At 36.3% G+C, this 1,153,433-nt stretch overlaps 6 protein-coding genes and 1 non-coding gene across 8 annotated transcripts; 5 read left to right on the forward strand and 2 right to left on the reverse strand.

The window, feature by feature from the left end:
• Positions 1 to 103,313: 103,313 nt before the first annotated feature.
• LOC150096195 (methylmalonic aciduria type A homolog, mitochondrial-like) lies at positions 103,314 to 104,869 on the reverse strand. The gene has a single exon (XM_090409262.1). It carries the CDS (start codon positions 104,862 to 104,864, stop codon positions 103,641 to 103,643), a length of 1,224 nt encoding a protein of 407 aa, XP_090265388.1. The 5' UTR covers positions 104,865 to 104,869; the 3' UTR covers positions 103,314 to 103,640.
• A 17,979-nt stretch (positions 104,870 to 122,848) lies between these two features.
• On the forward strand, positions 122,849 to 143,552 carry LOC150096196 (uncharacterized). The gene is made up of 6 exons (XM_090409504.1): positions 122,849 to 122,979; positions 129,075 to 129,180; positions 130,390 to 130,646; positions 136,480 to 136,571; positions 136,922 to 137,077; positions 143,247 to 143,552. Exons 1-6 carry the CDS (start codon positions 122,898 to 122,900, stop codon positions 143,415 to 143,417), a joined length of 864 nt encoding a protein of 287 aa, XP_090265630.1. The 5' UTR covers positions 122,849 to 122,897; the 3' UTR covers positions 143,418 to 143,552.
• A 28,350-nt stretch (positions 143,553 to 171,902) lies between these two features.
• Positions 171,903 to 287,604, forward strand: LOC150096197 (proto-oncogene tyrosine-protein kinase ROS-like). The gene is made up of 6 exons (XM_090409002.1): positions 171,903 to 172,016; positions 207,649 to 207,705; positions 244,549 to 244,608; positions 268,436 to 268,465; positions 281,902 to 281,962; positions 287,336 to 287,604. The coding sequence occupies exons 1-6, from the start codon at positions 171,903 to 171,905 to the stop codon at positions 287,602 to 287,604; spliced, it is 591 nt and encodes a 196-aa protein (XP_090265128.1).
• Positions 287,605 to 291,701: 4,097 nt separating this feature from the next.
• Positions 291,702 to 772,954, forward strand: LOC150096198 (proto-oncogene tyrosine-protein kinase ROS-like). Its single transcript, XM_090409003.1, has 40 exons — positions 291,702 to 291,854; positions 292,815 to 292,899; positions 304,084 to 304,235; positions 325,921 to 326,074; positions 334,417 to 334,542; positions 364,341 to 364,522; positions 374,904 to 374,998; positions 385,013 to 385,443; positions 410,562 to 410,654; positions 430,161 to 430,370; positions 445,559 to 445,684; positions 462,235 to 462,410; positions 468,310 to 468,499; positions 491,079 to 491,232; positions 498,476 to 498,642; positions 519,776 to 519,948; positions 520,064 to 520,202; positions 539,891 to 540,147; positions 543,349 to 543,612; positions 546,619 to 546,812; positions 554,944 to 555,248; positions 569,435 to 569,677; positions 574,758 to 574,972; positions 587,369 to 587,507; positions 594,949 to 595,175; positions 605,626 to 605,802; positions 618,371 to 618,678; positions 622,118 to 622,293; positions 633,617 to 633,718; positions 651,379 to 651,523; positions 659,389 to 659,551; positions 659,633 to 659,697; positions 663,793 to 663,922; positions 681,818 to 681,915; positions 687,886 to 688,083; positions 696,354 to 696,488; positions 718,404 to 718,564; positions 726,415 to 726,537; positions 759,265 to 759,380; positions 770,904 to 772,954. The coding sequence occupies exons 1-40, from the start codon at positions 291,702 to 291,704 to the stop codon at positions 771,738 to 771,740; spliced, it is 7,584 nt and encodes a 2,527-aa protein (XP_090265129.1). The 3' UTR covers positions 771,741 to 772,954.
• LOC150096199 (U6atac minor spliceosomal RNA) lies at positions 624,049 to 624,167 on the forward strand. Its single transcript, XR_016550001.1, has one exon. It is a non-coding gene; the product is annotated as a U6atac minor spliceosomal RNA (small nuclear RNA).
• A 1,665-nt stretch (positions 772,955 to 774,619) lies between the features above and the next one.
• LOC150096200 (WD repeat-containing protein 3-like) lies at positions 774,620 to 1,076,503 on the reverse strand. 2 transcript variants are annotated; one of them, XM_090408833.1, is made up of 26 exons: positions 1,076,479 to 1,076,503; positions 1,070,601 to 1,070,785; positions 1,049,029 to 1,049,238; positions 1,043,869 to 1,043,987; positions 1,026,217 to 1,026,295; positions 1,014,082 to 1,014,177; positions 999,996 to 1,000,076; positions 983,829 to 983,933; positions 975,263 to 975,360; positions 958,251 to 958,383; positions 939,606 to 939,796; positions 929,281 to 929,374; positions 925,513 to 925,614; positions 921,761 to 921,840; positions 921,001 to 921,069; positions 906,953 to 907,025; positions 886,135 to 886,292; positions 878,285 to 878,396; positions 853,533 to 853,667; positions 837,912 to 837,959; positions 827,309 to 827,374; positions 807,003 to 807,092; positions 805,169 to 805,263; positions 801,404 to 801,532; positions 792,941 to 793,034; positions 774,620 to 774,802 (listed from the first exon to the last, which is right to left on the reverse strand). In XM_090408833.1, exons 2-26 carry the CDS (start codon positions 1,070,769 to 1,070,771, stop codon positions 774,635 to 774,637), a joined length of 2,796 nt encoding a protein of 931 aa, XP_090264959.1. In that variant the 5' UTR covers positions 1,070,772 to 1,070,785; positions 1,076,479 to 1,076,503; the 3' UTR covers positions 774,620 to 774,634. The 2 variants fall into 2 exon arrangements, with proteins under 2 accessions (XP_090264959.1, XP_090264960.1); XM_090408834.1 differs by having other exon boundaries at positions 774,652 to 774,802; positions 792,937 to 793,034.
• Positions 1,076,504 to 1,125,127: 48,624 nt separating this feature from the next.
• On the forward strand, positions 1,125,128 to 1,128,849 carry KrT95D (phosphofurin acidic cluster sorting protein KrT95D). The gene has a single exon (XM_090408930.1). The coding sequence runs from the start codon at positions 1,125,758 to 1,125,760 to the stop codon at positions 1,128,362 to 1,128,364; it is 2,607 nt and encodes an 868-aa protein (XP_090265056.1). The 5' UTR covers positions 1,125,128 to 1,125,757; the 3' UTR covers positions 1,128,365 to 1,128,849.
• The last annotated feature ends 24,584 nt before the right edge of the window (positions 1,128,850 to 1,153,433 follow it).

A 1,153,433-nucleotide genomic window follows, 5' to 3' on the forward strand; every position in this document is an offset into this window, starting at 1 on the left:
AACAACAGAAGGTAAAACTTCCTGAAGTATACGCCTTCTAAAATTTCCATTAGCATTATTATAAAATGCGAGATGGGTAACATTTGAAAATACTTTAAAAACATAATCTGCAAGCCATACATCATCTAAATGCCAGCAAAATTTCTTCCATTTCAACTTTTTCTCTCTCGTTTCTAGTATAACATTCACAGTTTTCCGCAACCATGTACTGTATACGTCGTGGGTGAAGCGATTGACAGCAGGAACAAATTCTGTTGTCATTACTAGATTGTCTATTTGTGACAAACTGTACGATAATGATAAGGGATAATCATCAAATATATAACCTAAAGACAAAGGTTTTAATAAATGCACGTGTAGACTCTGTAACTCACTGCACTTGGAAAGAAACAAATGAAGGGCAATAAAATTATACACTTCACAACCTACTTCCAAATACAATCGACGAATCTTTTTAAATGCAATTGCTGGTAGTGCTTCAAAACCTTTTAGCGCATTTATAACATCAACCTTGTTATTCCAAACGTAACGTCCATTATTACACTTAATAGTCCACGAAATACTAGTGAGGAATGATAAACGAACTATAATATCTGCAAGCATACTTAAAGAAATACCAATGTTTATAATATTCAAGGTTTTGAGATTTTTGCACATCATTATACATTTCTTCACGGGTATACAGCATAAGCGGAAAGAGTTGTTCATATTTAGTATCGTTATATCGGAAAATCGATTTCGATCTTTGAAATAAAACTTAAATTCTGTAGGATCTATCTTGTCCCTGCTGGAATACCATGTTGTTCTAGAGAGTTGCCTATTACAAGCCAAGTGACGAAATTTCATGTTTACTTCCCTCAGGATTATTTGATCCTGCACTGGTAAATAGGAGAAAATTTTAGAAAGCAATTCGTTCGGAATATCTGTCATCGTAAGACTCTGGTTATGGTTGCTTGCCATTCAGTTTGTTTGGAATATTCTGCTTTCTGAAATACAAACTTGACACTTCGTTTGATTGAGTATAACTAATAATTATGAATATTCAGACAAGGTATGAATATATAATAACAGATAAGTTGACGGGATCACTTCTTGTACTTAAATGCTTGCATACGATAACAATCAAAAATGCCTTACCAAACGACATCTAAAAACACATAATGATAAACTGCGCCCTCTGGATATTTACGATGGCACTCATAATATAGATACTCGATCTTAAACATATATGCACAAGTATAGTTTTAATGATAATAATTATTTCCGACGTATCAGAAATTTTGGGCGGATGACTGTTCTTTAAAAATACAGAAAAGAACTTTCAATAAAAATAATGAAAAAATAGAATAGTACAACATAATTCATAAAACTCAAATTAACTACTATATCACATCCCTAATAGAAACACAGTATAAAGCTATTAAAATAAATCGAAATATCCGTTAATAACAATAAACTACTGCGTCAAAAAGTAATAGCACATAATACCTGAAATTGATTCTCTTAATAACAAAAACACTTATATGGACTTTTTTTAATTGCACTTAAGTCAGCTAATGTAGCAGAATTTTGTTCCCTTGTAAACTCGAGTTATGAAGAAATATCCCTAATTTGATCAAAAGAAGACCTTAACACAAAAACAAAAAATGAATGTGAACCATCCGCATACGTAATAATACCAGAACACACCAGCAATTGTACTTTTGACTCGCTCAGTGCTTGGAGTAATACACACATCAAAACAGAAGGCTCTCCATCCTCCATATTAATCTCATTAGCATTCGAAAATATTGGTTAAGGTTACAGGCTTATCTGAAGAATTACACCGTGTTATTGATCGAATATATTATTATTCCGTGACACTTCCAGGGAGTCCAGACTCATCGAGGGAGGGCATCTACACTGCAACACTCTGTCTGCACCACTGACTCAGTCCACGAACTACAACGAACTACACCAGCGCCATCTACCGCCACCATTTTCACAGAAAATCACAAACATCCATGCCCACGGCAGGATTCGAACCCGCAGCCTTTTGGCTGGAGAGCGGATATGCGAACCACTCGGCCAACAAAAATTAAATATTGTCGACATCCTTGTAAAAAATACAGACTGGAATTGCCTACTTAAAATAAATTATCCTATAACTTTATATGAGAACTTCCAACTAATGTTCACAAAAACATACAAAAAAAAGCAACAAAGCCTACCCAAAGAGGTGACAAACCGACAATAATCCATAGATAAATGGCGAAAATCTAAATATTATTACTGTAAAGGAAAATCTGTGGGGAAGACTAAAAAACAAAGTCACCCTGTAACGCTCATCTACAAAGATTATATAAAAATACAAGAAATCAGCTAACAACAAAATTCGTAGGGCAAAAAGACACTACTACCGCTATCAAAAATAAAGGAAGAAATATAATGAAAACTTGGGCTACAATTAACGAATTACTAACCTACAAAAAATAAAACTTCACCACAAGGTTTTATCGCAAAAAGCTTTGGTCAGGATATGAACCAAAAGGAACTAGCTGAACTATTCAACTACTCCTTCACAAACAATATCACAAAACTCATAAAAGATAATCTACCAACGATCAACAAAAAATTACCAGCACAAAGTCAACAGCAAACCATGTTTTTCCACCCATAACAAAACAGGAACTGAAGGAAGCGCTCTTATAATTAAAAACAAAAACTACTCCAGGAATAGACAAAATAAGACTCGCAGACCTTTTAACACACTTTCATGAAATAAATCCAATACTTCTGAGACTCGTGAACAGAATATTCGACACTGGAATTATTCCACGACAACTAAAAATTACGATAACCGCGCCAATTTACAAACATGGCAAAAGAAACGATACACAGAACTACAGACCAAAGCGAACCTACTAGTCATCTCCAAATTTCTGTAAGAAATAACACACACCAGACTACAGAATTATTTACAGAAGTACAACATTATCTCACAAAACCAATACGGCTTTCATAAAACAAAAAGCACCATCACTTTATTAGAAGATATTGCCGACGTCATCAACATAGCTTCCGATAAAAACAAGTTTGCTGTTCTTATCCTAATGACTTAACTAAAGCTTTTGATACACTTGAGCATAACATACTACTGACCAAACTACGCTCAATCGGAATAAGAGGAACACTGCATACCTGGTTCAGGAACTATCTCTCAAACACAACACAAATGACAAAAATAGGCACACATTACAGCCGGGCTATACAGATAAAACACAGAGTTCTACAAGGCGCTATATTATCACCTACCCTGTTCAACATGTTCATTAACGACGTTCACGCCTTGACCACACGAAGTAAAATATATCAATACGGAGACACCGCGCTACTAGCAGTCCACAAAGACATCGACACAGCTTTTTCCAAAGTGCAACAAGACTTAAACGAAATCACAACTTGCTTCTACGAAAACTCAATTCTAATGAATAGCACCAAAACGCAGATATTAATTATACATAATCCGAGAATCATGCGCCCGCGCTATCGCTACATTGTCACACATACCCCTCAATTAACAACAAAAATAGCTGCCAATGTTCGGAAATCACACAAGTAACACATGCAAAATATCTTTGCCTTTACATAAATTGCCACCTTAAATGGACAAAACATATAGAATACCTACATACTAAACTCCGCATCATTGCAGCAAAATATTTCCAAGTAAAAAACAAGATTCCATATAACATAAGAAAATTCCTATATCACGTTATTTGCGAATCGCTATTCAGATGGCTGTTTGATGTGTTAGCATAACAATCTACGCTAACACATCAAACAGCCATCTAGCGAAAATTATTTCAACTGTGATTTTGGAGGCCTCACATACAACAGCCAATAACCGAACCCTATATGTCGATGCACAAAATCCTGAGCATAAAAAAATCTGAAACACTACTGAATGTTACTAAGGAATTGTTTCAACAACACCTATCGTAACAACAGAGACGAGTACTGCATAACACGACACACCGCAACTATTTACATCCGTAAATCCTTAAACTCATACGCATGGCCATTCCATGGGTTTACGCCGCATGAGTGCAAAATTTTTGTGTCTCCCATCCATTAAAAATTAGGCCGGGTTCACTGCACCCTTTGCCCCCCCGGTACGAAATGTGTATACGGTTCTACAGTGAGATCACATATCATACCTACACTTACAACAAAATTTAAAACACAGACAATTACAGAACATTAAAACACGAACTGTGGAAGCTGTACCAGTGCAATTAATATAGCCCTCACACCTATTTCGCTTCAAAAACCACCAGCCTCCAAAGCAACGCTTGCTTTTCAACTCTAAAAATACCAAACATAAATAGTGGATGCCAATTCCACTCTCTTCATAAAAGCTAACCCTAGCTTCGAAGCAGATAGGGTTAGCACGGATTAATCAAATAATCCTTATTAGCCAATCACTACAATTAACTTCCGATAATAATCTCATCTTCCTTTTACCTATTGGTGTCGAGGGTTTATTAATCATTGGACCTCGAACCGTTCACAGGATAAGCCATACGCCCCCCGTATATCCTATGATCTGTAGTGGTGAATTCTCAAGGCCGGTTTGCTTGCTTTCTGGGATGAAAAACCCCACTGTCCACGCCTAAGACCGGCTAACTTGGCTATGGCTGAGGAAGATCCATCAGCTCCTCATGTCACTGACGGGAATCGAACCTAGGACACTAGGTTCGATTCCCATATTATATATATATATATAATATTTTAATTCAAATAAAATAATGTATTCTATATATTATATATTGTAATAAATATAATAACAATGAAATATAATTTATTATAATATTTTAATTGTAAAAGTAAATATTATGTATATGTAATTTCTTTGAAGGCGAATAAAAAAATAAAAACAATTATTATTAAGTATCGAGGATGCAAGCTGACACATTACACCTCAACCGAGATGAACGCAAAGAGAAAAAAATTCCATTTATTATAACAAATACAGTATTTAAATACATTAAAGCAAAAATTGTAAATATATATAATTTATTGTTATTATATATTACTGTAAAAATGTAATCTTATTCAACTGCAACTCTAAATTCCCAATAACAGTTAATATTATTGATTCACTATACAATAAAATAAAATAAAATCTGTATGAACTTGATTGTTAAAAACCAGAACAATACGTGTTGTAAAAGCATAATATATAATCATAAAAAATTATAATTAAAAATTTTTATTGATAGAATTACAGAAGTATTTCTCTACTAAGTTTTCCTGGTAAGATTTATGCAAGTATAGTTGAGAAACGGTTGAGAAGGATTATGGGAGGGAAGCTTGAAGAACAAGCTGGATTCAGGCCAAATAGAGGCTGCCATGATCAGATTTTCACTTTACGACAAACAGTTTAGAAATCATGGGAATATATATCAAAGATCTGCATTTAAGTTTTGTAGATCTGGAAAATGCATATGACAAAGTACGAAGGGAAAAGCTATTCAGAACGCACAGTTGTGTGGTGTCAATGGAGCATTATATCAAGCAATACTTAGTCTTCATTGGAGTTGTAAGTGAGCAGTTAGAATTAAAGGAAGTACAGGAAGATGATTTTAAGTTAACTCTGGTGTCAGACAAAGATGTACATTATCCCCTCTGTTATTCATTATCTATATGGATCACATTATGAAGGAAAGTGGTATTAAACCTGATATCAAAATTGGATATGTTAATGTCAGCTCTTTGCTTTATGGGATGATGTTATACTTCTAAATAAATCCGGTACAAGTCTGCAAGATTCCTTGACTAAATTGAATAACTGTTGTAATAGATATGGTATGAATGTCAGCAATAATATTGTGAATAGAGAACTTATAAAACAAGTAAAACATTTCTGCTACTTAAGCACGATTTTTAGTGAAGGCGGTAAATTAAATATGGAAATAGACAACAGAATCAACAAATCTGGTTGATTTGGTTGATTTTAATTAGTCAAAACACTAAATTACCATAAGGCACTTTGTTTCTCAAAAACTGCAAATATCTCAACCCCTGTCTCTCCTGTAGGAGTTTTTTCTCCTTCCATTCTTCAATTTTTGAATCAATTATATACTTCTTTAAACAAGAAACCTCAACAAACAGGTGATTTTCATATATTCCATGATTTGTTACAAAATTAGAAACTATATACTCCAACGATGCCTCACAATTATGCCATGATATCCTACTTTTAAGGTTCACCCATTTAAATGTCTTAATTTCCAGGAACTCAGATGATCACATGTCCAAATATTCCAAACAGTTACTGTAAAAATTTTAACATGAGAAATAAACAATTTTTTATGCTTCCCTCATTTTCTGAAATTCCTAAATCTCTTCTTATGCCAATAGGAACGCAGTTTGATTTGAGACATTCTCTGTACTTTGCTTTTAGCATATCAAGTTCCTCTGAGACTTCCGTTATTGTACAATCATTTCCTTCAATGTTTCTGAATACTGCCTCAAATACTGATGCCTGACTATGAAGAAATGCTACCCACAACTGAGAGGTAATATCATTGAAAAAGAGTTCAATTATTCTTGGACACTCATCGAGGGATAGGAAATATGACTTCAATGGACGATATAATTTCAGAATCCTCTCGATCACAGGCATTAAAGCTAGCCATCTAGTTTTACTGTAGCCTAGTATTTTGTGATATTCAACTTCTGCTTCTTTACAGAGTTCTTTCAAATATTCTACTCTGACAGTGTAAATGTAAAAAGGGCAATAAATGTTTGTTACAATAGACTATGTCTAGTGGTAAAAGATCAGCAGCAGTTTGAATGGCAGTGTGAACTATATGAGTTGCACAACCTACTCCAATAATATTTTGCTCTCAACTTCTGCTCAGTATAGCGAAGACATTGTTAATATCCTTTCTAACTACACCACCAAAATTGGTATTTGCATTATCAGCACAATATGCAACAACCTTCTTCGATAAATTGTTTTTTTTCAAGAACAGTTAAGATAGAATTGCTGATAAGTTCTGCATTTCCCCAGGTAGGGACATAAAATCAATAATCTTATTCTTTACACCTCTTTTTGAATGATAGTAGGAAAAATGATAGTAAGAAAAAGCTTTACATCTTTATGGTTTGATGCATCAGAAAACATATATATAAAGTTTATATTTTGTAATTCCTTACCAAGCTCTTTCAATGCATGTGGTGCTAATACATTCTTGATGATAGCTTCTGCTTTTGTCCTTGCACATGTGAATTTGCTGTCGAATATTTTGTGGATCAGTTTGGATGTACAGTCCATGGATCTAAAAACTTGATTGTGATATATGGCATGGAAAGAAAACAAAGCCTCTGCAATCGCAAATTCTCTTTCTTTCACCACATTCAGTTTGACGGTGAAAATTGGTCATCTTCACAGTTAAATGAGCTGCTGTAGAGCTTTCTTATGTTTAGCTGAAGCTAAATGCCTTGTGATATCGCGCTTTCCTCCAGAGGACACAGATAATTTTCGCAAACAGATTGTACATGAAACATATCCCTCCTGTTCATACTCCTTAATAAATGGATACTCTTTTTTCAAATTATCTGTCAATTTGCAATCGCTTTGTTTTCTTTTTACTGACATGGTTTAAATCTGATTATTAAAATATAATTAAATATTTTAAAATAATTATAAACTTTCCAAATTTTAAACATATAAAAAAGATATAGCAAAGTATCACTTCTTTAAATTACCATTACTATAACCATGATCAATATATCGTTTCGTGGTTTTCTTTGCTCCACAATTGATTTTGTATCGATATCAGTGAAGTACTGAAAGACCTCAAACTAAAAATAACTTAAATTATATTTATTATTAAAAAAAAGGGAAGATACAGCTTTTACTGTCAAGCGTAATTGTTTATTTTATGAATGAAATTTAAAAGCAGCAGATATCATATCTAAACTTTGTTTTATGATAATAATAATAACGTTTATTACGGGCATTATCCCAGTTACAATTTGTTACAGATGGCTGTGAATTGCACAGTAAAAATAGGTAATAGTTTTACAAAACAGAATACAAATTTCATGCATTAAACATATACTATATAAATTATAGTAGTACAAACAAAACATAAAACGTTGGTATTACATAAATTTAGATTACATTGATTGACGATGATAATTTTGTCGAACTTTAAAAGTTTGGCATATAATCAAAAAATAATTTACATAAAAGAGTTCCTCAGAATAAACAACTAATGTATGTTCGTAGTTTACTGTTTTGTTAAGGTGAATAAAATATTTCAACTGCTGTACACATAATAATGCTGAATAGGAGCGGTAAATGCTGTACAATACAGCATAATGCTGTACATCTGGTCACATAACCTTAGTAGCTTAGATCTCGGTTACAAATAACCCTATCTGTATGAGTTTCTTCTACTTGAATGTTGGTAAATATTCAAAAAGCTACTGTTGTTCATCGCAACAGTGAACAGCTATACTCACGTGACAGTCGTTTCTCCAGGAAGGACAATTGAATATTTGCCATCTAAACAGAATTGTTGACTCTCGAAAAATAAGAAGAGGCCGCGATGATCATAATACAGGAAATATTGAGTGGTATGATATATTCCAAAAGATGATACACAGCAATGAGATAAAATAAGAGGTGAGTGGAGAGAAAGTGGATTTTTCCACTTTGGGCAGATCTCATTTGCGAATAGTTTAATTCATTTACGAGTACATCGACGAAAAAGAACCTGGGGCCAGTGAAAAAGAGCAAAAATACTTCTCGTAATAAAAAAATACCGTTTTTACTTAGTTATAGCACTAATAAGCAAAGTAAAACTTCATTATCTGGATTTAATGTCTTCTGCTTTGGGACCCAGAGGCGTCTTCGTTCTATGCTTCGGCTCAGCCACAGATGTTTACACGAAGACTAGAAAGGATGAATAAGCAAATACTTGCGTTGTTAATTCAATTGCTTTTTTTTTCCTTTCCTCTTTCAGCCGATATGAAAAGTCTCTTATGACGGTAGGATCTTAAAGTCATGCAGCTAAGCCGTTTGTTATTTCAATTTCATCATAAAAAAGACTAAACCTTCATCGACATTTGACTAGGAATAGAGAACCGCTTGAAAAAAGGATAAATATAACTTACTGACAGGGAAATGGTCCGGTCTCTTAAGGGAATGGGAAAATAATCAATCGGTCTAATTCAAAATAGTCCATCTAAACATAAGAATTAATAAGTTCGAGACTAAGAGTTATTTTTCTTACCAAATGTTTACTAACAAGTGAAATCTGATAAGGAGTGATAGAGCGGCGTAGCATAAATTTTCGCAATTTATTCTACACTTCCTTTTGTACCAACACGAAAAGGATTAAGTAGTGCATGGCGAAATGCCAAAAAATGAAATTATTCAATAAAGATCTAAATTCCCATGAAAATATTTTCACTTGCAAAAATCACATACTGATCTCATTTTAAATGCAAGTATAAATGGGATGCGTTCACAATTGTGTCTGAGTAATGTAGTGGTAACATCCAAGAGTAGTCGGCAGAAGAAAGGTCATAGTTTCGATTCAATTTACCGTGAAGTAGATTTCTTTCATTTACTTGATGAATATTTACAATTTTATACACACACACACGTTCTCCGATTATATAATCTTTAGTTCTTGAACTACATAAAGAGTCTACAGAATTCCATCTTCCCTTGTATGCTATGAGACTGCTATAAGCAGTCTCGGTGGATAATAATAATCTGTTGATTATAACTTTGTTGGGAAGAGTATGTATTTAATAGATCTTCGTCACCCCCCCCCCCCCACTACGAGCTACTTCCATCTTCAAACCCATCAGCAGGCAAGTGTGCAAAATCGCACAGAAAAATCCCACATACGACAGAAGCTACATAAAGTGCGTTTCGGACACTGCCAGTCTATGCTACTAAGTTATTTCGCACAGAACATTGTTCGTGCATGTCTGGCATACGGATGTTTTTTTTAATCATATCCAAGTTTGCACGTACCACACTGCATGTGGATATTTACTGGCTACGGAGTGTTCAAAGAAATATCACTCATAGAAAACCTGGGTAATTGTTATCCCCCACCCATCCTTCCCAGAACAATATTTGCTCTCATGTAAATGTGTAAGTAATTTTCTGTTAACCAAAAATCGTTTAAAAACTGCAGATCAAAGCATTCCAATCGCAATACGATGTATCAGGAAAAATTCCTTGCGTATTTGCGATTTGGCGAAATCGTTAACATCATTTAGTATGCCAGTTGCGTTCAAACATCGGTCAAGTTTTCGACTGTTAAAAATACACTGAAGTAATATATGAAATTAAAATTCTTTGAATTGGCTATAAACCTCACTTTCGGTCATTGATAAATCAAAGCAATAAAAAAAGAAATGAATACATATAGATTAAAAAAAAAAAGATTCTTTATTCTAGGTTGATCATCAATACACATGAATTAAATAATTTATCAGCATAAGCCAAAGCATAATAAAAGAAATGAGTAATTAAAATATAGTCATTGTCACTGGTTCCTACAAAACGCGCCGTATGAATTTACAAAATGATGATGATGAAAAACTTTGGTGAAACTAAAGTCCGTTACAACTGGCGATGGAACAGGTCATCAAGCATAGTTCACTCATGTGCTGTTTACTAATATTATGATACACGTTGAAGGGTAGCTCATAAGTATGCTGTGTATTCGTGTAATCGGCAATAACTATAGAGCCATCACTAAACTGAAAAGTTCCATAATCCGGGTCTGGTAAACTGTGATACCAGGGATAATCGGTAAAAAGAAACATTTGTAATTTTTGACAAGTGTTCGACTCATTTAATTGTTTTCCAGGGAAAACACTGTGCATATGAAAAATGTGTAACTTTACTATCTCTTCGACTACAGAAACAACGTACGTTTCGCAAACGAGTCTATTCTCTAAATTCATCCCGTACTTGGTGGCTAAACAAAGTCGTTGTAGGCTGCTCGCAGTAGAAAGAGCCTGCCACAACTGCTGGAAAAGCGATTCCAAACTATCGTGTTGTAGTACAAAATCTGATAAATATTTAAAACGAGTCAATGCTTCAGTCAGATGTTCCATGTAAGTAAATTCTGTGATTGTACCAACTGCCCTCAGTCGTAGAATTTTTACTGCCTCGCACCGGATAGACAGATGGACTAAAAACGAGCCATCTTGAACATGTGGAAGATCTACTAGAGTTAACGATGTCAAGTATTTTAAATTTGAAAGATGCGTCAAATCTTCATCCGTACACGTCGCTGTTGCTAAACAGCCCTCCCTCTGACAACCTCTAATATCTCATTCTTCGATACATGAAGAACTGTTTGTAAACAGAAATAAAGACGAAGTATCCTGTAATGAGCTGATATTTTCACTTCCTTTTTGGACACCAGCAGGCGTTTCGTCACTGGATTTTACTACCTTGTCTCCCTGATTTTTGTTTAGTGCACATGACGAAATCGCCAGTTGTCTCAGTAGCCGTAAATAACTAATTTCTACATAAACATTACTTCCGGAAATAAAATGAGATTCAAGCAAATTCAATTCTGTGATATTAGAACAAGTCTGAAATAAAACTAATATACTAGAACTCAAATGGGATTCCCAAACGCAGTCGCACATACGAAGTCTAAATAGTCGCTTCCCTCCCACTCGCGAGATATCCCGTAAGTCATCGTTAGTAATTTCGAATCCAACAACCTCTGTATATTCAATAACAGAAGGTAAAACTTCGTGAAGTATACGCCTTCTAAAATTTCCATTAGCATTATTATAAAATGCGAGATGGGTAACATTTGAAAATACTTTAAAAACATAATCTGCAAGCCATACATCATCTAAATGCCAGCAAAATTTCTTCCATTTCAACTTTTTCTCTCTCGTTTCTAGTATAACATTCACAGTTTTCCGCAACCATGTACTGTATACGTCGTGTGTGAAGCGATTGACAGCAGGAACAAATTCTGTTGTCATTACTAGATTGTCTATTTGTGACAAACTGTACGATAATGATAAGGGATAATCATCAAATATATAACCTAAAGACAAAGGTTTTAATAAATGCACGTGTAGACTCTGTAACTCACTGCACTTGGAAAGAAACAAATGAAGGGCAATAAAATTATACACTTCACAACCTACTTCCAAATACAATCGACGTATCTTTTTAAATGCAGTTGCTGGTAGTGCTTCAAAACCTTTTAGCGCATTTATAACATGAACGTTGTTATTCCAAACGTAACGTCCATTATTACACTTAATAGTCCACGAAATACTAGTGAGGAATGATAAACGAACTATAATATCTGCAAGCGTACTTAAAGAAATGCCAACGTTTATAATATTCAAGGTTTTGAGTTTTTTGCACATCATTATACATTTCTTCACGTGTGTACAGTATAAGCGGAAACAGTTGTTCATATTTAGTATCGTTATATCGGAAAATCGATTTCGATCTTTTAAATAAGACTTTAATTCTTTAGGATCTATCTTGTATCTGCTGGAAAACCACGTTATTCGAAAAAATTGCCTATTACAAGCCAAGTGACGAAATTTCATGTTTACTTCCCTCAAGTTTATTTGATCCTACACTGGTAAATAAGAAAAAATTTTAGAAAGCAACTCGTTCGGAATATCTGTTATCGTAAGACTTTGGTTATGGTTGCTTGCCATTCAGTTTGTTTAGAATATTCTGCTTTCTGAAATACAAACCTGACACTTCGTTTGATTGAGTATAACCAATAATTATGAATATTCACTGTTTATGAAGAACGTACCTTAATACGTATAAAGAAATAATAATAACAGATGAGTTGACAGAATCACTTCTTATACTTAAATACGATAATAGTAAAAAAATACCTTACCAAACTAGTCTTACATCTAAAATGCACATAATGATAAACTGCGCCCTCTGGATATTCACGATGACACTCGTAATCTAGATAATTGATTTTAAATGTGTATTTTAAATGTGCACAAGAATTGTTTTAATGATTATTTCAAAATACTTTTGAAATAATTATTACAAAAGTATCAGAACTTTCGGGCGGTTGTCTGTTGTTTGAAAATAACAGAAAAGAACTTTAAATAAAAAACTAATGAAAGGCAAAATTGTATATCACAATAATTCAAAAACTTAAATTAACTGCTGTAAAATCAGTATAGAACTATTAAAATAACTTAAAATATCCGTTAATAACAATAAATTAGTCCGTTACATAGTAATAGCACATAATACCTGAAATTGATTCTCTTCATTACAAGAGAAATATTTATATGGACTTTTTTTTAATTGCACATAAGTCAGCTGATGTAGCAGAATTTTGTTCCCTTGGAAACTCAAGTTGTGAAAAAAGATCCATAATTAGATTAAAAGCAAGAACTCAATACAACAAAAAATTAATGCGAACCATCAGACATACGTAATAATACCAGAATACACCAGCAACTGTACTTTCGACTCGCTTGATGCTTAGAAACAACACAAAGATCAAACGAGAGGCTCTCCATCCTCCATATTAATATTAGAAGCATTCGAAAATATTGGTTAATGTTAGGGGATTATCTGAAGTTCACCTTTGTTTTAGCTCTTCGGTAACTTCAGCAATTGTTTCGTTGGCCAAATTATGTGTTAATCGGTTTGTTTTTGATGTTATAATTTTTCAGCCGTGCTTCTTTAAAACTCTTTAAGTTGCTCAGATCAGCTCGAAGTTTGTTGACTTTTCGTTCCACCTGGATTTTCCATGGTGCAGATTGTTTCATCCTCGGCTTTTGCTCTTGCTGTTTGCAAGCAAGCTTCACTGTAATGATATAACCTGTGCTGTATAGGAGCTGATTCGTTTCCTTTATACTGTTGGTTGTGATGATTTTAATCACAGCATTTGCATCTAAGAGGAGCTGTTTTAGCTAAGATTTATGTAAAGTTTTTAATGGTGGTAGTCTTATACGGTCATTTATGGAGTTCATATATTTCGGTATCCCTGACTTCATTTTACACTGCACTTCTGTCAAAACATTCTGAGGTATGTCACCAGCTTGATGCTTACTGAGTTGAATTCCAAAGTTCGATATAGCTACTTCCTGATGATTTGCTGTTACTGGAGTTGTTGGTTTATTACGTAACTCTTGCAGCTCAAGTTCTGTAAATATTTTGTTATGGAAAATGAAATTAATTCTTTTGGTCCATAAGTCTTTGTTCTGTTATTGCAGATTTATGATTCTAAGAAATTTAATGCATACGCTTTCTAAAACCCCGTTTTTCTGGTTTGGATTTGTAAAAACATTTCATAACTCGTTTTCTTTTACAGTTCATTTTGTACGTTTGGTTTCTTCTAGTCGCTTTTCAGCTTTCTGCCCTGATTGCCCAGCAAGGAGAGAGGTCCCGTAGCCCACTTGCTGCCTGATGCTCAGGATCCCCAACAATCCTTGATGCAGTCATTGATGACCCGGACGTCAACGAATCCGGTATGGATCTCTTCTTACTGTTCACCATTAAGATGGGGGATGGAACACTGTTAGTCTGGCTCCTCAGTTGAGACCTGTCTGACAAGGCTTCGAGGATGCAAGCTGACACATTACACCTCAACCGCACCAACACAAAGAGAAAAAAAATCCATTTATTACAACAATCACAGCACTTATATACATTAAAGTAAAAATTGTAAATATATTTAATTTATTGTTATTTTATATTACTGTAAAATTGTAACTACAACTAAAATTTACCAACAGGAGTTACTATTATTAATTCACTATACAATAAAATAAAATAAAATCTGTATGAACTTGATTGTTAAAAACCAGAACAATACGTGTTGTAAACGCATAATATACATGTATAACCATAAAAAATTATAATTAAAATTTTTTATTGAAATCTAAAGTAGAAAATGAACCATAATCTGCAGCACTTAGTTGCTGCACTTGAAATTCACATGTTGAATGACATGTTGAAATGTCATTCAAAATGATTATTGTATATATGTAAATATTTGAGAAATCAATTAAAAATTTATCATTATTATCATTGTATAGATTTCTATCTCCCTTTAGTGAAATGTGGAAAGGCAGCTGGAGTAGATGATATTCGACCAGAAATGCTCAAGTATGGGGGTATAAAGTCTTACAGTGCATAGTTCAGAAGGCCAGAACAGAGGAACGAATTCTAAATGATTGGAGTAGATCTCTCATAGTACCCATATATAAAAGGGGAAATAAAACTGAATGTGAGAATTACAGAGGTATTTCTCTACTGAGTGTTCCTATTAAGATTTATGCAAGTGTACTTGAAAAACGGGTGACAAAGTTTGTTGGAGAGAAGCTTGGTGAAGAACAAGTTGGATTCAGGAAAATAGAGGTTGTCAGGATCAGATTTTTATTTTATAACAAATGTATAATTTCCCACTGACACCATACAACACTACAGTTGTATGCTGTCAGTGGGACATTATATGAGCAATACCTAGTCTTTATTTGAGTTGTAAGTGAGCAGTTAGAATTGAAGGAGGTACAGGAAGATGGTTTGATGTTAAATCTGGTGTCAGACAAGGATGTACATTATCCCCTCCGTTATTCATTATCTATATGGATCACATTATGAAGGAAAGTGGTATCAAACCTGATATCAAAATTGTAGATGTTAATCTCAGCGCTTTGTTTTTATGCGGATGATACCATACTTCTAAATAAATCCGCTACAAGTCTGCAAGATTCCGACAGTGTTCAAACCAATTTTAACTTATGGATCTGAGAGCTGAGTTAGAAATAAAACATAAAACAGTTATAAAACAGTTAACCAAACACTAGAGACCGCAGATATCAGAGCCCTGAGAAAGATTAAGGGCGTGAACAGATGGCATCAATTGCAATATCATATTAAAAACGAGGATATTAGGAAAGAACTTGACATTGTCGGCATCCGGAAATGCATCAGCAAAGCTAATCTAAGGTAGTATGGTCACTTAAACAGAATGGGAGAGGAAAGATTAGCAAAACAAGTGTTCTCTGTCAGGTTGGCAGGAAAAAGACCCAGAGGAAGACCAAGATATAGGTGGATTGATACAGTAAAAAGTGCCTAAGAAGACAGAAATATAAGGCCTAATAATATTGGGGTCTTTACAGGTAACAGACTGATTTGGAGGAAAATTGTAGATAGGAAGTTAATAATGATGTAAATTTTTCATGTAGTACTATTATATCCTGTACACTCCTTGAGGGTATATCAGGAATATGATGATGATGATGATAATGATCATAATAATTTTTTTACAATGGCAAGGTTTATTATCACACAGAGTTTACACACATACACGCACGCGCACACACACACACACACACACACACACACACACACACACACACACACACACACACACACACACACATATATATATATATATATATACAGAGTGGCAATAAATTAACTTTCCCTCTTTGGAGGCATCTGTAGCTAAAACCAATAAACGGAATGAGACCAAATTTTATATTGAGACTTTTGAAAGCATGGGGACATGATTTCCGCGAAAAATATATTTAGTACCAAAAGTCTCCGATAGGGGGAAATTTTGGCTCTGGCGGATTCGAAAACAAGCGGATTATTACATTAAAGGCAGATAAAATGGAATAATAACATTTCGACGGTGTAAGCGACAGACGCGTCACTCATTCCAGCTGGATATGTGGCTGGTTATAATGATAATAAAACAATAATTAAACTAAAACAACAACTTGCGAGAGACACAGAAATTAATGTAATGATTGAACTCACAGGAAATAATGTTTTATTCATCAGAATCAGGGATCCCTGGACTACATAGACGATTTTCAATGTGCTAATCTTTCTTGTGTACAACAAATTGCATCCGGTGTGCGACATGCTCTACAGCTGAGCGTAAAGAGTCGGATTGGATGTTCATAACAGCCCGTTTTATGTTCTCTTTCAAGACATGCAAGTTGGGAACGCCACCATCATACACAACGGATTTCAAATACCCCCACAGCCAAAAGTCACATGGAGTGATGTCGGGGATCGAGGCGGCCATGCCGTCGGAAAGAATTGACTGATAACCCTCTCATCACTGAAATGCTGGCGTAAAAGGCGCTATACTGAACGTTCAATGGGCCGTGCTCCATCCTGCATAAATATTATTGAGTCTAAACATTGTCTTTGCTGCAATGCAAGAATGACAAAATTTTCCAGCATTCGGAGGCATAGGACGCATGTCGAGCACAATTCGTCACTCATTCGAATAACTGCCTGAACGTTCCCAATCCCGTTTTAAGTGGAATTGGTGGCGCTCACGTACGCACAGTAAAATTTGCATATACTATTACTATGGCAAGTCGGGACTAGCAGACCACGCTTTGGAAACTCCTTCACACAGGATTAGATGGAGGAAAACGAATGTGCTCTTTAGAAATCGTTATAGAGCTGAAAGATTGCTTTCTGAGTCAGCAATGGCTTTGAAGAATTCTCCCAACCTTAACAAATACGGTTGCATTAATTTGCCAAAAATTTGGGAGACTGTTATCCTAAGAGAAACTCCTGCATAGCTTTTTTTTTTCGTTAGAGGGCACCAAAATAGCACTTTAGACCTTTTGTTCTTTGCAATTATATTGTTTCACTCACTCACTGTCGGGTGCACAAGTGTGTTGTGCTCTGATGATGCTGAGTTGAAAACCAGCAAAATATAAGTTAATAAAACATCTCTTTGATAAAATTGCGTGGTGTTTTTAATACCGTGACAAATAAGTCATGAATAAATTTCATATGGTTTATTTATGGTATATTATATGTGGTACATTACATTATATATGGTATAAGTGGTAAATATATTTCATCTATGTCCGGTGTTTTTTCCCAAATTAAAAGAATTACCTAACGCTTCTACCTCTTCTAAATAGGGAATTGTTCAATATCACTTCGATTATATCTTCAAGTGTTTGATTATTATTATTAAGGATGCTATCTTTAGAAAAAATTAGCTGTAGAATCATGCCAATGCTGCAAGATTTTTATTCTTTCTAGTCATACATGTGCCATCTTTATTTTCAACTGACCAATTAATGTTGATTAAGGGCTTGGTAAGCAGCTTATTATTTAGAAAGGACTTCCGAAGTGGTTTCATTAGTTCCTCTTCAGTTTGTTCACAATCCCTCATAATCTAGTTGGTTGTCAGCGCTTTAATTTTATTTCTTATTATTTTGTTTAGATCTTTAGAGTTTTGTTGCTATCGTTATATTGTTTTCACTGGATTTTAAGGTACGCCTTGAAGTTTCCCTGCGAGATTTCCCTTTACGGGGTCAGCTGCTTCTAAAATTGCCTTGAAAAGGATTTTTCTTTGGCATCTTATCCTATCCTTCTCGTCCGTCCTAGGACGGGTTGAGCCCCCTCCTAATAAGGGTTATGGCGTATTAATGCAGCCGGTTCACCACTCCTCTGCTGCATCCACTAAGGGAGATATTCATGACTGTAATCCGTGTCAGTTCACGGGGCCCGTTTGCCTGCTTACGAGAGGAAAAACCCCAGATAAACTTGGGGAAAAAAACCCTGCTGTCCACTCCCAAGACCGGCTAACTTGGCTATGGCTGAGGAAGATCCTTTAACTCTTCACGTCGTCGACGGGAATCGAACCCAGGACACTCCTTCCCCAGGTATATGGTTGCGAAGCACATAGCCACTAGGCTAACAGGCGGACTTCTTTAGTATATTTCTTTCTTTTTAGTATGCAATGCAAATAGGTAATATGCATACCAACATTTACGTGGCTTTCAATCCTGTTTACTAATACCTTCTTCTTTACTAGTGTAACCAGAACTCGAAGATACGTGAAAATAATTTTACTTTCGTCTAGGACGTGTTCCTGACTGAAGCATACATTATTTTTTTTTAATAATAAATTACAAAGAACTAATATACACCATCTTATACTTACGAAGCAAAATATGTAGTACCACATATCAAGGTTCATGCAAAATATGATAAAACCAACAAATCGTGTAAAAGAATCTCAGAGGGGCGGAGGAAGGGGATTGGTAGCAAGAATAAATTGCAGGCAAGCAATGAATTCAACAAAAATTGAAATGAGATTTAAAAAAAAAATGTTACGTTATTATCATAATTAAGCATCTCCCAAGTGTTAAAATGCCATTTTGTTCTGTATTTTTTAAAAAAGAAATGTAGCAAATGATTCTATTATTTTGGTTGGATTCATATTCTGAAGGAAAAGATACGTGTGGTGTTTTAACCTGAAAACTAAATATCTTTTCGTTATATTTGTATTTTTTGTCCTTTATTTAAAGGACAAAAAATACAAAAAAAATACAACAAAGTTTCTATTGTACAATATGTATGTTTTAGCAAACAAAGAAGTAAAATTGATTTGGTAAAAAGATTTTTGAATTCCTTTAATTTTTTTCTAGATAAATAAACATCTTCATTATGGTTTAAATGACTTCATTTTACAATGCCGTCAACCAGATTCGATGGCGAATTAGTTGACACATGTGAGAAGTCTGCTAAATACAGTCAGTTCTATTTTATTGCAGGCATAAATATTATTAATTTGCAATTGTCCAAAATGAATCTTGATATTTAGAAAGTCTAATTTATATTACAGAAAACGTGAAAGAAGAAAATTTGCCGTTCCTTTATAGGCTTGTCTACAGTTTCGATATTTGTAGTATTTAGAAAAGTTCCGGCTTAAATCCTTCTTAATCTCTTCTTCTTACGCTATACTGAATTTACAGTGTACAGCGTAAGAATCGGTTGTTGAGAAATATGTAAACATCTTTGTGATGCACGTGTGCACTGGATCTTACGTGCATTTAGATTGATAATGAAGACTGGTTTGGGAACCAAGCTCAACCTTGGTTCCCAAACCAGTGAATATAAGATGCAAATATAAGATGTCACAAATATAGCAATGTCGAAAGTAATATTGAATCCAATCAGGAAAATCCAATATCATTTTTTGCCGACACTGCAAGTCTCACTATAAAACGATTTCATTTATAAAACGAAACTCCTTATACAATCCGGTATATAGATTATTTTTACTGAGAAATTCTTTATTTTACTAATTTTAGGAATTTTTGTTATTTTCTAAGGTCTTTGTAGACCTTAGAAAATAACTCTTAAGCGCTAAGCGCTATGCAAGTTACGAGGCCAACTCATAACTTGCATAGCGCTAGGTATGCATAATCAAGAACAGTTGCAGATTCCATTCTAGCCTTCTTTTTTTTTTTTTTTTTTTGACAGCCAATTTAGGAGTTAGTCAGTGTTGGCGAAAACGAGTTGGGTGTTTCCAATCGAGAAAGAAACTGAAGTTTTTGAATGATTCCACAACTAACTAAATCGATCAGAGAACGAGTATATAATATACAATAGGTAGGGTTCGCAACATCGTCTGTTTCCTGGTACATCGGAAAAATAATCTAAACCTCGGCATCAGTGAGAGGTGGAACCAGATCCTAATGATTTCCAAGATGGGAAAAGTAAGCAGTTGAGACAAGGACGCTTAGTAAATTAAATAAAGTAAATACCCTTATCACCCCCAAACAGAGTAGACGAATCTTTTAGTGTTGGTTTAAAAAATCCAGGAGGGGCGGAGAGTTCCACCATTAGATGTTACCGATGATGGTAGAAGTATCAGAAGAAAGTAAGTATAAGAAAAAACTTCCACCATATTGTGATTCTAAACACCAACACACGCCAGCCTGCGTGTTTAACGGATAAAAATCCAGAGAATCCCAAAATAAAAACCCTGCATCCAATGAATAAGACCAAATGATTCGCCTTTAACTGAAAAACCTTTATAGTTTATACCTGGAACCATAATCAATAAACTTGATTTATAAAATAGAATCATAATCAAATAATAGCATAAAAGTGATTTTATTACTGATACAACAGATACTTCCAATATATTTGAAGTCATGTACGAAAGTGAATACCAGACAGAACAATATTCCTGCTGTTTTGTCAATAAATTCCTCCTCATCACACTAAGAATTGTGATAGCAAACGTAGTCAATAAGTAAAACACTAAACCTATTATTGTTGGAGGATGACACCGTAGAACTCACACATAAATCCCACATTGCAGAAGCGTAGTGTATCGTCAATTTGAGCCAAAACAATGAAGACACATGACTATATCCCTTGCAAGTAGACAAGACCCTCACTTCATTAAATACCAAGTATAGTAAAGGTTACGGTCACACACAAAAAATGAAATTCACGATAGACAAACTAGATTTTAAAATTTCTTCCCTATTCATAAAAATGTCTTGCTTCTTTATATATGTGAGTTTCGAAGTGAAGACAACATGAATTTATTAAAAATTCCCTTAAGAGTTAAGAAGAGAGAAGTAGTATTTAAAAAAAAAAATGCAAAGTTTACTAATTATATGAAGAGCCAAAGGCTTCAATTCGGCGACATGAACTTATTTAAGTTAAGGGATATTACATCCCATATTGTTTCTTAGCCGAATAAGAAACTCAAAGAGTTTCATGACGAATATAAACACTATATAAAGTTCGGCGATTCCAAGCGTAAGCAAATACCTGGATAGTGCAATACCTGACCCATTTAGTAGTGCAAACTGAGGCAACTCATAGTAAGGGTGGAGCAAGCTCCGATCACTATTCTTGGTATTTACCCATAATATATGCAAAGTTTGTTTAAGAAGGCTGAGAAAACTATGGATGTGGTATGCTTATACCAGAATGAAATGTGAAACCAGATCATGGAAAGAAGGCGAATCTTGATTGGAAATCTGAACATGACCAAAAAGAAGCAAGAGAGGATGAAGTAGGATCTTTCTTTCGGGTAATAAGACAGGAGTGTGTTTCAATAGCATTCAAGTTCGATTATATTCACCCTACTTGAGAATGGTAAGTAGATCAGTATTTAAGACATTCCCTATGGAAGTTCTCGAATCATTTGAATACCGCAGAATTTCATAATGGAGAATAGGTTAGTGGAGAGTGAATATATGCAAGTTGGGTATGCATACCTCTCTAACAGCCTTTTACACTACGATTATTTCATACTGCCTCAAAATTATTGCCACTATATCCAGCAAGCATGGTGGACATAACTCCTTTCTATTATCAACAGCATTCTACCTCCATTTTTGCATTTTCTGTCTTCATCGAAAAATATCATACTTTTCAATTTCTATCCTTGTTGAGATGTTCAATGTTGAAAAGCCTCATTCAACCACGTCTCATTTACCATAATTTTGGGGTACACAAAGTCAATCAACACAACGATCAGGCTTTACATATCAAGGTTATTAGGGCTGATTCGAAATTTGCTGTATGTAGTGCCGTAACGAGAGCGTGGCGAATGAGGCTCCCGCCACGGGCGCAAACTAGGTTTGGGGCGCAAAACGTGAAAAATAAAAATAAATAAATAAATATAAAAGTCCGCTATTTTATATTGTATTTTTAAATTTTGGTAATACGCTGCTTTTAGATACACAAATTCTGCAACATACAGCAACCCATTTTGATGGGGTTAATAGTAAGTATTTAACATATTGCATTTAGCTTTGCATTTAAATTAAAATTTAACTTGTTATATTTAAGTTTTTCAAACTTTTTGTCATTTTTGGGTTGGGGACGCAAGTTAGATACTTGCCACAGACGCTTCATACCCTCGTTACTATACTGGCTGTGTGATAGATCTCAAATGACTGTATTAGGTAAAGGGGAAGAAGTCAAGGAGATCTGTCCATGCAAGCTGATAATAGTGGCAATACATATCTTCCATTAAAATATCATTGACATAGAGGTTGCACAGTAAAGCTTCCACTTCATTCACTATGGTTTAGAAGTCAGTGTTACTTATGGTTCGACAGTGCATGAATTGGAAGCTTTACTATCCAACTTCTATGTCAACGATATTTTCATGGGAGATATATAGTATATTCTGCTATTTACAGGTGATGAAACGCTAGTATGAGGGGGTATTATATATGGGATGATGTAGTGAATCTTCAGAAAGATCTATAAAAAAAGATCGAAACTTGAGTATCCATCTTTTTTTTTATTATACAGTACTCTATACGTGAATTATACAGTACTCTGAGATTCACAGGTTTAAGCAGCCTTCTCTGTTTTTCTAACAAAAGTGGAATAAAGGAGGATGGACGAGATCTTTGTCTGATGGGAGATAAAAATAAAATTCTGTGACCATTGAAAAAATAATAACGACGAGACACAAGCTGCTGTTGCAATAACAAGAAAAATATTAATCAGCAGAGGTTAGGAATGATTCCATTGTATATAGGCCAGATTGGACAACATCTGAACTGGGGTCTTTCTCAGACCTGATCACCAGAAGTTGAAACGGATAGAGAAACATTCGAGACCAATACAGAGTGGGGTAACAAAAATGCACGTGCTCATTTAAGAATGACATGTAGCGACAGCACACATACGTTATATATAAAGTCAAAACATAAAATTAAAAAAAAAAAAGAATAGGCGAGAATTTTTAACCGTTTATAGCTTTTGGAGACTGAGTGGGTATTTCAACCTCCACCGGTAGTCAATCAGTGATAGCATGCCCATTACTATTACTAATTATAAGCGACAACCGATGAAGAGACGAGCTAACAAGTGCTGCCATTTCTTGGTACCTAACTCTAACAAGATATGTTACTGTCTAAAATAATACGGTTTCTGCTGTTGATTTTCTTGAGTTTGATGGACGAAAAACCCGAGTTCCGGGGTAAAACATCCTCTTGCCCGTGCCTGAAATCGACTAACTCGGGAACATGCGTGAGTATGCATTTGTGAACGCTTCCATAGCTCAGTCGGTATAGACAAAGCTGTATGGTCGGAAATATCTGGGTTCGATTCCCATCCATGACGTAAGTAACCTTTATCTGCTCTCTTTCGATTGAAGGTGAATTATAGTCTCCCCATAGTTGAGAGAATTGTAGCTGGCAGAGTGCCAATAAGAATCCTTTCATCTTAAAGATGAGAAAGGAATACGGCAATGACGAATTCGTCACCAACACGCGAAATCACGTGGTTTATATGTAAGATTTTTTACTGTTATACAAGCAAAATAGCTACCACTTAAAAATCTAGAATGTGCATAAGAAAAAAAGCTAATAATAAACATTGATCTCAAGAAACGCATTATAAACATTCATCCCATGAATATCAATAAAATAAATAAAACTTATAATTCAATGACAGGCTTACCAATATTCAATTCTACATAGAGAACATTCTTTAAATCCTCAAGAAATCAATTATAATCTGAAATAACTACCGCATCTTCTGCAAGACATGCAAAATCCAAGAACGATATTTGTTTATCCGAAACATAACGAAATCTAACTGAACTTTAAAATAAGTAAACGCAATGCATGTGAGAACGAAATTACCTACCCCTTCCACTCCGAAACACATGAAACACGAGAACAACACACTCGTTCAGAATCCAAACCACAACATAAAAAAGCAAACCTTGAAAACTGAAAACCCAAATATTCTCCCCAACACACAGAAATATTCTACGTATAGAAATCTACACCACCATTCCACAAACATAGGTGCACCTGCCAGTAACACAGGGAACCCACGAGGCTAAGGGTTACAAAAAAATATCCCTGCATACCCACACACGATAGCGGAGGGTAATACGGAGAATCATAGTAAGAAGGAACTAGAGAAATTTTCGAGTAATCTGAAAAAATTACTTTAACAGAAAAGGAAATGGCATTCATTTCCTTCTCTTCTAAACGGAGTAAACATTACTGTAAAAGTAATTAGAGATCTTAATGCCGATACATAAAAACTAAAGATAAAGTAAAGTTACATTACATGTCTAGATTCATTGATTTGGAAAACTGCGATTTAAGAAGTAATAGAGCCTTGGTTGAAATCATTCAAGAGGAATGTAATCAGAAGAACATATCGATAGCCTCAGCTATGAAAACTTAACTGGAGTAGATGCCGTTGTACTCGAAATGCTCAAATATGGAAAGGTGAGAATTTTGCAGCGACTGCACTGTATAATTCAAATGTCATAGTCAAAAGGTCGAATTTCGAATGATCTGAGTCGAGTCCTAACACTACTACTACTACTCATCTTTAAAAAAAGAAATAAAAGTGAAAGTCGGATTCACAGCGCGATTTCCTTACTGAGAGGTTCCGGTAAAATTTACTCATGTTTATTTGAAAAGAGGGCGAAAAATGCTAACGAAGAAAACTCTGGGAAGAACTGGGTTCAGGTTAGATGAAGGTTAACAAATATTCACTTTTAGATAAATACGTAAGAAATAGCAGGAATATACCAACGTTCTCTACTTGAGTTTGAACGGATTTGTGTGAAAATCAGAAATAAAAAGACAAAGACTATAAAAATAAGCACCAACATTGAAAACATCGATGCCGAATGGGGAAGTATAGATAAAGAAGAAATATTTAATAAAAATCATTCTTAAAAAATTTCATAAGAACCTCACAAAAAGTCATTCCTGGTTAGAAATGATATTTAGTGAAGTTGGCATATTAAACGTAGAAATGAAAAACAGAATTGGCAAAGCTGTATATAATAGATGAACGAAATAAATGCATATGAATAAGAGATAAATTAGTGTAATAACTAAACCAGCATTATTCATGCAAATTCACTCATGAACTACCTAAAAAAATGGGGAGAATGTCAGGTATTTGATTATGATGGTGATGATAATAAAATAACATTTTCATTATATGTTAAGCAAATGTCCAAGCTATTCAAATAGCGAACTGATGATGTTTTTAAAACGATTAAATCTGATTAGGATTTTTGCAAAAGTTTGGATATTTGTCTATGACTTATGAAACACGCAATTCTCTGGCATGAGCATCCTTTGTATTGAATGGGAGTTCCTGCTAGTCTCGGAAGAGCATCCAACAGTGCGAAACAGCTGTCAGGCCAATGAAACTTTTATGACATGCACTAATAAAAAGCGAATATATGAACGCCTGGGAAGCTCTGGTGTGTTTTAATATTACACCCGCGAAACAATCTGCCATTTAATAAATTTATAAGCTTTCACATGGACTGCATCTCTGTTGCCCACAAAGGATGACTTTGTTTCAGACATTATTAGAAAAACCATTTGAAATCTGGAAATCGGTGCTTTCATCATGTCCAAGACATTTGATGGAATTTGAAATAAACGATTCTCAGTGGACAATTTTATAATAGTACATTTTATGCATTTTGTAACTGTTAGCTGCTGGTTCTTGGACTTAAACTTGTCTTCCCTTCCGTCTCTACATCAAAGACATATCTTCTGTTGATAGCAGATAACTTTAATTAATTTTCGTTATTTATACTATATTGATGTACATAACCTTTAATGAAAATGTACATAATGGTCCCGTATATCATCATTAGCATTAGAAACAAACTTTTCATTTGACAAAGCTTACACTCACTGATGCTATATATCAGAACTCATTTCTCGAAAGTCAGCTAAATAAGGTAGCACAATCTCTGCAAAAAATGGTTATTTTCACGACTGTCGTGATAGGAATTCATGAGAAATAAATATCTATAGAATAAAAGAAAGCAAAGGCTATTCTTTTCCACATCTGTGGCATTACGTTTATCTTATACGCTGCTTTTTTTTTTATATTGGGCAAATATACGAGAGGTTGGCTGTCAATCTATAGTACGTTATAACCGTATATGAGTAGTGGGTTGGCAAAAGAGAAACTTGTTCACGTTTGATTTAAAAGCCAGTATATTGTATTCCTTGGGAAATACATCGGGGGAAGACTGTTCCACAGTACAGCAGAAGCAGGGATAAAGGAGGAGGAGGAGGAAAAGAAACTTGTTCTGTGGGTTTCAAGGTGTACTGTGAAAGAATGTTGGGCGGAAGCTGTACGTGTTCCAATGGGCTCAGTACAGAGTGGGAGAATTATTAATGCTGTTTCAGATGAACATTTCCCAAGGAAATATTTATAGAATATACAAATTGCAGAGACCAAATGCCTATGTGAAAGTGAAGGGAGTGAGTTGGTGAGAAATGTGTCATTTCTTAATCTAATTGCTCTCCTCTGTATTGAGTCAAGCATTTTGAGCGAGCTTTTAGGAGCTCCACTCCAATTGTGAGAGCAATATTCGATAGCTGGGCGGATTTGTGATTTGTATAAAGTTAACAGCTGTTTAGAGATGAAGCAGAGTCTTGAGCGAAAGAGAAACCCAAATTTTTTGGAAGCTGAGGATGAAATGGTTGTATGGATGTTGTGCTCGCTAAGAAGTCAGCAGACACCATAGTGTGAGGAACAAATTGCCATAGTGCCCACCTTTAAAAGATGTAAGACATCCTGTGATGAGTGCAGGAATTCTACGCAGCATTCTTTCTACATGAGTACGCTAGCAATCAATGGGTATTTTGGTACCATTCCATTCTGTCTGTAGACATGTAATGACATTCTGGACTATTCTGGGGCGGACGCACTTTGAACTCATCTAATGCTGTAGTCATCCCGCAGATATTCATTTGGATTGATATCAGGATTCTGTCGAGGCCAGACAAGTGTGGTGACGTTCATTTACACAAACGAATTAGTTACAGCAGCATCCTATTGACACGGTGCACTGAGCTGCTGAAAGAGACAATGGTCAGTTCCGTAGAAAGCCACAAAATAGTCAACGGTTAGAGACGTTTACTGGGCGGAAGCCCAGTAAACGTCTATAACCATCTAACAATCCATCCGTCTGCTCGGTAGACTGTATATATACGTGATTAGATGCTCAACAACACAATTTTCAAATCTTCCACTTCCCACTATACGCGTTCTTTGCAGAAATGAAGACAACAGTGCATGTTGTTTCGGGTAATGTGGGCTTGTATGTTGCGATCTCTCATGGAAATCAATATCCTGAGTATCGGTTGTGAATGTTTTGTGCAGATTCGTAATACAGCTGATGCCCGAACCCAGCATTCAACGTTTTGGAAGAATAATCTTAGTTTTTACTTATCATCCTTTGTAGTAATATACGCTCGCGTTTGGTGAGTGAGGTAAGTAGTCCATTGGGATCGTAGCACTTGCAGTTGAATCAATGCGCTTTCATCTCAATATGCTATCATTGATTGTTGATCTGGGTCTACCGAATTCGTCAACAATTTGCCGAAGATATAGGCCTGCCACATGGTATCACAACGTAGCAGATTTTTCATAAATTGTATATTTGATTATATATGAAACAAACCTTTTATAGGCTTTCCGTATATTCACTTTAAAGTAGTCCCATCAATGAAATGCTCATTAGTATTCAATTGCAATATTAGAAGTGAGCAAGTTGTTCTTATTTTCATTTTATTCTTTAAAGCGAAAAATGTAATGTATTTTTAATTATTTTATAGGTATTATATTAATAATTATTAATAGATTATAATAAATTAAACATATAACAGATTACAATCTGCTTTTGTGAATTACCAGAGGGCGCAGATTATATGTAGTAACGAATAATGTTCTAATTCGAAGCGGTTGTTAAGTGTATGTTGTTGTTTTTCATGACGTGAGTCTTGTTAATTATTTATGTTATTCAAATTATGTTCTTAAAAATTTACGTTTATTAAATGTTTTAATAATTGGGTTCATTTAAACATCCACTAATATACTATGTTTATGGTACAAAAATATGTTAGTGATCTTTAGAAATTCGGTCTACATGAAAATGAACGATACTTAAAAGATCATCTCAATGGATGACATTCCCAATGAACTATTTAATGCCGTGTTAGGATTTCTGCCCGTGCAGTCTGAGATAAATTTAAGGAAAGTTTGTAAAAAATTTTATTTCATAATATTAAACAAGGTGTCATGTCAGATGACGTGGTTTGACTTTAGGCAAAGGTTTACAGATAAGCAATTTAAATATATGGTAAAGATTAGAGATCCTGTTAATATTCGTCAACTGTTATTAAATGACTGTTTTTGAATAGGGGACAGCACTCTAAAAGAAACTATAATTATGTGTAATTATCTTAGAGTTCTCAACGTTGAAAATTGTGACATTCCGCTAATGAGTATAGGCGATATGATTCTTCACTTTTTGTCTTCTAATGTTTTCAGATGAGCTATCAAAAAGTGATATATGGCTGACTGTGACAAATTTTCTCAAATTAGCAGAACACATAAAAGAAAATTCCTCCATGTACCAACCAAATTTTTTAAAATTTATAGTAGAATTTTTGCACGTCAATATAATGTGCACTATCTCCTGTAAGAACTTGGTACATGCACACTCTCTGAGAAAGCTCATTGTAGGGATTGCTTCTAATGATATTACAAGATTATCTATTTTTTGGTAAGTTATAATGCAAAAGATTATACCGAAATTTTAATGCTAAATTAGGGTGACAAGGTTTCTTCAAATGCAAATGGAGGGTTTTCAGTTGAGTGCACTTTGAAAGGAAAACATGCATAATAGTGAAATTGTATTCATCTGTAGTCATGGAAAAATAATAATTTTGAGAGCTCCTGAAATACTTCTTTGGGCAATGCATTAAATTTGTTTACTATAATCATGAAATCGTTAAAATTTATATTTGCATATTTAGAGGAATATTGAACTGTTCATGAAATACTACAAAGGAAAGTTCAATATTCCTCTAAATATGCAAATATAAATTTTAACGATTTCATGATTATAGTAAACAAATTTAATGCATTGCCCATCAGAAGCTCTCAAAATTATTTTTTTCTATGACTACAGATGAATACAATTTGACTATTATGCATGTTTTCCTTTCAAAGTGCACTCAACTGAAAACCCTCCATTTGCATTTGAAGAAACCTTGTCACCCTAATTTAGCATTAAAATTCCGGTATAATATTTTGCATTATAACCTACCAAAAAATAGATAATCTTGTAATATCATTAGAAGCAATCCCTACAATGAGCTTTCTCAGAGAGTGTGCATGTACCAAGTTCTTACAGGAGATAGTGCACATTATATTGACGTGCAAAAATTCTACTATAAATTTTAAAAAATTTGGTTGGTACATGGAGGAATTTCCTTTTATGTGTTCTGCTAATTTGAGAAAATTTGTCACAGTCAGCCATATATCATTTTTGATAGCTCATCTGAAAACATTAGAAGACAAATTTTGAGTAACATTTTACCATCAGTTGTTGAATATGCAAAGTTTGTGAGCATCCAAATAACTGATAATGACTTACATCATCTAACTAGAGTGGCAGGAGATAAATTGTTGAAACTGCGTATCTGTGACTGCATTTGGGAATCCCATCTCTCTTGAAACACCTTAGACTTCTTCCACACTTGCACCAATGTAAGAGGAATTAATTTATTAAAGTCTCATTTCTTTTCTTCATATGATTTCTGTTATGCAATTTCACATACAAAATTATTGAAAAGACTTGGTATTCCTTCTTGTGCGCTTCAACCACTGCAAAATATTAAAATGGCTATCACCAGTAAAAATCGGCGAGAAAACGTCAGCATCTTCCCAATTTTCAAAATTGGGTAAACGTGTTACATTTTAGAAGACATTGATATTAGAGGATGCCAAATTGAAATCTGTATGGATTCTGAAACATGCACCGACAAGAATTTACAAAATCTCAAGGAATATAAATTCTTAAAAATGTTAACATTGGCTGAACTTCCTTATATTAAGGATGGTTCCTTCTTAATTCAAGTATCCAAGCAGTGTAAGCAACTAATTAGTCTTCGTTTAAGAGGAATTGGATCAAATAATGATCAGAATTTCATGAGAAATCTTTTAGAGTCATTAGTGAATTTTGAGTCTCGTTCGCATTTTGTCTCGCATTGTGACCCAAGGTACACTCTTTCGAGCCAGCTCTTGACACATTTATCACAGATTAAAACGTTACCCAGAATATGTGTTACCGGGAAATATAATAACTCTCCCTGTAAATGCTTCTATGGGATTAGGAACCATAATAACATAAACAGCTCAAAGTTTAAAATGGCTGGAGATAATTCACTTTCATGGCATTGACCAAAAAAATAAATCTAGAATGAAACGTTTACTGCCCAGCCACCTTTTTATGCGAAGTTATTTGTGGAACTATACCAATACATGCACAGTTTTAACAGAAGGTCCAATCCCAGTTAATAATTGTAAAGAACTAGAAGATATTAATCATTTCCGAGGTTTAAGAGATATCTGCCAAACAGACATTAGAGAACTTTGCATGCTTACGTGTCAATTTCCATAATGGATCAGATTATTATTGATTTTGCTTCCTATCAGTCAAGTGCTAGTAATTGCACATATACTCACAACAGAAGAAGAAAAACAAATGCACATCAAGTAGGAGCCCAAGTCTTCTTTTGTTGACACTAAAGATTAGAATATTAATATTTTGTCTGAAACATTTCCATTAATCTAGTATCATGTTTCACCAAGAAGCTGCAGAGAACGATGCACAAAATTAGTGAAAGCTAAAAACTTATATTATGCATGGATATTGTTTATAGTGAAATAAAAAATGTTTTTTTTTTTTGAAGTCTGATCTCTGTCATTTTCAGAAAACGTACAGAATTCCTTAATTAATTAAATTAATTAATTTAATTTCATTAATTTATGAAAATAATTATTGAAAGTTGGACTAATCTTAATGATATGTTGCTATCTTGAACAGATTTTGTCCACACACACACACACACACACGCACGCATGCGCACGCACACACACACACACACACACACACACACACACACACACACACACACACACACACACACACACACACACACACACACACACACACACACACACAAATACGGATGTGTAATTTTACTTAAACTATAATTTTATGAATTTTTACGCACACTAATGCACTTGCTTATTTGGTGTGCGTACGAGTGTGTATATACACACGCAATTGTAAGCAAGGGTGTTTTACGGTCATAATTACATGATCACAGAACGTGGATGAAAAAATGCCTAGAAAATGTAACTCTTGTTCAGGAGAGATCCTATTTTTAGAAAAAGAAAAGTATATTCACTCCCTATTGTTTGTGCTATTAGAATGTTTTCGTAGGAACTTGAATAAATGACTCAGGAATTATTAAAGTCTATGACATTAGAATAGAAAATTTACAGTCAATTCTGGAAGTCGTACTCCGCTGTACTGCGACTTTCTTCGCCAAAACTCTCGAGTTAAACCGTTTGATATAAAATCTTGTGAATAGCTCTAAATACATACCAGTTTTTAGAATTAATTAGATCGGATTGCTTTCTCTTAGAATCGTATTCCTGTAAGTTATTTTTAAATTCCTCTCGTCACAAGGTAATTTCCAAGGTATTTGAGAACAACGGAAAAATAAAAAGAATGTACAGAGAAAGAATTTGCTTATTTAGACGTTGCCATGTAATTTCTAGTTTTTATATTTAAACATATGTTAGTTGAGAATAGATATTCTAGAAAAACAGAAGGGTAAAGACGTAAAGTGAAAGAAGTTGTCTTTGGTCACATAGCAAAAATAGTAAATCTAAATTATAAAAACGAAGTAAAGAATGTTTTATGGGGGGGGGGAGTAGGTTTTGATTCTTTCGCAGACACCAAGGGTTCTGTACGTCGTTCTCTCATCAATTTCATAGAAATTCATTTTCCATTTCATCATCTCTGAATCTGCAATTATTCCTTGATGTTGTGTATCTCATCACCTTTGAAAATATTTTGTCTTGACATCGGCATCGCACAGTTTGTCTTATTGCAATCATTGTTTAAAATATATTCTTATGCTATTACATAATAAGATATAGGAATATCCTACATCTTATGTGTTTTCAGGCCTGGTTGAGCCAGTGTTCCATGTATCCGCTCGTCAGCTAACAGGTTGTCAGTCGGAATCCTGCTACGAGCAAGAACAAATATCCATGCTCGTAGCAAGATTTAGGTTGGAGATGGATTTCATTGCCCAGCGTGCAACCACTTCCCATCTTATTGGAAGCCTGACGTTGCTTGAAATCGCTCTATGTTTGGACTCTAGACAGCATATCGTACAAAAATAAATAAATAAATAAATAAATAAATAATAAAAATACGAAACGCATATTAAAAATTAATTTAAAAATATATAAATTCTTCTTAGCCCTCCCACAGTGCGAGCGTACTGTCTGCATTTCGATTTAGATAGTTCACGTTCAACTATTATGTACAAAACCAATTTTCTAATTAAATAATAGTTTATTCTACGCATCTCGGTTAACAGATGCACAATATAGATCTTTGTTTGGAATTTACAGCCGAAGTAAATGAGTTTACATCGCTAATATATTGTATCTGCTGATGACTGTTTCGTGCTGTTAATCATCTTTCAGGGAGGAAGAGTACTGTCACTGTATTATTATTATTATTATTATTATTATTATTATTATTATTACAATAAGAGGAATTTATTAAATTTAATAACAGCTCTGTACAAGATGTATTGCAGACCATTAGAGAAAATAAACACAGCGTTAAAGTGTTAACGGGGAGACAGTATAACTTAGTTATACTGTATTGCTACGGCAGAACTAAATTTTTTAAAACAACATTACTACCTCCTAAACCAACAACAGTATATAAATAATCTCCTCATAGATGGTCTCCGAGAAATTCCACTGAACAATTTAAAGCCACTATGATTCAACTAAGCCACAAAATTGGTGCCCCAATAGAATCAAAAGATATCCAGCGGGTTCATCGATTACTTAAAAAACCTAAAAGAGAAGGTTATCCCAGACTTGTCCCTCCCCCCCCCCCGTCGTGGTGCGACTCACAAACACCCTGACAAAAGTTAACCTCATAAAAGCTAGCAAAATTAAAAAACCAGTAGCTAAGGATCTGAATGGAACTTTTTATCAGAAACTATTCTACAATACACGGAAAATAAAACAGAAAAAAACTCCCAGTTTATATGGATAAGAGATAGAAAATATTCCTTAAAAAGACTCAAGATGCAAAGCCAATCGAAATAAAATCCGTGGATGATCTCAACAGGCGGCCACATTCAAACGAACACTAATGAATGTTAACGAAGGGCACATACCAACCTATATGAACAAATACACACCACCCAGCAGATCTCATCACCCCAGAACATGACAGTGTCCACATTGTAAGCTCGATTACAGGATGGAAACAAGTGACTACCCCCACACCCAAAAAAAGGACTATCTATTCTCCACATCAACATCAGAAGCATTTAAAAATACTCGCTCGCCCTAGAAACTTATCTAAAGAAAGATATAGACAACATAGATATTTTAATACTAACAGAAGTATCCACAATAAACGAAGACGCAACCATCTACCAAATGCCAAACTTGCAACAACACAAACACTGCAGACAAACTAAATGAGGTGGTGGTATAATAATATTTAGCAAATATAAATTAAAAGTAATAGAAATAAACTATAAATTAGAATTTTCAGAAAATATATGCATCGAAGTTAAAAATAAGAAACAAGAGAACCCCTTGATATTAAACGCAATATACAGACCACCCAATTGAAGCACCAAAGAGTTTTTAGATGAATTAAACAGATGGCTTTCTACTATGGAACAGGAAGAAGGCACCTAATAATTTCTAATAATAATAGGTGACATAAATATAACATAGGTGACATTATGAGCATAAATAACAATACAGCACAACACTTAGGCCTCTTATCAACATATAATATAACCCCATCCATACAGTCGTATACACGAAAGAGATAGACAGATATACAGTACAACTACCCCCAACCTGTATTGACCATATAAATATACGGGCCCTTATAAATACAGCAGCAGACATAACATGTAAACTGCAGACCATTATGTCACTGCACTACAATTGCATACTGAACCATAAGCCTTAAAACTGACTGAGACTACAAAACAGTATAATCGCATCATAAACGAAACTATAGTAAATGACGAAATCAGAAAAATAGAATGGATGCATATAGCATCTTCAGACTCTGTTGATGCTATATATACTAAACTTACATTTAATAAAATATATAATAAAGCATTAACAGTTGTAAAAAAATATGCACTCAAACCACACCTAATCCATGATAACAGACAACATATTAATAGATATTAAAAAAAGAAAAGATGTCCTATGAAAAACAACTTAAAAGCTGGCCTAACAATACAGTTCTACAAGCTGAATACAGAAAAAAAAGGAATTTCTTAACAAATATTTGAAATGCAAAAGGAAACTACTATAGAAACAAATTAACAACAGCTCAGAACGACAACAAGCAAACCTGGCACCTGATCAATAAAATGCTGGACAATACACAGAAACCCAATCGCTCAGAAACAATAAAACACAGCTTTTCTTGCGAGCCCAAATCCCTGAAACAGTTGGCAAACATCTTTAATCAGCACTTCGCGAATTCTGTCCAAAAACTGCAGGAAACATTCTCTCATCCCACAAACAAATATTTTCCATTAGCACCACTAGCAACCCAGTCAATGTGATTCCCCACATTTACAAAAGAAGAACTGTCACTGGCAATTCATTAAATTAACCCTAAAAATGACCACAATGGACGGAATCAGATCAAACGACATAAAAAAACATTCAACCAACCTACTAAATGTCCACTTCTACTAAAACTGTTAAATAAAATATTTAATAAGTTACCCCTTTTCCGCCTATCAACCAATTTCTGCAACCCACAAATCTTCAACCTGTTCTGATAAGGTTCATTCCACAGACCTGCTATCATCTTGGTCACTCGTCTCTGGATCCTCTCCACCTCCTTCCAATCCAGAAGAAACCCTGACGTCCATATCTGGGCACAGTAGTCTATATGGGGACTTATCAAGGCTCGATACAGAGGAACAATAATCTGTTTGTTTCTGCTTGTTAAAGTATTTTTCAGCAAACAAGTGATTTGATGAGCTGATTTAGCCACTTTTCTGATGTGTCCCCTAAACTTCAACTCCCAAATCTCTGGTCTCGTCAATCTCTTGGAGTACAGTTCCACCAATGTAATATACTGCTGCTAATCTTTCCACCCTAAAATGCATAACCTTAAACTTTGCCGCATTAAATTGACTTTCATTCTCCTTAGCCCAGTCCTCCAAACTATCCAAATCATCCTGCAAACTTTTGACATCCTGTGCACTCACTATTCCTCTACCCAACTTTGCATCATCAGCAAACAAATGAACACTTCCTCTCAGATCCTTTCCTATATCGTTAATGAACAAATTGAGCAGTAGTGGTCCAAGAACAGACCCCTGCGGCACACCACTAGTCACAGGCCATCTTTTGGTCTCTACTCCTGAATAAACCGCTCTCTGATATCTCTTCATCAACCACCCTCCTAACCATCTCACCAACCCTATATCCATCCCCATATATTGCAGTTTACGGATTAGAATTCCATGTGGTATCCAGTCAAAGGCCTTAGCGAAGGTCCAGTATAATCACTGTAAACCCATTATCCCTTATCCAGTTCAGCCGTGACTGTGTTACAAAACGTGAGCAAGTTACTGAGGCATGATGTACCCTTTACAAAACCATGTCCCCCATACAGTATCCCATTTTCATCTATCCAACCCTGTATTCCTCTCTTGACTAATTTCTCCAAGACCTTGACAACGATTCCTGATATGCTGATCGGTTGGTAATTTACAACAGCAGTCTTGGAGCCTCCTTTATGCAGTGGAACTATTTTCCCCTCTTTCCACCCCCTTGGGAACTAACCCAGACGCGAGACACAAATTAAACAAAATGATCAAAGGCACTGACAATTCCTTAGCCGCTTCACGTACGACACGAGCTGGTATACCATCCAATCCCACAGATGTATTGACGTTGAGGTTTTGTAATAGACCACTCACCTCCACTTCATTCACCACAATTCCCGTATAAGCTATTGGTTCATTCATTCCCTGCAATGTCACCACCTGGATGATATACTCTTGCAAAGTGCTCGCTCAGTAATTCCACTATATCAACTGATTCGGTTACCTCCCTGCCATCGGCATTCTTTAAAACCATTCTGCCATATACATTTATTCTTTTACTTGTAACATATCGAAAAAACTGTTTGGGATTCTCTTTAGCCTGCATAGCTAAAGCTGATTTTGTTCTTTCATAATCAGCTTTCGCTTTTCTTAGCATACATGTTACCCTTCTGGCCTGCGCTTTATACCGTTCATGTGCCTTCCGGTCACCTTTCTCCTTAATACTTGATTTATTATTCGGACTCTAGGTATACAGTCAGCCATTGCCTCCTGCAAACACTTCTTAACCGCCTTCCATGCACTATCAACATCCAGCCCTTGCAGTTTTACATGAAATGGCACTGGACCAATCAAACTCCTAAGCTTGTCATACTTACCAGTCCGATAATTCCACATGTACCCTGTCTTAATTGTAAATTCCACACCTTTAGCCACCTCCCAAGTGAAGACCCTATGATCACTCTCACCAATTGTTGGCAACGTGGTCATATTCGTTAGAGCCAAATTCTCAGATGCAATTACTAGGTCAAGGACTCTCTGACCCCTAGTATTTTTCATTACATGCTGTCGCAGATAGTTATCCCTTAATAACCGCATAAAATCCAATTCCTTCCTCCCATGTGTCCTCTCCTCCTTCCAATCAATGTTACCATAGTTGAGATCTCCCATAATATTTACCCTCCTTCCACTCATTTCTTCTATTTGCTTATGCATACTATCCCCACCATCTATTCCATCACCTGGTATATAGCGCACCCAATTGTATATTTTGTATTGCTAGCCTCAATCTCACACCAAATAGCCTCAAATGTGTTCTTTTCTCTATCCTGCAGTTCAACTTCTATTCTCCTTTGCTGCAGGTCATCAGCTATCATCAATAACACTCCTCCCCCCATTTTATTCTCCCTGTCACTCCTGAACACACTATACTCCTCACATTATCTCACTAGGTATATCATCTTCTGTCAGCCATGTTTCACTAATGCCAATAACCTGTGGCCTGGAAGTGCCAACCAAGGTCTAAAATTCTCCCTTCTTGTTCCTAATACTTCTGGTATTAGTATACATGAATTGCAGAAGACCATTTGTCCCATCCCTATTTTGATGCCTTATACTAACTATCCCATTCTGATTTGTTGTCCTTCGTACTCGCTCGGGCATATTACACAAATTATATCAATTGTGGAATCAAAAATAGATTTATCATAACCGATTTATGGAATCAAAACAAGATTATCCTAACCTCCCTTCCAAACATGGAAGTAATTTCTGAAAGAATGCAGGTTTAATACATGCACCCATCTAACTTGCTATTATGACGAAGTAATACACTTTTTTCTAAATGCTAAGACAGAGTATTCATTGTTATTATTTTTTTTTTATCAGAAGAAATACTGTCTTTGTTACGTTTGGCTAATATTTTCAGTTGAGGTGGGAATCTCAAGAATAATGAAAATAGGAAGCAGTCCGTGCTCAGCATATGCACGTAAATACAAAATAATCGTTTGACCCCTTTTTTCATTCTCTAACGCAGCGTTTCCCAATTTTTTCCTACGACGGAACACTTCACAAATCCTGAAACATTAACGGATCGCCTTGGCTAGAGAGTCGAGTATCATCGGTCTCGTATTCAATGTAGATGATCCTAAAGCTAAGCGCATACTATCGCCGAAGCAGGCTGTATCGCATCGTTAAAATGTGACAGCGTACACTACAGGCATGCAGGGTCGCATCGCATCGCATTGACCCTGCTTGTGACCGCACGTTTCCTAGAATAGATACCTCCGTACTTCACTTGCTCTGGGAGATGTCGACAACCGCATGCGGCTGAGTCAAGGTCAGCTCACGCTGGGCTTAATAGCACAATCCACACGCAAAAGGAGGAGCACCTGATTTTCAAACATGTTCGAACTTGTCGTAGCATTTAAAACCATTCTAGGCTCATATTAATTTTGATAATTTTTCACGGACCATTTATTCACTTTCCGCGGAACACAGTTTGGGAAACTCTGATCTAAAGCTTCTAATTTTAGTCCAAGTTTCGGAAATATGTGAGCAACCCATTTAATAATTAATAGTTATGTCGTGGGCACGGTTATGTGGTTGTGTGCAGGAGAGGAGAATATATACACGTCGGAAAATTAATAAAAAGCACTCATCCCACAAACCGCATTGATTACGCTATTATTATAATTTTTCTTTATCAAGAAAAATGTATTTTATTTATATACATTCAGTATTTATATACATTTTCTTGATAAAGATCTACATTCTCAAGAAAATAATCGAAATGTTGGGAGTGTAAGGAATGAAAATTGAGGTCTAGTATCACCACCAACGAATCTTAGTGTTATTAATTTCTTGAATATGTTTTCAACTATGCATTCGAAATCAACATATGTTCTAGTATAGATCTTCAAAGCAAATTCATGATAACCTTTACTTCTTTCGTTGTTTCCTCATACTGCTGATGAGTCCTGAAAAATATTGTCTCTAGGATTGCTTCTTTTAACCCTAATTTTGTATGAACAAGAAAGGAATCTTTATTAATCCAGTAAACGTTGAAAACTAAAAGGAAAGTCACTTAGCTACTCTTTTCGTTTTGTTTGATGTCGATTACGAATTTTATTCTCTTATCCACAAAGAAAACAGGGTTTTTTTTTTTATCTAACCGAATTGCTTTCCTAGAAGAATTGCGAACTTTCAGATTCTTCACAAATCAAGACGAGGCGTTCAAAAAAATTCGTCTTTAAGTGAACATAAGTGGCACGCTGTAACCGAGAAAAATATTGACTTTTTTTGTAGAATATCTTTCAAGCTTCTTTTAGATGAGTCGGCGAAAATATCCACTGGCTTGGGTTATGTGCTTTCCACCTGAACTAATTACAAATCCAGATCTTACTATATAGGCTGTGGATTCTCCTGAAGAGTGTTAAGTATTATTTTTCTCGACTCCTATATACCAAAGAAAAAGAAAATGTGATATTCTTCGAACGAGCAGTTTCTTAGCTTTAAATCTGAAGCTTATAATTTTTTTTAATTACCGAACAACACACAAGAGATCACAAAAGCTGTACGCGACAATATCATGTGTGTGTGTGAGAGAGAGAGAGAGAGAGAGAGGGAGGGGGGGGGGGTAGTACTTGTTACGCAGTAGGGTTCGTTTTTATACAATGAAGAATTCTCATCAAAACATGACCAATAAGAAGTAGGAGAGATTGAGTAATAAGAGAGAAATGTGTTTTAATAGCTTTGAAGTTCACTCGATTATATTCACCCTACTTGCGAATGGTAAGTAGATCAGCATTTAATACAATCGTTATGGAAGTTCTTGAATCAAAAGTTCCTCTCTCGTAGCCCTTCACATTACCATTATTTCATACTGCCTCAAAACCATTGCGACTATTTCCAGCTTGCATAGAACACAACTCCTTTTCTATTATCAACAGCACTCCACCTCCCTTTTTGCATTTTCTGTCTTCATGAAAAATATCATACTTTTCAATTTCTATTCTTGCTGAGATGTCGTCCTCATCCAACCACATCTCGCTTATTACAACAATTTTTGGGTACACGAACTCTATCAACGCAAGAAGAAAGGCTTTATATATATCAAGGTTAATAGAGCGGATTCGAAATCTGCTGTATGATAGATCTCAAATAGTTGTATTGGGGGGGGGGAGGGGGAAAAGTCAGGGAGATAGATCAGAAACCAATGTTACAGTCTGGTTCCACAGTGCATGAAGTGGAAGCTTTACCGTCCAACCTCTCTATGTCAATGATGTTTTCACAGGTGATGTAACCCTAGTGGGTGGGTGGGTGGGGGGGTTGTGTGGGCTGATGTACTGGCTCTTCAGAAAGATGTGTGAAAAAAATGGAAACTTGATAAGTGAATACAGATACGGTACTCTGAGATCCGCTGGTTGAAGCAGCCTTCTCTGTTTTTGTAACAAAACTGGAATAAGAGGAAGGACGAGACCTTTGTATGATGGTGATGAAAATTTAAAATTCTGTGGCCATTGGAAATATAGTAACGACAAATCTCAGACTGTTGCAATAAGAAGAAAAATATTAATCAGAAGAGGTAAGGAATGATTCCGTTGTATATAGGCCAGATTGGACAACATCTGAACTGGGGTCTTTCTCAGACCTGATCACTAGAAGTTGAAAGGAAGAGAGAGAGAGAAACATTCGATCAATACAGAGTCGGGTAACAAAAATGTATTCAATACTGCGGAATGTTAGTCATATGGATAAATTGAAGGCACGAAATTCGCAGTGTTTGTTGGGTAGATAATGAAAGCAAGTGCTGTTTAAGTGTTTGAAGAGTAATTACAAAACAGATGTGGAGAAATTTTTTTTTTCATAGGGTAGAGCAAAAGAAAAAAGCACTAAAAGTTTGGAATGCATATGAGCAAATGTATCTATAATTAATGTAAATTCATTGTGATATTTGGATGTTTTATATTTTCGCATTCATTGAGAGAAAACAAACTTACTATACTAATAAAAGAATGACATGAAGGAAGCTTGGTTCGGATTACTGTTTGAATTTTCTTCCCCACCCCTAAAAAAAAAACACGCTATCACGCCATTACAAGCCTTTAATGTTAATACATGTATTAGAACTGTTTTTTTTTTCATTTAATGCAGCACTTAGATATTGGAGTTATAACGAGAAGGAGGGTAGGGAGGAGCATTTTATAAGAAATATATTTATAACAAACATATTTTTCAAAAATCAAGTGTTCATTTAAGAGTGGCATGCAGCAAATGCACACATACATCTCATTTAGTTTGTTTAGAGAAGAAATACTGTATCTTGAAGGTGAGTTAGCCGATCTCATACGGAGGTAGCAGAGTTTTTTCTCCCGGAAACTCGGGTTTTTCATCCCGCATACAGACAAATCGGCCCTTCAGAACACACGCAATTTACAGACAAAAAATACTAGCTATGGTGGTGGTTGTTGTGGGCAGTAGATGGCGTTGATGTAGGTGATTGATAGTAGAGATTCGTTGTAGTGTTGGAGACGGAGAGTTGTACAGTGGGTGTCCTCCCGTGATGACTCTTCGGACTCCTTGGAGGTGTCAGGAATAATAATAATCTTTCCCTACCAGAAAGAAACTGAAATCACGCATCAGCGAAGTGATGTTCTCGAGAGATCGACACGCCACCACGCGGAAGAATAGCAGTGTTATGCGGATTTTTTTTAACTGTTATTTCTGGTTATTTTTATATGCGTTTTTTTTAGGAAAGTTTCTTGAAGTGAGTTTGTTGTAATGTTATATTTATTGTTCTCTGGTTTGTTGTTGTAGTATATTTATTTTCGTGGACTATTCTTTTTTTTTCTACAGTTTATATGTGTGCATGTTGTATTAGTAAATGGAATTTGTTTTTATCATGAATGTCGTATCGTATATTGGTATGTATTTTGAGCGCGAGGAAGGTGTGCGTGCGTAATTGGTGGTGGGAGAAAACTGTTGTTTGAGGGGAGGCACGTATGTGTGTGTGTGTGTGTGTGTGTGAGATGATTATGATAAATTCTTTTCTATGGATAATTGTTTTCATTATTTAATTAATAAATTATAATTTATATTATTTATTATAATTTATTTAATTTTTTTTTCTAATAAATCTCCTCATTCCTAGTTAGTTATTCCTCAAACTTTCTTTAAATTTTTAAGTAATTATTTAGTTAACACTAGTTGGCGCTTATATCTATGACTTAATATTTACTTAATATTAACTGTTTACCAGATACGTATTATTTCATAATTTTTAATATTTCATTTCCCAGTTTTAATTCCTCTTTTAAGATGAAATGATCGTTATCACAGAGGGGAGGTTCCAGGTAATATGGTCCATCATTAATGCCTGAGATATTATGAATTCTAAAATCCTACGATAAGCCTCTTTATTTATTTTTATTTATCCTTTTTTCTCATACGCTTCCTAAAACAAGGAAACATGCAAAACAGAAAGAGCAGTCAGAGAGCACCCACCTACATTCTTCTCATAACCTTTATTATTTTGACATATTTCTTAACAACCAACCGATCAATCCATGAGACAGAAGCAGTTATCCTGACGACTGTCAGGACATTCAATTTTTTTCAACACTGATTGAAGTGACCTCATTTACATCTGTGGGAGTTTTCATTGCCTTTTGTTTCAGTAATCATCAAACAGTTGAGTGTCGAGTCATTTTCTTATGAAGCAAGTCAAAAAACTTAATCTTAAGAAAGCCGTGTGTGAAATACGGAATTAGATACCTTCAAAGTAGTGGCCGAAATTTCCTTTCCACGAAACAGAAGTCCGAGAACTTAGCAAATCCAATCAAACACTGAAGGAGAGTACAAAGCTCTGCAAAAACTTCAAAAAGAACTTATCAAATGATATTAAGGAGACCTAATGTAAGTTTGTTGCGGAAAGCCCCCCCAAAAAATCTCAGTTAAACCAATGCCCTCACGTAGTATGAGAAAGTTAGCCGAAACTGAATTTCTTTTTCCTCCCTAGATGTAAATCATTTGGCTGACTTTGTGTAATATATAAAAACGTTTCATAAAGTTACTTCGAAAACCAATTATAATCGAAATATAGTTAATACACACCCACAGTTTGTAGGTCTCTCCTTGGCGTCTTGCCAAGAATAGTCGATTCATGCTGAAGGGGAGAAAGAAATGAAGGACGTACGAATTAGTCGCCAACACGCGAAATCACGTGCTTTATAGGTAAAATTTTCCAACTGTTATACAAGCAACATAGTTAACTACAATGATGATAAAAGAGAAGTTAATTTTCGGACGTGTAATAATAAACAACTCATCCCACAATACGGACTGATTACCCTATTATCGGAATGGATTCTCCTCCTGTTGACATGCGCAGAAGTGTCGAAGGGTCTCGAATCTGTGGGCGAACTATATCTACGTAACATGCGAACCCTGCAATGGAAGCGAGAAAAAAACGCGCAGAGGAAGACTCATATAGATGCACTACGCACCTGTTACAAATATATCTAGGGCACAAATTTGTAACGGATGTGACGTAATGTTTTCATAATAACACTCAGTTCTTGCTTTCGTAGCTTATAGTAAGATGAACTCTTGTATTTCCAAACATGATCAAGTCCAACTTAGATCATAAATATTCTTTTAAATTGGGAAGATGACGAGAAGCGATTATATCAGCGCATGCAAAAGGACTTATTAATAAACTAATTACGCAACAGACGTGGTTACATCCTTTGAAAGTGCTACTTTTCTAAGATAAATGTTCGATGAGTCTCTGATCATAGATAATTTGAGTATAACTCCAGAAACAACGCTTCTGAAGTTATACTCAAACACAACTGTGTAATATATATAAACATATCCATCTTCAGCACAAAAAAACAATAACGTTTCTTGTCTGTCTTGATATTATTACTCTTAAGCAACGGACAAACCAAATACTACACTTCCAACCACGTAAACAACCGTTTGTCTTTGAAAAGTTCAATCCATCATATAGTCAGACATGGTGACGTGCAATCTTGCAATAAACAAACTGCGAAACTTGAGCATTCCCCGTTATTAATTACCCTAATACGATTAGCTGTCACACGGGGTTTCACGTGATCTGTTATCAGAGCACTCCCTGCCGACGTACTCACTCAATTACAGGACTTAGAGGATGACTTATATCGACTACGAAATGAGTGAATCCACAATGCCTTTGCCGTCCATTATTAAAATACTTCATTTATTAGAAAGCTGGAAACATCCCATAGAATGCATTACACTATCTTGCTGATTGATAATATTTCCATGTTCAGGCGTAGTTTTGGCCTACCACGTGTGTTGGTTGGTTGATAGTATCTAGAAACTAACCCTAAGTCACGCGATGTTCTGCTATTGTCAATAATGTAACGCTAATCAGTATAGATCGCTTTGTTTCCTGTAATAACTTACAGACATACAAAAAATAATTGTGTCAAAAAATACTATTATATTTTTTTTTTATTTATTCAAGCACAAATGTGTTTATCGAATTAAACTTGACATCAACTTGTAATAAAGTCACTTCACAGTAAATAATCCTTTACTTAATAACTTTATCGTCTGGTAAGTATGGGTAAATGTTATTATTAAGTCAAGTTCTTTTTTCCTAGAATTATTGATTGCTACTACCATAATATTTTCCTCGCTAATGAAACTTTTTACCACTCTCGTCAAGACATTGGCACGCAGAATCACTGTGATGTATGACTGCCACTCTCCACGATGGCTGAAATATTGTTCCCATGACGCTTAAAATGGTTCTCATAATAAGTGAAACTTCGTCATAAATCACAGAAGTAACTTCGCGGAAAGTACGTACTCTCGTTGCCAAAGTGGTTTTGTTACTGCTTGGGGAAATTATTACCGACGTTTGGAACTCTTAACTTTGAAATATTTTTTTTTAAGGAAGTAACTTCAAATCGGTAAGACTGTCTGGTAGTATTAAAGAACTATACATAACCAAGTCATATAGGTGACATTTGTGAAAGTTATGCTGGGGACAGCGAAGAAAGATAGACAATTGTATTAGTGAAAGAAATGGCGATGCTGACAGCCGAAGCAAATAAAATGCAGTTAGACAGCCGAGTCGGCAGACCATAATATCAATTACAGATTTTTTATTTTTTATTTTTTTTTATTTTGTGATATACGACGATGCTTCTATAAAAATGGAACATTTTCTCTTTCTCTAAGCACAGAAATAAATAAGTAGAAAAATAGAGTAAAATAAATAAAAGGCAGGCAGACGATAAAAAAATGCTGAAAACTTGAAAAGCACGGTCAGAATGATAAATATTTGAAATGAATTTTAGTTGCAGATTTGGGCGCTGCGATACATGGATGGAAAAAAAAAAAAAAAGTTTAAAAGACCTGAAGTAAACAAGAAGGCAAATATAACTGCACTGGCATGCAGAAATGTTTATGCGATTTTCGTTTTCTTTAACTTTGGAATTTTCATTAACGTGCAAGCGCGTTGCATTCATTTCTCAGTTAATTATGTAAACAAATACACAGTTAAAAAATTCAGTTAACAAATTCGTTGTAAACTAATCAACCATTCACTGTGAGAATCGGCGAATGGCTGAAACACAGTGCCAAAAAAAAAAAAAAAGTAAATAAAATAAATGATGAATAAATAAAAATTGCACATTAGTTACAGTGATATTCAGACAATTCTATCTTGCCTCTGTGGAGGTTCCAGTTCAGTAAGAAACGTAACAATGTGTATTGTTATACTGCAAGAACTATAGTAACATACTGTACTATGCACGTCTTAAGAGATTCGAGAATAGTTGCTAGTAAAAATAATAATAAATAAAATAAAAACATGTCTAATGCCTTTTATTTCCCAAAGCAGGTGGAACCCCTTTATCCCCAACTAACTTTCTGAAGACAGATGGGAGAGCCAGTCCTTCCAGTAGTCACTGATAGTTAGCACAAGCTACCAATGAATTTGGGGCTCTTCGAGAGAGAGAGAGTATATTCAAAGGATATTATCCTCTTTCTATATCAATACACAGGTTAAAATTTGCTGTGCTTTTGAAAACCTAATACAAAGCTCAAAAATGAATTTTGTAGTATCATAAATTTCAGCTAGTGTTGAAGAGAAGCTTATTAAGAACGCTATGGACCCCTCCCCCGCCACCGACGCGAAAATTAATGACTTAATTTTCGCATCACCTTCAAAGTCAGATGAAGGCTACTCTTTCTAATCGGCATTCAAATGGTTTGACATGACGCGCTGAAGGTGACTGCTTGCCACCTGGTTCAAGGTAACTCAAGGACGACGTCGCCTGGATGCAAAATAATTTTACGGCCTTCACACATGTCACTTAACATTAAAGCTTGGATCCATCTGAATAATTTCTTATTCAAAAAAAGTGTTGCAAGAATTAATATTTTTTTAAAGAACTTCGCTAACCATTACATTTGGAAGTATGGCTATTCAGCGCAGTGGAAATATTTGCATTTCACAATCCTTTAAAGTAAAAAAAAATGCAGGCAAGTGTAAATATAGAGGTCGCTTGCCACTCCTGAAACGATGCTTCTCAAGTTTGAGCTCTTGATTTTTTTCGACTTTATAGCGAACGGTAATATTTAATTATATACATATAAAGCAGTACAACCAATAATAAAGGTCATGGGAAGTCTTTCCTTTACGAATTCCACGAAAAATGAATGCTTATGAACGTTATACAGCCTTCTTTTTACGGATAAATGATACGAGCTCTAACAGCCAAGATGGCGCCTGTAAGCGTACCTTTTATTTAGAGCCTTAGCTCTAAATAACAAATAATAGCATGACTATTGACATGTTACATCCACTAAACGTTTTCAAATAGTTTCGACAGCTAAACAAACACTATTTTTTTTTTTATTACTGTGAGTGTAAACGCCTTTTATATGTTGAACTTTGAGGAAGAGGTGTGTGTGCATGAACAGGATAGCATGACGTGAATATAACGTTCCCAGTTCGATTTGAACCAGTTCAAATCGAACTGGGAACGTTACCTTCACAGAATTGTTGGCAAAGGCTCATCCTTTGATTTGGTTCATCTCACAAAGTCGATCTTTAAATAGGAGAATGGGAGAATTTTTATCACAATATTAACTTGTGATGCCATCTACTGAGAAACATGAACATTGTAAAAGGTATTTAGAAAGTTGTGATTATTATAACTTCATTATTTCTCGACAACACAAAATGTTCATATCATTTAATATATATATATAAATATATATATATATTAAAAAATAAAAAAAAACCTTGTCCTACTTATCGTATGCATTGAACTAAGAATTTTTTTTTCTTTTTCAGGAATAATAAATCCCCCTTAATATCTGTGTTGAATTTAATGATTTTATACGTCTGATAATATAAATATTAAATACATAAAAAAAGTATAAAAATAAAATAAAAGCGAAAAATAATTCCACAGACACCACAAACATCCCGCCGTGGGCATGGATGTTTGTGTTGTCTGTGGAAATACTGGTGGCGGTGGTTGGCGGTAGATGGAGTTGGTGTAGTTGCGGTCAGTTGGTGGATTGAGTGGTTGAGACAGAGCTGTAGAGCAGGTGCCCTCCCTCGATGAGTCTCTGGACTCCCTGGAGGTGTTAAATAATAATAATAAGAAGAAGAAGAAGAAGAAGAACAGAAAAAGAAAAAATAATAATGAATAAAATATAGTTTAAGACAATCCATTCACTATTTACTTATATAACTAATATAGCTATAACCATTTTTCGCACTACACATAAACATATCAAAAATAAAATATAACAGTTAGTAGAAACTTTCATACATTTATAGTAAGATCAACATAATAATGCTACCTTAGATGGGTTTAAAGTTTCTCAATTTCTTAATACATAATCCGAAATTATAAACATTATTTCATTAGGCTGTTTATTATAGTACTCGGGCTAAATATTCAAATTGTGAAATATTTGTTTAGTTGCTTTGGTAGTTCCTAAAGAAAATGAAGGATATTTCAACAAATCATTTGAACATTTTATTCGTCTGATAATGTAAATATTAAATACACAAATAAAAAAGTATAAAAATAAAATAATTATTTTATTTATTTATGCAGACGATATATCAAGAATGATAATAGTTCACACCAGGTGAATATGATAAGACAAATTATGATGGTAAACTTCACCCAAAACAAAATTATATTCTACTAGGGGGCTACTCCCCCCCCCCCCGTGTTCCGGACTGGTAGGCCAGTTCTCCTTGAATTCTGATGACTCGAATTTTGAAGATTCGACATTCAGGGTAGCCCCTGAGTCATCTACTGCGCCCAATCCCCCGAGTTCCTGACTTGTAGGCCTGTTCTCCTTGAATTCGGATGACTCGAATTTTGAAGACTCGACACTCAGGGTAGCCCCTGAGTTTCAAAACATTTCAAATAACTTGACAAAAAACCTGACACAAAAACGTTACAAAAAAAGGCTTATCATTTTATATTATAGAGTAGATTTTAGAGGAAACTGGAAATGCTATACTAACAATACTTTTTGATCGCATCTTCTCTTCTCTTTTGATCACCGTATTTTGTACCCAACCCCAGCCATCATCTACTATAGTTTTAATGCATCAGGGCTAATCGCATTTTTAAATAAGTCAGCATCTTAAAGCAAATAAAGCAATTTAGGGGGGCGGGGTTAATATGGGAACTTCACAGAGTGCTTAATGGTTTCAGTAATCATATTTCTACGTTACCATGACATTTATCCTTCGCATTTAAAATTGCTGAAACTGAGTAATTCTAAGAAAATAAAATCCTGAGCTCGTGTTCTTCATCAATACTTTTTTAGATGAGAGGAATCTTTATTCTAAAGGCTTTTCAGTTGAAAATGAGTTAGCGTACTTCATACCGTATTGGTCGGTTTTTCTTCAAACTGGCCAGCGAAAAGGCTGAATTAACGAATATAATGTACTGGCCTCATAACCATGCTTCGATCGTAATTCCAACGGGAAAATACAATAAAATAGTTATCAGAAAAATTAGCCAACGCCTTTTATTCCCTTATATGGAATAGGCGAGGCCGTTTTAGCCCTATACTAGCCCTAGTATAGGGCCTATAGCCCTAGACTGAGTGCGCAGTTTAATCAGCACGCAGTGAAGAGATGGCTCAACAAGTGCAGCCATGTGGTCCCTATCACAATATTTTTAATGTCTGAAATAGTGTAGGTTCTACGGTCGATTTTCTTGAGTTTAGAGGACGAAAAACTAGAGTTTCCGAGAAAAAAAAAAACCGCTTACTCGTGTCACAGATCGACTAATTCGGGAACTGGCTGAAAAAGGTTTTAGAAAATATTCTTCTAGATTTGAAACCGAGTTTTCTTCGTGCAGTCTAGCGCCACATCCACTGAGCTACACAGGTTATAATATAAACATTTAAAAATGAATACGTGCTCAAATATGGATGGGGTTTCCATCTGTCGAATATGGACACCATAAATATAAATATACAGCCCATCATGTGCCATTGCAGGTCAATGGTGACCCTACTAGATGATAAATTAAATTGACAATTGACATTTATGACTTAAAGGGTGAAGCGAAAAGCTTTTCATATACCCCGTTGTCTGTTACGGTCACAGTGAAGAAAATATGAGCAGTTTGCTCGCCCTGAATGGGCATGGAGATTATACATCACTGAAGGAAGTTAAAATGGCTTTTGGACTTTTGTGTTTGAATGTATCCGTAGGCTCATAGGCTACAGCTTGCTGAACTAGATCATTGAGATGAGTGGATGTCTTTAGGAAGAACTCTGCAGCTAAAGTTTGTAGGAAGGAGAAGATATAAGGAATATTTGTATCTCGGTGAAGCTGATGATTTCTGACGAACCATGGGACGTTTGGGATCATTCTCAAGCATTTGTTCTGAACACGTTGCAATTTGATAATATTTGTAGTGGAGGTATGGCTCAAGGCTGGAGAAGCATAAGTAACTATAGGACGAATCGTCAGCTGGTATAAAAGCAGTTTGATTCTGATGTTTAACTTGCTGCGTCTATTTATTAGGGGGAAGATCTGAGCGATGGCTTTAGATACCTTTGTACATGTAGCCTTGATTGGCTAGAAGTTAATTTTTTGTCGAGGACGACACCTAAGTATTTTGTTTTCGTCTGCCAGGGAATTTTGGTGTTGAATAATAAGATGTCTCCTACATGAGATATCGACCTTTTTGTGAAGAGAATAGCTGAACTTTTTAGGGGATTTACTTGCAGTCTCCATTTGGAGAACCATCTTTCAAATAAATTTTAGAAGGTTTCCTTGAAATTTTCTAGTAACGAAATGTGATCGGAGAGATCTGACTAATAATGCTGTGTCATCTGCATACAGGGCCATGATGGATGACATTGGGTTGTGCGGGATATCAGACATGTATACAGAGAACAGCAATAGAGCCAGTAGTGATACCTGTGGCGCACCGGCCAAGATGGGTAGCTGAGATGAGGTAGTGCCGTTAATCTTGACTTGCATGGTCCTGTTTTGCAGATATGAACTAACTAAATGTGTCAATTTCATTGAGATACCAGCTGAGATAAATTTATGTAACAATCCAAAATGCCATATTTAGTCAAATGCTTTGGATAGGTCAAGGAAAACAGCTCCCGTGTATTGACGCCAGTTGTAGCTGGTAGTAATGTATTCCACTATTCTGTGGATTTGGTGAGTAGTACTGTGGTATTGCCGAAAACCGAACCGCTCTTTAGGAAGGATGTCTAGTTCATTTATTGAGACTTGAAGACGTGCGAGGATGACTTTCTCCTCAATCTTGCCTAGGTTGGAGATGAGACTGATTGGACGATAATTTTGAGGCAGGTGAGGATCTTTGCTCTGCTTATAGGAATTACAACGGCCAGTTTCCAGGTGGAAGGAAATTAGTGAAGACTTAGGATTACGTTTATAATTATGGTCAGATGCACTACTGCTTTTCGGGGCAGAGGTTTAATCACCCGATTAGCAATGCTGTCTGGCCCAGGAGCATTTTTTGTTCTTTTATTTTTTTAATAATGTCATATATCTCAGCAGGTGATGTTCGTGCAATATGGTCCATGCTGGTGCCAGGAAGTTTGAGTGAGTGTCTGACCTTGCTGTGAATCTTATATATGTGATCAAAGTCAAGGTTTTCATACGAAGGCTTGCATTGCTTCTCCAAATTGTTTGCTATAACTTCTGCTTTGTCTACATCTGTGTGAGCAAGGCCCTGGTCAGAGAATATTGGGGGAAGGGATCTGTCTTTATTTCTGATATTTTTCAGTAGTCCCCAGATGGAGTTATCAGTAGATGAAATAGAGGCTAACTTTTCTTTCCATACTTGGTCTCTATGAGCTTTGAGTGCATCTCTTATTGCCCCATTTAGCCTGTTTAGAGCTGTTTTATCTTGCGGTGCACACGTGTTACGAAATCTTTTCCTAGCTCTGTTTTTGTCTGTGATCAAGTTCATGATGTCTTCAGGCAAACGATCTGGTTTGCGGGCAGATTTGTAGGAGGTAGTTACCGTTATAGCACAATTAATTTGTTGTGTGAGATTTGTACCCGCAGTTTCCACTTCTTCTTTTGTGCATATGTGAGGAACATGTCCAATATAAACCTTGAGTGCTGTTGACAGTCTTTCCCATGCTATGTAGGAATGAGAAGGAGGAGACAGGTATTCTTGTTTTCCCAGCTGTAGTAGAATTCGGTTGTGATCAGATGATAGTTCATCCATAGATATGATGCTGTATTGAAGTTTGATATCCTGCAGGATAGCTATATCCAGGATGTCAGCAGTGCCAAACGTACTGACATGAGTTGGTTCGGTGAGGTCTGCCACAACAGCGTTGCTTGATCCTAAGTAATTGGAAAGGATGCAACCATTCTTGTTGGTGGTTGTGCAATTCCACGCAGGGTGCTTGGAGTTTGGATCCCCGGCTATAATGGTGGGCTCTCTGACGCATAAGATGACATTTAGGTTAGATTGTAGTAGAGATTTTTGGGGAGGGTTGTAAGCTGAGTAGATTTTCAGTTTGCCAGCGGAACTGGTGACTACTTCCACGCCTGTGATCTCAAGGTTAGTGGTTGCAGGGTTGCTCACAGAGCGGTACTTAATGTAATTTTTAATGAAGATGGCAGTGCCGCCGCCTCTGTAGAGTAATCTATCGTGTTTGTATAGGCGATAACCACTTATTTTAGGACTGTCTAAGGGCCTTAAATGAGTTTCACTGATTAATATATCATCTGGTTGATACATATATGTAAAATCTCGGAGTTTCAGAATTTTGTTTTTGAGGCCATTTGCATTCCAAGTAACGATCTGAAGAGATTCTGGAACGAGTTTGTTACTATTCATTTATGAGAGCTGTGAGGATGACCTGTGTTTCACGAAGAAGAAATCTTTTAGTGGAGGTTGGAGTAGGGTTTGACAGGCTGAAATCTTGTAGCATGTTTGCTAGTGAGGCCGTAATAATAGCGGTTAGATTTTTAGGTGCTGTTGGTTGATTTTGTTCTGGTATTGGTCTATTTGTACGGGTCACATCGGCATAACTTCTTGTTTGCTTTTGGGGTCTCTATTTTTGGAGGTCTCCGACTGTGGCCGCTGAGTCTCCGGTTTTGATGTCTGGGCCTCTCGTGTTCTTATACTGTAGGAGGAGGGCTGATTGATTGCCTCCATCTGTCTGTTCTTTGGGTGCTGAGTACATCCTTTATACCTCGCAGGATGAGGGCCACCACAGTTGGCACATTTGACCGAGGTGGTCCTCAGCTTTGTGCAGGTATTGGTTGGGTGGCTGTCCCCACATTTCAAACATCTATATTCCGCTCTACATAGATTCATTTATATTCCGCTCTTCATCGTCACACCGAAGCGGTTCCGATGTGACGATGAGACCACAGACTGTTTTTAAGTTGTAGATATTTTTGTAAATTTTATGAATCTCTGCTAGGACTAATGGCATGGGAGTCTTGTCTGCTTTGTACATTCTGCTGACCTTGACTGGAGGCAGATCCTGAGAATTAAGGTCAGCAGCTATTTCTGCTGTGTCAATGTCTTCACAGACACCAGGAAGGACCTTTTAAATTTTTTTCCGAGCTGAGCGCAAAGGTATGATACTGGATGCCTCTATCGTCCTTTGGTCAATCTTCTATAGTCTGTCACTGTTGCTGGCTGTATCTTTATGCCTTCATCCATGTTTTTTGGCCTTAATGAAGCCAATGTGCGGATTGGACATTGTGGATCTTAAAGCATCCCATCTCTGCTTTTCTCTAAGGATGATCGGAGGCACCTTTTCTTTATGAGGAATAGTGGCGTCCGAACCCTGAGCATCCTGTTCCATTTCGTTGTCTTTGTGCGGTTCTTCTGTTGTTCTTCGCTTTTTTCGTGCGCGCACTTCTACAAAAGTCTGAAAGAGTAGAAGGAACCGAATCTAACTGATCTTCTGCTACAACGTCTGTGACACTTTCCGGGGGAAACGTGTCTTTTCCCGGCCAATTGTTGTTAAGTATTTCACCTAGTCATAAATTCTGTATATACCTCTTCGAACATTGTCTCATTTTGCTGTTTTTCCATGACTATCAATGTGAAGTATCTAAAGTCGAAAAGAAAGAAATTAAAAAAAAACGCTTACCGTGCAGTTGAAACCTTACGGCACTTATGCTGGACTCTGATTTTTTTGGGTAAGAGCACTGATATAATGGCGTGGTATTCAGGACACATTTACAACAAATATCACTTGCCGGTCACCTGGTTCGTCTCTTCACAATTTCTCCAAGCAGTCAATTCATCCAATTCAAATTTTAGTTACATCTCTATATCGCTACTTGTTCTTCCTTTCCTTCCAGACAAATTAAAATTGACAATTGACATTTATGTCTTTAGGGGTGAAGCAAGATGCTTTTCATATTCCCCGCTCTCTGTTGTGGTTATAGTGAAGGTAAAATTTATGAGCAGATTGCTCGCCCTGAATGGGCATGGAGATTATGCATCACTAAAGGAGGCTAATATAGCTTTTGGTCTTCTATATTTGAATATGTCCGTTGGATCGTCTGCTGCAGCTTGCTGAACCAAATCGTTGGGATGTGTGGACGTCTTTAGGAAAAACTTGGTTGCTAAGGATTGTAGAAAAGAGAAAATATAGGGAATATTTATGTCTCTATGGAGTTGATTGTTTCTAACATACCACGGGGCGTTCAGAATCATTCTCAAGCACTTATTCTGCACTCGCTGTATTTTGATAATGTTAGCATTAGAGGTGTGGCTCCAGGCCGGAGAGGCATAGGTGATTATAGGACGAATCATCATCTGGTATAGTTGCAATTTGATTCTGCTGCTGAGCTTGCTATTTCTATTAATTAGTGGATAGATCTGAGCTATGGCTTTAGATGCCTTTGTGCACGCAGATTTGATGTGTTGGTTGAAAGATAGCTTTTTGTAGAGAATTACACCCAGGTAATTTATTTCTGTCTGCCAGGGAATTTTAGTATTGAATAGTAACACATCTCCTGCAGGAAACATTGGGCTTTTTGAGAAAAGAACGGCTGAGCTTTTCTGGGGGTTGACTTCCAATCTCCACTTGGAGAACCAACCCTCCAGCTTTAGAGGGTTTTCGTGAAGCTTTCTGGTAATGAAATGGGGTCTGAGAGATCTGGTTAGTATTGCCGTATCGTCCGCATACAGGGCCAAAATGGAAGTCATTGGATTGTGCGGGATGTCTGACATGTATATAGAGAACAGCAATGGAGCCAATAGAGATCCCTGCGGCACTCCAGCAAAGATGTGGCGCTGGGAGGATGTAGAACCGTTGATTTTTACTTGCATTGATCTATTCTGAAGATATGAATGGACAAATTAAAAATCGCAACTAAACGTTTATGGAATAAACATATATAAAGAACCGAATGGTGTAAGAAATAGTTTGCAATTTTTATTTTAAATTTTAAAAAAATTTAAGAAATTATTTTACTATATATTTTAGTATATAATTTAACAAAATATATCTTAGAAAAATTCAATTTTCTTCTTCATATTAGACAAATAAAGCGAACTGATTAGAGATTTATAAATTTATGATATAGCATAATAAACTACCGATAAATCAGTTATTGGCTATAGAACATTAAATTCTAGAGGAGACTTCAGTGCAGAAATAAACAGAACTACAGACTGAGATGTCAATTAAGATAGCTTTAGTAATTTCTAAACAATTTCAGTACATTAAAGTAAAAATAATTCAACCGTTTTGAATTACTCGATGCAGTCATTTTGTTTGACTTTTAAAATGCCTATTTTATTGTTATTGTGAGCATAACATTCGCGAAAATCTGAACTCATATGCAGTTATCCAACTTTTCCGAATTTTTTAGAATTTATAGGCGATACAAAAAATACCAGAACACTACTTCGTGCCGAATTCTTCCACATTAGAAAGGGGGGAAAATTGTATTTTTGGTAAAGCTTAGGTAAAAACATTTGGATGATAAAGATATGTAAATGAACCCTTCATAGGCGCTTTGGTTTCGACAACGCCCTTTGTTTGGAAAAATATAGGTTCGCATCGATGCAAGAATCTTTATTAGTACTTTTCAACTGAAACAGAGTTAGACGTTCTCATACAAGGCGGCAAAATTTTCCCTCCTAAAACTCCGGTTTTTCTTCCGACAAAATAGAAAAACTGGCCAAAAGTTCTGTCCAGTTTGCTTAGGATGTGTTTGATAAAATATTCCAGTAATTATAAAAATAATCTAAGTGGGAAAACATTTGTCGTCATTCTAAAGTTTAATTATTATATTCCCAGATAATTTCTGAACTGTTTATTGTTTCGGTTTTGCATGGTTTCTTCGATAACTTCAAAAGGAAGGAATTGCAATCATACAAGTGTCTTTACATCATCGCTTTATGCACTAAATACCTACGTTTCATCTTCTTAATAGTTTCGGGAATTATTATAGAAAGAATTTAATGAATAATTCACAATTATCTGTTTGATTTAACTCCGACGTAGTTAACGATATCTCATTAGTAGGACATTTTAATCTCGTCTAAGAATTTTGAGGAGATTCCACTTCACGATCTTTTTTTTTTTTTTTCATGAAAGATGAAATAATCTATCATGTGGAAAACGTAAGGCAATTTGCTTAATTAACTCAGAATACATGACATGCGAACGTCCTTGACTTCAGTAATAAAATTCTTCACAAAAGTACAGACGTCTATTTTTATCGCAAAAAATGTCTAAATGCAGTTACATTATATATCCCTGTTCAGTAGGATATAAGTATTTTCTTTATAAGTTACTGTGGAAAATAATAAATATAGAAGAATTCCATGCCACATATTGAAAGAAATTAATTTTTTTAATTAATTCATGTTAGGCAATTATTTTATATTTATAAACATGAGACGTTTAGATATATCGTGGACAATTATTTACTTCATGTTCGTTTATCAAACTGAAATGTTTACTATATGTATTGTTTATATAAAGCGCCTCCGTAGGGCAACTGGAAGAACGACGGTACATTGCGCCCTTCGATTGGAACAAGCCTAAGTTCGATTCTCGTCGCGACGGGAGGAATCTTTATCTCGACGATTTCAATCGAAGGTGAGTTAGCCGATCTCATACGGAGGTAGCAGGGTTTTTTCTCCCGGAAACTCGGGTTTTTCATCCATGATACAGACAAATCGGCCCTTCAGAACACACGCAATTTACAGACAAAAAATACTAGTTGTGGAGGTGGGCGGTAGATGGCGTTGATGGATATGATTCGTACTAGAGGTTCGGTGTAGTGGTTGAAACAGTTGTAGGTGTCCTCCCGCGATGAGTCTTCGGACTCCTTGGAGGTGTCAGGAATAATAATAATAATATTTTTTTGTTTATATTTGATTTATATTAATGTTTATACATGTATATTATAGACTTCATTGGATGCATAACCTGAAAAGAGAAATACAAAAAAATACATTACAACGGAACAATGCACGAAAATTAACTTTTAATTTATATAGAATTGTGGAATCAATAGAAATTGTCCTCAATCTGGTCCATTTTAATACTAACCTTAGTTATAATCTATCTGATTGTCACTCTTCAGATATCCACCTTTGGCATACACAAGTAGGTGAGGATGTTTTAGTCCAATCTACCTTTTGGAGATTGAGTAGCTAGTTCAATCTCCACTAGTAGCCAATCAGAGAAAGCTGACAGAAAACTATCCTGATTTTAAGTGGCACCCAGTGAAAAGATTGGCAAACAAGTTGCTGCCAATAACACGATATGTTATTGTCTGAAATACTGTGGATATTTCAGATACGGTCGATTTTCCTCAGTTTATGGGACAACAAATCCAGCTTTCCCGTGCCAGAGGTCGACTAACTCGAGATTCGATTGAAGAAAAGCTTAGAAAAGTTCCTCCAGTCGGCGACTAGAAATGGAACTTAAGTCTTTGGGCGGTCTATAACTGGGGAAGCAAACGCCACTTCCACTGAGCCTACACAGGCTTTGGAGAGATAAATAACATGAAATTTGTAAAACACAGACAATCAAAATAAGTGAACTTCTGTAGGTTTCAATATGTATTCCAAGTGTTCTTTAGTGATGAAATGTTACAGATTGTTGACAAAATTATGATTTATGTGAGGGGATATTAATCCAATTCTGGGATGCTGATGGTGTGTGTTCTTCAGTTTTACGATAACGCAGCTGAAGACCATGTCTCATATCTATTATCTATGAAGGCGTTTGCCAGTCAGAAAACAAATCTTTCATCTTGGTAAGTCACGTTTGGTTGAAAACTACTTATTAATATTACTATTATCCTAGATGGGATTAACTTAGGGTCTTTCCATCCAATCAAATGGCAAGTCGGTTCACCTAGGTGTGGATACTCTCTCCAAATGAAAACTTACCACTGCTACATACTGGACATATGATTCTCTCGACAATACCTTTATTTTCCCTTCTCTTACGTATATTAGGCCTAGTGGCCTGTTACGATTCTAAACCGCGACTGCCTCGTGGAAAAGGTGGTTAGCACTACGCCTCCCGGTCCGTGGATTCATCTATACCGACTGAGCTACGGAGGCTCATACCTTTCTTCTACTCAACAAAAATAATAAATAATCAAAATACAGATATCACTTTATTACAATGCTGACTATGTATTATTTTTAATAACATTAACTAGTTACATGAAGATTTGTTTCTTTCCTGTTGGATATTACAGTCGTGAGGACGGCTGGACATTTCCCCTTCAGTTGAAAAGATTATTTGGGTTCGAATCCCATATAGGAAACGAGGATTCTTTAGAAGGCCGTTTCAGTTAAAATAAGTAAACTGATGTTATTCAAATAAACATTTCTGTTTTTTCACCTGAAAAAGGTCACAAAGTTACAAATTGATTGTTGCATAGGTCAGAACTTGACAAATGCAACCTGATAGATTTTTCCCGCTGTAGAGACTTGAGAAAAGAGAATTTTTTGTTTAATAACCTTCTACACAATCTTTTTAAGGGAAAAAAAATGCTAAATGACTAACATTTCATGGAACTATTTTTGACTTGTTCGGATATTAAGAATGAGAAGCGGATATTCGGAGACTTCAGGTTTTTTTTTTCTTTTTTTTTTTCCCGAGTAGGATTTTGTTTTCGTCCAACCCTGTAAACGAACAATTGAAACTCAGATACTGTGATTTGTATTGAAAATTCACTTGGAATTAGGACTGATTCGAATTACAGAAGAGAAGTGCGCGTTTATTTATTTATGTTGTCGATTCCACCCATTAAAGACAGAACCTAAAACCCTATTAAAACCAGGAATTCGATAGGATCAATAGAGATGCGGATTTCCTTGTAATCCAAGACTCTAGAAACTAAATGGAATTTTTATAGCCACTTTAGGTTTCCAATAAGTGCAGTGGTGGTTTCACATCGGTAGATGAAGATCATCTCTCACGTAACCAAGCCAGTGAAGCCACAGTCTTAGACACAAAACGTTTGTTAATTGCAAGGTTTATAATTATTATTATTATTTTAAAATACCTCCATGGAGTCAAAGACTCATCATGGGAGGTCCACTGTTATACATATAGTTTATCATACTCGCTTTAAATATGTTCAGTCTCAGCGCTCACCACACTCTCGGGCAATGCATTCCAGTCGCTCATCACTCTCCGTGCAAGAAACCTGCTCTTCACCCCCTTGCTCACACTCTTTATACAGCTTCCAGGGATGATCTTTTGTTCTCTCTCCCTATCCTCACTCATTCTTTGCAAAATCTTTCAAATCTCCCCTACATTAATCTGGTAATAACCGCTTAACATCTTATATGTCTCAATCATATCTCTTCTCCTCTTAATAGGCACTAATTTCAGCAAATTCCATTTTCTTAATGTCTTCATAATCAACATTCCAGAGACCAGAAACCACCTTAATCAATCGTCTCTGGACACAATACATCTTCATCTTTTTGAATATCAGGTGAAATCTGTGCACAGTAATCGATATGCGACCTGATCAAAGCTTTATTCAAGGGAACTATAACATCCTTACTTCTACAAGTCGGTGCCCTCCACACTATTCCCATTATCTGCTGTTAAATTTTACGGCCTTTTCCACAATCACACTCATATCGCTCATCTCCTTTACATCTAAGATATTTACACCAGTTATGTATTCTACATCCCATCTCTGTTTCCCAAATTTCAAAACCTTACACTATACAAAATTGAATTGATAACCCTAATCATTTCCTATTCAGGCAGCGTATTCAAGTCCTCTTGCAAAGCCACAGCATCCGCTCCACACCTGATAGCTCTCCTCAACTTTGAATTATCTGCAAACAACTGCATATCGCCATTCAGACCTCTCCCAATATCATTTACATATAAATTAAACAGAAATGGACCCAAGACATACCCTTGGGGTCCATCACTAGTAACTTTCCTCTTCTAGGATATCACTCCTCCATAGACATCTTGCTGATACCTATCAGACAGCCAATCTCGAATTCAGTGATTGATAGAACTAATCTACTGTTCAGCCCCATCTGTTCCAATTTTATTACCAGCTCGTCATGTGGCAATTTATCAAACGCCTTTGCAAAATCTAAATATACCACTGTGTATGCAACACCCTTATCCACTGCATTTACCATTTTATTATAAAAGGTAACTAGATTGCTAAAACACAATCATCCGGTAATAAATCCATGGTGGCCGCCAAAGAATATTTTTGTGTGGTCAACCGAATTCTGAATCTTGGTCCTAACTAACTTCTCTAACACCTTAACCACAACTCCAGACACAGAGACTGGTCTATAATTCCAAGCTCTAGTCTCATCACCTCCCTTACTGGATCGGGACAAGTTTATCCTCTTTCCACTCCCTAGGAACTTGCCCCAGTGCAAAACTCATGTTAAAAAGATATGTAAAAGCTGTTGTTAACTTTCCGGAACATTCCCTCAAAACGCGTCGTGAAGTAGCATCAAGTCCTACAGCCTTATTTGCATCAAGTCTATTCAGTTCCTTATATACCTCCTGCTCACTTACTAACAGTTTTTCCTCCTCCTGCTCTTTTCCCACTGCATTCAAGTTCTGCATGATGTCACATTCACGAGAATGAAATACCTTTATAAATTGCTCATTAAGCATCTCAACTATATTCTCTGCAGCGGTTATTATTCCTCCATCTTCGCCAGTCAAATGCCATCCTTACATAATCATTCTTTCTTCTACTGGCCACATATCGCAAAAATTCTTAGGATTGATTTTAGCCGCATTAGCTAACTGCTGCTCATGCTGCACTTTTGCTAACCCTATCAAACGAGTCACCTTCGTCGCCTGCTCTTTTTCCTTCTCATGAAACTGGTTGTTATAACTACTCATATTGTGCTTCTTCAATAATACTTTCTTCCTCCAGATTACATACCTTACCTCCTGAGTTTGGAATGGATTCTGATATTGCCTTCACCAAATGGTTTCTTGAGTAAGACCCAAGCAGCATTGATATCCTTTCCATCCAGTTCCTCTTTCCAAGTTATTGCTGCAAGCTGTTTCCTGAGCTTTTTGTAATTACCAGCCTTATAATTCCACATACAGAGGCGTAGCTAGGGAGGGGCGGAGGGGGATGTTCACCCCGGGCGGCACTTTGAACCTTTTTGAACTTTTGCAGTTAATTCTAAAATACAGTGTCGAGAACTCAGTTCCAAATATTGTAATACTACTGCGAATTTTCCTCACAATTGCTGTAAGTGTTGCTAGTTGTGAGAGGTTTTCTAAATAAAATTGATTAAGAATTACCTACATTACTATGAAATAGACTTCACTAATGTCATCGACGATTTTGCAGAAAAGTAAGAAAAATAACATTTTAGAATGTTGAAATGATAGTTTTACTTCAAAAATAAATATAGTTTTTTAATTTATTTCCGTATACGTCATTTTGACTTTTTGTAGTATTTTTGGTGTTTATTGACAGGGGCGGCAAACTTAGGGACCGCTCCGAGCGGCAAAAGCTCTAGCTACACCACTGTTCTGACGGATGACCTCAAACGACAGGTCACCCAGCAAGAAATCACCTCATGGTCACTCTCACCTAGTGGAAGATTTGACCCTATTTATAATAACATCATCTGAAGAGATGATCAAATCCAATACCTTTGATCCTCGTGTACCCTCTATTACATACTGCCGAAGGTAAGTATCTTTCATAAACTCCAGAAGTTCATTTTCTTTGTCCCCAGATACAGTCTACATTGCCATAATTAAAGTCACCCATAATGATCATTTATTTCTTGCTAGCAGTAATTTGCTCTTATATTTTCTTCTCATTTCCTTCTCTATAGCAACACCCAACTAAATATTTCATCCTGTTCACCTCCATCTCCCTTCAATTTATTATATATATATAGCAGGTTAGCCTCTTTTAGCGGAGGAAAAGCCCTGTGAGGCCGGCTAACTCTTTCAGTGGAAAGCTTCTTGTGAAAAACACTCTTGAATACAAAAGAGGATTTCAACTCGTGTAGTTCCAACCGAAGGGAGCACATCGCGTTTTCTCTTGGAAACACAGAATTTTCCTGCAACAGACACGTTTGAATATTCTCTCTCTCTAAGCCAGGGAAGTTCCTAGCTCAGAGAGAACATTCATCCTGAGACTTTGTGGATGTCCCATCTAATAATAATTTCGCACTGAAATATTGTCGAGGTTTATAACAAGAATGACGATGCATCGAATATCTTAAAATTCCGATGGGTTCTTATAAGCAAATCTGCATTATCTTACAAGTAAACATTGCATCATTTTTCAAATTGGAAACTAATTGAATATTTTATAATAATGGTTTTATTTGCATTCTATTTGCTGTAGCAAATGTATATAGAAAACTATGCCCGATCAAACGTTAAGAAAAAATGGCGAATTAAGCTGGTATAGTATACTTCTCTAGACGCTCACGTGTGTAATCCATGTGTTCACTGGAAGTGAACACGCATGGATTACAGTCATGAATACGTCCCAGCCATATGCCGGTCCCGAGCCCGGATGAAATGGGGGGGGGGGGGGAGCAATGGTGAACTACCCTTTAAAAAATCTCACCAAGGAATACTTTGTGGGCAATGCCGACAAAGTCACCTACGGTCGGATATGACTGAAAATAAAAACCAAGAAGAAGACCCAACGCTCAACTGAGTTACAAAAATCATATAAAAAAATTAATATATAGATTTACTGTTAATTTATCGTCGCTTCTCTCATAATTTCTTATAATTAAGTTTAAAATTATCTGAAGAGGATAGCAGTTATTATGAATAACATAAAAAATAACATTGGAAATCACCATCTGAAATATGGGGAAACCAGATAAGGATGAAATATTGGAAATTGCATCGAGAGAGCTAGCGATAGTTATTGACAGCCAGAGAACAATGAAGCGGAGGGAGAGAGAGAGAGAGAGAGAGAGAGAGAGAGAGAGAGAGAGAGAGGATGGTCTTAAAATCTGATCAAAATGAACAAGGGAATGGTTCATCTACTTCTTAGGACAGCATAATATATTTCATTCAACAAGCAATATTGCATTTATAATAAGAATGAGTATTTCTTGCATTCTACTTTTTATTAAGAAAAAAATAGTGCAATAAATGCAATTTTTCCTTATTTAACTTATTTAAGTATATGACAACGGTCTTAATAAAACCATTTTTTTAAACTAATTTTGGAATCTAATTATCGTATATACCGGCGTACATGATGAGTGATCCCCTAAAATCTCTTTTTCAACGTCTTTTGTGCTCTACTCGCATATAAGACGACCATATTCCCTCGATGAGTCTTTGAACTCCATGGAGGTGTCAGGTAATGATAATAATCTATTTTACACTTATTGTTGAGCTTCTTACAAATTAATATAATGCAATCATAGCAATTATCGCAAGTATGTTGTTTAATGTAATTATGAACGATGTCTTCTCGTACGAGACGATTGGTAAAATTGTCTGTTAGGAGTTTATTATTATTATCACAATTGGATCTCTATGGAATCAAAAGAAGCATTGGGGGATGTCCCACTCTTACACCCATACACGCATAGTTCATCAGACCATGATTTAAATACATTCAGTCTCTGCACTCTACTCCTCGTCCCATTACTCACATTCATCCTCATACAGTTTCCAAGAATGGCCTCTTGTTTTCTGCGTCTCCATATCCATTCTATAAAAAATCTCATACTCATTAAAACTACCTTTTGCAAAATCATTTGCTGGACTGATAACTATTTTCGTACCTTTAAACTCAGTGATGACGTTTTCATGAAATAACGAACATCTTATTGGTTTGCATAAATAAATACTTTGTAATCGCTTGGTATAAAAGATTCCGAATACAGACGCTGTCTCTGACAGTACCGTCGCAAAATCCGACATTGAAATAATAATAATATAAATATTTAAATATATATAAAACCTACTAGTTTTTATCGACTCTTTGGAATCGTTTAACTTCCGTATTTTAAATATTAATGAGTATAATACGAAACTTCTGTTATATGTATTATAACATTAAGTTTGGGTTGCGGTGTAAAATGTATTTACTGTGATAGCTGGTGATCAGAAAACTGAAAAACGCTGCTCTAAATAATATACTACGTCAACCGCCGCTGTATACAAGCAGCCTATCTTGAAGATTTTTTTCCGGCTTGCAAACATTTTTATACTTTGCTTAGAAAAGAAAGGGGGGGGAATGAAAATACAATTTTTTGTCAAGTATAATTTACTTCCCCCCCCACCCCGGCCATAAAACATGCCACTACTGTTTGAAATGATTGATACAGTGGCGCCATCTTTTGGATTTGAAACCAACTATTTTCCTATCATAATGTTAATTTTTATTGGAAACATGTATTTCATCGTGTACCAATCTAACTCGCTAACCTATTATCCAGTTTAAATAACTTGTCAAAGGCTACTTATTTATAGAACCTATTGTTCTGTAAAACAATAGGTGCCGATACGCTTTCACAAAAATCTTATTAAAGAAGCATGCTAATACTGCTGGACTGGTTGTCCGAGTGGGAGTGGTTAACGTATACGCTCTCCAGCTAAAAGGCTGATGTTTCGAATCCCCCGGGGGGCTTGGATGTCTGTGAAAATACTAGTGGTGGTGGTGGGATATGATATTCATGAGTTAGGCAGAAGGGCCTTTTGCGTGTGTGTAATAAAAATAAATAAATACATAAAAAAATCCTTCCTCCTTATTTCTGATACTCTTTAATAGATGGAGGCTCTGTTTAAATAGGAGCAAAACAGTATCATCTTCTTTTCATCTAAATAATAACTTGGCAAATGTGGAACTAAAAATTGAATTGAACAATACTACACTTCCATATAATAAATTCCCTAAGTACTTGGGAGTCACACTTGACCATTCTCTCACTTTCAGACAACATCTTTCAAACTTTGCATACAAACTAAGGAATGTAATAATATTCTACAGAGATCCTGTGGCACTACTTGGTGTTCTAGAACCTCTACCCTTCGGACAACAGCCCTTGCTTTGGTATTCTCAAGTATTCCGAATATTGTGTTCCTGTGTAGCTAAATAGCCCTCACACAAGGATCATCGATTCTCAACTGAATAATACCTTAAGATTAATTACAGGCTCTATTAGATCGACTCCAACTTATTGGGTACCTCTTTCAGCAGGCATTATTCCTACTGAACTACGTAGATTGAATTCTTTAGTATGTGAATTTCAAAAAATTGCTGGTAATCCAAACCTACCTATTCATCAGGACCTCCCAACTCTTAACATCAATAGATTGAAATCTCGCTGTCCGGCACTACGAGCAGCAAAAGAACTAGTTCTAAATAATTTTAATCCTTTATCAAAGTGGGAGGAAATATGGAAGGAAAATACAAAAGAATATTTGCATAACATCTTTAAAGGTGATCAAATCATTACAGGATCGGATCTACCTCGCAAAACCTGGACAATACTAAATAGGATTTGGACAACCCATGGCCTATGTGGAGATACTCTATAAATGGAACAGACAATCATCTCTAATATGTGACTGTGGTGCTCCACGATAGACTATGCAACACATTGTAAAATAATGCATTTTTCGTGCTTATCAGAATGACTAGAATGACTTTTTACAAGCGGCTCCTAAAGCTGTTACCTGGATTACAAATTTAGATCTGAATTTATAAGGTTATATATGGGTTTTTTTTTCTTATTATAACATATTAAGACTTTTCTTTTAACTTTTCTTTTTCTTTTAATTTTTCAATTCCTTGGATTAGATCTATGTTTTCCTTCAAAGTTTTTAACTTAAAATATTTAAAATTCTTAAATCCTTCAATCAGTGGTTACAGACCTTTTTAGGTCTGTAACCACTGATTCCTCTACACCAGAACTTGACCTCTGCCATTCCCTTGTCACAACCTACCAGGCCCAACTGATCCTCATGCATTCCAGCCATCTGTTTATATTTGATCAGCCTCACAAGTATTTCACCACTGTTCTGTCCATGCTTCCTATACAATATCTCTTGTCCAACACCTACTGTAATACTATGATACTATTATTACAATGCTCAATCCATGTGAGGAGCTTATGACCTTTATCATTTCTTCTTCCCGTAGAGTATATTTAAGTGGGATGTTGCTAGAGCATTTTAGGCTGGCAAAACTGTGAATGTTTCATGCAAATATAATTCTTTATTCTATTAGTCATGCACAATAAATGTATTATGTTCAGGCTACATTTAATTATACTATAATTATAACCATCAGGTTGCCATGGATCCCTCCCCTCCCCACAAGAAAATCCATAATTCATGAGGGAAGATGCCAGTCAACTAAAAATATAGCTATCATGCTATAATTTAAATTAATTCCTAGTGTTTGCACATACTCTATGGTAGTATCTGTCACTCTTCTACTCTAAAAGTGGTAGGGGGATCTATTACCCACTTCACTGCTCATCACACCCTTATACAACTTCCAGAGATGGCTTTGCATTCTACCCTCCACCACCCCTCTATACTGCTGGCCTGGTTGGCCGAGTGGTTAGAGTATCCTCTCTCCAGCCAAAAGGCTGCAGATTCAAATCCTGCCATGGGTATGGGTGTTTGTGACTGTTCTGTGGAAATACTAGTGGTGGTGGTGGTGGGCAGTAGATGGCATTAGTGTAGATGATGGTAGTTGTGGTTCATTGTAGTTGGTGGAGACACAGAGTTATGGAGCAGATACCCTCCCTCGATGAGTCTTTAGACTCCCTGGAGGTGTCACGTAATAATAATAATAATAATTTTGCCTGTATTAATCTAGTGACATTCCATCACTAACTTACACACATCAATCGTACCACATCTTTATCTGCATATATTCTGCAGATTACATTCTTCCTATCACTTCAAGTAACCATATTTGTGAATAACATTCAAAGTGGACTGACCTATGTGTTGTTGCAGTTCTGAGGACACTACCAAAACAAAAGCAAACAAACAATAAAATCCCTTATTTCTACTTGTAGCATCCTCAGGACTGTAACAATACATAGGCATGGTCTTGATGAGTCAAGAAATTAACCTCTGAACTTCATTTTGTTGAACATTCTATAGACTCTCTAGATTCATTATTTCTGCCACTTCTTCCTAGAGCACAGCTGCCAATACAGTACACAGCATCCCACTTTCTCTCTCCACTTCAAAGTGAAAAAATCTTTGCACTCAATGCACTGCAGCATGCTACCAGCCTATTGGCATTATCCTGAATAGACATAACAATTATATAACAATTGCCGGCCTGGTTGCCCGAGTGATCAACGTATCTGCTCTCCAGCCAAAAGGCTGTGGATTCGAATCCCGCTGTGGGCACGGATGTTAGTGATTATCTGAAAAATACTAGTGGCGATGATGGATGGTAGATGATGATGGTAGTTGCGGTTTATTGTATTTGGTGGATTGAGTGGTGGAGACAGAGAGTTGTAGAGTAGGTGCCCTCCCTTGATGAGTCTTTGGGCTCCCTGAAGATGTTTTTTATTATTATTATTATTATTATTATTTTGGGCGACTCCAGGAGTCCTTAGACTCATCGAGGGAGGCCCTAAACATCATGTCCACACAACTATGCAATTACATTCTCACAGTATCTATCATACCTTGCCTTGAACTCGTTCACCATCATAGCACCTACAACAGACTCTGGCAGCTTATTCCACTCATTTACCACTCTAAAAGTAAAGAACCCAGCTCTAACATCCCTGCTAACCACACTCTTGCCCAGCTTCCGTAGGTGTCCCCTAGTTCTCCCACCACCAGTCCTGATCTCAAAAATATCCTCTGAATTAATCCTATAGAATCCCTTTAGCAATTTGAATGTCTCAATCATATCTCCCCTTTTCTGCCTATCAACTAGTTTCTGCAACCCACAAATCTTCAACCTGTTCTCATGTGGTTCATTCCATAGACCTGTTATCATCTTAGTCACTCGCCTCTGGATCCTCGCCACGTTACATGTTACATAATAATAATATCATTCCCTATATAGCTCTCAACTGTGATTCAAGTATACAGGGGAATACCCTCTTCAAACACATGTGATATCAGTAGCTCAAGAATCTAACGATATTGCACTTTCTTTCTGCAGGACACTGGTTCACCTACTTACTATGCAACAATCTGCCTAATGGCATTACAAAATCCAAAAATGTCACTAAACAAAAAAAAAGGTAGACTTATATATTTAAAATGGTTTTTCTTAAATAATTTTTTTTGAAAAAAAAATCACATTTCCACATGCTTTGTCCAAATGATGTGGTAGTTTGCTTCTGTATTCTTCTGAAACCCTCCTCATTTTTTTTCCCCTGCCAGGAGCTAATTTATTTCATATGTGCTCCATATGAAATAAATTGTTATGTTACAATGATTAGACATTGATTCTATGGGCAAAACTACACAATTTTGAGTAATGCTTTTTTTTTATTTAATAAGTCTCTGCTTGGACACTGGTCACTTCTGTCCTGAAGTGAATTAGAGACATCTAGATGGAGTCTAGTAATGCAGTCAAAGAGCAGGAGATCAACAGTCTCTTTAACATATGGACAAATGCAGAATGGTGACTCCAGAATGTGGAATCTATGTAAGTAGTGCTTTACTTTTTCCATATCCCATTAATAGCATGTTGCCCTGGGTTTAATAAATTAAACCCAGGGCAATGTTGTTTTAAACTGGAGTCTCCTTTTGACAGTAGATATGAATTCTTTTGTGGTCCTGTTTTTTAGATATTTTCCATTCTTCTTCTTCTTCCTACAAATTTAGGCTTATTTCTTCTGCAAGTTTTTTATAAATGATTTTAAAGACTTTTTCATAGTTTATTTCTAGGCGCTTCCTTAGCCAACTGATCTGCTCTCTCTTTCCTACTACTTCTGTACATGCCTTCAGCCTAGTAGAACTTAATCTCATTTCTAGAAAGAAATTCCTTATCAGAGTTCTTGTTTCTTCTATTAACACCAGGTAGGTTTGGTATTTAATACTTTCAATAGTAATTCTGTCAAAAATTCCTGGAGTTGAATAATGAAACTATGAAAGAGCAAATGACTTTTTTTTTTTATGTGGCTCCCACCCATGAAATGTTTTTATAAACCCATTGTACATTTATACCATGGGTGGGCTAAAGATTTTTTTAATCTATTTTTCATTGGTTTTATAATTTTTTTTGGTATTTTTTCTTTCTTTCTTAATCCTTCCCTCTTCTACCTATTATGGTGTTGAGGTATATATACTTGTAACCTCAACTGTACTCGAGGATAAGGTGGTTAGCCCTATGCCTCCTGGTGTGACCTATGTCTGTAGATGTATGTGTTCAAGAGGCCAGTTTGCCTGTTTTGAGAGATGAAAAACTTGAGTTTCTGGGAGAAAAAAAACTCCCTACCTTCGTATGAAACCGGCTAACTCATCTTTAGTTGAAAGAGACCAGATAATGTTTGTGATTGTCTTGAAAATATTAGTGGTGGCAATAGATTGCATTGGTGTAGATGATGATTGTAGTTGCAGTCTGTTGCAGTTGGTGAATTGAGGGGTGGAGACAGAGTTGTAGAGTAGGTGCCCTCCCTCAATGAGTGTTTGGACTCCTTGGAGGTATTATGTAATAATAATAATAATAATGGTTCCTCACGTCACTGATGGGAACTGAACCCAGGTCTTTCTGACCAAAGGGCTTCGTCTATACAGATTGAGGCTCTTTGGTATTTTTAATTTATGCTTATATACTTATGGAAACCCTGCTCTAGAGACCAAACATGGAACTTTTTCAAGTAGGTTCACACTTCCAATAAGCAAGAAGGTGGCCTCACAAGTTCATCTTCCACCTAAAGACAATCACAAACATCCATGCCCATGGTGGATTTGAACCCACAGCCTGTTCGTTTGAAAGTGGATACACTAACCATTCAGTTAACCAGGCCAGCTGTACTATTCTTTGCTGCTTTCAAAGCTTAATGTTTTCTTAGCTGGGTGAGTCTAGTTACTGTGGTAAAGCATAAAGGTATGGATTGATATTGGCACTTTCACTGTATCTCCCAGAAGTAACTTCACATATGAGGCAGATCCTTACATTTGCCAGTATATCAGTGTTAGAATGGCAATAAAGCAAGCTGCCTCAAAAGATAATTTCCCTGTATCTTCTAATTTTGTGTATGGCTATGGCACTGAACTCTGTTAAATTTTTAATTTTTCTTAGGTTTTAGTGCATCTTTTCAATTGGGTGTACCATATGTCATAAACAACAGAATGGCTCCTATATAGTATTATTATTACGTGACACCTCCAAAGAGTTCAAAGACTCATTATTGAGGGCACCTACTCTTCAACTCTCCGTCTCACTACGTAATTCACCAATTCCAGCAAACAGTAAGTACCATCATTATCATCTACATCAATGCCATCTACTGCCCACCACCACTAGTATTTTTGTCTGTAAATTGCATGTGTTCTCAAGATCGATTTGTATGTGGGATGAAAAACCCAAGTTTCCCGGAGAAAAACCCTGCTACCTCCGTATGAGATCAGCTAACTCATCTTTAATTGAAAACACTCATATAAAGATTCCTCTCATCATGGTGAGATTCGAACTTAGGCCTTTTCCAATCAAAGGGCGCAATGTACCATCATTCTTCCAATTGCACTACAGAGATGCCAAATAAAATAGTCTTCAGCACTCATTGGCCTAATCACAGTATATCTTCACCAACTTCACTAGTAGGTTTACTACTTGTAAGCTTTTGTTGGAGACATATGAGATGTGCTACTAAAGTTGAATTTTTTGTCAATTATGATTCCTAGAATTTTATGTCACTGACTACTTATAGAATTTCTTTGTTTGGAAAAACTGTTATCAGCTGTTTTGCTCACTTTAATGAAATATGAAACCTTTTTCATTTGAGCTATCAAATGTAACTCTTCTGTCACATGCCCATTCTGCAATTTTAAAGAGTTCTTCATTGGCTGTTACTTCTATTCGTAGGCCATCATATCTTCAAATCGCAATCATTACATCATCTGCAAAAGCTATAACTTTTGTTTCAGTATTGTAAGAAAATTATGAGTTGTACTGGATATTTCAGAAGCATGGTCTGCAGAAATGACCTTGCAGAGAGCCTTATTTGACTTCTTTCATTACAATTGTGGTTTTCGGTGTCATGGCTGCTCTTCTATCTCTCAAATAATTTCTTATAAGGTTGAATAAATCTTTTTTGGACATTTTAACTGGGTAATTATGGCCAGCCACCATGCAGCATCAAAGAGCCATTGAATCCAAAAAAGACTTATTCAACCTTTAATTAAAAACACTTTAATGAAATATGAAACCTTTTTAAGGAGTTGATGGAGTGTTCTAATTTGGGAGCTGGTGGAATCATATTCTATAGGGAGGTAGGTAGACCGATCTAAAAGTAAAGAGGCAAGCTTACCTGTGTAATCTGTTTGGCTTAGAACCACAGTGGCATTTCCCTTATTTGCTTTAGTAATTATTATTTTACTGTTGTTTTTCATTTCTTGCAGAGCTTTGAATTCTTCTTTTGATAGGTTGCTTTTTGGTGGTTTGGCTTGGGTAAGAACATTGGCTACATCCATTCTGACATTGGTAACATTGTTGGGAAGGTTGTGGATACCTTGTTCTATCTGTATCATTATTTCTTCAGCAGGGATCTTTTTCGATGCTACAGCGAAGTTGCCACATGCGAGTGTGCTGATTGCTTCAGGCTTCTAGGTAAGGGATGACAGGTTAATTACTGTGTTGAAAGGTAGTTGAGGTTTGGAAATAGTCAAATGGTGAGCAGTCTTTGCTTGGTGCCACATGCTTAGTCATTTTTGGTATGGGCATGTCTTTTATGATTGTGGCAGTTTACATAGTTTATCTCACTCATTCTGTGGACAATTGTTGAAGTTTTGTTCCTTAGAGCAGCATGAACAACTGGTTTTTGCCCTACAGGCTCATGCATGATGGTGGAATTCACTGTAGTTAAAAGTATACCTCAAAATACTTAGGTTGTCTACACAATAGCAAATTCTCTACAGAATTTTATTATCAAAGTTGGATCAACTTTGAGAAATAATTAAGTTCCTTCTATTCATTTTTTATTTGTCATAATAAATATCTGGGTGACTTAAATCCCAAGCAAAGAGCTGTTCTGTAAAATATTGAATCTATTGCATTGTTCACATTGATTTCACTGGGACTACAGCAGAGTAGTAGGATGATCTAAATTAGCCTGTACCTGCATAGTTGTAGTGAACTGTAATTCCTTAAAGACTTTTGTTTAATTTTTAATTCTGTTAAATACTTTCATTATGTTCACTCACTGCTATTAGTAAACTATATCTAAAAATTAATAAACTTCTTCTAAAAGGACATCCTTTTAGAAGTAGTTTCTTAGATGACCACTTTAGCAACACTACACAGCAAATCGAGAGGTTTTTCAAACTCCATTTTGTTGTATACACCATTCTGGTGTTTCTTTCTAATTTAGAAGTGGAAATAACCAATTTCATGAGGTCTACAAAGACCAGGCAAGGAGGGTGACTTGGTTGGTGAGAGTAGCTAAAGAGAGGTATGAACAGCAGTTAGCTAATGAAGCCAAAAAGAATCCTAGGGAGTTCTTTCGATATGTGGCCAGCAAAAGAAAGAATGATTATGGAAGGATGACATTGATTGGAGAAAATGGTATAAAGACAGCTATTGCAGAATGTGTGGTGGAGATACTTAATGAGCAGTTCATAAAGATCTTTCAATCCTGTGAATGTGACTTCATGGAGAGATTGAGAGCAGCTGATGATGGGGAGGAGAGACTGCTGTAAGTGAGCAAGAGGTGTTTGGGGAGTTGAGTAAACTAGATGTAAATAAGGCTGTGGGACATAATAATATATCACCGCGTATTCTGAAGGAATGTGCCAGAGAGTTGACACCTGCCTTAACATATTTTTTTAATACGAGTCTTGCACTTGGTCAAGTTCTTAGAGAGTGGAAGGAGGGCAAGATTGTGCCACTTCATAAAGGAGGTGATCGAACTCAAGTCAAACTATAGGCCTATCTCTGTGTCAGGTGTTGTGGTTAACTTGTTGGAGAAGCTTGTGAGAACTAGGATCCAGAATTGGGTTCACAACAATGGTATAATCTTTGATGGACAGCATGGATTTGCTAAAGGGAGGTCATGTTTTAGTAATCTACTTACTTATTACAATAAAGCGACTGCTTCCTTGGACAGAGGAGAAGGATACACAGTAATATACTTGGATTTCGCAAAAGCTTTTGATAGAGTACCTCATGATAAGTTGAGAGTCAAACTAGAGCAGATGGGGTTGGATATTAGATTAGTGCATTGGATTGGAGACTGGCTATCCGATAGGTATCAACAAGTTGTGTATGGGGGTGCGATATCCAGGAAAAGGAAGGTTACTAGTGGTGTGCCTCAGGGGTCTGTTTTAGGTCCATTATTGTTTATCTTGTATATTAATGATATTGGTGAAAATTTGGATGGAGATATTCAGTTGTTTGCAGATGATGCAAAGTTGGGACGAACCATAAAGAGTAGTGAGAATGTTGTGGCCTTGCAAGAAGACTTGAATAAATTGAGTGATTGGGCACAGAAATGGGGATGTGAGTTCAATGTTGCAAAATGTAAGGTTTTAAAATTTGGAAAACAAAGATGGGATGCAGAATTTATGCTTGGTGAGAATATATTGTTGGAGGTAGAGGAAATAAGAGATCTGGGGGTGATAGTGGATAAGGATCTAAAATTCAGGGGACACATCGCCAAAATTGTGAAGACAACACAAAGGCTTCTGGGAATGATGAGGAGGACACTGACGTGTAGAAGTAGGGAGATTCTTGTTCCGTTGTATAAGGCTTTGATAAGGCCACACATGGACTATTGTGCATAGATTTGGTCACCGGGTTTTCAGAAGGATGAAGAGATGTTGGAAAGGGTCCAAAGGCGACTGACTAAGGTAGTTTCTGACCTCTGGAATGTTGAGTATGAGGAAAGATTGAGAAGATGTAATTTGCAGAGTCTGGTGGAGAGGAGGAAGAGGGGAGATATGATAGAGACCTACAAGTTGGTAAGGGGTTGTTATAAGATCAATGGTGGAGATGTTCTACAGAGAATAGTGGGAGATCAGGGGAAAACCAGAGGTCATCCCTGGAAACTGTATAAAGAGGGTGTGAGTAGGGGAGTGAGAGGCAGGTTTTTTTCGTGCAGAGTTGTGAATGATTGGAATATCTTGCCTGAGAGTGTGGTGTCTGCAAGGAGTTTGAGTGTGTTTAAGACACGGTATGATGAGATGTATGTGTGATAAAAGGACCTCCCAGATGAGTCTTCGACTCCATGAGGTCTTGGGATAATAATAATAATAATAATTAAAATTCTTTAAAGAACAAAGTTTAAGACAAAAGCACTTGCAGATTTACTGCTTGTTCTGAGAAGTGACACTTCAATTGCCCTTGACCTTTGTATGTGTGTTTGTGTGTGTTACTACAAAGCAATATTTGCTTTAATATAATTGAATTCAACAGATAGAAGTTCTTACAGTTAAATTTTTAAATAAATAGTTTTAATGGAACATGTGCACTAGACAGTTAAACAACTTACACATGTAGCAAAAAATATATTTATTTTTATTCAAAAGCTCGAATATATTTCATCAAACATTATGTAGACATAATCAAGGAAGACACACTGTTAGCCACATTCAAAAATAAATCACAATAATGAGTCATAAATCATATACATATATTAGCTCGTGTCTAGGTCAGAGCTGAAGTATATTACACTATTAGAGTTCAAAGGAACAATTTTAAAAAGTTGCATAGATGAACAATTCAAAATAATTCATAATAATTAAAAAATTACAAACAATTAATAATGATCACTTCTCAAAACTTGGAGATTTGCATGCACTCTAACTGACTGAAGTTGGGATGATTTCATAGTTTACACGTCTCAAGGAAAAGATGATCAAATTTGAATTTTCTGAATATTCTTACAGTTAGCTGCTGGTCTATTATTCCTTTTAACAGTGATAGTGTGCTGCTATACTTTACAAATACTGTACTGTATTTACAAATATTGTAAATAAATCAACACTGTCTAAAGCTAAATAAAGTATATCATAAGCAATGCTTTGGCCATATTAAGTATTTCAAGAGACACCTAATTATTATCTTTAAGATAATCAGTAAAGAGCTAATATACTATAATCTTTGTTCATTTTAAGACAAGTCTTATAAACTCAAGGAGCTATACAAGCTGGTCTAGAGCAAGCTTTTACAAACATCCATGCCTGTGGTGGGACTCAAATCCACGACCAGAAGATTGGAAAGCAGGTATGCTATCCACTTGGCCAACCAGAGCTGCAAATTATTAAATATTAGCAAATGTTTTTTTTTTTAAATGATAATCCCACCTATAAAAGGTTAGCAGATTAGTAATGTAGACTTGATAGGCAATAAAATGAACAACGGATTTGATAAGCCATAAAATCAGTATGTGTATATGAACTGCATGGAATGTTACAACAAATCAACCTACCATATGTGAATTGGTACATCATAAATACAAATAGCTGGTTAGATTTCAGAACTTATTCAGTATCATAAGTTATTTATAACTACCAATACAATAACAATTGTTCAAAGACTGTTTATTAAATAAGAGTATGTATGTGACTTTACTTTTTAATTGACTTATCACCCAATCCTTGCTCTTCTAGGTTTAGAACTCTTTCTGGTCAACATATCTTGCTCTTATCAAGCATTACCTAGAAGATAGAATAAAAATATTCTGTTGAAATACCTAATCTCCCATCACTGCCCCCCCCCCAAACACTTTTGTACTGAACTTCCTCTGAACTCTTGGGAGTCTCATTCCCTCTGAATTTGGATATTATGGTGTAGATGTTACGTGACACATCTGAGAAGTTCAAGGAATCATCATGGGAGGGCACAGCAAGCTCACCCACCATCTATGCTGTTTAATCCCACATCCACGATATGCCATTCACTACCCACACAGGTCTACCATCAATCAATATTATTTGTCATTTAATTACACAGATTCTCTCACCAATTTGCTTGTATGTGGAATGAAAAATCTGAGTTTTTGGAGGGAAGGAGTGGAGGGAAGAAACTGCTACTTCTGTATGAGATTAACTAATTCACCTACAATTGAATAAGGACTTATACAAAGATTCTTCTCATCACAAGAAAATCAAGTGAGTCTTTTCCAATTGAATTGTGCATTGTCCCATCATTCTTCCAACTGTGCTACAAACTATGAAAGCACTTATAATCAACAAAAACAAAATTTGTTTCACATGAGCAGAGAGTAATTCTTAGAGATAAACTTATACGTTGGTTATACATGGCTTTACATTTTTCAGGAAATGACAACATATACTAAAATATTAATTAAAAAGCCACTAAAAAACACACGTACTAACCACAGTGATAAATTTTGATAAGTAAATATTTCATCCCCAAGTATCTTGGGATATCCTCAGTACAGTAATATTTACATATTAAAACTTATCACTGTGGTTAGTACGTGTGTTTTTTAGTGATGAATTCACCACAGGTTTCATTGTATAAAAAAAAAATAATTAAAAAAACTAATCAGGTCATCTTTTTCGGCAATGCAACACTGCCGAAAAAGATGACCTGACTACCTGTTACAAACTATATAAGAAACTGGTATCTCTTATCTGCTCCACCAAAGATCTGCCACTTTCCCTAGACCTACCTGGAATATACCCAGGTCCCTTGCAGTTGTAAACTATTCTACTATGGTCAAACAGGCAGGACAGCTAATATCAGGATATCCGAACACAAAGACTACATCGAGTTTCACCAATACAACCACTCAGGACTTGCTGACCATGCACTAGATACCCACCACAGAATATGCTGAAGAAAACCACTTTATTACACTGCAGCAAATATAAGTATGAAAGATTATTCCTGGAATCAGCCTCAGCCCTTAAAAACTTCCCAAACCTCAACAAATTTGGGTGCACGAGACTTCCCCAAATTTGGGAAGCTTGTATCCTAAGACCATCAGTCCAACAGCCAAGACAACCCAATTTAGCCTGCTTTGGGGGAACCTTTAGGACCAATTTCAGTTGCCTTCTTCAGCCTCATTTGCTTGTTGTTAGCACCTGCATGCGCATATCATAGTTTTGTAATCCCAGAAGATGGCAATGTAACATTGCCGAAATATAGGAAGTATTGATTAATGTTTTTTTAATTAATGTTTTAGTATATGTTGTCATTTCCTGAAAAATTTAAAGCCATGAGCAGAGAGGGGTAAATTGTACTTATGTTAATGAAGCAATATAATCTGTTTCTAATAAAACTAGCCAGTGAAGCGAGAGGTGATTAGAATCTCACATTTAGCAGATCAATTATGAAGAGTGGAGGGGAGGGGTCAAAAACAAAATAAACTAAAAAAAAAGTTCTTTTCACTTTTAATTCTGAAATGGTTTACATTTCAGCCTTCAACAGTCACATGCTAAATATGTCCAAACTCCAAATATTAGGATTCTATGATCTGTCAGTAAAAGTAGCAACAATAAATTTAAACATTTACTTCTTATTTTTTGCTTGCTTATAACATAATTACTCACATTTAAGAAATAGCTTCTTGTTCTCTCCACTAACATAGGTAGAGTCCTACAAAAAATCCCTTCTCAATATCCCTACTCAATAAGATTCTCGCTATTCCTCATTTTTTTCCCATCTACCAAGTTTTGTAACAAATGCTGATTCAACATGCCTGCAATATCATCTTCTTCTTCTTTGAGTGCCATCTCCTATTGGAGGTCGGCGACCACCTTGGCAAATTTTGAGCAATCCTTAGCCACTCTAAACAGTCCCTCAGAGCTCATGCCAGTCCACTGTCTGGTGTCTGCCAGCCAAGATTTTCTTCGTCTTCCTTGTCCTCTTCTTCCATTTATCTTCCCCTTTATAAGCAATTGAAGTATTTTATATTTTTCTTTACAAAGTAGGTGACCAAGATATGCAGTTTTCCTTCTTTTTATGGTATCTAAAAGTTTATGTGATTTCCCCATTTGTTCCAGTTATACTTCCTGATTGGACGTTTTTGCTGTCCATGGGATTTTTAGCATTCGTCTGTATAAACACATCTCAAAGGCTTAAAGTTCTTTTATTGATGTTGTCTTCAAGGTCCAAGTTTCTGCACTGTACAGCAGTATAGACCATACATAGCATTTAACCATGCATACTCTAAGCTCTAAGTTTAAGTTGCGGTTACACAGTGTTGATTTCATCAGGAGAAAATTTTTTCTTGCCATTTCAATTCTAACTTTTATTTCCATTTCTGGATTGCATTCTTCATTTAACCAGCATCCGAGATATTTAAACTTTGTCACTCTTTCTATTCATTTCCCATTTAAAGAAAGTGATGAATTAAGAATTGGTTTCTTGCTTATGACCATGAATTTAGTTTTCATGATATTTATTTTAATCCCATTTTTTCACTCTCTTCATTCACTAGTTCCAGAAGATTTTGAAGATCCTGAATATTGTCAGCCAGGAGAGCTGTGTTATCAACATATCGGATATTACTGATGATTTCACCATTTACATTAATCTCTTCCTCTCTTCCTTTTAAGATTTTTTGAAATATGGCATCTAAGTGTATGTTAAAAAGAAGAGGTAACAGCACACATCCTTGCCTCACTCCTCATTTGATGTTAATGGGGTCTGTAATAATGTCATCAACTTGAACAGATGCCTTTTAGTTCCAATATAAGTTTTGAAGGATCCTGATGTCTTTACCATCTAATCCAATTCTCTTTAATAGTGCAATCATTTTAGTATGTTGGACTTTATCAAATGCTTTCTCAAAGTCAATGACATAAATGAATACTTCCTTGTTTTGATCAATACATTTTTGGAATAAGATTTGAGAGCAGAAAAGAGCCTCTCTTGTTCCCAAACCGTTTCTAAAGCTGAACTGGGTATCACTGATGGTATCTTCACATTTTCTGTATATTCTTTTTTGAATTATTTTCAGGAACATTTTGAGAACATGACTCATTAGGCTGATCATTCTATAGTCATTACAAGTTTTCGCATTTGCTTTTTTAGGTAGCATGATGAAGGTCGACTGCAACCAGTCTTGTGGGAATATGCCTGTATCGTAAACCTTATTAAATAGCTTTACTAATATAGAAATGTTGTCACCTTCTAATAACTTCACGATTTCTGCTGGTATTCTATCAGGGCCTAAGGCTTTACCATTTTCAGCCGAGTTCAGCGCACATTCTACCTCTGATCTTAGAATACATGGACCGTCCATCTGTTCATAAGTATTTTCTGGGTTCTGTCTGTTATCAGAAAAGGATTCTTCTACATATTTCACCCATTCTGGTATTTTGTCATCTTTTTTACATCTTAATATCATCTTAATTATCTATTTTCTTATCCATCTCCACAATCAAGCTGTCAAAGCTGCCAAATGTTACTTAAATGCTATACATAATGGAAGCACTACAACTTTGTTCCTACTTGTCAGTGTTCTTAATGGCATTACAGCCATCCTCTGCACTGTATGTACTACTTTTGAAAGATGTTTTCCCAAACCTAAAATCTGTATCTACCATCATCTTCCCACGTACGGATTCCTAACCTCTTCCTGCAACATAGCTGCTTAATATAGTATATGATATACCATTAATCAGCAATTCAAAGTGTAAAACATTACATCTAGTGATAAGTTGCAGTTCAATTTCATTTGCCTACTCTAGCAACCTACTGAAATCTTGCTTATAGGTTAATGTGAAAAGTATTATGAAATTCCCCTCAGTTTTGCATTATCAACAAAGATTAGATATCACTCGCAAACTGTTAACCAACTCCCCATTATGCTTCTTTTCCTTCATATGACTTTAACATCATACACACAATCTTTTGATAACTCTCCACCCACATCAATCTTAATCCATACATTAACTTATCTATGTATTTTATCAACTACTTTAGTGATATTTAAAATTAATCTAGTATATTGTGTATGTGAATGTAGAAAGTATATGTGAATGTAGAAAGTGTGAATGATAGTATTAATGGTTTCTCAGAGAATAAAAACGATGAGATAGATGCATTGAATGAGATTGCATTGTTGAATGGTGCGATAGAAAGGGCAAAACAGCAGCTAGAGTGCATGAACAAAAGTCGACTGAATGAACCAACCAATAATAAAAGGTATGACAGGAAAAATAGGCGTATGAATGTGAACATGAACAAAATGAAGGATAGAGTGCTGTATGGAGACTCGTTAGTACGAGGTGTGTTAGTACAGGATTTGACAAAATCGTACCAACCTGGTGCGACCATAAAGGATGTAACTGAGTCTATTAGAGAGCAAAAGGAAAGGGTGAAAGAAATGATTGTTGTGGCAGGTACGAATGATTTGAAAGGAGATAAAATGGAAATGATAGAAGACCTGAATGAATTGTTTGAGGTAGCAAAAGAAAAGAGTGAGAGAGTTAGAATGATTAGTCTTTTGCCACGGTATGACAATGAAATGTTTAAAAGGAGGGCCATAATTGCGAATGACTATGCGTGGGTTATGTATGACGAGTGGTGTGGAATTTGTGGATGTGTGGAGTGAGTTTGATGGGCGAAAGGATCTATATAAGATGGATGGCTTGCATTTGAATGGTTATGGTGTAAGAAGACTTGAGAAAGTGTTGCTGAATGTAGTGGATGTGCAAATTCAGGGAAACTAGATTCGTTAAGGGGGGGGGGGAGTAGATATACAGTCCTTAGGGAGGCAGTTGAATGTAAGAATGAATATAATATGCTAGAGCAAATAAGGACAACAAACCAGAGTGGGATAGTTAATATAAGGCATCAAGGTAGGGTTGAGGCTAATAGGGGTCTTAAATTCATGTACACTAATACTAGGAGTATTAGGAACAAGAAGGAAGAGTTTTGGCCATGGTTGGCACTTCCAGACCACAGGTTATTGGTATTAGTGAAACATGGCTGACTGTAGATGATATAGCTAGTGGGATTGAATGTGATGGGTATAGTGTGTTCAGGAATGACAGAGAGAATAAAATGGGGGGAGGAGTATTGTTGATGATAGCTGATGAGCTACAGCCAAGGAGAATAGAAGTTGAATTGCAGGATAGAGAAAAGAGCACATTTGAGGCCATTTGGTGTGAGATTGTGGCTAGCAGAACTAAATATACAATTGGGTGCTGCTATAGACCAGGTGATGGAAAAGATGGTGGTGACAGTATGCACAAGCAAATAGAAGAAATGAGTGGAAGGAGGGTGATTATTATGGGAGATTTCAACTATGGTCGCATTGATTGGAGTGAGGAGAGGACACACGGGAGGAAGGAATTGGATTTTATGCGGTTATTAAGGGATAACTATCTGCAACAGCATGTAATGGAAAATACTAGGGGTCAGAGAGTGCTTGACCTAGTAATTACATCTGAGGATTTGGCTGTAACAAATATGACCACATTGCCACCAATCGGTGAGAGTGATCATAGGGTCTTGACTCGGGAGGTGGCTAAAGGTTTAGAATTTTCAATTAAGACAGGGTACATTTGGAATTATCGGGCTGGAAAGTATGACAAGCTTAGGAGTTTGATTGGCTCAGTGCCATGGCATGTACAACTGCAAGGACTAGAAGTTGATAGTGCATGGGAGGTGGTTAAGAAGTGCTTGCATGAAGCAATGGCTGACTGTATACCTAGAGTCCGAATAATAAATCAAGTAGGGGTTAAATGGATGAATAACACCATTAAGCTGGAGCTGCAAAAAAAGAAACAACTATGGAGGGAATTTAAGGAGAAAGGTGACCGGCAGGCACATGAACGGTATAAAGCGCAGGCCAGAAGCGTGACGAGTATGGTAAGAAAAGCAAAAAAGGATTACAAAAGAACATTGGCAATGCGGGCTAAAGAGAATCCTAAACAGTTTTTTAGATATGTAGCAAGTAAAAGGAAAAATGTACATGGCAGAATGATTTTAAAGAATGCCGATGGTAGGGAGGTAACTGAATCAGTTGAGATAGCTGAGTTACTGAGTGAGCACTTTGCAAGAATATATCATCCAGGTGGTGACATTGCAGAAACGAATAAACCAGTAGATTATACGGGAATTGTGGTGAATGAAGTGGAGGTGAGTAGTCTATTGCATAACCTCAATGTCAATACATCTGTGGGGTTGGATGGTATACCAGCTCGTGTAGTACGAGAAGCAGCTAATGAATTGTCAGTACCCTTGACCATTTTGTTTAATTTGAGTCTCGGGTCTGGGTTAGTCCCGAGCGGGTGGAAGGAGGGGAAAATAGTTCCACTGCATAAAGGTGGTTCCAAGACCGCTGTTGTAAATTACTGACCGATTAGCATATCAGGAATCATTGTCAAGGTCTTAGAGAAATTAGTCAAGAAAAGAATACAGGATTGGATAGATGAAAATGGGATATTGTATGGGGGACAACATGGTTTTGTGAAGGGTAGATCATGCCTCAGTAACTTGCTCACGTTTTGTAACACAGTGACAGCTGAACTGGATAGGAGTAATGGGTTTACAGTGATACTACTGGACCTTGCCAAGGCCTTTGATAGGATACCACATGAAACCCTAATCAGTAAACTGGAGCAGATGGGGATAGATATAGGGTTGGTAAGATGGATAGGAGGGTGGTTGAAGAAGAGATACCAGAGAGTGGTTTATTCAGGAGTGGAGTCAAAAAGACGTCTTGTGACTAGTGGAGTGCGCAGGGCTCTGTTCTTGGACCACTGCTTTTCAATTTGTTCATCAATGATATTGGAAAGGATTTGAGAGGAAGTGTTCACTTGTTTGCTGATGATGCAAAGTTGGGTAGAGCAATTGTGAGTGCACAGGATGTCAAAATTTTACAGGATGATTTGGATAGTTTGGAGGACTGGGCTAGGAAAAATGGATGTCAGTTTAATGTGGCAAAGTGTAAGGTTATGCACTTTGGGGTGAAAAGAATAGCAGCAGTATATCGCATAGGTGGATCCGTGCTCCAGGAGATTGATGAGGCCAGGGATTTGGGAGTGCTGGTGGATAGGGAGTTGAAGTTTAGGGGGCACATTGCAGAAGTAACTAAAACAGCTCACCAAATCACTTGGCTTATGAAAAATACTTTAACATGCAGAGAGAAGCAAGTTGTTGTTCCTCTGTATCAAGCCTTGATAAGACCCCATCTGGACTTCTGTGCCCAGTTATGGGCACCAGGGTTTCTTCGTGATGGGGAGGAAGTGGAGAGGGTCCAGAGACGAGTGACCAAGATGATAGCAGGTCTGTGGAATGAACCTTATGAGAATAGGTTGAGGATTTGTGGGTTGCAGAAATTGGACGATAGGCGAAGGAGGGGTGATATGATTGAGACATTCAAATTACTGAAGGGTTTTTATAAGATTGATCCAGAAGATATTTTTGAAAATATGACTGGTGGTGGGAGGACTAGGCGCCATGCATGGAAGCTGGGCAAGAGCGTGGTTGACAAGGGTGTTAGAGCTAGGTTTTTTACTTGGAGAGTAGTGAATGAGTGGAATAAGCTTCCAGAGTCTGTTGTGGGTGCTACGACCGTGAATGAGTTCAAGGCAAGATATGATAGATACTGTGTGAATGTTGAATAGTTGTTCCAGACATGATGTTAGGGCCTCCCTCGATGAGTCTGTCGACTCCTTGGAGTTTCCCGGAACAATAATAATAATAATAATAATAATAAATAATAATAATAATATGCATCTCCCTTAATCAATATTAAACTCATCACCATATTAAGGAAATCCATCTTTTCCTATAGAGATTCATTCTTATTTACAAAATCTTTAACAACAGTACTGAGTTTTCCAAAACTTTAAACATAACTCCAGTGTTTAAACTGTAACTTCTGTTTTGATAATAGATATTGAAAACAAAGAAAAATAGTACTATCTTATAAACTTCTCATGACTCATTGTGCAGTCCAATCAGAGCTACTGGAAGGGGACTCAGAACAATCATTCTGTACATGTATACTTTCAAAACTAACCATATGCCACTACAAAGGATTTCAATTTGTTTTTTAGTATAACGTTTTTTAATAATAAAATATAATGACTTCAAATGAAATCAAACATAAATAGTTTAACACTATAGTCTCATTTCTAAAAACGTTTGGCAAAATATCTACTATGTAAAACACGTTTTTTTTTCAAAATCTCAAAAATATAAAGATATTAAGAACTTTGCCTACTACTAAAAAAAAACAAAAAACATTCACTTTCTGTTAACACTAGCTTGATGATGAGCAGGAGATTGTTTCGATTAAACATATTTGGTCGTTTGATAATTAAACATACAAACTATTGTTTTAACACTGACCATTTACTAACATCTTACATTATAGCCTGCCAGTTTCGCTAGCAAACTGTCTAGCATTTTCAAGGTGTTCACGGAAAAACATAAAAACTAGTTAATGCAAATTGAAAGGAACATAAAAACGCTGTAAACAAACTAGTAGCTAAGGTTACATGTTCGCATGACAGAGACTGAAAGGACTTACTGTTCTTATTCATTATCACGCATGAGTGTTTGTTGTAAACGTGCAATGTGATTACTGGCTAGCTGTAGTTCAGATGGATTTAGAGAGAGGATCAGGTTTTTCCACTAACTGTTTAGAATGGTACCCTGATTCCTGATTTCTATAGTGTTAATAACCAGGTTTCCGCTGGTTATTAACAATATTGTGGCTTCCTTGAATAAACAATGTCTGTAGTCATCATCCAGATATGGCATGGAGCTGTTTTGCCACTCTATCGTGTGGTTAGATGTACAGAAATGATGTGCTAAGCCGTAAGAGATACTTCTGTTGTGGTTTTCATCATCAACATGTTCTTTTTGTCTGATTTCTAAACTCCGTGAAGTTTGTCCGATGTAGGCAAGACCACAGGAGCAAGGAATGTAATATACTCCTGGATATTTGTAGAATGGCACCTTATCTTTTGGGGATCCTAAAACCTGTCTGATGCCGGTGGTTGGTTTGAAGACCATTCTGATGTTGTAGTCTGTTAGTATTCTGACTATTTTATAAGAAATTGACCTGATGAAAGGGATCACTACAATAGAAATGTGCTGGAAGCTTGATTCTTCTTGTCTGGGGTAGTCACCGTATAGATATTTTTTGATGTATATAAACTTTCTGGCCCTATTTATATCAGAAGAGGAGGATACACAGACTGAACTCTCACTAATAGCCAACACATTATCACAAAATGGATATCCTCCAAACATCATCAAAAAATATTTATACGGTGACAACCCCAGACAAGAAGAATCAAACTCCCATCACATTTCTACTGTATTGATCCCTTTCATCAGGTCAATTTCTTATCAAATAGCCAGAATACTAAGAGCCTACAACATCAGAATGGTCTTCAATCCAACCACCAGCATCAGACAGGTTTTAGGATCCCCAAAAGATAAGGTGCCATTCTACAAATATCCAGGAGTATATTATATTCCTTGCTCTTGTAGTCTTGCCTACATCGGACAAACTTCACGGAGTTTAGAAATCAGACAAAAAGAACATGTTGGTGATGTAAACCACAACAGAAGTATCTCTTCCGGCTTAGCACATCATTTCTGTACATCTAACCACACAATAGAGTGGTAAAACAGCTCCATGCCATATCTGGATGACTACAGACATTGTTTATTCAAGGAAGCCACAATAGTGTTAATAATGGGCAGAAACCTCAACAGAAATCAGGGTACCATTCTAAACAGTTCATGGAAAAACCTGATCCTCTCTCTAAATCCATCTGAACTACAGCTAGCCAGTAATCACATTACACGTTTACAACAAACATGCATGCGTTATAATGAATAAGAACAATAAGTCCTTTCAGTCGCTGTCACGTGAATGTGTAACCTTAGCTACTAGTTTGTTTACAACGTTTTTATGTTCCTTTCAATTTGCATTTGCTAGTTTTTATGTTTTTCCGTGAATGCCTTGAAAAGGCTAGACAGTTTATAGCGAGACTGGTAGGCTATAATGTAAGATGTTTGTAAATGGTCAGTATTAAAACAATACTTTATATGTTCAAGAGATTGTTTAGTAAATTTAGAATTTGATATTTGTAAACAGCTAGTTCTTTCCAGGGGAAGGAGGGGGATTGCTTCTATACAGTTCTGTAATCATTCTCTAAGAATGTCATTTTAAGCACTGCTGTTGCAGTGCTTAATATAATATGGAAGATTCATTCAACTGATGACATGTATCATATTGAATCTTAAAATCCTTAACATTCCCTGCATTAACAACATATTCAGATAATGTTTTTACATGGAAAATTGTGAGTGAACTGCATTCACTCACAATTTTCCATGTAAAAAATACTACTACTCACACCCCCTCTTCAATACACTCTTACATAACTTCCAAGGATGGCCTCTGGTTCTTCCCCTCTTGCCTTCTACTCTTTTTACAATCCCCTCTGGATTAATTTGATAAAATCCCCTCACTAACTTATCATGTCACCTCTTCTCCTCCTATCTACCAAACTCTGCAACCCACATTCCTTCAACCTCTCTCTACACAGCCAACATTTCAGAGCTCTGATATTGTCTTAGTCACTCGTCTCTAGATCTCTCCAATGTTTCCATATCACTATGAAAAGAAGGTGACCAAACAAAAGCATGATAACCCAAGTGTTTTCTGATTAATACTTCATGCATTGGCACAACCACCTCCTTATCCCTACATGTTAGTGTACTTCTTATTATTTATTATTATTGTTGTTGTTCCGGGAAACTCCAAGGAGTCGACAGACTCATCGAGGGAGGCCCTAACATCATGTCTGGAACAACTATTCAACATTCACACAGTATCTATCATATCTTGCCTTGAACTCATTCACGGTCGTAGCACCCACAACAGACTCTGGAAGCTTATTCCACTCATTCACCACTCTCCAAGTAAAAAACCTAGCTCTAACACCCTTGTCAACCACGCTCTTGCCCAGCTTCCATGCATGGCCCCTAGTCCTCCCACCACCAGTCATATTTTCAAAAATATCTTCTGGATCAATCTTATAAAAACCCTTCAGTAATTTGAATGTCTCAATCATATCACCCCTCCTTCACCTATCGTCCAATTTCTGCAACCCACAAATCCTCAACCTATTCTCATAAGGTTCATTCCACAGACCTGCTACCATCTTGGTCACTCGTCTCTGGACCCTCTCCACTTCATCCCCATCACGAAGAAACCCTGGTGCCCATAACTGGGCACAGAAGTCCAAATGGGGTCTTATCAAGGCTCGATACAGAGGAACAACAACTTGCTTCTCTCTGCATGTTAAAGTATTTTTCATAAGCCAAGTGATTTGGTGAGCTGTTTTAGTTACTTTTGCAATGTGCCCCCTAAACTTCAACTCCCTATCCACCAGCACTCCCAAATCCCTGGCCTCATCAATCTCCTGGAGTACGGTTTCTTATCATAGTGGAATGGGATCGGTCTGGATGGAAATAATATCGACAGTGCATGGGAAGCATTTAAACAATACTTAAATGAAGCGATGTCAGAATTTGTCCCGAGAGTGTGAAGAATAAATAGAGTAGGAGTCAAATGGATGTGTAATCTTATTAAGTAAGAGATGCTTAAGAAAAGGATGATGTGGAAGGAATACTGTTTGCATAAGGATGATGTCTGTTATGAACGTTATAAGCAGCAGGCTAGAATAGTCACAACTGTTGTACAGAAAGCAAAGTCTGAGTATGAAAAGAAACTGGCTCTGCGTGCTAAAGACAACCAACAAGAATTCTATCGATATGCTGCAAGTAAAAGAAAGAATGAATATGAAAGAATAACTCTTCTAAATCCAGATGGCGTGAGGGTTACAGATGCAGAAGAGGTTGTTCAGTTAATGAGAGCCCATTTTGTTAAAAGCTATCTATCAACCTGGTGAATGCAACATTAAGCTCACTGTTACCTCTTCACTAGATGAAAAAATGCAGGTGTGTGAGGCCGAGGTATTAGAGCTGTTGCACAAATTAAATAAGAATTCAGCAATAGGGACTGATGGAATATCAGCATGTGTAGTAAAAGAGTATTCAGCTGAACTGGCCATTCCTTTGACAAGGCTGTTTAATATGAGTCCCAGAACAGGGAAAATTCCACAGAAATGGAAGGAATGTATGGTAATTCCATTACACAAGGGTGATGCAAAGACCAATGTATCCAACTATTGACCAATTAGTATCTGAGGAGTGGTGGTGAAAATTTTGTAAAATTGGTTAGGGTCCTGCATTCAGAAATGGCTTGACAGTGAATCTCCAATTTGCAATGAACAACATGGGTTTACTAAGGGAAGGTCATGTTTTAGCAACTTGCTCACATTCTATAACAATGTTACCATTGAACCAGACAAGGGAATGGGTACACCATGATACTTTTGGATTTTGCTAAGGCTGTTAACAGAATACAGCATGGTAGACTGTTGCAAAAATTGGAGAAAAGGAGTTTGGGTTATAGAATATTAGCATGGCTAAGAGGATGGTTAACTGACAGATATCAAAATGTGGTATATGGGGGATCTGAGTCTGCAAGGTTTAAGATAACAAGTGGTGTACTATCACAAGAATCAGTGCTTGGTCACTGTTATTCAATCTGTACATTAATGATATTAGGAAGGATTTGACAAGCGACATACAGCTATTTGCTGATGATGCAAAGATAGGTAGGGTAATCAGGAATGCTGCTAATATACAGTACTTTGCAGAATGATTTGAATAGGCTGGAATTGTGGGCATGGGAAAATGGGTGTCAGTTCAATGTGAGTAAATGTAAAGTCATTCACTTCGGCATGATTAGATATCCAATGTAGTATTACATTGGTGGGATTAGGCTAGAAGAAACTGATGAGGCTAGGGATCTTGGAGTGTTAATAGATAGGAAGTTGAAGTTCAGGGGCCATGTGGCAAAGATTGCAAATACAACTCAAAAGATAATTGCAATGCTGAAATAAACTTCACATGTAAAATAAGGATGTTATTTTGCCTCTTTAGAAGGCCTTGATAAGATCTCACTTAGACTATTGTGCACAGGTCTACTAGTTTCCATTGTGATTTTGATATATTGGAGAGAGCATAAAGGAGAGTGTTAAAAAATGATATCAGGATTGTGGAATACTGATTATGAAGACAGATTGAGAATTTGTAGAATGCAGACACTAGCAAACAGGAGTGATATGATTGAGACTTACAAACTTCTGAAAGGGTCATATAGGATTTCAACTGATGGAATTTTTCAATTTATGGAGGGTGGGGAAAGGTCGAGAGAGCATTTTTGGAAGCTGAGAATGAAGGCTGCCAAGAAGGATGCGAGGGCTAGATTTTTCTCTCAGAGGGCAGTGCGTAATTGGGGTGAATTGCCTTTGGATGTTGTGAGAGCAGGCAGTGTGAATGAATTCAAGAATAAGTATGACAGCTGGTGTGTGTGTGTGTGTAGTATGTGGCCTCCCTCAACGAGTCTCTGACTCCCTGCAGGTCTCTCTTAATAATAATAATACAATGCACAGTCTTTGCAATACTTGTAATATGCCCTTTAAACTTAAGTTTAAACCATCACTCCCAAATCTCAAATACCATCCACTTCTTGCAGCACAGTGCCATCAATATACTACACAGCTTTATATTTCTGTACTTCAAAATGCAACACCTTGCTCTTATTAAGATTAAAACTACAGCCTCTCTCCTTTGTCCAAGTCAAAAGCTATTCACATCTTCCTGAAGGGAATTAACATCAGCAGTACTACTTATAATTCTCCCCAACTTTGCATCATCAGTAAACAACTGAAGATACACAGTCAGTCCACATGATATATCATTCCAAACAGGTAAAACAGCAAGGGCCCAAAAGCAATCCAATCACCAATTCATCTAATTAATATACTATCTATTGCCATTCTCTGCAGCTTGTACACCAACTTATCATGCAGTAATCTATCCAACACTTTTATAAAGTAGAAGGATATCACTGTGTATGAGTCTCGCTTATCTAACACACACTCATTACCTTATCATGAAATGCAAGTAGCTTGTAAAACAAGATCTTCCCTTTACAAATACATGTTAACCCACCATAAAGCCTATGTCCATCAACCCAATCTTTTATCTATTCCTAACCAATCTCTCCAATATGTTAATTACAACTGCAGACAGATATACTGACTAGTCTATAATTGGAAACTACTGTCCTATAACCATGCTTGTGGAGTAGTAGTACTATTTTGCCTTCTTTCCCCTCCATTGCAAGACTTTCATTAACCACCTTACCGGCCATTATGGATCAAATGCGGATACTCATACGCTTCGTATCCATCACATATTTCAATGTAATATCAATGGTATTAAAATTTTAATATGCACTTCGCATCCATGATAACCTTGACGTCTATAGACGTCTTGGCTGGTAGCGTGGTTAAATAGCCAGATCTAGGATATATAGCTAACTGCTGTGCACATTCCTTAAAAATATGTGGTGATATGTCATCCATTCCCACAGCCTTATTAACATCTACCCAATTAGCACCTGCTACACCTCTGATTCACATCCAATTCTCCTATTATTCACCTCCCTTCTATATGCTGTATAGGGATTTGATGATAAGAGATATACTTAATGAGAAAGTGAGGAAAGCATGTTTTAAATGCAAAGATAAAGGCTGTTATATAAGCTATAAGTTTGCAAAAATGAGAAGTTAACAAGTGAATTGTTTTTGGCACGCATAAATGATTTGAAAGGCGAGAAATATGCAATGAGGGAAGATATGAAAGAGTTGTTAGAAGAAGCAAAAATGAAGAGTAAGAAAGTAAAGATTATGAGTCTACTGCATCGGTATGATAGGAGAGAATTGAGAAGGGCTATGATTGCCAAGGAGAAGATTGTGCAAGAGGAATGTTGTGCACAGTTTACAGATGTATGGAGTGAATTTGATGGATGTAAGGACCTGTATATGCCTGATGGAAATCACTTAAATGGTTTTGGAGTTAGGTGCTTGGGTGCAAAGACATCAAATGTCATACTACACCAGGACACAGGTTACAGCAGTACATATGGTAAATGGTTAGGAGAACAATCACAAATGTCCATGCCCCCTGGCAGGACTTGAACCCACAGCCAATTGGCTAGATACGCTAACCACTTAACCAACAAGGCCAGCAGAGAAAGTGTTGTTCAGTGAGAGTTTCAAAGTGCAAAACCAGGAAAACTAGAGATATGGGGGGTGGGAAATCAAGCACATGTCCAGCCACCCCTGGGAAAATGAGTATAAATAAGTACATATTTTGGGCCCAAGGATATGCTGAAATGCACATAAACAAATGCCCAAATTATCAGAAATAAAGGAGAAGAGTCTTTGGCATTGGTCAGCTCAACTTGGCCAAAAATCACTGGCATCATTCTATCCCTGTAACTACATCAGAGAATGATGTAGTTACAGCGATAGAATGTAATCATCATCATGTGTATCAAGGATTTAGGCCTAGCATGGCTTGTTCCAGCCTTAGAAGCCATCGTTGAATCGTTTAAGAGGATGTCCTGGTTTTCTTTTTCCTAATGGCTTGTACTTTAAGGCTTGTTTTGGTAATCTTTCTGTTTTCATTCTTTGAACGTATTCCATCCATTTATGTTTATATTTTTTAATTTTTTCTATTACTGGTTCTTTCATAATTTCTTCATTTGTTTTGTGATCAAATAGGGTATACTTTTCAGTTATTCTCATAAACTTCATTTCTGCTGTTGTTAATCTTTGTTTGTCTTTTTGTTTTATTGTCCAGATTTCGCTTCCATACATTAAGACTGGTAGGGCTAATGTATTGTGTACTTTTAGTCTGGTTTGTTTTTGAACTAAGTTTGGTTTAAATATAGAGTTAATTACACCTGTTATTTTTAAATATTTTGCAATTTTTATGTTTATATCTTTTTTCATTTTCATATGTGATCATACATCCTAGGTAGTTAAATGAATTCACCTAAGATCTTGTCCTTTAAAGGCCACAGTTTTTGATTTTTCTGTTAATATTATCATACCATAATCTTTGGATATCTCATTTAGATCTAAAATAGCTTTCTGTAAGTTAGCTTCAGAATTTGTAATTATTTGGTCGTCGGCAAAGAGGAGAGTGTTTAAGTTTACCGTAGGAAAAAGTTTAATTCCTTGATGTAAATTTTTATTCCATTTTATTATTTCATTTAAGTAGATATTAAAAAGAGTTGCTGAGAGGGGACATCCCTGTCGGACCCCTTGGTTTATCTCTCTTGTATATGATAGCGCGTGATTTAATCTTATTTGTATTTGATTATTTTCATATATACTTGTGATAGCTTTTATGATATTATTTGGTATTGGTCTTTTTTTAATATGTTAAATAATATGTTTCTTTTAATTTTCTCAAATGCTTTCTCAAAGTCAATAAATGCAATATGTGTTTCTAAAATGTATTCTCTTCTTTTCTCTATTATTAATTTTAGGCAAAAGGCCGGGTCTATACATGATCATCCTTTTCTAAATCCATTCTGTACTTCTAAAATAAAGTTTACAGAATATTTCATTAGTTTGCTATTTAAGATTGTTATATATTTTGTAACAGGAATTTAGTATACTGATACCTCTATAGTTTTTAGGGTCATCTCTATTACCTTTCTTAAAGATAGGAATCACAATTGTTTTTTTCCATTCTATTGGGGGGATACCAGTTGAATAAATTTTATTTAAAAATAATAAGAGTCTTTCTTTGAATCTTGTTCCTGCATATTTATATGGTTCTGAACCTAGCTTATCTTCTCCAGGTGATTTTCTGTTTCTTGTTTCATTCAGACTGATTTGTAATTCTTCTTTAGTTATTTCCTTTTCATTTTCGTTAATTGTTTGCCAGTTGTCTTTTTTAAAATATTTGTCTGTCCACAATTCTGTGTAGTAATTTAGAAATTCTTCTAATTTCAATTCAGTGTTTAATTTTAAGTTTTCTTTGGTATCTGCATTTAAGTGTTTCAAAATCTTATATACATTGGGTCTTATTTTATATAAATCATGTTCTAAATTAGAAACAAATTTGTTCCATGATTCTCTATGTCTTTTTCTGACTTCTCTTTTCCAATGAGAAGATTGTGCAAGAGGAATGTTATGCACAGTTTACAGATGTGTGAAGTGAATTTGATGGATGTAAGGACCTATATATGCCTGTATAAAAACTGTAGAAATGTGGACCTGTATAAAAAATATACACTCTCGGGGGACCCTGTAACTCCTAGAGAGCGCATCCCCTAGGTGGCGGATAGGGGGAGCCCACCATGTGTGTGTGTACATGGTGAGGTGGTCCGAATATACTGAATAAGGACTCGTGGACCAACAGGGCCATAAGGGGCAATCATCTTGATTGTAAGGGAAGCGGCACTCCCATGGACCCCCCCCCCCCAGTTGGATCTATCCTCTCCTTCTACTTGGAGGAAGATCCACTTACTTTAATCTTTCCTATAAGGCCTTATCAGCCAACTCTTCTTATTTTATGACCCTTATGCTATTAGAGTACTCGAGGGCCATAGGGTCCTTTTCATTTATGGATTTACAACTATGCCCTCTCTATAAAGCTTACTATAATTCTTCTATAATCTACTCTTTCCCTCTTCAATATACCCTATTCCTCCTATGGATAGAATAATGGATATTGTATTTTCAGAGAAGATAGAGGAAATAGGGTAGGAAAAGGAATTTATTATTAATGATAGCTGAAAAACTTCACCTAACAAAAATAGAAGTTAAGGAAGATTGTAGATCTGATGGAAATAGTTTCAAATGAACCATCTTGTGTTAATTAAGCCAATAGGACAAAATTTATTGTTGGCTGCTATAGACTGGGGTTCCAGAAGATGCAGACAACATGCATCAGCAGATCAGCACAATGAGCACAGGCCGAGCAATTATCATGGGAGACTTCAACTATGGCGTTATAGATTGGAAGGAGAAAAGGGCACATGGCAAAATGGTAATGGACTTTATGCAGCTACTAAGGGATAATTACCTGAAACAGCATGTGATGGAAAAGATCAGGGGTTTGAGAGTGTTGGATCTGGCAATAGCATCAGAAGATCTATATATAACTACAGTAGCAACTCTACCACTGATCAGGGAAAGTGATCATGGAGTCTTGTCCTGGGAAGTTACTCAACATGTAGAAATTTCGGTAAAGAAAGGGTTTGTGCAGAACTACAAATCTGGTAATTATGATAAACTTAGGAGGCAATTTGGAACAATGCAATGGAATAAGAAACTACATGGAATGAATGTCGTTAATGCATAAGAAACAGTCAAGGATTGTTTGAGCGAGGCAGTGTCAGAGTGTATACCCAGGGTCAGGAGGATAACCTGAGTAGGGATTAAGTGGATGACTAGCTAGCAATATAAAACATGAGCTGTAAAAACAAGAGAGCATTGTGGAGGAAATATAAACAAGGTAGCCCATGAGCAATATAAAGCGCAAGCAAGAAGGGTAACTAGTATGGCGGTGGTGGTTTTCTCTTCCAGTCATTTCCAACCCTGGGTGACTTTGTACGCATTGCCCACAGAGTTCCTGGTGAGATTTTTACATCATTGCTTCCCCACCCCAATTTTATCCGGGCTCAGGACCAGCATATGGTTGAGATGTATTCATGAATGTAATCCCTCTGTGATCACGGGGCCGGTTTGCCTGTTCTGGGCTATAAAAAAACCAGAGTTTCCGGGTGAAAAAAAAAACCCTATATCTGTATGAGATTGGCTAACTCACCTTTTGTCAAAAAAGACCAGATAAAGGTTCCTCACGTCACTGACGGGAACTGAACCCAGGTCTTTCTGACCAAAGGGCTTCATCTATACTGACTGAGCCAAGGAAGCTCTAACTAGTATGGTAAGGAAGTCTAAATCAGATTTTGAGAGAAAATTAGCTAAGCAGGCCAAAGTAAATCCAAAAGAGTTTTTTCACTACATAGTAAATAAGAGAAAGAATGATTATGGAAAGATAACTTTACTCAGTGCTGATGGCAGGAAAGTGGTTCAGTTACTAAGTGATCACTTCGGAAGGGCATATCATCCAGGTGGTGACTTTGCAGTTACTAAGGTGACAGAAATTAATGCGAGAATTGAGGTATATGAACTGGAGATACTCAGTATATTGAAGAATATCAATGTGAATACAGCAGTGGGCTTGGATGGTATGTCTGCTTGTGTGCTACAATAATATACAAGTGAACTGGCAATGCCTCTCATGAAGTTGTTTCATCTAAGTCTCAGATTTGGCAAGGTTCCAAGGAAGTGGAAAGAGAGTGAGATAGTTCCATTATCAATTTGTGGCTCAAAGACATAAGTAGCTAACTGTAGATCAATTAGTATTTCTGGAATGGTGGTTAAAAGTAAAATTCAGAAAAGGGTGGGTAAGAATATGATACTCTATAGGGGCAGCATGGCATTGTAAAAGGTAGATCCTCCCTCAGTAATTATTCACATTTTATAATAAGGTGACAGGTATTGGATAAAGGAAATGGCTACATCATGATACTAATGGACTTTGCAAAGATATTTCACAGAAGACTACACAGAAAACTATCACAGGTTGGAGCAAATGGATATGAGGCTGGTGGCATGGATATGGGTGGTGTATGGTGGAGTGTCCCAGGGCTTTCCACAACTCTTTAATGTACAAATTAATGATATAGTGGAAGAATTGAAGGGGATATTCAGTTGTCTGCAATTGATACAAAACTAGGGAAGGCGATATGGAGGAGGGGTATCTGATATAACTAGGGATCTGATATAACCACAAGAAAGAACATACTAGTAGCAGTTATGAAGGCAACTTATATTCTTTCTTGTGGTTATATCAGTTGTTTTAATATCATTTTTTTTTTTCTAGGTGTTTATCTGAACTTTCCAACCCCTTCCCTCCTTGTACTTGATAAAGGTGATGTAGATATCTTACAGGATGATTTAAATAAACTGGCAGTGTGGGCAAAGGACAACAGTCATCAATTCAGTGTTGTAAAATGTAAGGTTTGGGATGAAACCATGGGATGAAAAGGTTACATATTTCGTATCATATTGATGGCACTAGTTTACAGGAAATTGATAAGGCTAGGGATCTGGGGATGATGGTGAATAGAGATTGGAAATTCGGATTTGCAAGTGTTGGCAAAATAATTCAGAGGATTACTTGGATGCTGAAGAACACATTCAGAAGATAGGGAAGTTATTATTCATCTTTATAAGGCTATGATTCGGCCACATGTTGACTACTGTGCACAGAATTGGTCACCAGGGATAGCTTCTCATTCTAAACATATATATATATATATATATATGAGGGAGTGCTGAAACATTCTGATAAATACCTAGAACAAAAATGATATTAAAGCAAGTAACATAACCACAAGAAAGAGCATATCTTAAAACTCTTTAACCCCCATGGTTCATCAAATTGTAATAATTTGTTCTTTTTCTTTTAGGATATAAAAGACGTCAGTGGTTTTGAAGAAATTCGAAGACTCATAAAGTTTTGCATGCTGCAAGAAAAGTCCACAACTGAAATTCACCAAACTTTGTGTGAGGCTTTAGGGGACTGTGCCCCAGCATATCCATCAGTTGCCAGATGGGTAGCCAAGTTTAAAACTGGACATCCTGAAACAACAGATGCCCCAAGTCAGGTTGACCTTCCATAGTAATCACACTTGAAAACATCAATGCAGTACATGCCATGATACTTGATTTTAGATGAATATTAGCCAAAAACATTGCAAAGACTCCAGAGTTACCCAGGGAATGAGTTGGGAGTTACTATCCACCAACCTGGGACATGCAGAAATTCTCAGCAAAGTGGGTCACCAAATGTTGGAATGCCAACCAAAAGAGAAAATGTGTGCTGTCATCTTAAGGGATTTGGGTTCATTCTGAGAAATCAAGTGCAAATTTTTTGCCTCGTATTGTGGCTGTTGATAACACATTGCTTAATCAGTATGACCCAGTGATCAAACAACAGAGATACAAAGGTTCTCCATGGCCAAAGAAGTTCCAAACTCAAAAGCAGCAGGGAAGGTTCTTGCCATTGTCTTTTGGGGATATGGATGGTGTGATCCTTATCAAGTAACTCAAAAAAGGTGAAACTGTTACAGAAGCAGTTTATTCCACAGCTTTGAATGAACTGAAGGAAAAATGCTGTGAGGAAACAGAGCAGTGGTGTGTTGTCTTTGCAAGACAATGTACCTGCTCACACTGCTCATGAAACCCAACAGACATTTCACAACTTAGGCTTTCAATGTCCGCCTCAACTACCCTATTTACCAGACCTGTGCTCCATCTGACTATTTCCTATTCCCAAATTTACAGAAACACTTGAAAGGAACAAAATTTACCACAGATGAAGTCATATCTGCAGCTGAGGACTGGTTTGTGCAACAAGGGAAAGACTTTTTTTCTCATTTTCTCAGAGGATTCCAATGATGCAGCAGCATTATAACAAGTGTATAACACTTTGAGGGGAATATGTAAAATAAATGTGTAAGTTACATGGTTCTACCTCAATTCCTTCATGGTGATTGTCAGAATTTTTCAACACACCCATTCATCAAACAGTTTGCCAATGAGAGATGATAATTAGGATAAAGGCTCTGTCCACTGCTGGATGAAAGCCTCCCCCCAAAGTCCTCCATCAGTCTTGAGCCTTTCTGTATGACTGAGTTCCAACCATCATCAATGAGAACTCAGTTCCAACCATCATCATCAACTGTGGGATATCATTCTGATATCAACTTGGTCCATTTTAAAATGTTACTTTTTGTAATGTAACCTGCCCATTGTCATTTGGATCTTTTAATGGCTATTATAATGTCTCTCGCACATCTGAGCTCTGACCTGAGTACTGCACTTTCTATCTAGAATGGTAATACCAAGTAATGATCTTTCCATTTTCCTCTGGTTAATCCTCAACTGCTTGCTCATTTTTTCAATCAAAGTCAATGTTTCACTTCCGTATATCATGACCAGAAGTATAACTGTCAAATATTTTTTTCTTTTAAGGCAGATGGGGATGTTTCCTTTTGCTTTGTAGTGGTTTTCCAAGGCTATCGAACCAAGTTGAATTCTACTTATAATTTCTTCACAGTCTGTCTCTACTGTGATCTTTTGTCATAAGTAAACATAAGAGATTACTATATAAGTTTCCGTATCATCAGTAGTTGTTAAGATCTTCGATAAATTAGTGCAGGACTGTATACAGCAGGGGTTGCCAAACTTCTTTGACCGTCGACCCCTTCAAGAGTTTCTTCACTTTTTATTGACCCCTCTCTATTTTACTATTACATAATTATAATAGAACAAGCAAAAAAGATGCTTATGTGAGGTTTTAGATTGTTTATTTTATTGTTACAGTGTTTCTTGTATGTATAATATAGTATATATTATTATATTGGCTTAACATCAAAGGGATACGTTTTTGACGTCCTTCTTAACATTACATATTTGATAGGAGGGATAAATAATATATAAAATATAAAATTTAATTTAGATAAAAAAATAACAATAATACAATCTTCCTTACATATATGAAAATAACACTTTTATTAGCTTAGTATGCAATTTACTAACGTTGTCAATGTGAAGGGTGTGCTTCGTTGCCGGGTGGGAACCACCGACATCCGTTTATTGGTAAATACGTCATTTCGGCCTACTTGATTGGCTTCCGTAACTATTTTCATGACCTTGCTCCAACTTACAGATCCTATTCATGTCACTGTTCCAACGATTCACTCTTAATTGTGTTGTCATTCAGGATGGAGGTAATCCAAGTTAACCAAATTAAATATTACCTGTAGATTAATGTCTTATATTTTTCTATCAACTGCTGAGCCCGAATCGACCCCTAACAATGTTATATCGACTCCTGGGGGTCGATATCGACCACTTTGGCAACCACTAGTATACAGCATTAAGTAGATGAGGGTAATGTTATCTGTGAGAGTCAACATGAATTTGTGAAGGGGCGCTCCTGTTTTAGTAATATGGTAGCCTTCTATAATAAAGTTACAAGAGCAGTAGATGAGGGAAAGGCATATACTGCCATTTTCTTGGATTTAGCGAAGGCATTTGACAGGGTGCCACATGACAAGCTGATATTTAAGTTGCAGCACATCAGTCTGGATGTCAGGTTGGTTAACTGGATCCAGGATTGGCTGTCCAACAGAATATCAGAGTTGTGTATGGTGGGGCAGTTTCAAGGAGGCAGAGGGTTACAAGTGGGGTCCCACAGGGCTCAGTACTAGGACCTATACTGTTTAACCTTTATATCAGTTACATTGTCAGTGGATTGCAAGGGGATAGTCAGTTTTTTGCAGATGATGTGAAGCTGGGAAGGGTTATCAGTAATAGTGTAGATGTGGTAGCCTTGCAAGAGGATTTGAATAAGCTAGACAGATTTGCAAATGAATGGTAGTGTCAGTTTGATGCAGCAAAATGTAAGGTCTTGAGGTTCAGGGCACATCGATGGGACGCTGCATACTCTATTCGAGGGACTATACTGGAGGAAGTAGGGGAGACAAGAGATCTGGGGTTGATGATTGATAGAAACCTAAAATTTAGGGGACATATTGCAAAGGTGGTGAAGGTAACACAGAGGATTGCTGCAATTATGAGAAGGACACTGACCAGCAGAGATAAAAGAGTTATCTTTCCGTTGTATAAGACTCTGATCAGACCACACTTAGACTATTGTTCACAGATTTGGTCCCTAGGATTTGAAGAGGATAAATTAACTCTGGAAAGGATACAAAGGCAGAAAACAAAGATGGTTTCAGTACTGTACAATGTTAGTTATGAGAATCAGCTGAGGGAATGTGGACTGCAGAGTTTGGTGGATAGAAGGAGAGGAGGTGATATGATTGAGACTTTTAAGCTGTTGAGAGGTGGTTACACGGTTGACACTGCGGAGTTCTTTCGTTTGGTTGAACAGCATGAAGGAATGATGACAAGGGGCCATTGCTGGAAGTTACAAAAGGAAACTGTGAGTAAAAGGATGAGGAGTGGTTTCTTTGCATGGAGGGTGGTTGAACCATGGAATGCATTGCCTGACACAGTGGTGAGAGCAAGAACGGTCAATGCATTTAAGAAGTTGTATGATAGACTTTGTGTTTCCTAAGAGGGACCTCCCACGATGAGTCTTGATAGACTTTGTGTTTCCTAGGAAGGACCTCCCGCGACGAGTCCTTTGACTCCATGGAGGCCTGAATAATAATAATAATAAATTTCCTAGTGTTCCATTTGTGCTGGCTTTTCGGTGATGTATTTATTATACATTATTTTTGTTTTGTCTTTGATGGAAAGCTGAAATGTTCAACTCTTCAGAACAAAGAAGTGTGATGGAGGGTGAAAAACAATGATTATAGTAATTTGAGGTGGGAGAAATTGGATGTCACAGAATATGACTTATAAGCTACAATATATTCCTTTGCTAAAAAAAAGGAATGATCAATATTTTTTAGTGTTTTGGTGATTCTATATATGTGATAATTTTCAGATCATCAGTTACCATACTGATGATTTGAAATTTATCATATGCTGAAACATAAAAATCACAGGATACCAATGAAGTTAACTGTGATGTTGGCTCTGTGTTATGATTCTTTTTACTACATTCCATTATTTGAAATTTAATCTATTATCTTAACATCTGAGTAGTCCATAATCAGTTCACCTCCCTGCAAACAGGGACAATGCAATTTATATTCCAATGAAATTCAATCTAAGAGAGCAAGGTGGCAGGGGAGCACAAAATGATTAAATTTCCTTTTCTGTCGTATAACTAGTATCTGGGGGATCTCTTAAGCATATTTAAAAATCTTCAAATGTACTTAATTGATTTCTTTTAGCAAATAGCATAAACAAACAAATGTAGACTGAAATTCCTTTGTTATAATTCATATGTTTACTTTTTATTGTCTAAGCAAAATGATCTGACCAACTGCCACAGAAATGATCAGATGGCATGTTAAGTACTATGTTCTTTTAAAAAAAATAAAATGCATACCGCTATTGTTTTTTTATAAGTTCACTTATTGTGTTTGCAAATGGAAATTCATAATAAACTATATAATTAACATGACATTTGATCTCATCAGTTTGTGGAGTATAACTGTTATGAAATTTGATATTAGAATAGGGATTCAAGGTTCAGATAATAAGATAACATTCCAAATAATCAATATTGCAATTACCAAGTTTTAAATGTTAGGTTGAAGTTTGGAAAGATTGATATTAGTGTACTACCCCTGCAAAGAGCTAAAAGAGAATAGTTTGTTGAAAATAGGGGAAAAGGAATTGTTTGCTGTCCAATAATGCTATCCGTTGTAACATGATAGACAGCACCTACTGTTTATATCATTGACATCACACAAAACTATCACTAAATATTTTCTTTAATATTTAGTGATAAATATTAAATTTTTTCTAAATAAATTTAGGGATAATAAAAAATTATTCCTAAATTTTTTTTCATTTTCACACTTTATGTGACTATCTAAATGAAGTTAAGATTCTTGCTTCTTTTTTACAGTGCCTTCATACCCACTAGGTCAGCAGTTTTCTGGGCACAATTATCATCATACGATACCTTCGTACATACTCATGTACGAAGGTATCATATGGGAAGCGAGCACTTTTCAGACTTTTTTGGTTTTTCTGGTTATATGAATACATAATATGATTATAAAGCTATATTAAATCATGAGTCAATGCCTATGTTCAGGTACGAAGGTATCATATGGGAAGCGAGCACTTTTCAGACTTTTTTGGTTTTTCTGGTTATATGAATACATAATGTGATTATAAAGCTATATTAAATCATGAATCAATGCCTATGTTCAGGACAGAAAAAATAAACATAATTCACGCATCAATTGAAATGAGAGCATCTAAGAATAAGACCTTAATGAAATGGAACAATTTTATAAATGAAAATTTGTCACTTTAGGCAAATTTAATTTTTTTTTATTATTATATTAATAATAATTTTTGGTTGAGCGGATATTATTATTTCCAGTCTTTAACTAACTGGCTCTGGGATCAAATTCAAACTGTAGCATGAATTTTTGTGCAAGGTTTTTATTTATTTTTTTTTTGTTAATGTGAATCCCATCCATGAATGGTTGTAAAGCTATCATACATTTATACAGTGTGGGATCACCAACTCAAGAATGGTTCTATAATTATTTAACCTAAAGTACTATAAATGTACGATAGCTTTACTACCATTCATGGATGGTGGTAATTTTTGAAATGGTTTTCTTTGTTACAGTTCAGTAACAACCTGCTTAGAGTATGTCTATTTACTTTGAAATAACCATCTCAAGCATGGCCAAAAATACAGCACTACCTACTACTGGTAAAGCAAGTATTTGTAACTTTGTAGACGTAAATTAAGTCTACAAAGAGAAATAATGCTGTTACACTGTTAAATACTTTGTGAAATAGCAGGCAGGTTAATAATATAGTATTTATTTTATTGCTTCCCACTAAACATATAGGAATGATTATTATTTATAATTATTAAGATTAGATAACAATCCCAGAAGCTAGGAAATGCAAAATTTCCTGACTTAAGCACCTCGATAATTAGGAAAATTTCCTGAGATTTAGCAAAACAATTCTTTGAAAAATGGTAATATAATCAACATTTTCCCCAAATTTATAAAAATGTATTTAAAACATTTTGTACAAAATTTAAATATTAATAATAGTCCTTTATGTCACCATACAACAAGGAACTTTTTTTGGTATTCAAACAAAATTATACCATTTTATCAAGTGACTGCAAGAGGTATTGATGAAATTTCAAAATGAAATAGATGACAATCTATTTCAAGGACAAGTTTACCTCATCTGCTCACACATGCAGCATAGCAGATTTATTCTAGAAATTTTTTTATTAATAAGTCTGCTGCTTGACCAGGAGATACAAGACCTTCATTTAATTTTTTCTCAATACCTGGAATTATTTTCAGCACCTCAGGATGGGATTGAAATTCAGACATTAAATGGTGTTCTATATGGTTCCACATCCACATTTTATACTGATTTTTTCTCTTAGCTTCTAGTTCTCCTGCATCTAAAGTTTTGTTCCAGAATTCTGTCATTTTGGTCCAGAGTTCTGGAATGCCATCTTTTGTTAGGGATGATACTCTAACTACTATTGGTCTCCAAACTGCAGAATGCTTTGCAATGAACTTTAAAGCACTTGTATATTCATACTGCACAATACGAGCTGCAGGTAGAAGGTCCCCATCGCCTTTATTTACAATAACTAGGTCAACTAATTCTATTATTCCTCGTTTTAGTGCTTGCAATTCATCACCTCCAGCTGGTGGTATAAGAAGTATAAACATATCAACCATGTATGCAACATTATATTCTGATTGCCCAACCCCAACAGTTTCTACTATGATTATATCATAGCCTGCACATTCACAGAGAGCAATAGATTCATTGGTACTTCGTGTTACACCACCTAGATAGCCGGAATTGGGTGATGAGCGGATATAAGCCTGCTTATCTCTCGACAATTCTGCCATTCTTGTTTTATCTCCTAGAATTGACCCACCCCTCACTGATGATGAGGGATCAACCGTAAGCACTGCAACTTTATGTCCACTACTTGTTAAATACTTACCAAACGCTTCAATAAAAGTTGATTTACCGGCTCCTGGAGGCCCACTTAAACCAATTCTAAAGCTTAATGATTTCTTCCCTTCAGCTAGATACTTTCTCCTAGCTTCGTTTAATACTAATTTTAGCAATTGTTGCGCCTGATGTTTTTTAAAAGGATGTTGTGATTCAACGAGAGTAATTCCTGTTGCAAGATACTCCCGCTGACTATTGCAAATCCCACGAAACATTCTGTTAACTATTTTATCATCCACATCACTTACTTCGGCAGTATCACTGGTGTACAATCTAGAGCTATTACAAACAGCAAAATATGCATTATTTATAGGAGACCATAACTGTCTTTTTTTAAAGCTACCCGATAATCTATCACTAAATGTAATAAGGAATGAATGATTCTGAGAATAGTTTACAGCTGTTAATGAATTTATAAAACATTGAAATCGTAAACTGCACCTTGAACACATTGTTAACACCATGGCCGCAGCCATATTTAAAAGGTAGGCAACTTTCAAAACGTGAACTAACGAAAGTTAAATAATGCAATTACCGAATTCAAAAGCAGTATACAATATGTGTGTATGTAGACTGGCCTATAACTCATGAAGGGGTTTAAAGATTTAATCATTTTTATTTATTAATTATTTTTACATTTTTGTTATAATAAAATACAGAACTTGGGGATTTTTTTATTAATTATGAAAAATAATAAAATAAATAAAATAAAATATACATATATAGTCTTGTGCCATATAAAGATGACTATACACACACACACACATACATACATACATACATATATATATATATATATTATTATTATTATTATTATTATTACGGGCAACTCCAGGGAGTCATTAGACTCATCGAGGGAGGCCCCAAATCATTTTCATCACAACTATTCGACATTCATACAGTATCTATCATACCTCGCCTTAAACTCATTCACTGTCACAGCATCCACCACAGACTCAGGGAGCGCATTCCACTCATTCACTACTCTAAAAGTAAAGAACCCAGCTCTAACACCTTTACTAACCACACTTTTGCCCAGTTTCCATGGATGTCCCCTAGTCCTCCCACAACCAGCCCTGTTCTCAAAAATATCTTCTGAATTAATTTTATAGAAACCCTTCAGTAATTTGAATGTCTCAATCATATCTCCCCTCCTCCGCCTATCAACCAATTTTTGCAACCCACAAATCCTCAACCTGTTCTCATACGGTTCATTCCACAGACCTGCTATCATCTTGGTCACTCGCCTCTGGATCCTCTCCACCTCCTCCCCATCAAGAAGAAACCTAGGTGACCAAATCTGAGCACAGTAGTCGAGATGAGGTCTTATCAAGGCTCGATACAGAGGAACAATAACCTGCTTGTCTCTGCTTGTCAACGTATTCTTCAGCAACCAAGTGATTTGATGAGCTGATTTGGCCACTTTTGCAATGTGTCCCCTAAATTTCAATTCCTTATCCACCAACACTCCTAAATCTCGTGCCTCATCAATTTCCTGGAGCACGGTTCCACCAATGCATTAAACTGCCTCCCATCTTTTCACCCCAAAATGCATAACCTTACATTTTGCCACATTAAATTGACATCCATTCTCCCTAGCCCAGACCTCCAATCTATCCAAATCATCCTGCAAAATTTTGACGTCATCTGCATTCACTATTGCCCTACCCAACTTCGCATCATCCGCAAACAAATGAACTGTTCCTCTCAGATCCTTTCCTATATCATTTATGAACAAATTAAACAGCAGTGGTCCAAGAACAGATCCTTGTGGTACACCACTAGTCACAGGCCGTCTAGTGGACTCTACTCCTGAGTAAACCACTCTCTGATATCTCTCCGTCAACCACCCTCCTATCCATCTCACCAACCCTATGTCCATTCCCATATGCTGCAATTTACTGATTAGAATTCCATGTGGTATCCTGTCAAAGGCCTTAGCAAGGTCCAGCAGAATCACTGTAAACCCATTACCCTTATCCAGTTCAGCCGTCACTGTGTTATAATACGTGAGCAAGTTACTGAGGCATGACCTACCCTTCACAAAACCATGCTGTCCCCGATACAGTATCCCATTTTCTTCTATCCAATCTTGTATTTTCCTCTTGACTATTTTCTCTAAGACCTTGATAATGATTCCTGTTATGCTGATTGGCCGGTAATTTTCAACAGCAGCCTTGGAACCACCTTTGTGCAGTGGAACTATTTTCCCCTCTTTCCACCCCCTTGGGACTGACCCAGTCCTGAGGCTCAAATTAAACATAATGGTCAAGGGCACTGACAATTCTTTGGCCGCTTCACGTACGACACGAGCTGGTATACCATCCAATCCCACAGATGTATTGACATTGAGGTTCTGTAATAGACTAGTTACCTCTACCTCATTCATCACAATTCCAGTATAAGCTGTTGGTTCCTCCATTTCCGCAAAGCCACCACCTGGATGATATACTCTTGCAAAGTGCTCGCTCAGTAATTCCACAACATCGACTGATTCAGTTACCTCCCTACCCTCAGCATTTTTTAAGATCATTCTACCATGAGCATTTTTTCTTTTACTTGCAACATATTGAAAAAACTGTTTGGGATTCTCTTTAGCCTGCATGACCAATTTCCTTTCGTAATCTGCTTTTGCTTTTCTTACCACCCTTGTTACCATCCTGGCCTGAGCTTTATACTGTTCATGCACCTGATGGTCACCCTTCTCCTTAAATTCCCTCCACAATTGTTTCTTTTTTTGCAGCTCAAGCTTAATAGTGTTATTCATCCATTTAACCCCTACCTGATTTATTATTCGGACTCTTGGTATACAGTCAACCATTGCCTCCTGCAAACAGTTCTTAACCACCTCCCATGCACCATCAACATCCAGCCCTTGCAGTTTTACATGCCATGGCATTGAGCCAAGCACACACCTAAGCTTGTCATACTTACCAGCCCGGTAATTCCACATATACCCTGTCTTAATTGTAAATTCGACTCCTTTAGCCACCTCCCAAGTCATGACCTTATGGTCACTCTCACCAATTGGTGGCAACATGGTCATGTTCGTTACAGCTACATTCTCAGTTGCAATTACTAGGTCCAGCACTCTCTGCCCCCTGGTATTTTCCAATACATGTTGCCGTAGATAGTTGTCCCTTAATAACTGCATAAAATCCAATTCCTTCCTCCCATGTGCCCTCTCCTCTTTCCAGTCAATGTTACCATAATTGAAATCACCCATAATAATTACCCTCCTTCCATTCATTTCTTCTATTTGCTTATGCATACTATTCCCACCATCCACTCCATCACCCGGTCTATAGCAGCACCCAATTGTATATTTTGTTCTGCTAGATTGTATCTCACACCAAACAGCCTCAAATGTGCTTTTTTCCCCATCCTGCAGTTCAACTTCTATACTCCTTGGCTGAAGCTCATCAGCTATCATCAATAACACTCCTCCCCCCTTTTTATTCACCCTGTCACTCCTGAACACGCTATACCCATCGCATTCAATCCCACTAGCTTTATCATCTTCTGTCAGCCATGTTTCACTAATACCGACAACCTGTGGCCTGGAAGTGCCAACCATGGCCAAAAACTCTTCCTTCTTGTTCCTAATACTCCTGGCATTAGTGTACATGAATCGCAGAAGCCCATTTGTCCCATCCCTACTTTGATTCCTTATACTAATTATCCCATTCTGATTTGTTGTCCGTCGTACTCGCCCGGGCGTAATATACTCATTCATACACTTAACTGCCCCCCCTAAAGTCTGCATATCTACTCCCCCCCCTCTTAATAAATCTAGTTTCCCTGAGTCTGTACATCCACTTCCACATCATTCATCAACACTCTTTCAAGTCTCCGTACACCAACTCCATTCAAATGTAACCCATCCATCTTATATAAGTCCTTTCGCCCATCGAACTCATTCCACACGTCCACAAATTCCACACCACTCTCCATGCATAACCCACGCATAAAGTCATTGGCAATTATGGCCCTCCTTCTAAACACTTCGCTGTCATACCGCGGTAAGATACTCACCATCCTAACTCTCTCACTCTTCTCTTTTGCTACCTCAAACAACTCCCTCACATCCTCTATCATTTCCATTTTGTCCTCTTTCAAAGCATTCGTTCCTGCCACTATTATCATCTCTTTCACCCTCTGTTTTTGCAGTCGAATAGATTCGCTGACGTCCTTTATTTTCGCACCCGGCTGGTACGACTTCGTTAAACTCTCAATTATTACGCCTCTTAATAGCGAATCCCCATACAGCACTCGCTCCTTCATTTTATTGACGTTTACGTACATTCTATTTTTTGCCGTCACAGACTTCCGCCGGTTATTTGTCGGTACGTTCAACACACATTTTTGCATACGCTCCAGTTGTCGTTTGGCTCTGTGTATCGCGCCATGTAAACGGGCAATTTCGCTACTCGCATTTATCTCACCATTTTCATTATCGATCAAATCATCCATTCCTTCGGTGTTTCTACCTTCATTTACACTTTCAGCGACGCTCTCACACATATCTGGCACTACCACGCAATTCTCTAGTACACCGCCATTTTCTACATTCTGACTACCGTTAACGATATCAGTCTCGATACACGAAACACGCTTGAAGTCCTCATTCTCTTTACACTTTCTACACATATTAACTCCACTATCACTTTCTAACCAGACTCCTACCGCTCTTCGCAAGGCATACATTAGCCGGCGAAGGTTGGTCGATTGGTAGAGCCTCTGCTACTAATGGCTCAGTTAAGTATGTTTGAGCGCGGTTAGTAGTTGGAAGGGGGTCAATCGTTCGATGCTGTCGGCACACTCTCCCTCGATGAGTCTTTGGACTCCCTGGAGGTGTCAAAATAATAATAATAATAATAAAAAAAAAATAATCTCACAGACAGCACATTGCATAAATTCTTTTACATCAAAACTCTTAAGCAAGCATGGCGACCTGGCCGCCATTTTTTTCTTTACCGGTGCCATGTGTACGCTATCTTTTCTTAAAAATAATAATTAAAATAACAGAAAACACGCAAAAATTGCACAGACACACCAAGAATCAAAAAGCAAACAATACTACTTAAAATTCTGGTAAAATATCTAATGTTAACACAAAATAATACTGATCTTTCCAGGAGCTCTCGACAAGCCGACGATCTAATCCGTGCGACACCAAGCGACCTAATATATATATATATATATATATATATATGCAGAAAGCACTTCCACCTTGGGCATAAATATGTCAAAGACACCAAGCAATTCCAAACCTGGTTTTACTCCATTTCCCAAGTAACAAACAGACTAAAAGTCAAGTTTGCGCCTGCAATTGATGCAAGTCTAACTGATCCCACAGGTAGTGCAGGACCAGGGCAACTCGTGGCAAAGGTGGAACAAGCTCCGATCACCAATCCCAATATTTACCCCCAATGCCAAAACACATCTCCAAGAAGGGGATGCATGATGTCCTGCACCAAAGGCAAGGGGCCACCACCCAGACCGGCCTCGACCCCCATTGAGGTCTCACAACTAGCAACACTTACAGCAATTTGAGGAAAATTCGCAGAAAATTCGTGGCGGACCGCTCACTCCCCTAGCTACGCCCTGTTTATATATATATATATATATATAAACAGGGCGTAGCTAGGGGAGTGAGCAAACAGGGCGTAGCTAGGGGAGTGAGCGGTCCGCCACGGGCGGCATTTTGAATCTTTTTGAACTTTTGCAGTTAATTCTAAAATACAGTCTCGAGAACTCAGTTCCAAATATTGTAATACAACTGCGAATTTTCCTCAAATTGCTGTAAGTGTTGCTAGTTGTGAGAGGAGTTTTGCTAAATAAAATTTGATTAAGAATTACCTACATTTCTATGAAATAGACTTCGCCAATTCATCGACGATTTTGCTAACAGAAAAGCAAGAAAAATAACATTTTAGAATGTTCAATTTAAAGTTTTACTTTAAAAATACATAGTGTTTTAATTTATTTCCCTATACGTCCTTTTGACTTTTTGTAGTAATTTTGGTGTGTATTGAGAGGGAGCAAACTCAGGGATCGCTTCGGGCGACAACAGCTCTAGCTACGCCACTGTATATAAACAAAAATTATATTGAAACAACTGATATAACCACAAGAAAGAGCGTTTGAGGATATAAAAATGCCGTGTGTGCCGTCAAAGAACTGCTAATAGCATGCTTTCTTGTGGTTTAGTTGCTTTTTATTATTACTATTATTATTATTATACAACAAAGCATTAACAAAAATAAAAATACGCCCCAAAACGAAACGAAATCCATGGATAACAGACAACATACTAACTGGAATACAAAGAAAAGATGCCCTATGGAAACAACTTAAGACGTCGCCGAACAATATCGCTTTAAAAGCTGAATACAAAAGAAAACGGAATCTCCTAACAACACAGGTTAGAACGGCAAAAAGAAACAATTACAGCAACAAATTAACAACAGCTCAGAATGGCATAAAGGAAACCTGGCACCTGCTTAATGAAATGCTGGACAATATACACAGAACCACTGCCTCAGAAACAAAAAACACAGCTTTGCCTGCGACCCCAAATCCCTCAAACAGTTGGCAAACAACTTTAATCAGCACTTCGTGAACTCTGTCCAAAAGCTACAAGAAACAACCCTTCCTCACACAAACGAACATTCTCCACTAGGTCCACGAGCAACCCAGTCGATGTGGTTCCCCACAGTAACAAAAGAAGAACTATCACTAGTAATTCAACAAACTAACCCTAACAAAGGACCGGGGATAGATGCAATCAGACCAAATGACATCAAGAAACACTCAACCAACCTACTTCCAGTTATACAAAAACTGCTAAATAAAATCTTCGAAACGGGACACATACCTGAAACACTGAAGACTGCATTAATCACACCAATACACACAAACAGGGAAAAAGAAACATTATAAGTAATTACAGACCCATCGCCACGCTGTCTGTAATCAACCAAATCATGGAGCGCATTGTGCATCAGAAACTCTCCACATACGTTGAAAAATTTCAAATCATACCCAAAACACAATATGGCTTTCAAAAAAAATAAAGGAACAGCAACACTCCTGGAAGATTTCACAGATCTAATAAACGCTGCATTGGATAAAAACAAAATAACATTAGTGGTATTCATTGACCTAACAAAAGCATTTGACACACTAACACACAAAACCTTGTTAACGAAACTAATCCATATCGGAATTGGAGGTCGTCTACTCCAGTGGTTTAAAGCATACACGAAAAACAGAAAGCACACCACACGTATAGGATCAGCATACAGCAAAGAGGTACATGTAACCTGTGGAGTACCGCAAGGAGCTGTCCTATCTTCCATTCTATTTAACATATACACACACGACATAAGCCAACTCCCCCTAAAAAGTAAAATCTTCCAGTACGCAGATGACATAGCCATAGTATCCATTCACAACAATGCAAATATCGCTTACACAAATATGCAACTCGGCATCGACCAAATCACTAACTGGTTAACCGAAAACGGCATGCATATATATATATATATATATATATATATAAACCCAGGAAAAACAATCCTAATGGTATTCAAAAACCCTCAAACCCTGCCCATAGAAACTAAATATCTCACTATCCAACATTCATCCTCCTATACACAAAGCGCAGAACCTAAAATCACAACCATCACTCAGGTGAAAACAACACGCTATCTCAGACTTCACTTCGATGCTGATCAAAGTTGGAATAGCCATACAAACTACCTACATACCAAGCTTAGGATAATAGCAAGCAAACTGTACAGATTAAAAGACATTGCCCCAACCCACATAAAAATACTAATGTATAAAACATTATGTGAAAACATTTTAAGATATGCAATCACATCATACGCTACATTGGTTGCAAGATAAAATGGTAAAACTGATATTCTGGGAACAACCCACTCTTATGCAGGAAGCACAGACAAAACACAAAATATTTAAGGTGAAACACTTATACCACTACAGTCATGTTAAAACATTACTACAGCCCAACATATAGAGTAACCAGAACAACATATCAAATAACAAGACCACAGTCAACAAACTACATAACATATAAGTACAACAATCAACACGGCAAAGCCACCCAAAACTTCTATGTACCTGACATGATAAACAAACTGCCGTTCGACAACAGAAACCTAGGAACATACAGCGAGCTGAAACAGGCGCTGTATAAATATTATAGCGAGAATGAAAATTAGAACAAGTCCTGTTTCTCCCCCCCAGACACACACACTTATGACAAATACCCTCTCAAAAAACATCACTACAAGAACACAAAGAAACAAACACACCATGTCTATGTCCAACCCTATTTGCAAAAAAAAAAAAAAAAAGTTAAATTGTAATAGCAGTCGAAGTCTTCCAAGCACGTACCAACAAACAGTAAAATCAACACCTGGCTTGTGACCAGTATAGGAACATAACCACGAAACCACCACCCTCTGTCATCTATTATCTTCCTCAGATAAGCTCAGCTCTGCTAAGCTTCGAGGAAGAAAATTATCAACTTGAAAGTATCTGTTATTCACAATTGTAATGTGTTATAAATATTATATATATATAATTATTACAGCATCTATGTATGCAATTTATCTGAGACATAAAAAATAAATAAATAAATTATTATTATTATTATTATTATTCAGTGGATGTGGCGTTTGCCAACCACGGCGCTTGGCCGCACGAAGGAAGACTTGGTTTCGAGTCTAGTAGGCGACTAGAGGAAATTTTTCTAAGCCTTTTTTCGACCGGTTCCCGAGTTAGTCGATCTCTGGCACGGGCAAGCAGGTTTTTCCTCCCGGAAAACTCGGGTTTTTCGTCCTGTAAACTCAAGAAAATCGACCGTAGAACCCACATTATTTCAGACATTAAATAGATTGTGTTAGGGTTAGGGACCACGAAATGGCGGCACATTTGAGCCGTCTCTCTTCACTGAGTACCGCTTAATTAGTGATAGCCTTGGGCAATCTATCTCTGATTGGTACCAGTGGAGATTGAACTGCCCACTCAGTCTCCAAAAGTTAGATAGGGCTAAATGGCCTCGCCTACTCCCCGTATACGGGAATAAAAAGGCGTTAGCTGATTTTTATTATTATTATTATTATTATTATTATTATTATTATTATTATTATTATTATTATTATTATTATTATTATGTATATTCTATATTCAAAAATTCTGTATAATCTTTATTGTAAATATTAGAAGAACATGTGTTGTAAATACATAATATAGAGGCAAAAAAGTTTTTTTAAAAATGTTAATTGAAATTCAATGTAGAAAATGTAGCACTTTGTGCTGAATTCTGTAAAATTATAAGTTGCAATGTCACTTAAGATGTTTATAGTATGTGTAACTATTTTAGCAGATCAATAAAAATATTATCATATAAAAAAAAATTATTATTATTATTATTATAGAAACACCTGCTGGAGTCAAGACTCATCAATGATGGCAATAGTTTCTATCATTTCTATCATTAATATCAAGTTTCTATCCCCCATCGTATTATATATATACATTTTTTTAATTTTTTCTTTCTTTACAAGACGAAAAACCCAAGTTTCCTGGAGTAAAAACCAGCTGGCCCGTCGTCCGTAGTACCCACATTATTTTTCAGACAGTAACATATCCAGTTAGAGTTAAGAACCAAGAGATGGCAGCACTTTCTTGCTGGGCTCTTCATTAGTGGTCTCTTCATCAGTAGCCTCCTGTAATTAGTGATAGACATAGGCCAGCTATTTCTGATTGGCTATCGGTGGAGATTGAGCTTCCCACTCGGTTTCCAAAAGCTAGATAGGGTATAAAGGCCTCACCTACTCCCTATAAGGGAATGAAAGGTGTTAGCTGATTTATTTTATTTTTATTTTTATATTTTTTTCCCGGGTGTGTTAAGTGTGCGGTGCACACCCACAGAACACCAATAACAACGATATTATATTTTTACATTGATTCATATTAAAGACTCTTCTAATTGTTTCCTGGCTTCGTGTGATTCCTGAAATTAAACACAATTTAGTTCCTCCATAGCACAATTGAAGAAATGTGTATTCTTGTAGAAGAAATCTAGTATTGTCTCAGCAAAGGGTGTGCGCTGAGACAGTCGCACACAGAGGTCGTTAGTGGCGGTGATTGGCTATTGTGTGAAGCAATTCAATTGAACGTTGTCATTTGTCATGAGTTTCTGTTTTTGTTTTCTGAGTTTCATGTTTTACGTGCATGAAGTGGGAACTGATATTTATGACACTGATAGTGACAAGGTTTTAATATATACATTTATTATTTCTATAAATAATTTATAATTTTTGTCCATATTTACAATTGGAAACAGTGTTGACAGTATACTGAATGTCCCGTTATCTGCCAGAGCCTTTGCGGATTCTATGATTATAATCGAATGACTTGTGTGTAATAAGTACGTTTTGTACTTATACACAAGTATAATAATGTTGGAAGTTCATTTTACACTTGGTTAGACTATAATAAATTTGGTTTAATCCTTTATCCAAGTGTAAGCAAACAAAGTTTGCACCTGAAAATATCTTCAGGACTAAGGTAAAGTGATGCATCCCTAGGCAACTCGCAGCAAAGGTGGGATGCAATTGCTTGTATCCGTTTTACTTCAGAATAGGTAGGGTCTGTTACCTCAGTATATTCTCTATTTCCTTGATGAGATCAGTTTTGTAAATAAATTTAATATATTAATGCCATTTATGGCCAGAAGAGAGTAGGCGAGGTGATTTAGCCTCAACTTTTTCGAAACTGGACACCAGCTAATCCCTAACCTTAGCCAAATTATGATAGTTGTCCTAAGACTACCAATGATTTTTAAACAGAATCCGGGCAGAAAGCATGGCAGACAATTGTTGCCATCCCATAGTCCTTAACCCTAACATTATATATTACTGTCTAAAAGAGGGTTCTTTCAGACAGCAAAATATATTGAGCTAAGGACAGCGACTGCGAGATGGTGGTAGTTGTCTACCCCACTTTCTTTATTGGATGCCGTTTAAAATTCATTTATATTTTGCGCGAGCTACAGGGCCATCGCTAAATTAGATCGTGCCCTGAGGCAAACAATTTAATATCTCCCCTGATGGATTATAAGACAAAAATATAAGAAAATCTCCAATTGCTATTTTAATGCAAAACGTTTACATAATGATATTAATTAAATGTTTGCTCTAGGGATATCGCGCAATAAAACTGTTTATAAGCTCTTCTAAATTTAAATTATAAGCTACTTCCGCCGCTATCGATATAGTTGCTAGATCAATCAATCTTTCTTGGGTCATTGCTGTTCTCAAATAATTTTTAATTAGTTTAAGTTGGAAAAACGTCTTTCCGCAACTGCGCCTACCTCAGTATGGCTGAATGAGGGCCCTTATTAAGCCGCGCCGTGAGGCAGGCTGCCTCTATGCTACACCTTGTCGACGGTACTGGTGAGCTACCAGTGACTGGCTAAAGGAGTTTGACTGCTAGTCAGTCTCCAACAGTTGAATAGGGCTGAAAGGGCCGCGCCTACTTCCTTCGGAGAATATAAAGCATTAGAGAATTTAATTTGCCTGTTCTAATGTACTGTCAAAAGTTCTTCTTGTGTTGCATATAAAGCACTGAAAATCTCTGGAAAGTCATCTTGAATGATAAAATACGTGCTTCCTATTAAGTTGACGTGTTTGGACATACCAGATGAATGAATGTCGTTTAATAGGTTAAGCGTCGTCCCAGTGATGTTACTCAGTGAGATTTTTGTGATTTAGATGGAAAATTCTTTTTTTCGATGCAAAAAGGAATAGTAAGCATTTCTATTTAATTCTGTTGCCAGCTGTGTTAGTTCGAAGGAAATTGTAAACTTCAACAGGGTATAGTACTATATGATACTACAAAGACTGTGCATGTATCAGAAAAATTAGAGTGCAAAAATTAATCTGGTCAGTGACTCAGTGCCTTCATAAGACTATGCTTCACTAATAATATCAATTCAGAAGGAATTTAAAGATATCCAAACGGTTTTGTCCATTGTCAAGATTCCATCTTTCAAATTGTCCTTGCTATGTTTCGGTGTTCTGATGGTCCTTCGTCATGAGATATTTGTTCAGCCACGTCTTGAACAAAGTCACTCGTATCTGCCTAACTGCAGCAAAACTTTTCGTAATGCTCTGTTGTGAGTCTTCAGTGACTTTTTTTCCCTATTTACACCTTCAATCCGTAAAAAATAATCGCCTATGTAGGCGAGTGTAGAGACGGAGTTACCCTGTTCGCAGGGGTATCTGCAAGTTAACGGATTAATCAAGATCAAACATCTTAGATAAATAACAATGAGGTTTTATGTTTACAACAACACACCACATTCCAGATACTTTTCGGTTCTCATGTTTTGTGCTGAACTATCTTCCAAGTTATTCGAGAAATTGGTAAAAGAGAACTCGGGACTGCGTGGAGAGGAAGGGGCAACGTGGTTTTGTGAAGAGTAGGTCTTGATTTAATAATTTCATTACTTTTTTTTATGATAAATGACAATGGAGTTGTATAAGGGAAATAGCCACTCAGTAATAATGCTAGACTTTGTGCAAAGGAATTTTATAATATTTCGTATAGAACTCTGTGCATAAATTAGAGCAAATGAGGATGGATATGAATTTGGTGATATGAACTGAAGTCGAGGAATAGTTGGTGAAGGAGCTGATGATGCTAATCTGGGAAAAGAAGTGGCAATTGAATGTTTTGATACAGAGATCCTGCAGAAAACTTAAAAGACTAGCAGTATGGGCAAAGATAAATGGCTGCCAGTTTAAAGTGATCAAGTGTGAGTTGCACTTTGGAGAGAAGAGATCACAAGCCGATCACAAGAGATTACATACTATACTATACTGATGGATATGAGCCAGTGGCGAATGCTGGTGTTGAAATTCACTCTTGCTCTTGATATCATTCAGGTAGTGAGAGGTGTGATTGAAGTCTGATTAGCGGAATAATGAATTACTGACCATTTAAAACTATATTTTTAGAAATTTATGTACATTTAATCATACAAATACAACATTTATTTTACAAATGATATTTTATCTTTTTCAATTTAGTTACTTGAATACAAATTCTACCCTATGGTTCTTCTTTATCAACTGGTCAATAACAACGTCACAAAAAGTTGGTTGTAACTTAATTTTCCCAAGCAACACGCACACTTATAAAAGCTGGCTGAAGCTCACTGGCCAAAGCTGCTTTGACTGCGTATGGCCTGTGTTTAATACGACGTGAAGGGAGCGGAAATGGCTATGCGCGCGCATGAAATCACAGTGCTACAGCGAGGACCTGGAAGCTCCGACACCCGAACAAGCCAAGGTAGCTTTGACTGGAAGAGCAAGCATCGGCCTTCGATACACAACGCAAAGCTCAATTATTGCCGCGCATACTTAAGACGTCTTCTGTCTACAGAAATAAAAGCCTAAATGGAATGCTTATAAATGCATGCATTTATTAACAAATAAATATTACTTCTCTCTCAATTTCGTAACGGGAGGAATCTTTATACGGACTTTTTCAATTGAAGGTGAGTTAGCCGATCTCATACGGAGGTAGCAGGGTTTTTCATCCCGCATACAGACAAATCGGCCCTTCAGACAATTTACATACAAAAAAATACTAGCTGTGAGAGTGGTTTTGGGCGATAGATGGCGTTGGTGTAGATGCTTGGTAGTAGAAGTTCGGTATAGTAGTGGAGAGGTGGAGTTGTACATCCTCCCACGATGAGTCTTCGAACTCCCTGGAGGTGTCACGAATAATAATAATAATTAATGGAGAATGTGCCCCTGATCTATAGGAAAGTGACGGGGCTAGTGACTTGGTGGTGATTGTGGACATATTATTAAGATAGCCAAAATAGCACATATACTGTAGTTGAAGAACACACTTGAAATGCTCCTATGTCTGTGATTGGAAAACTAGCTAATAGGAGAAAGAAGACGAGTCATGATAGAACCATATAAGTTATTAAAGGGTTTTATGGGACTCACACTGAAGACTTTTTTTGGTGCATGGCAGGAAGGGAGAAAACTAGGAGTTATTCACCGAAAACTGTGTAAGAGAGAGAGAGAGAGAGTGTGTGTGTGTGTGTGTGTGTGTGTGTGTGTGGGTAGGAAGGCTCTCAGGACGAGATTTTTGGTTGTAAGGTAATGAATGAGTGGAACCGATTGCCAAAGGTGGTTGTGAGTTGTTCATCAGTGAATGGGTTTAGGGAGAGATATACGTAATATCTGAATAATAGATCGCCCGCGATGAGAATTTTGACACCATGAAGATACGAGAGTGGCCTGAAAAGTTCTCACTCTAACAATGAAAAAACGAATTTATAATTTCAAAATTATTTTTGTTTTTCAACATAATCTCCACTGAGACTAATACATTTATTCCAACGATGCTGAAGCATCATTATCCCGTCCCTGTAGTGGTTCCCAGTAAGATCTGAGTAAGAAAAACGCTGACCAGGGAGGAAGAATTTTAGTTTTGGGAAGAGATAGAAGTCCGAGGGAGCCAAATCTGGGGAACAGGGTGGATGTTCCAACAATTCAAAGTGCAGATCCCTTAATTTTCCCATTGCCAAAACACCTTTGTGGTAAGGTGCATTGTCCTGATGAAAGATGAATTTTTTTCTTCTGCAAACCGGATATTTTCTCTCGAATTTTTTCATCTAGTCGGGTTAAAAGATCGGAATAATATTCCCCGCTTATTGTTTTACCCTTTTCAAGATAATTAATAAACATCCCAAACCACCGATGCCATGACCTTTCCTGCTGATGGAACCGACTTTGTCTTCTTTGGCGCTGAACAACCAGCTTCTGTCCACTGTTTTGACTACTGTTTGGATTCTGGTGTGTAATGGTGAATCCATGTTCATCCATAGTAATAAATCGATGCACAAAATCAGTTTTATTCTTGTTAAAACGCTCCAAGCACTGTTCAGAGATTTTCATGCGAGTACGTTTTTGATCTGCTGTGAGCAAGCGCGGCACCCATCTTGTACAAAGCTTTTTCATTTGCAATTCTTCATGCAAAATATATCCTACACTTTCTTTTGAAATTCCTATAGACTCAGCAATTTCATGCACTTTGATTCGTCAATCATCCAATACCATATTGTGCACTCGATCAATGATTTGGTGTTGTTATACTTTTTGGACGTCCTTCACGTGGATTCATCTTCAAGACTGGTACGGCCACGTTTAAACTCGGCAGTCTATTTATTAATTGTTGAAAACAAAGGAGAAGAGTGCCCATAAACTTTTATGAACTTCGAATGAATTTCTTTTGGCGTTAAATCTTTTAAAAAAGAATCGAATAACTGTACTATACTCATTTTTATCCATTTCATGGGATTACAGACAACACTTTTGCTTCAGCTATAGAAAACAAACTACTTGATAGAATGACTTGCAATTTCACGTGGATGCTTATGACAGATGTATCAACTTAGAAAAAAAAATGTCTTGCCGATAGTGTTGCCATCCATGGTCGAGGCCAAGAACTTTTCAGACCACCCATACTTTGAAAATAATAATAATAATAATAATAAACTCTCTGGTGCACGTACTGTAACATTCTGAGGCCGGAAAACTATTATTATAACATCAATGTTACATAGATCTTGAGTGAAGAAAACATTCCGAAAGGAAATCGATATGAAGTGAATGCTGAAAAATATCATGTTAAGAAACCGATTGTATCTTATCAAGAAGGGGAAAAGTTAAGCGAATAATCGTGTTTTAACCTGTGCTCAGACTATTATCGCCATTCTGCTCATAAAGAGATGTAAGAAACATCAGCAACACTGTTGTTTTACAAGAAATTATTTTTATTGAAAAACATCGATAAATTTCTGTGAGGAAATCTCACTGTGAAGTCCCCAATGGTGCTTGCTTCCCTTGCGACGAATGCCGAAAATTAGTAATAAGGAGCTACAATATAATAATAATAATAATTGACTCAACATCGTTTGCATAAGTATAAGGTGAGATCTTCCATTTGTTCATTTATTTACAGTAAACCACAACAGTTATCTTGCATATACCTTTGGCGAAGTTGTGCGTACATTACCCTTCATTCACCTCTTTATGAGAAAAATCTATTTCTGTTTTTCTAGCTGATCAGCTTAGTTTCTGGGAACAGCTTTTGTAGACAACATCCTCATAGTTTTCTTACTATGAGAATCATCATTTTCACTTCATATGATCGATCCTCTTGCCAACTTACGTTTCTGTTTTAGCATCACTTTTTTTTTTTTTTTTTTTTTTTTCACCTCGCAATCTGCCATTAATCCATTGAATTACCCTGGTTACCTGTGAAGCATAATTTCATTTTTATTTCTTATAAGAGACCGAAAAATAGGAATGATGCAGTTCTTTTTCCGTATTTTTACATAAATAACATTAGTTTAATAAACAGAATAAGATTACTTGTGAAATTTTGCTAATCCTCCTGTCAAAACTGCATCTTGGGAACTGGGAATGGTCACTGATATTTTAAGATAAAGTTTAAGACATATTTACGGCGTAAATCTTTCATTTTTTTTTGGGGGGGGGGGGAATAATTTTAAGATAGAAATAGAAAAAACCACATGCACAGAGAGATATTAATCACTCCTTATAATGTGTTAGATATGTATTTCCCGGAAGAAGGATTGTGTGTGTTGGGGGGGGGGGGCATTTATAACGGCTTTTTCATCTAACGGTGAATTAGCCAGTGGAAGAAGCTGGGTTTTTTCCTGTTTGAAACTTAAGTTTTTACCTCTTTCTTGCAAAACTAACAGTGGTTGGGGAATATATACAAGATTATAAAGATGGGATTAACAGACCTGCAGATCAAGGGTACTGATATCCCCTTGAGATATGATGTGCACATAAAATAATAGAGTTGATCTAATATGTCTATATGCAGTCCATCATTATTACAGAGTATCATTGCAAATTTCCTGAGTGATGTTCGCCTAAACATGGCAGCTGGAATTAATGCAATTCCGTGTAAAAACAAACGTCCTTCTATGATTCTCTGTTATCAAAGGCGTTCGCTTTCAAATCATATGCACTTTGATATACTCCTACAAACATATTAAGGACGTCACTCGCTGATATCATAATTTCTTGGTGGATATTGCAATATTGAAGTTGGTGAGAATACTTGAACAACCAGAAAGGCAATACATGAAATTTACAGACATAAATTCTTTTGGAGATACCCGTTAACAACAACAATAAGTAGCAGAGTTGTGTGCCTTTCCATGATGAGACTTTGAACTCCATGAAGGTATCATACAATAATAGTAATAAGTAACATTTCTTGAATAACACAATACCTTATTCTTCTTTCTCAGAACCATTATTCGAATGATTTTAATTAGTAACAGGACGTTCGTGAAGCCGTGCACTTGTCACGAACGTATCACGAATACTGCTCTGTTAAACTACTTCCTCTTCTATCTCAGAATTGCTGCTTCAATTAGCGTATCTATTGTGAAAGAGCCGTCTCAATTTATTCTATATAGTTCAAATAGTTTTATTAAGAACAGAACGTTGATAGAGCCATGCACTTGTTACTTGCACTTCGCTCCATGAATTCACTTGTATGAAGTAACTTACCTCAACTTCAAAAATAAAATGAAAGCACTCAACTGATTTCGCACTCATCTATGAGGATTATGTGTCTTCTGGGACGTCCAGCGATAGTCCCTTGGATCTAAAAGGTTAACAGAAAGTGAGATGAAGACGAAATATATACCTTGAATGTGAGATAATCAAAAAACCATGCAAAGATCAAACATTGAACTTCTTCAAGCTATTTCGGACTCTCCAACCTTCATAGTTCGGTAAAGCATCATTCCATATTATACATTTCAATCTTTCAAATGTTATCTGATCTTAGAGTGCACATATTGGTTAGGTAAAAGTATTTACAAAATTTTTGCGGAAAACAACTCCAATGGCCAGATATAATAATTTAGTGTTTTTTAACCATTTAAAATTTTAGTACCTTAAAGGGTGGAGAGTGGATCCATTTCTTTCCTTAAACTTTACTTTGAAATTCATGGAAAGTAACAAAAAGGTAAAAAAAATATTTCTTCATACGTGACTTTAAAAGATCACAACAGACTTTATCTTCTGAAACTTTCTATCGTTAACATCTGTGGTTAAAAAATAAAACAAAAAATTAAAACGATAACGCAGAGATAGAAAATTTATATGCTGGTTATTATAACTGTAGTCCTAAAACGAGTCTAATAATCTTTACTAATATCTCAAGGTCGGTTTTATCTATTCTAAGTATTTCAAAACTAGCAATAAGTATACAGCGCCTCCTACATCATTTATTCCTGCCTGTTAGAAAATAAGGAAAAGGGCATTGATTATTTCTTTCATGTTTTCTTTTCCAGCAACTGTATTTCAATGATTCGTTTAACGTGTATAATTTCTGTGATAACTGCGACCATCCTGGTAGCGGAGACTACTGCTGAAGAAAAAATTACAGGTGAGAATTTTTTAAATGGAGCAATGTAATATTAAAATCTAAAGTTTATCTGATCATACAAATAATTAATTAGCTTAATATTTAAATAGAATTATCTTCTTTCAACAATAACAATGCATCTTTAGTTACCAAGCGATTCCTTCATTTACATTTTGAATTCATTTAGATTTGTGCAAATTTAAGTTCCTGAAAGATGTTTCATGCAGTGATCTTTTTGTATGCAAAAAGTGAAATATTTGAGTTGTTTATTTTTATTATTTTGCATCTCCTACAGACGAAAGTCTCATCGAGAGAGGTCATTGAAACATGATTATTAAAATGAACTTCTGTGATGTCCACAGACTCATAAAAAAAGACTTATCATAGAAAATTTACTAAGCTAGCAACATATCATACTAAAAAAATTCTCTTATTCACTATCCTAATATGCAAATTCCAGAGATGGCTCTTTTGCATTCTCCTTGTTTCACCATTTGAAAACAGGCAAAAAAGAAAATGATCTTTACTATATCCATCTGGTAAACACCTCTAAGCAAATTAAAACTCTCACTGATGTCATTCTCTAGGCTTTTATCTACCAAATTCTACAGACTATATGCTATGCCTTCAATATAGTCTTTCCCTAAGTTAATATTCCATAGTCCTGAAATCCCCTCAGTTACATGTTTCTGCACCCTCTCATCTTTTTCTTCCTCTTCAAATCCTGGTGCTAAGATCTAAGCAAAATACCCTGCTTGGAAATAAGTCAACGGACATCCCCATCGTGACGAGTCATGTGTTTGGATCTGGTATAAATTGAGGAAAATGGTGCTTCCAAGTTAACGCAACGATGTCTGGGTGAAATGGTCGCGAGAAGGAAACTGACAGATTTGAAAGGGCCATTTTGATAGGATGCTGCAGGTCTATCTGTTCGATAAATTGACAAATTGGGCCATTCCAGATCAACAATCAGTGATACCATACTGAGATGGAAGTGCAGGGGGAACAACTACAATTGATACCCGTAGTGGACGACTCACCACACTCACCGAACATGACCAGAGGGTGCTACGAAGGATAAAATGTAAAAACCGCCATTCTTTTCACTTTGGAGTGCGCTTTGAATAGGAGTTCCGGACATCGAAAAACATTCTTCACCGATGCATAGAACATATTCAGTGGGACGTGAAAGCTTAGAAAGCTGTTATCGAGCGACGAATGATGCTACTGCTACCGAGCATATGGAGATGTGCGTGTGCGGTGGATGCCTGCTGAACGTCTCTTACTACAGGGCATAACAGCAACTATGAAATTCGGAGGTGGCGGAGTGATGGTATGATCCTGTTTGGTCTCTGACCAAACCAGGTCCGAAGCTAAACCAGGAAAAACAGAATCATGTGGCTCCACGAATGTTGAACTCCGAGAGGTGTCTGAACATTCTGGATCCAATGCTTCCTACTTGATGGTGTTTTTACGAACTGACCATTGTGTTTTTCAACAAAACAATGCACCGTGTCGTAAGGCTGCTGCTGCAACTGCGTGGTTTGTGGGCATGAACATCACCACACTTGACTAGCCTCACAGAGCCCCGATCTCAACCCTATTGAACATCTGTGGGATGAACTGGAGCGTCGGGTGAGGTCAAGGCATTCCGCCCCTCAACAGTCCAGGACCTCATTATATGCCTACAGGAAGAATGGTCCAAAATTCCCATTGATTGCTATCGTACACTTGTGGAAAGTATGCGCGTATGATTGCTGCAGTCATCGTAGGGAAAGGAGGTCCTACGTCTTATTAAGGTAGGCGCCATGGCTATTTATTCCTTTCACTATGGTGATGAACAAACAGCCATGGCCTTATATAATGGAACTATCACTACTACCCTGTCTCTGCTGATCAATGCTTTTTCTTCGTATTGCATCTCAGTGGTCTTCCCCACCTTTGCAATGCCGTTGAAGTTTAAATATCTATCCGTCCATTACTCCAAGAACTCGTGCTTTCTGCACTTCTTCCAGCAGATTTCCACAAATACAGTATGCAGTCTCCCATCTCCCATGGATTCCGAAGTTCAAATACCTTACACTTAACTACGTTCAACTGTGTTCCAATTTATCTGCATGCTTTTTCAGCTTCTTCAGATTCCGAAAAGCCGCTACATCCGATTTCTATCTGACAATTCTCTCTAGCTTCACACATCCCCAAATAACTGAATTTCCCTGATGATCAGTGAAAATGGTGATAACATAAAGATTTGAACAATAATGTTCGTAATAATGATCTCGGTGTAACCCACTTTTTAACTTTTCTTAATCCTGATGATGAACTCCCATACACAACTTTTTGATATCTCTCAGATAGACAATTGCCAATCCACTTCGCTGACTTCATATTTAAATCACATGTTTCAACTTATATATTAAACTCGTCATGTGACACTCTTAAAAAGTTATTCAAAAAATCTAGAAACTTTCGGTTTATGCATTTCATTCATCAAGCATTCTCCTTACTATATTCTGAAACAACCAGATACTGAAACACAGTACCCCTCTGCCAAATTCGTGCACTCATCTACCCTCTATAAACGAACTCTTACTCATTTCTCCAAAACCGTCAGTTTGATATTCCTTTCTAAGACCACCCTTACGCAGTACCTTCCTTGCACTCTTCATTAAACATTCAGGTCAATGACATTGTTAGTTCCTTAGTACACTCCTTTTAAACAGAAACAGTAAAGAAATCTTAGTCAGTCCTGCAGCCTCGATGACATCTAAAATACCTGGTGCTATAAATTCGTCCAGTTTACTCTGGTTTCTTTGCAAATAACGCCTGCTCCACTTAATACAGTATTCATTGAAGCTCATGCAATATCATCCGCATTACTTGCGCGACCACTTATATCTAGCATGCTCCACAATCAGTCATCCCTTGCTGCATAACGAAAGAATTCCTTACGATTTGCCTTGGACTGTTTTAACACTCGCCACCCATATTCTAAGTATTCCTTCTGTACTATAATTACTCATCCTTCTCTCTTAACTTTGCATTCCTCATACAACTATTTTTGGTCTCTCACTTTATACTTTTTCCATAACAGCTTTCCATCGGCAATTCCTGTTGCGCCTTCCTCACTCTTCCATATTATTCCGAATTCCTCTCTCTCTCTCATGCTTTGTAATTTGTCGTCCTTGTTAACAAATACTCCTGCCTTGTGATAAAGTCCCTTTCTCTTTAAGGATTTCGCATGACTATGCAATTGCAATGCCTAAATCAAGACTTCATGAACTCTCTTACGAACTGGGGAAATAATGACATCTCAGTCATTCTTTTTATATTTATCGTATAGGGATCCCTCCTTTCCTTCCCCGTCCCTTAGAACGGGTGGAGCCTTCCTAATGAGAGATTAAATATGTATTTTATGACTGTAGATCAGCGTGTGTTCAGGGGGGTCAGTTTGCCTGTTCTGAGGGAGGGAAAAACCCGAGTTTCAGGATGAAAAAACCCTCTATCTCCGTATGAGACCAGCTAACTCGCCTTTAGTTGAAAGAGACCAGATAAAGGTTCGTCACGCGTAATGGACGGGAATCGAACCCTGGTCTTTCCGTCCAAAGGGCTTCGTCTATACCGACTAAGCTACGGAGGCTCATCTCAGTCATAATCAAATCCGATGGTGCTATGATCAAATGTTTCCTTAATGCTGCCTAAAACATTTACTTTTCAATCAAGAATTCCAGAAATTGAGGTTCATTCTTATCATATGCTTCTTCCTCTATCAAATTCATATTACCATAGTTGAAATCTCCCATAATGAGCCCCTGAGAATCTTTGCAAAACCAAACTACCTAAACACTACCTGCTCAATCTCTATATTACCTGACTTATATCTACATCCCACTAAACATCTAACCTTGTTCCCTCCATTTCAATGATATGCAGTCTGTATGCTGTAAAACATTTTGCTACTATTGTTAGGGTATCCATGAATGGAACTTTCATCAACAATATAAGTTCCCGAAAAAAGAAGCCATTCCAGATCAGCTTCTTCCCCTCCCCACACCACTGATTCCCTATGCAGTGTCTATCCTACATCTATTTGACAAGTTTCTGTAAACATTTTCAAATTATCAGTCATACCACCTACCATATAACCACCTCTCCGCATTTCCTCAATCTATCTTCATAACTAGAATTTTGTCTCTGAATGCTGCAGTATTTCGTTATCATTACGTTATTCACACAATGAGAACTGCACATTGATCCAGGTGTATCCTGATCAGCGCCATACGCTGACATTATCACTTTCTTATCTCAGCTTATCAGTGTGCAATGTGCTTATCAGTATCATAATTCTTGTAATATCATTCCAAAACCATTACTCCTTCATCTCAAAAATCTCTTTAGTCGCTGACTACCTTTTCCATGACAGGTTTCTGAGTCGGTCTTTATCTCTGGAAAGGGTGTCAATTTCTAACCTCACAAATCAAGAAAATCAACCATAGAATTACAGACAATAACACGTTTTAGCGTTTAGAGACACTAGATGACCAGTGCTTTTTTTTTTTTTTTTTTTGCTGTACTCTCCTCCCCCCCTGAAAAGCTTTGATCCCTTGAGAATGTTGGGCTCTATGGGAAGAATTAAATGAAGGAGACTGGCGGTCCATATCTTCAAAAAGTTAGTTACGGCTGAAACAATTCTGCCAATTCCCTTGGGAAAAAAGGCGATGATAGAGGTAAAAATAAATAAAGAAATGATGCATAATGGTCGATATAACATTGTTAGGGTCGATATAAAAATATAAGACATCATTGTGCGGGTAATATTTAATTCAGTTAACTTGGATTACCTCCATCCTGAATGACAACGACGCAATTAGGAGTGAATCGTGAGAACAGTGACATGAATAGGACCTGTAAGATGGAGCAAGGTCACGAAAATAGTTACGGAGGCCAATCAAGTAGGCCAAAACGACGTATTTACCAATAAACGGATGTCAGTGGTTCCCGCCCGACCAGCACGGCGGGAGCGAGATTGCAACACGTGAGTGGTTGCTTATTTACTTATACTTACACGTATTCGATCCCAGTCTCATTTTTGCGCATCGACATACAAGCGAGCGTTAATGTTCTAAAATTCATCAACATACATATTACGTAATATTAAAATAGAGGGGGTCGATAAAAAGTCAAGAAACTCTTGGAGGGGTCGACGGTCAAAGAAGTTTGGCGATCCCTGGCCTAGAATGTCATTATAGGCGTAGCGTCACGATTCTCCATCACTGGAACTGGGAGTATTCAGCCCAAACCATGAAAAAGTACTCTAGACCATGATACCTTCTCCACAAAATTTCAGTGGAAAAACGGATTGGGACAAGGAACTTTTTCCTGGTATCCGCCAAACCCAGACTCGTCCGTCAGACTTCTAGATAGTGAAGCATGATTCAACACTCCAGAGAACGCGTTTTCACTGCTACAAATTTCAATTACGAGCTTTACAATACTCCACCCAACGCTGCTTGACGTTGCCCTTGCTGATGTCACGTTTATGTTCAGCTGCACAGCCATGGAAAGCCATGTTCTTCATCTTCTGACCAACGAATAGTTGTGATGATGGGGCTGCTTGCAGAGGCATTTCGAAACTTGGTAGCGAGTGTTTCAAATGAGTACAGGTGATTTTTTCGCACCACACACTTCAGCATTCGGCGATCCTGTTCTGTGACTTTATGTGATCTACCAGTTCGCTATTGTGCTGTTGTTGCTCCAAGACTTTTCTGCTCCACCATGAGCAATCCATCACTTACAATTGATTGAGACAGCTGCAATAAGGCAAAAATTTCGCGAACTGAGTTGTTGCAAAGGTGGCATCACTACATCGAAAGTCACCGAGTTCTTCAGCATGGCAAGTTTACTGTTAATGTTTATCTGTGAAGATTGTAAGAAATCCGGTGCATCTCCTTTATTTTTGATATCAGATAGTGTGTTTAATTAGTGCGTAAACACGAATCACTTCGGAAGGACTAAACATTCATTATTTATGTGACAATTAAGCCTGATATTTGGAATGTTATAACTGCTATGTTTTGTTCACTTCACTTTGCTTAGCTGCACCTTTTTTTTTCTAGGTGCCAATCTCCATTTAAAAGAATTAGAAGAATCAACGAAACAGGCATGGAATGAAATACTGCATATCAGTGATGTGCTTCGTGAAGATAGAAAGGCTTGTACTGAGTAAGTATCTATCTAATATAATGGTGAAATCTTCTTTTGATAACACCATAGTTTTACTTAAAATTTAAAAAAAAAAACTATTAAAAGTCTCAAACTATTAAGCTTTATAAGACTTTGAGATTAATTGATATGAGAAATTCATGACTATTTATTTACAGCATTAAGCTCGTTATTTACAACACGTAGTGATTCAAACTCAATTATTTGCACCGAAACAATAAATTAATCATAAATATAACTGTACTGTTTGTTGCAAACGAGAAAAATGAACGCTAACAATCACTACAACTGTGAATATCTTAAATTACTGGCTGAGATAATCTGTTGATGAATGATGGGAGGTGACTCTTTTCGCATCAGCAATGTGGTTGTTTTTCCTTTTTCTAAAATTTCAGTGCCAACTTAAGTTAGGACAAAAGAGAAAGTGGCTAGGTGTTAGATCTGGGAAGCAAGCGAGAGGAAGGTGTTTAACCACGGATGTGTCAGCTTCAGCCAGAGAAATGTATACACAAAGTAGAGACATTAATAAAAAAAAAATGAAGTTTATTTCGAAATTTGTTTTTAATTCCTATCATTGCCGAAAATCAAACTTCACACATATGTATATATACTCTTAAAGCAGTGATAGAAAGAGTTGGATACGTGTTATGAAGTCACATCCAAAATTGTATCAATTTTTTTACGATCAAAATTCATTTTCAACGAAGTGTCTTCGGACAAATCAATTAGTTGTTCGTCTGCCTTCGTAGATATACCAGTAGCCGTATCATCACTCCAAAATGGATTCGCAATCCAGGTGTTTTGCTCACAATTTTTTATTTCCTCACTAAAATAATAATCAAAACTTTCTTTCGACGAGTCTAGACGTGCAACTATTACAGAGATTAAGTATTACACAGATGAAGTGACATCTGTCACTTCATTTTCAATGATAAAAGTTTCGAATGTCTCGAAACCTGTGACAGCGTGCAGCTATACTAAGTACATCGTGACATGTTGTTACAAGTTCGTTCGATCGAGCATGTCTTTACCTGTTTGTTTACTCGCTTACATTTTTGAGCGATGCGCAATAACGAAGTGTAATTGTTGTCATGGAGAGCTCGAAAAATGTCAAATTTCATTAATATATCTTAAATACATATCTGAAAATTTAATTTATTGATGCTCTTTTTTGTACTTAGAACTTAATCGTCTTCTCTTTCCACATAGTTCAAAGGAAAAAAACTGTAAAATTATAAATTACCTTCTGGATTTGCTAGTAGAAATCTTGGCCGAAATCAATACTCGTACACAGAAAGGATTAATAGTATTGAGAGAGTTGGTGAAAAGAGCTCAAGATCTTTATAATTTAATTGTCGAATTAGGAGGAGGTGAGGCAGTGGAAGATGAGTCGTTCCAAGAAAGAGTTAAAAATAGGGTGAAAGAACTCTTGGAAATGTTATATAAATCGTTTTGCAAACAGAAAGGTAAGTAATCATTCCTTTGGTTTATTTGTTTTTCATTTTCGTTACTCATTTTTATTATTATTATTATTATTATTATTATTATTATTATTATTATTATTATTATTATTATTATTATTATTATTTTAACAAATATTTTAAAATATTTTTACAAAGTTGTAAAATATTTTAAGCATCTTTGCCTTATAATATCATTAATATAATATCTTTAATAATATAATTTTTAATAAGCTGCAGTAGATGAATAATGTGGCTATAGAAGGCGTAATTTAGAAAAGACATCAATATTTTGCATTTATTTTTTATATTGCTTTCAAACTTGAAAACCATATAGCATATTTGTACACTGAGTGGGTGTTGTAAGGGTAAGAAAATCCGGGAACTCTGCTCTAAAGGTCAAACATGGTGCCCATTCGCGATTTTTCGTTAGAAAAAGAAACAGACGTCTATGGATAATAATTAAATAATATTTTATTAAATTATGAACCGATATTTCAGCACTTCCGTAACCGACATGCGCTTTTCGAGTGGAAAAGACCAGATTTCGATTTTCATCTTGCACATGTACAGAGGAATCTTTATACGTATTTCTTTATTTGAAAAGAAAACTTAACCGATTTTTTTTTTTTTTATTATTTTTTTTTCTTTTGAAGAGAACGTTTCTTCACTCAAAAAAAAAAAAAAAATCAGCTAACGCCTTTTTATTCCCGTATACGGGAGTAGGCGAGGCCATTTAGCCCTATCTAACTTTTGGAGACTGAGTGGGCAGTTCAATCTCCACTGGTACCAATCAGAGATAGATGGCCCAAGGCTTTCACTAATCAAGCAGTACTCAGTGAAGAGAGACGGCTCAAATGTGCCGCCATCTCGTGGTCCCTAACCCTAACACAATATATTTTTAATGTCTGAAATAATGTGGGTTCTACGGTCGATTTTCTTGAGTTTACAGGACGAAAAACCTGCTTGCCCGTGCCAGAGATCGGCTAACTCTGGAACCGGTCGAAAAAAGGCTTAGAAAAATTTCCTCTAGTCGCCTACTAGACTCGAAACCAAGTCTTCCTTCGTGCGGCCAAGCGCCGTGGTTGGCAAACGCCACATCCACTGAGCTACACAGGCTCTTTCTTCAATTCTTCACTCAATTACACGTAAAAAAAAAAAAATTAATGACTTCAATATAGGTCCAACTAGCCTGGATAGTGATTCTTCTCTTCTCTTCCCATAATTCAAAGCGATATACGCATCCAAAAGAAAGTGCTATGCATTATGGATGACTAGGATAAGGTAATCTAATGTGAGGTCACCTGCCTCCATATACAAATAGCATCTTAATGAAGTATCTTTCCTAGTCGGGAAGATACTTAATTCTCAAACTTTTGTTTGCTCGTGCTTGGGTAAAGGATTAAAACAAGAATATAATTTCTTGTCTAGTATAATTGGCTGTAGATAGAGTAGCGAAGACGTGGATAGTGGTACAGAATGGTCTCCTGAGATAAGTCCTTGGACTCTATGGAGTCTCATGTAATAACAACAATAATTTCTCCCTTGTCGCCAAAGCATTTTCATAGGCGCAATGATGTGATACGCACGCATATACAAGTATAACCACAAACTAGATTCAAAGTGACGCATTCCTTCCGTTTGAACAGGAGATTCCTATGTGTGCAGTGAGGAGTTAGCTGGTCTTATATAAAGGTGGAAGGAGGTTTACGGAAACTCAGATTTTTTCGTTACTCCAAAAAAAAAAAAAAAAAGAATTCAAGTAATTTACATACGAAATTACATTATTATAATAAGCAATATATCAATTTAATAAGATGGTGCTACTTGCCTGTATGGGCCTCACGGCTTTTGTCTCATCATACACACAAAATAAATATTAGAGTGAGGATCTCGATCGTCCATCTGATGGTCTCATGACAGTCTCCTAGACTTTTAGTAGAGTGAGAAGGTGAAATGATGCATTTAGATTAGGTGTCACTGTAGAGCTGAGGAAGATTCCACAAAGAGTCTCTGAGTTGAATTTACATATACAAAGATGGAAATCAAATCTGAGAAACTGTTTAGGCCAATGACATCTATAGTCGGCCCTAGTAGGGAAAAAAAACAAAAAAAACTTATCGAAACAACAAAAAATACGCCCAAAAATAAAGAAAAGTTATAATCTGCTGTGCAAAGTGGCTCCATCTATTGATGAAGTCACTATTTACCGCATTAAATGTTATTTTATATGTAGCTTAGAATACCAATAGATTTTCATTTATTAGAATATAACTTACATGCCATTTTGTACTGATTTTTTTTTTTTTTACTTAGGCCGACTACAGATGTCATTGCCTGAACAGTCTCTCAGATTTTATTTCTATCGCTGTATATGTAAATCCAACTGAGAGACTCCTTCTGGAATAATCAAGAATACACTTTATGAAATAACAATATTATTAATACACCTTACAAAACTATTTTTAGCAAAAATTTCCCGCAAGATACGGTAGATGGCCATCATCTATGCCAGTAGTTTTCAAATTTTCAATACCTGTCTATCCCATAAAATTTTAGCAACTTCAACGTATTCCCTCTGAACAAAAGTAATTTAGGGAGACCTTGTAATAATATTTCATCCAAACACGAATAATCGAGGTTTTTTTTTTTTTTTTTTTAACAATTGCGTTATAATAAATTACAAACACGTGAAATAGTTTTGTAAAATTAAAATTTTCAATCCTCCGTAGCGTAATTGGAAGAACGACGGTACATCACGCCCTTCGATTGGAAAAGGCCTAAGTTCGATTCTCGTTATTGGGGGGGGGGGGGAATCTTTATGTGGACTTTTTCAATTGAAGGTGAGTTAGCCGATCTCATACGGAGGTAGCAGGTTTTTTCTCTCGAAACTCGGGTTTTTCATTCCGCATACAGACAAATCGGCCCTTAGAACACACGCAATTTACAGACAAAAAATACTAGTTGTTGTGGTGGTGGGTGGTGGATGGTGTTGATGGAGATGATTGGTAGTAGAGGTTCGGTGTAGTGGTGGAGATGATTGTATAGTAGGTGTCCTCCCGCGATGAGTCTTCGGACGGACTCCTTGCAGGTGTCACAAATAATAATAATAATAATAATAATAATAATAATGAAAAAAGTTTAATGAGACGAGTAAATTTAACTAAGAGTTTCGATCGTGTGGCTTGAACCACTCGGCTGGAAAGCGATCGTGACGTTATCCAGATCGCCCTACAGAGGTCAGTCGATACGTGCCGAGAGATATGTTCTGTTTAAAATTCCCCTTAGATTTCTCAGTTATTGAAAAATTAAATAAAGAGTAGACCTACACTTATTTGCGAAAAAAATATAAAGTAAAAAAATAATAAAAATCTTTAAAAAGCACCACGTACTCCTTAAGAGCCTTTAGCATCTCTACCTGAGATCCATAATGTGCAGTAGAAAGATAAAGATGATGAAGCTCCAACCTCTGTCGTCTCGCAGGTAGTATCCAATGTTTGTAGTTGTTTTTTCACAGGTTTTAGGGATGAAAAACCCGAGTTTTCGGGGGGAAAAAACTTCCACCATCGTATGATGAGATCAGCTAACTCACCGTTGGCTGAAAGCCCTAATTATTGAATTTGAAAAAAAAAAAAAAAAAAGGGCGCGAGGAACTTTTATCAGTTCCTCGCGTCATAAACGAGATTCGAATTGAGGTCTTTCCAACCAAAAAGAGCTCGGTCAAGGCTCCCACCAACACTAACTTATCATGTACTAAACCACTTTCCCAGCTTTGGAAAAACTTTTACGAAGTTATTTCTGTTAAAGATCCGTTTAGGCGAACAGATTAATACCTCACCATGCAGGCTTTCTAATAAATAAATGAGGAAATGTTTGTGATTGGATGAAATTACCTGGCGAATAATTCTGATCTTCTAGGAGGGCCATTCTCCAATCAGAGTTTGGCAAACTACAGAAAGTCACATGAACACGCCATCATGAGACGACAGTGGATTAAGCTTGTTCTTAGGCGAGCATAATAGGACTTAAACGAAACGCAAATTAAATTTCAAATATAAATTTCAAATATATATATATATATAATAACTGCAAAAATTTTAGTTTTGATACATACATATTTATCTTAGCGTACCACTAGTCATGCGTGACAAGTTGAAAATTTCTTGTCAACAACTTCTTTGAACTATATGAACTCTTTGCGGTTTTCATATTGAAAAGGACTTAATTAAGCGAACTTAACCATCGCAACTACAGAACCATAGTGTCTCTGGTTAGTGTTGTGTTCCATTTAATACTTGTTAAACAAAGAAATTATTATTATTATTATTATTATTATTATTACATCACACCTCCAGGGAGTCCAAAGACTCATCGAGGGAGGACATCTAACACCAACGCCATCTACCGCCGACTCCCACCACTAGTACTTTCACTAGTTTATTATTGCACTTTTTTATGCTGTTCTCTTTCCTATATGCTAGCCTCCATAGCACAGGCTGTCGATGATGCCCTTCGGTTAGAAAGACTTGGGATCGAATCCTGCCTAGGACGCAAGAACCTTAATAACGAGCATTTTCAATTGATTATCCGTTTTCAAAGGAAGCCCCTCCCCCCCGAAATCGGCCAGAGAAACACACGCACTTTAAAGACTATTGAAATGCACGTTTCATTATAACGAAAATTCATATAGGAAGTTAGTGCGTAGAGAAATTGGTGTCATGGACTATAATCAATTACTGTATTAATTAACTGCTACAGTCAAAATATATGAATATATTATAGATATATTATGATAGAGAGCCTGTGTAGCTCAGTGGATGTGGCGTTTGCAAACCACGGCGCTTGGCCGCACGAAGGAACACTTTCGAGTCTAGTCGGCGACTAGAGGAAATTTTTCTAAGCCTTTTTTCGACCGGTTCCCGAGTTAGTCGATCTCTGGCATGGGCAAGCGGGTTTTTCGTCCTGTAAACTCAAGAAAATCGACCGTAGAACCCACATTATTTCAGCCATTAAATATATTGTGTTAGGGTTAGGGACCACGAGATGGCGGCACTTGTCGAGCTGTCTCTCTTCACTGCGTACCGCTTAATTAGTGATAGCCTTGGGCCATCTATCTCTGATTGGGTACCAGTGGAGATTGAACTGCCCACTCAGTCTCCAAAAGTTAGATAGGGCTAAATGGCCTCGCCTACTCCCGTATACGGGAATAAAAAGGCGTTAGCTGATTTATTTTTATTTATTTTTTATTTTTATTTTTTTTATTAATGAGTTGCTAAGGCTTATTTCAGAAGCAACGAGTCCTGACCGGAAGTGACTCATTCGGTAAACGGTGTACCTAATGAATGAAAACGATGTTGCGCAGAAGCAGTAATACTCGTGTCAATGGTTTGTACTGTAGAGAATTAGATGCTTCGTGATGATCTGATGGGGTTCTGCTTTTGATTCGAGTAACGCTGTTTTGGGGAAAGTAACAGAAAGTAAGATTTTCATCCTACGGGCTGATACCACCACATTTGTTGGAAGTCTGAAGCAGAAAAGACCACGGAAACTATTCGCCTTAGTCTATTTACCTCCCTAATGTGCCACGGACGTTTGGCGAGTGAGATCGATATTAAAATAAAATTAATAAATGAAAAAATAAACTTCTGCACGAAAATCTATTTAATAGCGCAGAATATTAAATTTTAATAAAATAGTAATCAAAATTTTAATAAAAAAACAATAACACTTTTTGATTGTTTTCTGATTAAAACTCTTACTGGTTTCTTATAATGCAATTTATATTATTATTAATAGATTATTCTGTATAGGTTATAAATAATATTAATTATCGTTACAGCATCATTTGGGACCATCCTGTTAAAGAATTCGCAGTTCCAGAATGAATCGTACAGTCTACTTGACGCAGCAGCCACGCACTTCCGCTCCAAGGTAAAATAAACAAATAAATAAAATAAATAAATAAATAAATGAAAGAAATTTCATCTTAAGAAATAACAACCATCAGAATTATTGTAATACTAACTGGTTTGTTCAGTAGTCATAAAATACAATTAAAATAGAGTAATTCTATATTTCGTTAACTGCGATTTTTTTTTTTTTTTTTTTTTTATTAAAAGAATCTACAGACAACCTGAATGGTTATCTGAAGATTTTTTTTAATAATACAGTTTTTAATAATACACCAACTGAAGTTGGAAGAATATTAATATGTTTATTTGTCATTTATTTTCTGTTAACTCTGCTGTTGTTGTAATGTCTTCATATTCGTTGCTTTTCAGGTGAAAGAATTCATATCTTCCGAAGTGAATAGCATTTCGACGAATTCTCTTGACGAGAGGAGAGATCAAATCACAAGATCGCTTCACTTTATGCAAGAATACTTCATACGGGGAATTAAAGAATCGCTTTCAGACTTTATCTCCGAACTGAAAGGGGTAATTTGTTTTAAAAATATTTAAAAAGGAAAAAAAAATGTTTTGTAAATATTACAGTGGAAATATTGCACTAAACAAACACGATACTTTTTTTTTTTTTAGGAAGAAAACATTCCCTTACGGATTTGCATTTAAATATTTTTGCTATAAATTGCTGTTGAGATCGGTTTTATATGCGTATAGATAAAATTCGATTTCTTGACAAAGTATGATTATGACAAGTTCTAAAGAATTATAATTCAGAATTAATTTTCAAAGCATAGCATAAAGTAATATTCTTCTATCAAAATTTCATTCTTAACGTTGACCCTGTAGTGAGCCTCTGTTGCTCAGTACGTATAAACGAAACCCTTTGGTCTTGGAAAGACCTGGGTTCGATTCCCGTTAGCGATGTGAGGAACCTTTATCTGGTCTCTTTCGACTAAAGGTGAGTTAGCCGGTCTAATACGGAGGTAATGATTATTTTCACCGGAAACTCGGGTTTTTCGTTCCTCGGAACAGGCCCCGTGAACACACATGCATTACATTCATGAATACGTCCCAGCCATATGCCGGTCCAGAGCTCGGATAAAATTAGGGTGTTGGGGAAAGCAAGTGAACTACCTTGTACAAATCTCACCAGGAATACTTTGTGGGCAAAGCCTACAAAGTCACCTACGGTCGCAAACGACTGAAAGGGAAAACCAGGGTCCCTGTATTGCATGCGTGTTTCTCTATTTTTAACACCCGTATTCTCTAATTTCTATGCATTATTAAATTATAAGATATTAAAGTATATAATACATTCTGATATACGAGGGACATATCAAAATATCCGGGACAGACTTTTTGGCAAACGACTAATAGTATCGAAGTGAGAACCGTGCAGAATAACTGAGAAAGGTGACAGCTTGACTCCACTCAGTCGTGAGTGAAGGTAAAAGCAGAATGAGAGGTCCGGTTAAATGTTAACAATACTAATCACTTTCTTTGATAGGAGGATCAAAGAAATCACTCAAGGCATCACAAATCAGACTATCTACAGAAACAGTCTCCAACATCTTAAAGATGTAGTTCGTTTGCATCTGCCTCACAAATATCTACTCAGAACCTAGTTTCTGAATGATTAATGATTCTCGCATTCTGCACACCACGACAATGCACCATACCACTGGGTTCTGTCGCAGCTAAGCCCAGCATCCCCTTGTTTCTTCACTCATCTTACTTACCAGATATGATCTCCAATTATTCTTTCATTTCCCTCAAATTGGAAAACATCCCAGATGTGAAACGATTTTAAGAAGCTGCGAATATACAACTGAATACATGTTATCTAGAAGGCATACTCAGAGATGTTTACTAAACGATGGACAAATGGTTGCAACTAGTGTGATCGTACTTGGAAAACGATAACATCACATTAACTTTATGTGCTTTTATCCCCCCCCCCCAATTTTTTTTTTCTATTTCATATAAGAATTATATTTAAAATGCACATATTAATCATGGGTATAGATCATTGACATCATCAAATTCCTGATATGCACCCTTTCAGTGATGAGTTGTAATGTGACTTGCATCAACAACAAAAGAACTGGCCAGTAAGGTGATTATTTGGTGCAGAAAGCAAATTGCAATGTGAGAAGAAATTCATCAAGGCATTTCATCATGCAGAGCTCGTAAGTGATCAGGAAGTGTATAAGGAATTAAGTCAACTTGGTGTTAATAAGGCAACTGGATATCATCATCATCATAATAATAATTAAATTAAGATTTGTAATTTCAAGGGGGGTGGAGTACAGAATACACTGATAGTACTATATGAAAAGTTTACTTTATTACTCATTTCCTATTCCGTAGTTTTTGTTTTTTTTCGAATTAGTCTGTTATCTGTCAAAACACATAATCTCAGATCTTATATTTCAGTTCTTCTTCTTCTTCTTCTTTTAAGGCATTTCTAGATGCATCCATCTGCTTATATCTCGGTCTTTCCCCAGGTCTTTTCCTTCCTGTGCTGCCATCAAACAGGCTTTGCTCGCTTTTCTTTTCTCGCTGTATAAGTGACCATATCACCTGAGAATAGCTCTGTTTACACATTCTTAAATTCTAAGAATCTCAAATTCCTTCCTAATAACTTCGTTTTTAATATGATTCTACCACTGATATCCTCTGTTCACACCCCTAATCTTTCTGAGTACTCTCATATGTTTCTAGTCTTTAATCAACCATTTTATTTCTAACCCAGCTCTCAGATCTATCAGTCAAAATCGATTCGAACACTGTCTTATATGCAGGCTAATTTTATTTTGACTAATTCCTTAGTCCATATAAATTTCTTCAGTTGACTCCTCACCATACCAGTTTTACTTATTCTGTTATCTACTTCCATAATTTAATTTGTCATCTTCACTAAAACGGTGCATACCAGGTGAAATATTTAACTTGTTCTATAGGTTCATAGGTTCTCCATTCTGGAGTGGATGTTTTCTCTGTTCCTGCCTATTTTCATAGTTTTCTTTTCTTTCTGATTTTCATGCCAAATTTGTTATAGCAGTTATTTAATTTAGTTAAAGAGCCTTGAAGACTCATTATCATCATCACCATCATCAGTTTGGGTTTCCAAATTGCCAAGATTGGGTTTCCAAACCATAAGACAGTTAGTCTTATGCCTAAATGTATGCTTTTGTATGGGCTGCATGTGTTCTCCTGGCCGGTTTGACTATTTTGCAAATATAAAACCCAAGTTTCCCCGAGGAAAACCTTTACCACTTCCACTTGGGACCAAATGACTCACCTTCAACTGAAAAGCTCCGATGAAAGTTCTTTGCAGATTCAAACTCCAGTTTGAATTCACCCATAGAGCTTCGTCCAAATAGACTCAGTTATGGAGGCTCCCTTCTGAACACCTGTGCTGTATTTATTTAAGAATATGACATCATATACATAAAGAACCGAGATTAACATTTCCAATTTTTATTCCAGGTTTAATGCAACTTTCCTTCATAATGTGATACTTATAGATAATGAATAATTGTGGAGATAGTGTGCGCCCTTGTATTACACTAATTTTACACGAAACGATATTCCTGTGCTTTCTTCAATTTTAAATGCTCTTACAACTTACACAGTCTTGCCATAAATACTGTTACAACTTCAGAACATCCCCACGCTGCCCAGAATTATGCGAGCCCGGTTCAACTAGTGGCGCAATGAGCAGCCAACATTCGCGTGTTTATGAATAGAGAGAGAGAGAGAGATAGTTATCTAGGAGAATGGCCCTGAGAATGACTAACATGCAGTGGGGAGATTATAAGAACCGTGTAGCTGTGATAGCGCTTCACAAGGTTGGAATGCAGACACCTGTTATTTTCAACACGGCAAAATGCTCGGGATCAGCAGGATGTTTATGTATCAGACTATTAACCATTATAACAATACAGAAGATCTCTGACTGCCAAAGAACAAGCCAACCATGCTGCATTAGGATACAACAGCTTGTGAGGACTGCGAAGACATGCTTCTGCTGTAATTCTGTAAGAACGTAGAAGGTGATCTCGCGAGAGATGAACGTTTCGCACAAAATGATGTTACGTGCACTAACTGATGACCTGGGGTGGAGCCTAGAGTTGTTCAACTGGACACTTCCTAGCACCCCAACTAATGCAGCAGGGGACGATAAAAATCAAAGGCACTTCTCCGGCGCTATGCGAACAACAGACACAGAGATATACTCTTCACAGATGAGAAGATTTTCACCATTGAATAATCCTTTAACCGCCAAAACGATCGTGCATAAGCCCCGGATGGTTGCACAGTATACGTGCCATAGCACCCAGGATTAAGAGAGGTCATCACCCCCGCGTCAGTGATATTTTGGTGTGGGAGGGTGACGTATCAGGGGATATCCAAGTTGCATTTCTGTAAGAAAGAGGTCAAAACTTTAAAAGAAAGAGGCCAAAGTGTATCAAGACACCGTGCTGGAATCTGCGCTGCGGTCCCTGAACAACATCTTGTTTCACTGTAGGCAGTGGACCTTCCAACAGGACTCAGTCCCTGCACACAACAGTGGTTGTGTGCAGGCGAGGACCACACAACAGTGGTTGGAAGCGAATATACCAGATCACATATCACACTCTGACTGGCCGTCTCGAAGTCCAGATCTGAATCCGTTGGACTTCAAATTGTGGTCGGAGCTTGAGAGAGAGTAACCTGCAAGAAACGACACCCTAGCATCGCCAGCCTGAAGGTGGATTTGGAGCGAGCAGTGGCAGCGTTTTCGTTGAATGTTGTGCGTGCTGCCATCGATATGTGGCCTCACAGACTTCAGGCACGTCTGAAGTCTGTGATGGCAAAAGGAGGACATTTCAAACATTCAGTGCTGCTATATGTACGTTATAGATGTGGTTTGTATCTGCTGAAAGCTGTAAACGATTTACTGATAGATTAAAGGTTTGTGCACTGTTCAAGTTGTAACACTATTTATGGCTAGACTAAGTACATAGGACTATTTATTGCTATGCATAATGTCTCATTTGCATCACATAACTTCACAATTTGAACACTTTTTTTTTCTTTTCACCTTTCGCACCTGATATCAGTCCTCTTGAATATTTTCTGAATGACTAATTGTCTATACAATTAGTCATTCACAGTAATTTGCCAGTCTAGTTGGCCGAGTGTTAGTGTATCCACTCTCCAATTAACAGGTTGCGAATGCAAATCCGGCCATGGGAAAGGTTATGAACCTATAGCACATTCGTACTGTGAGTGGAATAAGGATATATATATATATGTAAAAAATAATAAAAATTATTATCCCATTCATAGAATGAATGTACTATAGGTTTACGACCTATCGTGGGTAAGGGGCACATCCAGAGTACTTTTTTTTCTATTTTTATGTCACCATTTTCATCTCTGATTCCTTTATAGTTATTCTTTTCTCTATTTCTAAGCTTTTTTTCAACGTCTCCAAGAACATTCTGCCAACTTGAGGATATTTGCTTCCTATTGAATTTTGCCTAGCTATTTTTATATATAACTTAATAACTTAGGTTTTTTTACATATTTCTGTTCTTTCAGGCTGACTTACCTATTAGGAACTTGAGATACGTCCATATAGATATATTATTATATGTATAATAGATTATAAAGTTAATTACTGACTATTATTTGTTAGTCCTAATAAATAGTAAACAACGATCACTGATAAATCAGTTTCTCTTGCTTAAAACGAATCCATATTTTCCTTTTTTTTTTCTCCCATCAATCGGAGTTTACTAAAGCTTCGCCCCCCTCCCCCCCACACCCACATGGAAAAAAATCAATTTCCTCAAAACATCTCTGACCTTCCAATTGTTGATATATTTTAAGGTTAAATTTTAAGATGCTTTTTGAAAATTTTGTTGTATCCCTATTAATAAGTGCATAAATGCCTTCACAGCGCAACTCGGAGAAGGAAAGGATGTTGCGCCCATCAAATAGAAAGAAAAGATTTGAGTTTTTAAGTAATTCATTTCAAATTCATCATATAAGTTTACATAAACCTTTCGTGAGTGGAAGCCACATAAAAATAATAAATAAATAAAGGTCAACGAAATAATAGTTTATGCTTAAACAAAGATTTATTTATCGAAAGAAATGAAACCTTAATTTTTTTTTTTTTTCAGAAAAGTTGAAAGTATGAAAGCATATCCTTTAAAATCAAGAAAATTATAAAAAGCATTCGTTTTAGCTTTTTCGGTTACTTTTTTTTTATTTATTGAAATATAACTTTCTAAACAAAAATCTGTTTAAGAAAACATAGAAGTAGCACCACTAATTAATTTTCAGAACTCCTACTGACTTTGCTTGGACAAATCATTACAAAAAAAAAAAAAAAAGGATTTGGGGCGAGTAGGGATTTGTATAGTCGAGTCCTGATTATAAGTGTGTTGCTGGTGAATCACCTGGCTCTCAATAAAGTACAGTATTATGCACACAGAATAATATTCTAAAATACAGCAAAATAGTTCTTAAAATCTTCAATGACTACCTGATTATATTCAATTCCAGTTTCAGGATGATTTAAATACATAAATACAGTAATAGCAAATTAATTTCCTAAATAAATAGAGATAAACGTCATAAATTAAACGTCTACTGGTTGCAGCCTTTTGAATGATGATATTTATTTGTTTGTTTCTTACAGTACGTTTTAAAAGTTGCCGAAGAAATGAAAGACTTAATAAGAAAAACTTTTGGAGACCTTCTTGAAGCTATAGTCTTCCTTTCTCAGCGCAAAGTAGAAATCATTAAACGTCTACTAAAACCTATTCTGGAAAGCCCCGAACAATTCTGTAAAACATACTTACCAAGCTAATCGCTTCTTCGCGTCGAACTCACGTTCTTGCTGATGACTTAATCTACCGAAATGTTTACCAAAACCTGAGATCTTTAATAAAAGCTCTACTTTACACTTTGAAATCAAAGCAGATCCAACAGGAAAATCACTCAATTATTTTTGTCCTTATTCATAAAATATTTCGGTACCTTGTGAATAATAAAGTCAAGAATGGTAGATTTATTCTAAAAAAAAAATGAATACATTTATAGAGAATCTGTGTCATGTAAGCAAATATATATATATATTCATATATCACTTCTTGCTCTAGACATCACCATAATATCCACCGATAGTGAGATAGCATAGAAACTGATAATTTCGAACTTTTCACTGAGAACTCATATACACATACAACATCGGAAGCTACAAGACAGAAATTAAAACTAGCAGTGCATATATAGGATCAAACTAAATGAATGTATACTACTCAAAACAGTTAGAGGTATTTTGGTTTGTTTGTAAATTATAAAGTTATAATAAAAATAATTTATAAATGTAACACGTTTATTTTAAAATATTCTTAATGTACAACAGTGTAGAACACGCAACTGCGTACAAAATCATGTTAAGACTTGTCGAAACGTGTCTTAGCCGTATTAGTATGTAGAGGATATAAAAGAGGCTTGTTGCGCTCACGCAGATCATAATTATCACTTCCATGCAATCAAGATGTACCGCTGTTTTAGCTGTTAATGGGGACCATACGCCCTATTAAAAATTAACAAAAGCGTTTTTGGCTATTCTTGTTAAAATTATTTCAAGCTAAAATGTATGATTTGTTCAATTTGTAATAAATATCGATTATTTAAACAATATTTCATCAATTACACTTTATCCATAAATAAGAAATATTTATTCATGTATAAAGTACCCGATAGTTATAATTATTTGCAGAAATTTATAATTATCCGACAGAAACTAAAATATCCGCTAATTGTTTTGAACAGTGTATATATTTTCCCTTAACAACAGCAAAATGGTTATGACTGAAAAATCTATTGATTTTAATGATATAATTAAGTACCTTTTCACACTATCGCTTGTTGGATTGCATACAAACAGATAATTATTTTAAAAAAATAATAAAATAAGCTAACATCAACAACAATATAACTTTTATCTGCTAATCGGGCTCTCCTTAACGTAGCGTCCGAGGTCAAGTACCTCATCTGAATTCTCCTTTCGTTCGCAACTATTTTAATTAAAGCTATTTAATTAAAATAACTTAATTTATATTAAGTCTTTATTCACAAATAATTTCTATATAATTTTCGCTCGAACAAGCAATGCAAAGAAAACTTAATTTACGCGAAAACTAATTTATCGTTAAACATCCATCAGTTTGTAACTCACAATAAGAAAATATATTAACTATGAAATGTAACTGAAAAAGGTCTGAAATTCACTCATTTAGAATGGAAAGAACATAAAATAGAGCATACTGTGATGACTCACTCTTGCTATTCGATAATTACTGAGATAGCTAAAAAGCCAAAAGAACGACAGCGTGGGTTACAGGTCCGAACGTGTCTTACAAGTTATTCTCTGCTCAGTTATGAAGGTCGCTTGTCATCGCATCAGTTGCATCTGGATTAGAGAACCAAAGAGACGGTAATGGGTAAGTACTTTTTTTTTTTAATATAATCCTAACAAAGAAAACTGTGGTTGACGCTGCAAGAAAGTAAATGATGATAATAATAATAATAATAATAATGTGGGAAATAATTAATCATCTTTAGGATATGGGATAAAAGTTCCCACGCTAGCTTGGAAAATTTCTAATATACTATAAAACAGAAAACAGTCATACAGTAAATTAGTTCAACTATATATGCTGCTTGAAATAGGAAACTTTAAAAGACTGGAACTTCATGCTAGCCGAGTTCAGTGATCGAGTGCCACGATCGTCACAAGTTTTTGTGAACCGCTTCGACTAGTTATTTTTGATTTTGTGTGGCATTTAATATGCAATTTTTTGGTGATGATGTTGGGTAGAAATTATCCCTTTTCATTTTAGATCGATAAGTAACTGAAAGCTGTCAGCATAAAAGTAATCGATTTAAAAACAAAGCAAATAGCGAAATGGTATCATTTGATTTTTTTTAAAGAGAGAGAGAGAAAATAATAAGGTCTGAACGGAAGCTGCAGTCCATGAATAAGTGGAAATGTATTTTCCATAGGACAGAAATTGCCAGAACGGTAAGAAGGTGCTTTCGTATATTCATGCGAATAAAACGGTACATCAAAAATGAAAAAAAAAATTATTTGATTAATTTGTATAGTGGCCGCTCAGTAGCGCACTAGGGATTTAATCTTGGGGTGAGACGAGCTGAGTAGACGATTCGAGAATACACACTACGCATCGCATGCGACCTATGACTGAGCATCTGCAATGATGGCTAATTCACAAGTAGTGTAGAAATAGAAGACACGACACAACATAAATAAAAAAATGAATTTTAATTAGGAAAAGATTTTCAAAAAATTTTCTAGTGTTTTTTTTCTTTTTCTTTGGGGGGCAGGGCCCCTTCTTCCCCCTCTGAGTGCGCCACTGTAGCCGCTAATATATATTAGCGGCTACAGTGGCGCACTCAGAGGGGGCCACTGTGGCCTCTAATATATATATTTCAAAGATGCCAGTTGCTGGCTATAGCAAATTTAATATTGCAGTCTTTTTTTTTTCTTCTAGGATAATTGTAAAAACAACAATCTCTCTCTCTCTCTCTCTCTACTTGAGGACTTTATACAGTACGAGATAATTTCAGTGATTGCTACTGTTTTGCCTAAGAAAGCCTAGAAATGTTTCATTATAGCACAAGATGGCGCTGCAGTACTCTTTTACTTTTCGAAATTTGCACTATTTCAGTAGCAGTGCAAATGTCAAAATTTCATCCTGTTACATATTGTAAATTTGTAAGGGGGATGATGATCAGCCTGTTTTCACCCACTATAGGGTGAAGGCCTCTCCCATTGCGGGTAGGTTGGGTCTACTACTCCCATGGTGACCCAGTCCCTCTTGGGAGAGTGTTTATTCACTTGCATGCTTGAATGTATGAAGGTGGAAGACTCACAAACATCCATGCCCTTGGCGGTATTCGAACCCGCAGACTCGGCTGGAGAGGGGATACGCTAAACTAGGCCGGCTGTAACGGGGATACCGAAAGAAATTGCAAAAGATGATTTTAGAAATATTTCCAGATATAATAACCAAAACTTCTGAATACGAGTATAGTTTGTAGTCATCTTTATTATTATTATTATTATTATTATCCAACAACTAGCAAATAACTTTAACTAATACTTTGCAGACTCCATCCAAGAACTGCATAGAAATATTCCCCCAATCACAAAACGAGACCCTCCACTTGGGCCACAATCAAAACAGACATTATGGTTCCCAACCATAAAAGAAGCAGAACTTCTCTCAGCAATACATCAAACCAAACAAAGGCCCAGGAATAGATGGTATCAACCTTAAAGATATAAAGCAACATGCAACTAGTTTAAGTTCTATCCTACTAAAACTAATAAATAAAATATTCAAAACAGGACAGATACCAAGTATGCTAAAGACCGCCATAATCACGCCCATATACAAACAAGGAAAAAGAAATTTAATCAGCAATTACAGACCCATAGCAACATTACCAATTATCAATCAAATTATGGAGCGGATCATACTGAAGACACTCACAGCATACACTGAGATCGTTCATATTATCCCCAAAACACAATATGGTTTTCAGAAAAATAAGGGAACAACATCTCTCTCTTGGAAGACTTTACAGACGTAATTAATACCGCCTTAGACAAAAACAAAATTGCCATGTAGTCTTTATAGATCTAACTAAAGCATTCGATACACTTACACATCAAACCTTGTTAGAAAAGCTGAGGCATGTTGGAATAGACGGGCCTCTTCAGAGGTGGTTTACAAACTACCTCCAAAATAGAAAGCATATCACACGTATCTGGTCAAACCGAAGCAGAGAGCTACCAGTAACCTGCGGAGTGTCACAGGGAGCTGTACTCTCCCCAAATCTATTCAACATTTACACGCACGATATTAATCAGTTACCACTCAAAGGTAAGATATTCCAATACCAGACGATACAGCAATAATATCCACCCATAATAACGCAAGCATAGCCCAAACAAATATGCAACATGATATAAATCTGATCATAGACTGGCTCACAAAAAACTCCATACACCTAAACTCAGAAAAGACAAAATTAATGATATTCAGAAATCCACTGACTTGACCAGTTGATAACAAATATATAACCATCCAACATCCACTTTCCAACATAAAAAACACACAGAACAGCAAAACCACTACAATCACTCAGGTTGAAACAATACGATACCTTGGAATTTACCTCGATGCAGATATGAACTGGAATAGCCATATAAACCATCTACACAACAAACTCCAAACAATAATCGGCAAACTCTACAGGTTAAAAGACATAGTTCGCATACGACTAAAAACACTAATATACAAAGCACTATGCCAAAATATACTAAGATACGCTATAACAACGTATGCTTTCTGTGCACCCTACAAATTAAATAGATTAATGTCGCTACAGTACAAAATGACAAAACTTATCTTTTGAGAACAAAGAGAAAATCACGACCTTATAAATATTGCAGTGTCAGAACACAAAATACTGACAGCAAAACATTTATGTCACTATGCAGCCTTGCTAAAACATTATTTCGATGCCAACTACAGGACAGTCAGAACTACTAATTATATCCCATATAAATACAGTAATCACTACGGAAAGGCCACATGAAACTTCTACATCCCAGACATGATCAACAAATTACCTTTTGAATACAGAAACCTCAAACTACAATAGCCTGAAAAGAGCTCTAAGGACATACTATGAACAAGAAACACGCACCCAAAATACCATACAAACTTAATGAAACAAAATATTCGCTCAGGCTTCCAGTTCGGCGACGGATCAATACATTCCAAGTTATTGTGTGTGTGTGTGTGTGTGTGTGTGTGTGTGTGTGTGTGTGTGTGTGTGTGTGTGTGTTTAAAAATTTTTACATTTAAAAATTCTTTTAAATGTAAAAAAAAAAATTATTATTATTATTATTATTATTATTATTATTATTATTATTATTAAAGAAAAAAATAATTTAAAGAAAAAAATCCATTTATTACATTAAAGTGCTTAAATACATTAAAAGCAAAAATTCTAAATTATACGTAACTTATTGTTATACTATAAATATTGTTAAAAATGTAATCTTATTCAACTGCAACTATAAATTACCATCTACAGTAACTATTATTAATATATTATACAAAAAAAGAAGGAAAATTTGTATGAAATTTATTGTTAAAAAAAAGAAAAGAAACAGAACAGTAAGTTGTGTAAACGCATAATATGTAATCATAATTTTAATAATAAAAATTACTGAATTTTAAAAAAATACTATTATTATTATGTATGTAATTTACCTAAGACATAATAAAGTGTTAAAAAAATTATTATTATTATTATTATAAGACCTGCTATTATTATTATTATTATTATTATTATTATTATTATTATATCTGTTTTAGGTGAATAAGTCTTTCCATCATCGTCTGAGATAACAAACTCAGACCCGATTGAAAGAGAGCCTTTCAATCGTCCATAATGGGATTCGGACTGAAGTTTTTCTAATGTTCGATTACGCCTTTCCTGAATGCTCCTATTAAGTGACACACACACACACACACACACACACACACACACACACACACACACACACACACACACACACACACACACACACACACACACACACACACACACACACACACACACACACACACACACACACACATTGAGTTAAATTTGACAGCCACATTTATTATGGCTTATTATGAGTAGTTTGGCTGCTTCAAATGCCAAACGTGCAACAAAACTGCTTGCTGAAAAGAAATTCAGACAAAAAAAGATTGTGATGTAATACATGGGAGCGGAAGGGAAATTCATTCAGAACGAATACAATTTAATGCACGTCATATAAATACTGTTACGAAGATGTCCAAGTTAAATGTTTTGGAAGTTTTCCAAGTTGACTAGCATAATAATACTCATCAGCATTTAAAAACGCGTGGTTTTCTTCGTCCATCCATGGTCGCATGAATTTATGTTTGGTTGGATGGCTCATGTGACTGACAGATAGTATATTGTCAACTATGCACAATAAAGGCACGTGAGTATGAGATATACCATACAGAGGATGTTGCTTTAGAGTTTCATGTCGAATGAAAGCTGTTGTTTAGCTGAAATTTATATTGCAACCTTCAAAGTAATAATTTTTGACATTTAAAATTGTCCAACTGTGTGTGTGTGTGTGTGTGTGTGTGTGTGTGTGTGTGTGTGTGTGTGTGTGTGTGTGTGTGTGTGTGTGTGTGTGTGTGTGTGTGTGTGTGTGAAGAGCATTTGAATCGTCCATAATGGGGTTCGAACTCAAGTTTTTCTAATGTTGGATTTCCTGAAATATATGCATATTGATAGGAGGAGGAGGAGGAGTAAATGAGCTATCTTGGTCTTAGATTCATGCCTCTTTCCACTGAAAGCTTGGAAAATTTGAGTCCGAATCCCACTAATGACGATATCGAGAGAGTATATGTCAATCGAGAGTTTCAATCGATAAATTGAGAGTTTGTAGCTTACAAAATGTTGATTGATTGGAGAAAAAGCGAGATATGAGAGAAACATTTAAGTTACTTACTTGAAGAATTTTAGAGCATTAATACAAAGAAAATATTTCAGCATTTAGGTAGATGAGGCAGAATAAGATGTCATCCCTGCTAGTGTTGGGTGAGAGTGTGGTTAGCAAAGGCCTGTGAAGTAGATGTTTCTCTTGGAGAGTGGCGAATGAATGAATGGAATGGGTTGCCTGAGTCAGTTGTAAGGGTTTTGTCTGTTAATGGTTTCAAAGAGAGGTAAGATGGATATTGTGCTGATAGTTAGAGTTTCCCACGTTGAGTCTTAGAAATGTATGGAGATGTCCGTGCAGTAACAACAACAACAACAATATTTCTTTTCCAAAACGCAAAGATTTTCATTCAACAAAAAAAAATGCAAATCAACCAGACAACACACGAAATTTACAAATGAGACAGTAACGGGGATTATGGTGGACTGCCACCATGCAGAACTAATCCCTGGATTGACGATAAGCGCAAGTACCCATCACAAGGATGCTAATCGATGTAGCCATTATTCAAGTAAATCAAAGGAGATTATGAAAGAAATTTGATATTTTCATCTCACAATGAAATTTCCGACCTTGAGATACAGCTACGCTAACATGATTGTACTTTCTGGACTTCTTTTTTTTGCCTTCTCTCTTCTGAATCAGAGTTCACCATGTCAGTGTATTCTCGGGAAGGAGAGAGAGATGTGAGAGTATGACAAAAACCCGAATTCCCCCAAACGGGAGCTTTGAGTCCGTGCTTTGCACTGTAAAACAGCCTTTTACAGTGCGTAAGTAGTAATCGTCAGTATGATTCTTTGGTTCGCATTAAGCTATAAGAATAATGGCAAAAAAAGCACTGCTTTCCTCTTGATTCTGCAATCTTAATACTGTAGCCAAATCCGACAAACTTGGTGAGATACCAGGCTGCCTTTGCCATCGAGTTAGACTTTAAAAAACAGCATGAATAGTTCGTTCGTATGCACAAAATAGGTGTCCCATTTATACCAAAATGACTTTGGTTTATTTAGAAATATGCACCAGGTGATTCAGCTATAATAAACAAAACTATAAACATAACAAAACTGCCGGCCTGGCTGGCGAGTGGTTAGCAAATCCGCTCTCCAGCCAAAAGGTTGCTGGTTCGAATCCCGCCGCGAGCATGGATGTTGTGATTGTCTCTAGAAAAACTGGTGGTGGTAGTCGGCGGTAGATGGCGTTCGTGTAGTTGAGGTCAGTTGGTGGATTGAGTGATGTAGACAGAGTTGTAGAGCAGGCGCCCTCTCTCGAGGAGTCTTTGGATTCCCTGGAGGTGTAAAATAATAATAATAATAATAATTATAAAATCCTCACGATATTACCATTAAATCGAAACAAAACCAACCTTGAACAAACTGCATCTTATTTATATTTGGATGCAGTTTGAAAAGTGGCAGTGATTGGTCGAGGATGCTGGTTCCCAACAGCAGCCTACAAAGAATGAAATACAGGAAAAACTCGCTTAACGCAATTAATTAATCCATCAGTTAATGCGCGCTAAGCAAAATAGCGTTAAACGAATACAGTAAACATTAGGAATAATTATAATTCATCCATCAGTTAGCGTAAATTTGGGGAAAAAATTACTATATTAGAGAATAAAAATCAATTGCTTAAATTTTTTATTTGATGTCTGAACATTTGATTGAGCTACTGTTTTACAAAAAATTAAGTAAAGATGTTTGAATCGTGCTCAACTTTCTCATCTTGTCATGTAATTTGCAATAGCTGGCGATCGCTTTATCAAGATTTCGGCGGACTTCGAAGCTTCGTTCCATATCAGGATAGCATCAAACAAAATTTCCTTAGCATGCTCAATGTGATTGAAAACTAACTCAAGTTCTTTCGCAGTTAGATTCTTAGTCGTAACATTCTCTTCTTGTTCGCACTCCTTATCTTCTTCTTCATATGCACGCTGTTCTTCTATTTGAATGAGATCACGCTCGCTTAACTGTCTGAATGGGAATCGAGAAAGTTTCTCACATCTTTATTATCCAGTTCATTAAATCCAAGTTCTTTTCCAATTGTGCTGATTTCTTCAATAATGTTAGATCTTGGATTTTGTGCATGATAAACTAACATAGGCTTGAGTTTAAAGTCACCTTCTGCATTGCCTCCTAATAAAAGCATAAGGCGATCTACATACTTTATATCCTGGTTGAGATGCTTCAGTTCCAGTTAGGAAAGTTTTTGTTGGCATACGCTTCCAAAAGAGACCAGTTTCATCGACGTTGAATATTTGTCGATCGTCAGTAATCAACCTTCAGAATTATTCTTTGCAGTTCTTCAGGAAACTTGGCAGCAGACTCTTTATCAGCACTAACAGATTCCCCAGTTATTCTTACGTTTTGTAGTCCAGTTCAATTTTTAAAATGGTCAAACCATCCTAAACTCGCAGTAAAGCTTTCGCATTCCTCTTGAAATTTGGTCTCTTTCAATGAGGTAAAAATATTGAGAGCTTTTGACTGAATATACACTGTAATAAGAAATATTCTTTTTTGATTATAATCCTCAATCCAGAGTGATAGAAAACGCTCCATCTCGATCATTAAATGGCTTTAATTTTGTGTCATATGCATGCTTAAAGAAGCAGTAGCAACTTTTCCTTGTTCTTTGTATTCTTTGCTCTTATTTAATATTTAATATAGTCTAAACTGTAGTCTCGCTATATCCTAGGTCTTGCACAATTACGGTATCATTAACGCGACTTTCATGTCTCTTAATGACCTCCAGCTTTCCGCTCACTGCAGATTGGTGACAAAAAATTTCGTGTAACGTAAAATTTCGCAAAACGTAAAAAATCGCGTTAACTGATTAATCATTTGGTTAAAACAGGAAATAGTATCATTTCACTCGATCGCGCTAACTGAATATCGCGCAAATCGAATTCGCGTTAAGCGAGGTTTTCCTGTAATGGGAATCGGTCTAACGACTTTGGAATTAATTATGGTTCTTTACTTTAGCAGAAAATCAACAGGGAGTAAATATTAGTGAAAATTTACTAGCGGTGACTGACCAATTTTCCATTCATAATTTGGCTGCCATATTACAGCAGTTTTCCCATCAAAGAAAACCATATCACGCAGTTTGAGAAGGGGAGGGGGGACTGTACGCAATGGCTGGGGAAAAAAAGAAAAAAAAGATGTCGTTTAACTTTAGAGTGTCAAAATAAATTAGAAACAGTTTGTAAATAAATATTTATTTACAAAAATCACGCCCTTTATTACACCGGAAACAAAGCATCCTCAGTCACAACAGATATGCACTATTTTTCAACTTCATTAGTTGAAAAGTAGTGCATATCTTTTATAACCGTTTTTTAATATGTATGCTTTTTTTTATTTTAATTTCTTATAACTATGCTAAATTAAAAATAAAGTTTTGTTAGGAAATCTTAATTGGTTAGCCGTAATATATATACGTAATCAAATCTCAAGGGTGATCATCTCTTATAGCAAGTGTGGTTAGTTCCAAAATGATTTTAAAAAGATGTGAATTATTCAATTATTCTTCAGTTTTTTCTTCTTTCCCCCCCCCCTCTCTCCTGACTTTTAAGCTTAGCGTCGCTCCTCAGTAACGACAAAAGTTTGCATGTTTTATAAGTTCAGGCACCTTTTTATTTTCGTCACCAATGAAGCGGTATATTCAAACTTGGATTGGTTATAAATAGAGTTCGTTCAACATCTACGGCTTCCTAATTCTACGCTGTCCTCCATCGCGCTGCGAATTCTTACGAAAATCCGCTAGTTTGCGGACACGCGTTCGGAAGTTATGCGGTTGAGTGGCTTCCAAGGTCAAACTAATATCAACATCTGTGACCACTAGAGGCAGACAAAATAATGTTGTGGTCGTGTGCGCTCACAAAAAGAAGGAAATGGAACGAAGCTGGGCACCCAGCTTTAGAGTAGGGGGGGGAGGAGGATTTTTGAAACAGAAGGCAAAGCAAAGAATAAAATCGAAACATGCTGTATGTATGTATAATCAGCGAGTTTACATAATGGCACAGACTGTGGTAGTATATATACGTAGTAATACGCATTAGTCAAGGATATTTCTCAAATGACGTAAACAAATAAATAAAAATAAAGAGTAATGTCAAAGAAAGGGTAATTAGCTACGTTGTAACTTCTTCCAAGGAATTCATATAAGTGTACAGCAATCCCTCGATTAATGCGCCTAATGCGTTCTTTAAAACAGGCGCATTAATCGAAAACGCACTAATCGAATACAATAACCTATGGGGAAATGTATACCTCGTTTCTCAGATTTCTTTTTTGACCCTTAATTTTTTTTTATAAAAGAATTAGGGTATGTTTCAGGGCCTAGTTAAAGGAAACCATGAAGCTGAAAGACAACAAAATAACAAAAGAATAATTATAAATTTATTATTCTGCTTCTTAACAAAGAATTCAGCTAACGTAGTTTGGCGGGCATTTTTTTTTTTTTTTTTTTCATACAACTGTCGATATCAGCTAACGCCTTTTTATTCCCGTATATACGGGAATAGGCGAGGCCATTTAGCCCTATCTAACTTTTGGAGATTGAGTGGGCAGTTCAATCTCCACTGGTACCCAATCAGAGACAGATGGCCCAAGGCTATCACTAATTAAGCGGTACGCAGTGAAGAGAGACGGCTCAAATGTGCCGCCATCTCGTGGTCTCTAACCCTAACACAATATATTTAATGTCTGAAATAATGTGGGTTCTACGGTCGATTTTCTTCGATATGGCTCTATTGCCTCTTCTGCAAATTTTACTGGTCCTCTCTTCACCAGGGTCAGTCTCTAAGCATTGCTGCTTAAAAACTTCGATTGTAAGAAAACTATTTTCAAATTGTTTCTGTGAAGCCTCTTTGGGCTTGTCAGTGATTAACTTAGATTCATTTGAAAAGCCTCTAAAATCATTTGCACAATGTGGAAGAATGTGCTTCCAAACGGCTCGCATATTGTTTGCAGTAATTTCATTCGACTTTGCGACTTTATAACCAAGCTGAGATTTCTCTGATTTGGCTAGAAAATTTTTGGAAGGCATTCGCTAAGACTAAATATTTATATTTGTTATCTTTATTAAGATATTAATTATAAATATAATTAGTGTTTTACATTTAGTAAATTAGAAATATCTTTCTTTGAACACTGATATCTGGGTTCAAAACCGAGGCATGTTCTGTATATTTTTCTTGTTAGTCCTCGTCTCAGTATATATATTTATATAAAAGTTGTCACCTTTGATTTCAGCAGTCAATCTTCTGCCAATGTTTCTTCTGTAATTTACAAGCAAAACAGAAGGTTTCGCTGTAGTTCACTAATGAAATCCATGTCGATAAAATTGGGTCAAGAACAAATCTTGGTCTTAAAACATTGTCCATGACCCAGAGGCTCGTCGTCCGATATCTGCGCATTGTAACCACTTATTCTGACGACTCCTTGACTCTGACTACAGATATTAAAGTTAAATATTACTTCCTAAAACTTCCGTTTCCTATTATACTGACTACAAAGTCCTTGATGAACGAAAGATGGTGCTGTCTTGAGATAAAATAATAAACATTCGTCACACATGAGTAAACTCGTTACTTTTAAATACAAAGCAAGCATCGTATCCTTGAAGACTAGTGTAAATATCAAATGGTTTCAGTGATAGCCTACTTTTGTTCTACTGGAATATGTTCAAAGGAATATAAAATTGTATGGAACATAATGTAATAATTTTTGACTTTCAGATATTTTTATTTATTTATTTTTTATTTGAATTTCATAATCAAATTTTAGCCTATAATACATTTGTATTAGTACCGTGAATGAGATAAAGGTTAGATACTCCAGAAATCTTGCTGTACAGACCAAACATGGAAGTTCTGCAAGCTATCATTAAGCCTCTAATAACAGCAAGTTGTTTTTTCAATAGAAGCCTTCTCAGACGATGGCGATCTCGTTCCTGATAGACCGTTTTAGGATCACAATTACGCCTCTTAGACAAGCAATGAGGATTATTTTTCCACTGATTAAACACGTGGAATATCTCACCTTTTGAGAAATCAGTCAGCTCTGCTGTTTTCAAAATCGAGGCTCTAGCCAGATAGGCTCCCACAACAATAACCCTTTATCGAACTTCGAAAGATCTTTTGTTTTATCCATTTGAATCACATTCGACGATTACTGATCAGCAACCTTTTTGAATAGTTGCCTAGAACACATGGTGACGCACGCGACCAAGTATTTTGCATATACGCTGTGCAAGTAACGTTTACGTATATCTGCATAAAGGTTTTTAATTCAGCGGTTGGTATGTGTATTACCTAAAGACATTCATAAAAAACATCCATTTATTTATTTATAATATATGAATATAAAAATCATATTGTGAAAAACATTCAGATATTTTTTCAGATTTATTTTCTTTAATCAAATTCACGAAATCTTTCCACTGGTTTATTTGGTTTTCCTTATACACCTTTTTAAGGTGCGTTTATCGTAAATGTAAAAGCTCTGGTAAAAGTCGTTTTGTTTGTTCGTATGTAAATTCTTCCATTACAGCAGCTAGACGGTTTTACTCAAACTTAGTATTTGAAATCTTAACAATAATTTCCAGAGCCAATACAATCCAGTTTTATTTTCTTACTGTATTTATTTATCTATTATTATTTATTATCGTTATTGTTATTGATAATATGTCGTAGTAACTCTACTCTGGCTGGATTAAATTAAATAAAAATATTGGAAGGATAGAAGATACGTACCAGAAGATGTCCATGCAATTCAAGTCTGATTTTAATAGACGCATTTACTGATAAAGCGATTCGAACTGATATCAAGAATTCTGTACATTTTTATAACATCCAATATGTGCCAATTCCTATGAATAATATAATTCTGCAACATGTGATACCATGATACCGTAGTTCTACCAAAAACCAATGGAAATACCATAATCAGAAATTCTAACGTTCTGAGTAAATTCTAATTATTGTATTGGACAATTATTCTATGTAAACAATTATAAGATCAAGCTATCTCTTAGTGCTCATTTGGTGTAATGGAGTAAACTACCGTAAAATAAAAGAAAATGCATCTAATTTTCCTCAACCTGTTTAGGCACGTGGCATGTGACGTGCCAAGACGTCACAATTTTTTCAATTATATGATAGAGAGGAACTTTTACGTTACTTAAAGTAGATGCGTTAATTACGAGTAGGTAAAATCGCTGTATGAAAAACTTATTCCTTTTAATGGGGTTCTGTATTGTGTAATAATAATAATAATAATAAATTTTATTTTATGTTGCGTTTTTTTTTTCCTTTGAAAGTATTACGTTTCGTCATTCCCTTTGGAATTATAGGTAAAATTCAATTCGTTTAATTATTGCTATTATTACGTGCACTTCCAAAGAGTCCAAGGACTCATCGCGGGAGGGTACTCCACTACACACATCTTACCGTCTCCCAATTAACCCGCAAAGCTTCCAACAGTTCTTTCAAAACTAACGTATTTAACAGGTGATTAATTGATTTAAATGGTGATTAATTATGAGATAAAGCTGTTGCAAATGCACTTAAGGAATGTCATCAGTGAGTCATTTTAAAAAAGTTCCGAATTTACTAATCCCTAATAATTATTCGGAGTAAATTCTAAGGCAATTTAAATAAGTTAAGTAAGCAATTTTACAAAAACATTCTTTCTTCCTAACCCGTGTACTACTATATTCTATGTTCCTCGGGAGGGGAACTGATATTAAAAATATATCAACAATCTTTCTAACTTTTTTTTTAATTTGCATTAAGTCTTCCTTTCGATAATTCTATTTTATGATTATTTTGTGTAATGAGGGCCTCACAAAAATAAATAAATGAAATAAAAAAGAAAAACTGAAACGTGTGGATTTTACAAAACTATCCTGTATTTAGGTTATTTGAGTGTTTATTTTTATTTTTATTTTTATTTTTAATCTCCCCAACTTCTGTCATAAAGCGGCAAATATGATGCGATGGACTTTGGGTCTACTGCCATAAAATCATTTCCTCTTCAACACGTTTATGTAATTTATTGACGAATGCTAGTGAGAGCGAGCCAGAACTTATTTTACACAAACGATGTTCTTGAATTACACCGATAGAATTTATTTTTTTAGGAATAACTAACTATTCTTTTAAATTTCGAATTAGACAATTTGATAAAGCTTAATTTTTGGAATTTCTACAATGACTTTTTAATATGTACATGATGCATGCTTCGGCAACTCGTGTATTCACATTAACTCAAGACAGGTGTTTCAAAGTGTACTACTCTACAGATGTTTCGCTGGTTGATAAAACTGAAAGTATAGCAGCTTAGCCTCTAGAATTACTTGTCTTCGTAAAAGACTTCATTCTCTCATCAAAAGAGGAGTTAACATCTATTCTAGATTTCTTTTGGGTATGTTAATCATAATGCGAAATATGCTAACTAAATCTTTAGGATTTTTTAAAAGAAATATGAGATTAAACGCCTTTTATATATTTCTTGAAACTCATATTCGAATTTAATACAATAACGGCTAATTGATTCCAATCGAAAGAAGATTTTACCAATAATTGTATTCTCTTCAAACAATGGTCAATTTGCTTTATTTGCAGACTTATCTTTTATGGACATCGGTTTAGTCGCAATACATTAATTAACCCTATTCGTAGTGGTCATAAAATATCTGTAAACCAAAGTTCAGTTCTTGGGGGAGGTAAATAAATCCTTTATGGTTTATTTTTACCCGGGCTATATTGACAACACACACGATGCTCAGTTACTTAATCTGTGATTTACAAGACCACAGAAATCAATACAAACGTCACACAATCGGATACATTGTAGTATTTGTTTATAATAGTTCACATCGAAGGGTGGGGAAAATACAGCAGGAAATAAAATATGAATTATTGTATGCATCGCTATGCACTACCAGTGCCGCGCCGTGGGTAGGAGGCGCCCTTGTGCAAAACGTTTTTCAGCGCCCCTATAAAATAAGTTTCCATGAAAAATTTTTGCGAAAAATTTTACTTTGTTAAAAGTACAAAACAGTTTATACGCATACATAAAAATAAATTTTATTTAACAGTAGTAGAACATTGTAATCATTGTACATATATATATATATATATATATATACATATATATATATATATATATATATATATATATATATAAACAAAAATTACTTTTATTTTAATATAAAAAGAAATATCACATAACAAAGATAATTTGGAGATATGCTTTTATCTATATAACAATTAGGATAAATGTAGATTTATTTTACATATTTATCCGTCTTGCTTTAGCCGCCACAAAATTTTTAATAATATCTTTAATGTCTAATAAATCCATAATATTATTTTCAATTGATATAATTGATAAATAGAGGCTCTCCAGACATTGTTGACCGCAAATAATTTTTTATTAATTTCAGTTTTGAAAAACTTCTTTCCCCTGATGCTACGGATATTGGTAATGTTCAATAAATACGCATCACAATCGCAGTATTCGGAAACGTGTCGGTTTATTTATTTTCGTATATATAATTTAAAACATCCTGAGGAGCCGACTCTTTTTTTTAAATAAAACATTGCAAAGTTTTTAATTCCTCAAATAAAGTCATACCATCAATATCGCGACTGTCGGAATTTTGATTGTCGCTCAGTTTTAAGTGCAAATCTTTACAATGTTTCATTAAATCTTCATCGCTCCAATCTTTTAATTTACTAATGTCTCTTATAACTTTAAAGTCCTCGCTATGTTGTTTTAAGAGTATGAATCGTTCCGTGACTGAAGTTATTGTCGTGTCTAAAATCGCGAAGAAATAATTTATTTTAAAATTTTGTTTAGGATCATGCGTTGTCTCATCTGATGCTTCGTAACCAAACATTTTTGTTTTTGTTCTTTTGCGACTGTCTGAAAAAATAGGATCAATATTAAGATCGTTTGCTACTTCTTTTGCAGTTCTAATAATATTTTCAAAATATTGGTCTGTTCGGCGAGTATTTAATTCTTGTATAACATAATCAAGATTTTCTGTAATTTTTCCTATATCAAATGTCGGATTCTGCATTATTTTGCTTTACATTTACGAGACTTAAGATATCGTACCAAACATGAACAGAGCGAATAAATTTAAACGAATAAATCTTTGAAATTAAGTTGTCTGCCTAAACTCTAGAATCGATATGTTTAGTTTCATCTTCCGTAATATCAAAAAGAGCCTCGTAAATTTCCTTGATATTATTTTTAAGTGGCTTTATTGCTTCTACTCTACTTTCCCACCTAGTAGCAGAAAGTGGCTTAAAATTTAAAGCACGAATATGTTTTTTTAATATAGCCCAACGCTTCACAGATGTTAAAAAATAATTATATAATTCCTGTATTAGCCCAAAAAAATTTACAGTTTCACAGGATATCTTAGCTGCATCATTAACTACCAAATTTAATGAATGAGCAGCACACGGAATAAAAAAAGCCCTTGAATTTATTTCAAGGATTTTTTTCTGCAGTGCATTATGTTTACCTCGCATATTTGAACAGTTAACATAAGCTTGGCCGCTTAAATCCGAAATGTTAATATTCAATAATTTTAAATAATTTTTTTATAAATTGAAATAGTCCTTGCCCAGTGGTATCTTCTACAGATTGAAAATCCAAAAAAGTTCATGAATTTCTGCTATATTTGTATCTTTATTTTGATCAACAAATCTAATAATAATAGATAATTGTCCTGTGTGGCTTATATCCGGAGTAGTGTCAAGAATTAATGAATAATATTTCGCCTCTTTAACCATTTCTAAACTTTTTTGTTTTATAGCTTCAGATATTATACGGATGATTTCATGTATTTTATTACCTAAATAATGAGCAATGTTCCTTTTTTGTGATGTTTGGATGCGATGCTTAAATCCGAAATGTTAATATTCAATAATTTTAAATAATTTTTTTATAAATTGAAATAGTCTTTGCCCAGTGGTATCTTCTACAGATTGAAAATCCAAAAAAGTTCATGAATTTCTGCTATATTTGTATCTTTATTTTGATCAACAAATCTAATAATAATAGATAATTGTCCTGTGTGGCTTATATCCGGAGTAGTGTCAAGAATTAATGAATAATATTTCGCCTCTTTAACCATTTCTAAACTTTTTTGTTTTATAGCTTCAGATATTATACGGATGATTTCATGTATTTTATTACCTAAATAATGAGCAATGTTCCTTTTTTGTGATGTTTGGATGCGATGCAAGTGTTCTGCCATTATCCAATCAAATTTAGCGACAGTTTCTACTAACTTTAAAAAAATTGCCGTTATCATTTTCAAAAAGTTTTTGTTACGAACCTCTAAAAGCTATACACTGTCTCGATAAATATTGTATTATGTAGATTAACCGTTCTATAACAGATTCCCAATATTTTTTCTCGGTTTCGTATAATCTTTGTTGTGTGCAATCAATAATGCTTCTTAATCAACGACATTTTAAGTTCGCTGTATTTTGAACAGTTTTTAACGTGCGCAGAACTTGTCTCGTGTATTTTTAGTATATGACCAAATATTTTGCAATAATAACAGAAAACCGAATTTCGCGATTCTGAATAAACTAAATAACTTCGTAAAAGTTTTTCTCCATTTGCTAAAGTTCGATAATAGTATGAATCGGAAAACTTGCGGCCAGATTCATCTTTGGGAAATTCTTTATTAACTACTTGACGCGGGCAATGCTCAACTAAACAATCTCTTAACTTTGGTAGTTATATGATTCTGTCAAGTACCTGGTCATTAACATTAAAATTTAAAGTAAAATTTGAAGTTTCGTGATTCGTTGAATCGGAATCCAATATTTCTTCTGCTGCAACTTCTGTAGACAGTCCTGTCAGGCCAGTTTCATTTTCGCATATAACATTTGCTTCTTCATAGTTATCTTGTGTCCTCTCTTTTTCTGTAGTAGAGCTACACGGAGTACTTGCTTCGTCAGAACATTCTGTTCTTCGTTTTTTATGTGGTCCTGAAGTTAAAAATTTATTCAGCGATCCAGCCAATTTATGTTCCAGTTGTACTCATTGCAATTGTCTTTTCCTGTTTTGTGCACCAGATATAGTCTTTGGCTTTTTTCCCGACATCTGGGGGTTAACATACTTGGTTAGACTTTAAAATAAGAAGAGCGTTAAAAGTTGTCCACCAAAATAAATAATAATTCCTGAAATTTTCCCTTAAACTTATTTCTTAACCCATATTATATTTAAGGTGAATGGCCCAAAACTGACTATTTTTTTTTACTACAGAATTTGATTTTTCAGATGTTTTGGATAATAAATATGCTTACATTTTAGGTAGTTTTTTGAAAATTAGCAAGTAGAAATATTAGGCACTGATTGATTTCTCAGTGATATTTATTTAATATTTTTTATATTCTGGTAATTGTTTAATAATTAAGAAATTTCTAGAATATTAAAATTATTTATTAAAGAAATTAGTTAAAGGACCCCAACCCCAATGTCTTCCAACCAGAACAAGAACAAATATATAAATAAATCTCTTATTGAAAATTATTTATTTTCTAGACGTCTACCCAACATAAGATAAAAATCTTTTGTTTTCAAAATAAGATAATTAACTAGAATGAAACAATGAAACTGATTTTCAAACTTAGCAAAAATATAATAGACGTACTTACTTTACGTGAATAATAATCTAAATTCACAAAAACAAGTCAAAAATTGTCCAAAGTCACTTAAACACAGAATACACAATACACTCAATATGTTTCACATTCAAAATTGAAATGACGCTGAAAAAAATGTGAGAAGTACATATTTGGATATTCGCTATTTCGTCTATCCAAATTCGAAGCTAAATTTAAGAAAACGAACATCGTACTATACACCTATGTTTCAGACTAAATATTTGGATAGATCAGTGTTTCTGAAACTTCAGATATCTGTGTACTCCTTTACTTTTCATTATTACCAAGTACCTTTTCAAAATACCCTTATCAAAATAATAATAATAATAAATAAAAATATATTTCATTTTAAATGTCTGTTTTATTTGAATTTAGATATACATTTCAACAACAACAAAAAAAAGATTTATTTTTAATAGAACAAAATTTATAAAGATACTATACATTTTTGCTTAATATAAATAATTTATCATCAGTGAGACAAGTGAAATTGCCTATTTCTATATTGCTGTCTTTTGTGCGTTTTATAAAGCCAGTCTTTAACCAATGATCCATACTTAAGAATTTGAAAGCTAAAAAAAATTATCGTATTTACTCGACTATAACTCGTACTTTTTTCCCAAAATTAAAGCTAAAAAATCGTGGTCCGAGACAGTGGCATAGCTGGAGCTATTGCCGCCAGGGGCGGTGTCTGAGTTTGCCGCCCCTCTCAATATACACCAAAAATACTACAAAAAGTCAAAACGACGTATAGGGAAATAAATGAAAACACTATGTTTATTTTTGAAGTAAAACTTTAATTTCAACATTCTAAAATGTTATTTTTCTTGCTTTTCTGTTAGCAAAATCGTCGATCACATTGGCTAAATCTATTTCATAGTAATGTAGGTAATTCTGAATCAAATTTTATTTAGAAAAACTCCTCTCAACTAGCGACATTTACAGTAATTTGAGGAAAATTCGCAGTAGTATTACAATATTTGGAACTGAGTTCTCGAGACTGTATTTTAGAATTAACTGCAAAAGTTCAAAAAGGTTCAAAGTGCCGCCCGGGGTGGACCGCCCCCTCCTAGCCACGCCACTGGATATGCAGGGATTTTTGGAAACTAAAGTTTTCATGGGAAAAAAAAAACTGAAAATGGGTATGACTTACCAAGAAGCTTCTATTCTCCATCACTTCTTCTGTCCTCGAGAGCAGTTTCCTTGCGTGTAATCAAAGTTATCTATCCAAATAGAGGCATCTTATTTCCCATGATATCAAGCAAAATTACCAGTAATTTAAAAGTTGAGCTACGTAATGAACAATCCTTGACAAATTACTAATGAGAAGTGAAAGATGTGCGCGATTGTAGGCCAGTATAATAGAGAAAAAGCCACTATTAAGAAGTGCATATGATTGGTGCGGAATTAACAAAAGATCGTGCGACCCAAACAAAACAAGCTGACAATTGAATTGAAATGCTAATTCTCTTAAAACGATTTCCATAATATCCGAAATGTATTCACTATATATTTCTTAGTTTTAACACGTTCATGACGGGGTAGTGTCAAGCAAAACCAACATGTGGTTTGCTCCAGTCTATACAGCAGAGGAGATGTGATTATTAGTTAGCGTTTATATATTCCCAGTTGTCTCTATGTCTGTGCACCTTATTCAGTGACATGATAAAACGAATTCTTTTGCGTGTTTCTGCAGTATAGTTGCTGTTGTAGAGGGCGTATTGTTTACTGCAGGGAGTAAAATGTGAAAGTCGGGGCGATAGTGATTCGCAATTTGAATAAGAGAATTCATGCATAATATATATATATATATATATATATATATATATATATATATATATATAGACTATAAAAGTTTATGAAATTCACATCGTATGATAATTTATGGGTTGTTTCCTTAAGTATCTAATAAGTGGGTTCTAAAATGTTTACTTTTAGTATGTATGACTGTAATTTTTTTATTAATAAAATATAATAAGCACATATTTAACTGTCAATGGGAAATGGCACCTTTTTTATTTGCTAAACTAAACGCTGTATTTTTGTAAAATATCTTGTTGCCGTAATATGGCTGAACGAGCGCCTTTATTAAGCAGTGCCGTTGGGCAGGCTGCCTCTATGCTACACCCTGTCGACGGTATGAATTCACTGTCTGTCTTAAACTAACAATTTCCACTAAAAATATAATAAACAATCGAGAATATTTATACAATTTTCGCTGAGTCCATGCTTACTCTGTGAAATAAAATCTGTGGTAATATTGATAACGTTTCACTTCAAACAAATTATAAAAAACTGATAATGTACGATTAAGTTAAAAATGTTGTTTGATTATTTAGAATTCATAATAATTTGACTGATTTAAAATTTCATTTTTATTGCATTAACTATAATTTGTAATTGTGATTTATTTATTTAGTGTATGGCTCACACATGAAAAGCTACATTATTAATCCTTAATATATATGGACATAATAATAGACATGTACAATAATAAGACATAATACAGTCAAAAAAAGAGACACTCAAGAATCAAGAATAGGCTACAACTGAATGTCTAGGTTGATTATCCAGTCGACTGCACTTGGTGTAGCATGGATGAAGTCTGACAGGTTTCCACTGTATGCACGTTGGACACATTCTGCTGTAATATGATTAATTGTCTGGTGGGGTGATCCACAATCGCACCTGGGTGAGGCAATCATGCCCCATTTGTAAAGGTGGTCTGCACATCTACCATGGTTGGTGCGGATTCGGTTAAGGGCAGACCAAGTTTTCCGAGGTAGGGCAAAACACGAAGGTATCTGTGTTGGGTCCACTAATTCATGGAAGATCCCTGTTGAAGTGTTACACCAGGACTCTTTCCACTTCTCCTTCATGTTGAAACTTGTCTCTGCAAGATTTTTTGCTGTTAAGATTGGAGGGTGCCTTGACTTTAGCCTGTTTATTTCTAGGGCTGGGATGTTTTCATGGATTGGAAGATTTTGCTGTATTCATGTAGAAGAAAGTTGGATCTGCGGATATGTGGAGGCGAGACGTTGCTTAGCACTGGGAGCCAATAGGTTGGAGTTGATTTTACAGTTCCAGAAATGAGGCGCATAGTGGTGTTAAGCTGGGCATCAACTAAATACACATGGGCGCTGTTCAGCCATACGGGTGAGCAGTATTCAGTTGTAGAGTAAACGAGGCCAAGAGCAGTGCAGCGAAGCGTTGTTGATGAGGCACCCCAAGTTGTTCCACATAGCTAGTGCAGTATATTGTTTCTTGTTTTTAGCTTGGCTGCTGTGTTAATGAGATGTGGTTTAAAAGATAGTGTTCTATCTAAAGTGACGCCCAGATATTTCGGGAATCTGTTGTAGTGTAGCAGTTTGTGGTTGAAGCAGACCATGAGTTCTTTGTTAGCCTGGTTATTGTTCAGGTGGAAGCATGAAACTTGTGTTTTGCTAGGATTTGGGCATAATCTCAATTTTCTGAAGTATTCGTCTAGGAATGCAAGGTCGTTTGTTAGTGTATCTTCCATTGTAGTAAAATTGGCGTGTCTGGTGGCTAGAGCAATGCCATCAGCATAGCAAAATTTCTTGGAGGCTGTATTAGGCAAATCTGCAATGTATGAGTTAAAGGGGAAGGGAGCCAGAACTGACCCTTGTGGTAGTCCATTATGCAATTGTGATATTTATATAGTACGATGTAATTCAAGAATAAGAAAAAAAAAAGAAAAAAAAATATATATATATTATTATTATTATTATTATTATTTCCTGTCGTGAAATGGCGCCCCTATCTTCAAGCGCCCTTGTGCGGCGCACAACCGCACGGCTCGGCCCTGTGCACTACTATATATATTCTCATGGGAACCAGAATAATATTCAATGCACAATTGGTCTGTTTTGTGAGGAAATCCGAAGTTTAAGAGGAAATCGCCTCTTTACCGAATACGGGAAATCATACATCGTGACTGCGTTATCTGAAATAGCGGAAACGAAACCAGTGATGGGAACAATAAAAATTATTCGTAAAATGTACCATTCTGTTCATTTAAAAAAAAAAAAAAAAAAATTTTTTTTTTCAGAGACTCTTACACACTTAACATGTTAACTGATATACGTAATAAATAAATATGTTTAAATACGAACATGTTGAAAAACTTGAAATTAATGCAACAGACAGACAGTGGAGAGGCAATTCAGACATTGGTATAAAGGTGAACTAAACCTTTGATCGGACAGTAACTGAGCGAATCAACAAGCAAGAGACATAACAAGAGAATGTTTTGATGGTTGGATCTATAAGTGGAAAATAAATAAGCCACAACATAACGCAAAAGAAAGAAGCGATGTGCATTTAGCTTGACACATTAAATAACAAGGTAACCCAGGGAGAATAACTGGCAATTTTAGGTACTATATCGGGTGATGAAGGCTTATTTTTCTTTCTAAAATACATCGATAAAATTTGGCAGTGTTCCAACATATCTTTTATCGAAAGCGCAGGAGTGGGACAAATAAGAAATTTAAAAAAAAATCCTAACAAATACTTGGAAATTGGTTCAGGCGACCTTGTAATGTTAAAATGATTAGAAGATGACAAGGATAACTCTTATGGCTGGTCTAATACAGCCTGTGAAAGATTATCAGATAGTTGGCAAAGAAGGAAAGAGTCAATAGATCATGATTAATTCTGGTGATCGCTGCCAAACGCACGCATGATGTCTGAAAAGTCCAAAATTCCACGTGCCGATTTCAAATGTATGGTGAATGATTTATCGTGTGACAACAGAGTAGATATATTTCAAGAATTATAGGGACACTAAAGACCGATACATATTTAATAAACAAGAAGAAAGAATTTAAATATATGTAAGGAATTCCGATTATTTATTTATTTATTTTGTTGTTGTTTTTGCTTGTTCCCAATGCTTTACTAAGTTCAGTTTTGCACTAAAGCTTTTAATGCACGCAAAATTGTTTTTAAAGTCGTTTTACAACATTTATCTAAAAAGGAATTTTATATACAATTAAGGTTAATGAATTACCGAAGACAGCCGGAGTTCCCAAATTCTCTTTTCCGTCCAAATACAGACGCATCTAATCTGTTTCTCCTTTTCCTCTTTTATCGCATCTACCTCTGTTTTCTGCAGCAATCAAATCATATGGGAACAAACTTGTGCTGACGCTAAAGCAAGGAAAATTAAAATTTAACGTATTTTAATCATTTTAAATTTTATGTTCATGTACAGTACAACTTTATGTAGTTATTTATATGAATCCGTGATTTTATGTATTAACATGGTTCCCGTAATAGTCTTTCTTTTTGTTATTAAATAAATAAGACAATCGTTATATACATTACAACGATCATCTGTGTTTCATTTTAATAAAACGATGATCAAAATCTTAATTATTATTGGTTTACTAATTGTCAGAACTGTCACTAAAAAAAGGTCCGTAGCTACGAATTTGACAAGGATATTAAAAAATCTAGCTACGCCACCGTATATACTAAGTCATTTTATGTGCCTGCATATCTATGTAGAAATGACATTTACTTCCATTGTACTGCCACCCGCAGAAAGATATAGGTGAGATTTAGCCCACTAAAGGAACTTTTTTCTTCATCTTTCTTCGGCCAGTTCTGGAGTTGTTATTCTTCAAACACAAGCAGATAGGTTTTGCTCTTCCAATAACTTTGGTTTCGATCCTGCATCTCAAGAAAATCAACTAGAACTCCTACTATTACAGACAATAATACGAGTTTGGTTTTAGGGCACGAGATGTCAATAGTTCTTAGTTTGAGCTCGCTATCAGTGATGGCTGAAGGACAGAGATTGGTTGACGGCATGGCTTCGGAAGAAAAAAAAGTTAGGGCTAGAGAAACTCCTCCTAATCCCTTTGGGAAATAAACGGAATTAGAGGATTTTATATATATATATATTTCATATGTTATATATGTATTTATAGAGCCTCCATGGCTCGGTCAGTTTCGATGATATTCTTTGGTTAGAAAGACCTGGATTTGAACTCTTTCAGAACACAAAGAATCTTTATCGGCGTTTCTTAATTGAAGGTGAGTTACCCGATCTCATACAGGAGGAGAAGAATTTTCCTAAAAACTTGGATTTTTTTCATTCCGCAAATCAGACAAATCCACAAGAAAAACACCTATAAAAGATTAACTATAAAGCATATTGCAGTTACGATTAACTGCCCTAATCAGGGTATTAATTAGGTATCAAAGAAGCCATGTCGTTCACAATTTTCGAACAATATTTATTGTTCGAAAATTAGGAATTTTTTTTATTACTTAATGTCAAAGTTAAAAAGGCCTTTACAGTTTTAGCAATCTAGTTTTCAGAAGGATTCTCTTCAATAAAATCTTCCAGCATATAGTCCCCTTACATATATAGTAAGTATGTCTTGTTCTTGGTGTCTGGAGAGTTTGAGTGAAAAGCATAAAGTAGCAATGTCCTCTCTTTCTCTGAAAGATCCGAGTCCAATGACTTTTTTACAGCTCTATTAACATTGACAACCAACATTACATTTTCTTTAGATAACAAGAGTAAAAATTTACATTCGTGTTTTATAACCGATCATAGAAAACAAGGAACAATCTATGAGGTTGGAAACTGTTATAACAACTAATACATCTTCTATTGGTATCGACAATGACTATAACTACTGGACTTTTTTTTTTTCAACGCCTGTAAAATATTATTTATATACGTGTATATAACATTATCACATATCACATTCTAGTGGAATGAGCAATATCTACCATCAGCCCCAAACTCCATAATGAAAACAGATGGGATGCTTTCTGTATTAAATATAGACAGATCCCTTCTATCCATTGATGATGAGGATAAAAAGCACAGAACAAATGGCCCGTCTCACTGGCCTATTAGTGAAAGAGAGTCTTCACACTCTAAGCAGTAGGGCGTGGGTCCAACTATAGCATGGATTTTGTGAATATTTTAGATGGTAGATGAACCAGTCGAAGAAGGAACAGCGCAAGCATTATAACGATTAATAGAAATCTGTATTCAAGTAGAAGGTAGATAGTTTGAGAAACCATTATAAGAGTTTTAATCTTAAAATAATCGATTTTCCAACTCCAGAGCAAGTGGCCGCGATAACTATTAAGCCTAATACATTAAGGGAAATATGAAGATGATAATGGCAATGACAACAAAATTTAAAGAATTAAAGAAAAAAAAAAAGAATACTAGAGTGAAAGGTAATCTTATAGGTTTACGATCTTCCATAGGTCATATAAAAATAAAATAAAATAAATAAACGACACGAGCAATGCGTAACCATTGTAGTTATTAATAAAGATTCTTCTTATTCTTTGCCATAGTTCATATACTATTTCGTTATCCTACGCATGATACCTGGATGCATTTTTTACTCTTTCCCCCTATAGGAAAGAGTAAACAACTTATTGTTTGTTTTCGTTTATAAATGACGACCTTTTGTTTACCTTCGGTCGTCTGGCTTCTGATGAGTTTCTTTTTTTGGGTGATTCGCCATCTGCTAGTACATAACTTCTGTACGGCTTCTGTTCATGCAGTTAAGTGTGATGATGCTGAGAACTTGAACGACTCTCGGCGCCATTCCAACGGTAATTGAATTTTGCATATTCCAGAACAGGTGTATATCTTTTTGGCAATTGTTCTAAATTTCTCATATACTAATCGTTGGAATTAGAATTTTAAAAACGTTTAAACTACTGGAATTAAAGCTTTTCATATTACAGCACAATGCATTTCCTGTCATGTGTAACGTCTACCTCAGCATAATATGGGTATTGTATTGTATTCGTTCTGAAATTGGTTGAAGGCCGGCTGACTTCCACCTGGATATAGCTGTTCATATGAACACATTGAAATCCGGTACATAAAATTAGAGAGTTAATTTTTCTTGAAAGTACGAATAGAATGACTAACCATTTTTTAGGTCAACCATCAAGGGAATTAATTCGGTAACAGAGTCCTAGGTTCGAATTCCGTCTACAGCGCGAGAAACCCAATAATAGTCTGAGCGAAACGACTTTAAATTTAAACCCTACCATAGGGTTTCTGTCCGCAAGTGCATATTATTATTATTATGATTATTATTATTATTATTATTAATTGGCAATAAATATGACCCGGTCAGTAATGACGATTCTTTTTGGCTGGGAAAGATATGGGTTCGAATCTGTCTAGAATGCGATGAATCTTTATAAGGACTTGCCAGCTGATGTAAGTTACTTGGTCTAATACTCGACGACATTGTTTTTCATTCCACAAAATCGGCAGATGGACATAAGATAATGCATAAATATATTATTCTGACCTCGTATCCTTTGCTTAGACCTTCTGCTTCCGACCTCGTATAAATGCAGATGATCTTTACGAAGTCAAAATTGAACCACGTAAACATATTCTTGTGGGCATCCCACATATCAAAATTTATTAAATTTTGTTCAGCTAAAGAGTAGTGATTGAAATATGAATTTAGATATGATTACAGTTTTGTGCCACTGCAAATGATCTGACTGAAACAGCAACTAAAATACACGAGAACTTTTTGTAAGGATTTTAGATACTGAATTTCAAATATGACCCGAATTAATATTTTGTTAATGTACTTGACGCATTTTTCGATTTGGAAATATAATTTGTGGAACTTTCTTTGAACATAAACAGCTTCTTACAAAACCACTTAACTAGCATTTCCTTCCTAAAAGCGTGTTTTAGAGCGATTAAAATAACGGGAATAAAATACATTAATAAAACACGAGTTAGTGCATGAAGGTCGTCTTAAGCAAAATTTTCACTTAACAAAGAAAAAAAAAAGAATTTCAGTAGAAAAGAAAAAAAAACATAAAAAATAAAGTGCTGACACCCTTGTTAGCACATCCATTCTTTTGTAAATGAGTCAGCCAATCGCAGAAGTTTCTCTGTGACGTCATAATTCCGTCGGCTCAGCTGCGGATAGTCACAACATGGCGCGAGAGGGAAGTACACGATGACAGGGATTCTCGAATTCTTTGCTGTTTTCTTCGTTTTCTTAAATTTGTTTCGGTGCGTGTCCACTTTGGATGTGCTGGAAATATGTTACGATGGATGTGCTTCAAGAGTGGTAAGTTTGCTTACTTTCGTTTCTTGTGTTTTAATTTAATTCCTTTGCTGGGACAACGTGGTTCGGGTGCGCGAAAAAACAGGACAGCTGCGAGCCGCAAGCGCCCAAAATGTAGCATCTCTGCAATACATTCCCTCCCTGGAGAATAGATTACTCAAAAGGATGAATAAGAACACGTAGCCGATGACAACATAACTATTTTACCACTAATAATACAAGTTGGTTAATTTATTCCTGTTATCGTCACACTTCCATGAACGTATAAAACAGAAAAATGAAAGAACAATACGTGGAATTTTAAGTTAAATATTTAATTATTAAACAAGAGAAAAGGTTTTGTTCGGTATTAAAACTGACTTGAAGAAGGATAAATTTTCCCATCTCAAATAGACAGATTAATGTTTGCACTAATGAACTTCAAAAGAAGTTTAGAAAAGTAATAGATAGTGTACCAAACTTACGTAACCTCTAGCATAGCATGCCTTGATATGTATTTAAAAAAGTGCTATCATCAAACGGACGTATTGTTGTCACCTTTAGTGTTTTGATTAAGAGTTACTCTGAACTGTTGGTTCCTTTGGTATTCGAAACTTCTTTTTAAGCTGGGTGCCACTAAAATTACTTCGCCTATTTGAATATAATGTAGAAATGACTTTATCCTTCAGAAATAAAAATAACTACAGAGAGGTTAAAAATGTCCCCAATACGCATACAGATGAGAAGAGAAAAAAAAAAAAAATTAGGACAGTTGGTACAATTCAAAAATTGTACACAACAATATTGAAAGTAATGGTCCTGTATTGCTGATCTATGTGAACTAATTCAAAAGAAAGTCCAGGTAAAATTACAATGTATTTTCGTCGGTAGAAACACATTAAATCGTAAAAACAATTATCCAATTATGTTTTTTTTTATCAAAACGCTAACTTCTATATTCACTCTATTAGATATGATAATTACGGAATAAAATGTATTCGCTATCGCCATGGTTAGTCTGTATAAAGTAATACCACAGAGGTGGTGGTGGTGGGGGGGGGAACAGGGAAGAAATATAATTGCCACTCTTCCTAATTATGACACTTAGAACTAATGATAGGCCACAATCCGCTTCCTAACGACATATAGGTCACTTTGCAAAGGCAGCTATTGGAAATCTTTCCGATGAATTTATTTTTTTTATTTTGATTACTTTTGTGAGATTTATGAATCAAATCTCACAAAAACATGTAAAGTGTTAGTTCTTGTTGTAACATGTAACTGCAGGCATATTATTATCACCGAAAAACAAACAAACAAAACAATGAATTAACTCACTTGTTTTTTACAAGAGGATCTTGTTGATATAAACGTCATTTTTTATAGAACTTATCCACTTATTCAATGATCATATATATAGAGAGAGAATCATCGTAAGTACTTGATCTCGATTTGCATTTGACAAATTTCATGTGTTATATTAATATAATATTTTATTGTTGTTAGAATTCGCGGTAAGTATCTGTAAAAAAAAATCTTCAGGTTTCTATATTCCGCAGGCATCATTATCTCATTTGCTAGGTACATATTTAGATCGTAGTTTTTTAATAAAAATAACGAAACCCTTCCCCCCCCCCAGCTCTAGATGTAGAGCTCAACACCATAATTATTTTAAAGCATTCAAGACATGGATATATCAGTTTTGATTAAAATTTGTTCGGGATGTCTTATAGGAGGAGAAAAAAAAAACTGTTTATATTAAAACGACTGTGCCCTAATCGTGGGAGATGTCAAATCAGTATGGTCACAAAAAGGAAGTGTAACATTTATTAATTTATTCTTTAGCTTTTTTCCTTTCTGAAATAAACTGTGAAAGACAAGTAGTGTTTCGAAGGAAATAAAAACTAAACAACGTAGGAGAGAGACGTATAATACAGGATGTATCTACGATAGCTGAAGTATTTTTTTTTTTTTTGAAGCATTTCCTTTATAATGGCATTAAAATTATAATTTAATTTCCTAATAAATATACTTTTTAAAAGCACTATTCGTCATTCATTGTTTGGTTAAATGACAATACCCATGTATATATAATGGGAAAAAAATCGTGAAAAAGATGGGCCGAAGACATCTACAAGACAAGAAATGGGCCCGCAACTGATCTGATTTGGAGAGTTAGAGTCACCAACCATTTTTTTTTCTTTACAAAATGCTGTTTAAAATAGCTGATCAAACCAGGATAAAGCTCTATGCAGTTAGCAGAGTTGTAAATTATATATGAACTATTAACTTTATTGCACCTCCATCTTACTTCAAGAAAATAACACTGAAAAAAAACTTTTCAATTTTTTTTTCAGTGTTAATGGAAAAATCAGTGCAAAAGGAAAAATCAAACGCTTGTTTCACAATACTTCCTAATAGAAATAAAACATCAAGAGAGAGATTCTTAATTCGATTCAACTATTGATTTTGATGCTTCTGCCAAATTCGTCAACTCTCTCACTTTCTAGATATCAAAGTCACGCGATTTGTGTTTTTCGTTTAATTATTCCAGTGAAACCAAGTGGCCTTTGTTTTATCACCCAGGCTGCAGCTTTGAATTTTAGTGACATTCTCTCTCTCTCTCTCTCTCTCTCCATATATATATATATATATATATATATATATCATCTTTAAATTGCATTCATTTTCAACAAAACAGCTCTATTGAATACTCCAGCAGATAGTGCGACAATCTTCCCAAAATCTCTCTCTCTCTCTCGTCCATCCAAGCATGGATTAAGTTCCCCTGGTTGTTAGAATTTTACAGACATGTAGCAAGTTGTCATTACTTTGATGTATCCCTGAAGGACAGGCTTATTATGTTTGGAGATGTGTTAATGGCGATATTCCTGCTTGCAGAATGAAAAAACCTTCCCGCTTCTATATGAGACCGACTAACTCACCTCAAGGTTCCTTACCAGAAATTAAATATTTAAAATTATTTATTTCAGTTAATTAGTCGACTTCGAGCAGTGACATAAATCTTTTCATTTCTTTTTTTCATAAGCAAAAGATGGCAATATTTTATATCCAAAACGCTTAATTCATTCATTTATTCACTTATTATTATTATTATTACATGACACTTCCAAGGACTCATTGCGGATAGCACCATTTTATACAGCTCACCTTCTACGCTACTCAATCATCCATCTACACACTAGGCCGATATATATCATCCACCGCTCATGAATTGCATTCTGTGTCTGAAAATTGCATACCTTGGCCGATTTGCCTATGAATGACACCAACCAAAGCTCACTTTTCTTGGTTACCTAAACCAACATATGGTATTTCATTGTGTGTGGGGGGGGGGGATAATTATTCTCTGTATAATTTTAGATTTCCAGAGAAAGTGAAAATTTAGTATATATAAGCTGTCATTTTTTTTTCTAATAAATATTTAAAATTAATGCTACATCGATCAGTTAATACCAAATTATCATCATTTACTTAATAAAATAAAACAATATCAGCAGTAGAATGAAAATCGTTCATATATTTGGATTTTGGATATAAGGCGAGTCCGTTTAAAGAGTTTTAATAATTCTTAATATAATCCTTTACTGCTGCATTGAAAATGCTTGGGTCTTCGTAGCCCAATCGATAATGAAGATGCCTCTTTGAATGGTAAAAAAAAAAAAAAAATGTATTTGAATTCCGCGCAGGATAGAACCTTCATATAGGCTTTTCAACTGAATATGTGTTAGTCGCTCTCGTAGGAGGTGGAAGGGTTTTTGCTTCCGAAAGTCGGAGTTTTTCATCTCACACAAAAAACAGCAAATCGGCCAAAGAGAAGAACACACGCAATTAATAGATATAATACACTGGCTTCGTAGCCTTAGCTGCTTCGGTTATAATTCAAAACAATGCAAGCACTGAAAACGCCACTTTACTTGCACTCTGCGATCAGTGTTCGTGCAAAACACTGTGGAAGGAATATTAAGATGGTGAACAAGTACAAGTTTCGAAAATCTAGATCAAACTATTGAGTTTTGCAGAGGAGACTAATCTACGTCTGCGTATACGTTTGCTCACAGCAAACATTCCTTTACAGCTTTAAAAATAATGAACTTCCTGGCGATCGTCATGTCTCACCGCTTCACTGTCAACCCACAGGTAGTGCAGGGAGGTGCAGATGAGAGTTCAGCCTGAGTGGAAGCCACGGTTGGGTGGATGAGAACCACACAGACGGTTAAGCTTCTGACCCGCTTTAGCCAGGAAATTAACCAAAAACTCGATTTCCGTTGCGCATGTAAATGTGCGTAGGATACCGGCAGCATTTAACTGAAATATGAAAGGAATAGTAAACCATAATTGCATTTCATATTATAATACTGGTTCTTGACAGGACACACTCTCGAATACGAATTCGGCATCAGTTTCTCATAGCTAAAACAGTTTCGATTTATACTTAACAACGTAATCTCCTTTGAAACTTTATTTAATGTCATTTGGTGTTTCCATTAATTTATATGTTTTCGGAATCCAACAATTTCTCAAATTGATAATTTAAAAAAAATAAAGCAATATTAAAACAAAGGATAATATTTTAATATTAACAGAAGGTTTGATTTATGTGAAATTTCGAATGAAAGAGTATTTCGTGAAAAATAAAATGCTTCACCAAAGATTTTGCTGTATTTTATTTACATTTTAAATATTCAAAATACATGAAAAGGTTTTTAATACAGTAAACATTTACATTTTGGAAGAAATTAATTTCTTGTTCTAAATACAATTTAACAGCAGTTTCAGCGCTCACGTGGTGAAGTCGCTCAAGACAATGTATAGAAGCAGAGAGAGAGAGAGAGAGAGAGAGATGGTGCAAGAAGTTACAACCAATACTTGCGATCCTTGTTTTCATGAAAGTTTATATATAGACCATATGAAAATACTGTCATGAAAGTACAGATTTTTGTATGATACCATTTCACCTAATTGAGGCCATGCTCCACCCTATGACCTCTTCCGAGGCTTAGCGTAAATTGTTTGTCTTGCAAGAATCGTTTTAGTCAGCAGCTATACATGCGTCACCGGATTATATGAAATGATCAACTGGTTATTTAGCAGGGCTTGTTATCGTTCTTCCCAAGATACTCGGCGAGCATTGGGTTAGATGCAACCACTAAGCTTTCATTAAAGGCGTACTTTCTTAGAATTTGCTGCCACCGTTAAATAAAAATAACGGTTGCTATCCATTGGGAAACACGCAAGTACTCTTGAACCAATTACATACTTATAAAACTCAGGTTGTTGCCCTTTATCATGATAATGTGGATGAATACACACACACACACACACCGTATTAATAGAGGCTACGTGAATATCCGAACTCGTGAAAGAAACGTCATTATGTATTAAAGAATACACAGTGTAAAAGAAGCAAGAATGATTTTAGAGTACAGTATTTCTGATAGCAAAATAATTAAGATTATACTCAATAACTAATAAAACATTCTTTAACTATTATTAATGTTGTTGACACTGGAATGTGTCAAATTTTGTTATTTTTTTTATCTATCAGTGAGAAGAATAAAACTCTTCCATAGTTTATTCAATATGTTCGATATGAGCATTACGCGAACATTACTTCTCCATAGCCAAATCATATGAACATTACTGTAACTTGCTCCTTTTTTTTACGACCGACTTTGTACTTTCATCCCCTAATAATCTGGAAGCAGATTATTAGGGGATGAAAGTGCAATGCTGAGTTGACGTCGCGAAGTTCATCTTGACTACATAAAAACAGGCCAACCTATCGATTCACAGGAATTGCTTAAGTTGTATTTTTATGTCAAATTAGATCCTCTTAAAAAAGTATTCGAGATATTCGCAAAAATGTTTCATTTTAATTTTTAAATTTAATCAATTCATTTAACTAATTCACATCTAAATCGTGAGTTTAAGCATACAAAATAAATCTCCTTTACTCCCTCTCCTTGCACCTACTTGTAAATTCACACCTTCATATGAAACACTTCAAAAATCTCAAGCTTACGTGTAAAAATGGCGGAGTGTTCTTAAAACCCGTCTTATGAAACAAGTGCGTCCTTAATGGAACTTACCTTTTTAGTCAAAGTAAGGTGAGAAGTGAAAAACCAGGAAAGTGTGGGTAGTTTCTTCTTCTTAAAAAGAAGAAAAAAAAAAAAAACACTTTCCTTTTCACTGAACGACCTTGAATGACCATACCGTAGTACTAAACCAGGTGTGATTCACACATACTACTAAGAAAGCCGACACCTTACTTCCTCTAGCCTTTTTAAGACTGGTTTTAGTGAGTGAACGAACATTCCTGGCATTTCCTTTACAATAGGTACCGAAAGAGCAACCATAGTGAAACAAGTGGAACTCTATTCACAACATCCTGCAATGCAGCGTAAACCGTCTTTAATGGAGCTTACCTTTTTTTTAGTTACTAATGCCACCGCAAAATTCTGTCTCTGAATAATTTTCTTTAAGATACAATTTTCCCATCAGCACGCATTTTCGTTGCGAAAGCAAAGAACCCAAATTCTGGAACACACACACACACACGAAAAAACCTCCTCATATTTTTTATATCCCTTGAATACAAACGTGAAGTGTTGGTATTTTTATGACTAACTCTTGGGTTAGTCCACCATTGACCGGTCTTAACGGAAATAATTAGCGGGGAAAATCCGTTTGTTATGAAATCAAAAATTCCAATTGTGCACTTTTCAACAGTAACGAATTTCGTGTTCTGAAAAATAACCACTTAAAGATCGAATTACTAATACTGAAAATTGTATATATTGAGAGTTTTAATATTGCTTCATTCTTGTAGCTGCAGATGTAACCTTACTCTCTCCCTGTCAGAATTATAGTGAACTTGCAGCGATTTTCATAACCTGCTTCCGCTTGTCTTATTTGTCTTTGAGAATTGTATGCGTTTTTCTCATTTTGTAAGAACAAAAAAGATGGCAATTCCGAAAACTATCGCGAACCCAATAACTAACCCAAGAATGAATCCATTTTAAAATATAGGCATTCAGAGTGTGTACATACACACACACACACACAAAACGAAGACAAACGTGCAGTGTTGGTATTTAAATACCAACACTGCACGTCTGTCTTCAAGGAATATATAAATATTAAATCTGTGCAGTATTTTAAATACCACACAGATTTAATTAAAGATAACAGTATTTTATTATCTTCTGGGATTTATTCAGGTATTTTCTTTCGCTATTATTATTATAACAGAGTCTCCATGGAGTCAGAAGACTCATCGCGGGAGACCCGACATCGACACACTAACCATTATTCACACAATACTTATCATACTTCTCCTTAAATTCGTTAACAGACGAAACATTCACAACCACCTCTGGTAACGCATTCCACACATTCACCACTCTCCTCCATAAACTATTTAATATTTGTCCATCAGCCACCCTCTAATTGGAATGGGATACATTCCCATTTGCTCCAATTTATGTAACATTAAGGTTCTGTAATATAATAAGCACCTCTATTTCTTCTATTTCAAGACTCTATTTCCCTACCATCAACACTTTTTTAAAGTGTTGATAATAGGGAAAGAACTCATTAGAATTTCTTTTGGACTCATCAGCTAGCTTCCTCTCATAATTAGCTTTGGCCTTCCTTATCACACAGGTCACCCTCCTTGCCTATACCTTATACTACTCATGGGTATGCTCATCACCTTTTTTTATACTTCACCCACAACCGTTTCTTTATCTGCAACTCCTGCTTAATAATACTGCTTTCTTTAAATACTCTTTGACAATCTCCCACGCACTATTAACATCTCTCCCCTTCAAATTCTCATGCCATAGAACTGATGAAAGCTAACTTCTCAGCTTTTCATAATCACCAGCCTTGTAATTCCATATATACCCCCTTCTTAACAGTATATTCAGCACATCTTACAATCTCCCAGGTCCAGACCACATGATAGCTTTCCCCAAGTCGAGACAGTGTAACTAAATTGGTTACTGATATGTTTTGCGGTACTATGACCAGATCTAAGACTCTGGAACCTCTTGTTCCCTCCCATTTCGTGCTGTCTCAGGTAGTTATCTCTTAACAACTATATAAACTCAGTTTCCTTTCTTTCTTTTGACCATTCCTTCTCCCGATCGTCTCCATAGTTAAAATTCCCCATAATAGTCATTCGACCTTCACTCATCATGCTAATTTGCCAATGCATACCATCTACATTCTCCCTTATACCTCCTGGATTATAGCGGCAACCGATTGCATATTTCATCCTGTTGATCTCTATCTCACACCAAATAGCCTGAAATGAACTGCCCTCTGCATACCTGTCATATTGAGACATTTCTACCCGTTTTGACTTCAACGCTTCGTCTATCATTACAAAAATCCCACCAGCATTCTGTCCTGCCTGAAAATACTGTATCCCTTACATTCTATCCATATAACTATATCATTCTTAGTTAACCAAATCTCACTAATGTCTATATATTTTGGCCAAATTGTACTAACTAATGCCCAAAATTCTTCACACTTATTCCAAATACTTCTGCCATTAGTATATATAAACTGCAATACTCCCTTCCTCCCATAATCTCCCTGCCTGTGAATGAGCCCACTCTGTAAACAGTTTATTTTAAACGAATAGCAATTCCGTATTCCATGTCAAGAATTAAACCTTTCAGGGCCCTTCCTCGATGAGTTTCTGACGCCTTGAATTTCCTATATAGTAGTAGTAGTAGTACCTACTACTAATAAATAAATAAATAAATAAATAACCATTGAAATTACATTTAGACTGTGAAACTTTATTTAGTCAGTTTCGTTTCCGTGGTTTCTTTATACTACTACCTATAATAAAAAACCGTAGCTAATTATCACAATTGGGTACTTACAAATTAAATAATAATAAAATGTGATGCTTTATATGGAAACTCGCTAAAGGAAGTGAGATGGCTGCCTATTACTGATAGTATCTGCGGTTGAATAATATAATCAGTAAATTTAAATTACTGCTCACTTTTATGTTGTATTAATTTCTGATATTTATGTTGATGCTACATATGCACTTCTTTGTAAACTGAAGAAAAATATAGATATATACCTTTGCAAATAATGCAAGTAAGATTATCTACCAGTACGTATAAATATTTTAATAAGTTTTAATTAGATATAAACAAAATATATCAAACGAAATTCAACATTTAATATAAATATGAATAGTTTATAGCAGTGCCACTAGGGGATAAAATCGATTATAGCAAAGAAATAAACAAATATTGTTAGAGTATATTGAGCCCAAAATGCGCAACGCTCAATTAGTTATAATGCACAGCATATTGTGTTTCTTTCTTTTCGAATGAAATCCTCAAATAGTATTATTATTTCTTTATGTTTTTTTTAAGAGCGTTGATTTTGATGTTGTTATTCAGGAAACAACAGTTATAAGAATATTTTCCATCATTTTCTTATTTCATTGTATCACTATGTTACATAAGACATTTTGGTAGCTCTGAAATTTCTCTGTATTGTAAGATAAACAAACTAGATTTTTCATGTTGAAGAGGACGAGTAGTCTACCATAGTCAGGATGCTGGACTTATTACTCTGCCCTTGGATAAGAGGATGCTGCTGTCAGAGCGTGACCGGACGGATCAACGGATCATGCTCCTGTATTCTCATTCGCGAATCTGAGTCCTACTATCTCAGTCCATAGAAACGACAACCACATCACTTCCCGCTAGCGAAAAGCCACAGCACGGTAGAACAGGATGCCGTTATTGTCGTCAGCTTCCCGTGCATGTCGTTGCAGATGGTACATCCTTATTACAGAGACCGTCTATCAGACCTTTGTATTGCAACAGGGAGGAGCTGGGGGTAGGAGAAGGGAGGTGCAGATAACTGGGGGTGGTTGTTTGATGAGCGTCAAGCATGAACAGTTTGGCTATCGGACGGTTCATACAACATGAAAAAAAGGCGTAAAAGGTCATGCCCTTCCTCAGTTTAGTGTAAAAAACCATTGCATAGAGGAGGTCTGAAAACAAGAAGTTGTAGGGCATCCTGCTTGTCTGTCGGCGGTATATAATCTATAGAATTAGTGACCCCAGATAGAAATGATGCAACTTCCCGGATCAAATTTTTTAAATATTTTTTTATCTACCTATCTACCTTTGATCAACTTCATGACGTTACTTCCTTGTGTTTATGTTGGAAACGAATCGGATATCCGATGAGTTTTTCAAAAGTCGTTATTACAAGTGTTAATAAATGTAATACCATGCTCGAATTATCGGAAACGTTAGTCCCTTTATAACGATCCCTTATCTACAGAATAATAATTTAGTTATCCCAAATACTTGCAATAAAGCAAAATCGTTGTCTTAAAAGAAGACCAAAGAGAAGATATGAAAATTTTCTTTACCTTAATAATAACTAATAGATTCTGAACTCAAAAATGCAGCAAATTCTAAATGCATGACACTACTGTTTACCATTAATAAAGGGAGTTGAATAAATGTATACAGAGAAAATCCTATATTTTAGCATATATTGAAGACTTTAAGATATTCAGCAATGTCTTGGGGAAATATCTTCTCTAAGTTTATTGTTGTTAAAGCTTGCTTTTCTTTGCTACTTCCTAAGGTTTTTGTTATGCATATTTTAATATATATATATAGGTAGATAGATAGATTTCATCTACTGATTACACTAACTTATAATGTCCTAATTCTTATTATACCTAGTTTCATTTAATTTTAAAAGTAGCAGAAAAATATGCATTTTTTTTTTAATGGTGGTAAATAAAAGACAGCTGATTCAGAAATACAAATTATGATGAAATAATATTTACTGATTTCGAAAATCAAAGAAAATCATGTAATTTTAATTAAAACTAGAAAGATGAAAATTACAAATTTAATGTCATTCAACGTAGTCTCCGCTTGCTCTTCCGAACTTGTTAAAAAAAAAAAAAAACCTGATCATTCATCCGAGTTCATCCATGTAGTACTTCATCCATCCGAGAGAACAATTTCAATTTGTTCCTGCAGCCAAGCACACATCACTTCTTCTTTTTACTTCGAACAATCCTCCCCACCCCACCCCCTCTGGACAGGTGATAATCACTTGTGGAAAGGTCTAGGTTGTAGGTTAAATAAAAAAAATTTAGTTCCCAATTTAAATTTTCAAGGGTTTCAATAGCTACGTTAGCTGAATGAGGTCCAACATTGCCATGATTATTCAAAAGAGCATCTTTTGATAAGAATTCTCTGCGTTCCACTTATGAACAGTTCTGCTCATTCAAACACTTTCATTTCGTTGGGAAAATATTTTATAAATATCATGGGTTTCTAAACACTCACAAAAAAAAATCTGACGACAACAGGTTCTCTTAAATAGAAAGTGTTGCTAATGTTTACTCCTTCACGGTACTAAACAATGAGTACCGCCAAGTGGGTAGACACGTTTCGACTTGTTTAAGTTACGTAGTAAGCATGATGCCATTTAAGTTTCCCTTGTAATTAATTTTCTTCTTCATATTCTCTTGAAATGTTTGCAGTTTTCGTTCTGAATCTAGTGACCATAACTGTATGATTGTGATTGGAGTTCCTTTCGTTGTCAGGATGTGTTTCATATCTTCAAGTCGTTCTTGTCAGGAGTTGAAATAATATACTCGTAGTTATTCCTTTTTCAACTGCCAAATGATAACATAAAATTTCTTATATAGATAAGTGTTGTTAACACGACTGCGAGACATTGGCCGTAGAAAAGAATGTCAATGGAGACATCAGGCAAAACACTTGCGCTAGCAGAAAGCGGTTAACAGCATTAAATCAGACTGTGGCGTCTCTTAATTCACTCTCTCACTCTATTCAGGATCGATTACGTTCTCTTTGTTCTGTGATGCCTCAGTGAGTTAGATGAAGACATTTACTCGGGTCATATTTGCTGGCAGTTTGAGTGTACGTTCTTGTAACTTTCGTTCTTGATAAATGATATTTCGCTATATATAAAGATCCCTAGAAGAAACCGCTTATTTTAATCTTGGCAGATGGCACTTTATTTGATTTAAAATGTTTGTTACCCAAACAGCAGCAAATCATTAACAAATCTGACTAAAAAACAAAAGTATAATTGAGTTGCCGCTATTGTGTATTATCAACCATTGAGTTAGTCAACTCGATGGTCGTCTAGGATACCAAAACTGGCGATGAAATATGAACTAGAATCTTCTAATTAAGAATGCAATTTTAACAGCTTTAATAATAACAGTATTTTTACTGTAGGGGAGAGCAGTGAAAAATAAAATATTCGCGTCTTAGTGGCTGGCAGAGCTCTAGTCTATTTAATATTCGCGGAAAGTGTTATATTTTTCTATTTTGCGAAATCAGTTCAGTTTTCTAGGAAACTTCACTTGTTAATCAAGCATTTTGAAATATATGTCATTATCTTGGACGTTGTAATAAAGACGAATTAATGGATAATTAACTATTTTGATTGGTGATATTTGGTCCTTTTTTATTCTAAATATGAGAATTTTCTTTGGATTTATACGATTATATATATATATTTGTAAAGAATCATGTCCAATAAAATTCAAAGAAAATGTCTCACATTTAGGATAATTAACTAATTATGTACGAAGCAGTTCTTTAGGAAAAATTAATTAATCAACGAAATATAAGGTTTTGACAAGTTACTTAGCTCATTGAAAAAAAGATGCACCACTGGAGCGGATTCACTCAGATACGTGACATTTCCTTTTGGTCGGAAAGAACTGGATTTAAATTTCATCTAGGACACAGAACTTCAGTTGAACGGAAGGTAAGTTATCCGATTCATACCGGGCCGCAGGTTTTATTTTTATTATTATTATTATTATATGCTGGGTTTGACGAGAGTAAAACGAAGGGTTTTTGGCTCATTTTAACCAAACTCCTCATCGAAAATAAAATAAAATAAAATAAAATAAAATTGCGAATAATAGTTTCAGAAATCGAAGATAGAACACACACGCGATAAATAAATACTGGTAAGGATTTAAGAACATTCCCAGCAGTGGGAATGCATTCATCTTGGCAAGGGGATGAGGGTAAAGACTAGCTGCCTACTAATATCTAGAAAGTTAGGATTTGAAAAAGTGTCGTGTACATCTTTTGAGGAATCAAAAAAGACATTAGAAGGAAATATTGATCATTTTAAGTGACTTCCTATGCCATTCAGTAGCGATGTGGAAAGAAGTGGGATTTAACTCCGTCTAAGATGTGAAGAACATAACAAAGTGTTTTCCAACTGAAGATGAGCCAGTCTCACGCAGACATGGAAGGATCCCCACTCTCCTGTGAAAATACACAGAGCTACCAGAGAGTACATACCTCAACAGATATAGCAGAGTATTAAGATAGAACTAACTCACCGTATACCAATACTAAAACTTAGGTTGTTTATAAAAAGCCAAAGTTCCATGGTTTTAAGAGGACATTCTACATTGACTATTTGATTGCAAATAACCGGGTATTACAGTATGCATTTCATGTTCTGTGTAAGAATAGCCATATTATTTACATGGCATGAGAATTGCATGCATTTCTAACTTAATTATATTAATAAATGATGGTAAACCAATGATATTACAACCGAAATAGACCGTTGTTCTATGTTAAATAAAAGTGGTTCATATTACCAAAGAATACTAATGGGAAAGCAACTACTCATCCCTCACTAATATCATGTATGTTCCCTCTCTCTCTCTCTCTCTCTCTCTCTCTCTGGTATCTGCAAGGCAGCGTGTAACGGGCAATTAGTTGTATGATTAGCAGTGCCCTTGTGCACAATGAGACAGACTGTAACTACCGCCCACACAACTAGAGGGACATTGTGAAATTAGAGAAACAACAGTTATAAATTACGGTAAGTAGCCCACTGCATTACTGAACGCATCCCCTATTGCCGACGCCCTCTTCCGAGTTATTCTTTCGATACACTATATTTGTAGAAGACAATGTTGACTTTGTAGCAAGAAATAATAATTTACTCTCTGATTGGCTGACACCTCGTTTACTTCGGTTAAAAGCACAAGAAATTAAGACCCCCTCGGTAATGTCCCATGTCGGTGACACAAACAAGGAAGGGGACATAAGGGAGCGCTTAATAAAGACCTCTAGGGGCCTCGTTAGGAACTGTTTCATTGCTGTCATTCAAATTGCATTAAGGACACTTTCACACAGAAACACATCATGCTGTTTGAGAATTTGTCTCGTATGAAACGTAATAAAATTATCCTGTCAACTAATCACGGCATATAATTAAAAGTTTGGCATGTATTCTAAATGAGAAATGCAATTATTGAACTAAAACTAACATTGGATTCCCTGGGTTTCCACATAAAACGACACAAAATAAGCTTTTTTACTCTAAAATGAATAATCCATTTATTTATTTTATATTTGTATTTTATTTGCTTATGTTTGAAATCACAAAGCTGTAGTTTGTAACTTGTGTATATGTTACCGCTAAAGTGCAGAAATCAGTTATTCTGCAGATTATCTAGGTATTGTGCAGATTAACTAGGGTGATCCGTTAAAGTGCCGAAAATTGTAATGTGCAAATTACCTAGATAATCTGCACATTACCTACTAGGCACTCGTTAAAGTGAAAATAAGATCTTTGCTGGAACAACAGCAACGTTTCTGTACGCTTAAATTAACATAATGTTATTTATTTATTTTTCGATATCTAAAGAATCAAGTTAATACAATCAAACAATCAATAAATTAGTTGATAGAATCAATCATCAATCAATAAAAAAAACTATAATACAAAGAATCAAACGGTTTAAAATATTATTACAATTAAGGAAATGAATTTGAAAAACATATGACACTGGCGAAACCAAAGTAAAAGTGGAGGGAGAGGGGGGGAGGAGTAGGGAAAGGAAATGAGAGAAACAAACTTTTGAACTTTAACGATACGGAAGCCGTTAATGTGCACATTACCTAGGTAAAATTTGGAAAACTCTTGATTCCGCACATTAACGGAGCAAATCAGTTAATCTGCAGATTAGTTAGGTAATGTGCACATTAACGGCTTTCGAGCATTAGCGGTAACATATATGTAACACACAACATTTATATGAATACTTAAAACGACTTTTCCTGAAACGTTTGCAAGACATTTAAGACGGTCACCAAATTCAAAACATCTTGGAATCATTATGGACTTTGAAATTTACATCATATCTGATTTAGCTATCCCTTAATTGATGTTTGAATCAATTCTCTTGGAATGAATTATTAGTATTATTTAATCCTTAGTGTTAATCACTACTGATATCGACATAAGTAATAGTAGTGACTTCCAGTCCTTCATTGAAAACACCGGGATTTGATTCGGTCTAGGGTGTGAAAATAGCATTTTGTCTAGCCTCTTCAGCATTTAGGGAGTTCAAGTTGGATTAACTAGCCTCTACAGGGATCACATCGTTTTTCTTTGAAAAAAAATCACTTCTTTCCATAAAACAGACACGATAGATGGATGTACACAAGCACTTGACTACACTATATATACTTGCTTCGAAACTTTACAGATGAGCCATTCCATATTCATCCGTCAAGGCTCACACATTGGTACAATGCTCCAAGGGTTCCCTAAAAAAACTTTGCAGTACTTACAGTTCAAGTCTAGTTGCCGACTGGAGGAACTTAACTTTTTCTAAGCCTCTCTTTGACCGGTTCCCGAGTTAGTCGATCTCTGGCATGGGTAAGCAGATTTTTTCTCCCCTAAACTCAAGAAAATCGATTCAGATAATAACACATCATGTTAGTGTAATGTACCAAGAGATGGCAGCACTTGTTTGCAGTGTCTTCATCGGTTGCCGCCTATAATTAGTGATAGTCGTGGGACAGCTATCTCTGATTGGCTACCGGTGGAGATTGAACTGCCTACTCATTCTCCAAAAGCTAGGCAGGCTTAAACCGCCTCTCCAATTCCCTATAAGGGAATAAAAGGTGTTAATTTATTATTATTATTATTATTTATTATTTATCTCCGAGTAAACTTTAGAGATGAACAGTAAGAAACTATAATAATTTTAAATAACGTATTAGTTTTGTAACTCATAGAAACAAGAAGGAATCTAGATGAACACACGTAAAGCAAAATTCCTTATCGTGCATCTCATTATTAGCGACAGTACGGAAGAAGAAATGTCACATCCGGGGCGAAGTTTATGTTCTATGTAATGAACGATTGACAATTTTAATCTGACCCAAGTACCGTGAGAATCATAGGTCTAAGTACTCAACTAGTTGGTATAACATTATATCTTTAATGTTCGCTATCAAGAAGTCCGTGAATAGCATCATCTTTTCCTTTTCCTATTCATAATTAGCATTTCGGCCTCTTCATTGATAACGTTCATCTAACAATTATGGTCGATTAACTGCAATTAGTGGTAAAGTTCTGCTTTGAGAGCAAACTCCTGTTCTAATCTATGGAATCCAGGGAAATTCGTATGCTTGTGGACATCTGTAATCATATTAGTAATATTCAAATAATAATAATAATAATAAACTTCTACAGTGAAGAAGGCGTCATTACGGTAGAATGAGTCACAAGGACTATTCAATTAACTTAGATAATTATATACATAATTAATTAGAAAAATAGATCATTACCGTCTTTTCTTGCATTTATAATCTCATGAATTAATGAAGAGTCTTAAATAGTTCTTAATTCGTCTTGTTGTTGTTTCTCCATTCTGTGAGAAGTCGAAGGAGCTTTATTTGAGTTTCAAAATGAACAATGTTAACTAGCTGATATTAATTAAGTTAGAAACCCCTACGATAAACAGATGAAGTAAGGACTGTCTGAGATATAACTAAATAGTTCGTTATTTAAAAAAAGTAAATAACAGTAAGGAAAGAAATGAATTAGGAATTTTTGAAAGCCAGTGTTTAGATATAGTAAACAAAATAAGCTTCCATCCAGACAAGTGCTAAAAATCATTAATAATAATAATAATAATTTTTATATTTTTTAACATTTTATTATGTCTCAGAAAAATTATATACATACATAAATAATGATGATGGTGATGATAATATATATATATATATATATATATATATATATATATATATATATATATATATATATATATATATATATATATATAATACATTACATGAACACAATTGTACATAATACTTGCACGTACATTTTTTTTAACATTTGTAAGAACATTTTATTTTTTATCATCTTACAGAGTATTTACATATATTTACATATTACATATATATTTTTTATGAATTTCATACAAATTTTTCCGTTTTTTGTATTCTAATAATAATAATTTTTTTTTTATTGCTAAAATATTTATACATACAATGAACATCTTGTGTGACATTGCACCTTATAATTTTACAGAGTTCAGCACTAAGTGCTGCAATTCCTACATTGGATTTCAATTAAAAATTTTAATAATACTTTTTTGCCTTTATATTACGTATTTACAACACATGTTCTTCTAATATTGACAATGAAGATTAAACAGAATTTTTTGTATCATTTTTTTATTTATTTATTTTATTTTTTTTAAGTTTGAGAAAGAGTGATTATACATACAAATTTCTGCATTTGCTTGTAAGGATTACTTGTAGATGAGTGAGGCAAGTTAATCCACCTTCTTCGAAGCTTGGGTTTGCTTTTATGAAGAGAGTGGGATTTAGCTACTTGCTACTGTTTATGTATGGGATGTAGGCATTGGATGCTAGTGATTTGTGATGTGTATATTAGTGTTAATGGTTTCTTAACTTTGTTGGTATATTTTCCAGAGTTCGTTTTTTAATGTTCTGTAGTTATCTACGTGTTTTAACTTTCTTGGTAGGTTGTTGAGTTGCGTTGGTATCTGATGTGATCTCACAAAAGAACCGTATGAGTTGTTGAAGGGTGTGGGGATGTAGAGAGTTGTTGTAGGTCGTGTTATACGATATGTGTGTCTGTTGTTTCGATAGGTGATGTTGAAGTAATTCCTTGTTAATGTCATGTAGTGTTTCAGGTTTTTAATGTTCGTGCACATAATATTTTAAATAATAATAATAATAATTGTTTATAGCATATATTATTATAACATTAACAATGATGATTATTAAAGATTTTTTTGCATTTTTACACTTTATTTATAAAATAACAATAGATATAATTTCTCTATGTAATAATTTTTTAATAATAATTTTTTTTCTATTATCGTCATACAGAGTATTTACATATTGTACAATTAAGACATAATACATTTTCTGCTCTGTACAAAATTCTGTATGCAGTTTTTTTATATATTTTTCTCTGAATATACATACACATTTTTTTTCCATATTAGTATCAGCATTTATTATTATACATGGTATTGACGTACAAATTACAATAATTTGCAGTCTATGATTATGAGGATTAGTTGAACGAGGAGGGCTAATCCCACCTACTTCGAAGCTAGGATTAGCTTTTATGAAGAGAGTGGGATTAGCCTTCACTATTTATGATGTTTGGTACTGTTTATATGAATTGCAATTCTCAGTCATGAGAGTTTGGTTACCTGAAGATTCCTTCTCCATTTTACCTCTGAAATAATAGTATCCAATGCAGAAGTATCACCAAGTGGGCAGATGATATTCTAATTGATCCCATCAGTACTTCCTAGACAGGAAATCGATTGTTTATTTAAAATTCGTACTACGGTGTCACGTCATGCACAGCAACGACCACTCGAGAACTATTTTAAGTATGTGTTATTAAACAAGAGGTAAACGATCACAAGTTACTTTTCGTCTTTAGATCCAAGTTTTAGGCATTGCTGGAATATTAATTAAAGCAGACTCTGTTACAGAACTAGTGAAGCATGAATATATTGAAATATCAAATAGAAAAGAACGTGTTTTTTGTTTCTATATAGAATATCCTATATTGTTTTCTATAGAACGGTAAGATTAGAGATGCTTAACTACGGAATTTTGTAGTATTTATATTCAAATATATATCTATTGCTTTTCATTTAACAATTAACCGAGAGTCATTTATTTTATTTTTTTTATGCAGATCCGATCCACGAAAGGCTGCAAACCTGCAGTCGGTGAGCTAACGGTTAAATAACCCGGTGGCTCTAATCTAGAAACCAAACACGGATTTTTTCAAGACACTTCAGATCTCCAGTAAGCAGAGTAATGAGTTTCATACCCACCGGGCAGTGAAATTTATCTCTTGTCTAAAGGCAATCACAAACATCTTTGACACGTCGGGATTAGAGCCTACAGCCTACTGGTTAGAGATCGGACGAGCTGTCTTTGACTAGATGTTTGGTCTCCTACTACTGTTCCAAATCAGTTTTTGCGAAAGTAAAACTGAATCATAGTAGAAAGAGCCTTCACTGTCCGGGATACTGATTCGCTGTTTAACGAAGAATAGAAAAATATTAATCTGGCCAGTGGCATGAAAATCATATCTGTATCATAAATTGCTACTTGAAGTTATTATGATATTAAACATCCTTTATTTGGTGTCAATTTGTCCGTGATTTTAAAATTAAATCCATTAATATTTACAAAATCTTGAGGAGTTTGATGAGTTATTTATTTTTCTTAGTTGCTATCAGGAAACCAGTTTTCCTAAACGATAAACAGCTTATTAAGTCATTATCAGTGTATATATAGGAATCTTATTGCAGTTATCCTTTTTGTATCTCGTCATCCGAGAGCAAGCAAACAAACAACATTATTGAGCAGCCTCCAAGTCGATGTTTATGGCATACATCAGTCAATATCTGTACTTGAGAACTCTGTCATCGAATCAGGTTCGCCACAAAAGTATCAGAAATTGATATCGTGCAGTGGCCTCTCATAGTTTGAATAGGAGCTTGACGTTTTATGACCCTGAAATGATCCACAGGCTATTCTTCTTTGGCCAATATTACTACTGTATAGTACTTCTTTGCTAATTTGATACAGCAAGTAAGAAAGCAAGAAAATTAAGTTACATTAATAATGGTAGATGAATTAAAACCCTACAGACACTTAATTTTCTTCTTCTTCTTCATTACTTCTATATGATGGAAGACATGATTTTGTAATAATATGTGAAATGTAATCAACCTTATTCAATGATAACGCAATAATGTGCATAACACTCCTTGCCTATGAAGCATTCATCGTTATTATTCAAGTTTTCCGGCCGGGTTCTATAGTTAATGTACCCAATCTCCAACTAACAGACTGCGGGTTCAAAAATCTCCGTGTTCACGGATGTATTCGTGAGTTCATCTTTAAAAAGATGAATCCATGCATCAACAGGCATTTACCATGGTTGATGAGGGTGAATGTCTAGGGCTGGTGTCCCGGCTACATCAACTAATTCTTCTGAATCGTTTTTATTAGAGATTATTGCTGGTTTTCTTCGAGAATTACAGCATTGGTGATATTATTATTACGTAACACCTCTAGGGAGTCCAAAGACTCATCGAGGGAGGGCACCCACTCTACAACTTTCAACCAACCGCAACTACACCAAGGCCATCTACCGCCCACTTACCACCACTAGTATTTCCACAGACAATCACAAACATCTATGCCCATGGCGGGATTCGAACCCGTAGGTTTTGGCTGGAGAGCGGATACCCTAACCACTTGACCAACCAGGCCGGGATATGGTCTTGATATGTATATTCTAATATTGATTGAAGACATCGTCTCACAAAGTTATTGATGATTAATTGCGCTTTGAGTAGTGATATTCTATGTCTGTAAACCATATGGAGGCATGAATTGACTGGTAGTTTTGTAAAGACTGGTGTAAAACCTAGACAGGTTTTGGTGTTTGTGCAAATAGGTTTGAATTTCCAGATGTTAGTTAGGTTTTTATGGAATTGAAGAGATTCGTCCTGTTTATCACTACGTCAGTTTAAATATTCATATAGGAACTAACAGTGGCGCACTCAGGATTTAATCTTGGTGGGTGCGAGCACTAAAGTTTAATCTTGGGGGTGGGGAGAGTTGAGTAGAAGATTTGAGAATACACACTACACCCGACCTATGACTGAGCATCTTCAATGCTCGCCAATACATAATACCCATCTCCGTGATCTCCTCTGACCCGGCTCAGGCAAACGAAGTTGCGCTCGGTCGCCCGAGCACTACTTCGTTCGCCTTGCATTCACAGCGGCCGTGATTCCCGAGAGCTATAGGGTATTCCCACCTTATGTGACCGCTAATTCATAAGTAGTATAGAAATAGAAGACACAACACAACATAAATAAAAAAATGAATTTTAATTAGGAAAAGATTTTTGGAAATTTTTCTAGTGTTTCTTTTTCTTTTTCTTTTTCTTTTGCGGGACGCCCCCCCCGCCCCCCCCCCCCCCCCCCCCCCCCCCATGGTGCGCCACTGGGAACCAAAGTACTGAAGATATGTCTCACACTGTTCATAGAACTGAAATTAGACATTTTCATTAATATTAATTAAAAAAAAAAACATTACTGCTTTTCAGTATTCATCACTGCGGATGTTACGTAAATTATCGTCGATAATTGGATTCATATTTCTAAGTGTTTGGTCCTTGACAGAGAGAACATTTACACAACCGAGGATGTTACATAACAATTGAAGTAAGGTAGCTTATCGTTCTACTTAGTGTGTGTTTATAAGTGACTGTATTTTTATCACCATTCGAGCTAACTCTGGCTGAAGCATTACAACTTGTTTAACTAAAATAGTGCAAAATCTATAAATGATTCTAGGACATATTATATTATATACCATCTTAGAAAAGTCTGGGAAGAGAATGTAAATTTATAGATTTAGAATTTGTTGTTGGGATTACACCCCTCATGCTAGCCAGCGAAAAATATAATGAAAACAATAATCATAGCAAAAGTATGAAGCTTGATTCTTCCGGTAGAGTTGAGAGAAACAACCCAAAGAGTTGTTTTTGATGTGATTTGATTCCATACTACTGACAAATTAGCAATAAGCACATCTTACCGTACTCTCATCAGCAGATGCCGCCGTTTAATATCATTGATAGTTTGGATTAGTGATCTGTGATTGGCTGCGGGTGGAGAAATAATGCCCCCCCCCCTCAGTTTCCAAAAGTTACATATGGTTAAAACAGCCTCGCTTAATCCCTTTGGAGAATAAAAGGCGTTAACGGCTTTAATTATTATTATTCATATTCATATTTATCCTTAGAAAGCTTATTGTTGTTGTTGTGTTCATTCATATTCTGTTGTCGTTATTTAAAATATTTTAACAGATTTGGAATGTGATTTATTTTGCATTAATTATCGTTACGTGTGGTTGGTAATAGTAACGTAGTCGTTAGCATGACTACCGCATTACTCCTGTTTTCAAATTCCGTTACTGACGAAAGGAATTCGTGCTCTTCGTCGACCTCCGAAATAGCAACGACTTTCTTTCTAAAATATGCGTTCGATCTAGTGGCAGCGGGGGTATTGCATATTCAAAAAAAAAAAAAAAAAAAAATTCCTAATCAGTAACGAATTTATTAATAAATTTACATATTAAAAATTCCTTAATTAAAAATATTTCATCCTCGCCACGAATAAAAACCAATAATAAATGTTTCGTATCAATAGCAATGACAAGTGCAAACGAATATCGGCGTCAGATCGCAGTGCATTTGTTTCCTGTAACGATAATTGAAAAAATATAATTCTTTTCATATTTTAAACAGTGACACTCGTCATAATTCCGCCTTGTATCTATAATAAATAAATAATTATATGTTATTTTAACAAAATAAAGTATATTGACAAAAAATAGTTCACCACGAACACGCACCAATAATAAACGTTTCATATCTCACAGAATAACGCGCGCAAGCATACGATACACTGCCCAAACGGCAGTGTTGGAATCACTTGTAACGTGCAATGACAAGCGCAAACGAATGTAATCTAAAGCGTTAATCGAACAATTCCAATTATTAACTATTCAATCAATGCCAAAACATAAGCTTAACATGTCAAAGGCTGTAACCTTTAACGTGTTTTATTGCATTTATATAATGTTGTAAGCATTGTTATTATTTATAAACACAGACAAAATTTAATTTTTTCATTTTTTCCTTGGGGGGGGGTGCTGCAGTGTCGCAGTGCTTATGTACGAGCCGCTACTGGTTCAATCGAAGTTATCACAGATTCGCATTCTACACTTATTAGATTCTTTTACTTGGAATTATCTTAACAGCTTAAGGCTATAGGGTGTTAGTGTATAATGGCTAATAACTGCGTTGTTTCCCAATCAGTTTGAATATTTTGCTGGGGTAAATCCAAGATTCCCAATGGACAATCTTCATATACAAGTCTTTATAAAGAATCTTCTCGTACTAGGTGAGATTCTGACTCAGGTCTTTCCATCCAAAGTGCATCTCATCACTACCGGCTGTGCTTCCACACTGCGTGATAAGGGGTTTGTTAGTCCCAAAATACAGTGGGGATGTATAAAAGTGATGGAAATCTGAATTTGATGAAAAGTCTTTTTCTTAGGGAAATACCTTCAAGTAGCCTGATTTCCAAATCGAGTACTAGTACTACCAAATAACCCTAATAGCTATTGGGTGATTTGCTTCATGCTCAAATTTAAACAAAAGCAGATGGTGTTAACTTAAGAAATGATTCAAATGTAGAATGATTTTATAAAAAATTTTTTGTATTGGAAAAATTGAATGTCTAATTTACTGTAATCTAATTGGGTGGCAGTGAAACTTGACGAAGAATTTCAAGTGTAATATAACAAATTCTAAAATTAAAAAAAAAAAGCAGCATATTGGTACTATCTATCTTCTGCTCGTTAGCACTTTACAATAAACAAAAACAAAACAACAACAATAAAAAAAAAACTTGCACCCTCCATCATCTTCATTAATTGGCAAGGGGAGTTGTCAAAAAAAAAAAAAAAAAACGATTATCGACGCTATGACGAGAACTTTTCAACACGCCGTGCAAGTTGGGAATTTCTCGAGAAAAAGAAACGAGCCTTGTTTTTATCTGCTTACGAAGTCTGCTCGTTAACACGACCTAGCTCTCGAAGAATGTGACACTCCGTGCCCTTTGGGCTTTGCTGGCCTTTGACTCTCCGACCTTGTCCAGGGTAGAGCACACAGGAGAAAGAGCTCGTGATCTAAAACGCACAAGACCTACAAAAGCGATCTTGCTTGTTTCCTCATCAAGTGTTCCACCTCCTATCTTTGTTATTATCGTAGCAAATCCTTTTTCCATTGCTACCAAGGGGGTAGAAGATAACGCACTATATTAGGAAGCAAGTAACTATATTTGAAGTGCATCCTAAATAACCTTTTTCTATAGGGAGTAAAGCTCAACTTTGGCCTTGTAAAATGCCTATTTTTTTTTATCACTTAAATTTTATAGAATTACAGGTTTTCTTCAAATGCCACTAAACCCATAAGTCCTTCCTAAGTTAACCAGAAAATTTCCCAACAGATTCAAGAAGCACTCTATAGGCTCGGATGGTTTAGCGACGAAATGCGCTTAACAACAAGCAATTACAAGGAAAAATAAATAGCACTTACGACCGTTTGTTTCTCTCTTTGCCGCTAGGGCAAAGAGAAAATAACATTACATAATAAATTTTACAACATAATATTATGGGTTTTAAAAGGTACGGCAAAGCCTCCAGTATACTCGCATGTAAATAATATAGCAAAAGAATTTTTACGATAAAAATATCATTAAAAAGCCATAAAATCTTTTAATAGATACGTAGAAATCGGGATATTAAAAATGACATTAAAGTCTCAAGTATCATAAACCCTCGTCATCCGTTAAATCTGCTAATTATTTTTTAAAGAAACATACATATATTTCCTAAATCAACTATCATGAAATTACAGTTCTGAAATTAAAGGAGTTCACTTTCCTTGTTTTTTGCCTATATTTATTTATAAATACAATAATTAAAATGCCATGTTACAGCCAGTGGCGTAAATAGCATGCAGTGAATGCCGCAATGCGGTAGGTCCTTGAATGTAGTTCAGAAGCAACATTTAATTATCAAAGTATCGAATACTCAAAACCCACACTTACGCCACTGTTACGATGCATATATTAACAAAATAAATAATTAAAAAAAAAATGCTAAATCAAAGCAAAGTTCAAATGTAATATTCTACTAAATAAAAATATAATTATAAACTTTTAACATATTTTTATTTGATGGCTAACTTTAATTTCTTTTATAGTCAAAGAACCGGTATGTGCGTGCGGATGGTTCAACCCCCCCACCCCATCTTTTTCTCACTGTCTTGTTTATCTAATCTTGCTATCTACCTAACACTATAATATTTGTCTTGTCCATCATCGAAACTTCAGGACTGACCTAGCACTTTCTCCCAAATAGCACGTGCTAGTACGGAGAATTAGTACAAGTTTGCTGATCATTGACACAAACATATAACGTCATTGGTTTTATATCCTTCAGACTAAACATAAAGATGGGAGATCTAGAAGGAGGAGTTGTATATCGGAGTTGTATACTGCCGAGCCTGTTTTATATCATCCCCTGCTTCAACCTGGTACTGATGTATGAGAAGTTTAAGTGGGGTCACCGTGCAAGGGTTGGACTTGTTTGTCGCTATGGCATGTGCTTTGTGGAGGTAGGGTGGTAGGGCAAGGAGCTGTGTATATATTACGCTGAAGTTCACGGAGCAAGCAGATGGCCGATGTTACCAGTCAAATCTAACAGATCCTATCGCGTTTGTCAGATATAGTGGTAATTGGGACACTCAAAAATTTGTCAGTGTAAAACTGATATCTGTACGTTTTTTTTTTTTGTTTTTTTTTTGCTTTTTTGAAAGCACGGTCTTATCTTTTTTCTCGTTTTTTTATTATTAATATTAAAAGAAATCAATGTAAAGTTGCACATTGCGTGAGTGGACACTGACTAGATTGTCTTACCTTCTGGTTCTCCGATCTTTTTCCATACCCATTTCCACACACACACACACACACACACACACACACACACACACACACACACACACACACACACACACACACACACACACACACACACACACACACACACACACACACACACACACAGTCTTCTTTAAGAGATCTTCCATTGGTGTTTTCGCACTTTAGAAAAAAAAAAAGAAAAATATTAAGTGATATTGTGTGATGGAGGTAATGTAGAATGCCACAAATAAAAATTCGATTTAGTAACAAAGATTTTAATACGAAAATCTCTAAAAAATCGAACAATTCTAAATACAAACAAGTCCGATATTAATTTATCTTATGATTTGAAGATACGGCAGTATGCATGCTATTAACTTTATTAAATTTAAAAAAGTAGAAATCAAATTTATTTAAAACTTTTAAAGGCAATAAAAAAAACCTGATTATTTTACATTATTTATTACAAATCTGTGACACTTGCCATGAAAGATGGAAAGCTGAAGTCCAGGGATACTTTGTAAATAAAAAAAAGGGGGGGCTAATAAAAGCTAAATTGTGTGCAAATCATTTAAATGAATGGGGGGATTCAGACTTTAGTTTTGGAAAGGGAAGGAAAGACTGCAAAATGTTTATTATTATTATTATTATTATTATTATTATTATTATTATTATTATTATTATTATTATTATTATTATTACTGTTATTATTTTGGAGGTCGTTGTTTTATTCATATAATTTTCTACAGTTTTAAAAATAATATTTATTTCAAATTCTTACTTTGCATTAAAACTCAAAGAAATATCTAAATCAATGGTTCCTAATATATATTAAAATAATTATGAAAATACTGAAAAAATTTGGAATTTTTTTTTTTTTTTTTTGTTTTCATTTCTTAGGGAAGAGAGGGAATGATAGTGGCAGTACTTCCGCCTCCGATCTATAAGGAAGCGATAGGGTTTTTCTCCCTCAAAACAAAACAAACTCAGTTTACATACAACTACAATAACAATTTGTGTAAACAAAAAAAAAAAAAAGTTTTTGGACCAATCAGGAAGTTAACACGTTGTGTGTGAACTATAAAACAATTAGGGCACCTATAAAAATATAAATAAATCCTCTATCGCCATTTATTCTCAAATGCCGTACTCTTTAAGCCATAAAAGTAAGTAGGTAGAGTTCCTTAAATTTGAACTAAAGTAAGAAGGCAGACTTTCTTAATCCATAGCTGCTTTTAGTCCTAACGAAGATTTGAATAAGAGCCCCGCTCCACCTTACGCCATCGCTAAACAGTGAGTCGGATCTTTTAGTGAATCAAGGATTTTAGGAGCGAAATGACGACAAAAAGCTGTCATCTCGTAATAGTCGTCCTAAACCATAAAAGGTATACTATATGTTATGTCTGAAATAAAGTGAGTTCCGTCAATTTTTAGCTAAAGGGTTAAATAACCTGTGTTTTCAGGGGGAGGGGAAACTCCTTACTCGTGCCTAATATCGACTAACTTGAAACTCCTAGAAAAAGTAATTATAATCGGTTAATGGAATCGAATCGGTAACAGAACGTCATTTCCGCAGTGCTAAACAAGCACCAAAATTAGAGCACCTTAATAATAAATTAAGTTTCTCAAAATTGTTTCATAATAAAATCATAATAAAAATAAAATATGCATTTAATCCTTTTTTGTTATTATTATTGTTCATTGGATACAAACTGATTTTCTTTAATCTCTTCTTATCTTTAACACTGATGATAATGTTGTGCATAGTGATTCAAAACTTGTCCAATATGTGAGGCACATTTTTACTAAATTCAGAAAGGATGTTTGTCAAATTTCTCTGTCAGTAAAATAAAATAAATAATCAGCTAACTCCTTTTATTCTCCTATAGGGAATAAAAGTGTTTTAACTGTTTTAAGCCTCATCTAACTTTTGGAGACTGAGTGGACAGTTCCGTCTCCACCAGTAGCCAATCAGAGATAGCAGACCAAAAATCATCGCTAATTTTAAGCGGCATCCAGTGAAGAGACTGGCAAACAAGTGCTACCATCTCGTTGTCCCTAACTCTAACACGATATGTTATTACCTGAAATAGTGTGGGTTCTGCGATTGTTTTTTTTTTTTTTTTTTTTACGTTTACGGAAAGAAAAATTCGATTTGTGGGGGAAAAAAAACTCGCTTGACCATGTTAGAGATATTTAAATTAATTTTTTCCACCGCTGTTTATATGATCAGCCATTAAGGATTATTACAACAAATATTTAAAAAAAAAAAAGCTTCCCTATAGGGAGTTTCAAATTGAAACTCTATAGGGAATAAATAGCGTTAGAGGATTTCAAAATTAATCGCATTGTTGACCATAATAATTTTAAAATAGCGTGCATCGTCTGTTTCTTCATACGACCACAAGATGGCCACCGTACTGCTACACTATCAGTTGCAAGATGATAGGGCGACTGACAAATGTTTTTATGGAGAAGCATCATCATCCATTTTTTGCCTATGAATGGTACCACACCAGCAGGAAGTCTGTAAATTACGGAAACAGGGATTGGATATCTCTCTTGCCGTTATCGACTTAAGTATCAGCAAGAGAGATATCTAAGATAAGCCTTCCCAGGATCTAAAAGACCGACCAATTCATACAATATTTGTTGTGCAGATATCTTAATTAGAGAACACCGAAAAGTGCGATAATTTTCTGGAACAAGTTCTTTTGTTGAGACTTTTCTTCAGTTTCTCAGAGAAGTATGATTCTTTTATATTTCTTTCCTTCAACTTTCTTCATGTTATCTTAATTTTTTTTATGGCTTAATTTATTCATCTTCCATTGTGACCTTTTCATTACCAATTTCTTTATTTCGATTTTTATTTTTATTCTCTTGCTCTCACTAGCGTATGATTATTATCATAGTTAAACTGGGTTGACAACAGAAGCATCTAATATTTCCATGCTATTCACCATAATATAATCGAATGATTGAGTTCATTAAAAACTTCTCTCTTAGGTGATCTTCAGGTCCACGTAGGTTTGTTTTGTTTCTTTTAAAAGAAACTATTACCAATATACAATCCTTAGTGCTCTTCAAATTCAATCAATCTTTGTCTTCTCTCATTTCTTTGATCCATGCTCTTCCACCTTTACACTGTTGTTTCTTGATTGTCTTACAATAAGTCTCCCATTATAAATTTCGAAAGTCATGTATTATCTCTGAGAGTGTTTGAGAGAGAGAGAGAGAGAGAGAGAGAGAGAGAGAGAGAGAGAGAGAGAGAGAGAGAGAGAGAGAGAGAGAGAGAGAGAGAGAGACTGAAGTCGGTAATGAAGACTATATTGGTACTGAAATTGGCAATTAAGACTACAGAAATTCTCTGTAGTCTTAATTGCAGTCAGTTCCGGCCGTTGTAAATGCGGAGCCCTAATTTCAGATAATTAGCTATCGGGTATATATACTATTAAACAATATTAAAAATAAATAAATAATATCTTTATTCGTTATATTTTTTTACGTTATACATTAAAATCTTAATTTTAAATTTCATTCTTCACTGCCCGAATGGGTAAAGCTTGTCCAAACGGCTTTTGGCCAGCGCTGGTTGTAGTGCGTCAAAACGTTAATTTAAATTTAAATATTCAAACTTAGTTTAAATATGAAAACTGTAGAATTCAATGGGATTGAACTTGAAATATTTTTAAAGTATGCGTATTGTTCATTAGTATTAATGTTGCATTAGAGAATAGATAATTAGAATATTAATAAATTCCAATCATATTATTGTTATTATTAAAAACATTATTGAGACCTCCAGGAGTTGTAAGTCTTATCCTGTCATGCGCAGTACTTTCTGTGAAGCTTACTGGACGCGAAAAGACAGAAGTCTCTTCGGACGCGAAAAGACAGAAGTCTCTTCGCGTCATTCTTGCGTGTTATTGTTTCTTGCGTGACTTTTATCAGGAAGTAATTCTATGCCAAACAAAGACAATATGCAGCACACAGCTTAAGATGACACTTGTATTGAATCAACAGATTACCCTTTAGTTATTACTGACATTATCTACTGAATATCTACCGACAAATTTAGATTGCATACTGATTACGTAACATTTCTTAAATAAACTCTTAAAAATAAGCTTCCGATGTTGTGAAGTCACTGGTTTGCTTGCGTGATGAGTTGTTCAAAGGAATGCATTCATGTTACGTAACACCATGATATGCTTTTTTGAGACTGTAGAAATTCCCTAAGGAATTTAAATAATAATAAATAAAAAAAAAACCATCCGTGTTTATCGAAATTTGGATGTTTGCTTTAGTACAACATTGCTGTGCTATTAATAGCTTTTGTCTGAAATTACGATAATCAACCATGATAACATCATTGGTACGAGAAAATTATTGTCGACCTTAAAGCATAACCAGGATATGGAAATACAAATCAATTTGAAATGGTGAGATTACACCGGAGTACTTGTTTGATGATTCATTGCCAACTGTTGGATGCAGGAGAGAAATGTCATTCACGCTAATTCACAACAATAAAATAAATTAATAAACACAACAGGGAGATTTTTTTTGTAATTAAAATTAAAAATAAGTGCCTTACCCACAAAGACCTTTCGCCTACCATGCTCTTGATCAATTTCGTACCTTACTTGCTCTCATTATAAATGATTTACATACATTTACATAAAATTTATGTAATAATTTTATAATAACTGCTGATAAATACCTAGTTTTATCAGCAGTTATTCTCTATAGCAACTGTCTTAAACGCTGATCTTCTCAATAATCTTCAGAGTTGGGGATAAGCTAGCGAATTTTAATAGTACCAAAGCATAATCCAATCTTATCTCTTGAGAGAAAGCTCTTACGTCACTCCCCGTTTTACGGAATTAAAGGGGGGGGGGTAAAAAAACTGTAAAACTGACACCATTTCAAAGAGTAATATAGCAATTAAGATTTAAGAATATGGCGCCAATTTTCTTTCGTACGACTGTTCCCGAAGCTTTGAAACCGAACTACGATCCATTCTTCACGTCCTATTTTGTAATTCACTAACGTTTTTCTGATGATAACCTGTAATTTTCAGGAATAAATATTATTTACTTATTTCCTTATGTTTATGTATAAAGCAATATTTTTCTTTCATCTTATAAAGCGGCTCTGGAGCTAAAGAGAAAATCGTCCTTCCTTGTAATATAACGAACATTGCGAAGTCGCGGTATCTAAGTGGATGCTGATAGTTTTGCTAAGATTGAAATATGGTTCTGTTCTATTCTCACAAACGAAACATTAATTTTACACTGGCCAACAGGGGAGGCTCGTGCATAGGCACTACGGAACTGCAGCACCCCCAATTTTTCTCGATATATAAATATATTTATTTATATTTGCTTGTAATATTTAATTTTATCATCAACAATCCTACACAATTCTCTTATTTTGTATAAAAAATAATAAAAATCCATCTTGTAGCACTTAGGAGGGCGAAGGACGCTAGCAGCACTGTGTTTACCACAGTGTCATATTGCTACTCGCACAAGCATATGCACGTCATAGTGAGATGCGGGCTATTAGCATAATGAGGCACTGTCCGTCGCGCAGTTCCACTGTTGTTTATATGCAGTTTGTGGCAGTAGTAGAGTGTTCGTAGTGCTTATCGTGTTTACTCCGTCTCTTTAAATATTTGGACATTACAATTAAATAGTTTTTATTTTAGAACATCATTGGGGTTATGATAATGGATTTCATTTTTAAGTAATTTTGAATTATACTAAACTGTATAATTTTATCGATAATAAACAATATTTTTTCATGAAACAAAACAAGAAGAATACATTTTATTTTTAAGTAATTTTGAATTATACTAAACTGTATAATTTTATCGATAATAAACAATATTTTTTCATGAAACAAAACAAGAAGAATACATTTTATTTTTAAGTAATTTTGAATTATACCAAACTGTATAATTTTATCGATAATAAACAATATTTTTTCATGTTTATTTTTTTTTTTTAATTTTTACCATAATTTTGATATTTTATTCAAACACGTATACACTGTACTTATAGTGTGTATGTATATTTCGAAAGTTGCAGTACCCCCCACGATTTCAAGCTACGAGCCGCCACTGGTGGCCAAGAATGAATTATAGTCTGTTCTATTAAGTGAAATTACTCACAGTACAATTACTCCTTTTCGGTCAAGCTATTAAGCAGGTTAGCTTGCGGCATGAAATACTGGAGGATGAGAGAAGCAAGTAGAGAGAAGATCCCCTTGCTAATGTATATTACGGGACATTAACCTACTTTCGGATATATCGGCAGAAAATATGAACTGGCTGGAAACAAGTATTTTGAATTCCAAAATTGTTTATTTGTTTCATAGGCAGTGGTGTAACTAGAGCTTTTGCCGCCCGGGGCAGTCCCTGAGTTTGTCGCCCCTCTCATTACACACCAAAAATACTACAAAAAGTCAAAACGACGTATAGGGAAATAAATTAAAACTATGTGTATTTTTGAAGTAAAGCTTTAATTCCAACATTCTAAAATGTTATTTTTCTTTCTTTTCTGTTAGCAAAATCGTCAATGACATTGTCGAAGTCTGTTTCATAGTAACGTAGGTAATTATTAATCAATTTTATTTAAAAAAAAATACTCCTCTCACAACTAGCAACACTTACAGCAATTATGAGGAAAATTCGCAGTAGTATTACAATACAGTATTTGAAACTGAGTTCTCGAGACTGTATTTTAGAATTAACTGCAAAAGTTCAAAAATGTTCAAAATGCCGCCCGGGGCAGCTCTCCCCCCCCCCCCTCTAGCTACGCCTCTGTTCATAGGCAGCAGTGTCTCAGTGTTCTCGCACTTTCTGTTAAAAATAAAAAAATAAAAACCATCACATGTAACAAATAATATAATTAACAAAAGCTAACTTTACATAATGATGTTGAATTAAAGCAAAGTGAAAAGGACACGTGCGTTTGTTCCCGCCATAAATGTTGGCATTCTGTTGTCAAGCCCTGTGTAGCAGTAGTAGTAATAGGTCACGCTATCCTAGTTACACGGGAAACACGTGCCTGTCATTAGGGCTTAATCACGTTAATCACATGCTAGTTAAGTAACTAAAGTTTACATTTTTATAGTAGCGGAATGGATATTAAATATGCATCCATTATAGAATTTATGAAATATACTTTGAAAAAATAATCATTAGCACATATATTGTTATAATAAAAAAATATTGTTATATAACTACTAACACTAAACGCGCCGAAACAAGCTTGCGTTTAGTCACGTGACAATCTGGCACATCAGCCCATATACGCCATCTATCAACCTCTTTTGTTAATACAGGCAGCAACATTTCTTTATTCCACAGAAATTAATATTGTGATGAGTGGTTTCGCGACAGCAAAATTAGTCATTACTTATTGAACAGCCCTCGTAATTATCCAAGACTAGATCTTTTGCCGCCCGGGGCGATCCCTGAGTTTGCCGCCCCTCTCAATACACACCAAAAATACTATAAAATATCAAAACGACGTATAAGGAAATATGTTTATTTTTGAAGTAAAACTTTAATTTCAACATTCTAAAATGTTATTTTCCTTGCATTTCTGTTAACAAAATGGTCGATAACATTGGCAAAGTCTATTTCATAATAATGTAGGTAATTCTTAATCGATTTTATTTAGAAAAACTCTTCTCACAACTAGCAACACTTAAAGCAATTGTGAGGAAAATTCGCAGTAGTATTGCAATATTTGGAACTGAGTTCTCGAGACTGTATTTTAGAATTAACTGCAAAAGTTCAAAAAGGTTCAAAGTGCCGCCCGGGGAGGACCGCTTCCCCCTCCGCTTCTCCCTAGCTACGCCTATTCCAAGAACAGATTATTAATGACAGACTGTGACGTCCTAGAAAAATTATACCTACCCCACTCACTTAATAGCGATCTCTTAGGTGTGTTATAAATTAACAAGACTCTCCAGTTTTAAGTTATTTTTTAGCTTGAACTTAAAAGACAAAAACTATGTTTAGAGTAATACAGTTAGTCTCCTGAATGGCGTCGTCCAAAAATAATGTGAGAACTGTTTGCTTGATTTTAAGATTTTTCCCTTGCAAATTGTCACAAATTATAAAATTCCCCCTCAAATTCCCTTCGCTCAACTATAAGGTCTATCTAGCCAGTTTGCATTTTGCAGGATGAAAATCCTGCAAAACAGGCAAACCGGCTAGAGAGACCTACTCGATTAATGCTTAATTCAAAACATGACCCCATCTATGGATTTCAAAGTTCAAAAACTTTACATTTAGCGAGTTTAAATCGTTATTTATCCCATCGGTTTCTTTGTTCACCTTTTAGCTTATTCAGATCTCCGTTACGTAAACCTAATCTTCCCCAGCCTAACATCACCAACAAACAACTGAAAACCTGTGCAGCCCAGTGACAATATCGTTCGCATGAAGGGTTCACAGTAATGGTATCAGTACCTAGCTCTGTGGAATCCCACTTGTAATTTTTCTCCTCCTTGACATTACTCAACCATGCACAATTCTTTGATCTCTGCCAGACAGTTAATTGCCAATCTATTCTGCTACCTTCATATCTAAATCCATATGATACTACTTAAATATCAACTTGTCACGTGACAATCCATCAATGCTCATTACTCTTTGATTTAATACTTTTGCTGCATTATGTGTTATGAATTCTCTTCGCAGAAGTTTAATTTTCATGCAATGAATATAACTTACTAAAAGATAAGTTAAATTTATCTCACAGTTATCACAATACCTTTGGTTGAACTTTGAATCCTCTGGGACGCGAAAAACTTTATAAAAGCTTTTCAACGTAAAGGGAGTTAGCCGATCTTACGTAGATGGAAAGATTCTCTTCTCGGAAACGAAGATTTTTCCTGCATTACAGGCAACCGAGCAACACAAATACTCGCAACTAATGCATTTACTTCATAGTCTTAGTTCCTTGGACCACAATTCAAAATACCTCAACCCAACTCATGTTATAGTTCATCCAGGCGTCAATTCATCTTGGTGATGCTACTCTTTATTTTCATTCTGCATCACCTTTTCCTATTGATAATAGTTTCAATTAAGTATTTTCCCCTCCTCATTTACGAAATTTCATCTTTCAGCAGTGATTAATGGCCTGTCACCGCTAAATATATTATTTTCATGAGACGTCATTAATACTACGATAGGGGCGATGTCTGTGAATTGCATATATTCTCTAGTAGGTTTGCCTGTCTTTCGAAATGATAAATTCGAGTATCTAGAAAAAGAAGAAGAAAATAAATAAAAGATGCCACTACTGTATGAGACTGCTCACTCGCTCACTCAATAAATAAAAGATGCTACTACTGTATGAGACTGCTCACTCGCTCACTCACTTACAGTGGAAAAGCTTTATAGATTCTTCAAACCTTAGACGGAATTCGAACTCAGATCATTCCGATTCAGGACATTAGAGTTGTTATTAACAGTGAAAGTATAAATTATACTTGTCAAGCATTTATATTTTTGTTTTAATCCTTTACTCATGCGTCAGCAAACAAAAGTTTTTGCTTTCAACTATTAAAAGTATTTCTATTTTGTTTCTTTGTTTACTCACCCTATGTCTGAATTTTCAGGGATTGGATGAAGATGATTTTGATGTGGCCTGTAACGACTCCTGTAAGGTGCAAACAGTAAGTTGTTTTTTTTTGTGTGTGATAAAGTTGTTTTGGTAAAAATAAAAATTAAACGCTAGTGCAAAAATATCCTACAATTACAAAGTAACAAATTCTTGAGTACATCTATGGAGTCAAATATACTGGATTTGGCTTAACCCAAATTTTATAATTAAAAATTCTTTCTGGTCGATTTAAAAAATTTTCCAAGAAATGTAGATAACCGCGATTTTTAACTCATAAATTTCATTGATTCATAAACATTTCAGTAAAAGAACAACGTTAAGAAAACTAGAGCTTATCCGTGGAAATTGAGTAAGAGGGTGGTTACCAAGGGAGTGAAGAGCAGATTTTTGCTTGTGCACCGAGCAAGCACAATTTGTTCTCTGAGTGTCTTCTATTAGAAGAATTATATAAAATAAAACTTATTGTATTGCTTAATGGATACAGCGAGACCTTGATACAGAACCTTAAAGAAACATCTCAATAAATAGCAAGGTCTCTTCGCTTATATAATTGGTATTCACCTTCAAACCAGCCTGGAAATTGTTATCTTTCTTACCGCCTATCAAAGATATTTTCATCTCTATCTTTCCCTGGTGTTTATCAAATTATCAAATACTCTGTTCTTGTCATCTTTGCTACATTAGAACAGACTGGCTGTTCTGTTACTATTAAAATCCAAGAACATCAAGATATCTAATAATATTTCATCTAATAGTGTTTCCTTAAGCCAATCGGACCGGTTAAACCCAATCAGGCATCGAAGCAAGAATTTTAAATACGATAAAATTTTAGAAAACTACTCAACAAAATGCAAGAAATTGTCCAAACTGGGCGATTCATCATACTGTCTGTAAAACATTACAGATAGTTATGATGCAAACAACTTACTCTCCCCACAGATCCATGTTATGATATTATGTAAGTATTCTGGGTCATCACAGAACTAGAACACGTAGTTTGAACAACTTTACCGCTGATTTACAGCTAAGCACGTTCTGAACATCGGTTATAGAGTTCTCCATGCTGGACCCATGTTCTAAGTCTTGGTGGTAGTGTTATTACTGTTCATTGATTTGGTACGCGATTAGTCTCACGCCCCTAGTATTTGAGATATTCGAGGTGCGATAGATCATCACTGATTGTGTTTGCCCTCTGGCGAAGGAAATAACGGAAGTAACCGGTCTCGCGTCACGTACGGAACATAATATAGCAGGAAGAATCTGTTATTGTTCGGCATTGTCTACGTTTCTCTATGAATGAGGTTAAAGAGCGTGCAAGGGAAGCCCTCTAAACCGCCTGCATATATTGAAGAGCAACGGTAAGTGCCCGGATATCCGGAAAAAAATTTTCGAACTACAACGAAGTGGGACCAAAGCGGGTTCAACTTAAATGAATATGCCATGGCGAGACGGTAAAATCACCGGATATCCGAAAGCGTTAGCCCGCATGTGCTTTCTGATATCTGGAAGAGAGTATACTGATATATAGATATTTTGCTTTGTTATAATGTAAAATCGGTGAAAGACACCCTACTCTCCCAACAGATCTACGTAGTGATAATAGCTATCAACAGCAAAAATGAACTTGAATTCTCTGAAGATGACATTTACTTTATTAAAGTACAAATAAATAAATATATAATTAAAAGAAACACACCTATTAACCACAGTAAAAATTATTTAATCGTAAATATTTCATCCTAAGTATCTTAGGACATCATCAGTACAGTAGTTTTAAACAATAATAGGAATAACATACAGTTAGGGCGCATGATTACAATAGAATCTCATTAAACGTGCATAACGTGCTACAGTAGTAAAAAAAAAAAAAAAATTATTTAACACAATTTTGTATGACAATTTCCCATACTTTAGGAATAGTAAGAACGTCGTTGTGGTTTAAGTTTGGTCTGTGTAGTAGGGCTTCAAAACTTTCTTTATATAAACGTTCATGTTTATATAAAGATCTATGTAAAAGTTTAGACTTTTCCCAATGGATCCTATGGCTTGAATTTTCAATTCCGTATTGAGAGAGGCCAGATTTCTGCGGTTTAAAAAGACGAATGTGGTCTTGATGTTCCGAGATGCGTTTCTGAACAGACTTACCTGTCTGTCCAAAGTAAGATAATTTGCATGAGCGTGGAATCTCATAAACGCTAGGCAACATCAAAGGTGAGAGTTTGTCCTTAGGAGAAGGTAACAAGTTGTAAATTTGGTTGATAGGTTTGTAAGTAGTGGCAAAATTGTATTTCTTCATAATTTTAGAAAGACGTTCTGAGATGCCTTTAACGTAAGGTATGGGAATCCTATGGATTTCTTCCTGTCTGGTTTGATGTGTGGAGAAGTGACTACTGATGATTTTTTGAGTTATTTTAGGATTATATCCATTTAGGATGGCTGTATTTTCGATTACTTCTGATTCCTGGTTTAAATATTCTTCAGAGATTTTTACATAATAATTTTCACTGTAGTTAATATGTGTGTTTCTTTTAATTATGATCGCACCACATGTTTCGTTATTTAAAATAAATAAATAAATAAATGTATAAAATGAATAAGGATAAATAAATAGATTAAAATTATGTATACTTTAAATCTTTGTAATTATATTAATAATACTGCCCTTTCATTCAACTGATTTCTAAGTAATACGGATTCTGTAATAATGAGACCTTTTACATTTCTTGAAACATCATATTAATTTTAGTTCATCCATCGTTGTGCAAATAGCACAACGATGGATGAGCTAATGAGAAGAAACTTTTTAAAGGCTTCTGATCAAGTATTGTAAAAAATAATAATAAAAATAAATAAAAAAGGTGTCATGAGTTCCTCATTGTTTGTTTCATCTTTCTGAACTCGAATTTGCACCCTTGATAGTATACTGTCTATGTCAACTTTTCAAATAACGGCGAATCTCCGTATCTTAGGTGTTATAGACTCTAGGAAAGAACTAGGTTCGAATCCTGTTTAAGATGTTCTTCACGTCCTAGACAGGATTCTTGTTTAGGACGTTAAAGATTTTTTTTTCAGCTTAAGCTGTGTTAAACGGTCTAATGGAGGCGACATGTTCCTCCTCCTCTCGGAAGCCGAATTTTTCATTCCACAAAACAAGAAAACTACAAACAATTAAATGGCATAATAGACGAGGCTTATAGCTTTAGTATATTACATCTGCACAGATTTCGTCTTCATCAAAGCGGCTCAAATACAGATAGATAAGTACTGATATAAATAAAAAAATAAATAAAATAAATCAACTAACGCCTTTTATTCCCTAATAGGGAGTAGGCGAGGCCTTTATACCCTATCTAGCTTTTGGAGACTGAGTGGGCAGTTCAATCTCCACCGGTAGCCAATCAGAGATAGCTGGCCCAGTCTATCACTAATTATAGCAGCCGCCGATGAAGAGGCTGGAAAACAGGTGCTGCCATCTCTTGGTACCTAACCCTAACAAGATATGTCACTGTCTGAAAATAATGTGGGTACTACGGTCGATTTTCTTGAGTTTACGGGACGAAAAACCCGAGTTTCCGGGAGGAAAAACCCGCTTGCCTGTGCCAGAGATCGACTAACTCGGGAACCGGTCGAAGATAGGCTTAGAAAAAGTTCCTCCAGTCAGCGACTAGACTAGAACCTAGGTCTAACTTCAAGCGGCCAAGTGCAGAGGACGCAAGCGCCACTTCCACTGAGATAAGTACTGATATATTATTTAATTATTTGGACTACAAGCTGCTCTTATTATATACAGGTAGTGAGTAACAGCACTATCCACTGCCTTATCACTAGATGTGATATTCTCTTCTAGCTTCCTGTTATGCACGTTCTGGTTGAAAATAAATTCTCTACCACACCATAAAGTCGAACACACTTGAAGGGTCGATCGACATTTTACTCAGACTCATGAGCCGCATACTTATGACTAATTATTCTCTCTTTTAAGTGGTCCTATCTATCTGCTTTTGCTATTTCATATTCCTTTATAAATGCAAGTTTCAGTAATGAAGTACAATGCACATTGATCCATGAATGCAACTTAAGGAAGGATGAAGTTGATTATGTGTTTTATTCTAGTTTTCGAGTAATTGAGTCTTTTCAACCATGATGAAATTAATTAAAATGATAAATGATTATCTCACTATCATCCATCAAGTCCTGAGGTCTTTTCTGCAAAGTGCATATAAAATTTAGCTAAAGGACAAAGAAATAATATCGCGAAGCCGTTATGTATTGGAGGTATTTATATTTGTCACTTTAGTGGAAAACATTTATTAAATATGTTGAAGGTTTTTGAAATTTTGCAATATCATGGTACCATGATTAGTATATTATTCTTATACTGTCTTCTTATAATAATTCTTTCTTACATTTATTTCCCAACATTTACAATCGCCATATTGAAATAAATCTTAAAAGCATATCCTTCTTTATTAGTAGCTATCACCATTTGGAAAAAATGGTTCTTTAAAGAACAATTAAAAGAAACTTCATCCAGAGGGATATATTATTATTATTATTATTATTATTATTATTATTATTATAACGATGTCTCCATGGAGTCAAAGACTCATCGCGGGAGAGCCTACATTGACATATTAACCATTATTCACACAATACCCGTTATACTTCTCCTTAAATTCTTTCACAGACTCACTTTGCATTATGGGATACAAAAGCAAGTGATGTGAAGTTAGCCTCTATCTATGTACAAGTTGCTCCAGTCCTGAAAATACTTAAGGCACAGACTTTGTTAGATTCACAACCACCTCTGGCAACGCATTCCACCCATTCACAACCCTCCAAGTAAAAAATCTAGCCCTAACACCCTTCTTAATCACACTCTTACACAATCTCCAGGGATGGCCCCTCGTTCTCTTCCTTCATGCACTGGTCTTAAAAAAGTCATCAGTATCAATTGTATAAAACCCCATTAATAATTTATATGCCTCTATCACATTTCCTCTCCTATCAGCTAGTTTTTGGAGCCTATAAACTTTCAATCTACTCTCGTAGGAAACATCCCCAAGACCTGCAACAATCTTTGTAACTCGCCTCTCCACCATTTCTTCATCACCAAGAAATACGGGTGACCAGATTTGTGCGCAATAGCCCAAATGTGATCTTATTAATGCCTTATAAAGTGGGACAATCGCTTCCTTATCCCTGCTTGTCAGTGTTTTCTTCAACAACCATGTAATTTGATGTGATGTTTTGGCAAGCTTTGCAATATGCCCTCTAAACTTGAGTTCTCTGTCCACAATAACTCCCAAGTCCCTTGCCTCGTCAACTTCTTACAGTTCCCTTAATATAGTAAACAGCACGTGATCTCATCCTCCCGAGCGCATCACCTTACACTTAGACACGTTAAACTGACAGCCATTTACTTTCGCCCATATAGCAAGCCTATTTAAGTCATCCAGCAGGATATCTACATCATTCGAATTGGCTATCGCTCTTCCCAATTTTGCATCATCAGCAAACAAGTGGATATTTCTTTTCAAATTATTTCCAATGTCATCAATGTACAAATTAAACAACAGAGGACCAGGTACCGAGCCCTGAGGTACACCACTTGTCACCTGCCTTCTATTGGATTCAGCTCCTCCATAAAGCACTCTCTGATGTCTGTTCATCAGCCATCTTCTAATCCAAATCGCCAGGTTTGGATTCATACCCATTTGCTCCAATTTATGCAAGAGAGTTTCATGTGGGATCCTGTCAAACGCCTCTGCAAAGTCCAGCAGTATCACCAAGTAAGGATTTCCTTTATCCAACTCTACTGTTACTTTATTATAGAAAGTAAGCAAGTTACTAAGGCAAGACCTACCCTTCACAAAACCATGTTGCCCCTTTTAAAGAATCATATTGCTGCCCACCAAGTCCTCTAACAGTCTGGTTAGAGGAGGTGCTAATTCTCTTGAACATTCTTGCAAAACATGCGCCGATATGCCATCTAACCCAATAGCAGTGTTAGCATTAAGGTTCTGTAATACTAAGCAATTCTATTTCGTCTATCTCTAGACTCTCATCAGTCAGTGACACATTCGGCACTGCAAAGATGGTAACCTGTATGGTAAGGAAGGCCAAAGTTAATTATGTGAGGAAGCTAGCTGAGGAGTCCAAAAGAAATCCTAAGGAGTTCTTTCGCTATGTGGCAAGTAAAAGGGGTGCCATCTTGGTACACTTTTGCAAAATGATTGCTAAGTAACTCAATTATTTCATTAGTATCTGTGACTTCCCTACCATCAACACCTTTTTAAAGTCATCCTGCCATAGCTATTCTCATTTTTCTTGCCACATAGCGAAAGAACACCTTAGGATTTCTTTTGGACTCCTCACATAATTAGCTTTGGCCTTCCTTACCATACAGGTTACCCTCTTTGGCTGTGCCTTGTACTGCTCATAGGAATGCTCATCACCCTTTTCTTCATACTTCCATCACAACTTTTTCTTTATCTGCAACTGCTGCTTAAAAATACTATCCATCCATCTTACTCCTACTTGATTTCTCCTCCTACTCTGGGAATACAGTCTGATACAGTTTTCCTTAAATACTCCTTGACAATCTCCCATGCACCATCAACATCTCTTCCCTTCAAATTCTCGTGCCATAGCACTGCTGAAAACTGACTTCTCAGCTGGTCATAATCACCAGCCTTGTAATTCCACATATATTCCCTTCTTAACAGAATATTCAGCACATCTTACAACTCCCAGGTCAAGACCACATGATCGCTCTCCCCAAGTGAAGACAGTGTAACTAAATTACATGTTGATATGTTCTGCGATGTTATGACCAGATCTAACACGCTCTCGAATCTCTTGTCCCTTCCACTACATGCTGCCTCAGGTAGTTCTCTCTTAACAGCTGTATAAATTCCATTTCCTTTGAAAAATCATTGATTAAATTAAAAATGAAAAATCATGAAAATTTCTTTTAAATCCGATCCATTAGAAAGTTAAGAAAGTTATATAAGTTGCAATTTGAATGATTTTGGACAAGACAATGATGTTGGCTGCTGATGTTAATGACAAATTCACTAGACCGAAAACAGGATTACCGCATAGCGAACCAATACGTAAAGCGTTGTCGTTTACGTTTCGCCAAGTTTAAATGCACACCCTCTGTTAAAATGAAGTTGGTTTCCAGCGCGACCACTACGCACAGGGGAGATATGCTCAGAGATAGTCAACGTTTGGCCGCTTTTCTTTTCTTTTCTTTTTCTTTTTTTTTTTTTTTTTTTTTTTTTTTTTTGATACAGAACTACAGAACTTGATACAATGTAGAAAATACAAAATAGAAAAGACACACTGCATTACGACATGGGTTTCCCAATCCACTTAAAATAGTCTCTGTAAGAATATAAACATCATGGAATGCATAATTTACAACTTGACATTTGTCGTGTTTTTTACTGATTATGTCGAGTTTGAACAAATTTCTTGTATACCATATGTAAAATTCAAAAGGAAGTGGGGTTGAAAGGTGAGTTTTATGCTAGGTTACAGACAATTTTATGTACTTTATACAATGACTTAATTAACTAATGAAACCCCACACTACGAGAGATGCGTAGAAGCTCTCAAAGTAGTGAAAAGCTCTATGAAAATTCCGAAACTTAAATTTAGGATAAATGTTCGCATTTTATATCATTGATGTTAATAAAAAAATAAATAAATAAAATGTTTACATCTGACACACACACACACACACATACACACACACACACGGCTCATGACTGATACATTATTTATTCTCCTCACTACAGTCGAACAATTTATCTCTATCTGGCAATGTTGTCTTCAACGGCTTTCTGTAATTGCAGGTCAAACAACGAGTATAATACTAACCTCCCTACGATAATCAGCAACTTCCTTATTAACTGACTCCGGCGTACTGACCTCTCGCTACATCAAAATAACCCGCATTTTCCACGATGACAAATTTCACGAAAAACAATAATGCATGCATACGTATCTGTGAGGTTTAAAGGTTAGTTTTATCGTGTTTTATTTAACGCTTTGTCTTTCAAAAGCCTCCTTATTCCCCCCCCCCCCACTTCTTTTCTGGGGATAAAATGTGTTTAATTCAAAACTGGAACTACCAGGAGAACCTATTAATGTTTTCATTTTTGGAGAAGAGAGAAGAGAAGAGATTATTGCTATTTTTATTTTTATTTATTTATTTATTTATTTTTTTAATGCTGAAAGTAAGAGGCAAACAAAGACGAAAAATGTCAGTTCCGGTAGTTATTATTATTATTATTATTAAGGGAATCCAAAGACTCATCGTGGGAGGACAATAAACATCGTTCACAATAAACATGTCATACCTCCCCAAATGCAACCAAACTTTCATCATGGGACTAAGACTCTAACCCTTGTAAACATAGTACCTATCACGCCTCTCCTTAAATTGATTCAGTGACGAAGAACCGACAACCACTTCAGGCAATTCATTCCACTCATTTATCACCCTTGTAGAAAACATTTAACTAAACTTCCGATGGCGACCTCTTGTTCTGTCACCACCTGCCATATACTGAAAAAGTTCCCCAACATCCAGCCTATAAAACCCTTTTATTGTATTCCATACAAGGATTCGATCTGTCCTTGTATGGAATATTCCACAGGCCTGACCCCATCATGAATACCCGCCACTGAACTTTCTCAACAACTTCTAGATCTCCAAGAAACCCAGGCGACCAAATCTGAGCACGGCAGTCCAGATGTGAACGTGTCAGAGTATTATGAAAAGAAATAATGACTTTTCTGTCCCTACTTAAGTCAGCTTATTTTTGAGCATTCAATTGTTCTTTTGAACTGTTGTGAAAATTTTTGCAATATGACCTCTGAAGTTCGATTCGCTATCAACCATAACTCCAAGAACCTTGGCCTCATCAATTTACAGCAGTGAAACCCCATCAACAGAATAAACAGACTGAAAACTTTTGGCACATTAAAAGAAAAACCATTATCCTTTGACCACGATGAGAGCCTATTCAAATCATCCTGCAGGATCTCTATGTTATCTTTATTTACAATAGCGCTTTCCATTTTAGTATTCTTAGCGAAGTAATATCAAATATATCAGAGAGAATATCAAATCAAGAAGTTTTAAGAAGAGTTGGGATGGAAAGAACACTGCTCAAGAATATTATGCAAAGAAAGACCAGATTTGCAGGATATCGTCTGAGAGGTTCTTCGGGACACCTGACAAGAACTATATTACAAGGGCAAGTTGAGGGGAAGAGAAGACGTGGAAGACCAACTAGAGAGTGGTTCAGTGACATCGTGGAATGGACTGGTTTAAGAATGGCGGAGGTGACAGACAGAAAGAAATGGAGAAGAGCTACTCATCTGCTGCAACCCTCTTGCTAAAGGATGCTACCGGACGACGAGCGAAGTTAGCATCCTCATTATTATGCTACCTAGTAGAAATTAATGCTATTTCTACTGTTACTGAATATGTGCACACTTCAAATTAAGAAATCACCAATCAAAACCAATGAGACCTTTTATTATTATTATTATTATTATTATTATTATTATTATTATTATTATTATTATTATTTTATTCACGTAATTGATACACAGTCAAAACAAGATATCATGTAAATAAAAATTTGACTGGTGATTCAGAACAATTCAGATTCTACCCAAGAATCTAAGAATAGTCCGTCAGGTAGCGTCGTAAAATATGTACTGTTCCAAGTAATGCTGTTTTTTGTAGGTCATATGGGGTCACTTCATTGATTTTTAATTGCTGTAAATAGTTGGACAGCTTCTTTGAAGTTGCACCAAGTGCACCGATAACTATTGGAATGACGTTGGTGTGTTTAAGCCACAGTCGGCCAACTTCGATTGCCAGATCTCGATATTTAGTAATTTTTTCTAGTTCTTTGTTGTTGATGTTGTTATCACTGGGTGCTGCAATATCGATAATCCAAACCTGTCGGTGTTCGATAATTGTGATGTCAGGTATGTTGTGTTCCAAATGCCGATCAGTTTGTATTCTAAAGTCCTAGAGAATTTTTGCTGTTTCGTTTTCCAATACAGTCTCTATTTTATGCTGCCACCAGTTATCAGAAGTAGGAAAGCCATATTTTTTGCATGCATGCTAATGAACTATTTTGGCCACTTGATCATGGCGGTATTCATACTCAGTTTGAGCTATTTTGCTGCAGGCACTGATTAGATGTTCTACAGTCACATCTTTCTGATCGCATAATCTGCATTTGCTGTTATTATTGATGTTGAAAATTTTTGCTTTGATTGCATTAGTTTGTAATGCCTGTTCTTGAGCTGCTAGAATAAATCCTTCTGTTTCTTTTTTAATGTATCCGTGTTGAAGCCATTGCCATGTCTTGTTCACGTCAATTTTGTCCTCAATATCTCGAAGAAATTGACCATGCAAGGGTTTATTTTTCCAGCGCACATATCGGATATTTTGTTGTTCCTTTTTGTAATCGGATTTGTTTCCTGTTATTTTTAGAAGGCCCTCTTGTGTAATTGCTTGAAGTATTGGCTCAGAGCTATTGTCGATATAATTTCTTAAACCAATTTTTTCTTCTTCCACAGTCTGTCTCACTTGCAGCAGACCCCGTCCACCTATTCTCCTAGGTAGGTACAACGGGTCAACATCACTTCGTGGATGTAATGAATGATGCATAGTCATTAGTTTTCTAGTTTTGCGGTCTAGTTTGTCCAGGTCTTCTTTTGTCCAATTTATTATGCCAGTTGTGTATCGGACACTGGTATAGCCCAAGAATTCGTTGCTCTAATTGTGTTTAATCCATTTAGTTTTGTTTTCAGAATATTTCTGACTCTTTTAATGTATTCTGATGATGCCTTTTGTTTAACTTTCGAGTGTAGAATATCATTGGCTTCTAATATTCCTAGTTATTTATAGTGTTCGTCAGCTGAAATTGTTTTTAAATATTTCTCTTGTTCAAAATTAAAATTGCTATTGTCATTAAATTTTCCTCGTTTAATAGATAAAATTCTGCATTTATCTAAACCAAATTCCATTTTGATGTCCTGACTGAAAATACGAACTGTGTTCAATAAAGAATCTATTTGCTGGGCCGATTTTCCATATAGCTTCAAGTCATCCATATACAACAGATGGAAAATTTTAATATTACATTTAGGAATTTCATATCCAAGTTTTGTTTACTTCAGAATCATAGACAAAGGTATCAAAGAAATGTTGAAGAGCAAAGGTGACAAGGAATCACCTTGGAAAATTCCGCGTTTAATGCTGATATCCCCTTATCGTTCATTATTCACTGTTAATGTTGTTTTCCATGATTTCATAGCAGTAGCCAGAAACGAACATGTTTTTGCTCATTCTAAATATTTTTAGTGATTTTAGGATCCAGGAGTGTGGGAGGGAATCGGCAATAGTAAGATACATTCTGGAAGGAACTATGTGCACACTACAAATTAAATAGATTACTGCATTTTGTACTGTAATATAATACTGCAAAGCGCCTCCGTAGCGCAATTGGAACTTAGGCCTTTTCTTCGATTAGAAAAGGCCTAAGTTCGATTCCCGTCATGACGGGAGGAATCTTTATATGGACTTTTTCAATCGAAGGTGAGTTAGCCGATCTCATACGAAGGTAGCAGGGTTTTTTCTCCTGGAAACTCGGGTTTTTCATCCAGTATACAGACAAATCGGCCCTTTAGAACACACGCAATTTACAGACAAAAATACTAGCTGTGGTGGTGGTGGTGGTGGTTGTGGACAGTAGTAGAGGTTCGGTGTAGTAGTGGAGACGTAGTTGTATAGTAGGTGTCCTCCCACGAAGAGTCTTCGAACTCCTTGTAGGCGTCACGAATAATAATAATATCATTACCTGTGACGCACTCAGGATTTAATCTTGGCGGGGGGGGGGGGGAGTTGAGTAGATGATTTGAGAATACACACTACGCATTGCATACGAGCTATGAGTGAGCAGTGATCGCCAATACATGATACCCGTGATTTCCTCTGGCCCGGCTCGGACAAACGAAGTAGCACCCGAGCACTACTTCATTCGCTTTGCGTTCACAGCGGCCAGGATTTCCGAGTGCTATAGGGCAGTGCTTCCCAAACTTATGGATGCCAAGGCCCCCTTTGGAAAAATTAAAATATTTGACGGCCCCATTGTAAAAAAAAAAAAAAAAAATCGTAACATAGACATATATTATTATAATATTTATTGTATTTATATTCAATACAATTGATATTCAAGATTTTGCCTTTTGTAATCTTTTTTGTGTTTCTTATCAATACCTTTGAAATGAAACTTATATGAATAAGCATATATTTACTAATATTCATTAAGCGCCGAAATACGCAAGAAACAAAATTTGTGAACCAACCCCAATGTGTTATTTTTTCCATTAAAATATAAAAAAGAACAAAAAAAGAAATAATAAAAATTAAATACGATTCTTTTAAGATTAAAAAAAAAAACCTACTTAGTCTTTAAACATTTTACATTTGTTTTCATTATTTCACGGCCCCCCCCCCCCTCAACAAAATGTACGGCCCCCAAGGGGTCACGGACCACAGTTTGGGAAGCGCTGCTATAGGGTATTCCCACCTTATGTGATTGCTAATTCATAAGTAGCATAGAAATAGAAGACACAACATAAATTTTAAAAATAATAATAATTTTAATTAGGAAAATATTTTTGGAAATTTTTCTAGTATTTTTACTTTTTCTTTTTTTTGGGGGGGGAGGGTACCCTTGCCCCCCCCCACTGAGTGCGCCAATGATCATTACAGTACAAAATGATAAAGCTGATCTTTTGGGAATAAAGAGACGATATTGGCTTAATACACACTGCAATGTCAGAACACAAAATACTAACAGCAAAAAACTTATGTCACTAGGCAAACTATGCTAAAATATTATTTTGATGCCAACTACAGGACAGCCAGGAATACATACCGAATAACAAGACCTCAGACAACTAATTATATCACATATAAATATAACAATCATTATGGAAAGACCACATGAAGCTTCTACCCCCTCCCCCAGATATGCTAATAAACTACCTTTTGAATACAGGAACCTTACAAACTAGAACAGGCTGAAAAGGGCCCTAAGAACACACACTGTGAACGAGAAATACGTACCCTACACACCTTACAAACTTAAAATATGAGTATATAACACAATACTATCAGTTTCAGGCTGTTGTAGTTTGTTATCGCGTGAGTGTGCGTGCGTGTTTGCGTTTTTCTCCCAATAGTAACCCTACCAGGAGGTAATTTATTTCCTTCATGCTCCATTGCATACATTGCATATATTACATGTAGCTTCCAAGTACTGATTAACATTTTTATTTATATTTTTGTATCAATATTCATATTTACATATATATTTTTTACATTTATATGTATTTATTCCGATCTTCACATCCATTTTTATATTTATATTTTTTATATACATATATTTACAGTATATAATTCGCACAATATCTGTAATTTATATTACATTAAAACAACTGAAAGTTGATCTTATGAGCAAAATTAATTAATTCTGAGTAATACTTTTGCAAAAGTCTTTGTTTTGACACTGTCAGCAGTAATGGCGTGTGTTATCAGGGGCATCCAGATGGAGTCCAATAGCTGACAGTCGTAAAGTATGATATCAACAGTCTGTTAAAGGTACTGGCAAGAAATGCATGATGGAGATTCCAGGATATGGAATCTTAGAGGATATGGACATGGAAAATTCCAGGACATGAAATTTTCCATGTCCCCTTAGTAGCGTTGTTAAACCTGGAGAGATGGCGTGTTATTTCAGCCGAAGTCTGCTTGTGATACTTGGCAAGAATTATTTTGTTGCTGATCTGTTTTTTGATATTTTCCATTCTTCTTCCCACAAGTTTAGGCTTATTTCTTCTGCAAGTGTTTTTATAGCAGATTTCGACTACTTTGGATAACTTGTTTCTAGCCGTACGTTTAAAGCCTCTTCTTTAGCCAGCTGATCCGCTCTCTCTCGTTTCCTGCTTCCCCAGTATGTACCCGCACTCAGCAGAACTTGACATCCCATTTCTCTAAAAACCCTTCCAGATTTTTACCTCTGTTGTTCGTGCTCCCGTTAACCATAAAATCGAATGGCCGTTACTATCCATTCCATTAATTAGACGATGATTAATGGTAAAATCCTGGATGTTGCCCATTTTTTCTAAGTTGTATTTTATGTCGATATGATAGTCTAGATACATACTCGCAGAAAAAGTTTTAACTCCGTTGTACGTAATTTCTATAAGTACCGAGTCCTCGTTGCTGTACTGAGAAATTAATATTGTCTCGATTCAGGGTTGACCATGATCACTGCGGCTCTTCTTCCTGATCCTAATCTTACAGCTGTTGTGAATATTAGACCTATCAAACATCAGCGTACTTCCAACACAGCGATCAAACCAATAAACAATATCTATATCTCAGAGAAGCTTAATAAAAAGCTTCGAGGATACAAGCTAACATATTACTATATATAAGTTATTGTTATTGTGTATTACTGTGAAAATGTAATCTTGTTCAACTGCAACTATAAAATATCAACTACAGTTTACTATTATTAATTCATCATCATCAAAAAAAAATCCATGTGAAATTGCAAGTTATTCTATCAAGTACCGTAGTTTGTTTTATTCAGCTGTCTGAAGCAAAATATTTGGCTGTATCCCTTGATATGGATAAAATTGAGTATCGTGCGGTTATAAAATTCTTTGTAAAAGAATGTTTAACACCAAAACAAATTCATTCGAAGTTCATAAAAGTTTATGGCCAGGTTTAAACGTGGCCGTACCAGCCTTGAAGATGATCCACTTGAAGGACGTCCAAAAAGTATAATTACAACACTAGGAATCATTAATCAAGTGCACGATATGATATTGGATGACCGGCGAGTCAAAGTGCGTGAAATTGCTGAGACTATGCAGGCATTTCAAAAGTACGTGTAGGATATATTTTGCATGAAGAATTGCAAATGAATAAAGTTTGCGCAAGATGGGTGCCACGCTTGCTCACAGCAGATCAAACACGCACTCGCATGAAAATCTCTGACCAGTGCTTGGAACGTTTTGACAAGAATAAAACCGATTTATTACCATGGATGAAACTTGGATTCACCATTACACACCAGAATCCAAACAGCAGTCAAAACAGTGGACAGAAGCTGGTTGTTCAGCGCCAAAGAAGACAAAGTCGGTTCCATCAGCAGGAAAAGTCATGGCATTGGTGGTTTGGGATGCTAAAGGCTTTTTGTTTATTAATTATCTTGAAAAGGGTAATAACGTTGGAGTATTGTTCTGATCTTTTAACCAGACAAGATGAAAAAATTCTTGAGAAAAGTCCCGGTTTGCAGAAAAAAAAACATCTTTCATCAGGTCAATGCACCTGCCCACAAAGGTGTTTTGGCAATGCGAAAATTAAGGGGTCTGTACTACGAATTGTTGGAAACATCCACCCTATTTCCCAGATTTGTCTCCCTCTGATTTCTATCTCTTCCCAAAACTAAAACTCTTCCTCGCTGGTCAGCGTTTTTCTCCAAATCAACAGATAATTGCAGCTGTAGAGGTGTATTCTGCAGATCTTACTGAGAACTAGTACAGGGACGGGATAATGGCGCTAGAGCATCGCTGGAATAAATGTATCAGATTTAAGGGAGATTATGTTGAAAAAACAAAAATAATTTTGAAATTATAAATTCGTTTTTTCATTGTTAGGCCGAGAACTTTTCAAACCACCCTCGTTGTTGCTAGACCAGCCAATCTTTCTTGGGTCATTGTTGTTCACAAATAATTTTTAATCAGTTAAACTTGGAAAAAATTCTTTCTGCACTTGCAATGGCGCCTATCGCAATATTGCTGAACAAGCGCACTTATTAAGCCTCTCCATGAGGCAGGCTGCCTCTATGCTACACTCTATCGACGGTACTGACGGTATGTTGGGCGAAATAAGAGAAATAATATTTAATTTTGTGTGTAAATACTGTGTATAATCAAACTTTCTCATACCTTGACAAAAACAGGGAACTGTAACATGTAATATTATGTAACTTGCGTAACTGTAAACTATAAATCACAGTAATAATGGTAAATTATTACTGTGATTATTATTTAAAAAAATAGCAAAAAAAGTTAGTGCGCAAATATATATATTATAAATATTATGGATAATAAAGTTTCGTTGATTGAAAAAAAATATACTAAAAATCTTCTTCTTCTTCTTCTTCTTACTATTATTATACAGTCACTTCCTGGAGTTAAGACTCATTGAGGGAGGCAATAGTAAGATGCAGTCTAACAGAGATAATGTCTATCATACCTTATCTTAAATGTTTAGAGAAAGATGTTGGAAGTTTTTTCACTTGGTTAGACTATAAATTATATATTTAGTTTAATTCTTTATCCAAGTGTAATTTGCACCTGAAGTATCTTCAGGACTGGGGCAACTCGTGGTAAATGTGGTATAAGTTCTCATCACTTGCCGTGGTGTCTCCCATAATGCAAAGCACATCTCCTTGTGGACATGTATAATGCTATGCATTAAGGGAAGAACCACTACCCAGACTGGTTTCGTCCTTTATTCAGGTCTCATCAGTGGGAGCCGGACTTCTCCATTACTTCCACCTTGGTATCACCACCACCACTGGATCTGGTTCCCACTGATGAGACCTCAATAAAGGTCGAAACCACTCTGGGTAGTGGCCCTTCCCCTTAATTCATAGCATTATATATGTCTGCAAAGAGATGTGCTTTGCATTATGGGAGATACTAAGACAAGTGATGAGAATTTATACCATCTTTACCACGAGTTGTCCCAGTCCTGAAGATACTTCAGGTGCAAACTTTGTTTGCTTACACTTGGATAGAGGATTAAACTAAATATATAATTTATAGTCTAATCAAGTGAAAAAACTTCCAACATCTTTCTCTAATCCAGAGTAATTTAATAATAAGGTGTGACACCTTTTGGCAACTCGTATGGGTAAATATGACTTCTCCATTACTTCCACCTTGGTATCACCACCTCTGGGTCTGGCTCCCAGATATACTTTTGCACAGAAATGTTCCCTTTCCTTGAGGTATGAGAGGCACTGCTTGGGATACGTTTTTGCCTATCTCTGAGTGGGGGTCACTGCGGAGATTATGGCTCTGTCTGGTGGTGGGCGGTGAGCCTGCCACTGATGGAGCCAATGCTGAGAAGTTCTCAGTGATGGAGTGAGCCTGTCACTAAGTGAAACAACATTCATTTGGATGGTAACTCATAGGGAGTGGTCTGGGGGAGGGACCGCCTACTTTTTAGAGAGGTCTGTATTTAAACAGTCCCTCATTAAAGGTCGAAACCAGTCTGGATAGTGTTCCTTCCCCTGATGCATAGCATTATACATGTCCGCAAAGAGATGTGTTTTGCATTATGGAAGATACTAAGGCAAGTGATGAGAACTTATACCACCTTTACCACGAGTTGCTTCAGTCCTGAAGATACTTCAGATGCAGACTTTGTTTGCTTACACTTGGATAAAGGATCAAACTAAATATATAACTTAAATGTCTGTGCACTTTTTTAACATGGCCATTTTTATGACCACATTTGGCATTCAGCTCACCAGCTGCTCTCCATGCAAAAGTGTCATGCCTCACTCTCTTATACATTATACAATTTCCATGAATGACCTCTTGTCCATATTGTATTCCCAACCCTTTGAAAAATATCCTAGGTAACGTCTACCTGGTAAGCTCCTAACAATTTATGTCTCAATCATATCACCCCCTCTGCCTATGTACCAGACTCTATTACATTCACTCAGCCTGTCAGCATAGTAAGTATTCTTTAAACCTGGTGCTGCTTTTATCTGCATATGAATTTTTTTTGAGAGCTAGCTTCTCACCCATAAATGCAAGTGACCAAGTCTGTGTGCAATGGTCAAGATGTGGTCTGATGAAAGCCTTATACAGTGGAATAACCACATCCATATCTCTACTTGTCAATGTTTTTCTTCTTAATATACTAGCATTTCTTTGTGTTGAGAAGTATCACTATGTATGAATCATCACCCCTATTCAGAACTGTAGTCACCTTATTATAAAATGTAAGTGAATTAGGAAGCAAGACCTCCCTTTAGCAAATCCATATTGACCTCTGTACAGAATCTTTTCCTTCTCTACTCAATCCTGTATCTTATTACTGACCAGTCTGTCCACAACCTTAACAGCCACTTCAGAAATGCAAACAGGTCTGTAATTCAAAACATTTGTTTTGCTTTCACCTTTATGCAGTAGAATACTTGCCCTCTTTCTGTTCATTAGGGAGTGTTCCATACTTAAGATTTCATGAACAATCAAGCTAATGAAATGCTAATTCCTTAACATATTTTTTTGCAACTCATGGTGAAATCTCATCCATTCCAACAGCCCTATTCACATTAAGATGACATAAACAATAAAAGACTTTCACATTTATCTTCGAGAAACCGAGTTGAGGTACCGATTCCTCAACTTCCCTTCCCTTCTTCCTGGAACAATATCATTACCATCAGTATGAGAATCCTTAAGAGAATGAATTGAATAGTTCCACTATATCAACAGAGCTAAAAAAATCGGTTAACGCCATTATTCCCATATAGGGAGTAGGCAAGACCATTATAGCTCTATCTAACTTTTTGGAGACTGAGTGGGAAGTTCGATCTCTACATGTAGTCAATCAGAGATAGCTGGCTGAAGGTTATCACTAATTACGCTACACGCAGTAAAGAGATGGCTGACAAGTGCTCACATCTCATGGTACCTAATCCTAACTCAATATTTTTTAATGTCTGAAAATAGTGTGGGTTCCACGGTCGATTTTCTTGAGTTTATGGGACGAAAAACCTGAAGTTCTGGGAGAAAAAAGCCTGCTTGCCTGTGCCAGAGATCGACTAACTCAGGAACTGGTCAAAAAAAGGCTTAGAAAAGTTCCTATAGTCGGCGACTAAAATCGAACTCGGGACATTCTTTCTTTGGGGGAGTTTAGTGCTGAGGATTGTAAACACCACTTCCACTGACCTACACGAGTTCTTTCAGCAGAATTATCCTCCCATAATCATTTGCTCTCTCTCTCTCTCTCTCTCTCTCTCTCTCTCTCTCTCTCTCTCTCTCTCTCTCTATCTATCTATCTATCTATTTGAATAACGGCTTCACACATGTAACAGAAAATTACATATAATTTATTACTCCTGTATATTTCGCTCAATATGTCATGGGCTACTTTCAGGGAGAAGACAGAAGAACTGGTGACAACATTTAAATTCTGAATACAGAACGAATCATACAGCATGTATATAATATTACGTGTATCAGTCACAGCTTTCCACTAGGAGGAAACACTATTAAAGTACAGAGAAGTGGGAGTAGATGTATACTTAATTCATTAATTTAAAATATTATATAAATAAAATATAAAAAATTATAAACAATTAACAGTAGTCACTTCTCAAAACTTAGAAATTGGCATACAGTCTGTCCGATTAAGATTAGGACAGTGAAGCATTTCACTTCACAGTGGAGCTTCATACCATTAAAAAAATAGATAATCAATTTTGAACCTACTCTAGTATAGCATCTTGGTACACTTCCAGTGAACTCCGTGTCTACAGTTGATGGCATGAAAGCAATGTCTGAACCATCAGATATTACTTTCAAAAATCTTATATAACTTGATGTTCTTCTATTCTAATAGTAGCAGAACGTCTATTCTGTCCAAAGTAGCAAAGATGATGAGAGCAGGTATTTGATAAACACTAGGCAAGGATAAAGTTGATAATGTATCTTTTATTGGTAATAAAAAAATGATGACCTCCGAGTTGGTTTGAAGGTGGTGTACAAATTATATCTCGGATACCCCTTTAAGGTAGGGTATGCTGATCCTTTTAACATCAGATTGTAGTCTGGAAGGGGAGATGATACTTGTTAAATATTTTCTGTATCAAGGTCTTGCTGTATCCATTAAGTAATAGAGTAAGTTTTAGGTGTAGGTTTCTGTGGTTTAGTAGTTCACAAGAAAGATTCCGGTAATTGGACCACATGTTTATTAAGATAAATAATAATAAAAAAAACAAACCTGACAAGTTTCCCAAGTCGTTTGACTTACATCTTCAGCGGTCAAAGGTAAAGAAAAGTTTAAAACACAAGAAATGAGAAATTACTCAAAATAGTCCGTTCTATGATCTTATGGCCGTATAACTGTTCATTAAATTAAAATAACCGAATGTAGATTCAGTGCAATGCTAAGTTTGAACAATACTGGGTGTTGTCACGTTCTGTTATTCACGTTCACATTGTCCGAGGTCTGACTTGGGTATATTTTTTATCAATGATGACCAAACTTGGTGTAGAATTAGGCCCTGGTTTTTGTTGCATTGCGTTGGAATTCTAAGCTTGTTTGCAGCTTCTTTAAATTTCCTTATGTAACAATTTTTTTCAATGTAAGACATGTTCGTTTTTTGCTAGAGTACATTGTGGCTGGTGGAAGTTGCATGGTATGCTAGGCCTGATATGTGTTCTCTTCTTTTTTGCACATCTTTTTGGTGTTCGTTCATCCGGATTTCTCCTTATCTTCCCGTCTGGCCTATGTAGCAGATGTCACAGGAACAATGAATTTTATAAACCTGTTTTTTTTTTAAGGATCACGTGGAGGTTCTGGGGGATGTAGAAATCTTGAAATTTTTTCCAGAGATAGAAAAGCAACATTGATGTTATGTTTGTTTGGTAATTTGGCGATTTTGTCTGTACATTCTTGATGTATGGAAGCATGATTGCGTTCTTAAAATCTTGCTTTTGTGAGATGCTTGTAGGAGGTGTGTTGAGGATTTTTTTTTTGATAGTCTTAGGTTCATAACCATTTTTTTTTTTTTTAGGATCTGTTAAACATGTGGTCCAATTATCGGAATCTTTCTTATAGCGTAAGTTTTATTTTATCTAAATCTTCTAACAGAAGAGACTCAGAAGAAGAAATTGCTTGTGTACAAGGCATTTGATAATACTATTTTTTTGTGAAGGGTGATGATGTGAAGATCAGGGGCATGTCAAGGGTATTTGATGCCTGGGTACAAACTTTTATCGGCTGCCACTAATACTGCATTGTATAATCCAAATTAGATATTAGCTACAAACAATGCCGCCCTATCAATGTTGCCGCGGCCCTGGCGAAGATGCTTGGATATATCTGCCTGTAAAGGATGGCTTCCAGTAGTGGCGGCCTGTACATAAGCACTGCGATACTGCAGCACCCCCAAGGAAAAAATGAAAAATTTAAATTTTGTTTGTGTTTATAAATAATAACAATGCTTACAACATTATATAAATGCAATACAACATGTTAAAGGTTACAGCTTATGTTTTGACATTGATTGAATAGTTAATAATTGGAATTGTTCGGTTAACGCTTTAGATTACGAAACAAATTACGATATGCTAACCACTCGGCCAGCCTAGCTGGCCGAGTGGTTAGCTTATCCTCTCTCTCCAGCCAAAAGGCTGCGGGTCGAATCCCGCCGTGGGCATGGATGTTTGTGATTGTCCTTGGAAATACTAGTGGTGGTGGGCTGCGGTAGATGGCGTTGGTGTTTGCAATCAGTTGGTGGATTGAGTGGCGGAGACAGAGTTGTAGAACAGTTGTCCTCTCTCAATGAGTCTTTGGACTCCCTGGAGGTGTCTAATAATAATAATAAAACAAATGCACTGCGATCTAACGCCGATATTCGTTTGCGCTTGTCATTGCACATTACATCAATCCCACACTGCTCAAACGGAGTGTATCTTTAGAATGCTTACGCGCCTTATTTCTGTGAGATACGAAATGTTTATTATTGGTGCGTGTTCGTGGTGAGGTTAACTATTTTTTGCAAATCTTATTTTATTTGGTTAAAATAACATATATTTATTTATTTATTATAGATACAAGCTGAATTATGAGGAGTGTCACTGTTGAAAATATGAAAAGTATTATATTTTTTCATTTGTTTCATGTAACGATAATTGCGATCTAACGCCGATATTTTGCGCTTGTACTTTATGCTTCCACGCATTATTTCTGTGAGATATGAAACGTTTATTATTTGTTTGTTCAGTGGTGAGGATGAAATATTTTTAATAAAGAAATTTTTAATATGTAAATTTATTTATTAATAAATTCTTTACTGCTTAGGGTAAAAAAAAGTTTTTTTTTTTTTTTTTTTTTTTTTTTTTTTTTTTTTTTTTTTGTATATACAGCACCCCCACTTAAAATAAAATTTTCACCGGCCGCCACTAGCTTCCAGTAAACAGAACATTCAGTATTACCAGCAGAGTTACAATGTCTTCAACTATCCAAAAAGGGAAGATTGTTGTTGGATTCACATTCAATAGCGAACTTGATGCAAGTATATAAGGAGTTAATTTTATCCAGAAACTGAAGTAGTTCTGTTTCAGAGTGAGATCAGATTGCAAAGATGTCATCCACAAACTGTTGGCTATGTTTTGTGGATGAATTTGGAATCGTGTTGCCCTATCTCACTGTCCTAATCTTAATCGGACAGACTGTATGCCTATTTCTAAGTTTTAGGAAGTGATTGCTGTTAATTCTTTATAATTTTTTATATTTTTATTTTTGAATTATTTTAAATAAATTAATTATACATCTATTCTCACTTCTTTGAACTCTAATAGTGTTTCCTCCTACTGGACAGCTTCGACTAAGACATGTGATAGCATATGTTTGCTATATAACTCTTCTTGTATTCAGAATTTAATTTAAATGTTAGTTTTTCTGTTTTCTCCCTGAAAGAAGCTTGTGACATAGCGAGCGAAGTATATAGGAGTAATAAATTATATTTAGAGTTAGTTTTCTCTTGCACGTGTGAAACTGTTATTCAAAAAAAAAAAAAAGTATATATATATATATATATATATATATATATATATACACACACATGCATGGAGGTTCATTTACTCGGTTGTTAAACATATTTTTTAAAAGAATTGAATGACATAAACCGAGAGAAAAGGAAAAAGGTTTCATAGTATCACGACTAGTTTCAGCTTTTTACAGCCTTCAGTTGTTTTTATATAAAAGAAAAGAATAAACATTGAAGATAAAAACTGTAAACAGCACAGGAAAGTCACTATACATATTTAACGTGAAAACATTGTAGTTAATGTATTCAAAGCTGTTCCTTCGTTGGTCACATTGTTGGGTGAGTGCGTGCGTATAGCATCTTGTGAGCGCCAGTATTTGATCACAGCAGAATGACAGTCTGAGAGGTTGTAGCTTAAATTATTATTTAAATGTACAGGGTTGAGAATGATTTCTCTAGATTCTACAATTTTTCTCTCCAATTTGTCATGGCAATGGGTAATCCTTTATCTCCTGTACTCGCCAACATTTATCTTGAAGATTTTGAAGTTAAAGCTATCTCTTCCTATTCCTTAGCACCTATAATTTGGAAATTATATGTGGACGACATTTTCCTCATTTGGAGCCATGGATGTGATTCTCTCCTGGATTTCCTTGAACATCTCAATAGTCAACACCCGAATATCCAATTTAAGGCTGAGTTTGAAATTAATGGTTCCCTGCCTTTCCTGGACGTGAAACTGACCCGTTCTTTTGAAAAACTTAAAATGTCAATGTAGAAAACCTATACACACCAATAGATATCTCCATAGTCAGTCCCATCATTTCCCTCCTCAGAAACTTGGAATTATTTCTACTTTGGGACATAGAGCTCACTCTCTTCTTCATGACCCAGATGAACTTCGTAAATAAATCAATTTTCTTAGATCTACTTTCGGACTGAATGGTTATTCTCAAAAAATTACTAAAAAATTCCATTTTAATCCTCTTAGTCACCATACTGAAGAAATGAATAATGTTAAAGGCAATATATCTATACCATACATAAGCTCAGTTTCCCAAAAATTAGCCAAGGTTCTCAAAAAATATAACATTAGAACTTTATTTACTCCGCTTCCTAAGACCCTCTCTCTCTAGTGAGCCATCCAAAGCCTAGCCATCACAATCTAAAATATCCCAGTGTGTGTGTGTGTGTAAGATATGGTGTGACTGTGACATTCCTTACTTTGGCCAGACAGATAAGCCTATTGAATTGCATATGGAAGATCACAGGAGGGACATCACTTACAAGAGAACATGTGCCAGTGCTTTATCCAGCCATATCCTTTTTTCGGCCGATTCCGATGATGAAAACCATAGTCATACAATCCTTTGGGATAAATCTAACAACATTTTCCGTTGCCATGACGAATTGGAGAGAAAAATTGTAGAATCTAGATAAATCATCCTCAACCCTATACATTTAAATAATAATTTAAGCTACAACCTCCTAGACTATCATTCTGCTGTGATCAAATACTGGCGCTCACAAGATGCTATACGCACACACTCATCCAACAATGTGACCAACGAAGGAACAGCTTTGAATACGTTAACTACAACATTTTCACGTTAAATATGTATAGTGACTTTCCTGTGCAGTTTACAGTTTTTATCTTCAATGTTTAATGTTTTTTCTTTTCTTTTATATAAAAACACCTGAAGAAGGCTGTGAAAAGCTGAAACTAGTCGTGTGATACTATTAAACCTTTTTCCTTTTTTCTTGGTTTATGTCATTCAATTCTTTAAAAAAAAAAATATATATATATATATATAAACCTGATTTTTTACTCCATTTCCCAAGTAAGTAAACAGACAAGTCAGTCAAGTTTGCACCTGCAAGTGTTGCAAGTCTAGCTGACCCTGCACGAAGTGCAAGTCCAATGAACTCGTGGTAAAGGTAATAAGCTCTGATCACTATTCTTAATATTTACCCTTAATGCAAAGCACATCTCCTGGAGGAGATGTATGATGCTATGTATTAAAGGCAAGGGACCACTACCCAGACCAGGCGCAAACTGGACTGACTTGTCTGTTTGCTTACTTGGGAAATGGAGTAAAAAACTAGGTTTATATTTAAAATAACTTGGTATCTTTAACATATATTATACCCAAGGTAAAAAAATTTCTATATATATATATATATATATATATATATATGTAGAAAGTATTTTACCTTGGGTATAATAAATGATAAAGATACCAGGCTATTTTAAACCTGGTTTTACTCCATTTCCCAAGTAAGCAAACAGACAAACAAGTCAAGTTTGCACCTGCAAGTGTTGCAAGTCTAGTTGATTCTGCACATAGTGCAAGACCAAGGCAACTCATGGTAAAAATAGAATATGCTCTGATCACTAATCTTAATATTTACCCTTAATGCAAAGCACATCTCCTGGAGGAGATGTATGATGCTTTGTATTAAAAGCAAGGGACCACTACCCAGACCAGTTTCAACCTTTATTGAGGTCTCATCAGTGGGAGCCAGTCTAGAAATACCAGGCCTTGAATACAAAGCATCATACATCTCCTCCAGGAGATGTGCTTTGCATTAAGAGTAAATATTAAGATAGTGATCAGAGCATATTCTATTTTTACCATGAGTTGCTTTGGTCTTGCACTACGTGCAGGATCAGCTAGACTTGCAACACTTGCAGGTGCAAACTTGACTTGTTTGTCTGTTTGCTTACTTGAGATATGGAGTAAAACCAGGTTTAAAATAGCTTGGTATCTTTATCATTTATTATACCCAAGGTAAAATACTTTCTACATTTATATCTCCTCCTGAGATTTTTATTTAATAGGGTTAAAACACCTTATGGTAACTTTTTCTGGTAAAATACTTATAAGCTCTGTATTACTAAAATCTTGCTGATCTTCACACCAGGAAGACGTGTTTTGTCACGTTCTCATTAAGTGCATCTCTTATCATAGAATCTTTATACAATATCCTCTCTTCACCTATGTGTTGTAGAATACATTGATTGGTAGAGATATTGAAATTATTACTCTTTATTAATCTTTGATATATATCAGTACATCTGGACTACAATGCACAGTTCTGGTTCTTTGGGTTGCTTTAAGATGAGGAAGTGGTGGAAGGTTTGTAGTTTACAAAATTTGAATGATATGTACAAAAGAAGGGATGTGATAGAAACATATGTTATTAAAAGGATTTTACAAGTGAGACGAAGAAAATTTTTCAGTTATGTGGTAGAAGGAAGGAGAGGGCAAAAGTTATTCCTATAAATTGATTAAGAATATGGCTAATAGGGATGTGAGTTCTAAATTTTTTCATGGAGAGTAGCTAATGAGTGAGTGAGTCAGTGGTATGGATTGTCTTAGGAGACTTGTGAATTGTATTGTCAGTGAATTGGTTTAAAAAGAGGTATGATAGGCATTGTGATTAGTATAGACATTCTGTGATGTATCCTAGGATTTCATAAAGTTCCCCTGATGATAATAGTAATGTGTTATATCTTGATATGATTTGATTGGGTCTTAAACTTTGCAATTCAGAGATAGTTAATAAAGATATACTGCACTGAGGAAAAAATGAGTTTATTATTATCATCACAGGACTTCTATAGATTTGTCAGACTCATTATGGTGGGGGAGACTAGACTCTACAAAATCTGTTGTACCACTCCTTAAAATCGCAGTTTGTGCTGTTATGACTTTCTTTGGCAATGCATTTCATACAGTTACTGCTCTCTATGAAAGGGAAAAAAAAATCCCAAATACCCCCTACTTCTTTCTCTCTCTCTTGCCTATCTACATTTCCTTTCATACAATATTCAGGGATGGTCTTGTTTTACTGTTTGAAAAATCTTCCCAGAGTTATACATCTATTAAACATATCTTAACTGTTCAGTTATATCACCCCTCTTCTTTGTATCTGCTATATAATAAATTTAGTTTAATCCTTTATCTAAATGTAAGCAAACAAAGTTTGCACCTGAAGTATCTTCAGGACTGAGGCAACTCATGGTAAAGGTGGACCAAGCTCTCATCACTACTTGTCTTAGTATCTCCCATAATGCAAAGAGGAAAAAAAATTCCAACATCTTTCTCTAAATCCAGAGTAATTTAATAATAAGGTGAGACACCTTTGGGCAACTCGTATAGGTAAATATGACTTCTCCATTGCTTCCACCTTAGTATCACCACCTCTGGGTCTGGCTCCCACTGATGAGACCTCAATAAAGGTCAAAACCAGTTGGAAGTTTGGGTGATGAATGGCAATGCTGTAGCCCATGAAGTTTTAACTAACTTGAACATTCAATAAAGGTTGAAACCAGTCTGGGTAGTGGCCCTTCCCTTAATGCATAGCATTATACATGTCTGCAAGGAGATGCGTTTTGTATTATGGGAGATACTAAGACAAGGAGTGATGAGAGTTTAGTCCACCTTTACCACGAGTTGCCTCAGTCTTGAAGATACTTCAGGTGCAAACTTTGTTTGCTTACACTTGGATAAAGGTTTAAACTAAATTTATTATAGTCTAACGAAGTGGAAAAAAAACTTCCAACATGTATAGTTTGCCCACCGTTTGTAGATCTCTCCTTGGCATTTTGTCAAGAATAGTGGATTCATGTTGAAGGGGAGAAAGAAATGAAGGATGTATGAATTGGTCGCCAACATGCGAAATCACGTGCTTTCTTGTCTGTTGCTGTACTAGTAATAGCTTGATTTTTATTGTCGCTTTTTTGCATTATTTTTTTATTATTAATTTGTATGATGGATCCAGTACAGTCAACAAGTTTTGTTTTTAAACGTTTCAGTAGCTCTTGCAAAAGAATATTGAATAATGTGCTGACATTCTGTGAAAAAGAATCGTCTCCTTGTTCCCCTTTCTCAAGTCATAAAACGTGCAAGTGCAATTGCAGGCGTATCAGGGTCGACTGTTAAAAGAATTCGTAGGGAATCAAAAGGTGAAGTAAGCCAAAATTTAAATCTCCTAAAAAAACCCCCAGAGTAAAGAAAACTATCGAAACTGTAGTTTTGAATGATTTTGATGTAGATTATAAGAAGAACTATTCACGAATTTTACGGGCTCAAGAAAAGAGTGCCAACTGTTCCGAAATTGATTCCTGTGCTTAAAGAAAAAATTAATTTTCCTTTGAAAAGAGAAACTTTAAGGAAAATACTTCATGAAATCAGATTTTCTTTTAAAAAGTCCCAGAATAAAAGGAAACTTATCATGGAGTGAAGTGACATTGCTTTATCTAGAACGCAATATTTGAGAGCAGTAAGACGTTTCAGGGAGGAGGAAAGACCAATCGTGGATTGATAGTAATTTAACTTATGGAAAATGTTGGCAGTCTAAAGAAGAATGTGGAGTGCTACAAACCAGAAATGCCTCGCGGCGCATAATAATTTTGTGTGCGGGTGGAGAAATGGCTTTTTTACCAAATTCAAACTTACTATACGAAGCCAATTACCATAGGCAAATGAATTCTACGATCTTCGAAAAGTGGGCAGAAGAAAACTGATTCCAAACCTTCCTAAAAATGCTATTGTTATAATTGATAATGCTTCATATCACTCTATTCGATTAAACAAAGTTTTAAATTGGTCTAATAAGAAGCAAGTTCTTATGGATTGGCTCTCTGCAAATAACATTTCTCATTCCCCAGATATGCGAAAAATTGAATTGCTTAATTTGGTCAAAAGAAACTTGCCCACAACTAAACTATTTAAATTCGACACGATGCTCAAAGAGCATGGATTTCTAGCTTTGAGGCTACCACCATATCATTGCAATATTAATGCTATTGAGTATGTTTGGGCAGAAGTGAAAAGTTTCATTTGCCATCGCAACGTAACTGGAGATATTGACATGTCGAAACTTTTTAAGCTTTCAGAACAGGCGATTGAAAGTATTACAGTTCAAAACTGGGGAAAATATTGCTTTCATATCACCTCATTGGAAAATACGTATTGGGACAGAGACGGAATTATCGAAGAATTATGCGAACCTTTGGTGATCAGTTTAAGTGAAAGTGATGGTGATTCGGACACCGATTCAGGTGACTATGAAGATTAAAAGGATTTGATAATGGTATTTTTTTCCAACCTTTTTTTTGCATGGGTTTGTTAAAAGAGTCACAACAAGTCATAAATAATTAATCGGTTTAGGACATTAAAGTGTCTCAGTTCTCTCAACTGTAAGTTTAGAATATCTAAGTTCATTTGAAAAAATTTCTGTTTTTCTGTATCATTATTTTTATTTTATAGAAAACTTTCTTAAAAATAAACTTAGTTAAATTTTTGTTTTATGCTATACCATTTTTAATTTTGTTAATACTCTACGTATATTTTTCCAACTGTTATACAAGCAAAATAGTTACACTTTAAAAACTACAATGTTCGTAAAAGAAAAGCTAAATTTTCCAACCTATAATAATAAACAAACACATCCCAGAAGACAGATTGATTACCCTATTATCGGAATGGATTCTCCTTTTTCTGACATTCGCAGAAGTGTCGAGGGACCTCCAATCGGTGGGCGAACTATATCTGCTATACTTTACAGATTACATGTTATCTGCCCTTATAGCCATTTCTGCAGGTCAGTTAACTACTTTATTAACTGCATTAATCACCTCTAAAGTTGCTTCTTCATTCCTGTCAAACTCCAGTAACTATATTTGACTATGTGTAGTTTAAACTGATAAAGACCTTATCAATTTAACTGCCATCCCATATTTCTGCTTCTCAGCCTATGTGTTGGCTTTACTACCTTGCAATGTGTTCCTTGAATTTCAAATATAGTGCAACCTTTCATGTGTGGATCCTCAAGTTCAAACCTTACTCTTAGCTATGTTAAAATGCTATTCCTACTTGTTTCATTTTGGTCACAACTCTCTCTTGCCTCACGTTTTCTCCAAATAATTAAATATTTCCTGCCAGTCCAGTAACCATATTGTTAACATAAAGGTTAAATAGCAATGGACTCAGTATTGAGTCTTGTAGAACCTCATAGGTATCTTCTCTTCTTCTTCTTGATAGCTCTCCTCCTTAGATAGTTCTTTGATATCTTTCAGACAGCCACTTGCCAATCCAGTATCCACTGGCCTGTTTATCACAACTTAAACACTGGCTTGTCACTGTTAAAGTGCTTTTTCAAAATCCAGAAAAATGATATGCATTATCTATTCTTGTTACTTTATTATAAAAGGTGACCAAATTACTGTAACAAGAGCATCCCTTAGCATATCCATGCTCATCTCCATAAATAATATTATTTTCATCTGCCCATTTTGCAGGCTTGGCCAAGTGAATGGCACACCTGCTCTCCAATCTCCTGATTGTGGATTTGAATGTCACCTTGGGTATGGATGTTTGTAAAACCCTGTTTTGGATGAGATTCTATAGCTCCTTGAGTAATAAGGCTTGTCTTTTTTTTTTTTTTTTTTTTTTTTTTTTTTATTCTGGAAATGCAGTGATACTATCTTGTCCTCCTCTCACTCTTTAAGGGGTCTCAGTTTCATTAAACAGCCATGTAATTGATAATAACTGTCATTTTCTTATCAGAGTCCCTTAAATCACATGTTGAAATATCATCCAGGATGTTTTAATCAATTAATTACATATTATAATTAAATGACAGCTTGGTAGTTATTTGAAGAGGGATTCTACAGTAATGAAATTTGGGAACATGCACACAAACAGAGGTACACCATGATTTTTTGGTAACAGATGGTTCTGCACTTCCTTTAGTCTGGCCAAAAATGAAAAATAGTACACATGAAATTCCTGAAACAAGAGCACAGTATCCAAGTAGATACCCAACAGGGGGTGCTTAAGGGTCAAAGCTGTATAACTGAGAGGAGACCTCCACATAGCCTTTAAAGGAATGCGGAGAACCGACCAGGGCTTCTGACCTAATGTCCAATCCTCACCTTCTCGTGGTGCACCCTGTGGGGTATCTACTTGGATACTGAACGGACGAGGATGGGCTGGCAATTTGGGATTTAGCCGACCAAATTGTATTCTTATTGGTTAAACCAAAATATAGAATGATGGTACAACATGACAAAATTTCATGCCGGCTGGGGCGTTGCCCGGTTAAACAAGGTCCCCATTATTTTCGCCAGGGAACCAGGGCGAACAGCAAAAAGTCAGCTACTGGAACAAATCTGAAAATAAACCCCAACTCAACATCACCAGAGTTAAAGATCGGTACAATCAACGTAAGAAGCCTGAATGGCAAAGAAATGGAGCTAGCTGAGGAATTAGATAAGTACCAGATCGATATAATAGGGGTGACTGAAACAAAAAATACCAAAACTGGTGAGATCTTTCTGAGCAATAAATTCAAAATGTTATATTCAGGCAATGACAATCAAGGAAAAGAAGGAGTAGCCAAAGTATTCAACACAAAATACGAGGCTAATCTTCTTGAATGGCAGTCAGTCTCAAGTAGAGTAATGTGGGCAAATATGAGAATGGGGAACTGGACAATGAGACTTATTTGTGCCTATGATCCCACAGAAGGTTCTACTAAGGTAGAAGTGGAGGAATTTTTTGAGGCTTTAGAAAAAGCAGCTGACACAATGAAAAATGAAAAGTTGGTCCTTGTTGGGGATCTAAATAGCAGAGTAGGAAATGATTGTGAGACATACAAAAATATTTTGGGAAAATTTGGAGAAAAGAGCAAAGCTAATAATAATGGCAAATATCTGTTGGATTTCTGCTCAGGACATGGACTGGTTATTACTAACACCATGTTCCAACATAAAAATGTGCACAAATTCACATGGAGAGAAGAGGCTAGGAATAAGAAAAGTCTCATTGACTATGTTATTGTTGATAGTGATGTTTTCTCCCTGGTGCAGGACACCAGAGTGTACAGAGGATTTGAAATTGGAAGTGATCACTATTTAGTCTTGAGCAGGATAAAATTGAATTTCATATTGAAAAGAATGACATGTAAGAAAGTTTTAAAGCGAATAAAAGTTGAGCAGCTCTCAGATGTGAGCTGTAGACTAAAATACACAAAGATTATTGAAGGAAAAATGAAAGAGTTTGAGAACAGGAATCAAACCTTGGAGATTCAGTGGCAAACTCTGAAGAAAACATTGATTGATTCTGCCAGAGAGGCATGTGGTGAGGTTGTTTGTAAGGATAAAAAAATCAGAACTCCTTGGTGGACACAGGAGGTTAAAGAGGCAGTGAAGGAAAAGAAGAAAGCATACCAAAAGTTCCTGTCAAATAAGTCAGCTTGTGCTCTTAGAGAATATAGAGACAAATGCAAGAATGCTAAACACACTGTAAAACTAGCTAAACAAAAGTCATGGGAGGACTTTGGCAAGAATATAGAAAATAAATATCAAGAAGGTGGCAAAATATTCTGGAGGTTGTTGAAGAAGCTTAAGAATGGAGGAAAGAGTGCTATAAAAGGAATTAGAGATGATAAAGGTGACATGAAAACGGGAGAAAAAGATATCCTTGAAGTATGGAGTAATTACTTTGAAAAACTGCTAAATGAAACAAGCAGTGATAACAGCACAGTGGTAAAAAACACTGACCAGGCATGCAGTCAGGAATACATATCCATACTTGAAGTAAAAAAAGCTATCAAAGGCTTGAAATGTGTAAAGGCAGCAGGAGTAGATGTTATTCGACCAGAAATGCTGAAGTATGGTGGTATAAGAGTCTTACAGTGGCTGCACTGTATAGTTCAGAAAGCCTGGACAGAGGAACGAATTCCCGATGATTGGAGTAGAGCTCTCATAGTACCCATATATAAAAAGGGAAATAAAACTGCATGTGAGAATTACAGAGGTATTTCCCTACTTAGTGTTCCTGGCAAGATCTATGCAAGTATACTTGAGAAACGGTTTAGAAGAATTGTGGAAGAAAAGCTTGGTGAAGAACAAGCTGGATTCAGGCCAAATAGAGGCTGTCAGGATCAGATCTTCACTTTACGACAAATAGTCGAGAAAGCATGGGAATATAACAAAGATCTGTATTTAAGTTTTGTCGATCTGGAAAAGGCATATGACAAGGTGCCAAGAGAGAAGCTATTCAATATGCTGCAGTTATATGGTGTCAATGGGACATTATATCAAGCAATACTTAGTCTTTATTTGAGTTGTAAGTCAGCAGTTCGAATTGAAGGAAGTACAGGAAGATGGTTTAATGTTAAATCTGGTGTGAGACAAGGATGTACATATCCCCTCTGTTATTCATTATCTATATGGATCACATTATGAAGGAAAGTGGTATTAAACATGATATCAAAATTGGAGATGTTAATGTCAGCTCTTTGCTTTATGCGGATGATGTTATACTTCTAAATAAATCCGCTACAAGTCTGCAAGATTCTCTGACTAAATTGAATAAATGTTGTAATAGATATGGTATGAAGGTCAGCAATAAAAAGACAAAGACAATGAAAATAGGCAGAATCATTGAAAATGTCAACTGTGTTGTGAATGGAGAACCTGTGGAACAAGTAAAACATTTCAGCTATTTAGGCACGATTTTTACTGAAGATGGTAAATTAAATATAGAAATAGACAACAGAATCAGCAAAGCTGGTATGGTGGGAAGTCAATTGAATAAATTCATATGGAATAAGAGAGAAATTAGTCGGAACACTAAATTAGCTGTATACAAGACAGTGTTCAAACCAGTTTTAACTTATGGATCTGGGAGCTGGGTCAGAAGTAAAACACTTGACCAAAGACTAGAGACTGCAGATATGAGAGTCCTGAGAAAGATTATAGGCGTGAACAGATGGCATCAATGGCAGTATCATATTAAAAACGAGGATATTAGGAAAGAACTTGACATTGTCAGCATCCAGGAATGCGTTAGCAGAGCTAATCTCAGGTGGTATGGTCACTTAAACAGAATGGGCGAGGAAAGATTAGGAAAACGACCGAGAGGAAGACCAAGATATAGGTGGATTGATACGGTACAAAGTGCTTTAGACGATAGAAATATAAGATCTGATAATATTGGAGTGTTGACAAGTAACAGACTGATTTGGAGGAAAATTGTAGATAGGAAATTAATAATGATGTAATTTTTCTCATGTAGTACTATCATATCCTGTACACCCCTTGAGGGTACATGGCAGGAATTTGATGATGATGATGATGAAATTCCTGCAACTATCCTGGGCCTCCACAGATGATATTTGTTTGTTTGTGTGTGTGTGTGTGTGTGCTCACTCGCTTAATTGTTTGAATGATTCTAAATTTATTTTTGCTTACATTTAATCCTTTTAAGCAATTTAACTCAACTTAGAGTTTTTAAACAAGGGTCAGTTCATAGTGATGGCAGTGTCATTTGTATTCACAAGTCCATATCCATTGTGAACATTGTATCCTTTATGCTAATACAATTTATTTAATCACTTAATTCACATTTAATTTGCATCGAATATCAGTCCATGGTGTTTTAGACACATTGGAGAGTTGTAATTAGTGGGTCAAAGGTGTGCTGATCAATTATTATTACATGATCTTTGTTGATCCAGTGGATAAACTTACAAACCTAATCTTACAAAACTCTGAAACCAAGAGCGTCAGAAAATTGGTGGTATACTTGTGTGTGTGTGTGCACGCGCGCATGTGCACACACACACACACACACATATTACTCATATGTAGGGACAGTAAAGAAATGTCTCTTTCCACACACAGGTCATTAAAAATATTGTGACCTTTTTATTTCACAACTGGCCAGTACACCCCCAAAAATCTTGTGTTAAGTGAAAGCCAGTATATGTGATACTGAAGATGTGTGGTATAATGTTCATTCGAAGTTACTGATCAAAGTTAAAAAAACAGGCATGATTGTAGGGTATCAGCTGAATGGTGGCAGTATCCAGAAATACTGTAGATTGTGGAAGGATATAGAGTAGAATACCAGTTGTTGCCAATATGGGGTGCCCACATCTTGTTCATGCTCATGGTTAACACAAGTTGTCCATTCTTGTGCAATCCCATAAATGAAAAACTGGAACAGCTAATCATGGAATTTTAGCATGAGACAAATAGTGCATTTTCAGATCATCCCAATCCAACATATTCTCCTTTATTGGGCCTCCAAATTAGGTGCCTAGTTAAGGCACCTATGCTTATGCCTAATCGACAATTACATCTATAGTTTACATCTGAGAAACATTATTGCAGTATGTCATGTGGATGATAGAGGGTTATAAAAAACATGGAAGAGGAATCACCATGATGTCATGGTCCAGTGAAAATAGTACAGAAAGCAGCAGCAGCATGATGATATAGAATGCTTTTCTTTGGAATCTCTTGAAATCCCAATGCTCATAGACTGTATACTATGAATTATTATTATTATTGTCTCGGGCAACTCCAAGGAGTCGACAGACTCATCGAGGGAGGCCCTAACATCATGTCAAGAGCAACTATTCGACATTCACACAGTTTCTATCATACCTCGCCTTGAACTCATTCACAGTCATAGCACCCACAACAGACTCTGGCAGCTTATTCCACTCATTCATCACTCTCCAAGTAAAAAACCTAGTTCTAACACCTCTGCTAACTGCACTCTTGCCCAGCTTCCATGTATGGCCCCTGGCCCCTAGTCCTTCCACCACCAATCCTATTCTGAAAAATATCTTCTGGATTAATCCTATAAAAACCCTTCAGTAATTTGAATGTCTCAATCATATCACCCCTTTTCCGCCTATCAACCAATTTTGCAACCCACAAATCTTCAACCTGTTCTCATAAGGTTCATTCCACAGACATGCTATCATCTTGGTCACTCGTCTCTGGATCCTCTCCACCTCCTCCTCCCCATCAAGAAGAAACCCTGGCACCCATATCGGGGCACAGTAGTCTAGATGGGGTCTTATCAAGGCTCAATATAGAGGAACAATAACTTGTTTGTCTCTGCATGTTAAAGTATTTTTCAGCAACCAAGTGATTTGATGAGCTGTTTTGGCCACTTTTGCAATGTGCCCCCTAAACTTCAACTCCCTATTCACCAACACTCTCAAATCCCTGGCCTCATCAATCTCCTGGAGTACGGTTCCACCAATGTGATATACTGCTGCTAATCTTTTCACTCTAAAATGCATAACCTTACACTTTGCCATATTAAATTGACATCCATTTTCCCTAGCCCAGTCCTCCAAGCTATCCAAATCATCCTGCAAAATTTTGACATCCTGTGCACTCACAATTGCTCTACTCAACTTTGCATCATCAGCAAACAAGTGAACACACTCCTCTCAGATCCTTTCCTATATCGTTAATGAAAAAATTGAAAAGTAGTGGTTCAAGAACAGAACCCTGCGGCACACCACTAGTCACAAGCCATCTTTTGGACTCTACTCCTGAATAAACCACTCTCTGATATCTCTCCATCAACCACCCTCCTATCCATCTCACCAATCCTATATCCATCCCCATCTGCTTCAGTAATCATTATACAAAGCACCTGGCCATTGTGTTTGATCAGGGACATGGTGGCTATCTTCCCAGATAGTAGATATGTTCCAGCGGGATAATGCAGCTGTGCCACATTGCCAGTATCTTTTGAGTGTGCTTTGCCCATGGTAACACCTCTGTCTTTGACATTGACTTCCTGTTATTACCATGGCTGCTGAATTTGACAGATTTGAATCCCATAGAACATCTATGGGAATATATGGAGAAATGAGATTGATTTCCTTATCAAGCACTCTCTGAACTATAGGAAACAATCCTAATGGTGAGGTACCACCTGCAATGTTCCAAGGTCTCAACAGATTTCATGCTATACTATGTAGTGGGCAGTTCCAACAGCAAGATGTCTGTGAACTATTAGGATGGCAGTTGTAAAAATTTGATTAGGCTGTGTGTATATATACTGTATAAATATGTGTACTGCATGTTGATGTTTTATTTCTAAGAAAATAAGATAAACAAACCCTTCTATTTTCAGTGTCAAAGAGGTTGTGATCTTTGGTTGCTTGCTGTAAATACTTCATGTCATGATGTTTGTGTAAGTATTTAATTAATTTTAAATATTAAAATATGAAATTTCTGTCATTAGGTAAATAACTATGTTGAAATAAATATCAAAACAATAATCATTTTCAGAATAACCTGAATTGTACATATTTCAATAACATGCAGACCTTTCTTTGGTGCTGATCAAGCATGCCATCTTCCTAAGTATGCTTTCTACCAGTTAGTGATAACTCTAGCTCAGTATTGCTATTGGGCATGCTAGTCTAGCCTATGTTCAACATTCAGCCTCAGTGTATGTCAATCAAGTTTTTCAACATCATTTTCCTTAAACTACATTTCCCTAACGTTTACAGTATGCACTGTCACTATATATAAAACATTGCATCATCCAAATGTGCTGTATATCCATTGGCACTCATCTTTTCAGGTATAACAACCAAAGGACTGAGTCCATACCAGGAGAAAAAGTTGCATACACTTACACCTCTGCCACAAAATTTGATAGTTGTAATAATGGCACTCTGGCACATACTATGTCACCCCAAACACCTGCCAACATCTCTACCTGATATGAGAGGAGTATAGCATGATTTGTTGCATTGTATTATGGTTTTTCAGTTCTTCTTGAACTAGTTATGATTGTTTTTACATCAGTATAATGTGTTCCATGATTGTGTTTTGGCTTATGTATAGTTATTTGACACCTGTAAACCACAGTAAATAACCTTATTAATCAAAATGTTACAGTTATGTCATTTTAAATCTTAGAGGGTGGGGACCAGGAGATGTTGAGACAGTTGAGCGTGGCAAGTGCAAGAAGAATGATTGTTATGGGAGATTTCAACTACAGCAGTATAAATTGGGGAGAGGAAGATGCATGTAGCAATAAGGGAATGGAATTTCTAGAATTCTAGAAAAATTTGGCCCTTAGATCGAAAAAAATCCTACGGAATTTTTTAGCTATGGGGCCAGTAGGAGGAGAAATGACTACGGAATAATGACATTGTGGGATAAAAATGGGAATAGAGTGACTGATGCAGAGGACATAGTGGAATTTTTCAATGATTTATAAGAGTATTTCATCCTGGAGGAGTCAATTTGAATACTAGAGGGATAGGGCAGGTTCGAGGTTTAGAGGTGCAGGAGGAGAGTGTGTTCCAAATACTGAGTACTCTGGATGTCAGTAAAGCTGTGGTACTGGATGGTATTTCACCACAAGTTTTGAGAGAATGTGCTAGGGAACTGACAGTGCCTTTGACCTGGCTTTTCAGTGAAAGTCTGCTGTGGGAAAGGTGCCCATGGAATGGAAGGAAGGTAAGATGTGCCATTGCATAAGGGCGGTAGCAGACTGAAAGTGTCTAATTATAGGCCAGTTTGTGTCATCAGTAGTTTAGTAAGATCTTGGAGAAAGTAGTGAGGGACCGTATACAGCATTCGGCAGATGAGGGTAATGTTCTCAGTGAGAGTCAACATGGATTTGTGAAGGGGCACTCTTGTTTTAGCAATATGCTAGCCTTTTATAATAAAGTTACAAGAGCATTAGATGAGGGAAAGACATATACTGCCATTTTCCTAGACTTAGCAAAGGCATTTGACAGGGTGCCACATGATAAGCTGATATTCAAGTTGCAGCACATGAGTCTGGATGTCAGATTGGTCAACTGGATTCAGGATGCTGTCCGATAGGTATCAGAGAGTTGTGTATGGTGGAGCAATATCAAAGAGGCAGAAGGTTACAAGTGGGGTTCCACAGGGCTCAGTACTGGGACCTATATTGTTTAACCTTTATATCGATGACATTGTCCATGGATTGCAAGGGGATATTCAGTTATTTGCGGATGATGCGAAGCTGGGAAGGGTTATTAATAATAGTGCAGATGTGGTAGCCCTGCAAGAGGATTTGAATAAGCTAGATAGATGGGCAAATGAATGGGGGTATCAGTAATGCAGCAAAATGTAAGGTCTTGAGGTTTGGGAAACATCGATGGGATGCTGCATACTCTATGGGAGGAGTTAAACTGGAGGAAGTAGGGGAGATGAGAGATCTGGGGTTGATGATTGATAGAAACCTGAAATTTAGGGGACATATTGCAAAGGTAGTGAAGGTGACACAGAAGATTGCTGCAATAATGAGAAGGACACTGACCTGCAGAGATAAAAGGGTTATCATTCTGTTGTATAAGACTCTGATCAGAACACACTTAGACTATTGTTCTCAGATCTGGTCCCCACGATTAGAAGGGGATAAATTAACTGTGGAAAGGGTACAGAGGCAGATAACAAAGATGGTTTTATGACTGTACAATGTTAGTTATAAGGATCGGCTGAGGGAGTGTGGACTGCAGAGTTTGGTTGATAGAAGAAGGAGAGGTGATATGATTGAGACTTTTAAACTGTTGAGAGGTGGTTACAGGGTTAACACTTGGGAGTTCTTGTGCTTGGTTAAACAGCATGAAGGAGTGATGACAAGGGGCCATCCCTGGAAGTAATGAAAGGAAACTGTGAGTAAGAGGGTGAGGAGTGGTTTCTTTGCATGGAGGGTGGTTGAACCATGGAATGCATTGCCTGATGGAGTGGTGGGAGCGAGAACGGTCAATGTGTTTAAGAAGTTGTATGATAGACTTTGTGTTTCCTAGGAAGGACCTCCCTCGATGAGTATAGACTTGTGTTTCTTAGAAAGGACCTCCCATGATGAGTCTTTTGACTCCATGGAGGCCTGAATAATAATAATAAAACATCTTGTTGTGGGTTGAAGAACAGTACCAGAAATTTGAATACAACTGAACAGTGGAATGCATACATTACAGTGGAATCTTTTGGACATATGCAGTAATGAATTGCCAATATAAACCCTGTAGGGAATCATTATTTTATTTAATTAATAAATTTATTTATTATTTCTGTACAGCTGAGGATAGCAATTTCCCAAACTTTTGGAATAGAAAGGCAGTCATTATGATTCAGACAGCATGACTTGCAAAAATTTTAGGTATTTGTCCAGCCTTATCTATCTGTTAATCAGACACTCTGGTTCCACCATAAAATATTCCACAATTTTATGTAAGAAATAAAATATATAACAAAACTTGAATCTTCAGAGGTAATGGTAAATTTTGACATCGAGTTTTCTTTTAAAACACCAATGATCCTCTTTCTGGGACATTAGAATTTTTATCCCAGAATTTCCAGCAGATATTATAGATTAACTCAAGTTTACTGAGTTAATCTATAATATCTGGTTACTTTACATGGAAAGATAAACTTCAGGAACAAGTTGAAGCAGCTGCTGTGGGCTTACCACTATCCCAAAATCTGGCACTTTTAGAGGAATTAAGTCTTAAATTTTGATCTCAAACTATCTATTTGCTGTGCTTTTGGAAACACATAGAGTAAGAGTTATGATTCTTTCTACATAATACACACCCTTGGATAAATTATAATTTGGAAAAGGAATTGTCAGGAATAATATAATTTCTGGATATTTTCATTCATCATGAAACTAATGGCTCATTGTCAACTTTTGTATACTGTAAACCAACATTACATACTGCTTCATGCTATTTTTCAGCACACCACCCTTCTCAAAAATATGTAATTATTAAATTTTTTTTTTTGTATTTAGAGTCCATAAGATAAGTTCCTCTATAGAATTTCTTATTTAAGAAATGGAAACGTCCGCGCGGTTAGCCTAGTGGTTATGCACTTCGCAACCATATGCCTGGGGAAGGAGTGTCCTAGGTTCAATTCCCGTCGGTGACGTGAGGAGCTGAAGGATCTTCCTCAGCCATAGCCAAGTTAGCCAGTCTTGGGCATGGTCAGCAGGGTTTTTCCCCCCAGTTTATTCTGGGGTTTTTCATCCTTCAAAGCAGACAAACTGGCCTTGAGAACTTAACACTATAGGCCATAGGATATACTGGGGATAGGGCTGACCACCTTATCCTGTAAACGGATTAAGGTCCGATGATCAATGGACCCTTGACACCTCAAGGTAAAAGAGGGTATAAAGAAGATGAGATAATGAGAAATGGAAACTATCAAGCAAGCTGCTCTTTTAAACAGTTACAGTGCAAGAACTATTGCTGTGAGCTACCAAAACATCATTGAGAGTTTTGCTCTCTATATATTATTTAAGTGAAGAAGATATCTACATAATTTTCATTATCATCCTGTCTTGTAGTAGGCCTCGTGGCCCGTTATAGTCTCGAGTCATTTCATGGATTGTCTACCTTGCAGTCTTTATCCTCTGGGCCTTACTAATATCTTGTATACTTAAATGTATCTGTACTTTTGTTGAATTAAAAACTCAGTTAATTACTCTAAGGTGCTCTGCTTTACTTTTGAGTAAAGCAGAGCACCTTAGAGTAATTTTGTAATTTTCTTCTAAATCAGACTATAACCAAGATAGTTAAAGCAGTTTGTTTACTCAAAAATTGTGTTTTCAATACATATTTTATTTCAAATTATTATTAGTATGATTATTATTATGGGGTGCTTAAGGGTCAAAGTTGTATAACTGAGAGAAGACCTCCACATATCCTTTAAAGGAATGCAGAGAACTGACCAGGGCTTCTGACCTAATGTCCAGTCCTCACCTTCTCGTGGTGCACCCTGTTGGGTATCTACTTGGATACTGAACGAACAAGGATGTGCTGGCAATTTGGGATTTAGCCAACCAAATTGTATTCTTACTGGTTAAAACCAAAATAAAAAATGATGGTATGAAATTTTGTCATGTTGTCATGCCGGCTGGGGCGTCGCCCGGTTAAACAAGGCCCCCGTTGTTTTCGCCAGGGAACCAGGGCGCACAGCGAAAAGTCAGCTACTGGAACAAATCTGAAAACACACCCCAACTCAACATCACCAGAGTTAAAGATCGGTACTATCAACATAAGAAGCATGAATGGCAAAGAAATGGAGCTAGGGGTGACTGAAACAAAAAAGACAAAAACTGGTGAGATCTTTTTGAGCAATAAATACAAAATGTTATATTCAGGCAATGACAATCAAGGAAAAGAAGGAGTAGCCATAGTATTCAACACAAAATATGAAGCTAATCTTCTTGAATGGCAGTCAGTCTCAGGTAGAGTAATATGGGCAAATATGAGAATGGGGAACTGGACAATGAGACTTATTTGTGCCTATGGTCCCACAGAAGGTTCTACTAAGGTAGAAGTGGAGAAATTTTTTGAGGATTTAGAAAAAGCAACTGACACAATGAAAAAGGAAAAGTTGGTCCTTGTTGGGAAATCTAAATAATAGAGTAGTAAATGATTGTGAGACATACAAAAATATTTTGGGAAAATTTGGAGAAAAGAGCAAAGCTAATAATAATGGCAAATATCTGATGGATTTCTGCTCAGGACATGGACTGGTTATTATTAACACCATGTTCCAACATAAAAATGTGCACAAATTCACATGGAGAGAAGAGGCAAGGAATAAGAAAAGTCTCATTTACTATGTTATTGTTGATAGCGATGTTTTCCCCTTGGTGCAGGACCCCAGAGTCTACAGAGGATTTGAAATTGGAAGTGATCACTATTTAGTCTTGATCAGGATAAATTTGAATTTCATATTGAAAAGAATAACATGTAAGAAAGTTTTAAAGCAAATAAAAGTTGAGCAGCTCTCAGATGTGAAGTGTAGATAAAATACACAAAGATTATTTAAGAAAAAATGAAATAGTTTGAGAACAGGAATCAAACCTTGGAGATTCAGTGGCAAGCCTTGAAGAAAACCCTGATTGATTCAGATAGAGAGGCATGTGGTGAAGTTGTCTGCAAAGATAGAAAAATTAGAACTACATGATGGACACAGGAAGTTAAAGAGGCAGTGAAGAAAAAGAAGAAAGCATATCAAAAGTTCCTGGAAAATAAGTCAGCTTGTGCTCTTAAAGAATACAGAGACGAATGCAAGAATGCTAAATAGTGTGTAAAACTAGCTAAACAAAAGTCATGAGAGGACTTTGGCAAGAATATAGAAAATAAACATCAAGAAGGTGGCAAAATATTCTGGAGGTGTTGAAGAAGTTTAGGAATGGAGGAAAGAGTGCTATAAAATGAGTTAGAGATGATAAAGGTGACATGAAAATGGGAGAAAAAGATATCCTTGAAGTATGGAGTAATTACTTTGAAAAACTGCTAAATGAAACAAGCAGTGCTGACAGCACAGTGGTAAAAAAAACACTGAGCATTCAGGCATTCAATCAGGAATACATATCCATACTTGAAGTAGAAAAAGCTATCAAAGGCTTGAAATGTGTAAAGGCAGCAGGGGTAGATGATATTCTACCAGAAATGCTGAAGTATGGTGGTGTAAAAGTCTTACAGTGACTGCACTGCATAGTTCAGAAAGCCTGGCAGAAGGACAAATTCCCGATGATTGGAGTAGAGCTCTCATAGTGCCCATATATAAAAAGGGAAATAAAACTGAATGTGAGAATTACAGAGGTATTTCACTACTGAGTGTTCCTGGCAAGATCTATGCAAGTATACTTGAGAAACAGTTGAGAAGAATTGTGGAAGAAAAGCTGGGTGAAGAACATGCTGGATTCAGGGCAAATAGACGCTCAGGATCAGATCTTCACTTTACGACAAATAGTCGAGAAAGCATGGTAATATAACAAAGATCTGTATTTAAGTTTTGTCGATCTGGAAAAGGCATATGAGGTGCCAAGAGAGAAGCTATTCAATATGCTACAGTTATATGGTGTCAATGGGGCATTATATCAAGCAATACTTAGTTTTTATTTGAGTTGTAAATCAGCAGTTAGAATTGAAGGAAGTACAGGAAGATGGTTTAATGTTAAATCTGGTGTGAGACAAGGATGTATATTATCCCCTCTGTTATTCATTATCTATATGGATCACATTATGAAGGAAAGTGGTATTAAACCTGATATCAAAATTGGAGATGTTAATGTCAGCTCTTTGCTTTATGCGGATGATGTTATACTTCTAAATAAATCCGCTACAAGTCTGCAAGATTCTCTGACTAAATTGAATAAATGTTGTAATAGATATGGTATGAAGGTCAGCAATAAAAAGACAAAGACAATGAAAATAGGCAGAATCATTGAATATGTCAACTGTGTTGTGAATGGAGAACCTGTGGAACAAGTAAAACATTTCAGCTACTTAGCCACGATTTTTAGTGAAGATAGTAAATTGAATATGGAAATAGACAACAGAATCAACATGGCTGGTTTGGTGGGAAGTCAGTTGAATAAATTCATATGGAATAAGAGAGAAATTGGTCAGAACACTAAATTAGCTGTATACAGGACAGTGTTCAAACCAGTTTTAACTTATAGATCTGAGAACTGGATCAGAAGTAAAACACTTGACCAAAGACTAGAGACTGCAGATATGGGAGTCCTGAGAAAAATTAGAGGCATGACCAGATGACATCAGTGGCAATATCATATTTAAAACGAGGATATTAGGAAAGAACTTGACGTTGTCGGCATCCGGGAATGCATTAGCAGAGCTAATCTCAGGTGGTATGATCACTTAAACAGAATGGACTAAGAACGATTAGCAAAACAGGTGTTCTCCTCCAGGTTGGCAGCAAAACGACCCACAGGAAGACCAAGATATAGGTGGATTGATGCGGTACAAAGTGCCTTAGACGATAGAAATATAAGATCTGATAATGTTGGAGTCTTGACAAGTAACAGACTGATTTGGAGGAAAATTGTAGATAGGAAGTTACTAATGATGTAATTTTTTTCATGTAGTACTATCATATCCTGTACACCCCTTGAGGGTACATGGCAGGAATTTCATGATTATCATTATTATTATTATACAGATATAATACTACCTGTATAATAATACAATCAACCAAATCTGCAGCTTGAGTGATTTTGCACATCACTCAATTAATGTCAAGCTGTATCACTCAATCTATAATTCAAGTTTAAGATCACTCAGTAGATCACTCTTGACAAGAATCAGCAAACTGAAACTCAGCAGTGGTGCTGCTAAGTGACATACAAAAACCTACCACTGAGCAGAACTACTTTACTCCCCAGGAAGGAAGCTGGACATCAGTGGAAGCCAGACCAAGAAGAGATACCAATGTTAACTGATAACTGTTCTGGCATGGTGGATTGATTGGATCTATGGTTCCTTATTTCCTTATCCCTTTATAGGATGTGCAAAGAAATTGTTGGATTAAGGACGATTACTGAGCACTTAGCTCACCCATTGTGGGTTAAGGGCAGTAAGTTTTTTTTTTTTTTAAATTGCCATGAGATATCAGCGGCCAGATCGGTTTGAAAGCACCAGTTCTCATCTGATCACTGAAGTTAAGCAAACCTGAGCCCAGTTAGTACTTGGGAGGGTTCCACCTGGGTGCTGATGGCATAAATTATTTGGAGGTGAGAGAATGTGTAGACAGGAAAGGAATGGGATGACCTGGGATCGAGAGGAAACAGTTTGTAATTGGGGAGGGTTCTAGAAGGAATGGGCAGAAAGGGAAATGGTCCCGGTTAACCATGGAGAGATCACATCGAGTGAGTGGAACTAGCTGTAGATCCAGAAATGAGCTGTTGTGTTTGTATTCAAATGCCAGAAGTATAAGAAACAAGGCAGGCGAAATGGTTGCACTAATTGCATCTGTTCACCCAAAGATTGTCGGAATAAGTGAGACATGGTTGGAAGAGGACGACATCCTAACAGGAATAGAGATGGAAAGGTATGATGTCTTTCGTGAGGATAGAAGGGGTAAAAAGGGAGGCGGAGTGCTATTGATGATAGAGAAAGAGTTATGTCCATACAAAGTAGAGATGCAAGAGGGAAATAGTGCCAGTGGTTTTGAGGCAGTATGGTGTGAGATAGAGGTTAATGGAATCAAATACTTGGTCAGATGTTGTTATAGACCAGGTAATGTGGATGGTGGTGATAATGAAATGTATAGTCAAATTAGACAAGCAAATAAGAAAAGAGTGATCATAATGGATGATTTTAATTATGACAATATAGACTGGAATAATGAGATAGCAACTGGAAGTAAAGAAAATGAGTTTCTTGAGTTTTTGAGGGATAACTACCCCAGACAGTATGTAACAGAGAGCTCACGAGGATTGAGGGTCTTGGATTTTATCATCTCATCAGAGGATGTAATTATAAATGAGGTGTCAAATCATCCACCAATTGATGAGAGCGACCATGAGGTGATTACCTGGGTGGTTGCCAGCAGTGTTAAGACCTATGTGAGAAAAGGGTATATGTGGAAAACTACAAGGGGGGGGAGATTATGAAGAGCTCAGGAGACAGCTTGCGGGCGTAGCATGGAATGAGGAGTTAGCTGGAAAAGAAATCGATGCAGCTTGGGGGAAATTCAAAAACTATCTAGTAGATGCGATGTCTAAATGTATTCCAAGGGTGAGAAGGTTAAATAAGGTAGGTGTGAGATGGATGAATAAAGAGATTAAGCATGCGATACAGAGAAAAAGGGCATTGTGGAGGCAGCATAAGAGAAGTGGAAATAACCAATTCCACGAGGTCTACAAAGACCAGGCATGGAGGGTGACCTGCTTGGTGAGGGTAGCTAAAGAGAGGTAGGAATAGCAGTTAGTAAATGATGCAAGACATGTATCATTTACGTGTAAATGATAATTATTATTATTATTATTATTCCTGATACCTCCAAGGAGTCGGAAGACTCATCGCGGGAGGACATCTTCAACTGTCTCTACACCTTACCTCTACTACGAATCAATGCCATCTACCGCCCACCTCCTACACCACCACAACTAGTAATTTTTGTTTGTAAATTGCGTGTGTTCTGAAGGGCCGATTTGTATGTATGCGGGATGAAAAACCCGAGTTTCCGGGAGAAAAAACCCTGCTACCTCCGTATGAGATCAGCTAACTCACCATCGATTGAAATCGACCAGATAAAGATTCCTCCCATCGCGACGAGAATCGAACTTAGGCATATTCCAATCGAAGGGCGCAATGTACTGTCGTTCTTCCAATTGTGCTACAGAGGCACTTAATAAACGTGTTATTATCAGCTTGGGGAGTTGGGTGAACTAGATGTTATTAAGGGTGTGGGATTTGATAATATATTATCACATATTCTGAACGAATGTGCCAGGGAGATGACACATGCCTTGACATATTTTTTTAATATGAGTCTTGCACTCGGTCAAGTTCCAAAGGAGTGGAAGGAGGGCAAGATTGTGCCACTTCATAAAGGAGGTGATCGAACTCAAACATCAAACTATTGGCCTATCTGTGTGTCAGGTGTTGTGGAAAAGCTTGTGAGAACTAGTATCCAGAGTTCGGTTGACAACAATGGTATTATCTTTGATGGACAACATGGATTTGCTAAAGGGAGGTCATGTTTCGGTAATCTACTTACTTATTACAATAAAGTGACTGCTTTCTTGGACAGAGGAGAAGGATACACAGTAATATACTTGGATTTCGCAAAGGCTTTTGTTAGCGTACCTCATGATAAGTTGACATTCAAACTAGAGCAGATGGGGTTGGATGTTAGACTAGTCTAACCTAGTTAGACTAGGTTAGGCTAGTCTAACATAAAATTAGATAACCAGTCTCCAATCCATTGGATTGGAGACTGGTTATCTGATAGGTATCAACAAGTTGTGTATTGGGGAGCGATATCCAAGAAAAGGAAGGTTACTAGTGGTGTGCCTCATGGGTCTATTTTAGGTCCATTATTGTTTATCTTGTATATTAATGATATTGGTGAAGATTTGGATGGAGATATTCAGTTGTTTGCAGATGATGCAAAGTTGGGACGAACCATAAAGAGTAGTGAAGACTTGAATAAATTGAGTGATTGGGCATGGAAATGGGGATGCAAGTTTAATGTTCCAAAATGTAAGGATTTAAAATTTGGAAAACAAAGATGGGATGTAGAATTTATGCTTGGTGAGGATATATTGTTGGAGGTGGAGGAAATAAGAGATCTGTGGGTGATAGTGGATAAGGATCTGAAATTGAGAGGGACACATAGCCAAAATTGTGAAGACAACACAAAGGCTTCTGGGAATGATGCGGAGGATACTGACGTGTAGAAGTAGGGAGATTCTTGTTCCGTTGTATAAGGCTTTGATTAGGCCACACATGGACTATTGTGCTCAGATTTGGTCACTGGGTTTTCAGAAGGACGAAGAGATGTTGGAAAGGGTCCAAAAGCGACTGGTTAAGGTAGTTTCTGAATGTCGAGTATGAGGAAAGATTGAGAAGATGTAATTTGTAGAGTCTGGTGGACAGGAGAAGAGGGGAGATATGATAGAAACCTAAAAGTTGGTAAGGGGTTGTTATAGGATCAACTGGAGAAGTTCTACATAAAATAGTGGGAGAACCAGAGGTCATCCCTGGAAACTGTATAAAGAGGGTGTGAGTAGAGGAGTGAGAGGCAGGTTTTTTTTCGTGCAGAGTTGTGAATGATTGGAATGCCTTGCCTGAAAGTGTGGTGTCTGCAAGGAGTTTGAGTGTGTTTAAGACACAGTATGATGAGATGTGTGTGTGTGATAAAAGGACCTCCTAGATGAGTCTTTGACTCCATGAGGTCTTGGGGTAATAATAGTTGTTTAATTTGTGGACATGTATAATGCTATGCATTATGGGAAGGGTCACTACCCAGACCAGTTTCAACCTTTATTGAGGTCTCATCAGTGGGAACCAGACCCTGGGTCTGGCTCCCACAGGGTTAATCCTTAACCTACACTATTAAATATCTTTGCAGACATTATACATAACTGCAAGGATATGTGCTTCACATTATGGGATACTAAGCAAGTGATGTGAAGTCATTAGCTTCTATATACAAGTTGCCCAGTCCTGAAAATACTTCAGGCACAAACCTGGAAAAGGATTAAACCAAGTATATAATTTCTTGGTATCTTTAATCTGATATGAGCCACAAGATAATAATCTAAGATTTGGAAGGCAGTGTAATGCTGGCATGTTCCACCTTTGCTGCGAGTTGGCTGGTATTGTCCTCAGTTAGTCCTTTGGGGTCTCATTTTGGGGCCTTATTATGTGTATATATATATATAGTGTGTGTGTGTGTGTGTGTGGAGATGTAAAATATATTTTTTTATTGTGAGTCATGATCAAAAAAGATTGAAAAAAAAACTGGTCTAGATAGTACAAAGCACTTCAGCTTGTGAAAATGGTGATAGATTTTTGTAGCTAAGTGGATTCATGCAATGAATTTAGTTTTCATAATTTTATAGATTATAGGCAGACTAAAACAAAAAGGGGGCAACAATTAATATGAGAAATATTACATTATTATTATTATAATTTTCCTTTGAGCAGAACTGCTTTACTATCTATCTCTGCATGCAAAGAACCTGCTTCTCGCTCCTCTGCTCATACCCTCCTTATACAGCTTCCAGGGATGACCTCTGGTTCTCCCATGATCTCCCACTGTTTTCTGTAGAATCTCTCCAGCATTGATCCTATAACAACCCCTTGATAACTTGTAGGTACCTATCATATCTCCCCTCTTCCTTCTATCCACTAGACTCTGCAAATTGCATCTTCTCAACATTTGATCATATTTGACATTCCAGAGGTCAGAAACTACCTTAGTCAGTCACCTCTGGACCCTTTCCAACATCTCTTCATCCTTTTGCAAACCAGGTGGCCAAATCTGTGCACAGTAGTCCATATGTGACCTAATCAAAGCCTTATACAATGCAACAAGAATCTCCCTACTTCTACAAGTAAGTGTCCTCTACATCATTCCCAGAAGTCTTTGTGATGTCCTAATAAATTTGGCATATCCTCTAAATTTCAGATCCTTATCCACTATCACCCCAAGAGATTTATTATTTCCTCCACCTCTGACAATATAACCCACCAAGCATAAACTCTACATCCCATCTTTCTTTCCCAAATTTTAAAACCTTAGATTTTGCAACATTGAACTCGCATCCCTATTCCCATTGAACAGCAATGGCCCTAAAACAGACCCCATGAGGCACACCACTGGTGACTTTCCTCTTCCAGGATATTGCTCCCCCATTCACAACTTGCTGATACATATCAGATAGCTAGTCTCTGATCCAATGCACCAATTTAATATCCAACTCCATCCACTCTAGTTTGATTATCAACTTATCATGTGGTAATCTAATCAAAACTTTTGCAATGTTTACGTATACTACTGTGTATTCATCTCCCACATCCACTGCTGCTGTCACCTTATTGTAATAAGTAACTAGATTACTAATTTAGCTAATCCTTCCTTTAGCTAATCTATGCTGCTCATCAAAGATAATACCTTTGTTGTCAACCCAATTCTTGATCCTAGTTCTCAGCAAGATACAGCTTCTCCAACTTAACCACATGCCTGACACACAGATAGACCTATCATTTGATGTTTGTGTTCTATCACCTCTATTAAGCAGCACAAACTTGCCCTCCTTCCACTCCTTTGGTACTCAACCCTGTGCAAGACTCATATTAAAAAAAGATGTCAAGGCAGATGCCAACTCCCTGGCACATTCCTTCAAAATATGTGGTGATTCAATTCCCCCTATACCTTTGGCTCACTTACAATCAGTTTCTCCTTCCCATCATCAGCTGCTCTCAAACTCTCCATGATGTCACATTCGCTTTAGTATATCTTCTCCAATCAGTTTCATCCTTCCATAATCATTCTGGAAGGATGAAACTTATATATCGAAAGAACTCCCTAGAATTTTTTTCAGCTTCATTAGCTAACTGCTGCTCATACTTCACTTTTGCTACCTTTACCAACCAAGTCACCCTCCTTTCCTGGTTTTTGTAATCCTCATGGAATTGGTTATTACTACTTCTATTGTGCTGCTTCCATAATGCCTTTTTCATAATCACTGGTTCTGTAGTTCCACATATACCCTTTTCATACAGAGGTTTTCACACTGCACATTAGTACACCCATTGAGTTTGATCCTGGAAACTTGTACCCAAAATGCTTTTTGTGTGCACACGGGCTGGCAAAAATTAGAGGGAACATTGTTAGGGAGTATCCACCCTTCAACTCCTCTTGTCTAACTCAACAGTAACATTATTATTAAATGTGAGCAAGTTGCTCATACATGACTATCCCTTTGTATACCCCTGCTGTTCATTGTAGAGTAGAAATTCTGACAACTCATTTCTGTATAGGCACTCTCTTACCAACTTTTTCAGGATATTTACCAACACTCCAGAACTACTCATATGTCGATAGATGCATCAGTCTTTGCACCATACTTGTACAATCAGATTATCATACATTTTTACCCCTTGTGTGGAGCCTTCCCTGTTCTGAGACCCAAATTATGTAGTGTATTCAATAAAACAAGCAGTTCAGCTGAGCACTCTTTTAGCATCTGTAGTCAGGTGTGTCCTAACACACACCAACAACAATGCCTAGGAGTGGAAAGTTTGGAGGCCACAAAACACTGGCAAAATTGTATCTGTCGTAAAAATACCATTTAAAATTTACATATTTTCTTGCATTGAGGGGTGGCAAAATAGCACTTGCTTATGGGCAGCATATGCTTTAACAGTGGTCCTGTCTGTATTGATATCCCCTCAGCCCCTGTTGCTTCAGTTTGTGCAACAGCTCAAGTGCCTCCTCCCTCATACAACTGAGTTTCTTCCTCCATTGAAGAGGTAGCATTAAGTCAAGGTTGCATACAATATTTTTTATGCTCAAGGTTTTGGTCCATATATTATGAGCATGTGTAAGATAATTGCAGTGTCTCTGACTGGGCTGTTTAATTTGTGTCAGCTCTAACCAAGTTTCAAGAGAGTGGGAAAAAGTGACAAATAGCTCCATTGCATAAGGAATGTCCTAAGAGAGGTTGCAAATTATATACTGATTAGCATCTCTGAAACAGTGATTACGATACTGGAAAACTCTGTAAGATAGGATTCAGGAATTGGCAAATAGGAATATACCTTATGTGCAGGGCTTGACAAATTACAAAACCCCCTACTTGCCCGAGATCTCCCTCCCCCATTTTTATTAATGATATGTTTCAGTAAGTCAATAGGAGTTCTGCAGAATGTTTAATCATGCTCTGCCATGGTTGGAAAAGTTATTGTTATTATTTTTTTTTATTAAATAAAAAATATTTCATTTTGTCTGATCTGTTCAGCTACTCACTAGCTAGCAGCATGAAGAACATTATGCCTTAATAATGAAAGTTAAATTGGATACAAGAAATGGTTACACCATGATACTGCTAGCCTTTGCAAAGGCATTTGACAGGAGACCACATGGAATGTTATGACAAATTGGATGTAATTAGAAAAGATATGAAACCAGTGACAATAGAGGTTTGATGCACTAACATCAAAGAAAAGTGCATGACAGAATACAATATAGGAGAATGCAGGCAATTGAATAAATTGTCAGAATAAATTTTTTATTCTGATAACAATTTGCTACAGAGCTTTATACATGGGCCAGTGCTATTTTAGAAGTGGAGTAATATTTATTATCTTAATTTTGAGTTGAGTGCACTTATAGCATGTGTAAAGAATAATGGTAGCCAATTCTTTTTGCAAAGTGTCAAGTTGTGGCACTTTCGGATGAAAACAAATTTATAAGTTTTTTATTACATTAACAGCAATTGCACAATGCGCTAACAGGTAGAAAAAGGTAGGTTATTATATCTCTTTATGTGACTTTAACCACGCTACCGGTCAAGATGTCTATAGATGTCAAGGTTATCATGGATGCGAAGTGCATATTAAAATTGTAATACCATTGATATATATGATGGATATGAAGCGTATGAGGATGCGTATTTGATCCATAATGGCAGTAAGGTGGTTAATACAACTTATCTGGACTGCTGTGCACTGATTTGTTTCTTGAGTTTTTTGGGAATGAGGAATTGATGAAGAAATTCCACACATGCAAGTGATAAAGATGGTGATATGTCTTATTTTTATATTTATTCTTATTTTATATATATTCAGTATACATTTTATATGTGAGCAGTATAATATCCACATGCATTGTTCTCAATACTCTTTGAATTCTGACTATAAGCGTTAACTGGCAGAATAGTGAAAGTATACACTAGCTAATCAGGATTCTCCTGAAGCGTTATTGTTAAGTATAGTCCGGTTTAAGATTTTTTTTTATCTAGGAAATGGGCTGCAGATCTATTTGAAGCTGAATTTTTTTGAGTGGAACAGATATTAACATTTGGCTTTACCATGATACCTATTAGATGGTTACTCATAAACAATAACTTCACATTGTGTGAATGTTTTTTTTCTTTACTGGTCATCCCTGTGATATATTTTGTGATTATTCAACTATTTTCTGGGTATTACATAATCATGTAGCCAAACAGAGTGTCTAATCTTGCTTTTATTAAATTCTCATACTGTAAGAATACGAGGATGGAACTTTGCTTCTTCTTCTTCTGCAGCTTCTCCCACTTAAGTGGGGGGTCTCTGTTGATGATGAGTCTCCACCACATCCTCCTGTCTTGGGCTGTCACCACATCCAAGTTCTTCATCCTCAAGTCCTCTTCTACCAGCTCCCTCCATCTCTTCTTTGGCTGCCCACGCTTCCGTCTTCCTTGCACATCCATCTGCATGACCCTTCTTCCCACATATTCGTCCTCCCTCCTCATCACATGACCAAACCATCTCAACCTTGACTCCTGTATCTTCGCTCCTAAGTTCGTAACTTTCACTGTTCCCCTCACATAGCCATTTCTCAGATGATCCTTTCTGGTCACACTGCACATGCATTCTCATCTCTGCTACTTCCATCCTGCTGATGTTATTTTTCCTCAGGGCCACAGTTTCTATAGCATACGTCATAGCTGGCCTCACTACTGTCCTATAGATTTTGCTTTTCAGATTGATCGGCACCCTCTTATCGCATAACACTCCAGCCATCTCCCTCCAGTTCCTCCAACTCGCTTGTATCCTGCATCCCACTTCCTTCTCAGCTCCTCCATCTTCTTCCACTGTTGAACCTAAGTATCTAAAGTCCCTCACCTTCCTGATGACATTTCCTTCCAGCTCCAGATCTGTCTCCTGGCCGCCGCCCACTGCACAACACATATACTCTGTCTTACTTCTGCTCAGTCTCATACCTCTCTCTTCCAGTACTTTTCTTCATCTTTCCAGTTTAGTTCCCGCTTCTTCTCTTGAATCTGCAGACAGCAAGATGTCATCTGCATACAACATTGTCCAAGGTGCATCTTCTCTTACCTCCTCCGTCACCACCTCCATCACAATGTTAAACAGAAACGGACTTAATGCTGACCCTTGATGCAAGCCAACTGTTACTTGAAAACTTTCTGTCTGTCCCAGACAGGTCCGAACAATTGTCTTCACATTTCTGTACATCTCCCGCATCAACCTGACATATTTCTCCAGAACCTTCTTCTCCCTCAGCCACCTCCAGACTTCTTGCCTTGGCACTCTATCGTATGCTTTATCTAGATCAATAAATGCCACATGTAGCTCCCATTGTTTCTCTCGATACTTTTCCATCATCTGCCATAACCCAAAGATAGCATCTGTTGTTGATCTACCAGGCATGAAGCCAAAGTGTACCTTTGCAATCTCCACCTCCTTCCTCAATCTTCCATCAACAACATTTTCCTTTACCCTTGTAGATGGGGACAAGAGTACTCTCCCTCCATTCCTTGGGTATATTTTCCTGTTGGCAAACTTTCATGAACAGGTCCCACAGCAGGTCAATTCCCTCTTCTCCCAGTGCCTTCCATGCCTCCACTGGAATCCTGTCGGGGCCCACCGATTTTCCATTCCTCATCCTCTTCATAGCCTCAGTCACTTCCACTCTACTGATGTTCTGCATCATCCCCTCAGAAGGCTGCCCATCTTCTCTGTGAGTCCTTGCGTTTTCCTCATTCAGAAGTCCCTCAAAGTATATTCTCCATCTGTTTCTTATGTCCACATCTCTCCATAATACTCTTCCTTCAGCGTCTTTGATCTGCCTCACATGTAAGATGTCCTTTGCTGCTTTATTTCTACATTTCGCTAGTTGGTAAATTTTTCTCTCTCCTTCCTTTGTTTCTAATTGATCATACAGATCTTGATATGCCATGGCCTTCGCCTGTGCCACAACTCTCTTGGCTTCTTGCTTTCTATCTCTGTACACCTCTCTGTCCTCTTCCACTCTTGACTCATCCCATTTCTACTTTGCCTTCCTCTTAGCTGTCACTGCCACTTTCCAGATGTCTCACCAAGAACCTCAATTGCACAGCTCAGGATTACTTTTGAATTATGTTTCCACCAATCTTGTACACTTTCCAGTCCATACGAAATCCTCTCTAACACCCTCTCCCTAAAACAATTCCTCACACTCTCTTCTTTTAAGCGAAACCACTTAATTGTCTTCATCCCATGGCTTCCATAGGTTCTTATCTTTGATCTTATTTTAAAGACTGCGCACAGCAGTCGGTGTTGCTGTGCCACTTGATTTGTTGGAATTACTTTACAATTTGTCACAACCTTAAGTTGTTTTCTTCTAGTCAAAATGTAGTCAATTTGTGAACTGTTGTTACCACTCCTAAATGTTATCAAATGTTCTTCCCTCTTGCAGAAAAACGAGTTCACAATTGCCAGATCAAACGCTACTGCAAAGTCCACAACCCTCTCTCCTTCCTGGTTCATCATTCCCACTCCGTGGCCACCATGCACCCTTTCACAGTCTCTATTCTGTCTTCCTATGTGTCTGTTCAAGTCTCCTCCAACAATCACCATCTCGTTTTCTTCCAGTTCCCTCATTTCTTCATCTAACATGTTCCAGAACTCATCTTTCTCCTCTGCTGTACAGCCAACTTGCAGGGCATTTACACATAATACGACCACCCGCATTTCTCCAAGACCCAATTTCATTCACATGATCCTGTTGTTCCTTCTACCCACTTCCAGTACTTTGCCCTTCATTCTGCCACACACCACAATTCCTACACCATTTCTTCCCTTGTTATTCGCTCCAGAGTAGAACAATTTATATCCATCTCCCAGTTCCTTTGCCTTTCTCCCCTTCTACCTTGTCTCTTGCACACATAAAATGTCCACCTTCCACTTCCTCATCATGTCTGCCATCTCTCTTCCTCTTCCAGTCATGCTTCCAACATTCAGTGTTCCCACTCACAACATCCTCTCCACCTGCTGGGCTCGCTTCTTTAACTGCACCTGCCCTTGATGCGGTAGCCCTCGTCCACTTCTCGCAACTGTAGGGCGATGTGGCTGCGTGTCGCTTAAGGGGTACGCCCTAGCCCTTATATCATTTTCTCTTTGACTCATATCTCATATCATAGTTAGAGCTGGCAGTGAAGTTTTACGACTGGATGCCCTTCCTGACATCAACCCTCGCCATTTATCTGGGCTTGGGACCGGCACCTATTGAGGCTAGCTTGCCTCCTTCGGTGGCTGCATAAGACAAAATGACTTAGCAAGATAGGAAAGATTCACCCCTAGCCCTCGAATACTCTAATAGCATCAGGGGGAAGGAGCAAGGAGAGGAGAAAGAAGCAAAGAAAGAATGGGAGGGACCAGTCTACAGAATAATATAACAGATGTATATTACATGAAGTAAGGCATGGTCCAGCATCTGGTACCTTGGTTTTGCCATGCCCGTACTTACTAAAGTGAGCCCTTGAGGTGAGGATGAAACTTTGCTCTAGATGTGAAAATGATTTAAATTACCCAGGCTTCTACTAAGCAACATATATTCTATTAAGCAATACAAAATTAATAACGGAAAAAACTCGCGTACAAAGATTATTTAATAGTACAATTTTCGCCTGTGTGTCACAGGCATCTTCAGTACATATTAAGCTCAAATCAAACAATAACTGACAATTCCAAAAAGCGCCACCCAAGTTGCTGGTGTAAGATAACTAAAAAGGTCAATAAATTTCCTAAAAAAAAAAAAAAATAAAAAATAAATTAAAAAAGAAAGATTAGCTGATTTATAAAGTACCTATCTCCCACTTTATGGGAGATAGTACTTTACAAATCAGCTAATCTTTCTCCTAACTTTTTATTGTATTGATTTTTTTTTTTTTTAGGAAATTTATTGACCTTTTTAGTTATCTTACACCAGCAACTTAGGTGGTGCTTTTTGGAATTGTCAGTTATTGTTTAATTTGAGCTTAATATGTACTGAAGATGCCTGTGACACACAGGCGAAAATTATACTATTAAATAATCTTTGTACGTGAGTTTTTTCCGTTATTAATTTTGTATCGATATGTCTACTCATGGTATACCTCTTTTAAAACTTATTCTATTAAGCAGATAAACTACTAAACAACTGTCCATATATTTTTCCTTTCCCACAATACATTCTCCTCCATTGGGCGAGCATTATACCTCAGAGAATCAGATTATATATACTGTATATATATGTGTGGGTCTACTTCTAGTATTCAAGAAATTGGATTTGTTCATGGTTATTAGCCTCTTCTCCCACCATGGTGTGAGTGGATGATTTGGTAATGCTGACTATTTGAGCTTGGTTTGAATTTTAGATTTTTTTTTTTTTTAAATTGAAGCAGAATTGGCACTGTTAATACTCTGTTCTCTTTTCCTGGTCATCCATGGAATGATGTTTTCTTTTATTTTTTTTAAAAACTAAGGTGTCCATTCTTTTAGGTGTTTCTGTTTTAAAGCTGGCATAGTAGCTATTCATTTTTTTGAGGAGAAAGGGGATTATATATATATATATATATATATATACACACAGAATAAAGAGCCAAGAGGCTAATTTTTTCCGATGACATAAATTAACTAAATTATTATAAATATAGAAATTTATCCAGCTTTAAAATAATGAGGGATTTATTATCCCCTTAACTTAATATATATATATATATATATATATATGTGGCGATTAGTTTTTACTCGGTTGTTATACATTTCAAAAAATAGATTTAATGACTCCAAGACCGAGATAACATATAAAGATTTTAATGATAAATACTACTAGTTTCGGCATATAGCAGCCTTCTTCAGGTATTTATAAAGGAAAGGAATACTAATAAACATTGAATTATTTAAATAAACAAACTGGAAATTACAGGTACAAATTGCCTCACATAATCGATACATAAAAACGTTGTATTTTTCAAGTTGTTCCAACTGGCGTGCCATTGTTTGTTGCAATTGTGCGTGCAAGTTCACGTGAACGCCAATATTGAATAACTGCAGCATGGCTATCTGGGATGTTATAACTTAAATTATTATTTAAGTGGACCGGGTTCAGTAGGATTTCCCGTGATTCTACGATTTTTCTTTCAAACTCATCTTCACAGCGAAAAATATTTTCTGATCTATTCCAGCATACAGAGTGGCTTTGTTGGTCATCATTAGGATTATTTGAAAAAAGAACATGACTGGATAAAGCAGTTGCATGAGATCTTTTGTATGAGATGTCTCTCTTATGCTCTTCTATGCGTTGTTCAATAGATTTGTTAGTTTGACCAAAGTATGGGATATTGCAATCACACCACAATTTATATACTCCAGGGTACTTAAGGTTGTGATGAGTAGGTTTTGGATGGCTGATTAGAGAGCGGATTTTTGGAAGTGTGGTGAAGAAGGTCCTGATATTATATTTTTTAAGGACTTTAGCTATTTTCTTAGAGACTGTGCTAATGTATGGAATGGAGATGCTACCTTTAAAATTAATAGTCTCTGTTGTGCACTGCTTAGGAGGGTTCAGAAGAAGTTTCTTAATTGTTTTTTCAGAGTATCCATTTTGTTTAAAAATAAGAGTGAGGTGATTCATTTCTTTTTGTAGTTCATCTTGTTCATTTAAGAGAGAACGTGCTCTGTGTCCTAAGGTAGATATAATTCCAAGTTTTTGTGGTGGAAAATGATGAGAAAGATTATGCAGATATCTATTGGTATGCGTAGGTTTTCTGTACATAGAGATTTTTAATCTTTCAGAGTATCGTGTAAGCATAACATCCAAAAAAGGTAAAGAGTTATTATTTTCTATATCAGCAGTAAATTTTATATTAGGATGTTGGATGTTTAGATGACGAAGAAAATCTGTGAGAGCTGTGTGCCCGTGATTCTGGTTACTTCAGATATAAGGACTCCATTTACCAACAAAAACAAGGCCTGGCAATGGGCAACCCTTTGTCCCCTGTGCTAGCTAACATCTTCCTTGAAGACTTTGAAAAGAAAGCCATATCTTTCTTCTCATTTAAACCAAAAGTTTGGAAAAGATATGTTGATGATATATTCATTATTTGGAATCACGGGCACACAGCTCTCACAGATTTTCTTCGTCATCTAAACATCCAACATCCTAATATAAAATTTACTGCTGATATAGAAAATAATAACTCTTTACCTTTTTTGGATGTTATGCTTACACGATACTCTGAAAGATTAAAAATCTCTATGTACAGAAAACCTACGCATACCAATAGATATCTGCATAATCTTTCTCATCATTTTCCACCACAAAAACTTGGAATTATATCTACCTTAGGACACAGAGCACGTTCTCTCTTAAATGAACAAGATGAACTACAAAAAGAAATGAATCACCTCACTCTTATTTTTAAACAAAATGGATACTCTGAAAAAACAATTAAGAAACTTCTTCTGAACCCTCCTAAGCAGTGCACAACAGAGACTATTAATTTTAAAGGTAGCATCTCTATTCCATACATTAGCACAGTCTCTAAGAAAATAGCTAAAGTCCTTAAAAAATATAATATCAGGACCTTCTTCACCACACTTCCAAAAATCCGCTCTCTAATCAGCCATCCAAAACCTACTCATCACAACCTTAAGTACCCTGGAGTATATAAATTGTGGTGTGATTGCAATATCCCATACTTTGGTCAAACTAACAAATCTATTGAACAACGCATAGAAGAGCATAAGAGAGACATCTCATACAAAAGATCTCATGCAACTGCTTTATCCAGTCATGTTCTTTTTTCAAATAATCCTAATGATGACCAACAAAGCCACTCTGTATGCTGGAATAGATCAGAAAATATTTTTCGCTGTGAAGATGAGTTTGAAAGAAAAATCGTAGAATCACGGGAAATCCTACTGAACCCGGTCCACTTAAATAATAATTTAAGTTATAACATCCCAGATAGCCATGCTGCAGTTATTCAATATTGGCGTTCACGTGAACTTGCACGCACAATTGCAACAAACAATGGCACGCCAGTTGGAACAACTTGAAAAATACAACGTTTTTATGTATCGATTATGTGAGGCAATTTGTACCTGTAATTTCCAGTTTGTTTATTTAAATAATTCAATGTTTATTAGTATTCCTTTCCTTTATAAATACCTGAAGAAGGCTGCTATATGCCGAAACTAGTAGTATTTATCATTAAAATCTTTATATGTTATCTCGGTCTTGGAGTCATTAAATCTATTTTTTGAAATATATATATATATATATATATATATATGTGTGTTAAAGATACCAAGCAATAAATGAGTTTTTCTAAGTTATTTGCACACACACACACACACACACACACACACACACACACATATATATATATATATATATATACACACAAATAACTTAGAAAAACTCATTTTTCTGTTTACTTAAAAGAGAGATGACTACATTTTCTGTGTTAAGTTTTCTGTCCTTGTGATGTTTTTATAATGCTATTAATTGATTAATTAAAATTCTCCAATATTAACTATGTGATTATTATGGTTATTCTCAACATTAAGATTTTATATTTTTATGTATTTTTATATTTATGTATAAAATAAAATAAAAAATCTTAAAATGGCTATTTGGAGTTCAGTTTATTTCTTATTTTTGATATTGAAATTTAGAAGTGAATTAAATATTTCATATCATTTTATTTTCTTTAGCAATATGAAACCAAAGTGTCAAGCAGATTGGTAAGAGTAATTAAAATATTTTCACCTCTTAAAAATAAACATTGCTTGGGATATTCAATTATATTCTTTTCTATCTTTACCTGAAGTCATTTTAAACAAAAGTTTAATAAGGTATATTAGAAGTAATTATTTGGATTGATGGAGATGGCTGTTAGTGCTTTTCAGTGAATTTCTTTAGGTAGCGATATGATAGATATTTTGTTAATGATGGTTAGTGTAAGCCTCTGCAGGTCATATCAGACTCTATGGAGATATTTGTATAATAATAATCTTATAACTAAAAATAGACTGTTGACATTGGTAAGGTGGGTGTTGACAACCCATCTATTTAGTCAGACAATGTCTTGACCAGGCTGTTGAAAAGGAAGGAAAAAGGGTGCAGGAAATTTCTGAAATTATGCTCCATTTTTAATTGTATACGATTTATTTAAAATATGTGACTATCTTTGTTATGTATGGTGTATATTACTCACTAATCTTCTTGGGAAAACTTGCTGCCCTTACTGTTAACTTCATTTCTGAGCAATTTTGTTGACTTTGATATATGCAACGAACCAGTATGTGCAGGTAGCAGAACATTGTCTAAACTATCCATGCTATGAATAAGTGATAATTTGAGTGTAGGAAAGCTCTTAGAAGTTTAATAGTTATATTAATCATGTTTGGTAGACTGATATAAAGTCTGAAAATTGCTGAGTTTTTTTTTTTTTTTTAAATAGTAAACCAGAGAGAAAAGTAACAAGTGCAGTATAGAAAAGACAATTAAGCCGAGCAATATCTCAACAGTTTGTGAGGATGATATAGAGAATGGAACTAATGTGAACTCATCTGCATTAGCTCAGATGAGTTCACATCCTGCCTTGTTCCCAGATATGGTCACTTTGATTCTCTGGAGACAGAAAGATTTGAAAAGAACCTGCAGCAGTTGACCAAGATGATATATTCTTGGATGCACAATATGGATGATATATTCTTGGATGCATAGTTTGCATTATCTGCAAACAGCTGCATATCATCAGTTAAACCCATGCCATTCCACTAACAATTTCACTATGGAATTGTGCATACCAGGGACAGGTTGAGGAAATGTGGTCTTCTGAATTTCAGAGGAAAAGAGAGACAAAGAAACACGAATTGGTAAGGAGGTGTCACATTATTTGTATAATGTATACAAATAATCTGACACCTCCTCCTTTTGCTGTTAATGGAAAAATTAATGGTAGAGAGAGAGAGCTCATTAATTTTGAGACTATAGTTGAAGTATAGAACAGTTAAAGAGAAAATAAAAAAAGAATAATATAAAATTGTATCTATGTTACAATATATTATGTTAAAATGAAGAAGAGAACTCATTCTGTGACCATTAGAATTCAAAGAAATGACAGAGATCACTATTGAAAAAAAAAAAAAAAATAAATAAAATGAATATTTAATAGTCGTGAACAATTTAAGTAGGATAAACTTTCCAAAACTGCAAAAGTTTTAAGCCATCATTTCTGTTTAGCTTCGGTTGTTGAATATGAGACTTTATAGCTTTCTTTATGCAATCTTTCTAACAAAAAAAAAACAACAAGAAATGGCTTGACTGGCAATACTCGATTGATCATAATTGTGAAATTTTATGGATTTTTAATATTCTTTGAAATCAACAGACCCAGCTATGTGCCCATAATACAAGAGAATACTTACATGAGCAAGGAATTCTTTAAACACTAGAGAAAGAGGAGGAAATTTATCTTTTGGAGAGTGCAAGAATGAGTTTAATTTATGAACTGGATAGATACTACATTAGTATCTACCCACTAGTGGTGGTATCGATCACCACCACTGGTGGAACTACTAGTGGTGGTGATCAGCGGTAGATGGCGTTGGTGTAGTTGCAGTCAGTTGGTGGATTGTGAGTAGTGGAAACAGAGTTGTAGAGTGGATACCCTCCCTCGTTGAATCTTTGGACTCCCTGGAGGTGACAAATAATAACTTTATTACAGGTGGAGGAAGTAAGAAATCTCTTGGGGTGATATTGGATAAGGATCTGAAATTTAGAGGACATGCCAAAATTATTAGGACAACACAAAGACTTCTGGGAATGATGTAGAGGACACTTACTTGTAGAAGTAGGGAGATTCTTGTTACATTGTATAAGGCTTTGATTAGGCCACACATTGACTACTGTGTGCACAGATTTGGTCACCTGGTTTGCAAAAGGATGCAGAGATGTTGGAAAGGGTTCAGAGGTGACTGACTAAGGTAGTTTCTGACCTCTGGAATGTCAAATATGATCATATGTTGAGAAGATGCAATTTACGGAGTCTAGTGGAAAGGAGGAAGAGGGGGAGATATGATAGATACCTACAAGTTATTAAGAGATTGTTATAGGATCAATGCTGGAGAGGTTCTACAGAAAACAGTGGGAGATCAGGGGAGCACCAGAGGTCATCTCTGGAAGCTTTATAAGGAGGGTGTGAGCAGGGGAGTGAGAAGCAGGTTTTTTGCATGCAGAGTGTGAATGATTTTAATGCCTTTCCTGAGAGTGTGGTGTCTGTAGAGAATTTGAGTGTGTTTAAGGTGCAGTATGATGAGCTGTGTGTATGATAAGAGGACTTCCTAGATGAGTCTTTGACTCCATGGGGTCTTGGGGTAATAATAATAACAATGATCATACTACTACTACTAATAATAATAATGTATTTTATACAAATGTTTTGATTCACTCAGTTATTCTGACAGCATCTAACAATGATTCAGTGACATCAAAAGCTAATACAGATTATAATAATAAAGGCTACTGGCCTTTATTATTATAAGGCTACTGGCCTTTATTATTATAAGGCTACTGGCCTTTATTATTATAAGGCTACTGGCCTTATAATAATATAAGGCCTATAAAGGCTACTGGCCTTTATTATTATAAGGGGAATTAAACAAACCATCCTTATTTGATTTAGTCTCAAATTCCAGTTACTCTGTGCATGAAATTATTAATATTAAGAGAGACCTCCAGGGAGTCAGGAACTCATTGCGGGAGGCCACATACTACACTCACCAGCTATCATACTTATTCTTGAATTCATTCACACTGCTTGCGCACACAACATTCAATGGCAATCCATTCCAATCACATGCCATCCTATGAGAGAAAAATCCCCTCAATCCCCTTCTTAGTGATATTCATTCTCAGCTTCTAAGGATGTTCTAAGGATGAAACCTTGTTTCCTTTCCCCACCTTCCATAAAATGAAAAATTCCATCAACTGATATCTTATATGACCCTTTCAGAAGTTTGTAAGTCTCGATCATATCACCCCTCTTTCTCCTGTTTGCTAGTGTCTGCAGTCTACAAATTCTCAATCTGCCTTCATAATCAGTATTCCACAATCCTGATATCATTTTTAACATACTCCTTTGCACACTCTCTTCACTGTATCAGAATCACAACAGAAACCAGTAAACCAGACTTGTGCACAGTAGTCCAAGTGAGGTCTTATCAAGGCCTTGTAAAGAGGCAAAATGACATCCTTATCTTTACATGTGAATGTTTGTTTCAGCATTGCAATTATCTTTTGAGTTGTATTTGCAATCTTTGCTACTTGGCCCCTGAACTTCAACTTGCTATCTACTAAGACCCCAAGATCATGTTGGTATATAATACAACAAATATACGACATTGGATATCTAATCATGCCAAAGTGCATGATTTTGCATTTACTAACATTAAACTGATATCCACTTTCCCATGCCTACAGTTCCAGTCTATTGAAATCATTCTGCAAGAACTACATATTAGCATCATTCTTGATTACCCTACTTATCTTTGCATCATCAGCAAATAGCTGTTATGTTGCCTGTCAGATCTTTTCCAATATTATTAATGTGCAAAGATAGTGTATGTACAGTAATATACTCTGTCTCTAGGAGCAGAGGAGTGTGGATCCAGTTCTTTGATTAGAGAATACTTTGTGAGTGGAATGCTTTGTTTTAGAGTGTGGTGAATGAGTTTAAGGTGCAGTTTGATGAGTGATATGTGTGACAATGGAAACTGATGTAACAAGTCTTTTGATGGAATGGAAGTTTATTGATAATAATAATAATATGTATAACATGTAATATAGATCTGCTATAACAATATAATTATAAAATCAACATAATGAAATAATATCATAAAATCAAGTAAAAAATAAATAATAAACTACTAAATAATTTTTAATTTTATAATTATATTGTAGTTATATACTAGATCTGTTTCAAATGGGTAACAAATACCACATAAGCTTGATTTCTTTAATATATATTGTATATTTTATGCTCTTCTAATTATTATTAAAACCTGACCTTCGTGGATTCAAAAGACTCGTGCATGAGGTACACTTTAACACATAAAGTCCATCAAATTCATTCAATGTCCACATTCGCCACACTGTCAAGCAATGCATTCCACTGAGAAATCACTCTCCCCATGCAAAAAAAAACCCTGCTAATTATGTCTCTGCTCACACTCTCCATATGAAGCATCCAAGGATGTTCCCTTATTGTATTCCCTTCTTCCAATATATGAAATATTTCTTCCATATTAATTCAGTAACAATCCTTTACCAACTTAAATGTCTCAGTCGTATACCTCTCTTCCTCATATTCTCAAGGATTTGCAAACTGTATTCCCCCAATCTGTCTTCATGTCACATCCCAAAGACCAGTTACCACCTTATCAGTCTTCTCTGGATCCTTTCCAATATATCTTCATCACCATGAAAACCATGGGATCAAATCTATGCATAATAATCTATACGTTATTAGGCCTTGATCATGGCCTGATCGAGGCCAAATTTCCCCACCAAACATATACTTTTAATCCCATTGTTGCTTACCATATTTCAGAACCTTACACTTTACAACATCGAACTCACATTTCCATACATGAAATGGAGGTTAATAGTATATTACAAAACCTTAATATGAATACATCTGTGGGATTCGATGGTATACCAGGCTCAGGTCTTAAATGAAGTGGCTAAAGAATTGTCAGTGCCCTTGACCATTTTGTTTAATTTGAGTCTCGGGTCTGGGTTAGTCCGGAGGGGGTGGAAAGAGGGGAAAATAGTTCCACTACATAAAGGAGGTTCCAAGACTGCTGTTGCAAATTACCGACCGATCAGCATATCAGGAGTCATTGTCAAGGTTTTGGAGAAAGTAGTCAAGAGAAAAATATACGAATGCATAGATGAAAATGGGATACTGTATGGGGGGACAGCATGGTTTTGTGAAGAGTAGATCATGCCTCAGTAACTTGCTCACGTTTTATAACACGGTGACAGCTGAACTGGATAAGGATAATGGGTAATGGGTTTACAGCGATTCTACTGGACCTTGTCAAGGCCTTTGACAGGATACCACATGGAACTCTAATCAGTAAACTGGAGCAGATGGGGATAGATATAGGGTTGGTGAGATGGATTGGAGGGTGGTTGATGGAGAGATACCAGAGAGTGGTTTATTCAGGAGTTGAGTCCAAAGATGGCTTGTGACTAGTGGTGTGCCGCAGGGCTCTGTTCGTGGATCACTAGTTTTCAATTTGTTCATCAATGATATAGGAAAGGATCTGAGAGGAACTGTTCATTTGTTTGCTGATGATGCAAAGTTGGGTAGAGCAATAGTGAATGCACATGATGTCAAAATTTTGCAGGATGATTTGGATAGATTGGAGGACTGGGCTAAGGAGAATGGATGTCAATTTAATGTGGCAAAGTGTAAGGTTATGCATTTTGGGGTGAAAAGATTAGCAGCAGTATACCACATTGGTGGAACTGTACTCTAGAAGATTGACTAAGTCAGGGATTTGGGAGTGTTGGTGGATAGGGAGTTGAAGTTTAGGGGGCACATTGCAAAAGTGGCTAAATCAGCTCATGAAATCACTTAATTACTGAAGAATACTTCTTTGATGAGCAGAGACAAGAAAGTTATTGTTCCTCTGTATCAAGCCTTGATAAGACCCCAGCTTGACTACTGTGCCCAGATCTGGGTGCCAGGGCTTCTTCTTGATGGGGAGGAGGACATTTTTCAGAACAGGACTGGTGGTGGGAGGACTAGGGGCCATCTATGGAAACTGGGCAAGAGTGTGGTTAGCAAAGGTGTTAAAACTAGGTTTTTTTACTTAGAGAATGGTGAATGAGTGGAATAAGCCACCAGAGTCTGTTGTGGATGCCATATGACTGTGAATGAGTTCAAGGCAAAGTATGATTGATACTGTCTGGATGTTGAATAGTTGTGCTTGACAACTATTCAACATCCCCTAATCATGATGTTTATGGCCCCCTCGATGAGTCTAAGGATACCTTGGAGTTGCCCGTAATAATAATTCAACCAATCTATCCCAGTCCTTCTATAAGGCTATAACATTTGTTTGATTCCTCATCATTCTCTCCAGTTTTGCAAATTGGTCTACCTGGAGATATACAACAACAGCTGTATATCTCCAGTTTAAATGTATTCCAATATAATTAATATGCAGTGATGTCCAAACCTAAGGACGAACACTATTTCTGAATATTGCAACTGCAAATTCAGATGAATCAGCTTGTGGCAATTTGCATGACTGGCAATTTTGAGTAGAAAGCAGGTACACATTCAAATTTTCAAATTGCTTGCAAAGGGGACACATGATAGTACTTAACAGGATAAAAGACAAAAGTCTGCACTAAGCAAATTTTGTTTGAAGGAAGCTCTTTTCATGAAGGAACAAAGTTGCGAACCCAGATGTCTTGTAACGTCTCAAAGACATCATCTAGATGATTTCACGTGAGGAACAATTATTGGAAAGCTTGAAGAAAGTTGCAGAATTACTTGTATTGCCAGAAGGTTTGAAATCTCACATTGGGTTGTTTCCAGGTTCTGATCAGTGTTTCAAACCAATGGAATGTGTTCCAGGTGTTTCTAAAAGGCCACCCTCGCTCTACCATGGAGCACAAAGACAAATTTTTGGTTATAACAGCAAAACATAATTAATGCACCATGGCAGCTTAGCTTACAGGTTGGCTCTGTTCAAGCAAAAGTACACAGATATCTCGACAGACTGTGGCAACATGTCTGTGACAAGTTGGTCTATACACCCAAAGGCTCATAGTCTGTGTCCCTTTATCCACAGCTCATCATAGAGCACATTTTCATTGGTGTTCTATCCATAAAATTGGACAAGATATCAATCAGCTAATGTACTCTTTACAGATGTCATTTTAGTCTTTTCTCCAATTCTAGATGACACTTGAACTGGTGTGAAAGTTGTATTGCTTACCATCAAGAGAATATTAATGGATGTACCAAACTACAAGTGCTGGAAAAAGGGACTATGACCTGCGAACAATATTGCAACAAAGTTCTTCAATGTCATATTTAATTGTTCCGTGGTGTAGAATTTATTTTTATGGATGACAGTGCCGCACCATATCATTCATGAGCTGTGCAGATACTTCTGGAGACCAGGGATATTAATCAAATTGAGTGGCCAGCATGCCCCCCCTCCCAGATCTGAACCCCATAGAACATGTTTAGAATGCAATGGGAAGATGCATTGCTGCTCAAAATTTCTCTCCAGAAAACAAACAAACAAACAAGGCCTTATCCTTGCTCTGAAGGAGGAATTGGCCAGTTTGCCTCAAGAACTCCTGAATCACTTGGTGCTAAACATGGTACTATACTACATTGTGAGAGCTAAAATCGATGTTGCGATATTGAAATTTTTAATTTGTACAAAATTTATAACACATTTTTTGTGTAATATAATTTATTAGTATGCTGGTATCAGTAAATTTGTCTACATTTGACTATAGTCATGAAGATCTTTTCATATACAGGTAAAAATGTAGTTTGTCCTAAACATTTGGACACCAGTGTATAAGTTAAAGAACAATGGTCCCAAAATAAACTTCTTCAGCACACCACTAGTGACGTTCCTCTTTTAGGATACCGCATCCCTCCCACGACTTGCTGTCTGTGGACTTAAAATATCAACGGAACCACTCAGGAAAAGGGCATCAGCAGGGCAATGCCACCGTTGCCAAAAGTTTGGCCATGCCCAAAAGCTGTGCAAAACTGAATTCAAATGTCTGAAATGTAGAGAGATATATCAAGCATTACATGACAATTTCAGAATATGTCATATTCTGAAATTGTCATGTAATGCTACTTAAAGTGGTTAATTCCCTTAAATTAGATTAAACACTTTAAGTAGCATTACATGACAATTTCAGAATATGACATATCTATTATCTTCTAAGAGAGGGCATGCACATAGGTATATACTAAGAATTGTCTAGACATGTATCTTTAGGGAGACAGCTAAGGTAACATACACATACAAATTTTTTCTGCAAGGATCACGCAACATATCTCTTCAGACTACCAGTCCAATGTCCCTAAAAGTTCCACTAACTAACAAAATAGTCTTAGTCTTCCCTTCTGCAAAATGTGCTTAAACCAAATTTTTCATTCAACGCTCCCTCTTGAATTTTAGGTCAAAATTACCTTACCATTTCTTGCAGCATACAGTCTCACTCAATCACCACGTGCGAGTCACGTGCATATCCTGGTTGGACCTTTGTTCACTCTGCAGATTGCTTTCCCATCTCATGGATTGACGTGCACTGGATTTTTGCCGTCGTTGGGAAACATCTGAGGTGCTTGTCTGGAATTTCTGTACCCTACAGGAGGGACATCACAGTTCGTGTCTCATTTTGGATCCGAGCCTTTTTTTTCGTCGGTCTGCACTTGGAGGTTTTTTTTTGTTTGACCTCCTTCTCACGTCATACCTCTTTCACCTTCTTCCCCCACTCTCTCGATTTTCCAACAACAACAACAATGTTACTGGTTTGTTGGGTGAAGCATAAAATGCTTTTTGTTTTCCCCTTTGTCTGTGTCGAGAAGCTTGATGGGGGGGGTGAGCCTTATGCTCGCACTTTATGAACTATGGGGTTAGCTCTGTTCTGCTGAGAGCAGGATTACCTTGGGTCTTTTATGTTTGTGTTAGTTCACTGTAACTGGAAGCTTGTCCGACTAGTGGGTTAGGATGAGAGTGTGCTTTGCTGAAGAACTTTTTGGCTTGGTCCTGAAGGAGGGAGTGGATGTCTGGGGTTCTGGTTTCTCTATGGATCTGCGTGTTTCTGATGAACCATGGGGGCATTCAGGATCATCCGCAGGCACTTGTTTTGTATCCTCTATAGTTTCAGGATGTTGGATTTGGATGTGCGACTTCATGTAGGGGATGCATATGTGATAACTGGTCGTATTACCATCTGGTATAGTAGCAGCTTGTTGCATGTATTCAGTTTGCTGTTGCAATTGATCATGGGGTAGAGCTGGGCTATGGCTCTGGATGTCTTTGTGCCTATGAGCTTGATGTGGCTGTTGAAATTTAGTTTTTGGTCCAGCTGTACTCCAAGGTGTCTGACTTCTGTCTGCCAAGGTATCTTTTTTCTGAGGAGTTGAATGTCGTCTTGGATGAAGGCTTTGCGTCTGGTGAATAGTATAGCTGTGCTTTTGTGGGGGTTTACTTGTATCCTACAGTCCGAGAACCATTTCTCTAGTGTTGTGATAGTTTCCTGTAGACGACTGATTGCTAGGTGTGGGCGGAGAGCTCTTGTCATTATGGCTGTGTCTTCCGCATATAGGGCTGTGATGGTGGTCCTTGGGCTCTGTGGGATGTCGGTCACATAGATTGTGAAAAGTAGGGGAGCCAGCAGGGAACCCTGTGGCACACCTGTCAGGATTTTGCGCCTAGTTGAGATGGTGCCATTTATTTTTACCTGCCTGGATCTGTCAGTGAGGTATGATTTTATTAGTTTGATAAGGTATGTTGGCCTGTATGAGTTTGTAGAGTAATCCTTGATGCCATACCCTGTCAAAGGCCTTTGCAACATCCAGAAACACTGCAGCTGTGTGCAGGTTCCAGTTGTAACCTTGTGTGATGTGCTCCACCAGTCAATGTATTTGTTGCACTGTGCTGTGTACACGGCGGAAGCCAAATTGCTCGTTTGGTATTATTCCTAATTTGTCTGATTCTTCTTGTAGTCTTGAGAGGATGATTTTTTCAGCAATCTTTCCTAAGTTGGATAGAAGGCTGATGGGAGTTGTGGATTGTTTCCTGGCTTTTTTATTGGTATGATGTCGGCAGTTTTCCATGCAATGGGGAAGTATTGTATCCTCAGTATTGCCTTGGTTATGTTAACCAGGGGCACAATAGCCTTTCGAGGAAGCAGTTTGATGATTCTGTTTGGGGGGGGATAATGGGTTGCATTTGGTGTGCAGGGTCTTCAGAAATTTCCATATTGTGTGATCTTCTGGGTTGAGTGATGAGAGTTTATTTTCCCAATCCTGATTCCTGTTGTTTTGAAGTGATATTCTGACTTGGTTGGTCAAGTTGTTCAGTATTTTCTTGTCCTGCGGGGCTCTTGTGTGTTGTGGTATCTTTTCCTGGCTTTGTTTTTTGTTCTGATTAGATCCATGATGTTTTCTGGGCGCCATCTGGTTGGGTGGTTGGATGTGGTTTTGGTGACTGCTTCTAATGCTTTTTTGATTTGGTTTGTTTACTGCTTCATCTATTTCTTCTTTTTTGCAGATGGTGGGTGCAGGGCCGATGTATTCTGGTAGGATTTTTGCTAGCTTGTCCCATGATATGAAGGTGTGCTGGGGGGGGGGGGGGGCATTTGGTCTTGCATGCCAAGTTTGATCAGGACTGGGTTGTGGTCAGATGATAATTCATTGATTGTCTCTAGTTGGTACTGGTAACTGATGTTTTTAAGGATAGCTATGTCGAGTACATCTGATCTTCCATGAGGGCTGTAATGAGTGTGCTCAGTGGGTCTTGCTACCACAGCTGAGTTAAGTGTTGAGTAGTTGTGTAGGATGCGTCCACTTCTGTTATTTGTGGTGCTGAACCATGCTGTGTGTTTGGTGTTCAAGTCTCCTGCTATGATTGTGGGGTCTGTGGCCAAGGATGGCATCCTGGTCTGCTGTCAGTAGAGGGTTGCTTGGTGAGTTGTAGACAGCATCTATCTTGATGCTTCCAGCGTTGTTTGTGTGGACTTGTATTCCTGTAGTCTCTAGGTGGGTAGTCTGTGGGTTGAATATGGCATTGTGGTGGAGGTGCGGTTTGATGTAGATGGCAGTGCCTCCCTCTGGTGCTGAGTCTATCCGTTCAGGACGTTGTGTATCCTCTCACTTTTGGGTTGTTGGCAAGTCTTAGGTGGGTCTCGTTGATCAGCATTATATCCGGGTTGTGTCTTGGTGTGAATTCCTGTAGTTCTAGTGTCTTGTTGGTGAGGCCGTTGGCATTCCAGGTGGCAATCAAGAGCAAGTTGGGTTTTACTTTTTATTCATTGTTGAGTGCTGTCAGTATGGAGTGGGTTCCTTGCAGGAATCTCTTTGTGGAGGATGTCGTTGGGTTTGTTCTGCTGAATTCTTGCAGCATAGTTGCTAGCAAGGCAGTCAGTATTGCTGTGATGTTGGAGCTTGTTAGGTTGCCCTGTATTGTATCCTTTGGGCAGGCTGCTTCTGCATATGTCTTGGGTGGGGGTTTGAGCACTTTCCTGTCTTTTTTGGTTAGGGTTTGGTTGGTTTGATGGCTGGTCAGCCAGGATACTTTGAGTGGTCTTCAGTGGGGGAGATTGGGTGGGTCTTGCAGTCCCTCGATTTCTGGGGTGGTGGTTGCATCCTTTGTGGTTGGCTGGATGGGGTCCTCCACAGTTGGCACATTTGGCTGGTGTGGTTCTTGGTTTTGTGCATGTAATGGTTTGATGTTTCTCTCTACATTTCAGACATTTGAATTCAGCTTTGCACAGCTTTTGGGCATGGCCAAACTTTTGGCAACGGTGGCATTGCCCTGCTGATGCCCTTTTCCTGAGTGGTTCCGTTGATATTTTAAGTCCACAGACCGCGGTTATGTCATAAATTTGTTTTTGAGTATTGTGGACCTCAACTAACAAGAGTGGCATTGGTCGTTTGTCGGATCTGAGCATCCGGCTAACTTTGATTTGGGTTAGTTGTTGTGTGAGGTCTGTTGTGATCTCCTCGGTGGTTATGCCTTCAGCTACCCCTCGTAGTACCACCTTGAGGTTTCTTTCGCTGCTTAGAGCGAAGGTGTGGTACTGAATGTTGGTGTTGTCCATTATTTTGGTTATTTGTCTGTAATCTGTGACCGTTTGTGGTTGAATCTTAACCCCTTCGTCCATGTTTTTGGCCCAGAAGTAATCTATTTTGTGTTGTCTGAGGTTATGTGCTACCGTGATCCATTTATCTTTATCGCGAAGGATTACTCGGGGGGACCTTTTCCCTTTTGTCTTGGACTTCTTGTGCAGGTGTGTCGTCTTCCATTTGAGTGTCAGCGGTTCTACGCCTTTTACTGGTGTGTTCTTCCTGGGGGTTTGCCTGAATGGGAACTTCAGGTGGGGGGGGGGCAGGATGTTTCCCTCGGTTATATCTTCCTCACTTTCGTCGTCAGTGTTATCTGGTTCTTCTATTTTAGAGTCATTGTTAAACGGTGTAGGGGGAATGATTCGTATAGTTTGTCCTTCCCTGGCCAGTTGTCATTAAGGAGTTTTCCTAGCCTTAGGAATTCCCTATATACGTCATCGAAGTTAAGGGGTTTGTCCATTGTCGTGGATCTAGATTAAACTAATACGAAATTGGTTGGAACTTACCTTCCACTTTCATCTCGAACCCATGAGAGAGCTCCTCCCAGATAATTTGCGAAATCTTGATTGTAAGGTTCAACAATGGGTTTATCAAGGTGATGACTAAGAGCCATAAGGTGACCTTATGGCTCTTAGTCATCACTGTGGCATGCACAGTTTCATAGAATCTGTCCTTGGGTTGATTGTCAACATTTCCCTTTTTTTTTTTTGTTTGTTGAATAAACATATTATTCTTCTGTTTCTGTTTACACATTTTATTTTCCACTTCCAATTTACACACATATTTTACAGTGTTTCCTCTCCATTGGGTGAACAGATATACACTTAATAGACAATTATATGATACACTTCACCCCCTTTTCTTATTTCTTTCTAGTACAATTTTCACCAGCAGTACAGGTATTTTCTTTATTTAGGTTCCGTTCTTGTTAGATCCTGAACGAGGGCCTGTCTAGCAGAGGCAGGCCTCATTCACAATCTAACACAATATAGTTACCAACTTGTTGTGTGGCAGTCTATGAAAGACCTTTGCAAAATCTAAGTATACCACTGTATATGCTTATCGCTTGTCGAATACATTCATCACTTTGTTATAGTATACATAGCTAAGTTGGTAAAACATGACTATTATGTACAAAAAATTTGAAATATTATTCTGTATTCAAATTTGAAATATTTTCCAGTTTCTGCAGAAGCTTATCCTACAGTTGAAAATATCAAGTCATGATTAATAAAAGTAATCTACATTTCTTTTTGTTTTTAGGTATTGTATTGTAGTGTCGGCTGCAATTATGGAATAAGAAACTATATACAAAATCTCCAAGGTATGAAATTTGTTTTTCCTAGCATTTATATTTAAGTTGATTATTAAAGTGATTCTGTATGGAAATCATAATTATATTGAAAAAGCAAAAGTGTATTCATGTAATTTTTCTTGTATTATAATAATTTTATATTTCATTTGCATATGATAAATTGTAAAATTAAACAAGGGAGCTCATTCTTGCTGATATTTTATATGAGGATGATGTTGTTTCCATCATGGAAATATAGTGTCTCTAAAGTATCTGCTCACTATTTTCAAATATTTGGCATAATGTAATGAATCTTCTAAATCTTTGAAAGCCCAGAATTAATACTATTATTCAGAAAGTTGTTTCAACTGTCTTTCTAAATTCATTTGTCTTATATAAGTATTATCTTTCAGTAAGTGCACCAATTAAAATTACTTAATTATGTACATTGGTTACTGAGAGACAAAAATAAAATGAAGAAAACTATGAGATATATGTATTTTTAATAAAATTAGAATTATTATTATTCTGGCCCTCCATGGAGTCATAAGATGAATTGTGTGTGTGGGGGGGGGGAGTCATATTTGTTTAATATGAGTCTTACATTGGGTCAAGTTCCAAAGGAGTGGAAGGAAGGCAAGATTGTATCACTTCATATGGGAGTGACAGAACTCAAGCATCAAATTATAGGCTAATCTGCGTGTCAGGTGTTGTGGATAAAGTGTTGGAGAAGGTAGCGGGAGCCAGTATCCAAAACTGGGTTGACAACAGTGGTATTGTCTTTGAGGGATAGTACAGATTTGCTAAAGGGATGTCATGTTTTAGTAATCTTCTTACTTATTACAATAATGTGACAGCTACATTGTATGAGGGAGATGGATTATACAGTGGTATACTTTGATTTTGTAAAGGCTTTTGATAGATTACCACATGAGAATTTCATAGTCAAACTAGAGTGGGATGATGGGGTTGGACAGGAGATTTGCTGTCTGATGGGTATCAGCAAGTTGTGCATAGGGAAATATTCTAGAAGAAGAAAGTCACTGTTGGTATGCTTTGGGAGTATGTTTTATGGCCATTGCTGATTAACCTGTATGATAATGATATTGGAGAAGATTTGAATGGAGATATACAGTTTGCAGATGATGCAAAGTTGGGACGAACTATGAGGAGTAGAGCAGATGTAATCTGGCTAGTAATCTTGAAATGACTGAGTGAATGGACACAAGAGTGGAGATGACAGTTCATTGTTGTGAAATGTAAAGTTTTAAAATTTGGAAAATAAAGATGGGATGTAGAATTTACTCTTGGCTGAGATATATTGTTGGAGTCGGACAAAATTAGAGATCTTGGGGTGATGGTCGATAAGGATCTAAAATTGAGAGAACAAAATTGTGAGGACAATGAATTCTGGCAATGATGTGGAGGAATCTGACTTGTAGAAGTAAGGAGATTCTGGTTCCATTGTATAAGGCTCTGATTTGGCTGCATATGGACTACTGTGCACAGATTTGGTCACCTGGTTTTTAAAAGGATGAAGAAATGTTGGAGAGGGTCCAGAGGTAATTGACCAAAATTGTTTTGAACCTCTGGAATGTTGAATATGAAGAAAGGTTGAGATGATGCAATTTTCAGAGTCTAGTGGAGGAAAAGGGGTGATATGATAGATGTACAAGTTGAAAATGGGTTGTTACAGGATTAACATTGATCAGTTTTTTATAAAATGGTGAGAGTTGGGTGAAAATAAGAGGTCCTACCTGGAAGCTGTATAAGGAGGGGATAGGCAAGAGAGTAAGATACTGATTTTTTGCATGGAGAGTTGTGAATAATTGGAATGCATTGCCTGAGAGTGTGGGGTCTGCAGAAAATTTGAATATGTTTAAGGCATGGTATGATGGTGTATATGTTTAAGGCATGGTGTATATGATAAAGAGGCCTTCTGCAATGAGTCTTTGACTCCATGGGGATCTTGGGATAATAATAAAAATAATATTCCTTATATATAGCTTGCATGTGGATCACCTTTTCTTTACCAATATACTTGATCTATCATCTCCAGAAAATACTTGCCTTCACTATTTTCATTGAACCCATCCCTGAAGGTTCATCCCTCATACCACCATCATTTATCTCAGTAGCCCATTGTCTAATTATCATTTCCTTGCCTGAAGACACTTTTATTCAACAGCAACCCAGCTTTGTCCTGCCACTCTAATTCCAATGCAGGCTACCTTCAGCAGATATCTGTCTCCTACCTTCAGATTTTTCCATATATCCACATATTCAAGACCTCTCTTCTACACATTCTATCATACTATTCATTAATCATTACTCTTCTCCTTTCGCTCTCTACCATCATTATCATTAATACACTAACATCACTCTTCTACACTCTTCAGCCTACACTCTTCTACTCAACTGTCTCTAACAATGCTTGAATCCCACTTCCTCACAAATCATTTGGTTCCAACCAACAAAGTTTCTGCATTTTCTATTCTATACATCATCCTCTCTTCATATTGTTTCTCCCCTTACACAGATCCTTTATACATACATACCTTCATAGATACAAAACCTGCTACGTCTTAACATCCTTCACCAGAGGTTTCCCCCTAACAATATACTATTTGCTGACCTCCTGCTACTACAATTCATCAAGTCTTTTTTCACCAGTGCATTCCTTCTTACATTTTCAGCAGTTCATCTCTTCACATTCTCTCTCTCCCCCTCTGCACATATCTGCTTTCTTTTCTCATCCTCACTAATTCACTTCTAATGTCCTTATTCATTTTCATATCAACTTTATTGCTGTGGCTTTCATTTCTATCATTTCGCTTACTTCACCTTCCTCTTTCTTACCCAAATCTGCTATATCATTTACTCTCCTATCATTTTACATTATTTTCCCTTGTTTTGCTTTTATGTCCTACGTTATAAAAATAACAGGAGTATAGGTTGATTTTTATTTTATCAGAATGCAGTTAAGTTTATTAGTCTAAATTATATTATTATTACCGCAAGACCTCATGGAGTCAAAGACTCATCTGGGAGGTCCTTTTATCACACACACATCTCATCATACTCTGTCTTAAACACACTCAAACTCCTTGCAGACACCACACCTTCAGGCAATGCATTCCAATCATTCACAACTCTGCACGAAAAAAAACCTGCCTCTCGCTCCCCTACTCACACCCTCTTTATACAGTTTCCAGGGATGACCTCTGGTTCTCCCCCTATCTCCCACTATTTTATGTAGAACTTCTCCAGTTGATCCTATAACAACCCCTTACCAACTTTTAGGTCTCTGTCATATCTCCCCTCTTCTCCTGTCCACCAGACTCTGCAAATTACATCTTCTCAATCTTTCCTCATACTCGACATTCCAGAGGTCAGAAACTACCTTAGCCAGTTGCTTTTAGACCCTTTCCAACATCTCTTCATCCTTCTGAAAACCCAGTAACCAAATCTGAGCACAATAGTCCATGTGTGGCCTAATCAAAGCCTTATACAACGGAACAAGAATCTCCCTACTTCTACACGTCAGTGTCCTCTGCATCATTATCAGAAGCCTTTGTGTTGTCTTCACAGTTTTGGCTATGTGTCCCTCTCAATTTCAGATCCTTATCCACTATCACCCACAGATCTCTTATTTCCTCCACCTCCAACAACATATCCTCACCAAGCATAAATTCTGCATCCCATCTTTGTTTTCCAAATTTTAAAACCTTACATTTTGCAACATTGAACTCGCATCTCCATTTCCATACCCAATCACTCAGTTTATTCAAGTCTTCACTACTCTTCATGGTTTGTCCCAACTGTACATCATCTGCAAACAACTGAATATCTCCATCCAAATCTTCACCAATATCATTAATATACAAGTTAAACAGTAATGGCCCTAAAACAGACCCTTGAGGCACACCACTAGCAACCTTCCTTTTCCTGGATATCGCTCCCCAATACACAACTTGTTGATACCTATCAGATAACCAGTCTCCAATCCAAAGCACTAGTCTAACATCCAACCCCATCTGCTCTATTTTGACTGTCAACTTATCATGAGGTACTCTACCAAAAGCCTTTGCTAAATCCAAGTATACAAGGAAGCAGTCACTTTATTGTAATAAGTAAGTAGCTTATCGAAACATGACCCCCCCCCTTTAGCAAATCCATGCTGTCCATCAAAGATTATACCATTGTTGTCAACCCAATTCTGGATACTAGTTCTCACAAGCTTTTCCAACAACTTAACCACAACACCTGACACACAGATAGGCCTATAGTTTGATGTTTCAGTTTGATCACCTCCTTTATGAAGTGGCACGATCTTGCCTTTCTTCCACTCCTTTGGAACTTGACCGAGTGCAAGACTCGTATTAAAAAAATATGTCAAGGCAGGTGTCAACTCCCTGGCACATTCCTTCAGAATATGTGATGATATATTATCAAATCCCACAGCCTTATTAACATCTAGTTTACTCAACTCCCCATACACGTCTTGCTCATTTACAGTCAGTCTCACATCCCCATCGTCAACTGCTCTCAATCTCTCCATGAAGTCACATTCATAAGATTGAAAGACCTTTATGAACTGCTCATTAAGTATCTCCATCACACATTCCACTACAGCTGTCTTTATACCTTTTTCTCCAATCATTTATACCTTTTTCTCCTTCCATAATCATTCTTTCTTTTGCTGGCTACATATCGAAAGAACTCCCTAGGATTCTTTTTGGCTTCATTAGCTAACTGCTGTTCATACCTCTCTTTAGCTACCCTCACCAACCAAGTCACCCTCCTTGCCTGGTCTTTGTAGACCTCATGAAATTGGTTATTTCCACTTCTCTTATGCTGCCTCCACAATGCCCTTTGTCTCTGTATTATTATTATTGCATGCTTAATCTCTTTATTCATCCATCTCACACCTACCTTATTTAACCTTCTCACCCTTGGAATACATTTAGACATTGCATCTACTAGACAATTTTTGAAAATTCCCCAAACTACATTGATCTATTTTCCAGCTAACTCCTCATTCCACACTACACCTGCAGGCTGTCTCCTGAGCTCTTCATAATCACCCCCCCCTTGTAGTTCCACATATGCCCTTTTCTCACAGGGGGGGGTCCTCGCACTGCTGGCAACCATCCAGCTAATCATCTCATGGTCACTCTCACCAATTGGTTGATGATTTGACACCTCATTTATAATTACATCCTCTGATGAGTTGACCAAATCCAAGACCAATATGCCTCTCATATATGGCCAGTTATGTATTTATAATTATAGAAAAAAAAAATTGGAAATTGACAAAGCACTTGAAGCATAAACATACCTTTCAGTAAAACAAAACAAAAAAAATTCCATTTTCACAAGTAAATTTTATTTTAATTACAGATGAGATTGGTATTCCTTCAGCACCTTATCTTATGGCAGATTCCAGAACTAGTCATTCTTTGACCATCCAGTGGGCTCCAGCTTCATATAGTAACATTTCATTTTTAATACAGTGGCGGTATGAATCTCATCCAAATGACTGGGAATATTACAGATCTGAAAATCCAGTAAAGTCTAATCAACTTCATTTAACAGGACTTCATCCATACACCAAATACAGGGTAATATTTTATTTGCATCTTGTTTTAAGGCACATAATATTTATGTAGAATTTGAAGAATGTAAATGGGATAATTATTTGATATTTAAATAAAGTAATTTGGACTTGAATATAAAATTCTAGTTCATCAAAATAAATAATGACTATTACATTATTAATACTTATTCCTAATAACTTCACAACAGGACTGTTGTGGAGCAGACATCCCTTGTCCTCACCCAATGCTCAAGATCAATGCTGGTTAGCCAGGTGATTAGCGTATCTGCTCTCCAGCCAAAAGGGTATGGGTGCGAATCCTGCCGCGGGCATGGATGTTTGTGATTGTCTGTGAAAGTAATGGTGGTGGGCGGTAGATGGCATTGTAGTTGGTGAATTGAGTGAGTAGTGGAAACAGAGAGTTGTAGATCAGATGTCCTCCCTTCCCGGAGGTGTCACATAATTAAAAAAAAAATATTCAGTAGTGTTGAGATCAGGACTCTGTGGAGGCCAGTCAAGTGTGGTAATGCTCATGTCCACAAACCATGCAGTTACAGCAGCAGCCTTATGACACAATGCATCATCTTGCAGAAAGAGATAATGGTCAGTTCTGTAGAACTGACCATTAACTCTGTCGCGACAAAGTAGGAAGCATTGCATTATCCAGAATGTTCAGATACCTCTTGGAGTTCAGTGTTCTTGGCACCATAAACGGAGGTCTGAGATCAGACCAGAAAAAAAACAGGACATCACACCTACACACCTACATCTCTTCCATGTTAGTTATGAGGATAGACTGAGGACATTCAAACCACATAATTTGGTGGAAAGAAGATAATGGAATGATATGACTGAGATATTTATGCTGTTGAAAGGTATTTACAAGATTGACATTGAGGAAATTTTTTATATTGTAAAACAAAGGGAAAGAACAAAAACAAGATGCCATCCCTGGAAATTGTGAAAGGAAGTAGTCAGTAAGATGGTGAGTGCATGAAGTGATAGGAGAATGAAATGCATTGCCTGAGAGAGTGGTAAGAGAACATACAATGAATGGATATAATAGGTAGCATGATAAACTGTGTATCATCTTAGGCAGAGTTCCACGATGAGTCTTAGTACTCCATGGATGTCTAAATAATAATAATAAGTAAATCAGATTAATAACCCTAAGAATGCTTATTACCTTAAAAAGATGTACCTTATTTACCACATTGCCATCAATATGGATAAAATATATATCTTTCCCTAATTTCTTTGCATCCATGATAACTTTCACGTGTATACATATCATGGCCGGTTAGGTGATTAATCCACATTAACTTCCACAGTACTTTGTATTTGAAACACATTCTCCTCCTCCTCCTGCACTTATAAGCCTTCAATCCTTCCCATCCTTCCAGGAATGAAACCTGCTTTTCCAGAATGAAATGTCCTGATAAACTGATAATTAAACAGTTCCACTTTATCATCTGCACTGGTTACCTTGCCTCCTTTTCCACCTCATTTGTTCAGTCATTTCTCCTCCTACTGGCTACATAATAAAAGAATTCCTTAGGATTTTCTTTGGATATTCCATATTTCATTTTTGTCTTCCTTACCATACTAGTCACTTTCCTGGCCTGAGTCTTATATTCATCATGCAGTTGCTCTCCACCTCTCTCTCTCTCTCTCTCTCTATATATATATATATATATATATACTCTTTTTCATTTGCAGTTCCTGTTTGATTTCATCAGTCATCCACTTATAACCAAATCTTTTTTTTTTTATATCTTTCACTTGAGGAATGCTATTTGCCATTGCTTTTGATAAATATTTTTTCACTAGTTCCCCACACACTGCTGATATATCTCCCTTGCAGTAATTCTATCCACGGAACTACCGCAAGCTGGTTTCTTAGATTATTATAGTCACCTGCCTTATAATTTCACATAAATTCCTTTTGTTTGCTATTTTGTATGTTGTTTCTTCTTCCCAGTATATACTGCTGTAGTTAAAATCTTCCATAGCACTTGCTAAACTGTCTAAACATCTCCTGCTCTTCACCCCCATGTTCCCTGCTAAATATCCTGTCTTCCCCACCTTCTACTTACCCCATATGCGTTCAGAATCTTAGTACTATTTCCCTCCAAATTCTCCATCCTGAGAGGTCAAAACTCATCATTCATCATAATTAACATTCCACCAGCTTCTTTACCTTCCTATTCTGCCAAATATAATCTATATACTTCTATTCCTTCCTGGACATCCTTTTCTGTCAACCTCAAGAATGTCTACACCCTTCTATGTTCAAATGCAGTCCAGAAATGGACTGCATTTGGACATGGAGATACAGTGTCTTCTGTCATCGGATACACTTGAAGCATCACCATATTCCAAATTCTCTACTTCTTTCCCTAATTTCATTAATCTTTATGTAGAGTGAGGCTATTGCAGCTTCCAGTTCATTTCCTTTATTCCTGATATGTTTCTTTATACAAAGAAACATCAGTGCACTATCATTATTCTTCTTCTTATTATTATTATTATTCCTCCCAGACTCCACTTGATTCTGCAATATTCCATACATCTTCTCATCTTTCAAATAACTATCCCAGAAAAGGCCACCCCTGCTACCATCTTCGCTGGCGACTCCAGTTGCCAAACCCTAACTCTCATTTTCCTAGAGAACAAAATCTCTTCAAATACCTGCATCCTTCTATGTTCAAATGAGTCCATTTCTGGCATACGGCTTCTTCTATCATCAGATACACTTGAAGCATTCCCATATTCCAAACTATATACCTTTTTGCTATCATGACATTCATTATTGTTGCTCTTCTCCTCATCTCTGTGTTATCATATCTTGAAGTATGCGCTCACTCTTCCCTCTGACATTCTTTTACTGCTACACTATTAATAACGTTGACCTCAAGTCTCTTGCCACCCAATTCATGCTAACTCTCAGATCACGTACTAATCATCGCTCTCCTATCCTGTCATCTTTCCACATTCTAACCTTGTTTCATTTGCCATAGTCTTACTCTCTGTTGTTATATGCAGCAGCTGTCTAATATTCTCTTCTTTTCAATATGAATCATGGAATCTCTATGCATCACTCCTCACAGCTCTATCTCTTGCTTGCACCCCTCTCTGTCTCTCCTCCAATACTCTCCTTTTTACCTCATCAGCCTTTCCCTCATCTTTTTCCTTGCTTCTGTACTCTTTCAACTTCCTCTCATTTCCTGGTTTTCTCATTCTCTTTCTCTCTCTCTCTTATTCCCATAACTTTCTCTCACAGCTACTCTTATTTGCCTCATATCAGTTAGTGCCCTTCAAGTCTCCTGATGTCTTCCTTCTTGCTTCTCAGCTGTACACTTTTATACAATTTTTCATACCTTTCACTTCTCTCAGTGCATCTCTCCCTCTCTCTTCTGATATTCACCAATGCAGTCAATACCATTAATGCAATCCATCAGAATTGCTACATTTCTGGTCACAGTCTAACATTAAATTCATTGCCTCCTCCTCGTGTTTGCCTTCCTCCCGTTTGATCGCACTGCTCTTATCTCATTCCTGGCACTTACTCATTTCACACATCTACTGCTGCTACAAAAGCCATCGAAAATAATATCAAAATCTCCCACCTGGTGTCATTATCTATTTATACAATCATGGGCTCTCCTGTCTCTTACATGCCACAGTTTCAATTGATGTGAAGCATACATATCACATGATCTGTGCAAAATGTAATATTTTAAATGTAATCATTAAAAGTGTACATGCCACAAGATGCTGTGCAAAACATAATCTTTAAATGGTCGCCAGTTGGACAATACTATGTTGGTGAATGGAGGTAGGAAAGCTGCTGTGATTGAAAGAAAGAAAGAAATAATACAACATTTTTTTATTGAATTCATGAGTATCTTGTCTGTTCTCTCTTTTGCTCCTATCCATAATTGATCTAGCTCCAATTTAAAGGTTAGTCTAACTTTCCCTCCAGTTTTGTTTACCATACCAGAGAGAGGAAATGGTGGTAAACCATCCTCAACATTTTTTATTCCAGGCATTGCATCTTCTGGTACACTCTTGTCTATTATTCTCTTATGCATCATTATGTGATACTCCTTTAAATTGGAGCCAGATCAGTTATGGATAGGAACAAAAGAGAGAACAGATAAAATACCCATGAATTCAATAAAAAATGTAGTAAGTGGACCTATTGAGGAGTATCACATAATGATGCATAAGAGAATAATAGACAAGAGTGTACCAGAAGATGCAATGCCTGGAATAAAAAATGTTAAGGATGGTTTACCACCATTTCCTCTCTCTGGAATGGTAAACAAAACTGGAGAAAAAGTTAGACTAACCTTTAAATTGGAGCTAGATCAATTATGGATAGGAACAAAAGAGAGAACAGACATGATACCCATGAATTCAATAAAAAAATGTAGTAAGTGAACCTATTGAGAAAATAGTACAACAGTATGTATCATAAAAAAAGCTGCAAACTCTCCACGCTGTCATAACTAACCTGTGTAGTGTACTATAAATTTAGAACAAACTCCCTAATCATTAATATCAAAAATTATCTTTTTTAATTTCACCTCACTGTAAATAATATCTCTATCTTCACTCTCTAGTGAAATTCGAAGTCCTATTTCGTGGACCTATACTATCAGAAACAGAAAACAAGCACACAAAAACGCAAAAATTTTACCCAATGTCTATATATGAAGGTCAAAACCATAGCAATCATATCACTGGTCATGCATGTTTAGTGTCCAGATTTTTGAAGTGACATTTTGCAATTATAAATGTGATGCTTTATCTCATTAGATATTTTTCTAAGTACAATATTATTTCACCTTAATTAAACGAACATTGTTTATACATCATAAAACCCATTAGATATGTAAGTTATATATATGATTTCCATCTCTTTAACATACTCTTTTACAGATATTTTTAGTGTTCCTTCTTAAAAATTGTAGAAAGTTAGAAATGTAGGCTTTTCATAGCATTACATTTTCTCGAAAATGTTTTTAGTATGTAGTAAAATTTATATTTAAGCTGGATTGTTGTTTGTTTCAAATTAGGAAACAAACTATAATAACCTAGTTTAAGAAACATATGCTAAGACTAAATAAATTTTAAGTAAATTAAGACAGAGTAGAGTAAGTAAAGAAGATAAGGAAGGGAGAGAGAAATAACTGTATATCTGTTTTTTTTTAATTTTTTTTCTGTGTGTGTGTGTGTTTATATATCTATATTACATATATTTCTTTTTGCTTCCAGTTCAGAGTGGCTTGGATACTACTTCCAAACTATAATCCATTAATCTCAGATGAAAGTGTTGTGATCTCAACTCTGCCTGATGGAGGTAGGCATACTGATGTTTAAGTTATGTTTTGTGTTCTGAAATGTGGAACCAGTATTTGGATGAAATGAAACTACAAATATATGAAATATTTTAGAATTAGATTTTTTTTGTGAATAGTTAATATCATTTAAAAACAGTTTTGAATAGAGTAAATGACATGTTTATATTATAATTTTTAATTCAATAGCAACTTGTGATCCATCTGTGGAGATATTGTGAGGAAAAAATGAAGTATATTTAATAAAAGGTGAACACTGTAATATCATTAGGTTTCCAACTGACTTTTTCAGGACATTGAGCCAGAAAATAGTTGCAACAATCCAGTATTATTTGTGAAAATGTTTCTAATAGAAATAATGTTTCTATTATTTTCTTCTTCTTCTTTGTCTTCACTGTTATCCCATTTCACTTGGGGTTGGCTCCCTAGTCCATAATTGCCAGGATATTCTATCTTGTGTTGTCAGTATCTCCAGCTGTGCAGTTTGGAATTTTTTATTTTTATTTTTTTATTTTTTATAAGGGACATCCATGTTAAACTTGGTCTGTCATGTCCCTTCAGGTCTATACACTTCCATTACTTTCTGTGTCATGTGATCTACAGGACATCTTATGACGTGTTCATTCCATCTAAGCTGGAACTTAGTTATTTTATCAGCAATAGATCTAACTCTTGAAGCTCCCATGGATATGATTGTTATACATGCATTATCCAGAAACTCCTCTGGCCCACCTCAGTATCTTCATCTCAGCTTCCGTTCTTGTTCCCCCCTTAAGAAACAACAAGAACATAAGGTACTGTTTGCTCACACTGGCATCTTTCTGGCACATAATACTCCAGACTGTCCTCTCCATTTCATTAGCTGGATTTTGTGCTGTATTCCATTTCTACATCATTGTTATCCTCCTTTGTAAGGATTGAGCCTAGATACTTAAGACGTTTAGGTCAGGGCAATAGTAGCTCACTTGCCATGAACCTGTCTGATGAAGTGAGTGAAATCACCAGAAATTTCATTTCTGTGTGTTTTCGAATGTGCCACTTTTGGTAATGGCTTTTTTTATTGTAACCAATCTCACATTGAGGAGAGGGATAGGTAAAAAAGAATGTTCTTTTCAGCAGTGCCATAACAAGGACATGGCGAAAGAGGCGCCAGCCAGCGCAACTAGGTTTGGGGCGCAAAATGTAAAAAATAAATAAAAATAAATAAATAGATATAAAAGTCTGCTATTTTATATTGTATTTTTAAATTTCAGCAATACACTGCTTTAGACATACAAATTCTGCAACACACTCAACTCATTTTGATGGGGTTAATAGTAAGTATTTAACATATTTTAACAGTATTTAACATATCAGTTATCATTCCGTTATATAAGACCCTGATCAACATTTGGACTATTGTTCTCAGATTTGGTCCCCAGGATTTGAAGGGGATAAATTAACTGTGGAAAGGGTACAAAGGTGGATAACAAATGTGGTTTCAGGACTGTACAATGATAGTTATGAGGATCAGCTGAGGGAATGTGGACTGCAGAGTTTGGTGGATAGAAGAAGGAGAGGTGATATGATTGTGACTTTTAAACTGTTGAGAGGTGGTTACAGGGTTGACACTGGGGAGTTCTTTCGCTTGGTTGAACAGCGGGAAGGAGTTATGACAAGAGGCCATCCCTGGAAGTTACAAAAGGAAACTGTGAGCAAGAGGGGTGAGGAGTGGTTTCTTTGTATGGAGGATGGTTGAACCATGGAATGCATTACCTGATACAGTGGTGAGAGCGAGAACAGTCAATGAGTTTAAGGAGTGGTATGATAGACTTTGTGTTTCTTGGGGGTGGGGAACCTCCCCTCGATGAGTCTTGATAGACTTTGTGTTTCTTAGGAAGGACCTCCCACGATGAGTCTTTTGACTCCATGGAGGCTTAAATAATAATAATAATAATAATATTGCATTTAGTAAAATTTAACTTGTTACATTTAAATTTTTCAAAATTTTTGTCATTTTTGGGTTGGGGGGTGCAAGTTAGAAACTTGCCACAGGCATTTCATACCCTCATTACTGTACTGCTTTTCAGAATATATTAAAAAACAATAATTAAAGACAATGATATATTTGATTATTAATTACTATACTTGATTTACTAAAAGGTGTACAGAATAGCAGTTATAAGGAAGAGAAAGAATAGGTATGAATAAAAATACTTTCTGTATTTTTATTCTGTATATTTAAAAATCATCTGCACTAAAATGGGTTATGAATAATTTACATCTGTGATATCATATGTACACTTGTGTTATTAATATCTGGGGGGTGGAGTGAAGAATACTTGATCCTATAAACTCTAGACTTTCATATTTGCATTTATGATGGAAAGGGATTTGTTTGGAATACATAAATCACTAACAGCCACTGTACTGCAGACACAAGAAAAACAAGTAGTTTTATTGCATCACTAAATAAGGTACAGAGATATTTACAGTCTGTGTAATGTATTTGTCAAGAAATAGTACAATTAGAGACTAGGATAAAACTGGCACCTAATGAAATACATTTCCTCTCACAGAAACTATGCTGCATAGACTCAAGCAAACACAGCATCTCACTAAAAACAATTGTCCTAACATATGTTCACATTTTCAATTACATGAAATAAGTGTTTGTTGAACTGCATTCGAAATTTTCAATGTCATTAAGACAGTTTGCAAATGCTAACTTCAAATAAAATTCTACTGAAAGAGTTGAAACTAACATGCCGCATAAACTTTATGTCAGTGAGGCTACCTGCCAGCCTGACATGGATTGCCACTTGTTACATGAACAAGTGGCAGTCTGCTTGTTCGTGTGCCCACCCACACGATGTGGAAGCGGTAGACAAATGGTAATGAGAAGTCCCATCAGTATGCTAAACATGCAAAACGCTTCCCAGTGTGAATGCATTAAAGCTGTCAGCCTTCTTGAGTAGGGTATCTTGAAGGTATATGATGTTACTTTTAGGGCCATTTGAAAAATTACAGCACACATGTACTCAGTCTTCTGTTTGCTAATTCACAGCTGTCCTCCACTTATCTAGCATCAACTGTCTTCTGGGTCATCGCTCATCAGGACAATGTCATAAGCATATAAAATATTCCATGGGACAGGTCATTGAATGTATACTGTTAGATAGTCTGTGACCAAGTTAAACAGAAGTAGGCTTAGTGCCAATCCTTGATGCACTCCCATCTTGATTTCTGATTCTTTGCTGGTTCCTGCTGGGCCTCTCACTTTGGTTGTGAAATTCTGTGAAATAAAACCTGGCAAAGTCCCCACAATCGTTTCCGAATACCAACCTATCACCTTGCTAAGCATCTGTCTGAAACTTCTGGAAAGAATGATATACAACAGAATTTCTCCAAGTATACATAATAGAACTTTGAAGCCAGGAACAGGCTGGCTTCAAACGTGATAGAAGCTGTTTTGATCAAGTACTGGCCTTGACAACCTTAATAGGGAATGACTTTGCAAAACAATTGAAAACAATAGCAGTATTCGTGGACCTCTCTGCTGCCTGTGACACAGTGTGGAGAGAAGGTCTCATTTTAAAATTCTTAGAAACTATCCCATCATCAAAACTAACTAACCTACTTAATCAAATACTAACAGACAGATGGATTCAAGTATTTCTCAATGAATCCAAAAGTAAATTCTTTAAGATTAAAAATGGCCTGCCCCAGGGGTTAGTTCTTGCCCCATTGCTTTTTAATGTATATATTAGTAATATCCCAGTGACAACATCAAGGAAATTCATGTATGCTGATTTTATTGCTATTGCAACTCAACATTCTACATTTCAAAAAGCTGAGAACATCTTAACTGAAGATCTATCTGTACTTGATAAATATTTTAGATGATAGCAATTACAACCCAACTGAATGAAACTTCTGCATCCTTTCATTTAAGTAATATCCAGGCTAACTATATCCCAAAAGTTTACTTCAGAAATAATCTGGTGAAATTTAACAATCATCCAGTTACCCTAGACAGAAGTTTGACATTTAAATATCATCTGGAAAACATCACTGAAAAATTAAGAACTCGTAATAATATAATGCATAAACTTGCTGGTACTTCTTGGGGTTCTGTTACCAACACACTGGCACTACCGCACTGTCTGTGGTTTATTCTACAGCAGAGTATTGTACTCCCGTGCAGTTGAACAGTGCACATGTTTCTTTAGTTGATGTCCAGCTGAATCAAACTATGAGGATAATCTCTGTGCTCTTACTCCTGGCTATTGGTTCCCAACTCTCAGCAGTATAGCCCCTCTCTCGCTTCACAGGACCCAAGCCTTAAGCAAATGTATGAATGTTTTTATATTATGCTTACTAAATATGGTTAGTAAGCATAATATAGAAATTTTTTGTTTGTGGTCTCCTGACCACAAAAAAAACTTTAAAAATGACTGATAGAGGAAATATGGCACTGTGATCAGGAGAAAATTGCATTAATGTGAACTGGATGGTATGTGATTGTGAAATGATTCAGAGTCGTGATGAACGAAGTTATTCAATGATGTTTATTTCACTCATTTCATAAAATAATGTGATACAAAAAACATATCACTTACAGCTGGCATTCTGCAAGAAGCTATCAAAGATATGATCATTGAAGGCGATGTTCAATAAGGTGATGTTGGGCTTTGGGCAGGACCAATAGTTGATACCACAATACTGCATTGTTTCCAGCAGAACTCAATTGATATGTCAAAAGGTTTCACACATTTTGGGAAGAAAAATGGCCTGATAATGCACATGGTTGTAAATCCTATCCATGCTTTGACCTTTGCTGATGAACGTAAGGGAAGTTGTTGAAATGCATGAGATTCTCTGTATCCCATATGTGTCAGTTTTGAGTGTTTACTGTTCCGCAAACATGAAAATGCACTTCATCCCTCAATAGTATGTTCCGAGGCCAATCCTCACCTACCTCCATTTGTGCCACAAATGTCAGTGCAAACATTTCTTGGATGCTGGCATCTCCTGTTTGCAATCCTTGGCTGTGGCTGCCTGTCTTTTCAAATTGACAGACCATGCATCTCATTGCATTGAGTACCATTGGGCCTATCTATAAAGTCTTTAGGTGTCTGTACATGCAAAGTGCTGAATGCAGCATTTTTCCCATTCTCGTAAAAACACTTTACAAGCAAGGCATCAGGTTGTGAGACCTTATGCAAGTCGAATGACTGTAGAGTCAGCCTCTACAGTCAGTCAGAATGGAATATGGTAAAAACAAAGTAATTAACAATACTTTACAATAGTAATATTGGCAATAATAATATTGTCGGCCTGGTTGGCTGAGTAGTTATCATATCTGCTCTCCAACTAAAAGGCTGTGGGTTCGAATCCCGCCATGGGCATGGATGTTTGTGATTGTCTGTGAAAATACTAGTGGTGGTCGGCAGTAGATAGCGTTGGTGTAGATGATGAAGCTAGTTGTGGTTGGTGGAGTGGTAGAGACGGAAATTTATAGAGTAGATGCCCTCCCTCGATGAGTCTTTGGTCTCCCTGGAGGTGTTATGTAATAATAATATAACATACTGTATTTTACTATATATATCTAAGCTCTATACAAATTATCCAGTATGTTGTATCTGAGTTAGATACAATATACTGTATAATTTGCAGCTGCAAATTTGTACTTAAGATAATATTTCAGTATAGTTAGTAGCATTCTTTGTGTAGTATTTAAATAATGGTGGCAGCTGCAGCTCAGTTTGCCAATGACTTATCACCAAGTCCCCTCTCCCATTTAAGAACTACATTTTACACAGCAAAGAATTAAACCAAGAACCAGTAATAGAAAAAATTAAAAAATATAAGCATAAATGGATGGAACCCTTTCAAAGAATGCAAACAGAAAGATTACCAAAACCAGCCGTAAAAGTACAAGCCATTAGGAAAAAGAAAACCAGGACGTTCTCTTAAACGATGACTTCTAAGGCCGGAACAGGCCATGCTAGGCCTAAATCCTTGATACGCATGATGATGATGATTTTACATAGCATACTATGGGATTTTGTGGTATGCAGTGCTTGCAGCAGGTATGTATTCCAGCAGTTAGATATGTGGCAGGTGAGAGATTGGAGAGTGTGTAGGTCTGCTGAAAATTTAGATGGGAAGAACTTTGTGATTTAGAAATTAGCATAATGGACCTCGGCAGTGATGTCAGAAACAGGTGAATACTGACCGAGAGAGAGAGAGATGAGTAGTATAATTGAGGACAAGGATAACAAGCAGAATGTGAATGAAAGAACAAAAAGTAGGGAGTGTAGTAGATTCGAAATATAGTGAAGTTTTCGAAGATGATATTAATTGGGAGGATGAATGTCGATCAAAAGTAGGTAGCTTACAGAGAGAGAAAGAGATGCACTGAAAGAAGTAGAATATACTGGGAACAAGCTGAGAAGCATGAAGGACAGGATTAGGAGTCTAGACTGAAAACAACAAATGCAAAGTGAATCAGAGTAGGTGTGTGAGAGAGAGTTATGGGAATGATGGAAGGGGAGAGAGAATAGGAGAACCAGTAAAATAGAGGGAATGAGAGAAATGCAGGACAGTGCTGGAACCAGGGATGGGGAATACAACAGGTAAGTGGGGAAACAAAGAAAGAAAGTGTTAAGAGGAGAGCGAGTGAGGGTTGTAGGTGAGCAAGGAAGAAACAGTAAGAGGTGTGATGTATGGAGACTTGATGATTCGTGGTGTACAAGATAGAATGCCAGAGGAGTATGTGTCTGAAAGAACAATAGATAGTGTGACTGTGGCAATTAAGCAAGGTTATGAGATCTTTGTGAAGGTGGGCATGAATGACTTTAGAGGTAGTGCAGATAGGATTGCCAGAGATCTGAGATTCATGCTTGAGGTTGTGCGGAAGAAGACTGAGAGAGGGAAGATAGTAAGTGTGTTACCTAGATCTGATAATGAACAGCTGTGAAGAAGAAGAGCATCAATAATAAATAGTATAATAGCCAGAATGTGTCAAAAGAGAGGCTTAGAATACATGGATGAGAACAGAAAGGAACTGTATGTGAGAGACGGTTGCATTCGAATGAGGAAATACATAGATATCTGGAGAGAATGCTGTTCTCTGAACAAGTCAGTGTATCAATGCAGGGAAACTAGAATTTTTCAGGGTGGATGGTAGCAGGGATGGCCTCGTGGGAATAGGTGCTTGGGAGAAGTGGGAATACATAGAGAAATGCTGAATCCAGTGGAGTCTATAAGGGATGATGATAGGTATAGAAACAGTGACAATGCCTTGATTCTTTATAATCAGCCTGTCCAAAGATTTTGGGATATCTGAGATGTGGTTGACAGAAGATGATATACTGACAGGAATAGATGTAGCAGGATATAGCATTTTTAAACAGGATAGGAAGGGAAGACGAGGTGGTGGAGTACTTCTTATGATAACTGATGACTTGTGTCCTCTCAGAGTGGAGAATTTGTTGGGCAGTGGAACAAAGTTTTGAAAAGCATATGGTGTGAAGTAAAGAGGGAAGGACAGGATATTTAGTGGGATGTTGCTACAAGCCAGGGAGCATAGAGGATGAAGAGCAGGAGAGTTTAGGCAGTTGAGCTTGGCAAGCACAAAAAGAATGATTGTTATATTAGATTTTAAATATAGCAGTATAAATTGGGAAGAGAAAACTTCATGTAGTAGTAAGGGAATGGAATTTCTGAAATTCTTGTGAAACAAATGTCTTAGGCAACATGTAGTAGAAATAACATGAGGTTCAAGAGACTTAGATTTGATCATAGCATCAGATCTAATTATAACTGAGATGGCATCTCTTCCCCCAGTTGGAGTGAGTAACCATGTAGTTTTGACTTGGAAGATGAATAGACATGTAGGAGTATCAAAGAGAAAGGAGTGTATGTGGAATTATAAGGTAGGTGATTATAATAATCTTAGATATCAACTTGGGGGCAGTTCCATGGAGGGAGGAACTTGAAGGGTGAGATATCATCAGTGCTTGAGAATTTGTGAACGAAAGTGACTAGTATGGTAAGAAAGATAAAAATGGAATGTGATAAGAGATTGGCTGAGATTCAAAGAAAATCCAAAGGAATTTTTTCACTATGTGACCAATAGGAGGAGAAATGATTGTTGATGAATGACATTGTTGGAGAAAAATGGGAATAGAGTGACTGATGCAAAGGACATAGAGGAATTATACAATGAACACTTTATTGGAGTATTTAATTCTGGAGAAGTAGGTTTGAATACTATAGGGATAGGACAGGTTAAAGGTTTAGAAATGAAAGAAGAGAGTTTTTTTTTTTTTTTTTTTTTTTTTTTCTTCAAATATTGAGTACTGTGGATGTCAATAAAACAATGGGACTAGATGAGATTTCTCCACAAGTTTTGAGAGAATGTGCTGAAGAACTGAGCTAATAGCCTGGCTTTTCGGTGAAAGTTTGGCCATGAGAGTCCAAGGAGTGGAAGGAGGGTAAGAGAGTGCCATTGCATAAGGGTTGTAGCAGACTGGAAGTGTCAAATTATAGACCAGTTTGTATTTCATCAGTAGTTGTTAAGATTTTGGAGAAATGAGTGAGGGATCATTTACAGCATTGGACAAATGAGGGTAATGTTATCTATGAGGGTCAGCATGGATTTGTTAAGGGGAACTCTTGTTTTTGTAATATGATTACCTTTCATAATAATGTGACAAGAGCAGTTGATAAGAGAAAGGCATATTTTGCCATTTTGTTGGATTTTACAAAGGCATTTGACAGGGTACCACATGATAAACTGATATTTAAGTTGCAGCACATGGGTTTAGATGACAGATTAGTGAACTGGATTCAGGATAGGCTATCTAATAAGATTCAGAGAGAGTTGTGTATTGGGGAGCAGTATCCAGGAGGCAGAAGATTACAAGTGGGGTACGACAGGGCTCAGTACTAGAACCTTTATATCAATGACATTGTCAATGGATTGCCAGAGAGATATTCAGTTTTTTTGCACATGATGTGAAGCTGGGGAAGATTATTAGTAATAATACAGATGTAATCCTGCAAGGGGATTTGAATAAACTGGAAAGATTGACAAATGAATGGGGATATCAGTTAATTCAGCTAAATGTCAAGTCGTGAAGTTTTGGATACATCGATTGGAGGCTGCATACTCTGTTGGAAGAATTGTACTGTAGGAAGTGGGAGAGGCAAGGGATCTGGGGATGATGATAGAAACTTGAAATTCAGGGAACATATTTCAAAGGTGGTGAAATTAATGCAGAGAATTGCTGCAATACTGAGATGGACACTAACCTGCAGAGATAAAAGAGTTGTAATTTCATTGTATGAAGTCCTGATCAGACCACACCTGGACTATTGTGCTGAAATTAGTCCACAGAATTTGAAGGGGATAAATTAACTGTGAAAAGAGTACAGAGGTGGATAACAAAGATGATATCAGAACTGTTAAATGTGAGTTATGAGGATAAGCTGAGGGAATGCAGACTGCAGAGTTTGATAGATTGATATTATATGATAGAGAGAGAGGTGATATGATAGGGACTTTTTAACTGTTGAGAGGTAGTTACAGGGATGACACTGGGGAATTCTTTCATTTGGGAAGAAGCCAAGGCAATAGACCCTCCCTGGAAGTTACGAAAGGAAGTTGTGAGCAAAAGGGTGAGGAATGGTTTCTTTGTGTGGAGGATGGTTGAACTGTGGAATGCATTGCCTGATGGAGTCGTGAAATCATAGATGGTCAATGGGTTCCAGAGTGGTATGATAAACCTTGTGTGTTCTACGTGGGCCTCCTGCAATGAGTCTTGTGACTCTGTGGAGGCCTGAAACATAAAAAAAAAAAAATTAATAAGGATTCTACATCAGAATTCACAATGTCTCTATAGCATAGTAATGATAACATAACTCAGAATAGTCCAATGAAGGGCAATGCATCTTCTTCATTTGGAATGACCTGAGTTCAAATACCATCTAGGATGTGTGGAACTTTTACAAGGTTTTTTTCAAGTGAAGGCAAGTTAGCTAGCCTTTTAGACAGCAAAATTTTCCTCCCTAGAAACTTGGTTTTTTCATCCTAAACTGGACAACTGATGACAACATGCAAGCAAAAAGCCTATAACCTTAGTTACTTTCAGCCATGCCAGCCAGCTGACTCATGAGAAGTATAATGAAATCTATATACAAGATTGCATGCATCGTTTCTTTAGTTTAGAAAACTGTTATTGTAATCTGTATGTTGATATACTAGTTGTATAGATAAGAGGATGAATATTTACTTTACCTTAACCATTTTTTCCCAGTATCCTTTTCAACGATTCCCAAATTTCCAGACAGTTTGAGATCTCTCTTCTTGGAATTACCCTTGCATCAAACCTCTCCTGGCATAAAACATCACAACCATTGCATCCTCAGCTTCAAAAAAACTAGGATTTCTCTTTCGCTCAAACTGTTACTTCACCCCTCAACAGCTGCTAACATTATACAAATCACAAATCTACTCAGCTGTTGAATACTGCTCCCACATATGGGGTGGGACCCCTAAAAGTTCTCTGAAATGCTTGAATCCATACAGAGGAGAGCAATTAGACTTATTAATGACCCATCTCTTACCAACTCTCTCCCCACTTTCGCATAGACGTTTGGTTTCTGCAGTATGTACATTCTACAAATATTTCCATGTGAAATGCTCATCTGAAATAACATCAATAATTCCTCCACTCTACTAAGCTCATTAGAACACGTGCAGCTGCTGCTCAACATCCCTTCACAGTACACCTAAAAACAAGCAGAACAAGTTCCTTTTCCTCCTCTTTCATCCCTGCAACTGCTGCACTGTGGAGCAGTCTCCCACCTGCTGTGTTTTCCCAAGGAATACAATTTACAATCATTTACATCAAATATAAACAAGTTCCTCCTTTCCCAACCCACTATCCATATACAGTACTAATGTATTATAGGTTGATCAACCAACCTCTTGTGTATGGGCATAACATAAAAAAAGAAAAGAAAAAAAAACCACTTCCAAGGCTTGCATGTTTCTTCTTAAGATATCTGGTTTACTTTTGAATCTTTCTGACTTGCTAAATATCCTCATTATGCAAGTCAACATTATTTTATTTTGCTTATTCATCAATGTTTTGTATGATTAATAAATAATCAGTTTTGAATTTTCTCTTTAGTACCATCTACTGCACCAACCATTACCATCCTTACTGCTGTTGGACCAACACGGATTTCTGTAAGTTGGGATCCTCCACTCTTTCCTAATGGGCCCATCTTGTCATATGTTTTAAATATATCTGAATATCCAAGTAGTGTCCCCAGTATCGAAGTAAGTTTCTTATTAATAGAAATTGTTACATTTTTCCTCCTTTTTGTAGTTATGATGAAATTCATTGAAATTATACATTGAACATATTTAAACAATACTTGACCAGGGGTTGAAATGGTTTTGACATTTGACAAATTTCATTTGACAAAATGAAATGTTGCTGTTGGAACAATTCAAAAGGAATTTCTTTTTCTAATCACACAAATTAATAATCTCTGATAGAATTTTATATATATTATATATAATTCTGAACAATTTATTTGTTTCTCTGAAATTTCACTTTCAGAAAATAATGCTGTGTGTGTGTGTGTACATATTATATATATATATATATATATATATATATATATATATATATATATATATATATATATAATTCTTTCTCTTACCTGGAAATATATCTTCAGAACTGGATGCATGGGCACGCACTCACGAGTGTTTTTCAAAGGGAGCATTATTTTCTGAGAGTGAAATTTTTTTCTTTCGAACTGGAACGATTTATCTCAAAAAAAATTTTGCTCATCTGGATTAAATCCGTAAAGATAGATGCCTAGAAACCTAAACATCAATTGTTTCAGTAGAACAGAAATATATTTACAACAACAACAACAACAACAAAAAAAGTAATATATATATATATTGTTCCACTCTGGAATAATTATCTGAGGATCAAAAAGGAATCATTTTTGGATATTTATTTCAAATCCTGGACTTGACCATTCCTATTTAAAATTAAATTTATACATGATTTTTTACTTGAGGTTTCCTTATCTCATTCAGTTATCTTCATCTTTATGTTTCCTGTTTCTGAATATCCCTCTGACTTCTTACATCCGATGCTTGATTATCTACAGTCCAACTATCCAAACAGTGAAGTCATCTGCTTAAGTAAACATTCACAGCTCTAGTTGACTTCTCTTTTCCAGCTCCACCAAACCAATCTGGTATAGATGAACAATTTTGCTGTAAGCAATAATTTAATGCAAATCATCCTTCTACCAACCGGATTTAAAGCCCAACACAATAAAAAAAAAAAAAAACCCTCAAAGAATGCAGATGTGAGAAGACATAACTGGGTAATAAACAGTGGAAGACTTGCATCACATCTGCATGGTTGGCCGAGTGGCTATGCATTTCACAACCATATGCCTGGGAAAGGAGTGTCTTTGGTTCAATTTCCATCACTGACATGAGGAGCTTAGGATCTTTCTCAGACATAGCCAAGTGAGATGGTAGGCATGGACTTGGGGATTTTTCATCCTGCAAGCAGGCAAACCGGCATTGAGAACTCGACACCTCTACAGATACACCCGGAGGCCTAAGGCTAACAACTTATCCTTGTGCGTGGTTGCAGTTAAATGAATAGAAAAAATCCCCGACACTGCAAGGTAAAAGAGGGAGAAAGGAAGTAGACTTAAATGAGAGATTTTTTAATTCATAAAATTTTTGCCTCAGTATCAAGGGCATCCTCAGTATAAAATTCAAATTAAACATATAGCACAAGTTAAATGTAATCTACACATAAATGACATATATTTATTTCTTGTATCAGCAGTGCTTCAGTGGAGCATAAGACTCTCATCCATTTTGCTCACTCTTTATGCTCTACTGAAGTACAGGGTGGCCATAAAATAACTTTCCCTCTTTGGAGGCATCTGTAGCTGAAACCAATAAACGGAATGAGACCAAATTTTATATTGAGACTTTTGAAGGCATGGGGAGATGATTTCTGTGAAAAAAAGATTTAGTACCAAAAGTCGCCGATAGGGAAATTTTGGTGCTGGTGGAGCCAAAAACAAGCAGATAATTACATTAAAGGCAGATAAAATGGAATAATAAAATTTCGACGGTGTAAGCGACAGCTGCGTCACTCATTCCAGCTGGATATATGGCACGTTACAATGATGATAATAATAATAATAATAATAATTAAACTAAAACAACAACTTGTGAGAGAGACAGAAATTAATGTAGTGATTGAACTCATAGGAAATAATGTTTTATTCATCAGAATCAGAGTCCCCTGGACCTCATTTTTTCAATGTGCTGACCTTTCTTGTGTACAACAAATTGCATCCGGTGTGTGACATGCTCTACAGCTGAGCATAAGGAGTCGGTTGGATGTTCATAATAGCCTGTTTTATGTTCTCTTTCAAGACATGCAAGCTGGGAATGCCACCAGCTTACACAACGGATTTCAAATAACCCCCACAGCCAAAAGTCACATGGAGTGTCCGGGGATCAAGGCTGCCATGCCATCGGAAAGAAGACTGATAACCCTCTCATTACTGAAATGTTGGCGTAAAAGGTGTTATACTGAAAGTTCAATGTGCGGTCGTGCTCCATCCTGCATAAAAATTATGGGGGTCCAAACATTGTCTTTGCTGCAATGCAGGATTGACAAAATTTTCCAGCATTCGTCGATAAATCTCTCCAGTAATGGAGCAGGTTACAGGACCTGTAGGGATAATACGCTCAAAAGAGTATGGTCCTATTATGAAATCGGCTGTGAAGCCACACCACACGGTTACTTTTGGAGAATGCAGTGGTACTTGCTGGATCGCTTGGGGATGTTCAGATGCCTAAATTCTGCAGTTATGAGTGTTGACTGACCCATTCAGTTAAAAATGAGCCTCATCACCCCACAATATTCTCCATGGCCAGTCATTGTCGACCTTGTTATGTCTTGTTTTTTTTTATTTCTCATTTGTATTTGTATAATGCTATTTGATTTAGTGATCACCACTCTACCTTATTATATACGTTGGCCTCTGTTTCTATCTTTAACCCTTATACATCCCTAAATCGTCTGCCTAACACTGAGTATATGATCTTACTGCTTATCTGACAATTTCTAAATTTTGGGCCCCCAGAAAATATCTATTCCCTGATCTCTACAAGTCATCCACATTCGCTCAGACAAATTTATTTCCTGCACCAGCCTGGGCTTTAAGGACAAAGTCAAACTCAGCCTAAGGATGGTTATAGAGTATCAGATGCTACTAATATAATTCGCTTGAAATCAGAAGCCGTAAGTTTTCCCTTTTGTCTGTTTCCAGTCATGCCCCCGTGCACATATATGATCACCAGGTTCGTATTTTTTATGAAGGGTCTAGGTCAGTCAACATGGTCAGAAAAGCAAGCAAGGAAGGTAACAAACAAATTTAATGAATTCATAATTAATTACAATACAAAGACAAAATTGATATTTATGCTAGATTAAAACTCTTACGTTTCTCTCACTTTCTCATTCTTAGATAACCATGGATTTCTTAATCTCTACAATACTATTCCTTTAACTTATCAAATATTTAGTTTACAACTTAATAGGAACCAGCTAAGTATTTGGCACATTATTAATCTCACTCAAGTAGGTCATGACAGAATCTTGAGTAAATTAATAGTTCTCAGAATTCAGTCTAATGGTATAGAGTCATTCACACATATAATAATTCTTCATACTTATCCTTGTCATAAATTCGAGTTACATTTTCATCCGTTTCTGTTAGTCAAGTTCTGTAAAGGGCTGGAATATGTAAAAGTACTTATCTACACTAGTTCTTTCGGGATTTTCCCCTCCTTCCTTCTTATGAAGTTCTGACTGCCTTGGTTCTGTTGCCACGTGGGAATCACATGCTCTCCCTGGATCGGGTGCTCGGTTTCTTTACTAAGGATTTACGTCAATGCTATTCCTTTCCGACAGCCTGCGTTCAAGATGTTCTGTGGCGGTGCCATACTGGGATTTCTCGGAGATCAGCTCTTAAGGACAAGAACTTTTGTTTCTTGTCCTTAAGAAATTCTGTGTTGCAGGTTTTATACACTCCCCAAAAGTGCCACCTTTCTGAGTTTGATCTCTCCTTTCGCCCTTCCGATTCGTCCCCAACTGGGTGACTTCATCGTTCTTCATACGGGGCTTTCCAATTCCGGGAATGCATGCGTCTTGATGTTTCCTTGGAGGTAGCACCCATGGACAATTGCGCTGCTATTGTAGTATTGGGCAACCTTTGCCCCTTCTTACCGAATTATTGGCATTCTTTCACGTGTAGAAATTCACTGACAATTACTCTTGTGAGCCCTTTTTGTTAACTTACAATTACATTAAAGTATAAACGCACTAACTACAATACAAACAATTCTTATTCTAATTTGCCATTTGTTATTTCTTTTAAGACATAGTTAAATTGTGCCAAATGATAAGTATGCTCATTTAATGGATATCTTCTGTTAGACTCTGGAAAGGTGATCTCATTTAGAGTGAGGTCGCCTGTTTCAGATCTAACAACTTTCAATTGGGCAAGAAACATTAGCGCAAAGGTCATGCGCTTATCATAATTTACGGTAGTTAGTGCTTGCACACGACTGAACTTATACGGATAGAAGTGAAGCATTTTCCATAAGATTTTCCAGACTGTACCATAAGCCATATCAAGTTTGCGAGCTATGGCACAAGCGCTTGGACCAGTACTGGTCCCTGTGTCATCGAACACCACAGTAGTAACGTCTGTTACTGTCTCTTCTTGCACTGCTTTCCATCCTCTGCCAGGTCTAACTCCTAGTGATCCAGTTTCTTCAAACTTCTTAATCATACCTCTCAGTGCTACAGCTGACATAGGACCTGTATGCAGGTTATGAAGCCTTCTAAATTCCCGAAGGGCCGCTACGGCATTGCACTGTTTAAGGTAAAACAACTTAACAAGTAACGCACGCCGAGACAAGGTAGGATGCATACTGAGCACAATTTGTCAGTCATTCAAATAACTGCCTGAACGTTCCCAATCCCTTTTTAAGTGGAATTGGTGGTGCTGCTGTCACATATGCACAGTAAAATTTGCATAATCCTTTTTACCTGCGTTTACTGCAAATATTTGACTGTTTTTGGCTCTGCCAGCACCAAAATTTCCCCCATCGGTGACTTTTGGTACTAAATCTTTTTTTTGTGGAATTCATCTCCCTATGCCTTCGAAATTCTCAATATAAAATGTGGTCTCATTCTGTGTATTAGTTTTAGCTACAGATACCTCCAAGAGGGAAAGTTAATTTATGGCCATCCTGTATTATTACATTATTATTATTATTCAGGCCTCCATGGAGTCAAGAGACTCATTGCTGGAGGTCCTTCCTGGGAAGCACAAAATCTGTCATACCACCCCTTGAACTCATTGACTGTTCTTGCTCTCACCACTCTATCAGGCAATGCATTCCATGTTCCACCACGCTCCATGCAAAGAAACCACTTCTCACCCTCTTGCTCACAACTTCCTTTTGTAACTTCCATTGATAGCCCCCTGTCATAGAAATACATTTTATTAGGACCACCTTTATGTCTAGTGGCATTCACCAAGTATTTTCTTAATGAAAAAGTGTCTATTCTTAATGAAGATTCAATAATGAGAACATGTGAGCTAGTCATAAATGACATAGATTTTCGTCAATTATGGGTAGCAATGTATTTCTTGAACTAGTTATGAATCTAGTGGCTTCAGCAAGTCCACCAAAAATAAAAGTCAACCATATTATTATTATTATTATTATTGGTGCTATTAACATCTGATATCAATGGAGTCAGAGATTCATTGTGGAAGGTACACATTATCACACACACAAAGCTCATCTGACTGTACCTTAAACTGATTCAATGTATCCACATTCACAGCACACTCAGCCAATTCCACTCACTAACCACTCTCCATGCAAAGAACCTGTTCTCACTCTTCTGTGCATATTGTTCTTATAGGGTGTTCAGGGATGGCCTTTTGTTCTAACCCGTTTCTTCTAGTCTGTGAAAAATTTTTTTCATGTCAGTCTGATAACAAATCCTGATTAACTTATATGTCTTGATCATATCAATCCCTCCTCCTCCTATTCACAAGGCTTTGCAATTCTTTCAGTCTGTCTCTTTACTCCATATTCCAAAGACCACCTTTGGGAATCTTCTCTGGACCCTTTCTAACATATTCTCCTCACTATGAAAACTTGGTGAGTAAATATGTGCACAATAATCTATATGAGGCTTGATCAAGGCCTTATATAGTGGAATCATAACCTCTTTATTTCTGCAGATGAGGATCCTCTGCATCATTGACATTATCTGATGTGATAACTTCACAACCTTGTGCAATATGGCATCTGAATTTCAGGTCATTGTCCACCACCACCACCACTCCCAGATCTCTCATCTCCTTTAAAGTTTCTCCACCAAGTGTATACTTTGCATACCATCATTGCTTACAAATTTTCAAAACCTTACACTTAACAACGTTGAACTGATAGTTCCACTTATCTGTCCATTCCTTCAAGCAATTCAGGTCCTCTGTAATGCCATAACATCTGCTTAACTCTGCATTGCTTTACCCAATTTAACATAATCTGCAAATACTTGCATATCACTACTTAAACCCATCCCAATATCATTAACATGAATACTGAACAACAGTGGTCCCAATACAGATCCCAGCAACATACCACTAGTGACTTTCTTTTTTTAGGCTACAACACCCCATATACAATTTTCTGATACCTATCTGAGAGATAGTCCCTCAACCAACTCAGAAGTCTATTATCCAATCCCATGTGTTTCAATTTATTTAACAGCTAGTTATGTAACTGTCTATCAAAAGCTTTTACAAAATCTAAGTATAGCACTATATTCATCTCCCTTGTCCAAGACATTTCTCACTTTGTTATAATACATAAGTGAGTTAGTAAAACATGCTCTTCCATTAATAAACCCATGCTGACAACTACAGAGAATAATGCTGTTATCAACTCATTTTGGTATCCTAGTTCTCACCCATCTCTCCAGTATCTTAACCACAACTCCAGATATACAGATTGGTCAATAATTTGTCACCAAAGCCTTATAATTGCCTTAATGCAATGGAGCAATTTTATCTTCTTTCCATTCCCGTGGAACCTGTGCTGTTGTAAGACTCTTATTAAATAGGCATGCCAATGCTACTACCAATTTCCTGGAACATTCCATTAAGACATATGGTGATATATCGTCAAATCTTATTGTGTTACTGACATCAAGCTTATTTATTTTTACATATATCTCCTGCTTACTCATAATTAACTGATCCCCCTTCTATGTCCTAACGGCCACGGCATGTGTAGTGTTAGAAAAGATAAGTGCTATTTTGCATAATAATTGACAATAATGCTTAAATTTTAGTGTAGTATTGTTTATTTTTGATAGCTTAGTGTGTCTGTGTGATTTTTGGCCTTGAGAAATTGTTACAGACTTTATTAATTGAAATTTTGATTCTTGCCTTCTTTGAACAGAAGACATGATACTTGCAAGGTCAACCACACAGTCATTGACTGGTGCAACTAGGCGAGTGCTGCAAAATTCAAGTGCCATTAATGATGTAGACTTGTCAAAAATAGTTCAATGTCATGATTGTAGTATGTTTGCATGGTGAAATGTGAGAGATGTGTTTGTGGAGAGACTGAAAAAGAGACAAGGGAAAGAATGGATTTATAGGAAGTGTGATATTTTATTAAACTATGAGTTTATGAATCTGAAACAGACTGCTGCACAGATGAAAGATAGCGTAAATAAAAGAAATGGAGTGAAAACTTGTGAGACCTAGAGAGTAAAAGATCGCAAGAATGTAGAAATGAAAATAAGTGATAAGGGAGTTGTTGTGTCGGAAAAAGTGCCAACTCACTTTTAATGAGTTATCCCATTTCCGACCCAACATAAGGTAACGTTAAAAGCCATGGATATGGACATGCTTATGCCTACCAGAAGAAAATGTGCATCTTGGTAACTCAGAACTGTGTCTAAACATTTTTTGTAGATATTAAGTGAATTTTGACTAACCCATAATTTAAATAGATAATGTTTGTGGATTAATTAAAAGAGGAAAATTATGTATAATTACTGAAAGATGTATATAAGATAATAAGTGTATTGAGCCATGTCAAAAACAGTTCGGAGCTGTGGTAACTAATCGGCCGCTGCTATGTGTGCGACGTAACCACCAAGAGAGGTCGCTCACATGAGGTATATAGGTTTCGGCACTGAATTCAATGGTTCTCTTTTTTTCTGTTCCTGGTTCCTGATTCCAAGTGCTGGATAGCTATGAAGCTTGCCGCCGTGCCCAGCAACATTTTCCGTTGCTATACGTGCTGCGTCGACCATAGTCACAACTGAGGAATGCAGCCAGAGTTCCAGAAAAGGGCCGTTGGTTAGCCGTGCCGACGTATAAAACAGCGAAGAGGTGAATCTCTTTCGAATAGAATAGAAGTATGTCGTGGATGCCATAAGAAATATACAGTGAGGAAACCCAGAAATTTAGTTAAGGAAGTCCCAATAATTACCAGAAAAGCAAGAACGGTAAGATGCAAGTTTTCATATTAAATCGAATAATAACCAAAGAAGGTATAAGAAACAGAATGTTAAGGAGCTCCATATAGTCAACTTCTACTTTATATCTAAAGAACTGTAATCTTTTGGACATTCTGTCTATGTCTAAAGAGCAAGTAACACCCTAAGCTTAAGCTGAGCTGGGAACCAAGGCTTCGGACTGTTTATGTTAGAAGAAACTTTGTTATTATTGTATTGAATATGAACTTAAATATTAACTGAATTTTGGGGGAGGATAAAGCCAGAATATAAGAGAAAATATTGTCTCATGTGAATTTAGAAAGATGGAGTATGTCTAATATGCTTCACACTAGGATTGTAGAATGTATCTATGTATATATGTGTTATTCCAATATATGGGAACTGAGTACTCTGTAAGAATTAACTGAGCCTGAACGTAGTTATGCAAATAAGAGTGTGAGATTGATACTATAAGATTTAGAGTAAATTTTTTTGGATACGTAAATTTAAGAGGGGGGGGGAATTCAGGCTCCTTAGAATTGAAATTTTGACTAAAGTGTATATATGTGTTTTGTCTAAATAAATGTATTTCTTTAATTCAAACCACATGAGTCTGTCATTGTTCTGAGAATTGAGTTACCACTTGTTAAAATTCGGACCGTGCATAAGTAATTGGGGAATCCATTAGTAACTAAGAAAGGGGGACCACGACTGCAAACCTCTTGATCCCTATGTTGTTTTCAGTAGCTTGAAATTGTGTCTCAAACTTCAGTTGCCAGCTGGCGCAGTCGACTTAAAGAATATAAATTTGTTGGCAACGGAAGAGCTGAACATAGATAAGATAAGTGAATAGTCTAATATAAAATAAATAAAGGGGAAGTACAAGACATGACAGAGTGAAAGTAAGTTTAAATGAGGAAACAGAGGTAAGGTGCAGTGGAACGAGAGGTAATGAAGACTATGATAGTGAGAGAGAGTGTGAAATTGTGGGAATGCAAGATCTGATGAAACAGCTATTCAAAGGATAAAAGAGATGACGAGTGATTCGAGCATAGCAATGTATGGCGATTCCATTTTAGAGAATTAGTTAATGAGAGTTCATATGGTCTGCTATTCAGGAGGGAGAATGAGCAAGATAATTCATGCTTTGGAAATGAGGAGGAAATGAACAAGAGAATTAGTAGTGGTTGTAGAGACAAATGATTTAAGTGGACATAAGGAAATATAAGGGCGAATATCAGGAGGTTATTGAGAAGAGTGAAAGATAACAGTATAGTGGGAAAGGTTGTCAGTGTGTTGTCAAATTATGACAGTGATGAGTTGAGATGGAGAGCCAGAATCATGAATGGTTTGCTAGCAGAATAGTGTGAGGAGAGGGGCATACAGTTTGTGGATATATGGCACATATTTGAGGAAAGAATGGAATTATACAGACACGATGAATTAAATTTGAATGGCTTCTGGAGTGCACTGAAGAAATGGTTGCTAGTTGGAAGTGCAGTGCATGATGCAAGCAAGAGATCAGAAGTAAGAGATAAAATGAAAGATCAGGAGAGCAGTATTGAAGAGATAAAAGTGCTTGGCAGTGGAAACAGTAGCAGTTTGAAAGATGAAGAGAGAACAGGAATTATTATTATTACACTCTCCATGGAGTCGACAGATTCATTCTGGGAGGTTCATTCAATTGACAACATATTTATCATATAGAATCTTAAAGTCCTTAACACTCCTTGCATTAACAACACATTCTGGTAATGCATTCCATTCACTGACAATTCTCCATGTAAAAAATCTACTCCTCACACCCTTCTTTACCACACTTTTATATAACTTCCAGGAATGACCTCTGGTTCTTCCCCTCTCACCTTCTACTCTTTTTATAATCTCCTCTGGATTAATCTGATACAATCATCTCACTAATTTAAACATCTGTATCATATTACCTCCCTTCCTCCTATCCACTAAGCTTTGCAATCCACATCTCTTCGACCTCTCTCCATAGCCAGCATTCCAAACTCCTGATATTGTCTTAGTCACTTGTCTCTGGACCCTCTCCAGTGTCATTGAAAACGGTGACCAGATCTGAGCACAATAGTCCAAGTATGGCCTTGTATAGTGGCACAACCACATCCTTATCTTCACATGTTACAGTACTTCTTATCATAGCAGCACTATGATGTGCAACCTTTGCAACCCTAGCAATATGCCCTCTAAACTTCAGTCTACTGTTAGCCATCACTCCCAAATCTCTAATCTCATCCACTTCCTGCAGCACCGCACCATCAATATAGTACACAGCCTTATATTTCTGCACTCCAAAATGCAACACCTTTCACTTATTGATATTAAAACTACAACCCCACTCTTTTGTCCAAGTAAAAAGTCTATTTAAATCTTCCTGAAGGGATTCAGCATCAGCTACTTGTAATTCTTCCTAACTTTGCATCATCAGCAAATAACTGAAGATCCCCAGTCAGTGTCCACATGATATATCGTTTACAAACAAGCGAAACAGTAGGGGTCGGAGAACAGAACCCTGGGGCACACCACTGGTTAACCTTATTTTTTGAGACACTACTTCATCATACACAACCTGCTTGTATTCAGAGAGCCAATCTCTGATCCATCTAACCAATATACTGTCTATTCCCATCCTCTGCTTGTACACCAACTTATCATGTGGTAATCTATCAAATGCTTTTGAAAAGTCTAAGAATATCACTGTATATGATTCTCCCTTATCTAACACACTTGTCACCTCATCATAAAATGCAAGTAAAAATTACTTGCAAAAAAATTATATATCCTTCCAATTCTATTCCTGACATCACATCTTCCTCAGACAACCAAGTTTCACTTATTCCAATTCTTTTGGGCATACCGTCTCAACTGATGCCACAAACTCATCTCTCTTGTTTCGAATACTCCTTACATTTGTGTATAAATATAACAATCGCTGTGTGTTTGAGGCCATCCAGCACCAACATTCTCTATTCTAGCTGCTATACTATACATCTCTCTCTCTCTTTGGTTTGACCACTCCCATTTCAAACAATCACTCATATTGTATATGAGTGATTGTTTGAGTAAGAGCTGCTATAAAGTTGTATGCTACTAGTATTATTAGTGTGTGGGATATTTTGCCTAAACTTAATTACAAATTCGTTGTTATTAGATCTTAGAGTAGTAACTGGCAGAGGAAAGGTGGCAGTGGCTTTGTTAAAGTCATTACATGACTTTAACTTTGTCTAAGTTAAAGTCATTGCATGACTTTAACTTAGACTTCAGTCATTTCATGAAGTGCGAGGTGTGCTACATGTATTCTTTTGATTGGATAGATGATTTGTGGACATTTAGGACAGATGGAAGGAGGGTGTATGTGCGAAGTGTGAGCTAAACGAGGATTTGATGAGTGCTAATATGAATTTGACGACAGAAAGTGTTAGTAGTGAGAATGTCGTGAGAAGAATGAGTGCTTCTTTGAAAGAGCAGAACGGTGTGAAAGAAAGGTGGAAAATTGCTGAAAGTCATTGAAAAAGAAAATGAGTGATTTGGAAGCCATAATGGATGGTAAAAAGGACTAAAGCGGGGCGAATGTGGTGGAAGGCAACGAAATTGAGAGAATGAAAGAAACTGGAAATAGCATGACGAAAGGTACAAAAGTTGGAAAAATCGAAAGAATGAATGATAGCAAAAGTTGGACTCATGGACCGAAAGAACGGAAACTCAAAAGGATGAATGAGAGTGAAAGTGTGAAGCGGGGGGGGGGGTCGAGAGTTCGAAAATTAGAAAGGTAGAATGATAGAGAGAATGTGACGCGAGATTTGAAAGTTGAATTGGGTTGGATGAGGCAAGAGATGAAATAATGGATGCTGAGTGAAATTAAGAAAATTCGGGTGAAAACGATTAAAACAAATCAAGTTGACACGAAGGAGTTAATGAAAGATGAGCAAGAGGCGTTATATGGCGACTCCATTATTAAAGGTGTGCTGGATGAGAGGATGCACAAAGTATGTTTCCAGGCAGTAAAATGAGTAGAGTGATTGAGGCATTGGATATAAGGAGGGAGCGAGCAAATAAGTTGATGGTTTTAATAGGTATGAATGACTTGGCAGAGGACAAAGAGCACGTCAGAATGGATATCAGGAGGCTACTTAGACAGATAAAACAGAATAGTGTGACAGGAAGGTAGTAAGTGCATTGCCTAGGTATGACTGTGGTGAGATGAGGTGGAGAGCAAGGATTATGAATGATATGTTGGCTGAAATGTGTGAGGAGAGGGGAGTGCAGTTTGTTAATGTGTGGAATGAGTTTGAAGGATGAAGTGAACTATATAAGAGAGAGAGATGGACTGCATTTGAGTGGTTAGAGGAACAGGGAAATGGGGAGGTTCGGGGTGGACAGGGGTACATAGCGTGAGAAAGGTGGATGCTCCAAGAGGATGTGAGAGCATGTGAAGACAGGAAAGGAATGGGATGATCTGGGATCAAGAGGGAACAGCTGGAATTGAAGAGGGCTCTAAAATGAATAAGCAGAAAGGGAAATGGCCCCAGTTTAGCATGGAGAGATCACATCAAATGAGTGGTAGCAGTGTAACTAGCTGTAGATCCAGGAATGAGTATTGTGTTTGTATACAAATGCTAGAAGTGTAAGAAACAAGGCAGATGAAATGGTTGCACTAATTGAGTCTGTTCACCCAAAAATTGTTGGAATAAGTGAGACGTGGTTAGATGAGGATGACATCCTGACAGGAATAGAGATGGAAGGTTATGATGTGTTTTGTGAGGATAGAAGGGGTAAAAAGAGAGGGGGAGTGCTATTGGTGATAGAGGGAAATAGTGCAAGTGGTTTTGAGGCATTATGCTGTGACATAGACGTGAATGGAATGAAATACTTGGTTGGATGTTGTTATAGACCAGGTAATGTGGATGGTAGTGACTGTGAAATGTATAATCAAATTAGCCAAGTAAAAAAGAAAAGAGTGATCATTATGGGTGATTTTAATTATGGCAATCTAGAGACTGGAATGGTGAAATAGCAACTGGAGTAAAGAAAATGAGTTTCTTGAGTTCTTGAGGAATAAGTACTTCAGACAGTATGTAACAATGAGGATTGAGGGTCTTGGATTTGGTCATTTCATCAGAGGATGTAATTATGAATGAGTTGTCAAATCACCCAATAATTGGTGAGAGTTACCATGAAGTGATTAACTGGGTGGTTGCCAGCAGTGTAAGGACCTCTGTAAGAATAGGGTATATGTGGAACTACAAGGGGGGGGGGATTAAGAAGAGCTCAGGACACAGTTTGCAGGTGTAGCATGGAATGAGTAGTTAGCTGGAAAAGAGATCAATGCAGCTTGGGGGATTTTCAAAAACTATCTAATAGATGCAATGTCTAAATTTATTCCAAGGGTGAGAAGGTGAAATAAGGTATGTGAGATGGATGAATAAAGAGATTAATCATGTGATACAGGGAAAAAGGGCATTATGGAGGCAGCATAAGAGAAGTGGAAATAACCAATTTCATGAGGACTACAAAGACCAGGCAAGGCGATTGGTTGAGGATAGCTAAAGTGAGGTATAAACAGCAGTTAGCTAATGAAGCCAAAAAGAATCCTAAGGAGTTCTTTTGGTATGTAGCCAGCAAAAGAAAGAATGATTATGGAAGGATGACATTGATTGGAGAAAATGGTATAAAGACAGCTGTAGTGGAATGTGTGGTGGAGATACTTAATGAGCAGTTCATAAAGGTCTTTCAGTCTTGTGAATGTCACTTCATGGAGAGATTGAGAGTGAAGAGACTGGCTGTAAGTGAGCAAGAGATGTATGGGGAGTTGAACAAACTAGATGCAAATAAGGCTGTAGGACTTGATAATATATCACCACGTATTCTGAAGGAATGTTCCATGGAGTTGACGCTAGCCTTGACATATTTTTTTAATACGAGTCTTACACTCGGTCAAGTTCCTAAGGAGAGCAAGATTGTGCCACTTCATAAAGGAGGTGATAAAACTCGAGCATCAGACTATAGGCCTATCTCTGCGACAGGTGTTGTAGTTAAGTTGTTGGAGAATATTGTGAGAACTAGCATCCAGAATTGGATTGACAACATTGGTATTATCATTGATGGATAGCATGGATTTGCTGAAGGGAGGTCATGCTTTAGTAATCTACTTACTTACTTATTACAATAAGGTGACTGCTTACTTGGACAGAGAAGAAGGATACACAGTAATATACTTAGATTTTGCAAAGGTTTTTGATAGATTACTGCATGATAATTTGATAGTCAAACTAGAGTGGATGGGGTTGGATATTAGGTTGGTGCATTGGATCAGAGAATGGCTGTCAAATAGGTATCAATAAGTTGTGTATGGGGGGGAGCAATATCCATGAAAATGAAAGTCACTAGTGGTGTGACTCAGGGGTCTGTTTTAGGGCCATTACTGTTTATCATGCATATTAATGATATTGGTGATAATTTGGATGGAGATATTCAGTTGTTTGCAGTTGATACAAAGTTGGGACAAACCATGAAGAGTAGTGAAGATGTTGTGGCCTTACAAGAAGACTTGAATAAATTGAGTGATTGGGCATGGGAATCTGGATGTGAGTTCAATGTTCCAAAATGTAAGGTTTTAAAATTAGGAAAACAAAGATGGGATGAAGAATTTATTCTTGGGGAGGATATATTGTTGGAGGTGGAGGAAATAAGAGATCTGAGGGTGATAGTGGATAAGGATCTGAAATTTAGGGGGATACATAGCCAAAACTGTGAAGACAACACGAAGGCTTCTGGGAATGATGTAGAGGACACTGACTTGTAGAAGTAGGGTGATTCTTGTTTTATTGTATAAGGCGTTGATTAGGCCACACATGGACTATTCTGTGCAGATTTGGTCACCTGGTTTTCAGAAGGAAGAAGAGATGTTGGAAAGGGTCCAGAGGTGACTGACTAATGTAGTTTCTAACCTCTGTAAGAGGTTAGAAACTACATTAGTCTTCCACCTGTCCATCATCTTCCTCCTGTCCACCAGACTCTGCAACTTGCAAAGTGGTGGACAGGAGGAAGAGAGGAGATATGATAGAGATCTACAAGTTAGTAAGGGGTGGTTGTAGGATCGATGCTGGAGTGGTTCTACAGAAAATAGTGGGAGATCAGGGGAAAACCAGAGGTCATCCCTGGAAACTGTATAAAGAGGGTGTGAGTAGGGGAGTGAGAAGCAGGTTTTTTTCATGCTGAGTTGAGAATGATTGGAATGCCTTGCCTGAGAATGTGGTTTTGCAGAGAATTTGAGTGTGCTTATAGCACGGTGTGACGAGATGTGTGTATGATAAAAGGACCTCCCAGATGAGTCTTTGACTCCACGGGGTCTTGGGTAATAATAATAATAATAATTTGAACTTCCCTTCAGATTCACTCCATAGATTTACAAATTGAACCCCTATTGCCTCACACAACTCGGCCATCTTGCTATTCATCATCTCAGCTCTTCTCAATTCATTGTTATCATATCTGGGCAACACATCTAAGACCTTCTCAACAATACCATTCTTAAGTACATAGATAATAAGCCAAAAGGCTATTTTACTGGCGAATTTGTTAATTAAGAGGGAGATGTTAAATATCGTTTTATTTTATAGCTGGATACGAAACTCGTGTTGAAAACTATCGGCATCCATAGAGTTTCAATTCCGAAAAAACTATCGGCGGAAAACCAAGTGTAAATGATCACTTGGATACTACAACACCAGGGCAACTCCATGCAAAGGTGGAGCAAGCTCCCTCACTAACTTTAATATTCTCTCATAATGTAAAACCCAGCTCCTAAGAGATGTATAAATATTGTTTTACATTATGAGAAGAGGTCACTACCCATACTGGTTTCAACCTTTTTTGAGATCTCATCAGTGAGTAGATAGACCTGGAATATCAAGGTTTTAAGTGAACAGAAACTTACATACCTCTACTATCGAATTGCTGAAGTGGTGTACTATATTTTGTTAAATATTGTTAACGACATAGATAATAAGCCAAAAGGCTATTTTACCGGCGAATTTGTTAATTAAGAGGGAGATGTTAAATCCCGTTTTATTTTATCCAAGTGATCATTTACACTTGGTTCCGCCGATAGTTTTTTCGGCATTGAAACTCTATGGATGTCGATGGATTTCGACCCAAGTTTCATACCTGGCTATAAAATAAAATAAAATAAAACGGGATTCAACATCTCTCTCTTAATTAACACCATTCTTCTTTACATGCTGCAACAACTTCCTCAAGTTCCTATCAACATTCTTCTTCTACCCAACTAAGTCATTTGTGGCCATGACTACCACTAATTCTGACTCTTGGTATTTCCTTTTCTGCAACGCATCAGTTATTTGCTTTATTGTTTCACCAGGAAAGCATGTTTTGTGCACTTTATTACTAATCACACCTCTAATGATCAAGTCCCCATACACTGATATATGACTATCCTTTGATTCTTTCATTATAACATTAACTTCCTCCTTCTCCTTATCATCAGCCAATTTCTCCTTTAGCTGTTTAATATCCTCTTCTAGATGTTTCATTTTGCTTTTCATCTTCATTAACTTCTGCCGAAGCTCCTCTACTACATCCCGACGTTTGCTCCCATTTCTAATCATTCTAATCTATCCAGACACTTTTGACATATGTTAACGCTTTCCTTCATCTCATTTATTCAAACAGTCCACAGATCTTTTACATTTTTTTGCGCAGCAGTTTTCATATCACATCCACCGCAAAAAATCCAAGATAAAGCCAGACTTTTGTACAGAAGCCTTCCATGCCGCTGATGTACGTTTCTTTTTGGTCGCCATCTTTAGAAGCTGATGTAGTGGAACAAACAAGTAGCAAAACACAATATAAACAATAAAAAAATTTGAACAAACTGAACCGAATCCAAGCTGAAACTATCCAAACTGAAAAGAATGCGGCACAATTAGCTATGAAAAGCCATACTATACACTAATTAAAAACACATTTTTTTATCATAGCTCAAAATTACCGCTATGCTCACTAGCGCCACCTAGCACAAATGCAAAAAGAAAAAAGAGCCATGTGGACAGGAAGATGTGAAAGAGGGACATTTCAAGGTAGACATGAAAGATGGAAATAGTAGCAATGGTTATTACACAGTGTAGTGTGAGTTGGAGGTTGACATATTTTGTAGTGTGAGGGAGACATATTTTGTGCACTGGAGTAAGAGTTGCTAGATGGAAGGGAAGTGTGTGATGCAGGCAAGAGATCAGAAGTAAGAGATAAAGTGAAAGATCAAGAGATTAGTATTGAAGAGACTGAAGTGCTTGGCAATGGAAACAGTAGTAGTGTGAGAGACAAAGAGAGAGAGAGAACGGTAATGCAAGAGGAATATGGAAATGGGGGGGGGGCTGTGTGCACAAGGGAGACATGGCATAGGAAGAGCAGATGAAAGTAGTAGTATATATGAGGGTAATCAGCATAGATATGGAATGGATTGGGACGTAGTTAGATAAGTTGAGACTGAGTGAGCTATGTAGTAAGCAGTGATAAACATGTTTGCAAGTGCAGGTGTGATGGCAAAATCACAACCAACAGATGTCTTTGGTAGGGCTGGTTATAGACTTAAAATTACATGCTGTATTTATTTACAAATGCCAGAAGTATCTGAAATAAGGGAGATGAAATAGTTTCACTGATTGAGAGTATTCTCCCCAAAAATCATTCGAATAAGAGAAACATGGTTCATTGAAGATGATATCGTGACAGGAAGGAAATTATGTCCACATAAGGTTAACATGAAAAAGGGAAATAGTGGCAATGGTTATTAGGCAATGAGGTGGAGTTGATAGGAAGATATATTCAGTTGGATGTTGCTATAGACCAGGGGTGGCTAAGACTTCGACCAGTCGACCACAAGGCACCTGAATGTAGCAAATTATTCGTTTCTTAACGAATGTAGCAAATTAAACGAATAAATAGATTGAAAATGAATAGATAAATGATAATCAAAATTATTAATTGATAAAAAATTTGACAAACATGTCAAACTAATTTATTTCTAATCTGATGTAAAGTTTATAATTTAGCGGTTAACAACGAAGCCATTGCTTTACAGCCATCACGTGATTCTCTTCGTCCAGAAACGTTCGCTTGACGGTTCTGAATGCACCCCAATGGTAACTTGTTTGATGATGTGTACACTGGCAGTTGACAGTCCATCTGTATATTGTTCTTGATCAAGACTCTTGCAGCCAAAGGGTCCTGATTATCCAATATTTTAGTGCTGAGTAATCCCATGAAATCGTTTTCCGTTTATCGATCTTTAGTGTGTATTATTTTAAATTAAGCAAGTGAATGCAATTAGTACTGCTAAAAAAAATTAAGGATAACAATGAGTGAGCCAAGAACAAGTGTGAAAAAAATAAAAACTTATCACTATCATAAAGAATGGGAAGAAGATTTTTTTTCTTTATTATGATGAAAGACAAATGCGTATGTATAATTTGCAATGCGAATGTGGCTGTACCGAAATGTTTAGAGACACTATCAAACTGTTCATAAAAACTACGAAGAAGATTATCCACAGGGCACACTGCCTTAAGAAAAGCAAAGGCACATCAAATGAAGACACTACTGACAATACAACAAAATATTTTTGTCAAGTACAATACAGGTGCAAAGGCTGCTACAATTGCGTCATTCAAAGTTGCTGAAACTTTAATTAAACGTAACAAGTCGTTTCAAGACGGAAAATTATGGAAGGAAGTCTTCATCAAAGATGGTGAAATATTATTTAAAAATTTTAAGAATAAATCAGAAATAATAACTGCTGTTAACAATATGTCATTATCACGAAACACAATCATGCGTAGAGCAGAAGAAACCAGCTGGAACATTGAAGAGATTCTGCATGAAAACATGCAAGTGCAATTTTTTGTCACTACAGTTTGACGAATCTACTGATTACACTGGTCCTGCACAATTATGTATTTTTATTTGAATGGTTTTTGAGGATATGTTGGCCACAGAAGAATTATTAACCATTATTCCAATTCAAGGACGAACAAGAGGTCAAGATATCTATGATTTATTTAAGAATTACATTGTACGTACAAGTTTTCCAATTCATAAGTTAGTGTCAATAACTACGGACACAGCACCTGCAATGGTAGGTAATAAAATCGGTTTTGTCACTCTCTGTAAAAACGATGAAGATATACCAAGTTTTGTGGACTATCATTGCTTCATCCATCAGCAGGCCTTTTGTTCAAAAGTACTGAAATTCAATCATGTTATGAATGTTGCTTTCAAAATTGTTAATTCAATAAGATCAAATAACTCGCTACGTCAATTTGGGCTTTGCTAAAAGAATGCAAGAGTGAGCATAGTGAATTATTGTTACATACTGACGTAAGATAGTTAAGCCGCGACACCACATTTTTAGCAAGATTCAGAGAACTTCCAGAAATAAATTCGTTTTTGAAAAGCAGAGATGATTCACATCCCGAATTAAATGATAAAGAATGGCTACTTGACCTCGCCTTTTTCTGTGACGTTACAGAAAAACTAAATAATCTAAACTTAGAATTACAAGGAAAAAATAAAACAATCATTGATATGATAAGCTCCTTAAAATTATTCAAGGAAAAATTAAACATGCTTGAAATACAATTAAAGCAGTGCGAATTGAAACATTTAAAAAATTTGGCTGACCAGTCAAGGGATATACAAAATGTCACCTTTAATAAACATGCAAAGCATAAGACTTTTAATGAACGAATTTGAGGTAAGATTTGTAGTAATCAGTAAGCTTGATGATATCACTACTTTTTTTTTATCATATCCCTTCAATGAAAATATTAATGTTGAGAATACAGCTTCAAAATTGAATGAATTTCTTGACACAAATAGAGTAGATTTGGAAGAAGAAATTATAAAAATGAAATGCGATATCCACTTCAAATCAATTGCTTCAAATAATAGTTTTTGGAAGTTGATCCACAAAAGTAAATATCCAAATATTTGGAGAATCGCCACTTATTTTAACACATTTTTTGGATCAACTTATTTGTGCGAATCAGCATTCTCATGTATGAATGCTATTAAGACAAAGCATAGATCGCAGCTAAGTGATCAACATCTGGAATCGTGTTTACGAATTTCTTTAAGTTCATACAATCCAGATTATGATTGCTTAGCTGCATCTATGCAATGTCAGGTATCGTCCAGTTAAATTAAAATATTCAATTTTGTTTGTATAATTTTATTTAGTTTTTTGTATTTTTTATCGTTATTATTTTTTTAATAAAGTTATGAACAATAAATTTTCTTTTTTTTTTGTTATATTTATTGCCTTATAAACTTTTAAAAATCTCGAAAATATTCCACAATTTTAAATCGCATCTATAGTTGCCTGCAGAAATATTTTCACTAGGTAAGTAGTTCCGACGTCTAAAAGTTTGGCCACTCATGCTATAGACCATGGAATGTGGAGAGTGGTGATGAAGAAATGTATAAAAACTTGGGTTAGTGAACAAAGGAAGAGTAATTATTATGGGTAATTTCCATTATGGTGGTATAGATTGGAATAAATTGATAGCATTTAGGAATAAGGAAAATTGAGTTCTTGAGAGACAGTTATCTCAGGCAGCTTGTGAAGGAGGGCATTCAAGGGTCAAGAGTTTTAGATCTGATCATTTCATTAGAGGATGCAATTGTGAGTGGGGTTTTGCACTTTCCTCCAGTTGGTGAGAGTGATTGCCTTGGTTTTGGTTAGCCATAGGCAGACTTTATATGTGGAAGTACAAGACTGATGATTATGACTAACTTAGAAGACAGCTTAGATCTATAGCATGGAATGAGGAGTTGTGTGGTAAGGAAATAAATGATGCTTACAAAGAAATACATAACAGCATATTCCGACAGTCAAAAGGCTGAATAAAGTAGGTATAAAATGGATGAAATGAGGGGGTATAAGCATGAAATCTTGAAGGAGAATGCACTTTGGAGGCACTACAAGATAAATAATTTATAATAAACAGTTACATGAAGAGTATAAAGAACATGCCAGGAGAGTGACTCATAGAGCTGGAGTGTATGGAGTTTTCTGTGAGAAATAGGAAGGGTAAAAATATTTTTTTTGTGCTGTAACATGTATTAGAATTTATTTTTGAAATATATGAATTCAATAAGCAAACGTTTTCTATAAGAATATCTTAATTTTTAGAATGCTTCTAATATTATTTTTGGAAAATCTTAATGTTGCAAAATGATCTTTCATAACTTTAATATAATGAAAATCTTAATAAACATCCTAATACCACATAATTTTACTATTTTTAGGATGTATCAGCCACTTCTAACGACTTGCACTATTTGTTCAAAAATCTGCGACCAGAAACAACATATATTGTATCAGTGGCAACAAGAAATAACTTGGGAGAAGGTCCAGCTGATAAAAGAAATATAACTACTCCACCTAGAGAGGAAACTTCAAGTAAGTTAAAAAAAAATTTAATTGCATATTGATCATGTATTTATTAGTTAAAAACAAATTAAACTTGCCAAGAAATTATATTTTTATTTATTCTTTTATCCAAGTGTGTGTGTGTGCTAATAAAGTTTGTGCCTGAAGTATCTTCACAAATAGACTACTTCTATATAGAGGCTAATGACTTCATATTAATTTTCCTAGTATCTCATAATGCAAGCCTTTGTAGCTCAGTCAGTATAGACGAAGCCCTTTGGTCGGAAAGACCTGGGTTCAATTCCCTTCAGTGATGTGAAGAACCTTTATTTGGTCTCTTTTGGTGAAAGGTGAGTTAGTCGGCCATATGGAGGTAGGGATTTTTTTTTTCACCCAGAAACTCTGGTTTTTTCACCCCCCAGAACAGGCAAACTGGCCTCTTGAACACACGCATCTACAGATATAGGATAGGATACGCATGGAGGCATAGGACTAACCACCTTATCCTCGGGCTACGGTTGCAAGAATACTTACATCAACACCGTAAAGGTAGAAGAGGAGGATTAAGTAAAGTAAGTATCTCATAATGCAAACACACATCCTTACAGACATGTGTAATGCTATGTATTATAGGTAGGGCCACTACCCAAACTGGCTTTGACTCTTGGAGTGAAAAGTTATGAGAGAGAGATTATCACAAGTGTGTCTGTTTAGTTTTTAACACATTTCTTACTGCACAACAGATGGTGTAATATGGATAGAAGCTGAATATGAATGTTACAGAGCTAAAAATCTTTTGAGTTTTTGATATTTTAACTTCTAAAAATTTCCTAAAGATTAATAAGTGCTTTCATGTTTAAATAAATCTTCATGTTGCTCATTTTAATGTAATCATTTAATGAGCATTTTGTTTGTGTGTATTATACTGGTGGGATTGATGCTGTGCAATGCTTGGAAAGGAGGCAAAAGCTATAGAGATTAGAAGCAAAACAACTGGAGGTGTATAAAGAGTTATTTAAGCTAAATGTTAATATGCTCACTGGAATTATTATTATTTCCTGGGCATTTCCATTTTGTCCAAAGATTCACTGTAAGAGGCTCATGCTAACTCTATTTACATAGTGCTTATTGTAACTATCCTTGAATATATTCATAAACAAAGCATCAAACAGACTCTGACAACCTATTCTATTCATTTTCACTCTTCAAGTAAAGGTCTTGTCCCAATATCCCTTACTGTATGCCCTTACTCAATTTCCAAGGATGACCTCTTGTTCCATCATTCTAGTCAAGTATTGAAAAATTTCCTGTGCATCAATCCTATAAAATATATAGGGATGGAAAATAGATTGGTCAGCTAGATAGGAGATTCGCTATCTAAATATGTCATCTAGCAAGTATGCTGGATAACATATCACTATGTAATTTCATAGATTGTGGAAATTAGTTGACTGCACTTGACCTGGTTATTAAATAAGACTCTTGCAAAAGGGAGAATCCTTGGGGAATAGAAAGAAAGCAAAATTGGTGCTAAGAAATCTGTTACAGATTAGTCTGTATAATGTGCAGTTGTAGTTAAGGTACTGGGGGAATGAATTAGGTTAGGAATAGAATTATCAGAAATAAGGGAGATGAAATGTTTTCTTTGATTGAGTTTATTTGATCCAAAATCATTGGAATAAGTGAAACATGGTTGAATTAAGATATTCTAATTTATCTGGTTGACATGGAAGGGATTTTTCATAGAATGGGAGAGATAGTTAGAACAAGAGGTCTTTGCTAGAAACTGTATAAGAAGGTTGTGAGCAGAGGAGTGAGGAATAGGTTCTTTGCATGGAGAGTGGTTGGTGAGTGGAATGCATTGCTTGAGTGTATTGTGAATGTAGACACACTGAATCAGGTTAAGGCACAGTTGGATGAGCATTGTATGCAATAGTGTGTACCTCCCATGAGTGACTCCATGGAAGTCAGATGATAATAATAATGATTAAAGTGCCTCCATAGTGCAATTGGAAGAATGATGGCATTGTGCCCTTCAGTTGGAAAAAGGCTTAAGTTCAATTCTTGTCGTGACAGGATGAATCTTTTTTCTCCCAGAAACTTGAATTTTTCATCCTGCATACAGACAAATCAGCCTTGAGAATACATGCAATTTACAGACAAAAAATACTAGTCGTGGTGGTGGTGGTGGGAAGTAGATGGTGTAGGCGTAGGTGATGATGGTAGTAGCTATTTGCTGTATTTGATGGATGGATGGAGTAGTGGTGGAGACAGAGAGTTGTAGAGTAGGTACCCTCCCTCGATGAGTCTTTGGACTCCTTGGAGGTGTCATATAATAATAATAATAATAATAATGATTGCTAGCTACAGAGAATGTCTATGAATAGTATATTGGTAAGATGGATAGGAGATTGGCTCTCTGAATGAAACCAGAAAGTTATGTATGATCGAGCAGTGTCCCACTAAAGGGAGGGTAATCGGTATGTAGTGTGCCCCAAGGTCTTGAGTCCTCTGCCTTTTTAACTTGTTTGCAAATGATACATCATGTGGACTGACTGTGGAGCTTTAGATATTTGCTGAAGATGCAAAGTTGGGGAGAATTATAAGTAGCACTGCTTAATTCCCTTTAGGAACCATTGAATTGACTTTTGACTTAGACAGTGGAGTGGGCTTGTACTTTTAATATTAACAAGTGCAAGATGTTACATTTTGGAGTGCAGAAATATAAGGCTGTATACTATATTGATGAACTATGCTGCACGAAGTGGATAAGATTCGAGATTTGGGAGTGATGATTGACAGTAAATTGAAGTTTAGAGGGCATATTGCATGTGTTACAAAGACTGCACATTGTATTGCCACTATGATAAGAAGCATACTGACAAATGGTGGTAAGGAGGTGATTGTGCCACGGGATAAAGCACTGGTCAGACTACACTTAGATTATTGTGCTCAGATTTGGTCACCTGATTTTCATTGTAATGTGGAAACATTGGAGTAAGTCCAGAAATGAGTGACTAAGAGAATATCAGGGCTCTGGAATGCTGACTATGAAGAGAGGTTGAAGGAACATGGATTGCAGGATTTGATAGATAGGAGGAAAAGAGGTAATATGATAGAGATGTTTAAGTTAGTAAGGGGATTTTATCTGATTAATCCAGAGGGGATTATGAAAAGAGCAGAAAGCAAAATGGGAAGAACCAGAGGAAGGTATGAAAGAGTGTTGTGAAGAGAGGTGTGAGGAGTAGATTTTCTACATGGAGAATTTTGGTCAATTGAATGCATCACCAGAATATGTTGTTAATGTAGGGAGTATTAAGGATTTTAAGTTTCATTATGATAAATATGTTGTCAGTTGAATGAGTGTTCCATGGTGAGTCTGCTGACTCACCATGGAACATGGTGAGTCAGCAGTTATTATAATTTTTATAATTAACCTGTATAGTATAATTTTTAATATTATAATTATTGTTAATAATATTCATTTTAGAGAGTTGCTGTATAAGCACCCTATAATTCTAATATGAAAAAAAAAAAACTATCGTGTATATGAATTGGTTCGGCAAGTGCAAAATAAGTGGTAATTCTGTGTGGGATAACTTTAAATATTGCAAAATAAATTGGGCAGAGGAAACAACTTGCAGTAATAAGAGAACTGCAATTCTGGAAGGAGGTGGGGGAGAGAGAGAAAGAGAGAGAGTGATTAGAGACATTAAGTTAGTGAGAGGATTATTTTAACAAATAATATCGAATGTATCCCTGAGATGGTGTATAAAAGTGTGACAAGCACAGGGATTAACTAAGAATACATTTCATATCTATAGAATGGCAAATGAAGTGCTTTGCTGGGGAATATTGTGAGTGTGATCATTATGTGAGGTAAAATACAATATGATTACTAATTGATTTCCAACTTCCTTCCCCCCCACTAATTGTAAAGAGTTATTTAACTTAGTGTGCTATGCTGGAACCATAATTTTAGTTTTAAGATAATATTAATTAAACTGGATAATTTGATTTACTTGTTTGAATTTATAGTATCATTTAAAAATTAAATAGAACTGAACAGACTTGATTCAGTTTGGAAGCAGAAATTGTCTTTGTGGGTGCATTTGCCATAATTTGATATATAAAAAAGTTAGATTTGGGAACCATTTTAAAAAGAGTCTTATTGAGTTATGAATCTAACCCATGACAAATAATTGTGTGAGTATATATGTGTGTGTGTGTGTGGGTGTGTGTGTGGGTGTGTGTGTGGGTGTGTATCTCAATGCAAACACATTAACTTCGCAGATGCACCGACAAATTATTTCTTCTCACTGGAAAAATACCAACAAGAGTGCACCGCTATGTCTGCTATAACAACAGATAGTGGAAACATCATAGAAAATAATAATGAAATCCTCTTACATACCTTGCAGTACTACAAAAATTTATACCAAGCAAACTCAACATCTATGGATGCCATGAATATAATTCTCTCCGATGTGAAAAGACTCACCAGCAACTAGGCATAACACAGAACTCCCCATCACGATACACGATTTGACAACTGCATGCACCTCCTTACCTAAAGATAAATTTCCTGGAAAAGGTGGGCTCACCACTGAATATTACCAGTCCTTCTGGGAACAACTTGGACATATCCTCTACAGAGTATATGTCGATGCCAATACCGATGGCTTCCCACTCAACATGACAACATCTGTTATTAAACTTATTCCAAAGGAAGGAGACGCGATGATATTAGGAAACTGGAGACCCCATCTCCATCATGAACACCGACTGTAAAATAATATCAAAAGCCATTGCAACAAATTTAAACCACTCTGAATGAAATAATAAATAGGCATCAGAGCTATTCCATCCCTGGATGATCTATCCACGAAAACTTATACCTCATAAGCGATCTCATAAGCATAGCCAACAACAACAGTGAAACAATGGGTCTCTAACACTAGACCAAGAAAAAGCTTTCGACTGCATTGAACACCTATACCTATTCAGCTGCTTGAAAGCTGAATAGGTATAGGTGTTCAATGCAGTCGAAATAGGTATTTGGCTTTGGCTCAGGCATCATTTATTCTATTAAGATGTATGCCAAAGCACACTTTTGCATGAAAATAAACAACAGACTTACCATAACTGTACCATACAGCAGAGGTATTAAACAAGGCTGTCTATTTTCCAGTCCTCTTTACACAATTACCATTGAGCCCTTTTTGTGTAGCTTAAGCAGACTGCTTATGGCATCCCGTCCTAAGCTTTCCGACCAAACCGTAACTCTGACAGCATATGCTGATGATGTTATAATTATAACCCACAGAGAAGAGGATTTCCATAACATACAAGCAGCATACCAACAATACCAAGCAGCCTCAGCAGCCAAACTAAATGCACATAAAACCATAGGACTGTGGTGTGGCAAATGGACAAACCGAACCGATTCCTCAATGTCTGGTAACTGGTCTGCAGAGGGGGGGAAACAAATACCTGGGGATTTACCTAGGAAACATGCCTCTCGTGGATAAAACTGGGAAACACTAAACAAACATTTCAAGCAAGTACTAGGAAAGTGGGCAGCAATACGAGCCTCTGTCTCCATAAGAGGGAGAACAATAATTGTTAGCCAAATATCCAGCAGTGTCCTTTGGAATACAGTAAAGATTCTCATGCCACTAGTGCAATTCATCAAAGAAATAAAGCCAACCATCTATCGATTCATATGGAACAAAACGAACTGGCTTTCCTACTCCAAACTATGTACTTCTTTCAAAGATGGAGGACAAAACTTGACCTTCATTGACAACAGGATAACAACCTTCTGCACTCAATTTCTCCTTAATACCCTACAACAGGAAATGGGACACAAATGCACCACCGAATATATTTTCACTTCTGCCACTAGAGGTCTCTCTCTTTCTCCACAACCTTCAGAATGACAGCACCCGTGCTAGTGAATCTCATAAACTTCTACAAAGATGACCTTCGAAGATGGAAGAAGCTAAGCCTCCAACACACACACAATGAAGACAGCATCCCTGCCTGAAATTCTCATGGAACCCATCTTCCACAACGCTATGGTAAGAAACCCAATCACTCAGAAAGAGATTTTCTTTGCTCCATGTAGCTGGCGAAGTGTGAGGATCTTGGGTGACATTCTTTCTTCGAGCCTCACCTGGCGCTTTCGAAAATTGCTCGAAAACCTGGAATACTGGAATCAGGCTGAGCAGATACACACCATAAAGGCTGCTTTTCAAGCCTCTATATCAGCATAAAGGAAGGGGGGGGAGGGCTTAGCCCTCCTAACTCGGAAGATCTGGTGCTTATCTTTCTGATAAAAACTAATAATTCATGGGAGAAACTTATGCCCAGCAACACCAACAAAATCTACAGCACTATAACACAACAGCCGAACCAAAGCACTTTATTAAAAAATCCTGCATCATCTCATCAAACACTATTTCAATGGGACCTACCATATCTCACAAGAGCCATCAAACCTGACTCAGATATTCATTGGAGAATGTGGCGCAATGTATTACCCACTCCAACTATATTACCAAAATTTAACTCAGATGTCTCAGATAACTGCCTGTTCTGCTACCAATCAGGAACAGGCCAGCATATCTACTTAAAATGCCCAGTCAACAGCCAATTTATCAGTTTGTCTCGGGAAATGGCAGCTCTCACCTGTGGTAGTTTTCATACAGAAGAGAAGTATTTCAGTCTCGTCCATGCAGAGTCAAATAATCATTCATTCTGCAATTACCTTCATCACTGTAAAAGCGGTAATATACAGCTTCTACCTCAGACATACAAGACTAGACAGCACAGCAACTTCACAGAGAGAGGCAGCTGACCAACTCCTTGCAACTTTCAAACAAAAGGTGAGAAGTCAGATCCTATACGAGCATCATCACCACAGGCAAAACAACACCTTAGATCTTTTCCACCAAGACTGGAATCCACGGAATTGACTTCTCGCTGAGCAGGGAGACCGCATCATAGTTCACTTTCCAGCATAGAAGTAACATCATTCCCCTCTTTCCCTCCCACCCCCAAAAAGAAATGGAGAAGAAAGATTTTTTGTGTTTAACAGTGTGAATATTAATCTACGATCAGTGTTCATTCAAAAAATCCAGGTATACTAAAAGAAGAAATAGTAAATGCAATAAAAGAACTACCTAATGGCAAAATGACTGGATGTGATAGAATATCAGCCGAGTTAATAAAAAAGATAGGGTTAAAAGGAACAGATTTTTAATAGAAATAATACAGAATATATATGATACAGGCATACTACCAGAACACTTCATAAAATCTACATGCATTTTTCGATATCAAAAAAGAATAATGCAGCAGAATAAAGATTTTAGAACAATTAGTATCATATCCCATTCTTCAAAAATATACTATTGAAAATAATAAAATACAGAATGTTTTCTAATAAATGTCATATAAGCGAACAACAAAAAAGATTCATGCCAGGAAAAGTACAATTAATGCCATTTATGAATTAAAAACTATTATTTAAAGATCAATAGAAATAAATAATGACATATATTTCTGCTTTAGAGACTTTCAAAAAGCATTTGATGCAGTTAGCCATGACAAGACACAAATTATAAATGACATTAATAATGAAACAATAGATATCAAAAGAGGAGTGAGACAAGGGTGTATGATATAACAAGCATTTGTGGCACAATCGGCTAGTGCATTTGGCTGTTTACTAAAAGGTTGGTGGTTCGAGCCCACCCAGGGGTGTAAAATGTATTTTCTTTAAAAAATGTATTCAATAGTTTTAGCCAGCCTGGTTGGTCGAGTAGTTAGTGTATCCACTCTCCAGCCAAAAGACTGCTGGTTTGAATCCCGCTGTGGGCATGGATGCTTGTGATTGTCTGTGAAAATATGTAGATGATGGGTAGATGATGCAGTTCGCTGTAGTTGGTGGATTGAGGTGGAAACAGAGTTGTAGAGTAGATGCCCTCTCTTGATGAGTCTCTGGATGCCTTGCAGGTATCATGTAATAATAATAATAATAATGATATCACTTTTCAATGTATACAATGAAATGATAATGAAAGAATATGAAGAAATTGAAATGGGAATAAAAATAATTGGTTGAAATACTAATCAAAAAGAATCAGAATTATGGCTTAGTATTAAATACAGTTAAAACCAAAACACAAATTTAAGACTTTCAACAGGATTCGTTCAAAAGACTATACCACAAACACACAAGTGTGTGTGTATGTGTGTGTGTGTGTGTGTGTGTGTGTTATAGTCTTCTGAATTCTGTCATTAGCTTTAAAATGTGCATTTTAATTATCACAAAGTATTAATAGAGAACTTTTTAATATTAACAGTTAGAAATCATGATCAGCCTAGCTTATTGTTTGGAGCCAGACAGACAGTCGTGAAACAAGGACTTAGAATTGATGATGACACAATATATTTTTATGAACTTTGGAATAATACAGTTACTGTTACAGGTAAGGAAATATATTAGTATAATGGTTTATTCTTTAGAATTCATATATTTCATTGAAATTTTTAATATTTTGACTATATATTTAAATATTTAAGCTCATTTTTATTATTTTTAAATTGAACTAATGAATAACATGGTTTACAAGTAGATTTAAGTTCCATTTCCAGCTGCAGATACAAATCTCACCATGATATTGGTTTTGTAATAGTTTTTAGGTGCTAAATGATTTTCATTACCTGCTGTGAGACACCAGTTTGTTTATTGGAAACATGAGGTGACTTGAAAAATATATATATATAATATAGTATGTTAACAGGATAGGAGAAAGGGTTTTGCTAATAATAGCAGAAGAACTGAAACCAAAAAAAAAAAAAAAAACGGGAAGAACTTTGGTAAGTGGACAGATAGCAATGCAGAAGGCATTGCATTTAAGGTAATTCATCCTTTTAGTTTCTATAGGCCAGTGAGTACAAGAGAGAATGTGGCTGGCATGCATTGGGAAATGAGCACAATATAATAATTGCAGTGCAGTAATTATTATGGTGAAGCTCAACTATGATGACATAGATTGGAAGGAGAAGAAATGAAAGAAAATGATGGAAGGAAAGAAATGGAATTTATACATCTCCTGAGGGATAATTTCCTGATGCAGCAAGTGATGGAGGGGATGCAGGATATGAAAGTACTTGATCTGGTGAAGCATTAGAGAACTTTGCAGTAACCAAGGATGCTGCATTATGTATAATTTTGAGTTAGAAGGGGTATATCTGAAATTACACAGCATATATTATGACAAACAGAGGAGCCACCCGAAGCAGTTCCATGGCATAAGAATCTGGATAAGAAATACAGTAGCAATCCATGGTAGATAGTCAAATTTTTTTTTTAAAAAAAGCAGTATCAGACCTAGAGTCAGAAAGTAAAAGCAGATTATGAGAGAAAACTAGTTGAGCAGGTAGAAAATCTAAAAGAGATCTTTTGCTAAATGGTAAGTAAAAAGGAAGAATGACATGACTATGGAAAGCCTTTAATGAGTGCTGATGGTAGGCAGGTAATGGATGCATTTAAATTGTTGAGCTACTTTTTGATCACTTTGCAAGTGTGCACCATCCAGGTGGAGATATTGCTGTGCCAGATTTGGCATTGACTGATAGAGAATATCGCTAAATGGATTGGAGATACTTAGAATGCTGCAGAGCCTTAATGTGAATACCATGGAATTAGAGGAGATATGAGGCCATGCCTTATGGATAAATACATCTCCGATAAGGTGCTATGGAAGTTGAAAGAATGTAAAGTAGTGTTGTGGAATAAAGAAGGCTCCAAGACAGTGATTGCACATTGCAAACAGTCAGTATCTCAATAGTGGTTGTAAAGGTATTGGTGAAATTCAGAAAGAGGTTAACAGCAATATGATAGAAGGGTAATCTGATTTTGTGAGCTGTCTGGTAGATCTTGCATTAGTAATCAATCACTTTTTTTTATAATAAAGTGACAATTGAGTTGGATTAAGGAAATGGCTACAAAATGATACTGCTGGACTTGGCAATGGCATTCAACAGGATGCCATGTGGAACTCTGTTACAAAAATTTCAATGGAGATTTTTAAAATTTTTTTTATTGTAAACATAACAATCTTATGTACAGGATTAACCGGTTTTTGGTTCTCTGCAGTTAGGCAGAGAGGTTACATGCTCATACTCTTGTTGAGGTATGTTACATAGGGATATCAGTTATAAGGTGAATTACATTTTTTTTAAAAACAAAACAAAACATAAACAGTTATTTTGACATGATACTGCATAAGAACATAAAATCTGACATATATTTGGAAGAACATAACAGTTGCTATAGGACAGTATTATTTATTTACATGAGAGTGACAGCTGATTACTATTTGCACTGTTAAGCACAAAAAATCTTTCTTCTCCCTTTCTTTGGGGAGGGGGGATGATGTCACTTCTATGCTGAAAGTGGTGGACTATGATGCAGTCTCCCCTGCTCAGCCAGTTGATTCAATCAGGCATAGCAGTCTTGGTGGAAAAGATCTAAGGTGTTGTTTTGCCTTTGGTGATGATGCTTGTGTAGGATCCGATTTTTCACCTTTTGTTTGAAAGCTGCAAGGAGTTGGTCAGCTGCCTCTCTCTGTGAAGTTGCTGTGCTGTCTAAGCTGTATATTACCGCTTTTGCAGTGATGAAGAGGGTAATTGCAGAATGAATGATTATTTGACTCTGCATGGACGAGACTGAAATACTTATCTTCTGTATGAAGACTACCACAGGTGAGAGCTGCCGTTTCCCAAGACAAACGGATTAATTGGGTGTTGACTGGGCATTCCAAGTAGATATGCCAGACTGTTTCTGATTGGAAGCAGAACAGGCAGTTATCTGAGACATCTGAGTTAAATTTTGGTAATATAGTTGGAGTGGGTAATACATTGTGAAACATTCTCCACTGAATATCTGCATCGGTTTTGGTGGCTCTTGTGCGGTATGGTAGGTAACACTCTAATAGTGTTTGGTGGGATGATGCAGGATTTTCCACTAAAGCACTTTGGTTCGACTGTTGTGTTAGAGTTCTATAGATTTTGTTGACGTTGCTGGGTGTAAGTTTCTCCCATGAATTATTACTTTTTATCAGAAATATAGGCACCGAATCGTCTGAGTCAGGAGGGCTGAGCCCCTCTTCCATTATGCAATCTGGCATAGCAGCTTGTAAAGCGGATTTTATGGTGTGTATCTGCTCAGCCTGATTCCCATATTCCAGGTTTTCGAGCGATGTTGGAAAGCAGCAGGTGAGGCTCGGAGAAAGAATATCATCCAAGATCCTCACTCCTCGCTAGCTCCATAGAGGAATGAAAATCTCTTTCTGAGTGATCATGCTGTGGAAGATGGGTTCCATGAGAATTTCAGGCAGGGATGCTGTCTTCACTGTGTGTGTGTGTGTGTTGGAGTCTTAGCTTCTTCCATCTTTGAAGGTCGTCTTTGTAGTAGAAGTTTGTGAGATTCAGTAGCACGTGTGCTGTCATTCTGAAGGTTGTGGAGAAAAAGAGACCTCTAGTGACAGAAGTGAAAATATATTCGGTGGTGCATTTGTGTGCCATTTCCTGTTGTAGGGTATTAAGGAGAAATTGAGTGTGGAACGTTGTTATCCTGTTGTCAATGGAGGTTAAGTTTTGTCCTCCATCCTTGAGAGAAGTACATAGCTTGGAGTAGGAAAGCCAATTTGTTTTGTTCCATATGAATCGATAGATGGTTGACTGTTTTTGTTTGATAAATTGCACTAGTGACGTGAGAATTTTTAGTGTATGCCAAAGGACACTGATGGCTATTTGGTTAACAATTATTGTTCTCCCTGTTGTGGACACAGAGGCTCGTATTGCTGCCCACTTTCCTAGTACTTGTCTGAAAGGTTTAATTAGTGTTTACCAGTTCTTACCCACATAAGAGGGCTTGTTTCCTAGGTAAATTCCCAGGTACTTGTTTCCCTCTGCTGATCAGTGACAAGACATTGGAGAATTGGTTCAGTTTGTTCATTTGCCACACCGCAGTTCTGTGGTTTTATGTGCATTTAGTTTGGCTCCTGAGGCTACTTGGTATTGTTAGTATTCTGTTTGTATGTTATGGAAATCCTCCTCTTTGCAGGCTATAATTGTAACATCGTCAGCATATGCTGTTGGGGTTTCGTACGAAAGTTTAGGATGGGATGCCATAAGCAGCATGCTTAATCTACACAAAAAGGGCTCAATGGCAATTGTGTAAAGAGGACCGGAAAGTGGACAGCCTTGTTTAATACCTCTTCTGTATGGTACAGATATGGTAAGTCTGTTGTTTATTTTCATGCAAAAGTATGCTTTGGCATACAACATCTTAATAGAATGAATGATGCCAAAACTTAAGGCTTTCAAGCAGCTGAATAGGTAGGGGTGTTTAATGTGGTTGACAGCTTTTTCTTGGTCTAGTGTTACAAGGCCCATTGTTTCACTATTGCTGTTGACTATGCTTATGAGATCACTTATGAGGTGTAAGTTTTCGTGGATAGATCGTCCAGGGATGGAATAGCTCTGATGCCTATCTATTATTTCGTTCAAAGCAGGTTTAAGTTTGTTGGCAATGGCTTTTGATATCATTTTACAGTCGGTGTTTATGATGGAGATGAGTTGCCCATTTTCTAATTTCATCGTGTCTCCTTTCTTTGGAATAAGTTTAATAACAGATGTTGTCATATGGAGTGGGAAGCTATTGGTATTGGCATCGACATATACTCTGTAGAGGATAGGTCCAAGCTGTTCCCAGACTGGTAATATTCAATGGTGAGCCCGTCTATGCCAGGATCTCTAGGTAAGGAGGTGTAGGCAGTTGTCAAATCATGTAGCGTGATGGGGAGTTCTGTGTTATGCCATGTTGCTGGTGAGTCTTTTCACATCAGAGAAAATTATATCCGTGTCATCCATAATACCAATTTAGCTTGGTATAAATTTTTGTAGTACTGCAAGGTATATAAAAGGATTTTGTCATGATTTTCTACGATGTTTCCACTATCTGTTGTTATGGCAGATATAGTGGTGCACTCTTCTTGGCATTTTTCTAGTGAGAAGAAATACTTTTGTGGGTGCATCTGCAAAGTTAATGTGTTTGCTAGAGCACTCTGCAAGCTCTTCTTGCAGAGTGTCCTAGGTGTGAGCATATGGTGACTTCTAGGGACTGGTATTCCTCAGATTCCAGATGATCTAATTACTGTTGTTGTTGCAGATTTTTAAGGACTGAATGCTTGTTCAAATTCTTCTAGTGACTTTGAGTAAATACCCTGACTTTGGATTGACCACCACTCAGAGTGGTGGTAGTCAATAAAGAGTGATCACCACTCAGAAATTGATTTGGAAATAGGCATATCTCTGATGAGAGTTTCGATATAGTTTTTGTGGGTTCTGAGGTATTCTGTTTCCTGTAGCAGGTTGTTATTAAATATCCAGTATGCTCCTCCTCCTTTGTGTACAGTGTGTCCAGGAATGCAAATGCTCAGAAGGATGGAATTATGGTCTGATGCATGAGATGGATGGTTCTTTCTTACGTATGGTATTGTGTGCATAGATGTGTAGTATCTATCGAGCTGTGCCTAGTATAGGACACTGGTAGGACCACCTTTGGCTCTCCAGGAGAACACTTTCTCAAGTGGGTGCAGGTATCTGAAGGTATCAGTCAGCTCATATTCATTTATTACATCCCAGGGAAGTTGAGCAAGTGAGTGTCGATGTTCTTGGCATTGTTGTCTGTCCATTGCAGGATCCAGAGTGCAGTTGAAATCCCCTGCCAGTATGAGGTGGTCATTGACTTTGCTGAGGTGGTTTTAGATGAATTCTAGTACCTGCACTGCAAGCTGTTCACTTTGTCGCATGTATATATTAATAATATGTATTTTCTTTCCTGTCTGAGTTGTAATGAGTGCATATATTGCACACCTAGGAAAGGTATCGATTATTCCTAATTTTAGGGCGCTGTTTTTGTGGATTCCAATGCTGACTCCTGATCCATGAAGTTGTATAGCAGGACAGTAGTGCATGGTATATAGCCAGTTCTTCCAGTGTTGATCTGAAGCTTTGCTGTTGCAATGGAGGTTAGTTTCCTACAGCATTACTATTTCTGGCTTTCACCACTGCGAAACAGGCTAGTTCTGTTTTACAGTGGTGTGGCACATCGTCTAGCATTTAGTGAGAGGTTTACTGAGGTGCTCATTATTTTATGGTTTAGTTTCTTTGGCAGAGTAATCCTCACTTCTTTTATGGATAGTTGCAATGTCACTGGAATTCAAGCCCGTTGATCAGGTAGTATATTCTTTTTCTGAGATTGATAGTTTTTCTTCCTCCTTTTCATGCCAGAATGGTTCTTAATTCTTCCAGCTGGGTGATAAGGCCAATTATGCCAGTGGTGTAGTCATATGCTATCAGCAGTTTTTGTGAAGAGCCTCGAACTTGTTTAAGAATGCTCTGAAGCTGCTCATTTGTTAGTGAGCCTTCGGTGTGAGGAAGACCTGCATTTCCAGTTTCCTCTTCATCGTCTGAGGACTCAAGAAGCTCGATCTCTTCATCCCCCCCCCCCCCTCTACAGGGAGTGTTCCAGAATGTTTGGAGGCAAAGATTCTCTGTTGCAGCTGCGCTGGTTTGTCATTGGCTGTTTTCAAACTTTTGTTTCTTGCTCCTCTTCATCATTATTTTTATCTTTATCAGAGTTGATTAGTTGTCTGTTTTCTGTTTCCTTTTTTCTAGGATTGCTTTTAAACCATGTTGGTAGAAATTCTTCTGAAAGTTGGGTTTCATTAATGCCACCACTTGATTTTGTCTACTTGGTATTTGACTGAGAATTGTTTCCATCAGACTTTTGTTGTTTGTTAGGAATGCTCTGTTTTTTGGGGTTGGCTATTTGCTGCTTCTGGTTTTCTAATCCGCTAGGGTTAGTAGTATTGCTAACCGGTCTCTCATTTTGGGTATGTATGGGCATAACTTCCTTACATGACCTTCTACGTGGCAGTAAAAGCACTGAGCAGCGACAGTAATATAAAAGGTGTAGGGTACTCCATCTATTTCCGTGTTGATTATTTTGGGTATCAAGCTAATTGTGTTGTTGTTGCCAAAGTACATTAGAGCCTGTCTTCTAAAGCTCTTTATGTGAGCGAATTCAGGCCTAGTTGTAGAAGCTCGTAGCATTCGGATTTTACCTGTCCCAGTGCTGGCGGAAGCGGGCATGCAGTGCATGTGGGCATCACTATGAAGGGGGCGCTGCCAACGGGCATGGTTCGTAAGTTCATTTTTAAGAAACAAAATTTTTATCATAAAAAAAATTATTAGAACGATCTTTATTAAAATAAATAAAGATACACCGAATAAAAACTTAAAAAAAATTGTATATTGCCGCCTCTTTGATCAGCCGGCTGTTTACAATTTTGCAGCTAGAGCAGGCTAAATGCTTGCCTGCAGAATGTTGTGTCTACTGCAGTCTATCTAAAGTGATATGGTGAATGGTTTTATGCGCAGAAAAGAATTTTCGTACAAAACATTTGTTGCTAGTTAACCAGTCATATGGTATGCATCTCAGTAGGCTACTGATAGTAGTGCAGTGTGGACTATTATTTCGTCTCTGTGTCGTGTTGTGTAATAATTTCTTGTAGGCATAAAATAGAAATGGAATCAAAAATTAAAAAAAAAAGTTATCCGGTGCACAAAATCGTAAGCGTAATGCTGCGATAGAAGCAGTTATTAAGAAACAAACTGGGGCACTTAATAAATTTGTTAAAATATTAAAATATTCTAAAATAAAAAACAGTTAGGAGAAGATTTAGTTGTAGTTGACCACGAAACTAACACATTGTTAGTCTCTAAATTTAGAAGATCCAGGTGAATTGGGAAATATTGATGAAAAATTACGAGTTTTAATTGAAATGGGGCCTGTTCAAAAGAAAAATATAATATGTTCCAGAGATACATATGGTCATAAATTTGCCGACACGTATTATAATAGAAAAATGGAAAACGGGGAGCTCGTGCCATGAACTTGGCTCATTTATTCCGAAACTTTAAATTCTTTTTTTTGCTTTTGTTGCAAAGTTTTCTCACCTGCTGAATCGAGTAGTCTTGTAGAAGCTTATAACAATTGGAGAAATGTAAGTACAACCTTGCATAGACATGAGACTAGTTTAACTCACATGAAAAATTTCTTAAAATGGAAGGAACTTGATAAAAATCTAAAAAACAAAACTACTATTGATTGCCAGACTCAAAGCATGTATGAAATGAAAAGAAACATTGGACAAATGTTTTAGAACCCTTCATTGAAATTATAAAATTCCTTGGTAGCCAAAATTTAGCTTTTCACGGATCATCTGATAAATTATATGAAAGGAATAACGGCAATTTTTTAGAATTTGTCGAACTGTTTACAAAGATTGATCCTGTTATGGAAAATCATGTTGAAAAGGCCCTACAACGAAACAATAGAGTACACTATTTGAGTAAAGACAGTCCAAATGAAATATTGGAAACTTGACGTAACGCAATCAGGGATACAATTTTATTATCAATTTGAAAATCTAAATATTATTCCATAATTTTAGACTGCACACCTGATGCAAGTAAAACAGAACAAATGACCATTATTATTCGCTTTGTTTCCTGTGACAATGGAATTGTCAAGATCAGGGAAAACTTTTTAGATTTTGCAGGTATATCAGATTCCACAGGACATGGTTTATGTGCAACAATAATGGAACAACTGGAAAAATGGAACATTCCCATTGAAGTCATGCGAGGTCAAGGGTATGACAATGAGGCAAATATGAAAGAAGAAAAAATATGGGCTCCAAAATTTGCTTTTGAACAAAAATCCTCGAGCTTTTTACGTGCCATGTGCTGCTCATACTCTAAATTTAATGATTAACGATGAAGCCAAAGTGAATGCAGATACAATTAGTTTCTCTGCAATTATTCAAGAAATATACAATTTCTTTTCATTCGCTTACAAATATTGGGCAATCCTTTTAAAGTTCATAAAAAAAATAATATTGAAACAGCCATCAGAAACGCGATGGGAAAGTAAAATTAATGCAAATCCACCCTCTACGATATCAGTTAGGAGAAATTTATGATGCACTTTTTTAAATTTTAAATAATTAAAATTTTAATAAAGAAACTCAGCATGAAGCACAAACATTGTGTGCTAAAATAAAGGACTACAAATTTATTTGCTCTCTTATAACTTGGCATGATTTACTTAACAGAATAAACCCTGTGAGTAAAATGCTTCAAGACAAAAATATGAACATTACACTTGCTTTAGAATCTATCGAAAACTTAAAAATATACTTACAAGAGTATCGATCAGATGCAATTTTTAAAGAAATTCTAAAAATGGCAAAAGAACTGAGTGAAGAGATTGATTGAGAACAAGAATTTAAAACTGGTATGGTACAGAAGTTCGACGATGAAAGAAGACACGACAATTTGACTACGAGCATCATGATGAAACGCCACAATCGCCAGAAGATAAATTTAGAGTGAATGTGTTTTATACACTTCTAGATGTTGCAATGTGTTTGTTAATAGAACGTTTTGAGCAACTGAAAACATAATATGATAATTTCAGTTTCTTGTATAGATTACTACAAATTAATAACGGAGATTTACAATAAATTGTGACGATTTAGAGATTCTCTTGAAGGACGGTGACAATAAAGTTGCCGTCCTTCAAAAGAATGACGTAAATGCAATAGAACTATATGATGAGTTATGTGCTTTCCGGTATATTTTTCGGAAGGATAATTTAAATATTCAAAAGCCCTTTCGATATTCTTAATTTTATTGTGTCCAATAATTTATCTTTCCCTAACTTTTCAATCGCTTTAAGAATACTATTAACCTTACTTTTTAGTGTAGCAAGCTTCACTAAAATATTCACAAAAGTTCTAATTTTAGTGAATATTTTAGTGAAGAAAAAAAAAAATTTCAAGTATATTTATGTAATTTAATTTATTTTCTGTTATTGTTATTCTGTAAAGATGTTATTTTTTGAATACTTATATTAAATGTTCTAATTATTTCTGAATTCTTTTCTTATTTTCTCATCTATCAGTTTCTTTTATTTTCCTAAAAGACAGTTCCACTTATAAAAATTATTAAAAAATTTTTACAAGTTACTAAGAATTTAGTAACTTGTAAAATGCAAGAATTTTTAAACTTTAGTTCCAATAAATTTTAACTTTAATTAAAATTCATTTCAATTTTGTTAGCAATTCGGGTCAGTGAGAAGGCTATAATCCCTGTATCATTATATTCAATGATTAAAGTGAAGTGGCTTTATCAAAATTTGCTTTAACTTTTGAGCATTTTTTGAATATTCAGATTTTTAACAATTATCCTGCCTAGTCAACACCCCCTGTTCGTTACATTTAGCGAACCAACGTGTGGCTGTTCTGTCAAAATTTATGAAATTTCAAATAATTTAAATTTTTATTATCGTAAAAGAACCACACACGCCTGGATCATTACAGGGGCGCTTAGATCGAAATTGCATGCCGGTGGCAAAGACCCTAGCGCCGGTTCTGACTGCACCATTTTTTGACAGTAATCCATGAAGCCTTTGATGGCTTATTTCCGGTGGGACATTTGACACTGTTACTTTCATGGGAGCTAGCGCGATTGGAGAGACATTCATATGGCATGCTCCGATGTTTATTCCCTTTTCAATTAATGTCTCAGACCAAGATCCATTGTTAAAGTAAATTTGTATGGTTCTGACTAACTCTTGAAATGTGAGTTATATTTTTTGGTGGAACATGCTGCGCTACTGCATCTATGTACTTTTCTTGTGGAGTATTTTCGATTGTGAAAATACTATTCCGTTGTCTAGGGAAACGCGGTTGGTTATCTGTATGTTTGTACACAGTTGTTGTCATTCCAGTAGGAGTAATTCACGTGGAGGTATTAGCTACAATGTTGGTATGAGAGAGAGAGCACTGACTTTTGTCCATTGTTGTCAGAGGGGGATGCGACTGTCTTTTCTTTCTCTGGAGCTGTGGCTGGCATCTTTTCCTTGATTATGGGAATCCTGTGACTGACCTTGGACTGATTCCTGCTGAGCTCAGGCGTGGAATGGCTGGTGGTGGTGATATACTGGGGTTACTTGAGCTTTTACTGGCCATTTCTTTGGGCGAATCTGAGAAAACGTAAGCTATCACAATTTCCTGGCGCTCAAGGGGCATGCTGTTGTAGCAATAACCAAAGGAACAATGAAAATTTTAAAAATTAAAATAACTTTGCCTAGCTTCGCAAATTTAAAAAACTAATTTTATAACGCATATAGATCAGGTGCTTACGATTATGCAAGTATAACTGGTAATTAATTTACGGAATTAACAACGCATATAAAGTAAATTAATTAAAGATAACTTTAATGAATCACTTCTATATTTCGACAATGTCACATTGTCATCTTCAGGAACATAAAGATATGGTATGTGCACTAAAGGAACTAACAAAGCAAATGAGGAAGAAATTAAGACACTAATTTTGTTCCTAAAGTCCTAATGGTGCCCTCTTGCGGGCTAATTTGGTAGTCTTGGCCGTTGGGCTGAAGTTCTCATAATGAAAGTCTCCCAAATTTGGGGCAGTTTCATGCACCCAAATTTGTTGAGGTTAGGAACGTTTTTTAGAGCTGCTGAAGATTCTTTGAATAATCTTTCGTATTTAAACTTGCTGCGATGGATTATTTTTGTCTTCTTCCAACGAATTTTATGGTGGGTATCTAAGGCATGGTCTGCCAGCCCAGAGCGGCTGTACTGGTGAAACCGGATGTAGTCTTGGTGTTCTGAAATCCTGATATTTGTTGTTCTGCCTGTTTGGCCAAAGTAGGACAATTTGCAGCTGCAAGGGACCTGGTATACACCAGGTAGGTCTAGGGGAAGTGGTTGGTCTTTGGTAGAGCGGATAAGGGATGCCAACTTTTTATATGGTCTGTAACAGGAAGTAAGGTCATATTTCTTGAGGATATTAGTAATTTTTTCAGAGGTGCCCTGGATGTAGGGGATAGTGATAGACTTGGTGTAGTCTTTATTGTTGAGGGGGGGAGGGGGGTTGTGGTTTTCAGGTTTTAGTATTTTTTGGATTTTTTTGGGGTTATAGCCATTGGCTAAGAAAGTGTTGAGGATGTGGTTTAGTTCCATAGTCAGGGTCTTGTCATCTGAGCAGATTAATTTTGCCCTGTTATATAGTGTTTTTATCACCCCATATTGTTGTGAGGGGGGGTGGTGAGATTGCTGGTGAATGTATCCGCCAGTGTGGGTGGGTTTTCTGTAAACAGAGAAAACCAAAGATCCATCAAGCTGGCGGGTGATTAAAGTGTCTAGGAAGGGGAGGGTGTTGTTTTCCTCTTTTTCTGAGGTGAACTGGACTCTGGGATGTTGGTTGTTTAAGTGTGTTAGGAAGGAGTGGAGTGAGTCTGAGCCATGTGGCCAAATAGCAAACACATCATCCACATAACGAAGCCAAATAGTGGGTTTTTGTGGGGCGGAGTTTAAGGCTTTTTCTTCAAATGTCTCCATAAAGAAATTGGCCAAGGGTGGGGAAAGTGGTGAACCCATGGCTGTCCCCTCTATCTGTTTGTAGAACTTTCCTTGCCAAACGAAATAGCCTGAGTTCATTGTGAACTGAAATAGAGCTGAGATATCGGGAGGAAACTTGGCTTGGATGAGCTCAAGGGTTTCTTTGAGTGGGACATTAGTGAATAGGGAGGAGACGTCAAAACTGACCATTATGTCAGTGTGTTGGAGTGTGAGGTTTTCTATACTGGCTTTAAAGTGGGCCGAGTTTTTTATGTGTGATGGTGTGTTGCCAGTGTAGTGTGTGAGCGTTTTGGCTAAATGTTTGGCTAATTTATATGTGGGGGAATCAATGCCATCCACTATGGGACGTAATGGCACATTTTGTTTATGTATTTTTGGGAGTCCGTATAATCAGGGGGGTCTAGAGTTATAAGGTTTAAGCTTGTTGGTGACTTCTACAGGCCAAGAAGTGACTTTCTTAAGGAGTCTGTGGATAGTTCTAATCTGAGAGCTGGTCGGATTATATTCGATGGGGAGGTAAGTAGTACGGTCTCGTATTAAAGAATTTAGCTTACCTTTGTAGTCTTTTTGATTGAGTACCACAGTGGCGCTTCCCTTATCAGCTTTGGTGATTACTATTTTTTTGTTGTTTTTTAATTCTTGTAGGGCTGTATATTCGTTTTTGGATAAGTTGAATTTTGGAGGTTTGGCTTTAGTGAGAACACCGACTACATCCAGTCTCATGTTGTTGGCGATATGGATAGGCAGGTTGCGAATTCCACGCTCTATTTGGATCATGATTTCTTCAGCAGGAATCCTTTTTGGAGCTAGGGCGAAATTGTGACCACGTGAAAGTGCGGTGAGTGCTTCAGGCTTTAAAACTGCCGACGAGAGGTTGACTACTGTGTTAAGTGGTGGCTGGGGTACAGAGATAGAAGTCTTGGTCAGGTTTTCGTATTTTTTTACCTGCCGACTACGTATTTTTTCGAATTCCTTTCTTGCCGATGTGCATGATATGTCATGAAGTATCGACCATAGATCAAGGCCGAGTGTGTTAGAAAGCTCTTCCTCTAGCGCCCGTACGTTTTTGTTTTCGTCGGCAAGGAGAACGCGCGTCGCGGTAATTTGTTCTCTTAACAGGGCGAAGCTAGTGCGGTTATAAATGCGTAGAGCTTTCTCGGAAGTGAAACGGTGCTTCAATTTGACACAGTTGGGGATCACTTTGTTATCCCGGCAGCGTTTTAGGAACGTCAGGCGATTTATTTGCCTCGATATCTTTAACCTCAATTTGCCGTATTGACGGGCCTTTCGTGCGATTGCATCTCCGTGGATGATCATGATTCTAGTGGTAAGACTTATACGTTGGTTAGACATAACTGGTAATTAATTTACGGAATTAACAACGCATATAAAGTAAATTAATTAAAGATAACTTTAATGAATCACTTCTATATTTCGACAATGTCACATTGTCATCTTCAGGAACATAAAGATATGGTATGTGCACTAAAGGAACTAACAAAGCAAATGAGGAAGAAATTAAGACACTAATTTTGTTCCTAAAGTCCTAATGGTGCCCTCTTGCGGGCTAATTTGGTAGTCTTGGCCGTTGGGCTGAAGTTCTCATAATGAAAGTCTCCCAAATTTGGGGCAGTTTCATGCACCCAAATTTGTTGAGGTTAGGAACGTTTTTTAGAGCTGCTGAAGATTCTTTGAATAATCTTTCGTATTTAAACTTGCTGCGATGGATTATTTTTGTCTTCTTCCAACGAATTTTATGGTGGGTATCTAAGGCATGGTCTGCCAGCCCAGAGCGGCTGTACTGGTGAAACCGGATGTAGTCTTGGTGTTCTGAAATCCTGATATTTGTTGTTCTGCCTGTTTGGCCAAAGTAGGACAATTTGCAGCTGCAAGGGACCTGGTATACACCAGGTAGGTCTAGGGGAAGTGGTTGGTCTTTGGTAGAGCGGATAAGGGATGCCAACTTTTTATATGGTCTGTAACAGGAAGTAAGGTCATATTTCTTGAGGATATTAGTAATTTTTTCAGAGGTGCCCTGGATGTAGGGGATAGTGATAGACTTGGTGTAGTCTTTATTGTTGAGGGGGGGAGGGGGGTTGTGGTTTTCAGGTTTTAGTATTTTTTGGATTTTTTTGGGGTTATAGCCATTGGCTAAGAAAGTGTTGAGGATGTGGTTTAGTTCCATAGTCAGGGTCTTGTCATCTGAGCAGATTAATTTTGCCCTGTTATATAGTGTTTTTATCACCCCATATTGTTGTGTACCAACGTATAAGTCTTACCACTAGAATCATGATCATCCACGGAGATGCAATCGCACGAAAGGCCCGTCAATACGGCAAATTGAGGTTAAAGATATCGAGGCAAATAAATCGCCTGACGTTCCTAAAACGCTGCCGGGATAACAAAGTGATCCCCAACTGTGTCAAATTGAAGCACCGTTTCACTTCCGAGAAAGCTCTACGCATTTATAACCGCACTAGCTTCGCCCTGTTAAGAGAACAAATTACCGCGACGCGCGTTCTCCTTGCCGACGAAAACAAAAACGTACGGGCGCTAGAGGAAGAGCTTTCTAACACACTCGGCCTTGATCTATGGTCGATACTTCATGACATATCATGCACATCGGCAAGAAAGGAATTCGAAAAAATACGTAGTCGGCAGGTAAAAAAATACGAAAACCTGACCAAGACTTCTACCTCTGTACCCCAGCCACCACTTAACACAGTAGTCAACCTCTCGTCGGCAGTTTTAAAGCCTGAAGCACTCACCGCACTTTCACGTGGTCACAATTTCGCCCTAGCTCCAAAAAGGATTCCTGCTGAAGAAATCATGATCCAAATAGAGCGTGGAATTCGCAACCTGCCTATCCATATCGCCAACAACGTGAGACTGGATGTAGTCGGTGTTCTCACTAAAGCCAAACCTCCAAAATCCAACTTATCCAAAAACGAATATACAGCCCTACAAGAATTAAAAAACAACAAAAAAATAGTAATCACCAAAGCTGATAAGGGAAGCGCCACTGTGGTACTCAATCAAAAAGACTACAAAGGTAAGCTAAATTCTTTAATACGAGACCGTACTACTTACCTCCCCATCGAATATAATCCGACCAGCTCTCAGATTAGAACTATCCACAGACTCCTTAAGAAAGTCACTTCTTGGCCTGTAGAAGTCACCAACAAGCTTAAACCTTATAACTCTAGACCCCCCTGATTATATGGACTCCCAAAAATACATAAACAAAATGTGCCATTACGTCCCATAGTGGATGGCATTGATTCCCCCACATATAAATTAGCCAAACATTTAGCCAAAACGCTCACACACTACACTGGCAACACACCATCACACATAAAAAACTCGGCCCACTTTAAAGCCAGTATAGAAAACCTCACACTCCAACACACTGACATAATGGTCAGTTTTGACGTCTCCTCCCTATTCACTAATGTCCCACTCAAAGAAACCCTTGAGCTCATCCAAGCCAAGTTTCCTCCCGATATCTCAGCTCTATTTCAGTTCACAATGAACTCAGGCTATTTCGTTTGGCAAGGAAAGTTCTACAAACAGATAGAGGGGACAGCCATGGGTTCACCACTTTCCCCACCCTTGGCCAATTTCTTTATGGAGACATTTGAAGAAAAAGCCTTAAACTCCGCCCCACAAAAACCCACTATTTGGCTTCGTTATGTGGATGATGTGTTTGCTATTTGGCCACATGGCTCAGACTCACTCCACTCCTTCCTAACACACTTAAACAACCAACATCCCAGAGTCCAGTTCACCTTAGAAAAAGAGGAAAACAACACCCTCCCCTTCCTAGACACTTTAATCACCCGCCAGCTTGATGGATCTTTGGTTTTCTCTGTTTACAGAAAACCCACCCACACTGGCAGATACATTCACCAGCAATCTCACCACCCCCCCTCACAACAATATGGGGTGATAAAAACACTATATAACAGGGCAAAATTAATCTGCTCAGATGACAAGACCCTGACTATGGAACTAAACCACATCCTCAACACTTTCTTAGCCAATGGCTATAACCCCAAAAAAATCCAAAAAATACTAAAACCTGAAAACCACAACCCCCCTCCCCCCCTCAACAATAAAGACTACACCAAGTCTATCACTATCCCCTACATCCAGGGCACCTCTGAAAAAATTACTAATATCCTCAAGAAATATGACCTTACTTCCTGTTACAGACCATATAAAAAGTTGGCATCCCTTATCCGCTCTACCAAAGACCAACCACTTCCCCTAGACCTACCTGGTGTATACCAGGTCCCTTGCAGCTGCAAATTGTCCTACTTTGGCCAAACAGGCAGAACAACAAATATCAGGATTTCAGAACACCAAGACTACATCCGGTTTCACCAGTACAGCCGCTCTGGGCTGGCAGACCATGCCTTAGATACCCACCATAAAATTCGTTGGAAGAAGACAAAAATAATCCATCGCAGCAAGTTTAAATACGAAAGATTATTCAAAGAATCTTCAGCAGCTCTAAAAAACGTTCCTAACCTCAACAAATTTGGGTGCATGAAACTGCCCCAAATTTGGGAGACTTTCATTATGAGAACTTCAGCCCAACGGCCAAGACTACCAAATTAGCCCGCAAGAGGGCACCATTAGGACTTTAGGAACAAAATTAGTGTCTTAATTTCTTCCTCATTTGCTTTGTTAGTTCCTTTAGTGCACATACCATATCTTTATGTTCCTGAAGATGACAATGTGACATTGTCGAAATATAGAAGTGATTCATTAAAGTTATCTTTAATTAATTTACTTTATATGCGTTGTTAATTCCGTAAATTAATTACCAGTTATGTCTAACCAACGTATAAGTCTTACCACCAGTATGCAAGTATAAAACTTGAAGTTGATTGAAGTATTAGACTCACAATATCCGACTTTAGGCAGGAGTGACCTTGGACACGTCCGCTCCCTTCTGCATCGCGAGAGAGACAGATATAAGTCTGATGGATAAAAGGGTGACTGATGGGCAGACATCATCAAAGATAGTGTTTTAGTGGTATTTTGGGAAATTGAATTCAGGAGAAGGCAGGTGGTTAGAGGTGTATCAGATCCAGACTTGGCCTGCTGCTATTTAATTTATAAATCAGTGAGATAGGACGTGATTTAAAGAGAAATAACTAGTTATTTGCTGATGACACAAAACTAGAAAATGCAATAATAAATGAAGATGTTATTATGGAGATCCTGCAGATGATTTGATAATGTTAGAACAGACAGTGGATAACAGATGCCAGTTTAATGTAGGAAAAGTGTAAGGAATGAAAAGATAAATGCCATGTATTCTGCCAATGAAACTTGGCTACAGGCAGTTGATGAGGCTAGGTATTTTGGGATGAGTGTGGACATGGAGCTGAGGTTTAGTGGGAACCTTGCAAAGATGGGTAAAATATTGTCAAGGAATATACTGACAGACAGCGACAGGATGGTTATTATTTCTTTAATAATCAGCTATTTAAACTTAATAAGGTAACCTCTGAATGACTGCAAACAGATCTTGGTTCTCTTGGATTCCTTAGGACTGAGGAAGAGGTAGAGTGGATCCAGAGGCGAGGGATCATGATTTTGACAGGTCTTTGTTTTGGAATACTCCTTGGAGGATAGATTGAATGAGTTAATTGTTATTTGTTAATTGTTTATAAGTTACAAGGTAAGTTGACAGACAGAAAAGACAGGATATGATAAAAACATATCAGTTATTAAAATGGTTTAATAGGATTGACAAAGAGTTTTTCATTACATGGCCAGAAGGCAGAGAGCAAAGGGTTATTTCTGGAAATGTTGTAGGAGTGGTTAGCGAGGGTGCGAGGGCTAGATGCTTTGTTTAGAATGTGGTGAATTAATGGATGGAGTAGGTTGCCAGAGGCATTTGAATGATTTATTGAGTAAATGAGTTCATGGATAAGAATGATAGGCATTATATTAATAATGGTCAGTATGGGCTTAGCATGATGTGTCCTTTACTCCATGCAGATTCCAATAAAGTAATAATTATAATAATTAGTACCTTAGTACTGATGTACTATATATTTGTGGATGGCATTTAAATTAAACAAAAATGACACATAGAGTTTGCTCAGTGGTGTGGATGCTAGCAAGTAGAGAAAAGAAGTGGTAGTCCTATTGTATAAGGCTTTGGTAAGACAACAAATGAACTAGTATATACATATATATTTGGATACCTAGATTTGACTGGAGAAGGGAACAGATGAGGAAACACTGAAAGTGGTTCATAAATGATTCTATTCTATTTCCTTCTGCCATACAGCTGGTGGAGGTAGCTATATGCTACCATACTAGGGAGATGATTATGAGCAAGGTGGTTTCCTGTTGCCTTCCTTGCTATACTGTATCCTGTGTGTTCATGGGGGCTGGTTTGCCTTCTTGCGGGATGAAAAACTCCAGAAAAACTGGCAGGCCAAGACTGGCCAACTTGGCTATGGCTGAGGATTTTCCTTAAGCTCCTTACGTCGTCAACGGATCAAACCTAGGACACTCCTACCTTAGGCAATGGTTGCGAAGTGCATAGCCACTAGGCTAACCGCACAGACCATAAATGATTACAAAGGTAATATCAAGGCTGTGTAATGTGAAATACATGGATAAGCTCTGAAAATGTGGTCTTCTTAGCTTGGTGAAAGAAAGGAATGAGAGTATGGTTGAGATATAAATTACTAGTGAAACTTATTTAGATAACACTTCTGGAATCTTCCAACAAAGGAAGGAGCTGTTATGTGAAAAAAAGAGACCATCCCTTGGAAGTATAATGATAGAGTGAAAATGGCGTGAGGAATAGTTTTTTTGTACAGAGGATGATAATGATATTAATAATCATATGATGATACATGGCTGTGAGTCCCCTTTACAGGGAGGTATGGCACCATCTCAGTCCCCCAAATTTTATCTGGGCTCTGGAACTGGCATAGCTGATGAATCAGACCTATGGCTGGGTCAGTATTCCTGACAGTAATCCGTGTGTGTTCACTGGACAGGTTTGCCTGCTTGCGGGATGAAAACCTCCAGATAAACTGGTGGAAAAACCCTGCTGTCCACGCCCAGGACCGGCTAACTTGGTTATGGCTGCGGAAGATCCTTAAACTCTTCGCATCATCGACGGGAATCAAACCTAGGACACTCCTTCCCCAGGCATATGGTTGCGAAGCGCATAGCCACTAGGCTAACTGCGAGGACACAGAGGATAATAACTGAATGGAATGCATTGTCAAAGAATATTGTGAAAGAATGAATTTAAAGTGTTTAAATGAACAGTCACCTGTAGTGTCTTTTTGGAGTCCATTTCTGCTAATACTAATAAACATATTTATTTTTGTATATTTTTACACAATTACATAGTGTTATGCATAATACTGAGTATATTACATGAAGGTGTTCAAATCAGTAGATAGAATTCAGCTGAATAAATGCTTAGGGTATGGTAGGGTCATTTTAAGAGTTACTGAGAGATGATCTCATGTGGTGGAGGGACTTCAGATTTAAAAGCATTGAATCTGGTAGCAGCATCATGGGATGTACTTATAAACACAAAAATATGTCTACTCTGCCACTTGCCATTAGAATAATGAACATGCAGTCCTGATGACCAGGAGATATCAGATGGGGCAGACTAATAACAAATATATGTAAGTTATTTAAATTAAGGGGATATTAAATCCCACATTGTTTCAAAACCGAATAAGAAACTCAAAGATCGGAATCAAAGAGTGTCATGCTGAATATAGTAAACTATAAAAGTATCTGCGACTAATAGCGTAAGCTAAAGCACATAGTCCAAAGTACGTAGTACAAACTAGGGCAACTCGTAGCAAAAGTGGGGAAGTTCTGATCGCTACTCTTACTATTTCCCATAATGTAAAACCCATCTCCTAGGAGATGTACAATGTTATACATTATGGTGGGAGGTCACTACCCAGACCGATTTCGATCTTTGTATAAGTGAAATGGGCTCTAAAAATAAGACGATTCTGAAAGATCACCAAACTCCGCGTTGTTCCACTCAATGACAGGCTCACCCCGCCACCGAGAAGAACTACTCAGCATTGGCTTTACCCAGTGGCAGGCTCACCTCACCACCAAGCAGAGCCATTATCTCAGTGGTGGCCTCACTCAGAGACAGGCAAAAACCTATCTCCAAGCAAAGCCTCTCAGAGCCAGTCCCCAATCAGTTTCAACCCTTTTGTATAGGTGAAGCGGGCTCTAAAATTAAGACGATACCAAAAGATTGCTCAACTCAGCGTTGTTCCACTCAATGACAGGCTCACCCCGCACCGAGAAGAACTCAGCATTGGCTCTACCCAGTGGCAGGCTCACCCCACCACCAAGCAGAGCCATAATCTGAGCAGTGGCTCCACTCAGGGACAGGCAAAAACCTATCTCCACAAGCAGAGCTTCTCGGAGCCAGCCCCCCACTGGTTTTGATCTTTGTATAAGTGAAACAGTCTTTAAAAATAAGACAATCCCTAAAGATCATCCAACTCCACGTTGTTCCACTCAATGACAGGCTCAACCCTGTCACCGAGAAGAACTCAGCATTCACTCTACCCAGCGGCACGTTCACCTCACCACCAAGCAGAGTCATAATCTCAGTGGTGCCTCACTCAGAGACAAGGAAAAGCCTATCCCCAAGCAGAGCCTCTCAGAACCCAAGCCTAACCCACACCGGTTTCAACCCTTTTGTATAGGTGAAGCGGGCTGTAAAAATGAGACGATCCCAAAACATCACCTAAGTCAGCATTGTTTCACACAGTGACAGGCTCACCCTATCACTAAGAATTACTTCTCAGCATTAGCTCTACCCAGTGGAAAGCGCACCCCACCAAGCAAAGCCGTAATCTCAGCAGTGGCTCCACCCAGAGACAGGCAAAAACCTATCCCCAAGCAGAGCCTCTCGGAGCCAGCCCCCCCCCCCCCACCGGTTTCAACCCTTTGGTATAGATGAAGCGGGCTCTAAAAATAAGATGATCCCAAAAGATCGCCCAACTCAGCGTTGTTCCACTCAATGACAGATTCACCCTGCCACCGAGAAGAACTTCTCAGCATTGGCTCTGCCCAGTGGCAGGCTCACCCCACCACCAAGCAGAGTCATAATCTCAGCGGTGGCACCACTCAGAGACGAGCAAAAACCTATCCCCAAACAGATCCTCTCAGAACCCAAGTCTAACCCACACCGATTTCAACCCTTTTGTATAGGTGAAGCGGGCTCTAAAAATAAGACAATCCCAAAAGAATGCCCAACTCAGCATTGTTCTACTCAGTGACAGGCTCACACTATCACCGAGAAGAACTTCTCAGCATTGGCTATCCAGTGGCAGGCTCACCCCACCACCAAGCAGTGCCATAATCTCAGTGGTGGGGTGATCGTCCTTTTGGACGATCCCTAAAGATCGTCCAAATCCACGTTGTTTTACTCAATGACAGGCTCACCCTGTCACTGAGAATTACTTCTCAGCATTGGCTCTACCCAGTGGCAGGCTCACCCCACCACCAAGCAGTGCCATAATTTCAGCAGTGGCCCCACTCAGAGACAGGCAAAATCCTATCTCCAAGCAGAGCCTCTCAGAGTCAGTCCCCCATCAGTTTCAACCCTTTTGTATAGGGGAAGTGGGCTCTAAAATTAAGACGATACCAAAAGATCGCTCAACTCAGCGTTGTTCCACTCAATGACAGGCTCACCCCATCACCGAGAAGAACTTCTCAGCATTCGCTCTACTCAGTGGCAGTCTCACCTCACTACCAAGCAGAGTCATAATCTCAGTGGTGCCCCACTCAGAGACAAGCATAGACATATCCCCAGGCAGAGCCTCTCAGAACCCAAGCCTAACCCACATCAGTTTCAACACTTTTGTATAGGTGAAGCGGGCTCTAAAAATGAGACGATCCCAAAAGATCGCCCAACTCAGCGTTGTTCTACTCAGTGACAGGCTTGCCCTATCATCGAGAATTACTTCTCTGATTTGGCTCTACTCAGTGACAGGCTCACCCTATCACCGATAACTTCTCAGCATTGGCTCTACCCAGTGGCAGGCTCACCCCACCACCAAGCAGAGCCTTAATTTCAGTGGTGGCCCCACTCATAGACAGGCAAAAGCCTATCTCCAAGCGGAGCCTCTCAAAGCCAGATCTGCCCTGCACCGGTTTCTACCCTCATTGGGGTCTCATCAGTGAGTACGTAGAGCTGGATAATACTAAGGGTATAGCAAAAAGAACTGATATATTTTGCTATACGAGTTGTCAAAAAGGTGCATCGATTAAATTACATAAATAAAGAGCCAATAGTCTTCATTTCGGCGATGTAAACATTATTTAAATTAATGGGATATTAAATCCTACATTGTTTCAAAACGGAATAAGAAACTCAAAGATTGGAATCAAATAGTTTCATGCCGAATATAGTAAACTATAAAAGTATCGGTGACTACTAGCATAAGCTAAAGCACTTAGTACAAACTAGGGCAACTCGTAGCAAAGGTGGAGAAATGTCTGATCGCTATTCTTGGTATTTCCCATAATGTAAAACTCATCTGCTAGGTGATGTACGATGTTATACATTATGGTGGAAAGTCACTACCCAAACCGGTTTCGATCTTTATTGAGATCTCATCAGTGAGTAGCTAGAACAAATTAATAATATGGGTATAGCGAATATATATAAGTTCTTTTCGCTGTACCCTTAATATTAATTTGGTCTAGATACTCACTGATGAGATCTCAAATAAAGATCGAAACCGGTCTGGGTAGTAGTGAACTCTGCAGTTGACATTCCCTCAGCCTGTCTTCATAACCGACATTGTATATTCCTGATATCATCTTTGTTAGCCACAAGCTAATTTATCCCCTTCAAATTCTTAGGACCAAATTTGAGAACAGTAGTCCAAGTGTGGTCTGATCAGGCTTTTATACAATGGAATGAAAACTCTTATCTCTGCAAGTCAGCATCCTTCTCAGTATTGCAGTAAATCCTCTGGGTTACCTTCACCACTTTTGCAATATCTTCCCTGAATTTCAGGTTTCTATAAATCATCATCCCCAGATCCCTTGCCTTCTGTACTTCCTCCAGAATAGTTCCTCCAACAGAGTATGCAGCCTCCCATCAATGTATCCTAAACTTCAAGACTTTACATTTTGCTGCATTAAACTGACATCCTCATTCATTAGCCAATATGTCCAGTTTATTGAAATCCTCTTGATGTGAAGCTGGGAGGGGTTATTAGTAATAACCCTTCCAGCTTCACATCATCTGCAAATAACTAAATATCCCCCTGCAATCCATTGACATTGTCATTGATGTAGAGGTTAAATAATAAAGTTATTAGTACTGAGTCCTGTGGGACCTCACTTGCAACTTTCCGCCTCCTGGATACTGCTCCGCCATACACAACACTCTCTCTCTCTCTCTCTCTCTCCCTCCCTCCCTCCCCCTCTACCCATCAGATAGCCTATCCTGAATCCATTTCACTAACCTGACATCTAAACCCATGTGCTGCAAATTAAATATCAGCCTGTCGTGTTACCCTGTAAAATAACTTTGTAAAATCCAAAAAAATGGCAGAATATGCCTTTCCCTCAGCTTTTGCTACTTGATTATAAAGGCAATCATATTACTAAAGCAAGAGTGCCCCTTAACAAATCCATATTGATTCTCGCATATAACATTACCCTCATCTTCCCAACACTGTATATGTTATTAATATTATTATTATTATTATGGGTGACTCCCGGGAGTCCTTAGACTCATTGAGGGAGGCCCTAAACATCATGTCCACACAACTATATGACATTCTCACAGTATCTATCATACCTTGCCTTGAACTCACTCACTCACCGTCATAGCACCCACAACAGACTTTGGCAGCTTATTCCACTCATTTACCACTCTAAAAGTAAAGAACCCAGCTCTAACACCCCTGCTAACCACACTCTTGCCCAGCTTCCATAGGTGTCCCCTAGTTCACCCACCACCAGTCTTGATCTCAAAAATATCCACTGAATTAATCCTGTAGAAACCCTTTAGCAATTTGAATGTCTCAATCATATCTCCCCTTTTCCACCTATCAACTAATTTCTGCAACCCACAAATCTTCAACCTGTTCTCATATGGTTCATTCCATAGATACGCTATCATCTTAGTCACTCGCCTCTGGATCCTCTCTACCTCCTCCTCCCCATCAAGAAGGAACCTAGGCGAACAAATCTGGGCAACAGTACTCAAGAAGAGGTCTTATCAAGGCTCAGTACAGAGGTAGAATAACTTGCTTGTCTCTGCTCGTCAAGGTATTTTTCAACAACCAAGTGAGTTGATGAGCTGATTTAGCTACTTTTGCAGTGTGCCCCCTAAACTTCATCTCTCTGTCCATCAACACTCCCAAGTCTCTGGCCTCATCAATCTCCTGGAGTACAGTTCCACCAACGTGTTATACTGCTGCTAATCTTTTCACCCCAAAATACATAACCTTACATTTTACTACATTAAATTGACATCCATTCTCCTTAGCTCAGAACTCCAATCTATCCAAATCATCCTGCAAAATTTTGACATCTTCTGCATTCACTATTTCCCTACCCAACTTAACATCATCAGCGAACAAATGAACCATTACTCTCAGATCCTTCCCTATATCGTTAATGAACAAATTAAACAGCAGTGGTCCAAGAACAGAACCCTGCGGCACACCACTAGTCACAGGCCGTCTTTTGGACTCTACTCCTGAATAAACTACTCTTTGATATCTCTCCATCAACCACCCACCTATCCATCTCACCAACCCTATATCCATTCCCATATGTTGTAGTTTACGGATTAGAATTCCATGTGGTATCCTGTCAAATGCCTTTTCCAGGTCCAGCTGTATCACTGTAAACCCATTACCCTTATCCAGTTCAGCCGTCACCTTGTTATAAAACTTGAGCAAGTTACTGAGGCATGATCTACCCTTCACAAAGCCATGCTGTCCCCCATACAGTATCTCATCTTCATCAATCCATTCCTGTATTTTTCCTTTGACTACTTTCTCCAAGACCTTGACAACGACTCCTGATATGCTGATTGGTCAGTAATTTGTAACCGTAGTCTTGGATCCTCCTTTATGCAGTGAAACTATTTTCCCCTCTTTCCACACCTTTGGGACTAAACCAGACCCGAAACTCAGATTAAACAACATGGTCAAGGGCACTGATAATTCCTTAGCTGCTTCACACAAGACCCGTGCCGGTATACCATCCAATCCCACAGATGTATTCACATTAATGTTCTGTAATAGACTATTCACCTCCACTTCGTTCATCACAATTCCCATATAAACTAATGGTTCCTTCATTATTTCAATGTCACCACCTGGATGATATACTCTTGCAAAGTGCTCGCTCAGTAACTCCACCATATCGACTGATTCAGTCACCTCCTTACCATCGTCATTCCTTAAAATCATTTTGCCGTGTACAGTTTTTTTTTGCTTGCAGTATATTGAAAGAGCTGTTTGGGATTCTCTTTAGCTTGCATAGCTAGTTTCCTTTCATAATCCGCTTTTGCTTTTTTTTTACCACACTTGTTACCCTTCTGGCCTGCACTTTATACCATTCGTGTGCCTTCAGGTCACCCCTTTCTTTAAATTCCCTCCACAGTTGTTTCTTTTTTTCAGCTTAAGCTTAATGGTGTTATTCATCCATTTAACCCCTACTTGTTTTACTATTTGGACCCTAAGTATACAATCAGCCATAACCTCCTGTAGATGCTCCTTTACAACTGCAAGGGCTGGATGTCGATAGAGCATGGGAAGTGATCCAAGCAATCTCCTAAGCTTGTCATACTTGCCAGCACAGTAATTCCACATATACCCTGTCTTAATCGAAAATTCCACACCTTTAGCCACCTCCCAGGTCAAGACCTTATGATCACTCTCACCAATAGGTGGCAACATGGTCATATTCATTACAATCATATTCTGAGATGCTGTTACCAGGTCAAGCAGTCTCACACCCGTTGTATTTTCAATTAAATGCTGTCTCAGATAGTTATCCCTTAATAATTGAATAAAATCCATTTCCTTCCTCACATGTATCCTCTCCTCCTTCCAATCAATGTTACCATAGTTGAATTCCCCCATAATAATTACACTCCTTCCACTCATTTCATTAATTTGTTTATGCATACTATCTCCACCATCTATTCCATCATCTGGTCTATAGCAGCACCCAACTGTATATTTTATTCTGCCAGTCTCAATCTCACACCAAGTAGCCTCAAATGAGCTCTTTTAACTATCCTGCATATAACTTCAATTCTCCTTGGCTGCAGTTCATCAGCTATCATCAATAACACCCTCCCCCCATTTTATTCTCTCTGTCCCTCCTAAACACACTATAACCTACACATTCTATCCCGCTAACTATATCATCTTCCATCAGCCATGTTTCACTAATGCCAATAAGAAGGGCCAACCAAGGCCAAAAATTCTTCCTTCTTGTTCCTAATACTCTTGGCATTAGTATACATGAAATGCAGTGATCCATTTGTCCCACCCCTATTTTGATATGCGTTATTCTAAATATCCCATTCCCATTTTTTGTCCTTAGTACTGGCTCGAGTACATTATATACATTCTTACACTCAACTGTCTCACTGATGTCTGCATATCCACTCCCCCCCCCCTTCCTTAGTAGGTCTAGTTTCCCTGGTTCTGCACATCCATTTTCACTTCATTCAGCAACACTTTTTCCAGTCTCTGCACACCAAATCCATTCAAATGCAGGCGCCATCCATCTTGTATAAATCCTTTCACCCATCAAACTCATTCCACACGTCCACGAATTCCACACCACACCATCTGCATAACCTGCACATAATGTCATTTGCGATTATGGCCCTTCTTCTAAACTCCTCTCTGTCATACCATGGCAACAGACTCACCATTCTAACTCTGTCATTCTTTTCTTTCGCTACCTTTAACAATAATTTCAAGTCCTCTCTCATAAAAGATTTATCTCCTTTCAATTCATTCATACCTGCCACAACTCTCAATTCTTTCACCTTCTGTTTTTGTGCTCTAATACTCTCACTTACATCCTTAAATTTCGCACCCAGTAAGTATGATTTAGTTAAACTTCCATCTATCACTCCTCTTAATAACTAGTCACCACACAACACTCTTTCCTTCATTTCAGAAACTCTCCCACTCTTACGCTTATTTTTCTTTCAAACATTTGTTTATTTTTAGCCGAATCACTCTGGAAAGAGTTTCAGGTGCTCTAATTGCTGCTGTGCATTTTGTATCACTGCATGCAACCTAGTGATCTCACTTCCTACAAATAATTCCTCATTTTTTTTATCATTTAAACCATTTTCTCTCTCTCTGTATAGTTGCTTTCATTCTTTCTTTGATCACCGCTCTCATTGCCATCTTGCACATCGCAATTCCCTATCAAGCCACTATTTTCACTCACATTCTGGCTTTCTTCCACTATAACTGTCTCACAACCTGACACATACTTCAACTCCTCACTTTGCTTACATTTTCTGCACATTCTCCCACCACTATCACTTTCAATCCAAACTCCAGCCTCATTCGGGAATGCATACATCCCACACACACACATCGCGTTGGACAAACTCTCTCACATTACAGTTTTTGAACAATGCCGTTGTATTTTTGGACGGCATTATCTTACGTCGCATTGGTGCCATATGCAAATCTATGAAACGTATCGTTAAATACTAAATTAAGTAACGGAATTCACACCAACATCACACAGAGACACAACAAGCTACCAAAATTAGATAATGTTACATTATGATTTAAACCTATATTCTAATTTTCACTCAAATTGTTCCCTCACTAATTTCTCCACTATCTTAACAACACTGATGGAACGGAACACAAACTTGTCTATAATTTGACACTTCCAGTCTACTACCAACCTTATGTAATGGCACTATTTAACCCCCCCTTCCACTCCTTTGGAACCTTTCCCTTGGCAAAATTTTCATTGAAATGCCAGGTCAACGGAGCTGTCAGTCCTTTAGCACATTCTCTCAAAATCCTTCGTTAAATTCCATCCAGTTCCGTTGCTTTACTGACATCCAGAGTACTCAGTATTTGAAACCCGCTCTTCTCTTGGGAAGCTCAACTTTCTCAAAAGCTCAACTTGGGGCTTCCTAAGTTAAGGTTTTTGGCATTTAGATTTTCTAAAAAGGATCTTTGTATCTGACATTCTTTGACTTAGTTGTTTAAGTAATTCTGTGTTTATAAGTATATCTGTGTTATCTGGGTGATATGCATCGACTATTATAATAATGTATTTTGGTAGACATATCCTAACTGCTTGAGCCTCTGTGTTGATGCTGTATGTAGTTGATATGATTTCTTTGTATTTAATGTGCTGGGTCCTTAAGAGTAGCTAGACTTCTGCAAGAATGATCCAGTCTGTCTTCCCTTAGTGTTGAATAGCCTTTGATTTGAAGCTTCAGATTTTGATTTAGTTTTGTTTCTTGTAGACATGCTATGTGGATGTTATTTTTTAATGCTGGCCTGGTTGGCTGTGTGGTCAGCATATCCACTCTCCAGCCTTTTGGCTGGAGAGAGCGGATATACTGACCACTCAGCCAACTAGGTAAAGGTTCAAATCCCACCATAGGCATGGATGTTTGTGATTGTCTGTGAAAATACTAGTGGTGATGATATGAAACTAGATGGCGTTGGTGTAGATGATGGTAGTTGTGGTTCATTATAGTTGGTGGATTGAGTGGTGGAGACAGAGAGTTGTAGAATAGGTGCCCTCCCTCGATGAGTCTTTGGACTGACTCCCTGGAGGTGTTATGTAATAATAGTAATATAAAATGTTCTTAAGCTCTTCCTTTTTTTTTTTTTTTTTTTTTTGAGTACCATTAATGTCTGAAGTATGTTGAGAGTCGTCATAGCATATTTCTCATTGAGATCCTGGACTGCAGCTCTCAACACATTGGCTACTCCAGGTGCAGTAGAATATGTCCTATGTGTCCTTGTAACATATTTCTCATCGAGATCCCAGACTGCAGTTCTTGATGTGTCAGCTTTCCTGGATGCAGTAGTATGTTTCTAATCAAAACAGATGCTCTTCATGGAATTGGGTGTGCCAGAGCCCTGTTAGTCAGCAATTTTCAGGGTTCTCTGTAGGCCTCTGTATTGGCTTGTGGCCCTCAAAGTTCCCACTGTGTTTCACCCTGCATAGCAGTCCCCTACTTCTTGCTACTTCCACCTTGCATGTGGGATAATGCATTGGACGTGGGGTTGGACTTCTGCAAGGCAGGTATGGATTGAGTGCCTAGCAGCAAAGAAGCAATATATGAAATACCCCAAAATATATGAAATACCCAAATTTCTGAGTTAATAGAAGTGCACTGCTGAGTATTATGGCCTTTAATTTGGTTTGAGGTTCTAATTTTTCCTTTTTTTTTTTTTTATTTTCTTCCTTGTTATGTTATTCAAACTCTTCATTTATATTTACAGTTTTTGTTTATTTACATTTATAGTTTCTGTTTATTTATATTTACAGTTTTTGTTTATTTACATTTATAGTTTTTGTTTATTTACATTTATAGTTTTTGTTTATTTACATTTACAGTTTCTGTTTATTTATATTTACATTTTAACATTCCCTAGGTGTTGCACTACATATTAAACGAGATGTGCTTGTTTTGTCTGATTCTCTGGGACATGTACGCCAAATCCCACTTACAGGGAACATTAGAAATGATACTATCATTGCAGAAAGTTTACACCATCCTAATCTTTTGTCAGTAGATTGGCTCAATGATAAGCTTTATATAGTAGATGGAAACCAGGTAAAGAATTTATGGATCATATAATGTTATAGTACTTCTTTTATTATTGTATGATTTTCATAGACTGCAATCATCATAGAAGATTCTTACTCTCTTCAGGATCTTAGCATCAAACAATTCAAATAATTAATTCTTCAAGGAAATGATTTCCAACATCCTTTTTGTTAGTAACTTACTTTTTTGAATCATCCATAATATCACAGAAACCATTCCTATTTCAAAGCAGCAACTCTTTTTATATGAAGGAGATGCTGGAATGGGCAAAAACGAATAATGAAAAAGTAAAAATAGAGTCTGTTGCCAGTATATTAGTGGCTAGTTGAGAAGAAGTACCATGATTGTAAATGAGTCAACTTTTTTTTTATATTGATCCCATGCACCAGAGGTTGAAGAACATAATAAGAGGATCAGTGCTGTGTGTGGGATGCAGGTAAGGATTGAGAAGAAGTTTAATGACTTTTTTATTGAAGAGTTGCAGGTTGTAGTTTGGGAATACTTCATGAGGAAGGCAGCTCCAGAGAACAGAGGTAAATGGAATAGACGAGGAGAAACAGGTTTGGTGTGTGTTTGGTTGCACTGAAAAGGGACATAGGGAAGCAGCCTGTTAAAACAAGAAGCTCTTCTTTTAACAGGCATAACAGAAAGTGGAGGAATGATGGTTGATAGTTCAACAAAGCAATAACCATGGAAATATCTTGTGTATGGTGGAGCAATATCAAAGAGGCAGAAGGTTACAAGGGGTTCCACAGGGCTCAGTTCTGAGACCTATATTGTTTAACCTTTATATCAATGACATTGTCTGTGGATTTCAAGGGAATATTCAGTTGTTTGCGGATGATGCGAAGCTGAGAAGGGTTATTAATAATAGTGCAGATGTGGTAGCCCTGCAAGAGGATTTGAATAAGCTAGATAGATGGGCAAATGAATGGGGGTTTCAGTTTAATGCAGCAAAATGTAAGGTCTTGAGGTTTGGGAACATCGATGGGATGCTGCATAATCTATGGGAGGAGTTATACTGGAGGAAGTAGGGGAGACGAGAGATTTGGGGTTGATGATTGATAGAAACCTGAAATTTAGGGGACATATTGCAAAGGTGGTGAAGGTAACACAGAGGATTGCTGCAATTATGAGAAGGACACTGACCTGCAGAGATAAAAGGGTTATCATTCCGTTGTATAAGTCTCTGATCAGACCACGCCTAGACTATTGTTCTCAGATCTGGTCCCCAGGATATGAAGGGGATAAGAGTTTGGTGGATAAAAGGAGGAGAGGTGATATGATTGAGACTTTTATTCTGTTGGGAGGTGGTTACAGGGTGTTGACACTGGGGAGTTCTTTCGCTTGGTTGAACAGCGGGAAGGAGTCGTGACAAGGGGCCATCCCTGGAAGTTACGAAAGGAAACTGTGAGAAAGAGGGTGAGGAGTGGTTTCTTTGCATGGAGGGTGATTGAAACATGATGAAGTGGTGAGAGCAAGAATGGTCAATGCGTTTAAGGAGCGGTGTGATAAACTTTGTGTTTTCTAGGAGGGACCTCCCTCGATGAGGCTTGATAGACTTGTGTTTCTTAGAAAGGACCTCCCACAATGAGTCTTTTGACTCCATGGAGGCCTGAAGAATAATAATAATAAATAATAATCTGTAGAATTGACACAGCACTGAAACATTGCATCTGTGAGACGGAAGTTGAAGTGAGTCTGTAAGGGAGGGATGATTCATAAGACAAATTTCTTTCTGGACATTAATAATTTTTTTCAGGTTTACAGAAACCAAAAACCTGTAGGTTTGTCTGTTTACATGACTGCTTAGTTGAGAACCAGACATTATGGTGGAAGTATAGATCTTCATAGATATTGGCCAGCACGCGTGCACAGTATTCCCACCATGCATCATAATCCATTGCCATTAAAATACTGATCCAGCTGAATGACAGGATGGAGAGGCATCCTGCTCCTTAAGGATTCTCTGTAGTGATTGCCTTGGTATTCCAAGTTTTATCACTGTTCCACGTTGACTGCGTTTTGGAGACTGTAACACTTGCTCCAGCATGCCTGTGATTCTCATTTGTGTTAACAATTTGTGGCTCCCTGAATACCTTTTTCATTGCAGCAGAACACTCCCAATGTGTCAGAAACTCTCTATTAAGGCATTGATGACACTATTGCTTGGAGAATGCTTATGGAAATGACCAACAAACTGCTAACCAACATGTCATAGGCTTGGACCATTTACTCTACCAGTTCCATCTGAAAAGAATAATGCTCAACAATAAATGTCTTTTCTTCTGCCGTCAATGCCATTGCTACATCATGGTGATGTAAATGTAATTGTATAGACCCTACACATGCTCTTCTATTAATGTGCTTGCAGTCAAATGGCATGTCTCATAGTGTGTGTACTAAAGGGGGGGGGGTCAAAGTTCAGTCTGTTTTTTTTTTTGTGCCATACCTTAGTTAAAAAGAAATCGAGAATATTGGAACAGTGAAGAGGGTTATCAGAAATTTGCATAGGTAAATGTATGATTAGGTAAATGATTTGTGTCAAGTCAATGCTTAATGCAAAGTCTTCTGCATCTTGTCCAGCTTGGTCAGTGGTGTTAGAAAAGAGGAGCTAGTCGGAGTTGTGGATGTTAAGGTCACAATGTTAAGATGACCTTGCTATATGGATTGCTCATGCTCAGTTATCTGCATTGCAGATAACTGAGCTTCATAGAGAAGAAGCTGATGAGATCAGAGTAGTTTTCAGAGTTTGGAGACTGGTAAATGCAGCAGGTAACTGCTACTAAATAGAGCAAGGAAACCTTGAGCCAGTGAAAGTCAAATACAAGGCATTCTAAATTAACCATTGTCTGATAAGCAGTGTTCAATCTCACAAAGGTACAGGTATCACTCTTGTGAAAAGACTTGTCAAGTGTGTAATTTATACATTGAAGATGGAGTAGTGGATGTAGCAATAATTTGTGTTTCTGTCAAGAGTAAGAGGTCTGTTTTGGATGGTTGTAAGTAATGTTGGTGGTTGGTTTGTTTATGTCACAGATGTTAGTAAATTGGATGTGAAAGTGAGTTTTTTTTTGTGTGTGTGTGTGGAAATGTTGGCATGATTTGTATGTTGTGCATTGTTTGGATTGGTTTTGGAGGGAGATTTGATTTAGCAGCAGTGTCACTATTATTGTGTGTATGCATCATTATCATTATACATTCATTTATGGTTAGCTGAGAGGATAAAGCAGCAGGGACATGGAGAGGCAATAGCTTCTTGGACACGATGTCCAAGAATCTATCTCCTCTCCATGTATAACGTGGCCTCACTGTATGACGTGGCCTCGACACTGCCTCCCACTCACCATTTCTTGGACTTCCTCTCTAGGCATTACCTGGAAGAGTATTTGGCAGTGTGATTATGTGCCAGCTGACTGGGAAGGCTTCTAACTTGTTATGGACAGATTTAGGCACATGTGCTATCTGGCAGCCATTGGCACCACCATGTGTACCTTTGAAATGCAGGAGGTTTTGTGTGTCTTTGAGTACATTTGTCATGCCTTTGGAGGGTACCACTCAAAGTGCATGGAGGAGAGAGGTGGAAAACTGCAATCAAACGTAGCATTCAACACATCAGGTGATGAATGTCATCTACAACCTAGTGAGTTCAGTTGGCCCCATGTTGGGCGAATGGAATTTAAGAAGAAGGAGAGGTGATATGATTGAGACTTTTAAACTTTTGAGAAGTGGTTACAGGGTTGGCACTGGGGGAGTTCTTTCGCTTGGTTGAACAGCTGGAAGGAGTCATGACAAGGGGCCATCCCCGGAAGTTACGAAAGGAAACACTGAGAAAGAGGGCGAGGAGTGGTTTCTTAGCATGGAGGGTGGTTGAACCATGAATAGATTGAGCCTGATAGAATGGTGAGAGCAAGAATGGTCAGTGTGTTTAAGGAGTGGTATGATAGACTTTGTATTTCCTAGGATGGACCACCCTCGATGAGTCTCGATAGACTTGTGTTTCATAGAAAGGACCTCCCACGATGAGTCTTTTGACTCCATAGAAGCCTGAATAATAATAATAATAATAATAATAATTTCCTCTAACTAGGAAGATATCCATAAGAAGGTGAAATTGCCTTCAGGAGGGGCTGTATATTACATATCACAGTATACAGCATCCTGGAATAATGTGCAGTTTTGTGGATGTGTGGAATGAATTGATGCAAGGTGTATATGTGAGTGACAGATTTCCCCTAAATGGATTTGGTCTATGGTTTCTTGTTCACTGAGAGTTTGGCAGTGTAAGTAAGCAAAATTGGAGTTTTTTTTTTTTTTTTTTTTTGAGTGTATTATTTTTATTATTACAGGCAACTACAAGGAGTCCTTAGACTCATCGAGGGAGGCCCTAACATCAAGTCAAGAACAACTATTCGACATTCACACAGTATCTATTGTACCTTGTCTTGAACTCATTTACAGTCATGGCACCTACAACAGACTCTGGCAGCTTATTCCACTCATTCACCACTCTTCAAGTAAAAAACCTAGCTCTAACACCCTTGCTAACCACACTCTTGCCCAGCTTCCATGTATGGCCCCCTAGTCCTCCCACCACCAGTCCTATTCTCAAAAATATCTTCTGAATTAATCTTATAGAAACCCTTCAGTAATTTGAATGTCTCAATCATATCACCTCTTTTCTGCCTATCAACCAATTTCTGCAACCCACAAATCTTCAACCTGTTCTCATAAGGTTCATTCTATAGACCTGCTATCATCTTGATCACTCGTCTCTAGATCCTCTCCACCTCCTCCCCATCAAGAAGAAACCCTGGCGCCCAAATCTGGGCACGGTAGTCTAGATGGGGTCTTGTCAAGGCTCGGTACAGAGGAACAATAAATTGTTTGTCTCTGCTTGCTAAAGTATTTTTCAGCAACCAAGTGATTTGATGAGCTGATTTAGCCACTTTTGCAATGTGCCCCCTAAACTTCAAATCCCTATCCACCAACACTCCAAAATCCCTGGCCTCATCAATCTCCTGGAGTACAGTTCCACCAATGTGATATATTGCTGCTAATCTTTTCACCCCAAAATGCATAACCTTACACTTTGCGACATTAAATTGACATCCATTCTCTTTAGCGCAGCCCTCCAAACTATCCAAATCATCTTGCAAAATTTTGACATCCTGTGCACTCACTATTACTCTACCCAACTTTGCATCATCGGCAAACAAATGAACACTTCCTCTCAGATCCTTTCCTATATCATTAATGAACAAATTAAACAGCAGTGGTCCAAGAACAGATCCTTGTGGCACACCACTAGTCACAGGCTGTCTTGTGGACTCCTGAATAAACCACTCTCTGATATCTCTCCGTCAACCACCCTCCTATCCATCTCACCAACCCTATATCCATCCCCATATGCTGTAATGTACTGATTAGAATTCCATGTGGTGTCCTGTCAAAGGCATTAGCAAGGTCCAGTAGAATTACTGTAAACCCATTACCCTTATCCAGTTCAGACGTCACTGTGTTATAAAACGTGAGAAGTTACTGAGGCATGATCTACCTTTCACAAAACCATGCTGACCCCCATACAGTATCCCATTTTCATCTATCCAATCCTGTATTTTTCTCTTGACTATTTTCTCTAAGACCTTGACAATGATTTGTGATAAATTACCGACCGATTGCTGATCGGTCGGTAATTTACAACAGCAGTCTTGGAACCTCCTTTATGCAGTGGAACTATTTTCCTTTTTTCCACCCCCCCCTCGGGTTACCCAGACCCGAGACTAAATTTAAACAAAATGGTCAAGGGCACTGGCAATTCTTTAGCCGCTTCACGTACGACACGAGCTGGTATACCATCCAATCCCACAGATGTATTGATGTTGAGGTTTTGTATGTGCATGGATTAGTGACGCTGAGCAGAAAAATTATTAGAAGATCCTGAAATCTGGTTCCCATTGTTTTTGAAATAGAGTGAGATAGTCAGCACAAGATGTAAGGCAGGTTGTAAGCTCAAGAGAATTCTGAAGTTTATGTATACTAATGCTAGAAGCATTGTGAAAAAGGGGGAGGGAAGGGGAAATTACTTTTTGGCATTAACTCAACTTGGTCAAAAAGTTATAGGCATTACTGAAACTTGTTTGATGGATTATGAAATAGGGATATCATCATTTAAGAGGTATAAATTGTTTTAACAGAAATGTGCACTTAACATATATAAATAACTTTCATGACTTACACATGTAACAAGAAATATAGAATTTTATTCAAAATCTTTAATATATTTCATGAAATTTACATGTTCAAGGAGACAAACTGCTAACTACATTCAGTACAACCAAATCTGTGTGCAATAGAGAATTTAAGTTGCAAAGCCTTGTGAATAGGAGGAAGTGGAAGGGATATGATTGAGACATATAAGCTAGTCAACGGTTGTTATCAGGTTGACATGGAAGAGAATTTTCATAGAATGGCATGGGGGGGGGAGGTTGAACAAGAGGCCTTCGCTCTGGAAACTGTATAAGGAGGGTGTGAGCAGAGGAGTGAGGAGTAGAATCTTTGCATGGAGAGTGGTTGGTGAGTGGAATGCATTGCCTGAGTGTGTTGCAGGTGTAGACACATTGAATCAGTTTAAAGCACGGTTGGTTGAGCATTGTGTGCAATAGTGTGTACCTTCCACGATGAGTCTCTGACTCCATGGAGGTCAGATGTTAATAATAATAATAATAATTAATTATCAATTGAAAATCTACAAATATGTTTTCCCCTATTTTTACTTCACAAAAAAATGTCTCAGAATTTAGAATAGTTTTGTTGATTTTGCAGCAGGTGAAAACAGAATTTTTTCTATCACTACAAGTCCTCACACGAACATTCAGCAGAACCATTCATCATGTCATCAGGAATTAGTGGTGGTTGTGGGAACAAATAATTTAAGTGAACATAAGGAGAATGTGTGAGTAGTGTTACGTCGGGTCACTTTTCCTCATTTCTGTTATGTATCATCCTATACGTGCCTACTATGATCTAGTCCTGGCTTTAGTTATGGGAAGGCACTTTCCTTTTGATTTCTGACAAAATTTAGATTTTTACTGCGCCAGTCAGAAACTAGGGATGGAGACCATGTAATTTGCAGTCGTGGCTCACTTTCCCTTAAATGTATGGTATCCCCTCTATGCTTAGGTCCGTAATTTTTGTAAGTGGTAATTCAGTCTCGCATTTAGACAACTCTCAGATTTAAGTTAACAAAATACATTTATTAGGGCAAAAGGAAAGTTACACTTTAAATTACACATTCTAAAAACACATGAATCAATAATCTCATTACTAAGTTATCTGTTATTCAAATTGAGGTACTTAAATTCCCCCCTTAAATTCAAGTCATAAAAAAAATCATCTAAGTTTAAGTATTTTAACTAGTCACCTTTGCATCACAATTAAACTCAAAATCAAACAATATTCACTAAAATTATGCAATATTCAATCTTTACGTATGAGCAAGGTTCAGACATGGCATAATTAATTCATACATTTTCATAACGGAAATGAGAGGACAAAGTTCAATCCTGCAATTATTGTGTCCACACTCTAAGTGTAAGTCAGGATCACATATAGCACCACAATTATTATTTTCACTCAACAAACTGTTCAATAGTCATGTTCCCTTTCTGTGCAAATTAAGAATAGCACAAAGCTTCTATCTCAGACAATCAGTCTGAAACGGTCACTAGAACACTGAGAGCAAACTTGTGCTTAGAATTCTTCCTTTCTTTGTCCCCTTTCTTTTTTTCTCTACGATTTACTACTATATAAGAAAATTAAAGTGCTGTACTTTACCATCTTGTCTTTACAAAGGAGGGTTCGGTTTCCACCACGTGCTCACTTCGGATATGGCAAGACTACCTTATCAATCAGCAGCTCACTTCCTTGGCTGTTGCGATTCACTTAATTCTTCCTCTAAGGATGTCCTTTGCTGCCTTCACATTGGTACTAGGCTTACCAGTGGCTCTATCAGAGAATCTGCCTTCATTCCACAGGTTGCCTTGTTCATCTCGGATCCAACAGCAACGGAAAGTAGTTGCTGGTCACCGGCGCCAAGCTTCCTCAGCCCTGCAGGCTCGAACGGTAACACAGGAACAGAAAATCAAGCAAGTTTCAAATTGCATGCGATTCCTTTTATTCTGCTTTCAAGCACCCTCTTTCAGCACTTTACTCATTCTCATGTCTCCTTCCCATTCGTTGTTATGGATGATGTCACATCTCCTCCCTTCCTTGAGTAATGCTTTCATGGAAGGCCGTCATGCTCGTTTTCCTTGAGTGCTTATTCACCTTGCGTTACGTCATCATGTCGTCGTTAGGTAGTGATCTTTTGGACTCTCGGCTGGTAGATGTGGAGTTTTTATCTTGCACAGAGCATAATTTACATCTATGTTTTCAACATTATGTTTCTGTGCTAAGCATGCAATTGAACACATATTAGAATTTGACTATAATACTTTCACAATTCATTTTAATCTACACGTTCTATGTTTTTTTTTTTCTTATTTAATCATACATCATAACTTTAACTTTAATACCTTTTCTAACCAGACTGTGACATGCTTTTTCCTACAGAATATTGTTTATCATCTCCTTTTCTTGAAAGTACAGGTATATCTTTGCGTAATTTTGTCTTTTCTTTGTTAGATTATAGAAGAATGGCTCAAAATTTGATAGGGCCCTTATTCTAGATCTAACAGTAGATATCAGGAGGTTATTGAGGAGAGTGAAAGATAACAGTGATATTTATATATCACTGTTATATGATGTTATACATTATGATGAGATATATGATGTTATACGTTATGGTGGAAGGTCACTACCCAGACTGGTTTCGACCTTTATTGAGGTCTCATCAGTGAGTACGTAGACCAAATTAATACTGAGGGTATAACGAAAAAAACTTATATACTCTGCTATACGAGTTGTCAAACAGGTGCACCCATTAAATTACTTAAATAAAGAGCCAATGGACTTCATTTCAGCAATGAAGTCAATGACTTCATTGCTGAAATGTAACAATTAAACAATGTAACATTATCTAAATTAAGGGGATATTAAATCCCACATTGTTTCAAAACCGAATAAGAAACTCAAAGATCGGAATCAAAGAGTTTCATGCCGAATATAGTATAATAAACTATAATTTGGTCTACCTACTCACTAATGAGACCTCAATAAAGGTCGAAACCGGTCTGGGTCGAAACCTTCTGCCATAATGTATTTATGGCGGAAGGTTTATATAACATCATACATCTCCTAGGAGATGTGTTGTACATTATGGGAAATACATAAGAATAGTGATCAGAACTTTATCCACCTTTGCTACGAGTTCCCCTAGTTTGTACTACGTACTCCGTGCTTTAGCTTACGCTAGTATCCGCCGATACTTTTATAGTTTACTATACTATATTCGGCATGAAACTCTTTGATTCCAATCTTTGAGTTTCTTATTCAGTTTTGAAACAATGTGGGATTTAATATCCCCTTAATTTAAATAATGATGAATTGAATTTGGATCGCTTTGGAATGAGTGAGCTGTTGCTAAATGTGTGTGTGATGCAAGCAAGAGATCGAGTACGAGGTAAAGCAAGATGCAAGAAGTGGTGCAAGTATGAGGTGAAGCAAAAGATCAGGAGAATGGTATGGAAGAGACTGAAGTGCTTGGCAATGGAAATAGTAGTAGAGTGTGAGATGAAAAGAGAACAGGAATGCAAAAGGAATTTAATTGGATATTGCTATAGGCTGGGGAATATGAATGGTGGTGATGAAGAAATCTATAAGCAGTTTACATTAGTGAACAAGAGAAGGGTGATTATTGTGGGTGATTTTAATTATGGCGGTATAGATTGGAATGAAGAGATAACGATATGGTTACTCTCCCCCAATCGGAGACAATGTGGTCAGCTTGAGTTATGGATAGCTCTTCTGATCCTATGACCAGGACCAATACTCTCACACCCTAAGTCCCCCTCATCACATGTGGCCTCAAGTAATTATCTCTCATTTGGTGCATAAATTCCATTTCCTTCCTGCCATGTGATCTTCCTGATCCCTGGAAGACATGCATTAGCTATAGCTCAGGGGATTCCATCTCTGGAACCTCCCTAGCCTATAGCAGCAACCAGCCATATATTTTGTCTTATTGAAGAAAAATCCTAGTAAAATCCCTGATAGCATGTAACTTGGCACAGAATATGAGACTGATGTTTTACAGCAATATAATTGTTGATATTTTATTTTTATTTGATATATTTGATTGTCAAATTAGTTTGTGAAAATTCTGTTATATTTCAGTTACACAGAATTATTATTTATTTATATATTTATTTACTTTTCTTAAAAACAGATAAGAAGATGTGATATGAATGGAAAAAATCATGAAATAGTTGTCACTGACTTTTCTGAAAAACCAACAGATATTCAAGTTGACCCTTACAATGGGTTAGTTTATTTTTTATATTTATATATACATTAAATAAATCATGCTAATAAATATATTATTTCACTTGACAAAAGTCACTGGCCTGGTTGGCCAAGTGATGAAGATGGTAGTTGCAGTTTGCTGTAGTTGGTGAATTGAGTGGTGGAGACAGAGAGTTGTAGAGTAGGTGCTCTCCCTTGATGAATCTTTGGACTACTTGGAGATGTCACATAATAATAATAATAAAACGTTTCTTGTTATTTCATATTTGTACCTTTCTGTGTACAATATGGATGAATGCAGAAATGTTTCTACAGGAACATTTCTGCATTCATCACAGTGCCTTCTTTTTTTAATTTTAATACTTATCCACTTCACTACATTATATTATGTTATGTTGTAATCCTTGTTAGTGACAGATTAACTAAAAAAAATGTGCAAAAGCAGCTAAAAAATCAACATAAATGTTTAATAATCCTGTTTTTGTGATGCAGTTTCAGTGCCCCTGAAATGATTCTGGGTCACCACAATTGCAGCTTCGATTGTTAGTATATATATATATATATATATATATATATATATATATATATATATATATAAAAAACTACATATGAACTGTAAACAGGTCTTTATATTAGTGTTATGTTCTGGCATTATTTCAACTTCAGATGTGTGTAAATTTTGGGATCAAATATCTGTTAATTGTTTTATTCCTATTATTGAGGTTATTTTATTAAAGGGACATTCTCAAATTAATCCCTGCAGTTTGATAGCTCCCTCAGTGAAATAAAAAACAAATGATAGCTTGAAGTCTTGATTTATTTTCATACTCTTTTCTCAACATGATCTCCTTCATTTTCAGTATATTTTCTCCATCATGTGACAATTTTTTCAAACCCATTGTAATAAATCTCTTTAGATTGTTTTCATAACCATTTCATCCTTCTTCTTTTACCTGTTTGTCATTTCTAAAAAGAATAATCTCCAGATTGTGTCTTCAATTTAGGAAGTAACTAGAAGTCTGATGAAGCTATAGAAGCTATAGGAATTATGTTCCACAACTTTATTCACTTAAACAGGTGTTGAAGAGATCAAATTTAAAGATACAGAACATCATCTTGACATCTGGGATTTAGTTTCATCAGATTTCAGGTTATTTTGTAAATTGAAGATATATCTCAATAATATGCATTTGGTAAATAGTAAATAGAAAATGGTAAATAGATGAAAGCAGCTCTGAAAACAACCTGAAGAATTTTACCATGACAGTTTTTAAAAATTTATATTTGGTGGAAAAAACACATTGAAAGGGCAGGAGATTTTATTGAAAAACAGTGTACGAAAATTTAAATCGGAGATTTTTAACTAAATTTTGACATACATTGTCTCTTAGGGTTGGGAGCAGTCACAATGAAGGCATTACTTTTGGAATGCCTACTGTATTTCTTAAACCATATTCCATACAGCAGGTGAGAAAAAGAGCAAGAAGTGAATGTTTAATGTAGAGAGGTGATGTCGTTCATTGATTAAGGAAGTTAGTGAGTCTGTTAGGATACGGAGAAAGAAAAAGTGAAAGAGATAATTATTTTTCAGGGTACAAATGATCTGGCAAATTTCAAACATGGTATTTGAGAAAATATGGAGTTGTTAGTTATTATTATTATTATGGGTATCTCCATAGTCAGTAGACTCATTGCGGGAGACCCAAACTATCAAAACAATATCTATCATATCTGTTATTGAATTCATTTACACATGAAGAACTCACAACTGAGTCAGGCAATGCATTCCACTCATTCACCACCCTTGTTAACCACACTTTTCCTTAATTTCTAGGGATGACCTCTTGTTCTTCCATTACTATCACACAGCTGAAACATTTCCCCTGCATCAATCTTATAAAAACCTTTTAGTAATTTAAATGTTTCTATCACATCCCCTCTTCTCTGCCTATCAACCAACCTCTGCAATCCACAAGCTCTTAATCTATCAATGTAGAGAGCATTTTTTACATCACTCACCAACTTAGTCACTCACCTCTGGACCCTTTCCACAACCTCCTCTTCTCCAAGGAATCCAGGTGACCAGACCTGAGCACAGTAATCCAAATGTGGAAGTATCAATGCTTTATAAAGGGGAATAATAACCTCTTTATCTTTGGATGTTAGTGTGTTCCTCAATAACCAAGTAATCCTATGTGCAATCTTGGACACCTTAGAAATGCTTCCCCCGAACTTCATCACCCTATCTACCAACACCCCTAAGTCCCTAGCCTCATCAATCTCTTGGAGCACCATTCCATCAATGTAGTACACAGCTGGTAATCTTTTAATTCCAAAATGCATAACTTTACACTTTTCCACATTGAACTGACATCCTTTTCCTTTGCCCATTTTACCAGCTTATTTAAATCATCCTGCAAACTCTCAACATCAGCTTGATTTTCTTTTGCGCTACCCAACTTGGCATCATCAGCAAACAACTGAATATATCCCTTTAAGCCCTTTCCTATGTCATTTATGTACAAATTAAACAACAACTTCTCATAATCTGATTTAGCTTTTCTTACTATGCTGGTAACCTTCCTAGCTTGAGCCTTGTACTGCTCATGGGTGTACTGATCGCCTTTCTCCTTGTAAATTCTCCATAACAGTTTCTTTATTTGCAGATCAAGCTTGATACTACTACTCATCCATCTAACGCCTACCTTGTTTGTCTTCCTGACCATGGAAACACAATCTGATATTGCCTTCCTCAGATACCTGCTGATTTTATCCCATGTACTGCTAACATCTTTCCCCTGCAATATGTTCAGCCATGAGACTGCTGCAAGCTTGTTATAATTGCCTAACCTGTAGTTCCGTATATACTCCCCTTCTTAAGAGAGAAATCCACAAATTTTGCAACCTCCCAAGTCAATACCACATTATCGCTCTCACCAATTGGAGGTAACGAGGACACCTTATTTATGAATTCTGAACCAATGACCAGATAGTACAACAATCTCACACCAGTGTCCCTTCAGTTATGTGCTGTTTCAAGTAATTATCTCGTAGAAAATATATGAATTTCATTTCCTTTTTGCCACGTGATATTTCCTCCTTCCAATTTATATCACCATAATTAAAATCCCCTTTAATAATCACTAACCCTGCACTCATTGCACTAATTTGCTGATGCATGAATTCATATCACCCCCTATCCCCTCTGGCCTATAGCAGCAACCAACTGTATATTTGGTTGTGTTGGTCACTATTTCACACCAGACTGCCTCATATGTACTATCATTCACATTTCTATCATCTTGATATACTACTTACTTTGGCTGAAACTCATCAACTATCATCAACAGTACTCTTATAAATAAGCAGATAAGACCAGTGAGAGAGTAAAGATTGTATCTACAGCCATGGCATAATGGAGGTTAGTTCAGAAGTGCTATGATTGCAAATTACTCAATACACAGATCAGTATATAGGAGGATCATCAAGATAATGGATGTATGGAAAGTTTTTTAGATCAAGAGGACTTTCTATAAGGCTGAAGGTTTGCCTTTGAATGGATATGGTATAGTTAGGAGTTGGGATCAAACCTATGGTATAGTTAGGAGTTGGGAGAAAAATGTTATTCAGTGAACGTTTTGACATGCAGAGTCATGGGAAACTAGAGTTTTTAGTGGGATACAGGCAAATGTGTGTGTGTGTGTGTGTGTGTGTGTGTGTGTGTGTGTGTGTGTGTGTGTGTGTGTGTGTGTGTGTGTGTAGTTCTGAATAAACCCTTTCTTGACTGAAATTTCTACATGTTGAGCAACCTCCCAGGACAAGACTGCATAGTCACTTTCCCCTGATTGTAGGTGGCATTAGTACTGCAGTTATAGATCGATCTTTTGATGCTCTCAAACCTATGGTCTCTTTCATCACATGCTGTTTCAGGTAATTATTTTTTTAGTATAATAAATTTAGTTTAATCCTTTATCCAAGTGTGAGCAAACAAAGTTTGCCCCTGAAAGTATCTTCAGGACTGGGTTAAGGTGGTACACACCAGGGCAACTCGTTGCAAAGGTGGAGCAAGCTACCAACACTCCTATCCTAGTATCTCCTATAATGCTATGTTGGTAGCTTGCTCCACCTTTGCAACGAGTTGCCCTGGTGTGTACCACCTTAACCCAGTCCTGAAGATACTTTCAGGCGCAAACTTTGTTTGCTCACACTTGGATAAAGGATTAAACTAAATTTATTATACTCTAACCAAGTGGAAAATAAACTTTCAACATCTTTCTCTAAATCCAGAGTAATTTATTAAAAAAGGGTGGCACACCAATTGGCAATTCCTATAGGTGGAGATGACCTGCAAATGCTTCTGCCTGATATCTCGACTTGGGCCTGGCTCCCACTGAAGAGACCTCAATAAAGGTCGAAACCGGTCTGGGTAGTGGTCCTTCCCTTAATGCATAACAATAACAATAGACATATCCGCAAGGAGATGTGTTTTGCATTATAGGAGATACTAGGATAGGAGTGTTGGTAGCTTGCTCCACCTTTGCAACGAGTTGCCCTGGTGTGCACCACCTTAACCCAGTCCTGAAGATACTTTCAGGTGCAAACTTTGTTTGCTCACACTTGGATAAAGGATTAAACTAAATTTATTATACTCTAACCAAGTGGAAAATAAACTTTCAATATTTTTTTAGTAACTATATAAATTCCATTTTCATGCTATGTGCCCTTTGTGCTAATCTGCTGATGTATGTCATCCACATTTTGTTCTTGACCCACAGATCTATAGATGAAATAAGTCCAACCAACAATATATTTTGTCCTGTTGACCCTTTCTTGACTGAAATTTCTACATGTTGAGCAACCTCCCAGGACAAGAACTGCATAGTCACTTTCCCCCGATTAGCATTAGTACCGCAGTTATAGATAGATCTTCTGATGCTCTCAAACCTATGGTTTCTTTCATCATATGCTGTTTCAGGTAATTAATTTTTAGTAACTACATAAATTCCATTTTCATGCCATGTGCCCTTTGTGCTAATCTGCAGATGCATGTCATCCACATTTTGTTCTTGACCCACAGATCTATAGCAGCAACCAACAATATATTTTGTCCTATTGGCCTCTATCTCTCATCAGCAGCCTCAAGTGAACCATTTCCATCAGATCTACATTTGTCCTTATCTTCTGGTTTTGCTGGTTGAAGTTCTTCAGCTATCATTAATAATACCCCTCTCCTTCTCCTGTCCTATTTCTTTCATCTTCTCTGAAAATACTATATCTATTATATTCTATCACCGTAACATCATCATTTATTCATACAGGTCTTGCTGATGCCAATAATTTTGGCCAAATTGAGCTGACCAATGTTAAAAACTCCTCTCCTTTATTTTTGATACTTCAATTATTTGTGTACGTGCATTTTGACGTCCACTTGGGGCCACACTTACTCTTATTATATAATGTCATTACCTGCCCATTCAGATTCAAAACCTGGGAAACTGTATCCAGCTCTTGATAATCATTCCTGCAGTCATACTTATCTATCTCAAGGGTGACTAAGACACATGCTGGATTGCTTTTCCCCTAATATCTCTGGTTTCCTTGGTTTTGCACTTCCAAACTCTCACTGAACAACTCTCCAATCACCTATTTCTAAAATTAATTTAAGTGCAGTCCATCAGGCATATACAGGTCCTTACGTCGATGAAATTCACCCCATACATCTATAAACTGCACACCAACCTCCTGGAGAATCTTCTCATCGAAGTCTTGGCAATCTTGGCCCTTCTTGTCAATTCTATCCTATCATACCAAGGCAGCAGGTTTGCATTCTTTACTTTCTTACTCGAGCCTCTGTAGCTCAGTGGATGTGGTGTTTGCACACCACAGTGCTTGACCGCACGAAGGAAGTCTTGGTTTCGAGTCTAGTCGGCGACTAGAGGAAATTTTTCTAAGCCTTTTTTCGACCGGTTCCTGAGTTAGTCGATCTTTGGCACGGGCAAGCAGGTTTTTCCTCCCGGAAACACGGGTTTTTCATCCTGTAAACTCAAGAAAATCGACCGTAGAACCCACATTATTTCAGACATTAAATATATTGTGTTAGGGACCACGAGATGGCGGCACATTTGAGCCGTCTCTCTTCACTGTGTACCGCTTAATTAGTGATAGCCTTGGGCCATCTATCTCTGATTGGTACCAGTGGAGATTGAACCGCCCACTCAGTCTCCAAAAGTTAGATAGGGCTAAATGGCCTTGCCTACTCCCCGTATACGGGAATAAAAAGGCTTTAGCTGATTTTTTTTTTTTTTTTACTCTTCATTTTTGCTTTTTCTAACAACTCTTTCATATCTTCTCTCATTGCATGTTTCTTGTCTGTCAAATCATTTCTGCCTGCCAAAACAATTAATTGATTCGCTTCTTTCTTCTGCAAACTTAAAATTTTACTTACTCTATCTTTGCACTTGGAAAACATGCTTTCATTACTTTCTCATTAAGTATATCTCTTATCATCAAATCTCCATATAATACTATTTCTTTTTTTTCTGGGACAAATCATAAAAATTAAAGATCAACAAATAGAAGAAATAAAAAGAAGGATACATCTAGACTGGATGGTTTTTGAGAGGATGAATGCTATCTTCAAATGTGATATTCCCCATTAGTTTGAATGGGAAAACTTTCAATCAGTGCATCTTACCTGCTATTACATATGACAATGAAATCTGGAACTTAACTCAAAATATGATTCACAAATTGAAAGTTATCCAGAGAAGAATTAATGAATATGCTAAGTGTGATACTTAAAGACAGAATAGTCTTCCAAATGATAAGATCAAGAACAGATGTACCGGACATCATCAATTACGTGATGCATTCAAAATGAAGATAGGCCAGACACATTGCAAGATAACCTAAATTATCAATAGAATGGAGAGTGGAATGCAGTAACTCATTCAAAGGGAGACTTGTTCAAAGACTCCCCTTACTCACTATTGTTCACAACTGTTACTTAGATCTCATGAAGAATGAGGTTTGTTTATATAGAGATGAAGATGTATTATGAAGAATTTCAAAGATGATTGAGAATAGGAGGAGGAGAACAGATAAAAGGGTTTAATTGAAATATATAAGTTGGTGTAGGTTGTTAATACAGAATATATTAATATACCTAGATTAATGTACCTGTGTAAATTTTTCATAGAATGGATGGCGAGAGGGAGTAGAACAAAAAAGCTATCTTGGAATCTATATAAGAAGGTGAGGAACAGGTTTTTTGCATAGAGTGGTTAGTGAGTGGAATGCATTGCCTGAAAATGTAACTGTCAAAAACTAAATGAGTTTAAGGTATGTATGGTTCAATGATCTTTTTTCTGTTATATTGAGAACTGCTTGTGATGAGTCTTTTGAATCCATAGAGATGTAATGTTACCAATATTATTATTAATAATATATGAAATATAGTAATATATAATATAAGTATAAGTGAAAAGATAAGTATTATTTTGAGAATAAATTGGCAATATTGATTTAATCTTGACGTGGTATTGTTTGTTTTTGGTAGCTTGGTGTGTCTGTGTGATTTTTGGTGTGATTTCTGCTTTAATTAAACTAGTAGTTTAAAGGTACGATTGATAATACATGGCGCCAATGCAATGAAAAATAATGGCGACCAAGATTTTGCTGTCTTTGTTCAAAAACTTTAATGTAAGGGAATTCGTCCAGTGTGACGTGTGGTATCTATGCATTCCTGAAAGAGGCAGGAGTTTGGATAGATAATGATAGTGATGGGAGACTGTGCCGAAAGTGTAAGGAAAGTGAGGAATTGAAGTGTGGGTCAGATCATGAGATCGTTGTTGTAGAAGAATGCCAGAATGAGAGAGAAAATAGTGGTTTGACAGTAAATTGTGATATTGTACAAGATAGCAATGAGAGCGGTGATGAAAGAGAGAGTGGAAGTAATTATACAGAGAGAGAAAATGGTTTGAATGATGAAAAAAATGAGAAATTAACTGTAATGAGTGAGGTCGCACGGTTACGCGGATTAATACATAGGGCGAAGCAGCAGTTGAAGAGACTGCAAACCTCTTTCCCGACTGCCTCAGCAAACGGAAATAAGCAAGTGTATGAAAGGAATGATAAGTGTATGATTATCAAAAGAAAAACTGTACAAGGCAGAATGATTTTAAGGATCGTCGATGGTAGGGAGGTCACTGAATCAGTCGATATAGTTGAATTACTGAGTGAACACTTTGCAAGAGTATATCATCCAGGTGGTGACATTGAAGGAATGAAGGAACCATTAGTTTATATGGGAATTGTGGTGAATGAAGTGGAGGTAAATAGTCTATTACAGAACCTTAATGAAAATACATCTGTGGGATTGGGTGGTATATCAGCATGGGTCTTACGTGAAGCAGCTAAAGAATTGTCAGTGCCCTTGACATGATTGTTTAATCTGAGTCTTGGGTCTGGTTTAGTCCCGAAGAGGCAGAAAGAGGTGAAAATAGTTCCACTGCATAAAGGAGGATCCAAGACTACTGTTGCAAATTACCGACAGATCAGCATATCAGGAGTAGTCATTATGAAGGTCTTGGAGAAAGTACTCAAGGAAAAAAATACAGGAATGGATTGATGAAAATGGGATACTGTATGGGGGACAGCATGGCTTTGTGAAGAGTAGATCATGCCTCAGTAAATTGCTCACATTCTGTAACACAGTGATGGCTGAACTGGATAAGGGTAATGGATTACAGTGATACTGCTGGACTTGGCTAAGGCCTTTGACAGGATACCACATGGAAGTCTAATCTGTAAACTGCAACATATGGGAATGGATATAGGGTTGGTGAGATGGATAGGAGGGTGGTTGATGGAGAGATACCAGAGAGTAGTTTACTCAGGAGTAGAGTCCAAAAGACGGCCTGTGACTAGTGGTGTGCCGCAGGGTTCTGTTCTTGGACCACTGCTGTTTAATTTGTTCATTAACTATATAGGGAAGGATCTGAGAGGAATGGTTCATTTGTTCGCTGATGATGTTAAGTTGGGTAGGGAAATAGTGAATGCAGAAGATGTCAAAATTTTGCAGGATGATTTGGATAGATTGGAGTTATGGGCTAAGGAGAATGGATGTCAATTTAATGTAGCAAAATGTAAGGTTATGCATTTTGGGGTGAAAAGATTAGCAGCAGTATAACACATTGGTGGAACCGTACTCCAGGAGATTGATGAGGCCAGGGACTTGGGAGTGTTGGTGGATCGGGAGTTGAAGTTTAGGGGGCACATCGCAAAAGTGACTAATTCAGCTCATCAAATCACTTGGATGCCAAAGAATACTTTGACGAGCAGAGATAAGCAAATTATTGTTCCTGTGTATCAAGCCTTGATAAGACCTCATCTCGACTACTGTGCCCAGATCTGGTTACTTAGGTTTCTTCTTAATGGGGAGGAGGTTGAGTGGATCCAAAGGTGAGTGACCAAGATGATAGCAGGTCTATGGAATGAACCTTATGAAAACATGTTGAAGAATTGTGGTTTGCAGAAATTGTTGATAGGTGGGAAAGAGGAGACATTCAAATTGTTGAAGGGTTTCTATAGGATTAATTCAGAGGATATTTTTGAGAACAGGACTGGGGAGGACTAGGGGACATCCATGGAAGCTGGGCAAGAGCGTGGTTAGTAAGGGTGTTACAGCTGGTTTTTTTACTTTTAGAGTGGTGAATGAGTGGAATAAGTTGCCAGAGTCCGTTGTGGGTGCTATGACAGTGAATGAGTTCAAGGCAAAGTATGATAGATACTGTGGGAATGTCGAATAGTAGTGATGGACATGATGTTTAGGGGCTTCCCTCGATCAGTCTAAGGACTCCTTGGAGTCGCCCATAATAATAATAATAATATATATATCATATATATAATTATTTAGTATATGTAATATATTAATAATATTATTACAACTATGTTTTTACATCATAGAAAAACATTTTTGTGTATGTACCTTTCTCATTAATAATGAATACTTACTAAATCTTTCTGATTTAGGTATTTGTTTTGGATTTTACATGGAGGATCTTTAGGAGGATTATACAGAGTGGATCTGGAAAAAGTGGATTATGGTATTGTAGCACTTAATGCCCAACATATTAGAAAAGATCCTTGGCTATTATCTTTTGCAGTTGATTATAAAAACTTCAGATTGTTAATTCCTGATGTACAACAAAATACCATATTCTCTGTTGCTTTAGATGGTACTGACGAAATTGACATACGTCACAATTCTCAAAAGCCAGAGTTTTTTCAGGTAAAAAGTTTAGCTGTTCATAATGGTTTGTTCTATTGGACCAATGGTTCTGAGGTTTTTGGAGAAGAGTATCATTATAAAGAGGACAAATATTATCATAATGCATATCCAGTAGGAGGTGGTCCATTTTCAAGTTTAACAATTCTTCATACTGATTCTCAACCATATCCGGGTAAGTATTTGTGATATTGAATTAATCTGTTAAATGTCACTACATATATTACTTTAAAAAAGTTATAATTTTTCAATATTTATTTATTTATCTAATTATGATTACATCAGAAACATATGTAAACATATTTTATTTCAAAGTAGACATAAGGCTTACATGTTTGTGAGACATGATCAATATTAAATTAACAAATTTATCTGAAAGTTACTCTCTTTTTTTGTAAAGGCATTCAAACATCTCTGTTCCTCATATTTCTCCTTACCTTTCCTTTCCTTCATCTGCAAAGAACCACATATCTTCTTTTAAAAGCTCCCAATATTAGTAATATTCTGATATTATCAAGTTAATCAGCAGTGGCTGCAAAATAGTCCCTTGAAGCATACTACCAGTCACTTTACTCTACTGTGATAAGATTATCACATGCACATTCGTGTGTAGAGGCTTAAGTGCTGTGAGGACATCATGTTGGAGGCTTAATGGATTTGTTACGACACTCAAAAAGAATTAAAATAGAATTTAATACTTCCTATATTTCGTCCTAGTCACTAGGACATCTACGGGGATTACAAAAACAATTAATGTAACATGCACACACAAATCTTACAATACTAAGCCCAACCACATGGGTGACACTAAAGTCCTATCTAGGTGGAGCACCCTCTAAGGCCTGTAGTAGGTGGCCTGGAATGTAAGGTGGGACCTCTGGTGATGAGTGTTTCCCAAACCTTCGGAAGCTTAATGCAACCGTATTTATTAAGATTTGGTTGGTTTCTGAAAGCTGCTGCTGCTTCTAAGAAAAGTCTCTCTTTCTTGAATTTGCTGTGGTGGAGCATGGTGGTTTTCTTCCATGATACTCTGTGGGTAGTGTCCAAAACATGGTCAGCCAAGCCTGAATGGCCATAAGTTATGTTTACATATGTAAGACTTGTGTTCCTCCAGGCAGATGGATGCTGATCTGCCTGTCTGTCCAAAGTACGCCAGCTTACAGGAACAGGGTACTTTGTAAATTCCAGGCAGCGAGAGAGGAGGGAGGGAGTTGATCTTTCGTAGAATGGATAAGGGTAGCAAGTTTGCGGTAGGGCTTATATGCTGTGTGTAGGTTGTACTTTTTTAGTATCTTGGCTATTTTATCAGATGTGCCACGGATGTAGGGTATGGTGATGGCATTTTTAAAATCTTGTTGAAGAGAAGGGCAGGGAATGGGGGAGGAACTGATTATTTTCTTGATACTGTGTTCGTTGTAGCCATTGGAGAGGAAAGTGTTGTGTATGTGGTTAAGCTCAGTAGTAAGGGCAGTTCCACTGGAACAAAGATTGTGGGCTCTCTTAGTAAGAGTTTTGATGATGCCATACTGTTGTGAGGGTTGGTGGTGGTGGGAGAGTTTGTGAATGTATCTGCCTGTGTGTGTGGGTTTTCTGTATACTGTGAAGGCAAGTGTATCATTAGGCAGGCATGTGACTAAGGTGTCTAGGAAGGGTAAACAGTTGTTCTTTTCCTTTTCCACAGTAAACTGGATTCTTGGATGTAGGCTATTAAGATGACTGAAGAAGGAGTCTAACATGTCTGGGCCATGAGGCCAAATAGAGAACACATCATCTACATATCTTAGCTAGATAGAAGGTTTGAGTGGGGCTGAGTCTATGGCTCGTTTTTCGAAATCTTCCATGTAGAAATTGGCAGGGTGGATGAAAGTGGGGAATCCATGCCGGTTCCCTCTATCTGCTTGTAGATTTTTTTCTTCCAAGAGAAATACTCAGAGTTAATGGCAAAGGAAAAGAGATCTAAGATGGCAGAGGGAAAAACGTTTTCTAAGAGAGATAAGGTGTCAGTTAAGGGAATATTGGTAAACAAAGAGGTCCACTTCCTATATAAAAAACTCGATCCACTTTAAAACCCTCACAGAAAATTTAACCTTGAATAATGCAGACATATTGGTAAGCTTTGATATCTCCTCTTTGTTTACCAATATTCCCAATAGCTATTGGTAATATTTACCAATATTACCAATAGCTATTAATGGGAATTTTGGACCATTCTTTCTGTAGGCCTGTAATGTTGTAGAGTGGACATCCCTTGGCCTCACTCGATGCTCAAGATCATGCCACATATTTAATAGGGGTTGAAATTGGTGCTTTGTGGAGGCCACTCGAGTACAGTGATGTTCATGTTCACAAACCACACAGTTACAGTAGCAGCCTTATGACATGGTGCATCATCTTGCAGAAAGAGACAATGGTCAGTTCCATAGAAATGCGATAGAGTAGGAAGCATTGCATTGTCCAGAATGTTCACATACGTCTCAGGGTTCACTGTTCGTGGTACCACAAACAGAGGCCCAAGGCCATACCAGGAAAAACAGGACCATACCATCACACCACCATCATCTCTGAATTTCATAGTTGAGGTTATGCACTATGTTAAAAGGCAATCACCAGTCATCCACCACACCCATCTATCTGTTTGGTAGAAGGTGTAGCATTATTCATCCCTCCACAACACAACTTTCCAGGCTTCAATATCCCACTGTACACTGTCTTTGCACCACTGAAGGTGATGCTGCATGTTACTTCAGGTAATGTGGGACTTGCATATTGCAGTCCTACCATGGAAAATCATGTTGTAAGCCTTGGTTCTGAATGTTTTTGTGCAGATTCATGTTTCATTTGATGCCTAGAACTTCGCATTCAACCTGTCGGCTGACAAATTGTGATTTTTACATATTAGCCTTTGTAGCATCCTATGGTCATGTTCATTGAGCCATTCCATCTCACTATAGTATCACTGGTTGTTGACCTGGGAAGGCCCAATTTGTTAACAATTTGCCAAACAGGCTTGCAACATGGATGGTAGTGACTATAAAATGTAATATCAAATTAGCCAAGCAAATAAGAAAAGAGTGATCATTATGGGCGATTTTAATTATGGCAATATAGACTGGAATGATGAGATAGCAACTGGAAGTAAAGAAAATGAGTTTCTTGAGTTTTTGAGGGATAACTACCTCAGATATTATGCAACTGAGGGCACATGAGGATTGAGGGTCTTGGATTTGGTCATCTCATCAAAGGATGTAATTATAAATGAAGTGTCAAATCACCCACCAATTGGTGAGGGTGACCATGATGTGATTATCTGGGTGGTTGCCAGGTTACCTGAGTGTGAGGACCTCTGTAAGAAAAGGGTATATGTGGAACTACAAGGGGGGGGGGGGGGAGGATTATGAAGAGCTCAGGACACAGCTTGCGGGCATAGCATGGAATGAGGACTTAGCTGGAAAAGAGATCAATGAAGTTTGGGGGATTTTCAAAAACTATTTAGTAGATGCAATGTCTAAATGTATTCCAAGGGTGAGAAGGTTAAATAAGGTAGTGTGAAATGGATGAATAAAGAGATTAAGCATGCAATACAGAGAAAAGGGACATTATGGAGGCAGCATAACAGAAGTGGAAATAACCAATTCCATGAGGACTACAAAGACCAGGCAAGGTGGGTGACTTGGTTGGTGAGGGTAGCTAAAGAGAGGTATGAGCAGCAGTTAGCTGGTGAAGCCAAAAAGAATCCTAAGGAGTCCTTTCGATATGTAGCCAGCAAAAGAAAGAATGATTTTGGAAGGATGACATTGATTTGAGAAAAGGTATAAAGACAGCTTTTGCAGAAGGTGTGGTGGAGATACTTAATGAGCATTTCATAAAGGTCTTTCAATCTTATGAATGTGACTTCATGTAGAGATTGAAAGCAGTTGATGATGGGAAAGAGAGACTGACTGTAAGTGAGCAAGAGCTGTATGGGGAAGTCAAACAAACTAGATGTAATTCTCATGGAAAGGCTTAGACGTTGGTTATGCATTTTTTACTAAGTAATTTAAGGAAATTACAACGTCACTAGGATATACATTAAAATAAATTTTAATATACTTCAATATTTCGGCGTCATGTTGCCATTTTCAAGAAACTTAAGAACAAGACATGTGCATGCAGGCACAACAAACAGTAAATGAGGAAGAAGCAGGAAGCTATTATTTCTCCTAAAGCCTGATGGTGCCACCTAGTGGGCAATGTTGGTATTCTTGGGCGATTGGGCTGAAGGTCTTTGAGACTGCCTCAAATTTGGGAAACCTACATCAGAAGACCTTCAGCCCAACTGCCACCACCCAAGAATACCAACATTGCCCGCTAGGGGGCACCATCAGGACTTTAGGAGAAATAATAGCTTCCTGCTTCTTCCTCATTTACTGTTTGTTGTGCCTGCGTGCACGTGTCTTGTTCTTAAGTTTCTTGAAAATGGCAACGTGACGTTGCCAAAATATTGAAGTATATTAAAATTTATTTTAATGTATATCCTAGTGACGTAATTTCCTTAAATTACTTAGTAAAAAAAACTAGATGTAAATAAGGCTGTAGGACTTCATAATATATCACCATGTATTCTGAAGTAATGTCCAGAGAGTTGACGCCTGCCTTGACATATTTTTTTAATATGAGTCTTACACTTGGTCAAGTTCCTAATGAGAGCAAGATTGTGCCACTTCATAAAGGAGGTGATAGAACTCAAGCATCAAACTATAGGCTTATCTGTATGTCAGGTGTTGTAGTTAAGTTGTTCGAGAAGCTTGTGAGAACTAGGATCCAGAATTGGGTTGACAACAGTGGTATTATCTTTGATGGACAGCATGGATTTGCTAAAGGGAAGTCATGTTTTAATCTACATACTTATTACAATAAGGTGACTGCTTCCATGGACAGAGGAGAAGGATACAGAGTAATATACTTAGATTTTGCAAAAGCTTTTGATAGATTACCACATAATAAGTTGATGGTCAAACTGGAGTGGATGGGGTTAGATATTCAATTGGTGCATTGGATTGGAGACTGGCTATCTGATAGGTATCAACAAGTTGTGTATGGGGGAGCGATATCCAGGAAAAGGATGGTTACTAGTGGTGTGCCTCAGGGGTCTGTTTTAGGGCCATTGCTGTTTAACTTGTATATTAATGACATTGGTGAAGTTTTGGATGGAGATATTCAGCTGTTTGCAGATGATGCAAAGTTGGGATGAACCATGAAGAGTAGAAAAGATGTTGTGGTCTTACAAGAAGACTTGAATAAATTGAGTGATTGGGAACGGGAATGGGGATGTGAGTTCAGTGTTGCAAAATGTAAGGTTTTAAAATTTGGAAAACAAAAATGGGATGCAGAATTTATTCTTGGTGAGGATATATTATCAGAGGTGGAGGAAAAAGAGATCTGGGGGTGATAGTGGATAAGTATCTGAAGTTTTGGATACTGACTTGTAGAAGTAGGGAGATTCTTGTTCCATTGTATAAGGCTTTGATTAGGCCATACATGGATTATTGTGCCCAGATTTGGTCACCTGGTTTTCAGAAGGATGAAGAGATGTTGGAGAGGGGTCCAGAGGCAACTGACTAAGTTAGTTTCTAACCTCTGGAATGTCGAGTGTGAGGAAAGATTGAGAAGATGCAACTTGTAGAGTCTAGTGGACAGGAGGTTGAGGATGGGAGATATGATAGAGAGCAACTTATTAAGGGGTTGTTATAGGACCAATGCTGGAGAGGATCTACAGAAGATAGTGGGAGATTAGGGGAGAAACAGTGGTCATCCCTGGAAGCTTTATAAAGAGGGGGTGTGAGTAAGGGAGTGAGAAGCAGGTTTTTTCATGCAGAGTCGTGAATGATTGGAATGCCTTGCCTGAGAGTGTGGTGTCTGCAGAGAATTTGAGTGTCTTTAAAACACGGTATGATGAGCTGTGTGTGTTTGATAAAAAGGACCTCCTAGATGAGTCTTTGACTCCATGGGTAATATTTGACTTTTGACTTTGACTCTTAGCTAATAATAATAATAATATTCCTCCAATTTATACTGACTACAAACACGTGATTTATTACATGGCATTATGCACCTTGCGCATGAAGATGTCTGTTGACTTCTTTCAGAGTATAGACCCATTTTTATTTCTTCTGCGGATGCTCAGAATTTGGACAAATTAGTAGAGATTGTTAGAAGTTTTTTTCCCTTGGTTAGACTATAATAAATTTAGTTTAATTCTTTATCGAAGTGTAAGCAAACAAAGTTTGCGCCTGAAATATCTTCAGGACTGAGGCAACTCTTGGTAAAGGTGGACCAAACTCTCATCACTCCTTGTCTCAGTATCTCGCATAATGCAAAGCACATCTCCTTGCGGACATGTATAATGCTATGCATTATACTAACGAGACCTCAATAAAGGTCGAAACTTGCCTGGGTAGTGGCCTTCCCTTAATGCATAGCATTATACATGTCTGCAAGGAGATGTGCTTTGCATTATGGGAGATACTGAGACAAGGAGTGATGAGAGCCTGGTCCACCTTTACCACGAGTTGCCTCAGTCCTGAAGATGCTTCAGGCTCAAACTTTGTTTGCTTACACTTGGATAAAGAATTAAACTAAATTTATTATAATCTAAGCAAGTGAAAAAAACTTAACATCTTTCTCTAAATCCAGAATAATTTAATAATTATGTGGTACACCTTTTGGCAACTCGTATAGGTAAATGTGACTTCTCCATTGCTTCTGCCTTAGTATCACCACTTCTGGGTCTGGCTCTCACTGACGAGACCTCAGTAAAGGTCGACACTGGTCTGGGTAGTGGCCCTTCCCTTAATGCATAGCATTATACATGCCCTCAAGGAGATGTCCTTTGCATTATGGGAGATACTGAGACAAGAAGTGATGAGAGCTTGGTCCACCTTTACCATGAATTGCCTCAATCCTGAAGCTACTTCAGGGTCAAACTTTGTTTGCTTACACTTGGATAAAGGATTAAACTAAATTTATTATAGTCTAACCAAGTGAAAAAACTTCTAACATCTTTCTCTAAATCCAGAGTAATTTAATAAAAAGGTGGTACATCTTTTGGCAACTCGTATAGGTAAATATGACTTCTCCATTGCTTCTGCCTTAGTATCACCAGTTCTGGATTCTGGCTCCCACTGACGAGACCTCAATAAAGGTCGAAGCCGGTTTGGGTAGCGGCCCTTTCCTTAACCCTCCAACCGGCCAGGACGTATATATACCTTCAGCTAAATCTGGATATGATTCTGTACACGTGTTGAACGAACATGGATAAGAAGTGCAATTTGACTGTTCTGTCCATTAGAAGGTGCGAAAATCCTTCATGCTGTAGATAACACTTAAACAGATTATGTCCCAAAAATGAGTCTCAGTTCTCTATAACAAGGACTTCCTTGTTTTATGCTGGGCAACTGGACTCTTAGTTATATTAGAAAGACTAAAAATATTGAAATTATTTTTATTATTTATTTTTATTGTACAGTTTTAAATTCCAGGACAAAATATAAATCCTTGCATACTTTCTTCACTTAAATATTGTATTGCCTTGGAGAACCAATGGTTAATGTTTTTGTGCTAATTTTGTTTAATCACTTACTCAAAAGAACATTTTCTTTGTTTTCAAAGAAATAAATTCACGTTTTATTTGAAATATTATTTAAAACAAAAACAGCTGCCGACGTTCTAGATTATGTTATCTTTGTTCAAAATCGTATTTTGAAGAATAATTCGCATTTTTCCTGAAGGAAATCTGTGAATTATTCTTTGACGACTAGATATATAGAGAATAATATGCAATTCTTTAATCATATCACTTAGTTATTTTTTCAAAATATCGTAATCTACTGTTTTTTGCACTTTCACTTTGTTGGTTTCCCTGTATAATTGGTCTTTACAAAATTAAATAAATGGTTATTATTTAAATTGATATGTATATATTTTCTGTTAGTTTATATATTTTGCTCCAGTTTTAAAGTAAGCTTTTGTGTATATTCTTTGATACAAAATATGTATATGTGCATGCATCAACTGTGAAATTTCATATTTTCACAATAGAATTGAACTTTATTTCAACTTTGATAGTTTTACACACACGCCCACTGCAACACTACCACACAACTGAAAACTGTAATTGTAGTAATCCATAGTAATTGTTCCACATAACGTTTAATTTTTCAACACAGAAACTAGGTTTTGATTATTATAGATTAGCAAATGAGAAATAAGAAAATATACATATTTCCTCATTATAATAATGAGGAAATATGTTTAATTATGTAAAAAATAATATTCCTCATTATAATTAAATCAGGAAGTTAGGTAATATTGAGTAATAGGGGAAATTAATATTTAAAAACACTGTCATCCTACAAATGCAATATCAGAATAATATGTTTCGAATGTCTGTTAATCAATCAGAAAGATGGAAAACAAAACAAGGATTTTCTGCCTGTAATTGCACAAGGCACTTTAGTGTGCTGCTGGGCTATGTCCTTTTGATCTGGTTCCAGTGGGGGGGGGGTGTTAGTAATCTCCATTAGGTTACAGCTTATTGCTGGGCAGAAAGGAATTAGGGTAAATCATTTTCTGAGATGTTTTATTTCTTAATTTTTGAAACATTCTGTGTACCACAATCTCGCCTAATGCAACTGTTTTTCAAATATGCCTATTATAATTTTTTTTTTTTTTTTTTTAAATAAGAATACAGTTTGCCGAAACTTTGTCTATTAAATTTTCATAGCAGTGTGTGCCACAGATTAGAAATTTTCCAAGCAGTATGAATAATATTTTTTTTTATTACAAAACAGCAAAGTTTGATAATAAAAATTTCCGCTACAATAAAGTTCCTATATACAAAATTATTATTATTAAGTGACACCTCCAGGGAATCCAAAGACTCACTGAGGGAGGGCATATACTCTACAACTCTGTTTCCACTACTCAAATGACCAACTTCAACTAATGCAATTACACCACCACTAGTATTTCCACAGACAATCACAAACATCCATGCCCAGAGCGGGGTTTTCACCTGTAGCCATTTGGCTGGAAAGCAGCTACACCGACAACTCGGCAGGCAGAGGAGGATAATATTATTTTAAAAATCAGCAGGAATTTGTTAAAGGACACTCTTGTTTCAGTAATTTGCTTGTTTTTTATGAAAAATCAACTAGAGCAGTTGACAAGGAAAAGGAATATAAGGCAATTTTTAAAAATATTTTTATTTGAAATATTTGATAATTAAATTTCTGTGACACATGTGATTAGATATCAGATTAGTGAATTGGTTTGAACAGATAAGCCTACAACATGACATCCTATCGCACCACCTTTTTCAAACTCCATCAGTTCCCGTTTAACAGCCATTTCACCCAGACACAATTGCTCTGACTTGGGAGCATCATATTCCTCCAGTTTATACTGGCTATAAGTATGTGATTTGTTACATGGCACAATGCATGTTGCCTATGAGGGTGTCCATTGACTTCTTGTCAAGCACTGTGTACAGGTTAGCATGTAATTTGAAACCTCAGTGAAGTAGAACAATTTTGTTTTCTTTCCACTCTTTTGGGAATTGTTCCATTGTAAAACTTAAACTCATGATTTTAGATTAACATCATTGAATTTTTTGTCTTTGCACTTATTATTTATTATTTCATGATGCCTCCAAGGAGTCCTAAGATTCATCGAGGGAGGGCACCTACTCTACAAATCTTTGTCTCCACTATTAATTCACCAATCTCTACTGCCATCATCATCTACTGCTCACCACACCAGTTATATTCCAATTATGTACATACTGAAAAATGACCTTGATATATAGGTAGAATTTTTATAATAAATATATGTTTTTTCAGATTTCATCTATTTTTAAGAAAAATTGATTCTTTTGGACATCCAGGCACCAGATTAGAAATGAATCACAGATCTACAGAAATGTTCTTGGAAAATTTGCTGTTCATCTGAACAGAAATTTCCCTTTTCCCTATTTCCATTTGTAACTTTAACTTTCAGTCTGGCCTTCTAGAGCATATTTTGCAGACTTATTACAATTTTGTTACCTCAGACTTGGAGCCTCCTTTATGCCAAAGAAAAATTCTGTCCTCTCTAGACCTCATCAATGCCCAATTAGTTCCACTGTTGCCCTTTCTCTTGTGCTCGTTTATAACACATCTGAACAGAAATTTCCCTTTTCCCTATTTCCATTTGTAACTTTAACTTTCAGTCTGCCCTTCTAGAGCATATTTTGCAGACATTTTACCTCCAAGTCTCAGGTAACAATTTTGTTACCTCAGACTTGGAGTCACCTTTATGCCAAAGAAAAATTCTGCCCTCTCAAGACCTCATCAATGCTCAGTTAGTTTCACTGTTGCCCTTTCTCTTGTGCTCGATTATAAAACATGGGCCAGTATCACATCCACTCCCTTGACTGTATTGATGTGTATTCATATTGAGCTTTGTTAATTCCTAAACACCTCCAGTTTATTTACTTCCGTTCTCATATTGATCCCTATAATATGTTCCTCATTCAATATTCATTGATTATTGATTTTTTTTTACATCGCTATCATTTGTATATATCGTTCTATATTCATTCTTCGTTTATTTGCAACATAAGAAATTTGCAACAAAAAATATTGATCCTACTTATTAATTTTCTGTCATAATATTATTTTGCTTTCTTCACCATTCTTGGCATCAAAAACCTGTTTTGCAAACGTTCCCTCTCTCATTCTGTTTAAGTCACCAAACCATCTTAGATCAGCCCTACTCATGCATTCTTATATGCGAACCATGTCTTGTTCATTCCTAATGTTTTCATTTTTAATACGATTCTGTCATTGATATCACTGTTCACTTCTCTAATCTTTCTCAGAACTCTCATATCTGTGGTCTCTAGTCTTTGGTCAAGTGCTTTATTTCTAACCAAACTTTCAGATCCATAACTTAAAATTGTTTTGAAAACTGTCTTGTATAATGCCAGTTTTGTGTTTTCGTTAATTTCTCTCTTACTTCATATAAATATATTCAACTGGCTCCCCACCATATCAGCTTTGCCTATTCTGTTGTCTATTTCAAAATTTAACTTCCATCTTGACTAAAAACTGTGCCTAAATAGCTGAAATATTTTACTTTTTCTATAGGTTTTCCATTCAGAATGCAATTAATGTGTTCAGTTATTTCTGTCTATTTTCATATTTTTGGCCTTTTCACTGCTGATTTTTGTACCAAATTTATTACGTCTGTTATGCAGTTTAGTTATAGAACTCTGGAAATTTTACTAGATGTGTTTCAGAGTACAACATCGTTCGTATAAAGCAAATAGCTAAGTTTAATATCTCCATTCTAATATCAGATTTAATGCCTTTTTTTTTCATATTATTATTGTTGTTGTTGTTGTTATTATTATGGGAGGTGCTTAAGGGCCAAAGCTGTATAACTCAGAGAAGACCTCCACATAGCCTTTAAAGGAATGCAGAGAACCGACCAGGGCTTCTGACCTAATGTCCATTCCTCACATTCTTGTGGTGCACCCTGTTGGGTATCTAAACTGAATACTGAACGAACGAGGATGGGCTGGCAATTTGGGATTTAGCTGACCAAATTGTAATTCTTATTGGCTTAAACCAAATTACAAAATAATGTTACAACATGACAAAATTTCATGCCGGCTGGGGCATCGCCTGGTTAAACAAGGCCCCCGTTGTTTTCACCAGGGAACCAGGGTTAACAGCGAAAAGTCAGCTACTGGAACAAATCTGAAAAAACTCCAAAACTCAACATCACTGGAGTTAAAGATCAGTACTATCAACATAAGAAGCCTGAATGGCAAAGAAATGCAGCTAGCTGAGGAATTAGATAAGTACCAGATCGACATAATAGGGGTGGCTGAAACAAAAAAGACAAAAACTGGTGAGATCTTTCTGAGAAATAAATACAAAATGTTATATTCAGGCAATGACAATCAAGGAAAAGAAGGAGTAGCCATTGTATTCAACACTAAATACGAGGCTAATCTTCTTGAATGGCAGGCAGTCTCAAGTAGAGTGATGTGGGCAAATATCAGAATGGAGAACTGGACAATGAGACTTATTTATGCCTATGGTCCCACAGAAAATTCTACTAAGGTAGAGGTGGAGGAATTTTTTGAGGATTTAGAGAAAGCATCTGACACAATGAAAAAGGAAAAGTTGGTCCTTGGTGGAGATCTAAATAGCAAAGTAGGAAATGATTGTTAGACATACACAAATATTTTGGGAAAATTTGGAGAAAAGAGCACAGCTAATAATAATGGCAAATACCTGTTAGATTTCTGCTCAGGACATGGACTGGTTATTACTAACACCATGTTCCAACATAAAAATGTGCACAAATTCACACGGAGAGAAGAGGCAAGAAATAAGAAAAGTCTCATTGACTATGTTATTGTTGATAGTGATATTTTCTCCCTTGTGCAGGACACCAGAGTGTACAGAGGATTTGAAATTGGAAGTGATCACATTAGTCCTAAGCAGATAAAGTTGAATTTCATATTGAAAAGAATAACATGTAAGAAAGTTTTAAAGTGAATTAAAGTTGAGGAGCTCTCAGATGTGAACTGTAGACTAAAATACACAAATATTATTGAAGAAAAAATGAAAGAGTTTGAGAACAGGAACCAAACTTTAGAGATTCAGTGGCAAGCCTTGAAGAAAACCTTGATCGATTCAGACAGAGAGGCATGTGGTGAGGTTGTCTGCAAGAATAGAAAAATCAGAACTCCATGGTGGACACAGGAAGTAAAAGAGGCAGTGAAGAAAAATAAGAAAACATATCAAAAGTTCCTCGCAAATAAGTCAGCTTGTGCTCTTAGAGAATACAGAGACAAATGTAAGAAAGCTAAACACTGTGTAAAACTAGCTAAGCAAAAGTCATGGGAGGACTTTGGCAAAAACATAGAAAATAAATATCAAGAAGGTGGCAAAATATTTTGGATGTTGTTGAAGAAGCTTAGAAATGGAGGAAACTACTGTAAAAGGAGTTAGAGATGATAAAGGTGACATGAAAACAGGAGAAAAAGATATCCTTGGAGTTTGGAGTAATTACTTTGAGAAATGCTAAATAAAACAAGCAGTGATAACACAGTGGTAAAAAAACACTCAACAGGCATACAGTCAGGAATACATATCCATACTTGAAGTAGAAAAAGCCATCAAAGGCTTAAAATGTGGAAAGGCAGCAGGAGTAGATGATATTCGACCAGAAATGCTGAAATATGGAGGTATAAAAGTTGTACAGTGGCTGCACTGCATAGTTCAGAAGGTCTCGACAGAGGGGCGAATTCCCGATGATTAGAGTAGAGCTCTCATAGTACCCATATATAAAAATGGAAATAAAACTGATCAGAATTACAGAGACATTTCCCTACTGAGTGTTCCTGGTGAGATATATGCAAGTATACTTAAGAAATGGTTGAGAAGAATTGTACAAGAAAAGCTTGGTGAAGAACAAGCTGGATTCTGGCCAAATAGAGGCTGTCAGGATCAGATCTTCACTTTACGACAGATAGTGGAGAAATCATGGGAATATAAGAAAGATCTCTATTTGAGTTTTGTAGATCTGGAAAAGGCATATGATAAAGTGCCAAGAGAGAGAGAAGCTATTCAATACGCTACAATTATATGGTGTCAATGGGGCATTATATTAAGCAATACTTAGTTTTTATTTGAGTTGTAAATCAGCAGTTAGAATTGAAGGAAGTACAGGAAGATGGTTTAATGTTAAATCTGGTGTGAGACAAGGATGTACATTATCCCCTCTGTTATTCATTATATATATGGATCACATTATGAAGGAAAGTGGTATTAAACATGATGTAAAAATTGGAGATGTTAATGTCAACTCTTTGTTTTATGCAGATGATGTTATACTTATCAATAAATCTGCTACAAGTCTGCAAGATTCTCTGACTAAATTGAATAACTGCTGTAATAGATATGGTATGAAGGTCAGCAATAAAAAGTCAAAGATAACGAAAATAGGCAGAATCGTTGAAAATGTCAACTGCATTGTGAACGGAGAACCTGTGAAACAAATAAAACATTTCGCCGCCTTAGGCATGATTTTTAGTGAATATGGTCAATTAAATATGGAAATAGACAACAGAATCAATAAAGCTGGTATAGTAGGAAGTCAATTGAATAAATTCATATGGAATAAGAGAGAAATTAGTCAGAACACTAAATTAGCTTTATACAAGACAGTGTTCGAACCAATTTTAACTTATGGATCTGAGATCTGGGTCAGAAGTAAAACACTTGACCAAAGACTAGAGACCACAGGTATGTGAATCCTGAGAAAGAGTTGAGGCATGAACAGATGGCATTAATGGCAATATCACATTAAAAACGAGAATATTAGGAAAGAACTTGGCATTGTCAGCATCCAGGAATGTGTTAGCAGAGCTAATCTCAGGTAGTATGGTCATTTAAACAGAATGGGCGAGGAAAGATTGGCAAAACAAGTGTTCTCTGCCAGGTTGGCAGGAAAACGACCCAGAGGAAGACCAAAATATAGATGGATTGATATGGTATAAAGTGCCTTAGATGACAGAAATATAAGATCTGATAATATTGGAGTCTTGCAAAGTAACATACTGATCTGGAGGAAAATTGTAGATAGGAAGTTAGTAATGATGTAAATTTTTCATGTAGTACTATCATATCCTGTACATCCCTTGAGGGTACATGGCAGGAATTTATGATGATGATTATGGACTACTGCATGGAGTCCTTAGACTCCATGTGGGAGGCCCTAAACATTATTCCAAGCACTATCCAACATTGGCATAGTAACTGACATTTCTGTCTATTTTCTATCTATTTTCACAGTTATTTCTGACTATTTTCATATTTTTGGCCTTTTTATTGCTGATTTTTGTGTCAAATTTATTACATCTGTTATGCAGTTTATTTACAGAACTCTGGAAATTGTACTAGATGTGTTTCAGAGTATAACATCATTTGTATAAAGCAAAGAGCTAAGTTTAATATCTCCATTCTCATATCAGATTTAATGCCATTTTTTCCCCATATTATTGTTGTTATTATTATTATGGGCTACTGCATGGAGTCCTTAGACTCCATGTGGAGGCCCTAAGCATTATGCCTAGCACTATCCAACATTGGCATAGTAACTGTCATACTTTGCTTTTAACTCATTCACAGTCATGGCACCCACAACAGACTCTGGCAACCTATTCCACTCTTTCACCAATCTCTAAGCAAAAAATCTAGTCCCTACACCCCCCTGCTAACTACACTTTTGCTTAGTTTCCAAAGGTGGCCTGTAGTTCTCTCACCACCAGACATGTTCTGAAAACTTTCCTCTGTATTAATCTTGTAAAAACCCTACAGTAATTTGTATATCTCAGTCATATCACCCCCTTTTCCACCTGCCAACCAATTTCTGTAACCCACAAATCTTCAATCTATCATCATCATAAGGTTCATTCCATAGACCAGCTACCATCTTCATGACTTGCCTCTGGATCCTCTTCACCTCCTCCTTATCTCCAAGAGAACCAGGTGACCTGATCTGTATGCAGATCTGGTTACCTGGGCTTCATTCATATTAACTAGCTCTACTCAGTTTTGCATCATCAGCAAACAACTGAATAATTGTTTGCCAATTGTATTATTACTAAATAATATGATCCATTTAGGTGATGAATATGAGTGGAGATAATGTACATCCTTGTCTTACACCTGGTCTTACATCAGACCATCTTTCTATTTTTCCTTCATTTTGAACTGCTGATTTACTCTGTGTAATGTTTAATTTACCCCGTATAATTGTAGTGATTTGAAAAGCTTTTTCTGGCACCTTGTCATATGCCTTTTCCAGATCTACAATACAGACAGTACAGATCCTTTTCATATTCCCATGATTTCTCGACTATTTGTTGTAAAGTGAAAATATCTTGACAACTTCTATTTGTTCTGAGCCTAGCTTGTTCTTCTTCAAGCTTCTCCTGCACAATTTTTATCAACCTCTTTTGGACTGATTCTTTAATCTCTTGTGTTCACCATGGTGTTCTTATTTTTCTATGTAACCTGTGCTATTGTAAGACTCTTATTAAACAGGCATTCCAGTGCTACTGCCATTTCCCTGGTAACATTCCCATTTCCCTTAAGATGCATGGTGATATGTCATCAGATTCTATTGCCTTATTGACATCAAGGTTATTTATTTCCTCAAATACCTCCTGCTCACTAACAATCAAGTCCTCTACATTTATATTCCTCATGATTCCACCCTGATCAGGATGAAACACCCTTATAAATTGATCAGTGAATATCTCAACAATGTCTTCTGCAGTAGTTACCATTCTACCATTTTCATCCATTAACATCATCTTACCACGATCATTCTTCCTTCTATTTGTCACATATCTAAAAATATCTCTAGGGTTTTTGTTTGCCTGATTTGCCAATTTATGCTCATCTTCTACTGCTTCCAAAGTACCAGATTTCATGCTTAAGCCCCTCTTTCATCCATTTTACACCTACCTTATTCAGCCTTTTGGCCTTCGAAATACATTCTCACATTAATGCTGTTATGTATTTCTTTGTCGTTTCCCAAGCAGCATTTATTTCCTTGCTGCTCAACTCCTCATTCCATGCTATAGCTCCAAGCTGTCTCCTACCTATGCTTGTCATAATCACCGCCCTTATAATTCCATATATATATCCTTTCCTCAGAGAAGTCTGCATATGGTTAGCCACAACCCAGGTGATCACTTCATGGTCACTCTCACCAACTGGAGGAAAGTGTGAAACCTAAACCCCGCTCACAGTTACATTCTCTGATGATATGATCAGGTCTGAAACTCTCGATCCTTGCATGCCCTCATTTACATGCTTCCTAAAATACTATATTTACTTGAATATAACTCACCCTCGCGTATATCTCATCCTCCTCATCATCAAATACCTGATATACCTTCAAGGGGTATACAGGATATGATAGTATACTAAATGAAAAATTTACATCATTACTAACTTACTGTCTACAATTTTCCTCCAAATCAGTCTGTTACTTGTTAAGACTCCAATATTATCAGGTCTTCTATTTCTGTCTGATATCAAAATTGGAGATGTTAATGTCAGCTCTTTGCTTTATGCGGATGATGTTATACTTCTAAATAAATCTGCTACAAGTCTGCAAGATTCTCTGACTAAATTGAATAGCTGTTGTAATAGACATGGTATGAAGGTCAGCAATAAAAAGACAAAGACAATGAAAATAGGCAGAATCATTGAAAATGTCAACTGTGTTGTGAATGGAGAACCTGTGGAACAAGTAAAACATTTCAGCTACTTAGGCACAATTTTTACTGAAGATGGTAAACTAAATATAGAAATAGACAACAGAATCAGCAAAGCTGGTATCGTGGGAAGTCAATTGAATAAATTCATATGGAATAAGAAAGAAATTAGTCGGAACACTAAATTAGCTGTATACAAGACTGTGTTCAAACCAATTTTAACTTATGGATCTGAGAGCTGGGTCAGAAGTAAAACACTTGACCAAAGACTAGAGACCATGGATATGAGAGTCCTGAGAAAGATTAGAGGCGTGAACAGATGGCATCAATGGCAATATCATATTAAAAATGAGGATATTAGGAAAGAACTTGACATTGTCAGCATCCAGGAATGCGTTAGCAGAGCTAATCTCAGATGGTATGGTCACTTAAATAGAATGGGAGAGGAAAGATTAGCAAAACAAGTGTTCTCTGCCAGGTTGGCAGGAAAACGACCCAGAGGAAGACCAAGATATAGGTGGATTGATATGGTACAAAGTGCCTTAGACGATAGAAATATAAGATCTGATAATGTTGGAGTCTTGACAAGTAACAGACTGATTTGGAGGAAAATTGTAGATAGGAAGTTAGTAATGATGTAATTTTTTCATGTAGTACTGTCATATCCTGGTACACCCCTTGAGGGTACATGTCAGGAATTTGATGATGATGATGATGATATATTTCTGTCATCTAAGGCACTTTGTACCGTATCAATCCATCTATATTTTGGTCTTCCTCTGGGTCGTTTTCCTGCCAACCTGGCAGAGAACACTTGTTTTGCCAATCTTTCCTCGCCCATTCTGTTTAAATGACCATACCACCTGAGATTAGCTCTGCTAATGCATTCCTGGATGCTGACAATATCAAGTTCTTTGGAATTTAGAAGTATAACATTATCTGCATAAAGCAAAGAGCTGAGATTAACATTTCCAATTTTGATATCAGGTTTAATACCACTTTTCTTCATAATGTGATCCATATAGATAATGAATAACAGAGGGTTAATAGTGTACATCCTTGTCTGACACCAGATTTAACATTTAACCATCTTCCTATACTTCCTTCAATTCTAACTGCTGACTTACAACTCAAACACTAAGTATTGCTTGATATATGCCCCACTGACACCATATAACTTGTAGCATTTTGAATAGCTTCTCTCTTGGAACCTTGCCATATGGCTTTTCCAGATCTACAAAACTTAAATACACATTTTTGTTATATTCCCATGATTTCTCAACTATTTGGCATAAAGTGAAAATCTGATCCTGACAGCCTCTATTTGTCCTGAATCCAGCTTGTTCTTCACCAAGCTTCTCTTCCACAATCCTTCTCAACAGTTTCTCGAGTATACTTGCATATAACTTACCAGGAACACTCAGTAATGAAACGTATCTGTAATTCTCATATTCAGTTTTATTTCCCTTTTTACATATGGGTATTAAGAGAGCTCTACTCCAATCAGCTGGAATTCATCCCTCCGTCCAGGCCTTCTGAACTGTGCAGTGCAGCCACTGTACAACTTTTATACCTCCATACTTGAGCATTTCTCATCGAATATCATCTATTCCTGCTGCCTTTCCACATTTCAGGCTTTTGATGGCTTTTTATACTTGAAGTATGGATATGTATTCCTGGCTGTATGCCTGCTGAATATTTTTTACCACTGTGGTATCACTGCTTGTTTCATTTAGCAATTTTTCAAAGTAATTACTCCATACTTCAAGGATATCTTTTTCTCCTGTTTTCATTTCACTTTTATCATCTCTAATTCCTTTTACAGCATTTGTTCCTCCATTTCTGAGCTTCTTCAACAACCTCCAGAATATCTTGCCACCTTCTTGATATTTATTTTCTATGTTTTTGCCAAAGTCCTCCCATGACTTTTGCTTAGCTAGTTTTACACAGTGTTTAGCTTTCTTACATTTGTCTCTGTATTCTCTAAGAGCGCAATCTGACTTATTTGCAAGGAACTTTTGATATGCTTTCTTATTTTTCTTCACTGCCTCTTTTACTTCCTGTGTCCACCATGGAGTTCTGATTTTTCTATTCTTGCAGACAACCTCACCACATGCCTCTCTGGCTGAATCAGTCAGAGTTTTCTTCAGGCTTGCCACTTAATCTCCATGTCCTGTTCTCAGCCTCTTTCATTTTTTCTTCAATAATCTTTGTGTATTTTAGTCTGTAGTTCACATCTGAGAGCTGCTCAACTTTTATTTGCTTTAAAACTTTCTTACATGTTATTCTTTTCAAAATGAAATTCAATTTTATCCTGCTCAAGACTAAATAGTGATCACTGTCAATTTCAAATCCTCTGTACACTCTGGTGTTCTGCACCAGTGGGAAAACATCACTATCAACAATAACATAGTCAATGAGACTTTTCTTATTCCTTGCCTCTTCTCTCCATGTGAATTTGTGCACATTTTTATGTTGGAACATGGTGTTAGTAATAACCAGTCCATGTCCTGAGCAGAAATCTAACAGGTATTTGCCATTATTATTAGCTTTGCTCTTTTCTCCAAATTTTCCCAATATATTTTGGTATGGCTGACAATCATTTCCTACTCTGCTATTTAGATTCCCAACAAGGACCAACTTTTCATTTTTCATTGCCTACATCACTCTACTTGAAATTGCTTGCCATTCAAGAAAATTAAAAATTACTCTCATATTTAGTTTGAATACTATGGCTACTCCTTCTTTTCCTTGATTGTCATTGCCTGAATATAACATTTTGTATTTATTGGTTAGAAAGATCTTACCAGTTTTTATCTGATGTGAAAGTTTTTGTTTCAGTAACCCCTATTATGTCAATCTGGTACTTATCCAATTCCTCAGCTAGCTCCATTTCTTTGCCATTCAGGCTTTGTATGTTGATAGTACCGATCTTGATCTCTGGTGATGTTGAGTTGGGGTAATTTTAAAAGAAATTAAAAAGTTTCACATATTCCTCGAACATGAAAACAGTTTAAAACTTTAAGAAATAGATGAATGTTATTATGGAAATTTCAGATATTTTAGAATTCACTTGAAGAGAATCAACTGAACAATCATCAGCTTGCCTTTGTTGTTGAGTCACGCAATCTTTTGTTAATACTGCTGCAATCATATGCAAGACCGGTAGTAGTGATAGTGAATAGTAGATTCTTGGCGAGTCATATCCATTTTCAGTTTTTTTAAATCATGGTGATATTATGATTCTTAAATGATAAACGGACAAACAATAATGAAACTCTTTGTTTTAATTTAATTACAGAAGCATTGTCTCTAAAGATTGAAATATGTCATATGATGAAAGTGAGCGGCCAATTGTGTAAATAACAATAATTATTATTATTATTATTCAGGCCTCCATGGAGTCAAAAGACTCATCGTGGGAGGTCCCTCCTAGGAAACACAAAGTCTATCATACCACTCCTTAAATGCATACTCTATCAGGCAATGCATTCCATGGTTCAACCACCCTCCATGCAAAGAAACCACTCCTCACCCTCTTTCTCACAGTTTCCTTTTGTAACTTCCAGGGATGGCCCCTTGTCATGACTGTTGATAATTAAAATTTAAATGCATTCCTTTTATAAATAATGTAAGCAATTATAAATTATAATGAATACTGAGAATTTTCCTTATTCCCAAATGCTATTTCTTCATTCCAAGCTATACCGCCATAATTAAAATTGTCCATAATAATTACCCTTCTTTTGTTCACTAATATAAGCTGTTTATGCATTTTTTTATAACCACCCATATGTCTTCCTGTCAACGTCCATGTTACACCACACTGCCTCATAACCTGTGCCACTATTTCCCTCTTTCATGTCTACCTTATGTGGACTTAATTCCCCTGCTATCGTCAGAAGCACTTCCCCTCCCTTCTATCCTCTCAAAAAACATTTTCATTCAACTATGTTTCACTTAGTCCAATGATTTTGAGGTGAATAAACTCAGTCACTGAAACTCTTTCATCTGCCTTATTTCTGATTCTTCTGGCATTTGTAAACAAACACAGCAATTTAAGTCTATAACCAGTCCTATCCAAGCCACTGATTGCAATGAAAAGAACCAACACTTCTAGTTATATTTCCTATAGTTTAGTTTATTATGATGATTAATCCAGTTATTTTCCAAACAGGTTTATTCCTGCTGTAAAGAATTTGCAAATAAGCAACTATAATACTAAATACAAAACACATACTTGATGTCACACATATATATTCAATTGAGATTAAGATCTTAAGTTTCAAGTGATTAGCCATTATTGTAAGTATTGGTGCCTGTTCCATGTTGTGGTGTTGGTATTGACACATTGTATTCTAGTTATGTATTGGTTTGGTGAAATCTTATTCTTCATTCTACAGGCTCTAAATTGATGATCAGATTAAGTTTAAGCCATCATTAGGTTAATCACTGATTAGTCTCTTTTCATAAGAATTGCTTGAAGGAACAGACATTCGAATTTTCATTCATTGCTTTAAGAAATGCCTCTGTCTCAGCTGACTTGAAAATGATGGGCTGAGAGACCTAATTTTTCCATTCAGTAAAATGGTAAGTGATATTGCCATGCTCTTTATATATATATATATATATATATATATATTCATATTTATATATACTGACTATAACCGAGACTAGAATAACAATTAAATTTATTCAAAACGCAGCATGTTTCATCGGATTTCCGACTTCTTCAGGCATGGGAACATAGAAAGCAAATAAACACTATAAGAAACATCGTATCACTATACAAACGACTATTATAAAATTCAATTAGTTTTGAACTGTAGCTACAGTCCGTGTTGAAGTTCTATTGTTAAGCAACTGCATGCGTCTGATTTCACGAGTGTGTTAAAGAACAAGATTTCAAAAAAGTTGTTTTCCATGCTATGACATTGCATTCACTCAGGCTACTTTCAATATGAGAAGAAAATCTACAAACAAAATAAGGGATTGGCAACGGGAAGCCCCCTGTCTCCTATATTAGCTAACATCTTTTTTGAAGATTTTGAACAAAAGGCAATCTCCTCAGCTACTCTTAAACCAAAAATTTGGCTGAGATTTGTAGATGACATATTTCTTATCTGTGAACATGGCACCGATAACCTTCAGTCTTTTTTAAATCATTTAAACAACTTCCACCAAGATATCAAATTAATAATGGAGGTTGAAGAAAATGGATCTCTTCCCTTCCTGTACTTAAGACTTACTAAGACATCTGATTCTATTAAAATCTCAATCTTTAGAAAATCTATACACACACAGATAGATACCTGCATGCGTCCTCACATCACTATCCTGCACAGAAAGTGGGTATCATCTCAACCCTAGCACATCATGCCAGATCTGTACTGTCAGATGATGAAGAGCTAAAAAATGAACTACAACATCTACAAAGAACCTTCACAAGTAATGACTACTCATCAAAAACTGTTAATAAGCATCTATACCACCGCCATCAAAACAACTCAGAAACACAAGACAATCCCAAAGGTTATATCTCCTTACCATATATCAGCTCGCTCTCCACAAAACTAAGAAGAATTTTACGAAAGTTCAACATAAAAACCTGTTTCTCTACTCTTCCTAAACTAAGATCGATTTTAAGCAAATACAAACAAGCTCATAACCATCTACAATTCCTAGGAGTGTACAAAATCACATGTGACTGCAGGAAGCAGTACTATGGCCAGACTGAAAAATCCATCCTCCTATGTCTGGAAGAACACCAGAGAGACATTGCCTACAAAAGAACTAGAGCAAGTGCCCTGTCAAGCCATGTACTGTTTTCAGTAAACACAAATGATGAAGGCTATCAACATGAGATAAACTGGACAACAACCTCAAACCTTCATATATGCTGTGACGAGGTGGAGCGCCGCATAGTCAAGTCTAAAGAAATTAATATGGATCCTCATCACATAAATAATAACCTTAGCTATAATCTACCAGACTCTTTCAGCTCTGCTATCCAATATTGGGCACACACTTGTGAAATCAGATGCATGCAGCTGCTTAACAATAGAACTTCAACACAGACTGTAGCTACAGTTCAAAACTAATTGAATTTTATATCGTGTTTGTATAGTGATACGATGTTTCTTATAGTGTTTATTTGCTTTCTATGTTCCCATGCCTGAAGAAGTCGGACAATCTGATGAAACATGTTGCGTTTTGAATAAATTTAATTGTTATTCTAGTCTCGGTTGTAGTCAGTATATATAAATATGAACATATTCCAATACTGAGTTAATACTACAAATTGCTATATATATATATATATATATATATATATATATATATATATATATCAGTGGTGTCATGTGCCCATTTCGGCTGGGTGTGCTGTCGTGGTTTATGCAACCTACACTACAAAATTCACATGTTTGACAGTATGATTGCATTTTTATCTATGTATGAAAGTGTTAAAAGTTAAAAGTGTATAGTACATCAGTACTTATCTTAATTGGTCTAATGCAATTAATTGTATTATTCAATTAGTTCAAAACTAATTGAATTTTATATCGTGTTTGTATAGTGATACGATGTTTCTTATAGTGTTTATTTGCTTTCTATGTTCCCATGCCTGAAGAAGTCGGACAATCTGATGAAACATGTTGCGTTTTGAATAAATTTAATTGTTATTCTAGTCTCGGTTATAGTCAGTATATATAAATATGAACATATTCCAATACTGAGTTAATACTACAAATTGCTATATATATATATATATATATATATCAGTGGTGTCATGTGCCCATTTCGGCTGGGTGTGCTGTCGTGGTTTATGCAACCTACACTACAAAATTCACGTTTGACAGTATGATTGCATTTTTATCTATGTATGAAAGTGTTAAAAGTTAAAAGTGTATAGCACATCAGTACTTATCTTAATTGGTCTAATGCAATTAATTGTAGGATAACTTTAAATACTTTAATTTATCAATTAATTATGACCAAATTTGCATAAAATGGGGGCAATGTGTTTGTTTTAAAATATTATATATTAGAAAACAATAATGAAGGAGAATGCTATATTTGGTTGGTATATTTGAATTATGCAAAGGTGTAAAATTTGGAAGAGAAGAATGAGGCTTACCTCCTTCAACTACAATACTGTTTCCCATTGTAAATATGGGCAAAAAAGTTATAAATTTATCTAAAATTATATATTAAAAACTTGTCTGTATCATATATAAAAACTTACCTATTACATCAGTTCACACTGCCTGCACACAAAACAGATGAAACCCAGAAAACAAAAAGAGCAACTCATGACAAATGATAATGTTCAATTGGATTGGTTGACACAATAACCAATCGCAGCCTTTAGGTGTTATTGTCTCAGAGCTCGCCTTCTGAGCAGTTTAAAGCTACTAGAACACTAAGAATTTGACCCACTGCGCCATCTGTATGTGCTTTCAAAGGGCTCAAAGGGTGTATATTTTGAATGCGCACACACACCCGGGCTATTAACACAAATTGTGATGCAGTTTATGCATTGAAAAGCGGCCTCTTCATGAAGCATTAAGTGGAGCAGTGGTCTCACACTAGGCAATGAAATTTATCTAATACCTAAAGACAATCACAATACATACATACTCATTACTGAATTTAAACATGCAATGTATTGGTCTGTTGGTTAGCAGACTGTTATAGCAAAATGATTTTAACTATTTTCTTATTTTATCCTATAAAATTTTGCTTTTTATGCTGGTAAATGAAAAATTCATTATTGGAAGAATTTGATATTTTCCAGCATAAAAGGCAAATTTACAGCCATGAAATTAATTATTTGGAGAATTTTATCTAATCAAATTTGTTTATTCTTAATCATTGTAGAAAAAAAATTCATATAAAACAACAGTACTTAAACTATGTTCAGTTACTACTGTTTTATATTGATTACATTTTAATTATTTTAGTTCCCCTAAATCCTGTTGTAGGAGTACAAACAGTCTTTAACGATGATATGGCAAAAATTGCATGGTCAAGACCAAGACTTCTTGGAGGAACAGGTAGTGTTGACAGCATGTTTTTATATATATATATATATATATATATCTCATATTTACATTAGTTTATTTAGAAATCTTGATACCATATATACTTAAAAGTGACATCTGAAGTTTCATATAAGTAAAGGAAAAAAAAAATTGATGGAATTTTATGACTGTTCAATAATAGGACTGGATTTATTAGTTCTTGAAGTTATAATAAAAATATAAAATGCACAAACTAGTTTTGCCACAGTCGATGAGTGGCTTCTTCAGGATGGTAGTTAAATAAGGATGACAGTTAATTATTATTACTATTATTATTACGTAACACCTCCAGGGAGTGCAAAGACTCATTGAGGGAAGGCACCTACTCTACAACTCTCCGTCTCCACCAGCCGCAACTTCCTTCATCTACACCAACGCCATCTACCGCCGACCACCACCACTAGTATTTTCACAGACAATCACACACGCATCCATGCCCATGGTGGGATTCGAACCCCCAACCTTTTGGCTGGAGAGCGGATGCACTAACTACTCGGCCAATCAGGCTGGCGTAATTTTCTGTAATCTGTAATTTTACAGATTTTAAAATAAAAATTAAAAAAATAAAATAAAAACTCACACCTGATGCAATGGCCATTCAGAGGATTTAAATAAGCGCTGAACAGATGGTCATATGATTGCAGATATCAGTTTAAATGAACTAAACATAAGGTCTTGAAATTTATCCACTGATGAGAGGCTGCATACTTTGTGGGCGGAAATATACTAGAGGAAATGGAGGAGACAAGGGATCTTGGGGTGATGATGATGGATAGAAATTTGAATTTTAGAGGGCATTTTGCAAAGTCAGTGAAAGTAACAGAAAATTTCTGCAATGCTGATCAGACCTGATCATCTGGATTATGCTCATATCGGATCACTAGGATTTGAAGGGAATAAATTTCAATGGGTTTGGTGTTGGGCATTTAGAAAGGCTATTGTTTTCTGAGAAAGCACAGAGTCAAGAAGTTAATGTGGCAAATGATCAGAACGAACAAACAGGATAGCACAAATCAACAGATCGTACGGCAGAAGGAAGATAGATATGAGGATGAAGATGTGGTTGCAGCAGCACAAGGTAATGGTGAGAATGAGACAGGTAGGAATGGAAATCACAGTCAGGATCAGGGAATTGGGAGTGGTCAAACTGAAGAGAGTGTAGTATAGCAGCTAGAATAGATAATGTTGGTGCTGGTAGAATGGCCTCAAACACACAGTGATTGTTATGTTTATATACAATTGATTGACGGTATGCCAAAAGTAATTGGAATAAGCAAAACTTGGCTGGCTGAGGAGAATGTTATGTCGGGAATAGAATTAGAAGAATATAAAATTTTCCAGAAGGATAGAGATGTGAAAAGAGGAGTGCTGCATCTGCAAAGTGTGGAAGTTGATAGTACATGCACAGATTTTGAATCTGTGGCATGCGAAATGGAAATAAACAGGTTAGTATATCTGATAGGATGCTGTTGTAGGACAGGGAATGCAGAAAATACTGATTGTGAAATGTTTAGCCAAAGTTGGGAACAAAGAGAGCGAGTTTGTGGATTTTCTTTGAGATAAGTATCTTAAGCAGCATGTGATTGAAGCAACTAGAGGCTTTAAAGTTTTGGATTTGTGATAACTTCATAAGATGTAGTAGTTAATGAGGTGTTGACACTGCCGCCAGTTGGTGAGAGTGATCATGAGGTACTTGATTGGAAAGTCATGAAACAAGAAAAGGTCACACTGCCACAAATGGAAACGTGGAAATATAAAGCAGGTGATCATAGGAAGCTCTGTAGTCAGTTAACATCAGTACGTTAGGTAGATGAACTGAACAGAAAAGATGCTGACAATGCATGGAAACTCACAAAGCAGTATCTGACAAAAGCAATGTATGACTGCATACTAAGGGTTAAACGAGTAAATAGAGTAGGAGTGAAATGGATGAACATTAAAATCAAGCAAGTTGTGCTGGAAAAGAAAATGTTATGGAGGAGGTTCAAGACAGTTGGTGGTGATCAGATCTATGAATAGTATAAAGTGCAGGCTGGAAAGGTGACAAGCATTATCACCTTTATACTGCACCTTTTCTTTCTTAAGAAAGAAAAGGTGCAGTATGAGAGAAGATTGGCTGGTCAGGCCAAGGTTAACTCAAAGGAATTTTTCTGCTAAATGGCAAGCAAGAGAAAGAATAATTATGGCAGATTAACATTGGTGGATAGTCATGACAGCAGACTAACAGCTGCAATGGATACAGTGCAATTATTGAACGAACATTTTTAACAGTGTATATCATACTAGTATAAATGAACCAGTGCAATATTAGAAGACAGGTGAGTATTAGGAGAACTGGAAGTGAAAGAAACAGAGGTGTATCAGATGTTGGTTGCATTAGATGTGAATAAGGCTGTGAAAATGAATGACATATCTCCACATATTCTTAAGGAATGTGCACTATAGTTGGCTATGCCCTTGATTTGGTTATTTAATGAAAGTCTTGCAGTGAGTAGAGTTCCTAAGGAGTGGAAAGAAGGCAAAATATTACCAATTCACAAGCATGGTTCTAAGACGGAAGTCTCCAAAGGACAGTCAGTATAACTGTGGTTGTGATCAAGTTGTTTGAGAGATTGGTAAGGAATATAATACAGAATTGGGTTGATGGACATAGCATTCTTTATGATGGTCAGCATGGATTTGTAAAGGGTAAGTCCTGTTTTGGTAATTTACTTGCATTTTATGATAAGGTGATAAGTGTGTTAGATAAAGGAGAATCATATACAGTGATATTCGTAGGCTTCGCAAAAGTGTTTGATAGATTACCACATGATAAGTTGGTGTACAAGCTGCAGAGGTTGGAATAGACAGTATATTGGTTAGATGGATCAGAGATTGACTCTCTGAATGATACCAGCAGGTTGTGTATGATGGAGCCGTGTCTCAAAAAATAAGGGTAACCAGTTGGGTGCCCCTGGGGTTCTGTTCTTCGTCCCCTGCTGTTTCACTTGCTTGTAAACAACATATCATGTGGACTAACTGGGGATCTTCAGTTAATTGCTGATGATGCAAAGTTGGGAAGAATTATAAGTAGCACTGCTGATGCTGAATCCCTTCAGGAAGATTTGAATAGACTTTTTACTTGGACACAAGAGTGGGAGTTGTAGTTTTAATATCAATAAGTGCAAGGTGTTGCATTTTGGGGTGCAGAAATATAAGGCTGTGTACTATATCAATGGTGCCATACTGCAGGAAGTGGATGAGATTAGAGATTTGGGAGTGATGGTTGACAGTAGACTGAAGTTTAGAGGGCATATTGCTAATGTTGCAAAGGTTGCAAATCATAGTGCTGTTATGATAAGAAGTACACTAACATGCAAGGATAAGGAAGTGGTTGTGCCACTGTATAAAGCACTAGTCAGACCACACTTGGACTATTGTGCTCAGATTTGGTCACCTATTTTTCAATGGGATGTGGAGACATTAGAGAGGGTCCAGAGATTAGTGACTAATACAATATCAGGAGTTTGAAATGCTGTGCTGGCTATGGAGAGAGGTTGAAGAGATGTGGATTGCAAAGTTTGGTGGATAGGAGGAAGAGAGGTGATATGATAGAGATGTTTAAGTTAGTGAGAAGATTGTATCAGATTAATCCAGAGGGGAGTATAAAAAGAGTAGAAAGTGAGAGGGAAAGAATCAGAGGTCATTCCTTGAAGTTATGTGAAAGTGTGGTGAAGGAAGGTGTGAGGAGTAGATTTTTTACATGGAGAATTGTCAATGAGTTTAATGCATTACCGGAATGTGTTGTAAATGCAAAGATTTTAAGATTCTATATTATAAATATGTTGTCAGTTGAATGAACCTTTCACGATGAGTCTTTCAACTCCGTAGAGGGTGTAATAATAATAATAATAAATTAACCTTGGAGAGGGTGCAGAGGCAGATAACACAAATGATATCTGCACTGTGCAATGTTAGTTTGAGGATAAACTGAGAAGTACACTAACTTGCATGCTAGTGTACTTCTTATCATAACAGGCTGTCTCTTAACTCTCACAGATCTCTTTTTCACTTACTTGCTCACATCATTTATTCAAATAATCCTGAAAAGCAACAACATTTGCTCTACCCTTCTTTCATTACCTGCAATCAGCTACATATTCCCACTTAAACATACGCCAATATAATTAACATATGAGTGTCAGACACATTAACAGTTCTAAACATCCCTGAGATGCAACACTAATAACCTTTTTCATCTGAAAATCGAGACATAAGTGGAAGAATTCACCATAAAATATTAATACCAGAATCACATTTAATATTTTTATTTGTAAAAGTTGCAGCTAAGTTTCATAACCATTGTCAATGCAATTATAGCAAAACTGAAAAGAATAACAGCTTAATTGAAAGCATGTGATATTATGTGCACTATAGGCTGCAGGAGAATAGCTTCATCTGCATTAACAGATACTCAAAATAAATTACAATAAATTAATTTAGTTAATTATTTTTAAATATAAGTAAAAATTAATTAAATAAGGGACACATGAATGGTGAGTATTAGTTAATATAACTTCCCAAAATTGAGAAAGTTTTAGGCAATCACTTTTGTTCAGGTTGAGGTTGTGAATGTGTGCTTCACAGCTTTCTTTGTAGAGTCTTTCCAGAAGAAAGTAAGTTTAGTGTAATATTTTGGTTTTGTTCCACCGAATCCTGTGTTTTTGTGGATAAAGTGTGGTTTGCTAAACTGAATCTGTTGGGTCTTTAAGAGAAATGTATTCTTGATGTTCTTCAAGACGAATTTGTGCAGATCGACCAGTTTGTCCATAATAACATAAGCCACAAGAGCAGGAGATTCTGTAAACTCCAGGATAAGATAGAGGAGGGATAGTCACCTAATTCCAACCAAGAACATCATTCTTACTTTTGATACACCTAAACCTCCAACATCTGTAAAAGCAGGATATCTCAGCTGTCCTGTTAGAATGTACATCCCTAACCCACTGAGATGCTTTAAATGTCAGAGATATGGACATGCCCAAACTGCCTGTCATAGTTCTACTACCTGTGCTCGATGTGGTAGCAAAGAGCATGATAACAAATCTTGCTGTGCAAAAAAAGCTAAATGTGTCAACTGTCAGGGAGATCATCCAGCTTATTCTTGTGCATGTCAGAAATGGAAAGATGAAAAAGAAATACAAAGAATGACAACAGAGCAAAGTATAACAAAGCAGGATGCAAAAAAGAAAGCTGGCCACTATCGCACCTGCTCTGAGATCCTCTTATGCTGAGAAGGTAACAATTAAGAAAGTGACAGTAGCAACTCAAACTTGTATGTCTGTTCCACCATCTGATAATTTCACCATACCTGCACTTTACGATCACAAGTATTTCTCTGTTGAGCACTTCAATCACATGCATGACCTATGGCCTTACTCCAAAGACAACTCCAAAAATGATCCCACTCGATGAAAACCCACTTGTCAAAAAAATCATGGCAAAAATATCACTTAAAGATAAACCACCAGATACTCCCACAGAAAAAATGGATACTTCAGTACCCAGCAGAAGTAAACTAAACTTACCTACTGACCTTAACACATCAGATATATTGAATACTCTACCGGAGGAAGAGATGGCTGCTGGCCGCCCATACTTCCCCAAAACAAGTGATAAATATAAATATGACAAAGGTAAGCCTCCTGAAAACCAGACAAGTCTATAAAACCAAAACAATAGGAAAATTTGTACAGTGGAACTGTTGTGGAGATCACCAGTATATCAATGATATCTAGATTTTGTTGCAGAAATGCAAACTTTTCTGTTTTTCTGTCTATAGTAAACGCACTTAAGACCCAATGAAGACCTTACTTTTAGAAATCTCACTGTTGTACGCAAGGATAGAACTGGAGGTGGTCCTGCTCATGGAGGAGTAGCTATAATAGTGGGCAGTCATATTCCTTTCCATCAGGTCCAACTTAATACTTCTCTGGAAACAGTAGTGATTCGCTTCTCTGTGGGATTTCTTATTACAGTATCTTTGATTTATTTACTACCAAGTGCTGAGTTAAATGAAATTGATCCTGATACCTTATCTCTCAACTGCCTGAACCCATACTTTCAATGGATGACTTTAATGGTCACAATACTCTATGGGGTAGTGGCAACACTAATAGACGAGGTCGAATCGTTGAAAGAATCCTTGATAATAATAACCTCTCCCTTTAAAATAATAAACTCAGTACTTTCTTCCATATGCCTACCCGTTCATATTCTGCAGTTGATCTTACAATCTGCTCCCCTTCCATTCTTCCAATGCTCACGTGGGACGTTGAAGAGAACATATATGGAAGTGATCACTTTCCTGTTCTCTGCACAATGTCTTCACAGGAACCATGTTCACCCACACAGATACCTATATGGAAAATGGACCAGGCTGACTGGAACACTTTCTCTCATCTTGCAAAATTTAATGCTGATTGCGTCAGTCGAATACCTATTAATGAAGTGGTAAAATATATAACAGAGTGCATTGTCCAGGCAGCAACAGCCTCCATTCCAAAAACATCATCTCGGTTTCCACTCTATCCAAAACCTTGGTGGAACCCAGAATGTCAGACAGCCAAAAAAGATCAACGCATGGGATATATTTCATAGATATCCCACCACATCAAACCTTATAACTTTCAAGTGTGCTCAAGCCAAAGCATGCTATGTGAGGCATCAGAGTCAAAAACAATCAAGGATCCAATTTACTACATCAATTAATCAAATGACCAGTCCAAAAATTGTATGGGATAAAATCGGGAAAATGAAAGGCAGATACAGAACACATTGTTTGTCTACCTTAGACCATAATGGAAATGTTATTGCTGATCCCAAAGCCATTGCAGACACTCTGGGAGAAATTTTACCAGAATCTCAGCAACAGCTTCATATCCTCCTGAATTTTTAATTCTGAAAGAACACAAGAGAAACAAAGGCTAAATTTTTCTACCAATATTCCTGAGCCATACAATCAGCCATTTGTTAAGGAGGAACTAAAAAGAGCTCTCCTACTATCTCACCCTAGTGCAGTAGGGCCTGATGACATCTACTATGAAATGATAAAACATCTACCATCATCTTCTATGGATCTCCTTCTCTTACTATACAATAGAATACTTGAAGAGGAAGAGTTTCCAAATTCTTGGCATAAGTCAATTGTCATTGCTATCCTAAAACCAGGAAAAGATCCAACACAAGTAAATAATTATCAAACCATTGCTCTGACCAGCTGTCTTTGTAAGATACTAGAGAAAATGGTTAATGCCAGACTTCTCTGGCGTTTAGAAAGCAACAATCTTCTCTCCAATACACAATGTGGGTTCTGTAGGTAACCCTCAACTTTAAACCATTTGGTTTGTTTAGAAACTTGTATAAAAGATGCATTTCTGAAGCAAGAACATCTTGTTTCTGTTTCTGTTTTGACATGGAAAAAGCTTATGACACAGCCTGGAGATATGGCATATCAAAAGACCTCTATAACCTGGGTCTTAAAGGACACCTTGTATTTATTAAAAACTTTCTTTCCAGGCAAATTTTCCAAGTCAGAGTGGGAAATATGCTATCTCGATCATATCATCAAGAACAGGGACTTCCCCAAGGCTGTTAAAATTAACTCAATTACTGAACAGCTTCCTCCCACTGTAGACAGTGCTCTATATATTGATGACTTCACAATTTACTGCCACTCCTGTAACATGAGGGTAATTGAAAGACAACTTTAGCAAGCAATTGATCATGTTTCTCTGTGGGCTCTTAGTAATGGGTTTAGGTTTTCAACAGAAAAAAGTGTCTGTGTACACTTCTGTTGAAAATGCACTCTTCACCCAGATCCTGAATTAAGAATGGGACACACTATTATTCCAGTAGCTACAGAAGCCAAGTTCTTGGGACTGATCTTTGACAGTAAACTTACATGTCTAGCACACATTTGTCAACTAAGAGAAAAGTGCAAGAGAGCATTGAACCTTCTTCACACTATCCTCTACTGAGTGGGGTGCAGATCGAGCTTCATTGCTCCATCTTTATTGTGCACTTATACGATCAAAGCTGGATTATGGATCTCAAGTCTATGGTTCTGCAACACAGAGTCACCCACTCAGAGTCTTTTATGTTGAAACAAATGAACCCGCTCTATCACTTCTACAGAAACAGTTGTCTCTTAATTATGCCCTAAAGATAAAGTTTCTCCCAGATCATCCTACATGGACTAGTCTCTTTTCTCTGCACTGGGAAGCTCAATACCACACACTTGAAACTGCCATACATTCTTTTGGTATGCATGTTAAAGAGACTATGCAAGCACTTGGTATAAACGTTGACAACGTTGCCTATACTAAACATAACAGCATCCCTCCATGGCAGGTTTGTACACCATCCTGCAACCTCTCACTTTGTCAGATACAGAAATCTCATACTCCATCATCTGTCTACCTCCAATTGTTTAATGCACACATAGTAGCATACTCTGATTTCTTGCTTATCTATACTGATGGTTCAAGAACTAATACCTCTGTTGGCTGTGCTGCTGTGTTTCCTGACATTATTATCTCTAACTAGATCCCACCTGATTGCAGTAATTATACAGCAGAGTTACATGCCATTTAGCTTTCACTTGTTTATATAAAAGAAAACTGCTACCAAAAGCATATAATTTATACAGCCTCATAGAGCTCTTTACAGGCTATCTCCTCTCCTATGTATAATCCACATCCAGTACTTTATGAGGTGTTACACCTGTTTCACGAACTAAAATCCTTAATTTTAATGTTCAGTTGTGCTGGATTCCCAGCCACATTGGAATTAAGGGAAATGAGGCTGCAGATGCAGTTGCTAAATCAACTTAAACTTTCTCCACGTACTGTTTGACAGTACCATATACAGACTACGTCCGCGCGGTTAGCCTAGTGGCTTTGTGCTTCGCAACCATATGCCTGGGGAAGGAGTGTCCTAGGTTCGATTCCCGTCGGTGACGTGAGGAGCTGAAGGATCTTCCTCAGCCATCGCCAAGTTAGCCAGTCTTGAGCGTGGACAGCAGGGTTTTTTCCCCAGTTTATTCTGGGGTTTTTCATCCCGCAAAGCAGGCAAACTGGCCTTGAGAACTCAACACTACAGGCCATAGGATACACCGGGGCATAAGGCTGACCATCTTATCCTGTAAACAGAGTGAGGTCCGATGATCAATGGACCCTTGACACCGCAAGGTAAAAGAGGGTATAAGGAAGATGAGATGAGATATACAGACTACAGTCAGTTTATACGATCAAAGCTAATTGCTCAATGGCAGTCATCATGGCAGGAAGCATTAACAAACAAATTATATGACATTATATCTGAAATTAAGTATTGGCATTCTAGTCAATGAATAAAGAGAAGAGTGAAAGTTGTTCTCACTAGGCTCCACATAGGTCACAGTCATCTTACACATTATTATTTACTGAGAGCTAATGACCCTCCCATGTGCAAAAAATGCAATACACATCTCACTATTTATCATATACTGGTAGAGTGCCAGCACTTTGCATGAGAGAGGAATGAAATTTTTGCTTACCTGGCCAGACCATATACACTCAGGCAGATACTGACAAATGCAGGCAGATTGCATGATGTTTTTAATTTTTTTACAAAGAATTAATTTATACAAACACATTTGACTGTAATTTTGTTTATATGTAAATATGTATTGCTGCACTTAACTTTTGTATGTATATATTACAAAATATGTAATGTTTTGTGATGTATATATGCAGGAGTTGAGTACTAATGTATATATTATTCATTAATTTAATTTCTGACCAATCATGTATTTCTGTAGCCTTGTGTTACCTTGTTGTAATTTTGTTGATATGTAAATACCATACTGTTAACCTTAATTTTTTTGCATACATATTGTATAATAATTCCTCTTTAACTCTATTTATTACTGTAATAACATTTGTTGTAATATTATTGTAGTAATCTTGTATGTAGATACTGCATTCCTTGGCTTGGTGTTTTACATGCATTTTGTTTATTAACTTGTATTGTCTAATTATGTACTGCTTTAAATGCTGCAGTAATTTTGTTTATATGTAGATACTGCATTGCCCAGCTTAACTTTTGTGCATACATATTATTATTATTATCTAGACCTCCATGGAGTCAAAAGACTTATCGTGGGAGGTCGTTTTAGGAATACAAAGTTTATCATACCACTCCTTCAACCCATTGACCATTCCTGCTCTAACCACTCTCTGAGGCGATGCATTTCACAGTTCAACTTTCTTTGCATGGAGGGAGGGTGCTCCATGCAAAGAACCCACTCCTCACCCTCTTGCTCACAGCCTCCTTTCGTAACTTCCAGGGATGCCCCCCCCCTTGTCATCACTCCTTCCCACTGTTCGACCAAGTGGAAGAACTCCCCAATGTCTACCCTGTAACTGTCTCTCAACAGTTTAAAAGTCTCAATCATATCACCTCTTCTTCTTCTATCCACCAAACTCTGCAGTCCACATTCCTTCAGTCTATCCTCATAACTGAAATTGTACAGTCCTGAAACCATCTTTGTTATCTGCCTCTGTACCCTTTCCACAGTTAATTTATCCCCTTCAAATCCTGGGGACCAAACATGAGAACAATAGTCTAAGTATGGTCTGATCAGGGTCTTATACAACGGAATGATAACTCTTTTATCTCTGCAGGTCAGTGTCCTCAGTTTTGCAGCAAACCTTTGCAATGTGCTCCTTGAATTTCAGCTTTCTATTAATCACCACCCCCAGATCTCTTGTCTCCCCTACTTCCTAGATATAGCTCCTCCAATCGCGTATCCTCCCATCGATGGTTCCCAACCTTCAAGACTACATTTTGCTGCATTAAACTGAAATCCCCATTCATTTACCCATCTGTCTAGTTTATTCAAATCCTCTTGCAGGGCTGTCACATCTGCACTGTTACTGATAACCCTTCCCAGCTTCACATCATCTGCAAACAACTGAATATCCCCTTGCAATCCATTCACAATGTCATTGATATAGAGGTTGAACAATACAGGTCTCAGTACTGAGCCCTGTGGAACACCACTTGTAACCTTCTGCCTCCTTGAATTGCCCCACCATACGCAACTCTGTGATACCTATCAGACAGCCAATAGTGAATCCACTTGACTAACCCGACATCTAAACCCATGTGCTGCAACTTAAATATCAACTTATCATGTGGCACCCTGTCAAATGCCTTTGCAAAATCCAAAAAAATGGCAGTATATGCCTTTCCCCTCATCTAATGCTCTTGTCACTTTATTATAAAAGGCAATCATATTAATAAAGCAAGAGTGCCCCTTAACAAATCCATGTTGATTCTCACAAATAACATTACCATAAAGAACTTTTATTGTTAAAAGACCAGAAGATAAATGATAAAATATTCAAAAAGCCAACAAGTTTCACTAGCCACTGTCTAGCATTTTCAAGGCTGAATTGGTGTAAAAACAAATGCATTAAGTTACATGTAAAACATACACTTTAGTAACTGTTAGGCCTTTACATTTGATCATTCAAATGTAACGGCCAGAAATCAGAAATCCTAAAAAAGGGTTTCAATTTTGCCATCTCTCCTAATTTTATTCCTAAAATGGATTTCATATGTGGGATAGAAAAAAGTCTTTTTCCTCTTCCAGAGGCTACAGCAAATGCTATCAGGTTCAATAGTATGATTATTCTTGCTTCAGCAAAACCACCAATACCTAATATTACTCCTTATGATAAGAAAGCTATCTGCAATTTACGTAACAACAAAGACATTATAATAACAAAAGCCGATAAAGGAAATTCAACGGTCATTCTTAACTCGAAAGATTACTTTGATAAGATTAACTTGTTACTAGCAGACAGTTCCACTTACGAAGTCTTAGATAAAAATCCCATCATGAGTAATCATCTGGAGACTAACACTCTTATCCGCAATATGACTGGTTGGTAGGATGAACTTAAAAAGCAACTTAAATCCTTACATCCTATTACTCCACACCTTTATGGGGCTCCCAAGATTCACAAAGAAAATCTACCTCTTCGTCCAGTAGTTGATGGAAGATCCTCACCTACGTACTTACTAGCAAAGCATCTGGCAAAATTAATGAAAGGAACAATTAGACACACAGAGACCTACATTAAAAACTCAACAATTTGTAGAAAAAATCAAGAGTATTAAGATATCAGAAACGGACATTATGGCTAGTCTTGATGTAGTGTCCTTATTCATGGTATTTCAGAATGTTGACTACCGATCGTAGCGGTAGTCAACATTCTGAAAGATCTTTTCCCTCAAGACATCACACATTTGTTTCATCATTGCCTGAAATCAAATTTCTTCAAATTTAACAGCACTGTATACAAACTATCGGAAGGTCTAGCCATGGGTAGCCCCCTGTCACCACCATGTGTAGACCTTTTTATGGAAAAACTTGAAAAGGATATTCTTTCCACCATTTTACCAAAACTGTCAATTTGGTGGAGATATGTCGATGACATGTTCATCTTCTGGAAGGATACCATTAAAAACCTTCTCGTGTTTCTGAACAAAATCAACTCCCTACACAATAAGATCAAATTCACTATAGAACTAGAGAAGAACAAAGAACTTCCTTTTCTTGATATCCTCATGAAGAAAGAAGATAACAATTTCCAACTCTCCATTTACAAGAAACCCACAGATACAGGTAGATATCTACATTATTCGTCCAACCATCATAGATCACAAAAACACAGCATCATTCACATGCTCCATAATAGAGCCTTAAGGTCTATTTCAAAAGAAGCAGATGTACAGAGAGAACTGTCACTAATAGCTAACACTCTATTGAAATACTCCAATAAAGTGCTCATTGAACAACTCCACTATGTCCTCTGCATCAATCACTCTATTCCCATTTTTATCCTGCAATGTCATTCGTCCTCAATCATTTCTCCTCCTACTGGAGGAGAAATGATTGAGGACGAATTGGCATTGGAATTAGTGACAAAAAATTGGCACTAAGATCCAAAGAAAATAGGATTTTCTTTGGATCTTAGTGCCAATCTCTTCTCATATTCCAGTTTTGCCTTCCTCACCATACTGGTCACTCTCCTTGCCTGCATCTTATATTGCTCATGCATCTGCTCTCCACCCCCCCTCCCCCTCCTTATATATCTTCCATAATCTGTTTTTCACCTACAGTTCCTGTTTGATATTGTTTGTCATCCACTTTACACCAAATTGTGTAATCTTCTTCACTCGTGGAATATACAGCTTACTATTGTTGCTAACAAATATCCTTTCACAATTTCCCAAGCACTAATGATATCCTGGCCTTCAAATTCTGCCCTCCATGGAACTGCCCTTAGTTGATACCTAAGACTATTATAATCACCTGCCTTATTATTATTATTATTATTATTATTATTATTCAGGCCTCCAAGGAGTCAAAAGACTCATCGAGGGAGGTCCTTCCTAAGACATAAAGTCTGTCAAGACTCATCGAGGGGAGGTCCCCCCCTGAGAAACACAAAGTTTATCATACCACTCTTTAAAGTCACTGACCGTTCTCGCTCCCACCACTCCATCAGGCAATGCATTCCACGGCTCAACCACCCTCCACACAAAGAAACCACTCCTTACCCTCTTGCTCACAGTTTCCTTTCGTAACTTCCAGGGATGGCCTCTTGTCATCACTCCTTCCCGCTGATCAACCAAGCGAAAGAACTCCCCAGCGTCAACCCTGTAACCACCTCTCAACAGTTTAAAAGTCTCAATCATATCACCTCTCCTTCTTCTATCCGCCAAACTCTGCAGTCCACATTCTCTCAGCCGATCCTCATAGCTATCATTGTACAGTCCTGAAACCATCTTTGTCATCCGTCTTTGTATCCTTTCCACAGTTAATTTATCCCCTTCAAATCCTGGGGACCAAATTTGAGAACAATAGTCCAAGTGTGGTCTGATCAGAGATTTATACAACGGAATGATAACCCTCTTATCTCTGCAGGTCAGTGTCCTTCTCATAATAGCAGCAATCCTCTGTGTTACCTTCACCACCTTTGCAATATGTCCCCTAAACTTCAGGTTTCTATCAATCATCAACCCCAGATCTCTTGTCTCCCCTACTTCCACCAGTATAACTCCTCCCATAAGAGTATGCAGCATCCCATCGATGTTTCCCAAACCTCAAGACCTTACATTTTGCTGCATTAAACTGACACCCCCATTCATTTGCCCATCTATCTAGCTTATTTAAATCCTCTTGCAGGGCTACCACATCTGCGCTATTACTAATAATCCTTCCCAGCTTCGCATCATCCGCAAACAACTGAATATCCCCCTGCAATCCACTGGCTATGTCATTGATATAAAGGTTAAACAATATAGGTCCTAGTACTGAGCCCTGTGGGACCCCACTTGTAACCCTCTGCCTCCTGGAAACTGCTCCACCATACACAACTCTCTGATACCTATCAGACAGCCAATCCTGAATCCAGTTGACCAATCTGACATCCAGACCCATGTGCTGCAACTTAAATATCAGCTTATCATGTGGCACCCTGTCAAATGCCTTCGCCAAGTCTAAGAAAATTGCAGTATATGCCTTTCCCTCATCTAATGCTCTTGTAACTTTATTATAAAAGGCTAGCATATTGCTAAAACAAGAGCGTCCTTTCACAAATCCATGTTGATTCTCACAGATAACATTACCCTCATCTGCCCAATGCTGTACACGGTCCCTCACTACTTTCTCCAAGATCTTAACAACTACTGATGACACACAGACTGGCCTATAATTAGACACTTCCAGTCTGTTACCACCCTTATGCAATGGCACTATCTTACCTTCCTTCCATTCCCTGGGCACCTTTGCCAAAACCAGACTTTCATTGTAAAGCCACGTTAAAGGTATTGTCAATTCGCTAGCACATTCTCTCAAAACTCGTGGCGAAATACCATCCAGTCCCACAGCTTTACTGACATCCAGAGTACTCAGTATCTGAAACACACTCTCCTCCTGTACCTCCAGACCTCGTACCAGTCCTATCCCTCTAGCATTAAAACTGACTCCTCTAGGATGAAATACTCCAATAAAGTGTTCATTGAACAATTCCACTATGTCCTCTGCATCAGTCACTCTATTCCCATTTTTATCCCACAATATCATTCTTCCACAGTCATTTCTCCTCCTACTGGCCACATAGCTAAAAAATTCCCTAGGATTTTCTTTGGATCTTAGGGCCAATCTCCTCTCATATTCCAGTTTCGCTTTCCTTACCACACGAGTCACTCTTCTGGCCTGTGTCTTATATTCTTCACCCATCCTCTCTTCACCTGTCTCCTTATATCTCTTCCATAGCCTCTTTTTCGCATGCAGTTCCTGTTTAATGTTGTTTGTCATCCACTTTACTCCAAATTGCGCCCTCTTCTTCACTCGTGGTATACAACTTACCATTGCTGATAACAAATATTCTTTCACAATTTCCCACGCACTGGTGATATCCCGGCCGTCCAATTCCTCCCTCCATGAAACTTCCCGAAGTTGACGTCTAAGACTATTATAATCACCTGCCTTATAATTCCACATAAGTTCCCGTCTCTTTGATACTCCTGCATGTCTATTCATTTTCCATGTCAACACCATATGGTCACTCTCTCCAACTGGTGGGAGAGACGTCAACTCAGTTATTATCAACTCTTCTGATGCTATAACCAAATCCAAAATTTTTGAACCTCTTGTTCCCTCTGTTACATGTTGCCTAAGACATTTGTCCCTCAAGAATTCTAGAAATTCCATTCCCCTATTGTTACATGCATGTTCCTCTCTCCAATTTATACTACTGAAGTTAAAATCTCCCATAACAATCATTCTTCTTGCACTTGCCAAACTTAGCTGTCTAAACATCTCCTGGTCCCCATCCTCTGTGCTCCTGGGTCTGTAGCAACACCCCACTAAATATCCTGTCTTGCCTACCTCTAGCTCACACCATACGCTCTCAAAATCATTTGTCTCACTTCCTTCCAAATTCTCCACTCTTAGAGGACATAGGTCATCACTTATCATAAGCAGCACCCCACCACCACGCTTTCCCCTCCTATCCTGACGAAAAATGCTATACCCAGCGACTTCTATTCCTGTTTTTATATCCTCTTCTGTCAACCACGTCTCAGTGATCGCAATAATTTTTGGCCAGGCTGATGCTATCTGCGCCACCAATTCCTCTCCCTTATTCCGGATACTCCTGGCATTAGTATACAGCATATAAATGCCATTGTTTCTATACCCAGCCTTATCCCTTCTAGACTCCACTGGGCTCAGTGTTACCTGACATTGTCTCCCTTCTCCCAAGTATCCATTCCCACAAGAGGCCACCCCTGCTATCATCCTCCCTGGGACACACTGACTCGTTCAGAACAGCAATCTCTCCAGATGCCTACGCCCTTCCTCATTCAAATGTAAACGGTCTCTCGCATACAACTCCTCTCTTTCCTCAAACGCACTCCAAGCATCCACATATACCAGTCCTCTCTTGTCACACATTCTCGCTATTATGCCATTCAATATCACCGCTCTTCTGCTCAGCTCATCATTATCATACCTAGGCAACACACACACTATTTTTCCTCTCTCTGTCTTCTTCCGTACAGTCTCAAGCAAAAATCTCATATCTCTCGCTGCCCGACTTACATTACCACTCAAGTCATTCGTTCCTACCATCACAATCATCTCATCCACCCTTTCACCTCTCTTAATTGCCATAGCCACCCTTTCTATTGTTCCTCCTGGCAAACACTCCTCACGCATCCTATCTTGAACACCACGGATCATTGAGTCGCCATACATTATACCTCTTACCATTCCCTCGCTCCTATTGTTTCCATTCTCTCCTGTTCTTTCATTCCCATACCTCTCTCTTCTACTGTTTCCATTCTCTCCTCTTCTAGCACTCCCATACATCTCTCTCATTCCCTCTCTCCTACTGTTTCCATTTTCTCCACTTCTAACACTTCCATATCCCTCTCTCATTCTGTCTCTCCTACTACTGTTTCCATCCGCTTGTCTTCTAGCATTCCCATACCTCTCTCTCATTCCATCTCTCCTACCGTTTCCATTCTCTCCTCTTCTAGCACTTCCATATCTCTCTCTCATTCCGTCTCTCCTACTGTTTCCATCCTCTCGTCTGCTAGCATTCCCATACCTCTCTCTCATTCCCTCTCTTCTACTGTTTCCATTCTCTCCTCTTCTAGCACCCCCATACCTCTCACTCATACTCCTTAAATTATAATTCTTAAATTAAATTATAATTCCACATACATTCCCTTTTCTTTGATACACCTGCATGTCTATTCATCTTCCAAGTCAAAACCACATGGTCACTCTCTCCAACCAGTTGGAGAGATGTCATCTCACTTATTATCAGCTCTTCTGATGTTTTGACCAAATCGAAAACTCTTTACTATTTTTTTTTTTTTGACTAATTATGTATTGCTGTAGGACACCTTGTATATTTGTGTAACATTCTTGTAATTTTGTTTATATGTAAATACCACATTGCCAAATTTTATTTTTTTGCATGCATGTTGTATAATAATTCCTTTTTGCCTATTTATGTATGGCTATAAAAACATCTGTTATAATTTTAACTATATGTAGATACTGCATTCCTTGGCTCGGTGTCTTGTACACACATTTTGCTTATTTAACTTGTATTGTTGGCAATTTTTATACCACTGTAATCTTTAACCTTGTGTGTGCTGTACCCTCTGCAGCAATTCCGTTTCTATGTAGATGCTGCTTTGTGGAACCTAATTTTTGTACAGGCATATTGTTAACACTTTTCTTTAACTGCTTATGTATAGTTGTAACCTTAGTATGGCAATGGCACAGTATGACCTTTGTAGTTTTTGTGCCAAATAAACTATAAACCAAACCAAACCTTTCTTGCCTGTTCCTTATACTGTTCATGAGTTAGCTGTCACCTTTCTCCTAATATATCCTCCACAACATTTTTTTATTTTGCAGCTCTTGCATAACGATATTCCATCCAACTCGCTCCTACTTGATTGACCCTCCTGCCCTTGGATTCACAGTGTGATATTGCTTCCTATCAGATATCCCTTGACTATCTCCCATGCACTGTGAACATTCTTCTCTTGCAGATCTTTATACCACCACGGTACTGTTTCTGGTTGCTTCCAAGTGTCTCATAATCACATGCCTTGCAGTTCCATATATACCCCCTTCTTAAATGAAATTTCCACTTGTTTTGCTATCTCCCAAGTTAAGATATCATTATCACTTTCCTCAATTGTAACCACCTTAGTTATGGACAGGTCTTCTGATTCTAGATCTTTCCATAACCTGTCCATGTGACTGAGATATTGTCAGGTTGCTCAGGGGTTGTTACCAGGTTAATGTGGAAGCAAATTTTTTATAGAGTGTGAGATGGGTGTAGAACAAGAGGCTATTCCTGAAAACTGTATAAGAAAAGTGTGAGCAAAAGAATGAGATAAATGTTCTTTGCATGGAGAGTGGTTAGTGAGTGGAATGCATTGCCTGAGCATGTTGTGAATGCAGACACATTGAATTAGTTTAAATGAGGAATGGTTTTTGGTCAGCTTTGCATATTGATAGTGTGTGCTTCCCCTGATGAGCCTCTGACTATTTATGGAGGTATGATGTTAATAATAATAATAATTATTATTATTATTAGTCCGTGCAGTTAGCCGAGTGGCTATGCTCTTCGCAACCATATACCTGGGAGAGGAGTGTCCTGGGTTCAATTCCCATTGCTGACGTGAGGAGTTTAAGGATCTTTCTGAGACATTGCCAAGTTAGCCGGGCGTGTGCTGTAGGGTTTTCTCCCCAGTTTATCTGGGGTTTTTCCTCCCGCAAGCAGGCAAACCGGCCCCATGAACACATGCATCTACAGACATAGGACACACACTGAGAGGCATAGGGCTAGCCACCTTATCCTCAGGACGGGTATGGCTTAGAAGGGCTAAGGATAGCCCTGTAACAGGCCACTAGGCCTAATACGTGAAGGGAAGAAGAAGAAGATAATAATTATTATTATTGTTATTACCTAAAATGGGAGGAGAAATACTTCCCATCATTGTTTTGACTTGTTTATAGTTTATTTTGACACCTGAAATAAACAGATCAGAGTGTCTTATATTTACGTCGTTAATCAGTCTTATGTAAACATTTGTGCTGTTGTTCTGGTGCTTAAGCTGAAAATGTCTGTGTGTGACATTTTCAGCTTAAGGACAGCAACAGTATTAACTTCACAAATTACCAAATTCCCACCTTCTGCTTTGCTATTACCAAAACATATTCTAGGTTTGTTTGACTTTACTCAGAAGTATTACATTTTTAAAAATTAAAATGCTGTTTGTTTTTTGTTTTTTTATGGAACTGTATTTAATTATATATATATATAATATGTATGTCCTTTGTAGGAAAAGGTGCCTGGCAAAAGTGGTTGTACCAAATTAACATTACTGATCATGCTAGTAGTTTCAATATTAATGAGGGAAACATTAGTGATACTGCTTTTACTGTGCATAATCTACGACCCAATGTTTTGTATTTCATAAAAGTTAGAGCTTATAGTCAAGATGGCAAAGGACCATGGTCTTCTGAATTTAGTGGAAGGACATTAGAACAAGGTAATTGAATAATGAAACATTTCTTCATATTTCTTTAATTTTATACTAGAGCTACTTTAATTATACTAAAGTGACAAAATAATATTTATTGAACACCAATATAAATCAAACACTTTGGTTGTAATTAGAGCTTATCATGAATAATAACTATATTGTTAATAAAGTCTACTACGAATATTATACCTCTGTAGCTCAGTTGATATTGATAATGTCCTTTTGGTTAGAGAGTCTTATGTTCAGATCCCATCTAAGATGGAAAGATTTTTAGTGTTAGTATTATTTGGTATTATTTATCAGGACCTTCATGGAATCTCATGACTCTCTATGGGAGGCCCATCTTAGATAACACAAAGTCTATCATACCACTCCTTAACTTGTTTAAACTTGTTCATTGTTTTTACTCTTACCATCCTATCAGCAAATCTTTACAGCTGCCTGTGCCCTGAATCCCCAGTTTAAAAAAAAAAAAAAAAAAAATTACTGATGTATATGATTTATTTTCAACGTTTTCTTGTAACTTTTCATCAGTTCATGTGGTGTACCTAAAGAACCTCCGTAGTGCAATTGGAAGAATGACGGTACATTGCGCCTTCAATTGGAAAAGGCCTGAGTTTGATTCTCGTTATGACATAGCCGATCTCATACAGAGGTAGCAGGGTTTTTCTCCCCGAAACTCGGGTTTTTCATCCCTCGTGCAAACAAATTGGCCCTTCAGAACACACGCAATTTACAGACAAAAAATACTTGTGGTGGTGGGTGGTAGATGGCACTGATGTAGTTGATTGATAGTAAAGATTCGGTTGTGGTGGAGATGGAGAGTTGTACAGTAGGTGTTGTCCTCCCGCGATGAGTCTTCGGACTCCTTGGAATTGTCATGAATAATAATAATAATAACTTTTCTCAGGTTTCATTACTATCTTTCCAGCTTTAAATTTGGCACTAGTATCATTCCTTCTGTCAGGCCTGGTTCACTATATTTATTACATTACATATATGTAATCTAAAATTCTGCTTAAATACAAGTTTCAAAGTAAGTTACTTTGAATTTTATTGCTAAATTAGATTATTTAATAGGCCAAACTTCAACATTACTGGGAATATTTTGTCATATTACTGTAGGATTAATAGTTAATCTTCAGTGCTGTAATTGTATTACTGCAATTGCAGGTACTGATTAATGACTATTATGGTAGCCTAGGATAAATTTGCTAAAAGTTGATTAATTCTTAATCCTATTTTCAGCATTATATATATTTAGTTTGCATTCCTTGCCTATGCCTATCTGTGCTGTGTGTTATTATTATTATTATGTGACACCTCCAAGGAGTCCAAAGACTCATCAAAAGAGGGTACCCGCTCTCCAACTCTCCATCTCCACCACTCAATCCAATGACTACAACAAACTGCAACTACCATCATCATCATCTACACCAATGCCATCTACTACCAACCACTACCACTAGTATTTTCACAGACAATCACAAACATCCATGTCCACAGCAGGATTCGAGCATGCAACCTTTTGACCAGAGAGCAGTTACCCTAACCACTCTGCCAACAAGGCTGGCTTTATCATTGGTATTTAGTATTCATTCCAATTCCAAAAAATTAAAATCACAGAGATTGCGAGAATTACAGAACTATCACTTTAATTTCACATGCAAGTAATGGTTATCATCAGTTTTAACCAACAAAGGCTGGAGTCATATATGTATAGAGAAATGCCAGGAGAACAGGCAGGCTTTAGGAGAGATGGATGAACTACAGACTAGATAGCAAACATGAAATGGATTCTGGAAAGAATAAGTGAATTTGAGAAGGAAGTATTCGTCTACTTTATTGATTATAAGAAAGTTTTTGATTGTGTAAATTAGGGGTTCTCACCTGTGGTATGCCTTGGGGGTACATGGCAAAATTTTGGAAGTACGCCATGAGAGCTCAAAAGTCGCTAGATCTAGTAACAAAGTTGCTAAGTTGGCAACACTGATATTGCGCAACCATCTCACTGATTACCCAGTAAAATGTTTATGACACTCTTCGTGTTTATCGATATATGTAATTTATGAATACAAAATTTAATATGTATATATTAAATAAATTAAAATAAGGCATATATATACAGGGTGGTTCAAAATTCCACGTACAAACCTTGAGGGAAGGTAGAGAACATCAAAATCAACCACATTCACATAGGAAAGCATGATCAGAAATGCCACCAGAAGGTATTAACAGGGACACAAAGATACAGAAATAACACAAGGCAGTAAATAGTGTAAAAAACTTTATTAGGCATAACTGAACAGTTCAATAGTAGTTGGATACATAATATGGTTTCACATCAGGTGCCTCAAAGTTATGACCATTAGTAGTGATGCATGCCTGACACTGACAACGCATTGATTGCTATACATTTTCAAAAATACCTGGAGTTTCCCAGATATTAGCAGCGGCGATGCTGATTCTTGTCACGAGGTCCATGTCAGAGGCAACAGGCATTTTGTACACCATAGCTTTATGGGTCCCCCACAGAAAGAAATCAATGCTCAATAAATCAGGTGGGGGGGGGGGGCGTGTGACGGGTCCACCACGCCCAATCCATTGAGCCCAAAAAGGACCTGTCCAAATACTGATGCACAGAAATGCCAAAATGGGCTGGAGCCCCGTCATGATGGAACCACATCTGCTGATGCACAGTCATTGGAACATTGTTCAGTAAATCCAGCAGAACTTCTTCCAGAAAGGTCCGATACTTTTGGAAGTCCAGTTGGGGTGGTAACAGGTATGGGCCGACTAAACAGTTAGCGACGATACCTGCCCATAAATTAATGGTGAAGCATTGTTGTTGTTGTTGTGCAGCATGTGATTGCACAGTGTGTGCGTTCTCATGGGTCCACACATGAGCATTGTGGTGATTGAAGACCCCTTTGCAGGTAAATGAAGCTTCATCCATGAACAAAACACAAGTTGAAAAATCCGGGTCTACTGCACTTTTCTGCAGAAACCACTGTGCGAATTCCACACATCTAAGATAATCTTCGGCCATCAGTAACTGGATCTGTTGCAGATAAAATAGATGTAAGGACAGAGTGCAAAACGTGCAGTACACTGGATTGAGATACTCCTATAGCAGAGGCAGTGCCACGTGTGCTTGTCTCTGGATTATTGTCCATCGCATGCAACACTCATGGCAGGATTTTGCGTCGATTGGTCACCCACTATCATGCTTGTGATGCCTGAATGATCCGTAGTCACACAAAATCTGATGCAAATGTGCAAACATTTGGTGATGCGTACACATATATTCATACAGTGGCTCATCCATTACTGTCAGCTAACCCGTAAATGACATGCATGTCTGCCATCTCAGCATTCGTAAAACAACGCATGATACGACGTCAAAAGCTTGAATGAGGAAGCCCCAATTGCTCACCTGGAGCACTGCCGAACACTGCCACCTATCACTTTCAGGTGGCGTTTCCAGTCATGCTTTCCTATGTGAATATGGTTGATTTTGATATTCTCTACCTCCCATCAAAGTTTGTACGTGGAATTTTGAACCACCCTGTGTGTCTATATATATATATATATATATATATATATATATATATATATATATATATATATATATATATATGCTTTATTTTATTCCCATTGTTCCACTATAAATGTAGTTTTATCTATCTATACAAGGAGTTGCCAGTATTACATACACATTTCAGGGGTTACGTGAAGCATAAAAGGTTGAGAACTACTGAACCACTGGTGTAGATTGCAACAGACTGTGGAATATAATGAGATCAATGGGAATACCTGAGCATCTAATTCTCTTGATAAGAGAGCTATATCACAAAAAAGAAGCTTCAGTAAAAACAGTCTTTGGAGAAAGAGACAATGTTTGAGTGGAAAAGAGGGTGTGGCAGGATTGTATACTGCCACTTTATCTTTTTAATATTTATAATGAATATATTATGAGAATGGCTAACTTAGACAAAGATCCAGCTAGAATTAAGATTGGTGGCAGAAAAATAATTTAAGATGTGCAGATGATACAACCCCCATAGTAGAAACTAAGGAAGATTGGAGCAGTTGAGTCTAATGATTAAGAGGAAAAGCAACAAATCCAGGCTTAATTTAAACATCAGCAAAAATTTATGATTGAAGGATAAAATAGAGGTCAGTGAAAGTTATGATTTACTGGAGTCCAGAATAAAAAAAAATTATGGTAAACTGTGAAAATGAAATTAAAAGAAGAATATCCATGGAAAAATTAAACCTGGCAAAAATTATGAGAGATACAGGTGTTAGTATGGCCACAAAAGTCAGAATTGTCAAAGTAATGGCATTTCCAGTAGTGATGTATGGATGTAAAAGCTGGATCACTAAGAAGAAAGACAGAAAGCAAATTTATTCATTTGAAGCATAGGCATGGATGAGACTATCAATAATCTCGTGGCCTGCAAGAATGACTAATGAGAAGATTTTAGAGAATACTCTTTGGAGGAATGATTGCTAACAGATGTTAATACTTTGGGTATATTATTGAGGCAGATGAATCATTTGTAAAGGTAGTTATCTGAGGGAAGAATGAGGGCATGAGAAGTAGAGGTAGAAAACAAAAGAGTTGAGTGGACAACATAAAGGAGAAAGATAACTCCATAATAACTTACCAACTTGAACTTTGAACTGCTGAAAGGAAAGACAAAGAAAAGCGAAATGGAGGGCCTTTTGTTCATAAGATCACCAAGAGTCAAAAATGACAGGATGGCATATAACAACAATAATGCAATATTCAAGAAAAATGTGGTTGTCCATGTAATTTTTGCAACATAGCATATATTTTAGTTATTTTTTTAATGCCTTTTCTGTGTAATATGTGTTCGAATACCTGTTCTCTCATTCTATTTAAGTAATCATATCACCTCAGATTAGTGGTCTTACAAGATGCAGTTAGATAATAATGCATTTTTGGATATTAGTAATGCTGCATTCCATTAGATTTAGGTATTGGGAAAGTTGGTTAATGGCAGAATTCAGGAATAGGTGCACAGAAATGTGATGTGCTGTGCGGAATAGCATAGTGTTGTGAAGGCATGATCTTATGTAATTTACTAATTTTTTACAGTAGAGTCACAGTTGAGTCGAATAAGGGAATAGCAATACCATGCTATTGCTAGATTTTTGCAGAGGCATTTGACAGGATATTCCATGGACTCTTATTATTATGACTACATCAAATTGGGATGGACATGAAGCTGGTGACATTAAGGTGGCTGATTGACACACATCAGCAAATAGTATTTAGTGGAGTCAAACATCGAGAAAGCAGGTGATTGGTGGAGCATTGTTTTATTTAATTTGTGCATTATTGAGATAGGAATGATTTAAGGTGAAATATCCAGTTGTTTACCGATGATACATAACTGAGCAGGGAAATAGTTAATACAGATGATGTAAAAATCTTATAGGATGACTTTAAGTAGATTGACAGTAAGGGATAGCAAACGATAACAGTTATGATTGCAAGAATGTGCAAAAAAAGAGGTCTGGAATTTGTTGATGTCTGGAGTGTGTTTGAAGGAAAAAGACAGCTGTATGCAAAGATGGGTTGCATCTGAACATGGAAGGTCATAAGCGATTGAAGAAGTTACTGTTTTCTGAACAAGTTGAAGTAATTGGGCAGGGAAAAACTAATATTGAAAAGGTTGAGTGTAAGAGAGAGAAACTTTAGCAGTAATTGTATATTTATTGATCCTTATTCGCAGAATAAATTGCAGAAGAGAGGGGGATCAAAATCGACATGGGACTACTGAAATTAGTGACTTGTATATCAGTTCTAAATCAAGAAGCATTCGAAATAAGAGAGAAGAATTTTTGACATTAGTCAGTGCAGTTTCACTAAAAGTAGTAGGCATTAGTGAAACTTGGCTATCAGCAGAAGATGTGGTCACTGGAATTGAATGTGATGGGTACAATATTTTCAGGGAGGATAGAAAAGATAGAATGGGGGAGGGGTACTGTTGATGATTGCTGATGAGATGCAGCCAAAGAAAGTAGTATATCAAGATGATAGACATGTGAATGATAGTACATTTGAGGCGGTCTGGTGTGAAATAGTGACCAACACAACCAAATATACAGTTGGTTGCTGCTATAGGCCAGGGGGGTATAGGGGGGTGATATTGAATTCATGCATCAGCAAATGAGTGCAGGATTAGTGATTATTATGAGGGATTTTAATTATGGTGATATAAATTGGAAGGAGGGAATATCACTTGGCAAAAAGAAAATGGAATTCATACATCTTCTAAGAGATAATTACTTGAAACAGCACATACCTGTAGGGACTCGTGGTGTGAGAGTGTTGGATCTGGTCATTGATTCAGAGGATATATGCATAAATGTGTCCTTGTTACTTCCAATTGGTGGGAGCGATCATGTGGTATTGACTTGGGAGGGTGCAAAATTTGTGGATTTCTCTCTTAAGAGGGATATATACGGAACTACAGGTTAGACAATTATAACAAGCTTCGGAGTGAGCTTGCAGCAGTCCCATGGCAGAACATATTGCAGGGGAAAGATGTTAGCAGTGCATGGGATAAAGTCAGCCGGTATCTGAGCAAGACAATATCAGATTGTGTCCCCATGGTCAGGAAGACAAACAAGGTAGGCGTTAGATGGATGAGTAGTGGTATCAAGCTTGATCTGCAAATAAAGAAAATGTTATGGAGAATTTACAAGGAGAAAGGCAATCAGTACACCCACGAGCAGTACAAGACTCAAGCTAGGAAGGTTACCAGCATAGTAAGAAAAGCTAAATCAGATTATGAGAAGACCTTAGGAGATCAAGGGTAATCCCAAAGAGTTCTTCCGCTATGTGGCAAGTAAAAAGGAAAAATGACTTCGTAAGGATAACCTTAGTGGGTGCTGATGGTATCGAGGTGACCAATTCAGATGTAATAGTAGAGTTACTGAGTGATCACTTTCAAAAGTCTATCACCCAAGTGAGAATATCTCTGTACTAGCAATAACTAATATGAGAATTGAAGTTAAGAAATCAGAGGTACTTAGTATATTGCAAAATTTAAATGCGAACACTGTTGTAGGTTTAGATGGAATATCAGCTCAGGTGTTGCGTGAATGTGCAAAGGAATTGTAAATGCCTCTTACTTGGGTGTTTAACTTAAGTTTGAACTGTGGTATGGTTCCTAGGGAGTGGAAGAAAGGCAAAGTAGTTCCTTTGTATAAAGGTGGTCTAAAACTGCAGTAGTTAATTACAATCACCATCTTGGGAGTGGTGGTAAAAGTATTGGAAAAGTTGGTTAAAGACAAAATTCAAGAATGGGTGGATTAGGATATGATACTCTATAGAGGCCAACATGGTTTTGTTAAAGGTAGATCCTGCCTTAGCAATCTATTAGCTTTTTATAATAGAATGACATCTGAGTTGGACAAAGGAAATGGCTACAGAGTGGTACGTCTGGATTTTGCTAAGGCTTTTGACAGGATACCCCATGGAATACTGTTGTGCAAATTGGAGCAGGTGGGGGATCGATACTAAACTGGTGATATGGATAGGAGAATGGCTCAGGGAGAGATACCAGAAGATTGTGTACAGAGGAGCAGAATCCAGGATGAGGCAGGTGACCAGTGGTGTGCCTCAGGGCTCTGTGCTTGGGCCATTGTTGTTTAATTTGTATATAAATGATATAGGAAAGGGCTTAAAGGGAGATATTCAGTTGTCAAAGTTGGGTATCGCAATAAAAAATCAAGCTGATGTTGAGAATTTGCAGGATGATTTATATAAAATGGTGAAATGGGCAAAAGGTTATGGATGTCAGTTCAATGTGGAAAAGTGTAAAGTTATGTGTTTTGGGATTAAAAGATTACCAACTGTGTACTACATTGATGGAACAGTACTCCAAGAGATTGATGAGGCTAGGGACTTAGTGGTGTTGGTGGATAGGGAGATGAAGTCAGGGGACATTGCTAAGGTGTCCAAGATTGCACATAGGATTACTTGGTTATTGAGGAACACACTAACATCCAGAGATAAAGAGGTTATTATTCCCCTTTATAAAGTGTTGATACTTCCACATTTGGATTACTGTGCTCAGGTCTGGTCACCTGGATTCCTTGAAGATGAGAAGGTTGTGGAAAGGGTTCAGAGGAGAGTGACTAAGTTGGTGAGTGATGTAAAAATTGCTCCCTACATTGATAGATTGAGAGCTTGTGAATTGCAGAGGTTGGTTGATAGGCTGAGAAGAGAAGATATGATAGAACATTTAAATTACTAAAAGGTTTTTATAAGCTTGATGCAGGGGAAATGTTTCAGCTGTGTGATAGTGATGAAGGAACAAGTGTGGTTAGCAATGGTGTGAGAACGAGGTTTTTCACCTGGAGGATGGTGAATGAGTGGAATGCATTGCCTGACTCAGTTGTGAGTTCTTTGTCCATAAATGAATTCAAGAACAGATATGATAGATATTGTTTTGATAGTTTGGGTCTCCTGTGATGAGTCTATTTACTCCATGGAGATACCCATAATAATAATAATGTGAGAAACTGTAAGTACTTTAGGCCAAAGAGATTGCACTGGAGGAAAATTGCTGAGGTTAGAGATTTGGAAGTGATAGTGTACATGGAGGGTAATATGTTGAAACAGCATATTACAAAAGGGAGAAAAATAGCGCAAGCATCACATGGATGTTTAGAAATACACTGGCAAACAGGAAAGGGGACATTATTCTCTCTCTCTCTCTCTCTTTATAAGCATTGATATGACTCTGAACATCTGTGCACAGATTTCGTTGCCTGTATTTCTTGAGAGTGTGTAAGTGGTGGAGAGAATTCAAAGGTGAGCAAGCCAGCAATATGCTGATTGGTCTGTGGAGTGCTTTTATATGAGAATATACTGAGTGTTTGTAGTGCAGAGAGTGGAGGATGTGATAGAAACATATTGATTACTAAAAGAGTTTCATTAACTAAATGCTAAAGAAATTTTCATACATGACTGAACATCACTGACATTGTATAAGAGTGTGGTTGGCAGGAGCTGACTATTAGAACTTTTGCTTGACAGGTGAGTGGAATGGGTTGCCAGAAGTGGACATGAGTGCTCTGTCCATGAATAAGTTTAAGGAAAGGTATGGCCATCCCATGATGAGTTTTTGGGGATGCCCATCTGTAGTTACATAAAAAAAACTACAGAAAATATAATTTTCTGTGTTTTTTATGTCACCTTTATTTCTTATTTCTTTGACAGTACTCTTTCCATTGCTAAGCTGTTTTTTAAATAGCCTCCAAAACACTTGAATATCCTCATTATTTATCATCTACAGTATGGTGAAAAAAAAAACAATACTGAACTCTGACACTGGTTTATTTCATAACATATACTGTTGAGTTTTTCAGTACTGTTTTTTTTTTTTTTGTGCCATACTCCATATTCTTTCCCAAATCATTCCATTAAGAATGATTTATTTCCTAAAATATAAGAAAACTGTTGAAAGTTTATTTTTCACTTGGTTAGACTATAATAAATTTAGTTTAATCCTTTATCCAAGTGTGAGCAAACAAAATTTGTGCCTGAAAGTATCTTCAGGACTGGGGTAAGGTGGTACAACACCGGGCAACTCGTTGCAAAGGTGGAGCAAGATAACATCACTCCTATCTCAGTATCTCCCAATGCAAAACACATCTCCTTGCGGATACGTATAATGTTATGCATTAAGGAAGGGCCACTACCCAGACTAGTTTCGACCTTTATTGAGGTCTCTTATAGGAGTGATGTTAGCTTGCTCCACCTTTGCAACGAGTAGCCCAGCATTGTACCACCTTACCCCAGTCCTGAAGATACTTTCAGGTGCAAACTTTGTTTGCTCACACTTGGATAAAGGATTAAACTAAATTTATTATATAAGAAAACTCTTCACCTTATGAAAACCAGGCAACCAAATCTGTGCATGCACTATAATCCATATCTGGTCTGATCAAAGCTGAATCATAACATCCTTACTTCTATATGTCAGTGTTCTCTGCATCATTCCCCTAATTCACTGTGTTGTCCTCACAATTTTAGCAAAATGTCCATGAAATTTCAAGTCCCTATCCACCATCATCCTCTTCTCTTCCATCTCCTCCACCTCTGCTAAAATATCCTCACCAATCCTACATTCTGCATCCCATCTTGGTTTCCCAAATTTTAAAACCTTACACTTTGCAACATTAAACTGATATCCTCACACACATTTGCCTATTCAGATAGTCTATTCTAGTCCTCTTGCAAGGCTATAACATCTGCTCTACTTATAATTCATCCCAACTTTGCATCATCTGCAAACAACTGTATATCACCATTTAAGCTCCTTCCGATGTTATTTAATACAAATTAAACAATAATGGCCCCCAAACAGACTCCTGGAGCACACCACTAGTGACTTTCCTATTCTGGGATATCACTTCCCTGTACACAACCTACTGATACCTATCAGACATCCCATCTCCAGTCTAATGCAATAATGCACTATCCAATCCCATCCTCACTTCCAGTTTAATTACTAGCTTGTCATGTGGCAATTTATAGATGCAGAATCTAAATCTACTACTATATATGCATCCCCCCCCTTTTCCAGCCTATTCGTCACCTTGTTATAATAAGTAAACATATTGCTAAAACATGATCTTCCTTTAGTAAATCCATGCTGTCAATTAAAGAGAATTCTACTGCTGTCAACCAAGATCAAGTGTTCTCCAACACTTGATCGCAATTACAGACAAGCAGATTGATCTATAATTTAAATCCTTAGTCTTCCTGTTAACAAGGTAAGTTTAACCTGTTGTTAACTCTCTGAAACATTCCCTCAAGACATGATATACCATCAAGCCTCAATGACATCAGATTTACTCAATTTCTTCTATCTCCTGCAAACTCAAAATCAGTGGTTCTTTCCTCTTCCCAATGTTCTCTCAAGTTCTGCATTATGTTACATTCACAAGGATGGAATACTTTATGAATGAGCAATTCATAAATTAATGATCTGCTCATTTAACTATGTTTCTCTGTGGTTATCATTCTACCATTATTGCTGACCAACATCATCCTCCCATAATCATTTTTCCTTCTACCAACCACATATAAAAAAATAAACTCCCTGGGATTTTTATTTTAGCTTCATTTGCTAACTGCTGCTTATACTGTCCTTTTGCTACCCTTACCAAGTGAGTCACCTTCCTTGCTTGTTCTTTGTACTCCTCATGTAACTAATTATTGCAACTCATCTTGTATTGCTTCCACAATGCTTTTTTCTTTAAGACTGCATGCTTCATTTCTTCAGTCATCCATATTATGCCTACCTTATTTAATTTACTGACCTTTGGAATACATTCAGTAATTGCCTCTGCCAGATAGTTCCTGAGTAGAAACCAAACAGCATTGATTTCCTTCCCTGTTAGCACTGTATGTGAAGAATTTAAAAAAATACTTAAATTGCGCAATATCAGAATGTGTCCCTAGAGTTTAAAGAATAAATATTATTAAACAAGAGATTCTTAATAAAAGAATTACGTGGAAAGAATACAGTGTGCATAAGGATATGTGACATTGGAAGATTGAAGGTGAGTAATGGTGTACTACAGGGATCAGTCCTTGGTCAGTTATTCAAACTTTACATTAATTTATTTATTCATGTGGGGTTCCCCCCCCCCCTTCCTCCACCATCCCTTAGGACTGGTTGAGCCCTCCTAATGAGGGATAAAGTATGTATTTTATGACAGTAGATCCGTGTGTTCACAGACCAGTTTGTCTGTTCCGAGGGATGAAAAATCCAAGTTTCCCGGTGAAAACACCCTCTATCTCCATGTGAGACCAGCTAACTCACCTTTACTTGAAAGAGATCAGATAAAGGTTCGTCACTTCATGGACGGAAATTGAACTCGGGTCTTTTCGAACAAAGGGCTTCAACTATACCGACTGAGCTACGGAGGCTCTTTACATTAATAACATTACATCTCTTTACATCACCTGTCAAATGTTATTTACATTAATAACATTTGACAGGTGACATACAGCTGTTTGCAAATGATACAAAGATAAACAGAGTAATCATGAATGTGGATTATATGCATGATTTGCAAATGGATTTGAATAGACTAGAACTGTAATCATGTGAAAATGGCTATCAGTTAAATGTTACTAAAAGTTTGCACTTTTTTGTGTATTGAGATATCTAATATATTATATTGGTGTGATTAAGCTAGAAATATCAGGCTGGGGATCTTGGAGTTTAATTGATCGGAAATTGAATTTTAAGGGCCATATAGCAAAGATTGCGAATACATCTTAGAGGATAATTGCAATGCTGAAACAAACCTTGACATGTAAGGAAGCTATATGTGACAAGGAGTACTGATTAACAAATGGGAACAACTGTGGAGAAATCAGAAATTAGGGGCTACATAGATAGGACTGGTTGTAAACCAAGAAATGAACTATTATGTTTAATTTATGAATGGGAGGAGTATCAAAAATAAGGGAAATGAAATTGTTGCATTTGAGTTCTTCTGGTGAAAGTGGGGAATTATGTCCACACAAGGTTGAAATATAAAGGGAAAAAGTGGCAGTGGTTTTGAAGCAGAGGTTGATAGAATGAGATATTTGGTTTAGTGTTGCTACAAACTAGAGAATGTGGAGGGTTGAGACAAAGAAATATATAAGTAACATGGCTTAGTGAGCAAGTGAATGGTGATTATTCATACCAATCAGTATTGATTGGAATGAAGAGATATTATTGTCAAGAAACAAGGTAAATGAATTTCTTCAGTTCTTAAGGAAAAACAGTCTTAGACAATATGTAAGGGAGGGTACACAAGGATCAAAAGTCTTAGATCAGTTATATCATCAGAGGATGCGATTATGAATAGAGTGTCTAATCTTTCACTGGTTGGAAAACAAGATAATGAAGCAATCACAACTTATGTGAAGAAGGGTTATGCATTGAAAGTTTTTTCACTTGGTTATATTATAAATTAAAGATGCCAAGAAATTATATTCTTGGTTTCATCCTTTATCCAAGTACAAGCAAACAAAGTTTGTGCGTGAAGTAACTTCACAGCTGGACTACTTGTATATAGAAGCTAATGACTTCACATCATTTGCCTTAGTATGCCATAATGCAATACACATATCCTTATGGACATGTATAATACTATGCATTATGGGAAAGGCCACTATCCTTCCAATTATAATAATAATAATTTCCCATAATAATAGTATAACCAAGTGAAAAAACTTTCAACATCTATCTTTAATCTAGAGTATTTTAGTAATCAGGAGTGACACCTTTTGGCTTCTTGTATATGGAAATATGACCTGCATTACTTCAACCTTGGTATCACTTCTGGGTCTGGCTCCTGCTGATGAGACCTCAATAAAGGTTTGAAACCAGTCTGAATAGTGACTCTTCCCATAATGCATAGCATTATACATGTCTGTAAGGATATATACATTACATTGTGATACTAAGGAAATTGATGTGAAGTCATCAGCCTTTATATACAAGTTGTCCAGTTGTGAAGTTACTTCATATCCAAACTTTGTTCGCATACATTTGTATAAAGGATGAAACAAGAATATCTTTAATTAGTATAACCAAGTGAAATAACTTGGTTATTTCACTTGGTTATATTATAAATTAAAGATGCCAAGAAATTATATTCTTGGTTTCATCCTTTATCCAAGTACAAGCAAACAAAGTTTGTGCATGAAGTAACTTCACAGCTGGACTACTTGTATATAGAAGCTAATGACTTCACATCATTTGGCTTCTATCAACTTCTACCAAGTGAAAAAACTTTCAACATCTATCTATAATCCAGAGCATTTTAGTAATAAGGTATGATACCTTTTGACTACTTGTATATGGAAATATGATTTCTGCATTACTTCAACCTTGGTATCATCTCTGGGTCTGACTTCCACTGTTCAGACTTCAATAAAGATCGAAGTGTTGGTCCCCTCCCTCGATGAGTCTTTCATGTAATAATAATAAATGAGGAGAGATTGAGGGAATGCAATCTGCAAAAATTTGTGAATAGAAGAAGAAGAAGAGGAGATATGATTGGACTTTGATGGGGGATGCTAATATATTGGAGAGGATCCAGAAAAGGTGTATTAAATCAGTGTCTGGTCTATGGAATATCAGATGTGAGGAGAGATTGAGGGAATGCAGGTTGCAGGGCCTTGTGAATAGAAGAAGAGGAGGAGATATGATTGAGACATTAGTCGATAAGAGATTATTACTTATTAATGTGGAGGAGAATTTTCATACAGTAGAGGGAGATAAGGGTAGAACAAAGGCCATCCCTGGAAGCTGTATGAAGAGGATGTGATCAAAAGAGGGAGGAGAAGGTTCTTTACATGGTGTGTGGAATGCATTGTGTGGTGAGTGGAGAATCACTGAATGGATTTAAGGCACGTGGTTTGATCATCGTTTTGTATGCGAGTGTGGACCTCCCACATTGACTCAATTGACTGCATGGAAGTATAATGTTAATAATAATAAGGAAGTCCTTGATACCACCTGACTTGTACTGTTGTGCACGAATCTGGTTTCTGCAGTGATGTGATACAGTGGAGAGAGAGAGTGAAACAGAGTGTTAAAGATTGTGGGATTGTGGAAGGCAGATTATTAAGATAGATTGAGAATTTGGGGAATGCAGACACTATCAAAGAGAGGAAAGAGGTGTGATATGATTGAGACTTACAAACTTCTAATAAGGATCATACAGGATGCTAGTTGATGGAATTTTTCACTTTATGGTGAATGTGATTATGGCAAGAGGATATCCTGGAAGTTGAGAATGAATGCAGTCAAGAAGGGGATGGTTTTTCTATTATAGAGTGATGTATGATCAGAAAGGAATATTTTGGAGGTAGTGAGTAAGGTAGTAATGTGAATGAATTCAAGAAAAGGTACGATAGCTAGTGCAGGTAATATGGGTCTCCTTCAATAAGTTCTAACTTCCTCAAGATCTCTCTTAATAATAATAATAAATGTTATGATATGATATGATTGTTTTTCCATAGTTTTTTTAATTTAAATATAAGTTTTAGTTTGATTTATTGTATTTTAATGATGGATGCTGTTTTACCAGCACACCTTTAAGATACTTTTCTTTTTGTTTAATTTCAGGTCAGATAGCTGGTTATCCCTTTGTTTTATGCAGCGCAAGAGAGGGCCTGCTTAAATCAAATATGGTTGGAGACAATGTAGAGCCATTAATTCACAAAATTAACTTGCAAAACTCTCACATCACAGGTTAGAAACAGGGTATATATGTTGTTTTGAATTGTCTTTTATCAAAGATTTTTTAAAAACATATTTTTTATACAATATTAAAATGTTTTATGCAAACTGTGTGTATATAAATTATTTTTGTTGTCGTAAAATATTAATGTGTTCATCTATTGTTATCTTGGCCTCCAAGGAATACCCAGATATTATCATCATCATCATCACTGGGAATGTAGCTCAGTGGTAGAGCATTCTTCCTCAGATTGATGTTCTTAGTTCAATCCCGAGCATCCCCCTGATGATTTATTTAAAATAAAGAGCCAATAGGCTTCATTTCGGCGATGTAAACATTATTTAAATCGAGAGGATATTAAATCCCACATTGTTTTAAAACTAAATAAGAAACTCAAAAATCGGAATCAAAGAGTTTCATGCCGAATATAGTAACTATAAAAGTATCGGCGACTACTAGAGTAAGCTAAAGCACGTAGTTCAAGTACGTAGTACAAACTAGGGCAACTCGTAGCAAAGGTGGGTAAAGCTCTGATCGGTATTCTTAGTATTTCCCATAATGTAAAACACATCTCCTAGGAGATATATGATGTTATACATTATGGTGGGAGGTCACTACCCAGACTGGTTTCGATCTTTATTGAGATCTCATCAGTGAGTAGCTATACCAAGTATAATACTAAGGGTATATCGAAAAGAACTTATATACTCTGCTATACGAGTTGTCAAAAAGGTGCACCCATAAATTATTTAAAATCAAGAGCCAATAGGCTTCATTTCGGCGATGTAAACATTATTTAAATTAAGGGGATATTAAATCCCACATTGTTTTAAAACCAAATGAGAAACTCAAAGATCGGAATCAAAGAGTTTCATGCCAAATATAGTAACTATAAAAGTATTGGCGACTACTAGCATAAGCTAAAGCACGTAGTTCAAGTACGTCATACAATAGCGATCAAAGCTTTACCCACCTTTGCTATGAGTTGCCCTAGTTTGTACTACGTACTTGAACTACGTGCTTTAGCTTACACTATAGTCACCGATACTTTTATAATTACTATATTCGGCATAAAACTCTTTGATTCCGATCTTTGAGTTTCTTATTCGGTTTTAAAACAATGTGGGATTTAATATCCCTTTAATTTAAATAATCCCCTGATATTTCTTTTTTTTTTCCAGGAATGACCTGGAAGGCATGTATCAGCAAATGCCGTAGTTGAAGTCTCCCATAATAATAACTCGACCTGCACTCATTGTTATGGGGGGGGACTTCAACTATGGAGATATAGATTGGAAGGAAGAAAGATAACATGGAAGGAAGGAAATGGAATATACACCGACTGAGAGATAATTACTTGATACTGCAGGTAATGAAGGAGACATAGGATGCGAGAGTTTTGAACCTGGTCATAGGATCAGAAGAGCTGTCAATAACCTAGGTGGCCACATTGTCTCTGATTGGGAAAGTGACCATGAGGTTTTAATTTGGGAGATTGTAAATCATGAGGAATGTTCTGTCAAAAAGGGCTATGTGTAAAACTACAAGGCATGTGATTATGACAAGCTTAGGAGGTAGTTTGAAGCTGTACCATGACATAAAACTCCAAGGGTAGGATGTTAGTAGTGCATGCAATGGTGTAGTTAGAGCTTTTGCTGCCCGGGGCAGTCCCTGAGTTTGCCGCCCCTCTCAATACACACCAAAAATACTGCAAAAAGTCAAACCATGTATAGGGAAATAAATTAAAACACTATGTTTATTTTTGAAGTAAAACCTTAATTTCAACAATCAAAGATGTTATTTTTCTTGCTTTTCTGTTAGCAAAATCATCGATGACATTTTTGAAGTCCAATTCATAGTAATGTAGGTAATTCATAATCAAATTTAATTTAGAAAAACTCCTCTCACAACTAGCAACACTTACAGCAATTGTGAGGAAAATTCGCAGTAGTATTACAATATTTGGAAATGATTTCTGGAGACTGTATTTTAGAATTAACTGCAAAAGTTCAAAAAAGGTTCAAAGTGCTGCCCAGGGCAGACTGCCCCTCCCTAGCTACACCTCTGAGTGCATGGGAGATAGTTAAGGGTCATCTAGAGCAAGCAATATTAAATTATGTACCTAAGATAAGGAGGGTTAATCAGGTAAGAGCTAGATGGATAGGTAATATTGTTAAGCATGAACTCCAGAAGAAGAAAATGCTGTGGAGAGTATATAAGGAAAAAAAAAGTGACCAGCAGACTCAGTAACAGTACAAGGATCAGGCAAGAGAGGTGACCATCATGGTAAGGAAGGCAAAATCAGATTACGAGAATAAACAAGCTAAGCAGACCAAAGAAAATCCTAATGAATTCCTTAATTATGTGGCAAATAAGAGAAAGAATGACTATGAAAGAATAACTTAATGAGTGCTGTTGGTGATAGGATGACAGAAGCAATAAAAATATTTGAGTTAATTTGTGACCACTTTGCAATACTGTGACGTATGTGGCAGAAATTTATGTGAGAACAGAGGTGAATGAATTGGAGGTTCTTAGGATATTGCAGAATCTTAGTGTAAATACAGCTGTGAGATTAGATGGAATATCAGTTCACATTTTGTTAGAATGTGCATGGGAACTGGCAATGTCTGTGATAGTCTCTTTCATTTAATTAGTCTCAGCTGTTGTAGAGTTACAAGGGAGTGAAAAGAGGGCAAAATAATTCCCTTGCATAAGGGGGGTTCTAAGACTGCAGTAGCAAACTGGTAATAAAATTATTGGATAAATTGGTGAAAAGGAGAATATAAGAATGGATGAATTAGAATATGATACTCTATTATGGACAACTTGGCTTTGTGAAGGGTTATTCATGCCTTAGTAATTTACTAACCTCTTATAATGGAATGAACACCTGAGTTTAATAAAGGAAATGGCTGGATTCTGCTGGATTTTGCAAAGGCATTTGACAGAATATCACATGGAACTATGTTATGCAAATTAGAACAAATGGGGATGGATATGAAACTGGTAATATGGATGAAATGGTGGCTGATGAACAGCTACTAAAAAGTAGTACATGGAGGAGCAGAATCCAGGAGAAGGTAGGTGATGAGTGGTGTGCAACAAGGTTCAGTCCTGGGACCATTTGTACATGAATGATAAAGGAAATCTAAAAGGAAATATTCATTTTTTGCTGATGATGCAAAATTAAGTAGAGCAATAGTTAATCAAAGAGAGATGTGGAGAACTTGCAAGATGATTTAAATAGGCTGTTGGTATGAGCAAAAGATAATGGGTATCTGTTTAATGTGGAAAAATATAAAGTTATGCATTACGGGACAAATTGATTACAATCTGTGTACCACATCGATGGAACTTATCTTTCTTCCTTCCAGTCAACAGATGGAGCTAGGGATTTAGGGATGGTGGTAGACAGAGAGTTGAAGTTTAGAGGACATAATGCTAAGGTTGCTCATAAGGTTACTTCAGTATTGAAAACACACTAACAAGTAGAGATATGGATTCTGTTATTCCTCTTTATAAAAACTTTCTTTATCTGTATTTGTTAGTGTGTTCTTCAATAACAAGTAGAGATTAAAAAAAAAAAAAATCAGCTAATGCCTTTTTATTCCCATATATATAGGGAGTAGGCGAGGCCTTTTTTAGCCCTATCTAACTTTTGGAGACTGAGTGGGCAGTTCAATCTCCACTGGTACCCAATCAGAGATAGCTGGCCCAAGGCTATCACTAATTAAGTGGCATGCAGTGAAGAGTGATGGCTCAACAAGTGCCGCCATCTCGTGGTCCCTAACCTTAACACTCGTATTTAATATCTGAAATAATGTGGGTTCTACGGTCGATTTTCTTGAGTTTACGGGACGAAAAACCCGAGTTTCCGGGAGAAAAAACCCACTTGCCCGTGCCAGAGATCGACTAACTCGGGAACCGGTCGAAAAAAGGCTTAGAAAAATTTCCTCTAGTTGCCGACTAGACTCGAAATCAAGTCTTGCTTCGTGTGGCCAAACGCTGTGGTATGGAAGTTGTTATTCCCCTTTATAAGGCCTTGATACATCCATATATGGATTACTGTGCTCAGGTCTGGTCTCTTCATTTGTTTGAGATAAGGAAGTGGTGAAAAGGATTTAGAGATGAGTGACCAAGATTTTGAGTGCTTTGTGGAATGCTCCCTATAAGAAGAGATTGAGGGTGTGTAGATTGCAGAAGTTGGTTGATAGATGAAACTCTGATAGAAAAGGGTTATGATAGAAACATTTAATTTAGTTAAAGGGTTTTATAGGATTGATGCAGAGAAATGTTTCAGCACTTGGTTAAAGGAGGCAGAACAAGAAGTCATCCCTGGAAGTTGAGTGCAGTTGTGATTAGTATAGGTTTGAGTACTAGATTTTTCACTTAGAGCAGTGTTTCTCAATGTGGGTCAATTTGAATATTTTGGGGAGCAATTAGAAAATGTACATATTTATACATATTTATATTATACTTTTTCAGAACTTGGCTGACTATTATGCTAGGGGGGGGGCATCAAAATCTTTGAGACATTGAGGTGAGGCATGATCCAAAAAACGTTGAGAAACACTGACTTAGAGAGTTGTGAATGAATGGAGTGAGTTGTCAGAGTCAGGTGTGAGGGCTTTGTCAGTTAATGGATTCAAGGAGAGGTTAGATAGATAGTGTGGATAGTTTGAGTCTCCCACAATGAATCTTTGGATTCATTGTGGGAGACGCTTGTTATTATAATAATAATAATTATTATTATTATTATTATCTGGGTATCTCCTTGGAATCCAGTGGCTCATCATGGGAGGCTCATGCTGACAATTATATGTACAGTGGTTGTCATGCCTCTATTTAAACTCCTTCATTTATAAAGCATATGCAGCTGTGTCTGTCAGTGCATTCCACTCATTCATCTCTCTGCAGGCAAAAATTCTCAACTTTATATTCTAACTAATCGCATTTATTCAATTTCCAAAAATGGTCTTCTCTGTTTTCCTTTCTCTTTGCCATGTATCGAAACATATCTGCTGCATTTATCCTATACATCTCCTATAATAACATATATATTGCTACTGTATCACTTTTATTTCTATCATCCAAATTTTGACCTATAAACATGAAATATATCCTTATAGATGGCAATTTACAGATGCATCACCATCTTGTTTATATGCCTCAAGATCCCCTCCATCACTTCTCATCCTCAAGAAAACTAACTAAATTTGTAGAGTAATCCAGATGTGATTGCAGAGAGAGAGAGAGAGAGAGAGAGAGAATGACTTCCACATGGCAATGCTTCTTAACATCCAAGTTCCTTTGAGCTATTTTATCCATTTTATTATGTCTTCTGAACTCCCTGTTTACATTACCCCCAAAAATCCTTAGCCTCATCAGTTATTTGCAGTACAACTAAACCTTCTCTCTCTCTAACATTCTCCAAGCAAAACATTTAGTCTGCACACCCTTACTAACAACAGTCTTACATGAATTCCAGGGGTGACTCCTAATTCTCTCTGTGTTTGTGATGTATCGAAAAATTTCTTTTATGTTGATCTCATAGAACCCTTTTAATATCGTTTAAATTTCTACCATGTCCCCTCTTTCCTGCCTATCAACTGAACTTTGCAATCCACTCACCTTTAGACTATCCTCATAGAGAGCATTCTACATACCTGTCAACAACTTGTTAACTCATCTTTGAATTCTACCACAACTCCCTGATCCTCCAAGAAACCCATGTGACCAAATCTGTGCTCAGTTTACAAGATGCTTGTATCTTGTAAAGAGGGATAATAACAATTTGCCTGCATATTATAAAGAGAGATAATAACCTCTCTATTTTACTGTTTTGTTTTTCAACATCCAAGTAATCCTTGGTGATGTTTTGCCAACTTTTTGCATGCCCTCTGAACTTCATCTCTCTCTCTCTCTCTCTCTCTCTCTCTCTCTCTCTCTCTCCCTCCCCCTCCCTCTCCCCCCACACACCATTACATCCAAGTTCCTAGCCTCATCAATTTCCTGCAATTCAGTAACATCAACGTGATACATAATATGTAATCTTTTCTACCCAAAGTACATAATTTTACATTATCAACATTAAATTGGCAATCATTATTTTTTTACCCACAATACCAAATTATTTAAATTATCCTGTAGGATATCAACATTGCCTTTATCAACAATTGTCCTCTCCAATTTTACATCATCAGCAAACAACTGAGTATCCTCTTCCTTAAATTATTACATATATCATTACTATGCAAATTAAAGAGTTAGTAGCTCTGAGGCACTCCACTAATCATCCTCATTCTCCTATTAGATTTCACTCCACTATTTTTTTTTGGGGGGGGGGTGCCAACGATGCTTCCTACCACAAGGACCACAAAAAAAAAGTGTCTGTTTTCCAAGGGTGATTGAATCAGGAGGGGTGATTGAATAGTTTTTGAAACTCCCCCAAGCTGCATTGATCTCTTTTCTCTTTTCCAGCTAACTCCTCATTCCATGCTACACCTGCAAGCTGTCTCTTGAGTTCTTCATAATCACCCCCCCCCCCTTGTAGTTCCACATATACCATTTTTTCACAGAGGTCCTCACACTTTGGCAACCACCCAGGTAATCACCTCATGGTCACTCTCACCAATTGGTTGGTGATTTGACACTTCATTTATAATTTCATCCTCTGATGAGATGACCAAATCCAAGACCCTCAATCCTCTCCAAACAAAACCTAATAACCAAGCTGATATGTAAAGGGGGTGTGAGCTGTTTTGACAGTGCGTCGTCTTTGGAGCTCATGGGGGGGGGGAGTGGAGGCTGTTTCATGTCGGCTTGGTGTTTCTGTCTCTAGAAACAGACAGAAACACCAGAAACTCATGAAAGAAACACCAACCAACATCACATAGCCTCCACCTCCCCCATGATCTCCGAAGCCAATGCACTGTCGAAACAGCTCGCACTCCATTACTCCCACCCCTGAACCTATCCCATCATATCCTTCCCCTTTTCCGAAAAATTATTTCTAATTTCACCCCCCCCCCCGCAAAGTATTCTCTGCCCACCCTTTATAATAGTGTATATAAAAAAAACCCTATAATAAAAGTTTTTAAAAAAGATTTGCCTCACCAATAATTCTTCCACATTGCTCTACCTCCACCTTTTCCAAAAAAACCCCTTCCTTTCAATCATACTCCCATCAGTCAAACAGCAGATGAATGTATATCTCCACACACGAGGATATCACTGAATATAAAGATAGCCAGCAACATCCTACAAAGATATGTCTGAATTTTCCCTCTTATATTCTTTGTGTATTTACCTATGTAAAACTTCAGTAATGCTCTAGAACTGAGTAAAAAGCCAATGACATTATAAAAAGGGGCAGTCCTAAACAAAAATAGGCTAAATAGCCATAAAATTAATATCTTATTTCTTTTCTCCTTGTTATGTTGCCAGATGTCAGAAAAATACCAAATTTTTCTTCTTGCACTGACATTTACTTCTAGTTTTTCATGGCACAAACACATCAAATCCATTGCCCCCCCCCCCTTTGATGTCCTTTTTTGCTCACGCATTGTTACTCCTTCCTTATCTACCTTTTCTCTACAAATTCCAAATTCATCCTTAGAATACTGTCCATTTTGGAGAAGTCCTAATCACCAAAAGCTAATAACCCTTGATAATATCAAGAGCAAAATTCAGCAATCTAGAGTAAACCCCCCCCCCTCTCTCTCTCTCTCTCTCTCTCTTGTTCTCTCATAAACAAAGACTTATTCCAACTTCTTGCTTCTTCTTTATATATTTTATAGTTTCCTCCATTGAATGCTGTTCCACTCAACTAATGTTCACCATTCTTTAACTTCCATTCTTTCACTATATAGCCTATAATAGTGGGAACACTCAACTCAATGTCTTTTTATTCTTTATCTGAAAATTCTCCAAACCAGCTTCTGTTGCTTTCTGTTACTCTTTCATTCCATGTATTTCTATTTTTCTTTGTGATGGCTTCCTTGCCAGTTTTTTTCCCCCAAAGGACTACAACCTTGAGCTATTACATATTTGAAAAAAATAAATAAATAAAATAAAAATTCCATCAATATTATTATTATTATTATCCCGGGCAACTCCAAGGAGTCGACAGACTCATCGAGGGAGGCCCTAACATCATGTCAAGAACAACTATTCGACATTCACACAGTATCTATCATACCTTGCCTTGAACTCATTCATGATCGTAACACCCACCACAGACTCTGGAAGCTTATTCCACTCATTCACCACTCTCCAAGTAAAAAACCTAGCTCTAACACCCTTGTTAACCACATTCTTGCCCAGCTTCCATGCATGGCCCCTAGTCCTCCCACTACCAATCCTATTTTAAAAAATATCTTCTGGATTAATCTTATAATAACCCTTCAGTAATTTGAATGTCTCAAATATATCACCCCTCCTTCGCCTATCGACCAATTTTTGCAACCCATAAATCTTCAACCTATTCTCATAAGGTTCATTCCACAGACCTGCTATCATCTTGGTCACTCGTCTCTGGATCCTCTCCACTTTCTCCCCATCACAAAGAAACCCTGGCACCCATAACTGGGCACAGTAGTCCAGATGGGGTCTTATCAAGGCTCGATACAGAGGAACAATAACTTGTTTGTCTCTGCATGTTAAAGCAGTTTTCAAAAATACTTTAACATTCAGATTTGATGAGCTGATTTAGCTACTTTTGCAATGTGCCCCCTAAACTTCAATTTCCTATCCACCAACACTCCCAAATCCCTGGCCTCATCAATCTCCTGGAGTACAGTTCCACCAATGTGATATACTACTGCTATTCTTTTCACCCCAAAATGCATAACCTTACACTTTGCCACATTAAATTGACATCCATTTTTCCTAGTCCAGTCCTCCAAACTATCCAAATCATCCTGTAAAATTTTGACATCCTGTGCACTTGCAATTGCTCTACCCAACTTTGCATCATCAGCAAACAAGTGAACACTTCCTCACAGATCCTTTCCTATATCATCGATGAACAAATTGAAAAGTAGTGGTCCAAGAACAGAGCCCTGCGGCACACCACTATTCACAAGCCGTCTTTTAGCCTCAACTCCTGAATAAACCACTCTCTGGTATCTCTCCATCAACCACCCTCCTATCCATCTCACCAACCCTATATCCATCCCCATCTGCTCCAGTTTACTAATTAGGGTTCCATGTGGTATCCTGTCAAAGGCCTTGGCAAGGTCCAGTAGAATCACTGTAAACCCATTACCCTTATCCAGTTCGCTGTCACTGTGTTATAAAACGTGAGCAAGTTACTGAGGCATGATCTACCCTTCACAAAACCATGTTGTCTGCCATACAATATCCCATTTTCATCTATCCAATCCTGTATTCTTTTCTTGACTAATTTCTCTAAGACCTTGACAATGATTCCTGATATGCTAATCGGTCGGTAATTTACAACAGCAGTCTTGGAACCACCTTTATGCAGTGGAACTATTTTCCCCTCTTTCCACCCGCTTGGGATTAACCCAGACCCGAGACTCAAATTAAACAAAATGGTCAATGGTACTGACAATTCTTTAGCCGCTTCCCGTACGACAGGAGCTGGTATGCCATCCAATCCCACAGATGTATTGACATTGAGGTTATGCAATAGACTACCCACCTCCACTTCATTCACCACAATTCCTGTATAATCTACTGGTTCATTCATTTCTGCAATGTCACCACCTGGATGATATATTCTTGCAAAGTGCTCACTCAGTAACTCAACTATATCAACTGATTGAGTTACCTCCCTACCATCGGCATTCTTTAAAATCATTCTGCGATATATGTTTTTCCTTTTACTTGCAACAAAAACTGTTTAGGATTATCTTTAGCCTGCATGGCCAATGTTCTTTTGTAATCCTTTTTTGCTTTTCTTATCACACTCGTTATCCTTCTGGCCTGCGCTTTATACCATTCATGTGCCTGCAGGTCACCTTTCTCCTTAAATTCCCATCATAGTTGTTTCTTTTTTTGCAGCTCAAGCTTAATGGTGTTATTCATCCATTTAACCCCTACTTGATTTATTATTTGGACTCTAGGTATACAGTCAGCCATTGCTTCATGCAAACACTTCTTAACTGCCTCCCATGCACTATCAACTTCTAGTCCTTGCAGTTGTACATGCCATGGCACTGAACCAATCAAACTCCTAAGCTTGTCATACTTTCCAGCCCAATAATTCCACATGTACCCTGTCTTAGTTGTAAATTCCACACCTTTAGCCACATCCCAAGTCAAGACCCTATGATCACTCTCACCAATTGGTGGCAATGTGGTCATATTTGTTACAGCCAAATCCTCAGATGTAATTACTAGGTCAAGCACTCTCTGACCCCTAGTATTTTCCATTACATGCTGTTGCAGATAGTTATCCCTTAATAACCACATAAAATCCAATTCCTTCCTCCCATGTGTCCTCTCCTCACTCCAATCAAGACAACCATAGTTGAAATCTCCCATAATAATTACCCTCCTTCCACTCATTTCTTCTATTTGCTTGTGCATACTGTCTCCACCATCTTTTCCATCACTTGGTCTATAGCAGCACCCAATTGTATATTTTGTTCTGCTAGCCACAATCTCACATCAAATGTGCTCTTTTCTCTATCCTGTAATTCAACTTCTATTCTCCTTGGCTGCAGCTCATCAGCTATCATCAACAATACTCCCCCCCCCATTTTATTCTCCCTGTCATTCCTAAACACACTATACCCATCACATTCAATCCCACTAGCTGTATCATCTACAGTTAGCCATGATTCACTAATGCCAATAACCTGTGGTCTGGAAGTGCCAACCATGGCCAAAAACTCTTCCTTCTTGTTCCTAATACTCCTAACATTAGTGTACATGAATTTAAGACCCCAATTAGCCCCATCCCTATCTTGATGCCTTATATTAACTATCCCATTCTGATTTGTTGTCCTTATTCGCTTGGGCATATTATACTCATTCATACATTCAACTGCCTCCCTAAGGTCTGTATATCTATCCCCCCCCCCTTAATAAATCTAGTTTCCCTGATTTTGCACATCCACTACATTCAGCAACACTTTTTCAAGTCTCCTTACACTGTATCCATTCAAATGCAAGCCATCCATCTTATATAGATCCTTTCGCCCATCGAACTCACTCCACACAACTCCACAAATTCCACACCACTCGTCATTCATAATCCATGCATAAAGTCATTTGCAATTATGGTCCTTCTTTTAAACATTTCACTGTCATACTACGGCAAAAGACTAATCATCCTAACTCTCTCACTCTTTTCTTTTGCTACTTCAAACAATTCACTCAGGTCCTCTATCATTTCCATTTTATCTCCTTTCAAATCATTCGTACCTGCCACAACAGTCATTTCTTTCACCCTTTCCTTTTGCTCTCTAATAGACTCAGTTACATCCTTTATGGTCGCACCAGGTTGGTACGATTTTGTCAAATCCTTTACTAACACACCTCGTACTAATGAGTCTCCATACAGCACTCTCTCCTTCATTTTGTTTATGTTCACACTCATACGCTTATTTTTCCTATCATACTTTTTATTATTGGCTGGTACACTCAGTCGACCTTTGTTCAGATGCTCTAGCTGCCGCTTTGCCCTTTGTATCACTCCGCTCAATAACGCGATCTCACTCATTGCATCTATCTAATCTTTTTTATTCTCTCTAAAACCATTAATTTGCCCTGAATTATTACCATCATTCACACTTTCTACATTCATGCCCTCAACCTGGTACAACCTCACCATTTCTTGTCATATCACTATTTTCTTCATTCTGAAGTTTGACAAAAATATGACACTCACTACCTGAAATACACTTTAATTGCTCATTCTCCTTACATTTTCTACACACATTCACTCCTTTATTATCATCTAACCATACTCCGACCGCACTGCACAAAGCATACATTTCGCAGATAGTAAACTGAATCATCTCCTTTATACTACCGTTATTATCATTATTGAATAAAGATAGCAAACCATCATTACTGGCTGCCATTTTCCTTCGTACGGGAGCCATATTCATCAGTAGGTTTGTTCTGTTTTAACTGTTGGCAATTACCAGCATAAATGTGCTATAGAGGTTATGCAAATTCGTGTGTGTGTGTGTGTGTGTGATGTTTTATTTTATTTTTGGTGCCATGGTCTGCATACACTCCAAGAGTTCTTCAACCACACTGACAACCTAAACCCCAGAATAAAATATATTGCAAAACTAGAAGTCAATTGTTCGCTTCGTTTTCTTGATGCCAAACTTTTCATTCATCAGAAAAATTTAAGGCCTCCATTTATAGAAAACCCACACATACTAAAATATATCTTCATGCCCAGTCTCATGATTATTCACCACTAAAGTTTAGTATTCATTTCTTCATTAACAATCTTTGTACACATCGTCATTAGTGATAAAGAAGACATCACTAAAGAATTAGAGTTACTTTTATTTTTGAGAAGAATGGCTATCATAAACACTGTTTTGAAATTCTTGTTTAATTCACCTGCACACAATTTTGAAGATAATAGTGATGTGAAAGATTATATTTCTCTCCCATTTATCAGTTCCAATTCAATCAAGATGGCAAAAATTCTCAAGAAGTATAAGATCCGAGCTCATTTACTCCTCTAACCAAGCTTTAATCTTTGCTTTGCCTGGCAGAATCAAAACACAACATTTTAAAATATTCAGGTGTGTACCGTTTTTAGCATAACTGCAATATCCTGTATTATAGGCAAACAGAGAAATCATGAGCGTCATATTTGAAGAAGATGTTAGAGTTATTACCTAAGCTAGACTAGAGCCTCAGTTCTGTCTAATTATTATTATTATGGGCAACTCCAAGAAGTCCTTAGATTCATCAAGGGAGGCATTAAACATCATGTCAAGCACTATTCAACATTTGCTCAGTATCTATCATACTTTGCTTTGAACTCATTTACAGTCATGGCACCCACAATAGACTCTGCCAACCTATTCCACTCATTCACTACTCTCCAAACAAAAAACCTATTTCTAACACCCTTGCTAACTACACTCTTGCTCAGTTTCCATGGATGGCCCCTAGATCTCCCACCAACACATCTGTTCTGAAAAAATTTCCTCTGAATTAATCTTGTAAAAACCCCTCAGTAATTTGTATGTCTCCATCATATCATTCCATTTCTGCCTATCAAACAGTTTCTGTAATCCACAAATATTTAATCTGTTCTCATAAGGTTCATTCCATAGACCAGCTATCATCTTGGTCACTTGCCTCTGGATCCTCTTCACCTCCTCCTTATCACCGAGAAACCCTGGCACCCAGATCTGTGCACAGGATTCAAGGTGGGGTTTTATCAAGGCTCGATAAAGAGGAACGATAACCTGCTTGTCTCTGTTTTTTAAAGTATTCTTCATTTAATTAAGGGGAACTCTTAGATCTCGAAGATCGAAATCTAAGAGTTTCATACTGAAGAACGTTCGGCAAGTCCAAGTGTAAGTTAACGCCTGGTGGTACAACACTAGGGGAACTCAGAGCAAAGGTGGAGCAAGCTTTGATCACTGTCCTTAATATTTTCTCATAAAGTAAAATGCAGCTCGTAGGAGATACATTACTGTTTTACATTATGAGGGAAGATCACTACCCAGACCAGTTTCGACTTTATTGAGGTCTCATCAGTGAGTAGGTAGACCTGGATAATACCAAGGTTTTAGTGAACAGAGCTTACATACTTTACTATACGAATTGCCAGAAAGGTAATTCGTATAATTAAGGGAATAATAAATCCCTCATTATTTTAAAGCTGAATAAGAAACTTGGAGGCATGAAACTCTTAGATTTCGATCTTCGTGTTTCTTATTCGGCTTTGAAATAATGAGGGATTTATTATCCCCTTAATTAAATAATTTACATCGCCGAAAAAAAGCTTTTCGGCTCTTTATTGTAGTAATAATATAGGGGTACACTTTTCTGGCAATTCGTATAGTAAAGTATGCAAGCTCTGTTCACTAAATCCTTGGTATTATCCAGGTCTAGCTACTCACTGATGAGACCTAAATAAAGGTCAGAACCAGTCTGGATTTATTATCCCCTTAATTGAATAATTTACGTTGCCGAAAAAAAAGCCTTTTGGCTCTTTAAAGTATTCTTCATTAACCAAGTGATCTGATGCTTTAGCCACTTTTGCTATGTGTTCCCTAAACTTTAACTCCCTATTCACTAGCACTCCCAAGTCTCTGGCTTCATCAATTTCCTGGAGTACAGTTCCACCAGTGTGGAATACAGCTAGTAATCTTTTCACTCCAAAATGCATAACCTTACACTTTGCCACATTAAACTGACATTTATTCTCCTTTACCCAGTTTGCCAATCTATCCAAATCATCCTGCAAAATTTTGACATCTGTATTAACTATTGTTCTACCCAACTTTGCATCATTTGCAAATAACTGAACAGTTCCTCTCTCAGATACTTTCCTATATTGTTAATGAACAAATTAAACAGTAGCAGTCCAAGAACTGTGCCCTATGGCATGCCCTTATTCAGAAGCCTTCTTTTGAATTCTACTCCTGAATAAACTATTCTCTACCCATGTGAGAAGTGAAAGAAAATAAACAGAAGAAACATACTACTAGAAATGATGAACCATTAAAATGAAATGAAAATCCATGAAATCCACTGATGACAAAGAAAATTCTTCCATATGCTGAATCAGCAATTGTAAATGGGGCTTGGGAATATTCTCAAGCCTTTTCATCAACCACCCTCCTATCTATCTCACCAACCCTATATGTGCTCCATGTGCTGCAGAATTCTGGGTGATATCTTGTCAAAGGCCTTTGCAAAGTCCAGCAGTATCACTGTAAACCCATTGCCTTTATCAGCTGTCACTGTATTATAAAATGTAAGCAGTTTACTGAGGCATGACCTACCCTTCACAAAACCATGCTGCGCCCCATACAGTATCCATTTCCATCTATCATTTTGCTCTTGACCAACTTCTTTAATACTTTGACAGTGACTCCTGATATGCTGATCAGTCGGTAATTTGCAACAGCAGTCTTGGAGTCTCCTTTATGCAATGGAACAATTCTCCCCTCTTTCCATCCCTTCGGGACTAACCCAGAGCTGAGACTTGGATTCCTTTGCTGCTTCACATAAGACTTGAGCTGGTATACCATCCAATCCCGATCCCACAGTTATATTCACATTAAGGTTTTATAATATGCTATGCACCTCCATTTCGTTTACCTCAGTTCCCGTATATGCCTTTGGCTCTCTCTCATTCCTGCAATATCACTACCTGGATGTTATACTCTTATATTCTTAATTCTGCTGATCCCAGCAATGATCAGTTCACCACACATCCAGTGAACTAGGATTAGAACCTTTCTACTTATTACTCCTTTGCTATTCAGTTATGGTATACGTGAGATGATCACTTGCTCACCAATGCAGTTAGATCCAGAATTTCTTCAAATGACAGCAATCCATTTTTAATTTTAAATAATGGCAGTTGTGTTCAGTTAATATTGTAGCATCTCTTATTTTTTCCTTCTATTCTGTTTTTTGTTCCCCCTCAGCTTTACAGTCATACAAGTTTTTTTTTTTTCAAATGTCAAATAGTTTATATATATATATAAAATGCTTTTATGGATATATATCAAGTTTTATGGGAAAAATCAGAACTGTTACACCACTGCTGTGATAAAACAGAAAGGAAAATATGGTAATCTTTGGAAATAACATTATATCATAAACATTTAAATATTAACCAAAGTATTAACTTGTTTGAATACATCCTAGCCTTCATTAATCAAGAACAGTCACACAAATGGCATAAACACTCAGAACATTTGGAACAATTAGAAATAATTTTAAAAAAAAACATCAGCCTCTTTTGTATAACTGCATAACAGTTGTCATCTTTGTTAGTCCTTACTGTTTTGTCTACTAGTTTGTGTATTTACACCTGAAGAAATCCTGTTCGATTGAGATGAAATGTGTTAATAAGTAAATAAATGTTATCAACTTATTCTTCTGGTGTTCTGCCTTATAAACTTTATTCAAATATTCATAAATCGGCAAAGTTTACATACTTCTATGTGTGTATATATATATATATATATATATAAGTATGTAAACTTTGCCAGTGTGTGTATATATACACACACACACACACACACACACACACACACACACACATATACATACCAGTGGCAGCCAGTGAAATTTTAAGTTGGGGTGCTGCCTATACAAAATAAAAAAAAAATATTTTTTTCCTAATTAGTAACCAATTTATTAATAAATAAATGTGTAGATTTATTTATTAATAAATTGGTTACTAATTAGGAAAAAAAAAATAATTTTTTTTATTTTGTATAGGCAGCACCCCCACTTAAAATTTCACCGGCCGCCACTGATACACACACTGTTCTAAAAATTCTTAACTATATACTTTGCATGTGTGTCCAGAAAATATTAGCTTTTATAGGTGACCAATACTTTTTTTTCTTCTTAGGGATCAGCTGGTATGAAAGCATTCTCTTTCTGATTACTAATTCTAGTTGGGTATACACCTTTAATATGTCAACCCACCACTCCCTAAGTCGATTAAATAACATTACTAATGCAGCAAGTATTGCCATTGATTGGCTTGCTCCTAAATTGTATTGGTCCAGTCCTGCCCAACAAATGGTATGAATATTTTTCTAAATGCTTTTACTACTTTATAAATTAAAGATAAAATTGAGCCTTAACAAGTATTTGAAATTCCACATATTAGAAATATATAAAGTCCAATATAATTAATTTTGATAAGTGTAAATTTCAGTATAATTGAAACACAATCAAAAATATGATATCCATTTTTGACAAATTATTGATAAATAAAATAATTATTTCCTTGTTAGAAATAATTATTTTATTTTATTTTATTTATTTATTTTTGATAAAATAAAATAAAATAATTATTTATAACACTGTTGTAAAGTTAATAATTTGTCTAAAATGAATGATGATCATCATATAGCACTAAAGGAAAGGAAAAGTATGATATGTAATTTTAATTTACTTCACTTAGGTAATAATTGCATACCAGATTTTTTTTTATCTTGTGCCCACCCATGAAAGTTTATATGCAAACCTATAGTACGTTTTTTTTTGTGCCATGGGTGGGCCAAGGATTTTTTTCCCTTTTTTTTTTTTTAAATCAGTTTTATATATTTTTATGGGATTTTTTATTTTTTTACATAGTCCAGAAATCTTGCTCTAGAGACGTGGAACTTTTTCATGCCACTTCAGGCCTCCAATAAGTGAGGCAGCAGACTCACACTGGACAATGAAATTCATTCCTAAAGACAATCACAAACATCCATGCCCATGGCAGGATTCAAACCAGTAGCCTGTTGGTTGGAGAGCAAGTACACTAACCACTCGGTCAACCAGGCTAGCATTGTTCACAGAATGGGTATTTATCAGGAAATTAATCTCATTTGTCACCAGTTTATGATAGTAGATAGGTTTAATTCATTTTGCTCCTGTTGCAACATCATTATTATTATTATTACTTGACACCTCCAGGGAGTCCAAAGATTCATTGATGGAGGGCACCTACTCTACAACTCTCTGTCTCCACCACTCAATGCACCAACTACAACTAACCGCAATTAAACTAGCACCATCTACCGCTCGTCACCACCACTAATATTTCCACAGACAATCACAAACATCCATGCCCATGGCAGGATTCAAACTCGCATCCTTTTGGCTGGAGAGTGGATACGCTAACCGTTCGGCCAACCAGGCCAGCTTATTATCCTCACATGAATTGTTTATGAGCCTTGTTTTGCAGGATGAAATCTTACTCTGCTGGTACATGCAAGGTGCATCTATATAGAATGGTCTCAGTGGTGAATGGCAGAGGGTTGCCCAGAATATCAGTGTAACTAGAATATCAGAGGTCCACATATTATAGCAATATTCCAGTTCGAACCATATGAAACAGTCAACAACCAACTTCTCATTTTGTTGTTAGAATACTGATACATGCAGATACCATTCAATGGTTTTTCTTAAAATGCAAATACAACTTTGTACCTGGAGTGTTTATGCTGTGGGACTCTTTATCCAATAGGATCTCTTATCATTTTTGTGTTCTCTAGAATAATACATTTATCTACACTTGCTGTTTTTCATTGGTTGAGGATTTATAGTCTACAATTGTATTATAGAACCCCATGCTCTCTTATCAGATTGTGATGTGCATCTGTGCCTAAAGTTTGGATGCTACTTGAGGAAGAATAACTTTTGTGAATGTAGATGGTACCCATGTGTCAGAAGCAGATGAGGTTGTTCAGATAATGTGAATGCTTACTTTGCTTAGATCTGTCAACCAGGTGAATGTGACATGGATCATAATGCTACCACTAAAATGAATAAAGAGATAGACGTACATAAGAATGAGATTCAAGAGCTGTTGCGTAACCTGGATATCAATTCAGCAATGGTGACAGATGGGATATCAGCACATTTGCTAAAGGAATTTTCAAATAAAATGGCTTGGCTCTGTTTGTATACCTTGAGTCTCAGCTCAGAAAAATTCTACAAGAATGTATGATAGTTCTGTTGCAGGTTGTTGTGCAAAAACCAATGTGTCTAACTACTGACCTATCAGTATATCTGGAATGGTGGTGGAGCTGAAAATTATCGAGAAGTAGTAAGACCTCGCATACAGAAATAAATTGAAAGATAAGATATACTTTGCAAATAAAGCATGCTTTTAGTAAAGGGAGGTCACGTTTTAGCAATTTGCTCATATTTTATATCATTGCTATGGCTTAGTTGGATAATAGTAATGGATATGCTATGATGCTGTTAGACTTTGCTAAATCATTTCATAGGATATCACATGAAAAGCAGGTTGCATAAACTGGAGAAAATGGGTTTGGAATATAAACTATTGATTGGGGTGAATGCACCACTGATGGACAGGTAGCAGAAAGTGGTATATGATGGGTATGAGTCTTTTAGATTTAATGTTGTCAGTGGCATATACCAGGGATCAGTCCTGGATTATTGTTGTTCAATCTATACATTAATGATATTGGGAAGACCTGACAGAAGGTGTTCAATCATTTGTGATGATGCAAAGATGGGTAGGGCAATCGTATGCTACTGACATACAACACTTAAAGAATTATTTCAGTAAACTAGAATAGTGGGCAAATGATAAAGGCTATCAATTCAGTATAAAGTTATGCTTTTGTGTGATGAGATTTCCAGTGGCATATTATATTGGCAGGGTTATGCTACAAAAAACTGATAAGGCTAGAGATCTTGGAGTTATGGTAGATATGATACTGAGGTTCAAAGATTAATTGCATGGAGAGTGGTGGGTGATTAGAATGCATTACCTGAGAGTGTGGTGAGTTCAGGGAGTGAATACATGAAGAGCTGTGCATGTGAGAGTGGGACATCCTATGATGAATCTCGTGACTCCATTGAAGTCTATTGATAATAACAATAATTGCAAATACAACTCAGAGGATGCTTACAATATTGAAATGAAAATTGACATGTAAGGATAAGGAAGTCATTTTGCCTCTTTACAAAGCTTTGATATGACAGAACTGGACTACTGTTCAGATTTGGCCTGCTAAGTTTGGAGTGGTGCTTAAGGGTCAAAGCTGTATAACTGAGAGGAGATCTCCACATAGCCTTTAAAGGAATGCGGACTACTGACTAGGGCTTCTGACCTAATGTCCAATCCTCACCTTCTCGTGGTGCACTCTATTAGGTATTCTACCTTGATACTGAATGAACAAGGATGGGCTGGTAATTTGGAATTTAGCTGACCAACTTGTCTTCTTATTGGCTTAAACCACAATGTAAAATGATGGTACAACATAACAAAATTTCATACCAGCAGGGGCTTTGCCAGGTTAAACAAGGTCTTGGTTGTTTTTGCCAGGAAACAAGGGCAAACAGCGAAAAGTCATCTACTGGAACAAATCCTGAAACACATCCCAACTCAACATCACCAGAGTTCAAGGTCAGTACTATCAACATAAGAAGCCTGAATGGCAAAGAAATGGAACTAATAGAAGAATTGGATAAGTATCAGATTGACATAATAGGGGACTGAAACAAAAAAGACAAAAACTGGTGAAATCTTTCTAAACAATAAATACAAAATGCTATATTGAGGTAATAGCAATCAGGGAAAAGGAGGAGTAGCAATAGTATTCAGCACTAAATAATCTTCTTGAATGGTAGGCAATATCAAGTAGAGTGAAGTGGGCAAACATCAAAATGGGGAACTGGACAATGAGACTTATTTGTGCCTATGGTCCCACGGAAGATTCTACTAAGTGGAGGAATTTTTTGAGGCTTTAGAGAAAGCAACTGACATAATGAAAAAAGGAAAAGTTGGTTCTTATTGGAGATCTGAATAGCAGAGTAGGAAATGATTGTCAGACATACAGAAATATTTTGAGAAAATTTGGATAAAAGAGCAAAGCTAATAATAATGATGAACATCTGTTGGATTTCTGCTCAGGACATGGACTGGTTATTACTAACACCATGTTCCAACATAAAAATGTGCACAAATTCACTTGGGGGAGAAGATGCAAGGAATAAGAAAATGTCTTTGACTATGTTATTGTTGATGGTGATGTTTTCTCCCTGGTGCGGAACACCAGAGTGTACAGAGGATTTGAAATTGACAGTGATCACTATTTAGTCTTGAGCAGGATAAAATTGAATTTCATTTTGAAAAGAAAAACATGTAAGAAAGTTTTAAAGCTTAGTCTACAGATGTGAACTGTAGACTAAAATACACAAACATTATTCACGAAAAAATGAAAGTTTGAGAACAGGAGCCAAACTTTGGAAATTCAATGGCAAGCCCTGAAGAAAACATTGATTGATTGATTCAGCTAGAGAGATATGTGGTGAGGTTGTCTGCAAGGATAAAAAAATCAGAACTTCATGGTGGACACAGGAGGTGAAGGAAAAGAAGAAATCATATCAAAAGTTCCTGGCAAATAAGTCATAGAGACTAAGTCATAGCTCTTAGAGAATATATAGACAAATGTAAGAAAGCTAAACATTTTGTAAAACTAGCTAAACAAAATTCATGGAAAGATTATGGTAAGAACATAGAAAATAAATATCAAGAAGGTGACAAAATATTCTGGAGGCTGTTGAAAAAGCTCAGAAATGGAGGAAAGTGTGCTGTAAAAGGAATTAGAAATAAAGGTGACACAAAAACATTCTACTTCCATATTTGAAGTAGAAAAAGGCATCAAAGCCTGAAATGTGGAAAGGCCGTGGGAGTAGATGATATTTGACCTGAGATACTCAAGTATGGAGGTATGAAGTCTTGCAGTGACTGCACTGCATAGTTTAGAAGGCTTGGACAGAGGGACAAATTCCAGATGGAGTAGAGCTCTCATTGTACCACATATAAAAAGGAAAATAAAACTGAATGTGAGAATTACAGAGGTATTTCCCTACTGAGTGTTCCTGGTAAGATTTATGCAAGCATACTTGAGAAGGATTGTGGAAGAGAAGCTTGTTGAAGAACAAGCTGGATTCAGGCCAAATAGAGGCTGTCAGGATCAGATCTTCACTTTATGACAAATAGTTGAGAAATCTAGGGAATATAACAAAGATGATGATGATGAAGTTTGGAGGAGATACAGAAGCTATGGAAAGGGTACAAAGAAGAGAAATGCAGATGATATCAGGATTATGAAATGTAGATTACAAAGATAGATTGAGAGTATGTGGGCTGTAGAAAAAAGAGGGTGGTATAATAGAGGTCTGTAAACTTCTGAAAGGGTGTTGTAGGCTATCAGGTGATTCATTTTCATTATATGGGATTTGGAGAGGACAAAGAGCATCCATGAAACTTAAGTTTGTGTACTGTTAAGAAAGAGATGAGAGCTAGGTTTTTTCTCTCACAGAGCAGTGAGTGAGTGGATTAGTTTGCTGTTGAAGTAGTGAGTGTATCCAGTGTAAATCAGTTTAAGAGAAGGTATGACTGTTGGTGGTGAATGATCTGCAGCTTCCCTTGACCACCTGGAGGTCTAGGATAATAATAATAATAATTCTTTCAAGCTTTACATAATCTGCAAATAGCTGAATATCTGTCTGCGGCCCAGTGACAATGTCATTGTAAAACTTAAAAAAGGGCAAGGGATCTTAGTTACACTCATCTTAGTTACTTCAGAGTGTAACTAAGTTTTATTCACCAATTGTGACACTTCGTAGGTTTAGCCTATATACTGCTAGGATGTAATAATTCTTGTCATCTAAGAAGAAGAATGTTTTCAGCTTCCTTCTAGTCTTGAGGGTTGTGTTTTTTCTTTCTAAATTTAACTTTTTTTTTAGCTAGATAAATAGTAAACATTTACCACAAAACATCCTGAATTTTATACAATTCACATGTCTTGAATATTCTTGAGACTTAACTTTCTTATTAACTCTTCATATTATAAATTATAAAGAGCATTTTGATTTTATGATTCTCTGAAATAATATGAAATTGTGTTTCTGTGAAGTGATATTATTATTTCACTTATTATAGATATCACGAGCCAACCTAGATAGCACACAACCTGAACCTTTGCCTATTCTTGCTCTTGCGCAAGTATTAGCAGTTGATTCATTAGCAGCTTATTTGTACTGGGCCACATCTCACAGTGTTGAATATTCACGTCTGAATGGTGCTGAACCAGGCGTTTATTTTCAAGCTGGTTTGTTTTCAGGAAAGCGTGGTAAGTTTAGTCATTTCTTAAGAATTGACATTATGCATTTTTGTAATCTTCAATTTAAAGTGTATGTTAATTTAACAGATAGACTAAAAAAACGAAAGGATTGTTTTACAAGGGAATAGATTTCTAAGTTTGCGATTTCTTTCCTCAGTGGCATTAGATTCACTGCAAAAGATTCTGCCCTGGGCAGCACTTAATGTTCATTCAGCTTCAGTTTGTAGGTTAAAAGTAATATAGACTAATGCTTTATCCTATATTACTTTGTCTTGAAATCATTTTATATGGGTAGAAGGAGGAGTTTTTTTTAATTTTCTGTTTCTTTCTTTTTTACACATGTAATCCCATGAAGTTGCACATTTAGTAAATTATAAATTAAAGATGCCAAAAATTATATTCCTGGTTTAATCCTTTATCCAAGTATAAACAACCAAAGTTTGTGCCTGAAGTATTTTCAGGACTGGGCAACTCGTATATAGAAGCTAATGACTTCATATCACTTGCCTTAGTATCCCATAATGCAAAGCACATATCCTTAAGGGACATGTATAATCCTTAAATAAAAATAACTTAATGCTTAATCCTTACAGACATGTATAATACATAAAGGAAAAATAACTGTAAAAAACAGTTATTTTCCTTTATGTATTTAACTGAATTTTAGGCTCTTGTCTTCTACAGAACTTTCATTTTCTTGAATTCACACAGAGTTAATACAAAAACTATCTGTAAAAGAAAATCACCTGAACTAAACTACATATTAACCTTGCACACAGATTCATATTCCCGGATATCACATAAACATCTTATCTTCTCAATTAATCCATTAACTCATTAAATCCATTAAAAGATTGAATCATCACACACATCTTTATAACCAGAAGAAAAATCTAATGTACAATACGTGTGTGTGTGTGTGTGTACACACACACACACTGCATAAAATCAATATGACTTAACTATGCAAGCAACAATATAGTGATCACAACTTCTTTAGATCACATGAAAAACATGAAAAATATTCTCAGCTTCCTTTTAATGTTATATGCCAACAGTCATTTTCCTTTCTGTATTTAATTGAATTTTAAGCTCTTGTCTTCTACAGAACTTTCATTTTCTTGAATTCACACAGAGCTAACACAAAAACTATCTGTATATATCCACTAATCTCTATGTGATTGCCCAACTTATCTTCAGATAAAAGTCTATGTAAATGCAGAAATTTCGTGTAACTTATCTTCATGTTGCTCCAGAATAAAAATAATAATGGAAATAGCAAATCTTATTGAAAGATGGAGTTACTTTACCCTCCACCCAAATGCAAAATACATCTAATACAAATTTTTAATTATATACAAGGGTAGTTAAAAAGACATACATGGTTGTGTGATTTTGGAGCCATAATTGATAAGCCAAAATTTAAAATAAAAGAAAGTGTTGAGAATGATGCCGAAGTATGTGAAAACTTAAGCATGTATATTTGATAGCTAAAAATTATTATTATTATTATTTGACCCACATGGAGTCAGAGACTCATTGCACACAATATTCATCAAACTGCGCTTTAAAGTTATTCAATGTGTCCACATTCACAACACACACACACACACACTCAGACAGTGCATTTCACTCATCAGCCACTCTCAATGCAAAGAAACCTACTCCTCTGCTCATACTTTCATTACACAGTTTCCAATGATGGCCTCTTGTTCACCCCTCCCTCCCATTCTATGAAAAATCTCTTCCATGTCAACCTGATAACAACCCCTGACTAGACCTTATATGTCTTGATCATATCCCCCCCCCCCTCTTCCTCCTATTCACAAGGTTTTGCAACTTACATTCTCTACATCTGTCCATGTACTCCACATTCCAAAGACCACTGACCACCTTTGTGAATCTTTTCTTGACCCTTTCCAACATATCCTCATCACCATGAAAACCTGGAGACCAAATCTGTGCGCAATAATCCATATGAGACCTGATCAATGCCTTATATAATGGCATCATAACTGGTGTATTTCTGCATGTCAGGGTCCTTGCAAATCTTGCAGGGACCCTGATATGCAGAAATAGACAGATTATGATGTAGAAATAGACCCTGACATCCTTGCAGTTATCCGATGTGACTTCTTCACAACTTGTTCAATATGGGCCCTGACTTTCAGGTCCATGTCCACTATCACTTCTAGATCTCTCATCTCCTTTACTCCCTTTAAAGTTTCCTCACGAAGTGTATACTTCACATACCATCGTTGCTTACCAAATCTCAAAACCTTACACTTTGCAACATTGAACTGATTGTTCTGCTTACTTGCCCAATCATGCAATCTATTCAAGTTCTCTTGTAAGGCCATAACATCCACTTGACGCTGTCCAGTTTTGCATCATCTGCAAACAGCTGCATATCAGTAGTTAAACCTATCCCAAATATCATTAACATACAAATTGAACAACAACGATCCGATCCAAAAACTGACCCCTGTGGTACACCACTAGTGACCAAATGAAGCATGAATGTAATTGGTGATAATGATTAAGATGATGAATGGAATGAACTAGAGATTTTTTAGTTAAAATCAGGTTTAAATTTAAAAAAACTTAAAACTACAGTATACACATGACCAACAACATAATAATGTGCTGCCCATTTCTTGGAGAAAATGTTGTCAGATGGTGAACAGTGCAAAACTGTGAACTTGCAATGTGGTTTAAAATTATGGATTAAGAGGAGTTTGGCTTTGACATCAATGGAGAGTTTTAGTTGTTCAGGAATAATAGGAACTAATTTGTTTTATTTAATTTCCTAGCGAGCAAGATGAGCTACAGTCTTTTGTATTTATTGCATCCTGATTAGTTGTTATTGCTGGAGATTTTGAGCAAAGTAATTTGTTTTCATTTTCTTGGAAATAAATCAGTAATGGTAACTTCATCAGTTTCAGAGGTGTGTTTATATTGTATAGCATGCAGTGATATTTCATTAGTGGGATTTTTATTGATATTACATGGTGTGTTTTTGTTTGAATTTCTTTTTAGTGCTTGGTTGGCCGAGAGGTTAGCGTATCTGCTCTCCAGCCAGAAGGCTGCAGGTTCGAATCCTGCCATGGGCATGGATGTTTGTGATTTGTGAAAATAGTGGTGGTGGTCAGTGGTAGATGGCGCTGGTGTAGATGAAGGTAGTTGCGGTTAGTGGAGTGGTGGAGACAGAGTTGTAGAGCAGGTGCCCTCCCCCTCGATGAGTCTTGGGACTCCCTGGAAGTGTTATGTAACTGAGCAGGTGTTCAATGAGTCTTGGGATTCCCTGGAGGTGTTATGTAATAATAATAATAATAAAATATTGTGGTTTTGTGTTTTAGTTAATTCTGTAGCTTGTTGCATGTGGTAAAGACAATTTTGTAATTAGAATGTTTGAAGATGCGTTTGATGGTTTTGTAGATATTGTGAACATATTTGAATTTTAAAATAGTGTAGGATTTAGGTAAGTTGCTTTGGGAAATAGATAAATGATTTTGGACTGTATGAATGGCATAATGCAAGAGTAGAAGATGTCTTTTAAAAAGGTATATGATTTCTAGGCTTATAGCACAATGATAGAGAAAATCTATTCCCTGTGTTAAAAATAACTGATCTTTTGATAAATAAGGTTGATAGGAGGGAGAAATGCAAATAATTGTGGGTTGGTTTATGGTATACTTTGGTACTAATATAATGGTCATATCTGCTGAGTGTCAGATTTAAGAAGTTTCTGAGCATATCTTCCTTGTATTCAATGGAGAATTTTAGTCTGTGGCTAAAGGTGTTTAAGGAAACAATTAGTTTTTGTATAGTATTCTTGTTACTGATGCATCATCAATGTAGCTAATGTACAATAAATGATGTAATGTTAGTAAGAAATACCAAGGGAGAAAAGGGTGATAAGAATTATGTTTTTATTTGAGAAAGGAAGAGCTCAGCATGTTGACCACTAATGTTTTGGTTCATGGGAAAACCGAAAATCTGTTTTTGTAGATTATATTTAAAGAAATTTGCTGAGATTATAATCTTAATCAGAGAAAGGATATCAGAAGGGGATAAATTTGGTATTCTGATAAGCAATGGTTGTGGGCAGTGTTTAAGTTTTTAGGTATGTCAACATTTATATATAAGGAAGATTAATCAAAAGAAGACAGAGTATTGTCAGGAGATATAAGAGTTTGTTTTATATAGGTATTATTTCTAGGAAAATTCCCATGTTACTCCTCTAAGTAACTATTATTTTTATGGCTACATAGCCTACTTTCGTTTAGGAGTGCCCTTTTTCACAGTGCCACTGGCTTTTTACTCAAATCTTAGGGCATTACTAATGTGTTATAAAAACTGATATATGAAGAATAATATAAGAGGAAAATTCAGACATACCGTTTTGGATGTTGTTGGCTGTCTCCTTATCCCAGCAGATATGTATTCATCTGCTGTTAAACTGTTAAAGGAAGGGGGTTGGGGAAAAGTGGGGGTAAAGCAATCTGGGATAATTTACATATATTACATATATATTTACATCTATATATTTATATATATAAAAACCTGGGTTTTTTTATATGTAAAATATTATTATTATTAATGGTGGGCAGAGAGTGCTTTGGGGGGGGGGATCTGAAATAGAAACTATTTTTTGGGGAAGAGGAAGGATTGATGGGAAAAGGTCAGGGGTGGGAGTAATGGGGGTGTGAGCCGTTTCGACAGTGTGTCATCTTCAGAACTCGTGGGGGAAATGGAGACTATGTCATGTTGGCTTGGTGTTTCTGTCTTTGGTGTGCTTGTGTTATTGCCTCTTTTATTTTTATTTTATTTTAGTTTGTTTTATATATTTGGAGAGTTTGTCAGTATTTTTAATCATAAATTTTGATTTTTTTTTTTTTTTTAGTAGCAGTTTGATTAGTGTGAAAATAAATTTTGACAAGGGGACTGTTGTGGGTTTCTATGAAATTATGGGGCATATAGAATAGCCTGATTTATGTATTATAACTTGTCCAAAAAATGGTAGGATGATGGCTTGCATGGGGAGAGATTTTTTTTTTAACAAGATGTTAATGTAACTTTAACTATAGTGAATAAACTAGACGTGCTTAACATATTAAGTAAGATATAAGTCAACTAAATTTGAATGAGTTTGGATGATGTATCTCTGTATATTTTAGGTAAATATACTAACAAATGTACTAACCACGGAGTAGTTTCCAGTCAGTGGACAGAATTAGTAGACAAAACAGTAAGCATGCAAAACAGGGCATTTCTTCACTAGTTAGTAAGGGTTGGAATACATGATTGAATTAATAGCTAAAGGAATCTCAATGCATCCCAGCATGGTTTTATTAAAGGAGAAGATTTTATTTAGCACATTATTTAAACTTCATATATACAGTGATGTTTTGCAAATGTTTAATGTACTACAACATCATAACAGATTAGGAGAATAGTTGTCTGACGAACATCAGCACATGTGAGAGTAGTGTTCTAGAAAAGGAAGGTAAGAAGCAAATGCCATAGGATTCTTTTTTTTATGGATGCTACTGTTCAAATTATTATTCATGGTATTGAAATTTTTGATGGGGAATATTTATTTTATTTTTATTTATTTATTTTTTATTTTTTTCTGATGGGGTCATCAGCAAAAGTTATGCCCCATCAGCTGTTGAATGAGCTGTTCCATGCAAAAATGAGTTGTGCCAGTTTAAATGTACAGCTTGTACTTTGGAATGCAGTAGGGAAATTTTGTGCACTGTATTGAGATCGGTGCCCCAGTTGGTGAAAGAAGAATATGGAATCCAGGGAATGGTAGTTTTCGAGAACTTTAAAGACTTCACTCTAGATTTCTATAGTGAGAAGAATGGTGACAAGTGGAGAAACAGAAACACCTTCTTTATCTGCACTTGTCAGCATCCTCTTCAAACTGCTCCTAGACTGATGTGCAGAGATTGTCACATATACATGAACCATTCCTTGCTTATTACTTCCTTGCTTTAGCAATTTATTTGAATTTTATGACAGGGTGACAAGTGTGTTAGTTAAGGAGAATCATATACAGTGATATTCTTGGACTTTGCAAAAGCATTTGATAGATTACCATATGATAAGTCAACGTACAAGCTGCAGAGGATGGGAATAAATAAATTTAGAGATAAATAAATTTAGCTCTCTAAATGATACTAGCAAACTGTGTATAATGGAGCAGTGTCTCAAAAAAAAAAGAGGGTAACCAATGGCATGCACCAGGGTTCTGTTCTTAGGCCTCTGCTGTTTAACTTGTTCATAAATGATATATCATGTGAGCGGACTTGGGATCTTCAGTTGTTTGCTGATGATGCAAAGTTGGAGAGATTTATAAGTAGTACTGCAGATACTAATTCTCTTCGGGAAAATTTTAATAGACTTTCAACTTAGACAAAGGAGTGCTGTTGTGGTTTTAACATAAATAAGTGCAGGTGTTGCCTTTTGGGAATGTAGAAATATAAGTCTGTGTACTATGTTGATGGTGCTATACTACAGGAAGTGGATGAGATTCAAGATTTGGGGGTAATGGTTGACAGTAGATGTAAGTTTAGAGGGCATAATGCATATGTTGCAAAGCCTGCACATTGTAATGCTGCTATGATAAGAAGTGCTCTAACATATAGGGATAAGTAGGTGGTTGTGCCACTGTATAAAGCACTGGTCAGACCACACTTGGACTATTATATTATGTTCAGATTTGGTCACCTAGTTTTCAATATAATGTGGAAATATTGAAGAGGGTCCAGAGAAGAGTGATTAGGACAATATCAGGGTCCTGGAATGCTGGAGGGAGGTTGAAGAAATGTGAATTGCAGAGTTTGGTGGATAGGAGAAAAAGAGGTAATATGAAATAAATTATTGGTTTGATCCTTTATCCAAGTAAGCAAACAAAGTTTGTGCGTGAAGTAATGTCACAACTGGGCCATTTGTATATAGAGGCTAATGACCTCAGATCACTTGCCTTAGTATCCCATAATGTGAAGCACATATCCTTTCAGACATGTATAATGCTATGCATTATGGGACGGGCCACTACCCAGACCGGTTTTGACCTTTATTGAGGTCTCGTCAGTGAGAGTCAGACCCAGAAGTAATACCAAGGTTGAAGTAATGCTGGAAGTTTTTTCACTTGGTTAGACTATAATAAATTTAGTTTAATCCTTTATCCAAGTGTAAGCAAATAAAGTTTGCACCTGAAGTATCTTCAGGACTGAGGCAACTCGTGGTAAAGGTGGACCAAGCTCTCATCACTCCTTGTCTTAATGCATGGCATTATACATGTCCTCAAGGACATGTACTTCGTATTATGGGAGATACTAAGACAAGGAGTGATGAGATCTTGATCCACCTTTACCACAAGTTGCCTCAGTCCTGAATATACTTCAGGTGAAAACTTTGTTTGCTTACACTTGGATAAAGGATTAAACTAAATTTATTGTAGAAGTAATGCAGAAGTCATATTTTCATATACAAGTAGCCAAGTAAGGTGTGACACCCTTTGGCTACTTGTATATGGAAATATGACCTGCATTACTTCAACCTTGGTATCACTTTGGAATCTGGCTTCCACTGATGAGACCTCAATAAAGGTCGAAACCAGTCTGAATAGTAACCCTTCCCATAATGCATAGCATTATACATGTCCGTAAGGATATGTGCTTTGCATTATGGGATACTAAGGCAAGCGATGTGAAGTCATTAGCCTCTATATACGAGTTGCCCAGTCATGAATTACTTCACATGCAATGAACTTTTGATAGGAAATAAAACACAGGCCAATTATAATTATTCAAATCATTTATTTCAATCAATTTACTCTCTCTCAGCTTCGATACAGCATTTGGCACGGTCAATTAATTTGTTAAATGAGTTTTTATATCGGTTTTTGGGATACTGTTGAGGGTCGTGGTTGCTGCCGCTTGAACATTTTCAATGGTGCCATATCACTTTCCTTTCATCGGTGTACACTTGGATAAAGGATTAAACCAAGAATATAATTTCTTGGCACCTTTAATTTATAGTATAACCAAGTGGAAAAAACCTTCAACAAGAGTTGATATGGTAGAAATGTTTCAGTTAGTAAAGGGATTTTGTCAGATTAATTTAGAGGGGATTATAAAAAGATTAGAAGGCAAGAGGAGAAGAACCAGAGGCCATTCCCTGAAAGTTGCATAAGAGTGTGGTGAAGAGGGATGTGAGAAGTTATTTTTTACATTAATTGTCAGTGAATGGAGTTCATTACCAGAATATGTTGTTAATGCAGAGAATGTTAAAGATTTTAAGATGCAGTGTAATAGATATGCTGTCAGTTGAATGAACCTCCCATGATGAGTCTGCCAACTCCAGTGAGGGTGTAAAAATAATTTAAATTTCTTTTTTTTCAAGTATCAACAAAATCAAAAAGAGGAATATTAATTGCATCGAATAACTACTAAACATTCATTAATATGCAATATGCATAGCTATACAGTATGGTACTGCTGTGCATGAATTTGTTTGTTTAGCAGAAAACAGTGTCACATAACATAAAAGAGTTGCCATGCAGATGTTACAAAGTATGGTTGTGTTGCTCTTCACTTTTGCTGTCTTGTCTAATTTCAAATTTGATTTTTTTTATTTCAAATGAGTGGGTCAAGCGCTACGAACATGTTTTGAAGAGCTCCTGATTCAGATAAGTTTTACTAGGAATAATTAAGTATATATGCGTAATTGTTTAAGTAAGAGCGGCTGTAAACGTTGTACGCTACCGATATTATTAGTGTGGGGTTTTTTTTCTTGCTTAAACTAAATAGGAAAACGTTAATATTAGACCTAGTAACCTGCAGAGAAAAAAAAAAAAAAAAATGGCGGTGGCATTGTCATTCCATGATTTTAATTTGGATTTCAGTCGGTTCGTTAAGTGTGAGGTCTGTTATATGTATTCCTTCGATTACATAAATGATTTGTGGATGTTTAGTGCGGATGGAAGAAGGGTGTGTGCGAAATGTGACCTGAACGAGGAATTGATGAATGCGAATATGAAGTTGATGACAGAAAGTGCTAGTACCGATTGTGTCGCGAGTGCACGTTTGAAAGAGGATGGCGAGAAAGACAGGCGAAAAAATGTTAAAAAATCAGGAAAAAAGAAAAAGAGCGATTTGACAACCGTAACGGATGTTAAAAGGGATGAAAGTGAGGCAGAAAGAAACGAAATCGAGAGAACGAATGAAAGTAGAAATGGCATGATGCAGAAATCGCAAGTAAAAAAAATCGAAAGAATGAATGATAGCGAAAAAAGAATGACTGATGGCGAATGTTGGACGCATGTTGGAACGAAAGTACTGAACCAAATAAAAATGAATGACAGTAAAAGTGAGAAGAATGATAGCGAAAGTTGGACGCATGTTAGTCCGAAAGTACGGAAACAAAGAAAGATATGCGAGAGTGAAAGTGAGAAGAATGATAGTGAAAGTTGGACGTATGTTGGACCGAAAGTACGGAAACAAAGAAGGATGAATGAGAGGGAAAGTGAGAAGAGGGGGTCGAGAGTTAGAAAGTTAGAAAGATTTAATGATAGAGAGAATGTGTCGCGAGGTTCGGAAGGTGAATTGGATTGGATGAAGCAAGAAATGAAATGGATGCGGAATGAAATTAAGAGAATTCAGGTCAAAACTATTAAAATAAATCATGATGGCATGAAAGAGTTAACAAAAGATGAGCGAGTGGCGTTGTATGGCAACTCCATTATTAAAGGTGTGCTAGAGGATAAAATGCACAAGGTATGTTTTCCAGGTGGTAAAATGAGTAGAGTGATTGAGGCATTGAATATGAGGCGGGAACGAGCAAAAGAGTTAATTGTATTAATTGGTACAAATGATTTGAGAGAGAACAAAGAGCATGTCAAAATGAATGTCAGGAGACTGCTTGGAAAGATAAAGCAGAATAGTGTGACAGGAAGGGTAGTCAGTGTGTTGCCTAGGTATGATTGTGGTGAAATGAGGCGGAGAGCAAGGATTATGAATGATATTCTGGCTGAAATGTGTGAGGAGATGGGAGTACAGTTTGTTAATGTGTGGAATGAGTTTGAGGGACGAAGTGAGCTGTATGGGAGCGATGGACTGCATCTGAGTGGTTATGGTGTGAGTTGCTTGGAGAGACTGCTGCTGGAAGGTAGAGAAGTGAATAGAGAGAATGAATCAGATCGAGAGGGGAGTGATGTGGAAGAGCAGGAGAGATTGAAGGAGTGGAAATGAATGTGGAAGTGAGTGGTATGAGTATAGAAAATGAGAGAATGGGTGTGCAAGAGGAGCAGGGAAACGGCGAGGCTCAGGGTGGACAGGGATACACAGCGTGAGAAAGGTGGATGCTCCAAGAGGAGGTGAGAGAATGTGTAGGCAGGAAAGTAATGGGATGATCAGGAATCAAAAGGAAACAGATGGAATTGCAAAGGGTTCTAAAATGAAGAAGCAGAAAGGGAAATGGCCCCAGTCCAGCATGGAGAGATCACATCGAGTGAGTGGTATCAGTGGAACTAGCTGTAGATCCAGAAATGAGTTGTTGTGTTTGTATACCAATGCTAGAAGTATAAGAAACAAGGCAGATGAAATGGTTGCACTAATTGCGTCTGTGCACCCAGAGATTGTCGGAATAAGTGAGACATGGTTAGATGAGGATGACATCCTGACAGGAATAGAGATGGAAAGGTATGATGTGTTTCGTGAGGATAGAAGGGGTAAAAAGGGAGGGGGAGTGCTATTGATGATAGAGAAAGAGTTATGTCCATACAAGATAGAGATGCAAGAGGGAAATGGGGCCAGTGGTTTTGAGGCAGTATGGTGTGAGATAGAGGTGAATAGAATCAAATACTTGGTGGGATGTTGTTATAGACCTGGTAATGTGGATGGTGGTGATAGTGAAATGTATAGTGAAATAAGCCAAGCAAATAAGAAAAGGGTGATCATTATGGGTGATTTTAATTATGGCAATATAGACTGGAATGAAGAGATAGCAACTGGAAGTAAAGAAAATGAGTTTCTTGAGTTTTTGAGGGATAATTACCTCAGACAGTATGTAACAGAGGGCACAAGAGGATTAAGGGTCTTGGATTTGGTCATCTCATCGGAGGATGTAATTATCAATGAGGTATCAAATCATCCACCAATTGGTGAAAGTGACCATGAGGTGATTACTTGGGTGGTTGCCAGCAGTGCAAGGACCCCTGTGAAAAAAGGGTATATGTGGAACTACAAGGGGGGTGATTATGAAGAGCTCAGGAGACAGCTTGCAGGTGTAGCATGGAATGAGGAGTTAGCTGGAAAAGAGATCAATGCAGCTGGGGGATTTTCAAAAAATATTTAGTGGATGCAATGTCTAAATGTATACCATGGGTGAGAAGGTTAAATAAGTTAGGTGTGAGATGGATGAATAAAGAGATTAAGCATGCAATACAGAGAAAAAGGGCATTGTGGAGGCAGCATAAGAGAAGTGGAAGTAACCAATTTCATGAGTTCTACAAAGACCAGGCAATGAGAGTGACTTGGTTGGTGAGAGTAGCTAAAGAGAGGTATGAACAGCAGTTAGCTAATGAAGCTAAAAAGAATCCTAGGGAGTTCTTTCGATATGTAGCCAGCAAAAGAAAGAATGATTATGGAAGGATGACATTGATTGGAGGAAATGGTATAAAGACAGCTGTTGCAGAATGTGTGGTGGAGATACTTAATGAGCAGTTCATAAAGATCTTTCAATCTTGTGAATGTGACTTCATGGAGAGATTAAGAGCAGTTGATGATGGGGAGGAGAGACTGACTGTAAGTGAGCAAGAGGTGTTTGGGGAATTGAGTAAACTAGATGTAAATAAGGCTGTGGGACTTGATAATATATCACCGCGTATTCTGAAGGAATGTGCCAGAGTGTTGACACCTGCCTTGACATATTTTTTTAATACGAGTCTTGCACTTGGTCAAGTCCCTAAAGAGTGGAAGGAGGGCAAGATTGTGCCACTTCATAAAGGAGGTGATCGTACTCAAGCATTAAACTATAGGCCTATCTGTGTGTCAGGTGTTGTGGTTAAGTTGTTGGAGAAGCTTGTGAGAACTAGGATCCAGAGTTGGGTTGACAACAATGGTATAATCTTTGATGGACAGCATGGATTTGCTAAAGGGAGGTCGTGTTTTAGTAATCTACTTACTTATTACAATAAAGTGACTGCTTCCTTGGACAGAGGAGAAGGATACACAGTAATATACTTGGATTTTGCAAAAGCTTTTGATAGAGTACCTCATGATAAGTTGACAGTCAAACTAGAGCAGATGGGGTTGGATATTAGATTAGTGCATTGGATTGGAGACTGGCTATCTGATAGGTATCAACAAGTTGTGTATGGGGGTGCAATATCCAGGAAAAGGAAAGTCACTAGTGGAGTGCCTCAGGGATCTGTTTTAGGGCCATTATCTATTTAACTTGTATATTAATGATATTGGCGAAGATTTGGATGGAGATATTCAGTTGTTTGCAGATGATGCAAAGTTGGGATGAACCATAAAGAGTAGTGAAGATGTTGTGGCCTTGCAAGAAGACTTGAATAAATTGAGTGATTGGGCAAGCAAATGGGGATGCGAGTTCAATGTTGCAAAATGTAAGGTTTTACAATTTGGAAAACAAAGATGGGATGCAGAATTTATGCTTGGTGAGAATATATTCTTGGAAGTAGAGGAAATAAGAGATCTGGGAGTGATAGTGGATAAGGATCTAAAATTTAGGGGACACCGCCAAAATTGTGAAGACAACACAAAGACTTCTGGGAGTGATGAGGAAGACACTGACGTGTAGAAGTAGGGAGATTCTTGTTCCATTGTATAAGGCTTTGATTAGGCCACACATGGACTATTGTGCCCAGATTTGGTCACCTGGTTTTCAGAAGGATGAAGAGATGTTGGAAAGGGTGCAAAGGCGACTGACTAAGGTAGTTTCTGACCTCTGGAATGTCGAGTATGAGGAAAGATTGAAAAGATGTAATTTGCAGAGTCTAGTGGAGAGAAGGAAGAGGGGAGATATGATAGAGACCTACAAGTTGGTAAGGGGTTGTTATAGGATCAATGGTGGAGAAGTTCTACAGAGAATAGTGGGAGATCAGGGGAGAACCAGAGGTCATCCCTGGAAACTGTATAAAGAGGGTGTGAGTAGGGGAGTGAGAGGCAGGTTTTTTTCGTGCAGAGTTGTGAATGATTGGAATGCCTTGCCTGAGAGTGTGGTGTCTGCAAGGAGTTTGAATGTGTTTAAGACCCCGGTATGATGAGATGTGTGTGAGATAAAAGGACCTCCTAGATGAGTCTTTGACTCCATGAGGTCTTGTTTTAATAATAATAATAATAAAAATTTAACTCGCTGCACTGCAAATATGCTAAAGCAAAGTAATACTACAAAGAGTGATTATTCTTGTTGAGAGGCTTATACGCTGGTTAAACATGATAACTAATATTTAAGGAATTGACAGCGTATACTAGAAATATAAATTAAATAAACTTTAATGTATACTTTCCGATATTTCGGCAAACGTCACGTTGCCATCTTCTTGGGAACTTACTACAAAGACACATACACACAAGTACTAATAACAGCAAATGAGACTGAAGCTAGGAAGCTAACGTTTTCCTAAAGTCCTGATGGTGCCCCCTGGCGGGCTATATTGGTAGTTCTTGGCCTTTGGGCTGAAGTTCTTCTGATAAAAGTTTCCCAAATTTGGGGCAGTCTCATGCATCCAAATTTGTTGAGGTTTGGCATGTTCCTAAGGGCCGAGGCTGATTCCATGAATAGTCTTTCATACTTGAACTTGCTGCGGTGTATTACTGTGGCTTTCTTCCATCTTATTCTGTGGTGAGTATCCAAGCGTGGTCTGCTAGCCCAGAGTGGCTGTACTGGTGAAATCGGATGTAATCCTTGTGTTCTGAGATTCTGATATTTGCTGTCCTGCCTGTTTGGCCAAAGTAGGACAATTTACAGCTGCAAGGGACCTGGTATACACCAGGTAGGTCTAGGGGAAGTGGTTGGTCTTTAGTGGAGTGGATAAGGGATGCCAGTTTTCTATGTGGTCTGTAACAAGTGGTCAAGTCATGTTTTTTTAAGATTTTATTGATTTTTTCCAAGGTGCCTCAGATGTAGGGAATGGTGATGGGTTTAGAGTAATCTTTTTTGTGAAGGGGAGGGGGTGGTGGGCTGTGGATAACTGGGTTAAGTATTTTTTGGAGGGGGTAGCCATTGGCTGAGAAAGTGTCATGGATGTGATTTAGTTCAGTGGTTAGGGCTTGATCATTAGAACAGATTATTTTTGCCCTGTTGAATAATGTCTTAATAACTCCATATTGTTGTGAGAGGGGGTGATGAGATTGTTGGTGAATGTATCTGCCTGTATGGGTGGGTTTTCTATAAACTGAGAATACCAAGGTTCCATCAGGTTGGCGGGTGACTAGTGTGTCTAGGAAGGGGAGGTTATTGTTTTCCTCTTTTTCCAGGGTGAACTTGATTCTAGGGTGTTGGTTGTTTAAGTGTGTTAGGAAGGAGAGGAGTGAATCCGGGCCATGTGGCCAAATAGCGAAAACATCATCAACGTAGCGAAGCCATATGGTAGGTTTTTGTGGGGCTGAGTTTAAGGCTTTCTCTTCAAACGTCTCCATGAAAAAGTTGGCCAAGGGTGGAGAAAGTGGTGAACTCATGGCTGTCCCCTCTATCTGTTTGTAGAATTTTTCCTGCCAAACGAAATAGCCTGAGTTCATTGTAAACTGAAATAGGGCTGAGATATCGGGAGGAAATTTAGCTTGGATTAGCTCTAAGGTTTCTTTGAGGGGGACATTCGTGAATAGGGAGGAGACATCAAAACTGACCATTATGTCATTATATTGGAGTGTAAGGTTTTCTATACTGGCTTTGAAGTGGGCTGAGTTTTTTATGTGTGATGGAGTATTGCCATATAGTGTGAGAGCGCTTTGGCTAAATGCTTGGCTAGTTTGTAAGTGGGGGAATCAATGCCATCCACTATGGGACGTAATGGCACATTTTCTTTGTGTATTTTTGGGAGCCCATATATGCGGGGTGGTCTAAAATTATAGGGTTTTAGTCTGTTGGTAATCTCCACAGGCCAAGAAGTGACCTTCGTAAGGAGCCTATGGAGTTTTCTAATTTGTGAGTTGGTGGGATTGTAATCAATGGGGAGGTAAGTGGAACGATCTAATAATAAAGCCTTGAGCTTACCTGTGTAGTCTTTAAGATTGAGTACCACAGTGGCGTTCCCCTTATCCGCTTTGGTGATCACTATTTCTTTGTTTCTCTTCAATTCTTGTAGTGACTTGTATTCACTAATGGATATGCTGGATTTTGGAGGTTTTGCTTTATTGAGAACACAGGCTACATCCAATCTAATATCGTTGGCGTTGTGGTTTGGAAGTTGGCGAATCCCGCGTTCAATTTGGATCATTAATTCCTCAGCCGGTAATTTCTTAGGAGCAATGGCGAAGTTGTGACCACGTGACAGAGCATTGGGTGCTTCAGGCTTCAAGGAATCTGAAGAAAGGTTAACTACAGTGTTGGTTTGTAGTTTAGGTTTGGACGCTGAGTTCTTTATTAATTTATCAAACTTGTTGATATGTCGGCTCCATATTCGTTCAAATTCTTTTTTAGCTGCTGTACACGAGACGTCATGTAGGACTGACCAAAGCTCATGATTAAGTGTAAGTGAAAGCTCATTTTCTAGCGTTAAAATAGCTCTGTTTATGTCAGCTAGGGAACCGCGTGTAGCGGTAATTTGCTCCTGAAGTAATGCCTGGCTAGCCCGGTTGTAAATACGGAGAGCTTTCTGTCAGACGGTTAAGCTGTCTTGGATAACTTCAGCTTCAGTTTGCCGTAATGGCGGGCCTTGCGTGCGAAGAGATCTCCGTGGATGATCATTATTCTTGTTGAGAGGCTTATACGCTGGTTAAACATGATAACTAATATTTAAGGAATTGACAGCATATAATAGAAATATAAATTAAGTAAACTTTAATATATACTTTCCGATATTTCGGCAAACGTCACGTTACCATCTTCTTGGGAACTTACTACAAAGACACATGCACACAAGTACTAATAACAGCAAATGAGACTGAAGCTAACATTTTCCTAAAGTCCTGATGGTGCCCCCTGGTGGGCTATATTGGTAGTTCTTGGCCTTTGGGCTGAAGTTCTATCGGAAAGTATACATTAAAGTTTATTTAATTTATATTTCTAGTATACGCACTGATTTTTGCTACATCCTGCAATGGGGCAACAACAACCTAGTCATCTTCATTGATTCCAAAACACTGTTTTCTCAGATCTCTCTCTCTCTTCTTGGAATGGCTCTTACTCCTAGTCCTTCCTGGCATAATCACATCACTTTATCATCCTTACCTTCCAGAAAACTTGGCATACTTTTCTGCTCAAGATGTTACTTCTCTCCTGCTCGGGTGCTTACTGTGTACAAATCTCAAGTCCACTCATCCTTGGAATATTGCTCTCATATTTGGGAATGGTGTATCTAAGATCTCTCTTGAAATTCATGATGCAGTCCAGAAGAGAGTGGTTTGGTTTGTTAATAGTCCATCTCTCACAGGCTGTCTTCAGCTGCTGTCTCATGGACAATCAGTTTTTGCATTGTGCCTCTTTTACAGATATTTCCATAGTCACTGATAAACAATTAGTATTCATTATGTCCCCATTTCTGCTAAACCTACAGGATCATGAGCAACAGCTGCCCAACATCTTTTTACAGTTGAACTGCAGACTTACTAAACCTGTTACTCCCAGTCATCTATTATTCTATTCACCCCAGTTCTGTGGAATATCCTCAATGAAGTTTGCCAAGGATTACAACCTCCAACTCTTTAAGAAGAATATCAGCAGATCACTTTGCTCTTGACCCAGCCCACACAGGGTATTTATTTGCTATAGGACTTGTGGCCTCTTACGTATGTGTTGGATAAAAACTTAACCTAACCATGCATTCTATATGTTATGTACTAAAGAAATTGACAGCATTATTCCTCAAATGGAGAAATTTAACTATACAGATAAGTGGTCAAACACAATTATTGAGTATACCTGTTATTACCTAAGCTACTATTCCTGCAAAAGCTTTATTTGTTTTTGAGATGTCAAATTTCATTGTCAAGAATGCAGTCCCCCTGTTTTTAACATTATATCTATGAGCAATAACTTTCTGATTTACAATTGCATGCTGGTGACAAATTAACTTGTAAAGTCGCAAACTTCATATAAATACATTTAACTTGGCTAGATGTTTCACCAAAGTAATACAAACGAGATTATTCGTTCCATGAAGGAATGGAGCAGAATGAGAGGAAGTTGTGCAGTAAAGAAAGAATTTTGTATAAGATTGTTTACTTGAGGGGTGCTTAAGGGTCAAAGCTGTATAACTGAGAGGAGACCTCCACATAGCCTTTAAAGGAATGCGGAGAACCGACCATTGCTTCTGACTTAATGTCCAATCCTCACCTTCTCGTGGTGCACCCTGTTGGGTATCTACTTTGATACTGAACGAATGAGGATGGGCTGGCAATTTGGGATTTAGCCGACCAAATTGTATTCTTATTGGTTAAACCAAAATAAAAAATTATTGTACAACATGACAAAATTTCATGCCGGCTGGGGCGTCGCCCGGTTAAACAAGGCCCCCATTGTTTTCGCCAGGTAATCAGGTCAAACAGCGAAAAGTCAGCTACTGGAACAAATCTGAAAACAAACCCAAACTCAACATCACCAGAGTTAAAGATTGGTACTATCAACGTAAGAAGCCTGAATGGCAAAGAAATGGAGCTAGCTGAGGAATTAGATAAGTATCAGATCGACATAATAGGGGTGACTGAAACAAAAAAGACCAAAACTGGTGAGATCTTTCTGAGCAATAATTACAAAATGTTATATTCAGGCAATGACAATCAAGGAAAAGAAGGAGTAGCCATAGTATTCAACACAAAATACGAGGCTAATCTTCTTCAATGGCAGTCAGTCTCAAGTAGAGTAATGTGGGCAAATATGAGAATGGGGAACAGGACAATGAGACTTATTTGTGCCTATGGTCCCACAGAAGGTTCTACTAAGGTAGAAGTGGAGGAATTTTTTGAGGCTTTAGAAAAAGCAACTGACACAATGAAAAAGGAAAAGTTGGTCCTTGTTGAGGATCTAAATAGCAGAGTAGGAAATGATTGTGAGACATAAAAATATTTTGGGAAAAGTTGGAGAAAAGAGCAAAGCTAATAATAATGGCAAATATCTGTTGGATTTCTGCTCAGGACATGGACTGGTTATTACTAACACCATGTTCCAACATAAAAATGTGCACAAATTCACATGGAGAGAAGAGGCTAGAAATAAGAAAAGTCTCGTTGACTATGTTATTGTTGATAGTGATGTTTTCTCCCTGGTGCAGGACACCAGAGTGTACAGAGGATTTGAAATTGGAAGTGATCACTATTTAGTCTTGAGCAGAATAAAATTGAATTTCATATTGAAAAGAATAACATGTAAGAAAGTTTTAAAGCGAATAAAAGTTGAGCAGCTCTCAGATGTGAACTGTAGACTAAAATACAGAAAGATTATTGAAAAGAAAATGAAAGAGTTTGAGAACAGGAATCAAACCTTGGAGATTCAGTGGCAAACTCTGAAGAAAACATTGATTGATTCTGCCAGAGAGGCATGTGGTGAGGTTGTGTGCAAGGATAAAAAAATCAGAACTCCCTGGTGGACACAGGAAGCTAAAGAAGCAGTGAAGGAAAACAAGAAAGCATATCAAAAGTTCCTGGCAAATAAGTCAGCTTTTACTCTTACAGCATACAGAGACAAATGTAAGAAAGCTAAACAGTGTGTAAAACTAGCTAAACAAAAGTCATGGGAGGACTTTGGCAAGAATATAGAAAATAAATATCAAGAAGGTGGCAAAATATTCTGGAGGTTGTTGAAGAAGCTTAGGAATGGAGGAAAGAGTGCTGTAAAAGGAGTTAGAGATGATAAAAGTGACATGAAAACAGGAGAAAAAGATATCCTTGAAGTATGGAGTAATTACTTTGAAAAACTGCTAAATGAAACAAGCAGTGATGACAGCACAGTGATAAAAAACACTGACCAGGCATGCAGTCAGGAATACATATCCATACTTGAAGTAGAAAAAGCCATCAAAGGCTTGAAATGTGGAAAGGCAGCAGGAGTAGATGATATTCGACCAGAAATGCTGAAGTATGGTGGTATAAGAATCTTACAGTGGCTTCACTGCATAGTTCAGAAAGCCTGGACTGAGGGACGAATTCCCGATGATTGGAGTAGAGCTCTAATAGTACCCATATATAAAAAAAGGAAATAAAACTGAATGTGAGAATTACAGAGGTATTTCCCTACTGAGTGTTCCTGGCAAGATCTATACAAGTATACTTGAGAAACGGTTGAGAAGAATTGTGGAAGAAAAGCTTGGTGAAGAACAAGCTGGATTCAAGCCAAATAGAGGCTGTCAGGTTCAGATCTTCACTTTACGACAAATAGTCGAGAAAGCATGGGAATATAACAAAGATCTGTATTTAAGTTTTGTCGATCTGGAAAAGGCATATGACATGGTGCCAAGAGAGAAGCTATTCAATACGCTGCAGTTATATGGTGGCAATGGGGCATTATATCAAGCAATACTTAGTCTTTATTTGAGTTGTAAGTCAGCAGTTAGAATTGAAGGAAGTACAGGAAGATGGTTTAATGTTAAATCTGGTGTGAGACAAGGATGTACATTATCCCCTCTGTTATTCATTATCTATATGGATCACATTATGAAGGAAAGTGGTATGAAACCTGATATCAAAATTGGAGATGTTAATGTCAGCTCTTTGCTTTATGCGGATGATGTTATACTTCTAAATAAATCCGCTACAAGTCTGCAAGATTCTCTGACTAAATTGAATAGCTGTTGTAATAGATATGGTATGAAGGTCAGCAATAAAAAGACAAAGACAATGAAAATAGGCAGAATCATTGAAAATGTCAACTGTGTTGTGAATGGAGAACCTGTGGAACAAGTAAAACATTTCAGTTACTTAGGCACGATTTTTACTGAAGATGGTAAATTAAATATAGAAATAGACAACAGAATCAGCAAAGCTGGTATGGTGGGAAGTCAATTGAATAAATTCATATGGAATAAGAGAGAAATTAGTCAGAACACTAAATTAGCTGTATACAAGACAGTGTTCAAACCAATTTTAACTTATGGATCTGAGAACTGGGTCAGAAGTAAAACACTTTACCAAAGACTAGAGACCGCAGATATGAGAGTCCTGAGAAAGATTAGAGGCATGAACAGATGGCATCAATGGCAATATCATATTAAAAATGAGGATATTAGGAAAGAACTTGACATTGTCAGCATCCAGGAATGTGTTAGCAGAGCTAATCTCAGGTGGTATGGTCACTTAAATAGAATGGGAGAGGAAAGGTTAGCAAAACAAGTTTTCTCTGCCAGGTTTTCAGGAAAACGACCCAGAGGAAGACCAAGATATAGGTGGATTGATATGGTACAAAGTGCCTTAGACCAGCGCTTCCCAAACTGCGGGCCGTGGCCCCCTTGGGGGCCATAGGTTTTGTTGAGGGGGGGCCATGAAATAATGAAAACAAATTTAAAATGTTTTAAGACTAAGTAGATAATTTTATTTTAAAAGAAACGTATTTAACTTTTATTATTTCTTTTTTGTAATTTTTTATTTTAATGGAAAAATTCACACATTGGTGTTGGTTCACAAACTTTGCTTCCTGCGTATTTCGGCACTTAATGAATATTAGTAATTATTGCTTTTAGTAAGTATTGCTTATTCATACATTTCATTTCAAAGCAGTGGTTAATTGTATTTACTTCGAATGATCTCCAGGGAAGCTCCAAATCTTCCTGTCCCTTTCATCATTCGTAATCAGGGACTGTTGATATTGACTTTATATAATCAAAACTCGTTTTATATTATCTGTCATCCGAGCTAGTTTTCTGTTACCAATAAAAGTTTCGCATATACTTCACACATGAAAAAAAGCTTAAACAAGTTCATGTTGGAGATAGTAACTCTCTTGAAGTGGTAAACAACACGCCATCCCTAACAGCCACTATACTGAAGAGGCAATAAAAACAAGTATTTTTATTATGCCAGTGAATAAGGTATAAGGAGTCTGTGTAATATACTTCTCAACAAATAGTGCAATTAGAGACAACTGGGATAAAAACACGCTAATTAATGAATCACATGTCCCCTCATACAGAAACTATGCTGTATAGACTGAAACAAAACCATATGTTGCACCGGCAAACACAGTATCTAACTAAAAACTATTGTTATTAATTAGATGTGTGCGAGTTCGATTTCCCAAGGCAGCAATAAAATTCAACCGAACGTGTTAAAACTAAGTAATATATATATATGTATATATATATAACAAATGTTATGGCAGTTTGACATATCGAATTCGGTTGAAGAGAGTTAGCATTTCAACTTAATTGTCAGCTATGCTTTTATCTTTCGGTTGCACGATCTTTTGTTAATACCGCACCAATCATATGCACGTTTTAATAACCTGCCTTTGCTGTTTGTTTCGCGTTAGGCTTAATTACCGTAAAGGGAGAAAAGTCACAAAAGAGAAAATTGTTCCTGGTCTGGGGATTCCCTTATTCAGGTAATATTCACTAATTTCATGTTATCAGTCTGTGGTGTGCCAGTATGTGATGATATTATTTGATCTATTCTACGTTAAAAATTTAACCCTGAGATGGATAAGTGGCTGATAAAAAAATATTAAAAAAATTCCCACAAACAATCAGAAGAAGCAGAAACAGACTTAAAAAAAAAAAAAAAAGGACAGTATTTTATATTTTACCAGAACAGCCCGCATCGTCTTCAGACCAAACGGTAAGAGGCAAAAAATGCAATATATGCATTTGATTTTTGCAATATTCACTGTGTGTGTTTTGTATTGAATATAAATACAATAAATATTATAATAATATATCTCTCTATTACGATTTTTTTCGAGGGGGGGGGCGTGAGATATTAATTTTTGCAAAGGGGGCCCTGACATCCAGAAGTTTGGGAAGCACTGCCTTAGACGATAGAAATATAAGATCTGATAATGTTGGAGTCTTGACAAGTAACAGACTGATTTGGAGGAAAATTGTAGATAGGAAGTTAGTAATGATGTAAATTTTTCATGTAGTACTGTCATATCCTGTACACCCCTTGAGGGTACATGGCAGGAATTTGATGATGATGATGATTGTTTACTTGAAATATATTAATGAAAGGAAAGCATTGCCAGAGATTGTTTTCAGTGAGGATAGTCAATTATATAAAGAGCAATATGACAGATATGTTGAGTTGGACTTCCTACAATACATCTTTTAACTATATAGAGCAGTTCTTTATTGATGACATACATCTTTCTTGGTAGAGAAATATCTTGATATCTAGATTTATAATCAGTAATTTGTCCATGAATTCTCTGTTAAAGATTTATTTATTTATTTATTTATTTTTAGTAATGGGTTTGGCACTTGATTTCAAAAGACAGCAAGTTTATTGGATGGTAAGAAGACATGAAGGATCATCGTTATACAGAGCTCCTTTAGCTAATAATGCAGATACACATGGAAGTGACTATGAAGTTGTAGGACCACTACCTGAAGAAGATGTGTATGTATATATCTATTTTCAGTATTACATAATTAATATAGAATTATTAGGAATAGTAAATTAAGTTGATCATTAGTATTTTATTGCTAGAAATAATAATTAAGACACTTATGTTTCTGACTTGCGCATTTTTCTGCAAGGTAATAACAAAGACCCAAAAAATTATGGAAGCATGAGCATTCTGAATTTCTGTTACAAAATATATAACAAAATATTAAATAAAAAGCTTACAAAATATTTGGAAAGCATATACATATAAGGATTTTCTGAAACAAGGTGTTTGATATCATGTTGCTCTTGATATCAAATGATAACAAAAAATATCAAAGCTTATTAAGTAGTAGAGCCACCCCATATCTCCAGTATATTTCAATAAATTTCAGTATCAATTAAACATTTTATATTATTCATTTAACTTAGTCTCTGGTTGGAGATATGGGATAGATCTATTACCAAAAAAAAATTGGTTGTTTTTTGTTATTATTAAACATTATTTAATAATATGAAAACTTTCTTTTGAAGGCACAGAATGGTTTTAAAAAAGGATGTTCTTGTATAAATCTACCTTTTTTTTTTGTCTAAAACTAATAATAGATATTGATTTTGGAAAAAGCATTTGATAAAAAGAAACATTTATTTAACATATTATGAAAAAGGCAAATACAAGACGACTAGCATTCTAAGAGCTATTATATATAAACACACATACAGCGTGTGAAGATAATGAAATACAGATATAGTTGAACTCTGAAGAGAAATAAATAAACCAAGGAGTTAGACAAGGATGTCCCCCTATCTGCAACTCTGTTTAATGTTCACTTAAATGAAATAATAATAAATTGGAATAGATAAAAATATTTGAAGGCAGATGGTCCAAGATTTTTTTGTCCTTTTATAAGTTTGTCCAATGGAACACTCATCCGGTCGGAGATTTCGTCCAATCTCAACTTGTCCCATCGATGTCAACTGACTAACCAATGTGTCAACTAATTAACCTAACCTAACACGTGAGGGTGGGCCATGCATGTTGTCTTGCACCCTTCTCTTTTATGTCAGCTGATTATTATTAATGATCACAAGTTACTTATAACTCCTTGGACTAATATGAAGAATTGGACAAATAAGATTGGATGAAATGTTCAATCAAATAAGGGCATTTCGTCCAATGCAAATCTCGTCCAATCCTTACATTTCATCTATTACTTTTCTCGTCCAGTAGAACATTTCATCCAATCTTATTCATCCAATCCTATTTGTCCAAATCTTCATATTAGTCCAAGGAGTTATAAGTAACTTGTGATCATTAATAATAGTCAGTTGACACAAAAGAGAAGGGTGCAAGACAATATGCATGATCCACCCTGACATGTTAGGTTAGGTTAGTTCAGGGGTCGGCAACCTGTGGCTCCGGAGCCGCATGCGACTCTTGGCTGAACAAAGTGCGGCTCTTTTATATTGAATTAAAAGATGCGTAATTAATACAAACAACTAAATATTGTTTTTTGATACGGCCTGTTCGTGGCGCTAGATACTATGCATGTGACATGTGTTACGCATGAAATTTTATGACACGAACAACTGACAACTATGTTACATTTCAATTGCAGAACTGTTTCTGGAAATTCAGAATGAAAGCATCCGAGTACAAAAACTTCAGTAAATGGTGGCACAAATTGAAGAAAATGAGGAAACTATGGAAGAAACACAACAGGAAATTATATTTAAATATTGGAATTCTTTCCCAACTAATTATTCAAATGCCAGGCGAGTTGCTTTTGAGGTTTCGACTCTTTTCGGTTCAATGTACAATTGTGAACAATTTTTCTCTTCAATGAATTACATTAAAAATAAGTATATGAACAAATTGACTGATGAAAGTTTGAAAGCCGAATTACTATTAAAGTGCACTACATACAATCCAGATTTAAGTAAATTGGCTGAGAAGATGCAAAATCAAAAGTCTCATTAGTGAATTTTAAATTAAAACAATCAAATATCTATTAAAATAATATTGTATTATTTTTGTTCGGACTAATTCTTTTTGCAATACAAATTCTGACTTTTTTGCAATATTATACTTACTTAAACATGTTTTGTGATTAAAAACTTAATCAAACTTAATGTTGTTTTATTTATTGAACATATGAAAAATTTATATGCAAGCATAAAAGTAGTATTTTATATCTGGAAGTACTGAATTAAAAACAAATTTACCTAAGTTTGAACTAACTGTAATTTTAGTCACCAGGAAAAATTGAATTAAAGTTGCGGCTCCCAAAATTTTGTTTTGATTAATTTTTTTGGTGGAATGGCTCTTTAGTTCAAAAAGGTTCCTGACCCCTGGGTTAGTTAGTTGACACATTGGTTAGTCAGTTAGCACAGTAGTAGGTTAGTCAGTTGACATCGATGGGACATATTGAGATCGGATGAAATGACCGACTGGACGAGTTGAGATTGGACGAACTGTCTGAACCGGACGAGTATTCCATTGGACAAACTTATAAAAGGACAAAAAATCTTAGACCATCTGCCTTCAAATCCATGGTTCAACCATCCTCCATGCAAGAGTTCAAGAGTGCATCCTCCATCCACTCCTCATGCTCTTCTTCACAGCTTCCTTTTGTAACTTCGAGGGATGGCCATTGTCATTGCTCCTTCCCACTGTTCCACCAAGCGAAAGAATTCTGCAGTGTCAACCCTGTAACTACCTCTTAGCAGTTTAAAAGTCTTAATCATATCGTCCTTCCTTCCTTCCTTTTATCTACCAAACTCTGCAGTCCACATTCCCTCAGCCAATCGTATGATAATTGCATTAGCTGTCACACATGAATGAATTCATTCACAGTATTTGCATATCCATTCCAATCATGCCACACTATGAGAGAAAAATCTAGTTACCCCTTTCTCGATACATTCATTCTCAACTTCCAAGGATGCCCTCATGTCGTTTCCCCACCCTCGATAAAATGAAAAATTCCATTTGCTGATATCTTTGTAAGACCCTTGTGAACTTGTAAGTCTCAATCACATCACTCCCTCTTTCTCTTGTTTCTATGTCTGCAGTCCATAAATTCTCAATTTGTGTTCATAATCAGTATTCCATAATTCTGATATAATTTTTAACACTTTCTTTGGCACTCCACTGTATTAGAATCACCATACATCTCAACTTCCTATCTACTAAAACTCCAAGCCTGAATGATGTTGAAAAGACTTGAGTTATAATTCTTTCTATGAAGTATAAGGAATATTTATAAAATTTTTAAAGTGAAGGGTAGTTATACAGTCTCAAATGAAGGTAAAGTTTTTTTTTGTTTCTTTGTTTTGTTTTGTTTTTCTCCTGGAAATTTGGGTATTTTTTCTTTCTCAGAATAAGCAAACCTGCACCAGAAAACACACATAGTAATAGACAAAATGCAGTTGCAACATAAACTAATATGGAGTAGTCATCCATAATAAATTAGTGTGGGGGATGGACTCCCATGATGAGTCTTGGAACTACATGTTTATATGATGTAATAAATAATAATAATTGCCGGCCTGGTTGGCCAAGTGGTTAATGTATCTGCTCTCCAGCGAAAGGCTGCAGGTTCGAATGGCTGCGGGTTCGAATCTTGTCATTGGCATGGATGTTTGTGCTTGTCTGTGAAAATACTAGTGGTGGTGTGTGGTAGATGGGGTTGGTGTAGATGATGATGGTGGTTGTTGCGGTTCATTGTAGTTGGTGGATTTGAGTGGTGGAGATAGAGCTGTAGAGTAGATGCCATCCCTTGATGAGTCTTTGGACTCCCTGGAGGTGTCGTGTAGTAATAATAATGATAAAGACTTTGCAATATATTTATTTAATTTCAGTTCATCAAGTCTGTCGGCTTATTTTTTTATATCAGTCCAACACATGAGTGGTTACAAAATCTATAGCACATTGCTATTTCTGGGCAGAATTTATTCCATTGCCAAAATCAGATGTCATATTTATACCCATATTTTTTATATATGGTATCTTATATATTTTATTCACACAGATGATATAGTCATACAAAATGAACATTCAATAATTTATGTCTGGTTTTCTTTGTGTCTGGTTGATTGAGTAGTTTAGCAATATCTGTTCTCCAACTTACATGCTGCTGGTTGGAATCCCCACAGACATATATGTTTGGGATTATCCTTAGGTAGGAGATAAGTTTCATTGCCTATCTAAGCCTACTGTCCTTATGGAAGAGTAGAAGCGGTTTGAAGCAGTTCCATATTTGGTCTCTAGAGCATGGGTTCCAGATTATGTAAAAGATAAACAAAAAATAAATTATATATAAAAAATATAAAATTAATAAAAATAGAAAAATTGTTAACCTTCTGATATTACTATGTACCATAGGTTTACAACATTTCATGGTGGAAATCAAATTAAATAAAAAAAAAAAAAAAAAAAAGTTAAACTTTTTCGATAAATTATCTTCACAACATTTTGTCCTTAAAACATTTTTATTTGTTTAAAATGGCAACGTAAAAAAATGCATGTTATTTACTGCTTCCAATCAATGTTTCCATAGATCACCCTTATTATTGCATTCTTTTATTTAGCACTCTTATCTGCCAAAACATTTCGGAATAATTTCCTTCTACATTTACTGGCACGTATCTGGTTGGCCGAGTGGTTAGTGTATCTGCTCTCCAGCCAAAAGGCTGCTGGTTCAAATCCCGCCATGAGCATGGATGTTTGTGATTGTCTGTGAAAGCACTAGTGGTGGTGGTCGGCAGTAGCTGGTTTTGGTGTTAGATGATGAAGGTTGGTGGAGTAGAGTGAGATGAAGAGTTGTAGAGTTGATGCCCTCCCTTGATGAGTCTTTGGACTCCCTGGAGATGTGATATAATAATAATAATAATAATAATAATAATAATAATAATAGTATCCTCAATCTACTAAATGTCTAAAATTGATAGATAAATACAGTTTACTACAATAACATTTACCACTATATATTGAAGCCCTTTCACATTGGCCAAATCTGAATCAGATTGATTGTCTCTCTCTCTCTCCTAAAAATTTGGAAGATTCTTATGTAACCATCAAAAATAGTTTTAATAATATTTTTAAGAATATTTATTAATATTAATTTCTAGCATGCAGCAACGGTTTTTAATTGGTAAACCACCAACTGCTGTTATGTATCTTGTATTCTTGTTCCTTTGATTTGCTTGTTTCTACCCACTGATGATGCACTGTTATTTTCAGTGCAAAATTTCTGTACTGTTCATTAAAGTTAATTTCTGTGTAATTTATTGTTTACTAGCATTAGTATGCCTGTTTAATAAGAGTTTTGCAACAGCACAGGTTCTAAGAGAGTGTAAAGAAGGTAAAATTGTTTCACTGCATAAAGATGATGATAAGGATGCGGCTTATAGGCCAATCTGATTTGGAGTTGTGGTGAAGGTACTAGAGAGATTGTGAGAAGTAGGATATAGAAATGGGTTGATAAAAGGGAGTCATGCTTTACCAACTTACTTATTTACTATAACAAGGTGATAAATACCGTAGACAGGGGAGATGCATTTACAGTGTTGTACTTGGATTTTGCAAAAGCTTTTGATAGACTGCCACATGACCAGCTGTTAAATAAATTGAAACAGATGGGATAAATGACAGACTTCTGAGTTGGCCGGTGACTGGTCAGATAGATATCAGAAAGTTGTATATTGGAGGGGGGAGGGATGAAGTATCTCAAAAGAAGGTCACCAGTGGCGTACCGCAGGGGTCAGTTTTGGATCCATTCTTGTTCTTTTGGTATGCTAATGATATTGGGATTGGTTTAATTAGTGATATGCAGTTGTTTGTAGATGATGCAAAATTGAGGAGAGCAATGCAGAGTCAAGCAGATGTTTTATCCTTACTGGAGGACTTGAATAGATTGCTTGAATGGGCAGGTAAGTGGAACTATCATTTCAATGTTGAAAAGTGTAAGGTTTAGAGATTTGGTAAGCAACCATGTGATGCAAAGCATACACTTGGTGGGGAAATTTTATAGGAGGTAGAGGAGATGAGAGATCTCAGTGTGGTGGTGGACAAGGACCTGAAATTCAGGGACTACATTTCACAAGTTGTGAAGACATCACATTGAATAATGACAATGATGTGGAGGACCCTGACATGCTGAAATAAAGAGGTTACGATGCCATTATATAAGGTCTTGATCAGGCCATATATGGATTATTGTGGGCAGATTTGTTCGCTGGGTTTTCATTAGATGAGGATATGTTAGAAAGAGTCGAGAAAAGATTCCCAAAGGTGATTTGTGGTCTCTGGAATGTGGACTATGAGGACAGATTGAGAGAATGTAAATTGCAAAGCCTCGTGAATAGGAGGAAGAATGGGGAAAAGATTGAGACATATTAAGCTAGTCAGGGGTTGTTATCAGGTTGACATGGAAGAGATTTTTCATAAAATGGGAGGAGTAGAACAAGAGGCCATTGCTGGAAACTGTATAAGAAGGATGTGAGCAGAGGAGTGAGGAAAACATTATTTGCATCTGTATAATGAGTAGAATGCATTGCCCGAGTGTATTGCGAATGTAGACAAATCGAATCAGTTTAAGACATGGCTGGATGAGCACTGTGTGCAATAGTGTATACCTCCCACGATGAATCTCTGACTCCATGGAGTTCAGATATTAATAATAATAACAATAATTTACCTCACACCAGTTGTGGTTACTTAGATTCATAATCTCACTGTCCAGTTGTCATTTTCTTACTGGCTGCACTCTCCTCTTATCATCGGCAATCTACCCTGTTTCATACTACTGCCCCTATTGCCCTCATTCAAAAGCAGCTTTATTTCATACATCCACATACTAAAGTCCTTTCTTCTTTTACTAATTATATTAAATTATAATGGTTAATTAATGATATTTATAATGGTTAATTAATGATATTTATTTATTCTTATTTGTTGATTGAGTTGTTAGCTTATATCTATTCTCCAACTTACATGTTACTGGTTGTTTTTGTTTATTAGCTAATCATATGCCATAAGGTAATTTAAAAAATTTGATGTCAATTTTTCCTTTCTAAGACTCCTTGAGGTCTTAACCCTCAAGGCTATAACTTGCACCTTTATGCTTCTCTCAGGTGTCATAATTGATAGAGAAAGGGAGAGGTATTGGTATTCACTGAAAATTGTTTCAATTATTGTATAACTTAATGTTGGAATTCTATTTTTTTTTTTTTTTTTTTTTTTTTTCAATAGCAGAGGACCCTTATGGTACTATAGCGACCGACTGTTCTGGTTGCATGAACACAAAGGAATACTTATTAGTGATTTAGAAGGACAAAATGTAGCTTATATGAGAGGTTTAGGTTTGACTGGCTTGAAGACAATGACAATAGTAGATCCTGCTCTCCATCAGTATCCAGGTATGTAAACATATTTATACATTATTTTGAAAAAAATAATTTCTCTCTGCACAGAAAAGAATATACCATATATCACCATATAAAGCTGAGAAAATTTTATTCCTAAAATTAGTGCATAGAAATTTATTTGGTTTATATGCACAGGAGGTTAAAATTTAGGAGTGTAGTGCTTTGATTGTGGTTACTCAGCTACATTTATATCATATAACAATGTTTTCATTCAGTATTCATTGATATCTACATTTAGCTTTTTATGTCATGATTAAATGCATATTATTGTCAATGAAGATGATGAATGATATATTAGGTTACTTTTTCAAGAACTGATACAGAAAGATGGCTGAATGGGTACATTGATTGCCAATGAATTCCACCATAAAAATTTTGGGAATAAAAATTATTGACTCCACTTATATACATTTATGAATATTTAGTTTAACTCATATAGATATTATTGTCATCTTCTTCCTTTCACAAATCTCAGCTTGGTATTTCACTAGTCTGTGTCTGTTTCTTTGACCTTTTGGTTTGTAGTTGTAGTTTATCATCTTCCTGGCTATTTGGTCATATGTAATTTGTTCTACATGCTTTTCCATTTGGTTATACATGTTTTTAGTGTTTCCATTTTGGTTTTAAGTTTAATTCTTTCAGTATGTCTTCCTTTCTCTTTTTATTTAGTCTTGTATACCCTACTGCTCTTCTCATATGTTTTATTTCTACTGTAGTGATTATTTTTGATTCTTTTCTCATCTTTTTCTCTTTATTTCCAGTTATACCATATAATGATCTTAGTTTCAGTAAAATATTACACATTCTTAGTTAGCTTTTTTTATGACTGTTGCTGACAGTTTAATATATATATATATAGTAAACAATGTTTTTTAAAAACAATGTTTACTATAATTAAAAAAACAAAAACTTTTAAGTCTGCTAGTTAACATTACAAGTTGGCTATCTGAAACTGTGTCCAAACTAAAAATCTTTTATTTGCATACACCAAGACTATGTGGGCTACCTAAGGTCCATAAACCTGGAGTCCCATTGCTCCCCATTGTGGATGTCATAAATTGTCTCACCCATAAAATGGCTAAACACTTGGTATCCAAACTCAACAAACACATTAGCAAGACATTGTCTTACATTACAAAAAAAAAAAAAAAAAAAACTCTACACACTTTAAACCCACTATACAAATTCTCCAATTAGAGAAGAATGATTGCTTCATGAACTTCAATGTGTTGTCCCTTTTTACAGATGTTCCAGTAGATTATGCACTAATTATTCTGTCAAGAATTTATCTTCCTGACATTTGCAAATTCTTTATGCACTGTCTTAAATCAGGGTATTTTAGCTGAAACAACCAGCTCATAAAACAAATTGAAGGTGTAACAATGGACTCCCCCACTGGGGAAAATGGGGAGCCGTTGTGTGTAGAGGGATGAACCCATTACTAAGGCATACATGGAATTGTTTGATGTGCTTAATTCAGTCCCCAAGTCCAAAGTTTGGTTGAGGTATATAGATATCTATGCCACATGGCCCACACTCTCTATAAAAGTTTTTCCACTTCCTCAATAATATTCATCTTCAAATTAGTTTCGCTGTGGAAGAAGAAAAAGAAGGGCTCTTGCCTTCTTGGATGCTTTAATTACAAAGGCATGCAGTTGGGTCTCTTATGTGCTCAGTTTACTATAAGCCCCCTGTCACACACACACACACACACACACACACACACACACACACACACACACACACACACACACACACACACACACACACACACACACACACAGATACCTATATTCTACTTCACATCAATGTCCTGCTCAGAAACTTAGAATTTTCAAAACTTTAGCCTCCAGGACAGAGCGAGTTTCATCCTCAGGACCACCACTGTATCTGTAAAACAGGCTCTATTCACATCATTCTAATAAAATGGATACAGCAACAAAAGCCATTCCAAACTCCTTAAAAATAACACCCCCCCTCCCTCCAAACCATACACTATATCTATACTACACTATATCTTTACCCTACATCAAAGACACAACAGATAAACTGAGCACCTTCTTTAAATGACACAGAATGAGAACACCACTAAACAAAATATCTGCCTTCCTAAGACAAATCAAGGATTGCTGGACCCTCTCTCTCTCCTACCCAGGTGTTGTCTATGGTATTACTTTGCCAGTGTGGAACACACTTTATTCTAACAAAATAGATATAGCAAAAAAAAAAAAACTCTCCAAACTCTTTAAAAAGAACAACAAACCCAAATCCTACACCCACCCTCCAAATATTTCAGAAAAAAGAATGTAAAAAATACATCTGGAATTTACAACCAAAAAATGGTCTATCTCAGCATGCCTTAGAGAAAGACCACTTCATAAGATGGAAGAAAGACAAGCTACTTCACAAATCCCAGTTTAAATTGAAGAGACTGTTCCTTGAAGTGGCACAAATTCTACAGAATCCAGCTGTCTATAACAGAACTGATGGTATGATTTTACATAAAATTTTGGTGCACTGTCCTGTCTACCTATCAGCATAAACAATAGGAATCACCATGAAGAGCATCACTGTTGCCTTTCATGCACATGACTGTCTTGTTATCTAGATCATTTTGGTTTTTGTCTTCACTGAGTGTGTAGTATTAATGCTAGCTTGAGCTAACAAAATGTCGTCTTGGAAGAAATTAATTTCAACTAGTCAGTTATTTATGCATTCCAGTGTCTGTGTAGTTTTCAGTTCCAGAAAATGTGAATGAATCATAGCCAAGAAAGTAGGAAAAGGATTACATTGTGGGAAAATTTAATTATGTAATATGGATTGGGATGAAGAGATAGAATCCAGAAGTAAAGAAAATTAATTTCTTAACTTTTTTTAGACAACTTAGCAGTAACAGAGGGCACGTGAAAATTGAGAGTCTTGGATTTGATCATCTCATCAGATATCATTATAGATAAGGTGCCAAATTTCCTTCTGTTTTGTGCAAATGATCATGAAGTAGATTACTTGGGTGATTGTTAGCTATATGAGGACTTCTGTAAGGAAAAGATATACATGGAACTACAGGGCTGGTGATTATGAAAATTTCAGTGGACAGCTTGCAGCTGTAGCATAGAATAAGGGAGAACATTGCTACTGGGGTGCTGTTCAAGAACTTTCTAGCAGAAGGAATGCTTAAATATATTCCAAGGGTCAGAAGGTTAAATAAGTTAGTTGTGTAATGGGTGAATGAAGAGATTAAGCATGCAATACATAAAAAGAAGGCATCATGGAAGCAGCATAAGATAAGTAGTAATAATCGCTTCCATGAGGAGTACAAAGAACAGTCAGGAAGGTGATTGGAAATGGTAGCAAAAGTGCAGTATGGGCAGTTAGCTTTTGATACCCAAAGGAAAAAAGAAATCCTTTGGAGATCTTTTGATATATATATACAGCAGAAGAAAAAATTATTATGGAAGAATGATATTGGTTGATGAAAATGTTAAATGGATAACCACTGCAGAGGATATAGTTGAGTTATTAAATAGCAGTTCATAAAGGTACTTCATCCTTCATCCAAAGGTACGGGTACGAATGAATTGAAAGGTGATAAATTTTTTATGAGAGAGGACTTGAAAGTATTGTTAAAGGTAGCGAAAGAAAAGAGTGACAGAGTTAGAATGGTTAGTCTGTTGCCACGGTATGACAGAGAGGAGTTTAGAAGGAGGGCCATAATCGCAAATGACATTATGCGTAGGTTATGCAGACGGTGTGGTGTGGAATTCGTGGACGTGTGGAATGAGTTTGAAGGGCAAAAGGACTTATACAAGATGGATGGCCTGCATTTGAATGGACTTGGTGTGCAGAGACTGGAAAGAGTGTTGCTGAATGAAGTGAAAATGGATGTGCAAAACCAGGGAAACTAGAACTACCAAGAAGGGAGGGGGGGAATGGATATGCAGACATCAGTGAGACAGATGAGTGTAAGAATGTATATAATGTACCCGAGCCAGCATTAAGGACAAAAAATGGGAATGGGTCATTTAGAATAACGCATCAATATAGGGGTGGGACTAAGAGATCTCATGTATACTAATGCCAGGAGTATTAGGAACAAGAAGGAAGAATTTTTGGCCTTGATTGGCTCTTCCTTGCCACAGGTTATTGGCATTAGTGAAACATGGCTGACGGAAGATAATATAGTTGGTGGGATAGAATGTGTAGGTTATAGTGTGTTTAGGAGGGACAGAGAGAATAAAATGGGGGGGGAGGGGTATTATTGATGATAGCTGATGAACTGCAGCCAAGGAGAATTGAAGTTGTATCGCAGGATAGTGAAAGGAGCTCATTTGAGGCTATTTGGTGTGAGATTGAGACTGACAGAATAAAATATACAGTTGGGTGCTGCTATAGACCAGGTGATGGAATAGATGGTGGAGATAGTATGCATAGGGAAATTGATGAAATGAGTGGAAGGAGGGTAATTATTATGGGGGATTTCAACTATGGTAACATTGATTGGAAGGAGGAGAGGACACATGTGAGGAAGGAAAAGGATTTTATTCAATTATTAAGGGATAGCTATCTGAGACAGCATGTAATTGAAAATACTAGGGGTGTGAGAGTGCTTGACCTGGTAATAGCATCTGAGAATTTGACTGTAATGAATATGACCATGTTACCACCTATTCTTGAGAGTGATCATAAGGTCTTGACCTGGGAGGTGGCTAAAGGTGTGGAATTTTCGATTAAGACAGAGTATATGTGGAATTACCATGCTGGCAAGTATGACAAGCTTAGGAGATTGCTTGGATCAGTGCCATGGCATGTACAACTGCAAGGGCTGGACGTCGATAGAGCATGGGAAGTGGTCAAGGAGCATTTACAGGAGGTTATGGCTGATTGTATATCTAGGGTCCGAATAGTAAAACAAGTAGGGGTTAAATGGATGAATAACACCATTAAGCTTGAGCTGCAAAAAAAGAAACAACTGTGGAGGGAATTTAAAGAAAGGGGGTGACCTGCAGGCACACGAACGGTACAAAGTGCAGGCCAGAAAAGTAACGAGTGTGGTAAAAAAAGCAAAAGCGGATTATGAAAGGAAACTAGTTTTGCAAGCAAAAGAGAATCCCAAACAGTTCTTTCAATATGCTGAAAGCAAGAAAAAAACTGTACACAGCAAAATGATTTTTAAGGAATGACAATGGTAAGGAGGTCACTGAATCAGTCGATATAGTGGAGTTACTGAGCCCGCACTTTGCAAAAGCATATCATCCAGGTGGTGACATTGAAAAAATGAAGGAACCATTAGTTTATACGGGAATAGTGATGAATGAAGTGGAGGTGACTAGTCTATTACAGAACCTTAATGTGAATACATCTGTGGGATTGGATGGTATACTGGCACGGGTCTTTCGTGAAGCGGCTAAAGAATTATCAGTGCCCTTGACCATGTTGTTTAATCTGAGTCTCAGGTCTGGTTTAGTCCCGAAGGTGTGGAAAGAGGGGAAAATAGTTTGACTGCATAAAGGAGGATCCAAGACTACGGTTGCAAATTACCGACCGATCAGCATATCAGGAGTCGTTGTCAAGGTCTTGGAGAAAGTAGTCAAGGGAAAAATACAGGAATGGATTGATGAAAACGAGATACTGTACAGGGGACAGCATGGCTTTGTGATGGGTAGATCATGCTTCAGTAACTTGCTCAAGTTTTATAACAAGGTGACGACGGCTGAACTTGATAAGGGAAATGGGTTTACAGTGATACTGCTGGACCTGGCAAAGGCGTTTGACAGGATACCACATGGAATACTAATCCGTAAACTACAACATATGGGAATGGATATAGGGTTGGTGAGATGGATAGGTGGTTGGTTGATGGAGAGATATCAAAGAGTAGTTTATTCAGGAGTAGAGTCCAAAAGACGGCCTGTGACTAGTGGTGTGCCGCAGGGTTCTGTTCTTGGACCACTGCTGTTTAATCTGTTCATTAACGATATAGGGAAGGATCTAAGTGGAACAATTCATTTGTTCGCTGATGATGCAAAGTTGGGTAGGGCAATAGTGAATGCAGAAGATGTCAAAGTCTTGCAGGATGACTTAGATAGATTGGAGTTCTGGGCTAAGGAGAATGGATGTCAATTTAATGTGACAAAATGTAAGGTTATGCATTTTGGGGTGAAAAGATTAGCAGCAGTATACCACATTGGTGGAACTGTACTCCAAGAGATTGATGAGGCCAGGGACTTGGGAGTGTTGGTGGATAGGGAGATGAAGTTTAGGGGGCTCATTGCAAAAGTAGCTAAATCAGCTCATCAACTCACTTGGTTGTTGAAAAATACCTTGACGAGCAGAGACAAGCAAGTTATTGTACCTCTGTACCGAGCCTTAATAAGACCTCATCTCGACTACTGTGCCCAGATTTGGTCACCTCGGTTCCTTCTTGATGGGGAGGAGGTGGAGAGGATCCAGAGGCGAGTGACTAAGATGATAACAGGTCTATGGAATGAACCATATGAGAACAGGTTGAAGATTTGTGGGTTGCAGAAACTAGTTGATAGGCGGAGGAGGGGAGATATGATTGAGACATTCAAATTGCTAAAGGGATTCTATAGGATTAATTCAGAGGATATTTTTGAGATCAGGACTGGTGGTGGGAGAACTAGGGGACACCTATGGAAGCTGGGCAAGAGTGTGGTTAGCAGGGGTGTTAGAGCTGGGTTCTTTACTTTTAGAGTGGTAAATGAGTGGAATAAGCTGCCAGAGTCTGTTGTGGGTGCTATGACAGTGAACGAGTTCAAGGCAAGGTTTGATAGATACTGTGAGAATGTAATCACATAGTTGTGTGGACATGATGTTTAGGGCCTCCCTCGATGAGTCTAAGGACTCCTGGAGTTGCCCGAAATAATAATAATAATAATAATAATAATCCTTGTGAATTCAATATCATGTATATTTTGAGTGCAGTGGAAAGTGAGAAAGAGGAGAAACTGACTCAATTCACTATATACAGAAGGTATATAGTGAATTGAGTAAGCTTGATGTTAATAAGGCTGCAGGACTTGATGTATTATAATGTGTTTTGAGAGAATGTGTCAGGGAGTTGATGTCTGCTGCAACATACTTTTTTAATTTGATTCTTACTTTGGGACAAGAATGGAAAGAAGATTGTACCACTTCCTAAGGAAGGAGACAGAGCCAAGCTTCAAATTATAGGCCAATCAGTATGTTCAGTATTGGTTAAAGTGTTATAGAGATTAGCAAGAACCAAGAACAAAATTGGATTGACAACAGTCACATTCTCTTTGATGGACAGTGTGCATTTGTTAAAGAAAGATCATGTTTTGGTAATCTGCTTTCATGTTACATTAAGATGACAGGTACGTTGAACAAGGGAGATGTATCAGAGTTGGTATACTTAGATTTTCAAAAGCTTTTGATAAATTGCCACATGATATGTTAATAAGTAAATTGGAATGGATGGGGTTGGATGATAGATTAGTGCATTGGATTGCAAATTGGCTATCCAATAGGTATCAGCAAGTTGTGCACTCAAGTTTCTGTTTTAGGGCCATTGCTGTTTAAATTGTATCTTAATGATATTGGGGATATTGTCATTATTATTATTTACTGGTATCTCCAGAGCCAGAAGACACATTGCTACTTATCATACTTTCCTATTCTACCTCTCCTTAAACACCTTTGCTATTGAAGCACTCACAATAGATTACCAGAGGACAACCTCCTTTGGTGACCTGTTCCATCCATTTGTCATCTATCCAGCAAAAAATCTAGTCCTAACACCTATACTAACCACACTCTTATACAATTTCCAGGTTTGGACTCTTGTCCTCTTCCTTCCTGTACTGAAAGAAATCTTTATTGTCAATCCTATACAACTCCTTTCTCATAGTAAGCATTCCATAGACGTGCCACAATCTTTGTCACTTTCTTCTGCACCTTCTCTTCCAGCTCATCTCTACAGAATCCAGGTGACCAGATCTGTGCACAGTGGTCCAGATATAGTCATATTTAAAACTTATGAAGAGTGATATTTTGATTATTATTATTATTATAAGTGCACAAAGCATGCTTTCCTGGTGGAACAATAAAGCAAATAACTGATGCGTTGCAGAAAAGGAAATACCAGACATCGTCAGAATTAGTGGTAGTCATGGGCACAAATGACTTAGTTGGGGAGAAGAAGAATGTTGATAGGAACTTGAGGAAGTTGTTGCAGCAGGTAAAGAAGAATGGTGTTGTTGGGAAAGTTGTAGATGTGTTGCCCTGATATGATGATAATGAATTGAGAAGGAGAGCAGAGATAATGAATAGTAAGACGGTTGAGTTGTGTGAGACAATAGGGGTTCAGTTTGTAAATCTGTGGAGTGAATTTGAAGGGAAGTTCAAATTATTATTATTATTATTTATTATTATTATCCAAGACCTCATGGAGTCAAAGACTCATCTGGGAGGTCCTTTTATCATACACACACAGTTCACCATACCATGCTTTAAGCACACTCAAATTCTCTGCAGACACAACACTCTCAGGCAAGGCATTCCAATCATTCACAACACTTCATGAAACAAACCTGCTTCTCTATTCCCCTACTCACACCCTCTTTATACAGTTTCCAGGGATGACCTCTGGTTCTCCCCTGATCTCCCACTATTTTCTGTAGAACCTCTCCACCTTTGATGCTATAACAACCCCTTACTAATTTGTAGGTCTCTATCATATCTCCCTTCTGTCCACCAGACTGCAGGTTGCATCTTTTCAATCTTTCCTCATACTCGGTATTACAGAGGTTAGAAACTACCTTAGTCAGTCACCTCTGGACTTCTCCAACATCTCTTTGTCCTTCTGTAAAAAACAGGTAACCAAATCTGGGCACAATAGTCCATGTGTGGTCTAATCAAATCCTTATACAATGCAACAAAAATCTCCCTACTTCTACAAGTCAATGTCCTCTGCATCTTTCCCAGAAGCCTTTGCTTCACAGTTTTTGGTTATGTGTCTCCTAAATTTCAGATTCTTTTCCATCTATCACCCCCAGATCTCTTATTTCCTATACCTCCAACAATATATCCTCACCAAGCATAAATTCTGCATCCCATCTTTGTTTTCCAAATTTTAAAACCTTATCAATATTGCAACATTGAATTCACATACCCATTCCCGTACCCAATCACTCAATTTATTCAAGTCTTCTTGTAAGGCCATAACATCTTCTCGACTCTTCATGGTTTGTCCCAACTTTGCATCATCTGCAAGCAACTGAATATCTCCATCCAAATCTTCACCAATATCATTAATATTCAAGTTAAACAGTAATGGCCCTAAAACAGACTGATGAGGCACACCGCTATTGACTTTCCTTTTCCTGGATATCGCTCCTCCATACATAACTTGTTGATACCTGTCAGATAGCCAGTCTCCATTCCAATGCACCAATCTAATATCCATCCCCATCCATTCCAGTTTGACTATCAACTTATCATGCAGTAATCTATCAAAAGTCTATGCAAAATCTAAGTATATTACTGTGTATCCTTCTCCTCTGTCCAAGGAAACTGTCACCTTATTGTAATAAGTAAGTAGATTACTAAAACATGACATCCCTTTAGGAAATCCATGCTGTCCATCAAAGATAATACCATTGTTATCAACCCAATTCTGGATCCTAGTTCTCACAAGCTTCTCCAACAACTTAACTAGAACACCTGACACACAGATAGGCCTATAGTTTGATGCTTGAGTTCTACCACCTCCTTTATGAAGTGGCACAATCTTGCCCTCCTTCCACTCCTTAGGAACTTGACCGAGTGCAAGACTCTTATTAAAAAAATATGTCAAGACTGGCGTCAACTCACTGGAACATTCCTTCAGAATACGTGGTGATATATTATCAAGTCCTACAGCCTTATTTACATCTAGTTTGATCAACTCCCAATACATCTCATGCTTACTTGCAGTCAGTCTCTTCATTCTCAATCTCTCAATGAAGTGACATTCACAAGATTGAAAGACCTTTATGAACTGCTCATTAAGTATCTCCACCACACCTTCTGCAAAAGCTGTCTTTATACCATTTTCTCCAATCAATGTCATCCTTCTATAATCATTCTTTCTTATGCTGGCTACATATCGAAAGAACTCCTTAGGATTCTTTTTGGCTTCACCAGCTAACTGCTGTTCATACCTCTCTTTAGCTATCCTCACCAACCAAGTCACTAACCGCCTTGCCTGGTCTTTGTAGTCCTCATGGAATTGGTTATTTCCAATTCTGTTATGCTGCCTCCATAATGCACTTTTTCTCTGTATCACATGCTTAATCTCTTTATTCATCTATTTCACACCTACCTGATTTAACCTTTTCACCCTTGGAATACATTTAGACATTGCATCTAGTAGATAGTTTTTGAAAATACCCCAAGCTGCATTGATCTCTTTTCCAGCTAACTCCCCATTCCACGCTACACCCGCAAGCTGTCTCTTGAGCTCTTTATAATCCCCCCCCCCCACCTTGTAGTTTCACATATATCCTTTACTTACAGAGGTCCTCACACTGCTGGCAACCACCCATGATGATGATAACCTCTTCATCCTTGCTTGTCAGTGTTTTCTTCAACAACAATGTAATCTGCCACAGCAGATTATCAATGGAAACATCTCTACTGTGGAAATACAGAGAGGTATAAGCCAGGGTGACACAATATCTCCAAAATTATTCACAGTGTGCCTAGAAGAAATATTCAAACTGCTTGATTGGGAAGGGAAATGTCTGAAGATAAATGGAACATATTTAAGCCATTTACGCTTTGCAGATGACGGTTATCTTTACTTCAACTATGCATGAATTACAGATTAGTATCCATGAACTCCAAATTGCTAGCAAAACAGCTAACTTGAAGATAAATCTAAAGAAGACCCAAGTTATGTTCTATAGCTATGTCCAACCAGAAATAATAAAAATCAATAATGAGGAAATTAAACAATAGATCATTACATATACTTACGACAACAGATATCAGTGAAAAAAATATCATGAACGAAATTAAAACATGCACGATGCTTTGGTGGAAAGCATTCAGAAAATTACATTTAATATTCAAAAGCTAAGTGCCATTATGCCTGAAGAGAAAAGTTTTAAAACAATGTATTCTTCCTATATTGACATATGGCTGTGAAACATGGACACTAAATGCAAAGGAAATTCAGAAATTAAGAACAACACAATTTAGTATGGAAAGAAGTATGTCTGGTATCATAAGACTGGAGCACTAAAGGAATACATGGATAAGAAATCAAACCAAAGTCTCTGACATCATAAGAGGAGTGAAACATCTAAAGTGGCAATGAGCTTGGCATATTGCTCAAAGACAACATCAACAATGTACAAAAGAAGTACTGGATTGTATTCCACGAGAGGAAAAACGACCACGACACTGACCTAAATCAAGGTGGATTGATAATATCATCAGATTTGCAGGACTGTCATGGGAAAGAAGAGCCATGGATAGACAGCTTTGGAGTAATCTTGGAAGGGCCTTCATCCAGCAGTGGATCGACAATGGCTGATAATAATAATAATTATTATTATTCAGGCCTCCATGGATTCAAAAGACTCATGGGAAGTCCTTCATAGAAAACACAAAGCCTATCATACCAATCTTTGAACTCATTGACCGTTCATGCTCTCACCACTCTATCAGGCAATGCATTCCACTTTTCAACCACCTCCTTGCAAAGAAACCACTCCTCACTGTCTTGCTCACAGCTTCCTTTTGCAACTTCCAGGGGCAGCCCCTTGTCATCACTCCTTCCTGCTGTTCCATCAAGCAAAAGAATTCCCCAATGTCAACCCCGTAACTACCTCTCAACAGTTTAAAAATCTCGGTCATATCACCTCTCCTTCTTCTATCTACCAAACTCTGTAGTTCACATTCCCTCAGCTGATCCTCATAACTAACATCGTACAGTCATGAAACCATCTTTGTTATCCACCTCTGTACCCTTTCCACAGTTAATTTATCCCCTTCAAATCTCCTGGGGACCAAATTTCAGAACAATGATATAAGTGTGGTCTGATCAGTCTTATACAGTGGAATGATAATTCTTTTATTTCTGCAGGTCCAGCATCCTTCTCAGTATTGCAGCAATCCTCTGTGTTATCTTCACCACCTTTGCAATATTTCCCCTGAAATTCAGGTTTCTATCAATCGTCAACCCCAGATCTCTTGTCTCCCCTACTTCCTCCAGTATAACTCCTCCAATAGAGTATGAAGCGTACCATCAATGTGTCCCAAACCTCAAGACCTTGTATTTTGCTGCATTAAGCCGAAACCCCCATTCATTTGCCCATCTGGCTAGTTTATTCAAATCCTCTTGCAGGGCTGCCGCATCTGCACTATCACTAATAACCCTTCCCAGCTTCACATCATCTGCAAACAACTGAATATAACCCAAGAATCCATTGACAATGATATAAAGGTTAAACAATACAGGTCCCAGTACTGAGCCCTGCAGGATCCCACTTGTAACCTTCCGATTTCATGATACTGCCCCACCATATAAAACTCTCTGATACCTATCAGAGAGTTGTATATGGTGAGATCTTTGAGTCAACTGGATTCAACGAATCCTGAATCCAGTTGACTAATCCAACATCTAAACCCATATGCTGAAACTTTAATATCAGCTTATCATGTGGCACCCTGTCAAATGCCTTTGCAAAATCCAAAAAAATGTCAGCATATTCCTTTCCCTCATCAACTGCTCTTTTCACTTTATTATAAAAGGCAACCATATTACTTAAGCTAGAGTGTCCCTTAATATGGTCCCTCGCTAATTTCTCCAAGATCTTAACAACTACTGATGAAACACAAACTGGCCTATAGTTAGACACATCCAGTCTGCTACTGCCCTTATGTAATGGTACTATCTTACCTTCCTTCCATTCCTTGGGTATCTTTCCTGTAGCCAAACTTTCATTGAAAAACCAGGTCAATGGAGCTGTCAGTTCTTTAGCACATTCGCTCAAACCCATGGTGAAATATCATCCAGTCCCACAGCTTTACAGATATCTGAGGTACTCAGTATTTGGAACACACTCTATTCTTGCACCTCTAAAACTCGAACCTATCCTATCCCTCTAGTATTAAAACTTACTTCTGCAGAATGAAATACTCCATTAAAGTGTTCATTGAACAACTCCACTATGTCCTCTGCATCAGTCACTCTATTCCCATTTTTATCCTACAATATCATTTTTCCACAATCATTTCTCCTCCTACTGGCCACATAGCTAAAAAATTCCCTAGGATTATCTTTAGATCATAGTGCCAGTCTCTTCTCATATTCCAATTTCACCTTCCTTACCATATTAGGCACTCTCCTGGCCTGAGTCTAATATTCTTCATGCATCCACTCTTCACCCCTCTCCTTATATCTCTTCCATAATTTCTTTTTCACCTGCAGTTCCTGTTTGATATTGTTTGTCATCCACTTTATTCCAAATTGTGTCATCTTCACTCAAGGAATACAGCTTACTATTGCTGCCAACAAATATTCCTTTACAATTTCTCATGCACTAATGATATCCCGGCCTTCCAATTCTGCCCTCCATGGAACTGCCCCAAGTTGATATCTAAGACTATTATAATCACCTGCCTTATAATTGTACATAGCGTGTTATTTTTTTTGAGACTAATGCATGTCTATTCATCTTCCAAGTCAAAACTACATGGTCATTCTCTCCAACAGGGGTGAGAGATATCATCTGAGCTATAATCAGCTCTTCTGATGCTATGACCAAATCCAAAACTCTTGAACCTCTTGTTCCTTCTATTACATGTTGCCAAAGATATCTGTCCCTCAAGAATTCCATACCCTTATTACTACATGCATTTCCCTCTTCCCAACTTATACTGCTGTAGTTAAAATCTCCCATAACAATCTTTCTTCTTGCACTTGCCAAGCTCAACTGCCTAAACATTTCCTGTTTCCCACCCTCTGTGCTCCTTGGCTTGTAGCAACATCCCAGTAAATATCCTGTCTTGCCCACCTCTACCTCACCATATGCTTTTCATAAGCAGTACTCCACCACAGAGTTTTTCCCTTCCTATCCTGCCGAAAAATGCTGTACCCTGCTACTTCTATTCCTGTTATTATATCCTCTTCTGTCAACCACATCTCAAAGATCTCAATAATCTTTGGCCAGGCTGATGCTATCATCACACCAATTCATCTCCCTTATTCCAGATACCCCTGGAATTAGTATAAAGCATAAAAATGTCACTGCTTCTATACTTATCATTATCCCCTCCAGACCCCACTGGACTCATTGTTATATGATGTCATCTCCCTTCCCCCAAGCACCCATTCCCACAAGAGGAATGGGTGCTTGGGGGGGGAGGGAGTCCCTAGGATGGATGCCTGTTGCCATCCATCCTGGGAACTGTAGTTTCCCTGCATTGACACACTGACTCATTCAGAAAACAGCAATCTCTCCAGATTGCTATGTCCCTCCCTCATTCAGATGCAAGCAGTCTCTTGCACACAGCTCCTTTCTTTCCTCAAATGCCCTGCAAGCATCCACAAATTCCAATCCTCTCTTCTTACACATTCTGGCTATTATGCTACTCATTATTACTGCTCTTCTGCTCAGCTCGTCATTATCATACCTGGGTAACACACACACACACACACACACACACACACACACACACACACACACACACACACACACCATCTCTGCTCTCTGCATTTTCTTTTGTACAAACTCGAGCATGAATCTCAGATTTCTCGCCTCCTGATTTTCACTGCCTCTCAAGTCATTCATGCCCACCATCACAATCATCTCATCCATGCTTTCACCCCACTTAATTGCCATAGCCACACTTTCTGTTGTTCCTCAAGGTAAACACTCCTCTGCCATCCTATCTTGCACAACATGGATCATCGAGAGTCTATACATCATACCTCTTATGACTCTGTTCCTTGATTGCTCACCTGCATCCCTCACTCTCTCTCTCCTCTAACCCTTTCTGTCTGTTCCCCTACGTACCTGCTGTTCTGGCATCACTCTATCCCTGGTTCCAGTACTCCCTCACATACTTTCCATTCTCTCTTCTATCATTCCCTGTCTTCTACTGTTTCTATTCTCTCCTCTTCTATCATTCCCATCTCTCTCTCACTCCTACTCTGATTTGTCTTATCTCATCTTTCATATTTCTCATCTCATTCCTGACACATTCCACCTCCTCTTTCAGCTCATCTGTCTCTCTTTCTCTCTCTCTGCAAGTTAGTCACTCTTGGCCATAATGATGATAATATGTAGGTAACCCTTGTATAATGCGGTACTTATACATTGCGGTTTCAATATAACGCAGTCTACAAATTATAGTAACCCTTGTTGAATGCAGTACTTATACAACGCAGTTTCGATATAAGATGCTCTACAAACTGTAGTAACCCTTTATCTTTTCATATATTTTTCAAAGCCAGACTTAAAAATCAAATTTTATCTTCTTTAAATTTGTGTCTGCCCGTATTGTGCATGTAGTTATAAGTAGCGAATTGATATTAGGGGAAATACCCTTTAGCACAATGTACGTCAATTGTGTACCGTATAAAATATTTATTTTGAAAATTGTCTTCATTTTCTGCCAGGAAAGCGCATTAAAAATCATAAGTATGTGTTAATCTCAAGCTGAGCACATTTTTTGGTGAATTACATACAATATTTAATGCTTTTTTTATGTAAAAAAAAATATTTTTATAGTAATGGCCACTTAGAGAACTTTTGTGATATACGCATTTGTTAATAGGGATAAACCCACCCACTGTAAACTGCCAAGGTAACAATTGAACAAGACTGAAGATATGTTCGGTTTCGATCAGCACATGAGACTCAACCTTTGCGAACTTCATAAGTGCTCCAATCTCTTCAATAGTGAATTAATTGATAGGGAAATAGATTTAAATGAGAATTAACTGGTATAATTAATAGATGACATCGAACCAAATGGTGGGGAAAGTTCTGCCGAAGATTCTGATTGTGATTAATCCATTAAAGAATTCAGTTAAAAGAAATTAGCAGAAGGATTAGACTTGGCAAGAAAGTTAGGAAGTTATTTTACGGATAATGATCCCTCAATGGAGCGCTCCAGAAAATTCACAAGACAATTGGATTTTTGTTTAGATCCGTATTATGAACTTATAAAAAATTGCAGCATAGTGGTAAGCAAGGTCTTAAAAAGTGTGGTCAGCTCTAATAAAAAATCTACCTCAATCTGAGCTCACACTGTATGAACAAGAACTAGAACATGTGACATCGTTTAGTATTGTTCAACGTCAATAACATTTTATATCTGCATTCTGTTATTTGAGTTTATGAATAGCCAGATGGTTATGATGTGTATTTATTAATTTCTCTTGTTTAATCTTTAAGTTATACTATTTACCCCTGAAGATGTAAATCCTATTATTTACGAAACTTGTCGGGAACTATTATTTCACTATATTGTATAACTGAATAATAAAAAATGTGGTGTAATCACCAAAATATGTCTTTTGAACCAATTAGCCACAGAAGTCTATGCCTGCAAGCAAGGTCTTATTACTGACTTCTTGATAACTAAACCAGCCGAAGTATGCAATGAGAATTATACTAATGATGTCCAAGAGATTTCAAGTGATGATGATATCCAGTCTCTTGTAAATAAAGAACTGACTTCTTTATATTGTTTAAAAATTCAGTTATTGTATAACTGAATAATAAAAAATGTGGTGTAATCACCAAAATATGTCTTTTGAACCAATTAGCCACAGAAGTCTATGCCTGCAAGCAAGGTCTTATTACTGACTTCTTGATAACTAAACCAGCCGAAGTATGCAATGAGAATTATACTAATGATGTCCAAGAGATTTCAAGTGATGATGATATCCAGTCTCTTGTAAATAAAGAACATCTACGAAATGTTAATTTTGAAGAGAGTGATGGTGATTAAAAACTTTATTTTATTTTGCCTATAACATTTATGCATTATGTGCAATGAAGTTTACGTACAATTTATAATTTTTTATAATTTTATACTATGTATTTGTTTCATAGTTTATGTTTTCTTAACTTACATGAATTACCTGAATTAAATAAAAATGTATTTTTGTTGGATATGTCATATATAATCTTAAAAAATAATCTTAAAAAAAAAAAAACACTATTTCGGAACCTAACCCTACTTTTTCTATGTGATCTGAGTCTCTCATAATGCGATTTATATAATGCGGCATTTTTGTGGAACCTAAAAATCTGATGAGTCTCTTAAATATGAGTTTATATGAGTACAGAACATGGTGTAGTAACTGATATAGCACTTGAAGATTGTGCGAATGTTCAGAGAATGTGTGGAAATGACAGTCAGGAAAACAGCGGAAGATAAGAATGATGAGATAGCACTTATCACAAGACAAAACATTATTATTATTATACCCCTGTGAAAAAAGGGTATATGTGGAACTACAAGGGGGGTGATTATGAAGAGCTCAGGAGACAGCTTGCAGGTGTAGCATGGAATGAGGAGTTAGCTGGAAAAGAGATCAATGCAGCTTGGGGGATTTTCAAAAAATATTTAGTGGATGCAATGTCTAAATGTATACCACGGGTGAGAAGGTTAAATAAGTTAGGTGTGAGATGGATGAATAAAGAGATTAAGCATGCAATACAGAGAAAAAGGGCATTGTGGAGGCAGCATAAGAGAAGTGGAAGTAACCAATTTCATGAGTTCTACAAAGACCAGGCAAGGAGGGTGACTTGGTTGGTGAGAGTAGCTAAAGAGAGGTATGAACAGCAGTTAGCTAATGAAGCCAAAAAGAATCCTAGGGAGTTCTTTCGATATGTAGCCAGCAAAAGAAAGAATGATTATGGAAGGATGACATTGATTGGAGGAAATGGTATAAAGACAGCTGTTGCAGAATGTGTTGTGGAGATACTTAATGAGCAATTCATAAAGATCTTTCAATCTTGTGAATGTGACTTCATGGAGAGATTAAGAGCAGTTGATGATGGGGAGGAGAGACTGACTGTAAGTGAGCAAGAGGTGTTTGGGGAGTTGAGTAAACTAGATGTAAATAAGGCTGTGGGACTTGATAATATATCACCACGTATTCTGAAGGAGTGTGCCAGAGAGTTGACACCTGCCTTGACATATTTTTTTAATACGAGTCTTGCACTTGGTCAAGTTCCTAAAGAGTGGAAGGAGGGCAAGATTGTGCCACTTCATAAAGGAGGTGATCGAACTCAAGCATCAAACTATAGGCCTATCTGTGTGTCAGGTGTTGTGGTTAAGTTGTTGGAGAAGCTTGTGAGAACTAGGATCCAGAGTTGGGTTGACAACAATGGTATAATCTTTGATGGACAGCATGGATTTGCTAAAGGGAGGTCATGTTTTAGTAATCTACTTACTTATTACAATAAAGTGACTGCTTCCTTGGACAGAGGAGAAGGATACACAGTAATATACTTGGATTTCGCAAAGGCTTTTGATAGAGTACCTCATGATAAGTTGACAGTCAAACTAGAGCAGATGGGGTTGGATATTAGATTAGTGCATTGGATTGGAGACTGGCTGTCTGATAGGTATCAACAAGTTGTGTATGGGGGTGCAATATCCAGGAAAAGGAAAGTCACTAGTGGAGTGCCTCAGGGGTCTGTTTTAGGGCCATTACTATTTAACTTATATATTAATGATATTGGTGAAGATTTGGATGGAGATATTCAGTTGTTTGCAGATGATGCAAAGTTGGGACGAACCATAAAGAGTAGTGAAGATGTTGTGGCCTTGCAAGAAGACTTGAATAAATTGAGTGATTGGGCAAGCAAATGGGGATGTGAGTTCAATGTTGCAAAATGTAAAGTTTTAAAATTTGGAAAACAAAGATGGGATGCAGAATTTATGCTTGGTGAGAATATATTGTTGGAAGTAGAGGAAATAAGAGATCTGGGGGTGATAGTGGATAAGGATCTAAAATTTAGGGGACACATCGCCAAAATTGTGAAGACAACACAAAGACTTCTGGGAATGATGTGGAGGACACTGACATGTAGAAGTAGGGAGATACTTGTTCCAATGTATAAGGCTTTGATTAGGCCACACTTGGACTATTGTGCCCAAATTTGGTCACCGGGTTTTCAGAAGGATGAAGAGATGTTGGAAAGGGTCCAAAGGCGACTGACTAAGGTAGTTTCTGACCTCTGGAATGTTGAGTATGAGGAAAGATTGAAAAGATGTAATTTGCAGAGTCTCGTGGAGAGAAGGAAGACGGGAGATATGATAGAGACCTACAAGTTGGTAAGGGGTTGTTATAGGATCAATGGTGGAGAAGTTCTACAGAGAATAGTGGGAGATCAGGGGAGAACCAGAGGTCATCCCTGGAAACTGTATAAGGAGGGTGTGAGTAAGGGAGTGAGAGGCAGGTTTTTTTCGTGCAGAGTTGTGAGTGATTGGAATGCCTTGCCTGAGAGCGTGGTGTCTGCAAGTAGTTTGAATGTGTTTAAGACACGGTATGATGAGATGTGTGTGTAAGATAAAGGGACCTCCTAGATGAGTCTTTGACTCCATGAGGTCTTGTTTAATAATAATAATAATAATAATAATAATAATAATAACATTCGTGTTATACGAGGGTTACCTGTGTGTATATATATATATATATATATATAGCCTTAACTGTTTTTCAACCGTTACCATTCCTGAAGGAATTGTTTTATATTAATTGAAGTTTATGTTATGTTTTGAGACTGCATCTGAAGAGTAGGTCACCCTTGATCTGCTTATTAAGGTTCTGATGACCTCTTAGTGCTTGGAAGATGCAATGAGAATTCACATATAAATAACTCTATGTGTGAGTAAGTTTTTTTTTGCAATAAGATGGCCAAATTGGCTGATGGTAAATAGGTAATGAGGGTTTTCAGCAATGGTAAGCATTGTTCTTTTCTGCTTCCAAATTGAATTGGATGTGGTTATGCTAACTGTTGAGGTGGTTCTGGAATGTGATAAGAGTATCAGGTTATATGACTAAATTGCATATGTACAATCAGTGTACATGAGCCAGATTTTGGGTTTAAGAGGAGAGAGGTGTTAATTGTTTGGGATTCAAACCTCTCCATAAAGAAATTTGCTAAATGAGGGTAGGGGAAGCCCATACACATTGAACTATTACTGTTTATTTTATAAACTGAGTATTTTTGGGAGGTTCTGAGGTATATCTAGTAGTTTCTTAATTATACTAGAAACTAGAGAAAGAAAGAATAAATGAAACTTAAGGTAGGATTTGAATAGACTGATCTTATAGACAATGGGTAATTGTTGTCAGTTCATTGTGGCAAAATATAGGGTGATGCATTCTGTATTGAGGAGATAATTACATTGTGTTATTAGTTAGACTGCACTGCAAGAAATTGATGAGGCTGAGAATCTGGAAGTGACTGGGCTGTAGATAAATACACTGACAAGTAGGACAGGATATTAAAAAAAAATTATTATCATCTTTATAAGATACATTGACATCTGAGTGTTCAGATTTAGTTATCTGGGTTTATGATAGATGAAGTGGTAGATAGGATTCAGTGCTGTGTCACTAAGATTCATGTTTATGGAATGTTCACTATGAGGATTGATCAAAACTTTGTGTTTTGCAAACCTTTTAGATCAGTGGAAAAGAGGGGATGTAATATAAACATAAGTTAATAAAGGGATTTTATAGCATAGATGAAAAACTCTTTTCATTAAACAAGGGAGCATTTTTGGAAGTAGTTGAGTTGGGGTGTGGTTAGCAGGATGTATGAACTAGATTATTTGGATTGACATCAGTGGTTACAAGTGCTTTATCAGTAAATGAGTTTAAGGAGAGGCATGTAAGCATTGCGTGAATGTGGTGCATATCAAACATTACCTGTAGACATCCTTTGATGTCTTCAGACCCCATGAAAATATCCAAATAATAATAATAATAATAATGAGATTAAAAGGGCTTATGACTGTACAGTAAGTACCACAGTTGTTAACATGAGCCCTTATTTTAGTTAAATCTATGAACTATTTAGTTGTGAATTGGAACTAACTACACTTTTGTTATTAGATGATGAAAAACAATTTATTAATGTGGTTCCTGATGCTATACAAGAAAAAGATATTGCTGTTGAGGGAACTTGGGATGATTTTAACATTACTTGGCTACCCACACACAGAGTAACATATGGAACTGTTTTTTATGAAATGAAAGTTGATGATGGCCAGGAAGTATATACTGTAGTAAGTATATAAATAAAAATTTCTTAATTTCCTTTTGAAATTTAAAATTTCGTAATTGTTTTATTTCACATTCATAGTTTTGTTTTGTTCAAGTAATGTGGATTTGCTTTTGCAGGTTACAGAAGAGTCTCATTTTGTTTATCCAACTCTACGGCTCCTTCCACCTTATACACCTCTTACATTGGCAATAAGAGCATATACCTTTTGGGCATCTTCAAGGCAAACACTTGTTACAATTCATTCCCCCATGTCCAGTAAGTGAATGTTCTTTGTTATCAGTATAATTTAATTATAATTATGTATGTTTACTTTTGGATCTTCTATATATATATATATATATATATATATATGATCCAAATTAGTTGAAAATGAGCAAATGCTGGCAAAGAGATAACAGTACCATGATCAGAGATGAGTTTAACTTTAGATAATGTGACTAAAGATGTAGTAGTTCTGACAGGTAGTGATAACTGTGTTGGTAGTTGTCAAGTGAAGGCAAGCGAGATACTGAGAAAAGAGGCAGAAGGAATGGAGACTGAGTTGGGGCAGATGAAAGGAGAGATTATGAGACTTGAGAAGTTAATTAATATGGGAATATGGTGAGCAAAAGTTATGGGAATGAAAGAAGACAAGAGAATGGGAGAACCAGGGAAAGAGGAAATAAGAAACAGTTGAGAAAATAAGAGCAAGGGTTACAGAGGAAGAAAGGAATGGAGATGAGAGGAGTGTGATATATGGAGATTTAATGATCTACAATGCACAGAGTAGAATGTTACAGGAATTCTTTCTCTCTCCTAATATTCAACAACAGAGATTGTTCTGCAACTCCAAGGATTCCTTAGACTCATCGAGGGAGGCCCTAACATCGCATCATGAACTGTTCAACATTCGCACAGTATCTATCATACTTTGCTTTGAACTCATTTATAGTCATGCTACCCACAACAGACTCTGACAACCTATTCCACTCATTCACTACTCTCCAAACAAAAAACTAGTTCTAACACCCTTGCCAACTACACTCTTGCTCAATTTCCATGGATGGCTCCTAGATCTCCCACCAATACACCTGTTCTGAAACATTTCCTCTGAATTAATCTTGTAAAAACCCCTCAGTAATTTGAATGTCTCAATCATATCACCTCTTTTCTGCTTATCAACAAATTTCTGTAAACCACAGATCTTCAACCTCTTCTCATAAGGTTCATTCCATAGACCAGTTATCATCTTGGTCACTCACCTCTGGATCCTCTCTACCTCCTTTCCATCAGGAAGAAACCCTGGCACCCATATCTGGGCACAATAGTCAAGATAGGGGTCTTATCAACGTTCGATAAAGAGGAACAATAACTTGCTTGTTTCTGCTTGTCAAAGTATTCTTCAGTAACCAAGTGATCTGATGAGCTGATTTAGCCACTTTTGCTATGTGCCTCCCTAAACTTCAACTCCCTATCCACCAACAAATCTCTGGCTTTGTCTTCCTAGAATACAATTCTACCAATGTGGTATACTGCTGCTAATCTTTTCACCCCAAAATGCATAGCCTTACACTTTGTCACATTAAACTAACATCCATTCTCCTTAGCCCAGTCTACCAATCTATTCAAATCATCCTGCAAAATTATGACATCATGTGTATTCTCTATTGCTCTACCAAACTTTGCATCATCGGCAAATAAATGAACAGTTCCTCTCAGATCCTTCCCTATATCATTAATGAATAAATTAAATAGCAGTGGTCCAAGAACAGAACCTTGCAAATGTGGATGAAATGATACAAATGACCTGAGAGACGGAGTGAATCACGTGGTGAGAGATTTGAAAATATTAGAAATTGTGTAGCAGAAATGTGTAAGAGGAAGACAGTGAGTGCATTGTTCTGATATGATAATGCAGAGTTGAGGAGAAGAACAACACTAATGAATGATCTAATAGTGAGAATGAGTTAAAAGAAAAGTCTGGAATATGGATATGCCTGAAGTGCATTTAGGTTATAGAAGAGAGCTATATACAAGAGATGAGCTACATTTGAAATGAAAAGATACATGCATTTGGAAAAAGGTATTGTTCTTGAAGCAGGTGAAAACATTGAAACAGGAAACAGAGTTGCTAGAGTGGAGAAGAGAGCAGAAATGGCTTTGTGTGATATTGTGGCTTAATGGGAAGATATATACTATATTATAGAGTCTGAGGAGGGAATATTATTATTATTGTACAGATATCTCTGTGGAATCAGTAGACTCATCACGGGAGATCCATTATTCATATAATAGCCCTTGTTGGAAGTTTATTTTGCACTTGGTTAGACTGTAATAAATTTAGTTTAATCCTTTATCCAAGTGTAAGCAAACAAAGTTTGCACCTGAAAATATCTTCAGGACTGAGGTACGGTGGTACATCCCCTGGCAACTTGGAGCAAAGGTGGACCAAGCTCTCGTCACTCCTTGTCTCAGTATATCCCATAATGCAAAGCACATCTCCTTGCGGACATGTATACTGCTATGCATACATGTCCACAAGGAGATGTGCTTTGCATTATAGAAGATACTGAGACAAGGAGTGATGGTCCACCTTTGCTCTGAGTTGCCAGGGGATGTACCACTGTACCTCAGTCCTGAAGATATTTTCAGGTGCAAACTTTGCTTACACTTGGATAAAGGATTAAACTAAATTTATTATAGTCTAACCAAGTGCAAAATAAACTTCCAACACCTTCTCTAAATCAAGAGTAATTTAATAATAAGGTGGTACACCGGTTGGCAACTCATATAGGTAAATATGACCTCTCCATTGCTTCTGCCTTAGTATCACCACTCTGGGTCTGCTTCCCACTGAGGAGACCTCAATGAAGGTCGAAACTGGTCTGGGTAGTGGCCCTTCCCTTAATGCATAGCAGTATACATGTCTGCAAGGAGATGTGCTTTGCATTATGGGAGATACTGAGACAAGGAGTGATTGAGAGCTTGGTCCACCTTTGCTCTGAGTTGCCAGGGTATGTACCACCGTACCTCAGGTGCAAACTTTGTTTGCTTACACTTGGATAAAGGATTAAACTAAATTTATTACAATAGCCCTTATTCACACAATACCTATCATACCTGTCCTTGAACTCATTCGCTGATGAAGCAATTACAACTACCTCTAGCAGCCCATTTTGCCCATTCACCACCCTCCAAGCAAAAAATCTATTCTGATATCATTGTTGACCATACTTTTACACAATTTTCATGGGTGACCCCTCATTTTCTCCCTTAATGAAAAAATATGCTTCTATCATGACTCCTCTCTTACACCTATCAGCTAATTATTAAAACCCACAGACTGTTATAATAAATTAAATAACCACAGACTGTCAATCTATTCTCATTGGCATTCCATGGATCTCCCACAGTCTTCATCACTTGGCTCAGGAGATTCAATATAAATTGGATACAGGAAACAGCATATAGTAATAAAGGAACATACTTTCTGGAATTCCTGAAGGACAAATGTCTCAGACAATATCTAACAAGATACAACCTTGAGCTACTGAGTGACCACTCTACATGACATATTCTTGCAGAGTGACCACTCTGCAAGAATATATCATCCAACTGAGGATATTGCTTTGGCAGAGGTGACAGGGATTGATGTTAGTACAGAGGTTGATGAATTGGTGGTACTTAGGATATTGCAGAATCTCAATGCAAATACAGCTGTGGAAATAACTATAGAATAACATGTATGCCACAGTAAATAACTCTTTTATTGTGTAAATATTTCATCTTATGTGTCATAAGACATCATCAGTACAATTTTTGAAGAACAATAGGAATTGAATTCAAAAAATAGTAATGTGCATGCTTAAATTGGAATTCCTTTACATATACAGTCACGTGTTAATGGATTAAACTACTGGGCTGAAATTAAAATTAATTAAATTAAAATATAATGGATAAATTATTTAATACAATTGAGGATTTAATTACGGTTTAGTTTATTGAATACATGCTACAAAATATATATAGTAAAATACTTAATGAAAAATTGAAAATATCCAGTGAAACAATATTATTAGAATGTCAAAATTAATTTAGAAAAGGACACTCTACAATGGATGCAGCTTTTTGTTTAAAACTACTTATAGAAAAAATAAGAGAATTTAATTTGGAAACTCATTTTTTTGTTTATAGATTATGAAAAAGCATTTCACAAAGTAAAAAGATATAAACTGTTTGTTATATTACAAAGAATAAATATACCTAATATTTTGCTATATGCAATATTGAATATATACAATGATAACGAAATAAAAATAAATGAAAAAAATTCTGAAAAACAATCTATAAACCAAGGAGTAAGATGGATGTCTTCTGTCTCCAATATCTTTCAATATTTATATTAAAGAAATATTAATACACTGCAACACCTTAAACAATCCAGGTATTGAAATTTCATGGAATAATAAATAGCCTATTATTTGCAGATGATCAGTAATAATATCAGATAAGGAAGACAATTTACAAAGAGCCATATGTCATTTAAACATTATAATAGAACAGTTTGGAATGAAAATATCCATAGATAAAACTAAAACAGTGGCATCTTGTGGACAAACTCCAGTTAGAAGAAGTAAATAGTTATTAATAATAAAATAATAGAACAGCTAAACACTTTCAATTATCTTGGATGTGAAATATTATATGAAGGAGAAAACGACATAAAATTAAAATCTTCAACATTTTTACAGATTATAGGCCTGATAAATAGAACACTCAATCCAAATATTGTACAAAAAGAAACATGCTTAAAAATATACAATACTTTAGCAGTGCCCTCATTATTATATGGCAGAAAAATTTGGGCAATAAACAAACAAGATAAACAAAGAATAAAAACAAGTGAAATGAGATTCACGAGAAGAACTGCAAAATATACATTATTAGACCAAAAAAGGATGCTGAAAGTTTATTTCACTTGGTTATACTATAAATTAAAGATGCCAAGAAATTATATTCCTGGTTTCATCTTTTATCCAAGTGTAAGGAAACAAAATTTGTGCATGAAGTAATTAGCCTCTATATACAAGCATCTAATCATGAAGTGACTTCATATGCAAACTTTGTTTGCTTACATTTGGATAAAAGATGAAACCAAGAATATAATTTCTTAGCATCTTTAATTTATACCAAAAAAGAACAAATATATTTAAAAAGAACTAAAAATAAAATCAATAGCAAAAAAAAACTAAAAAAATTACAAACAAAATTGGATAGAACGTGTAAACTGAATGGCCAACACCCAATATCCTAAACAAATAATAAAATATAAACCAAATTGGAAAGGTAGACTTCAAAAGCTGGGTAGACTTCAAAAGAGGATATTAGATGGATAATGAGACCAATATGATCTATATCCGTAATTAGTATTATGATAACAATCGAAGATAACAATTTCCCAAGCTTTTGGAATAGTGAGACAGTCATTCCGATTAAGATTAGGTCTATGAAGTAAGGCTTCAGCACTTTCTTTATATAAACGTTCTTGTTTATATGCAGATCTTTGTAGTAGCTTAGCATTTTGCCATTGGATCTTGTGGTTAGCATTTTCGATTCCATGTTGTCCAAGGCCAGATTTGTGAGGTTTGATAAGACGAATGTGGTCTTGATGTTCAGAGATGCGTTTATTTATAGATCTTCCTGTTTGTCCATAGTAAGACAAGTTACACAAACGTGGTACTTACAAGATGCAATGTTTCCTTATTTTATAAATGTATTACATCACACTTTTCCTCATAAAAAAAAACTTCTTAAAAAGTGTCTATATAATCTTAAATATATAGCCACTGTGCCATCTTTTAGAATGGCACTGTTTCTGTATATACAAAAGTGCGCTGAGGAATCCAGGTAGTTCTTGAATTCTATAGTACACTTTTATAACAACAGATTTCACTCATTTATCATTCTTAACCCAAAAATCTAGTCTTTATCTAGTTCTTTGTGAATATATGAAAAAGTTATATGAACAATATGAATTCAGCCATTCTCACTCTTCATCTGACCTCCTAGGCTTTCCAGTATCTGGAGAGTTCATCGAAAATGCAATTCATCGAAAGACAATTCATTGAAAAGGCAATTCATCGAATGAACAATTCATCGAACGATAATTCGTCGAAAATGCAGTTCATCGAAAAAACAGTTCACCGAAAATTTAAAATTTTCCAAAATGTTATGAGAAAATTGATCCATTTAATACAAAACCTGAACCGTGAATAAGGAGATTTCAATTCCACTTTCATAGGGAAAAATTATAGAACAATATGGTTTCTTATAGTCTTTCTTTTGTCCGATAACTGTTTCATGTCTGTTCATGGGACTGATTTGCCTGTTTCCGGAAGAAAAGCCCAGCCGTATCTATATTATGCCTACTAACTTACCTTTACCAGAACAGGACTGATAAAAATTAAGCGTAAATGGGATCCAACCAATATCAGGTCTTTCTAACTAAACGGCTTCGTTTTTACCGACTGAACTATGCGGGCTCCATTTAACATGAAGTCGCATGTTACTACTAGCAACATGCGACTTCAATTCAGCAATTATTATGGGATGAATTTTACTCAGATTCGCTATTTGAAACTTTTACAAGAAAATGCCGAACCGTTCCAGTTTTCAGTTCAGCTATATTCATGGCGACAAAGAAATAATGTGTCCAAATTATGTAGTGTATTACAAAAACTCTCTGACTTAAATGACTTAGTAGAAGTTGTTGGTACAAGAAGCTGTCTGCATGGTTCAGTTTTTGTTCTAAATGGATTACTTTTACCATAACATTATCAAAAATTTAAAATTTTTGGTGAATCGTTTTTCGATGAAATGCATTTCCGACGAATTGTCTTTCGATGAATTGTTCATTCGATGAATTGCCTTTTCGATGAATTTGCTTTTCGATGAATTTTATTGTAACCAGGCTTTCCATGGCCTAACTTTGGATTCAGGCCATGGAAGATTATTTGGAGAAACTCATGTTTTTGCTTTCGATATTTCTGAGGCATTTGATTGTGTCTGGCACTGAGGCTTCTTGAACAAACTACCATCTTATGACCTCACTGTCTACACTCTGTGATTGGATTGCTAGCTTCCTCAATGGTCGTTCATTGTATGTCATGGTGGATGGCTTCCATCTCATCATTTCCCCTTCATTGCCGGAGTGCCTCAGAGTTCTATGCACTCACTCACTCTTCCTCCTTTACATCACTGTCCTCCTTTCTCTGACTTCGGATTCCATTCACAGCTTTGCTGATGACAGTGCTCTTCACTCCTCTTCTTTATTTGATAAACCCTGCAGTACCCTAATGTTAGATGCCTTAAGATCTTTCATAACCAGTGACCTGAACACAGATTCCTCAACATCCTAAAATGGGGTGAAGACAACTAAGTAAATTTCAATGCCAAAAAACTCAAGCTAGGGTGCTTAAGGGTCAAAGCTATATAACTGAGAGGTGACCTCCACATAGCCTTTAAAGGAATGCGGAAAACCGACCAGGGTTTCTGACCTAATGTCCAATCCTCACCTTCTCGTGATGCACCCTGTTGGTATCTACATGAATACTGAACGAATGAAGATGGGCTGCCAATTTGGGATTTAGCCAACCAAATTGTATTCTTATTGGCTTAAACCAAAATACAAAATGATGGTACAACATGACAAAATTTCATGCTGGCGGGGTGTTGCCTGGTTAAACAAGGCCCCCGTTGTTTTCGCCAGGGAACCAGGGCGATCAGCGAAAAGTCAGCTACTGGAACATATCTAAAAACACACCCCAAATCAACATCACCAGAGTTAAAGATCGGTACTATCAACATAAGAAGCCTGAATGGCAAAGAAATGGAGCTAGCTGAGGAAGTAGATAAGTACCAGATCGACATAACTGGGATTACTGAAACAAAAAAGACAAAAACTGGTGAGATCTTTCTCAGCAATAAATACAAAATGTTATATTCAGGAAATGACAATCAAGGAAAAGAAGGAGTAGCCATAGTATTCAACACTAAATATGAGGCTAATCTTCTTGAATGGCAGGCAGTCTCAAGTAGAGTGATGTGGGCAAATATCAGAATGGGGAACTGGACAATGAGACTTAAACCATCTTCCTGTACTTCCTTCGATTCTAACTGCTGACTTACAACTCAAATAAAGACTAAGTATTGCTTGATATAATAATCCCATTAACTGTAGCATATTGAATAGCTTCTCTTTTGGCACCTTGTCATATGCCTTTTCCAGTTCGACAAAACTTAAGTATAGATCTTTGTTATATTCCTATGCTTTCTCAACTATTTGTCGTAAAGTGAAGATCTGATCCTGACAGCCTCTGTTTGGCCTTAATCGAGCTTGTTCTTCACCAAGCTTTTCTTCCACAATTCTTCTCAACCGTTTCTCAAGTATACTTGCATATATCTTACCAGGAACACTCAGTAATGAAATGCCTCTGTAATTCTCACATTGTTTTATTTCCCTTTTTATATATAGGTACTATGAGCTCTACTCCAATCATCGGGAATTCATCCCTCCCTCTGTCCAGGCTTTCTGAATGATGCAGTGCAACCACTGTAAGACTTTTATACCACCATACTTCAGCATTTCTAGCCGAATATCATATACTCCTGCTGCCTTTCCACATTTCAGGCCTTTGATGGCTTTTTCTACTTAAAGTATCGGTATGTATTCCTGACTGTAATCCTGTTGAGTGTTTGTGCCTATGGTCCCACAGAAGGTTCTACTAAGGTAGAAGTGGAGGAATTTTTTAATGTTTTAGAGAAAGCAACTGACACAATGAAAAAGGAAAAGTTGGTCCTTGTTGGAGTATCTAAATAGCAAAGTAGGAAATGATTGTCAGACATACAAAAATATTTTGGGAAAATTTGGAGAAAAGAGCAAAGCTAATAATAATGGCAAATATCTGTTGGATTTCTGCTCAGGACATGGACTGGTTATTACTAACACCATGTTCCAACATAAAAATGTGCACAAATTCACATGAAGAGAAGATGCAAGGAATAAGAAAGTCTCATTGACTATGTTATTGTTGATAGTGATGTTTTCTTCCTGGTGCAGGACAGCAGAGTGTACAGAGGATTTGAAATTGGAAGTGATCACTATTTAGTCATGAGCAGGATAAAATTGAATTTCCTATTGAAAAGAATAACATGTAAGAAAGTTTTAAAGCGAATAAAAGTAGAGCATCTCTTAAATGTATAGTGTAGACTAAAATACACAATGCATATTGAAGAAAAAATGAAAGAGTTTGAGAACAGGAACCAAACCTTGGAGATTCAGTGGCAAGCCTTGAAGAAAACCCTGATTGATTCAGCCAGAGAGGCATGTGGTGAGGTTGTCTGCAAGGATAGAAAAATCAGAACTCCATAGTGGACACAGGAAGTTAAAGATGCGGTGAAGGAAAAGAAGAAAGCATATCAAAAGTTCCTGGCAAATAAGTCAGCTTGCGGTCTTAGAGAATACAGAGACAAATGTAAGAAAGCTAAACACTGTGTAAAACTAACTAAACAAAATTCTAGGAGGACTTTGGCAAGAACATCCAAGAATTTGACAAGAAGGTGATAAGATATTCTGGAAGTTGTTGAAGAAGTGGAGGAAAGAGAGTTAGAAATGGAGGAAAGAGTGTTGTAAAATTAGTTAGAGATGATAAAGGTGACATGAAAACGGGAGAAAATGATATCCTTGAAGTATGGAGTAATTACTTCAAAAAATTGCTAAATGAAACAAGCAGTGTTAGCACAGTGGTAAAAAACACTCAACAGGCATACAGTCAGGAATACATATCAATACTTTAAGTAGAAAAAGCCATCAAACGCCTGAAATGTGGAAAGGCAGCAGGAGTAGATGATATTCAGCTAGAAATGCTGAAGTATGGCGGTATAAAAGTCTTACAGTGGCTGCACTGCATAGTTCAGAAAGCCTGGACAGAGGGAGGGATGAATTCCCAATGATTGGAGTAGAGCTTTCATAGTGCCTATATATAAAATGGGAAATAAAACTGAATGTGAGAATTACAGAGGCATTTCATTACTGTGTGTTCCTGGTAAGATATATATGCAAGTATACTTGAGAAACGGTTGAGAAGGATTGTGTAAGAAAAGCTTGGCGAAGAACAAGCTGGATTCAAGCCAAATAGAGGCTATCAGGATCAAATCTTCACTTTACGACAAATAGTTGAGAAAGCATGGGAATATAACAAAGATCTATACTTAAGTTTTGTCGATCTGGAAAAGACATATGACAAAGTGCCAAAAGAGAAGCTGTTCAATACGCTACAGTTATATTGTCAATGGGATTGTTATATCGAGCAATACTTAGTCTTTATTTGAGTTGTAATTCAGCAGTCAGAATTGAAGGAAGTACAGGAAGATGGTTTAATGTTAAATCTGAGACAAGGATGATACGTTATTCCCTCTGTTATTCATTATCTAAATGCATCACATTATGAAGGAAAGTGATATCAAATATGATATCAAAATTGGAGTTGTTAATGTCAGCTCTTTGCTTTATGCGGATGATGTTATACTTCTAAATAAATCTGCTACAAGTCTGCAAGATTCCTTGATTAAATTGAATAACTGTTGTAATAGATATGGTATGAAGGTCAGCAATAAAAAGACAAAAACAATGAAAATAGGCAGAATCGTCGAGAATGTCAACTGCGTTTTGAGAACCTGTGGAACAAGTAAAACATTTCAGCTACTTAGGCACAATTTTTAGTGAAGATGATGGTAAATTAAATATGGAAATCGACAACAGAATCAAGAAAGGTGGTATGGTAGGAAGTCAATTGAATAAATTCATATGGAATAAGAGAGAAATTAGTCAGAACACTAAATTAGCTGTATGCAAGACAGTGTTCAAACCGATTTTAACTTATGGATCTGAGAGCTGGGTCAGAAGTAAAACACTTGAGCAAAGACTAGAGACCGCAGATATGAGAGTCCTGAGAAAGATTAGAGGCATGAACAGATGGCATCAGTGCAATATCATATTTAAAATGAGGATATTAGGAAAGAACTTGACCAAGATCAGAATTTAAAAGTGCAAACCTTTATGCAATCTGTGAACTAACCTTCGAACTAAGATTATGAATAAAAAAGAAAACTTAATTTGGCTCAGAGGAAGGCTGTATTCATTTTTTGATTCAGATTTTCATGAATTTATAAAATGATGGTTTGACAAAAATAATTATCTTCAATCAAGTTCTGGGAGAATTTTAAAATATAGTGGCAATTAAAATAATTAGCAAAAAAATTGATAGTAACATTGATCTTCTAAAGTGATATAATAATGATGGTACAACATGACAGAATTTCATGCTGGCTGGGGCGTCGCCCGGTTAAACAAGGCCCCCGTTGTTTTCGCCAGGGAACCAGGATGAACAGCGAAAAGTCAGCTACTGGGACAAATCTGAAAACATACCCCAACTCAACATCACCAGAGTTAAAGATCGGTACTATCAACATAAGAAGCCTGAATGGCAAAGAAATGGAGCTAGTTGAGGAATTAGATAAGTACCAGATCGACATAATAGGGGTGACTGTAACAAAAAAGACCAAAACTGGTGAGATCTTTCTGAGCAATAATTAAAAAATGTTATATTCAGGCAATGACAATTAAGGAAAAGAAGGAGTAGCCTTTGTATTCAACACAAAATACGAGGCTAATCTTCTTGAATGGCAAGCAGTCTCAAGTAGAGTAATGTGGACAAATATGAGAATGGGGAACTGGACAATGAGACTTATTTGTGCCTATGGTCCCACAGAAGGTTCTACTAAGGTAGAAATGGAGGAATTTTTTGACTCTTTAGAAAAAGCAACTGACACAATGAAAAAGGAAAAGTTGGTCCTTGTTGGGGATCTAAATAGAGTAGGAAATGATTGTGAGACATACAAAAATATTTTGGGAAAATTTGGAGAAAAGAGCAAAGCTAATAATAATGACAAATATCTGTTGGATTTCTGCTCAGGACATGGACTGGTTATTACTAACACCATGTTCCAACATAAAAATGTGCACAAATTCACATGGAGAGAAGAGGCAAGGAATAAGAAAAGTCTCATTGACTATGTTATTGTTGATAGTGATGTTTTCTCCCTGGTGCAGGACACCAGAGTGTACAGAGGATTTGAAATTGGAAGTGATGACTATTTAGTCTTGAGCAGGATAAAATTGAATTTAATATTGAAAAGAATAACATGTGAGAAAGTTTTAAAGCGAATAAAAGTTGAGTAGCTCTCAGATGTGAATTGTAGACTAAAATACAGAAATATTATTGAAAAGAAAATGAAAGAGTTTGAGAACAGGAATCAAACCTTGGAGATTCAGTGGCAAACTCTGAAGAAAACATTGATTGATTCTCCCAGAGAGGCATGTGGTGAGGTTGTCTGTAAGAATAAAAAAATCAGAACTCCCTGGTGGACACAGGAAGTTAAAGAGGCAGTGAAGGAAAAGAAGAAAGCATATCAAAAATTCCTGTCAAATAAGTCAGCTTGTGCTCTTAGAGAATATAGAGACAAATGCAAGAATGCTAAACACTGTGTAAAACTAGCTAAACAAAAGTCATGGGAGGACTTTGGCAAGAATATAGAAAATAAATATCAAGAAGGTGGCAAAATATTCTGGAGGTTGTAGAAGAAGCTTAAGAATGGAGGAAAGAGTGCTGTAAAAGGAATTAGAGATGATAAAGGTGACATGAAAACGGGAGAAAAAGATATCCTTGAAGTATGGAGTAATTACTTTGAAAAACTGCTAAATGAAACAAGCAGTGAGGACAGCACAGTGGTAAAAAACACTGACCAGGCATGCAGTCAGGAATGCATATCCATACTTAAAGTAGAAAAAGCCATCAAAGGCTTGAAATGTGGAAAGGCAGCAGGAGTAGATGATATTCGACCAGAAATGCTGAAGTATGGTGGTATAAGAATCTTACAGTGGCTGCACTGCATAGTTCAGAAAGCCTGAACAGAGGGACGAATTCCCGATGATTGGAGCAGAGCTCTCATAGTACCCATATATAAAAAGGGAAATAAAACTGCATGTGAGAATTACAGAGGTATTTCCCTACTGAGTGTTCCTGGCAAGATCTATGCAAGTATACTTGAGAAACGGTTGAGAAGAATTGTGGAAGAAAAGCTTGGTGAAGAACAAGCTGGATTCAGGCCAAATAGAGGCTGTCAGGACCAGATCTTCACTTTACGACAAATAGTCGAGAATGCATGGGAATATAACAAAGATCTGTATTTAAGTTTTGTCGATTTGGAAAAGGCATATGACAAGGTGCCAAGAGAGAAGCTATTCAATACGCTGCAGTTATATGGTGTCAATGGGGCATTATATCAAGCAATACTTAGTCTTTATTTGAGTTATAAGTCAGCAGTTAGAATTGAAGGGAGTACAGGAAGATGTTTTAATGTTAAATCTGGTGTGAGACATGGATGTACATTATCCCCTCTGTTATTCATTATCTATATGGATCCCATTATGAAGGAAAGTGATATTAAACATGATATCAAAATTGGAGATGTTAATGTCAGCTCTTTGCTTTATGCAGACGATGTTATACTTCTAAATAAATCTACTGCAAGTCTGCAAGATTCTCTGACTAAATTGAATAGCTGTTGTAATAGATATGGTATGAAGGTCGCAATAAAAAGACAAAGACAATGAAAATAGGCAGAATCATTGAAAATGTCAACTGTGTTGTGAATGGAGAACCTGTGGAACAAGTAAAACATTTTAGCTATTTAGGCACGATTTTTACTGAAGATGCTAAATTAAATATAGAAATAGACAACAGAATCAGCAAAGCTGGTATGGTGGGAAGTGAATTGAATAAATTCATATGGAATAAGAGAGAAATTAGTCAGAACACTAAATTAGCTGTATACAAGACAGTGTTCAAACCAGTTTTAACTTATGGATCTGAGAGCTGATTAAGAAGTAAAACACTTGACCAAAGACTAGAGACCACAGATATGAGAGTCCTGAGAAAGATTATAGGCGTGAACAGATGGCATCAATGGCAATATCATATTAAAAACGAGGATATTAGGAAAGAACTTGACATTGTCAGCATCCAGGAATGTGTTAGCAGAGCTAATCTCAGGTGGTATGGTCACTTAAACAGAATGGGCGAGGAAAGATTAGCAAAACAAGTGTTCACTGCCAGGTTGGCAGCAGCAAAATGACCCATAGGAAGACCAAGATATAGGTGGATTGATACGGTACAAAGTGCTTTAGACGATAGAAATATAAAATCTGATAATGTTGGAGTCTTGACAAGTAACAGACTGATTTGGAGGAAAATTGTAGATAGGAAATTAATAATGATGTAATTTTTTTTCATGTAGTACTATCATATCCTGTACACCCCTTGAGGGTACATGGCAGGAATTTGATGATGATGATGAAGTGATACAATATGACGTGAAGAAAGTATGAAAGGATTTCTTATTTTGCGTTGGCATTAAAAACTATAATTATACAATAAAAACAAGGAGCAAAAAATTAATATAACTTATAAGTATTTAGTCTGATATAACTTAGATTCCGGTTTCTGAGCAAATGGCAAGCAACTGCGTTTCTTGCTGTAGGCAACTATACGTAGCTACTACATACGCCAGGTAATCTAGTTAAGTATTATTTTTAGTGTGAAGGATTATTGCCCATTCTAATGGACATGACATTCAAATTGTACTTCTTATTCATGTTCTTTCAACAGGTAGACAGAATATTATCTAGGTTTGCTGGACGTGTATATACGTCCAGCAAAGAAATGGTATGCTTACATACATGAATTTTATGGAATACAGAAGTTCCTGTTAGTTTTATATTCTAAGGAAAGAACAATGTATTTCAAATGGAAGCAGAAGGCCTCACAAATTTTTCAGCGGCCTCTAGTTTTTGTATTATGAATTTAATATTTAAAAATAAGTATTTTATTTTGCAACTATAACTACACTGTTTTTTTTATTGTTCTTTGTTGAGGAGTAAGGTTTTAAAATCTGGCCCCCATAGAGAGAGAGAGAGAGAGGCCTCCAGCTTGCGCTTCATGTGCCTAATGGTAAATGCAGCCCTAATTTTTACAGCTGCTAAGTGAGAATTATCTTTTATAGCATGCAACAAAGAGAATGTGAGTTTTGAGAGTGCTGGATCTGATCATAGCATCAGAGAACTATATAGCATATACTCAGGAGATTTCCAGACATGCAAAATTTCATGCAGAAGAGGTATATGTATATGATGAGGAATCAGCTTGCAGCAGTGTCATGGCATAAGAATTTGAAGAAAGGCAGATATGTTGGCAGTGATTGGAAATGGTCCAGGATTTGTGAAGAAAGCATTAGACTGTTCTTTACCCAGATTCAGGTGGATAAATCGTGTAGGAGTTAGATGAATGAATAGCATCAATGAGCTGTACAAGTCACAAACAAGAAGGGAGACCATCATGATAAGGAATACCAAAGTAATTATGGAAGGAAGTTAGCTGATGAGGCAAGAAATCCCAGAGAGTTCTTTTGCTATGTGCCAAGTAAAAAGAAGAATGACTTTATTTAGCATTGGTGGTAGTAAGATGACAGAAGCATGTGAAATAGTTGAGTTGAGATTTTAAAAGTTTTGTGCTATCTAGGTGAAGATATTCTAGTACTAGATGTAACATTGATTGATAGAAAAATAGAGGTAGATGAATTTCAGGTGCTTCCAATATTGCAGAACTTAATGCCAACATAGCCATGGAATTAGATGGCATATAAGCCCATATGTTATGAGAATGTACAAGGGAATTGCATCTCCTCTGATCAGGTTGTTTAATTTGAGCCTCAGTTCTGAGGATGTGCCAAGGGAGCAGAAAGAAAGCAAAATTCTTCCACTGGATGAAAAAAGGTTCCAAGACAGAAGTTGCAAATTATAGGACAGGCATTATCTCAGGAGGCATTATCATCATGGTGGTGGTGGTTAAGGTATTAGAGAAGTTAGTAAAAGGCAAAATTCAGAACTGAGTGAACAAGATTACGGTAATTTTTAGGGAGCAACATGGTTTTATGCACTTCAGGTATGTTGTACCTTAGTAATTTGCTTACTTTTTGTAATAAAGTGACTGACAATTGAATTGGATTAAGGAAATGGATACTCAGTGATACTGTTGGACTTTGGGAAAGCATTTGACATGATTCCACATGGAATACTTTTGCATAAATTAAAGCAAATGGGGAATGGAAATGAAGCTGGTGATTTGGATAAGAAGATTATTGATGGACAGAGATGACTAGCTGTGTAATGCAGAGCTCAGGATTTGGTCCTCCGCTGTTTAAATTGTACATCAGTAATATAGAAAATTATTTAAGGGGAAATATTCAATTGTTTGCTGTCCTTACTCATCTTCCAAGAATGATTTCTCCCAGCTGCCATGAATTGAAATATCTGCCCTAAGTTTATACTATACTATACGGTTACCATATGTCAGATATTCGTCTCCCACGAATCCTTCCTCTCTAAGAACAACTATAAACAGGACTGTATAAAATCTAGGATCCTAAATCAAAAATAACAATTGTAATACTAAAAAATAGGACATCACTGTTAAGGAAAAAATCTGTAAGAAAGAATGTTTATTCTTGTTGTAATTTATAAATAATATATATATTTTTAAAATCAAAAATAACAATTGTAATAATTAAAAAAAATAGGACATCACTGTCACTGAAAGGAAAACTATCTGTAAGAAAGAATGTTTATTCATGTAATCATAAATTAAATCTACTTGATGTATGTTTTTTTTTTTCTCACTAGAAGTCATGCCAGTAGAATAACAAGTGATCAATTCATTGTTTCTGTAGCTTACGGTTTGTAATGTAACACAGCTTGTCTTGTATATTTGTGTATACTCCACATGATGATCTTGATATGAAGATCGAAACGTTGGGATAATAAAAAAAGTTATTTTAACACGGTTGTAGAATCCATAATTTCAAAAATGAATGCTGATCACCATGGATCACTAAAAGAAAGGACTACTAGTATGTTCTTTCTTGTTGTTATATCTTCTTCTTCTTCTGCAGCTTCTCCCACCTAAGTGGGATCACTGTTGATAATGAGTCTCCTCCATACCTTCCTGTCTTGGGCTGTCACCACATCCAAGTTCTTCATCCTCAAGTCCTCTTCTACCGGCTCCCTCCGTCTCTTCTTTGGCCACCCACGCTTCCGCCTTCCTTGCACATCCATCTGCATGACCCTTCTTCCCACATATTCGTCCTCCCTCCTCATCACTTGACCAAACCATCTCAACCTTGCCTCCTGTATTTTCGCTCCTAAGTTCGTAACTTTCACTGTTCCCCTGACATAGTAATTTCTCAGACGATCCTTTCTGGTCATACCGCACATCCACCTAAGCATTCTCATCTCTGCTACTTCCATCCTGCTGATTTTTCCTCAGGGCCACAGTTTCTATAGCATATGTCATAGCTGGCCTCACTACTGTCCTATAGATTTTGCCTTTCAGATTGATCGGCACCCTCTTATCGCATAACACTCCAGTTCCTCCAACCTGCTTGTGTCCTGCATCCCACTTCCTTCTCAGCTCCTCCATCTTCTTCCAGTGTTAAACCTAAGTATCGAAAGTCTCTCACCTTCCTGATGACATTTCCTTCCAGCTCCAGATCTGTCTCCTGTCCGCTGCCCGCTGTGCAACACACATATACTCTGTCTTACTTCTGCTCAGTCTCATACCTCTCTCTTCTAGTACTTTTCTCCATCTTTCCAGTTTAGTTCCTGCTTCTTCTCTTGAATCTGCAGACAGCAAGATGTCATCTGCATACAGCATTGTCCAAGGCGCATCTTCTCTTTTTTACCACCTCCATCACAATATTAAACAGAAACGGACTTAATGCTGACCCTTGATGCAAGCCAACTGTTACTTGAAAACTTTCTGTCTGTCCCAAACAGGTCCGAACACTTGTCTTCACATTTCTGTACATTTCCCGCAACAACCTGACATATTTCTTCGGCACCTTCTTCTCCCTCAGACACCTCCAGACTTCTTGCCTTGGCACTCTATCATATGCTTTCTCCAGATCAATAAATGCCAGATGTAGCTCCCTTGGGTTCTCTCGATACTTTTCCATCATCTGCAATAACCCAAAGATAGCATCTGTTGTTGATCTACCAGGCATGAAGCCAAATTGTTCCTTTGCAATCTGCACCTCCTTCCTCAATCTACCATCAAGAACCCTTTCTAGGATCTTCATTGTGTGGGATATCAACTTTATTCCTCTGTAATTTTTAGTCTTGTGCATCCCCTTTACCCTTGTAGATGGGGACAAGAGTACTCTCCCTCCATTCCTTGGGTATATTTTCCTGTTGGCAAACTTTCATGAACAGGTCACACAGCAGGTCAATTCCCTCTTTCCCCAGTGCCTTCCATGCCTCCACTGGAATTCTGTTGGGGCCCACTGATTTTCCATTCCTCATCCTCTTCATGGCCTCCGTCACTTCCACTCTACTGATGTTCTGCACCATCCCCTCAGAAGGCTGCCCATCTCCTCTGTAAGTCCTTGCATTTTCCTCATTCAAAAGTCCCTCAAAGTATATTTTCCATCTGTTTCTTATGTCCACATCCCTCCATAATACTCTTCCTTCAGCGTCTTTGATCTGCCTCACATTAAGATATCCTTTGCTGCTTTATTTCTACATTTCGCTAGTTGGTAAATTTTTCTCTGTCCTTCCTTTGTTTCTAATTGATCATACAGATCTTGATATGCCATGGCCTTCGCCTGTGCCACAACTCTCTTGGCTTCTTGCTTTCTCTCTCTCTGTACACCTCTCTGTCCTCTTCCACTCTTGACTCATCCCACTTCTGCTTTGCCTTCCTCTTAGCTGTCACTGCCACTTGTACATTATTATTCCACCACCAACCCTCCTTCTGCTCTCTAATCTTTCCAGATGTCTCACCAAGTACCTCGATTGTACAGCTCAGGATTATTTTTGAATTATATTTCCACCAATCTTGTACACTTTCCAGTCCATCCGAAATCCTCTCTAACACCCTCTCCCTAAAACGATTATCTCACGCTCTCCTCTTTTAAGCGAAACCACTTAATTGTCTTCATCCCATGGCATCCAGAGATTCTTATCTTCGATCTTATTTTAAAGTCTGCGCACAGCAGTCGGTGTTGCTGTGCTACTTGATCTGTTGGAATTACTTTACAATTTGTCACAACCTTAAGATGTTTTCTTCTAGTCAAAATGTAGTCAATTTGTGAACTGTTGTTACCACTCCTAAATGTTATCAAATGTTCTTCCCTCTTGTAGAAAAACGAGTTCACAATTGCCAGATCAAACGCTACTGCAAAGTCCACAACCCTCTCTCCTTCCTGGTTCATCATTCCCACTCCATGTCCACCATGTACCCTTTCACAGTCTCTATTCTGTCTTCCTATGTGTCCGTTCAAGTCTCCTCCAACAATCACCATCTCATTTTCTTCCAATTCCCTCATTTCTTCATCTAACACGTTCCAGAACTCATCTTTCTCCTCTGCTGTACAACCAACTTGCGGGGCATATACACATAATACGACCACCCATTCTTCTCCAAGACCCAATTTCATTCGCGTGATCCTGTTGTTCCTTCTACCCACTTCCAGTACTTCACCCTTCATTCTGCCACACACCACAATTCCCACACCATTTCTTCCCTCATTATTCTTGTAGTTATATCAGTTGCTTTAATATAATTTTTGTTCTAGGTGTTTATCAGAACTTTCCAGACCACCTTCGTATATTGTATATAATTAATCACATTCTTTCATTTATAGTGAAATCTTGCCATTCATTTTTATAATGTATAACAATATGCATTCCAATATGCAGACTAATTTCTTAATTACTCACATGTCATTTTCAGCTCCAACTAAACCGATGCATCCACGAGTGTTCATTACTTATAAATTATCCACTATTTATGATCCTCACAGCATAGAAGCTGAGTTCCGATGGTCACCACCTGAGCATCCTAATGGTATAATTACACAATATCAGATTAGCTGCTGGTTTGTTCAAGATGATCAGGGAGTGGCTATATGCAGTGATACACCTGTTGATGGAAGAAAACAGAAGTTTGTACAAAATGGCCTTCTTCCAAATACAACATATTATTTCAGAGTAAGTATGCAGTTGTGTAAAATAGCTATGAATAATATATCTGATAGTAATAGAATTATTAAGCTGATATGCATTATCACAATAGTTAGAGGTTTCTCTTTCATTTTAACATAGATTATATCTATGTTATAATCGGAACAATCAAACCAAAAATACTGTTAGTTTCCTTGCATAATTCTTTAAAATAAGTGATTATATCATTGTCTTATTGATAGACAATGATATAATCACTTATATCATTGTCTATCACTTATATCATTGACAGAGGGAGAGAGATCACTACTTGTCTTTCTGTGCTCTACACTATTTATAAAGCTGTATGTTACTGTGCTGATCACACCTCTGTAACTTCCTACAATTTGTGTATAATTTTCTTTCATTCATTTCATATATAACTCTCAGTATGAATGATTTAAAAGCTATCAAGTTCCAAAATGCAAGAGGACATGAAAGAGTTAAAAATTATTATTATTATTATTAGGCCTCCAGGGAGTGAAGGACTCATAGAGGGAGATCGCACATAACCCATACCACCTATCATACCTTTTCTTAAACTCATTCATGCTAGGTGCAATCACTACTTCAGCAGGTAAACTGTTCCATTCACTCATTGTTCTATGAGAGAAAAATCTGGCTCTCATCAATGTGGGAAACTAGAATTCCCAGGGTGGATGGTAGCAGGGGTAGCCTCTTGTGGGAATGGGTGACGACATCAGGTAACACTGAGTCCAGTGGGTTCTGGAGGGGATTATGATAGGTATAGAAGCAGTGACATTTTTATACTTTATACTAATGCCAGGAGTATCCAGTATAAAGGTGATGAATTGGTGGCACTGATAGCATCAGCCTGGCCAAAGATTATTGAGATCTCTGAAACATTGTTGATGGAAGATGATATAATAACAGGAATAGAAGTAGCAGGGTACAGCATTTTTCGGCAGGATAGGAAGGGAAAACTCTGTAGTGGAGTACTGCTTATGATAAGTGATGACTTATGTCCTGTAAGAGTAGAGACTTTGGAAGGCAGTGACACTAATGGTTTTGAAAGCATATGGTGTGAGGTAGAGGTGAGCAAGACAGGATATTTACTGGGATGTTGCTACAAGCCAAGGAGCACAGAGGGTGGGGAGCAGGAAATGTTTAGGCAGTTGAGCTTGGCAAGTGCAAGAAGAATGATTGTTATGGAAGATTTTAATTACAGCAGTATAAGTTGGGAAGAGGAAAATACATGTCATAATAAGGAATGGAATTTCTAGAATTCTTGAGGGACAAATGTCTTAGGCAACATGTAATAGAGGGAACAAGAGGTTCAAGAGTTTTGGATTTGGTCATAGCATCAGAAGAGCTGATAATTACTGAGATAAATAAGGGTGTTTCATCCTCATCAAGGTGAAATTATGAGCAACTTAAGTGTAGAAGACATGAGAGGATGGCTTAATTGTGAGTGAGCAGGAGGTATTTGAGGAAATAAATAACCTTGTTGTCAATAAGGCAACAGGATTTGATAATATATCACCACATGTCTTAAGGCAATTGGCAGTAGCATTGGCATGCCTCTTTAATAAGAGTCTTACAGTAGCACAGGTCCCTAGGGAGTGGAAATAAGGCAAAATTGTTCCACTACATAAAGGTGGTGATAAGGCTGTGGCTTCAAATTATAGGCCAATCTGTATAGCTGGAGTGGTGGTGAAGGTGCTAAAGAAATTGATGAGAAGTAGGATACAGAAATGGATTGATAACAGAAGTATTCTCTGTGTTTATCAGTATGGATTTGTTAAGGAGAGATCATGTTTTACTAACTTATTTATATACTATAACAAGGTGACAAATACCTTGGACAGGGAAGATGGATATACAATGCTGTACTTGGCTTTTGATAGACTACCACATGACAAGCTGTTAAATTGAAACAGATGAGATTAAATTACAGACTTCTGAGTTGGATCAGTGACTGGCTGTCAGATAGATATCAGAAAGCTGTATATCGGATGTGGTATCCTGTAAGAGGAAGGTCACTAATGTTGTTCCACAAGGGTCAGTTTTAGGATCATTGTTGTTCAATTTGTGTATTAATTATATTGGGATTGGTTTAACTAGTGATATGCAGCTCTTTGCTGATGATGCAAAATTGGGGAGAGCAATGTAGAAATAAAGATGTTATAAGGCCTTGATCAGGCCTCGTATGAATTACTGTGCACAAATCGGCTTTTCATGGTGATGAGAATATATTGGAAGTAGTCCAGAGAAGATTCACAAAGGTTGTCAGTAGTCTTTGCAGTGTGGAGTATGACAACAGATTGAGGGAATGTAAATTGCAAAGACTCATGAATGGGAGTTGGAGACGGAGGGATATGATTGATACATATATGCTAGTCAGGCATTGTTATCAGGTTGACATAGAGGAGATTTTTCAGAGAGTGGGAGAGATGGGATAGAACAAGATGCCATCGCTGGAAATTGTATAAAGATGGTGTGAGGAGAAGGTTCTTTGCATGGAGAGTGATTGGTGGGTGGAATGCATTACTGAGTTTGTTGTGAATATAGACACATTGTATCAGTTTAAGGCACAGTTGGATGAGCATTATGTGTTCCACCCATGATGAGTCTCTGACTTGAAGGAGATCAAAAGTTAATAATAATAATATATATATATTATTATTATTAAACAAGACCTCATGGAGTCAAAGACTCATCTAGGAGGTCCTTTTATCTCACACACACATCTCATCATACCGCGTCTTAAATACATTCAAACTCCTTGCAGACACCACACTCTCAGGCAAGGCATTCCAATCACTCACAACTCTGCACGAAAAAAACCTGCCTCTCACTCCCCTACTCACACCTTCCTTATACAGTTTCCAGGGATGACCTCTGGTTCTCCCCTGATCTCCCACTATTCTCTGTAGAACTTCTCCACCATTGATCCTATAACAACCCCTTACCAACTTGTAGGTCTCTATCATATTTCCCCTCTTCCTTCTCTCCACTAGACTCTGCAAATTACATCTTTTCAATCTTTCCTCATACTCGACATTCCAGAGGTCAGAAACTACCTTAGTCAGTCGCCTTTGGACCCTTTCCAACATCTCTTCATCCTTCTGATATATATATATATATATATATTTTTTTTTTTTTTTTTTTCCCCATCAAAAGAACTTTACCTCATCATTTTAAAGTGCTATTTTTATTGCCTTACAGGTTAGAGCCCAAACAGTAATAGGTGAAGGTCCATCCAGTGATACAGTTGAGGTCCAGACTTCTCATGAGCATCCAGTACCAAAATTACTCCTGGCAAAAACAGATGCAGTGAATATGGCAGATGTAGATGCACATGAAGAGTTTTTGTCTAGTAAAGCTACACAGCCTGTAGCTGTTGATTATTTAGCTCATGAGGAACGAGTGTTTTGGATAGAAGAAATTGCTTTAAGGTCATCATATCTGAATGGGACAAATGCACATTTGGTAAATAGTGTCACCTTATCGGTGTTTCTAATTTAATTATAGTTTGAGTTCATGCAGCTTTTAAACTGGGCATTAAAATGTTCTCTCATTTGACACACTGTGTTATTTTGAAAACTTTTATATCTTATTAACATAAACCTCTTTTTATACATTAAGCATTATGTTTATGATTGTAAAAACTTATCAGAGTCAAAAAAAAAAAAACCTGCAGAATAGTCATCCATAAAAAATCTAAGAAAGTATTCATTTTATATAAAAAAATGTTTATATAGCAATTTTCATTTGACAAAGGCGAAGATGAAATAATGTCTTCATAGTATTATTCCTTATATAAATAATTATTTTTATTATATTTACCAGGTTCGGTGTTTTGAAAATCTTAATTATAAGGTCATTACATCCCCATTATTGATATAAGAAATTACAGTTGATTCACACTACAGCCAACACTATTATAACACTCACTCACCATAAGGGGACACTGTTGTCTGCTGATAAGTTGAGACATGGAGAGTATTTTTTATAAAGCTTTGAAACTGGACTATACTCTGCAGAGATTTGGTCACCTGGGTCTCTTGGGGATGTGGAAGTGTTGGTGAGGATTCAGGTGTGAGTGACCAAACTGGTGACTAGTCTGTAGAGTGCTCCTTAAAAGATAAGCTGATGGTTTATAAATTATAAAGTGTTGCTGATAGGTGGAAATGATTGTGATTTTATAAAGTGGATAAAGAAATTTTCTGGTATATGACAGGACATGCTAGAACTGGGAGGTAATTTCTGAATGTATTGTGTAAACGCCACATAGTCAACACCATACTGGGTGGACACTAGCCACAGGATCCACTGGGACAATGCTAACTATTACACAAAAGTATATCTGAACACACCTTTAAAGAGTTTTCAAAGGTGATATTTTATTTGATCTAATTTCCTTCATAACAATGACCATTTAAAGAAAGCTGGAAAATTGTTAGTTTAAACTGTGTCAAAAATATTTTATTTTTATTTATTTTTAAATGTGTGTGTGTGTGTGTGTGTGTTTCTTGCCTGCCATCTTTTACAGCACAGTCCAAATAAGTTCTGCTGCCTTTCATATTTAACTGCTTGTTCCTTATGCTTAGTATGCAGTGCTATACACATTCAGTCTTGGTTAATTTTCGTGATTAAAATCAACTTTTGCTCAGTGCAATAAAAGTGTATTGGCCTGTCAATGTAAATTGTTTTTAAGTTTAGCTTAAAAAAAAAGTATAGAGCAATTGCATATATTTGTGATATTTCTGGATTTTGCAGTCACATTTAACAGTTACCACCATTTGAGAGATTGATATTTAATTAAACTGAATGGGTTGTATAATCAGCCAGTGGACTGAATTAGCTTATGATTATCTAAGAGAGGTCAAAGGAAGGGGGGGGGGTCATTCCTTCCACACATCCTTCCAGGAAGCAGGAAGTGGGACTTGCAGAACTCACAACTGTTTAGCATTATGGAGTGCCAAGGGTTGTGCAATTGTTTGAAGAGAATGAAAAATAGGAGAGAATAATTATAAAATATGTTGATGCAATTGCTCTTCAGCAGGATTTGGATAGTAAAGTAGGATGAGTCAGTGGGAGTTCAAAGTTGGAAGGCTGTGTATTCTCTTAATATGAGAACTGTACTGGAAATGGTAGGATTTTGCAACAAGGGATAGATAAGAAATGGCAAGTTTGGAGGTACATTGTAAAGGTGATGCAGATCCACTCCCCTCAGTAATCTGCACTGCCTTTACATTACTGCAAATGTAAGGAAGAACATTTACATTTTCAGGAATGTAAAGGCAGTGCATTTCTTTATCTTTACCAGTAGAGATAAGGATGTGGTATTTACATCTTGGAAATCTTTAATCAGATCACATCTGGATTACTGTGAAGATTCAGTATTCTGTATTTCAAGGAAAAGAGGAAATTTTAAAAGTGTACAAAGGTAGATAACAACGATAATACTGAGACTTTGGAATGTTGGCTGCGATGACACATTTCTATAACCTAAAGTTTTATAGATAAAAAAAGGATATCTGATATTATTGAGACATGGCATCTCTTTGATAAGCACCTTTCAGTGACATGTCATTGAAAGATGCTTATCAAAATGTGTAGATATCTTTATTGGATTGAGAAAACTAAAGAAGAAGACTTTGGTACTATTTGGACTAAGGATCTAAGCTATACAGGACTGCCTCATTCTGTTTTTAATAAATCTGCTTCAGTTGGAATAAGCATCTTTCAGTGACATGTCATTGAAGGGTGCTTATCAAATAGATTTCAGAGCAGTTTTCTAAATGGTAGAAGGGAAGAGGTGAAAGGACAAAGGAAGGTCATGTTTGAAAGTTGTGTAAGGGAATGGGAAGTAAATTTTTTGCATGAAAAGTAAAGGGAGTGTGGGATGCATTGACTGAGAGGACAGAGTATGCAGAAGATAGTGAATGATTTTGAGATATATTGGTGTGGTATGATTATCTTGGGTGGACTTGTAGAGAACCTTCTGCAATGAATCACTTGACTTTATGGGAACTGTGATTTAATAATAATGATGGTAATAATAATATGCCAGCCTGATTGGCTGAGTGGTTAGCATATTCACTCTCCAACCAATAGGTTGCTGGTGCAAATCCTGTTGGGGACATGGATGTTTGTGATTATTTTTAGGTGGGAGATGAATTTCATTGCCTAGTGTGACACCACCACCTTGCTTATTGGAGGTCTGAAGTGGCTTGAAAAAGTTCCATGTCTGGTCTCTAGAAGGATTTCTGGACTATGTAAAAATAAATTAGAAAAATACAAATAATATATATACATAAAATTGACAACAAAAAAATGGCAAAAAAGATCTATAGCTCATCCATGGTACAAAATGTACTAAAGTTTATAATATGTGCAAACCACACATTAAAAAAATAAAAAAATAAAATAAAGTAAAAGCCCAACAGATAATTTCATCAGTATACCCAAAAGTGTTAATTCTTATTTCAGGTTCAAAGTTTGTCATTAACTGGTACTAGCCTAACAGTAGACTGGATTGGTAGACATCTTTATTGGATTGAGAAAACTAAAGAAGAAGACTTTAGTGCTGTTTGGACTAAGGATCTAAGCAATACAGGACCACCACGTTCTGTTTTTAATAAATCTGCTTCAATCGGAACCTTAAGAGTAGAACCCTTCTCAGAGTATGAGCATAGTTTATTATTATAAAGTATTTTTTCTTTTATTTAGAGAGCTTTGATTTATTTTAAAAAAATAAGTTACTCATACTTTCTGCAATAAATTTAGTTTAATCCTTTATCCAAGTGTGAGCAAACAAAGTTTGCACCTGAAAATATCTTCAGGACTGAATATGGTGTTGTACTATCTTATTGGGATAAGGCAGTTCAACTTCAGGCAACGCGTAGCAAAGGCGGAGCAAGCTACCAACTCTCCTATTACCAACACTCTTATCCCAGTATCTCCCATAATGTAATGCAAAACACATCTCCTTGCAGATATGTATAATGTTTTACATTAAGGGATTGGCCACTACTCGGACTAGTTTCGACCTTTATTGAGGTCTCTTCAGTGGGAGCCAGGCCCAGTGGTGGAGATACCAGGTAGAAGCAATAGCGAGGCCATCTTTACCTATAGGAGTTGCCAAAAAGGTGTGCCACCTTTTTTTATTAAATTACTCTGGATTTAGAGAACGATGTTGAAAGTTTATTTTTCACTTGGTTAGACTATAATAAATTTAGTTTAATCCTTTATCCAAGTGTGAGCAAACAAAGTTTGCACCTGAAAATATCTTCAGGACTGAATATGGTGTTGTACTACCTTACATTACATTACATTATGGGAGATACTGAGATAGGAGTGTTGGTATCTTGCTCCACCTTTGCTACGAGTTGCCTGGAGTTGTACTGCCTTACCCCAGTAAGGTAGTACAACACCATATTCAGTTCTGAAGATATTTTCTGGTGCAAACTTTGTTTGCTCACACTTGGATAAAGGATTAAACTAAATTTATTATAGTCTAACCAAGTGAAAAATAAACTTTCAACATACTTTCTGCAGTTTTCAGATGGTTATTTTAAGTATCTGTTCATTTCTCTGTTTCTTTCTGTGTTGATATGTCAAGTTACAACTTTTAGTATGAACATAGCAGATGTTGCACATCAGTATATCCTTGTCTTTAGGAATAAACAACACTATGGTACTACATCCTTCAGTCATATCAAGTGTCAACAAGTAGAGGAAGGATAAATGCAGTGCTGATTATCTGAGCAGGAAATACTCCTTTAGTGGTATTTTTAATTGTGTTGATAATTTTTAGTGTGGATTAGCTTAAACTTTAAAGAAGCAATAAAAATGACTCATATTTATTTTTCAACATTTCCTGGACATTGTTTAGGAGAAGAATTCTGAATTTTCCACTAGGACAGAAGCATTGTAAATTTTCTGTTTATTCATAATTCTTATTTTAATTTCAAGGGGTATATTTGACTAGGATTCTAAATATGTCTCTTGAGTCTTTTTTTTTCGTATTAAAATTCAATCCCTGTAGGGGATTTCCAACCACACCTTCAAAACAATGGTAAACTTAAGTGACATGGAATACTGGAGTACTGAATATGGTTTGGTTGCTTTAATGTCAAATGGTTGAAAATTACAGGTGAGCTCCAGAATTAAATGAGATCCATATATGATAAAAATTATGGAATGTATTAATATTATTGCATGGGTGCTTCCATGGAATCTGAAGACTAATTGTGGAAAACCCAAACTATCCTCACAATATCTATTGTACCTCTCCTTGAATCCATTAACAGACAGAGTGCTGCTCACAGCCGACTCTAGCAACCCATTCCATTCATTTACCACCCTCTAAGGAAAGAAAAAACCTAGTCTTTTCACTCTTTCTAACTACACTCTTACTCAATTTCCAGGGATGACCTCTTGTCCTTTCCTTCTAGCCAAGTGCTGAATTAATTACTCTGTATAAATCCTATAAAATCCTTTAAGTAACTTAAATGCTTCTATCATATTCTCTCTCTTTTTTTTTTTTTTTTTTTTTGCCTATCAACCAATCTATCAGCCAGCTCAAAAATCTATCCTCATGCTTAGAATTCCACAAAGCACTCGCCATCTTGGTCACCCATCTTTGAGTCCTCTCCACCAACTCCTGATCTCCAAGAAACTCTTAGCCTTATAAAGAGGGTTAATAATTTTCCTATCCTTACCATTAAAGCCCTTTCACTCTGACATAATATCTTCACATGGCTGATATACCCTTGCCAAGTTGTCACTCAGTAGCACACATTTCATCTACCTCTCTCACCTCTCTACCATTAGAACTCATTAAAGTTATCCCTCCATAGTTATTCTTCCTCCTTCTTGCCACATAATGAAAGAAATTTTTGGTATTTCCTTTTCCTTTGATCTGCTCAGCTGATTTCTTCTCATAATCTGATTTTTGCTTTCCTTACCTTGCTGGTCATCTTTCTCCTTATATACCCTACACAACATTTTTTTTTTTTACAGATCATGATTAATGATACTGCTGATCCTTCTAACTCCTACCTGATTTACTCACCTGACCTTGGTTATCAGATCTTGATTAACCTTCATGCATTGTGCATGCAACATCCTTCTCGCAGATTTTTATGTCATGGCACTACTTCAAGTTGTCTACTGAGCTTGTTATAATCACCTACCTTGTAGTTCCATATATATTCCTTCTTAACTGAAAATTCCACATTTTGCTACCTCCCAAGATCACATGCTCACTCTCTACAATTGGAAGCAATGTAGCCACCTTAGTTATGGGCAGGTCTTTTGATCCTCTATCAAGATAACAATCATGTACTCCATGTCTCCTTCATCACATGCTTCTTCAAGTAATTATCTCTTAGTAAGTGTATATATTCTATTTCCTTCATTATCTTTCTTCCTTTCAGTCTGCTTCCACAGTTGAAGCCCCCCCCCCCATAATAATTACTCAAACAGCACTTGTATTAATCTGCTGATGTTTCTCCTCCACATTATTCCTGGCCTATAGCAGCAACAATTTTATATTTTGTCCTGTTGGTACTCATGTTTGACTCATTCTCACACCAGATTTCCCCAAAAAGAACTGCTATCTCCTAAACTGACTCCTACCCTTGTTGGCTGTAATTAATCTGCTGTCATCAGCAGTACCCCCACCCTACATCCTGTATATTCTATCTTGCCTAAATATACTAAACCCATCACATTGTATGCTTTTAACTATGTCATCTGCTGTTAGCCAAATCTCACTAATAGCTATAAGTCTGGTGAGGTTGTACTAATCGATGCCAAAATCTCCACCCTCTTATTCCTGATAACTCTAGCATTAGTATATAGATCTGTAGTCTCCCCTTAGGTCCCCAACTACTTCTACATCCTCAGTTGACCACCCTATTCAATGATGTTGCTGCAGAGACCAAATTCTGCATTTTTTGTTCATTGACACTCATTCACCTCACGGACACCTTCACACATATTCACTAATTTCTTTAGTTTTCTTGACTTTGCATTTAGAGAGCAAAGCGTCTGGTGTTCTCTGGCTGGTAAAAAGGGAAAAAAAAGATACATTTTTATATTAATTACTAGTATTTATTATAACTCAAGAAGTTAAGGAGGGTGATGATAGCAAATGATTTCACGTGCAGGCTGCGTAGAAGATATGGATGCAAATTTTTATATGTGTGTGTGGTGGGGGGATTGTTTGATGGCAGAAAAGTATGAGAAGGATGGCCTGCACTTGAATTCATTTGGCATCAGAAGCCTGGAGAAATTACTTCTTGGTATGAGACCTAATGCAGAGAGTCAGGAAAACTAGATCATCAAGTGAGGAATGGGAAAAATGTGTGTGAAAGTTCAGCTATGGTATGCAAACATGATAAAGATATGAATGTCTTCAAACATGGTTATGTATGTGGTGAAAAGGTGGAAAACTATGCTTTAAGTTCAGACCTTGTATGTCTAGGGAGGGAAAAGAGAAAATTCCAGAACAAACAAAATAGATTACATATCTAATTATAAGAATAACCTAGGTGGTAATTTATTATGTCTGTACACAAATGCAAAAGCATTAGAAACAAAGGTGTGGAGTTTGTTGCTTTATTGAATACGATGTGGCCTAAGATTGTTGGCATTAGTGAAACTTGGCTATCAGAATCGGATATGGTAAGTGGGATCGAGCGTAATGGGTACACTATTTTTAGGAATGACAGAAGTGATAGGAGAGGAGAAGGAGTGCTACTAACGATATCAGATGACTTAAGTCCATTTAGGGTAGAAACGCAAAAAAACAATGACGGTAACAATGTTCTATGTAGCAGCGAGTGTGAGTCTATCTGGTGTGAAGTGGAGGTTAACAGAATGAAATATATGGTGGGGTGTTGCTACAAGCTGGTAGCTCAGTTGCAGGGGGGACGAAGAACTGCATCGTCAATTTAGTCTTATGGTTACCAAACAAATGATCATTATGGGTGACTTTAATTTCCAAACATTGATTGGGTAGAAGAGAAATCTCATGATAAGAAAACAGAATTTATTGAATTGTTGCAAGACAACTTTTTTCTCAAGTAGTATGTGACAGAAGGAACTCAAGGTCAAAGAGTGTTGGATTTGCTCATTGCATCAGAAGGGTCTCTGTCAAGAATATAGCTATTTTACCACCAACTGGTGATAGTGATCGTGCTGTATTTTCTTGAGAAGTATCTAATTGTATTGATGCTTCAATTAAACGTTACATGCTGAACTACAAAGCTGGAAATTATGATTAACTTAGGAGAATATTATCTTTGGTCCCATGGTATCAATTACTGAATGGGAAAAATGTCAGCAATGCATGGGAATCTTTAAAAAAAGTGCTTAAATGAGGCAATATCTGAATGTATCCCTAGTGTTTGAAGAATAAATAAGTTGGGAGTGAAATGGATGTGCAACCTTATTAAGCTAGAGATCCACAAGAAGAAGATGATGTGGAAAGAATATCGTGAGAATAAGAGTGAGAGGAGTCATGAAATATATAAAGCTCGGGCCAGGAAAGGTTTTAGCTTTTCTCACAATACTTGTGAGAAAAGCTAAAACCGAGTATGAAAAGAAATTGACCATGCAACCTAAAGGCAATCCAAAAGAATTTTATCGTTATACCACATGCAAAAGAAAGAATGAATGTGGAAGAATAACTTTATTGAATGCAGATGGTACATGAGTGTCGTAAGCTAAGGAGATTGTTCAGTTAATGAGTGCTCACTTTGCTAAGATATATCAACCAGGTGTATGTAGCATGGTGTGCTACTGCTACGTTGGATGAAGAGTTAGAGGTTCATGAAAATGAGGTTGAAAAGCTGTTGCATAACCTGGATAAGAAATTGTCTATAGGGACAGATGGAATATCTGCTCGTTTGTTAAAGGAATGTTCAGCTAAGGAACGATACCACAGGAATGGAAGGAATGTGTGATAGTTCCATTGTACAAGAGTGGTGCAAAAACTGATGCATCTAACTACTGACCTATCAGTATCTTTGGTGTGAAGTGAGGATTTTAGAGAAGTTGGTAAGAACTCTCATACAGAAATGTGTAGACAAACATGCTACAATCTGCAAGGAACAGCATGGGTTTACTAAAGGAAGGTCATGTTTTAGCAATTTTCTCATATTTTATAACAATGTTATGGCAGAGGTGGATAAAGGGAATGGATACGCAATGATAATGTTGGACTTTTCTAAGGTGTTTCATAGGATACCACACGAAAGGCTGTTGCATAAACTGCAGAATATGGAATTGGAATATAAACTCTTGCCTTGGAACAGGGGATGGTTGACAGACAGATATATTAAAACGTGATATGTAGTGAATTTGCCAGATTTAAGGCCACCAGTGGTGTGCCTCAGGATTCAGTCCTTGGACCATTATTGTTCTATCTATACATTAATGACATTAGGAGGGATCTAACATCAGATGTGCAATTGTTTGCCGATGATGTGAAGATAGGCAGGGCAATCAGGGATGCTACTGATATTCAGCAATTACAAAATGATTTGAATAGACTGGAAATTTGGGCAAACGAAAATGGCTGTCAATTTAATGTTAGTAAGTGTAAAGTTATGCACTTGTGTGCATAACTTTACACTTACTAACATTACACTTACTTACAGTGACATATTATATTAGCAGGGTTATGCTACAAGAAACTGAAGAGGCGCGCGATCTTGGTGTATTGGTGGATAGTAATGTATAGTTCAAAGGTCACATAGCAAAAGTTGCAAATACAACTCAGAGGATAATTGCGATGTTGAAGTTAAGAACCTTGACATGTAAGGATAAGGAAGTCATTTTGTCTCTTTATAAGGCTTTGATAAGACCACACCTGAATTATTGTGTACAGATTTAGTCTTGCAGGTTCCAAGGTGATAAAGAAGCTGGGGAAAGGGTGCAAAGAAGAGTTACAAAGATTATATCCAGATTGTAGGATTAAGATTATGAGGACAGTTTGCGAGTAAGTGCATTGCAGACTTTGGTTAACAGGAGAAAGAGGGGTGATATGGTAGAGGTCTATGAACTTTTGAATGGGGTTATAAGATATCAACTGTTAAAATTTTTCATTATATGGAAGGTGGGAGGGAACGTGGGAGGCATCCATGGTTAAATTTATTTTCAGTCAAAAAAGGGGTAAGAGCTAGGTTTTTCTCCCAGAGAGCAGTGAGTGGAATAATTTGCCTCCAGGGAGTCAAGGACTCTATGAGTCCTTGACTCCCTGGAGGTCTCAGATAATAATAATAATAATAATAATAATAACTTTGGGGTAAATTCTAGCCTGAGTAAGTTGAGATTGAATGTAGTGTGTTTGCATTTGTAAGTTTTAAGTTTGAAATAATTTTCTGATATATTGCTTTATGAATTGCACTATTTATTCTGTCAATTATCATAGTCACCATATCTTAGTTTACTGTCAGCCTGCCACCATTTAAAGATTATATTTTGCTTATTATTTATACAAGATTTAGTAGCATGCTTTGTCTGCAGCATGTATGCTTCCAACTCTTTACAACTCTTACCTGCCATCATGTGGCAGGTTAGAGTTGGAAAGTGCATGTTTACATGAAATGTAGGCAATGGGAAGAGGTGAGTGATTTTGATATCACTATCTCTGGTTTAAGTAGTAGTAGTAGTAGTAACAGTTGTTTGATGGAAATGATTAATTGCAGGCAGCGACCACGATCAAGGGAAAGAAAGGCAAGTGCGAAGCGGGACTTGACTACAGGTAGTATGATTGGAGATATGGAGTAACTGCTGGATAGTGTTGACTGTGAAAGCGAATCTTGAGTGTGGATAAAACACTTGGAGAAGGAGATAAAGGTGACGAATGGAGGGTATGAAAAAATCAGTTGTTTCATATGAAAGGAAGAGACTGGAATAATTGAAAAACTAACTGCAAGATTAACAGGGGAGGTGTGAGGGAAAGTCATGGGAATAAGAGCAGGAGAGAGAGAGAGAGAGAATAGAAAAACTAGGGAATGAGAGCAAGTCGAGATAGTACAGGTTCAAGGGACAGAGAGATGGGGAAAAAGATAAATGATAATAGAGAGGACAAGGATGAAGATGTCAGAAGAGAGAGAGAGAGATTGTGAGATGGTGGTGAGCAAGACATAAATGGATCTGAGGTGAGTACTGTATGGAAATATAAGGATCTGTACTGTACTGTGCAGACTATAATGTTGGAGGAATGCTTGCCTGGAGGAGCAATAGAGAATGTGACTATAGTAATAAAGCAAGGTGAGAATGAAAATTAGATGATAATGATGGTTGGTATGAATGATCTGCAAGGTAGCATTAGGACTGCATCTGAAGATACAAGACAGCTGTCTTCTATCTTCACATTCAAATGATGGACTACATTTGAATGTAGAGGGATGTAAGCCTCTGGAGAAATTGTTGCTCTCTGAGCGAGAGTGTTTGAGAAGAGAAACTTAAATTATCATGTTGGATGTTGGCAAGAGTGGCTTCTTGAGAATGGTCACTTCAGATATGAGAAAATGCATGGTATATTGCAGAGTCAAATGGAGTCTAAAGGGAATAATAATAAGTATAAAAATGCTGACAATCCATGGATTTATGCTTATGCTTGGGTAAAGAATAAAAACAAGTATATAATTTCTTGTTAAGTGTAATTTGCTTTCTGACCTAGTGAAAAAATATTTAAATGAGAGAAATAAATAAATAGAATAATATAAAATGAATTTGATATATATCATATATATGATGTTTTTTATTCTCACAGTAATCTGTGTCTTTATGTAGTATGCTGCTATGGACTGTGATGAGCAGTGCTGATTTAGGTCAGCTGATGATCTGTGATGTAGAAGGCCAACATGTGCATCCTTTCTTTTGGCAGACTTCATCATACAAAGTGAAAAGAACATCTGGAGATAAACCTTGCAGTTGTCCACCACGTCCAGCTGTTGGTAGTGCTATAGCAATAGATCATTCTAATGTTTCAAATCCAGAAGTTCTTTGGGTAGATGGTCGATATGGGCATATCTGGTCTTCTGATTTAAAGGGTTGTATGTGTCATTTATTGGTAAATGCAACTGAAAAAGACAATGGCAAGTACATTTCTTTGTTATGGTTTTATATATAGAAAGTATAAAATATTAATATATCTCACATTTTTTGGTCAAGAAACTATAGTTTCTAATACAAAGCATATTCCACCTGGATTTTATTGCTTAAAAACACAATCCTGAAGAGGATCATATTTTCTCCTCTCATTTGTGCTTTTTATTAGGATATTCACTAATAAAAGTACAAATAAATAATGAAAATATACTCTTTTAGGAACTCACACGAAAGTAGTACAATATTGAGACAATGTATGTTTAAGATTATGAGCTACTCAAGCTCCCAATAATGCTGTTGCTTTTGGGAACTTTGGTCTAATAGAAATTAAAACTTAATCCGATATACTTAGGTCTTGTAAGCAGTGTAACTAAGGCTGTCTGATATGAAATAGGATCCAGTAGTACAAAATTGATACTTGATTTCTGTCATAAGTCTAAAGTTTGAAGATGTTTTTGCATGCTTCAGCAGATTTTCTCAATGAGGATAGAGTGAGTAATTATTATTGGACCGTTGAACAGTGAGAATGCAGGATGGACACGTGAGGAAAAGGAATTAAAATTTTGCAACACTGCTAAGAAATAATTATTTGAAACAGTAGTGGAGAAGGATCTGAAATTTGAAAGTACTGAATCTGGAGAGAGCATCAGATGTGCACCCATAACCACAGCAGCTGATCTGCCTCTCTTTAGGAAGAGTAGTCATACAGTCTTGACCTGGCTAAGTATGCAAGTTCTCAGTTAAAAAAAATGCATATACACTCTATATATGAAACTACTAGGCAGGTAGTTATGATAAACTTAGGAATTAGCTTGGAACAGTGCTATGGCATCTGAAAATTTAAGGAAATGACATTAGCAGTTTAAGGGGGTGATTGATTTTCTAGTAGTATCAGACTGCATTACCCCAGGATCAGAAGAATACATCAGGACAGTTAATGAATAAGCAGCATCATTACATAGGATCTGCTAAACATGAAAAAAAAAAAATGAACGATGTGATCAATGAGCTCATGAATAGCAAAACACAGACAAAAAGTGACCACCATGATAAAGAATAAAAATAAAATTATCAGAAGAATTATCTGAGCAGGCTGAAGGAAATCCCAAAAAGATTTTTCAGCTCAGCATCAGAAGAAAGTTGAATTATGGAGTTGCCACTTTACAAGAATATATCATCCACATGGAGTTAACTTATGATAGTTAGATATCATGGAGTAACTTACTGATATGATAAGTGTGGGAATGTGGTGCTCAAAATATTACAGAATTAATGGTAGTATAGTTAGGATTAGATGAATTATCTGCCCATGTAGGAAAAAGTAAAGATAACTGATATTGCCTCTCACCAAGTTGTGCAGTTTAAGTCTCAGCACTGACAAGGTCCAAAAGAGATTGACGAAGGCAAGATAATTTATTATTGTTATTATGTGACACCTCTAAGGACTCATTGTAGGAGGGCACATTACCCCATTACACATAACTCACTATTTTCCCTACTTAATCCTCAACTATACAGTAGCAGTACTACCACCAACACTAATGCCCTCTACTGGTCACCACCACCATCAATAGTATTTTCATTTGTAATTGCATATGTTCTCTTGACTGATTTATCTGTATGTAGGACGAAAAACCTGAGTTTCTGAGAGAAAAAAATCCTGCTACCTCCATATGAGATTGCTCAACTCACCTTCAATTGAAAAATCCCATATAAAGATTCCTCATCATAATGAAAATCAAACTTAGGTCTTTTCCAAACAAAGGATACAATATGCTATTGTTCTTCCAATTGTGCTACAGAAGTGCTAAGGAGTCTCCACGAAAAAAGATAACTAATTATAGACTGATCTGTATCTCAGGAGTGGTGGTGGTTAAGGAACAGGAAAACTTAGTAATTGTAAGAATTCAAGTGATTGACTAAGAATAGAATGCATTATAATGGGTAGCACACTTCTTTGAAAGGTAAGTGTTGCTTTAGTCATTTATTCATCTTCTAGAATAAAGTGTTGTCAGTTGAGTTGAATAAAAAAAATGGCCACACCATATATAGCTGGACTTGTCAGAAACATTTAACAAGATATTACCTGCAGTCTGTTATGGAAATTGGCAGAAATGGAATTGGATACAGAACAGAGAACATGAATAAGTGACAGACAGAGACACATCAGGGAATGATGTGGCAAAACAGAAGCAAGGGGAAGGAGGCAGTGGAATTACAGGGTGTTCGGGATAAATTTGACATATTTATAATCAATTATATTTTTCCGTAAGTTACATGTATTAACACACACTTCTCTTCATTTAAAAGTTTGGACCCTTCTTCATTCATATACAAGATGTCAGAAAGGATGGATAGCTGGAACCCACCTGAATCATGGAAGAGAATAACTTGTATCATGATGATTCGTGCCCGCCATCAAAATAAGGATATTACGACTGCTGCCCAATGCTCCCTGAATACAGTAAAAACAATCAGGCATGAACTAGAGACTTGCAATGGTGACTACGAGGATGTAGCAAGAAGAAAGATCCCTAGCAGACGATCTGATTGCGTTCGTACAGCAGAATTCCTCGCAAATCTGCAGGAACAGGTGTTGAAGAACCCTGGCATTGGAATTCGGGCTTTGTTCGTGGAGTTGCTAACTGTAGTCAAGCCCTGGATAACAAGGGTAGCCAATGGTAGGCCGTATGTATGGCAGCAGGATTCGGCCCCTTGCCACACCTCTGGGAAAAGTCAAAAATGGTTGTCTGAAAATTTCTACGACTTCACCAGTCCAAATGTTTGGCCTCCAAACTCCCCAGACCTTAACCCCATGGATTATTTTGTATGGGGCGCAGTTGAAAAAGACACCAATCGCACTTCCAGTAATACAAAAGCCCAGTTAATGGATAAAATTAAAACAGTTTTTGCGGCCCTTCCCAGGGAGACTGTAGCATCAGCTTGTTCGAGGTTCCGAAGCAGAATTGAAGCTGTGATCGATGCTAATGGTGGCTATTTTGAGTAAATCTTGTTGATAGTATTGTAATTAACTCTGCCTGTAATGTTTTTTTGTCAATTCATTAAATTTAATAGATACAAAGAAGATTTTCTTTTTCCTTACGAAACTGTCAAATTTATCCCGAACACCCTGTACATAGCAGGTGATTATGACAGGATGAAAAGTCAGATATGCATAAGAATTTGGAGAAAAGCAGATATGCTGGCAGTGATAGGAGATGATCAAGGGTGTTTGAAGAAAGCAGTATTATCAGACTGTAAAGCTACAGATGGATAAATCAGGTAGGAGTTAGATGAATGAATAAAATCATTAATCAGGAGCTGCAGAAAAAGAAAAAGTTGTGGAGGGAGTATAAAGAAAAAGATAATTAGCATTCCCATGAGCAGTACAAGATGCAGGCTAGAAGCATGAACTATTATGTCATTATGAACTATTATTATCTGCTTGGTGATATTGCAATGCTGAATGTGAGATTGCCTGACAAGAGAATAGAGATTGAGGAATTGATATTGCCTATTATTATGATTATTATTATCATCATCAGTCTTCTATGAAGTCATGACACTCATTGCAGAAGGTCCCACCCTAATGCACACAGTTCATCATACCTTGATTTAAATATAATGACTGTCTCTGCACTCATCATATTCAGGTAAGGCATTCCAATCATCTACCACACTCCATGAAAAAAAATCTACTCCTCACTCTCGTGCTTCCAGCTTCCAGGGATGGACTCTTGTTCTCACCCCCCTACCCCCCACCCAGTCTCCAGCCATTCTATGAAAAACTCATCCACCATTAATCTGCTAATTATCCCTTACAAAACTTATCTGTCTCTACCATCTCCCCCACCCTTCTCCATCTATCCACTAGGCTCCTCAATTTGCATTCTCTCAACCTATCTACATACTCCACATTCCATAGATCTGAAACCAACTTAATTGTCTTCTCTGAACCCTGTTCGACAGCTAATCATCCATTTGAAAAACAGGCAACCAAATCTGTGCACAGTAAACCATATGCAGTATGATCAAAGCTTGTACAATAGAATCATAGATATCAGTTCTTCACATCATAACCATAATCTACTGTGGTGTCCTCACAATTTTAGGAAAATATCTCTAAAATTGCAGGGTCCATATCCACCATTACTGCCATATCTTTCATCTCCTTCACCTCTGCTAATATATCTCCATCGGTCTTATACTCTGTATCCCATCTTTGCTTCCCAAATTTTAAAACCTTATACTTTGCTACAGTGAGCTGACATCCTCCAATCCCTCCCTCACACACACACACACATAATCACTCATTCACCCATTCTATTCAAGACCACTTGCAAGGCTATGCAACATCCACTCTACTTCTCATGGCTCTAACCAACTTTGCATCATCTGTAAACAACTCTATATCACCATTTAAACCCCTTCACTTACATACAAATTAAACAAAAATGGCTACAAAATAGACCTTGGGATATACCACTTGACTTTCCTCTTCTAGGATATCCTTAAGTGTTTGTCTTTAGGAGAAGGAAAATGGGAAGATAATTTGTTAATAGGTGAATACATAGCTGTTAACTCATATTTCTTCAGAATTCTTGTGATAGGTTCTGAAATCTCAGAGATGTAAGGAATTGGAACTCAACATATTGAATCTTCATTGTTTTGTGGTGGATTATAAGAATCGAGAAGATGTTGAGTACTCTTTTTGGAAAAGCCATTGAGTTTCATGTGTTGTTGGAGAGTAGAAAGTTCTTTCTGTAGAAAATTAGAAGTACAACAATTAGTTTTGGCTCTTCTGATAAGACATTTTTGATTCCTGTTCACAGGTCGTTATATTCTTAAAGAATCAGCCCATCATCCTTGTCAAAAAACAGGAATCATAAAATGCCTTATCAGAAGAGCCAAAACTAATTGTTCTACTTCTAATTTTCTACAGAAAGAACTTTCTACTATCCAACAACACATGAAACTCAATGGCTTTTCCGAAAAGAGTCTCGATTCTTTCGAGAATTGGAACTCAATATGTCTAGTTCCAATTCCTTACATCTCCGGGATTTCAGAACCTATCACAAGAATTCTGAAGAAATATGAGTTAACAGCTACATATTCACCTATTAACAAATTATCTTCCCATTTTCCTTCTCCTAAAGACAAACGCTCAACTATATCTCTTCCTGGAGTTTATCAAATTCCCTGCAACTGTGATCTCTCCTATTTTGACAAACTGGACATTCTCTTGAAAAAAGAATCCAAGAACATCAATCCTCCATTCATCACAACAAACCTGAAAACTCTGGATTAGCTCAGCATGGGATTGAAACTAACCACAACATTCTTTGGTCAAAAACTCGCCTCTTACATAGATCCCGTTATAAATTTGAACATTTATTAAAGAAAGTGTAGAGCCCTTACTCCATTGTCCTAACCTGAATCGGAATGACTGTATATCTATATCAAAAATCTGGGAAAGTCTAATCAGGATAACTCATTAATTCATATTAATTTTATATTATTTAATATTATTAATTATTATCTTTATTTCAATCATGTCTCTACTTAAAAATATTCCCTTTAATACTTAGTGATATAACATCACGCGGCTTGTTCTATTTTTAAATAATCTATTGTTAGTATTCCACCTTGTATTTTTTTTTTTTTAACTGTTCTTGTAGTGCCACTGAAGATGGTCTGCTATTTCCAGACCGAAATATTTGGTTAATTAAATAACTTTCTTGTGTTTACGTGCATATATTATTCAAAACGTGGTGATATATTAATATCAAGTTTACTCAATTTCCCATATACCTCTTCCTCACTCACAATCAGTCTTTCTCTCCTCTTCATCATCCTCTGCTCTCAAACACTCCATTATGTCATATTCACCTTGTGAATATGACATAATGGAGTGTTTGAGAGCAGAGGAGTTGGAATAAATAAGGCATGCTTTGATGAGGAAGACATCCTGATGGGAATAGAGATGGAAGAGTATGATGTATTTCGTGAAGATAGAAAGGGTAAAAAAAAAAGGGGGGGGAAGCTATTGATGATTGAAAAAAGAGTTATTTCCATACAAAATAGCCAAGCAAATAAGTAAATGGCAATCATTATGTGCAATTTTATTTATGGCAATATAGACTGTCATGATGGGATAGCAACTGGAAGTAAAGAAAATGTGTTTCTTGAGTTTTTGAGGGGCAAGTACTACCTCAGGCAGTAACAGAGGGCACATGAGGATTGAGAGTCTTGAATTTTATCATCTCATCAGAGGATGTTATTATAAATGAATTGTCAGATCATCCTCCAGCTGGTTAGAGTGACCATGAAGCGATTACCTGGATGGTTGCCAGCACTGTGGGGACTTCTGTGAGGAAAGGGTATATGTAGAACTACTAGGCTGGTGATTATGAGAAGCTCAGGAGATAGCTCACAGGTGTAGCATGGAATAAAGAGTTGGCTGGAAAGGAGATAAATGCTGCTTTGGTGCTATTTAAGAACTATCCAGCAATGTAGAAGTAATGTCTAAATGTATATTAGGGTCATTTAGGGTCAGAAGATTAAATAAGATAGGTGTGAAATGGATGAATGAAGTGATTAAACATGCTCTTATGTTGCCACCAACCTAAGATCAGGCATAATAATCAATTCCATGAGGATTACAAAGAACAGGCAAGGAGGGTGACTTGGTTGGTAAGGATAGCAAAAGTTCAGTATGAGCAGCAGTTAGCTAATGAAGCCAAAAAAATCCTAATTAGTTTTTTTCAATATGTAGCCATCAAAAAAAAAAAGAGAAAGAAAGAATGATTAGGGAAGGATGACACTGATTAGAGAAAATGGTATAAGAGCAACTGCTGCAAAGAATATTGTTGAGATATTTAATGAGCAGTTCATAAAGGTCTTTCATCCTTGTGAATGTGACATTGTGGAAAGTTTTGAGAGCAAATGATGGTGAGGAGGAGACTGTAAGTCATTGAGCAAACTTGATGTTAATAAGACTGTTGGTCTTCTTCTTCTTCTGGATCTGTTTCCTGCTAACCTAACAAAGAACACTTGTTTTGCTAATCTTTCATCTCCCATTCTATTTAAGTGACCATGTCATCTGAAATTAGCTCTACTAACACATTCCTGAATGCTAACAATAAGAAGTTCTTTCTTAATAGCCTTATTTTTAATGAGATGCTACCATTGATGCCAGCTGTTCACTCCACTAATTTTTCTCAGAACTCTCATATCTGTGATCTTGGTTTAAACACTGTCTTGTATACAGCCAATTTAGTGTTTTGAGTAATTTCTTTCTTATAACATGTACATTTATTCAGATGAATTCTATCTTACCAGCTTTACTAACTCTGTTGTTTATTTCCATATTTAATTTACCATCTTCACTAAAAATTGTGCCTAAATAGCTGAAATGCTTTACTTGTTCTGTAGGTTCACCATTTAGGATACAGTCGATATTTTCAGTTTTTTTGGCTAATTTCATTGTCTTTGTCTTTTTATTGCTGATTTTAATACCAAATTTATTACAACAGTTATTCAGTTCGTTATTATTATTATTTGGTAACCTCCATGTAGTCAACAGACTCATCGTGGGAAGTCCACTCAAGCAGCAACATTGTTGATCATAATGAGCCTTGAAGTTATTTATACTACCTACAATCACAACATACTCAGGCAATGCTTTCCACTCACTAACACCTTCCACATAAAAAAAATCTACTCCTCACTACCTTCTTCACCACATCCCTTCCAGGGATGGCCCCTTGTTCTTCCCATCTTAACATCCACTATTTTTATAATAAATCTGTATTAATCTGATAGAATCCCTTAACTAACTTGAAGCAGACAAAGGGAATTCACTGTGGTGATGAATTCAACAGAACATGAAAGCAAAATGGATACACTTCAACAAGATCTGTCAACATACCAAATTATAGATCGGGATCCAACCAACTTACAAAAGAATAAAGTGGGCAAATTATTGAAAAAAAGTCACTTTCTGGCCTAAAGAAAAAACAGTTAGCAAATTCAAGTCAAGCCCTTCCATGTTAAAACACCCAGAATATATTATTATTATCCAGGCCTCCATGGAGTCAAAAGATCTATCATGGGAGGTTGTTCTTAGGAAACACAAAGTTTATCATACCACTCCTTGAACTCATTGACCGTTCTTACTCTAACCACTCTCTCAGGCAATGCATTCATGGGATCAACCACCCTCCACGCAAAGAAGCCACGGAAAGGCCCCTTGCCATCGCTCCTTCCTGCCGTTCGACCAAGTGAAAGAACTCCCCAATGTCTACCCTGTAACTACCTCTCAACAGTTTAAAAAGTCTCAATCATATACCTCTCCTTCTTCTTTTTTTTTTAACAAACTCCGCAGTCCTCATTCCCTCAGTCGATCCTCGTAACTGACATTGTACAGTCCTGAAACCATCTGTATCTGCCTCTGTACCCTTTCCACAGTTAATTTATCCCCTTCAAATCCTAGGGACCAAATCTGTGAACAATAGGCTAAGTGTGATCTCATCAGGGTCTTATACAACGGAATGATAACTTATTTGTCTCTGCAGGTCAGCATCCTTCTCATTATTGCAGCAATCCTCTGTGTTACGTTCACCACCTTTGCAATATGTTCCCCTAAATTTCAGGTTTCTATCAATCATCAACCCCCTAGATCTTTTGTTTCCCCTACTTCCTCCAGTATAGTTCCACCAATAAAGTATGCAGCATCCCATTGATGTGTCCTGAACCTCAAAACCTTACATTTTGCTGAGTTAAAGCGATATCCCTATTCATTTGCCCATCTGTCTAGTTTATTAAAATCATCTTGCAGGCTGTCACATGTACACTATTACTGATAACCCTTCCCAGCTTCACATCAACCACAAACAACTGAATATCCATTTGCTAATTCATTGATTTCCTCCCATTGCCTGCATTTTGCGCATATACGCACCCCCCCCCCCCCCCCTCTCTCACCTGCTACATATCCAAATCCTGGGAAGCATACATGCCGTAAGCACTGCATGCCAGAAAGTCCTTTATTATGTTATGTATAATAGAGTTCTTAAATGGCAGAGTATTTGGTGACATGCCATTTGTGATTGCAGCTGCAGCCACCATCATTCCTTACTGCCGAGGAACTACTAAACTAAATGCTAAATATATATAAACACTATATAAACAGTGTATTATATATATAAAAACTATATTGAACTATACTAAATAGCGAAAACTTATCTTCTCTTCCACCCCAAATGCAGCCGACTGTGACCTCGCCTTCTCGGTAACCCAAATATAACATTATACCGGTAACCGTCGTATAACGTGGTACTTATACAAGGTGGTTTCGATATAACGCGGTCTACAAATTGTAGCAACCCTTGTTCAACATGGTACTTATACAACGTGGTTTTGATAAAAATACAATGTTTACACATTGTAATAACCGTTTATCTTTTCATATATTTTTCACCTTGCGACTTAAAAATCAAATTTTATCTTCGTTAAATTTGTATCTGCCCGTATCATGCATGTAGTTATAAGTAGCTAATTTATATTAGGGAAAATACCCTTTAGCACACATGCAATTGTTTACCTATAAAGTTTATTGTTGAAAATTGTCTTCGTTTTCTGCCAGGAAAGTGCATTAAAAATCATAAGTGTTAATCTCAAAGCTGAGCACTTTATTTTCTGGTGAGTTACATACATAATTAATATGTATTTTTTTTTTTTTTTATGTAAAAAAAAATTTTTTATGGTAATGGCCACAAACTGCAATGAAAGGGAAAAACCAGCATTGAAAAGAAAATTTATTTCTCTCAAAAAAAAAAATTAAAATCTTGGATCGTTTGAAAAATGGAGAAAAACCAGGAGCTGTTAGGACTTTGAATTTAAACAAATCATCAATTTGAACAAACAAAATGAACATAAAATCCAAGAAAGTGTTTATTGCTGGGTCAATGGTAAATGAAAAGCACGTTGCTCATGTGCGCAATATTCTAATGGGAAAAATAGAGAAATCTCTAATGATTTGGATAGAAGATTGCATTCGAAAGAAAATTCCTTTGGATGGAAATCTTATCAAACAAAAAGCTCTCACTGTTTATAAACATTTATGATGCAGACCAGGTGTTCAATGCACATGAATCCGGGTTATATTGGAAAAAAAATTCAAAAATGCACCTATATTTCAAAAAATGAAAGTCAGCTTCTGGATTCAAAGTTTCTAAAGATAGAATTACTCTACTGTTTTGTAGTAATGCATCAGGTGATTACATGACAAAACCAGTGTTTATTAACCGATCCTCAAATTCTCGTGCTATGAAAGATTAAAATATGCACTTTATTTTATTTTGCCTAAAACATTTATGCATTATGTGCAATGAAGTTTATGTACAATTTGTAAATTTATAATTTTATGAAAATATATAAATTATGAAAATATATAAGTTATGAAAATATATAAATTATGAAACAAATACATATACTATGTATTTGTTTCATAGTTTATATATTTTCATAACTTGCATGAATTACCTGAATTAAATAAAAATATTTTTTGTTGGATATGGCATTGTTGTTTATATAATTTAAAAAAAAAAACTATTTTGGAAACATAACCCTACTTTTTCTATGCGATCTGAGTCTCGCATAATGCGATTTATATAACGCGGCATTTCTGTGGAACCGAGCATCTGCGTTATATGAGGGTTACCTGTATATAACAACAAAACTCCAAAGCAGTAAAGAACACTTGCGCTACAGAGAAAAAAATGTAGCACAATTCACCAAAGATTTTTTTTTACCACAGCTCAAATCCATCGCTGCTGAAGCACCCTAGTGCTTCAGCAACCATAGCACCACTGTCAAAAAGGCTTAGAAAAGTTTAGAAGTAATTTTGCCTCTTTATAAGACTTTGATAAGACCACACTTGGATTACTGTGCGCAGATTTGGTCTCCCGAGTTCTAAGAGGATAAAGAAACTGTGGAAAGGGTGCAAAGAAGAGTTAGAAAGATTATATCCAGATTATGGGATTTACATTCTGAGGACAGATTGTGAGTATATGGATTGCAGACTCTGGTTAACAGGAGGAAGAGGGAGGTGATATGATAGAGGTCTATAAACTTTTGAATGGGTGTTATAGCATTTCAAATGATGAAATTTTTCATTATATGGAAGGCGGGGAGAGAACATGGGGGAATCCATTAAAGTTAAGGTTGTTCTCAGTCAAGAAAGAGTTAAGAGCTAGGTGTTTCTCCCAGAGAGCAGTGAGTGAGTGAAATAATTTTCCCTTAGGGGTAGTGAGTGCATTTAGTGTAAATGAATTTAAGGGAAGGTATGATAGCTGGGTTGGGTAATTTACAGCCTCCCTCGATGAGCCCTTGACTCCCTGGAGGTCTCAGATAATAATAATAATAAAGTGTTATAGTGGCTACATTGCATAATTCAGAAGGCCTATCAAAGGGTTGAATTCCAGGTAATTGGAGGAGAACTCTCATAGTACCCATCTATAAAAAGGGAAATAAAACTGAATGTGAGAATTACAGAGGAATTTTCCTACTGAGAAGGTTTCCCCTGGTAAGATTTAAGAAAGTATATTTGAGAATTAAAAAAAAAAAAACTATGGAAGGGAAGCTTGGTGAAGAATAAACTGGATTCGGGCCAAATAGAGGTTGTCAGGAATCAGATTTTCACTTTAAATCAAACAGTTGAGAAATCTTGGGAATATAACAAGGATTTGTATTTAAGTTTTGTGTATCTGGAAAAGGCATATGACAAGGTGCCAAGAGGAAAGTTCTTCAAAATGCTACAGTAAATGGGTCATTATATCAAACAATACACGGTATCTATTTAAGTTGTAAATCAGCAGTTAGAATCAAAAGAAGTACAGATGTAAAATCAGATAGTTTAGTGAGATGGTTTGATGTAAAATCAGATAGAGTACATATTATCTCCAGTGTTATTCATTATCTGCAGAATGATCAAAATTAAAGTATCTCTGTTTAATCCCTTGGATGCCACCTAAGGGACACTGTATGAGCAGAATGTAGATGCAGTATTTTTTTTTTCTGTGTGTGTGTGTGTGTGTGAATAAAAATGACATTTTTATTTACTCCTATTATGCATTCATGAGGTGCACTGTTCAACTTGCTACCTTTCCTAGTATGCCACAAACCACATTCTTTGCAGAATGGATTCAATGGCAGAAAGCAATTGGTCAGGACTGATGCTGTGCACATGCTGCATTCTACTGTCTTTCTTTCAGCACTGGAAAGTTATCTTGATGATCCTCATAAACTCTGTCTTTGAGAAATTCCAAGATCCAGAAGTCACAGGGAGTCAGATTAGTGAATCAGACAGCCATTCAGTGGGGAATGCACTGCTGATCACTCTGGCCTCAGTGAAATCTTCTCAAAGAGTCTTCTGCATGGATCGACCGATGTGTGGAGGTGTCCCATGGTATGGGGCACCTCCACACATCTTTGATAAATAGAAACTGGGAAGAGCAATAATCAGTGAAGGTGATGTAGAGATCTTGCAGGATGACTTAGACTGGAAGCATGGGCAAAGGTAAATGGTTGCTAGTTTAACTTGGTCAGGTGTAAGGTGATGTACTTTGGAAAGAAGAGATCATAAGCTGTGCACTATATTGTTGGAATTGAACTATAGGAAATTGGGCTAATTATGTACAGAGAGTTGAGGTTTAGGGAGTATACTTCAAAAGTAGTCAAAACATTGTCGACATATGCTGTGGATTTGGCTTCTCCACCACAAGGTGGGTAGGCGTATTATTTACCTCACAGTTTGTTCATTGCCAACTGGGTGTGAGGGGGGGGGGGGGGGCTAATTTTACTTCTCTTGGGATTTTAATAGAGTTCTTTTAGGATTCCACGCATTGAAAGATGTGTGGAAGAATTTGTGTTCCACCTTTATCTTTGAGAGAAGGCCATCACTCACTACTATCTGTTTTAAATTGTAAAATAACTAAGAATTTTGGACACTATCAAATGCTCGACTTATATCTAGTGAAAGCATTTTCACTGAATACTGCTTGTTAACCAGACAGAGTAGATCCTTTACTCAGAACAAATTAAAGTCTGTCACTTAGCCTGGAACAACATAGATGTATGTTTTGAGTAACGTACCTCATCCCTGTCTTGATCTGGTTTTAATAACACTGGTGAGGATTTCTGGTGAAGAAAAGGATGCTATATAGTGTCATTAGAATGAGAAGAATAAAAGCATGTGCTTTGCAATAAAATTTTGTTCATAGACCATCTGGTTCAGGTGACTTTTTTGGTATGGCCTTGCCTGGTCTTCTGTTACTTCTGTTGTAGAGATTGGTTTATCCAACTCTGCTTGGATGTGTCAAAGGGAGGGCAGCAAGGTTCCAAAAGACAAAGTTTTGGGTACTATCATCTTTGAAGAGTTGTGTTAAGTTGTGTGTATTTCTTGAACTCTCAATAATATTCTTTTCTCCTCCCAAAACTTAAGTTTCTGTTAAAAAATGCAGCTAGATTTATTGGCTGGCCATAATTGAAGCCTAATTTTGATTGCTTTTGCCTCTCTCAGTATATTTCTGTATTTCTTTGTGCGGTGGTTTTCACACTGTATACTATTTCAGATTTTAGTTCTTTTTAAGGAAGGCATATTCTTGGCTCCACTTTATCATGTTCTCTTTGTTGTTTGCTTCGAATCATGCCCCCCCCCCCCCACCTACAGCGAGCATTGTTCCAGCTGGAAGAAAGATGTTTGAGCTGAAAAGAAGGATAGGAAGTCAGCTTGAGGCTTCTAGGGAGCTGAACCTATTTCAATCTTCTCTAGACAGTTGAAGGTGAGCACAACAGGTCTTTAATTTGGGGTGTTGAATTGATATTATATACTTTAATGACATGCTCATGAAATATCATAATATCAATGTCTGTCATCATTAGAGGACATGAATAGATGAGTTCAGTAGGATTCATTTATGTCTGAACTAGTGAATAAATGAGTCCAGTAGGACTTTTAATTATTCAGTGCTACAAAAAGTAGCATGTTTTAGGCCTGTTAGAGTAATTTCATTATTAAGAGAAACAAAAACAAAACAAACAATCAAAGAAAAAAGATGTTATGCTCTTAAAACTCTTGAGAAGAATAAATTCAATGCATTTGTTTTTTCAGGTTTACCACCAACTTCACTTACTGTTGATGCATCCAGAATATATTGGTCTAATAGTTCAATGGGGAAAGTTTATAGCATCAAAAAGCAAGAACGGCTGTCCCATTTGACATTTGGAACTTCAGCTACTGCCAATTTCAAGTTACCTGCTGCTGCTTCACATTTTAAAAATCATGTTCTTGTTGAAATAGTAAAAGGAGTGAGAGGAATACATGCAGTTGGTGGTAATTTGCAACCATTGCCAGGTAATTGATAGGAGTTAAATGTGATATTGTTTTTATTTGTTTATATTGAAGTTTGGGATATTCTTTTGATTTGCATGTTTTTAAATAACACAAATATTACATGTGACACATAATATTTATAATATTTGATGCATCCATCGCTATAAAGTAAACTATAAAGTTTACTATAAAGTAAACTAAAACAGATGGTGACACATGAAAGGGGATAAAAATAATTACTCATGACTTATTTCAATGGCTATCTCAAACATAAGAATCAAAAATAATATAAAGTGTGCAATTGAAAACAAAACTGAAATATAATAGCACATCACACAGTTTGTTGTGAGCATGTGATTAGAATTCTATAAAATAGAACACATGGATGTGTTTACATGCTCCATTGCATACAATGCATATATTACACGTAGCTTCCAAGTACTGATCAACATTTATATTTATATTTTTGTATATCAATATTCATATTTACATTTATATTTTTCATCTGCATGTATGTATTCTTCAGACAATATCCATAATTTATGTTACATTACAATGACTGGAAGCTGATCTTATTTGCAGAATTAAATAATTCTGAGTATACTTTTAAATAAGTCTCTGTTTTGACACTGACCACTCGTCTCCAGAAGTGATAATGTGTTGTATTAGGGCTATCCAGATGGAGTCCAGTAGCTGACTCATAAAGTAAGTGATTGATAGTCTGTTGAAGGTGCATACAATAAATGCATGATGGCGATTCCAAGATATGGAATTTGTGTAGGTAGTGTCTTAATTTTCCATGATCCATTAATAGCAAGTGGTGTAGCAATCTGGCAGATATTTGCAACATCTATGCATGCCACTGTATATGCATCTTCCTTGTCAATACATTCATCACATTGTTATAGTATGTAAGCAGGTTGGTAAAACACAACCTTCCCTTAAACTCTTGCTGACAAGCACAAAGAATACTACTGTTATTAACCCACTTTTGTATCTTGTCTCTCACCAACCTCTCCAATCCCTTAACTGCAACTATGGATATACAAATTGGCCTATTATTTGTAATCTTAGCCTTATCACCACCTTAGTGAGGTGAGACATTTTTACATTACTTTCACTCCTTTGGGACTTGTGACATCACAAAACTCTTGTTAAACAGATAGGCTAACTAATGCTAATTCCATGAATTAGCATTCGTTAGACATATGTTCCTTTAAGACACATGTTCATATATCATCAAGTCATATTGCCTTATTGACATTTAGATTACTTAACTCCTCATATACTTCTTGCTTGCTCACCATTAAGTCTTCTCTCTCATTCTATACACTCGAGCTTTGGATTTTACACTGAGAATTAAACATCCTGTTGAGCTGAACTGCTCACTGAATATCCCAACTGCATCCTCTGCAGTAGTTACGAATTTCCCACTTTTATGTTTGTGATTGTCTGTGAAAAATACCAGTAGTGGTGGTGGATAGTAGATGGTGTTGGTGTAGTTGATGCAGTTCACTGTAGCCGGTGGATTAAGTGATGGAGACGGAGAGTTGTAGAGTAGGTACCCTCCCTCGATGATAATAAATATATATATATATATATATATATATACACACACACACATACAGCAATACCTCGCATAGTCCTGCTTCGATCAGTCTAGATTCGCTATAGTCCGGTTTTGAATCTTAAAAAATTAGTACACAAAATTATTTTTTTATACATAAATGTTCGGTTTTTCCCCTTTATACAGTCAAGTCTCTTTTTGTGCAGTTTTAAAGTTATGCGATACAATATTTCAATTTTTTTCAGGGGTTCCCCGTTGTATATGTATGTACTTAGACTCTGCGAGAATGTAAATGCTGCGTTATGTTCAACGTCTTAATGTGTAAGCTATTTATAGTATGAGTAAGCAGTAGATGTTTGTGAATTTTAATGTTGAATTAACTTCTATGTCTATCAGTTTTCGATGCGCAAATCTACAGTAAAGTTAATTTGTGATAATTAAATTTTAATCCCATTTAAAAAAACTACATAATGAATGCAAAAAGAAAACGTGAAAGTGATTCTGTCACCAAAAAATGTAAATGGCTCACTTTAGAACAAAAGCTATATAATCAAGCTTCATGAAGAAGGTGCATCCTTTGCTAAAATAGGGCGTGAAAATGGAATGGACAAGTCATCAGTTCAAAAACTTACCAAAAAAAAAGATCAGTACAAATCGCAAGGTTTGTTATTTATCTATGGCTTCTTATTTATCAAAAATAGTGACTAAAATCAGAAGCACTCAAATGGTACATATGAAGTGGCGATTATCCATATGGATTGAAGACAACTCAAAAACAAGTTCTGCTTAGTCAAATGGAAAATCAAGCCAAAGCATTAAGTCTTTACAATAACTTGAAGACTATTGATGATATTGATGACTCATGGTATACCTCTTTTAAAACTTATTGCTAGACTTCACGGAGAGTCTATTTCCAAACAATCTGCTAGATACGGTAAAGTATTGGTAAAGAAGGCCAAATGCATTAACAGATTAATATTCCTTAAACGATGTAAGATGGTCCAGGTTATTCTAACCTGTTGTAAAATAAAAGAAGTTTTTAGGTCCCCAAAAGCTCATCGGATCTACTTCAAAGCTAGTAAGTCTCTTTTAAATAATCAGCTACATGAAGCTAAAAAAATCTCTTGCCCTCTTAAATAGAGAAATTATGGATATAAAAAATGCTCTGGAATCTGTTTTAACGGTTGAAACTTTTACTACTGTAATGCGCATATCTTCGAGTTGTTACTTAAAGGTCTTTAATGATTCTCGTGACAAACTAAAACGCAAATTTGAATCACTGGTCAGCATACCTAGATCCAGTAATAATACTATTGATATAGATAAAGTAGTTATAAATGTTTCCGGATGTCCACTAACAGACTGTGAACGTCTTGTTTTATCAAAAAGACATGATTTCGCTGTTACGCCGAATAAGGTGCCAATTATGGATTTTTTTCATAACATAGACAGGGGTATTCAATCCTTATCCCAAAAAACAGCCAACAGATTACGTTTTGAATGTGCACAAATTCTTTTTCATGCCAAGCCCCCTCGTCCTAATCTTCCTTACTCTGAGTTTAAAGCATTGAAATCACTGAAGAATAACAATAATTTAATTATTACGAAAGCTGATAAGGGGAAGGCTGTAGTGATTCAAGATAGGAAGGAATATGAGAGAAAAATGTCTCTTTTACTTCGCGACTATTCAACTTATAGGTCTCTTACATCGGATCCTACCTGGAGTCAATTGAAGAGACTTAATTCTCTTATAGATAATGTATCTACACGGAATGAAGATCAAAAGAAAAAACTTAAAACTTTCTTTGGTCGTCCACCTAGATTGTATGGTCTTCCAAAAGTTCATAAACCAGGCATTCTGTTAAGACCAGTCATAGATTGTATAGGTTGCCCCACTTACAAAATCTCAAAATTTTTATCAAATTTACTCTCCTCTTCAACTAGAAGAACTGATACTTATATAAAAAATACTTTGGATTTCAAAAATAAAATTTCAGATCTTCATTTGTATGTTTCTGATATCATGATCAGTTTAGATGTTTCTTTATTTCGAAAGTGCCTCTTTCGGAAAGTATTGAATTACTACAACACGAATTTCCTTCAGACATTGTAAACGTATTTGATTTTGTAATAAATTCTGGTTATTTTTCCTTTAAAAATAAGTTGTATCAACAAATTGAAGGAACAGCAATGGGTAATCCTCTTTCTCATGCATCTCCAATTTCTTTATGGAACATTTTAAACAACGTATCTTTGACAACATTTCTCCCAGACCTACTGATTGGTTCAGATATGTTGATGACATTTTTGCTGTATGGAATGGCTCTTTGGATGAACTTCAACAATTTCTCACTAAGTTAAACGCATTTCATCCTAGGATCAAGTTTACCCTAGAAGTAGAATCAAATAAGCAGTTAGCCTTTTTAGATCTTCTAATTCTTCGCCAACCAGATGGTAACCTACATTTCTCAGTTTATAGAAAGAAGACTCATACAGGCCATTATATCCGTGTGGAATCTCATCACCATCCCAGTCAAAAGGCAGGAACTATTAAAACACTGGTTCATCGGGCCCACTCCTTTTGTTCTTCAGACGATCTTTTACAGAAAGAACTACAATATATAACTTCTTCCTTTCTATCTAATAGTTATAAGAATTGCTTCATTAAAAGAACTTTGAGTAGTTTTAATATGTCTTCCTCCAAACACAGAAGAAATAATGCGCATTACTATCCCTTATGTATAAGGCATCAGTGAACGTATAGCAAAAGTTTTAAAACCACTGAATATTTTTGTTGCCTTTCGACCATTTAGAAAAATCTCCATCTTTCTCACTTCTCCTAAGGACAAGCTTCCACATCTTAATCATCCAGGTGTCTACCAGATTCCGTGCTCTTGTGGATTATCTTATTTTGGACAAACGGGAAGATCTGCCTCTATTCGGCTAGAAGAACACCAATCTTATATTGAATACTTTAAACCTGAAAAGTCTGGACTTGCAGAACATGCCATCTTCACTAGACACAGAGTTCATTGGAGAAAGACAAGAGTTCTTCACAAAAGTCAGTTTCTCATGGAATGCCTTTATAAAGAAACATGTGAAACTCTACTTCATTTTCCTAACTTAAACAGATCTGATGGCTTACGTCTACCCCTTTTATGGGAGATAGTACTTTACAAATCAGCTAATCTTTCCTAACTTTTTATTGTATTGATTTATTTTTATTTATTTTTATTATTATTATTATTATTTTTTTTTTTTATTTTTTTTTACATTTTTTTTTTTATTTTTAGGAAAGTTGACCTTTTTAGTTTTCTTACACCAGCTACTTAGGTGGCACTTTTTGGAATTGTCAGTCAGTTATTGTTTAATTTAAGCTTAATGTATTGAAGATGCCTATGACACGCAGGCAAAAATTATACTATTAAATAATCTTTGTACGTGAGTTTTTTCCGTTATTAATTTTGTCTTTTTCTGTATGTCTAAGTAGTTTAGTAAATAGTAATTATTTATTTCTGTAATTTTCTCAATTAGATGCCAGTTGTCTCTCCCCAAGAAATTATACAAAACCACCAGACTTCAGTGGAAATTCACCTACTAGCATAACCTTGAATTTACTTACTGTAGACCGTCCACACCATTGTCAGAGAATATCTATGGCATCCATACTTTATACTGTCTATTATGGAAAAATAGAAAAAAATGGAAAACAAGAATGTGGAATTACTCTACAAGGCTGCAAAAGTTTGGTAATTGTGTCTTTTCTCTCTCTCTCTCTCTCTCGTGTGTGTGTGTGTGTGTGTGTGTGTGTGTGTGTGTGTGTGTGTGTGTGTGTGTGTGTGTGTGTGTGTGTGTCTTTATACATATGTGCATGAGCTGGAGATTTTCATTATTTCAAGATACTCTGTATAAGCAGGTTTCAAATGTTTTGGTCGCAGAACTCCTATATGCTCTTATAAATTATTGAGGATCAAAAAAGAGTTTCCATTTATGTTGGTTATATCTATTGATATTTACCACATTAGAAATTAAAGCTGGGAAATATTTAAAATATTTATTTATTAGTTCATTTAAAAATAACAATAATGAACACATTATATGGTAACAATTATTATTATTATTTGAAAAATAGCTATATTTTTAAATAACATCTTAGTATTATAAAAATATTTTTCATCTCATGCACCCAATGAAAGGGCCTCAAGATCCTCAGAGGTTCACAGACCACACCTTGGGAAACTCTGATCTATGTAATTTAAATCTTTTTATGAATTAACAAAGCCAAGAGAAAATAGTTGTTGCAGTTTCATAATGTTGTTAATATATGCTGCATAAGGAAAGTAAAAAAAAAAAAAAGATTGGTTTGAGGCTGTTTAGTGAACAGGGAACACATCTGTGAAATTCGTGATTTTTATTGTGTTATTTTCTTAGAATAATTAGTGTTCATAATAATATTATTGTTGCTGATTTTCATGTATTTATAAGTATTTGATATTCTTTCTTTTAGAGAAACTTGTGCCAGTGATCATAAGGTTATGACTTGGGGGGTGGCTAAAGGAGTGGAATTACTGGGCTGGTAAGTATGACAAGCTTAGGAGTGTCCTTGGCTCAGTGCCATGGCATGTAAAACTGCAAGGGCTGGATGTTGATAGTGCATGGGAGGTGGTTAAGAAGTGTTTGCAGGAGGCAATGGTTGACTGTATACCAAGAGTCCGAATAATAAATCAAGTAGGGGTTAAATGGATGAATAACACTATTAAGCTTGAGCTGCAAAAAAAAGAAACAATTTTGGAGGGAATTTAAGGAGGAATTTAAGGTGACCAGCAGGTGTAGGAACAGTATAAAGCTCAGGCCAGGAAGGTAACAAGGGTGGTAAGAAAAGCAAAAACAGATTACGAAAGAAAATTGGCCATGCAGGCTAAAGATAATCCCAAACAATTTTTTCAATATGTTGCAAGTAAAAGGAAAAATGTTCATCGCAGAATGATTTTAAAAAATGATGAGGGTAGGGAGGTAACCGAATCAGTCGATATAGTGGAATTACTGAGCAAACACTTTGCAAGAGTATATCATCCAGGTGGTGACATTGCAGAAATTGGAGAACCAACAGCTTATACTGGAATTGTGATGAATGAAGTAGAGGTAAATAGTCTATTACAGAACCTCAATGTCAATACATCTGTGGGATTGGATGGTATACCAGCTCATGTCGTACGTGAAGCGGCTAAAGAATTGTCAGTGCCCTTGACCATTTTGTTTAATTTGAGCCTCGGGTCTGGGTCAGTCCCAAGGGGGTGGAAAGAGGAGAAAATAGTTCCACTGCATAAAGGTGGTTCCAAGGCTGCTGTTGAAAATTACCGGCCAATCAGCATAACAGGAATCGTTATCAAGGTCTTGGAGAAAATAGTCAAGGAAAATACAAAATTGGATAGATGAAAATGGGATACTGTATCAGGTACAGCATGGTTTGTGAAGGGTAGGTCATGCCTCAGTAACTTGCTCACGTATTATAACAGAGTGATGGCTGAACTGGATAAGGATAATGGGTTTACAGTGATTCTACTGGAGACCTTGCTAAGGCCTTTGACAGGATGCCACATGGAATTCTAATCAGTAAAATGCAGCATATTGGGATGGATATAGGATTGGTGAGATGGATAGGAGGGTGGTTGATGGAGAGATATCAGAGAGTGGTTTATCAGGAGTTGAGTCCACAAGATGGCCTGTGACTAGTGGTGTGCCACAAGGATCTGTTCTTGGACCACTGCTGTTTAATTTGTTCATTAATGATATAGGTAAGGATCTGAGAGGAACAGTTCATTTGTTTGCAGGTGATGCAAAGTTGGGTGGGGTAATAGTGACTGCAGATGATGTCAAAATTTTGCAGAATGATTTGGATAGATTTGAGGTCTGGGCTAAGGAGAATGGATGTCAATTTAATGTGACAAAATGTAAGGTTATACATTTTTGGGTGAAAAAATTAGCAGCAGTTTACTACATTGGTGGAACTGTACTCCAGGAAATTGATGAGGCATGAGATTTAGGAGTGTTGGTGGATAAGGAGTTTTTAATGGGTACATTGCAAAAGTGGCCAAATCAGCTCATCAAATCACTTGGTTGCTGAAGAATACATTGACAAGCAGGTTATTATTCCTCTGTATCGAGCCTTGATAAGACCCCATCTTGATCTGTGCCCAGATTTGGTTTTTTCTTGATGGGAAGGAGGTTAAGAGGATCCAGAGGCGAGTGACCAAGATGATAGCAGGTCTGTGGAATGAACTTTATGAGAACAAGTTGAGGATTTGTGGGTTGCAAAAATTGGTTGATAGGCAGAGAAGGGTGGATATGATTGAGGCATTCAAATTACTGAAGGGTTTCTATAAAATTAATTCAGAAGATATTTTTGAGAACAGGGCTGGTTGTGGGAGGACCAGGGGACATCCATGGAAGCTGGGCAAAAATGTGGTTAGTAAGGGTGTTAGAGCTGGGTTCTTTACTTTTAGAGTGGTGAATGGGTGGAATGGGCTTCCAGAGTCTGTAGTGGATGCCATGACAGTGAATGAGTTTAAAGTGAGGTATGATAAATACTGTATGAATGTCGTATAGTTGCAATGAACATGATTTGGGGCCTCCCTCAATGAGTCTAAGGACTCCCTGGAGTTGCCCATGAAGTAGTAGTAATAATAATAATAATAATAATTTATATGTAAAAACAAGGTAAGGTAATAATTTATTATAATGCCATACATATATTTCATTCTGAAGATTACAGACCATCAACAGTGGCAAAAAACAGTTGATATAAGGTAACTGTTAATTTTAAGGAAAGACAACGTATACTATTATATTAATTAAATAAATTTAATTAATGCTTCCAATATTTCAGTAATGTTACATTACCATCTTCAGAGAACATAAAAATTAATGAAATATGCACGTAGGCACTAACACTAAACAAATATGGCTGAAGACAACAACTGAAGTCAGTCCTAGAGTCCTAAATGGTGCCACCTAGTGGGAAAATTGGGTATTAATCTTGGCTGTTGGCTGATGTTCTAAGAATGCAAGCCTCCCATATTTGGGACAGCCTCATGCATCCAAATTTATTGAGATGGCACCCTTTAGGACTCTAGGACTGACTTCAGTTGTTGTTTTCAGCCATATTTGTTCAATGTTAGTGCCTTCATGCACATTTCATTAATTTTTAAGTTCCCTGAAGATGGTAACGTAACATTACCGAAATATTGGAAGTATTAATTAAAGTTATTTAATTAATATAATAGTACACATTGTCTTTCCTTAAAATTAACAATTATGTATCACCAACGTATAAGTCTATCTACAAGAATAGTTGATTAGTTGATATAAGGTAGAATGCAAATATGGATTTATTTGAAATAGAGTGAACTGTGTGTTATTATATTTTCAGCAATGTTATGTTCTAAGTGAGGAAAAGGTTAACTATAAAAAATAAAAAAAATGAATGATGCATTATTTTTAATCAGACTTTGCCACATTTTTGATAATGGTAGGCAGTCATTCCAATTCAATTTTGGGCAGTGAAGCAAGGCTTCATCACTCTCCTTAAATAAATGTTCAAATTTGTATTGACAGCGATGTAGTAGGTGTGTTTCAGACCAAAGAATATTGTGGTCTGTGTCTACTCCATGTTAAGCCAATCCAGATTTATCAGATTTCCTCTGGTAAATATATGATTGATGTTCTTGCAATCTCTTTTCTATTGAGCATCCAGTTTGTCCAAAGTAGTATAGACAACAGTTACAAGGAACTTGGTATATACACACCTAGGAGAGACATCAGAGAGCATTTATCTTTTGAAGAGGGGAAATAAGTTGAGAGTTTACTGATGGGTATAAAAGCAGCTCTAAATCATATTTAGAATTCTGGAAATTGCTTCTGATAAGCCAGAAATGTATGGGATTGGAACTCAACTTACTGTTTCCTTGTTGTTTAGGTTAGGTTTGTAGGAGTCAAAAGGATATGTAGTCCTCTCTGAGAAGCCATGGCAGTTTCTTCCACTTGGTTGTAGAATTTTTTTCTTTTCTTCATGCTTATATGATGATCAGAATATATTATGAAAAATTATCTGTCTAGTTTATTCAAATCCTCTTGCAGGGCTGCCGCATCTGCACTATTACTAATAACCCTTCCCAGCTTCACATCATCTGCAAACAACTGAATATCACCCTGCAATCTATTAACAATATTACTGATATAAAGGTTAAACAATACGGTCCTAGTACTGATCCCTGTGGGACCCCACTTGTAACCTTCTGCCTCCTTAATACTGCCCCACCATAGACAAGTCTCTGATACCTATCAGACAGCCATCTGAATCCAGTTGACTAACCTGACATCTAACTCATGTGCTGCAACTTAAATATCAGCTTATCATGTGGCACCTTGTCAAACACTTTTGCAAAAATCCAAAAAAATTACAGTATATGCCTTTCCCTCATCAACTGCTCCATCATCACTTTATTATAAAATGCAATCATATTACTAAAGCAAAAACATCCCTTAACAAATCCATGTTGGCTCTCACAGATAACATTCCCTCAACTGCCCAACACTATATATATGGTCCCTCACCAATTTCTCCAAGATCTTAACAACTACTGATGAAACACAAACTGGCCTATAGTTACACTTCCAGTCTGCTACCACCCCTTGTGCAATGGCACTATCTTCCCTTCCATTCCTTGGGTGTCTTTTCCGTAGCCAGACTTTCATTGAAAAGCCAGGTCAACAAAACTGTCAGTTCTTTAACACATTCTCTCAAATCCCATGGTGAAATACCATCCAGAGTACTCAGTATTTGGAACACACTCTCCTCTAAACCTCAAACCTGCTCTACCCCCCCCCCCCCTAAGTTTTAACACCCCTCTAGTGTTAAAACTTACTTCTCCAGGATGAAATACTCCAATAAACTGTTTACTGAACAACTCCACTATGTCTTCCGCATCAGTCACTCTATTCCCCTTTTTATCCAACAATGTCATTCTTCCACAATCATTTCTCCTCCTACTGACCATATAACTAAAAAATTCCCTAGGATTATTTTTGGATCTTAATGCCAATCTCTTCTCATATTCCAGTTTTGCCTTCCTCACTATATTAGTCACTCTCATGGCCTGAGTCTTATATTCTTCATTTATCTGCTCTCTATCCCTCTCCTTATATCTCTTCCATAGCCTCCTTTTCAACGGCAGTTCCTGTTTGATATTGATTGTCATCCAAATTGTGTCCCCTTCTTCACTCGTGGAATACAGCTTACTATTGCTGTTAGCAAATATTCCTTCACAATTTCCCAAGCACTAATGATATCTTGCCCTTTCAATTCCTCCCTTCATGGATCTGTCCCAAGTTGATATCTAAGACTATTATAATCACTCTATAATTCCATATATATTCCCTTTTCTTTGATACTACTGCATGTTTATTCATCTTCCAAGTCAAAACCACATGATCACTCTCTCTCCAACTGGTAGGAGGTGTCATCTCAGTTATTATCAGCTCTTCTGAAGCTATGACCAAATCCAAAACTCTTGAACCTCTTGTTTCCTCCATTACATGTTGCTTAAGACATCTGTCCCTCAAGATTTCCAGAAATTCCATTCCCTTATTGCTACATGCATCTTCCGCTTCCCAACTTATGCTGCTGTAGTTAAAATTTCCCATAACAATCATTTTTCTTGCACTTGCCAGGCCCAACTGCCTAAACATCGCCTGTTCCCCATCCTCTGTGCTCCTTGGCTTGTAGCAACATGCTACTAAATATCCTGTCTTACCTACCTCACACCATATGCTTTCAAAACCATTAGTGTGACCGCCTTCCAAAGTCACCACTCTTAGAGGACATAAGTCATCACTTATCATAAGCAGTACTCCACCACTGTGTTTTCCGTTCCTATCCTGCCGATAAAAGCTGTACCCTGCTACTTCTTTTTCTGTTAATATATCATCTTCTGTCAACCACATCTCAGCGATCTGAATAATCTTTGGCCAGGCTGATGCTATCATCGCCACTAATTCATCTCCCTTATTCCAGATACCCCTAGCATTAGTGTAAAGCATAAAAATGTCACTGCTTCTATACCTATCACTATCCCTCCTCCAGACTCCACTGGACTTTAGTGTTACCCGATGTCGTGCCCCCTTCCCCCCAAGCACCCATTCCCACAAGAGGCCACCCCTACCTATCCACCCTGAGAATTCTAGCTTCCTGCATTGACACACTGACTCATTCAGAAACAGCAGTCTCTCCAGATGCCTACGTCCTTCCTCATTCAAATGTAAGCTGTCTTTTGCATACAGCTCCTTTCTATCCTCAAATGTCCTCCAAGCACCCACAAATTCCAATCCTCTCTTTTGACACATTCTGGTTATTATGCTATTCATTATTACTGCTCTTCTGCTCAGCTCTCATTATCATACCTGGGTATCACACAAACAATCTTTTCTCTCTGCGTTTTCTTTTGTACAACCTCAAGCATGAATCTTAGATCTCTTGTCATTAGTGCCCACCATCACAATCATCTCGTCCACCATTTCACCCCACTTAATTGCTATAGCCACACTTTCTATTGTTCCTCCAGGCAAACACTCTGGCATCCTATCTTGCACACCATGGATCATCGAGTCTCCATACATCACACCTGTTACCACTCTGTTCCTTGATTGCTCACCTGCATCCCTCACTCTCGTCAGCGCGGTTAGCCTAGTGGCTTTGCGCTTCACAACCATATGCCTGGAGAAGGAGTGTCCTAGGTTCAATTCCCATCGGAGACGTGAGGAGCTGAAGGATCTTCCTCAGCCATAGCCAAGTTAGCCGGTCTTGGGTGCGGGCAGTAGGGTTTTTCCGGCAGTTTATCTGGTGTTTTTCATCCCGCAAGCAGGCAAACCGGCCCCGTGAACACACAGGGATACAGCCAAGAATACCTTGAGGCATAAGAGTGACCATTCTATCCTCGTATTTCGGTTACGAAATCCAAGCATGCTTGGAAGGTTGTGGGCCTTAAAGGCCTGTTAAAGCCATTGGGATAGGATAGGGGATCCCTTACTCTCTCTCTTCTAACCCTTTCTCTCTGTGTTCCCTTACTTACCTGCTGCTGTCCTGGCATTACTCTATCCCTGGTTCCAGCACTCCCTCTCATTCTTCTCATTTCCTCACTCTGATGATGATGTAGCATTTTTTTTTATTTTTATTTATTTTTTTTATGTCATTTTCACACATGCATAAGAGGTTGTGGAATATACAGCAAACTGATGTTAATGGAGATGTGGCTCTGAATTTCTGCAGTATTTTTGGCATTCCTTTGAAGAGTATCATTCACACTGCCAGTTTAAAAAGATAGAGAGACAAGGAAGCTGGAAACACTACTTTGGGGGGGGGCTTCTACAGGACAGTGAAGGTCATCAGCCACCTGATGGATTATAGTTGGTGTTTCCTCCAAATAAGATGATACTTTTCATGTTCTTTGAGGTGAATGTTATAAAATCTTTCATTCTGTTCCCAATAAGCTAAGATGCATGCACAGAGCAATTTATACACTCCTGGATGTATCAAATAAGATGCTGCTTTAATGTTTAGGTTAAAAGTGGTGTGAAGATTATATTTATTTATTTAGCACTTAAACAATCCTCTTAGATGTAAAATTTTCAAATCACAGCAAAACTATTTCCATATCCTATAAATGGAATACTTCTAAAATAATAGCCAAAGGGTAATTTGTCGAATCTTTTAGAGTTTCTCCCATCTCTCCTCCTGCCGCTTTCTATATGGAGCATTTTGAAAAATGCGCTCTTGATACTGCCATTCTCAAATCTTCTATTTTGCTAAGATATATTGATGATTTGTTCTTTATTGGGAAACATGATTCACATATATGAGACTCTTTCCTCCTCCACCTCAACATCCAGAATCCAGTTCACTACAGAAAAAAATAAAATAACAATAGCCTGCTTTTTTTTTTTTTAATAGATACTCTAATCACACATAGTGCATGAGGCACTAGCTGAGGGCCACAAAAAATTAGGGCAAATTTTAGGGCCCTAAACAGTTAAGGAGGGGGGGCCCCTCCAAGCACTCTAGTCAATTGGAAAAAGAATGATATGGCCCTGGGCATCTGCATCTAGACTCATAACTTCTTCTAGGAGTTTATTTTCTTAAGTTGCCTGTTTATGGGGTTATGATCCAGTTCCTGATAAGTTGAACAATCTTATAGTAAAAGAGAAATTTTCTTTTGTAATTTGCCAAATCCATGACTACTCTAGCTTTACAGTAGTCATGGATTTATATATATACACTAGGGGGCTCCCCCCCCCCCCCCGAGTTCTGTACTGGTAGGCCAGTTCTCCTTAAATTCTGATGACTCAAATTTTGAAAACTCGAAAGGGGGGACATCCCCCTGGCACCTATGGTGCACAACCCCCCCCCGAGTTCCGGACTGGTAGGTCGGTTCTCCTTGAATTCTGATGACTCGAATTTTGAAGACTCAACACTCAGGGTAGCCCATGAGTTTCAAAACGTTTCAAATAACTTGACAAAAAACATTACAAAAAAAGGCTATCATTTTATATTATAGAGTAGATATATATATATTTTTTTTCAGGACTGGGGCAACTTGTATAAAAAAGCTAATGACTTCACATCACTTGCCTTAGTATCCCAAAATGCAAAGTACATCTCACAGATATGTATTATGCTATACATTATGGGAAGTGTCACTAACCAAACCGGCTTCGACCTTTATTGACGTCTCATCAGTGGAAGCCAAACCAAGAAGTGATACTAAGGTATGCAGAAATCATATTTTCATATATGAGTTGCCAAAAGGTGTCACACCTTGTTATTAAAATGTTCTGGATTAGAGAAAGTTGCTGGAAGTTTTGCCACTTGGTTATATTTAGTTATACTTCTTTATACGAGTTTCCCCAGTCCTGAAAATAGTTCAGGTGCAAACTTGTTTGCTTACACTTGGATAAAGGATTAAACCAAGTATATAATTTCTTGGTATCTTTAATTTACAGTTTAACCAAGTAGAAAAACTTCCAACAGCTTTCTCTACTCCAGAGTATGTTAATAATAAGTTGTGACGCCTTTTGGCTACTCATATATGAAAATATGACTTCTGCATTACTTCAACTTTGGTATCACCTCCCCTGTGTGGTTGCTGGGATAAGAATAGCACCAATATAGCTCATGCATGTTGTATGAGGCAACTTAAATGGGTATCCATGGAGGGTAATGGATAGCAATGCTGTAGCTAATGAAGTTCTAACTGAGGCTCGGCTATTGCTGTTTACCCTCCTGCCATGATCAGCCTTATTATATAGCTCAATAACACCCTATCCTTACACTGTCCTCTACAGATAATGAGGAATATGAAAAGCATTCTTGCTTCGCCCATCTAGCCAGTTCTTTTAAGGACATAGTATCACCTCTGGGTCTGGCTCCCACTGATGAGACCTCAATAAAGGTTGAAACCAGTCTGGGTAGTGACCCTTCCCATAATGCACAGCATAATACACAAGTATTATGCTGTGCATTATGGCAAGCATAGCATAAATACACAAGTCCACAAGGAGATGCGCTTTGTATTGTGGGATACAAAGGCAAGTGATGGGAAGTCATTATCTTCTTTATACAAGTTGCCCCAGTCCTGAAAGTAGTTCAGACACAAACTTGTTTGCTTACACTTGGATTAAGGATTAAACCAAGTGGGAAAACTTCCAATAATTAGCTGTCTGTCTGTAATTAACTAATCTATCTGTAATTAACTATCTATCTGTCATTTGCACATGCTTTTTCATCATCAGTTCTGCTCTTTATTTTATTGTTGTTTGCACTCTGTTTTTCACTATCATTCTCCCACACTTTCTTATGATCAGCCACACTCTTTTCTTCACCATCAGTTTCACATAATCTTTGACTGCTGTTTCACTTATGACACCACTTTCCCCACTGTGATTTAAACAAGCCTCATGGTCCATTGGTATATCACACTTCCTGCATATCTATATTTGTTCCTTTCTCTTATTCATCCTCTCCACATAAATAAAAGCAACATTTCCTCACATATACATATGACACTCGCAACACTGTACCATTCTTAAAAAATCCACGAAATTCATTTACTGACCTTCACAATGATTTCTCGTTCACTGCCATTTTCTTCGAGCACTAACCAAGAAACAAAGAATTTTAAATAATACCGCCTCAAATATTTAAAAAAACAACACATTCTAATCACAAATATCACACAATTTAAGTTAACATAACATTTTTAAATTTCAGAATTAGTTCTGCATTTCACCATCAGCTTCACATAATCTTCGACTGCTGTTTCACTTTCCTAATTTTTATAATTTCATACCCTTCTAGTTCTTTCTGATATGCCTCCCATTGTCATTTGCATTTGTACTTTTTTGTGTTGTCATTTTTTGTGCTTCTTTATGTTTGGTTCCTGTCAATTCTTTGTGCTCTGTTTCCTAATTTTCTCTATTCCATACTGTTTTCTCCCATTTCCTCTGCTATTTATGTTCCCATAATTTCCAGTGTTTTGTTTTTCACAATTTCCTTAGTTCTGTTTTCCACCATATTCTTTTTTATTTCTTCTAATTTCCTTTGTTTTTCTCCTGAATTTCTTTATTTCCCATGATTTCCTTTGTTCTTCTGTTTCCCACTATTTCCTGTGATTCATGGAACTTAAGATAGAGGGAAGAGAGAGAGAGAGATCAATCTTTTTTCACAACGCTATAGGTAAAATCTTGCTATAACTATTTCTCTTGTCCCTAGGGATTCTCTATAGTGAATGTACAGGTATCCCTCGATTAACGCGGTTAATTAATCCTTCAATGTTACCACGTATATCAAAATTGCGTTAATCAAATCTAATAATCAGTGGTAAAAATTGCAATTCGTCCATGATCAATTACTGTATTAATAATTCATTTTATGTGGTACTCATTTAGGAAAGATAAAAAATGAATGCAAAGTAAGTGTTTAATAAATGCTTGTACCTACATTATTTACTGCAATTTTTTTATCAAAAGAAGTTGTCAAGAGTTGTTTGAGAAGTTTTAGTTTTTATTCTTATCGGCATAAATTGTACGATAACAAGCAAAATGACTCTCCATACTTTGGCAAACAAGCAATAAAACATAAAGAAAAAAACACCACAAATATAATACATGATGGTACAAATTAAGTGGATATTGAATCCAACATTATTTCAAAGCCAAATAGACAAATTACTAGAATTTCGTGCTGAATATATAGAAACTAAAAGTTTTGGCAGATGCAAGCATAAATAACCTTATGGGCAACTCGTAGTAAAGGTGGAGTAAGCTCCAGATCACTTTCCTTAGTATTGTCCATAAATGCAAAGCACATCTCCTAGAGGACATGTGTGATAAATAAGTCTTTGGCTCTCTATTATAATACATGATGGTTTATTTATTTTTAGTTACAATCTAAAAATTATTGAACAAAGAATAAAAAACAACAACAACTAAACCATACTATACTGACATCAGAGGTCACAGTATCTCTCAGATACAATTTACTGTCAAATATCATAAATCTTTATGTAACATGTGTTAAACCAAACTGACAGCAAAAAACAGTGTGAAATATCACTCGTAACATGTGAATGCACAGCTACTCATGACCTCCAAGCTATACAATGAATTGTGTAAGAATATTTATATTAAACATTTTGCATGTATCTGTCAGATCAGCTGTGAACTCCTCAGGGTTAAAGGCGTGTTAATCAAACTCTTGCCGCATATATCAAGGGATTGCCGCAATTAATTTCGCCGTGATAATCAAATCCGCATTAAGCAAAACCACGCTAAGCAAGGCATACCTGTATATTGTAGTATTAATATTGTATATACAAAACCAATATGCACAGTTCTTCTGTTTATCTTTTTGTTTTATTTGGAAATAAGGATTTTTACTCTTAACTAAAATAGCAAAAATTAATAAAATAAATTATAGTTTCAATGTGATTAGAGTTGTCAAGAATTATTTAAATAAATTAACTTACAAATATTAATTGATAAATATAATAAATACTGCTCATTTCCTTCTAATTTTCAACTTTATTATATTTTAGGAAACATATAATAATTCCATAACTGTTCATGGACTTGAACCATACACCAATTATACCTTTCAAATAGTCATTAGGAATTGGTACAGTCACAATATAACAGTTGCCGGACCAGTTAAAATTTATCAGACTCGAGAAGGAGGTAAGAATTTTATGCAAATACCTTCTGACTGTTATTGTTAGTAATTAGCATATTATCTTGCCATCTCCATGGATCTTCTTAGGACTTCATGGAGATATCCCAATAATAATAATGAGCGATCCACATTAACATTATTCACATGGCATACCTAACTAAAAATTCACATGTATACCACAGTAATTAAATTCTAATAATATGTTGATATTTTGTCTTAAGACATCATCAGTACAGTTCATTACAAACAATACTAGGAATTACATTCAAAGGAACAGTTGGTGCTCATGCTTACATTGGAATCCCTCTATGCATACAGCATATGTGCATATACCACAGTAATTAGGACAGTGTTATAGGATCAATGTTGGAGAGGTTCTACAGAAAACAGTGGGAGATAAGGATAGAGGAATTCCAATGTAAGAATGCACACTAACTGTTCCTCTGAATGTAATTCCTAGTATTATTTGTAATGAACTGTACCGATAATGTCTTAAGATACTTAAGATGAAATATCTATATATTATTAAAATTTAATTACTGTAGTATATGCACATGATAAGTTGATAGTCAGACTAGAGCAGATGGAGTTGGATATTAGATTAGTGCATTGGATTGGAGACTGGCTATCTGATAGGTATCAGCAAGTTGTGTATGGAGGATAAATCACCCAGAAAAGGAAAGTCACTAGTGGTGTTCCTCAGGGGTATGTTTTAGGGCCATTACTGTTTAACTTGTATGTTAATAATATTCACGAAGATTTTGATGGAGATATTCAGTTGTTAAGATGATACAAGTTAGCATGAACTATGAAGAGTAGAAAAAATGTTATGGCCTTACAAGAAGACTTGAATAAATTGAGTGATTGGGAATGGGGATGCAAGTTCAATGTTTCACAATGTAAGGTTTTAAAATTGTATCTTGAGTGAATAGTGGATAAGGATCTGAAATTTAGGGAGCACATTGCCAAAATTGTGAAGATAACACAAATACTTCTGGGAATGATGCAGAGAACACTGACTTATAGAACTGGGGAGATTCTTGTTCCATTGTATAAGGCTTTGATTAAGCCACACATGGACTACTGTGCCCAGGGTCATCTGGTTTTCAAAAGGACGAGGAGATGTTGGAAAGGGTCCAGAGGTGACTGACTAAGGTAGTTTCTGACCTCTGGAATGTCGAATATGAGGAAAGATTTAGAAGATCAATTTGCAGAGTCTAGTGGATAGGAAGAAGAGGGGAGATATGATAGAGACCTACAAGTTATAAGGGGTTGTTATAGGATCAACTGGAAAGGTTCTACAGAAAACAATGGGAGATCAGGGGGAGAACCAGAGGTCATCCCAGGAAACTGTATAAAGAGGGTGTCAGCAGGGGAGTTAGAAGCAATTTTTTTGCATGCAGAGTTGTGAATGATTGGAATGCCTTGCCTGAAAGTGTGGTGTCTGCAGAGAATTTGAGTGTGTTTAAGGCATGGTATGATGAGCTGTGTGTATGACAAAAGGACCTCCTAGATGAGTCTTTGGCTCCATGGGAGTCTTGAGTAATAATAATAATATATGTGTGAATTTTTAGTTATGAATACGTCTCAGGTTTCACTATATAATAGAGATGCAGGATACCTATTATACCTATTCCCATAATACTGATTATTGCTGTTATATGGGTATATCCATGAAGCGCCGAGATGAACCATGAGGTGCACAATAATTATTTAAATATTGTAATGCCTAGCATACCACTCTAAATTTATTCACTAATAGTGCTCTTACAGCTCTTGCCAGCAACTTAATTCCACCCATTGTTCACTCTCCAAACCAAAAATCTAGTCCTTGCTAAATACCCACTTTACTCATTTCCATGGGTGATCCTCCTCATGTTCTCTCTCTCTCCCATTATGGATATTGAAAAATTTCTTCTACATCCATCCTATAAAAGTCCTTTAGTAACTTGTGTTTTTATCATATTTCCTCTTTTACGCCTATGAACCAAATTTTATAATCCATAAACCTTCAACCTGTCCTTACATGAAAATTCCACAGACTTGTCACCATTTAGATAACTATTCTCTGAATTCTTTCCCTAACCTCCTCTTTCCCAAGAAACTCGGTTAACCATATCTGAACAAATGTAGTCCATATGTATTTATATCTGAGCCTTATTAAGAGGGGCAGTAACTTCCTTATCCTTGTTTAGTGTGCTTTTCAGCATATGTGTGAAACACTACCTCATTTTTACAATATATAACTGTTCATGGACTTGAACCATATTATTATTATTATGTGACACCTCCAAGGAGTCTGAAGACTCATCGAGGGAGAGTGTGCCAACAGCATCAAACGATTGAATTCCTTCCAACTACTAACCGCGCTCAAGCTTGCTTAACTTTTTGCTTGAGCCATTAATAGTAGAGGCTCTACCAATCGACCAACCTTGCTTGCACTTTTCAAATAGTCATTAGGAATCAATACAGTTCACAATATAATAGTTGCTGGAGCAATTTCATGGATGGAAGAATTGCAATGGAGAAATGTATGGGAAATAGTCCAGAAATATTTAACTGCAATGGCAAATTGCATTCTCAGTTTAAAAAAAAACAAAAACATTTGGTGTAAAATGGATGACTAATATACGACTCAAGCCAGGAAAGTGACTAGTATTGTAAGGAAGACAAAATCAAATATGAAAATAGAATGGCACTACATTCTGAAGAAAATCCTAAGGAATTCATTTATTATGTGACCAGTAGGAGGAGAAATGATTGTCATGAATCACCCTGTTACCTGAAAAAGGGGGGTTGAGTGACTTATGCAGATGACATTGGAGCTGTTGAATTATCACTTTATTGAGACATATCATCCTAGAAAAGCAAGTTTTACTCCTGGAAGAATAAAGTGCATGAATAGAATATGTTTCAAATACAAAGTACTTTGGAAGTTAAAAAGACAGTGGGAATGGACTTTCAGTGCATGTTCTTAGAGAAATGCTGAGTTCATAGGCATCAGTTATTCTGACTGTTCAGTGAAAGGCTAGCTACTGGAAAAGTACCCGATGAGCAGAAGAAGGGTGAGGCAGTGCCATTGCACAAGGAGTGGTAGTAGAATGCAGGTGTCAAACTATAGACTAGTTTGTATTTTGTCTGTAGTTAAGATTTTGTAGACATTGGTGAGTGATCATATACAAAACTGGGCAGATAAAGGTAATATTTTCTGTGAAATTCAGCACATGGTTTGTTAAGGGGTACTATTGTTTCAGTAATTTGCTTGCCTTTTATAATAAAGTGGCAAGAACAGTTGATGAGGGGTAAGACACTTACAGCCTTTTTCTTCTTTTTTTTCTTTTCTTCTTTTTTCTTTTGATAGCCTTTTTCTTCTTTTGCATGGATAGGGGGTTACATAAATAAGTTGATATTTAAGTTGCAGAAGATAAGATTAGATATTAGATTAGTGAATTGTATTGGAAATTGGCTGTCTGATTGATATCATAGAGGAGCAGTATCAAGGAAAAGGAAGGTCAAAAGTTGAGTTTCCACAGAGATATCTACTGGAGTGGTTGCTTTTTAATCTGTAACTTGGTGATATTGTCCCTGGGTTCTAGTGAGATATTCTATGTGCAGATAATGTGAAGCTTTCAAAGGTTATCAGTAATAGTAGTTCTGATAGTGGTAGCATTTCGAAATGGTTTAAATAATCTGGACAGATCGGTAAATGAATGGGAGATGAGATGAGAGGCCATCATCCTTATGAAAGGAGGTGGTAAGTACATGGTTGAAATGTGACCTTTTTGTGTGGAGGATAGTTGGATCATGGAATTCATTGCCCAGTAGGATAGTGAGTATACAGGAGTGAATGGGTTTAAGGAGTGGTGATGTCAAATTTGTATTGTATAAGATAGTTGTTGTAAGTTTTTCACTTAGTTATACTATAAATTAAAGATACCAAGAAATTATATTCTTGGTTTAATCCTTTATCCAAGTGTAAGCTAACAAGCTTGTGCACCTGGACTATTTTCAGGACTGGGTAACTCATATAAAGAAGCTAATGACTACAACTACACATAACTTGCCTTAGTATCCCATAATGCAAAGCACATATCCTTATGGACACGTATAATGCTGTGAATTATGGGATGGGTCCCTGAACTATTTTCAGGACTGGGGTAACTCGTATAAAGAAGCTAATGACTACACTTGTCTACACATCACTACCCAGACTGGTTTTGATCTTTATTGAGGTCTCATCATTGAGGACCTCTACATTACTTCAACCTTAGTATTATACATGCCTGTAAGGATATGTACTTTGTATTATGGGATACTAAGGCAAGTGATGTGTAATCATTAGCTTACATTAATTATTAGCTTAATGTTGCCCCACTCCTGAAAATAATTCAGGTGCAAAATTTACTTACACTTGGATAAAGGATTAAACAAAGAATATAATTTCTTAGTATCTTTAATTTATTTTATGAGATAGGTCTCCTGTAGTGAGTATTGTGTATTGGATGTACAGAATAATCATAATAATTATAACATTCAGATATCTTTAATACTGCAGGAATTTCTACATGCTCCCCTGAAATACCAAAGAAAATAATAAAATACTAATAATACTTTTCTGATAACTCGTCTTGTATAATTTGTTACTGATAGTATTAATTATCAGTAACATATATTAAGTGATAACTTATGTCCTCTAAAAGTTGAGGCTTTGAAAGGCAGTGACACAAATGGTTTTGAAAGCACATGGTGTGAAGTAAAAGTGGCCAAGACAGGATATTTAGTGGGGTGTTGCTATAAACCAGGGAGCACAGAGGGTGGGGACCAGGAGATGTTTAGGCAGTTGAGCTTGGCAAGTGCAAGAAGAATGATTGTTATGGGAGATTTTAACTACAGCAGTATATGCTGGGAAGAGGAAAATGCAAGTAGTAAGAAGGGGATTGAATTTCTGGAATTTTTGAGGGACAAATGTCTTCGGCAACATGCAATAGAGGGAACAAGATGTTCAAGAATTTTGGATTAGGTCATAGTATCAGAAGAGCTGATAATAAGTCAGATGACATCTCTCCCACCAGTCGGAGAGAGTGACCATGTGGTTTTGACTTTGAAGATGAACATACATGCAGGTGTATTTCAAAGAAAAGGGAACGTATGTGGAATTATAAGGCAGGTGATTATAATAGTCTTAGGTATCAACTAGGGGCAGTTCCATGGAGGGCAGAATTGGAAGGCCAGGATATCATTAGTGCTTTGGAAATTGTGGAAGAATATTTGTTATTAGCAATAGGAAGCTGTATTCCATTAGTGAAAAAGCGGATACAATTTGGTGTAAAGTGGATTACAAATGATATCAAACAGGAACTGCAGTTGAAAAAGAGATTATGGAAGAGATATAAGAAGAGGGGTGCAGGATAGATGCACGAAGAATATAAGACGCAGGCCAGGAGAGTGACCAGAATGGTGAGGAAGGCAAAACTGAAATATGAGAAGAGATTGGCACTAAGATCCAAAGAAAATCCTAGGGAATTTTTTAGTTGTGTGGCCAGTAGGCGGAGAAACGATTGTGGAAGAATGACATTGCAGGATAAAAATGGGAATAGAGTGACTGATGCAGAGGACATAGTGGAGTTCTTCAAAGAGCACTTTATTGGAGTATTTCATCCTGGAAGAGGTTTTAATACTAGAGGGATAGGGCAGGTTCAGGGTTTAGAGGTGCAAGAGGAGAGTGTGTTCCAAATAATGAATACTCTGGATACCAGTAAAACTGTTGGACTGTATGGTATTTCACCATGGGTTTTGAGAGAATGTGCTAAAGAACTGACAGCTCCGTTGACCTGGCTTTTCAATAAAAGTCTGGCTGCAGGAAAGGTACCCAGGAAATGGAAGGAAGGTAAGATAGTGCTGCTGCATAAGGGCAGTAGCAGACTGGAATTGTCTAATTATAGGCCTGTTTGTGTGTCATTAGTAGTTGTTAAGGTCTTGGAGAAATTAGTGAGGGACTATATACAGCGTTGGGCATGAGGGTAATTATCTGTGAGAATCAACATGGATTTGTTAAGGGGCGCTCTTGCTTTAGTAATATGATTTTTATAATAAAGTGATGAAAAGAGCAGTTGATGAGAGAAAGGCATATACTGTAATATTTTTAGATTTTTGCAAAGGTGTTTGACAGGGCGCCACATGATAAGCTGATATTTAAGTTGCAGCACATGAGTTAGATGTCAGGTTAGTCAACTGAATTCAGATTGGCTGTCTGATAGGTATCAGAGACTTGTCTATGGTGGGGCAATATCAAGGAAGCAGAAGGTTACAAGTGGATTTCAGCAGAGCTCAGTACTGAGACCTGTATTGTTCAACCTTTATATCAATGATATTGTCAATGGATTGCAAGGGGACACTCAGTTGTTTGCGGATGATGTGAAGCTGGGAAGGGTTATCAGTAATAGTGCAGATGTGGCAGCTAAGGGGATTTGAATAAACTAGACAGATGGGCAAATGAATGGGGGTATCAGTTTAATGCAGCAAAATAGAAGGTCTTGAGGTTTGGGAGCCATCGATGGGAGGATGCATATTTGATTGGAGGAGTTGTACTGGAGGAGGTAGGGGAGACGAGATCTGGGGGGGTGATGATTGATAGAAAACTGAAATTCAGGGAGCATACTACAAAGGTGGTGAGGGTAACTCAGAGGATTGCTGCAATACTGAGAAGGACGCTGACCTGCAAAGATAAAAGAGTTGTCGTTCTGTTGTATAAGACTCTGATCAGACTACACTTAGACTATTGTTCTCAGATTTGGTTCCCAGGATTTGAAGGGAATAAATTGACTGTGGAAAGGGTACATAGGCAGATAACAAAGATGGCTTGAGGACTGTACAGTATGAGTTATGAGGATCGACTGAGGGAATGTGGACTGCAGAGTTTGGTGGATAGAAGAAGGAGAGGTGATGTGATTGAGACTTTTAAACTGTTGAGAGGCAGTTATAGGGTAGACATTGGAGAGTTCTTTCACTTGGTTGAACAGCTGGAAGGAGTGATGAGAAGGGGCTATCCCTGGAAGTTTCGAAAGCATAAGGGGGTGAGGAGTGGTTTCTTTGTGTGGACAGTGGTTGAACCTTGGAATGCATTGCCTGAGAGAGTGGTTGGAGCAGGAACGGTCAATCGGTTCAAGGAGTGGTATGATAAACCTTGTGTTCCTAAAAATGAGCTTCCACAATGAGTCTTTTGACTCCATGGAGGTCTGGATAATAATAATAATAATAATAATAATAATAATAATAATATATATATATATATATATATATATTTAAATTAGCTGTATGTTGATTAGAGTAATTTTTTGAATTTTTTCAAATGAAAAATATTTTTTAGAAATAATTTTAATATAAAAGTATTGTGAAGATGTTTTTAACTAAAATTAATTTACATTCAGTTTTATTTTTCTCTCACAGCACCTACAGCTCCAGTGAATGTTATAGCAGAACCTGTAACTCCTTATCAAATAGATGTTCAGTGGAATCCTCCTATTATTCCTAATGGAGATCATATCTGGTATGAAGTGCGTTGGAGAGCTGAAGGTAGCCACAGAAATAGCCAATCTGTGAAATCGGAAGTTATAAATGATTGTTGTATAAAGAATTTAACATTGCTTTCTTCATCAACAACACATTATATAGTGGTAAGTTTTTTTTTTTTTTTTACTTCAGCAGTCAAATGTAAAAATTTAGTCAGTTTATTCAAAACTGAATATGGATGATATTTGTGTGATTGCTAACATTATATTTCTTGCAACATTATGTTATAATTGAGGAAAAGGTTAATCATAAATATAAAAAAAAAATATAATCATTTATAGTGTATATACTCTACAGATCATTCAATAGATGCAGCATCTTTTTAGTTTCTTAAGACCTTAAGACTTCATAAAATACCATCTGTGGTTTTAATAGCAAGTTAAAAAAAAAAACAACTACTAAACTTAATGAAGTATTGTGACTACTTGGAGGTATGGAATAATCATAATAATGATAACATTCAAATCTCTTCAATACTGCAGGAATCTCTACATACTATGTCCCCTGAGATGCCCAAGAAAATAATAAAATACTAATACTTTTGTGCTAACTCACTTGTATAATTTGTTACTGACAATATTAATTAAAATTATTGAAGTTTTTTTTTTCTAACATCTTAAAATTTTCATAGAATGCGAGGGGGGGGATAGAACAAAAGGCCATTACTGGAAACTGTAAAAGGAGAGTGTGAGCAGAAGAGTGAGGAGTTGGTTCTTTGCATGGAGAGTGGTTGGTGAGTGGAATGCATTGCCTGAGTAGACACATTGAATCAGTTTAAGGCATGGTTGAATGAGCATTGTGTACAATAGTGTGTACCTCCCACAATGAGTCTCTGACTTCATGGTCAGATGTTAATAATAATAATAATATTCAAAGCAGTAGTGAATGTCTGTATGGCGATATCAGCATGCAAAGAGTAGTTGAGGCAATATATGTTGTAAGTGGTACAGGTGATTGGACATGTACAGGTGTGAAGAAATTACAGCTTCTGAGAGGTGACATGGATAGGAATGGTTATAGACCTAAACATGACTTACAGTGTTTATTTATAAATGCCAGAAGCATAAGAAATAAGGGACATGAAATTGTACAGATATAATTTCTCTGCTGCCATCAACAGCACTTCCTGCTTTTCTTTTCTTTAGAAAAACAAAACAAAAAAACATTGCATTCTTCACTTTCTATTGCTGTCTTCATATTATACCAACAAATTTTGGATGAATAATCTCAGTCAGTGAAATATCTGTCCTTATATTTCTGGTGAGATTGATTGCAAAGTGACACCTGGATGGTAACCAGCCATACTGAAGACTTATGAGGAAAGGATATACGAGTATGTCCTTTCCTACAAGGACTGTGATTATAAAAAAATTTAGGACACAGCTTGAAGCTATAGTACGGAATGTAGAGCATGATAGAGTGAATGTATTCTGAAGGTCAAATAGACTGAATAAGGTAAGTGTCAGATCGACAAATGAAGGCATTAAATATGAAATCTGGATTAAGAAGGTACTATGGAGGCAACAAAAATGAATAATAGTAATAATCAGTTATAGGAAGAGCAGAACAGGAAATTGTCTCAGTTGGTAAAAACAGCAGTTGCATAGTGATTACAAAATAATGCCAAGAAAAATCTTAGAGTTCTTTTGATATAAGGAAGAATGAAGATGATCTGCTGATGATCAAGCAAGTGTATATGAAAAATTAAGTAAACATGATGTCAATAAAGCTGCCTTTAATGCTGTAGTACATTCCTTAAGACACGTGAACATCCCTTAGATTTGAATTAAACTTGTCAAGAAATTATATTGTTTAATCCTTTAAGTAAGTGTAAGCAAACAAAGTTTTGCAAAGGCATTTGATAGATTGACAAGTTGGTAACTAAACTGTAACAGGTGGGATGAGGTTACCAAATTAGTGAGCTGGATAGGTAATTGGCTATCTGATAGGTATCAGCAAGTTGTATGGTAGCCATTCCATAGTCATTCTTCCTCTTACTTGCCAGTAACAAAAGAACATTTTGGAATTTCCTTTGGCCTACTCAGCTAGATTCTTCTCATAATAATCTGATTTTGTCTTCTTTACCATGCTGATAATCTTTCTTACCTGAGTCTTGTACTGGTCTTGAGTTTGCTGGTAACTTTTCTCCTTATATACCCACCACATTTTCTTCTTCTGCAGCTCACTTAATGATATTACTCATCCATCTAACTCCCTATCTGATTAACCCTCCTTTCCTTTCCTTAGATATACAATTGAATATTACTTCCTCTACATGCCCCTTAACCATCTCCCATGCACTACTAACATCCTTCTCTTGAAGTGTTTTATGCCGTGGCACAGATTCAAGCTCCCTCCCTAAGCTTGTCATAATCAGTTGCCTTGTTCCACATATACTCCTTCTTGCAGAATATTCCTTATGTTTTATGATCTCCCAAGTCAAGATTACATGGTTATGGATAACTCTTCTGATCCTATCACAGGTCCAATTCTCTTGCACCCCAAGTCCGTTCTGTTGCATGCTGCCTCAAGTAATTATCTCTCAGTAGGTGTATAAATTCCATTTCCTTCCTGCCATGTGATCTTTCTTCCTTCCAGTCTATATCTCCATAGTCGAAGTCCCCCATAATAATCACTCAACCCGCACTCATTGTACTAGTTTGCTGATGCATGTCTTCAAGATCATCCATGGAACCACCTGGTCTATCGCAACAACTAAATGTATATTTTTGTCTAACTGGCGATCTCACACCAGACTGCTTTATAAATAACAGCCACCTTCCCACCTATCTCCTATTCTTTTTGGCTACAATTCATCTACTTTCATCAGCAGCAGCAGTATCCCCCCCCATCCTATCTTCTCTATCTTCCCTGAAAATATTATTATTATTATTGTTGTTGTTCCGGGCAACTCCAAGGAGTTGACAGACTCATCGAGGGAGGCCATAACATCATGTCAAGAACAACTATTCAACATTCACACAGTATCTATCATACCTTGCCTTGAACTCATTCACGGTCGTAGCACCCACAGCAGACTCTGGAAGCTTATTCCACTCATTCACTACTCTCCAAGTAAAAAACCTAGCTCTAACACCCTTGTCAACCACGCTCTTGCCCAGCTTCCATTCATGGCCCCTAGTCCTCCCACCACCAGTCATATTTTCAAACATATCTTCTGGATCAATCTTATAGAAACCCTTCAGTAATTTGAATGTCTCAATCATATCACCTCTCCTTCGCCTATCGACCAATTTCTGAACCCACAAATCTTCAACCTATTCTCATAAGGTTCATTCCACAGACCTGCTATCATCTTGGTCACTCGTCTCTGGATCCTCTCCACTTCCTCCCCATCACGAAGAAACCCTGGTGCCCAGTAGTCCGGATGGGGTCTTATCAAGGCTCGATACAGAGGAACAACAATTTGTTTGTCTCTGCATGTTAAAGTATTTTTCAGAAGCCAAGTGATTGGGTGAGCTATTTTAGTCACTTTTGCAATGTGCCCCCTAAACTTCAATTCCCTATCCACCAACACTCCCAAATCACTGGCCTCATCAATCTCCTGGAGTACGGTTCCGCCAATGCGATATACTGCTGCTATTCTTTTCACCCCAAAGTGCATAACCTTACACTTTGCCACATTAAATTGACATCCATTTTTCCTAGCCCAGTCCTCCAAACTATCCAAATCATCCTGTAAAAATTTGACTTCCTGTGCACTCATAATGATTGAGACATTCAAATTACTGAAAGGCTTTTATAAGATTGATCCAGAAGATATTTTTGAAAATATGACTGGTGGTGGGAGGACTAGGGGTCATGCATGGAAGCTGGGCAAGAGCGTGGTGGACAAGGGTGTTAGAGCTAGGTTCTTTACTTGGAGAGTGGTAAATGAGTGGAATAAGCTTCCAGAGTCTGTTGTGGGTGCTACGACCGTGAATGAGTTCAAGGCAAGGTATGATAGATACTGTGTGAATGTTAAATAGTTGTTCTTGACATGATGTTAGGGCCTCCCTCGATGAGTCTGTCGACTCCTTGGAGTTTCCCGGAACAATAATAATAATAATAATAATAATAATAATTGCTCTACACTTCCTCTCAAATCCTTTCCTATTTCATTGATGAACAAATTGAAAAGCAGTGGTCCAAGAACAGAGCCCTGTGGCACTCCACTAGTCACAAGCCGTATTTTAGACTCCACTCCTGAATAAACCACTCTCTGGTATCTCTCCTTCAACCACCCTCCTATCCATCTCACCAACCCTATATCTATCCCCATCTGCTCCAGTTTACTGATTAGGGTTCTATGTGTTATCCTATCAAAAGCCTTGGCAAGGTCCAGTAATATTACTGTAAACCCATTACCCCTATCCAGTTCAGCTGTCACTGTGTTATAAAACGTGAGCAAGTTACTGAGGCATGATCTACCCTTCACAAAACCATGTTGTCCCCCATACAATATCCCATTTTCATCTATCCAATCCTGTATTCTTTTCTTGACTAATTTCTCTAAGACCTTGACAATGATTCCTGATATGCTAATCGGTCGGTAATTTACAACAGCAGTCTTGGAACCACCTTTATGCAGTGGAACTATTTTCCTCTCTTTCCACCCGCTCGGGACTAACCCAGACCCGAGACTCAAATTAAACAAAATGGTCAAGGGTACTGACAATTCTTTAGCTGCTTCTCATACAACACGAGCTGGTATACCATCCAATCCCACAGATGTATTGACATTGAAGTTATGCAATAGACTACTCACCTCCACTTCATTCACCACAATTCCCGTATAATCTACTGGAACATTCGTTTCTGCAATGTCACCACCTGGATGATATATTCTTGCAAAGTGCTCACTCAGTACCTCAACTATATCAACTGATTCAGTTACCTCCCTACCATCGGCATTCTTTAAAATCATTGTGCCATGTACATTTTTCCTTTTACTTGCTACATATCTAAAAAACTATTTAGAATTCTCTTTAGCCTGCATGGCCAATGTTCTTTCATAATCCTTTTTTGCTTTTCTTACCACACTCGTTACCCTTCTGGCCTGCTCTTTATACCGTTCATGTGCCTGCCGGTCACCTTTCTCCTTAAATTCCCTCCATAGTTGTTTCTTTTTTTGCAGCTCCAGCTTAATGGTGTTATTCATCCATTTAACCCCTAATTGATTTATTATTCGGACTCTAGGTATACAGTCAGCCATTGCTTCATGCAAGCACTTCTTAACTACCTCCCATGCACTATCGACTTCTAGTTCTTGCAGTTGTACATGCCATGGCACTGAACCAATCAAACTCCTAAGCTTGTCATACTTTCCAGTCTGATAATTCCACATGTAACCTGTCTTAATTGAAAATTCTACACCTTTAGCCACCTCCCGAGTCAAGACCCTATGATCACTCTCACCAATTGGTGGCAATGTGGCCATATTTGTTACAGCCAAATCCTCAGATGTAATTACTAGGTCAAGCACTCTCTGACCCCTAGTATTTTCCATTACATGCTGTCGTAGATAGTTATCCCTTAATAACTGCATAAAATCCAATTCCTTCCTCCCATGTGTCCTCTCCTCTCTCCAATCAATGCGACCATAGTTGAAATCTCCCATAATAATCACCCTCCTTCCACTCATTTCTTCTATTTGCTTGTGCATACTGTCACCATCATCTTTTCCATCACCTGGTTTATAGCAGCACCCAATTGTATATTTTGTTCTGCTAACCACAATCTCACACCAAATGGCCTCAAATGTGCTCTTTTCTCTATCCTGCAATTCAACTTCTATTCTCCTTGGCTGCAGCTCATCAGCTATCATCAAAAATACTCCCCCCCCCCCATTTTATTCTCTCTGTCATTCTTGAACACACTATACCCATCACATTCAATCCCACTAGCTATATCATCTACAGTCAGCCATGTTTCACTAATACCGATAATCTGTGGTCTGGAAGTGCCAACCATGGCCAAAAACTCATCCTTCTTGTTCCTAATACTCCTAGCATTAATGTACATGAATTTAAGACCCCCATTAGCTCCAACCCTACCTTGATGCCTTATAATAACTATCCCACTCTGATTTGTTGTCCTTATTTGCTCGGGCATATTATATTCATTCCTACATTCAACTGCCTCCCTAAGGACTGTATATCTACTCCCCCCCCCCTTAATAAATCTAGTTTCCCTGAATTTGCACATCCACCACATTCAGCAACACTTTCTCAAGTCTTCTTTCACCGTAACCATTCAAATGCAAGCCATCCATCTTATATAGATCCTTTCACCCATCTAACTCACTCCACACGTCCACAAATTCCACACCACTCGTCATACATAACCCACGCATAAAGTCATTCGCAATTATGGCCCTCCTTTTAAACATTTCACTGTCATACCGTGGCAAAAGACTTATCATTCTAACTCTCTCACTCTTTTCTTTTGCTACCTCAAACAATTCATTCAGGTCTTCTATCATTTCCGTTTTGTCTCCTTTCAAATCATTCGTACCTGCCACAACAATCATTTCTTTCACCCTTTCCTTTTGCTCTCTAATAGACTCAGTTACATCATTTATGGTCTCACCAGGTTGGTACGATTTTGTCAAATCCTCTATTATCACACCTCGTACTAACGAGTCTCCATACAGCACTCTATCCTTCATTTTGTTCATGTTCACACTCATACTTTTTATTATTGGCTGGTTCATTCAGTCGACTTTTGCTAATACGCTCTAGCTGCTGTTTTGCCCTTTGTATCACACCATTCAACAACGCGATCTCACTCATTGCGTCTATCTCATCTTTTTTATTCTCAGTAAAACCATTAATACTATCATTCACACTTTCTACATTCACACTTTCACAATTCTCTGGTACAACCTCGCCGTTTCTTGCCATATCCCTATTTTCTTCATTCTGAAGTTTGACAAAAATATCACACTCACAATCCGAAATACTCTTCAATTTCTCATTCTCCCTACATTACACACATTCACTCCTTTATTATCATCTAACCACACTCCGACTGCACTCTGCAAAGTGTACATTTCGCAGCTAGTACACTGAATCATCTCTTTTATACTACCGTTCTTTGATAAAGATGGTGAACCATCATTACTGGCCGCCATTATCCTTCGTACTGGAGCCATATTTACTTGCAAGGTAATTTATCATATTATAAATTATAACACACCAAAAACACACAAAAAGATGCACTAAGAGATGCAAGGCAAACAAAACTATTCAATATTAAATAAATTTATCAACGATAACTGAAAATAATACTTATCTTATCTGGAGCTTTCACGAACTACACACTACGAATCCCTCTACTGGCGACAGCCCCAATAAAATATGTTATAAAGACACACAAAATACTCTAAAAACATGAAAATCGTTCTAATATACTATAAAACCAATTTTCTAAGTAAAAACTAAACCCTTCACATTCTATTCTGGTAACTACATCATCTGCTGTTAGCCAAGTCTTGATAATGCCGATAACTTATTTTATTACATGATGTGACAACTCCAAGGAATCCAAAGACTCGTTGAGAAAGGGCACCTACTCTACAGTTCTCTGTCACCACCACTTAATCCACCAACTACAGTGAACTACCATCATCATCCACACCAAAGCCATCTATTGCCCACCACCATTAGTATTTTTGTCTGTAAATTGCATGTTTTCTCAAGGCTGATTTGTCTATATGCAGGATGAAAAACCCAAGTTTCTGGAAGAAAAAAACCTTGTTACCTCTATATGAGATAACTCACCTTGAATTTTTGGTGAGGTTGCACTAACCAATACTGAAAATCTCCCCCCCTCTTATTCTTGATAGTTCTGCCATTAGTATATAGAAACTAGAGCATCCCTTAAGCAATACTTTAGCAACAATCAAGCAATACTTAGTCTTTATTTGAGTTGTGAGTCAGCAGTTAGAATTGAAGGAAGTACAGGAAGATGGTTTAATGTTAAATCTGGTGTGAGACAAGGATGTACGTTATCCCCTCTGTTATTCATTATATATATGGATCACATTATGAAGGAATGTGGCATTAAACCTGATATCAAAATTGGAGATGTTAATGTCAGCTCTTTGCTTTATGCGGATGATGTTATACTTCTAAATAAATCCGCTACAAGTCTGCAAGATTCTCTGACTAAATTGAATAGCTGTTGTAATAGATATGGTATGAAGGTCAGCAATAAAAAGACAAAGACAATGAAAATAGGCAGAATCATTGAAAATGTCAACTGTGTTGTGAATGGAGAACCGGTGGAACAAGTAAAACATTTCAGCTACTTAGGCACAATTTTTACTGAAGATGGTAAACTAAATATAGAAATAGACAACAGAATCAGCAAAGCTGGTATCGTGGGAAGTCAATTGAATAAATTCATATGGAATAAGAAAGAAATTAGTCGGAACACTAAATTAGCTGTATACAAGACTGTGTTCAAACCAATTTTAACTTATGGATCTGAAAGCTGGGTCAGAAGTAAAACACTTGACCAAAGACTAGAGACCGCAGATATGAGAGTCCTGAGAAAGATTAGAGGCGTGAACAGATGGCATCAATGGCAATATCATATTAAAAATGAGGATATTAGGAAAGAACTTGACATTGTCAGCATCCAGGAATGCGTTAGCAGAGCTAATCTCAGATGGTATGGTCACTTAAATAGAATGGGAGAGGAAAGATTAGCAAAACAAGTGTTCTCTGCCAGGTTGGCAGGAAAACGACCCAGAGGAAGACCAAGATATAGGTGGATTGATATGGTACAAAGTGCCTTAGACGATAGAAATATAAGATCTGATAATGTTGGAGTCTTGACAAGTAACAGACTGATTTGGAGGAAAATTGTGGATAGGAAGTTAGTAATGATGTAATTTTTTCATGTAGTACTGTCATATCCTGTACACCCCTTGAGGGTACATGGCAGGAATTTGATGATGATGATGATGATGATGACCTTTATTTCCTGAATTAACTACCCCATTCAATATCTTTGCTTGAGAGATTAGATTCCTCATTTGGTCATTCTCACATCAACTCATGAGTGCCTTAATACAATCTCACCTGCTTCCACCCTAACAGCACACCAAACAGCACAATCATTTAGATGCAATCCATCAGCATTATACAAAATCTTCTTTCCATCAAACACAGACAACAGATTCACAAATCCTACATCATTCCTTCTGCTCTCCTGCTATCATCAGCATTTTGCTTCCCTTCTTGTCCTTTATATTATTACAAAAAACACTGTATACCCTTCCATTTATATCCATATTAGGTGTATAAATTCCATTTCTTCCTGCCATGTGATCTTTCTTCCTTCCATATCATAAGATGATTTAGAAGGAAGGTTACATATCATCTTCATCCAAGCATGCTTCCATTTCAGGCAATACATGAGATGTTTATTCAGAATAGTCTGAGCTTCCCTTAGAAATTCTAGATGCATCTGTGCAACAGTAATGCAGCAGTCTTCTTGAAAAATAACAAATTCCATAATTAATTAATGGAAACCTCTTTGGGTAGAGCATTTTCTTCATAATATTTAATGTATTATTATTATTGCATGACCCCTCCGAGGAGTCCAAAGATTCGTTGCAGGAAGGCACTCTACTTTACTCCGCTACACACGTCACTCAGTTTCCCCCCTCTACTTAATTCTACACCTACACATGCCATCTACTCCCCATCATCACCACCACCACCACCAACAACAACAGTGCTTTTTGTCAGTAAATTGTGTGTGTATTCTCTTAGCTGATTTGCCTGTATGTGTGATGAAAAATCCGAGTTTCTTGAAGAAAAAACCCTGCTATTTGAGATTGGCTAACTCACCTACAATTGAAAAAGCCATATAAAATATTAAAATATTTTGCTTTGGATTGTGGAAAAGGATGGATATTGAAAAAATAACACTATAAATGTGAATATAAAATGTTAAGCTGGATAAAAAAATAACATCACCATCTTTTAACAACCATGTGAATCATAGCACATTGTTCACTGATCTTGGCATGCTTACTGTATTTCATTCTACTATTGTCTTAAGTTTGTTGTTACTTTTGGAATTTTATTTTAATGAGCCTGAAAACTATAGATTTGCCTAGCTGGAGATTTTATTTTTATTTATGACATTTTTGAACTAGAACTGAACTGAACTGTCTGTTCGGTTAATTCTGTATGTAGATTATTTTATGTAATCATATGTCATTTATAACTTTTAAAAAAATGACTTGGAAGTTTTCTGTATTTGGTGATTACAGCCATCTGGGAGTGGTTAATGGTGAACTATATAAAATGTTTGCCAAATGTTTATACATTTAGCATGTACATATATGTAGTTCCAAACTCTGGATTCTGTTCATTAGTGCAAAACTTTAAAATTATATACATTTAAATCAGTACTTTTTCATCTTATAGTTAGAAATATAAGTGAAATTTATTTAAGACTTCTTTACCATTTTGTTTTAAGCATGCAGTATGAAGTTAAAATTTTTGATATAAACAAATATTATTATTTCAGGTACGGGCTTATTCTTCTCATGGCGATATGCATAGTGATAGTCTGGAAGTTGTTGCCAAAACCTTTGACCTTCCTAATAATCTTACATTAGTAGATCTCTCTCCTAGATCTTTTACAGTATCGTGGCTGTCTCCTCTGGACAATAGTATATTTTATCATACCTTGGAATACAAGGAGGTCAGTAATATAATTTGTATATGTGTGTGTGTGTGTGTGTGTGTGTATTTATGAAGGTTTTATGAGAGGTTAACAGCTTCCATGTGTGGGATGAATGAAAGGTTTAAACCTATCTTGAAATTTTGCTCATGAAAGGATGTTAACCTGTATTATAATAATATTATGGGTAGACTAAAAGTAAGATAAATTTAGCCCACTGAGAATAACTCATAGATGTACCATGGTTTATTGCATGCATTGTTGATTGGCTGGACATTATTATCATTAATATCAGTCTCTGTGGAGTTAAAAAGTCAGCAACCTTGGTGTTTGACAGTTCTTACACAAAGGTCATCAAACTGTTCCTGAAAGTCATTCACTGTTTCTGTACCACACTCTCAGACATTGCATTCCACTTACCATAACTCTCCATACAATAAACCTGCTTCACACTCCATGCTCATAACCTTGTTATAATTCAGTAATAGTGCCTTACCAACTTATGTCTCAAACATATAAAAAATATAAAACAGGAAACAGGGGGAGCCCAAGTGGAGGAAACATGACATAGATTAAATGAAAGTAGCACTGAATGTGTGTATGGAAATGGAGTATGTTGTGATGTAGGTGGCGAAGTTGAGACTGAATGGATATATGTTGCAAACAGTGATAAGGTGATTGGGGAAGAGCAGGTATGGTCAGGAAATCACAACGTACACGTGGCTTGGATAGGACTGGTTATTGACTTAAAAATGAGCTGCCATTTTTGTTGACAAATGCCAGAAGTATCAGAAATAAGAAATTTGGGTTTTACTGATTGAGTTTATTTATCCCAAAATCATCAGAATAAGTGAAACATAGGTGAATGAAGATGATATCCTAACAGGAATAGAAATGGAAGGATACAGTATTTTTTGCGAGGATAGAAAAGACACAAAGAGAGGAGGAGTGCTGCTGATGATAGCAGGGGAATTATGTACGCATAAGGTTGACATGAAACAGTGAAATAATGGCAGTGGTTACGAGGCAGTGTGGTGTGAGATGGTGATTGACAGGAGGACATATTTAGCTTAATGACGTTACAGGTCAGGGAATGTGGAGGGTGGTGATGTAGAAATATATAAACAACTTGGATTAGTGAACAAATGAAGAGTAATTATTATGGGTGACTTTAATTATTGTAGTATAGATTGGAATGAAGAGATAGCATTTGGAAATAAGGAAAATTAATATCTCAAGTTGTTTAGAAATAACTATCTATCTCAGGCAGCATGTAAAGGAGGCATGTGAGGATCCAGAGTTTTAGATCTTATCATTTCATCAGAGATGTAATTGTGAGTAGGGTTTTGCACTTTCCTCCAGTTGGAAATGAAGTGATCATCTGAGTTTTGACTAGCTATATGCAGACTTCTGTGAGGTAAGGATATTTGTGGAGGTACAAGGCTGGTGATTATGACAAGCTTCGGAGAGAGCTTGGAGCTATAACATGGAATGAGGAGTTGAGTGGTAAGGAAATATGTGCTGCTTGGGAACTGACAAAGAAATACATAACAGCATCAATGTATCATTGTATTCCAAAAGCCAAAAGGCTGAATAAGGTAGGTGTAAAATGAATGAATTGAGGGACTTAAACATGAAATCTGGAAGAAGAAAGCACTTTGGAGGCAGTTCAAGAAGAATAATGGTAATAATCAGTTACACGAATAACAATCCAGAAGAGTGATTCACTTAAGCAAAACAGAAGTGGAGTATGAGCAGAAATTGGCAAATGAGGCAAAGAAAAACTTAAAAATGGTGGAATGGTAACTGATGCAGAAGGCATTGTTGAAGTATTCAGTAATAAATTTATATGGATGTTTCATCCTGATCAGGGTGGAATCATGAGAACTTAAGTTTAGAGGACATAGGAGAGGATGGCCTAATTGTGAGTGAGCAGGATGTATTTGAGGAAATAAATTACCATGATGTCAATAAGGTGATAGGATTTGATGACTTATCACCACACATCTTAAGAGAATGTTCCACTGAATTGGCAGTAGAATTTTTAGCATTGGCATGCCTGTTTTATAATTGTCTTACAATGACACAGGTTCTGAGAGTGTAAAGAAGGTAAAATTTTTCCACTGCATAAAGGTGGTGATTAGGCTGTGGCTACAAATTATAGGCTAATCTATATATCTGGATGGTGGTGAAGGTATGGGAGAGATTGGTGTTAAAGGAAAATCATGTTTTGCTAACTTATGTACTATAACAAGGTAACAAATACCAGGGAAGATGCATATACAGTGGTGTACTTGGATTTTGCTAAAATTTTTGATCTGTCACATGACAAGCTGTTAAATATATGGGATTGGATAACAGACTTCTGAGTTGGAATAGTGACTTGCTGTCAGATAGCTATCAGAAAGTTGTATATAGCAGCGGAGTATCCTGAAAGAGTAATGTTACTAGTTATGTGCCACGGGGGATCAGTTTGGGGACCATTGTGTTCAGTTTGTATGTTAATGATATTGGAATGGTTTTAACAAATGATATGCAGCTGTTTGCAGATGATGCAAAACTGGACAGAGCAATGCAGAGTCAAGCTGATGTTATGGCCTTACAAGAGAACTTGAATAGATTGCATGAATGGACAGTTAAGCAGAACTGTCAGTTCGATGTTGCAAAGTGTAAGATTTTGACATTTGGTAAGCAGCAATGGAGTGCAAAGTATACACTTGGTTTGAGGAGGTACAAGAGATCTGGGAGTGATGGTGGACAAGTACCCGAAATTCAGGGGGTGACATTGCACAAGTTGTGAAGACATCACATCAGATAATGGCAATGATGCAGAGGACCCTTACATGCAGAAATAAAGAGATTATGATGCCATTGTATAAAGGCCTTGATTAGGCCTCATATGGTTTATTATATACAAATTCGGTCACTGAGTTTCATGATAGTTTTTCATTAGAAATGGTCCAGAGAAGATTCAACAAAGGTGGTCAGTGGTATTTGGAATGTGGAGTGTAAGGATTAAGAGAATATAAGTTGCAAAACCTTGTGAATAGCCTCGTGACTAGCTTATATGAGACATATAAGCTTGTCATGGGTCGTTATCAGGTTGACATGGAAGAGATTTTTCATAGAATTTGAGAAGAGGGGATAGAACAAGAGGCCATCGCTGTAAGCATCGACTGTGAAGGGGAGTGAGGAGAAGGTTCTTTGCATGGAAAGTGGTCGATGAGTGGAATGTATTGCCCGAGTATGTTGTGAATGTAGATACATTGAATCCGTTTAAGGCATGGTTGGATGAGCATTGTGTGTGTGATAGTGTGTATCTCCCATGATGAGTCACTGACTCCATGGAGGTCAGATGTTAATAATAATAATAATAATAACATATTCCAGTATTTCTTCTCCCATTCATAAGGCTCTGTAAATTGAATCTCGTCATTCTTTCATTATACCTAATGTTAAAGACCAGAAACTATCTTAATCATCTCTGAATCCTTTTCAGTAAATGCTCGTCCATGAAAGCAAAGTGATGAAATCTACTCAAAGTCTTTTACAAACTGTCCTAGTCAAGTCCTCATACAAGGGAACCGTCTTTATCAAATGTTTAAGTGAATGTACTAGACATATTATTATTATTATTACCCAAGACTCCATGGAGTCAAAGACTCATCTAGGAGGTCCTATTAACATACACACAGCTCATCATACTATGCTTTAAACACTCAAATTCTCTGCAGAGACCACACTCTCAGGCAAGGCATTCCAATCATTCACAACTCTGGATGCAAAAAACATGCTTCTCACTTCCCTGATCACACCCTCTTTATGCAGTTTCCAGGGATGACCTCTGGTCTCCCCTGATCTCCCACTGTTTTCTGTAGAACCTTTCCAACATTGATCCCATAACAACCCCTTACCAACTTGTAGGTCTTTATCATATCTCCCCTCTTCTTCCTATCCACTAGACTCTATAAAGTGCATCTTCTCAATCTTTCCTCGTTTTTGACATTCCAGAGGTCAAAAACTACCTTAATCAGGACCCTTTCCAACATCTCTCTGTTCTTCTGAAAATCAGGTGATGAAATCTGTGCACAGTAGTCCATGTGTGGCCTAATCATATTTCCAGATACTTATACAGCTTACACATAGCAAAAAGTTAAAATTTTAATTTATTTATTATCAGATTTATTTAATTAATTACATAAATCTGATATAAATCATCCACTGTAACATGGGCATCATTAGGGAAAAAACAAGCAAACATTCAAAATATGAATATGATTTAGTCATGTAGCTTGTGTCTCAGTCATAGATAAATTGACAGGATTAACTATTATAGTCCAAAGGAACAGTTGGAAGAGTTTCTGCAATTAAATAACCTAAATTAATTAAAAAAAAAAAAATATATATATATATATATTATGAACAGTTAATGGTAATTACTTTCCAAAACCTTGAGATTGGCATGCACTCAGAGTGCTTATTTATGGTTTGGCTGATTTTGTAATGTTTAATATGTTTCAAAGGGAAAATGCTCAAATTTGCACTTGTTAGAATGAAGAATCTTTCTCTGGTTCCTGTTTCCAAAGAACTTTGTGTCTAGCATCCGTGGCATGAAAAGCAAGGCTGGAGTTGTCAGATTCCAAAACTGCAATATAGTCTTGCTGTTCTTAGATTCTGATCAAAGTGGAGTGACCAGTCTGTCCAAAGTAACAAAGATGACTTGAACAGAGTACTTGATAGATATTTCATAAGGAGAGAGATGGTAATTTATTTTTTGTAGATGGTAAAATAGGAGTCAGATTCTGAGCTAGTTTGAAGGAGGTGTGTAGACTGAATTTGCAAAGAATCAGTGCTTAGGATTATAGTCTGATTAATAGATGATAACTATCAATAGTTTTCTGAATGGTAAATGGTAGACATCAGAGTTGTTGTAACCATTAGACATAGAGTTCTTTTCATTGTATTTAATTCATCTAACAAAAATGAATCAGAAAAGCTGATAGCATGAGCTCTGTGTACAAGGTTTTTGATAAATACTTATGAGGATGAGTGAGTGTGTCTATCAGTAAAGGTTGATTTTAGTGGCAGATATATTCAACCAAAAATTCAACCTGACCTGATTTGAATTATTAAGATATTCAAACAAAGCAGATAGTTTTTGGATTTATGTTCAAGAGTGAACTTGATATAAGAGTGCAAAGAGTTTATATTTTGCAGGAATTGAAGTAATTCTGTCTCCAATTAAAACCAGACCACAAAGATGTCATCAATGAAACAAAGCCATATATGAGGTTGAGGGAAAATTGTATGGAAGAGTTAATTTTCTAGATGCTCGATAAAATAATCATCTAAAGCAGGTGAGATAGGACTGTGCATTGCTGTTACTCTGATTTGTTTGAACAACTTGTTCTGCCATGTAAAATAGCCTACATTCATGACTAAGGCATTTAAATGGTGAATTTAAATAAATATACAATTCTTCAGGAAAATCAGATTGCAAAAATTGTGGTGAGAAAAACTGTTCACCAATATCTCATCTTTTGTGGTGAGATGTTAGTGAACAGGGAGACTACATCAAACAAAACCATAATTTCATTATCAAACAGACACAGATTTTTAATGTTCTCTTAAATTCAAGGCTGTTTTTAATATAAGAAGTAGTGTAGCCAGTGAGATTCCAAAGATGATAAGAAAGATGTTTTGCAAGTGGAGAGCTAATACAATTAACTGTTAGGTACAGTAAATAAGTCGTATTTATTAACTTTAGGGAGATCACACAGACCTTGATGCATTCTTAACTTCTTAACAGGAATAGTATCCCAAGCTGCTACATCCAAAATTCTATCATCCAAAGACTTTTAATTTTGTCTTGTCAGTACTGGCAGTTAGTCCACTGATTTTTCTGAATATTTTTCAAAATACCATATATAGTGCTTTAATAAGGCCACATGTGAACTACTGAACACAGATCTGCACTTCCAGATTCTTTGGGGATGAAGAATTGGTGGTTAGGATCCAGAAACAAGTGACAAAGATTGTGTCAGGTCTGGAATGCTCCCTATCAGAATAGATCGACATTCTGTGGGCTTTAAAAAGTATTTGATAGGTGAAAAAGAGGGGGAAATGATAGAAGCATATAAATTATTAAAGGAGTTTTACAGCATTGACAATGAAAGCTTTTTTCAATACATGGCAAGAAGGAAGAGAACAAGGGGGGTGGTCACCAGTGAAGGTTGTGTAAGAGTGTGGTTAGCAAGGATGTTAGGATTAAATTTTTTGCTTGTAGGGTGGTGAATGGGTGGAATGGATTTACCAGAGGTTGTTGTGGGTGCTTCATCAGTGAAGCACCCACAACCTTAAGGAAGAGTGTGATCGGTAATGACCTTAAGGAAGAGTGTGATCGGTATTATGTGAATAATGGATCTCTCACGATGAACATTCTAGCTCCATGGAGATACCTATATAATAATAATAATACTAAGGGTATAAAAATATTCATCTTGTCTTCCTGTCTCAGCTCATTATTGCGATATTTGGATAGGACATTCATTCCCTTTCTCATCATAATATTATCTTTTGCTTTGTCATTAACCTTCTGATATCCATCCCCACATTCTTCTCTCCAGCCAAATTTGTTCATTCAACCAAACTAATATCCCTGTTCATTTACTACTCACATTCAAAGCTTGGATCTTCCATCTCATTCCTTTTACTTGAAGAATAAACTCTATGCAACTTCTCATTCACCACACATTAATAAAGGAATTTCCATACAGTGCCATAGAAAGAAATATCACTGGTTTGGAGTCAGCAGTAGCAATGAAACATTCCCAGACCTCAATAAGCATGGCTGTATTAATTTACTAAAAACTGGAACATGATCATTTTAAGACCAGCTGCAACTTAAAACTTGTCAACTTCTTTTTTATCCAACAACAACAGAAGGTGCTAAATTAGGACTTCAGTTCTTTCTGTTTGTCCATCACCATTTTAAATTGTTCCTGCTAATAACTAATTGTTAGAGCTTGCCTGCTGAAGAAAACCAATTGTACTCTGAAGATGCTGGGTTTAAAACCAGAAAATTATTAGCAGGTGAATAAATAGCATATTTATTTTGTTCCTTTGGTATTCTGAATTAAACTACAAAACTACAGGTGAGCAAATGCCAACAGCTAAGCTCAGCACGTTTTTACCCTCTTGCTCACCAGTCCTTGTGCTTACTTGCTTGATAATTCATAACTCATATTCTCTTTCTTATCCTGATGCCTATTACCACTCAAATCCATCAGAACATTTTACTTCTTACAAACTTTCTCATGTCTTTCTTATTTATCCTTTCAACATTTCCCTAGTCATGCATGTTAAACTCCTTGCAATCAGCTATCCTTGAGAAATCCATGCTGAATTGGCTTGAAATTCAGCATGGATTTTTGGTCTTCCATTTTTGGTCTCTAGTTTGTGTTTTGTCCTTAGCTACTTGCAGTAATATACTATGGGTTTAATTTTTCATGGATGGGAGAATACAAATAAAAAAAAGTGTGCATGTATATATATATATATATATATATATATATATATATATATATGAATGAATGATGAAGAGTCTATTTTTCTACCCACTGCAGGGTGAAGGCCTCTCCCAATCCAGGAGGTTTTGGGTCTACTATCCCCCCCCCCCATGGTGACCCAGTCCATATTGGGAAAGTGTATTTATACTTGGGTGAAAGAATGTATGCAGGTGGAAGAGAATCACAAACATCCATGCCTAAGCGGGATTCCACTCACTACCTCTCATTCTGCCACACCTTACTTCCGTTTCCTTAGTCATACTTTCTTTTGCTCCCTTATCACTGGCTTTTGCTTCTACATCTTTGCATTCTTTCACTTCCTCGGTTTCTCTAGCTTTCGTTTTATTTCAGTTTTTTTGTAATTTTTGTAACTTTTGCTTCTACATCCTTGTATTCTTTCATTCCCCCCCCAGGGAGTTAACAAGCTTTAACTTACCTTTTTAATATGAGTCTCAGATTGTCCTAAGTTCAAAAGGAGTGGAAAGAGGACAAAATTATTACACTTCATAAAGGGGGGTGATAACACTAAGGCTTTGAATTATTAGCCATTCTGCTTGTCTGGAATTGTGTTCAAGATGTTAAAGAGACTGCTAAGAACCAGGATTCAGAACTGGGTAGATAGCAGCAGAAATCTCTTTGATGGACAGCATGGGTTCTCTAAAGGAAGCTTATGTTTTTGCATTCTGTTTACTTATTATAACAAGGTAATAATGCTATGATAAATTTAGTTTAATCCTTTATCCCAGTGAGAGCAAACAATGTTTGCACCTGAAAATATCTTCAGGACTGAATATAGTGTTGTACTACCTTACCTGGGTAAGTAGTACAACACCAGGCAACTCATAGCAAAGGTGGAGCAAGCTACCAACACTCCTATCTCAGTATCTCCCATAATGCAAAACACATCTCTTTGCAGATATGTATACTGTTATGCATTAAGGGATTGGCCACTACCCAGACTAGTTTTGACCTTTATTGAGGTCTCTTCAGTGGGAGCCAGGCCCAAGGTAATAATGCATTGGAAAAGTGGGGAGATATACACAGTAGTGTGTTTAGATTTTACAAAGGCTTTCAATAGACCGCCACATGCCAAGCTAGAATTAATTTGGGACAGATGGGATTGGATGGTAGATTACTGCATTACATTGGAGATTGGCTGTTTGATAGGTATCAGCAAATTGCTTATACAGAGCAATATTCCAAAAGAGGAAGGGAACTAGTGTTGTACTCCAGGGGTCTGTTTTGGGGGCCATTGTTCTTTAATTTGTATGTAAATAAAATTGGAATGGGCTTGAATGGTGATATACAGTTGTTTGCAGATGATGCAAAGTTGGAGAGAGTTATGAGGAATAGAATGGATATTGTAGCCTTGCAAGAGGAGTTGAATGGACTATATGAATGGGAATGTTACATTTAATGTAGAAAAATGTAAAGTTTTAAAATTTGGGAAGCAAAGACGATATATAGAGTATAAGATGGTGATGATATCTTAGAGGATGTGGAGGAGATGAAAGATCTGGGGATGATGGAGAGGGTCCTGAAATTTCAGGGAATTTTGCTAAAATTGCAAGGACAGCATAGCAGATTATAGCAATGATGTGGAGAACAATGACATGCAGAAGTATATTATGATTCCATTGTACAAGGCTTTGATCAGACTGCATATGGCTTTCTGTGCACAAATTTGGTCGCCTTTAAAAAGAATGAAAAGATGTTGGAGAGGGTTCAGCAACAATTGACTAAGTTGGTTTGTGGTCTGGAATGTGGAGTATGAAGAAGATTGAGAGAATGCAGACTGCAGAACCTAGTGGATAGAAGAAGGTGGGAGGGGGATATTTTTGAGATATAAGTTGGTATGGGGTAATTACCAGATTAATGTAGATAGATTTTTTCATAGATTGGCTGAAGACAGGGGGCAACAAGTGGCCATCCCTGGAAGCTGTATAAGGAGAGGAGGTGAGCAAGAGAGTGAGGTATAGGTTTTTTGCATGGAGATTGGTGGGTAATTGGAATGCATTGCATGAATGTGTGGTGAGTGCAGAGACAGTGAATGCATTTAAGTCCAGGTATGATGAGCTATGCATGTGAGAGTGTGAACTCCCATGATGAGTCTCGTGTCTCCATGGAGGTCTGATTATGAAGATGATAATAATATAGAGCATAGGGTCTGTGGGCCAACAGCAGGCCCACAGGCCTCATGTGGCCCATAAGTTGATTTTGTGTGGCCCACGACAGGATATAAACTATATTAAATTATATGTATTATCATATAATTAGTTTTGACCGCAGATTTTCTGATTGATATACTAGTTATATTCATTATTTCTGATGACAGAAACAATTTATATTCTCAACACAGAATCAAAATTGCTTTAAAAAGATTACTCAATTTATAAAATCTACTGCTTCTCTGTGTGAGTTGTTGTAGTTGGAGTGGTAGATTTCTATGTGCTCCAGAGTAACGCATCATTGAAAGTCACTTGCTCTGCTCTGGTTACAGTGATCAGTTTCACAGTTTACAGTGTTATTGTTGATCAGTTACTTCAGCCTTTGTATACTATGAGTAAGAGGCATAAGATCTGTGAAGAAAACAGGTCATTTCAGAAGAAATGGGAAAACGAATTTCTGTTTATAAACAATAACGACAACAAACCACAGTGCCTTGTGTGTTTACAAGTATTGTCTGTGCACAAAGAATATAACCTCTAACGCCACTACATATAGCACCATGCTGCTAAATACCAAGAATATGTTGGACAAGTACATACTAAAATTGTACGTAACTTGAAGAGAAATGTTAGTGCTCAGAAATCTATTTTTACTAAACCAACATCAATACAAAAAAGCTCACTCTTGGTATCGTTTGTTGTAAACACAGAGATAGCAAAATCAGAAAAATCATTATCTGATGGTGAAAATGACACGTGCATCTGGGGAAGATAAAATGAGTTTGAAAGCATCCCGCTATCAAAACATACTGTAACAAAAAGAGTCAAGGAAATAGGTTTTCACATATTAAATAAATTAATAAGTGTTATTACAGATTCAGCTTACTTCTCATTGACTCTGGATGAATCAACTGACATAACGGATACAGCTCAACTTCTAATTTTCATTCGAACTGTTTCCAAAGACTTTGTTATTAATGAAGAGCTACTAGCATTAGAGTCATTGCATAATACAGGCAAAGGTGAAGACATTTATGATACAGTTATGAAGGTTGTAAATGGTACTGGTGACATCAACAATCTCACAGCTATTGTGACAGATGGTGCCAAATCAATGCATGGTACTCAAACTGGCTTATTTGGTTTACTAAGGAAGGCTGGAATCATTTGCCCTGTATTGCACTGCATTATACATCAGGAGGTTCTGTGTGGTAAAATCTGAGGGTAGAGGATGTCATGAAAACTTTAATGAGGTGTGTGAATCTAATTAAGGGTAGAAATCAGGTCTTGACACACTGCAAGTTTCTTTCTTTTCTAACAGAAATGGAGGCAGAATATGACGATGTAGTGTTGTACACAGAAGTATGTTGGCTAAGCAGAGGGAACTGTTTGAAATGGTTTTTTGCTTTGAGAAAGGAAATAAAATAGTTTTTTGAGGAACACGAGAAGACAAGCAAAGAACTAATCACAAAACTATGTGATCCTCATTTTAACAGCTTACTCACCTTTCTAACAGACATCACACACCACATGAATGAACTAAATATGAAGTTACAGGGACATAACTAAACAATCTCAGTTTTAGTTGGACACCTAGCTGGGTTCATAAGTCGACTGAAGATTTTAAATTCACCCTATCAGGGGAAACTTGGTACATTTCCCTTCCTGCAGGGAGTTGATGGAGGAAAGCCATGACATTGACTTCAGGTTTTCTGTGCCAATGTTAGACCAACTTTTGGAGCAATTCAGTAAGCCATGCAGTCACAACTGATATTATTTAACAACCCAATGAAATGTGACATTTCAGAACAGCATGACAGTATTCAATTAAAGTCCGTGTGGTTAGCCTAGTGTCTATGCGCTTCGCAACCATATGCTTGGGGAAGAAGTGTCCTAGGTTCGATTTCTGTTGATGACGTGAGGAGCTTAAGGATCTTCCTCAGCCTAATAGCCAACTTAGCCGGTCTTGGGCGTGGACAACAGGGTTTTTCCCCCAGTTTATCTGGGATTTTTCATCCTGCAAGCAGGCAAACCAGCCCGTGGACACATGCTGCTACAATCAAAAATACATTTCACCTCAGTGGCAGGCCAACTGGGAGTTATACTAATAAGAGTTGTATCTACATAATACGCGGACCCTGCAACGGAAGCGGGAAAATGCGCAGAGGAAGAAGAAGATGACACTATTCAATTAAAGTTGGGTGACCTTCAAGGTGACCCCTTTTTCCAGTCAAGGATGGAGATAGGCATTGACTTCTGGAAACTGGTACCAAGAGAAAAATATCCTGCATTGAGTGATTTCAGCTTGAGAATTGCATCTATATTTGGAAGCACATACGTATGTGAATGCACTTTCTCGACTATGAGGGTGGTTAAATCATCAGAAAGAAGCCGACTGACTGATGATGACCTTCAGGATTTGTTACGAATATCGTCATCATCATTGAAAATCGACTTTGATGAACTTGTTGCTGCACAAGAACGCCCACAGTGTTCTCATTAAGTTGTGTTACATGTAAAAAAACCAGAAATATGTAATTAAATTTAAGTTAACAACTTATATTTAAATCAATCAAGTATTTTATATTGTTCTCCCAGTAGTAAAATAATTTAATAAATATAGTAATTCAATATATATAACTATTGCCTTGAAAAAATGCAGAATTTATTTTTATTTAAGTTCTGTCTAAAAGTGTGTGGCCCATGAAGCTACCACTCATATATTAGTCCTCGTATAGAATGAAGTTAGCCAAACCTGATATAGAATATACTAGCATAAAGAATGAATGTTATTATAAAAATGTTTTTATTTTTAATTTATTTCTAATATATAATTATTTTCTGTTTTTGTAGGTTAGAAGTACTGAATGGAATGTATCCAGTAGTCTGCGTACACTTGCAAATCGACTTTTTAATTTTACCATAGACAACCTAATGCCCAAAACTGAATATTCTTTGAGATTGGTTTTAAAATATTCCAGCAAATTTGTGACATTTTATTGGCCTCAAGATGTTTATTTCACTTATCAAACTCTTGGAGATCATCCTGATATTCCTAATATTCCTCAAGTTCGTGGAATTGGAAGAGATGTATTTCAAGTGATGTGGAATCGTGTTGCAGATAATGGTGGAGAAGTTCCGTTTTATAATTTACAGATGAGGTATAGTTCTATTTACTATTTGAACAGCTTCCATGGTGTACATGGAAACAGTTTTAATGGAACTTCACATGTGTAATTATGTAATAAAAAGACTGGCCATTCTGTTGGAACTTGGAATTTTGACCCTATTTCAGTGTCTGTACAAGTATAACATCAAGTCAGAGTATGTAGTTTCTTATTTTTATATGATGTGTGAAGTTCTGTTAAAAATAGTTCTATTTAATATTCTTAAAAATATTTGGATTCATTTGAAACTGTTTATTATGAATTTAAAATAATTTTTAATTTTCCATTACTCATAACTATATGCATTACTGCTGATTCAATAATGTGTAGAATGTTATTAATAGCATACCTCTGCGTCAGCAGACTTGTCACTCATGATCCCACTCAATCTGTCATATTTTACTTGAAATCCATTTACACTTTTCCACATTTACAAAACTTCTAGTAAATCTCTATGTGTGAAAGATGGTTTGGATGCTGTAGAAAAAGAAGAAAAGTTTGATATGATGTCAGAAATGTCAAGACTTTCACTAGTCCTCATAACACCACTCAGGATTAGAGCGATATTAGAAAAACATTTGATAGAAAACAGGAAAGATAAGAAAGGAAATAAAACACATGAAGAAGTAAAGAAGTTCAAAAAAAAAAAAAAAAAACCAGAAACAGAGACAAAAAAAAAGATATGGTGGTTTATAGTGATTTTCATTATTGGAGACATATGGAATAAATGAGCTATGAAAGCAGCATGTTTTCCAAATGCAAAGATTTATAACACTACAAAGGCTTACGTATTGTGAGCAAGTTGAATGAATGAATAATATAATTTTCTTGGTAAGAACTAATAACTTGAAAGGAGATAAGCTTGTTATGTAAGAAGATATGAAAGAGTTGCTGAGCAAGGTGAAAAGAAGAGCATATGTGCAAGATTGTAAGTCTGTTAACATGATGAGACAAAAGAGCTTCATTTGGAAATGATTCGGTGATTAAGTAGAAGAAATTATGTGTGATATGTTGATGCATGGGTGATCTGGATGGTAAAAAGGATTTGTACATGCAGGAGGGATTAAACTTCTATAGGTTTAGTGTTAAGCACTTGGAGAAATTGTTGTTCTTTGAAAGAATGAACTTGAATAGTCAGGGAAAGCAGATGTATCTGGGTAGTTACATTAAAGTGTGAAAGCATGCATTAAATTAAAAGATAAGTATGAGTATAATGAGACAAATAAAAAAGAATGATAAGTTAGCGATAATCCTTCAGGAATGGTGGTGACAGTTTGGTCAAGAAAGAAAGACAAGTGAAATCTATAAAAATGTAGTGGAGAATTTGGCAGAGGAATCAAGCCCAGCTTCTTATTTGAATGGGGTCATATTTTAAGAGTTACCAGAATACTCAACATCCTGCTGTTTTGCTAATCATGCATAATAAACTAATGCCAGATCCCTCAGGAATAAAGGCCAGTAATTCTTAGTACCGGTAGAGATAGTGGGACCAAAAATTATTGGCAAGTCTTTGATGGCAGAGGAGAATGATCTTACAGGAATGTAATGTAATGTGATGAGTTAAATTTATACATGGAGGATGGACAAGATAGGAAGGGTAGGGAGTGTGCAGAGAAGTTAAATCCAATCAGAGTAGAAATCATCCCTAGGACAGTATGAGTAACACTGGCAATGGGTTCAGAGTTGTTTGGTATAAGATAGAAATTAACAGGACAGAATACACAGTCAAGTTCCTATAGGACTTAACTGCGTAGACAACAAAATTTTATGGTTACAAGGAGGACTGACTGTCTTATATGGGTGATTTCAACTATGGAGACGTAGACTGGAGGATGGTAGCATGCAAAATGAGGATAGAGAATTTATAGAATTACTGATAACTGTCAGAAGTGCATGTGATGGAGGGTACTTGCTGTACAGAAACATTGGCTTTAGTAATAGTGTCTGAGAATTTGTTTATAAATGAGATGACTGTTATGTTTCCTGCAGGTAAGAGTGATCATGTAGTTTTACATGAGAGGTGGCAATGCATACGAGAGCTTTGGCTAAGAAGGGACATACTTGGAATTACAAGATGGGTGATTATAATAAAGTGAGATGGCATCTTGAAGCAGTGTCTTGGCAGGAGAAACTGCAAAGTAAGAAAAATCAGCAGTACATGGGAATTAGTCAAAGGATGCCTAATGGGAGCTATATTTATAACTACATCCCCATAGTTAGGCAAATTAATCACATGGGAATTAAATAAATGAATAACACTTTAAAGCAGAAACTGCATAAAAATAGAATTTTGTGCATCTGGTATCATGAAGAATGATACCAGATGCACAAATTTTAGAATGATGACAAGATTTAGAAGCAGTATAAAGAGCAGGCCAGGAGAACAACAGCCATGGTGAGACATTCAAAATCAGAATATGAAAAGAAGTTGGCCAAACAAGCCAAGAAAAATCCAAGAAAATTTTATCCATATATAGCAATAAAAGAAACCACTAACTCCAGTGAATGTGGATAGTCAGAAAGTGTCAGATTCACTAGAATATCCTAAAAATATACATTGAGGAGGATCTCATTGGCTGGACACATCAGCATGTATGTGCCTACTAGTGGAACCATGAATGCTCCAACTTATAGAGATGAGGTCCTGAACCCCCTATGATGTTCCATATGCTGGTACAGTAGGAGAGACATTAATCTTACGAGATGATAATGCTTGTCTTCAAGAAGATAGATCACATGTGCAGGCTGGCCAATGGGTATCCTGATCTTAATCTTATTGAGCATATCTGAGATCCTCCAGGTAGATGTGTTGCTACTGTCAACCCCTCCCAAAACCTTGAAGGACTTAGGAGAGCAGTGGTTGTTATTATCATTGTGCTCTTAGACATCATTATAAACAGTATGAAACAGTGTTGTGAGTGCTGTATTGCTATAATAAATGCCTTACTGATGCACTTTGACAAGCTTATTTTGACCTTTTGTTATTGACCATTGTCTCCATGTATCCATTTGTTGCTGAAATTAAACTATTTATTTAAAATTTTTACAGGCATTTCTTTCACATCTCACATACTGCTTTTCACCATATTACATAAAAATTCATCGTACACTTTTTGAGTTATTGTGATTTTTCTGTTTGATCCTAAATTTATCAAAATCAGTGTATATACAGTATGAGAAGATACATATACATCTTCTCATAATGGTTATATTTTTTTGCATTTATATTTTATATTTTTTTTGTGTGTCAAAAAACTTGCATATAATTTTTGTAGTAGGCATTTCCAGTTCTGGTAGGTATCCTGATTGAAAATGGATATACTAAACAGTCACTGTATTCACATTAATGTCAATAATTCAACTGTTTATTGAAGGAAATTTCAAAAATAAAAGTTTGTTGAAAAAAAAAATCAAACATTTTTTTTTAATCTAGGCGTATGGATGAAGATTCACATTGGATTACCGTTTATAATTATACTGGTACTCAGTGGATAATTGAAAATCTTGCATTTGATGTAGATTATCAATTCCGAGTAAAGGCTATCAATAAATATGGAGAAAGCAATTTTAGTTCACCAAGTGAAATATTCCTTTTCCCTGAACCTAAAGGTAAGAATGGCACTTTTATTAATAATTTTTATAACTTTTTTATATATATTCAGGTTACTAGGAGTGTGCTTTTTAATCAACTTAGATTTAGAGGGCATATTGCTAAAGTAGCCAGGATAGCTCAGGATTACTTGTTTATTATTATCATCAACCAAAGACACCCATGGAGTCAAAGACTCATCTAGGTGTTCCCCTTGTCATACACACAGTTCATCATACCTTGCAAACACATGCAAATACTTTGCAGACACCACACTCTGAGGCAAAGCATTCCAATCATTCATAACTCTCCATGCAAACCTGCATCTCACTCCCCAGTTCACACCCTCCTTATATGGCTTCCAGAAATAACCTCTTGTTCTCCCTTGATCTCACACCATTTTATGAAAAACCCATTCAACGTTGATTCTATAACAAATCTTTACCAACTTGTACGTATCTATCATATTATCCCCTCTTCCTCCTGTAAACTAGACTCTTGTAAATTGCATCTTCTCAACCTTTCCTCATATTCAACATTCTAGAGATCAGAAACTACCTTAGTCAATCACCTCTTGATCCTTTCCAACATCTCTTTGTCCTTTTGAAAAATAGGTGACCAAATCTGTGCACAGTAGTCTGTATATGACCTAATCAGGGCCTTATACAATAGAACAAGAATCTTCTTACACCTACTAGTAATTGTCCTCTGCATCATTCCTAGAATTGTTGTGTTGTCCTCACAATTTTTGCAACGTGTAGTCTAAATTTTAGATCCTTATCCACCATCACCTGAAGATCTCTTATTGGCTCCACTTTCAACAATATATCTCTACCAAGCGTAAATTCTACATCCTGTGTTTGTTTCCCAAATTTTAAAACCTTGCATTTCATAACATTGAACTGGCAACCCCACTTCTGTGCCCAGTCACTCAATCCCTTCAAGTCTTTTTGTAAGGCCAAAACATCTGTTCTTTTACTTCTCATAGTTTGTACCTATTTTGCATAATCTGCAAAAAGCTGAATGTCCCCTATTAAAATCTTCCACAATATCATTAACATACAAGTTAAGCAGTAATGGCCCTAAAACAGACCCCTGAGGCACACTACTAGTGACTTTCCTCTTCCAGGATATTGCTCCACCTTACACAACTTGCTGATAACTATCAGATAGGCAATCTCCAATCCAGTGCACTAGTCTATTATCCAACCCCCATCCACTCTAGTTTGACTATCAACTTATTATGTGATACTCTATCAAAAGCCTTTGCAAAATAAGTAATTTGCTAAGTATAGTACTGTATATCCATCTCCTTTGGCAAATGAAGCTCTCACCTTATTGTAATAAGTAAGCAGACTACTAAAATATGACCTCTCTTTAGCAAATCCATGCTATCCATCAACGATAATACCACTGTTTTCAGCTCAGTTCTGGATCCTGGTTCTTACCAGCCTCTCCAACACTTTAACCACAACAACAGCTGATAAACAGATAGGCTTATAATTTGATGCTTGAGTTCTGTCACCTCCCTTATGAAGCAGCACAATCTTGCCTTTCTTCCACTGCTTTAGAACTTGACCCAGTGCAAGACTTATTTAAACAAATATGTTAAGGCAGATGCCGACTCCCTGGAATATTACTTCAAAATACATAGTTGATATATTATCAAATCACATGGCTTTATTAACATCAGGTTTGCTCAATTCTCCATATATCTCTTGCTCATTTACAGTCAGTCTCTCCTCCTCATCATCAATTGCTCTGAAATTCTCCATGTGTATGAAAGGAGAGAAGGTTAGCACTCCCCTTGATAAGGACGGACCGGCCTCTGGGCCTAATACATATAAGGTTAAGGCACTGCCGCTTACTTCGCGGCACTTAAGCAATTTTTTTGGAGGGTGGTTGAGCCGTGGAATGCATTGCCTGATGGAGTGGTGGGAGCGAGAACGGTCAGTAGGTTTAAAGAGTGGTATGATAGACTTTGTGTTTCTCAGGGGGGGGCCTCCCCTCAGTGAGTCTTGACAGACTTTGTCTTAGGAAGGACCTCCCTCGATGAGTCTTTTGACTCCTTGGAGGCCTGAATAATAATAATAATAATAATAATAATGTCATATTCAGAAGAATGAAAGACCTTTATGAACTGCTCATTAAATATTTCAGCTAATATCCACTGCATCAGTTATTTTTTATACCATTTTTTCCAATCATTCCATAATCATTCTATTTTTTTTTCTGGCTACATATCAAAAGACTCCCTAGGATTCTTTTTGACGTCATTAGCTAACTGCTGCTCATACTTCATTTTTGTTACCCTTACCAACCAAGTCACCCTCCTTGTTTGTTCTGTGTAATCCTGATGGAATTGATTATTACCTCTGCTCTTATGTTGTCTCCATAATGACTTTTCCTCTGTATCACACATGCTTAATCTCTTCATTCATCCATTTCACACCTACCTTATTTATTTAACCTTTTTTCATAATAAAATTAGTTTAATCCTTTATCCAAGTGTGAGCAAACAAAGTTTGTGCCTGAAAGTATCTTCAGGACTGGGGTAAGTGGTTCAACACCAGGGCAACTCGTTGCAAAGGTGGAGCAAGCTACCAACACTCCTATCTCAGTATCTCCCATAATGCAAAACACATCTCCTTGCAGATATGTCTAATGTTATGCATTAAGGGAAGGGCCACTACCCAGACTAGTTTCGACCTTTATTGAGGTCTCTCCAGTGGGAGCCAGGCCCAAGTGGAGATACCAGCCAGAAGCACCAGCAAGGTCATCTCTACCTATAGGAGTTGCCAAATGGTGTGCCACCTTTTATCTGCAAGGAGATGTGCTTTGCATTATGGGAGATACTGAGATAGGAGTGATGTTAGCTTGCTTCACCTTTGCAAGGAGTTGCCCTGGTGTTGTACCACCTTTCCCCAGTCCTGAAGATACTTTCAGGCGCAAACTTTGTTTGCTCACACTTGGATAAAGGATTAAACTAATATTATTATACTCTAACCAAGTGAAAAATAAACTTTCAACATCTTTCTCTAAATCCAGAGTAATTTATTAAAAAAGGGTGGCACACCATTTTGCAACTCCTATAGGTAGAGATGACCTGCTAATGCTTCTGCCTGGTATCTCCACTTGGGCCTGGCTCCCACTGAAGAGACCTCAATAAAGGTCGAAACTAGTCTGGGTAGAGTGGCCCTTCCCTTAATGCATAACATTAGACATATCCGCAAGGAGATGTGTTTTGCATTATAGGAGATACTGAGATAGGAGTGTTGGTAGCTTGCTCCACCTTTGCAACGAGTTGCCCTGGTGTTGTACCACCTTACCCCAGTCCTGAAGATGCTTTCAGGCGCAAACTTTGTTTGCTCACACTTGGATAAAGGATTAAACTAATTTTATTATATTATACTCTAACCAAGTGAAAAATAAACTTTCAACTTATTTAACCTTCTGACTCTTTGAATATTTAACCTTCTGACTCTTTGAATATATTTAGGCATTGCTTCTACTAGATACTTCTTGCATATCATCCAAGCAGCATTGATCTCCTTTCCACCCAACTCATTTCATGCTACACCTGTAAGCTGTCTCCTGAGCTTCTCATAATTTTGTATTTCCAGTCTTGTATTTCCACATATACTACCCTTTCTTCACAGAGGTCCTCGCAGTTGTGAGTGCTTTGTCTGTTAATAGTTTCATGGAGAGGTACAATATATATTATGTCACTAGTATGGGTATCCCACAATGAGTCTTAGTACTCCATGTAGTTGCCTGTGTCAGTTTTATCAGCATAATTTTATTTATAAAATTAGAATTTTGTGAAATGTTTTAATGCTATAGAAAATCTCAAATGTACTGTTATCCTATTTCAAATGTACTGTCATTAAAAAACATTTCCTTTTAAAAAATTGCACTGCACAATTGTTGATTTCTGTTAGGTGTCTAGTGAAGAATTTATGAATGCCTAACAATGTTTCAATTTCATGCTTATATCATATTACATTATCTATGAAAATAGCAAAAGGAAACAAAAGCAATCCCTAAAATTATTATTTTTCCTCTCTGCTCAACACTCCAGTGATGTTGAGATTGCATTGCATACAATAGCATTATGAACCATGTGACCACATAATTTTTACAATTGAAGACTTTTTTTTAATGCATTCACCAGACAAATTGGACATTTACTAGAATGCATCTATAAACTAGGGACATAATGTGTGACGAGCAGGAAATGTTGAGAGTTTATTTTTCACTTGGTTAGACTATAATAAGTTTAGTTTAATCCTTTATTCAAGTGTGAGCAAACAAAGTTTGCGCCTGAAAGTATCTTCAGGACTGGGGTAAGGTAGTGCAACACCAGGAAACTCGTTGCAAAGGTGGAGAAAGCTCTCATCACTCCTATCTCAGTATTTCCCATAATGCAAAGCACATCTCCTTGTGGATATGTGTAATGCTATGCATTAAGGCAAGGGCCACTACCCATACTGGTTTCGACCTTTATTGAGGTCTTGTCAGTGGGAGCCAGGCACAGTAGTGGAGATACAAAGGAAGAAGCAATGAGAGGTCATCCTAACCTATAGGAGTTGCCAAAGGGTGTGCAACTTTATTATTAAATTACTCCGGATTCAGAGAAAGATGTTGAGAGTTTATTTTTTGCTTGGTTAGACTATAATAAGTTTAGTTTAATCCTTTATCCAAGTGTGAGCAAACAAAGTTTGCGCCCGAAAGTATCTTCAGGACTGGGGTAAGGTAGTGCAACACCAGGAAACTCGTTGCAAAGGTGGAGAAAGCTCTCATCACTCCAATCTCAGTATCTCCCATAATGCAAAGCACATCTCCTTGCAGATATGTGTAATGCTATGCATTAAGGCAAGGGCCACTACCCATACCGGTTTCGACCTTTATTGAGGTCTTGTCGGTGGGAGCCAAGCACAGTAGTGGAGATACAAAGGAAGAAGCAATGAGAGGTCATCCTAACCTATAGGAGTTGCCAAAGGGTGTGCAACCTTATTATTAAATTACTCTGGATTCAGAGAAACCGGTATGGGTAGTGGCCCTTGCCTTAATGCATAGCATTACACATATCCACAAGGAGATGTGCTTTGCATTATGGGAGATACTGAGATAGGAGTGATGAGAGCTTTCTCCACCTTTGCAATGAGTTGCCTGGTGTTGCACTACCTTACCCCAGTCCTGAAGATACTTTCAGGTGCAAACTTTGTTTGCTCACACTTGGATAAAAGATTAAACTAAACTTATTATAGAGCAGGAAATGTTTAGGAAAAGTAGTTTCACCTGTACAAAGCAATTATTATTATCAGAGGTTTTACTATATCAATGTTAATTAGGTAGAGGAAATAGCATATAGTAGTATCGGAACTGAATTTATGGTATTCTTGAGCAGAGAAATATCTTTGGCAGTGTGAAGTAAAGGGAACATAAGGATTAAGAGTTTTGGATTTAGTCCTAGCATCAGAGCATCTGATTATAACTGAAATATCATCCTTGCCCCTGCTTGGTGAGAGTGATGAACAAGACTGCAAAAAAGTATTGAGGAGAATGGAATCTATGAGTAATTATAAGGCAGTTTTTATTATTATTATTTTTATTATTATTATTACGGGTATCTCCATGGAGTCAGTAGACTCATCGCGGGAGACCCAAACTAGCAAAACAATATCTGTCATATCTCTTCTTGAATTCATTTACAGACGAAGAGCTCACAACTAAGTCAGGCAATGAATTCCACTCATTCACCACCCTCCAGGCAAAAAACCTTGTTCTGACACCTTTGTTAACCACACCCTTCTTTAATTTCCAGAGATGACCTCTTGTTCTTCCATCACTATCACACAGCTGAAACATTTCCCCTGCATCAATCCTATAAAAACCTTTTAGTAATTTGAATGTTTCTATCATATCCCCTCTTCTTCGTCTATCAACCAATCTCTGCAATCCACAAGCTCTCAATCTATCAATGTAGGGAGCATTTTTTATATCACTCACCAACTTGGTCACTCTTCTCTGAACCCTCTCCACAGCCTCCTCATCTCCAAGGAATCCAGGTGACCAGACCTGAGTACAGTAATCCAAATGTGGAAGTATCAATGCTTTATAAAGGGGAATAATAACCTCTTTATCTCTGGATGTCAGTGTGTTCCTCAACAACCAAGTAATCCTATGTGCAATCTTGGACACCTTAGCAATGTGTCCTCTGAACTTCATCTCCCTATCTACCAATACCCCTAAGTCCCTAGCCTCATCAATCTCTTGGAGTACCTTTCCATTGATGTAGTACACAGCTGGTAATCTTTTAATCCCAAAATGCATGACTTTACACTTTTCCACATTGAACTGACATCCATTTTCTTTTGCCCATTTTACCAGCTTATTTAAATCCTCCTGCAAACTTTCAACATCAGCTTGATATTTTATTGCACTACACAACTTTGCATCATCAGCAAACAACTGAATATCTCCCTTTAAGCCGTTTCTTATATCATTTATATACAAATTAAACAACATTGGCCCAAGCACAGAGCCCTGAGGCACACCACTGGTCACCTGCCTCATTCTGGACACAGCTCCTCCATACACCACCTTATGGTATCTCTCCCTGAGCCATTCTCCTATCCATATCACCAATTTAATATCCATTCCCATCTGCTCCAATTTGCGTAACAGTGTTCTATGGGGTATTCTGTCAAAAGCCTTAGCAAAATCCAGAAGTACCACTGTGTAGCCAGTTCCTTTGTCCAACTCAGATGTTATTCTATTATGAATAGTTAATAGATTGCTAAGGCAGGATCTACCTTTAACAAAACCATGTTGGCCTCTATAGAGTATCATATCCTGATCCACCCATTCTTGAATTTTGTCTTTAACCAACTTTTCCAATACTTTTACCACTACTCCTGAGATGGTGATTGGTCTGTAATTCAATACCGCAGTTTTAGAGCCACCCTTATGCAAAGGAACCACTTTGCCTAACTTCCACTCCCTAGGGACCATACCAGAGTTCAAACTTGAATTAAATATCCAGGTAAGAGGGGTTGACAATTCATTTGCACATTCACGCAACACCCGAGCTGATATTCCATCTAAGCCTACCGCAGTGTTTGCATTTAAGCTTTGCAATATATTTAATACCTCTGATTCTTTAGCTTCAATTCTCACGTTAGGTATTGCTATAGGTATAGAGATATCCTCACTTGGGTGATAGACTTTTGAAAAGTGATCACTCAGTAACTCGACTATTACATCTGATTTTGTCACCTCAATACCATCAGCACCCACTAAGGTTATCCTTCCGAAGTCATTCTTCCTCTTACTTGCCACATAGCGGAAGAACTCTTTGGGATTACCCTTGATCTCTTTGGCTAAGGTCTTCTCATAATCTGATTTAGCTTTTCTTACTATGCTGGTAACCTTCCTAGCTTGAGCCTTGTACTGCTCATGGGTGTCCTGATCGCCTTTCTCCTTGTAAATTCTCCATAACATTTTCTTTTTTTGCAGTTCAAGCTTGATACTACTGCTCATCCATCTAATGCCTGCCTTGTTTGACCTCCTGACCATGGGGACACAATCTGATATTGCTTTCCTCAGATACCCGCTGATTTTATCCCAAGCACTGCTAACATCTTTCCCTTGCAATATGTTCTGCCATGGGATGGCTGCAAGCTCACTCCGAAGCTTGTTATAATTGCCTAACCTGTAGTTCCGTACGTACCCCTTCTTAATAGAAAAATCCACAGATTTTGCAACCTCCCAAGTCAATCCCACATGATCGCTTTCACCAACTGGAGGTAACGAGGACACCTTACTTGATTATAAGTTGATTACCAGTTGATTATAATAGTCATAGAAATCAGCTTGGAGAAGTTTATAGATCAAAGAACTTGAAGGGAGTGACATCATCCATGCACTGGAGTTAGTTAAGAAATATATATCAACAGGAATGGCAAATTGCATACCTGAAATGAAAAAGATAACATTATTTGGTATAAAATTGATGACTAGTGAAATTAAATATGAACTGCAGATGAAAAAAGATGTTATGGAAACAAATATAGAGAGAATAGTTGCATTAGGAATATATTATTCAGGCCAGGAAAGTAGCTAGTTTAGTAAGGAAGATAAAAATGAAATATGAAAAGAAACTAGCATTGCACTCCAAGCAAAATCTTGAGGGATTCTTTCATTATCTGACCATTAGGCAGAGAAATAGTTACGGATGAATAAGTATGTTAGATGCAGTTGGTGTTCAAGCGATCAGTGCAATCTAGTGGAACTATTTAACAGTCACTTTATTGGAGTGTTTCATACTGGAAAAGTAGGCTTTATTCCTGGGACTTGTTATTCACAGCCATTATGAACAGATCTGCTTATTGGCATTATTACAGGTCACTTTTACAAAGTGAGGGAAGTTTGTTCAATCTCCTGATGTGTTTGCAGGCTCAAAGTGGTGACACTAGCCAGTTTTTCTGGATTTAAAGTTGCACTATTCAGCAAGCTTTCAAATGTCATCATTTAGTGTCACATCTGTTTCTGAGGAAGGCAAAGATGCTTTTGTTTTCTACCTCAATCTTACTTCTGTATGAGATTGGCTAACTTACCTTGAATTTAAAAAAAAGTCCATATAAAGATTCTCATTGTCATGATAAGAATTGAACTCAAGCCATTCCAGTTAAAAGACATGTCTCATTATTCTTCCAATTATGCAATCATCATCATCATCTCTCTCCATCCATCCCAGGATGGATTGAGACACCCCCCCCCCCCCACTGAGGAGGTTTACAGCTAATTAGTGCAGCTAGGTCACCACTCCTTGCTGCATCCCCCAAAGGGCAGTATTTCTGACTGTAGCCTGTGCATTTTCACAGGGCTGGTTTGCCTGTTCTGGGTGATGAAAAACCCAAGTTTCTGGGTTTCTGAATCCCCCCCCCCCCCTCACCTCTGTATGAGACTGCTAATTCACCTTTAGTCGAAAGAGACCAGATAAAGGTTCCTCACATCGCTGATGGGAATCAAACCCAGGTCTTTCTGACCAAAGGGCTTCATCTATACTGACTAAGCTACAGATGCTCAATTATGCAATGGAGGCACTCTATATTTATTTTTGTATACCATAAAAGTTGTGTTCAAGCTGTTTTGAATAGCTATCTCAGAATTCTTGTTTTTATTTTTCAGACTAGTTTTATTCATCTCTTACGCTTCGCTTCATTTGATGCTGCATATCTGCAATATCAAATGAAGAAACATCAAAAATGGCTTCCTTTTTCTTTTGTGGAAATAGGTTATCTTTCTCTGAGTTCCAGTTTGTTAATGTCTTTTATTGCTAATTTGCCAATTGTTCCCTCTCCTAAGGCTTCATATGTTGATACTTTAATATTATATTTAAAGATTTCTCTAGTTTGATTCAGTTTTATTTTCATTAAAACTGTTTTTGTTAAAGCATTATTCATTCTGTGTTGGTAAGAGTGTTTTAATACTTACTTCTTATAGTAGTTTAACGTCAAACCTTTTTCTTGAATCCTTAATCTGTATCCCACTTTTCTGAAATTCTTCCAACCTCCTTGGAATCACAGTTTTCCATCAAGTTATGTATGGCCAGTTCCTATATCATCAGATGCAAGAACTTGAATATCAATTACCTTTTCAAACTTATTTTAACCCTTGTTAACAAAGAAATTGAAAGAGCCTTAATCAATGAATTGAGTGAACAACAGAAAGACTTCAAAAGTGGAATGAGAACCATTAATGTTGGAACTAAAATCCTGGAACTAAAAATACTAATAGAAAGATCACTCGAAAGAAATAGGAACATTTACATATGCTTCATAGACTTTCAGAAGGCTTTCGACCGGGTAAAACATAATAAAATGTTCAATATATTAGATAAATTAGACATAAAAGATCACGTACTTAAGATTATAAAAGTGATTTACACGAAACAGAAAATACAGCTGTTTAACTCTGGAAAATAAAAAGAGAAGTCAGACAAGGTATTCTTTCACCAAATTTATTTAGTATCTATATGAGACAGTGATGAAAAAGACTGAAAAACAAAAAATAGCAATTAGTATTAATGGTATAAATTACAACAATCTTAGATATGCTAATGATACATTCTAATAGCAGAAAACAGAAACAAATTAATCAGATTACTGCAGCTATTAATGAAGAAGGTAAAGAGTTTGGATTAGATATAAATGCAAAAAAAAGACCAAATTAATGAAAATCTCAAAAGAAAACAAATCTGAGCCAGAAATATTCATAAACAATATGAAAATTGAACATACAACAGAATACAAATATTTAGGCAGATGGAAAGCAACATAAAGTGAACAGCTGTAGCTAAAGTTGCCTTCTGAAAAAATAAGGATCTGCTCAGAAGTTCTATGGATATTGAGATTAGTGTGGCCAGTTTTTCACATATCAAAGTGAGACCTGGGTATTCAAGAAGAGAGTAAGACAACAGATAATTGCATTTGAAATGTGGTGCTATAGGAGAGCTCTGAAAATCTTATGGACAGAACATGTGACAAATACAGATGTCCTACAGAGAATGAGAACACAGAAATGATCCAGAGAAAGATGAGATTGCCAGGACGTATATTGAGAGGCTCAGCAGGATAGAGGATACTAACAATTTTCGAAGAAAAATTATGGGAAAAGGATCAAGAGGTAAAAAACGAAGAACATGGTTTGAAGTTAAAAGATCTTGCACCGGATCATCACATGGCTATGCAAAAACAAAAAGGAAAGCCACCAACAAAGAGAACTGGAAGGACATGGTGCTACACCCTCTCAGTGAGGAAGCTACATGAAGAGAGATGCCAGTTCGTATATCATCTGATGCAAGAACTTGAATATCAGTTACTTTTTCAAACTTCTTAATAGCAGGCTTTCAGACTTATTAGTTATTATGTTATCTGTTGTGGATAATTTTTAAGGTATTTCTTCATGTTATTTTATCATCATCTTTACATTGGTAGAATGTGGTATTTATTCTTAACTTAGTCTCTACACTGTACATAATAATCAAATTGTATTCTTTTTGCACTATTTTATTAAATCTTTGAAATATAGTGTCCACATTGGACCTCCCTTCTTTCAAAGAACAGTAAAAAATTAAAATGTGGAAATATGTAAGGATTGGTTCAAATGTGCCAGAGACTCGACAAGTTTCATCCAGAATTTTTTTACAAAACTTTGTGATTTCGACATTAATTTCTCCATTATTTGTAATATATTTTATCCTTTAGTAATTTTAGAATGAACATTTTTACTAATTAATAATATATTGAAGAATTAAATAATGTCTTGTTTATTAAGCTTTAGCAGAAATGGAGGATGAACAAATTACAATTATTCTGGCATCATCTCTCTCTGTCATATTTATAATTATGGCATTTCTTGTGGCAGCTGCATGCTTTGGTAAGTCAGTTAAGATTTATTTATTTATTTTTTAGCTGTGTTTTAAATAAGATTCAGATGTATATTTTATACTGATTGTGCTTTATCTAATTTCATGAACTCTTACTTTGTGTGTGTAATATCATATTTTTATGGTATTGTATATCATAAAAGATAGATAACTATTATTACTATTATCATCATTCAAGCTTTGATGGATTTGCAAGATTCATCTTTGTATTATTATTATTATTATTATTATGGGTATCTCCATGGAGTCAGTAGACTCATCGTGGGAGACCCAAACTAGCAAAACATTATCTGTCATATCTCTTTTTGAATCCAATTACAGATGAAGAACTCACAACTAAGTCAGGCAATGAATTCCACTCATTCACCACCCTCCAGGCAAAAAACTTTGTTCTCACACCCTTGTTAACCACACACTTCTTTAATTTCCAGGGATGACCTCTTGTTCTTCCATCACTATCACACAGTTGAAACATTTCCCCTGCATCAATCCTATAAAAACCTTATCCCTTCTTCTCCGCCTATCAACTAACCTCTTCAATCCACAAGCTTTCAATCTATCAATGTACAGAGCATTTTTTACATCACTCACCAACTTAGTAACTCTTCTCTGAACCCTCTCCACAGCCTCCTCATCTCCAAGGAATCCAGGTGACCAGACCTGAGCACAGTAATCCAAATGTGGAAGTATCAACGCTTTATAAAGGGGAATAATAACCTCTTTATCTCTGGATGTTAGTGTGTTCCTCAATAACCAAGTAATCCTATGTGCAATCTTGGACACCTTAGCAATGTCCCCCTGACTTCATCTCACCAACACCACTAAGTCCCTAGCCTCATCAATCTCTTGGAATACTGTTCCATCAATGTAGTACACAGCTGGTAATCTTTTAATCCCAAAACGCATAACTTTACACTTTTCCACATTGAACTGACATCCATAACCTTTTGCCCATTTCACCATTTTATATAAATCATCCTGCAAATTCTCAACATCAGCTTGATTTTTTATTGCGATGCCCAACTTTGCATCATCAGAAAACAACTGAATATCTCCCTTTAAGCCCTTTCCTATATCATTTATGTACAAATTAAACAACAATGGCCCAAGCACAGAGCCCTGAGGCACACCACTGGTCACCTGCCTCATCCTGGATTCTGCTCCTCTATACACAATCTTCTGGTATCTCTCCCTGATCCATTCTCCTATCCATATCGATCCCCCACCTGCTCCAATTTGCACAACAGTATTCCATGGGGTATCCTGTCAAAAGCCTTAGCAAAATCCAGAAGTACCACTGTGTAGCCATTTCCTTTGTCCAACTCAGATGTCATTCTATTATAAAAAGCTAATAGATTGCTAAGGCAGGATCTACCTTTAACAAAACCATGTTGGTCTCTATAGAGTATCATATCCTAATCCACCCATTCTTGAATTTTGTCTTTAACCAACTTTTCCAATACTTTTACCACCACTCCCAAGATGGTGATTGTAATTAACTACTGCAGTTTTAGAGCCACCTTTATGCAAAGGAACCACTTTGCCTAACTTCCACTCCCTAGGGACCATACCAGTGTTCAAACTTAAGTTAAATATCCAAGTAAGAGGGGCTGACAATTCCTTTGCACATTCATGCAACACCCAAACTGATATTCCATCTAAACCTACAGCAGTGTTTGCATTTAAATTTTGCAATATATTAAATACCTCTGATTTCTTAACTTCAATTCTCACATTAGTTATTGCTACAGGTACAGAGATATCATCACTTGGGTGATAGACTTTTGAAAAGTGATCGTTCAGTAATTTGACTATTACATCTGATTTTGTCACCTCAATACCATCAGCACTCACTAAAGTTATCCTTCTGAAGTCATTCTTCCTTTTACTTGCCACATAGCAGAAGAACTCTTTGGGATTGCCCTTGATCTCATTGGCTAAGGTCTTCTCATAATCTGATTCAGCTTTTCTTACAATTCTAGTAACCTTCCTAGCTTGAGCCTTATACTGCTCATGGGTGTACTGATCGCATTTCTCCTTGTACATTCTCCATAACATTTTCTTTTTTTTTTTTGCAGATCTTATTTGATACTACTACTCATCCATCTAATGCCTACCTTGTTTGTCTTCCTGACCATGGGGACACAATCTGATATTGCTTTCCTCAGATACCCACTGATTTTATCCCATGCACTGCTAACATCTTTCCCCTGCAATATGTTCTGCCAAGGGATGGCTGCAAGCTCACTCCAAAGCTTGTTATAATTGCCTAACCTGTAGTTCCATATATTCCCCTTCTTAACAGAATAATCCACAGATTTTGAAACCTCCCCAGTTAATACCACATGATCGCTTTCACCAATTGGAGGTGACAAGGACACCTTACTTATGCATATATCCTCTGAACCAATAATCAGGTCCAACACTCTCACATCCGTGTCCCTTCAGTTATGTGCTGTTTCAAGTAATTATCTCGTAGAAGATGTATGAACTCCATTTCCTTTTTGCTATGTGATATTTCCTCCTTCCAATTGATATCACCATAATTAAAATCCCCTATAATAATCACTAAACCTGCACGCATTGTACTAATTTGCTGATGCATGAATTCAATATCCCCCCCCCCCGTACCCTCTGGCCTATAGCAGTATTCAACTGTATATTTAGTTGCGTTGGTCCCTATTTCACACCAGACTGCCTCAAATGAACTCTCATTCACGTGTCTATCATCTTGATATACTACTTTCTTTGGCTGCAACACATCAGCTATCATCAACAGTACTCCTCCCCCTGTTCTATCTTCTCTATCCTTCCTGAAAATACTGTACCCATCACATTCAATTCCAGTGACCACATCTTCTGCTGACAGCCAAATTTCACTAATGCCTACAACATTTGGTGAGATTGCACTGACTAATGCCAAAAATTCTTCTCTCTTATTTCGAATGCTTCTTGCATTGGTATACAAAAATTGCAGATTCCCTCTAGTTCTTGTACTGGCTTTAGAACTGATATACAAGTCACTAATTTCAGTAGTCCCATGCCTATTTTGATCCCCTCTCTTCTGCAATTTATTCTGTGAATAAGGATCAGTAAATATACAATCACTGCTAAAGTTTCTCTCTCTTACACTCAACCTTTTCAATATTAGTTTCCCTGTCCAATTACTTCAACTTATTCAGAAAACAGTAACTTCTTCAATCGTTTATCCTTCCATGTTCAGATGCAGCCCATCTCTAGCATACAACTGTCTTTTTCCTTCAAACACACTCCAGACATCAACAAATTCCAGACGTCTTTTTTTGCACATTCTTCCAATCATATCTTCATTATCATCGCTCATCTACTTAACTCGTAATTGTCAAAATGAGGCAGCACACACACACTGTCCTCCCATTGACACTTTTCCTCTTCACAATATCTAACAATGTTCTTAAATCTTTTGCTACCCGATTGATACCACCACTCAGGTCATTTGTACCCACCATAACTATCATCTTGTCTGCATCATGCCCACTCTTTATTGCTAAAGCCACTCTTTCTATTGTCCCACCAGCCAAGCACTCCTCAGGGATATCACTCTCCATACCCTTAATCATAAAATCACTGTATATCTTACCACTCTTCACTTCATTCAAGTCCACACAAGCGTCACTCATGGGCTCATTTTCTATACTATTCAGCATGACTCTCCCAGTTTCATTACTCAATGCTCTTTTACTTACCCCCCCCCACTCTCAAGACATCTCGTTTTTTTCTAGACCTCTTGTGGTTTTATTTTGTTGACTCCCAATCACTCCCATACTATTTATCACTTCATCATTCACCAAAGACTCACCCATACGTAATCCTATTCTAGTTACTTCAGCTAAAGTAATCTCTATAGTCCTAATTTCTCTGTTTAACACATTAAACTCAGTTTTAACTTCCAGTATCTCTTTACTGAGCACTTCCAATTCTTAATGCAGAAGATTAAGGTCATTTTTCATTATTGAACTCCCACCGAAGTTCTTCCGCTACGGTCCCAATGTCAGCTTCCATTCCTAAATGCTCCAGCCTATCCCGACACTTCTCACATACTTCGACATTTTCGTTCTTCTCATTTAGCCAGACTGACCATAAATCCTTCACATTCTTTGGTGCATACATGTAGCAGTTTCCGCATTGCATCCATTGTGGAAAAATCTAACGCTGAGCCAGCCTTTCATGTAGAAGTAGAAGTCCTGTGCGCCGGTGACATACGTTTCTTGTTGGACGCCATCTTTACACGTTGAAGTAGTGAACCAAACGGCAACGAAAACACAATATATACAACACAGTTTCAAACAATAACACCACTGAAGGACACTTGTATCTAACCGATGCACAACTGCAGCACAATTTGAGACAAAAAGTCACACTATACTTAAATTTAAAAACACGTTTTCTAGCCTAACTAAACATGGCCGCCACATTCACCAAGGACACTAGTGCCATCTTGGGAAGCATTTAGAAATTATCATACTTAATCCTTGTCATTGTCTCTGTGCCTATCACTCTTTCTTGCAACATAGTTCACTCAAACGTCATTCTTCAATCAAAAAACTCACTTCTTATTCCCTTGCTCTAAGCCCCCTTAATCTCCTTATGCAAATTATATGATTATCTCTATCACTTCCTTCCACTATATAAATAATCTATATTGTATTAATCTAGTAAAATCACCTCACAATATATTTCTGCCATGTCACCAGTTTTCAGTCCATCAGTCTCTGCAAACATTCCCTGAACCTGTCACTATTTTTCTGAGCTTTCACCAGAATCTTCATCTTTCTAAAACCAAATATTTCATTCTGTGTACAGTAGTTCAGATGTATTCTGATCAAGCTTTTGTAAAGTGAAAAAATAACCTTTTATTCTGATGTCAATGACCTACTTTCTTATATGCTGCATTGCTCTCAGAACCTTACATTTTGCAACATTGAAGTGACAGTTCCACTTACCTGTCCATTCATACAATCTACTTGAGTCCTTCTGTAAGGCCACAGCATGCTCTTGATTCCTCTTTGTTCTCCCCAGTTTCTCATCATCTGCCAACAATTGTATATCTCCAGTTAGACCTGCCCTAATTCATTAATACACAAGTTAAATAATAATGGTCTCAACACAGACCCTTGTGGCAAACCACTGGTGAACTTTCCTCTTTCAGGATACTGCACCCCCCATATATACCATATATCTGTTTGACAGCAATTCACTTATCCAACTTACTAGTCTGTGATTTAGTCCCATCCATTTCAATTTATTTAAGCTTGTCTTGTGTCAGTCCATCAAAAGTTTTTGCACAATTGAAGGTTTTAGTTTGAATTTGAATGGATTTGGTGTACGGAGACTTGAAAAGGTGTTGTTGAATGAAGTAGAAGTGGATGTGCAGAATCAGGGAAACTAGAGTTATTAAGGGGGGCGAAGTAGATATGCCGATTTAGGGAGACAGTTGAGCGTATGAATCTGTGTAATATGCCCGAGCGAGTACAAAGGATGACAAATCAGAATGGGATAGTTAGTATAAGGCATCAAAATAGGGATGGGACAAATGGGCTTCTGCAATTCATGTATACTAATGTCAGAAGTATTAGGAATAAGAAGGAATAATTTTTGGTTGGCACTTCCAGACCACACGTTATTGGCATTAGTGAAACATGGTTGACTGAAGACGATATAGCTAGTGGGATTGAATGTGAGGGGTATAGTGTGTTCAGGAGTGACAGGGAGAATAAAATGGGGGGGGAGTGTTATTTATGATAGCTGATGAGCTGCAGCCAAGGAGAATAGAAGTTGAACTGCAGGATACAATCTCACACCAAATACCTAGCTATTTGGTGTGAGAATGAAGCTAGCAGAACAAAATATACAATTGAGTGCTGCTGTAGACCAGGTGATGGAATAAATGGTGGAGATAGTATGCATAAGCAAATAAAAGAAATGAGTGGAAGGAGAGTAATTATTATCGGAGATTTTAACTATGGTTACATTGATTGGAAGGAGAGGACACATGGGAGGAAGGAATTGGATTTTATGCGGTTTTTAAGGGATAACTATCTGCGACAGCATGTAATGGAAAATAGTAGGGGTCAGAGAGTGCTTGACCTAGTAATTGCATCTGAGAATTTGGCTGTAACCAGGGCTGGATTTAGACTTGCTGAGGCTCTAAGCTATACAAAACCCAGAGGTCCCCTACTGTTTTAAATTACATCAGCTGGTCTTTTTGTTTTTTTATTTGAGGCCCCAGCAGATTGCGAGACCCTAAGCTGTAGCTTTTTTAGCTTATATGTAAATCTGGCACTGGCTGTAATAAATATGACCACATTGCCACCAATTGGTGAGAGTGATCATAGGGTCTTGACTTGGGAGGTGGTTAAAGGTGTGGAATTTACAATTAAGAGTGGAATTATCAGGCTGGTAAGTATGACAAGCTTAGGAGTTTGATTGGTTCAGTGCCATGGCATGTAAAACTGCAAGGGCTGGATGTTGATAGTGCAATGGAGGTGGTTAAGAAGTGTTTGCAGGAAGCAATGGCTGACTGTATACCTAGAGTCCGAATAATAAATCAAGTAGGGGTTAAATGGATGAATAACACCATTAAGCTTGAGCTGTAAAAAAATAAACAATTGTAGAGGGAATTTAAGGAGACAGGTGACCGGCATGAATGTTATAAAGCGCAGACCAGAAGGGTAATGAGTGTGGTAAGAAAAGCAAAAGCGGATTATGAAAGAACATTAGCCATACAGGCTAAAGAGAATCCCAAACAGTTTTTTCAATATGTTGCAAGTAAAAGAAAAAATGTATACGGCACAATGATTTTAAAGAATGCTGATGGTAGGGGAGAGGTAACCAAATCAGTTGATATAGTGGAATTACTGAGCGAGCACTTTGCAAGAGTATATCATCCAGGTGGTGACATTGCAGGAATGAAAGAACCAACAGCTTATACGGGAATTGTGGTGAATGAAGTAGAGGTGAATAGTCTATTACAAAACCTCAATGTCAATACAACTGTGGGATTGGATGGTATACCAGCTCGGGTCTTACATGAAGCGGCTAAAGAATTGTCAGTGCCCTTGACCATTTTGTTTAATTTGAGACTCGGGTCTGGGTCAGTCCCAAGGGGGTGGAAAGAGGGGAAAATACTTCCACTGCAAAAAGGCGGCTCCAAGACTTCTGTCGTAAATTACTGACCGATCAGCATATCAGGAATCGTTGTCAAGGTCTTGGAGAAAATAGTCAAGAGGAAAATGCAGGATTGGATAGATGAAAATGGGATACTGTATGGGGGGGGACAGCATGGTTTTGTGAAGGGTAGATCACGCCTCAGTAACTTGCGCACATTTTATAACACAGTGACGCTGAACTGGATAAGGGTAATAGGTTTACACTGATTCTACTGGATCTTGCTAAGGCCTTTGACAGAATACCACATGGTATTCTAATCAGTAAGCTGCAGCATACGGGGATGGATATAGGGTTGTTGAGATGGATAGGTGGGTGGTTGATGAAGAGATATCATAGAGTGGTTTATTCAGGAGTAGAGTCCAAAAGACGGCCTGTGACTAGTGGTGTGCTGCAGGGTTCTGTTCTTGGACCAATACTGTTCAATTTGTTCATTAACGATATAGGAAAGGATCTGAGAGGAACTGTTGATTTGTTTGCTGATGATTCAAAGTTGGGTAGAGCAATAGTGAGTGCACAGGATGTCAAAATTTTGCAGTTTGATTTGGATAACTTGGAGGACTGGGCTAAGGAGAATGGATGTCAATTTAATGTGGCAAAATGTAAGGTTATGCATTTTGGGTTGAAGAGATTAGCAGCAGTATGTCACATCGGTGGAACTGTACTCCAGGAGATTGACAAGGCCAGGGATTTGGGAGTGTTGGTGGATAGGGATTTGAAGTATAGGGGGCACATTGCAATAGGGGCTAAATCAGCTCATCAAATCACTTGGTTGCTGAAAAATACTTTAACAAGCAGAGACAAACAGGTTATTGTTCCTCTGTATCGAGCCTTGATAAGACCCCATATAGACTACTGTGCCCAGATATGGGTGCCAGGGTTTCTTCTTGAAGGTGAAGATTTGTGGGTTGTAGAAATTGGTTGATAGGTGGAAAAGGGGTTTTATGATTGAGACATTCAAATTATTATTATTATTATTAAACAAGACCTCAAGGAGTCAAAGACTCATCTAGGAGGTCCTTTTATCTCACACACATCTCATCATACCGTGTCTTAAACACATTCAAACTCTTTGCAAACACCACACTCTCAGGCAAGGCATTCCAATCATTCACAACTTTGCACGAAAAAAACCTGCCTCTCACTCCCCTACTCACACCCTCTTTATACAGTTTCCAGGGATGACCTCTGGTTCTCCCCTGATCTCCCACTATTCTCTGTAGAACTTCTCCACCATTGATCCTATAACAACCCCTTACCAACTTGTAGGTCTCTATCATATCTCCCCTCTTCCTTCTCTCCACTAGACTCTGCAAATTACATATTTTCAATCTTTCCTCATACTCGACATTCCAGAGGTCAGAAACTACCTTAGTCAGTCGCCTTTGGACCCTTTCCAACATCTCTTCATCCTTCTGAAAACCAGGTGACCAAATCTGGGCACAATAGTCCATGTGTGGCCTAATCAAAGCTTTATACAATGGAACAAGAATCTCCCTACTTCTACACGTCAGTGTCCTCCGCATCATTCCCAGAAGTCTTTGTGTTGTCTTCACAATTTTGGCGATGTGTCCCCTAAATTTTAGATCCTTATCCACTATCACCCCCAGATCTCTTATTTCCTCTACTTCCAACAATATATTCTTGCCAAGCATAAATTCTGCATCCCATCTTTGTTTTCCAAATTTTAAAACCTTACATTTTGCAACATTGAACTCACATCCCCATTCGCTTGCCAAATCACTCAATTTATTCAAGTCTTCTTGCAAGGCCACAACATCATCACTACTCTTTATGGTTCGTCCCAACTTTGCATCATCTGCAAACAACTGAATATCTCCATCCAAATCTTCGCCAATATCATTAATATACAAGTTAAATAGTAATGGCCCTAAAACAGATTCCTGAGGCACTCCACTAGTGACTTTCCTTTTCTTGGATATTGCACCCCCATACACAACTTGTTGATACCTATCAGATAGCCAGTCTCCAATCCAATGCACTAATCTAATATCCAACCCCATCTGCTCTAGTTTGACTGTCAACTTATCATGAGGTACTCTATCAAAAGCTTTTGCAAAATCCAAGTATATTACTGTGTATCCTTCTCCTCTGTCCAGGGAAGCAGTCACTTTATTGTAATAAGTAAGTAGATTACTAAAACACTACCTCCCTTTAGCAAATCCATGCTGTCCATCAATGATTATACCATTGTTGTCAACCCAACTCTGGATCCTAGTTCTCACAAGCTTCTCCAACAACTTAACTACAGCACCTGACACACAGATAGGCCTATAATTTGATGCTTGAGTTCGATCACCTCCTTTATGAAGTGGCACAATCTTGCCCTCCTTCCACTCTTTAGGGACTTGACCAAGTGCAAGACTCATATTAAAAAAATATGTCAAGGCAGGTGTCAACTCTCTGGCACATTCCTTCAGAATACGCGGTGATATATTATCAAGTCCCACAGCCTTATTTACATCTAGTTTACTGAACTCCCCAAACACCTCTTGCTCACTTACAGTCAGTCTCTCCTCCCCATCATCAACTGCTCTTAATCTCTCCATGAAGTCACATTCACAAGATCTTTATGAACTGCTCATTAAGTATCTCCACCACACATTCTGCAACAGCTGTCTTTATACCATTTCCTCCAATCAGTGTCATCCTTCCATAATCATTCTTTCTTTTGCTGGCTACATATCAAAAGAACTCTCTAGGATTCTTTTTAGCTTCATTAGCTAACTGCTGTTCATACCTCTCTTTAGCTACTCTCACCAACCAAGTCACCCTCCTTGCCTGGTCTTTGTAGACCTCATAAAATTGGTTACTTCCACTTCTCTTATGCTGCCTCCACAATGCCCTTTTTCTCTGTATTGCATGCTTAATCTCTTTATTCATTCATCTCACACCTACCTTATTTAACCTTCTCACCCATGGTATACATTTAGGCATTGCATCTACTAAATATTTTTTGAAAATCCCCCAAGCTGCATTGATCTCTTTTCCAGCTAACTCCTCATTCCATGCTACACCTGCAAGCTGACTCCTGAGCTCTTCATAATCACCCCCCTTATAGTTCCACATATACCCTTTTTTCACAGGGGTCCTTGCACTGCTGGCAACCACCCAAGTAACCACCTCATGGTCACTTTCACCAATTGGTGGATGATTTGATACCTCATTGATAATTACATCCTCCGATGAGATGACCAAATCCAAGACCCTTAATCCTCTTGTGCCCTCTGTTACATACTGTCTGAGGTAGTTATCCCTCAAAAACTCAAGAAACTCATTTTCTTTACTTCCAGTTGCTATCTCTTCATTCCAGTCTATATTGCCATAATTAAAATCACCCATAATGATCACCCTTTTCTTATTTGCTTGGCTTATTTGACTATACATTTCACTATCACCACCATCCACATTACCAGGTCTATAACAACATCCCACCAAGTATTTGATTCTATTCACCTCTATCTCACACCATACTGTCTCAAAACCACTGGCCCCATTTCCCTCTTGCATCTCTATCTTGTATGGACATAACTCTTTCTCTATCATCAATAGCACTCCCCCTCCCTTTTTACCCCTTCTATCCTCATGAAACACATCATACCTTTCCATCTCTATTCCTGTCAGGATGTCATCCTCATCTAACCATGTCTCACATATTCCGACAATCTCTGGGTGCACAGACGCAATTAGTGCAACCATTTCATCCGCCTTGTTTCTTATACTTCTAGCATTGGTATACAAACACAACAACTCATTTCTGGATCTACAGCTAGTTCCACTGATACCACTCACTCGATGTGATCTCTCCATGCTGGACTGGGGCCATTTCCCTTTCTGCTTCTTCATTTTAGAACCCTTTGCAATTCCATCTGTTTCCTTTTGATCCCTGATCATCCCATTACTTTCCTGCCTACACATGCTCTCACCTCCTCTTGGAGCATCCACCTTTCTCACGCTGTGTATCCCTGTCCATCCTGAGCCTCCCCGTTTCCCTGCTCCTCTTGCACACCCATTCTCTCATTTTTATACTCATACTCATTTTTATACTCATTTCTATACTCATACCACTCACTTCCACATTCATTTCCACTCCTTCAATCTCTCCTGTCTTACTCTCCTGCTCTTCCACATCACTCCCCTCTCGATCTGATTCATTCTCTCTATTCACTTCTCCACTTTCCAGCAGCAGTCTCTCCAAGCAACTCACACCATAACCACTCAGATGCAGTCCATCGCTCCCATACAGCTCACTTCGTCCCTCAAACTCATTCCACACATTAACAAACTGTACTCCCATCTCCTCACACATTTCAGCCAGAATATCATTCATAATCCTTGCTCTCCGCCTCATTTCACCACAATCATACCTAGGCAACACACTGACTACCCTTCCTGTCACACTATTCTGCTTTATCTTTCCAAGCAGTCTCCTGACATTCATTTTGACATGCTCTTTGTTCTCTCTCAAATCATTTGTACCAATTAATACAATTAACTCTTTTGCTCGTTCCCGCCTCATATTCAATGCCTCAATCACTCTACTCATTTTACCACCTGGAAAACATACCTTGTGCATTTTATCCTCTAGCACACCTTTAATAATGGAGTTGCCATACAACGCCACTCGCTCATCTTTTGTTAACTCTTTCATGCCATCATGATTTATTTTAATAGTTTTGACCTGAATTCTCTTAATTTCATTCCGCATCCATTTCATTTCTTGCTTCATCCAATCCAATTCACCTTCCGAACCTCGCGACACATTCTCTCTATCATTAAATCTTTCTAACTTTCTAACTCTCGACCCCCTCTTCTCACTTTCCCTCTCATTCATCCTTCTTTGTTTCCGTACTTTCGGTCCAACATACGTCCAACTTTCACTATCATTCTTCTCACTTTCACTCTCGCATATCTTTCTTTGTTTCCGTACTTTCCGACTAACATGCGTCCAACTTTCGCTATCATTCTTCTCACTTTTACTGTCATTCATTTTTATTTGGTTCAGTACTTTCGTTCCAACATGCGTCCAACGTTCGCCATCAGTCATTCTTTTTTCGCTATCATTCATTCTTTCGATTTTTTTTACTTGCGATTTCTGCATCATGCCATTTCTACTTTCATTCGTTCTCTCGATTTCGTTTCTTTCCGCCTCACTTTCATCCCTTTTAACATCCGTTACGGTTGTCAAATCGCTCTTTTTCTTTTTTCCTGATTTTTTAACATTTTTTCGCCTGTCTTTCTCGCCATCCTCTTTCAAACGTGCACTCGCGACACAATCGGTACTAGCACTATCTGTCATCAACTTCATATTCGCATTCATCAATTCCTCGTTCAGGTCACATTTCGCACACATCCTTCTTCCATCCGCACTAAACATCCACAAATCATTTATGTAATCGAAGGAATACATATAACAGACCTCACACTTAACGAACCGACTGAAATCCAAATTAAAATCATGGAATGACAATGCCGCCGCCATTTTTTTTTTTTTTTTTTCTCTGCAGGTTACTAGGTCTAATATTAACGTTTTCCTATTTAGTTTAAGAAAGAAAAAAAACCCCACACTAATAATATCGGTAGCGTACAATGTTTACAGCCGCTCTTACTTAAACAATTACGCATATATACTTAATTATTCCTAGTAAAACTTATCTGAATCAGGAGCTCTTCAAAACACGTCCGTAGCGCTTGACCCACTAGCGCCCTCTCAACTGAAGGGTTTCTATAAGATTAATTCAGAAGATACTTTTGAGAATAGGACTGGTAGTGGGAGGACTAGGGGCTATCCATTGAAGCTTGGTAAGAGTGTGGTTAGCAAGGGTGTTAAAGCTAGGTTTTTTACTTGGAGAGTGGTGAATGAGTGGAATAAGCTGCCAGAATCTGTTGTGGGTGCCATGACTGTAAATGAATTCAAGGCAAAGTACGTTAGATACTGTGTGAATGTCGAATAGTTGTTCTTGACATGATGTTTAGGGCCTCCCTTGACGAATCTAAGGACTCCTTGGAGTTGCCCATAATAATAATAGAGATGGAAGGGTATGATGTATTTTGTGAAGATAGTACAAGTAGAAATGCTGGAGAGAAATAATGGCAATGGTTTTCAGGCTGTATGGTGTGAGATGGAGATGAATAGAATGAAAATCTCAATCAGATGTTGTTATAAACCTGGTAATGAGGATGGTAGTGACCATGAAATATATAATCAAATTAGCCAAGCAAATAAGAAATGGGCAGTCGTTATGGATGATTTTAATTATGGCAATCTAGATTGGGATGATGAGATAGCAACTGGAAGTAAAGAAAATGAGTTTATCGAGTTTTTGATGGACAACTACCATAGGTAGTATGTAACAGAGGGCATACATGGATCGTGGGTCTTGCATTTGATCATCTCATCAGAGGATGTTATCATAAACAAGGTGTCAAATCATCCTCCAGTTGGTCAGAGTGACCATGAAATCATTACCTGGATGGCTGCCAGCAGTGTGAGGACTATGAGGAAAGGGTATATGTGAAATTATAAGGCAGGTGATTATGCTGTCACCTTATTACAATAAGGTGACAGCAGCATTGTATATGGGAGATGGATACACAGTATTGTACTTAGACTTTGCAACTTAGCTTTTGATAGATTAATGTATGATAAGTTGATAGTCAAACTGTAATGGATGGGTTTGGATATTAGGCTAGTGCATAGGATTGGAGATGTGTTGTCTGATAGGCATCAGCAAGTTGTGTATGGGCGGGGCAATATCCCGAAGAGGAAAATCTCTAGTGGTGCGATTCAGGGGTCTGTTTTAGGGCCATTGCTGTTTAACCTGTAAGTTATGATATTGAGGAAGATTTGAATGGAGATATATAATGTTGTGAAATGTAAGGTTTCAAAATTTGGAAAACAAAGATGGGATGTAGAATTTACTCTTGGTAGGAATATATTCTTGGAGGTGGAGGAAATAAGAGATCTTGGGGTGATGATGGATAAGGATCTAAAATTTAGAGGAAATATTGCCAAAATTGTGAGGACAACACAATGAATTCTGGCAATAATGCAGATAACACTGACTTTTAGAAGTAAGGAGATTCTGGTTGCATTGTATAAAGGTCTGATTAGGCCATATATGGACTACTTTTGAATATGAAGATAGGTATTTTTTTGAATATGAAGAAAGTTGAGACGATGCAAACTGCAGAGGCTGGTGGATAGGAGGAGTTGGGTGATATGATAGATATGTACAATTTAGTAAGGAGCTGTTTTAGGATCAGTGTTGAAGAGGTTTTTCATAAAATGATGGGAGATTTCAGTGGAGAACAAGAGGTCATCCCTGGAAGCTGTATAAGGAGTTTGTGAACAAGACAGTGCAAAGCAAGGTTTTTCCATCTCTTGCTCTTCAGTCAGGCTAGCTTTCATAATTATACTTGGTTTTCCGTTTTTAATCTTTTCCATATTCACAATCACATTTCCACACTCATATTCTCATGTCACTCTTCTGGCTATCGTTCTTACTCTTATATCCATCACTGCCTTCTGTCTGGCATTATTTGCTTACAGTTCCAGACTTTCATTCATATTGCTGTAAACCATTAATATATCTGCAAAACCCTCACCCTCTCTCTCTCTCTTGTTTCATCTCTGAACAATCACTGTCATATTTTCTCACACATACCTATTACACTCCTGACAACAAGCCATCTTATTAAAGATGAGAAGATGACAAATTATACATGAAAATGGATAACAGATAATAAGCAAAGGTAACATCATGGAGAGTCATCTTTTTTTATTTTGTGTGGTTCCAGTCTGCAAAAGGTTATTTGCGCATGCCTATAATACATTTATACTATGGGTGGACTAAGGATATATATATATATATATATATATATATATATATATATTTTTTTTTTTTTTAAATTTTTATCAGTTTTATATATTTTTAATTTTTATCAATTTTATATATATATATACCTATCCTTCTCATCAGTCCCTTAGGACGTATTGAGTCCCCTCCTAATGAGGGGTTACTTGTGAATTAATGCAGCCAATTTGCCACTCCTCTGCTGTATTCCCTAAGGGTGATATTGATGACTGTAATCCGTGCATATTCACAGGGCCTGTTGGTCTGCTTGCAGGATGAACCCCCCCCCCCCCCCGAGATAAACTGGGGGGGGGAACCAACCTGCTGTCCCTACCCATTGAAATGGAAGATTCTTAAGCTCTTTACATCATCAACGAGAATTGAACCTAGGACACTCCTTCCCCAGGCATATGGTTGCAAAGCACATAGCCACTAGGCTAACCATGTGGACATATATATATTATATATATATATATGTCCACATTTAAAGATCTCATGCAACTGTGTTATGCAGTCATGTTCTTTTTTCAAATAATCCTAATGATGATCAACAAAGCCACTCGGTTTGCTGGGATAGATCAGAAAATATTTTTCACTGTGATGATGAGTTTGAGAGAAAAATTGTAGAATCAAGGGAAATCCTGCTGAACCCTGTCCACTTAAACAACAATTTGAGTTATAACATCCCAGATAGCCATGCTGCAATTATTCAATATTGGCGTTCACGTGAGCCTGCACACACACTTGCAATCAACAATGGCACACCTGTTAGAACATCTTGAAAAAATACGTTTTTTATGTATCAATTATGTGGCAATTTTTACCTGTAATTTCCAGCTTTAGATACGTCAATGTTTATTACTATTCTTTTCCTTTATGAATACCCGAGGAAGGCTGTTATAATCCGAAACTAGTTGTATTATTCTCATTAAAATCTTTATAAGTTATCTCGGTTTTTTTAAGTTATTAAATCTATGTTTTAAAATGTATCACAACAACCGAGTAAAAGCCTATGATCACACACACACACATATATATATATATATATATATATATTGTATTTTTTAAATTTATTTTTACATAGTCTGGAAACCCTACTCTAGAGATGAAACATGGAACTTTTTCAAGCCACTTCAGGCCTCCCATAAGTGGGGCAGAGATCTCACACCAGGCATTGAAATTCATCTCCTACCTAAAGATAATTTCATGGATGTTTGTTAAAGAAACAAACATCCATGCCTGCAGTGGAATTGTTAAATTAACAGAACTAATAGAAATTTATTGCTTCTTTTATGTAGAGATTAAACTGTATTTTAGAAGAAGAACACGTGCTGTTTTAGATTTGCTGTTGGTTGTTTTATTTGGCTTCTTGGTGCTTATTAGATTTTAAATATGAGCCTTCTATCTTTATTGTTTTTAAGATTTGAAACATTTGGTTCCAATCAAGATTATCAAAAGCTTTCTCCAGGTCAAGAAAAACTATCGAAAGATTTTTATTTTTCTGAAATCTGCTTTCAGTAATCATTATAAGAGCTATGATTGTATCTCTTGTCCCTTGTTGCATCCTGAACCCAAAATGGTCATTGCCAGTATATTTTCAGCCTTATTAGTCTGAAGTCTTTTAGTATATTTTTTATTAGTTTCTTAGTCATTTTTGTATATTTTTAGTAATATTTTTTAAACATGTGAAATGCATTGTTCGATGATTTTCACAGTTGTCTGCATTATATATTTTAGAAATGGGAATGACAGAGCATTGGGTAAAGTCTTTGTGGATGATTTCAGTTTCATCATCCTTCTCTAGTACCAAAGTTCAGATGCCTCCAAATTTTTGGCAGATAGTGCTAAAATTTTGAGGAAAACACAACTAATTCTGGCGATGATGCAGAGTACACTGACTTGTGGAAGTAAGGAGATTATGGTTCCATGTATAATGCCTTGATTAGGCCACATATGGACTACTGTGCACAGATTTGTTCACCTGGTTTTTAAAAGGATGAAGGGGATTGGAGAGAGTCCAGAGGCAATTGACTAAGGTTGTTTCTAGCCTCTGGAATGTGGATTGTAAAGAAAGGTTCAGAAAATGTGATTTGCAGAGTCTAGTGGACAGGAGGAGAAGGGAGATATACTTGAGATATATAGCTTGATAAGGTTTTTTTTTTTTTTTATCAGATTCACACTGAAGAGGTATTTCATAGAATGGCAGAAGATGGGGTCATCCTTAGATGTCTAAGGAGGGATGTGGTATGGAAATGAGAAGCGGGATTTTTTGCATAGAAAGTAGGGGATGATATACCTTGCCTGAGAATGTGATGATTGCAGAGAATGTATTTAAGGCATGTTAGGATGAGCAATGTGTGACAGTTTGATGTCCCACATGGAGTCATGACTCTGTGGAGGTTTGAAGATAATATAAGTTTTTGAGCATTCTTTCCTTCCAAAATATTCCTAAATGTAAATATTTCACAATATATGATTATTGTTCTTGCATATTTTGAAGCTCATCTTTCGTTACTTCAAAATTGTTTCATTCAGAAATACTACATAATAACTTATTATCTTAATAGTTCATAATCAGCATGAGAAAGATAAGAAAATACTACAAGCTACTGCTCAAAATCTCCAGCCTCCTGATGTTGAACTGGCTACTTTGCAAGAACTTCCTCAAAATAGCAGCTTTATACATCAAAATAATGCTTTATATAACTTTAGGTAAGAATATTTATTGATTTTATTTAAGAGTTACAGTTATTGAGAGATTTAATGTATACAATAAATGGGAAGTGTATTCTGTTAGTTAATACGATGCTGTTTTTAATTACAAGGTATATTAATGAAAAATACTCAAAATTTCATCATGAAAACACACTCTCATACATAAAAATTATGCTTCACATTAAGTAAAAATTTCTATTGGTTTAAATTGATAATTAAGAGTAGACTCATAATTAATTGATCTGAATAGTCAATTCAAAAAAAAAAAAGTTATTATATGATAATACAAGAAAAATACAGCACATATATGTCTATTAAGCAAAAGAAAATCATTATTAATGAAAATGTTTTTTCATTTATAAAGGAGTCATATTCTAAGAAATTTAGGGTGCCTAGTTGAGTGATGTGGGCTGTCTTCTTAGTCCATGGCTGTTCACTTTGTATATTAATGATATAGGAAAGTGCTCAAAGGGGATGGCTTCTGTTTATGATGAAAGTAAGTTGGGTAGGGTGATGAGGAATGATTCTAGTTGTTCCTACTAGACAATCTGAATTGGCTGGTACTTGGGGCAAATGATAATAGACATCATGTCTACATTGTCAAATGCAAAGCTATGCATTTTGGTTTGAGGAGATTCTAGAAGGAATGCTATATTGATGGAATTTTACTCTTAAGAAATTAATGATACTAGGATCTCAGAGTAATAGTGGACAATGATTTGATTTGGGGGGGGGGGATCTCGTAAAGATAGCAAAAACAACACAGAGGATAACAACAATGTTGAGAGGAACACTCATATAACATGGATAAGGCTGTCATTGTGCCACTTTGCAAAAACCCTTACTATCACTGCTACTAGAGGAATGAAGAAAAGCTGGAGAGGGTACAGAAATGAACAACCAAGAGAACATCTGAACTGTTGAATGTTAATTATAAAGGTAGATTAAATGAATGGAGACTATATGTCATAGGAAATGAAACTAACCTGACATCTAAACCCATGTGCTGCAACTTAAATATCAGCCTATCATGTGGTACCCTGTCAAATGGCTTTATAAAATCTAAAAAAGTGGCAGAATATGCCTTTCCCCTCTAGTTTTTGTCACTTAATTATAAAAGACAATCATATTACTAAAGCAAGAGTATCCCTTAAAAAATCCATGTTGATTCTCACAGATAACATTCCCTCATCTGCCCAACACTGTATATGGTCCCTCACTAATTTCTCCAAAATCTTAACAACTACTGATGAAATATAAACTAGTCTATAGTTTGACAAAAACTATAGACTAGTTTATGCCTAAGTCTGCTACGATTCTTGTAAGGTGGGAGAAATGTAAAGTTGGAAAATGTAAGAAGATGTAAGAAATGAGTATAAGAAAATGTAAGAATGTAATGTGGAAAAAAATTGTTCCACTTTCCACTTCATAAAGGGTTAGATAAGATTGAGTCTACAAATTATTGGCCAATCTGGGTGTCTGGAGTTGTTGCTAAAGTGTTAGAGAAGTTGGTGATAATTAGGATTCAAAAATGGGTTGATAATAGCAGTATTCTTTATGATAGTCAGCATTGGTTTGTCTTGCTTTAGCATTCTGTTTAAGTATTACAACAAGATGCTTATATACTAGTAAACTTGGATTATTCAAAGGCCTTTGATAGACTGCCACATGATAATATGTTAGTTGAATTGAAATAAACGAGATTAGGTAACAGACAGTGAGTTGGATAACTGATTGGCTGTCATGTAGGTATCAGTAGGCTGTATATGGTGGAGTGGTATATCAAAACAGTAATGTCACTTGTGCAGTGCCACAGGAATCTGTTTTGATACAGGTTAACATACAATAATTACACAATAATGGCCGAAGACATCGGGACTGACTTATCTGTAGATGTACAGCTGTTTGCCAGCAAACTGCTGAAGAAGTGTGAGAAGTAGAGCAGATATTGTAGCCCAAAGAGCTACTGGAGGATTTCAATACATTATATGAGTTAGATGAGTTAGTCTATTGGAAGATAGAAGTGAGTTTAACCACCAGTCCAGATTTGATGTGTATTATTATTATTATTATTATTATTCAGGCCTCCATGGAGTCAAAAGACTCATCGTGGGAGGTCCTTCCTAAGAACAAAGTCTGTCAAGACTCATCAAGAGCAGTCCCCCCCCCAGCCAAGAAACACAAAGTCTATCATACCACTCCTTAAACTCATTGACCGTTCTCGCTCTCACCACTCCATCAGGAAATGCATTCCACGGTTCAACCATCCTCCATGCAAAGAAACCACTCCTCACCCTCTTGCTCACAGTTTCCTTTCGTAACTTCCAGGGATGGCCTCTTGTCATCACTCCTTCCTGCTGTTCAACCAAGTGAAATAACTCCCCAGTGTCAACCCTGTAATCACCTCTCAACAGTTTAAAAGTCTCAATCATATCACCTCTCCTTCTTCTATCCACCAAATTCTGCAGTCCACATTCCCTCAGCCGATCCTCATAACCAAAATTGTACAGTCCTGAAACCATCTTTGTCATCCATCTTTTTACCCTTTCCACAGTTAATTTATCCCCTTCAAATCCTGGGGACCAAATCTGAGAACAATAGTCTAAGTGTGGTCTGATCAGAGATTTATACAATGGAATGATAACCCTTTTATCTCTACAGGTCAGTGTCCTTCTCATAATTGCAGCAATCCTCTGTGTCACCTTCACTACCTTTGCAATATGTCCCCTAAATTTCAGGTTTCTATCAATCATCAACCCCAGATCTCTCGTCTCCCCTACTTCCTCCAGTTTAACTACTCCCATAGAGTATGCAGCGTCCCATCAATGCGTCCCAAACCTCAAGACCTTCCATTTTGCTGCATTAAACTGACTGCCCCCATTCATTTGCCCATCTATATAGCTTATTCAAATCCTCTTGCAGGGGTACTACATCTTCACTATTACTAATAATCCTTTCCAGATTCGCATCATCTGCAAACAACTGAATATCCCCTTGCAATCCACTGGCAATGTCATTGATATAAAGGTTAAACAATATAGGTCCTAGTACTGAGTCCTGTGGGACCCTGCTTGTAACCCTCTGCCTCTTTGAAACTACTCCACCATACACAACTCTCTGATACCTGTCAGACAGCCAATCCTGAATCCAGTTGACCAATCTGACATCCAGACTCATGTGCTGAAACTTAAATATCAGCTTATCATGTGGTACTCTGTCAAATGCCTTCGCTAAGTCTAAGAAAATTGCAGTATATGCCTTTCCCTCATCTAATGTTCTTGTAACTTTATTATAAAAGGCTAGCATATTGCTAAAACAAGAGCGTCCTTTCACAAATCCATGTTGACTCTCACAGATAACATTACCCTCATCTGCCCAATGCTGTATGCGGTCCCTCACTACTTTCTCCAAGATCTTAACAACTACTGATGACACACAAACTGGCCTATAATTAGACACTTCCAGTCTGTTACCACTCTTATGCAGTGGCACTATTTTACCTTCCTTCCATTCCCTGGGCATCTTTCCTACAGCCAGACTTTAATTGAAAAGGCACTGTCAGTTCCCTAGCACATTCTTTCAAAACCTGTGGTAAAATACCATCCAGTCTCAAAGCTTTACTGACATCCAGAGTACTCAGTATCTGAAACACACTCTCCTCCTGTACCTCTAAACCTCGAACCTGCCCTATCCCTCTAGCATTAAAACTGACTCCTCTAGGATGAAATACTCCAATAAAGTGTTCATTGAACAATTCCACTATTTCCTCTGCATCAGTCACTCTATTCCCATTTTTATCCCACAATATCATTCTTCCACAGTCATTTCTACTCTTACTGGCCACATAGCTAAAAAATTCCCTAGGATTTTCTTTGGATCTTAGGGCCAATCTCCTTTCATATTCCAGTTTTGCTTTCTTTATCACACTAGTCATGGCCTGTGTCTTATATTCTTCATGCATCTTCTCTTCACCTGTCTCCTTATATCTCTTCCATAGCCTTTTTTTCGCATGCAATTCCTGTTTAATATTGTTTGTCATCCACTTTACTCCAAATTGTGTCCTCTTCTTCACTCGTGGTATACAACTTACCATTGTTGCTAACAAATATTCTTTCACAATTTTCCATGCACTAATGATATCCCGGCCTTCCAATTCCTCCCTCCATGAAACTTCCTGAAGTTGACGTCTAAGACTATTATAATCACCTGCTTTATAATTCCATATAAGTTCCCATCTCTTTGATACTCCTGCATGTCTATTCATTTTCCAAGTCAAAACCATATGGTCACTCTCTCCAACTGGTGGGAAAGATGTCATCTCAGTTATTATCAACTCTTCTGATGCTATAACCAAATCCAAAACTCTTGAACCTCTTGTTCCCTCTGTTACATGTTGTCTAAGACATTTGTCCCTCAAGAATTCTAGAAATTCCATTCCCCTATTGCTACATGCATCTTCCTCTCTCCAATTTATACTACTGTAGTTAAAATCTCCCATAACAATCATTCTCCTTGCACTTGCCAAACTTAACTCTCTAAACATCTCCTGGTCCCCATCCTCTGTGCTCCTGAGTCTGTAGCAACACCGCACTAAATATCCTGTCTTGCCCACCTATACCTCACACCATATGCTCTCAAAATCATTTGTCTCACTGCCTTTCCCACAAGTGTTCATATATACACAAATTGACACAAATACACAAAGTGTTCATAAAGTTAATATAATATTTGGATACAATTGAAATAGCACGGATATGAAGCTTATATTTTTTATTTATGTTATCTGTGTGGTCGTTTTAGAGGTTAATGTTGAAAGTGCAAGTTCTTGAAATTTGTAAGCGAAGTTGAGATGCAGAGTATATAGTTAATGGAGAAATTTTGAAGGATGTGGAAGATATGAAAGATCTGGGAGTGGTGATTAGGCACTTGAAGATTAAGGGTTGCATTGCTAAAATTGTAAGAACATCACAATGGATTATGGCAATAATTAGGAGGACTTTGACATGCAGAAGTCAAGAGTTTATATTTCCCCTTGTATAATGCTTTGATCAAGCCACATATGTATTACTGTGTGCAGATTTGGTTGTCTGGTTTTCAAGGGGATATACTGGAGAGAGTCCAGAGAAAGCTTACCAAGTTAGTGTCAGGTCTACAGAATATCAGATATGAGGAGAGATTAAGGGAATACAAATTACAGAACTTTGCAAATAGAAGAAGTAGAGGGGATATGATTGAGACATATAAGTTGGTGAGGGGGGGGGGGGCTCTTACCAGATTAATGTGGGCATTTTTATAGAGTAGAGGTAGACATGGGTAGAACAAGAGGCCATCCTTGGAAGTGTATAAGGATGGTGTGAGCAGGGAAGTGAAAAACAAACTCTTCGCATTGAGAATGATTGGTGAATGAAATGCATTGCATGAGAGTGTGGGGAGTGCAAAAACTGTGAATGGATTTAAGACATGGTTCAATGATCTTTTTGCATGAGAGAGAGAGTATGGACCTCCTGCAATGTCTTTTGATGCCATAGAAGTAGATATTAATAATAAAAATAATAACTAAGTAATTTGATGGGATATTTTGGCCAATTTTGCAATATTTTCTCTAAAGGTCAACTTGTCTATATTCATCCCAAATCCCAATCCTTCAATTTCCTGCAGTCCATTTCCACCAATCTGTTACAAGCTTGTAATCTTTTCTTCTGAAAGCACATAACCTTGCACTTTACAACATTAAGCTGTTAACCATTATCCTTTGTCATACTGATTCTATAAATCACCCTGCAGCATCTCTGTATCAACTTTATTAATTATTGCTCTTTCCATTTTTGGAAAGAGCAATAGTTAATCAGCAAACAATTGGATAATTCTTTTTTAATTATATATTTTATTTATGTACAAATTAATTAGCATCAGCCCAAGTACAAAGCCCAGTGAGACACTCTCTAATCCCCTACCTTCTTCTGAATTCAGCTTTCCTATACTACTCTATGATGTCTATCCATGAGTCACCTTCTTTTCTTGTATATCTCCAGCTTCATATCTATACTGATATGCTCTAGTTTTGGTTGAAGAGTTCCATGTGATATTCTGCCAAATGCCTTTGCAGAGGCCAGTAGTAGTAGTATTATAGTGTAGTCATTTCTTTTATTCAACTCAGCTGTTCTTGTATTAAGTGAGTAAACTAATGCAATGCCTGTTTACTAAATCATGCTGTTCCCCTATAGAGTGTTGTATTCCTTTCTACCCATTCGTGATTTTGACTAACTTTTCCAATACCATAACTACTACTACTCCTGAGATATGGATTGGTCTCTAATTTACTATCTCTTGGAGCTTCCTTTATGCAACAGAATTATTTTGTCCTTTTCCCAATCTTCTTGGGAATTGATCAGAGCTGAGACTTAAACATCTTGGTCAGAAAAACTGCTAGTTTCTTTGGTCACTTCTTGTCTTCACTTCTTTGTGTTGCTTGTGAGCTTACTGGGTGCAACTCCTACTTAATGATGCCCCTCAGCCATCTAACCTGATTGATCCTCCTAATATCAAAGGTACTAATGCAGCTTCTTTCAAATACTTCTTGATCATCTCCCACATACTGCTAATATATTTTCTTTCTAGATATCATGGTATGGTACTGCTTCAATCTGTCTCCTGAACTTGTCATAATCAACTGCTTTGTAGTTTCACATGTACTCCTTAACTGAAAATTCCACATTTGGCTACCTTCTAGATGAAGACTGTATGGTCACTCTCCTCATTTAGAAACCATTAGACATTATGCACAAATTCTCTACTATCACTAGAACCAGCACTCTTGAACTCTGATTCTTCATCACATGCTGCATTAGATAACTGCTATAGCAAACGGTTCACTGCAACAAACTAGTCCTGTAGTCCATATGAACTCTCTGCAGTGAGAGTCAACTATAAAAAGTTATCAGAATTGCATTGCAGTTTAACCATTTTTTAAGAATAACAATACTCACAAATAAAATTTTCAAATTTGTTGTTTTAAGGATACTTGCGACATAAGACTGAATGATATAATCACGTAATCACAAGAAAGATATTTATTTAACCAAATATTTCGGTCTGGAAATAGCAGACCATCGTCGGTGGTATTACAAGAACAGTTTAAAAAATATACAAGCTAGAATACTAACAATAGATCGTTGAAATTAGAACATGCCGCGTGATGTTATATCACTAAGTATGAAACGAAATATTTTGAAGTAGAAACATGATTGAATTTGTTATTAAAAAAAAAAAAAAAAAAAAAAAAAAAATTAATGAGTAATCTTGATTAGGCTTTCCCAGATTTTTGATATAGATATGCAGTCATTACGATTCAGGTTGGGATGATGGAGCAAGGCTTCCACGCTTTCCTTGAACAAACGTTCGAACCTGTAACGGGATCTATGTAAGAGGCGCGTCTTGGACCAAAGGATGCTGTGGTCAGTTTTTGTGAAATATTTGGTTAAATAAATATCTTTCTTGTGATTACGTGATTATATCATTCAAAATTTTCAAATGATTTCTAGTATGTTGCTCTTTCCAAACTTCTATTATTTTCATCATCATCTATCGATCTCCATGCACCCAGAAGACACGACTTGTGCAAAAGACACAATAAGGAATCAATTTTCTGCCACCACATAACATTACAAAAATATATCATATTTCTTTTCATATTCTATGAAGAAGAAAAAGAAACATACAATTGACTCACAGCCTACTAAGTCAATATAATAAATGTGAGTAATAGTTCTAATGTTTAGCATATCTTCATATCAATCATATATTGCTAACTTTTATTACTTTTACTACCAAATTTTAAATTGTAAACATTATTTCACAAATAGTGATCTCCCAACTGATGAAGAACTGTCATCACTTCCTCACATTCACCGAGAGCAGATCATCCTCACTAAATTCCTAGGGAGTGGTGCTTTTGGGGAAGTTTTTGAAGGAATTGCCCATGATTTATATGGAGAAGGTACCCCACCAGCACGAGTAGCTATTAAGGTATCTAATTTTATCATAAGATATTTAAGTAGTATTGTTGTTTTTAAGAAACATTGCTAACATATTTTTTGTATGTTTTAGACCCTAAGAAAAGGTGCAACAGGACAAGAAAAAGCTGAATTTTTGAAAGAGGCAAAATTAATGAGGTAAGACTTTTATAGTTTTTTTTTCTTTCTTACTAATAATTGCAGTTTGTTTTAGAATAAAGACAGTCATGAAAGAATGATGCAGTGAGCAAACTGCATCATTCTTTCAATGATAGTATCAGTCATTCTTTCATGACCGATAGTAATTAGTGTTTGGTAAGACACCCAAAAAGTTTATACAAAGTACTGGTGAACATTTGAAGTATTCTCTAGAAGAATACTTCAAATGTTCACCATACAGTTTGTTTTTGCATTATTTTATCACTGAATCTTATCCACATTCTGTCATCTTTTCCATACTATCAACATGAATTCCCAAAATTCTGCTTACCGGTCTTGATGATTGCCATTCGCTACTGTTGAGTAGATGACGTGAAATACACAGCGTCTTAGAAATATTTGTCAGAACACTGTGTATGTATAGATGCTTGATGTTCTTAACTGGATTGATATATTATTATATGGACTTTATTGTGACTGTCCAAGCAGACAGTATTGCCAGTTGAATCAGTTGGATCTTTAATGTATAATAGAACCAAGGTTAAAAAACTTTCAGCAAATTTCTCTCATCCAGAGATTTTTATTAATAAAGTCTAGCACCTTTTGGCTACTTGTATATGAGATATATATATATATATATATATGACTTCTGCATTACTTCAATCTTGGTATATCTCTCCCTGGTCTGTCTCCCATTGATGAGATATAAAGGTCAAAACTGGTCTGGGTAGTGACCTTCCCATTATGCATAGCATTGTACACATCCAAAAGGGAGGGGGGGTTGCTTTGCATTATGAGATACATACTAAGGCAAGTGATGTGAAGTCATTAGCCTCTGATGATTGATAGAAACCTGAAATTTAGGGGACATATTGCAAAGGTGGTGAAGGTAACACAGAAGATTGCTGCAATTATGAGAAGGACACTGACCTGTAGAGATAAAAGGGTTATCATTCCGTTGTATAAGTCTCTGATCAGACCACACTTAGACTGTTGTTCTCAGATTTGGTCCCCAGGATTTGAAGGGGATAAATTAACTGTGGAAAGGATACAAAGACGGATGACAAAGATGGTTTCAGGACTGTACAATTTTGGTTATGAGGATCGGCTGAGGGAATGTGGACTGCAGAGTTTGGTGGATAGAAGAAGGAGAGGTGATATGATTGAGACTTTTAAACTCTTGAGAGGTGGTTACAGGTTTGACACTGGGGAGTTCTTTCGCTTGGTTGAACAGCGGGAAGGAGTGATGACAAGAGGCCATCCCTGGAAGTTACAAAAGGAAACTGTGAGCAAGAGGGTGAGGAGTGGTTTCTTTGCATGGAGGGTGGTTGAACCGTGGAATACATTGCCTGATGGAGTGGTGAGAGCGAGAATAGTCAATGAGTTTAAGGAGTGGTATGATAGACTTTGTGTTTCTTAGGAGGGACCTTCCCTCGTTGAGTCTTGACAGACTTTGTTCTTAGGAAGGACCTCCCACGATGAGTCTTTTGACTCCATGGAGGCCTGAATAATAATAATAATAATAATAATAACAACAATATACAAGTAGCTCAGACGTCAATATATTTCATGCACAAAACATTGTTTTGCTTCCTTGGGTAAAGGATTAAAACCAAGTATATAATTTCTTGGTATGATATGAACATCTTAATTGCAGTTTAAGGATTATATCTATGATATCTTTAGAGATGATATAATACCAAAAATCCATGTTTGACTTGCCCATTTGTGGTCTGACCAATGAGTCATTTATTTTCTTAAGCATTTCATTTCTAATGCTCTGATTTTCTGTATTTCTTTCTGGTTGAATTTCCATGTCTTGGCTCCATATGTTGCTATAGGTATAATAATGGTTTTATCGAGTTTAAGTTTAAGACTATTTGAAATGCTGTTATTTTTTCATATTTTGTTTAATTTATTCATATTACACCATTATTTGTTAAGCCTGTATTTTACTGTTTCTGTGTTGTTGAGGCTATGAGTAATGAGACTGTCCAAGATATGTAAATTGGTTTACCTTTTCAAGTACAGCAATCCCTCGATGAATATGCCTCTGATTAGTGCATCATTTTTTTTCAATATCCAAATTTGATTAGTGCGCCTATATACATCTTAAAAATAAATGTTCAGATTTTAAAAATTTTCTATCCATACATTTTTCCTCCTAGTGAGTGATTTTTTTAAAAAAATCACTCACCGGAAGGAAATAATTTAGTTACCAATTTAAAGCATTTTACAAAATTATTTTTTAATGGCATACTACACTATTTCCATGTACACTATGTTCCAAATTTACCACCATAATTTATGTCCTCTGCTAATTACATAGCATTTTGAAGATCACATCTCATGCCTCCTTTGCAATTGTTTTCCTTACTTTATTATTATTATTATAATGATATGGGCATATAATATTTATCATATGCCCTCTTTACAAATCTGTCCATCACTCAATCCACCAACTACAACTAACTGCAACTACACCAACGCCATCTACCATCCACTACCAACACCAGTATTTTCACAGACAATTACAAACATCCACACCTACGTTGGGATTTGAACCCGCAGCCTTTTGGCTGGAGAGTGGATACGCTAACCACTTGGCCAACCAGACCTGCGATTCTTTTAAAGTATTTTCCCAACCTTTCATCATGAGTAAAAGAATTAGTTAGCAAAAAAGTGGAAGTGTGAAAATGATTTGAACAGTAATCTCATTGGAAGAAAAACTTGAAATAATAAAGAAAAAAATGAACAAGGTGAGTCCAGAGCAAAGATATTACAAGAACACCAAAATGGGTGAATCAATTATAAGAGCAATTTTAAGCAAAGCTGTTGAATACAAAGAGAAAGGTAAGGCTGCTTCTAGTTCATTATGCATGCACTCAAAATCAAAGTATTATAAAGATTGAATTAGAGAAATTTCTTTCTACATAGATCGAATATTGTAATCAAAAACGGACCCTGCTAAGCACTGACCTTATTAAATCAAAAGCATTAAGGCTCTTTGCAACCTTGAAAGAAAGGGATATCAATGATGGAGAAGAAGAATTCCATGCTAGTGCTGGTTGGTTTGAGCATTTCAAAAAAAGAAATATTCTACGTAATGTATAATTAATTTGCAGATAAGGAGATGGCTGCAAATTATCCAGAGATTTTGAAGAAAATTGTGGAAGAAGGGGACTATTTTGACCAACAAATATTTCATGTTGATGAAACTGGCCTTTTTTGGAAACAAATGCCTTCCAAGACTTTTCTGGCCAAATCAGAGATATCTCAGCCTGATTATAAAGTCACAAAGTCGCATGAAATTACTGCTAGCAATATGCAAGCTGGAAGCACATTCTTCCATATTATGCAAATGATTTTATAGGCTTTTCAAATGAATCTAAGTTAATTAAATCTCATTCTGATAAATTGAGTGAGTTAATTAAATCTCATTCTGAGAAATTGAGTGATTCCGATCTGCTAAATTTAGATGCACAGCACAAAGATAATAATAACACAGGTAATAATAATAATAATAATAAGCTGCTGAAGAATATGAAGAACATTTAATCACTGACAAGCCCAAAGAGATTTCACAGAAACAATTTGAAAATATTTTTCATGCAATCAAAGTTTTTAAGCCACAATGCTTAGAGACTGACCCTGATGAAGAGAGAGAGAAGCAGTAAAATTTTCAGAAGTAGTAGAAGAGGCAATAGGGCCATACCATTAGTTGTATGAAAAAAAGAATCAGAATATCTACCAAACTACATTAGTTCAATTCTTTGTTAAGAAGTAGAATAATAAATTCATATTCTGAATATGACCCCTGGTGATATATTTTTGACCAATGATTTCTGTCTTAACATTAAAGCATTATTTTATAATTTGACATGTGTACTACTTTTTTTGGTGTATAATTCATTTGTAATTGCCTTATGTTGAAAAAATTTAAATGGCAACTATATCTCAGTTGAATTTCATTTGTCTATCATCTACCATTATTCATACAAAAAATATAAATGTATGAAAATGAAATTAATTTCTCAGAAAAACAATGTGAGTGAATTTATGTGCATTACTAACAGAGATATATCTCTATTATAGTAACTTTAAACATGATCACATCCTGCAGTTCCTGGGAATTTGTCTAAATAATAATCCAAACTTCATTATATTAGAATTAATGGAAGGTGGAGATTTGCTTTCTTTCCTGAGGAATAATAGACCAATGATAGTGAGTGTGGAATTTTTATTTAAAAAAAATTTTCATTATAAAATGTTAACATCATTAATTATCTTTGTATTACATTTATTACATTCTTATAGAATGAACATGATTTAAAATTAAAGGTAAAATATGTTTTGAAAATTAATCTGTGAACCGGTCAACTGATAATTATCAATTAGACAGAAATAAGGTGGATAATCCATATTCTAAATTAAATACGTATCTGTAGTAATAATTCTGATGTAATTACAATAATAAAAAATGTATTTAATTATTATGCTAGTTTTGTATGAACTATGACATACTTCATCTGGAATAAATACACTTTTAATTTGAAAACATAAAGCACTAGAATGATTTTTAATACATACACTGCTGATAAGATTGCTGTTAAACTGATAATACATATCATGTTGAGATGTCATGCACATGCTTCACTGTTTCTGAGGTCCTTGATTTAAGATAAGACATTGATTTTTATTATATGTTGGATATTGTTCTATTTCACAGGTGTCTTTAAACTTGCAAATATAGCTCTTTAAATTCAATATACATAATTTTTGTCAATTCCCAAATCACCAGATGTTTTTCTTTACTAGTATGAAAAACCAGACCTGATTTATGAGCTTGCTTTTTCTCTACATCTTTGATATGGTGATATGTTCTTTCATGCAAACCAAAGGTCTCTTTTTTGTCTTACTTAATAGATATCATATAATATTTTATAAACACCAGATTTCTTAAAAGGTTAATGTTATTTGAGTGACTAAGCATCATGGAGATTTTTTCATAGATGTGAAGGCAACTTTGAGATCATACCATTTCATTATACAAACTGTTTTATCAGTAATGTTTTTAATGTATGTTAAAGTTTACTACACCTTTATGGTTTGTGTTTTCTTGCATGTGTGCTGAGACATTTGGTGGTTTTGGATGTAAAATGCTGTTGATAGTTTTTAATTATAGCCATTCTTAAGAAGCACTTATTATTATTATTATTATGATTATGATTCAGGCCTCCATGGAATCAAAAGACTCATTGTGGGAGGTCCCTCCTAGCAAACACAAAGTCTATCATACCACTCCTTGAACTCATTGACTGTTCATGCTCTCACCACTCTATCAGGCAAGGCATTACACGGTTCAGCCATCCTCTATGAAAGAAACCACTCCTCACCCTCTTGCTCACAGCTTCCTTTTGCAACTTCCAGGGATGGCCCCTTGTCCTCACTCATTCCCACTGTTCCACCAAGCAAAAGAACTCCCCAGTGTCAACCCTGTAACTATCTCCCAACAGTTTAAAATTCTCAATCATATCACCTCTCCTTCTTCTATCTACCAAATTCTGCAGCCCACATTTCCTCAGTTAATCCTCATAAATTATCTGCCTCTGAACCCTTTCCACAGTTAATTTATCCCCTTCAAATCCTGGGGACCAAATTTGAGAACAATAGTCCAAGTATGGTCTGAACTTTATACAATGGAATGACAACACTTTTATCTCGGCAGGTCAACGTCCTTCTCAGTATTGCAGCCATCCTCTGGGTTACATTCACCATCTTTGCAATATGTTCTCTGAATTTCAGGTTTCTATCAATCATCATCCCCAGATCTCTTGTTTCCCTACTTTTTCCAGTACAGTTCTTCCAACAGAGTAGGCTGCCTCCCATCGATGTGCCCCAAACCTCAAGACCTTATACTTTGCTGCATTAAACCGAAACCCCCATTCATTTGCCCATCTGACTAGTTTATTCAAATCCTCTTGCAGGACTGCTGCATCTGCACTATTACTAATAACCCTTCCCAGCTTCACATCATCTGCAAACAACTGAATATAACTCAAGAATCCATTGATATAAAGGTTAAACAATACAGGTCCCAATATTGAGCCCTGCGGGATCCCACTTGTAATCTTCTGCCTCCTTGATATTGTCCAACAATACACAACTCTCTGATGCTTATCAGATAGCCAATCCGAAATCCAGTTCACTAGCTTGACATCTAAACCATGTGCTGCAACTCAAATATCAGCCTATCTTGTGGTACCCTGTCAAATGGCTTTGTAAAATCCAAAAAATGGCAGAATATGCCTTTCCCTCATGAATCGTTTTCGTCACTTGATTATAAAAGGCAATCATATTACTAAAGCAAGAACACCAATTAACAAATTCATGTTGACTCTCACAGATGACATTACCCTCGTCTGCTGAACACTGTATATGGTCTTTCACTAATTTCTCCACTGATGAAACACAAACTGGTCTATAATTTGACACTTCCAGCCTGCTACCGCCCTTATACAATGACACTATTTAAATTCCTTCCATTCCTTGAGTACCTTTCCCATAGCAAGACTTTCATTGAAAAGCCAGGTTAATGGAGCACATTCTCTCAAAACCCATGGAAAAATTTCATCCAGTCCCACAGCTTTATTGACACCCAGAGTACTCAGTATTTGAAACACTCTTTTCTTGCACCTCTAAACCCCGAACCTGTCCTATCCATCTAGTATTAAAACCTAATTCTTCAGGATGAAATATTCTAATAAAGTGTTCACAACTCCACTATGCCTATTGCATCAGTCACTCTATTCCCATTTTTATCCAAGAATGTCATTCTTCCACAATCATTTCTCCTCCTACTGACCACATAGCTAAAAATTTCATTAGGATTTTCTTTGGATCTTAGGGCCAATCTCTTCTCATATTACAGTTTTGCCTTCCTTACCATACTAGTCACTCTTCTGGCCTGAGTCTTATATTCTTTATGCATCTGCTCTCCACCCTCTTATATCTCTTCCAAAACTATCCTTTCAAAAAATGCTGTACCCTGCTACTTCTATTCTATTCATGTTATTATAACATATTCCATCAACCATATCTCAGAGATCCCGATCATCTTTTGCCAGGCTGATGCTATCAGCACCACCAGTTCATCTTCTTTATTCCGGATACTCCTGATATTAGTATAAAGCATAAAAATGTCACTGTTTCTCTACCTATCCTTATCCTCTCAGACTCCCTGGACTCAGCATTACCCAATGTATTTCCCCTTCTCCCAAGCACCTATTCCCACAAGAGGCCACCCCTGCTACCATCCACCCTGATAATTCTAGTTTCCCTGCATTGACATATCGACTCGTTCAGAGAGCAGCAATATCTCCAGATGCCTTCATCCTTCCTAATTCAAATGGTCTCTTACATACAGTTCCTGTTTCACTGATGTAATCCATTTCTTCTTCCTGAGTGCCGTTGTTACTAAATATTGCACGTGACATGTCCATAAGGTTCTTATGATATCACATTTCTGGATATGATGTTGCGGAGAAGTTGTCTGAAATATTCGCAAATGATAAATTGTTTCCTGTAAAGAGAGAAAGCTAGCTTGCATTTTGCCTACCATACCTTCTCTGTGTAAAGAACCTGCTTCTCACCACTTGCTCACATCCCTTTATATAATTTCCATGGATGATTTCTTGTTCCACCTTTATCTCCCTCTCTCTGTTCTAATAACACCTCACCCCCATAGAAACCAGCTTACTAAATCTGTGCACAGTAATTCATTTTTGGCCTAATTGAGGCATTATATAGTGGATCTGTGACCTCTTTACTTCTAGATGTCAATGTCTTCATCATCATTCCTGTAATATTTTTCCTATAATTCCTATAAAAAAACTTAATCACTGAAACAATTTAATCACCCATATTTCTGATGCTCCTAGCATTTTAAATAAATATAGCAATTCATTTTAAGGTGTATAACCAGACTTTCCAAGTCACTTCTCAGCTGTAAATTTTTTGTACGTGCCCATTCACGTTTATCACCACTTATCCCATATATGTCCACAGACTCTACTACTTCACTTTCATCCCAGACCATCCCATTCCTATGCAGATTTTGCCGTATACACATTTTTTTTTGCTTCCACCACCCAGTATCCTCATGCTGTGCCTCTTTTCTGCCCTGACTCCTCCCATTTTCTTGTCCATCTTGCTTTCCTATTCACTCATCCTCATCTCATCACTTACTCCTCTCTCCATTTGCAAGCACTTCCATTCTCACCTGTTCCACTCTTCTGAGTATCACATCACCTCTTACTTTCTCTGATCTCTTCTTTACATCACTCATTACTCTCCCTTTTACCAAAAGTCTCTCCAGTGACTGCTAAATTCATTTAAATGCAATCCATCCATTTATACATTTCCATTCTCCCATTGAATGCATTCCACATGATGGACTACATCTTTTTTCTCTTCACACAGCTCTGACACCTCATTTCATCATTGTCATACCTTTGCACCACACTGACAACCTTTCTTAATATGCTGTTGTCATTCACTCCCCTCAATAACTTTCAGATATCCATCCTTATAGGGTCTTTCTATTTGCTCATACTCATCTTTTCAATTATTGTACAGAAGTTTAATCTTCTTTTGCATATGCCTCATTACTTTTCTTGATGTACGAGGGTGGTCTCAAAAGTTCTTTGCCTTTATACAAAGGCCTTTCAAGGAGGCAGTGAGATATTTTGACAACGTACATGTAGGGGAGTTGATACTTTCAACTATGGACCTTAAAGGAGTACTTTCTTTATGTATCTTTGGAAGGCTGTATAATCTGGGAATAAGCGGATGAAGAGATCGTAGAGATAGGCAGATATTTCTTGGTAGTTCCGTGGCCGTTTTAAGAAGATTGTTGGTCTGATCATGCATCTCTCTTGTAGGGTCTCTCTCAAGTTGAGAGTAAGTATCTGACTCTATTAAATCCAAGGTTTTATTGCAGTAGTCAGTTGCATTTCTTTTGTCAGCTGGAAGGATGATAATATCTTTGTTCTTCCTCAATTGTTTAATGGCCAATCTTTCACCAGGGGAAATGTTGTCTGTAGGGGGTTTTGTGTTGTTGATTGCGAAGATGGCTTCCATGTGAAGTAAATTAGCATCTTCAGTTGGTAGTAGAGAAGCAGCTTTTCTATTTTAGTGAGAAAAAATTCTCTAGGAATTGATTTTGGAGAGAGAGGACAAAATTGAGGCCTTTTGAAAGGATATTTTCTTCTGCAGTGGTGAGGATATGGGAAAATTTATTGACAACTACTTTTTTGAGCACGTGAGAATTATTAGTAGAGGAGGATCGTTCCTGTGCGTGATTGAGAGAATTGAACTTATTAAAAGTTTAGATTTATTGATATTTTGTGTTCTCAAAGCAAAACATGTGCTTATTTCTTTAATGTTGTTCCATGACACATTGTCTAAGGATACCTCTAAACTACTTTCTAAAGTGGATTTCTTTGTAAAAAGAGAAGCTAAACTGCTTTTCATATCAACAATTCTTTCTGATAAGAGTTCTAGTTTTGCTTTCCGGTAACTTCTATGCACCCTTTCTGTTGTTATGATTTCTTTCAATTGAAGGAAATTAGAAATAATGGAATAGAACTTACATTGTTTTAAGAAAATCAGCCTGTTGATGAAAAGTCCAATATTCTTGATGGTCTTCTGATAAACTTTTATAAGATGCTGGTTGTCCTCATAAGGAATATCGTCTCCGTGAAGAATCCTTAAACGTGTGGACAGACTTATGTGTTCGTCGAACATGTTGTTTATTATTTTAACGGTATAATAGAACACAGAAACTAAGTAAATAATTAATTTATTAACTTGATGCTGATATTTCGCTGGTATTATAACCAGCATCTTCAGAGCACAAAAACACTTTGTCACAATACGCGAGACTAAAACAACATGGTGTACATTAACAAAATTGTAGCAGCAACACAAAGACTAGAGTCCTGATTTTGGCGCCCTCCATTTTTTTCAGATAGAGGGCGCCAAAATCAGGACTCTAGTCTTTGTGTTGCTGCTACAATTTTGTTAATGTACACCATGTTGTTTTAGTCTCGCGTATTGTGACAAAGTGTTTTTGTGCTCTGAAGATGCTGGTTATAATACCAGCGAAATATCAGCATCAAGTTAATAAATTAATTATTTACTTAGTTTCTGTGTTCTATTATACCGTTAAAATAATAAACAACATGTTCGACGAACACATAAGTCATAAGGAATATCGTTATTAGCAAGCAGATTGACTCAGTTTCTAGACATGTTAACTATTATCTAATGACTGAACTCCGAGATTATAAGGAAACAAGTAAATTTAATATATCCACACAACTAGTTTGTCGGGATGCCGACTTTGTCAGGTGTGATAACATAAAAGTAAATAAAAGGAAGTAAAAACATTGCACTTCTACAACAACAGAGCATTAAAAAACTGTAGTTATGTTTGAATTGGAGTCCGAGCTACAGTTCTAGTATTATGCACATGCGAATATGACTTCTTGTGTTCACCAATATTGAATAGCAGAGCTATGAGAGTCTGGCAAACTGTAACTGAGATTGCTGTTCATGTGGGAAGAGTCGAGGATTATTTCTTTTGATTCAAGGATATGACGTTCCCACTAACTTATGGACTCTTCCATTTGCAAGTGTTTTGAACAGAAGATATACAGACTTGAACTCTTTTTCTTTATTTCTTCTCAGCCAATTACTTTATGAAGTCATTTGAATAACAAGCTTCAATTCTCTCCTACATAGACCTATCATTTAATTATGCTGTGTAGGCAAAGTTTTTACCATACTTCTCACATCCAAAGCATCAACTGCATGCATTGGACACACTGAACACCTTTATGTCCTATTTGAACAATCAGCATCCATGGATAAAATTCTTTTATTTATTTATTTTTTATGTGAATTCCACCCACATTATATTTTTTAGATTAATTTGTGTGTGTGTGTGTGTGTGTGTGTGTGTGTGTGTGTGTGTGTGTGTGTGTCGTATTTTTTTACTAAGGCAATTAATTTGAAGTTATTGGCCTCTATATATAAGCAGCCTAGTTATGAAGATACTATACACAAACTTTGTTTGCTTACAACTGGATATAAAGGATTAAACAAGAATATAATTTCTTGGCAAGTTTAATTTAATATGTATTTTTATTTATTTTTATATAGTCCAGAAATCCTACTCAATAGAAAGTAAACAGAACATTTTAAGCCACTTCAAGCCTCCAATAAGCAGGACAGTGATATTATAGTAGGCAGTAAATTCATCTCCTACCTATCAAAATCATCCATACCCATGGCAGGATTCAAACATGCAACCTGTTGGTTCGAAAGCAGATACACTAACCACTTGGCCAACCAGACTTGCAAAGTTCACTTTAGAAAAAAATACAATAACAACAATCTGTCCTTCTTAGTTATTTTGATTACATGTTAATCTAATGGATCCTTCGCAATTACATCTGCAGAAATCTCATGTACAGTTAAATACATCCACAAACAGCTATGCCACCATCCTTCCCAGCAGTTTCGAATTATAAAAATCCTGGTCAACAGGAAAAAATTTATTTTCTCTGGTAGAGCAAATTATAATTAAGTTTATTCATCCCAAAATCATTGGAATAAGTGAAACATGGTTCAATGAAGATGATATCTTAACAGGAATAGAAATGGAAGGATACAGTATTTTTTTGTGAAGATAGAAAGGACATGAATGAAGGTGGTGTCCTTCATTCGCGTCCTTTCATTCAATTTATGTGGGAATTATGTCCACATAAAGTTGACATGAAATAGGAAAATAGAAATGGTTATGAGGCAGTGTGGTGTGAGATGGTGTTGCTATAGGCCAGGGAATGTGGAGGGTGCTGAAGTAATGTATAAACGACTCAGATTAGTGAACAAAGGAATGGTAGTTATTATGGTTGACTTTAATTATGTCAGTATAGATTGGAATGAAGAAATAGCATTTGGGAATAAAGAAATGAATTTTGCCAGTTCTTCACAGATAACTATCTCAGGCAGCATGTAAGGGAGGGCATGCAAGGATCGAGAGCTTTATATTTGCTCATTTCATCAGAGGATGTAATTGTGAGTGGAGTTTCGCACTTGCCTACAGTTGGTGAGAGTGATCATGAAGTGATCACTTGGGTTGTGGCTAGCCATATGCAGACTTCTGTGAGGAAAGGATATATGTGGAAGAACAAGACTAGTGATTGTGACAAGCTTAGGAGAGAGCTTGGAGCTATAACATAGATAAATTGAGGGGCTTAAGCATGATTCAGAAGAAGAAGGTACTTTGGAGGTTGTAATAATCAGTTACATGAAAAGTATAAAGAACAAGCCAGGAGAGTGAATCAGTAAGGAAAATATAAGTGCAGTATGAGCAGAAATTGGTAAATCAAGCAAAGAAAACCTTATAGAGTTTTATAGATATGTGGCAAGTAGAAGGAACAATGATCACCGTAAGATGATGTTAAGGGATGAAAATGGTAGAATGGTAACTGCTGCAGAAGATATTGTTGAGGTATTCAGTGATCAATTTATAAGGGTATTTCATTCTGATTTAGGGTGTAATCATGAGGAACTTAAATGTAGAGGACATAGGAGAGGATGGCTTAATTGTGAGCGAACAGGAGGTATTTGAGGAAATACATAACTTGATATCAATAAGACGATAGGATTTGGTGACATATCACCATGCATCTTATGGGAATGTTTCATCAGGGAATTGGCATATCTGTTTAATAAGAGTCTTACAACAGCATAGGTTCCAAGGGAGTGGAAAGAAGGTAAAATTGTTCCACTGCATAAAGGTAGTAATAAGGATGTGGCTTCAAATTATAGGCTGTATATCTGGAGTTATGGTGAAGGTACTAGAGAGATTGGTGAAGGATAGGATGCAGAAGTGGGTTGATAACAACAGCATTCTCTGTGGTTATCAACATGGGTTTGTTAAAGAGAGATAATGTTTTACTAACTTACTTACGTACTATAACAAGGTGACAAATAATTGTTGGAAGTTTTCCCACTTGGTTATACTATAAATTAAAGATGCCAAGAAATTATATTCTTGGTTTAATTCTTTATCCAAGTGTAAGCAAACAAAGTTTGCGCCTGACGTATTTTCATGACAGGGCAACTCGTATATAGAGGCTAATGACTTCAGATCCTTCAGATCCCTTGCATTAGTATCCCATAATGCAAAGCACATATCCTTTCAGACATGTATAATGCTATGCATTATGGGAAGGGTCACTACCCAGACCAGTTTTGAGAGTCTCATCAGTGTGAGCCAGACCCAGAGGTGATACCAAGTTTGAAGTAATGCAGAAGTCATATTTCCATATATCAGTAGCCAAAAGGTGTCACATTTTATTATTAAATTGATCACTGATACAAGAGATCTGGAAGTGATGGTGGAGACAAGTACCTGAAATTCATTGGCGTCATTGCACAAGTTCTGACGATGTCACATCGGATAATGACAATGATGCAGCGGACCTTGACATGTAGAAGTAAAGTTATGATGCCATTATATAAGGCCTTGATCAGGTCACACATGGATTATTGTGCACAGATTTGGTAACTAGGTTTTCATGTGATGAAGATATGTTAGAAAGGGTCCAGAGAAGATTCACAAAGGTGGGCAGTGGTCTTTGGAACGTGTTGTATGAGGACAGATTGAGAGAATGTAAATTGCACAGTCTCATGAATTTATGTGGAAGAAGGGAGATATGATTGAGACATATAAGTTAGTCAGGGGTTCTTATTATGTTGACATAAATGAGATTTTTCATAGAATGGGAGGGAAGTGTAGAACAAGAGGTCATCATTGGAAACTGTATAATGAGGATGTGAGCAGAGGAGTGAGGAGTAGGTTCTTTGCATGGAGAGTGGTTGGCGAGTGGAATGCATTGCCTGAGTGTGTTAATGGTCACCTTTAAGCCACACAAAAAAGTAGCATCTCTTATCTTCTTCTTCTTCTTCCTCCTCCCCTCTCCAAAAGACCCAACCATTGTTAGATTTGTTGGTGTCTGCCAAATACTCTGCAGTAATAAGCTATCCTATTACAAACAACCAGGCAGAGCGGTCAACATTAGAATTTCAAAACACCATGAAAACATCCAGTGCTACCAATTTGGTCCACATGACTTGCAGACAATGGATACCTTCTAGATCTCTTGCTGAAGTCCATCTTATTTAAATCTGTCTCTTCCCTAATAAACTATCCTAATCTCTACAAATTGGGTTGCATTAAACTACTTTTCATCTAAATAACACTCATTCTCAGATAGGCATCCCAACAGAAGAATGCCTACTCAAATCCAGTAGGCAGCATAATTTAAGACTTTAAGCTATAATTTATTTCTCTATTTTAGTTTCACTTACTTATGTAGCACTTGCTAGCAAGTATCTATGAATGCAACAATCATTGCAGGACACAAGAGTAGTGTGGGTGCACAAATATATTGTCATATAAGCTATTTTTGGTATTTGAAAGATTATTTTTCACTTGGTCAGACTATAATAAATTTAGTTTAATCCTTTATCCAAGTGTGTGCAAACAAAGTTTGCGCCTGAAGGTATCTTCAGGACTGGGGTAAAGTGGTACAACACCGGGCAACTCCTTGCAAAGGTGGAGCAAGCTACCAACTCTCCTATCTTAGAATCTCCCATAATGCAAAACACATCTCCTTGCAGATATGTATAATGTTATGCATTAAGGGAAGGGCCTGCAAGGAGATGCTTCCCTTAATGCATAACATTGTACATATCTGCAAGGAGATGTGTTTTGCATTATGGGAGATACTGAGATAGGAGTGTTGGTATCTTGCTCCACCTTTGCAAGGAGTTGCCCGGTGTTGTACCACTTTACCCCAGTCCTGAAGATACTTTCAGGCGCAAACTTTGTTTGCACACACTTGGATAAAGGATTAAACTAAATTTATTATATTTTTGGTATTGGTTAATGACTAGAAGTTATTGGCAATGAGATTTAGTGGGTGGAGGATAATGTAGTTATAGGGATAGAATGTGAATGGTATTATATATTCTGAGAGGATAGGCAGAACAGGATAGGGAAGGCTGCAGAAGAATACTAATTGCAGTCAGTGAGGTTAGTTACAGTACTTTTGCTATCATCAGCAAATATTTTATTGGATTTCCTTTTCATGTAAGGCAAAGGAAAATTTGAAAAAATTCTGTCTGGAGTTTTAAAACTATTATGATTGTTTGACTTGAACATGTTAGGGTAATTGGATGGATATCATTGAGTATGCTGAAGGGATGTGCAAAAGAATTAATCAGTATCTCTGACTTGGTAATTCAACTTGAGTCTTAACATGAACACAATTCCAAATGAGTAGAAAGAGGGCAAGGTATTCCATTATACAAGAACGGAGCTATTTGACAGAAGCAACCACTTATAGACCAGTCGATATCTCTGGAAGGATAATTTAAATGACTGTAGAAACTAATTTGGTCCATCTCTAAAGGCAGTGAAATATCACCTTAATCCTCTATAGTGAACAACTTAGCTTTGTTAAGGGCAGATTTTGCTTTAGCAATTTGTTCCCATTTTTTAATAGAATGGAATTTTTGGATTTTGCCAAAAATGACAAAATAAAAAATATACCTATGTATATCTGATTTGATGTTAATAAGGTTTTCGGACTTGATAATATATCACCATGTATTCTGAGGAATGTGATGAGGAGTTGATATCTGCCTTGACATATTTTTTGAATATGAGTCTTGCACTAAGTCGAGTTATAAAGGAGAGGAAGGAGGGCAAGATTGTGCTGCTTCATAAGGGAGGTAATAGAACTCTGGCATCAAATTATAGACCTATCTGTGTGTCAGGTATTCTGGTTAAGTTGTTGGAGAAGCTGGTGAGAGCTAGGATCCAGAATTGGGCTGACAACAATGGTATTATCTTTGATGGACAGCATGGATTTGTTAAAGGGAGGTCATGTTTTAGTAATCTACTTACTTATTACAATAAGATGATGGCTTCCTTTGAGCAGAGGAGGGGGATACACAGTAGTAGACTTCGATTCTGCAAAGACTTTTGATAGATTACCACATGATAAGTTGATAGTAAAACTAGAGCAGATTGGGTTGGATATTAGATTAGTACATTGGATCAGAGACTGACTCTCTGATAGATATCACCAAGTTGTGTATGGGGGAGCAGTATCCAGAAAGAGGAAAGTCACTAGTGGTGTGCTCTAGGGCCATTGCTGTTTAACTTGTATGTTAATGATATTGGGGAAGATTTGGATGGGGATATTCAGTTGTTTGCAGATGATGCAAAGTTTGGACGAACTATGAAGAGTAGAGATGTTATGGCCTTATAAGAAGACTTGAATCAATTGAGTGAATGGGCATGGAAATGGGGATATGAGTTCAATGTTGCAAAATGTAAGGTTTTAAAATTTAGGAAACAAAGATGGGATGTAGAATTTGTGCTTGGTGGGGATATATTGTTGAAGGTGGAGGAAATAAGGGATCTTGGGGTGATAGTGGATAAGGATCTAAAATTTAGGGGTTGAAAAAGATCCAGAGGCAGCTGACTAAGGTAGTTTCTGATCTCTGGAATGTTGAATATGAGGAAAGGTTGATATGATAGAGACCTACAAGTTGGTAAAGGGTTGTTATAGGATCAGTGTTGGAGAAGTTTTACAGAAAACAGTGAAAGACCAGGGAAGAACCAGAAGACTTCTCTGGCAGCTGTATAAGGAAGGTGTTAGCAGGGGGATGAGAAGCAGGTTTTTTGCATGCAGAGTTGTGAATGCCTTGCCTGTGGTGTCTGCAGATAATTTGAGTATGTTTAAGGCATGGTATGATAAGCTACGTGTATGACAAAAAGACCTCCTAAGTGTTTCTTTGACTCCATGGGGGTCTTGAGATAATAATAATAAAATAACTTGCAATTTGCATTTAATAGGCTAATTCCTAATAGTCATTGCAGTCATCCTTATTTCATTTTTAATAAAGCATATAACAAGTGCTTCCCACCCCTAAAGTTAGCTGCTCTTCTAGTAATCTAAACCTTATTAAAGAATTATGAAAGTCTTTCTTTAAATTTTTCACCTGTATTTTTGTAAAGTTTTACAAAAATGCAGTGAATTTTCTGTTTATATAGTCTTCTCCTGTTCTATTTTTCATTTTATTCACTGTATTTAGTTATGATATTGTAATACAATATCATGCCATTGACATGGACAGGAAAGTGGCTGACTGACAGGTATCAGAGAGTACTGTATGCAGGTGAGTTACAAACAGAGTATCACAGAGTTGTGAATTTGAGCCATTGTTGTTTAACTTGTATATTAATGTTATTAAGATTGGACTAAACAGTGATGATGATGATTAAGCCTGTATCTTCCCCACAGCTGGGTGAAAACTTATCCCATTGTGGGAGGGTTAGGTCTACTTCTCCCATGGTGACCCACTCAGTATTGGGAGGGTATATATATATATTTGTATCAATGAATGTATGAAGGTGAAAGACAAACATCCATGCTCCAGATGGGATTTGAACCCACAATCTTTTGGCTGGGGAGTGAATATGCCAACCTCTCGAACCAATCAGGCTGACATCTTGGTTCTAGAAAAGTGCATGAAGATCAGTTCAAGCAAAGTTTTACACTTAATATTGAAGACACTGAAGTTAGAGTATTAGTATTATATTAATATTATTTTTTCCTACAAGTGGACAATGAAGCCGAGATTTGAAGTGATGGTAGAAAGAGAGTTAAAATTTAGGGCCATTCTAAGATGGTTAGGTCATCACATCAGGGAAGTTATTCTTCCCTTATGGAAGGCTTTGATAAGGCATCTAGTCCTTGTCAAAGAGGTATTCTCTTGATGAGTCCTTGACTCCGTGAAGGTGTTTGCAGAATAATAATCCAGGTGAGAGAAAGAGAGAGAGAGAGAGAGAGAGGAAATGCTGAGCAATAGTGAATTATTTCAAGAAATATGATAGATATAATATGAACTGTCATTGACTTCGACAATGAGACATTGGAATCTGTATACTCCAGTGTTGTAATAGTGATAACAATGATATTTAACAATAATTGCAAACTGGGCATAGAAATTATCACTTAAATTATTCTTAATAGTTATTTTTATATTTTTGTTAGTGGACAAAAATATAAAAATAAATAAATTAAATTGAACTTATATGATTTATTATAAATAAGATGTTTCTATCATCACAAATGAATTATGTAGATCTTTGTACGTCATCTAACATTTTCATTTCAATCAGTTGTAGAATACTGATTGTATCTGTTAATTTTCTAAAACGCCCTTCGCCTTTTTTGTGCCCTTGGATTAAAAAAGGCCTAAGTCCAATTCTCATCGTGACAGAAGGAATCTTTATATGGACTTTTTCAATCAGAGGTGAGTTAGCCGAACTCATATGGAGGTAGCAGGGTTTTTTCTCCCAGAAACTCAGGAAACTCTTCATTCCGTATACAGACAAATCGGCCCTTCAGAACATACACAATTTACAGACAAATAATACTAGTTGTGGCGGTGGACAGTGGATGGCGTTGATGTAGATGATTGGTAGTAGAAGTTCAGTGTAGTGGTGAAGATGGAGAGTTGTAGGTGTCCTCCTTGGAGGTGTCATGAATAATATAAACATCTTTTTTTTTTTTTTGATAGTAGTTTAAAGAATTTAAAAAGATATCTATTCTCTCGTTTTTTTTTTTTTTTTTTTTTTTTTTTTTTTTTTTTTTTTTTTTTTACATTCTATATAAAAGCATTTCAGGATGACATGATAAATAAGATTATCATCTTACAGTAATTATGATGTGGGCTAATATCAGAATGGGGAATTGGACAATGAGACTTATTTGTGCCTATGATCCCACAGAAGGTTCTATTAAGGTAGAAGTGGAGGAATTTTTTGATGCTTTAGAAAAAGCAACTGACACAATGAAAAAGGAAAAGTTGGTCCTTGTCGGGGATCTAAATAGCAGAGTAGAAAATGATTGTCAGACATACAAAAATATTTTGGGAATATTTGGAGAAAAGAGCAAAGCTAATAATAATGGCAAATACCTCTTGGATTTCTGCTCAGGACATGGACTGGTTATTACTAACACCATGTTCCAACATAAAAATGTGCACAAATTCACATGGAGAGAAGAAGCAAGGAATAAGAAAAGTCTCATTGACTATGTTATTGTTGATAGTGATGTTTTCTCCCTGGTGCAGGACACCAGAGTATACAGAGGATTTGAAATTGGAAGTGATCACTATTTAGTCTTGAGTAGGATAAAAGTGAATTTCATATTGAAAAGAATAACATGTAAGAAAGTTTTAAAGCGAACAAAAGTTGAGCAGCTCTCAGATGTGAACTGTAGACTAAAATACACAAAGATTATTGAAGAAAAAATGAAAGAGTTTGAGAACAGAAACCAAATCTTGGAGATTCAGTGGCAAGCCTTGAAGAAAACCCTGATTGATTCAGCCAGAGAGGCATGTGGTAAGGTAGTCTGCAAGGATAGAAAAATCAGAACTCCATAGTGGACACAGGAAGTTAAAGAGGCATTGAAGGAAAAGAAGAAAGCATATCAAATGTTCCTGACAAATAAGTCAGCTTTTGCTCTTAGAGAATACAGAGATAAATGTAAGAAAGCAACACACTGTGTAAAACTAGCTAAGCAAAAGTCATGGGAGGACTTTGGTAAGAACATAGAAAATAAATATCAAGAAGTGGTAAGATATTCTGGAGGTAGTTGAAGAAGCTTAGAAGTGGAGGAAAGAGTGCTGTAAAAGGTGTTAGAGATGATAAAGGTGACATGAAAACAGGAGAAAAAGATATCCTTGAAGTATGGAGTAATTACTTTGAAAAATTGCTAAATGAAACAAGCAGTGATAGCACAGTGGTAAAAAATACTCAGCAGGCATACAGTCAGGAATACATATCCATACTTGAAGTAGAAAAAGCCATCAAAGGCTTGAAATATGAAAAGGCAGCAGGAGTAGATGATATTTGACCCAGAAATGCTGAAGTATGGTGGTATAAAAGTCTTACAGTGGCTGCACTGCATAGTTCAGAAAGCCTGAACAGAGGGATGAATTCCCGATGATTGGAGTAGAGCTCTAATAGTACCCATATATAAAAAGGGAATAAAACTGAATGTGAGAATTACAGAGGTATTTCCCTACTGAGTGTTCCTGGCAAGATCTATGCAAGCATACTTGTGAAACTGTTGAGAAGAATTGTGGAAGAAAAGCTTGGTGAAGAACAAGCTGGATTCAAGCCAAATAGAGGCTGTCAGGATCAGATCTTCACTTTACGACAAATAGTTGAGAAAGCATGGGAATATAACAAAGATCTGTATTTAAGTTTTGTTGTTCTGGAAAAGGCACATGACAAGGTGCCAAGAGAGAGAGAAGCTATTCAATACGCTACAGTTATATGGTGTCAATGGAGGATTATATCAAGCAATACTTAGTCTTTATTTGAGTTGAAAGTCAGCAGTTAGAATTGAAGGAAGTACAGGAAGATGGTTTAATGTTAAATCTGGTGTGAGACAAGGATGTACATTATCTGCTCTGTTATTCATTATCTATATGGATCACATTATGAAGGAAAGTGGTATTAAACATGATATCAGAATTGGAGATGTTAATGTCAGCTCTTTGCTTTTTTGCAGATGATGTTATACTTCTAAATAAATCCGCTATTTTCAAGTTTGCAAGATTCCTTGATTAAATTGAATAACTGTTGTAATAGATATGGTATGAAGGTCAGCATTAAAAAGACAATGAAAATAGGTAGAATTGTTGAAAATGTCAACTGTGTTGTGAATGGAGAACCAGTGGAACAAGTAAAACATTTCAGCTACTTAGGCACGATTTTTACTGAAGATGGTAAATTAAATATAGAAATAGACAACAGAATCAGCAAAGCTGGTATGGTGGGAAGTCAATTGAATAAATTCATATGGAATAAGAGAGAAATTAGTCGGAACACTAAATTAGCTGTATACAAGACGGGGTTCAAACCAGTTTTAACTTATGGATCTGAGAGCTGGGTCAGAAGTAAAACACTTGACCAAAGACTAGAGACCGCAGATATGAGAGTCCTGAGAAAGATTATAGGCTTGAACAGATGGCATCAATGGCAATATCATATTAAAAACAAGGATATTAGGAAAGAACTTGACATTGTCAGCATCCAAGAATGCGTTAGCAGAGCTAATCTTAGGTGGTATGGTCACTTAAACAGAATGGGCGAGGAAAGATTAGCAAAACAAGTGTTCTCTGCCAGGTTGGCAGGAAAACGACCCAGAGGAAGACCAAGATATAGGTGGATTGATACAGTACAAAGTGCCTTAGACAATAGAAATATAAGATCTGGTAACATTGGAGTCTTGACAAGTAACAGACTGATTTGGAGGAAAATTGTAGATAGGAAGTTAGTAATGATGTAAATTTTTCATGTAGTACTATCATATCCTGTACACCCCTTGAGGGTACATCGCAGGAATTTGATGATGATGAGTAATTATGATTTCTGAAATATTTCTGAGGAACTGTTTGCTTGCTCATCAGTGTATACTAGTTTTTCTGTTCCTAGTTTCTATGCATTTATTATTATTATTATTGCACTCTGAATATAGTCAGCAGACTCATTTTCAGAATCAAAATTCTTGTTATTCTGTGTTTCCAATTTATATATTTTTATTTTCCCATATATTTTTTTGGTTCTTCGCTTCTCACATTATTATTTTTTTTTTTTTATACTGATTTTGGCTCTTCCATAATTCTGTACTTGAAAATCTTTGAATAAGATTTTCAAAATTCTGTAAGACCTTTCCTTTAAATAAACTTTAATTATTATATTGTAAAATTAATAAATTTATTAGCCTTGCAGTTTGGTTAATATTGAGGCCACTCCATTTCCAATAAATCCTATAAAATATTATCATTTTATAATTTAAGTATTGCATAAAAATGAAAAAAATAGAGGAAGGAAATAGAAAACTAGTATTTATTTTGCAATATTTTATATGGTAATTGTGTTTTATTTCAGTTCTCTCCCAGTCTCTTAACTATAGAAGACCTGCTTAAAATCTGTGTTGATGTTGCTAAAGGATGTAAATATCTGGAGGAAATGCATTTTGTTCATAGGTAATTGATATGATTGTTTCAGAAAAAGTGCAAATTTGATATATAAAAGAGTATTGTGTGCATTACTTTCATTGAAATTCATTTGCTTGATAATTTTTACTAAACAAAAATTACTTGTGTCTAACCATATTAAAAATTATTGTGTGTTTTTGTAATATAGCCTTTTGTAGTTTTTATTCCTGATTGTTATTATTTCACCCATGCTATAGTCAGTGGTCATGATAGCGAAATGATAATGACTATAGGAATAATCTGCAGAAGTGGATTTCCTTCAGTGGATTGCATTGATATTATGGATGTTTGGTTGTTTTTTTTTTGTCCCACAAAACCTTCCAAGGCATTATATACAGTGAGATTCTTTATACTAGATTTTGAAAGTTTTCCACTTGATTCAGTCTTTTATCCAAGTGTAAGCAAACATATGGGATACTAAGACAAATGATGTGAAGTCATTAGCCTCATATATAGAGGCTAATGTAGTATAATAATGTGCAAAACTTTTCAACATCAATCTTTAATCCACAGTATTTTAGTAATAAGGCATAACACCTTTTGGCTTCTTGTATATGGAAATATGACTTCTGCATTACTTCAACTGTGGTATCACTTCTGGGTCTGGCTCTCACTGATGAGATGAATTGCATGAGTTTCTGGAGGGGTATCCCTGCACATAAACATAATTCAATAAAGGTCAAATCTGGTCTGGTGGTGACCCTTCCCATATTGAATAGCATTATACATGTCCGTAAGGCTATGCTCTTTGCATTATGGGATACTGAGGCAAATGATGGGAAGTCATTAGCCTCGATAGGAGTTGCCCAGTTGCGAAGTTACTTCACATGCAATTCATGCAATTGAATCCTTTGCACTTGGATAAAGGATTCAATCAAGAAAATAATTATCTTGGCATCTTTAATTTATATTTATACTGGATTCATAGCCTTTGGCCATAATTACTGACCATCCTTATTCGACATAACCCAAATTAAATGAAACATTTCAGTAGTTCATTATAATAGGTGAGTGAATTCCAAGTCTCAAGAAAAAAAAAAACATTGACCAGCCAGAGAAGCAATTGACATGTTCGAGGAATCAAAACTTAGTGGTGGACACAAGAATTTAATGACACAGTCCTAGAAAAGAAGAAGAAGAAATATTATCAAAAGTTCCTGGTAAGTAAGTAAGTAAGTTAGCATGGACCCCATAGAGAATATGAGAAAAATGTAGCTAAACAAGTTGTGAAAGACTTTGGGAAGAATGTAGAATAGGGATGCACAACATACAGCCCATGGACTGGATGCAGCTAGTACAATGATTTAATGCACCATAAATTGAATAAACAGAAGAACAAATTTTTATGTGATATTAAATGATTTAAAAAATCAGTAGATTCATATATATTGTTATTGTTGATGTCTCCATAGCAAAATAAATATTTTACTAAGGAGGAGAGTTTTTTATATTTCCTGCATCTTAACAGAAATCAAGTATAGCATGTGTGCTAAACAAATACTAAAATTTGATTAGTCAGTTCCTCAACCTCATACCAGTGACACCTGTATGAAAATGATCCAATATTTTATGATTAGCATGCAGATACTCCTGTTGCCGCATTGCCATCACCACGTCATATGTTCAAGTCATAATGAATGTTATATGTATATTACATACATACATATACACATACATACTGTGACAAGCATTCTGTCTCATGAAATTAAACAAGTCACCAATACATTGAGAGACATATTGATAACTTCCAATTTACTGGTGGATATCGGAAAAATTGTCGATTCAAAAAATGCAATGAATCACATTAAAATGCTATTTTCAGTAAACATACCTATTGAACTGTGTATACATTTTATTTTTCACTAAAAATTCAAATTTCAAACAATTCAGCTCGCATAAATGTAACAGTTACGTGATTTGGCCCATGACAGCATTTAAATTGTGCAACCTTGATATAGAAGATAATATATTTCAGGAAGGGAGCAAAAATTACTTTTCAGGACCTCCATGAAATTGAAATATTCATTTTAGGAGGCCCATCTTAGATAACAAACTCTATTATATCACTCCTTAAATCTGTTTGCCATCTGCATGTTCATCACCATATTAGGCAAGGAATTCCATGGTCCAACCACTCTCCAAGTGAAAATGACACTACTCACCATCTTTTGTAACTTCCAGGAATGACCTCTTTTCCTTATTCCTTTAGCATGTAATACTATAGGAAAAGCCTCTCCATTGTCAATATTGTAACTACCTCTTAACAGTTAAAATGTCTCATGTCTCAGTCACATCACCCCTTCATTTTCTCTCAGTCCAACTTAGTAGTAGGTATTCCCTCAAGTCCATTCTCATAACAAACAATGCAAAATCCAGATATCATTTTTGTATTCTACTCCCGTACTACCCTCTCCAAGGTTAGTTTATCCTCTTCAAATCCAAGTGACCAGATATTAGCACAATAATCCAGATATGGCCTGATTAGACCTTTATACATAGCATCAGCCTGTTCAAAGATTATTGGCATCTCTGAAACGTGGTTGATGGAAGATGATATACTGTATTTACTCGAATATAACTCACACATTTTTTTTTGGAAAAAATTCACAAATTTGCATTATGGAAGGGATCACTACCCAGACCAGTTTCTACCTTTATTGAGGTCTCGTCAGTGGGAGCTAGACCCAGAGGTGGTGATACTAAGGTGGAAGTAATGCAAAAGCATATCACCATATACCAGTTACCAAAATGTGTCAACACCTTATTTGCTTACACTTGGATAAAGGATTAAATCAAATATGTAATTGGTAACATAGCCAAGTGAAAAAACTTCCATCAACTATCTAATCCAGAGAATTTTAGACAACTGGTATATGGTGATATGACTTTTGCATTACTTCCACCTTAGTATCACCACCTCTGGGTCTAGCTCCCATTGACGAGACCTCAACAAAGGTCGAAACAGGTCTAGGTATTGATCCTTTCCATAATGCATAGCATTTTACATATCCATAAGGATACGTGCTTTGCATTATGGGATACTAAGGCAAGTAATCTTACACCACCTTTATCACGAGTTGCCCCAGTCCTGAAAATATTTCAGGCACAAACTTTGTTTTCTTACACTTGGATAAAGGATTAAACCAAATATGTAATTCATTCCGAAGGAACTTATCATTACCCTTTGTGTATCACTTCTACATTGTGCAGGCAGACTCAACTCCCACAAAGTTTCAACCCTTTGGTTGAATTTTATTGCTGCTTGTTTGTGTGTCACTTCTGCCTCGAGTTGGTAGGCAGACTTATAGACGCATTATATAGCATATTATTCAGTGGTAGAAGTTAGCCTTTGCAATATGTCTTAATGACATCGAAAATTTCAAATGCAATCAAACACTTATTTCATGTAATTGAAAAATTGGACACTAGTTTTTAATTAGATACTGTGTTTGCCGGTGCAACATATGGTTTTGCTTGAGTCTATACAGCATACTTTCTGTGGGAGGGGACATGGGATTCATTAGTTAGTATCATTTTTATTACACGTTTCTGTAATTGCACTATTTGTTGAGAAATATATTACACAGACTGAAAATGTCTCTGTTGCTTATTCAGTGATACAGTAAAGCTACTTGTTTTTCATGCATTTGCAGTATAGTGGCTGTTGGAGAGGGTTTGTTGTTGATTGCGGGGGAGCGAGTTACTATCACCCTGATGTGAATGTGTTTAAACTTTTTTTCGCATGCAAGGTATATGTAAAACTTGTTAATTTCTTTTTTCATAAAGTAAAATCAGGAGTGTGAGCTATATGCAAGGGCGAGTTATGTTCAAGTAAATACGGTACTAACAGGAATTGAAGTAGCAGGGTACAGCATTTTTTGACAGGATAGGAAGGGAAAATGCAATGGCAGAGAGTACTGCTTATGATAAGTGATGACTTATGTCCTCTCAGAGTGGAAGATTTGGAGGTCAATAATGGTTTTGAAAGTATATGGTGTGAGGTAGGGGGTGAGCAGGACAGGATATTTAGTGGGATATTGCTACAAGCCAGTGAGTAATTTATACAGGGAGTATAAATTAGGAAGAGAAAACTGCATGCAGCAATAATGGAATGGAATTTCTAGAATTCTTGAGGGACAAATGTCTTAGGCAACATGTAGTAGAAGGTTCAACATTGAGTTCAAGAGTTTTGGGTTTGGTCATAGCATCAGAAGAGCTGATTATAACTGAGATGGAATCTCTTCCCCAGCTGGAAAGAGTGACCATGTGGTTTTGACTTGGAAGATGAATGGACATGCAGGAGTATCAGAGAGAAAGGAATATATGTGGAATTATAAGGCAGGTGATTATAATAGTCTTAGATATCAACTTAGGACAGTTTCATGGAGGGTAGAATTGAAAGGGCTAGATATCAGTAGTGCTTGGGAACTTGTGAAGAAATATTTATTAGCAGCAATAGCAAGCTGTATACTGCAAGTGAAGAAGAGAAACACAGTTTTTTGTGAAGTGGATGACAATATCAAACAGGAACTGCAGTTAAAAAAATAAGTTATGGAAGAGATATAAATTGAGGGGTAGAGAGCAGATGCATGAAGAATATAAGACTCAGGCCAGGAGAGCGACTAGTATGGTAAGGAAAGCAAAACTGGAATATGAGAAGAGATTGGACCTGAGATCCAAAGAAAATTTCTAATTTTAATTATCTCCATATCTCTACTTGCCACTGTGTACTTCAACATTCAGTTAATCTTTTGAACTATTCTGTCCACTTTTGATATGCTCTCTGAACTTTGATTTCCTATCCATCATATTCCCAAATTTTCTGTTATCCTTTGCCTTCATTGCCAGTGAATTTAAATCATCTGTAGAATCTCCATGTTGCCTTTATTAATTTTCCATTATCTGTCAACACACCATTCTTGTGTTTTCTGACTAGCTTCTTAATCTACCTTACTAGCAATTGGGATTATATAAAAGTGTTAGTGGCACAGATACGGAAGCACAGCAGTAGAGGTTTTTGGATGCTACAAACTACCTTCAAAATGACTACCCCAGTGGCAGAGAGAACAACAATTAAATGAGAGAGAGAGAGGAAAATGAAGGCATTATAATGATGCCTGGATTTGTGCATCCAAGAACATGCAGACATTTGGAACTTCCAAAAATTATAAGAGATTTTTTATTTAAGCGATTTATTTATTTTTGCTCATTTCTTAAAAAATCGTTGAGTTTGCAATTCATTACAAGATGGTTTTAGAGCATTTTATAACTTATATGTCTAAAATAAATGTCTAAACATTGTGTTTCATTTTTTTGCTTATAGCTGGCTTATAACTTATAGCTATCTCCATGTTAGTTAAAATCAGATCCATTTTTGATATAAACTGCTTGATTCCTCCTGTGGACTTCTTTAACACATATCACATATCACGACATATTTACAAAAATAACCAAATAAAGTTAATCATGACGTTTGGAAAGCTCCTAATCTAATGGCCAGTACTACTTGCACATAATCATTAATTTATGCAGATTATCATCATCAGATGATCTCATTAAAGTATGCCTTAAATTCATTTATCATTCTGTATTCATCACACTTTCAAATAACACATTCCAATTGCTCACCAAATCACCCACCTCTTGCCATGCAAAAAACCTACTCTCAAAACCTATAACCCCCCACACACACACACACACACTCACACCTTCATTATACCACTTCCATCCAGAGTTGGCTACTTGTTCTCCTCCATTCCTCACATTATACAAAAAACTTCTTCCACATTAATCTGGTAGTGATCTGTTACACAGTTTCTAATCAAAGACAGTTTATTGAAAAAATATATATGTAGTATTTATTAAAAACATGTTTCTTATATATTACACATTTATTAAAATTAATAAAAATGGTGTTATTTATTATAATAATGATAAGTTTGAATTATCAATTTTCAGAGACTTAGCAGCACGTAATTGTTTAGTTTCAAGTCATGATTCTACAACAAGAACAGTGAAAATAGGTGATTTTGGCTTAGCCAGGGATATTTATAAAAATGACTACTATCGTAAAGAAGGAGAGGGTCTACTTCCAGTGCGATGGATGGCTCCAGAATCTTTAGTGGATGGTGTATTTACTAGCCAGTCAGATGTTTGGTATGTACTTCTTATCTCTTCCTTTATTCATTTATTCATTTGTAAAATGAAATTCATTTTGATTTTTAGACATTTTAAATAAATTATTTTAGGTTTAAATAGATTGGTAGTATGGGCAAAAGATAATAATTACCAGTTTAATGGGACAAAATGCCAGGTTATACACTTTGGGATGAAAGGATTGTAAGCTGTGTACTACATTTGATGGAGCTTGACTGCAGTAAAAACTGATGAGGATAGGGATTTGGGGGTACTTGTGGAAAGGAAGTGAATATTAGATGGAATGTTGCAAAAGTTGCAAAATAGCCCATTGGATTATCTAAATGTTAAAAAAAAATGATAAGCAGAGAAAAGGAGGCCATTTTTCATCTTTATGAGGTTTTGATAAGTCTACAACCTGATTACTGTGTATAGATCTGATCTCCTAGGCTTCTTGGAGATGAGAATGTGATGTAATGGATCCAGAATTTTTTTTTATTCATGTGGGGTCCTCCCCCCATTCCTCAACTGTCACTTAGGACTGGTTGAGCCCTCCTAATGAGGGATTAAGTATATATTTTTTGACTGTAGCAATGTGTGTTCATGGGGCCAGTTTACCTGTTCTGAGAGAGAAAAAAACCTGAGTTTCCAGGAGAAAAATCCTCTACCTCTGTATGAGACCAGCTAACTCACCTTTTAATCGAAAGAAACCAGATTAAGGTTACTCACGTCATGGACAGGAATTGAAACCAGGTCTTTCCGACCAGAGGGCTTCATCTATACCGACTGAGTTATGGAGACTCAATCCAGAAATAAGTGACTAAGATAGACAGGACTCTGGTGCATCCTTGTGAATGAACTGAAGGTTTATCGTGGACTTCTTTATAAAACATATCACAACATATCCATAAAAATAACCAAATGAAGTTAGTCATGACATTCAGAAAGCTCCTAATCTAATGGCCAGTACTAGTTAATAGTTGCAAAGTCTAGTTAACAGATGGAAAAGAGGGGAATATAAGAGAAAGATACAAATTGATAAAGGGATTTTATAGATTGACATAGAAAAAATTTCTCAATATGTGACAGGAAGCGAGAAACAACGGAGTCATGTCTGGAAATTGTGTAAGAATGTGGTTAGCAAGGATGAGAGAGGACTAGATTTTTTGCTTTAAGAGTAGTGAATGAGTGGAATGGGTTACTGGAATCAGTTGTGAATGCTTTATTTTTTTAATGGAAAAGTCAAAGAAGGTATTAAGTGAATAATGGTTAGTTTGGGCTACCCATGATGAGTCTTTGACTCCATGGATATGTCCAAGAAAATAATAATAATAATACCTGTTCTATAAGGTTAATGTCAAATCTATCATTTATACGTGTTTACCAAACTTTGCAACTCACAATTCCTTAATCTTTCCACATTCCACGTATTCATATTATATGTTACTCATATCTACACCTTGACTGCCATTTTTTTTGCATCATCTGAAAGCCACTCTCTCTCAGGTTAGGAAAGCCACTCTTTCATCACCTTTTGCTAATCGGTCTCCCTTCCACATTTACTCTGGATGTCAGCTGTCTTCTATATTTTAGATTCTTATTTGCCATTATCCCACCTACATTCTACATTTCATATTTGTTTCCCAAATTTTAAAACCTTTCTAGCCTATTCTTGTTTAGGAGTACCCTTTTTTATAATGTCATTAGACTTCTGTTTACTCAATTTTTAAGGCATTACTGATGTTTTAAAGACAGATATATGAAGAATATATATGAAGAATCATTCGGACATACCTTTGTAGGATTATAATTATTATTATTACGGTCAACTCCAACGAGTCCTTAGACTCATCGAGAGAGGCCCTAAACATCATGTCAAGAACTATTCAGTATTTGCACAGTATCTATCATACTTTGCTTTGAACTCATTCACAGTCATGGCACCCACAACAGACTCTGGCAGCTTATTTCACTCGTTCACCACTCTCCAAGTAAAAAAACCTAGTTCTAACACTCTTGCTCAGTTTCCATGGATGCTCCTAGTTCTTCCACCACCACGCATGTTCTGAAAAATTTCCTCCGCATTAATTTTCTACTGCTGATTAAACTGACATACATTCTCCTTAGCCCAGTCTGCCAATCCATCCAAATCATCCTGCAAAATTTTGACTTCATGTGTATTCACTTTTCTCTACCAAACTTTGCATCATCGGCAAATAACTGAAACAGCTCCTCTCAAATCCTTTCCTATATCATTAATGAACAAATTAAATAGCAGTGGTCCAAGAACAGAATCCTGCGGCACACCATTAGTCACAGACCTTTTTGTGGATTCTACTCCTGAATAAACTACTCTCTGATATCTCTCCATCAACCACCCTCCTGTCTACCTCACCAACCCTATATCCATTCCCATGTGCTGCAGTTTACTGATTACAATTCCATGTGGTATCTTATCAAAGGTCTTTGCAAAGTCCAGCAGTATCACTGTAAACCCATTATCCTTATCCATTTCAGCCATCACTGTATTATAAAATGTGAGCAAGTTACTGAAACATGATCTATCCTTCATAAAACCATGCTCCCCCCCCCCTCCATACAGTATCCTATTTCGATCTATCCATTCCTGTATTTTTCTCCCGACCAACTTCTCCAATACTTTGACAATGACTCCTGATATGCTGTTTGGTCGGTAATTTGCAATAGCAATCTTAGAACCTCCTTTATACAATGAAACTATTTTCCCCTCTTTCCATCCCCTTGGGACAAATCCAGAGCTAAGACTTAGATTAAACAATATGGTCAAGGGCACTGACAATTCTTTTGCAACCTCAAGTAAGACTCAATCTGGTATACCATCCAATCACATTAAGGTTCCCTCATTCCTGCAATATCACCACCTGGATGATATACTCGTCCAAAGTGTTCACTTAGTAATTCTACTATTTCAACTGATTCAGTTACCTTCCTGCCATCGGCATTCATTAAAATCATTCTGCCGTATACATATTTTCTTTTACTTGCAGCATATCAAAAGAACTGTTTGGGATTCTCTTTAGCCTGAATTGCTTAACTTCCTTTCATAATCTGCTTTTGCTTGCTGGTTATCATGTTATTCAGCAGCATCTAGCGCATGGTGATATACATTTATCTGCTGTTAAAGTATGACTGAATGGAATGGATGGTTGGAAATGTGGGGATGGAGAGATGTGAGAGAATTATCAGTGAGGCAAGAGGTATGCGAATTTTAACTCAGGTTTTTTAAGGGTGGTAGAGAATTCTTATCAACAGTGTTGTCTTCAGAGCTCATGGGAGAAGCGCCCAATGAGCTACGAAGATGACACACTGTCGTAATGGCTCACACCCTGTTACTCTTGCCCCTGATCTTATCACCTCATATCCTTCTCCTTCCCCAAAAATTTCTATTTTTCACCTCCCTCCCAAAGAATTCTCTGCCCATCCCTAAAAAATCCAGGTTTAAAATTCGAATACCTCTTGCCTCACCGATAATTCTCCCACATCTCTCCATCCCCACATTTCCAACCCCCCCCCCAACTTCTTTCAGTCATACTTTAACAGCAGATAAATATATATCGCCATACGCCGGATGCTGCTGAATAAGAAGATAACCAGCAACATCTTACAAATGTATGTCCAAATTACTTTTCCTATATATTCTTCATATATCTGTCTTTAAAACATCAGTGATGGCCTAAAAATTGAGTAAAAAGCCAATGACATTATAAAAAAGGGATACTCCTAAACAAAAATAGGCTAAATAGCATAAAAATAATATTTACTTAGAAGAGTAACATGGGAATTTTTCCAGAAATAAAACCTATTATAACCTTTCATTTCACAACTTTGAACTGGCATCCCCATTCCTATTCCCATTCCCTCAATCTATTCAAGTCTTATTGTAAGACTAGAGCAGCTGCTCTACTGCTCACAGTTCATCCCAACTTTGCATCATCTGCAAATAACTGAATATCCCCATCCAAATCTTCCCCAATATATTTAACATGCAGGTTAAACAGCAATGGCTCTAAAACAGACTGCTGAGGCACACCACTAGTGACTTTTCTCTTTCGGGATATTGCTCCACCTTACACAACTTGCTAATAACTCAGATAGGAAATTTCCAATCCAATGCACTAGTCTAATATCTAACTCCATCCGCTCTATGATTATCAACTCATTATGTGGTAATCTATCAAAAGCCTTTGTAAAATCTAAGTATACTATACTACTGTGTATTCATTCCTTTGTCCAATGAAGCTGTCACCTTATTGTAATAAGTAAGTAGATTACAAAAACATAACCTCCCTTTTAACAAATCCATGCTGTCTATCAAAGATAATACCACTGTTGTCGATTCAATTCTGGATCCTGGTTCTCACCAGGATCCAGAATTGGATTGCCTCTCAAATACTTTAACCACAACATCTGACACACAGATAGGCTTATAATTTGATGCTTCAGTTCTATCATCTTCCTTATAAAGCACCACAATCTTGTCTTCCTTCCACAATTTTTGGAACTTGATTCAATGCAAGACTCATATTAAAACAAATGTGAAAGTAGATATCAACTCTCTGGCACAATTCTTCAAACTACACAGTGATATATTATCAAGTCCCACAGCTTTATTAACATCAAGTTTGCTCAATTCCCCATATACTTCTTGTTAACTTACAGTCAGTCTGTCCTCCTCCTCATTGTCAGCTGCTCTCAAACTCTCCTTAATGTCACATTCACAAGAAAGAAAGACCTTTATGAACTGCTCATGAAATATTTCAACTATATCCTTTGCATTTTCTCCAATCAATGTCATCCTTTCATAATCTTTTTTTTTTGCTGGCTGCATATCGAAAGAACACACTAGGATTTTTTTGGCTTCATTAACAAAGTTCTGCTCATAGTTCATGGTTGTTACCCTTACCGAGTCACCCTCCTTGCCTGTTCTTTGTAATCCTCATGGAATTGATTACTACCAATCCTCTTATGTTCCCTCCATAATGCCTTTTTCCTTGTTGCATGCTTAATCTCTTCATTCATCCATTTCACACTTACTTTATTTAACCTTCTGACCCTTGGAATATATTTAGACATTGCTTCTACTTGATTATTCTTGAATATCACCCAAGCAGCATTGATCTCCTTTCCACCCAACTCCTCATTCCATGCTACACCTGAAATCTTTTCATAATCACCAGCCTTTTAGTTCCACATATATCCTTTCCTCACAGAAGTCCTTACATGGCTAACAATGACCCAGGTAATCATTTCATGGTCACTCTCACCAACTGGAGGATGATTTGATACCTTGTTTATAATTATTTTTTTTTTATTCGTATGGGGGTTCTCCCCATTACTCAACTATCCTTTAGGACTGGTTGAGCTCTCCTAGTGAGGGATTAAATATGTATTTATGACTGTAAATCCGTGTGTGTGTGTGTTCATGGGTTGGTTTGCCTGTTCTTCTGAGGAACAAAAAACCAAAGTTTCTGGGTGAAAAAACCCTCTACCTCTGTATGAGACCAGCTAACTCATCTTTAGTCGAAAGAGACCAGATAAAGGTTCCTCACGTCATGGACTAGAATCGAATCCAGGTCTTTCTGACCAAAGGGCTTCATCTATACTGACTGAGCTCTGGAGGTTCTCTTATTTATTATGACATCCTCTGATGAGATGATGAAATCGAAGGCCCTTAATCCTCGGTGCCCTCTTCCATACCGCCTAAGGTAGATGTCTCTCAGAAAACTCGAGAAGCTCATTTTCTTTACTTCCAGTTGCTATCATCCCATTCTACATTGCTATAATTAAAATTGCCCAAAACAATGACCTTTTTCTAATTTGTGTGGCTAATTTGATTATATATTTCATGTGGGAATTTCAAAATATGGGGGAAAAGTATAGAAAATGAGGAAGAAAAGGGCAGGTATCATCAATGGGACCCCCCCCTCACTAAGACAAGTGCTCCACATGAATAGGTATACTCTAAGAAGATAAGGATTTGGTGCAAGATTTCTTGCTCACCACAACACGTGGATGCCTATAATCTAAGAAGAGTATACTCAGAAGTAGAATGTAAGAATACCCCAGCCACCATACTAAAACAAGCCTTGAACTCTGTCCTGGAGCACTCGGAAGGAGAACTACTGCAAACCATTGATAATATCTGATAATCCCAATGATCAACCGATCTTGTCTGGGCCAGGATTTTGCTGATGCAGGAACAAAGCAGGGCATGCACACCCCCACCACAATTCCCCCCCCCTTTTTTTTTTTTTGTGGATGTCCATGAGTCACTGCATGGAAAACACAATAGCAGGAGACTAAATCCCAGTATTGTTGGTCTGGAAAACAAATTAAAAACAGCCATGAGAAGTAGGGAAGAAATTAATAGAAACAGAGAAAGAATGAAAAGTCCATTGCCAACACTGGGAGGTGTTTCTGGTCATCTAAAGTAAGAAACAATATGCCTTAGTCATACATGCAGGAGATGAAGGAGAGACCGATGACAAGAAGATCAGTATTACTGTGGGGGCAATGTTATTATAATATCATCTGAATGTGAGAGGGGAAGAAATTTTGTCATGATCCTAATAAAGGACCAGAAGGCAAGACTGCTGCTTAAACAGGAGGTAAGTTTTCTACACCTGATTCTTTCAAAGGTGGATAAAGATTTGCTGATGGAATTTTATTTTTTTGCAGCTACTGTTAGTTGCATGTTGTGGCATTTTGGTGTTGAATTACTTAAAGTATGCTGAATTTTTGCTTAGAGTGGCTTCCTGAAGAAAGTGGAATAGGAAATAGGCTTGGAAAATGGAATAGAGATAAAGGCTTTTATTACAGAAGAATTATTGGTATCATTGTAGCACCAAATGACACAAGACAGAGTTGGTGAGAAGGTCATTCTGTAAAAAAAAGTTACCAAGAGGACTGCTGACATCTAGAGTATATGTGGAAGGAGGAGTGGTTAGGAAAAGGTCAAGTATACAGGAGGATAGTGAAGATCATCTGGTATTCTAGTTTCCTTTATCTTAGTAACATAGCATTTTTTGAAAAAAAATTTCAAGAGGTGGAGGAGGTTGTTGTCCAGATTTATAAGGCAATGCACTTTAGGACTAAAAGGTTACATGCTCTGTATCTTACTGATGGTACTGGATTGCAGGAGATTGATGAGGCTATGAAATTGGGAGTAATAGTGGACAGGGAGTATAAGTTAAGAGGACATATTGCAAAAGTTGCCAAAATAGGATCACTTGGATGTTGAAAAACATGCTAACTAGTAAAGATAGGGAGCTATTTTATTCCCTCTTTATAAGGCTATGATCCAACTGCATCTCAACTACAGTGCACAGATTTGGTCACCTGACTTTCATTAGGATTAGAGGGTGATAGAGAATCCAGAGATGAGTAATCAAGCTGGTGACAGGTCTGTGAAATTCTCCCTATGAGGATAAGCTGAAGGTGGGTTGGTTGCAAAGTTTAGTTGTATGCAGAAAAGAGGGGAGATGATAGAAGGTCATAAATTATTTGTAAGTAAAGTAAGTTAGTAAATGGATTCTATAAGATTGATGCAAAAGAAGTTTTTCAATAGATAATGAATAGAAAGAGAACTAGAAGTCAGCCATGGAAGCTGTGTAAGAGTATGGTGAGTAAGGTTGTGAGGACTATATTTTTTGCTTGGAGAATGGTGAGTGAGTGGAATGGATTGCTAAAATAAGATGTGACTGCACTGACAGCAAACAAGTTTAAGGAGAGGTATGATAAGTATTGTGTGTATAAAGGTTAGTGAGGATCTCCCACAATAAGTCCATTGCAACTCTATGGAGTTGAAATAATAATAATTAATAATAATAATCAACAGAACTCTACATTTTCTCACATCAAACATTCGACAAAACATAGACTGCAAAAAAAAATATATTGCCATTCCTTACATATTGGGCACCTCATAAAAATCTCATAAGCGCTTTAAAAAAAAATAATAATATTTAGACATCCTTCAAGCCTTGCCTAAAACTTAGCCACCTTTATCCATTCACCAAAAGATCCTCTTTGGCACCTTGATCATCCTGTTGTTAGTTTACAGTACTTACTGCTGCAAGATATTTCAAAAAAATTTGGTCAAACTTGAACAATTGCCAAATGATGGATAGTACAAGAAACATATCCAACACTACCACTCGGGTATTACAGCCCAGGCAGTTGACATATATTTATTTATTTATTTGTTTATTTTTTTTCTTTTCAATCTCTTTATGTTATGATGTCATTTGCAGGGCATTTGGTGTTCTTTTGTGGGAAGTGTTAACTCTTGGACAGCAACCATATCCTGCACGCACAAACCTAGAAGTTTTAAATTATGTAAGAGGAGGAGGACAATTGGAAAAACCTAATGGTTGTCCCAAAGAGCTGTAAGTAATTCTTAATATTTTAAATATGAAAATCATATTACTTTTTCAGTTTTCCTGTTCATCATTTTGCTAACCAAATTCTCTATTTCTGTTAGTCTCAGCATAACACTGTTATTTATATACATACATACATACATACAGATAACCCTTATATAACCCGGTACTTATACAACATGGTTTCGACATAAAATGGTCTACAAATTGTAGTAACCCTTTATCTTTTCATATATTTTTCACCGCGCGACTTAAAAATCTAATTTTATCTTTGTTAAATTTGAGTCTGCCCGTATCGCACATGTTTTTACATATATATAAATAGCGAATTTATATTAGGGGAAATACCCTTTAGCACACATGTACATCAATTGTTTTTAACATATAAAGTGTTTATTTTGAAAATTGTCTTCGTTTCTGCCAGGAAAGCACGTTAAAAATCATGAGTGTGTTAATCTCAAGCTGAACACTTTATTTTCTGATGATACAATATGTAATGCTTTTTTTTTTATATAAAAAATGTATTTTTATAGTAATGGCCACTTAGAGGGTTTTTGCAATATGGTTGAAAACGAAATTAGTGTATTAATTGATGGGGAAATAGATTTAAATGAGGAGGAACTGGTACAGTTAATAGATAATGGCGAATGAAGTGGAGGAGTGGGGGGGGGGTTCTGCTGAAGATTCTGATTGTGATGAATCCTTTAAAGAATTCAGTTTATAGAAATTAGCAGAAGGATTGGACTTGGCAAGAAAGTTAGGAAGTTATTTTGCGGATAATGATTCCTCAATGGAGCGCTCCAAAAAATTCACAAGACAACTGAATATTTGTTTAGCTCCATATTATGAACTTAATAAAAAATTGCGGCATAGTGGTAAGCAAGGTCTTATTACTGACTTATTGATAACTAAACCAGCTGAAGTGTGCAATGAGAATTATACAAATGATGCCCAAGAGATTTCAAGTGATGACGTCATCTGGACACTTGTAAATAAAGAACATATAGGAAATGTTAGTTTTGAAGACAGTGATGATGATTAAATTATGTAGCTTATTTTATTTTTCCTAAAATATTTATGCATTATGTTCAATGAAGTTTACGTACAATTTATAATTTTTTATAATTTTATACTATGTATTTTTTTCATAGTTTATATGTTTCTTAACTTACATGAATTACCTGAATTAAATAAAAATATATTTTTGTTGGATATGTCATTGTTTATATAATCTTAAAAAAAAGAAAACAATTTCGGGAACCTAACCCTACTTTTTCTATGTGATCTGAGTCTCGCATAATGCGATTTGTATTATGCAGCATTTCTATGGAGCCTAACATCCGTGTTATATGAGGGTTACCTGTGTGTGTGTGTGTGTGTGTGTGTGTGTGTGTGTGTGTGTGTGTGTGTGTGTGTGTGTGTGTGTGTGTGTATACATATATATGTAATCATATTTTTTCAAATAGGGAGAGGGGGATAAATCTTATTTGGTAAGTATTTTTGGAACGGTTGTTATCCGTCACAGTTTATGGTGAGGAATCCAGACAAATATAAAGAAAAATCTATATTTATAAATTTTATTATGTGATTTATGGACAAACCATAGCATGAAATTATTGGTATTTAAAACCTTCCACTAGCTTTACTAACAGTGTTGGAGCTGTAAATTTAGGATAAGGGAGAAAGGATAAAAAATTAAAAATTAATAACATTAAAGAAAGTAATTTCATAAGAGTGTTCAACTTTTTGTAAAATCATACCTCAGTATGATTTTACAAAAAAATATTGTAGTAGCTTTGTAGTAATGCTTTTAAAACTACTGTAATTAAAAACCAAATAAAATAATCTGATAATTTACAAATTGTTGTAAATTTATTTATTATTGTTTTGTTTTATTGTCTAATCATTTGATTTACTTATTTTAAGATCAAAGGATAAAGGGACAGCATCATGTTTCCATGATTATATTGCAGATCTCCAGATAATTTCACTTGACCCTAGTTGCAGTCCCCATTCTCCACCTAAGAGTAAAATGCAGCACCTCTTCCTCCCCACTTTGAGTTAGCCATAAATGCAATACAAGAGAAACATGTGCCCAAAATAGAGGAGGATGTTACCATTATAAGTCTTTCATGGACACAAAGTTTCATCCATTGAAACTTATGTCTGCAAAATCCATACAAAATACTAAGAAATACATGAAATTTCAGTTCCTATTTTTGAAATTAGCAATGCAATGAGCATAAGATCCTTCATCCTATGCTTTATATGGAATATACACTATATTGACAAAAGGATTTGGACATCTATTTGTGGTCAAAAAATGCATTTTAATTACATTTCTAGTACCAAGTAGGACCACCCTTCATGGCATGCTTTCAATCAATTTCTGATACATTGCAACAAAATATTCTTCCATTCCTTAAACAAAACTTCCCCTCCCATTGCTGATGCTGATGACAGCCACTGTAGTTGTGAGTGAATTCAGCATTCTAATTCATCCCAAAGATGTTTGATATGGTTGAGGCCTGAACTCTGAGCCTGCCAGTCCAACACTTGTAGAAACCAGTCTTGGACATGCAGTGCAGTATGGCATGGAGCATTGTTGTGCTAAAACATGCAAGGACCACTGCCGAAATACTTCCACAGCATCATTGGAAGCATGAAGTTGTCTAGGATGTCCAAGTAGCTATCAGATCAGACATCATGATTTTGGTTATGTCCACCTATAGACCAAGCCCCATCCAACTGAAACACGCCATACTATTACTGAGCCTCCTCTAAACTTGACAGTTGGAACGATGCAGTCCTGTTGGAACCATTCCCTGGGTAATCTCCATTTCCAAACATAACCATCTGAGTAAAGCATTTGGAAACATGATTTGTCACTCCACAGAATCCTTTTCCAATCATCTATGGTTCAGAAATGGTATGAAAGATACCAGTCCAAAAGTTGTTTGGTGTTGAGAGGGGGTGATGTGTGGCTTGTTTTCAGCAGCTCTGCCATGGTAACCTAAGGCATGTAAATCTCTGCAGACAGTTTTACTGCTGATGTCCTTGAAACATTTTCCAGATTGGAATACTGGTCTGTATTACTAACACATTTTCATGTTAAAAAAGAGCAAAAACACTTGCCAAGAATGACATATTCAGGGAAAGATAATTACCGTGATGATTATTATCATTCTTATCAGACCTCCATGGAGTCGAGATTTGGTGCAGGAGGTCTTACTATCACATACAGATCAGTCAAAGTGTGTCTGCACTAATTTACTCTCAGGTTATGCATTCCACTCACTAACCACTCTCAACATAAAATAACCTGCTGCATCTTCCCCTACTTGCATTTTTCTTATACAGCTTCCAGTGATGGATTCTTTAATATTGTCTTGCTCCAATTTATTATTATTATTATTATTCAGGCCTCAATGGAGTCAAAAGCCTATCGAGGGAGGTCCTTCCTAAGACATAAAGTCTGTCAAGACTCACTGAGGGGAGGTCCCCCCCTGAGAAACACAAAGTCTATCATACCACTCTTTAAACTCACTGACCATTCTCGCTCCCACCACTCCATCAGGCAATGCATTCCACGGCTCAACCACCCTCCACACAAAGAAACCACTCCTTACCCTCTTGCTCACAGTTTCCTTTCGTAACTTCCAGGGATGGCCTCTTGTCATCACTCCTTCCCGCTGATCAACCAAGCGAACGAACTCCCCAGTGTCAACCCTGTAACCACCTCTCAACAGTTTAAAAGTCTCAATCATATCACCTCTCCTTCTTCTATCCACCAAACTCTGCAGTCCACATTCTCTCAGCCGATCCTCATAACTATCCTTGTACAGTCCTGAAACCATCTTTGTATCCTTTCCACAGTTAATTTATCCCCTTCAAATCCTGGGGACCAAATCTGAGAACAATAGTCCAAGTGTGGTCTGATCAGAGACTTATACAACGGAATAATAACCCTCTTATCTCTGCAGGTCAGTGTCCTTCTCATAATAGCAGCAATCCTCTGTGTTACCTTCACCACCTTTGCAATATGTCCCCTAAACTTCAGGTTTCTATCAATCATCAACCCCAGATCTCTTGTCTCCCCTACTTCCTCTAGTATAACTCCTCCCATAGAGTATGCAGCATCCCATAGATGTTTCCCAAACCTCGACCTTACATTTTGCTGCATTAAACTGACACCCCCATTCATTTGCCCATCTATCTAGCTTATTTAAATCCTCTTGCAGGGCTACCACATCTGCACTATTACTAATAATCCTTCCCAGCTTCGCATCATCTGCAAACAACTGAATATCCCCCTGCAATCCACTGGCTATGTCATTGATATAAAGGTTAAACAATATAGGTCCTAGTACTGAGCCCTGTGGGACCCCACTTGTAACCCTCTGCCTCCTGGAAACTGCTCCACCATACACAACTCTCTGATACCTATCAGACAGCCAATCCTGAATCCAGTTGACCAATCTGACATCCAGACCCATGTGCTGCAACTTAAATATCAGCTTATCATGTGGCACCCTGTCAAATGCCTTCGCCAAGTCTAAGAAAATTGCAGTATATGCCTTTCCCTCATCTAATGTTCTTGTAACTTTATTATAAAAGGCTAGCATATTGCTAAAACAAGAGCGTCCTTTCACAAATCCATGTTGATTCTCACAGATAACATTACCCTCATCTGCCCAATGCTGTACACGGTCCCTCACTACTTTCTCCAAGATCTTAACAACTACTGATGACACACAGACTGGCCTATAATTAGACACTTCCAGTCTGTTACCACCCTTATGCAATGGCACTATCTTACCTTCCTTCCATTCCCTGGGCACCTTTGCCAAAGCCAGACTTTCATTGAAAAGCCACGTTAAAGGTACTGTCAATTCCCTAGCACATTCTCTCAAAACTCGTGGCGAAATACCATCCAGTCCCACAGCTTTACTGACATCCAGAGTACTCAGTATCTGAAACACACTCTCCTCCTGTACCTCCAGACCTCGTACCAGTCCTATCCCTCTAGCATTAAAACTCCTCTAGGATGAAATACTCCAATAAAGTGTTCATTGAACAAAAAATAAACTGTTTTTATCCCACAATATCATTCTTCCACAGTCATTTCTCCTCCTACTGGCCACATAGCTAAAAAATTCCCTAGGATTTTCTTTGGATCTTAGGGCCAATCTCCTCTCATATTGCAGTTTCGCTTTCCTTACCACACTAGTCACTCTTCTGGCCTGTGTCTTATATTCCTCATGCATCTCTTCACCTATCTCCTTATATCTCTTCCATAGCCTCTTTTTCGCATGCAATTCCTGTTTAATATTGTTTGTCATCCACTTTACTCCAAATTGCGTCCTCTTCTTCACTCGTGGTATACAACTTACCATTGCTGATAACAAATATTCTTTCACAATTTCCCACGCACTGGTGATATCCCGGCCTTCCAATTCCTCCCTCCATGAAACTTCCCGAAGTTGATGTCTAAGACTATTATAATCACCTGCCTTATAATTCCACATAAGTTCCCGTCTCTTTGATACTCCTGCATGTCTATTCATTTTCCAAGTCAACACCATATGGTCACTCTCTCCAACTGGTGGGAGAGATGTCAACTCAGTTATTATCAACTCTTCTGATGCTATAACCAAATCCAAAATTTTCGAACCTCTTGTTCCCTCTGTTACATGTTGCCTAAGACATTTGTCCCTCAAGAATTCTAGAAATTCCATTCCCCTATTGCTACATGCATCTTCCTCTCTCCAATTTATACTACTGAAGTTAAAATCTCCCATAACAATCATTCTTCTTGCACTTGCCAAACTTAGCTGTCTAAACATCTCCTGGTCCCCATCCTCTGTGCTCCTGGGTCTGTAGCAACATCCCACTAAATATCCTGTCTTGCCTACCTCTACCTCACACCATACGCTCTCAAAATCATTTGTCTCACTTCCTTCCAAATTTTCCACTCTTAGAGGACATAGGTCATCACTTATCATAAGCAGTACCCCACCACCATGCTTTCCCCTCCTATCCTGACGAAAAATGCTATACCCAGCGACTTCTATTCCTGTTGTTATATCCCCTTCTGTCAACCACGTCTCAGTGATCGCAATAAATTTTGGCCAGGCTGATGCTATCTGTGCCACCATTTCCTCTCCCTTATTCCGGATACTCCTGGCATTAGTATACAGCATATAAATGCCATTGTTTCTATACCCAGCATTATCTCTTCTGGACTCCACTGGGCTCAGTGTTACCTGACATTGTCTCCCTTCTCCCAAGTATCCATTCCCACAAGAGGCCACCCCTGCTATCATCCTCCCTGGGACACACTGACTCGTTCAGAACAGCAATCTCTCCAGATGCCTACGTCCTTCCTCATTCAAATGTAAACGGTCTCTCGCATACAACTCCTCTCTTTCCTCAAACACACTCCAGGCATCCACATATACCAGTCCTCTCTTGTCGCACATTCTCGCTATTATGCCATTCAATATCACCGCTCTTCTGCTCAGCTCATCATTATCATACCTAGGCAACACGCACACTATTTTTCCTCTCTCTGTCTTCTTCCGTACAGTCTGAAGCAAAAATCTCATATCTCTCGCTGCCCGACTTACATTACCACTCAAGTCATTCGTTCCTACCATCACAATCATCTCATCCACCCTTTCACCTCTCTTAATTGCCATAGCCACCCTTTCTATTGTTCCTCCTGGCAAACACTCCTCACGCATCGTATCTTGAACACCACGGATCATTGAGTCACCATACATTATACCTCTTACCATTCCCTCGCTCCTATTGTTTCCATTCTCTCCTCTTCTTTCATTCCCATACCTCTCTCTTCTACTGTTTCCATCCTCTCCTCTTCTAGCACTCCCATACATCTCTCTCATTCCCTCCATCTTAAACCAGTAAAAACTCTCTACTAATTTAATATTATATCACTCATAGCCCCCCCCCCATATCCACAAGATCCACAAATAGCATTAATTTCTTCATACAATCTTCCAGAGAACTGACACCACATTTGTTGATTTTCTCTTTGCCCATTTGTTATATCCATATTTACTATAAATTATGTAGCCTGATCATGAGCTTATACAAGAGAATCATAAATTTTTTATTTCTATTTCACTGTCCTCTGCATCATTACCATAATCTATTGTTAGGTACAGTCTGTTCTCTGAATTTCAGATTCTTAACTTCACTACCATCTGGAACATCTCTCTGCCAATTCTATACTTTGCACCCTACACTTGTCTTGAAAATTTCAAAAACGTATGCACTTTGCAACATTGAAATAGTAGTTGCATTTACTTGTCCACTCACATAGTCTGTTTCGATCTAGCAGTTAGGCTTATGTGCTGCTTTAAACTCATTAGTAGGTTTAATGGAATTAATACTGCACAGTGGAGCAATAAAATACAAGTTTATTGTATCCTATATTTGTCTCAATCTCATCATCATGGATATGATCTCAAAATTATAAAAGCATACACAAAAACACTCAAAACAATAATTGGAAAAAAAATTAGACTAAAAGCCTAAAGTCTTATGAGGGGTACCCTCTTTGTGTGCCATTGGCCAGCTTTCTCTTAGGTGGGATGCCTAAAAATTAGTTTCCCAAGTATTAGGAATTTTAACATGACTATATTTATTAAGATTGGGCTGGTTTACTAAATCTGTTGCTGATTTTTAGAGCAGTCTTTTAAGTTTATATTTCTTGCACTGAAGCATAGAGTTTTTCCCCCCTATTTGATTCTGTGCAACTTGCACAGATAACTTATCCAAAGCATGGTCAGCTAGATACCAGACAGACCATAGTTGTAGCAGTGAATGTATTTCTTGTGTTCTTCTAGGTAGATGTTGGCAGATTTCTCAGTTTGACTATAATAAGATAATTTGCAAGAACAAGAAATCTTGTTCAAGAAACCTAGTTGATGTCCCTCATAATGATCACCCCTTTTGTGCTTGCCAAACTAATTTGCCTAAACATTTCCTGCTCATCACATCTATATTACCTGTTCTGTAGCATCATCCTAATCTTGTTCTATAAACATCTCACAACATATACTCTCAAAGCATTAGTGTTATCACTGAGTTCTCCACCCTGAGAGCACACAGTTCATCTCTTATCATGAGCAACACTCCACCACCATATTTACCTTCCCTATCTTGCTGAAATATCCTATACTCCTTGATTTCTATCCATGTTAGAACATCCTCCTCAGTTAATCAAGTTTTATTGATGGCAACAACCACTGCAGAGACTGAGTTATTCATTGCCACAAACTTATTCCCCCTTTATTCCTAATGCTCCCAGTTAGGAATAAAGGGGGAATTTTTTGTATACAGAAAAACCAGTGCATTGCCAGCATTCTTATAATCATTATTACTCCCCTCATACTCCACCTGGCTCTATAATATAGTGTACAAATATATTAGACTAAATGACCACATTTTTGAAGAGGTAAATGATTTTCAGCACTTTGGTTCCTACATCCTACAACTGACATAGTGAAAAGAAAAGACAAAGCTCTTCAATTCCATAAAAGTTTAACTACTATCTCGAAATCCAATTTCATCACTATTCAATGAGCAGTCAATATAACCAATAGCTTTGGGGTAATATGCCTTTGAACATTATTAGGATATACATAGCAAGATCACATTCCTAACACTGTCATTCTTGAAGAAAGCCAGCAAAGATCCCAATGAATTAAAAAAAAAAAAATCAACTGAGATGGTTGGGACACTAACTTAGAAATCCACCTTCACCTACATTTAGTGTTCTTGTACTCGAGGTCAACTAATGAACACAAGAGGGAGAGGAAGAAGACCAAGCAAACAGCTTTAGCAATATATAAGCAGACTTCTTTTTGAAGATGAAGCTCATGAACCATCTCACATTTACGGCACAAAACAGAGCAACCTGGCTCACTTTCATTTAATAGATTTTAACTCCCTGAGTTTTTTTGCTATATGAATATTTCTATATATAATTCCCTATTTATACATGAAAAAATTATGATGATGGCACTTTGCAGTGTTGAATTGACAGTTCCATACTCTTGCCTAATCTGTTCAAGTGCTCCTGTAAAGCCACAACATCTGTTTGATTCCTCATCACTATCCTGAGTTTTGCATCAACTGCACACAGTTGTATATCACCAGTTAATCCTATCCCAATATCATTAATTTACCAATTAAATAACAATGGTACCGTAACAGGTAAGTAGGGGAACACAGAGAGAAGGGGTTAGAGGAGAGAGAGAGTGTGAGGGATGCAGGTGAGCAATCAAGAAACAGAGTGGTAAGAGGTGTGAGCATGGAGACTTGATGATCCATGGTGTGCAAAATGGGATGCCAGAGTAGTGTTTGCCTGGAGGAATGAATAGAAAGTGTGGCCATGGCAATTAAGTGGGGTGAAAGGGTCGATGAGATGATTGTGATGGTGGGCATGAATGACTTGAGAGGCAGTGTAAATCGAGTGGCAAGAGAACTGAGATTCATGCTTGAAGTTGTACAAAAGAAAATGCAGAGAGGAAAGATAGTGTGTGTGTGTTATTACCCAGGTATGATAATGACGAGCTGAGCAGAAGAGCAGTAATAACGAATAGCATAATAACCAGAATTGTCAGAAGAGAGGATTGGAATATGTGGAGGACATTTGAGGAGAAAGTAGCTGTATGCGAGAGACCACTTGCATTTTAATTAACAAGGACATAGGCATCTGGAGGGATTGCTTTGCTGTTTTCTGAACAAGTCGGTGTGTGTGTCAATGCAGGGAAACTAGAATTTCCAGGGTGAACGGAAACAGGAGCACCCATCCCCACAAGAGTAGGGGTGGGTACTTTGGGGAAGGGTGAAACGACACCAGGTAACACTGAGTCCAGTGGAGTCTGGAGGGGATAATGATAGGTATAGAAGGAGTGATATTTTTATGCTTTATACTAATGTCATGATTATCTGGAATAAAGGAGATAAATTGGTGGCACTGATAGCATCAGCCTAGCCAAAGATTATTGGGATCTCTGAGACGTGGTTGACAGAAGATGATATAATAACAGGAATAGAAGTAGCAGGGTACAGCATTTTCCGGAGCACAGAGGATGGGGAGCAGATGTTTAGGCAGTTGAGCTTGGCAGGTGCAAGAAGAATGGTTGTTATGGGAAATTTTAGCTACAGCAGTATAAGTTAGGAAGAGCAAAATGCGTGTAGTAATAAGGGAATAGAATTTCTAGAATTCTTGAGGGACAAATATCTTAGACAACATGTAATAAAGAGAACAAAAGGTTCAAGAGTTTTGGATTTTGTCATAGCATCAGAAGAGCTGATAATAACTGAGATGACATCTCTCCCCACCCCTGCCCTGTTAGTTGATGTGGCTTTGACTTGGAAGATGAATAGACATGCAGGAGTATCAAAGAAAAGGGAACATATATGGAATTATAAGGCAAGTGATTTTTTAATAGTCTTAGATATCAACTTGGGGCAGTTCCATCGACGGCAGAATTGGAAGGCCCAGATATCATCAGTGCTTTGGAAATTGTGAAGGAATATTTGTTAGCAGCAATACTAAGCTGTAATTCATGAGTGAAGAAGAGGACACAATTTAGTATAAAGTGGATAACAAACAGGAGCTGCGGGTGAAAAAGAGGTTATGGAAGAGATATAAGAAGAGGAGTGGAGAGTGCATGCTTGAAGAATATAAGACTCAGGCCAGGAGAATAATTAGCATGGTAAGGAAGGCAAAATTGGATGGTATTTCCCCACAGGTTTTGAGAGAATGTACTAAAGAACTGACAGCTCCATTGACCTGGCTTTTCAATGAAAGCCTGGCTGCCGGAAAGGTACCCAAGGAATGGAAGGAAGGTAAGATAGTGCCATTGCATAAGGGCGGTAGCAAACTGGAAGTGTCTAACTATAGGCCAGTTTGTGTTTCATCAGTAGTTGTTAAGATCTTGGAGAAATTAGTGAGGGACCATATGCAGTGTTGGGCAGCTGATGGAATGTTATCAGTGAGAGTCAACATGGATTTGTTAAGGGACGCTCTTGCTTTAGTAATATGATCACCTTTTATAATAAAGTGACAAGAGCAGTTGATGAGGGAAAGGCATATAATGCCATTCTCTATTTTTTTGGATTTTACAAAAGCATTTGACAGGGTGCCACATGATAAGCTGATATTTAAGTTGCAGCACATGGGTGTAATTTTTTTTTTTTTTTTAATGATATGTAATGAGTATAAATTTATTTGTTAATTGTATTTACTCTTCTATGATCTTATATCCTTCCTTAAATCTTGGCCTATGTTGCATATATAAAATTTTTTTTTGTTATTTCTTCATTCTTCAACTCTAAAAATTTTGGCTTATACAATTCTTACAGACACTTACCTCTAACCTTTGGCCGCTATTAGTGTGTTGCCTACGTGTGCAAAACTCTATAGACAAAGGAAATGCCTCTGGCTAGAGCCAATTTCTTTGTTAGAATACCAGTGTTAACCTTGTTTCAAATTTTGGAAAATTTATTTGTTTACGCTGTGCCACAAAATTCTATAGATAAGAGAAATTTCTTTTTCTATGAGCAAACACCTGGTATGGCACACGATCCTGTATCTTTCTCTATTTCTAAAAACAATAATCGAATATATTCTTATTTCGCACTGAAGTTGTGACTATCACCAATATATTTACGCATAGGTTCTCTTTATGAGTGGTGCATTGAGATTAGTGATCAGGCAAGTTATTTGGTTGACAAGAAAAAATTTATTCATTATTAATAAAGCAAGTTACAATTATTTTTATAGACACTAACTTAACTAATGTTGGTATGAAAGGTAAATAAGATAACTAGATGTAACATGAACATTCTAGTTCCTTTACAACATGGAATATTATCAAATACTATTAAAATGGGATGTCCTTCTAATTACTTAACACTCCTAGATAATTTTCACTCAATTACTTGTTCAAGAACTACCCGATAATGACAAACTAAGATATTTTCACACTGTACTTTTCCAAGTTTTCTGACTCAGATCAATCGTTCCCTGTTCATGGTTCAACTCCTAAAGTCCTACAATGCTTCAAAAATTACAATTCTAATTAGTCCTTTTTACGTCACAATGTAACTTTCTTTGTAAACAAAATTTGAAAAGTTCTTACTTTATCGAGGTGTCGGAATCTCACTGGCTTATACTTGCATTCATCAATTGGAATTATATGAGTCGCGTTTTCTTCATCTGGTCCCATTTCTACGAGATACATTCCTTAGGTTCTTGCTTCTGGAAGGTAGATATGTGAATACGATCACGATTCGTTGCCTACGATGTTCATGAAGCACTGCTGCCGATGTTGGTCCATGAGGTTCTGCATTTCCTTCTCGGCCTACACTGACCTTCTGCTATGCTGAGACCTATATGCACTTTCCCTGGAGTCGTCCATAATAATAATAATAAATTCTCCTTCATTCAAGATTTAACAAAGGTTTCCCCTTCCAAAAAAAAATATTTTTTTTCTAACAAAAGATTTTTTTATCATTTTGTCATTCCTGCATACCTTCTGGAGGGGACTTGAGCAATCTTTGTCTGGGTCTCAGATTGTATCTAGTTTGAATGAAGCTTCTTGTTCCATCACTAGTCTTGCATTCTTCCCCTTTTTCACCTTCCAAGGGTTGCTTATCACTATGATCTGGGTCAGCATGAATTTTATATCTGTTGTAACTTATAGAAATTGAGCTGGCAGAAAGCTATAAAATGCATCTCCCAAGATGTTATGTGGCCAGCGTGGGAGATTAGGCCACGACCCCCTCCACTACAGTGCCAAGAAGAACAAAGAAAGGCCATAAAGCACAGGGCCAGAATGGGCAATCACTGGATATGACTAAATTTCCCCAACTATATGACTACTCTGATTGAAACCATTTATGGAGACCAGTGAATGATGCAGTGGGGAAGCTTTCCCAAATAATAAGCAATACTGGAATAGCCCAAAGAAATAGCATAAATATAACAGTAATCCTCTTTTCCTCAATAGGAACATTTAATTGTCAAACACTTAAGGAAGACCTTACCATCTTACAGCAAGAACTAAAACATATTAAATGGGACATCATAGGTTTAAGTGAAGTTCGCAGGCAGGATGAACATTTAATAAAACTAAAAATTGGAGACTACCTATACTATTATGGGAAAACTAAAGGACAATACGGAGTGGGATTTCTAATTAAGAAAACAATTACACACCTTATAGAAGTATTTAATTATATAGATGAAAGAATAACTTAAATTACACTTAAAATAAACTCTAAACTTAAAATCAGGATCATCCAAATATATGCTCCCACCTCATCTCACACTGATGAAGAGATAGATGCATTCTATGACTCACTGCAGCACACGCTAGATAAAAAAAGAAATAGCAATCAAAACTTTACTATAGTAATGGGCGATTTTAATGCCAAAGTATGTCATCCCATTCACCAAATAGATGCAGTAGGGGCCATATATATATATGGCACAAGCAGCAACTCAGGAATGGCTCTTACAGAATTCTCTATCAGTAACAAGCTTTATGTTATGAATACATTTTTTAAGAAAAACCCTCAAAAGAAAATGGACATGGAGAAGTCCAAACGGAGAAATAAAAAATTAAATAGATTATATACTGTGTAATAATAAAGAAATAGTTCAAGATACTTCGGTACTAAATCAAGTAAAAACAGGAAGTGACCACAGACTGGTCAGAGCCAAAATTAAAATAAACCCCAAATTGGAAAGAATAAAATGACTAAACAACAAAAAATCAAGAAGTTTTAACTTAAACCCTATTGAAAACATGAAGAAAGATTATGAAGAAAAACTCAATCAAAACCTAGATTTAATAAATATATTTAAAGAAGAAGACATAAATAAAATAAGCAAAAACCTAATGGAAGTAATAATCTCAACAGCCAATGAACTCAAAAACAACAAACAACAAAAAGACCATAAACTTTCAGAGGAAACCCTACAACTACTAAAAAAGAGACGAAATATGAAACAAGACAAAAACTTAATTTCTAAAATAGAATATGCAGAGCTATGCAAAACAATAAGGAAAAAGATGAGAAATGAAATAAGATCTTATAACACTAAAAAAATAAAAGAAACAATCGAAAACAATAAAAATATGAAAATACTAAGAAAATATTTATTAGCTGGCAAAAGTCAAATAACTGCAATAAAAGATAAGAATGGAACTACCATAAGGAACCAAGAACAAATCCTACGCAGACTAGAAGAATTTTATAAAGAGCTCTATAGTGATCCTTCAACAGATAAATCAAATATAAATAACTCCTCTCCATCGCACATGGAATTCATCCCCCCCATTCACATGAAATAAAACGAGCATTAAAACAAATGAAAAATGGAAAATGTCCCGGTGAAGACATAATTCACATAGAATTAATTAAATGGGGAGGGAACAATATAATTCACCATGTCACAAACTTACTAAATTTATGCCTAGAAGAAGGGAAGATACCGGAAAATTGGAGAAATGCTACTCTGATATTGTTATTTAAAAAAGGGGACAAGGAAGAAGTAAAAAACTATAGACCAATTAGTATTCTCTATAATCTGTACAAAATTCTCACAAAAGTAATAACAAACAGGTTAACACCTTTTCTAGACTCAAATCAACCAGTAGAACAAGCAGGATTCTCTAAAGGCTTCAACACAGCTGATCATATTCATGCAGTAAAACAAATAATAGAAAAAGTAGAAGAAAACCAATTGCTGTTTAGCCTTCATTGATTATGAAAAAGTATTTGATTCCATCAAATAATGCAATAATCAATGCACTCCAGAATCAGGGAGTTCCTGGAGAATATATGGACCCCCTCCAGGCAATATACCTCACTGCAACAGCAACAATCCAACTTCACACGAGTAACAATAAAATATCAGTTGAAAAAGGTGTCCAACAAGGAGACACTCTATCACCCAAAATCTTTACAGCAGTCCTTCAAGAAATATTTAATAATATAAATTGGACAAACCTTGGTATAAAAATTAATAACAGAAACTTAACACATCTAAGATATGCTGATGATATCATAATTTTTGCAAACACTCCAGAAGATCTTAATATAATGATAGAAGACCTATATCATGAAAGCAGAAAAGTCGGGCTAAAGATAAACAGAGAAAAAACTAAAATCATGTTTAATCGTTTAGTAACACCAAAAAACATAATAATAGAAAACAATTTTTTGGAAAGTGTCTCTTCATATATATACTTAGGTCATCTCAGTGACCTAAACTGTGGACTCCAAAAGGAAATAAATAGGAGAAACTTTCCTGGAGTGCATTCAGAAACTTGAAAAACATTTTTCAAAACGATGATGTCCCACTCTGTTTAAAAAGGAAGACATTTAACCAGTGTATACTTCCAGTCATCTCATAAGGTTGCGAAACGTGGTCGCTAACAAGAGCACTGGCAAATAAATTAACAACTCAAAGAAAAATGGAGAGGTTGATGCTAGGCATCACATTAAAAGATAAGAAGCGAAACACCTGGATAAGAAGCCAGACTCGCATCACTGACATCATTCTTCACCACAAGCGACTAAAATGGAAATGGGCCGGACATTTTTCCAGAAGAGAAGATGAGTGATGGACCACCATACTTACGAAATGGATTCCTAAAGAAGGGAAACGAAGCCGAGGTTGTCCTAAAAGAAAGTGGAGTGATGAACTGTCAGAGTTTATTGGGGAAAGTTGGTCAACCATTGCCAAGAACAGAGAAAGGTGGAAAGAACTGGAGGAGGCCTTTGTCCAGCAGTGAACAGAAAATGGCTGAAAAGAAGAAGTAACTTGTAATCTGTTCATCCAGGACAGGATGGCCTTCCTTTTCTTGATTGTTACACTTCTTCTGCTTGTGGGAAGCATACTTCACCCCGTCAGTTTTCTGCCTTAAATTCTTCCTATGATTGTTTGTTCTGTGTGAATTCCCCCCGGGTTTTTTTTTTCTTACTTATCACAAATTTTACATCACTTTGTACCTCTATCCGATCACACCTGAATTTACTGCTGTCGAGGGCAGTGTTGTACTTCATATTTTCTGTGGCTATTCCACCTTGGTTGGCTATAGAATTTTCTAGGCCTTTCAATGATTTAATGAAATTAACCCCAATTGCTCTCGGATGATTCTCCTCTAAGCTCCCTTCTATATCACTTTGTTCATTTGATAATCTGATGCTAGATATGTGATGAGTTTTAGAGTAATTGTTCACTTTGGGGAGGGGGGGATTCCTTCTCTGAACTAATTTGATTGCTCATCGAACCTTCACTAACTCCATCAATCTGCACTACATCATCTTCGCACTGCGTTCCTTCATCATGAGAGTTCTCATCTATGTCCTTGCACTGTAATTCTTGATACTCTTTTTCTTCCCAAGAGGGCTATTTCATTTCGTGAGTAGTCGCATGAAAACTTGTGCTTTACTAGAAAATTGTTTTCAAAGAATATTTGAACGTGTGGGAGAGAAATCTTGGGTAGGACCAACAACTGATGTCAAACACACACATTAAATTCAGGTAAGTATATTTTTAAATGAATTGACTTGTTCACAATCACCCCCTTTTTTTTTTTACATAAGACATTTGACAATACAATATTCAGCAAATTTCAAATCAAGGATGTTATTATCATTTCATTTACATTCAATTTCTTTTTATTAATATACAAGTATTACATCGAGAATTTAGATACTTGTTAAATCTGAATGAAAGGTTTTGAAATGGCATTATAAATTCTTCTTCATTCAAGATTTAACATGGGTTTAGATGTCAGATCAGGTTAGTCAACTGGATTCAGGATTGGCTGTCTGATAGGTATCAGAGAGTTGTGTATGGAGGCAGAAGGTAACAAGTGGGGCCCCCCACAGGACTCAGCATTGGGACCTGTATTATTTAACCTTTATATCAATGACATTATCAGTGGATTGCAGGGGAATATTTAGTTGTTTGCAGATGATGTGAAGCTGGGAAAGGTTGTTAGTGCAGATTTGGCAGCCCTGTAAGAGGATTTGAATAAGCTAGACAGATAGCAAATCAGTAGTGGTGTCGGTTTAATGCAGCAAAATGTAAAGTCTTGAAGTTTGGGATACATTGATGGGAGACTGCATAGTTGATTGCAGGAGCTGTTTCTGGAGGAAGTAGGGGAGACAAGAGATCTGGGGGTCATGATTGATAGAAAACTGAAATTCAGGGAACATATTCGAAGGTGGTGAAGGTAACTCAGAGGATTGCTGCTTTACTTAGAAGGGAGCTGACCTACAGAGATAAAAGAATTATCATTCCATTGTATAAGACCCTGATCATACCACAGACTATTGTTCTCAGGTTTGGTCCCCAGGATTTGAAGGGGATAAATTAACTGTGGAAAGGATACATAGGTGGATAACAAAGATGGTTTCAGGACTGTACGATGATAGTTATGAGGATCAGCTGAGGGAATGTGGACTGCAGAGTTTGGTAGATAGAAGAAGGAGAGGTGATATGATTGAGACTTTTAAACTTTGAGAGGTAGTTGCAGGGTTGACACTGGGGAGGTCTTTCGCTTGGTGGAACAGCGAGAAGGAGCAATGACAAGAGCCATCCCTGGAAGTTACCAAAGGAAGCTGTGAACAAGAGGGTGAGGAGTGGTTTCTTTGCATGGAGGGTGGTTGAACATTGGAATGCATTGCCTGATAGAGTGGTGAGAGCATGAATGGTCAATAAGTTCAAGTGGCATGATTGACTTTGTGTTTTCTAGGAAGGACCTCCCACAACGAGTCTTTTGACTCTATGAAGGCCTGAATAATAATAATAAAAAACTGACCCCGCAGCACACCACTAGTGACTTTCCATTTTCAAGATGGTCCCCCCCCCCATACACACTTACTAATACCTATCCGATGGCCATTCACCTATCCAACTCACTAGTCAATCATCAAATCCCATCTGCTTCAGTTTAGTGATGTAATAATCTCTTGTAATGTGTATTCAAGATACCAAGTAATTTTATATAAACTTGGTTTTAATCCTATTTCCCAAGTAAGCAAACAGACAAGAAAGTCAAGTTTGGCCTACAAGTAGTGCAAGTCCAAGGCAACTCATGGTAGTGCCAGTCAAGGCAACTCGTGGTAAAGGTGGATAAAGCTCTGATCACTTTTCTTAGTATTTTCCCCTTAATGTAAAGCACATCCACTTGCGGAGATGTATGATGCCAAACATTAAAGGCAATGGTCACTACCCATACTGGTTTCGACCTTTATTGAGGTCTCGTCAGTGGGAGCCAGACCTGAAAATGCTAAGAATGAAGTAATGCAGAGCTCATATGTATTTTACCAAAACAAGTTGCCACAAGGTGCTTTGACCTTATAAATATAAAATCTCAGGATGAGAGATAGATGTAGAAAGTTTTTTAACTTGGGTATATTATGTATTCGAGATACCAAGTAATTTTATATAAACTTGGTTTGAATCCTATTTACCAAGTAAGCGAACAGACAAGAAAGTCAAGTTTGCGCCTACAAATAGTGCAAGTCCAAGGCAACTCGTGGTACTGCGTTACTTCATCCTTAGCATTTTCAGGTCTGGCTCCCACTGACGAGACCTCAATAAAGGTAGAAACCAGTATGGGTAGTGACCATTGCCTTTAATGTTTAGCATCATACATCTCTGCAAGGGGATGTTCTTTACATTAAGGGGGAAAATACTAAGAAAAGTGATCAGAGCTTTGTCCACCTTTATCACGAGTTGCCTTGACTGGCACTACCATGAGTTGCCTTGGACTTGCACTACTTGCAGGTGCAAACTTGACTTTCTTGTCTGTTTACTTACTTGGGAAATAGGATTAAAGCCAAGTTTATATAAAATTACTTGGTATCTTGAATACATAATATACCCAAGTTAAAAAACTTTCTACATCTCTTGTAATGTGATAATCTCTCAAAAGTCTTTGTAAAATATGCATCTCCCTTGTCCAATACCTTCATCCCCTTGTAATATTACATAAGCAAATTTGTAAAAACACACAACCTACCTTTAATAATCCACATGGGATTATTAAAGGTAGGTTGTGTGTTTTTACAAGAATATCACTATTATCAACCCATTTTTGTATCCTATCTCTCTCTCTCTCTCTCTCTCTCTCTCTCTCCAACCTCTCCATTACCTTAACTACAACTCCAGATATACAGATTGGCTTATAATTTCTTGCCTTAGCATTATCACCACCTTTGTGAAGTGGAATGATTTTGTTTCCCTTCCACTCCTTTGGGACTTATGCTGCTGCAAGACTTGCACTTGGCCAATCTTGTTAAACAGATAGTCCGAGGCTCTCGCTAACTCCTTGGAACTTTCTCTTAAGATATCGGTGATATGTCATCATGTCCTATTGCCTTATTGGCATCTAGCTTATTTAATTCAGTTAATATATACTTCATATACCTCTTGCTTGCAAATCATTAAGTCTTCTATCATTTCATTCTCTACACTTGAACTTCTGATTTCACACTGAGGATGAAACACCCTGATGAACTGATCACTGAACACCTTCACTATGGCCTCTGCAGAGGACATAGTCACCGAATCTCCCACTTTCATCCATTAAACAGCATCTTACTATAATTCTTCTTTTTTTTTTACTTGCCACAGATAAAAAAAAACTCATGAGGATTGTTTTTGACCTGATTTGTTATTCACCCTAAAATCATAGGAATAAATGAAACATGGTTTAATGAAGATGATATCCTAATGGCAATAGAAATAGAAGTATAATTTTTTTTTTTTTTTTCGAAGGATAAAAAGAGAGAGGAGTGCTGCTGATGATAACAGGGGAATTATATCCACATAAGGTAGACATGAAAGAGGGAAATTGTGGCAATGGTTTTGAGGCAGTTGATGTGAGGTGGAGGTTGACAGGAAGAGATATGCAGTATAGCATGTACAGTACAGCATGGAAATGCTGGACAAAGTAATGACTCATGTGCCGAGCAGGACGGTGCGCAATTTAAAACTTATGAATTGTTTATTTCTGAATTTCTATTTAATGATTTCAGACTGGGGTTAACTGCAGAGAGTGAACTCTTGGATAAGGGGGGGGGGAACTACTGTAATCTGCATCCCAACATTGCCTACCCAATTTCAAGACCTTGAAAAGTCTTCCTCCATAAGTAACCAGCTGATACCTGTCTGACAACCAGTCAGCTATCCAACTCACTAATCTGTTAGTTTTTCATGTGGAAGTCCATCAAAGACCCATGAAATATCCAAGTGCATCACTGTATATGCATCTCCCTTATCCAATGAATTTGTTACTTTATTATAACACTTAAGCAGGATACTAAAGCATAACCTCAACCCCCCCTTGCAAACCCATGCTGACCATCATAAAGAATACTACTATTCTCAACCTATTTCTGAAACCTGGTCCTCACCAAATTCCCTAACACTTTAACAACAATTTCAGACATACAAATTGGCATATAATTTGTAGCATCAGTCTTATCTTCCACTTTATAGAGTGTAAAAAATTTTTCCCACCGTCCACTTCTTTGGAACTTGCGCTGTTGCATGACTTGTGTTAAACTGGTGTGCCCAAGTTGCTGTTAATTACCTAGAGCATTCCTTCACAACATGCAGTAATATACTGTCAAGTCCTACTGCCTTATTAATATCAAGTTTACTTAATTCCTCATATACCTACTGCTCATTCACCATCAGTCCCCTCCTTCTCCATATCCTCCATAAAGGGTATGGAGGAAGATATTCTCCATATCCTCCTCCATACCCTTTACACTGTAGCTTCTCATGATGTTGCCTTCATGAGAATGACATACACTGATAAACTTTGAAAACTTAGCCATATCCTTTTCATCAGTTATTAATCTGCCAGTGTCATTTACTATGATCATCCTCCCAGAGTTATTTTTCCTGCTACTTTGCCACTGCTATCTTTGTCAACGGATTCACCTTTTTAACTTGTTCTTTGTACTCTGCATGCAACTGATTATTACTAACAATCATCTTGTGTTGCCTCTACAGTGTCTTCTTTCAGATTTCAAGCGTGATCCTTTTTTTCATCCATTTATACCATTTATCCTTTTCTTCTTTGAAAATACACTCAAACATTACTGCTGTTAAATATCTCTCCATCAGTGCCCAAGCAGATCTGTCTCCTTTACACACAGCTCCCCTTTTCATGCTATAGCTCCCAGTTATCTCCTAACCTTTACATAATCACTTTCTGTATAGTTTCACGTACCCTTTCTTCACAGAGGTTCTCATATGACTGGTGACAACTCAGATGATGACTTTATGGGCATTCTGTTGCCCTCCCTAGTACCTTCTATTTCCATCTTTCACACTTATCCTCTTCATTTCTGCATTTCACAATCACATCCTCTGATGATAAAACCAGATCTAAGTCTCTTAACCTTTGTGTGCCCTCTGTTATGTATTGCCTAAGATTTTTGTCCCTTAAGAACTCGACAAATTCATTCTCCTTTTTCCCTGACATGATGAAGAGCAGAGAGAGAGAGAACTAGAGGTAACCCCTGCAAGTTATGTAAGAGTGAAATTAGTAAGCAGGTGAGGACTAGCTTTTTTTTTTTTGCTTGGAGAGCAATGAATGACTGTAATAGACTGCCAGAGGTAGATGTGAGTGCTCTGACAGTGAATGAATTTAAGGCAAAGTATGAAAGGCGCTGTATGAATAATGGGTAATATATGCCTCTCGCAATGAGTTTTCTGGCTCCATGGAGATATGCCTGTGTAGTAGTAGTAATAATAATATCATCTTGTCTCTCCCTGCTATAAACTGACCTTTTATATGCCAATTCATTGCTCTTTCTGTTTCTTGTCTATAGGCATCAGTTAATGCTGCAGTGCTGGAGTTATAACTCTGAAGACCGTCCTACATTTTCTTACTGCCAAAATATTTTGGAGGATTTATTGGAAAAATTTGCTTCATCTGAAGTTTCCTTGACTACAGTACACAATCACAATTATTTGGGTCAAGCTTATAGTGGTAGGTATAATTTTATTTATTGTGTACATTCTTAAAAAATACTTGCAAATGTAAATAACCAATTCTTTTTGCTTTCTTATAAAAGTTGTACTGCATTTTGATTTTATATTTTATATAAAATGGGGAAAAAATATAAATTATTACATATTAGTTGGTAGTAGTAATCTGTCCATAGAAGTAGAAAATTTGTTGAATTTTTGGATTCCTACTTCTGTGCAAGTGAAAAATTATCAGTGGCATATTAATCAGGTTTCCCTCCCATTAATGTAATTATTCCAGTTTTACCCAAAGTACCAGAAAAAAAAAGTGTCTACACAATTCAGACCATTTCCATAGATCATATTATGATTAGTATCTAACTGAAAATTCAACATTAGTCATCAGCAAAAAAATTCTACAAAACAATGTAGAAATCAACTGTGAGGAAGCAAATTTAAATTTAAGTTATTTTATTATTGTTATTATGTGACACCTCCAGGGGAGTCCAAAGACTCATAGAGGGAGGGCACCTACTCTACACCTCTCCATCTCCACCACCCAAATCAACGAACCACAACTACCTTTCATCTACACCAATGCCATCTACCACTGACCACCACCACCACTACTAGTATTTTCACAGACAATCACAAACATCCATGCCCATGGCAGGATTTGAACCTGCAGCCTTTTGGCTGGAGAGTGGATATGCTAATCACTTGGCCAACCAGGCTGGCTTATAGATAAGTGTTCTCTGAAATTCTATTATGTTTAGACCTTATATTGGGAGCACTAATGATCCTATATTGGATCACTATATGCTACAAAAAGACCATATATATATATAAAAGGTTACCACTATTACAACTTGCAGCTCACCCTTCTAAAATCAAATGTTATAATCTCTAGCAAGATTATATCAGATCAGTTTCTTATGGAATATTTAACCATTAAAGAATGACTAACCATGTGTGGTAAAAAGTCTCTCTCAAATTTCTATACATTATCACTTATTAGTTTAGTTATGTCCAGAAAATTCCCTAATGTCAAAAACGAAAAAAAAGACGATATAAAAAAATTAGTTGGAATGTGGCCTTACACTGGGAACAGAGTAAGTATTAGTTATGTGAATTCAGCGGTAGGGTAGTATTTGAAAAGCTGTGCATATCTTATTCTCAGCTGTAAGTCACATCCTCATATTTCACTCTAATATATAAAAATTATTATCATCATAAAATTTCTGATATGTACTCTTCAGGTAGTATACAGAATACTGTGAGAGATGCACAAAAAGTTTACATTATTGTCAGATTTCCTCCATATTAGTCTTCTATCTGTCAGGAATCTCCAATATTGTCAGAGCTTATAAGGATTAATCAACCCATTCCATCAAAGTTTTTAGAATATATCTGCACAGTGAAGTGTGGGTCTATGAATAATAAATAATTTAGTGACCAACGCAACCAAATATACAGTTGGATGCTGCTATAGGCCAGGGAGTACAGGGGGAGATATTGAATTCATGCATCAGCAACTTAGTGCAATGAGTGAAGGCTTAGTGATTATTATGGGGGATTTTAATTATGGTGATATCAATTGGAAGGAGGAAATATCACGTAGCAAAAAGGAAATGGAGTTCATACATCTGCTACGAGATAATTACTTGAAACAGCACGTAACTGAAGGGACACGTGGTGTGAGAGTGTTGGACCTGGTTATTGGTTCAGAGGTTATGTGCATAAGTAAGGTGACCTCGTTACCTCCAGTTGGTGAAAGCGATCATGTGGTATTGACTTGGGAGGTTGCAAAATCTGTGGATTTTTCTATTAAGAAGGGGTATGTACGAAACTACAGGTTAGGCAATTATAACAAGCTTCGGAGTGAGCTTGCAGCCATCCCATGGCAGAACATATTGCAAGGGAAAGATGTTAGCAGTGCTTGGGATAAAATCAGTGGGTATCTGAGGAAAGCAATATCAGATTGTGTCCCCATGGTCAGGAGGTCAAACAAGGCAGGCATTAGATGGATGAGCAGTAGTATCAAGCTTGAACTACAAAAAAAGAAAATGTTATGGAGAATTTACAAGGAGAAGGGCGATCAGGACACCCATGAGCAGTACAAGGCTCAAGCTAGGAAGGTTACCAGCATAGTAAGAAAAGCTAAATCAGATTATGAGAAGACCTTAGCCAAAGAGATCAAGGGTAATCCCAAAGAGTTCTTCCGCTATGTGGCAAGTAAGAGGAAGAATGACTTCGGAAGGATAACCTTAGTGGGCGCTGATGGTATTGAGGTGACAAAATCAGATGTAATAGTCGAGTTACTGAGTGATCACTTCTCAAAAGTCTATCACCCAAGTGAGGATATCTCTATACCTATAGCAATACCTAATGTGAGAATTGAAGCTAAAGAATCAGAGGTATTAAATATATTGCGAAACTTAAATGCAAACACTGCGGTAGGCTTAGATGGAATATCAGCTCGGGTGTTGCGTGAATGTGCAAATGAATTGTCAACCCCTCTTACCTGGATATTTAATTTAAGTTTGAACTCTGGTATGGTCCCTAGGGAGTGGAAGTTAGGCAAAGTGGTTCCTTTGCATAAGGGTGGCTCTAAAACTGCAGTATTGAATTACAGACCAATCACCATCTCAGGAGTAGTGGTAAAAGTATTGGAAAAGTTGGTTAAAGACAAAATTCAAGAATGGGTGGATCAGGATATGATACTCTATAGAGGCCAACATGGTTTTGTTAAAGGTAGATCCTGCCTTAGCAATCTATTAACTATCCAAAATAGAATAACATCAGAGTTGGACAAAGGAACTGGCTACACAGTGGTACTTCTGGATTTTGCTAAGGCTTTTGACAGGATACCCCATAGAACACTGTTACGCAAATTGGAGCAGATGGGAATGGATATTAAATTGGTGATATGGATAGGAGAATGGCTCAGGGAGAGATACCATAAGGTGGTGTATGGAGGAGCCGAGTCCAGAATGAGGCAGGTGACCAGTGGTGTGCCTCAGGGCTCTGTGCTTGGGCCAATGTTGTTTAATTTGTATATAAATGATATAGGAAACGGCTTAAAGGGAGATATTCAGTTGTTTGCTGATGATGCAAAGTTGTGTAGTGCAATAAAAAATCAAGCTGATGTTGAAAGTTTGCAGGAGGATTTAAATAAGCTGGTAAAATGGGCAAAAGAAAATGGATGTCAGTTCAATGTGGAAAAGTGTAAAGTCTTGCATTTTGGGATTAAAAGATTACCAGCTGTGTACTACATAGATGGAAAGGTACTCCAAGAGATTGATGAGGCTAGGGACTTAGGGGTATTGGTAGATAAGGAGATGAAGTTCAGAGGACACATTGCTAAGGTGTCCAAGATTGCACATAGGATTACTTGGTTGTTGAGGAACACACTGACATCCAGAGATAAAGAGGTTATTATTCCCCTTTATAAAGCATTGATACTTCCACATTTGGATTACTGTGCTCAGGTCTGGTCACCTGGATTCCTTGGAGATGAGGAGGCTGTGGAGAGGGTTCAGAGAAGAGTGACCAAGTTGGTGAGTGATATAAAAAATGCTCCCTACATTGATAGATTGAGAGCTTGTGGATTGCAGAGATTGGCTGATAGGCGAAGAAGAGGGGATATGATAGAAACATTCAAATTACTAAAAGGTTTTTATAGGATTGATGCAGGGGAAATGTTTCAGCTGTGTGATAGTGATGGAAGAACAAGAGGTCATCTCTGGAAATTAAAGAAGAGTGTGGTTAACAAAGGTGTCAGAACAAGGTTTTTTGCCTGGAGGGTGGTGAATGAGTGGAATTCATTGCCTGACTTTGTTGTGAGCTCTTCATCTGTAAATGAATTCAAGAAGAGATATGACAGATATTGTTTTGCTAGTTTGGGTCTCCCGCGATGAGTCTACTGACTCCATGGAGATACCCGTAATAATAATAATAATAATAATAATAATAAATCAGGAATTAAGGGAAGGCACTTCTAACTACATTAATCTTCCTCTAGATATTTTTCATGTCATTCTGACATCAAACACCAGTTTCACTAACTTTCCCTCCCATCTCTCCAAAAAATTCTGAGTGATATACAAGATCAATCTGAATCTCATCGACTGAATAGTAATAACTCCAGTATTGAGCCCTATGAAACCTGCCTTTAACCTTTCTCTTTCATGCTGATTCTATATATGCAACTTTTTGATTAAATTAAACTTGCCAAGAAATTATATTCTTTTTTTAATTCTTTATCCAAGCATAATAAAACAAAGCTTGCAATATGAAGTATCTTCTTCACTAGGTTACTTGTGTATAGAGGCTGATGACTCGAAATCATTTGCCTTAGTATCCCATAATGCAAAGCCTACTTCCTTTTTGACATGTATAATTCTATACATGTCTAAAAGGAAGAGCCATTACCCAGACTAAAAACTGAGTGATTTACAGGATTACTAAATTTTACTGAGTGATAGAAAATAATCTCTACTAAACTCATTTCTCCAGGACAGGAAATTAAAACTCAGAAGTGACTCCTCAGTAATAGGCAAAAACTTTCTATACAGCAGACTGCTCTACTTCCTAGGAAGCAAGCATACCATCAGTGGGATCTGGACCCAGAGATACTAAGATTAAATTAATGCAGAAGTCATATACAGTGGAACCTCAGTTGTCGAACTTAATTCGTTCCCGAAGGCTGTTCGGAAACTGAATTGTTCGAAAACTGAAACCATTTTCCCATAAAAATTAATGTAAAATGGATTAATCTGTTCCCGAACCCCAGATGATTGTTTATTTAAACCTTTATAACAGTACTTCATGCATAAGATCGTATACAAACATAATGAAAATGCATAAAATCTTACATAAAAAGAATAAACACAATAAATAGATAAAATATAGACGAAAATTGATCGCCTCTTTATTTTTGAGTATTGTACAGATTGTTGATTTCGCCATACCAAACTGCATAGCAAGATCCGAGACACGAATGCCATTTTCATGTTTGGATATGATTTCTTTTTTTATCTCTATCGTGGTTCTAACAACTTTTCTTTTTGCTTTGCTGCTATCACTGTTCTTCTGCAGCCCCATGGTGGCTTAATTAATAATAATTTATGAAAAAAACAACAACAAAACACAAAGAAAATCAAGAAAACTCACTGCAAATTCGAGCAGGTGTCAGCACTGAATGAAGGCTGCCACATAACTGACACTTTCCCACCTTACAGCTCAGCATGTGGTTGCCTGTTCGGGAACCGAAATTCTGTTCGGAAACCGGGGTGTTTTTTGTTTGGAAAATATGTTCGGGAACCGAATTGTTCAAGAACAGAGGCGTTCAACAACCGAGGTTTTACTGTACTTCCCATATGCAAGTAGTAAAAAGGTGTATTACCTTATTATTATGCATACCTGAAAGGAAGTGTACTTTGCATTATGGGATACCAAAACAAGTGATGAGTCATCAACCTCTGTACATAAGTATCCTAGTTGTGGAGATACTTTACATGCAGACTTTGTTTGCTTACCTTGGATAAACGATTAAACAAGAATATAATTTCTTGGCAAGTTTTAATTTAATTTGTAACCTAGTGGGAAAAACTTTTTACAACTTTTTGATATCTTCCAAGCAGCCAGTCCAAATTTAGTCTACCAGCCTAATTATCCAAACCCATTCACTGCAGCTGAAATCACTTTATTAACAAACTAGCCAGTAAATGATTTATGGAAGCATTTCTAGGTAAGTTTGAGGTCCTGCAGCAATTTTATATCAGTTAATTTACTGATATTTCGATTATATAATCAAAATGAAGTCTAAAGCGGTATAACTAATCTGAGACTTCTTTAACTGAACTAATGTCTTCTTTATCTTATATTGATTCTCCTCTACCTCCCTGCTTTGCATGCAGTATCTCTCACATGGACAGTGTACTGGTTGGAGAACAGACTTCCTCTATCTGAGATAGCTTGAAAATTCTTCTTATCACTGACTTATTATTATTACGGGTATCTCCATGGAGTCAGTAGACTCATCGCGGGAGAGCCAAACTAGCAAAACAATATCTGTCATATCTCTTCTTGAATTCATTTACAGATGACGAACTCACAACTAAGTCAGGCTATGAATTCCACTCATTCACCACCCTCCAGGCAAAAAACCTTGTTCTCACACCCTTGTTAACCACACTCCTCTTTAATATCCAGGGATGATGTCTCGTTTTTCCATCACTATCACACAGCTGAAACATTTCCCCTGCATCAATCATATAAAAACCTTTCAGTAATTTAAATGTTTCTATCATATCCCCTCTTCTCCGCCTATCAACCAACCTCTGCAATCCACAAGCTCTCAATCTATCAATGTAGGGAGCATTTTTTACATCACTCACCAACTTAGTCACTCTTCTCTGAACCCTCTCGACAGCCTCCTCATCTCCAAGAAATCCAGGTGACCAGACCTGAGCACAGTAATCCAAATGTGGAAGTATCAACGCTTTATAAAGGGGAATTATAACCTCTTTATCTCTGGATGTTAGTGTGTTCCTCAATAACCAAGTAATCCTATGTGCAATCTTGGACACCTTAGCAATGTGTCCCCTGAACTTCATCTCCTTATCTACCAACACCCCTAAGTCCCTAGCCTCATCAATCTCTTGGAGTACTGTTCCATCAATGTAGTACACAGCTGGTAATCTTTTAATTCCAAAATGCATAACTTTACACTTTTCCACATTGAACTGGCATCCATTTCCTTTTGCCCATTCTACCAGCTTATTTAAATCATCCTGCAAACTTTCAACATCAGCTTGATTTTGTTATTGCACTACCCAACTTTGCATCATCAGCAAACAACTGAATATCTCCCTTTAAGCCATTTCCTGTATCATTTATATACAAATTAAACAACAATGGCCCAAGCACAGAGCCCTGAGGCACACCACTAGTCACCTGCCTCATCCATACACCACCTTCTGGTATCTCTCTCCGAGCCATTCTCCTATCCATATCACCAATTTAGTATCCATTCCCATCTGCTCCAATTTGCATAACAGTGTTCCATGGGGTATCCTGTCAAAGGCCTTAGCAAAATCCAGAAGTACCACTGTGTAGCCAGTTCCTTTGTCCTGCTCAGATGTCATTCTATTATAAAAAGTTAATAGATTGCTAAGGCAGGAATAACCTTTAACAAAATTTATCACAGGTTTGAGCCTTAGTCTTTTTTGTTGATAAAGTGGTGAGCAGAAAACCACTCATTTACAGAAGGATCAATGGTATTTGGAATATGTACCTATTTAAAACTCAAACTACACACACACACACACACACACATATATATATATATATGCGTATTTTTTACTTTACCTTGCTTCCTTAGTTTTGAACCATCAGTATATTAACAAAATGGTATTTGTCAAGTTACTCCTTGATGATCCATCATTTAGAAAGCTTCATAGTAGAAAATTATGTATATAAGATAGTATATATATATATATAGGATAAAATTCCTTTCTTATGAACTGTTTGTGAACAGAATGGTAATTTATAGCTTAGTAAGGCTTTTCTGCCATTAGCATCATTAATTACATTAATTATATCAATGTAGCAGAAATTTTGAAGTCATAAATATGTGGATTACAACTAGAAGATATCTGTTAGCAAAATACGTGTTTATCTAATTGATCTCACTACTCATAGACTCTTTATTACATTTTTCTTTAAGAAAGTTACATCCTTTTTTTCTCTTTTCAGTATTCTTTTAGCCTATCTATAAAAGTAACTTAGTTAAATATCTCTTTCACATAATCTTTTTATTATTTTATTTTAAAACTTGAATGCTTGTAAAGCTTGTTTCTAATATAGCAAATCTTCAACCTTTGTATGCCACACCCATAGAGTGCATGGGCGAACTAGTTTCCTTGCCATGTTATGACAATCTAGGCTATCATGGAGATGAACCATCACAACAACAGCAACAGGGATCAGGTAGCTGCAGGAGAATTACATTTTTAATGCATGTTGATTTTCTTCTGCACATTAATTATATTTCTAAGATGCACATACTTTTTTGCCTATGAAAGCAAGCACAGCCTTCTAATCTTTGTTTAAAGCAGTATTATTACAGTTTAGTTTAGATGAAAACTTTTATTTACATATTTATTGAGTAATTAGCCTGGCTCAAAATAACATACTTTTGAAATATTGGAGTGGAGCTGCACATAGCCACATTGAGAATGGAAGTTAGATTATATAGATTATATAGATTATATAGAGAATGATTGTTTAATACTAATATTCTAATAATATAATTTTTAATAGTGTTTAATTCCTTAGCACACACACACACATCCTGGCATCTGTCATTTGCACTTTTATTATTATCATTCTTATGTATGCTCCTCCAGGCAGTCCTCATCAAGGAAGGACTATTTCAGTCACTCATATTTAAATACCTATTATATCTCTTCTTGAACACACTCATTGAAGATTCATTCACAACATCCAGTAGCATTCCATTCCACACACTTGCTGTGAAAAGTAACTGGACTTCCTAGATATGGCCTTTGATGGTTTTCAGAGGTGAATATGAATATTTCTGTGTTTTGAGGAATTCTTCAGTCAACCATTATGACCCAACAAGTTTCATAAATTGTCAGACTTACATCATCAAGGGTACCAAAACCTATATAAAAAATACTAGAAAAAACTAACTACACATAGTAGATGTTATCAGAACTTCACAATTAGTACGTACAAACAAGTGACCTGAAAAATTGTATTAATCACTCTATACATGTTGGAGCAATGCTAATTGTTGCTGTGACATTTTGTGGCATGGCATGTGTCACATCCCAGGATAATCATAATCACAGTCATATCCGTGACTGTTAGATTTTTGATGAAAGAAAACCAAACTTGGTGTAGGATTAAGCCTGGTTTTTATTACATTGTGTGGTGATCCAGAGCATTTCTGAGGCTACTTTAAACTTTCTTGCAAAACAGTTATGATCGACATATGGCATTTCTGTTTCTTGCAAACAACTTGGTGGTCTGTGTTTGTTGTATGGAATGCTAATCCTGATTTATACTGTAATGTTTTAATCATGTCTATCTTTTGTAATGGATGTGGTGTGAAGCAGCATGTAAAAAATTTTTCATTTGCAGTAGGTTTTCTGTATGCCGAAAAGATCAATCTTTTTTCTTCTTTGTTCAGGGAGAACCCATGGCACATTCTAGTGTTCTGGTGATAGAGGGAACCCACACGCCCCCACCCTCCCAATCACCAGACCTAGAAAATCTCTTTATGAAAAATTTTGAAAAGAACACTATTGAAAATTATCACAGAAAAACCTAAAATTTAATTGGGTTATATTGGTGACATTTTTATTGTTTGATCAGGAACAATGAATGGACAATTTAACTCCATTTAAAGATTATCTGAACAGCCTGCACTCCAACATAAAATTCACTCTTCTTGAACTGGAAAATGAAAGATCACAAAAAAATTACCTTTCCTTGAATCCTTCTCTTTGGTAAATAAACAAGAAAAAAGATTGATCTTTTCAGTGCACACAGTGTAAAAAAAAACCAACAGTGACTGGAAGATTTTTACATGTTGCTTCACAACACCATTCATTATGAAAGATAGGCATGATTAAAACATCACAAGAGTGCATCAAAAAAACAGAGTGAAGAACTCACAATCTCTTGCTCTCGATGGGTATGAATCAAAGACAATTAACAAAATCCTTAATATGCCTCCTGCAACTCCTTCACATATAAAAACAAGATTTTAAGAATGCAATTACATTACTTTACATCAAGAATGTTACAGAGTTGCAACATTAAGGTGTCTTTCTTACCAATCTTGAGGTTCTTACATCCACCAAAATCTCTACATTTTCCATTGAAAAAAAAGCAGGAGTTTATGAAACTTACTGCTCTTGTGGCATTTGCTATGTAGGTCACATGGGAAGGTCTGGGGAGATTCACATATCCGAACACATAAAAGATGTTGAAAAACAAAGAGAGCAAAAATCAGGATTACCCTTTTATACAACCAACATGGGCCACCAAAGTTTATTTTTCACTTGGTTAGACTATAATAAATTTAGTATAATCCTTTATCCAAGTGTGAGCAAACAAAGTTTGCACCTAAAAATATCTTCAGGACTGAGGTAAGGTAGTACAACACCGGGCAACTCGTAGCAAAGGTGGGCCAAGCTAACATCACTCCTATCTCAGTATCTCCAATAATGCAAAAGACATCTCCTTGCGGATATGTATAATGTTATGCATTAAGGTTTCGACCTTTATTGAGGTCTCGTCAGTGGAAGCCAGGCCCAAAAGTGAAGATACCAAGGCAGAAGCAATGGAGAGGTTATCCTCTGACAAGACCTCAATAAAGGTCGAAACCAGTCTGGGTAGTGGCCCTTCCTTTAATGCATAACATTATACATATCCACAAGGAGATGTGTTTTGCATTATGGGAGATACTGAGATAGGAGTGATGTTAGCTTGGTCCACCTTTGCTACGAGTTGCCCAGTGTTGTACTACCTTACCTCAGTCCTGAAGATATTTTTAGGCGCAAACTTTGTTTGCTCACACTTGGATTGGATAAAGGATTAAGCTAAATTTATTATGGGCCACCAAGTTTGACAAGAAGCAGAAATGCCACATATTTATCATAATTGTTTTACAAGAAAGTTTCAAGAAGCCTTAGAAATGCTCTGGAATCCCCACACAGTGTAATAAAAACCAAGGGTCTGATTTCATCAATAAAATCTAACAACTATGAACCTGGGATATGACTTGCATCATGCCACAGAATGTGACAGCAACAACTAGCATCATTCCAGTGTGTTGGAGTAATTAATACAATGCTTTTTTCCGTTACTCGTTTGTTTTTACTAAATGGAAAGTTCTGATAACATTTTAATATTTGATTTTTTTTTGTGTATTTTTATATAGATTTTGGTATCCTTGATTATATGTCTGATGACTTATGAATTTTTTTGGATTATATTGTTTATTTTATTAAACCTGTTATATGTTTCAAAACATGCAGTCTCAGTACCAAAAGTTAACTGACGTTTTCAGAGATGATACTGAGCATTTATGTGCAGTTACTTTTAAATGTTTACTTTCTTGTGCTTTTAAGCTGATGATGTTATACTACATGTATAGGGAAATATTTCTATATGTACACAAGTTAATTATTAAACTACTGTCTATTCTTACTGTGGTTACCGTCTAACTATTTCAGCATGTAACTGTAAAATTGCACTAATTTTTAAAAATATTGCACTAATATTGTTATTATGCTTATAAATTTTAATTAGTTTTGACTGCAGAAATGTTATAGTAAACCCATGTTTTTTCCATTTTATATTATACTTTTATTTAATAATGTAGACTATTAGGAGCTTGTTTGTTTTGGTATAAATTAAAGATGTCAAGAAATTATATTCCTGGTTGAATCCTTTATCCAAGTGTAAGCAAAGAAAGATGGCATATGAAGCAACTTCACGAATGGGCTACTTGTATATAGAAGCTAATGACTTCACATCACTTGCCTTAATATCCCATAATGCAAAGCACATATCCTTATGCACATGTATGATATGATGCTATGCATTATGGGAAGGATAACTACCCAGATCAGTTTCAACCTTTATTGAGATCTCATCAGTGGGAGCCAGACCCAGAAGTGATACCAAGGTTGAAGTAATGCAGAAGTCATATTACCATATACAAGAAGTCCAAAGGTGTTACACCTTATTACTAAAATACTCTGGATCAGAGATAGATGTTGAAAGTTTTTTCACTTGGTAATCTAGTCGTGAAGTTACTTCATATTCAAACTTTGTTTACTTACGCTTGGATAAAGGATTAAACCAAGAATATAATTTCTTGGCATCTTTAATTTATAGTATAACCAAGTGAAAAAAATTTTCAACTTCTTTGTTTTGAGGAGGGAGCGATATTAAAATAAATTATTAAATATTTTAGTATTTTATATGTACCAGGTGTTCATTTTACTGCATGTGCATGTTAACACTTATTGTAAGTTGAGAAGCATGTCTTCAGCAGTTGATATTATCAGTTGCAAAAGATTGTTCTTTGAGATCTTTATAGCCACTTTCATAATCTTGTAAAAAAAACCATCTATAAACAAATAATCAAAATCAGATTATGAGAGGAAATTAGCTTGGTAGGACAAAAGAAATCCCAGAGTTTTGTGGTGAATGACTATTGAATGATAAAATTAATGAATGCAAATAGTATGGGAATGACAGAAGTAGGGAGAAAAAAAAAAGATGAATGAGTGATAATTTGAAACAGTGTATCATCCTGGTGGAGATCCATGTTATGATAGAAATAGGTGTTGATATGGAGGGTTATTAGCCGAAGGTGCTCAGGATATTACAAAATCTTCACATGAATACAGCTATGGGATGATAGGATATCATCCAGTGTATTAAGAGATAGTGCATAGTCACTGGCAGCATCCCTGAACAGGCTGTGAAACTCTCAGAACTGTTGCCATTGGGGCTGCTTAAAGGTCAAAACTAGATAACTGAGAGAAGATCACATAACCTTTAAAGAATGCAGAGACCAAGATCTGATGAACCAGGGTTAGAGAGAGAGATGCCAGGACGGAAGGTAAGTAGGGAGAACAAAGAAAGAAAGTGAGAGCGTGAGGTGCAGGTGAGCAAGGAAGAAACAGAGTGGTAAGATGCGTGATGTATGGAGACTCGATGATCTGTGGTGTGCAAGATAGAATGCCTGAGGAATGTTTGCCTGGAGAAACAATAGAACGTGTGTTTATGGCAATTAAATAGGATAAAAGGATGGATGAAATGACTGTGATGGTGGGCATGAATGACTTGAGAGGCAGTGTGAATTGGGTGTCAAGAAATCTGAGGTTTATGCTTGAGGTTGTATGGAAGAAGCCTCAGAGAAGGAAGATAGTGTGTGTTCCCCCAGATATGATGAAGAGCATTAATAATGAATGGTATGATAGCCAGAATGTGTCAAAAGAGAGGCTTGGAGGACATTTTTAGGACAGAAAGGAACTGTATGCAATAGACTACTTGTATTTGAATGAGGAAGGATGTAGGCATCTGGAGAGATTGTTGTTCTCTGAACGAGTCGGTGTGTCAATGCAGGGAAACTAGAATTATCAGGCTGGATGGTAGCAGTGGTGACCTCTTGTGGGAATAGGTGCTTGGGAGAAGGTGGAATAAATCTGGTAATGCTGAATCCAGTGGACTCTGGAGGGGATAATGATAGGTATAGAACAGTGACAGTTTTATTCTTTATACTAATGCTATGAGTATTCAGAATAAAGGAGATGAATTGGTGGTGCTGATAGCATCAGCCGGTCCAAAAATTATTGGGATCGCTGAGAAATAGTTGATGGAAGATGATATGCTAAGGAATAGAAGTAGCAGGGTAAAGCATTTTTCAACAGGATAGGAAGAGAAAAGGTGGTCGAGTACTGCTTATGATAAATGATGACTTATGTCCTCTCATAATGGAAGATTTGGAGGGCAATGGCAATAATGGTTTTGAAAGTATATGGTGTGAGGTAGGGATGGGCATGACAAGATATTTAGTTGGGTGTTACTACAAGCCAGGGGGAGTACAGAGGGTGAGGAGCAGGAGATGTTTAGGCAGTTGAACTTAGCAAGTGCACAAAGAATGATTGTTATGGGAGATTATAACTACAGTAACATAAATTGGGAAGAGAAAACTGCATGTAGTAATAAACGAATGGAATTTCTAGAATTCTTGAGGGATGAATGTCTTAAGCAACATGTAGTAGAAGGACCTCAAGGTTCAAGAGTTTTGGATTTGGTCATAGCATCAAAAGAGCTGATTATAACTGAGATGGCATCTCTGCCCCCAGTTGGAGAGAGTGACCATGTGGTTTTGACTTGGAAGATGAATAGACATGCAGTACCACGAGTGAAGAAGAAGAGGATGACACAATTTTGTGTAAAATAGTAAACAAGCAACATCAAACAGGAAATGCAGGTTAAAAAGAGGTTATGGAAGAGATATAAAGAGAGGAGAGGAGTAGAGAGCAGATGCATGAAGAATGTATCAGACTCAGGCCAGAAGAGTGACTAGTATGGTAAGGAAGGCAAAACTGGAATATGAGAAGAGATTAGCCCCGAGATCCAAAGAAAATCCTAAGGAATTTTTTAGCTATATGACCATTAGGAGGAGAAATTATCATGAGAGTATAATAAATTTAGTTTAATCCTTTATCCAAGTGTGAGCAAACAAAGTTTGCGCCTGAAAATATCTTCAGGACTGGGGTAAGGTAGTACAACACCGGGAAACTACTTTTCAGGCGCAAACTTTGTTTGTTCACACTTGGATAAAGGATTAAACTAAATTTATTATAGTCTAACCAAGTGAAAAATAAACTTTCAACATCTTTCTTTAAATCCAGAGTAATTTAATAAAAAGTTGGCACACCGTTTGGCAACTCCTATAGGTAAAGATGACCTGCCATTGCTTCTGCCTGGTATCTCCACCTCTGGGCCTGGCTCCCACTGAAGAGACCTCAATAAAGGTCGAAACTAGTCTGGGTAGTGGCCCTTCCCTTAATGCATAACGTTGTACATATCCGTAAGGATATGTGTTTTGCATTATGGGAGATACTGAGATAGAAGTGATGTTAGCTTGCTCCACCTTTGCTGCGGGTTGCCCGGTGTTGTACTACCTTACCCCAGTCCTGAAGATATTTTCAGGCACAAACTTTGTTTGCTCACACTTGGATAAAGGATTAAACTAAATTTATTATAGTCTAACCAAGTGAAAAATAAACTTTCAATATCATGGGAGAATGATATTGTTGGATAAAAATGGGAATAGAGTGACTGATGCAGAGGACCTAATGGAAATGTTCAATGAACAATTTAATGGGTATTTCATCATGGAGAAGTAGGTTTTAATACTAGAGGGATATGGCAGGTTCGAGGTTTAGAAGTGGAAGAGGAGAGTTTGTTTCAAATATTGAGTATACTCTGGATGTCTGCAGCGGGACTGGATGGAATTTCACCACAGGTTTTGAGAGAATGTGCTAAAGAACTGACAGCTCTGTTGACCTGGCTTTTGAATGAAAGTCTGGCCATGGGAAAGGTATTGAAGGAGTGCCTCCTTCCACTCCTTTGATAAGGGTGGTAGTAGGCCGGAATTGTCAAATTTTAGACAAGTTTGTATTTCATCAGTAATTGTTAAGATCCTGGAGAAATTAGTGACGAACCATATATGGCATTGGGCAGATGAGGGTAATGTTATCTGTAGAGTCAACATGGATTTGTTAAAGGGTGCTGTTGTTTTAGTAATATGACTGTCTTTTATAATAAAGTGACAAGAGTGGTTGATGAGGGAAAGACATATTCTGCCATTTTTTTTGGATTTTACAAAGGCATTTGGCAGAGGATCACATGATATGTTGATATTTAAGCTGCAGCACATCAGTTTAGATGTCAAGTTAGTCAACTGGATTCAGGATTGGCTATCTGATAGGTATGGGGGAAAGCAATATCAAGGAGGCAGAAGGTTACAAGTGGGGGATCCCACAGGGCTCAGTACTGAGACCAGTATTGTTTAATCTTTATATCAATTACTTTATCAGTTGATTGCATGGGGGATATTCAGTTGTTTGCAGATGATGTGAAGCTGGGAAGGGTTATTAGTAATAGTGCAGATGCAGTAGGCCTGCAAGAGGATTTGAATAAACTTGACAGATGGGCAACTAAATGGGATGTCAGTTTAATGCAGCAAAATGTAAAGTCTTGAAGTTTGGGATACATTGCCTGCATACTCTGTTAGAGGAAGCTGGAGTAGGGAAGGGATCTGGGGGTGATGATCGATAGAAACCTGAAATTTAGAGAATATATATTGTAAAGGTGATGAAGGTAACTCAGAGGATTGCTGAAATACTGAGAAGGACACTGATCTGCAGAGATAAGAGTTCTCATTCCATTGTATAAAGCCCTGATCAGACCACACTTGGACTATTGTTCTGAAAAATTTGGTCCTCAGGATTTGAAGGGATAACTTGACTGTGGAAAGGGTGTAGAGGCAGATAACAAAGATGGTATTGGGACTGTAGCGTGTTATTTATGAAGACAGGCTGAGGGAATGAAATGAAATTCTGCAGGTTGATTGAGACTTTAAACTGTTGATAGGTGGTTACAGGTTGACACTGGGGAGTTCTTTTACTTGGTGGAACAGAGAGAAGGAGTGAGGACAAGGGGCCATCTCTGGAAGTTATGAAAGGAAGCTGTGAGCAAGAGGCTGAGGAGTGGTTTCTTTGTATAAAGGGTGGTTGAAAACCATGGAATGCATTGCCTGATTAGAGTGGTGAGAGCACAAATGGTCAATTAGTTCAAGGAGTGATATGATAGACTTTTGTGTTTTCTAGGATGAGCCTCCCACTATGAGTGTTTTGACTCCATGGAGGCCTGAATTATCATAATAATAATAATAATGTCAAGTCTTCACTTACATGTGGTATACCCTGCTTATATGTATCTACCAGGATACTGAATGAATAAGGAAAGAAATTTGAGACTTAACTGATTAAATGTATTCTGAACTGTCTTAAACCAAAACAAAAACGTGATACAACATGATGAAATTCCATGACAGCTGAGGTATTGCCCACTTATGGAGAATCGTGGTGAATAGGCAAAAGTCAGCTATTGCAAGAAGCTCAAAATTAACAGAACCAAAAATATGCACCATCAACATAAAAAGTAGCAACAGAAAAGTGGAATTGGCATAACTAGAGAAGTACCATAACATATTTTAACAGTATTAAAACACCAAATGAACTAAATTATAAAAAGGTGTTTATTAACTAGCTTATATGTGGCTTGATCTCAAATCGGCATCTTCAGAGCAAAACAACATGTAATAGTTTACAAGTGTCAATGATTAAGTGAAACAATTCAAATTATAGCAGACAAAAGATCTAAAGTCCTAATTTGGTACCTTCTAATTTTACAAAAAAAAAAAAAAAAAAAAGCATTAGTTGTGTAGGAATTGATCTTAGGATAGCAGTCTCCCAAATTTTTGACAATTAATGCAGCCATACTTTTTGAGGTTAGAAGAATAATAGTAGTCTAAGGTGCAGTCACAGGAACTTCATACACTCAGGTTATGCTAGAGGGTGGAGTTTTTCCTTAGGAAGGAGGATCAGAGCTTCTAATTTGACATGTGATGTGAAATTTTATTAGTACTTTGGCTGTCATTTCAAATAAAATATAATCTTCACACTACATGTCGAATTAGCAGCTCTGATCTGCAATCCTAAGGACAAACTTCACCTTGTAGCACATCCTGAAATGAAGCTCCCTGTGATTGTGACTTAGCCTACTATTGACATACAAGAAGATCTATTAACTGCCTTGGAGAACATAAGAATACATTCACTACCATTATTATGGCATCTGGACTGGCAGACCACAATTTGGATACCTCCTCCCACAAAATTAGATGGAAGTAAACCAAAACTGATGTGCCATATAGATGTGGTTACAGGTCAGAAAGATTATGTCCAGCATCAGCAATGGCTATGAAGCGTTCTCCTAATCTTAACAAGTATGACTGCATTAATTTGTCAAAAGTTTTGGGACTGTTATCCTAAGATCAGTTCCTACACAATTGTAATGTTTCTGTTTTTTACAACATTAGAGAGTGCCAAATTTGGACTTTAGATCTTTTGTCTGCTATAATTTGAATCAGAGGCAGATCAAGCTAGTGTCAGATCTGGCAGCCACCAAGCTATGTGAAAAAATGAAGAGATCTGTAAGAACAATATAGATATTATGCATTTTGATAAATTGGAACAGTTTCTACTATTTTTAAAAGAAGATAAAGGCAAATTCAATATTGCCACACAAGTATACCAGGCTGCAAGAGAAATGTCAATTTTTCCAAATGTAGAAATTTTTAGAGGACCCTGTAAATTTTACCACCAGCTTAATCTGCCTTTGATTTGAATTGTTTCACTTACTCATTGTCACTTGTGAACTGTTACATATTGTTTTGCTCTGAAGATGCTGATTTGAAATCCAGTGAAATATAAGCCAGTTAATAAACATCTTTTTATAATTATTATTATTATTATTTTGTGAATAATGTCCATCAACATCTAAACTTATCTATTAGATAGAGAGGTACCATGGCAACATTAAATGTGCTATCAAAACCAAGGAGAATTAAAACACGAGACTTTCCTAAATGATGACTATAAGATGTTGTAAGCAGCTAAACAATGAGTGATCAGGGAAAGGAACATGAAGATAAACTTCTTTATTAGCAGGTGGTTCCAAGTATAGTGATATGGACACATTTCAAAATAGGGAAATGAACAATGAAACCTGTTTGTGTCTATTATCCCACTGAATGTTCTGCTAAGGAAGAAGTAGAGAAATTTTTTGAGCCATTGGGCTGACAAAGAAAAATGAAAAGCTGCTCCTTGTTGGAGATTTAAACAATCCAAATAAATGAATACAAAAGGTATACAAATGTTTTAGAAAACTTTGGAAAAAAGGCAAAGCTCATAAGAACGGTAAGTACCTGCTAGATTTTTGTTTAGAGATAAACTGGTCATCATGTACACCATATTCCAACATAAAGATGTGCAAAAATTAACATGAGGAAAAGACACAAGAAATAAGACAAGTGTTATTGATTGTTTTATTGTGGATAATGATATCTGCCTAGGTGAACACTTCATATATTAGGATTTCAAATAGGAAGTGATCACCAGCTCAATTAGTTTTGAGCTGGATAAAAATAAATATCATTAAAAAGAAAAATATATAAAAAAATTATATAAGTAAAGTGGATTTTAGATCCAGCATTATTTCAAAGCCAAATGTAGAAACTATGAAGGTTTTGTAAAAATAAATAAGTTGACCAGAGAGCTTAAGGGAATACGCAAGCTTACGGGTGAGTGTATTCCTATAAGCTCTCTAGTCAACTTATTTTTACAAAACTTGCATAGTTTCTACATTCAGCTTTGAAATAATGCTGGATGTAATATCCACCTATATAATTTTGCAATGCTGAACTGAAGCCCTATGGTTCTTTATTTTAGTAAATATATTAAAAAAAAGTTTTTAAAGAATCGACATTGAGCAGCTTTCAGAGGTGAACTATAGACTCAAATATACAAATATTATCCAAAAAATAATGATTGTATGAAAACAAGAACCAAACTTGGGAGAATAGTGGCAGACTGATTCTGAAGAAAACACTGATTTTTTTAGCCAGAGAGGCACATGACTGAGTTTATTTGCAAGGACAGAATAATCAGAATGTCATGTTGGCGGAAGGTTTTTTACTTGGCTATGCTACCAATTATATATTTCGTTTAATCCTTTATCTGACTGTAAGCAAACAAAGTTTGCATCTGAAATATTTTCAGGACTGGGGCAATGATGAAGAGGACCTTGACAATCAGACAGAAAGAGGTTATGGTTCTCCTCTATGAGATCTTGATCAGCTGCATATGGGTTACTTTGCACAGATTTGGTCAGCGATTTTCAAGGAAATGAGGGGATCTTAGAGAGGGTCTACAGAAGGTTCAGTAAGTCAGTGTCAGATCTGTGAAATGAGGAGAGATTGGGGAGGGGGGAATGCAACTTGTAGAGCATTTGAAAGGAGAAGGAGGGAGATGTGATTGAGTTGAAATATGAGATAAGTTGATGAGGGGTTGTTACCAGATTAATGTGGAGGAGATTTTTCAGTGCGTAGAGGGAGACAAGAGGGCCATACTTGGATTATGCCGCTAGAGGGATTCGTAGTCGTTTGTGTTTGTTGAGAGCTCCTGATAAGATAAGTGTTATTTTAAGTTATCATTAATAAATTTACTTGAATATTACGTACTTTTGTTTGCCTTGTGTATCTTAGTGTGTCTGTTTGTATGTTTTTGGTGTTTCATTTTATAATTTGATTAAATACATTAGAAGTGAGTATGGCTCCCGTAAGAAGGAAAATGGCAGCCAGTAATGATGGTTCGCCATCTTTATTCAATAACGGTAATATAAAGGAGATGATTCAGTGTACTATCTGCGAAATGTACGCTTTGCAGAGTGCAGTCGGAGTATGGTTAGATGATAATAAAGGAGTGAATGTGTGTAGAAAATGTAAGGAGAATGAGGAATTAAAGTGTATTTCAGGTCGTTAGTGTGATATTTTTGTCAAACTTCAGAATGAAGAAAATAGTGATATGACAAGAAATGGCGAGGTTGTACCAGAGAACTGTGAGGGCATGAATGTAGAAAGTGTGAATGATGGTATTAATTCAGAGCAAATTAATGGTTTTACAGAGAATAAAAAAGATGAGATAGATGCAATGAGTGAGATCGCGTTGTTGAGCAGAGCGATACAAAGGCCAAAGCGGCAGCTAGAGCTTATGAACAAAACTCGACTGAGTGTACCAGCCAATAATAAAAAGTATGATAGGAAAAATAAGCGTATGAGTGTCAACGTAAACAAAATGAAGGAGAGAGTGCTGTATGGAGACTTGTTAGTACGAGGTGTTAGTACAGGATTTGACAAAATCGTACCAACCTGGTGTGACTATAAAGGATGTAACTGAGTCTATTAGAGAGCAAAAGGAAAGGGTGAAAGAATTGATTGTTGTGGCAGGTACGAATGATTTGAAAGGAGATAAAATGGAAATGATAGAGGACCTGAATGAATTGTTTGAGGTAGCAAAAGAAAAGAGTGAGAGAATTAGGATGATTAGTCTTTTGCCACGGTATGACAGTGAAGTGTTTAAAAGGAGAGCCATAATTGCTAATGACTTGATACGTGGGTTATGTATGATGAGTGGTGTGGAATTTGTGGACGCGTGGAGTGAGTTCGATGGGCGAAAGGATCTATATAAGATGGATGGCTTGCATTTGAATGGATTCGGTGTAAGGAGACTTGAAAAAGTGTTGCTGAATGTAGTGGATGTGCAAAATCAGGGAAACTAGATTTATTAAGGGGGGAGGGAGTAGATATACAGACCTTAGGGAGGCAGTTGAATGTATGAATGAGTATAATATGCCCAAGCGAATAAGGACAACAAATCACAATGGGATAGTTAATATAAGGCATCAAGGTAGGGATGGGGCTATTGGGGTCTTAAATTCATGTACACTAATGCTAGGAGTATTAGGAACAAGAAGGAAGAGTTTTTGGCCATGGTTGGCACTTCCAGACCACAGGTCATTGGCATTAGAGAATCATGGCTGACTGTAGATGATATAGCTAGTGGGATTGAATGTGATGGGTATAGTGTGTTCAGGAATGACAGGGAGAATAAAATGGGGAGGGAGGAGTATTGTTGATGATAGCTGATGAGCTGCAGCCAAGGAGAATAGAAGTTGAATTACAGGATAGAGAAAAGAGCACATTTGAGGCCATTTGGTGTGAGATTGTGGCTAGCAGAACAAAATATACAATTGGGTGCTGCTATAAACCAGGTGATGGAAAAGATGGTGGTGACAGTATGCACAAGCAAATAGAAGAAATGAGTGGAAGGAGGGTGATTATTATGGGAGATTTCAACTATGGTCGCATTGATTGGAGTGAGGAGAGGACACACGGGAGGAAGGAATTGGATTTTATGCGGTTATTAAGGGATAACTATCTGCGACAGCATGCAATGGAAAATACTAGGGGTCAGAGAGTGCTTGACCTAGTAATTACATCTGAGGATTTGGCTGTAACAAATATGACCACATTGCCACCAAATGGTGAGGGTGATCATAGGGTCTTGACTTGGGAGGTGGCTAAAGGTGTGGAATTCGCAATTAACACAGGGTACGTGTGGAATTATTGGGCTGGAAAGTATGACAAGCTTAGGAGTTTGATTGGTTCAGTGCCATGGCATGTGCAACTGCAAGGACTAGAAGTGGATAGTGCATGGGAGGCAGTTAAGAAGTGTTTGCATGAAGCAATGGCTGACTGTATACCTAGAGTCCAAATAATAAATCAAATAGGGGGTTAAATGGATGAATAACACCATTAAGCTTGAGCTGCAAAAAAAAGAAACAACTATGGAGGGAATTTAAGGAGAAAGGTGACCGGCAAGCACATGAATGGTATAAAGCACAGGCCAGAAGGGTAATGAGTGTGGTAAGAAAAGCAAAAAAGGATTACGAAACAACATTGGCCATGCAGGCTAAAGAGAATCCTAAACAATTTTTTCAATATGTTGCAAGTAAAAGGAAAAATGTATATGGCAGAATGATTTTAAAGAATGCCGATGGTAGGGAGGTAACTGAATCAGTTGATATAGTTGAGTTACTGAGTGAGCACTTTGCAAGAATATATCATCCAGGTGATGACATGAAGTGGAGGTGAGTAGTCTATTGCATACCTCAATATCAATACATCTGTGGGATTGGATGGTATACCAGCTCGTGTTGTACGAGAAGCAGCCAAAGAATTGTCAGTACCCTTGACCATTTTGTTTAATTTGAGTCTCGGATCTGGGTTAGCCCCGAGGGGGTGGAAAGAGGGGAAAATAGTTCCACTGCATAAAGGTGGTTCCAAGCCTGCTGTTGTAAATTACCGACCGATTAGCATATCAGGAATCGTTGTCAAGGTCTTAGAGAAATTAGTCAAGAAAAGAATACAGGATTGGATAGATGAAAATGGGATATTGTATGGGGGACAACATGGTTTTGTGAAGGGTAGATCATGCCTCAGTAACTTGCTCACGTTTTATAACACAGTGACGGCTGAACTGGATAAGGGTAATGGGTTTACAGTGATTCTACTGGACCTTGCCAAGGCCTTTGACAGGATACCACATGGAACCCTAATCAGTAAACTGGAGCAGATGGGGATGGATATAGGGTTGGTGAGATGGATAGGAGGGTGGTTGATGGAGAGATACCAGAGAGTGGTTTATTCAGGAGTTGCAGGGCTCTGTTCTTGGTCCACTACTTTTCAATTTGTTCATCAGTGATATAGGAAAGGATCTGAGAGGAAGTGTTCACTTGTTTGCTGATGATGCAAAATTGGGTACAGCAATTGTGAGTGCACAGGATGTCAGAATTTTACAGGATGATTTGGATAGTTTGGAGGACTGGGCTAGGAAAAATGGATGTGAATTTAATGTGGCAAAGTGTAAGGTTATGCATTTTGGGGTGAAAAGAATAGCAGCAGTATATCACATTGGTGGAACCATACTCCAGGAGATTGATGAGGCCAGGGATTTGGGAGTGTTGGTGGATAGGGAATTGAAGTTTAGGGGGCACATTGCAAAAGTGGCTAAATCAGCTCATCAAATCACTTGGTGCTGACAAACTTTAACATGCAGAGACAAACAAGTTATTGTTCCTCTGTATCGAGTCTTGATAAGACCTCATCTGGACTACTGTGCCCAGTTATGGGCTCCAGGGTTTTCTTCGTGATGGGAGGAAGTGGAGAGGATCGAGAGACGAGTGACCAAGATGATTGCAGGTCTGTGGAATGAACCTTATGAGAATAGGTTGAAGATTTGTGAGTTGCAAAAATTGGACGATAGGCAGAAAAGGGGTAATATGATTGAGACATTCAAATTACTGAAGGGTTTCTATAAGATTAATCCAGAAGATAATTTTGAAAATAGGACTGGTGATGGGAGGACTAGGGGCCATGCATGGAAGCTGGGCAAGAACGCGGTTAACAAGGGTGTTAGAGCTAGGTTTTTTATTTGGAGAGTGGTGAATGAGTGGAATAAGCTGCCAGTCTGTTGTGGGTGCTACGACCGTGAATGAGTTCAAAGCAAGGTATGATAGATGCTGTATGAATGTCGAATAGTTGTTCTTGACATGATGTTAGAGCCTCCCTCGATGAGTCTGTCCACTTCTTGGATTTGCCCGGAATAATAATAATAATAATAATAATAATACTTGATAGCTGTATAAGGAGGGTGTGAGCAAAAGGAGTGAGAAACAGGCTGTTTATATGAAGAGTGCTTGGTGAGTGTAATGCATTGCTTGAAAGTGTGGTGAATGCAGAAACTATGAAATTGTGTTAACGTACAGTTCAGTGATCTTTTTGCACAAGAATGTGGACTTCTCATGTTGAGTCTTTTTTTGACTCCATGCAGTGTGATGCTAATAATAACTGAACTTGAGTATTATTATTATTATTATTACTTGACACATCCAGGGACTCGAAAGACTCACCGAGGTAGGGTATATACAGGGTGTTCGGGATAAATTTGACATATTTATAATTAATTATATTTTTCCGTAAGTTACATGTATTAATACACACTTCTCTTCATTTAAAAGTTTGGACCCTTCTTCATTCATATACAAGATGTCAGAAAGGATGGATAGCTGGAACCCACCTGAATCATGGAAGAGAATAACTTGTATCATGATGATTCGTGCCCGCCATCAAAATAAGGATATTACGACTGCTGCCCAATGCTCCCTGAATACAGTAAAAACAATCAGGCATGAACTAGAGACTTGCAATGGTGACTACGAGGATGTAGCAAGAAGAAAGATCCCTAGCAGACGATCTGATTGCGTTCGTACAGCAGAATTCCTCGCAAATCTGCAGGAATAGGTGTTGAAGAACCCTGGCATTGGAATTCGGCTTTGTTCGTGGAGTTGCTAACTGTAGTCAAGCCCTGGATAACAAGGGTAGCCAATGGTAGGCCGTATGTATGGCAGCAGGATTCGGCCCCTTGCCACACCTCTGGGAAAAGTCAAAAATGGTTGTCTGAAAATTTCTACGACTTCACCAGTCCAAATGTTTGGCCTCCAAACTCCCCAGACCTTAACCCCATGGATTATTTTGTATGGGGCGCAGTTGAAAAAGACACCAATCGCACTTCCAGTAATACAAAAGCCCAGTTAATGGATAAAATTAAAACAGTTTTTGCGGCCCTTCCCAGGGAGACTGTAGCATCAGCTTGTTCGAGGTTCCGAAGCAGAATTGAAGCTGTGATCGATGCTAATGGTGGTTATTTTGAGTAAATCTTGTTGATAGTATTGTAATTAACTCTGCCTGTAATGGTTTTTTATCAATTCATTAAATTTAATAGATACAAAGAAGATTTTCTTTTTCCTTACGAAACTGTCAAATTTATCCCGAACACCCTGTATATGTAGACTATATATATATATACTCTACAACTCTCTATCTCCATCACCCACAATCCACCAACTACAATGAACCACAACTACACCAATGCCATATACTGCCCACCACTACTACTACTACTACTAGTATTTTCATAGACAATCACAAACATCCAAGCCCACGGTGGGATTCAAACCCGCAGCCTTTTGGCTGGATAATGAATATGCTAACCACTCAGCCAACTAGGTCAGAGTATTACAGAGGAATTTTCCTATTGATTGTTCCATGTAAGATATATATATATATACAAGCATACTTGAGAAAAGACCAAGAAAAATTGTAGAAAGGTAATACATTATGAAAAATTATGGAGACAACTACCATGTTAGAGCAAAACTTTAGTTTAATATAAACCAAAATGAACACTTGACATTTTGACCTTCATATCAAGGTCATCATCTGGAGCATACACATATAACAAGCTACACTAAAATCTAGAATAAAGAAAAATTACTTAAGTCCGTCATTTCTTGGCTGTCAGACACTGTTACAACCTTATACCCCATTATGCCCATTCTCCCAGAATGTATGGTGTTCCTAAAGTACACAAACAAAATGTTCTGCTTCACTGATAGTTGAAGGAATAGACAGCCCTAATTATCATCTACCCAAGAAATTAACGTCAACACTCAAGGAGTTGATAGGTCATTCCTCCTATATAAAGAACACACAATACTTTATAAACAAAATTAAAAACATAACACTGGGCATAGATGATTTATTAGTCAGTTTTGATGTTTCTGCCCTTTTCACAAATGTCCCAATCAGTGACACAATTCTTCCTACAGAACAAATTTCCGCCCAACATTACAGTCCTCTTTGTCTACGTACTACGTTCCAGTTACTTCGTGTGGTGGCCATGGGCTCACCACTAAATCCCCCCCCAATTGCTAACTTTTATATGGAAGCTTTTGAGCAAAGTGCTCTTGATTCCTTTACTCTAAAACCTACATAGTGGCTTAGATACGTTGACGATGTTGTCGTTATCTGGCAACACGGTCGACAAACTTTAAACACATTTCTTAGCCACCTGAACAAACAACATGAGCACATACTATTGAAATTGAAAATCAGAACCTGTTTCTATTCCTGGATAGACTGGTCACATGTCTTCCCTCAGGCAGCTATCCTTAACGGTTTACCAGAAATCGACACATACTGGCCAATATATACATGCTAACTCACCCTTTGCAAAAATTTGGAGTCAATAACACCCTTAAAAACAGAGCTATAACAATTTGTTCTAATGAACAAGCTCTTAAACAAGAATTAAAGATTATTAGCAACACATTTATAAATAATGGCTATAACAAAAATACTACTAATAAAGTTCATAAAACTTCCTCAAAAAAGAATATAGATTACAGTAAAACCATAGTTATCCCATACATTAAAGGGTTATCAGAAAAAATTGATAGAATCCTACACCATTATAATCTTAATGCCACTTTTAAACCACCTATAAAATTAAAAAACATATCCAACTCCTCTAAGGATCCTCTCCTCCCATTGGTACATCCTGGAGTTTATTGCATCTACTGCACCACTTGTAACTCTTACCTTATATTGGTGAAACTGGACGTACAATCCTTATATGTAAAAAAAAAAAAAAAAAAAAAAAAAAAAAAAAAAGATACCTTAAATATAACAATTTTGGTGAAGCAGATCACGCTCTCAACACCCTACACCAAATTGATTGGAAAAGTACCAGTTCTTTACATCATACAAAAACCTGGTATGAATGAAAATTGAAAGAAGCCTGTGAAATTCTGATTAACCACCCTAATCTCAACAATAACGGTGGCATAAAAATTCCAAGAATTTGAATGGCACATATTCAGCCTACTTAGTTTCCAGCATACCCTGACTTGAGGACTTTAAGCAATTTTCAGCTTTTATTGGAAACTACTCCATACCAGTTGGTTAGAATTTATATGTATACTTACATAGTTATATATATATATATATATATATATATATATATATAAACATGTTGCTCTCCAGCCCAATTTAATTTTGTAACCTAATAGATAATAATAATAGGACTCTAGCTTTGATGTAGTCAAGTTTTTTTTTTTTACCAGAGGTCAGCCAATAATTGTTGTAACGGTTGGTGAGTAACTTTAGCAAACCATGTAGATTGTAATGCAGCTTGTTTCTTTGTATATATGTGTATGCTCCAGACGATGACCTTGATATGAAGATCAAAACATCTAGTGTTCATTTTGGTTTATATTAAACTAAAGTTTTGCTCTAACACAGTTGTCTCCATAATTTTTCATAATGTATTCTGATCACCGTGTAAGCATGAAGGAAAGGATGTAGAAAGGTAATCTGGAGAAAAACAACCTTGGTTCAGGACAAATAGGAGTTGACAGAATCGGGTCTTCATTTTAAGATAAGTAGGTGAAAAATTATGGAAATATAATAAAGATCTGTACAGCAATACCTTGTGTAATGCAGTTTTGAACAGTGCGGGTTTTGCCGTGGTTTATAATCTTTAACAATTAAAAATTTGTAACAGTAGTACAATACTGCACTGCATTACTGACATTCCAGCTCTACTAAAGCAGTATCGTATTGTTTTAGCATACTGCAGTATCAGCTGTATTAATACACACCATTAATACATCTAATACAGTATTATTTCAGCATTGGTGCAGCAAAGTGATGGTTGCTCTACATTTTTTTAAAATTTATTTATTACATACAAGTATCCTTTTATATGCAGTTATGAATGGAAAGAGCGAATGCAACAAAACTTGTGAACCTAATAAACATAAATGGCTAACATTAGAATAACTTGAAATTTATAGTGTCATGAAAAAGGAGCATCATACACTAAAATAGCATGTGAAAGGAATGAACAAGTCATTGGTATGAGCAATAATTAAGAAGAAAGATCCAATTAAAAAAAAAACATGGAATAACCTGTACAGCAATACCAATACAATTGCATGCCAGTCTGGTTGGCCGAGTGGTTAGCATATCTGCTATCCAGCTGAAAGGCTGTGGGCATGTATGTTTGTATTTATCTGTGAAAATGCTAGTGGTGGCCAGATGACACTGGTGTAGATGATGTAGTTTGCTGTAGTTGGTAGATTGAGTGGCAGAGATAGAGAGTGGTAGAGTAGGTGCCCTCTCTCGATGAATCTTTGGACTCCCTGGAGGGGTCATATAATAATAATAAATAATAACCACAGCATTTATGTGACATAAGTGATCACTAAACAGAAGTTCTGCAATGGAATATCTTTTAATGATATGGATTGCAAACAGAAAAAAATTCCATTAAGTTAGATGATAATTCAAGCCTACAGCAACAAGTTTGTATAAGGCAGGCAGTAAAAGAAAATGGAAAGAAAAAGAAAAAAGTAAAAATCTTTGCTATTTTTTTATTTTAATCCTTTTTTTCTGCACACATTAATTAGTATATTTCTGGGTGTGGGTTAGGTTGCAGTGAACCAATGATGCATAACTATTATTATCTTTTTTTTTATATATTTTTTATTTTTATTTTATTTTTTTTAACCAGTATTATTATAACTGTCTGTTTAGAACATATTACACTATAACACATTATAATAATGTTTTAAACAGTGTGATTTAGCATAGTAGTGAACTTTCTTGGAACCTATTAACCACATTATGCAAGGTATTACTGTAGTTTTGAAGTTTTGTAGATCTGGAAAAGATCTACGACAAAGTGCCAAAAGAAAAGCATTTCAAAGCACTACAATTACATGAGATAAATGGAATCACTATGCAAGTAATACATAGTCTATTGTAAAGATATTTAAATATCTTTACATGATTTTTGTTTATGAAAGATATTATTATTGGTTTAATTAATTAAAAGTGAAATAAAAGATGTATAAAACTATTGTTATGTTGATCAAATTATATTTGTTAAAACAATATTCTATTGTATGAAAATATAGCAGCAGACATGCATAATCATTGGATATATAGAAGTTTATATAATATATATGTAGTCCTTTTTTTATATATATTGAGTGCCTGAAATAGTTATCAAATGGAAAAGAAACTTCATTGCACTACAAATAAACTTATCCAGTCCGCTATTACTGAAAAACTTCTCTCTGCTATCTATATATAACACCTGGCTGTCATGATGTCATTCACACAATTACAAATCAGAGCACAGTGCATGCCGTGATGTCATATGAAATGAATAGCTGAGAAACATGAGAAAGAAAATTTGTAAAAAATGAAATGGATAGAAAAAGAAAGGGGAGAGTTGTGAATGATTACTTATTTTTCAAGTTTCTATTGAGAAGAAGTTAATGTATCTTCACTATAATTTTTTTTTGATTGAACATTAGATAGAAAGCTATTCTCTGTGTTTGTGGAACTGACAATTGTCAAGTAAAAACATAATAATATTCCAAAATAATTGTATTCTATTTCAGTGCTGGATAGTTATTCTCTGTGTTTCTGACAGTTGTCAAATAAAAACATGATAATGTCTCAAAATAGTTTGCAGACGATGCAAAGTTGGGAAGAACTATGAGAAGTAGAATAGATGCTGTGGCCCTGCAGGAAGATTTCAATAGACTATGTGGATGGGCAAATGAGTGGAGCTATCAATTTAATGTTGGAAAGTTCAAGGCCTTGACATTTGGTAGGCAAGATTGGGATGCAGAGTACACAATTAATAAAGAAATTTTGAAGTGAAAGAGATGAGAGATCTGGAAGTGGTGGATAGAAACATTGTAATGTCCATTTTTCCGTTGATCATGGAAGCAAAAGTGACATCAACCAACATCTACATAGCCAGAAACATAAGGATGCTGAAAAGACTTTGGCTTCAGTTAAAAACATCAGATCGTTTATGGTGAAACATGGTGATAGTGAAAGCGATAAAATTGCAGCAAGTGAAGCTCTTGTTGTTTATTATACTGTGCATCACGGAGAAAGTTTTTGCGCAAATGACTGCTTGTCGACATTGATAAATAAAATTTATGAACCAAAATTTTCTTCAGCACATACCATATCAGAAGCAGGAATTACCAACATTTTATTACCACACATACTGGGTGAAATAATAGAGGATTTCAATAAAACAAAAAGCATTGCAGTCAGTTTAGATGCATCAAACAAAAAAGACATCAAACTTTCCCCATTGGTTGTGTGGTACTTTTTGCCAAACTATGGCATTCAAGACAAAATTATAGACTTTATTTCCTTAGCTGGTGAAACATCTGACATATAGTGTGCTATGTTGAAGGAAGTAAGTGATAAATTTGCCTTACAAAATAAAATCGTTGCTTTGTGTGCAGATAACACGAACACCAATTTTGGTGGTTGCAAAAGACTTGGAAAAAATAATGTGTTTATGTAATAAAACTTATTTTATCATCTTACTTTTTCATGAATACAGAATATGACATAACTCCCATCCCACTGTCCCATTTTCGTCTCAGGAAATATGATCAGCCTACCTAAAATGGCATCTTTCACTCCATTGTCATCTGCAAATTTTCTCCCTCGAAGATCTTTCTTCAGTTTTGAGAAGAGATAGTAGTCCCTTGGTGCTAGATCTGGGCTGTAGGGTGATTCAATCTTCTGGAAGCCATAGCCCTTCACCACAGCCTTTGCAACAATAACTGTATGGACTGGAGCACTGTTGTGAAGCAGGCAAACACCATGACTCAGCATTCCTTGTCTCTTTTCCTTTATGGTGCTACACAGTTTGTGCAGGAGTGAAGCCTAATATTCTGCATTCATGGTGGTATTTCTTTCCTTGAAGTCAATCAAGAGAATTCCCTGGCAATCCCAAAAGATTGTTGCCATGATCTTCTTGGTGGATTGAGTGACCAGGGTTTTTCTTGGTGGTGTTTTGCCTGATTTGTGCCACTTCATGGATTCCCTTTCGAAAAGATCATAATAAAGGACCATGGTTTCATCCCCGTGACATGGATTTTAGCATTTTTCTCTGATTCCTTTGGCAAAGCTCTAAAAACTTGTGAGAACAGGTTGTACAATGCTCCTTCTGAATTGAAGAGAGACGTTAGGGCACCCACCTGGCACTGACCTTTGTCATGTGAAGCTTCTCATGAATGATGTGAAAGATGGTTGTTATAGAAAGCCCCAACCTTGCTGAGATTTCTTTGATCTTCGGCCATCTGCCATTGAGCAGTTCCTCCTCAACAAGAGCGATATTTTCCTCAGTCATCACTTACACAAGCCGACCATCACAAGGATCATCTTTGATGCTTTCTCTTCCTATGCAAAACTGTTTAGCACATTCCTTCACAGTGGAATGTGAAGGAGAAGATTCCCAATAAACACCATCCAATCACTACTTGATCGCACTTGGAGAAGGCCCTTCTTTGGTGAAAAGTTTTATCACAGTGCAGTATTCAATTTTTAACATTACAGCCACTTAGCGTGCCATATGTTAGTCAAACGATGCCTCCAACTGAATGATGCAGATAGAGGGTTGAAACTGGTACACTAAATAGATGGTGCTATCTGTCGCACATGACGTTTTAAAATTGGCATGAATTTTGTATGTCAGGCCAGAAACTTTTGGAACCTACCTCATACGTCTGACTATATCTCTCTCTTTCTCTCTCTCTTGAATATTTTTTATTACTCTTCTGTCAACTATCATTTAATATCCTTTCAAAGTAGTTACTCTAAAATATCTGAATACTCTAGAAATATATAAAATATTTTTATCTTCAGTTTTTAGATCCCCTTTATCACCTCTGATTTCTTTTACTCTTTCCTCCATTTTAACCTTTTTCAGTATATTTTGCCGCTTTCATTACATTTACCTTCTGTATTCTTACCAAGTCTTCCCATGGCTTATTTTTAGCTATTGTTATACAGAGCTTAGCTTTCCTCCATTTTTCATAATATCTCAGGACATCTGTTGACTTACTACCTAGATGCTTTCAGTATGCCTATTTTATTTTTGATTAATACTTCTTTAACTTCTTGAGTCCAGCATGGAATTCATTTCCATATCATTGCAAACAACTTTCCTACATGCCTTCCTTTCTAAATCAGTCAGTGTTATCTTCAGAATTTGTAACTGATTCTTCAAAGTTCAGTTCGTGTTTCATATTTTTATATTATTTGTATATTTACATCTACACTTCACCTCTGAAAACTGTTTGACTTGATTCTTTTTAAAAATTTCTTACGTATTCTTCTTTTTCAATGTGCTGTTCATTTTATTCTGTTAAAAACTAAATAGTAATTACTTCCTATTTCAATAAATTAAAGATGCTGAGAAATTATATTCTTGTTTAATCCTTTATCCAAGTGTATGCAAACATAGTTTGCTTGTGAAGTATCTTCACAACTAGTCTACTTGTATATAGTGACTAATGACTTTCACATTAATTGCCTTAATATCCCATAATGCAAAGCATACAACCTTTTGGGTGTGTATAATACTATGTGAAGGGCCACTACCCAGACTGGTTTCAACCTTTATGAGGTCTCATTACTGAGAGCCAGACCCACAATAGATACCAAGGTTGAATTAATGCAGAAGTCATATATTTCCCATATGCAAATAGTGAAAAAGTGCAACACCTTATTATTAAAATACTGTGGATTAGAGTAAGCTGTTTAAAGGGTTTTCTTTTTTAATTTAATGCACAAACAAGTGAAAAAAAACTTTAACCAGCTTCCTATTTTAAATTTCCTCTAGACATCCTGAACCAGTTTGAAGATATCACTATCAACAATAACATAATCAGCAAAACTTTTCTCATTTCCAGTTTCTTCTATCTATGTGCTCATCTTTACTTTAAAACATGATATTAGTACTGCATGATATTAGCACTGCAGCAGAGAAAGAATTTAAAAAAGTACGAGATCGACACATCAAAAAATTTGAAAATTTGAAAAAGAACTCGATCTCGAAACTACAACTTCCTACAGAAATGGTAGTCAACCTTTCGTCATTCAGTGTGAAACCTGAAGCACTCGACGCCCTTGCACGTGGCCACAACTTCGCCATTGCGCACAGAAGAATACCTGCTGAAGATATTATGATACAAATTGAATGCGGGATACGACACCTTCCAAACCACATCGCCAATGATGTTAGACTGGATGTGGCTTGTATTCTGACCAAAGCTAAACCACCAAAAGCCAACATGCCCAGTAAGGAAATTAAATCTCTACTGGAATTAAAGAAAAACAAGAAAATAATAATCACCAAAGCTAATAAAGGGAACGCCACAGTATTGCTTAACCAAAAGGATTACACAGGTAAGCTGAAAGCTCTATTGTTAGATCGGGCTACTTACCTCCCTATCGAGTACAATCCCACCAACTCACAAATTAGAAAACTCCACAGGCTCCTTAAGAGGGTCACTTCTTGGCCTGTGGAAATCACTAACAAATTAAAACCATTTAACTCCATACCCCCCTGTATTTATGGACTCCCAAAAATACATAAAGAAAATGTGCCATTACGTCCCATAGTGGATGGCATTGATTTCCCCACATACAAACTAGCTAAACATTTGGCCAAAGCTCTCTCACACTATACTGGCAACACACCTTCACACATAAAAAACTCAGCCCATTTCAAAGCCAGCATAGAAAACCTTACACTCAAACACACTGACATAATAGTCAGTTTTGATGTCTCCTCCTTATTCACAAATGTCCCACTCAAAGAATCCTTAGAGCTAATCCAAGCTAAATTTCCTCCTGATATCACAGCTCTATTTTAGTTCACAATGAACTCAGGCTATTTTGTTTGGCAAGGAAAATTCTACAAACTAATAGAGGGGACAGCCATGGGTTCTCCACTCTCCCCACCCTTGGCCAACTTTTATATGGAGACTTTTTAAGAGAAAGCCTTAAACTCTGCCCCACAAAAACCAACCATTTGGCTTCGCTATGTTGGTGATGTGTTCGCTATTTGGCCACATGGCTATGATGCACTCCTCTCCTTCCTAACACTTAAACAATCAACACCCCAGAATCAAATTCACCCTGGAAGAAGAAAAAAACAACACACTAGTCACCTGCCAGCCTGATGGAACCTTGGTTTTCCTCAGTCTATAGAAAACCCACCCATTCACCAACAATCCCACCACCCCTCCTCACAACAATATGGAGTCATTAAGACACTACACAACAGGGCTAAACTTATCTGTTCAAATGACAATGCCCTAACCACAAAACTAAACCACATTCTCAACAGCCGATGGCTACCCCCCAAAAAAATCCGAAAAATATTGAAACCAGTAAACCACAACCCCCCCCCCCCCCCAACAAGGATTACTCTAAATCCATCATCACCATACCCTATATCCAAGGCACCTCAAAAAAAATTACAAAAATCCTAAAAAAACATGACTTAGCTTCTTGTTACAGACCATATAAAAAATTGGCATCCCTTATCCGCTCTACTAAAGACCTCCCCCCCCCCAGACCTACCTGGTGTATACCAGGTCTCTTGCAGCTGTAAGCTGTCCTACTTTGGCCAAACAGGCAGGACAGCAAATATCAGAATTTCAGAACACAAGGACAACATCCGATTTCACCAATACAGCCACTCTGGTCTTGCTGACCATGCGCTGGATACCTGCCATAGAATACGGTGGAAGAAAGCCATGATAATACACTGTAGTAAATACAAATATGAAAGGCTTTTCATGGAATCAGCTTCATCCCTAAGAAACAATCCAAACCTCAACAAATTTAACTGCATGAGACTGCCTCAAATTTGGGAAACCTACATCAGAAGACCTTCAGCCCAATCTCCCAAGAATACCAACATTGCCCGCTAGAGGGCACCATCAGGACTTTAGGAGAAATAATAGCTTCCTGCTTCTTCCTCACTTACTGTTTGTTGTACCTGCATACACGTGTCTTGTTCTTAATTTTCTTGAAAATGGCAACGTGATGTTTCCAAAATATTGAAGTATATTAAAATTTATTTTAATGTATATCCTAGTTGACGTTGTAATTTCCTTAAATTATTTAGTAAAAAATGATATTAGTAATTGACTAATCCATCTCCTGAACAGAAATGTGGCAGGTACATACTGCTTTTATGACCTACATGGTTCTTGGAAAGCCATTTTTAAGTGATTTATCATAGACCCACTCTAATTTACCACGAACTGGCATTTTGTTCCCGGAAAGACAGTTTGAATCATAAAATGCCACTCTGAAATAGCCATCACACTAAATACAACACCTGAATGACAAAGAAACAAAAGTGAAAATGCTAGAGAAGGTACTGTTTTAGAGCTTCTTAAAATAAAATAAATAAATAAAAATGACACAGTTTCTAAATTTCCATGTAACATGGCTAAGCATTCCTAACCATAGATAAGATCTTCAAGCTTTATTCAAAATTTGTATAATCACTTCTCAAATTTCTTAGACTACAAGCATTTTTTTCAAAAACCATCTTTATAATGTAAAGTTTTGCTAGGATTAGGTTCTTCATACTGTATTTTGTATTTTCAAATTAATTTCCCTCTTTCCTGACATTTATGAGAGCACAGATATGTACTGTATTATACTGTATGTGATTTTAAATTAAACTGATAATAAATGAAGAGCAAGTAAATTACAACAGTTTTACAGCAACTGCAGGCCATAGTCTAATTTTCCTATGATATGCATCCCATTTATCTTTCTTCTGTGGCTGAGCATTATAGTCATTATGGAATTTATACCAGTTGTAAGATTGGGGAGTCATAAATCATTGATCTAATGTATTAGCTTAGCTTTTGCTCTTTTCTTGAAACCTCCTCTGATGACTTTAAAAACTCTTTTCATTTCTTCTTCTTCTTTGGAATAAACTTCTGAGGAACTGTAGGTAACACATAAATCTAATTTTCCATTCCATTTTGAAATCTGGCCATATCACTCTACTTGAAACAGCCTACTGTTCAAGAAGTTTATCTGCATGGTTATTGTTGAATTGAAGATTTATGGTTATCTTCAATTCTGTTGCATATCTTTAGTTCTACTAATGCTGAGTTGTTCCAGTAGCTGGATTTTCACTGTTAGCCCTGATTTCCTGACAAAGTTAGTGGGACCTTGTTTAACTGAGATGGCCCAGATAGTATGACAATCCATGTTGAAAATAAACTTTCAACATGTTCTACCATTATTTTGCTTTTATTTAAGCCAGTACAGAATATAATTTGGTTCAGCCAAGTCCCAAATTGCCAACCCATTTTGTTCATTTACTATCCAGTTGGATATCTCTTAATGGGACACACAAAATGAGTAGCCATTAGGTTAGAAGGCCCAGTCAGTTCTTTGCAGACGAAAAGCTATGTAAAGTTTTACTCTCAGGTTATCCCAATTCCTCATACAAACAACCATGACAATCAGCAGCCATGACTGATGAGAGAATCGAGCAGTGAATTGCACTATACTGTTTTCCAGTCATATTGCCTAAATACTTGGAGTTGGTGGGGGTGCACACATAAAGTGTGCACCCCCACCAACGAACAAAATGGGTTGGCAATTTGGGACTTGGCTGAACCAAGTTCTTCATCTCAGCTGTGATATTTAGTGGCAGAGGTATACCTCTGTCACTAAACTGTGGTCTGTAGCTGTTTCTTTTTGGGTATAGGCATTTGGTATGCATCTTTCCAGGTATTAAAGCCAATGGCCATCTAACCTCTGTTAATATGTAATGTAATCATTCATGTCTCTTTTAGCATAGCAATGTGACAAAAGTGCAACTGCTTACATTTTGAGGAAAATTATGTGGTAATATCAATACTCGACTATCTACATGGAATCCAAATCTCATCATCATCAAATTCCTGCCATGTACCCTCAAGGGGTGTACATGATATGATGCTACTACATGAAAAATTTACATCATTACTAACTTCCTATCTGCAATTTTCCTCCAAATCAGTCTGTTACTTGTCAAGGCTCCAACATTATCAGATCTTATATTTCTATCATCGAAGGCACTTTGTACTGTATCAATCCACCTATATCTTGGTCTTCCTCTGGGTCGTTTTCCTGCCAACCTGGCAGAGAACACTTGTTTTGCTAATCTTTCCTCGCCCATTCTGTTTAAGTGACCATACCATCTGAGATTAGCTCTGTTAACACATTCCTGGATGCTGATGATGTCAAGTTCTTTCCTAATATCCTCATTTTTAATATGATATTGCCATTGATGCCATCTGTTTATGCCTCTAATCTTTCTCAGGACTCTCATATCTGAGGTCTCTAGTCTTTGGTCAAGTGTTTTACTTCTGACCCATATCTCAGATCCATAAGATAAAACTGGTTTGAACACTGTCTTGTATACAGCTATTTTCTCTTTTATAATCCCTATGAATGTATTCAATTGACTTCCTATCATACCAGCTTTGTTGATTCTGTTGTCTAATTCTATATTTAATTTACCATCTTCACTAAAAATTGTACCTAAGTAGCTGAATGTTTTACTTGTTCCACAGGTTCTCCGTTCCAACACAGTTGACATTTTCAACGATTCTGCCTATTTTCATTGTCTTTGTCTTTTTATTGCTGACCTTCATACCATATCTATTACAACAGTTATTCAATTTAGTCAGAGAATCTTGCAGACTTGTAGCAATTTATTTAGAAGTATAACATCGTCTGCATAAAGCAAAGAGCTGACATTAACCTCTCCAATTTTGATATCATGTTTAATACCACTTTCCTTCATAATGTGATCCATATAGATAATGAATAACAGAGGGGATAATGTACATCCTTGTCTCACACCAGATTTAACATTAAACCATTTTGAGTTGTAAGTCCTTTATTTGACTTACAACTCAAATAAAGACTAAGTATTGCTTGATATAATGCCCCATTGACACCATATAACTGCAGCGTGTTGAATAGCTGCTCTCTTGGCACCTTATCATATGCCTTTTCCAAATCGACAAAACTTAAATACAGATCTTTGTTATATTCCCACGATTTTTCCACTATTTGTCGTAAAGTGAAGATCTGATCCTGACAGCCTAGTGGCGTGGCTAGGGGGTAGTCTGCCCCGAACGGCACTTTGAACCTTTTTGAACTTTTGCAGTTAATCCTAAAATACAGTCTCGAGAACTCATTTCCAAATATTTAAATATTACTGCGAATTTGCCTCACAATTGCTGTAAGTGTTGCTAGTTGTGAGAGGAGTTTTTCTAAATAAAATTTGATTAAGAATTACCTACATTACTATGAAATAGACTTTGCCAATGTCATAGACGATTTTGCTAACAGAAAAGGAAGAAAAATAACATTTTAGAATGTTGAAATTATAGTTTTACTTCAAGACTAAACATAGTGTTTTAATTTATTTCCCTATACATCATTTTGACTTTTTGTAGTAATTTGGTGTGTACTGAGAGGGGCGGCAAACTCAGGGACCTGAATCCAGCTTGTTCTTCACCAAGCTTTTCTTCCACAATTCTTCTCAACTGTTTCTCAAGTATACTTGCATAAATCTTACCAGGAACACTCAGTAGGAAAATACCTCTGTAATTCTCACATTCAGTTTTATTTCCTTTTTTATATATGGGTACTATGAGAGTCTACTCCAGTCATCGGGAATTCGTCCCTCTGTCCAGGCATTCTGAACTACGCAGTGCAGCCACTGTAAGACTTTTATACCACCATACTTCAGCATTTCTGGTCGAATATCATCTACTGCAGCTGCTTTTCCACATTTCAAGCCTTTGTTGGCTTTTTCTACTTCAAGTATGGATATGTATTCCTGACTGTATGCCTCTTGAGTGTTTTTTACCACTGTGCTATCACTGCTTGTTTCATTTAGTAATTTTTCGAAGTAATTACTCCATACTTCGAGGATATGTTTTTCTCCTGTTTTCATGCCACCTTTATCATCTCTAACTCCTTTTACAGCACTCTTTCCTCCATTCCTAAGCTTCTTCAACAACCTCCAGAATATTTTGCCACCTTCTTGATATTTATTTTCTATGTTCTTGCCAAAGTCCTCCAATGACTTTTGTTTAGCTTTCTTACATTTGTCTCTGTATTCTCTAAGAGCAAAAGTGACTTATTTGCCAGGAACTTTTGATATGCTTTCTTCTTTTCCTTCACTGCCTCTTTAACTTCCTGTGTTCACCCCATGGAGTTCTGATTTTTCTATCCTTGCAGACAACTTCACCACATGCCTCTCTAGCTGAATCAATCAAGGTTTTCTACAAGGCTTGCCACTGAATCTCCAAGGTTTGGTTCCTGTTCTGAAACTCTTTCAATTTTTCTTCAATATTCTTTGTGTATTTTAGTCTACAGTTCAAATCTGAGAGCTGCTTAACTTTTATTCGCTTTAAAACTTTCTTACATGTTATTCTTTTCAATATGAAATTCAATTTTATCCTGCTCAAGACTAAATAGCGATCGATTTCAAATCTGTACACTCTGGTGTCCTGCACCAGGGAGAAAACATCACTATCAACAATAACATAGTCAGAGACTTTTCTTATTCCTTGCATCTTCTCTCCATGTGAATTTGTGCACATTTTTATGTTGGAACATGGTGTTAGTAATAACCAGTCCATGTTCTGAGCAGAAATCCAACAGATATTTGCCATTATTGCTATAGCCATTTCTCTTATCCAACTCAGCTGTTACTTTATTACAAAAAGTGAGTACATTACTAAAACTTTCTAGAGAGTATCATTATGATCTATTCATGCCTGAATTCTGTCTAACACCCCTGAGATACTAAATGATCTATAATTTGCTACTGTTATCTTAAAGTCTCCTTTATATAATGGGACCATCATGCAGTCATTCACTACCATTTCTCTTGCATTTTCCCTTTAAACAAGGTGCTGATATCTCAACCATGGCTTATTCACATTGAAATTTCTTTAAAATTCTAAGCACCTTCAGTTCATTTAATTATATTCTCATGCTCTTTTCTCCAAATTTTCCCAAAATATTTTTGTATGTCTGACAATCATTTCCTACTCTGCTATTTAGATCCCCAACAAGGACCAACTTTTCCTTTTTCGTTGTGTCAGTTGCTTTTTCTAAAGCCTCAAAAAAAAAAATCCAAATCTCAGCCTAATAAAACACCTTTGAGATGAACTAGAACATCATTTGTAGGCAAGACTGGTACATTTATCAGTTGAAAGAACAGTCCAAAATCCCTTACTCCTACACAGAAGAAAGAGCTGGGTATTTTGCTAACAACTAGTGGATAGTATATCTAGAAAGGTACAAAGCATCAGGACCAATGTAGAGATCACATGCTACTGAAGTGTGTGTGCAATTTAATTTCTCTGAAACGTAGTGCTATCTCAGTACTTATTTTAACATAGCATGTTCTATTCACAATTAAGCATTTAAAATATTAAAGTTGAATTTTATATTTATGTATAAACTTTTTTGTGTGCCCACAGTATATAATTTTAAGAATAGCACATTTTAAATGCTCTGCTTTTTTTCTCCAAAACCTGTCTAAACCTAGAACTATAGTATTTATGTTGTTGATAAATAAAATCTTTGTGTGCAATATATCTTCCTATCCTCTTTAGCAAGATTCCCAGAAAACTACAATGCAAGATTAAGAGAGATGGCCTTGTTAACTACAGCTAGAGATGCTGATGATGAGATCATATGCAATGATTCTTCACCAGTGATGAATCAAATGGTAGTATCATTTTTTATGTATTTTTTATATATATAATCCCATGTAAAAAATAGTTGCAGTCAACTATCACTACATCAAGTTTGTAGAGAGAGAGATCAAAGGAATGCTTCATTATAGTGGGAAAAAAAAAAAAAAAAAGAGAGAGAGAGGGACCTTGAAAATTGCACTTGTATTATTGGGTTTTTGTCAGGACTTTCGTGCAGTAAGTGGTTTCAACACACTGGTGTATGCTATAGTAAAAACTATGAATATCGATATGGGCTTCACAGCTGTTACATATTCATTAAAAAAAAAATCCATAGCCTTTTCAAGGTGCTATTGCACTACAGGTTTATTCCTTTTATGGGTGGGGATGTCCGCACGATTAGCCTAGTGGCTTTCCACTTCACAACCATATGCCCGGGGAAGGAGTGTCCTGGGTTCAATTCTCATCACCGACGTGAGGAGCTTAAGGATCTTTCTCAGACATAGCCAAGTTAGCCAGTCTTGGGCGTGGACAGTAGGGTTTTTCTCTTCAGTTTATCTGGGGTTTTTTCCTTCCGCAAACAAGCAACCCCCCCCCCCCCCCCCCCGAATGCACATGAACTACAGTCATGAATACGTCCCAGCCATATATGCTGGTCCCGAGCCCAGATAAAATTGGGGAGTTGGGGAAAGCAATGGTGAACTACCCTGTAAAAATCTCGCCAGGAATATTTTGTGGGCAATGCCTGAGAAGTCACCTACGATCGGAAATGCCTGAAAAGGGAAAATCAGTCAGTCATGGGTGGGGATCACATTAAGAAAAAAATGCAAATTTAATTCATAAATGGTAAAAGGAGCATGTGATGTACTAAACAAAGCAACATAACATTCCAAGACTGCTGTAGCAAATTACTGACCGATCAGCATATCAGGAGTTGTTGTCAAAGTATCAGAGAAATTGGTCAAGAGCAAAATACAGAATGGAGAGATAGAAATGGAATACTGTATGGGAGATAGCATGGTTTTGTGAAGAGTAGATCATGCTTCAGTAACTTGCTCATGTTTTATAATACAGTGACAGCTGAATTGGATAAAGGTAATGGGTTTACAGTGAATACTGCTGGACTTTGCAAAGGCCTTTGACAGGGTACTACATGGAATCTTAATCAGTAAACTGCAACACATGGAGGATGGATATAGGGTTGGTGAGATGTATAGGAGGGTAGTTGATGGAGAGATATCAGAGAGTAGTGAGTTCAGGAGTAAAGTCCAAGAGAAGGCCTGTGACTAGTGGCGTGCTGCAGGGTTCTGTTCTTGGACCACTGCTATTTAATTTGTTCATTAATGATATAGGAAAGGAACTGCTCAGCTATTGCCAATGATGCAAAGTTGGGTAGAGCAATAGTTAATACACATGATGTGAAAATTTTGTAGGATGATTTGGATAGATTGGCAGACTGGGCTAACCAGAATGAATGTTAGTTTAATGTAACAAAGTATAAGGTTATGCATTTTGGGGTGAAAAGATTATCAGTGGAACCGTACTCCAGGAAATTAATGAAGCCAGAGACTTGTAAGTGTTAGTGGCTAGGGAGTTAAAGTTCAGGGAGCACATAGCAAAAGTAGCTAAAGCAGCTCATCAGATCACTTGGTTAATGAAGAATACTTAAGACATACAGAGACAAGCAGGTTATTGTTCCTCTTTATCAAGCCTTGATAAAACCCCATCTTGACTACTGTGTGTGCAGATCTAGGCACCAGGGTTTCTTGGTGATGGGGAGGAGGTAGACAGGATCCAGAGGCGAGTAACCAAGATGGTAGCAGATCTATGGAATAAACCTTAGGTTGAAGTACAGGTTGAAGATTTGTGGGTTACAGAAACTGGTTGATAGGCAAAAAAAGAGTGATATGAATGAGACAGATTAGAGCCAATGCTCTAATCTGTCTAATCTACAACGAATTACTGAGGCTAGGAGTAGTCATACAGATTAATTCAGAGAAAATTTTTCAGAATAGGTGTGGTGGTGGGAGAACTAGGGGCCATCCATGGAAACTGAGCAAGAGTATAGTTAGCAAGTGTTGCATGTGAAGAATGTTTATTTGTTACAAATGATACTGACTCACAATTATACTCACTAGATAAATTACATTCTTAAATAATTTCTAGATATTGCTGTGACATATATAGATATGAATAATGTTAGAACTAGGTTTTTTACTTGGAGAGTGGTGAATAAGTGGAATTGGGTGCCATGACTGTGCAAATGCTGAATAGTTCTTGACATGATGTTTAGGGCCTCCCTCCAATGAATCTAAACTTCTCAGAGTTGCCCATAATAATAATAAATATAGATTGATCAGTGGCGTCGCATGCCCATTTTGTTTAGGTGTGCTGTCGTGTGGGTTATGCAACCCATGCTCAAAATTTCACGTTCAGTTTGACTGTATGCATGGGCTTGCATCCGCAGAAAATTTTCCAGGTGTGTGGCAAAGCTTGGAGACAAATAACTACAGTGGTATCTCGCTAATCCGAACCTCTTTAGTCCAAACCCTCCAGTAATCCGAACTGCGGTTTGAAAGAAAAAAGTTTTATTATTTATTACGTATTATTATTTTGTGTACTATTATTTTTAATTAATAATTATTATTTTAACTATTATTATTTATTTTATTATTATTACGGTACGTATTATTTTCATGCTGTCAATTGTACGGTTATACTGGAGGACTATTCTGATTTATTGTGTATTCACGTTTGCTTTTTTATACTGTACAGTACGTACTGTATTTTCGGCATGAATCACAAATATACACAAAAACAGGAAATTTAAAACGTGCATGATTTGATTAAAAATATAAATCCAGATGTTGAAATTTCACAAACAGATGTTGCAGAATGGATTACAGATAGAACCGAAAGTGAATTTGAAATCAAATCAGATGATGAAATTATAAATATTACACTACAGAATGAATTAGAAGACGATGATGACGATGAACTCGAAGAAAAAAAAGTAAAACATGAAGAGGCAGCTGACAGTTTTAATATGTGTATAGAATGGACTAAGCAGAATGATAAGCCATCGCACAAAATTTTGTTGCTAATGCAGCTCCGAGAAGAAGCATTCGAAAAAAGTTTAGCTTCAAAGAAGCAAAAGAAAATCAGGGACTTTTTTACAAAGAAATAAAAAAAAAACTTTTTTGTGTTGTGTACAAGAAAGTGATATTTTTTATGTAAATTAAGTTACGTACTGAACTATGCAATCTTATTAAATCAGAATCCTCAACAATACAGGTACATACAAATTAAATTTTTTACTAAAATAAACTTGTGTACCGTATTATTATTATTTTTTTTTTTTGTTTTACTTTACAGTACAGTAGCTTTTTTCTATCAGTTAATTTATTTACAGAATTAAATTGATATACCATTTAGAATCTCATTATTTTTGTCTTAAACGCTAGTTATTGTTGTCTCTTGGGAAGAAATTCACTAATCCGAATGAGCACGGTTTTTATTAGTTCGGATTAACGAGATACCACTGTACATCAATAAATTTTTATAATTATTGATTTAATTAAATAATTACATCAATAAACGTCTTTTAGCATTTTTTGATGTAATTTTGTCGATGTAAACTATAAATAGATTATTTTAATTTTACATTGATTTTAATGATCTTTAATTCTTGGGAAAAAGTATTCAGAATTAATACAGTTTTTTGCACAATTTCATATATAAAAAAAATGTGCCCCGTTACCCCCTCTGCGGACATCCATGACCATGTGATTGCATTTTTATCGATGTACGAAAGTTTTGAGAGTGCATAGTGCATCAGCGCTCATCTTAATTGGTCCAATGCAATTAATTTCAGGATAACTTTGAATACTTCTGCATAGAGTGGGGAAACAATCTGTTTGTTTTAGAATTTATTAGAAAACAACAATGAAGAAGAATGCTATATTTGGTTGATATATCTGAAATACTCAAAGATGAAAATATTTGAACCATTATTTATAAGACATGTAACGATAGGAAAGAATAAGTGTGAGTAGAAACAAATTATTAATTTGTTTCTACAATGGTAAACAAATTATTAATAATTATCATTTGTGATATATGTCCTATAAGTTGCTGGGTAGAGCGAGTAGCACGATCCTCTAAAGTCTAAACATGAATAAGTGAATTTATGATGGCATATTAAAAAAAAAAATTTATGAAGAGAGAGAGAGTATTTCAGGAATAAATATGGTTTGATGGAGCAGCAAATCATCTCGTAAAATCATCTCATAAAATTCTTGGAAAATGGAGAGAAATACATATGTTATGTGTATTTCTCTCCATTTACCAAGAATTTTGTTTTGTTTACTGAGACTCAGTATACATAACATCCGATCATTATCAGAATAATCCACACGTTCAGGAATCCTAAATTCATTAGTGTTTTTTTTTTTTTTTTTACTGTCAGCAGTTCTTCGGTCTTATCAATCTCACATATGCTGGTATTATCAAAAGATTTGATCTCTGTTATCAATTGTTATAAAGAGGGGGATTATTTATTAATTAATTTATTTATTATCAATCCTCATTTGTTATGAGATTTTCCCTATAACGATTATTTCTAATTTCCGAGTATTTTTATTTATATGAACAAGGGTTCAATTCCGATTGGTGCAATGACTTTTAACTGTTTCTTTCAGAATCCAAAAAATCACTGACTCAAGACCAAATACAAAATATACACATTTAATAAAACAAAAATAATATATACACTTCAAATAAAATTACACAACTACAAAATTAACTGGATCCAAGGCCTTTTAAAATAAACTTACACTTTAGAGATCAACCATTCTTTGACTCATTCTATTACTGGTTTATTTAATATATACTTAATCACGTCTACTAGACTAAACACCTTGTTTACACAATAACAAAATGTTCATAGTCAGTTTCTTTGTTAAGGCCTTTTTATAAGATTCCCTCCTTTTTCGATAGAATCCTTTCTCATCACCCTTATGTAGCACACATTATTCCTCCTGACTCTGAAGTAAGATATTCTGAATTCACCGAAGTATAAGTACTCTTATACTGTACCAGCAAAAAAGGTTTCTTCTACTGATTTATCTAAGTTGTTAAATTTCGACTCCTTTTCTAGTAGAAATAGCAGATAGATCCGGCGTTATTAAAACAGAGGAAATTTTCAATCAGCGTTTCCTCAAACATTCCTATAGAACGTCAATTGCAATATTTTCTTTTATTTACCAATACTTATTTACAGTCTTAACTCCTCCACTTTAAACGCTCACAATTCTACGATTCCTTTTTCGGAATCTTTTATTAATATGTTCACATACGTATGAATGTGAACATGAACAAAATGAAGGATAGAGTGCTGTATGGAGACTCGTTAGTACGAGGTGTGTTAGTAGAGGATTTGACAAAATTGTACCAACCTGGTGCGACCATAAAGGATGTAACTGAGTTTATTAGAGAGCAAAAGGAAAGGGTGAAAGAAATGATCGTTGTGGCAGGTACGAATGATTTGAAAGGAGATAAAATGGAAATGATAGAAGACCTGAATGAATTGTTTGAGGTAGCAAAAGAAAAGAGTGAGAGAGTTAGAATGATCAGTCTTTTGCCACGGTATGACAGTGAAATGTTTAAAAGGAGGGCCATAATTGCGAATGACTTTATGCGTGGGTTATGTATGACGAGTGGTGTGGAATTTGTGGACGTGTGGAGTGAGTTTGATGGGCGAAAGGATCTATATAAGATGGATGGCTTGCATTTGAATGGTTATGGTGTAAGAAGACTTGAGAAAGTGTTGCTGAATGCAGTGGATGTGCAAATTCAGAGAAACTAGATTTGTTAAAGGGGGGGGGGAGTAGATATACAGTCCTTAGGGAGGCAGTTGAATGTAAGAATGAATATAATATGCTAGAGCAAATAAGGACAACAAACCAGAGTGGGATAGTTAATATAAGGCATCAAGGTAGGGTTGGGGCCAATGGGGGTCTTAAATTCATGTACACTAATACTAGGAGTATTAGGAACAAGAAGGAAGAGTTTTGGCCATGGTTGGCACTTCCAGACCACAGGTTATTGGTATTAGTGAAACATGGCTGACTGTAGATGATATAACTAGTGGGATTGAATGTGATGGGTATAGCGTGTTCAGGAATGACAGAGAGAATAAAATGGGGGGAGGAGTATTGTTGATGATAGCTGATGAGCTACAGCCAAGGAGAATAGAAGTTGAATTGCAGGATAGAGAAAAGAGCACATTTGAGGCCATTTGGTGTGAGATTGTGGCTAGCAGAACTAAATATACAATTGGGTTCCTCTATAGACCAGGTGATGGAAAAGATGGTGGTGACAATATGCACAAGCAAATAGAAGAAATGAGTGGAAGGAGGGTGATTATTATGGGAGATTTCAACTATGGTCGCATTGATTGGAGTGAGGAGAGGACACACGGGAGGAAGGAATTGGATTTTATGCGGTTATTAAGGGATAACTATCTGCGACAGCATGTAATGGAAAATACTAGGGGTCAGAGAGTGCTTGACCTAGTAATTACATCTGAGGATTTGGCTGTAACAAATATGACCACATTGCCACCAATCGGTGAGAGTGATCATAGGGTTTTGACTTGGGAGGTGGCTAAAGGTGTAGAATTTTCAATTAAGACAGGGTACATTTGGAATTATTGGGCTGGAAAGTATGACAAGCTTAGGAGCTTGATTGGCTCAGTGCCATGGCATGTACAACTGCAAGGACTAGAAGTTGATAGTGCATGTAGTTAAGAAATGCTTGCATGAAGCAATGGCTGACTGTATACCTAGAGTCCAAATAATAAATCAAGTAGGGGTTAAATGGATGAATAACACCATTAAGCTTGAGCTGCAAAAAAAGAAACAACTATGGAGGGAATTTAAGGAGAAAGGTGACCGGCAGGCACATGAACGGTATAAAGCGCAGGCCAGAAGGGTGACGAGTGTGGTAAGAAAAGCAAAAAAGGATTATGAAAGAACATTGGCCATGCAGGCTAAAGAGAATCCTACACAGTTTTTTAGATATGTAGCAAGTAAAAGGAAAAATGTACATGGCAGAATGATTTTAAAGAATGCCGATGGTAGGGAGGTAACTGAATCAGTTGAGATAGCTGAGTTACTGAGTGAGCACTTTGCAAGAATATATCATCCAGGTGGTGACATTGAAGAAACGAATAAACCAGTAGATTATACGGGAATTGTGGTGAATGAAGTGGAGGTGAGTAGTCTATTGCATAACCTCAATGTCAATACATCTGTGGGATTGGATGGTATACCAGATGGTATGTACAACTGCAAGGACTAGAAGTTGATAGTGCATGTAGTTAAGAAATGCTTGCATGAAGCAATGGCTGACTGTATACCTAGAGTCCAAATAATAAATCAAGTAGGGGTTAAATGGATGAATAACACCATTAAGCTTGAGCTGCAAAAAAAGAAACAACTATGGAGGGAATTTAAGGAGAAAGGTGACTGGCAGGCACATGAACGGTATAAAGCGCAGGCCAGAAGGGTGACGAGTGTGGTAAGAAAAGCAAAAAAGGATTATGAAAGAACATTGGCCATGCAGGCTAAAGAGAATCCTACACAGTTTTTTAGATATGTAGCAAGTAAAAGGAAAAATGTACATGGCAGAATGATTTTAAAGAATGCCGATGGTAGGGAGGTAACTGAATTACTGAGTGAGCACTTTGCAAGAATATATCATCCAGGTGGTGACATTGAAGAAACGAATAAACCAGTAGATTATACGGGAATTGTGGTGAATGAAGTGGAGGTGAGTAGTCTATTGCATAACCTCAATGTCAATACATCTGTGGGATTGGATGGTATACCAGCTCGTGTAGTACGAGAAGCAGCTAAAGATTTGTCAGTACCCTTGACCATTTTGTTTAATTTGAGTCTCGGGTCTGGGTTAGTCCCGAGCGGGTGGAAGGAGGGGAAAATAGTTCCACTGCATAAAGGTGGTTCCAAGACTGCTGTTGTAAATTACCGACCAATTAGCATATCAGGAATCATTGTCAAGGTCTTAGAGAAATTAGTCAAGAAAAGAATACAGGATTGGATAGATGAAAATGGGATATTGTATGGGGGACAACATGGTTTTGTGAAGGGTAGATCATGCCTCAGTAACTTGCTCACGTTTTATAACACAGTGATGGCTGAACTGGATAGGGGTAATGGGTTTACAGTGATACTACTGGACCTTGCCAAGGCCTTTGACAGGATACCACATGGAACCCTAATTAGTAAACTGGAGCAGATGGGAATAGATATAGGGTTGGTGAGATGGATAGGAGGGTGGTTGAAGGAGAGATACCAGAGAGTGGTTTATTCAGGAGTGGAGTCAAAAAGACGTCTTGTGACTAGTGGAGTGCCGCAGGGCTCTGTTCTTGGACCACTGCTTTTCAATTTGTTCATCAATGATATTGGAAAGGATTTGAGAGGAAGTGTTCACTTGTTTGCTGATGATGCAAAGTTGGGTAGAGCAATTGTGAGTGCACAGGATGTCAAAATTTTACAGGATGATTTGGATAGTTTGGAGGACTGGGCTAGGAAAAATGGATGTCAGTTTAATGTGGCAAAGTGTAAGGTTATGCACTTTGGGGTGAAAAGAATAGCAGCAGTATATCGCATAGGTGGAACCGTACTCCAGGAGATTGATGAAGCCAGGGATTTGGGAGTGCTGGTGAATACGGAGTTGAAGTTTAGGGGGCACATTGCAAAAGTAACTAAAACAGCTCACCAAATCACTTGGCTTATGAAAAATACTTTAACATGCAGAGAGAAGCAAGTTGTTGTTCCTCTGTATCGAGCCTTGATAAGACCCCATCTGGACTTCTGTGCCCAGTTATGGGCACCAGGGTTTCTTCGTGATGGGGAGGAAGTGGAGAGGGTCCAGAGACGAGTGACCAAGATGATAGGTCTGTGGAATGAACCTTATGAGAATAGGTTGAGGATTTGTGGGTTGCAGAAATTGGACGATAGGCGAAGGAGGGGTGATATGATTGAGACATTCAAATTACTGAAGGGTTTTTATAAGATTGATCCAGAAGATATTTTTGAAAATATGACTGGTGGTGGGAGGACTAGGGGCCATTAATGGAAGCTGGGCAAGAGCGTGGTTGACAAGGGTGTTAGAGCTAGGTTTTTTACTTGGAGAGTGGTGAATGAGTGGAATAAGCTTCCAGTCTGTTGTGGGTGCTACGACCGTGAATGAGTTCAAGGCAAGATATGATAGATACTGTGTGAATGTTGAATAGTTGTTCCAGACATGATGTTTGCGCCTCCCTCGATGAGTCTGTCGACTCCTTGGAGTTTCCTGGAACAATAACAATAATAATAATGTTCCTGACTGTCACATAAAAACTTAATTTCTAAGAACAAAATTTTTCTGGCCTGCGTTCTTAAACTTCCATTAACTCCCTTTTATTTTTTCTCCGTTAATTCCATACCGAATGCTCACTTGTTGTTTCCATTACCTCGATACTGAATGCTCTCTCTGTCAGCTGTCAATCACCCAAACTCCTCGGCGAGCATGCGTGCTCCATGAAAGTGGCAAGCAAGAAGTTATGTATAATGGCTGACGTGTCGTGTCAGTTAGCATTACGAGAATGTCTTTACAAGCACACACAGCACTTAATAATTTTAATAAAATTTCTGAAATTAACACAACTATTCAAATCCAGTAAGTAATTTTTTTTAAATCCTGCACATTGCAAGTGCTGACAATATGTATTATGAAACCAAATAAACAAATAAAAAACAGTCATAATTTAAAATTATGAATATTTTTACAGTGGTATTTTGTTGTAGATCGACAATATCTTATAAATTTTATTCAGGAATAGATATTTTTTTACTGTCTGTTGTTTCTGAAGACTAGAATAAAAATGTCTCTATATATCATTAAGAAACTTTGCAATCTTAACAGATGCTATACTGCAGAAGCAAAAGAAAAAACAATTAGCATTTTTCTAGTAACATCCACTTTCAAATTTTCAGTTCCAGAAAATTTGAAAACACAATCGGTTATTGTGTCAACCAATCCAATTGAATGCTGTCATCTTGTCATGAGTTGAGCGCTTTCTGTATCCAATACAGCCATTGGATACAGAAAGCGCTCAACTCATGACAAGATGACAGCATTCAATTGGATTGGTCGACACAATAACCAATCACAGCTGCTAGGTTCTGGGTGAGCTCAAAATCGTAGCTCACCTAGCCATGCCTTCTCAGCGGTTTAAAAATACTACAATGCTAAGAATTTGACCTGCTGCACCCTCTTTACATCTTTTCGAAGGGCTCAAAGGTGTATGCATTTTGAAAGCACACCCGAGCTATTAATGCGAATGTGATGCAATGTTTACCCATCGAAAAGTGCCCTCTTCATGAAGCACTAAAGCTTTATTACCCTCGTGAAGAGGACAATGAAGCATTAGCATATTGTGTTAAATTTTAGGAATCACACGAAGTCTGCAAACAATTGGGGGAGTCTTTAACGGCATAAATGCAAAAATATAATATCGGTGATACTGATATTTCGTGGATGAGCACCGCACACATAGCACACCCGGAATATTTGCCCCTGAGATTGATGAGCTAAAACATTATGACTACCCCTAGCCTCCTTTGGCCAAGAACTGTTTGTGCCCATCTTGGCAGTGATTCCATTAGACTAAGGTATTCTAAACTAACTAGAATAACATCCTAGAGGTCAACAACTGAGTGAGGCACTGTTGAGTAGCAGATGTTGTGCTCCACAATTCCAAAATATGGGATTAAAATCAGGAGAATTATGCTCCTAGGGGAGCCTACAGAGCATTTGGATATGTTCTTCAAACCATGTCTGCACAATGTGAGCTTTGTGACATTGGGGGGGTAGGTTCAGTGTCTTGCTGGAACAGGCCAGAACCATTGGTTCTGGCCTGTTCCAGCAAGAAGGTGTGGTGAAACTGTGGAGAGTCACTGGACTCTCCACAGCTTCACCTTTTTTTAGTATTCAGTTGTTGCATGTGAAGAATATTCATTTGTTACAAATGATATTGACTCACAATTATACTAACTAGATAAATTGCATTCTTAAATAATTTCTGTATCTTGCTGTGACATATATAGATATGAATAATTGTCACTGTCATTATTATTATTACATGACACCTCCAGAGAGTCCAATGACTCATCGAGGGAGGGCAACTACTCTACAACTCTCTGCCTCCACCACTCAATTCACCAACCAGCTACAACGAACCGCAACTATAATCATCTTCTACACCAACGGCATCTACTACCTACCACCACTAGTATTTTCACAGGCAATCACAAACATCCATGCCCACGGCAGGATTTGAATCTGCAGCCTTTTAGCTGGAGAGCGGATATACTAACCACTTATAATTTAAATTTATAACTTTTTATAAGCCAACCAGGCCAGCTTATAAAATCAATTATAATTATTACAGTTATTTTATAAAAATTAATAATAATCCATTTTCTTAACAGGCTGAAAGGGAAGTGACTACTAGCAATCCTTTTGCAAGAAATGAAAATGTTACTGGAGAAAATGGTTCCTCGTTTAATATATCAGCTATTAGACATACTGATTTAAGAACAGAAAGAGAGAGAGCAAAGTATTTAGAACTATTACCAGATACAGATGTTATAATGGATGCAGGGGGCTATGAAGTACCTCTGCCACTGGGTAATCACCACAGGTCAAATGCAGAAGTAGTCAAACCAGTACTAAACTATGCAGAACTACAAAGAACAAGGTCATCCATCAATAACCACCTGCCTAGTGCCCCTATTGTAATAATTAATGAAAATGGTGAACCAGAACTATCATCAGTAGTTAACCAACCTGGTATTCCTTATTATTCGCAAGTTTATCCCAATTCTATACAGCTAAATGGAGTTACAACAAACTGCTTACTTCATTGTAAAAATAAACCAAAACTATACAGAATGAATGAAGCTTATGTGTGTGGTGAAAATGATGATTTCTGCACATCAACCACTCTACCTCAACTTTGCAGCAAGAGCAACAATACTTCATTGTTTATTTCATTACCTTCCACATCTGGACAGTATGAAACCTCACAAACTGAAAACCCTCTTTATCATAACTCTACTGAACTGAATAGAGCTATGAAAAACAATTTATGTAGGAGTATAGACTCTTTAGATGATGACCAGTGGTCATTATCAACCGCATCCACTGCCCCTTGTAATGGACATTCAAATTCTGTATCTAGCAGCAATCGTAATAGTGGAATTTCTACATTATCAGCTCTATCTGGTGTGGAACTTGACTATATTCCTCAGTCTTCGTGGTGCTGAAGAAAGGTGTTATTTTTCACAAATTTTTTAAGGAATGACACATTTCCTTTCCTTCATCACCAAGAATCTTTTATACAAATTACAAAACTGTACTTTGTAAATATTCTTAAACCTTTTTTAAGATAAGCATTCTAACTTAATCTGTTGGGTTCATAAATATTTATGAATATATATGATTTGTATGGTTTTGTATTAAGAAGGAGGATTTTCTAATACAAAATATATACTTACATGGCGTAAAATAAATTTCTTGATTCATATGAAAGAATTGCAAATTCTGGTCCAAATCCGAGCAAAAATGAAATTTTCCTAGATGTCTCATTTTCATTACTTAAAAAGTCATTTTATTTTATGAAATGTATCATATTTGATTGTATGTACATTAAACATCATATGTAATTATTTCCATACTTCACTGTTGCAAGACCGAAAGAAATTTGACAATGTGTATTGTAGTATAGTAAATTATATGATACAATATGTAAAAGAGAATGTGAATGAGTGATATTTTCCATGTAAACAAATTGTAATGTTATCTACTTTGAATTTAAATAATGAGGTGAAATTATTATTTGCACCTGCAAAGCATGGTGCTTTTTTCACCAATATAGGGCATCACTTGTTTAAAATTTTGTATGTTGGACCGAAAACCAAAAGTGACATTTAGGAAATTTTTGATATACGTTTTTTTCTCCAATTTTAATTTTTAGTTTTCAGCAAGTAAGAAAAGAAAAACTTCTTCTCAGAATAAATTTGTGTATACTTTCAATTTAGCATGTAACTAAATATATTTTTACTTCTGTAAGTAGCACTGATGCCTGTGCAAGAACTCTTAAGTTCTCTAGTCCAAAAGGAGTATCATCATCATCATAATATGTTAGGTATTCAAATATGTTGCTCATCTGGCTACTTCATTTAAAACATTTGTGTACAATCATTAGTGGGAATGTGATCCAAAAATTGTAAATATCATAAATACAATCATGGTGGTATATCTGTGATTTCAAGAACTATGTAGATATTTTCATTCACCAGATAGTATTCCCAGTGTTAAGAAATAGTTATAACAACAAAGAAATGGGTTTAAGGAACAAATTTGTTTGACTAATGAAATGTTTTCTTTGTGAATGGACTCAGCAGCATTCTGTAAATGTCTTTTCATTTTGTAAATGTTGCTAGGAAATACTGTAAATATGTGTAATAAATATTTTAATGTCAAATCTTTTTTATGTGCTTATTTTATTTAACTTCAGTGGGCAGATTTTCTATTTCTATATAGACTTTTATTATTATAGGATCATTCAAAGCACAGTATACAGAATTTTATAAAGTAGTTATTTAAAACTTAAAATTTATTTATATTTAAATTAAAAGAAATACAGTTCAGAGCATAATAAGATGAAGAGTGGACAAAAATTTTTGAAAGACAACTAAGTATGAAAGTGACAACATCTAATGCCATCTACTAGAAAATAAGGTAGCAACTTAAGTTAGTTATGACTGAGCTAAAAACTATTGTGAAATGAATGCACGAACCTGCAATGTCTGTGCATCAAGTTGTGCTGCAAACTTGATGAATTTGGTCAAATGCTACAAGAGGGTGATGCATCAAAAATTTTCCCCCCCAAATGTCAGAAATTCATTGAAAATGGCCTCACAAATACTCTTCGAACACCATGCTACACAGTCTAAGTGTCCAAGAATTATTAACTGAGCATGACATACCTATGATTCCATATTTATTTATCATTTCTCCTTCAGGATACTTCTGTTTATCCATTTTGAAAGAGAAATGCTTTTAAGACATTACCAATATATATGCAACTGACTGTGACAGAGCAGATAAAAAGACAGAGAAATGCTAAACAATGAAAAGACTACTGGAACTGTTGAATATAAATCACAAGGACTGATTTATCTCCTTTAAAGTGCAAAATGCTTTAATTTTTATTTTATTATTATTCTTTGACACTTCCAGAGTCCAAGGACTCATCGAGAGAGGGCACCTGCTCTACAACTCCGACTGCATAACTACACTAACGCCATCTACCACTGACCACTACTGGTATTTCTCTATATAAAAATTCTATCCTGTATATTTTTGATCTGATCCTACATTTAGAAGTCTCTACTTACTCACCTGTTAAGCAGAACTAATCTAAGAGAATCTATAATAGGTCGGTTAATTTTTGAAGAGTATTTGAATGTTTTATCTGGTAAAAATGGATTTCTCATGAAAAAAAAGTATACTTTTACTCTAAGCTGGTCATCCTATCTATTTATTATACTTAGAGAATCATTGCATTATTATCTGCAGCAACATAGGCCAAGTGAAAGAATTTACTGAACTCTACTTTCAGCTAATTGGATTAAAATCAAAGAAATAACTGATTCAATTCAGAAGTGGCTATTTGGCAAGTGTGTGTGTGTGTTCAATTGGATATGCATTCTATGTGCGATATAAAACTTGAGAGTTTGAGAGGAATACAATGCATTTTCACTCTAGTTCACTTTTACCTGAGAAGTCTTTTTGAACATCACTCTTATGTATCATAATAGAAATTGAATCTAGATATTTCCAACAAATGGATGTTATTACAAAAGTATCATATGAATAAGAGAAATCTAAGTTATGCTTAAAAAAATCTTTCTGATTCTGGAAAATACTATTTTTAAAGAAACAGTCCTGCAGATACTGTGAAAAGAGTATGTAAATGATGTAATAAAATTTTAACACAGATTGCCACACAGTCTAGTAGTAGTGCAGTGAATGAAATTGCTGTTGCAAATCTTCAACCATCTCAAACAGAGAAGCACACAATCATATAAAATTTTATTTCTGAAACTGTACAATTGATTTACAAAGAAATACAGCTTAATCATAATTTACAAGATCATGATAGACTTAAAATTGCTTGTTGTTGTTGTTGTTTCTTTTTCCTTGATTTATGTTTTGCTTTTACTGCATTTGTAGCATCTAAGTACAAAGTTCCCTCTACTCCTTCACTATCACACTTACTTTTGAGAAATTGTAGCCCAGCCATATTAAAGCCTGCTGTATCCTGTAAAGTTTTACATATCAAATTTTAGTTAAATGATTGCAATATTCATTCTTAATGCAACAAAAATTCACTTATTACTCTGTTTCAAACAAGTATGGATTTCAAAAAATTACCTTTAATCCACTATAAAGGAATACAATCATTTCTAAGCTTTATATAATAAAACTTAAAAAAATAAAATAAAACTAGACTTATTAATCAGCAGTAATGTCAAAGCAAAAAATAAAATTTAAAAAAATTGTCTACAGTATTAATATACTATCAATACCAACACACCGTGCTTGTATGCGAAATGCTGCGCACAGGACAAGGTGTTAACTAGAGTGAATGTAGAAACGGCTGACAAGTGGTTAAGCTTAGAATAGAAAGAGGTGCGAGAAAAGAATGGTTGACTAAGAGAGAAAGAAAAATTAGAGAGAGTGATGAAATCATGCTTCCCAGGTGCAAAGATTAACGATGTTGGCGAAGCTATCATCATGCAAAAGGGTATAGTGAAAGAGTTGATTGTTTTGGCTGGAACAAATGATTTGAAAGGAGGCAAGTATGGGACGAGGAAAGACATGAGTTATTGAAAGTAACAAAAGAAGAGAGTTAAGAAGGAAGGCCATGATAGAGAATAACTTGATGCGAAGGTTATGCAGGAGGAATGATGTGGAGTGAATTTTTGGATTGTTTGCATTTGAATAGATCTAGTTGATTGAAGTGAGATTAGATATGCAAAATCAGGGACATTACATCTTTTAAGGTGGAAGCCTGAGTACACAGATACCAGTGAGGCAGTTGAGTGTAAGAATATGAAAAAAATGCTTAAGTTAGTAGTGCTGGTAGCAAACCATCAGAATGGGATAGGTACAGTAATACAAAGGATAGTCGTGGGCCTAGGGGGGGGGGGGGGCATTATCCTTATGCTAATACCATGAGCATTCAGAACAAGAGGGAAGACTTTCTGGCACTGGTTAGTTCATCTTGGCCAAAGATTATTGTCATTAGTAAGACATGGCTGACAGAAGATGATATAATTATGGGGATAGAATGTGAAGGATATTGTATTTTCAAGCAGGATAGAGAGAAAAGAATGGGGGAGAAGGATATTGTTGATGGCAGCTGATGAAATGCAAAAAAAGAATAAGAGGTCAATTGCAGATCAGTGGAAATAGTGACTTTGAGGCAACCTGGTGTGAGATAGATGCCAGTAGGACAAAATACATATATATACAGTAGAAATAGTGACTTTGAGGCAACCTGGTGTGAGATAGATGCCAGTAGGACAAAATACATACATACATACATATATATATATATATATATATAAAATATATATATATATATTTGCTGATGCATACTACCTCCATCCTTCACACCAGGGGGTGTGAAGGATGGAGGTAGTATGCATCAGCAAATAAGCTTAATGAGTGGACAGCAGATAATTATTATGGGGAATTTCGACTATGGAAACATAAATTGGAAGGAGGAAAGAAAATGAAATTATGCAGTTACTAAGGAATAATTATCCCATGCACCATGTGGTGGAAATACTAGAGGTTTGAGAGTGCTAGATCTAGTAATTGCATCTGAGAATTTGACTATAACCAATATGACCACATTAGCACCAACTAGTGAGAGTGATCATATGGTCCTGACCTGGAAGGCAGCTAAATATGTGTAATTTTCAGTTAAGAAGGGATATATGTGGAATTACAGGGCTGGTAAGTATGACAAGCTTAGGAGATTGCTTGGATCAGTGTCATGGCATATCCGCACGGTTAGCCTAGTGGCTTTGCGCTTCGCAACCATATGCCTGGGGAAGGAGTGTCCTAGGTTCGATTCCCGTCGATGACACGAGGAGTTTAAGGATCTTCCTCAGCCATAGCCAAGTTAGTTGGCCTTGGGCATGGACAGCAGAGTTTTTTTCTGCCAGTTTATCTGGGGTTTTTCATCCTGCAAGCAGGCAAACCGGCCCCCGTGAACACACAGGGATACAGTCAGGAATACTTAGAGGCATAGGGCTGACCATCTTATCCTCGTATTTCAGTTACGAAATCCAGGCATGATTGGAAGGTTGTGGGCCTTAAAGGCCTGTTAAACCCATTGGGATAGGATAGTGCCATGGCATATGAAACTGCAAGGTCTGAATGTCAATAGTGCATGAGAAGTGGTAAAGGAGTTTTTGAGGGAAGTAATGGCAGACTGCACACCTAGAGTCAGAAGAGTAAATCAAGTGGGAGCTAAATGAAAATATCATCATTAAGCTGGAGCTACAAAAAAAGAAAAAAACTGTAGAGAGAATTCAAGGAGAAAGATGACCAGCAGGCAATGAGCAGTACAAAGCACAGGCTAGAAGGGTGACCAATATGGTAATAAAGACAAAATCAGAGTATAAGAGGAAAATAGCAGAACAGGCCAAAGGTAATCCCAATGAGTTCTTTCAGTATGTTGCAAGTAAAAAGAATGTTTATGGAAGAATAATTTTAATTAATGCTGATGGTAGAGAGGTCACTGAATCAGATGAAATAGTTGAATTACTATTTTGCACATCCAGGTGGATATATTGTAGTAACAAGAGGGGTAAGGACTTATATGGAAAGAGAGATAACTAGGAGTGCATAGGATATTGCAAAACCTTGATGTGAATACAGCTATGGAATTAGATGATATGTCGACTTGAGTTGTATGAGAAGGTGCTAGGAAATTGGTAGTGCCTTTGACTACATTGTTTAATTTAAGTCCCAGCTCAGTGTTGGTCCCAAGAGGTGGAAAGTGGAAAAAATAATTGCATTACATAAAGGAAGCTCCAAGACTGAGGGCAATTACTGACCAGTCAGCATGCAGAAATAAGTATACAGGAACATTATACTATATTAGGGTTGGAAAAAAGTAATGGGCTTATAGTGATACCATTGGACTTTGTAAAGGCTTTTGAGAGGATACTACATGGAATTCTAATCAACATATTGCAGCACATGGGGATGGATATAAAGCTGGTGACGTGGATAAGATGATGGTTGATGGGGAGATAAAAGACAATAGTAGAGCCAAGTAGAAGGCCTGCGACTAGTGGCATGCTGCAGTGCTCTGTTCTTGGGCCACTACTATTTTTTAATTGTACATGAACAACACAGGAAATCATCTGAGAGGAAGTATTAAATTCTGTGCTGATATAAAATTGAGTAGAGCAATAGTCAATAAAGATGTTAAAATTTTGCAGGATGATTTAGACTTGCAGCATGAACAAAGGAAAATGGATGTCAGTTCCATATGGGGAAGTGTAAGGTTACACATGTTGGAGTGAAAAGATTACCAGCTATGTACCATATTGATATTCTTCACTCAACCTGTGTTCATTTGCCAACGAATGTCATCCACACTCTCCTTTGCACTCCCCCCCCTCTGAAAATACTGTGCCTATTGCATTTTATCCTTATGATTGTATCATCATCTGTCAACCAAGCCTTGCCAATGTCTATAACCTTTAGCTAAGTTAAACAATGCTATTTATCATTTTGACATTTTTAAGTCGCATAACTTTTAAGCTATTTTTATATCAGCAGTTCTCCATATATTTCTTTTCTCTATGCTTAAGAGCAAATCAATATGTAGGGGTACTAATTTACTCTTCATCTATATAATTTCTTCTTTTTCAGTCTCGATTCTTAAATCTGCAGATCAGCAAATAAGCTCTTATTTTATTATCTTTGAAAATATGTTGATGTATACTTCCTCAGATGAATCTACCGATATTTACAAAGACATTGCTATTTGGTCTTAAAAGAAAGTTTCCCAAATGTTTAAGTAAATAAACATTACTTAAATTAATAAAAAAAGGAAAGCAAGAAACAGTCATCTGAAATTCTCTTCAAGGAGATTTGAACAAACTTTTATTTTCAATAAATAAATGAGATTACAATCTAATGTTACATGTAAGATGATGTTATGCTTCAGGGTACAGATATATTATATATATATGACTATTGTATTGTATTGATGGAACTGTGCTTGGGAATGAGATCCAAGATCTGGAGTATTGGTCAACAACAGTGGTTTAAAATTACAGGCATATGCAAGTGTTATAAACTCTACAAGGTGCACTGCTGCATAAAGAAGGACAATAACAAACAGGAATAAGCAGAATTGTTGTGCCACTGTATTAAAATATTGGTCAGATCCCACATGGACTATTATACTCAAATTTGTTTACTTAGTCAGTGTGAAGTGAAAACATGAAAGTTCAGAGATGAATGATTAAAGCAATATCAGGACTCTGCAGTGTTGGGTTTCGTGTATAGGTAGAAAAGATATGGTATGATAGACATTTAAGTTAGTGATTGGATTTTAACTGATTACTACAAAGTGATTATAAAAAGAGTGGAAGGGGAGATGGAATGAGAAACCATCCCCAGAAATTGTGTAAAGATGTGGTGAATAGGAGAACAAGGAGTAGAATTTTTTATGTGGAGAGTGGTGGATAGGTGGAATGCATTGCTAGAATGTTTTGTGAATACTGGGGGAAATGAATGAGATTTAAGGTTCAATGTGATGGATATGTTGCTCATTGAGTAAAACCTCCCACAGTAAGTCTGACTCCAGGGAAGTGGTGGATGTAATAATAAATAACAATAAGTGAACATATATGAGTGTGCAGTTCGTGTCTTAAAAGTGTTTACAAATGATTATTTTAAAAATTCTCTTACAACGTTTCTTTTAAGTGCAATATTAATATTTGTTTCCTACCCAAGCAAAAGTGTAAACCTATAATATAGTATGTTAATGCTGTGGGTGAACTAAGGAATTAAGTGTGTTTGTTTTACATAGTCAGAAACCCTGTTCACTGTACTGGGTATTCTTATTCTGGCAAGGAGGATTATCTGAAGATATGTTACTCTTGCTCTTCTCCTTTTTTTAATGGATACTTCAAAAACATTAAGAAAAGGAGAAGAGCAAGAGTATGAAGTTCTTCCTTTAGTTTGTCTTCATTATTTAGAATCAAGATTACCTGCTTCTTTGAAATTCCTCTTTTGTTATTCTGTATGATATTCATTGTTCTTTCCAAAAGCATGATAAAGATGCTTGTGGATATCGGGTCTCCATGTCTCCTGCCTCGAGTTATCCAGAACCATCTTCCTATTTCTTGTCACAGATGTTCTACAAGAGACATATTGGGTTCCTATCCACCCAATAAGATTTGAGTACTTTCATGCCAAAACATGTATAAACATTTTTATTTTTACAAAAAACTTTTTCCATAATCAATTTAACATTAATAAATGGTGCAGAGTACTTCTGTCTCTTATAAATCCTGCTTACTCATCTTCCAGATTTTCTTCCATTAGTTTCCTTATTCTTTCTGTTAATATCATCATAAGTACTTTTCCCACATACATTATAGTCATTGTTATTTAATTTTGCTTCCTTTTTATGAATAGATATTAGAATTGATCTTGTTCATTCTTCTGGTGTTTTGCTTTCCTCCCATGGCATGTTACATAACCTGTACAGTTCGTCTATTATCACCTTGCCACCATGTTTCATCATTCCCAGTGCTTTTATGATTTTTCAAATGTTTTACTGCCTTTACAACCTCATCCCTCAGGATACTGATTTCTCCCTCTGTGCTGGATGGTGATATTTCCCTCAAATTCATCAATTAATTTCTTTTAGACCTCAACATCTCCCTGTGTCTTATATAAATCCTTGTATCTTGTCCATCTCTCTACTAGTTCTGGATTCATCAATATTTCACCATTTTCATTATTTATGGTTCTTGGCTTTGGACTCCATTTCTTACTTATGTTTCTGATTATTATATATACTTCTCTTGTTCTATATTCACCATAGCATTTATTAATATCCTCACGCTGTTCCTCTAGCCAGCGTGAATTGATTTGTCTATTCTAACCATCTTCTTCACTTTATTGCATTTTGCTCTATACTGTTCTTCCATTTCCACAAAGATCTCTCTCTCTCTCTCAACCTTTAATTCTCTTTTTTCTTGAATTATCTTGAATGTCTCCTATCAGATTCACCTCTTCTTTGGCTTTTTCTGTCTTGGGGACCATTTGTTTCACTGCTTTCTTAATTGCAAACAACACTTTGTTGTTTCTACCCCCCCAGTTCCTTTTCTGTAATATATTTCAGTTTGTCCTCAAGCACCATCCTATACATTTTCCCTCTTCCTTGCTCAGTATCCTCATATCTCTGACTTTGATACTGTGCTTGAGTTTCAATTTAATATTGGCAATCAATAAACTATGATCTGATTCCATGTCTGCCCCTTGAAATGTTCAGTTGCTGAATTGATGTAGCTCTTGCTTATGGGTATCATGTCTAAAATGTTCTTAGTCCTTCCATCTGGTGGTAACTGTATCTATCTACTCCCTGCAGACTTTTTGCTGGAATTGTGTGTTGCAAATTACCATGCTGTGTTTCAGAGCAAATTAAAGAATTCTATTCCCTCTTTCATTGTTTTCTCCATATACATATTTGTCCATTATTATTTCCTATCCTTCATTGTCCTTTTCAATCTTTGCATTCCAATCTCCTCCACTGATTTCAAGGTTATTTCCAAGCTGCTATAGAATAATTGTATTGATTCTTCAGTACTTTTCTGAAGTGGATGAATATACTTGAACTGCTTTGGTGTTAAATGATCTTGATGCAAAATTTTGCCATTATTCTTTCATGGCTGGTGTGTATTCTACTCCTGCCTCATGTTTTATACCAGTGGTTCTCAACTTTTATGCTCCACATGCCCCCTGAAAATGTGTATGTAACTGGCATACCCCTTTGCACAGATAGATAAAACTATAGTTATGGTATAACAATGGGAATAAAATAAAACATATATATATATATATACACACACACACACACATATATCTAAGGGGGAGACCTCACCCCTACCAACCATGTCCCCCAGGTTGCGGATGAGGGAAGCCCAAGCGGGCAGCTCCGAATAATGAATAAGGAGCCGTGGACCAAAGGCACACTTCAGAACCATAGTCAGGAGAAGTGCTGTAAACCACTGTCAAGATACCAGCAAGTAGAAGAAGAAAAAGGCCCTCAGTGCTGCGTGGCTCTTTGCAATCCCATCAAGGTGGTGGTGGAGGTGAGAAATCTGCAAGAGCAGGGGGTGCTAAGAATCTCGCAGAGGAAGGTAGACCAACATCTGGAAATTCGACCCTATTTATTGGTTCTTTCAACACTCAAACTCTGTCTTCCGACTCTCATATTGATTTCCTGTTTCAAAACTGCAAAATGTAAAGTTTGATGTCCTTGCCATTTGTGAAACCCAAAAGAAGCTCTGAATTAACAGCAAAATGGAACGATGGCAACCAGATTTTCCTGGGAGCTTCAGATAACGCTACAAGGGCTGGAGGAGTTGGCTTCATCATAAATGAAAAACTAACTAAAAATATTATTTCTTGTACAATCCATTCTGAACGACTAGGAACACTAAAATTAAAAATAGGAGAATTAGTAACAATAAAAATAATAGTAGCCTATGCACCCACCTCAACAGCTAACAGAGAAGAAATAGAAAACTTCTATGAACACCTACGAGAAACATTACAGAAAAAAACAACATACACAATAGTGTGGGGGGGAAAAGGGGAAAGAAATGAACGAGGTGAACTCCTGGCAGAATTTGTAGAAGCAGAAAGGCTGTACATTATGATAGTTTTTTAAAAAAGAAAACTGGAAAAAGATGGACTTGGCAATCTCCAAATGGAGAGAGAGACAAGAAATTAAATTGATTTCATTCTAACATATTGCAAAAGAATAATAAAAAATGTTGGGAAAACCTACTCCGACATTCATTCAGACCATTGTCCAATAAGAGCCACCCTCAAAATACATAGAAAAAAATGAACGCATACGAGCACAGTCCAACCATAAAAAACGTCAAAACAGATAAACCCAGAAGAATTTAGAAAACATGTGGAAGAAACCAACTGGAAATTAAAATATGACACTGATGAAGACTTAACAAACTTTAATAATCAGTTAATGAACTGCAAAGAAAGAACCTCCTATGAACTTCCTCCTAAGACCAGGGAATGGCTATCAGCAAGAATGATAGAACTATTGAAGAAAAGAAGAATAATGAAAGATACAGGAAAAAACCGTTTAGAAGATAAAATTAGCTGTAAACAACTGAGGCAGAATATCAAAGATGACTATAACATATACAGAATAACAAAACTGGCAAAAGCAGTTAGGCTTCGCAGTAGCCTAAAAAAAGTAGAAAAAGAAATCAATCATAGACAATCAAGGAAACAGATACACAAACAGAGATGAAATGGAAAAAATAGTAACATCGTTTTATGAGAACCTTTACTCATCTAAACAATAATCACAGCTCCAATACCAGACAAAAATTTAGAAATACCATCTGTCCTACCTGAAGAAATAAAAATGGCTATCCACCATATGAAAAAATGACTGATCACCAGGAATTGATAGTATAAAATCTGATGAATTAAAAATGGGTGGACAAATACTCTTTAAAGTTCTAGCAGAAAGATTTACCCAATATATACAATTAAGGAAAGTACCTACTGAATGGAAAACATCAAAGACCATAAGTCTGCATAAAAAAGGTATTAAAGAAGACATCAGTAACTACAGACCCATCTGTCTATTAGCACACACACACACGTACACACATAAAATATTCGCCAGTCATCCTAAACAGAATACCCATCAATGAAAATAACTGCAAAGAACAGGCCAGTTTCAAAAAAGACTTTTCGACAATAGATCACATTCAAATTATTACTCAACTAACAGAAAGATGCAGAGAATACCAGATTCCACTTTGTCTTCTTTTTATAGATTTTAAAAAGGCATTTGACACTGTTGAACATAACGCTATTTCAAGCTTTAATTGAACAAGGTGTAGAAAAAGCATACATCCAACTCATAAAAGATATCTACAAAGAAGGCACGACAAATATCACACTTTTCAATCACTCGATTAACTATTTCAACAAATATTTAGCTATTGGCGTTTCATGGTGAAGACAATGAGTGAACTTAAATTAACTTAAGTAGAGGAGTAGGTCAGGGCGATGACTTATCACCTAATCTCTTCACATCTACCCTGGACAGCATCATTTGAAAAAGACATGAAAGGTGGAATAGACATTGATGGTGAAATGTTAAACATCCTATTATTCACCGATGATGTGGTATTAATATCTCACTCACCCAAACTCTTAGAATCAATGCTGAATAACATAAGCCAAAACTCCCAAAAAATTGGATTGGAAATACATCCGGACAAAACAAGATGGATGAAAAACAAATACTGTAAAGATTATACAATCACTCTAGAATCCCACACCATCAAAAAAAGTTGAAGATTACATCTACCTTGGCCAGTCCATAAAAATGAATAATGATATATCAAATGAATAGCAAGGAGAAAAAGAGCTGATTAGATAGCCTTCAACAAAATAAAATCAACAATTACCAACCAAAACATAGATATAGAAATAAGAGCCCATCTTTTCAATAGTCACATCTTACCAGCATTAACTTATGGTAGTGAAACATGGAACACAACTTTAAAAGAAGAACAAAGCTTAATAACAACTCAACGTGCAATAGAAAGAAGAATGTGCAATGTAAATAAAACAGACCACGTAAGACACACAGAAATCAGGAAGAAGTCTGGACTCAAAGATGTAATAAAAGCAGTCTACAACAGCAAAAGAAGATGGGCAGGACATCTCACCAGAATGAGAGACAACAGATGGACAGTCAGAGTAACAAACTGGTATCCGAGATACCAAAAGGAAACCCGGAAGACCAGCCTTAAGGTGGGAAAACCAATGATTAAGAAAGTCAGAAGAAAATGGAGAAGAAAGGTCCAAGACTGGAATAGCTGGACTCTTTACGACCTGCAGTCATGGAGAAATCCTGACTGAAATCACAGGTCCATCAAGAAAAAAAATATATACGTTAAATTACATATATCGATAAACACAAAAGGACAATTTAACGAATCTTATAAAATCATAAACATTTTACTGGGTAATCAGTGAGCTGATTGCACAGTTCATCAATGGTTGGGGTATCTTGCTAAGGTAGAGTAGTAAATCATTATCAACATCCAGCTGTTCCTATATTTATTTTTTAATAGTTAAAGATGATAAACCAGTTTCAAATAAAAGTTGTCTTGAAAGGTAACAAATATTTGACTACAATTTTTGACAAAGTCGGATATTCCTTCTCCATTCCAATCCAAAAACTAATCAATGATTTTTGGAATGAATAGTTTTTAAACTATTGTTACAAGATATCTCAATCAACTCTTCTTTATTGACATTGGAAGCCTACATTTTGCCAAATCAAATGTGAAGGAGTCTCGAATCCATTCTTGCATTTCATCAGGGAGTGGAAAATACTGCCTTATAAAAGTGCTTAAGTGAACAATTATTTGTTGTCTGATGCCTTCAAAGTCTGTAATAGTTTGCTCATTTTCTTTGAGAAATGAATCTAGTCGCTGAAATTGGTCACAGCTGTTCTTTTTGATTCTGTTTTCCCAGAGATAAATTTTTTTACCATGGCCTGTTTTATTCTCAACACAGAGCACATCAATGCAATGATAAGTTCCAAATATTCATTTTTTCAAAAATATCAGCTAAATATGCTAATCATAGAAGCCGTTCTAAGTCTTGTAGCCTCAAAGAAAGTCATGGTCCACGAAAAAAGGCATACTTTGGCAAAGAACATTTCCTCATGACAACCAACCTCCTATGCAGGCTACCCATTTCTTCACAGATAATTGAAAAAAGTCGAGACTTCAGTGGTTGGGTTTTGACGAAATTAACCATTTATACACTTTCATCCAGAAGAATTCATTTTAAATCATCAGGAAGGAATTTAGCTATTGGCGTTTCATGGTGAAGACAATGAGTGAATTTAAATTCACACATTTGCCACAGTAATTAACTTTTTAATAATATGTAAATATTTCGTGTTAAGTATCTTAACCACCTAACCGGCCATTATGGATCAAATACACATCCTCGTACACTTCGTATCCATCAATTTCAATGTAATATCAATGGTATTACAATTTTAATATGCACTTCGCATCCATGATAACCTTGACGTCTATAGACGTCTTGGCCGGCGGTGTGGTTAAGACATCATCAGTATAATTATTAAAAAATACCAGGAATTACATTCAAAAAAACAGTTAATGCACATGCTTACATTGGAATCCCTCTATGCATATAGTAGCATCGGCTATAATTAAATTAAATGAGTTGCTCTTCTGTGCTGTCAGTTCCCCGTGAATAGTTATGAATACTCCCCAAGTTTCACTATATAATAGAATGAGTGAACTTGCATTCTGGTGCAACTTATTTTATAAGACCTACTAGTCTTGTGATATAACCACTCATTACTTTTGCTCCATCAGTACATAGAGAAAAGAAATACAATTTTTCCATTCACGATTGTTTTTGGCAAAAAAATTAATCAATCATATTAAAAATATCCTCACCTGTAGTAGGTTTTGAGAGGCTTACAAAATAAAATATCTTCAAATATTGCATCTTGGAATTTTCCACACACAAAAACAAGTAATTGAGCTAGTCCAGCTACATCTGTCAACTCATCCACTTGTACGGCAAACCACGGGCTACATTGAATAGCTTGAATGAGTTGGTCCTTAATATTACTGGCCATATCTTTAATTCTCTTGAAAACTGTGTTGCTTGACAAAGGTTCTGACAAGGTTTGCCTCTTTTTGACCAAACATACAAGAAGCTATTTCTTCTGCTGCTGGAAGAATGAGCGACTCGCCTATTGTGTGAGCCTTTCCGGCTTTGGCAATTTCAAGGTTTACTTTGTAAGATGCTTTAAGTGCACTTTCATTTTCTTCTACACCAGAAAAATACCTAATTGCGGTTTTTCTACTACTCAAGTCTTCCAAAAGATGTTCAAAATAAGGGCTTATTTTTTAAATGCTCATGTTTTGTTTCAAAGTGTCACCGTAAAAGAGATAGGTTCATAGAATTTTGTGACAGGACTTCAGAGCAAACAATGCATTATGGATTTGGTCCTACTAAATTTCCTCCAAGTTAAATTAAAGTGTAAATATAATTCATGATATTTACGATTCTTAATTTTTTTTTATATCACTTGATTGTTTAACATTTAATGTTCTTTTAGTTACTGCTAAAGCCACCTCTTTTCTCACATGGGATGATGATGTAGTAGCAATCAGCTCTGACTCCATATTACTTTTCTTCTTAATTATCCATTTATCCATGTTTCAAGGCACTTTGGAAACGCGTTCATAGGTACCAGTTGAAGTTTCCTTCATATATGTACCCTTATCTTCTTAGAACAATAGCAGATCATTTACATGCATTTTTATTTGTATATTCCATACATTGTGTGTGTATGTTTCTACTGGATATACCCATACTTTCAGCAACAAAGTGTATAAGTGTAAAAGATTTTAAGCACATTGTTCATCAGATGATTATCTGCAATGTATGTTCTGTACATTTGTACATCTGCAATGTATGACTACTTTGTTACTGACTAAGATACCTGAGGCAATTAAGGCCAGCATCTAATAAAGCCCGTTTAAAAAAAATCACATTTATGGTAAGTTGCAGTGGTTTGGTTTTTACACACATACACAGAAAACGCAATAAGCAATGGCAAATCAGTGGCACCATATTGTCTAGCGACTGTATTGTGTCAGTGACCTAGACCTTTGTGGGTGGTGGTTGTGTCGTCCCATTTAATAATATTATGCCGCAATAATTCGTAAGTTTTAATTAAAAATATTGTTATTTTCGCATTGTTTTTATATTTAAATTGTTCTTTCAACATTCAGTTTTATGATAAAAAATGTCTTACTTGATTTGAATTCATATTTTACGCGAAAATAGATGTGATCTAATCTAGTTCGCAACAATTAATAAGGCCCAGTACATTTGTTGATGGGCCTTATTAAACTGCTATAATTTATGATTTTATTTTTTGGTGATTGCTCATAATAACTTAGTTACTTTTTTTTTTTGCTAAAGGCCTCTGAAAATGTCAGGCGTTAAGAAGAAAAGGGGTCTTTGGACTGATGAAAGACTAGAAGCAGCTATGAAAGCTGTGCAAAGACGACAACTATCACAACGTGCAGCATCAGAATGCTATGGAGCACTTAGAAGAACATTGAGGAACCATTTAAAGATGGAGAAAACAATGAAAAGATTAGGAAGAAATACTGTGCTAACAAGAGAAGAACTTGGTAAAAAGAATAATAAAGTTTGCTTCAATTGGCGTCCCTTTAACTCCAAAAGCTATACGCAGGCAAACTTTTATATTTTGCAAACAAAATGAAATTAGGAATAACTTCAATAAAGAAAGTGGCCTCACTTTCTTTATTGAAGAAAATCTTCAATCTTCAATCAATCCTTCAATCAATTGAAGGAAATCTTCAACCAATCTTTTCAAGGAAAAGATTGGTTGAAGTTATTTTTAAAGAGAAACAAAACAATTTCTAAACATAAAGCTCAATTTTTGAATTCTGCTCGAGCTCAAAAACTAAATAAAGCCATAGTGAAGCAGCACTTTGATGTAGTCAAGAAGCTTTATGAGAAGTTGGACATTAATCATTATCCAAAACGCCTCTGCAACATGGAAGGAGAAGGGATGTCACCTTACAATACATAATCAGCATGCAGTCTTTCACGCAAAAAAAGGTACTAAAAGAATGGTCGCTCCAAACATGCTGAGAATGTCACAGTTGTTGGTTGTGTAAATGCAATAGGGTCTACTATTCCCCCTATGATTGTCTTCAAAGGTAAAAGGCACAAGCCTGAGTTCAATGATAATTTGCCTCCTGGAAGTTTCGTAAGAATGGCACCAAAGGGGAGCATGACTACAACGTTATTCATTGACTTCATTAACCATCTTGGAAAAAATAAAGCTCCTGAAAAATGTCTCCTGATTTTTAATGGGACATTGTCGCACTTAGATTATTTCATAGTTGACGCTGCAGAGAAGAATAATATTTTGCTGTGCTGCTTTCCTTCAAACCACTCACAAACTGCAGCCTCTAGACAAAGCTGTCTACCGATCATTCGAGCATCACTGGAATCAAGAACTCGTGTTGTTCATATACCAAAACCCTGATAGAAGACTGACCAAAGCACATTTTAATATGGTTCTCAGTAAAGTCTGGTCAAAGTGTATGACCCACAGTAATATCATCAGTGGGTTCAGAGCAACAAGCCTGTATCCATTTAACCCTGACGCCATTCCTGAAGAAGCACATGCATCATCTGTATTAACTGAAATTTCTGAGCCGCAATCTCAAAGTGTGAGAACTGAAGAGGATTCTCAAGATATTTCACCGATTCCGACTACTTTTGGGTTGAATGTTAGCAGGCGCCCAATTATCTATGACTCTGATTCTTCTAACACTGAGCCCAAGTCTTACGTCTATCAGCCAAGACATCAACATCGTCCACTTCGACTCGACTTCTCAACATCTTCGGATTCCGACAATGAGGAGGCTACATCAATAACAGTACCTGTAAGAACATGTCCTAATCCTCCATCTTGTGATTCAGATAACTCTGATGATGATATTCCATTGGCAAATCTAAAAAAAAAAAAGAATTCTTTGAAGTCATTGTTTCAGGAGTTAATGCCAACACCAAATTATGCAGTTGTAAAGGCAACACCACGAAGAAAAGCGTTAAATTATAAGGACCAGAGAGCGACCAAAGATCTTTTCAAAGAAAAGGATAGTAAGAAAGAGAAGGCTACCACAAAAAAAAAAACAGGAAAAACTAAAACAAATAAAAAATAAATAAATAAAAAAACAAACAGAGTGTCAAAAGAGGGGTGGTATTGCCATGGATGCAGAGAAGAAAAGGTTGCTGATATGAGGCAATGCATATGGTATCTTAAATGGTACCATGAAGAGTGGGTTGGTCTCACCAAAGAAGAATGTGGTGTATTTGTATGCCCTTATGACTGTTCTGAAGCTAATAATTATGATAAAATTAATAATAATTATTATATTCCTTTTTAAATATTTAATTTTGTTCAAGGGCTTTATTAAACTACTATGGTTTAATAAGGTCCACACAAGGTGTTTTTTAAAAACTTGGTTAAAATATAAATTACTAAGAATTGTTCTTATTTGTGTTTTTTTAATTAGTGATAATACAAACTTTAATATGAACACTGTTGTTTCAATCATCTAACTTATTCAAATTTTAAATAAGGTGGGCCTTATTTGCCTCAGGTACCTTAAATATAGATAACATTAACAAAACTGAGAATTATGAGGTATATGAGGAAAATATTGAAGTAACTGTAACTTTAGAACTATCCTCTCCTAGTTTTATTTCAAGGAAAAAAGTGCAACTGGTCAAAATTGGTGTCATAAAAAAAAATAAAAATAAAAAAGTATTACAAAATTAGTTATGGTATTTCCTTAGGCTAACCAAGAACAAAGTAAGAAGTGATCCCAGGGATGTCGTCGCTGCAACAGCATTCTTGGGATCACTTCTTACTTGATTAAAACCAGCAATTCACTAAACAAGGAAGATCAGAGGAAAAACTCATCATTTGGAGAAAAAAAAAAGAGTTTTTTTATGAAAGTTCAAGCCATGCTTGATAATAGTACACTGGCATAAACTGAATTATGACAACCTGTCTAATGTTGTATTACCTTTCACGTGGATAACAGCCTGTCCTAACATGACAATGAAATGTAATAAAAAATAACACTGGATTTATAGGTCATAATAATTATTTACATTTTGCCACTTAAGCTGGTAGCCTTCACCTGGATTTGGGATGAACACACAACCTACATGAATGTGTAGGAACCATTACACAAGTACAACAGAAACACATAAAGCATGGAAGCTGGCACATGGTCAGTCACTGTTCAGCAGGTGTACTCGGTAGTTTGTAGAAAAATTAAAGTCTGATGTGTTTAAAGATCTGATAAATGATTTCCAAACATCACACGAAATCAGTCCTTAGTTTCTGTTGAGAGCGCCATTACATTAGTTTATTGGTCAAAAAAAATATATCAACATACTCATCATGAGAATGAATTATCCCACAGGTGTTTAACTGGGATCTGTGAATTCAGCTGTTTCAAAATTGAGACTCCATCTCAGTTTTGAAACAGGTGCAACATTCAAAAGTGTATATGGTTTGCACTATGAGCTGGTATGCTACACCAGTCATAAAATAGTCAACGTACAAAAGAGGTTCAAATTCTGACTTTCCACACAGGAATGATCACATGTCTACTATGTAGACAAGATAAACTGTTCAATCATAGCATCCAGTACTGTCGACATGGTGTAGCATAGAGGCGGCTTGCCTCATGGTGTGGCTTAACACGTTTGCTGCCACGCTACTTCGGCATAGTCTGTTCCCGTATGCCAAGCAATTTCACTTCTTCGAGGTCAGTACGGCAATCTCGTTGCCGGCGATAAGCATCATACGAGTATACTCGTAGTTGGCTTGTGCAGAGCATATACTATCTATGAGAATACACAGTTTTGATGCTAGCTCCACAAGCCAAGCATTTCACTTCTTCAAGGTCAGTACAGTAATCTCATTGCCAGTGGTAAGCGTCATACGAGTATACTCATAGCTGGCTTGTGTAGTTGGTTTACCAACTACGAGTATACTCGTAGTTGGCAGCGAACGTGTTAACTTCCGTACTTGCTACGATAACAATTCCTGTTAGTGTAGCAAGTATGGAAAGAAGTTTTTCCAAGCTTAAACTGATTAAAAATTATTTGCGAACAGCAATGACCCAAGAAAGATTGGTTGGTCTAGCAACTGTATCAATAGAAGTGGACATAGCTTATAATTTAAATTTAGAAGAGCTTATAAACAATTTTATTGTGTGATATCCCCATAGAGCAAACATTTAATTAATATTATTATGTAATTGTTTTGCATTAATGTTTCTCTTGTAATAAAAACAAAATAGCAATTGGAGATTTTCTTATATTTTTGTCTTATAATCCACCAGGGGTGATATTTAATTGTTTGCCTCAGGGTGCAATCTAACCTGGCGATGGCCCTGATAGCATCACATCATAAAATTCTTGAAATGTGCCCTCACTGGGAGAGGGAGGGGCAGGATATTATGACAGTATTACATGAAAGAGTTACATAATTACTAACTTCCTGTCAACAATTTTCTTCCCAATTGATTAATTGTTATCTGTCGAGATGCCAATTATTAAATCTTATATTTCTGTCTTCAGAGGCACTTTTTTGCTGTGTCAATTCACCTAGATCTTGGTCTTCCTCTGGATCTTTTTCCTACCATTCTGGCAAAGAAGACTTATTTTGCTAATCTTCCTTTTTCCATTTCGCTAATGATGTCAAGTTCTTTCCTAATATCCTCATTTTAATACTGCCATTGATGTCAATCATAGCACTAAATTAGGTATATATCAAGTTAGATTGTCCTTTTTTTATGTACATTCAATCATGAAAGGCTGATAACCTATAGTACGTTTAGCACTGTTAGCAGGCTAAGGATTGGATAATGTGGGAGAACAGAGACCAAACACGGAACATGTTTTGTTTTCAAGTAGTTTGAGATTGATATAAAAGAATAAAATTTAAACAATTTCCCACTTCTTTGTTCCTAAGGAAACACACCTGTTTTTAATTTGTTATGCACTTCTTATTCCCACCTTTTTTTTTATTTGATTGGGAAATATATCAAACAATTGTGAAATAATTTCACATTTGTTTCATATTGTGAAATAAAATTGTTTTTAAATTAAAAAAAAAAAGAGTTAAAACAAGCTACTGCAAAAACAACAATACAAAAACTATATAAACTGCAACCAGGAGTCATGAATAATTTGCTCCCAATTTTATAAAATCACCAATAATATTAATTATAACTAGTATATACAATGATACTTGTTATGACAACAAAATTAATAAAATTATTTTCACAAAACTATTATGGAAAGAGTCTAGTTAGTGGTCTTATGAGTTAATCATAAACTAATCCTAAATTTTCAAGAATTAGAACTGTTGAAGTTCTTAGCACTGACAGTAATAGTACAACTTTTTATTTGTGCATATTAAATGCTTACTTACTCTGAGTTTTTTAATGCCAGACACCATAAGTGATTTCATCTTCTCAATAACAGGCAACAGACTATGAGTATTTGTTATCTGACCACAGTGAACCCTTTGAAATTAAATAAATAGGAAATTGAATAATAATGGCATAATGATAACTAAACTCAGTCAATTGCTAATAATTCTTAAATGATCAAAATTTTAAAATATTAGTTTATGAGGTGTGATTAAAAATGACAGATATTCATTTCTTATATCACCTGGTAATGCTATCTAATGAGTTCACTTAAAAATAAACCTCTCTAAGTTATCAAGAAAAATAAATAAATAAAAATGATTTCTGGGTATGTATTAATCATATCCCCCTTTAATTATTCAAATTTATGATTTTCAAATCAACCCTTATCTATCTGAATGCTCCCAACATTTACTATACTTTTAAAAGCATTGCAAGAAGGCTTCTTTGCTCAAAATGAATATATTTTGACAAAGTATAAGATAGTCTGCCCTAGTTGTATATTTCATACCATCTACAGAAAATAGTACTTGTCAAATATGAATTTATTCTATAATTAAGTGGTATAGATTAATGTTATTTTTAATGTTAATGTTATTTTTTTATGGTAAATTTAATTATGGCAAAGTATAAGTTCGCATCACTTCAACCTGAGTATTTACGGGCGGGTCTGGCTCCCTCTGACAAGACCTCAACAAAGGTCAAAACTGGCCTGGGTAGTGAACCCCCCCCCCATAATGTATAACATCATACATGTCTGCTAGGAGATGTGTTTCACATTATGGAAAATACTAAGGATAGTGATCAGAGCTTACTCTACCTTTACTATGAGTTATCCCTGTCATGAAAGGTTTGCTTACGCTTGTATCTGCCAAAACGTTTATAGTTTCTATATTCGGCATGAAACTCTTGTAGTTTTTCCATTCAGCATTGAAATAATGTTGGATTCAATATCCACTTAATTTGAATAATAGATTAATATTATTTCCAAATAAAGGCAAAAATTCAAATTATACATAACATCTTATGTTAACACTGCAAAGTACAAAATCTAAAGAAAAGCCCATAGATCCACAGTAAACAATTATTATGACATAAGTCAAAATTACACAAAATATTTATACAAAATTTGAATATAAAAAGCGAACAAACTGACATTTATCTATACATGGATATATCATCAGGGAAGGAAATGACATCAGATATGCAACACTTCTGAATAATGCAATGCTTGCTACATACAATACTTTTACAGAAGATGCTCACATTGCTTTAAGTACTATAGGTGCTATTCAGACATGGTCATTTCACAGTCATAAAAACTGATAGAACACCTTCGGAATGATCTGTCAGTTTCTGCCAGTCTAGTGCAGGCTAAGCTATAGCATTCCAATAAGGATATACCTAGAAGAATTTAGAATATGATCGGGGCCAAAAGAAAGTTCAGATACTGTCAAAATATGCCTGATATATATAATCATGTCCAAATAAGTCTTTCAACATAGCATATAAGAGGGATGCATCGATTATTCAGTTTTGCTTTGGTACTCAGTCGATTTGGCATATTTTCCAAATATTTGGCTTCAGAATATCTTTCTGAATCAGTAGAAAGATTCAGCATGCAGCCAACCAAAGCAGAAAAAAATTCCTATTACATGCATTATAACACTGAACCTATTGAAATTAGGGGAAAGTCTCCCCTGATCTTGCATGATTGCATAAAAAGGCTTGTCATTTGTCAGACACTTTCCTTGGTGTTTCTATTTTAGTTTATATTTTTATGCAGTCTTAAAAGTTGTTTATATTTTGAAGTATTAAAATTTGTCTTAAAATATTGAAAAAGAGTATAATTTTAGCCATGAACAATACAAAACCAATATTTGGAAGTTTTACGATTTATATGCAAATCCAGAATTTGCAAAATGTAAAATATGCAAACAAGTTATTTGGGAAATACAGAAAAAAAAAAAATTCACATATCTGATTAATCATATAAAAATACAAGAATAACAATGACTTTGTAAAACATAAAGGCAAAATCTTTATGTTGTAGCAGAAATTATTGTTTAATAAAAAGTCATGTTCAACTGCTCAAAAAAGAAGAATTTCCAAGGCTAATGTGTCAACTTTTCTGCAGTACAATTTTTCAGATAAAATTTCTTTCTGCATTAACTATCAGGATATCCATCAAAAGAACATTTTTTTTAAGAAGCCTGAAATATTTATGAGGAATACATACAATTTACAGACAAAAAAAACTGTTGTTTGTAGTGATGGTTGTTTGTAGTGGGAGAATTAAGTAATGGGGGAGACAGTGAGATGTGTGCAGTGGAGTGGAGTTCTCCTGCAATGAATCCTTGAAGGTGTAATGTAATTATAATAAACCACATAAAACCTACTCACAAAAACACAGAAAAATTCCTTTTCCATCATCATAATTTAGCATGAATTCATTTTGATTAATATACTTTATATTTTGCAATTCAAAATTAAAGTTTATTAATATCAACCAGACTGACATACCTTGCTGGCGTGGTTGGCCAAGTGGTTAGTGTATCTGCACTCCAGCCAAAAGGCTGCGGGTATGGATGTTTTTGACTGTCTGTGAAAATACTAGTGGTGGTAGTGGGCGGTAAACATAGATGATGGTAGTTGCAGTTCATTGTAGTTGGTGGATTGAGTGGTGGAGAGTTGTTAAATAGATGCTCTCCCTCGATAAGTCCTTGGACTCCCTGGAGGTGTCACATAATAATAATATCCCATGAGGCAAGTGGGTGTGAGAATGACAAAGTGTGGAATCTAGTATCTCAACCAAAAATATTGAATAGGGTAGTCACTTCAGGAAGTAAAGGTGGGTTGGAGCCTAAAGGGATGCTGTAGTTTCTACATACTAATGCCAAGAATTATTGCTATAGGCCAGAGTGTTCCAAGAATGATCTGGAAGACATGCAAATTAGAATAATGAATACAGCTTGAGTGATTAATATGGAAGACGTCCACTATGAAGATATAAATTGGAAGAAAGAAAGATCACATGGAAGGAAATGGAATTTATGCACCACTGAGAGATGATTACTTAGGCAGCATGTGATAAAGGGGACTAGGGGTATGAGCGTACTGGACCTGGTCATAGGATCAGAAGGGCTATTCATAACCAAGGTGGGCACATTGATTCTGATTGGTGATGACTGTGTGGTTCTGTGGGAAATATTGTAAAATATGAGGAATAGTGTGCCAAGAAGGGGTATATGTAGAACTACAAGACAGGTGATTATAACAGGCTTAGGAGGAAGTTTAATCTGTGCCATATCATAAAACACCACAATGGAAGGATGTTAATAGTGCATGGGAGATGGTTAAGGGTCACTTAGTAAAGGAAGCAATATTATATACCTAAGGTCAGGAGGATTAATCAGGTAGGAGTTGGATGAATAACGTAATTAAGCAGTGCGATTAGATAGGATATCAGCTCGGGTTTTGTGAGAACGTGCAAGGGAACTGGCAATGCCTCTGACTAAGCTCTTGAATTTAAGTCTCAACTACAACAAAGTTCCAAGGGAATGGAAATAAAATAATTCACTTGGATAAAGGAGGTGGTGCTAAGACTACAGTAGCAAATTATAGACCAATCAGTAACTCAGGCATGGTGGTAAAATTACTGCAAAAATTGGTGAAAAACATAATTCAAGAATGGGTGGATAAGAATATGATACTGTATACTGGATTGTAAAGGGTCGTCATGCCTTAGTAATTTACTAACTTTTTATAACAGAGTAACAGCTGAGTTGAATAAAGGAAATGGAAGTTAGTAATGGAGTAACTTTTTCATGTAGTACTATCACAATTATCCTGTACCCGCGTCCCCCTGAGGGTGCATATCAGGAATTTGATGATGATGATGAATAAAAAGAAAAGGTTAACTTTTGGTTTTATTATTTATCATGTATGTAAACATTTCCTATTTCTGTAACATAAATTTATAAGAAAATATTTTTTCCAATGATGTCAATGAAGAACTGTAGTCTTGTTTACAACAAGCAACTTCCATCTCACCACCATGTTGCTTACCATGCCAGGTAGTAGTGTGCTTGCACAAAGATTGTACTTCCAAAGACGAAGTTGAATTAGTGAGTGAGAGAGAGAAAGAGAATAACAGAACAGCTGCAGCACTGATGAGAAGAGAGACAATGTTCTAAAAACTTGGAAGTTTAGGAGAGAAATAGAGTTACAAGGAATTCTCAAGTCAAAAAGGTGGAAAAGTGTTATGAGGAAAATAAATTGTTATCCCAAAATTAATGGAGCTAAGTTGTTGGATAGATTAAAAGTGATATATAGTTTCTCCTGAAGCAATGGGCAGTTCCTTTTGATACAGTATGTAGCAAACATATTCTAGTTAAGCGAGGCAAACCTGAAAGAAATGAATTCTTTTTGTGTTTAAGGATAAGAAAGAAGTTTCTGCAAGGAAAAAGGAACTTTAAAATTATCTTCATATTTCAGGGTAATAGGAAAGGAACTGATATTGTGCACAAATATATGAAAGAAGAAATATGTTCTCTCTTAAGAAAAGTTGTGCACAAATATATGAAAGAAGAAATATGTTCTCTCTTAAGAAAAGTTGTGCACAAATATATGAAAGAAGAAATATGTTCTCTCTTAAGAAAAGTTGTGCACAAATATATGAAAGAAGAAATATGTTCTCTCTTAAGAAAAGTTGTGCACAAATTATTTTCTTGTTTTAGAAGAAAAACAGGTATGAGCTAAGTAATTTATATTTTAATGGCCATTATTCAGAGCAGAAGAAACTGTGTCTTATAAATTCAGAGTTTGTGTATTCTCATCCAATAATATGATCTTGAAGAGAAGAAATCTTGTTATGTTCTTTAACTGGGTTGTGTGAGCCCTTTTCTCTTTAGGAGATAAGTTTATTTATAATGCAAATGTATATATAGTGCTTGCAAAACATACATATTACGCACATTGTTAAGGCAATACCATAAATCTACATTTTAATTATGTGTAAATAAAGACGTTATTTTTGAATTTTCTTTGTCTCTCACTCAATCTCTTAACTTATAATAATATCCTGGATTCGAATATGTAATGTTAATCACTCAGGCAAGTCAAACTCTGATATATATATAATGACAACCAGGGAAAAGCAGATGATACACACAGGGATCTGTTCTTTCACCTTTTCTATTTAGTTTTGTAAATGATTTTGTGATGAACAAGACTCTAATCAGATTAAAGTGGTGTCTAAGAATCTTAGAATATCAGATCTCATGAGAAAACAAGGTAATGAAAACAGTTGATAAGGATGAGTCACAGAGCAAGTCTCCCACTTGAAGTATCTTGGTAGCTGGGCACCTGATATTACTGAAGTAGAAATTAAGTGTTTTTTAAAGAGCTTGTCCCAATCACAGTAAATTCTAGGAAACACTCATTCTTCCATCTTTGGTCCAGTGTGTCGGGAGTACTCCATCTTGCCTGCTACAAGATGGAGTACTCCTAACACACTGGACCAAAGATGGAAGAATGAGTGTTTCCTAGAATTTACTGTGATAGTAGCTTTTTATTTAGGGCTGTAATCATCGTTCATTTCTTTTTCTTTGCTTCAGTTTTGCTTATTCATGTACTAACTTTGTGTATATATGTGTATACTTATGTATTGTTCCTGCATTGACTTTGGAAAAATATAAGACATAATAATTTAATGATTTGGTTATTATATTATCTGTATCATCAACATCTTTCTAAAAAGTACTAGTATGAGTGATAATCAATATGTAAGCTTCCACACATAATTTAGATATGTGTGGAATCAACACAAAAAAAAAAAAAATTGCAAAAAAGAAAAAATAATAATAATAAATTATCATCATTATTATTGTTATACAGTTATTTTCATGGAGTTCAGAGACTTAAAGTGGAAGACCCACACTAACTTTTATACACATAAAACTTATCATACCTTTGCTTAAACTCCTTCACTGTTAAGGCAGACCCTCCATAGCTCAGTCGATATAGACGAAGCACTCATCATCATTAAATTCCTGACATGTCCCCTCAAGGGGTGTACAGGATATGATAGTACTACATGAAAAATTTACATCATTACTAACTTCCTATATACAATTTTCCTCCAAATCAATCTGTTACTTGTCAAAACTCCAACATTATCAGATCTCATATTTTTATCTTCTAAGCCACTTTTTAACATATCATATATCTTATATCAACATATCACATATAACATATCCACCTAGATCTTGGTCTTTTTCCTGGCAACCTGGCAGAGAACTTGTTTTGCAATCTTTCCTCTCCCATTCTGTTTAAGTGACCATACCACCACCTGAGATTAGCTCTGCTAACACATTCCTGGATGCCTAACAATGTCAAGTTCTTTCTTAATATCCTCGTTTTTAATATGATATTGCCATTGATGCCATCTGTTCATACCCCTAATTTTTCTCAGGATTCTCATATCTGCAGTTTCTAGTCTTTGATCAAGTGTTTTACTTCTGACCATAACTCTCAGATACATAACTTAAAATTGGCTTGAATACTGTCTTATATACAGCTAATTTAGTGTTTTGGCTAATTTCTCTCTTATTTCATATAAATTTGTTCAGTTGACTGCCTAGCATACTAGCTTTGTTGATTATGTTGTCTATTTCCATATCTACCATCTTCACTAAAAACCATGCCTAAGTAGCTGAAATGTTTTACTTGTTCTATAGGTTCTCTTCGCAATGCAGTTGATATTTTCAATGCTTCTGCCTATTTTCAGTCTTTGTCTTTTTAATGCTGACCTTCATATCATATCTATTACAACAGTTATTCAATATAGTCAGGGAATCTTCCAGACTTGTACTGGATTTATTTAAAAGTATAACATCAACTGCATAAAGTAAATTGCTGAGATTGACATATCCAATTTTAATATCAGGTTTAGTGCCACATTCCTTGATAATGTAATCCATATAGATAACGAATAAAAGAGTGTTAATAGTGTACATCCTTGTCTGACACCAGATTTAACATTAAACCATCTTCCTATACTTCCTTCAATTCTAACTGCTGACTTATAACTCAAAGACTAAGTATTGCTTGATATAATGCTCCATTGATACCGTACAACTGTAGCATTTTGAATAGCTTCTCTCTTGGCACTTTGTCATATGGCTTTTCCAGATATACAAAACTTAAATACATATCTTTGTTATTTTCTCATGATTTCTCAACTATTTGGCATAAAGTGAAAATCTGATGCTGACAGCCTCTATTTGGCCTGAATCCAGCTTGTTCTTCACCAAGCTTTTCTTCCATAATCCTTCTCAACCGTTTCTCAAGTATACTTGCATAGATCTTATCAGGAATACTCAGTAGAGAAATACCTCTGTAATTCACACATTCCCATTTATATATGGGTACTATGGGAGCTCTACTCCAATTTTCTGGAATTCGTCCCTCTGTCTGGGCCTTCTGAACTATGCAGTGCAGCCACTGTAAGACTTTTATACCTCCATACTTGAGCATTTCTGGTCAAATATCATCTACTTCTGCTGCTTTTCCACATTTCAGGCCTTTGATGGCTTTTTCTACTTCAAGTATTGATATGTATTCCTGTAACATACTGCATCCCTGTTGAGTGTTTTTTACCACTGTGCTATCACTGCTTGTTTCATTTAGCAATTTTTCGAAGTAATTACTCCATACTTCAAGGATATCTTTTTCTTCTCCAGTTTTCATGTCACTATTAATGGTGTTTAAGGAGCAATTTGGGAATAAGATGATTTGCCTTTGTGAAGAATGATATGTCAAAGGAGTGATGAGCCACCTCTTAATCACTATCTTAGATAAAGAAAGGCTGTGAATGAACCAACCATGTTGTAAGAATGCAGGACATTCAGTTAATCAACAAGATCATTTTGAGTGATCCTAAGGGTGTTAGGATAAAGAGGTAGGCCCTAAATGAGATAGATTGACAATATCAAACAAGGCCTAAACAGAGCTGCCATTCAGTGACATGAAGCTACAGTACATGCTCAGGACATACAATATGTTGGATTCAGTATGGCAGAACATTATGTCAGTTTGCATGGCTTTATTTGTGGTGTTGTATATTGGTACAAATACATTGTATTATATTTTTGCTAATTGAGTGGTAATGCAACATAAACTTTTAATTCTGGATAACTGCAGAGAATCCATTAACTCTGGTCAGGTATGTGATGGTAGCAAGGAGTTATTCAGTGTTCACCTGTGAAGGTCCACTTTGTGTAGGTTATCCATCAAGTTGGTAATGTTCATAGCTCTCCCCATAACTCTTTCAGCGGCTCTAAGAATAACATTTAAAAAATCAATCACAAAGTACAACTTTATATCAGGTAAACTTGCACATTTTATGAATAATTACAAACTTTATATGAATACTGACCAAACAAAATGCTTCTACTCACCTCAAAAGAAAAAGAGCACACTGACTTGCAAGAGGTATTTCCCACTTCCTTTCTAGAAATAAGCTTAATATTTTCAGTAAATCCACAACATACTTAAAAGGTAAAACCAACAGTGTTTCTTCTAGATCACTATAAAAAAAAAATTAATTAATTAAAAAAATCATTTCTTAGTTTCATTATTTTTCATTAATTTCATCACTAATCATTTCATTTATGTACAAATTAAACAGCAATGGTCCCAGCACTGAACCTTGCTGCACACCACTAGTCACCTGTTTTCACCTTGCTTCTGCCCCTCCATATACCACTTTTTGATATCTGTCCAGTAGCAACCCTCTTATCCACTTCACCAGTGTCATATCCATCCTCATTTGTTCTAATTTGCATTACAGAGTTCCATGTGATATTCTGTCAAACACCTTTGCAAAATCCAGCAAAATCATCGTGTAGCCATTTCATTTATCAAACTTAGCCATTACTCTATTATAAAAAGTTCCTTATTGCCCCCTTATGCAAAGAAATTAATTTGCCCTCTTTCCACTCCCTTGGAACTCTACCAGAGCTGAGACTTAAATTAAGCAGCTTAATCAAAGGCATTACCAGTTCCCTTGCATATTCTTGCAAAACCCTAGCTGATAATCCAGCTAATCCCACACCTGTATTTACATTGAGATTCCACAATATTTTAAGAACCTCCAATTCATCCACCTTTGTTCCAACATTAGTGTCTGTCACATAGGATAAAGCAGTGTTTCTCAACCTTTTTTGGATCATGCCCCACCTCAACGCCTCAAAGATTTTGATGCCCCCCCCCCCCCTCTAGCATAATAGTCAGCCAAATTCTGAAAAAGTATAATATAAATACGTATAAATATGTGGATTGCACATTTTCTAATTGCTCCACGTTGAGAAACACTGGGTTAAAGCAGTAACCTCACTAGGATGATATACCTTGCAAAGTGGTCACTAAGTACCTCAACTATTTTATCCACTTCTGTCTCCTTGCAACCATCATCACTCATTAAGGTTAATCTTCCATAGTCATTCTTCCTCTTACTTGCCACATAACGAAAGAACACTTTGGCCTGATCAGCTAGATTCTTCTCATAATCTGATTTTGCCTTCCTTGACATGGTGGTCGCCTTTCTTGCCTGACCTCTTGTATTGTTCATGAGTTTGCTGGTCACCTTTCTCTTTATATAAACCCTCCACAGCATTTTCTTCTGTAGCTCATGCTTAATGATATTACTCATCCATCCAACTCCTACTCTATTAGCCCTCCTTACCCTAGGTATACAATTTAATACTGCTTCCTCTAGATGACCCTTAACTATAGCCCATGCACTACTAACCTTTTGCTAAAATCCTTACCCTGCAGTGTTTTATGCCATGGTACAGATTTAAACTTTTTCCAAAGCATGTCATAATCACCTGCCTTATAGTTCCAAATATATCCCCTTCTTGATAGAATATTCCTCATGTTTTACAACTTCCCAAGTCAAGACTGCATGGTCACTTTCACCAATTGAAGGAATGTTGTCAACCTTGGTTATGGCTAGCTCTCCTGACCAGGTACAATACTCTCCAACCTCTAGTCCCTTTCATGACATGCTGCATTAAGTAATTATCTCTTGGCAGGATGGAACTAGAATTTATACACATAAATTCTAGTTCCATCCTGCCATGTGATTATTCTTCCTTGCAGTCTATATCTCCATAGTTGAAGTCTCCCATAATAATCACTCTAAACCCTTCACATTCAATCGCTGTAACTACATCATCAGCTATTAGCCAAGTCTCACTAATGACTATAACTTTTGACAAGGTTGCACTAATGCCAAAACTCTTCCCTCTTGTTGATGATACTTCTGGAATTAGTATATAGAAACTGCAGCATCCCTTTAGATCCCCCCCCCACACACACACACATTTACTTTCTGAATTGACTACACTATTCAATATTTTTGCTTGAGAGATTAAATTCCTCACTTGTTCATTCTCACACTCACTTGCTTCCACCCTAATTGCTTAAATTTCCCTGAATTTGCATTTCAGAATTCTTGGTGAACAAAGCTCTCAGCAGACACCCAACACCAAAACCATTCAGATGCAGTCCATCTGCATTGTACAAATCCTTCTTTCCATCAAACGGAGACCACAGATCCACAAATTCTACATCATTCCTTTTGCACAATCTATGTATAGACTCATTCAAGCAATGCTTCTCAGTTCGCCTATATCATAATGTGGTAGGAGACTTACAATCTTCACCTTCTCACTGTTTAGTTTTGCCTCTTCTAGCAACTCCTTTACATCCTCCCTCATAAAATACTTGTCGCCTCTCAAATCATATGTATCAACCAAGACCATCATTTTTCGACTATTTTGAATCCAGATGGCATAGCTGATATCATGAATTTTTGCACCCGGGAAACATGATTTTGTCACAATTTCATTGAGTCTCCATACATAAGTTTCTCCTTTACTTGTTTTTTTGTTTGTTCGGTTGGTCTTTATTATTCCTTTGGATCACCTGCTTCTTTCAACCCTACTTAACTCTTACCATTTCTGTAATTTTTCAATTTCATGCTTTGTTCTATGAAGGATAACATTTAAGCATGTGATTTCTTTATTAATATCCATTTCATTCTCCTCTATTTTCCTGGCTGCACGTTCAACATTAACATCATTTTCCAACTTGCCATTGGTATTTGTTGCATTCCCTTCACCTAACAGTCACTCACTTTTCAAACATTTAATACAAACTCTCTCTCTCTTTCTCTCCAGTTCAATTTCCTTCCACATATTCTTTAATTTTCTCAACAAATACATTTGACACACACTGAATAAAATTCAGTGTGTGTGTGTGTCAAATGCACTGAATAAAATCCCATAAATTCAAATCACCCAACAATGTGGTCTTTGCCACCATTGTTCATCGCATTGGTGCCATGCCAACAATAGCACAATATTACAATAAAAATGTTATAAAGATATGTAATACTCTAATAACACGAAAATCTACACTAACACACTACAATACACTAACTTTTTAAGGAAAAAACAATAAAACAGATAAAAAATCACTAATTCCACACAAGCACTAAATTACATGAACCACTTGCAATATAATCTCGAACCAAAATCCAAACTATCTTATATTTGATAAGAAATTATATTCTTCTTTAATCCTTTGCTTACAATTGAGTAGAGGAGTAAACAAGGATATAATTTCTTGTCAAGTATAATTAAGGGTGTCAAATATCTCCATGGTTATTCATCATCGATGTGGATCATGTCGTGAAGTAGAATTCAACTTAAAACCAAAACTGGAAACATTAATCACAGGTCTTTACATTATGCAGTGGATGTTATACTCTAAATAAATAACTTTTCGCAGATATGTTTATGCACCAAGTACATAAGTATACTTGCTTTCCAATGAACAGGTTGTGGGTTTGAATCTCCCTGTGGGCATGGATATTTATAAAAGTGTGCTCTAGATAAGCTTGTATAACTCCGTGAGTTAATTGGGCTTTTTTCCTCCCCAGGATTCCTTAATTAAATTGAATAACTGTTCTAACAAATTGCCATTAAAATCACAACAAAAAGACAAATACTGAAAGCAGGTAGAACTGCTAAAAACATTAGTTGCATCCTAAATAGAGAATAGAGCATGTTACCTATTTAGGCATAAATTTTTGGAGAGATGGCAATAAAATATGGGAATAGATAATAAATGAATTACTATATAAAAGCATTTACCTATATTTTATCCTTCTTATAGCTTCTAACATATAACGAAGTGGACAAGTAGTCTTGTACACCATCATTAATGGATGTGGTGTGTATGCAGGTAACTATAAAGAGAAAAACAATTAAATGCAGAATATATCCCACATAACTTATCAATCTATACAAAAATATAATCACTATCACATCATATTCTGAGGAAAAGGGGGGGGGGGGTAAGTCACCCGTGTACATTCTTTCTTTACTACGCAATTAATTTTGTGTCTAACAGGTATACTTCTTCAGGAGCATTTTCACATATATGCACACACACACACACACAAAAAAAAAAGGAGTGAGTAAAATTTTATTGCAAGTTAAAGGCAAAAATATAATCGATGAAAATAAAAGTAAACAATAAATAATGTGTGATAGCATACGTATTAGCTGATACTGTCATGTTCCATCACCATGAATCCTGCACAATTCTGTATATATGATGACTGATAACCAGAAGGTGCAAGATGATACCATGGTTTTTGTTGCACTGAGTAGGCATACACTGCATTTCTAATATTTCTTAGAATTTCTAACAAAATGGCTATAAACAATGTATGGTATTTTTTTTCTGCCAAAGTGCAGGATGGTCTTCATTGGTTACATGTATGTGATATCAAATTGAATGTATGTTTTCTTTTCCACACTTTAAAATGTTCTGACATGTGGCTCTCTCTGGAATGTCCTCTTTGACCCACATAGCATATGATATACGAAAAGCATAATTTGTAGACACCTGATTTCTTAAGAAGAGGATGAGGATGATTTCAGAAGATGGAATCAAGAGATTCCGTATGTTATAATAAAACATAAATCCAGTTTGATAGATCACACAACCAATAAAGCCAATCCTGTTTCTTTGGCAGAAAACAGAAATGCAGTACATTGACCCTAACTTGTTTTGTTAGGAAATTCAAAGCTCAGAAATGCTATGCATGCCTACTCTCAAATGCAACAAAAATTCAGGTATCGTCCTACACCAAGCCTAGTCATCACTCATCAAAAACCTATACAGAACTGGGCCCTGTTGTACATTTTGTTGTGAAATGTGAGAGTACCAGATAGTACTCATGCTATCATGCATTCACTATTTAGTTTTCATCCATTATATTATATCTATATAACCTGTAATAAAATACAATTCTCTGGTTTTATTAACCTCTTTTTGTTAAAAAAATGCCTCATGAAGCTATAAATTAATTTAGTTTTTTTTTTTTAATTAACAGCCTCTTGTTATTAGTTTGTCATGAGGTTATATTCTGAAATATAACCACTATCTAAGAAAAATCAAGGAATTATCCTGCACTAAATCCTGTCATCATTTATCAGAAACCACCATTGTTATATATTTTCTCTCTCTCTTAAAGATAAACATAAAGATTAATTCCAAGCAATACAAAGTGGCAAAGTTTGATCATTCTGCAAATGATATTTATCATATCAGCAAAATTTATTCTGAATGTATTTCAATGCTACTTCCTGTCTTATTAATTGATAAAGACAATAAATAGGTACCCATAATGTTGTGTGCATTCTGCAAAATGCATCACAGCATCTAGTTATTGTCATGTCTTAATAGAACTAATGTGTTCATTATTCTCCTTGTCTCTTTCCATTTTTAATTTTATATTTTTTATTCTATTATTTCACTTGTTTTAAGTACATTAACCACCATACTGGCATTGACATGCATGCATATCATTAATTAATTACATGGACAAATCAATAATTACACAGTAATTATTGATAATATTGATATAATATAACATTTGGATACTACTGAAATAACACATATGTTTATAATGCATACTTTTTCACTTTCATCCTTATTTTTGCTGTACTGCTGCAATTTTAGTGTTTCCTCATGATAAACCTCTATGGCTTCCATCAACTGTTCAGCCTGTGTGGAAAGAATACACATTAAATAATGAAAAATCATCAGGAGATATGACAGAAAATGTGTGAAAATAAATGCTATCAAGCGATATCAGAAAATTCTATTGCTTGAATTTAAAAAATTCAAGCAGCAGAACTGAAAGATTGTACTATTCGGTTTCAAGGGAAGGAAACATTTGCACTAACTTCATATTCTTTAGGACTCAAATTTCTGAATGATTCAAATCATTAAAAACATTTTAATTTTAATTTCTGAAATAAATGCTTAAAATGTTTCTTTCTATAAAGGAAATAATCTCTCTTGAAAATCTGTACAATATCTTTTTCTTTTCTTTCTATGAAGATAACAAATGCAGTTACAAATGTAATTTTATTTAATTTTTCATGACTGTCTGTGCTATAAAGTAATAAAACTTACTTTACTTGATGTAGACAAAAGCATTAATTGTTTAAAAAAACACTTGAAATCATCAAGAAAAAAATTTCCATAGGATTATTTCGTAAAAATGATAATATAAATATAGAATATTTAATATTCATATTTCAAAATATGTTTTTTTTTCCTGAATGTAGGATGTAACTTTTTGTCTAATGGCACTGCATGTATGTACTGAATGAATTTTTATTTTATTTTACTTTTTTTTTCTTTGTTTTTAAAAAGCATTTAAAAAAAATGATTATTTTTCATTAATTTCATGATACATTTCTTAATATAATAGTACCTGAGGCAAATAAGGCCCACCTTATTTAAAATTTGAATAAGTTAGACAATTGTTTAGATTAATTGAAACAACAGTGTTCATATTAAAGTTTGTATTATCACTAATTAAAAAAAAAAAAAAAACACAAATAAGAACAATTCTTGCAGTAATTTATATTTTAACCAAGTCTTTAAAAAACACTTTTAGTGAGGGCCTTATTAAATCATAATAGTTTAATAAAGCCTTTGAACAAAATTAAATATTTAAAAAAGAATATAACAATTATTTTTAATTATTATTAATTTTAATCATAATTATTAGCTTAAGAACAGTCATAAGGGCATACAAATATGCCACATTCTTCTTTGGTGAGACCAACACACTCTTCGTGGTACCATTTAAGACACCGTGTGCACTGCCTCATATCAGCAACCTTTTCTTCTCTGCATCCATGGCAATACTACCCCCTCTTTTGACACTCTTTGTTCCTTTATTTATTTATTTATTTTTTTGGTTCTTCCTGTTTTTTAGTGGAAGCTTTGGTCACTCTGTGGTCCTTATAATTTAAAAGCTTTTCTTCATGGTGTTGCCTTTACAACTGCATAATTTGCCGTTGGCATTAACTCCTGAAACGATGACTTCAAAGAGTTCTTTGTTTTAGATTTGCCAATGGAATCTCATCATCAGAGCTAACCGAATCACAAGATGGAGGATTAGGACATGTTCTTGTAGCTCATGCAGGATTCAAAAATTGAGCTTTACGTTTCGAAATTGTTGTGCTTCTCTTTAAAAATAACTTCAACCAATCTTTCCCTGAGAGGCCACTTTCTTTATTGAAGTTATTTCTAATTTCATTTTGTTCGCAAAATATAAAAGTTTGTCTACATATAGATTTTGAAGTCAAAGGGACGCCAATTGAAGCAAACTTTACTATTCTTTCTACCAAGTTCTTCTCTTGTTTTTTTTTGTTAGCACAGTATTTCTTCCTAATCTTTTCATCATCTTCTCTGTCTTTAAATAGTTCCTGAATGTTCTTCTAGGTAATCGATAGCGTTCTGATGCTGCACGTTGTGATAGTTGTCGTCTTTGCGCAGCTTTCATAGCTGCTTCTAGTCTTTCATTAGTCCAAAGACCTCGTTTCTTCTTAACTTCTGACATTTTCAGAGGCTTTAGCAATAAAATAAGTAACTATTATGAGCAATCACCAAAAAATAAAATCATAAATTATAGCAGTTTAATAAGGCCCATCAACAAATTTACTGGGCCTTATTAACCGCCATGAACTAGATTAGATAACATCTATTTTCACGTAAAATATGAATTCAAATCAATTAAAACATTTTTTTATCATAAAACTGAATGTTGAAAGAACAATGCAAAAAGACAACATTTTTGAATTATTGCGGCATAATATTATTAAACGGGAAGACACAACCACCTCCCACAAAGGTCTAGGGCAAACTGACACAATATAGTCGCTAGATAATATGCTGCCACTGATTTGCCATTGTATTGCGTCCTTTGTGTGTGTGTAAGAAACCAAACCGGCACAACTTACCATAAATATGATTTTTTTTTAAACGGGCCTTATTTATCTTGTTGTTATGTGCACCATCCAGTCATTTTTAATTCTTGGTGATCATGTGAACAAAGGCTCTCACTTGGTCTTTTGTCTTTTCTTTCAGTAGCTGTAAGTTCAAGTTGGTAGTTACTTTATGTTGTCCATCTAACTTTTTTGCAGTCTTTTTCTCCTTCTCATACCCTCAATCTTCCCAAACATAACTGCCTTTTCCAATGATTTAATCTGTTCACATAACTTGTCCAAAGTATATTAATTTCTATTTAGCAATCACTACCTCCAAGGAGCATTCTGTATTCATTATTATTATTATCTGAGACCTCCAGGGAGTCAAGGACTCATCAAGGGAGGCTATAAATCATCCAAACAAGGTGTCATACCTTCTCTTAAATTCATTCACACTACATGCACTCACTACTCCTAAAGGCAAACTATTCCACTCACTCGCTCACTGCTCTCTGGGAGAAAAACCTAGCTCTTACCACTTCTTGACTGTGAACAAACTTAACTTCCGTGGATGCCCCCCAATGTCCCCCCCCCACCTTCCATATAACAAAAAATTTCATCAGACAATATTCTCCTCTTTTTCCAGTGAACAAGTCTCCTCTTTCCTGTTAACCAGAAAATGAGTTTACTCCTCTTTTTCCTGTTAACCAGTCTGTAATCTGTATATTTGCAATCTGTCCTCATAATCTAAATCCCATAATCCAGATATAATCTTTGTAACTCTTCTTTGCACCTTTTCCACAGCTTCTTTATCCCCTTGGAATCCGGGAGACCAAATCTACACACAATAATCCAATAGATGTGGTCTTATCGAGGCCTTATAATGAGGCAAAATAACTTCATTGTCCTTACATGTCAAGTTCGTTTCAAGATCGCAGTTATCATGTGAGTTGTATTTGCAACTTTTGCTATGTGACCTTTGAATTTCAAATTCCTATCCACCATTACAACAAGATTCCTAGCCTTTTCTCTTGTAGCATAAGCCCAGTAATATAATATGCCACTGGAAATCTCATCACCAAAGTGCATAACTTTACACTTACTAACATTAAACTGGAGCCATTTTCATTTGTCCAAGTTTCCAGCCTATTCAAATCCAAACTTTATACTTTCTAAAAACTTCTTATTAGTCATTCTGGCAGTCCATAGGATTCTTAATAGTCTCCCCACACCTATAATTCAAGTGAATCAATTTGCTTTCTCCCTTTATTCTTAATGATCCAGCTTCACATCCATACAATACTACTGGAAATACCATTGCTTTGACTATTCATTTTCAAGCCCTTACTAACATCTCTATCTTTCAAAATTTTTGTCAAGCTTAACACAGATATTTTTTGCCATGGTTATCCTATTAATTTCATCTTCACATTGACCATATGACTATCATTTCTTATTCTGAACCCCAGTAAATCATAACTTTCAAGCACCTCTACTTTATCTCACTCAATCATAATTTCGTCTAAGTTGCCAGAAGCCATCACTTTTGTTCTGCTGATGTTTAAAATTAAGCCTGGCTTTGTTGCTTTCCCTCTTAACCAAAAGCATCAAATGCGCCAGATTTTCCTTAGTTTCTGCTATGAAGGTTGCATCTTCTGCATATTTTTTAATGAAAACTCTTACTACACAGGAAAAATATATATACAATAAAATAAATAAAATAGTGCCATAAGACATATGTCATTAGTGTTATATAGGATTATGCTGAAATAACCAAGGTTAAGAATATATCCTGCTTGTTTGTTTGTGTGCATAGGGAGAATTTCGGTCAGTGTAAGACTGCCTCTTTGGAACTGAAAATTTTACTCTCTCTATATTAAATGCTAGCTTAGTTTGGTTGATCTCCACCAATGTGAGATCCTAATGCATGGAAGCAAACTCATATCCATCCTATTTATTAAATTACTCTGGATTTAGAGAAAGATGTTGAAAGTTTATTTTTCACTTGGTTAGACTATAATAAATTTGAAATATACCTGAAAGTATCTTGCCTGGTGTTGTACTACCTTACCGCAGTCCTGAAGATACTTTCAGGCACAAACTTTGTGTGCTCATACTTGGATAAAGGATTAAACTAAATTTATTATAGTCTAACCAAGTGAAAAATTAAACTTTCAACATCTTTCTCTAAATCCAGAGTAATTTAATAAAAAGCTGGCACACTGTTTGACAACTCCTATAGGTAGAGATAACCTTGCTAATGCTTCTGCCTGGTATCTCCACATGGGCCTGGCTCCCACTGAAGAGGCCTCAATAAAGGTTGAAATTAGTCTGGGTAGTGGCCCTTCCCTTAATGCATAACATTATACATATCTGCAAGGAGATGTGTTTTGCATTATAGGAGTGATGTTAGCTTGCTCCACCTTTGCAAAGAGTTGCCTGGTGTTGTCCTACCTTACCCCAGTCTCCTGAAGATACTTTCAGGTGCAAACTTTGTTTGCTCACACTTGGATAAAGGATTAAACTAAATTTATCTTATCCATCCTATTCCAAAAAAGGGTGATCGAAGTCTAGTGTCACACCACCGACCAATTGCCATCACCTTTACCCTTTCCAAAATAATAGAGAAAGTCATCAATAGCCAACTCCTCCACTATATAGAGGCCCAAGAATTAATCAGCAACCACCAGTATGGATTCTGTCATTCAAGATTCACAGCAGACCTTGTAGCTTACATCACCTACCAATGGACATGTACCATGGAAAGGTTTGGAGGAACTTGTGATTGATGACAAAATGATTCTAAGGAATGACGATGGCAGAGAGATAACCAAATCAGCTGAAATAGTAGAATTACTAAGCAAACACTTTGCAAAAGTATATCATCCAGGCTGTGATATTGCAGGAATGAGAGAACGAATGGCTGATACAGAAGAATGAAACGAGGTGAATAGTATATTACAGAACCTTAATGTAAATACATCTGTGAGATGGATGGTATACCAGCTCGAGTCTTACATGAAGCAGCAAAGGAATTGTCAGTTCCCTTGACCATATTATTTAATTTAAGTCTCAGCTTTGGGTCAGTCCTGAGGGGGTGGAAAGAGGGGAAAATAGTTCCATTGCATAAAGGAGGTTCCAAGACTGCTGTTGCAAATTACTGACCAATCAGCATATCAGGAATCCTTGTCAAGGTTTTGGAAATATTACTCAAGAGCAAATACAGGAATGGATAGATGAAAATGGGATACTCTAAGAAGGATAGCATGGTTTTGTGAAGGTAGATTGCCTTAGTAACTTGGTCACGTTTTATAGTATAGTGAAAGCTGAACTGGATAAGGATAATGGATTTACAGTGATACTGCTGGACTTTGCTAAGGCCTTTGACAGGGTACTACATGGAATCTTAATCAGTAAACTGCAACACATGGAGGATGGATATAGGGTTGGTGAGATGTATAGGAGGGTAGTTGATGGAGAGATATCAGAGAGTAGTGAGTTCAGGAGTAAAGTCCAAGAGAAGGCCTGTGACTAGTGGCGTGCTGCAGGGTTCTGTTCTTGGACCACTGCTATTTAATTTGACAGGATACCACATGGAATTATAATCAGTAAACTGCAGCACATGGGAGATGGATAGAGGATTGATGAGATGGATAGGAGGATGGTTGATTGAGAGATATCACAGAGTAGTTTATTCATTAATAATATAGGAAAGGATCTGAGAGAAACTGTTCATTTATTGGCTGATGATGCCAAGTTGGGTAGAGCAATAATGAATGCACATGATGTCAAAATTTTGCAGGATGATTTGGATAGATTGGCATCTATCCAAAGGATAGATGGAGTCTGGGCTAATGAGAATGGATGTCAGTTTTAATGTAGCAAAGTGTAAGGTTATGCATTTTGGGGTGAAAAAATTAGCAGTAATATATCACAATGGTGGAACTGTACTCCAGGAGGTTGACAAAGCCAGAGATTTGGGTGTATTGGTGGATAGGGAGTTGAAGTTTAGGGAGCACATAGCAAAAGTGGCTAAATCAGTTCATCAGATCACTTGGTTACTGAAGAATACTTTGACAAGCAGAGATAAGCAAGTTATTGTTCCTCTTTATCGAGCCTTGATAAGACCCCATCTTGACTACTGTGCCCAGATCTAGGACCCTGGGTTTCTTCTTGATGGGGAGGAGGTAGAGAGGATCCAGAGGCGAGTGACCAAGATTATAGCTGGTCTATGGAATGAACCTTACCAAGAACAGGTTGAACAGCTGTGGGTTACAGAAATTGGTCGATAGGCGGAAAAGAGGTGATATGATTGAGACATTCAAATTACTGAAGAGTTTTTAAAAGATTAATTCAGGAAATTTTTTAGGACAGCTCTGGTGATGAGAGAACTAGGGCCATCCATGGAAACTGAGCAAGAGTGTAGTTAGCAAGGGTGTTAGAACTAGGATTTTTAATTGGAGAGTGGTGAATGCGTGGAATAAGCAGCTAGAATTTGTTGTGGGTGGCATGACTGTAAATGAATTCAAAGCAAAGTATGATAGATACGGTGTGAATGCCGAATAGTTGTTCTTGATATGATGTTTAGGGCCTCCCTCGATAAGTCTAAGAATTCCTTGGAATTACCCGTAATAATAATAATAAGTTAACATTTGTCTTCTCTCTCTCTCTCTCTATTCCCATAACTTAATAATTAACAAATCACCATGAATCCTCAATAAGTATACATACACTCTCCAGTACAACTACTGTAACATTAACTGTTCAGAACTTACATTTGTGTTTCACATACAGTCCTAACAACTTGGACAATACTTTGCCTTTCTTCCTGGGTGTCTATAATCTGGACAGCTCTTGGTGGTTCTGCTGTGGGTGTTTTCCCAGGACAGTGTAGATTGATTCTCCATCGGTAAATTGGAATCATTGTTGATGCCAACAAAATCCACATGTTCATAGCATGTCCGGCAGCTACTGGAAATACATCAGATGGTAATGGCCTCCTAGATCTCCCCACCCCCCCATTGCTTGGGATCACACACCTGGAGCCAAAGTCTTGACATGAACAAAACTGAGAGAGAGCTCTACAAGCTTAGAGCCCTTTTATAGCTCTGTTCATTCTTGTTCTTTGGCTATAGTTACCCGGATCTTCTGCGTACACGATGACGTCACTTGGGCTACCTTCATTTTTGGCAGCAACTTTCTACATTTGTATGACCTTTTGAACTTTTGTTCTTACTGGGTCAACCATAATCCGGGCTAATCCCTTATTTTCCATTACACATAGACATCCCTATATACAACTTTAACAGTAGAATTATTACATTTGTTTTAAAACTTTATAATTTTTGATTTCTACATGTCTTAAAACCTATGTAAAAGTGATCGTGAAAGATTTTTATAAAAATCTACCATGAGAGATTTACAGAATTCCCAAACAACTACAACTTGCAACTCTTCAAAAAAAAAAAAAAAAAAAACTTCTATCTCAGTCCTCGTCTGCATCTCTCACATGGCACTGATGTAGGTTCTTGACATCTCATGTATGGGATCAATATGATGATTGATTAGTTTCCTTTCATCCATACGGATGGTAGGGGCAGCTATACTAGGGAAGTGACTATGAGCAAGGTGGTTTCCCACTGCCTTCCTTGCCAGGGATAAATATATATATATATATATATATATATATATATATTTATATCTATATATAGCGCACCTGGGGGGCTCCCACTGGCTACTGAGCACGTCCCCTAGGTGGGGATAGCAGGAAACCCTGACTACCACTGTTGGATATCAGGGCAATTCTGAATATTTTGAAAAAAGAGCCATGGACCAGTGGTTTTGGGACTGGCGATCCCATGTGAAAATATTGCCATTCATCAACCCATAGCAGGCCAGCAGTGAATATATGGCCCAATGTTTCAAGATAAATCAAACAAAATAAAATGGCCCTCATTCTCTAGAGGCCAGATTGTTACTATCTATGGCAGCAAGCAGTTAAACATGAGGGCAGAGGGTGCTAAAAATCCCTCAGGTAACCAGATCACACTACCATTGGAAACTAGACATTGGAACTTTAAACTGTAGGACTCTGAGCAGTGAAGCACAGCTAAGTGAACTAACTGAAGAGCTAAAGCAACTAAAATGGGACATCCTCAGACTGTGTGACGTTAGATGTAATGGTGAAGAAATTCTTCAATTAAAAACTGGAGACATGTTGTATTATAGAGGCCAAGATAAAGAAAGAATCAGTGGAGTTGGATTCATGAGCAACAAAAAACTTAAGAACAACATAGTAGAATTTGACAGTATATCTGATTGAATAGCAAGTTTTTTGTTCAAATCTCAAAAAAGATACACTCTTAAGATCATCCAAGTATGCACCAACAATAAGTCATACTGATGAAGAAATTGAAGCCTTCTATCATGATCTATCCCAACTTTACAATAAAGGAAAATATCATTTCAGAATTATAATGGGAGACTTTAATGCTAGAATTACAACAATCAGATGAAACCTCAATAGGAAATTTAGCACCCTTGCTTCTCTATCATCTCTAATGACATATCCATGTCATGAGAGATGATAGAGAAGCAAAATTAATAGAATTTGCAGAAATAGAAAACCTACATATCATGAATTCTTTTTTCAAGAAAAAAACACATAGGAAGTGGACATGGAAAATTCCAAATGGAAAAACTAGTGAAATTGACTTTAACCTCAGCAATAAGAAAAACATCTTTCAAGACTACTCTGTTATAAACTTACCTTCAACATTGGAATTGACCATCGTATGGTACACAGTAAAATCCAAATCAACTGCCAAAAAGAAAGAAGAACAATGCTTCGAAGATCAAAGCAAAACATAGATGTACACAATTCAACATTAAAAAAGATATATTCCAACATGAACTAAACAATAGATTTAAACATCGTATTATAGATGACAATGCTGATCCATCAGAAAGTCATGACATTATTACCCAAATCCTTTTACAATACTCACTTGAAATAGCTGGTACCACAGAACAGAAACAAGACAAAATTTCTTAAGGAAAAAAAAACAGTTTATGAAGAAATGAAACAATCAAATGACTTACAGAATAAAATTGAATAAGCCAAAAAGCAATTGATGAACAGCAATAAACAGATGGTTGCAGTCAAACTACAAAATGGGATCATAATCAGAGATAGATATGCTACAGCAAAAATAATTGAAGAATTTTACTCAGTATTATATCAGGATGATGACGTCAACTATTTCATAGTTTTCTTCTTTGTTTAATTCAGATTCTACCAGAAGTTATGTGGAGCATCCAAAGATTGCAAAATGGAAAAGCTGCAGACGAGGATGGGTTATAGCTGAACTTCTAAAAGGGGTGGAGAAATGATCTACAAAATCTTAGCAAAACGATTAACCTTATGTCTGAAGAAAAATTATGTATCAAGAACATGGAAGAAGGCTACCCTAATTTTGATACATAAAAAAAAAGGTGAAGTAGAAGACTTGATGAACTAATGACCATCAGTCTATTATCGGTGGTTTACAAAATGTTTACAAAAATCTTAGCTCATAGGCTTGTACAACTCTAGACCTAGCAAAACCAAAAGAACAGGTGGGCTTTTGAAGTGCTTTAGTACAATGGGCCATATTGTACAACAGATTATTGAATGGTGTGATGAATATCAATTATCATTATGTCTTGGTTTTATTGATTATGAGAAAACCTTGGATTCAGTAAAAACTTGGGCAATACTTAAAACATTATGAAACCAACAAGTGGAGAGAAGCCATACATTAGGACCATCAAATCAGCATACACCAATGCTACAGTAGTAATTCATTTCAATGGAAACATCTCTATTGGAAATATAAAAAGGTATAAAACAGGGTGACACAATATCTTCAAAATTATTCACAGTGTGCCTAGAAGGAATATTCAACTTTCTTGATTGGGAAGGGAAAGGTCTCAATATAAATGGAAGATATTTAAGCTATTTACACTTTGCAGATGACATAGTTATTTTTACTTCAACTGCACATGAATTATAGACTCATATCATGAACTCCAAATTGCTAGCAAAGCAGCTGGCCTAAAGATAAACCTAAAGAAGACCCAAGTTATATTCAATAGTATTTCTAACCAAAAATAATAAAAATCAATAAAGATGAAATTAAACAAGTAGATTATTACATATACTTAGGACAACAGATACCAATGGAACAAAATATCATGGACGAAATTAAAAGATGGACGATGCTTGGGTGGAAAGCACTTGGAAAATTACATTCAATATTCAAAAGCCAACTACCATTATGCCTGAAGAGAAAAGTTTTTAACCAATGTATTCTTCCTATATTGACATATGACTGTGAAACATGGACACTAAATGCAAAGAAAATTCAAAAATTAAGAACACAATTTAGTATGGAAAGAAGTATATTTGGTATCATAAGACTGGATCACAAAAGGAATACATGGATAAGAAATCAAACCAAAGTCTCTGACATAATAGGAAGAGTGAAACATCTGAAGTGGCAATGGGGCTGGGCATATTGCTCAAAGACAAGATCAATGATAGACAAAAGAAGTGCTGGATCGGATTCCACAAGAGGAAAAACGATCACGACGCTGACCTGGTTAGTGTATCCGCTCTCCAGCCAAAAGGTTGCATGTTCAAATCCCGCCATGGGCATGGATGTTTGTTTGTGAAAATACTAGTGGTGTTAGGTGGTGGTCGGTGGTAGATGGCGTTGATGATGAAGGTAGTTGTGGCTGGTGGAGATGGAGAGTTGTGGAGTAGATACCCTCCCTCGATGAGTCTTTGGACTCCCTGGAGGTGTTATGTAATAATAATAATAATAATAATAATAATTCATGGTGAATTGATGATATCATCAGATTTTCAGGAGTGACATGGGAAAGGAGAGCCATGGACAGACAGTTTTGAAGTTATCTTGTAAAGCCTTCATCCAGAAGAATCAACAATGGCTGATGATAATGATATATAGCACAGTGTTACCACTGCATTTTGCATTGAATGAAGGAATAGGGAAGCATGAGAATGAGATTGAGGAGTTTTAGTACACATGGATAAAAATTTGGCAATAGAGACATGGAATATAAGCACATGACCTAAAAGAATGTTCAGCCAAACTGGCTAGGCCCTTATTATGTTTGTATCACTTGAGTCTCAACTCAGGAAATACCACAGGAATGGAAAGAATGTATGATAGTCCTATTGTATAAGGGTGGTGCAAAAACCGATATATTTAACTACAGACTTATCAGTATCTCTGGAATGGTGGTGAAGATTTTAGAGAAGTTGGTAAATGAGAAAACATGGAGGAGGAGGAGGGGGGGGCATATATGGAAGTTAAGTTTGTTTGCAGTTAAGAAAGGGTGAGAGATAGATTTTTCTCTAACAGAGTAGTGAATAGTTTCACAGTTTACCTCTTGAAGTGGTGTGTTTCTAGTATGAATGAGTTTAAGAGAAGGTATAACAGCTGGTTTGGGTGAAGTATAGCCTCATTTGAGTCCTTTGCTCTCTGGAAATTCGAGATGAAGATGATGATAATGAAATCATATAAAAAGCAACCAACTTCATCTTCTGGTTAAGATCCTGGTTTATCAGATATTCTGATAAACTAACACAATTAAGATTCATAACTAGTTTTCAATGAACAACTTTCTGCTTACTGGTATTATTAAAGGTCAGGCTTCTAATATGATCAAATCTCAGTTCTTCTCACTGCATTATCTACCTATATCTTGATGTTCTACTTTTGCATCTTTATTTTAACCATTTCTGATTCAAACACAACAACAACATCATTTCCTAATGAATACCCTTAAGAGGTGTCAAGTATGCTAGAATAGCATTATACAGTGAAGTTTACACTATAACTAGCTTTCTATCAACAATTCTCTTTCAAATTAATCTATTATTCATCATGTCACCAATCTCATCAGATTTTACAATTCAGTTTTCGAATGCACTAATAATTCAACTAGATTTTAGTGTTCAAGAAGTTGTTTTACTAATCTTTCTCTTCACATTCTGATTTTAGATTATCTCTTCAGATCAGTTCCTGGGCATTCCTTAGTATTAATAATGCTAATTCCATCAGGTGTATTATGCAAAATGTGTAAGCATGTTAGTTTTGTTTTTATCCATACACTAGTTACTCTTTTCATTCTGCAAAACAGGAAAACTCGGCCAGAAGAACATGTGCAATTAATAGACACAATATTCTGGCTTCAGCAAAATTTCAAACAAGTGCAATGACTATGCTTCAGTTATTCCAGAAATATGCTGAACAGATTTTATGAAGATGCATTTGAAATTCATACAAAAAATATGAACTGCTTCTATCATGCCCAGCATACACCATAGAAAACTTTATCTCTGCAGTAAACTTCACTACACAACAATCTGAAGATAATGCTCTATATAAAATATAGATTTTATTTAAGTATAAAGAGCTAACTTCATTTTGGCAATGAAAACAATATTTAAATTAAGGGGATATTAAATCCTACATAGTTTTAAAACCGAATAAGAAACTCAAAGATTGGAATCAGAGAGTTTCTTGCCGAATATAGTAAACTATAAAGTATCGGCGACACTGGCGTGAGCAAATGCAAGTGACCCTAGCACGTAGTGCAATACCGGAAGTCTCGCAGCAAAATCGGTAAATTCTGATTGCTATTCTTAGGTATTTGCCATAATGTAAAAACACATTTCCTAGGAAATGTATGCTGTTATTACATTATGGTAGGGAGGTCACTACCCAGACCGATTTCAGCCTTTTTTGAGGCTTCATCCTCAAAAAGTTTATATTATTACTAATTTCTTTTGTCAATTTTCATCCACATTAGCTGCTATCAGTCAGGACTCTAATGCTGTCAGATCTTATATCCCAGTCTTCTAAGTCACTTTTAATTGCATCAATCAGTGTAGATCTTCATCATTCTCTAAGTCTTTTTTTTCCCTGCTAACCTGGCATCAAACATCTGTTTTGCAAACACTTCCTCTCCCATTCTGTGTAAGTGACCACTCCTGGGAATGGCACTATTCATTTCTGAATGCTAAACAATGTCAAGTTTCTTCCTATCTAGGATTCATTTGCATCAGAGAATTAATATCTGCTAATGCAAAGAGGCTTTATCTGGGCTTTTCAATTGAAAGTGAGTAAGCTGGTCTAACTCACTTCCAGAAATTCAGGATTTTAATTCCACAAAACAAAAAAAAACAAAAACAAAAAAAAAAAAAAAATCAGCCAGAAGAGCAAACATGCAATTTACAGAAAAAATATATTAGCTTCATGGCCTTAGTTGCTTCAGCCATAAATAAACCCAAAATAACCAAATAACCATCCTAATATCCTCATTTTTAATATGATTCTGCAATTAATGTCATCTGTTCTTAATTTTTCACAAAACTCTCTCATATCTATGGTTTTAAAGCTCTTAGATTCATGAGTTAAAATCGAACATTGTTGGCATATACAGCTGCTTTAGTGTTTAGAAAGAGTCTTTCTTATTTTGTATTTTTTATTGTGTACTATAGATTTAGAACCTTTAAGGGAAGGGGGGGGGGCGATAGACAAAAACCATTAGGATAAAATTCTAGAACATTTAACTAGCTTTAAATATTTGTGATCAATTAACAATCAAAAAGGAACAATATCAAAACTCAGCAGGAGAACTGTACCAGCAAGGAGATAGTAGAATATGCTAGATATTTTTAAAGTAAATTGGAAATCACCGAGGGAAAAACTAACTATCAGTTTATATCCCTACAGTTGTGAGTCATAGAGTCATAGCTGTTTCTTCCAGTGACTTCTGCAAGCCAGTGAAATGAGATTTTTCAGGGAAACAGACAGTTACAACAGAAGCAATAAGATGGATAGATTGATAGAGAGAGAGATAAAGAAGGGTTTGGAATACAATGTGTAGGGGAAAAACCCAGAAGAACATGTAGACATGGGAGAGGTGCATCCAAAACAAACTAAAAGAGAAATGAGAAGTATGATGGAACAGTGACATGGCATATTAACCAGAGATCAAAAGAAACGGAATACACTATCAAGTAGAAGAGGGATGACTAAGAGCCTTATAGTTTTCACTACACCTTTTAGTGTTCAATTATAAAAAATATGCTTAGTCAAACATTACGTTTACAATTCAAGTCGACTTTATCAACAATTATTTAGTATAAATCTAACTCCAGACTGTAAATTAGCACCATTTTTCTAATTAAGACCTAAATTTGCATATAATTATAAATATTTTCTGCTTGATTTGGTTACAATTCTGCAAACATAAGGTCATGAGACAAGCATTGCATAATGTCAGTTTTATGGGGATAAAAACTTCAGTTTCTGGTAGAAAAGAATTTTTCATCTCTCTCTCTCTCTCTCTGAGACCAACTCTTCACCATTAGTTAAAAGACATCCTTATAAATATTTCTTGAAGACCAGAGGATGATTTCAATTCAGGTTTTTCAGATTTGTCTGCAGTTATTCAGTAATAATTAATAACAGGAATAAAAATGCTTCAAAATGTTACAATAACTTCAGCTTTGTTAATTTTTAGCTACTCGAGGATATGAAACTCACTGAGTTACTGTGTTTTCTAATACACACTTTGAAGAAAACTTCTTTTTTTTTTAATTTCTCTCTCACCCACAAAAGCTAGCAAACCTATAGTAAGTAATTATCATGGATGGACTAAGAGATTTTTATATTTTTATATATATATATATATATATATATAATATATATATTTTTTTAATTTTATTTTTATTATTGTTTTATTTATTTTTACATTATCCAGAAAGCTTGCTCTAGAGATCAAACAAGGAACTTTCTCAAGCTATTTCAGCCCTCAATAAGAGGGAAAGCGATCTGACACTGGACAATGAAATTCATCTCCCACCTAAAGACATTCACACCAACAGCCTATTGATTGGAGACTACACTAAGCAAATGTAAAACCAGGTAATTGGCAATTCCTGCTATAGAATAGCAAGTGAAAATGATGCTACATTATATTATTATGTAGAATTCTTCATTTGTAAGAAATATTTCATTCTAAGTTTTTCACAATTATCAATTACAAGTTTTTCTTTTATGAAAAAAGTCATTATATATGTGTGTGTATTGTGTGTGCACGTGTGTGTATTGTGTGTGTGTGTGAGAGAGAGAGAGAGAGGGGGGGGGGAGAGAGAGAGATAGAGACAGTATGCCAAAATGTTATGCCAACAACGAATGCTAACTTGCTAATTTATAAAATGTGTTGGAGATATTTTGGCATATGAAAATATGTTATATTTAAGTATCTGAGATATTTATAATTTTTACACTTATAGTTTGTGGCTGAGTAATATCCCCACATATTGCTCTTTTCTAGAAAATAAACTCTAGTTCAGTGACTGGAGGAATTTGATTATATCTTTATGAGACAGAGCAATATCCAAGTTTTATCACTCACAAAAACAAGTAAGCTGGCCAGTGAACATACACATTCTATAGGCATGATGAAAATTATATTATCCTATTGAAAATGCATCTGATATTAACAAAGTCCTCAAGAGCTTGAACAGCATGAGAATTTTTATGATAATAATGACAGACTCAGGGCAACTTTTATTGAAATCAAATGCTCTTTTTTAGTGCACATAAAACAAATTTCTGTTTCTATAAGCTGGAACAAAATGAAGGAAAACAATTATATAATTTTATGCATTCTAAAATATAATGTGGATGTTCAACTATCTTATATATTAAATTCACAGAATATCAATAGAACCATAAGTTTCACAGTAAGAAAAAGAAAGAAAACATAAAGAATGAATTATCTGATTTTTAATTTTGCAATGTTGAGATCTGAATTTCCAAATAGGAGGGAAATTAATCTAAAATATACTTTATATCTAGCCTGCTTAAAATATTACTTGATTAAATATTAAAAAATAATATTACTTGATTAAAATTACTTCATCTATGTAGATACCATATATAGGCTACCAAAAATCCATAAATAAATTTATCATTATGTACTATTGTGGATGGCATTGATTTACGCATATACAAATTAACCAAATATTTAGCTAAAGTGTTCACATCATATACTAGCAACACACCTCCACACATAAAAAAAAAAACTCAGTTCACTTTAAAGTGAGTATAGAAAACCTCACGCTCTAACGCACTGACATAATGGTCAGTTTTGATGTGTTTTCTCTATTCACTAATGTTCCACTCAAAGATACCTTAGACCTCATTGAAGCCATAATTTCTTACCAATATCTCAGTCCTGTTGCAGTTCACCATGAACTTGGGATATTTCATTTGGCAAGGAAAATTCTACAAAGAGATAGATGGGACAGCCATGGGTTCTCCACTTTCTCCATTTGGCTACATGGCCTGGATGTGCTCAACATTTTCTTAACACATCTAAACAATCAACATCTCAGGATCCAGTTTACCTTAGAAAAGGAAAATAACAACAGTCTCTTATTCCTAGACAACACTCTGATTACACGGCAGCCTGATGGATCCCTGGCTTTCTCCATTTACAGAAAACCCGCATATACTGGTAGACACATTCACAAGAAGTCACACCCCACCTCTCTCAACAATATAGGATTATAAAAATCCTATATAACAGGACAAAATTAATCAGTTCAGATAGCAGTGTTCTAACTACTGAACTTGACCATCATATTATTATTATTATCATCCGAGACCTAAAGGGAGTCAAGGACTCATCAAGGGAGGCTGTAAATTACCCAACCCAGCTATTATATCTTCCCTTAAATTCATTTACACTAAATGCACTCACTACCCATAAGGGCAAATTATTCCACTCACACACTGCTCTCTGGGAGAAAAACCTAGCTCTTAACCCTTTTTTGACTGAGAACAACCTTAACTTCCATGGATGCTCCCATGTTCTCTCCCCACCTTCCATATAACGAAAAATTTCATCATTTGAAATGTTATAACACCCATTCAAAAGTTTATAGACCTCTATCATATGGTCTATAAACTTTTTCTCCTGTTAACCAAAGTCTGTAATCCACATACTTGCAATCTGTCCTCATAATCTATGTCCCATAATCTGGATATAATATTTGTAACTCTTCTTTGCACCCTTTCAACAGCTTCTTTATCCCCTTGGAACCTGCAAGACTAAATCTGTGCACAATCATTCAAATGTGGTCTTATCAAAGCCTTATAAAGAGACAAAATGACTTCCTTATCCTTACGTGTGAAGGTTCATCACTTCAACATTGCAATTTTCCTCTAAGTTGTATTTGCAACTTTTGCTATGTGACCTTTGAACTTTAAATTCTTATCCACCAATACACCAAGATTCCTTGCCTCTTCAGTTTCTTGTAGCATAACTCCACTAATATAATATGCCTCTGGAACTCTAATCATGCCAAAGTGCATAACTTTACACTTACTAACATTAAACTGACAGCCATTTTCGTTTGCCCAGATTTCCAGTCTATTCAAATCATTTTGTAATTGCTGAATATCAGTAGCATCCCTGATTGCCCTGCCTATCTTCGCATCATCAGCAAACAATTGCAAATCTGATGATAGACCCTGCTTGATGTCATTAATGTGTAGATTGAATAATAATGGCCCAAGGACTGAACCCTGAGGTACACCACTGGTTACCTTAAATCTGGCAGATTCACACCCACTGTATATCACTTTTTGATATCTGTCTGTCAACCATCCCCTAACCCAAGTCAATAGATTATGTTCCAATCCCATATTCTCCAGTTTACACAACAGCCTATCATGTGGTATCCTATCAAATGCCTTAGAAAAATCCAACGTTATCATAGTGTATCCATTCCCTTTATCCAACTCGGCCATAACATTGTTATAAAATATGAGCAAATTGCTAAAACATGACTTTCCTTTAGCAAACCCATGCTGTCCCCTGCAGAGTATAGAATGCTTGTCTACTCATTTCTGTATGAGAGTTCTTACCAACTTCTCTAAAATCTTCACTACCACACCAGAGATACCAATAGGTCGGTAATTTGACACATCAGTTTTTGCACCACCCTTGTGCAATGGAACTATCATACATTCCTTTCATTCCTGTGGTATCATTCCTGAGCTGAGACTCAAGTTATACAAATGTGTGAAAGGCCCAGCCAATTCAGCTGAACATTCTTTTAACAAACAGGGAAGATATTCCATCTGTCCCTATCGACAAATTCTTATCCAGGTTATGCAAGAGCTCTTCAACATCATTTTCATGAACCTCTAACTCTTCATCCAACATAGCAGTAGCACCATGCTACATACACCTGGTTGATATAACTTAGCAAAGTGAGCACTCATTAACTGAACAATCTTCTTAGCTTCCAACACTCGTGTACCATCTGCATTCAATAAAGTTATTCTTCCACATTCATTCTTTCTTTCTTTTGCTTGCGGCATAACGATAAAATTCTTTTGGATTGCGTTTAGCTTGCATCCAATTTCTTTTCATACTCCATTTTAGCTTTTCTCACAATACTCATTACTTTTCTGGCCTGAGCTTTATATATTTCATAACTCCTCTTACTCTTATTCTCACAATATTCTTTCCACATCACCTTCTTCTCATGAATCTCTAGCTTAATAAGACTGCACATCCATTTCATTCCCAACCTATTTATTCTTCGAACACTAGGGATATATTCAGATACCGCTCATTCAAGCACTTTTTCAACGATTCCCATGCATTGCTGACATTTTTTTCATTCAGTAACTGATACCATGGGACCAAAGATACTATTCTTCTAAAGTTGATTATAATTTCCAGCTTTGTAACTCAGCATGTAGCCTGATTTAATTGGAGTTTCAATACAAGTAGATACTTCCCAAGAAAGAACAGCGTGATCACTGTCACCAATTGGTGGTAAAATAACCATATTCTTGACAGAGATCCCGTCTGATGCTATGAGCAAATCCAACACTCTTTGACCTTGAGTTCCTTCTTTCCCATGCTGCTTGAGAAAGTTATCTCGCAACAATTCAATAAATTCCTGTTCTTTCTGATCATGAGATTTCTCTTCTGCCCAATCAATGTTTGAAAAATTAAAGTCACCCATAATGATCATTCACTTGGTACTCATAAGGTTAAACTGGCGATACATTTCTTCGTCCCCTACAACTGAGCTGCCAGGTCTGTAGCAACACCCCCTACCATATATTTCATTCTATTAACCTCCACTTCACACCAAATATTCTCAACACTTTCTTAGTCAATGGCTACAATACCCAAATACAACCTTACAATACTTACACAGACCACATAAAAAATTTCCATCCCTTATCTGCTGCAACAAAGACTAACCACATCCCCTAAGCCTACAAGGTGTCTACCATATCCCTTGCAGCTGAAATCTGTCCTACTATGGCCAAACAGGCAGGATAGCCAATATCAGAATTTCCGAAGACAAGGACTACATCTGGTTTCATCGTTACAGCCATTCAGGACTTGCTGACCATGCTTTGGATATCCACCACAGGATATGCTGGAATAAGGCCACTCTATCACACTGCAGCAAATAACAAATATGAGAGCTATTCTTCAAATCTGCCTCAGTCCTGAGAAACTTTTCAAAACTCAACAAATTTGGGTGCATGAAACTGTTCCAAATATGGGAAGTGTTCATTCTCAGAGCTTCAGCCCAACAGCCAAGACTACCCTATTTATCCCACTAGGAGGCAGCATTTAGGCCTTTAGACTTGACTTCGGTTGTCTTTCTTCAGCCGCATTTGTCCAGTGCTAGTGCTTGTGTGCACATATCATTATTTTTGTGATCTCTGATGACAGCAATGTAATGTTTCTGAAATACAGGAAAATGTTAATTAAAATCAATATGATTAATATTTTAGTACAGATTGCTATTACCTGAAAAATAATAGTTATGTTTTGATTAAAATTAGAAATAATTAAACTTACATATTTTATGGTTTCTACAGTTTTCTTTCCTGCTAATCCTGTTTCTTGATTTGTTTCTCCAGGTATCTAAAAAATTAATCCTCGCATGAGTACACTGCTATATCATTTACTTTACTCTTAAAAAATATCAAATTATACTTGAAAAGAAATGTATTTCTAGTTTACATCTATATAATTCATCCAGGTAACAGTTTATATGAGAAGTATCTACATGAATTACTTTACTATGTATTTCATATTGGGAAGAGTGAACTTACAAGTCACTCTATACAGCATTTAAGCTACATATACAGAAGATTTTCTAGAGAGTATGAATATTATGGTAAAAGTTACTTTCAAAATCTGTTTCAACTTTTTTTAAGGTGGCATTATACAACCATGGAAATATGTGAGCTAAGGTGATAGAAACTTACTTCTGCCATTATGAAGCAGATTTAACTATATATATAACACCTTATAGGCAGAAGCATTGAAAATATCAACCACACTGTAAATGGAGAACCTATAGAACAAGTAAAACATTTTAGCTATTTAGGCACAATATTTAGTGAAGTTGGTGTGATAGGAAATCAGCTGAATAAATCTATATGGAATAAGAAAGAAATTAGTCAAAACACTAAATTAACTGTATGCAAGACAGTGTTCAAACTAATTCTAACCTATGGTTCTGAGAGTGGGTTAGAAATAAAAACACTTGAACAAGACTGAAGAACAAGAGAGAGATAAAATCAGTGGCAGTATCATATTAAAATTCAAGAGATCAGAAATGGAATTGCTAGCATTCAGGAATGTGTAGCAGACCTAATCTTAGGTAGTATGGTCACTTAAACAGAATGGGAGAGAGACAGGAAAGATTAGCAAAACAAATGCTCTTTGCCAGGCTGGTAGGAAAATAGACTCAGAGGAAGACAAAGAGGTAGGTGGATTGATACAGTAAAAAGTGCTTTATTAGACAAAATTATAAGATCTGATAATACTGGAGTCTTGAACGATAAGATTAATTTGGGGGAAAGTTGTCAATTGGAAGTTAGTAATAATGCAACTTTTTCATGTAATACTATCATAATATCAAGAACATCCCCTGAGGATACATATCAAAGATTTGATGATGACATTAATGATCATATGAATTACTTGGAAGTCAGGTTGTATTTTCTTAAAATTGATTAAGGAAACGAAGAATTATGTATGCCCCGCAGCTGCATCTTCATATAAAAATCTCATATCCAGCATCTCCAAAAATCATTTCACCAGTTTTAAAATAAAAGTTAATACAGACAAACTGCACTTTCAGACATCATAAAAACTGCACCCAAACAAAACATTTTGCCTTATTTTTTAGCAAGAATGACTCACAACAACAAATGATTACGCAGTTAAAATAATGAGCTCATAGTTGACATTGAAATAAACACCATATGTGGACACTTCCTGAATAGACCTTATGCTAATAAGACCTCAAATAATGGTTAAAAGCAGCCTAGAGCATTATGATAACTATAACGGGGCAAACGCTATTATTATTGGCATTACTGCAAATAATTTAACAGATAAGAATTAATTATAATATAAATAAGAAATTTATTAAAAATAAGCAATTAAAACTTGTGTGAGTAGTGGTACATGAAAGTTTCATGTACCACTACCCCTGAGGATGTAAGTCTTACGACATATGAAACTTGTCGGGTTTTAATAGCATATTTTTAATAAACTTCTTATTTATATTATAATGTGGTCTCAATACCGAAAACTTCCCATAGAATTGCTTAACCACAGAAACCTACATGTACATCAGATAAGAATTAAATTGAGGAAAAGAATTAAGGCTCATTACAAAAGCTTATAACTAATACTAACTAATATATCTCTAGTGTCACACTTGCATTGTCATACCTCAAGGGCTCACTTTAGTGAGTACAGGTATGGCAAACCCAAGGTACCTGATGCTGGACCATGCCTTACTTCATGTAATATATTTCTGTTATATTATTCTGTAGACTGGTCCCTCCCATTCTTTCTTTGCTTCTTTCTCCTCTCCTTTCTCCTTCCCCCTGATGCTATTAGAGTATTCGAGGGCTAGGGGTGAGTCTTTCCTATCTTGCTAAGTCATTTCATCTTATGCAGCCGCCGAAGGAGGCAAGCTAGCCTCAATAGGTGCCGGTCCCAAGCCTGGATAAATGCGAGGGTTGATGTCAGGAAGGGCATCCGGTCGGAAAACTTCAATGCCAGCTCAAACTATGAGTCAAAGAGAAAATGATATAAGGGCTAGGGCGTACCTCTTAAGCGACGCACAGCCACATCTCCCTACAGCTGCGAGAAATGGACGAGGGCTACCGCATCAAGGGCGGGTGCGGTTAAAGAAGCGAGCCCAGCAGGTGGACAGAACGTTGAGAGTGGGAACACTGAATGTTGGAAGCATGACTGGAAGGGGAAGAGAGGTGGCAGACATGATGAGGAAGAGGAAGTTGGACATTTTATGTGTGCAGGAGACAAGGTGGAAGGGGCAGAAAGGCAAAGGAACTGGGAGATAGATATAAATTGTTCTACTCTGGAGCGAATAACGAGGGAAGAAATGGTGTAGGAATTGTGGTGTGTGGCAGAATGAAGGGTGAAGTACTGGACGTAGGTAGAAGGAATGACAGGATCATGCGAATGAAATTGGGTCTTGGAGAAGAGCGGGTGGTCGTATTATGTGTATATGCCCCGCAAGTTGGTTGTACAGCAGAGGAAAAAGATGAATTCTGGAACATGTTAGATGAAGAAATGAGGGAATTGGAAGAAAATGAGATGGTGATTGTCGGAGGAGACTTGAACGGACACATAGGAAGACAGAATAGAGACAGTGACAGGGTGCATGGTGGCCACGGAGTGGGAATGATGAACCAGGAAGGAGAGAGGGTTGTGGACTTTGCAGTAGCATTTGATCTGGCAATTGTGAACTCGTTTTTCTACAAGAGGGAAGAACATTTGATAAAATTTAGGAGTGGTAACAAAAGCTCACAAACTGACTACATTTTGACTAGAAGAAAACATCTTAAGGTTGTGACAAATTGTAAAGTAATTCCAACAGATCAAGTAGCACAACAACACCGACTGCTGTGCGCAGACTTTAAAATAAGATCGAAGATAAGAACTTCTGATGCCGTGGGATGAAGACAATTAAGTGGTTTTGCTTAAAAGAGGAGAGCGTGAGGAATCGTTTTAGGGAGAGGGTGTTAGAGAGGATTTCAGATGGACTGGAAAGTGTACAGGATTGGTGGAAACATAATTCAAAAGTAATCCTGAGCTGTGCAATCGAGGCACTTGGTGAGACATCTGGAAAGTTTAGAGAGCAGAAGGAGGGTTGGTGGTGGAATAATGATGTACAAGTGGCAGTAACAGCTAAGAGGAAGGCAAAGCAGAAGTGGGATGAGTCAAGAGTGGAAGAGGACAGAGAGGTGTACAGAGAGAGAGAGAAAGCAAGAAGCCAAGAGAGTTGTGGCACAGGCGAAGGCCATGGCATATAAAGATCTGTATGATCAATTAGAAACAAAGGAAGGACAGAGAAAAATTTACCAACTAGTGAAATGTAGAAATAAAGCAGCAAAGGACATCTTACATGTGAGGCAGATCAAAGATGCTGAAGGAAGAGTATTATGGAGGGATGTGGACATAAGAAACAGATGGAAAATATACTTTGAGGGACTTTTGAATGAGGAAAATGCAAGGACTCTCAGAGGAGATGGGCAGCCTTCTGAGGGGATGGTGCAGAACATCAGTAGAGTGGAAGTGACGGAAGCCATGAAGAGGATGAGGAATGGAAAATGGGTGGGCCCCAACAGAATTCCAGTGGAGGCATGGAAGAAGAGGGAATTGACCTGCTGTGGGACCTGTTCATGAAAGTTTTCCAACAGGAAAATATACCCGAGGAATGGAGGGAGAGTACTCTTGTCCCCATCTACAAAGGTAAAGGGGATGCACAAGACTGTAAAAATTACAGAGAAATAAAGTTGATGTCCCACACAATGAAGATCCTAGAAAGGGTTCTTGATGATAGATTGAGGAAGGAGGTGGAGATTGCAAAGGAACAATTTGGATTCATGCCTGGTAGATCAACAACAGATGATATCTTTGTGTTACGGCAGATGATGGAAAAATATCGAGAGAAACAAAGGGAGCTACATCTGGTATTTATTGATCTGGAGAAAGCATACGATCGAGTGCCAAGGCAAGAAGTCTGGAGGTGTCTGATGGAGAAGAAGGTGCCAGAGAAATATATCAGGTTGGTGCGGGAAATGTACAGAAATGTGAAGACAAGTGTTCAGACCAGTTTGGGTCAGACAGAAAGTTTTCAAGTAACAGTTGGCTTGCATCAAGGGTCAGCATTAAGTCCGTTTCTGTTTGATATTGTGATGGAGGTGGTAACAGAGGAGGTGAGAGAAGATGCGCCTTGGACAATGTTGTATGCAGATGACATTTTGTTGTGTGTAGATTCAAGAGAAGAAGCGGGAACTAAACTGGAAAGATGGAGAAAAGTACTGGAAGAGAGAGGTATGAGACTGAGCAGAAGTAAGACAGAGTATATGTGTTGTGCAGTGGGCGGCGGCCAGGAGACAGATCTGGAGCTGGAAGGAAATGTCATCAGGAAGGTGAGAGACTTTAGATACTTAGGTTCAACAGTGGAAGAAGATGGAGGAGCTGAGAAGGAAGTGGGATGCAGGATACAAGTGGGTTGGAGGAACTGGAGGGAGATGACTGGAGTGTTATGCGATAAGAGGGTGCCGATCAACCTGAAAGGCAAAATTTATAGGACAGTAGTGAGGCCAGCTATGACATATGCTATAGAAACTGTAGCCCTGAGGAAAAATAACATCAGCAGGATGGAAGTAGCAGAGATGAGAATGCTTAGGTGGATGTGCGGTGTGACCAGAAAGGATCATCTGAGAAATGACTATGTCAGGGGAACAGTGAAAGTTACGAACTTAGGAGCGAAAATACAGGAGGCAAGGTTGAGATGGTTTGGTCATGTGATGAGGAGGGAGGACGAATATGTGGGAAGAAGGGTCATGCAGATGGATGTGCAAGGAAGGCGGAAGCGTGGGCGGCCAAAGAAGAGATGGAGGGAGCTGGTAGAAGAGGACTTGAAGATGAAGAACTTGGATGTGGTGACAACCCAAGACAGGAAGGTGTGGAGGAGACTCATTACAAACAGTGACCCCACTTAAGTGGGAGAAGCTGCAGAAGAAGAAGAAGTCACACTTGCATTGTCAGAGCAACAAAGACTAAATGTGAATAATTAATATGAAAATTCAAATTGCTATGGTAATTGTGTTATTATGAAGGCACCTCCACTAAGTCAAGAACTCATCAAAGAAGGATGTTTTTCAGATAAAACAATGCCAAAATGTCTATAACAACTTTCTCTGAAAATATACACTAGTAGTCAATTCCATATTCGTCCCATGTTATGAGAAAAACTTGGATATATGCTTCCTAAACATGCCTTACTCAGCTTTCAGGAAAAATAGGAACATCTGCCTACTGACATGTAGTTATAAAACTTCTGTTTATTTAGTAAGACCTTCTTACCAATTTATATGTTTCTATGATATCTCTTCTCTTCTATCTATTAAACTAACTTTAAAGACTGCATGCCCTTGGTCTGTTCTCATATACACAATTTCATAAGTCAGATATTATCTTGGTTCACCACGTTGAATCTTTTCAATTGTTATCTTATCTTCTTTGAACATTTTCTGCTGTTTAGCTCATATCTGAGCAGCACAGCAGTCAAGATATGGTCTTATCAGAGCCTTGTGCAGTGAAGACTTATCATCTTCACCTTAGTATTATCACCCCTAAACTTTAACTCTTTATCTACAATCAACTAAAGTCTCTATCTTCACTGACCACTTGTACCAGAAATAAAATACCATTATTTTATATTACCATTAATATAGTACCTTACCAGCAAAATTTTCAGTTCCAATGTGTGAGAGGTCAAATGCTTTCTGGGGAAAAAAAAAAAAAAAGTTCCAAAACTGCTTCATGGGCAAACTCTTCTTTTTTGCTTGAGTTCAAATAAAATATAGAAGAAAACAATAACATAATTTCCCATCAATTATAATACACCAAAGAAACCAGTAACAATGCATGCTATAAAATAACAAAAATGAGCTAAGGAAATCACTTTTAAAAGTAATAATAGACTAAAATAAGATTCTGAGGGGTGCTTAAGGGTCAAAGCTGTATAACTGAGAGGAGACCTCCACATAGCCTTTAAAGGAATGTCGAGAACCAACCAGGGCTTCTGACCTAATGTCCAATCCCCACCTTCTCGTGGTGCACCCTGTTAGGTATCTACTTTGATACTGAACGAACAAGGATGGGCTGGCAATTTGGGATTTAGCCAACCAAATTGTATTCTTATTGGTTAAACCAAAATAAAAAATGATGGTACAACATGACAAAATTTCATGCCGGCTGGGGCGTCGCCTGGTTAAACAAGGCCCCGGATGTTTTTGCCAGGGAACCAGGGCGAACAGCGAAAAGTCAGCTACTGGAACAAATCTGAAAACAAACCCCAACTCAACATCACCAGAGTTAAAGATCGGTACTATCAACGTAAGAAGCATGAATGGCAAAGAAATTGAGCTAGCTGAGGAATTAGATAAGTACCAGGTCGACATAATGGGGGTGACTGAAATAAAAAAGACCAAAACTGGTGAGATCTTTCTGAGCAATAAATACAAAATGTTATATTCAGGCAATGACAATCAAGGAAAAGAAGGAGTAGCCATAGTATTCAACACAAAATACAAGGCTAATCTTCTTGAATGGCAGTCAGTCTCAAGTACAGTCATGTGGGCAAATATGAGAATGGGGAACTGGACAATGAGACTTATTTGTGCCTATGGTCCCACAGAAGGTTCTACTAAGGTAGAAGTGGAGGAATTTTTTGACGCTTTAGAAAAAGCAACTGACACAATGAAAAAGGAAAAGTTGGTCCTTGTTGGGGATCTAAATAGCAGAGTAGGAAATGATTGTGAGACATACAAAAATATTTTGGGAAAATTTGGAGAAAAGAGCAAAGCTAATAATAATGGCAAATATCTGTTGGATTTCTGCTCAGGACATGGACAGGTTATTACTAACACCATGTTCTAACATAAAAATGTGCACAAATTCACATGGAGAGAAGAGGCTAGGAATAAGAAAAGTCTCATTGACTATGTTATTGTTGATAGTGATGTTTTCTCCCTGGTGCAGGACACCAGCATGTACAGAGGATTTGAAATTGGAAGTGATCACTATTTAGTCTTGAGCAGGATAAAATTGAATTTCATATTGAAAAGAATAACATGTAAGAAAGTTTTAAAGCGAATAAAAGTTGAGCAGCTCTCAGATGTGAACTGTAGACTAAAATACAGAAAGATTATTGAAAAGAAAATGAAAGAGTTTGAGAACAGGAATCAAACCTTGGAGATTCAGTGGCAAACTCTGAAGAAAACAGTGATTGATTCTGCCAGAGAGGCATGTGGTGAGGTTGTGTGCAAGGATAATAAAATCAGAACTCCCTGGTGGACACAGGAAATTAAAGAGGCAGTGAAGGAAAAGAAGAAAGCATATCAAAAGTTCCTGGCAAATAAGTCAGCTTTTACTCTTACAGAATACAGAGACAAATGTAAGAAAGCTAAACAGTGTGTAACACTAGCTAAACAAAAGTCATGGGAGGACTTTGGCAAGAATATAGAAAATAAATATCAAGAAGGTGGCAAAATATTCTGGAGGATGTTGAAGAAGCTTATGAATGGAGGAAAGAGTGCTGTAAAAGGAATTAGAGATGATAAAGGTGACATGAAAACAGGAGAAAAAGATATCCTTGAAGTATGGAGTAATTACTTTGAAAAACTGCTAAATGAAACAAGCAGTGATGACAGCACAGTGATAAAAAAAATTGACCAGGCATGCAGTCAGGAATGCATATCCATACTTGAAGTAGAAAAAGCCATCAAAGGCTTGAAATGTGAAAAGCCAGCAGGAGTAGATGATATTCGACCAGAAATGCTGAAGTATGGTGGTATAAAAGTCTTACAGTGGCTGCACTGCATAGTTCAGAAAGCCTGGACAGAGGGACGAATTCCCGATGATTGGAGTAGAGCTCTCATAGTACCCATATATAAAAAGGGAAATAAAACTGAATGTGAGAATTACAGAGGTATTTCCCTACTGAGTGTTCCTGGCAAGATCTATGCAAGTATACTTGAGAAACGGTTGAGAAGAATTGTGGAAGAAAAGCTTGGTGAAGAACAAGCTGGATTCAGGCCAAAAAGAGGTTGTCAGGATGAGATCTTCACTTTACGACAAATAGTCGAGAAAGCATGGGAATATAACAAAGATCTGTATTTAAGTTTTGTCGATTTGGAAAACGCATATGACAAGGTGCCAAGAGAGAAGCTATTCAATACACTGCAGTTATATGGTGTCGATGCGGCATTATATCAAGCAATACTTAGTGTTTATTTGAGTTGTAAGTCAGCAATTAGAATTGAAGGAAGTACAGGAAGATGGTTTAATGTTAAATCTGGTGTGAGACAAGGATGTACATTATCCCCCCTGTTATTCATTATCTATATGGATCACATTATGAAGGAAAGTGGTGTTAAACCTGATATCAAAATTGGAGATGTTAATGTCAGCTCTTTGCTTTATGCGGATGATGTTATACTTCTAAATAAATCCGCTACAAGTCTGCAAGATTCTCTGACTAAATTGAATAGCTGTTGTAATAGATATGGTATGAAGATCAGCAATAAAAAGACAAAGACAATGAAAATAGGCAGAATCATTGAAAATGTCAATTGTGTTGTGAATGGAGAACCTGTGGAACAATTAAAACATTTCAGCTACTTAGGCACGATTTTTACTGAAGATGGTAAATTAAATATAGAAATAGACAACAGAATCAGCAAAGCTGGTATGGTGGGAAGTCAACCGAATAAATTCATATGGAATAAGAGAGAAATTAGTCGGAACACTAAATTAGCTGTATACAAGACAATGTTCAAACCAGTTTTAACTTATGGATCTGAGAGCTGGGTCAGAAGTAAAACACTTGACCAAAGACTTGAGACCGCAGATATGAGAGTCCTGAGAAAGATTAAAGGCGTGAACAGATGGCATCAATGGCAATATCATATTAAAAATGAGGATATTAGGAAAGAACTTGACATTGTCAGCATCCAGGAATGCGTTAGCAGAGTTAATCTCAGGTGGTATGGTCACTTAAATAGAATGGGAGAGGAAAGATTAGCAAAACAAGTGTTCTCTGCCAGGTTGGCAGGAAAACGGCCCAGAGGAAGACCAAGATATAGGTGGATTGATACGGTACAAAGTGCCTTAGACGATAGAAATATAAGATCTGATAATGTTGGAGTCTTGACAAGTAACAGATTGATTTGGAGGAAAATTGTAGATAGGAAGTTAGTAATGATGTAATTTTTTTCATGTAGTACTGTCATATCCTGTACACCCCTTGAGGGTACATGGCAGGAATTTAATGATGATGTTGAAATAAGATTCTGATGTAGCAACACACACACACACAGATAGATAGATCCCAAAAGTTTATATTAAAATATTCTATATTCTTATTTAATGTATTCCTTATATTAAAAAGGGGGAAACGCACGCACACACGCACACACACACACACACACACACATATATATATGCACATATTTTGATAATTTTGCTTCTTTTTAACATGCTCTCATTATAAGCCAAAAGTCCAGTGGAGTTCCATATACTGCTTTTCATTCAGTTTTGCTAAGATCCAAAAAACACAAATGAACTCTTACTTTCTTTCTTAATCCTTCCCTCTTCTCCATTTTATGGTGTCGAGGTATGTATTCTTGCAACTGCAACCATACCTGAGGATAAGGTGGTTAGCCCTATGTCTCCTGTTGTGTGCTATGTTTGTAGGTGTGGGTTCATACAGCCTGTTTGCTTGTTCTGGGGTACGAAAAATCTGAGTTTCCAGGTGAAAAACCTCCTACCTATGTATGAGACTGGCTAATTCACTTTTCGTGGAAAGAGACCACATAAAGGTTCCTCACGAACCCAGGTCTTTCTGACCAAAGGACTTCATCTATACTGACTGAGCTACAGCTCACAAATGAAATTAAATTCAGTTAAATTAACATCCAACATAAGTAAAAAAGGATGTGTGTGTGTATTAATTCTTTCATACATGTTACCCATTTTTTTAATATATCTGAACAATAAAAATTGTTTACTGAGAATTTCAAAATGATAATTATTTGAAATGATAAAATTAACCACTAACCTCTTCAAGATATAGAAGAAATATATCAATTTTACATAGCTCACATTTAAAAATTTATAATTAATGAATATACAACTATATGGTGTAATTCCAATTATATACATCTCTTAGTCGAATAAATATAGCTAAACTCAAATCTCTCAAGGATGAGAGGAAATTTTTAAGGCTTTTCTAGTAAGATAAAGTTAACTGTTCTCAGCTCACAAAAATACATGATGTTGGTAATTAGGAATATCTAAAGAGGAATATCGGCAACTAAAAAGAATTAACAAATACCACTGGTTCTTCTCCTGCAGCATTTTTTTCATATTCTGCTTCAAATTCCTAAAAAAAAAATAAAAAAATAAAAAAAAATAAAAAATAAATGATACTGATAACACATTTATGATACTGATAATGTTAATGAAAAAAAAAAAATCCTGTTTCCTTAATTTTGCTAATATAATTTAATTTTTTGTTTTTGCAAGTAAGGTTCCTTGTGTGGTTTATCATTTTCCAGTTACTATACACAATTGCTTATATGATAAAATCAGTTAAATAAAATAATGTAATCAATATAAATGAGAAAAAAATATAGCCATTAGTGAATTATACTGCATACATGCACATTTTAGATATGAAATAAATTAAATCACACTGAACATCTAAATTAAGCTTAAGTTTTGTTTCACTTTGTAACTTGCTCTCTATGACTTGAATATCTCAAATCTCACACACACATCGACAAGCACTACCATGAAAAATGTTCCATATAATGTGAATATTATCTGCTATCTATTGTGCATAAACCTGATATTTTGTTTGTACATATCTCAGGCTTGCAACTTCAGTTATCAGCAAATTTCTGCACCATGGGAAACTATCTGCATGTATTCACTATCGAAACATGGGGTGAAAAAGTGAGAGGATGTGAAATTAACTCCTTTTTGTAAAGGAGTTCTTTTACCTACATTGAGTAAAGGGATAAAAAACACTATTGCTGCTGCATGGTGTTTTTTATCCCTTTAATTAAATGTTTTTTTAAGTAATTAACTACATGTGATTGCAGATACTCCATATTGAAAATCATATACAGAGTTTACAAAACAATACATAACTAAAAACACATGTAATAATCACAGTAATGATTATTTAATTCATAAATATTTCATCACAAGTATCTTGGGACATCATCAGTATAGCAGTTTAAACAATATCAGGAATAACATACAGTTAGGGTACATGATTACAATGGAATCTCAATATACGTGCAATAACGTGTTATAGAAGTAAATTAAATATAACTGAAAAAAAAAAAAAAAAAATATATATATATATATATATATATATATATATATAAAGATCATTTTACACAATTTTGTATGACAATTTCCCATACTTTAGGAATAGTAAGAACATCGTTGCGGTTTAAATTTGGTCTGTGTAGTAGGGCTTCAGCTTCTCCCAATGGATCCTATGGTTTGGATTTTCAACTCTGTGTTGGGAGAGACCAGATTTCTGCGGTTTGAAAAGACGAATGTGGTCTTGATGTTCCGAGATGCATTTCTGAACAGACCTACCTGTCTGACCAAAGTAAGACAATTTGCAGGAGCATGGGATCTCATAAACGCCAGGTAACATCAGAGGTGAGAGTTTGTCCTTAGGAGAAGGTAACAATTTATAGATTTGGTTGATAGGTTTGTAAGTAGTGGCAAAATTGTATTTCTTCATAATTTTTGAAAGACATTCGGAGATGCTTTGGACGTAAGGTATGGGAATCCCATGGACTTCTTCTTGTCTGGTTTGATGTGTGGGAAGGTGACTGATGATTTTTTGAGTTGTTTTAAGATTATATCCATTTAGTATAGCTGTATTTTTGATTATTTCTAGTTCTTGATTTAGAGAATCTTCAGAGGAGGAGCAGAATTTGTGTGCTCTGGAAACTAGTGATTTAATGATGCCAAATTTCTGAGATTGATGATGAGCGGAAGAATTGTGAATGTAGCGACCTGAAAATGTAGGCTTGCGATAGACAGACGTGGCGATGGAACATCTTCTTTTCTTTGAATGTGAAAATCCAGAAAGGAGATACCCTATGGAGATTCTTTTTCTAGCGTAAAGTTCAAAAATTATTCAAAAATTATGAAGAAATACAATTTTGCCACTACTTACAAACCTATCAACCAAATCTATAACTTGTTACCTTCTCCTAAGGACAAACTCTCACCTCTGATGTTACCTGGCGTTTATGAGATTCCATGCTCCTGCAAATTGTCTTACTTTGGTCAGACAGGTAGGTCTGTTCAGAAACGCATCTCGGAACATCAAGACCACATTCGTCTTTTCAAACCGCAAAAATCTGGTCTCTCCCAACACAGAGTTGAAAATCCAAACCATAGGATCCATTGGGAGAAGCTGAAACTTTTACACAGATCTTTATATAAATATGAACGTTTATATAAAGAAAGTGCTGAAGCCCTACTACACAGACCAAATTTAAACCACAACGATGTTCTTACTATTCCTAAAGTATGGGAAATTGTCATACAAAATTGTGTAAAATAATCTTTATATATATATATATTTTTTTTTTTTTTCAGTTATATTTAATTTACTTCTATAACACGTTACTGCACGCATATTGATTCCATTGTAATCAACACCCTAACTGTATGTTATTCCTAGTATTGTTTAAACTGCTGTACTGATGATGTCCCAAGATACTTGGGATGAAATATTTACAAATTAAATAGTCATTACTGTGGTTATTACGTGTGTTTTCAGTGATGAATTCACAACAGGTTTCATTATATTAAAAAAAAAAAAAAAACAGATTGTGAATGATGTGCATGTTCAATTTACAGAAATAATAGCTGATGGAAATATTTGAATCGTTACATCTAGACAGGATTCTCAAACCTAGATCATTCCAACTAAAGGGCTTCACCTATGCCAACTGAGCTACAAAGGCTCTTTGTGTTAAATATCTTCTTGAAGATGCTGTCAGCCACAAAGACGACAAAACATGTCAGAGTAATATTGTTGTAATAAATAAAAAGTCTCAGAGTCAAACCTGGTTAATCATTTATAATTAAATGTTTTGCTGCATCAAAATTATGTTTTAACTGTAGTGAGAGCTCAAGTCATTGTTCGATACCTATTAAGAAGTTTTAAGATCCATCTTATCATTTATTATTATCCATCCTTAGACAGGGTAAGTCTACTGATTCAGGGTTTCAGGCAATTTAATGCAACCGGCTTACCATTCTTTGCTGCATCCCTCTAAGGATAAGTATTTTCTATCTGTAGATGTGTGTGCGTGGGGGGGGGGGGGGGTTCACAAGGCAAGTTCGCCTGTTTGCAGAGGGAGGAAAAACCTTGCCACCTCAAAAAGGGAAACCAGCTAACTCACCTTCGGCTGAAAGGCTTTGATAAAGGTTCTCTACATCTAGACAGGATTCAAACCTAGATCTTTCCAACCAAAAGGCTTTGCCTATACTGACTGAGCTATAGAGGCTCTTTCAAGCAATATGATTTTCAAAAAAAAGTATCCATCAGGAATGATATGACATCAGTTTATGTCATATCATCACAATGTACTAGTGAGCAATTTCTTGTGCACATCATAGTTAGTATGTAATGAAACAAATCTGAACAAAACTCATAGTAACAAAAACTGATTTTGTACTTTTTTTTTGTTAAGCATATTGTAGCACATCTCTATATAAACACTTTGAATGCAAAGATACCTGCATATGGTAATGTCTTCTTTGTTTTAGTAAAAAAAAAAAAATTATTACAATGATAAAAAACTACTGTGCTATTTTAATCCCAATGACTTCCTTCCAAAATATATTTCTAAAGCAAACACTGAATACTAAACAGTGAAAGTTATATAGTCAATGATATCAAAAAGCCAGGAATAAAAGAAAAAAAATTTAAATGAATAAAGCTCTCCTATAGAGGTGGCAGGGTTTTCCCTACCAGACACTCAGGATTTTCATATTGCAGACAGGACAGAAGAAAAACCGACACAGCAATAAGCATGTTTCCAAGATGCTATATCACTACTACAGGTGCCACTGAGCAAGGGGGAAAAAATAAAAAAAGATGGTAACATGAATTATCAAAAATATTATTACTTAATAGGTAAAAAAAACATTATTATTATTATTGCACCTCTGTGGAGTCCTAAGACTCATCATGGGAGACCCAAACTATCAACACAATATCTAGCATACCTCTTCTTGAAACAAACCATTAACAGACAAAGCACTCGCAACTTACTCAGGCAACCCATTCCATTCATTAAATATTTTCAACTGAAAAATGTAGTCCTCATGCCCTTGCTAACCACACTGGGATGACTTCTTGTTCTGCTCCAGCTAGCCAAGTGTGGAAACATTTTTTCAATGCAACAATCCTACAAAAGCCTTTACGTAACTTAAATGTTTCTATCATATCCCTTCCAGTTTTGCTTATTAACCAACTTTTGCAATCCACAAACCCTCAATCTATCCTCATAGGGAGCATTTAACAAACCACTCACCATCTTGGTCACTCACCTCATCCACAAGAAACACAGGAGATCAGACCTGATACATCATAAATTTATATTTTGTGAAATTTATCTTACATTGCATTTACTTTTCATATACTGGTATCAATGCAATATCATTTCAATTTTCTAGTGAATAACATTTTCAGCAAATTTTTTCCACAATCAATAGTTCGGTTGATGAATTTTCCTGCGATGAATCGTGAGAAAACCCCCCCTTTTGCTCATACAGTCAGCTAATTCAATTGGAGACAAAAAATATTGCAGGACAAAGACAGAATTCAGGAATTCTGTCTTTGTCCTGCAATCATTCTACATCGCCTTGATTAACTATTCTGAATCATCAGCAAAAGGCTGAATATTTCATTTCAAATAATTTTCAATATGATTTACGTACAAATTAAATGGTTGCAGTACAAGCGCAGAGCCTTAATGCACACTTCCAGTCACCCACTTTACTTTATCCTGGATTTTGCTCTCTCCTCCATATACTATTCTATGGTGTCTGTCCATCAGTCATATCCATATCACCAACTTCAAATCTGTCCTAATTTGTTTCAATTTGTGTAGCAGAGTTCCATGTAGTATCCAGACAAATGCCTTTGTAAAATCGGGCAGTATCGTTGCACAGTCAATCCTTTATCCAAATCAGCATTCACTCTATTATAAAAATAACTAAAGCACAACCTATCTTTCACAAAGCACCCCCCAGAGTATGAGATTCTTATCCACCTATTCCAGAATTCTGTCTTTGTCCAACTTTTCCAATTCCATTACCACAACCATTCCCAAAATATTGATCGGTCCACTGCTAACACAGGCCTGAAGTTTCCTTATGCAATGGAACTATTTCGCCCTCCTTCTACGCCCTTGGGATTTTTTCAGAGCTGGTGAAACTTATAGCCTGGTCAGCAGCCAAACCAATTCCTTTACACTTTCCTGTAATATGTGAGCTGATATCCCATGGCTATATTTGCATTCATATTCTGCAATCCTAAGTACTTCCAACTGAATAGTTTTAAACAGTTTTAATGAAACATGTGTACTAAGACATATTTAAAACTTTCACTGCTCACACATGAAAAAAAAAAAAAAAATATATATATATATATATAGAATTTTGTTCAAAAACTCCAGCATATTTCATTCAATGTTACATGGACATCATCAAGGAGACAGACCGGTAACTACATTCAAAACATATTTTACAAGTGTAAGCCATGAGAGTTTTTAAATATAACTAAGTATTTCCAATTCATGAACTTCTATTCTCACATCATTCATCCTGTTGTATCTGTTAGAGCAGTATCCTTGCTTAAAGTACCAACCCTCATAAGTGGTCATTTAGTAACCTCTTTTGTATGCTTTCACCTTACTACTGTATGATAAATACAAAACTTAAAAAGCTCCATGCTGGCTTGATCGTCTCCCAGAATAACAAGGATCGTGTTGCTTGTTTGGTGGAGGGCAAGCTTCGAAAAATAAGTTTGTCTCCTAAACAACACTCAAAACAAGATATTTTCTTAAACGTAGGACTACCTAGATCCAAAGCCAAAGACAAAGCAACTGATGTCCTGGCTCTCCAGGAAACCCATGTGCCTGACACAGCATTCAATAAACTAAAGATCCTAAGCCTAATTCCTCGTGTCTTATAAATGCCATACCAAGCATGGCCTGGCAACCTACATCTGTCCTGGCCTCAAGGACATAACCCAATGTGTACCTGATGCAGAATACTCCATATGCATTAAAGCTCAAAATACCACCATCTACAATGTCTACAAACCACCATCGCAATCCTGGCCTAATCAGATGGACCGGCCACTACCTCACCCAGCAATCTATGTTAGTGACTTCATCAACTCTCATAACACCATGTGGGGCTATCCCACTAACAACTTGGATGGTAATAATCTATTGAACTGGATTTACGATGCCAAGCAGGAAGGCACTCTCCACATACCCAGATTGAACAGAGCCTACACCCCAGATCTGTGCATAGTCTCTAAAGACTCTGAAGACCACCCTCTGCCAAAAACCAGAACCATCCTCAACAGATTCCCTAATAGTCAGCATTGTCCCATAATAATAGAGACAGGCACATCAATCCCAGTCATCAGCGTAACACCAATCACTAGATGGAACCTTTGCAGGTCCAACTGGAATGCATTTGAGAAACAAATCAAGCAAACATTAGAGTGATTCCACCCACCCCTAATTGCTATACAAGATTTGTTAAACTAATCAAAACTGCAGCCAAAGCCTCTATTCCTAGAGGCTACAGAAAACAATATATCCATTCTGGACATTGACCTGTAGCTGTTTTGTATTCCTTTTGCCATAAGAATAAATAAATAAATAATTACTGTCAGCATTCATTAAAGCTATCCTTTCTTTCACTTCTGCTGATGGTATCTAGGTAACAAGAAAACAAAATATCAAACGAACTCTGGGATTTCCTTTGGCCTGCTCAGCTAATCCCTTCTTCTTTGCCATGCTGGTCAATTTTCTGCCTGGGTCTTGTACTACTGATGAAGATGCTGATCACCTTCTCCATATATACCCACCATAATGTTTTTTTTTACGACTCTTGCTTAATGATACTACCCAACCATCTAACTTCTACCTGATTTATCCTCTTGACCTTGGGTACAGTCAGATATTTCTTCTTTCAGATACCCCAACACTCTTCCCTTACAGATTCTTATGCTATGGTATTACTTCAAATTGTGTCCTAAACTTTTCATAATCACTTACCTCTAGTAGTAGTTTCACATAAGTCCCTTCTTAACTTAAAAATTCCATGTTTCACAATCTCCCATATCAACACCTCTTAATCACTCTCCCCATTCAGAAGCAATGTGGACACCCTGGTCATGCATAGTTCTTCTGATCTATAATCACATTTAACATGCTCAAACACTCGAGTCCTCTCCATCAAAAATAAACAGTACATTTTCTTTTTTTTTTCCTTTTTTATGTTGAGCCCATACACGAGAGGTTGGTTAATCAACCTATAGTATGTCAGTACTATGTATGAGTGGAGGATTGGGAAAGGAGAAACTTGTTTACAGATTTAAGAGTGTGTATATTGTATTCCTTCAGAAACACATCAGGGGGAAGACTCTTCCACAATACAGCAGTAGCAGGGATAAAGGAAGAGGAAAATAAACTTGTTCTGTGGGTTTCAAGGTGTACTATGAAGGGATGTTGGGTGGCAGCTGCAAGTGTTCTAATGGACTTAGAAATGAGTGGGGAAATTATTGATGCTAAATATGTCCATGGCAGATGAACATTTGCCATAGACATAATGCAGAAACCAAACATCTGTGCAAAAGTGGGAGGAATGAGTTAGTAAGAGATGGGTTATTAATCAATCTAATTGCCAACCTCTGTATTGAGTCAAGCATTTTGAGGGAGGTGCACTCCAAATGTGAGAGAGCAGTATTCAATAGCCAGGAGGATTTGTGATTTGTATAAGATTAACAGATGTTCATAGGTGAAGTAATGTCTTGAGCAAAAGAGAAATCTTAGTTTTTTAGAAGCTGAGGATGCTATAGTTGCAATGTGCTTATGCCAGGAGAGGCTTGATGTCAGGGTGATTCCAAGAAGAGAAATCTCATCTTGTCTGGAAATTTCAGTGTCATCAAAAATAATACTGGGTGAAAATGGTTCTTTTTTGTGAGAAATAAGACAAAATTGAGTTTTACTAGCATTGAAATTGACGAGGTTATCTGAACCCCCACTGGAGGATGGCTTGGAGATTAGAATTGAGGACAGTGGTAGTTGAAGTTCTGTAAGTTGAGGTGAGTTGTAGAGTAAGGTTTATCAAATGAAAGGGAGGAGTGCAATGTGCGGTCATCTGTAAAACTGTGTATTGGGTTGGAGGTCAACTGAAGTAGGTCATTGATATACAGAAGGCAGAGGGTTGGTGAGAGAACAGAACCTTGTGGAACCATCAACCACAGTCTGCATCCAGACAGAGAGCTGGCAATGCAAATGCAGAAACCCCGAGACAAACCAAATGATGGGAGTTTGCTTAGTAAGCCTTTGTGCCGGATCTGGTCAAAAGCTTTGGAGATATCAAGTGCAACCACTTGAGATTCACCAAACTTCTCTATGCCATTTGCCCAGAGATGGGTGATATATTTGAATAGATCTCCTGTTGATTGGCAGTTAGGGAATCCATAATGGTGCCTTCAAGGGTAGTGTAGGAGCTGGGAATTGATGGTTCTCTCCATAACTTAAGACAGAACTGAGGTGAGTAAGATGGGGAAGTAGTTTGTTGTTCTTCTCTTGGAAATGGGTTGAATATAGGCCAATTTTCAGGCTGTGGGATAAATATCATTGGAGTAAGAGAGCATATACATGCAACATATGATAGGAGTGAATTCTGGTGCACAACCCTTCAGGACTATTGGAGGAATGCCATCAGGGCCAGAAGACTTTTTTTTTGTCTAATTAGGACAATATTTTACTGATCTCTTTCTGACAAAAGGATATGGGAGCATTGTAGACTGAGCATATGGAATGGTTGGGGGTGGGGTGGGGGATTTACCATTGTCAGTTATGCGTGCATTGGAGGCAAAGTGTGAAGTCAGGAGATTGGCTTCTTCTGTGGGTGATGATGCAATAATAGAGCCATCTGAGTATGATAGAGGTGGGAACAGTGTTAGGCAAAAGTTATAACCAACTGCTTTGGCAAGAGAAAAGGCTCAGCTGCCATTTGGACAGGCTGCAGGTTTCCTGCTTTTTGCTCTTCCAAACTCTGTTTTGGAAGCATCGGTAGTTTTTCTTGCAGTTATTTTGGTTTTGAGTATAAGCACTAAAGCAGTATGGAGTTCTTGATGTAAGCCAGTTGTGGTATGTTTGATTTTTTATTTGTACAGCCTTAGCACATCTTTTGGGGAACCAAAGCTTAGTTAGGGGATGGCAGTTAAGAGTAGTGTGAGGAATGTATGTTTCCATGTTAGTAAGGATTACTTTAGTGATACATTCAGTGCATATGTCCAGATAACAGATAAGTTATGGAAGCTGCCCCACTTTGTTATAATGCCAAACTACTCTTGTACGGGAGTAGCTGTGTAAGAATTGTTGCATAGGAGAGGAGGTGAGCACTAGGATTGTGGTCGGAATTACCAAGGGGCCCCACTACATTCACTGTGTATTTGGAAGGATGATTGGTGAGAAAGAGATCTAGGGTGTTTGGTGAGTGGTCCAGGTTATGTGGTATTCTGGTTGACATGTGAGCAATTTGTGTAAGGTCACTGATGATGGCAAATGTTTCAGTATCTCTGCCTGCTAGATCTGTACAACTGGAGGAGGAAAGACAGTTAGTATTGTGGACATTAAAATCTCCTAGAAGGATAATTTCACTGTTAGGGAAGTGGGACTGGAGAAAATCAATTTTTAAGGAAAGAAAATTAAGGACTCAGCGTGGTTAGTGGCATTAGGGGAGTGATAGAGACAGCAAATGAATTTAACTGAGTGGGGAAGAGAGATTTTCAACCAGAGACAGTCAAAGTTGGGCAATTCTAGGTTGGGTGCTCTCTGGCAAGGCAGAGCGAAATATGGGCAGACACCACCCTTGGGTCGAAATGAGTTAAAGAGCAAGAGGTTGAGATGAATAGTGCCAGGGTCAGGGGGAAATTAAATTTGAGTTTCTGTCAAAAAAAGTAGGTTGGGTTTAGTAGACTAAAGATGACAGTAGACATTATTAAGGTTGGGGGCTGATGCCATGGATGTTAGTGAAGTGGACATGCAAGGCTCTGTAGAGCATAGATTTGACTTCAGGAGTCTTGCACGTATGTAGTGCCATTTTTCTTCAAGTTGTTTTTTAAAGATGACGTCCTTGTTCTCTCTGGGCAAAAGTTAAGTCAGATATACCTAGTGGGGTATACCTTCAACATATATAGCAAGCCAGTGTAGTAATGGTTTCAAGTGATTTGCCATCAGATTATAGATGAAAAAAAAAAAAAAAAAAAAAAAAAAAAAAAAAAAAAGTAATGAGGTTATCATCTGTATAACCACACCTCAAAGACTTCAAGTTTTTTTTTTATTGATGTTGTCCAAGTTTCTGCCCTGTATAGCAGTAAAGGCCATACATAGCATTTAACCATACATACTCCAAGCTCTAAATTTAAATTGTGGTTACACAATGTTGATTTCATCGAATTTTTTCTTACCATTTCAATTCTAACTTTTATTTCCATTTCTGGGTTGCATTCTTCATTTACCAGAATCTGAGATGTTTAAATTTTGTCACTCTTTCAATTTGTTTCCTGTTTAAAGAAAGCACTGAATTAAGAATTGGTTTCTTGTTTATGACCACGAATTTAGTTTTGGTGATATTTATTCTTAATCCCATTATTTTCACTCTTCTTTCACCAGTTCAAGAAGATTTTGAAGATCCTGAATATTGTCGGCTAGGAGAGTTGTGTCATCAGCATATTGGATGTTAGTGATGATTTCACCTTTTACATTAATTCCTTCCCCTCTTGCTCTTAAATGTTTTTGAAATATGTCTTCTGAGTATATGTTAAAAAGGAGAAGCGACAGCATGCATCTTTGCCTTACTCCTCTTTTGATGTTAATGGAGTCTGTAATAATCATTAACAGATGCCTTTTGGTTTGAATATAAATTTTCAATGATCCTAATGTCTTTACAATCTAATCCAATTCTTTTTATTAATTCAATAATTTTAGCATGCTTGACTTTGTCACATTTGTCACATGCTTTCTCGAAGTCAATGAAGCATATAAATACTTCCTTGTTTGGGTCACTACATTTTTGGAATAAGATTTGAGAACAGAAAAGAGCCTCTCTTTTTCCAAACCGCTTCTAAAACCGAATTTAGCATCACTGATGGTATCTTCACATTTACTGTATATTCTTTTTTGAATTATTTTCAGAATGAAATGTGGAAAGGCAGCAGGAGTAGATGATATTCGACCAGAAATACTGACGTATAGTGGTATAAGAGTCTTACAGTGGCTGCACTGCATAGTTCAGAAGGCCTGGACAGAAGGACAAATTCCCGATGATTGGAGTGGAGCTCTCATAGTACCCATATAAAAAAGAAAAATAAAACTGAATGTGAGAATTACAGAGGTATATCCCTACTGAGTGTTCCTGGTAAGATACATGCAAGTATACTTGAGAAATGGTTGAGAAGAATTGTGGAAGAAAAGCTTGGTGAAGAACAAGCTGGATTCAGGTCAAATAGAGGCTGTAAGGATCAGATCTTAACTTTACGACAAATAGTGGAGAAATCATGGGAATATAACAAAGATCTGTATTTAAGTTTTGTCAATTTGGAAAAGGCATATGACAAGGTGCCAAGAGAGAAGCTATTCAATATGCTACAGTTATATGGTGTCCATGGGGCATTATATCGAACAATACTTAGTCTTTATTTGAGTTGTAAGTCAGCAATTAGAACTGAAGGAAGTACAGGAAGATGGTTTAATATTAAATCTGGTGTGAGACAAGAATGTACATCATCCCCTCTGTTATTCATTATCTATATGGATCACATTATGAAGGAAAGTGGTATTAAACATGATATCAAAATTGGAGATGTTAATGTCAGAGCTTTGCTTTATGCAGATGATGTTATACTTCTAAATAAATCCACTATAAGTCTGCAAGATTCTCTGACTAAATTGAATAACTGTTGTAATAGATATGTCAACTGTGTCGTGAATGGAGAACCTGTGGAACAAGTAAAACATTTCAGCTACTTAGGCACAATTTTCAGTGAAGATGGTAAATTAAATATAGAAATAGACAACAGATTCAACAAAGCTAATATGGTAGGAAGTCAATTGAATAAATTCATATGGAATAAGAGAGATATTATTCGGAACACTAAATTACCTGTATTTAATTGTAACTTATGGATCTGAGAGCTGTGTCAGAAGTAAATCACTTGACCAAAGACTAGAGACCACAGATATGAGAGTCCTGAGAAAGATTAGAGGTGTGAACAGATGGCATCAATGGCAATATCATATTAAAAACGAGGTTATTAGGAAAGAACTAGACATTGTCAGCATCCAGGAATGCATTTGCAGAGTTAATCTTAGGTGGTATGGTCACTTAAACAGAATGGGCAAAGAAAGATTAGCAAAACAAGTGTTCTCTCCCAGGTTGGCAGAAAAACAACTCAGAGGAAGATCAAGATATAGGTGGATTGATATAGTACAAAGTGCCTTAGACGATAGAAAAATAAGATCTGATAATGTTGGAGTCTTGACAAGTAACAGACTGATTTGGAGGAAAATTGTACATAGGAAGTTAGTAATGATGTAAATTTTTCATGTAGTACTATCATATCCTGTACACCCCTGGATGGTACATGGCAGGAAATTGATGATGATGATGATATGCCTCATTACACTGATCATTCTATAGTTATTGAGGTTTTGGCAGTTGCTTTTTAGGAAGCATGATAAAGGTTGACTGTAACCAGTCTTGATGGATTATATCTGTAACTGTATCAAATAATATGTGAGGTTTTTTTTTTAATTCAAAAAGCATTTTTTTAATAATCAAGATTTATCATCATCAAATTCCTGCTATGTACCCTCAAGGGGTGTACAGGATATGATAGTACTACATGAAAAAAATTACATCATTGCCAACATCCTATCTACAATTTTCGTCCAATTCAGTCTATTACTTGTCAAGACTCCAACATTATCAGATCTTATATTTCTATTGTGTCTAAGGCACTTTGTACCGTATCAATCCACCTATATCTTGGTCTTCCTCTGGGTCTCTCAGCAAAACTACTCCTTGTCTCACACCAGATTTAACATTAAACCATCTTCCTGTACTTCCTTCAATTCTAACTGCTGACTTACAACTCAAATAAAGACTAAGTATTGCTTGATATAATGCCCCATTGACACCATATAACTGCAGCGTATTGAATAGCTTCTCTCTTGGCACCTTGTCATATGCCTTTTCCAAATCGACAAAACTTAAATACAGGTCTTTGATATATTCCCATGCTTTCTCGACTATTTGTGGTAAAGTGAAGATCTGATCCTTACAGCCTCTATTTGGCCTGAATCCAGCTTGTTCTTCACCAAGCTTTTCTTCCACAATTCTTCTCAACTGTTTCTAAAGTATACTTGCATAGATCTTGCCAGGAACACTCAGTAGGGAAATATCTCTGTAATTCTCACATTCAGTTTTATTTTCCTTTTTATATATGGGTACTACGAGAGCTCTACTCCAATCATCAGGAATTCGTCCCTCTGTCCAGGCTTTCTGAACTATGCAGTGCAGCCACTGTAAGACTCTTATACCACCATACTTCAGCATTTCTGGTCAAATATCATCTACTCCTGCTGCCTTTCTACATTTTAAGCCTTTGATGGCTTTTTCTACTTCAAGTATGTATAGGTATTCCTGACTGCATGCCTGGGCAATGTTTTTTACCACTGTGCTGTCATCACTGCTTGTTTCATTTAGCAGTTTTTCAAAGTAATTACTCCATACTTCAAGGATATCTTTTTCTCCTGTTTTCATGTCACCTTTATCATCTGTAACTCCTTTTACAGCACTCTTTCCTCCATTCCTAAGCTTCTTCAACAACATCCAGAATATTTTGCCACCTTCTTGATATTTATTTTCTATATTCTTGCCAAAGTCCTCCCATGACTTTTGTTTAGCTAGTTTTACAGAGTGTTTAGCATTCTTGCATTTGTCTCTATATTCTCTAAGAGCAAAAGCTGACTTATTTGACAGGAACTTTTGATATGCTTTCTTCTTTTCCTTCACTGCCTCTTTAACTTCCTGTGTCCACCAGGGAGTTCTGATTTTTTTTTTCCTTGCAGACAACCTCACCACATGCCTCTCTGGCAGAATCAATCAATGTTTTCTTCAGATTTTGCCACTGAATCTCCAAGGTTTGATTCCTGTTCTCAAACTCTTTCATTTTTTCTTCAATAATCTTTGTGTATTTTAGTCTACAGTTCACATCTGAGAGCTGCTCAACTTTTATTCACTTTAAAACTTTAAAAATGTTATTCTTTTCAATATGAAATTCAATTTTATCCTGCTCAAGACTAAATAGTGATCACTTCCAATTTCAAATCCTCTGTACACTCTGGTGTCCTGCACCAGGGAGAAAACATCACTATCAACAATAACATAGTCAATGAGACTTTTCTTATTCCTAGCCTCTTCTCTTCATGTGAATTTGTGCACATTTTTATGTTGGAACATGGTGTTAGTAATAACCAGTCCATGTCCTGAGCAGAAATCCAACAGATATTTGTCATTATTATTAGCTTTGCTCTTTTCTCCAAATTTTCCCAAAACATTTTTGTATGTCTGACAATCACTTCCTACTCTGCTATTTAAATCCCCAACAAGGACCAATTTTTCTTTTTTCATTGTGTGAGTAGCTTTCTCTAGAGCTTCAAAAAATTCCTCCACTTCTACCTTAGTAGAATCTTCTGTGGGACCATAGGCACAAATAAGTCTCATTGTGCAGTTCCCAATTCTCATATTTGCCTACATTACTCTACTTGAGACGGACTGCCATTCAAGAAGATTAGCCTCGTATTTTGTGTTGAATACTATTGCTACTCCTTCTTTTCCTTGATTTTCATTGCCTGAATATAACATTTTTTATTTATTGCTCAGAAAGATCTCACCAGTTTTGGTCTTTTTTATTTCAGTCACCCCTATTATGTCGATCTGGTACTTATCTAACTCCTGAGCCAGCTCCATTTCTTTGCCATTCAGGCTTCTTATGTTGAGAGTACCGATCTTTAACTCTGGTGATGTTGAGTTGGGGTTTGTTTTCAGATTTGTTCCAGTAGCTGACTTTTCGCTGTTCACCCTGGTTCCCTGGCGAAAACATCGGGGGCCTTGTTTAACCGGACGACGCCCCAGCCGGCATGAAATTTTGTCATGTTGTACCATCATTTTTTTTATTTTGGTTTAACCAATAAGAATACAATTTGGTTGGCTAAATCCCAAATTGCTAGCCCATCCTTGTTCATTCAGTATCCAAGTAGATATCCAACAGGGTGCACCACGAGAAGGTGAGGATTGGACATTAGGTCAGAAGCCCTGGTCGGTTCTCCGCATTCCTTTAAAGGCTATGTGGAGGTCTCCTCTCAGTTATACAGCTTTGACCCTTAAGCACCCCTTGAGGTAATCATGATTTACAAAATATAAAATGTGACAAAGTCAACAAACTGCAAGTCTTATTATCAGCAAGTGACAAGATGATTTGCACTATAATAATTTATATAATAATTTCAATTTGGCTCTTTCTAAATAGGAAATTATGGTTATAATGCACTAATTGAAATGCATTATTAGACAATTTTACCATTTCTTGCTCTTCTTGTAGGATAACTAATTCTTCTGTTTTTAACCAGAGACGAAGGGACTTATCATGAGATGCTGTTACTATATATCGCCCATCAGAACTGACAGCCATTGCCCATACCTCTGCATGGTGACCCTAAATATTATTTAAAAAAAAAAAAAAAAACACATAAAATATTTATCTTTTGTGCAGGTTGGGGGGGGGGAAGACATACATACATTATCACTGTTTTATAAATTCTTACTCTGAGGGTGAAATGAGTACAACAGGTATACTATCTCCCACAGGACAACACCTAAACTGCTGTGCTCAACATCTAGAAGAAATCTAGAAGAATAAACACATCAGAAGAACTGAAGATAGGAACCATCAACATAAGGAGTATTAATGAAAAGGAAATCAAACTTGCAGAAGAACCAGAAAAGTACCATGTAGATGTAATTGGCATTACTGAGACAAAGAAGACAAAATCAGGTGAGATATTACATAATAATAAGTATCTCATCTTCCTTTCTTAACTTGCAGTGTCAAGGGTTTATTAATCAACAGACCTCAAACCATTCAGAGGATAAGGTGGTCAGCCCTACGTTCCATAGTGTTGAGTTCTATAGGCCAGTGTGCCTGCTTTGCAGGATGAAAAAACCCAGGATAAACTGGGGAAAAATCCCTACTGTCTATGCCTAAGACTGGCTAACTTGGCTATGGCTGAGAAAGATCCTTCAGCTCCTCACATCTCTGATGAAAATCGAACCTAGGACACTCCTTCCCCAGGCATATGGTTGTGAAGCGCACAACCACTAGGCTAATCCACGGACTATAATAAGTATAGGATGCTATTTTCAGGCAATAATGATCAAGGAAAGGAAGGGGTAGTGATAGCATTTAACACCAAACTTCTTGATTGAAACAGTTTCAAGCAAAGTTATGTGGGCAAACTTCAAAATGGGGACATAGACAATGAAACTTATTTGTGCCTATGGTCCCACAGAAGGTTCTTCTATGGAAGAAATGGGGGAATTTTTTGAGTCATTAGAACAGAAAGCTGACATAAAGAAAATGGATAAAGTAGTCCTTGTTGGAGATCTGAACAGTACAGTAGGAAATGAATCCCACCAGGAATATTATGGGAGGGGGGGGCTGGAAAGTTCTGATAAACACCAAGAACAAAAATGATATTAAAGCAACTGATATAACCATCAGTTTGATGGTTATATCAGATGACCCTTGTGGTTATATCAGTTGCTTTAATATCATTTTTGTTCAAGGTGTTTATCAGACCCCCCCCCCCCCCATATAGAAACATTTTGGGAAAATTTGGAGAAAATGGCAAAGCTAATAACAATAGTAAGCATTTATTGGATTTCTGCTCAGGACACAGACTACTCATTACTAACACCATATTTCAATATAAAGATGTACACAACGTCACATGGAGAGATGACACAAGAAGTAAGAAAAGCCTCACTGAGTACATTAATGTTGATAGTGATATCACCATCATACTCATTTGGGATACAAGAGCGTACAGAGGATTTGAAATTGGAAGTGACCATTATTTAGCACTAAGCAGGATAAAAATGGATATCACATTGAAAAGAACAGTATGTAAGAAAGCTTTAAAAATAATTAAAGTTGAGCAGGTCTTACAAGTAAAATTGTAGACTTGACTATATAAACATTATTGAAGAAAATATGAAACAAATTGAAAACAAAAACCAAACCTTGGAGTGTCAATGGCAAATTCCGAAGAAGACATTGACTGATTCAGCTAGGGAGGTATGTGGTGAAGTTGTCTGCAAGGATAGAAAAATAAGAACACCATGGTGGAAACAGCAGTCCTGAAAAAGAAGAATGCATACCAAAAGTTCCTAGCAAATAAGATGGCAGATGCCCTATGAGAATATAGAGAAAAATGGAAAAGAGCTACCCTATGTGTAAAAGTAGTTAAACAAAAGTCATGGGAAGACTTGGTAAGAATATAGAAAATAAATATCAGGCAAAATGTTCTGAGGCGATTGAAGGAGTTAGAAATGGAGGAAAGAGTACTGTAAAATTCATATTATCAAAGATGATAAAGGTGATTTCAGACATAAAAATTGAAGATAATGAAGATATCCTACATGTCTGGAGTAATTACTTTGAAAGACTGTTAAATGAACCAAGCAGTGACAGAACCGTACTAGAAAACTTTCAAGAGGAATGCAAAGAGGAGTACATATCAATACCTGAGATAGAAAAAGCTGTCAAAAACTTGAAATGATGAAAGGCAGCTGGAGTAGATGATATTCAGCTAGAAATGCTCAAATATGAAAGTATAAAAGATTTGCAGTGGCTACACTGCATAACTCACAGGGTCTGGTCAGAAGGTCGAATTCCCAATGATTGGAGTAGAGCTCTCATAGTCTATAACAAAAGAGAATAAAACTGAATGTGAAAATTCCAGAGGAATTTCTCTACTAAGTGTTCCAGGTAAGATCTGATATGAGACTTAACACAAAGAGTCAGGGAAACTGAATTCTGAAGGGAGGAATCTTGAGAATCTGCGTATAATAGTGACAATGTTAAGTAAACTGTGTTAATGATGGGAATTGTTATTATTATGGAAATGATTACGAAGAGAGAGCAATTCTGCATTCGTCCAGTTCAGACCTATCAAGCATGTGTAAAGATGTCTGCATAAGTAACGAACTAGATAAGAGCAGAGATCTGCACATTGTTGAACTGTGTCATGTAGACCACAGACAAGAATATACAAAAGAGCATGCAGGTAACTTATAATGTCTGTACACGAATGCTAGGAGTATTAGAAACAAATGAGTAGAGTTTGTTGCCTTGGTTAATATATTGGGAACGCATATTGTCAGCATTAGTGAGACCTGGCTATCAGAAGTAGATATGCTAACTGGTATTGAGTGCAAAGGGTACAGTATTTTTAGGAAGGATTGACAGGATAAGAGAGGAGGGGACATGATGCTAATGATATCAGATGACAGATCCAGTTAGTGTTGAGACCTATGATTGTAATACTAGTAACAGTTTTTCATGTGGTAGTGAGTTTGATGCTATCTGGTGTGAGGTGGAATCTAACAAGATTAAATACATAGTAGGGTGTTGTTATAGACCTGGTGGATCAGTTGCTAGTGACAAAGAAATGCATCATCGAATAAATATGATGGGTGCGAAAAGAGTAATCATAATGGGAGACTTTAATTATCCAAACATTGATTAGGTAGCTGTGAAATTGCATGAAAAGAATGAAGCTTAATTTATTGAGCTGTTGCAAGACAACTTCCTCTAGCAGCATGTAACAGAAGGAATTCATGGTCAAAGAGTGTTAGATCTAATTACAGTGTCAGAGGGTGTTTCAGTTAAAGACGTAACTATGAGGGTGTGTTGAAAAATTGTGATAATCACCATGAAGGAACTGAAGTAGAACCATGTAACTTACACATTATTTTACATATTTCTCACTAAGTGTTATAGCTTGTTACAATGCTGCTGCATCATTTGCAATCCTCTGAGAAAAAAGTCTTTCCCTTGTCACACAAACCAGTCATCTTTGTTTCAGGTGCTTATCAGAACTTTTCAGTCCCTCTCCTGCATTCTACTTCCATTTGGTGACAGTGATCATGTAGTACTCATTTGGGAAGTGGCTAAGTTTATGAATGTTCCATTCAGAAAAGGTTACATGCTGAACTACAAAGCAGGAAATTATGACCACCTGAGGAGTATGACTGGTTCTGTAACATGATATCAGCTGTTGGATGGAAAAAGATATCGACAGTGCATGGGAAGTGCTAAGTGCTTAAAAAATACTTGAATGATGCAATATCAAAATATGTCCCTAGAATTCGAAGAATAAATAGAGTAGGAGTGAAATGGATGTGTAATCTAATTAAGCAAGAGATTCGTAAGAAAAAGATTATGTCAGTTATGATAATTATAACCAGCAGGCCACAAGAGTCACAAGTGTTGTATGGAAAGCTAAGTCTAAGTACAAAAAGAAACTGGCTCTGCAAGTTAAGGATAACCCAAAAGAATTCTACTGTTATGCTGCAAGCAGAAGAAAGAATGAATTTGAAAGAATAACTCTACTGAATGCAGATAACTGATGCAGAAGTGATTGTTCAACTAATGAGTAGCCATTTTGCTAAAAGCTATCAACCTGGTATATGCAACATGGAACTTGCCACTACCTCTTCACGAGGAAACTTATGTGTATGAGGAGGAAGTACTAAAGCTGTTGCACAAACTGAATAAGAACTCTGCAACAGGAACTGATGGGATATCAGCACGGATATTAAAAGTGTTCAGCTGAACTGGCTATTCCTTTGATATGACTATATAATTTGAGTCCCAGAACAGGGAAGATTCCACAGGAGGATAAAAAAAACCTTTGGTAATCCCATTACACAAGGGTGGTGCAAAGACTGATGTATCGAACCATCAACCAAACAGTGTCTCAGGAGTGGTGGTGAATATTTTGGAAAAGTTGGATAGGGCTTGCATTTAGAAATGGGTTGACAGAGATTCTCTACTTTGCAACAAACAGCATGGGTTTACTAAGGGAAGGTCATGTTTTAGCATCTTACTCCCATTCAATAATAATGTTACCACTGAGTTAGACAAGGGGAATGGATATACCATGACACTTTTGGATTTTGCTAAGACTTTTGATAGAAATACAGCATGGAAGACTGTTGAATAAACTGGAGAATATGGGATTGGATTATACACTATTAGCATGGATAAGAGGATGGCATAATGACAGATATCAAAAAGTCATATGGGGGGGGGGATCTGCAAGATTCAAGGTAACCAGTGATGCGCCTCAAAGGATTGGCCCTTGGTCCATTGTTATTCGATCTGTACATTAATAACACTGTCAAGGATTTGAGATGCGACATACAGCTATTTAGTGATGATGCAAAGATAGATAAGGTAATCAGAAGTGCTGCTGATATGCAGTACTTGCAGAATAATTTGAATAGGCTAGAATTATGGGCAGCTATAGATCTGAAATTTTAGTAGGCAGGAAGCTGAAGTTCAAGAGTCATATAGCAAAAATTGCAAATACAACTCAGAGAATAATTGCAATGTTGAAATGAACCTTGATATGTAAAGAGGAAGTCATTTTGCCTCTTTACAAGGCCTTGATAAAACCTCACTTAGACTATTATGCACAAGTCTGGTCTCCTGGTCTCAGTGGTGATTGTAGAGAGTGTGCAAAAGAGAGTGTCAAAAATTATATCAGGATTGTAGAATACTGATTTTGAAGAAATATTGAGAATTTGTAAGCCAGACAACAACAGACAAGAGAAAGAGGGGTATTATGACTGAGATATACAAACTTCTGAAAGGGTTATATAGAATTTCAGTAGGTAAGTTCAAAGTGGGGGTAAGATACCAAATCCTCACTGTCCCTGTGGAGCCCAGGAATGTGAGCTGACGGTATATCCAAGTGACTTTAAGGATATCTTTGACCTATCCCCCAGAGGCGATCAACTGGGTTAAAAACCTAAATGTTAAAATATGATTAGTCTTCTGTCTGATGCTTGTCATAAATTTCATATTTGTATTTGCCTGAATGTAGATGTTTTACTTTCTTTTATTCATATTATCATATATGTGTATCTTATCTATATTCATGTGTATTTTATCTTATTGTCTTTTAACCATGTGTAAAAGAAATATGATAAATAAATAAATAATTTCAGTAGATGGAATTTTTCATTTTATAGAGAGTGGGGAAAAGATACCAGGTCATCCTTAGAAGTTGAGAATGAAAGCTGTCAAGAAGGAGGCGAGGGCTAAATTTTTTCTCATATAAAGTGGTGCATGATTGGAATGGAGTGCCGTTGGATGTTGTGTGCGCAAGTAGCGTGAATGAATTCAAGAACAGGTATAACAGCTGGCACAAATAATATGGCCTCATTGATGAGTTCCTGACTCTCCTGAAGTCTCTCTTAATAATAATGTTCTAGTCACAGATGCTTGTGGATCTTGGCACATGCAGTCAATGAATTAACAGAATATTAATATGAAGGTCCATATCTTTCATTTCTAACTCTTTCAGATGAAGGTTGGATGTCTGGTATTAGTTGCATCATTAGCAGAGAAAATAGAAGGTATTAATTGCAAAGCACACTATATTCCTAAACAGAAGAAAGGAGAGTTAAAAAATTAACTAGCAATAGAGAAATTAGGCCCAAATTATCCAAAACAGGGATGAAAGGAGATAGAAATTGAAGACCTTGCTCTGAAGGACTTCAGTAACTTCAGTTTCACCTTGCTTAATGGAAGTTTTAAGTGGCTTTTGCTACTTCAGGCATCTTATAAGCAAGGAAAGCAGACAAAGAAGACCCTCTATAACCTAAAGGTCTAGTTTCATTCCAACTAAGGTAGGGATGATTTTTATGGCTGCAATCTTCATGAGATTTAATGAGATTTATTTGTAAGGCACATTTGCCTAAGAAGCCAATTTGCCAAAGGCCTAAGAAGGTTTGAGGTCTTTTTCAACACTGTACCTGCATAAGGAATAACTATGGAAGATCTGTATTGAGTGATGGTAGGTTGTTGTTGTTGTGGAGGATTGCTATGAAGAATCCTGTTGATTAAATTCCTTGGATAGCCATTGTTTATTAATGTCTCTGATATATAAGTACATTCATCATAGAGTTCTTTTTCTTAGATGAGATGATGTTGGTGGCTCTATTTTTGATCATATATATTATGCTAAGCTTCTGGGAAAATGGTGAATTAATTTGAAATGAAGGTAGCGTCCAGTGTGTGTGTGTGTGTGTTGGTTTGCAGTAGACTGTTAGTTTGATTTGTCCATCTGCTAGTTTCTTGATTAGGGTATCCAGAAATGGTAGTTGATTTTCTTTTTCCAGTTCCAGAGTGAACTGTATTTTTTGATGGAAAGAATTAATTCTTGTTAAAAAGACCAAAAGAGCTGTTTTTGTGTCCCTCCAAATTATGAAGACATCATCTAATACCTCCACCATAGTAAAGGATTTATTTGGGTCTAATTTTGAAAGGATGTATGTTTCTAGCTTTTCCATGAAGAGATCTGCACAGGGCGGTGAGAGGGGACTGCCCATAGCTAAGCCATTTAGTTGTTCATATATCGTGTCATTCCATTTAAAATAATTAGTTTTGAGGCAATGCCGAAAAAAAAAGATGAGCGGTATCTTCAGGAAAGAGATTGTTTAGGATACTGATAACTTCTACTAGGACATTGGTGAATAAAGACACCACATCCAAACTAGTAAGAATATCTGTCTTTGAGATTGGGATGCTTTTTAATTTTTCAATAAAGTGCTTTGAATTCTAAATGTAAGAGTCTGATTTTCTGATATGTCCTTTTAGGAGGCTGGATGTATGTTTATAAATCACTGGTCAAATAAAAATCAATATATTTCAGTTTAAATTATCTAATTGAGTGACAAAATATAGTTTAAGAATGAAAATTACATGATCTTGATTCAAAAATTCAGTGCTGATGACACTTGCAATACTGACAAAGTATGTCTATTTTATCATGGAATGCCAGATAGTTCACTGTGTTATAAATGCATTATAAAAATCAATAAAAACAACAGATCATGTAACTGTGTCATGCTGTTCAAATATGTCAAAAACTAGTAAACAAAAGCTGCTAGCTACTGGTAAAAGGGACAGACCGCAATGCTTTCAAGTAGTGGTTCTCAGCTAGTATGCCATAAGATCGAATGCAGTGTGCCACGAAAATTTTTATTAAAAATAGAAGCCATTTAGACTATTCATATTTGGTCTTTATATACTGTAATAAACAAAAAAACTTATTCTGATTATAAGACCATCGGTTTAATACACATATGCACAAGAATGCCGATTAGTTTCGCTAGCATACTGTCTAGCTTTGTCAAGACTAAAAAAAGGTGAAAAAAAAATAATAAATGCAAAAAAAAAAAAAACCCGAAAAAATACAGTAACCATTTACAACGGTTAGGCAACCAAATTTGACAGCTCGCGTGACAATGTATGCATGTAGCGAGATGCTTCAGTCATTATTGTGAATACGCGTTACATAGTTTTTAGCGTACTGTAGTTCCGCTATACTTAATGAATTAATCTGATTTTTCCATGTATCTTTCAATACTGCTCCTTGATTTTTGTTCAAGTTATTTCCTGTTCATAGGACAACTGCTGCTTCTTTGAATATTCAGCATCTGTAATCATCCTCTATATATGGCATCGAGCTGTTTTCCCAATCTATTGTGTGGTTAGAAGTTGAGAAGTGATGCGCCAAACCTGAGGTATCCATTCTGTTGTGATTTACATCTTCAACGTGTTCCTTCTGTCTAATTTCCAGGCTTCTTGAAGTTTGGCCTATGTAGGAAAGTCCACAATTTTTTAACTTTGCATTTCAATTTGACAAAACAATTTCAATAACTGGCACATTGCAAGTGCGCATGATATTCTATAAACACCTGCATATTTGAAAAATGGAACGCTGTCTTTAGGGGATCTTAAAAACTGTCTAATGGTTGCAGTCGGTTTAAACACAACTCTGATGTTGTAAGGCTTCAAAATTCTAGCTATTTTAGTGGAGACTGAACCAACATAGGGGATGACTACAGATGAAATGTACTGAGTAGCTATCCTTTGTTGTTGAAGGTTATTTTTATAAAGCAATTTGTTGATTATCAACTTGTTTCACAACAAAATCAAATTTACTTTAGAATTGGAAAACAATCTCAACAACTACCTTTTTTAGATATATTGGTCAAAAGACAAGAGAATGATAATATTACACTTACTATATATAGAAAACCAACAGATACTGGACGGTATCTGCATTTTACTTCCAATCATCATCATACACAAATATACAGCATCATCCATATGTTACGAAATAGAGCCCAAAACATAGTCACAGACGAAGTTCTCAAATATCGAAATCGCTATCTCAAAATGGTTATCCTCTAAACATAATCAACAAATTGCTTTATAAAAATAACCTCCAACAACAAAGAATAGCTACTCAGTACGTTTCATCCGTAGTCATCCCCTATGTTGGTTCAGTCTCCACTAAAATAGCTAGAATTTTGAAGCCTAACAACATCAGAGTTGTGTTTAAACTGACTGCAACCATTAGACAGTTTTTAAGATCCCCTAAAGACAGAGTTCCATTTTTCAAATATGCAAATGTTTATAGAATACCATGCATTTGTGGACTTTTCTCATCATCATCATCAAATTCCTGCCATGTACCCTCAAGGGGTGTACAGGATATGAAAGTACTACATGAAAAAATTACATCATTACTAACTTCCTATCTACAATTTTCCTCCAAATCAGTCTGTTACTTGTCAAGACTCCAACATTATCAGATCTTATATTTCTATCATCTAAGGCACTTTGTACCGTATCAATCCACCTATATCTTGGTCTTCATCTGGGACGTTTTCCTGCCAACCTAGCAGAGAACACTTGTTTTGCTAATCTTTCCTCTCCCATTCTATTTAAGTGACCATACCACCTGAGATTAGCTCTGCTAACGCATTCCTGGATGCTGACAAAGTCAAGTTCTTTCCTAATATCCTCATTTTTAATATGATATTGCCATTGATGCCATCTGTTCACGCCTTTAATCTTTCTCAGGACTCTCATATCTGCGGTCTTTGGTCAAGTGTTTTACTTCTGACCCAGCTCTCAGATCCATAAGTTAAAACTGGTTTGAACACTGTCTTGTATACAGCTAATATAGTGTTCTGACTAATTTCTCTCTTATTCCATATGAATTTATTCAATTGACTTCCCATCATACCAGCTTTGCTGATTCCGTTGTCTATTTCTATATTTAATTTACCATCTTCAGTAAAAATCGTGCCTAAGTAACTGAAATGTTTTACTTGTTCCACAGGTTCTCCATTCACAACACAGTTGACATTTTCAATGATTCTGCCTATTTTCATTGTCTTTGTCTTTTTATTGCTGACCTTCATACCATACCTATTACAACAGCTATTCAATTTAGTCAGAGAATCTTGCAGACTTGTAGCGGATTTATTTAGAAGTATAACATCATCCGCATAAAGCAAAGAGTTGACATTAACATCTCCAATTTTGATATCAGGTTTAATACCACTTTCTTTCATAATGTGATCCATATAGATAATGAATAACAGAGGGATAATGTACATCCTTGTCTCACACCAGATTTAACATTAAGCCATCTTCCTGTACTTCCTTCAATTCTAACTGCTGACTTACAACTCAAATAAAGACTAAGTATTGCTTGATATAATGCCCCATCGACACCATATAACTGCAGCGTATTGAATAGCTTCTCTCTTGGCACCTTGTCATATGCCTTTTCCAGATCGACAAAACTTAAATATAGATCTTTGTTATATTCCCATGCTTTCTCGACTATTTGTCGTAAAGTGAAGATATGATCCTGACAGCCTCTATTTGGCCAGCTTGTTCTTCACCAAGCTTTTCTTCCACAATTCTTCTCAACCGTTTCTCAAGTATACTTGCATAGATCTTGCCAGGAACACTCAGTAGGGAAATACCTCTGTAATTCTCACATTCAGTTTTATTTCCCTTTTTATATATGGGTACTATGAGAGCTCCACTCCAATCATCGGGAATTCGTCCCTCTGTCCAGGCTTTCTGAACTATGCAGTGCAGCCACTGTAAGACTTTTATACCACCATACTTCAGCATTTCTGGTCGAATATCATCCGCTACTGCTGCCTTTCCACATTTCAAGCCTTTGATTGCTTTTTCTACTTCAAGTATGGATATGTATTCCTGACTGCATGCCTGGTCAGTGTTTTTTATCACTGTGTTGTCATCACTGCTTGTTTCATTTAGCAGTTTTTCAAAGTAATTACTCCATACTTCAAGGATATCTTTTTTTCCCGTTTTCATGTCACCTTCATCATCTCTAACTCCTTTTACAGCTCTCTTTCCTCCTAAGCTTCTTCAACAACCTCCAGAATATTTTGCCACCTTCTTGATATTTATTTTCTATATTCTTGCCAAAGTCCTTCCATGACTTTTGTTTAGCTAGTTTTACACACTGTTTAGCTTTCTTACATTTGTCTCTGTATTCTGTAAGAGTAAAAGCTGACTTATTTGCCAGGAACTTTTGATATCCTTTCTTCTTTTCCTTCACTGCCTCTTTAACTTCCTGTGTCCACCAGGGAGTTCTGATTTTTTTATCCTTGCACACAACCTCACCACATGCCTCTCTGGCAGAATCAATCAATGTTTTCTTCAGAGTTTGCCACTAAATCTCCAAGGTTTGATTCCTGTTCTCAAACTCTTTCATTTTCTTTTCAATAATCTTTCTGTATTTTAGTCTACAGTTCACATCTGAGAGCTGCTCAACTTTTATTCGCTTTAAAACTTTCTTACATGTTATTCTTTTCAATATGAAATTCAATTTTATCCTGCTCAAGACTAAATAGTGATCACTTCCAATTTCAAATCCTCTGTACACTCTGGTGTCCTGCACCAGGGAGAAAACATCACTATCAACAATAACATAGTCAATGAGACTTTTCTTATTCCTAGCCTCTTCTCTTCATGTGAATTTGTGCACATTTTTATGTTGGAACATGGTGTTAATAATAACCAGTCGATGTCCTGAGCAGAAATCCAACAGATATTTGCCATTATTATTAGCTTTGCTCTTTTCTTCAAATTTTCCCAAGATGTTTTTGTATGTCTCACAATCATTTCCTACTCTGCTAATTAGATCCCCAACAAGGACCAACTTTTCCTTTTTCATTGTGTCAGTTGCTTTTTCTAAAGCGTCAAAAAATTCCTCCACTTCTACCTTAGTAGAACCTTCTGTGGGACCATAGGCACAAATAAGTCTCATTGTCCAGTTCCCCATTCTCATATTTGCCCACATTACTCTACTTGAGACTGACTGCCATTCAAGAAGATTAGCCTCATATTTTGTGTTGAATACTATGGCTACTCCTTCTTTTCCTTGATTGTCATTGCCTGAATATAACATTTTTTATTTATTGCTCAGAAAGATCTCACCAACATAGGCTAAACTTCAAGAAGCCTGGAAATTAGACAGAAGGAACACGCTGGAGATGTAAATCACAACAGAATGGATACCTCAGGTTTGGTGCATCACTTCTCATATTTTTTCTCATAAATATTGTGTGGTTACATCATATATGTAACCACACAATAGATTGGGAAAACAGCTCAATGCCATATATAGAGGATGATTACAGATGCCGAATATTCAAAGAAGCAGCAGTGGTACTACGAACAGGAAATAACTTGAACAGAAATCAAGGAGCAGTACTGAAAGATACATGGAAAAATCAGATTAATTCATTAAGTATAGCGGAACTACAGTATGCTAAAAACTATGTAACGTGTATTCACAATAATGACCGAAGCATCTCGCTACATGCATACATTGTCATGCGAGCTGTCAAATTTGGTTGCCTAACCGTTGTAAACGGTTACTGTATTCTTTCGTTTTTTTTTTGCATTTATCATTATTTTTTCACCTTTTTTAGTCTTCACAAAGCTAGACAGTATGCTAGCGAAACTAGTTGGCGTTCTTGCATATGTGTATGAAACCAATGGTCTTATAATCAGAATACGTTTTTGTGTTTATTAAAAATAGAAGCATTATTTTTTAGAAGTAATGTGCTTCAGTAGAAATATGCAATCCTCTGTTGATAAATTCTTCTCATAAGTAGAAATTATGCAAATTGCAAACTTTTCCTTCCTTTGGCATTTTTCATATCTCTGCTGAATATGCCATAGGGATCACACATCCTTCCAAAAAATTCGACAATTGACAGATTCGACAGATTCTATGAAGCTGGTGGCTAGGGTAGCAGTTGTGACTCTTCATCAATACATGCACAGGTAATTTCCTCTGGCTTAGCATCATTTTCTCCTCACACTGCTGATGTGTTCATGACTTAATATCTGCCGACCTAGTTGGCCAAGTGGTTAGCGTATCTGCTCTCCAGCCAAGAGGCTGTGGGTTTGAACCCTGCCAGGGGCATGGATATTTGTCATTTTCCCACTAACTGTTTACTATATGTACAGCTGTAACCTGTGTCCTGGAGCAGTATGACCTTTGATGTCGTTGTGCCATAAAAATCAAAAATAACTAACTTGGTGTCTTGATTGTTTGCAATAGCAGTAATTTGAGCAAGTGTTTTGGCTACTGAATAAAAACTTCAGTACATGTCGTTGGTAAATGCATAATGTTAAACTACAATCAATATTGAATATTATAATCCTTGATGAAACAGCATTTCTAACACTTGAGTGTCAGGTGCATCATATATGTTTCAAAGTACCATAATCTTACTTTCTTATCATGTTTACTGCTATTGCATGCAGTGTTTAAAGACTTTTTTATTAATTGATTTGTTAGAAAACAGTGGTAACTATTTTAATAATGCCAATATTTATAAATAATTAATTTATTTTAATCATTATTTATATATTCAGAAAGGAAGCACTAGATATGAATATTCAAAAACTCTTCACAGCACAATGATCACAAGAAGAGTGATGATAACTTAGCTACCACAAGCAATGCTGTGGAATGTATCCATTTACAGAAGCATAAAAGTACCACACGATATTACATGAAAGTTGCTTGGACTTTCACTTGAATGAGTGAAAAAAGAGTTTCCTTTCCCATTATTTTGTGTTTGTGGAGAAATGAAGCTGAACAGTACAATGGTTCCCAGCAAATTAAAACACCACTTCAATACACTTCATTCAAATCTTGCATTCAAAGACAGACATCGTTTCAAACAATTGTTAGAAATACAAACTACACAACAAAAAAGTTTTTAAAGCATTGTTAAGGTATCTGATAAAGTTCAGCTTGCATCATACAAAATTGCTGAATTAATTGCAAAAGAGTGTAAATCACATATAATAGCTGAAATTTTAATTTTACCTGCTAGTAAAATTATTGTTGGAAGAATGATTGGACAAGATTCAGTAAAGGAAATTGCTAAAATTCCAATGTTTGATGATACTATCACGAGAAGAATTATTGATATTTCAAAAAATGTTGTTAATTGTGGTAAAAAACAATTTAAGTTTTCTTTACAAACTGATGAATCTACAGATGTAAATTTGTACTGATTTATTGGATTTATTTGTTTGTTAAATAAGAGTGAAATAGTTAATCAGTTTCTCTTTGGTAGAGACCTTTGTAGCCAGAACCACAGATAAAGAAATTTTTGATTCTTTTAACTAATTTTTTTTTATTTTAACCAAAACACAATTTCATGGCAATCTTATGTCAGCATTGCACTGACTGCACAAAATCCAAGATAGATTCAGAGAATGGTTTTGCTGCATTTGCAAAGAAAACAAATCCTAATATTATAGTTACCAATAGCTTCTTACATAAAGAACTTATTGCCAAAACACTAGCTGAGAAACTAAACCTGGTTTTAAGTCACGTAATTAACATTGTAAATTATGTAAAATCACCATCATCATCAAATTCCTGCAATGTACCCTCAAGGGGTGCACAGGATATGATAGTACTACATGAAAAATTTACATCATTACTAACTTCCTATCTACAATTTTCCTCCAAATCAGTCTGTTACTTGTCAAGACTCCAACAATATCAGATCTTACATTTCTATCGTATAAGGCACTTTCTACAATATCAATCCACCTATATCTTGGTCTTCCCCTGGATCTTTTTCCTGTCAACCTGGCAGAGAACAATTGTTTTGCTAATCTTTCCTCTCCCATTCTATTTAAGTGACCATACCACCTGAGATTAGCTCTGCTAACGCATTCCTGGATGCTGACAATATCAAGTTCTTTCCTAATATCCTTGTTTTTAATATGATATTGCCATTGATGCCATTTGTTCACGCCTCTAATCTTTCTCAGGACTCTCATATCTGCGGTCTCTAGTCTTCGGTCAAGTGTTTTACTTCTGACCCAGCTCTCAGATCCATAAGTTAAAATTGGCTTGAATACTATCTTCTATACAGTTAATTTAGTAATCCGACTAATTTCTCTTATTCCATATGAATTTATTCAACTGAGTTCATACCATACCAGCTTTGTTGATTCTGTTATCTATTTCTATATTTAATTTACCATCTCCAATAAAAATCATGCCTAAGTAGCTGAAATGATTTACTTGTTCCACAGGTTCTCCATTCACAACACAGTTGACATTTTCAATGATTCTCCCTATTTTCATCGTTTCTTTTTATTGCTGATCTTCATTCCATATCTATTACAACAGTTATTCAATTTAATCAGAGAATCTTGCAGACTTGTAGCGGATTTATTTAGAGGTATAACATCGTCCACATAAAGCAAAGACCTGAGATTAACATCTCCAATTATGATATCATGTTTAATACCACTTTCCTTCAAAATGTGGTCCATATAGATGATGAATAACAGAGGGGATAATGTACATCCTTGTCTCACACCAGATTTAACATTAAACCATCTTCCTGTACTTCCATCAATTCTAACTGCTGACTTACAATTCAAATAAAGACTAAGTATTGCTTGATATAATGCCCCATTGACACTATATAACTGTAGCATATTGAATAGCTTCCCTCTGGGCACCTTGTCATATGCCTTTTCCAGATCGACAAAACTTACATACAGATGTTGAAAGTTTATTTTCCACTTGGTTAGAGTATAATAAATTTAGTTTAATCCTTTATCCAAGTGTGAGCAAACAAAGTTTGCGCCTGAAAGTATATTCAGGCGTTATAGGAGATACTAAGATAGGAGTGTTGGTAGCTTGCTCCACCTTTGCAACGAGTTGCCCTGGTGTTGTATCACCTTAACCCAGTCCTGAAGATACTTTCAGGCGCAAACTTTGTTTGCTCACACTTGGATAAAGGATTAAACTAAATTTATTATACTCTAACCAAGTGGAAAATAAACTTTCAACATCTTTCTCTAAATCCAGAGTAATTTATTAAAAAAAGGGTGGCACACCAATTGGCAATTCCTATAGGTGGAGATGACCTGCTAATGCTTCTGCCTGATATCTCGACTTGGGCCTGGCTCCCACTGAAGAGACCTCAATAAAGGTCGAAACCGGTCTGGGTAGTGGCCCTTCCCTTAATGCATAACATTAGACATATCCGCAAGGAGATGTGTTTTGCATTATAGGAGATACTAAGATAGGAGTGTTGGTAGCTTGCTCCACCTTTGCAACGAGTTGCCCTGGTGTTGTATCACCTTAACCCAGTCCTGAAAATACTTTCAGGCGCAAACTTTGTTTGCTCACACTTGGATAAAGGATTAAACTAAATTTATTATATTATATAAAAATTTACATACAGATCTTTGTTATATTCCCATGATTTCTCAACTATCTGTCGTAAAGTGAAGATCTGATACTGACAGCCTCTTTGTCCTGAATCCAGCTTGTTCTTCACCAAGCTTATCTTCCACAATTCTTCTCAACTGTTTCTCGAGTATACTGGCATAAATCTTACCAGGAACACTCAGTAGGGAAATGTCTCTGCAAATCTCACATTCAGTTTTATTTCCCTTTTCATATATGGGTGCCATGAGAGCTTTACTCCAATCATCAGAAATTTGCCCCTCTGACAAGACCATATGAACTATGCAGTGCAGCCATTGTAAGATGTTTAGACCACAATACTTCAGCATTTCTGGTCGAATATCATCTACTCCTGCTGCATTTCCACATTTCAAGCCTTTGATGGCTTTTTCTACTTCAAGTATGGATATGTATTCCTGACTGTATGCCTGTTGAATGTTATTTACCACTGTGCTCTTACTGCTTGTTTCATTTAGCAATTTTTTGAAGTAATTACTCCATACTTCAAGGATATCTTTTTCTCGTGTTTTCATATCACCTTTATCATCTCTAATTCCTTTTACAGCAATCTTTCCTCCATTTCTGAGCTTCTTCAACAACCTCCAAAATATTTTGCCACCTTCTTGATATTTATTTTCTATGTTGTTGCCAAAGTCCTCCCACGACGTTTGTTTAGCTAGTTTTACAAAGTGTTTATCTATCCCACATTTGTTTCTGTATTCTCTAAGAACACAAGCTGATTTATTTGCCAGAAACTTTTGATATGCTTTCTTCTTTTATTTAATTCACTGCCTCTTTAACTTCCTGTTTCCACCATGGAGTTCTGATTTTTCTATCTTTGCAGACAATATCATCACATGCCTCTCTAGCTGAATCAATCAGGGTTTTCTTCAAGGCTTGCCACTGAATCTCCAAGGTTTGGTTCCTGTTCTCAAACTCTTTCATTTTTTCTTCAATAATCTTTGTGTATTTTAGTCTACAGTTCACATCTGAGAGCTGCTCAACTTTTATTCTCTTTAAAACTTTCTTACCTGTCATTCTTTTCAATATGAAATTCAATTTTATCCTGCTCAAGACTAAATACAGTAAAACCCCATTTTTAAATTCTAGCAATTTACGTTTTCCTGCCATTTACGTCATTTTCCGTTGATCACATCTTAAGGCCTATTCTTACGATGTATTGTTTTCCCGCCATTAACAACTTGATGTGGACGTTATTTCCCGCATTTCTATTCCCAGATGGCATTACTTACTTTTGGCTGTAGTTTCGTTTCCGCAATCACGGTGACCTGCATGCTTGCTGCAGTAATGTAGTGATACCGTGATTTTTAATCACAGTATGAATTGATACTGCAGAATTTCTGCTACATAATTTAGCGTGTGAAATTTGCTTCCAAGTTGCAGTGGTGGATTATCCATGTTAGTAACATGGAGAAAAAAGACAGAAAATGTATTTTGGTAGAAGAAAAGATGGCAATTCTGCGACGTGTAGATTGGCATTCCTGAACATGTGTGCATTTAGCAAAAGATCTTGGACTCTCTGTGTCCACTTTGAACACAATAGTAAAAAAATAAGTCAAGCACTGAACTCAATGCAAAGCAATCTGGCTCAATGTCAAAAAAAAAAAAAAAGATTATTTTAAAGAGATAAATGTAAGTAATTGTAAATTCATTTATTTACAGTTATTAAATTTTGTAATCTGGTATGCAGACTCGCATACTAGCAGTAAGTCATCTTTTAGCCTTATTTAAACATTTTTTTTTTACATTTCTTGCTATTTACACTTTTTTTCCATCAGTCCCCTGAAAAGTGTAAAAAAGGGGTTTTATGTATATATATACATATAAATAGTGATCGCTTCCAATTTCAAACCCTCTGTACACTCTGGTGTCCTGCACCAGGGAGAAAACATCACTATCAACAATAACATAGTCAATGAGACTTTTCTTATTCCTAGCCTCTTCTCTCCATGTGAATTTGTGCACATTTTTATGTTGGAACATGGTGTTAGTAATAACCAGTCCATGTCCTGAGCAGAAATCCAACAGATATTTGTCATTATTATTAGCTTTACTCGTTTCTCCAAATTTTCCCAAAACATTTTTGTATGTCTGACAATCACTTCCTACTCTGCTATTTAGATCCCCAAGAAGGACCAATTTTTCCTTTTTCATTGTGTCAGTAGCTTTCTCTAGAGCTTCAAAAAATTCCTCCGCTTCTACCTTAGTAGAACCTTCTGTGGGACCATAGGCACAAATAAGTCTCATTGTGCAGTTCCCAATTCTCATATTTGCCCACATTACTCTACTTGAGACTGACTGCCATTCAAGAAGATTAGCCTCGTATTTTGTGTTGAATACTATTGCTACTCCTTCTTTTCCTTGATTTTCATTGCCTGAATATAACATTTTGTATTTATTGCTCAGAAAGATCTCACCAGTTTTTGTCTTTTTTTTTTGTTTCAATCACCCCTATTATGTCGATCTGGTACCTATCTAATTCCTCAGCTAGCACCATTTCTTTGCCATTCATGCTTGTTATGTTGATAGTACCGATCTTTAACTCTGGGGATGTTGAGTTGGGGTGTGTTTTCAGATTTGTTCCAGTAGCTGACTTTTCGCTGTTCGCCCTGGTTCCCTGGAGAAAACAACGAGGGCCTTGTTTAATCGAGCGACACCCTAGCCGGCATGAAATTTTGTCATGTTGTATTTTGGTTTAAGCCAATAAGAATACAATTTGGTTGGCTAAATCCCAAATTGCCAGCTCATCCTCATTCATTCAGTATCCAGGTAGATACCCAACAGGGTGCACCATGAGTATGTAAAATCAAGACCTCGGAAAACTAGAATATTTAATGCAATTTCCACATCAATGGAAGCAAAACAATAATGTTCGTTGTTTCATGCAGAGGTTCAGTGGCTCTTGAGGGGAAGAGTGTTATGTCGAGTTTTGGAACTTGAAGAAGCATCACTTGTAATTTTTGATAGTGAAAACCAGTTTATTTTCTTCTTACTTGAAAGACAAAATATGGTGCAAGTTATCTTACCTGGCAGATATATTTAATTACTTGAATGGAATTAATACGTCTCTGCAAGGACAAAATGAAAATATACTTACATAACTGACAAATTATGGTAATTTGAAAAAATACATATCATTCTGGATTATTAAAACAAATGAAAACAATTTGGAAATGTTTCCATCTAATGACAAATAGTGTACAAAATCCATAATAAACAAAGTAAAAGAACATTTGCAATCTTTGCTCAAAAGTACAAAAAAAAAAAAAAAAAAAAAAAAAAAAAAAAAAAAAAAAAAAAAAAAAAAATCCAACCTTACAAATTGAAAACTTTGATTAGATAAGAAATCCATTTTCAGTTTCTAATACTTCTTTTGACTTGTCTCTCCAAAAAGAAGAATTGATATCATTAACAGCTGACAGATCATTAAGATTAAAAATTTCGGATGTGTCCCTGGAGTGTTTTTAGATATAAATTGAAGAAGAATATAAAATATTAACAAAGAAAGCAATAAATGTATTGTTGAAATTTCCCACTTCATGTATATGCGTGTATATGTGCAACTGCATATCAAAAGTTCCTGGGAAATAAGTCAGCTGGTGCTCTTAGAGAATACAGAGACAAATGTAAGAAAGGTAAACACTGTGTAAAACTAGCTAAACAAAAGTCATGGGAGGACTTTCGCAAGAACACAGAAAAAAAATAATATCAAGAAGGTGGCAAAATATTCTGGAGCATGTTGAAGAAGCTCAGATATGGAGGAAAGAGTGCTGTAAAAGGAATTACAGATAATAAAGGTGACATGAAATCAGGAGAAAAAGATATCCTTGAACTATGGAGTAATTACTTCGAAAAACTGCTAAATGAAACAAGCATGGATGAGAGCACAGTGGTAAACAACACTGATCAGACATGCAGTCAGAAACACATATCCATACTTGAAGCAGAAAAAAACCATCAAAAGTCTGAAATCTGGAAAGGCAGCAGGAGTAGATGATATTCAACTAGAAATCCTCAAGTATAGATGTGTAAAAGTCTTACAGTGGCTGTACTGCATAGTTCAGAACGCCTGGACAGAAAGACGATTTCAGGATGAATGGAGTACAGCTTTGATAGTATCCATATATAAAAAGGGAAATAAAACTGAATGTGAGAATTACAGAGGTATTTCCCTACTGAGTGTTCCTTCTAAGATTTATGCAAGTATACTTCAGAAACGGATAAGAAGAATTGTGGAAGAGAATCTTGGAGGAGACTAAGCTGGATTCATGCCAAATAGAAGCTGTCAATCAGACTTTCACTTTACAACAAATAGTTAATAAATCATGGGAATATAACAAAGATCTGAATTTTTAAGTTTTGTAGATCTGGAAAAGGCATATGACAAGATGCCAAGAGAGAAGTTATTCAAAATGCTATGGTTATATGGTGTTCATGAGTCATTATATCAAGCAATATTAGTCTTTATTTGAGTTTAAGCAGATAGAATTGAAGGAAGAACAAAAACTTGGTTTAATGTTAAATCTGGTGTCAGACAAGGATGTATATTATTCCCTTCGTTATTCATTATCTATATGGATCACATTATGAAGGAAAGTGGTATTAAACCTGATATCAAAATTGGAGATATTAATCTCAGCTCTTTGTTTTAGGCAGTTGATGTTATACTTCTAAATAAATCCACTACAAGTCTGCAAGATTCCCTGACTAAATTGAATAACTGTTGTAATAGATATGGTATGAAGGTCAGCATTAAAAAGACAAAGACAATGAAAATAGGCAGAAACATTGAAAATATCAACTGCATTTTGAATGGAGAACCTATAAAACAAGTAAAACATTTCAGCTACTTAGGCACGATTTTTACTGAAGATGGTAAATTAAATATGGAAAAAGACAATGGAATCAACAAAACTGGTATGGTAGGAAGTAAATTGAATAAATTCATATGGAATAAGAGAGAAATTAGTCGGAACACTAAATTAGCTGTATACAAAACAGTGTTCAAACCAATTTTAACTTATGGATCTGAGAGCTGGATCAGAAGTAAAACACTTGACCAAAGACTAGAGACTGCAGATAAGTGAGTTCTGAGAAAGATTAGGGGCACGAACAAATGGCATCAATGGCAATATCATATTAAAAACGAGGATATTAGGAAAGAACTTGACACTGTCAGCATCCAGGAATGAGTTTGCAGAGCTAATCTTGTGTGATGTGGTCACTTAAACAGAATGAGCAAGGAAAGATTAAGAAAAAAGTGTTCTCTGCTAGGTTGGCAGGAAAACGACTCAGAGGAAGACCAAGATATAGGTGGATTGATAAGGTAAAAAAGTGCCTTAAACGATAGAAATATAAGATCTGATAATGTTGGAGTCTTGACAAGTAACATACTGATTTGGTGGAAAATTATAGATAAGACGTTAGTAATGATGTATTTTTTTTCATGTAGTATTATCATATCCTGTACACCCCTTGAGGTGTACATGACAGGAATTTGATGATGATAACAGCAGAATCAACAAAGCTGATATGGTAGGAAGTCAACTGAATAAATTTGTATGGAACTAGGGGATCTGCCCCCTGATGCCTACGGCACCCAATCCCCCTTGTTCCGGACTGGTAGGCAGGTTCCTTGAATTCTGATGACTCGAATTTTGAAGACTCAACACTCAGGGTAGCCCCTGAGTTTCAAAACATTTCAAATAACTTGACAAAAACGTTACAGCCTACATCCGTTTCAAGCTGATGTCACATAGAAATTAGTCAAAACACTAAATTAGCTGAATAAATACAAGACAGTGTTCAAACCAATTTTAACTTATGGATCTGAGAGCTGAAACACTTGACCAAAGACTAGAGACTGCTGATATGAGAGTCCTGAGAATGACTAGAGGCGTGAACAGATGGCATCAAAGGCAATATCATATTAAAAACGAGGATATTAGGAAAGAACTTGACATTGTCAGCATCCAGGAATGCATTAGCAGAGCTTATCTCAGGTGGTATGGTCACTTAAACAGAATGGGCGAAGAAAGATTAGCAAAACAAGTGTTCTCTGCCAGGTTGGCAGCAAAATAACCCAGAGGAAGACCAAGATACAGGTGGATTGATACGGTACAAAGTGCCTTAGACGATAGAAATATAAGATCTGATAATGTTGGAGTCTTGACATGTAACAAACTGATTTGGAGGAAAATTGTAGATAGGAAGTTAATAATGATGTATTTTTTTTCGTGTAGTACTATCATATCCTGTACACCCCTTGAGGGTACATGGCAGGAATTTGAAGATGATGATGATTTTATCCTGCTCAAGACTAAATAGTGATCGCTTCCAATTTCAAATCCTCTGTACACTATGGTGTCCTGCACCAGGGAGAAAACATCACTATCAACAATAACGTGTCAACCAGTTTTAACTTATGGAGCTGAGAGCTGGGTCAGAAGTAAAACACTTGATCAAAGACTAAAAACCGCAGATATGAGAGTCCTGAGAAAGATTAGAGGCGTGAACAGATGGCATCAATGGAAATATCATATTAAAAACGAGGATATTAGGAAAGAACTTGACACTGTCAGCATCCAGGAATGAGTTAGCAGAGCTAATCTTGTGTGGTGTGGTCACTTAAACAGAATGGGTAAGGAAAGATTAGCAAAACAAGTGTTCTCTGCCAGGATTACAGGAAAAAGACCCAGAGGAAGACCAAGATATAGGTGGATTGATACAGTACAAAATGCCTTAGACGATAGAAATATAAGATCTGGTAATGTTGGAGTCTTGACAGATAGCAGACTGATTTGGAGGAAAATTGTAGATAGGAAGTTAGTAATGATGTAAATTTTTCATGTAGTACCATCATATCGTGTATACCCCTTGAGAGTACATGGCTGGAATTTGATGATGGTGATAATGATAAATAAATAAATAAAATAAGAAATGCTCAGAACTGGAGACTTTGGAGAAGGATATGCAACCAACATTATTTCAGACAAATCTAGAAGAGATAACAAAGACAAGACAAGCACAAATATCAAAATAAACTTTATTTACAAACCTTTATTTAATATTGTAATTTCATTTATAAGTGATTCATTATAAATGAAAAATATAAGTGATTTTTGTGTTCCTTTTGTTAGTTTTTGATGTTCTTGTATAATGTAATAAAAGCGTTTTTATTATGCCTTTTTGTGTGATATTGCTTGTATTTACTTAACTGTGTATTTAATAAAAAGTTGTTCACGACTTGAATTTAGCAACAATAATTACTAATATTCCCTGCTGTGCCATCAATATTTTGGTCATTAAAGTCTGCCACGTGCCCCAAAAAAGTTAGAACCAGAAAGGTATCTAGAATGGAAAATTTACCAGTTCAGTACCATGTGAACAAAAATGCATGGATATCTGAATTTTTTATAAATTGGCTTATGAGTTTGGACAAGGAATTACAATGGAAATCAAGAAAAATTTTACTGGTTCTGGGCGAGTGCTAAGGAGATCAATATAAAAGTTAATCTTTTACAAGCAATACGGTTTATGGCTGATAGCTAACAAGGAAAAAGCAACAAGACCATTCAAAACAGTTTTTCTCACTGTTCTTTTAAGTGTTCAATCATGGATATGCCAAACATGGCTAACTGCAAAAATAATATCCCACTGAAAGTGAACCACATCAGAAACTATGAAGCATTTGCATCCAATTACAGTCTTCTTCAATGCTATAATGAAAAGAATGATTTTGAGGGCGAAATTGAACCAAAACCAAAACATTAGAAGAAAAAGAAAATGACGAGGATGACGCTCCCAAGCTTTAATAAGTGACTACACAGGATGCTAGAAAATTTATTACTAAATCACAACTATTTCATGCAGGAAGACTGATTTGTCTTTTAATTGCAGTGTCAATCAAAAACTGACACACTATGCATGATCAATATTAACAACTAAGAACTGCATGTGTTTAATATGTATATAAATTAAATTAATTTTATGGCAAATATTTTATTTTGATTAAAGTCAAGTGTTTATCTATGTCAGTAATTTTGATATGCAATAAACAAAACTTCTCTAAACTCGTATTTTGTCTTATGTACATACACCTTTTTAAACTCTCTGCATGAAACTTTGTTCAATTAGGGCAGCCACTTAATCGGACCAAACTATGCTATTACTGATGTGGCCCATTAACAGGAATCGAATGTAGATTATAAACATCGAAATGCCTAATATTTTCCCATTCAGACAAGGTTTCTATGTTCTTAACATTAAATTATGAGGAAAAAATTATATCAAACTTGACATAAAATATAGAGCATTATTTGGATTGATAAGGGAAGGAAAATATATAAAAAAACAGCCGACTTACATCCAGTGTAACAATTTTTTGAAAGTTATCTGCATCCCATTGCTTTATTTTTCGATCCTTTCCTCCACTGAAGAACATATGGGTATTTGGCAGAAACTTAACACACATGACACTAAAAAGATATAACAAGTGGTAAATTTCTTTCTTTTTTGATCTCTCTCTCTCTTGCTACCTTTGCCAAAACAGTTTGTTAAAAAAAGATAATTATTATGAATAATAAACGGTAATGAATAATGAAACAGTGGGTTGCTTAAGGATAACCAGATAACTTAGATTAATCTCCCTACCAGCTGAGGTGGATGAAATAGTGAGACCAAACTGCACTTCTTATCCATGTTATTCAACGGGTGTTACAGAATCGTATCCAGGTTTAGCTGGACGCCTATAGACGTCATGGCCGGTTGGAGTGTTAAACTTCACATAATCTATAAAGAATGTAGAGAAATGACCGAGTCTTTTGATTCAAAGTCCAATCCTCACTTTTTATATGGAATAAGACAGAAACCAGACAAAAGTTCAAGCCAGCAATGTATATGGGATAATATACAAACTGATAGGCTACCTTTCTCCTTGATTACTACAGTGTAATAGGTACTACGATCATTCATGTGTTATGCCATCATAAAAAGTACATTTCCCAAATATGTGAACTTTTCATGACTCTTCAAGATTTGTGCATTTTACATTTTCTCTATAATTTAGACCCATGCTCCCACTCTCCTTGCTATTAATATGCAGCCCACAGTTCTGAGTAACACAGTTCCATTTGTCCAGTTAATTCTGCAGTGCTTTTTCTGAATGTGCCCAGATCACCACTTCATCTGTAAACAGAGATGTTTCTCCTTTTTAGTCTTTAATCTATTACACTATTCATCACCATAATAATGTACAGCAATGGAGATGAGACACTTCCTCATTACACTCTGTTATTTGTGTAAACCATCAAATTATCATATTTAGTCTTCATACAACTAAAAGATTTAAATACTTATTCTTCATCATAACTATTTTTTCTATTTCCATATTTCCTTTTTTTTATGAATTTTCCCAGACTATTTCCTTCTGAACACAATCAAACAATTTTCCAAATTCAGAAAAGTCATAAATATTCTATTTCCAAACTTCCAGTGTCTCTCTATCATCCCTTACAACAAAAACCAAATCAATAGTTGATCTCCTTATTTCTTAAACCCAACGGATCTTCTCTTAGACTTTACTCTGTTTTATCCCTTATTCCTGTTGTAATTATCCTTTCATAAATGCTTGCAGGGTGACACAATAATGTTATTCCTCTACAGTTACTACACTCCCATCATGAGCCTTCTTTATACATTGGGATAATAATCTGCATTGTCCAATCACAGTCTCTAAAATGTCACATAAGCATTTCAATATTAAACTACTAGAAACTCTGATCATTTCAACAGAATCTATCTCAGGAATTTTCAATTCTTCATTTTCCTTACAGTTTCTTCAACCTCTGCCATACCTATTTCCCTATTATAGCTCTCATCTCTAAATTCACTTCACTATGTATTTCATCTTTGTATAACTGACCTATAATGTTGCATCATCCTAATCTCTCTTTCAGTAGTCACAAGCTTTCCAACTCCATTTATTAAAAATCTGGTTCTTCATTGCTTCTTCTATTTTTCATTAATCCACATAATATTTTCTTTTTCCATTAATATTCTCCTCCAACTTAAGTGTGAATTCATCCTACAGTCTTTTATCTTTTCCACTTTATTTTTATTTATATATTGTATTTATTTTATTTTTTTCCATAACTCTTACTTTCATTATAAACAATTCTATTATCATTTAATTTAGTCTCTGTGAGCTTCTGAAAAGCTTTATTTATTTATTTTGGCTTAAATGCTTCTTTAAGTATCTCATTCAACCAGCATGTTTCATTTCCTTTTCTGAATCCAGTTGTTCTTCAACACATACCTCTTCTATTGTTTCCAACCTACCATTACATCTCAACATTTCTCTCATTCTTCATTTACATTATCTGTAATTAACTCATGGGTCTTGGACCTGATCTGAAACTCAAATTCACATTTCATGTCTATTTTAACATTTGCAGCTTAGCTTTCTATCACTTTTTTCTTACCATATTTATAGTCTATACATATCTTAAATAGGGTGCTTAAGGGTCAAAGCTGTATAACTGAGAGGACACCTCCACATAGCCTTTAAAGGAATGTGGAGAACCAACCAGGGCTTCTGACCTAATGTCCAATCCTCACCTTCTCGTGGTGCACCCTGTTGGGTATATACCTGGATACAGAACGAATGAGGATGGGCTGGCAATATGGGATTTAGCCGACCAAATTGTATTCTTATTGGCTTAAACCAATATAGAAAATGATGGTACAACATGAAAAAATTTCATGCCGGCTAGGGCATCACCCCGTCAAACAAGGTCCCCATTGTTTTCACCAGGGAACCAGAGCGAACATCGAAAAGTCAGCTACTAGAACAAATCTGAAAGCACACATCAACTAAACATCACCAGAGTTAACGATCGGTACTATCAATATAAGAAGCCTGAATGGCAAATAAATGGAGCTAGCTGAAAATTTAGATAAGTACCAGATTGACATAATAGGTGACTGACACAAAAAAGAAAAAAACTGGTGAGATCTTTCTGAGCAATAAATACATAATGCTATATTCAGGCAATGAAAATCAAGGAAAAGAAGGAGTAGCAATAGTATTCAACACAAAATATGAGGCTAAACTTTTTGAATGGCAGGCAGTCTCAAGTAGAGTGATGTGGGCAAATATCAGAATGGGGAATTGGACAATGAGACTTATTTGTGCCTATGGTCCCACAGAAGGTTCTACTAAGGTAGAAGTGGAGGAATTTTTTGATGCTTTAGAAAAAGCAACTGACACAATGAAAAACGAAAAGTTGGTCTGTGTTGGGAATTTAATACCAGAGTAGGAAATGATTTGTCAGACATACAAAAATATTTTGGGAAAATTTGGAAAAAAGAGCAAGGATAATAAAAATGACAAATACTTGTTGGATTTCTGATCAGGACATGGACTGGTTATTACAAACACAATGTACCAACATAAAAATGTGCACAAATTCACATGGAGAGAAGAGGCAAGGAATAAGAAAAGTCTATTTTATTTCCCTTTTTATATATGGGTACTATGAGAGCTCTACTCCAATCATTGGGAATTCGTCCCTTTGTCCAGGCTTAATGAACTATGCAGTGCAGCCACTGTAAGACTTTTATACCACCATACTTCAGCATTTCTGGTCGAATATCATCTACTCCTGCTGCCTTTCCACATTTCAAGCCTCTGATGGCTTTTTCTATTTCAAGCATGAATATGTATTAATGACTGCATGCCTGGCCAGTGTTTTTTACCACTGTGCTGTTATCACTGCTTGTTTCATTTAGCAGTTTTTCAAAGTAATTACTCCATACTTCAAGGATATCTTTTTCTCCTGTTTTCATTTCACCTTTATCATCTCTAACTCCTTTTACAGCACTCTTTCCTCCATTCCTAAGCTTCTTCAACAACCTCCAGAATATTTTGCCACCTTCTTGATATTTATTTTCTATATTCTTGCCAATGTCCTCCCATTACTTTTGTATAGCTAGTTTTACACAGTGTTTAGCATTCTTGCATTTGTCTCTGTATTCTCTAAGAGCAAAAGCTGACTTAATTGCCACGGAACTTTTGATATGCTTTCTTCTTTTCCTTCACTGCCTCTTTAACTTCCTGTGTCTACCATGGAGTTCTAATTTTTCTTTCCTTGTGGACAACTTCACCAATGCCTCTCTAGCTGAATCAATCAGGGCTTTCTTCAAGGCTTGCCACTGAATCTCCAAGGTTTGATTCCTGTTCTCAAACTCTGTCATTTTTTTTCCAATAAAGTTTGTGTATTTTAGTCTACAGTTCACATCTGAGAGCTGCTCAACTTTTATTCGCTTTAAAACTTTCTTACATGTTATTCTTTTCAATATGAAATTCAATTTTATCCTACTCAAGACTAAATAGCGATCAATTTCAAATCCTCAGTATACTCTGGTGTCCTGCACCAGGGAGAAAACATTACTATCAACAATAACATAGTCAATGAGACTTTTTTCTTATTCTTTGCCTCTTCTCTCCATGTGAATTTGTTCACATTATTATGTTAGAACATGGTGTTAGTAATAACCAGTCCATGTCCTGAGCAGAAATCCAACAAATATTTGCCATAATTTCATATTGAAAAGAATAACATGTAAGAAAGTTTTAAAGCGAATAAAAGTTGAGCAGCTCTCAGATGTGAACCGTAGACTAAAAAACACAAAGATTATTGAAGAAAAAATGAAAGAGTTTGAGAACAGGAACCAAACCTTAGAGCTTCAGTGGCAATCCTTGAAGAAAAATCAGATTGATTCAGCTAGAGAGGCACGTGGTGAGGTTGTCTGTAAGATAGAAAAATCAGAAATCCATGATGGACACAGGAAGTTAAACAGGCAGTGAAGGAAAAGAAGAAAGAATATCAAAAGTTCCTAGCAAATAAGTCAGCTTTTGCTCTCAGAGAATACAGAGACAAATGTAAGTAAGCAAAACACTGTGTAAAACTAGCTAAACCAAAGTCATGGGAGGTCTTTGGCAAGAACACAGAAAATAAATATCAAGAAGGTGGTAAGATATTCTGGAGGTTGTTGAAGAAGCTTAGAAATGGAGGAAAGAGTGCTGTAAAAGGAGTTAGAGATGATAAAGGTGACATGAAAACAGGAGAAAAAGATATCCTTGTAGTATAGAGTAATTACTTCGAAAAATTGCTAAATGAAACAAGCAGTGAGAGTACCGTGGTAAAAAACACTCAACAGGCATACAGTCAGGAATACATATCCATGCTTGAAGTAGAAAAAGCCATCAAAGGCTTGAAATGTGGAAAGGCAGCAGGAGTAGATCATATTCGACCAGAAATGCTGGAGTATGGTGGTATAAGAGTCTTACAGTGGCTGCACTGCATAGTTCAGAAAGCCTGGACAGAGGAACGAATTCCCGATGATTGGAGTAGAGCTCTAATATTACCCATATATAAAAAGGGAAATAAAACTGAATGTGAGAATTACAGAGGTATTTCCCTACTGAGTGTTCCTGGCAAGATCTATGCAAGTATACTTGAGAAACGGTTGAGAAAAATTGTGGAAGTAAAGCTTGGTGAAGAACAAGCTGCATTCAGGCCAAATTGAGGCTGTCAGGATCAGCTCTTCACTTTACGACAAACAGTTGAGAATGAATCATAATATATCAGAATTGGAGATGCTAATGTCAGCTCTTTGCTTTATGTGGACGATGTTATACTTCTAAATAAATCTGCTACAAGTTTGCAAGATTCCCTGACTAAATTGAATAACTGTTGTAATAGATATGGTATGAGGGTCAGCATTAAAAAGACAAAGACAATGAAAATAGGTAGAATTGTTGAAAATATCAACTGTGTTGTGAATGGGGAACATGTGGAACAAGTAAAACATTTCAGCTACTTAGGCACGATTTTTACTGAAGATAAAAATTAAATATGGAAATAGACTGCAGAATCAACAAAGCTGGAATGGTAGGCAGTCATTTGAATAAATTCATATGGAATAAGAGAGAAACTCTTATTCCACATGAATTAGCTGTATACAAGACAGTGTTCAAACCAGTTTTAACTTATGGATCTGAGAGCTGGGTCAGAAGTAAAACACTTGACCAAAGACTAGAGACCGCAGATATGAGAGTCCTGAGAAAGATTATAGGCTTGAACAGATGGCATCAATGGCAGTATCGTATTAAAAATGAGGATATTAGGAAAGAACTTGACATTGTCAGCATCCAGGAATGCATTAGCAGAGCTAATCTCAGGTGGCATGGTCACTTAAACAGAATGGGTGAGGAAAGATTAGCAAAACAAGTGTTCTCTGCCAGGTTGGCAGGAAAACAACCCAGAGGAAGACCAAGATATAGGTGGATTGATACAGTACAAAGTGCCTTAGACAATAAAAATATAAGATCTAATAATGTTTGAGTCTTGACAAGTAACAAACTGATTTGGAGGAAAATTGTAGATAGGAAGTTAGTAATGATGTAAATTTTTCATGTAGTACTATCATATCCCATACACCCCTTGAGGGTACATGTCAGGAATTTGATGATGATGACATACCTTAAAGGCAGTTAATGTGTGTTTGCAATTTTGAGATCAATTCTGATAATAACTTTTGTCCTTCATCATTTCTTGGACCAAAATCAAATAGTGATAAAAATAGACAAAAAATTCCTTAGTTCAACCATGGTACTACTTCTCCTAATTGAGCATCCATCACATACAAAGTTGTTTTATTTTTAACCCAAAACCTTACGATATACCTTTCATTTTAATTTTGAATGCTGTTTCAGAGTATATACTGCTTGTGAGATTATTTGGCTATGTAAAATGAAACCTGATACAGTGGAAAGTTATTGAATAAATCTATACAAGACAAGAAAGAAATCAGCAAAATCATTGCACCAGCAGTATATACTCTGAGACAGCATTCAAAATTAAAATGTACTATATCATAAGGATCTAGGATTTGGGTTAGTAGTGAAGCAGATTTTTTTTTTAATGTGACACTCACCCACAATAAGTTGTTAATCTATAAGAATAGTGGGTGAGCTAGGAAATTTGTCTATTTTTATTAATATTTCATGTATATTTTTGTTTTTTTAATTTATTTTTTATATACTCCAAAAACCATGTCCTAGAAACCAAACATGGCACTTTTTCAGCCTCTAATAATTTATTAACAGGTTCATGCTGGTGTTAATGGCATCACCATTTCATCATGGTGATGAAATTATGAGGGTTTGTTGTTATGTACCATCCAGCCACTTTCGACTCCTGGTGATCTTGTGAACAAAGACTCTCTTCATCCCACTTGTCCTTTCTTTCAGCAATTGTAAGTTCAAGTTGGTAAGTTCTTTTATGTTGTCCATCCAACTCTTTTGTAATCTTCCTCTTCTTCCTCAACATAACTGCCTTTTCCCCAGCAAATCATACAGTGTACTTTGGACATATTCACACTGCATAATATTCCAAAGTACATCAACTTCTGTTTAAGATTCTATGTTTATACTCTCTAAAACCTTCCCATTGGTCATTCTGCAAATGAATATTCAAATATTCATTTGAATTCATTAATTCAAATGAATCAATTTGCTTTCTGTTTTTCTTCTTAATAATCTAGCTTTCACATCTGTACATCACTATTGGAAATACCATTGCTCTGACAATCCTAACTTTCATGACCTTACTCACACCTCTATCTTTCATAATTTTTGTCAGGTTTAACATAGCTTTTTTTCCCAAGACTATCCTTTTTTTAATTTCTTTTTGACATTTATCATCACTTCTGATTCTGAATCCCAGCAAATTATAACTTTCAATGATTTCTATTTTATCTCCCTCAATTATAAATTCATTTTAAATTGCCAGAAGCCACCACTTTTGTTTTGCTGATGTTTAAATTAAGAGTTTCCCTCTTAACCAATAAAATCGTCCTCTCCAGATCTTCCTTCATTTCTGTTATGAGTGTTATATCATCTGAATATCTTAAATTATTCATTTTTCTGTCACCAATCTTAATTAAGCTAGATCTTTGTTAAAGTTAGCCATTCTCCCTGAGGGTATACCATGAAAATGAAGATGAGTAAACAAAGAAAACGTAATGATGATATACACATTATTTTTAAGAATTATAATGAACAGGGAGTGAAAGGAAAAGGAGCAGTGAATATTCTATATTATATATACTAACATCAAGCACTCTGATCTAATTTATAAGACATCCTACCTATCATCATGAGCAAATATGGATTTACGACATTCTCCAAAATCAAAAGTCCATATTTTGATATCTCTGTCAGCAGATCCTGTAATAAGAAGTGTACTGTCTGATGATATATCCATGCACAGCACTGGAAATTTATGTCCATACAGTGTAACACAATGCTATAAGAAATAAATACATAAATAAATAATAATAAAAAAAAAAACATACTCATTTTTTATATGCTATGAGTGTTATAAATTATATATTTAATTTAATCCTTTATCCAAGTGCAAGCAAACAAAGTTTGCACCTAAAGTATCTTCAGGACTAGGGCAACTCGTGGCAAAGGTGGACAAACTTCACATCACTTGCCTTAGTATCCCATAATGCAAAGCACATCTCCTTGTGGACATGTATAGTGCTATGCATTATGGAAAGGGTCACTACCCAGACCGGTTGCAACCTTTATTGAGGTCTCTTCAATGGGAGCCAGACCCAGAGGTGATATCAAGGTTGAAGCAATGCAGAAGTCATATTTACCTATACGAGTAGCCAAAAGGTGTCACATCTTATTATTAAATTACTCAGGATTAGAGAAAGATGTTGGAAGTTTTTTTTTCTTTTCTACTTGATTATTAGACTATAAATTATATATTTAGTTTAATCCTTTATCGAAGTGTAAGCAAACAAAGTTTGCGCATGAAGTATCTTCAGACTGGGGAAACTCGTGGCAAAGGTGCCCCTGTCCTGAAGATACTTCAGGCACAAACTTTGTTTGCTTATACTTGGATAAAGGATTAAACTAAATATATAATATATAGTCTAACCAAGTGAAAAAAAAAAAAAAAAAAAAAAACTTCCAATATGAGAGTTATAGTGTAAAAAGAACTATAATACAAATGATGTTTTAAATACTTCATAAATTCTACACACATTTTATCTTTTACCAAGTGTTACACAAAATTTCTTATAGATAGCATGTTATTTATATCAAAGCAGTCCTCTCAAGCACTGTAACTTTAAATTTTAGAAAGGAGGTTAAGGCAGTAAAATTATCTTATCTTTGCAGTGGAGATTTTGGTTAAGAACTGTTAAAGGACATTATGAGAAAACGAAGCATTTTAAAAAAGATTATTTTTAGGAGAATTTTGGCAAAAACTTAACAGAACTGAAAGGGAATGGGATGTTTGTGATTAGAAAGAATGATTCTTTCATATGCCTTAGCATTATCACTATCAATATTAAACATATTATTAAAGTAACTTATGATGTACAACAGATAAGTATAACTAGGCAACTCTAGCCTTAGTGATGTAGGAGAGGTGAACAGTTTCTGTTAATATATACAGTCACTATGGTTTAAATTAGGAGTGTTCATTACAGTTTCTACAGATTATTTTATAAAAGCTTCTGGGACTCGAAATCAGATTTGTGAAGCATACTTTATGCTCAATAAGGATAGCATGTTCTGCAAGAATAGACTACTCATTCTGCTCTACCTATTTATCCAAAATATCAAATATCACAACTAACATTTCAGGGCAAGACAATGGCCAATACAATCCCAGTATAAGTAAACTTAATGTTTTTAAGGAAGATATGAAAGTAGCATATTTGTGTTATAACATCACGTAGCTCTTACTGTTTCAAATCGATCCATTGTTTGTGTTCTACCTTGTAATTAACTATCATTGCCACTGATGATGGCACATAATATTCCAAAACCTAAGAAGAAGAATAGCACTAGCTAATAAAGTGATGACTGATTTAACCAAGATCTGGAAAGACAAGCACATCTCCAAAAAGACCAAATTTAAGCTTGTAGAAACTTTAGTTTTTTCGATCTTTCTCTATGCTTCTGAGTCCTGGACTATGACAAAAGATGACAGAAGAAGAATTGAGGCGTTCAAGTTCTGGTGCTGGAGAAGATTGTTAAGAGTGTCTCTTGGACAGAAAAGCGAACAAATAAAAGTATCCTAGAAGAACTGAATACCCACACAAGACTGATAAACATAATTGAAAAGAGAATACTCCAATATTTTGGACACATGTGTAGAAGGGAAGACAACTGCCTGGAAAAGAAATCATCCAGGATAAATCGTGTGGGAAAAGAAAAAGAGGACCCCCCCAACAGGTGGATTGACCAAATATCAAGAATCACTGGACTTAAACTAGAACAAGCAATAAGAGAAGCACAGGAGAGAAAGAAATGGCGAAGCATCATCAGGAAGGTCACGAGTCCTCAGACATGAGGAGATCCAAGAGAGAGAGAAGGATGAATACTATTTCTGAAGATTAGAACCACAAATTCAGACAAATCAGCTTGTGGCAATTTGCATAACTGATGATTTCTAGTAGAAAGTGGGTACACATTCAAATTTTTTTGAATCATGTGCTAAGAGGCACATGGTAGCACCAAACAGGATAAAAGGCAAAAGGCTGAGCTTAGCGAATTGTGTTTGAAGGAAGCTTTTTTCATGAAAGAATAAAGTTTCAATCTTGGATGTCATGTAACGTCTCAAAGACATCTAGATGATTTCACATGGGGAAGAATTACTGGAAAGCTTAACCTTAACCATAACCTTAACTAAAGAAGCCTGCAGAATTATTGATATTGCCAGAGAGTTTGGAATCTCAGATAGCACTGTATCCAGGCTCTGGGCAGTGTTTCAAACCAATGGAATGTATTCCCGACATTTGCTAAGAGGTTGACCTCACTTTAACAAGGAGCATGAAGACAGATTTTTGATTATAACAGCAAAATGTAATCTACACACCACAGCAGGTTTGCTCCATTCAAGCACAGGAACATGAATAGTTTGACAAACTGCAGCAAGAAATCTGTGACAAGTAGTTTATATGCCTGAAGACATGTTGTCTGCATCTCTTTAACCACAGCTCATTGTAGAGCACGGTTTCAATGATGGTGATGGTGGTGGTGTATCCATAAAAAATGGACAAGACACCTGACTCTTTAAAGATGAGAGTCATTTTAGTCTTTCCTCCAATTCTAGATGACACTTGATCTGGCATGAAAGTGGTGCTGCTTACCATTGCAAGAATGCTCTTGAAAGGTATAGATACAATGGTGCTGGGATCATGGTGTGGGGAGGCATTATGCTTTAATGGACACACCGAGCTACAAGTGCTGGAAAAAGGGACTATGATGGTGAATGATATTGCAACAAAGTTCTTCAACGTCATATTAGATTATTCTATGACACTATAAGTGAAGAATTCATTTTATGGATGATAATGCCACGCCACATCATATACAAGTAGTGGAGATACTTCTGGAGACCAACGATGTTGATCGAATCGAGTGGCCAGAACACAATTGGGACACAAAAGGGAGATGCATTGATGCTTGTAATTCCACCTCCAGAAAACAAACAAGGCCTTATCCTTGCTTGAAGGAGGACTGGGCTAGTTTGCCTCAAGAATTCCTTAATCACTTAGTGCTAAGCATGGTACAATGTGAGACCTGCATCACAGTTGAGGGTGGACATATTCCTTACTAAAATGCCTCTGAAGTGATTTAACCATGACTAAATCAACAGAATACTACAAAAATACAACCTTAAAGCCTCCTTAGTTTTCTGTAAGAAAACTAAGAAGGAGTGCTTAGTTTTCTGTAAGCACTGTACATTAATTCATTAACTACATACTTTGGAAATTTGTAACTTTTTCCAAAAACACATTGTAATTTGAAGATTTGCTCCAATGAACAAGCACTTAAAGATGAATTAAAAGTTATCAGCAATACCTTCCTAAAAATGGTCACAGTTTTATTATAGTCTTGTTTATTTTTGTTTTTAAGTGAGGTCTTGTACAGATTTTGTTGATAGTATTTTGGCTGTAACCATTTTTTAGGAAGGTACTGTTGATAACTTTTAATTCATCTTTGAGTGCTTGTTCATTGGAGCAAATCTTCAAAGCCCTGTTTTTAAGTGTATTAATGATCCCTAGTTTTTGTGTTTGGTGGTGGTGGCAGGAGTTTTTGTGTATATATTGGCTTATGTCGGTTTCTGTTAAACAGTGAAAGAAAGACTGCCAGAAAGAAGAAGTGTGGCAAGTGTATCTAAAAACAGAAATGTGTTCTGCTTTTCAATCTCGATTGTGAATTGTATGCATTTCTGTTGTTTGTTTAGGTGGCTGAGGAAAGTGTCTGGTGGCCATGGGGCCAGATAGTGAAAACATCGTCAATGTATCTAAGCCAGAATTCCTCTCCTTTAAAACCCAAAGTTTGGCTTAGATATGTTGATGATGTTTTTGCTATCTGGATCCATAGCCGCCAGACACTAGACACTTTCCACAGCCACCTAAACAAACGAAAGACTGCCTTCTGGCAGTCTTTCCTTCACTGTTCAAATTAAACTGCAATGCATAATAAACAGAATACTACAAAAATACAACCTTAAAGCCACCTTTAAACCTCCTGCAAAATTAAAGAACTTAAGAACTTACTCAACACATCCAAGGATCCACTCCCACCACTGGCCCACCCTGGGGTATACATCTAAGAGATGTATGCTTTACGGAGAGCAGTTGGAGTCTGGTTAGATGATGATAGCAGAGTGAATGTGTGCAGAAAATGTAAGGAAAATGGGGAATTAAAGTATGTTTCAGGTCGTGAGTGTGATATTTTTGTTGAATGTCAGAATGTAGAAAATAGCGATATGATAAGAAATTGCGAGGTTGTACCAGAGAGCTGTGAGGGCGGCGGTGAAAGTGAGAATGAAGGTAATAATACAGAGCAAATGAATGGCTTAACAGATAATAAAAAAGATGAGATAAATGCAATGAGTAAGATCGCGCGGTTGAGCGGAGTGATACATAGAACAAAGCAACAGCTGGAACGTATGCACAAATGTCTACCGAGTGTACCAGCCAATAAAAAAAAGTGATAAGAAAAATAAGAGTATGATTGTGAATGGAAATAAAATGAAGCAGCGAGTGCTGTATGGAGATACGTTAGTACGAGGTGTGATAGTTGAGAGTTTGACAAAATTGTACAAACATGGTGCGATCATTAAGGATGTGAGTCTATTAGGGAGCAAAAGCAAAGGGTGAAAGAAATGATAGTGATGGTAGGTACGAATGATTTGAAAGGAGATAACATGGATATGATAGAGGACCTGAAGGAATTATTTGAAGAAGCAAAAGAGAAGACTGAGAGAGTTAGGATGGTTAGTCTGTTGCCACGGTATGACAGTGAAGAGTTTAGGAGGAGGGCCATAATTGCTAATGACTTTATGCGCAGATTATGCAGGATGAGTGGTGTGGAATTTGTTGACATGTGGAGCGAGTTCGATGGGCAAAAGGATCTATATAAGATGAATGGTTTGCATTTGAATGGATTCGGTGTAAGGAGACTTGAAAAAGTGTTGTTGAATGAAGTGGATGTGCAGAATCAGAAAAACTAGATTTATTAAGGGTGGGGGGGGAGTAGATATACAGACTTTATGGAGGCAATTGAGTGTACGAATGAGTATAATATGCCCGAGCGAATAAGAAGGACAACAAATCAGAATGGGACAGTTAGTATAAGGCATCAAGTTAGGGATGTGACTAATGGGCTTCTGCAATTCATGTATATTAATGCTAGGAGTATTAGGAACAAGGAAGAATTTTTGGCCTTGGTTGGCACTTCCAGACCACAGGTTATTGGCATTAGTGAAACATGGCTGACTGAAGGCGATATAGCTAGTGGGATTGAATGTGAGGGGTATAGTGTGTTCAGGAGTGACAGGGAGAATAAAATGGGGGGAGGGGTGTTATTGATGATAGCTGATGAGCTGCACCCAAGGAGAATAGAAATTGAACAGCAGGATATAGAGAAAAGAGCACATTTGAGGCTATTTGGTGTGAGATTGAGGCTAGCAGAACAAAATATACAATTGGGTGCTGCTGTAGACCAGGTGATGGAATAGATGGTGGAGATAGTATGCATAAGCAAATAGAAGAAATGAGTGGAAGGAGGAGAGGACACATGGGAGGAAGGAATTGGATTTTATGCGGTTATTAAGGGATAACTATCTGCGACAGCATGTAATGGAAAATACTTGGACCCCTAGTATTTTCCATTACTACTAGGTGCTTGACCTAGTAATTACATCTGAGGATTTGACTGTAACGAATATGACCAGATTACCACCCATTGGTGAGAGTGATCATAGGATCTTGACTTGGGAGGTGGCTAATAGTGTGGAATTTACAATTAAGACAGGGTACATGTGGAATTATTGGGCTGGTAAGTATGACAAGCTTAGGAGTTTGATTGGTTCAGTGCCATGGCATGTAAAACTGCAAGGGCTGGATGTTGATAGTGCATGGGAGGCGGTTAAGAAGTGTTTGCAGGAGGCAATGGCTGATAGAGCAATAGTTGGGTAGAGCAATAGTGAATGCTCAGGATGTCAAAATTTTGCAGGATGATTTGGATAGTTTGGAGGACTGGGCTAAGGAGAATGGATGTCAATTTAATGTGGAAAAATGTAAGGTTTTGCATTTTGGGGTGAAAAGATTAGCAGTAGTATATCACATTGGTGGAACTGTACTTCAGGAGATTGACTAGGCCAGGGATTTGGGAGTGTTGGTGGATAGGGAGTTGAAGTTTAGGGGACACATCGCAAAAGTGGCAAAATCAGCTCATCAAATCACTTGGTTGCTGAAAAACACTTTAACGGGCAGAGACAAACAGGTTATTGTTCCTCTGTATCGAGGCCTGATAAGATCCCATCTAGACTACTGTGCCCAGATATGGGCGCCAGGGTTTCTTCTTGATGGGGAGGAGGTGGAGAGGATCCAGAGACGAGTGACCAAGATAATAGCAGGACTATGGAATGAACATTATGAGAACAGGTTGAAGATTTGTGGGCTGCAGAAATTGGTTGATAGGTGGAAAAGGGGTGATATGATTGAGACATTCAAATTACTGAAGGGTTTCTATAAGATTAATTCAGAAGTACTTTTGAGAATAGGACCGGTAGAGGGAGGACTAGGGGCCATCCATGGAAGCTTGGTAAGAGTGTGGTTAGCAAGGGAGTTAAAGCTAGGTTTTTTACTCGGAAAGTGGTAAATGAGTGGAATAAGCTGCCAGAGTCAGTCGTAGGTGTCATGACTGTAAATGAGTTCAAGGTGAAGTATAATAGATACTGTGTGAATGTTGAATAGTTGTTCTTGACATGATGTTGGATCTCCCTCGATGAGTCTAAGGACTCCTTGGAGCTGCCCATAATAATAATAATACCGTATTCATTGCACATGTGTAGGGGAAGCAGGTCACACAATTCCTATGAGAAAAAAGGAACATAAACGATACATTAAATATAATAACTATGGTCAAGCTTGTCTTTCTGATCGTGCTCTGAACGCTTTACATAGAAGTGACTGGAAAAGCACCTGTTGTTTACATCACATCAAAAATGGTATGAACGTAAATTTAAGGGGGCCTGTGTGATTCTTATCAATCACTCTAATCTTAACAATAATGATGGTCTAAAAATCCCAAACATATGGAAGGCACATATCCTACCCACTTAACCTTCTCCCTAAGAGATAATTTTAAATAGAACCATAGGTAATCCAGGATTCTAAATCTAATATAACAATTGTCATGTTAAATTAGAACATCATTTTCACTGTAACAAAACCAATTTATATGAAAGAATGTTTCCCTGATGTTGTCTTAAATAGAATACAGCTTTGGTGTAGTTAATTTATTTTATTTCATTTATTTATTGTAATTTTATTTTATTTTCACTAGAGGTCAGGCCAGTAGATCAAATCATTGTCTCTTCAGTATACTATGTGAAATGTAATTTAGCTTGTCTCTGTATACATATGTGATGACCTTAAATATGAAGGTCGAAACGTCGGGAAATTAAAATAATTATTTATAACACGGTTGTAGAGTCCATATTTTGTGTAAAATGAATTATTCAATGATTGTATGAATAAATGACCATAACTGATTCCTTCAGACTCAGTTATAAATATTTTCTTCTACATAAGACATGGTTGAAGTGTTCCAATCAACTGCATAGTCAATATTATAAGTACAGCCGAACAGATCCAAATCCATCGTACTTTAATGCTCAACATCTGCAATACATTCCTTCTTTCTTACCTGAAATCCACAGCTTCTCTGTCTCATGTAGGCTAAACCACAAGTGCACAGAATTCTATATACTTTTGGTATTTGTAAAAGGTGTACTACCTTTAGGAGACTGCAAATAATTTGAATGGCTATATAATTACCATTACAGGAAAGTGATGACATTCAGGATACCACACATTAAGTTACTGCTGAGTTATCTGAACAATATGTGACTTACAACTCATGAAATGATGTACACATATAATGTTAGTACTATGGGTGGGCTAAGGATTTTTTTTTCTTTCTATTTTTATTCACTTCATATCATTGTTATAATTTTTAATTTTTTTTTTCCCTAATTCAAAAACTCTCTGTAGAGAACAAACATAGAAAAAGTTTAAGTCACTTAAGCCCTGCCATAAGAGAGACAGTGCTCTTAAGCTGAGAATAAAATTCTTCATCTCCCACCTAAAGACAATCACAAACTTCCATTGCTAATGGCAGAATTTAAACCTGTAGCCTGTTGGGTAGAGAGTGAATATGCTATCCACTCAGCAGACATATCTGGAAAATTAACACCATCTAAAAATGATGTAATCAAGTATTCAGGTTTAGGTGTTGGTTTATGCTAATAATTATGTTTAATGAAATGAATATAGTACAGAGAAATAACTAAATTCCAGTTTAATAGATTCTATATTTCATCTTTCACAGAGACATTATCCGGGATACATCTTAAAATTATAAAAGCTCACTAAACAATCACAGAAAAAGTTAGACCAAACACCTCAAGTCCTATAAGGGCTCTCTATGGGTGCTGTGAACTCTGCCATAGGCGGAGCATATGCTCATCTCTATGCCAGTCCTAAGCCCGATTAAAAGAGGAAGGTTGAGCGATGGGCTAATCACCCATCCTCATAAAAAAACCCATGATCACAGAAACCATGAGTGAAGCAAGAAATCCCTTGGGACAGAGTGCCGTGAGCCTGTGGTCTCCCAACAGACGAATATTTACAGGACTTTAGAGGGGAGCCAACATCTATGATGCAGGTGGGGCAAAGCCCCATGGAGCCTCACTTGTGGATGAAGTCAATCACTCATCCTAAAATTAAACTTGAACATGGAACATTCACACAATGTACAAAATTGGAAAAACAGATAGTCAACGAGATGAGTAAATACGGTCTTGATATCGTAGGAACTGCTGAAACAAGACAGACAGGTTTTGGTGAGATAAGAACAACTGACAAATATTGCATATTGTAGTCGGGAGATGATGAAAGACATGAGAAAGGCGTTGCAGTGATTGTAAGTGAGAAAGCAAAGAAAAGTCTGATGGAATGGAATCAATAACTAACCGAATAATTAAAGCTACATTTTTCTCCAGGTTCATGAAATTGACCATCGTACAAGTATATGCACCCACAAATGATGCCAAAGAAATGGAGAAAGCACAATTCTATGAACAACTCCAAAAAGTGATTGATAAAGTCCCTAAACACAACGTCTTAATTTTGATGGGAGACATGAATGCTAAAGTAGGGAAAAGAAAGATTGAGGATGAACGTGCTATAGGAAACGAAGCGAGTGGTGAGCAAAATGAAAATAGAGAACTTTTTACATCCTTCTGTGAATTAAATAACCTCATTATAGGAGGTAGTATCTTTAAACATAAGGAAATTCACACTCTAACATGGATCTCCCCCGATGGAAAAACAAAAAACCAGATCGATCACATTGCTATATGTAATACTTTCAAGAGAACATTACAAGTTCTCATCTTCCTTTTCCCTCTTTTACCTTGGACGATCTTTCGGCGACTCGTAGGGAGTGGTCCAGGGGATTGTCTTAATTTTTAGAGAGGGCTTTACTTACATATCAGTCCCACTGTAGCCCATGCATGTCATATGAGGCAACTAAAATGGGTACCTAGGAAAGGTAATGGATGGCAATGCTGCAGCCAATGAAGTTTAACTGAGGCTCAGCTATTGCTGTTACCCTCCTGCCATGTTCCGAGCCTTCAGCTCTAGCTTCAGACCATTTTCTGCTAACCGCAATAGTTAAATTAAAGCTAGCAAGAAATTCAAAACTAAAAAAGAATAAGAAAATTAAATATAACATTGATAAACTGAAGGAAAATAAAATAAAAGAGAATTTTACCAATGAACTGAAGAATAGATTCTCAGTTTTGGAAGAATCAAATGAAAATTATGAGGAAAATAAGATTGAAGCCAACTGGAAAAAGTGTAAAGAAGCCTTCAATAAAACTGAAGAAGATATTTTAGGAGTGATGACAAGTGGGAAGTCACACACAGAATGGATTACAGGAAAGACATTAAAACTTGAAGAAAGGAAGAAGATAAAAGAGAAAATAAACAACTGCAAATCAGAAAAATTATGTGAAGAATATCAGAAGCAATACCAAGAAGTACATAAAATGGTAAAGAGCTCCACCAGAAGTGACAAGAGAAACTACTATCAGCTGTTGGCTGAGGATGCTCAGAGAGTGAATGATACTGGAAATCTTGGAGAAGTTTATAAAATTATAAGACAACTTGGGGGAACCTGTGGGTTAAAGGAATGTGGGGGTTAAAGATAAAAATGATCAACTACTAACTCAAGAGGGAAAAAGTCCAACATAAATGGAAAGAGTACTTTGAAGAATTATTAAATGTTAAACACGATTCTATAAATCCAAATATCGAATCCCCTTTTGAAGAGATGCTAAATCAATTCGAATTTCATGTAAACATGGGAGAGATCACAGTGCAAGAATTCATGGAAGCAATCAAAATCCAAAAGAATAGAAAAGCAAGTGGAAATGATAACATTAGTGCTGAACTGCTCAAAGCTGACCTAAAAACATCAGCAACTATACTGTATAAACTGTTTAATATCATATGGGCATCTGAGAAGGTTCCGAGTACCTGGAAAGAATCACAAAAAGTCAAAATTCAAAAAAAAAAAGGTGATCTTACAGAATGCATCAATTGGAGAGAAATAAGCCTATTGTCAGTACCATCAAAGATCTTCACTAGAATCATAATAAGCAGAATAAAAAATAGCACTGAGAAAATTCTGAGAATAGAACAAGCAGGCGTTAGAAATGGAAGAAGCACAATGAATAAATTTTTATTCTTAGAAACATAATCGAACAGAGTGTTGAACTAAATTCAACTATGTATCTCAGTTTTATTGATTTTGCCAAAGCTTTTGACAGCGTAGACAGAGAATGCCTATGGAAAATCCTAAAAATTTACGGATTTCCTGCCGAAATAATAAATATCATAAAAGATTTGGATGACGGAAGTAAAGGACAAATTCTATTAAATGGAACAGCTTCTGAAAGTTTTTACATCAAAACTGGTGTTAAGCAAGATTGTGTCATGTCTGGAACACTTTTCATCATTGTCATAGATTGGACAAAGCGGCATACCCTAAAAAATCTGAAAACTGGAATAAGATGGAACAATGACACCACATCAGAAGATTTGGACTATGCTGATGACATTGTACTACTATCATCTAGATTTGAAGATATGAAAAGACAGCAAATAGACTTACACATCAGTGAGAAGAAAACCAAAATATTAAAAATCAACAGTAAAAAGAATGACCCGATCTTTATAAATGGAAATCAAGTAGAAGTGACAAACACTTATAATTACCTCAGAGCAACTGTCAACACGGAAGGTGGTACCAACAAAGACATTGCAATAAGAATACAAAAATCTTGCTAAGCATTTAAAACTTTACAGAAAATTTGGAAATCATCCAATATAAAAACAAACCTAAAGGTGCAAATTTTTAACTCAACTGTTAATTCTGCATTACTTTATGAAAGTGAATCATGGAAATTAACCAAACAACAATAAAATAAAATAGATGCCTTCCAAACAAAACATCTTCGCAGAATTCTCAAAATTTACTGGCCAAATAAAATCTCAAATATTGAAATTTACAACAAAACTAAAACCAAACCCATTACAATAGAGTTAAAGAAACACAGATGGACATGGATAGGCCATGAATTTAGAATGCCAACATCAGAACACACAAGAATAGCATTGACGTGGATGCCTGATGGTAAAAGGAAGAGGGGATGACCCAAAATGACATGGCGCCAGATGGTGATCCAAAAACTAAACAAACTAGGATGGTTGAGCTGGGGGAAAAGCAAGAGAAGCAGCAGTGGACCAAAGAGGATGGCATGCTAAACTTGTGGCCTCATGCACCTGATAGGTGTAAAGAGCAATAAGTCAAGTCAGGTCATGGGTGCTATAGGCTAGCATTGGCATGCTGGACAGGAGGCCTAAGAATTAATTTTCCAAATCACAGCCTGTTACTTGTCAAGACTCCAACATTATCAGATCTTATATTTCTATCATCTAAGGCATTTTGTACCATATCATTCCACCTATATCTTGGTCTTTCTCTGGGTCATTTTCCTGCCAACCTGGCAGAGAACACTTGTTTTGCTAATCTTTCCTCGCAAATGCTGTTTAATTACATGCCATCATCATGACATGCAATTAACAGCAAAAGACGCTAGCAATCCAATCACAAACAGCAGGATGAAAACCACAAGATCACAGCTTGGTAAGAAGGTTTTTATGCCCAACTCAAGCAAATACATCAGAAATATCAACAGGAAAAATGAGTTCTGCCAAACATTTCAATGGCCTATGTCAAAAGATGGGCAACATTAGCAAGGTCTGCTGTAGAGTGGCAGAATCCATGCTGATGACCACTAATTAATTGATGGGTCTTCAGGTAGTGAAGAACAAAGCTGGTCATTGATGACCTTCTCCATTAATTTCGAGAGTACTGTTGTGAGAGCAATGAGATAATAGTTTGATGGGTGAATTTTATCATTTCAGGAACAGGTTGTATAAAGGATTACTTTGATACTGTTGAATAGATGCTAGATAAGTATGATAACTTGTATAGGTGATTGGTGTTAGTTCTAGTGCACAAGATTTTAGCACAACTAGAAGGATACTATCTGGACCAAGAGATTTATAAATATCATGATTATTGAGAATTTTTCCAACGTTCTTCTGGCAAGAGATCAGAGGATATATGCTGTGACCAGTTCATGATATAGTAGGAGGTGATCTGCATAGATCATCAGTAAAAGAGTTTGAGGAAATGTCTAATGCTAAAGGTCTGCCTGATTGTTGGGTGATGTTACCATGGTACAATTTGAGCAGGAGAGTAAAAAGCTTTTTGCATTTGATACCTTATTTGGATTTGTTTATGATTTTCTCATACATGTTTCAGGCTACAGTGTAGACCAACTGAGAAACTGTATTGTTTGAACATTTTGAATTATCAAAATGTAGAATGAATATTTAAAGTCTGAAAGGTTACCTTAGCTTAAATTAACATCACTTAGTCATGAAATCAAATCTTCATTCAATTAAGCTAGTAAAATTTATAAAAATTCTAAGAAATTATAAAAATCTAGAATGTTATGTACTTCCTTATCTATCTTATAATACCTTCTTATGTCTCCTATTGCTTACATTTGTACTTTTTAATGTTCTCATTTTATGAATGTGCTTTAAGTATGGTTTCTGCCAATCCATCATGTTGTCAATGTACAATTTCCCATGTTTTGTATGTGTTGATTTCTTTTATTTTTTTGCAAATTCTTTTGTTATGTTCCCTGTGATTTTCTTTATATCTCAAATTCTTTTGAGATTTTTTTTTAATTATTATTTCTTACCATTTCTTCTGTTCTGTTTCCCATGATTTATTTTATTTCCAGTGATTTCCTTCTGTTATATTTTTTGGCCATATTTTATTGTGACTAAGACATTCAAGTTCACTAAACTGACATCTTTTAGCTTTTACTATTTGTAATAGTTAAGTTAAAATAGCACTGACTTCATAAGACTTAGGTCAGTACTTTTCCACAGTTCATTATAGCACATCATTTCATAATAGTATTATTCACTATAGCGAGCACCTACAGCATATACATGTCTTAGTCACAATGTTAAAGTTTTTATTTCTTCCAGATCATTCAGTTTAAAAATCCAGCTTGTTTACCTGAAATGACTGCTCATATATATTATTTTTTCTCACTTAATATGAATCCCTAAGTGTCTTTAAAATTCATTACTTTTTATTATTATTATCATTATTAACAGACCTCCATGGAGTCAAGAGACTCATCATAGGAGGACCCACTCTCGCATGCACAGCTCATCGTACCTCAACTTAAATGCATTCACTGTCCCTGCAACTCACCACACTTTCAGGAAATGCATTCCAATCACCCACCATGCAAAAAATCTACTCCTCACTCCCACCATATACAGTTTCGATGGCCTCTCATTCTCCCTGTCTCCAGATAGTCTATGCAAAATCTCATCCATGCTTATCAACTTATATGTCAATGTCTCCCTCTTCCTTCTATCCACTAGTCTCTGTAATTTGTTCTCCCAATCTCTCTTCATATTCCACATTCCAAAAACCAGAAAGCACTTAGTCATCTCTAAACCCTCTTCAACGTCTCATCATCCTTTTGAAAACCTAGTGACCAAATCTGTGCACAGTAATCCATATGTGGCCTGATCGAAGTCTTTAACAATGGAATCAAAAGATCCTTATTTCTATATGTCAGTGTTCTTTGCACCATTCCCATAATCTGCAGTATCATCCTTATAATTTTAGCAAAATGTCCATGAAATTTCAAGTCTCTATCCACCACAACACCCAAATCCTTCATCTCCTCCACTTACGCCAAAATATCCCCACTAATTCTACACCCTGCATCCCATCTTTCCTTCCGAAATTTTAAAATCTTTCACTTTGTAACATTAAACTGACATCTCCACACACTTGCCCATTCAGACAGTCTATTTAGGTCCTCTTGCAAGGCTACAGCATCTGCTCTACTTCTCATGACTATCCCTAACTTGGCATCATCTGCAAACAAACTGTATATCACCATTTAAGTCCTTTTCAATGTGATTTATATAAAAATTAAACAACAACAATGGCCCCAAAACAGACTCCTAAGGCACACCACTAGTGACTTTCCTCTTCTGGGATATCACTCCAACACACTAATCTACTATACAACCCCATCTGTTCCAATTTAACTACTAGTTTGTCATGTGGTAATCTATCATAAGCTTTTGCAAAATCTAAATATGCTACTGTATATGCATCCCCCTTGTCCAATGTATTCGTCACCTTATTATGATAAGTAAGCAGATTCATAAAACATGATCTTCCTTTAGCAAACCCATGTTGTCCATTAAAGAGAATTCTACTGCTGTCCACCCAGTTTTGAATCCTTGTCCTCAACTAGCTTCTCCAACACCTTAACCACAACTCCAGACAAGCAGACTGGCCTATAATTTGAAGCTTTAATTTTATCACCTCCTTTATAAAGTGGAGCAATTTTACCATCTTTCGATTCCTTTGGGACCTGGGGTAATTTAAAACTCAGGTTAAAAATGTATGTTAAAGCTATTGTTAACTCCCTGGAACATTACCTCCAGACACACGGTGATATACCATCAAGTCCTGAAGCCTTTTTGACATGAAGTTTAATCAATTCCTTATAAACCTGCTCACTCCCCATCAGTGGTTCTACAGATTCCTACTGCTCTCAAGTTCTACATTATGTTACAATCACAAGGATGGAATACTTTAATTAATTGCTCATTTAATACCTCTACCATATCCTCCTTGGTGTTTATCATTCTCCCATTACACTGGACAACACACAATTTGCCTCTGAAATGAAAATAGTCATTCTTTATTAATTTCGATATGCTGAACATGAAAATGACAATAAAACCTGTTGATTGGCTCTTGTTTAGGAGAGGCTCAGTCTGCACTGCATACCTAGGTATTGTTTGGCAATGCTGTATTTCAATCTCCTGATTTGAAGATATTGCATCAGCCAATCATACACAACACTCCCACTGATGCATTGAGACTTCTACAATGGAATCTTCATTAGACTTTGTTTCACACTCGTCATGAGCAGTTTGTGCCTTACTCCCAAAAGGAAGATGACCATGTGTTCTGCTATGATGTAGATAGCCTAATAAATGCCCTTCAAAACTCGGGGATGAGGAAGTGCAAAGGATTCAAAGGCAAGTGACCAAGATGGTGAATGGTCTGTGAAATGTTCCCTATGAAGACATATTGAGGGGGGTATGGAGGGGTGGACTGTAGAAATTAGTTGATAGGAGAAAAAGAGGGGATCTGATAGAATCATTTAAGTTTCTTAAAGGGTTTTGAAAGATCGGTACAGGGGAAATATTTCAGCACTTGGCTGGAGACTGCAGAACAAGAAGTCATCCTTAGAAGTTGAATAAAAGTGTAGCTATTAGAAGTGTGAGAACTAGATTTTCCACTTGGAGAGTTGGGAATGAATGGAATGGGTTGCCAGTCAGTTGTTAGTGCTTTGTCTGTTACTGGGTTTAAGGAGAGGTATGATAGATTGTGTGAAAAGTTTGAGTCCTCCGGCATGAGCCTTCAGATTCCAGCAGGTGCCTGTGTTATAATAATAATAATAATAATAATGTGAGAAATTACATCAACAATAGCTCTGAGCCAATGCTTCAAGCAATTACAAAAGAGGGCCTTCTAAAAGCAACAGGAAACAAATGCAATTTTGTTTCCTGTTGCTTTTAGATGCATCAGTGGGAGTGTTGCATCAGTGGAAGTGTTGTGTAAAAAAGGAACAACAAAATAACTGATACGTGCGCTGGAAAAATAAACCCTTGCATGGCCAATTTCTTCGAGATACTGAGAACAAAATTGACATGAACAAGATATGGCAATGGCTACAATACGGATACATTAAAAAAGAAACAGAAAGATTTATTCTAGCAGCTCAAGAACAGGCATTACAAAACTAAAGCTATAAAAGCAAAAATTTTGAACATCAATAATAACAGCAAATGCAGATTATGCAATCAGAAAGATGAGACTATAGAACATCTAATCAGTGCCTGCAGCAAAATAGCTCAAACTGATTATAAATACCACCATGATCAAGTGACCAAAATAATTCATTGGCATGTATGCAAAAAATATGGTTTTCCTACTTCTGATAACTGGTGGCAGCATAAAATAGACAGTATTGGAAAACGAAACAGCAAAAATTCTCTGGGACTTTCAAATACAAACTGATCGGCATTTGGAACACAACAGACCTGACATCACAATTATTGAACATCGACAGGTTTGGATTATCGATATCACAGTACCCAGTGATAACAACAATAACAATAAAGAACTGGAAAAAATTACTAAATATCAAGATCTGGCAATCGAAGTTGGCCGGCTGTGGCTTAAACACACCAAAGCCATCCCAATTGTTATCAGTGCACTTGGTGCAACCTCAAAGAAGCTATCCAACTATTTACAGCAATTGAACATCAACGAAGTGACTCTATGACTAAAAAACAGCATTACATGGAACCGTCCATATTTTACGCGACGCTACCTGACGGACTATTCTTAGTTTCTTGGGTAGAATCTGAATTATTCTGTATCACGAATCAAATTTTTGTTTATATGATATCTTGTTTTGACTGTGTATCAATTATGTGAATAAAATAATAATAATAATGTGTATAGTTTCAGCTTCATTAAATATGTTTTTTTTTACTATATGGTCTCAAGTCAATCAATTCCTGGATTCTAAAAGGAATGAAGTTAAAAATTAAAAGATTGAATTCTTGTAAATTTACTCATCACTCAATGAGAAAACAGATATGTGCATATGTAATCATACATCAAGCATGTATACAGCACACACACACATACGAAAGTGGTCTGAAAAGTTCTTGGCCTCAACCACAGATAGTAACACTACTGACAAGATTTTTTTTTTTTTGCTAAGTTAGTATATCTGTCATAAGCATCCATGTGAAATTGCAAGTCATGCTATCAATAGTTTGTTTTATACAGCTGTCTGAAGCAAAAGTGTTGTTGGTATCCCTTGAAATGGATAAAATTTAGTATCGTGTGGTTATAAAATTCTTTGTAAAAGGTTTAATGCCAAAAGAAATTAATTCAAAGTCCATAAAAGTTTATGGACACTCTTCTCCTTCATTTTTGACCATTAAGAAATGGGCTGCCACGTTTAAACGTGGCTGTACCAGTCTTGAAGATGATCCACATGAAGGATGCCCAAAAAGTGTAACAACATCAGAAATCATTGATAAATGCACGACATGGTATTGGATGACCGGCGAGTCAAAGTGAATGAAATTGCTGAGAACTATACGCATTTCAAAAGATCATGTAGGATATATTTTGCATAAAGAATTGCATATGAAAAAGCTTTGTGCAAGATGGGCACGCTTGATCACAGCAGATCAAAAATGCACTCGCATGAAAATCTGTAAACAGTGCTTGGAGCATTTTAACAAGAATAAAACTGATTTTGTGCATTGATTTATTACTATGGGTGAGACTTGGATTCACGATTAAGCACCCGAATCCAAACAGCAGTCAAAACAGTGGACAAAAGCCAGTTCTTCAGCGCCAAAAAAGACAAAGTCGGTTCCATCAGCAAGAAAGGTCATGGCATCAGTGTTTTGGGATGCTAAAGGCATTTTGTTTATTAATTATCTTGATAAGGGTAAAACAATAACCGGGGGAATATTATTCCGATCTTTTAACCAGACTAGATGAAAAAATTCATGAGAAAACACCCAGTTTGCAGAAGGAAAAAAAATCATCTTTTTTTGCAAAAAATCAAGTGTTTTGGCAATGGGAAAATTAAGGGATCTGCACTATGAAATGTTGGAAACCCTATTCCCCAGATTTGGCTCCCTCTGACTTCTATCTTCTCAAAACAAGACAAAGTCTGTTCCATTAGCAGGAAAGGTCATGGCATCAGTGTTTTGGGATGCTAAAGGCATTTTGTTTATTAATTATCTTGATAAGAGTAAAACAATAACTGGGGGAATATTATTCCGATCTTTTAACCAGACTAGACGAAAAAATTCATGAGAAAAGACCTGGTTTGCAGAAGAAAAAAATCATATTTTTGGCAAAAAATCAAGTGTTTTGGGAATGGGAAAATTAAGGGATCTGAGCTATGAATTGTTGGAACATCCATCCTATTCCCCAGATTTGGTTCCCTTTGACTTCTATCTTCTCGAAACTAAAACTCCTCCTTGCTGGTCAGCATTTGTCTTTGAATCAAGAGGTGATTGCAGGTGTAGAGGGGTATTTTGCAGATCTTACTGAGAACCACTACAGGGATGGGATAATGGCGTTGGAGCATCACTGTATAGAATAAATGTATTAGTCTTAAGGGAGATTATGTTGTAAAATAAAAATAATTTTGAAATTATAAATTCATTTTTTCATTGTTAGGCTGAGAACTTTTCAGACCACCTTCATACACAAAAACACATGAAACTATTTAAACAAATTAACCCAGTCTCTTTATACATAGACAAATAACAAGAACCAAACCTTGGAGTCTGAGTGGCAAAATTTGAAGAAAACAATTGATTCAATAAGTGGAATATGGGATGAAGCTTTGCAAGAATAGAAAAATCCAAACTTCGTGTTCAACTCAAGAAGTTAAAGAGACACCACACACACACACACACACACACACACACACACACACACACACACACACACGTGTGTGTGTATATTATTAGAAAGTTGGTTTACTCAGTTTGTTATCATATTGTCAAATATTTAATGACTGAGCACCGAGTTAAAAACAAAACTTTTTTAAACACACACACACACACACACACACGTGTATTATTAGAAAGTTGGTTTACTCAGTTTGTTATCATATTCTCAAATATTTAATGACTGAACACCGAGAATTTTAAAAACAAAACTTTAATAGATCACACAACTATAGTTTCATCGGAACGCTGACTTCGTCATGTGTAACAGCATAAAAATATAAACACAGAAAGACCATAAAAACATTGCATTTCTAATATGATGGACATGACAATTAACTGTAAATAAAGCTTAAATGGGAAACTGAGTTCTAATTGAAGCATTACTCACAAATTGCGTGTGCACCAACATTGAATGGCAAAACTGTGAGAGTCTGGCAAACTATAACTTAGGTTGCTATTCATGTGGGAAGCATCATAGTTACAGTTTGCCAGACTCTCACAGTTCTGCCATTCAATATTGGCACATATGCAATTTCCATGCATGCATGTGAGTGATGCTTCAACTAGAACTCAGTCTCCCATTTAAACTTTATTTACAGTTAATTGTCATGTTCCATTGCATTAGAAATGAAATTTTTTCATGGTCTTTCTGTGTTTGTATATTTTTATACTGTTACACCTGACGAAGTCGCCGTTCCGACGAAACTAGTTGTGTGATCTATTAAAGTTTTGTTTTTAAAATTCTCAGTGTTCAGTCATTAAATATTTGATAATATATATATATATATATATATATATATATATATATATATATATATATATATATATATATATATATATATATTCCAATTTTAACTATAATTAAGATGTAAATCTATGTCAGCTTTTGAGTTTTTAAAAGAAGATGCTGCAATCTCTTAGTAATCTTCCCAATTTTTTTCCATGTATTTATACACCATAGAAAGTGAGATATATATTTTAAACTCACTGCTCACAGGGTTAAAAGTCTTATTCCTAAAAAGAATCTTGTCAACATTAAAGTTCCAGATAAACAGCTACTGAAAAATCTATTACTAACTCAATTCCAACTTACCTTCAGAGTATCAGAGAAGAATATCTTCACAGTACTATCCAGTAATGCCACTGCAAGATATCTTTGATTTGGACTGAAAGAATAATATTATACATTTCATGTGGGATTTACATTTTGTTTTTAAGCAGTTACTTCATAACCTGTCACCCTCCCCCATATTTCAATGAAATGCGAATTTTTATGTATGTATCAAAAAAGTTTATCATCAGTTAATATCTAATACTCAGATTCTATAAAAAGATGTGTAAAGAGTTTTATATTTAAGTAAATTATATATATATATATATATGTGTGTCACTGTTGAGCTTCATCCCTTACTCAGATAGGATGGTGTTATTAAAACTGAAAGGTCAACCACTAGATTCACCATTAGATAGAAAAAGGAAGAAACAAAAGAGTTTTACGGAAAATTTCAGGAATGTTGATGAAACAAATAAGAATGAAGCAACAATCTTGATGGGAGATTTCAATGCTAGAGTGGGACATAACCCAATAACAGGATGCATTGGATCAGAGGGAGAATCAGTAATCAATAACAATGGAATTTTAATAAGAGACTTCTGCATATTTAACAATCTAAAAATCAGCAATACTTTCTTAAGGCATAAAAATATACATAAGTACACATGGGAAGCAAGAGGAACAAAATCAATAATAGATTACATTATTATTAACAACAAACTAAATAATGATATCAATACAAGGGTTTTTAGAGGGAGTGAAACTGATAGTGATCACAGGTTAGTTGAAAGCAGATTTCAATTCATAAAAAGAACCAAATACTTCAAAAGAAAAAAAAAAGATAACGAACCAACATCTAATAAAGTTTAAAATTCACTTCCTAGAATAGGAGAGTATTAGAAACTTATATAAAAGCAGAATAAGAGATAAAATAAAACCAACCACAAACAATATTGAAACTGACTGGAAAAATATAAAGGAAACCATACTAAAAGCAGCAGATGAAAGTTTAGAATACAAATCAAGGAAAAACAAAAAATGGCTTAGAACTTGGAATGATGACTTAAAGGAATTAATTGAAAGGAAAAAACAGGCTTTTAAAATCTATCTGCAAAGTAAAAACACTGCTGACTATATACAATATAAGAAATTACGGCTGAAGTCAGAAAGTATACGCAGAGAAGATTGGAGTAAATATGTTAAATCATTAGAGCAAGATATCACTGGACCACAAAGAATAGGTTTTAAAATTTTCAGGCAACTACAAACAATAGAAAATGACCAATTAAGAAATAATCTAATTTCCAAAGAGGATTGGATAGAACACTATAAAATATTGTGGAATGAAAAACAAGAAATACAAAACAATGAGAAAACTCACAAATTTGAAGATATTGATATACAGGAAAGTACAGAAGAAATAGTAATGAAAGAATTAGAAAAATAATTTAAAAACTCAAGAAATAGAAAAACCCCAGGCCTGGATGGAATATGCATTAAGCTCTTTAAATATGCAGACAATAGCTTAAAAGAAAACCTACTTAAACTTTTCAATAATATCTGGAAATATCAAAAGATCCCAAAAGAATGGGAAACTGGAGAAGTAATAAATATTCACAAAAAAGGTCCCAAGGACAAATGTGGAAATTACAGAGGCATTACTCTCTTAATAAGAGCATCTAAACTATATGCAAACATCTTAAAGAACAGACTTATTAAATATACAGAAAATTATTTACAAGAAGAACAGTGTGGGTTTAGAAGAGGGAGAGGATGCACAGATACCTATTTCACAATGCAACAGGATCATAGAAAAAAGAAAAGAATTTAACCTGCCCACTTTTCTTCTATTTATTGACTACGGAAAGGCGTATGAGAACTTGAACAGCTATCTACTCTGGAAAATAGTACAAGATGACAAAATATCTCCTAAATTAATTAAAGCAATAAAAAGTCTATACAGAGAAACAAAAATTTGCATCAAATTTACAGATGGAACATTATCAGAACCAATAACTATAAATTAAGGAGTAAGACTAGGTTGTGGCTTATCCCTAATCCTATTCAATATTTATATAAACGGAATCCTAAAAGAATGGAGAGCAACTGTCAAAGATGGAATTAAACTAACAAAAAATAAACAGCTAAATACAATGTTTTATGCAGATGATCAAGTACAAATTTCAAATTCAGAAGATAAACTCCAAATTGCAACTACCTAAATGAATTAGCAAAAAAATTTAAAATGAAAATCTAAAACAAACACTATGGCAATGTATGGAAACACCAGTGAAAATGTCAAAATCATGCTTAATAATAAAAGAATAGAACAAGTTACAGAATTCAAATACTTAGGAAATATAATCTTGCAATACAATAATGATTCACAATTGGAAGCAAGACTACAAATTTACAATAGAATGAATGGTATAATTAAAAGAACTTTTTGAAAAAAAATGACTAAAGAAACTCAATTAAGATTACATAATATGACCTCTAAACCATTTCTAAAATTTGGAAGTGGAACTTGGATTCTAAAACAAAGAGAAAGACAAAGACTGGAAGCAGCACAAATGAAGTTTCTAAGACCTCTCCTGGGACTCACCAGATTAGATAAAAAGAAAAACACAGAACTATCAATATAAGAAGCCTGAATGGCAAAGAAATGGAGCTAGCTGAGGAATTAGATAAGTACCAGATCGACATAATAGGGGTGACAGAAACAAAAAAAGATAAAAACTGGTGAGATCTTTCTGAGCAATAAATACAAAATGTTATATTCAGGCAATAACAACCAAGAATGAGAAGGAGTAGCCATAGTATTCAACAAAATACGAGGCTCGTCTTCTTGAATGGCAGGTAGTGTCAAGTAGAGTGATTTGGAATATCAGAATGGGGAACTGGACAATGAGACTTATTTGTGCCTATGGTCCCACAGAAGGTTCTACTAAGGTAGAAGTGGAGGAATTTTTGAGGCTCTAGAGAAAGCTACTGACACAATGAAAAAGGAAAAGTTGGTCCTTGTTGGGGATCTAAATAGCAGAGTAGGAAGTGATTGTCAGACATACTAAAATGTTTGGGGAAAATTTCGAGAAAAGAGCAAAGCTAATAATAATGGCAAATACCTGTAGGATTTGTGCTCAGGACATGGCCTGGTTATTACTAACACCATGTTCCAACATAAAAATGTGTACAAATTCACATGGAGAGAAGAGGCAAGGAATAAGAAAAGTCTAATTGAATATGTTATTGTTGATAGTAATGTTTTCTCCCTGGAGCAGGACACCAGCGTGTACAGAGGATTTGAAATTGGAAGTGATCATTATTTAGTCTTGACCAGGATAAAATTGAATTTCATATTGAAAAGAATGACATGTAAGAAAGTTTTAAAGCGAATAAAAGTTGAGCAGCTCTCAGATGTGAACTGTAGACTAAAATACATAAAGATTATTAAAGGAAAAATGAAAGAGTTTGAGAACAGGAACCAAACCTTGGAGATTCAGTGGCAAGCCTTGAAGAAAACCTTGACTGATACAGCTAGAGAGGCATGTGGTGAAGTTGTCTGCAAGGACAGAAAAATTAGAACTCCATGGTGGACACAGGAAGTTAAAGAGGCAGTGAAGGAAAAGAAGAAAGCATATCAAAAGTTCCTGGCAAATAAGTCAGCTTTTACTCTTACAGAATACAGAGACAAATGTAAGAAAGCTAAACACTGTGTAAAACTAGCTAAACAAAAGTCATGGGAGGACTTTGGCAAGAACATTAAATAAATATCAAGAAGGTGGCAAAATATTCTGGAGGTTGTTGAAGAAGCTTAGGAGGAAAGAGAGCTGTAAAAGGAGTTAGAGATGATAAAGGTGAAATGAAAACAGGAGAAAAAGATATCCTTGAAGTATGGAGTAATTACTTTGAAAATTTGCTAAATAAAACAAGTAGAAATGACAGCACAGTGATAAAAAACACTGACCAGGCATGCAGTCAGAAATACATATCCATACTTGAAGTAGAAAAAGCCATCAAAGACATGAAATGTGGAAAGGCAGCAGGAGTAGATGATATTTGACCAGAAATGCTGAAGTATGGTCGTATAAAAGTTTTACAATGACTGCACTGCATAGTTCAGAATGCCTGGACAGAGGGATGGATTCCAGATGATTGGAGTAGAGCTCTCATGGTACCCATATATAAAAAGGGAAATAAAACTGAATGTGAGAATTACAGAGGTATTTCCCTACTGAGTGTTCCTGGCAAGATCTATGCAAGTATACTTGAGAAACGGTTGAGAAGAATTGTGGAAGAAAAGCTTGGTGAAGAACAAGCTGGATTCAGGTCAAATAGAGGCAGTCCGGATGAGATCTTCACTTTACAACAAATAGTGGAGAAATCATGGGATTATAACAAAGATCTGTATTTAAGTTTTGTCGATTTAGAAAAGGCATATGACAAGGTGCCAAGAGAGAAGCTATTCAATACGCTACAGTTATATGGTGTCAATAGGGCATTATATCAAGCAATACTTAGTCTTTATTTGAGTTGTAAATCAGCAGTTAGAATTGAAGGAAGTACAGGAAGATAGTTTAATGTTAAATCTGGTGTGAGACAATGATGAACATTATCCCCTCTGTTATTCATTATCTATATGGATCACAATATGAGGGAAAGTGGTATTAAACATAATATCAGAAGTGGAGATGTTAATGTCAGCTCTTTTCTTTATGCGGATGATGTTATACTTCTAAATAAATCCGCTACAAGTCTGCAAGATTCTCTGACTAAATTCAATTGCTGTTCTAATAGATATGGTATGAAGGTCAGCAATAAAAAGACAAAGACAAAGAAAATAGGCAGAATCATTGAAAATGTCAACTGTGTTGTGAATGGAGAACCTGTGGAACAAGTAAAACATTTCAGCTACTTCGGCATGATTTTTAGTGAAGATGGTAAATTAAATATGGAAATAGACAACAGAATCAACAAAGCTGGTATGGTAGGAAGTCAATTGAATAAATTCATATGGATTAAGAGAGAAATTAGTCGGAACACTAAATTAGCTGTATACATGACAGTGTTCAAACCAGTTTTAACTTATGGATCTGACAGCTGGGTCAGAAGTAAAACACTTGACAAAAGACTAGAGACTGCAGATATGAGAGTCCTGAGAAAGATTAGAGGTGTGAACAGATGGCATCAATGACAATATCATATTAAAAACAAGAATATTAGGAAAGAACTTGACATTGTCAGCATCCAGGAATGCGTTAGCAGAGCTAATCTCAGGGGGTATGGTCACTTAAACAGAATGAGCGAGGAAAGATTAGCAAAACAAGTGTTCTCTGCCAAGTTGTCAGGAAAATGGCCCAGAGGAAGACCAAGATATAGGTCGATTGATACGGTACAAAGTGCCTTAGACGATAGAAATATAAGATCTGGTAATTTTAGAGTCTTGACAAGTAACAGACTGATTTGGAGGAAAATTGTAGATAGGAAGTTAGTAATGATGTAAATTTTTCATGTAGTACTATCATATCCTGTACACCCCTTGAGGGTACATGGCAGGAATTTAATGATGATGATGATGTTCTTGCCAAAGTCCTCCCATTACTTTTGTTTAGCTAGTTTTACACAGTGTTTAGCTTTCTTACATTTGTCTCTGTATTCTCTAGGAGGAAAAGCTGACTTAATTGCCAGGAACTTTTGATATGCTTTCTTCTTTTCCTTCAATGCCTCTTTAACTTCCTGTGTCCACCATGAAGTTCTAATTTTTCTATCCTTGCAGACAACCTCACCACATGCCTCTCTAGCTGAATCAAGTAGGGGTTTTCTTCAAAGCTTGCCACCGAATCTCCAAGGTTTGGTTCCTGTTCTCACACTCTTTCATTTTTCCTTCAATAATCTTTGTGTATTTTAGTCTAGAGTTCACATCTGAGAGCTGCTTAACTTTTATTCGCTTTAAAACCTTCTTACATGTCATTCTTTTCAATATGAAATTCAATTTTATCCTGCTCAAGACTAAATAGCGATCACTTCCAATTTCAAATCCTCTGTACACTCTGGTGTCCTGCACCAGGGAGAAAACATCACTATCAACAATAATATAGTCAATGAGACTTTTCTTATTCTTTGCCGCTTCTCTCCATGTGAATTTGTGCACATTTTTATGCTGGAACATAGTGTTAGTAATAACCAGTCCATGTCCTGAGCAGAAATCCAACAGGTATTTGCCATTATTATTAGCTTTGCTGTTTTCTCCAAATTTTCCCAAAATATTTTTGTATGTCTGACAATCACTTCATACTCTGCTATTTAGACCCCCAACAAGGACCAACTTTTCCTTTTTCATTGTATCAGTAGCTTTCTCTAGAGCCTCAAAAAATTTGTCCATTTGTACCTTAGTAGAACCTTCTGTGGGACTATAGGCACAAATAAGTCTCATTGTCCAGTTCCCCATTCTGATATTTGCCCAAATCACTCTACTTGACACTGTCTGCCATTCAAGAAGATGAGCCTCATATTTTGTGTTGAATACTATCGCTACTCCTTCTTTTCGTTGATTGTCATTGCCTGAATATAACATTTTGTATTTATTGCTCAGAAAGATCTCACCAGTTTTTGTCTTTTTATGTTTCAGTCACCCCTATTAGGTCGATCTGGTACTTATCTAATTCCTCTGCTAGCTCCATTTCTTTGCCATTCAGGCTTCTTATGTTGATAGTACTGATCTTTAACTCTGGTGATGTTGAGTTGGGGTGTATTTTCAGGTTTTACTATAAAATAGTAAACTGATGAAAAGGAAAATAAACATTGATATCACCAAAGCTAAGTAAACACAAATAAGACACCATATATGAATTAGCATCATATCCATTAGGATCATGCTGAAGAAAAAGTGATGAATTCATTTAAGGATTTGAAGAATAAGATGACTGTGTAAGGCAAGCAATTAAGAGAAATGTCATCACTACATGTGAATGTCTGCTGTGATCTTAAGACTGATTTTTACTTTTTCTCCTGTCAATTTTCCCTAATTCTTTTTCTGCAATTTCCATTTTTTTTTTTTTTTAAAATTGTCCAGAATGCATAATACTACTATTTATTCAAAATATTGTTGAATTAGATATTTCCCCCAAAAAGAACTGATAATTGAAATTAAAGAAAGATTGAAGGTGATTAGGGGTGCTTAAGGGTCAAAGCTGTATAACTGAGAGGAGACCTCCACATAGCCTTTAAAGGAATGCGGAGAACCGACCAGGGCTTCTGACCTAATGTCCAATCCTCACCTTCTCGTGGTGCACCCTGTTGGGTATCTACTTTGATACTGAACGAACGAGGATGGGCTGGCAATTTGGGATTTAGCCGACCAAATTGTATTCTTATTGGTTAAACCAAAATAAAAAATGATGGTACAACACGACAAAATTTCATGCCGGCTGGGGCGTCGCCCGGTTAAACAAGGCCCCCGTTGTTTTCGCCAGGGAACCAGTGCGAACAGCGAAAAGTCAGCTACTGGAACAAATCTGAAAACAAACCCCAACTCAACATTACCAGAGTTAAAGATCGGTACTATCAATGTAAGAAGCCTGAAAGGCAAAGAAATGGAGCTAGCTGAGGAATTAGATAAGTACCAGATCGACATAATAGGGGTTACTGAAACAAAAAAGACCAAAACTGGTGAGATCTTTCTAAGCAATAAATACAAAATGTTATATTCAGGCAATGACAATCAAGGAAAAGAAGGAGTAGCCATAGTATTCAACACAAAATACGAGGCTAATCTTCTTGAATGGCAGTCAGTCTCAAGTAGAGTAATGTGGGCAAATATGAGAATGGGGAACTGGACAATGAGACTTATTTGTGCCTATGGTCCCACAGAAGGTTCTACTAAGGCAGAAGTGGAGGAATTTTTTGAGGCTTTAGAAAAAGCAACTGACACAATGAAAAAGGAAAAGTTGGTCCTTGTTGGGGATCTAAATAGTAGAGTAGGAAATGATTGTGAGACATACAAAAATATTTTGGGAAAATTTGGAGAAAAGAGCAAAGCTAATAATAATGGCAAATATCTGTTGGATTTCTGCTCAGGACATGGACTGGTTATTACTAACACCATGTTCCAACATAAAAATGTGCACAAATTCACATGGAGAGAAGAGGCTAGGAATAGGAAAAGTCTCATTGACTATGTTATTGTTGATAGTGATGTTTTCTCCCTGGTGCAGGACACCAGAGTGTACAGAGGATTTGAAATTGGAAGTGATCACTATTTAGTCTTGAGCAGGATAAAATTGAATTTCATATTGAAAAGAATAACATGTAAGAAAGTTTTAAAGCGAATAAAAGTTGAGCAGCTCTCAGATGTGAACTGTAGACTAAAATACAGAAATATTATTGAAAAGAAAATGAAAGAGTTTGAGAACAGGAATCAAACCTTGGAGATTCAGTGGCAAACTCTGAAGGAAACATTGATTGATTCTGCCAGAGAGGCATGTGGTGAGGTTGTGTGCAAGGATAAAAAAATCAGAACTCCCTGGTGGACACAGGAAGTTAAAGAGGCAGTGAAGGAAAAGAAGAAAGCATATCAAAAGTTCCTGGCAAATAAGTCAGCTTTTACTCTTACAGAATACAGAGACAAATGTAAGAAAGCTAAACAGTGTGTAAAAGTAGCTAAACAAAAGTCATGGGAGGACTTTGGCAAGAATATAGAAAATAAATATCAAGAAGGTGGCAAAATATTCTGGAGGTTGTTGAAGAAGCTTAGGAATGGAGGAAAGAGTGCTGTAAAAGGAGTTAGAGATGATAAAGGTGAAATGAAAACAGGAGAAAAAGATATCCTTGAAGTATGGAGTAATTACTTTGAAAAACTGCTAAATGAAACAAGCAGTGATGACAGCACAGTGATAAAAAACACTGACCAGGCATGCAGTCAGGAATACATATCCATACTTGAAGTAGAAAAAGCCATCAAAGGCTTGAAATGTGGAAAGGCAGCAGGAGTAGATGATATTCGACCAGAAATGCTGAAGTATGGTGGTATAAGAGTCTTACAGTGGCTGCACTGCATAGTTCAGAAAGCCTGGACAGAGGGACGAATTCCCGATGATTGGAGTAGAGCTCTCATAGTACCCATATATAAAAAGGGAAATAAAACTGAATGTGAGAATTACAGAGGTATTTCCCTACTGAGTGTTCCTGGCAAGATCTATGCAAGTATACTTGAGAAACGGTTGAGAAGAATTGTGGAAGAAAAGCTTGGTGAAGAACAAGCTGGATTCAGGCCAAATAGAGGCTGTCAGGATCAGATCTTCACTTTACGACAAATAGTCGAGAAAGCATGGGAATATAACAAAGATCTGTATTTAAGTTTTGTCGATTTGGAAAAGGCATATGACAAGGTGCCAAGAGAGAAGCTATTCAATACGCTGCAGTTATATGGTGTCAATGGGGCATTATATCAAGCAATACTTAGTCTTTATTTGAGTTGTGAGTCAGCAGTTAGAATTGAAGGAAGTACAGGAAGATGGTTTAATGTTAAATCTGGTGTGAGACAAGGATGTACATTATCCCCTCTGTTATTCATTATCTATATGGATCACATTATGAAGGAATGTGGTATTAAACCTGATATCAAAATTGGAGATGTTAATGTCAGCTCTTTGCTTTATGCGGATGATGTTATACTTCTAAATAAATCCGCTACAAGTCTGCAAGATTCTCTGACTAAATTGAATAGCTGGTGTAATAGATATGGTATGAAGGTCAGCAATAAAAAGACAAAGACAATGAAAATAGGCAGAATCATTGAAAATGTCAACTGTGTTGTGAATGGAGAACCTGTGGAACAAGTAAAACATTTCAGCTACTTAGGCACAATTTTTACTGAAGATGGTAAACTAAATATAGAAATAGACAACAGAATCAGCAAAGCTGGTATCGTGGGAAGTCAATTGAATAAATTCCTATGGAATAAGAAAGAAATTAGTCAGAACACTAAATTAGCTGTATACAAGACTGTGTTCAAACCAATTTTAACTTATGGATCTGAGAGCTGGGTCAGAAGTAAAACACTTGACCAAAAACTAGAGACCGCAGATATGAGAGCCCTGAGAAAGATTAGAGGCATGAACAGATGGCATCAATGGCAATATCATATTAAAAATGAGGATATTAGGAAAGAACTTGACATTGTCAGCATCCAGGAATGCGTTAGCAGAGCTAATCTCAGATGGTATGGTCACTTAAATAGAATGGGAGAGGAAAGATTAGCAAAACAAGTGTTCTCTGCCAGGTTGGCAGGAAAACGACCCAGAGGAAGACCAAGATATAGGTGGATTGATACGGTACAAAGTGCCTTAGACGATAGAAATATAAGATCTGATAATGTTGGAGTCTTGACAAGTAACAGACTGATTTGGAGGAAAATTGTAGATAGGAAGTTAGTAATGATGTAATTTTTTCATGTAGTACTGTCATATCCTGTACACCCCTTGAGGGTACATGGCAGGAATTTGATGATGATGATGATGATGAAGGTGATTAGAAAGTGAATGAAGGTGAAGGTTACTGATTAATAGCAATTTGCTATTTATCAAATTTTTAATATGAAACCCACTTGAGAAAGGCTGCAAACCTTTCATTTAATACTGTGGATGAGCTAACAACTAGATAATCCACATAGGAAGTCCATGCTATAGACCAAACATGGTATACACAGGAGTTTAGAAGGAGGGCCATAATCGCAATGACTTTATGCGCAGGTTATGCAAACGATGTGGTGTGGAGTTTGTGGACGTGTGGAGCGAGTCTGATGTGCTAAAGGATTTGTACAAGATGGACGGCTTACATTTAAATGGATTTCTGCGAAGACTGGAAAAAGTGTTGCTGAGTGAAGTGAGAGTGGATGTGCAATATCAGGGAAACTAAAACTATTAAGGAGGGCAGGAAGTGGATATACAGACATCAGTGAGGCAGGTGAGTGTAAGAATGTATATAATGAGCCCGAGTCAGTGCAAAGGACAGGAAATCAGAATGGGATAGTTAGCATAACGCATCAAGTTTTTATGTATACTAATGCAGGGAGTATTAGGAACAAGAAGGAAGAATTTTTGGTCTTGGTTGACTCTTCCTGGCCACAGGTTATTGGCATTAGTGAAACATGGCTGACAGAAGATGATATAGTTAGTGGGATAGAATGTGTAGGGTATAGTGTGTTCAGGAGGGACAGAGAGAATAAAATGGGGGGGGCGGAGTGTTATTGATAATAGCTGATGAACTGCAGCCAAGGAGAATAGAAGTTGTATTGCAGGATAGTGAAAAGAGTTCATTTGAGGCTATTTAGTGTGAGATTGAGACTAACGGAACAAAATGTACAGTTAGGTGCTGCTATACACCAGATGATGGAATAGATGGTAGAGATAGTATGCATAGATAAATTGATGAAATGAGTGGAAGGAGGGTAATTATTATGGGGGATTTAACTATGGTTACATTGATTGGAAGGAGGAGAGGACACATGTCAGGAAGGAAATGGATTTTATTCAGTTACTAAGGGATAATTATATGAGACAGCATGTAATGGAAAATACTAGGGGTTCAAGAGTGCTTGACCTAGTAATAGCATCTGAGAATTTGACTGTAATGAATATGACCATGTTGCCACCTATTGGCGAGAGTGATTACAGGGTCTTGACCTGGGAGGTGGCTAAATGTGCGAAATTTTCGATTAAGACAGGTTACATGTGGAATTAGCGTGCTGGCAAGTATGACAAGCTTAGGAGATGGCTTGGTTCAGTGCCATGGCATGTAAAACTGCAAGGACTGGATGTTGATAGGACATGGGAAGAGGTCAAGGAGCATTTGCAGGAGGCTATGGCTGACTGTATACCTAGAGTCCAAACAGAAAATCACATAGGGGTTAAATGGATGAATAACACCATTAAACTTGAGTTGCAAAAAAAGAAACAACTGTGGAAGGAATTTAAGGAGAAAGGTGACCTGCAGGCACATGACCGGTATAAAGCACAGGCCAGAAGGGTAACGAGTGTGGAAAGAAAAGCAAAAGCGGATTATGAAAGGAAATTAGCCATGCAAGCTAAAGAGAATCTCAAAAAGTTCTTTCAATATGTTGCAAGTAAAAGAAAAACTGTACACGGCAGAATGATTTTAAGGAATTTCGATGGTAGGGAGGTCACTGAATCAGTCGATATAGTGGAATTACTGAGTGAGCATTTTGCAAGAGTATGATGGTGACATTTTCAATGTCACTATTATCCAGGTGGTGACATTGAAGGAACTATTACTTTATATGGGAATTGTGGCGAATGAAGTGGAGGTGAATAGTGAATAGTCTATTACAGAACCCTAATGTGAATATCTCTATGGGATTGAGGTATACCAGCACGGATCTTACGTGAAGCAGCTAGAGAATTGTCAGTGCCCTTGACCATATTGTTTAATCTGAGTCTCAGGTCTGGTTTAGTACCGAAGGGGTGGAAAGAGGGGAAAATAGTTCCACTGCATAAAGGAGGATCCAAGACTACTGTTGAAAATTACCGACTGATCAGCATATCAGGAGTCATTGTCAAGGTCTTTGAGAACATAGTCAAGGGAAAAATACAGGAATGGATTGAAGAAAATGAGATACTGTATGGGGGATAGCATGGTTTTGTGAAGGGTAGATCATGCCTCAGTAACTTGCTTAGGTTTTATAACACAGTGACAGCTGAACTGGATAAGGGTAAAGGGTTTACAGTGATACTGCTGGACCTGGCTAAGGCCTTTGACAGGATACTACATGGAATTCTAATCAGTAAACTACAGCATATGGGGATGGATATAGGGTTCGTGAGATGGATAGGAGGGTGGTTGATGGAGAGATATCAGAGTGGTTTACTCAGGAGTAGAGTACAAAAGACAGCCTGTGACTAGTGGTGTGCCACAGGGGTCTGTTCTTGGATCACTACTGTTTAATTTGTTCATTAACGATATAGGAAAGGATCCGAGAGGAACTGTTCATTTGTTTGCTGATGTTCGCTGTGACTAGTGGTGTGCCGCAGGGGTCTGTTCTTGGACCACTACTGTTTAATTTGTTCATTAACGATATAGGAAAGGATCCGAGAGGAACTGTTCATTTGTTTGCTGATGATGTAAAGTTAGGTAGAGCAATAATGAATGCACAGGACGTCGAAATTTTGCAAGATAATTTGGATGGATTGGAGGTCTGGGCTAAGGAGAATGGATGTCAATTTAATGTAAGGTTATGTATTTTGGGGTGAAAAGATTAGCAGCCATATATCACATTAGTGGAACTGTACTCCAGGAGATTGATGAGGCCAGGGACTTGGGAGTGTTGGTGGATAGGGAGTTGAAGTTTAGGGGGCACATTGCAAAAGTGGCTAAATCAGCACTTGGATGCTGAAAAACACTTGAACGAGCAGAGGTTATTGTTCCTCTGTATCGAGCCTTGATAAGACTCCATCTCGACTACTATACCCAGATCTGGTCACCTAGGTTTCTTCTTGATGGGGAGGAGGTTGAGAGGATCCAGAGGCGAGTGACCAAGATGATAGCAGGTCTATGGAATGAACCTTATGAAAACAGGTTGAAGATTTGTGGGTTGCAGAAATTGGTTGATAGGTGGAAAAGGGGAGATATGATTGAGACATTCAAATTGCTGAAGGGTTTCTATAGGATTAATTCAGAGGATATTTTTGAGAACAGGACTTAGGGGACATCCAGGGAAGCTGGGCAAGAGTGTGGTTAGTAAGGGTGTTAGAGCTGGGTTTTTTACTTTTAGAGTGGTGAATGAGTGGAATAAGCTGCCAGAGTCTGTTTTAGGTGCTATGACAGTGAATGAGTTCAAGGCAAAGTATGATAGATACTGTGGGAATGTCGAATAGTTATGATGGACATGATGTTTAGGGCCTCCTTCGATGAGTCTAAGGGCTCCTTGGAGTCGCCCGTAATAATAATAATCCTTTCAATCCACTTCAGGTCTCTGAAAAGTACAGTAGCAGTCCTATACTGTGCAGCAAATATCATCTATCATCTAAATTAACACTCATTAAAGTTATTTAAAAAAAAAAATACATGCATACCTATATTTTACTACAAGTACACCTTCTGACATCTTCAAAGTATGACTATGCACAACACTTAGTCTAAGGCTGAAATGAAAAGAATTTTCAAATTAGGTTATAATCTAACAAATTGAAAGTTTACATTTCTATTTAAGCTAATAATTTAAGATAAATGACATGAAAAAGTTGATCATATTTCATGCTTTGAAATTAACCAATAAAACTGGGAAGGGAATTGTTCAATTAGAATAACTTCAATTTAAGTTAAGTATTCAAACCTGATTATTGAAATAATGAGTTACAGACTTTAACTGAAACCAGAAACTGGTTTTAATAATATGTCGTTGTATGTATATCTTTTGCGCAGGCCTACATATTTTACCGCATAAGCTTCCGTAACCTTTTAATCCCATGGAATAGGTTGGTTGCTCCTTATTCCCGGTAGTATCCCATGTCTGTTGAAGTGTATGTGTTTACGGGACCGGTTTGCCTGCTTTGTGGGAGGAAAGACCCAAGGATAAACTGGGGGAAAAAACCTGCTGTCCACGCCCAAGACTGGCTAACTTGGCTATGGCTGAGGAAGATTCTTAAGCTCCTCACGTCATGTCATCGACTGGAATCAAACCTAGGACACTCCTTCCCCAGGCATATGGTTGCAAAGCACGCAGTCGCTAGGCTAACCACGTGGACTTGGTTTTAACAATAATCTTAAAAAATAAAATTTCTGAATTTTTAAAATATTATTAAATAATTAATAATTATGAAAGCTTAGCATTACCTTTCTTCATCAGAATTTTTCACCAAATCAAATACCCAGAATTTTATATTGCAATCCTCACCTCCAGTTGCCAAATGTTGCTATAGTAAATAAATAAGAATGACATCATTTAGAAGACTGAGAAATACCTACAATAATTTATATGCTAACTAAACAAACAGTGCATAAACATAAAATAATTCATCTTCCTTTAAAACTGATGTGACAATCAAGATAATAAAATAAGTTTTCAAATAATGAAGAATAATTAACTATAATTAAAATCGTTCTTGGTTGGAGTTCTTTTTTATATTCAGAAATATAAATATTTCTATAAATATATAATAATATCCTTGGTATGCAATGACACATATAACCTACAGTGTGAAAAATAATCAGCTTTAATTAAGTATAAATAATCCATTCTAAAGGCCAAGGAGCATTAACAGGACAACAAGAAAATATTAAAAATATTAGAATCACTTTAAGGTTTTCTTCAAACACATTCCAGTTTAAAACTACGTTCATGTAAAATCTTGGTATTTTCCTACCGAATCTCATGATCCAAGCCAGACCTCAAATTGTATTAAAAGTATGAAACCTATTTTTGGATATTCTTATCTGTAATGATTCCTGTTTGACCAAACAAAAAATATTTGCATGAAAAAAGAATTTAGTATATCCCAAAATGGGATAGAAGAGAAATTTTATCCATGATCAATTGGACTGTGTACAGGTTTAATAAAGGTTTGAAATTGGAATAACTACTGTCCAACCACAGATGCCAGAACCTTGGTTGGCACAGTGCCAAGAAGAGTCATTTCAGGTTGAAAGCGAGAAAGGAAAAAGGCGATGTACGAATTCATCACCAACAACGGAAATCCCATGCTTTATATGTAAAATTTTCCAACTGTTGTACAAGCAAAATAGTTACCACTTTGAAAATTAAAATTTTCATAAAAGAAAAACTAATTTTCCAATGTATAATAATAATCACTCATCCCACAAAATGCATTGAGTACCCTATTATTGGAATGGATACGCCTTCTTCTGCCATCGCAGAAGTGTCGAGGAATCTCGCATCTGTGGTCGGACAGTAGTAATCTATGAACTCCTTTCAGAAAGACCTTTGAAGGCGGGAGGTGGGAATCCCTTTTTTCAAAAGATGGAGAGGAAAACACATACTTATGATGTCACTCACTAAACTAAATCTGAAGAATCTCGATGTGAACACAATTTCTGATAAACTGTAAAGAATTTATTTATTCGTATGGAGTTTCCTCCCCTTTTCAGCCCCATCCCTTTTGGGGCAAGTTGAGCCCCCTCATAGGGGGGGGTAAGTATTTATGGCTGTAGATCCGTGTGTGTTAACGGGGCTGGTTTTGCCTGTTTGCGGGATGAAAAACGCCAGATAAACTGGTGGGAAAAACCCTACTGCCCCGCGCCCAAGACTGGCTAACTTGGCTATGGCTGAGGAAGATCCTCAAATTCCTCGCGTCTTCGACGGGAATCAAACCTGGGACACTCCTTCCCCAGTCATATGGTTGCGAAGCGCACAGCCACTAGGCTAACCGCACGGACACTGTAAAGAATAAAATAACTGGAATCATAACTAATCAGAACATCTAAGAAAACAAGAAGTCTTTTTAGGTTTTCTGATTCTTCCATCTGATAGTTCCTTAAATGTAAACTTAATTCTTGGGTAAAGACTGCTGAACTTTGCTACATATAATTCCAGGTTATTCACCTGGGAAACAAACCTAAAAAAGTATAATAGACTATATAATAGCTAATAGGAAAATAACTAATATGATACTAAACAGTAGTATCATAATGTCTGTTTAGAAGTGCAGAAATAAAATCAGATCATTATCTATTACAAGAAAAATTAAGAATATCCCCAAGAATCATTTAGAGTTCAACTCTCAGATGACAAAATTACTCACTACTTTTATTTGCAAAGAATAAATAAAAAGCTAGAGTAAATAAAAGAAAATGATGATATAGATAGAATGGAATAATTTAAAAAACTTATCAATAAAGGCAGCAACAGAATGCCTTGAAACAAAAAGTAAATGGAAGAGGAGACAGGAAATAAGAAACTGGAAAAAAACAGTGAAACAATAATCAAAGACAGGAAAGAAGTATATAATGGATATACAATGGATAAACTGGATAAACACAAAATCACCAGAAGCAGATATTAATTATAAACACAAAAGAGCAATAGCAAATAAAGCATGCTGGATGTAGCAAAACTGAAAAGAGATCTTACAGTGAAGAGACCAAATACATACAAAAGTCTAAGAAATGTGAATAAGGAGATAAAAAATGATGTGAAACTAGAAATAATCAAAGAGAAAGCCTGGCTGGACTTATGGCAAGATAGTAATGAAAAACTGATAACTACTAACTATACATTGGAAGAAATAACATTACAAGGAATCCAACAAGCAATACAGCAAAGTAAATCAGGAAGGCCCCTGGACAAGATGGAATAAATATAGAACTTATTAAACATTCAGGTGTCCTGTTCATCAAATGACTTTTAAAATGATTTAACAATATCTGGCAGCAAGGAAAAATTCCAAAAAGTTGGAATAAGTGCAATTATGGAAACTACAGAGGAATGTCTGCTAAATACTGGTTATAAGTTATATGCATGAATATTAACTTTAGAACTTAAATGTAGAAGACAAACTTTGTGAAGAACAAAATGGCTTCAAGGAGGGCAACTATTTATTGGTCCAGCTTTTACAAGGCCTCTTGTCCTAGAGGATGCTTGCTGGCTATGGCTTTAGTCCTTGCTGTCCTTTGTTGTAGTGTGTTATCTTTTGAAAAGCACATTGTGCTCAGAATCTGTCATCTTTGAAACATTGAACATCAGCGACAATAAATCATTGTTGTTTGTCTTCATATGGTATGGTGAGTTAATATTGTTCAAAATAACAAATGTTCATTGTACATAAATGGTGATTGGTATGGTAGACAGCATATCTGTTCTACAACCAATACATTCCCCCAGTTGGTTCAAATCCCAATGTGAGAATGTGTATTTATGAACTAAGTGATAAATGAATTTCATTGCCTAGTATGAGACCACAACAACCTTGCTTGCTTAAGTGGCATGGAAAAGTTCTGCATTTAGTCTCTAAGTACTATGAGTTAGATAATCTAACCCATAGTACTAATATACTATAGGCTTACATCTTGTAGGTGTTGAATTCAGTTTTTTTTTTTTAAAAAAAAGTCCTACATAGGATTCAAACTAGGTATCTCCAGAGCATATTATTCAATCTAAAACAAATTAGAAGAGATAGATATGAATAAACTATCATAAAGAAAAATCTAAAAAAATAGTGAAGATAGCCTGATTAATTAAAAAATATAGGTTACAAATGAAAAACAATCGATGAATTGCACAAATGAATGAATAAAACAGCAGCAGCACAGTGGAAATACCTCTCATTGATACATGGAATATTTCATGCTGCAATAATGAAATCATCATTTCTGCTATAGTACCATTTTATTAATATTCATATTATTAGCAGATATCATTATTCACTCAAATGAGATACATATCATGTTAATACATATCATGTTAATACATATCATGTTAATATGAACACTCATATTAACATGATATGTATTAATATTAACAATATTAATACATACCATTTATATAGCATTATGATGTCAGCAGTAATATTACTATCCACATATGAATTACATTTTTATATAATATTAGCACTTGAATATTTATTGCTTACCTTATCAGGAGACATGTCAAGAGACCAAACAGATGTTGAATGAGCATCAACTGTTTCTACAAGTCTTCCCGTTGAAAGACAAAATATCTCCAGCTTCCCTTCCTTTTAGAAAATTAAAAGTCATATATTTCAAATATTAATAAAAATATTATCATTATTATCAGACCTCCAGAGAGTCAAGGACTCATCAGGTAAGGCCACACATCACTCAGTCATCCACACTAGCTGCTATGCATTCTCTTAAACTCATTCACACTACTTCAACAAGCAAACAGTTCCACTCACTCACTCAATGAGAGAAAAATCTAGCTCAAACCAATTTCTTAACCACACACAAACGTAACTCCTACCAATACCTCCTTGTTCTCTCCCAACTTCCAATAATGAAAAATTTCATCAACCAATTTCTTCAAAAATTGGTTGATGAAAAAATTTCAATCAATCAATCACCCCTCTTTCTCCTGCACGCACGCACGCACGCACACGCACACACACACACACACTGTGCAGTCAAGATACTCTCAATCTATCCTTGTTATCTCCATTCTATAATCCTGATATCATCTTAACTCTTTTTTGCAGCCTTTCCATCCACTTGGCATGAAGGAGACAAATCTGTGCACAGTAGTCAGGTGAAGTTATATGAAGGCCTTATAAAGAGGCAAAACGACTTCAACATGCTTAAATATGTCAATGTTTGTTTCAACATTACAATTATCTTCTGAGTTGTATTTGCAATTTTTGCTATGTGATCTTTGAACTTAAACTTCATATCCAATAACTCCAAGCTTGTCAGTTTCTCCAAGAATAATCCCACCAACACAATATTCCATTGGATATCTCATCATGACAAAGTGCATAACTATACACTAATGTTAAATTCACAGCGACAATCATTAACTCACATTCCAGCCTATATACGTACCATGTAAATGTGTATATCAGTAACACGTTTGTAAAATCTCTTGATTGCCCTACCTATGTTTGAACCATCAGCAAAAACGTTAAACATCTCCTGTGGCCCTTCTTAATATCATTAGTATATTGATTAAATAACAATGGTCCAAGGGTTGATCCCTGGGTACACCAATTGTCACTTAAATCTAGCAGATTCAAACATCTCATACACTACTTTCTGATACATGCCCATCAGGCACTCACTTATACTTTCATGTGGTAACCTATCAAAAGCCTTAGCTTTTTGATTGGTTATCACATGAAAAGATACCCACATAAAATAGATATCACATAGTGTGTGTCCATTCCCTTTATCTAACTCAGTCATAACATTATTATAAAATATGAGCAAACTGCTAAAACATGACCTTCCTTTTGTAAACTCATGCTGTTCCTTGCAAAGTACATAGCTTGTTTGTAAAGTCATTTATGCACACAAGTTCTTATCATCTTCTCTAAAATCTTCATAAGTCACTCCAGAAATACTGATAAGTCGATAGTTAGACACATCAGTCTCTGCCCCACCCCTATGATAATGGGATTATCATGCATTCTTCTCATTCCTCTGGGAACTTTCCTGAGCTGAGACTCAAATTATATAAACACGACAGGGCCTTAACCAATTCAGCTGAACAATCTCTTCAAATATGTGCTGATATTCCATCTATCCTTAATGCTGAATTCTTATCCAGGCTATGCAATAGCTCTAAAACTACCTTCTCATGCAACTCTACTCTTCATCCAATGTAGTGGTAGTACTGTGCACTATGTTGCATACACCAGGTTGACAGATCTTAGTGAAGTATGCATTCATTTTTTGAACACCCTGATTTGCATCTTACACAAAAATACCATCTGCCAAATACCAAAAATACCATCATTTTTTAGTATTCATTCTTTCTTCCACTTGTGGAATAATGATAAAATTCTTTTTACAATATTCATTTTCACGATATTCCTTCCAGATCATCTCTTCTCTTATGCATCTCTTGCTTAATAAGTTTGTACATCCATTTCACTCCAACTCTATTTCATGTTTTGTACTCTAGGAATACATTCAGATGCTGCCTCCTTTAAGCATGTTTTCAATGCTTCCCACACTGCTGATATCTTTCCCATTCAGTAATTGATACCATGGGTCCAAAAATAGTATTTTTTTTGTTTGTCACAATTATTAGCTTTTTTGATATTACATGAATGCTGGATAGTGCTTGGTATTTAACCTCCCTCAGTGAGCCTAAGGACTCCATGGAGTAGTCAACAGTAATAATAATAAAAATTTAATATATACTATATTTCAACTATCACCAAGACATTATCAGAGATACAGTCTTAAAATTGTAAAACCACACAAAACAATAATAAGTGTGTGTGTGGGGGGGGGTGATACACTAAATCCCCTCACAGGACTTTAGGTTTCTAGTCTAACTTTTTTTTTCCCATTTTCTTAGAGTTGATATAATGTTTGGTTGTATTTGATACTATAGAGACCATTATCATTAACTGGGCCAAATATTTTTTAAGGATTTTCCTTTCAAAAGCTGAATTCAAATTCTCCATCCTTGCCATAAATATCCAAGTTTTTCATTTGTAGATAACAACTTTGCTTTGAACTCATTCACAGTTGTGGCACAGATGGGCAACCTATTCCATTCATTCACTATTCTTCAAGCAAAAAATCAAGTCCTGACATCCCTGCTAACTACACTCTTCCCCAATTTGGATGGCCCTGGTTTTACTACCACCAGACCTGTTCTGCAAAATTTCCACTGTATTAATCTTCTAAAAACCTTTGAGTACTTTGTATGTCTTAATCGTATCACTCCTTTCCACATGTCAACCAATTTCTGTAACCCACAAATCTTCAACCTGTCCATATAAGGTTCAATCCATAGACATGCTACCATTTTGGTCACTTGCCTCTAGAACCTCTCCTCCTCACCTTCATAGGTGACCAGATCTGCACACAGTATCAAGATGAGGTCTTACCATGGCTGTATAAGGAGGTATAATAACCTACTTGTCTCTGCTCGTCAGGGTATTCTCATTCTTCTTCTAGATTATTCAGTAACCAAGTAATCCAATGAGCTGCTTTAGTCACATTTGCAATATACCTTCTAAACTTTAACTTCCTATCCACCCACAAATTCCCGGCTTCATCAATTTCTTGATTAAAGTTCCATCAATATGGTACATAGCTGATAATCTTTTCATCCCAAAATGCTAACTTTACACTTTAACTTGCCACATTAAAGTGACATCCATTCTTCTTTGCCCATACTTTAAATCATAAAACATCCTGCAAAATTTTATTAATTTGCATCATTCCTGAGAGGAATGATGCAAAATAAAAATACAGGAAAGAAAAATCCTTTCCTATATTTTTAATGTCAAATTAAATAATAGTGGCCCCAAAAAACACAGAGCCCTGTGGCATATGTCTTCTGGTGGACTCTACTCCTAAACAAACTACTGTCTGGTATCTCTCTATCAACCACCCTCTTATCCACTTCACCAACTTTATTATACAATATGATATTAAATTAACATATTTGATATGTAGTTTGATTTGAAAAACAAGTCACATGCTGGAAATTCTGAGAAGCCATAATTATATGTTATATTAAACAGCTGACAAGTCCAATTTTTATTCTATTTATATATGGCAGGAAGAGGAAAACCTATGTCAGTAGATTAACAATGATTAACATAATCTACATTTTTTTAATGTATTTAACATAACTTAAAGTAATTTTAAGCTATTGTAAAGCAAAAAAACTATCTCATTGTAATACATTACAAATCACTTACTTTAGTACCAATGATGCAAAATCTGTCACCTGGTGCAAAAGTTGAACATAAAGCATACCCACACTTTATGGTACACACACAACTCTGACTAGCCCTATGAATAAAACAGACAACACTGAAGATCAATAAGATAAACTGCTCTTTCCTGTTTAAGAGCATGTCTATTATCCTTATAATTAAAAACCACAATTTTATATATAATATACTGCAATAGAATAAAAATGGACTGACTAAAACGACCACATCGAATAGTTCTATATTTAAACAAATAAATTAAGGAGCCTGTCAATCTTCTTGAACAAACTCCTATTTTCAAATCACATATGAAAATCATTTTCAATGATATGCCAACTAATAAATTACTAATAAACTGACTTCCCTTATCCTCTCAAAATTCTGCTTGCAATTTCAGTAATTGAAAAGAATGCTAATGCCGTCATTGGTATTCTAAAGGTAATAAGTACCATGATAATTATGTCATAAAAAAAAAAGTTACTTTATTCAAATTTTTTTTCAAATTTGAACTCATGATGCTTCATGCAGATAGGGCAAACTCAATTCTTGAATTTATATAATGAACTGGTGATAATATTTTATTTTCTACCTGGTGAATGTTTTGGCTAATTTCACCTCTCTCTTGCTTTCTTTATTTATATCTATATCAACTTGATGCATATTAATCTCTCTCTCTCTTTTTTTGGAATAAGTTGAATATGTGCTTGCTTGCTTCCAAGCATTAGGATAAGTGCCAGATCAGTATAAATCATTGTGGAATGATACAGAACAGGTGTTTCTCGATCACACCATTTGAGTACAACTGGAGATATGCCAACTGGACTGAAAGACTTTCTGAGCTCTAGTTGTTTAGTATTCTGATGTCTATTTGCAAAGTAACCAGAGGAAGCATATGCTGTTCAGTTTTTCATATGATAGGAAACAATTTACCTTGGTTATCAATGCAGGAGGAGGAGAATTCTTAGTGATGTCAAGAGGTCAGCTTTATCTTTAGGTGGTGTAACATTGCTGGTACCAACTGGGTGAGAGTGAAAGAAAGAGAGGTGGAAGTGCAAGTGAGCAAAATATTGCATCCAACAGTCTTTGCAAGGGACTAGAAGGCATGGCTGTCACTGGAACAGAAAGTCTGGTATTGTTCCTTAGAAATCAGATTTGGATATTTGGATATTTTGCATTTACTGTGTGCTTCAGCATAGGCTGAGTATGCAGCTATTCTTTTTGAAGCAAGCCAAGCTTTTTCTTCAACTACTTTGGTAAGCCTTGTGTTGAACCAAGGCTTGAAAAGTAGATGGGAATTTTGGGAGGAATAAGGAATGAAGACCTTCATACCAGCAAGAATAAACTCCCTTAGAGAAGGTGTTTGGGTCAGTAGAGCAGAAGCAGTAATCTGATCTTGGAAGGAAGAGTAAAGAGAAACAGTCCTTTTTATCAAGAGAGAGCCTCAAGCTCCTTGCTCTTATCATTTCATCATTTCCTTTCTATTATTATCTCATTTTAGTTTTATATGTTTGTGTTTTTCTTCTGTCTTCTGTATTATTATTATTGTGTTGCATTTCCTTCATTCCTCAATCTTGTTTATTCTTTCTTAGGTTATTCAAGATTTCTTGGTTGGTCTGAAATCCAGTGGTATATTGGATTACAAACAATTGGTATCTTTAGAGTTGTAACAATGGATTTTCTTTTATGAACCACCATTATTCTTTGGTGGTTTCTTGGCAGTGTGTTTTTTTTTTTAGTTGTTCTTGGAACTTACAACTTATATCAACCTTAGAATTTTAATGTTCCAGTTCTGCCTCCTTTTTACTAAAATTTTTAAGTTTAGCATTACCATCAGGTAATGGCCAGAATGGACATCAGCTTCCTAACTTTTTTTTTTAACTTGGTTTTTATATCTATCTCCTATTAATATATAGATAATTTAAAATAAACCTTTTGCTATCATCTGAATTTTCCCAGCTATAACTTCTTTTTTCTTTTTACATTAAAGCAGGCATTTGTGAAGTGCTTCTTGTAGCAGAATTTTATTAACTTTTGTTCTCTTTCATTATGTTGGTCAGGTCAAATTTTCCTACTATACATCTTGTTTATTTCAATAAAAGCTGCATTTAAGTTGTCCATAATTATCAGATTATTTGTTGATTCCCATAAGAGATTGTCTAATTGATGACATGTTTCTTGTAATGTTGACATGTTTTCACATGTTTCTTACAAGAAACATGCCATAGATTCTTTCCACAGGAGTGGAAAGAATGTATGGCAATCCCATTACACAAGGGTGGTGCAAAGCCCGACACATTTAACTACTGACCAATCAGTATCTCACGAGTGGTGAAGATTCTGCAAAGGTTGGTTAGGGCTCACATTCAGAAATGGGTTGACAGAATCTCTACTTTGCAACAAACAGCATGGGTTTACTAAAGAAAGGTAATGATTTAGCAACTTGTTCGCATTCTATAAGAACATTACCACTGAGTTAGACAATGGGAATGGATACACTATGATACTTTCAGATTTTGCTAAGGCTTTTGACAGAATACAGCATGGAATACTGTTGCATAAATTGGAGAATATGGGACTGGAGTATAAACTATTGGCATGGATGAGAGGATGGCTGACTGACAGAAGATATCAAGTTGTATATGGGGGTGTGAATCTGCAAGATTCAAGGTAACCAGTGGCGTGCCTCGGGGATCAGTTCATGGTCTATAGTTATTCAATCTGCACATTAATGATGACATTGGGGAGGAACTTGACATGCAACATACAGCTATTTGCTGATGATGCAAAGATAGGTAGGGTAATCAGAAGTACTACTGATATGCATGTGATTATTATTATTAATTATTATTATTAGACACCTCCAGGGAGTCCAAAGACTCATCGAGGGAGGGTACCTGCTCTACAACTCCTGTCTCTGCCACTCAATCCACCAACAGACCGCAACTATACCAACGCCATCTACTGTCGACCACCACCACCACCACTGGTATTTCCAAAGACAATCACAAACATCCATGCCCACGGTGGTATTCGAACACACAGCCTTTTGGCTGGAGAGAGGATATGCAAGCCACTCGACCTAATAATAATTATTATTATTATTATTATTAATTATTAAAATAATTCTTTATTATTAAAAAATCTTTATTATTAATTATTAAAATAATTCTTTCTTTATATTATTATTACTATTACTATTATATACATTGCAATGTCAGAACACAAAATACTGACAACAAAACATTTATGTCACTATGCAGCTTTGCTAAAACATTATTTCGATGCCAACTACAGGACAGTCAGAAATACATACCATATAACAAGACCTCAGACTACTAATTATATCACATATAAATACAATAATCACTACGGAAAGGCCACATGAAACTTCTACATCCCAGACATGATAAATAAATTACCTTTTGAATACAGAAACCTTACAAACTACAATAGCCTGAAAAGAGTTCTAAGGATATACTATGAACAAGAAACATGCACCCAAAATACCATACAAACTTAATGAAACACAATATATTCATTCAGACTTCCAGTTCAGCGACACATTAATACATTCCAAGTTATTGTGTGTGTGTGTGTGTGTGTGTGTGTGTGTGTGTGTGTGTGTGTGTGCGCGCGTGCGCGCACAAATTTCTCAATCATAGATTTCGTAGCTTCCCAACACAGCAAAAAAAAAAAAAAACCAATGAACAATAACTAACTGGTGTCATCCTCAGATAAGCTTACATATAAGCTTCGAGGATGAAAGCAGAGAAATTAGTTCTCATCCAAGATGTATCACATGTAAACCAAAGTATGTAATGTATGTATTATATGTAAACCAATGTATGTAATGTAAGTATCATATGTAAACAAATGTAAGTAATGTATCATATGTAATCAAATGTATGTAATGTATGTAATAACTGTAACAAAAGTATGCAATATAGTGATTATATTCATTGATATTGTATATATAGAGTGTAAAATTGCAAAGAAACATAACATCTGTAATAATCATCATTATAAATATTATAATAATATATGTTGTAAACAGTTATTGTTATTATTATTATTTTAAAAAAAACTTTATATACGAGAAAGTATTTGTTATGCATAATTGTCTTCATATAATGTATGTAATTTATCTGAGAAATAATAAAATTATCTGAGAGAAAAAAAAAAAAGAGAGAGACCTCTAGGTAGTCAGGAAAAAATTACTTTATTACTATTTACTATTAAAAAATCTTTATTATTAAAATAAAAAAAAATAATAAATATATACACATATACATATATCATTTCTTCCCCAACTATGTCTACATGTTACTTATTAAGTATTGCTTTCAGAGTTGTTCAACTGTTCTCCATCTCCACAGTTTCATGTTCTCAAACGTCATCATTATCAACATCAAACAGGTGCTTGATCTAGTCATTGGCAAAAAATAGTACTTTATCATAAAGTCAGTGACCACGTTTTCGTCGACATCACTCACAATCATTTGTTCTTCCCAGAGAATACATCTTCTGTATTATCCAATGAGTTGGAGATACAGCATTTTTTTAAATATATGTTCACTAGGTGGCAATGCCTGTGTACGAATAATATCCCTTAGCACAATGGCTAAAATGGAATGCTCCAGTAAGATTTTAATAATCTTGTCCTTTTGCTTAAAAATTTTAAGATTTTGTACATTATATCAATGTACAGTAAGCATTTTTGGAGCACGTCCTGATGTTAACAGGTAAATTACACATAGGTGAATACAGCATTCATTTGAGTAAAGAAAGAAAATTAAATATGGAAATAAACTGTAAAAGGAATTAAAGATGATAATGGTAACATGAAAACTTGAATAAAAGATATCCTTAATATATGGAACAATTACTTCAAAATTTGCTAAACGAAACAAGCAGTGACAGCACAATGGTAAAAAACACTCAATAGGCATGCAATGCATATCCACACTTGAAGTAGAAAAAGCTATCAAAAGCCTGACATGTGGAAAGGCAGCAGGAGTAGATGATATTCAACCAGATATGCTAAGTATGGAGGTATAAAAGTCTTGCAGTGGTTGCACGGCATAGTTCAGAAGGCCTGGAGAGAGAGGGATGAATTCCAGATGATTGGAGTAGAGCTCTCATAGTACCCATATACAAAAAGAGAAATAAAACTGATTGTGAGAATTACAGAGGTATTTCCCTACTAAGAGTTCTGGTAAGATTTATGCAAGTATACTTGAGAAACGTTTGAGTCAGATTGTGGAAGAGAATCTTGGTGAAGAACAAGCTAGATTCAGGCAATAGAGGCTGTCAGGATTAGATTTTCACTTTACAACAAATAGTTGAGAATATAACAAAGATCTGTATTTAAGTTTTGTCGATTTGGAAAAGGCATATGACAAGGTGCCAAGAGAGAAGCTATTCAATACACTACAGTTGACATGGTGTCAATGGGGCATTATATCAAGCAATACTTAGTCTTTATTTGAGGTGTAAGTCAGCAGTTAGAATTGAAGGAAGTACAGGAAGGTGGTTTAATGTTAAATCTGGTGTCAGACAAGAATGTATATTATCTGCTCTGTTATTCATTATCTATATGGATCACATTATGAAGGAAAGCAGTAATAAATCTGATATCAATATTAGAGAAATTAATCTCAGCATTTTTAATTTATGCAGATGATGTTATACTTTTAAACAAATCCAGTACAAGTCTGCAAGATTCTCTTAATAATAAATTGAATAATTGTTGTAATAAATTTGGTATTAAAATCAGTAATAACAAGACAAAAACAATGAAAATATGCAGAAACAATGAAAATATCAACTGCATTGTGAATGGAGAACCTATACAACAAATAAAACATTTCAGCTACTTAGACACAATTTTTAGTGAAGATGGTAAATTAAATACAGAAATAGACAACAGAATCAACAAAGCTGTATGGTAGGAAGTCAATTGAATAAATTTATATGGAATAAGAGAGAAATTAGTCAAAACCCTAAATTAGCTGTATACAAGACAGTGTTCAAAACAGTTTTAACTTATGGATCTGAGAGCTGGGTTAGAAATAAAATGCATGACTAGAGATATGAATAGATAGCATCAATGGCAATATCATATTAAAAATGAGGATATTAGGAAAGAACTTGACATTGTTAGCATCCAGGAATGTGTTAGCAAAACTGATCTCAGGTGGTATGGTCACTTAAACAGAATGGGAAAGGAAAGATTAGCAAAACAAGTGTTCTCTGCCAGGTTGGCAGGAAAAAGACCCAGAGGATGACCATGATATAGGCAGATTGATACAGTAAAAATTGCCTTAGAAGACAAAAATATAAGATCTGATAATGTTGGAGTCATGGCAGATAACAGATTGATTTGTAGGAAAATTGTTGTTAGGAAGTTAGCAATGATGTACGTTCATGTAGTACTATCACAATATCCTGTACAACACTTGAGAGTACATGTCAGGAATTTGATGATGATGATGAATACAGATTCATTTTGTATTTACCGGTCTGCACAGTCCAGCAATATACTTTTGTTTCAAATCCTAAATAATATGAATAACTAATGTGAACTTAAATCAATTTTCTAATTTTTTTCCTAAATGAATTATAAATCTGGATTGTATATTGAATTCTAGACTTAACTGGTGGTTTGTTTATACTTGAAATAGCTTTATTAAGAAATTATTTCATTCTTACAGATTATAATTTCCATTTTCTACTGTTAGACCATGACAACTGATCTTGTCAAAATACTTATGGTATTCTGATGACACCATATCTCATTTCATCAAAATAATGCTAACTTAATGTTTTAAATGTCACTCCAGCAATAATTTAAATGTTAACTTTAATACTCTACAGTTATTCACTTCTTAAATTCAACTACAAAATCCATTTTTCTCAGCATTGAGAAAAATTAATATTTTTTCAGCATTTTTTTTTTAATCTCAAGTTTTCAACCTCATTTATTTAATACAATTTTTAATTAAAACTATTCCTGAATACATTACTTCAGGAATAGTTTATTCCTTACATATTTCAAATAATAAAAAACATATTCTGCATATCCGGTATATGCAAAATATGTTTTTTATGATTTATACTTGAATCATATCATACTGGTTTGATAAAGGTTGTGAGTAAGATAACTATTTCTTTAAGTATTATATATGTTTTTATTGTTATATTTCTTAATTTATATTCAAATGGATCAAAATATATAAGACATTTTATTTAGGATCATTGTAGTAGGATCATTCAAATTTTATTATCTTTTTAGACAACAGATCAACAATGAGATGCCTCTTTCACAATTTGTGTTCTTTGCTATTGTCTCATTTGATATTTCCAGTTCTGAATCACTCCCCCCCATCATTTTTTAAAAATTACATTGAGAGCCAAATATCCCACTAATACTTTTTTAGTTCCCCAGATAGCAAACAATACCAAGCGCACCTCTTCTTAATGCAGCTGGAATACGAATTAACAATGACAATATTCTGTCATTATTTAGTTGCATTTTACTAATTTTTATCCTTTTTTTTTTATTAGTAGTGAGCTGATTGATCAAGTTCAATCAAATACAGTTCATGATTTAGAGGTTTCAGATCAGTCAATATTCAATGTTACTTCTGGATTTTTTAATCCTGATTGTAGTTTAGCTTTCTGGGAATTACTTTGATGAATATTCACATTAATATAGTTACTCGTTTATTAGGAAATGATTAAAAATTCTTTTTGATGTCACTGTTCATGATGGTTTCTCCATTTAGTAACAGACCTAGTATGCTATGTGATTGTAAAGCTTCTTAGTTTTGTCAAGTTGTAACAGTTTATCTCCTGACTTATCCAAATCAGACAGTATTGCTTCCATAGTGATTTCAATGCTGATATACTTCCTTCTAAAACTTTCAATTTCTCTTTGTAAAATGTAAGCATTGATGATATCTATCATATGCATCCAATTAATCTTTCTTTCTTTTTTTTTTCCCCCCTATTTCTAATCTATCTAACATTTCATCAATATCATCAGGTTTATTGATCAACTGCAATGCCAATTTTAATTTCTTTCATTTCAAGATATGAACATCAAGTCTCTGAATCTTAATCAAGTGCAAATGTTTCAGCTGGATATTCTACTCCAGGTATATTATTTAAAACATCTTGAATTCATTTTAAGTTTTGTTTCCTAATCTCTTTAATTTCTTCTGGTGTTTCATTAATGTTCTAATGAAACTCTAAAATAACTCCCACACACTTTAGCTTACCTAGTAGATAGCGCTTTATCCTTCTTTCACAGATCTTTATTCTACTTTGCTAGCAAACAAAAGCTTGAATATCATCCATTTAAGAATGAAAATCAACTACAGTCAAAATAATATCGACTATTGTAAAACTTTTGTGATAAATAAATGATGAGGTTATACAGAAGCATATGAATTTGAGGATCATAATCAGAATATCTATATGCCCATTCAGGCTGTTAATTATGAGGCCATCAGATTGTGGGAAGACTAATTTGTTACTGAATCTTTGCACATTACATTACATTTGTGCTAAAGTTATCAACAAATCAAAATATTCAAAAAAAAAAAAAAAAGAATATTCCAACTGTTTAAAGAAAATAATTAAGAATCGCTATTTTGTTCAAATTTAGAAGATATGACAGCTGTTGATAACTCGGATTCAACAAAGAAGAATCTAGTTTCTCTGCTCATTCTGAGAATGAAAAAAATCAAATTAAAATTGTAGGTCAATTTATCAGGGGACAAAAGAAAAATGTATTGATTATCAGAAACATGGATCATTCTTTAAGTAGAGATGAATTTAAAAGTCTATAGGCAAAAGTAGTCAAATGTCCCTCATGATTTCTTACTAAATATTTTAAGACCTCCAATGATGAAATATAAAGGAAGAATGGGCTATTGTATATTCCTTGCTATTTTATGAATACTTGAAGAGAAGTTTCTACACACTAGCAGTTAAAATAAAAGCTGTTGTAATAAATACCATGAAGGAATTGAAGTAGAACCATATAACTTACACATTATTCTACATATTCCTCCACTAATACACTTATTCCAATGCTACTGTATCATTTGCAATCCTCTGAGAAAAAAGTCTTTGCCTTGTTGCACAAACCATTCCTCAGCTGCAGATATGACTTCATCATCTGTGGTAAATTTTGTTCCTTAAATTTGGGAATAGGAGAAAGTCAGATGGAGCCAGGTCTGGCGATTAGGGTGGGCGAAGCAGACACTGAATACCCAAGTCAGGTATTTCTGTTGGGTTTCATGAGCAGTGTGAGCAGGTGCATTGTCCTGCAAAAGCAACATGCTGTTTCCCATGATGTTTACCTCATTAATTCCTTCAGAGCTGCTGTAACAGTTTCACCTTTTTTGAGGTAGTTAGTAAGGATTACATCATCCATATCCCAAAAGACAATGGCAAGAACTTTCCCTGCTGACTTTTGGGTTTGGAACTACTTGTGTCTCCACTCCAGTGACTGCTGTTTGGTCTCTGGATCATAGTGATGAGGCCATGTTTCATCAACAGTCACAATACAAGCCAAAAAAAATTGCACTTGATTTCTCAAAATGACCCAAAATCCCTTAAGATGACAGCACACACTCTCTCTTTTGGTCAGCATTCAAACATTTGGGGATTCAACTTCACTGAGAGCTTCTGCATGTCGGTGGATAATGACCCCAACTCATTCCTTGAATATCCTCAGTCTACAATGCTTTTGGCTGGCATTTGTCTATCATCAAAGATCATGGCATGCACTGCATCAATGTTTTCAGGTGTGACTGGTGTGGAAAGTCTTCCTGACCTGGCAGTATTTTGTTGCCTCAGGATGCCCAGTTTTAAACTTGGGTCACCCATCTGTCAACTGTTGGATATGCCGAGGCACAGTCCCCTGAAGTCTCACACAAACTTGGCAAATCTCAGTTCCAGACTTTTCTTGTAGCATGAAAAATTTGATGGTGGTCCACACTTCTGTGTCTTCGAATTCTTCAAAACCTCTGACAAGTCTTCTTATATATCCTAAAAGAAAAAAGAACAAATTATTACAATTTGATGAAACACAGAAATTAAAGGGTTTTAAGATATGTTCTTTCATGTGGTTATATCAGTTGCTTTAATATCATTTTTGTTCTAGGTATTTATCAGAACTTTTTAGCTCCACTCCCCCGTAAGAGATAAGACATGAAGAATCACGAAATATTTATATCAATGAATTATTTCAAGAATTACCTTCAAGATTATTTAAAAAATAAAACTAAAATACTAACCTATTCCATATTTTTACACTTTCTGCACTAGCAGACAAAATAGCTATATTATCAGAACTAAAAGCAAGAGTACGAACATCACTACGATGACCAGCCATTTGCATGCTTCCTAATAATGAACCCGAACTTTCAAATTCAGAAAGATTTATGCTATATAGTTCAATACTGTTGTTATTCAGCAAGACTGCTACCTAGGATAAATAATTAATCATTACTTCATTCAATTTTTTTTTTAACTTATTAACACAAATTTAAAATGTTAACACAGTGAAAGCTGCCTTTTTTGTAAATAATACAAGTAAAATGAGAAAAAATACAATTGCAGAAAAATAAATATTAATTATAACTATGACATGCTTGGCTGACAAAGTAGATAGCATTCTTCACCCTCTAACCAACAGTGTGTGGGTTCATATTATTATTATTATTATTATTATTATTATTATTATTATTATGTGACATCTCCAGGGAGTCCAAAGACTCATCGAGGGAGAGTGTGCCAACAGCATCGAATGATCGTCCCCTTCCAACTACAAACCGCGTTCAAACTTCCTTAACTTTTTGCATGAGCCATTAGTAGCAGAGGCTCTACCAATCGACCAACCTTTGCTGGCTATTCTCTTTGTGGTTTGGATGTTTGTGAAAGATCAGATGGCCGGTGACTTTCATCACTGCTGCAAGACCATCTACCTGCTTACTGAAGAACCAGAAGTGGTGGAAAAAAGTACTGTGTTTGGTGTCTCTATAGCAGAGAACCAAATTAGCCAACCTCATCTCACACATGATAAATGTATAATAGGTTTACAGTTTTTCTTTCAGTATAAAAGATTCAAGGATAACTTAAGGATTAAAGTTAAATAACTGGGAAGAGAAAATATCCATACACTTATTAGGAATAAGCAAACTGAATGAACTTCTGATCCAACATCCAATCCTCACCTTCCTCCTATTAGGTATCCAAGTCTTTAAATTTTTCAGGATATGACAACGTATACTAAAATATTAATTACAAAACTTTAATCAATACCTTCCAATATTTCGGCAATGTTACATCGCCATCTTCTGGGAACATAAAACTATGATATGTGCATGCAGGCACCACTAACAATGAGAAAACGAGGCTGAAGAAGGCAACTGGTGCTGGTCCTAAGGTGCTCCCTAGCAGGCTAAATTGGGTTGTCTTGGCTGATGTTCTAAGAATGCAAGCTTCCCAAATTCATGTTTTATAAATTTGGGGCAGTCTCATGCACCCAAATTTGTTGAGATTTGGGAAGTTTTTTAGAGCTGAAGCTGATTCCAGAACAATCTTTCATATTTATATTTGCTACAGTGTAATAAAATGGCTTTCTTCCAGCGTATTCTGTAGCACATATCTAGTGCATGGTCCACAAGTCCTCAGTGGCTGTATTGGTGAAACCGGATATAGTCTTTGTGTTTAAATATCCTCATATTAGCTGTCCTGCCTGTTTGACTGTAGGAGGACAGTTTACAGCTGCAAGAAGCTTGATATACTCCAGGTAGGTCTAGGGGAAGTGGCTGGTTTTTGGTGGAGCAGATAAGATATGCCAGTTTCTTATGTGGTTCATAACAGATAGTCAGGTCATATTTTTTTTAGGATTTTTGTGAGTTTTGGAATGGTGATAGATTTAGTGTAATCATTGTTAAGAAGAGAGGGGAAGGGGGTTTAACTGGTTTTAATATTTTCTGGATTTTTTTTTGGGGGGGGGGGGGTTGTAGCCATTGGCTAAAGATATGGTTTAGTTCAGTACTTAGGGCATTGTTGTCTGAACAGATTAATTTAGCCCTGTTATATAGAGTTTTTATAATCCCATATTGTTGTGAGGGCAGGGGGTGATTGCTGGTGAATGTATCTACCTGTATGGGTCGGTTTTCTGTAAACAGAAGAGAAAGCCAACAATCTATCAGGATGGCATATAATCAGAGTGTCTAGAAAAGGGAGACTGTAGCTGTTTTCTTTTTCCAAGGTAACTGGATTCTGGAGTGTGTCTAAGCCATGTGGTCAAATAGCAAACACTATCCATGTAGCATAGCCAGACAGTAGGTTTTTGTGAGGCTGAGTTTAAAGCTTTTTCTTCAAAAGTCTCCATAAAGAAGTTTGCCAGGGGTGAAGAGTGGAGAACAGATTGCTGTATTCTATATCTGTTTGTAGAATTGGTACACAATAAATAATGGAAAAAACTCACATAGAAAGATTATTTATTAGTATAATTTTCGCCTGTGTGTCACAGGCATCTTCAGTACATTAAGCTCAAAATTAAACACTAACTGACAATTCCAAAAAGCACCACATAAGTAGCTGGTGTAAGATAACTAAAAAGGTCAATAACTTTCCTAAAAAAAAAAAAAAAAAAAAAAAAAAATTAATACAATAAAAAGTTAGGAAAGATTAGCTGATTTGTAAAGTACTATCTCGCATAAAGGGGATAGACGTAAGCCGTCGGATCTGTTTAAGTTAGGAGAATGAAGTAGAGTTTCACATGTTTCTTTATAAAGGCGTTCCATGAGAAACTGACTTTTGTGAAGAACTCTTGTCTTTCTCCAATGAACTCTGTGTCTAGTGAAGATGGCATGTTCAGAAAGTCCAGACTTTTCAGGTTTAAAGTATTCAATATAAGATTGGTGTTCTTCTAGCCGAATACAGGCAGATCTTCCCGTTTGTCCGAAATAAGATAATCCACAAGAGCACGGAATCTGGTAGACACCTGGATGATTAAGATGTGGAAGCTTGTCCTTAGGAGAAGTGAGAAAGGTGGAGATTTTTCTAAATGGTCGAAAGGCAACAAAAATATTCAGTGGTTTTAAAACTTTTGCTATACGTTCACTGATGCCTTGTACATAAGGGATAGTAATGCGCGTTATATCCTCTGTGTTTGAAGAGGAAGACATATTAAAACTACTCAAAGTTCTTTCAATGAAGCAATTCTTATAACCATTAGATAGAAAGGAAGAAGTTATGTATTGTAGTTCTTTCTGTAAAAGATCGTCTGTAAAACAAAAGGAGTGGGCCCGATGAACCAGTGTTTTAATAGTTCCTGCCTTTTGACTGGGATGGTGATGAGATTCCGCATGGATATAATGGCCTGTATGAGTCTTCTTTCTATAAACTGAGAAATGTAGGTTACATTTCTCATGTAACCTACGTTTTATTACTTAAAAGGCTAACTGCTTATTTGATTCTATTTCTAAGCTGATAAGGGGAAGGCTATAGTGATTCAAGATAGGAAGGAATATGAGAGAAAAATGTCTCTTTTACTTCGCAACTATTCAACTTATAGGCCTCTTACATCGGATCCTACCCGGAGTCAATTGAAGAGACTTAATTCTCTTATAGATAATGTATCTACATGGAATGAAGATCAAAAGAAAAAACTTAAAACCTTCTTCGGTCGTCCACCTAGATTGTATGGTCTTCTGAAAGTTCATACACCAGGCATTCCGTTGAGACCAGTCATAGATTGTATGGGTTGCCCCACTTACAAAATCTCAAAATTTTTATCTAATTTACTCTCCTCTTCAACTAGAACTGATACTTATATAAAAAATACTTTGGATTTCAAAAATAAAATTTCAGATCTTCATTTGGACGTTTCTGATATCATGATCAGTTTAGATGTTGTTTCTTTATTTACAAATGTGCCTCTTTCAGAAAGTATTGAATTACTACAACAGGAATTTCCTTCGGACATTGTAAACGTATTTGATTTTGTAATAAATTCTAGTTATTTTTCCTTTAAAAATAAGTTGTATCAACAAATTGAAGGAACAGCAATGGGTAATCCTCTTTCTCCTGCTATCTCCAATTTCTTTATGGAACATTTTGAACAACGTATCTTTGACAATATTTCTCCCAGACCTACACATTGGTTCAGATATGTCGATGACATTTTTGCTGTATGGAATGGCTCTTCTGATGAACTTCAACAATTTCTCACTAAGTTAAATGCATTTCATCCTAGGATCAAGTTTACCCTAGAAATAGAATCAAATAAGCAGTTAGCCTTTTTAGATCTTCTAATTCTTTGCCAACCAGATGGTAACCTACATTTCTCAGTTTATAAAAAGAAGACTCATACAGGCCATTATATCCATGCAGAATCTCATCACCATCCCAGTCAAAAGGCAGGAACTATTAAAACACTGGTTCATTGGGCCCACTCCTTTTGTTCTACAGACAATCTTTTACAGAAAGAACTACAATACATAACTTCTTCCTTTCTATCTAATGGTTATAAGAATTGCTTCATTGAAAGAACTTTGAGTAGTTTTAATATGTCTTCCTCTTCAAACAAAGAGGAAATAATGAGCATTACTATCCCTTATGTACAAGGCATCAGTGAACGTATAGCAAAAGTTTTAAAACCACTGAATATTTTTGTTGCCTTTCGACCGTTTAGAAAAATCTCCACCTTTCTCACTTCTCCTAAGGACAAGCTTCCACATCTTAATCATCCAGGTGTCTACCAGATTCCGTGCTCTTGTGGATTATCTTATTTCGGACAAACGGAAAGATCTGCCTGTATTCGGCTAGAAGAACACCAATCTTATATTGAATACTTTAAACCTGAAAAGTCTGGACTTTCTGAACATGCCATCTTCACTAGACACAGAGTTCATTGGAGAAAGACAAGAGTTCTTCACAAAAGTCAGTTTCTCATGGAATGCCTTTATAAAGAAACATGTGAAACTCTACTTCATTCTCCTAACTTAAACAGATCAGACGGCTTACATCTATCCCCTTTATGGGAGATAGTACTTTACAAATCAGCTAATCTTTCCTAACTTTTTATTGTATTATTATTTTTTTTTTTTTAAGGAAAGTTATTGACCTTTTTAGTTATCTTACACCAGCTACTTAGGTGGCGCTTTTTGGAATTGTCAGTTAGTGTTTAATTTTGAGCTTAATGTACTGAAGATGCCTGTGACACACAGGCGAAAATTATACTAATAAATAATCTTTCTACGTGAGTTTTTTCCATTATTTATTGTGTACCGATATGTCTACTCACGGCTTACCTCTTTTAAAACTTATTGTTTGTAGAATTGTCCTTGAAAAACGAAATAGCTTGAGTTCATGGTGAACTGAAATAGAGCTGAGATATCGGGAGGAAATTTGGCTTGGATGAGATCTAAGGTATCTTTGATTGGGACATTTGCGAATAAGGAGGAGACATCAAAACTGACCATTATGTCAGAGTGTTGGAGTGAGAGGTTCTCTATACTGGCTTTAAAGTGGGTTGAGATTTTAATGTGTGTTGGTTTGTTGCCAGTATAATGTGTGAGCACTTTGGCTAAAGGTTTGGCTAATTTGTATCTGAGGGAAATCAATGCCATCCACAATGGGACATAATGGCACATTCTGCTTATAGATTTTTGATAGTCCATATATTCGGGGGGTGGGGGGGGGGGGGTCTAGATTTGAAAGGCTTTAGTCTGCTGGTCACTTCCTCAGCCCAAGAAGTCACCTTCTTAAGGAGCCTTTGGAGTGTTCTGATTTTGGAACTGGTGGATCATATTAAATGGGGAGGTAGATAGAACGATTTAACTAGGGGGCACCTTTAAGACTCTAGGACCAATGCTAGTTGCCTTCTTCAGCCTCACAACTGCTCATTGTTAGTGCCTGTGTGCACATATCATAGTTTTATGTTCCCAGAAGATGGCAAGGTAACATTGCCAAAATCTTGGAAGGTAATGATTAAAATTTTTAATTAATATTTTAGTATACATTCTTATTTCCTGAAAAAATTAAAGTTATATGTAACTAACATATAAGTTTATCTACAAGAATTAAGCATTCAAGGTTAAAAAACAAGGTTGAGCTACAATTTATACTTAGCTGACTAAAATATATTTGGTATTGGGTAAAACCAAAATGTGAATTATGTTTTGGTTTGTCCATAATAACAGAGGCTGCAAAAACAAGGGACTCTGTAAACTCCCAAATAAGAGAAAAGAGGATAATTGTCTTTTGGAGAGACAAGGAAGATATTAAATTTATGAACTGGATAGAGAAACTTGTAGATCAATCTGGTGAAGAAATCTTGCTATTTTTTCTGATAGTCCTTCAACACATGGAAGACAAATTCTAGAAACTTCTTCTCAATGAGAATTAAAATGGTCATTATTATTATTGATTATTTTATTGATAGTTTTTGTCTTAAAACCATTAGAGATGACAATAACTCTGGTCATTCCCCATAAATTCATCTTGAAGAACATCAAGAATATATTTCACTTAAAGAGCCTGATAAATCTGGTTTATACCCTTTGTCTCCAAAAAGAAACCGAACTTTTGATAGAAAATAAATCACAGGTCAATTATAATAATTCAAATCATTTATTTCAATCGATATACTCTCCCTCAGCTTCGATACAGCGTTTGGCATAGTCAATGAGTTTCTTATATCAGTTTTTGGGATACTGTTGAGGGTCGTGGTTACTGCCACTTGAATATTTTCAATGGTGTCGTATCGCTTTCCTTTCATCGGCCAATGAAGTTGGGGGAAGAGAAAGAAGTCACAGAGTGCTAATTCAAGTGAATACGGCAAGCGATCAACACACAAACTTGGGTTTTGCACAAAAGCTCTCACAATGTTTGAATGATGAGATGGTGCATTATCGTGCAAAAGTGACCAGCTGCCTGAATCATGATATTCATGCTGTATGTGACGAATTCTCGTAATCAATCGCTTCAAAACTTTGAGATAAAACTCATCATTCACCGCTTGGCCAGGCGGAATGATTTCTTTGTCGATAATGCCCTTGGAACCGTAGAAACAAATCAGCATTGTCTTTACTTTTGACTTCTCCAAGCGACTCTTTCGGATGCCCCTCTTCTGGTGGTCTCCACTCAGCACTCTGGCGCTTTGTTTCGGATTCATACTCAAAACACCACGTTTTGTCACCAGTAATGATCGTTTCAAGGAAGTTTGAGTCCTTACATGCAGTTTTAATTGTCCATGCAGTGTTCAATTCGATACATTTTTTGGTCGTCCGTGGGGGAACAAATTGCGAAATCAATTTACGAAGGCCCAAACTCTCGGTCAAAATGTTGTGTACAGTTGATTTTGGAATCCCCCAATTCACCTTCAATCAATCTCACAGATAATTTTGGGTTTTCTTTGATGAAACCATGCACTTATTGAATGTTAAGTTCACTCGGTCCAGTTTTTGGACGGCCCGACCCCTCAAGCATCTCACGACCACTTTGAAATCGCTTAAACCACTCATAAACTTGAGTACAGGATAAACATTCATCGCTATATGCTTTTTGAAGCATTTGATGCATTTTGGTAAAACGTTTACCAAGTTTAACACAAAAGTCAATCGCAGCTCTCTGTTTGGAACTCATTTTCTGACCGTTCGTCAAAACACACTGTCTCTCTTGGCAATATAACTCAGCTTCTAATGAAACAAATGTCATAAACAGTTGACACAACACTAATGAAGGTTGCTGCTTTCGACAATAAAAAGATACAACAGGTGACACTACTAGTTTCTTCTATTTTCGAAATAGAAGAAAAATGTCCAAAATGTCCAATGTCCTCTGTCCAAAAAGAAACCAAACGAAAAGTTTGGTTTCTTTTTGGACAGAGGATGTTGGAGCTATGCCTTGTCTACAAAACAGAATTCAATGAAATAATACTTAAGTTCTGCACAAAAGTTACTTTCTTCTGGAAAGATTGTATAAAAAAAAGATGCAAAGCACATTCACAATCCTAACCTTAACAAAAATGACTGCATTAAACTCTCTCAATTTTGGGAAGTTATCCTAATTAATACTCACCATGCATGTATTTCACAAAAATTGCAATTAATTATTTAAATTTAAATATTTTTTATTCTAATTTATTCCTTGTTATCTATTAATGTAGATGGATTTATCTTCCTCCAGTCGATGGTGCATATAATATCACACACTTTCAATACAACTGTTATTCATTTATACATCTATCATTTCTTGCTGTGGTGTATCAAAAATGACTACAAAACAGATGAAAACTACAGAAATATATAATATATTTACGTAAATGACTTCTATAATTATTTATTATTATAATCCAAAATATTGCTATGACAGATGTGACAAGAACTGATGTGAGAATAGAGGTTGATAAATTGGAAGTACTAAGGATACTGCAGATTCTTAATGCTAAATATGACCATTGAATTAGATAGGATATCAGCTTGTATTTTACATGAATGTGCAAAGGAACTGGCAATGCTTCTGACTAGGCTGTTTAACTCAATTCTCAGCTCTCGTAAACTTCCAAGGGAGTGAAAAGAAGATAAAATAATTCCTTTACATAAAGGAGGTTTCTCTGACTGCCAATATCCTTCCCATGTAGATTCTTATGCCATAGCACTACTTCAAGCTGCCTGCTCCAAAGCTTTTCATAATCAGTTCTACAAATACCCCTTTCTAACTGAAAATTTGATGTTTTGCAACCTCTCAAGTCAAGACCATATGATAACCATATGCAGAACCATCTGGTAAATGGTTCAGGTGAGAACAGAAAGAAAGAAGTTTGAGAAAACAGAAGAACTAAGAGAGAAGGAAAAATTAAGGAGAGAGTCTTGTATGGCAATTATATTATAAGAGCTGTGCTTGGCAAGTAGCAAAAGAAAAGACTGAAAGTATAGTGACCCAGTGCCAGGGTATGACAGGGCTGAGGTTGAGAAGATGGACCATGATAGTGAATGAATCAATGCATAGGTTATGCAGGAGGAATGATGTGGAATTTGTGGATGTATCGAGTGAATTTGATGGAAGAAAAATCTTATACAAGATGGACAGTTTGCAATTCAATGTATCTGGTGTTCAGAGAATGCAAAGAGTGTTGTTGAATGAAGTGAAAGTGGATGTACAAAATCAGGGAAACTAGAGCTTTTAGGGAGGGAAGCCATTCAGTGAGTACAGATACCAGTGAGGCAGTTGAGTGTAAGAATGCATAGAAAATGCCTAAGATAGTATATACAGTTATATGGTGTCAATGGGGCATTATATCAAGCAAAATTTAGTCTTTATTTGAGCTATAAGTCGGCAGTTAGAATTGAAGGAAGTACAGGAAGATGGTTTAATGTTAAATCTGGTGTGAGACGAGGATGTACATTATACCCTCGGTTATTCATTATCTATATAGATCACATTATGAAGGAAAGTGGTATTAAACATGATATCAAAATTGGAGATGTTAATGTCAGCTCTTTGCTTTATGTGGACGATGTTATACTTCTAAATAAACCCGCTACAAGTCTGCAAGATTCCCTGACTAAACTGAATAACTGTTGTAATAGATATGGTATGAAGGTCAGCAATAAAAAGACAAAGACAATGAAAATAGGCAGAATCGTCGAAAATGTCAACTGCATTGTGAACGGAGAACCTGTGGAACAAGTAAAACATTTCAGCTACTTCGGCATGATTTTTAGTGAAGATGGTAAATTAAATATAAAAAAAGACAACAGAATCAACAAAGCTGGTATGGTAGGAAGTCAATTGAATAAATTCATATGGAATAAGAGAGAAATTAGTCAGAACACTAAATTAACTGTATACAGACAGTGTTCAAACTTATGGATCTGATAGCTGGGTCAGAAGTAAAACACTTGACCAAAGACTAGAGACTGCAGATATGAGAGTCCTGAGAAAGATTAGAGGCGTGAACAGATGGCATCAATGGCAATATCATGTTAAAAACAAGGATATTATAAAAGAACTTGACATTGTCAGCATCCAGGAATGCATTAGCAGAGCTAATCTCAGGTCGTATTGGTCACTTAAACAGAATGGGTGAGATTTCTAAATAAATCCGCTACAAGTCTGCAAGATTCCCTGACTAAATTGAATAACTGTTGTAATAGATATGGTATGAAGGTCAGCAATAAAAAGACAAAGACAATGAAAATAGGCAGAATCGTTGAAAATGTCAACTGCATTGTGAACGGAGAACCTGTGGAACGAATAAAACATTTCAGCTACTTCGGCATGATTTTTAGTGAAGATGGCAAATTAAATATAAAAAAAGACAACAGAATCAACAAAGCTGGTATGGTAGGAAGTCAATTGAATAAATTCATATGGAATAAGAGAGAAATTAGTCGGAACACTAAATTAACTGTATACAGACAGTGTTCAAACTTATGGATCTGATAGCTGGGTCAGAAGTAAAACACTTGACCAAAGACTAGAGACTGTAGATATGAGAGTCCTGAGAAAGATTAGAGGCGTGAACAGATGGCATCAATGGCAATATCATGTTAAAAACAAGGATATTAAAAAAGAACTTGACATTGTCAGCATCCAGGAATGCATTAGCAGAACTAATCTCAGGTCGTATTGGTCACTTAAACAGAATGGGTGAGGAAAGATTAGCAAAACAAGTGTTCTCTGCCAGGTTGGCAGGAAAACAACCCAGAGGAAGACCAAAATATAGATGGTTTGATATGGTAAAAAGTGTCTTAGAAGATAGAAATATAAGATCTGATAATGTTGGAGTCTTGACAAGTAACAGACTGATTTGGAAGAAAATTGTAGATAGGAAGTTAGTAATGATGTAAAGTTTTCATGTAGTACTATCATATCCTGTACACCCCTTGAGGGTACATGGCAGGAATTTGATGATGATGATGATGATAGTACACCACTGGTGATAACCCAGAATGGGAAAGCTAAAGCATAAGGACAGTGGTGCTCCCGGAATTAGTGTACATCACAAGGGGGAAGATATTTTTGGCACTGGTTAGTTCATCCTGGCCAAAGGTTACAGGCATTAGTGATACGTGACTGGTAGAAGATATAGTTAGTGGAATAGAATGTGAAAGGTACAGAATTTTCAGGGAGGATAGAGAGAAAATGATGGAGAAGTATTACTGATACCAGCTGATGAACTGCAATCAAAGAAAATAGGTCAACTGCAGGCCAGTGTAAACAGCACATTTTGAGGCTATCCGGTGCAAGATAGAGGCCAGAAGAACAGAATATACAGTTGACTGCTTCTATGGAGCAGGGGATGTTAAGGATGATGATGATATGCATCAGCAAATAAGCTCTGAATCCATGGGAACATACATTGGGAGGAGGAAAGGAGATTGCTGAATGTGTGGAATTTTCAGTTAAGAGGGGGTATATGTGGAATTACAGGTTGGTAATTATAACAAGATTAGAAGAGTTCTTGGATTGGTGCCATGCATATGAAACTGCAAAGTCTGGACATCATTGGTGGATGGCGAGTGGTAAAGATGCGTTTGACTGACATAATAGCAAACTGCATATGTAGAGTCAGGAGGATAAATCAAGTGAGAATTAAATGGATGAATAACATCATTAAGCAAGAGCTACAAAAAAAAAAAAAAGAAAACTTTGTGGAGAGCAGTACAAAGCACAGGCCAGAAGAGTAATCAGTATGGTAAAAAGGCAAAATCAGAGAATAAAAGGAAACTAGCAGCACAAGCAACAGATAATCCCAGAGTTCTATCAGCATGTCACAAGTAAAAAGGAAGAATTATTTTAATGAATGCTGATGGTAGGGAGGTAAGTGCATCAGTTGAAATAGTAGAATTACTAAGTGAACACTTTGTGAGAGTACATCCTCCAGGTGGAGATACTGTAGTAACAAGAGAGAGAGGAAAGGATTTATATGGAAATTGAGGTAAATGAATTGGAGGTGCATAGCATAACAGAACCTTGATGTGAATACAGCTATGGGATTAGATGGTATACCAGCTCGAGTTTTATTAGGTGCTAGGGAATGGCATTGCTTTTTTGACCGTGCTGTTTAATCTCAGTTTTGGTTACTGACCCAGCATATCAGCAGCTGTAATCAAGGTTTTGGAGAAGTTAGTCAAAACACAGGAATGGACAGACAGAAATGGGATACTAAATGAGGGGAAGGGGGGGCAACATGGTTTTGTGAATGGGTAGGTAGTGCTTCAGTAGCTTGCTTATGTTTCATAATACAGTGACAGCTGAGTTGGATAAAGGTAATGGGTTTACAGTGATACAGCCATACTTTGCAAAGGTTTTTGACAGGATACCAGATGGAATTCTAATCAATAAATTACAGCACATGGGGATGAATATAAAGTTAGTGAAATGAATAAGAAGGTGGTTGATGGATAGATATCACAGTAGTTTGTTTAGGAGTAGAGTCCAGTAGAAGACATGATTAGTGTCATGCCACAGGGTGCTGTTTTTCTGGGCCACTGATATTTAATTTGTAGATTAAAAAAATAGGAAAGGATCTGAGAGAAACGATTCAGTTGTTTGCTGAATGCAAAATTGGGCACAACAATAGTTAATAAAGATGATGTAAAAATTTGCAGGATGATTTATGATTTAGATAGCCTGGCAGTATGGGCAGTTTAATGTGACAAAATGCAAAGTTATGGATTTTGGAGTGTAAACATTACTAGCTGTATATTGCATTGATGGAAGGATACTCCCTCGCATAAAAGCAGATGGAGAGAAAAACATCTACATTACAAAGATGTCATTACAGGTCTGAGAGGCTATTCTTAGAATTAGCATTAGCTATAAAGTACTCTCCCAACCTTAACAAGTATGGTTGCATTAATTTTCCAAAGATCTGGGAGACTATCATTTTAAGACCTAACAGCCAGACTACTCTAAATTAACTCTGTAGTAATTCAACTCATATCCTGTTCCTTACTAGAAATATGACAAGAACACATAGTAGTAAATCTATCATCATAAACACTTTCAGAGGACACAACCAATGCACTTAATCATGGTCATAATTTTGTCATAGTGCCCAAAAAAAGTACATTTTTAAAAATTATGATGCAGAATATGGTATTTATGAACTTATATCCACAGTGGCTAACAACATTCCATTGGATGTGGCCAATATTCTAAGTAAATTCAAACCTCCCAAGAATAACATTCCACCAAAAGAAATATCAAAACTTAGAAAGTTACATAAGAATAAACAAATTATCGTAACTTAACTAAAGCTGATAAGGGAAATGCTACTGTCATGAACCAAGTGGAATACAACAAAAAAAAAATGAATCAACTTCTTAAAGACTCTGCTACTTATCAGATCAAAGACTGAATCCTACAAAATCCCAAAAGAAAAAAAAAGTGTACAAATTATTAAAAAAAAAAAGTCCTCAAGAAATTACCAAAAATCTTAAACCTTATCATGTCAAACCACCACAGATATATGAGATTCCCCTAAAATTCACAAACTCAATACCTCACTTTGTCCAATAGTAGTTAGCATAGACAGCCCCTACAATCTGGCTAAATATTTATCCAAATCACTTTCCTCCCTTACAGGCAACTCTCACTCATCTATTAAAAATTCTTTGCACTTAAAACATTAATAGAAAATTTAACTCTGAAAGATTCTGATATCATGATCAGTTTTGATATCACCTCACTTTTCACTAATATAAATTTGTCAGAGACCCTTGACCTTATTAGGCCACATTTCCCTCCCCCATAGACATAATTGAATCATTTGGATTCATCGCATATGCAAGTTATTTCCTATGGAGAGGAAAAATATACAAACAAGTAAATGAGACTGCTATGTGCTCCCCACATCTTCCCCCCCCCAACAAACTTCTATATGGAACATTTTGAAAACAAAGCACTCAATACTGCCACAGTATTGAGTGGCTTAGTTTTCAAAACCAACAGTTTGGCCTAATGCTCCAGACACATCAGATACATTTTTGGCATGTCTTAACAGCCAAAGTCCTAAAATGAACTTCACCATAGAAAAAGAAAGTAATAATAGCCTCCCATTTGAGATACACTAATGACATGACTTCTTAATGGCTCATTATCTTTCTCTATCTACAGAAAACCCACTCATACTGATAGATATTTACATAAACAATCACACCACTAACTTTCCCAACAGTATGGCATCCTAAAACTCTTACTCACCAAGCTGCTATTTTGTTCAAATGACACAGCTTTTGAAGCTGAGCTCAGGACTATAATAAATTTAGTTTAATCTTTTATCCAAGTGTGAGCAAACAAAGTTTGCACCTGAAAGTATCTTCAGGACTGGGGTAAGGTAGTACAACACCGGGAAACCCGTTGCAAAGGTGGAGCAAGCTTACTGAAGCTACTGAAGAGACCTCAATAAAGGTCGAAACTAGTCTGGGTAGTGGCCCTTCCCTTAATGCATAACATTATACATATCCGCAAGGAGATGTGTTTTGCATTATGGGAGATATTGAGATAGGAGTGGTGTAAGCTTGCTCCACCTTTGCAACGAATTGCCTGCTGTTGTACTACCTTACCCCAGTCCTGAAGATACTTTCAGGCACAAACTTTGTTTGCTCACACTTGGATAAAGGATTAAACTAAATTTATTATAGTCGAACCTAGTGAAAAATAAACTTTCAACTGAGCTCAGGACCTTCGCAACATCTTTTTCACATGGCTACAGCCCATATAAAATAGATAAAGTACTAGTACATTCCCCAATCCCTCTTACACCCAATGTGCAGGATCATTTGCATACTATTCCCATTCCATATATTAAAGGGTAAATTACAAAAAATAGCAAAGTTCTCTACAAATATGATCTCTATACTAGTTTCAAACCTTTCGTTATGTTTTCCTAAAGATTGACTACATCGACAACTCCTCCCCAGCCAGATGCAATGTGGCCACACTGGTTATAGATAGATCTGTTTATCCTATGAGCAGATCCAACACTCTCGTATCATGAATCCCCTCCATCACATACTTCAGGAAATTATTTCTTAATAAGTTAATAAATTCCAGTTTAAAAACCACCTTTGCACCTTGTACAACACCGGAAGGCAACAAAGAATACAATCCCCAAAAGAACAAAAATAAACAGTCCATAGATCTCAAATGAAACACTACTTCAAATTGAAAAAAGAAGAAAAATCAAGGCAACTGGACTTTCTAATGAAACAGATAGAGACAAGTATTCTGAATTATCAAAATGTATCAAAAACTCTGCAAGAAAGACAAAGACAAGTTTTTACAAAAAAAAAAAAAAACAGTAATGAAGAAATTGAAGAACATTCTAATAAAAAGCAAACCAAAGATCTATTCAAGAAAATCAAACTCATAACTAGAAACTTTAAACCAAATACCTCTAGCATAGCTGATTCAAACAACTGAATTTTAACTGATACAAATTATGTGCTCAAGAGATGGAAAAGCTACTGTGAAAATCTTTATAAAGATACTACTATCTCATTTGAAGAAAGACAAGAGGAACTCATACTATAAGAACCGAATATTTTAAAGGGCAAAATTGAATGGGCTTTGAAAAAACTCAAGAAAGGTAAAACACCAGGGTTCGATCAAATATCAAGTGAACTACTCACAACCCTGGGGCCTAATGGAACTGAAATTATCTTTAGACTATGCAACAAAATTTGGGAAACAGGTATTTGGCCAGAAGATTGGGTAAGATCTGTATTCATACCATTACACAAGAAAGTAAATATTAATGATTGCAATAACTATAGGACCATTGCACTGATTTCACACACAAGCAAAATTCTGCTATATGTGATTAAAGAAAGAGTGAAAATCTACATTGAATTACAAATCCCAAATGAACAGGCTAGTTTCAGGTCTGGTAGAGGTACCAAAGACAAATTGCAAACGTAAGGCAACTAATAGAAAAAACCATGAGTTCAATATCTCAATGTATCTCTATTTTGTGGACTATACCAAGGCATTTGACTGTGTCGATTGGGAGGTACTCTGGAAATGTCTGAACAAAATGGGAATTCCAAAATACCTAATCAACTTAATAAAACAACTATATGACAGGAACTCAGCAACAGTGAAGATAGGCCAAAATAGATAGAAAAGAGGGTTAGGCAGAGATGTATCCTATCTCTCAACCTGCTCAACTTCTGTAGTGAATTCATAATGAGAAAAGCTGTTGATGGATGGAAAGGTGGTATCTCAATTGCAGGTAAGAAGATAAACAACCTCAGGTATGCAGATGATACTGTGCTTATAGCCAGTAATGAAAGAGAACTGATGTCACTTATTGGGAGAGTAGAATGGGAGAGCATTAAACATGGACTTAAAATTAACAGAAATAAAACCAAGTATATGATGACAGGAAAAGAAGACACAGCTACTCATAACATCAACTTAGAAAAAGTTGAACAGTTCATATATCTTGGAGCCCTGATAGATAATAAAGGCAGTTGTCATATGGAAATAAAAAGAAGAATTGCAATGGAAAGGAATACCATGACACAACTAAAAAAGATATGGAAAGATAGAACTATTTTTAACACTACCAAATATAAACTAGTGAATATCCTTGTTTTCTCAATCATTCTCTATGGTGCAGAATCATGGACACTTGGTAGGAGAGACAAAGAGACACTTGAAAGCTTTGAAATGTGGTACTGGAGAAGGATGTTAAATGTCCCATGGATGGATAAAATAAACAATGTCAGCATTCCAACTCAGTTAAACATCAAAAAGAGATTGAGTGACATAGTCAACAAGAAGATACTCCAATATTTTGGTCATATATCACGACAAGATGGTGATAACATCGAGAAGGAAATAATGCAAGAAAAAGAACGAGGGAAACGCAGGAAAGGAAAGGAAGATCAAAAGAAACATGGATAGATCAAATCCAAAGGATCTCAAGATTCCTTGGAAGAAGCAACTGCCATGTCAAGAGATAGAAGTAGATGAAGAAACATTGTTGCCAAGGTCACTACTTCTAGGCATGAGGAGATCGATGAAGAAGATCAACAATTTTCCTCCAAATCAATGTTACTTGTGAGCACTCCGATATTGTCATGTCTAACATTTCATGTTTCGAAGGCACTTCTAACCAAATTAATCCACCTAGACCTTAATCTTCCTCTTAGCCTGCCATCTTGGCATCAAACACCCATTTTGCTAACCTTTGTTACCCATTCTATTTAAGTGATCATACCACCTTAGATTAGTTAGCTCTGCTGACACATTTTGAATGCTAATAATGTCAAGTTCCTTTCTAATATCTCCATTTTTAATATGATTCTGCCATTGATGCCATTAGTTCACTGCCCTAATTGTCCTCAAGTGCTTTATTTAAAACTGGTATAAACACTGTCATGTATACTGCTAGTTTGGTGTTTTGGTTAATTTCTCTTTTATTCCATATAAATTTATTCACCAGGCTATCAACCATACCAGCTTTGCTTATTCTGTTGTCTATTTCCAGATTTAACCTGCCATCTTCACTAAAAACTGTGCCTAAATAGCTGAAATATTTTGTTTGTTCTATAGGATCTCCATTCAGAATACAGCTGAAGTTTTCTATGCTCCTGCTTATTTTCATAGTTTTGGTTCTTTTTATTGTTGATTTTCATGCCAAATTTCTTGCCAAATTTCTTACCAAATTTCTAGTGAAACCTGGAGACTTGCACTAGATGTGTTTAGGAGTACAACATCATCTGCATAAAGCAAAGAGCTAAGTTTGACATCCCCCAATTCTAATATCAGGCTTGATGCTACTTTCTTTCATAATGTGATCCATATAAATAATGAATAAGAGTGGAGATATGCATCCTTGTCTTACCCCTGATTTTAAATAAAAATATTATACGAGGTGAGTGGAACTTATACAGAACAATACATAGTCTATATTTAAGTTTTCATTCAGCAATTTTAACTGCTGACGGACAACTTAAATATAGACTATGTATTGTCCTGTATAATGTTCCATTCACCTCAATGGTAGTGTTTTGAAAAGCTTTTCTCTGTTATGAGAGTTCTGAGAAAGATTCGTGGAGGAAACAGATGGCATCAATGGCAGTATCACATAAAAAGATGAGAATATTAGGAAAGAACTTGCCATTATTAGCATTCAGGAATGTGTTAGTAGAGCTGGTCTCAGGTGGTATGGTCACTTGAACAGAACAGGAAAGAAAAAATTAGCAAAACAAAATCCTCCTATCTTGTATGTTTTTTTTTTTTATCATATTTCCACCTAATCCTTAAATTTTGAAGACCATATTCCAATTTGTCCTCAAAAGTGCTATTATTCCACAGGCCAGTTATCATCTTATTCAAAGGTTCAAATAAATTTGGAAAAAAAAAAAGTGGGGGAGGGGGGGGGTCTTTCCTAAAAGAGGTAAAAAAAGATTAGGTCTTTGAAATAAATACCTTCAGCATTTAGTGAGGGTAACTATAACTTTTTATGCCCTTTGAGCAAAGGCAATTGATTTTAGTTTAAACTATTACAGGTACAAAGCTTACAGATGTATAATTATCATGTTCTGAAACTCTGCTATTCATCCCCACAAACACAAAACAATTGCTCTGCAAGCAAAGAAAAATTAGAGTTATCCACAGAGAATGCCAGTTATTTATATGAAGGATATTGATTCAGGATAATTAATCCACAGAAATACCTCAACTTCAGATTCAATGACCTTTGCACTATAATAAATGTTTCTACATTTTCTGTAATTTTTTAGTGTCCTCTGTATATATATATATATATATATATATGGTGATGATTATTTTTAATTTTAATATATTCTGTTTGACATTTGTGAACTTAATTAGGACTGTACTGGCTGGGGGGAAGGGGGGGGGGGGTATTTCAGTAGCAAAAAACTAACACGTACCTTTGCAGTTCCTTTTTTTACCAGAACATCAAAAGATCTTATTTTTCCCGAAGCAAAAATAGGCTTTAACTTCTTAAATTCATGACTTAAATCAACTGATCTTCCTCCTTCATCATCCTTCTGGTCAGTGATCCTATAACAGATATATAATGTAATACCAATTTAAGAATGGAAGGGAGAGTGGATAATTAGTACAAGATATTAGGCATATCAAAAATTTAAAAAAAAAAAAAAAAAAGGTAATAAGGAGTATGCGTTATAATTGCAATGGTACATTGAATTGAAATTTCATGTGAGAATCACATGCTATTATAGAAAAAAAAAAAAATCACTTCAATGAATTGAAAGATGCAGGTGAAAAACATATCTAATGTCTGCATTGCATTCAAATATTCAAATGTTAATCAATACATTTCTGTGAGATTTGCATTGACCTTTTAATAACTGATGGAGGAAGAGAAGATGAAAAGGAGCATAAGAAACTGTGGACAATATTTTGGCAAAAAAATGCAAGTTTTGGAAAAATGATAATCAGATTCATGGGGGGGGGGAATATGAAGGAAAGTGGTATTAAACCTGATATCAGAATTGGAGATGTTATTGTGAGCTCTTAGCTTTTATGAGGACGATGTTATACTTCTAAATAAATCCGCTACAAGGTTGCAAGATTCCCTGACTAAATTGAATAACTGTTGTAATGGATATGGTATGAAGGTCAGCATTAAAAAGACAAAGACAATGAAAATAGGTAGAATTGTTGAAAATGTCAACTGTGTTGTGAATAGGGAACCTGTGGAACAAGTAAAACATTTCAGCTACTTAGGCACGATTTTTACTGAAGATGGTAAATTAAATATGGAAATGGACAACAGAATCAACAAAGCTGGTAAGGTAGGAAGTCAATTGAATAAATTCATACGGAATAAGAGAGAAATTAGTTGGAACACTAAATTACCTGTATACAAGACAGTGTTCAAACCAGTTTTAACTTATGGATCTGAGAGCTGGATCAGAAGTAAAACACTTGGCTAAAGACTAGAGACCGCAGATATGAGAGTCCCGAGAAAGATTAGAGGCATGAACAGATGGCATCAATCACAATATTATATTAAAAACGAGGATATTAGGAAAGAACTTGACATTGTCAGCATCCATGAATGCGTTAGCAGAGCTAATCTCATCAGTAATGATGTAAATTTTTCATGTAGTACTATCATATCCTGTACACCCCTTGAGGGTACATATCAGGAATTTGATATTGATGATGATGAGTATCTCAGATAAAAATTTGAAATTTTTATTTGCTCTCCCCATCAGCTGTTTATAATTTTTTGCAAACTTTGAGGCTTTTTTTAATTTTATTACTATTTATTTATTTATTTTATTATTTTTATGGAAGAAGGCAGGATTCAATCTAGGTGATTTGGTTACAAATTCTGCTATACACGTATAAATGAAACATTAAAAAATCAGACTTGTCGATTCAACCTAGTTGAAGACAACTGAGAAAAAATAGGAAAAAGAGCACTCAGAAATTGCTGCCATCTTAAAAAAATACTTTTTAAGAAAATGCAAATAAGAAATCAAAAAATACATAGCTTAGGCATTAAAATGGCAATAAAAAATCAGAAATCTAGAAATAAGTTATGATTATCTTAAGATGCCTCTGAAATTGTGAAAACTGTGAATTTGTTGAATAACAGTGACCCTCACAATTAATAGGAAGCTAATAAAAATTTAAAAAATAAATAAATAAATATTTTCTTCAACCTAAGGATAGAATGACAAAATTGCTTTCTTTCATCAAAATCAAAGTTAGGATTTGAATAAACTAGACAGATGGGCGAATGAGTGGGGTATCGGTTTAATGCAGCAAAATGTAAAATTTTGAAGATTGGGATACATTGCTGGGAGGCTGCATACTTGATTGGAGGAGCTGTACTGGAGGAAGTGAAGGGGGGGGGGACACAAGAGATCTGGGGTTGATGAGTGATAGAAATCTGAAATTCGGGGAATATATTGCAAAGATGGTGTAAGTAACCCAGAGTATTGCTGCAATACTGATGGATGTTGACCTGCAGAGATAAAAGAGATGAAAGAGTTCCATTGTATATGACCCTGATCAGACCCCACTTAGACTATTGTTCTCAGATTTGGTCCCTAGTGTTTGAAGTGGATAAATTAAATGTGGAAAGGGTACAGAGGTGGATAACAAAGATGGTATCAGGACTGTACAATGTTAGTTATGAGGATTGGCGAGGGAATGTGGACTGCAAAGTTTGGTAGATAGAAGGAGAGGTGATAAGATTGAGACTTTTAAACCGTTGAGAGGTAATTACAGGGTTGACACTGGGGAGTTCTTTTGCTTGGTGGAATCACTCCTTCATGTTGTTGTAACTTCCAGGGGGCCATCCCTGGAAGTTGCAAAAAGGAAGCTGTGAGCAAGAGTGTGAGTAGTGGTTTCTTTGCATTGAGGGAGGTTGAACCGTGGAATGCATTGCCTGATAGAGTGGTGAGAGCAAGAATGGTCAATGAGTTCAAGGAGTGGTATGATAGACTTTGTGTTCCCTAGGAAGGACCTCCCACGACGTCTTTTGACTCCATGGAGGCCTGAATAATAAAATACTACTAATAATAATGTAGCCCAATTTAATTTATAATTTGGTGATTTTATGTGAAACAATCCAGCTGTGTGCATTGTATGATGAACTTTTTTAACTTGTGATATGAGAAAAAAATTTGATCTCATTACTTTTGAAGTTCAGATAATTTAAGATTTAATGATTTGCTGAACTTTATTTATTTTGCAGTGGCTCCCATCTACAAAAGGTTATTTGTCAAACCTATAGTACATTTATACCATGGGTAGGCTAAGGATTTTTTTTTTTTTTCATTTTATACATAGTCCATAAACTCAGCTCTAGACACTAAGCATGGAACTTTTTCAACCCGCTTCAGGCCTCCAATTAGTACAGCAGTGATCTCACACCAGACAATGAAATTCATCTCCCACCTAAAGAAAATCACAAACATCCATACCTGCAGTGGAATTCAAACTCACAATCTGTGGATAGAAAGCAGATACGTTGCCTACTCGGTCAACAAAGGCTAGCCAAAGCACTTACTCAGTTTTCTTAGATACTTCTAAAAGTAGTGACTAAAGCTGACAGTTTATAGGGCATCCAAATAATGCTCTCTGAACCTGTCATGCTTTTCAAGGTATTATGATTCTTTTTCATCATCATCATCAAATTCCTGCCATGTCATATCCTGTACACCCTCAAGGGGTGTACAGGATATGACAGTACTAGATGAAAAAATTACATCATTACTAACTTCCTATCTACAATTTTCCTCCAAATCAGTCTGTTACTTGTCAAGACACAACATTATCAGATCTTATATTTCTATCCTCTAAGGCACTTTGTACCGTATCAATCCACCTATATCTTGGTCTTCCTCTGGGTCGTTTTCCTGCCAACCTGGCAGAGAACACTTGTTTTGCTAATCTTTCCTCTCCCATTCTATTTAAGTGACCATATCACCTGAGATTAGCTCTGCTAATGCATTCTTGGATGCTGACAATGTCAAGTTCTTTCTTAATATCCTCATTTTTAATATGATATTGCCATTGATGCCATCTGTTCACGCTTCTAATCTTTCTCAGGACTCTCATATCTGCGGTCTCTAGTCTTTGGTCAAGTGTTTTACTTCTGACCCAGGTCTCAGATCCATAAGTTAAAACTGGTTTGAACACTGTCTTGTATACAGCTAATTTAGTGTTCCGACTAATTTCTCTCTTATTCCATATGAATTCATTCAATTGACTTCCCACCGTACCAGCTTTGCTGATTCTGTTGTCTATTTCTATATTTAATTTACCATCTTCAGTAAAAATCATGCCTAAGTAGCTGAAATGTTTTATTTGTTCCACAGGTTCTCCATTCACAACACAGTTGACATTTTCAATGATTCTGACTATTTTCATTGTCTTTGTCTTTCAATTTAGTCAGAGAATCTTGCAGATTTGTATCGGATTTATTTAGAAGTATAACATCATCCGCATAAAGCAAAGAGCTGACATTAACATCTCCAATTTTGATATCAGGTTTAATACCACTTTCCTTCATAATGTGATCCATACAGATAATGAATAACAGAGGAGATAATGTACATCCTTGTCTCACACCAGATTTAACATTAAACCGTGTTCCTGTACTTCCATCAATTCTAACTGCTGACTTACAACTCAAATAAAGAATAAGTATTGCTTGATATAATGCCCCATTGACACCATATAACTGCAGCGTATTGAATAGCTTCTCTCTTGGCACCTTGTCATATGCCTTTTCCAAATCGACAAAACTTAAATACAGATCTTTGTTATATTCCCATGCTTTCTCGACTATTTGTCGTAAAGTGAAGATCTGATCCTGACAGCCTCTATTCGGCCTGAATCCAGCTTGTTCTTCACCAAGCTTTTCTTCCACAATTCTTCTCAACCGTTTCTCAAGTATACTTGCATAGATCTTGCCAGGAACATTCAGTAATGAAATACCTCTGTAATTCTCACATTCAGTTTTATTTCCCTTTTTATATATGGGTACTATGAGAGCTCTACTCCAATCATCGGGAATTCGTCCCTCTGTCCAGGCTTTCTGAACTATGCAGTGCAGCCACTGTAAGACTTTTATACCACCATACTTCAGCATTTCTGGTCGAATATCATCTACTCCTGCTGCCTTTCCACATTTCAAGCCTTTGATGGCTTTTTCTACTTCAAGTATGGATATGTATTCCTGACTGCATGCCTGGTCAGTGTTTTTTATCACTGTGCTGTCATCACTGCTTGTTTCATTTAGCAGTTTTTCAAAGTATTTACTCCATACTTCAAGGATATCTTTTTCTCCCATTTTCATGTCACCTTTATCATCTCTAACTCCTTTTACAGCACTCTTTCCTCCATTCCTAAGCTTCTTCAACAACCTCCAGAATATTTTCCCACCTTCTTGATATTTATTTTCTATATTCTTGCCAAAGTCCTCCCATGACTTTTGTTTAGCTAGTTTTACACACTGTTTAGCTTTCTTACATTTGTCTGTGTATTCTGTAAGAGTAAAAGCTGACTTATTTGCCAGGAAGTTTTGATATGCTTTCTTCTTTTCCTTCACTGCCTCTTTAACTTCCTGTGTCCACCAAGGAGTTCTGATTTTTTTTATCCTTGCACACAACCTCACCACATGCCTCTCTGGCAGAATCAATCAATGTTTTCTTCAGAGTTTGCCACTGAATCTCCAAGGTTTGATTCCTGTTCTCACACACTTTCATTTTCTTTTCAATAATCTTTCTGTATTTTAGTCTACAGTTCACATCTGAGAGCTGCTCAACTTTTATTCGCTTTAAAACTTTCTTACATGTTATTCTTTTCAATATGAAATTCAATTTTATCCTGCTCAAGACTAAATAGTGATCACTTCCAATTTCAAATCCTCTGTACACTCTGGTGTCCTGCACCAGGGAGAAAACATCACTATCAACAATAACATAGTCAATGAGACTTTTCTTATTCCTTGCCTCTTCTCTCCATGTGAATTTGTGCACATTTTTATGTTGGAACATGGTGTTAGTAATAACCAATCCATGTTCTGAGCAGAAATCCAACAGATATTTGCCATCATTATTAGCTTTGCTCTTTTCTCCAAATTTTCCCAAAATATTTTTGTATGTCTCACAATCATTTCCTACTCTGTTATTTAGATCCCCAACAAGTACCAACTTTTCCTTTTTCATTGTGTCAGTTGCTTTTTCTAAAGCGTCAAAAAATTCCTCCACTTCTACCTTAGTAGAACCTTCTGTGGGACCATAGGCACAAATAAGTCTCATTGTCCAGTTCCCCATTCTCATATTTGCCCACATTACTCTACTTGAGACTGACTGCCATTCAAGAAGATTAGCCTCGTATTTTGTGTTGAATACTATGGCTACTCCTTCTTTTCCTTGATTGTCATTGCCTGAATATAACATTTTGTATTTATTGCTCAGAAAGATCTCACCAGTTTTGGTCTTTTTTGTTTCAGTCACCCCTATTATGTCGATCTGGTACTTATCTAATTCCTCGGCTAGCTCCATTTCTTTGCCATTCAGGCTTCTTACGTTGATAGTACCGATCTTTAACTCTGGTGATGTTGAGTTGGGGTTTGATTTCAGATTTGTTCCAGTAGCTGACTTTTCGCTGTTCACCCTGGTTCCCTGGCGAAAACAACGGGAGCCTTGTTTAACCGGGCGACGGCTCAGCTGGCATGAAATTTTGTCATGTTGTACCATCATTTTTTATTTTGGTTTAACCAATAAGAATACAATTTGGTGGGCTAAATCCCAAATTGCCAGCCCATCCTCGTTCGTTCAGTATCAAAGTAGATACCCAACAGGGTGCACCACGAGAAGGTGAGGATTGGACATTAGGTCAGAAGCTCTGGTCGGTTCTCTGCATTCCTTTAAAGGCTATGTGGAGGTCTCCTCTCAGTTGTACAGCTTTGACCCTTAAGCACCCCAGATTTTTTTTTGGTTTTGTAAATGGGATAAGATATGATGCCTACAAGGTTGAAGATTAATAAATAATCCATGCACAATGTGCTTTGCATTTAGATTTTCCTTTAGAGATTCAAGATCCTATTTTCAAATTATTTTTGTAAGAGCTATCTAGACAATTGGAGAATTTAATCTTTTTTTCTGATGAAATTGCCAAATTGTACTGGTTAAAATTAAAAATTATTTGTAAAAGTTACTGCAATAGTAAGAAAGTATGTGCAACTCAAATCTTTCTATCCATTTCTATTCAACATTCCAATCCATTTCTATTTAACAGAGTAGTTTCACAACTAAGAAAGACAGAAATCCTAATTTTTTAAATAACTTTCACAAACATGTAACAAAAAATATAGAATTTTATTCAAAAACTTGTTTCATCTAGTGTTATGTGGACATCACCAGGGAGACACACCATTAACTACATTGAAAGCATGAATTATATCATCATCATCATCATCAAATTCCTGCCATGTACCCTCAAGGGATGTACAGGATATGATAGTACTACATGAAAAAAAATTACATCATTATTAATTTCCTATCTACAATTTTCCTCCAAATCAGTCTGTTACTTGTCAAGACTCCAACATTATCAGATCTTATATTTCTATCGTCTAAGGCACTTTGTACCGTATCAATCCACCTATATCTTGGTCTTCATCTGGGTCGTTTTCCTGCCAACCTGGCAGAGAACACTTGTTTTGCTAATTTTTCTTCGCCCATTCTGTTTAAGTGACCATACCACCTGAGATTAGCTCTGCTAATGCATTCCTGGATGCTGACGTCAAATTCTTTCCTAATATCCTCGTTTTTGATATTGCCATTGATGCCATCTGTTCACGCCTATAATCTTTCTCAGGACTCTCATATCTGTGGTCTCTAGTCTTTGGTCAAGTGTTTTACTTCTGCCCCAGCTCTCAGATCCATAAGTTAAAACTGGTTTGAACACTGTGTATACAGCTAATTTAGTGTTCCGACTAATTTTTGCATGAATTATAATGAGTAATAAATCATGTGCATATCAGCTCATATCTCGGCCACAGCTGATGAATATAATATTAGAGTTCAAAGGGACAAGTGTAAAAAGTTCAAACAATTCAAAATTAATTAAAAAATTAATCAATTAATTTTATTAATTAATCAATTTAATTGATTAATTTTAATTAATTACTTAATTTAATTGATTAATTTTAATTAATTAATTAATAAACAAACAAACTTATGAACAATTAATAGTGATCACATCTCTAAACTTGAGAGAATGGCATGCAATCTGATCAGTTGAAGTTCAGATGACTTTGTACCATTTCACATCTCATGTAAAAGACAATCAGATTTGAACTTGCTAGAATGAAGATGTTTTGTCTGATTTCAAAAATGCAATATATATATATTCTTGATGTTCTTGGATTTTAATCAAAGTAGAACAGCCAGTCTACCCAAAATAGTAAAGATGACATAAGCAAGGTACTTGATAGACTTGGTAAGGAAAGAGATGGTAATAGACAAAGACAGTTTCCCAGCTGATTTTAATTAAGTGTATGGATTGAATTTATGAAGAAGAATTCATGCTATTTGTTCCAAGGTCCGTAATGAATGATGGTGGAAGGATGAGTGAATGTATCTACCAATAAAGGTTGGCTTCTGATAAACTGAAATTAAACATGGCCTGTGGGATTACGAATTATTAAGGTATCCAAAAAAGGTTAGTTGGTTATAGGATTCACAATCAATAGTGAACTTGATATGGGAGTGCAAGGAGTTTATTTTCTCTAGGAAATGAAATAATTCTGACTCAGAGTGGGAGCAGACTGTAAATAAATCATTGTCAAAACATAACCATATACGAGGCTGAGGAAATATTGTGTTAAAGACAAGGTTTTTCTAGATGCTCCATAAAATAATCAGCTGGTGCTGTTCTTTCAATTTGTATCAACTTATTATGCTATGTAAAACAACGTGCATTGATGGTGAATTTAAATAGGTCAACAATGTCTTATGGGAAATCAAATTTTAAAAACTGAAACTCTCTTGTAGTGATATGTTGGTGAAAGGAGACTACATCAAAAAAAATCATAATCTCGTTATTACACAGATACAGATCTTTTATTTTCTCTTTAAAGTCAAGGCTGTTTTTAATATGAGAGCTAGTGTGTCATCTTCGGAATCTCAATATTTAGTGAGATTCCAAAGATGACAAGAGAGAGAGAGAGATGTTTTGCAAGATAGTAAGCAGGGGAGTCAATACAATCCACTAATTGAGCATAGTGGGTTGCAATCTTTAGGTATTTTTAGGAAGACCACAGAGTTGGAGCAAATAGGCATGATGAACTTGCAACCTATTAACAGTAGTGGCATCCCACAATTGCACATTGTCTAATAATTTAATAATTTTTAACAATTTAACACCTGTTACAAGCATAAGCAGTGCCTGTGTAGCTCAGTGCTAATGGCACTTGCATCCTCTGCACTAGGCCATCCAAAGATGAACTTCAGTTCAAGTTCAGTAGCCTTCTGGAGGAACTTTTTCTAAGCCTATTTTTGACCGGTTCCCAAGTTAGTCGATATCTGGCACAAGCAAGCAGATTTTTTCTCCCAGATATTCAGGTTTTTCATCTGTAACTCAAGAAAATCAACCATAGAACCCACATTATTTCACAGTGACATATTCTGTTAGGGTTAGGTACCAAGATATGGCAGCACTTATTTGTCAGTCTCTTCATCAGTTGCTGCTTGTAATTAGTGATAGTTTTGGATCAGCTATCTCTGAGTGGCTGCCAGTGGAGATTGAACTGCATACTTAGTCTCCAAATAAGCTAGATAGGGTGCTGAAAGGCCTTGCCTACCTCATCATATGCCTTTCCAGATTCAAAAAATTAAAGTACAGATAGTTATAATATTCCCATGATTTCTCAACTATTTATCAAAAAAGTAAAAATATAATCTTGACAACCTGTATTTTGCCTGAACTTAGCTTGTTCTTCTCCAGGTTTCTTCCACAATATTTCTCAGCCTCTTTTCAAGTATGCTTGCATAAATCTTGACTGAAACAGTCAGTAGAGAAATTCCTTTGTAATTCTCATATTCAGCTTTATTCCTCTTTTTTTTTATGGATGGGAACTCTATGAGATCTCTACTCGAATCATCTGGAATTCAACCTTTTGACAAAGACATCTGAATTATACAGTATAGCTACTGCAAAACTTTTATAACTCCATAACTGAGCATTTCTGGTTGAATATTATCTTCTTCAGTCCTTTCCACATTTCAGGCTTTTGATACTGTTTGCATTCCTCTTGAATATTTTCTAGTGCTCTGTCATTAGTTCATTAAGTCATTAGTCTTTTAACATAATTACTCCAGATATCCAGAATGTCTTTTCTTCAATCATCTTAAGTTCCTTTTATGGCACTGTTTCCTTAATTTCTAAAATTTAAATTTTTCAACAGTCTCGAAAACATTTTGCCACCTTCCTAATATTTATCTTCTATATTGGAGGTGGTATCAAAAAGTTTCAAGACTTGCTTTGTTTATGAGAAATTACTTTATTTATCTACGTTTACACACTATCACCTTCAAAACAGTCCCCTTGTGTATCAATACAGTGCTTCCAGCGCTCATGCCACTTCTGGAATATGTCCTGGACGTCTTCTTTTAGAAGCATGTCAAGCACCTTCTGCGATTCATGCTGGATCTCCGCAATGGTGTCAAAACGGTGACTTATGAGCTGGATCTTCATCTTCAGGAAGAGAGCAAAGTCTGCAGGAGCCGAATCTGGTGAGAAACTCATGTGTGAGGAGAGCTCGGTGACAGAGTGCATTGTCATCGTGGAGCATCAAGTTTTTCACGCGCCACAGATCAGGTTGGTTTCGTCGAATGTCCACCCTCAGAAGCCTTAAAACCTGGCAGTAGAACTCACTATTGACGATCTGGCCCCTGAGAATGAATACTCGATGCACAATATGAGCTGCAGACCTGCCTCACCTTTTTCAGTCATGGAGATTATGGGCTTTTCCACTGTGAAGACTGTTGCTTCGTCTCAAGGTCGTACCCGTACACCCAAGTTTTGTCACCGGTAATGATCCTCGACATGAAGGATGGGTCATCCACGGCAAGCTGATGGAATTCTAGGCAGACTTTGATGCGGTGTTCCTTCTGTTCCTGGGTTAGCAGCCTGGGGACAAACTTGGAAGCAACACGGCACATATTCAAATCACATGTGAGGATTGCCTGGACTGTTCTGTATGACACACCGACAGTGGCAGCAATGTTGTGGAGTGTTCTCCGACGATCCTCATGCACAAGTTGTCGAATGGTTTGACATTTTTGGGGGTTGAGCTCGTTGAAGGTCTTCCTGATCTCTTATCGTCTTCCAGTGATGTTCTTCTGCTCTTGAAGCACGCGTGCCAATCAAAACACCTTGAACGACTCATTGCAGCATCACCGTAAACTTGCCGAATCATGGCAAACATATCTGTGGCAGATTTGCCCAGTTTCATGGAATTTCACGTTTGCTCTTTGTTCTAATTTGCTGTTCATGATGAAATCGCAGATGTGGTAATGCAGGTGGTCAGAATAGCATCAGTTGCACAGCTCCCGATGTACACATTATGATGTCTTTTGGCACACTGACTTATGAAGGTAGGTGCTCCCCTGTGACTGTGCATGCAGCCTTGTGCTGCCATCTGTTGGCGTGTTACAAACCTAGTCTCGAAAAATTTTTGTTACCACCTCGTACTCACTGAAGTTTTCCCATGACATTTATTTAGCTATTTTTACACATTTCTTACTCTCTTACATTTTTCTCTGTATTCTGTTAGATCTGCTGCTGGAAACTTTTGGTATACTTTTTTCTTTTCCATTTCTTAAACTGCTTGTTTAATTTCTTGTGCTCATTATGGTATTCTTATTTTTCTATCCCTGCAAACAACTTCACCACATGCTCTCTACATGAATTAATCAACATTTTCTTCAGAGCTTGCCACAGAGACTCCAAGGTTTAGTTCATGTTTTCAAATTGCTTTATTTTTTTCAAGAATGTTTGTATACTTGAGTCTAAAGTTTACCTGTAAAAGATTATCAACTTCAATTTTATAACTTTCTTATCTACTGTTCTTTTTGATGTGATATTTATTTTTATCCTACTTACGAATGATGGTCACGTCCATCAAAAATCCAGCAAATGCTTTCCATTATTATTATAAGCCTTGCCTTTTTCTCCAAATTTTCTCAAAATATTCCTATATGTCTGATAGGATTCATTTTCTACTTTGCTGTTTAGATCTTCAACATAGACCACTTTTTTCCATTTTCTTTAAGTTTGCTTCCTACTGTAATGACTCGAAAAATTCCTTCACTTCTTCCTGAGAACTGTGGGACCCAAGGCACAAATGAGTTTCATGTGACATTAAGTGATCTCTAAATAAATTTATACTCTACAAAATATATACGTGTTTAATCCTTTATCCAAGTGTAAACACATAAATCTGCACATGAAGTATCTTCACAACTAGGCTACTTGTATATTATTATTACCACCCCAAGACCTCATGGAGTCAAAGACTCATCTGGGAGGTCCTTTTATCACACACACACACACACACACACACACACACACACACACACACACACACACACACACACACACACACACAGCTCATCATACCATGTTTTAAACACAATCAAATTCTTTTCAGACACCATATTCTCAGGCATGGCATTCCAATCATCCAAAAGTCTGCACGAAAAAAACCTGCCTCTCACTCACCTACTCACCCCCCTCTTTATCCAGTTTCCAGGGATGACCTCTGGTTCTCCCCTGATCTCCCACTATTCTCTGTAAAACTTCTCCAGCATTCATCCTATAACAACCCCTTACCAACTTGTAGGTCTCTATCATATCTCCCCTCTTCCTCCTGTCGACCAGACTCTGCAAATTACATCTTCTATCTTTCCTCATACTCGACATTCCACCTTAGTCAGTCTCATTTGGACCCTTTCCAACATCTCTTCATCTTTCTGAAAACCCGGTGACCAAATCTGGGCACAATAGTCCATGTGCAGCCTAATCAAAGCCTTATACAACAGAACAAGAATCTCCCCACTTCTACACATCAGTGTCCTCCGCATCATTCCTGGAAGCCTTTGTGTTGTCTTCATAATTTCGGCGATGTGTCCCCTAAATTTTAGATCCTTATCCACTATCATCCCCAGATCTCTTATTTCCTCTACCTACAAAAATATATTCTCACCAAGCATAAATTCTGCATCCCATCTTTCTTTTCCAAATTTTGAAACTTTACATTTTGCAACATTGAACTCACATCCCCATTTCCGTGCCCAATCAGTCAATCTATTCAAGTCCTCCTGTAAGGCCACAACATCTTCACTACACTTCATGGTTCGTCCCAACTTTGCATCATCTGCAAACAACTGAATATCACCATCCAAATCTTCACGTATATCATTAATATACAAGTTAAATAGTAATGGACCTAAAACAGACCGCTGAGGCACTCCACTAGTGATTTTCCTAGATATCGCTCCCCCATACACAACTTGTTGATACCTATCAGATAGCTTGTCTCCAATCCATTGCACCAATCTAATATCCAACCCCATCTGCTCTAGCTTTACTGTCAACCTATCATGAGGTACTCTATCAAAAGCCTTTGCGAAATCCATGTATATTACTGTGTATCCTTTTCCTCTGTCCAAGGAAGCAGTCACTTTATCGTTAAAAGTAAGTAGATTACTAAAACATGACCTCCCTTTAGCAAATCCATGCTGTCCATCAAAGATTATACCATTGTTGTCAACCCAACTCTGGATCCTAGTTCTCACAAGCTTCTCCAACAACTTAACCACAACACCTGACACACAGATAGGCCTATAGTTTGATGCTTGAGTTCGATCACCTCCTTTATGAAGTGGGACAATCTTGCCCTCCTTCCACTCCTCAGGAACTTGACCGAGTGCAAGACTCATATTAAAAAAATATGTCAAGGCAGGTGTCAACTCCCTGGCACATTCTTTCAGAACATGTGGTGATACATTATCAAGTCCCACAGTCTTATTAACATCTAGTTTACTCAACTCCCCATACACCTCTTTCTCACCTACAGTCAGTCTCTCCTCCCCATCATCAACTGCTCTCAATCCCTCCATGAAGTCACATTCACAAGATTGAAAGATCTTTATGAACTGCTCATTAAGTATCTCCACCACACATTCTGCATCAGCTGTCTTTATACCATTTTCTCCAATCAATGTCCTCCTTCCTTAATTATTCTTTCTTTTGCTGGCTACATATCGAAAGAACTCCTTAGGATTCTTTTTGGCTTCATTAGCCAACTGCTGTTCATTCCTCTCTTTAGCTATCCTCACCAATCAAGTCACCCGCCTCACCTGGTCTTTGTAGTCCTCAAGGAATTGGTTATTTCCACTTTTCTTATGCTGCCTCCACAATGCCCTTTTTCTCTGTATCGCATGCTTGATCTCTTTATTCATCCATCTCACACCCACCTTATTCAACCTTCTCACCCCTGGAATACATTTAGACATTGCATCTACTAAACATTTTTTGAAAATCCCCCAAGCTGCATTGATCTCTTTTCCAGCTAACTCCTCATTCCACGCTACACCCGCAAGCTGTCTCATAAGCTCTTCATAATCACTCCCCCCACCTTGTAGTTCCACATATACCCTTTTCTCACAGAGGTCCTCGCACTGCTGGCAACCACCCAGGCAATCACCTCATGGTCACTCTCACCAATTGGTGGATGATTTGATACCTCATTTATAATTACATCCTCTGATGAGATGACCAAATCCAACACCCTCAATCCTCGTGTGCCCTCTGTTACATAGTCTGAAGTAGTTATCCCTCAAAAACTCGAGAAACTCATTTTCTTTACTTCTAGTTGCTATCTCATCATTCTAGTCTATATTGTCATAATTAAAATCATCCATAATGATCACCCGTTTCTTATTTGCTTGGCTAATTTAACTATACATTTCACTATCACCACCATCCACTTTACCCGGTCTAATCTGTTTCGGTCTATAACAACATCCCACCAAGTATTTGATTAAATTCACCTCTATCTTACACCATACTGCCTCAAAACCACTGGCACTATTTCCCTCTTGCATCTCTACTTTATATAGACCTTCCATCTCTATTCCTGTCAGGATATCATTCTCTTCCAACCATATCTCTTATTCCGACAATCTCTGGGTGAACAGACACAATTAGTGCAACCATTTCATCTGCCTTGTTTCTTATACTTCTAGCATTTGTATACAAACACAACAGCTAATTTCTGGATCTACAGCTAGTTCCACTGATACCACTCACTCGATGTGATCTCTCCGTGCTCAACTGGGGCCATTTCCCTTTCTGCTTCTTCATTTTAAAACCCTTTTCAATTCCAACTGTTTCCTCTTGATCCCTGGTCATCCCATTCCTTTCCTGCCTACTCAACTCCTCTTGGAGCATCCACCTTTCCCATGCTGTGTACCCCTGTCCACCCTGAGCCTCCCCGTTTCCCTGCTCCTCTTGCACACCCATCCTCTCATTTTCTATACTCATACCACTCACTTCCTCATTCATAACTACCTCTTCAATCTCTCCTATCTTACTCTCCTGCTCTTCCACATTACTTCCCACTTGATCTGATTCATTCTCTCTAGTCACCTCTCTACAATACAGCAGCAGTCTCTCCAAGCGACTCACACCATAACCACTCAAATGCAGTCCATCGCTCCCATACAGCTCACTTCATCCCTCAAACTCATTCCACACATTAACAAACTGTACTCCTGTCTTCTCACACATTTCAGCCAGCATATCATTCATAATCCTTGCTCTCTGCCTGATTTCACCACAGTCATACCTAGCCAACATGCTAACTACCCTTCCTGTCACACTATTCTCTTTTATCCTTCTAAGCAGCCTCCTGATATCCATTCTGACACACTCTTTGTCTTCTCTCCAATCATTCAATCATTCATACCTATTAATACTGTTAACTCTTTTGCTCGCTCCTGCCTCATATTCAATGCCTCAATCACTCTACTCATTTTAGCGTCTGGAAAACATACTTTGTGCATTCTATCCTCCAGCACACCTTTAATAATGGAGTCGCCATATAACGCCACTCGCTCATCTTTCGTTAACGCTTTCATGCCATCATTATTTATTTTAATAGTTTTTACCCGAATTTTCTTAATTTCATTCCGCATCCATTTCATTTCTTGCCTCATCCAATCCAATTTAACTTCCGAATCTCGCGACACATTCTATCATTCAACCTTTCTAACTTTAGACCTCTTCTTCTCACTTTCACTCTCATTCATCCTTCTTTGTTTATGTACTTTCGGTCCAACATGCATTCAACTTTCGCTATCATTCTTCCCATTTTCACACTCATTCATCTTTCTTTGTTTCTGTACTTTCAGTCCAACATGCATCGAACTTTCGCTATCATTCTTTCTTTTTTTGCTATCATCCATTCTTTCGATTTCTGCATCACACCATTTCTAGTTTCATTCGTTCTCTCAATTTCGTTTCCTTCCGCCACTCTCACCTCACTTTCGTCCCTTTTAACAACCATTATGGTTTTCAAATTGTGCTTTTTCTTTTTCAATGATTTTTTAACATTTTTTTGCCTCTCTTTCTCACCATCCTTCTCTTTCAAACATGCATTCATTTTCCCTGCAACAATCTCGCTACTAACACTTTCTGTCATCAATTTCATATTTGCATTCATCAATTCCTCGTTCAGGTCACACTTCGCACACCCTCCTTCCATCTGCACCAAATATCCACAAATCATTTATGTAATTGAAAGAATACATATAACAGATCTCGCACTTAACGAAACGACCGAAATCTAAATTAAAGTCATGGAATGACAATGCTGCTGCCAATTTTTGCAGGTTACTAAGTCTAATAATAACGATTTCGTAATTAAGTTTTGGCAAAAAAATCCCCCACACTAACAAAACCGGTAGTGCGCAACGTTTACAGCCTCTCTTACTCAAACAATTATGCATATATATTTAATTATTCCTAGAAAACTTATCCCAATCAGAGCTCTTCTTATACATGTCACTGCACTTGACTCACGAGCGCCCTCTGCTGGAGGGCACTCGTGAGGAGCTGTTGAGTTCATATCAATTGCTTTAGGATCTCACTGATGAGATATCAATAAAGGTTGAAACCAGTCTGCTTAGCGATTCTTTGCATGCATTTTATTCATCTAAAACTAGTATCCGGACTTTTTGTTTTTTAAATTTCATTTTTTAAATTCTACAAAGCCTACATAAAATAACTACAAAGTCTCTACAAAATAATGAATGTAAGATAGAATGAATGACAACTTCTATAAGTAACACATGATAATTTAATTTTTTATTACCCAGATAATTTCTTTTCTTTCTTCATTTTCTTTTGCAATTTCTTCTGGCATTCATCTTGAGAGAGAATAGTATATAGTCCTAACACCCGATCTGATGCCTTAATAAAAAAAAAATACTAATCATAAGTGCTATGCATGAATACTGCACAATTTGTTACTAATACAGACAAATAAGCTGAGTAAGGTTATATTTCTACAGCACTCCCTTAAGTGTTTTTGTTCATCTGTCACATGACGATTACGAAGATAAGAGAACACACCTCAATCAGGTGAATTGTTAGGAAATATTGGTGATTAAATTACGACACTCCAAAGTGGGTAGGTGAGGTCTTCTAGAGACTAAAGGTATGGAGCCAATGTGGGGAGGGGGTATTTCATAACCTTTCACTGGTTTACAGGAGGCAACTGTTATGGAGCAGGTGGTTACTTTATTTATCCATATCAAGCTGCTTGGTTAGGGTGCCCTCTACAAATAAAAGTATTCTATCTATACTAAAGAAAATAAGTTATAGGCTGCTTTCAAGAAGCTTCAATGAGCATCTGTGATCAGAAAATACCATTAATATTACATTATGATTGAATCTTATCTTCGATACATGCCAAAGTTAGTGTAGATCATCATATAAATTGACTGGCATACACACTCGTTTCCATAAATTAAGGCACAAAGAAAAAAGAAAAAATGATGAACATTTATGCAATTCAGTGAAAAGCAGTATGATATGAGAGATGAAAGAAACATCCACAAAAATTGTAAATTAATATTCAGTAACAAATGGGTATATGAAGACAATGGTCAAAAACAGAGGTCAAAATGAGATTGTCAAAGTGGCTCAATAAGGAATGTGGTTGTCCCTCACAGCAATACGGTACTCACAATGTTGTTTGATACTTTATAATGGTGTCCAGGAACTCAGTTGGTAATAACAACCATTGCTCCTGCATATGTAAAAGTAGCTAAACAAAACATGGGAAAATAGGTAAGAATATAAAAGATAAATAAAAAGACTTCTTATGGGACTATATTGATCAAGTACATATAATAAACAACTGTGCTTTACCAACTAGTTTCACCAACTAAGGCTGTTGGCATCTTCAGGGTACATAACTGATGTAAGTCACTAAAAAGTAAAAAAACTGTTACAAACTATAATCAACCGATTCAAATTATATTAGACAAAAGGCACAAAGAAAAAAGAAAAAATGATGAACATTTATGCAATTCAGTGAAAAGCAGTATGATATGAACTGAATGAATGATATGAATACTTCTATCCCACTCTATGACATGAGTGGGATAGAAGTACTTGAGAAGTGAAAAGCTAACCCCGATTTTTCTTCTCTGTTATTATTGACGTCATCAATGTTTTCTTTTCGCCTAATTTCAAGGCTTCTTGAAATCTGGCCGATATAATTCAAGCTGCACGAGCAGGGTATTTTGTAAACTCCAGCATATTTGAAGAAAGGATGGTTATTTTTTTCAAGGTGAATGGTAATTGGTTATCTTTTTCAAGTTCTAGAGTAAATTTGATTGTGTGGTGTAAAGAGTTGATCTTGTTTAGGCAGTCTAACAGGTCCTTTTTTGTGTGGTTCCAAACAATAAAAATATCAACCGCATATCTCTACCATACTGTGGGTTTAGGGTCTACTTGTGATAGGATTTTACTTTCAAAATCCTCCATAAAGAGATCAGCACAAGATGGAGAGAGGGGGCTACCCATTGCAAGGCCAGTCAATTGCTGATATATGGTTTTATTCCATGTGAAAAAGTTTGATGTTAAACAATGACAGAACAGAGAAGTAATATCTTGTGGGAGCAAACTTCCTAAAATGTTGATGACTTCATCCACAGGGATGTTAGTGAATAGAGATGTAACATCTAAGCTGGCGAGTAGATCCGTACTCGAGATTGAGATGTTGTTCAGTTTCTCTACGAAATGTTGCAAATTTCATATATAAGTATCCAAATTATGGACGTTTGGTTTGAGGAGGCCTGCCAGGTGTTTAGATAACAGATAAGTGGGCGAATTGATTCCTTCTACAATCAGGCATAGTGGTATTCCATTTTTGTGTACTTTAGGAGCACCATATAGTCTTGGAGTTAGTGGATGCATGGATTTCAATCTTTGTTTTAAGTCTATAGGCCAGTTCACCATGTGACGTATTAAATCGTTGGTGTCATTGTGATTTTTTAGTGTTGGATCTGTGGCTAAGACACGGTAGGTCGATGTATCCGATAGTAAGCTGTTAATCTTATCTTCGTAATCACACCAGTGATTACGAAGACTTCGTAATCACACCAGTGATTACGAAGATCTGTGGAATTACCCTTATCTGCCTTTAATATGATAATCTTTATCTTCAAATTGTACAATGTTCTTTTTTCCAGAGGAGTAATGTTTTTGTTAGGAGTTCTTGAAGATGAGAGGATGATGCTACTTTTTAATCTAATATCATTAGCTATGGGTTCTGGTAACGACGAGACTGCCTTTTCTATATTACAAATGATATCCACTTTAGGGACATGATCAGGTGTTATCGCAAAATTCAAACCTTTTTTAAGTATACCGATATCTGGTTTTGTTAATACGTGATCCGATAAATTAAAAATAACTTTGTTATCTGGTAGAGAAGGTTTAAAACGTTTTGTATAAAGATAGTTAAATTTTTTTATTTGGTTTCATTTGCATGTCATTTGAAGAGATGTCGGAACAACAAGATTATTCCAAAGTTTTTATTTATAAAAGAACAATTCCATTCCAGATGAGCGAAACATATTTATTTTAAAACATCTCTGGCACTTCTACATGAACGGATATAGCATACCAGATTTCTTTTAAGCCAAATAGATTTAGAATGTTATCAGATTGATGACGATATCTCTGGTCCTTTAGACCAAAATATATGGTCAGTTTTGGACAGAATGGTTAATATGAGCTATGACAAAGCCGTTACAACAATTTTTACAAACCATTCAAAGGAATGCAAGCACATATCAATATTTCAAGTAGAAAAAGCATTAAAAAAACCCTGAAATCTAGAAAGACAACTGGAATTGATAATTTCTGACCAATAATGCTTATATATGGAGGCATGAAAATTTGTACAGTGCATAATTCATTTGAAGACATGGGCATAAAGTTCAGTTGCAGGCAATGGAGCAGAGCTCTCATAGTATCCATCTAAGAAAAATGGAAACCACTGATGTAGGAATTATAGAGAAATTTCCCTATTGAGTGTTCCAGGCAAGATTTATGCAAGCAAAAAGCTAAGAAACATTATGAAAGAGAAAATCCCTTCAAAGAACAAGTTGGATTTTTAGGCTCACATTTTCACTTAAAGACAAATAGTTAAGACATCATGGGAATACAACGATCTGTACTTTAGTTTTGTATAAAAAAAGCCATTCCAAATTCTATAATTATATGGTGTACACAAAGACATTATATAGAGCAATAGTCTATATTTAAGATGTAAGCAAGCAGTAAGGACTGAAGAAGACACAGGAAGATGGTTTGATAAAATCAGGTGCAAGAGAAGGGTGCACACCATTGCCAATGTTATGGATCACATCATGAAGAAAACTGACAGCAAACCTGATAACAAAATTGGTAATGTTAATGTCATCATCTAATTTCTACAGATGATACTACACTCTTAAATCAATTTAGAACAAGTCAAAGAACATAACCAAACTGAATGACTGCTGTAACAAATCTGGTATGAAAATTAGCAATAAAAAGACAAGAATGTGTAAACAAACAGAAACACTGAACATCGGCTATATCCTGAATGGAAAACCTATAGAAAAAGTAAAACATTTCAACTACTTAGGCAATTCTAAGTGGAGATTGCAAATTAAATATAGAAATAGAAAACAAAATAAGCAAAGCTGATATGGTTGGGAGTCAAGTGCATAAATTTATGTGGAGTAAGTGAGAAATTAGTCAAAACATTAAATAAGCTGTATACAAGGCAGTGTTTGTTCAAACCTATTTTAACTTATGGTTCAGAGAGTTGGATTAGAAATATAACAGCTGATCAAAGACTAAAAACTGCAGATATGAGAGATTTGAGAAAAATTAGGGAAATGAGCAAATGGCATCGATGGTAAACTTATATTAAAAATGAAGATACTAGGAAGGAACTTGAAATTGTTAGCATTCAGGAATATGTAAGAGATAATCTAAGGTGGTATTGGTCACTTAAACAGATTGGGATAAGAAGAATGAGAGGACAAGTTCTGGGTGGATGGATGTAGCAAAAAGTTCCTTAGAAGACTGAAAGATTTACAATACTGGAATTCCAGTGGATAACATTCAGAGAAAAACTGTCAGTCAGTAATATGCCTCTCATGTAGTATGCTTTGCACCCTTTGGGGTGCATATCAGGAATTTGATGGCAGTGACAATGATGATGTAATTCCAAGAATAGAAATATCATCTTATCTAAAGATATAAGAAATAGAGAAATATCATCTTGTCTAAAGAAAAGTCCATTTTTGTGGGGAAATATGGCAGAATTTTGTTTTGCTTGTATTAAAATTGACAAGATTATCTAACCTCCATTGCATAATGGTTTAGAGATCAGAATTTAGTATAGTAGAGGTTCATGTTATAAAGATCATTATTTGCACAGTGAAAGGTTTGTCAAACAAAGAGAAGGAATAGGAGTGTAGTGGCCTGTCATCAGCAAAACTATGTTGGATTGGCAGCAAAAAGGAGTAGGGTGTTCATATAAAGAGGAAGAGGGTGGGTGGGTAAGAGAAGTTTTTCAGAACCTCTGCATTAGTTGCTTAGTTACAATGTAAGGAACTTTCTAGTATCGACAACATGGATCCAGTCAGAAAAGCTGGCAACGAAGTTGCAAAAGTCATAGAAGAGGCCAAATGATGGAAGCTTATTTAATAGACCAGAGTTGGTGAAAATCTCTATATATAATCTGTTATTGGGACAGAGTAGGAAACACTGCATCACAGATGGAAGAAAAGTACCACATGGAAATAATTAATCAGCTTATATATATCAAATGTTATGCATATCCCTAACATTTTATAACTATAAGAGAAAATATGTTTGCAAAAGAAATGGAAATATGCAAAATTATTAATACATATCATTTATTTATTACAAATTAATATAAAAAAGAAGTGGCTTACAAAGAACCAGAAAATTTGATAGCATTACATCAGAACATCATCAACAGGATTATAGAATAGTTGACTCAGATCCCTTGTTTGTTTGTTTGTTTTTTTATTTGGTGTTCAAGTTCATAAGGAGAAACTGTCGTGACGGCTCCTTTCTGTCGTGTTCTAAATCTATCTAGTTTCAAGTCACTTTTATGAATAATACAACTAATTACGAAATGATCACCGATCCAAAAGTAGGGAAATTTATATTTATACTGCGCCACCCTATTCTTAGATTAGTCTATATAAATAGTAGGATCAGTTCTAAATTAAGTTAACAGTCATCTCATTAGGCCGAATCATCTATTATCATTTTTACTTGGGGTTCCCGCAAGATTCGAATATTTATGAACGGTGCAATAATAAGGAATTCAGGCAAACACAATATTTAGATCAACAAAATAAAACATTTAATATATGATATGGTCAACAAATACAAGAACTCTATTTTAAAATGGAACTATACAATTAATTTAACACATCTTCTTAGGTCACTGATGCTAATTCAATGTTCTAACTTTCATATACTATTCACAGTCTCAAAAACACAAATCTTCTTATCTCAAGTTAATATAACAATTTCACACTTTATTCAGTCTTCACAAATCTTTCAGCTCAATGTTTATATTCACAGCAGGCAATAAACTACGTAAGCTATATTCCAAGCAAATATATTCCCGGACCTTGAGCATCGGAGGTATATTACAGTTAATGCTAGAATAGAGAAACTTATACAACTACTCTTACCAGACAAATTCTTCAATACATCAAATTATTGAGAGAGCACTTATGAATTAACTTAATTAACATTAGCGGAACACACATAACAAATATTCTCCATAGTTTAAACTGTATTACTGTAAGTCGCACTTCACTATTCCAAACAACAGTAATTAGGTACTAATATCTTTTCCTGTTCACTTTTCTCCAAGTAATCAATATAACTTTTTCCTAGGGCAACAGAATTTAATCGTAATCCAGATTAACTAGAACTAATCAGAATTTTCGCATTGACTGTCCAGTTTTCTTTTATCTGATTACGGCATCAACCTTTCTTCATAACAACAGCAGATTTCGCTTATAAAATTAAACTTTATGTTTCACTACTTATAGGTTCACTTCCGAACACTATACTCATAAATTTCTGCCCTGAGGATTATATAATCTTGGTTCCGCAAGACTCTCTCCTCACTCCTTAATAATAATTCTTCTCTTCCTCTCTATCTTATCTATGACCTTCCTTCTTCTTTACCCTTTTTCTCTATATTCTATATGACCTTCACTCCCACCTTACGTTTGAACGCCACGCTCTCTTCACTCGTGGTTGTTTACGCGTGCGTCTCCATGACAACAGACTAAACGTAAACATTTCGCTAATATAATGTATGCTCTATTATTATTCATGAGTGATTACATAACATTAAATATTTCACAAATAAAAACAACAGAATATTTAAGCTACTTCTTTAACTTTTTGATTACGTATACAGTTAAATATAAATTAACACTTTATGTTACACCACATATATTTAGTTATACAAAATTCTAAACATATTATTATTTTATAAGTTAATAGCAGGTCAGATTTTGAGTAAATATTTAATTAGTAATTCTTAATTAAGGAATAATAAACAATTTTATATAAACCATGATTAATATTTAATAAGCAATGTTAAATGTGAATGAAAATAATAAATTACATAACATAGCTTCATTCACAATTTAACAAAACTATCTGCTTCTTGTTTATAATAGAAACATCTTTATCTCTTCATTAGCACTTCGAAATTTTTAGTTAGAATGATTTTAGTGGATCACATTCAAAATTACAAAATGATGGACTATTTATTTATTAAGGAACAAAAATTATATCATCACAACTACTACAAATATGAATTAAATTTTAGAGGTTATATAATAATGGTGAAGAATGGAATGTCAGCTTGCATGCTGAATTTTTTCTAGCTAAATTATTACAATTCAACCATGAAAAGTAAAATCCAAATCTGAACTACCCATTGTATCCAATAAATATTCTCTGGAGAATATATTATTGATGTTTTGCATTGGATAAAATTTACAGACATCAGACATTTTACATAAATAGTGCATAATATTTTTATGACAACAGACTCAAAGAGTTTATTGATATGACTAACTTTTTTTTTTCCTTCTTTGTGAAATGAAGTTTAGTTTCATAATACAACACATACTCAATAATGCAATTTCAATAATAATAATAAGAAAATCTGCATAATTATTGAGATTTTTCTCTCAATTCATAAAAATAAGTCAATAATTTTATTATAATCTTGTCCCACTCACTATTAACTAGCTACTAAAAAGTCCTGAAGAAAGCAATGCTATATAAAAAGAAATTCACCACAGCAAACTACCCACGATAACAAATCATTCCTATTGTACTTAGGTGTATGTAGTAATTTTTTTTTTTTAATATTTAAATACTATTGTAATATCTACTAATTTTGTTTCTGTCATTTAAAAATCTAAAAATATGTCTTTTCACCAGTTACATTATGTCCACACTGCTAACAATAGACATGGAGTAAAGCATTTCTGGACTAAGACAAAAACTTCATACATATCTTCAATAGTTATATTCAAAGTTATTTCATTATCATTTCAGTTAAATTTAATTATTAAATATGAAAGGCAAAATATTTTTAACTGATAATGGAAATGAAGATCCTTATACATTTATATACTTATTATTTAGTTGTCTTACATTAGCTACAAAGAGTGCTTTTTAGAATTTCTGTTATTATTTGACAGCCGTTCTATAATTCTATATTGAAGATGCCTATGAAACTTAGGCAAAAATTCTACTAATAAATAAATTATAATGTGAGTTTTCCTCCATTTTTATGGTTTGTTATTATTGTTATTCTAGTCCAAAACAAATATGGTCTGACTCTTTTTCTTTTGTTCAGATGAAAGACTGGTTGACCAAGTAGATAAAGTACTCTCCAACTAATAGGTCTTGGGTTTGAATCTCATTCAAGCATAGATGTTTGTGAATGTCTTTAGGCAAGAGATGAATTTCATCACATAGCATGAGACCATTAGTTTGCTTACTGAAAGTCTGAAGTGGCTTGAGAGTTCTCTGCTTGGTCTTAAGCAGAGTTTCCAGATTATACATAACCCTCAGCCCACCCACAGTATTAAATGTAATGTAACTTAAAAAAATATTAAATTAATGGGGGAGGGGGTTGACAAAAAAATAATGTTAATGATTAATCTAGTAAGAGAGAAAATAAAATAAATTCTAAAACAAAAAAAATTAATCTGTAGTACAGAACTGATAAATAATGTTAAAGCTTTCTAAAGTATTTTCAAATATAATTTTAAAAAACTCACATGGCATCCAAGTATTGTTTCTGAAGAGTCCGTCAGCAAGGAACGAACAATTTTATTGCTATTCTGTCTAGATATTTCACCTGCTTTAATGCATAATACATCACTCTGAAAGATTGTAATATTTAAAATAAATAGCCATAAACATCTACTCAAATTTAAAAAACACCTTGTGTGTGTGTAAAACATTTTAAAAAAAAAATTTTTAAGAATTGCTTTATTTCTCTCTGAAAGGTATAAAACTGCTAAACTTAAAAGTTTAGCGCTAAAAAAATTCTCAATAATACACTGAAGTGTCAACAAATTTTTCCATAATCTTGTACTTGGCATCATTAGGAAACAACACAATACAGTAAAAGTAGCACATTGTAAATATGTTTCATCTGGCTTCCATATTTATTGTCAACAAGTGATATTTAAAGTGCACTTTCAATATCACTTGTTGGCAACAAATATGTATGTGTTGAACCTACAAGATGTACTAATTAGATTAGATTTTGTTTCCAGTTAAAGAGAAAGAACAAATCTTCCATTTATCATCTAGTATCATGTGATAAAATAAGACATATCATGCAAGTGGCATCAAAGTGAAAAGAGGTGCAATATAACATTGTGGTCAAATGTCATACATGACATGTGACCATAGCACAACCTCTTGACCTCAGTCAAGAGCTTGTGCTCAGGGTACAGTACAAATAGATGAGTGTCATACCAAACTATGAAAGATTATTATTAATAAGAACTTACAAAGCCTGCACAAACTTCATAAAAGTGATTAAGCTAATAGTGGAAAGTTTATTGCATCTTTTAAAGAAACTGCTGATATGGTTTGCATATAATTTCTGTTGACTCACATGAAAAGGATATAGATGGGTTTGCAGAAATTATTTATTAGAAGAGTGTAAAAACATTCTATGGTTGCGTGCTATACATTACACTCTCAATAAGGAGATTGCACTTACATAGTGCAGATATGTGTTTTGAGATTTCAAAATATTTGAATGATTCGTATTCTTAAAAGTGAGCTTCCGTGATTCAATATAATGTTTTGATTTGATACTATTTACCTAGTCATGATGTCTGTAAAAAAGTGATGTTGGTGAATCTGTTTCAAACAAAAGCAAAACTTATGAAAATAAAAAGTTTATGGATTTCAATAAAAAACATTGTATCATTGAACAAGCTGAAACAGGTGAACACATGGCTGATACTACACACCAATTTAATATCCTGTGGTCAACCGTGAAAGTCATATCACCAGCAAATACAAATATCATGAAACTGGTAAGTAGGCAGAAGGCTATATAAAAGTAGTTACACTAAGGGAGGTAATTTACAACTTCCTGAAAAGGGAAAAACTGCTGAAGCAGTTTTTAGAGAGGTGTGATAAAATATACTTGTCAGCAGAAATGATTTGTGAGAAAGTGAATCACATTTCCTGAAAAAAGAAAACCCAAGTAACATTCAAATTTAAACACAAGTCCATTCCTTAACAAATTCACAGCTGTTATGCATGCATATTTTCTTGGAAAAGGCCACAAAAGTATTTTTACATATCCGTTATTAGAACACCATCTGTATACTGTAATCATTATAGCAAAAACATAAATAGACATTTATTGGGGGGGGGGACAGCAATCCGCTTATTGCCAGTCATGAAACCTTGCTTACCATATTGTTTGGTCCAAATTATGGCAAGTGGACACACACACACACACACACACACACTGTAAATAAACATTAACTATTTATTAATTATATGAAGAGCCAAAGGCTTCAATTTGGCGACATGAACTTATTTAAGTTAAGGGATATTACATCCCATATTGTTTCATAGCCGAATATAGAAACTATATAAAGTTCGGCGAGTCCAAGCGTAAATAAATACGTGGATAGTGCAACACCTGACCCATTTGGTAGTGCAACACTAAGGCAACTCATAGTAAGGGTGGAGCAAGCTCCGATCACTATTCTTGGTATTTACCCATAATGTGAAACCCAGCTCCTAGGAGCTGTATTACTGTTCTACATTATGAGAGAAGGTCACTACCCAGACCAGTTTCAACTTTTATTGAGGTCTCATCAGTGAGTAGGTAAACCTAGTAATATGAAGTTTGTAGCAAACAGAACTTACATACCCTACTATGAGAATTGCCAAGCAGGTGACCTAATAAATTATTAATTATATGTTAATTAATTAATAATTTATTATTAATTTATTATTTATTTTTAATTTTATTTATTGTTAATTAAGTATTAATTAATTATTAATTATTAATCATATAATTAATAATTTATTAGGACACCTTCTTGGTATGTAAGTTCTGTTTGCTACAAACTTGGTATTACTAGGTCTACCTACTCACTTTTATGCATTTCCACATTTTTCACACCGCATTCTAGCTCTCAAATAATTTCGCCTTTTTTTGTAAATGAAGACACACTTTCTTTTAGTAGACATGTTTCAAATGGAAGGGTTCATTTTTAACTGATTTTAAAGTGGTGGCCACATATGTGTAAAGTGAGGGAGGAGTGCTGAAGTCTAGAGACTGGAGAGGTAAGTAGTGAGGGGATGGTTCTCAAAGACAAGATGAGATTATCAACTAGCTGATAATCCAATGCAGAGAAAAGCTAAGTCACTCTTTTCATTTTTGTCTATTGTAAAAATTCAGTATTCCAAGAACCACCTGAGGATTAACAACGTTTGCATAGTTACAAAAATTTGCATGGTATATACATGTAGTAGGCTCATCATAAAAGTGAACAATTGCATGGGAATATGCATAAATTAAAATCATTAAGAGTTTTTGCTCATTAAGGCTGCGATCTCAACATTTCTGTGCTCATTACAACGAAGTCCAGCTGTATTTGTTATATAAAGTTTGTTTTTTTTATTGCTATGAACTGTCATTACAGTTTTCTTCTGTAAAACATTAATATTTTCTATAAGACAGAAGAAGAAACATAGAAACTAACATACATCAATACCTTTCACTGTTATAATGAAAAAAGCTAGAGTCTCATATATTAAACTCATGCATCATGTGGATCGATTCTTTCATTTTGTGTAATATTTTGTGTCCCTAATGAGAGAATTTCTATACATACATTATGTACATTTAACACTTGGTTCTTCTTCATCCTGAAACATGATAGCCTGGAATAAAATAATAAGCTTAATAGATGAGCTTCATTTGTATGTGCAACTCAGCTATAACATCATCATCATCATCAAATTCCTGCCATGTACCCTCAAGGGGTGTATAGGATATGATAGCACTACATGAAAAATTTACATCATTACTAACTTCCTATCCACAATTTTCCTCCAAATCAGTCTGTTACATGTCAAGATTCCAACATTATCAGATCTCATATTTCTATCATCTAAGGCATTTTGTACTATATCAATCCACCTATGTCTTGGTCATCCTCTGGGTAGTTTTCCTGCTAACTTGGCAGAGAACACTTGTTTTGCTAATCAAGTGACCATACCACCTGAGATTAGCTCTGCTAACGCATTCCTGGATACCGACAATGTCAAGTTCTTTCCTAATATCCTCATTTTTAATATGATATTGCCATTAATGCCATCTGTTCATGCCTCTAATCTTTCTCAGGACTGTCATATCTGCAGTCTCTAGTCTTGGGTGAAGTGTTTTACTTCTGACATAGCTCTCAGATCCATAAGTTAAAACTGGTTTGAACACTGTCTTGTATACAGCTAATTTAGTGTTCCGACTAAGTTCTCTCTTATTCCATATCAATTTATTCAATTTAGATCCTACCATACCAGCTTTGTTGATTCTGTTGTCTATTTCCATTTTAATTTATCATCTTCACTAAAAACCGTGCCTAAGGAGCTGAAATGTTGTACTTTTTCCAGGTTCTCTGTTCACAACTCAGTTGACATTTTCAATGATATCAAAGATAATGATATAAAAAGACAAAGACAATGATATTTTGTTGTCTTTTTATTGCTGACCTTCATACCATATCTATTACAACAGTTATTCAATTTAGTCAGGGAATATTCCAGACTTGTAGCAGATTTATTTAGAAGTATAACTTCGTCTGCATAAAGCAAAGAGCTGACATTAACATCTCCAATTTTGATATCATGTTTAATACCACTTTCCTTTATAATGTGATCCATATAGATAATGAATAACAGAGGGGATAATGTACATCCTTGTCTCACACCAGATTTTACATTAAACCATCTTCCTGTACTTCCGTCAATTCTAACTGCTGACTTACAATTCAAATAAAGACTAAGTATTGCTTGATATAATGCCCCATTGACACCATATAACTGTAACGTATTAAATAGCTTCTCTCTTGGTACCTTGTCATATGCCTTTTGCAGATCATCATCATCAACAAATTCCTGCTATGTACCTTCAAGGGGGTGTACAGGATATGATGGTACTACATGAAAAATTTACATCATTACTTGTCAAGACTTGTCAGGTTACTTGTCAAGACTCCAACATTACCAGATCTTATATTTCTATCGTCTAAGGCACTTTGTACTGTATCAATCCACCTATATCTTGGTCTTCCTTTGGGTCGTTTTTCTGCTAAGTTGGCAGAGAAGGCTTGTTTTGCTAATCTTTCCTCGCTCATTCTATTTAAGTGACCATACCACCTGAGATTAGCTCTGCTAATGCATTCCTGGATGCTGTCAATGTCACGTTCTTTCCTAATATAATCGTTTTTAATATGATTTTGCCATTGATGCAATCTGTTCATGCCTCTAATCTTTCTCAGGACTCTCATATTTGCAGTCTCTAGTCTTTGGTCAAGTGTGTTTTACTTCTGATCCAGCTCTCAGAATCATAAGTTAAAACTGGTTTGAACACTATCTTGTATACAGCTAATTTAGTGTTCTGACTAATTTCTCTCTTATTCCATATGAATTTATTCAAATGACTTCCTACCATACCAGCTTTGTTGATTCTGTTGTCTATTTCCATATTTAATTTACCATCTTCACAAAAAATCATGCCTAAGTAGCTGAAATGTTTTACTTGTTCCACAGGTTCTCCATTCACAACACAGTTGACATTTTCAATGATTTTGCATATTTTCATTGTCTTTGTCATTTTATTACTGACCTTCATAAAATGTCTATTACAACAGTTATTCAATTTAGTCAAAGAATCTTGCAGACTTGTAGTGGATTTATTTAGAAGTATAACATCATCCGCATAAAGCAAAGAGCTGACATTAACATCTCCAATTTTGATATCATGATTAATACCACATTCCTTCATAATGTGATCCATATAGATAATGAATAACCGAGGGTATAATGTACACCCTTGTCTCACACCAGATTTAACATTAAACCATCTTCCTGTAATTCCTTCATTTCTAACTGCTGACTTACAACTCAATTAAAGACTAAGTATTGCTTGATATAATGCCCCATTGACACCATATAACTGTAGCATATTGAATAGCTTCTCTCTTGGCACCTTGTCATATGCCTTTTCCAAATCAACAAAACTTAAATACAGATCTTTGTTATATTCCCATGCTTTCTCGACTATTTGTCATAAAGTGAAAATCTGATCCTGACAGCCTCTATTTGGCCTGAATCCAGCTTGTTCTTCACCAAGCTTTTCTTCCACAATCCTTCTTAACCATTTCTCAAGTATACTTGCATAAATCTTACCAGGAACATTCAGTAGGGAAATACCTCTGTAATTCTCACATTCAGTTTTATTTCCCTTTTTATACAGGGTGTTCGGGATAAATTTGACAGTTTCGTAAGGAAAAAGAAAATCTTCTCTGTATCTATTAAATTTAATGAATTGACAAAAAAACATTACAGGCAGAGTTAATTACAATACTATCAACAAGATTTACTCAAAATAACCACCATTAGCATCGATCACAGCTTCAATTCTGCTTCGGAACCTCGAACAAGCTGATGCTACAGTCTCCCTGGGAAGGGCCGCAAAAACTGTTTTAATTTTATCCATTAACTGGGCTTTTGTATTACTGGAAGTGCGATTGGTGTCTTTTTCAACTGCGCCCCATACAAAATAATCCATGGGGTTAAGGTCTGGGGAGTTTGGAGGCCAAACATTTGGACTGGTGAAGTCGTAGAAATTTTCAGACAACCATTTTTGACTTTTCCCAGAGGTGTGGCAAGGGGCCGAATCCTGCTGCCATACATACGGCCTACCATTATCTACCCTTGTTATCCAGGGCTTGACTACAGTTAGCAACTCCACGAACAAAGCCCGAATTCCAATGCCAGGGTTCTTCAACACCTGTTCCTGCAGATTTGCGAGGAATTCTGCTGTACGAACGCAATCAGATCGTCTGCTAGGGATCTTTCTTCTTGCTACATCCTCGTAGTCACCATTGCAAGTCTCTAGTTCATGCCTGATTGTTTTTACTGTATTCAGGGAGCATTGGGCAGCAGTCGTAATATCCTTATTTTGATGGCGGGCACGAATCATCATGATACAAGTTATTCTCTTCCATGATTCAGGTGGGTTCCAGCTATCCATCCTTTCTGACATCTTGTATATGAATGAAGAAGGGTCCAAACTTTTAAATGAAGAGAAGTGTGTGTTAATACATGTAACTTACGGAAAAATATAATTAATTATAAATATGTCAAATTTATCCCGAACACCCTGTATATGGGTACTACGAGAGCTCTACTCCAATCATCTGGAATTAGTCCCTCTGTCCAGGCCTTCTGAACTATGCAGTGCAGTCACTGTAAGACTTTTATACCTCCATACTTGAGCATTTCTGGTCGAATATCATCTACTCCTGCTGCCTTTCCACATTTCAGGCTTTTAATGGCCTTTTCAACTTCAAGTATGGATATGCATTCCTGACTGTACGCCTGTTGAGTGTTTTTTACCACTGTGCCATCACTGCTTGTTTCATTTAGCAATTTTTCGAAGTAATTACTACTTACTTCAAGGATATCTTTTTCTTCCATTTTCATATCACCTTTATCATCTCTAACTCCTTTTACAGCACTTTCCTCCATTTCTAAGCTTCTTCAACAACCTGAAGAAGCTTAGAAATGTTTTGCCACCTTCTTGATATTTATTTTCTATGTTCTTGCCAAAATCCTCCCATGAGGTTTTTGTTTAGCTAGTTTTGCACAGCGTTTTAGCTTACTTACTTACATTTATCTCTGTATTCTTTAAGAGCACAAGGTGACTTATTTGCCAGAAACTGGTCATAAGCTTTCTTCTTTTCCTTCACTGCCTCTTTGACTTCCTGTGTTCACCATGGAGTTTTGATTTTTCTATCCTTACAGACAACCTCACCACATGCCTCTCTGGCTGAATCAATCAAGGTTTTCTTCTAGGCTTGCCACTGAATCTCCAAGGTTTGGTTCCTGTTCTCAAACTCTTTCATTTTTTCTTCAGTGTTCTTTGTGTATTTTAGTCTACACTTCACATCTGAGAGCTGCTCAACTTTTATTCGCTTTAAAACTTTCTTACATGTTATTCTTTTCAATATGAAATTCAATTTTATCCTGCTCAAGACTAAATAGTGATCACTTCCAATTTCAAATCCTCTGTACACGCTGGTGTCCTGCACCAGGGAGAAAACATCACTATCAACAATAACATAGTCAATGAGACTTTTCTTATTCCTAGCCTCTTCTCTCCATGTGAATTTGTGCACATTTTTATGTTGGAAAATGGTGTTAGTAATAGCCAGTCCATGTCCTGAGCAGAAATCCAACAGATATTTGCCATTATTATTAGCTTTGCTCTTTTCTCAAAATTTCTCCAAAATATTTTTGTATGTCTGACAATCATTTCCTACTCTGCTATTTAGATCTCCAACAAGGACCAACTTTTACTTTTTCATTGTGTCAGTTGCTTTCTCTAAAGCCTCAAAAAATTCCTCCACTTCTTCCTTAGTAGAACTTCCTGTGTGACCATAGGCACAAATAAGTCTCATTGTTCAGTTCCCCATTCTGATATTTGTTCACATCACTCTACTTGAGATTGGCTGCCATTCAAGAAGATTAGCTTCTTATTTAGTGTTCAATACTATGGCTACTCCTTCTTTAGTATTGAACACAAGGCTAATCTTCTTGAATGGCAGGCAGTTTCAAGTAGAGTGATCATCATCAAATTCCTGATACGTGCTTTTTTAGGGGTGTACAGAATATTAAGATAAAAAGTATACTACATAAAAATTTATTGGATTCATAATTTCTAATGAACAATCTTCATCCAAATTAATCTGTTATCCGTCAGGATTCCAATATTATCAGATCTTATATTGTGCTCTTCTAAAGTACTTCGTACTGAATCTGCCCACTTAGACCTTGATCTTCTTCTGGGTCTTTTATTTGCCATCCTAAGTATCAAACATTTATTCTGATCTTCCATTCTTAGTGACTATACCCCTTATATTTCCTATTTGATTTCCTGAATGCTAACATTGTCAAGTTCTTTCTAATATCCTCATTTTTAATGGTTTTCTGCCACCGATGTCATCTATTTACTCCCTTAATCTTTTTCAGAAGTCTCATATTTGTGACCTCCAACCTGTGATCACGTGGTTTATTTCTAACCTAGCTCTCAGAAGAATAAGTTAAAACCAGTTTGAACTTAGATTTTGATTTCTCTCTGATTCCAGACAGATTTATTCAGTTGACTCCCCTCCCCACTATACCAGCTTTATTTATTTTATTGTTTATTTCCATATTTAATTTGTCACTTTTCTAAAAATTGTGTCTAAATAACCGAAATTTTTTAGTAGTTCTATGGGTTGCCCATTCAGAATGCAGTTGATATTTTTAATGTCCTGCCTACTCAGCAGGCTGTCTTTTTACTGCTGACATTCATACTGTATTTGTTTTACAGCAGTTATTCACTTTAGTTAAGGAATTCCACACATACACTTACTGGATTTATTTAAGAGTATAACATCACCTGCATAAGGAGATGAGATTAACATTCTAATTTTGATATCAGGCCTAATGCCACTTTCCTTCATAATGTCATCCACATGAATAACAGTGAAAGAAGTGTGCACTTCCTTTTTCACACCTGACTTTAAATCAAACCATGTTCCTGTAGCTAAATTCATTCTAATTGCTATTTTGACCACCTTTCTCTTAGCATCCTGTCATATGATTTATCCAGATCTATAAAATGCAAAGACAGATCCTTGTAGTCTCATGATTTTTAAATTATTCATATTAAAGTGAAAATCTGATCCATGGACTGAACTCAGCTTGTTCTTCCTCAAGTTTCTCTATCAAAAATTTTCTTTTACCATCTTCTCAAATATACTTGCATAATTCTAACCTAAAATGTTCAACAGAAATTCCTCTCAGAAATTTGCACCTTCAGTTTTATTTTCCTTTTTTGTGGTTATAGATGGATACTACAAGAGGTCTACTCTAATAAATAGGAATTTGACTTTCTGAATAATATAATGAAAGACTGCCATATTTGAGTATTTCTGGCTATATATATATATATATATATATATATCATCTACATTGGAGGGTCTTTGATGGCTTTCTCTACCTCATGTAACTGATATGTACTCATGAGTGCATTCCTCTTGAACATTTCCTACCACCTTTCTAAAAGTCACTTATTCTTTCATTAAACAATCTTTCAAAGTAATTACTCCAGACATCTAGAATATCTTTATCTGCAGTTTTTTCATGTCACCTTTATCATCTTTGATTTCTTTTAGAGTATACTTTCCTTCATTTCTATGCTATTTTATTTTTTCAATTATACATGATTATAGCAATTATACAGTGGAACGCATGACTATAGATATCAGTTACCACATGCACGTACACAATAAGTGCTCAAAATATTTGGAACATCCCCTAGTTAAATAGAATACACCAATAAGATGTGATTAATGAAACACGGCAGGAACATGATATAAACAGGCAGTCAATTCGTTCTTGAAAAACAGTACTTAGATTCAAGTGTATGTGTGAATGATAATGGACAAAGTTCATGACCACAAAGAGACCTCATGAAGTTTAAATTCAGTCTACCTTGTGAAATACCAATAGAGGAATCAAAGATGACTAAAGCTATATATATACACACACACACTGCTTGGAAAGAAGTCAATGAACGCCATAATGTGAGGAACAAACAGCCATGGCATTCACCTCAATAAGATGTAGGAAGTAATACACAGGGCAAAACAGGAACTGCAACGAATGCAGAAATTTCTAGCAAATGAGTCAGCAGATATCAGAAAGAAAGAAGTGCAAGATAAGAGAAATGAGGGCTTGTCTAAGAGAGAAGGAAAAATCAAGGGGCAAGCCTTGCACAGTGACTCAATCATAAGAGGTGCGATTGGCGAGAGATTGACAAAATAGTGCTTTCCAGGTGCAAAAATTAAAGATGTTAATGAGGCTACTAGCACGCAAAAGGGTAAAGTGAAAAAGTTGATCATTTTGGCTGGAACAAATTATTTGAAAGCAGAAAAGTACAGCATGAAAGAGAACATGAAAGAATTACTGGAAGTAGCAAAAGAAAAGAGTGAGAGAGTTAAGATAGTGAGTCTACTGCAATAATATAACAAAGCAGACCTGAGAAGGAGAGCTAGCAAATAACTCAATGTGCAGGTGTGGAGTGAGTTTGATGGGTGAAACGACTTATACAAAAAGGATGGCATCTGAAGGGAGTTTGGTGTTCAGAGTCTGGAAAGTGTTGTTGAATGAAGTGAAAGTGGATGTGCAAAATCAGGGAAATTAGAGCTTTTAGAGGGAAGAAGCCATTGAGTGGATATGCAGATATCAGTGAGGCAGATGAGTAAGAATGTGTATAAGATGCCTGGGTTACTACTGGTAACAAACCAGAAAGGGATAGTTAGTACAAAGTGTCAGGATAGTGGTGGGCCTCTATCCTGAGGCTTTTGCACTTTATGTACACTAATACTAGGAGCATTCAGGACAGGGGGGGGGGGGGAATTTGGGGCATTGGTTATTTCATCTAGAATAAAGATTATTGGCATTAGTGAGACATGGCTGACAGAAGATGATATAGTTAGTGGGACAGAATGTGCAGGTTACAATGTGTTCAGGGAGGATAGAGAGAAAAGAATGGGGAGAAGAGTGTTATTGATGATAGCCAATAGGCTAGTGAAAATAGCATATTAGAAGTTATCTGGTGTGAGATAGAGATCCTTAGAACAAATATACAGTTGGATGCTGTAGATCAGGGAATGGAAAAGATGGTCGGGACAGTATGCTTCTGCAAATAGGCTCAATAAGGGGACAGCAGGTAATTATTATGAGGGATTTCAACTATGGGAACATAGAGTGGAAGGAGAAGAGTACACATGGGAGGAAGAAAATTGAATTGATGCAATTAATAAGGAATAATTACCTGAGACAGCATGTTATAGAATATACTAAGGATCTTAAAGTGCTCAATCTAGTAATTTCATCTGAGAATTTGTTCATAACAAATATGACTATGCTGCCACCAAATGGTAAGAGTGATCATATGGTCTTGACCCAGGAGATGGCTAAATGTATGGAATTTTCAGTTGACAGGGTATATGTCAACTGAAAGGTAATTAGTGTGGTAAGAAAGGCAAATGCAGAGTATGAAAGGAAATTAGCAGTGCAGGCCAAAGATAGACCCAAACAGTTCTTTCAATATGATGCAAATAAAAGAAAGAATGTTTATGGTAGAATGATTTTAATGAATGCTGATAGTAGGGAGGTAACTGCATCAGTTGAAATACTAGAATTACTAAGTGAACACTTTGCAAGAATATATCATCTATATGGATATATTGCAGAAACAAGAGAGGTAAAGGTATGGGAACTGAAGTAAATGAAATAGAGGTGCATAGCATGTTACAGAACCTTGATGTGAATACAGCTATGGGATTAGATGGTATACCTGCTTGAGTTTTATGTGAAGGTGCTAAGGAATTGCCACTGCCCTTGACCACATTGTTTAAGCTAAGTCTCAGGTTTGGGTTAGTCCTAAGAGATTGGAAAGAGGGGAAAATAGTCAAATTGCATAAAGGAGGCTCCAAGGGTGATGTAGAAAATTACCAAAAATTACCAATCAACACATCAGGAGTTATAAATTAAAGATGCCAAGAAATTATATTCTTGGTTTAATCCTTTATCCAAGTGTAAGCAAACAAAGTTTGCACGTGAAGTAACTTCCAGACTTGGCAACTCGTATATAGAGGCTAATGACTTCACATTACTTGCCTTAGTATTTCATAATGCAAAGCACATATCCTTATCGACATGTGGGTAGTGACCCTTCCCATAATGCATAGCATTATACATATCTGTAAGGATATGTACTTTGCATTATGGTACATAGGCAAGTGATGTGAAGTCATTAGCCTTGATATATGAGTTCACCAGTTGTGAAGTTACTTCACATGCAAACTTTGTTTGCTTACACTTGGATAAAGGATTAAACCAATAATATAATTTCTTGGCATCTTTTTATAGTATAACCAAGTGGAAAAACTTTCAACGTATCAGGAGTTGTTGTCAAGGTACTGGAGAAGTTGGTCAAGAGCAAAACACAGGAATTGACAGACGGAAATAGGATACTGTATGGGGGGGGGGGGGGGCAACATGATTTTGTGAAGGATAGGATATACCTCAGTAAATTGTTGACGTTTTTCAATACAGTGACAGCTGAGATGGGGTAAAGGTAATGGGTTTACAGTGAGACTGCTGGACTTTGCAAATGCCTTTGACAGGATATCACATAGAATTCTAATCAGTAAACTACAGCATGTGGAGATGGAGGTTCGGATTGGTGAGATGGATAAGAGGGTGGTTGGAGAGATATGAGAGGGTAGTTTATTCATGAGTAGAGTCCAATACAAGACCTGTGACTAGTGGCATACCACGGGGCTCTGTTCTTAAGTTGCTACTGTTTAATTTGTACATTAATGATATAGGAAAGGATCTGAAAGGAACTGTTCAGTTGTTTGCCAATGGTGCAAAGTTGGGTAGAGCAATAGTTAATACAGATATTAAAATTTTGCAGGATGATTTTGAAAGTCTGACAATCTGGGCAAATGTGAATGGATGGATGTCAGTTTAATGTGACAAAGTGTAAGGTTATGCATTTTGAGGCAAAAAAGCTTACCAGTTGTGTACCCCATTGATGGAACCTTACTCCAGGAAACTGATGAAGCCAGAGATTTGGTAGTGCTGGTGGATAGGGAGTTGCCTTCCTGGTTGACCAAGTGGTTAGCGTATACACTCTCCAGCCAAAAGGCTGTGAGTTCAAATCCAAGTGTGGGCATGGATGTTTGTGATTATCTGTGAAAATACTAGTGGTGGTAGTCTGTGGTAGATGGTATTGGTGTAGATGATGAAAGTAGTTGTAGTTGGTGGATTGAGTGTTGAAGACGGAGAGTTGTAGAGTAGGTGCCCTCCCTTAATGAGTCTTTGGACTTCTTGGAGGTGTAATGTAATAATAATAATAATAAAAAGTTTAGAGGGCACACAGCAAAAGTGGCTAAAGCAGCTCATCAGATTACTTGGTTAATGAAAAATACTTTGATGAACAGAGAGAGAGAGAGAGAGAGAGAGAGAGAGAGAAGCAGGTTATTATTCTTCTTTATCAAGCCTTGATAAGATCCCTTCTTCCCTACTGCATGCAGATCTGGCCACCTGGCTTTCTTGGCAACGAGGAAGAGGTAGAGAGGATCCAGAGGAGAGTGACCAAGATGGTAGCAGGTCTATGGATCGAACCTTACAAGAAAAGGTTGAAGATTTGTGGGTTACAGAAACTGGTTGATAGGCGGGAAAGGGGTGATATGATTAAGACATACAAATTACTGAGGAAATTTTATTAGATTAATTTAGAGGAAATTTTTCAGAACAGGTCTGGTGGTGGAAACTGAGAAAGAGTGTAGTTAGCAAGGGTACTAGAACTAGGTTTTTTGCTTGGAGAGTAGTGAATGAGTGGAATAGGTTGCCAGAATCTGTTGTGGCTGCAACGACTGTGAATGGGTTTAAAACAAAGTATGATAGATACTGCACAAATGTTGGATAGTGCTTGACATGATGTTTAGGGACTCCATGGAGTAGCCCGTAATAATAATAATACTATCGTATTATTATAATTCATTGTGTGTGTGTGTGTGTGAGTGTGTGTGTGTGTGTGTGTGTGTATAAAACAATGAAACAAACAGCTCTGGTTGTATATGTTAAGTGTTTTAAGGACAGGATGTTTGAGTAATGTCTCCAGGAACATAAGCAGTATTTCATTCCTGTTCAACTGTGGCTTGTATTTAGGATGTTGGCTGTGTAAAAATGTATCTCATGAGACTAAACAACAAACCTATTATTTTTTTTAATACACACACACATACACATATTTACTTATTTAAAAATGAAGTCAGGATTCCCTCAGAGGACTCTAACCTCTATACTGTGCATCTACCAGGTGGCAGTGGAGCATTCCCCCCCCTGCAGATATGGTGGGGGTAGTCTGAATACATTGAATAAGAACCCATAGCCCAATAGGACCCTAGTGCTATCATCTTGATATAGTCCGACCACATAAGCGAGAGCTCTAGTTGGCAGACTGCCAAGAAGAGTCAATTCATGTTGAAAGATAGAAAGAAATAAGGCAATGAATGAATTGGTCAACAACATGCAAAATTAAGTGCTTTGTAGGTAAAATTTTCCACCTGGTATATAAGCAAAATAGTTACCACTTTAAAAACTACAATGATCATAAAAGAGAAGTTAATTTTCCAGCATGTAATAATAAACAACTCATCCCACAATACAGATTGATTACCCTATTATCAGAATGGATTCCCCTTCTGTTGACATGCGACGAAGTGTTGAAGGGTCTCGTATCTGTGGGTACTATAGTAAGAGAAGGTGCTTGTTCATAGAGCCCCTAGCAGATTTTGTTCTTTCTTTAAATTTAGTTACAGATCCCTTTTACCATTCACATTTGGTCTCTCCTGACCAACTTGTCTACATTTGATCAAATTGTAGAGTATTTAAGGGCTAAATGCCTTTCCTCGTCTTACTTTCAATTCTCTTTCTGTGAAAAAATGGAGCTCACAGCTGAGGCGAAGACATTCCTTCTAGGGGTAGAGGACCCTGATGTTAACTTCTCTGTGCAGCCTGATAAAGTGTGACATTCAATTATTTGCTGACAACTAAGATAGAGAGAGTAATAAGGAATGTCAATGATAAAGAATCCCTGTAGGCTGATGTGAACAGAGAACAACGGATATCAATTCAGTGTTGGCAAGCATAGAGTTATGCATTCTGGAAGGAGAGCATTATAGGCAGAGTATTATATTAATGGAAATTTGTTGGAAAAAGTTAATAACTTAAATACTGTTATAACTTGAACAGTGCATAAACCTTTAATCTATCACTAAATCATTTACAGCTTTCAACACATACAAACCACATGTATAAAGTTCATATAGCAGCATTTGATGTTCAAAATGTCTCCCTTTTGCCTTCACGCAAGCCCAAAGTCAGTGAGGCCACATACCAATGGTGGCAAGCACAACATCCAATGGAAATGCTGCCACTGCTCGCTCCAAATCCACATTCAGGCTGGCAATGCTAAGGTATTGTTTCTTGCAGGCTACTCTCTCTCTCTCTCTCTCTCTCTCTCTGTCTCAAGGTCCAACCACAATATGAAGTCCAAAGGATTCAGATTGGGGATTCCAGGCAGCCAATCTGATGGTGGTAAGTAGTCAGGCCTCCAACCACAGTTGTGTGCAGGGGGGTTAAGTCCATTAGGCAGGATGATGTAGAAAAATAATTTTCTGATTAAGAGGCATATATATTCTAGATTCGTTTCAGACAATAAAATATTACTAATAAATGCCACCTGAAGTTGCTATATATTCTCTATAAGAGGCCACATTCTAAAACTTAAGAAACAGCAAATCGCAAAAGACTCATACTGTTTCCCCTCAATGCAACACAAATTGTCATTTTTAATAACCTGTCATAACTGTGTTGTGATAGATGAACACTAAAGAGAGAGAAACTGAAGCCAAATAATTATTAAAAGCTAAAAAAATAACCATCCAGGACCAATGTGGAATTTTTTTCCCTTAGCATTATATAAATAACAGAAGAATAAGAAGCTTGTTGATAACAGAGATTTAAAAGAATAAATAATATACCTCATCATGTTCATCTTCACTACTTTCCTCCTCATATTGTTTCTGAATTTTTAGCTTTTTTACAGGAGGCATTTCTTCTTCCTGAATATGAAGCAAAACAAATAATTCCTATAGCAAGTCTTTCTATATTAGTCTTAAAAGATCAACGAAATTAATAGCAAAAAAAAATAAATAAATTAACAATAATAAGCTTTTATTAATATCATAATCTATATATTTCCTTCTTTCCCTGAACCACAAACTCTTCTTGTGATTTTTCTACACCATTAAAAAAGGAGATGAAAAAGTATCCAAGTAATTTTCTCAGCATGAAACGGGGCTAATACAAACAGCACAATGAAATATCAACAGGATACACCCTCTGTCCAAAAAAAAAACCGAACTTTTGATAGAAAATAAAACACAGGCCAATTATAATTATTCAAATCATTCATTTCAATCAATATACTCTCCCTCAGCTTCGATACAGCATTTGGCACAGTCAATTAATTCATTAAATGAGTTTTTTATATTGGTTTTTGGGATACTGTTGAGGGTCGTGGTTACTGCCACTTGAATGTTTTCAGTGGTGTCGTATCACTTTGCTTTCGTCAGCAAATAAAGTTGGGGGAAGAGAAAGAAGTCATAGGGTGCTAAATCAGGTGAATTCGGTGAGTGATCAACACACAAACTTGGGTTTTGCTCAAAAACTCTCACAATGTTCAAACAATGAGATGGTGCATTATCGTGCAAAAGTGACCAGCTGCCTGCATCATGATATACATGCCGTACGTGATAAATTCTCGCTATCAATCGCTTCAAAACTTCGAGATAAAACTCACCATTCACCGGGCCAGGCGGAATGATTTCTTTGTGGATAATGTCCTTGGAATCGTAGAAACAAATCAGCATTGTCTTTACTTGACTTCTCCAAGCTCTTTTGACTTTCTTTCGGATGTCCCTCTTCTGGTGGTCTCCACTCAGCACTCTGGCGCTTTGCTTCAGGCTCATACTCAAAATACCATGTTTCGTCACCAGTAATGATCGTTTCAAAGAAGTTTGAGTCCTTACGAGTGATTTTAATGAGGTCCTTGCAATGTTCAATTCGATACATTTTTTGGTTGTCGGTCAACTTGTGAGGAACAAATCATGAATTCAATTTCTGAAGACCCAAACTCTCAGTCAAAATGTTGTGCACAGTTGATTTTGGAATTCCCAATTCATCTTCAACCAATCTCATGGACGATTTTGGGTTTTCTTTGATGAAATCATGCACTTTTTTGGATGTTAACTTCGCTCAGTTCAGTTTTTGGCTGTCCAGCTTTTCGTCGTCATCAAGCATCTCTCAACCACTTTGAAATCACTTAAATCCACTCATAAACTTGAGTATGGGATAAGCATTCAGCATCATATGTTTTTGAAGCATTTCAGTAAAACTTTTACCAAGTTTAACACAAAAGCAATCGCAACTCTGTTTGAAACTCATTTTCCTACCTTTCGTTAAAACATACTGTCATTCTTGGCACTATAACTCAGTTTCTAATGAAACAAATGCCATAAACAGTTGAACACAACCTAATGAAGATTGCTGCTTTCAACAAAAAAAAAAAGATACAACAGGTGGCGCCACTAGTTTCTTCTATTTTTGAAAAGTTCGGTTTCTTTTTGGGCAGAGAGTGTATAAACCAACAACCTAACTGTGGAAATAATACCTGTAATGGTTTTATTTCCACAATTTATCAAAAGAGCAGATAAATCATTTACTCCTCTGAAGTTTTCCACTAATTCATATACATGATAAAAATTAGCCACTTAAAAAACTGAGTTTTATCATTATCTTTCTCTTTCTTGTCTGCTTCTCTGAAAAAAATTTTGTACTATGCCTGCTCTTTGGTTTTCCTACTTTTTAAAATTCAATTAAACTGTTTATTTAATAAATGTTAATTAAATTGAAGCTTATTCAAAGATTGCAAAAGTGTACATAGCATGAACATGAGCTTCAAGATCAGGCATATGTTGCAGTAGGACTTGGAATTTTACAAACTTGTGCTGTGGGGTTAAAAAAAAAAGAAGTAAAGCTTAGAATAAAGTCTGATGCAGTGTATCTAAAAGCCTGAAAGAGGAAGAACAGAATCATGTACACTTGTTGATGAAACAAAAGTAACAGGAATATAAAGAAGTTTGTGGTAATGATAATGGGTGCAAATTGTAAACAAATTTTTGGCATAAATAATGTATGCTGAGAGTGGGGGGGCAAGGGAGCTGTATTCTCCACCTCTGCTAGAAGACATATACCAAACCAACCAATTTCTTCTTTCCATGAGAACCCAGAAAAAAAAAATGGGAGAATGGGAAAGATATAAAAGCTGATGATGAAATGTTATAGGATAAAGAGAAGAGAAATTTTTCAATATATGATTAAAGCAGAGAGAAACTGGAATCTTCCCTAAAAGCTGAAAAACACAGTGGTAGTATATTTTTCTCACTAGCCAGGTGGAAAAAGCAGTGAATGACCTGATGATGAATGAATTAATTTAAGTGGAAATATAATAGGCATTGTGCGAGTTAGAGTGAATCTCCAAGAATAAGTCTCAGATCTCATGAAGATACTCCAATAGTAGTAATAATAATAACTTTTATTATATTAATTCCTTCTTTTCACTTCTAAATAGTATTTTAAATTTGAAGGCTAGAAGTGGGCTAATATTTCAGAGAGCCAAGCCTAAGCACAAAAATAAAACTATTAATAAAAGATGATAAGAGAGGAGATGCTTATCTGAGACTGGCTAGCTTGCACTGGAAGATAAGAGGGAAAGAGAAAATGAAAGGATAGAGATAGATAGAGAGAGAGAGAGAGAGAGAGAGGGAGGGGGGGGTATTACGAAACTAGGTCAGAATTGTTGAAAACTACATCCTTTTGCTCAAAGAATGAGCTCCAAGAAGCAAAAGGATGTAGTTCTTACCAACTTATTTCTCATTTTTCAATTGCTTAACATATAAGTCAGAGGGAGCCAAATCTGGGGAATAGGGGTGGATGTTCCAACAATTCATAGTGCAAAACCCTTAATTTTCCCACTGCCAAAACACCTTTGTGGGCAGATGCACTGTCCTGATGAAATATGATTTTTTTCTTCTGCAAACCGGGTCTTTTCTCATGAATTTTTTCGTCTAGTCTGGTTAAAAGATTGGAATAATATTCCCCAGTTATTGTTTTACCCCTTTCAAGATAATTAATAAACAAAATGCCTTTAGCATCCCAAAACACCGATGCCATCACCTTTCCTGCTAATGGAACCGATTTGTCTTCTTTGGTGCTGAACAACCAGCTTCTGTCCACTGTTTTGACTGCTGTAATGGTGAATCCAAGTCTCATCCATAGTAATAAATCGACACACAAAATCAGTTTTATTCTTGTTAAAACGCTCCAAGCACTGTTCAGAGATTTTCATGTGAGTGCGTTTTTGATCTGCTGTGAGCAAGTGCAGCACCCATCTTGCACAAAGCTTTTTCATTTGTAATTCTTCATGCAAAATATATCTTACACATTCTTTTGAATGCCTATAGTCTCAGCAATTTCATGAACTTTGACTCATCGGTCATCCAATACCATATCGTGCACTTATCAATGATTTCTAGTGTTTTTACACTTTTTGGACATCATTCACATGGATCATCTTCAAGGCTGGTACAGCCACATTTAAACTCGGCAGCCCATTCCTTAATTGTTGAAAACGAAGGAGAAGAGTGCCCATAAACTTTTATGAACTTCGAATGAATTTCTTTTGGCGTTAAACATTCTTTTACAAAGAATTTTATAACCGCACGATACTCAATTTTATCCATTGCAAGGGATACAGACAACACTTTTGCTTCAGACAGCTGTATAAAACAACTACTTGATAGAATGACTTGCAATTTCACATGGATGCTCATGACAGATGTACCAACTTAGAAAAAAAAAATCTTTGCCCATAGTGTTGCCATCTATGGTCGAGGCCGAGAACTTTTCAGACCACCTACGTATTACAAAAAACAAACTCATACAGCAGTTACATTCACAAATGTTCCCATCATCTCCAGCAATATTATTATTATTCGTGACACTTCCAAGGAGTCTGAAGACTCATCACGGGAGGACACCTATTGTACAACTCACCATCTCCACCACTACACCGATCCTCTACTACCAATCACCAACATCAGCGCCATCTACTGCCTACTACCACCACCACCACCACAGCTAGTATTTTTTGTCTGTGAATTGTGCGTGTTCTGAAGGGTCGATTTTTATGGTATTATAAAAACTAACTAGCAGAGCCATCAATCTCTGTTATACGTAACCATCTTTTAACAGCCAAACATATCTGTTAAACTGTCTTATCAAACTGCTACAGTTCCAACAAAATCTTTAATGCATGAACTCTCTAAACATGTAGATTACTATTACTATTCTCTATATCTAAGGTGCCTTGGTGAGAGGGGAGTATAAATGCTTCATTGCTACTCATCTAATCCCCTAAGATCAACTTTCTTCTCTCAGTTCCTTGCTACTATAAGTTTATCTAATATGAACAGAGTGCAAGGTCTGCAACATCCTTCTGGAAGAATATAAAAATCCACTGCCATAACTATGGGCAGTCAAGATCTAGCACACAATACTACAGATGCTATCCATCAGAATCAAATGAAAACCTGACTATCCTTTATCATAGCAATGAAAAACCAACTTATGCTTCATTATAGCAAGTACAAACTTTCTTCTCTCAAATCTCATCATTGTCATCATCAAATTCCTGCCATGTACCCTCAAGGGGGTATACAGGATAAATTTATATAGAATAAGAGAGAAATTAGTGAAAACGCTGAATTAGCTATATACAAGACAGTTTCAAACCAATTTTAACTTATGGATTTTAGAGCTGGGTCAGAAGTAAAACACTTGACCAAAGACTAGAGACCGCAGATATGAGAGTTCTGAGAAAGATTAGGGGCACGAACAAATGGCATCAATGGCAATATCATATTAAAAATGAGGATATTAGAAAAGAACTTGACATTGTTAGCATCCAGGAATGCAATAACAGAGCTAATCTCAGGTGATTTGGTCACTTAAACAGAATGGGAGAGGAAAGATTAGCAAAACAATTGTTCTCTGCCAGGTTGGCAGGAAGAAGACCCAGAGGAAGACCAAGAAATAGCTGGATTAATATGATAAAAAGGGCCTTAGAAGATAGAAATGTAAGATCTGATAATGTTGGAGTCTTGACAAGTAATATTCTGATAGTACTCCATGAAAAAATTTATATCATTACTAACTTCCTACCTACAATTTTAATACAAATCAGAATTTTACTCGTCAAGACTCCAACATTATCAGATCTTACATTTCTATCTTCTAAGGCACTTTTGATCATATTAATCCAGCTATTTCTTGGTCTTCCTCTGGGTCTTCTTCCTGCCAACCTGACAGAGAACACTTGTTTTGCTAATCTTTCCTCTCCTATTCTGTTTAAGTGACCAAATCACCTGAGATTAGCTCTGCTAATGCATTCCTGGATGCTAACAATGTCAAGTTCTTTTCTAATATCCTCATTTTTAATATGATACTGCCATTGATGACATCTGTTCATGCCCCTAATCTTTCTCAGGACTCTCATATCTGCAGTCTCTAGTCTTTGGTCAAGCGTTTAATTTCTTACCCAGCTCTAAAATCCATAAGTTAAAATTGGTTTGAAACTGTCTTGTATACAGCTAATTTAGCGTTTTCACTAATTTATCTCTTATTCTATCTAAATTTATTCAATTGACTTCCTACCATACCAGTTTTGTTGATTCTGTTGTCTATTTCCATATTTAATTTAATATCTTCACAAGAAATCGTGCCCAAGTAGCTGAAATTTACTTTTTCTATAAGTTCTCCATTCACAACGCAGTTGATATTTTCAATGCCTCTGCCTATTTTCATTATCTTTGTCTTGTTATTGCTGACCTTCATACCATATCTATTACATCAGTTATTCAATTTAGTCAGGGAATCTTGCAGACTTGTAGTGGATTTATTTAGAAGTATAACATCATCTCATTAAGTAAACAGCTGAGATAAACATCTCCAATTTTGATATCTGGTTTAATACCACTTTCCTTCACATAATGTGATCCATATAGATCAGGGTTTCCCAAATTGTGTTCCACAGAAAGTGAATGATTTCCGTGATGTCAGTGAATAAGCTATGTATTTTTAAACATGGAGGTAATTCGGGAAAGGGAATACTGCTGTTTATGATTGGTCATAAACATTGCCTGCAAGCCGATTACAACAATGGGCGGCGTATCCTCTGTTCTCAAAACTGAAAGAAATAACATCTGTGTTGCAAATGTTAGTGGCCAACCAACAAGGAAGTATATAGAAAATTTTTCCACTGAAATTGAAGATCAAGGTAGTCTGTATCCGGTTCTCAAATCTAGTAATACTGAATACTTTCTTCGCAACTTCATATTGTAGGGTGAAAGTGCTTGTTTTGAAACCGTAGTGCTGTGATTTTTTAAAAGTAATAGGCCTACAGATTTAAATTTTAATATGAATAAGAGACAAGGGACTTTGTTTACTTTTGCTGTTAAGAAATCTCATTTGTGCCTATGGTCCCACAGAGGGTTCTACTAAGGTAGAAGTGGAGGAATTTTTAAGGCTTTAGAACAAGCAACTGACACAATGAAAAAGGAAAAGTTGGTCCTTGTTGGGGATCTAAATAGCAGAGTAGGAAATGATTGTGAGACATACAAAAATGTTTTGGGAAAATTTGAAGAAAAGAGCAAAGCTAATAATAATGGCAAATATCTGTTAGATTTCTGCTCAGGACATGGACTGGTTATTACTAACACCATGTTCCAACATAAAAATGTGCACAAATTCACATGGAGAGAAGAGGCAAGGAATAAGAAAAGTCTCATTGACTATGATATTGTTGATAGTTATGTTTTTTCCCTGGTGCAGGACATCAGAGTGTACAGAGGATTTGAAATTGGAAGTGATCACTATTTAGTCTTGAGCAGGATAATATTGAATTTCATATTGAGCAATATTGAGCAGCTCTCAGATGTGAACTGTAGACTAAAATACACAAAGATTATTGAAGAAAAAATGAAAGAGTTTGAGAACAGGAACCAAACCTTGGAGATTCAGTGCCAAACTCTGAAGAAAACATTGATTGATTCTGCCAGAGAGGCATGTGGTGAGTTTGTCTGCAAGGATAAAAAAATCAGAACTCCCTGGTGGACACAGGAAGTTAAAGAGGCAGTGAAGGAAAAGAGGAAAGCATATCAAAAGTTCCTGTCAAATAAGTCAGCTTGTGCTCTTAGAGAATACAGAGACAAATGCAACAATGTAAAACACTGTGTAAAACTAGCTAAACAAAAGTCATGGGAGGACTTTGGCAAGAATATAGAAAATAAATATCAAGAAGGTGACAAAATATTCTGGAGGTTGTTGAAGAAGGTTAGGGATGGAGGAAAGAGCTGTAAAAGGAATTAGAAATGATAAAGGTGACATGAAACCTGGAGAAAAAGATATCCTTGAAGTATGGAGTAATTACTTTGAAAAACTGCTAAATGAAACAAGCAGTGATGACAGCACAGTGGTAAAAAACACTGACCAGGCATGCAGTCAGGAATACATATCCACACTTGAAGTAGAAAAAGCCATCAAAGGCTTGAAATGTGGAAAGGCAGCAGGAGTAGATGATATTCGACCAGAAATGCTGAAGTATGGTGGTATAAGAGTCTGGCTGCACTGCATAGTCCAGAAAGCCTGGACAGAGGGACGAATTCCCGATGATTGGAGTAGAGCTCTCATAGTACCCATATATAAAAAGGAAAATAAAACTGAATGTGAGAGTTACAGAGGTATTTCCCTACTGAGTGATCCTGGCAAGATCTATGCAAGTATACTTGAGAAACGGTTGAGAAGAATCGTGAAAGAAAAGCTTGGTGAAGAACAAGCTGGATTCAGGCCAAATAGAGGCTGTCAGGATCAGATCTTCACTTTACGACAAATAGTCGAGAAAGCATGGGAATATAACAGAGATCTGTATTTAAGTTTTGTAGATTTGGAAAAGGCATATGACAGGGTGCCAAGAGAGAAGCTATTCAATATGCTACAGTTATATAGTGTCAATGGGGCATTATATAAAGCAATACTTAGTCTTTATTTGAGTTGTAAGTCTGCAGTTAGAATTGAAGGAAGTACAGGAAGATGGTTTAATTTTACATCTGGTGTGAGACAAGGATGTACATTATCCCCTCTGTTATTCATTATCTATATGGCTCACATTATGAAGGAAAGTGGTAGTAAACCTGATATCAAAATTGGAGATGTTAATGTCAGCTCTTTGCTTTATGTGGATGATGTTATATTTCTAAATAAATCCGCTACAAATCTGCAGGATTCTCTGACTAAATTGAGTAGCTGTTGTGATAGATATGGTATGAAGGTCAGCAATAAAAAGACAAAGACAATGAAAATAGGCAGAATCATTGAAAATGTCAACTGTGTTGTGAATGGAGAACCTGTGGAACAAGTGAAACATTTCAGCTACTTAGGCACGATTTTTACTGAAGATGGTAAATTAAATATAGAAATAGACAACAGAATCAGCAAAGCCGGTATGGTAGGAAATCAATTGAATAAATTCATATGGAATAAGAGAGAAATTAGTTGGAACACTAAATTAGCTATGGATCTGAGAGCTGGGTCAGAAGTAAAACACTTGACCAAAGACTAGAGACCTCAGATATGAGAGTCCTGAGAAAGATTATAGGCTTGAACAGATGGCATCAATGGCAGTATCATATTAAAAATGAGGATATTAGGAAAGAACTTGACATTGTCAACAATCAGGAATGCGTTAGCAGAGCTAATCTCATTTGGTATGGTCACTTAAACAGAATGAGCGAAGAAAGATTAGCAAAACAAGTGTTCTCTGCCAGGTTGGCAGCAAAACGACCCAGAGGAAGACCAAGATATAGGTGGATTGATAAGGTACAAAGTGCCTTAGACGATAGAAATATAAGATCTGATAATGTTGGAGTCTTGATAAGTAACAGGCTGATTTGGAGGAAAATTGTAGATAGGAAGTTAGTAATGATGTAATTTTTTTCATGTAGTACTATCATATCCTGTAACCCCTTGAGGGTACATGGCAGGAATTTGATGATGATGATGAAATCTCATACTGAAGGTGTTTGTGATGCAACAGATAGTGATTCATCCACCTCCAGCCTACAAAGCGATCTCCAGGATGTACAAAAGGAGGGGAAAACTACCAGCATACAGGAGGAAAAGTCTGCATTCACTCGTAAGTACTTATAATAATATTATAAATTTTTGGTGATCAGAATGGGATATGTCAATGAAAATTAGCACAAATTAATTTAATGATGTTGGCCTGAGGAAACTACAATATGCTACAAGATTTCATTAGTCCAGTGATTGATAACTGATTAAAATGTAATTTTATATTTGTCAACATGTCACACCATATACATAAGTGTGTACTAATACTCTTTATGATTATGTCATAATTAATTATTAATATATTACAAAATAATCAAGGTGTTCCATGAAAATTTCAGGAATTGTGAAGTGTTCCGTCGTAGAAAAAATCTGGGAAACACTGATATAGATAATGAATAATAGAGGGGATGATGTACATCCTTGTCTGATACCAGATTTAATATTAAACCATCTTCCTGTACTTCCCTCAATTCCAACTGCTGACTTACTACTCAAATAAAGACTAAGTATTGCTTGATATAATGTCCCACTGACACCATATAACTGTAGTGTTTTGAATAGCTTCTCTCTTGGCTTCTTGTCATATAGCTTTTCCAGATCTGCAAAACTTAAATACAGGTCTTTGTTATATTCCCATGATTTCTCAACTATTTGGCATAAAGTGAAAATCTGATCCTGACAGCATCTATTTGGTCTGAATCCTGCTTGTTCCTCACCAAGCTTTTCTTCAACAATCCTTCTCAACCGTTTCTCAACTATACTTGCGTAAATCTTACCAAGAACACTTATAGAGAAATACCTCTGTAATTCTCGTATTCAGTTTTATGTCCCTTTTTATGTATGGTACTATGAGAGCTCTACTCCAATCATCCAAAATTCGTCCCTCTGTCCAGGCCTTCTGAACTATGCAGTGCAGCCACTGTAAAACTCTCAGTTCTAAAGAGACTAATATGGATATGTGAAAATTCCTATGACATGAGAAACTGTAATAGGAATGTCCTAAGCCTTCCCACACAATAATAATAATGACCAAGTCTGTCAAAAGGAATAGCTGAAATGAAGAGAATCACTCTGATCTTCCAGGCTGGGGATTGAGCATGAGACTGACAACACCATCTCATAAGCAATCTGGTCATCAAATAAGTATCAAGTAATCTTCACTGGACAGACAGACTTAAGTAAATATCAAACCAAGTTTTGGAATAATGGATTCTGAATACGATCATGGAATATACTGTATAGAGCAGTCGCATTTCAGGAACTTAGTCATGAATTAATAGATACAAAATGGATATAATAGCAATACAAGAAATGAGATGGATAGGAGAAGGTAGCCTGAAGAGAGACAACCTTTTTACTACTTTATGATGGAAGCAACTTGGATAAACATGAAAACTTTGAACAGATTTCATTATCTGAAAAAAATTATGCCCATCTGTAATTGAATTTGAAGCTTTCAATGAAAGAATAAGCAAGCTAAGATTGCAAGCAAAATGATTTAAGATAACAGAAGCTGAAGAAGAGAAAATATAAGATGGATTTCTATGAAAAACTGGAACTAATCCTTCAAAAAACTTCACAAATGTATATATATTCCTATTAAGAAATTTCAGTGAAAAAAAAAATTGAATGTCAGAAAAGGATTACAAAAAAGTTATTGAAAGCCAAAGTCTTCATGAAGAAACAAATATTAATGGAGAAAGATTAATTTAGCTAGAAATTTAATAATATGATGGATATCATATTATTAAAGTAGCATCTGAAATATTCAGAGTTAAAAATATTTACTGTTTGTTTTTATCCTAAGAATAGTACCAAGTAGCAAATGACTGCTACCATTATGCTCAAAATAAACAGTAAATGTTTTTCAGCACATGCTAAATCAACTGAGATACAATATTAACAAACTCGAAAACTAAAAAACATAAGAAGAAAATATAAGACTGAATGAACTACCCAACTGGCCAAATAGATTAAATATATCAAAACTATATGCTTTGTATTCATATAATTTTTTCTATAATATTCAAAGGTTATATTGAATTCAATGGTCACTTCACATCCATGTAATTATGAATGTATAAACACATCCAGGTTGTACGGTGATTAAAACAAAAATTGAAAATAAGAAGATGAAATGGAATTAAAATATTGAAAGCTTCTGAAACCATACGAAGGAAAGCATAAAAGTAGCAGCAGAAAACTCAAATGAAATTCAAAGTAAAATATGGTGGAAAAAAAAATGGTTTAATGAAATGAATACAGCACAGAGGAGCAATAAAATACAAGTTTTTTTTTTCACTTATTGTTTTGAGTGATTTTGTGTGTGCTTTTACAATTTCAAGATTGTAACCCTGACAATGTCTCTGTGGCAGACACAAAATATTGGATGTAATAAACTTGTATTTTATTGTTTTCTGCTGTATGCATTCCATTAAACCTAATAATGAGTTTAAACCAGCCAATAAAAAGAAAAAAAAGGAGTAATTGGCTTTATAAGCCATTTGATATTCATGATAACCAGAAATACAAAGAGTGCAGTAGCAAGGAAGCCAATAAGGTAATCAGATAAAAAAAATTAAATTCCTACATTAACAGATTGAAGAAATACCAAAACAATTTAGGTTAAATAACCAAAGAAAATTCTATGAAATTAGAAATCATAAAGCAGGTTCAAATAAGAAAGCAATAATAATCACCAACATTAATTGAGAAACACTAGCTACTAAAGACAAAATAGCAAACAAACGGAGAGAGTACTTTAACCAACTCCTAAACTGCAATGAACCTGCTGAGATCTTCGAATGGAAAACTTATCATACTTGTCACCTAAAAATATTTAAAACCTTCAATAACTAAACAAGAAGAATGTACAATGCAACTCAAAAACAACAAAGGCATCAGATACTTATGCAATAGTAGCCAAACTCATCAAATATAGATCTAATGAATTAATTAATTACAGAAATACCATAAATCAGTAAATTTAATATGGAGAAACAAAAATATATCCTCAGAATGGAAAGAATCAGTAAGTATACCAATATATAAAAAAGGAAACAAAAGTGATTGCAAAAATTAGAGGAATATCACTACTGTCCACAGGCAACAAAATTGTATCTAATAATATACTAAAAAGAATCTTGCCATATGCTGAAGAAAACAGGTGAATATCACACAGGATTCTAAAGAAAGAGATCCACAGTAGGCCACATTTTTATGACACTAGGAGATATATTAGAGAAAAAATGGAAATAGAATCGGCCTGTCCACATTCATAGAGAATGCTCTTGGAGAGTTTAGAACGAACTTGGAAAACCGCATAAGATAACATATTTAATCAAAATGTGCACCACTGACTGCTGAAGCATGGCTGACTAATGGAATTAGATCTGAACCTTTTGCTATTAGGATAGGATTAAAGCAAGTAGATGCCATTTCACTATCCTATTTAATTTAGCTTTAGAAAAGTATCAGCAAAACTATAAAAAAAATCGAGTAGAACATTAATGTTAGAATATGCTGATGATATTTGCCTAGTTGGAGAAATTGCTGAAGACATTAAAATAACATTCAGAAAACTCAAAACTTCTGTTGAAAAACCAGGATGACAAATCAACCAAGATAAAACTGAATATTTAAAAGTATGCAGAAAATAGTGAAGAGAGAAATAACTATTTAGTATTGATATCAAGAAATTTAAAAATGGCACTTCCTTCAAATATCTGGCATTGATTACTTGAGATAATAAATTACATAATATATTTCTAATTTCTATTACCATCTCAATAATGCTTGCAGCATTACTGAGATGGTTTGTACATGTGAAAAAAATGGGTAAAGATATAATGGCTAAATAAGCATCCAAGATGAGGCCTGATGGAAAGTGTGACCTACAGGTAGATCACAGCAACTTTAGGAGGATAACATCCAAAATGACTCAGCTTAGATGGGAATCACTAGAAGAGTCTCAAGACAGAAAAGAATGGAAAAAGTTGGAACTTGCACAAAGAACCTTAGAGGTTCAGTAAGCTAAAAGAAGAGAGTAGATACTCCAGAATGTTGAAGTGCACAGAGAAAGAATCGAGTTACAGCTTGTGTATATGATGAGCTAAACATACAGCCTGAATTCAAATTGTTCACTGCAAGTAATACTCTAAACTGTATTTACAATATCTGTTACTAATTAGTTGCTCTTTGAAAATAAAATCTTTAGAAAAGTCTTTGGACTTGTAAGAGATAATACAACAAGCAAATATAGAATACAATCAAGGACTGTATGAACTCTACTGATCTCCACTAATAACTTATGAAATCAAAGCTTGCAGCAATAATATTGAGATAGCTTGGACATGTGAAAAAAAATAAGCAAAGAGAGAATGGATAAATAAGTGTCCAAGATGAGGCCTGATGGAAAGTGTCCTAGAAGAAGACCATGGCAACTTTAGGGGGATAACATTTTTTTGTTCAATAAATATGTGCATTTAAAATACCAGTTATTTTGAGGAAAAACCATGCATTTTTTAATGTAATAATGGAAAAAAAATTGAAAGTTTAGATACAGTAACTTCTATATAATTCTTGTCTCAAACTGATCCAATGTTAATTCGATATTAAGAACAGCTTATTTCTGTAGATTATAAAATAAAGAATTCTCCTACAATTTGAGAAATTTTGGCAGAATATACCACCAATATTACAAAAATATAGAGCTTAAAAGGCTTTGTTCTAGCAACAGTAAATTAAAATTATATAAAGGAATAAAGGATATTAAATCCATCTAAATAGCAACAATTATTTTCACAATACGAAGCTTACTCCATCAAGAAAGTCCACTTTCCAAATGCAAAGGGAACTGATATCATTACAGGTTATTAATCTTGTGTCATCCTTCAGCATAATGAAGTCCCATACCTGTAAGTATAAAAATTTATCAACTGTTTTATTACAATCATCAAGAATACACCTTCTAAACTTTATTTAAACTAGAAAGCTTAATAACAGATTTTTAATATGATTTCAAAATTTACTATTCTGGCATTTTAAAAGTGTATATCAATATCATCAGAAATTTTAAACCTGGTTTTATTCCATTTCCCAAGTAAGCAAACAGACAAACAAGTCACGTTTGCGTCTGCAAGTGTTGCAAGTCTAGCTGACCCAGCACGTAGTGCAAGACCAAGGCAACTCATGGTAAAAGTAGTATAAGCTCTGATCACTAATCTTATATTTACCCCTACTGCAAAGCACATCTCCTGGAGGAGAAGTATGATGCTTTGTATTAAAGGCAAGGGGCCACTACCCAGACCGGTTACGACCTTTATTGAGGTCTCATCAGTGGGAGCCAGGCTAGAAATACCAAGATTTTAGTAATACAGAGTTTATAAGTATTTTACCAGAACAAGTTACCATAAGGTGTTATAACCTTATTAAATAAAAATCTCAGGAGGAGATATAAATGTAGAAAGTATTTTACCTTTGGTATAATAAATGTTAAAGATACCAAGCTATTTTAAACCTGGTTTTACTCCATTTCCCAAGTAAGCAAACAGACAAACAAGTCAAGTTTGCACCTGCAAGTGTTGCAAAGTAATAGCTTGGTATTACTTTGCAATACTTGCAGGCACAAACTTGACTTGTTTGTCTGTTTGCTTACTTGGGAAATGGAGTAAAACCAGGTTTAAATATCTTTAACATTTATTATACCCAGGGTAAAATACTTTCTACATCATCAGAAATTAAATAGCATTAAAATTCATTCAATATTATTATTTTCCTCATTCAAAAGGAGATATCCAGTGAATCCCCAGTGACAATATACATGTCTGCAATGAATTATTTGATTCCTATCATTAAGAATGAAACTGGTCTTTTTTTAAGTCATGAAGATACACTATAAGTTTCTGAAATACCACAAAAAAATACAAAAGCTGCTCCGTCAGGATTAAAGTTATGAACATGGATTACAAATTAAAGCATATCTCAGATAACCCATCAGAATAATTACTGAATATAAGCATAAGTAGTGCAAAATGCATGACATCTATTTGAAGGAGACTTTCGAGATGACCGAAAAAGTTCAACATGTTACCATATCATACTGTGATCCCTAATTGTGCTTTATTTCTTTATTAACTCGTAATCCAAGTTCATAATTTTAAGTCTGAAAAACTAACTAGCCTCCTTTTCTTGTGAAACTAGTTGCTATCAGATCAGATTAACTTCTGGTGTATTTAACACTACTAAAAAAAATAAAAACTTTCATTATTAATTGAAATGCAACATTACAAAAATGTGATTTAATAAAATAGTGTTATTTTATTGATCTCATCTTCCCTTTCATGTTAGATTCAATGGACTGTCATGGCCAAGTAACTTGGCTTCTTAGAAACCTGATGTCACTGATATGATAAGGTGATTAATCCAATCAGCATTGTGTGCTATAAGTATAAACTGCATTTGTTTTCTGGCTTGTTTGCTTGTTGTGTGAGATAAAAAAAAAACCTTGCTACTTCCATATGAGACTGGCTACCTTGCCTACAGTTTTCAAAAAGTTCTGATATAGATTCTTCGCATCCTACATAGGATTTCAACCTAGGTCTTTGCAAAATAGGGCTTTGTCTATACTGACTGAGCTCTGAAGGCTCATTCATTTTATTAATATGCCACAAAAATATATATCACAAATTTATCTGAAAGACAACAACCTGTAAAGGCTGTGCATTTTATTCACATTCCTGAATTTTTTTTTTATTCTACTCTTAAAAAAAAAAAAAAAAAGGAAACCGATGCTAATTTTATTTTCCGTTTTAAATGCATAATTGAGGATATAAAAAAAAACTTCCATAAAAATTACAAAATCAAAAAAATATGAAAAATACAACAAAAAATTTCAAAAATAAACATATGCCCCCCCCCCCCCAAGAAAACAAACAATGCCAAAATTTCTTCCAATAAAAAAACACTTCACATTCATTTCATCAACATTCAAAGCATCAATATAATCAAAGTTTACAGCAACAATATTAAGATAGCTTTAGTTTCATTTAATAACAGTAATAACAGAAATCAAAACCTGATCTCCTTTTCCTAACAAAACACCAATTAGTATCCTCCATAACCACAGTCCAACTTGATTGTATCAACTACATATTGCATGATGCACTCTACAAAAAGGTTGAATAGCAACTACAAAAAGTTGCTATTCAACCTGGAATTCCTGCTTTTTGATCTGATCTGGCTCAAGATTTCTTTACCTCACTTTATAGCATTCATTTGCTCCCTTTACAGCTCCCTTAACTCTGACAATCATGCTGCTCTTCTTGACTATTTATCACAAAAAATTGATTTTATACAAACTAATTACCCCAGTTGTGGGAATGTCTTCCTAGGGAATATCTCTAGCACAACTGGATCCCTAACTCCAACTTCACAAATCATGCCAGAAGGGAAACTGAATCATTTGCCATCAGTCATGACGTAACACAAATAGTTACCCTACCAACCAGACAATCCTTATCATGTTCTTTCAACACTCTGGACCGTTTTTTCACTAGCTCTCCCTCCAAATTCTACTTTTGAGAGAAACTAGCGACATGAAATTAGGAATTATCAATGCATTAGCACAAGAAAAGTATATTTAATATATTGCCAAATATTTCAGTTTGAAAATAACAAACTATCATCAGTGGCTTGACAGGAAACAGTTTTTTTTACAAGGTAGAGTAGAAACAACTGATCATAAACACGCTGCTTGTTCTAATTCAAAATTAGAACAAGCAGCGTGATGTTACATCACTAATCACAATATCATTTCACTGAAGAAAGGTAAACATAAGAGTGCAGAAATAAATTATATGTATAAATTTACAATGTCATACAAAAAAACTTAATATTTATAAAATCATATTTTAAAGATATCATTAGACAGATGTAGTATCTAAAAAGTCTTAATTTAAAAAAATTAATATGCTATTTGGATCAAACTTTCACATATTTTTGACATGGATATGCAGACCTACTGATTCAACTTAGAACGTTGAAGTAAGGCCTCAGCATTCTCTTTGAATAGCGGTTCGAATTTATACTGACATTTGAGTAGAAGGCAATAAGGTGTGTATAATTATTATTATTATTATTCCTGACACCTCCAAGTAGTCCGAAGACTCATCGCGGGAGGACACCTATTGTACAACTCTCCGTCTCCACCACTACACCGAACCTCTACTACCAATCATCAACATCAGTGCCATCTACTGGCCACTACCACCACCACAGCTAGTATTTTTTTTTGTCTGTAAATTGCATGTGTTCTGAAGGGCTGATTTGTCTGCATGCGGGATGAAAAACCCAAATTTCCGGGATAAACCCTGCTACCTCCATATGAGATCAGCTAACTCACCTTCGATTGAAAATGTCCATATAAAGATTCCTCCCGTCATGAGAAGAATCGAACTTAGGTCTTTTCCAATCGAAGGGCACAACGTGCTGTCGTTCTTCCAATTGCGCTACAGAGGTGCATAATAAGGTGTGAAGCTACTCGTATATGAAAATATGACTTCTGCATCACTCCAACTTTGGTATCACCTCGGGATTGGCTCCCACTGATGAGACCTTAATAAAGGTTGAAACCGGTCTGGGAGCCAACCAGTCTTGACCAACTGGTCGAAACCTGCATAATGCATAGCATTAAACATGTCTGTAAGGATTTGTGCTTTGCATTATGGGATACTAAGACAAGTGATGCAAAGTGATCAGCTTCTATATAAGAGTTGCCCAGTCCTGAAAATACTTTGGGCACAAACGTTGTTTGCTTATCCTTTATCCAAGTGCAAAGATCCCAACTGGCCATGATGTCTATAGACGTTTGGCAAAATCTGGATATGATTTTGTAACCTATTGTTTAACATGGATAAGAAGTGCCACTTGGCATCACTATTTCATCCACCATGGCTGGTAGAGAGATTAAACCAAGAATATAATTTCTTGGCATTTTTAATTTATAGTATAACTAAGTGGAAAACTTCCAATGGGAAAGTGACTGACTGGAGTCTCTGAAGGAAGGGTCACCTCTTCTTCATACCATCAAGAATTCGAAGTGAGGTTTTGGGTGCACTACCCCAAATGTTGGAATAGTATTCAAAGATTTGTCAGATCTGAGATTTATAAAGTATAAGTGATTGAGCAGAAGAGAAGTAATATTTTAAATGGAAAAGAACAGAGTTTTTAGAGGCTGAGGAGGCTATGTATGTATGTAATAGGTTTGTGCTAGGTTAAACTGGAGGTGACATTCAGGGTAACCTCTTCTTCATACCATCAAGAATTCTCAGGGAGGTTTTGGAATGAAAACCCCAAATGTTGGAATAGTGTTCCAAGATTTGTCAGATCTGAGATTTATAAAGTATAAGTCATTGAGCAGAAGAGAAGTAATGTTTTAAATGGAAAAGAACAGAGATTTTAGAGGCTGAGGAGGCTATGTATGTATGTAATTGGCTTGTGCTAGGTTAAACTGGAGGTGACATTCAGTCGAAGAAGAGAAATCTGATCTTGGACGGAAATTGAAACATTATAAACCATCAGAATGACACTTAAGTATCACATAGGGCACATCATCTGTTTTCCAGAAGATTTCTGATATGACTGTTGAAAAAGTTCAGTATTTTTGTGTGTGAGAATTGGCCAAGTTAATCCATAAAAAATTTGCTCTAGGAACCAAACCTATGGTGCTTTATCAAACTATTTCAGACCTCCAATACACAGGATGGTCTCACAACAAGTAGCAAAAAACTGCCTACGCCCTAAAGAAATTCACATCCATACAATAGTATTTGAATTGAATCCACAGCATTTTATCCAATTGGTTGATCATGTTGGCAGTATGTATCATGTGTTTCAGATGTTATATAATTTATTTAGTTCAAGAATACAAATTTGTTGCAAAGGTCATCTACTATTCTAAAAAAAATAAAAAAAATTAATAGTGGGCAATTATACAGCAATTCCCTGTTAATCATTGATCTCACAGACGGTGGTATTCACTCACATATTTTAAATGAGCTATATAAATCCCAAATTCCAGATTCAAACTATGCAAATTACACTAATTTTTCCTAATAGTTCCTAATTCATTCAACAACTTTTGCAATCCACTCATCATAATTTTCCTAACTAAACACTCTGATCCTTTTTGTCTCAAAGATTGACATTCAAGCATATACTTCTGGTATTTCACATCTAAGAATGTGCAAACTTAAAACATTTCTGCTTTTTCATCTTCACTGACTAAATTATTTTTGCTGCATTTTATAAAATTAAGCTGTTGTCATTATCTGTCTCTTAATAAAACCAACCAGATTAATACAGATGAATTATAAAAAGAGTGGATGGTAAGGTGGGAAGAACAGAGAGGCTATTCCTAGAAGTTGTATTAAGATGTGGTGAAGAAGAGTGTGAGAAGTAGATTTTTTTATATGGAGAGTTGATGAGTGAAACACACTGCCAGAAGTGCATTGTGAATGCAAAGAGTGTAAATAATTTCTAAGTTCTAAGTTTCTAAGAAAAATTTAGCTCTCACTCCCCTTCTTGACAGCATTCATTCTCAACTTCCAAAGATACCCTCGCATCCTTTCCCCACCCCTCTATAAAATGAAAAATTCCATCTAATGAAATTTTGTATAACCCATTCAGAAGTTTTTAAGACTCAATCATATCACCCCTCTTTCTCCTGTTTATTAGTGTCTACAGCCTACAAATTCTCAATCTGTTTTCATAATCAATATTCCAAAATTCTAATATCATTTTTGACACTCTCCTTTGCACTCTCTCCAGTGTATCAGGATTGCCACAGAAACTAGACCTGGTGCAATAGTCCAAGTGAAGTCTTATCAAGGCCTTATAAAGAGACAAAATGAGTTCCTTAAATTTACATATCAAGGTCCATTTCAGCATTGCAATTATTCTCTAAGTTGTATTTACAATCTTTGCTATATGATACTCAAACTTCAACTTTCTGTCTACTAAAACTCCAAGATCCCTAGCCTGATCAGTTTCTTCTAGCATAATCCTACATATAATATGACATTGGATATTTAATCACACCAGCGTATGATTTTACATTTATTAACATTGAACTGACAGCCATTTTTGCAATACGGAGTCCCAATATATTAACCAAGGCAACAAACTCTACTGCATTGTTTCTGATACTCCCAGCTTTCATCTACAGACATAATATGTTACCTGCATGCTTTTTTTTGTACCTTTGTCTATGGTCTGTGTGACAACATTTGGCAACTTATAGATCTCTGTTCTTATCCAGTTCCTTACTTATGTACATGTCTTTACATATGCTTTATAGGTCCAAACTGGAATACAGAATCATTCTCTCTCTTCATAATCATTTCCATCATTAACACAGTTACCTAATATCGTCACCTATTACACACAGATTCTCATGATTCCTCCCAGCATAATTTAGTTTTCCTCACTCTCTTTCGCTGTGTTAGGTCTCATATCAATATATAATTTTTCAAGACTCCTGATGCCAAATGCATTCAAGAGTAGGCCATCCTTCTTATACCGGGCAACTCGTAGCAAAGGTGGTAAAGTTCTGATCGCTATTCTTAGGTATTTTCCATAATGTAAAAACACATTTCCTAGGAAATGTATGCTGTTATTACATTATGGAGGGAGGTCACTACCCAGACCGGTTTCAGCCTTTTTTGAGGCTTCATCAGTGAGTAGCTAAACTCTCTGATTCCATCCTTGAGTTTCTTATTCGGTTTTAAAACTATGTGGGATTTAATATCCCCTTAATTTAAGTAATGTTTTCATTGCCGAAATGAAGCTTATTAGCTCTTTATATTTAAGTAACTTAATGGTTGCACCTGTTTGGATAACTCGTTCGCAGAGTATATAAGTTCTTTTCGCTATACACTTTGGTATTAGGTCTAGCTACTCACTGATGAAGCCTCAAAAAAGGCTGAAACCGGTCTGGGTAGTGACCTCCCTCCATAATGTAATAACAGCATACATTTCCTAGGAAATGTGTTTTTACATTATGGAAAATACCTAAGAATAGCGATCAGAACTTTACCACCATTGCTACGAGTTGCCCGGTATTGTACTACGTACTAGGATCACTTGCATTTGCTAACGCTAGTGTCGCCGATACTTTATAGTTTACTATATTCGGCAAGAAACTCTCTGATTCCATCCTTCAGTTTCTTATTCGGTTTTAAAACTATGTGGAATTTAATATCCCCTTAATTTAAGTAATGTTTTCATTGCCGAAATGAAGCTTATTAGCTCTTTATATTTAAGTAAGCCTTTGCTTGTTTACCATTCTGAAAATCCATATACATACATACATAGTTTATTCACAATATGATACAATGTGAAAAGAGATTTATATTAAAAATTAAATATTGCAAATTATGGTCTTCCAAGTCTCTCTATCTTGAGCTAACTGGTAGATGTCAGATGGAGTTTTGCAGTTCAGCCTACTGAATGGTTTCACATATGTATTGCCAAAATTGTTTGCATGGGCTTCCTCTACTGTGTTTGCCATCTTCTGGTTTGTATAGGATGAGGGATTCCAAAAAGGGCGAGATTTCAGGATGTCTGAGTTGATGCCCAAGCCATCTGAGTTGGAGTTTTTTGACTTTACTGACAAGTGGTTCTTGCTTAGCCAGATTTAGCACAGCAGAGTTAGTGACATGGTCCATCCAGGTGTATCCAAGGATCAGTCTGAGACATGTAGTTCCAAAGGAGTTAATTAGATCTGTAGTTTTTTTTGGTGCTTATTGTCCAGGTTTGAGAACAATACAAGAAGATGGATATACTGGTTGCGTGGTATAGTTCTTATTTTTGTCTTTAATGATACTAATGATGATTTCCAGGTGGGACGTAGTTTGTTATGGAAGACTAGAGCCAGCTGTTTACGTTTTCTGATATCCTTTTCTGTATTGCTGATGTGCAATCCAAGGTATTGAAAGTCCTTTACTCTTTTTAAGGGTTTATTGTTGATATGAAGTATGAGGTTTTCACAACCTATTGAGAATACTTTGGACTTTTGGATGTTGATCTGCAGACCAATAAGTTTAGCCTGTACCTCTAGTAGACTGAGATGTCTTTGTGCATTTGTTGGTTCTGTATCAATAAGTACAACATCATCAGCAAAGCTAAGATCAGTTATTTGCATGATGTGGGTGGATGTTTTAATGTTAAAACCAAGATCTTCTGTGTTGATGGTCTGGAAGATGTAGTCCAAGCATATTAAAAACAAATAAGGTGATAGTACATCACCTTGCAGGACTCATGTTGTCACTGGAAATGATTCAGATGTTTTTGTTTGAAAGATTACTATAGCATTGTAATCTTTATAAGGTGCTGAGATTGCTTGTATGAGTTTTGAGGGTAGACCATACAAGCTGAGTATTTTAAACATTGCTTCTCTATTAATAGAGTCAAAGGCTTTTTTGAAAATCCATACGTTTTTAAAAAGAACAATGTCATAAAAAGCAAATTCGGTGTTATGTGGAGGGCCAACACGAAAGTGTGGGTTACCAGAGAGTTTTTCACTGAGTGGATTTATCAAGAATTTGCTCCCACTATAAAAGCTTATCTTACTGAAAAAAATCTACCATTAATAGCTCTTCTAGTGATGGACAATGCTCCTGCTCATCCCCCAAATTTAGAGGAGGATTTAGTTGGTGAATGAATTCAGTTTCATCAAAATAGTGTTTGCCATCCAATACCACTTCTATCATACAACCCATGGACCAGCAAGTGATTTCAAACTTCAAAAAACTGTATATTAAGGCTATGTTTCAAAAGTGCTTTGAAATAACCAATGCCACAGAACTGACTCTTAAAGAATTTTGGAAAGAGCATTACAACATTCTTCATTGCTTAAGGATCGTCGATAAGATAAAGCCTTTGCTCGTTTACCATTCTGAAAATCTTTTGCCATGATTTCTGCTTGGAAAAAACTCTGGCCAGATTGTATTTCAGTCAGTGAAGTAGTAAGCTGTGAAGAAGAGTCTGTTGTAAATGAAATTGTGTCTTTGGGTAAAGCTATGGGATTAGAGGTGAGTGATGAGGATATAGAGGAGTTAATAGATGATCATAAAACCGAACTCAGCACAGAAGAACTTGAACATCTTCACGATCAACAACAAAAAGAAGTGGAAAAAGAAATTTTTATGGAAGAGAAGGATGCCAAAGGATGCATTTCCAATGCTGACCTTCAAGAATTGTTCTCTGTTTGGGTTAGAACACAAGCTACTGTGGAAAAATGGCACCCTAATAAGACAGTAGTGACCAGGAATATCAACGTATTCGATGACAATGTGATGGGTTATTTTAAAAATATCAAAGAAAATCATCAGCGTCAAACAACATTAGATAGATTCTTCTCTGCAGAAAAAAGAGAACATGAATCAGCATTCCCAACTCCAGCTAAGAAGCACAAAGAAGACACTTTACAGCGGGAGCATTATTTTCATCTTTGTGATTTTTATATTAAAAAAATATTCTTCACTGTTATTTTTATGTTGTAATAATTAAAATTAATAAAATAAATATAAGATTATTTTGTTTAATTTTTTCTAAGTTATTAACATTAAAAAACCTAAAATAGATAAAATAAAAAAAAAAATTATTGAAATTTTTTGGATATGAGAACGGATTATTTCGCTTTTGATTATTTCTTATGCAAAATCTTGATTCGGACTTCGAATGATTCATAGTTTGAATGGATTTCTGGAACGAATTAAGTACGAACTACGAGGCATCACTGTACTTGGTTTAATCCTTTATCCAAGTGTAAACAAAGAAAGTTTGTGCCTGAAGTATTTTCGGGACTGAGGCAACTCGTGGTAAAGGTGGTATGACTTCACATCACTTGCCTTAGTATCCCATAATGCCAAGAATGCATGTCCTTGGGGACATGTATAATGCTATGCATTATGGGAAGGGTCACTACCCAGACCAGTTTCGACCTTTATTGAGGTCTCTTCAGTGGGAGCCAGAGGCGAAAATCGCCTCTGGGTGATTTTTGCCTCTGGAGAATGATTCTACAAATGGTTGGATTTATGGTATGTCCCACCAGATCTTCCACAAAGAAAGTAATCAGTAGTGTCTTGCATTTTTTTTGTGAAGAAAGTCCGTGGATCTACTTCTCACTTTCTCTTTCACTCTAATTCATAGGTTTGACAATTTCAGAGGTCTTTGTACCTATATTACTAAGCTAGAGCAGCATTTGATGCACAAACATTGCATCATTTTCACAATAACAAAATAAATGCTTTATTCATTCAAAATTCTCAAAAATGACTTCATCTAAGTAGATGAAGTCATTTATGAGAGAGGCTAGGTAACATATACTTTTTTTGGTAGGTAGTATCAGTAACTGTTTATGAGGTTATTTCAATATTGGTAGTTTCTCCACAAATAAATTTTGTACTGGATATTTCTGATCAGTCCTCATACAGGTCTACAAGATATCACAGTCATACAAGTATAACTGTGATATCTCCATGGCCAAGTGTTTTTTCATCACATATCATCTACATGAGAAAATGGTCAACCTTAGTTTATTGCGAATTTTTCTTAGTTTTTACAGAATTCATAACTATGAACAAACTAAACATAATTACTGGTGCTCTTAATTGATATTCTATATATAATTCCAAAGTTTCATCACTGCTGAATTACTCAAGTTTTCTTCTGTTTACTTAAGTTCTACAATTAAATGGAACTAATTGATCATAAAATGGAGTTGTGTTATGTTTACTAGCCCAGTCTATTGGTCATGTATGTTCTAGAACATTCCAGTAAATATCTTCATTATGTAACTAGCATTCTTATTAGCAAGAATTCTTTTCTAATTTTAAAGGTTTCCAAATTTATGCAATAATTTACATTTCTTGCAAGGGTCAGTTGCAAGTTCTAAATTTTACAATAACCCTACTATAGCATGTATAAAAACTAGACTAAGTATAAACTAAAAAGTATATACAAACAGGATATACAAACCAGACAATTTTACAGTAACTTTTCTGAATTTTACAATAACTACACTATAACATATATAAAAACCAGACTATGTATAAACCAAACAGTGTATACAAGCAGGATAACAGGATATACAAACCAGACAATGGCATTCTATTACATAGTCAATAAATCAAAACTTTTTATTTTTTATTTTTTGGAAGTGAAATTAATATTTATAGTTTTAGACACAGAAGATCATGTATAGATAATGTTAGAGATAGATATAGATAATGCTTTAAATTGTTAAACCAAATGAGAATTTATTTGGAGACATATGTTGCCTTTATAGATTATGAGAAGGCTTTTGATAAAATACACTGAGAAAAATTATGAAGTGTAATGAAAACACAAGCATAGCCATTCCATTTAATATAAGCTATGCAAAGTTTATATAAAATGCAAAAAGAGTTACAATTAGTAATAAATTAACAGAAGAGATTGAAATTAACTAATATTAACACAAGGATGGAAAGACCAGTGAAGTTGGAACAAGCATATGCCTAATCCTTGATGAAAGGAAGAAGAAATTAAGTTATTCTAATGTGTTTGAGGTGCAGATTTCCAAATCTGCAACACAAAAATGTCTATCATGTAAGCATTTTTTAACAGATATGTAAGTATCTGTTAAAAAATGCTTACATGATAGACATTTTTATAAATGCTTACATTGAGTCTAAAATATCCTTATATTTTAGACTTAATGGTGTGTCACAGCCAAGTAATTTGGCTTCACAGAAACCTAATATGCTTATAATAGGATAGTTAATCCTATCACCAGTCTGCTGTCTGTTAAGTGAATTGAATGTTCAATTACTTTACCACCTCAATATCATAAAAAATATTATTTAACATACTCCCAGATATACTTGTAAAGAGTACTACTTAAATACGTACCTCATTTCTATGTCCAACAAGAGTCTTAAAACAATGTTGGGTATCCAGATCCCAAAATTTGAGAAAAGTATCCACAGAACTGAGGGAGAGAGAGGGGAAAAAAACAACTCATATTCTATTTCTAAAATATCACATAAAAAATAAATAAAAACTAAGCACATAATATAAAAAGAGAAAAATATAAACTATTTAAGGAATTATTTTTCAGAATGGGATATTATACCACTACAAAAATTTGATATACACAATTTAATAATATAAGAAAACATGATAAAAATAATAAATTTGGTTAGATACTGTAAAATCCTATGCTTCAAGAAACCCTTAACTACAATACAGAAACCATCAACAATTCTCATGTGTTCCTTCATGAAATGTGTAGATACTATGATAGTACATGAGTTTAGCTTCCTATCAACAAATTTTTCAAAATCAACCTGTTATTTGTCAGATCTTTAATACATTTAAGGCCCATTAAATAACTGCATCAAGCTGTCTAGATCTTGAAAGCTTTTCCCTCTGGTTTTAAGTGCCATCCTAGTGCATTAAACACTGGGTTTCTTAGCTTTTTCTCTTCTGTTTTGTTAAAACAGCAGTTCCACCTCAGATTAATTCTACTAGCACATTCTTGAATGCTAATAATGTTAAGCTCCTTTCTAATATTTTTAATATGATTCTGCTATTAAAATCATCTATTCATACTTTTTTTTCTATTTCTTAGTTTTTCTGGTAAGTTTATGTTTGTAGTCTTTGATTACCTGTTATGTTTGTAACTCAACTCCCAGAGATAAGTTATAACTGGTTTAAAGATTGTCCTGTATGCTGCTAATTTGGTTAATTTCTCTCCTATTCAATATAAATTTATTTAAATGCTTCCTAAACCATATTTTGCTATTTCTATTGTATATTTCCATATTTACTTTGCTACTGTCACTGAAAATTTTCCTAAATAGCTGAAATATTATATTCTATAGGTTCACCATTGAGAATGGTGCTGATGTTTATCATATTCCTGCCTGTTGAATTGGATTTAAACGGTATTGATGCGAACACAGATTGATAAGAAAATAACTATTTATTAACTTAAAAGCTAATATTTTGCTGGTATTATCTCCAGTATAAATATAAATATAAATTTATTTAAATGCTTCCTAAACCATATTTTGTGTTTCTATTGTATATTTCCATATTTACTTTGCTACTGTCACTGAAAATTTTCCTAAATAGCTGAAATATTATATTCTATAGGTTCACCATTGAGAATGGTGCTGATGTTTATCATATTCCTGCCTGTTGAATTGGATTTAAACGGTATTGATGCGAACACAGATTGATAAGAAAATAACTATTTATTAACTTAAAAGCTAATATTTTGCTGGTATTATCTCCAGTATGAATATAAATATAAATTTATTTAAATGCTTCCTAAACCATATTTTGCTGTTTCTATTGTATATTTCCATATTTACTTTGCTACTGTCACTGAAAATTTTCCTAAATAGCTGAAATATTATATTCTATAGGTTCACCATTGAGAATGGTGCTGATGTTTATCATATTCCTGCCTGTTGAATTGGATTTAAACGGTATTGATGCGAACACAGATTGATAAGAAAATAACTATTTATTAACTTAAAAGCTAATATTTTGCTGGTATTATCTCCAGCATCTTCAGAGCACACAAACAAAGTTTGTTACAAATGTGAGACAACCACAATTCGGTGTAATAGTGGGGCTAGTATAAGTAAATGCAGCGTGCAACACAAGACTAAAGTCCTAATACAGCACCATCTAAGTTTAAAAAAAAAAAAAAACAGTAGTCCAAAGTTTTAAAAATATATATATATATATTTAGTACTCCAAATAGTAGTCCTTATAAGTTTTGAAAAATAGTAGTCCAAAGTTTTGAAAAAAATAAAATAAAAATAAATAAATATTAATTTGGTCTTAGGATGACTGTTTCCCATATCTCTGGTAGATTTATACAGCCATACTTTTGGAGTATGTTTTAAGGCTTCTATTGATTCCAGGAACAACCTTTCTGACTTGTAGAAGCTTCTGTGCAGTACCTATTTTTTTTTTTTTTCCCAATTGATCCTGTGTGCTGCGGTATCCAAAGCATGGTCTGCCAGACCCAACTTGCTATAGTGAAAGTGCTGGATATATTTTTTGTATTCATTGAGGCGGATGTCCACAGTTCTTCCTGTCTGTCTGTAGTAGGCTTGATGACAAGAACAGGGCACTTCAAGCTGTCTAGATCTTGAAAGCTTTTCCTCTGGTTTTCTACAGCCTTTATCACATAGACTCCTGGATGTGATAAAGGAGTGAATCTGTCCTTAGGTGAACGGATGAGAGTTGCCAATTTCACATAAGGTTTAAATACGGTGTGCAGCTGGTGTTTGTTAAGCACCCTAGATATCTTTTCAGATGTGCCTTTAATGTACAGGACGGTGATAGTTTTGTTGTAGTCTTCTGTGGTAGATAGTGGGGGGGGGGGGAATTTCTGGGTAGCATTTAGTATTTTATCTATCTTATGGGATTATAGCCATTGGTTAGGAAGGTGTGGCACAGGTGAGAAAGTTCAGCAGTGAGAGCAATATACAAGTGAGTTTAGCACTATTATGGGAACAGATATATGCTACTCGCCGAGAACTTTCAAAAATAAATTCATCCATCAGTGCACTACGTGATATACTATCTGACATTTTGAACCCGGAGCTATGGGATATCCTGGAGAGAATCTCCGAATCTACTGCCAATAAAGAATTCACTAAAGTTAAAAACCGACACCAGAAGAAATTTGAAATCCTCCAGCAACACAGTGCTACACAGTGGCCGCAATTACATCAAAATGGCATTGTTATGAACTTATCATCGTTAACCTTAACCAAAGAAGCCACGAGTGCATTAGGTCGTAGACACAATTTTGCCATTACTCCTAAGGAAGTTCCAAAAACCAAAATAATGGCTTCCATTGAACATGGAATATATGACCTGCCTCCAGCAATAGCCAATAATATTAAGTTAGAAGTGGCCAATATTCTAATCCATTCTAAGCCTCCCAATAATAATATCCCACATAAAGAAATAATGGCTCTAAAAGAGCCATACAATAATAACCACATTACAATAACCAAATCAGACAAAGGAAATGCAAATGTAGTAATGGATAGAACAGAATATGAAAGCAAAATGCACACACTTCTCCAAGACCGGTCAACATATCAAATTATAGATCGAGAGCCTACCAACTCATAAAAGAATAAGGTGTGCAAGTTATTGAACAAAGTCACTTCCTGGCCAAAAGAAACAGTCAACAAACTCAAACCCTTTCACATTAAAACACCTAGAATATATGGAACTCAAAAAATCCACAAACAAGGTACACCTTTACGCCCTATTGTAGATAGTATAAACGGCCCTACATATAAACTAGCTAAACATTTAGCCAAACTACTAGCCACTTGCACAAACAATTCTCCCTCTTTTGTTAAAAATTCTACCCACCTAAAAAGTATTTTAGAAAACCGCACCTTAAATAGTTCAGACCTAATGGTGAGTTTTGATATCACCTCATTATTCACTAATGTAATTGACTGAAACACTTAACTTACTAAATTCACAATTTCCCCCTGATATATTTCAGCTATTTAAATTCACAGTACAGGCAGGTTATTTTACAAGGAAAGGAAAAATATACAAACAATTAGATAGGACAGCTATGGGATCCCCCCCTGCCTTTTTTTTTCTCTCCTTAGCCAACTTCTACATAGAACATCTGGAAAAGCTAACTATCAACACAGCCACTCTCAAACATAGTCTCTGGCTATGCTATGTTGATGATGTGCTTGCTATTTGGCCACATGGCTCAGACACATTGAATACATTTTTAGTGCATCTAAATAGCCAGCACCCTAAAATCCACTTTACAATGGAACTAGAAGCCAATGACTGCCTATCCTCGCTGGACACACATCTTCCAGAAGGTTCCTTATCATTTTCGGTTTATAGAAAACCCACACATACAGGGAGATATTTACACAAACAATCACACCATCACCCTTCTCAACAAATCTTAAAAACACTAACCCATGGAGCTAGAGCAATCTGTTCCAATGACATTGCTCTCACTCCTGAACTTTCTCACCTGCACCACACCTTCCTAACTAATGGTTATAATCCCCCATAAGATAGATAAAATACTAAATGCTACCCAGAAATCCCCCTCACTATCTACCACAGAAGACTACAACAAAACTATCACCATCCTGTACATTAAAGGCACATCTGAAAAGATATCCAGGGTGCTTAACAAATACCAGCTGCACACCGTATTTAAACCTTATGTGAAATTGGCAACTCTCATCCATTCACCTAAGGACAGATTCACTCCTTTATCACATCCAGGAGTCTATGTGATAAAGAAAACCAGAGGAAAAGCTTTCAAGATCTAGACAGCTTGAAGTGCCCTGTTCTTGTCATCGAGCCTACTATGGACAGACAGGAAGAACTGTGGACATTCGCCTCAATGAATACAAAAAATATATCCAGCACTTTTGCTATAGCAAGTCAGGTCTGGCAGACCATGCTTTGGATACCCCCAGCACACAGGATCAATTGGGAAAAAAAAAAAAAGTATTGCACAGAAGCTTCTATAAGTCAAAGAGGTTGTTCCTGGAATCAGCAGAAGCCTTAAAACATACTCCAAACCTAACAAGTATGGCTGTATAAATCTACCAAAGGACCAAATTAATATTTATTTATTTTAATTTTATTTTTTTCAAAACTTTCAAGGACCACTATTTGGACTACTATATATATATATATATATTTTTTTTTTTTTCAAAACTTTGGACTACTGTTTTTTTTTTTATTATTTTTTTTAAACTTAGATGGCGCCGTATTAGGACTTTAGTCTTGTGTTGCACGCTGCAATTAATTATACTAGCCCCAAATTGTGGTTGTCTCACATTTGTAACAAACTTTGTTTGTGTGCTCTGAAGATGCTGGATATAAATACCAGCGAAATATTAGCTTTTAAATTAATAAATAGTTATTTTCTTATCAATCTGTGTTCGCAACAATACCGTTTAAATCCAATTCAACATGTGTGATGAACACATAAGCCTATCCATGCATTTACATATTCCTGCCTATTTCCCATAGTTCTGACCTTTTTTTACTGATTTTCATACTATCTTTGTTACAATAGTTATTGAAATTTAATTAAAGAATCCTGAAGATGTTGTTGATTAGGTACAACATCATCAGCAAAAAGTGAAGCAAAACTGACTTGAGTTAAACTGCGTAATAAGTGACAGAACACAGAACAGTGGTAGAAAATATATAGTAGAAATAATCAATAATATATTTCAATTCTTGAGGTTAAAATTGCAAATATATATATATATATATATATATGACTTGAAATATAGAGGTATAAATGTTTTATAGCTACACTGCATAATTCAGTAGGCTCATCTAATACCATGTGATGAGTAGAACTCTCACTGTGCCAATTTATAAAAAAAAAAAAAAAAAAGAGAAAAAGGAATTTTATTCCAAATGGTCAAGAAAAGTTTTTGAAAGTATGCATGAGAAAATGCTAAGCAAAGGCTGAACGAAGAATTGGTCACAAACAAGTTACATTCAGACTTGACAGCTGTTGCAAAGGTAGTGGTATGATAAGGATTTCTGTTTAAGTATTCTTGATCTTGTTGAAGAAATTACGATATCAAGGGGAAAGCAATTCAAAACACTAAAAGATGTAAACAAATGTTATACCGAGCAAAGTTACAAATCAGTAAGTATATTTAATGTCAAAACAGTCTGATGCTGATATATATATATCAGGGGCATATATTCAGGGTGTGCTAGGTGGGTAATGCACATCCACAAAATAGCAATATCACCAATTTTGCATTCATTCCTGTTAAAGACTCTTCTAATTGTTTCCTAGCTTCATGTGATTCTTAAAATTAAACACAATATACTAATGCTTCATGAAGAGGACACTTTCCAATGCATAAGCATTGCATCATATTTGCGTTAATAGCCCAGGTGTGCAGTCACAAATACAGGCAGGCACTTTGAGACCTTTGAATAGATGTGAATAATCATCTAGAAGGGAATTTAATTTCTTCAGTTGTCTGTTGGTTGGATCGTAATTGAGTTCCTGGTAAGTTGAGTAATCTCGAAGTAAAAGGGAAAGTTTTCTTTTATAGTTTGAAGAGTCCATACTGTCGCTTTTCCCTTGTCAGCTTTGGTAATGATGAGGTGACTCTTGTTTCTTAAGGAATGTATAGCTTTCTTTTCAGAAGGAGATATGTTCGAAGGAGGAAGCTTGGCTTTAAGTAAATTAAATTCCCTTCTAGATGAGGTCATAAGTTTAGATATTGACACTATTGAAAGACAAAAAACTCATTTTGCAAGGCCTCCCAGGTTTTATGGTCTACCAAAAATACATAGGACAGATATTCCTCTTCGCCCTATAGTGGATTGTATTGATTCTCCTACCTATCGCATAGTCAAATATCTATCTAAATTATTGAAGTCACACATTGGCAACTCATGCTCTTTTTTGAAAAACTCTTCTGATTTCTTAAATAAATTAAAAAACTTCTCTTTACAACCTACAGATCTTATGGTTGCCTTTGATATAGAATCTTTATATACGAATACACCTCTCAAAGAGACTGGAATTACTAGCTGACATCTTCCCACAAGATATTATAAAACTATTTGATTTCATAATGCACTCCGGATATTTCTTATGTCAAAATAAATTTTACAACCAAGTGGAAGGAACAGCTATGGGAAGTCTACTTTCTCTTGCTCTTCCAAACTTTTATTTAGAACATCTAGAAGAAGTCCTGTTTTCATCTATATTCCCTCAACCATCTTTTTGGGTTAGATATATAGACGACATTTTTGCTGTATGGCCTCACAACAGAGACTCCTTACCTTCCTTTTTAAGCAGTATCAATTCCTTACATCCTCGTATAAAGTTTACCATGGAAATGGAAAAAGACAGCACGTTATCCTTTTTAGACATCCTTCTCATCCATTCACCTTCTGGTATTCTTACAACAACAGTTTAGAGAAAACCAACTTTCACAGGTCGTTATATTCTCAAAAAATCTGCTCATCACCCTTGTCAAAAAACAGGAGTCACAAAATGTTTACTCCGACGAGCCAAAACTAACTGCTCAACTTCTCATTTATTACAGAACGAACTTTCGACTATCAAACATCACATGAAACTAAATGGCTTCTCCGAAAAGAGTACACAATATCTTTTCGATTCTTACAAACCAACATAGAACAACCAAGATTCAATATGTCAAGTTCCAATTCCTTACATCTCTGGGATTTCAGAACCAATTTCGAGAATTTTAAAGAAATATGATCTAACAGAACCATTTCTTTGCACTGAGAAATGCTTTGAAGAAATGGTTCTGCAAAAGGACGGAAATGGCAATGACAACGGCACCAGAGTATGGGTTTAGGCAACTGGAACATCTTCTCTCTGACGGGGAAGGAGTTGGAACTGGTTGAGGAAGCCAAGCGCCACCGGCTAGATCTAGTCGGGCTTTCTTCAACAAAGAGGAGAGGCTCTGGAACTGTCGACCTGGATAAGGGGTGGAAGCTCTACTACTCTGGTGTGAGCCCGACAATGTCTGCTCAGGCGGGTGTGGGGATACTCACAAGTCCCCAGCTGTTAGACTGTGTTGCTGAGTGGATCCCATTGGGGGGACGGGGATGGGTATGTGTGTTAAGGCTTCAGATGAAAAACCATGATTTGGCTGTGGTGCAAGCCTATGCACCTAATCTGGAGTCAGAATACTCTGCCTTCCTAGAGGAAGTGGATGCTGCTTTTGACAGGGTGACAGACATGGAATCAGTCCTGCTAATGGGTGACTTCAATGTACATGTTGAAACAGATGACCAGACATGGAGGGGTGTGGTTGGGAGGAACGGTGCCCCTGACCTTAACGCGAATGGGTTGAAATTATTGGACTTCTGCTGTACTAACAGCTTGTCCATAATGAATACCTTCTTCCAGCACTGAGAAGTCCATAAGTATACCTGGTACAGGGATACACTAGAACAAAGGTCTCTGATTGACTTCTTTGTAGTCTCAGCAGACCTATTTTCCTCAGTGTTGGACGTTCGTGTGAGAGGAGGGGAAGAACTGTCAACTGACCACCACCTTGTTGTGTGCACTCTACAGCTTCAGAAACCAGATGCTACCATCAACGCTGGTAGGCCTAAGCAGCTATACTGCGTGAAATGGGAAACATTGGAAAATGAGGCTGTGAGGAAGAATTTTGCAGATGACATTTCCTCCAGGCAGAAGAGGTCCATTTAGCATTAGCAATAAAATCGCTAAAATCGGGCAAGGATGCTAGCAATGATGAAATTCGGCCCAAAATGCTAAAAGCCTTAAATCGAGATGGTGTTCTCTGGCTGACTCGAGTGTGTGTGTGTGTCAGGCTGCTTGGATATCTGGGCAAGCACCAAAGCAATGGCAGACAGGCATAATAATACCAGTCTTTAAGAAGGGAGACCAGAAGGATTGCAGTAACTATCATGGCAGCTCTCTGCTCAGCCTGCCTGGGAAAGTGTATGCTAAGTGCTTGGAAAGACGGTGCAGGAGCATAGTTGAGTCAAAGTTCCAGGAAGAACAATGTGGCTTTCGTCCTGGTAGAAGCAAACTGACCAAATCTTCAGTTTGTGCTGTTTCCGTTGGCCTCTGCCAACGGAAACAGCACAAAGTCTAAACCTTTCACAGTCTCCGTTGGACTCTGCCAAGGGTGTGGTCTGTCATCCCTCCTTTTCATAATATTTATGGACTGGATTGTTGGCACAGCCGAGGCAGTGAGTGTGTCAGAATTGGAAAATGTAGCATTGGACGTCTTCTTTTTGCAGATGACCTAGTTCTGCTTAGCTCTTCCACAGATGACCTCCAGCAGACCCTGGATAGGTTTGTAGCTGTTTGTGCAGATGCCAGAATGAAGATCAGTGTGGCCAAAACTGAAACATTTGTGGTCTCAAGACAACCATCCCAGTGCACTCTAAATGTAAGTGGAGTCCCAATGAGGCAGGTGGAGAAGTTTAAATACCTTGGGTCCATATTCACAAATGATGGAAAATGGGACGTAGAGCTAGATACTCGAATTGGCTTAGCAAGCTCAATATTGCAGAAGCTTGGCCGTTCGGTAGTATTGAAGCGGGAGTTAAGCCAGAAGGCAAAGCTGGCTGTCTTCAATACAGTCTATGTCCCCATCCTCACCTATGGTCATGAGAGTTGGGTAATGACCGAAAGAAGGCGGACACGAATCCAAGCAGCTGAAATGAGATTCCTTCGAGGGGTTGTGGGGCTGACAAAACTCGACAGAGTCAGAAGCTCTGCAATTTGGGAAACCCTCAATACCCAACCACTGCTTCTCCGTGTTGAGAGATCACAGTTACGTTGGTACGAGCACCTGGTCAGAATGCCACAAGAGAGGCTCCCTCAGCAGGCCCTCTTTGCCAAGCCAGAGGGTGGGATGGCCATGTGGAAGGCCAAGGACTCGCTGGATAGATTATATCCAAAACCTTGGGTGGACACATTTGGGAATCCCACCAGAACACCTGAGCTTGGTGGCAGAGGATCGTGACCATTGGAAGTTCCTCTTGCAGCTGTTGCCCCCACAACCCAATTAGGAAGAGTGGGCCTTGAAGATGTATGTATGTATGTATGATCTAACAGCCACTTATACACCTATTAACAAATTATCCAACCATTTTTCCTTCATCTAAAGATAAACACTCAACCTTGTCTCTACCTGGTGTGTATCAAGTTCCTTGTAATTGTAATCTTTCTTACTTTGGACAAACTGGATGTTCCATAGAAAAAAGAATTCAAGAGCATCAGTCATCAATTCAACATAACAAACCTGAGAAATCTGGATTAGCTCAGCATGGATTAGAAACAAGCCACAACATCCTTGGGTCCAAACTCTCTTCCTACACAGATGTCACTACAAATTTGAATGTTTATTTAAAGAAAGTGTAGAGGCCTTACTTCAATGTCCTAACTTGAATCGTAATGACTGAATATCTATATCAAAAATTTGGGAAAGTTTAATCAGGATAACACATTAAATTATTTTTTTTTTTAATTTTTATTTTAATTTTTTTTTTTATCAGTCTAATGTTATTTAAGATCATTATATGAATTTTTGAATTAATATCGTTAATTATGTTTTAAAAATGTTTACTCTTCTAATACTTAGCGATACGACATCATGCAGCTCGTTCTATGTATGAATGATCAATTGTTTGTATTCCACTTTGTTTATCCTATTCCTATGTAGCCACTGAAGATGGTCTGTAATATTCAGACCGAAATATTTGGCAAATTAAACATTATTCTTGTGCTAACGTGTATATATTTCTAAATATGGAAACAGACAACAGAATCAACAAAGCTGATATGGTAGGAAGTCAATTGAATAAATTCATATGGAATAAGAGAGAAATTAGTCGGAACACTAAATTAGCTGTATACAAGAGAGTATTCATACCAGTTTTAACTTATGGATCTGAGAGCTGGGTCAGAAGTAAAACACTTGACCAAAGACTAGAAACCGCAGACAAGACAGCCCTGAGAAAGATTAGAGGCATGAACAGATGGCATCAATGGCCATATCATATTAAAAACGAGGATATTAGGAAAGAACTTGACATTGTCAGCATCCAGGAATGCATTAGCATAGCTAATCTCAGGTGGTATGGTCACTTAAACAGAATGGGTGAGGAAAGATTAGCAAAACAAGTGTTCTCTGCCAGGTTGGCAGGAAAACAACCCAGAGGAAAACCAAGATATAGGTGGATTGATACGGTGCAAAGTGAATTAAATGATAGAAATATAGGATCATCTGATAATGTTGGAATCTTGACAAGTAACAGACTGATTTGGAGGAATATTGTAGATAATAATGATGTAAATTTTTCATGTAGTACTATCATGTCCTGTACACCGCTTGAGGGTATATGTCAGGAATTTGATGATGATGATATATTCTTCTTTTGTATTATTCATTCCCCTTACCTCCTGAACAGCCTATGATCAAAATAAGAAAGGCTGCGTTTGGTTGGCATCTGATATATCACAAGCAAGGATTAAGAAGTCCACTTGTCCTTGATGAGAAGCAAAAACTGGTAATTTACTGAACAATTAAAAGGCTGCAGACTAAAGCACTTAAATATTTAAAGATAGTTGGAGTCCTTTTGCACAACTCCAACCTGACTCAGAATGATGGGCTCTATTTCAATGAGTTAATTCATTCCAAGCACATGATCATAAAGCAGGAATTTATTCACTATAGATGTTATGTTAAAAACAGGGGTTGCTTTCTTAATAATGAAATTTGACCATACAATAGTAAATACATATGAAGTGATCAGGTAATATTTAGAACAAAGATCTTTAAAAGTCATTCTGGCCATATGTTTGCTTGTGATCTCATATTATGTTTCTAATGTTATTCCTCTATGTGGTTTCTTTTTATTAACATCACTTTCCATAGTATTACTTTGTTTTGGCATACTGTACTGTATTCATAAGGATAAATCTGAAATAAGACAAGGCAGTGAAAATAAAAAGCAACACAACCACTCTTTATACAATACAAGAGTATAGTAACTGTTTCTGTTATGCATCAGTGAGATGTTCCTGTTAGTCTGACACATACACACACAGTAATACTGTATAGCAACGAACATGGTTTAAAATGTTATATTTATGAATATTTAGTAGAATACAATAAAACTAATAAAAGAAGGAATGAACAGGGTAACTATAAGTGGAGAGCAGATATATATGATATGTTTTACAGGTGATATAGCTGCATTATCTCAGAATGCACAGGATTTAAAATAGATATTGTCTAAGATGGATGATGTTTTATCTGACTAAACTTAAGATAAAATGCAGCAAAAACTAAAATAATGGAGGCAGGTTCGAAGGCACAAAATAAGCCAGATAGGTGATTAGAGATAAGAATATTGAACAAGTAAAATCATTTATATATCTTGGAGGAACTATTCAAGAAACTGAAAGGTGGAAATCTGAAAAACCGATATGGCAAAAAAAAATGTTTAAAAAAAAAATCACTGATGATTTTCTTTAGGTAGGAGATGAATTTCATCACCCAGCATGAGACAATCACCCTGCTTATTGGGTGCCTGAAGTAGCTTGAAAAAGTTCCATGTTTGGTTTCTACAGCAGGGTTTGCAGATTATGTAAAATAATAATAAATAAATATATAAAAAATTTATATTTTTCAAATACAATCTTTTGTGGCAAAGAGTCACATAAAAACTTTTTTTTATGCCAGATTAATAGTGATGCTTTTAAATAGAAATATTTGACTTCTTTGAGGGGGTGCTTAAGGGTCAGAGCTGTATAACTGAGAGGAGACCTCCACATAGCCTTTAAAGGAATGCGGAAAACCGAAATCTTCTGACCTAATGTCCAATCCTCACCTTCTCATGGTGCATCCTGTTGGGTATCTACCTGGTTACTGAACGAACGAGGATGGGCTGGCAATTTGGGATTTAGCTGACCAAATTGCATTCTTATTGGCTTAAAAAAATATAGAAAATGATGGTACAACATGAGAAAATTTCATGAAAGCTGGGGTGTCGCCCAGTTACAAGGCCCTCCCCCGTTGTTTTTGCCAGGAAACAACCAGAGCGAACAGCGAAATGTCATCAATTGGAACAAATCTAAAAGTATACCCCAACTCAACATCACCAGAATTAAAGATCGATTTGCCATTTAGACTTCAACATAAGAAGCCTAAATGGCAAAGAAATGGAGCTAGCTGAAGAATCGGATAAGTACCAGATCGACATAACAGGGGTGACTGAAACAAAAAAGACAAAAACTGGTGAGATCTTTATGAGCAATAAATACAAAATGTTATATTCAGGAAATGACAATCAAGGAAAAGAAGGAGTAGCCATAGTATTCAGCACAAAATATGAGGCTAATCTTCTTGAATGGCAGGCAGTCTCAAGTAGAGTGATGTGGGCAAATATCAGAATGAGGAATTGGACAATGAGACTTATTTGTGCCTATGGTCCCACAGAAGGTTCACTTAGATGGAAGTGGAGTAATTTTTTGATGCTTTAGAAAGAGTAACTGACACAATGAAAAAGGAAAATTTGATCCTTGTTGGGGAACTAAATACCAGAGTAGGAAATGATTGTAAGACATACAAAAATTATTTTGGGAAAATTTGGAGAAAAGAGTAAAGATAATAATAATGGCAAATACCTGTTGGATTTCTGCTCAGGACATGATCTGGTTATTACTAACACCATGTTCAAACATAAAAATGTGCACAAATTCACATGGAGAGAAGAGGCAAGGAATAAGAAAAGTCTCATTGACTATGTTATTGTTGATAGTGATGTTTTCTCTCTGGTGCAGGACACCTGAGTGTACAGAGGATTTGAAATTGGAAGTGATCACTATTTACTCTTGAGTAGGATGAAATTGAATTTCATATTGAAAAGAGTTTGAGAACAGGAACCAAACCTTGGAGATTCAGTGGCAAACCTTGAAGAAAACCACAATTGATTCAGCCAGAGAGGCATGTGGTGTGGTTGTCTGCAAGGATAGAAAAATCAGAACACCATGGTGGACACAGGAAGTTAAAGAGGCAGTGAAGGAAAAGAAGAAAGCATATCAAAAGTTCCTGTCAAATAAGTCAGCTTGTGCTCTTAGAGAATACAGAGACAAAGAAAGCAATAGACTGTGTAAAACTAGCTAAACAAAAGTCATGGGAGGACTTTGGCATGAACATAGAAAATAAATATCAAGAAGGTGGTAAGATATCCTGGAGGTTGTTGAAGAAGCTTAGAAATGGAGGAAAGAGTGCTGTCAAAGGAATTAGGGATGATAAAGGTGACATGAAAACAGGAGAAAAAGATATTCTTGAAGCATGGAGTAATTACTTTGAAAAACTGCTAAAAGAAACAAGCAGTGATGATAGCACAGTGGTAAAAAACACTGACCATGCATGCAGTCAGGAATACACATGCATACTTGAAGTAGAAAAAGCCATCAAAGGCTTGAAATGTGGAAAGGCAGCAGGAGTAGATGATATTCGACCAGAAATGCTGAAGTATGGTGGTATAAATGTCTTACAGTTGCTGCACTGCATAGTTCAGAAAGCCTGGACAGAGGGACAAATTCCTGATGATTGGAGTAAAGCTCTAATAGTACCCATATATAAAAAGAGAAATAAAACTGAATGTGAGAATTACAGAGATATTTCCCTACTGAGTGTTCCTGGCAAGATCTATGCAAGTATACTTGAGAAACGGTTGAGAAGAATTGTGGAAGAAAAGCTGGGGGAAGAACAAGCTGCATTCAGGCCAAATAGAGGCTGTCAGGATCAGATCTTCACTTTACGACAAATAGTTGAGAAAGCATGGGAATATAACAAAGATCTGTATTTAAGTTTTGTTGACCTGGAAAAAGCATATGACAAGGTGCCAAGAGAGAAGCCATTCGATACACTACAGTTATATGGTGTCAATGGGGCATTATATCAAGCAATACTTAGTCTTTATTTGAGTTGTAAGTCAGCAGTTAGAATTGAAGGAAGTACAGGAAGATAGTTTAATGTTAAGTCTGAGACAACGATGTACATTATCCCCTCTGTTATTCATTATCTATATGGATCACAATATGAAGGAAAGTGGTATTGAACATAATATCAGAATTGGAGATGTTAATGTCAGTTCTTTGCTTTATGCGGACGATGTTATACTTCTAAATAAATCTGCTACAAGTTTGCAAGATTCCCTGACTAAATTGAATAACTGTTGTAATAGATATGGTATGAAGGTCAGCATTAAAAAGACAAAGACAATGAAAATAGGTAGAATTGTTGAAAATGTCAACTGTGTTGTGAACGGGGAACCTGTGGAACAAGTAAAACATTTCAGCTACTTAGGGACGATTTTTAGTAAAGATGGCAAATTAAATATGGAAATAGACAACAGAATCAACAAAGCTGGTATGGTAGGCAGTCAATTGAATAAATTCATATGGAATAAGAGAGAAATTAGTCGGAACACTAAATTAGCTGAATACAAGACCGTGTTCATTCAAGACAGTGTTCAAACCAGTTTTAACTTATGGATCTGAGAACTGGGTCAGAAGTAAAACACTTGACCAAGACTAGAGACCGCAGATATGAGAGTCCTGAGAAAGATTAGAGGCATGAACAGATGGTATCAATGGCAATATCATATTAAAAACGAGGATATTATAAAAGAACTTGACATTGTCAGCATCCAGGAATGCGTTAGCAGAGCTAATCTCAGGTGTTATGGTCACTTAAACAGAATGGGTGAGGAAAGATTAGCAAAACAATTGTTCTCTGCCAGGTTGGCAGGAAAACAACCCAGAGGAAGACCAAGATATAGGTGGATTGATACGGTACAAAGTGCTTTAGATGATAGAAATATAAGATCTGATAATGTTGAAGTCTTGACAAGTAACAGACTGATTTGGAGGAAAATTGTAGATAGGAAGTTAGTAATGATGTAAATTTTTCATGTAGTACTGCCATATCCTGTACACCCCTTGAGGGTACATGTCAGGAATTTGAGGATGATGATGACTTCTTTGATCTGTTATCACTTTTTTGTTATCTTGAGAAACATAAGTCACATATCTCCACTGCTGTACTTCTGTATATATTTATCTTTCCTAATTTCCACAGAAAAACTCTCTACATCGTTTATACTGATTCCACACAGGCACTAGATTTCATAGAAGTCTAAATATTTATCAAAAACTGTTCATTCTTTTTGACAAGTGTAAGAAAGACTGGAAGTTCTGACCTGGTTTGTAGATTTGTTATCAGATATTACTGATAGTGCCTGCAGGCAACTTCTACAGAAGAACTATATTAAAGGCAACACCACTATACAAAATGATGAACTAGAATGAACTATAGAAAAAGAAAAAGATGTGGCCAAAGTCCCATAAAGCCAATGTTATTTTAAGCTCACTATTGTAAACAGTAAAAGCACAAAACGTACACAATAACAAAAACTAAATTTTCTCCAGAATGACATGAAATACAGCTGCAGGAAATAATCCTGTGGGCAGTACTGCATAAAAGGTATTCATGTTTTCTATTAAAAGTAGAAAATAATGAAGAAAACAGCATCTGAGATCTATTAAAAAAAAAAGGGGGGGGTAGGAAATTCTATGCTGACAAAACAGTGTTTGAAAGCAGAACAAAATAAATGGCGGGAAATGATATACTGATGACAGAACACAAAGGATTCTCAGGAACCATATATAAACCACACAAAACGATAATGAGAAAAAGTATAAATGCAAATAATGGAATACGTATAATGACGTGCTGGAAGAGTATCAATTTATAAGAATGATTAACCAGAATTAATATTTAAATTTTGAAATGACATTATTTTAAATTAATATCACTTACCTGAAATCTTTATAATGAACTAAATATGTGGTTTGTACCATTAAAATCAAAAACAACCTTAAAACTTAATCAATTGTGCATCTCCAATTACAAAGAAGGAAGGGACATAGAGAAGAAAAGTGACTAGCATAGTTAGTATGAAAGTCAGAGTTCTTAACTAGAGAGAGAGAGAGACCTTAGGTCCATCATTAGGTCTCTGTCTGAAGGAAGATGACTTATTCATACCAGCTGTGCAACTAACTGCCCTTAAGCTGACTAATGCAGACTAGCTGTTCATCACTTCTTTCTGATAAGAGATGACCAATTATAAAGTTGAATGACTTAAGTTTTCCGGTTTATTTCTGATTTTTAATGGTACAGATTCATATATTTATTTCACTATAAACTAAATATGTGTACATAAGTAGAATTAATTTAGAAAAAGTTACATTAATTAAAGCTAACATTTCAAATTTTAAAAATGAAAATCCAATTATTAATTAAATGTTTTCATTGTTATAATTTTATACTCTTCTAGTTCACTTCTTTCATAAAAATGATTCTCTTTTGTACTTTTTTATGTTGTCATTTTGGGTGTGTTATGTATGGTTCCTGTCAGTCCTCCATGCTCTGTTGTCAATATATTATTCTGTCATTTCCTTTGTTTTCTGGAAAAGAACAGGAGGGCAATCTTTCTTTTTTTTTTTTTCCTCAAATGAACCACAGAGAACCTTACAAACTATTTCTATGGTTCCTAGGGATTCAACATAGCAAGCATCGACTGTATATGTTTTTGTTGAACAGCTTCAATGACTTTCTGAGTTTCAGTTTTCAGTTTTTATTTTTTATCCCTTTCAAACTCAGTTCCCAACATGCTTTTTTATTCAGTCTATTAATGTTTTCTTCAGCTTTTTCCATGTAATCTGTAAGGTTTGATTCTTATTCTCAAACTGGTTAAGTTCTTCAAATTTTTGAATCTTTAAACATGTAATACACATCAGAAAGGCATTCAACTTCCTTTTTAAAATATCTTTTAAAAAGTTATTAACACAAATAAAAATTACTGAATTAAAAGAAAGGGATACACAGTTAAAATTATGCAAAATATTACACATTTCTTGCCAAAAATAAATGTTACCTGGAAATAAGAATATTCTTATTCTTCATGAAATAACAAGCAGTAATAATTCCTTTGTGACCTTTTAATCTGAACATTCCTGCTTCATTAATAGTATCCCATAATATAATTTCAGTGTCCTAAAAAAAAAAAAAAAAAAGCATACAGTATAACATTTACAAAATGTTTCAAATTGAGTTTTTTAGGAATGATGATAACTAATAGAAAAATACACTCAATGGACAAAACATTAGAGATAGGGGTGATGGGAAGTTGACACTGGCATCCTCCACGCAGAGTGAAACATACCCAAACCAAATGCAGAAGGTGAATAGGCAGACATCAGGGATTCCCAACAGTATCGCAATTGACAAACATGAATAAATGTGGCGATCTTAGCGACTTTGATTGTGGACATATTATCAGTGCAAGATAGATGGGTCATTCTATTGCCCAAGTGATAAGAATCCTAGGGTTCTTGAAGGCAACCGTATCAAGGGTCCACCGTGAATATACCATCAATGAATGAACCAGCACCCAGTGAGCAATTGGTGGTCATCCACATGCTATTGATGATGGGGGTCTACATGATGTCCAGGCTCACTGCACGGCATTGGTAGCACAAATCACATCTAGTTTCAATGCAGCAGTCCAAGCAGCATCAGCGAGCGAATGGTATGCCATACCCTACATAACATGGTCTACAGGAGCAAGTAAAGTTGGCCGTACCCTACATAGCAGAGTCTACAGGAGCCAATGCTCTACTTATGTACCAATATTGACAACTCATCATCGCACATTGCACCTCACCTGGTGTCAGGACCATCAAAACTGGACTTCTGCAAAGTAGACCAGAGTCGTATGGTCTGAATCCCATTATCAGTTGTAATGAAATGAAGGGGGGGGGTCATCGACAGTGTGAGATCAGGAGGCCCTATCGTGCCAGATCGACTCTGTTCAAGGAGACCGTGGCTCTGTGATGGGGGAACCTCCTCATGTGACACATTAGGTCCCTTAGTGTGTCTCTGGAGAGGTCCTTAAACTCTGCGATCTACCAGAATGAGCTGGTTGATCACCTACACACTTTCATGGCCTTTGTGCATCCTGTAGCCAATGATCTATTTCAGCAGGACAATTTGCCACCCCACCAGGCCACAACCATCCAGAGCATGGCTTGAAGAACACCCATCTGAGTTTGGGACCATCCAGTGGCCCCCAAGGTTCTTGGATTTAAATCTGATTAAATCTCTCTGGGATGCCATACAGCGAAACATCAGATCCATGTATCCGGAACTGACGTCTAAGGTACAGCTGTGGACAATGCTGCAACAGGCATGGCTAGAATTACCTCCAGCAACCCTCTAAACTCTCCAACAGCCTGTACTCGCCGAGGCATTTCTGATTTTGCTGCTTTTCATTTTATCCATTATTGTGACTCCTTCAGTTCTGTGAAATTTCATCTCGGATGATTCAATTCTTCTTTCATCTGCTTGTTTTTATTGTCCATATCTCACTGCCATAAAGTAAGGTAGGTTTAGCTACTGTATTGTAGATTCTTATTCATATGTGTCATCATCATCATCAAATTCCTGATATATATATATACCCTCAAGAGGTGTACAGGAGATGATAGTACTACATGAAAAATTACATCATTACTAACTTCCTATCTACAATTTTCCTCAAAATCAGTCTGTTACCTGTCAAGACTCCAACATTATCAGATCTTATATTTCTATCTTCTAAGGCACTTTTTACTGTATCAATCCAGCTATATCTTGGTCTTCCTCTGGGTTGTTTTCCTGCCAACCTGGCAGAGAACACTTGTTTTGCTAATCTTTCCTCTCCCATTCTGTTTAAGTGATCATACCACATGAGATTAGCTCTGCTAACGCATTCCTGGATGCTGACAATGTTAAGTTCTTTCCTAATATCCTCATTTTTAATACGATATTGTCATATGCCATCTGTTCAAGCCCCTTATCTTTCTCAGGATTCTCATAACTGCAATCTCTAGTCTTTGGTCAAGTGTTTTACTTCTGACCCAGCTCTCAGATCCATAAGTTAAAATTGGCTTGAATTTTCAATTAACATCTGGATCTATATCCATTACTTGCTGCTTAAGCGATTCTAAACTATGAACTATTCCACCCGAACTGGATGGAATATTTCATAGATAATTTCGATTATTATCTCCTTTGGAACCTCATCATCACATTCCATTTTGTTCATTGTCTTCATATGCACGTTGTTGTTCATTTCCTAGATCGTTGTCACTGAAATCTTTTGAATTTGAATCCAATAATTCTTTAGCATCAATACCATCAAAACCAAGGTCTTCATCAATTGCAAGGATTTCTTCAACCACATTGTTCACAGGATTTTAAAAACCACCTAAGTCATTAGCGCATTCTGGCAAAAAGTTTTTTCAAACAGCTCTCATGCAGCTAGAAGACACTTGTTCCCACGAGTCATGAATGTTTTCAGTTGCATGTTTTTACAAAATTCTTGGAGTGCAATTGCATTTTCTCCCGTTGTTGTTTCTACTGCCTTTGAGAATGTCTTTTTAAGAAAATAGGCTTTGAAAGTTGCAATAATGTCCATGTCCATGGGTTGTAGCAATTCTGTTGTATTTGAATTTTGGTAAATTTAAAAGCACGTTAATGAACTCTTGCCACAGTTAATTTTGCCACATTATTCAAATCCTGCGTTAAGCAAGGGATACCTGTACAGATCTTTGTTAATATTCCCATGATTTCTCAACTATCTGTCGTTTCATATGTGTTTTTGTATATAATTGGGTTTGAAAATTTTATTTTATGTCTGTTACTTTTAAAAAGTTTGATGGCTACAGTTCTATATGAGCTGCATTTTCATATGACATTGTGCATCCTAAATATTTGAATTTATTTACTGGCTCTTTGCTTCTTATTGGATTAGCTCCTTTGAAGGCCATGACTTTTGTTTTGTCTGTTGATATTTCCATGCCATGTTTTTATCAGATTATTTAGACTGCATAATAATTTTTGTAGTTCATCTTCATTATTTCCAAGGATTATTTAGTCATCAGCAAAAAGTAGAGTAGCTAACCTGTTGTTACGGTTTCTCTTGAATCCTCCTTCATTAGTTATCTTCCATTCTTTTATGGTTGTATCTATGTATATATTAAAAAAAAAACAGTGAGAGAGGGCAACCCAGATGTACTCCTCTATTTATTGGTTTCCAGCTCGATGTTAAATTATTGTACTTCACAGATATTTTATTATCTCGATATATATGAAATAAGGCTCTAAAGAGTTGGTTTGGTATTCATATTCTTCAAGGATTTCCTATAGTTTTTCTCTGATAATTTTATCAAATGTTTTAGTGTTTAGTTCAAAAAACAGTCTAATCTATAACAGCTATGTGTGTTTCTACGGTCATTTCTCTGTGTTTTTTTGATTAGTAATTTTAACGTAAATACAGAGTCTATGCAAGACCTGCCTTTTCTGAATCCATTTTGTTCTATTAATTTTGGGTATACTATACATTTAAGTTTATATGCTAAGATTTTTGCATATACTTTATAAGAGGTAATAAGTAAGCTGATGCCATGATAATTGTTACAGATTTGTGTCCTTTTTTTGTAGATGGGGTTAACTATTGCTTTTGTCCAATCTTGATTAGCCAAGGATTCTGACTTTCTCATGGTGCACCCTGTTAGGAATCTACCTGGATACTAAACACATGAGGATGGGCTGGCAAATTGGAATTTAGCCAACCAAATTCTTAAATAAGCATGCTGCAATTATTTGGCTTAAACAAGAATGTGCCATGTTGTACCATAATGCAAAATGATGGTACAACATGATAGAAATTCATTCCAATTGAGGCACTGAATGATTAAACAAGGTCCCTAAAGTTTTCATTAGGGAACCAGGCAAACAATGAAAAGTCAGCTAATGGAACAAATCCCAACTCAACATCAGCAGAGTTCAAGACTGACACCATCAGCATAAGAAGCATCAACGAAAAAGATATGGAACTAGCCAGAAGAATTGGATAAATACCAGATTGACATTATGTGACCAAAACAAAGAAGATAAAAACAAGTGAGATCTTTCTAGGCGACAAATACAAAATATTATAATCAGGCAATAATGATCAGGAAAAAGAAGATGCAGCTATTATATTTAATACTAAATATGGAGATACATTTCTTGAACAGCAAGCAATATCAAGCATAGTGTAATAAATTTAGTTTAATCCTTTATCCAAGTGTGAGCAAACAAAGTTTGCACCTGAAAGTATCTTCAGGACTGGGGTAAGGTGGTACAACACCAGGCAACTCGTTGCAAAGGTGGAGCAAGCTACCAACACTCCTATCTCAGTATCTCCTATAATGCAAAACACATTTCCTTGCGGATATGTCTAATGTTATGCATTAAGGGAAGGGCCACAACCCAGACTAGTTTCGACCTTTATTGAGGTCTCTTCAGTGGGAGCCAGGCCCAAGTGGAGATAACAGGCAGAAGCATTAGCAGGTCATCTCTACCTATTATCTCCACCTACCTTTTACCTACCTGTTATCTCCACTTGGGCCTGGCTTCCACTGAAGAGACCTCAATAAAGGTCGAAACTAGTCTGGGTTGTGGCCCTTCCCTTAATGCATAACATTAGACATATCCGCAAGGAAATGTGTTTTGCATTATAGGAGATACTGAGATAGGAGTGTTGGTAGCTTGCTCCACCTTTGCAACGAGTTGCCCTGGGGTTGCACCACCTTACCCCAGTCCTGAAGATACTTTCAGTTGCAAACTTTGTTTGCTCACACTTGGATAAAGGATTAAACTAAATTTATTATACTCTAACCAAGTGAAAAATAAACTTTCAACATCAAGCATAGTGATGTGGACAAATATCAGAATGAGGAACTAAACAATGAGACATTTGTGCCTATAGTCCTACAGAAGGTTCCACTAAGGAAGAAGTGAAGGAATTTTTCATGACATTAGAGAAGGCAGTTACCACAATGAAAAAGGAAAAGATGATCCCAGCTGGAAATGATCCTACAAAAGAAGATTAAACTCATTTAAACTACTTTCATTTAAGTATGAAAGTAGCCTAAATGAGTTCATAGGATGAATTCCAAAGTAAAATATAATTAAATGTTTTCATTAAAAATAGTGGCAAATATCTCACCTTTCCAGCTGACACTAGTCTCATCCCTTGGTGATCATATGCCAGACAAATCACTGCAGCTTTATGACCTTTAAAAGTAACTGTACATTCACCTGTCTGAAGATTAAACAAACGAATTACACCATCTGAATAGCCAACTGCCATTTCTTTGGAATTTGGATGGCATGCCATGATGCTTACTGTGTGTTTTTCACCATTTAATACAAGAACCTAAGAAAATAAAAATACAAATTTAAAAACAGAATAAAAACTGACAAAAATTAAATGATGATTACATCTAATTATCTATATTTTATTAATTTTTTTATACTGACTTCCCCAAATACACAGGGTCCCAAAACACTCCAGTGCCATGTGTGTGCAAATAATATCTCAAAAATAGTTCATTGTCATCAAATTCCTGACATGTACTCAAGGGGTGTACAGGATATGATAGTACTACATGAAAAATTTATTGATCATTACTAACTTCCTATCTACAATTTTCCTCCAAATCGGTCTGTTACTTGTCAAGACTCCAACATTATCAGATCTTATATTTCTATCGTCTAAGGCACTTTGTACCATATCAATCCACCTATATCTTGGTCTTCCTCTGGGTCGTTTTCCTGACAACCTGGCAGAGAACACTTGTTTTGCTAATCGTTCCTCGCCCATTCTGTTTAAGTGACCATACCACCTGAGATTAGCTCTGCTAACACATTCCTGGATGCTGACAATATCAAGTTCTTTCCTAATATCCTCATTTTTAATATGATATTGCCATTGATGCCATCTGTTCATGCCTCTAATCTTTCTCAGGACTCTCATATCTGCAGTCTCTAGTCTTTTACTTCTGGCCCAGCTCTCAGATCCATAAGTTAAAACTGGTTTGAACACTGTCTTGTATACAGCTAACTTAGTGTTCTGACTAATTTCTCTCTTATTCCATATGAATTTATTCAATTGACTTCCTACCATACCAGCTTTGTTGATTCTGTTGACTATTTCCATATTTAATTTACCATCTTCACTAAAATTCATGCCTAAGTAGCTGAAATGTTTTACTTGTTCCACAGGTTCTCCGTTCACAATGCAGTTGACATTTTCAACAATTCTACCTATTACAATAAAGAGCCAAGAGGCTATTTTTTTCGGCAACGTAAATTAAGTTAAGGGGATAATAAATCCCTCATTATTTCAAAGCTGAATAAGAAACTCGAAGATCGAAATCTAAGAGTTTCATGCCAAAGAACTTCTGGTGAGTCCAAGCGTAAGTCAATACCTGGTAGTACAATGCTCGGGCAACTCGGAGCAAAGGTGGAGCAAGTTTAATCACTGCCCTTAATATTTTCTCATAATGTAAAACGCAGCTCCTAGGAGATGTATTACTGTTTTACATTATGAGGGAAGGTCACTACCTAGACTAGTTTCGACCTTTATTGAGATGTCATCAGTGAGTAGGTAGACCTGGATAATACCAAGGTTTAAGTGAACCAAACTTAGTCATTGGACTCCCTGGAGGTGTCACATAGTAGTAATAATAATAATAATAATAATAATAATTATTATTATTATTATTATTATTATTATCATTATTATTAGATGTGATTATAATATAACAAAATTGATAGGTATGTAAGCTATCATGTTTGTAAAAAATTTGAAGATAGAAAATTACACTTATATGAAGTAAATTTATTAGATGTAAAATTTTTGACTAAATATGAAAGCCATCTTCAGTACATTAACAATAGAACACATAAATGCAATAAAAGAATCTATTTTAAAAGCACCACTACAGTGGAAGTAAGACAACAGACAATCAGTGAATTTCTCCACTTTCTCCACTCAGCTTTCCAAGTATCTACCAGATCTCTTGCACCTGTGGTAGGAACATGTATCATGAGGAATCATATATCCAGTATCTTGAATCTGAGCAGTCTGGCCCAACAAAACATGCCATCTCAACTAAACATAGGGTTCTTTTGAAGAAAACTAAACTTTTTTACATAATAGTAAATTCATTGTAGAGCAGTAACACAAGGAAAGCTGTGGGGCATTTCTACACCTACCAAACTTAAAGAGATCTGATGGCCTTCGGTTATACCTTTATGGGAAATATTGCGGTATCAATCTTATATAAATTCTTGATTGCTATTTTATTATATTAATTTATTTTTTTATTTTTATTGTATTTTATTTATTTTTTTTTTTTAAATTAGGAATTTACTGACTGATTGTTGTCTTACTTATGCTGTAGTGGTGCTTTTAAAAGATTCTTTTACTGCATTTTATTTTGTGTTCCATTGTTAATGTACTGAAGATGCCTAGGCAAAAAATTTACTGTATGTATGTTTAAGTTCCTATCTTTAATTTTTTACAAGGATTGAATTTTACTGAATATCTTATATGTGGCGAGAAGAACAGTTCCATAACCCAACAGATTCTGAATGGCAAAGAAATAGCAACATATTATTTTGAATTAGTGTGCTGAGAGAAAGCACACAGAAGATGCAATGCTGCCTTTGAGACAACACTAAGGATGCATTGCATCTTCTGTGTGCTTTCTCTCAGCACACTAATTCAAAATAATATGTTGAATTAGTGTGCTATTTTTTTGTCAATCTTTGTGCTAAATCTGTGTGAAATTAGCATATACTGCAAATGAGATATTTAAAATGTTAACATAGGCTTATGAGAATCAAGTAATTTTTGATTAGAATAAAAAAAAAAGATTTGATATGCCCAGAAGGACATCAATGGTTCGAATCCTGAGTAGCAATGATTTATCTGAATGAAATCATCTTAAATGGAAGATGATTTTCATCACTTGGTATGAGACTACCACATTGCTTATTTGGGAGGCCTGTGAAGTGGTTAAAAAATGTGATGTTTAAGTCTGAAGAAGAATGTTATTATTATTATTATTATCATCAAGAGACCTCCTTGGAGTAAGAGACTCATTGTGGGAGGTGCCAATCTCACATGAACAGCTCATTGTACCTCGACCTAAATGCATTCACTGTCCTTGCACTCACCATATGCTTAGGCAATGCATTCCAATCACCAACCACTCTTTAGTGCAAAAGATCTACTCCACATTGCCTTGCTCACACGCACCTTATACATCTTCCAGGGATGGCCTCTCATTCTCCCCATCTCCAGATATTCTGTGAAAATATCATCCAAGTTAATCTGGTAATTACTCCTTATCAACTTATACATCTTGATCATGTCGCCTCTCTTCCTTCTATCCACTAGGCTCTGTAATTTTCATTTTCTCAATCTGTCCTCATATTCCATTTCGAGAGATCAAAAACCAACTTAGTCAAAGAATGCTATAGAGAGTTGCTGTTTTGATATGGGCAAAATCTCTCTTGGTATTCGAGTTTGGAGTGGAAGGAATATGAAAGCAGACGACTCTTTACAAGGGTCACTCATAAAGTTTTTGTTGATAGTGAAGTAGGGGTTATTTCTGATAACTCCTCTCAAAACGACTCTTTATAAGGGTCTCTCATACAGTTATGGTGATACTGAAGTAGGTGTTATTTCTGACATCTATTTGCATGCGACTGTTTATGAGGGTCTCTAATACAGTTTTGCTGGAACTGAAGTAGGTGTTATTTTCTGACTTGCTTTCTTTAAAACATCAACCATCTTTATTTCTACCCAAATCAAGCCCATTAGAAGTTTCCAAACAAATGGTTTATCTCTTGTATGGACCTATCTGTGGACATATCTCTTTTTCTATCATCAATAGCACTCCACCTCCCTTTTTATCCTTTCTACATTCAAGAAATAAATAATAGTGTTACATCTCTATTCCTGTCAGGATATCATCCTCATCCAACCATGTCTCGTTTATTCCAATAAGTTTTGGATGAACAACTTCAATCAATGAAACCATTTCATTTCTCTTGTTTCTGATACTTCTAGCATTTGTATACAAACATAAAAGCTCATTCCTGGATCTATAACAAGTTTTGCTGATACCACTTATTAGATGTGACTTCTCCATACTTTCCTGAAGCTATTTATTTTTCTCCTACTCATTCCAGAACCTTCTTCAAATCAGACTGTTTTCCCTACATCCCAGGTCATCAACTTCCCTTTTTTCTATGCATACATTCACATCCTCTTGAAGCATCAATCTTTATTACTTTGTGTTCCCCTGTTCACCCTTATTTGCCCCATTTCCCTGTTTGTCTTGCACACTTGTTCTCTCATTTTCCCTCATTTTCTACAAGAAGTGGGTAGCACTTATGAAGAAGTGCTACCCACTTCCTTACTCTCTCACTCTTTCAGATCACTTCTTACTTACTCAGATTCATTCTATATCCTCAATACTCTCTCCCTTCCAGCAACAGTCCCTGCAAATGACTCACATCAAAACCATTTAGATGCGGTCATCACTCTTACACAGTTCAATTCTTCCTTCCACGCATTAACAAACTGCACCCCTTTCTCTTCAGATATTTCTACTAACATAATCATTCATAATTCTTGCTCTCCACCTCATCTCATCACTGTCATACCTGGGCAACACACTGACTACCTTTCCTATCACACTATTATCTTTTATCCTTCTCAACAACATCCTGAAATCCACTGTTACATTTTTCTTGTTCCCAGTCAAGTAGTTTGTCCCTATCAACTTATTTGCTTGCTTAGTCCTCATATCCAATGCCTCAATCACTGAATTCATTTTACTTCAAGAAAACAAACCTTGTGCATCTTCTCATTTACCATGCCTCTAATAATCAAATTGCTATAGAACATCACTATGATGTCTTTCGTTACCATTTTCAAACTGGCATCATCTGTTTTTGTCTTCTTCACTCTTCCATACATATTTGCAATTCTCTTCATTTTACTCTGCATCTGCCAATCTCATGGTAACAAATCAGAAGACTTCCACCATCAGCTAGAATATCCTGTCATGTATTCTGCCAGTCACTGCCTGGAGGGAGTTTATATAGCATAGCATATGGTGAACACTGTAGAAGCCACATTAGAGCTAAAAGATTGCGTTCTCTCTGCAGATGATGATGTCCATCCTACTCTGTACATCCTGTACGAAGTAGGATGGACATCTTACTCTTTAGCTTTTCTGTAATACCCATGAAAAAAAAAAAAAAATGCTGGCATGGTTATGTGAGTGGTTAGGATAAACCACTTTCTGATCAACAAGCTGTGGATTTGAATCCTGTCATATACATGCACGTTTGTGATTGTCTTTAGGTGGGAGATGAATTTCCATTGCCCAGTGTGAGACATCCCCTGCTTATTCAAAGCCTGAAGTGACTTGAAAAAGTGCATGTTTGGTCTTTAGAGCAGTTTCTGAATTATGTAATAAATAAATAAATATGCTAAACAAGAAATAAAATAAAATAATTTAATAACCCTTAGCCCACCCACAGCATAATGTACCATAGGTTTATAACCGTTTGTGGGTAGTAGGAATCAAATAACTTGATATCATTGTGGCTATTCTGGATGTATTTTTGTCTATCATATCCCATAAGTTTGTCAGTAGTAGTGTTGCTGGTTCATTGTATACAATTCAATTATGGATGTCATCCTTATCCTCCTCAAGAAGAAATTACCAGGATTTGTATTTGATATGTTGAGACGTTCAGAAAAAAATAGCAAGATTGCTTCAACAGATTACCATACAAGTCGCTTTCTGTCCAGTTTGCAAACTTAATACATTTGTTATCTGAAAAAAAGACAAATATCTTCCTCCATCTTAACCTGGAGTTTACAGAATCCCTTGCTCTTGTGGCTTATGTTATTACAGACAAACTGGTTGATCTGCACAAATTCATCTTAAAGAACATCAAGAATATATTTCATTTAAAGAACCCAACAAATTCGGTTTAGCAAGCCATGCTTTATCTACAAAACATAGGATTCAGTGGAACAAAACCAAAATGTTACACAAAAGTTACTTTTTTCTGGAAAGACTACAAAGAAAGCTGTGAAGCACACATTCCCAACCTGAACCAGAACCTGAACAAAAGCAATTGCTTAAAACTTTCTCAATTTTGGGAAGTTATATTAACTAATACTCACTCACCATTCATGTGTTACTTAACAGTAATTATATTTTGCTTATATTTAAAAATAATTAACTAAATTAATTTATTTTGAATATCTATTAATGCATATGGAGCTATTCTCCTTAAGTATATAGTGTACATAATATCACATGCTTTCAATTAAATCGTTCTTTTTAGAGTTTTCCTATAGTATTGACAATGGCTATGAAACTTAGCTGAAAATTTTACAAATTAAATATTAAATGTAAGTGATTCTGGTATTAATATTTTATGAATTCTTCTGCTTACCTCTCAATTTTTAGATGAAATCCTTGTTATGGTCTCAAGATTTCTCAACTATTTATCATAAAATGAAAAATCTGATCTCCACAACCTTTATTTGGCCTGAACTCAGCTTGTTCTCTAAATCGCTCAAATAAATTTGTGGAAATTAACCCAGAACACAGTAGAGAAACTAAGCTGAAATTCTCACACATTCAGTTTTATTCCCTTTTTTTATAGACAGGAACCACTGAGAGCTCTAGTTCAATCATCTGGAATTTGTCCTTCTGACCAGGCCCATTGCAAAATTTCAGTTCTCCATATTTGAGCATTTCTAGTCAAATATCATCTGTTCCAGCCCTTTCCACATTTCAGACTAATGCCAGATTTTATACCTCCAATACTGATGTGTAGTCCTTTTTGCATTCCTCTTGAATATTTTCTACTGTTATATCATTAATTCATTTAAGAGTCTTTCAAAGTAATTACTCCAGACAGCTAGAATGTCCTTTTCTTCAGTTTTCATATCACCTTTATCATCTTAGATTCCTTTCACAGTATTTCTCCATTTCTAAGATTTTTTCAAAAGCCTCCAGAACATTTTGCTGCAATCCTGATATTCATCTTCTATATTTTTATTAAAGTCTTCCTATGACTTTTGTTTAGCTACTTTTACACACACTGCTTCTCTCACATTTTTCTCTGTATTCTTTTAGGGAATATACCAATTTTATTTGCAAAAAACTTTCAATATGCTTTCTTCTTTTCCAGGACTGCTTCTTTAACTTCTTGTTCCCACCATGGAGTTCTTGTTTTCTATCTCTGCAAACAACTTCACCACATACCTCCCTAGATGAATCAATTAATGTTTACTTCTGAATTTGCCAGTGAGACTCCAACATTTGTTTCTTGTTTTCGAAATGTTTCATATTTTATTGAATAATGTTTATACAGTTGAGTGTACAGTTCAATTATAAAAGCTGCTCAACTTTAATTCTTTTTAAAACTTTCTTATATATTGTTCTTTTCAATGTGATATTCATCTTTATCCTACTTAAAACTATGTGATGATCACTTCAGTTTCAAAACCTCTGTACTCTCTTGTAATCTGAACCATCATGAAGATATCACTGTCAACAATAAAACAATCAATGATCCTTTTCTTGTTTCTTGTGTCTTTTTTCACATGAACTTGTGTACATCTTTATGTTGAAACATGGCATTAATAATGACTAGTTCATATCGCGAGTAGAAATCCACCAGGTACTTATTAGCCTTGCCCCTTTCTCCAAATTTTCCCACAAATGTTTTCATATGCCTGGTGGGTTCATTTCCTGCTCTAGTTCATGACTAGTTCATATCGTGAGTAGAAATCCACCAGGTACTTATTAGCCTTGTCTCTTTCTCCAAATTTTCCCACAAATGTTTTTATATGCCTGGTGGATTCATTTCCTGCTCTGCTGTTTAGATCTCCAACAAGGACTACTTTTTCTATTTTCTTTATGTCAGTTGCCTGCACTAATGACTCAAAAAATTGCTCCAATTTTCCTTAAGAGAATCTTCTGTGGGACAATAAGCACAAATAAGTTTCATTGTCTATTTCCTCATTTTGAAGTCTGCTCACATGCAAGAAGTTTATCTTCATGTTTGGTGTTGAATGCTAATCGCTATCCCTCTTGATAATTTAGAGAGCATAACAGCATAATTCATGTAAGTTACTTCTCCAACAGGATAGCCCTTTTCCTCAGTCATTCTCAACCTTGTGTCTGGCACTATTCTTCTTATGGTTCCATCTTCTATTGAAGGTCAGCGACCATCTTGGGAAACAAACTGCATTGTTGTGTTAATCTGAACAGTTGTAAGCTGCTCTTTTCTGTTCACGTCTTAATGTTGTCAAACCAGGATATTCTTTTTCTTCCTCTAGTTCCTTTGCCATCAATTCTTCCTACTAAAATAGTTGTAGAAGTTGATATTTGCCATTTCTCGTGATGCCAAGATGTGATGTTTTTCTTTTCTTGATTGTTTGTATGAGATCATCGGCTTTGCCAATAGATTTTAAGACATCTTCATTGGTAATTTTTTCTGTCCATGATGTCTTTAGCATTTTTCTATATAGCCACATCCCAAAGGCTTCAATTTTCTTGATGGTTTCGCCTTTAATGTCCCTGTTTCAACTCCATAGAGCAGAATGGACCAGATAGCATTTCAGCATTCGGCATCTGACTTCGATGTTTAGATCTTTATTGCAGAATCATGTTCTAATTTTCGTGAAGGACTGCCAAGCAACTTCAATCCCTGTCTTTATATCTATTTCAGGATCCCACCTTTTGTTAAGCCAGCAACCAAGATATTTATACCTTGACACTTGATCGATATTTTTCCCACTGAGTGTCAGTTTCATTGATGAGGTTGGATGTTTGCTGATGACCATGTATTTCATCTTGTTGATGTTTATATTTGTTCCCATTCTTTGGCTTTCTATGTATACTCTGTCAATGAGTTTTTGGAGTTCCGGTGTCATATGCATATCGTAGGTTGTTAACAACTTCCATTTATCGTGATTCCCTCTGGACATTCTTCCAATGCCTTTTTAATGATTACCTCTGAGTATATGTTGAACAAGAGTGGTGATAGCACACATCCCTGTGCACTGGGATGTGTGCTCTCATTCCTCTTTTGATGTTAATATCACTGGTGGTAATGTTGTCTAATTGAATGCTAGCTGATTGATTCCAATAAAGATCCCTTATTAGTCTTATGTCTTTTTTGTCTAGCTCTATAGATGCAATTCTGAATTACTTTCAAGAATATTTTTAACATTTGGCTCATTAGACTAATAAATCAGAAGTTGCCACAGGAATTCACTTTGGGTTTCTTTGGGATAGTGATAAATGTAGATTTGAGCCAATCTGGTGGAAGTTTGCCACTTTCATATATTTTATTGAATAGTTTTTCAAGAAGTTTGATGTTATCTGGTTCTATTAATTTTAAAAATTCTGTGTGCCCACCATCTGGTCCACTGGCTGTTTTCCTGTTTTACCTGATCTTATAGCATTCTCTATTTCACATTTCAGAATTGCTGGTCCTTGAATGTCTGGCACTATTATATAACACTTAAATGAGATGGGCTCTGAGACTTCCACTCCTTTTATCCAATTTTTCTGATGGAGTTGCAGAAATTATTCTTATTGAAGGCCTTCACATACACTCTTTTGAACAATCCCTGTCCAAATATTGGTTTTATAAACAAGCATATCACAGTTGTCATTCCCCCCCCCCCCAAAAAAAAAAGGGGGGAAGGCATACTGCAAATTTAAATTTGACTTCAAAAAGGACAAATATGGATAGTCACACCAATTCCTATAGAAATAGCAGACATGCCCAAGGACAGTAAAGGTCATACTGTGCCAAATTGAAAGTTACAGTAGATAAGTAATAAAGAAAAATTAGATAATAAGGAAAATTAATAAATAAAGTTCTATACAAAAAGTAAATTTAAAATAATTAATAAATTAAGCAATACAGTACCTACACATAAATAATTTATAATCAAATGTGTTCATATAAATTAATCATTTGTAAAAAAAAGTTAAAATCGTTATGCAGTTTTTCAGAGTCTGATAAGACATGCCAGAGTGGTTTAGCCAGATAAGTAAAAATTTCATTCCTCCCTCGTGTGAATGGCTGGCCCTCCACCAGAATATGACAAACGGTGAGATGCATGTTGCATTTCTCGCACAAAGGAAAGGTCATCATCCCTCAGTAAATAATCATGTGTAAGAAGACTTTGACCTATGTGAAACAACTTCCTCTCTTCTGTTTCTACATTGACTAAAGTGTCAATCTTAATTTCAGGCTAAATCTCATGCAGTTTGTTTGTCACTACTTCCTACTATGATGATTGCCACCAGGTGATTAGCCGCGATCTTATAAATTGGCTATAGTCTGTATATGGGATTATCAAACAGTAAGTGGAAAAAATATGAACTGATATAGAAGCTACATCTGCAATATTGTTTCCCTTAATTCCAAGTTTCTAGAAATAAAGTACACACACACACACACACAAAAAAAAAAAAAAAAAAAAAAAATGAACATTAAAATTAAGGTCTTCAATTTGTACAACAGTCGTAAAACCAATAAAAAGCACTAGATGTGAATTACACAAAGGATAGAAGATAGCCTGTAAAGAACTCAATGAATCTGTGTAAATCATACATTTTTCATAGCAGTTTCCTTTTATGTGCACAGTTAAATAGCATGCAGCTTTACTGTATAATTACTACTCATGTGGGATCTGATTGGATATAACAAGGTTAGGAAACATGGCAACATAACCAACAGAGTTCTAGGATCTTCAGCCATCAGTATAGATGGGCAAAAATTCAGAGCAGGCTGTTCTGTGCACACTAAGCAATTGCAAGTAGGCAGATGATGGAGTATGAGATTTCGGTAGTTGACATATTGAGAGACTGCAGGATAGGAGGCAAACCTGCACTCAGTGGATTCAAGCATCAGAGTGTCCGGTATCCCTTTCTGTTCCACATCCTCTAGCACATAGGGGTGGGAAGACTACTAGCCTTAAATTAAAAATGCCAAGAAATTATATTCTTGTTTAATCCCTTATCCAAGTGAATTTTGTGCAGAAATTTCGTGCAAACAAAATTTTTGCACGAAGTTTCTTCATGACTAGACTACTTGCATAGAAGTGATGACTTCACATTAATTGCCTTAGTAATCCCATAATTTAAAGCACACATCCTTTTGGATGTGTATAATGCTATGCATTATGGGAAAGGCCACTACCCAGACTAGTTTTGACCTTTATTTGGATCTCATCAGTGCAGCCAGACCTAGATACACATCCAAAAGGATGTGTGTTTTGCATTATGGGATACTAATAATTAATATGAAATTATTAGCTTTTATATACAAATAGCTAGTCATGATAAAACCTCACATGCAAACGTGTTTACACCTGATAAAGGATTAAACAAGAATATAATTTCCTTGCATTTTTGATTTAATGTATAACCAAGTGAAAAAAAAACTTTCTATCTACAAGGCTGCTATCTATCATTAAAGGAGATGCTAATACAACTATCAACCTCCTGATCAATGGGTTCCTATCAGACCTGGTCAAACTTCAAAAATGAGTCAAGCAAGGTTTCCCCATTTAATTCCTAGCTCCTGTATTATTATTTGATTGACAATATGTATGTGAAAGAAAATAAAGTATTAATATGTGTGTGGATGATGTAGTAAGCACTTTGAGAGATAACTCAATTATACCCTTTTTTGGTAGTTTGAAAAAAATTCAACAAACTCAGTGCACTAAATGCCAATGCAAATAAGTTGAAATTAAAGATTTTAGAAGAATGGATCTCAGAGGCATTTCCTTTGGACTAATATCTAAGAGAGCATTTCTCACCATATTTGGAATTCTGTTTTCCACCTGTCCAATACTATCAGTTCAAGAACTTATACACAAAAGCATTGAAATCCTAGAAGACTTAAAAATCGGGGCCATTTTGATTTTTTTCTAAACCCAAGATCATCATCAAATTCATAACACATACCCGCAATGGTTGTACAGGATATTATGATGGTATGAGATGAAAAGTTTATATTATCACACTTCCTATCAACAGTTTTCCTCCAAATTAGTCTGTTATCTCCGATATTGCCTCATTATACATAGATTTCAGACGGAAATATACATGTCTATTTCAGTCTTCTAAGGCACTTTTAACTGCATCAATCCACCCGCATCTCAGTCTTCCTCTGAATCTTTTCCTTACCATCTTGGCATCAAACACTTGCTTTATACCAATGGCATTTTTCCAGATGTTTAAGTGACCATACCACCAAATAGAGGCTGCCAGGATCAGATTTTCAATTTAGGACAAATAGCTGAAAAATCATAGGAATGTAATGGAGCCTCCGTAGCTGAGTCAGTATACATGAAGCCCTTTGGTCGGAAAGACCTGGGTTCAATTCCCGTCCATGAAATGAGGAACCTTTATCTGGTCTATTTCAACTGAAGGTGAGTTAACCAGTCTCATACGGAGGTGGAGGGTATTTTCTCCTGGTAACTCGGGTTTTTCATTCCTCAAAACAGGCAAACTGGTTCCACGAACATCCATGGCTACAGTCATAAAATATACTATGGCAAGGACAGGAAACCACCTTGCTCATAATCATCTCCCTAGCATGGTAGCATTTGGCTGTCCCCACCAGCCATATGGCTGAGGGAATAGGACAGAATAGGAATGTAACAAGGATCTGTATTTAGGTTTGGTAGATCTGGAAAAAGTATATGATAAGGTGCCAAAATAAAAGCTATTCTAAATGCTATAGTTATACAGCTTAAACGGTACATTATATAAAGCAATACCTGGTCTATATTTGAGTTGTATGTCAGCAGTTATCAAAGCAGGTAAAGAAAAATGTTTTGATGTTAAATCAGGTGTGAGACAAAGTTGTGCCTTATCTGCACTACTATTCATCATCTACATGGATCACATTATGACAGAAAGTGACATTAAACCTGACACAAAAACTGAAGATGTTAATCTTCATTTTATTTTTTTTTTTTACTTTATGCACAATCTTTATTTTATGCACCATCTGCATAAAGTAAAGAGCAGATGATGCTTATACGTCTAAGTAAATCCAGTACAAGTTTGAAGGATTCCCTGCAGTGACAAATTGAATAACTGTTGTAATATATTTGGTTTGAAAATCAGGAATAAAAAGACAGAGACAATGAATATAGGCAGAAACATTGAAAACATCCACTGCATCCTGAAAGTAAAAACATTTCAACTATTTAAGCATAATATTTAGTGAATATGGCAAATTAAATATGGAAATAGACAAATTAAATATGGAAATAGACAATGGTAGGAAGTCAAGTGAATAAATTTATATTGAACAAGAGAAATTAGTCAAAACACTAAACTAGGATACAAGACAGTGTTCAAACCATAACTTATGGATCTAAAAGCTGAGTTTGATATAGGACACCTAATTAAAGATTGGAAACAACAGATATGAAAATTCTGAGAAAGATCAGGGGAACAAATTGAAGGAATCAATGGTAGTATCATATTAAAAATGATATTAGGAAAGAATTTGGCATTGTTAGCAGAGTTAATCTGTACTATGGAATCAGGATGAGTGAGGAAAGATTAGCAAAACAAGCATCACCAGGATGGCAAGAAAAAGACCAAGTCTAGGTGGATTGATGCAATAAAAAGTGCCTTAGAAAATAGAAATATAAGATCTAATAACACTGGGATCTTGACAGACAGATTAATTTGGAGGAAAACTGTCAGTAGGAAGTTAGTAGTGATGTAACTTTTTCATGTAGTGCTATCATAATAATATCCTGTACACCCTCTGGGGGTATATGTCAGGAATTTGATGAAGATGATAATTTTTCTTAACCTTTTCTCAAATATGCTTGCACAAATCTTGATCAGAAACACTCAGTTGAAAAACTTTTCTATATTTCTCGCACTCAGTTGTATTTCCCTTTTAAAAGATGGATACTATGTGTGCTTTACTCCAATCATCTAGAATTTTATGTTCGGACCATGCCTTCTGAATTATGCAGTGTGCAGCCACTGTAAAACTTTTATACCTCCATATACATAGAATGTTTTCCATTCTGCATGTTTCTCAAGGAATACAATCCACAGCTCATCAAAATAAATGTGAACAATTTTCATATCACTTTTATCATCTCAGATTCCTTTCACAGTACTCTTTTCTCTATTTCTAAACATTTTCAAATAACCTTCAGCAGATTTTGCCACCTTCCCTGATATTTATCTTCTATATTCTTACCATAGTCTCCTGGGACTTCTGTTAAGCTACTTTCATACTGCTTTGCTTTCTTAGATTTTTCTCCATATTCTCTTAGGGAACCTGCTCACTTATTCGCTAGTAACTTCCACTATGCTTTCTTCTTCTCCAGGACTGCTTCTTTCACTTCGGAGTTCTTATTTTTCTCTCCTTGCAGACAAATTCACCACATGCCTCTCTGACTGACAATGTTTTCTTCAAAGTTTGCCACTGAGTCTATCTACAAGATGTGATTAATGTTTTCAAACTACTTAGCTTTCATTTCCAATAATATTTGTATACTTAAGTCACCTCTTTAGTTCACCCCCAAAAGCTGCTGAACTTTGATTATTTTTAATATTTTCTTATATATTTTTCTTTTCAATATGCTATTCAATTTTATTCTGCTCAAAATTAAATTGTGATCACTTCCTATTTCAAATTTCCTCATGTCCTGAATTACCGTGTGAATATTGCTATCTACAATGACACAGTCAATGAGACATCAATACTTCTTATGTTTCTTATTCTTTGTATCGTCTCTTCATGTACATTTGTGCACAAATTTATGTTGGAACATGGTGCTAGTGCTGACTAGTCCATGCCTAATAATAAGTATCTACTTACCATTATTATTAGCTTTGTAGTTTTTCCTTAATTTTCCTTATACAATTCTATACAGCTGGTATTTCTGCTGTTTAGACCTCCAAAAAGACCAACTTCTCTTTTATTCTTCATATCATTTTATTCTTCATATTGAATTGAAAAATTACTCTGTTTCATTCTTAGTGGAGCCTTCTGTTTGACCATGGGCACAAATAAGTCTCATTTTTCAATTCCTGATTTTGATCTTTACTCACATCGCCCTATTTGACTATCATTTGAGAAGATAGTCAGTATGTATTTAGAAGACTCTCACCTGTTAATGTCTTCTTTTCAGTAACACCAATTATGTCAATCTGGTGCTTCTCTTTCTCTTCTGCCTGTTCCCCTTCATATCTATCAATACTTCTTACTTATGTTTTTGTGGCAACCTTGATTTCAGTTGATGTTGAATTTGAATTTGTTCTGACTTTACATTGTTTCTCCTGGTTCTCTGTCAAAAATAGCAAAGGTTTTGTTAAACTGGGCAATGCCCTGGCTCTACCATCTGTGCAGCTGGGATATTGTGCAAAAATCTGTACAATTTTTCTGGCCCAGATGATACAAAGAAGTTGACAAGGAATTTCTTGAACTATCAAGTTTTTTTTGGTTTTTTTTCAATACTTCCCACCAGTTAGCAATAGCAAAAGGAAGAGAATTTTGATATTCATAATTAATGAGTTAAAATATCATTCACAAAAAGTTAAAAAAAAAAAAAAATACAAAATACATTGTCTTGAAACTAGCAGTATGACAAATCAGCTCAACAATTTTTATATTTAGAAAGAAGCATTCTAGCAAACACAAAATTCTTGGCAGTGCAGTGCTGACCACCCACATTATGCAGTATTCACTGGGAGAGATAAAATTCTGCCTATTCTTATCACAAGAGGTTTTTCACAATGCTCTCTTCTCTTAGATTGCTGCAGTCTTAAAGTCAACTACAAGGATAACTGGAGGGTGATCTGAGGCAGTGAAAGCCAACTCAAGGAGGTTAACTTACTGGCCATTGAATTTGAAAATTTTATTCATTGCGGTTTCCATATAGGCATGCAACTGCCAATACTGATCCTCTTCAATTCCCTATGCACAGTTCGGTGAGATACGGGGTCATGAACAGCCTTCATTAAATGCTTCAGTCATTTGCTGAACACAAAAGGTCCGGCATGACAGCGATGTTGTTACTGACAGACTGCCTTAGAACCACAGTCATGGCTCATAGAGAAGCAATGGTGGTTATTTTTCCAATGGTGAAACATCTGGGATACTCACCTTTTGAGAAACCAGTCAGCTCTGTGGTTTTAAAAATCATGGCTCCAGCCAGATGGCACCCACAATAAGTCCTTTTTCAAACTCCAAAAGATCTTTTGTTTTTTCCCATTTTGATTAATACTACTACTGAAGATTACTGACAAGCAATTCTTAAATAGTTGCCTAGAATACATAGTGAGGCACATAAGCAAATATTTTGCATATGTATACACACAGTGTAAATGACATTTACGTATATCTGCATAAAGGTTTCTAATTCAGTGGCCAGTACATATAGAAAAGGCTAACCACTTGGTTGTTCTTCTGCATGAGACTGGTGAAAAAGATCCTTTCATTACACTATGATATAAAGGAGCTGAGGCCTATTTTTATCTCTCCTATCATCTACTATCTTTTCTTTCTCCTACTATTATCAGGCTGTCTTGCATCCCTATACTATTTTAAGCCTATAATGAATGCCAGGTAATATTCATTATTACCTTATTCCCAGGATACCAGGGATAACCTGGTATCCCAGGGAATAAACCTGATAACCAGATAAATAACCTGATATGCCGGGATAACCAGGTAATCCCAAACTGTGTCAAATTCAAGCACTGTTTCTTTTCCCAAAAGGCCATCCGTATTTATAACTGCACCAGCCAAGCTTTGCTCAGGGAATAAATCGCCGCTCCAGGCACTCAAAGATGAGTTTTCCAGCACCTTAAACCACGAGATTTGGTCTATTTTATACAACATCTCATGCACTGCTGCAGATAAAGAATTTAAAAAAGTACGAGAACGATGCATCAAAAAATTTGGGAATTTAAAAAAGAACTCGAACTCCAAACCACAACTTCCTACCAGCACGGTAATCAACCTTTCGTCATTAGTTTGAAACCTCAAGCACTCGACGCTCTCTCACATGACCACAACTTCGCCATTGCACCCAGAAGAATACCGGCTGAAGATATTATGATACAAATTGAATGCGGGATATGACACCTTCCAAACCACGTCGCTAACGATATTAGACATATTAGACTGGATGTGGCTTGTGTTCTGACCAAAGCAAAACCGCCAAAAACCAACATGCCCAATAAGGAAATTAAATCACTGCAAGAATTAAAGAAAAACAAGGAAATAATAATCACCAAAGCAGATAAAGGGAGGAACACCGCAGTATTGCTTAACCAAATGGATTACACAGGTAAGCTGAATGCTCTATTGTTAGATCGGGCTACTTACCTCCCTATCGAGTACAATTTCACCAACTCACAAATTAGAAAACTCCACAGGCTCCTTAAGAGGGTCACTTCTTAGCCTGTAGACGTCACTAACAAATTAAAACTGTTTAACTCCATCCCCCCCCCCCGTATATATGGACTCCCAAAAATACATAAAGAAAATGTGCCATTACATCCCATAGTGGATGGCATTGATTCCCCACATACAAACTAGCTTAACATTTGGCCAAAATTCTCACACACTATACTGGCAACACACCTTCACACATAAAGCCCACTTCAAACACAGCATAGAAAACCTTACACTCAAACACACTGACGTAATGGTAAGTTTTGATGTCTCCTCCTTATTCACAAATGTCCCACTCAAAGAATCCTTAGAGCTAATCCAAGCTAAGTTTCCTCCCATTATCACAGCCCTATTTCAGTTCACAATGAACACTCAGGCTATTTTGTTTGGCAAGGAAAATTCTACAAACAAATAGAGGGGGACAGCCATGGGTTCTCCACTCCCCACCCTTGGCCAACTTTTATATGAAGACTTTTGAAGAGAAAGCCTTAAACTCTGCCCCACAAAAACCAACCATATGGCTTTGCTATGTTGAATGTGTTCACTATTTGGCCACATGGCTCCGATGCACTCCTCTCCTTCCTAACACACTTAAACAACCAACACCCCAGAATCAAGTTCACCCTGGAAGAGGAAAAAAACAACTGCCTTCCTTTCTTAGACACACTAGTCACCCGCCAGCAGCCTCACAACAATATGGAGTCATTAAGACCCTACGCAACAGGGCAGTTCAAATGACAATGCCCTAACCACAGAACACACAACACTTTCTCAGCCAATGGCTACCTCCCCCCCCAAAAAAAATCCAAAAAATATTGAAACCAATAACCCCCCCCCCTTCACAACAAGGATTACGCTAAATCCATCATCATTCCCTATATCCGAGGTACCTTGGAAAAAATTACAAAAATCCTAAAAAAACATGACTTAACTTCTTGTTACAGACTATATAAAAAATTGGCATCCCTTATCCGCTCCACTAAAGACCAACCTCCCCCATCCCCAAACCTACCTGGTGTATACCAGGTCCCTTGCGGCTGTAAGCTGTCCTACTTTGGCCAAACAGGCAGGACAGCTAATATCAGAATTTCAGAACACAAGGACTACATCCGGTTTCACCAGATGTAGTCCTTGTGTTCTGAAATTCTTCTGCCCCAATCGACCAAGAATACCAACATTGTACGCTAGGGGGCACCATCAGGACTTTTAGGAGAAAGAATAGCTTCCTGCTTCGTCCTCATTTACTGTGTGTTATGCTTGCGTGCACGTGTCTTGTTTTTAAGTTCCTGTGAAAATGGCAATGTGACGTTGCCCAAATATTGGAAGTGTATTAAAATTTATTTTAATACACTTCCAATTTAGTTTTCCCATCATGTTTTTGCACTATGGGATATTAAGGCAACTGATATGTAGTCAACCTATTGTGAAGATACTTCACATACAGACTTCCTTTACTTATACTTAGGTAAAGAATTACAGCAAGAATGTAATTTCTTGTCAAGTATATTGTAATCATTATTTGACTATTTTCAAGAAATATTAGCATAGAATTTATCTCCTCCCCTTTTTTAATTTCAATACAATATCAGTCTCAACCAAAAAAAAAAAAAAATTAAATAAATACACAGTAAGAAGAGATGTAAATATGTTTACCAAACCATAATATTTATGTTTCATATATAACTATCTTTAATGGTACACAAATTCTCCAAAATGGAAGAACAGAAGAAAAGATACCTCTTGGACGACCTAGAAGGAAATGAATAGAAAACATCAAAAGTATAAGTGGTCTGAACTCTTACAAAAATTTAAATAACTTGGCTGCTGATACATTGAGCTGAAAAACTATTGTTCATGGTATCCTCAACCCACCTTAGGCAGATGAGGAAGAAGATAGTGAATGTTACACAAATAAGTGAAAAGAAATGTAAACATACCAAACTATGATATTTATGTTTCATACAGAGTCAAGCAACATAACTATCATGAATGTAAGTGATACACCTCTCACAACTATTCAGAACTAGATGCATTAGTTCAAGATATGTATATCGGTATAACATCTTTTCAAGTAAATGTGGGTTGCAAAATATTCATAGTTTCTTTCCCTTCATTAAACTCTTTTCATTTCTATCATATTATGTTTATTTTTATTATTATCATTATTATTATTGTTATAAGAGGTGTCTCCATGGAATCAGAATTGTGGGAGATCCTATATTGACACTTTTTCTTCCTATCATAGATTTTAGGCCAAGTGGCCTGTTCCAGTCTCATGCCATCACTTTCTTGGTCTTCCAATTCTTCTTTTTCCATTTATTTTATATCCGTATACTACTTTTGGCAGTCTGTTAGTGTCCATTCAATTTAGACCTATATTGACACAAGCCATTATTTATACAATACCTATCATACCTCTCCTTAAACTTATTCACAGATGAAGCACTTACAACCACTTCCAGCAATGCATTCCACTCCTCACACCCTTGCTAACCGCCACTCTTACACAATTTCCAGGGATGACCTGGAAATTTTCTCTCTCTCTCTCTCTCCTCTTCACACTGTACCAAAAAAAAGTCAGTGTCAATCCTACTGAAACTTCTTTAATAACTTACATGACTATTTTTAGGCATATGTAAATTAACATAAAAAGATTTCAAATTACCATTTTTGGTTGTTAGTGCATTTACATTTTGAGAAATGTATGATTAATTGCTTGTTTATATATATATATATATAGTTATGCATTGTTTATTTACATATTACATTTACATGTAGCATTAACATTTTATGAAGTGAATGTACTAGAAGATTTGCTTGTAGTTTACTGTATCCGAAATTAGTGTTATAGTTTAATGTTTAGCAATGATTAAAATATATAGTATGAAAGTTAAAAAGACTTACACTTTTCCACTTTCAAGTTTTCTTTTCCATTACATGTTATCTTCACAAAACATTGTGAAGATAACATGTAATGGCGATAGCTTCCCTCACTTCATAGCTGAAGGGGAACCAGAAGTATAATGTACACTGGAGCATGTGAGAGTGAAAAGAACATGGTTACTAGTAAAGAGTTGGATAGAGAGATACAGATATGTTGTGATATGGAAGAATTTTTGGAACATGTGAGAAAAAAGTTCTACAAATAGCAGTTTTTCAGAAAGAAAGATGTTTTGAAAGGTATTGAGCTGTTATGTTAAAGTAATTGGAATAACAGTTGTGGAAGAAGCTTATAGGCACTCTGGAACTTGATAAATGAAATTTCTCATATAGGAAGAGAAATAGTTATCGGATATTGAAGATTCCTTTAGTAGAGTAATGATTTAACGACTGTGGGGAAATAGACTTTTAAGTGTTCAATCATTTTTCTTTGGAAATCCTTTGTACAGGAAGAGCAAAAAGGTTGTGGATTTTGAAGATAAAAGTAGAAGGAAGAAACAATTTTGTGTGATTTATCTGGAAGGCATTTTACAGAAAAATGCTAGAAAGTATTCAAATTTGAAGATTTTATTATCAAGTCTGAACTTTTCATATCACTAACTAAGAACAGGAAATCTACAGTGATTTCCAAGATAAAGGGATTTTCAGGAGAAGAACTATTTCTTTCAAGAGGTCCAGATGCAGTTAATAGACAATGTTCTTTTCAGCTGATATATTTTTGGGCCCAAAACCAGATAAGATGCGATTTAATAAATTATCTTTTTAGATTTTAAGTTATGGTTCAAGTTCAGAATAGTGTCAATTAACTGTTTTATTATTATTATTATTATTTTAATATATATATCAAACTGTGAAGATTCAATTTACTTAATAATTGTTGAAGTCAAAATTGAATTTTGAGAATATTGAGAATAATAAAGAATTATCATAGCAAAATTACATATAGCCAGGATCTTACTTGTGTGAGATCATTTAAATTTCGGTATAGAAATTTGATACCACTTGCAAACTATTTTTATAATATGCATGGTAGATAGGATTTAATAGTTTAAAACCTATTCACAATGGTGCAATCCACAACAGAATTTAATAAATAAATAATAAATTAAACTTTTTATAAATAATAAAATGTTGTAAACCCTTCTTAGTATGCTTCTATCATATCTCCTCGTTTAATCCTATCAGCTTGTTTATTTTCAGAATGTTTTTATATTAACATACAAATTAAATGTAATAATTATAAATGATGCAAAAAACATAGCATACCTTCTCATCCAAATAAGAATCCCATATGATAACATTCTCACAAGCTGATGCAGCAAGGTATCTTCCTTTTGTATCTTGAAAATTTATGAACAGCACATTTGCTCCTGAACTGCCAATTACACCAAATACTGCACCTGGCACATACCTTAGATACTGCTTTGTTAAACCCATTTTGGCACTTTCCTCTTTTAATAAAAAAAAAAAAAAAAAACAGTCCTATATAATAAAACCAAAATGTGATATTCCTACATACCCAATTGTTTCCAACATGCTTATCTAAATTATCTATGTGAATACCATGCACACAACAATTTATCACTTTTATTCATAAGATTACACATAGGGTTACTTCAATTTTAGGGTTCCTATTCATATGTGTGAATATAGTCCTTGAAATTAAAATGAAAATTATGAAGGGACAAAAAAACTTATCCATTTCCTTCTATTCCTTTATTTTAAAAATATGCAAAATAATAATAATAATAATAATAAAAAGACTAAAAATGTTACAAAATAATGCAGTTAAGTTCATAAAGTTTTTCAAAAGCTTGATGAAACTCCAGGTCATAAATTTTGGTGAAAATTTATATTTTACAACATAAAGTGCTCAAGAGCTAAGATCTAATTATCCAATAAACCTGAACAAACAGCGAATACTTCAAGCAATTTCAAAACATTGTTCTGAAGACATTCAAAAATATCCGTGTCTGTGGATTCAGAGCCACAGATTCACAGCCTGTTGGTTGGAAAAAGAATATGCCCACTCAACCAAGAAGGTTGGCTAATAACAGAATTATAATAGGATGGTAGCTGCACTGGACAGTGATGATGCACATATGATAATTTAAGATTTTGAAAGGCATTTCATCATACAATAAATAACAAAAAAACTGGTAAAGTTGAAAGGTGAAGATAGTGATGGTAAAAAGATTAGTAGCATGAGTCAAGGTGTGCAACTTTGTGGGCATCCAACCCAATGCAGTTGCACTGAACTCCACACATTTAGAGGATCTAATGCTTAATACAGAATATAAATATGAAAAATTCATGAATTCATGTATTAAATTAGATAATGTTTTTACAAAGGCAAAACAAAGACAAAAGCAAAAACAAAAGTAGTGAGGATTTGTTGTCAGTTTTCTTATCCTGGAATTTTTAAAAGCACTGAAAGACCTCATGGAAACAGTTTCTGACAATATCATTAAACTTGAAATAGATTCTATATATGAATGCACAGATTCATTTGAATTGCTTACTTTCAAACCAGTAGTCTGGTAAGAATTTTTGTTAAAAGTAAATATTGTCAATAAACTACTGCAAAATTAAAGCATACACAGGGACATTGCAGTAAAAAATCACAGAGAGTGTATAATCACTTGCAATTATCATCTTTCTCATCACTGACAGCTTTCTTCAGTGCACTGCCGAATGAATGCTTCTTCCATTTTAACTGGCCTTGTGCATCTCTCTCCACCATAAATGTCCACAACATCTTATTATTATTATTATGGGCAACTCCAAGGAGTCCTTAGACTCATTAAGGGAGGCCCTAACATCATGTCAAGAACAACTATTCAACATTCACACAGTATCTATCATACTTCGCCTTGAACTCATTCACAGTCATGGCACCCACAACAGACTCTGGCAAGTAAAAAACCTAGCTCTAACACCCTTGCTAACCACACTCTTGCCCAGTTTCCATGGATGGCCCCTAGTCATCCCACCACCAGTCCTGTTCTTAAAAATATCCTCAGAATTAATCTTACAGAACCCTTCAGTAATTTGAATGTCTCAATCATATCACCCCTTTTCTGCCTATCAACCAATTTCTGCAACCCACAAATCTTCAACCTGTTCTCATAAGGTTCATTCCATAGACCTGCTACCATCTTGGTCACTCGCCTCTGGATCCTCTCCACCTCCTCTCCATCAAGAAGAAATCCTGGCACCCAAATCTGGGCACAGTAGTCAAGATGGGGTCTTATCAAGGCTCGATACAGAGGAACAATAACTTGCTTGTCAAAGTATTCTTCAGTAACCAGAGTGATTTGATAAGCTGATTTAGCTGCTTTTGCAATGTGCCCCCTAAACTTCAACTTCATCATTCCATTTACCGCTGGTCTTCCTGGTTTCCAATAATGAATTCTTGGTGTCCATCCTATTGTTCTCTTTGCCCATCAGTTGTCAGACATTCTCATCATGTCCTGCCTGGCACCAATTGTTGCCTTTTATTACTAAGACAATGTTCATTACCTTTGTTTTTGCTTCCTTATCCAAGTATTGTTATTTTCATCTAACAAGGTTATTCCCAAAATGGCTCTTTCCATGTTTCTTTGTGTTGTTTTCGGTTTCTCTAGATGTTTTTTGGTCGGACTCCAGATTTCGCTACCATAGATCATTGTTGGGAGTAACACTGATTGTAGAATTTTCTTTTTCGACAGTTTGCTAAATTGCTTTTAAATCTCTCTCTATAATGGTGAAATACTTTCCATCCTACAAACCTGCAATTATATCAACTGAAAATGAACAGCTAAATATTTAATTTTTAAGGATATAGTAACTGACAATGCTGTAAAACTCTCATCCCATTCATTTGTCAAAAAACTAGTAAGACTTAAAAATAAAAGGAAAAAAACCTAGTATATATATGGGGAGCAATATCCAGAAAAAAGAAAGTCGCTAGTGGAGTGCTTCAGGGGTCTGTTATAGGGCCATTACCTGTTTAACTTGTATGTTAATAATATTGGCGAAGATATTCAGTTGTTTGCAGATGATGCAAAGTTGGGACGAACCATGAAGTGTAGTGAAGATGTTGTGGCCTTACAGGAAGACTTGAATAGATTGAGTGATTGGGCACGGAAATGGGGATGTGAGTTCAATGTTGCAAAATGTAAAGTTTTAAAATTTGGAAAACAAAAATGGGATGCAGAATTTATGCTTGGTGAGGATATATTGTTGGAGGTGGAAGAAATAAGAGATCTGGGGGTGATATTGGATAAGGATCTGAAATTTAAGGGACACAGCCAAAATTGTGAAGACAACACAAAGCCTTCTGGGAATGATGCGGAAAACACTGACTACTAGAAGTAGGGAGATTCTTGTTCTGTTGAATAAGGCTTTGATTAGGCCACACATGGACTACTGTGCCCAGATTTGGTCACCTGGTTTTCAGAAGGATGAAGAGATGTTGAAAGGGTCCAAAGGGGACTGACTAAGGTAGTTTCTGACCTCTGGAATGTCGAGAATGAAAAAAGATTGAGAAGATGTAATTTGCAGAGCCTGGTGGACAGGAAGAAGAGGGGAGATAGAGACTTACAAGTTGGTAAGGGAGTTGTTATAGGATAAATTCTGGAGAAGTTCTACATAAAATAGTGGGAGATCGGGGGAGAACCAGAGGTCATCCCTGGAAACTGTATAAAGAGGTTATGAGTAGGTGAGTGAGAGGCAGGCTTTTTTCGTGCATTGTAAATGATTGGAATGCCTTGCCTGAGAGTGTGGTGCCCGCAAGGAGTTTGAATGTGTTCAAGGCACAGTATGATGTGTGATAAAAGGACCTCCCAGATGAGTCTTTGACTCCATGAGGTCTTGGGGTAATAATAATAATATTCATATCATGGGTGGATTAAGCTTTTTTTTTTTTCCTATTTTTAATTAATTTTATAATTTTCACATTTTTATTTACGTTTTACATAGTTCAGAAACCCTGCTCTAAAGACCAAACATGGAACTTTTTTCAAGCTACTTCAGGCTTCCAGTAAGTATGGCACCACTGCTCTCACACCTGCTGACGAAATTCATCTGCAACTAAAAACAATCACAAACATCCGTGTCCATGACAAGATTCAAACCAGCAGGTTGTAGCTTGTAACATGTAAAAGATTTAATAAATCTTTTACATGCTACAATGTTTAACAAGAGATGCTCAATTGTAGTATCCAAAATTCTGCTAAACATCTAGTATTAGTCAAAGAGAAATTAGGAACAGGGATCAGAAATTTTAGAACTGATATGTAGCATTGGCCAAAAATAAATAAATTATTTATTTATTTTTATCTAAAATGTGATATGAACATATGCACACAGAAAAGAAAATGAGTTTTCTGATCACTTCATTTTGTTAATCTTCCAAGAAATTTTGGAGTACTGCATTCATATCTTGCACAAACCTTTCAAAATATGGAGCCAGTACTGGCATCAACATAGAAATGACTGAATGTGGGATGTGTATAGAAGACTGATGTCTTAGAAAAGAATGATGACAAGTGTGTGCCACACATTTGCTTTTTTGGACTTTCACTGAACCAATGTTGTTTATTTTCTTTATACTAATAAATATAATTAATGATTTAAACAGTGATATTCAGTTGTTTATGGATGTTGCTCAATTGATGGAATAATAACAGAGAATTCTGATGCATAGTGCTGCAAAGATTTGAATAACCTAGTGTAACAGGTATGAATGGAGACAGCAGATCAGCATTTCCAAATACAAGGTGAGGATGCATCCAGCGAGGCTGTTACCAAACAGGCAACAGATGATAACAAAAATTCAGGGATGACATGGTGAAAGTTATGAAATTATTTATGAACATGCCATGAGAAGACACTTACAAGTAGGCATAAAGGAGCAACAGTTTCATTATTCTATGAGACATTCTTCAAGCCATATTTGAATTACTGTGCACAGGCCTGGATATCTCTGCGTTAGGTCTAGATACAATGCGACTAAGATTGTCTCAAATAGAGTTGGATGTGAGGAAAGAAAGGGATATATCTTTATATATATATATAGATAGATCTTGGGGGAGACAAAAAGACGAAAGACTTAAGAAAAGAGAGGAGAAAAAACTACTGGCATTTGAAATGAAATGCTTAAGAAAAATAAACAGAACAAGTTGGATAGAAAAGAACACAAACAGCACAGTCAGACAAGAATTATTGTATAAAAAGACAATAACAGAAAAAATTAGAAATCAACAACTGAGATGGTTTGGCCACACTGTACGCATGGACGCAGACAGACTTTCTAATGTCCTAATCAATACTTTTCCAACTGAAAAAAGAAGACCTGGAAGACCAAGAATTACCTGGCTGAAATTAATAAAAAAACATTTCGGGATGCAGAACACATAAGGAACTTTTTCGAACAGCAAGGAATAGAGAAGACTGGAAAATCCTGCTCAAGGGAAGACTCAACCCGTCTTAGACGGAAGAGGAGAAGAAGAAGATATATATAGATATATATTTATATATCTCAATATCCTTCCCAATATATCTTCAGACCTACTGAAGACCAGATGACGAAATCTCTGACAATAATCCATATATGGTTTAATCAAAGCCTTATAAAGTAGAACCATAACACACTACTTCTACACGTCATAACATACAACTTCTACACGTCAGCATCCATTGCCAAAACCATCGCTTCCAGATCACATATTGTCTCCGCTTCTTCCAATATATTATTGTTATTGTTGTTGTTGGATACTCCATGGAGTCCTTATTCATCGAGGGAGGCCCTAAACATCGGGATATCATATCGTAGAAATGTGTAAAGGTATAATTTTCTAAAGGTGTTTTAAAGAAAACGCAGTCACAAATCCAAGTTGAGTAAAAGTGTAATAGCAGTGTAATGTGATGATTACATTTTGTTCGAGAACGATAGTGAAAGTTGAAAAATGCTGAATTTCCGATTATGCACCTTCGGATTGTGTCAACATTGAAGCACCTTTTTAACTTTAATTATATGGGGATTTTTAAGTGCTTATATTCATATACTATGTAACACCAAATTACTGCTATCAAATTCAATGATAAATAACACCAAACACACAAGAAAATACAGATGACATTACGAAATTACCTTACTTACCTACTACTCATTTGCGTCCCACGTGTTTTCACATTTCCATGGTATTTGGCTTCATATCATTTTCAAAAATAACATTAGTTATCAGTATTATGTTACAAATCTAGCCCAAATATCGCTACAAAATAAATATTCGTTATTCCTCTGAATGTCTTGTTTTCTGATTCATAGTCTTCTATTTTTTTAATTAATAAAGAAAAAACATGTTTTACAAAATACACAGGGAAATATCAAAATTCTTAATCGGTTGTCTTCGCTTCTGGAATGTTTTGGTGAAGCAGTTTTACAGACCAAGCAGTCACTATTCGATAAGTAAAAGTGTAACTTATAATGCACAGATTTACCAGCAAAGGTTGCTCGATTGGTAGAGCGTCTGCTTTTTGTGCGGGAAATTTTTGTAGAAAACAAAAGTCACTATAGCGTGTGGCCGAAGGGTCTGTTTTAGCGCAATGTAACTTGCATGTGGTGACGTACAAATGCTTGCAGATTATGCATGTAGGAATTATGCATTATACATATTAGGAGTACAGCAGATATTGTTTTGCAAAAGGACTTGGCTAGATTGGGTGCCTCTGACAACGTTGTTTAATCTAACTCTCAGTTCTGGCAAGGTTCCAAGGGAGTAGAAAGAGGATAAGATAGTTCCATTACATTGAGTATTGGTGATTTAAGTATCGAAAAGTTGGATAAAAGCAAAATTTGGAAATGGGTGAATAGGAACATAATACTCTATTGGGGAAGTATGGATTTGTAAAAGCTAGGTCCTGCTTCAGTAATTTATTCTCATTTTATAAGGTTACAGCAGAATTGGATAAAGGAAATTGGTATACCATCATACTGCTAGACAAGGCAATGGCATTTAAAAGAATACCACATAGAAAACTATAAATAATTGTAACAAATGGGAAAGGATATGAAGCTTGTGGAAAGGATACGGGGTAGACAGACATCAGAGGGTGGTCTATGGTGGAATGGAATTAAGGCGAATGAGGGTGACTAGTGGAGTGCCGCACAGCTCTGTACTAGAAACACTACTCTTTAATTTGTACTTGGATGATATAGCGGAAGATTTGAAGGGAATATTCAGTTATTTGCCAATGATGCAAAACTAGGAAGAGCAATGGTTGATAAAGGTGATGAACATATCTCACAAGATGATTTAAATAAATTGGCAGTGTTGGCAGACATCTTTTCTCAGTTTATAGCAAGATTCCAACTTTAGCTCTCTAGTATCATCTGTTGCTTGTCCTTTAAATAAAGACAACATCTGTCAAATGATAGATAAGAATACGTCTAATTTAAAGTATGTGTAATTCCAGTTACTAATAACTGCCAGTTGATCAAACAGTATCCTCGGTAGATATTGCATTCAAAGGACATTGACATTTTGAATCAATCACATCTTCATAAAAACGAAATGATGGCAGCATATCCTCATTATTCCCAGATGATGGTTAAAATTCGTTTAGAGAGGTTGAAAAAGGAGAGTGTGCCAATCATTTGTCCAATCATTCCTGATAGTGATGATTCAACAATTTCACAAATTTTCAATTTAGATATAATGTCCCGTAAAGACAGAAATTCATTGGTTTCTGGCCATTCTTTCTCTGAGAGACAATGCTCGGGAAAAAATATGGAATTGGTGAGATAAGCGATTGAATGTATGAAGGATTAAAAAATTAGAGTGCATGGCTAGATTAAGAACTTTGATATACAGTTAACCAATGCTATTAGATCATGATAGCGAGAGATAATCACGTGGATGAAAGACGAATAGTGACTCTGAAAGCGATAGATAATCAAGCGATAGTTTCACTAATGTACAAGGCTTAATAACGAAAACAGATATGAATAAGGTAGGGGAGGTTCATGAAAATGGCCAGGAGAATATGAATAATTGTGGAAGGGTGAATAAGGAGTCAATATTATATAGGGAATGTATTAAAAAATGTATGTATGATGCTAGTGTGATTAAATCTGGTTTCCTAGGACAAAAATCAAAGATATTAGTGTTGTTCTTAGAATGCAAGTTGAAAAAGTGAAAGAGTTGATAGTGTGCGCAGGTATAAATGATTTGAGGAGAGGGAAAAATGGAATGAGACAGGATTTGAAAGTATCATTGAATGAAGCAGGGCATAAAGAGGGAGGGCGAGATTGAATATTATAAGTATATTGCAGAGTTTTCATAGAAATGAATTGAACAGGAGAGCCATGATTGTAAATAAATCAATTCATGGTGATTATGAAAATGGATTGAGAATTTGTAGATGGTAGACACTAGCAAACAGGAGAAAGAGGGGGTGATATGATTGAGACTTACAAACTTCTGAAAGGGACATACAGGATTTCAATTGATGGAATTTTTGAATTTATGGAGGGTGGGGAAAGAAATTAGAAGCTGAGAATGAATGCTGCTAAGAAAGGATGAGGGCTAGATTTTTCTCTATGGATTGCCATTAGTTGTTGTGAGCGCAAGCAGCCCCACCCTTTATAAATTGAAAAATTCCATCATTTAAATCCTGTATGCCCCTTTCTATTAGTAGAAGTAGTAATAATAATAATAATAATAGTTATAATAATAACAACAACAATAATAATAACATGATGTTGTTGAAAATTTTTTCACTTGGTTAAACTATAAATTAGAGATACAAAGAAATCATATACTTGGTTTAATCCTTATGTGTAAGCAAACACAGTTTGTACCTGAAGTACTTTCAGGATGGGGAAACTCGTATATAGAAGCTAATGACCCACATTACTTGCCTTAGTGTTCCACGATGCAAAGCGCATATCCTTACGGTATGTATAATGCTATGCATTATGGGAAGGGTCACTACCCAGACTGGTTTCGATCTTTATTGAGGTCTCTTCAGTGGGAGGAAGAACCAGAGGTGATACTAAGACAATTGACAATTATGTCTTTATTAGGGGTGAAGCAAGATGGTTTTCATATTCCCTGCTATCTGTTGTGGTTAAAGTGAGGGTAAAATTTATGAGCAGTTTGCTCGCCCTGAATGGGCATGGAGATAATGCTTCGCTACAGGAGGCTAATATAGCTTTTGGTATCTATATTTGAATATGCCGTTGCCTCGTATGCTGCAGCTTGATGAACCAAATCGCCGGGGTGTGTGGACGACTTTAGGGAAAACTTGGATGCTAAGGATTGTAGAAAAGAGAAAATATAGAGAATATATGTGTCTCGTTGAAGTTGATTGTTTCTAACATACTATGGGACGTTCAGAATCATTCTCAAGCACTTGTTCTGCACTCGTTGGATCTTGATAATGTTAGTATTAGAGGTCTGGCTCCAAACTCGAGAGGCATAGGTGATTATAGGACGCATCGTCATCTGGTATAGCTGCAATTTGATTCTGTTGCTGAGCTTGCTATTTCTATTAATTAGCGGATAGATCTGAGCTATGGCGTTAGATGCCTTTGTGCATGCAGACTTGACGTGTTGATTGAAAGATAGCTTTTCGTCGAGAATTATACCTAGGTAATTTGTTTCTGTCTGCCAGGGAATTTTAGTATTGAATAGTAACATCTCCTGAAAGAGATATTGACATTTTTGAGAAAAGAATGGCTGTGCTTTTCTGGGGGTTGACTTCCAATCTTCACTTGGAGAACCAACCCTCCAGGTTTAGAAGGTTTTTTTCTTGAAGCTTTCTGGTAATGAAATTGGGTCTGAGAGATCTGGTTAGTATTGCTGTATCGTCTGCATACAGAGGGCCAAAATGGAAAGTCATCGGATTGTGCAGGATGTCCGACATGTATACAGAAAACAGCAATGGAGCTAGTAGGGATCCCTGCTGAACTCCAACGAAGATATGGTGCTGGGATGAGGTAGAACCATTGATTATGACTTATATTGATCTATTCAGAAGATATGAATGGATTAGTGAGGATTAGCGAAATTTCAAACATTCCAAAATTTATCTTATCACTACCCATCACACACAACACGCCATACGCAAATCATTTACTTATCTACATCTCGCAACACACACATCCAGGACACTGACGTCTCTTCCCCCATTCACCCTACCCTTATTTGGTTAAAAGTGTCCAGTGTCCACAAATCATGCACGAATCCTAATCCACTAATATATCTTCCTTTTCAATTCAAAACAATAACGTCACTTATTTACAACTAACAAATTACATCACTTATCTTCATCTGATAACAACACACATCCACGACACAATTCCTTATCATTTCTTGATCTTGATCTGGTTCAAAGTGCCCCACCAATCAATCACTACACGAGTTCTTATCTCTACCATCACCCAGAATTCCATACACGAACCAAAATCCAAGAACTGACGTCACACACACACACACACACACACACACACACACACACACACACACACACACACACACACACACACACACACACACACACACACACACACACACACACACACACACACAATGGCGTCTTCATCTGAACAACCAATCACGTCACGATTCCTTATCTCATCTTGATCTTATTACTATTATTCGTGACACCTCCAAAGAGTCTGAAGACTCATCGCGGAAGGACACCTATTGTACAACACTATGTCTCCACCACCAATCATCCACATCAGCGCCATTCACCACCCACCACTACCACCACAGCTAGTATTTTTTTGTCTGTAAATTGCGTGTGTTCTGAAGGGCCGATTTGTCTGTATGCGTGATGAAAAACCCGAGTTTGCAGGAGAAAAAAACCCTGCTACCTCCGTATGAGATCGGCTAACTCACCTTCGATTGAAAAAGTCCATATAAAGATTCCTACCGACATAATTCCTCCCATCTTGATCTGGTTCTTAGTGGCCACACTACTACTGACGCCCTAGAAGTGTCATATAATAATAATAATGATGTTCCTCAATATTACAGCAACATCTTGTTTCAGTTTGTTTTAGTATCGGTAGTCACTGTCTTTTTCTGCTATTCTCCAGTTGTTCAACAATCATATCTATCAGTTATTATTTGGAATTTAAGTGAATATAATGGTCATGTTTAAATATCAGTACAGTATTTTAGAAATTCATTTGAACTTTTTTTTTTATGCTTATTTGCTCGCTTTTTTCATGGGTTTTGCTGGGATTCTGTGACAATGTATTTTGGCGATTCTTCATGTTCAACATGAAGAACTGGGATTGTTACCATAATCGTTGTGGAATGATTCAAGAATCAATGAATTCCTGTTTCCAAATTTCATACATTTGCTTTTGGTATCCTTTTAATATTGACTCTTATTCATAATAACCATGCATAATGATCTTGTTTTCAAAAAAAAAATCCATTTTCTTTCATATTGTTTTCTTTCGCATTTCTAATCCTAATCTATTTACTGCTCAATGCTCAGGATTAATTACCTGTGTTATCATCCGATTATCTGCCTTTTATGCCAAAGCCTCTTTAGGCTTCGAGGGCCCACTTATCATCTGTAAATTGCATAATCTACTGCATAGTAATAGAGTATCCCATAAAAAAAAAAGAATTGCTATTATTATCATCATTATCATTATTAGGCGTTAGCTTATTATTATAATAATATAATATTACTTATATTATAATATTTTAAGCTAATGCCTTTTATTCCCTCAGAGGGAGTAGATGGAACCTTTAAACACTATCTACCTTTTGGAGACTGAGTGGAGAGTTCAATCTCCACAGGCAGCCAATTAGATATAGCTGGCCCATGTCTATCACTAATTATAGGTGGCCACCGATGAAGAGACCGCAAAACTGGTGCAGTCTCTTGGCACCTAACCGTAAGATGATGTTAGTCTAAACTAATGTGGGTTCTACGGTCGATTTTCTTGAGTTTACGGGACGAATACCCGAGTTTCCGTGAGGAAAAACCGCTCTCCCGTGCCAGAGATCGACTAACTCGGAAACCGGTCGAAAAAAGGCTTCGAAATCGTTCCACCACTCGGCGACTAGACTTGAACTATGAGTCTATCTTCGTTCCGCCCAGCGCAGAAGTAAGCAATCCTTATACTGAGGTCTCATTATCATCATCATCATCATTATTATTATTATTACAGCATTGCATAGGGAATTGTGTGCACATTTGTGCCAATTTATATGCAAACACGATGGATAAATATTTAGCTAGTTTTAAAAAAATTTATATTTATATGTATGAAAAATTAAGTACTCTGTATTTTGTACTGAATCTTTGCACTGTACAGAAAGTATAAATCACGACACTGGACCGCACGAAGGAAGACTTCTTGGTTTCAAATCTAGTCTGCGACAAGAGGATTTTTTTGTAAGCCTTTTTTTGACCGGTTCCCGAGTTAGTCGATTTCTGGCACGGGAGACCGGTTTTTCCTCACGGAAAATCGGGTATTCGTCCGGTAAACTTAAGAAAATCGACCGTAGTACCCACATTATTTCAGACATTAAATATATTGTGTTAGGGTTAGGGACAAGAGATGGCGGAACTTGTTGAGCGGTCTCTCTTCACTGCGTGCCACTTAATTAGTGATAACCTTGGCCCAGCTATCTATGATTGAGTACCAGTGGACATTGAACTGCCCCACTCAGTCTCTAAAAATTAGATAGCGCTAAAAAGGCCTCGCCTACTCCCTATACGGAAATAAAATGCGTTAGCTGATTTTTTTTATGTAAATACTCTGCATGAAAAGAAAATTGTCATTGTCATTGTTAAAAAAATCGTATTTATGTGATTTAACTGAGATATAAAATATATTAAAAATTAATAATAATAATAATATTATTATTATTATTATTTTATTTAAATAATTGATACACAATCAAAACAAGATATTATATAAACAAAATTTTGACTGGTGATAAAGAACAATTTGGATTCTACACAAGAATATTCAGTCAGGTAGCTTTGTAAAATATGGTCTCTTCCAAGAAATGCTGTTTTTTGTAGGTCATATGGGGTCAATTTGTTGATGTTTAATCGCTGTAGATAGTTGGATAGCTTCTTTGAAGTTGCACCAAGTGCACCGATAACAATTGGGAAGGCGTTGGTGTGTATAAGCCACAGCAGGCCAACATCGATTACCAGATATCGATATTTAGTAATTTTTTTCCAATTCTTTGTTGTTAATGTTGTTAACACAGGGTACTGCGATATCGATAATCCAAACCTGTCGATGTTTGATAATTGTGATGTCAGTTCTATTGTGTTCCAAATGTCGTTCAATTTGTATTCGAAAGTCCCAGAGAATTTTTGCTCTTTCGTTTTCCAATACAGTCTCTATTTTATGCTGCCACCAGTTTTCAGAAGTAGAAAAGCCATATTTTTTGTATACATGCCAATGAATTATTTTGTCCACTGGATCATGTCGGTATTTATAGTCACTTTGAGCTATTTTGCTGCAGGCACTGATTAGATGTTCTAAAGTCTTATCTTTCTAATCTCATAATCTGCATTTGCTGTTATTGATGTTCAAAATTTTTGCTTTCATCGCATTTGTTTGTAATACCTGCTTTTGAGCTGCTGCTAGAATTAATCCTTCTGTTTCTTTTTTAATGTATTTGTATTGTATTCATTGCCAGGTCTTGTTCGCGTCAATTTTGTCGTCAGTATCTCTAAGAAATTGGCCATGCAAAGGTTTATTTTACCATCTCACATATCTGTTATTTTGCAGTTACTTTTTCTAATCAGATTTGTTTCCTTTTGAGATTAGAAGGCCCTCTTTTGTAATTCCTTGAAGCACTGGCTCAGACCTATTGTCGATGTAACTTCTTTAACTAATTTCTTCTTCTTTCACAGTCTGTCACTTGCAGCAGACCACGTCCACCTATTCTACTCGGTAGGTACAACCAGTCAAGATCAGTTTGTGGATGTAATACATGATACATACAGGGTTGTGGTCCTAAACGAAATAGTGCCAGGGCTCTCTCTACCTAGAAACAAAAATCCGGAGCACGAAGTGCGCCATTATTATTATTAGTAGTAGTAGTAGTATTGAGACGGCCATATGGGAAAGATTGCCTTGTTTTCTGAAAAAAATAACAAGAGCGGCAAGCTGCTATTTTTTGACCGAAAGCTTGAAATTCATTATGTCTCATTATTATAATTCTTATAACTTATTATAATGAATTTAAAAATTTTGATAGTTTTAAAAAAGTACCAGGGCATTCCTGGTGCGCCCTGACCCGACTACACCCCTGGATACATAGCCATTACTTTTCTAGTTTTGCGGTACAGTTTGTTCACGTCTTCTTTTGTCCAATTTCTCATGCCAGCTGTGTATAGGATAACTGGTATAGCTCAAGATTATTATTATTATTATTATTATTATTATTATTATTATTATTATTATTATTATTATTATTATTATTATTATTATTATTATTATTATTATTATTATTATTATTATTATTATTATTATTATTATTATTATTATTATTATTATTATTATTATTATTATTATTATTATTATTCACATAAATGATACCCAGTCAAAACAAGATATCATTTAAACAACAATTTAACTAGTGATACAGAACAATTCAGATTCTACGCAAGAATCTAAGAATAGTCAGTCAGGTAGCTTTGTAAAATATGGTCTGTTCCAAGGAATGCTGTTTTTTAGGTCATATGGGGTCACTTTGTTGATATTTAATTGTTGTAAATAGTTGGCTAACTTCTTTGAAGTTGCACCAAGTGCACCGATAACTATTGGGATGACTTTAGTCTGTTTAAGCCACAGCTCTCAAACCTCCATTACCAGATATCGATATTAAATTATTTTTTCCAATTCATTGTTGTTAATGTTGTTTTCACCGAGTACTGCGATATCGTTAATCCAAACTTGTTGATGTTTCATAATTGTGATGCTAGGACTATTGTTCCGAACGCCGATCACTTTTTTCTTCTAATGTACCAGAGAATTTTTGCTGTTTCGTTTTTCCATTACTTTCACTATTTTATGCTGCCACCAGTTATCAGAAGTAGGAAAGCGATATTTATTGCATCCATGCCAATGAATTATTTTCGCCACTTGACCATGGCGGTATTTATAGTCAGTTTGTGCTGTTTTGCTGCAGGCACTGATTAGATCTTCTACAGTGTCATCTTTCTAATCGCATAATCTGCATTTGCTGTTATTGATGTTCAAAATTTTTGCTTTCATCGCATTAGTTTGTAAGGCATGTTTTTGAACTGATGGAATAAATCCTTCTGTTTCTTATTTAATGTATCCGTATTGTAGCCATCGGCACGATTTTTTCATGCCAATTTTGTTCTCAGTATCTTGAAGAAATTGGCCATGCAATGGACTATTTTTCCATGGCACATATCGGTTATTTTGTTGTTCCTTTTGCTAATCGGATTTGTTTCCTGTTCCTTTTAGAAGGCACTCTTATGTAACCTCTTGAAGCATTGACTCAGAGCTATTGTCGATATAACTTCTTAGACTAATTTCTTCTTTTTCCACAGTCTATCTCACTTGCAGCAGATCCCATCCACCTATTCTCCTTGGTAGCTACAACAAATCAACATCGCTTCGTGGATGTAAGACATAATGCACAGTCATTAATTTTCTAGTTTTGGGATACAATTTGTCCAGGTCTTCTTTTGTCCAATCTATTTTGCCAGCTGTGTATCTGATCACTGGTATAGCCCAAGAGTTCATTGCTCTAATTGAATTTAATCAATTTAATTATGAAATTGCTTCTATATATTATTGTTATTTATTCACATAATTGATACATAGTGAAAACAACATATCATTTAAACAACAATTTGAATAGTGATACAGAACAATTCAGATTCTACCCAAGAATCTAAGAATACTCTGTTAGGTAACGTCGTAAAATATGGACTGTTCCAAGTAATGCAGTTTTTTGTAGGTGATATGGGGTCACTTCGTTGATGTTTAATTGCTGAAAAAAGTTGAATAGCTTCTTTGAAATTGCGCCAAGTGCACTGATAACTATTGGGAAAAACTTAAATGTGTTTAAGCACAGCCTGCCAATTTCGATTTCAGATTTCGATATTTAGTAATTTTTTCCAGTTCTTTATTGTTAATGATGTTATCACTGGGTACTGCGATATCGATAATCCAAATCTGTCGATGCTAGATAATTGTAATGTCAGTTCTGTTGTGTTCCAAATGCTGATCAGTTTGTATTTGAAAGTCCCAGAGAATTTCTGCTGTTTCGTTTTCCAATACTGTCTCTATTTTATGCTACCACCAGTTATCAGAAGTAGGAAAGCCATATTTTTGCATACATGACAATGAATTCTTTTGACCACTTGATCAGGCGGTATTGTATAGTCCGTTTGAGCTATCTTGCTGCAGGCATTTATTATTATTATTATTATTATTATTATTATTATTATTATTATTATTATTATTATTATTATTCAGATATCTTCCTCAGATAAGCTCTGCTAAGCTTCGAGGAAGAAAATTACTAACTTGCAAGTATCTGTTATACACACTTGTAATGCGTTATAAATATTATATACATATAATTACTACAGCAACTATGTATGCAATTCATCTGAGACATAAAAAAAAAAAAAAAAAAAAAAAAATTCTGTATAATCCTTATTGTAAATACTGTAAATATTATCATTGTATCTAACTTATACTGAGACATAATAAAATGTAAAAAAAAAAAAAAAAAAAAATTATTATTATTATTATTGAATTGTGCGTGTATGCTGCATTAGTGCATTGTATCGTGAATTGTGTGCACATTGGTGCCAATCCATATTTAGCTAGTTTAAAAAAATGTATATTCATATTTATAAAATGTACTCTGCATTTAGTATATCGAATTTTCGTACTGTACAGAAAAGATAACATGTTTTTCATTGTGTGTGTGCAGATACTCTGTGTGATAGTAAACCTTATCATTTTCATTGTAAAAACAAATAAGTCGTTTATAAAAAAAAAAAAAAAAAAAAATTACTATTATTATTATTATTATTATTATATTCTAAATTCAAAAATTCTGTATAAACCTTATTGTAAATATTGTAAATATTATTATTGTATGTAATTTATACTGAGACATAATAAAATGTTAAAAAAAATTATTATTATTATTATTATTATTATTATTATTATTATTATTATTATTATTATTATATTCACAGATGGTTTGCAAACTACCTTCAAAATAAAAAGCTTATCATGTATCGGTTCAAACCGAAGCAGAGAGCTACCAGTAACCTGTGGAGTATCACAGGGAGCTGTACTCTCCCCAACTCTATTCAACATTTACACGCACGATATTAATCAGCTACCACTCAAAGGTAAGATATTCCAATACGCAGACGATACCAGCAATAATATCCATCCATAATAACGCAAGCATAACCCAAACCAATTTGCAACATGACATAAATCTGATCATAGACTGGCTAACGAAAAACTCCATACACCTAAACTCAGAAAAGCCAAAATTAATGATATTCAGAAATCCACTTACTCGAGCAGTTGATAACAAATATATAACCATCCAACATCCACTTTCCAACATAAAAAACACACAGAACAGCAAAACCACTACAATCACTCAGGTTGAAACAATACGATACCTTGGAATTTACTTCGATGCAGATATGAAATGGAATAGCCACATAAACTATCTACACAACTAACTCCGAAAAATAACTGGCAAACTCAACAGGTTAAAAGACATAGTTCCCATACGCCTAAAAACACTAATATACAAAGCATTATGCCAAAATATACTAAGATACGCTATAACAACGTATGCTTTCTGTGCACCCTACAAATGAAATAGATTAATGTCGCTACAGTACAAAATTATAAAACTGATCTTTTGGGAACAAAGAGAAAATAACGACCTTATATACATTGCAATGTCAGAACACAAAATACTCACACCAAAACATTTATGTCACTATGCAGCTTTGCTACAACATTATTTCGATGCCAACTACAGGACAGTCAGAAATACATACCGTATAACAAGACCTCAGACTACTAATTATATCAGATATAAATACAATAATCACTACGGAAAGGCCATGGAAACTTCTACGTCCCAGACATGATAAACAAATTACCTTTTGAATAAAGAAAACCTTACAAACTACAATAGTCTGAAAAGAGCTCTAAGGACATACTAGGAACAAGAAATACGCACCCAAAATACCATACAAACTTAACGAAACAATATATTCGTTCAGGCTTCCAGTTTGTGTGTGTGTGTGTGCGTGCGTGTGTGCGTGCGTGCGTGCGTGCGTGCGTGCGTGTGTGCGTGTGTGCGTGTGTGCGTGTGTGCGTGTGTGTGTGTGTGTGTGTGTGTGTGTGTGTGTGTGTGTGTGTGTGTGTGTGTGTGTGTGTGTGTGTGTGTGTGTGTGTGTGTGTGTGTGTGTGTGTGTGTGTGTGTGTGTGTGTGTGCGTGCGTGCGTGTGTGTGCGTGTGTGCGCGCGCGCGCGTGCGTGCGTGCTTGCGTGCGTGCGTGTGTGAGTGAGTGAGTGCGCGCAAGCGCGCGAATTTCTCAATCATAAATTCCGTAGCTTCCCAACACAGCAAAAAAAAACAATAAATAATAACTAACTGGTATCATCCTCAGATAAGCTTACATATAAGCTTCGAGGATGAAAGCAGAGAAATTAGTTCTCATCCAAGATGTATCGTATGTAACCAAGTGCATGTGATGTACGTATCACATGTAAACCAAAGTATGTAATGTATGTATTATATGTAAACAAATGTATGTAATGTAAGTATCATATGTAATCAGATGTAAGTAATGTATCATATGTAATCAAATGTATGTAATGTATGTAATAACTGTAACAAGCGTATGCAATATAGAGTGATTATATCCATTGATATTGTATATATAGAGTGTAAAATTGCAAAGAAACATCGGTAATAATCATCATTATGAATATTATAATAATATGTTGTAAACAGTTATTGTTATTATTATTATTTTTAAAAAAAACTTTATTTACGAGCAAGTATTTGTTATGCATAATTGTCTTCATATAATGTATGTAATTTATCTGAGAAATAAAAAAAAAAAAATAATTATTATTATTATTATTATATCTCATAAATAATCTCATAGAAGCCAGCAGACTGAAAAAACCAGTTGTCGAGTATCTAAATGAATCGCAATACAATACGCCAGTCTTTCTATCTTAGTATTTAACATCTTTCAATCAATTTATTTTCAATTTCTTTTCTCAAGAAAAGAAAAGACAGAAAAATGTATCAATTTTTGTGGATCAAAGACGGCAAAATATTCTTGAGAAAGTCACAAACTTCAAAGTCTATACAAATAAAAAGCTCGGAAGATATAGATAGGTTGCCAAAGTGAAACAAAAGATTCCAATTTAGCTCAAAAAGAAGACTTCAACATAACAAAAATGAATGTGAACCATCAGATAGATGTAATTACACCAGAATACATCAGTAATTGTACTTGATGCATGGAAACAACACACAGTACAAGTGAGAGGACTCTCAATCTTGCATATTAACATCAGAAGCATCCGAAAACATTGGTTATTGTTACAGGCTTATCTGAGGAATTACACTGATATTATTGATATATTGATCCTAACAGAAATATCCATAACTAATGACGAAGCGACTGCTTTCCAAATTCCAGGCTTCCAGCAACATAGATCATACCGCCAAACAAAAAGAGGGAGTCGAATATTAATATTTATCGAACATAAATTAATAGCAAAAGAAACTGCATGTCAGTTTTAGCATGCTGAAACACTTTGCCTCGAAATTACTAATACCTCCAACAGATAGCATCCCATAATACTAAATGCTATTTACAGGCCACCAAACTTAAACATGATAAAATTCTTGCGCGAACTCAATTGCTAGCTTTCACGTCAAGAAATATGCTCAACCGAATACCTAATGTTAATTAGCGACATAAACATAAATATTGCAAACGAAAACCAGAACAACACTGTACAATACCTAGACACGCTATTCATGTATAATCTAATACCAACAATAACATCATGAACTAGAGAAGAAATAATCGGAAATACTATCACTGCCTACTGTCTAGACCATATAAACGTCAGAGCACCACCAAACAGTTACACTGCATCAGTCATAAATTGCAAAGTAGCAGACCATTACTTCACCGCTCTAAACCTGCACACTAAGACAATACCCATGCAATGTCCCACAGAAGAAAAGCAACAGAAAACAATAATGGACGAAGAAACAGTCAACCACGAAATAAAAAAAACAGACTGGGAACACCTGGGCATCAGATTCAGCAGAAATCGTATAAAAACATCATTAAACTCACACTAAAGGAAATATATAAGAAAGCTGCAAAGAAAGTCAGAATTCACTCAAAAGCAACCCAAAACTCTTGGATAACACAAAACTTAATCCTAGAAATACACAGAAAGGACGCTCTATGGAAAGAATTAAAGCGATATCCAAATAAAACAGCTTTTAAAACGGAATATAAGATAACAAGGAATCGCCTTACAACACAAATAAGAAATGCACAAAGAAACTACTACAGAGAAAAATTAACCTCTACACAAAACATGAAACAAACCTGGCATCTGATCAACGATATGCTAGATTTTGTTCCCAACACCACCGCCTCTGAAACCATAAAACACAGCTTCATGAAAGACGCAAAACCTATCCAACAACTAGCAAATGACTTTAACTAATAGTTTGCAGACTCCATCCAAGACCTGCACAGAAATATTCCCCCCAATCACAAAACTTGGACCATAATCAAAACAGACATTATGGTTCCCAACCAGAAAAGAAGCAGAACTTCTCTCTGTAATATAACAAATCAAAGCAAACAAAGGCCCAGGAATTGACGGTATAAGACCTAAAGATATCAAGCAACATGCAACTATCTTAGGCACTATCCTACTAAAATTAATAAATAAAATATTTAAAACAGGACAGATACCATGTATACTAAAAACCGCCATAATCACACCCATATAAAAACATGGAAAAATAAATTTAATCAGCAATTACAGACCCATAGCAACATTACCAATTATCAATCAAATTATGGAGCTGATTGTACTGAAGAAACTCACAGCATATACAGAGACCTTTCATATTATCCCCAAAACACATTATGGTTTTCAGAAAAATAAGGGAACAACGTCTCTCTTGGAAGACTTTACAGACGTAATTGATATCACTTTAGACAAAAAACAAAACTGTCATGGTAGTCTTTATTGATCTAACTAAAGCATTTGACACATGCACACATCAAACCTTGTTAGAAAAGCTGAGGGATGTTGGAATAGACGGGCCCCTGCACAGGTGGTTCACAAACTACCTCGAAAATAGAAAGCATATCACACATATCCGGTCAAACTGAAGCAGAGAGCTACCAGTAACCTGTGGAGTACCACAGGGAGATGTACTCTCCCCAACTCTATTCAACATTTACACGCACGATATTAACCAGCTACCTCTCAAAGTAAGATATTCCAATACGCAGACGATACAGCTATAATATCCATCCATAATAACGCAAGCATAGCCCAAACAAATATGCAACATTACATAAATCTGATCACAGACTGGCTAACGAAAGACTCCATACACCTAAACTTAGATAAGACAAAATTAATGATATTCAGCAATCCACTGACTCGACCATTTGATAACAAATATATATCCATCCAACATCCACTCTCTATCTTAAAAAAAACACAGAACAGTAAAACCACTATAATCACTCAGGTTGAAACGATACGATACCTTGGAATTTACTTCGATGCAGATATGAACTGGAATAGCCACATAAACCATCTACACAACAAACTCCGAACAATAACTGGCAAACTCTACAGGTTAAAAGACATAGTTCCCACATGCCTAAAAACACTATTATACAAAGCACTATGCCAAAATATACTAAGATACGATATAACAACGTATGCGTTCTGTGCACCGTACAAACTAAATAGATTAATGTCATTACAGTACAAAATGATAAAACTGATCTTTTTAGAACAAAGAGACAATAACGACTTTATATACATTGCAATGTCAGAACACAAAATACTGACAGCAAACCATTTATGTCACTATGCAGCTTTGCTAAAACATTATTTCGATGCCAACTATAGGACAGTCAGAAATATATACCGTATAACAAGACCGCAGACAACTAATTATATCACATATAAATACAATAATCACCACGGAAAGGCCACACGAATCTTCTACAACCCAGATATGCATGCTAAATAATTACCTTTTGAATACAGAAACCTTACAAACTACAATAGCCTGAAAAGAGCACTAAGGACATGCTATGAACAAGAAACTCGCACCCGAAATACCATACAAATTTAATGAAACACAGTATATTTGTTCAGACTTACAGTTCAGCGACGCATGAAGACATTCCAAGTTGTCGTGCGTGCGTGCGTGCGTGTGTGTGTGTGTGTGTGTGTGTGTGTGTGTGTGTGTGTGTGTGTGTGTGTGTGTGTGTGTGTGTGTGTGTGTGTGTGTGTGTGTGTGTGTGTGTGTGTGTGTGGTGTGTGTGTGTGTGCGTGCGTGCGTGCGTGCGCGCGCGCGTGCGAATTTCTCAATCAATGGCTGCAGAGGATATCAAGCCTATTAAACATAGATTTCATCTCATAGCTTCCCAACACGGCAAACAAACCAATAAATAATAACTGCTATCACCCTCAGATAAGCTCACAAATAAGCTTCGAGGATGAAAGCTGAGAAATAACATCTCTTTCTTCATCCAAGATTATTATTTAATTCCAGAGGCCTGTGTAGTTCAGGGAAAGGACCTCTTGCATCCTCTGTGCTTGGGAGCATGAAGATAGACTTATAAGTTTGAGTCTAGTCGTCAACTGGAGGAACTTTTTTCTAATTCTTGCTTCGATCGGATGCCGAGTTAGTCGATCTCTGTCACAGGAAAGCGGGGATTTTTTCACTGGGAAACTCGGGTTTTCATCCCATGAACTCAAGAAAATCTTCTGTAAAACCGACATTATTTCAGACAGTAACATATCTTGTTAGGGTAGGTGAGAGATAAACCCCTTTCTTGATTTTGAACAAACTTATCTTCCATGGGTGTGGCGTGTTCCTTCCCCACTTTGCATGTAACAAAATATTTCATAACACGATATCTTATAACACATTCAGAAGTTTATAGACCGCTATCATATCACCTCTCTTTCTACTATTTGCCAGAGTATATAATTCACATACTAGCAATCTGTCCTGATGACCTAAATCCAGTAATCCGGATATAACTTGTAACTCTTCTTTGCACAATTCCCCAACCTCTTTATACTCTTGAAACTAAGGGGACAAAATCTTCTCACGGTAATCCACGTGCGTTCTTTATCAAAGCCTTATAAAGAAGCAAAATGACTTCCTTATTCCTAGATATTAAGGTTCGCTTCAGCATCGCAATTATCCTGGAATTGTATTTGCAACTTTTTGCTATGTGACCTTTGAGCGTCAAATTCATATTCAAAATTACCCAGGATCCATAGCCTAATCATGATTTTCGTAGTATAAACAGCTAATATATTATGGCGGTGGAAATTTCATTATGCCAAAGTTTACATAACTTTTACATAACTTTTACATAACAAGGTTTACATAACTTTTACATAACTTTTACATAACTTTTACATAACAAAGTTTACCTAACTTTTGCATAACAAAGTTTACTCAACTTTGCTTTTACCAACGTTAAACTGATAGCCATTTTCGTTTGCCCAAATTTCCAGCCTATTCAAATCATTTTGTAAGTGCTGAATATCAATATCATCCCTGAATGCCATGCCTATCTTTGTATGATTGGCAAAGAATTGCAAATCTCCTGTTAGACCCTCCGTAATGTCATTAATGCATAGCAACAACAAATGTGGGCCAAGGACTGAAGCCTGAGGTTCACGAATAGTCACCTTAAATCTGACAGATTCACACCCATCGTACACCACTTTTTGATACCAGTCTGTCACCATCCACTGATCCATGTCAAGGGTTTATATTCAAATCCCATATTCTTCAGTTTATGCAATAGCCTTTCATGTGGTAGTCTATCAAATGCCTCTGCAAAATCCAAAATCCAACGTCATCATAATATATCCATTCTCTTTATCCATTTCGGTCGTAACATTATTATAAAATAGGAGAAAATTGTTAAAACATGACCTTGCGTTAGTAAACTCATGCTGCTCCTTGCAGATTATAGCTTCTTTTTCTACTCATTTCTTTATGCGAGTTATTAATAATTTCTCTACAATCTTCGCTACCACTATAGAGATGATGATAGGTCATTAGTTAGATACACCAGTTTTTGCACCATCTTTGTATAATTTAATATCATGCACCTTTCATTCCTGTGGAATCATTCTTGAGCTGAGACTCATACAAACATGCGAAAGGTGTAGCCAATTCGGCTGAAAATCCCTTTAGCAAACGAGCTGATATTCCATCTGTCCCTGTTGACAAATTCTAATCCAGGTTATTCAACAGTTCTGTAACCTCATTCTCATGCACCTTTAACTCTTCATACAATACAGTAGTAGCACTGTGCTCCAGTTACATACACCCGATTGATATATCTAAGCAAACTGAATACTCATTAACTGAATAATCTTATTAGCTTCTGACACTAGTACCCTATCTACATTCAATAAAGTTGTATTTACCCATTCATTCTTTCTTTTACTTGAGGAATAGCGATGAAATTCATCCACTTGGATTACCTTTGGCTTGGAAAGCCAATTACCTTTCACAATCAGATTTAGCTTTCTGCACAATACTCTTTACTTTTCTGACCTGAGCTATATATATTTAACACCTCTCACTCTTATTCTCACGATATTATTTCCTCATCGTCTTCTTTTTTTCGATCACTAGCTTAATAATTTTGTACGTCCATTTCAATCACAACCTATTTATTCTTCGAACACTGGGGATATATTCAAATAAAGCCTCATTTAAGCATCTTTCTCAAAGATTCCCCATGCATTGCTGACATTTTCCGATTTCAGAATATACATTTCTCTTATATGAGATATAAATAAAGAAAGTTCTGATTACAAGAAATAATGCATTTTCGCTATACATTTAGGAGATGTTTACATATATAATAAAACTATAAGTTATGCTTTCCTATTTATTTAGTTATTTTTTATTCCAAATAGCCGCTATTTTTTTAAATGTGCAAAGACTGATATCACTAATTAGCAGATATCCTACACAGTTCAGTAGATTTCCAAAGATACTTTTTTTCACTGCTATTAAAGTCACAAAACGTTGCTGAAACTGCAGTTTCAGTTCAGAAAAGGTGCCTTTGCTAATTCCCAAAGATCTTGCATCTTGTTCAACTTTTTTATGAAGGGTAAGTATATAAAATAGTTCAACATTATTTGTGATTCAAGAAACGTTGGTTGCTAAAATATGTACGATTTTACCACAGTATAAGTTTCACATAAAAGTGCTGTGTTTGTGTCAGGTTCATCAAAATCAGCTAACGCCTTTTTGTTACCATATATGGAGTAGGCGACGCCGATTTAGCCCTAACGTTTGGAGACAGAGTGGTCAGTTCAATCTCCACTAGTACCCAATCAGAGATAGCTGGCCCAAAGCTATCACTAATTAAGCAGCACGCAGAGAATAAGGCATGTAGCAAGTGTCGCCATCTAGTGGTCCCTAACCCAACACAATATTTTTAATGTCTGAAAACAGTGCGAGTTTGACGGCCGATTTTCTTCAGTTTAAGGGACGAAAAAAGTCCACTTGTTCGTGCCGGAGATTGACTAACTCGGGAACCAGTCTGAAAAATATTGTGTTAGACTTAGAAAATGTTCCTAAACCCGAACCACAAATCTTTCTTCGTGTGGTAAAGAGCGGTAGAGTGCAAACGCTACTTCTACTGAGCTACACAGGCTCTTCTGTGTTTGTCTTGCAATATAAATTTAAATTCATTGAAATACATTGTCAAGTATGCAAAACATAAATATAAAAAATACTAATGTGAAATGCTATCCCTCGTTTGAAAGTAGTGATTGAGAATAGTTCTCGTTTATTGTCCAGGCTCCTCCAAAATTTTTCTACTCAAAGAATTTGAATTTAAACAAATATGTACTAAAATACACTGATATTAACTCGTGATATGTACGAGTAAAAATGTGACTCAAACATCTGTGAAGTTTGAATTGTGACTATGAATCGTATCAGTAGCAGCACACTGCGACAAAAGTGCGAATTATGCAAGATAGTGTCTATGACTGCATCAGATTAACACTATGAACACCGAAAGAGCAATATCATCATTTCCCTCGCGAAATTCATTTAGAACCCATTGATCGCTTGCAGGCAGTATAATGGTACAATTGTCCATAGTTTCTGACCCCTGGTGTATATAATTAATATAACGACATGTTAGAGTGGCATTTGCAAAAATCATACTAAGTAGCCAGAAGAAAGGTGCTTTTAGTTCGAATATACTCGCCATCTTCAGTAACGTTTTCTAACTCTTTCTTCGACATTTCCGAGTTAGTCGATCTCGAGTATGGGCAAGCGAATTTTTCTGCTGGATAATCGAATTTTGCGTCCGGTGAACTCAAGGTAATGGACCATAGAACCCAAACCTCTTCAGACAAAAAAAAACCACTATGTTAGGGTTAGAAACAATGAGACGGCGACACTTGTCTTCCTTTCTTCTCCAGATACCATGTATAAATAGTGTTAATCGTGACAGCTATTTCTGCTAGGTTTCCAGTGGAGATTGAACTGTCCCCTGAATTGGACAGAGCAATATCGGTCACTGCTGCTGTTTCCCATAGGAAATAAAAGGCATTACCGGATAGTAATAATTATATTATTAATGATAAGGGTGTAATGAAATAGAAGCTGGAGAGTAATTTATTGAGAGAAATTTTATTATCACCCTGGTCTTTTTAAAAGGATTTTTCTTTCATTTTTTAATTTTATGCTTTTCATTCTTATTGTTATCTTTTTTACTCTATGTAATACAGCAATCCCTCGATTAGTGCGCCTAATGCATTCTTTAAAACAGGCGCATTAATCTAAAACGCACTAATCGAATATAATAACCTATGGGAACGTGTATAATTCGTTCCTCAGATTTCTCTTTTGACTCTTAATTTTTTTTATAAAAGAATTAGAGTATGTCTCAGGGCCTAGTTAAAGGAAAATCATGAAGCTGAAAGACAATAAAACATATTCAGAATATAAATTTATTATTCTGCTTCTTAACATAGAATGAAGCTAACGTAGTTTGGTGGGCAGTCTGTTTTCTTTTTTTCATACAACTGACAGTATGCCCTATTACCTTTTCTGCAAATTTTACTGTTCTCTCTTCACCAGGGTCAGTCTCTAAGCATTGCTGCTTAAAAACTTCGATTGTACGAAAGCTATTTTCAAATTGTTTCTGTGAAAACACTTTGGGCTTGTCGGTGATTAAATTTTCTTCATATTCTTCAGGATCTTCCCGCTGTGCATCTAAATTTAGCAGGTCGAAATCACTCAACTTCTCAGAATGAGATTTGATTAACTTAGATTCATTTGAAAAGCCTCTAAAATCATTTGCACGATATAGAAGAATGTGATTCCAAACGGCTCGCATATTGCCAGCAGAAATGTCATTCGACTTTGAAACTTTATAACCAGGCTGAGATTTCTCTGATTTGGCCAAAAAAGTCTTGGAAGGCATTCGCTTCCAAAAAAAAGGCCGGTTTCATCGTCATTAAATATTTGTTGATCACAATAGTCCCCTTCTCACACAACTTTCTTCAAAATCTGAACATTATGTAGGCTATTTCTCTTTTTGAAATGCTCAAATCACCCAGCACTAACGTGGAATTCTTCTTCTTTTCCATCATGATAGCCCTTTCTTTCCAGGTTACAAAGAGACAATGTTTTTGATTTAATAATGCCAGTGTTTAGCGGGATCAACATGAAGCAGCCTTGCCTTTCTCTTTGTATTCAACAGTTGATTCACTCATTTTTGTGTTCTTGTCCAATCTTTGCTCTGGACTCGCCTTGTTCATTTTTCTTTATTATTTCAAGTTTTTCTTCCAATCAGATTACTTTTCAAATCATTTTCACACTTCCATTTTTTGCTCACTAATTGTTTTACTCATGATTAAAGGTTAGAAAAATAATTTAAAATAAAAAAGTAAGGAAAACAATTGTACGAGACATGATCAGCAAAATGCTATGTAAAGCAGACGACATACATTTTGGCCGTAAATTTGGAACATAGTGTAGTATTGTATGCCATTAAAAAATAACTTTGTAAGATGTTCCAAATCGGTAACTAAATTATTTCATCATGGTGAGTGATTTTTTAAAATAGTTAGCAATAACAAATGTGTAGATCGAAAATTTTAAAAATCTGCAACAATTTTAAGATGAATACAGGCGCACTAATTGAATTTGGGTATCGAAAAAAAAATGACGCACTAATCGAAGACACACTAATTGGGGGCGGATTAATCGAGGGATTGCTGAATTATTTGACACCTGCATTGACATCAGAATTTTCTTGGTTATCTTTCAAAGCAAAGGTGGTATAAGAAACTGAAATGTAGGGGCATCCCAGTGAGGTGAGTGAGCACGTTTTTCATAACTCCCACACAGAAGTGCCTAGACACTGTCTCTTGCACGCTTCATTCAAATACTATTTATGCACGATCTGCCAGGGTTACCATAACAGGATTATTGGACAGCTGATCGTGAAGTCTCCTTCAGTCTTGTTATCATCCGAATCGATATTCGCTCCGGTATACTATCTAGCAGACAGCGTGCACCTCCACCATTTGTACCCACAAATGGCAGAAGTGTGGACCCCTGAATTCATTAATTACATCTTTTAAGCATATTCAGCAAGACCTACACTTGCTCTTCACATGAGAAGAAAGGTGGTTGTAAAAAAAAACAGGCCCTACTCTAGTAATATATTGTGACAATTGCCCCTTCTTCACTCCAATAAACACTGCAGTTTGAATGATAATAACCAGATATTCAACTCGTATGCAAATGTTTGTTTATACTAGATTTATGCCATCTACATGTATTTCTGTATATATGAATAACAGCATTATCGGAGGGCATTTAATAAATAAAAATCGGCAAAAAATTAAACATTTTCCAACAGCAGTTCATATCTCTAGTTGGAAAGGCTGGAATGATAGTCTAATAACGAGTATCATTAGAAAGCACATAGAGGGTTTACACAACAATCGAGAGAATGCACGTAACCGAAAGAAATCATAGCAGAAGAAACCAAAGCGAGTGACACTGTGGAAGCGAAGGAAAGTAGGAATGAGGAAATGAAAGAAACTATTGATCGATTGGGTTAGGGTAATTTCAGGGTGTAAGTCTTGAAAAATGTATTGATCAGAATGAGAAGTGAAATCAAAGATATGCGTAATGAGATGAGAAGTTTGGTGGATGAGAATAGACGAGTACAAAAGGGTAGAATGACTGAAAGCAGAGAAATTGAGGCAACGAATGACTAGCGAATAGCGAAGTATGGAGAATTAATAATTAGAGGTGTGTTTTCCAGGAGGGAGAATTAGCTGGAAAATTAATGCCTTATATAAGAGAAGCAGACTAGCAAGTGAGATGGTAGTGGCTGGAACAAAGGACTTGACTGGACATAAAGAGCATGTAAAAATGGTTCTAGAGAGCGAAAGTTAAGAGCGTGGTTTGAAGGGTGGTCAGTGTGTATGCCTAGTTATGAAAATGATGAGTTGAGATGTAAAGGATGGATCATGAATGGTACGTTGGCAGAGTTGTGTGGGAGGAGGAAGTGAACTTTGAGGGAAGAATGGAAATGTACAAAGGAGATGGCTGTTATTTGAATGGATTTGGTGTGAGTCAGAGAGAATATTGATGCAAGGAGTGAGCAAGAGAACATAGGAAATATGAGGTGAAGCAAAAGATTAGGAGAGAAGTACTCGTGACACTGAAGTGATTGTAATTGAGAATAGATATATCATTAGCTAAGTGATAATTATAGAACGAGAATGCAAGATGGACAGGGAAATTAAGGGAGCAAGAGTGGACAACGAGAAATAGGATAAGAGGAGTGGATGTTGGAAGTAGTAGTAAATGTGTGTAAGATCATAGTCAGTGTAAGAATGGGAAGTATGGGATGTAGTTGAGTATAAAGACGAAGATAGGGTTAGTGGTGATAAAAGCAATTAGGAATAGTTAGGCGTTTGGAAATCACAACCTACAAGTGGCATGTGCGGTACTAGTTGTAGAAATCAATGTGCATTCCTGTGTTTATTGACAAATGCTAGAGGTATAAGAAATAAGGGAGGTGAAATAGTTTCATTGACTGAGTTCATATGATCAAACATTGTTCGAGTAAGTGAAGAACTATGGATAAGAATGACATTCTGACCAGAATAGAAATAGGAGCGTGTTATTTTCCATGAGGACAGAAAGGAAAAGAAGGGGGATGCTGTTAAAATCTTATATGCATTCAAAGAGGAGATGCGAGATGTAAATAGTGTCAGTAGTTTTGAGTCAGTATGGTGTGAGGAGAAGTTCACAGGAATAGCCATTTATCAGATGCTGTTATTGGCCAGGGAAACTGAAGTGTGTTGATGAAGAAATGTATAATAATCAACTTCCGTCAGTGAACAAAGGAAAGGTAATGTGTGATTTTAATTATCACAGTATAGATTGGAATTTAAAAGGTATCATTTGGGGAAAATGAATGAACATCATGAGTTCTTCAGAGACAATTATCATATGTAAAGTATGCAAAGGCAGTATGTAAAAAAGGTCACTCGAAGGTCGAGAGGTTTAGATCTAATAATTTCATCAGAGGATGTAATTGCAAGTGGGGTTTCGCACTTCCCTTTAGTTTGTGAGATTGATCATGAAGTGATCATCTGGGTTGTGGCTAGTCATGTGAAGAATTCTGTGAAGAAAGGATACATATGGAATTAAAAGGCTGGTGATTATGAAAGATATGGAGCTACAGCATAGAATGAGGAGTTAAGCAGTAAGGAAATATATGCTTCATGGTAACTGATAAAGAAATACATAATATCATCAATGTGTGAAAGTATTGGGAAAATAAAAATTCTAAATGCGGTAGGAGCAAAATGGACGAGTAAGGATATTTAATTTGAAATATGGAAGAAGAAGTCACTTTGGAGGCAGCACAAGATGAATAATGGTAGACTTCAGTTGCATAGTAGTATAGAAAGAGAGCATGCCTGGAAACTGACTCATTTGGTAAGAACAGTAAAATTCAGTAAAAGCAAAATTAGCATTTAGTCCAAGAAAACCCTAAAGACGTTTTTATATATATTTGTCATGTAGAAGGAAGGAAGGATGATTATGGCAAGAATATGTTAATGGATGAAAATGTAAGAATGGTAACTGCTGCAGAAACTTCGTTTCAGCGAGCAATTCATAAGGGTGTTTCATTCTCATTGGGGAGAAACTCAAGTGTAAAAGAAATAGAAGAGGATGGTTTAATTGAGAGCAGAAAATATATGATGAAATAAATAAGCTTGCCAGGTCAATATTTTTGGTGATATATCGGCACGTGGAGCCTCCTTAGCTCAGTCGATATAGACGAAGCCTTTTGGTCGGAAAGCTCTGGGTTCGAATCCCGTCATTAATTTACGGTTTCTTTATCTGGTCTCTTTCGACGAAAGGTGAGTTAACCGGTCTCATACGGGGGTAGGGGTTTTTTCACCCGAAAACTCGGGTTTTTCGTCCCGCATAACAGGCAAACCTTACCCGTGAATACACGCATCTACAGACATAGGTCACATCGGGAGGCATAGGGCTAACCACCTAATCCTCGATTACGGTTGCGGTTACAACAATACTTGCCTTGACGCCGTAAAAAGGTAGAAGAGGGGAGGATTAAGAAAGAAGAAGAAAGATCAGCGCTTGTCTTAAGGCAATGTTCCAGAGAGAGTTAGCAACAGTACAGCATGCCTGTTTGATAAGAGTCTTCCAACGGCACAGATCCCAAGGTAGTGGAAAGTAGGTAAATTTGTATTTCTTCATAAAGTAATGATAAGACCGAGACTAAATATTACAGGGCAATCTCTGTATCCCCAGTCGCGATTAAGGTACTGGAGAGATTGGTCAAAGAATACAGAAATGGATTGATAACACCAGTATTCTATGCAGTTGTCAGCATGGGTTTTACCAACTCTATGCACAATAACAAGCTGACAAATGTCTTGGACAAGGCAGATATCTATTAAATCGTAAATGCATATTTTGCGAAAACTTTTCATAAACTACCACATGACAAGCTGTTAAATAAATTGAGGTGATCCGGAATTAACTATCAGATAGGTCTCAGAAATTTCTGTATGGGGGAGGGGGTATCCTGAAAGTGGAAAGTCACTGATATGTCGCAGGCATCTGTATTAGGGCGATTGTTGTTCACTTTGTTATCTCGTGATATGCAACTGTTTGCAGATGATGCAAAATTGGAAAAGCAATGTAGAATCATGCTGGTTATGGCCTTACAGAAGGACTGGAGTCGATTTTCTGAATGTCCAGCTAAGTGGAACTGTCAGTTCCATGTTGCAAAGTGAAAGCTTTTTAAAATTGGTATACAATGACGGTATGCAAAGTTTGTACTTGGTGGGAAAACTTTAAGGAAAGTAGAGGAGATGACAGATTTGGGAGTGATGTGGACAGTGGCGTAGCTAAGAGAGAGGAGGGGCGGTCCGCCCAGGGCGGTACTTTGAACCTTACCCTATACGTCGTTTTGGCTTTTTATAGTATTTTTGGTGTGTATTGAGAGAGGCGGAAAAGTCACCGATCTCCCCGGCGGCAAAAGCTCTAGCAACGCCACTGGGTGTGAATATGGACCTAAAATTCAGGGGCCACATTACACTAGTTCTGAAATCAGATCGGATAATGGCAATGATGAAGAGCACCTCGGCCTACAAAAATAAGGAGGCTATGATTCCTTTGTATAAGGCATTGATCAGTCCTGATATGACTTGTTGCTCAGAAATTGTTCACCAAGTTTGTATAGTGATGAGGATATGTTTGAAGGATCCAGAGAAGACTTAGAAACAGTGGCGTCTCGTCCATAAGGGCTGCAGGGCTGCATTGAAGGCAACTCGAGCGTTGAGTATACTAGCCAGTTATACTGGTTAGCATTCTCAAAGCTGGAGCTGCATTCAATGAAGCCCTGTAGCCCTTATGGTCGAGCCACCACTGCTCAAAAAGGTGGTAAGTGATCTTTGTAATGTGGAGTATGAAGACAGATTGAAAAAATCTAAATTACTGCAATGTTAGCCTGATAAGAACCTCAGGGGTTGTTATCTCGTTAACATAGAACTTTTTCGTAGAATGTGAGAAGGGTAGAACAAGTGACAACCCCTTGGAAACAGTACCATTATTATTATTATTATTATTATTATTATTATTATTATTATTATTATTATTATTATTATTATTATTTTATTCACATAATTGATACACACTCAAAACAAGATATCATATAAATAAAAATTTGACTGGTGATTCAGAACAATTCAGATTCTACCCAAGAATCTAAGAATAGTCCGTCAGGTAGCGTCGTAAAATATGGACTGTTGCAAGTAATGCTGTTTTTTGGAGGTCATATGGGGTTCCCTTCATTGATTTTTAATTACTGTAAATAGTTGGACAGCTTCTTTGACGTTGCACCAAGTGCACCGATAACAATTGGAATGACTTTGGTGTGTTTAAGCCACAGTCGGCCAACATCGATTGCCAGATCTCGATATTTAGTAATTTTTTCCAGTTCTTTATTGTTGATGTTGTTATCACTGGGTACTGCAATATCGATAATCCAAACCTGTCGGTGTTCGATAATTGTGATGTCAGGTCTATTGTGTTCCAAATGCCGATCAATTTGTATTCTAAAGTCCCAGAGAATTTTTGCTGTTTCGTTTTCGAATACAGTCTCTATTTTATGCTGGCACCAGTTATCAGAAGTAGGAAAGCCATATTTTTTGCATACATGCCAATGAACTATTTTGGCCACTTGATCATGGCGGTATTTATAGTCCGTTTGTGCTGTTTTGCTGCAGGCACTGATTAGATGTTCTACAGTCTCATCTTTTTGATCGCATAATCTGCATTTGCTGTTATTATTGATGTTGAAAATTTTTGCATTGATTGCATTAGTTTGTTATGCCTATTCGTGAGCTGCTAGAATAAATCCTTCTGTTTCTTTTTTAATGTATCCGTGTTGTAGCCATTGCCATGTCTTGTTCACGTCAATTTTGTGCTAAGTATCTCGAAGAAATTGGCCATGCAAGGGTTTATTTTTCCAGCGCTTATATCGGATACTTTGTTGTTCCTTTTTGTAATCGGATTTGGTTCCTGTTGCTTTTAGAAGGACCTCTTGTGTGATTGCTTGAAGCATTGGCTCTGAGCTATTATCGATGTAATTTCTTAAACCAATTTCTTCTTCTTCCACAGTCTGTCTCACTTGCAGCAGATCCCGTCCACCTATTCTCCTCGGTAGGTACAACCGGTCAACATCACTTCCTGGATGTAATGCATGATCCATAGTCTTTAGTTTTCTAGTTTTGCGGTCTAGTTTGTCCAGGTCTTCGTTTGTCCAATTTATTATGCCGGCCGTGTATCGGATCACTGGTATAGCCAAAGATCTCATTGCTCTAATTATATTTAATCCATTTAGTTTTGTTTTAATAATATTTCTAACTCTTTTGATGTATTCTGATGCTACCTGTTGTTTAACGTTTGAGTGGAGAATATCATTGGCTTTTAATATTCCTAGGTATTTATAACGTTCGTCAGCTGAAACTGCTTTTATATATTTCTCTTGATCAAAATTATAAAATTGCTAGTGTCATTAATTTTTCCCCGTTTAATAGATAAAACTGCGCATTTATCTAAACCAAATTCTATTTTGATGTCCTGGCTGAAAATACGTACTATATTCAATAAAGAGTCTATTTGCTGGGCCGATTTTCCATTTAGCTTCAAGTCATCCACACACAACAGATGGGAAATTTTAATATTACATTTAGGAATTTCATATCCAATTTTTGTTTCCTTCAGAATCATAGATAAAGGTATCAAAGAAATGATGAAGAGCAATGGTGAAGGAATCACTTTGGAAAATCCCACGTTTAATGTTGATATCTCCAAATCGTTCATTATTCACTGCTAATGTTGTTTTCCATGATTTCATAGCAGTAGCCAGAAACGAACATATGGTTTTGCTAATTCCAAATATTTTTAGTGATTTTAGGATCCTGGAGTGTGGAAGGGAATCGAATGCTTTCTTGTAATGTTTAAATCAGTTTTTCGTCTTTTTGAGTTTCTGAGAATCATTTTATTAATAAGGTCTGGTCTTTTGTTCCTCTAGATTTTTGAAAATTGCCTTTTTGTTCAATCGGATAAATCTGATTATCCGATAAGTAAGGGTATATGGAATTTGCTATGATTGCAGTGAACACTTTAAGCATAGTTAGTAGGCATGTTATTCGACGATAGTTACTCGGGTATGCATCCTTATCTTTCATGAAGAGAAAAGTGCGCCCATATATCATCCAGTCTTCCACTGAGCCAGACTGCAACAAATAATTAAATTGTTCTGCCATTCGATCATGTAGACTGGTTAGATGTTTTAACCGAAATCCATGTAGTTCGTATTTGCCAGGTGCACTCCAGTTTTTTTTAATTTTCTAGCTTGAGAACTGACCATTTCTTTAGTGATAATGACATTTTGCATTTGTTTTTGTTTAATTTCTGATTCTATTTCCTTAATCCATGAAGCATCTTTATTGTGTACAATAGGATTATCCCAGATTGACTTCCAAAATTTGAGTGTTTCTTCTTTTCCGGGTGAATGATGGTTTGCATTTGTATTTCTCTGGAGAGACTGAAAGAACTGACGTTGGTTCTGTCCAAATAGCATATTTTGTACATATTGATTTATTCTTGCTTCATATCTTTTAATTTTCTTTGCAGTCGCTGTAATTCTTTGTTTGAGCTCTTCGGTAACTTCAGCGATTGTTTTGTCCGCCAAATTATATGTGTTGATCAGTTTGTTTTTGATGTTATTTTTCAACCGTCCTTCTTTAAAACTCTTTAAATTGCTTAGATCAGCTCGAAGCCTGTTGACCTTTCGTTCTAACCGGATTTTCCATGGGGCAGATTGTTTCATCCTCGGCTTTTGCTTTTTCGGTTTGCAACCAAGCTTCACTGAAATGATATAGGCAGTGCTGTATAGGAGTGATTTGTTTCCTTTATACTGTTGGCTGTGATGGTTTCAATTACAGCATTTTCCTCTAAGAGGAGCTGTTTTAACTTAGATCGTCGTAAAGCTTTTAATGGTGGTAGTCCTATACGGTCATTTATGGAGTTCATATGTTCTAATATCCCTGACTTCATTTTACACTTCCTTCTGTCAAAACATTCTGAGGTATGTCGTCAGCTTGATGTTTACTGAGTTGAATTCCAAAGTTTGATATAGCTACCTCCTGATGATTTTCTGTTACTGGAGTTATTGGTTTATTAACTCTTGCAGCTCAAGTTCAGTAAATATTTTGTTACGGAAAATGAAGTTCTTTTGGTCCATAAGTTTTTGTTCTATTATTGCAGATTCTGGGAACTTTTGTTTCCAAATTAAATGCATATGCTTTCTGAAACCTGCTTTTTCTGGTGTTGATATGAAAAAACATTTCATAATTTCTCTGTTTTCTTCTACAGTCCATTTTTTACGTTTGGTTTCTTACAGTCGCTTTTCATCTTCCTGCCCTGATTGCCCAGCAAGGAGAGCTGGGTCCTGTAGCCCACTTGTCGCCGGATGCCCAGGATCCCCAACATCTGATGCAGTCTTTGTTGAGGGCATCGACTGATCCGGTATGGATCTCTTCTTTCTTTTCACCATTAAGATGGGGGATGGAACACTGTTAGTCTTGCTCCTCAGTTGAGACCTGCCTGACAAGGGTGGCCTTGCTGGCAGCTATGCAGCTGCCAGAATATCTCTCAACATCACTGAAGCACGCAAGCCCCACCACCACCACAAGGCCGTGTTCCTTCGGGGGTGTTATTATTATTATTATTATTATTGTTATTATTGTTATTATTATCCCATCTACGTATTAGACCTACTGGCCTCTTACAGAGCTATCTTAAGTCCTTCTAAGTCGTACACTTCCCGAGGATAAGGTGATTAGCCCTATGATTTCCGATATATTCCATGTGTTCACGGGACTGGTTTGCCTTCTTGCGGAAGGAAAAACCCCAGATAAACTGGAGAGAAAAACCGTGCTGTCCATGCCCAAGACAGGCTACCTTGGTTTTATGTGAGAAAGATCCTTAACCTCCTCCTCATGTCGATGACGGGAATCGAGTTCAGAACATTTCTTTCCCAGGCATATGGTTCCGAAGTGCACAGCTACTAGGCTAACCGAGCGGATTATTATTAGTATTATTATTATTGTATTCACATTGATACAAAGTCAAAACAGAATATCTTGTAAACAAAAATTTGACTGGTGATTCATAGTAATTTAAATTAAACCCAAGAATCTAAGAATAGTCTCCCAGGTAACGTCGTAAAACAAGGACTGTTCCAAGAAATGCTTGTTTTTTTTTTTTTTTTTTGTAGATTATCTGGGGTTACTTTGTTCATGTTTAATTGTTGTAAATAATTTCACAGCTTCGTTGAAATTGCGCCAAGTGCACCGAAAACAATTGGGATAACTTCGGAGTGTTTAAGCCACAGCCATCCAACTTCGATTGCTAGACCTCGATATTTAGTAAATTTTTTCGAGTTCTTTGTTGTTAATATTGTTGTCACTGGGTACTGAGATATCCAAACCTGTCGATGTTCGATAATTGTGATGCCAGGCCTATTGTGTTCCAAATGCCGATCGGTTTGTATTCTAACGTCCCATGGAATTTTTGCTGTTTCGTTTTCCAATACAGTCTCTATTTCATGCTGCCACCAGTTATCAGAAGTAGGAAAGCCATATTTTTCGGAAACTTGCTTTCTGGTTTTTCCTTTCAGTCGTTTCCGACCTTAGCTGCATTGCAGGCATTGCCCACAAAGTCTTCTGGTGATATTTTTACAGGATAGTTCGCCAGTGCTTTCCCAAACCCCCAATTTTATCGGGGCTCGGGACGGCATAGTCTAGGACGCATTCATCACTGTAATCCGTATGTGTTCGTAGGGCCGGTTTGCCTGTTCTCGGAGACGAAAAACCTGAATTTCCTGGTGAAAAAATTCCTATCCCCCCGAATGAGACCGGCTAAATCACCGTTAGTTGAAAGAGACCAGATAAAAGTTCCTCACGTGACTGACGGGAATCGAACCCAGGTGTTTCCGACTAAAGGGCTTCGTCTGTATTGACTGAGCTATAGAGACATGCATACTGCCAATGATTTATTTTGACCACTTGATCATGGCAATGTTTATAATCAGTTTGCATTATCTTGCTGCAGACACTGATTAGATGTTCTAAAGTCTCATCTTTCTGATCGCATAATCTGCATTTGCTGTTATTATTGTTGTTTAACATTTTTGCTTTCATTGCATTAGTTTGTAATTCCTGAACTTGATCTCATCATCATCATCATCGTCATCATCATCATCGTCATCATCATCATGCCTATCAAGGATTTAGACCTTAGCCTGTTCCGGCCTTAGAAGTCATTGTTGAATCCCTTAAGAGGACGTCCTGGTTTTCTTTTTCCTAATAGTTTGTAATTTAATGTTTCTTTTGGTAAACTTGCGCTGCTTGAATAAATCTCTGTTTCTTTTTATAATATATCCGGATTGTAACCATTGCCACGTCTTAATCAAGATGTGGAATGCCGTTTTTACCTCGGTATCTCGAAGGAATTACCATGCAAGGGTTTGTTTATTTTTCCAACGTACGTATGGGTTATTTTGCTGTTCCTCTGTGTAATTTGTAATTTGCTGTTCCTTTTTGTTATTTCCTGTTGCTATTAGAAAGTCCTATTGTGTAACTTCTTGAAGCATTTTCTCATAGCTATGGTCGATATAAACTAATTTCTTCTTCTTCCTCAGTGTCTCTCTTGCAGCGGACCCCGTCCATCTATTCTCCTTGGTAGGTGCAACCGGTCAACATCACTTCCTGGATGTAATGCATGATGCATGGTCATTAATTCTCTAGTTTTACGTTCGAACTTGTCTAGGTCTTCTTTTGTCCAATCTCTTATTCCAGATGTGTATCTGATCAATGGTATAACCAAGAATTCATTGCTCTATTTGTGTTTAATCCATTTAGTTTTGTTTCCAGAATATTTCTAACTCTTTTAATGTATTCCGCTGTAGCCTGTTGTTTAAATTTCGAGTGGAGAATATCACTAGCTTCTAATATTCCCAGGTATTTATAGTGTTCGTTAGCTGAAATTGCTTTTATATATTTTTCTTTGTCAAAATTGAAATTGCTTAATTTTAATTTTGACAAAGGTATCCTTAATTTTCCATCGTTTAATAGATAATATTATGCCTTTATCTAAACCAAATTACATTTTGATGTCCTGCCTGAAAATACGAATTGTGTTGAGGGAAGAGTATTTGCTGTGACGATTCGCGAGACAGAGCACTGTGACTGCGACGCAGTCAAAACTATGGCGAACCGCAGTGACGCCGCTTTGCATTCGATCATCGAGTAAGAGGCCTGTGTAGATAGATCAGTGGAATGACGTTTACATCTTCTGCGCTAGTTCTCTCGAAATTAGACTTAAGTTCAAGTCTAGTCGACAGGAACTTTTTCTAAGCCTATCTTCAAACGGTTTCCGAGTTAGTCGATCTCTCACAGGGCAAGCAGTTATTTTCCCTCCTGGAAACTAAGCTTTTTAATGCCATAAACGAAAGAAAATCGACCGTATAATCCATATTATTTCAGGCAGTAACATATCCTGTTAGGACTAGGTACCAAGAGATGTCAGCCCTTGTTTTCCGTCTCTTCATCGGTGGACGTTTATAATTAGTGATTAGTTGTGGGCCAGCTATCACTGATTGGCTATCAGTGGAGATCGAACCGCCCACTCAGTCTCCAAACGCCAGTTAGGCTTAAAAGGCCTCGTACTTCCTAAAAGGAAATAAAAGGAGTTAGCTGATTTATTTACTTTTTTATTTTGGAATTTCTATCCAACTTTTGTTTTCTTCAAAATTATAGACAAAGGTATGAAAGAAATGTTGAAGAGCAATGGTGACAAGGAAGAATCACCTTGGAAAATTTCATGTATTAAAGATAATCTCCGACTCGTTGATTATTGACTATTGAATTTGTTTTCCATGATTTCATATCAGCAGCCAGAAACGAACGTATCTTTTTGCTAAATCCGAATATCTGTAGTGGTTTTAGGAACAAGGAGTGCGGGAGAGAATCGAATGCGTGCTTATAGTCTATTCATGCCATGTTTAAGTAGATTTTCTTATTTTTGAATGTCTGAGAATCATTTTATAAATAAAGATCTGGTTTTTTGTTCCTCTATATTTTCGAAAATTACTTTTTTCTCAATCGCAGTGGTATATGAAATTTGCAATGATTGCAGTGAACAGCTTAAGCATAGTTGGTAGGCATTTTATTGGACCATAGTTACTTGGCTCCGCACCCATCTTTCATGAAGAGAAAAGTATGCCCAGATACTATCCAGTCTTCCACTGAGCCTGACTGAAGCAAATGACAATTTTTGTTTTTGCAATTCGATCATTTCGACTGGTTACCTTTGACCAAAATCCATCTACTTCGTCTTTGCGAGTAGCATTCCATTTTTTTTTTTTAATTTTCTAGCTTGTGCACGGACCATTCCTTTCCTGATAATGAGATTTTGAAATTGTTTTTGTTTCATGTCTGAATTTATTTCCTTAATCCATGAGGCATCTTTATTATTGAACGGATGGTTGTGTTTTCAGAGAGCTCCCGAAAGCTAAGTACAATTTTGAGTAAAAATTAGAATATAGGTTAAAATCATAACGTAATATTGCCTAATTTTGGTAGCTTGTTTTGTCTGTGGGATTTTGGTGTGAATTCCGTTATTTAATTTAGTATATAACGTCACGTTTCATAGATTTGAATATGGCGCCAATGCGACGTAAGATAATGGCGTCCAAAAACTACAATGTGAGAGAGTTTGTCCAGTGTGATGTGTGTGGGATGTATGCATTCCCGAATGAGGATGGAATTTGGATTGAAAGTGATAGTGGTGGAAGGATGTGCAGAAAGTGTAAGCAAAGTGAGGAGTTGAAGTATGTGTCAGGTTGTGAGATAGTTATGGTTGAAGAAAGCCAGAATTGTCAGAATGTGAGTGAAAATAGTGGCTTGATAGGGAATTGCGATGTACAAGATGGTAATGAGAGCGGTGATCTAAGAAAGAGTGAAAGCAACCATACAGAGAGAGAAAATGATTTAAATGATAAAAAGAATGAGGAATTATTTGTAGGAAGTAAGATCGCTAGGTTGCGCGCAGTGATACAAAATGCGCAGCGGCAATTAGAGCACCTGCAAAACTCTTTCCAGAGTGATTCGGCTAACGTAAATAAACAGCGTAAGAATGGGAGAGTTACTGAAATGAAGGAAAGAGTGTTGTATGGTGACTCGTTATTAAGAGGGGTGATAGATGGCAGTGTAACTAAATCGTACTTACCGGGTGCGAAATTTAAGGATGTAAGTGAGAGTATTAGAGTGCAAAACCAGAGGGTGAAAGAATTAATAATTGTGGCGGGTACGAATGAATTGAAAGGTGATAAATTTTTTATGAGAGAGGACTTGAAAGTATTGTTAAAGGTAGCGAAAGAAAAGAGGGACAGAGTTAGAATGGTTAGTCTGTTGCCACGGTATGACAGAGAGGAGTTTAGAAGGAGGACCATAATCGCAAATGGCATTATGCGCAGGTTATGCAGACGGTGTGGTGTGGAATGAGATTGAAGGGCGTAAGGACTTAGACAAGATGGATGGCCTCCATTTGAATGGACTTGGTGTGCGGAGACTGGAAAGAGTGTTGCTGAATGAAGTAAAAATGGATGTGCAAAACCAGGGAAACTGGAACAACCAAGGAGGGGGGGGGGATGGATATGCAGACATCAGTGAGACAGATGAGTGTAAGAATGAATATAATGTACCCGAGCCAGCACTAAGAACAAAAAATAGGAATGGGTCATTTAGAATAACGCATCAATATAGGGGTGGGTCTAAGGGCTCACTGCATTTCATGTATACTAATGCCAGGAGTATTAGGAACAAGAAGGAAGAATTTTTGGCCTTGATTGGCTCTTCCTGGCCACAGGTTATTGGCATTAGTGAAACATGGCTGACGGAAGATTTATATAGTTAGTGGGATAGAATGTGTAGGTTATAGTGTGTTTAGGAGGGACAGAGAGAATAAAATGGGGGAGGCGGAGTGTTATTGATAATAGCTGATGAACTGCAGCCAAGGAGAATTGAAGTTGTAGCGCAGGATAGTGAAAGGAGCTCATTTGAGGCTATTTGGTGTGAGATTGAGACTAGCAGAACAAAATATACATTTTGGTGCTGCTATAGACCAGGTGATGGAATAGATGGTGGAGATAGTATGCATAGGGAAATTGATGAAATGAGTGGAAGGAGGGTAATTATTATGGGGGATTTCAACTATGGTAACATTGATTGGAAGGAGGAGAGGACACATGTGAGGAAGGAAAAGGATTTTATTCAATTATTAAGGGATAACTATCTGAGACAGCATGTAATTGAAAATACTAGGGGTGTGAGAGTGCTTGACCTGGTAATAGCATCTGAGAATTTGACTGTAATGAATATGACCATGTTGCCACCTATTGGTGAGAGTGATCATAAGGTCTTGACTTGGGAGGTGGCTAAAGGTGTGGAATTTTCGATTAAGACAGGGTATATGTGGAATTACCGTGCTGGCGAGTATGACAAGCTTAGGAGATTGCTTGGATCAGTGCCATGGCATGTACAACTGCAATGGCTGGACGTCGATAGAGCATGGAAAGTGGTCAAGGAGTATTTACAGGAGGTTATGGCTGATTGTTTACCTAGGGTCCGAATAGTAAAACAAGTAGGGGTTAAATGGATGAATAACACCATTAAGCTGGAGCTGCAAAAAAAAAAACAACTGTGGAGGGAATTTAAAGAAAGGGGTGCCCTGCAGGCACAGGAACGGTATAAAGTGCAGGCCAGAAAGGTAACGAGTGTGGTAAAAAAAGCAAAAGCGGATAATGAAAGGAAACTAGCTATGCAAGCAAAAGAGAATCCCAAACAGTTCTTTCAATATGCTGCAAGCAAGAAAAAAACTGTACACGGCAAAATGATTTTAAGGAATGACGATGGTAAGGAGGTCATTGAATCAGTCGATATAATGGAGTTACTGAGCGCGCACTTTGTAAAAGCATATCATCCAAGTGGTGACATTGAAAAAACGAAGGAACCATTAGTTTATACGGGAATAGTGATGAATGAAGTGGAGGTGACTAGTCTATTACAGAACCTTAATGTGAACACATCTGTGGGATTGGATGGTATACCGACACTGGTCTTGCCTGAAGCGGCTAAGGAATTATCAGTGCCCTTGACCATGTTGTTTAATCTGAGTCTCAGATCTGGTTTAGTCCCGAAGGTGTGGAAAGAGGGGAAAATAGTTTCACTACATAAATGAGGATCCAAGACTACGGTTGCAAATTACCGACCGATCAGCATATGAGGAGTCGTTGTAAAGGTCTTGGAGAAAGTAGTCAAGGGAAAAATACAGGAATGGATTGATGAAAATGAGATACTGTACAGGGGACAGCATGGCTTTGTGAAGGGTAGATCATGCTTCAGTAACTTGCCCAAGTTTTATAACAAGGTGACGGCTGAACTGGATAAGGGAAATGGGTTTACAGTGATACTGCTGGACCTGGCAAAGGCATTTGACTGGATACCACATGGAATACTAATCCGTAAACTACAACATATGGGAATGGATATAGGGTTGGTGAGATGGATAGGTGATTGGTTGATGGAGAGATATCAAAGAGTAGTTTATTCAGGAGTAGAGTCCAAAAGACGGCCTGTGACTAGTGGTGTGCCGCAGGGTTCTGTTCTTGGACCACTGCTGTTTAATCTGTTCATTAACGATATAGGGAAGGATCTAAGTGGAACAATTCATTTGTTCGCTGATGATGCAAAGTTGCGTAGGGCAATAGTGAATGCAGAAGATGTCAAAATCTTGCAGGATGACTTGGATAGATTGGAGTTCTTGGCTAAGGAGAATGGATGTCAATTTAATGTGACAAAATGTAAGGTTATGCATTTTGGGGTGAAAAGATTAGCAGCAGTATACCACATTGGTGGAACTGTACTCCAGGAGATTGATGAGCCAAGGACTTGGGAGTGTTAGTAGATAGGGAGATGAAGTTTAGGGGGGACACATTGCAAAAGTAGCTAAATCAGTTCATCAACTCACTCGGTTGTTGAAAAATACCTTGACGAGCAGAGACAAGCAAGTTATTGTACCTCTGTCCCGAGCCTTGATAAAACCTCATCTCGACTACTGTGCCCAGATTTGGTCACCTCGGTTCCTTCTTGATGGGGAGGAGGTGGAGAGGATCCAGAGGCGAGTGGCTAAGATGATAACAGGTCTATGGAATGAACCATATGAGAACAGGTTGAGGATTTGTGGGTTGCAGAAACTAGTTGATATGCGGAAAAGGGGAGATATAATTGAGACATTCAAATTGCTAAAGGGATTCTATAGGATTAATTCAGAGGATATTTTTGAGATCAGGACTGGTGGTGGGAGAACTAGGAGACACCTATGGAAGCTGGGCAAGAGTGTGGTTAGCAGGGGTGTTAGAGCTGGGTTCTTTACTTTTAGAGTGGTAAATGAGTGGAATAAGCTGCCAGAGTCTGTTGTGGGTGCTATGACGGTGAACGAGTTCAAGGCAAGGTATGATAGATTCTGTGAGAATGTAATCGCATAGTTGTCTGGACTTGATATTTAGGGCCTCCCTCGATGAGTCTAAGGACTCCTGGAGGCGCCCGAAATAATAATAATAATAATTATGTTCGATAGGATTATATCAGATTCACTTCAAAAATGTGAATTTTTTTTCTTTTTCTTGTAAATGATTTCTTGCATTTGTATTTCTCTGTAGAGACTGAAAGAAATGATGTTGTTCCTGGCGAATTTGTATATTTTGTGTATATTGGTTAATTCTTGCTTCATATCTTTTAATTTTCTGTACAGTAGCTATAATTCTTTGTTTTAGCTCTTTGGTAACTTCAGCAATTGTTTTGTTGGCCAAATAATATGTGTTAATCAGTTCGTTTTTGATGTTATTATTTTTCAACTGTCTTGGTTGTGGTTTGTAACCTAGCCTCCCTGTAATGATATAGGCTCTCTTGTATAGGATCAGATTTATTTCCTTTATACAGTTGGTTGTGATGGTTTTTATCAACACATTTAAGTCTAAGAACTCTTTTAGCTTAGATTTATGTATGGTGGTAGTGTACAGTTATTTATGGAGTTCATATGTTTCCAATATCCCTGACTTCATTTTAGACTGTACTTCTGTCAAAACATTCTGAAGCATATCGTCAAGATAGTGCTTACTGAGTTGCCTCCTGATGATTTCCTGTTACTAGAGTGCTTGGTTTATTAGGTAACTCGTGAAAATGAAATTATTGCAGATTTTGGGAATTTTTGTTAGCAGACTAAATGCATACACTTTCCAAATCTCAAATTCCGTTTTTTGGTGTTGATTTGTAAAAATATCTCATAACTTCTCCCTTTTTTCCTACATTCCGTTTTTTACGTTTGGTTTCTTTCAGTCGCTTTTCAGTTTCCTGCCCTGATTGCCCAGCAAGGAGAGTTGGGACCTGCAGCCCACTTGTCGCCTGATGCCTAGGTTCCTTCCTAACATCTAACACAGTCCTTGATGGCCCAGGCTTCGACCGAACCGGTATGGATTTCTTCTTGCTTTTCACCATTAGCATGGTGGATGGAACATTGTTATTCTGTCTCCTTAGTTGAAACCTACCTGACAAGGATAGCCCTGCTGGTAGCTATGCTACTGCCAGCATAACTCTCATCATCAGTTAAGCACCCTAGCTCCACTACCATAACAACGACGTGTTCCACGTGGTATTACCGGCACGAAAGAAGACTTTGCTTCGAATCCAGTCGGCGACTAGAAGAAATTTTTCTAAGCCTTTTTTCGACCGGTTCCCAAGTTAGTCGATCTCTGGCATGGGCAAGCGGTTTTTTTCTCGTGGAAACTCGGGTTTTTCGTTCCGTAAACGTAAACTCAAGAAAATCGACCATAGAACCCACATTATTTCAGACATTACATATATTGTTTTAGGGTTAGGGACCACTAGATAGCGGCACTTGCTAAGCCTTCTCTCTTTACTGTGTGCCGCTTAACCACGCTACCGGCCGAGATGTCTATAGATGTCAAGGTTATCATGGATGCTAAGTGTATAGTAAAATTGTAATATCATTGATATTACATTGCAATATATCATTGATATGAAGTATATGAGGATGCGTGTTTGATCCATAATGCCGGTTACGTGGTTAATTAGTGATAGCCTTGGGCCCGCTATCTCTGATTGGGCACCAGTGGGGATTGAACCGCCCACTCAGTCTCCTAAAGTTAGATAGGGCTGAAATGGCCTTGCCTACTCCCTATATGGGAATAAAATAGGCTTTAGTTGATTTTTTTTTATTTATTCGCATAATTGATACAGTCAAAACAACATTTAAACAGCGTTATATAAACTACAAATATTATTTAAACAACAATTTAACTGGTGATACAGAACAATTCAGATTCTACCCAAGAATCTAAGAATAGTCTGTCAGGTAACTTCGCAAAATATGCATTGTTCCAAGTTATGTTGCTTTTTGTAGCTCATATGGGGTCACTTCGTTGATGTTTAATTGCTGTAAATAGTTGGAGAGCTTCTTTGAAATTGCGCCAAGTGCACCGATAACTACTGGGATGACTTTGGTGTGTTTAAGCCACAGTCGGCCAACTTGGATTGCCAGATCTCGATATTTAGTAATTTTTTCCAGTTCTTTGTTATTACTGTTGTTATCACAGGGTACTGCGATATCGAAAATCCAAACCTGTCGATATTCGATATGTCAGGTCTATTGTGTTCCAAATGCCGATCAGTTTGTATTCGAAACTCCCAGAGAATATTTGCTGTTTCGTTTTCTAATACCGTCTCTATTTTATGATGCCATCAGTTATCAGATGTAGGAAAGTCATATTTTTTGCATACATGCCAATGAATTATTTTGGCCACTTGATCATGATGGTATTTATAGTCAGTTTGAGCTATTTTGCTGCAGGCACTGATTAGATGTTCTACAATCTCATCTTTCTGTTGGCATAATCTGCATTTACTGTTATTATTGATGTTCAAAAATTTTGCACTAGTTGCGTTAGTTTGTAATTCCTGTTCTTGAGCTGGTAGAATAAATCATTTTATTTCTTTTTTTAATATGTCCATATTGTAGCCATTGTCACGTCTTGTTTACGTCAATTTTGTCCTCAATATCTCCTAGAATTTGCCGATGCAAAGGTTTATTTTTCCAGTGCACATATCGGTTATTTTGCTGTTCCTTTTTGTATTTGTTTCCTGTTGACTTTAGAAGGCCCTCTTGTGTAATTGTATGAAGCATTGGTTCAGAGTTATTGTCGATGTAACTTTTCAAGCTAATTTCTTCTTCTTCTTCTTCTTCTATTATTATTATTATTATTATTATTATTATTATTATTATTATTATTATTATTATTATTATTATTATTATATTTTTATATTTTCATTTTATAATTATTATTATATTATTATTATGATATAAAAAAAAATAAAAAAATCAACAGATCTTTATGCTCATGTGAGACTCTCAGTCTCACATGAGCAGCTCATCGTTCCTCAACATAAATTAGTGATACTCAATCTATGGCGCGCGAAGAACTTGAAGAAAGTGGAAATCAAAAGATAAACTGAAAAAGTACTTTACTGAAACAAAAGCATCTAATGAAACTATTTATTGACGCCAGATCTATAGAATTTTGATGCCAGATCTATAGAATTTTTGAAAGACTTGATGATGTGTTTTTAAATTTGTATGAATATTTAAAATTTTAATTAATTCCAAGTTTTTTTTGTTTTGTTTTGCTAACTGTTTTGAGTTTTTTCAATGTCTCAATGCAAGAATCGTAAGGGGCGAAGGTGCGTCGCCACAAAAACTAATATTAAAAATGGCGCACACATCAAAGAAGGTTGAGAAACACTGACATAAATGCATTTACTGTCCCTGCATTCACCACACTCTCAGGCAATGAAAATGCATTCCAATCACCCGCCACTCTCCATGCAAAAAAAATCTACTCCTCACACCCACCTTATACAGTTTCCATGGATGGCCTCTTGTTCTCGCCCTATTTCGATATATATTAAAAATCTCGTCCACATTAATCTGGTAATTATCGTTTACCAACTTATATCACGATCATATTTTCTCTCTTCCTTCTATCAGCTAGGCTCTGTAATTTGCAATCCCTAATTCTTTGTTTAAGGCAGTTGTGGGTGGAGAATTGAGGATGCGGTTCTTTGCATGGAGAATGGTTGTTAAGTGGTGAGCATTGCCTGAATGTGTTGTGAATGTAGACACATGAAATTATTAATCCACAGTTGGATGAATTTGCGCCTCATAGGGTGTACCTCTCACGATGCGGCTGAGTTCTATAGAGGTCAGCTGTTAATAATAATAATAATAATAATAATAATAATAATAATAATAATAATAATAATAATAATAATAATAATAATAATAATAATTTTTTCCTTAAAAGATTATTTTTATTCATATTCTAATAACATGAAGGCCCGTGTAGCTCAGTGGAAGTATATTTTATTTAGTCCATAGCTTCTCTGTACATTCAAAAAATAAATATATATACAATTATTTACAATATATACATTTGTACATAGAATGCTTAATCTAATTCACATTTTTTTTTAACTTACTCAGTTTATATTTCTTTCTACTGTCCTTTAACTTTCTGAGCCGTTATGTTTGATATTACATAATTTCGGTCATGCTGATTTTACAAAAGACAGATATGTTAACAACTTAACGGTATATGTTAACATATGTACATGGATTTTGTCAACATATATATAAATAAACATATATACAATCAGTTATAAATATATTTTCATACTAAGTGGAAATGGCACTTGCGTCCTGTGCGCTTGGCAGCTTGAAGTTAGACCTAGATTCTAGTCTAGTCGCCGAATGGAGGAACTTTTTCTAAGCCTATCTTCGACCGGTTCTCGAGTTAGTTGATCTCTGGCACAGGCAAGCGGATTTTTCCTCCCGGAAACTTGGGTTTTTCGTCTCGTAAACTCAAGAAAATCGAACGTAGTACCCACATTATTTCAGACAGTGACATATCTTGTTAGGGTTAGGTACCAAGAGATGGCAGCACTTGTTTGCCAGCCTCTTTATCAGTGGCTGCTATAATTAGTGATAGGCAAGGGCCAGCTATCTCTGATTGGCTACCAATTTTTTTTAAAAATAAATAATATTTTTATTCATTGCAAGAATATTTACACATATATGTACAACAGTTATCTTGAGTATAATTTTACAAAATTTTTCTACATTGGATTTCAGTTAATAATTTTAATAACACTCTTTTCCTCTACATTATGCATTTACAACACATGTTCTAATATTAATAGTGATGATTATACAGAATTTTTTTTTTTTAGTGAACAGCTAATATAATAAAAATAATTTGGGTGGCATTTCTGATTTCTTCCTCGAAGTTTTGCAGAGCTTATCTAAGGAAGATAATAGATGGCGGTCGTTTCGTGGTTATGTTTCTGTACTGATCGCAAGCCAGGTGTTGATTTTACTGTTTGTTGGTACGTGCTTGGAAGGCTTCAACTGCTATTACACAGTTTAACTTTTTTTTTTTTTTGCAAGTAGGGTTGGATTTGGATATGGTGTGTTTGTTTGTGTCCTTGTAGTGGTGTTTTTTAAGAGGGGTTTGTCATAGGATTTTTTGTGTCTGTGGGGGGAGGTGGAGAGGGAGAGAGAAACAGGAATTTCTCTAATTTTCATTCTTACTGTAATAATTATATAGTGCCTGTTTCAGCTCTCTGTCCCAAGATTTCTGTCTTCGAACGGCAGTTTGTTTATCATGTCAAGTACGTAGAAGTTTCTGGTGGCTTCGCCATGCTGATTGTTGTAGTTTTGTAGTTAGTAGACTGTGGTCTTGTTCTTGTATGTTGTTCTGGTTACTCTATAGGTTGGGCTAGTAATGTTTTAACATGATTTTGTAGTGGCATAAGTGTTTCACCTTAAATATTTGGTGATCTTTCTGTGCTGCCTGCATAAATGTGGGTTGTTCCCGGAATATCTGTTTTACCATTTTATCTTGCAACCATTGTAACCTGTTAAGTCTGTTGTCTGTGCAGAATGCATATGATGTGATTGCGAATCTTAAAATATTTTCACACAATGCTTCATAGATTAGTATTTTTATGTGTGTCAGGGATATGTCTTTTCCTCGGTATAGTTTGCTTGCTATTATCCTAAGCTTGGTGTGTAGGTATATTATATGGCTATTCCAACTTTGATCAGCATCAAAGTGACGTCCGAGATAGCGTATTGGTTTCACCTGTGTGATGGTTGTGGTTTTAGGTTCAGTGTTTTGTGAATAGGAGGGTGAATGTCGGATAGTGAGATATTTAGTTTCTACAGGCAGGGTTTGGGGTTTTCTGAATATCATTAGCTTTGTTTTCTCAGGGGAGTGAAGAGGATATGCAGACATCAGTGAGGCAGTTGAGTGTAAGAATGTATATAATATGCCTGAGCTAGTATGAAGGACAAGACATCAGAATGGGATAGTTAGTATAACTCATCAAGATAGAGGTGGACTAATGGACCTCTGCATTTCATGTATACTAATGCCAGGAGTATTAGGAACAAGAATGAAGAATATTTGGCCATGGTTGGCTCTTCCTGACCACAGGTTTTTGGCATTAGTGAAACATGGCTGACAGAAGATGATATAGTTAGTGGGATAGAATGTGAAGGGGTATGGTGTGTTCGGGAGGGACAGACAGAAGAAAATGGAGTAGGGGTGTTATTGATGATTGCTGATGAACTGCAGCCAAGGAAAATTGAAGTTGTATCGCAGGATAGTGAAAGGAGCTCATTTGAGGCTATTTGGTGTGAGATTGAGACTAGCAGAACAAAATATACATTTTGGTGCTGCTATAGACCAGGTGATGGAATAGATGGTGGAGATAGTATGTATAAACAAATTGATGAAATGAGTGGAAGGAGGGTAATTATTATGGGGGATTTCAACTATGGTAACATTGATTGGAAGGAGGAGAGGACACATGTGAGGAAGGAAATGGATTTTATTCAATTATTAAGGGATAACTATCTGAGACAGCATGTAATTGAAAATACTAAGGTTTCGAGAGTGCTTGTTTTAGTAATAGCCTCTAAGAATTTGACTGTAATGAATATGACCATGTTGCCACCAATTGGTGAGAGTGATCTGATCTCGGAGGTGGCCAAATGTGTGAATTTTTCGATTAAGACAGGGGTACATGTGTAATTACCATCCTGGTAAGAATGAAAAGCTGAGGAGATTGCTTGGTTCAGTGCCATGGCATGTAAAACTGCAAGAGCTAGATGTTGATAGTGAATGGGAAGTGGTCATGGAGCATTTGCAGGAGGTAATGGCTGCCTCTGTACTTAGAGTCCGAATACTAGATCAAGTTGGCGTTAAATGGATGAATAACACCATTACGCGTGAGCTGCAAAAAAAAAGAAACAACTATGTAGGGAATTTATGGAGGAAAGTGACCTGCAGACACACGAAAGGTATAAAGCGCAGGCCAGAAGAGTAACGAGTGTAGTAAGAAAAGCAAACGGGGATTATGAAAGGAAATTAGCCATGCAAGCTAAGAGAATCCCAAACAGTTTTTTCAATATGCTGCAAGTAAGAAAAAAACTGTATATGGCAGAATGATTTTAAGGAATACCGATGGTAGGGAGGTCAGTGAGTCAGTTGATTTAGTGGAATTACTGAGTGAGCATTTTGCAAGAGAATAATCATCCAGGTGGTGACATTGAAGGAATGAAGAATTTATTAGTTTATACGGGAATTGTGATGAAGGAAGTGCAGGTGAATAGTCTATTACAAAACCTTAATGTGAATACATCTGTAGTATTGGTTGGTACAGCAGCACGAGACTTACGTGAAGCGGCTAAAGAATTGTCAGTGCCCTTGACCATATTGTTCAATCTGATTCTCGGGTCTGGTTTAATTACCGACCGATTAGCATATCAGGAGTCATTGTCAATATCTTGGAGAAAGTAGTCAAGAGAAAAATACAGGATAGGATTGATGAAAATGAGATACTCGGTGGGGTACAGCATGGTTTTGTGAAGGGTAGATCATGCCTTAGTAACTTGTTCAAGTTTTATATCACAGTGACAGCTGAACTGGTTAGGGGCAATGGATTTACACTGATACTGCTGGACCTGGCTAAGGCATTTGACAGGATACCACATGGAATTTTAATCAGTAAACTACAGCATATGGAGAATGGATATAGGGTTTGTGAAATGGATAGGAGTGTGGTTGATGGAGAGATATCAGAGAGTGGTTTAATCAGAAGTAGAGTCCAAAAGACGTCCTGTGACTAGTGGTGTGCCAGAGGATTCTGTTCTTGGGCCACTACTATTTAATTCGTTCACTAACGATATAGGAAAGTATCTGAGAGGAACTGTTCATTTGTTTGTTGATGATGTAAAGTTGGGTAGGGAAATAGTGAATGCAGATGATGTCGAAATTTTGCAGGATGATTTGGATAGATTGGAGGACTGCGCTAAGGAGAATGGATGTCAATTTAATGTGGCAAAATGTAAGGTTATGAATTTTGGGGTGAAAAGATTAGCAGCTGTATACTACACTGGTGGAACTGTACTCCAGGAGGTTGATGAGGCCAGGGATTTGGGAGTGTTGGTGGACAGGGAGTTGAAGTTTAGTGGGCACATTGCAAAAGTGGCTAAATCAGCTCATCAAATCACTTCTTGCTGAAGAATACATTGACGAGCGGAGACAAGCAAGTTATTGTTCTTTTGTATCAAGCCGTTATAAGACCCCATCTCGACTACTGTGCCCACATTTGGTCGCATGGGTTTTCTTCTGGATGGAGGAATGGGTGGAAAGGATTCAGAGACGAGTGACCAAGCTGATAGCAGGTCTGTGGAATGAACCTTATGAGAACAGGTTGAAGATTTGTGGGTTGCAAAAATTGGTTGTTAGGCGGAAAAGGGGATATGATTGTGACATTCAAATTACTGAAGGGTTTCCATAAGATTAATTCAGAGAATAATTTTGAGAATAGGACTGGTGGTGGGAGGACTAGGGGCCATCCAAAGGAGCTGGTCAAGCGTGTTGTTAGCAAGGGTGTTAGAGCTAGATTTTTACTTTTACAGTGGTAAACGAGTGGAATAAGCTGAGGGAGTCTGTTGTGGGTGCTACGACCGTGAATGAGGTCAAGGCAAGGTATGATAGATACTGTGTGAATGTCGAATAGTTGTTCTTGACATGATGTTAGGGCTTCCCTCGATGAGTCTGTTGACTCCTTGGAGTTGCCCGGGATAATAATAATAATAATAATAATAATAATAATAATAATAATAATAATAATAATAATAATAATAATAATAATAATAATAATAATAATAATAATAATAATAATAATAATAATACTTCAATGAAACATTTAACGAATTATCTGGGAATATGAGTTATCTGCACGAAGAGACCGATGTTTCTGATTGCAAAATCATTTATACAAATCAAATCGTGAACTATGATATTTTTTTGAACTTCCAACACAGAAAATTTGAATATTACTTATTTGATTTTGGTGATTTGAACGTCCCAAACATGAACACGAACTATAACATGAACATTTCCGGAGTCAAAGATTCATCGAGGGAGACATACCATTAACAGTTACATAAAGTTTATAGGGAGTATATGTTATGTTGTGTTACATTATGAAAAAAGTAAATTCACAGAGACCACAGAAAATCTCTTCTACCTGCAGTATATCTGTCACACTAAAATTAAAACTCATTCATATTCTTAGCAATCGCAGCATAGTCAGGGAATACATTCCACTCTTCCATCACTCTCCACTTAAAAAGAAAAAAAAATTACCTCCTCACTCTCTGATTCACCTCTTCCTTGAGGAATTTTTAAGTACAGTCTTTAGTTCTTTCCCTTTCCTTTTGTTAAACTATCTGAAAAATCCCTGTCGTATCCATACGGTAAATATCTCTCAATAGCTTAAATTATCGAGCAATTAAAGGTGGTGAAATACTGTTGGGATAGAATGCTCTAATATTTTCTAAAAATTTCCCAAAAAATCATTTCCAAAGAATTCTATAAATAATTTTATATCCTTTCACAATAAAATTTTGGCAATTTTGGCTGATTATTCAGAAAGGAATTTACTTCACAACAGTCATCTGGCGGAAGTATAGATACACATATATGTTATATATATATATATCTAGAGAGAGAGAGAGAGAGAGAGAACGAGCGATGAAAAAGAAAATCAACGGGTATGGATTTATTCTGTGGGTGTAGCACCAACCGGAGGTTGTTTACACTGTGAAGGAAGTTTACTGAATTTTTTTTAGAAAAATTTAAAAGTGATACTTTTATCGAATTCACGTTAAAAGAAAAAATAAGTTATTTTTGAAGAAATGTTTAAAGCACTATCTACGTGATATGTTTTTGCACTGTGTATTATAGACTGAAACGTTTTTTTGAAGCGACGAAGTGTATCGTGTCAACTAGTAAGTAGAATGTTTGCTATACTGGATTCTGTCACTTTGGCAGTTAGCCCGGCTTATACTTTTACAAGTTGTTAGAAGGGATTTTAACTGAAAGATATATAGAGAAGTGTATGTGAAGTATAGAAGCCATGACTATTTATTATTTTGGAAGTTGGGTAGTATTACGAGACTGTATTTCAACTTGGGAAATATATTTCACCCTTAGTCTATATAATGTTCCAGTCTAAAATATATGTGCTTGGTATGTATAGCGTAATTTATTCTGAATTATTTTCATATGCATATCTCAATATATTTCATGCTCCCGAGATTGTGTAAAATTCGCTAGAAATGAAGTCTTAATATAGTGGTGTTAATTTATTAGTGTTCACTGTAGAGAAATATGGCTGAGAAATCCAGTAAGCCGATAACAAATGTGTGGGGTAAGCCTGTCCCCATGAAATTATTTGCTGCATGGGAAGTCGATAGAACACCCCCAAATTGTATTCCTAGACTTTGTACTTTGAATTTAACAAGGCTAGTACTTTTGAAGCCTCTTGGTGGAGGAGATTCAAATTCTGTTATTGTTGCTGTGAAAATGCAAAGCTCTAAGCGTACATTAAGATCAAATGAAATTCTGATTCCTAATAGTGGTCTTTTAGACACTGAACTTGATCTGACTTTCTCATTGCAGTATCCTCACTTTTTAAAGCGCAGTGGAAATCATCTTCATATCATGTTGCAGAGGCGAAAGAGATATAAAAACAGAGCTATGCTTGGCTTTAAAACTTTAGCAGGAGGATCGATTAATATGGCAGAAGTTTTACAACGACCAATGGATAAAGAGTTGGAGCTATACTGTGATGCAAAAGAAAAAAATGAAGTCATAGCACGTGTAATGATGCTAGCACTCTCAAGTCAGCCAGTTGATCATGAAGAAGGAGAGAGACGAAAGCTTCCTCAGGATGCAGAAAGATCAGCTGAAGTGGACAACTTTTCAGATGAAGAGGAGGAATATACTTCAAATGAGGAGGGCTGTGATAGTGAGCCAGTAATAGAGGATGCCACAGTTCACCTCCACACAGGGAGTGGTATGGATCATAGGAGATCTCAGTTTCGGAAAGCTTTAAGTCAGAAGATGTTTAATTCAAATGTTGAAGACAGGCCAGATCCAGCTGAAAGAAACATAAAGCAAAAGTTTATTGCTTTGCTGAAAAAGTTCAGAATTCCTGATACAGAAGTATCAGATTCTGAACAATATCAAGAAGAACTTGAACAAGAACTCATATCTCAGAATCCTCAGGAGATCGAAGACTTATTTGATGATCTTGAGGATTTAACTGATAGTGGCCAAGAAGTTGATGATGTTAGTATATCCTCAACACCAAAACCTAGTCTTAGACCGTTTTTCTCATCTGGAACATTGAGTGATAAAAATCAGCTTAGTTCAGATAAATTGAGTGATGACAATATTAAAAAACTAGACATTGAAAACCATCATGAGTCAGGAACTGATCAAGAATATTATACAGATACTAGTCAGACTGCAAGTAGTCCACCAAAGACTGTAAGTGGAGAAGAAAAGAAACCTCTAGTTCATACAGCATCAGATAAGGAGAAAAAAACTAGGCTTTTTACCAGGGAGAAAAATGTATCTTCCTCCAAAGATAAAAGATCATCTAGCATTAAAGAAGGGAAAGAAAAGCCAATTTCTGAAAAATCAGCTTCCCGAGATTCAGAAAGTAGTCCACAGAAGTCAGTTCTTGAGCAGCTAGCAAAAATTTTTCCATCTGATGACACTATTCCTGATCACATGTATTTAGTCAGTGCAGTAGATGGAATCGGCAGCTGTTTAGCATACCAGCTTCAGGATCGTGAGCAATGGGTGGTTACAGTGAGCTCTAATTCAGATTTGAGAGCATCAGTGTCTTGTTTAATGAATAAAATTCAAAAATTTTGTAACTGCAATTCTCGAGCACCATCAACGATAAAAATTGGAATTTTAGGATTGGATAATTTTATTAATTCTGTGTTACGCTTATATGTAGAGCACTTTTCATCCAAGCCTCCTGAATGGCAAGGTTATGTAAGATTTTTCATTGTTCCTGTAGGATTAAGCACTGTTGCAAAATACTTAAGTACAGTAGACAACTCTTATGGAGCAAATTTTGTTGATGCATCATGGAAGGAACTTTTAGATCACTGTGTTACTGAATCTACCCTTAATCCAGAAGTGCAAGAAGCAGTGAAACGAATATTAAATTATCTGAATGGTGCAAATGGGTTTTTGCCAATTCCTGTAGCTGAAGCTATGGTAACGTATAAGGAGAAAAGTTCAGATGATGAATCTTGTCAGGTATTCATACCATTCATCAGTGATGTAAAAATTGGCATGATGGAAGGAACACAGACATCTGTAGACATTGAAGAACAGTTACCTACCAGTTTGGTTGTTCCTGGAAGTTCACCCCCTGCTAATTCGATCTCTGAAAAAGTACCAAGGGAAAGTACCACTCCGCCAAATTCACCCAGTATTTCAAATTCCTTTGTAGGAAGTACAACTACTACACAGTCTCTTCCTGCCACAGGAGAAACAATGGATTTGCAGTTAGACTACTGGACTCGTGGTGATGTAGGTAAGAAGACAGAAACATCAAAATATAGCTTGAAGAACACATTCCGCACGTTGCAAGTTTCACGCCTTCCTATTCAGGGAGAATCAAACACTTCATTTCTGACTTTAACTTATATCATAAAAGAGAAAAAACAAAAAATAATGCGTTTAGGGAAAAAGAGAGAGAAAGAAAGAGAACCTGATAATCGTTATCAACAGGTAGAGGGTATCCATAGGCTTATATGTTCATGTAAGACTCCACAGATTCCTCTGAAGGTGATTATAGATGGAGTTGAGTGGAGTAGTGTGAAATTTTTTCAACTAACTTCTCAGTGGCAAACCCACATTAAGTATTTTCCAGTGGCAGTCTTTAGTATCCAAGAACACATGACCTAAACATGATGATAAACAACTTCGTACATCCACATGTCAGTAGTTAATTTTTTTTTGTGCCCATTTTAGTGCCATGAACTTGTAGTATGGTGTAATAGATTCAATGTGCAATCAGTTTTGTACTGTAGCAGCATGTATAATTTGCCTCTGGGAATTAATGTCCCCTTTTTTTGTGGTCACAAGATTCAGTGCCAGTGTTCCTATGGTGACAGTGTAGTGAAAATGTGAGAAATTGCTGAACATGTCACAGACTTTTTTTTGCTAGTATAGACACTATTTGCAGTCACCCTTTGATTTGCTGTAATAACTGTAACAACAAAATACCTTTTGGTAAGTGTTTTGTGTACAAATACCGAAGGATTTGCTGTAGCAAAAAAGTCATACTCATGTACCTATAAAAGTAAAACTGTTTTTAAGAAACTATTTGTGAAATGTGATATTTGTGTATTGCTGTCCCTAAAGAGAATTAAACTGTTGTCCGCAGTAAATAGTCTTGTTTTTGAAACATCATAAATTCATTAATATTAGAAACATTGATTTGAATTATGCTCAGTTTAGTCATTAAATGTATATGGCATTTTGAATACTTAGTTTAATTTTTTTTTTTTCAAAATAAAACCTTTACATAATTACGTGATGTAATTATCTTGGTATGTGAATTCGTAATAACTCAGCTGATTCACATAGACCTGTTGGTGTGTGCATTATATTAATATTCATTAAAAAAATTACTGTTTTTCTTATTTTTTTTAATGTTTCTAGGCTAAAAGTTCCTGAACTTTCATTTTTTAAGATATGGTCTTGTTTTCATGTCTTACTTTCTTCCTTAATTCCAAAAGTTATAAATTATAATTAATAATTTAAATGTAAAATATTTAAATTTATTATAAAAATTTATAATTAAAATGTTTAAAATTTATAATAGGCTATTTTATGTTTTTTTTTTTTTTTTTTGATGGAATTGAGTTCAAAAACAAAAAATTAAGCATTTTTTTTCTTGAAAAATTCAGCAGGTATGGGTTTTCAAATGTTTGGTATAAAATCATATTAGTTGGTAATGTATCAAGATATATATACTATAATGGTTATAATCATCACCACTCTCAGAACTTGTTGAACAATAAACATGGTTAATTATATATATTTTTATTTTGGTTAGTTTGTTATACTATCCCTACAATGTAGATGACAGGGCATTTTATCCCCATCTACCAATTTGAGATTGGGGTAAAATGAAGGGTGCAATGTCCCATTAGTGCTATTTATGTTTTTAAAAAAAGAGGGGGGGGGGTAATACAATAATCAAATCTCTCTGAGATTTGATTATTGTATTAATCAAATCTCAGAGAGATTTGATTATTGTACATTGTGGGCAATATAGTGCAAGAAAATTCTGTATAAAATTTCAGTTATCCAATCATAAAGTGAAAGCACTTTCAGTTATCTGACCCTTGAATGGGTTTGTGCAGCAGCCTTCAAAATTTTGGTCTTAGGGCCGCTTTACATTTTTAAAATTTGAGGATTCCAAAGGACTTTTGTTATTATACTATTGATATTTACCACATTAGAAATTAAAACAGCAATTTTTAAAATATTTATTAATTCATTTCAAAATAACTAATAAACACATGTTAACATGGGAGTTTTGATTTGATTATTGTACATTGTGGGCAATATAGTGCAAGAAAATTCTGTATAAAATTTCAGTTATCCAATCATAAAGTGAAAGCACTTTCAGTTATCTGACCCTTGAATGGGTTTGTGCAGCAGCCTTCAAAATTTTGGTCTTAGGGCCGCTTTACATTTTTAAAATTTGAGGATTCCAAAGGACTTTTGTTATTATACTATTGATATTTACCACATTAGAAATTAAAACAGCAATTTTTAAAATATTTATTAATTCATTTCAAAATAACTAATAAACACATGTTAACATGGGAGTTTTCCCAGAAATAATATACATGTTAACATTTTTTTTAATGAAAAGTACCACCACCCCCCCACCAAAAAAAGGAAATAAAAAATGAGTGAGTAAAGTTGCATTGTATGTTTTACATTTTTGCAAATGTCTTTGATGTCTGGGTTAATAAAAAAACAACTAGATTCTCATATCTGTTTCAACTTTTCCATCAATTCAAGCTTTTCAGATAATTGACCTTGCGATTCTTCCCCCTCGCAAAAGGGTCTTGGGGTCTACCAGGGGTCCATAGACCACACTTGGGGAGAACTGGAAGGTTTTGTGAGTCAGCTCACAAAATGGGTGAATTTTTAATGATTTGTTCATTGTGGTAATTCTTCATACACTCTTAATAAATGTAATATAATTTTTATTACTATTATTATGTGACACCTCCAAGGACTCACTGTGGGAGTACACTCTACTCCACTACGTACAACTCCCAATGACCTATACTTCATCCTCCAATTACACACAGTGATACTTACTACCATCAACACACTGTGTGCTTGATGAAAAACCAGAGTTTCTGGGAATAAAAAAAACTTCTACTTCTATAATGAGATTGGCAAACTCAACTTCAATTGAAAAAGCTCACATAAAGATTCCTTTCTCACTATAAGAATGAAATTTGTGTCTTTTCCAGGTGAAGAGTGCAATGTCCCATTCTTCCAATTGCATTGTGGAGGTTCTTATTAAAAATTATTATTAAACTTATTATTAAAGATGTTTCATTGTATAAGTCACTGTCATGAATATAATTATTCTTCCATCTGATGAATTTTCCTTTATCTGTGGCATGTGTGCTACTCTGCTTTTTTGGTTGCCTGTGCTAAATATACTGTTTTTTTTCTGACCACGTTGGTCCATCCTGTGTCCAAAATTCTGGGATCCATATTAACATGGCCTTCTCTCTTAGAAGGAAAGAAGGTCCTGGTAGGCCTTGATTTGTCTCATGAAGTGGAAGTTGTTTAGAGATTTGTAGCCTGTTTTAATTGTGTTGTTATAGGAACAAGTCCAGTTTAACTGTACTGTTTGATGTGGGATAGAAATGTGTAGAATCCTTGTTTAAGGAGTTTGGTGAGAGTTTATCATATCAGTCTTGGATTATTTTGTTTAGAATTTATCAGTTTGATCAGTGCCCTCATAAAATGCCATAATATGAGTGAGGGATGCTTAATTTATTTTTTATATCGTAATTCTGCATAAAAAGTTTCAGAACCTATTAATGCTGTGTGAATTAGAGTTTGGAAATCGAAGTAATTTGTCATCATCATTATGACATGACTGATGGCGATTGTATAGTGTGGATCATATTAGTAAAGCTCATACAATGATTCTGGACTCATTGTGGTGGCATATAATACTTAATAATATTTTACTGTAATCATAATTATATGTATATCAGTGCATATTAATAGAGTCCATAGTTAAATTGGTAGAGCATTGGTTGAAATAAGGTTTGAATCCGGTCCAAGATGCAAGGAACCTTTCAAGGGCATTTTAACTGAAGGCAGATATCTGGCTTCATACAAAGGAGGCCTGACTTTTACTCCTGGAAACTTGGGTATTTCATTTCATAAGACATTGACAGATGTTGATACATAGCAGACTATGTGGATATGATTAATCACCCTAGCATAGTATTAATTAGGTTGCTATGAAGCTAAGTTTATATAGCTTGGACAGGCCATTGAACCTAAAACATAAGGAGAAGATATTTAAGTAGAATAAAATACATTATTTTGCATTAATCATAGTCTTTCAAGGCTTTATTTATTGATGTTCTCATTTGAATTAGTGTTGTAATTACCTCCACTTTTTTTGCACCTAATCCTAGAATATGAGGCAAGCAAACAGCAATCTATTTATTAACATTACTACTCCCTGCCATTTGTTTTCTTCCCTTGCTTTCATTTCTATTGACAAGAATAGCTTCTTGTCATTAACCACCTTACCAGCCATTATGGATCAAATACGCATCCTCATATGCATCATATATTTTAATGTAATATCAATGGTATTGCAATTTTAATATCACTTCGCTGATGTCTATAGACATCTTGGCAGGTAGCGTGGTTAATATCGGTGACTAGCGTTTTTTATTAAATGTCATTGCTCAGTATGAGACTACCATCTTACTTATGACATGCCTGAAGGGGGATAGTTGTCAAAAAAAAAAAAAATAGGGGAAAAAAGTCTACATTTGTCTTATAAAGTAATGTTTCTAGATATGTAGCCCGTAGTTCACCTGTGGACCTGATAATTAAGTTTGCAATTTTTTGTGGATGGTGGGATCAACAAAAAAAAAAATCCATTTGTGAAACAAATGAAGTTTCTTTTCTCAGGATACTATACATGTTACTCCAGGCTTTTGCTTCCTTTAATGCAGTCTGAAACAAAGAGGAAAAAAAAAATTAACTATTGCCAAACAGGAAGTGCTTATATTTGTTCATAGAATATAAGAAGTTCAGGGCCAAATTTTTAAAAAAAAAAAAAAAAAGAAAAATCACCAGATGTGATTTGATTACTAAGCATGTTTCTTTAATATGTGCTAGACAAAATAGGTTGAAATGTGGTCTCACCTACAAAAGATTTATTTGTCAACCTATAGTACATTCATGTATGCATAGGTAGGTTAAAGTATTTTTTTTATTTTTGTATATTTTTGATTATATATATATTATATTTTTATCTTTTTACCAGGACTGGAGACCAACATGGAACTTTTTCAGGCCTCTAATAAGCAGGGTGGTAGTCTTAGACCACTGGCCAATGAAATTCATCTTCCACCTAAAGAAAATACAAATATCCATGCTTGTAATGGGATTTGAGCCCACAGCTTGCTGATTGGAGAGTGGATACACTTCTGGTTTTGTCACACACATGCATTTTTTTAAAATCTGTTATGAACACTGTGTTCAAAGACTTTCTAGAATGATTACATTTAAAAAAAATCTTCTCTTTTTGAAATATTACCATGGTTTCTATGGAATTAGTTTGCTATGGGAGGGTTGCAATTATTTTAATATGCAAGCATGTTTGATCTCATGAAGTGGTATATTCTGTAAAACAATTTGTTAACACAAGAATGAAGCATGTGATATTATGGATATAAGGCAGGATTGTCAGTGTTGTGGAGAATGTAGTGGAAGCAGTGAATGATAGTGCATGAAATATGAATGAGAGTTTTAAGGAAGTGGTTGAAAATAATGTGGAAGATGAGATACTAGCACAGAGAAGTTGCACCATACACGGACTCCTTCAATGGACAAAATGTGATCTTGAGCTACTGGAGAAATGATTGGCATCTGGTACAGAAGAATGGAGAATGAAAGAAAAGGTTAAAGGGGAAAAGCATGAAAGTGCAAGAGACTGGGAGAAAAGAGATAGTATTGTATGGGAATTTGATAAGAGGTATACGTAATGAGAAACTGACAAAAGCATGTTTTCCAGTTGTGAAGATAAATGTTAGTGAAACTTTAAGTTTGCATAAGAAAGAAGCGAATGAATTAATTGTTTTGGCAGATGCAAATGATTTAAAAGATGAGAAATATGCAATGAGAGAAGATATGATAAAATTGAGAAGGGCCATGATTGTTGATGAGAAGATTGTGCAGGAGGAATAGTGTGTAGTTTATAGATGTGTTGAGCGAATTTGATGGACATAAGGAACTGTATATGCCAGATGGACTGCACTTAAATGGTTTTGGTGCTTAGTGTTGTTCAGTGAGAGTTTGGAAGAACAAAACCAGGGAAACTAAAGATATCGGGGGGGGGGGGGGAAGCAATGAAGCATGTGTCTAGAAAGTATGAGAAATAAAGCAGAGGAGATTCTAGTATTTGTCAGCTCAGCTTGGTCCAAAATTATTGGCATCAGTAAGACCTGCATGTCAGAGAATGATGTAGTTACAGGGATTGAATGTAATGGATACGTATTTTCAGAGAAGATAGAAGAAATACGGCAGGAACAGGGATGTTATTAATGATAGCTGAAGAACTTCAACCAACAAAAATAAAAGTTTGAGGATTGTAAATCTGATGGAAATGGTTCATTTGAGGCTGTCTGATGTGAGATAGAGCTAATAGGACAAAATATATTGTTGGTTTGCTGCTATAGACTGGGGGGGGGGGTCCAGAAGACGATGTGGATGACATGCATCAGAAGATTAGCACAATGATTCAGGTCGAGGAATTATCATGGGAGACTTCAACTATGGTGATATAGATTGGAAGGAGAAAAGGGCACATGGCAAAATGGAATTTATACAGTTACTAAGAGATAATTACCTGAAACAGCAGGTGATGGAAGGGAGCAGGTGTTTGAGAGTGTTGGATCTGATAATAGCATCAGAATATCTATCTGTAATAGCAGTAATAACTCTACCTCCGACTGGGAAGAGCAACCTCCCAGAACAAGACCCATGCAGTCTTGTTCTGGGAGGTTGCTCAACATGTGGAAATTTCAGTCAAGAAAGGATTAAGATTGAACTACAAAGCTGACAATTATGACAAACTTAGTAGGCAACTTGGAGCAGCGGCATGGCATAAGAAACTATGGAACAAATGTCATTAGAAGTTATATAAGCTCCCTATTAAATGTAAAATAGGGAAGATGCATATGCAGTGGTGCACTTAGATTTTGCAAAGGCTTTTGATATACTGCCACACGACAAGCTCTTATATAAATTGAAACAGATGGGATTGGATAACAGACTTCTGAGTTAGATCAGTGACTGGCTGTTGGATAGGTATCAGAAAATTGTATATGGAGGGTGTGGTATCCCGAAAGAGAAAGGTCACTAGTGGTGTGTCACAGAGGTCAGTTTTAGGACCATTATTGTTCAATTGTATGTTAATGATATTGGGAATGGATTTAACTAGTGATGATGCAAAACTGGGGAGAGCAATGCAGAGTCACACGGATGTTAAGTCCTTACAAGAGGACTTGAACATATTGCATGAATGGGCAGGTAAGTGAAACTTTTAGTTCAGTGTTGCACACTGTGAGGTTTTGAGATTTGGTAAGCAACGATGGGATGCAAAGCATACACTTGATGGGAAAACTTTAACAGAAGTAGAGGAGATGAAAGATCTCAGTAATTGTGGACAAGGACCTGAAATTCAGGGACTACATTGCACAAGTTGTGAAGATGTCACATCGGATAATGGCAGTGATGCAGAGGACCCTGACATGGAGAAATAGAGGTTGTGATACCATTATATAAGGCCTTGATCAGGCTTCATATGGATTATTATGCACAGATTTGGTTGCCTGATTTTCATGGTGATGAGGATATGTTGGAAAGGATCTAGAGAAGATTCACAAAGGTGGTCAGTGGTCTTTGGAATGTGGAGTATGAGGACAGGTTGAGAGAATGTAAGTTTCAGGGCCTCGTGAATAGCAGGAAGAGGGAGAGGGTATGATCGAGACATATAAGAGGAGTAGGTACTTTGCATGGAGAGTGGTTGGTGAATGGAGTGCATTGCCTGAGTGTGTTATGGGTGTAGAAACATTGAATCAGTTTAAGGCACGATTGGATAAGCATAGAGTGCAATAGTGTGTACCTCCCATGATGAGTGACTCTATGGAGGTCAAATGTTAATAATAAAGCACAAGATAGAAGGTTAAGGAGGTAAAAGTATGATAAAGGATTAACTTGAATGAAATGAAAGTACAGATGTTTTGTATTAAAAATAACAGTACGTCATCAATGTGTAGAAACAAGCAAATCAAAGAAGTGGGAATACATGGTATATAACAATTGGTTTATCAATTAAAAACAGTGGCCAGTTGATAAAATTATTTTTATTTATTGATATATTAATTTCTGTCACGTGGTAACCATTTTTAATTGGTAAACCTGTTGTTGTATACCTTGTATTCCCGCTTTGATTTGCTTTTTTATACGCACTGATGATGTACTGTTATATCTGGTATGAAATATCTCTACTTTTATTTCATTAAAGTTAATTACTATGGTTATCATGTAATTTGTTGTTTGATTTTACTCAGTGTTGATGGCAGGAAAGTGACAGAAGCAGAAGAAATATTTCAGTTACTAAGTAATCACTTTGCATTGGTATATCATTGATGATGTAAGCATTGAGGTAGATGAACTGGTGGTACTAGGTATATTGAAAAATATCAATGTGAATACAGCAGTGGGCCTGGAAGGTATATCTACTTGTGTGTTATAAGAATGTGCAGGTGAGCTGGCAGTGCCTCTGAAGAAGTTGTTTAATCAAAGTCTCAGCTTTGGCAAGATTCCAAGGGAGTGGAAAGAGGGTAAGATAGTTCTATTACATAAAGGTGGCTCCAAGACAGTAGTAGCAAATTACAGGTCAATTCAGTATCTCTGTAGTGGTGGTTAAAGTACTGGAAACGTTATGTAAAATTCAGGTACAGGTGGATAGGAATATGATACTGTATAGGGAACAGCATGGCTTTGTAAAAGATAGGTCCTGCCTTCATTAATTTATTCACATTTTGTAATAAGGTGACAGCAGAATTGGATAAAGGAAATGGCTACACCATGATTCCTCTTGATTTTGCAAAGGTATTTGACAGAATGCTACGTGGGAAACTATTACATAAATTGGAACAAATGGGAATGGATACGAGGCTGGTGACATGGATGGGCTAATAGACATCAGAGAATGGTGTTATGGTGAAGTGGATTTAACACAAGTGAGGGTGACTAGTAGAGTGCCCCAGGTCTCTATACTAGAACCAATACTCTTTAATTTATTATTATTATTAGTAGTAGTAGTATGGGCAACTCCAAGGAGTCCTTAGATTCATCGAGGGAGGCCTATCGTGTCCATTGCAACTATTCGACATTCACACACTATCTATCATACTTTGCCTTGAACTCATTCACAGTCATAGCACCCACAACAGACTCTCTCAGCTTATTCCACTCATTTACCACTCTAAAATTAAAAAACCCAGCTCTAACACCCTTGCTAACCACACTCTTGCCCAGCTTCCATGGATGGGCCTTAGTCCTCCCACCACCAGTTCTATTCTCAAAAATATCTGAATTAATCTTATAGAAACCCTTCAGTAATTTGAATGTCTCAATCATATCACCCCTTTTCTGCCTATCAATCAATTTCTGTAACCCACAAATCTTCAACCTGTTCTCCATAGACCTGCTGTCATCTTGGTCACTCGTCTCTGGATCCTCTCCACCTCCTCCTCCTCATCAAGAAGAAACCCTGGCACCGATATCTGGGCACAGTAGTCTAAATGGAGTCTTATCAAGGCTCGATATAGAGGAACAATAACTTGTTAAAGTATTTTTCAGCAACCAAGTGATTTGATGAGCTGATTTAGCCACTTTTTCAGTGTGCCCCCTAAACTTCAACCCCCTATCCACCAACACTCCCAAATCCCTGGCCTCGTCAATCTTCTGGAGTACAGTTCCACCAATGTGGTATACTGCTGTTAATCTTTTCACCCCAAAATGCATAACCTTACATTTTGCCACATTGAATTGGGATCCATTCTCCTTAGCCCAGCCCTCCAAACTATCCAAATCATCCTGCAAAATTTCAACATCCTGTGCATTTATTATTGCTCTACCTAACTTTGCATCATCAGCAAACAAATGAACAGTTCCTCTCAGATCCTTTCCTATATCGTTAATGAACAAATTGAACAGTAGTGGTCCAAGAACAGAACCCTGCGGCACACCACTAGTCACAGGCTGTCTTTTGTACTCTACTCCTGAGTAAACCACTCTCTGATATCTCTCCATCAACCACCCTCCTATCCATCTCACGAACCCTATATCCATCCCCATATGCTGTAGTTTACTGATTAGAATTCCATGTGGTATCCTGTCAAAGGCCTTAGTATGTCCCATTACCCTTATCCAGTTCAGCCGTCACTGTGTATAAAACATGAGCAAGTTACTGAGGCATGATCTACCCTTCACAAAACCATGCGTTCCCCCATACAGTATCTCATTTTCATCTATCCATTCCTGTATTCTCCTCTTGACTATTTTCTCCAAGACCTTGACGACGATTCCTGATATGCTGATCAGTCAGTAATTTACAACAGCAGTCTTGGAACTTCCTTTATGCAGTGGAACTATTTTCCCTTTTTCCACCTGCTCGGGACTAACCCAGACCCAAGACTCAAATTAAACAAAATGGTCAAGGGCACTGACAATTCTTTAGCCGCTTCACGTATGACACGAGCTGGTATACCATCTAATCCCACAGATGTATTGACATTGAGATTTTGTAATAGACTATTCACCTCCACTTCATTCATCACCATTCCCATATAAGCTGTTTGTTCCTTCATTCCTGCAATGTCGCCACCTGGATGATATACTCTTGCAAAGTGCTAGCTCAGTAATTCCACTAAATCAACTGATTCGATTACCTCCCTACCATCAGAATTCTTTAAAATCATTCTGCCGTATACATTTTTTCTTTTACTTGCAACATATCGAAAAAACTGTTTGGGATTCTCTTTAGCCTGCATGGCTGGTTTTCTTTTATAATCCACTTTTGCTTTTCTTACCACATTTGTTACCCTTCTGGCATGCGATTTATACTGTTCATGTGCCTGCAAGTCACCTTTCTCCTTAAATTCCCTCCACAATTGTTTCTTTTTTTTTTTTGCAGCTCAAGCTTGATGGTATTATTCATCCATTTAACCCCTACTTGATTTACTATTCAGCCTTTAGGTATGCAGTCAGCCGTTGCCTCCTGCAAACACTCCTTAACCACCTCCCATGCACTATCAACATCCAGCCCTTGCAGTTTTACATGCCATGGCACTGAGCCAAGCAAACTCCTAAGCTTGTCATACTTACCAGCCCGGTAATTCCACACGTACCCTGTCTTAATTGAAAATTCCACACATTTAGCCACCTCCCAAGTCGAGACCCTATCACTCTTACCAATTGGTGGCAATGTGGTCATATTCATTACAGGCCAAATTCTCAGATGCAATTACTAAGTAAAGCACTCTCTGACTCCCTAGTATTTTCCATTACATGCTATCGCAGATAGTTATCCTTTAATAACTGCATAAAATCCAATTCCTTCCTCCCATGTGTCCTCTCCTACCATAGTTGAAACTCCCCCTAATAATTACCCTCCTTCCACTCATTGCTTCTGTTATATATGAATGATATAGCAGAAGATTTAAAGATTTGTTGATAATGCAAAACTGAGTAGGACAATAGTTGATTAAGGTGATGTAGATATCTTACAAGATGATTTAAATAAATTGTCACTGTGGGCAAAGGATAATAGTTATGATTTCAATGTTGTAAAATGTAAGGTATTGCACTTTGGGATGAAAAGATTATGCACTTCTTATCATATTGATGGTACCAGTTTATTAGAAATGGATGAAAGCTAGTGATCTGGGAAGGATGTTAGATAGAGATTAGAAATTGAAAGGACATATTGCAAGGGTTGGCAAAATAGCTCAGAGGATTACTTGGATGCTGAGGAGCACATTGACAAGTAAAGGTAGGGAGGTTATCATTCCTTTTTATAAGGCTATGATTTGGCCACATGTTGACTACTGTGCTCAGATTTGGTCACCTACATTTCTTGGGGATCAGGAATTTGTGGAGAATATTCAGAGACGAGTGACCAACTGGTGACATGTCTTGTAGAATATACCCTATAAGGATAGACTGAGGGTGTGTGGGTTGCAGAGTTTAGCTGGCAGTCAGAGGAGAGGGGATATGATAGAAACTTATACGTTACTAAAGGGATACTATAAGATTGAATGTGGATACAGCATTTTGTATTCATGGGGAGTAGGGAGGAAACAAAGGGTCATACTTGGAAGCTAAGAGTGTGGTTAGTAAGGGTGTGCAGACTAGTTTCTTTACTTAGAGAGTGAGTTGAATGGGTTGCCAGAGGTGGTTGTGCCTCAACAGTGAACAGGTTTAAGATGTGTGATAGGTATTGTGTTAATGAATAGAGTGGGTCTCCAAAAAATGAATCTTTTCACTTCATGGACCGCCCATATAAATAATTATTTGTTAAATTTGGGGTTCCCCATTCCTCCACCATCCTTTAGGACTGGTTGACCTCTCCTGATGAGGACTCATGTGTTGAGCCCATGTGTGTTCAATGGCCGGTTTGCTTGTTCTGAGGGATGAAAATTCTGAATTTCCGGGCGGAAAAAGCACTCTACCTCCATATAAGACCAGCTAACTCACCTTTAGCCCCTGATGAGGACTCGTGTTGAGCCCATGTGTGTTCAATGGCTGGTTTACTTGCTCTGAGGGATGAAAAAATCTGAGTTTCCAGGCGGAAAAAACACTCTACCTCCATGAGACCAGCTAACTCACCTTTAGTCGAAAGAGACCAGATAAAGGTTCCTCACGGCATGGACGGGAAGCGAACCAAGGTGTTTCTGACCAAAGGGCTTCATCTGTACCAACTGAGCTACGAGGCTCAATAATAATAATAATAGTACTGTATGAAACAATGAAGAATGTTTATTCCTGAAAATTTAAATTGATTGTATACAGATGCATTTCAATCTTTCAGAAATTCTGAAACCAGAAAATCATTTGTATCCTCTCATCCTCCTCTGCATTCTCACATTGCTTATTTCTTTTTTAACATATTCCCTCCTAACATGAAAATAAGTATTAATATGCAGCTCGCCCTCCAAGCAGCTTCTCACTATGGCCAACCAGCTAATGGCATTGGTGGACAAAATATCATCCGCAATAAGTTCTTTTCCATGCAGATATTACTGGTAATTACTTTACGGAATTGACAACGCATATAAAGTAAATTAATTAAAGATAACTTTAATGAATCACTTCTATATTTCGGCAATGTCACATTGCCATCTTCGGGAACATAAAGATATGGTATGTGCACTAAGGAACTAACAAAGCAAATGAGGAAGAAAATAAGAACTAATTTTGTTCCTAAAGTCCTAATGGTGCCCTCTTGCGGGCTAATTTGGTAGTCTTGGCAGTTGGGCTGAAGTTCTCAAAATGAAAGTCTCCCAAATTTGGGGCAGTTTCATGCACCCAAATTTGTTGAGGTTAGGAACGTTTTTTAGAGCTGCTGAAGATTCTTTGAATAGTCTTTAGTATTTAAACTTGCTGCGATGGATTATTTTTGTCTTCTTCCAACGAATTTTATGGTGGGTATCTAAGGCATGGTCTGCCAGCCCAGAGCGGCTGTACTGGTGAAACCGGATGTAGTCTTGGTGTTCTGAAATCCTGATATTTGTTGTTCTGCCTGTTTGGCCAAAGTAGGACAATTTGCAGCTGCAAGGGACCTGGTATACACCAGGTAGGTCTAGGGGAAGTGGTTGGTCTTTGGTAGAGCGGATAAGGGATGCCAACTTTTTATATGGTCTGTAACAGGAAGTAAGGTCATATTTTTTGAGGATATTAGTTATTTTTTCAGAGGTGCCCTGGATGTAGGGGATAGTGATAGACTTGGTGTAGTCTTTATTGTGGAGGGGGGTTGTGGTTTATAGGTTTTAGTATTTTTTGGATTTTTTTGGGGTTGTAGCCATTGGCTAAGAAAGTGTTGAGGATGTGGTTCAGTTCCATAGTCAGGGCCTTGTCATTTGAGCAGATTAATTTTGCCCTGTTATATAGTGTTTTTATCACCCCATATTGTTGTGAGGGGGGGTGGTGGGATTGCTGGTGAATGTATCTGCCAGTGTGGGTGGGTTTTCTGTAAACAGAGAAAACCAAAGTTCCATCAAGCTGGCGGGTGATTAAAGTGTCTAGGAAGGGGAGGGTGTTGTTTTCCTCTTTTTCTAAGGTGAACTGGACTCTGGGATGTTGGTTGTTTAAGTGTGTTAGGAAGGAGTGGAGTGTATCTGAGCCATGTGGCCAAATAGCAAACACATCATCCACATAACGAAGCCAAATAGTGGGTTTTTGTGGGGCGGAGTTTAAGGCTTTCTCTTCAAATGTCTCCATAAAGAAATTGGCCAAGGGTGGGGAAAGTGGTGAACCCATGGCTGTCCCCTCTATCTGTTTGTAGAACTTTCCTTGCCAAACGAAATAGCCTGAGTTCATTGTGAACTGAAATAGGGCTGAGATATCGGGAGAAAACTTGGCTTGGATGAGCTCAAAGGTTTCTTTGAGTGGGACATTAGTGAATAGGGAGGAGACGTCAAAACTGACCATTATGTCAGTGTGTTGGAGTGTGAGGTTTTCTATACTGGCTTTAAAGTGGGCCGAGTTTTTTATGTGTGATGGTGTGTTGCCAGTGTAGTGTGCGAGCGTTTTGGCTAAATGTTTGGCTAATTTATATGTGGGGGAATCAATGCCATCCACTATGGGACGTAATGGCACATTTTGTTTATGTATTTTTGGGAGTCCATATAATCGGGGGGGTCTAGAGTTATAAGGTTTAAGTTTGTTGGTGACTTCCACAGGCCAAGAAGTGACTTTCTTAAGGAGTCTGTGGATAGTTCTGATCTGAGAGTTGGTCGGATTATATTCAATGGGGAGGTAAGTAGTACGGTCTCGTATTAAAGAATTTAGCTTACCTTTGTAGTCTTTTTGATTGAGTACTACAGTGGCGCTTCCCTTATCAGCTTTGGTGATTACTATTTTTTTGTTGTTTTTTAATTCTTGTAGGGCTGTATATTCGTTTTTGGATAAGTTGGATTTTGGAGGTTTGGCTTTCGTGAGAACACCGACTACATCCAGTCTCACGTTGTTGGCGATGTGGTTAGGCAGGTTGCGAATTCCACGCTCTATTTGGATCATGATTTCTTCAGCAGGTATCCTTTTTGGAGCTAGGGCGAAATTGTGACCACGTGAAAGTGCGGTGAGTGCTTCAGGCTTTAAAACTGCCGACGAGAGGTTATTTGAATTGTTATTTGAATAATATCTCAGTTGTACGCCTTCTGTCTGTGTTGCATGACTGCTAAACATGTCATGGCTATTACAAGGGAGGGGGGGATGTCACTTAATTAATGTTAGTCTCATTAGGATGATCAGTTTTTGAGTTATTCATTCTGAATAAATTATGCATAGATACAGTTGAAAATACTATTAGGATTAGTTGAAGTGGGTGTTCATTTGATTTTATATATATATATATATATATATATATATATTAAAAATTATATAATTAAAGAGTATAGTTCTTAATAATTTCCCATATTTTTGGCATAGAGACCATTGTTAAAGGTTGAGATTTGGGTGATGCCAAAATACTTCTGAACTTTCATTAAAAAGACACTCATATTTATGGGAACATTTATGTAACAATTTTATGCCATTTCAAAGGATCCTCTGGCTACTGTTAGTAATCCCATTTTCTTCAAGACCTGATTTGTTCTGCTTCTTGGAGATATAGGATTAGTGTTCAGCAAGGTGCATAGAAACAGACCAGCCTGTTTGTCCAAAGTACAGTAATATGCAGTTGCTTGGGACTAAACAGATTCCAGGTAGCAGTGGAGATAGAATTTTATCTTTTGGTGATGGTATCAATGTGTTAATTGTATTTATAGTTTTTAAAAGTTGTGGAAATGTTAAATTCTTTAAGGTTCAAGAAATGCATTATGAAATGCCTTTTATAATGTACAGGATGGCAATTCTCTCTTTTAATAGAGGGTGGAGAAAAGTGGTTGATAATATTCTCTGCTGTTTTGCATTGTAACTATTGAGAATGGCAGTTTCATTAATTGTAGAAATTTCTTTCTGAAATAGATTAGGCAAAGAATATATACACTCTGGAAAGAAGGATAATACCATTTTTGTGAGGATGTTGAGCTGAAGTCTTATTAGTCCACCCTGGGAAGGGTGGAATAATTAAAATTAAAATCCAGACACAATTCCAAAACTAAAAACATACCTGCAAGACCATCTAGAATTTATGGCTTACCAAACTTGCATAAACCAGGATATCCTCTTTGTCCAGTTCTGGATTGCATAGGTAGTCCTACATACATTTCGAAGTTTCTTTCAGATCTCCTTTCTCCCTTAACTAGATATTTCTTTTTTTTATATATTAAAGATATAAGTAACTTCATATCTAAACTTAACTTTAACTTAAACAGATTTACTAATAAATATTTGCTATATCGTCATTTTTCACAAATGTTCCTGTAGCTGATGCCCTAGACCTCTTCAAGTTTATCATGAATTCTGGATATTTCATCTGAAAACATTTTATTATTCAAATTTGAGGGTGTTGCAATGGGTTTTGCAATATCTCCTGTTCTTGCTAACCTCTATTTAGAACTAGAAAAGAAAATTTAAATGATTAGTCCAGTTTTTTTACATCTCTACTTCTTACAAAAAAAAACCTTCATTACAGAATCAGTTTCACTATGAAACTTGAATTAAATAGAACTATATCATTCATTGATATTCCCATTAAAAGAGAACTGGATGACTGCTTAGCATCTGTTTTTTGCAAACCTTCCTTTATGGTTTGATATATCCATTAGACTTTGGCTCACCATCCCTCTCAAAAATATGGCATTATCAAATGCCTTCTTTCGAGTACACATATTATTTATTTTTTGTCTTATCTATTTCTTTAATTGTGGAAATTTCTTTCTGAAACTGCCACTCTCAACAGTTATAACCTGAAAATAGTTGAGAAGATTATCAACCATTTTTCTTAAAGGCATTTCAAAGGGATTTCTCACATCTTAAAGAAATTTAATATTTTCCCAACTCTTAAGCCTTATGAATTCAATTACCACATTGACACCATCTCTACTGCTGCCTCTAGTCTATTCAGTCCTATGCAACTGCAAGTTATTCTACTTTGGATAAAGAGGTTGATCTGTTTCTATTTCCATATTCCTTTCTGAACACCACTCCCCAAGAAACAGAACAAATTGGGTCTCACAGAACATTGAATTATACTGGACACAGGATCCTTTGCGAAATTACTATATAGATGTTCCCATAAATGTGGGTGAGTGAATTTCTGGAGCCCTGTAGGATGTGTTTGTGTGAGAGGGTTTGCTGAAAAGTTGTGATAATCATCATGAAGGAATTGAAGTAGAACCATGTAATTTACATATTATTCTACATATTCTCCACAAAGTGTTATATACCTGTTACAATACTGCTGCACCATTTGCAGTCCTCTGAGAAAAAAGTCTTTCCCATGTTGCACAAACCAGTTCTCAGTTTCATCATCTGTGGTAAATTGTTCCTTTCAAGTGTTTCTTTGAATTTGGGAATGGGAAATAGTCAGATGGGGCCAGGTCTGGCAAATAGGGTGGGCGAGGCAGACATTGAAAGCCCATTGTGTACTGTGTTGGGTTTTGTGAATAGGTGCGTTGTACTGCAAAAGCAACACGCCTCTCAGTTTCCCATGGCATTTTTCCTTCATTACCTCCTTTAATTCCTTCAGAGCTATTGAATAAATTGCTGCTGTAACAGTTTCACCTTTTCTGAGGTATTTGGTAAGGATTACACCAACCATATCCCAAAAGACAATGGCAAGAACCTTCCTTGCTGACTTTTGGGTTTGAAACTTCTTTGACTGTGGAGAAACTTTGTGTGTCTACACTCTAGTGACTGTTGACGAGGACATGTTTCATCAACAGTCACAATACAAGCCAAAAAAATTGCACCTGATTTATCAGAATGACCCAAAATCCCTTGAGATGACATCACACGTTCTCTCTCTTTTGGTCAGTATTCAAACATTTGGGAACTCATTTCACTGAGAGTTTCAGCACATCTAGATGTTGGCAGATAATGACCCCCAACTCATTCCCTGGATATCCCCAGAGTCTTTGCAGTGTTTTGAGCTGGTATTTGTCCATCAAGGATCATGGCATGCACTGCATTGATGTTTTCAGGAGTGATCACTGTGGAAGAGCTTCCTGTTGTCTCAGGATGCCCAGTTTTAAATTTGGCCATCTATCTGACAACTGTTGGATATGCTGGGACACAGTTCCCAAAAATCTCACACAAAGTTTGATTAATCTTAGTTGTGGACTTTTCTTGTAGCACGAAAAACCTGATGACAGTCTGCACCTTTGTGTCTTTGTATTTCTTCAAAACCTCTGACATGTCTTCTTACATATCCTAAAAGAAAAAGAACACATTATTACAATTAAAACCCTTTAATCCCCATGTTTCATGAAATTACAATTTGATGAAACATGGGGATTTATTGGGTTTTAAGATATGTTCTTTCTTGTGATTATATCGGTTGCTTTAATATCATTTTTGTTCTAGGTGTTCATCAGAACTGTTCACCTCTCACATATATATATTGAAATATAATAAATTTAGTTTAATCCTTTATCCAAGTGTGAGCAAACAAAGTTTACACCTGAAAGTATCTTCAGGACTGGGGTAAGGTACTACAACACCGGGCAACTCGTAGCAAAAGGTTACCTATGGTAGCTTAGTCCACCTTTGCTACGAATTGCCTGGTGTTGTAGTACCTTACCCCAGTCCTGAAGATACTTTCAGGTGCAAACTTTGTTTGCTCACACTTGGATAAAGGATTAAACTAAATTTATTATAGTCTAATCAAGTGAAAAATAAACTTTCAACATCAATAAATTTCAATATATATTGAAAGCTTTGCAAAATTCAGATATTTAAAAAAAAAAAAAAATCGCGTAACGCCTTTTATTCCCGTATATGGGAGTAGGCGAGGCCATTTAGCCCTATCTAACTTTTGGAGACTGAGTGGGCAGTTCAATCTCCACTGGTACCAATCAGAGATAGATGGCCCAAGGCTATTACTAATTAAGCAGTATGCAGTGAAGAGAGATGGCTCAAATGTGCCGCTATCTCGCGGTCCCTAACACTATCAATATATTTAATGTCTGAAATAATGTGGGTTCCACAGTTGATTTTCTTGAGTTTACAAGACGAAAAACCCGAGTTTCCAGGAGGAAAAACCTGCTTGCCCGTGACAGAGATCGACTAACTCGGGAACCGGTCGAAAAAAGGCTTAGAAAACTTTCCTCTAGTCTCCGACTAGACTCGAAACCAAGTCTTCCTTCGTGCGACCAAGCGCCGTGGTGTGCAAATGCTACACAGTGGATGTGGTGTTTTTATAGATATTTTAGATATTAGTAGTAATATTTATGAGTAATATTAGTAGATAATATTTTAGATATTAGATATAAATATTACAGATATTTTATAGCAAAAAAAAAAAAAATTGAATAATTCTCTAACTTGCTCATAAAAGCAGACCAGAAAACATAACTAATCTAAAAAAATCTGTGCTGAACTGATAACTCACAATGTAGCTCAAGTTAATTCTATATATTCCTGCTCACCAATTTCTCCTTAACCTCTGAATAATAGTACCATTTGATATTGTTCAGCTTTCAACCTTTTCCATCTAAAGGTTTTTATGAAAATGCTGGATTAATCAATTAATTCCTTAGTACATGCTTGTTGTACCTGTGATGAAATGTCATTCTATCTATAGATTTGCATTTTAAATTCCTTAGTTACATTCATGGCTTTCACTTATTCATAGTTGATCACATAATCCTTCAGCCATATTCAGAACAGGAATTATGTTAAACCTTGGCTAGATTTGATAAACCTTGTAAAATAATCACTTAAGATATCACTTAAAGTGTATAATAGTAGTGACTCACATCTGCCAGATTTAGCTCACTAACACAGATTGCATAGTCTGTTAGTGGCAGTAGTAGATGTATGGATGATGGATTATGTTTGTATGCATAGCTGGTATTGTGTGCCCAAGTAGTATAGATGAGATTGTGTGCAAGATTCCCTCTAATTTTGGGTGGCCCATGTGAATATGTTTCCAGTCTCAGACTCAGTGTATATGCTAATATATTATTTCTCATTTTAAGGTTGCCCTTTTTTGTTTAGCTAGTTAACCTGTAAAACTGGGTGCTCAATTAAAGATGCTAAGAAATTATTATTCTTGGTTTAATCCTTTATCCAAGTGTAAGCAAACAAAGTTTGCATGTGAAGTTACTTCATGACTGGGCAACTCGTATATAGAGGCTAATGACTTCAGATCACTTGCTTTACTCCATAATGCAAGGCACAATTTTTGAATGTACTCCAAATTATATGATAAATCTTTCTGGTCATTCATTTTATTTAGAAATTTCTCCATCTCCACTGCAATATTATTCAAGTGCACCCACAGCAAAATGTTGCTGATGTCAGCAAGTTGCAGAAGCATATTTGATGATTGTTGATCTACTGTTTAGACAATAGTTACTTGAACTTGTGCAAATGATGTAGCTATGCCAATTTAAGCAGATTAATTTAGTGCTGAGGATTAGAGATAGATGTTGAAAGTTTTTCCACTTGGTTATACTATAAAGATACCAAGAAATTATAATCTTTGTTTAATGCTTTATCCAAGTGTAAGCAAACAAAGTTTGCACGTAAAGTAACTTCAAGAGACTGGGTAACTCATATATAGAGAATAATGACTTCGCATCACTTGCCTTAGTATCCCATAATGCAAAGCACATATCCTTATGGACATCTATAATGCTACATTATGGGAGGGATCACTACCCAGACTGGTTTTGAGGTCTTTATTGAGGTCTCATCAGTGGGAGCCAGACCCAGAAATGATACCAAGGTTAAAGTAATGCAGAAGTCATATTTCCATATACAAAGACTGGGCAACTCGTATATAGAGGATAATGACTTCACATCTCTTGCCTTAGTATCCCATAATGCAAAGCACATATCCTTATGGACATCTATAAGGATATGCATTATGGGAAGGTCAAAACCCAGACTGGTTTTGCCCTTTATTGAGGTCTCATCAGTGGGAGCCAGACCCAGAAATGATACCAAGATTGAAATAATGCAGAAGTCGTATTTCCATATACAAGTAGCCAAAAGGTCTCGCACCTTATTATTAAAATACTCTGGATTAGAGATAGATGTTGAAAGTTTTTCTACTTGGTTATACTATAAATTAAAGATGTCAAGAAATTATATTCTTGATTTAATATTTTATCCTTCCCAGTTAGAAATTCCAAAAGCAAAAATTCTGTGTGTTTAATCGTGTGTGCATTTACAAGGTGTGTGCTTCATTGCATACACAGCTTAGAGGGAACATTGATTGTGTGGTATAGTGGCCTCCAGCAATGAGTCCTTTACCTTCATGAAAGTGTTACAATAATAATAAATTGCTCTTTAAATTTGTAAATGTACCTCCCCACACACACACACAAAAAAAGTTCCATTTGTTGATTATGCCATCTCTGAAATCTGCTCCTACTTGTAATCTCATACTGAAACTGGAATTCATGAGTGTTTGTGTGCAATTTTTCTCTCTCCCATATTGCAGCCTCTTGATGCTATTGGGAATCTGGTGACTTGTGCAGAACTAGGCTTTTCCACATAAATTTCATATGAGATATTTGCCACTAACTATTGCAATGAAGTTTTTAAGAATTTTGTGAAAGAAATACAGTAGATTCTGGTTAATTGTTCTGCTAGTTAATCAGGATAGCCACTTTATTGAAACACATTCTGGAAGAAGAAAAAAAATATATATAACAAGAGAATTTGTGTAATTTATTTGGGCCACAGTGCTCTTTAATCATGCCAGTCAGTAACCTCTACCACATGGAGTGTTAGAAAAATTATGTAATCTTGCTTCACAAATTTAGTGCTGATGACATCTACACTGCTGATGAAACAAGTATTTTATTGTGCAATTCAGATGGTTCCCTGTGCTATAAACATGCTATGCTGTTTGGATCAATGAATTATATGTTCTGCAAATATATTAGGAATTGGTGAATGACAGCTATTAGTTATTGAAAAAAGGACCAGGCATTGATACTTTAAGTGGATGAGAATGGAGTTTGCCAGTTCTGTTCCATGCAAACAAAAGTGCATGGAAGATATCTGAATTTTTTAAGAATTTGCTTATTTGTTGGGACATATGTTGTAATTCTAAATCAAGAAAAATTTTATTGGTTACTGGTTTTATGGATGAAAACTGCTAAGGAAGGTAGTGCAAAAGCTAATACAGTTGACCCTTGAATGACGCAGGGATCAACTGTATTAGCTCAACAATACAGGTCAACAATAGGGCAGCTGACCCCATTGTTCTAAAATTGCATATAACTTTTGACTCCCCAAAAACTAATCTACTAATAGCCTACTGTTGACCTGAAGCCTTACCGATAACATAAACATTCGATTAACACATATCCTGTATGGTATGCATTATATACTATATTCTTGCAATAAAGTAAGCTAAAGAAAATGTTATTAAAGAAAATTATAAGGAAGTGAAAATGCATTTACAGTACTGTAAATGCATTTTCATTTGTATTTATTGGTACCATAAATTTATGTCATCTGTTTCCAAATGAATTGTATGCTTGTTAGTACCTACATCAATATTGTCTTATATGATATAAAACACTGTAAATGTTATATGTATTACTAACACTAGACATCAAAAATGAAAAGATAATGTGACAAAGAAATTATCCATATTTATTTACAGGTATAACAATTCATGGTAGGATTCTTTCAAGAAGCAGATAAAATAATTGAGTTACCGAGTGACCACTTTGCAAGGGTATATCATCCTAGTGAGGTTACTGCTTTCACATATTTGACACTAATGTGGGAACACAGGTGAATGAATTGGAGGTTCATAGGATATTGCAGAATCTCAATGGAAATACAGCTGAGGGATTAGATGGGATATCAGTTGGAGGTTTTGAAAGAATGTGCAAGAGAACTGGCAGTGCCTTTTGACTAGTCTCATCAAGTCTCATCTCTGATAGTTCCAAGGGAGTGGAAAGAGAGCAAAATAATTCCCTTGCTTAAGGGAGGTTATAAGACTGTAGTAGCAAATTATAGACCAGTCAGTATCTCAGGCATGGTGGTAAAAGCTACAAAAATTGATAAAAAAAAAAAAAAAAAAAAAAAAAAGAGAATTCAAGAATGGATAGATAAAAATATGATACTATATGAGGGTCAACATGGCTTCATGAAGGGTTGGTCATGCCTTTAATAATTTACTAACTTTTTATAATAGAGTAACAGCTGAGTTGGATAAAGGAAATGGCTGCAGGATGATTTTGATGGATTTTGCAATGGCATTTGACAGAATACATGGAACTGTGTTACGCAAATTAGAACTAATGGGGATAAATATGACACTGGTTAAGTAGATAAGAGGGTGGCTGCTGGACAGATATCAAAAAGTGGTGTGTGTGTGGAGGGGCAGGATCGAGGCAAAAACATGTGACTAGTGGTGTGCCTCAAGGTTCAGGGCTGTGGCCATTGCTGTTTAATTTGTACATAAATGATATAAGAAATAACCTGAAAGGAATAGTTAATCAAGGCAATGTGGGGAGCTTGCAGAATGATTTAAATAGGCTGTCAGTATGGGAAAAAGTTAATGGGTATCAGTTTAATGTCGAGAAATGTGAAGTTATGCATTTTGGAATAAATAGATTACAAACCGTGTATTGCTTTGATGGCACTGTACTCCAGGAAATAGAAGAAACTAGAGATTAGGGGTGGTTATAGACAGAGAGATAAAGTTTAGAAGATATGTTGCTAAGGTAGCCTATAAGATTACTTGGCTATTGAAGAACACATTAACAAGTAAAGATAAGAATGTTATTCCTCTTTATAAGTAAGGCCTTGATATGTCCACATCTTGATTACTGTGCCCAGGTCTTGTCTTCTGGGTTTCTTGGAATTAGGAAGTGGTGGAGAGGATTCAGAGGCAACCATCCAAGATGGTGAGTGGTTTATGGAGTGTTCCTTATGAGGATAGATAGATTGAAGGTGCAGGGATTGCCGAAGTTGGTTGATAGCAAAATAGGGGATATGATAAAAACATAGAGAGAGATAGCCAGCTTTCTCTCTAGTTGTTCACTGCACGTCATGGTGGACAGCACCCTCTCTTTAAGCATTGCCACCAATGCAGGAGTGCCTCAGGGCTCTGTTCTTTCAACTACCCTCTTTCTCTTATACATACATGACCTACTCTCAATCACTACAAATCCTATCCATAGCTATGCCAACAATAGCACTTTTCATCATCCTACTTCTTTGAGAACCCATGTAGTTACCAGACATTCCTTACATCACCTGCAACTAATGCCTTAAACACTGATCTCCATACCATCTTTCAGTGGGGCAAGGATAACCTAGTCACCTTGAACATTGACCACCAAAATGCAGTTCTGCCCTTTCTCTCACAAAAGGGATCTCAGCACACCTGTCATCCTCAGTAATACATACAGTAATCAAAATGATGTGGAGAGGTTGCAGGATGATTTAAATAGGCTGTCAGTATGGGCAAAAGATAATAGGTATCATTTTAATGTGAAAAAGTGTCATGTTATGCATTTTGAGATAAATACATTACAAGCTATGTACCACAATGATGGAACTTTACTCCAAAAAATAGATGAAGATAGGGATTTGAAGTGGTGACTGTAGAGAGAGAGAGAATTAAAGTTTGGAGATTATACTGCTAAGCTAGCTCATAAGATTACTTGGCTATTGAAGAACACACTAATAAATAGATATAAGGAATTTGTTATTCCTATTTATAAGGCCTTGATGTGCCCACATCTGGATTACTCAGGTATGGTCCCCCTGTATTTCTTGGGGGCGAAGAGGAAGTGGTGGAGAGGATTCAGAGGCAAGTGACCAGGATGGCGAGTGGCTTGTGAAATGTTCCTTATGAAAATAGATTGAAGGTGTGTGGATTGCGGAAGTTGGTTGATAAGAGAAAAAGAGGGGATATGATAGAAACATTTAAGTTGCTGAAGGGGGGTTCTATAGGATAGATGCAGGGAAAATGTTTTAGCACTTGGCTAGAGGGACCAGAACAAGGGACCATCTCTGGAAGTTGAATAAAGGTGTGGTTAATAGGGGTGTAAGGACTAGATTTTTTACTTGGAGAGTCGTGAATGAGTGGAATGGGTTGCCAGAGTTAGTTGTTGTGAGTGCTTTGTCTGTTAATGGGTTTAAAGAAATGTATGATAGATTGGGTCTCCTGCGATGAGTCTTCGGACTCCATGGAGCTCCATATAATAATTCATTCTAGGCTTTATGGTAGCCTAGTGCAATCAATACAATTGCTTTGCAGTAGCCTAGCCTATACACTAATGAATGAATGAAT

The sequence above is a fragment of the Typopeltis vanoorti genome, chromosome 19 (genome assembly GCF_054136105.1).
Source record: "Typopeltis vanoorti isolate ZY-2024b chromosome 19, IOZ_Tvanoo_1.0, whole genome shotgun sequence".
NCBI classification, from domain to species: domain Eukaryota; kingdom Metazoa; phylum Arthropoda; class Arachnida; order Uropygi; family Thelyphonidae; genus Typopeltis; species Typopeltis vanoorti.

Coding starts and splice junctions, on each gene's coding strand:
- LOC150096195 (XM_090409262.1), bottom strand. CDS start 104,864: ATGTGTTCAAGGTGCAGTTTACGATTTCAATGTTTTATAAATTCATTA.
- LOC150096197 (XM_090409002.1), top strand. CDS start 171,903: ATGACAGGGATTCTCGAATTCTTTGCTGTTTTCTTCGTTTTCTTAAAT. Junction 244,609..268,435: donor CTTCATGTCATGATGTTTGT/GTAAGTATTTAA, acceptor TATTTTCTTTAG/CAATATGAAACCAAAGTGTC. Junction 268,466..281,901: donor CCAAAGTGTCAAGCAGATTG/GTAAGAGTAATT, acceptor TTTTGTTTTTAG/GTATTGTATTGTAGTGTCGG.
- LOC150096198 (XM_090409003.1), top strand. CDS start 291,702: ATGAATTCAATAAAAAATGTAGTAAGTGGACCTATTGAGGAGTATCAC. Junction 291,855..292,814: donor CATTTCCTCTCTCTGGAATG/GTAAACAAAACT, acceptor TTTTGCTTCCAG/TTCAGAGTGGCTTGGATACT. Junction 519,949..520,063: donor GCCAGGAAGTATATACTGTA/GTAAGTATATAA, acceptor TTGCTTTTGCAG/GTTACAGAAGAGTCTCATTT.
- KrT95D (XM_090408930.1), top strand. CDS start 1,125,758: ATGGCTGAGAAATCCAGTAAGCCGATAACAAATGTGTGGGGTAAGCCT.
- LOC150096196 (XM_090409504.1), top strand. CDS start 122,898: ATGATTCGTTTAACGTGTATAATTTCTGTGATAACTGCGACCATCCTG. Junction 130,647..136,479: donor ATCGTTTTGCAAACAGAAAG/GTAAGTAATCAT, acceptor TTATCGTTACAG/CATCATTTGGGACCATCCTG. Junction 136,572..136,921: donor CCACGCACTTCCGCTCCAAG/GTAAAATAAACA, acceptor GTTGCTTTTCAG/GTGAAAGAATTCATATCTTC.
- LOC150096200 (XM_090408833.1), bottom strand. CDS start 1,070,771: ATGGGTTTAACAAAGCAGTATCTAAGGTATGTGCCAGGTGCAGTATTT. Junction 886,293..906,952: donor TCTTCTCTGATACTCTGAAG/GTAAGTTGGAAT, acceptor TATTTCTTATAG/CATTGTGTTACACTGTATGG. Junction 853,668..878,284: donor AAAAAATTGTTACACTGGAT/GTAAGTCGGCTG, acceptor AATAATATTTAG/GGTCACCATGCAGAGGTATG.